At 41.1% G+C, this 1,020,768-nt stretch overlaps 8 protein-coding genes, 6 long non-coding RNA genes and 2 other non-coding genes across 45 annotated transcripts; 5 read left to right on the forward strand and 11 right to left on the reverse strand.

Annotated features, from left to right (window-relative positions):
• Positions 1-23,658: 23,658 nt before the first annotated feature.
• RAB6B (RAB6B, member RAS oncogene family) lies at positions 23,659-83,758 on the forward strand. 4 transcript variants are annotated; one of them, XM_023260548.2, is made up of 8 exons: positions 23,659-23,870; positions 51,568-51,626; positions 71,590-71,643; positions 71,839-71,944; positions 73,523-73,634; positions 74,699-74,792; positions 77,638-77,704; positions 79,274-83,758. In XM_023260548.2, the coding sequence occupies exons 1-8, from the start codon at positions 23,801-23,803 to the stop codon at positions 79,336-79,338; spliced, it is 627 nt and encodes a 208-aa protein (XP_023116316.1). In that variant the 5' UTR covers positions 23,659-23,800; the 3' UTR covers positions 79,339-83,758. The 4 variants fall into 4 exon arrangements, with proteins under 4 accessions (XP_023116316.1, XP_044893512.1, XP_044893513.1 ...); XM_045037577.1 differs by lacking the exon at positions 23,659-23,870 and adding an exon at positions 44,582-44,703; XM_045037578.1 differs by lacking the exon at positions 23,659-23,870 and adding an exon at positions 45,779-45,815.
• A 4,416-nt stretch (positions 83,759-88,174) lies between these two features.
• SRPRB (SRP receptor subunit beta) lies at positions 88,175-116,656 on the reverse strand. Its single transcript, XM_023260185.1, has 6 exons — positions 116,332-116,656; positions 115,591-115,685; positions 110,949-111,031; positions 98,768-98,904; positions 97,573-97,627; positions 88,175-88,388 (listed from the first exon to the last, which is right to left on the reverse strand). The coding sequence occupies exons 1-6, from the start codon at positions 116,654-116,656 to the stop codon at positions 88,175-88,177; spliced, it is 909 nt and encodes a 302-aa protein (XP_023115953.1).
• Positions 116,657-121,690: 5,034 nt separating this feature from the next.
• On the reverse strand, positions 121,691-146,886 carry LOC101085148 (serotransferrin). Its single transcript, XM_019810683.2, has 17 exons — positions 146,729-146,886; positions 144,536-144,708; positions 141,817-141,925; positions 140,840-141,016; positions 139,936-140,083; positions 139,024-139,079; positions 138,301-138,479; positions 137,407-137,584; positions 135,795-135,949; positions 134,345-134,435; positions 133,725-133,763; positions 131,879-132,037; positions 129,154-129,298; positions 127,932-127,996; positions 124,790-124,974; positions 123,406-123,595; positions 121,691-121,878 (listed from the first exon to the last, which is right to left on the reverse strand). Exons 1-17 carry the CDS (start codon positions 146,769-146,771, stop codon positions 121,844-121,846), a joined length of 2,127 nt encoding a protein of 708 aa, XP_019666242.2. The 5' UTR covers positions 146,772-146,886; the 3' UTR covers positions 121,691-121,843.
• A 22,876-nt stretch (positions 146,887-169,762) lies between these two features.
• On the reverse strand, positions 169,763-226,993 carry INHCA (inhibitor of carbonic anhydrase). Its single transcript, XM_006936404.5, has 17 exons — positions 226,804-226,993; positions 210,535-210,707; positions 198,376-198,484; positions 197,295-197,456; positions 195,933-196,089; positions 195,055-195,110; positions 191,580-191,758; positions 190,040-190,211; positions 188,994-189,136; positions 186,746-186,836; positions 185,529-185,570; positions 181,677-181,832; positions 178,641-178,782; positions 173,002-173,066; positions 172,311-172,495; positions 170,785-170,971; positions 169,763-169,952 (listed from the first exon to the last, which is right to left on the reverse strand). The coding sequence occupies exons 1-17, from the start codon at positions 226,844-226,846 to the stop codon at positions 169,918-169,920; spliced, it is 2,097 nt and encodes a 698-aa protein (XP_006936466.2). The 5' UTR covers positions 226,847-226,993; the 3' UTR covers positions 169,763-169,917.
• Positions 226,994-246,520: 19,527 nt separating this feature from the next.
• On the forward strand, positions 246,521-308,218 carry TOPBP1 (DNA topoisomerase II binding protein 1). Of its 4 annotated transcripts, XM_006936405.5 has the most exons (28): positions 246,521-246,681; positions 247,309-247,399; positions 249,078-249,212; positions 250,665-250,808; positions 251,456-251,637; positions 252,755-252,951; positions 254,071-254,250; positions 254,937-255,106; positions 257,432-257,595; positions 257,745-257,992; positions 267,305-267,618; positions 268,285-268,457; positions 272,356-272,567; positions 274,050-274,336; positions 280,821-280,994; positions 281,079-281,194; positions 285,272-285,395; positions 286,230-286,376; positions 286,495-286,597; positions 288,543-288,735; positions 290,513-290,733; positions 291,541-291,707; positions 291,949-292,060; positions 295,376-295,539; positions 296,546-296,683; positions 298,259-298,348; positions 298,518-298,679; positions 307,298-308,218. In XM_006936405.5, exons 2-28 carry the CDS (start codon positions 247,316-247,318, stop codon positions 307,436-307,438), a joined length of 4,542 nt encoding a protein of 1,513 aa, XP_006936467.1. In that variant the 5' UTR covers positions 246,521-246,681; positions 247,309-247,315; the 3' UTR covers positions 307,439-308,218. The 4 variants fall into 4 exon arrangements, with proteins under 4 accessions (XP_006936467.1, XP_006936468.1, XP_006936469.1 ...); XM_006936406.4 differs by lacking the exon at positions 247,309-247,399; XM_006936407.3 differs by lacking the exons at positions 246,521-246,681; positions 247,309-247,399 and adding an exon at positions 249,691-249,855 and having other exon boundaries at positions 249,073-249,212.
• Positions 308,219-335,165: 26,947 nt separating this feature from the next.
• CDV3 (CDV3 homolog) lies at positions 335,166-359,687 on the reverse strand. Of its 18 annotated transcripts, none has more exons than XR_006585491.1 (8): positions 356,207-356,859; positions 355,342-355,418; positions 346,091-346,236; positions 343,138-343,297; positions 342,717-342,719; positions 341,726-341,775; positions 341,227-341,322; positions 335,166-335,764 (listed from the first exon to the last, which is right to left on the reverse strand). XR_006585491.1 is itself a non-coding variant. In XM_045037588.1 (7 exons), the coding sequence occupies exons 1-7, from the start codon at positions 356,444-356,446 to the stop codon at positions 341,306-341,308; spliced, it is 693 nt and encodes a 230-aa protein (XP_044893523.1). In that variant the 5' UTR covers positions 356,447-356,859; the 3' UTR covers positions 339,397-341,305. The 18 variants fall into 18 exon arrangements, 13 of the variants coding, with proteins under 13 accessions (XP_044893523.1, XP_044893524.1, XP_044893526.1 ...); XR_006585490.1 differs by lacking the exon at positions 335,166-335,764 and adding an exon at positions 339,397-339,701; XM_045037588.1 differs by lacking the exon at positions 335,166-335,764 and having other exon boundaries at positions 339,397-341,322.
• Positions 359,688-373,161: 13,474 nt separating this feature from the next.
• Positions 373,162-379,706, forward strand: LOC109491498. Its single transcript, XR_002144886.3, has 3 exons — positions 373,162-373,320; positions 374,862-376,060; positions 379,038-379,706. It is a non-coding gene; the product is annotated as an uncharacterized LOC109491498 (long non-coding RNA).
• Positions 377,732-422,372, reverse strand: LOC123380131. The gene is made up of 4 exons (XR_006585499.1): positions 422,236-422,372; positions 413,540-413,734; positions 380,531-380,638; positions 377,732-378,550 (listed from the first exon to the last, which is right to left on the reverse strand). It is a non-coding gene; the product is annotated as an uncharacterized LOC123380131 (long non-coding RNA).
• A 1,921-nt stretch (positions 422,373-424,293) lies between these two features.
• On the reverse strand, positions 424,294-493,069 carry BFSP2 (beaded filament structural protein 2). Its single transcript, XM_003992114.4, has 7 exons — positions 492,450-493,069; positions 457,849-457,931; positions 452,012-452,168; positions 450,781-450,942; positions 434,151-434,282; positions 427,439-427,659; positions 424,294-424,569 (listed from the first exon to the last, which is right to left on the reverse strand). Exons 1-7 carry the CDS (start codon positions 492,939-492,941, stop codon positions 424,566-424,568), a joined length of 1,251 nt encoding a protein of 416 aa, XP_003992163.1. The 5' UTR covers positions 492,942-493,069; the 3' UTR covers positions 424,294-424,565.
• LOC109491502 lies at positions 487,536-489,607 on the reverse strand. Of its 2 annotated transcripts, none has more exons than XR_006585497.1 (2): positions 489,242-489,607; positions 487,536-487,853 (listed from the first exon to the last, which is right to left on the reverse strand). It is a non-coding gene; the product is annotated as an uncharacterized LOC109491502 (long non-coding RNA). The 2 variants fall into 2 exon arrangements; XR_002144892.3 differs by lacking the exon at positions 489,242-489,607 and adding an exon at positions 489,048-489,235.
• A 2,175-nt stretch (positions 493,070-495,244) lies between the features above and the next one.
• Positions 495,245-861,745, reverse strand: TMEM108 (transmembrane protein 108). Of its 6 annotated transcripts, XM_045037583.1 has the most exons (8): positions 861,596-861,745; positions 854,790-854,908; positions 669,151-669,232; positions 583,251-583,404; positions 575,439-575,517; positions 510,777-512,204; positions 501,619-501,773; positions 497,158-497,387 (listed from the first exon to the last, which is right to left on the reverse strand). In XM_045037583.1, exons 5-8 carry the CDS (start codon positions 575,485-575,487, stop codon positions 497,349-497,351), a joined length of 1,671 nt encoding a protein of 556 aa, XP_044893518.1. In that variant the 5' UTR covers positions 575,488-575,517; positions 583,251-583,404; positions 669,151-669,232; positions 854,790-854,908; positions 861,596-861,745; the 3' UTR covers positions 497,158-497,348. The 6 variants fall into 6 exon arrangements, with proteins under 6 accessions (XP_044893517.1, XP_019666251.2, XP_003992164.2 ...); XM_045037582.1 differs by lacking the exons at positions 497,158-497,387; positions 575,439-575,517 and adding an exon at positions 495,245-497,132; XM_019810692.2 differs by lacking the exons at positions 497,158-497,387; positions 575,439-575,517; positions 583,251-583,404 and adding an exon at positions 495,245-497,132.
• LOC109491503 lies at positions 582,532-678,837 on the forward strand. Its single transcript, XR_002144894.2, has 4 exons — positions 582,532-582,639; positions 665,361-665,474; positions 673,679-673,853; positions 678,483-678,837. It is a non-coding gene; the product is annotated as an uncharacterized LOC109491503 (long non-coding RNA).
• Positions 616,742-621,544, forward strand: LOC123380132. Its single transcript, XR_006585500.1, has 2 exons — positions 616,742-617,002; positions 618,778-621,544. It is a non-coding gene; the product is annotated as an uncharacterized LOC123380132 (long non-coding RNA).
• On the reverse strand, positions 652,138-652,349 carry LOC111556472. The gene has a single exon (XR_002735944.1). It is a non-coding gene; the product is annotated as a small nucleolar RNA U89 (small nucleolar RNA).
• On the reverse strand, positions 709,452-709,559 carry LOC111556388. Its single transcript, XR_002735873.2, has one exon. It is a non-coding gene; the product is annotated as a U6 spliceosomal RNA (small nuclear RNA).
• Positions 861,746-1,010,268: 148,523 nt separating the features above from the next.
• Positions 1,010,269-1,019,333, reverse strand: LOC123380130. The gene is made up of 3 exons (XR_006585498.1): positions 1,017,679-1,019,333; positions 1,016,784-1,016,921; positions 1,010,269-1,013,652 (listed from the first exon to the last, which is right to left on the reverse strand). It is a non-coding gene; the product is annotated as an uncharacterized LOC123380130 (long non-coding RNA).
• Between the last annotated feature and the right edge of the window lie 1,435 nt (positions 1,019,334-1,020,768).

Consider the following 1,020,768-nt stretch of genomic DNA (forward strand, 5'->3'; position numbering starts at 1 on the left):
AGGTGCTCTTAGCTCAGGGTCCCCTCCTGGAGTCTACACTGGGGGGATCCTGGTGGGCCATGCCATACCCTCAAGGGGGCTGCCCTTTCAATACTCCCAGCACTCACACAGGGAGCCCCTCACCGCTTGTGCTTGAAGGAGCCACAATGCACAAATGCAGTGCTTGAAGGCTGCATTTGCAGCCTTCCTCTTGGCCAAAGCTTCAAGCCTGTCCCAGCCCAGAGTGGGGTGAAAGCTACTCTATCCCCATCCCTTTCTTCTCACTCCTTCTCTCTGCCCATCTGGGCCCTGAAGCCCCAGGCTTGGAGCTGGGAGTCAGAGAGGTTCGGTCTCAGGGCAGAATAGAGTAACTAATTTAAAGGGGCACCTGTTCAGTCCCCCAGTGTTGCTAACCCCCTTGCCTCTACTCTGTCATCCATCAGCGTGAGAAACACGAGGTATCCCCTTTTCCAGATGCCAAATCCATAAAAGTGACCTCAGAGATCCCAGATAGGGACCAACATTGGTTTAAACCTTGATCCTCATCACACTTCATTACCCCTAGTTTACAGAAGAGGAACGGGGGTGTCTGGATGAGACAGAAGCTCTCCCTTTGCCGTCTACACTGGCAAAGGACCCAGGCCGATTTCACACTGTTTCTGTCTGGCCTCTAGATCCAGGCAGCCTCCCCAGACATACTGAAATTCCTGAAGCGCAGAGTTTCAATACATCGGGTGTGTGGAGCGCTCAGACACCGTCCCAAATGCTTTAGACAATTTTGCACCTAGGCTCGTCACCGCAGCCCTATGAGATCCAATTATCTTGCCATTTCACAGACGAAGAGCCTGAGGCAAGGAGGACAGCGGTCTTGGCTGCTTTTCCCTCCTTTGCAGCGAGGCGGCGCGCGCTGGGAACGGGGAGCTGAGGTCTGCAGAGAGCGGCGCCGCGCAGGGGCCACGTGCGTCAGCCGCGTGGCAGTCGGCCACCAGGGGGCGCGCGCGTCCCTGGGCCCTGGTCCTGCCGGGAGCCCGGAGGAAGTCAGCCCCGCGGACCCAAGACACTCGCGGCCGGGCCGGCTCCGCGCCCGGATGGGGTGCTCTGCCCGGGGTTCCGGCCGCCCGGCTTCCCCGCCCCGGCGCCCTCGGCCCTGCGGGGCTCCACACATCCATCCCACGGCGGCCTCCAGAGCGGCCCAGAGTCTGGGCACCCGCTCACAGGTCATGGCCTTGAGAAAATGTCCTTCTCTCCTGCTCCGCGACAAAGCACAATTCAGTCTGTTTACCTGCGTTTTCAGTACGAATGTGTAATGAACACATTAAAGAACAAGGAAAGCAAAGAAAAAGATGCCAGGAAGCACCAAAAGGCACACAGGGCTTCCAGAGGCAATCGGACCTGTTGTGGGCAGACGGTTCACTCAGCCTGCATATGCAGTCGACACAGCGTCGCCCTCTCGGAACCCCTGTTCCTCGGCTCCAGGGGCCTCAGGTCCCTCTGACCCCTCTTTCCTTCAGTTCCCAGAGCACCTCCTAGGGCCTGGCCCTGAAATAGGAGCAGGCTTCAGAGAGAAAGCTATGTCTGTATCCTGGGCATCTCCACTCAGGGAGCGTCCCAATTGCCCATCCTGTGGATTCGGGTATCAGGTAAGTGGTGGGCACCAGGCCTGTGGAGTGAACATGACAAACGGAACCCCTTCACCCTTGGAATTTACAATTTGGGAAGCAAAACCTAACCAAGAAGGCACCAAAGACCTAACCAAGAAGGCACACAAATAGTGTGGCAACTGGCTAATAACCTATTACAGGGCCAGCAGTGCCATGAAGAAGTGCATATAGACAAAAGGACACCCGCCTCGGAATGCAGGGGGAAGAGCAGGTATGTGGTGATACCACAAAGGTGAGAGAGGCCAGTTCCCCAGCAGATTGGGGGTCAGGAGTACAGGCAGTGAACTTGGGCTGCATGGTGAAGGATGGGTCAAGTTTGTTGAGCAGGACCTGAGAATGGAGGTGTTCTGGGCAGAGGGGGCTGCAGCAGTGAAGGTTCAGAGGCCAGAAAGCTTGGGGTATGTTCACCTGGAGGGCAGGGGGTGCATAGGTCTCAGTTGGCAGAGTGTAATGAGTGATAGGTTGCACCGTGCACACGTGCTTTAGTACCTGGATGCTGCCTGTGGGTAATGGAAAGGCACTGACAGTGTAAGAGGCAAGATGCAACCAGATTTCTGGGCTTAATAAAAGGCCATTGGGGCTGCAAGTGTACTTGGGAAAGGGAGCCTGGCTGGCAAAGGTGGGTTCTAGGGAAGGAGGCCTCCTTCTTGTCATTATGGCTGCTGGAGGCACTGGGGCTGAAAAAGATCGGAAGTGGGATGCTCCAGCGGGTCCAGAGCTGAGGGAAGGACCAGTGAGCATCAGGAGCACCCCAGCCACACACAGGCTCCCAGCAGCTGGGCTGTGCGCTGCCTGAAGGGCTGGAGCCGATCCCTGTGCCTAGAATGTGCCTTGTGATAAAGCAGACATTGGGAACTGGCTGTCTCTGGGCCCAGCACATGGGTTCTAATTGGCCCACATGACATTTGTGTTTTTAAGTTAACTGCAAACATTGGGAGAGTTTGAATTCCGGAGTTTCTCTTGAAAAACCCTGGCCCGGCACTCCTGCCTGATGTCAAGGGACTGGAGCTGATCACAGAGCACTCCTTGTACCCTTAGGGTTGCTGCGGTCTCCACAGCACTGGCTTGGACCCTGTGAGTATTTACATTTCCACACATACACACACCCTTAAAAAGTCCAGCGAAGCCACTGAGAATCCAGGTGAATGTTGGAAAAGGCCTGGAGGAGGACAGAAGGGCCGTGTTTGAGAAATAACAAGCAGGTGGATGACTGGCGGGTAGAAGGTGGGAGGAATCGGTGCGGACCGCCAGGCGGCTGGAGAGTGAAGTCCAAACTGAACTCCCCATCTCTCTGCCCAAACTGACTTTCCCATCTCACTTAGTGGCACTCCAGCCTTCTAGCTGATGAGACCAAAAACTTGGAGACAGAAGAAAACAAGGAAGGAAAGCTTAGTAACTGGGGAGGCATGAGGGAGCCTTCCGTGGTTGTAGCCTTCCGTGTTCTATGTCTTGAATTCGTGGTGGGGGCGTTGTTTTGTGATAACGCATGGAGTTGTACGTGGAGCTTTATGCGCTTCCGTGTATTACAGTTTACAGTAGAAAGTGGCAAAATGTCACGCACGTATCTCAGTTGGGCACTATTGTTACCATAACTTCACCCCAGGGAAAAAAACACAGCATCGTCCTCAAAGTAAAACTCACACTTCAGATTTGATTTTCCAACAGTTTGTTAAATTCGGGGTTCTGAGTAAATTTTAGGTTTGCCCTCATGGTTTTATTACACAATAACATTTTACTATCTTTTTAAGTAAATGGTCTTTGTATTGAAATGCCCTCAGATGGAAAGCATTCCCTATCCTAAAACTTTTACCAATTTACTTTTATGATTTTTTTTTTTTTTTTAACGAGGGCCGATGTTACCATGTCGCAAGGTACCACCTGCCCTGTAATTTATTGTAGATGGAGGTGGCTTCAAGCCAAAAGTCTGATTTTTTTTTTAACTTAATAAAAGAAATAAAGAAGTGACTTTTCCATTCCCCACTTTCTCAGGCTGCACTGATAGGGGAGAAAACAAATTATGTGAAAAAAAATTGGATTATCATTTTTAACATTCAGCATAAATTGTAATAACATTTTAATCTTTATTGTTTGAAATTCATCTGGAACTTGAAATGTTATAATTAATAGCTTTTTACCCAAAAATATCTACGTATATTTGTTCTCTCTTGTCCGAGCACAATATTTACTTATTCAATGGAAGCTTAATTTTTTTTGAGAGAGAGAGAGAGTGCGCGCACAAGCCAGGGAGGAGCAGAGGGAGAGGGAGAGAGAGAATCTTAAGCAGGCTCCACACTCAGCATAGAGGCCAACATGGGGCTTGATCTCCTGGCCATGTGATCATGACCCGACCCAAATTAAGAGTTGGATGCTTAACTGACTGAGCCACCCAGGCACCCCAGTGGAAGTTTAATTATTATTATTATTTCAAATGTTTATTTATCTATTTTGAGAGAGAGAATGAGTGCGGGCATGAGCGGGGGAGGGGCAGGGAGGGAGAGATTGAATCCCAAGCAGGCTCCTCCTTGTCAGAGCAGAGCCTGATGCAAGTCTCAATTCCACGAACCATGAGATCATGACCTGAGCCAAGATCAAGACTCCAACACTTAACTGAGTCACCCCTGGAAGCTTAATTATTAATACATAGCTTACTTTGATATCCACAAGCTACCTATTTCAAGAATAAAGTTTTGGATTTTTTATAAAGTCTGTCCTTTAACAATGAATTTTAATATTCATTTAATATGCTTACACACATCTTAGGGTTTGGGTTTTTTTTTTTTAATGTTTTTATTTATGTCTGAGAGAGACAGAATGTGAACAGGGGAGGGGCAGAGGGAGGGAGAGGGAGACACAGAATCCGAAGCAGGCTCCAGGCTCCGAGCTGTCGGCACAGAGCCCGATGTGAGTCTCCAAGCCATGAACCAGGAGATCATGACCTGAGCCAAAGTCGGATACTTAACCAACTGAGCCACGCAGGCGCCCCAACACATCTTAGAGTTTTGAAATCACACTCTTTCACTTGGCTTTCTGTAAAATTGCAAAGATGGGCCCCCTCAGACTGCAGGGACAGGGGAAAGAACAACATGTTCATCAAGCCTTTGGTTGTTATGACAATGAGTCAGGAATCCATAAGTCACTGTACTGTCTATCTGAATACCTCTGGAGTATTATTCCACATCTTTGGATAGATAACCGCACATGGCCATGATTCATATGTGCTGAGTGAGAATCCCCAGAGACACACCCTTCTGTCTCTGCCCACTTCACTGTGTTCCTGGGGAACATCTTGCACACTCAAACAGTGACACAGAGGTACTCAACCCCGTGCTGGGAGGGCCTCTCAACCCACATGACTTAGTCGAGTATGGGGATTTTCTGGGGGTGCAAAGCAGACAGTGCAATCCAGAGAGGGGGCTACGCATCCTGACACATACACAGCAAACACCTCCTTTTTGTTCTGGCTCCTGAACCGGGGGCCCCATCGTTTAAATGTGAATGGTGCTCCTCACAGATGCCCTGTGCACAGTTAAGAAAAGAGACAATGTGATCAGAGCTGACTCCTGTTGAAACAAGTTGGGACCAGAAGTGTGAAACCCCATTTGTGGATCGGTACAGCCCCTTCTTCCTTCCTGTCCTTGCCAAGGGCCCAAAACAACAAACATTCAAGCCAGCCAGCACAGCTATCTTCTCTGACTGAGGCTTTATCCTCTAGCTGCAGAGAGGCCCCACAAAGGAGGCCAGCGGGTGCCAGGGGAGCCCCGAGGAAAGCCTGAACCTCTACCTTGGTCTGGGACAGCGAGAGACCCCGCCCAGGTGGGGGCTTCCGATCAGAGTAATTCACGCATTCACAGCTTTGAAATGGAAACCTCAGTTTCTACAGTGTGAGGCACTGTAGAGCCTCACTGTAGAGCTGGACACTTTTCTAGCTTTCTTAATCTTACCACCCGTGGTAGGCTAAATGATGGCCTCCAAAGATATGTCCATGCCCAAATTCCCTGGAAGCTGTGAATGCTACGCTCTATGGCAAAGACTTTGCAGATGTAATTAAGGATCATAAAATGGGGAGATTATCCCGGATTATCTGGGTGGACCCTAAATACAACCACAAGTGTCTGCTAAGAGGGAGGCAGAGGAAGATCCCACACAGAAGAGAAGGCAATGGGAAGAAGTAAGGAATGATTCTCCCCTAGAATCTCCAGAGACGGTGTGGCCCTGCCGACGTCTTAATTTCAGCCCAGTGATCCTACTCTCAGACTTCTGGCCTCTAGAACTGTAGGAATACATTTCTGTCATCGTCTGTTGGTCAGAACCAACTCTGACCGAAGTGGTGGTCATTGATTACAGTGGCCGCAGGAAGCTGGGACACTACCCGTCAACCGGAACCCTGCATTCTCAAAGAAAACCACCTTGTGACCGAGCTTCTAAAATTTTGGTCCTCAACCCCGTTGGCTGGCGGGCAGGCAATTCCTTCTGTATATGATTTAGTGGTTATACAGCAAAATCAACCCCTCATAGCTCTGAGCTGGCAGGGAAGTATTGTACCCTTGGCATCCCACCAGATAAAGCTCCATGCCGGGGAGGCCAGGCAGCCTGTCCCTCTGGCCACACTCCATAATTGTCATTAAAGACACCCTATGTTTTCTTTTTAAATGAATATGCTATAAATTCTTGCCTAAATATTTTTAAGGAAGAAAGCTTGCCTTCAATTTCGTATTCCACAGACACTCTCCTTAGTTTATAAACCCAGATTAATTATAACAAGGTCAGAGGGGACATAGTCTAGGATTACTTGTCAAGTGGTTGTGAGCAAATCAATTTCCTACCCCCTATATAGTTTGCAGCTCTGGGTGAACGTTCATAATTTTTTATAACGAGCATCTTGATAACTACTTTTCTCTACCAGACATACAAAAAATAACACTTTTCTCTACTACACATACAAAATAAAACAAGCATTTCAGTTTCTAAGGCCTTAAGGTGAGAGATTACATTCCCAAGAAAATTTATGGTAATTCTAGAGTTAAACTGTAGAAGATTACAGCACACTCCTGCAAACAAAACTACTTACGGTAGTGATAGCAAGATTAGAATGAGCAGATAATTTAAATTTTTTTTCTTTTACATGAAAGAAAACCAGTATGAGTTTTGTAAAAAGAAGGCATACATATTATAAATTATTCAAGCACTGCATGGAGGTTAAAAAATTTCAAATGCCACTACTCATAAATAATTAGCATTTACATTAGGAGGGTCTTCTCGTGTGTGTGTTGCAGAAAAGCTAAATAGATACATCAAAAGATTTTGATAAATATGTGATTGTTTTATATATGCTATTTGTAATGTCATTCAATTTAATTTCATTTATATTGAAAACTTGAAAAAGAAATCAAAAGGAATCTAAAAGATTACATCTAATTCTAATTGTTATGCCTAATAATATCAAAATATATAATTATATACATTAGATATATATTTGAGACTAGGTTGAGAAATATATATTTCTCAGATATTAGATATATTAGATATATTTTTATTAGCTATGTTAGATATTAGATTTAAAAATTTTTTTTTAATGTTTATTTATTTTTGAGAGAGAGAGCATGAGCGAGGTAGGTGGCGGGGCGGGGGGGTGCTGGTGCAGAGAGAGAGGGAGACACAGAATCCGAAGCAGGCACCAGGCTCTGAGCTGTCAGCATAGAGCCTGATATGGGACTCGAACTCATGAACTGCGAGATCATGACCTGAGCTGAAGTCGGACACTTAACCTACTGAGCCACCCAGGAGCCCCAATATTAGATATTTTTTTTTAGAGATCTTTTTATGATTACAAAAAAAAAAAAAGACTTGGGAGGAAAACACATTGAGATTACAGTAATTGTTTTTACATTCCATACTTCAATTTAGGCATTATCCTTTGATGCCTTGATATGAAAAATGGGGACATTAGATCCAGAGCCTTCTTTTCCCCTCCCCCACATCTTTACCTATTGTGATATTAATATTCTTTTTTTTTTTTCAACGTTTATTTATTTTTTTGGGACAGAGAGAGACAGAGCATGAACAGGGGAGGGGCAGAGAGAGAGGGAGACACAGAATCAGAAACAGGCTCCAGGCTCTGAGCCATCAGCCCAGAGCCCGACGCGGGGCTCGAACTCACGGACCGCGAGATCGTGACCTGGCTGAAGTCGGACGCTTAACTGACTGCGCCACCCAGGCGCCTCTTAATATTCTTACATAAATAGCATTTATATTTTATTTTGTAACTATAATTTGTGAAGTGTTTTGTAGTAATATTAGTAAATAGTTAAATGTTTCCAAATCTTACCAGCTTCTCTACTCCTGAAGTCTTCATTTCAGTTGATGGAAATTTAATTTCAAATAAGATCTTTATACCCTCCCAGCTAATGATATTTATTTCTTGAATGTTTTTATTTTCAGAAATAGTTCTTTTCAATAGTATTTCCCCTTAAATTTTTTACTGTAACTTGTGACTTCTATTTTCTTGAATATTTAAATTTTTCCCAAGGCTGAGAGGAATTAAAGGCTTTTACCCAGTGTCACACAGCTAGTGTGCCAAGTCAGTATGCAAATGCAGGCCTCATTTCTTTTTCTTTTCCTTTTTTTAATGTTTTTAAATTTATTTTGAGAGACAGAGCGCAAGTCTGGGAGGGGCAGAGAGAGAGAAAGAGAGAATTCCAAGCAGGCTCCATGCTGTCAGCGCAGAACCCAACACGGGGCTTGATCTCGCGAACGGTGAGATCATGACCTGAGCTGAAATCAAGAGTCTGACCTTCAACTGTCTGAACCACTGAGGTGGCCCTACAGGCCTAATTTCAAAGCACACCGTGTTGTCATCTATCCATTATCCACTGACACCGTTCAGTTATAAATTCGCTCATTATCCATCACTCCTCACCTGTGTAGCTCTGTTTCTATCTATCTGTTACCTCTATCCATCCTTCAGACATCCATTTACCTGCTTCTTCATTATTCCATTCACACACATATGATACAAACTTACATACATATATATACATAGTCATTCACCTATCCAGACATTCTACCTGTTGCACCTGTCCATCAACCCTTCATCCTTCCATTCACCTATCTATCCATTTTTCTATATTAATATACTCCAACATCCATCCATCTACCTATACTTGGATACATACATAGATAAAACCACTCATCCAGACATTCATCTATCCATCTACTCACCAACAAAGCTACCCTTTCACAAATCAGTCCATTCTTTTCTCTTTAAAAATTTTTAATGCTTATTTTTGAGAGAGAAACAGAGCACAAGTGGGGAGGGGCAAAGAGAGAGGGAGACAAAGAATCCAAAGCAGGCTCAGGCTCTGAGCTGTCAGCACAGAGCCCTATACGGGGCTTAATCTCACAAGCTGTGAGATCATGACCTGAGCTGAAGTCAGACGCTTAACTGTCTGAGCCACCCAGGTGCCCCCAAATCAGTCCATTCTATCTCCTATGGATCCTTTTATTCTTTCTATTAATTCATCTACTCATTCAACCAGTTTATCAATTTATCCAGTCACCGACAACTCTGAAAACCACACCTTCCATAGAATAGGGAGCTGTCTCCTTCTAAGATTCTTTTCTGATCTTGTTCCATTTCCTAGCCACCAAGAGAAGACCACAGTATTCCATGAGCACAATAAGGAGGCTGAGCCCCTACCTGTCTCTCACTCATATGAAAATTCTTGCAACAGACTGTGGGTCTTACGGTACCCTGTAACACCCCAATAATTGAACCTACTAATCTTCGTACAGTAACCAATCCTCTCTTTTTTGAAGAGTCATCAGCAAAGATTATAACCTAAGACTATGAGGCAGAAACTTTGCCCACATTTGGAATCCTGTAGACCTCCTTCATCATTGCCCTGATATTTTTATTGCAGTCACAACCTTCTATCGATTGACCCACTGCTTAGCTCTCCGACCATCCACACCCAGTCACTAGAAGTGACTTGCCAATTTACACATACTTTAACTTTCCCCACCCCCATGGTAGGTTAAATATTAGGGACGCACCACTTTAATGGATCTCAATAAGAACTTGACATGACAGAAGCTCAACTGCTCACTCAAACAAGCGATTCACAACTAGAATGATTGGATCAAGGCTATTCATGACAAATACAAGTCAAAACAAATCAAAAGAGTAAAGAAATAAAAACAAACTCTAAAGACTCTCTTGCAGAGTATTTTGCAAAGTAGAGATAAAGAAACTATAATCAAACTTAGAGTAAGTAGAAAAAGAAAAGAAGAAAGACAAAGAAAAAAGAAGAGGACATTAATCATAATGACAAGGAGTTCCAGGGGAAAAGGTTGGAGGAGAAAGAGGGATAGTAGTGCCTTACAACATACAGAACTAGCCTTGTATTCTGGCTGCTTCCAAAACTATCAGTGATAAAAGAAATTACAGAAATGATGTCACACAACTAATATAAAAATTGTGACTGGTTCCTGGAGCGACTAAAGCTGGGGTGAACTAATGTGAAAAGTTAATAGCAGTCTCAAGTGGGGGTGGGAGGTACAGAGGTGGGAAGAAATACTCAGGAGGGGAGATTTTAAGTTCTGTTCATTCCTCTCTCCCATATTTCCCAGGGAAGGTGACTGGTAGCCTCTGCCACTGGAGGAAAGAAGTCAGTGGCAATAGCTTGGCTGCTCAGGAATTGCAGAGTAATATTGGAGCCATGCTGACTTGAGATTCTGATAAAAACACATGCAGGCTGACCAGATGCCCAGGCATTTACTCTTCCATCCCAGTCTCCTCAAAACTCTCATGGATTGACACATGAGCATTTCAATGACAGTGGGACGATCTCCTTGTGAATGGTGGCTGACCATTCTAAAGATCTTGTCTTCTTTCAGTGCTGTTTTTTTTTTTCAAAGAATTTAAGAGGAATCTCTGACTAGGGAAAGTTCTCTGTGACACGATGGCAAGAGGGATGTTGAGTAGCAATTCTGGAGTCCCTGAAGTTCTCCATCCTAGGGCTCAACTCCACTCTTTCCTTCATATTCACTGGAGGGACAAAAGCAGACCTCTACCATATCCCTACCCATTATCAGACTGGGCAGCTGATAACCACAAGGGAAACAGAAGCTCACAAGCCACAATCAATAGAGACCCAAGGAGTAAAACCATTATACAAGATTATACAACAAACCAAACACAATGTAGGTCTAGGACAGATCAACGGTATAAGATTGTATAATAAATATAACAAATATATTCAAAGATATAAGAGAGAATATTGGTAAAATTAAGAAGGAACAAGAAGCAATAAAAGAAGACAAACCTGTGCCTCTTCTGATAGAAGGACAGAAAACTCATTCAGGACAACAAGAGGAACTAGGCACAGAGTTTTAAAAATATACTTGAAGATACTGGAGAGAGAGCAAAGTAGTAAAGAAGTGGCAGGCCTAGGGGCACCTGGGTGGCTTAGTTGGTTAAGCATCCGACTTCAGCTCAGGTCATGATCTCACAGCTCATGGGTTCGAGCCCCATGTAGGGCTTTGTGCTGACAGCTCAGCGCCTGGAGCCTGTTTGGGATTCTGTCTCCCTCTCTCTCTGCCCCTACCCCACTCATGCTCTGTCTCTCTGTCTCTCCATCTCTCTCTTCTGTCAAAAATAAATAAACTTAAAACTTTGAAAAAAAAGTGGCAGGCCTAGATCTTGGAGAAAATGAGAATCCAGAAAAGTGTGCTCAACATTTGAACTACTTCTGCCCCAGAAACATTTACTGATTCTGGACAAGTCAGCAGTGTTGGTAATAACCAAACACTGGAAACAACCAAAATGTCCCTCTACAACTGATGGATAAATGAACTGATACAATCACACAATGCAATACTACACAGCAGGGAAATTAATCAACTGTAACTACATGCAACACCATGGGTGAATCTCAAAAACTCAGTATTTAATGAAAGAAGCTAGATGTAAAAGAGAACACATTGTTTTATTTGACTTATATGAAGTTCAAATATGGGCACAACCGATCCATGCTGACATATATGAATAGTTATTTGCTTTGTGGGAGCAGCATAATGACTGAAAGGGTGATGGAGACTTCCAGGGTATTGGTAATATATACGTCGGAAGGTGGAGCACACACACTTTTCACTATTCCTCTTGCTAAATATAAGTGAATACTCTAGATATTATGTAGAAAACAAAGCTAATAAAACTGAAAGGTGGAGAGAAGAAAACCTGTTTTGGACCTTGGGACGCAAGGAATGACATGGTGATGAATTCCCTATGTTTTCTTTTTACCTCATATATCCTAGACTTGGAGCAGAAGAAGCTGGTGACTCAAAACACCACTGAGGAGTGCTTGGGTGGCTCAGTTGGTTAAGTGCACAACTCTTGATTTTGGCTCAAATCATGAGATCAAGCCCAGTATCAGGCTTTGCACTAACAGCGCAGAGCCTGCTTGGGATTCTCTCTCTTCCTCTCTCTCTGCCCTTCCCCTCTGTGTTCTCTCTCTCTCTTTCTCTCTCCTTCCCTCCCTCCCTCTCCCTGTCCCTGTCCCTCTCCCTCTCTCTCTCAAATAGTAAATAAACTTAAAAAAAAAAAAAACACATCGCCTAGTACAGAAAAAAATAAAGCCCCAACGAAAGCCTGCTCTCTCTAACCAATGGACCAAGAAAAGGAGAGCCTAGCAAGAAAGAAAACATTAGTCAATAACTGCTCTACTCTAGTCAAATACCACAGAAAAAAACTGAGCTCTCCCCCAATACCTACCTATCCTGGCAAATGTCCAAGCTGTGAGTATGGACTTCCACCACCACCAAGCAATATCAGAGCTGCAATGGTGTGTCAAGGAAGGCCAAGGTGGGAGACAATGCCTTTCATCCCCACCAGGCAGGACTGAGGGCTTCAACCTGTGCTATCAGTGGAGACCATGCAGGAAGTCTGGACATTCACCCTTCCCCTACAGTAACAGGGCCCAACCTTTGGCAAAGGTGCAAAAGTAATTGAATAGAGAAAATATAGCCTTTCCCAAAAACTGGTACTGAAGAAACTGGACATCCACAGCATAAAACAAAACAAAACCCTCCAACACACCTCATACAAATGTAATTCAAACTGGGTCATAGACTTAAATGTAAAACATAAACCTATTTTTAAACTTTTAGAAAAAACATAGGAAACAACCTTCGGGACTTAGGATCAAATGAAGCATTCTTGGACATGACACCAAAAGCACCAAAAGAAAAAAATAAGTAAGTGGGCTTCATCAAAAGTAAAAACTTTTACTCTACAAAAAAATGAAAAAAACAAACAAAAACAACCAACCAACCAACAAACAAAAACCCTGTTAAGAGGTTGAAAAGACATTCTGCAAAGTGAGAGAAAATATTTGCAAACCACATATCTGACAAAGGACTAGTATTTAAATATATAGAGAACTCTCAGAACTCAACATAAAAACTCCCCACAAACAATCCAATTAAAAAATGGCCAAAAAACATGAGCAGATATTTTACCACAGAGAATATATAGATGGCAAATAAGCTTTGTTCAGCATTGTTAGTGGTTAGGGAAATGCATATTAAAACCACAATGACATATCACTTCATACCTCTCAGAATGGCTTAAAAAACAAATGAAAAGTGATGAAAACAAAGGCTGGTAAGGATATGGATAGACTGAATCCCTAACACATTGCTAGTAGAAATGTAAAGTGGTAAAGTGGTACAGCCACTCTGGAAAATAGTTTGGTATTTGATTTAAAAAAAAACAACAACAAACAACTAAATGCAACATGCAACTATCATATGACTTAGCAAATGCACTCCTGGGCATTTATCCCAGAGAAATAAAAAACTTACAGTCACACAAAAACCTGTATATGATTGTTCACAGCAGCTCTATTGGTAGTGGCCAAAATATGGAAATAACCCAGAAGCCCTTCAATAGGTAAGTGCTTAAACAAACTGGAGTAATCCAGGGGCACCTTGCTGGCTCGGTTGAACATCCAACTCTTTTCTTTTAATGTTTATTTATTTATTTTGAGCGAGAGAGAGTGAGAGAGATTGTCCATGCATGTGAGCAGGGGAGGGGGGAGGGGCAGAGAGAGACAGAGAGACAAAATCCCAAACAAGCTCCACACTGTCAGCATAGACACTGACTCGGAGCTCAGCACCATGAACCAGGAGATCATGACCTGAACTGAAATCAAGAGTTGGACACTTCATTGACTGAATCACCCAGGTGCCCCATGACTGACTCTTGATTTCGGCCCCAGTCATGCTTCTGGGGTCATGGGACCGAGCCTCGTGTCCAGCTCCATGCTGAGCATGGAATCTGCCTGAGATTCCCTCTCCCTCTCCCTCTGCCCCTTTCCCTGGCTCATGCTCTCTATCTCTCTCCCTAAAAATAAAAAGTAAATAAAAAAATAAAAAACAAAAATCAAAAAACAAAAACAGCTGGGGTAATCCATACCATGGATTCAGCCAAGCAGTAAAAGGGAGCCAATAACTGATACACACAAACTGGAAGAATCACCACAGAATTATACTGAGTGAAAACCAACCCCCAAAAGGTTACATACTGTATAATTCCACTTATATAACATTCTTAAAATGACAAAATTATTGAAAAGAAGAACAGTTGGTTGGTTGCCAAAAGTTAGGAAGGGGTTAGGCCAGGAAGAGAATATAATGACAACATGAGGAACCCTTCTGACAATGGAAATTTTCTTTTTTTTTTTTTAAATTTACTTATTTAAATTCAAGTTAGTTAACACAGTGTAATATTATTTTCAGGAGTGGAACCCAGTGATTCATCACTTCCATATAACACCCAGTGCTCATCCCAACAAGTATCCTCCTTAAGGAGGGCATTAATGCCCATCACCCATTTAGCCCATCCCCCCACCCACCTCCCCTCTAGCAACACTCAGTTTGTGCTCTATATTTAGGAGTCTCTTATGGTTTGTCTCCCTCTCTGTTTTTATCTTATTTTTCCTTCCCTTAACCCATGTTCATCTGTTCTGTTTCTTAAATTCCACATGAGTGAAATCATATGATTTTTGTCTTTCTCTGACTGACATTTCACTTAGCATAATACACCCTAGTTCCATCCACATTGTTGCAAATGATAAGATTACATTTTTTGATCACATGTATATATGTACATACACATATATACATATACATATATACATATATGTGTGTACATATATATGTGTGTATATATATACACATATATAACTATATATATACACATATATATGTATATATGTATATATGTGTACATATGTGTACATATATACATATATATGTATATATGTATATACCTATACATGTATATATGTATATACCTATACATGTATATACATGTATATGTATATATATGTATATACCTATACATGTATATACATGTATATGTATATATATGTATATATGTATATATGTATATGTATATATGTATATATATACACATATATATGTGTATATATATATACATATATATATGTGTGTGTGTATATATATATATATATAAATACACACCATCTTCTTTATCCATTCATCAGTCAATGGACATTGGGCTCTTTCTGTAATTGGCTATTGTTGATAGCACTTCTATAAACATTGGGGTGCATGTGCCCCTTTGAATCAGCATTTTTGTATAAATGCCTTTGGATAAATACCTAGTAAAGCAATTGCTGGGTCAGAGGGTAGTCCTATTTTTAATTTCTTGAGGAACCTCCATACTGTTTTCCAGAATAGCTGAACAACTTTGCATTCCCACCAACAGTGCAAAAGTGTTCCCTTTTCTCTGCATGCTCCCAATACCTGTTGTTTCCTGAGTTGTTAATTTTAGCCATTCTGACAGGTGTGAAGTGGTATCTCATTGTGGTTTTGATTTGTATTTCTCTGATGATGACTGATATTGAGCCTCTTTTCATGTGTTTGTTAGCCATCTGGATGTCTTCTTTGGAAAAGTGTCTATTCATGTCTTCTGCCCATTTCTTCACTGGATTATTTGTTTTTTGGGTGCTGATTTTGATAAGTTCTTTATACATTTTGGATACTAACCCTTTATCCACTATGTCATTTGTAAATATCTGCTCCCATTCAGTTGCTTTTTAGTTTTGTTTATTGTTTTCTTTGCTGTGCAGAAGATTTTCATCTTGATGAGGTCCCAATAGCTCTTTTTTTTTTTTTTTTTTTTAATATCCTTTCCTTCCAGAGTCATGTTAGTAAGAAGTTGCTATGGCCAAGGTCAAAGAGGTTAGTGTCTTGTTTTCTTCTCTAGGATTTTGATGGTTTCCCATCTAACATTTAGGTCTTTCATCCATTTTGAATCTATTTTTGTGTATGGTATAAGAAAGTAGTCCAATTTCATTCTTCTGCATGTTGCTGTCCAGTTTTCCCAGCAACATTTGCTGAAGAGACTGTTTTTTCCATTGGATACTCTTTCCTGCTTTGTTGAAGATTAGTTGACCATACGCTTGTGGGTCCATGTCAGAGTTATCTATTCTGTTACATTGATCTAAGTGTCCATTTTTGTCCCATTGCCATACTGTCTTGATGATTACAGCTTTGTAATACAGCTTAAAGTCTGGAATTGTGATGCCTCCAGCTTTGGTTTTCTTTTTCTACATTACTTTGGCTATTCAGGGCCTTTTCTGGTTCCATACAAATTTTAGAATTGTTTTTTCTAGCTATGTGAAGAATGCTGGTGTTATTTTGATAGGGATTACATTGAATATGTAGATTGCTTTGGGTAGCATAGACGTTTTGACAATATTTGTTCTTCCAATCCATGGAATATTTTTCCATTTCTTTGTGTCTTCGTCGATTTCCTTCATAAGTGTTCTATAGTTTTCATTGTACACCTCTTTTACCTCTTTGATTAGGCTGATTCCTAGGTATCTTATGGTTTTTGGTGCAATTGTCAATGGGATGGATTCCTCGATTACTCTTTCTGCTGCTTTGTTATTGGTATGTAGAAATGCAACTGATTTCTGTACATTGATTTTATATCCTGCAATTTTGCCAAATTCACATATCAGTTCTAGCAGTTTTTGGTGGAGTCTTTCGAGTTTTCCACATTAAGTATCATGTCATTTGCAAATAGTGAAAGTTATTTCTTCTCTGCCAGTTTGGATGTCGTTTATTTCTTTTTGTTGTCTGATTGCTGAGACTAGGACTTCCAGTACTATGTTGAATAACAGTGGTGAGAGTGGACATGCCTGTTGTGTTCCTGACCTTAGGGAGAAAGCTCTGTTTTTCCCCATTGAGCATGATATTAGCAGTGGGCCTTTCGTATATGGCTTTTATGATGTTGAGGTGTGTTCCTTCTATCCCTATTTTCTTGAGGGTTTTCATCAAGAAAAGATGCTATATTTTGTCAAGTGCTTTCTTTGCATCTATTGACAGGATCATATGGTTTTTATCCTTTCTTTTATTACTGTCATGTTTCACATTGATTGATTTGTGAATCTTGAACCAGTCCTGTAGCCCAGGAATAAATCCCACTTGATCATGGTGAATAATTCTTTTAATGTTCTACGGAATTCAATTTTCTAGTATCTTGTTGAGAGTTTTGCATCTATATTCATCAGATTAGTGATCTCCTTTCAGTGGTGTAATTCCCCTTTTTAGTGGTGTCTTTGTCTGGTTTTGGAATCAAGTTAATGATGGTTTCATAGAGTGAGTTTGGGAACTTTCCTTCCATTTCTATTTTTCTGGAACAGTTTGAGAAAAGGTATTAACTCTTCTTTAAATGTCTGGTAGAATTCCCCTGGGAAGCCATCTGGCCCAGGACTCTTGTTTGTTGGGAAATTTTTGATAACTAATCAATTTCTTTGCTGGTTATGCGTCTGTTCAGATTTTCTCCCTCTTCCTGTTTCAGTTTTGGTAGTGAGTGAGTTTCTATGAATTTTTCCATTTCTTCAAGATTTCCCAGTTTATTGGGATATAATTTTTCATAGTATTCTCTTATAGTTTGTATTTCTGTGGTGTTGATTGTGATCTCTCCTGTTTCATTTGTGATTTTACCTATTTGGGTCCTCTCTCTTTTCTTTTGATAACTCTGCCTAGGAGTTTATCAATTTTGTTTATTCTTTCAGAGAACTAGCATTTAGTTTCGTTTATCTGTTCTACTGTTTTTTGTTTGTTTGTTTCTATACTATTTATTTCTGCTCCAATCTTTATTATTTCCCTTCTTCTGCTGGCTTTAGGCTTTACTTGATGCTCCTTTTCTAGCTCCTTTAGGTAGAAGGTTAAGTTGTGTATGGGGGACCTTTTTTTACTTCCTGAGATAGACCTCAATTATAATGTACTTTCCTCTTAGGACTGCCTTTGCTGTATCCCAAAGGGTTTGGACTGACATGCTTTCATTTTCATTTGCTTCAATGTACTTTTTTTTCTTTAATATCCTGGTTAACCCATTCATTCTTTAGTAGGATGTTCTTTAACATCCATGTGTTTGAGGGATTTCCAAATTTTTTCTTGTGGTTGATTTCAAGTTTTATAGCATTGTGGTCTGAAAATATGCATGGTATGATGTCAATCTTTTCCTACCCATTGAGAGCTGATTTGTGACCCAGTTTGTTATCTATTCTGGAGAATGTTCCATGTGCACTCAAGAAAGTTGTGTATTCTGCTACTTTAGAATGAAATGTTGTGAACATATCTGTTAAGTCCATCTGGTCCAAGGTGTCATTCAAAGCCATTGTTTCCTTGTTGATTTTCTGCTTCAGTGATCTGTTCATTGTTGTAAGTTGGGTATTAATGTCCTCGACATGTTGGTGTTATTATCAATGAGTTTCTTTATGTTTGTTACTAATTAATTTATATATTTGGGTGTTTCAGGTTGGGGGCATAAATATTTACAATTGTTAGATTTTTTTTTCTAAACATTTATAAATTTTTGAGAGTGAGAGAGATAGAGCATGAGCAGGGGAGGGGCAGAGAGAGAGGGAGACACAGAATCGGAAGCAGGCTCCAGGCTCTGAGCTGTCTGCACAGAGCCTGACGTGGGGCTTGAACTCATGGAGTGAGAGATCATGACCTGAGCTGAAGTCGGATGCTCAACCGACTGAGCCACCCAAGCTCCCCAATTGTTAGATCTTCTTGATGGATAGACCCCTTAATTATTATATAATGTCCTTCTTCATCTCTTATTACAGTCTTTGTTTTAAAATCTAGTTTATCTGATGTAAGTATGGCTACCCTAGCTTTCTTTTCATGGCCATGAGCATGATAGATGGTTCTCCATCCCCTCACTTTCAATCTGCAGGTGGCTTTAGGTCTAAAATGAGTCTCTTGTAGGTAGCATGTTGATAGATCTTGGTTTTTTATATGTTCTGATACCTTATATCTTTTGATTGGAGTATTTAATCCATTTACATTGAGAGTGATTATTAAAAGATATGAATTTAGTGCCATTGTGTTACCTGTAGATTTGGTGTTTCTGGTGATGTTCTCTGATCCTTTGTAATCATTGTTGCTTTGGTTGTCTTCCCTTCCACTCAGAGAATCCCCGCCCCCTCCACTCAGAGAATCCCCACTAAACTTTCTTGCAGTGCTGGTTTAGTGGTCACAAACTCCTTTAGTTTCTGTTTGTCTGGGAAACTCTTTGTCTCTTCTTTTATTCTGTATGAACAGCCTTGTTGCATAAAGAATTCTTGGCTGCATATTTTTCCCCATTCAGCACATTGAATATTTCTTGCCACTCCTTTCTGGCCTTCCAAATTTCAGTGGACAGATCTGCTAATCTTATGTGTCTCCCCTTGTAGGTTAAGGACATTTTGGCCCCCGCTGCTTTCAAAATTCTCTCTTTATCTTTGTATTTTGCAAGTTTCACTATGATATGTCATGGTGTTAACCTGTTTTTGTTGATTTTGAGGGGAGTTCTTTGTGTCTCTTGGACTTGAATGCCTATTTCCACCCACAGATTTGGGAAGTTCTCAGCTATAATTTGTTCAAATAAACCTTCTTCCCCTTTTTCCCACTCTCCTTCTTCTGGAACTCCTATGATACAGATTTGTTTCATTTCATAGAATCACTAAGTTCTCTAGGTTTCCCCTCATGATGTAATAATTTTTTCTCACTCTTTTTTCAGCTTCATGATTTTCCATAATTTTATCTTCTATATCACCTATTCTCTCCTCTGCTTCTTCAATCCTCGTTGTCACTGTATTGCATCTCAGTTATAACGTTTTTAAATTCAGCCTGACTAGTTTTCAGGTCCTTGATCTCTACAGCAAAGGTTTTTCTGGTGTCTTCTATGCTTTTTTCAAGCCAAGCTAGTAGTCTTATGACTGTTCTAAATTCTTGTTCAGATATATTGCTTATATCTGTATTGAGCAAGTCCCTAACTGTGATATCTTCTTGACCTTTCTTTTGGGGAGAACTCCTCTGCCTTGTCATTTTGGCTAAGTTTCTGTCTTCTGTGCATTTTAAAAGTTTGTTAGGCTTTCTGTACCTGAGAGGACTGCTATATTAAAAAAGGGTCCTATACACTGTCCAGGGGCTGGCACTTCAGGAAGTGTTTCTAGTGCATGTTGTGTGCAGTCTGCTGTTGCATCTTGGCTGCTCTTTCCCACTGGTCAGTCCTCTGCAGAGCTCCTCCTTGCTTGCAGTGGGGAGTGTTTGAACCTTTAACTAGGTGTGCTTTGATTTATTTGTTGAAGTAAGCCTACCACACTGTCTCCCTCCAAATGTGGAGATCTCTCTGCCACCTGTGGTTGGTTTCCTGGGTGTTCAAAGTGATCTGACCTCAATACAGCTGTTTTTGAGAAACAAGGAAAACCCAGGGTCCCCCTACTTCTCCATCTTAACTCCTCCCCAGTGATGGAAATGTTCTATACCATGACTGTTTGAGTGACAACACCCTAGCTGTGGCATTTTACTATAGCTTTGCAAGATGCTACCTTTGAAGGAATCTGGTTAAAATGATACACAGAATCTGTCTTATTTCTTACAATTATTTGTGTATCTACAATGATTTCAAAATAAAAAGTTTAATTTAAAAAAGTATATATCACAGCAAAGGGCTGAGAATATCAAGACTTTCTTGAAGAAAATAAAAAAACATAGGTGAAGATGTAGAAATACATGAACTGAGGACTATCTTTGGAAAACAATTTGGCTTAAAATCAAAGACATATTTCTTTTTTTTTAATGCTTATTTATTTATTTTGAGAGAGGGAGAGAGAGAAAGAGAGCATGAGCAAGGGAGGGGCAGAGACAGAGAGAGACAGAGAGAGACAGAGACAGAGACAGAGAAAATCCTGACATGAGACTTAATCTCACAAATTGTGAGATCATGACTTGAGCCAAAATCAAGAGTCAGATGCTTAACTGACTGAGCCACCCAGGCACCCTACATATTTGATTCTATACCTCAATTCATCTACTTAATATCTTGGAAAAACGTCTCCCAGGTGCATTAGGAAGCACATAAGGAACATTCACAGCAGCATTTGTAGTAGCAGAAAGAAACCTCTGTGTGTTTCCCAATGTTAATTTCCTTGTTTTACTAATGTATAATAGCAATGTGAGATGTTATCATTGTGAGTTAAATGTAGATGGTGATGTAAGATGTTATCACTGTGAATCTAAAATTATTTTAAATTAAAAAAACACCCTTTTATCTGGACACATTTTACTGAAAATGATTTAAAAACTGTATTTAAAAACTGTAAAAAGCATACAGTGGAATACTAAACAGCAATGAAAACAGAAGAACCACAGCTATATGCAGCAACAGATGTATCTTAGGAACATAATGTTAAGAAAAATGCACGTCATGGGGAGACAATACAGTTTGATACCTTATATAAAGTTCAAAGGATGCAAACAAAAGTATTGTTGAAGGACATATCCAAATGTGATAAAACCCAAAGAAAAATCAGAGTTTTTTCTGCTTTGAGGAGGGAGGAAGGGAAAAGGGCACAGGGGAGGAAACAACCAGAGATCTCAAAAGTACTGTAACTTTGAGGGCTTGGAGGTGCCAAGACAGGCCTGTGTTCCATCCACCCCCCCCCCCTACTGCCCACCACCTTGTGTGCAGAGGACCAACCAGGTGATCAGAGAAGGTATACGACGTGCCCAGGCTCACCTAAAAGATGGTACACTTCCTGTCACATCTCAGCTGCTTTGTCTTGCCACTGACAATGTCCCCAGTAAAGGCTGAGAGGGTGCAGGAAGACAGCACCAGGTGGCAACTTGACTATGATTCCTCTGGAACCTTGGTGGAGGGACCACTCAGAGGTAGGAAGGGCTGTGGCATGGGAGCGTCTTCCAGAGCCTCCTTCAGCCCCATGCTGGATGCAGTCTCCTGAGAGAATGAGAACCCCAGAGCGGAAGTACAGTGGGAGTTTGGAGGGTCCCCCTGAGCCTGATGCCGGGCACAGTGGAGTAGATATCCCAGAGTGCTGGCCTGCAATCCCTGAGGCTCCAAACCAAAGGTGACTGAGAAATAGAACAGCTGTTCTGATTTGCGTTCTAGACATTAGCTCAAACGTTCTACAACTATTTAGTAGGCTCTCAGCTAGATCCTTGAGATCCTATAGTGGAGCTTCAACAGCTGCTTTCATGGAACTCACTTTCTAGTTTTTAAACAAGCAATGAGAGAGGGGCTTTAGGTCAACAAACCAGGGAGACACCCCAGTCAAGCCCTGTAAGTCAGAAAGTGGGTAGCAAATGTTCCTTGGTAATACCTGGGGATTGAGATTGTTTCTCATTCTTTCTTTCTCTCTGCATGCGAGCGCGCGCGCGCACACACACACACACACACACACACACACACACACACAGCCTGTTCCCAAATTAATGTTCTTTGAACCGCTGTAAGGAAGGAGGTGGTAGGAGAGTAGTAGGCAGCTTTGTGAAACCTGCATTAACCAGAATGCCTTACCATATGGCTGTCCTGAGAATGCTTCTAACACTTGGGATCCCTTGTTCTCACCCACTCACAACCTGTCCTTTGTGCCTCAATGGGCCAGTGACATACAGGGGGTAATGGAAGGCCACCCTCCCGGCCTCTGGGAGCGCATTGTCCAGATACAACTAATTGCCAGGGCAAGCAGTAGTCTTGTCAGCCTGGTGGCCCCAGGGTCAAGAACTCCAGAGCACTGTCTGGAGTCGGCCACACTGATATTCCGGATGTCATTGCTCCTTCTCACCCAGGGGACAACAGACTTAGGGTAAAATTCTCTGTAGGAGAGGTGGGCTTCAGAAAGGCACACCTTGGACTGGTCCTCGTCTCTTGCTGGCCAGGTCTGAGGTGACACCTATGACCCCACAGAGGCACCCAGAGGAGGGATCTGGACCTAGAGAGGGGAGGGCAGGCTAGAGGCCCCACGGGGTGACAGTCGAGCCAGTCTACCCGCACATGGTCCACCACACAACCTGGCTCTCCCCCAACCTCCTTTCCTTTCTGTCTTCTCATAAGGCCGTGCATCTGCGGCGTCGCGGGAGGTGGAAGAAGGGACTGGCATCTAGGTTTTAAAAGACCAGAAACAAACGTCCCCTGACAATTTCTCAGTTTCTCCTGTCATTTTTCTGGATTCAAAGGAGGGGCAGAGTTAAGAGTGGGGAAGACAGACGTAGTGGGGCAACGAGAGACGGCCCGATCCGGGGGTCCCCCGGAGGCCGGGCCAGGCGGTTCTCTCCCGCCGAGTGTGGGCTCGCGGTGGGCGGGCGGACGCCCCCAGCCCCGCAGCGCCGCGGGCCCCGCATGACATCAGAGGCTGGGGAGCGCGCAGAGCGCAGGCGCCGACCGAGGAGGGAGACGGGAGGGGGCCGCGGCGCGCGGCTCGAGAGAGCGCTCCTCCGCCCCGCGCGCCGTCCCTGCGCCCCGCTCCGCCCGCGCCTCTCTGTCCGCGCCGCGCCTCGGGCGTCCAGAGCGCGCCCCTCGCACCGCAGCGAGCGCCGCCCGCAGCAGCCCAGCCCCAGCCTCCTCCTCCTCCGCCGCCGCCGCCGCCGCCGCCGCCGCCGGACACGCAGCCGCAGGCCGGGGCCGGGACGCAGCTGGGGAGTCAGGGACGCGCGCAGCCAGCCCTTCCCCCTCCGGCTCCCGCACCGCCGGCCGCCTCCCCTCGCCCTCCTCCTCCCTCCCTGCTCCTTCGCTTCTCCTCCTCCTCCTGCACGGCCCAGCTGCCAGCACCATGTCCGCAGGGGGAGATTTTGGGAACCCACTGAGAAAATTCAAGTTGGTGTTCCTGGGGGAGCAGAGCGGTAAGTACCCCGCTTATTCTCTTGGCTTGGCGCCGCGCCGAGGCGACCCCTGCCGCCAAATCATCCGCCCCGTTAGGGCCCCGGCGCCGGCTCGGAAAGGCCCCTCCAAACCCGGGCGGAGGGGAGGGATGGGGATGTGGGGGTCGAGGCTGGCTCGGGCGGGGCCAGGCAGGGGAGGGGCCCGGGGTAGGGATGGAGGGGGCGCTGGGCCCCAGGTGGGAGTGAGGGTGGGAGGTGGGGTGCGGGGCGAGAGCTGCGGGGCCGGTGCGGCGCGGCGGGGGGCCGGAGGGCGGCGGCTCGCTCGGCGGCGCCGGCCGGGGCGTGAAAGCGCCGGGCTCGCGGGCTCGCTCGCACTGCGGCACCGGCTGCGGGCGACCGCGCAGGTGGAGGGGTGCCCGCGGGGTCCGGGAGAGGATTGGCGCCCCTCTTCGGAGAACGAGGCAGGGCCGGCGTCTGGTCGGGGGGCTTCCTGCGGACCCTGCCGGACCCATGTTTAATGACGGGCACGTCCGGGCCCTGGAGCCCAGGGCCGCGGGGGAAGGCCAACACCTGTCTCCTGTGGAAGGAGCGGGCTCAGGCTGTAGGGGAACCGGGCGCCTACCTCCCCTGGCCTGCGTCCGACTGGGCACGGAAGGTTCTAGACGCTGCCCTGTGCCAGCGTGCGTTAGTGTCTCTCGGGCTCAGGGTCTGGGCGAGGACAGCAAGGGTTCCCTCGTGCGAGGCCGATTTGGGGGATGGTACAGGGCGCCGCGCACCAAGAGGCGGCGAAGCCTGGCGCTGGGCAGAGAAAGGACCAGGCGACACGCCCTGCCTGGCTTCCCAGCACCCCTCCTGAGAGCGTTGTCGGCGGAGGAGGCTTCCCACCCCCACCTCCCAGCTCACCGCCAGTCTTGGGGGAGGGGAGGTCACCGTGGCAGCCGGCCAGGGCCGGGGGGGGGGGGGGGGTTGGGGGAAGGAGACAAACGGCTTCCCTGCCGCCCAGCAGCCTCCCCAGGGAGAGCATCTCTGAAACCCGGGTTGGCCCCAGGGTGGGACGACCAGAGTGAAGAGTGTGGACCCCTCTGACACCTGTAGGAAGGAGTGGTTCTCAGTGCACCTCTCCAGAGGTCTCTCCCCTGGGGCTGCAGAGGCGCAGGCTGGGCCTTGCCCAGCTCACCTCAGGAAGAACGTGGTTGCTGGGGACAGCACCCCCAGCTCTTGTTTTGCAGACCAGTCCAGTTCACCTGGTTTGGTGCCTGTCTGTACAAGGAGCTGAGACACAGGCAACCTTAGGAGGACCTTGTGGGCTCAGGAAACAGTGCTACTGTGGTGTGTGTACATGTGGGTTGTGAAGGTCGCATGGCAGTCTCCTGTGTTGCTGCTCATTACCTGAGATGGATGGTTGAGAGAAGGATGTCAGACATGGTCAGACCCTAACACGGGGGTGCATCCTGGGGCCAAGCAGGGCATTTCAGAACAAGATCAACTGAGCCAGGCAGTCCAGTGCCCTGGACTCTGAGTTTCTGATTTTAATAGAGTCCAGTTTCAGAGCTCACTTTTCCCATGCTTGCAGGGATTTCAGGGGTCTTCACATCCCAGTGCTGATCTTACCCAGCCCGGAGCCCTGGGAGAGAACTCTGAAGGGATCAGGCATCCTGGGAGTTGAATTCCTACGTGGTTTGCCTTGAGCAGAGTTTGAGGCCTCTCTGAGCCTCAGTTTCTGCCTCTGTGAAATGGTTGCTTGAGGGCACTTCTCTTCCTCCTCCGTGTTTCCCCTGTGCCTCTCAAAGGGCCTGGACCCTGGTAGGTTCTCAAGAAACATTTGTTTATCCCAAGTCTGAACTTGCTTCAGTAAAGGACCAGGGCTTTGATGAGACTGTCTCTTGTGAGTTTGAGTGAAAACTCTAGACTCACTCAGAATCTCTTATGGGTTGAGGTCCCTGAGGAGCCTTGCAAACCCCCTTTGTTCCTAAATCACAGAAATGAGAGTTTAGGGCCTTAGAGATAGAGCCCCCACCTTGCATGAGTAGATTAGAACTCTGAGCCCAGGGGTGGGGAGGGCTTGGAGAGAGAGAGAGAGCCCCCATTGGTGTGTTGCTAGCACTTCTGGGGCTAGAAACCACATCTTCTGTTCCCAATCATTAATGTTGGGAATCAAGATGACCTTGAATTGGGGAAACAAAGAATTGGGGAGCCTTCCAGAGTTGAGGTGAGGATTGCCATTCTCTGACCAGACTTGTGGCTGGGTTAGGTGACCTGGGAGGAATGCTGGGCTATTTGGTTGGGGGCAGGGTTTGTGGGCCCTGGGAACACAGTCATTAGAGACAAAAGACTGCCATCAGTGAGTTTGGCTATTGGCTACTCTGGTTCCTTCTGGCTGGGATCCCTAGGGCCCTGAGAAGCCCTGAGTATATCATTAGTGGGTTGTGTACCTTGTATTCTGCATGGCTTTTGGGACCCCCCAAGTTAGGTGGGGATCATATGCATCCCTGAGCCTGATGGGATGGGGGGGAGGGATTGCCTTCATAGCCGTTGCTTCTGTCTTGCCTGCACACAGTTTTGTGTGTGTTGATCCTTTGTGCCACTGCAGTCTCTGCAGTGCAAGGAGCCCCTGAGGTCTGGCCCTCCTGCCACCCTGGCTCTCCCTCTCTATGTGACCTCGGAGGGCCCTCACCTTCTATACCTGGGACACTTGGGCCAGCTGAGCTTGACAGAGCCTTCTAGAGGAGCATGCACGGGTCTTCCTATATGAGCTGACTCCCTTGGATAGAGGCCAGGGGAAAGGGCTGGAGGGATGTGGCCTTCCCTTGTTTCCTGTGCCTGCTATAGTGGTGGCATCTCCCTAGACCAGTAGATGAGGACAGCTAGATTCCAAAAAGGAGTACCCAACCCGGAGCCCAGTGATGAGAAGAACACCCTGAAATAGATAATCCCAAGAGGGCATCAAGCCTTCAAAGATACCAGGACCTGGTTTGAGTGGGAAGACCTTAAGGAACCACTCTAGAGAGAACACCTCAGCCCAGGAGAGAGCCCACTTCCTGGCAGCAGAATGACGCTGTCCCCTGGACCATGGACTACAGGCTTGCTGTCTGTGTCAATCTGGCAGGGCGTGGGGTTGTGGAAAGGGTGCTGTGGATCTAGAATGAGTAGATTCTTTGCAGTAGGAAGGCTGTGCAATGCTGCTGGTGTTCAGATGGCTCTCTCTGGGCCTTTTGGCCATGGCCTTGTGCTGATGGCAGTGGCAGGGGATGGTGTGGAGGGCGAGGCACACTAATCTCAACTGCGACTCTTGGTGACATCCAGAGAAGAGAGGCATGAGCAGGTGTCTTAGGAAAGAGAGGGGGCCTGGGGGACACATGCCTTCCTCCTAAGTTCAGATGGCATTCTGTGGGGGTTTAGGCTTCCTTCAGTGCATCTGGGTGTGTGGTGGGGACTAGGGATGTGGGATATGCCTGTTGGGTGTTCTAGCCTCTTCTGATCTCCCTTCCCTTTGACTCCTCCTGCCAAAGCAGGAAGATTGAGGGACACCACAAGTTGGGTCTGTGTTCCCAGGCTGAGGCCAGCAGGACAGCTTCTCTCTCTGACCTGCCTTCTCCTTGTCCTTTCCCTGGCAGTTGTGCTCTGGAGGTGCCATCACAGTGAGCATGATGGGAATGGCATTCTCAGAGTATACAACACAGTGACTGTGCACACAGCTTTGGCCATTTAGTCACTCATCCCTCTCCCCACCCCCACCCATCACTCTCTCCTTTCCTCCTTCCATCATCCATTTATTTATTTAGTCAGACCTTTGAGTGTATCCCTGCCTCCTGGAACTTATGGTCCACTGGGGACTTCAGACATTTGTGGATATAATTACAGTAAAGGTCTGTGCAAGCGAAGACAAGAGAACAGCTGCTATGGAAGCACACAGCACGGCGTCCCACCCACCTTTGTCAGCAGGTGTCAGAGATGGCTTCTAAGGCTTCAGAGGAGGAGATGCTTCTATAGGCAACTGGCTGGTGCTCCTTTGGTGGGCTGAGTACAGGGAGTAGGTCTTGCGAGGGGCCCACCCTCTCGAGGGAGCTTTGTCTGTTCTCCCTGCTGTGGAGAAGAAGTGTGTGGGGGTGGGGAGCAAGAGGATGAGGGTGTCTGGCTTGCCAGTGCTGAGGAGGGGCTGTCCCCGACTGTCATCCCATTCCTCTGGGTTAAGGAGTCTTCAGTGCCCCTCCACTGCCTGGAGGGCTCCTCCTGCCCCTCCCAAGGCCTGGCTCAGCCTGACCCCTGCCCTCCCACCACACACCCCCGTAACCACATAGGGCGCCCTTTGTTGACCTGGGGATTGTATCTGCAGCCCATCCCGATGTCTCCTTCCCAACACCTCCCAGATCCCCTCCCTCTGCTGTGCCCAGCCCACCTGGGCGCTCACCATGGAGTAGCTTTGGTTTCTTTCTGAGCATTTTTAAAAAACTATCACATGTTGCCCCATGACCTGTCTGTTGTCTCAGTTATTCTGGATTTTTAAATGTTTATTAGCTTTTTAAGAAACAAAACCCCTAACTGAATTTTAAGCCCCTCAAACATGAATTTAAGCACCTGAGAGGACTAGATCTTAGTTCCTTTCCCCTTCTCCCCATCTGCAGGAGACTTTTGCTCATTAAATATCTGGATTTAAAAATGATGAGATTATCCTCACTGTTTGATATTTACTGATGGTCCATCAGTAGATTAAAAGTGAGGGGAGTCAAGGCAGTTTGAAGCAGGATTCTTCATCCTGACACCTGCTGCTTTCTCGAGCTAGGAGATTTTTACCAGAAACACTTAAAAATCTTTCACATTGGGTTGAAGCCTTTAGCCTCGGTTGTGCCCAACCCATAGTACATCTCACAGAAGGTGAAATTCTCAAGGAACTCTCATCCCCACCACCTTCTCTAAAGAAATATGAGAAAGCAGTAAGGCCACCAGAGGTGGGAAGGAAGGGATATGCCCAAATGGGATGTTGCCAGAGCTTACTGCGAGATTGAGCATAAATCCAGTTGCTCTGTTCCTCAGTTTCTGGGTCTTGTTTTTGCTCCTCCCACTTTTTTCCTTCCTTTCCTCAGTGTCTGGAATGATGGCGGGGTACCTTGGATGTGGGCCCAGAATGTTGGCTTTATTTGTTTAAAGAGGTGTGCATGAGATGAGAAAATCAGATGAGACACCATGATGAGAATTAACCTGTACTTGGTAGAAGACAAACGTGGCACCCTCCATGCTAAGGGTCAGAGACAAGAGAACTAACCAGAAGAGAGAAATGAGACCGTTAGATTATGTTCTGGCTATGCAGATGTAATTGTACCGTGATTTTTTGTGATCCCATTATCATTTGCAGCCCCCAAATTATAATGAATCCCACTAAAATACAACAAAATAATCTCATTGTCCTTTTTTACTTATAACATCCATAAACTCAGCCAATGAATATTTAACTTGGTAGGTGTTACCTTGACCTTGCAAACTCCTTGGGGGCAAATCTGAGGGTGGTACCATCTGTGTCCCATCTAGGCTGTGAAGTCTCTCTGTCCTTTACACTCTGTGTCTTCCGCTGTTGCTGAATGAATGAACCATTGAATGTGCAGTGCTGCCTGATCTTAATGTAATGACTTAAAGAAATTATTGGGCAGAACCATTGATCAAGGTGAGAAAAGATTAGGGTAAAAAGCAAAATCCATAGACATCAGAGGTGAACTGCTAGAAAAACTGTGCTGGACATTTTCTCAACTGTCCACTATCATCCTTTTCCATTTCTCAGCACAGAGAAGAGAAGATGGGGGAGGTTGCCAGGGAGAAGTATCAGACTCACATTGAGATGAGCAGCTTTGTTAGAGCCAAAAAGACAGGCCCCAGGAAATGGGGCCCCAGGCAAGGCCTGAGGGCACTGAGGCATACGCCAGTCTCTGCTGCTTGGGACTCAGAAGGAGAGGAGAAAGATTCATAACACCTATAAACTCCTAGGGGTTCTTTATTGTATCTTAGGGCTTGAAATTTCCAGCTTTCCTTTTTATTTTCATAACTTTTGTCCTAAACTAAGTGGGATCTTGTTTTAAAAGTAAACGTTCACTGCTATGAGTACTTTGTCATTTTGGTGAAGTGATTTATTTTTAGTAGAAAACAGATTTATTCTGGTCTCTTGGTAACAAGACCAGTGGGAGCCCAGGTGACTCAATCACGTGTTCTGGGCCAGGCACCACCTGTTCCCAGGTGGGGGCCTACCCAAGGGACAGGGCAGGGTCCAGGAAAAAACAGATAATATCCTGCTCCTGAGGGCAGAAAAAAGCCTTAAAAGCAAAGGTTACTTCCAGGAAATGCATTAGAACACTGGCCACCTGATGCCCCATAGTTGCTGTGGGTAGTGGGCCAGGGAAGAAGGAAGACTTCAGTTGTGTGCGTTCTGTGATAGAAATCACAGCTTTCTTCCAAGAGCTGGATGGACAGTTTGGGAAAGGGCATGATGCCTTAGTGGGATTTCCCCCAGAGAAAGGGACTTCCAGCATTAGGTTAACCAGCTCACCCAGCTTCCCCTGTGGCTGGAGATGAGGTATGAGGGCAGGTCACAGAGGCTGGCCATGAGCTGGGGCTTTATTCTGAGGGAAGTGGGGAGCTGGTGGAGGATCCTCAGCTGGGGAATGGCTCAGTCACATCTACACCTAGGAAGGATTCTTTATTCTAAGGGTTTGGAGAGGATGATGGGAAATGGAGCTAACCTTCCTGGGTTTCCGTGTTCTTCCTCCAGTTAACCTCAGATGGCATTTAAGAATACACTCTATGCCCTAGGCTCCACACAGGGCACTTTTCTTTCCGGCATCCTGTGATAGATGTGAAATTCTCCCTGTTTTGCATGTCAGGAGACAGGGGTTCAGGGAGAGCAGGTCATGGCCACAGACTTACTGCTAGTGTGAACCCAGTCCTTGAACCCGTAGTCCATGAACCCAGGTCACTATGAGAAGCACATAGTGATCTGTTAGACCTCATGCCTCAAAGGCAGGTTCAGGCCCTGTTGTGGGGAAAAGAGGACAGAACACTGAGGCCTTATAGACAAGAGGTCTGCCATAAATGTCTCCTCGGGAATCATGTGCCAAGCTCTTTGCTGAGGAATGGATCACAACATGGGGGTGGGTGGGAGGAGGTCTTTGATTCCCTTAGGCTGGTGAGAGGGCACTGGGGCCCTGAACAGAGAGGAGGGCAGGGGGATAGCTCTAAGAAGCAAGCAGTCTCTCCAATCTGATTGAGCTGGATTGCATATCAGACACTGCATTCTTACATAGAATGAACTGCTTATTTGGGGTGGTTTGAAGGGAGTTGGTTGGAGAGGATGTGGGGCAGTTAAAGCCTTCCCAAGTCAGTCCTGCACACCATGGACAAGATGTCATCTGGGTTCTAGCTGAGAACTAAATCCTAGGAAGGGAAGAACCAATCAAACTAAGTGGCTGGTTCCCACCTGCTCTGGGGTAACCCTTCTCCTGGCCTCATCCTCCCTTCAGGCCTGGAGATATCAGGGCCCGGAGATCCTGATTCTGTTTGGGGTCAACCACCAGCAGCCTCTGTGGTTGGATAAGCCCACGGTGTTCTCTGGCTTTCTCAATATATCCTCGGAAGCTGCTGGATGGATGACCACTCAGGCTGATGGAGCTCTAACTCTGGTCCTGTAATTCACAGCTAGCTCAGGGTATGATGCCAAGTTAGTAACACTCTCAGCCTGGAGATTGCATTGCTGGCTAGAGAGGTCAGAGGAACTGCAGAGATGAAGGCATGTAATCAGGGCCTCTGCTAATTATATCCCCCCAAACTCCCCTGGACAGTCCCAGTGCAGAGTCCTCTCCAGTCTGCTACCTCTTTTTCTGGGAGGCATTCTTGGCCCTCTTCCCTGGTGTGCCCCCAGGGCTCTGTGGCTCCTCTCTTCTGACGGTGTGTTTGACTCAGGTTGCCAGGCAATCGGGATGGGGCTATCCTGCCCTCCCTGCTGGCGGGCAGTTATTCCATACCGAGGACCTTTGGTGAGGACAGCAGAACAGGTGACAGCTCCCAGGTACCCCTACTCCAGGATACTTCTTTCTGCAGCCAGGTGGGTGTGTGGTAAGCAGAGAGGGCTGGGAAAGGGCTGGCACCAACAGGGGTGTGCAGTCACCCCACCAGACCAGCCCCAGCTCCTGCTCCTGCTCCAGCACCATCACTTACTGGTGCTCCTAAGCCATGCACTTCTGCCCCAGCCCCACTTCTCACTCTCTGGGTGGTGCTGGGATATAACAGGACCACCCTCTGCTCATTTTTCTCATCAGACAGCAGGGCAATCCTTACCTTGTTGAGGTTGCATGAAGATCTAATACATCAGTACATGGCGCACGGTGAATGCTCAAGTGATAGGTAATTTTGTTAATGAAACAGTGACAGCAATCCCCCCTTTTATAGATGAATGAGAGAGAAGTAGGGTGGAAGTTTTGAGAATCACCCATTGGTCCTCTTGTGTAGTGAGCTGCATAGCCTACATCCTTGTGATCTGATGAGTGGAGCTGTGTACCCATTTTATAAACAAAGAAAGTGCGTCTCGAAGAAGGAAAGGCTTTAGCACAGATTGCAGGACCCAGAATGGTTACTGCTAACTGGGAGGAGCTCCCAGGCCTCTGACTCCCTGGTTGGCATTTTTCCACTGCCCGTCCCAGCAGAATTGGGACAGATTCACCTAGCCTTGCTCTGCTGGGCCCCCACAGCTGCTCCCAGGAAGAGTACCTCATCTTCACGGCTCTGTAACTTCCCCAAGGACAAGGAGTGCAGCCTGGGTAGACCACAGGGGCTGAGGCTTTGCCATGTTGTGATTAGAACAGTGCTTGGTGAGGTAGGCAGGTGATAAATCTCAGCCAGTGTTAATGTGACTATTAAAGCACACAAGCAAGGCTGTGGGTGTGGTCTGCTGGGGGAGTCAGGGAAGGCTTCCCAGAGGAGGTTTTGCATAGTGAGAGGGAATTCATAGGCACACAAGGGAAGCATCTTGAGCGGAGGGCCCAACTATGCCAAGGTTGGGGGCTGGGAGGGGCTTGGAGCTTCTGGGGGAATTGGGTGTAGTTCAAGGTGACTGGACTCTGGCGTAGGTGTGGGAGGTGAGGTCATGAGCATAGTTAGAAAAAATCATTGAACCTGGAGAAGTGGGCAGGTTCAGGCCTCAGAGAATCTTGCTTCTACACACAGGGTCTGTGTCTTCCCTGCAGGCAGTGGGGACCCCCGGGTGGTTTTGACCAAGGAGGGACATGCTCATGGATTAGAAGACAAAGATGAATATGGCCTGATTGGAGGCAAGAGATGCAGGCAGCCTGAGCCAGGCCATGCAGGGAACAGTCAGAGAATGGAACACAGAGGAGGGTTTGTGAGCCTGAGCTTCCAGCTCTGAGATTTAGACCTCTGGGTACATAGATTTTATTGGTTCTTTCTCTATGTGGTGAAAACTTTGGGGCAATGAAGGGTTGTAGGGGAGGGGCTCCTGTCCTTCTCTACAAGGCCACACTGTACTCAGATGTACCCAAACTGGCCTCCTTGAACTCCTCTGTCCTTCCTGCCTCCACAATGCCCTGGGTCCCCTAACTGCTTCTGTCTGCCAAAGGGGTGCTCCAGGGCTGCTGGCTGCCCTTCCAGACTCTTCCCCTCTGCCACCTGCTCAGGTTGGTTATTAGATAACTGTACCCCTAGCCTCCTGGTCTTTGGGTATGTGAACTTGCCTGCCTCTCTGGTCATTGGGTGCGTGAGCTCCCCTGGTCCTTTGTGCGGCCTCTTATCATTCCTTCCCTTTCTGGGTTCCTTTTCTTTTCTTTTTTTTTTTTTTTAATTTTTTTTTTCAACGTTTATTTATTTTTGGGACAGAGAGAGACAGAGCATGAACGGGGGAGGGGCAGAGAGAGAGGGAGACACAGAATTGGAAACAGGCTCCAGGCTCTGAGCCATCAGCCCAGAGCCCGACGCGGGGCTCGAACTCACGGACCGCGAGATCGTGACCTGGCTGAAGTCGGATGCTTAACCGACTGCGCCACCCAGGCGCCCCTCTGGGTTCCTTTTCCAACAGATGCTTGACCCACTGTCTTTGCTTTCTCCCATGGATTCCCTTGCTCTTCTCTGATGAATTCTAGCTCCCCAATAAGCTTAGGGGCCTGTGAAAACTTGAGGGAGAGCAGCATTATATAAGGGAGAGCCCCTCTCCCTGACTTGGAGACAGAAACCCAACTTCAAGTGGCTGCACAAAAAGTGAATGGCAAGAGCCAGGGAGCCAGAGTAGAGGCAGGGGACTGCCATCCTGAACCCAGCCCTAGACCAGAGAGGGCAGCCTGTTCAGGTTAGTTGATGTAGTCCCCCGCCCGTGGGTCAGCTCATGGTCTGTTCTCAAGGACTGAAACCTCACCCTGCAAAGCCCTGGTGACCCCTGCTCCCTATCCCTCCTGTCTTCTGCTCAGGTAGTGCCCATGCACGTTAGTAAGCACCCAGCTGGGTATTCCTTTGTCAGTGTGGCTAGTGAGTGAAGAATATCCTAATTGTCAGTAATCAAGCACATTTTAGTCACTGCCCATGACCCCTCTGAGCAGTGCCAGATTAATCGTCTGAGGTCACAGTGGGTAAGGAGACCCGTCCCCTTGCTTGGTGCTCAGCAGAGGTGTCACCCTTGCCTGGAGTTGCTGGCCTGGAGAAAAATAGACCCTGAAGCTGGCCACAAGCAGCTCAATGCAGCTTTGACCATTTGAACCCCTTCTGGTTCCTCCATTGCCCCTACCCCTGGGGCAGAGGCAGGACCAAGAGACCCATCCCTGGTTCAGGACTGAAGAGCTGTGATGGTGGCCTCCACACGAGAGACAGGTCCCACTGAGGATTGTGTGCTACTTTGGATAGACGTGGAGAAAACGTTCTGTTCTGACCCTGTTGATGAGCAGGGAGTAAACACTGTGCAGAAGAGATTAAGTGAAGCATTTAGAACAAGTGTTTCTTGTTTTCCCATCCAGTGAAGGGAGAGGGCTAGGAGGACAGAACGGGGAAGGGAGAGCCATGGAAGTGCTGAGATGGGGAAGGGACGTGCTCTCACCAGACACAGATGGACCTAGGTGTGCCAGTCACAGGGCTTGTGGGCCAGCACTGGTGCCTTGGGAAAACCAGGGTGGTTTGCAGCTCTGGGCGGCAGTGCCGTGCATCCCAGGTTCTGTCCAAATAGAATGAAGGGCTGGAGGTTCCCGTGGAGGCACTGGTGTGTGCTGGGTACAGGAGTGAGGGGACCCATTCTGTGTTCGGGTCGAGGACAAGGTGAGGAACCAGGGCTGTGGCTGCTGCTGTGAGGAGGGTTGAGGACCACCAGCCAGGTAGAGCTGGAGTGGAGAGAAAGGCTCTTACCTTGTCCTGGGGAATGAGAGAGGATGTTCAGCAGCACCAGTGCTCCAGTGCTGGGCTTCAAAGAGCAGACACAGTTTTGTCCCTCCCTCCCAGAGTCAGGTTGGCTCTGCCCCACTGGGACCCTGCAGTTCCCAGCTCGGGCGGCTGTGAGTAGGGTCAAGTCTTGGGACCAGGAGATCTTTGTTTAGTTCTGCTCTTCTCTGAGTAGAGAGCACCTCTGAGAAGGTTTCTTTCTGGGAGAAAAAAGGCTCCTCCCAAAGTAGTCAATTTTTATGATTGAATACCTGTAGCACCAGGATCCAGCAGTTCTCTGATTCCAGTTAAGTCTCCCCTCCCCTCCCCGACATCCAGCCAAAGCACTGCGGCTGCTGCCCAGATCGGAAGATAATACAGTCCTGAAAAAGTGCCCAGCTAACCTCCCACCTTGGTTCTCTTGCATTTACGTCACAAGAGGGCAGAGCCCAGCTCTCTCCTGCCTCCATCATGCAGCAGAAGGGCCACTCAGCCAGCGTTCTGGTCTGGAGAGCTCGTCCATCCACCTCAGCTTGGGGAGGGCTGGATGTGATGTGCAAGAACTGTGCAGAGCAGTGTGCAAATGCACGATGTAGTTGACACAACAGGGGCCCAGCCTTTGCCCCCATCCCCCCCAGCCTCTGTCCCAGGCCAGCTTTTAGCTTCTGTCTTGAGGCAGAGAGACCCTTGAGATTCTTCTGCAGGTGACCAAGCCACCTCACCACTATAGGAGAGGAAGCAGAGACTGAGTGAAGAGTAGAGGTGGTGTCTCTTAGGAACGTGTAAATGTGAGTGTGGCAGATGCGACCTCAGGTGACGCCGAATGAGTCATGCCCTTGCATAGCACTCCCCTTGAATGCACATGGAAACTGAGGCTTGCCTCTGGCCAGTATGGTATGACAGAGGTGATGGGTGTCCCTCCATGGTTATTTCTGCAGAAGACCCCTCTTTCTAGCCTTGAAGACATGAGCCGCCATGTGTGAGAAGCCCTGTGAGGGGTCATGTGGCAGACAACTATGGGTGGCCTCTAGGAAATAAGAGTGGCCTCTGGCTGGCAGCCCCACCAAATTGGAACAAACCACAAGGAACTGAATTCTGTCAACAATCACAGGAGCTTGGAAGAGGATGCCAAGCCCCAGAAGGAAGTGTAGCCTTGCTGATACCATGATTACAACCTTGTGAGTCCCTGAGCAGAGGACCCAGCTAAACCATGCCCAGACTCCTGCCCACAGAAACTGTGAGATAATCAGTGTGTGTTACTTTAAGCCGCTAAGGTTGTGGTGTTTATTACACAATAACCAATAACTACTACAGATGGGGTGAAGATTTTCCAGGGAGCAGACACCTTAGCGATGCCTTTGTTTTGCAGACAAGGAGTTAGAGCATCTAGGAAGGGGCCAGGACCTGCCCCAGGTTAAGCAGCTGGCTGAGGCCACCCAAAGCAGATAAGAGGGAGACCCCTGGGAGTGGGGTCCTGTTTCCTGCTCTGCTCTTGCTCTTTCTTCATGTGGCCTTGAACAAGCCCTCTTGCTCCCTGGGCCCCCAGTTTTCCTGTCACATGCTGCATCATGTCACATGTCAGGACTGGATCAGACTTTTATCTAGCTGCTTTTCTGCCATGACTTGGTATTTTGCGGCCACTCAGATCTGTATTCCTTCTAGAACCCAGGCTTTTGTGCCTTAGTGCAGTTTACTCTGTGCTGCTCCTTGGCACTTCCTGTGTTGCGTGTTGCTACTGGGACTTTAGGAGGCTGGATCTCCTTGTCCTGAGCACACTTTGGAAAGCCTTATGGGCTCAGAGAAACCTCTGAAGTGGAGATCTGACTGTGAACCAGGAGAGATCGTGTCTGACCATGACCCTAGTGCTCTATGATTCTGGGCAGGTAGCCCCCTTCTCTGACCTCACATCTCCTCAGCTCAGTGAGGGACTTGAGCAAGATTAAATCTAGAATCCTTGATGACTCATGCCACTTCTGGTGCAGCTTTTGAGAGGGCTTCTTAGGGAACCAGAGCTTGTGGGATGGGGACTGGATGAGCCTGGCTACCATCTCCTTGTCCTGGTCCCCAGGCATCCAAGTCCAGAGGGCAGACCTCAGTATTGACTCAGGTCCCGCTGTTCCCTCCCTCCAGCCTGGCCCTCTGGCCACCCCAGTGCCTGGCCAGCAGTTGTCCCTGATTCACAAGGGCTGGAGACACAGTGCACCTCTACCTGCTGGGTGGTCCTGTGCCCACTCCCAGGCCTAGGGTCCTGGATATCTAGAAGTCTTCTCTACCTCCATAACAATGATCCCCATCTCTCAACTTCACCAGGAAGGCCATTCCCGCTCCCCAAGTGAATTGTGAGCAGGTGACCTTGAGTCACCTCCTGAGAGTAGGAGGAGGCTTCTTTCTTTTGATGTAAGGGGGAGTCTGCATGTCCAGTCTTCCGCCTACAGCTGGCTCTAGAGGGGCTGGGATTGTGCCTGGTTGCCCCCTTGTCAAAGCAACAAGGCGAGCAGCAGTGGGCAGGCTGTGTGAGAGTATACACAGGAGAGAAGAAGCCGTGGCCAATGGGAGTGCCAAGCACAATTCCCTATGCTCATGGAGACCTCAGAGACCACACCTGTGGATGTCCAGCCCAGGGGCTTCTCAAGGGGGCTGGAGATCCAGGAAGGTTCCCTGCCTACATTAGGCTGCACTCTGAACTGCCACCTTCCATCTGCCTAAACAAGGTTGCTCTCTTGGCCAGACCATAGCAGTGCCATCATGGATGGGTGCTGGGGGTCCATTGTCACAGGACCACTCTCATTAGTCCTCAGCTGACAACCTGTGAAACACATGCCATGCCTCTCAGCACTGCCTGCCCGTTCTCACTACCCCACCCTTCTCTCCCTGTTAGTGAGGCTTTTACCATCAACAACACCAGCAATATGCTTCAGGAAGAAAGGATAAACATGAGCTTGTATACTACTTTGCCAAACTCCATGCTGTGGATGGGCCAAGAGTTCCTATCAGTTAAATAAATTACCAAATTGCATTAACACCAGCCTTGTCAAAAAATCAGCTGCTGGTGGGAATTTAGCATGTGCTGTCTCCTTCTCTCAAACAAACATACATATCCTCACTATGAATTCATTTTTCATAGCACCTGTGCTGCTGCTCGGGCATGTGGACATGACTGGCCTGTGTAGGGTCTGAATGGAGTTAGGCTGAGTTTCAGGCTGTTCTGCCTACCCCACCCTGGCTCTCCAGGGAAGCCATGCCAGAGGGTAACTGTGTGTGCTGTGTGGGGGCTGTAGCTGGCACTCAAAGCTAGCAGGTACTGGTGCTGCCGTTGGGACCTGGAGGGGAGACCCTGCACCTTTTTGAAGCTGATAGGAGTGTTTGAGATGCATCAGTGAGGCAGAGAAGTTCCTGACAGCAGGTGCACTAGTTGTGGTCGGGACCAGCTCTGCAGTCCACACAAGCTGTATGGTCAGGTCTCAGGTGGTTGTCAAGAGGTCCTGCAGATGCTGTCTTGACAAGGTTCTTAGTTTCACAGCTAAGTCACCAGGGGGATTGGAGAGTTCCCACACACACTGCAGGATTGACCATGCTGGATTGACCATGGCACCTGCTGGATGGACCATGTGTGTGTGTGTCTCTGTATATGTATTTGCATGCATCTCGGTGCACGTGCACATGTGGTGGTTACACATGGGCTCTGCCCACTGAGCTGATCTGTCCAGGATTGCTCAGCCTCCTGGCCCATGGTTAGAAGGGTTCACAGCAGCTTCCCAGCTAGGTTCTGGTTCTGTAGAAGACTAAGTTGATGCCAAATACACTTACGTTCTGATTTCTTAGGAAAGCATCATGTGGACCAGAATGTTTAATAAATCAGAACAAGCCATTTGCTGAATGTGCCAGGAATCTGAGAGTCATGGATGTGTGTGTGTATGTGCATAATTTTTAAAAAATCACCATATTTTTTCTTTAACTTTTTATTTTGACATAATTTTAGGCCTTTAGGAAGGTTGCAAGAATAGTACAAAGTCTTCCCATGTGTGTCTTTCACCCAGAATGTTAACTTTTTACTGCTCTCGTAGAATTCATAATATGAGAGACGAGGGTAGGCATTTCTGCCCACATTATACATATGAGGAAGCTAAGCCTCAGAGAAGATAGTAACTAACCCAAGCAAATAAGTGACAGAGCCAGGATTAAAATCCAGATCTCTCAGATTTTTAAGTGCATGTACGCATGAGTGTGCAGGTGTCCTCCTCTGCCCAAAGAACTTTCTTTCTTGTGTTGTGGGTCTGCTAGCAGTGAATTGTTTTGGCATTTGATTCCTTTTTTCACCTTCATTTTTATTTTTATTTATTTATTTTTAAATATTTCTAAATGTTTGTTTTGAGAGAGGGAGAGAGAGAGAGCACATGTACATAAGCGGGAGAGGGGTAAAGAGAGAGGGAGACAAAGAATCCCAAGCAGATTCCAAGCTGTCAGTGCAGAGCCCAGTGAGGGGCTCAATCTCACCAACTGTGAGATCATGAACTAAACTGAAATCAAGAGTCAGACACTTAACTGACTGAACCACCCAGGCATCCCTCACCTTTTTTAAAAGACTTTTGCTAGGTATAGAATTCTGTGTTGACAACATTTTTCTTTTAGTACTTCAAAAATGTCACTTCATTTTCTTACAGTATGCATGTTTCTGACAAGGTAACAAAAATTCTTTTCTTCCATGTTTTGTTAGGTCTGTGATCTAACCTACTGTTGTTATTTTTATTTACAAAGCCAATGATCTTTTAAAGATGTTTTTCAAAGATGATATTTTTAAGCCCCAACATGGGGCTTGAACATACAACCCAAAAATCAAGAACTGCATGCTCTACCAACTAGCCAGCCAGGCACCCCAAACATTTTTAAATAATATGAAAGAAATATTACATATTTCACCGTTATTAATCATTTGTTGTGTTCATCATTCCTTTGTGTAGATCCACATTTCCATCTGGTGTCATTTCACTTTTTCCTGAGGACTTCCTTTAACATTTCTCATTGTGAGAATCTGTTGGTGATGAAATCTGTCAGTGTTGGAATGTTTGAAAAAGTCTTTATTTCATCTTTGCTTTTGACAATACATATCTGAAAGTTATTAACCTCAAGTTTTAGGTTAATAGTACTTTATGGATTTTGCTCCATTGTCTTCCTGCTTGCATTGTTTCTGAGGAGAAATTGCTGTCTTTTTATCTTTGTTTCTATGTACATAATGTGTCTTTTTTCCCTGGCTGCTTTTGTGATTCTCTATCACTGATTCTGTGCAAATGGGTTATGATGTGCCTTGGTTTCTTTTATGTTTCCTTTGCCTGGGATTCATTGAACTTTTTGGATCTGTGTGTTTAAAGTTTTATTCAAGTTTCAAATATTTTTAGTGATTATTTCTTCAAATATTTTTCCCTGTCACCACTCCCACGCAATCAGTCCTTTGAGGACTTTAATTACATATATGTTAGTCCACTTGACATCATTCCACAGCTCACTGGGCTTCCAATCGTTTATTTCTATTCTCTTTTTTTCTCTTTGTTTCATTTTAAATATCACTGTGTCTTTAAATTCATTGATCTTTTCTTCTGCAGTTAATCTGGGATTAATCTCTTGTTAATCCCATCCAGTGTATCCAGAAGTTTGATTTATGTCTTTTTAAATGTCTTCCACATCTCTAACTCTTTGAACATATGAAATGGAGTTATAAAAATTCTTTAATGTCTTTGCTGATTTGTCAAACTGTGTCAGTTTGGGGCTGATTTTCATTGCTTTTTTCCCTCCTCATTAAGGATCTATTTTATTGGTTCTTTGCATGTCTAGTTATTTTTTATTGGGTGGTAGACATTTTGAATTTTGCCATGTTGTGTGTTGGATAGTTTTCATATTCCTTTAAGTATTCTTAAGATTTGTTAGCTGGGACTGAAGTGGTGCTTAGTCTGGTGCTAATTACCACCCACTATTGAGGTGTTCTTTGCATGCCTGGTAATTTTTTTCTTGAATGCTAGATATTGTGAGTTTTGCATGGTATGTATTGGATAGTTTTTGTGTTCCTATAAATATCCTTAAGATTTGTTAACTGGGATTGGAGTGGCACTCACTAGAGTGGGGCTAATTATTGCCCACTACTGAGGCACAGCCCAGTGTCCCACAAATGATGAGGCTTTCTACTCTGACTGGTAGGAACAGGCACTATCCCCAGGTCTGTGTGGATGCCAAACAGTTTCCTTTAATCCATATGGGTGGCTCTTTCCCTAGTCTTGGTAGTTTCCTTACACACATTTGCTGATGCATCATCAGCTGAATACTGAGAATGTTCTGGAGTTCCCTCTCTCTCTCCCTCTCTCCCTCTCTCTCAGTGTGTGTGTGTGTGTGTGTCTCCCTCCTCTCCAGCACTGTGTCCTGTGAACTCTAGCTGCATTGTTTTCTCTGGACTCTAAGCACTGTCTCCTCAACTCAGGGAGTCCACCTGGCTCCACCCTCCATGTGCTATGGCCCAGAATATCCTCAGAGCAACAATTTGAGTTGTGGGGTTCACATACTTTGTTTTGTGTCTCTTAGGGTTTACTGTCCTTTATTGCTTACTATACAGTGTCTTGAAAATCATTGTTTCATATATTTTGTATGCATTTTAGTTGTTTCAAGTGAGAGTATAAATCTGGTCCCTGTTATTCCATCTTGATCATAAGCTTAAGTCCTGGACCTTGGTTTTTCATTTAATCATTTATTTGTAGGAAACACTGGTCTGGGCCCATGACTATGAACGGTGACTTGGGTAGGGGGTGTTATTGGGGCTGGTTAGCATCTTTGATTTTCATCAGTGATGGTCATCCAGTTGATTATATAAGTATGTAAATTTCTGCCTCATGATTTCTGCCCTCCAGACTCTTTTCAAGAACTTTATGCTGCCCAGCTCTTATAAAAAGCTCAGTATTGGGGTGCCTGGGTGGCTCAGTCGGTTAAGCATCAGATTCTTGATTTTGGCTCAGGTCATGATCTCACAGTTCATGGAATCGAGCCTCACATTGGTCTCTGCCAATGTGGAGCAGTGTGGAGCCTGCTTGAGATTCTCTCTGTCTGCCCCTCCCTCTCTTGTGTACATGCTTTCTCTCTAAATCAGTGAACATTTTTTATTCTTAAAAAAGCTCAGTATTAGCAACTAGTTTGTTTTTTCTCGTGAGTGCTGTGAATCTTACAGTTGGTCATGATTTTGGTTTTGGTTTTGGGTGTTTTTTGTTTTTTGGTTTGTTTTTTGTTGTTGTTGTTGTTTTGTTTGCTTGCTTGTTTTTGCTTTGACTGCCAGGGAGCTCAGATAATTTCTTAGTCTCACTTCCTGGCTGGGGTAAGATATCATAAGATGTATTTCTGTAAACAAACTCTTTACTCCAGCCTTCTCTTTTTAGCTTACTTATTTTTTGCCTTATATCTCTCTCAGAATTCTTAGTTAGAAACAAGAGACATCTGCTCTCACTATCCAGCTGATTTGAGCAAAGCCAACAGTAAATGTATTAGAGCAATGATTGGGAAGTTCAGAGTCTCTGGGAGGGTCAGCTAGGCCCAGAGCACCAGCCTGAGTCACACCAGGACTGGTCCAGGGGGAGACACGGTTCCTGTGCTGGATATGGGCAAGAGCTCTTGCTCAAACCCACATCAGGGCTACCTCTGTATGCAGACCCAGAGGGGGTTCCAGCCCCCCCTAGATTCATGTTGGTCATTTTTGGTGGAGTCTCATGTGAGGGTCCAATGGGAGAGCCTAGGTCATATGTCTATAACATGGCTGCAAGAGAGGCTCCTATACTGGGGGGGGGGATGGCTTTGGACCTCCTCAAACATAGGAGGGGTATTCAAAAAGATTGGGAGGCTATTCAGTATTGCTATTGATACATAGCTATGATATCCTAATATTATTTTAAACAGTTATATTTTCAAAAGTAACCAGTAATCCTTTGGGAGGAAAAAAGGTGGGGGTGGTTAACCCCAGCTGTCATAAATGCAGGTACTCCTTGTATGTAACCAGTCACATGCCAGACAGCACAGACTCTCCCTCCATGCCAGCGCACCCTCACTGGCTCCAGGGCCCCTTGCCCCTCCTTACAGAGTAGACAGCCAGAGCACAGCCCCATTTTGGGCTCTCAGGGCTCCAGGCCACTTGGGGGTGGTTGTGGGGATGGGATGAAATGTTTGAAGGTTGGCAAAGCCCAAGGGCCAGAGGGATTCTGGCCAAGCAGGAAAGGAGCCCGTGTTAGTGCTTTCATCCAGCTGTATTTCAGGCTTGGTAAGCATTTGTCACCAGCTCCAAAGTAGAAGCAGACCTTCAAAACCATCTAGCCCGACCTCATTGGAATAGTGACCTCTTAGTCTACTGAGTGGCAGAGCTGAGATGTATGTTGGTAGGGGAGGGAGGCAGTGGATGACACCCTGTGGCCCCTGACTCAGAGCAGACTTCCCTAAGATCACTGGGTTTGCACAGAGGGGACAGGGATGGGTGGAGGACAGTGGGGAAAGTGAGAGGGTCAGGAACAGGTCAGGTTCCCAACTGGAGCATGAGGAAGGGCTTCAGCCAGACCAGCCCCTAGCACTGTCCTGCCGACCCCTCCTCCCAATTCCTCCTCCCTCCTCTGTCTGTCTTCCCTGGGTCCCTCAGTGAGGCCCAGGTGGCTGAGCATCCTTTGTCAGAGGGAATTAACACACTTAATTAAAGTGTCCAATGAAGAGCTTTGCATATTTCTTAATTACTGTCTGAGTCTTTGGGGGGACGGTTTGAAATGGGATTTTTCACGTTTCCTCATTTAGCCTACAGTGAGCCAGCTGGCCCCTCAGGGCTCCAGTAGGAGCTGGCAAAGCCCTGGTCTGGAGCTGCCTTTGTGAACACAGAGTGCAGGATCGGGTGTGGAGTGGGAAGCCTGGTCCCCAGCCCTCCAGGCTTGTCAACCTTGCAGGAAGGATAGACCAGGCTTTTCTGTTTTGTAAAAATAGCACAGAAGGAAACAAGGACCAGACAGATGTAACTGGTGTCTCACCAGTTCCTCTCATCACCATAGGGCCCAGGAGCTGTGCATCCCATGGTCAGGACAAAATGGGGGACCTTATGGGCAGGGGGATTCAAGGGAATAGTGGAGTCCTCTCTCCAGGCCCCTGCAGAGCAGGGACAGTGGCCCAGATGGCCTTGCCTCCTTCCTAGCTGCAGGGCAAGGACTGCGCCCTTTAGCAGTCAGGCCCTTCCCAGCATTCATACAGCTTTCCCCACTTGTGTTCTGGAAACTCAGCTGACAGAATATCTGAGTCAGCTGGGCCCACCCTAGGAACAGGTTATTATTGGCCTCAGCCTTGGGGATGCAGATTTGCCTTTTCAATCCCGAGGACCACTTCTGACAGACAGCTGCAGACAGTCTCTGACCTGGGCCTGGCAGTGAGCCAAGGATGCAGAAGCCCTTTCCCTGGCATGGGGACTGCTGTCCTAAAAACAAAGGTATCAAAGAGATGGGTCTGCCAGGGTGACCTAGAAATGGCAGGGGCTTCTTCCAGGTCTTTCCTGCCTCCCACTCTGGGCCTAGCTCTGTGAACCCAGGGAAGATCAGGCAGAACCCCACTGTCTGTCCAGCAGTGTCCTGTAGCTGGTGTGGGCGGTAAATGTGAATGTGTGGCCTAGAAAAGATTATGGGCCAAGGTTCTGGCTTAATTCGCGAGAAGGCTACCGTGGGGGTGGTTCTTGCTCTGCCAGGTCTTTTCAGACCTTCCAAATTCTCCAGCTAATTTATTTTGCTCTGCCTCATGTTCTGCCCCATTTCTGGCCCTCACGGAATCTCTCCACCACACCCACATCTACCATGGACATGACAGGGAGGAGAGGGGTCCTTCATGGAGGAAGACAGTGTTAGACCAAGAGTCTGGGGGCTTATGGCCCACTCAACTATCATTCAGCCTGGGCACAAGCCAAACCCAGGAGTTCTCATAGGCACTGACCCCAGAGCCCTGGGAGACTTTGGCTTCACGTGGCAGCTCTATGCTCACGTCTCTAGCTCCATCCAGTCCCTCCCCTGGGGACTCTGTTCCCCCTGATGCCTCGTCCCCATCAATCAAGACCCAGCCCAAATGGCCACCTCCTTTAGGAGACCACTGCAGTTCTCCAGCAGAGCGGCCTTGCCTTTTCCTCGGCTCTCAGTAGCCCCTCCCAGGTTACTTCGTACTTTAGGTATCTGCACCTGAATGGCTCCACCACTGGAGCAAAGCTGCTGGGAAAAGCAGGGGTTCATCTGTTTTCTCGCTGTGAATTCTGTGCCCAGCACGGGCCTGGCATAGAGTAAGCCCCCAGTGGGTGTTTGTTGACTGCATAGAGAGGCCTCTGCAGCTATCTAGAAGCCACCCAAATGTACAAAAAGCTATTTATTTGGATCGGCCACTGAGATGGGGACTGCAGCCCACAGGAGGCTGGCTGGTGGAGTGAGGTCCAGGTGGGTGCTGGTAGCTAATTGTGAAGGGCCAGCATCCAGTCTACCCTGCACTGGTGGAATTTCCAGGGTGTATGGGACTGAGCTAATCTAGATAGGCTTGCAAAACTCATGGGCCAGCAATCACACTCAGGTAAGAAAATCACTGTTTAATGATCATGGCAATAATGAAAAATAAGCTTAGATAATCATGGGATTGAAAAATTAGTATTAGTTCTTTTTTAATGGTTTCCTTTCTGAATTTAGTGCCGATATCTGTGCTTTGGCCTGACAGTTTTAAAGACCGCTTTTATGGATGACCTGAATCCAGGTGATTTTACTTACTTGGTGTTTGCTCCTCATCCAGTTTGCTTAGGGTTAAGGAATGGCTCCATCATCTGCTGGTCACAAAGCCAGGTGGCAGGGAGGTATCCGGGGCTCTCCTCTGCATCTGACCAGTCACTAGATCCTGCCACCCCCAGCTCTGTTTCTCTCCAGTGTCACTGCCTCTGTTTTAACTGAGATCTGCTGTCCGTCACTGGACTGCTGCCCCCGGTCTGGCCCCTGTGAGCCATTCTGCCCAAAGCAGCATAATTTTTCTTCCTAAAGCACAGATTTCTTGCCTTCAAAGAGGTGGGTAGCCTGCCAATGTGGCCTACTGCCACCTTGGTATAACAAGGTATAACATACCACCCCAAGTATGGGGTATAACATACTTGGTATAACAAACCACCCCAAGACTTAGTGGCATATGAAATGTGAATGTTTACTTTGCTCAGGAAACTATGGTTTGGGCAGATCCTGGCAGGAAAACTGTGTTTCTGTTTCACTGGGCATCAGTGGCTGGCTCCAAGGGTGAGGGCTGGAGTCATTGGAAGGCTCACTCACCCAGAGGTCTGCTGCTGTCAGGTGGGTGTCTGTGTGGTCCTCCCTCATGTGGGCTGCCATGGGTTTCCACAAAGCATGGCGGCTGGGCCGAAGAGACAGCTTTCAGAGTGTGAGGGAGGGGAAGCGCTCCAGACAGAAGCTGTGCCACCTTTCCTAACCTAGCCTTGAGAGTCACACGGACATTTCTGCCATAGTCACAGGCTCACCTGGCTTCGCCCCTACACAGAGCATCAGTGGTACATGGTAAAAAGAGCATGTGGGATGGGGAATATGTGGTGGGCCATCATGGAAGTTAGGAAGTACCACACTTGCTCCCCCCACCTGTCTACTTAAGACCCTTCAGGAATGGCCACCACCCTTGGGAGAGAATCCATGCTCCTTGGTGTGTTCCCTGCCCTTCTGCCCTTGCCTGTCTCTGCCTTCCCTTCGCTCCCTCCCTCCGTAGCTGGCCCCAGAGATGGATTTTGGTTTAAATCAACCCACTGGCCACATGGAACTTCCTTGAACAGGCAGTGGGTTCTTGAACTTCCTTGAACACTTACCCCTCTCCTCACACACTATTTGGGCTCCATTTTCTCTGTGACAAAGCTCAGATGTAGAGGCTCTGAATGTATCTACCCCATGGCTCCTGGACACACCTCCACTCCCCCTGGTAACCTGGCTTATTGCCTCCAGCCCCTTGTCATGAGCTTTCTGTCTCTGCCTCTGTGCCTTTGTTCACACTGTTCCCTCCACCTGGAACACCCACTCTCTCTCACCCTCACCCTTCCACAGCTGAATGAATGCCCTGCCTCCTCCTTGTGGTCTCCCCGACTGCCCAGCCACCTGGGCCCCTCCCTGCCTTTTGTGATCTCCTGCAGTGTCTCATGTACAGTGTTGCACATGAGACATGACTGTGGTGTCAGATCTGGGTCTGTCTGCCAGCTCTAGTGCTTGCCAGCTCTATGACCTTGGTGACAATAGCTCACTCGTTGGATTGGAATGAGGATAAAATGAGCGAACCCAAGTTAAGCACCCATTTCTTGTCTGGCACCAAGTAGAAGCCTAGTAATAGGGTTTCCTTCTTTCTAAAGCCTCTGGCAAATGCTCAGTAATGAATTTCCTCACCCTCATTTGGTTGAAAGATTGAAAATGCATCTCCCTGCTTAATCACATGGGACTAAACTACCAGAAGATGTTGCTGAGCCCTGAGCAGAGAGAAGAGCTCAGTAACAATACACCTGCTTATTTAATAGAATCCTGCCAGTGGAGCTGAATTTTGTCCTCAGAAGAAGCTCTGCTGCTGCAGTGGTGTCCAAGAGCTGCAGTCAGAAGGCATATGGGGCAGTGTGACCTTGAGAACAGAGCTGTGAGGCAAGGGCAGTTCCCAGGGGCCGCAGGGGCCGGTGGAGAGCAGGAGCTGGTCGGATGCACAATGCTGCTGCCCCTCTCAGGCCGCCCCCGGCTTTGGCCCAGTGGTAGTGCCCTGTCAGGTGATGGCTGCAGCTGTCTTGCCATCCTTCATGGGGAGACTGAGAGAACAGGATGGCCAAGGAGGTGGGTGGTGCAAGCTGTCCATTCGCAGGTTCCCATACCTTCCACCCAGGGCAGTTGTGGAGGATCTGAGCCACGTTATCCTGGCACCCGTGGACAGAGTATGGGTGGTCTTGGGGAAGCTCTGAGGCAGGGAAGGGTGGGGGAGCTTCTGCTCTGAGAAATGAGAAAGGCAGACCTAGAGGAATAGTAAGAAATTATTCCCCTTTGCAGCAAATCAGTAATGAACCCCTCATTCAGTCCAGGCCTCAGTTGGGGTGCTGGGCCTAGGTGTTCATGCCCGCTCATCCTCACATTCTGATCCCCTCCTTGTCCCCCTTACTTCCCAGTTTCTGACCTTCCAGATTGGGTCAAACACGGCCTCAGTGCAGAAAAGCCCCCCCCCCACCTCTGTCTGGTCCCAAGGAAAAGGGCTTGGTGGGGCCATTTCCAGAGTTCCATGACATCCATAGTGGTGGCAGCAGTGACCTGGAAAAATCCTGAGACCCATTGTGACCCCAAGATGCTGAGGAGGGTCAGGGATAGGAGCTCATTCTCTGGTCAGACTACCTCAGCCTGGTCCCACTCGGTCTGACCCTGACAGCAAATGGCTGTCAATTCATTTCCCCTTGTATAAAATGAGGATGATGTGAGCACCTGTTTCAGAGTTGAGACCCCCCCCCCCCCAGACCGTGTTAAGGGCTTCGTGCAGTGTTGCCGCAAGCACAGAACTCCTGAAAACTTGAGGTGGGTAGGGGTCTGGTCTCTCTTGTTCACTCACTGTTATCAGGTAAATCTGCACCTGGCACAGCTCCTGGCATGTGCCTGGAATACACTCAGTAGATACAGGAGGCACGTGCTATCATGGTTGTTGTGGGAACACTCAGAAAGACCGGCAGGACCCCACACCTAAACGTTCCTCCTGTACAGCCCCAATAAATAATTTGTTGTCTTGGGGCTTTCCTCCACCTGGAAGTCACCCTGCGAGCCGGTTCTAATCCACTGCCAGTGGCTATTGTCTGGGGATGGGGTGGCTTGGCATTCGAAGCCCTTGCAGGGATTTCTAAGTTCTCAGCCCCTCTGAGGACCTCCTGCGGCGGTAGTTGCTTTTTGCCATTCCACAGCCTCTTCCCTGTGTGCTCAGCTGCCCCGGGGAAACACCCCTTGCAGGGAGAGAACTGTATCTTCCTGCCTTCTCTCCACCCTGCTCTCTGATGCTCGCCCCTCCCCTCCCCCCCAGGTGTGAGATGGGATGTGTCACTACTTAGGGAAGTCACTAGCGAGTGAGCCCCGGATCCCCGTCTTCCAGGGGAGGCAGTAACTTTCCACCGTCTCTTGGAAAAGGAGGATGCTGTGTTCTCTTTGTTCTCTTTGATTTCATCTGCCTCTTGCTGGCTCTGTGGTCCCCTTAGTATTTTGCAGCCAGGCCTTTCCATGGGGGAAGCCTCCACTTCTCACCTACATGTGAAAGTTAAGGGGAGATTTAATGCAATTGGAAAGCACTTAACAGATTAATACCTAACAGTTGTCAAGTAAGATTAGAAGAGATTGTGGGTGTGTTACTGGTCACCCCAGAGAGGTTCAGAATAGACATGTGGCTATTCTGATGCCAGCTCGTAAAGGACCTGGCACTACCAGGCAGAGCTGGCATCAGACCCCTGGTTTAAGGGCGTGCCCCCAACGAGACTGCCCCACACTTGAGATGCCACCACGAGTGGACTCCCCAAGGACACCACACTTCTGATCAACAGGCTGCAAATTCGAGGGGCCCTCATGACCCTCCTCAGGTTCCATAATTTACCACAACAACTCACAGAACTCAGGAGTGTGTTCTACTTATAATTCTGTTACAAAGGATCCAAATCAGAAATGGCCAAATGAAGAGACACGATGGGCAAGGTCACTCCAGTAGCCATGGTAGTATTTTTTTAATCTGATATTCTGGAAATCGTCTCAATATCTCAGTTGCCTGCTGTCTGCTTCCACTTTTAAGCATTTCCTGTATGCCTGGCTGGCACTTTTATTTAATTCTTACCACTGCCCTTTGAAGTCTTTGAGGTTATTATACCCATTTTAAAATGCAGAACTGAGGTCCAGAGGAATGCTGACCACCTCAAAATGACAGGGCCAAACAGCAGCCCAGCTAGGATTGGAATTCAGCTAATCAGTTCTGAGTCAAAGATGGGGCCATCCCAGTTTGCCCCAAACAGTGTGTCAGATGTCCTTCCTGGCTAGAAGATGGTGGCCTTTCCCTTACAAATGTTGGCTGTTTGGAAGGTGGTTGCTCATCTCTTCTGTGGTGTATGACTAAGGCTTCAAAACCAGAGAAGGACCCTTCTCAGAGGAGCCAAGTAGGGCTGCCTTGCTCCATCTGGGCAGTGACCAGCCACCCCAGCAGGCCCAGCCTTGTGGACATCCTGTCCAAGAGTCAGGGAGAGGCAAGAGTCAGGGAGAGGGCAGCCTTCAGGTGCTGGCTCTTTTGCTTTCCCTATCAGGGTTGCCTGTGTCTAGCAGTCCAGAGCAGGAGGGCCTCTGAGCCAAGCTCAGCTGGGCCGGTCCCCCTCGGAGATTCCCAGGCCCATGGCGGAGACTTGATGGGACAGTGTAGACAAGCACTCCATGCTGGGCCTGACCCAACAGTTGTTCCTTCGTCACCCTTCCTCCCCTCCCAGATAATTAGAAATGCTGCCTGCGATAGGCATTTCTGCCACTGCCAGGCCCCAGGGGACCTGCACAGGGTTAGGTCAGAAGCCAAACCCCGCACAGTTTGGGAAATTAGCATTTGTGGAATTCCCAAGAGATGGCCTGGGTTCTCTCAGCCATACAGGTAGGTGGCTCTTGTTTGGGGTTTACTGCCCCTTAGAGGGCATTTGCAAATATGGAAGGCGGTCCCGTCAGCATTCACCTGGTAAGATCCAATGATGCTAAACATTCTGTGAGGAGATAGACTGTCAGGCACACACTACAAAAAAATAGTCCTGCCCTTGAGAGACACTGGGGGATAGCCCATTTACTTCCCCTGCACCCTGGTTCCTTGGAAAGCCACCTCCTTACTAGTCCCAGGCTGAGTGAATAGGGAAAAAAGAGTATGCCTCCCTCCCAGCCTGTGGCCAATGGCAAGGCAGTATTTCCAGGTGACCATGGGCCCATGCAAGAGGAGCATCTTGTCTTATGCACATACTTGCTCTGATTCTTCTATGTGCTTCTTGCCTCACTTGCGCTCTTGGGGGTCAGGGAAGACCTGGATGCGGGTGGTGAGAATTCTCCAGACTGGGGAGGCCTCTTGCTTGGTGCTGGCAAGTATTCCCCTATAACCTACCCAGTGTAGACTTGGCCACCTCACCTTAGGGTCCATCTCTGAGGGTCTGGCTCCTGCTTCTGTTTCTGAATTTCATCCTTCCTCTAGGCTTTTTTGTTTCCTTATTTGTTTTTTTCACATGATATGTGTTTGGAGGATTCTAGTTTGCATGCCACAGCTGAACCCCTTTCTTCTTGTTGTTTTGCAGTCGGGAAGACGTCTCTGATCACACGGTTCATGTACGACAGCTTCGACAACACGTACCAGGTGAGGTCCTGGGTTCCCCTGCCTCCCCCACCATGTCCACAGCCGTGACAGCAACCTAGAGACTATGCTGGCCTCTCTCCAGGGCTTGCTAATGCTGGCCAAGAGCAGCATGGTCCTGGGTCCCCTGGGCATCCGTCTTGCCTTGGAGGAGCTTCCTACTTGTGCACAAGCCCCAGCCCAGTAAAGACCCTGAGCCCTTCTGAAAATCCAAACCTTGGTAAAGGAAAAATTTTCTAAAAACAGAGGGGACACATTTCAGTCTCTGTTCTCTTGCTCCCGGTGGGCAGGTCTAAACCATTATAATGTGTGGTTACTTGGAGGGTCATCATGTAGAGGAGGATGGGTAGGCAAGATGTAAAATGAGGGAGATGAAACTGAAAGCAGTAGGATAACTTGTTTCTCGAGCATGGTTATGTTTGCTGGACACTTATGCACATGCACATGCACACACATGGTTGCTGAGGCAATTCCTTCTTGGAGAGGCTGGTGTGATGGGCTTGTACTGCTGTATGAGGACAAGAGACAGACAGAGTGACCTCTTGGCTCCTGTCTCTAGAGGGTGGGCTGAAGTCAACTGGTGGCCTAGAGATGGCCACAGGTGGCCCAAAGACTGAGCTCCTGGGGGGTAAGTAACATTTCATTGTCCTGGCATTACTGGTGAGTCACGAGGTTCGTGCAAATGAAATGAATTTCCCTTGCAACTGTAGCTTTTCACAAAAGGCACCAACTTCAATCATTTCAAATATTTTTTAAGGAAAAAAAAAGGTACTTTCTTCCTTGACAAAGAGACAAATATTCTTCTAAACCAGTGGGTTCTGTAAGATACTAGTTCCAAGAGATTATTAGCTGGTGTTACTTGAGAAGAAAAGGTAGGGAGGGAAGGTCAGTGCTTGTACAAAGTTAAGGAGCACTGGTAAACAGAATTCAGTCAACTTTTCTACTGCAGGGCTTCTCAGGGCTTTTACTACATCAGTGTATAGTTTTGATTTGCTAACAGGAATATAGTGTACAGGATCTTCCGCACGTATTTGATCACAGAATCCTTTTGTTCCTGAGTCCTCAGAGGACAAGCACTTACTGAACAAACTGGGAAGTGCTATGCTAAGAGGCCCCCCCTTCCCTGGATTTACAGAGGATGCAGAGTATAGCTAACTGTGGATTACAGTTCCGTGTCTGCTCTGTAGTCTGTCTTCCTCCCTCAGGACCAATCATCGTCTTTGCCTCAAATACAGCCCCTCTCTCTGCCTCCTCTAATTCCCTGTCTTTTTCTCTCATGTGTGTGAAATACCAGATAACCAGTGGCCTTGGGAAGAGCTGATTGAAGGGTGAGAAGATGAGGCCCTGGGAGAGGGGCCCTGAGTACTCTGCACAACCCTGGGCACGGGCTATGGAATATCTTGGCCACACTTTGTCTTCACTGTGTGCTTTCCAGGCCAGGGCTTTGTACTACTGCAGGCTTGCCAGAGACCTCCTCCCCATAAGGGAGTTCTACCACATTAGTCTTTGTTTGAGATTACAGTTCTAACAGACTTCAGTTCTGAAGTCTGACTTGGTATTCGTGTGTGTGTGTGTGTGTGTGTGTGTGTGTGTGTGATATGAATAATCTCACAGATACTATTTTGATTGATTTTTGAAAAATACTAAGTTATTTATAATGCCTCTTACTGGTGTCCCATTGAAAACAAGGGGACTTTGGGCTGGCTACTGTTCTTGGCAGTAGGTGGCAGCAGATACGGCCCCAGGGCCTGTGCAGTGAAGAGTGATTCTCATGGGCATGGATCATAGTCTCCTGTCCTTTGAGTGTCTTGGAATCTCCTCCTTCATCTCCAGGGTCCTCTTGTATTGCTTATTGCTAGCCCTGCATCCTGTGGTCCAGCAGGCCTCTCTGCTAGCTGCTCCCCACCTAGGCGACAGTCATGCCTCCACACTTGGGCTCATGGTGTCACCTCTGCTGGAATGACCTTCCCTCTCCTCTTCTCTGCTATGAAAAATTCTTCTGACTCATTGAGACTCAGAGCACATGTTTGCCCTGCAGGTGGGGCCTTCCCTGTGTTCTGTACCACGGCCCCCTCCACCCTAGCACGTTGTCCTCAGGACTCCTTTAGCTCACCGCCTATGTGCTCTGGCTCCTTGGACGGGCTCTGAGTCTGAGGAGCCAGGATCCCTCAGATCCGCCACTGCATTTGTAGGCCCGCACAAGGCCTGGCCATAGCTGGTGTCAAGTACCTACTGGTACCAAATTGGCTTGGAAAGGGCTTGGTTTTCGGACCCCATCGGGCCGAGAGGCCACAGAGGCCAGATGTCTTGGTGAGCAGGGGAGAAAGCCCAAAGGGAAGCAAGACCTTCCGGATGGTGAGCTTTTTTGACTTTGTTATTGCAGGAGATAGAATGTCTTTCCCAGTGCTCTTTAAAATGGTAATTAGGCTGGGAGGCCAGGGATCCAATTCTGTGCATACACAGGCCATTTTAATGAACTCTCTGGAGAAAGAGAGGGGGAAATGGTACTGTTTATTTTGTTTTTCTTAACATGGTGGCAGAGACATTTGGGAAGTAGACAAGATCCTCAAGGGCTCTGGGGAATGTTGGTTGTCCCTGACCACTCCCTGCCAACCCCCCCAAACATCCTCTCCATCCACTCCCACCATTAGCTGAGACACTCAGTTCCCAGGACAGAATCGTCCCTCCCTCCCATCCTTTTGCCTGCCTCTGGCTCTGTGTCTCATCCCTTCCCCCATTCACTCATTCTGACAACAGATGTTTGTCAAGTACCTCATCTGTTTTGGAGGGACAATAGGAGAAAACAGTCTGGCTGCAGAATCTGGCCCTGCCCTCAGCTGGGGCATGGAGGGCAGAGGGGGTTCAATCTCATCCTGGGTGGCAGTGAGCCCTCCCTTGGTCTGGGGCTGAACAAGCCTGAGGCCCTGAGGGGCTGGCATGAGGTCCCTTGAGGACCCTGATGGGCCCCCTGTCTTGGCCGTACATTAGCATCACCTACTGGGGAGATGGCCCGGAGTTTCACAAGCTGGCTCAGGCAGTAGCATTCTTTTAAATCTCTGAGGTGATTGAGAAGAACGCCTAGCCGAGGACGGAGCCAGTGGCCCGTCCCTAGATCTCCCACCACAGCACAAGTTAGGAGACCGCTGAGCTACTGGGCTGCTCCCGGGAGAGGACCCCGACCTGCTGGAGCCTACTCAGCTGCTTCAGGAGTGGAGGGCCATTTCTGAAATATTGGGCAGTTTGCCTGTCCTGGGTCGCTCCCGGGATCCCATGGAGCCCCTGGGGGAAGGAACAGAACAGCTGTGTCCACTGTGCCAGCACAGGCCAAGGGGTTGCCCCGAGGAACCCTTACCCCCTCAGTGACCAGACCAGATGGCACTGTCATTCCTGGCCACTCTGCCCTGAGGCTTTCGTCTCCCCTCTGGGCTCTGAATTCATTTCCTGGGGCTGCCATAGCAAATTATCACAAACGAGCAGTTTTAAACAACAGAATTTATTCTCTCACAATTCTGAAGGCCAGAAGTCTAGGATCCAGATGTGGCAGAGCCATGCTCCCTCTAAGGGCTCTGGGAGAAAATCCTTCCTTACATCCCCTGGCTCCTGGTGGTGGCAGGGCTCCTCGCCTCCTCGTCCCTTCACCTCCTCACCCTGGGTCTGCACCTCCTCATCCTCTCACCTCCTCACCATGGGGCTGCATAGCCCCAGTCTCTGCCTTCATCTTCATGTGGCCTTCTCCTCTTGGGGTCTCTGTGTGTCCTCTCCTCTTCTTGTAGGGACCCCAGTCATGAGACTTAGGGACCTACCCTAAATGCAGGATGAGTTTTCATCTTGCAAAGACCCTATTTCCAAATAAGGTCACATTCTGAAGTTCCAGGTGGATATGAATTTGGTCGGGGGTGGGGGCATTCTTCAACCCACTACAGCACCTCCCACTCTGATCCCACTGGGGACCAGTCCTTCTGGCCTTGGGCCTCAGAACCATCAGACGAGGTAGTGATCAGTGGGCACCAAAGGCTTCCTGGAGGACAGGGCGGGAGGATTTAACTGTAGCTGCACTGGAGGGAGGGATGGTGACACAGAGGAAGGATGACGTCTGTGGAGTTCCAGAGTGTAACGTCCAGCACTGCATGTGTGTGGTGGGGCGGGGGGGGGGGGTCTGCTTGTTGCAGTGGAGGGTAAGCGTGGGGCCTTTGGATGGATTATTGGCAGGCTGCATTTTGATGTTCATGGGTCTTTCCCCTTTTGCCTTCCTGGGTACTCTGCTCCTTCCTTCATTATATATATGTATGTATGTGTGTATGTATGTAATGTATATATATATGAAATTATATTTTGCAAGTGTTGTACATAATCCAGACTAGATTCATTATTATATATTTATTATTATGTTCATTTTTCTCTTGATTTTAAAAGACATTAAAATTTAAAAGTTAGAAAATATTTTCATGGCCCCCTGAAAGTACCACAGGCTCCAGGCTCTGAGCCTGCCGTACCCTGTGGATAAGTGGGCCCAGAGGGTTGGCACTGGAAGGCCCTGGATGCTCAGAGGGGCTTGGTCTCGTGGGGCAGGAAACACAGGGCTGTTGAGGGTTCCTTCTGTGGGTACTGATGGGATCAAAGGCATCCGTTTGTAGGAGACACAGGTGGAGCACTGCGTTGGGGTAGGGGTGACGGCTGTAGGCGGGGTGCACACAGACCTGGATGCAGCTGTGTGTGGAAGGGCAGGGCAGGGGAGGGAGTGAATCCCCTCCCCTCCCCTCCAGCAGACTGTGGCTAGAATTGGGTCACCCGATGATCACCCTTAGCCGCTGGAGAGGCTGGGAAAGCAGAATTTCACTTTTACAGTTTTCAGGCAAACAAGGGAGTAAGAGGTGGTCAGTGGGTAATGGGTGAGTCCATCAGCAGCATCTGCTATGTTTCATAAGTTTAAAGGGACTCATGATGTGGTTCCCTGTCCCCAGATGTCCGTAGTCTGTCCTGTTCACTTTGTAGGATACCCCTCAATGGCTCTTAGACACCCTCAAAAGTCCACCACTTGGGGCATCTTTCACCCTGTTAAGAAGAGGCCTTTCGTACTTGGATCCTTTCAAGGCCCTTCAGGAAGCCTCCCAGGGAGCATCAGGCCACATATCTATGGGCTTCTGCGTGGCTTTTAAAGGGATTGACTGATTTTGGTGAAATTTAACCCCTTATTTAAAGTTGCAAGGTACATACTGTTGCTTGATGTTCCAGACCACAGGAGATAAGAAAGCAATGGATATTTATTTATTTATTTTTGAGACAGAGAGAGACAGAGCATGAATGGGGGAGGGTCAGAGAAAGAGGGAGACACAGAATCTGAAACAGGCTCCAGGCTCTGAGCTGTCAGCACAGAGCCTGACGCGGGGCTCGAACTCACGGACCATGAGATCGTGACCTGAGCTGAAGTCGGATGCTTAACCGACTGAGCCACCCAGGCGCCCCTGAATAGATATTTAAACTGGGTGGTGGCAAGCCCAAGCCACTCTCCACTGGGAAGGAAGTGGCCACCAGGACTGTGTAGACTTTGAGGCTGAAGTACTAAAAGCACCCAGGTACCTGCACTGTGGCCTCCCGAGTCAGCATCCCCTCCCCCAGAGCTCATTGCCAAGCTCCTGGCAGGGACAGACCCTGCCCAGCATGTTTTCCAGAGGCTACCGCCTCCTTCCCCCACAGCGCCCACTTGCCAGCCTGAATCCTTAAGTTTTGCCAACCTCATTTGCATGCTAATTTGCATGAGTCTCCCCTCTACTCTCATCTGATGGTTGGTGCAGAGCACCACAAACAGCAGCTTCATTGTCAAGGGCTTGTCATGCCCAGCTGCTTTCTGCCACTTATGGATGCTTCCCCAGCCATGGGCCGAGGCCTGGCCAAGGCTAGTAAAAGGCACACATACACTCCTTTTCGTGATTTCTCTTCCCGAGAAGAGTCTTGAGTCAATTTATGCAAATCACCATGCAAATTTCCACTGCAGACTTTATTACTGTGTCTTGTCAGAATGTGGATGGATGCAAAATTACATTTCATAATAAATGCACATAGCAAAAAAAATTTCAACAAGTGCCTCAGGAAACATCTTCTTTGGGGATCCAATGGGCCAATGGCTCTTTTGTGCAGAGGGAGGCGTGTAATGTACTGTCAGTCTGAGCTTTGTGTCTGAGCCCCTGTTGACACTGTGTAATACCACCTTCCGAAGAAGATGAATGTGGATGTGGCTGGGAAGTCTGTGTTTGTTAAGATTCCTCAGAGTTTGCATAAAATGAAATGCCTGCCATTTTTCATAAGCAGTGCTGTTTGTAAGCACATTATTAAAGGAATAAATAGCAGAGTGTAGAGTGCAGCCTGTCCTCCTGGGAGGGGCATCAGGCAGTACAGGAGGCTTGTGCAGCACAACTTAGGAGCAGGGCGGGTATCATGGGGATCATGGACTGGCTGGAGGGCCCCCAAAGTCAAGTCTGCCGCTCATGTGTCTTGATATCCTCTTTACATTCCTATGATGTAGTTACAGGCAAGAATAAATTTACTTGTAAAAGGAAATGAAGTACAAGAGAATGAGTACTTTGACTCAGACTTCATGACAAACTAGAAGAGGGATGTGGTCTCCTTTAGAACCCAGTTAACCTTTCCTGAAGCCCTGGGAACACTAGTTTGTTAATAAGGGATGTTAACAGGGATTATAAACACAAAGGTTCCTAGAGCAAGGAAGCTTGGGAACATTGGGTTCCATGAAATTATTCATGTTTCTTTAGTGCAGGACTTCTCAGAGCCTTTACTGTGCCAGTATGTTTTCTGGCTCTCCACTAGGAGCTAGAACATGCAGCCTTTCTCAGAAACACTTGATTATAGTTTACCTTTATCCTGTAGATTGCTTCATGGGGATGTATTTCACATAACCAGTCTGAGAAACATGTTGAAGGGTCTTCTATGGGGTGGGTTTCTACAGTTTCTCTTGAAAATCCCCCAGTCAGTTGGTCAGTCCTCATTTTTGTTTATACAGGGTACCTTCATGTGGTCTAACTCCTGTGATCTGCAGTCTTTGAAGGAAGCTATGATTATCCCCGTTTCAGAGAGGAGAAGCTCCCTATCCATTGTTCTTTGGAACCCATCAGAGTACTCAGACCTTGCCAAAGCACTGGCAGAGGTCACTGAAAACAACACGTGACCATCCAGGTCCATTTGATGATGGTAGGGCACTTTGCTAGTGGCATGCCAAATCTTCTGGGACTGACCATGGTCAGCACCGGGAGACATTGAAGGAAGCCTACGTTTGCTGGCAGAAACCTGCCCTTCCCTCCTGGTCACCTCAGCCTCTTAGCCTTCTGGCATGGCCAGAGCTATGTGCATATCATGGATTTGGGCTTTATCTCCCTACCCCACACTCACCCACACAAGCATAGTACACCCACTCCTACCCACATACACATACTTGTACGTGCAAATGAATACGTAGCTGCATCACGTGTGTATGTCTTCACTTGTCCATGGGTCCACCCCACACAGTCATACACATGTTCCCATCAACACACACACACACACACACACACACACACACACACACGCACGCACCTTTGTGACACGTGCTGGCCTTCAAGAGGGAGAGTGGGTTGTGGCAGGTACCAGGGAGTCCCTGAGGTTTCTGGGGCCTTTTGTGGGAGGGGGTGTCCTGCCTGGGTGGCTAGTTGTTCTTTTTGCTTGGTGTCCCCATATTATCCTGTCAGATAATTTCTGTTGATGTGTTTTCAGATTTGCTGTTTCATCTTTTGTTAAGCCTGTCAGTGATTTAAAAATTTCCGTTCTAAGTTTGGTTCTTCTTTCTAGTTTCTCTTTCTCTGCTGAGATTTTTTAAATCTGTGCCTTCATTATGAGCATATTTTTCTTTATATATTTGAGCATTATTATGCCATATTATATCATATCATATATCATATCATATCATATCATATTATATTAAACTGCTTGCTAATTTCAGTGTCTGGGTCACCTCAAGGTTGGTCTCCCTTTTTTTTTTTCTTGAGTATGGCTTTTACTTCATATGCTGAGCGATTTAAGGTTTATCCCACACATTGTGATTAAGACTGTGAATTCTCTTTGTCCCTTTGGAAGAGTATTGGTTGGATCCAGATTCTCTGTTCTGTTTCCTGTGGTCGGCAGCAAATTAAAGTTCTTTTCAGGTTCGTTGGTTTGGTTTGCTTTGGTTTTCAGTTTTAGGTAGACTGCTTGGCAGAAACCTGCCCTTCCCTCCTGGTCACCTGCTTGGGTCGGTCAGAGATTTGGGAAGCTTTTATTTGTAGAATTTGGGGTGCCCTTCCTGTAGCTATCTCACGTTTAGGATTTTTCACACTTTCTGGCTATTGTGGTAGCTTTGGGATCTGACTTATTTCTCAGACAGGAAGACTGTGGGTTTCTTGCCAAATTTTAGCCACCCCTGATCTCCAGCCAGGGCTGCCCTCAGTCATAAAAACGGGAACCTCACTCAGGGCTGTTCCATTTTTTAAAAGTTGACATCCCTCCAGTTTCTGCCTGCTTTTGGTTACTTTCCAGTGCTTTCAGATAGTTGTTTTATTTTGTGAAGAGTTCATAATAGTAATCTGCAAGAGGTTGGTCTGTGATAGGGACTCTGCTGTTAAGGAAATCAGAATTGGGCACCTGGGTGACTCAGTCAGTTGAGCATCCAACAGTTTATTTCAGCTCAGGTCATGATTCCAGGGTCATGGGATCGAGCCCCGTGTGGAGCTCTGTGCTGAGTGTGGAACCTGCTTAAGATTCTTTCTCTCTCTCTTCCTCTGTCCCTTTCCCACACAAGCATTCTCCCTCTTTCTCTCTCTAAAATAAAAAAATAAAAAAAAAAAAAAAAAAAAAAAGGAAATCCAAACTCTCCCATTCCCTCCATCTGGGCTTTTTTCCTCACACTTCCCATCCTCCACTACACCCCCATTTCCACCTGCTGGGAAGTTAGTATTCACTGGAGGGCTTGCAAGAAATCAATTAGAAACAGGGTTCCCCTCCTCTTAGAGTCCTTCTCACTATTCTTGTCTTTTCCATCCATCAAAAACCATACTTCCTCTACAAGGTTGGAAGTTCAGGGCTGAATCTGAAACTCTGACTAGGCATTAACCATGTGGAAGAGCATTCCAGGGGAGGGACCAGCTCCTCATGGGCAGGGACAAGGGCTTGTTCTGCTCAGTGACTAACACATAGTAGGCATTTGAGGATGTGGAAGTGAATGAGTATTAATTACTTACGGCATTTTCCAGAAAGGGCCTGCCCAGGGAAGACCATATCTAATTTCTCCTTGCAGATCTGGCCTGAGAGAGATGGGCTCCAGCTGGCAGTGCTGTGGGGCCAACTGCTTGTGCCTCATGCCTGGGAAAATAGATGATGCCAAGGAGCTAGAAATTTCCTGGTAACCAAGGCCCAGCCAAAGCCATCTGAAAAGTTCTTGTTTTTGCTCCATCCTTAGAGAGCTGACTTTTGTTGTCCTTGTTAAAATGCAAATGAAGTTCCTCTTAAGTGGGCTCTGCTGAGCTATTATGGCTAATGACCGTAAGAGTCTGACAATAGGAAGCCAGACAGGATCTGACCCCCACGCAAACCCAATGACAGCTTCAGGGCACAGTGACAGCTTGAGAAATGAAGGGATTTCAGGGAGCAGAGGGAGCACAGCTGAGTAGTCCAAGTAGAGGCTTTGTAGTAAGGGAGACTTGGGTTCGAATCCCGCTTCTGCCACACAGGTCACGTGTGTGGCCTTGGTTTCCGAGTGACCCTTAGTTTTCTCCTGAATAGCACCTTCTGTATACATGGGCATCTCCCTCTGTCTGTCACCCCAGGTAGGGAATCTGCCTCTCCTTCTGGATGCCACAGCCTCCTCAGACTGGTTACAGCACAAGCTCAGAGTCTAGGAGGTTGTTTGCAAACTTCACTGCACAAATGAGTTATCTGTAGGCTTGTCTGGAATTCTGATTCCCTGAGCGACACCCCAGAGATTGTGATTCTGTGTGTCTGAGTGGGGGCTCAGGAATCTGCATGTTTAACAAGCTCCTGATGTGGCTGTAAAGCAAGTCGTCCGTGCACTGCATGTTGAAAAATCACTGAATCACTGGCCAGTTGGAGAGACTGATGGGTATGAGATCTTTCCAGTTCCATACAGAAACTGTTAAATGAGGGGCCCTTGAGGCCAACCTGAGGGCTCAGAAGATGACTTGCAGAACATGACTTACAGGGGAACTGAATCTGAATAGGTTTGAACCACATGGAAGAGCATTCCAAAGGAAGGAACAACATTAGATAAGGCACAGATACACAGAGTGACTTTGTGTGTGTGGTGTCTTGACCAGAGGATTACTACTAAAGGATTAAGTAAAAGCTGGACATAAGGGAAATGAGACCAGAGAAAGTGAGGGGCAGGCCCTGAACAGTTTGTAAGCCAAGCTGAAGTGATTGGACTATCTCCTAGGGACAGTGGGGGAGTGAAGTAGTCAGATTTATGTTTTAGAAAGAGCCTGGTGCTGGATGAAAGACTAGTTATAAGGGGAGAGCCTGAAAGGCAGAGAGATCAGTCAGGAAACGGTTGAGGTTATTCAGATAAAAGAAGTTGGAGGTCTGTACTGGGGCAGTGCTGGTGGGGGTGGTAAGAATGGAGAGGCTAAATGCTCAGGGGGCAAAGTCATCAGCTTGAGGATTCTTCTGATGTGAGGGAGCGGACGAGAGAGCGGGTGAAGAGCAGGGAATCGGGAGGGCTTCCAGAGGCTTCGGCACTGGAGTGGTGGAGTTGCCTTTCGTGGAGGGAGGAAAGTAGAAGCTGGTTTGGAGGGATATGATGGGCTCCGTGTGAGACACACCGTGTCTAGTGAGATGTCTAGTAAACAGTAAACAGTAAAATGGATACCTGGATCTGGGGCTCAGGACAAAAGTAAGGCCTGGGATGTACATTGGAAAGCTGTCGGCACATCCTATTTGAAGCTGTGAGAATAACGAGGTGCCCTGACACAAGCAGGGAACACCAGCATTTTAGGAACAGGGAAAGGAAGAAGTTCCTGCAAGAGTTCAGTAAGGAACAGCAGTTAGAGAGGCAGGGAAGCCAGAAACAAGTCGTGTCATGAAAAGCAAAGGAAGAAAGGGTGTCCAGGAAGAAGATTGGTCATCAGGGTCAAGTGCATCAATTGGGGATTGGCTCAACAGTGTCCTTGTAATTTAGAGGGGCATCTGGGTGGCTCGGTTGAGTGTCTGACTCTTGATTTTGGCTCAGGTCATGATCTCTTAGTTGGTCAGTTTGAGCATGGAGCCTGCTTGGGATTCTCATTCTCTCTCTCTCTCTCTCTTTCTGTTTCTTTCCTGTTCACGCTTGCTTACTCTCTCTGAATGAATAAATAAATAAACAAACAAACTTAAAAAAAAAAAAAAAAAGAGCGTCCTTACAATTTGGAGATGAAATGGCACCTGGCAATGGTAGCAAGTGTACTTTCAGTGGGCGGAGGGCAGAAAGTGGACCACCCTAGTCAAGTAGGAGGTGGGAGGAGAGAAAGTGGAGACTGGGTTTGGGGTCCTTTTCCAGTAAGCCTACCATTTGAAGAGAGCTGAGAGAATGCCAGATGGCTAGGGAGCCACTTAGCAACAGGGACATGAGAATTTTGAGAATGCTTCTTGGACAAAAGGAAGGAGCAGAGCATGGAAGGTTGAAAATACGGAAAGGAGATGGCTGAGAGAGCATCACCTGGGAGGAGGGGGCCAGGAACCAGGGATCTGCAGAAGCTTGCTTTGAACAGGAAGAGCAAACATGCAGAGCCCAGAGGGATGTGGGGATAAAGCTGGACACTTGTAGACCAACTTTGCAAATAACCTTTTCAACCCTGGCTCTGCTTCTTCCAGCTGTTGACACTGGGCAAGTGACTTAACATCTCTTCTACTCAGTTTTCTTATTAAAAAAATTTTTTTTAATGTTTATTTATTTTTTTGAGAGAGAGACAGAGCACAAGTCAGGGAGGGGAAGAAAGAGAGGGAGATACAGAATCTGAAGCAAGCTCCAGGCTCCTAGCTGTGAGCACGATATGGGGCTTGAACTCACGAACTGTGAGATTATAACCTGATCCAAAGTCGGATGCTTAACCGACTGAGCCACCCAGGCGCCCCTTTTACTCAGTTTTCTTAGCAGTGACATACAAATACTAAAGAACATAACTCATAACATAGATATCAGGATTAAATTAAGTAAGGCATGTAAAGCACTCTGTACAATAGCTGGCTCATGATAAGTAGTCATGTTTAGTCATTGTTACAGTGCTTACCAGTGTTGTTGTATTAAGGGTTAAATGCAAGGAATTGAAGTAGTTTATACCTAATGTTGTAAAGTAAGATTTGAGACCATTTTCTGAGAGAGAGCCACTCTGAGGATGGAAAAACAGGGGAGAATGTTATGAACTATTGCTGATATGGATGCAAATAGGAGGCAAAAGCAAGTCACATGTTTTTATATTTACCCATAGATTTACCATTTTGGGTGCTCTTATATTCTTTAAAGATTCAAATTTCTTTCTGTAAAAGTTCCCTTTAGCCTAAAGCATTTCTTATAATTAGGGCCCAATGGTGACAAATTATCACAGCTTCCCCTTATTTGAAAATGATTTGCCTTCATTTTTGAGCAAAAGTTTCACTGGCTATTGAATTTTAGGCCAACATGATGGTGGTGGTGATGCTGTTTCCTTGAAAGATGCTTTTCCGTTGTCTTCTGTCCTCCATTGTTTCTGAGGAGAAATCGGCCATCATTTTTGCCATTATTCCCTTGTGTTCAACGTGTCTTTCCATTCTCTGGCTACTATCAAAGTTTTCTGTGTATCTTTGGTTCTGGCAGTTTGACTATGACATGCTTACGTGTGGTTTTCTTTGTATTTTTCATGTTTTAGGTTTACTGAGCTTCTTGGTACCATAGGTTGATGTTTCTAATCAAGTTGCAGAAAAGTCTGGCTATTAATTTTTCAAAAATGTCTTTGCTGATTCTGTCTACTCTCTTTTTGAGACACCAATTGCATGTTAACAGATCACTTGATATTGTTCTAGAAGTTCTGGAGACTGTATTCATTTTTATTGTATGTTTTTTCTCTGCGCTCCAATTTGAACAGTTTATTTTGTCCTCTCAAGTTCACTGACCTTTCTTTTGCAGTGTTCTAGCTGCTGTTATACAAATCCAGTGCATTCCAGGTATTGTATTTTGTAGTGTTAAGAGTTTTGGTTTTTGTTTTTAGAATTTCCATGTATCTCTTCAAATTCATCAGTCGTCTTTCCCTTAATATGTTTAACATATTTATAACAATGATTTTGAAGTTATTCTGTACTATTCCAACATCTGGCTCATTTAGGGGTCTGTTTTCTTGATTATGGCTTGAACTTCCTGCTTCTTCACATGTCTAAACCTTTTTATTGTATAGTGGACATTGTGAATACAGGCATACCTTAGAGTCCCTGCAGGTTTGGTTCCAGGCCACTGAAATAGAGTGAATATTGTAATAAATGAATCAAATTTGGGGCACCTGGGGGCTCAGTCGGTTGAGTGTCTGACCTTGGCTTAGGTCATGATCTTGCAGTTCATGAGCTAGAGCCCCACGTTGCGTTCTGTGCTGACAGCTCAGAGCCTGGAGCCTGCTTCGGATTCTGTGTCTTCCTCTCTCTCTGCCTCTCTCTCTCTCTCTCTCTCTCTCCCTCTGTCTCTCTCAAAAATAAACATTAAAAAAAGAAATTATTTTTTTGCTTTCCTAGTTCACATAAAAGTTATATTTATATTATACTGTAGTCTATTAGTGTATAATATTATTTCTAAAAAAATAATGTAGATATCTTAGTTTAAAAACCTTTATTGCTATAAAATGCTAACCATCATCTGAGCTTTCAGCAGGTTGTAATCTTGCTGGTGGAGGGTCTTGCCTCAACGTTGGTGGCTGCTGACTAATCATAGTGGTGATTGCTGAAGCTGGGGATGATTGTGGCAATTTCTTAAAATAAGACAACAACGAAGTCTGCCACGTTGGTTGACTCTTCCTTTCACAAATGATTTCTCTGTAGCATGTGATGCTGTTTGATAGTATTTTACCCACAGTAGAGCTTCTTTCAAAAGTGGGGTCAATCCCCTCGAACTCGGCCTCTGCTTCATCAACTAAGTATATGTGGTTTTCCAAATCTTTTGTTGTCATTTCAGCAGTCTTCCTGGCATCACCAGGAATAGATTCCGTCTCAAGAAAACACTTTCTTTGCTCATCCATAAGAAGCAAGTCCTCATCCGTTCAAGTTTTATCCTGAGTGCAGCAAGTCAGTCCCATCTTCAGGCTCCACTTCCAGTTCTCTCACTGTTTGCACCACATCAGCAGTTCCCTCCTCCACTGAAGTCCATCCATGAGTGCTCCACGTCATCCATGAGTGCTGGAACCAGCTTCCAAACTCCTCGTTAATACTTACGTTTTGACCTCTTCTGAATGACAAATGTCATTAATTGCATCTAGCATAGTGAATACTTTCCAGAAGGTTTCGATTTACTTTGTCCAGATCCATCAGAAGAATCACTGTCTATGGTGGCTATACCCTTACAAAATGTATTTCTTAAATAAGATAATAAGACTTACAAGTCAGAATTACAACTTGATCCTTGGGCTGCAGGATGGATGTTGTGTTAGCAGGCACAAAAACGGCATTAATTTCCTTGTACATCTCTATGAGAACTCTTGGATAACCAGATGCATTGTCAATGAGTAGTGGTAATATTTTGAAAGGATCCTTTTTTCTGAGCAGTAGGTGTCAACAGTGGACTTAAAATATTCAGTAAACCGTGTTGTGAACAGATGTGCTGTCATCCAGGCTTTGTTGTTCCATTTACAGAGCACAGGCAGAGTAGATTTAGCAAAGTTCTTCAGGATCCTAGGATTTTTGGAATGGTAAATGAGCGTTGGCTTCAACTTAAAGTCACTAGTTGCATTGGTCCCTAACCGAGTCAGCATGTCTTTTGGAGCTTTGAAGCCAGGCATTGACTTCTCCTCTCTAGCTATGGAAGTCCTAGATGCCATCTTCTTCCAACATACAGCTGTTTTGTCTACATTGAAAATGTGTTGTTTATTGCAGCCACCTTCATTAATGATCTCAGATCTCCTGGGTCACTTGCTGCAGCTTCTCTATCAGCACCTGCTGCTTCACCTTGCACTTTTAGGTTATGGAGACAGCTTCTTTCCCTAGACCTCATGAACCGACCTCTGCTGGCTTCCAGCTTTTCCTCTGCAGCTTCCTCCCTCTCTCAGCCCTCGTAGAATTGAAGAGAGTCTGGGCCTTCCTCTGGACTAGGCTTTGGCTTAAGAGAACGTTGTGGTTGGTTTGATCTTCTATTCAGACCACTCAGACTTCCTCCATATTGGCAGTAAGGCTGTTGCATTTTCTTATTGTCCATATGTTCACTGGAGCAGCACTTCTAATTTCCTTCAAGAACTTCTTTGCATTCACAACTTGGCTGTTTGGTGCCAGAGGCCTAGTTTTTGGCCTGTGTCAACTTTTGACATACCTTCCTCATTAAGCTTAATCACTTCTAGGTTTTGATTTGAAGTAAGAGATATGTGGGGTGCCTGGGTGGCTCAGTCAGTTGAGCATCCGACTTCGGCTCGGGTCATGATCTCACGGTTTGTGGGTTCGAGGCCCCCCGTCGGTCTCTGTGCTGATAGCTTGGAGCCTGGAGCCTGCTTCAGATTCTGTGTTTCCCTCTCTGCCCCTCCCCCGCTTGTGCTCTGTCTCTCTCTGTCTCTCAAAAATGAATAAATGTAAAAACAAAAAGTTTTTAAGTGAGAGATATGTGACTCTTCCTTTCACATAAACACTTAGAGGGCACTGTAGGGCTATTAATTGGCCTGATTTCAATATCATTGTGTCAGGGAGGCCTGAGGAGAGGGAGAGAGATGGAAGAGTGGCCAGTCTGTGGAATAGCCAGAGAATACACACAACATTTATTAAGTTCACTGTCTTATATGCATGCAGTTCATGGCACTCCAAAGCAATTACAATAGTAACACCAAAGATCACTGATCATAGATCACCATAAAAATATAATAATGAAAATTTTGCAATATAAGAATTATTAAAATATGACACAGATATACAAAGTGAGCAAATGTTGGAAAATTGGCTCCAATATCCTTGGTCTACATAGAATTGCCATAGACCTTCAATTTGTAAAAAACAGTTACCTGCAAAGTATAATAAGGTAAAGCATGGTAAAATGAAGTATACCTGTAATAAGTTGTAGGAGATTCTTGGATTGTGTTACCTTCCTCTGAAGAGTGTTGAGTTTTATGTTAATAGGCAATCAAATTATGGAGAGTTCATCTTTTGGGGGGAATGGGAGTAGGGGTTACTTACCATGTTTAAATTTTGTTAAGACAGGTCTCTTTGGGTTTTTCCCTTAGTCCTCTGGCATGACCCTTAGTCCTGAGATGATACCCTTTCTTCCAAAGCCAGCCTTTCTGGGTTTCTCATGGAAAGCCTGAAATGTTTCCCAAGTCCTTATAACTTATATAACTAGGCAGTTACCTCAGGGGAAAAATTGATGAAATGTAGGATCTCACTTTGTTCTCTTTCGTTCCTTCAAAGATTGTAACCCCTCCCATTTTATGCCTACTTTTGATCACTCTTCAGTGCTTAAAAATTACTTGTATTTTTCCACAGTTTATAATAGTTATCTGTGGGATGGTTCATTTGATAAAAACTACTCAGCCATAATTGGAAATAAAACCTAGGAATATATTTTTGGGCAGAGCTAATAGTTCAATCATTCCCAGGGACAGTGTTTGTGCTTTGGCAAGAATCTGTACAGCTGTTGGAGGATCTGCTGTGGCTCAGTAGCCTGGCTTGGTGGGGACAGAGTGGTCACTTAAGGAACCAGATATTTCTCTGCTGTGGAAGAACCATGAGAGTGGGACTAAAGGTGGGAGAGAGCTGAAGAGGTAGGAAGTTGGCTTCTTCCAGCCTTCATTTCCTCAGTACCACTGATGTGGTCAGGCTTTTGTGAGGGGTGATTGGAGATAAAGTATGTGGCTGTCCAATAGTGGGTGTTTATGATTGTGGAGGCCACTGAGTTGAGCTTTGCCAAGGCTTGATCCAAATGGCACAATTCTTGTCATGTCATCTGGTGACTTTTCAGTCCTTCATGGAAGCAGAAGTGCCTTGTTCCCACATGAGGTAAATTGGAGTTGTCATTGTTACACCATAATCAAGAATATCACCATCACATCCATGCTGCCTACCTTTGAGGGATATGTTTCCCCATGGTTCTTTGCTCTATTGGTTAGGCTATTATTAGGGTTAAAAGAAACCTAAGATAACAGTAGCTTAAGCAAAGTAGAAGTTCTTTTCTCTCTCACACAGTAGTCTGGGTGTAAGCAGCCTAGGGCTATTGAGGTGGCTACTCTGGGTCAGGGACTCAGGCTTCCTCCATCTTGTTGGTCTGTCATCACTACTCTGTCACCTTCATCTGGATGGGCCAATATGATTCAACACCACCCACCTTCGTTCCAAGCCACCAGAAGAGGAAGGAGGGCAGCTGTGGGCATGTCAGCCTACCCGCCCCCAGGAAGGACCCATCCCGGAAGATGCATCCATCACCTTCATATCCCATTGACCAGAATTTAGCTCCCCACCTGCAAAGGAAGCTGGGAAATACCATCTTTATTTGGGGGTAGCCATGAATCCGTGTACACATCTAGAGTTCTACTACTAGAGACTGTAGGAGAGCCTGGGTGGCTCAATCAGTTAAGCATCTGACTTTGGCTCAGGTCATGAGCTCACAGTTCATGAGTTTGAGCCCTGCATTAGGCTCTGTGCTGATAGCTCAGGGCCTGGAGCCTGCTTTGGATTCTGTCTCTCTCTCTGTCTCTCTGTCTCTCTCTGTTCCTCCCCCTCTCGCTCTCTCTCAAAAATAAACATTAAAAAGAAAAAAATAAGGGAGACTGCATATGGGAGGATAGCCACCAATCCAAGGTCATGTACCTGGGTTTTAGCTCAAGGGTCACTTTACAGAAGGAACCTGGCACTCCCTGGAGAGCCAATGGAGCACTGATGAAGTGAGAGATTTCCATGTGGTCGGCACATTTCTCCTTAAGGGTATCAGAAGACAAGGACTGTCACTCTAATGTAGATCATTTAGTGGATGTTGTGTGACTTAAGGAACATGGCTGGGTCCATAAGCCACTTGTCAATTCCAGACTTGTTCCCCAGTGACTACACCATGTGGGAAAGGTGTGCCAAGCTGAGGTAGAAAGAACCCAAGTGATACCATTGTTTTAGTGCTGACCCTTCCAGCTTCACCCATGACTAGTAAAGTCACACCAGGCGTGCCCTGGTCTTTCATCTTCAAATTAAATTTGGGTTTGGATTGAATTGGGGTATGTCTAAGGTGTGTGGCTAGCACCCATGTTCTAGAATTGTAAGATTCCTCAACACTCCACAGCTTTGCATTAAAGCAACCTTCCATGGGGATGCAGCCACTTTAACTTCTCTGTAGAATTGAGTCGGAGGTCTGAATGTATGGGTACCTGGCATGCTTGCAGACCACCTGGGACCTGCAGACATGGGTTCTGTTTCCTTGGGCTTCCCTGGGTTGTGGTCTTTGTAATCAGAAGTCACTGCACAGCTTCCCATACAATTAAGCTTAATTTTTAATCTTTATTTTTGTTTCAAAATACTCTATTTCTGCCTTTAGAACTATTACATGTTCATTGTAGAAAGTGTAGAAAATAAAGGAAAGTATAACAAAGGAAGCAAAAAAAAAAATTACCCGCAATGTTGTTACTCATACTGGAATTATTAAGGCTTTACTGTAGTCCCTTAATTTTAGTATCTAAGAAAATATGAAAAATACTTGTGTCTCTATTTCAGTTCATCAAATTGGGATCATACTATTCTATATACATGATGTTTACAACCTGCTTTTTTTCACTTGACCATTTCCTCAAATCCTTAAATATTTTCAAGAATCTGATTTTAAATGACTGCCAAGGATTCTAATCACATGGATGTACCACACTGTACTTAATCAGTGCCCTGGACATTCAGGCTGTGTCTGAGTCTTCATTATTGTTAACTACATAGCAGTGACATCTCCATTTCACACGGACAACTTCTTAGCTCCTATCATAGATGCTATCATAGCTCCTATCATAGATGCAGGTGAGCTCAGAGAGGTTGGATGGCCTGCCCAAGGCCACACAGCAAGTGAGTGATGGGTCCCTGCCATCTGGCCACAAGGCTGACTGCACCCTGCCCAACCGCCTCTCCCCAGTGCCAGGAAAGAGAGGGCATAGGTGTGGCATAGGTGTACTGGGGACGGTTGGCTCCTAATGTGTTGGTTTAGGTAGAAAAGAGTCAGCGTGGTTTCCCCAGGACATGCTGTTCGGGGTGGTTTGTGATGCCCCTGAGGAAAGCCAGCTGACCACACAGCAGCAAGTCGCCCTGCGCCCACTCCACTCCTGCCTGCTGGGGGCAGTGATGAACCCAAGCCTGGGTGCCTGAGTTCCAGGAGCCTCAAGGGGAGGCTGTGAGAGTGGGAGGCAGGTGAGGCCAAGCGGGCTTTGGCAGGGAGACCACTCAGCTCTTGCTCCTCGAGGCCCCCACCCAAGGAGGGCAGGAGATACGCCTGCCAATGGCCTTGATCCTGGGGAAGCCTTCTCACCTGGCTCTGTCGTCCCCTGCGCAAACACTTTTGTCACTTCCTGAAGACCCGTCCTCATTCTTACTTGGCACCAACCCGCTTCCTCTGAGAGGGACCACTGGGCTCACTGTCGAGTGCGGGGGTGGGGGCAGAGACAGCAGAGCAGGACCCGCCTTAGGCTTGGCATGGGTATCCCCTCTTTTGCTGGCTGTCACCGCCTGGATCACTGGGCTTTTGCCCTTACCTGACACCTTTGAATTTTAACCTTTCTTTGCTTTTCTCTAACAGGCAACCATTGGGATTGACTTCTTGTCAAAAACTATGTACTTGGAGGATCGTACGGTGAGTGCCAGACTTTAGAACTAGAAGGCTAGGGAGGGCCTGCCTCGGAGCCCGTCACCGGGCACCACTGAGAGAGCCCACGCCTGCCCCAGAGTTGGCAGTGCCGGTGTCACAGAACCAGGGCCTCCCCCAGCCCCCACCCCACCGTGAAGACGGCACTGAACCCCTTGTCCACGGTCCCACCCCTTGTGACAGGTGCGGCTGCAGCTCTGGGACACGGCCGGCCAGGAGAGGTTCCGCAGCCTGATCCCCAGCTACATCCGAGACTCCACAGTGGCCGTGGTGGTGTATGACATCACAAGTGAGTGTGGGTCCTGGGGGCAGAGGGAGGGTGGCTCACAGGGGCTCCAGGGCCTGTGTGTGTGTGTGTGTGTGTGTGCGCGCGCGCATGAGCACACATGCATGTGTATGCCCACATGTGTGCTTGTCTACTGACTGCAAGAAGACAGGTCCTTAGTGGTGGGGTGAGTTGCCTTCCAACACCAGCATGTGTCCACCTCCCCCGACTCTCCTGTGTACAGGACTGAGCTGGCCCTGCTCAGAGCAGGGGCCTCTATGTAGAACTGAGCAGAGATGCTCAGGAGGCTGGCCCTACTCCCACCTGCCCTCCTTGGCCCTGACGGCCAGAAAGACCCTTGTGGAGTGACTTCTGTGTGTGTGTGTGTGTGTGTGTGTGTGTGTGTGTGTGTGTGTGTGTGTCAGGATGGGAGCAGACACTGGTCTTTGGGCCAGTCTGACCTGGCAGCCATGGTTTTACCAGCTGGCATCCCAGCTCCTCACTGGGTCTGCTGGAAGGAGAGGCCAAGTGAGGCTGGGAGAGCACTTCTCACACAGCGCAGCTCTCGTAGCCAGAACAGCTGTTCTTGAGAGCAACTGCACAGCCCTGAGGGAGGCCCGTCCCGGGGGGGCCCAGGGCAGGTGCAGAGCTGCAGCTGCCCGGGCGGGTGCAGCAGAACACACCCGGTGAGCCCTTGTGCTGTGGTCGCACCGGTGGCGGGAGGGCACCCTGGGCGCCAGCCACAGCACTGAGATCATGTGGGGAAACATGTGCGTCCCACTGCTTCGAGTCGAGTCCGCGGTCCCTGGCTCCGCCCGGCCCCTCTTTCCATCCCTCCCTGACTACAGGCTCCCCACCTACCCTGAATACGGGTGAGAGATGGGGCCTTCAGCCTGGGTTTGTGCAGCCTGACGGGAGCAGGGGAGAGAGCAGGCTGGGGTAAACCGAGGCTTCCCGAGATAGGCTGCCTCCCCTCAGCCCCTCAGATGTGCGCGCCGCCGAGGGGTGGACATCACCCTGCAACTACTCCCCACGTCTTCTGACTGAGGAAAGGGCTGCCCTGAAGCGGACTTATCTCTCATTGCTCTTGTCTCTCCTGGGGCCGCCTTCCCCCTCCTGCTCACAGATCCTGAGGGTTCTCTTTGGAAATCTGGCCTTTCCCAAGCCAACCTGAGCTCCCCTCAGTGGGAAGCCACTCGGTAGGGCCTTCCTCCCCAGGGGCTCCTATGGTCCCCCTGCCAACACACACGCTTCCAAACTCAGCCAAGTCCAGTGTACCCATTTCTCATGCTCTTCTCTGAGCCCCCAAAGTCAGTTCTGATTCTCAGGTGGGCCCCTAAAACCACTAGTCCGTGTAGCACATTATGACAGTGACCTTCCAACAGGGTGTCTTCCAGGGAGTGGGTCAGCCACATGAGGGTCTCTGCAGGGCCCAGAGGCAGCAACTCCACAGACGCATGGGTCCCCAGCCTGGAAGGCCCAGACCCAGTGGTCTGGGTATGAGGATGCACAGTCCCCCTCCTTCCTGCTGCCCCTTCCCACCTTCCCCCTCGCCCCGCTCGGGCTGGCTCTCACTCTGTTGTGTCCCCACTCTGCCTCCAGATCTCAACTCCTTCCAGCAGACCTCGAAGTGGATTGACGACGTCAGGACAGAGAGGGGCAGCGATGTCATCATCATGCTGGTGGGCAACAAGACGGACCTGGCAGACAAGAGGTAGGTGTGAGGGTGCAAGGTGCAGGGTGCTGGCGGGCCCAGCCCACCCTCCACTGCTCTGCAGCTCCTCCTGGACAAGGAGTTCCAGGATCGCGTGAGTGGCAAGTCTGTGCTTCTGATCTGTCCCGATGCGCCTGGGGCGCTGGAGGCTCCAAGAGCACCTGGTAGACCCTTGCCCCACAGTGTCTCAGCTCTGAAGCCCCACCTTCCACTGCCAGTGGAGACACTGCTCTGAGAGACGTCTGCATGGAGTGGTCTGGGGCCTGGCCGTGGCCACAACACAGCTGCAGACAGCAGCCCCTCAGGCCTCCGTGGGCTTCTGCTTGTGCTTTGTCTCTGCCCATGAGATGCCTGCGCTGGTGTGAGGGTTCTGGTCCCCAGGTGTGAACATGCAGAATTTCCTGTCTGTTGCTGTGTCTGGTTGGGTGGGACACTTCTCCAAAGAGGCTGCTCCGTGGCCGCCTCCAGTGCACAGACAGGGCTGACTTAGGTGCCACCTATGTGCATTCGTCAACTTATCTCATGGGACCTGACTCAGATAAAGCAACGGGTCCTGGACTATGAGCTTCGTGAAGTGTGCTCTGACCATCTACAGAATTATCTGACTCAGAGCCTGCGTTATTGGGGTCCTGTCCTTGATGTAAGGGGAATGAGGTTCAAAGCACAGGTCTGTTGTTAAGTAAGCCCTAAGTATGAGGTTGAGGCAGTCACTTCTAACCTCACTGTCCTCCTGTGGAACGGGGACTGTTGACACCACCCCAGAGGCAATATGTGGCTCAAAGTGCTTTCTAGATGTGGCTGCACAGGATGGTGGACCCTTGGGGGGCGGGCAGGTATGGGAAGGCCCGCTGCCCGCTGCAGGGCCTGCTGCTGAGAGGGAAGGCACTGTGGAAGGAGAAGGGGAGAGCTGGTGTCTGGCCGTGCCCTGTGCCCTTCGTGCTGGACGGGGGCCCTGGATCGGAGCCCTGTCCCCAGGGCTGACTAGTGGGCCAGGCCATCCTCATCTCAGGCTGTTCCCTCTGCCTCTACCGGGGGCTCATTTTCCCCCCTCCCCTCACTCGCAGGCAGATAACCATCGAGGAGGGGGAGCAGCGCGCCAAAGAACTGAGCGTCATGTTCATCGAGACCAGCGCCAAGACTGGCTACAATGTGAAGCAGGTAGGATGCGCCTGGCGCTGAGTCCAGCCAGCCGGGCCACAGGGGCACATCACTCGTGGGCCTGAGGGGCTGGTGACCAGGCTGGGGCAGGCAGCCTGGGCACTATAAACCCCACCTAATGGGAAACAAGCTGACAACTTTCAGAGCTGGGAAGGCACATGAGAGGGAAAGAGTGCTCGCTCTCGGGGGAAGGGTGTCTGCAGTACGTCATCATTAGCCACTATTCAGGCAGCCAGTTGCGGGGCCCCTGTAACATGCTGTGTGTCCAGCCACCAACTTCCAGGTGAGAGGAGCAGCATTTCCCTGGCATCTTACCTCATTTGGGAAGGGGGTACAGGAAATTCAGTTCAACCAGTATTTTGGCGTTCATGGCCTCGTGCTCGGCAAGTGCTCGGGGCTGTGCAGGGCCGGGTGGGCTTGGAGAGAGGAGTCCGCCCATGGTGCGGTTGGAGCTTGCAGGAAGCGAGGCCTGGGAAATTGAGCCCATCAGAGAAGCCATAGTGGGGGTTACTCGCCTTGCAGCAGGGGGCTCCCTAGGTCCCCAGACCCCCAAGGAGTCCACCGGTGGGAATCAGCAGGTCAGCGGACTTGTGTGGGAAAAAGCTACCCCTCCGTCTTCACTGGCCTCTGACTGCTCTTCAGCCCTTCCTTCAGCAATGAATGCAGGCAACAGGACTCCGTGATGGGGGCAGTGCCTGTGACTTCATCACAGTAGACATCCCAGCCCTGTTCTTGTCACCTTGCGGTGTGACGGGTCCCTCGGCCTTTCCCCACATTGCCACTGCAGTTCAAGGGGTTACTACGGGACCTGCTGCCAGCTCTTGCTGTTTAACATGCTCGTGGGGAAGCAGATTCGCTGCTGTGTAACAAACTTGTCTTTAGAGATTTTATGTGTATTTCAGTTCATTTTTAAACTCCTGTAGAACTGATGTCACACACTTACAAGGAGCCCATAGGCTTCAGCAGACTGCCAGAGGGGTCTTTGGTTCAGGAAAGGTTAGGAGCCCCTGCCTTCAAGGAAGAGAGGGCTTCAAGAGGTGAGGAAGGAGAGTGTTGCAGACAAGGGTAACCGGTGAGCGCGGGTGCAACAGGAGGGGTGCTGCGGCATAGGGAGTGGGCTCAGTGAAGAGCATGGCTCCGCAAGGGTGTCACTTCCACCCTGCCCCCCCCACCCCCACCCCAACAGTGCCTGGGAGCGCTACATCAGGCTGTCCATGCAGCAGCTGGTCTGGATGCGGTGACGGTTCACCCAACATGGATGGTGCCCGGAGTGCCCTCGTCATGGCTCTATTCACGCCCATGCCCTTCCCAGCACTGCTGTGGCATCTCCAGGAGCAGGGGCTGCCTGTCCCTGGAGCATGTAGGAGGCACTGAGCTGCTGCTGTGTGTGGCCCTGATGGGAAGTCATGGGCAGCGGGGAAACCACAGGCAGCATTCCATAAGGCGGGTAGCTTCTGCCCCAGGGGTCAGGCGCAGGGAGATGCTGATGCCTCTGTTATCTTACCATGCTCTGGAACCCAGATGATGGTCTAAGCAGGAGTTAAATGTGGTCTGTCCAAACCCCATTTGGTTCAGGAGTCTTCATGCAGTGCAGACTCCTGGACTCTAAGCCTGATTATTTCTGCTCTCAGAGACCCCACACGGCACCCCAGGAGGTTCCTTCTAGCTGCCAGTTTGGCTGGTGGCAGAGGCTGTGACCATTTTGACAGGCAGAGCAGGGCTGCCTGGGGAAGGCCATGAAGGAAAGCTCCAGAGGAGCGACCGGACCCTTAGCACCCTCGCTCACTTCTTCCTGCCCGACTTGGGGCCTCCTCTGCGGCCTGCCCAGAGGGTCCCATACGCCGCCAGGCCCACCAGTGACTTCCCCACTCGGGTCCTCACCACTGTTGGCCCTGCTACCAACCTGGGTGCTCTCATAGAGCTGGGCTCTAGGGTGAGACCATGAACAAGACCTACCTTATCTCACTTGAGTCTCTGGAGTCGGTGTATGTGGTGGAGGAGAAGGGGGTGTTCAGAATCTTCCGGTGCCTTAAACTTCCGCTTTGTGCTTGTCACCTCCTAGGTTCCATGCCTGCCGCACCTGACATCCCCACGCACCCATCCCCATGTGCACACATGCATATGTGCACATGTGCACACATCCCCATGTGCATACAGGCGTACACACCACACACACACAATTCTCCCTGTGCACTTACGCAGACTTACACAGAAGCCCCACATGTGCACACGCCCTACAGACATTCCCTCACACACTTACACAAATTCACAGATACCACACATCCACATACTCCACACATATGCCTCCACATACAGCATACACATCACACTAACACCCACACCCAAACCCACAATGTCACTGTCTCACCCCTGTGTGCTCTTCTCTCAGAATTCTCTTTCCGATGTGACTGTGCGGCCCTGGCTCCCGGTACCCTTCTGCCTCGATGCCTGTGGACTCCTAGAACCCCCTGAGGAGAGGGTCATTTGTCTTGAGGGCAGGTTAAAAGTTGGTGCCCCACATGGCCAGTGGGACAGGAGCCCACCTAAGGGCCTAGATTATTTTCTGCACTGGGGTAGATCCCTCACAGTCACCATGACTGATACACAGCTCCTGGTGACCCATGGCCAGCCTGCCTGGGTGACAGGCCTGCCAGGGCCCAGACCTGTGACAGGTGCTATGGGCAAGGGAGAGAGGTTAGGTGCAGCCCCTGCCCTCCAGGGCACAGTTAGCAGGACAGACAGGAAAGCAAGGCCCGGGGTCAGGACAAGAAGAGGCAAGAGGGTAGAGACATAGCTGTGGGGACAGGAGGGATGGGTTTCATGCTGCATCTCCCCCTCTCTCCAGCTCTTCCGACGTGTGGCGTCAGCTCTGCCTGGAATGGAGAATGTCCAGGAGAAAAGCAAAGAAGGGAGTATCCTTTTCCTTTGATAAGTTGTGAGTGAGTGAAAGATGCCGGAGAAGCCATTTATCCATTGATGTATTCACTTAGTATTTTAGAGCAGTGGGCGAGCCTCGCCTCGTCTCCAGCCCATCCTTCTCTGCTGGTGAGTATGATGTGGGGCCTCCTCTGTGCCAGGACAGGGCTGAACTCCAAGGGCTTGAACACCTCATCCAGCTCTAACAGCCTAAGCTTCTACTTGTAAAGCAGTGGGGGATTGGGTAACACAGGGATGTGAGTGACAGTGTAGGGCGGGGAGTGAAAAATAGTAACTCTGCCCATGTTTACAGTGAACATCACTTTGTATTTCATGGATACAAGTAGAGTGTCTGCTGCGCAGGAAGGCCGTGTACATCCAGGACATGGTTCAACCTGCTCTACCTGACACACTTCCTACCACGTCCTGCCTGCTTCCTCGGCCCAGCCCTGCACAGCCCCATAGTGTCCACTGCTCTGTGGGACAAGGTCCGCGTGCCGCTTGCACGGTCTACCCCAAACCTCAGGTGACACTCAGAAGCTGAAATTGAGGTGCAGAGAGGTAGTCTTGACTTTTTCCCAGTGGGAAGGAAGGCAGTTATTTATACATACTCTGCCATGTTACAAAAAAAAAGTTCATGCGTATATACACAAGATAAACAAGATAAAAACGTTATTTGCGTACACACACATAAGAAAACTGAGGTGTAGGAAAAATCAGAGATAAATGAATACTCAAAATATACGCCATGGCCAAAAAGTGGCAAGGAGAGAAAATGTGACCTTTAGAAGAAGCATGGCTCTTTATAGTACTTAAAGCCAAAAGAGTCCCTCCCCTAGTCCTTAAGCAGGTGCCACAGGAACATCCCGGGACGCCTGCAGCAGGCCTCAAAGCGCTGCCCGGGAAGAGGCCTTCTGTGCGGTGATCAGGCCAGTGTGGGAGGAGTGGCAGCCTGGCTGTGCATCTTGAACCCATTCCTCTGGTGGTTCTGATCAGTGCTCCTCCAGCCCACAGCCCCTGGGCACCCGTGGGAAGGGCTGGAGAGGGGGCTGTGCCGAGGCCCTGCCCCGGGGAAGTGGCTTCCCCCGGCAGCATCCTCAGAGTCTAAGTGACAGGCTCTGACTAGAGCCTGAGAGGTCAGTGTTGCTGCGAGGGACTAGAGCGAGGCACACTTAGCCCCGTGCTAAGAGATGGAATCCATGCCTGGCCAGCGGGCTGTCCACCTCCAGTACACATCTATAGGGTGGGATCGATAGGTAAACAAGGCTGAGGCACTGGTCACCAGGAAGGCTTCTGAGAAAGGGCCTCTCTTGCTTGTGTTTACAGTCATCCCACAGCCCAAATGAGCTTTGCTTCAGGTGGGTAGGGGTGAGGAGTTGTATGAAGAAGAGAGGTGGGAACTGGTGACCCTGCATCCTTCCTCCCCAGGCCAAGCACAGAGCCAAGTCCCTAGGTGTTTGTGGAAAGACAGAGGATCTGCGTGGGGCAGCTGGGGGTTGCACAGGGACATGAGCCAGGGTGGTAGTTTCTCTGTGAGTCATCTTCCTTAGCGCAGCTCCCTACAGTGATCGACATCAAGCTGGACAAACCCCAGGAACCCCCAGCCAGTGAGGGCGGCTGCTCCTGCTAATGCAGCCTGACCTGCCAGCTTCCTTTGACACTACTCGCTTGTTGTGTTGCTTCCTATTGGTTAGCTTCCTAAGGGGGGTGGGAAATGAGCTTATCAAGATGGGAGGATTTTTCTTTTCTCTCTGTCTCTAGGAGTAGGGTGGGGTGGGGAGGGAGGCTGGGCATCAGGGATCACGTCACTCTTAACAGCTGTTACTTAAACAACTATTTTTTGGTTTGGTTGTAATATATTGTACTTTATTAAGATTGCCAAAAACTGTTAAAATTTAAAAAAAATTTAAAATCATGTGTATACAACTTTTTGCCAGATAAAAATGTAGTCATTTTTATTTAAAAGATGTGCTTTTTGTTTTTGTATATTTGTAAACTTACAGAGAACCTTTTCCACACACCTCCTCCTTCCTGTCCTCTTTGAACCGTTAATCACCTCTGCCCTCCTCCCATCCCAGCCCAATAAATTCCAACAATTAACTGGGCAACTTAATTAGACTCCAATCCCAGACCCTACCAAACAGGCCCTACCTGGTTAAATCAAACACTGAACAAAACAGCCTCTGAAGAGGCAACTTTTAACTCTGTCCTTCTTCCGTGGCCAGAGTGGGACATTAGCCATGGCCCCGAGGTGAAATTAAGACCCTGTAGACAGCAGGGAGCCCGGCAGCAGGCCTCACTGGAATTACTCCTGCCTCTCCCCTCCCCTCTCTGAAAAGCCCTGAAGGGGGTGGAAGGCACTTGCCACAGGCAACCTGTGTTCTCTGTGGTCCACTCAGTTATTGGCAGATCAAGAGGTCATCGGAAGGAAGGATGAGGTGCTGTCGGCAACCGTGGGCTTGTGTCCATGTGTGGTTTATAGCCTTGGGGCACCGTGTGTGGTTCTGAGATGTTCTAACCAACCTTCCCATCATTCAGCCCACAAGTGTGGGTTGAATCTAAGGGAAAGGCAAAGAGAAACTCAGTGTGTGCCACCCTGAAGCCTTCCTCTTTGGACGTCTGGGACGCTAGAGCCTGTATCACACAGTATTTGTCTGTGATTGGGGAAGGGAGGGTGGACTGCGGTACCGCCACCTTGAAGATGCATGTGCAGATCCTCGGTTGCTGATACTATTGAGTGCCGTTCTGGAAAAGCTGACCTGATACATTTCTGCCCCACTGGCATAATGCAGGTGTAATCTTTGTGCACTTACCTTTGTGGCTATCGTAGCAGCACTCTGGTTGCCTGAGGGTACTGCTGAGGCGGGGTCTCTAGAAGGCTGCCCAGAGCGCCGTCCTTGCCATTTTGACTCTTTTCTGAGAAGGGCTTAATCCTGAGAACCTGTAAAATCTCTGAAGAGAATTCTAAGTAATGTAACCCCATTTGGCCAGCATTCCAAATAGACCCACACTTACTGAACCTGCACCTGCACAGAGCCAGGCAGTAGGCAGAAACTCTGTCCCCACTTGGCAAACCCTACCCTTGAGGCTGGCATGGACTCTGCCTCCACTGCTGTGCGCATGTCCTGGGTGAGCTAAAGGACCATCTGGAAGCGGTAGGAGGTGCACCTCCACAAAGGAGAACTCTAAAGTTGTTGCATTAGAACTTCTCAGAAACTAATCCAAAATGGCAGCCGAATTAAGTGGAGTAGAGCCTGGCAGGACTCACTGATATTTGTCTCGTGGGCCTGCCACACACTTTCAGTTTAAGGAGACTGTATGTCAGAGCTGATCTTTAGAGAGTAATTGATCTTCAGGTGAAGAAAAGAGGAAGCAGGATTCACATTGAGCTCTTCTAGTAGGCAAAGACCGATGTATGAACGTAATTCCGATGTCATGTGTTTAGTTTTTATATGTGTGTACATAATTATATATAGAGATAGACTTGTGTATACACCTTCCACACATTCTCACAGAGATACATGTGCTCAATGTATATTCTTGTTTTTCCTGCTCTCAAGTTGGAACTTGCATTGTGATAACAGTTTTGGAAATTCAGAAGTACTGCAACGTGTTGAAATAAGAAATACTTAATATTGTCAAAAAACTTGTGATTGTCTTGCCATCAATAAACTAATGCATAGATGTGTTAAACTACAGGCAAAAACAGCCATGGGAATATGTGCACCGTATCTCTCTCTACTTATATGCACAGGTGTGCACGCCCATGTGGGCCAGTACCCCCCCACCGTGGCACACCCCCAAGTGGTGCTTGTTGGAACAACAGAGTGCTTACTTACCTCGTGAGAATTTCTAGGAGTCCACATTACAGCACCTGGCCTGGTTGGCAGTGAGGGCCATTGTTTGTGGCCTCTGGGACAGCCCCATTTGCTGGGATCTGCATTGGGTCCCAGTAAATGAATGTATGGTGGATTATAATTTTCTTGGTACTAAAGAGTAGCTTTTCTTAAATATTACTGTAAAAACAGAGTAGAAACTCAGTTACCTTCTCAAGTGCACACACAGTTTAAGGCACCACGAACATTTTTTCTTTCCATCACAGCCTAGGAGCAGTAAGAGATGCAGATGTCATTTGGCTTGATGTGGCCTCAATGAGCCGTGCCTTCCTCACACATACACAGGGTCCTCTCTCGAGTCCAGGCTCTCCCTAGCCCTGCGGCTTCTGAGGCAGGGGCAGTTGTATCCTCTTGTCCTCCCATCTTAGTGGTGCCATGCCATCCCATGACGCTCCCTCCCTCAGGCCTGGTTTCCACACCTCACTCTCTGGTCTCTTGGGGGAGCCAGATCTCTCACACAGACGTGGGTTGGTTCCTTGGCTCTAGTTTTGAGCAGGTGCCATCACTGTTCTCTTGTCTGTAGATGGTATCTTGACTTGGAGTTAAGGTTCAATCATCAAATGGCCAGATTCCCTTGAAGAAGAGGTGATGAAATTGCCTCTGCATCCCTAGTGAGTGTTACATCCTAAATCCAGATGGGCCAGCACGAGGCAAAGCCGTCGTTCAGTCCTTCTCCCTGAGGACTAGCCCTCACCTGGGAGATGGCCAGGGTCATTGTGTTCAGGCCCCCTTTTTTTCTTTTAATTTGAGGGTCTCAAAGAAAAGCTGGCAGTAAAGCTCCTATTCCATAGACATCTGAAAAGAGCATGAGATGCAGGAAGCTGAGAGCATATTTATAGATGTGCACACATGCCAGAAATGAAGGTGTGACATCAGCAGCTTGAGTGTGTAGTCCAAGGTTAGCAAGCTGGGTGATTGTGAGCAAGTCTCTTTGGGTCAAGAGGCCTCTCTGCCATCACTGTCCCCACTCTCTTCCCGTAGGCACCCTCAAACATCCTGAAACACTCCTGGGTCTGAGGAGCAGTGGCCAGATCAGTTCAAGTGTCTCAGGCAACAGAAACCAGGATTCAAATGTCAGCACCTAAGTGTACAGACATATCTTGAGTGCAACAGCTCTGTCCTCCTGATGGCAAGGTGGTGCTGGGCGTCCCTGCCCTCAAGTACCAGGTGTGACAGAATGGCACCGCTGGCTTCGGTGTCCTGCAGGTAGAGCAGCCTCATTCCTTCACACGGCAGAAGGCAGGTGAGGATGTCAGGAAGTGAGAACAGGTAGCCAAGGACGGAGTCCGCTCTGAGCCACGTGAGGGGTGACCTAACAGAAGTATGTCTTTGTGCAGCGACCAAGCAGGGCCGTGTGCTCTCTAGTCTCCAGACTACCTCTCCCCAGGCATGGGAGGCGTCGCCACCCAGCAACAGCAGCATGAGGCAGCGGTCTCACAGGCACCCTTCCTGCCTCACAGGCAGGGAGACAGAGGCGAGAGGGCGACTTGCTCGTGATCACCCAGCAAGTCAGAAGCATTCAGGGCCAAGGTGTCTCCATTCTTCATCGCCAACTTGTGTGTACAAACGTGTGCACTTGCACGGGAAGGGCTGCTGTGCATGGGGGCTCCTCAGACCAGCTCTTCTCCGGTTAGCGTGTAAGGTTCTGTCCAGCGTATCCAAGCAAGCTGGGAAAGAATGCACATACATTTCACGCTCCTCCATTGCCAACAAGGCCCGGTCTCCAAGTACGTTCTGATCGTCATGGGCGCCTGCAGACCAGGGCACCCTTTGAATTGTTTGCGATGAACTATTTAGGTGTTCCAAAACGTTGGGCTCTCATGTGTAAACTCTGCTCCAGAGCCCTACGTAGCTGACGCTCCCCGCAGGGCATCGTTTCTCCTCACAGTGGGGTTTGGGAGCTTCCTTCCAGTGGGAAGGCTCCATACACGGAAGGCTAGCCAGCATCGCATGGTGTGTCGACTTGTCCCCTCACTTTCCCTCCCCCATCTCCTTAAAAGTGGTTGGCCACAAGGAGCACAGAGGGTGGCATTTCCATCTTTTACTGGCTCAGCAGGCGTAAGTGGCCACATTGACTTTACATAAAACTGTGTAAAATGTGGAAGATTCAGCATGTTGATCAAACAATAAACTGTCCTGATTCTCAACACAAAACCTCCTGTCTGATGTTTCTAAGTGGTGCAGTCATATATGGGGTGTGGGGTGCAAAAACAGATTTCTTCAAGTGCCTGCTCCACAAAGACCCTCTTCTCCTCTCTGGGCGCTGGGCCCACCACCCAAAGCCCACTGCTTCTTCCTCCTCTTGACCTGGGTCCTCCACATACTTGGAAGGGGGAAAAGCAAGGCACACTGATGAGGTTAAAGCCACACTCATTTCCATGATCTCCACTCTCCCTAAAGACTGATGGAAGGGAAAGCCCCAGGCAGCACTGAGACTCAGGGGTGTGTCACCCCTGGTCTCCACTTACCATGGCTGGGGGTTTGAAGGGTGGGTACAGGGACTGAATCTCTCTTCCTTCTGATCATTTCCAGAAAGCCATTTAAAGAATTTAAGGTGGGGTGCCTGGGTGGCTCAGTTGGTTGAGCGGCTGACTTCGGCCCAGGACATGATCTCACGGTCTGTGAGTTGGAGCCCTGCTTTCGGCTCTGTGCTGACACCTCGGAGCCTGGAGCCTGCTTCGGATTCTGTGTCTCCCTCTCTATCTGCTCCTCCCCTGCTCATGCTCTGTCTCTCTCTCAAAAATAAACATTAAAAAATTAAAAAAAAAAAAAAAAGAATTTAAGGTGAACCATAATCATTCTTGAGGGGACACCAAGCAGCCACAAACAACCTCCCACTCCTCCTGCACTAAGTAGAGAATATCCTTGAGAGGCCCCTTCGGGCTCAGTCATCTCCAGACTAAAAGATGCCTTGAAGGCCAGGACAGTTGTGGGACCAATCCAAAGAGGACACAAAGGCCAAGATCAGGCATAGAACTGCCCCAGTCCGAGAATGCTGGGATTCCTAGAGTACCAGGTCTCATTCTTGTTCGAGTTCAATTTCACTACATATCTCTTCCCTTCAAAAGTTCTAAAGTTTCTGGAATATCCTCTAATCTGCCACCTCAAGGAAGGTACCTCTAAATTAGGAGGGACAGGAAATAGATGTCTCTGCCCACTAAGCCTAACTTTCCTGGCTGCCAGATATAAAATGTGAGGTAGAGGAGGTACAGGGGATGTCAAGGGGCAGAGGCCTGACGACAGCCAAAGTGCACACACCAGATGAAAGCCAGAGTCCAGCTGTTCTAAGACCAGAAGCCATTTCCCAGGATTATAGTGCTCAGGGTGACAGGACTTGAGACAGCAAGGGGAAGGAATAATCTCCCTGAGGAGGACACAGCATCTACCCGCACGGCCGTCCGGCACCCCTCCCCTTGCCAGGTGAAGAGAGCACAGCTGGGGCTCCCCAGACACCAATGGGAAGATTACAGAGCGCTGGTGAACGACCTGTCTGAAGTGCCCCACATGGCACTGAGGGATGCTGCTCAAGGTGGCCTTCCTTATCACTGTAGCTGTATTGGTGTCCAGTGAGCAAGAGTGGAGAAAGGAGCTTTGGTAATCCTTTGCTAATCTCAAATGAAAAACTACCAAAGTAAGTATACTGATACACACAAATATACCAAAAACACCACAAACAAAAACACGTATTTCAGTTCAAACATAATCTTAAGTCAACAGAACGTCAGCACCTCGCACATTAACAGGACCACAGGGGGACATTGGGATCCCAGGAGGTGCCGAGACAGAGACCGTGGGAAAAGAGAAGTGGCAAACCCAGGCACTCCCCGCTAATAACAGCTGTTGTTGGCTAGGACCCCAGCAAACTGGCAGGTGCCTGGCAATGGAGGGGCCCCCTTGAAAAAGGGCTTGAAAAAAGAGCTGGGATCAAGAACAGGATGGCCAGCCCCCAGAGCCCCCAGTCTGTAGTGTGCCCCATACCTTGTGGAAGACTGCATGCCAGAAGCAATGGCGGGCCCAGGGCGTATTCATCGCAGCCACCCCCCTACAATGGCATCTCCCGCGGCCTGCACCTCTCCCTCATCAAGGAACAGGATCATTCATACCAGGTGGCAGCCAGCCTGGGGGCAGGTCTCAGTGCCCATACACACCTAGTGGCTCAGACACTGCTATGTTCCCAAGAAGGAGCTCTTTCAAGCCATGACTGTCTCATCTGTGACATACAGTTGTGCCTTGTCTGCCAGCCCCCGTGATTGACATCTCTTGCCACTCTGGCCACACTTGCCTCCCACCTCATGAAGAAATGGCTGCAGGGCCACAAGAGGATACCAAGAGAGGAGAGAACACATGTGGCCTATCAAAACTCCTACCCAGCACCCGAGGGAAGTCCCCTCCTGATCTCATCCTGGCCCAAAATGCACAAGAGTGGAATGACTGTAGCGCAGGAGTAGGAAGCAGGATGAGTGCTTACTTCATCCTGTTAGAAGAACTAAACAGGGCTCGTGGCCCAAAGACTTAAAAACAAAACCTACTGAAGGTGCATGTGATACTCCAGGGCAGAGGACTTCTGAGGGTGTTCCTAGGAGCCCACGTACCTGGTAAAGCATATACTAAGTACGCGGATTCCTGACACCACACCAGATCTGCCACTGAATTGAAAGTTTAGGACCAGGATCCTCAGAAGGGCTAACAAGCAGCACGGATAGTTCAGACGCACACCAGCATCTGAGAATCAGTGTTTGAGGTACGACATTACTTCTTCGGAAGATCATCTTTCAGCCTTGAAGACAACTCAACCTTGCTCCCCTTGTCACTTTTTTGGTATATTGCCTCCTCCAATAAAGTATAACAATTATTAACCAGAAAAAAACAAAAAAGCAAAACTGAGAGATTACATGCCTCTTAACAGAAGCATCAGGCCATTGATTTTTATTCACACAAGCACCTGTGATTATGTGAACATGTCACATTTATCACAACCCTTTTTGATTTCTGCTTCGTTACTCTTACCTATTTCCTTAAATCACTGCTAGCTAATAAGGACAAAAACCAAGAATCCAAAGGACAGAAAGAACACTAGCAGCACTGAGGCTTTAGGATAATAACTCTACCAGGGTCAAGGTCCAAGGTCTTCCCCGTGTCAGCCAGCACTCATTCCATATGCGAGCAGCGAGGTGTAGGAAACAGGGTTGAGGGCAGAGGGGAGCTGTAGTCTCACGCGGAGCTAGAATCACTCAAAGGAAGACGTGACGGCAGCCAGAGGCTTGGACTGTAGCACACGCGGGGACCTCCCGCACTCGGATGTTATTGGCTTCGTGTTTATACAGACTCCCCCTGACCCCTCAGAGCCAGGGTGGGTGCCCGTGCTGTGTGCTTTCCGAGCACCCACACCCCCATCATGCTCTGACCACACTCTTCTGGGATTACCTTCTCACTTAGCCACAGCCACCCTGATCTCATCTGAAGCTTTGGCCGAGCTTGTCCCTGAGTGTGTGAAGTAGGGACAGCTGTTTGTTCCTGTGTACGCTGCAATCTGCAGGCCCTGGAGATGTGGAACCAGGCCTGCACCCTTCCTAACACATGCTCCCATTTGTACTCACCATACCGTTCCATTTCATTGCTTTGAGCCAGACAGGTTATTTTATTTGCCAAGAAACGCATTAATAATTTATAAAAGCCATTTAAAAAGCCAACATTCAAGAAGACAACAAAGAGCATCACTTTGAAGGGGCTGACTTTTCTTTTTTAAAGTGTATATTCACTGCTGGTTAAAACTATGGAGAACTTTTATCATTCCTATGTGTTCCACTGCATTCTAGCTAGGAGTACAAAACAGGGGCCAAACAGCACACGAACACATCCAGGAGCCCTTGGCCATCCAGAAAACCACAACAGTTTCTAAATCTCCACAGACTCCTCAATTAAGGGAAACCACCAGAACACACGAGGCCCTTGGCATTGGGGATTTAGCATTTACAGTTCTGTCATCTGGGAATGACTCCAAGGGTTCAAGGCATGTTTTTGAAACCTAAGTGTTATGAGGCTGGAGTGTGGACAAGTCACCAAGCTGATGAAAAACAGACCCGCTGTCAACACAGCCTTGCTGTTTTCTACCTGTCTTCACACGTCGAGACCACCTTGTAACTACACCCACACATCTGAGAATTCACAAAGGACCAGATGATGTATTGACCGTGAACCAGCCAAGGACAAATGGAAATCAACTAGTTCCATACACAGACAGGGTTTGTTTTCAGCAAAAAGGACCAAAGCACAGAGGCAGAGGAAGAAATTTTCAGATGATAATCATATTCTAATACCCTCCTAACCTTATGTCAAGCTTATGTTAAAGGGACAACACCTTAACAAAGGGAAGCACACAAATAAAAGAAAGCAATGAGGGAGAACTAAACTTAAAAACAAAAATTCCAAGTTACTTTCGACAGTAATTTGTTTCCAGAACAAGAAAATGTTTCTTATTACATTCTGTACCCCTTCTTTATCAACTCACGGCTACCACACCCTTTTCCACACACATACAAGTTCAACTGTCCTGCACTTTAGCTCTGCCCCTCAGGCGATTTTAGCCAGCCATTTCTCCAGGTCCCGGATGTCAGCAGAGCCAGCGTCCCCTCTTCCGCCCTTGGCACTGCACTCCAGGAACTCCACTTTGAGGGGCAACTGTGAGAACTCAAATTCTTTGCCTTTCTTTCCCAGCTGAACAGGGGCAGTGCTGGAACTGTCCAGTGTGCTGGGGGCAGCAGAACGGGTGACTCGTAAAGTGTTGCTGTGACACAAAAGAAAAATGAGTCAGGAAGGAGAGAGTAACTTTTATATAGTGATTAAAGGCCTTTAGAAAACCACATTCATTCCTAAATATTTCAGTATTCATTTAAATACTTAATCATAAACCTGTCAATTACACTATTAAGACTGTTGAATAACCTTTGCATTCATATACCGTTCTCAGCTAGGAGAGATGTGGGTCCGGCCTGACTTTGCTTGATAAAGAGTAGGTCAGTAACATCCCCAGGTCATACCAGTGCCCCCTTTATATATCTGCAGAAAATCAAGAGTCGGACACTCAAATGACTGTGCCACCCAGGTGCCCTGAACACATTTTTTTTTTTTTAATTTTTTTTTTTTTTTAACGTTTTATTTATTTTTGGGACAGAGAGAGACAGAGCATGAACGGGGGAGGGGCAGAGAGAGAGGGAGACACAGAATCGGAAACAGGCTCCAGGCTCCGAGCCATCAGCCCAGAGCCTGACGTGGGGCTCGAACTCACGGACCGCGAGATCGTGACCTGGCTGAAGTTGGACGCCTAACCGACTGCGCCACCCAGGCGCCCCTGAACACATTTTTTAAATACACGTTGTAAATGTTATAATAACTTAAGTCTCTGAAATTACATTTATCACAAGTCTATGTGGATACAGAGCTTAGAAATCCACAAACTCCAAATTCTCATATCCAATTTGGGCCCAATCACTATTCTCCAACCTCTTTACCCACTAAAACCTTCCCAATTTAAGTTGTCTTACTGCCACCTGCTGGCCCCCAAAAAGAGTGCATAGCAATGCTCATTTGTCTACTTCTCCCACACTTTTTGCTATCCAGAAGCAGAGGAATACATGCTCCCCAAAGTGCTTTCTTAACAAAATAAAAAGCATTTCTTGAAGCTGTAAGGCTGCATGAAAATTAGTGAAGAATCTCCAAGAAAAACTAAACAATACCTTGCTTAGAAAAAGACACACATGAAAAAACTATTTTTAAGAAACAATTAATACAAAATTCAAGATATTACTTACCTCTTGATGGAAAGGAAGAAAAACTTTTGGGGAGAAACCCCTAGGACCTTCTAAGCAAGGTGGTGGGTCCATGAGTATTCATTTTAATATTCTATAAGTTAATATATGTGTCATATCTATCCCTTTATATGTAAGATATTTTACAGTAAAAAAAAAAAAAAACAAACCTTAGGGGAGGCTGGGTGGCTCAGTCAGTTAAGCATCCAACACTTAATTTTGGCTCAGGTCACAATCTCATGGTTTTGTGGGTTTGAGCCCCACACTGGGCTCTGTGCTGAAAGCATGGAGCCTGCTTGGGATTTTCTCTCCCTCCCTCTCTCTCTGCCCCTTCCCTGCTCATGCTGTCTCTATCTCTCAAGTACATAAATAAATAAATTAAAAAAAAAAAAAAGACTTAAAAAGGAAAAAAGGCCAAACATTAAATATGTACTCAGCTCTTGCCATAAAGCCACATGAACATAGTTAACCTTGTTATTCAGGAGACTATGAAATGCTTCAAAGCTGATAGGGCCTAATTCTCACAAACACAGGATTAATCTAAAGTTAGACTCCTGGGATGCCCCGCTGGCTCAGTTGGAAGAGCATATGACTCTTGATCTTGGGGTCATGAGGTCAAGCCTCACATTAGGAGTAGAGATTACTAACAGAAATAAATAAACTTTAAAAGTAAAATAAAATCAGGCTCCTAATTTAACTGATATTAACCTTCCTAACTTTTAACATTTTGCTAAGTTACCTTGTAATGCATTTTCTTCTGTATTGCTTTTATATGGCTCTTTAGAGTAAAAAGCAAATGGACTAAGGAAAATATGTACTTTGAACACAGGAAGACTTGGGACTATACTGCTAAATAGAAAAAAAAAATGGGATACACAAATATGATCACTTCTTCCCCCAATTCCCAACAATTGCAACAGAGTTTCTAGAAAAAATAAACTAACTGTTCCAATTTCCTTAGTCTAACAATAAACAATTTACAGTCTCAAGAGAGAGCATCAAGAGTAAGGGAAGAGATGAAAAATGTGCAATTTCAGAAGGGACAGAAACCACTAACAGTGACATCAGCAAGAGGGCAGAATAGCAATTTCCAGCACAAGTCTTGTCACAGAACCATCAATCTGAATAACCACCTATGCATGAGAGATAAGGGATCCAGGTCAAAGATCACAGGACCTGGGTATTATACAGAAATAAAAAAAGATGCACTGAAGAGAGTAGGAAGGACAGCTTCACATTACCCACATTACTTCTCCTGCAAGCATGGAGAGATATGCTTCACTTGGGGGAAGGACAGTGAAGTGAGCACTCACTATCCCAGAAAACCCAGCACCAGGCTGACCCTCATGGCCCCAGCCCACGCATATGGACCCAAGCTCCAGGACCACCCCAATGGACCCCAGCACAAGGCCTGCCCCAGGAGACCCAGGCACCTGGCAAGACAGGAGAGATTCAGGTTCGAGCCTGCCTGAGTGGACCCTGGTGCCAGGCCCGCTTCCGTGGACCCAGGCAGTAGGCCCACTTACCCACGGATCTAGGAGCCAGGCCAACCTGCCCAAGGGCTCCAGCAGCAAGCCCACCAAAGGAACAAAATAAAGTACCAATAACTAACCTTAAAGAAATGGAGATCTACTAACTGACAAAGAATTCAAAATAATCCTTTGAAAGTTCATTGAGCTATAAAAGAAAAAGACAATAAAATGAGAAAAACAATATATGAATAAAAATGAGAAGTTCAGGGCATGTGGCTGGCTCAGTCAGTAAAGCATGTGACTCTTGATCTCAGGGTGGGGTGTTCAAGCCCCACATTAAGCATGAAGCCTACTTAAAAAAATAAAGTTCAACAAAAAGAAACCATGAAACTTTTTTATGATATTCTGGAGCTAAATAACACAATGACTAAGGTGAAAAATTCAGAGATCTTTAACAGCAGACTTGCCAAAGCAGAAGAAAGAATCAGAGGAACTTAAAATCAGGAATTTGAAGTTACCTAGTGAGAAGAACAAAAAGAAAAAAAAAAAAAAAGAGTAAAGAGAGCCTATATAGGGGCACCTGGGTGGCTTAATCAGTTAAGTGTAGACTTCAGCTCAGGTCATGATCTCACAGTTGGTGAGTTCGAGTCCCACCTTGGGCTCTGTGCTGACAGCTCAGACCCTGGAGCCTGCTTCGGATTCTACATCTCCCTCACTCTCTTGCCCCTCTCCCACTCACACTCTGTGTCTCTTGCAAAAAGCAGCAAACATTAAAAAAAAAAAAAAAAGCCTATATAACTTATAAGACATCATTAAATAAACGAAGTACATGCATTATGGTAGTCCCAAAAGGAGCAGAGAAAGACAAAGAAACAGAAATCTTATTCAAAGAAATAAAACAACAACAACAACAAAACCCAAATCTAGAAAGGGAAATGAACATCCAGATCCATTAAGACCAAAGAACCCCAAACAAATTAAACATGAAGAGAAATTTTTTCTCTCTCCTTCATGTCTGATGGACAGCTTTGCTGGGTATAATATTCTTGGTGGCATTTTTCTTCTTTCAGCACTCTGAATATATGATTTTACTCTACTGGCACATAAAGTATATGCTAAGACTAAGAAATCTAGTCTTACAAGGTTTCCCTTGTTTGTGACAACTGGCTTCTCTTGCAGCTTTCAAAATTCTGTCTCTGACTTTTGTCAATCTGATTATAGTAGATGCACAAAATAAAGCACCACAAAAAAACAGCACCACAAACAAATAAATTATAAAGAGAAGAAAGGGACAAAGGAATTATAAAACAAAACAAAACAGAGTAAATCCTTACCTCTCAGTAATTACTTTAAATGTAAATGACTTAAATTCTTAAAACAGAGTGGATGAATGGATTAAAAAACAAGATTGAACTATGTTCTATCTCCACGAGAGACACACCAGATTTAAGGTTCTACATGAAGGGATAGAGATAGATATTCCACGCAAATGGTAACCAAAACAGAGCAGGGCTGGCTAGACTTATTTCAACAAAACAGACTTTTAAGTCAAAAATTGTCACAAGAGACAAAGAAGGTCATTATATAAAGGCATAAGTTCATCAAGAGGATACAATAATTGTAACCATATATGCACCTAACATCAGAGAATCTAAATACATAAAGCAGATTAACAGAACTAAAGGGAGAAATAGATATCAACACAATGATAGCAGGGGACTTTAATTCCACATTTCCAACAATGAACAGATAATCCAGACACAGAATCAGTAAGAAAACAAAGTATGTGAACAAGACTAAACACAAATATAACTAACAAATATAGAACATTCCATCCAACAACTGCAAGAACGCATTCTTTTTTTTTTTTTTAATGTTTATTTACTTTTGAGAGAGAGAGAGAGAGAGACAGAAAACGAGCAGGAGAGTCAGAGAGAGAGGGAGACACAGAATCTGGAGCAGGTTCCAGGGTCTGAGCTGTCAGCACAGAGCCCAACATGGGGCCCGAACTCACTGCGAGATCATGACCTGAGCCGAAGTCAGATGCTTAATTGAATGAGCCACTCTGGTGCCCCAAGAATGCATTCTTTTTAAGTTTACACAGAACAGTCTCCAGGATAGATAACATGTTAGGCCATAAAACAAGTCAACAAATTTAAGACTGAAATCACATCAAGTATCTTTCTGACCACAATGGTATGAACCTAGAAATCAGTAACAGAAGGAAAATTTTAAAATTCACCAGTTTGTGGGGAGTAAATAACATGTTTCTGAAGAACTAAGAAGTCAAGGCAAATAAAACAATATTTACACAAATAAAAATGGAAGCCCAACACACCAAAACTTATAGGATACAGCAAAGGCAGTTCTAAGAGGGAAATTTGTAGCAATAAACATCTACTCTAAGAAAAAAGAAAGATCTCAGAAAAACAACCTAACTTGACACCTCCAGGAACTAGAAAAAAGAACAAACTACCACAAAGTTAGCAGAAGGAAAGAAAAAATAGACATCAGAGCATAAAGAAATGAAATATAGACTAGAGAACAATAGAAAATATCAATGAAACTATGAGCTGGTTTTTTGAAAAATAAAACTGACAATCCCTTAGTGAGGAGGAAAAGAAAGAAGACTAAAATTAATAAAATCAGAAATGAAAGGGCTAACTTACACCACAGAAATGCAAAGGATAAGACACTATCAACAAATTAGAGACCTAGAAGAAATGGATAAATTCCAAGAAACACAAAACACACCAAAACCTAATCATGAAAAAACAGAAAATTGGAACAGACAGATAATGAGTAAGGAGACTGAATCAGTAATTAAAAGCCACCAATAAAGAAAAGCCCAGAACAAGATGGTTTCACTAGTGAATTCTACCAAACTTTTTTTTTAATTTTTTTTTTTTTTTTTGAGAGATAGAATGCAAATGAGCAAGGGACAGAAAGAGAGAGGGAGAGAGAGTGCAGAGCCCTGGAGCAGGGCTCAAGCTCACCTGATGCAGGTCTTAAACTCACAAACTGTGAGATTATGACCTGGGCCAAAGTAGGATGCTTAAAACATTGAGCTACCCAGGCACCCCTCTACCAAACATTTAAAGAAGAATCAATACTAATTCTTCTCAAATCTCCTAATTAAAGAGGAAGTAACACTTCCAAACTCATTTTATAAGGCCAGCATTACCCTGATATCAAAGCAAGAGAAGGACACTACAAGAAGAGTATAGGCCAACATCCCTAATGAACATAGATGCAACATTCCTCAGCAAAATACTGGAAAACCAAATTCAACAGTACATACATTAAATGGATTGTACACTATGATCAAATGGGATTTACTCAAGATGAAAAGTTCAACATATCAATAAAGGTGATACACCACTGTAAAAGGATGAAGGATAAGAATCATATAATCATCTCAATAGATACAGAAAAATCATTCGACAAAAATCAACATCCTTTCATGATCAAAACTCAACAATAGGCAGAGAAGGAATGTAGTTCAAAATAATAAGGGTCATATATGACAAGCCCACAGAAAATACTCAACGGTGAAAAGCTGAAAGCTTTTCCTCTAAGATCAGGAAAAGGCAAGGATGCTCACTCTCACCACTTCTATTCAGCATAGCACTGGGAGTCCTAGACAGAGTAATCAGGCAAAGAAAGAAATAAAAAGCATGCAAATCAGAAAAGAAGAAGTAAAATTATCGCTGTTCACAGATGACTTAATCTTATATACATAAATCCCTAAAGACCACTAAAAAGCAGAACTACTAAACAAATTCAATAAAGTTACAGGATAACAAAATTGATACACAACAATCAGTTAGGTTTCTATGTATTACTAACAAACTATGAGAGAAATTAAGAATTAATCCTATTTACAATAGCATCAAAAATAAAATACTTAGGCACAAATGTAATGAAGTAGGTGAAAGATCTATACACTGAAAATTGTAAGACATTCATGAAAGAAAGTGAAGACATGAGTAAAGGAAAAGATGTCCCTTGTTTCTGGATTGGAATAATACTGTTAAAATGGTTATACTATGCAAAGCCGTCTATAGATTCAATGCAATCCCTATTGACACTCCAATGGAATTTTTCACAGAAATAGAAGAAACAAAGGATGAAGGGACAAATAAAATGTGGAACATACATAGTGTGGCATATTATCCAGCCCTGAAAAAGAAGGAAATCCTACTACTTACAACAACATGGATGAACCTAGAAGACATTATGCTAAGTGAAATAGTAGACACAGGCACAGTAAGACAAATACTGTATGATCACATTTATATGTGGAATCTAAATCAAACACAAAGAAGCAGACTAGAATGGCAGTTACCAGGGGTGGGGGAGGGAGAAATGGGGAGCCTTTGACCATTAGGTCAAAGGTTATAAAGTTACAGTTATGCAAACAAGCATATGCTAGAGATCTACTATACAGGATAGTATCTATGGCTAACAATACTACCTTGTACACTTAAAATCTGCTAATAGGGTATCTTAAGTATTCTCATGAATCTCTCCTCTCACACACACACACTTAAGGGAGCAGGAGGAAACTTTGGGAAGTAATGGATATTTTGATGGCCTCAACGGTGGTGATGGTATCAAAGGTGGATATTTATCCCCAAATGCACTGAGTTGTATATATTAAATATGCACAGCTTTCTAAATATCATTTTACACCTCCATTAAGGGGTTTAAAAAAATCTCTTGATATTCAACTTGAATATCTTTGATAAATGATATCTTTGATAAATCTGATTGAAGAGCTAACTTTATATTTTAAGAAGTTTAAAGCATATGGAATTAAATATATCATTCTCAAATAAAGGAAAAAAAAAAGAAAGAAAGAAACCACAGAAAATGGCAGACTAGGCCTGGTAAAATTTTTCTGTCAAGAGCCATAAATTAAATGTTTTGGGCTTGTAGGTGACATTTAGTCTCTGTCACATATTTTTCTACTTTTCTTATTTTTTTTACCTGTCCTTTAAAAATATAAAACTAAAAACAAAACTAAACTAAACTAAAACAAAACAAACTAAACTAAAACAAAGTTTTGTATAAAACAAAACAAAAACTAAAAAAAAAAAAACAAAACAAACAAAAAAACCCATACATACATACACACATACATAAATACATAAATGTAAAACTATTCCTTGTTTGCACATCCTGAGCAGGAATTTGTCAACCCTAAGCTCCTGAGTACAGGAACCACATTGTATTTCCCCCTGTAGCTACATTCTAAATGCAGGGCTTACCATATACTAGATGAATTATAGGTGCCTGTTAAATGAATAAAGGAGTAATAAGTAAATCCTAGTGGGAAAAAATGTGCTCAAAGTTGAATTTATGCAATTTTTCCTCATCAGGTTCTTTTCTTTAATAAAAGAAAATCCTGGGGCGCCTGGGTGGCTCAGTTGGTTGGATGTCCAACTCTTTTTGTTTTTAATTTTTTTTTAATGTTTATTTTTGAGAGAGACAGAGTGTGAGGGGGGAGGGGCAGAGAGAGAGATTGAGAGAGAGAGAGAGAGAGAGAGAGAGAGAGATTGAGAGAGAGAGAGACAGACGGAATCTGAAGAGGCTCCAGGCTCCGAGCTGTCAGCACAGAGCCTGACGCGGGGCTCGAACTCACGGACCGTGAGATCATGACCTGAGCTGAAGTTGGATGCCCAACCAACTGAGCCACCCAGGCGTCCGGGTGTCCAACTCTTAATCTCAGCTCAGGTCATGTCCTCACGAACCATGGGAATCAAGCCCTGCGCTGGGCCCTGCACTGATAGTGTGAAGCCTGCTTGGGATTCTCTCTCTGCCCCTCCACAGCTCTCTCTCAAAATAAAAAAAATAAACATTTGAAAAAAAAAGTCCTTATACACAGCAATAAGAAAACAAACTTGCTTCATTATAAGGTTGATGTTATCTCCTAGGTAAGCTAGCTCTTACAAAGTGGCAGAGTACAGATATGTTAGATTCCTTAAAATTCAAAAGGTTACAGCTCAATTTACAAATGTTTAAACATTAAAATCAAGCTAAATAATGTCATGTAGCTTGAAAACAATAAAATAAGCTATAAAATATAGTATCATAGATGTTTAAATTCTTCCAAAGTGCTCCTTTCTTACTCCAACAACAAAAATTTCCATGGCTTTCAAAGTCTGTAGTTTCTAAAACCTTTCGTAACTACTATAAATGAACTAGACACAGTGGGAAAATATACTGAATTTATAGCCTCAAAAAAGCTGAGATCTTCTATCCATGAATTTTTTTTTAATTTTTTTTTTTTTTTAACGTTTATCTATTTTTGAGACAGAGACAGAGCATGAACGGGGGAGGGTCAGAGAGAGGAAGACACAGAATCTGAAACAGGCTCCAGGCTCTGAGCTGTCAGCACAGAGCCCGACACGGAGCTTGAACTCACGGACCGTGAGATCATGACCTGAGCCGAAGTCGGCCGCTTAACCGACTGAGCCACCCAGGTGCCCCTATCCATGAATTTTTAAAGTATCCATGAACATCCCATTGAGGCTTTTTAAAATTCCATTAATTTTGTCATTTAACAAATATATTTCACACTATTTATCAGACTATGATAATCATATACAACCAGACTTTAAGCAATATATCTGTATTTCCTAAGAGTTAAGATCTACATTAACCAATATGACTTATTCATACTTACAGTTCTTTCTCAAGCTGCTGCTGAATTAATTTTGCAGATTTTGCCATTGTAATGTCTGTACAGAAATAAAGACACTGTTATAGTTTAAACCAGAAAGGGTCTCTTCCCAAAACTTCTTGCACATATGGAAAATTCCTATTTAAACCAGTAAGTTTCTTTTCCCTTTAGTTTTTTAAAAGAGCTTTTTACCATTAGTAGCTCCACTATCAAAGTAATAAGCTTTATATTTGCATGCATGGGTTTTCCTACAAAAATGCTTACAAATGTATTAAGCTTGTGACCCTAAAATTGACTAGTTCTTTCCTGAAAGTTTTCTACATCTTACAGACCTTTTAAATTAATATGTACAGAAGTCTAGCCAGTGTAACAGAAAGAACACCTACCAGTTTTTTTATTGTAACAAGAGCCTTCACTCTAACAGAAAAACCCTGTCATATAAAAGTAAACTAAGCATATTTCCAGCTGATACTAAGATGGTATGTTACTCAAGTGCACCTTGGTAAGAGATAAACACTGGTTTGGCAAATAGCAGAACCCAAATAAATATTACTTTCTCTCTTTATACTGAAGAGAAAAAACAGAGAGGTCAGGTAATGATTCTAAGACCGATTCCTGATTAGACATCATTAAGGTTATTACTACCTGATCACTTCTGAGAAATGCAATGGGCTCTTCATAGAATCAGAATTTTAATTTGAAAGAGGACCATAAAACCAACTAGTTTATCTTATTTTAGAGGTAATGAAACTGAACCCTAGTTTTACTTGGTATGATGAAAAGTTTTTAACGGCTATGAGGTTAAAGAAAAACAACTTCCGCAAACTCCCCTTGATGAAATGTGCTGGAAGGTAAACTTGTTTGAAAGGAGAGACCTCCCCCTCTGGCCCTCCACAACTGTGTGTGAGATGACATATTGTCAATCTGACAAAACAGCTTGGTAAATAAAGTAAAATGATTTATAATTAAAAAAAAATGCAAAACAGTGTATCAAAGAAAAACTGATCATAGTCACTCCTTTGTATGGTAAAACTAATGAAAATGCAGATGTATAAACAATTTTAAGATTTAAAATTCTTCATAGTCCATTAACAATTAGCTCTCTTTCTCAATAATAACATTCACAGATAAATGTGTTAACTCTTAGTAGCAATCCCACAAAAATCTCAATTATGATTGCTGGAAAACATGATGGCACCTTGCTTATTGCAGGCGATTAAGAATGATGGTGTGTTCTTCAAACTCATACTGTCAATGAGAACTTGATAGAGAAACTCTGCCACATCTTTCACCTCTCGTTGGAAGGCTGCACTATCCACAACAAACACAACAGCCCTGGAGGGGGAGAAAGAAAAAGCAGCATGTGAGCATGCAACAGTGCAGCAGTGTGTTGAAAAATCATATCCTTAACCTCAGCCAGTTCAATGCTAATGAATAACACACAACAGACTCACATGCAGATATGCACACATGTAATCACACCACACAAATACTTAACAAAGGACTGCTGAGTAGACGCCAAGTGAAGTGTGTGCTTTTTTGATAACTGTGTACTTCTGGTGACTGTACAGCTTGAAATACTATTTTTTATCGAGTTGTATAAAAATGCAAAAAAAAAAAAAAAAAAACCCAAAAACAAAACAAAGGACTACCAAGTGTTACTATGTATCAATGACTGATCTAAAAAGATCAGTGCCTGGGTGGCCCAGTCAGTTAAGCATCAGACTCAGTCTTGGCTCAGGTCATTATCTCACAATTTGTGAGACTGAGCCCAATGTTGGTTAACACACTGACAGTGTGGAGCCTGCTTAGGATTCCTACCCCCCCACACCGATCTCCCCTGTGTGTGCACGTGCTCTAATATACATACGTTAATATAATACATACATATATACACATATACACACTTATGTATACACACATATGTGCATATATATATACATACATATATACCTATACATATATATACATGTATATATGAAGACATTAATAGCAGAGCTGAATTTTAGCCAGACACAATACTGGGACACAGATAGTCTGCAAAGTAGTGCGTGCAGAGCACAAAGGAGTGGAACAGCATGGCCTAGAGAACTGAAGGTAGGAAAGGGGAGGGAGGAAACCAGGTAGCAAAGGGGAAAGACACACTGAACTACAAAATTTATGCTCTCCCATTACAAAGAATATTGGTGCTTAATGGAAGACAGATACATGTAAGAGGGTAACCAAACTAGAAGCAAAGTGACCAAGTAGGGCCCAACCTAAGGCAGCAACAGTGAGAATTCTCATGTGCTAGAAATAAAGAGGTATCAAAGCTTAAGCAAAGCAGTTCAGGAAAAATAACAGATAATAGACTGTAGGGACCAGGGTTTGAATACTCAGGTGTAGCTGGAAAAGAGCAATGGCCAGAATGCAGTTGGGGAGCTGGAAGTGAACACCTAGCACAAAGCCTAGAACTTAAAAGCAGTCTAGTGGAGTCTGATGTGGGAAAATAATCCAGGAGGAATTGAAGTATCAGGTATCTTGAGCCTCACACAGCAGGGGTATGAATTTACATTCTGTTATGGTGTAAGATTCTCAAGCAGAAAGAGGGAGGCCCCCAGAAGGTGGGGCCAAGATGGCAGAACAACATGAAAGTTTTTTGTGTGTGTCTTGTCCCTGAAATGTAGCCAGATCAACACTAAACCATCTTGCACACCTAGAAAACTGATTTGAGGATTAACACAACAATCTGCACAACCTGAACCACAGAACTCAGCAGGTACACGGCACAGAGAGGTGAACTGGAGGAGAGAGAAGCCACAGAAGGCAGGGAGCTGTTTTTGCTTGTGGAGAGAGGACAGGGACAGGGGGAGACTATGGGAAAGCAACCCCCCCCCACAAAAGCAGTTGGGGAGAAAAGGAAGAGTCTGCGAGGGACTGAACAAAGAAGGGAGAAAGGAGAAAAGAGGGGGGTTAAATTCCATTAAGACAGGGGGAGCACAGAGTCTGAAACTCCGCAGCTCAATACCTGGCAGTGCTCCGGTGGGAAGAGTGAATTCCCAGGAGCAGAGAGTGAGGTCCAAGGGATCCTTGGGCCACATGTGGAGAGGCAGTTCCCCTCCTGGGAGGACATTTGGTAGAGGCTGTGCGGCCTCCCCACAGGCAAAGGTCCTAGCAGACCCCAGAGAATAACCACATTCATTGGTGTTGGGACAAGGGCATAAAGGGGAAAATCTGGTGCCAAATGTGTGTTGTGATTTACCATAATCCCTGAAACTCTGCTGCTAGATGATCACACGAACTTCTTCTGGGGTGGGATGGCACCCAGCCACAGTCTCTGGGCATCTGGCAGCAGCACAGTCTCCCGAAAGTTCCTGGGGGTGGGCAGGCACCTGGCCATTGCTCAATGAGACCCTCCCCAGACAGAACGGGTCAAAGCTGCAGTCCCTCAAAAGTGAGGGATTGGGAAACACAGCCCACCTTAGATAAAGCTCAGGAGGAAGGTGCCACCTAGAAGCCTGACAGTTTGGTCACGGACAGTGTAAACACGGGAAGTGCACAGGAGCCAGAGACAAAGGAGGGAGGCTTAACTGATGGTCGGGGAGAGAACAGAGTTCTGATACTACAGACTGAGTAGCTGGATGATGCCATTTTCACTCCTCCCACGCATGCACATACATGCCTACATGCGCCACAACGATCTACCCCAGTAAGCTAAGCAGCACCACCTAGTGGAGAATGGAGTTGTTACACTAGGCCCCATCCAACTGGGCCAACTGGCCTCAGGAGGATCACCACAAGTCTCTGCATGCTTAGTTTACAGACTATAAAGTGCTTCCTAGTTTGACTTCTAGGGGAAACCAATGTAATTTCAATTGTATTTTCTTCACTGATCCATCTATTCAATTTTTTTTCTTTTTTTGTTTTCTTATTCTTAAATACAGAAAGAGAAAATACTTATTTTTATTTTGTTTTTATTGAAAAGATTTTTTCTTTTGTTTACTATAGTTTTGACTTTTTGGTAAATTTTTAAAATTCTATTTTCCTTCCATCATTTTATTGTATTCTATTTTATTGTGTTCATTTTTTCAAATGTTTTCTTTTTAATCTTTGTCTTTTTTCTCTAATATACCAAGCTCCTTTCAACAACCAGACCAAAACAGATATAGCATCTAGTATCCTTTGATATTTTTGTGTTGTTTTTAATTTTTATATGTTTTAATTTTTATTAATTCCTTTTCTTCCTTCAAAATGACAAAACGAAGGAATTCACCCCAAAAGAAAGAACAGTAAGAAATGACAGCCAGGGACTTAATCAACACAGATACAAGCAAGATGTCTGAACCAGAATGCAGAATCATGATCATAAGAATACTGGCTGGGGTCGAAAATAGGTTAGAATCCCTTTCTGTGGAGATAAAAGAAGCAAAACCAGTCAGGATGAAATAAAAAATGCTATAACTGAGCTGCAATCTCGAATGGTTGCCATGGTGGCAAGGATGGATGAACCAGAGCAGTGAATCAACGACACAGAGGACAAACCTATGGAGAACAGTGAAGCAGAAAAAAAGAGGGAGACTAAGTCAAAAGAGCATGATTGAAGAATTACAGAAATCAGTGACTCATTTAAAAGGAACATCAGAATCATATGAGTCCCAGAAGATGAAGTGAGAGAAAAAGGGGTAGAAGGGTTATGTGAGCAAATCATAGTAGAAAACTTTCCTAACCTGGGGAAAGACACAGACATCAAAATCCAGGAAGCACAGAGGACTCCCATTAGATTCAACAAAAACAGACCATCTACAAGGCATATCATAGTCAAATTCACAAAATACTCAGGCAAGGAGAGAATCATGAAAGCAGCAAGGGAAAAAAAGTCCTTAACCTACAAGGGAAGACAGATCAGGTTTGCAGCAGACCTATCCACAGAAACTTGGCAGACTACAAGGAGTGGCAGGATATATTCAATGTACTGAACTGGAAAAATAGGCAAGCAAGAATTCTTTATCCAGCAAAGCTGTCATTCAAAATAGAAGGAGAGATAAAAAGTTTCCCAGACAAACAAAGATTAAAGGAGTTTGTGACCACTAAACCAGCCCTGCAAGAAATTTTAAGGGGGACTTTCTGAAGGGAGAAAAGAGGAAAAAAAAATAGACCCAAAGCAACAAAGACTAGAAAGGGCCAGAAAACACACCAGAAACTCCAACTCTACAGGCAACATAATGGCAATAAATTCATACCTTTCAGTACTCACTCTAAATGTCAATTGTCTAAATGCTTCAATCAAAAGACAGAGTAGATAAGAAAATGAGATCCATCTATATGCTGTTTATAAGAGACCCACTTTAGACCTAAAGACACCTTCAGACTGAAAGTAAGGGGATGAAGAACCATCTATCATGCTAATGGTCGCCAAAAGAAAGCTGGACTAGCAATACTTACATCAAACAATCTAGACTTTAAAATAAAGACTGTAACAACAGATGAAGAAGGTCTTTATATCATAATTAAGGGGTCTATTCACCAAGAAGATGTAACAATTGTAAACGTTTATGTTCCAAACATGAAACACCTAAATATATAAATCAACTAATCACAAACATAAAGAAACTCATTGATAATAATACCATAATAGTAGGGGACTTCAACACCCCATTTACAACAATGGTCAGATCAACTAAACAGAAAATCAACAAGGAAACAATGGCTTTAAATGACACATTGGACCAGATGGACTTAACAGATATATTCAGAACATTTCATCCTAAAGCAGCAGAATACACATTCTTCTCCAATGCACATGGAACATTCTCCAGAATAGATCACATACGGGGTCACAAATCAGCCCTCAACAAGTACAAAAAGATTGAGATCATACTATGCATATTTCAACCACAACGCTGTGAAACTCAAAATCAACCACAAGAAAAAATGTGGAAAGATAACAAAACTTGGAGACTAAAGACTATCTTACTAAAGAATGAATGGGCTAACCAAGAAGTTAAAGAGGAAATTAAAAAGTACATGGAAGCCAATGAAAATGATAACACCACAGCCCAAAACCTCTGGGATGCAGCAAAGGCAGTCATAAGAGGGGAGTATATAGCAATCCAGGCCTTCCTAAAGAAGGAAGAAAGGTCTCAGATACACAACCTAACCTTACACCTTGAAGAGCTGGAAAAAGCACAGCAAATAAAACCCCAAACCAGCAGATGACAGGAAATAATAAAGATTAGAGCAGAAATCAATGCCATGGAAACCAAAAAAAAAACAAAAACAAAAAACAAACAAAAAAAAAAACAGATCAAGGAAACCAGAAGCTGGTTCTTTGAAAGAATTAACAATATTGATAAACCCTAGCCACTTTTATCAAAAAGAAAAAGGAAAGGACCCAAATAAATAAAAGCAAGAGTGAAAGAGGAGAGATCACAACCAACACAGCAGAAATACAAACAATAAGAGAATATTACAAGCAATTATACACCAATAAAATGGGCAATCTGGAAGAAATGGACAAATTCCTAGAAATATATAAACTACCAAAACTGAAACAGTTAGAAATAGAAAATTTAAACAGACCCATAACCAGTAAAGAAATAGAATTAGTAATAAAAAATCCCCCAAAAAACAAGAGTCCAGGGCCAGATGGCTTTCCAGAGGAATTCTACCAAACATTTTTTTTTTTTTATGTTTATTTATTTCTGAGACAGAGAGAGACAGAGCATGAGTGGGGAAGGGGCAGAGAGAGAGACACAGAATCAGAAGCAGGCTCTGAGCTGTCAGCACAGAGCCCGATGCGGGGCTCGAACTCACAAACTGTGAGATCATGACCTGAGCCACAGTTGGTCGCTCAACCAACTGAGCCACCCAGGCACCCCTCTACCAAACATTTAAAGAAGAGTTAACACCTATTCTCTTGAAGCTGTTCCAAAAAATAGAAATTGAAAGAAAACTTCCAAACTCTTTCTATGAAGCCAGCATTACTTTGATTCCAAAACCAAAGACCCCACTAAAAAGGAGAGCTACAGACCAATTTCCCTAATGAACATGGATGCAAAAATCCTCAACAAGATACTAGCGAACTGGATCCAACAATACATGAAAAGAATTATTCACCACGACCCCAAGTGGAATTTACACCTGGGCGTCAGGGCTGGTTCAATATCTGCAAAACAATCAATGTGATACATCACATCAATAAAAGAAATGAGAAGCATATGATCCTCTCAATAGATACAGAGAAAGCATTTGACAGAATACAGCATCCTTTCTTGATAAAAACCCTCAAGAAAGTAGGGATAGAAGGATCATACCTCAAGATCATAAAAGCCATATATGAACAACCCAACACTAATATCATCCTCAACGGGGGGAAAAACTGAGAGCTTTCCCCCTAAGGTCAGGAACATAACAGGGATGTCCATTCTTGCCACTGTTATTCAACACAGTATTGGAAGTCTTAGCCTCAGCAATCAGACAACACAAAGAAATAAAAGGCATCCAAATTGGTCAGGAGGAGGTTAAACTTTCACTCTTCGCAGATGACATGATATTCTTGTGGAAAACCCAAAGATTCCACCAAAAAACTGCTAGAACTGACCCATGAATTGAGCAAAGTCGCAGGATATAAAATCAATGCAGAGAAATTGGTTGCATTCCGATACACCAATAATGAAACAACAGAAAGAGAAATCAAGGAATCGATCCCATTTACAAATGCACCAAAAACCATAAAATACCTCAGGATAAATTTCACCAAAGAGGTGAAAAATCTATACACTGAAAACTATAGAAGGCTTGTGAAAGAAATTGAAGAAGACACACACAAAAAAGGAAAAATATTCCATGCTCCCAGATAGGAAGAATATTGTTAAAATGTCAACACTACCCAAAGCAATCTACAATGCAATTCAATGCAATCCCTATCAAAATAACACCAGCATTCTTCAGAGCTACAACAAAGAATCCTAAAATTTGTACAGAACCAGAAAAGACCCTGAATAGCCAAAGCAATCTTGAAAAAGAAAACCGAAGCTCGGGGCGCCTGGGTGGCTCAGTCGGTTGAGCGTCCGACTACGGCTCAGGTCATGATCTCGCAGCTCGTGAGTTCGAGCCCCGTGTCGGGCTCTGTGCTGGCAGCTCAGAGCCTGGAGCCTGTTTCAGATTCTGTATCTCCCTCTCTCTCTGCCCCTCCTCTGCTCATGCTCTGTCTCTCTCTGTCTCAAAAAAAATAATAATAAATAAATGTTAAAATAAAAACAAAAAACAAAACAAAACAAAACAAAACAAAACAAAACAAAACCCGAAGCTGGAGGCATCACAATCCAGGACATCAAGCTGTATTACAAAGCTGTAATCATCAAGACAGTACACTACTGGCACAATAAGAGACACTCAGATCAACGGAACAGGACAACCCAGAAATGGACCCACAAGTGTATGGCCAACTCATCTTTGACAAAGCAAGAAAGAATATCCAATGGAATAAAGACAGTCTCTTCAGCAAATGGTGCTGGGAAAACTGGACAGTGACATGCAGAAAAATGAACCTGGACCACTTTCTTACACCAGACACAAAAATAAACTCAAAATGGATGAAAGACCTAAACGTAAGATAGGAAGCCATCAAAATCCTAGAGGAGAAAGCAGGCAAAAACCTCTCTGACCTCAGCCACAGCAACTTCCTACTCAACACCTCCCAGAGGCTAGGGAATCAAAAGCAAAAATGAACTATTGGGACCTCATCAAAATAAAAAACTTCTGCACAGCGAAGGAAACAATCAGCAAAACTAAAAGGCAACTGACAGAATGGGAGAAGATATTTGCAAACAATGTATCAGATAAAGGGTTAGTATCCAAAATCTACGAAGAATTTATCAAACTCAACACCCAAAAAAACAAATAATCCAGTGAAGAAATGGGCAGAAGACATGAAGAGACACTTCTCCAAAGAAGATATCCAGATGGACAACTGACACATGAAAAAAGGCTCAACATCACTCATCATCAGGGAAATACAAATCCAAACCACAGTGAGATACCACCTCACACCTGTCAGAATGGCTAACATTAACAACCCAGGCAATGACAGATGTTGGCAAGAATGTGGAGAAAGAGGATCTCTTTTGCACTGCTGGTGGGAATGCAAACTGGTGCAGCCACTCTGGAAAACAGTATGGAGGTTCCTTAAAAAATTAAAAATAGAACTACTCTATGACCCAGCAATTGCACTACTAGGTATTTATCCAAAGGATACAGGTGTGCTGTTTCGAAGGGGCACATGTACCCCAATGTTTACAGCAGCAATATCAACAATAGCCAAAGTATGGAAAAAGCCCAAATGTCCACTGAGGAATGGATAAAGAAGATGCGGTATATATATATAGGATGGACTATTACTCAGCAATCAAAAAGAATGAAATCTTGCCACTTGCAACAAAGTGGTTGGAACTAGAGAGTATTATGCTAAGTGAAATTAGTCAGAGAAAGACAAATATATGACTTCACTCATGAGGAATTTAAGATACAAAACAGATGAATGTAAGGGAAGGGAAGCACAAATAACATAAAAACAGGGAGAGGAACAAAACATAAGAGACTCTTAAATATAGAGAATAAACAGAGGGTTACTGGAGGGGTTGTGGAAAGGGGATGGGCTAAATGGGTAAGGGGCATTAAGGAAGCTACTCCTGAAATCATTGTTGCACTATATGCTAACTAATGTGGATATAAATTTAAAAATAACTATAAAAAATTATCTTCTAGAAAGTTAATACTTATCAAATATTAGCTTCTTTCATATGAGTAACAGTATATGAGAAGCAAAATGTCAAGAAACAAATGGGGCAAGAACCATACAATGGAGGCAGAAATGCACCCCCCCCCCCCGCCTTTCTTTAAAATAAAGAGGCTAATTGAGAAAAAAAATAAAATAAAATAAAAAAATGGGCCAGACTCCATGAACCCCTAGGGCTCCCAACAGGAGGAAATATGAATCCTTTCTAGAGAGAGGCTTTCATATCCTAAAGCAGTAAAAAAAAAAACAACAATCATAACAACAACAAAATATTAAAAACACAATACCATTATCATCCGCACCACCCCCCCCCCCCACCGCAAATGAACCTTTGGTATAAGTCTAATAAAATATGTCAAGATCTGTATCAGGAAAACTACAAAACTGATCAACAGAATCAAAGTGTAACTAGATAAACAGAGACATTCCACAATCATGGATACGAAGAATAAACAGTTTCAAAATGTCTCTTCTTCCCAACTCAATCTATAGATACAATTAAATCCAATCAAAACCTCAGCAACCTATTCCATGGATACTGACACATTCTACAGTTTATATGGAGAGGCAGAAGACCCAGAATAGCGAACATAATAATGAAGAACAAAGCTGGAGGACTGACTCTGCCCAACTTACTATAAAGCTTTAGTTAACCAAGACAGCAGGTCCTGATGAAAACAGAGATCAAAAGAACGAAGTCCATTAATATAGTCAAGGGCAATACAGATGGTCCCTGACTTACAATGGTTCAACTTACAACATTTTTTTTTACTTTACAAAGGTGTGAAAACAATACGCATTCAGTAAAAACCAGACTCCAAATTTTGAATTTTAATCTTTTCCTGGGCTGGCAATATGCAGAACAATCTCTTGTGATACCGGGCAGCAGCAACGAGCCACAGCTCCCAGTCAGGCACTCGACTGCAAAGGTAAATAACCAATACACAGAACCAGTCTGTTTTTCACTTTTACTACAGATTTCAACAAGTTACATTAAGATTTTCAACACTTTTATTATAGACTTTGTGTTAGATGATTTTGATGAACTGTAGGCTAATCTAGGTGTTCTGAACACATTTAAGGCAGGCTAGGCTAAGCTATGACATTCGGTAGGTGTATTAGATGCATTTTCAATTTACTATGGGTTTATCAGAATATAATCCTATCATAAGTCAAGTAAGATCTGTACAACAAAACAAAGATAATCTTTTCAACAAATGATGCTGGAACAGCTAAACACCCACATGCAAAAATATGAATACATACAATGAATAAATATAGGCTGTATACTTTTCAGAAAAATTAGCTCAAAATGGATCACATACCTAAGTGTAAACCACAAAAGCACAAAACTCCTCAGAGAGAACACGGGAGAAAATCAAGATATCTTGGGTCTGGCAATGATTTTCTAGATACAACCCTAAAGGCACAATCCATGAAAAAAGATCAATAAACTGATCTTTTATTGAAAGATACAAATTTCTGCTCCACAAACGTCAGCATCAGAAGAATGAGCCATAGACTGGTAGGAAGTATTTGCAAAAGATAGATCTGATAAAGGACTGTTATCCAAAATATATAAAAAAACTCTTATAACTCCATTTAAAAATAGGTCAAGGAACTTTTATAGACACCTCCCCAAACAAGATTTATAGAGAGCAAATAAGTACATGAAAAGATGTTCCACATCATATCAACGTCTTCATGGAAATGCAACTTAAAGCAGTTAGGTATTACTACCTATGTATTAGAACAGCTAAAATCTATAACACTGACACTAAAGGCTGGTCAGGATGAAGAGCAACAAGAACTCTGGTTTATCGCTGGTGAGAATGCAAAATGGTGCAGCGACTTTGAAAGACAGTTTGGCAATTTCTCGCAAAGCTAAACATACTCTTACCATATAATTCTTCAATTGCACTCCTTGATATTCACCCAAAAACTAATGTCCACACAAAAACCTACACGCGATTTTTATACCAACCAAGAAGTCGTTAGGCAGGTGAAAGGATAAACTGTTTACATCCAGATAATGACACACTATTCAGCATTAATAAGAAATGAACTATCACACAATGAAAAAATATGGAAGCAACGTGAATATATATTAGTAAGTAGAAGAAGCCACCCTGAAAGTCTACATACTGTATGATTCCAATTATATGACACTCTAGAAAAGGCAAAGCTATGGGAACTATAAAAAAGATGAGTAGTTTTCAGGGATTAGTGGACAGAGAGGGATGAATTAGCATAACACGGAAGATTTTTAGGATGGTGAAAATACTCTGTATGATACTGTCAATGGTGAATACACGTCATTACACATTTGTTCAAATCTGTAGAATGTACACCAAGAGTGAATCCTAATGCAAAACACAGACTCAGGGGCACCTGGGTGGCTCAGTCGGTTAAATGTCTAACTTTAGCTCAGGTCATGATCTCACAGTCCGTAGGTTCGAGTCCAGAATCAGGCTCTGTGCTGATAGCTCAGAGCCTGGAGCCTGCTTCAGATTCTGTGTCTCCTTCTCTCCCTGCCCCTCTCTCACTCGCTAGTTCGCTCACTCACTCTCTGTCTCTCACAAAAATAAACATTAAAAAAAAACCACACAGACTCAGAATGATTACGATGTGTCAGTGTAGCTTCATCAATTGTAACAAATGAACATTCTGGTGGAGGGTGCTTATAACAAGGAAGGCTGTGCATATGCTGGCTCAGGGGCAGGGGGATGTAATACGGGAAATCTCTACATCTGTTGCTCAATTTTGCTCTGAACCAAAAACTGCTCTAAAAAAGTTTATTTTTTAAAAAATTCACACAACAGTCTCATCCATGATAGACTGCTCATCATCACCATCTTGTGGGCAAGGAAGAAACAACAAAATAAAAGTCAAGACATCTTCATAAATAATGAAAGAAATAACTATCACATTCCATCAAACCTAAGATTCCTCAATTAAAAGACACATTCTTATTTCAGGTACAACTAAGAAAGAGAAAAATACTGCCAATTAAACTATGACACAAACAACCATAAAAAGCATTCATTCTAATTTCATAGATAATAAAATGTCTTAAAATCAATGAAATGTGGTATTAAAAAAAAAAATCAATGAAATGTGTTATATTTCCCTCGTAAGTTTTCACCAGTGTGAGAGACAAAACAAGAATAAAGCATCTTCAACTACAGCACAAGAATTTCAGGAAATAAGAGTAACACTAGGACATTAAATTTGGGTAATTTAAGAACAGAAATATATAATGTTGGATTTAAATAACTTCTAGGATTTCACCTAGCTTTAAAATTCCTTTTTCAGATTTTAATAGCTCTACATGTAATTACCATTTGTCCTCAAAGGAAATGAAAATTTTATTAACATGGTAAGTGTTAACACTTTCTGAACACTCTTGAGAAACACTTTCAAACATTATCTCATACAATCCTCATAAAAACTAGTAAAGGTGGGCTTGCAAACCAGAAATGGTTGACCCCAGGGTCTATGCTTTCCTTGGCAGGGCACCAGGCTGCCTCCTGAATACCACCAGAGCAAATATGGGTGACCTTGATATATAGATTCAGGCAAGTTCACTCTAAATCCTACTTACCTGGCTGAAGCCTTAAAACGCTCTAAGAATTGAAGTCTCAAGCTCTCATGGCCAGGGAGATCAATCAAGGTCAGGCTAGCACCCTAAGAATGACAGCAATAACATTAAATGAATATTGTGGTCCTGATTCACATTCATAACATAAACTTTTCATATCAGATTTCAAGTACCAGAACAGTGTCCAATTCATTAATGAACAAAAAAAGGTTCACCATAATTAATGAATCAAACAAAAGTTCACAAAGCATCTTCTGTTTATAAATCATTAGTAGAGGCTCCAGGGATTTAACAGGGAGCAAAAACAGACATGATCCCTGTTCCAACAGGGTTTATAATATAATATATAATAAAAGATCAACACAGGGTGCCTGGGTGGATCAGTCTGTTAAGGGTCTGACTCTTAATTTCAGCTGAGGTCATGATCTCTTGGTTTGGGAGACTGAGCCCCACGTTGGGCTCTGTGCTAACAGCTTGGAGCCTGCTTGAGATTCTCTCTCTCCCTGCCCCTCCCCCACTCAAGTGCTCAGGCACTCTTGTGGGCATGCGCTCTCAAAATAAATAAACTCTAAAAAAAGAAAGATCAACACAATGCAAAATTATATATAAATGTAAAATTACAACTTTGATAAATGCTCCAAGGGTACCTAAGAAACCTGACCCTGTGAGGGAGTCATGGAAGTGTGGTCCATCTGAGGCTGGAGAAATATACCAGTATGAATAAAAACAAAAACATGTGAAAAGAGTAGTAAATTCTAACAAAGTAAATAAAGTAATAGGAGACCTACACTTTACCACAGCATGTTACCATTACAGGGATCCCCAATCTTTGTAACAACAAAACATTCCTTTACATTCCCACTATAATTTAATTTTTAAATATTTGTTGACAAGACACACCATTTATTTGTTCCAAATGTCAATATTTTGTGTCAATCACGGAAACGAGGGGGGGGTTGTGTCCCTCCTGAGTCGACTCATTAAGCACCCACTTAAGGGCTATTCATTCCAGGTCTTCATTCTTGAGCTCAGGTTCAATATGGATATGGCCTTGCTCATAGACTCTCTGGTATAATCCTGATACACTTATCAGGCCCATGGAACCTTTCTCCGATGTTCTACCTTATCCACAGCCAGCCTTAACCACTGTTCAGCAGGAGGGAGTCAGTATCATGCACAGATCTGACATGATTACAGCTGGATTATGACCTGTCACTTTGTGTAGTCTTTTATGGGTAAAAATATGTGTGCTAGCTTAAAAAAAAAAAAAAAAAAAAAAAAAAATTCTGTTAAGAGTCTAGGGACCTCAGGTTGGGACCCACTACCACATTTCATAATCAGCACTACACCACTATAAGCAATTCAGAAAGAATATTAATGATACACTGAGAGAGGGACTAGATCTAAAACATACTGGGGTGGGGGGGGGGATGTGGAGAGAAGGATTGAAAAAGAAGGCAGGAATGTTCTACATTTTCAAATAAAAATATGCAGGCCTCATATGTAATGTTAAGTTTTCCAAAAGCTATATTAAAAAAGTTAAAAAAAGATATAGTAAATTTAATTTAATAAATATTTTAACCCAATATATCTAAAATATCTTTTTAACAAGTAAAAAACCCAAGAAATTGTTGCCATTTTACTTTTTTTTTTCTCAAGCCAAGTTCAAGATCTGGTGTATACTTTACACTTACAACAGCCCTCAATTTGGACTAGTCACATTTGAGGTGCTCAATAGTCACACATGGCCAATGGCTATTCTATTGGAAAAGCACAGGTTTAAAGTATACCCTGGGATATCCCACTTAAAAAATCTGGCCCAAGTGCCCCAAGAATTAAAGATCTCCCAAACCTAAACTTTCAAAACCTAGAATCTTGGGAGTTTAAAAATGACTGGGCTAGAAAGAGTGCTGTTATTGAAAAGTGCAGAAAATATCTGTAAGACATTTAAAAGAATGTTTCTTTATCTTTGTTTACAATGTTTAATTCTGGAGGCACCAAAAAAGCAGAAAAGGTCTCTAAGATAACCACTTTAATTCATCGATCTATACATCTACCCCTCCAACCAGCCACCTAGCCTTTCCTCCACTCACCAAATACCTATGCATTACAATCGACTTGGCAGTCACTTTCCACATTCTGGGGCTACACAGATACACAAAAAGTCCTTCTCATGATTCCTTACTGGTATTTTTGAAATATACTCATATATACTAAGGTAGCCATTGCAATATTGTAAAATAAAGATTATAACAAACTGTTCATTAATAGAGCTCTTACTAAATTAGAACTTAATTGAATGGTACAGCCAAATACTCACAAATCAACCAGGCAGACTATGTGTACAAATGAGGGAGAAAAACAAAACAACCCAACCACATCATATTGTTTAAAAAAAAAAAAACAAAAACAAACAAAACAAAAACAGTGGGCAGAACAGACTATTAAAAAGAAAAAAAGGGGCACCAGGTGGCTCAGTCAGTTAAGCATCCGACTTTGGCTCAGGTCATCATCTCATAGTTTGTGAGTTTGAGCCCTGCATCAGTCTCTCTGCTGTCAGCACAGAGCATGCTTCAGATCCTCTGTCTCTCTCCCTGTACCCTTCCCTCGCTCACACACACACACACACACACACACACACTCTCTCTCAAAAATAATAAGTAGTTAGAAAAAAAAGAAAAAAAAATTGAGGTGCCTGGCTGGCTCAGTTGATGGAGCGTGTAACTCTTGATCACGGCACTGAGTTCGAGTCCCAGGTTGGATACAAAGATTGCTTAAAGGGGCGCCTGAGTCTCTGAGTCGGTCAAGAGCCCGCCTTCAGCTTAGGTCATGATCTCATGGTTTGCGGGATCGAGCCCTGCATCAGGCTGTGTGCTGACACCTAAGAGCCTGGAGCCTGCTTTGGAGTCTGTGTCACCCTCTCTCTCTGCCCCTCTCCTGCTTGCACTCTGTTTCTCTCTCTTTCAAAAATAAATAAATGGAAAAAAAAAAGGCTGCTTAGAAATAAAATCTTTAAGAGAAAATTAAAGGGTACACAGATATATCTGCATATACATAGACCATCTGAAGGGTACACAGAAAAATGGTAAGTTATTACCTCTAAAGAGAAGACCTAGTAGGGATGGGAAAGGCAAAATTACTTTTCATCTAATATTCTTTTTTTTTTGTTTATTTGAGAGAGAGAGAGAGAGAAAGAGACAGAAAGAAGGAGAGCAAGAGAACATGTGGGGGAGGGGCAGAGAGAGAGGGAGACAGAAGACCCAAAGTGGGCTCCATGCTGACAGCAGAGAGATTAATACAGGGCTTGAACTCAGGAACTGCGAGACTATGACCTGAGCTGACGCCAGACGCTCAACCGAATGGGCCACCCAGGTGTCCCAAACCGAATATTCTTTTTAACCTTTTGAAATTTGGTCCCATTACATATATTACCTATTCAAAATATAAATGAAAAGGCTTAATGCTCACCCTTAAGAACTCATGGTAAAGTTGGAAAGACAAGAAACAAAAACTAGTAAAATGTGATGTAACATCAGTGTGCATGAGGTACAAAGCAGGGGATGGTATGATTAAATCTGCTGCTTGGATGACAGAGAGCAGAATGTGTTACATGGACTCTACTTATCTATAAAAATAAGATATGAATGGTACCTACACCCTCAGACTAATTCATCCTACAAATGTCCTTTCCTGACAGACCAAAGTAAAGTAAAATTGTCAGACTTCCAACATTCTAGGAAACCCTTACCCTGGTATTGTTGACTCTGTACAGAGCAGAGCTGTCAGTGATCGATGTCTGAGTGTCTCTATAAAGGCCAGTTAACAACTGTTAAAAAAACAAACAACAATATGAGGGAGATCAGAGTAAATATATAAATAGCAAATATAAAGAAAATAATTTTGTTCTAACTCTCTAATGGGTCAGGTCAAATAAATGAGTATTGCTTGGAACAACTGAAAAGGACTATATTGATTTTTCCTTATAGAAAAATCCAATTAATTGCATCTTCATTCCCCTCTCCACAATGAAAGGATGGGGGTGGGGGAAACTAGTTTCAAATGGTTAGTGGCCAAATTTACCAACATTCCATATTTTTAATCATCACAAATGACTGCAAATTGTATTTCTGTAGTAGAAAGGAAATAATTTATCCTCTCAAAAGGAAGAATAAGAAGAAAACCTCTGCTATGCTCTGTAACAAAAAACGGTTTAAAATACTAAAAAGATTAAATATTCGTGAAAAGATGGCTAAGTAGTCCAATATGTGAAAGAATCAATCTTTTAAAAACCTTCCTTGACAAGTTCTCAGAAAAGTTTGTTAACAACAAATTACACACCCTACAGACATCACCGTCTTTAATCTTTCTACCTTTTCTGGCATCCTTGGCCACCACAAGAGAAGGGTTACATAAAACCCTTAAATGGGATAAGGACTAAATGTCAGTATCTGGCAAGTGCAAGAAAACAGAAATGGTGAAAAAAAACTCAGTTTATGAGTTTTTCAAGAGTCTTAGCAAGTTTTTCAAGTCTTTTCAAGTGAGTCAAGAATTAACTCCCCAGTTATCAGCATCAGCCTCCTTTCCTTTCACAAGAATATTAGGATGGCCTATCAAGTTTAGGAGAGAGGTAAATCAAAGCATTTACTCTGACAAAGAGCAATGTTTTCCCAGAGTCACACAGGCCAACAAGAAGAACAGCTCTTTGACTGCTCCTTCTGCTGCGGATGAACTTCCAGAACACTGTGGAACAGAGAAAAACAACCAAAGTTATGCCTTGTAGTATCACTAGTACGCCTGTACGGTTGGGGTAGGGAAGTTAACAGAAGTCTACCACAGAACACCTCATTCAGCTGGATCTCAGTTTTTATTGTATTTTTACCACCATTACAATCGTTTTTGTTGTTGTTAACAGTGGGAAGGCCTGAATTGTGTAAATAGACATCTCGGTTCTTGGATTCCCATAAAAGTGGGATGTTGTGCCCCCAGGCTTCTAACATGTAACCTATTTAACACCGTCCAGGGACTCCACCGAGTGCCAGCCACTATCAACTGCCAACCTTCCTGTGTCTACACCCCCATCCCGACTGTGGACTCCTCAAGTGCAATCTTGTCTTACCATATATTCTCAGTTCCCAGGACACAAACTTGGAATAAAGAGCCCGAGAGTCTTGGTAATAAGAGCAAAAAAAGGAAGAGGGGGTGGGGGTAAGGACCACGCGCTCAGGCATAACAGGGGCCGATGAAGAAAGAGTAACCCGTGCACCCAAGGACCAAGACGTCCAAGGGTCGCGGGAGATCCTCTTTAACGCAGCACTACTCCCGCTGCTTCAGGTAACAGGGCAGGTTGGTGTAAGAAGTTAGTCTCCTCTACAGATGCCCCTCAAACGCCTTCGCCTCCCGGCGTCGGCGATCTGCACAAGCCGAGTCCAAGCCGGGACCCCGCCCGCCGTGAACCCGCCAAAACCACCGGCCACCTCTTTACCCAGCGTCAGCAGCACTGCGAGAAGCGCCACCACGATTGACAGCAGCGTCGGGTCCCTCTGCTGTAGCTCCTGCCGCAAGGAGTCTAAGTAGGGTTGGAAGGCGCCCCCGACACTGCCGCCATTCCCCATCCGCCGCGACTCCGCGGAAGCCATGGCTGAGATGCGTGGCTCCAGCGCCGCGAAAGCAACGTGGCCCTGGGCTCTGCGCAGGCGGCCGGAGCGGAGCATCACGGGAGTGGTAGTTCCTAAGTTGTATTTCCTCCTTTCGGGACCGGGATCGCGAAAGTCCTGATGGGAGTTGCAGTTCTCATGAACACTACATCGAGCCAGCGGTATTTCACGAGTGATACTTCTTTCTTTTAAGATAGGAGTCAAATGTCGCCACCCTTTTCATAGTTGTTGACGGAATGATGGATGAATAAAATGAATAGCTTAAGAAATCTGCACTGAGGATTTCCAGTCACTCGCTTTGTGAGGTGAGTCTTGTGAGGAACTCAAGCATTACACAAACATTTCAACTGACTATAATATGGCATGGGATTTGACAGAGGATGTACGGTGCGACATGGAAATACAGAAAGGGACGCTTAGTCCACCTTAGGTTCAGAGAAAAGCTCCTGGAGCAACGTGACGGGAACTGAGCATGAGGGAGGAGTTAACTTCCGCAGGTGTAAAAGGAGAAAGCTTTATGTTGAAGAAAACGAGCAATTCAATGCACCTATACTGTAAATCTAGGGCTGTGACTGAGATTTCTACACGGGGAGAAGCAACTAGGAAAATCAGAGCGTGGGGTGGAGCTGTTGAAAACTGCAGCTGCCATTCCTCTCCAGAGCGGGCAGCCACTACTTTGCCAGGCAGACATATGTGGGACCAAAGTGGCCCGTTCTTCCAGTTTTTCCAGAGAAGCCAGAAAGGGAAATGCTCCATTTTTCAAATTTCAGCAAGTCATGAAAAACATCAAAAACAAAACAAAACAAAACAAAACAAAACACTTGTCGCCTAAATAAAACACCTATGGGGCCAGAAGTGGTCAGCTTAGGGGCTGCCACTTTGCATTCTGTCATTAAGCTGGTATCATTTCTGCAGAAGTGGCAGGAGATGAAGCGGGAAAGGTTGGCAGGAATGACCTGAAGGGATAATGTGTTATGCTGAGGAGCCTAGACTTTATCCAGAATGCAATGAGAAATGCCATTTGGGGGTAACATAGATGAATGGCAGATAAGTGGACAACGGTGATTTGAGAGAGGAGAGACTGAGGCAGGGAGACCAACTGGGAGCTGTTCAGTGTTTTGGCAAAAGATGCACAGGGTCTGAACCAGAACAGAGGTAGATGTGGGAAGGAAGCCACAGATTTGAAAGATGTGTAGAAGGAAAATATAGAATGTGGTGATTCATTGGATATGATGAGTCAAGAGGGAGAGTTATCAGGACTGCATCTGAAGCAGTTGGTGCGGGGTACTGGAAAGATCAGAGTGCATAAAGTGAATTAGAGAGGGGCTTCGAGACTGAGGGCATAACCAGAATGAAAATTGCCTCTGTTTTCTATATATTGAGTTTCGGATGCCTCTGAGCGTGGGGAAATAGGTTCTACTTACATAAATGGGTTAGAAAAAAGCTTAGGGCGGAAAACCCCTGCCACGAGGCAAAAGTGCCTGAAGTTAGGTAGCCAGATACTGTAATGGGATCATGAGCAATTTGTTATATCACCTGCAGGAAATTACTTTCCATCTGGTGCCAATGTATCTTCATCACAGACTCCACTTGCCCCCGCCCCCGGACCCTTTGCTTCTTACACAAACAAGTTAATGATTACTATCTGATCGTTTTCTTCACATTCACCACGTGTATAGGATCTTGTTTTCTTCACGTTCACCACGTGTGTAAGATCTTGTTTTCTTCACGTTCACCACGTGTCTAAGATCTTGAGTGCGCAATAAATACGGAGATGAAACCCCTATTAAGACCTCTTGTCTCCTCTCAGACATTAGCCTCTCTCATATTCAATTCTGCATTTACTCTCTTGCTGGACAAGACAGAAGTCCAGACTCATAGTCTGTGACATCTGAGAATTCTAAAATCTTATATTAAGCTGGTGATCCAGTAAACAAATGTACATTTTCAGCAATAGGTGCTATATTGTCATCTTAATGTCAAACATAAACAAGTGGTCATTAAAATCATGGAGAGAATGGAAAGTGAGGGAAAAGGAACTTGCAGAGAAGCCTAATAAGGAAGAGTCAGTGACAAAGGAGTAAAACATATCCTGGAAGTGGTCAGCAGCATGTCTTGTAACAGAGGGGCTCCTGTGATGAGGGCTTGAATGAAAAGTGAGCTCAGAGGAAACAGTGGGGTAAGTCAGGGGGTAGGGTCATGGTATGGAAGCAAGACTGTGGTAGATGGAGAAGAGGTTGGTTAATGAAGACAATTGTCAACATTAATGAGTGCTTGCTAGTACCAGGCATTGTTTTAAATAATTTTAATTTATTAATTTGTTTAATCCTCACAGTGATCCATTATTCCAATTTTACAGAGGCAAACTGAGGCAGGGGTTAAGTAACTTATCTATTAAGCCCCAGGCAGTTGGGCTCCTTTATGCTTAACTATATGCTCTAACATAGTACAATTCATTTTCCAGGCATTCCGTTGATAAATGTAGGCAATAGTCACTCCAGATTAAGAAAGGATGTTTAGGATGTGAGGCTGAAGAAAGTAAACCAACTACTTTATTTTAAATTAGAACTATCAATTAAAACTATCAGAACTGGCAGTAATTTTACCACATTCTCTTTTTTCTTTCTTTCTTATGGTTCTGGTCCCTGCTCTGTATCCACTACCCAGTGCATGCACACACGCACACGCACGCACACACACACATCCTTTATAATAACCATTGATTCCTCTGTTAGGAGCTAAAAATGCAGGGAAGGAGGAAGGGCCGAACAGGAGAACACTCACCATAACTGTCCTAACTGTATAAGAATTTTTGGCCAGAGCTATGTGAATGAAAAAGAGCTTGGTGGTAAAATTTAGGAATGATGAAAGAATGGTTTAACAAGACACAGATTTTTTTTTCCAGTATGTTTCCTGGTTAAAGGCAGAAGAAATGTCATTCTCATGAATGAGAGCAGGAGGGAATCTGCTGTTTCCTGTCCTCTCACATCTCTGTCAACACATGCTTCCAGGAGGTGTGTGGAGATGAACCCAGAGGAAGGACAGGCAGATACTGACTGCTGCTTGCTGACCGTGTTTTGCTCCTTTACTCAAATAGCAAATGAAGAGAGTTCTAGTGAAACAAACATAGACAATTTTTCCCTCTCTCCCATTAATTAAAATGTTCCATTCTCCAGACACATTTCCCCCTGTTCTTCTATTCCCAATAGCTCCAAAGCACACTGGAAATGATCTCAGACTCAGGGACATCAATCGTATGATTCCCGTATTCTGGCTTATCTCTTTAACTTTGTTTCTTTGGGGGGAAAAAAACACTTAGATGATTTTTCTAAAAGAATTAAAATAGGACATGTTTGTCATATTAAAAACTCAAGCAATAGTGAAAGATCAAAGAATAAAGCCACAAATCACTTCAGATTTATACCTGTAGTATCTGGTGAACATTACTTCATTTTTTTGTACATCTATACTGATAAGGCAGTCTAGAGAGAGGAATAAATCAAAATAAGCAGAAATCATTTTAAGAGACTACAATATGCATAGCTGCATTTACAGTCACTAGAACAGTGTCAGGCTTGTGGTAGACAGTACATTGTTGATAAAATTAGCTTTGTTGCCTCATTGCAATAAGACCCCAGAGGAACTGTTTCACCAAACAAATGTAAAGAGTTATTATAGGATTTAGGGTAAGGGTGGAGTTTAGGTGAATATCAAATAAGGCAGAGTGCTGATAGGCTCAAAGCTGTGTGTAAAAAGGTCAACATCAGGTCCTAACTGCAAAGTGGACCCAGCGTCCTGTTAGAGATATGAACTATTGTGTCCAGAAATCCCCCATCTGCGGCTCTACCCCTGAGTGTAAATTGAGGCTGTAGTAGGAGTGAAGTAATAAAGGGGCAAACTGGAAAGTCACTTAGAAGGCAAAATCAACAGAACCTGCTGGCATTGGCTATGGAGTGAGAGAAAACAGTGAATTGAAATTTGACTCCTTGGTTTATGACTCCTGTTCGTGGATAGAAGACCATGTCTTCAGCTGTTGTCAAATATATGGAAATGACAGTTGGACAGTTAGGGAAGCAGAAGAGGGAAGGGGCAAGATGATCCCCTCTGTTTTCTATTTGTTGGGCTTCTGATTGCTGTGAGAACTGTGTAGTATAGATCCATAGGCAGGAGGAAGTATGAGTATGGGGATGCAGGAGGCAGGGGCCAGGAATATAGTTAGAGATGTAGGTGCCCCAGAGTCATTCACATTGCATAGGGAGGGCCTAGGAAGTAAGAGCATTGGATCAAGAAAAGAAGCCCGAGAAGATTTCCCTACAATTTCAGGGCTGGCAGGATGAGCCCACGGTAAGACCACAAATGGACAGAGAGGGGTAGGAGCCAAAGCAGGGAGCTGCCATGTCAGAGAAATTTGAGAGAGTTCCCAGGAAGAGTGACCAGTCAGCCATTCAAGTGCAGTAAACAGACTCAGGAATGAAAGAATTAAAATTGTTTTTTACATGGCAGATGGGCCATGACGTTGGCCAGGGTAGCTGCAGGGAAGTGAGTGGAACAGAAGACTGATTTCTGTGTGTTCAGCCTTTAATAAGAGGCATGGAAAGAGTGAGTCTCCACCTTTCAGAAGAAGGAGAGGAGACAGGGCAGTGACTACTGTGGGAATCAGGGTTAAGTGATCATTTTCAGATGTTCCAGTGATTCACTTTTCCAGCCTGTTAGAATCAGAACCTCAAGTGTACCTGATACAAATCATTAAAATTTTTAAAAAATATATAAATCTTCTATATTTTTTCAAGGCAAAAATAGCTGTACTCCACTGAACACTCCATCTCAATAACTCACTCAGCATCCTCCTTCCTGCCCCCCCCCCCAACACACACACAGCCACTTACACTTGATTCTGTTACAATGACCATGCAGACCCCTTTCAGAAAGATTCCTACTTGGCTGTGGTACCACAATCAAAGCTGTGGAAGATGTCACATGAATTTGAGCTCTGAAGGAAGTGCTCAGTTGCAAATGTATTTAGTCAGGTAGTGTTTTAAAAAAAAATTCTTCCAGGCCAAACATTTAGAAAAGAATGAAGTTTTTAAAAGATAACACCATAATAATTTTTATTTTATGTTCTGCAGAGGCACCACTGCCAAACTGTGAAGCCAAACAAACCACTCAGGCTAGCGAGACCTAAAGGGAAGCTTATGGGTCACATGAGCTCCCATCTCCATCTGGTGTGGCTCCACCTCTTGAATTTTAATCTTTGTGGAAAGTACAGGCCTCCAGGAGTTCTGTGGAGCAGAGAAGAGAGGTAGGTCAGTCAAAATCTACTTATATTTATTTTTTGTTGAGTGAATGAGCAGTTAAGCCAGAGACAAAAGCACTCAGACGCACTAGGGGTCTACAGGTAGACTAGGCCATTCTCCCAGTAGCCTTCTCCACTTGCCCGCCCAGCTCCTGTATCTTTCTGGGCAGTACTGTGCACCAAGGATGGTAACATGGGTTCCCTGCCCTGTATCATCCCGCACCTTGTGTCTTATAGGCATGTTTCCTACATCTAAATCCATGTAGCTGGAAGGAGCCTGGTGGGACTGTCCTCTCTGGCCTCCTTAGTCAGGTGAGGAACTAATAACAAGTACCTGGAACATGCCAGTTTCCAAGCCAGGGGCTGGGGAAGGAGCAAAGAATAGCAGACCGAGACTTTGCCTCCTTTCTGGAGGATATAGGTTAGGTAAATGTAACCTGGGTGCTCACAACAGTGGCTGTGGGTAAGCGTGTTCCTTACGTTGGAACTATGGGACGCTGGCACAGACTTGCTGAATCAGTAGCCCCACAGCCTGTGAATCAGTATTTTAAGGACCATGGCTCACTTATATGCACACAGGAGTTAAAGAATAACCTCCCTCCATCCACATGTTATTCTGTCACCTCTTCCAAATGATTTCAAGGGATTCAATGATGTCCAGCATAGTTAAAGTGCAAAGGTGTGTTTTATTGTTATTTTGAGGCTTAGAAAACTGGTGTTCTCAATGAGCAGTAGGTATAGCAACTTTATAATTATAAAAATTGTCATTGTTCAAGCTCTCAAAAGCAGTGCTGTGTAAGGGAACTTTCTGTGATGATGGAAATATTCTGTTTGCTCACCTGTCTGTTGCTACATGTAGCTACTGAATGCTTGAATTGTGGCTGGCGTAGCTGAGGAACTAAATTTTTAACTTTGTTTAATTTTAATTAATTTAAATTTAAATAGCCATAAATAATTAGAGGCTGCTATATTGGACAGTTCAGCTCTATATAAAAAGGAGTTTAGTAGGGGTGCCTGAATGGCTCAGTCAGTTAAGCATCCCACTCTTGATTTTGGCTCAGGTCATGATCTCACAGTCGTAAGATCAAGCCTTGTGTCAGGCTCAGCATGTGGATCCTGCTTAGGATTCTCTCTCTCTCTCTCTCTCTCTCTCTCTCTCACTCACTCACTTACTCAAAATCAATAAATAAACTTTTTTTTATTTTAAAAAAGGAGTTTACTGCAGAGCAATGAGCATTGGGTACATACAACCTCTTCCTTTCCCTAGTAATAACATGGAATTCTTCATGTCTGGGCAGTTCATTACCTTAGTGCCCTGAGCCTGTGTCCACCTTACCATCTGCCCATACAAGAAGCCTTTCACACGTGCTGGGATTACTGTGTTCTCTCATCATCTCGTCTTGTCTATTGGTCATCCCAGAGGGCCACCGCCCAGTCCTCCTTTTCTACTCACCACCTAGAACCCCACCCGTGTTTGCTTGGCATCTTCCCCCATGCTGTTTCTCTTACTCACTTGAGGTGGAGCACTGTCTCAGGTTAGCAACAGCTGTGATATACTCTGCTCCTAAGTAAGATTTATATGTTGTGCCTTCCGGAAGTTTGGCCAAACATTTTGTGTCATCCTTGAACAGAAGGTCCTTGGTTTCTGATTGGAACATACAGAACTGGCTCGAGCAGTCATTTTCAGTTTTTCCAAACAACTTCTGTTAGATAGAGGGAAAACACATGAGGGTCTGTGGCAGTGAATAGCTGAGAAGACAAGGATTGGTTTCAGGGGGATGAAAGCTGGAAACCAGCCCTGGGGAAGAAAGGGAAGCTGCAGAGGATGCCTCAGGATGTTTCCATATGTCTCGCCTGGCGTTGACCCATTTTTGGCCCCAGCTTCATGCTTTCATGAGACCCCATGTCCTTTATGGGGTGCATCCTAGTCTCACCTCTGGGAAGTCCCTCCCACCCACCTAGTCATTCCTGACATCCCTGATCTCTCTTCCCCACTTCATTGGTTATGGCCTTGGAGAGTGCTTCCAGGAAATGAGAGGACAGAAACATGTTCCTTCCAAGTATTACTATCAAAGAAGATATTAAACGGAGCACAACAAGGGGTAGTATAGGTAGTTGTTAAATTTCATGTTTGACTGCATCTTTGATCCCATCTTGGGCAAGAGGCTTAACTCTAGGCCTTGTAGGATTATAAGTGAAATGATGATTACAAAAAGTTTAACATTCCATCTAGCACCTAAGAAATGTTCATTAAACGCTAATTATTATTATCATTTACCTTAAGAAGGATCATGAAAATATGCTATCTTAATTTTTTTTTAAAGAAAACTAATGGCAGGCAGGAAGCTATTGTTGAGGAGAAAGTGGTGTTTGTGGGTAGAGGACTCTCAGGATTAGAATACTCAGGCAGCCTCTCCCCCTCCCCCTCACAACAAGGCTGGCCCTGGGTTGCTTGTTCTCCCCAGAGGACAAGCTGCCTGAGGATAGAGGTCCTGTGTTTCTGGCTGCTGGAATGGTTCTCAGTCTCTCTAAACAAGAGAAATACATTTCACATTTCATGACTTATATCAGTGAGGGCTAGGATACAGGATTACTCTCCTTCATTTTCAAAAAGGATACAAGGAGAAAATGACGGTACCATAGAGCAAGGTCAAGGGTGAGCAAGAAAGCAGATGCATGGACCCAAGAGCCAGTGGATCACGTGGGAACTAATCTCCAGTGACCTGGAGATATAAGCAGACCTGGGCCTGGGAGATCCAGTTCCACAAGTGACAGCCTCCCAATTCTAGTTTCCAGAAAGAGAATGCTGGAGTGAGGGCTGTGCTTAACACTGAACTCCCCCAAATAATCCACACACACCCAGGAAGAAAAAATGGCAGGCCCTGGCTTGTCCATACCTGCTGATCAAGTAATGTTTTGCTAACACAAGCTGCCATATCTTTCCGTGAGACCACAGCGTGATTCGGGGCATGGGCTAGGAAGCATTTTTCAGCCTCTTTCACAGTCTTCCTGCTGCCATCAGGACACAGCAGCATAAAGTCTTCCATCTTCAGATCCTTAGCCCAATCTTCACTGTTATTTCCTGGGGACAGAGAAGGTGGGTCAGCCACAGCTGATAGCTTTGGTCAGGCACCCTCACTGAGGGCACATAACCAACCCACTGACATTGTGAAGGACCTAGAGCCATTGGCCAGCAGAATGCACACACTGGGGTCACAGTGATGTGGAGAGGAAGAGACACTCACATGTATATAAGTCTGATTCAACAGATTCAACACTCAACCAAGACTTCCTAGAGACCATCCCTTCCAACCTGTCCCACCCAACCAGGAGAAAGTGAAATATATCTGTGAATGATGTTCAAAAACATCTTCATTTCTACTAAATTCCAAAGCATCTGGACTTCTTGCTCTAGCACAGAAAGAATGTGGCCCTCTGTGCAATACAATCTGGCATCAGCAAGCAAAAGAACTTCCCCCGGGGCCATTTTGCAAGCTGGACCAGTGTTCTAAATCTGATGTGCTCATACTGGTTCTACATGAAAATAAATGCACACATGCTTCTGTGCGTATAGGTCCATATCCTGTTCTCAGCTTCTTCATTGTTTCTGTAATTTCCCTGAAAAAGAAGAAAATCTCACCCATTTTCAAGGTTTCCTTCCTCCTGAGGCACTTCTCAAATATATTTTCCTAGTTTTTACTTCTCATCTAAAAGGCAGCGTTGCAATCTTTTTCTTAATTTAATTTTCATTTAATTTTATTTAATTGAACAACTAATGCATGAATTAGCTACCATAAAGCTGTGTATTATTTATAAAGTAAAAATACCTCTTTTCCTACCCTCCCCAAATATAGACTTACAGTTTTAATAGAAAACTCCAAATTGCCTGTGTCTCTCCCATAAGTAACTGCACACATCTTTGCTCACCTTCTAACATTTATCCTGCCCTTTCTTACCATTCCCTTCAACTCAGCTTCCTCCAAATGAAACCCATCATCATTCTCTCCAAACCAATTCTGTTCTACTTCATAATTTAAGCATTTATTCAATACTATGTTGTCCACCCTCTGTCTTATTGGAGCGGGAAAATAGCACATAAACCAAAAACAACAATTCCGGATGCAGATAGTAACATTTTCTATTTATATTTCTAAATGCTGTATGAGCGGAGAACCATCTTGGTGAGAACATATTCATTAGGGAGAGATGGCTGGAGGAGACATGGTTTTAGGTGTGTAACCTGTGTTACACATACTGACTGAGAGACTAACCTAGGCCCAACTGTCAGGGCAGACGATAAAGGCCTCAAAAGGGATAGAAGCTAAGAAGAGGAGTGGATTTTGAAAGAAATAGTAGAAGTTTGGACTCATAGCGGTTGAGGTTGCAGTGCCAGTGAACTTTGTATATAAAAATGGCCACATGGCAAATAGAGACTCCAGGGTGTTATTTAGAAGGCAGTTGAGGCCTCTGCTCTACCTTCTCCTCAGGGGGTAAGGATTTTGGAGTCATTGCAGGGTGCAGAGGTGAGACCTAGAGAGAGAAACCCCACTCAGAACAGTACCAAAGAAAAAAAATTTAAAAATCAAGGGGTAACAAAGAACCAATCTAGGGGTAAAACTCAAGTCATAGGAAAAAGGGCAGCCTTTAAAGGAAAAAGCAAAAGCCATAGGAGAAAAGAAAGAAAAATTAGCCAACACAGTAGTCCTTCAAGTAAGTACTTAGCAACTTCTGTGTGCCACTTACCATAGTTGGGGTATAAAAGAAGGAAAAAAGAGCTCAAAGTGTTTCTGTAGCCACAGTTTATTACAGAATGAGATGAACCCAATGTACTAGTCATATGGATGGAAGATTCTGTTGTGGGATGGGGGCATGCCATCTTGGAAGTATTCTCAGAGGAGTTGGTGATAAGCTAGTTCATTCTAGATGAGTTGCTGGGATGATCTGGGGTTGGGTGAAGGGACATGAGAAAGGAAGCGAGGTAATACTTACCTGCACTGTAGCAGGTTCTCTAAGCAGTTAGTGATAGGAGGGGGCAGGTGGAGTGCTCATTCTTACTAACTTTAAAAAAAATTTTGTTAGGTTTTTTAATGTCACGGCATCTAATATTCACCCACTAGTTTTAGTACCCATTGATGATTCTTGTTTGAAACAATTATTACTATATTGTTTGCTAAATGATAGGTTTTTTTAACTGTATAATTATAGTATTCCTCCATTTATTCTTGTTCCACAATAAGGAAGATGTTTCCCTTTATCCTCATTTGCTTAATCAGGATATTATTATCCCATATTCCCATTTTATTGAATAAGTCATTATCTTACTACCATTATTATTTCTTCTAGTGCTCAAAATGTCCCAGATTTGGCCAGTGGGGATCATTAAAAATGGCTCCTGTATATTTTGATATATCCCCAAATTTTCACCATGATGTTCCAGGCTCACCTTATATTTTTCCTGCCTCAGCCCTAGAATCAGCTATTTTTCCAAGTGTCCCTGCCTCCTGCTATTGGAGAATGGTTCTAGAAGTAAAGATCTTGGTGTTCATTCCCTCTGGTGTACTATTGTCTCTAGGTTTTTTTCAGTGGACCTAGAATATATTTGGAATATATATATTGGACGAATATATATATTGGACCCAGAAATATAGGAAATAGTTAAAAAGGACCTTTTGGGGATAATTCACAAAATCTTAGTATGGGCTGTGAACATGGTAAATATTCAATGCATGTTAATATCAATTTTCTGATCTCAGTAATTATAATGTAGACATATAAGAAAATGTCCTCATTCCTACAAAGTGTGCACTGAAGTATTTAGGGGAAAGGCAATGCCTGCACCAATTCAGGGCCACTAGAAGAACCTCATGGTCCTTACCATTCTGCCTACCCAGGTGAACACTTCTCTCTCCACTGAAAAAAACAGGTCAAGGGTCAGAGCTCTGGAGTCTAACAGAGTACATACACATCCACAAAGGCATCCTGACCATAAGTGAACCCAGAAACCCCAAAATGTGGGGACAGAGGAGCATGTGAACATACCCCCAGTGTTCTCCTTGACAGTCTGGTCTTTCACAAAGGCCACATCTCCCTTCTCAACCAGACACCTGCAGAGTGCCAGACAGAGAGAGAGAACAGAGAAGGTCAGAGAGACAACATCTGTCATTCAGGAGGGCCACCTGATAGATCCAGGGCTAGCCATCTGATGTCAGCAATTGTGACTCCCATTCTATCACTAATCTTACAGATTACTAATGCAAGTAATAAAGAAAAGAAAACAAAACCTCCAATTAGCTTTGTGGTTATCTAATCTCAATTCCATACACTAAATGCTAAGTTATGGCATAGTTTCTTCAATAGAGCTACAGCATTTCCCTAGCATCAATAGAGATATTAGAGGGGCAGTGTCCCAATACGGTGATTCCTTACTCACACTCTACTTTGTAAAAATTGGGAATCTGTGGACTGTGAATTGTTTTTTCACACTAACTCACCAGGTGGTTCTAACTGGAGAATTAGTATAACCTTTCTTTTCTCCTTCACTACTGAGAAGTTCAGTTAGAATACCACCATCATTGTGCGGATGATGGACTCATGAACTACTAACACAAGGCTGAAACGTAAGACAATTAAAAAGCAATAAGGTCAAAAGGTGCATAGGCATCTTTGTATAAGTAACAAATACCCCATGAAATAGAATTGGCAGTTGGGAATGTAGAAGTCCTGCAGGTTACTTTTGTGTATTGCCAGGTGAGTATGGCCATAGGTTCCCCAGAGGTGCCTAGAAAAGCATGAACCAGACTCCTGACTCCTGTATTCAACTATGGCAGTGTTTCCTCACCTTGGCAATTGTGACATTTTGAGCCAAACAATTCTTTGTTGTAGGATGCTTTCCTGTGTGTGTAAGATGTTTAGCAGCCTCTACCAATTAGATGCCAGTAGCACCCTCCCCCAACCCCATTTGATCATCAAAAACATCTCCAGACACTGCCAAATTTCCCCTGAGGGGAAAATCGCCCCCCTGTTGAGAACTTCTAATCTGCATTCTGTCAGTCTTTGCTATGAGAGCCAGGTCTAGAGATAGTGTTCTGGAGGCACTTGGATGCTCCTTCACACAGGGTTCTCATAGAGTTGCTAAATGTGGCCTCCTAATACATGCAAGACTAACAGGCCAGGAACATAATAATCTCACTTTAGTTCCTAAAAAGCAATCTTGTCAGGGCTGGGTTTATCATTATATTTGTGTCAGGATTAAAAGACTCACCTGAAAGCCCCCGTGTAACCATAGTATCTCTCATGGCTATTGGGAATACACTCCTTTCCTGGAATTTTTGCCGAGCCAACACACAGAGCACAGAGACTGGAATTTCGCATAGATCCAGGGGCACAGCTCTGTTCGAAAATTTTATCTGTGTAGAAGGACAAGAGAAAGTCAGCTCTTCCTAACTGAATCAATATGAGTAGCTTTCATCTAACACATAACAGGTGTGTATGGCCCAAGTGGAACATATTCATTCTGTGACCCACCACCAAGTCAGGACCTGCCAGGTCCAATAAGTTTTCTTTCTTTAAAAGAAAACTTAATTGAGGCTGGGAATAGATGTCAGTAGAGCATTACAAGTCAGGTAGAGAGGATTCCATGGGTACGTGGATAATGTCATCATTTATCTAAAGAGAGAAGAGAAGGAAATGACATGAAAATTGACATAAAAGGGATAAAATTGAAGGTCTCACTCCCTGAGCATGTGCCACTTGTTTTCAGGATTTTCCTTCCATTGCTATTTTTTAGAAGAGACTTTAATAGAATTTAGAACTCCAAACTCAATTAAGAGCTTGGGGGGTTTTACTCACAGCTCAGCTGCTCTCTGATGGCTGTGAAACTGCCAGGAAGTTCAGAAGAGCAGAGGTAGTGCCCTTGCTGGTGGGGAGCCCAAGCTTTCTGGGTATCACCCCAGCCATACTTTGCCTCCTCTCAAACTGCTGTCAGAGAACACCCCAGTGCAGAAATATCCCCGGTCCCTACACACAGGACTTGTCTGGTTCATAGCTGTCTTCAGAGGACTCTCCTTTATTTTTATTAAAAAAAATTTTTTTTAACGTTTATTTATTTTTGAGACAGAGAGAGACAGAGCGTGAATGAGGGAGGGTCAGAGAGAGAGGGAGACACAGAATCTGAAACAGGCTCCAGGCTGTGAGCTGTCAGCACAGAGCCCGATGCCAGACTCGAACTCACGGACCACAAGACCATGACCTGAGCCGAAGTCGGACGCTTAACTGACTGAGCCACCCAGGTGCCCCAGAGGCCTCTCCTTTTAAAGCAGTTGCACATATTTGGAGGTATCAAGGAGGAAGTACTCAGAAAGTTGATGTAAATAACCATTAGAAAATATTTGTCTATGGTTAACTTACATATACATTGTTCAGGGGTAGAACTAAACTCATACCTGAAGATATTCAGTGGACACAGAGAATAAACTGGTTTTCACCGCTTTGAAAGGGCCTAAGAGCTGGGCAGCCCCTCAGTGAGATTGCCAAGACCTTAAAGAGATCCAAGGATTCCACACATTCACATTACCTAGAAAGCCCAGTGGCAGGGATTGTACTGTCCACCCAACAGTCATTTCCCCTTATTCCTTAGTAACAAAGATCTAGTTGGGTTTTTTTCTTTTAATTTTTTCTCCATTGTTTTTTATTGGGAGATAGATGACATGTAACATTACATTAGTTTCAGGTGTGCAACATGATTCGCTATAGCAATACATTGCAAAATGATTCCCACAATGAGTCTAGTTAACATCCATCACCGTATGTTGTCACAAAATTTTTTTTCTTGTAATGAGAACTTTTAAGATCTGCTTTCTTAACAACTTGGAAAAATGCAATACAGTTTTATTAACTATAGTCCCCGTGCTGTACATTACATTCCGAGGATTTATTTAGTTTATACCTACAAGCTTGTATATTTTGCCCCTTCACCCATTTTGCCCATTGCCCCACCCCCCACCTTTAGCAACTATCAATCTGTTTTCCATATCCATGAGCTTGGGTTTTTTTTTAGATTCCACATATAAGTGAGATTATGCAGTATTTGTCTTTCTAAATACTTCACTTAGTGTAACAACTTCAAGTTCCATCCATGTTGTTGCAAATGGCAAGATTTCTTCCTTTCTCATGGTTGAATAAAAGTGTTTTGTGTGTGTGTGTGTGTGTGTATCTCAAATTTTATTCGTTCTTCAGTGGACACTTAGGCTGTTTCCATATCTTGGCTGTTATAAATACTGCTGCAAGGAACGTGGAGATGTATATAATTTTTTGAGTTAGTGTTTTCCTTTGGACAAATACCCAAAAGTGAAATTGCTAGATCATATAGTAGTTCTATTTTTAATTTTTGAACAAAGTTCTAGTTTTATTTGGGACAGAACATGCCCAAATAAAAGAGGACATTCTCGAACCTCTGTTACAGCTAAGAGTGACTGTGTGCCTGAGTTTTGAACAGTAAGAAGTTACTTGAAGTAATTCATTTAGATTTCCTGGATAGCTCCTTTAATAAAGCGACAGCAGGTGGCATTACACTTCAAGCTCCCTTTATTCCTTGCTCCTTGAGGCTGCCTGAATCATGGATGTGATGGCTACCATGGTTGACCTTGAAGATAGAGGCCCCGTGCTCACAATGGTGGAACAGAAAGAGAGGAGCCTGGGTTTCTAGTGACCATATCAGCCAGCCATGGACTGCTTACCTCTTTTTTTTTTTTTAATGAAAGAGAGAAGTAAACATATGTTTACTCAAGCCATATGTGCAACCAAAAAGAACCAGTCTTATTTAGCTCCCCAGCCCTAGTAACCCTTTTAGGTATCTCCTTGAGGTTCATTTTAACCAAATTTTACTATTATAAAACCAGGGCCACAGCATTTTGCACCATACCACTTTTTTCCAGAATACCTCTTTCCAGCCTGGCTCTGATCACAGCACCCTCTCAAGATTCACTTACCAAATTCACAGCTGTTGATCCTGTTGTAGAGCAGGCCCATGGGGATGTTCCAGCCAGCAGTTCTATCTACTGCAGTGTGGCAGGACTTCCTGCCTTTCAGATTGTTCCAGGTGAGGGATTCATCTGCTGATTTTTTAACCACAGCCACAGCAAGATACCCTACAGGAAAGACACAAAAAAAGAAAGTATTAACAACCCCAGGCCTTCCAGAGTATCTATCTACAATCAAAACCTGCCATTTCCCTATGGTAACAAAATTATCCCGAATCATTCCTTCTGCCTTTGAAAGGGTCTTCCCAATGACTGACTGAGATGTAGCACCTGGCGTGCTCAGTAGAGAATGCAACTCTTGATCTCAGGGTTATGAGTTCAAACCCACACTGGGCATGGAGCCTACTTATAAAAACAAAACGTGGGGTGCCTGGGTGGCTCAGTCGTTTAAGTGTCTGACTCTTGATTTTGGCCCAGGTCATGATCTCAAGGTTCGTGAGTTTGAGCCCTGTGTCAGGCTCTGTGCTCACAGTGCAGAGCCTGCTTGAGATTCTCTCTCTCTTCCTCTCTCTCTTTTTGCCCCCCCCCCCACTCATGATCTCTCTCTCTCTCTCAAAATAAATAAATTAATTTAAAAAAACAAAAAAGCAAGACTGAGAGGAAGTACCAGTCATTCTGTCAGATGGAGATTATTCTGAACTTAAAAAACAAAATAGTAAGAAAAGATCATCATCAGAGCAACGGTTGGTATACCAGTCTTCCCTAAATGCATAAAACTAGTTATAAACCAGCAACTCACCTTCCACTGTGGGGTATCAGAGGAATGGATACTGAAAAGCACATGTGACTCTTACATTTTATACAGTCACAATTAGGAAAGAGTAGTAAATGACCAAATAAACTACAGGGAATATTCTGGCCATGAGGAGAATACAGGTTTGCACCAAAATAAATATGTGAAGTAGAAATTCAAAATCAAGTCAGCTGCCATCTGTAGCAGGAAATACAGGCTACTCCTAAAACTGTGAATAGAATATCAACTCATGATTTCAACCTTCCAATTTAGTTAATTCAGTCAACTGTTCACACCAGAAAACAGAGAAGCCTTATCTGTGGAGTAAGACCAGGTCTTTCTATTTTCAGCTAAAGAGTCTGGCTCCTAGAATGAGGGGGAGAGGCTGGGAGGTTGTAACAGGGGAGGTCACAAGGACAAAGTTGCACACTAATGGCTGGAAAATGGCTGGAGAGATCTGAGCACTGGAGCTCTGGGACCCAGTGATCACCTTGACAAGATTTCCAGTCTTGTTCCTATCCCATCTTTCTAGACCCACCCCCACCAGAGCATTAACTGAGAGCCAAACCGGCCTGGGTTCCTGGGCCCAGCCTGGCTGGGAGGCTGGGTAATTTCATGCTCCTAGACATATGCCCGTGTGAGCCGCTCTGCTCAGGCCTGCCAGGCACATATGAGCAAGACTCCTGGTGCTAACTCTCATCTAAAACTGTCCAGGCCTCATGTAATACAAAGAGTTGGGAGTGTTGAGGAGGGTGTAAATTTGCTTGCTGGATATAGGAGCCTAGACAACTTGTAACCGCATGAGCTGTTGGTCCTCTTATGGCATCCTTAAAGGATGACAGTACCCACTTAATAGGATTAAATGAGAAATCCTGCATGCAAGTCATGGCAAGTCTAAAAGAGTAACCATCATTATCAATTATCATCCTTCTAGGGTTCTTTTGTAGTCTAAAAATTGGTCTCTTTTATTGCCTTACCTACTTCTGATTTGAATTTAAATATACCTTACCCTTTCCCCAAAGTAATAAGAATGAAACTCCTGAGGTACCAATCCCAACTCACCTTTCTCTGGCTTGTTGCTACACTCAGGGTCTTCATTGTCTGGAGGAAAAAATGAAAAAATCATTAAACATTTATTCATTGAAAGTCATGCCATTTCTATGTGCAGCTCAGAATAAAAAGATCCAGGAAAACAATCTATATGTTACCACATTCCCAAACAGTCCAGGCTGTCTGGATGATTCAAGTTCACTTTCACTCACTGGCCTCTGGAAGTTAGCCAAAAATTGTGCATTTCAAGTTTCCTGCTCTGTTTTGACCTGTGGTCACAGTGGTCCGGCTATACTTGAATCCCTGCACTGGGACTACAGGAGAAGTGATTTGGGGAAGCAAGAAGACCTTCCAGGAATCCCAGCTGTCCTCTGCAGAGAGGTCACTTTTAGCTGGAACTTCCCAGTGCCAAGCTTCCTATCCCCCTGGTGGAAAGTATGATAGAAGATTTCGTCCTTTGCCATGACTATGGGGATTAGAGATGGTGGGGGGGGCCCAGAGCCTAGGAAGCAGGAGGTGCTCAGTAAGCAAGAGCTTTATGGTCAATGTGGTATGAATCAGGCTATGATTTTCCCATCTCTTCTGACTGGCCCAAAGGAAATAAAACACTGAGAGACACTCCCTACACTTACTGTAGTTCTCTGCCAGGACAGGCACTAGACCACACTGGCCTGCTATGTAGATGAAGCCTCCATCCAAGCTCATGGCATCAGCCTCTCCTTTCTGCAAAGACACAGCACATTAAAGCAGGTGACAAGGCTATCTCCTGTCCTACCTGTCCTTCCAGCTGTTTCCTTGAAGCAGCCTTCCCAGCACAGGCCACGAAGGCCCCAGGAGATAGCAGGTACTTATACCAGACCCCCAGAGGATCTATCAGTCAGGAACACCCAGCACAGAAAATAAAATATACTCTCATTTTCACCCAAAGCATGATGAACTGATGATTATTTTGGGGTGCCTTGCTTAGCTTTTCCAGGAGCAAAGACCCACATTGAGTCCTCCTATCCTCTCATAAGGATGCACTGTCCTACAGACATTTCTACAGTAACTTTCTGGAAACCAAAGTTCTTATTTGTAAGACAGATGAGTGGCATCAGGGACACAAGGCCATGTCTGTGGCATAGAATGCCTCCTGATGGGGCTCCGGCCCTGAATCATGGCCATGCGGTTGCATTCTCTTTCAGTGCTTGGTGTAGTCAAAGTGTTACTGAATGAGTAAAATATTCTTGAACGACCTAATTGTCAGATTTATAAGCCCTGAATTATAGAGATGCTTAAATTCCACAAGATTGCCAAGCTTTCCATTGGGCCTGGCAATATACTTTTTCAAAATATACCCTAAAGGAGTAATCAAATATATGGGAAACTATCTCAGTAAAATGTATGATTCATAAAATGTAAAACATGCAAGTATAATTCATAACAGCAAAAAGACGGAGACTAAATGATATTATAGATAATATGGATAAATGGCTAAGTAAACTGCATCATATCCACACTATGAAATAGATTACAACATTAAAAGATCATGTTTTCTAAAAAATGATTTGTGACATAGGAAAAGCTAACTAGATAATCAGAAAAAAAGTGTAGTGAATTGTGAATATGATATGATCCCATTTAACAGGATTTTCTCTGAGTTAGAAGATTATAAGTACTTCTCATTTTCTTTTTTGTACCATTCAGGATTTTCAAAATTCCAAAAGCAGACATGGATGCTCTTGTGATCAACAAAGCTAAACTTCTGCCTGCTTGCACAATCAGCACAGCCCTGTCACACTTGTCATGGCACACCATGGGTCTCAGGCACACCACACCATGGTCCAGCCTCCCATAAGCGGACACAGCTCAGAGTGCCCTCCACTGTGTACTAACACCAGGAGGAAACAGAACCCCAAGGAGCCCTTCAGATCCATAAAATCAAAAGTACTGAAGCTCCTGTGGGGGTGGGCTCCCACACACGAGGGCAAGGTTCCTAGGAACGCAGGTTTTTATATCATTCCTAAGAACACTCACTCAGCCTTAGGAACAGGCAGAGAGCCGTGGTAGAGATGCTGCCCTGTGGGGGCAGCAATGACATACCGCGATCATGGCAATACAGTCTTCGGTGGACTCGGCTGTTTCACACTCTATTTTCCCTACGCTGTTTACACTCCACGTGTCACACTTGGCCTTCTCATGGTGACTTATTGCACACCATTTCACCTTCTTGCATTCATCCTTTGAGGTATCAGAGCCTAGGGCATAAGGAAGAGAACCAGATTTAGATGAGGCCTCAGAAGTTCCTGCTGGCTACGAATACTGCTAACTGTCTTCATGAAAGTGCTGGGATTTTGCCAGCAATACACAAACAGATCCCATTCAAGGAATTAATAGCCTTAGAAAACAAAGGCAGTAACAATCTCTTTGTTGTATCATTTAGATGGTAATTTCTTCTAAGAAGCCAACTTCACTCACAACCCCTCTATCACTTCAGTCAGGCTCTTCCTGGTTTTTTTCTTCTTTTTGAAATAGCACTTAACTACCTGAGTTGTTCCTTTTTTTTCTAATACTTTATTTTTTTTTAAGTTATTTATTTATTTATTTATTTATTTATTTATTTATTTAGAGAGACAGAGGGAGAATCCCAAGCAGGCTCCATGCTGTTAGCACCAAGCCCATTGTGGGGCTTGATCTCATGACCATGAGATCAGGACCTGAGCCAAAATCAAGAATCAGACACTTAACAGACTGAGCTACACAGGCACATCCTGAGTTGTTCTTATTTATTTGTTCATTGTTTATTATCTGTTCCCTGCAGGAAAACATAAGCTCAGCCAGGGCAAGGGCTATGCCTGTCTTATTCTCCAAGGCACCCTCATTATTCAAAGGCAGTGCCTGGCTTGTGGTCAGTGCAATAAATGTCTGCTGAATAAATGGACATCTATTCAATTTTCAAGTTCAGTTCAAGTCACTTCCTCGGGGAAGCTTTCCCACAGCTCCAGGATCTATTTTTCTTTGTTTTCATGGTCTCATCAGACCATGATATTTTGTTCTGTTGTGTTTGTTTTCCCTTCTTTTGAGCAAATCTATCATTTGTAATCAATCATTCAGTAGAGCGACTATTCATTATTTGTCTTCTCCACTGGTGAGAAAGTTTTATGGCAGCGGAATCTTATATATGTTGGTCTCACCATTGTATGCGCAGCACCTAGCACAGTTTATGGCTAGATGATCAATAAATGTCTGTTGAATGAAAGAATGATCAAGCAAACCCCACAATGATCCAAGGAAGTTCAGGAGCAGGATTAACCCGTCCAGAGCTCCAGCTTCATTATGGCACATGTTGATCATAATATGGCTGCAGATGTACAAGTCTGTAGTAGTTTTGTTCTTTTTGCCTTACTTTGTGCCAGGCTAATTGGTTTCACAAAGTGGCCAGGCAGGGTGGCCCTGATTTATACAAGGGAAATAATACTAGTATCAATCCAAATCATTTTAAGCATAAGTTTCCTTCAATGCCTTTTGGTGATATCCGGGCTCATCTCATGATGACCAATACCATTTAGCATCAGTCTGACACAGGGTGGCAAAGCTGGGCAGATAAAGAAATGTCAGGGTGGGCTTCTGGTACCTGGAAAGAGTCTATTGCTGGTCCCTGCCCTTACCAGGTTTCCTAGCTCCTAAGGTCACATGATCCTTCCCTAGTACTTACGCATATCTTCCCTTAGATTCCGAAGAGCAGTGACATACTCATATCCCAGGTACAGCCAGGTGTCCATTTTAGGGGGAATCCTTAAAAGCCCTTGGGCAGAGTCCTTAAACAGCAGGTCCTTCCCCAAAGTTGAGCTGAAGAGCTGGAAGGCTGTAGATTTGTCTTTGCCATAATGTTCCTGTACATAGTAAAACACAATAGTAAATGGCTACAGCAACAAGGAATGCTGCAAAAGGAGACTGAAGAAAAACAAACCCCCCAGAAAATGAAATTAAAACCATGAAATTTTCAAGATTCCAGGAGAGAGGGCAGACAGGCCTGCTCTTTCCCACCCAGCAACTTCCCCACCCCCAGCCCTCTTACAGTCATGCAACATGTTTCTGTGGCCTATCCCCCTGGCTGGGTTGACAGCTCACTGAGTATAAGAAATGGATCTCCTTCAGAGGCTGACCCTGTGTGATTACCACTTAAACTCTTGATAGATGGAATGGCTTGATGAGAGGAGGTTGGCTCAGTGCTGGGATTCTGCTGCTCTAAGGAAATAAAGCTGGCTGTGTGTGTAGCACCCTTGTAGTCAGGCTGAGGGATATTGGGAAAGAGATCATTTCCTTCTGGGGATGTCATGGAAGGCCTTATGGGGGAGGGGGTGTTTGCCCTTGGCCTAGAAGTCCTAGTTTAGATAGAAAGAAATGGAATTAAGCAGTAATGCAGGACTAGACCCCGTGTGACTCTGAGTCCCTGCTGGGCACTTTCACACAAGTGGATAATATGTGGCACAGTTCCCACTATGTCCTGAAAACAAGGAATTCCATAGTGGCCAGAAGAGAATGTAGGAAAATGTCCCAAATCCAATCAGGAACCACTAAGCAGGAGGGAGAACAGTGAATTCAGTACCTGGGCCTGGTTGAGAAGCTCCCAGATCAAGTCCTCCTTGCCCCCCACACTTCGGGCCACAACAGCGTGGGAAGGAACCCTGGCCAGGTAGCAGTCCTCATATCTATCCACTGACTTCCGGGAGTTGTCCCGGCAGAGCAGCTCATACTGGTCCCTGTCAGCTTTGTTTGGCAGGTTCTCTGGGGGAAGAAAGCCTGGATGAGCCAACTGTAGCCAGGACAGAGCCATGAGCTGTAGTCTCTGTCCCTATCCCTTGCAATCCCAATAAATCATAACATGTACAAGCTGAGATGCCTAGAGCAAATGAAAGCCAGAGCACATAAGAGAACTGACGTTAAGATCCCACAACCAGTCACAGGCAAGGAAGCTTCTGATGCCTAGTGCAGGGGTGACTGCCTGACACCCACAACAGGTCTCATCTCAGCGGGCCAAGTTCAGGCCGAGGTCAGCCAGACGAGCCCCCAATCCTTTGCTGTGGCAACATTGACCGGCAAGAAGGGTTCCTGTGTCCAGGAGGTTGAATTATGGAAAGAGGCCCAGGAGTCCAGGTGAGGACCCCATATGTACACAACTCTGCACAAGTAGAAGCCCAAGCAATGATAAAGGAGGAACACAGTATGCTCATATCTAACTATGGCCCATGAAGAGGAATGCAGAAGGAGAAAAAAAAAAAAAAAGCCCACAGCCTGGAGGAGATATGCAAATTCTTCTCCTGCCATTTACCCAGTACTGTGGAGTGCTTGACAAAGGCCACTTGCCCAGCGTCATCCATCAGACACCTGTGGGAGAGAAATACATTAAAAGGATTACTGCAGGGTAGGCCCGTCTCCTCAGGCTTAAGGGTCTGTCTGATCACACCATACAGCTTGGGGACAAGGGCAGAGCCTGGTGAAGGCCTCTGAGCAGACCCACAGCTGAGGAAGCGCCATAGGGCACTGATATGCCACTAAGATGGGAGGATGAATTTATAGGAACTAGAAATCCCTCATAATGTTTCCCAAAGCAGCAAAAAAAAAATCATTGAAAATATTTTGATATAGAACAGAGTTTTCAAATTTCTGAAATGGAAGATAAATATACATCAAGTCTCCTAAGAGAGGAAATGTGCCCTTGGCTGGCTATCAAATTTTAGGATATAACCAAGGCAAAAGATGTAGCAAAAAATCAGCCATTGAGCTGTCTGCACAGGGGTAGTGAGGGAAGACAGGAGAGAGGCCAGTGCATTTAACACGAGACACTGCTACAATAGAAAACAGAAGGTCAGTCACAGAAGAATGGTCCAGACACTAAGGATGTGCCTGCCCCTTAGGCTCTGCTTAGCCCAGTGAGAGGACACATTGGGCAGGTTCATTGGGCTAGACTAAGTTCATTGGGCTGGACTAAGAAATCAAAAGCTCTGGGGAGATAGAAAGGGACTCCAGGAGAGGTGCTTCCCTGTCAGATATCACATGAAAGGTATATGCACTGGCCTGGCCTGGAGGAGAGTCCCAGCTGAATCACTGAGTCACTGTGAAGAAATTAGGCCTCCTGGACACCTCTTTGCAGGCTGGGCTCTGCTGTGGGCCAGGTAGGGTCTCACAGCCTAAGGACATTGGACACTTTGGCCATCATAGAACAGCAGCTGGTCTCACTCACTTGAAGGCACCTGAGTAGCCGAAGTATGGTTCATGGTTGGAGCAGGCACACTTTTCTGTGTCTTTTCCCACACACAGTTGACACAGTTGGGGGAAGGTTGTCCGATCCACACAGGGAACACAGCTGCTCATGAAGAAATTGGACGCTGCTGCTCAACATAAGACATGTAATACAGGCCATGAGCCACCCTGGCCACACACCATGAGCCACAGCTCCCAGTCCAGGATCATGAGAGCACAGAGAGTGACTAAAGGAAAACCAGTACACCCAGTCCCAGCACACCATTATATGTGTTCACTGACCAAGATCAAGGTTTTCCAAGAGGGACAAGTTAACCTTTGTCCTCCGACTTCCCTCCCCAAGAACTAGGCCTGTGCCTGCCATTGACCCAGGCCTGTCTCAGGTTGCTGTCAGCTCCCCTCTCTGCCTGTCAGACTGGAACATCTCAGAGAAAGGTTTCCTCTAGGAATCCTATCTGAGAGATAGGAGACCCCCATATAGAGGTACAGGCCAAGTTCATGGCCTGCAGATGGCCACCAGAAAAGCTCCAGCAGAATGGGAAACACACCAGCCACAGACAGGAAAGAACCCCAGGGAAGTGAACAGTAGGGCCGAGCAAACTTGGTCCTGACTGAAGCCCTCTGTCAGGCTTGATGCCCTTCCACCACCACCCCCCCCCCCATTCCTCACGACAGCCGCTGGTTGGATGTTAAGAGCTCAAAGAAAAACACAGCTGACACCTCCCAAGGACTGCTGATGTGGCAGAACTGACCAGCTTAAAGTTGGTATACCTCCCACCTCTACCCCCAAAACCCATCACACATGATCACCTGATCATGTCTGAGCAACCCCAGTTTGGCCTGTGTAGGCCTGCCTGATAGCACTCACCCTCTTGCCCACTTACCCCTCAGAAGAGAGTCACGTGGCTCAGGCAACTTCCAATAAAGTAAGCCCATGGGGATGTTCCACCCAGCAGACCTGCCAAGGCCTGTGTGGCAGGATTTCTTGCCTTGGAGCTGGTCCAGATTGAAGTCACTGGTCTTTTTCACCACAGCCACAGCATAATAGTGGGTTTTTTTATCTGCAAAGGGACAGTGTGAATGAAAGACCTTTAGCCTGGGGAACAGTTGGAAACATTGCTCCTTGCTGCTGGGCTCCTGAGTAGAAAAAGGGAATCCACAGGGCACATTTCTGTTGGGTTGGGTCATAAAGAGAGAGAGATCAGGAAAACCTGCCTTGACTTGCAGGGGAAAGAAGGCACCACAGAAAGAACATTTGTAATAACCCTCCAGGCAAACACAGGGGCAAGAAGGCCACATACACATGTGGCCCAAATACTTTTGCCTACCATGGCCCTGCAGGGTGTCTGTCTGCCTATACCTACCAACCCAAGCCCACCAGGAAACTGGAGTTGTGGCACAAGGGCCACATTCAAAGTACTTCCTGTCCCCTGACACAGGCCCAGGGACAGCTGGTTGCTCTCAGAAAAGATGCAAGGCTGTTGGGGCTCTGAGCATAGGCTCCAGTGTGATCTCTCCCCTGTTTGTAGCACCTATGGTTCTTGGAGGGCTCCTCTGTGTAGCTCTCAACCCCAGTGGTTCAGGTCAGGTTGTACACAGCCTGCTCTGTTTCTCCAGGGAGCACATTTCCTGGCCCAGAATATCAGTGTCAGGAGCACCAGTCCTCAACCATCCCAAAGCCCCAAAGGCCTTGAGTTGTGTCTTCAGCAGCTGATAAGACCTCTCATTCCCCACTGATACCCAATGGGGAATGCTCATCCATCTTTAATCCCCATTACCTGCCTGAACAAGACAAACTCAGCATCTACCAGGAGAGAACAAGAGCAACAAACTCTCTCCTGGGTCCTCAGGAAGAACTTACCATCTTGTGACTCATAGAACTCTGCCACTACAGGCTTTAGGTTGTAGGGGTGGAGGCCCGCCTCGAACACCAAACCTGCATCCAATGTCACAGCATCTGCTTCATTTGTCTGAAAGGGATAAGACCAGATCCTGACGAGGACCTTACTTCCAATAAACTTTTGGCAAACTAAAAGTATATAGTACGAATTTAAGGAAATCATGAAAGAATATAAATAAAGTGGAAAAAGGGGGAAACAACACAAATGAACACACACGTATGAACTCAATATTTGAAAACAGAAAAGGAAAAATCAGAAAATGAGGAAAGGCTGAACTAAGAAATCAAAAGTAATATGGCAGAAATAAGTCCATATTTACCAGTAATAACAATTATTAGTGGCCTAGTTTACCACATAAAATAAATGAGATTGTCAGAATGCATTAATAAACAAAAGCCAGCAATAAACAGTTTTCAAAAGATGCACCTGAAACAGAAGCACACAAAAAGTTGAAAATAAAGGAATGCAAAAAGCTATAGAAGAAGACTACTGAGCAGAAGAAAGTTGGTGTAGAATGTTAATATTAAAAAAATAGAGTTTAGTCAAAAAGCACTGCCAGAGATAATTAAATAATGATAAAATACCAAATTCACCAAGAATGATAGGATTATTCCCTCATACACTCCTGGTGGGAGTAGAAATTTAAATAACCACATTGTCAACTACACCCCCAAAAGAAAAAAGAAAGAAAGAGAAACAACATTGAATTTGCTTAAAAATCAAACACGTTTGACATTGTCTTAAAAGTCAAATTCAGGGGCGCCTGGGTGGCGCAGTCGGTTAAGCGTCCGACTTCAGCCAGGTCACGATCTCGCGGTCCGTGAGTTCAAGCCCCACGTCGGGCTCTGGGCTGATGGCTCAGAGCCTGGAGCCTGTTTCCGATTCTGTGTCTCCCTCTCTCTCTGCCCCTCCCCCGTTCATGCTCTGTCTCGCTCTGTCCCAAAAATAAATAAAAAACATTGAAAAAAAAATTAAAAAAAAAAAGTCAAATTCATATCTCACGGCACAGCAAGTCTGCTCCTATACACACACACACACACACACACACACACACACACACACACACACACATATATATACACATATATATATATATTCAAGAGAAACTTGATACTTGTGTCCCAAGAGATTTATATAAAAATATTTGTCATTCCCTGATTAGAATAACAGAAAGCTGGAAATAGCCCAAATGCCTAATGACCAGAAAAGAAAAAATAAATTGTGGTATACTAACATAATGGACTATTGTAGAGCTCTGAAAATGAATGAACAATGGCTATATTCAATGATATGGGTGAATCTTAGCATAATATCGAGGAGGAAAAAACAAGTAGGAGAAGACAACACATAGTAATGTCACATTTAGGAAACTTTTCACAAATCAAAAATGTGTCGTGATTCATACATGCCTATACACATCTTAAAATGAAAATAAAAGGCAAGAAAATTTTAGGATTCAGTTTGCTCAGGATGGAGAAACACATCGGTGGTTTTAAGTAAGGTCAGTGGGATATACTACACTAAGTGGGGCCATTCTCATAAAATCCAGTACTACCACACAGCAGCCCTAGAAGTAAGCTATTGGCAGTGATGAAGTTTTGAGAACCTGTGTTAGGTTCGTGGATAATATTATGTTATTAACATTTAAAAATAAAGAGGGGCATGCATGGACTAAAATGGAACAAATGTCATAATTCAATGGTTAGAATTAAACCATGATTGCAACTGAGATCCAATTAAAACACACACGCACGCACAGCAGACCAGCTGTTCTTATCAAATCATTGATTCCTTCAGTGAATCATACTCTATCTGGCTGATCTCCCATCTCATTACTCCTTCTAGTCTCCTGCTTGCTCTATTCCTGTCACCCTGACTTCCCTACAGCAGCTTCAAAAAGCCCATCTCTCCTGTCTCAGGCTCTTTGCACAAATTGTTGTTCACCACCTGGTGTATTCTACCCATGGCACCCAGCAGCCTAACCCATGCTCATCCTTAGGGTCTCAGCTCATTGCTTCCCTCTCAGGGAGATTATCCTTGATACTCAGGCCAAAACAAGTTTCTTCTGAAAGTCTCTGTCAGAGCATTCTACTCTTTCCCTTCATTGTACATCACACAATTTGAAATTATAGTCTATGTGTTGCATGTTTTTCTTTTCTCCTGACTGTACTGTAAGCTCAAGACTAATGACCATGTGTGTTTCAATTCACCACTGCAGCCCCATTGCCCAGCACAGGGTCTGACCCACATTCAGATGTGCACAAAGATGAAGGAATGAAGAGTTTGAGGAAAATCTAGAAAACAAAGGGTTCAGCAACCATCTGAAGTTCGCACTGTATTTCTCTTCCCTGGGAGCATCATTCAACTTCCCGTGATATGTCAAGAACTTCCAAAACAATGTCGTATAATAATTTTGATAGCAAACATTCTTGTTTTTCCCCTGAATTTAGAGAACTTAGTGTCTCAAAATTTCCCCCTTTTCAGAGCATTGGATTTTGTTTCAAGACTCCTTAAAAGTGAGCACTCCAATTTCCCTTTCTGAAGTGCTTTTATTAGCATTGGAGGTTGACTGTCACACACACCAGCCTCCTACCTGTGGGTAAAGAGTTGTTCAAAATAACAGAAGAGAAAGGAAAGTACAGATTTTCTCCCACTCCTTTTTAGGCAACAGTGACTTACCGAAATGGCCCTGATGCACTCAAGGTAGGAGGTTTTCTTCACACAGCTGACAAAGGGACCAGTCTCAAGGACCGTTTTCATATTTTCGCTGAAACTGGAGCACTTACTGGCTTCATGATTTGAGACAGTGCACCATCTCACAGTTTTCTCAGGGGAGACAGCCAGACACAGCCCTAGGAGAAAGAGGCCAGAGGTCCCTGTGCTAGTGGGAGAGACAGCAGCACCCTCTGAAGGGTCTTGAAGTCTCCATCCCCTCTATCCTGTCCTCCTCTCACTCCTCCCATTAACACCCCAGGGCACAGATTCTGCTGCCTTCTGAGGCTGGGGACAAGATAAAGGAACGCTAGAGTCCTCCTAGTCACCTGCTAACCACCCTCTGCTAGCCAGAGGGATGTGGGCTTGACCATCAGCTCTCAAGTGGAGACCACTGTCTACTCCTCTCTGTTCTCCCTGCCTCCTTGCCTCACCATCCTGGGACTGCCACGGGACATAAGCCTTATCGGTGTGACAGGGCATTTTCAGCTACTTGAAGGCAGTGGCTTGAAACTACAGTTTGGGGAAGCTAACAAGGTAGGAATTAGCATCTTTTGTTTATTTATGTTTTTAATATAATTTATTGTCAAGTTAGCTAACATACAATGTATACAGTGTGCTCTTGGCTTCGGGAGTAGATTCCCATGACTCATCACTTACATACAACGAGGAATTACCATCTTTTAAAGATGATGGAACTGGGCTCAGAAACTGATGCTTTAGCCAAGGTCACCCAGCCTGTTAGTGGCTGAGACTGGCCTAGATACCAGGTCTCCAGACTTTGGTCTCTACCCAGGGAACAAAAGAAGATGATATTCTGAGTTATTTTCCATCTGTTTCACCAGTAGGTAGGGGCAAATGATTAATGAGATAATGAATTTGTCTATGATACTTTTCTATGATCCTCTGTTCCAGGAATAACTAGAACTCCACATCTTTAGTGGTTCTGTTTCCAATGACCCCTCCTTCAATCTTCATCAGTCTTTTGGGCTGCCATTAGAAGAAGCTAAAGCCATCCATGTCTGTAGCTATTAAAATCATGTGGTTGCACTACTCCCAAAGCCCTCTGTCATCTCTACTTTCTGTGGATCAGCAGCAGAAGGCTGACTCAGGGAAGCTGATGAATATCCACAAATCACAAAGCAGGAAAGGGGGAGGGCAGCAGTTCTCCAGAATGCATAAAGAGGGGCCACAGGGAAGTTACTGCCCCAACCACACTTTACCCTACCTGTGCCCATGAGAAGTCACAGGAGGCATCAAGATTCAGTGGCAAACCCTCTCTAAACTGTCCCACCTGCAGTCTCATAGGCAGGAATTTGTCCTGAGTCCTGCATTTACCTTGCACAGTCCTATGAGGTGCTTTTGGTGGGGGGGAAGGGAGGGTGCACAGGGGAAAGGCAAGTAATGCAGGGCCAATTCTCAATGGTAAACGTCTCCAGGAGAGACAAATAAAATAACTAAACACAGAGGCTCCAAAGGTGTAACAAACGCACCGGAGTGGCAGACGAAAGTTAGAGGACAAAGGGAACCAAGCAATCTCAGGAGGTGACGGGCATCGGCAGAGGCCATCCATTGGCAGGCCCCACACCAGGGATGTGCTAGTGCCTGGATCCATGGCCTCATTTACCCTCACCTGACCCTCTCAGATTGGGGCTGTACTGCCCTTCTCACTGGTGAGAACACAAGAAGCCTGGCTTCAAATATGCTCCAAACCTTTCAGTGGCCCTGCTTCTTAGCAGGACATCATCAGTGCCAGGAGCATCTGTGGGACATCAGACTGCCAAGGTTAAGGGTGGGGTCAGATCCCAGAGGTCTTGAATACCATGTTCAGCAGTTCAGACTTGACTCAGGCGGCCTCATAGAAGGGATCTGATAAACCATGATGTAAGTGCTCTAATTTGTTGTATTCTAATACTGTAAGTTTTACTGGACAACAAGGAGGAGGAAAGCAAGGAATGGAAGCAAGAAAGCACAGCGGGACACGAAAAGGCAGCAGAGGCACAGAGGGGAACTCGAGGCAGTCCTGAAGCAGGTGCAGGGGTGCGGTGGGGAAGAGCGAAGTAAATGCTCAGGGAACCCAGGGGGCGGTATTTTGGAGTAGGGGGTGAAAAGAGCACCTGGGCTGACAACTATGTGGGCCTCCCCCGCACCAACACTCACCCAGGACCGCGCAGGCCAGCAGGGCGCGGACGGCAAGCCTCATCTTCCTGAGTCTGTGGCTTGGAGCAGCGAGCACAGACCTATGGGCTTCTGCGCAGCCTCCCAGCCCTCCGCACGGCTTTATCCCCCGCACCGCGGGCCGAGCAGAATCTTTGACCTCCAATGTTTGCACAGCCCGCTTGCCCAATCAACCCTCATCCCGCCCCTTTCATTCCTTGCCCAGGCCGATCACCTCATTTCCTGAGCTCTAGAAAGATGCACGGATGGTATCCAGCACAAAAATGCTGATTGTAAGGGAATTAAAGAAAAATCAACCCTTTGTTAATACTCGCTCTCTCTGTGCCAGGAGCAGAGCTGCAGCGGAAAGGGGGTTGGTGGGGGCGGGTAGATCTGCTTCTGAATCTGAGGATACCAAAGCTGGCCTTGCGCCAGTCCTGTGTATTCATTCCACAGATAATAGAGGAAAGGAACTACCCCAGATCCAGACTAGAAACACAGAATAACGAAGACCTTCCTGAGAGAAGGTGTCAGAGGAGAATAAAGCTGACCTCAAAGATAAGTTCAGCACCCTTCACTTGTTCCCAGGTGTCCCCAGAAACCATGCCCCCTGGGCTTTCAAAGGCCATCCTAACTGAGGAACTGCTCTCTCCCCATGTGCCCTGCTGAACTAAGGCTCCTGGACTGAAAACCTTCCCATGATGCAACCTGCTGGACACCTTGACCTAGGAACAGAGCCACAGGGGAGACATAGGGAGCTTTCCCATAGGAAGCTATCCAGGAATGTGACCAAGACTCTTGAGACTCAGAACAAAGTGTCACATGAGCACAAAGCAAGGGACCCAGGGGAGGGTGTGGCCTGGTCTCAATGCTCTGGGTCATCCCTGCCCGCCTCCAGCTAAGTAGTCTCCAACTGGCTTTGGTTGCACATCCTTATCAGGAAAATAGTGAGATTGTACATTCTGTGTATGTACTTTTTAAACTAATACATTGTGCACATTTCAATAGAAGTTTATAAAGTAGTAAGACAAAGATGAAACACTCATTTTAAAATGTTCCTTTGTTTATTGTGCCTTGTATACAATGAGTAATACCTCAAGACAAAATCATACATTTAGGGAAATGGCAAGTTTCCTGATAGTAGATATATATCAGTACTCCTGAAAGTCATCAGGATAATTTTAGGGTTCTCTAAAAGTTAATTCTTTTCCAGTCTGATCAGATAATTGTTGTTTTGGGCTCTATCTACACTAATTTACAGCAGGCCTAGAAAATATCAGTACTGTCATTTTATTTTTGTTCAATTGTGTTTGTGTTATCAAAATCATCTAATTCTAATTTCTTTACAAAAATATTTTTAAGGCACTTGTGCATTTGATGAGGTTTGGTGAGTTAAACCAAATTACCTAATGTGTGCATCCAATTTCCTGAGCACACGCAAACCACGAAATGTGGAACCCCACAAAAGCCAAAAGCAAAGGTCAGGTCAGAGGGTTACAACCACCCAGCACCCCCTTTCACAGCCCACTCCTTGTGAGGTGTTCCTGATCTTCCCTCAAGACACTTCAGAGGCTCTACAAGACATGTGTCTGCCTGGCCTACAGACCAGTGGGAGACAGTGCCAATCTTCATACAAAATAGTAGTGAATGTTCATTTGTTAATCTGTTGCATTAAGAATGAACATAACTGGAAGTTAGGTTACCTTCTCTCACACCCCAATAGATTGTCTCATATACAAGTGGTTACACACACCCCACTTTAGAGAGCATTGCTATAGCAGGGACTTTCCATTTACAGTGGAGACATAAGACAAGCCTAGCCAGCCAAACACCCACCTCACCAATGAGGAAGAATGACTGCTGCTGCCCTCCTTCCCTGCCCATCCTGGGCCCTCCTGCTTAAGCCATGAAAAACCCAGCATCATGGCGGGAGGGGCGTATTCTGACTTGCCTCTGCAACAGGCATTAGGGGGTGGTCTGGCTTCCTGTGGAAAACATTGAGGTACAGAGATGAAGATGGAGGGAGAAAGTAAGGGGAAGGGCTGGCTGGGAAAAGACTGTACAGAGCAAGCATGCCCGCATTCACGGACCCTGCAATGAAATTGCAATTGCAGGGTCTGCCCAGAAGTAGGAAGGAGAGTTGCCCAATGCCGAATAAGCCATAAACTCGGGGAAGCTCTGTGGAGGGTATGGAAGGCAGATGGACCATGATTCTCACGCCTGGGTTCCTACTGCACTTACTCTCATACCAGAGGAGATAGTGAGCCTTTCCTGAGGCAGCTTCTCAAGGGACAGACCCACAGCCAAGCCTGAGACCCTCAGAGAGAGCACCCTCTGGCGAGTGCACTAGAATCCCCATTTTATTTCATTTTTTATTTTTTTAATTTTAGAGAGAGGGGACGGAGAGAATCTCCACACTGAGCATGGAGCCCAACACTGGGCTAGATCCTGGACCCTGGGATCATGACCTGAGCCAAAATCAAGAGTCAGATGCCCAACTGACTGAGCTACCCAGGCACCCCTAGAATCCCCATTTTAAAGATGAGATGAGGAAACTGAGGTCCTGAGGGGTTAATAAATTGTCCAAAACCAACTGGTGAGTCAGATGCAAAATCAAGCAGTCTAATTCCAGAGTACACATACCCATCAGGTACATACAGAGACCAAGGGGTTCATCTGGGCTCACACTGAGAGGAACAGACAGGGCGCTCCCAGCCCTGCCATTTCTCCACAGACACATGACCCCACACTTCAGTTTGCAGAGGGGCTTGTCCCCCTGGGAGAGGTCTGAGTGCCCCAACCGCAGAACCTCAGGCATGCACTGGGGTTTTTTTGCCCCGATGGAAGGAAAGTATCACATTTTCAGTCCTTCCATTTTCCAGGAACTGTTCTGGGTCAAGATCTTTGTGATCTGGACCAACTACCTTGAGAGATGAGATCAGTTCCCCACTTTTCAGATATGGACACTACACTAAAATGACAGGTCCTCCTTCACAGAGCTCTGAGACCTGAACATAAATCTTAGTCCCAGCCTTCTCTAGACCACAGTTGCCTTCTGGATATTTATCTTCTCTTTACTTATCCAGAAGAGGAAGGGAAGAAGGGAAGGAAGGGCATAAGAAAGGTGCCGGGGGTGGGGGGTGGGGAATGAGGAGAGCTTCCAGTTATAGACCAAGCCAAGTCATGACCCAAATCTTCCACCATAAACTGAATAAAACTCTTAAATTTCAGTGGGATTGGCCCTCTTGTAGAAAAAGCTGAACTTGTGTGTACGTGCAGGGGGGTTGGGTTGCTGACCTAAAGGGATGGGCAGGAATGCATTGGCTCTCTGAACCAATATTTGTTGTTTCCAAATGTTGCCTCATTTACAAAGAAGCAGAGCAAACAAAGAACTTCTGTCTGGTTGAACTAGTCCCTCTTTCCCTCCCCCCCTCATTGCTCTCTGCCTAACACCAGGGCTTCTCCTCTGAAAACCTGAGTCTCGGTCTTCAGGAAGGTGGGATCAGGCAGCCTGAGAACTGATGTTTATAGGCTGACTGTCCCACAGACCTACTGGCTTAGGTAGAATGTGGTAACAGGTGAGAACCAAGGGCACTTGATGTTAGAAAAATGTCAAGGCATTTGAAATGCCATACACCACCACCTCTCTGTCTCTCACTTCTACCCCTCTGAAGTCCCTGGACAAGGGAAGATTTTCAGGCTTCCATTCTTTTCCCACAGGAGTCCATAAAAATATCCTCTTCATGAATAGTCAAGGGCCAGACAGCTTCACCGATGAATTCTACCAAACACTTAAAAAGAATTATAACAATCTTACACATACTTTCCAGGTAATAGAAAAAGAAGGAGCATTCCCTGACTAATTTTTGAGGCTGGTAATTATAGTTTGAAAGCAAAAACCATCAAGGACATCATAACAAAGTTAAAAACTACCTTTTATGAACACAGATGCAAATATCCTGAGCAAAATATTAGCAAATTGAACCCAGCAATATCTAAAAAAGAATACTAAATCATTACCAAGTTAGATTTATTCCAAGAATGCAAGTTATCTTTTGAAAAATCAATCAGTATAATTGATCACATTAACAGAATAAAGGAGAAAAATTATATGATCATGCCAGTTGGTACAGGAACAGCATTTGGTTAAACTCAGCAACCATACTTTTTAAAACCTCTTGGTAAACTTATCCTAGGAAACGTGTTTAATCTGATTGTGTATGTGTGTGTACATATAAATACATAGATGTTTTGTATATATATGAAATCATCATACTCAGTGGTGAAATGGTGAATGAAAGCTTTCCCTCTGAGATCAAGAAAAAGATCAGAACGTCTAGTATTATCATTTCTATTCATTTTACTTGTGAACATTGCCAATCCAGTCAGGTACAAAAAAGATATAATATGTAGAAGAATTGAAAAGGAAAAAATAAAACTGTCATTTTTTTCACAGATTATTGTGTTAGAAGGAGCACGATAGTGATTTGTCTCATCATCAATTCTGTTAACTTTGTTTGCTTGGTTAAGGTTGTGTCTGACAGGTTTCTACACTGTAAATTTCCCTTTGTAGTTAATCAGTAGTTTGTGCAAAGATGCACTGAGACTATTTAATATTTTATTCCTCACCAGATTTCCACCCCCTTGTTTTGGCATCCATTGATTATTCTAGACTAGATCAGTTATTATCAAGTACTGATTGCCAAATAGTGATTTTCTGATTGTATCATTCCTTGTACATTTATCGGTTGGCATTCTAAAGTATACAAGTGCTTCCCATTCTCCAAGTATTTATTTTCTTTTATTTGTTTTTACCAGCATGGACTCAGGGTTCTGTCTTTCTCAGTGGGTTATAATCCTTAGCTGTCATTTTTTTAATTTTTTATTGTGGCAACATAAACTCTACATACAATTTATCATATTAACCATTTTTGAGTGTCCTGTTCATTCATATTGTTGTATGATGTGACTATCCATTTCTAGAGCTTCTTTTATCTTGCAAAACTGAAACTCTATACCCAGTAAGTAAAAATTCCTCATTTTGCTCTACCCCCAACCCCAACACTCACCTTAGAGACTTTCTGTCTCTATGATTTTGACCACTCTACCGCATTTAAGTGGAATCATACAATATTTGTCTTTTTGTGATTGGCTTGCTCTACTTACTGTAATGTCCACAGTTCAAGTTGTAGCAAATGTCGAGTTTCCTTCTTTTTTTAAGGCTGAATAATATTTCATTCTAGGTATGTACTATATTTATCCATTCATCTATCAGTGAACACTTGGGTTGCTTCCACATTTTAGCTATTGCAAAAAATATGTTTATAAACATGGTGTATAGATGTCTTCAAGACCTCGCTTTCAGTTCTTCTATGTATGTAGTCAGAAGTGGAATTTCTGGATCACGTGGTAATCTTTTTAATGTTTTTATTTAAATTTCAGTTACTTAACATACAGTGTAATATTAGTTTCAGGTATGCAACATAGTGATTCAACATTTCCATACAACACCTGGTGGTCATAACAGCAAGTGCCCTCCTTAATCCCTTTCACCTTTTTACCCATCCCCTCATCAACTTCCATTCTGTTAACCAGCAGTTTGTTCTCTATAGTTAAGACTCTGTTGCAGGGTGCCTGGCTGGCTCTGTTGGTGGAGCATGCAATTATTGATCTCAGGATTGTGAGTTCAAGCCCCATGTTGGAGATAGAGATTACTTAAAAATAAAATCTTTAAAAAAAGAGGGGGCACTGGGTGGTTCAGTTGGTTGAGCATCCGACTCTTGATTTCAGCTCATATTATGATCCCAGGGTCATGGGATTGAGCTCTGTCTCCAGCTCTGGCTGAGTGTGGAGCCTGATTAAGATTCTCTCTGTCTCCCTCTCCCTCCTTCTGCTCTTCTCATGCTCATTCTCCTAAAAAAAAAAAAAAGTCTTTCTTGGTGATTTGCCTCTCTCTCTTTTTTCCCCTTTTGCTCATTCATTTTATTTCTTAAATTCCACATATGAGTGAGATCATATGGTATTTGTCTTTCCCTGACTGACTTATTTTACTCAGCATTATATTCTCTAGATCCATCCATGTCATTGCAAATCACAAGATTTCATTCTTTTTTTGGCTGAATATATATATATATGCCACATCTTCTTTAAAAATTTTTTTTAATTTAAATTCAAGTTAGATAACATACAGTGTAGTATTGGTTTCAGGAATAGAATCCAGTGATTCACCATCACTTACATATAACACCTACTGCTTATTGTAACAAGTTCTCTGTATTTAAGTCCTCTTATGGTTTGCATTGTCTCTGCTTTTATCTTATTTTTCCTTCCCATCCCCTATGTTCATTTGTTTTGTTTCTTAAGTTCCACATATGAGTGAAATCATACGATATTTGTCTTTCTCTGACTGACTTATTTCACTTAGCATAATGCACTCTGCTTTCATCCACGTTGCTGCCAATAACAAGATTTCATTCTTTTTGATTGCTGAGTAATATTCCATTATATATACATATACCACATCTTCTTTTTCCATTCATCAGTTAATTGACATTTGGGCTCTTCCCATACTTTGGCTTTTGTTGATACTCTTGATATATAAACACTGGGATGCATGTGCCCCTTTGAATAAGTATTCTCGTATCCTATGGATAAATATCTAGTAGAGCAATTGCTGGGTTATAGAGTAGTTCTATTTTTAATTTTTTGAGGAACCTCCATACTGTTTCCAAGAGTGGCTGCACCAGTTTGCATTCTCACCAGCAGTTCAAAAATGTTCCCCTTTCTCTGCTTCCTCGCCAACATCTGTTGTTTCCTGAGTTGTTAATTTTAGCCATTCTGACAGGTGTAAGGTGGTATCTCATTGTGGTTTTGATTTTATCCATCTTCTTTATCCATTCGTCAATCAATGGACATTTGGGCTGTTTCCACATTTTGGCTATTGTAGATAATGCTGCCATAAACATCAGGGTGTGGTATCCCTTAGAATTAGTATTTTTGTATACTTTGGGTAATACCTACTAGTGCAATTGCTGGATCATAGGGTAGTTCTATTTTTAACTTTTTGAGGAAGGTCCATACTGTTTTCCACAGTGGCTGTTCCAGTTTGCATTCCTACCAACAGTGCAAGAGGGTTATCCTTTCTCCACATCCTCACCAACACCTGTTGTTTCCTGTTGTTGATTTTAGTCATTCTGACAGGTAAGAAGTGATATCTCATTGCAGTTTTGATTTGTGTGTCCCTGATAATCAGTGATGTTGAGAATCTTTTCATGTGTCTGTTGGCCATCTGTATGCCTTCTTTGAAACAATATCTATTCATGTCTTCTTCCTATGTTTTAACTGAATTATTTGGTTTTGGGGTGTTGAGTTTTATAAATTCTTTATATATTTTGAATACTAACCCTTTATCAAGTATGTGATTTGCAGATATATTCTCCCATTCCGTAAGTTGCCTTTTAGTTTTGTTGACTGTTTCCTTTGCTCTGCAGAAGGTTTTTATTTTGACGATGTCCCAGTAGTTTGTTTCTGCTTTTGTTTCCCTTGCCTCAGGAGACATATCTAGAAAAAAGTTGCTATGGCCAACATCAAAGAGATTACTGGTTGTGTTCTCTTCTAGGTTATGGTTTCAAGTCTTGCATTTAGGTCTTTCATCCATTTTGAATTTAGTTTTGTGTATGGTGTACGAAAGTGGTCCAGTTTCATTTCTTTTGCATGTTGCTGTCCATTTTCCCATCACCATGGATGATATGGTAATTCTATGTTTAATTTTTTTGAGGAATCTCCATGCTGTTTTCTACAATGACTGCACATTCCCACTAACAGTGCAAAGGGCTCTAATTTCTTCACATCCTCTCCAACATTGACTACTTTCTGGGTATTTTTTAAAAAATAGTAGCCATTCCAGTGGGTATGACATAGTATCTCATTATAAATTTGATTTGCATTTCCCTAATGATTTGTGGTGTGTATCTTTTCACATGCCTATTGGCCATTTTATAATTTCTTTTCAGAAAAGTCTATTCAAGTCATTTGTCCATTTTTGAATTGGTTGTTTGTTTTTCTGTTGTTGGGCTTCAGGAGTTCTCTCTATATTTTTAATATTAACTCCTTATCCGTTATCTGATATGCAAATATGGTCTTGCATTCTGTGGGTTGCCTTTCACTCTGCTCATAGTGTTTTTTGATGCACAACAGTTTTATTTCTCATAAAGTTCAACTTGTATATTTTTGCTTTTGTTGCCTGTGTCTTCATGTCATATCCAAGAAATTATTGCCAAATCTAATGCCATAAAGCTTCTGCCCTATATTTTCTTCTAAGAGTTTTTTTTAATTTGTTTGTTTGTTTTTAACTTTTAGGTCTTAAGTTTAGATCTTTGAATAATTCTTAATTTTTGTATATGGTATTGAGTGAGAATCCAACTTCATTCTTTTACGTGTTTATATCCAGTTTTCCCTGCACAGTTTGTTGAAGAGACTCTTTAACCCACTGAATGCCCTTAGCCCCTTGTGGAAAATAATTTAACCATGTATGCAAGTGTTTATTTCTGGGCTCTCTATTCTATTCCATTGGTCTATGTGTCTGTCTTCATGCTAGTGCCATACTCTTGATAGCTGTAACATATGGTAAGTCTTAAAGTCAGGAAGTATAAGTCCTCCAGCTTTGTTCTGCCAAGAGATTTTAGCTATTCAGAATCACTTGAGGTTCCTTATGAATTTTGGGATTTTTTTTCTATTTATGAAAAAAAAAGCTGTTGGCATTTTGATAGCAATTAATCTATAGATTGTTTGGGGTAGTATTTACATTATAATGATATGAAGTCTTCTATTCCATAAACATGGGATATCTTCACATTTATTTGTGTCTTCTTTAACTTTTTTCAGCAGTATTTTGTAGTTCTCATTGTACAAGTCTTTCACCTCTTTGGTTAAGATCATTTCTAAGCATCCTGTGATACCATCATGAATGGAATTGTTTTTCTTAAATTCCTTTTTGGACTATTCGTTGTTAGTATGTAGATGAACAACTGATTTCTGTTGATTTTGTGTCCTGCTACTTTGGCGAATTTGTTAATTAGTTCTAACAAAAAATTTTTGGTAGAATCATTAGGGTGTTCTACATATAAGATCATACCATCTGCCAACAGAGATAATTTTATGTTTTCCTATTTGGATGCCTTTATTGTTATTTCTTGCCTACTTGCTCTGAATGGAACTTTTGTGTTGAACAAAAGAGGTGAAAGTGAGCTTCCTTGCCTTGTTCCTGATCTTAGAGGAAAAGCTTTCAGTCTTTCACCATTGAATATGATTTCTGCCTTGGGGTTTTTCATATATGCCTTTTAATACACTGAAGTAATTTCCTTCCATTCCTAGTTTGTTGAGTGCTTTTTTTTTTCATGAAAAATTGTTGTATTTTGTCAAATGCCTTTCTGCATCAATTTAGATGATCATGTGGGATTTTTCATTCTGTTAATGTGATGTATTACATTAATTGTTTTTCATATATAGAACCATCTTTGCATCCTAGAAATAAATCTCTCTTGGTCATGGTGTATAATCCTTTTAAAATGCTGCTGAATTCAGTTTGCTAGTGTTTTGTTGAGGGTTTCTGAATCAATGTTGATAGGGATATTTGTCTGTAGTTTTCTTTTCCTGCAGCGTCCTTGTCCGGATTTAGTATCATAAAATAAATATAGTATCATATAATAAGTCTCAGAGTAAGTTAGAAATTGTTCCTTCTTTTTAAATTTTTTGGAAAAGTTTAAGAAGGATTGGTGTTGGTTCTTTAAATGTTTGGTAGAATTCACCAATCAAACCATCATGTCCAGGGATTTTTTATATTGAGAGATTTTTGAATACTGACTCTATTTCCTTACCAAATAAAAGTCTATTCAGATGTTCTATTTCTTCATGATATAGTCTAGATAGGTTTTGTATTTATAGAAACTTATCCATCTCATCAAGGTTATCCAATTTGTTGATAACGCTATTGTTCACAGTAATCTCATAATCCTTATTTCTCTAAAATCAGTAATGTCTTTGCTCTCATTTCAATTTTAGTTATTTGAGTCTTCTGTTTTGCCTAGTCAGTCAAGATAAATTTTTGTCAATTTTGTTGATCTTTCCCAAGATCAATTTTCTCTAGTTTTTCTATCCTATTGCCTATTTCTTTCACTTCTACCTTAGTTTTTATTATTTCCTTTCTTTTACCAGGTGAGTTTACTTTGTTATTCTTTTTCTAGTTCCTTAGGTTGTGAAATTAGGCTGTTGATTTGAGATCTTTCATCTTTTTTAATGTGTTTATAGTATAAATTTCCCCTTAGGACTGCTTTTGCTGTGTCCCATAAGTTGTGTTATATTTTCATTTCATTCATATCTAAGTATTTTCCAATTTCACCTGTGATATTTTTCTTTGATCAATTGGTTGGTTAACAATGTATTGTTTAACTTCCACAAATTTGTGAATTTTCCAGTTTTCCTTTTGTTACTGGTTTCTTTTTTTTTTTTTTTAAGTTTTATTTTGAGAGAGAGGGAGTGAGAGAGAGCAAGAGAGGGTGAGTATGAGTGGGGGAGAGGCAGAGAGACAGGGAGAGAGAGAGAATCCCAAGCAGGCTCCAGCGTGGAACCTGACATGGGGCTTGATCCCACAAACTGTGAGATCATGACCTGAGCTGAAACCGAGAGTCAGAGGCTCAACTGACTGAACCACCCAGGCTCCTCTCCTTTTGTTATTGGTTTCTAATTTCTTCATCTTATTGTGGCCAGAGAAGATATTTTGTATCATATCTGTCTTTAAAATCTGTTGAGGCCTACTGTGTGGCTTAACATGGTCTGTCCTGGACAATGTCCTATGCACACTTGAGAAATTGTACTCTGTGTTATTGGGTAGAGTGTTCTGTAAATGTCTGTTTGGTTTAATGATTTAAGTCCTCTGTTTTCCACACTTACCTTCTGTCTGGTTGTTCTGTCCATTAGTGAGAGTGTGGTATTGAATTCTCCAACTACCATTATAGAACTATCTATTTCTCTCTTCAAGTCTGTCAATTTTTACTTCATGTATTTTGATGGTCTGTTGTTAGGTGTGTAAATGTTTATTATTGTTATATATTCTGGCTGTATTGAACTTATTATTAATATACAATGTCCTTTTTGCCTCTTGTTAACTTTTTTGACTTAAAATCTATTTTATCTGATATTATTATAGCCATCCCTGCTCTCTTTTGGAATATCTTTTTCCATCCTTTCAGTTTCAATCTGATTGTGTCTTTGGATCAAAGTAAGTCTCTTATCCAGTGTATAGTGGGATAGTGTGTTTTTTTCCACTCTGCTAATTTTTGTTTTTTGACTGGAAAGTTTAATCCATTTACATTGAAAGTAATTACTGTGATAAGGAGGGACTTGCTTCTGTCATCATATTATTTGTTTTCTATATACCTTATAGCTTTTTTTGTCCCTCATTTCCTGCATTACTATCTTCTTTTGTGTGTAGTTGATTTTTTTGGTAGTGAAACATTTCAATTCCCTTCTCATTTCTTTCTGGGTATATTCTATAGCTGTTATCCTTGTGGTTATCATGGAGATTACATTTAACATCCTAAAGTTTTAATACTCATTTGAATTTATATAATCTTCAATAACATACAAAACTCTGCTTTCTTACAGCTTTATTACCCAACCCTTTCAGTTGTTGATGTCATAAAATTACATCTTTATACCTTGTGTGTCTAAAAACAAATAATTGGTTTTTTAATGCATTACTTTTATTATATATTATATTCATATATTCATATATATATTATATACATATATATATTATATACATATACATATAATGGTTTAATGATGTGGTCAAGTCCTCTATTTCCACATTTATCTTCTGATATGTATATGTGTGTGTATATTTATATATGTATAAAACAAAGTAGGAAGTTATAAAATACTAGCTTTTATAATTGCCCACTTATTTTCCTTTACTGTAATATTTATTTCTCCATAAGATTTCATATTATCTGGGAATGCAAGCTGGTGCAACCACTCTGGAAAACAGTATGGAGGTTCCTCAAAAAACTAAAAATAGAACTACCCTATGACCCAGCAATTGCACTACTAGGCCTTTATCCACAGGATACAGGTGTGCTGTTTCGAAGGGACACATGCACCGCCATGTTTATAGCAGCACTATCAACAATAGCCAAAGTATGGAAAGAGCCCAAATGTCCATAGATGGATGAATGGAAAAAGAAGATGTGGTATATATATATATACAATAGAGTATTACTCGGCAATCAAAAAGGGTGAAATCTTGCCATTTGCAACTACATGGATGGAAATGGAGGCTATTGTGCTAAGTGAAATTAGTCAGAGAAAGACAAAAATCATATGACTTCACTCATATGAGGACTTTAAAACACAAAACAGATGAACATAAGGGAAGGGAAACAAAAATAATATAAAAACAGGGAGGGGGGCAAAACAGAAGAGACTCATAAATATGGAGAACAAACTGAGGGTTACTGGAGGGGTTGTAGGAGGGGGAATGGGTTAAATGGGTAAGGGCATTAAAGAATCTACTCCTGAAATCATTGTTTCACTGTATGCTAATTTGGATGTAAATTTTAAAAAAATAAAAAGGATTTCATATTATCATCTAGTGCCCTTTGATCTCAACCTGTGGGACTCCTTTTAGCATTTTTGTAGGTTTACTAGTAACAAATTTCACCAGGTTTTGTTTATCTGGGAAAGTCTTAATTTCTCCTTCATTTTTAAAGAACAGTTTTGCTTTGGATATAGGATTCTTGATTTAAAATATTTTTCTTTTAGCACTTTAAATATATCCACCCACTGCCTTCTAGCCTCCAAACTTTTTGAAGATGAATCTGCTAGTAATCTTACCAAAGATCCCTTGTATGTGACAAAGCATTTACCTCTTGCTGTGTTCAAGATTCTCTTTTTATCTTAGGCTTTTAACAGTTTGGTTATACTATGTCTTGGTATGGGTCCCTACTTGAACTTCTTGGATATTTGTGTCTTTCATCAAATTTGGCCATTATTTCTTCAAATATTTTCTCTACTCATTTCTCCCTTTCTTCTGTGACTCCCACAATGCGTATATTGTTCTGCATTTTGATGTCTCACAGCAGGTCCCTGAGGCTCTGTTCACTTTCTTCCATCTTTTTTTCTTTACCTGTTCCTCAAAATCGATAACTTCCATTGTCCTGTCTTTCAGTTCACGGATTCTTTCTTCTGCCTGTTCAAATATGCCTTTGAATCCCTTCTAGTGAATTTTTATTTCAATTGTACTTTTTAGCTTCAGAATTTCTTTTTGTTTCTTTTTAAGTTTTCTGTCTTTTTATTGATATTTCCATTTTGTTTATATAGTTTTCTTGACTTGCTCCACATCTTTTAGTTCTTTGAACATTTTTAGGACAGTTGTTTTAAAGTCTTTGTCTAGTAGATCCATTATCATGTCCTTTACAAAGACAGTTTCTGTGGTTTATTTTTTTCCTTTGAATAGGCCATACTTTACTGTTTCATGGTATGCCTTGTGATTTTTTATTGAAAACTGGACATTTGAATCTATAATGTAGTAACTCTGGAAATCAAATTCTCCTTCTTCCCAGTGTTTGCAGTTTTTTTTCTGTTTTGCTTTTTATTTCTGTAGGCTATCTCTGTACCAAGGATGAGATTGAAGTGAAAACTTAAGGTCTTTTCAGGTCTTCTTTCCTCCTGCTTTCCCTCAGTTTGTGCAGTAACTTTCTAATTTCTCTAGAATATATCATCACTTTTGAATGTCCTAGTCTTAAGTGTATGACTCTGAAAATGGAGAAAGAGAGAAATATGAAAGGGGAAAAAGGTGTTAGCTCATTAAATTCTTTGGAAGTTAACTTGAGGAGGGAAGTCTTGCAATAATGAGGGGAGGTGCAATAATGAAGGCCTCCCTCCTTTGTGTCTGCACCTTCATGTTTAGAAGCAGCAATCAGTGACCGTAACACAGATACCTAATATTTGCATGACAGAATCCTTATTGCCCACCCTGGATCCCACAGCTGTGTGCTGAAATATGTGCTCCTGAAATATGTGCAACGCTGCCTGATGTAGGGTGGGAAGAGGGGAATGGGTAGTCACTGCCAAGCTAAAAACTGAAATTAATGGCAATTTACCTTCCTTCCAAGACTTCCCTTAGATGTTGGAAGCCTTCAGTATCCTCCATAATTCCAAAGCAACTGCATCAAATACATATTACCAGTACAATAGTTATCTGGGTGGGGAGACAAATTCCTGGTGCTTCCTACTCTGCCATCTTCCCAAAATCATCCTCCTGACTTATTCTAGTGTTCAGATTATTGTAAATTTGGCCACTGGGTGGCCCTTCAAGTTTGCTTCTATGCATATTTCACAGGCTGCATTAATTAATTAATTAATTTATTTATTTATTTAACTTCAAGTTAGTTAACATACATATCGGTATTGGTTTCAGGAGTAGAACCCAGTGATTCATCAGTTGCATATTACACCAAGTGCTCATCCCAACACGTGCCCTCCCTAATGCCCATCACCCTTTTAGCCCATCTCCCCACTCACCAGCAACCCACAGTTTGTTCTCTGTATTTAAGTTTCTTATGGTTTGCCTCCCTCTCTGTTTTTATCTTATTTTTCCTTCCCGTCCCCTATGTTCATCTGTTTTGTTTCTTAAATTCCACATATGAGTGAAATCATATGATATTTTTCTTTCTTTGACTGACTTATTTCACTTAACATAATACACTCTAGTTCCATCCACGTTGTTGCAAATGACAAGATTTCATTCTTTTTGATTGCTGAGTGATATTCCATTGTGTGTGTGTGTGTGTGTGTGTGTGTGTGTGTGTGGTGTGTGTGTACACACCACATCTTTATTTTTTCATCAGTTGATGGACATTTGGGCTCTTTACATAATTTGGCTATTGTTGATAGCACTGCTTTAAGCCCAATTATTTTTTAAGCATTTCACTTTCTGGCATAATGAGACATTCAGGCCTATTTTGTACTTTCCCTTCATCACCTCTGGAATCTCTGTTTCTGGAATTTAATTTCTCTAAGAAACTTTATCCTTTTAGTAGAGTATGGTATTTAGGAACCAAAATCTGGATGCTAGGTGTGATAACTGCTTTGGAAAGAAATTGATACTAGAATCTTTCAACAGAGCTAGAATATACACACATACACATAGACACACACATTCATAACATACATCTACATTAGTTCATACTAATTCTTCAAATTCCAGTTGAACATCACAGCAAATCTCCTAGTTTTCTTTCTCCCCATATGTGCAGCTTCGTTCTCTGACAGTGAGAAACCTGAATCCCCATATTCTCAATATTTTTAGGTCTTTGCTCACTTCCTCTGTACATAATCAATCTCCTGACCTCCAGCTGCCTCTTTGCCCAAGTCTCTTAGGCTCCACTTCCCCTATCCACCTCAAGAACAAGAAGGGTAGAGAGCAAATACATGTTTTTTAACTGAATAAAAGAGGGGGGGAAAAGGAAGGGAAGGGAAGAGAGAAAGGTAGGAAAAAGTAAGAGTAAAAGGGAAACCTTTTTATCTGTCTCCACAGTCACCTGGTATGCTGTGAAGAACAGAGAGCAGGATGATGTACAGAATGAGGAATAACTGAGGAGAGACGGTCAGCATCATTCAATGTTACAAAGCTCTGGTCTTATTTTCTCAACTCAGTCATTCTTCTACAATATACTGGGAAAGACAACAGCCTGTTTGTCCTCATTTCAAAATCTAGAGATATCCATTCTGCAAGCAAAAGAACCTCCTAAGAAAACCCTTTCCTTGTCAGTATAATGTTCAACCTAACCCAGCTGTACCCGACCTCTAGGCCAACAGGTGCAGAGGCCACTGACCCTGGAGCTGAGTAGACTCTGGAAACTGCTATGTGTAAAGGAACAAAAGTCACTGATCAAAGGTAGTCATGCAGTAGAAGCTGGTCTTCTCTGGCATGACATTTGCAGAACACCTGGACAGGCTTGGCAAAGATGGGAACAAGGTTAGAGGTCAGGGCCAGGGGCATAGTTTAGAGCTCCATGGCAGAACTGCTTTCAGGCAAAATTGTGAAACAGGCAACACGTTACGGAAGCTACTTCAGTCCCTACTCCAGAGTCCCTTCTGACAATTGACTTCTCCCTGACCACAAACTGGGATTACAGAGAGGGGAAAGAAAGGTTGTGGAATTCAGAGAGCATGGTATAAAGTGGGCCAGGACACCAGAATGTCAAGAAATCTGGATTTTAAAATAAGGGAAGGATCCTAGGTATAGGAATTTGTTCCCAGAAGTAGAGTTTATTCCCAGATTTGTATTTGGAAATCATCTGCCCAGTGCAAAGCAGGAATGTAGTGTTAATAAAAGTAGCATTAGATCTTGATAGAAATAAACATGAGAAATGTTCACAAATGCAAATATTAGGACAAGAGAAGGACACGGCCCTGGTTCTTCCTGATGGACAGCACCACTAAAGCTAGTGTGGTTTTGTCATTTACTTCTTTACATTCACTTCTATAGAGTAAGACTTTCAGTTATTCAGTAAATTAGTCAAGTTACTTAACTCTCGGTACCTCAGTTTCTCATCTAGAAAATGGGAATAATAATGCCTACTTCCTGGGCTTGTTATGAGAACTAAATTAACAATTAAAGTAAATCACCTAGAACAATAGCCAGCCCATTATTCTCCTTCTTATTTTTATTTGTGTCATGACCAGTGTCTTTCCCCTTTAAGTTCTGTGTATGCAGCACTGTGAGCCCAGCCCCTCAGGTCACATTGCATCAGGGAATCCTACAAGTGTGCTGACCACTAGGTGCTAGACAACGTATCATAGACAATACACCACACAGAGCCTGGCAGCATTATTTTGTCTGTATAGCAGTTATCTGTGCACTCCTTTTATTTACCTGTCCATTCTTGAGGGCAGGTACTGAGTATTATCATGTGCAGTCTGTGGAATAAAATGAGTATGAAACTGGAGTCAGAGATTCCTGGGTTTAAATCATAGGCCACTTAGAGAAGCTACATGATGTTGGACAAGTTACTTGTCTATTCCTATACTCTGTTTTCTCATTAGTAATAAGAATATGAATACCTATCTTCTAGGCTCATTTTGAATATTACTCAGAGTGCTATTAAAGTGTTGGCCCTGCCAGTACATGGCAATGACTATCATTTTTACAAAACACCTAGTATGGACTAAGTGCTAACAGCATGTTCAGTGACTCAGTGAAGTGACCCTACATAATTTCTCAAGAGCTTTGTCTATTGCTGATGGGCCCTTCAGCAGAACATACCCTGTGAGACCATTTAGTACAATGGCCTCATTTTACAGAGAGAAAAACTGAGGCCCAGCCAGAGGACATAACTTGGTAGAGTGCCCAGCAGGGCAGGCAAAGCTAGAACCTACTTTGGACTCAACATCCTGAGCTATCCTCATCATCCTGTAACTCACTGTTCTGGAGTGTCCCTCATATTTTCTAACAAGGTTATTTAGAGATTTCATTTCCCATTGCTCTTTCACCAAGAGAAGCCAAGTCCTGAGATCTTCAGGTGGGCCCATGAAAAGTGGCTGTTAAAGCTGAGCATAGTCTAGTACTCCTGGGGCAAAACAAACAGATCACTGATCCCTCTACTATTCCACAGCGAATGCCACTGTTTGATGTCCCTGCTCTCCATAGAAAAAGAAGAGTAAAGTCCACCTGGTTTCTCAGCTGTTCCAAAATAAACCTCTGGCCCATACAGGTCTATAGACAATTGGTGTCACCTGTTGGTTTCTACAATTGAATGGTTTTACCCTTTTAGTTCTAAATGTTCTCACAGATAGGCCTTTTACATAAATATGTACAACTTGCCAATATGTGCAATTTAGTAAGACTTATTAGCCCCACGGGGTAGCATCTGCCTGAAAACAGGTTAACTAGCCTCTATTTTCACCCCCAGAGGAAAGTGGCATGAGGTCACAGAAAAATCACTGGACACAAAAATTGTACACCAAGTAGTGTGTGTGTGTCTTGTGTGTGTGTGTGTGTGTGTGTGTGTGTGTGTGTGTGTGTGTTACTGGGGTGAAAGTACCAGGACTTTATTAAATCTGAAAGAGGCCCGGGGCACCTGGGTGGCTCAGTCGGTTAAACGTCCGACTTTGGCTCAGGTCATAATCTCATGATTCATAAGTTTAAGCCCCGCATCTGGCTCTGTACTGAGAGCTCAGAGCCTGGATCCCGCTTTGGATTCTGTATCTCCCTCTCTCTCTGTTCCTCCCCCACTTGCACTCCATCTCACTGTCTCTCTGTGTCAAAAATAAATAAAGAATAAAAAAAAGTTTTTTTAAATCTGAAAGTGGTCCATTGGTAGTCCAAATATGTTGAAATGTAAAACATTAATTATCTGTCTTCGTTTCAAATTCTTAAAATTCGAAGAAAATAGGGGCAGGATACTTGACAGCTCTTCCCCAGTGCCAGCGAAAGGTCTCTGTTGGACCATGGTCTTTGGGCTCTTGCCTCAAGGTTGTGCCATTGAAGACTGCAAGGTTGGCTCTCCAGTAGGGAAAAGTGGCGGTAGAAATTCAAGCCTCTCAGAGCCAATAGTCCCTGAGGCTTTGGGCAAGAAAACCTGAGGACTTTGTAGCAGGTAAAACTCTAGGAATCTTCCTGGAAGCCCAACATAAAGGATGAGCATGCAGGTGGCTTCCTGGGGACAGTCTGCAGGGAGATGACCTAGGACTAGATGTGAAAATACCTTTACCAAGAAGGACCCAAAAGATCTGGAGCAATCTGGAACTAGAAGTAGAATCAAAATTGTACAGAAAAGGGACAAAAGGGATGAAGGAACAAGAAAATCTAGATCAAAGTAGACAAGAATAAAACCGAAAAGCCCCTAGAAAGCAAGCTACTATGTTTTTAAATAATGCACAAAATGACAGAAGAGGGAGCTCTGTGAAGTAAGAAACGCTTTGCCAAAAATAGTCTTATTTTAAAAGTTCAGGGAAGCAAATCTCACCTAAAATTGAACAACAGAAAGTACCATGGTCAAATATCATATAAAGTTATTATAAGAAAAAATTGTATGTCCACGGACAATGAAAGCATACCAGAAAGATGTGCCCACAAAACACCTAGAGTCTGTAATCTACACAAAAGTATGAAGAGAGCCAGAAACAATAAAGATATGGATAAATATTAAATATTTTGTCATTTAAATTTTTCATTAAAAGATAATTGATGCTTGATATGATAAAAATTATTGTCAAGTTTCTTTTTTTTTTTTTCAACGTTTTTTATTTATTTTTGGGACAGAGAGAGACAGAGCATGAACGGGGGAGGGGCAGAGAGAGAGGGAGACACAGAATCGGAAACAGGCTCCAGGCTCTGAGCCATCAGCCCAGAGCCCGATGCGGGGCTCGAACTCACGGACCGCAAGATCGTGACCTGGCTGAAGTTAGACGCTTAACCAACTGCGCCACCCAGGCGCCCCTCAAGTTCCTAATGTATGTAGAAGTAAAACATGATAATAAGAGCACACAGATAAAAGAGGGAAATCAGTGGATTAGTGCAGTAAGCTTATGCTGGCTCACAAAAACTGTGTATATCTCTTCTAAACTCTGAATTCATTGACATCACTTTGGTAGCTTGAAATCATCTGCAGCAAAAGTATTTGCTCCATGGAATTGGCAAAAGATGCAGATCAGGGTCCTTTTTTTACCTTTAAGATCTGGTTATTAAAAGTTTATCCACATATCACTGGGGAAAGTGGAACAGTAATATTACAGGATCTTATACACAAAGTCATATAACATTACTTCTATTTTTTATTGAAGTATAACTAACATACAGTGTTATATTAGTTTCAGGTGTACAATATAATGATTCAACAATTCTATATATCATTATAGAGTGCTCATCAGGATAAGTGTATTCTTAATCCCCTTTATCTATTTCACCCCTTCCCCCACCAACCTCCCCTCTGGCAACCATCAGTTTGTTTCCTGTATTTAAGAGTCTGTTTTTTTGTTTGTCTCTTTTTGTTTGTTTATTGTTTTGTTTCTTAAATTCTACATATGAGTTAAATCATACGGTGTTTGTCTTACTCTGATTTATTTCACTTGTACCTCTAGGTCCATCAATGTTGCAAATGGCAAAATCTCATTCTTTTTTATGGCTGAGTAATATTCAATATACACATACACACACCACACTTTCTTTATCCATTCATCTATTAACACTTGAGTTGCTTCCATACTTTGACTATTGCAAATAATGCTTTATTAAACATAGGGGTGCAAGTATCTTTTCAAATTAGTGTTTTCATTTTCTTTGGGTAAATACCTGGTAGAAGAATTACTAGATCATATGGTAATTCTATTTTTAATTTTTTGAGGAACCTCCATACTCTTTTCCACAGTGACTGCAACAATTTGCATTCCCACCAACAGTGCATGAGTGTTCCCTTCTCTCCACATCCTTGCTAACACTTCTTATTTCTTGTCTTTTTAATTTAGCCGTTCTGACAGGTGTAACGTGATATCTCACTGTGATCACTGTGATTTTGATTTGAATTTCCTTGATGATTAGTGATGCTGAGCATCTTTTCATGTGTCTGTTGGCCATCTGTATGTTCTTTTGAAAGATGTCTTCTGCCCATTTTTAATTGGATTATGTCTTTTTGGTGTTGGATTATTTTGTTTTATTGATGGTTTCCTTCGCTGTGCAAAAGTCTTTTTATTTTGGTATATTCTCAATAGTTTAATTTTTCTTTTGTTTCCCTTGCCTGAGGGGACATATCTAGAAAAATGTTTCTACAGCCAATGTCAAAGAAATTACTGCCTATGTTTTCTTACAGGAGTTTTTTGATTTCAGGTCTCACATTTAAGTACTTAATCTATTTTGAATTTATCATTATGTATGGTGTAAGAAAGTGGTCCAGTTTTATTATTTTGCATGTAGTTGTCTAGTTTTCCCTGCACCATTTGTTAAAGAGGCTGTCTTTTCCACATTATATGTTCTTGCCTCTTTCATTGTAGATTAATTGACCATGTAATCATGGGTTTAGTTCTCAGCTCTTTACTATGTTCTATTGATCTGTGTCTGTTTTTGTGCCAGTACCAGACTGTTTTGATTATTACAGCTTTGTGGTGTATCTTGAAATCTGGGATTGTGATACCTCCAGCTTTATTCTTCTTTCTCAAGATTGTTTTGGCTATTTGGGGCCTTTTGTGGTTCCAGACAAATTTTAGTATTATATGTTCTAGTTCTGTGAAAAATATTGTTGGTATTTTGATAGCGATTTCATTAATCTATAGATTGCTTTGGGTAGTATGGACATTTTAACAATATTTGTTCTTCCAATCCAGGAGCATAGAATATCTTTCCATTTGTGTCATCTTCAAGTTCTTTCAACAATGTTTTATAGTTTTCAGAGTATTGTCTTTTACCTCCTTAGTTAAATTTATTCCTAGGTATTTTATTATTTTGGGCACAATTATAAATACAACTGTTTTCTTAATTTCTCTTTCTACTTTATTATTGTATATAAATGTAACAGATTTCTCTATGTTAATTTTGTATCCTGGTATAACATTATCTGACACTAGTATTAAAACAAAGATAAGTATTGCAAACTTTGGAGAAGACATTAAAAAATAAAAGAATAGGTAAAAGCCAGTAGAGAAGATAAAATAGAATACTAAAAAACAATCCAACAGAAGGCAGAAAAGAGGAAGTAAGAAACAAAGAACAAATGAGACAGAAAACAAATATTAATAACTACATTATATATAAATGAACTAAACACATCCTTTAAAAGGATAAAGATTATTGCACTGAATGAAAAAAGAAAGACCCAACCCTATGCTCTTTATAAGAAACCCCCCCTTAATATAAACAGATGGATTAAGGTAAAAGAATGGAAAACAATATGACCAAGCACACACTAGTCATAAGAAAGGTGAAGTGGGCATATTAATATCCAATAAAGTAGACTTAAGACAAGAAGTATCACCAGGGACATAGGAACATTTCATAATGATAAAGCAGCCAATTCATCAAGAAAGCCTAACATCCTAAATGTGTATGACCTAACAGAACAAAATATATAAAGCAAAACCTGACTGAACTGGAAAGAGAAATGAGCAGATCCATACTTACAGCTAGAGATTTCAATCCTCTTCTCTCGGTGATTAATGAAAAAGTAGATAGAAAATGAGTTAAGACAGAAGATTTGAACAATAACATTAACCGACCTAACCTAATTGCTGTTTATAGAACTACACTATATATTACAGATCTACACACGATAGAATTACACCCCAAAATACAGAATACATATTTTTTTCAAGTGTACATGGAAGGATGGCAAGTCCTGTACTGGTTACTCTTTCACAGGCAGAAACACAAGTCCACACTCATAAAACTAACATTTAACAATGTATAACTTAGGCTCCCATTCAACTTTTACTGAGGCACTATCATAAGCTGCAATTATGGTAACACTAGGTATGACAAAATCTCTGATAAGAAACTAACTTAAAAGAAATGAGTATAAATCCCACTTTAAGGAAGTTGACTATAAAAGGGTAGTAAGATTAGATTTTTTTGCAGTAATTTTAATGTTTTCCAATTAATCTGAGTCAGGATTTTGATTCCACTTGACATTGTGAATTTTAAATGCTCAAATAGGTTTTTAAAATACACAAACTCGTTCCTTAGCCTTTGTTTTTATTATGTAAGTCCTTGATACAGCACACACTGATGCTTTTTTTTTTTTGGCACACTTGTAATCACCACTCAGACTCCCTTCAGACATATTTCTTGCTTATATTCTATTTAAGTGACTTGACTCTTGGGTAAAATAAAGAATGGGGAGGGAAGATGAGCTAGTCTTATACAGTTCTTTACAAAGGTACAATTTAATAGATATTAGATTCAGAAGCATAACTCTAGTATAAAGACATAGTTTTCTCCCCTCAAAAGAAATCTGAGAACATTTAATGAAGTTTTCTGAGAAGACACAATAATTTTCATTCATTTTAATTTTTTTATCAGTTCCAGCACACAATTACAAAATAACTGAGGTTAACACAGGCCCAGGTGCAGACAAGTGAGAATGTGTCCCCACCATATCTCAGGCACTGAGCATCCCCATATGGTTGTCCACTTTGATCAGTGTTTAATGTACGTGGAATGTACAGGCATCCAGAAGTTCTGTGAAGCAAAACATAAGAGAAAGAACTTCAGGTACTGCCTATGCTTGCTAAACACAATTCTGTTCCTCTTTTCTAAAAGTAAACGCTAGGTAATAACAATTTTTTTAAAAATCTCTATCTGTCTATCTATCTCCTGATGTCAGTGCTATACTTAAATACCAACATTTTCCTTTCCTCCTGCTCTCATCATCTCCAACACATAATATAATTCAACAAAAATTCAGGCACACCCCCAGCAATTTGATTATCCCAGCTCTAATTTTATTTCTCCAACTTAATCCTTTTTGAGGCAGCTATGCCATTCTAAAATACATACGCATATATAAAAACATATATATGCATGTATAAACTATGCCATTTTAATATATATTTATTTATATATTTAAATATAAATATACATATATAAAATATACATATAAAAGGCATATTAAAGTGCTAACTTCATTTTGTTTCTATTAATATTATTTATACATTTGACTTAAAATCTTTGAAAATTGATCCTCTATGAGTCATGCTGTGGGTCATCTCCCAACCTTCTCCCTACACTGAAGTGCTCACATGTGTACCTTTTCATTTTGTTAGCAAAAAAAATGGAAATGCACAAGTAAACAAGTCCGATTTCCAAATGATCTCAAGTTCTATTGTACTCTCTGTCTCCTTCAAATGATTTGGTCTTTTCTCAGGTAGTCTTATACTGTTGTCTAATTGAGTTGCTTCACTGGTAAGTCTGAATCCTCCTGCAGGGCCAGGAGCAAGCCCTCTCCATCTTTATGTTCCTATCAGTACAGGCCCAGGGCTTGGCTTACGAGGGTCCTTAATACTCTACTCACCAGAGTGTAAACATGGTTTCATGTTAGCAATGGCCATAAGATACTCTGGTCCTAAGTATTTTCTGTAAGTTGTTTCATCCTGAAGGTTAGCCAAACATGCAGTGTCATCACTGAAAAGCAGATCCTTGTTTGAGGATTCAAACATCTGGAACATCCTGTATTCAAACCCATTTCTTCCAAAGAGCTCCTGAGTCAGACAGACAGACAGACAGACAGGCAGAGAGTGAGCAGCAGCACCGGGGAGCACAAGGTTGTGTATTCTGCCTCAGAAGATCTAAGTCTGCTGGACTGCTTAGCTCCAGCACCTGGAACCCTGGGGCACAGCAACAGTTTAGGAGGCACCATTAATGGCAAAGAGCATGGCCTCTGGTTCAGATCCTGGGCCTAGCTTTTGTTTGTCATGTGACTGTAGGAAAATTCTTTAGTAAGCTCAGTAAACCTTGTTTACTCATTTGTAAACAAAGATAATAACCCTAAATAGTAAGATGATATATGTAAATTAACTGCTAAATAGGAAAAGCTTCAAGTTGGCCACTATATCACAGTTCCACCAATCACTGCTGGATATTTTCAACTTCCTGGGTCACACTTGCCTGTCTTCCTGCTGTCCGAAGCCCTTGCTGTCTTGCCTCTGCTATTCCCTAGATGTGCCCCAGGCACCTGACCATTTCCATCTCTTCCTACCCCTCCTCTCCTTTCTTTCGTTCAGCCCCCCTGTAGCCATGGGGGCAGTTTGCCCTTTGGGAGATACACCCCTTCAAAAGTCCATGACCAAGAGCCTTTTGTTTTGCCAGTTCTCCCTGGGTCATAATCCTTTAACTGGGATGTGTGGGCAGCATATGCTAAGACATGGAATGTTCATCTGGGGCTCTTCCAGGAATGGGATGTGTGAGTGCAAAAGGCAGATGAAACTTTGGGTTTTCCTTAAGATCATTTGATTTAGACATCCTGCTACTCCATAGCCCTTGTTGGCTGCCTGTAGAGGTCATGAGTTGTTTGAATGTTAGCTCTGGAACTTTCATGAAGCCTGAAACAGTGCTTGGCCTGCCCAGGTTCATTAATGCATTGGGACCCACCCTAGGTCAGGTAGAGCAGCCTCCATTCTGCTCTTCCCACAAATACCTCACCCTTGTGTTAAGGGCTCTGAGCCAACACACTTATTTCTGTGACAGAAGAAGAAAGAGACAGCTCTCATGGAGGAACTGAACAAGTCCAGGAGGTACCAGGAGTCTGCTCAGAGAAGCAAGTGAGTCTCAGGGAGATGCTTCAGATATCCACATGTCCAAGGCTTTTTTCAGTCCACTTTGATACCCTAGACAGCCCCAGAGCACAAAGTGAACATGGCCACCATCTAGCTTTCTGCTTTCATCAGAGGCAGGGTTGCAAGAATCTAGTTCCACATCCCAGGGATAAAGTCCCAGGGAGAAAGGGTATGAGACTGGGCTGGGTGTGCCTATCAGCTCTGCAACTGACCTGAGCACTCAGTTGGGAGGACTGTGTGGACAGGACCTCCTGTGTGGCCATACCTGTTGGTTGAAGAGAATTCTGCGAACAAAATCTGCCTTATCTTTCCTTGAGACCACGGCATGATTTGGGACTCTGGCTAGGTGGCAGCTCTGAGCTTCAGTCACAGGTTTCCTGGTACCATCGAGGCACAGCAGCTCAAAGTCTTCATGCTTCAGATCCTTAGCCCATGCTTCAGTGTTCTTTCCTAGGGGGAAGGAAGGTGGGTCAGCCACAGCAGACAGCTTTGGTCAAGGTGGCCTCACCGGGGGATGTGACCAACCACCAATGTCTGGGAGAATCATAGAGACATGGAAGAATGAAATAATAAGGCTTTAAAAATAAAACAGAAAAGAAAATTCATTTTCGGTCCTGTTAAAGGCAAAGATTTCTTAAACATCCCCCAAAAAAGCACTAGCCAAAAAGGAGAAGATTGGTTGAACTATATTAAAAATTAAATTTTAACTATATTAAAAATGTAAATGTTAATCAAAAGACATCATTAAGAAAGTGAAAAGTCTTTCCGAGAGGGACAAGATATTTTCAATCCATATAGCTGATAAAAACTTGTATCCAGAATATTTAAGGATTGCCTATATATTAAGGGAGCTAGACACGCTTTAATAAACTTTCCTGGTTACCTGACTGGGGAGTGACTTCCCATAAGAGACTCAGATTTTTTCCAAGGGAGGAAAGGACAGTACAGACACATACCGTCAGTGTTCTGAAAGACTGTGTGATCCTTCACAAAGGCCACGTCTCCCTTCTCAACCAGACACCTGCACAGCAAGGGTCCAGTTAGTGAGGAGGATCAATAGGAGTGAGAGGGAGAGACACCCAGAGGGAACCACCTAGGGGTTCACACCCCCTCCACTAGAGCCACCAGGCACACCTAACACTGACCACATCCACACACACAACTGTAACATCCAACTGTCCCTGGGAATTAGAGGGGAAATGTAATAGAAAAAGAAATCTGCCTGGGGTGCCTGGGTGGCTCAGTTGGTTAAGCATCCGACTTTGGCTCAGGTTATGATCTCATGGTTCGTGGGTTCGAGTCCCACGTTGGGCTCTGTGCTGATAGCTCAGAGCCTGGAATCTGCTTCAAATTCTGTGTCTCCCTCTCTCTCTGCCCCTCCCACGTTCATGCTCTGTCTCCATCTCTCTCTCAAAAATAAACACACATTAAAAAAGAAATCTCATTTTGTTTCTATTGTAGATAATAACCCTTGTTTGGTTCCTTATTTGAAATACTGATTGGTTTCTCCAGAGAAGATGCTTGTGTTCTCCTATTAACAGGGATATTCAAGAATGGCTCTTTGGTTGGATCAGAACTCACATCAGAGGGGCACCTGGGTGGCTCAGCTGGTTAAGCGTCCAACTTCAGCTCAGGTCATGGTCTCACGGTCCGTGAGTTTGAACTCTGCATCGGGTTCTGTGCTGACAGCTCAGAGCCTGGAGCCTGGTTTGGATTCTGTGTCTCCCCCTCACTCTCTGCCCCTCCCCCACTCATGCTCTGTCTGTCTCTCAAAAATGAATAAATGTTAAAAAAAATTTTAAAAACTCACATCAGAGATTAAAGTCAGCATGGAAGACATGATTTTGAAGGAGTCTTTTCACATTCAGATGTCTAGTCAGCTTTAATAAAAGTTAATGTGCACCACTTAGATATATTTCATGATTAATCCCCTGAAAAATGTTTCTCTGTGTTTAAGGTCCATTTTTTATGAGAAATGTTGAACATACTAAAAATCAGTTCTATGACATCCAGTCAGTTGGCAATTGATACTAATGATTCATTATCAGGAGCACCTCTCCAGTTTTCTCTAACTTCAGGTCCCTCTATACTTAGCTAGGATCAGTTACTCCCATTCAATTTTCCTAAGCCTTGCCCTATTTCTTTCCTCCACCCACTCTCCATGTAGTCCCAGTGCTGAATAAGCACGATCATCTGCCTCAGGTGTGTCTGTACCTCAGCAGGGAGGCAGACCAGAGACCCTCCCGATCATTAACTTCTCTGGGGCATTCCTGTGTTCCTTGCTCTACTCTAGATCTGTGATTCTCAAAGTGTGAGCTGGGATCAGCAGTATAGGTACCAGCTGTGAACCTTTTAGAAATGCGAATTCTTGGGCCCCACCCCAGACCTACTAGATTAGAAACATCTGGGGGTGGGGCCCAGCAATCTGTGTTTTAACAATCTCCCCAGGAGATTCTGTGCTGTAGTGGTGAGAACCACTATTTCAGATAGCCACCTCCCCATTCTATAGAGTAGTGACTAAAATGTTTTCCAAATTTCCACATACTTCTATCTCTCCAGATTCCCTCTCCCCAATACTCACTCTGACATGTCCTCCTGCTTCCCAGAGAAAACACAGATAACATCACATGGGCTTTCTTCCAGCCAAATCTGTCAGTCCAAGTCTCCAGTGCTCTTCTCCTGCCCATCAGGCACAGAGAAGAAACAAAGGTCTCCCTCCAGCAGGTGTCCTCCCCAGGTGCCTTGCATCCCATTCCTGCCCATACTCTCAGGCACTTTCTCATAGTTTTCCTCTTTCTCTTATGCAATTGGAGTCTTTCCCTGTTCCCTGGGCTCTTTTTATCAGCATTTATACTTCTTTTTTTTTTTTTTAAACAATAATCCCTGTTTTGATTGCCCTCAGCAATGGACCTCCCTCCCCCGCTCATCCAAACACCTACAAGTAATCATTGCACTTACAATCAGCATCCCTTCTCACCACCCTCACTGACCCCTGCTGGTCAGTTTATGGGATTGACTCACTATTGAATCTGCTCCCACCAGATCCAGGGGCCAGTTCACTATACTCATTTTATCTGGTCTCTCAAGTTCATCCTTTCCCCAGTTTGAAATGTTGTCTCTGTTATAGACCAGATATAATGTGTCCACGTATAAGTGTTGGAAGTCTATTCTCTACCACTGATTTGTCATTTTTGCACATAAACAGCTCTGTACTGATCATAATATTGCAGTATTATATAGTATTACAACATAATTTTTATATCTAGGGAAACAAAATTCCCTTTATATAATTTTATTTAAAAATTATTGACTTTTGTTTGTCTACCAAGCTTTAATATTTTGAGAACTGACTCCTTCCCCCATCTCCCCCAATCCACCTGGTCACGGTGGAAGCAGCTAAAACTTTACAATGCAACATCACTGCATGAGTTGTGTGAACTCAAACTTTCACTGGAACTGGGCTGACAATCCCATTTCTTGAGAATTGGGACGAACATATTATAGTCTGTGCTTTACTGCTTCTGTAATAATGTTAATCACAGACATTTCCTTCCATGTAGACTGAAAAATAGAGAAAACCATCCTGCAGGGAAAGACAAAATGAGGCAGATGTGGAGGGGACGGGGGGAAGGGAGAGGGAGAGAGAGAGAGGCAGGGTATGTTCCCTTATGCTAAAAATTAATTCACTGTTTATCTAGAATTCTAATTTGGCTGGACATCCTAAATTTTATCTGGCAACTCTTGCCTTATAGTATCTTGCCTGTCTCCTGAGGCTCAAATCTTAGTCCTTACAAGGTGGAAGCTCCTTGGGTTTTTTCACTTGCAACCAAAGGAGTCTTTATTCATTACATTAAAGAAAAAAAATTAAACAAGTAGATAAAATATATAGTATTATATAGAGTGAAAAGTGCTTTAAAAAAAACCATAAAGCAAGAAAGGGGGATGTGAAATATTGGTAAGGGCATGTGTGTGTGTATGTGAAATTATAGTGGCCAGGAAAGACTCCCTGATAAATCCTAAAGAAAATGAGGAAACTAGCTATGATATGAGGAGGATGAATACTCTAAGTGGGAATAAGAGCAAGGACAAAGACACTGAGGTAGGAGTGTGCCTGATGTCTTCAGGGAATAGCTAGGATGCCAAGATGGCTGAAGTAGATACAGCAAGGGGAAAGATGTAGGAGATGAGGTCACAAAGGGCTTTCCCAGGTCATAAAGAGGCCTTATAGGTCAAAGAAGGACGCTAAATTTTACTTTGAGTGATATGGGAAATTACTGGAGGGTTTTAAGCCGAGAAGTGTGATACTCTGATTTATATTCTAACAGAATCACTCCTGCTGATATGTTGGGAATAGACTGGACGTAGGAGGGAGAAGAGGATAGAGCAGATGCCTCCTAACCCTTTAAGAATGTATGATAACAATCTGGAGAGAGATGATGGTGGTTTGGATCAAGGTGATATCAGTGGAGATGGGTGATGAGGTCAATTCTGGTTACCCTTTGCAGGTAGAGTCAACATGATTTGATGAAGGACCAGATATGGAGTCTGAGAGAAAGAAAGTAGACATAGATAGCAGACACTAAGGTTCTGACTTTTTTCCAAAAGGAAAAATGGAGTTGCCTGTAACTGATGTGGGTAAGACTGCTGGAGGTACAGGTTTGGGTGGGAGTATGTGAAATTTTAGAAGCTCAGTTTGGGACATTTAAATTTGAGACAGTGATTAGAAATCCAAGTGGAGATGCCCACTAGGCAGTCTGGAGTTTCATCTGGAGTTCTGAAGAGAACAGGAACATAAGTTTGGGAATTGTCAGCATGTAGATGGATCGAGAGTAGATAAAACCACCAAGGGTGTGAGTATGAACAGAGAAGTCCAAAGACAGAGCCCTGGGGTGCACCAACATGTTGAGGATGGGGAAGTGAGGCGGAACCAACAAAGAGACAGGTGCAATAGCAGGAGAGGGAGGAGGGAATCCAAAGAGTGTGGTGTCCTGGAGCCAAGGAGGAAAATGCATCCATTGGGAGGAAGTGATGGGTGGTACCAATGATACCAGTCTGGTAGAGGAAGCAATGCAAGGACTGAAAACTGGTCCTTCATTTGGGGATGAGAACAAGTTGTGTTTCAAGACACAGCTCTGACAATTCCAGTCCTCTGTAATATTATATTAGTGCCAAGGAGACCATCAACCCTAATACCAATGCACTTTCTGATGTAAAAACAAAAACAAAAACTACGTTAGCCTAGGTTTCATGTTCAGTATATAGTGTTGTAGTGGATCTGTGAAAATATGTCATTTATGTATGGCTTATGAAAGAGAAAATTTTGGAGATGGCAGGACAAAGTCATCTGGCAGTGTGACAAATAAAGGGGCCTTTCCTAGAGGCTCACACATTCTCCACACAACCCTGATTCATACAACATGCCTACTGCCTCCAAGTGTCCCGTGCTGCTCAGCACACTTAGAATTAAATCTACCTCCCTGATCAGGTTGATAGGGCACAGAGACATATCCAATGCCGCAGCTCCAGCTCTGCACACCCCTGATCCCCTCTCACCCATGCGCCACCCCCCGTCCCCATCATGGCCTTTTCTGGCCTCAAACACGGCACAATTTGTCCTGCCCCATGCCTGTATCCTTGCTGTTCCTTCTTCCTTAATACTCTTCCTCCAGATTTTCTGAGGTCTGACTCCCTGTCAATATTAAAAACTTTTTTTTAATGTTTATTTATTTTTGAGGCAAGAGAGAGAATGTGAGCAGGGGAGGGGCAGAGAGAGAGGGAGACAGAATCTGAAACAGGCTCCAGGCCTTGAGCTGTCAGCACAGAGCCTGAGGCGGGGCTCGAATGCATGTACCATGAGATCATGACCTGAGCTGAAGTTGGACGCCCAACCCACTGAGCCACCCTGGTGCCCTTCCCTGTCAATATTTAATCCTCAATTCATACAGTCCCTTCCACTTGCTGTTATCAAAACTGTCCACTACCCAAGTCACTACCACACTACCCCCTTCTGTTCCTTTGTAGCTCCTACCTCAGTCAGGAAGTGATTGGCCCTTCATTTATATTTATTGTCCTACTCTCCTTATGAGAGGAGACAGGGAGCAGGACCTACATGTGTCTTGTTGCTGCTATAACCCCTCTACCTAGACCAGTGCCTGCCACATACTAGGTGCTCAATAACTGTTTCTTGAATGGATAGGGAGCCTAGGAATATCTATTTTTAAAATGTACTCATCAGCCAGATGTAAGAAGCACACGCCCAGTACCCCTCCTCTGATTTTAACCTGAGACTCTGAAAGATTCCATGACTTGTCCACAATCACACAGAAGAAAAGAACAAAAGTAGAAGCATGGCTGTGACCCTGTACCCCTCATTCTTGCCTCTCCTCAGGTGCCCTAAGTCTGGTGGGTCTGCAGAAAAGTGTTCCAGAAAGGAGCTGGACTTGAGTCCTTGGGGCCGGTGGGAATCTACAGTTTTGTTTTCTAATTCTGGCTCCTCTTAAATGCAGTGCTCAGATGCTGGGGCGATAGAAAAGATGAAAGGACAAGAAGTTCACTGGATTGGTGCCAAAGAGAAAGGTGCACAGACACTACTCACCTGAATGCCCCACTGGAGCCGTAGTATCCCTCATGGTTGTTGGGAGCACAAGTATGGGCTGGGTCATTGCCACCACTGCACAGAGCACAGAGACTGGAATCTGGATCAGACCCAGGGGCACAGCTTTGACTGAAGAATTCATCTGTGCAGGAAAACACAGGAGGTCAGCTCTGCCTGCCTATGTTAGAAAGAGAGCCCCAGATTTTATCCCCAGAATTGCCACATTCAGGTGTTTGGTACCATATTATTAGAAATAAGAACCTTAGGGAACTAAAAAATAAAGGTTGCAACTAGAGTAAAGGGGAACTGGCTGAAGTTGGGACAAGGGTCTGTGGAATAGAAGTGGCACAGGGCAGAGGTGTGGAAGGACAGACACAGTTGTAATCCTAAGAGACACAACAAAACTGAAAGTCCCAGCTGGTTGAAATTGTCCCCCATTTTTCCTGCCCTCTGCTTCCCTTGCCTTTCCTTACAAGGTATTCCATCTTGACTCCAGATCCAGGAAGGGGCCTGAGAGACCCAGCTGCCAAGCACTGTGCTGGGCCCCAGGGCACTGTGGTAAGGACGTCACATAGGCCCTGCGCTCCGGGAACCCAAGCTTGTGAGCAACAGTCATAATTCAAGTAGCCACACCAGTGAATTTATCCACCCACCCCCACCAACCCCCACTTGCTCTGGGAAAGAAGAATATGGTTCTACACCTGCAGATAAAGGAATCTAGTGCAGACCTGGGAGTCAGGGAGAGGCCTTAAGTAGAGAGATGAAGAATGAATAGGAACAGGTTTTCCAGACAGGGAAGCATCTGCAAAGGCCTAGGGCAGGAGTTGGGTGGGGAGCAAATGACACAGAAAGGTTAATAGAGGTCATTGAGCTGGACCACCCACTGCAAGAGTCAGTGGGGAGAAGGCAAGGTCCAGATCGCCTTTTATACCTTTGTGTAGATTTTGTTTTTTATCCTTAGAGAAATGAGGAGCTTCTGAAGGGCTGTAGCAATGGTAGACCAGGCATAGTGGGCAGGATATAGCAGGTCTGCACTTTGCAAAGATTGGTCTGGCAACAGGATGGATGGAATCCAGGCCAGATGTGGTGTGCAGGCAGCAGGTTACTGTTGTAGCCCAGGAGAGATGAAGGCAGCTTGGACTAGGGTAGCGCTAAGGTGAGGGAGATGGTGGTGAGGTGGGGGGGGGGGGGGGCGCGGAGAACTGACATCACTGGTGATGGATGGGTGCATGCAGGATGACAGCTTGGTTTCCAGCTGGCGCAAGTGGATGGACTATAGGGTCCTCCACCGAGCTAAGCAGCTTTGGAACAGGACCAGGCTCAGCAGAGATGATGCATTCTGTTTTGAGCTTAATGTGCTTTTGAGATATTCAACTAGATAATGTCAAATAGGCAGTTCTGGAGTTCAAGGAGAGATCTGTGCTAGGGATAACAATGTAATAGTTATCAACATATAGACATAATACTAATAATAGTGATAGCAGCAAACATTTATCTACTACTGGTTATGTGCCTAGTTTTGTATGTATAGTATTATTTGTTTAGATAGTAATCAAGGCTGTAGGTATGGATATGAGTGCCTGAGGATTGAGTTTAGAGTAGGAGAAAAAAAATTTTTTAAGCAACTGAAACATTTATTAACCAGAATGGGAAAGTGCATTTTGTAGGGGTAGGAGAAAAACCAAACCAGTGTGTTTTCACAAAAGTCCGGAGATAGTGTTTTAAGGTGATTTGAAGAAAGAGAAGTCACGGAGGAATGGAGTGGAGCATGACCTTTCAGCTGAGCAACATGGAGGTCATGGGTAGCCTTGATCAGAGTTCTTCCTTATGCAATGACACAGGGAAGCCAGAAGGCAGGGAGCAGAGGAGTAAGTGGGAGGTGATTGGCTCAGACCTTGCTGTTAAGAAGTCTGGCAGTAAAGAGGTGGAGAAACAAGTCAAAAGTGGGAGGAGACTGCTGAGAGAGGCTGGACTTTTAAAAATGGAAAACATTGGGTGAGTTCAATGTTGAAAGAAATTGTTGGCTATACCAGAGGAAGACATAGTAACCAAAAGAGTGAGGCTCTAGGGAAGGGTGTGGGGGAGGGGCCCCCACGCAAAACACAGGTGGAGGGAGGCTGAGTAGATATAGCCATCAGTAGGCCCACAGCTTCGGCAGTGGGATGGTGAGGGGAAATTTTTCTGATCATTTCAATTGTCTCTGCGGCCGAGATAAGTCATCTGCTGAGAAACTTGGTAGATGGGTGTGGGATGGAAATGTGTGGACAGTGAGGACATTAGGATAATTATTAGGAAGTGTGCGGGGGGGGGGGGTTGGCGTAGAGACACAGTGGGGGTGCTCATGAGTGCCAGGGGCCCACTGAGGCCAGCAGCTAGAGCATTTCCAGCGGAATGAACTGCTGGGCCCTGTGACTTCTCCAGCCATGTTTAGCTGCTAAGGTGCAGAGGGTGAAGAGAGCAGGGAATGGGCTTTGCATAGGAATGGGATTTGTGAGATGGCGAGAGAAAGCAGGGGACCAAGGGCCTTTTAGGTATTGACAAGAGTGTTGCTAAAATGACGAATATGAGAATCTAAGGGAGAATAAGGGTGAAAGTGAAAGATAAAGTGTCCAAGGACTTACTGGTATAGGGTTTTCAATTTTTAAAAAGCAGCCAATCTAGTTTATATGGGAAAACAATACAACACACACACACACACACACACACACACACACACACACACACACACACACACTACTCTTGCTCTGTAACCCCAGGCTTGTTCCCCGAGCTAGTGGTAATACATAAAGAAAGGGGTATTTCCCTGATATCTGCCCTTTGGGCCAAGCCTCTCCCCTCAGAAGTGAGGAGGTGAGGAGAAAGGGGAGCACCCATTCAAGCAGAGGTGAAGCTCACCTGTAATGTCTGCCCAGCCCTTGACCCCACTACCCACTTATATCATCCCTTGGCATTCCTTGCCATTGAACTGAATTTCTCTCCTACACAGGCACAGGCCCAAGGAAGGGGCTGCCATACCACCTCCCAGAACATACTTACCAAATTTACAGGACCCAGTTTTGTTGTATATTAAACCCATGGGAATGTTCCAGCCTGCAGAAGTACCAACTGCGGGGTGACAGGACTTCCTGCCTTGCAGAGAGTTCCAGGTGAGGTCAGCACTTGGTTTCTTAACCACTGCCACGACGTAATAACCTTGCAACACAGATACCAAGATGCAATTTCAATAGCTCCAGGACCCTCTGAAAATGTATTCTAGAGCTGCTACAGTTAGCGCCTCCTGCCACTCTCTCAGGGGAGGGGGAATAGCTTGAACCCCTCACCTTACTTTAGCAGAAGACCCTTCCAATAACTATCATTATTAAGTATGGGGCCAAACAGTCTGATGACTGCGCTCCAGACATGTCTACATGCATGCATCCAGAAATTTTTACACATGTATTTCATACTTTCAGTTTTATCCTGCTATACATTCTTTACTATAAGATGCTTTATCCTCCATCAATGATATATTGTAGGCACCTTTTCGATTCAGCAGAAATAGATACAACTATCTCATTCTGTTTATTGGTTAAATCTAAGTTATGTTCCACTATATGGAAATACCATATTTTGTAATCCTCCTACTGGTGAGCATTTATGTTGTGACCCACTTTGCCAGATTACATATCATCTGCATAAATTTTTATACATATAAGTGTGCACCTGTTGAAATATTTCTGTTGAACGTTAAGTCATAAAGAAAGAGCTTTAATGACTTCTTTTTTAAAGTTAAATCTCAGGGCTCCTGGGTGGCTCAGTCCATTAAGTGGCTGACTTCAGTTCAGGCCATGATCTCATGGTTTGTGAGTTTGAGCCCTGCATCAGGCTCTGCACTGCAGAGCCTTCTTGGGATTCTCTCTCTCCCTATCTCTCTCTGCCCCTCCTCCGCTTGTGTTCTGTCTCTCAAAATAAATAAACTTTAAAAAGAAATAAAGTTAAGTTTCTGATTTTCTAGATATGACAATATTGTTTTCTCTAATTGTGACAATTTAATCTTCTTCCAAATATTAAAAATTCTTTTCTCATTATATATATATATAATTATAATATATCTAATATAATCTATTAGATTATATATTCTAATATATATATTATATATATATTATATATACATAAATATATATATATTCCATTAATATAATCTATATATATATAATATAATATATCTAATATAATCTATTATATATATTCTATTATATATATTATATATAATATATTATATATTATATATATTATATATTATATATTATATACCTAATATAATCTAATATCTAATAATATATCTAATTATATATATACATATATATACATATGTATATGTATATACATATACATATACATATGTATATGTATATACATATATATACATATGTATATATGTATGTATATATATATGTATATACATATGTATATATATATATGTATATATATATGTAATTAGGAATATATATATATATAATTAGGAATATACATATATTCCTAATTATACTGCATTCACTTTCAAAGTAATGCCCAGTGTCTTTGGTGGGAGTAGGCCTTCTTGTCTTGTTCCTGAAAATAATGAGAACACCACTGATATTTCATATATTCCTATCCCAATACTATGTAACTGAACGTGCTTATTGAGTGAGGCCTAAACAGCAAACCTAAATTTATAAGAAGATTAGAATCATAAATCTTCAGAATTAGAAGCTGGTATGGTTCTCCACTGCCACTCCGAACCCCTCTCCCCACTACACTCCCTCTCTTGCTGTTGTGATTCAGGTCTCTAAATATTCAAGCCTAGAAAAATTGGAAGTCAACATGGCAGGTGAAAGATCTGCCTTGCCAGTTACTTCCTAAATGACCTCAGACAAGTCACTTCATATCTAGATCCCCAGTTTCTCCTCAGTAGAATGGTGACAATAATACTCATCCCAGGGGCTAATCTAGGGGGATCAAATGTGCTAATATGGGCACATTGTACATTAGACTAGGACGGGGAAGTTACACTGCTGGGTTTCCAGCTACGCTGCTTGTGGCACAAGCAGTACCAGAGCCCTTCTTTCACTGCAACAGATTCTCCCAAGGCCACAGCAAACCCTTGCTTACCAGAATGTGCTCTATTACACCATTCCAGCAGCCAAATACTGTTACAGTATCTTTCCTGAGGTATAGCTGTTTCTGCACAAATAGCATCAATTACTGTCATCTGGTGTGTGTGTGTGTGTGTGTGTGTGTGTGTGTGTGTGTGTGTGTGTGTGTGTGGCTTTGGGGTTGATATCTCCATCTCTACTCACATCTAACCTTCTCCATCCCAGTCAGCCACCCTGAACTGTCTTCTAAGCATCTTTGTCCACCTGCATTTGCCTATCACTGAAGTTCCTGGCAATGTCACCATTCTTCAAGCAGAGTTCCTTCTGACTTCACATATTCTCCAATTGATAGACTGCATGGCTGAGAAAAATGCCAGCCCTTAGGGCTGAGGGTGAAGACACAACTCACTGAAGACTGTTAGCCATGAAAGCAGAGGGGGAGAGGGGCAGCATACCCTAGGGCTTGGGTTCTGTTGCACATGAAGGGGAGCTGCTGCAGGGGAGCTGCTTTGCACCCCAGGCAGCTTGGTGGAGTGTGGGCACGGCGGGGCCTCTATGACTCCATTCTTAGCAGGGAACAGAGATGTTGCTGGTGCTGGGGTGCTCCAAGCCCAGGCAAGCATCTGTTTTCACCTCAGGATCCTCTGTCACTGTTGTTTTCAAAACCTAATGTGTATCAGAATCAGCTGGAGGTCTTGTTAAAACACACAACAGTGGGGCACCTGGGTGGTTCAGTCAGTTAAGCATCTGACTTCGGCTCAGGTCATGATCTCACAGCTTGTGAGTTCGAGCCCCGCATTGGGCTCTGCACTGACAGCTCGGAGCCTGGAGCCTGCTTCAGATTCTGTGTCTCCTTGTCTCTCTCTGCCCCTCCCCTGCTCACACTCTGTCTCTCTCTCTCTCTCAAAAAAATAAACGTTAAAAAAAAATTAAAAAAAACCACACAACAGTAGCCCCATCCTTGGAGTTTTTGACTCAGTGGATTTGGGGTGGAGCCCAAGAATTTGCATTCCTCATAAGTTCTCAGGTGATGCTGATGCAACTGGTCCAGGTGCTACACTAGATTAAGAAACACTGCTCCATTTTCCAAAAGTAGGTACTTCAGGGACAGATTCAGACCCTCTCTGCCCTTGTGGAGACACAGATGGGAGAACTTGTCACCTGGTCTACTCTAAAGATGAGGTCAGCTCCTCTGCTATTAAAATCAGCTGGCCAAAAGCTAAAGGGTTGAGCTCATCTTCCTCCTCCTCTTCATTAGAGCAGGTATGACTTTCCTCCTCTCGTGAGGCCTCCACTTGGCCCGGAAGTGCCTGGAACAGGCTCCTGCCTCCTGGCGCAGAGATGGGCAGGCAGCATGTGACAAGGAGCGGGGTGGTGTGTCGGGAAGGGCAAGGGGATTCCAGTCACACTACCTCTTCTCGAGCCCAGGTGCAGGCACTCCCTGGCTGTGCAGCCCTGAGCCTCACTTTCCCCATCTACACAACACGGGATAACGATGCCCACGTCCTAGAGGACTGCTGAGAAGGCTAAACGAGAATAGTGCAGGCAGGAGTCCTTTGTTGACTGTAACATACCCTACAAACGGGAATTATTGCTACAGCTTCGTGACGGATTTGCTCCTTAACAATAAGCTGTGGTACTGGCGGCTTCTCCTCATCATCCTTCTTATTTTCTTACAACTCTAATAACTTTGGTTTATTTTTAAGACTTTCCCCACCCTCTCCCCCAACAATGGCCTTTATCTTTGACCCCAGTGTTACTGATTCTGACTCACCTTCCATGGGTGTATTCACACACCTAGACTCATCCTTAGGCACTAAAAAGAAAAAAAAAAAAAAACAGGATAATGGCATGAAACTCTCCTGTTACTCAGTCCAAAGTCATGAGCTTCTCAATCTCAAGAGTGAAGGATAAAATTAAGCAGTGTGTCATTGGTTATCAACAAGCAAGTTTCTGTAGGCCTATTTTACCCCTCTCTGCCTGACCTTTGCTATTTGAACATTAGGTTCCACCTCAGAATCTCCCCAACACTCAGGGGGTTACAGAGAAAGAATATGAGATGCCCTTTCAAGAGGGGCAGAGGCCACTGAAGATCCCAACAAAGATCTTTCTGCATTTGCTATGTGATTGAAATCATCCTGACATCCTTCTTCCCTGCAGAACCCTGGACTATGGCGGGCAATCATCATATTCTCGTTATGTTGGAGGGGAAAAATCGAATCCATGGAGTCAGAAAACCCTAGATATGGTCTTCATTCTACCTTGGACACATCATTTAACTTCTCTAAGCCTTAGTTTTTATATCAGCAAAATGGAGCTACCATTATTTACTTAGCAGAGTTGTTCTGTATTGAAGAATAATGTATGGTTTCCTGCTCACCACCTAACCGATGAGGTACTTCATAAATTATATTGGTGAAATCCTCTTTTTCCCAGCTTTATTTTTTTATGTGAAAGGATCCCCACTAAAGAACATGACCCTGTAGCATCACCCCTTAATCTTCCAGCGCACCTGGGGTGAGTTGATTTTGGACTAGTAAACTTGGCACAAGTATTGAAGTTCATGTGGCTCAGCCCCTCCTTTCTTTATTGAAGAGAGTGGGGAGAGGTTGGTTTAGATCTTTTCAGTGAAGATTTATGACAATATGTGTTCTCCTCTGCCCTCAGCCATGGGGTAAGCTAACAGACCCGTTCTCCTGAACTAGTGGGTAACTCTAACTCAAGGGCAATTTGGCAAGCCCTGCAGCCAGCTCTGTACCATGCCCTCCAATATCACCTTTTAAGTAATAAAGATATCCTTTGATCTCATTCTGCCTTATTCCTGTATCCATATCTTCATTGGTTCTGGCTCTGGGGAAAGAGGATATTATCTGCTAGCCTCTTACATTCCAACAGTAGTTATTATCTCAACAGTGAACTAAATCGTTTCTTCATCTTTCATGTCAATGGCCTCGAGGAAATAAAACAGCGAGAGGCACCGCCTCCACTTACTGTAGTTCTCTGCCAGGACAGGCACTAGACCACACTGGCCCGCTATGTAGATGAAGCCTCCATCCAAAGTCATGGCATCAGCCTCTCCTTTCTGAAGAAATAAATCAGTAGCACAAAAGTGAGGCTGTTTCCTGTCTCACTGACCCTCAGAGGTTTTCTGTCTCATTAGCTTTATGTCACATGTACTTTTGATTAATCAAAACTTCTGCCATATAACCACAGGGTTTAGAAAGCTGGACATGTTGACCCAGGAGCAAGCACCCAACCCAGATCATACTCCCTGGCATCTCTGACCTCTCATTAGTCCCATGTTGAGTACTGGACATGTCCTTAACACATTTTATTTGTGACTGTTACTACTCAGCCATCTACATGGCCAGATTCAGAGACCATATTTACTAATGTTTCTATGAAACATATTTTCTTCTCTATGGTGGAGTTCAACTCTGTTCCCATAATCCCATTAGCACTTAATCAGAGCACTAACACAACAGAGACATTCGATAAACAATTAATTTCTCCAGTTAAATAATTCATTAATGGTTAGGTTATTGTTTAAATCAATGAAATTTTCCAACAGCAGAGCAAAAAATGTATAGATAAGGTCACTGTGATAAAAACACACAGATACATACACATGCTTCGCTTTTGATCTATTAACTGCCTTACTAGAAATTTATCTTAAAATAGTAGCAACTATAGAAACAAAAACTTACCAAGCCCTTACTATACGCCAGGTCCTTTTGAAACACCTTCCAGTGATTATCTCATGTATTCCTCACAAAATCCAACAAGGTGGGTACTATAATCCTCCCCTTTTATACATTAGTGAACTAGATCAGAGACAGCTTAAATAATTCCTCTAATAGACAGTCACTAAGACTAAAACATAGTTTCATTCCTTAGCTCATGACCACTATACCACACAGTCTCCAGGATCTGACTATTTTAAAGGACACGTACCTCAAAACTATTCTATATATTTTTTTCATCCATAAAATGGGCTCATGAGCTTATTGTGAGGATTAAATGAGTTAATACAAGATAAGAGCTCATAAACATACTTGGCTCATAGTAAGTAGCTTCACAAATATTAGCTATCATTACTATTAAAGATACACCCGGAAATACTGAGGTCATAGAACAAAAATATTCAATCCATATTATCTACAATATCAAAGGATTTGAGAATAAATCAAATGTAGGCATTTAGAAATTAGTTAAATAAATTGAGGCTGAAATACTTGGTGGAATATTATGCAGCCATTAAAAATATATTTTAAACAAATATTTCATTATCTAAGAAGGTACACCTTCTGTGCTGACTTTAAATAATAATAACAATAGATAACATTTATTGGCTGCTTACTATATGCTAGGCAATGTCCCGAGCACTCAAATTCATTTAATCTTTGTAACCGACAAATTTAGGAGACTGTATAAATTGCCAGATCTTAATGTATGGGTTATTCCCAGGAAGGCTTACCAAAATACAGATCTTCTTTCTTCAAGAAGACTGTGTGTCTCCTAGGTTTCTGTCAATTTTTTAGTATTTTATTTATAATTTTCTTTTTTTTTTAATGTTTATGTATTTTTGAGAGAGTGCCAGTGGGGGAGGGGGCAAAGTGAGGGGACAGAAGCAGGCTCTGCGCTGACAGGCTGACAGCAGCAAGCCCGATGTGGGGCTCAAACTCACTAACCATGAGATCATGATCTGAGCAGAAGTCAAAAGCTCAAATGACTGAGCCATCCAGGTGCCCCATAAATTTATTTTTTCTAATCACAAGAATATTGTCTGCTCTTAGAGAAAGGAAAGTTAATAACAACACAACTTCATAACTCAGAAATTATGTGGTCATGATCTCTGAGTTATGATGTTGTGAATGATTTTATTTATCTTTCATTTCTCTTGTAGCATGTAATATTTTTGGCACCAGAAAAAAGTTAAACTTAATGACTCAAGGACTGAGAAGGCTGATTTGCTTTCATAATCCACACCCTGGGATGCCACCCCACTTCCCAAAGCTCCCAGGACTCCAGAGCTAAGTACCTAAGGAGTCTGGGTCTTGGGCCAGCCTGAGCTGGAGGGGTGCATTGGGTGGAGTTGCATGGGGCTGAGGAGGGGGTGGGGCAGCATACAACAGGTACATCTTAGCCTCATGGCTGACAGGAAGACATATGGGAAAAGGGCAGAGAGGCCATGTATCTGGGTGTCCAAGCCCAGCTGTGGAGGTAGGGCCCTCCTTACCACTATGGCAGCGATGCAGTTCTCAATGGTCTCCTCTGTGGTACACTGTAAAGCGCCACCACTTACAGCACTCCACTCATCGCACTTGACCCTCTCATGGTGGCCCACTGCACACCACAGCACCCTCTGGGAGTCTTCCACACCTAGGACAGGTGGAGAAAAGCCCAGCATGCAAAATAAGTCCTCACATACGTCTGGGAGGTTAGTGCCACTGACTGCAGAATGGCTGCCCAATGGTGTCCTCACTGACAGCAGCAGAGTGGGCATGAGACATCCCTGCTCACTCCCTGCCTATCACCCTCTGGGAGAAATGGGGAACTCAGTACTCAGAAGGAACAATGAAGGCAGAGCAGTCCCTCTCCCTATTGACCTCACCTCCTCAAGTACACCCTTCTGAGGGGAGGCCTTTCTGAGTACCAGCCCAGGTCAGGACCTTCTGGGGTTTTCTCTGACAGGACTGGGTTCTCCCATCCAGCAGCATTCCCTAGTTGGTAGTCATGTGTTATCTTTGGGGTGGGCCTAATTGTTCTCCCCTCACCCAATATCTGCTCACCACAGTATACCCACATCTAACACAGTGGCTTTTGTAGGTGCTCAATAACTATTGGTTGACTAAATGAAGAAAAAAATAAGGAAGGAAAGAAAGAAAAAATGAGCCATAGGGATCCAGAGGAAGTCAAGAGCTGAATTAACACCCTCTGACATCCTAGTTTCATTCCTAATAGTGGCAGAGGCCATGTTCCCACATCAGCTTGGGATGTGCTATTTCTCCTGGGCACTGGGAAGGTGACCTTGGTTAATACACAGGACTGAGAACCATCATTACTTCAAACTGACTGTAACCTGAAGGTCTTCAAAACCCTTTTGTGATCTCATAATTCGGGCCTTTGGTGCAGCTCAGCAGAAAATCCCCTCACTAACCCCTGGGAGTTGGTAGCTCCCTTAGGCTCCACGGGCCAGTGAAGGTTGGGTAGGGTGAGGCTTGCAGGCACTGGGAAAGCTTCTCTGGCTTTCCTGCTCTGCTGCCCTCCCAGGACCTTACACACCTATCCTTAGACGCTGAATGGCAGCAAAATATTTGTATCCCAGGTATAGCTTGGCATCCATCTTAGGAGGGACTCTTAAAAACCCATCGGTAGCATCTGTAAACAGCAAGTCCTTCCCATGAGGAGAGGCAAAGAGCTGGAATTCTGTTGGCTTGTCTTTTCCAAAATGTTCCTGTTCAAAGGATAAAACAAACAGAGAAGGAGGGAGGCTGGCATAGCAAGGCAAAGGGAAAACAAACCCAAAACCAAATAAGGGAAACTGAAAGTGAAAAAACATGAGCACCTGAGAGTAAAGACAAAGCGCCTGGCCCACCAACGTCCCTGTGGTTCCTGGGCTTCTCATGTCTCTCTCCAGGGAATACTTTACCCAAATCCCAGCTGGTCTGCCATGTGCGGCTTCAGGGAAACCGCCAGGGGCTGTCCCCCTGAGATTCGCACCAAGAGGTACGGGTTGCTGTATGCCAGGCAGCTGCTCCTCCCCAGTGTCATGTTCCCATGTGACAGGCAGTGAAGGCTGCCTTATTCCTGGCCATTAGTGGCTCTAGTGGCTCTAGTGGTCTTCATCCTGGAGCGGCTAGTGGTCCAGCACCTGCCACTGAGCCTGGACCTCAGGAGTCCTGGGCTCCTCTCCTACCTCAGGCCTACCACTGAAGGACCAGCTGGAAACTTTCCGGCCTCCATACAATGGAAGGGCCCTTTGCCTACAACTCCCACTAGCTGGCCCAAAGCCATTCCTGACTATTGTACCTACCCCAAGGTCTTTCCAATGTCTGTCCACTTTTTGCTTTTGCAGTGGCTCTACATGAAATGTGACCTCTGGCAACCTCCCGTACTTCCTAGGGGTACACACAGCTTACTTCCCAGGGCTCAAGAATCTTCCCAGATATACCCTACAAATTAGTTCCTCTGACCTCTACAAAGTACACAATCCAGGCCCCCAAGGTTGTACCATTTCATCTGGTGATAGTTTGTATGTATATTCATCATGTCTCCCACACTCATCTGGGAGCAACTCAAGGGCAAGTCATTGTGCCCTTCATCTCTGAATCCCCAGTGCTGAGCAGGGAGCACCAAGAGAGAGGGGTCAGGGGATGAATAAGGGCTGGATGGGAGAGGCTGCCACCAACACCAGGCAGAGAGAACGCTCATGGCGAGAGAACCTGCCACTGAGGGAAGTCAGGAGGGCAGGATCGCATGCCAGTAAGATAATAGGAGAATACTCCATAGAGGAGGGGCACCTGCCCTGCATCGTGAGGACCCTTTAGAACTGAAAAGAAAAAAATGGAGCAATGAGGCACTTCTATAGAGTCTTTGGACCATGAGGTCAATGATATAAGGTGAGGGTTTTATGGCCTCTGCTGTCTATAACATATACAGACTGAGTGGCTTTTCAGTGAAGCAGATGATGTGTGACATGGTTCCTGTCCTACACCCAGAAGAACTTCCAGAGTAGCTAGAAGGGAATGTAGGAAAATGCCCCAAATCCAAGCAGGGACACCCCCTCCCCCAAACAGGAAGGGAGGATGGTGGGTGGGAATACCTGGGCCTGGTTGAGAAGCTCCCAGATCAAGTCCTCCTTGCCCCCCACCTTTCGAGCCACGACAGCATGAGAAGGGAAATGGGCCAGGTGACAGTCCTTGTATTCATCCACTGACTTCCGGGAGTTGTCCAGGCAGAGCAGCTCATACTGGTCCCTGTCAGCTTTGTTTGGCAGGTTCTCTGGGGGAAGAAAGCCCAGATGAGCCAACTGTAGACAGAGCTATGAGCTGTGGTCCCTGCTGCTCCCTGAATCACACTGTTTGACCTTATTGTAATAACTTTCTAGGCCCAAGATGGAGCTAGTCCTGCCGAGGTACCACATAAGTAAACCAAAATTTAGATCAGCTTTTGTGTCCCTGTAAATGCTCTGCTTGACCAGAAACAAAGTCTATTCAAATCAGCAAGTCCCCGAACACCAAGCCAACCCTGGGCCTTCTAACCTAGACAAAGTTGACTATATGGCCCCAGTCAATAGTCTATTTGTCTCTTCCTCGTCCTTTATTCATTTATAGAAGCTCCCTGACTTCCACCCCATTTTTCAGCTCTCTAAAAGGTGTTAAAATGTGTTTGTATCACCTAATTTGTCTTTAATAGTTTTTTAACAACCTAAAGAGGACTGAAAGAAAATTTTTTCCAAATACATTTTATACATATGAGGAACCTGAGGCCTCAGGAGGTGAAATGACTGGTTCTCACTGCAGATAGACCCGGGGCTGGGAAGCCTGTTTGGCCCAGGACCCCTCTGACTACCCCACACGTCTGTAACTCTGCCGATATGAATGATGACAGCAAATGTTTTCTGAGCACTCACAGCACACCAAAGACTGTGCTGAAGGCTTTCATTTAATCCTCATAGCAACTGGGGAGGCCAGTGATATGATGATGCCATTCTAGAGATGAGGAAACGTAGGCTCGGAGAGTCAAGATAACTTGTCAGCTAGTCTGAGGCTGATGCATCACCATGCGAGGACAATCCAGGTCCCCCACTAAAATGGCAGTCCTCCCCTGGAGGCAGAGCCTGCTGGGGAAAGGTGGTGACAGAGTTGAAGGAGGCATAGGGTCCCAGTCAGGGTACTCTACAGGTACAAAGAGGGCCAGAAAACCTTGTGAGGGAAACAGACTGTTTGGTTCCCCTTATCTTGGTATTTGAAAGTGTTCTGGGTTGAATTGTGTCCCCTGAAATTCCTATATTGAAGTCCTAAGTGCCTGTTACCTGAGAACGTGGATTTACTTGGAAATAGAGTCATTGCAGCTGTCATTAGCTAAGATGAGGTCACACTACAGTAGTGTGAGCCCCTACTCCAGCATGACTGGTATGCTGATAAAAATGATACACACGCAGGGAGAATGCCATGTGAAGAGAAGGACTTAGGTTGGGCCGGTGTGACCACAAGCCAAGGGACACCAAAGATTGCGGCAAACCACCAGAAAGCTAGGGGAGAGGCAAAGAACAGATTCCCCCTCAGAACCTCCAGAAGGAACCCACCCTACTCACACCTTGATCTTGGACTTCTAGCCTCTCAAACTGTGAGACAATAAACTTCTATTGCTTAAGCCACCCAGTTTGTGGTATTTTGTCACGGCAGCCCTAGAAAACTCATAGAGGTCTTTGGGGTTCATAAACTCTCACACTGAAAGGGAAGGAGTACAATTAGAGTTCTTGTATAAGGTTACAAGTTTAATTAGGTATGTCGAAGAGAAAATACATTTTAAATCTTTATATTAAAAGAAAAAATTTTAATGATTTAGTAATATCAGAATTCAATTAAAAAAAAATCAATATGGTCTAATAGCTCCAGAAAGAAAGAACTTTACCTCAAGGTCCCAGTGGTAGCAGCAGCTCCCCAACACTCACTTGTACCCCAAAAGCCTGATGGATAGTCTCTTATAAACTTCTACTTAAAAGGCAATGAGTGGGGGTTCCTGGGTGGCTCAGTTGGTTAAGCATCCGACTTTGGCTCAGGTCATGATCTCACAGTTCATGATTTCAAGCCCTGCATTGGGCTCGCTGCTGTCAGAACAGAGCCTGCTTTGGATCCTCTGTCCTCTCTCTCTCTGCCCCTCCCCTGCTGACTCTCTCTCTGTCTCTCTTTCTCTTTCTCTCTCAAAGTAAATAAATTAACTTTTTTTTTGAAGGCAATGAGTGATCTATATTAGCAGTCAAATGACTTTCAGTAAAAGTAAATGAGGACAAGCTGGGACAACCTGTTGTTTTCAGAAAGTGAAGATGTTTTCAAATGCTTCAGGGTGAGTGTTAGAAGACTCTGCCCACTGGCATTGTAACTGTGACCACTTGAGCAACCAGAGGAAATAACAATGACAATTATCTGGAACAACTTGATTCTGGGAAATGAAACCCATGAATGACCCCACTAATCAAATTTACTGATTATTAATAAGACATGCGTCAGTTGCCAAAATGCTAACAAACCAGGTCAGTGTGTAGTAATGAGGGGACTGTGAATTGTGAATAGCTGAACAAAGCAACAAAGGACCTTGAACTCCTCTTTCATGCTAGAGAAAGACACTGTGTTGTAAGGAGCTCTGTGAAAAGTGATGACTTAAAGTTTCCTTTGAGGTAGCAGACATTTATCTTAAAAATGAACCTAGCATACTGAATGTTCATTTGGTTTAAACATCTTGAACAATACAAGTGTATTCTGCATGTGATAGAAATTTGATTGGTTACAAAACAAAACCCAGATTCTGTAACTTCAATTTGCCTGAAATATTATTTTGGTTTTTTTGTTTCTTTCTGGTAAGTGGCCCAAAACTCTTTTTTTTTTTTAATTTTTTAATCTTTTTTTTTTTGAGAGAGAATGAGAAAGTGGGGGAGCAACAGAGAGTGGAGACACAAGATCCAAAGCAGACTCCAGGCTCTGAGCTGTCAGCACAGAGGTCAATGTGGGGCTCAAACTCACAATCAGTGAGTTCATGACTTGAGTCGAAGTCGGCCGCTCAACCGACTGAGCCACCCAGGCGACCCGGCCCAAAACTCTTAAAAGTGTTTATTTTTTTCAATGTAGAAACACAAAAGAAATATATTTTTGTCCACAGTAATAATGCTTTTGCAACACCTCTAGTTGTAGATGTGCTAATAAGTTCTGAAATCATTATAATAATTTGTGTGTTTGTTTAAGGTGTTTGAAGCATTTAGGAGCCATTTATACTGAAGAACTCAGGAGAATGTGATTACATTTGAAATGGATATTGCAGTGGCTAAGAGAATTGAATTATTACAACTTGTTTTATTAATTGTTAAATACTGTTTCAATTCGTTTAGTAGATTTGCAAACTGAACAAATTGAACACTAAACCAAGTACAAATAACAGAAATGATTTTTATACAGAAACTCTCCTGTATCATTAACAGTCTTGTCATCACCCATCTCTAGATGTTAGGAAACTTTCAGGTAAGAACCAGTTCCCCTGGCCAGGGTATGGCTCACATGATTCTCCCTCCATCCAGCACTTACCAAACACTGTCATATGCCTCACGAAGGCCACATCCCCCACACCATCCTGCAGACACCTGAGGAATGGGACAGCGATAGTCAGGCCACTGTCCATGACTTGGGCTCACCCCTGCCCTGGCAACCCCTCTGAGGCTTTGCCCTGACCACCTGCTCACGCGGCTTTGCCCACAGTTTCCCAGACTTCAGTGTGTCCTCACAGAGGCAATGGCCCTGTCTGAGGGGCTTTTGAACCTCCACAGCCAACCCGGGTCTAAAGGAGGCAGGAGCTCTGTAAGCCACAACCCAGGTGATTCTAGGGAGGGATGGTGTGAAGGAAGGACCCGCACTTTCCCCTTCAAAGGCAGCCTAAAGTGATTGATTTTTTTTTTTTTTAATAAAGCCCGATACATGAAGGATAAAAACTCAGGATAGCCTTGGATTCCCAGCCAGTTTTGGTCTGGTTTTGACCAGTAGCCATTTCTCTTACAGACATGGAAAGGTGCCTGCAGAGGGCTGAGAGGGAGGTGGGGAGAGGCGAGCACATGTCCCTGACACAAGGAGATGCTCTGCCAGAAATAAGCAAGCTGGGAGGTCTTGGCCTTTGGCCCAGCTGGAAGCCCAAGCCTGTGTGTGTGGATCCCAGAGACCTAGAGATAGGTCTGTTCCCCAAGCCCTCCCTGGTCCAGGAGGGAGCACACAGGCTCCCTGGGGGGCAAAGAGGGGCTCCCACACAGAAGGCTGCTCCTCAGGATGGTTAGGAGTGAGGGTGGGCCATGGGAGGCACTCAGGACCCTGGGTTTCACACTGACACTCTAGGTGGTCTGAGCAGGCCCTGTCTATTCCCTGTGCCTTAGTTTCCCCATCATCAGGGTGAGGAGAAGCAAGGGGGCCCCACTCACTTGAAGGCACCTGAGTAGCCGAAGTACGGTTCCTGGAAGGAGCAGGCACACTTGTCTGTCCCTTTCCCCACACACAGTTGACACAGTCTGGGGAACGCTGTCCTGTTCGCACAGGGGACACAGCTGCCGGAGAAGAACTCGGCCATTTCTGCTGTGGCTGCTCAACACAGACATATAGACCTCAGGGCATGAACTGGCTGGGGGCCTCTGGGTTGTGTATGTGTGTGAGTGAGTGGCCCTCTGTGAGATCCCATGAGGCTGTACATACTTCCCAAGACTGTCCTAAGGAAGCAGATGTCCAGAGGTGGCCAACAGTGCCCATAGCCAAAGAAGTGGATGGCCCAGGGTCCCCATGTGTTCAGACATCACACCAATGTGTGGGCCTGGGGTCCCTAGCATGTCCACTGCAGAGAGCCACCTACCTACACTGAACCACGGGACCGCTCACCTTGTTAACTCACCACCATGGAGGCTCTAGGTGTGGCAGACAGAACTCTAAACACTGCAGGAGCTCCAATTGCCCTTTCTTACTTTGGGACATGGTCCCACCCACCCCTCTCCCCTTTGGATCTAGGAGCTATGGTAGTTGATGGTAGTTCCAGGAATCCATAGGAGAGGGTTGGGATAATTTGCCTGGTGGGTGGTAGGGGGTAGGCCAACAGTCATAACTTTTCAGACAGATGTCCAGCAGTGTCAGACATGGAGGCAAAAGAGACCCCAAGAAAGGGCAAACACGGCCAGAGCTATGGCCCAGGCTTTGGCACTCCATCTGACCCCAAAAGCCCCTTGTTTCTATCACAGCCAAAACATGGATGCTGCAGAGTTGGCAGGGATCAAAAGCACAGAAAGATTTGCCCATCGTCTTTCAAAGGCTAACGAGCACCCTAGACTCGCTTGGCTCATCATAACTGAACAAAAAGGACATAAAAAATTCTTGGCTCCAGTCTGCTCCTCGCTTCTTGCCCCCATCCCAAACCCTCACCCCAGGCACTGAGGCCTGACTGCCGGTGGTGTGACTATAATCCCTAGTGAGCCTTCCTGGGAAGCTGGAAGGGAGTTCCCCTTTCTCATGAGCCCCAGGGATGGCCCTTATCAAGGCAAACTGCTGGGGTTACAATGAATGTGGGGCTTTCAGAAGCTCAGAGACCAAGGGACCTTTGCCGAGAGAAGACTCAGCTGCCAGCTCCCGAGGGTCGCTGGTGCAGCAAACCCAGCTAGTCACATTTAAATCAGGCTGTCCTCTCCTCACCTTGTAGTTCATGAAACTCAGTGCCTGATAGTGATTATATGGCCCCAACACAATCTATGTGGGTGACTGGGGTAGGAGTCCTGCCTGAGGGCACCCAGCCCTAGCAAGCCTACCTTTTTCAATGGAGTCAGAAGGAAGAAGTACCCCAATGGGTATGTTCCACCCAGCAGACCATCCTAGGCCCGTGTGGCAAGACTTCTTGCCTCGGAGCTGGTTCAGCTGGAAGTCGCTGTCCTTCTTCACCACAGCTACAGCATAATGGTAGGTTTGTGGATCTGCAAAGGAACAGAGTGAAAAGGAAGACCAAAGGAAGACACCACATTATTGCTAACTAATCTTCCAGAGTGTGTGCAATGGGCAATTCAGGAAATCCTAGGACCTGCACCATCTCCTGGTGAACAGGTGAAAAAAGAAAAAAATTGGCCTTTGATTAACAGGAGTGGGGTGGGGGGAGTCCATTTTCAGGGCAATGAACACTAGTTCCTTTTAGCCAGCCCCTTGTAGCCAATGGAGACGTGGGGTTGAGGCCACCGGCTACTACAGGGCCTGCAGGGCATTCTTAGGGAGACCTTCAGCTCCTAGTCATTGTGATGTTACTGTTTTTCCCCAAAGGCTTTTCTCCTTTCTCTGTTTCTTTGCCTGCAGCCCAGACACAATGGTAAAGGTGTGAGAGGCAGGATGCAGGGGTGACCCCAGGATTTTGACAGAGCCCTGAAAGTTGGACACAGATTGAGGTGGGCTGTGCTCATGTACCCACTGATGACAGTTATGGACAAGTATGGGAGGAGGCAAAGCCTTATTCTTCAACTCCCCCCAAATCTCTCCTCACATCATTCATAGATCCATGTTCTGTAGCAACTGCAGGGGAATTAGCACAGCGAAGAGGCTGTCCAGATCTGTATGTCTCCAGAGAAGGGCCTCTCAATGGTGCAACCCCACTGGGTAAGTGATGGACTCTGGACAGCACTGCCCCCTCTTATCCAGCAGTACCAAGGGCATTTCGATCAGGATGCATACAGTTCACAATTTCCCAGGGAGAGTCAACATTCTAGCCCTTGTAGGTCAGCATAGATGACAGACTCCTTCAATCCAAAGAGCTCCAGAAACTCTGTTCCCTACAGGCTGACAGAGACCCTGCCTCCCCCTATGGCTGCAGTGTCAGACCAGAGACCTGGGACCCCAGGGAGAACGCACCATCTTTTGACCCAAAGAATTCTGCCACGATGGGCTTCAGGTTAAAAGGGAGCAGGCCTGCCTCAAACACCAAACCTCCTTCGACAGTCACAGCATCTGCTTCATTTGCCTGAAAGAGAAGAGACCAGACCATGAATGGAGCCCCTAACCTACACCTCTGCCAGGGACACTTGACCCATAGATATCTGCATGGGTCAGACCTCATTTCCTCCTTATTGTCCACTCAAATGTCACCTTCTCAGAAGGCTCTCTCCAACCACATCTTAATACAACCACTCCATGCACAAATGCTGAGCTCCCCCTTTGCTTTTTCCTTCAGTCAACCACCTGACAACCATTCATTGTAAATTCCTTCCCCTTTGGAATGCAAGCTCCACCAAGGTGGGGATACTTTTTTTGTTTGGTTGGCTTTTTCCTGCTGTATCTCAGAACCTAGAGAAGCACCTCCTATAGGTAAGTGTTCAATAAATGTTTGTTGGAGAAGTTAGTGAGTGAATTGTCAAATATTTCCATCCATAAGAAGTTATGGCTTGCACTCACAGATCTGGATTCTCTCTTCAAGTATCTGTCAGCCTAGGATTCCTTCCTTCTTGTGAGAAGCAGCAACCTCACAGCCTCTTCTCAGAAGTGAGGTAGATCATTTCTCAACCCATCATGGAAACCTTTTTTTTTTTTTTAAAGAGAGAGAATGAGCAGGGGAGGGGCAGAGAGAGAGAGAGAGAGAGAGAGAGAGAGAGAATCTTAAGCAGGCTCCACACTCAGCACAGAGCCCGACACGGGGCTCAATCTCACAACCATGAGATCATGACCTGAGCTGAAAACAAGAGTTGGACACTTAACCAACTGAGCCACCCAGCTGCCCTTAGAAATAATTTTTTAAATTCATTTATCAATTCACATTTGAAGTAACTTGGCTTTTTCTGAATTTAGTGTTGTGTTTCTATATACTTGCCTCCTTTTTCCTCCTCCCATTTTTCTTACACATGAATTTTATTTATGTATTTATATATATAGTATATAATTAATACTCTGTTGCATGTATCAGAACTCAATTTAAATTAACTTAGGTAAAAGAGGCATTTAGTATAAAGGTAAAAGGACAAGAAGGCCACTGGGCCTAGTGAATACCATCAAGGTCAGAAGCAATTACATACATGGGTTTCAGTTCATACCCATGGGCTCCAGCTCATTACTGGTGATTCCAGATTGTTCTTGCTCTTCCCCCACTTTACCTACATCTTCCCTTCCTGGCTACCTCCTCCTCAAGCTCCAACGGCTTATGAAAAGTCAGTAGTCTTAATAGAGACTGTATAACCTGCTTCGGCAACTGCATAAGGTCAAATTCTTGTAACAAATCAATCCCCCCCATAGATGAATTAGAAAAAAAAATAAATAAAAGTTTGTATTCATGTTTTTGACCCTTACTGAATATTTCCCAATTGTCTTCCAGAAATGACACAGAATTTATAATTCATAATACCAATAACAATGCATATTAATGTCACAGAAACCTACCAGCAAGAAATTCCATCATTTAAGAAATGTTATTTGGGGCGCCTGGGTGGCGCAGTCGGTTAAGCGTCCGACTTCAGCCTGGTCATGATCTCGCGGTCCGTGAGTTCGAGCCCCGCGTCAGGCTCTGGGCTGATGGCTCGGAGCCTGGAGCCTGTTTCTGATTCTGTGTCTCCCTCTCTCTCTGCCCCTCCCCCGTTCATGCTCTGTCTCTCTCTGTCCCAAAAATAAATAAACGTTGAAAAAAAAAATTAAAAAAAAAAAAGAAATGTTATTACATTTCTAGGTATAAACTGTTACTTTAAGGATGGCTTTATTCAGGGGCCCCTGGGTGGCTCAGTCCGTTAAGAGTCTGACTTCGGCCCAGGTCATGATCTCAGGTTTGTGGGTTGGAGCCCTGCATCAGGCTCTGTGCTGACAGCTCAGGGCCTAGAGCCTGCTTTGGATTCTGTTTCTCCCTCTTCTGTCTACCCTTCCCTGCTCACACTCTGTTTCTCTCTATTTCTCTCAAAAATAAACATTAAAAAAAATTTTTTTAAACAATGGCTTTATTTGCATTTGATCATTAAAAAGTATGAACATTTTTTCCTTTATTGTTTATATCTTTTATTAGTTGTAATTTCTTTTCTGCAAGTGGTTTGTCTATAGCTTGTTATCCTTAAGCATTTTTTACAAATTTAAATGATATCTTAATCTAGTTTTTACATTATGCTGTTTTGTCATAGTTGATGTGAATATATTTTTGTATGCTTAAGGTCTTAAAATCTTTTTTTGTCAAAGATTTAAAACTTTTACATTTCCAAGCTTATCTACCTCTGTGATTTATCTTGTTATGTCTATGTATATTTGTCAAATTGCATCAAACTGAGAGTTCGTTTGGTAAATGGATTAAACACTTCACTTAATTTTGTTGCTGAAGAGTTACCCAGGGGACACCTGGGTGGCTCAGTCAGTTGAGTGTCCGACTCTTGGTTTCAGCTCATGTCACGACCTCACGGTTGGTGAGTTTGAGCCCCGCATCCAGCTCTATACTGACAGTGCGGAGCCTACTTGGGATTCTCTGTCCCTTCCCCCCCACCTCTCTCAAAACTAAATAAACAAACATTAAAAAAAAAAAAGAGGTACCCAGTTGTCTCGCTAAAGAATCTTTTCTTAGTCATTTACTTAGAAAGTTTGCCTTATCACACATATCAGTGTAAATCTATACCTTATCATACATATCTGTGTAAATCTACATGTGTCTTACCTAAATTTATTAAGCCTATGGCCCTAGTGCCCTAATGTTGGATATTGATCATAGCTGACATCTGCATCATATCATGTAGACAACTAGATAGATGAATATATATATATAGCAAGCTGTGAATATGTATGAATTTTGTTTGCTTTCAGCCCTCCTAACATCTGCACCAGGACCCTGGTCTTTGTAATACTGCTATTTAAATATTTTATAGTTTCAGGTAGGCCTCCACCACTCCCTTGCTAATTTTCTTTTTTAAAATACTATTTATAGGGGTGCCTGGGTGGTTTAGTCAGTTGAGCATCCAACTTTGGCTCAGGTCATGATCTCACAGTTCGTGGGTTCGAGCCCCGCGTTGGGCCCTGTGCTGACAGCTCAGAGCCTGGAGCCTGCTTTGGATTCTGTGTCTCCCTCTCTCTCTGCCCCTCCCCCACTCGCACTCTGTCTCTCTCTCTCAAAAATGAATAAACGTTAAAAAAATTTTTTTAATAAATAAAATACTATTTATATTCTTATCCATGTGCTTTTTCTTAAGATTTTGTAATTATTTGATACTCCTAAAAGGACTATACTTCGATGAAAATTATATTAAACTTATTAACTTTGAGAAAATATGCAAGTATTTGATATTTAATCTTCCCATCTAGGAATATGTCATATGTGTTTATTAATAAACATTGTTCCTTTATCCTAGACCTTTGTATTATATTTGTTTTTTTTAATATGAAATTTATTGTCAAATTGGTTTCCATACAACACCCAGTGCTCATCCCAGAAGGTGCCCTCCTCAATACCCACCCTCCCCTCCCTCCCACCCCCCATCAACCCTCAGTTTATTCTGTTTTTAAGAGTTGCTTATGCTTTGGCTCTCTCCCTCTCTAACCTCTTTTTTTTTTCCCCTCCCCCATAGACTTCTGTTGAGTTTCTCAGGATCCACATAGAGTGAAAGCATATGGTATCTGTCTTTCTCTGTATGAATTATTTCACTTAACATAACACTCTCCAGTTCCGTCCACGTTGCTACAAAGGGCCATATTTCATTCGTTCTCATTGCCACGTAGTATTCCATTGTGTATATAAACCACAATTTCTTTATCCATTCGTCAGTTGATGGGACATTTAGGTTCTTTCCATAATTTGGCTATTATTGAGAGTGCTGCTATAAACACTGGGGTACAAGTGCCCCTATGCATCAGCACTCCTGTACCCCTTGGGTAAATTCCTAGTAGTGCTACTGCTGGGTCATAGGGTAGGTCTATTTTTAATTTTTTGAGGAATCTCCACAGTTTTCCAGAGCGGCTGCACCAGTTTGCATTCCCACCAACAGTGCAAGAGGGTTCCCGTTTCTCCACATCCTCTCCAGCATCTATAGTCTCCTGATTTGTTCATTTTAGCCACTCTGACTGGCATGAGGTGATATCTGAGTGTGGTTTTGATTTGTATTTCCCTGATGAGGAGCGACGTTGAGCATTTTTTCATGTGCCTGTTGGCCATCAGGATGTCTTCTTTAGAGAAGTGTCTATTCATGTTTTCTGCCCATTTCTTCACTGGATTATTTGTTTTTCAGGTGTGGAGTTTGGTGAGCTCTTTACAGATTTTGGATACTAGCCCTTTGTCCAATATGTCATTTGCAAATATCTTTTTCTATTCCGTTGGTTGCCTTTTAGTTTTGTTGATTATTTCCTTTGCTGTGCAGAAGCTTTTTATCTTCATGAGGTCCCAATAGTTCATTTTTGCTTTTAACTCCCTTGCCCTTGGGGATGTGTCAAGTAAGAAATTGCTGTGGCTGAGGTCCGAGAGGTTTTTTCCTGCTTTCTCCTCTAGGGTTTTGATGGTTTCCTGTCTCACATTCAGGTCCTTTATCCATTTTGAGTTTGTTTTTGGGAATGGTGTAAGAAAGTGGTCTAGTTTCATTCTTCTGCATGTTGCCGTCCAGTTCTCCCAGCACCATTCGTGAGAGACTGTCTTTTTTCCATTGGATATTCTTTCCTGCTTTGTCAAAGATGAGTTGGCCATACGTTTGTGGGTCTAGTTCTGGGGTTTCTATTCTATTCCATTGGTCTATGTGTCTGTTTTTGTGCCAATACCACGCTGTCTTGATGATTACAGCTTTGCAGTAGAGGCTAAAGTCTGGGATTGTAATGCCTCCTGCTTTGGTCTTCTTCTTCAAAATTCCTTTGGCTATTCGGGGCCTTTTGTGGTTCCATACAAATTTTAGGATTGCTTGTTCTAGCTTCGAGAAGAATGCTGGTGCAATTTTGATTGGGATTGCATTGAATGTGTAGATAGCTTTGGGTAGTATTGACATTTTGACAATATTTATTCTTCCAACCCATGAGCATGGAATGTTTTTCCATTTCTTTATATCTTCTTCAATTTCCTTCATAAGCTTTCTATAGTTTTCAGCATACAGATCTTTACATCTTTGGTTAGGTTTATTCCTAGGTATTTTATGGTTCTTGGTGCAATTGTGAATGGGATCAGTTTCTTTATTTGTCTTTCTGTTGCTTCATTATTAGTGTATAAGAATTCAACTGATTTCTGTACATTGATTTTGTATCCTGCAACTTTGCTGAATTCATGTATCAGTTCTAGAAGACTTGTGGTGGAGTCTATTGGATTTTCCATGTATAATATCATGTCATCTGCAAAAAGTGAAAGCTTGACTTCATCTTTGCCAATTTTGATGCCTTTGATTTCCTTTTGTTGTCTGATTGCTGATGCTAGAACTTCCAACACTATGTTAAACAACAGCGGTGAGAGTGGACATCCCTGTCGTGTTCCTGATCTCAGGGGAAAAGCTCTCAGTTTTTCCCCATTGAGGATGATGTTAGCTGTGGGCTTTTCATAAATGGCTTTTATGATGTTTAAGTATGTTCCTTCTATCCCAACTTTCTCGAGGGTTTTTATTAAGAAAGGATGCTGAATTTTGTCAAATGCTTTCTCTGCATTGATTGACAGGATCATATGGTTCTTATCTTTTCTTTTATTAATGTGATGTATCACATTGATTGATTTGTGAATGTTGAACCAGCCCTGCAGCCCAGGAATGAATCCCACTTGATCATGGTGAATAATTCTTTTATATGCTGTTGAATTCGTTTTGCTAGTATCTTATTGAGAATTTTTGCATCCATATTCACCAGGGATATTGGCCTGTAGTTCTCTTTTTTTATTGGGTCTCTGTCTGGTTTAGGAATCAAAGTAATTCTGGCTTCATAGAATGAGTCTGGAAGTTTCCCTTCTCTTTCTATTTTTTGGAATAGCTTGAGAAGGATAGGTATTATTTCTGCTTTAAATGTCTGGTAGAACTCCCCTGGGAAGCCATCTGGTCCTAGACTCTTATTTGTTGGGAGATTTTTGATAACTGATTCAATTTCTTTGCTGGTTATGGGTCTGTTAAAGCTTTCTATTTCTTCCTGATTGAGTTTTGGAAGTGTGTGAGTGCTTAGGAATTTGTCCATTTCTTCCAGGTTGTCCAGTTTGTTGGCATATAATTTTTCATAGTATTCCCTGATAATTGCTTGTATTTCTGAGGGATTGGTTGTAATAATTCCATTTTCATTCATGATTGTATCTATTTGGGTCATCTCCCTTTTCTTTTTGAGAAGTCTGGCTAGAGCTTTATCAATTTTGTTTATTTTTTCAAAAAACCAACTGTTGGTTTCATTGATCTGCTCTACAGTTTTTTTAGATTCTGTATGCTTATTTCTGCTCTGGTCTCTATTATTTCTCTTCCTCTGCTGGGTTTGGGGTGTCTTTGCCATTCTGCTTCTATTTCCTTTAGGTGTGCTGTTAGATTTTGTATTTGGGATTTTTCTTGTTTCTTGAGATAGGCCTGGACTGCAATGTATTTTCCTCTCAAGACTGCCTTGGCTGCATCCCAAAGCGTTTGGATTGTTGTATTTTCATTTTCATTTGTTTCCATATATTTCTTAATTTCTTCTCTAATTGCCTGGTTGACCCATTCATTCTTTAGTAGGGTGTTCTTTAACCTCCATGCTTTTGGAGGTTTTCCAGACTTTTTCCTGTGGTTGATTTCAAGTTTCATAGCATTGTGGTCTGAAAGTGTGCATGGTATGATCTCAATTCTTGTATACTTATGAAGGGCTCTTTTGTGACCCAGTATGTGATCTCTCTTGGAGAAGGTTCCATGTGCACTCGAGAAGAAAGTATATGCTGTTGCTTTGGGATGCAGAGTTCTAAATATATCTGTCAAGTCCATCTGTTCCAATGTATCATTCAGGGCCCTTGTTTCTTTATTGATCCTGTGTCTAGATGATCTATCCATTGTTGTAAGTGGGGTACTAAAGTCCCCTGCATACCACGTTCTTATCAATAAGGTTGCTTATGTTTGTGATTAATTGTTTTATATATTTGGGGGCTCCCATATTCGGCACATAGACATTTATAATTGTTAGCTCTTCCTGATATATAGACCCTGTGATTATTATATAATGCCCTTCTTCATCTCTTGTTACAGCCTTTAATTTAAAGTCTAATTTGTCTGATATAAGTATGGCTACCCAGCTTTCTTTTGACTTCCAGTAGCATGATAGATAGTTCTCCATCCCCTCACTTTCAAGTTGAAGGTGTCCTCAGGTCTAAAATGAATCTCTTGTAGACAGCAAATAGATGGGTCTTGTTTTTTTATCCATTCTGATACCCTATGTTTTTTGGTTGGAGCATTTAATCCATTTACATTCAGTGTTATTATAGAAAGATGTGGGTTTAGAGTCATTGTGATGTCTGTAGGTGTCATGCTTGTAGTGATGCCTCTGGTACCTTGTCTCACAGGATCCCCCTTAGGATCTCTTGTAGGGCTTGTTTAGTGGTGACGAATTCCTTCAGTTTTTGTTTGCTTGGGAAGACCTTTATCTCTCCTTCTATTCTAAATGATAGACTTGCTGGATACAGGATTCTCAGCTGCATAGTTTTTCTTTTCATCACATTGAAGATTTCCTGCCATTCCTTTCTGACCTGCCAAGTTTCAGTAGATAAATCCATCACTAGTCTTATCAGTCTCCCTTTATATGTTATAGCATGCTTATCCCTAGCTGCTTTCAGAATATTCTCTTTATCCTTGTATTTTGCCAGTTTGACTATGATATGTCATGCAGAAGATCGATTCAAGTTATGTCTGAAGGGAGTTCTCTGTGCCTCTTGGATTTCAATGCCTTTTTCCTTCCCCAGATCAGGGAAGTTCTCAGCTATGATTTCAAGTACACCTTCAGCACCTTTCCCTCTCTCTTCCTCCTCTGGAATCCCAATTATGCGTATGTTATTACATTTAATTTGTCACTTATTTCTCTAATTCTCCCCTCATACTCCTGGATTTGTTTTATCTCTCTTTTTCTCAGCTTCCTCTTTTTCCATAATTTTATCTTCTAATTCACCTATTCTCTCCTCTGCCTCTTGAATCCAAGCTGTGGTCACCTCCATTTTATTTTGCAGCTCATTTATAGCATTTTTTAGCTCCTCCTGACTGTTTCTTAATCCCTTGATCTCTGTAGTAATAACTTCTCTGCTGTCCTCTATACTTTTTTCAAGCCCAGCTATTAATTTTATGACTATTATTTTAAATTCATTTTATGTTACATTGCTTAAATCATTTTTGATCAATTCGTTAGCTGTCGCTACTTCCTGGAGTTTCTTTTGAGGAGAATTCCTCTGTCTCATCATTTTGGATAGTCCCTGGAGTGGCGAGGAACTGCAGGGCTCTTCCTCTGTGCTGTCTGGAGTAACTTGCATTGGTGGGCGGGGCCACAGTCAGACCTGATGTCTGCCCCCCAGCCCACTGCCAGGGCCACAGTCAGACTGGTGTGTACCTTATCTTCCCCTCTCCCAGGGGCAGGACTCACTGTGGAGTGGTGTGGCCTCTGTCTGGGCTACTTGCACACTGCCAGGCTTGTGGTACTGCTTCGATGGGATCTGGCATGTTAGCCAGGGTGGATCCACAAGGTGCACAGAGGCAGGAGGAGCAGAGTCAGCTCACTTTGCCTTCGGTGGTCCGCTTCAGGAGGGGCCCCTCTTCTGTGGGCCTCTCGTCTACGCTTGGCTCCGGAGAGTCCATTCTGCTAGTCTTCTGGCAGTTTTCTGGGTTATTTAGGCAGATGTGGGTGGAATCTAAGTGGTCAGCAGGACTTGGTGAGCCCAGTGTCCTCCTACGCTGCCATCTTCCATTTTCTCTCTAAAAAAAACACTCTTCTCAGGACTAAATAGCCTGACTTGATGACACAGGAAACACCACGACTGCAGGGCAGGTCCAACCGGGTTTACACCACATCCGTCAGGGTCTGTGAGCCTCAGGTCACTGACCTCACCTCCAGTTTCTCAACTGGGACAGGAAGGCTGGGCCACAGGGGAGAGAGAGCCAGGCTCTGTGCTGAGAGAGGACGCTCACAAGGCTGTCGTGTGTTGTCCCTCCACTGTGGAATCTATATTTGTTAAAATCTTGCAGATCTGTCATGATTTTTTTCCTGAAACATTTTTCTATTACATTATAGTAGATTATATTGTAGCATAATAGAATTATAGTATGTTATTTAAAATTTTTTAATGTTTATTTATTTTAGAGAAAGAGAGAGAGAGAGAGCACAAGTAGGGAGGCGCAAAGAGAATGGGACAGAGAATCCTAAGCACGCTGTTCGCTGTCACCCCAGAGCCCAGTGTGGGGCTCTAACCCATGAACTGTGACATCATGACCTGAACTGAAGTTGGATGCTCAACCAGCTGATCCACCCAGGTGCCCCTATAGTACATTATTTTAAATAAAAATAAGTCATAAATTTGGGTTACTTTTCCCCAACTAATGACTGTTGTATATGAAAATGACATTGTGATATGTTTATCTTTTGCCAAACTAATTTATTCATTCATAAATAATTGTAGTAATATTTTTCTTTTTTTATAGTTGTACCACAATTTGTTTATTTATTAACCAGTTGATGGACATTTGAATTGTTTTTAATTTTAACATTATGAAAAAAGCAACCGTATGGGGCGCCTGGGTGGCGCAGTCGGTTAAGCGTCTGACTTCAGCCAGGTCAGGATCTCGCGGTCCGTGAGTTCGAGCCCCGCGTCGGGCTCTGGGCTGATGGCTCAGAGCCTGGAGCCTGTTTCTGATTCTGTGTCTCCCTCTCTCTCTGCCCCTCCCCCGTTCATGCTCTGTCTCTCTCTGTCCCCAAAAAATAAATAAACGTTGAAAAAAAAAAAAGCAACTGTAAACATTAACATACAGGTGCTTATGTAGACATATGTTTTTATTTTGCAGGGGAGTAGATACACAAAAAGGGTAGTATGGTAATTGTATATTTAACTTCAGGAGAAAGTTCCAAACTGTTTTCTAGATATGCTATTTTGCATTCACACCAGCACTATCTGAGGGTTTCAGTTGCTCTAAATCCTTATTAACACTTAATGTGATCTGTGTATTTTATTTTGACCATATTAGTAGATAAGTAGTGCTATTGTCTTGATTTCCATTTCTATAATGACTAATAACTTTGGATATATTTTTATGTGCTAATTTGCCATCTGTATGTGAGTGGATGTCTGTTCAAATCTTTTGCTTATTTAAAAAATTGGGTTGTCTCGTTATTATTAGGTTTTAAGTTTGTTTTTTTGTTTCATTTTAATTTACATCCAAGTTAGTAATAATAATAATAATTTCAGGAGTAGAATCCAGTGGTTTATCCCCTGCATATAACACCCAGTGCTCATCTCAACAAGTGTCCTCCTTAATGCTCCTTGCCCATTTAACCTATCCTTCCACCCACAACCCCTGCAGCAACCCTCAGTTTGTTGTCTATATTTAAGAGTCTCTTAGGGGCACCTGGGTGGTTCAGTTGGTTGGGCCTCTAACTTTGGCTCAGGTCATGATCCCACTGCTCATGGATTTGAGCCCTGCATCAGGCTCTGTGCTAACAGCTCAGAGCCTGGAGTCTGCTTCAGATTCTGTGTCTCCCTCTCTCTCTGCCCCTCCCCCACTCACACTCTGTTTCCCTCTCCCAAAAATAAATGTTAAAAAAAATTTTTTTTAAATCTCTTGTTTTGCCCCCTCCGTGTTTTTATATTATTTTTGCTTCCCTTCCCTTCTGTTAATCTGTTTTGTATCTTAAATTCCACATATGAGTGAAGTCATATGATATTTGTCTTTCTCTGACTGGCTAATTTTGCTTTGCATAATACCCTCTAGTTCCATCCATGTTGTTGCAAATGGCATTATTTCTTTTCTTTTTTTTTTTTTTGATTGCCAAATAACACTCCATTGTGTGTGTGTGTGTGTGTGTGTGTGTGTGTGTGTGTGTATGTGTGTGTGTATACACCACATCTTTATCCATTCATCTGTCGATGGACATTTGGGCTCTTTCCAAACATTGGGGTATGTGTGCCCCTTTGAAACAGCATACCTGTATCCTTTGGATAAATACTTAGTGCAATTGCTGGATTGTAGGGTAATTCTATTTTTTATTTTTTGTGGAACCTCCATACTGTTTCCCAGAGTGGCTGCATCAGTTTGCATTCCCACCACAAATGCAAAATGTTCCTCTTTCTCTGCATCCTCACCAGCATCTGTTGTTGCCCGAGTTGTTAATTTTAGCCATTCTGACTGGTGTGAGGTGGTTATTTCATTGTGCTCTTGATTTGTATTTCTCTGATGATGAGTGATATTGAGCATTTTTTTCGTGTGTTTACTAGCCATCTGGATGTCTTCTCTAGAAAAGTATCTAGTCATGTCTTTTGCCCATTTCTTCACTGGATTATTGTTTTTTTTGGGGGGGGTTGTTGAGTTTGATAAGTTCTTCATAGATTTTTGATACTAGCCTTTAATCTGATAAGTCATTTGCAAATATCTTCTCCCATCCCATCAGTTGCCTTTTAGTTTTGTTGTTTCCTTTGCCATGCAGAAGATTTTTATCTTGATGAGGTCCCAATAGTTCATTATAGTAATATTTTTCTTGATTCTACGCTACTTTCCAGGCATGCAATCATCTGAAAATATTGATATTTTATTTGTTTCTTTCTACTTCATATGTATTTTGTATCTTATTGCATTACTGGAAAATTCCAAAAACAATGTTAAATAATAACGGTGATACGACAGCTTCTTATTTCTGACTCCAGTGCAATCCTGGCTTAGCTTTCCTGTTGGCATTTTCACTGAATCCTTCTCTATTAGTTGTTTAATTACTATTATTGCTTTTACTATTAATGAATGTTGAGCACCTATATTTTTCTCTCTACACGGTCCCTGTACTTTCAGGTCTTTAGCTTATTTCCTTCTCCTTTAAAGCATGGTCTAGTTCCTGTGGGAAGAAAGTTGTTCTGAAGCAATAAACACTAACAAGTACAGAAAAACGAAGTATGGATTTTCTTCCATTCTCCTTTCGGCAGCTGTGACTTACCCAAATGGACTTGATGCACTCAAAGTGAGAGGCTCTCTTCACACAGGTGACATGAGGACCATCTGCTGGAAGGACTTTTTTCATGTTGTCACTGAAATCAGAGCACTTACTGGCCTCATGATTTGAGACAGTGCACCACCTCACAGTTTTCCCAGGGACAGCCAGACACAGACCTAGGGGACAGATGCCAGAGGTGTAAGGAACCCACAGTGTTCATCTTTCTCTGCTGGCAGAAGAAGTTAAAGACAAGGTAAATGGTTGCCTGAGTGGGATAGACAAAAATTGGGTTGGCTGCATGGCTCACCTGAGTTTTCAGGTCCCATTTCTCTGATTGTGCCTTTCCCCTTGGAGAAACAAACCCAAAAGCACCTCCCAAAAGCTAAACAGAATTACCACATGACCCAGAAATCCCACCCCTCAGTATATATCCCAAAGAATTGGAAGCAGGTACTCAAATACACATACATGAATATTCACAGTAGCACTATTCACGATGGTCAAGAAAGGCAGAAACAACCTAAATGTACATCAATGGGTGAATGGATAAACAAAATATAGTATATCCATACAATGAAATATTATTCCGCCATAGAAAGAATGAAGTATTGCTATATGCTACAACATGGATGAACCTCGAAAATAATATGTTAAATGAAAGAAGCCAGTCACAAAAGGCTACACATTATATAATCCTATTCATATGAAATATCTAGAATAGGTAAATCTATAGAGACACAAAACAAACTGGTGGTTGCCAGGGGCTGGGAGAGAGGGGAATGGGTACTGACTGCTTAATGGGCATAGGATTTTCTTTTGGAACTAGATAGAGATGGTAGTTACACAGCACTGTGAGTATACTAAATGCCACTGAATTGTATACTTTTAAATGATTAATTTTATGTTAATTAATGTCACCTCAGAAAAGAAAAAATATAAAAGGTGGGAGGGTGGCTGGGTGACTCAGTCGGTTAAGCATCCAACTCTTGATTTTGGCTCAGCTCATGATCTTGTGGTTCATGAGTTTGAGCCCCACATTGGGCTCTGTCTGCACTGACAGTGTGGAACCTGCTTGAGATTCTCTCTCTCTTCCCCTCCCCTCCTCTTGCTCTTTCATTCTCTCAAAATAAATAAATAAACTTAAAAGAAAAACCTATGGGAAGGAATCTTCAGCCTACTGATTTAGTCATTCTTTTGACATTAGATACTCTAACCTTATATGGTACTAATTGCTGGGGCACTAAAATCAGTACATGTTTGTTTCATTTTAAGCTATAGTAATAAGTTTAGAGACTATTTTAAAGGCAAAATGCTGCTTACAAATCTGTAGTATTTGAGCCAAATGTTATTTTAAATAAAATCTAAAAGATGAAAGTACAGCAGTAGCAAATCCCAGTTTTGGATGAAGTCCTGTATGACAGGCAGTGTGCCAAGCACATTACTCTGCTCTAAGGTCCACAAATCTCCTGCCATTTAAACATTAGTGTTTCTGTTTGTGGATGAAATTTAAGGAAAAAAAACTATCAGGGACATAAAATAACTTGAGACGAAGCTAATATTTGAACTACCCAAATCTGTTTGACTCCAAAATCTGCACTGCCTTTTAAGTGTCTGTGAGTAAGAAACATCAAAAGAAACAGGACAGGAGATGCCAAATTACCTTAGACAGAATCCCATGTGAAACACAGAATGACATATGGAGCTCCTCAACCCTATCTGAAAAAGCCTTTGAGAGTAGCAGCCCAAGGAAGGAGAGCAAGCTAGGAAATGGAACTATAGAGGCCATGTGCCCATGTGCAGAATAGAAACATTTGGAGTATTAGCTTTCATTTTCATTTTGAAACTTTCAAAGCATGTTTAATCTGCTTCCTAATATACATTGCTAAAACATTTTGTGCTTAGAAATAACTGGCAACAGTAGAGACAATACAACTCTATAAATGAAAATGCTTTGTAAGCAGGTTAAGTTATACAAAGAGCTACTATATCCAACTGTAGGGTTTGTTTTTCTTTTTCAAAGGTATGCACTTTTTGGGAAAGCCTTTTTGAAAGTTTATATTTTCAGTCACCACTGTACTTATGTTCAAATGATTAAAACTAGTTTCTGCACTTCTAATTTTTTTTAACTGTGATTGCAAAACAGGGCAAATGAAGTTTGTATTATTAGGGGAAAAGTGAAAGTCTTGACAGAAGCAAAACAAAACAAAAAAAAGGGAAGATGGACTTTTGCTTCTACCTATAAAGGAGTAACTGATATGGGACTTGTTCTAGTACTTTAAACAACTAAAACACACACACACACACACACACACACACACACACACACACACAGAGTGTGGAAAAAACATGTGAAGAAAAGTTTTAAGTTATTGGATTATGGGCAAAAGAAAACCAGAGTAGCAATACTTATATGGGACAAAGTAGACTTTAAAACAAAAACCTTAACAAGAGACAAAAAAAGAGCACTATACAATAATAAAGGGAATAATCCAACAAGAAGATATAACAATTATAAATATTTATACACCCAACATAGAAGCACCCAAAACCATAAATCAGTTAATAACAAATGTAAAGGAACTAATCGATAATACAATAATAATAGTGACTTTAACACCCCACTTACATAAATGGATGGATCATCTAAACAGGACATCAACAAGGAAACAATGGCTTTGAAGGATATACTGGACCAGATGGACTTAACAGATATATTCAGAACATTCCATCCTAAAACAGCAGAATACATATTCTTTTCAAGTGCACATGGAACATTCTCCTGAATAGATCACATATTAGCCCACAAAACAAATCTCAACAAATCCAAGAAGGTCAAAATCATATCATGCATCTCTTCTACAACGTTATGAAACTAGAAATCAACCACAAGAAAAAATCTGGAAAGACCACAAATACATGGAGGTTAAATAACATGCTACTAAACAATGAATAGGTCAGCCAGGAAATCAAAAGAGAAATTAAAAAGTCCATGGAAACCTCTGGGATGCAGCAAAAGTGTTTCTAAGAGGGAAATTTATAGCAATACAGGCCTACCTCAAGGAACAAGAAAAATCTCAAATAAACAATCTAACCTTGTACCTAAAGGAGCTAAAAAAAAAAGGAACAACAAAACCAAACCAAAAACCAGCAGAAGGAAGGAAATAATAAGTATTAGAGCAGACATAAATGTTATAGAAACTAAAAAAAACAATAGAACAGATCAATGAAACCAGGAGCTGGTTCTTTGAAAAAAAAATTAAAAAAAATCAAAAACCTCTAGCCAGACTTACCATGAAACAAAGAGGAAGGACTCAAATAAATAAAATCACAAATGAGAGATGAGAAATAACAACCAAACCATCTCCAATAAAGAGTTAGTATCCAAAATATATAAAGAAGTTACAAGAACTCAACACTCAAACAACAAATAATCTAATTAAAAATGGGCAGAAGACATGAACAGAAATTTTTCCAAAGAAGACGTCCAGATGGCCAACGGACACATGAAAAGATGCCCAATATCACTCACCATGAGGGAAATGCAAATCAAATATCTACAATGAGATATCACCTCACACCTATCAGAATGGCTAAAATTAACAACACAAGAAACAGGTGTTGGCAAGGATATGGAGTAAAAGGAACACTCATGCACTACTGGTGGGAGTGCAAACTGGTACAGCCACTGTGGAAAACAGTATAGAGGTTCCTCAAAAAGTTAAAAATAGGACTTACCCTAGATTCCGGAAATCACAATACTTGGTATCTACCCAAACGATACAAGAACACTAATTCAAAGGGATACATGCACCCCTATATTTATAGCAGCATTATTTACAATACCTAAGATATGAAAGCAGCCCAAGTGTCCATCAACAATAGACAGCAATGGAATATTATTCAGCTATAGAAAAGGATGAAATTTAAAAAAAAAAAAAAGAGTGAAATCTTGCCATTTGCAATGACATGCACAGAGCTAAAGAGTATAATGCTAAGTAAAATAAATCAGTCAGAGAAAAATAATATTATATGATTTCACTCAAATCTGGAATTTAGGGAAGAAAACAGGCAAAGGGAAAAAATAAGAGAGAGAGACAAAGGAAAACACAGACTCTTAATTATAGAGAATAATCTGATGGTTACCAGAGGGGGTGGGGGTGGGAGGGAATGGGTTAAAATCCTGATGTGGATTAAGGAGTGCACTTGTCATGATGAGCACCAGGTGATGTATGGAATTGTTTGATCACTATATCGTAGACCTGAAACTAATACTGTATGTTAACTAACTGGAATTAAAATAAAAACATAACATAACATAACATAACATAACATAACATAACATAACATAACATAACATAAAATATTGGACAATGGGAAGTGCAGGACTGTGGTCTCTGAGAGAAGGAAAACAAATAAAGTGAGTCCTATAATCATCCTAACTTTCTTTCTGGACCAGATTTCCAGATGGCAGAGCAGAGAGAAGAAAACCAAGTAGCCTGACTGTTTTACCAAGCTGAGGAGACAGAGATCATATTTAGGTAAGGCTAAGGCAATTAGAATTTGTAGCACAGATTACCAAACAGTAGTGAATGCCAAAAAGGAGAGAACAGAGAGAGAGGAGATTGAAATCTAGAGTCTACATACATTTGAGATTCTGGCTAAATTCCAACTTGAGCATTGTAGAAGCCAGGCAATAACAACTGCTAGAGAAAGAAAATTCAATGGGGAGCTTAAGCCAAACATTTTCCAGAACTTGAATGAGGTCAGGAATCATTTCAAGTTCCCATGATTCAGAGTGGATAAAAATCTTATTGAATAAATAGTACAGTTATTAAAGTTCCAGAAGTAGGTTAAACTACCCTACAATAAAGAATATTCTAGACACAGACTAAAAATCTAGAAACTAGTTTTGAAAGAATTAAGCTGATCTGCAGATAATATGACTGCCTGCCAGAACAAAGTTTAACACTCTTTAAATAAAAACAACAAAATTCATTACACACACACACACACACACACACACACATACACACACACTGTACACACCAAATTTCAATACTCAGCAAGGTAAAATTCACAATGTCTGGCAACCCACAAAATTACTATGCAGGTGAAGAAGCAGGAAAATGTAACCCATAATCAAGAGGAAAACAGTCAACAGAATCAGAACTAGAAGTAAAAGGGATGATGAAAGTAACAGAAAATAACTTTAAAACAGCTATTTTAAGTATTATAAGTATGCTCAGAGATTCAAAGGAAAGCATGAACGTAATGAGGAAACCAATGTAAGCTATAAAAAGAGCTAGAAGGAATTTCTAGAGACAAAAAAACAGAACATCTGAGGGGCACCTGGGTGGCTCAGTCAGTTGAGCATCTGACTCTTGATTTCAGCTCATGTCATGATCTCAAGGTTTGTGGGACGGAGCCCCATGACAGGGGGCTCTCCACACAGTGCAGAGACTGCTTGGGATTCTCTCTCCTCTCTCTCTCTGCCCCACCCGCTGCTCACACTTGCTTGCTCTCTCTCAAAATAAACAAATAAACTTAAAAAAAAAAAAAGAACATCTGAAATGAACATTTAACTGAATGAGAATAACAGCAGATTACATACTGCAATAGAAAAAAGATAATCTGGAAGACATTACTTGAAACTCTCTGAAATGAAGCTCAGGGAGGGGGAAAAAAGGATGAAAAACCAATAAACAGAGCCTCAGTGATTTGTCACCCAATGTCAAGTGATCTAATATATATGTAACTGCAGTCAGTCCTATGGGAAAACGTGGGGAGGGGGGCTGAAAAAATATGTGAAGAAATATTTGGCCAGAATTTTCCCAAATGTTATGAAAACTATAAACTCAGTTCTAGAGCAACCAGAGAAAAGAGACAAATTTAGAGGAACAAAGATAATGAATACCACGGACTTTTTTTGTCAGAATCAAGATTAAGTCATAGACAAAATGCTAAAATAAAAATAACCTGTTAACCTAGAAATCTATATCCAATGAAATTAACTTTCAGAACTAGAGGCAAAAATGAACTTTTTCAGGCAAAAAAATGTTGAGGGAATTTGGTAACAGCAAATTTGCACTACAAATACATGTTAAAGAAAGTGCCAGACCCAAGTGACATACTGGTGAATTCTATCAAACACTTAAAAAAGAAAGATACGAATGCTGCACAAACTATTTTATAAAATAAAGAAGGGAGGAAAACTCCTTTTTTTAAAAAAACATAATTTATTGTCAAATTGGCTTACATACAGTGTGTAAAATGTGCTCTTGGTTTTGGGGGAAGGTTCCCATGGTTCATTGCTTACATAAAACACCCAGTGCTCATCCCAACATGTGCCCTCCTCAATGCCCATCACCCATTTTCTCCTCTCCCCTTAACCCCTCATCAACCCTCAGTTTGTTCTCTATATTTAAGAGTCTCTTATGGTTTGCCTCCCACCCTCTCTGTTTTTAACTATTTTTCCCCCTTCCATTCCCCCATGGTCTTCTGTTAAGTTTCTCAAGGTCCACATCTGAGTGTAAACATATGATATCTGTCTTTCTCTGACTGACTTATTTCACTTAGCATAATACCTTCCAGTTCCATCCATATTGCGGCAAATGGCATGATTTCCTTACTAATTTTCTAAGGCCGTATTAACTTGATATCAAATCCAAACAAAGATGTTACAAGAAAAGAAAACTATAGGCAAATATCGTAGACACAAAAATTCTTTACAAAATTCTTTACTATGCAAAACCAATCAGTAAAATTCACCATACTGCAAAATTTAAAAATCTGTGATTATCTTGATAAGATACAGAAGACGTAGTTGTCAATTCAACACTCCAAGCAAACTAGGTATAGAAGGGGAGTGTCCTCAACCTGATAAAAGCATCTTCAAAAACATACAACTAACATCATACCTAATGGGGAAAGATTTAATGCTTCTCCAGTTGAGAAACAAGGCAAAGACATATACTTTCATCATTTCTATTTAACATTGTATAAGAGGCCTTAGCCATTTTAATAAGGTATAAAATGGGAAAAAAGGGATACCAGTTGGAAAAGAAGGTATAAAATTGTCTTTATCCACAGATAATGTTTGTCTATACAGAAAAATTTAAAGACCCTGCAAAAAAGCTACTGGAACTAATAAATGATTTTAGAGAAGTCACAGGATTTGATTTGATATACTAGAATCAATAAAATTTTGATGATAGTAAAAAGAAAAAAAACTGTAAAATGAAAAAATTTTATATACCACTTACAATGGCATCCAAAAATATGAAACATCTAGGGATAAATTTAACAAATTATCAATGACACTTATTCAATAAAAACTACAAAATATTCCCAAGATAAATGAAAGAAGACTAAACAGATACAGAATGCTCATGAACTAAAAACTCAATATTATTAAGATGAAATTCTTCAGTGAAACCAAGTAAAGAAAACTTCATTTTTAAAATAAAGCCAGGGGGTGCCTGATGGCTCAGTCACTTGAGTAGTCTGACTCGTACTTTCTGGCTCAGGTCATATTCTCACGGTTGGTGAGATCAAGCCCCCAGTTGGGCTTTGCACTAACAGTGTGTAGCCTGCTTGGGATTCTCTCTCTCTCTCCCTCTCTCTCTGCCCCTTCCCCATTCATGCTGTCTCTATCTCAAAATAAATAAATAAAGTTTAAAAAAAGCATACATATAAAATAAGTAAATAAAAATAAAATAAAGCCAGAAGGCCAGAAGTGGGAGCTCTCACACCTTACCACTCCTTGTGGATTGCAGACCCAAAAAGAAGAGAGGTACCCTGCATTCCTAACAGGAAGAAGCCTATACTTTACTGCCCTAGCAGGAGGAAGAAATATTTTCTCCTTGCCAGGAAGCAGCCTAGCTAATGAGAGACTATCACAACTTAGCCAATGAAAAGCCACTACACTTAGCCCCTCCCAACTTCCCCCTTTCTCTATGGGCAAAAACAAAAACAAAAACAAAAACTCCTGTCTTTTGTCCTCTAGTCTTGCCTATGGTTTTGCCATAGCTTGCATGTCCTGAAATGTGATTTTCTGCTATTCCCAAAGAAACCCATTTTTGCTGGTAAAATAACTGACAATTTTTTTCAAATTTTTATTTAAATTCTACTTAGTTAATATACAGTGCAATATTGGTTTCAGGAGTAGACTTCAGTCATTCATCACTTGCACACAACACCCAGTGTTTATCACAAGTGCCCTCCTAATACCCATCACACATCTAGCCCATCCCCCCCCCCCACCTCCCTCCATCAACCCTCAGTTTGTTCTCTATTTTTAAGAGTCTCTTATGGTTAGTTACCCTCTCTTTTTTTTTTCTTTTCCCCCCTCCCATATGTTCATCTGTTTTGTTTCTTAAATTCCACATATGAGTGAAATCATATGGTATTTGTCTTTCTCTGACTTATTTTGCTCAGCATAATACACTCTAGCTCCATCCACATCATTGCAAATGGCAAGATTTCATCCTTCTTGATGGCTGAGTAATGTTCCATTGTGTGTATATACACCACATCTTCTTTATCCATTCATCAGTCGATGGACACTTGGGCCCTTTCCATATTTTGGCTATTGTTAATAATGCTGCTATAAACATAGGGGTTCATGTACCCTTTTGCATCTGTGTTTTGTATCTGTTGGGTAAATACCTAGTAGTGTAATTGCTGGGTCATAGGGTTATTCTATTTTTCACTTTTTGAAGACCCTCCATACTGTTTTCCAGAGTGGCTATGCCAGTTTGGATTCCCACCAACAGTGTAAGAGGATACTCCTTTCTCCACATCCTCACCAACACCTGTTGTTTCTTGTGTTAATTTTAGCCATTCTGACAGGTGTGAGGTGGTATCTCATCATGGTTTCAATTTGTATTTCCCTGGTGATGAGTGATATTAAGCATCTTTTCATGTGCCTGTTAGCCATCTGGATGTCTTCTTTGGAAAAGTGTCTATTCATGTCTTCTGCCCATTTCTTCACTGGATTATTTGTTTTTTGGGTGTTGAGTTTGGTAAGTTCTTTCAAGATTTTGGATACTAACCCTTCATCAGATATGTAGTTTGCAAATATCTTCTCCCATTACGCAGGCTGCCTTTTAGTTTTGTTGATTATTTCCTTTGCTGTGCAGACACTTTTTATCTTGATGAGGTCCCAACAGTTTCTGTTTGCTTTTGTTTCCCTTGCCTTTGGCAAGATGTCTAGTAAGAAGTTGCTGCAGCTGAGGTCAAAGAGATTCCTGCCTGTTTTCTCCTTTAGCATTATGATAGTTTCCTGTCTCATATTTAGGTCTTTCATCCATTTTGAATTTATTTTGGTGTATAGTGTAAGAAAGTAGTCGAGTTTCATTCTTCTACATGTTTCTGTCCAGTTTTCCCAACACAATTTGCTAAAGAGAGTGTCTTTTGGATATTCTTTCCAGCTCTGTCAAAGATTAGTTGACCATATAGTTGTGTGTCCATTTCTGGGTTTTCTGTTCTGTTCCATTGATCTATGTGTCTGGGTTTTGTTTTTTGGTTTTTTTGCTAATACCATACTGTCTTGATGACTGCAGCTTTGTAATATAGCTTGAAGTCCTGAATCGTGATGCCTCCAGCTTTGCTTTTCTTTCTCAGAATTGCTTTGGCTATTCAGGGTCTTTTGTCGTTCCATACAAATGTTAGCGTTGTTTGTTCTAGCTCTGTGAAAAATGCTATTTGGTATTTTGCTGTTTGGCATTGCATTAAATGTGTAGATTGCTTTGGGTAGTATAGATATTTTAACAATGTTTGTTCTTCCTATCCATGAGCATGGAATTCATTTCCATTTCTTTGTGTCTTCTTCAATTTCCTTCATAAGTGTTCTACAGTTTTCGGAGTACAGACCATCTACCTCTTTAGTTAGGTTTATTTCTAGATATCTTATGGGTTTTGGTGCAATTGTAAATGGGATCGATTCCTTGATTTCTTTTTCTGCTGCTTCATTATTGGTGTATAGAAATGCAACCAATTTCTGTACATTGATGTTATATCCTGTGACTTTGCTGGATTCATGTGTTAGTTCTAGCAATTTCTTGGTGGATTCTTTGGGTTTTCGACATAGAGGATCATGTCATCCACAAATAGTGAAAGTTTGACTTCTTCCTTGCCAATTTGGATGCCTTTTATTTCTTTGTGTTGTCTGATTGCTGAGGCTAAAACTTCCAGTACTATGTTAAATAGTAGCGGTGAGAGTAGACACCCCTGTCTTGTTCCTTACAGTGAAGGAAAGCTCTGTTTTTCCCCATTGCAGATGATATTAGATGTGTATATGGCCTTTATGATGTTGAGGAATATTCTATCTATCCCTACTTTGTTGAGAGTTTTTATCAAGAATGGATGCTGTATTTTGTCAAATGATTTGTCTGCATCTATTGACAGGATCATATAGTTCTTATCCTTTCTTTTATTACTGTGTTGTGTCATGTTGATTGATCTGCAAATATTGAACCACCCCTGCAACCCAGAAATAAGTCCCACTTGATCATGGTGAATAATTCTTTTAATGTACTGTTAGATTCAATTTGTTAATATCTTGTTGATAATTTTTGCATGCATGTTCATCAAGGATATTGGCCTGTAATTCTCCTTTGAGTGGGGTCTTTGTCTGGTTTTGGAATCAAGGTAATGCTAGCCTCATAGAAGGAAATGGAAGTTTTTCTTCCATTTCTATTTTTCAAAACAATTTGGGAAGAATAGGCATTAACTTTTCATTAAATGTTTGGTAGAATTCCTCTGGGAAGCCATCTAGCCCTGGACTTTTGTTTGTTGGAATATTTTTTATTATTGATTCAATTTCTTTGCTGGCTATGGGTCTGTTCAAATTTCTATTTCTGTTTCAGTTTTGGTAGTTTTTATGTTTCTAGGAATTTGTCCATTTCTTCCAGATTACCAAGTTTTTTTGCACATAATTTTTCATAATATTCTCTTATTATTATTTGTATTTCTGTGGTGTTGATCATGATCTCTCCTCTTTTATTTGTGACTTTATTTTGGGGGGTCCTTTCTCTTTTCTTTTTGATAAGTCTGGCTAGGGGCTGTCAATTTTATTAATTCTTTCAAAGAACCAGCTCTTAGTTTTGTTGATCTGTTCTACTGGGGGTTTTTGTTGTTGTTGTTTCTATATCATTTATTTCTGCTTTAATCTTTATAATTTCCCTTCTTCTTCTGGCTTTAGGCTTTATTTGCTATTCCTTTTCTAGCTCCTTTAGGTGTAAGATGAGGTTGTGTATTTGAGACTTTTCTTGTGCCCTGAGGTAGACCTGTATTGCAATATACCTCCCTCTTATGGCTGCCTTTGCTGCATCCCAAAGGTTTTGGACTTGACAGTTTAAAAGAATTTTTTAATGCTTATTCATTTTTTGAGGGGGGTGTGAGGGACATAGAGAGGGGGAGACACAGAATCCAAAACAGGCTCCAGGCTCTAAGCTGTCAGCACAGAGCCCAATGCAGGGCCCAAACCCATGAACCAAGCTGAAGTCGGATGCTTAACCGACTGAGCCACCCAGGCACCCCCAGACTTGACAGTTTTATTTTATTATTTGGTGTGTGTGTGTGTGTGTGTGTGTGTGTGTGTGTGTGTGTGTGTTCAGGTATAGAATTTAGTGATTCATCAGTTACATACAACACACAGTGCTCATCCCAACAAGTGCCCTCCTTAATGCCCACTGCCCATTTAGCCCATCCCCCCACACAACACCCCACCAGCAACCTTCAGTTTGTTCTCTTGACAGTTTTATTTTTAAGGCTAACCCTTCTCAAAATGATCCATAAATTAAATGCAATCTCAACAATATTTCAATACTAAACTTGATTTTTATAGTAGTTGATAAGCCAATTTAAAATGTATACGCATATGTAAAGGATCTAAATGGCAAACCAATACTGATGTAATACCATAGAGTTGGAGGGCTTATTCTACCTGATTTCTAGACTTTCTGTAAAGCTACTGTAATCAAGACAGTGTGATATTGGCACAAGAAGAGACATATAGCTTAACAGAACAGAATAGAGAGACTAGAAATTGACCCACATTTATAGGGTCAGTGGATTTTCAACAAAGCTGCTAAGGTAATTCAGTGGAGAAAGAATATCCTTTCCAAAAACAAGTCCTGGAATAACTCGATATTCATGTGAGAAAAATGAATCTCAGCTTTTACTTTAACCATACACAAAAACTAAAAGTGTATCATAAACCAAAACACAAAAGCTGAAGCTATAAAACTTCTAAAATAGGGTTCCTGGGTGGCTCAGTTAAGCATCCAACTTTGGCTCAGGTCATGATCTCACAGTTCGTGAGTTTGAGCCCCACGTTGGGCTCTCGACTGTCAGCATAGAGCCTGCTTCAGATCCTCTGTCCTCCCCTCTCTCTGCCTCTCCCATACTGGTTCTTTCTCTACCTCTCCCAAAATAATAAATAAGCTTTAAAAAAAAACCCTCTAAAATAATCCAAAAGAAATTATTGCAGCTTTAGGGGTAGCCAATTATATTTTTAGAGAGGACATAGAGTATAAAATCCAAAAATTAAAATTTGGTAGGTGAACTTGATCAAAATGGAGAACATCTGCTCTTCAGAAGATAGCATTCAGAAAATGACAAGCTAAGCCACAAACTTGGAAAAAATAATCGCAATACATCAGTCTGACCAAGGACTTGTATCCAGCATATATAAAGGGCTTTTTAACTCAATAGTAAGTCAAATAACCCAATTTAAAAAAATGGGAAAAGATTTTAACATATACTTCATAAAAGAAGATATCCGAGTGGCCAATAAGAATATAGAGAGATGCTCAACATCATTGCTCTCAAAGAAACACAAAATAAAACTCTAGTGATATACCACAGCACACCTATTAAAATCACTAAACGGGAAAAGACTGACAACACCGAGTGCTGATGGGACGTGGAGCAACTGAAATTCTCCTACATTGCTGGCAGCAATGTAAATGGTACAACTACTCAAAAAGCGTGGCATTTTCTTAACTAATTAAATATATATTTACATTATGACCCAGCAATTTTACTCCTAGAAATTTGCCTAAAAGGAATGAAGACATAAGTCCACTCAAAGACTTGTACACTAATGTTCACAGCAGCTTTATTCATAATATCCCCAAAGTGGGGAAGCTAAATGTCCACCAACAAATGAATAGGTAAACAAACTGTGGTAAAGCCATACAATGGAATACGACTAATCAATAAAAAGGAATGAACTTTAATACATGCAAAAATGTGGAGGAATCTCTAAACAATTATACTGAGTGAAGCCAGACTCAAAAGACTACGTCTATGTACTGTACAACTGCATTTATGTGAAATGGCAAAACTTACATAGAGTGATAGAGAGTGGGAATGACTAGGAAAAGGATAGTTTGAGAGTGATGGAAATGTTCTATATCTTGATCATGATGGTAGTTACATGGGTACGTGTAGTTTTCAAAATTCATTGAACTACATGTATACTTAAAATGAGTGCTGGGGTGCCTGGGTGGCTCAGTCAGTTAAGCATCCAACTGTGGCTCAGGTCATGATCTCATGGTTCATGAATTCGAGCCCTGTATCAGGCTCTGTGATGACAGCTCAGAGTCTGGAGCCTGCTTCAGATTCTGTGTCTCCCTGTTTCTCTGCCCCTTCCCTGCTCATGCTCCATCTCTCTGTCTCTCTCAAAAATAGTGAACATTTAAAAAATTTTTTTAATGAGTGCATTTGATTATATATAAATTGTACTTCAGTAAAAATTATTTTATGTTTTTAAATGTTTATTCATTTTTGAGAGAAAGACAGAGACAGAGTGTGAGCGGAGGAGGGGCAGAGAGAGGGGGAGACACAATCTGAAGCAAGCAAGCTCCAGGCTCTGAGCTCTCAGCACAGAGCCTGATGCAGGGCTTAAACTCACAAACCACAAGATCATGACCTGAGCCAAAGTTGGATGCTTAAACAACTGAGCCACCCAGGTGCCCCAGTAAAAATTATTCTAAGAAAGAAAGAGAGAGGGGTTCCTGGGTGGCTCAGTGGATTAAGCTTCCCACTCCTGGTTTCAGCTCAGGTCATGATCTTGTGGTTCATGAGTTTGAGCCCTGCATCAGGCTGTGCGCTGGTGGCACGGAGCTTGCTTGGGGATTCTCTCTCTCTCTCTCTCTCTCTCTCTCTCTCTCTCTCTCTCTCTCAAAATAAATAAACAAAAAAGGAAGGAAGGAAGGAAGGAAGGAAGGAAGGAAGGAAGGAAGGAAGGAAAGAAAGAAAGAAAGAAAGAAAGAAAGAAAGAAAGAAAGAAAGAAAGAAAGAAAGAAAGAAAGAAAGAAAAGACATTGCAAGCAAGCTAGACTATACCAATTCAATAGCACTCTGTGACAGCCATGTGACAATTTCAAAAAAGGACAATCTGAGCCCACTGTGGATATTTGAGACCGATCCTGGGAGGGAAAAGCTTCTGGTGGCCACATGCTCATTGTGTGGAGAAATCTCTTAAGCCCCAGAGAGGCTGAAGTAGAAGATAGAGGCCAAAGCGGAGGTGCAGGCTGTTCTGACCCTCTGGTTCTTGGCTGTTGCAAGATCTACTAATAACAAACCCCTTTCCTTTGATCTGTTAAATTTTAAACTATTTTGGTTGCATTTCTGTCATTGCCCATCAGTTTTTTGTCGGAAAAGAACACTGAGCTTTGAAGAGAGCACATCCTAGACTCCAGGCTGGTTCATATCTAGTGGCCCACTGGGAAGGACTATGGGCGTGGGCATGGGGGAGGTAAGCAGCTCTTGCCTCTGGTTTGTAAATACAGACCTGATTGGGAAAATGACCTTTTGGTCAGTGCCTGGCATTTCCAGGAAAGGTGATAAAGGAAGAAAAAACAACACAAGCCCTGATCAGGAGCAATTAAGGAGCAACCAGGGAGCTTCACTCTGGATTCCCTGCTGGCTGTAGTTGGAACACAGCTGTACACTCCCTTTCCAGCCTTTCCCAGCCCCTGCAGAGCTCCCTGTGTGGCCCTATGTGGCACTCCTTGCCCTACCTGCCTTTTCCTCCTGCCGTCCCCAAGTTACCCCTCTCCTCAGGTAAGCTACCTTACCACTCCAGAAGTTATTTAAGAAAGCCTGAGAACAGACAGAACCAGGGCTAGAAAGAACCAACAGTTGTTGAGCCATGCAACTGTTTTTCACATGCATGAGCTCATTGACTTTGTACCATCGCCTACCTTCCTACAGTTACCCAGCCAAGAGCCCTGGGTTCCCCCTGCCCAGCACAGGAAGGGGCCTGCTACATTGATGTTCAGGATTTTTACCAGTGGTAACTCACTTGTGTCTAGAGTTCTGTCATTAGGTACTTTATCTCATTCCAATTTTGCAGTGTTGGTTGTGAAAAAGCAATGCCTACTGAACTAATGAGGAAACCAGTTCAGAGAGGTCAAGGGATGGCCCAGAACTGAGTCACACAGAACTGAGTGGCAGTGGATCCTACTACTCTAGGGTGACTGCCTTTCTCGTACATTCCTCTACCTCCCTGTTGTGTGATAGGGATGAGAGATGTACAGTTCAAAGCAGGAAAATCCCTTCTGGTTAGATACCTGATGGGTCAAGCATACCTGACATTAAGCCCCTCCCCCGCTTAGGAGCCAGGAGCCCTGGGGAAAATCCCTTCTCTCCTTTGATCATATTTCCTTCACTGTGAACAGGATCAACAGCTTCCAGGCTAAGTGTCATAAGTCCTTTCCGCGATGGACTAATGAGTAAATAGTTTAGGCTTTGTGGGCTGTAAGGTCTCTGTAGCAACTACTCAATTCTGTCCTTGAAGCCTGAGTGCAGCCACAGACAATACTTACCTGAATGAACATGATTGTGTTCCAATAAAATTTTATTTATGGACACTGAAATTTAAATTTCATATAATTTTCATGTATCAAAACTACTGTTCTTTTCACTTTCTTTCAATCATTTAAAGATGTAAAAGCCATCATTAGCTCATCCAGCTGTATAACATCAGGCGGCAAGCGGGATTTGGCCCCCTGCCCTAGGCTACAAGAGTTTGTCAGGTGCCTGGGTTCACTCCCACCCCCAGCCCCCCGACCCTCCTTCCGCCCCCCCCCCGCCCCCCCCCCCCCCCCCAGCAGAGGCACTTTGGAACGAGCCAGGCGCTGGGCTGCTTCCGGGCCCCTAACACCCAGGCTGTGCAGTCCCACTATGGCTGACCCTCGGCTGGCACCCAGTCCGCGCCCTGGAGGGCCAGCCCCCACTCAGCTCCCAGTGCGCACTCACCCAGGGTCCCTGCGCACAGCAGGGAGCAGATGGCGAACTTCATCGTCCGCTGCAGGAATACGACACTGACGCGGGCTCCGGGAGCCGAGGCAGGCTTTACCTGACCCTCCCCAGGGGGAGCGGATCCGCCTCCCCCGAAGGGTTCACCTTTTGGGCAGATCGTTCTCGCCACACCCCCTACCAGCCCCAGCCCTCCGCAGGGCTAGAGGGCGGCAAACTCGAGCCACGCTCCTGCCGACCCGCGGCCACTCCTTCCGCCCACCTCCGGGAGCTGCTAGACCGCACCTCTCTCGCGGGATAGGGGTCCGCATGCCGGAGGTGCAAGCGGAAGCAACCTCGGAGCCCGCTGGACTGGCCGCCTTCACAGAGGGAGAAGGCAGGTGATCGGCCGGGTCCCAGGTGAGTTACTAGGACCTGAGTTCCCTGACCCTCGGCCTTCATCTAGCCATGCAGCTCTTCAGTGTTTGGAAAACACAGACCCCAGAGGAATTGGGGGCAGTGCACAGGATACACAGGCTCCAGAGGAATGGGGGGCAGTCCACAGAATGAAACCTGGGGACTCTTCCCCCAGAAAAGCATGCGCACACAGACACACAATGTTCTGAACACCATTTTCAGGCATCTTCAGACTCTTCCTCTTCAGTCGCCCACTCCGGACGCCTCCCGGAACCCCTCCCCCCCAAAAAAGACACGGTTCCCTGCAACCCTCTGCTGAAGGCTGAGGTCAGGCAAAGCGCTGAACCCCGAGAGGGCTGCTTCTACTTGGTTCTGCAGCCTGCCTCCCAGTCCTGAAGTCGGTGAGCTTCACTTAGGGAAAGTTTAGATGCAGTTTTAACAACTTTTATTGAAGTACAAGAAATATACGTAAAACTTCACACATCCTAATTGTACAGCTTGATGAAATATGACCAGGTGAACACATCCGTATAACCAGCACCCACATCAGGAAACAGAACGTTCACAGAGATGAACGCGGCCAGACATGAACGGGTCAGAGATGAACGTTCACAGAGATGAACGGGGCCATCACAGAGATGGCCCCCTGGTGCTTCTTCCAGTTGCTTTCCGTGTCCGCCACAAAGATACACATTTTCTTGGCTTCTAACAGCATGGACGAATTTTGCTGGTAGAGATGGAATCATACAATATGTACAATGCTGTGTCTGGCTTCTTTCACTTGTTATATTTGTAAGAATCATCTATGGTGTTGTGTATAGCTGTCTTTCACATGTTCTCAGTGCTGCATATTATCCTATATTTCACTTATCTTTCCTGTTGATGATAGTAGTTTTTATCATCTTACAAAGAGCCAGTGAGCCCTGCTATGAACATTCTAGCACATCTTCTAGTACATGTAGTTATGCATTTCTGCAGGATATTTCCCGGAAGGGTAATTTCTTGGTCATAAAGTAGAAGGTATGTCTAACTTTAATACATACTGCCGAACAGTTTTCCAAAGTGGCTGAACCAATTTATACTCCCAACTTAAGGGTATGAGAGTTTGGTTGCTCCACATCTTTTACTATTTTGGTGGGAGTATAACTAGTTGTGCACTGTAATTTTGAGTTTCTCTGATGACTAATGAAGTTAAGCATCATTTTATGTGCATATTGGCTATTTGGGTGCCATCTCATATAAAGCATTGTTTCAAGTCTTTTGCACTGAATACATTTTATTTATTTTTTTAATGAAATTCATTGTCAAATTGGTTTCCATACAACACCCAGTGCTCATCCCCAAAAATGCCCTCTTCAATACCCATCACCCACCCTCCCCTCCCTCCCACCTTCCATCAACCCTCAGTTTGTTCTCAGTTTTTAAGAGTCTCTTATGGTTTGGCTGTCTCCCACTCTAACCTCTTTTTTTTTTTTCCTTCCCCTCCCCCATGGGTTTCTGTTAAGTTTCTCAGGATCCACATAAGAGTGAAACCATATGGTATCTGTCTTTCTCTGTATGGCTTATTTCACTTAGCATAACACTCTCCAGTTCCATCCATGTTGCTACAAAGGGCCATATTTCATTCTTATTACCACGTAGTACTCCAACATTCAGTACATTTTAAATAGCCTTTCTGTTGAATTAAGTTTTGGTACTGGCAATACAATTATTCAAACTACAAAACTGAGGCTTGTCTAGTAAAGTATCCTCAGATTTGGGCCTTAAGAATGTAAGACTGGGGGCACCTGGGTGGCTCAGTCGGTTAAGCGTCCAACTTCAGCTCAGGTCATGATCTTGTGGTGAGTTCGAGACCTGTGTCGGGCTCTGTGCTGACTGCTTAGAGCATGAAGCCTGCTTCAGATTCTGTGTCTCCCTCTCTCTCTCTGCCCTTCACCCACTTGCACTCTGTCTCTGTCTCTCTCTCAAAAATAAACATTAAAAAATTAAAAAAAAAAAGAATGTAAGACTGTGTTATATTATTTTAGCCCATCATAACTCTTTATTCTGCATCCTCTTCTCATGTGCAAAGGATGAATCTTTGCTAAGTAACTATTTTTTTTTCAGCCCCAGTTAAGATTGTGAAAAATTCTTCTCTCTGGCAGAGATTAACCCTGCCATCCACTGAGCCAGAGACAGTGCTGAAGTAGTTATAAGAGATTGTAAATCACAGAATTCACCAGGTCAAGGGCAAGACACCTTGATATACAAACCTGGGCTCTCCTCTCTTTCTCTGTAATATACACACATGCACACACACACCTCAAAGTAAACAGCTTGTCCTCTTCCTTCTGCACCTTACAGACATCAGCATCCTTAGACAACCCAATGGGAGATTGTCCCAATTCATCTCCCCTTTCACACCACCTCTGGCCAACTAAGCTTTCAATTTAAGAAACGTGGGGCGCCTGGGTGGCGCAGTCGGTTAGGCGTCCGACTTCAGCCAGGTCACGATCTCGCGGTCTGTGAGTTCGAGCCCCGCGTCAGGCTCTGGGCTGATGGCTCGGAGCCTGGAGCCTCTTTCCGATTCTGTGTCTCCCTCTCTCTCTGCCCCTCCCCCGTTCATGCTCTGTCCCTCTCTGTCCCAAAAATAAATTAAAAACATTGAAAAAAAAAATTAAAAAAAAAAAAAAGAAAAGAAACGTAGGGGCACCTGGGTGGCTCAGTCGGTTAAGTGTCCGACTTTGGTTCAGGTCATGATCTCACAGTTTGGGGGTTCAAGCCTTGCATCCATTTCTGCGCTGACAGCTCAGAGCCTGGAGCCTGCTTCAGATTCTGTGTCCCACTCTTTCTCTGCCCTCCCTTGCTTGTGCGCACGCTCTCTCTCTGTCTCTCTTTCTCTCTCAAAAATAAATAAATTTAAATAAATGTACACTGTCTCTCTCTATGTGCCACATGACTAGGGACAGGGCGGAGTGAGGGGAGGACCTCTCACATCTGGTGACTCTTTGGGCTTTGGAGCGAAGACCAGCTAGAGTCCACTGAGAAAAGCATATGAGCCTCCATACAAAGCACACACAGGGTCTGTGCTTTGCAAAGAGGCTGTCAGGCTGACCACAGCCCATCCGCACTTAAACTGGAAATAGTTACATCTTTCTCATCAGAGATTAAAGAGTGATCCCTGCTAAAGAGCATCCCAGAGAAAACAATGAACAAGTCCTCTCTTTGTTGAGACACTTACCAGGATGTCCCTGGCCTGGGATTTGCCCCAAGGATTGCTAAGAGGTAAACCCTTATTCTAAACCTGCTATGAAGAGAACACAGTCCTGAAAGCCACCTGCTACATCCACCCCATGCCAAAGACACTCGAGGGCAGAGATTCCAAGAAGGGGATTATCTGCTTCTACGGCTGCTTGGAGTCAAGGAATCCTTTGACCTTAGAATTTCTGAAAGTGAGAATAGGAGTGCCTTCCTTTGTCTAATCTAGAGGAAAAGGAACGTATATAGTTTTAATGCAAAACTTTCATTGAATTTAAACATACACATAGAAGATGTACACATCGTAAGTGTGCAGCCCAGATTGGCACAACATGAGCACACGCCGAGTAGCCAGTATTCAGAAGATAGAGAAAGAGTATGTTACCAGTACCCTGGAAGCCCCCTCATCTGCCTTATAGTCACCAATGATCAAAGGTAATCATTATTCTGATTTTGAACACCATAGTTGAGTTTCACCTTTTTATTTCATATACATGAAATCAGAAAGTAAGCACTGTTCTCTGTCTAGTTTCTTTGTCTAAACCTGATATTTGAGAGAGTCAACTCTGCTGTTTCATATGTATTCTGAGGCATACCTTAGAGATAGTGCAGGTTTGGTTCCATATCCCCAAAACAAAGCAAATATCCCAGTGAAGGGATTCAAATGAATTTTTGGTTTCCCAGAGCATATAAAACTTATGCTTACATCATTCTGTGGTCTATTAAGTGTGCAATGGCATTATGTCTATAAACATGTATATACCTTAATTAAAAATATTGCTAAAAAATGCTAACCAGTCTGAGCTTTCAGGAAGTCATAATCACTGATCCCAGATGACCATAACAAATATGATAATAATGAAAAAGTTTGAAATATTGTCAGAATTACCAAAATGAGACACAGAGACACCCTGCAAGCAAATGCTGTTGGAAAAAATGGCGCCCCTAGACTTACTCGACACAGGGTTGCCACATACCTTCAATCTGTGAAATATAATACACAGTATCTGCAAAACACAGTAAAGCAAAGTGCAATCAAATGAGGTGTGTCTTTATTGTAATTTGTTCATTCTTATTGCTCTGTGGCATTCCAATGGTGAATATATCAGTGAATATTAATGGAAACTTGGTTGTCTTTTTTTTTTTTTAATTTAAGGCCATCATGAAGTAATACTGCTGTGAAAGTTCTCACACATGTCTGTTGGTGAACATGTGTATGCATTTCTGTTGGTCTATAAACAGGGGGCAATTGCTGGATCACAGGGTGCACCTATATTCTGCTTTAATAACTGCCAAACAATTTTTTAACATGGTTGTACAGTTTCCAATCTCATTTTACTTCCAACAGTATGTGGGTTGCCCCATACCAAGTACTAATACTTGGTTTGGGTGGGTGCGTGGGTGGCTCTGTTGGTTGAGTGTCCGACTTCAGCTCAGGTCATGATCTGGTGGTTGGTGAATTCAAGCCCCACATGGGCTCACTGCTGTCAGTGCAGAGCCTGCTTCGGATTTTCTGTCCCCCTCTCTCTCTGCCCCTCTCCTATTTGCACTCTCTCTCTCTCTCAAATAAATTCTTAAAAATACTTGGTTTGGGATGAAATATAAATTTAAGTTTTCTTTTAATTTTAGTTATTCTGGAGCACTTGATGCAGTTCATTATATTAATATTAATTTCCCTGATAAGTAATAAAGTTGAATACTTTCTCATGTTTATTGGAAAATTACGTATCTTCTTTTGTGATGTGTCCAATTTTCTATTGGATTATTTGCTTATTTTTTCATTGAGTTGTAGGAGTTCTTTATATATTGTAGCTATGAGAACTTTGTTGGATGTATGTATTTCAAATATTTTCTTACATTTTGTGGTTTGCATTTCTCTCTCTAAATGGTGTCTTTCATATACAGAAATTTAAAATATTTCTGAGTCAATTTCAACATATTTATTTATGGGTAGCACTTTTTGTATGCTTAAAAAGTCTTTGCCTGTACCAAGTTCGTGAAAATATTGTTTCCTTCTGAAAGCTTCATAGTTTTTCCTCTTACATTTAGATCTAGAATCCATCTGGAACTGATTAAAAAAATTTTTTTATGTTTATTTATTTTTGAAAGCATGAGCAGGGGAGGGGCAGAGAGAGAGGGAGACACAGAATTCAAAGCAGGCTCTAGTCTCTGAGCTGTCAGCACAAAGCTGACACGGGGCTTGAACTCACAAGCTGTGAGATCATGACCTGAGCCAAAATCAGATGCTTAACAGACTGAGCCACTCAGATACCCCTGGAACTGATTTTTTTTAATACATAGATTTATTTTCCATTCATTTTGAAGTGAAATTAAGTTAAAAGAAGCAGATGACTTCTCTTATTGTGACATTTTTTTTGTCCCAAATATTCACTCATTAGGTCTTCTCAAATTTAACAAAGGATTTATAAGCCCTTTAATTCATGCTATATAACTATAATTAAAAACTGAATAACTTGGTGAGCTAGTATAATGTCATGGAAGACAAAGCTAAACCATGTGGCCTAGATTTTTGGAATTGATGTTTGTGAATGGTGAGACAGGAGCCTGTGTTCATGTTTTCTTCTATGTATATGTCCAATGGACTCAGCACCATTACTGGAAAGATTTTTCTTTCCTCACTGCACTTTAGTACAACCTTTGTTAAAAATCAGGCAATCGAATATGTGCTACAGGACTCTCCATTCTGTTCTACTGATCTGTATATGTCACTGTCTCAATTCCTACAGCTTTATTGTAACTCTTGATATCTCATAATGTGAGTTCTTGGTTTGTTCTTCTTCAGGATGGACTTGTGAGTTCTTGGTTTGTTCTTCTTCAGGATGGACTTGTGAGTTCTTGGTTTGTTCTTCTTCAAGATGGACTTGGGTATGTTTGTTGTTATTGTTTTGGTTTTTGCAGTTCCACGTACATTCTGTAATTGACATGTCGATTTCCAGAAAAAATACCTGCAGAGATTTGATTGGAACTATACAGAAATATAGATCAATTTGGAGGGATTTGACATCTCCACAATATTAACCGTTGCAATTCATAAATATGGTATATCCCTGCACTCATGAAGGCCTTCCTTACTGGCTCTTCTCTTGATAATATTTTGTAGTGTTCACTTTATAGGTCTTGAACATCCTTCCTAGATTTGTTCCTAGAGATCAACTGGTTTTTGGTGCTATTATAAATGGGATCATGATTTTAATTCATTTCCCATTTGTTTGTTGCTGCTATTTGAAAAAAAAAAAAAAACCAGTTGGTTTTTGTATATTGACCTTGAATCCAATGACCTTACTAAGTTATTTTATTAATTATAATAGTTTCTTTTGGATTTTCTGTGTATATCTTTGTGTCTTTGTAAATAGTGTTTGTTTTGTTTCTTCTTTTTCACTTCTTGTAATTTTATTTCTTTTTCTTGATCTATTGCACTGAGTAGAACTTCCAGCACATCACTACATAGAAGTACTGATAGAGGAGGAACGTTTTCAATAATTCACCATTGGGTAGAATGTTTGCTGGTGCTTTGTTTTGTCTTAGATATTATTTACTAGATTAAAGAAGCTCCCTTCCTTCCTGGCTTGACTAGTTTTTTCTTTAAATAATGAATGAATGCTGAATTTTTATCAGGTGTTTTTCTGTACCTATTGAGATAATCATATGATTTCTTCTGCTTTTTCTGTTGATGTTTAAAAGTCTAATCGACTTTTAAATGTTAAGCCACTATTATATTCCTGGAATAAACCCCACTTGGTTGTTAGGTATAATGCTTTTAATATACAGTGGAACTTGAATTTCCAACATTTTGTTAAGGATATTTTGCATCTATCTCATCTTTTTTCAGGAGAGAAATTATTCCTCAGTTTTTCCTTTATTTTAACGTCTCCATAAGTTTGGTTTTAAAGTTAATGTTAGCTCATAAAATAAATTCTGAAATGTCTCTTTTCTTATTCTTTGGTATATGTTGTATAAAAGTAGTGTTATTTTTTTTCTTAACTCTGGAACATTTCACCAGTGAAAGCCACTCATATCTAGAGTTTTATTAGTGGAAAATTTTCAATTCCAGATAAAATTTCTTTTTTTTTTTTTCAACGGTTTTTTTTTTTTTTATTTTATTTTTGGGACAGAGAGAGACAGAGCATGAACGGGGGAGGGGCAGAGAGAGAGGGAGACACAGAATCGGAAACAGGCTCCAGGCTCCGAGCCATCAGCCCAGAGCCCGACGCGGGGCTCGAACCCACGGACCGCGAGATCGTGACCTGGCTGAAGTCGGATGCCTAACTGACTGCGCCACCCAGGCGCCCCAAAATTTCTTTTTTTTAATGTTTATTTATTTTTGAGAGAGAGAGAGAGAGACCAGAGGAGGGGCAGAGAGAGAGGGAGACACAGAATCCGAAGCAGGCTCCAGACTCTGAACTGTCAGCACGGAGCCTGACACGGGGCTTGAACTCAAAAACGGTGAGATCATGCCCTGAGCCGAGGTTGGATGCCTAACCAACTGAGCCACCCAGGTGCCTCAGATAAAACTTCTTTAATGCCTAGAAAAATGTTCAGATTTTCTGATTCTTCAAGTTTCTTCACATATTGGTAAGTTTTGTTTTTCAAGAAATTTGTCCATTTCATCTAAATTTCAAACTTAACTGATGTAAAGTTTTTGTCAATGTTATCTTTATGTGTTTTTTTATGTTTAACAGTTTATTACAAAGGATACTATATTTTGTAAAACTTTTTTTTTATGTTTATTTATTTTTGAGAGAGAGAGAAAGACAGAGTGTGAGTGGGGAAGGGGCAGACAGAGAGGGAGATACAGAATCTGAAGCAGACTCCAGGCCCTGAGCTGTCAGCACAGAGCCCTACATGGGACTCAAACTCATAAACCATGAGATTATGACCTGAGCCCAAGTGAGACACTTAATTTACTGAGCCACACAGGAGCCCCTACAAAGGATATTATAAAGGGTATGGATAAACAGCCAGATGAAGAGGCTCATAGGTGAGGTCTGGAAGGGTCTCAAGCACAGAAACTTCTGTCCTTGAAGAACTGGAATGCACCACCTTCCCAGCATGTGGATGCATTCACCAATCTGAAGGCTTTTAAACATTTTTAATATGTGGGAATTTTTGCCATGATCCTCTTTTTCATTGACGATATTGGTAATTCATGTTTTCTCCTTTTTGTTGATTAGAAGTGACAGGGTTCTATCTATTTTATTAATCATAAACAGACAACTTTTGCCTTTGTTGATTTTCTCCACTGAAAATTCATTTATTATTGCGTTGATTTCTGTTCTCTTGACTTTTTTTCAGTTTTGTTCTTTTTCTAGTCTTCGTAAAAGGAAGTTGAAGTCGTTGATTTTCAGGCTCTCTTCCACTCTAATATATGTATTAAAGGCTATAAATTTCCCTATAAGCACTCTTTCTCTTGATATATCTGTATGATTATCCGAAATATTTTAAATATATATTCTAATTCAAAATATATTCTAATTTTCATTATGTCTCTTATTGGACTCATAGTTTATTGAGAAGGGTATTGGTTGACTTATAGTGTTTGTAATTTCCAAGCTGTCTTGTGCTGTTTATGTCTAGTGTAATTCCATTATGGGAGAATAAGATGCTCTGAATGAGTTGAAATGTGTTGAAGATTGTTTGGTGGCCCAGCATAAGATCACTTTTTGTTGTTTAGTGTGCATTTTAAAATAATGGGCATTCTATAGTTGTTGGACAAAGCGTTTTATTTGTATATATATTATATACACAAACATTTATTTATATATAATATGTATTACCTATAAATAAAATATATAAATATATATCTATGTGTGTATATATGTATATGTATGAATATTGTGTTGTTTTATCTTTGATTTTTTTAATCTGATTTTTCTATTAGTACTCGAGAAAGGTGTGTTAAAGTTCCCTAGTATGATTGTGGATTTGCCTATTTAATTTTTTAGTTCTGTCAACTTTTGCTTTATATATTTTAAACTATATTTTTGAGTGCGTACCTATTTGGGACTGTGATATCTTACTGGTGGGTTAGTCCCTTTGTAATTATGATCATTATGAAAAGCCTTTTTATCTCCAGTAATGTTTCTTGCTTTAAAGTCTTGTCTAATATTGGTATAGTTATACTAGCTTTCTTTTGGTTATTGTATACATGATATATGTTTTAATCCTTTTGTGTTCAGTGTGTGTGTCCTTATATTTAAAGTGTGTCTTTATGAAACAATCTCAACATCACTCATCACCAGGGAAATATAAATCAAAAAACCATGATAAAATACCACCTCACACTTGTCAGAATGGCTAAAATCAACAACACAACAAACAAGAGGTGTTGGCAAAGATGTGGAGAAAGAGGAACTCTCTTGCACTGTTGGTGGGAATGCAGACTAGTGCAGCCACTGTGGAAAACAGTATAGAGCATCCTCAAAAAGTTAAAAATAGAACTACCCTAAAATCCAGCAATCACACTACTATGTATTTACTCAAAGGACCAAAAATACAGATTCAAAGGGGTACATGCATCCTGATGTTCATAGCAGCATAATCAACAATAGCCAAAGTATCAAAAGAGTTCAAATGTCCAACGACTGATCAATGGATAAAGAAGATGTGTGTGTGTGTGCGCGCGCGCACGTGCACATGTTCACACACACACACACACACACACACACACACACACACACACAGTGGAATATTACTCAGCCATCAGAAAAAAATGCAATCTTGCCATTTGCAATGATGTGAATGAGGTTAGAGTGTATTACACTAAGCAAAAAAAGTCAGTCAGAGAAAGACAAATACCATATGATTTCACTCAAATGTATAATTTAAGAAACAAAACAGATGAACATATGGCGGGGTGGAAGGAGAGAGGGAAACTAACCATAAGAGACTCTTAAAGACAGAGAACAAACTGAGGGTTGATGGAGGGAGGTGGGTGGGGGATGGGCTAGATGGGTGCTGGGTATTAGGACGGCACTTGTTATGAGCACTGGGTGTTGTATGTAACTGATAAATCACTAAATTCTACTCCTGAAATCAATATTATGCTATTTGTTAACTAATTCAAATTTAAATAAAAATTTGAAACAAAAAGTATGTCTTTCATAAGCAGCATATATTTTGAAAATTCTGACAATCTTAGACTCTAATTGGCATATATAATTTGTTGATATTTAATGTAATTACTAATATATTTGGGTGTTATCTACCACCTTACTATTTGTTTTCTATTTGGCTAACCTGTTTTATGTTCCCTTTTCTCTTTTTTTGTTGCCTTATTTTAGAGAAATCGATCTTTTAATTACTCCATCCTTTCCTTTCTATTCAATTATTAGTTATGTACTCTTTTCCTATTTTTTGTGGGTCCCCAATAGATTACAACACACACCCTTAATTTACTATACTGAAAGGAACTAATGTTCCTTCTACAACTTCCTTGCTAATGCTAGGGGCTTTATAACATTTTAAGTTCATTTAGTCCCTTTTGTCTGTTATGCTATTGTTGTGTACTTTTAATTACATTTATAATTTAGAATGTCATAAAATCATTAAGTCAATATTTATAAATATTAAGCCAGTACTTATATTTAACTGCATATTTCCTCTCTTCATTGCTCTTCACTACAGCCTCAATTTCTGTGTTTCCATCTGAGATCATTTTTATTCTGTCTAAAGAATTTCTTTCCCTTAGTACAAATCTGGCAAAGAATTTTCTCAGGGTTGAAAGTGTTGGTAACTAACAGCTTTGTAGGATTTTTCCCCACTGAGTTTATTTCACTGTTAGCCATTTCTTCCACAAATGTAATAATGTCACTCTACTGTTTTCTTTTACCCATAATTTCTGTTGAGAAGTCAACTGCAGTCAACTGTTGTTCCTCTGAAGGTTATGTGTCTTTTTCTCTGGCTGCTTTTAAAAATAGTCCATCTTCTTTATGTTCTTTGACTTAACCATGGTGTGCTTAATTGTGATTTTACCCTATCTGTGGGCTGTTTTTCATCATTTTTGGAAATTATCATTATTTGTTTAAATATTCCTCCTGCCTATTCTCTGTTGACTCTACTTTTATACTTACATAATTGTACATGTAGTAATGTTTTAAAACTGCACACTTGTATCATGCTTTTTTTCTGAATCTACATTCTTTTTTTTTTCTCACTGTGCTTCAGCTGGATATTTTCTATTGACCTGCCTTCCAGTTTACTAATCCTCTCTTCTGTGTATCTATTGTACTGTTAAATCCATATAGTGAGAAATTACCATCAATTATTACCTTTTCATGTAACCTCATGTGTAAAATCACATAGATTGCTTTTTGGAGTAAAAGAGTCTTTTTGCCATTCACAAGATTATTTCTGAATTGCAAAATTTTTCTTTCCTTATTTTAGTGATTCTTGTGTTCTGCCATGCAATCTTGGCTGCTGCCACAATCACAAACCAAAAGTACAAGGACAGTTTTATTGCAATCATAGTGGGATTACTACTGCCTGTCTTGCTTCTAGAATTTTCACTTGATTTTTTCTTCCTAGATTTCAGTTCTCCAATGAAATTCCCCATCTTTTCCGCTATTTTCACCATCTTTTCCTCTGCTGTCATCACATTTTTCTCTATTTTCTTGGCCCTATTGAACATAGTTTTTAAAGGTCTGGGTCTGTCTGCTAACTATAATATCTGGGCTATTTGTAGATGTATTTATTTTGTGTGTTTTTCTGTTAGTTTCTGGACATCTAGTTCTCTTGGCATGCCTTTAAATTTTTTTAAAAAAAATTTTAACATTTATTCATTTGTTGAGACACAGAGCATGAATGGGGGAGGGACACAGAGACAGGGTGACACAGAATCTGAAACAGGCTCCAGGCTCTGAGCTGTCAGCACAGAGCCCGAGGCAGGGCTTGAATCCATGAGCTGGGAGTTCATGACCTGAGCTGAAGTCGGACACTTAACCAACTGAGCCACCCAGGCACCCCTAATTTTCGCTTGAACAAATGGACATGCTTACAAATTTTTTTGGAGGCTCCAGATGATACGCCATCATTTCCAAAGTGGGTTTGTTGCTTTATTCTGCTAAGAAGATGGAGTGGGAACTGATCTCTTTCAACCAGTCAAGGTTGGGCTGAATCAAGACTGGATTGTAGTTTTGGTAGGCTCCCATAGCTTCCAATTGAAAACCTGGTGCGGTAAGGAGAAAAATGGCCCCCCAAATATATCCATGTCCTAACCCCATAAACTGTGACTATGTTATGTTACACAGCAAGGGAAGATTAAAGTTGCAGATAGAATTAAAATTGCTAGGGGCGCCTGGGTGGCTCAGTCGGTTAAGCATCCGACTTCGGCTCAGGTCATGATCTCACGGTCTGAGTTCGAGCCCCGCGTCAGGCTCTGTGCTGACAGCTCAGAGCCTGGAGCCTATTTCCGATTCTGTGTCTCCGTCTCTCTCTGCCCCTCCCCTGTTCATGCTCTGTCTCTCTCTGTCTCAAAAATAAATAAACGTTAAAAAAATAAAATAAAATAAAATAAAATAAAATAGCTAATCAGACAACCTCAGGATAAAGTAATTATCCTGGATTATCTACCTGGGTGGGCCAATTGTAATCACAAGGTCCTTTAAATGTGGAAGAGAGAAGGAGAAGAGTTAGTGTCTGAGTGACATGATGTAAGAAAGACTGCCATTGTGCTGGCTTTAAAAATGGAAGGGCATTGGGTCATGAGCCAAGGAATGTAAGCAGTTCTACAGCTGGAAAAGGCAAGAAAATGGATTCTCCTGTCAAGCCTTCAGAAAGGAGCCTAGCCCTGCTGACACCTGGGGTTTAGCCCAGTGAGACCCACTTCAAACTTCTGACTACAGAACCGTGAGATAATAAATGTGTGTTGTTTTAAGCCACTAAATTTGTAGGAATGGTTACAGCAGCAGTAGGAAATTTAACACACCTACTCTAAGGCTTGGGGCTGTCTTCTTTACCTCCCGTTCCATGGAGCTTCAAAATATGCCAAACATCTTAAGGGGGAAACTGGTGACTTGTCAGACCTAGCCTGTGTACCTCCCTTCTCATTGGGATCTTGCCTCTATTTCTGTTTCTCCAGCCCTGAGACTGCTGTAAGTTCTGCTGGCAGTGGCCCTTTGCTCAGGCAAACCCAGATACCTCTTGCCTTGTGCCGAGAGGTGACAAATTCCCCCAAGGAAATGTGGTTGTAGAATGTCATCTCACCTCTTTGTTATCCCCTCCCTTTTCTGGAAATTTTTCACCTCTAAGTCTCTAATGCTCTTAAATAGATGTTTTATGGTGCTTTATCCACATCTTTTAGATATATTCAACAAGAGCACAATTCCTACATAAGCTACTTCATCATGAAAGAGGCAAAAGTGAGGACTATGTTAGCTACTAATTTTTAATCTTTATTTTTTAAGACTCTAGTATATTACTACTGGATTAATGAGTTTTATGGGTTATTGTACTCATTTATAAATGTTCTAGCTCTTCCTTCATTTATTCATACATTTGAAAGGAAATAGGACCTATAAGGGTAGACATCACATTTTTCTTGTTCAACATACAAATCCTAAGGTTGGAAAATAATGCCTGGTATTATATAGGGCTCAAAAAATTACCAAATAGATGAATAAATGCACATAAATGTTTGTCTCAAAAGCGGGTTGAGCAATCTCTACAGACCTGTGGACAAAAACCAAATAGGGTCAAGGCATGAATATTTCTCCTAAGGTTAATGATCTACCCAAAGCTAACGCAGCCCAGATCCAGTAGGGCCGAGGTACCCTCTGACCTCTGAGTGGAGCAAACTCTGAAAAGTTCCTATGTACAGGGGCAAAGTCATAGTGCCAAGGAAAGAACATCCACAGTGTTAAAAGTTGTCTCCCTTGCTTTGGCACAACCTGTCACAGCAGCAGAGCGGAAGGTTAGAAAATTATATTGTGGGAAACAATTTAAAGACTTCATGACAGTCTTTGGAAAACTAGGAATTTGTAAATTTATCGTTAACTGTATACCAGGCACCGAGATAAGTGCTTTTCAAATATTAATTTATAGTAACCCTATGAGGCAGCTGCTATTACTATCCCTATTTCATACAGGAAGAAAGTGAAAGCACAGAGAGGTTAAGTAACTTGCCCAAGGTCAGACAAGAGTACATGTCAGAGCCAGCATTCCACAGCCTGCTTCCATAGTCATTGCTCTTCCCCACGTGGCCTCTGGCATTTGTCTTTGGACTGATTTTCCTCTTTCCTCTTCCCAAGGACCTTTGTGGTAATAAAGACAATGTATTTAAACTTTGCCAGGTTTAGAATTGATTAGGTCGGGTTGGTGCTAGTTGCCATAAAAGATGAAGTTCCAAATATCAATGGTTTACCCTCACAGAATAAAGCCCAGTTGGCAGCCGTGGTGGTGATTTGTTAGAGAGGTGGGGGTAGGGAGTTTACCTGCACAGCTCTAGTGGGTCATTCAGAGGTGGAGGCTGAGAGAGGCTCCGCCATTTTCAACATGTAACTTCCAAGACTGCCCTGTGTGTTGACTTCCAGACTTAGGAGTGTGGAAGACAGTACAAGAGGTTTTCGTGGACTTCTACCGATATTCTGTTGGCCATAACTCAGTCACATGCCCTCCCCCCCCCCCCCCCCGATACAAAGAGGATGGGAACTGCAATCCCTGGCTGGGCAACTTCTTCCCCGCAACTACACATACTTTGAAAGGGAAACTGGAGTCTTGGGTCTTTTGTCTTAGTTTGACTTCCTCCAGAAAACAGACTCTTAAATAAGACTTTTCAAAAGTTAGATTTGGTAAGTAAAGAAACACAGGTGAGAGGATGAGAAAGTGGGACAGGGAAAAGTTTGAGTCATTGTTTGAGGATTCTTTCCATGGGTCATAATCTTGTCCTGTGGCCTGTGTAGGTGGCAAAGCAGACTCCTGGCATCAGGAGAATGCATTCATGCAAAGAAACACAGATGCCGGCAGCTGGAAGTTTGCCAGTGTGCTTAGGCATTGAAGGGATGTGTCTGGAACACTAAAGGTCTGCTACAGTCTCTGCAAGAATCTACCTTATGGTCCAATGACATATGGACTGAAAAGACACATTGTTTCCCCTCTGCACCCCTGCCCAATCACATACCTGATATATGATGGTGGAGCAGGAACAGAGCAACCACAATAAAACTCCCTTTCAGAAAGGAGTAGAGCCCCATAGCTGTTGCTGGTCAGTGTCAACTTTGAAGTCTTACTGGGCAGGTATTGGGTGGTTCCTCTGACTGATTAGATTCAGATTTTGCTCCTTGAAAGTATTTTTTTTTGTTGTTCATTGCCTTCCATGGATGCCTCCATGGCATCTCCCTCTGAGAGGGTCTTCCTTCTCCATTATCCTCTCTAGCCACATCTGGATGGGGTATTAGGGAGTTTGTGCTCCTCAAGGACTGTATGACTTTTCGTCCATTTCCTATTGTGCATGCTTGAAGATCGTGTCAAAGTTTGAGTCCTCCAGATTTCTGGCTGCCTTCACAGAGCAATTATCTCACAACCTTAGTATCCTTCATATTTGTTTCCAATCAGCTTCATGTGTTAGTCATCAACCTCACGCATACAGGGCAAGGGGAAGGTCTGACTGATTAGCCTGGTAAAGATCCATGAGATACTTTTAGCTCATTGATTACTTTCACAGATAGTAAAAGAGGAGGAGAAGGCAAGGTGTCAGCTCTCCAGGTCCTTGTCCTACACACCAAAAGGGATGACTCTGAAACAAAAGGGCTGAGGACTGCAACCTGCCCTCCACTGAGGGCACCCCACCACTGAGGAGCCAAATCTAGACAGCAGCCAAGTGGTTCTGTTCGTGGGGGGTGGGGTGCCCAGAAAGCCCCATACATCATCAGAAATCTGGGAGGCCGTGAGAAACTACCTGATTACGGCCTGCTAGGAGAGGCAGGAAGACAGGTGGAAGGTGGCCTCTGAGCTCGCAGTTCCTTAGCTGTCTTCTCATGTTCCAGCAGGATCATGAGGTGTTTGGATGAGCCTCAGATATGCGGCAATTCCAACCTCTTCCCTATGTGGGTACATGCAAGGTTTCCAGGAAGTCATGGCAGAGCTGTCAGCCTACAGTAGCAGCCACACACACAGTTCTGTCCTAGACTAATTTTCCAGCCTGATAGCTATCTTAGCCCACACCTCTTTCTCTCTCAGCTGATGGTACCTACCCAGGTTCAGTGGGATGACCATCCTCTCAACTAGACCTTTCCCATATGGACAAGCTGAAAGGGACATTTGTTGTGCAAAACCTCTCAAGTTCATCTCTTGTTTTTAGGGCCTGGATGTTGTCAGCTTTTCCAACCTTGCACAACCCCGCATTTGGGGATTTTTAAATTCCCTTTTATGTTTTGCATGCAAACAAGCCAATTCTCTGAGTTTGTCTCTTTCTTATAGTACCTAATTAAATGCAGCCAGTAGCAACATATGCTACTAACATTCTATTTTACCTTTTCGTCCCTGCACCTCAGCAGACTCAGTATGCTTATGCTCTACTTTCTAGGTTATTGAATACAACAGTATAAACAAATGTTCTGCAAAGGTGATTTCTGCAGCAATAAAAATCATTTATTAATCTCATTTTTAAGTTATATACCTAAGTTTATCCGTTTACAGCATTAGAAACTTAAATATGAAACCCTATCACTCAAAAAATACGTATTTTTAGTTTAGTTTTTAATCTTCAGAAGTCTTATCAATGTAGCAAAATGTAACAAGAAATACTCATATTACCTCCATCCATATTTTCAAAGTCACTATTTTGTCATATTTGTTTCTTGTAGTTTTTTTTCATTCTACAAACAGTTAAATATCAAGTTCCCTTTAATCTTATTCCAAGCAGGGCTTAGAGTGTCTCACTCTAGGTGACAGAAGTGCCAAAGAAACAGGAAGGTGACACGGAATGCCAGAGAGGTGAGGGGAAAGGTAATTCTGAGCCCCATCTTCTGAAGCAGCTGCCTGCGGGCACATCTCTTCTGTTCCCCGTTTTCACCAAAACCTTCATGAACCACAATCCATATCACCACTTTCATCCTTGCCTCAGAGATGCTGTTCAGGCCGACTTTAGGGTGCATCAGAATCAGCAGGAGGACTTGTTAAAATGGAATGCTAGAACCCACAGGCAGAGTTCCTGACTCAGCAGGTCTGAGGTCAGGCCTAAGAATTTTCATTTCCAACAAATTCCTGGTTGATACTGATACAGCTGGTCCAGGTGCTATACTAGATTAAGAAACACTGCTCCATTTTCTGAGAGTAAGTACTTCAGGGACAGATACAGACCCTCTCCGCCCATGTGGAGACACAGATGGGAGAACTTGTCACCTGGTCTACTCTAAAGATGAGGTCAGCTCCTCTGCTATTAAAATCAGCTGGCCAAAAGCTAAAGGGTTGAGCTCATCTTCCTCCTCCTCTTCATTAGAGCAGGTATGACTTTCCTCCTCTCGTGAGGCCGCCACTTGGCCCGGAAGTGCCTGGAACAGGCTCCTGCCTCCTGGCGCAGAGATGGGCAGGCAGCATGTGACAAGGAGCGGGGTGGTGTGTCGGGAAGGGCAAGGGGATTCCAGTCACACTACCTCTTCTCGAGCCCAGGTGCAGGCACTCCCTGGCTGTGCAGCCCTGAGCCTCACTTTCCCCATCTACACAACACGGGATAACGATGCCCACGTCCTAGAGGACCGCTGAGAAGGCTAAACGAGAATAGTGCAGGCAGGAGTCCTTTGTTGACTGTAACATACCCTACAAACGGGAATTATTGCTACAGCTTCGTGACGGGTTTGCTCCTTAACAATAAGCTGTGGTACTAGCGGCTTCTCCTCATCACCCTTCTTATTTTCTTACAACTCTAATAACTTTGGTTTATTTTTAAGACTTTCCCCACCCTCTCCCCCAACAATGGCCTTTATCTTTGAGCCCCAGTGTTACTGATTCTGACTCACCTTCCACAGGTTTATTCACACAACTAGACCCAAGATGCTTATTGCCAACATTAGGCACTAAAAAGAAAAAGAAAGGGGCGACTGGGTGGCTCAGCCCGTTAGGTGCTTACTCTTGTATTCCACTCAGGTCATGATCTCATGGTTGGTGAGATTTAGACTCACATCAGATTCTGTGCTGGGCATGGCACATGCTTAAGATTCTCTCTCTATCTCTCTCTCCCTCCCCCGAGTCTGCTCACTCTTTTTTTCAAATAAAAAAAAAGAAAGAAAATCAGATACATGGTGTTAAACTCTCATATTACTCAATTCAAAGTTATAAGCTTCTCAATCTCAAAAGCAAAGAAGAAAATTTAGCAGTTTTTTGTTTGTTTGTTATCAACAAGCCAAGATTCTGCAGTCCCATTTTTCTACTCTCCCCCTGACCTTTGCCATTTGAACATTAGGGCCCACCCCAGAATATCCCCAACACTCAGGGAGTTACAGAAAAAGTGAGACATTAATTGAAGGGGGGCAGAGGGAAGGGGTGCATATCCCTTCGCACTAGGTGTGTAGTTTAAGTCATCCTGACATCTTTCTTCCCTTCAGGTCATTTGGCTGTGGTAGGTGGTGCTTATATTCCACCAACATTGGAGAGAAAAGGACCCTATCTGTGGAATCAAAAAGACTTGGCTGCAGTTTTAATTCTACCACTTAATGTGTGACCTTACATCATTTAACTTAGCTAAGCTTCAGTTTTCACATCTGTAAAACGGAGATACCACTATTTGCCTCATAGAGTTGTTTTGAACCATACTATATGGTTTTACGCGCACTGCCTGGCATACGGCAGGTGTAAAATACTGATTAAGGAAACTCTTTTTTCCCCAGGGTTTTATTTTTCGATGTGCCAGGTCTTCCCGTGAGCAGCTCGCCAACTCCCAGGGGAGCTTAGCGCCCCTTCCCCCCGCCCACGCACCCACCCCACCCTAAGCCCTTGTAACCCCTAAGCCAGCTTGCAATAGCACTAAACCCGCCGCCACCGCGACTTTTGACATCTCCGCCTTCCTCCCGCAACTGCGGACGGGCTCACTTCCGCCGGAAGAGGCGGGCACCTCCGCGCGGTTGGCGCGAAAGTCGGTTCGCGGCCTCAGCAATTTCCGGGTTTTACGTTTGCTTCGGGTCGGGGGCGCCGCCGGCTGCGGCGGGTGTGCGCCGGGGTGGCGCCCGACCCCAGCCACCGTCTTGCGGGCCACGTGCACCCTAACTCGCCGCCAGAAGACCCCCAGGCTCCACCGAGGTGAGGGAGGCACGGAGAGAGGACCCAGCTCCTTCCTCACCCTGATTGGGGGGTCGCTACACTTCCCCTGGCCTTAGGGCCCTCGTTTCCCCCGTCCGTGTAAATGGCACTCGGACCGGCGGGTGAGGCTTTGACGCCGGAGAGGACGTGACTGCGGTTGAACCTAGAGTCGGGCCTTTCTCTGGGAGCTGGCGAGCAAGAGCATTCGGCCTTCTAGGGGCATGACCTTGCTAACCGGCTTTCCGTTTATATATTGAAGTCCGTTTACTGAGGAGTGAACAAACCTCGAGGGTCGTGGACAGTTTCGTTCTGTGTATCTTTAAGCTAAGCGCAACTGAATGCCCCATGGGCTTAGGGGTCTTAGAGCCCCATAACAAAAGCCCTGAGTGTAGTCAATTTAGGGACATTAATGTCGTTTTCCGATTTGCATGGATTGTTGTTGTCACTTTTTTTCTCGACTTTACCCACATTCTAGCGTTTCTTAGAAACTAGTGAACGAATTCCTGGGCAAAGCCAGCATCTCTATCCTTGGGAGTTGTTGTCGGCACAGAAAAATAGCCGCTCTTAACGTTTAACTTCATACGGGATGTGTTTTTGTCCTTGTTAATGGCTCCCTTATTTTGACAGTTCAAAAATGTCCAGAAATGACAAAGAACCGTTTCTTGTGAAGTTTTTAAAGTCTTCAGACAATACCGAATGTTTTTTTAAAGCTCTTGAGGTAAGGGTGCTTGAAAACGCCTTGTTTGATGCTCTGAATTCATTTTCTCCTTTTTAGTGTTTTTGATTTATTGGGCTTCTTATGTCTTAGTTATTTTTGAAGTTTTATTGTAGTCTATATTAATATAGATGTGATACATATTTTGGGGTTGATGTAAACATTGTGTATTTTGGAGAGCATAAGTCTATTAGGACATTTTTATTGAAAGTAACACACCTGCTATTCTTGGAAATTACATTTCTTTCTATGTGTACTAATCAGAGTAGACCTTTGTGTGTTGAAGAAATATGAATCTGTTGTGTACTGGTTACACTTTATTTTTTGGCGTTAAAACTATGTTTCATTGTGTACAGTGTAATATGGGAAGATGTAGGGGGTTTTATAGAGCCTTGCTACTCACAGACCCCAGTAGCATTAGTAGAGTTGGAAATGCAGAACATTGGGCCCAACTGAGACTTCCCAGTTAGCACCTGCATTTTAACAAGATGTTCAGTGTGATTACTGTGTGTATTAAAGTTTAAGAAGCATTATCGTAGCAGGTTTTTCTCTCAAGTTCATTCAGCAAATAATTATTGAGTGTCATGACCTGTTAAGATCTTCATTTTAACAAGATCTTCAGTGTGATTACTGTGTGTATTAAAGTTTAAGAAGCATTATTGTAGCAGGTTTTTCTCTCAAGTTCCTTCAGCAAATAATTATTGAGTGTCATGACCTGTTAAGGACTGTTCTAGTACTTGGGATACATCAGTGATCACAACAGGCAAAGGTCCATGCTCTCTCAGAGCTTACATTCTATTTTAGCAGGAGGAACTAGACATAAATCAGGCAGGATAAATGAGTAAACTCTATATGTTACAAGGTGCTAAGTGCTATGGGAAGAGAAAAGAGTAAAACAGGTTAAGGGGTTCTAGAGGATGTTTGCTGGGGGAGGAGGGAAGTTATAATTTTAAGTAGAGTATGATCAGTGAAGGCTTTATGGAGAAGATGATAATTGAGTGCAGTTGAAGGAGTTGAGATAGTTAACCATGTGTATGTCTGGGGTGAAGCTTTCAGGCAGGGAGAACAACTATACACAGGCCCCTGAGAAAGTACTTGGGAGTGTCTGTCCAACATTAATGTGGCTATAGTGTAGTGAACAAGGGATGGGGGAAGAATATTAAGGGGTGCTTTAGAGAGTAAGAGTTAAAGAGGTCATGTAAAAGGCCTTGAGGGCCATTGTAAAGACTTTTGCTTTTTCATTTGAGCATATCTGATTGAAGTGACGGATCAAGTCAGGTAAAGACCTGGAAGAATATTCCAGGTAGTGGGAACAAGAGCAAGACCTCTAATGAGGTCATGCTTAGCTTGTTCCAGGCTCAGCAAGAAAGCAGGAGGCTAGAGAAGAGTAAGCAAGAGAGATGAGAGGTAGAAGGTAATAATGGGGAGATAGGCAGGGGCCCAGACTCATCACCTGATTTGTATTGTGAAAGAGATTACTAGCTGCTATCTGGTGAATAGATTTAGGGCAAGGAAGAGAGAAGGAACCACTTTGGAAACTTCTGCAGAGGTCGAGGGGAGAGATGATGGTAGCTTTCAAAGGGAAAAAAGATTGGATTGTAGATGGATTTTGAAGGTAAAATTTATAGGACTTAAATACAGGAGAAAAATTTCAGGTGCATTCTTTCATTTTTTCTTTCAGTCAATAAAAGAGTTCCAATCCGAAGAATATCTTCAGATTATTACAGAAGAAGAGGCATTAAACATGAAGGAGAATGATAGGTCACTTTATATCTGTGACCCATTTAGTGGCAATGTCTTTGATCACCTCAAAAAGGTTTGACAACTTTTAGTGTGTTCCTTCCGTAGTCTGATTTTCGTTTTGTTTTTGCTTCAGTGGATATAAATTCTTTATCGACCATGAAATATTATGCAGATTATGAATATAGAGGAATCCTTTGGTTTTAGGAGACCAGAATAATACTTTTAAAGGCTAATAATGTTACAGTAGGCTTTTGTATTTTAGAAGATTTAACTTCATTTAGTTTAAGTGAACTCTATAGTAATGAAACATTTTAGTGATGGAGTTCTGTACTTAAACTCAGTTTGATTGCAAAATTTTCAGTAAAGATAGGAAGAGATCTCAACGTAACTCTTGGTTACTTACTGTCTTTCCTTTGTGCTCTTACACACTGAATTTTAGTACCTGTACCTTGTTCAGGGTCTGAAACATTATATGCTAAGAAAGAAGCATTTTGGAGATGAGTATTGCAATATACCAATGAGCCATCTTATTTCTTTTTGTTGATTTCCAGAGTCTACTGACTCATTACTTTTTTGGTGTCTGGACAAGAGAGAAGCATTGAAATAAAAGTAAACTGGCTGTAATTCCATGCAGATAACAAAGAAGTGATTCTTGTTTGAAGGAGAAGAAAACATAAAAGAGTAGGTAGATGCAGTATCTGCACAATTTATGGAAGGTCTGTGCCCACCTTTGCCAAAAGCATTGTTGGTCTTACCCTCCTTTTGGAAATAACATTCCTTGTCAGATAGAATCAATAGCATTAAAAATTCACTTTTCCTATGGCTGAACAAAAAGATAGCAGTAATCATATGCCTTTTAGATCTTTAAATCAGTCATGATTTAAATCACCCACAGACTTTTTAGTTCTGGCTTGAATGTGCTGATGTTGAGCAGGACTGTCACTTTTGTTAACTCATTTATCAATGAAATGAAAGGTCACTTTTTTAGCAATCTGTAATGCCATAGAGAAGTCTTTGTGCATCTTGGAAAGACATTGAGTTGAAGACAAAGTGTTTAAACGCAGATGTAGAAACTGCCTAGGATTATTTTTTTGTGTGTGTGACAGTGTAGGTATTTTAGAAGGGGATCAGTGAGGCTCTTATTATTTTAAACTGCTTGGTTGGCTGGGTACTTCATTTAAAAAGTATATAATGGATATTTCCTAATTATTATAGCATAAGACTGTTACTCATACACCCTATCATTAAGGCTGTGTTTGTTTTAGAGATTAAAATTTGGTGACAACTTTGACTGATGTGGCTCTTGAAGCTTATTTCTTTTGATAGACTGCATTGTTTGATTCGCATATGTGTTTATTTAGTGTGTTGTGTCCCTAAGAAATTAAATAATTTTTCTTATAACAATTTGGTGATTTTTCTGCAGTGGTCATCACCTTCTGTAAATAATTGGTAAATATTACAAAATGTAATTTTATAATACAGGACGTCTTTTCCTACATACTAAACTTTCTCCCTCTTTTTATAGCTTGGCTGCAGAATTGTTGGCCCTCAAGTAGTCATATTTTGTATGCACCACCAGCGATGTGTCCCAAGAGCCGAACATCCAGTTTTTAATATGGTTATGTCTGATGTAACTGTATCTTGTACAAGCCTGGAAAAAGACAAAAGGGTAAGTGTTGAGGAAAATCATGACCAATATATATATCTTCACACTTAATCTTCCACTGTGTAGGAGACACTTTGAAAGACTTTGTAGTTGGTGTTCATGGCTTACACAAAGTCAGTATACAACAGTGTACAGTCTTTTCTATTTTAACGAATATAGTAGCATCTGTTTAATTGAAAACTGACTACTTGAAAGAAAACTCCCTTTTTCCTTTCTGCAGTTGATGAGTTAGAGTTTGAGTCATATTTTTTCCACTGTAGATGGTCGATCTTATAAAAAAATGTTGACAGGTAGAACAGGCTATGGGTTTAGCATTAGCTCCAAGGTAAGAAATGCTTTGATAATGCTTTCTAAGAGATAAAAATATGTATTTTTATATGTAATGTATAAAATTTATATTTAAAAGAAATAAACTCATGGAGTTGAAAGAAACAAATATAGGAAAATAATGTGTGAAGGTAATTATTTTTGAATTTATATTTCATATTTATCTTTATACAAAAAGTAATTTGATTATTTAACTTTATAGTGGTGAGAAACATTTGTGCCTTAAAGCTAACAACAACAAAAGATATTTATGAGTCTTTGTATTAAAAATGGCAGAGATAATGTTTGCTTTAGTATTAACATATTTTCTTCTGGGTTTACAGGAAGAAGTTCATAAATATGTACAAATGATGGGTGGACGCGTATACAGAGATCTTAATATATCAGTAACTCACCTTATTGCAGGAGAAGTTGGCAGCAAAAAATATTTAGTTGCTGCAAACCTAAAGAAACCTATTTTGCTTCCTTCTTGGATTGAAACACTTTGGGAGAAGTCACAAGAGAAGTAAGAAAGACATTTAGATGTGTTCTAGATTAAAAAAAAATGATACATGTGATCATTTTGGCCTATTGTGGGTTTTTATAGGGGAGGTTTTATGTTGTTCTTTCGGGATTTGTTATTCAGGGACAAAAAGTGGGGTTCTTACCCTTCAGTGAAAACAAGAGAGCAGAATCTGCAAGCTCTTATTATCAAGGTATTCGTTAATAGGTAGAATAGGCTATTGATTTAATACTAGCTTCAAGGTAAGAAATGCTTTGATGATAAAATTGTTAGCAGCAGTAAATGCTTGTAAAATAGTTGAGATGATCACTGTAGCAATTGTCACTCTTAAGTTGCATTACCCTTCCACTACTCTGCCCATATATTAAGATGGAGAGTGAATTACCATTTTGGCAATTGTATTCCCTCCCAAAGATGTCGGCCTGTATAAAGTTGAATGTAAACATATGTAAGCCATTGACTAAGTTGTGGTCCTTCAGCAAATGTTAATCAAGCTCACTTTACGTACCTGGCCTGAGCTAGGCGTTAGATATACATAGTGAGCAAAGCAGGATACATGCTTGCCTTCATAGACCTTAGGAATAGGCATTTTTCCAGTCTTCCTCTCAGCACTGTCCAACACATCCTAAACATGTCTCCGCATCGGAACCTGCATTCCCAGCATGTCTGTCTTGCATGGAAACAAAATGGTAATGATATTTTTGTTGGTATTCAACTGAAAATCCTTGCATATTATCCATATGGTATAAGGGAAGGAAAAAAAGTCTCCTTTTCTGGTAGGCAACCAAGATCGTTTTGAGTTTGTAGGTATTTCAGACCTAAAATTTTGGAAAACATACCACTTTGGCATGGATTTAAAGAGTTAATGAAATATATTTTCCCTCAAAACAGTTTTATTTGAGAAACTCTATCTGAAGTATTACTTTTCATTAGTGACATAGTGTTGAGCTAGATGAGCAATTAGTGTAATTTTGCATGTTTGTCAGTTTCCCTTAAAAATGATTACAATCCTAAAAAAATGAGGAAAGCCTTAATGATTTCTGTTGTCATTATTATTCTGGTAAGTTTTAAACTAGTATATTAAAATGTTTATTTTTTCCTTGTTACTTACTTTCCCCAGAAAAATAGCCAGATATACTGATATAAACATGGAAGACTTCAAGTGTCCTATTTTTCTTGGTTGCACAATCTGTGTGACTGGCTTGTGTGGCTCAGAAAGAAAGGCAATTCAGCGACTCACAGTTAAGCATGGAGGTCAATACATGGGACAACTGAAAATGAATGAATGTACACACCTCATTGTGCAAGAACCGAAAGGTAAAACTATATGCAAAAAAGTACAGAATTTTCTCTAGTATTTAACATTTGAAGATGTTTACAGAATAGCTTTTCCTTCTGATATGTTACAAATCTGGTATATTTTTTTCCCCTGAAATCTTACAAAGAGAGTTTGGTTCACAATCTGTATAAAAATTACATGACTATCCAGGTTTATTCAGATCATTAAAAAAACTTACAGGACAAGAAATTTGGGTGAATAAAAAAAAGGCTAATGTAGCTAAATTACATTTCTTTCTAATGACAAAAGGTTTGGCTTAGTTTTTAATTGAACAAATCAGCTTTTTTTTTTTTTTTCCCCAACTTTTTTTTTTATTTATTTTTGGGACAGAGAGAGACAGAGCATGAACGGGGGAGGGGCAGAGAGAGAGGGAGACACAGAATCGGAAACAGGCTCCAGGCTCTGAGCCATCAGCCCAGAGCCTGATGCGGGGCTCGAACTCACGGACCGCGAGATCGTGACCTGGCTGAAGTCGGACACTTAACCGACTGCGCCACCCAGGCGCCCCCAAATCAGCTTTATTAGATGAACTACAAGTTGTAACCTGCAGATATACCTTGCAGCACATGAGGCAGTTAAAAGAAGAAAATGCATTACCATTTCAGTTACCCCACATTTATTCCTCAGTTTTATTTTATTTTTTTAAAATGTTATTTATTTTGAGAGAGAGAGCAAGAGAGAGCATGAGCAGTGGAGTGGGAGAGGGAGAGAATCCCAAGCAGGCTCTGTGCTGTTAGCACAGAACCCAGCATGGGGCTCGAACCCACAAACTGAGATTATGACCTGAGCCTAAATCTGGAGTCAGACTCTCAACTGACTGAGCCACCCGGGCACCCCATAAATTACTCAATTTTAAGAGATTAAACCCCCTTATATGGCATGTATATTTACACAACACATGGAAAATATAGTTGGGTAATAACTTAAAATATTATTTTTTAATATACTGTATAGCATACTGTTTGAAAGTAAGAAGTGGTAACTTTAATTTTGTTTCAGGTGAGTTTTTCCCCATAACCTATAATACTATGAATATTTCTACAGAGATAGATTTTAATGGTTACATTTCTCTTTCTGTTTCTTAATAAACATAATAGGTCAAAAATATGAATGTGCCAAGAAATGGAATGTACACTGTGTGACCACACAGTGGTTTTTTGACAGTGTTGACAAAGGTTTTTGTCAGGATGAATCCATATACAAGACAGAGCCTCGACTGGAAACAAAGACTGTACCTGATACTTCAACTCCTACTGGCCAGATCAACACAGTTGATAGTAAGTCTCAGTGGGATTAAAGTAAACAGTCATTTTTAACAGTTTTCTATGTAAGAATTGATCTGTAAATAGAATCAGTTAGATATAGTAAGGAATGTCATTCTTTCTTGATATGCTCCCAGGCATAATTGTATAATAACTAAATTGTATGAAAATCAGTCCAGAACTCCTGGTATTTCTTTTTATAATGAATGTATTTTTTTCTTTTTCTGATTGAATGCAAAAGATGATTAAAGAAATCAAGAATACTAATAAAGACTTAAAAGAATTTTTCAGAACTTGACTGATGTTCAAATAGTAATACATTTTTATTAGTTTGCTGCAGTTGTTATAGACCATCTGTATTCATGTAAAATTTAAAATCATTTCTATCTTATAGGTGCCATGTTGGCAATTTATCAGATATTATGCTTTTTTCTTTCCTGGACCCTACAGCCAGCAACTTCAGATTTTTAATGGAAGCAAGCCACTATTAAAATATATTAAATTTATTTTTATTTGAAAAAGATGTGAAAGTTAGTTTCATTTTCCCTTCCCACTTGGCCACCAAGACTTCAGTAAAAACATTTGATTCTTACTTTGAAAATTGTTCACAGCCCTTTGTGTATAAGAAAAGTTAATCTATAGGGAAGTAGGTAATCACATTTTTATCTCCATAAATTTCTACATGTTTGTTTGATACGTAGGTCGTACTCTTTCGGATGTCAGCCATATTTCCAACATCAGTGCAAGTTGCGTAAATGAATCGATATGTAATTCAGTTCTTAATAGCAAAGTGGAGCCTACACTTGAAAATCTAGAAAATCTGGATGTCAGTGCATTTCAAGCACCTGAAGATTTACTAGATGGTTGTCGGGTATGTCTTTATCATGTAATACATGCAGTGATCATATACATCAGTGCTACCTAGCCTAACTTTGAAGACACCTCAGAGTTGGGCTTGCTCCTTGTCTACGTAAACCTTCACCCTAGCTAAGCAGAGGCAAACATTAGGCCTTATCTGTCCTTTAGCTGTCAGGGTCCCTCTGCCTGGGATGTGCCTTCATTTGTAGCTTTCAAAGTTTTTATTCAATTCTGAACCATCCTAACCAGTAATCTTTCTACTCTGTTTGAGACCACTTAGTTTCTGAACCACTTAATGGATTTTTATTTATAACTGTCACTTAATAAATGTTTCTAACATGTTAGATTGTGCATGTTGTAAATATGTTGTATATAATCTCGTTTAATTCCCACAAATCTAAAATGAGTATTACCCTGAGACTGAGGCTTAGCAGATTAAAATTCTTGTTCAGAATCACACAGACATTAAGTAGACAGCCATCTACTCCAAAGCCTATATTCCTAGGCTTTATTCCAGGGTCCTATATTCCATTAGACCCGCTGCTTTGTTTAGTGTCCCTTGGGCTACTTAATTTTTTAATGTATGACTAACTGTTTTATAAGTGCCTTGATGAAAACATCCTATGCTATTTATCTCCTAGAGCTGAATACTTATTTAATATATTTCTACTTGTAGAGGTGCCTGGGTGGCTCAGTTGGTTAAGTGTCAGCCTCTTGACACTTATGGGATCCAGCCCTGCTTCAGGCTCCATGCTGTCAGCATGGTTTTGTCTTTCTCCTTCTCTCTTTCTGCCCCTTCCCCACTCGCATGTGCACTCTAAAAATAAATAAACCTTAAGCGTCTGACTTCAGCCAGGTCACGATCTCGCGGTCCGTGAGTTTGAGCCCCGCATCAGGCTCTGGGCTGATGGCTCAGAGCCTGGAGCCTGTTTCCGATTCTGTGTCTCCCTCTCTCTCTGCCCATCCCCCGTTCATGCTCTGTCTCTCTCTGTCCCAAAAATAAATAAACGTTGAAAAAAAAAATTAAAAAAAAAAAAAAAAATAAATAAATAAATAAACTTTAAAAAATACATATACATAATTTTTCTACTTGTAGAGTGAATAGGCTATACATTAATTCTCAATAGCAAAGATGTAACCCTGTTTTATTGTTAAGAGAGGAAATTGGGCAAATTACCTTATCCTTCTAAACTTATAAAACTTAGCAATTTATGGGGCTCCTGGGTGGCTCAGTTGGTTAAGCGTCCAACTTCGGCTCAGGTCATGATTGCACAGCTTGTGAGTTCGAGCCCCATGTCGGGCTCTGTGCTGACAGCTCAGAGCCTAGAGTCTGCTTTGGATTCTCTGTCTCCCTCTCCCCTTCTGCCCTCCCCCTCTCATGGTCTGTCTCTGTCTCTCAAAAATGAATAAACATTAAAAAACTAATAAAAACTTACCAACGTATTAGCAGAACAGAGAGTATCTTGTATAATCTTTTTTATCCTAGACCCTGCCAATTCTGGATATGACTTTTAATTATTCTTATAGGAAATTTATGTGACAGAAATCATGATTCCTCATTTTTGTTCAAATATATTCTAATGGAGGTTATTTAATTTGGGATATAAATGCAGTTAGGAATAGATTTGTCATTTAAGAAATTTTTTTAAAGACACATGTAAAATAGAGATGAAAACGATTTTTATATTTATTAAATTGGTTTCAATACATACATGCTGGTAGTTAAAAATAAATTTTTGCATATGTATTATTGTCAAAGCACGATCCTCAGCTTGACTTAAATTATCTTGTGTAATCAACTCTGTGTAAAAGGTATCTTAATTTACGGGTAAGAAAATTGATTTAAAGAGCCTGAGTAACTTACCGTGGTCATGTAATTAATTATTGACAGCTGAGCCAAAATTTAAACCCAGGTTTCCTGAACTCAGACATATAAACTCCAGTTTATTTCTATAATGTAAAATTTACAAATAGTAAGATATTCAATATTTAAGAAGCTACCGGCGTTTTAGACACTGCTGTGCACTAATATTCAGAAGATAATTGAATTCTAGCTTCTATTTTATTAAAGCCTTAAAATACATATCAGGTGTCTACTGTGAAGGATGATGATGCTATAGAACTGTGAAGAAGTAATAGTAAAAATTTCAGAATTGTTAAAAAAAAGATCCAAGTTTCAGAATACATTCCATTCTTAATGTATTTTAAATGTACATGAGTTGTCTTATTTATACACAATGGATTTAGATATATATTTTTTTAATAATTCTTTTTCTGTTGAGAGAAATAAGCCATCTTCAATGCATTAATCTAAAGTAGATATTTTCTTTCTTTGCAGATATATCTTTGCGGTTTTAGTGGCAGAAAGCTAGATAAACTGAGAAGGCTTATTAACAGTGGAGGTGGAGTTCGTTTTAATCAGCTCAATGAAGATGTAACTCATGTTATTGTGGGAGATTATGATGATGAATTGAAGCAGTTTTGGGATAAATCGGCTCACAGGTTTTGTCATTTTTTATATCAATGCATTTTCTACTCTGTAATGATTTTTCTTAAAATTGCATATCCATGCGGTTTTGGAAACAGCATGGCAAGTGGGATGATGGTCTTTATAGTTTGAACTAATATATAATTATGTACTATTTTTGTAGGCCTCATGTAGTGGGAGCAAAATGGTTGCTAGAGTGTTTTAGTAAAGGTTATATACTTCCTGAAGAGCCATATATCCATGCTAACTACCAACCAGTGGAAATTCCAGTTTCGGATAAACCTGAAAGTCAAACAGCCCCTTTAAAAAAGAACAACAGCTCCTCCAAGAAGGACTCTACTCCTGATGGAAAACATGAGCAAGCTGATGAAGATCTCCTCTCTCAGTATGTAAATAATAACACAACAGCAGGTAAGAAATAGTTGATTAGTATTTACAGTCATAAATTTAGAAGAAGAATGCATCATATGTGATTTCTACCAGGTTTTCTAGATTTTAAGTTAAACCTTTTTCTTAATGTTTTACGTTTGTTACTTTTTGTAAGCAGGCAAGGCCAAGGGGTGCTGAACCCTCTGACCTCCTCCTCTCTTCAACTATCTCCACTTTGATCTGTTTTATATACCAGCATCACTTTGTGTGAGTTTGTAACAGCATGAATTTTTATTTTAACCTTGTAATTAATTACCTCTTACTTGGTTATTGTGATCTTTAATGCATACAGTGCTGCACTGTGAACTGTGACCTCTGTATGTAATCTTCTCAGAATGGGAAGGAAAACTGCCAGTAAAGAGTTGTGAGCAGCATTTCTTCTTTTTTAAGAAAAAGTTACTGTGAGGGGCGCCTGGGTGGCTCAGTTGGTTGAGTGTCCGACTTCAGCTCAGGTCATGATCTCACAGTTTATGAGTTTGAGCCCCATGTCAGGCTCTGTGCTGACAGCTCAGAGCCTGGAGCCTGCTTCGGATTCTGTGTCTCCTTCTCTCTCTGCCCCTCCCCCACTGTACGCTTTGTCTCTCAAAAATAAATAAATGCAAAAAAAAATTTAAAAAGTTACTGTGAAATATTTAGTACATTGAGAAAGATATGAAGAATAATGTGATGCATAACCATATGCTACTACCTAGGTATAAAAAAAAAAGAATATTCCACTATACCAAAAGCCTGCTGTAAGTCTCCCCATTTTCCTTATAGTTTACATGTGTATATGTTTGCAATGTATATACTCTTTAATTTGTATTTTAACTTAGATAAATGACATATGGTAAGTACTTTTTTGCTATTCTCCTCCAACCATGAGAGATATTTATCTAATCCAAGTAACTGGTTGTGAATACACCACATTGTATCCATTTTCCCACCTATAGACATTTATATTGTGTCTTTTTTTTTGCCAGTGCAAACAGTACGGCTGAGATTGTTCTTAACCATGCCTCTGTGATTGCGTGGAGGTTTCTATACATGCATATGATACCATGTTTTGTCTGCTCTATCTGAGTTAATGAAATAGAGATGTTAAACTCCACCACCATAATGGTGGCTTTGACAGTTTCTCCATGTAGTTCTGTCAGATTTAATTTTTTAATATATCTTGATGTTTTATTACATGATGATCCTCATTTTCCTAATTTTTTTCCTTAAAATCTGTTTTATCTGATATTAATACAACTATCTGTGCCTCGTGTGTGTATTCATTTACTGTGACTGACTTGTTTTCTTAACTGCAAATTTGGTTAGTTTTCTTTTATTGTTACTTGTGATCTATTTTTATTATTTTATGCCGTCTTATTTTGTGCTTTTTGTTTGTCTCATTTTTCTATGCTTCTTTGTTTAAAATTTTTGCCTTCTTTTGGGTAGCTTGAGCTTGCCCCCTCTTACCTCAGTCTCCCAACTCTCTGTCTTCCTTCTTCTAATGTAGGAGTTAGATCTGTTTTTATTTTCAGTGATTACCCTTGGAACTTAAAGGTGCATCATAACTTGAAATCTAAAGTTAATCAGAATTTTGATCTTCATCTTTTTTTTTTTTTTTAATGTTTTTATTTATTTTTGGGAGAGAGAGAGAGAGAGACAGAGCATGAGCAGGGAGGGGCGGAGAGAGGGAGACAGAGAGTCAGAATTAGGCTCCAGGCTCCAAGCTGTCAGCACACAGCCCAACGCGGGGCTCCAACTCACGAACCGTGTGATCATGACTTGAGCTGAAGTTGGACGCTTAACCCACTGAGCCACCCACGCGCCCCTGATCTTCATCTTAAGTACAAAAACTTTATAACACTATCTTCAACATCTTGCTAATCGCACCCCTCTACACACACTCACTAGTACACTCAATTTATGTGATTTGGGCTAGTATTTTCATTGTCTTTTTTAATCTCACAATTAGATACTTATTGTTTCATGTGGCCCATATTTGTTTTGATTTATCAGCATATTTAGCGATTTCTTTGCTTCCCATTCCTTGTTGGCATCTAAGACCTCTCCTCTGGAATCATTTTCTTTCCTCCTATAAAATATATCCTTTAGAAATTCCTTCAGTTTCTGTTAATGTCTTTATTTTGCCTTTGCCTTAAAAAATAGTTCTGCTCTGAATACAGTCCTAGACAGAGCTCATGGGAGATGAGCTCTTGGGAGATGTTATTTCATTGTCCTCTTTCTGTGGCTGGTGGATAAGAAGTCATTCAGTCTAATTGTTATTCTTTTGTAGGAAGTCTTTTTCTTTTTTTCTGGCCTTTTTTAATATCTCCTTTCATTTCTTGCATCCTAGAGTTTTACCATGTACGTGTCCTACTTGCAATTCATTGTGCTTTCTAAATTAAGGATTAGTGGGGGGGTTTTGTTTGTCTTTTTACTTCATTGTAAAACATTTTTCATCTATTATCACTTTGAATATTGCTTCTTCCCCACTCTATATTTTCTAACTGCCATTACTCTGTGTATGGATCACTTAACCTGATTTCATCTTTTTGTCTTTCTGTGATTTATTATGTGTAATTTATTCAGGATTTCCTTTCACATCACTGTTTCTGTTTAGCTATTGCCTAATGTGTTTAACCCATCCATTAAATTTTTTATTTCAATAATTATTTTTTTCAGTTCCTAGAAGTTCTGTTAATAATCTTATTCTGTATTCATGTCTTATTAATTATTTCTTGAAACATATTAAACATACTGCAGTATTATGAATGGAGGGGAGAAGTAGTTCTCTGTATTGTTCATGCTGCCTAGTTTCTTCATGTCTTTGTGATATTATAAACTCATTAGGCCTCTGGAAATTCTAAGAAGCTTGAAGGTGAGGGTTTGTTCCTCTAGAAAGGGTTCATATTTAAATCTGCCAGAAGTCTAAGGGTTTTCCAACTCAGGACACTTCTCAGTTTATTGGCTGGATGTTTTTTGGACCACCAGGCTAGTGTGAATTTGTACTCTTCACCTACTTTGAGGACCCAGCCTATGATAACAAATTCTCAGGAGAGATGTTTTTCCCCCTTGACCCAAAGCCAAAATCAAGTGTATTTGTCATCTCCTTTGCAGGGTAGATTTTTTGTTGTTGTTTGATTGATTTTGGTCTGCATTGTAACTAGACATTTCCCTTTAGGGTTTCTGGGTTTGTTTACTCATTGTGTACTCCGCCCCACCTCTAATTTGTGTGAGACCAAAGGCTTAAGTTGTTTCCCTCCACGTGATGTTCCTGAATTCTGAGAATCTAAGTTTCTGGAAAAATAGATTCAGGGTAACCATTAGTTTTAGTAACCACTCAGTGCTCTGGATTCATGATACTACTTCATTTTCAGTCCTTGATTTCTTGCTTTCTTGCAAATTCAGCTCTGCATTTGTACTGATGCCTTTAATATTTTATTCTATATTTTCAAGTGCTTTTAATGAGAGGGTTTTGCATGTCTAGCCTATCATATTTCTAGAAGGGAATTTGCAGCATTTTATCTTTTTCTTTTTTAGCTTTAATTCCAGTGAGTTAACATACAGTGTTATACTAGTTTCATGTATGCAGTATAGTGATTGGACAAGTCCGTATATCACCTGGTGCACTCCTTAATCCCAGTGACCTGTTTAACCCATCCTGCTGATTCACCACCCCTCTTGTAAACACCAGTTCTCTATAATTAAGAATCTGTTTCTTGATTTGTCTTATTTTTTTTTAAGTTTATTTATTTTGAGAGAGAGAGAGCACGAGCAGGGAGGGGAGGGGCAGAGAGAGGAAGAGGGAGAGAATCCCAAGCAGAGCCTGACCCAGGGCTCAAACTCACAGATCATGACCTGAACCAAATCAAGAGTTGGAGCCGTAACCGACTGAGCCACCCAGGCACCCCTGTCTCTTACTTTTTTTTCTTTTTGTCTGTTTGTTTTCTTTCTTAAATTCCACATATGAGTGAAATTATATGGTATTTGCCTTTCTCTCAGTGACTTATTTTGGTTAGCATTATATTTTGTAGCTTCATCCATGTCATTGCAAATGGCAAGATTTCCTTCTTTTTGATAGCTGGATAATACTCCATTGTGTGCGTGTGTGTGTGTGCATGTGCGTGTGCACGCACATGCACACACATGAACACGCTACGTCTTCTTTATCCATTCATCATTCACTGGACACTTGGGCCGCTTACATATCTTGTCTGTTGTAAATAATGCTGCTATCAACATAGGGGCTCTGGTATCCCTTTGAATTAGTGCTCTTCTATCCTTTGGGTAAATACCTAGTAGTGTGATTGCTGATCATAGGGTAGTTCTATTTTTAACTTTTTGAGGAAACTCCCTACTGTTTTCTACAATGGCTCCACCAGTTTGCATTCCCACCAACAGTGCATGAGGGTTCCCTTTTCTCCTCATCCTCACTGACATTTGTTTCTAGTGTTTTTGATTTTAGCCTTTCTGACATGTGAGGTGATAGTACATTGCAGTTCTGATTTGCATTTCCCTGATGATGAGTGATAGTGAGCATCTCTTCATGTGTCTTTTGGCCATCTGGATGCTTTCTTTAAAGAAATGACTGTTCATATCGTCTGCCCATTTTTTAATTGGATTTCTTGCTTTTTGGGTGTTGAGTTGTAGAAGTTCTTTATATATTTTGGATACTAACCCTTTACTGGAAAGGTATTTGCAAATATCCTCCCATTTTGTAGGCTGCCTTTTAGTTTTGTTGATTGTTTTCTTCTCTGCAGAAGCTTTTATTTTGATGTAATATTCCAATAGTTTATTTTTGCTTTTGTTTCTCTTGCCTCAGGAGACCTATCTAGAAAGAAGTTGCTATGGCCAGTGTCAAAGAGGTTACCGTCTGTGTTCTTTTCTAGGAATTTTATCGTTTCAGGTCTCACATTTAGGTCTTTAATCCATTTTTGTGTATGATGTAAGAAAGTGGTCCAGTTTCATTCTTTTGCACATTGCTGTCAAGTTTTCCCACACCATTTGTTGAAGAGACTGTCTTTTTCCCATTGGATATTACTTCCTGCTTTGTCAAAGATTAATTAACCACGTAATCGTGGCTTTATTTCTGGATTTTCTATTCTGTTCCACTGACCTGTGTGTCTGTTTTTGTGCCAGTGCCATACTGTCTTGATGACTATAGCTTTGTAATATAACTTGAAGACTAGAATTGTGATACCTCCAGCTTTTGCTTTTCTTTTTCAGGATTGTGTTGGCTTTTTGGGGTCTTTTGTGGTTCCATATACATTTTAGAGTTGTTTGTTCTAGTTGTGTGAAAAATGCTGTTGGTGTTTTGATGGGAATTGCATTAAATGTGTAGATTGCTTTGGGTAGTGTAGACATTTTAACAATGTTTGTTCTTCTAGTCCATCAGGGTGGAATGTCTTTCCATTTCTTTGTGTTGTCTTCAGTTTCTTTAAAGAGTGTTTTATAGTTTTTGGAGTACAGGTCTTGCACCTTTTTGGTTAGATTTATTCCTCTATTATTATTACTTATTCCTAGATATCTTATTAAATAGTACTGTTTTCTTAATTTCTCTTTGTGCTGCTTTGTTACTGGTGTATAGAAATGCAACAGATTTCTGTATGCTGATTTTGTGTCCTGCAACTTTACTGAATCTGTTTCTCAGTTCTAGTATTTTTTGGTGGATTCTTTCAGGTTTTCTATATATAGTATCGTGTCATTGGCAGACAGTAAAAGTTTTACTACTTCTTTACTGATTTGGATGCCTTTTATTCCTTTTTATCATCTGATTGCTGTGACTAGGACTTCCAGTACTGTGTTGAATGAAAGTGATGAGAATTGACACCCTTGTCTTGTTCCTGACTTTTGGGGGAAAGTTCTTAATTTTTCCCCATTAAGGATGACGTTAGCCGAGTGTTGTTCATATATGGCCTTTATTATGTTGAGGTATGTTCCCTCTAGACGTACTTTGTTGAGAGTTTTTTCCAACAGTGGTGGTTGTACTTTGTCGAATGTTTCTGTGTCTATTGAAATGATTGTATGGTTTTCATCCTTTCTCTTGTTGATGTGATATGTTGATTGATTTGCAAATATTGAACCATCCTTGCATGCCAGAAATAAATCCCACTTGATTATGGTGAAAGATTTTTTGAATGTATTGTTGAATTTGGTTTGCTGATGTTTTATTGAAGATTTTGCATCCATACTTATCATGGTTATTTGGCTTATGGTTGTTTTTTTTTTTTTTTTAGTGGTGTCTTTATCTGGTTTTGGTATCAGGATAATGCAGGCTCATAGAATTCTATTTCTAGTTAAAGAAGAATAGGTATTCTCTCTTCTTTAAATATTTAGTAGAACTCACCTGTGAAGCTATCTCATCTTGGGCTTTTGTTTGTTGGGAGTTTTTTAATTACTCATTTAATTTCTTTCCTCGTTACCAGTCCAGTTTCCCCCACACACACGCACTATTTCTGTTAATGGTATATTGAAAAATTGGTTTTTGTCAGACTATTTGCTTATGCTTTAGTAGTACATTATGTCAGGAGATCCTCAATTTTCTAGGATGTTTTGGCATAAAAAAGCCGCAAACTGACTCAGCATCATCCTTCAGCCAAGGGTACGTGGTGGAATCAAGTGATTAGTTTCTCAAATCTTCCTTTCTCTGGCAGTTAGTGGTCTACCTACTTTGGAAGGGTTTAATGATAGTGAACCTGACAGAATCCCCAAGCTCCTTAGAATGTAATCAAGTTCTTTATAGTTCTTAAAGCAAAATTATTTTTGAGAGTGCTTACTTAGTATTAGGTTTATCAAGATGTGTTTATTGGGCTCCTAAATGAGATCTGATGGAAAGAAGGATTCTGTTCAAATAAATGGAAAGGACCGCTGTAGAACATGCTAATTTATTCTGAGTCTCTGCATAACTTTAGGGTTTTACTTGCAGCTTATAAGAACTTAGTATTGCCAGTTTGTTTTTATGTATTAGTTTAAAATTCCACATGGTGCAACTACGTGGATGGAACTAGAGGGTATTATGCTAAGCGAAATTAGTCAGAGAAAGACAAATATCATATGACTTCACTCCTGTGAGGACTTTAAGACACAGAACAGATGAACACAAGGGAAGGAAAGCAAAATAACATAAACACAGGGAGGGGGACAAAACATAAGAAACTCTTAAATATGGAGAACAAACAGAGGGTTACTGGAGGGGTTGTGGGAGGGGGGATGGGCTAAATGGCTGAGGGGTTTTAAGGAATGTACTCCTGAAATCATTGTTGTACTATATGCTAGCTAACTTGGATGTAAATTAAAAATAAAATAAAATTCCACATGGTTTCCATCTTCCATTTCACCAGCAGGATATAGATATCAAACAAAGTTGTTTCTTTTCCCTTCTAGATGTGATTATAAAATAATTATAAATGCAAAAAAATCTTTTATATTAAGAATAGCTATTTTAAAACAGGGAGGCAAACCGTAAGAGACTCTAAATGGAACAAACTGAGAGTTGATGGAGGGAGGTGTGTGGAGGGATGGGCGAAATGGTTGACAGGCATTAAGGAGGACACTTGTTCAGATGAGCACTAGGTGTCATATGTAAGTGATGAAGCACTAAATTCTATTCCTGAAACGAATACTATGCTATATATTAACAAACTTGAATTTAAATTAAAAAAGTAAAAAGAATAGCTATTTTAAACATTACTTTCCAGGATATTTTCTATTTTCATATTGCCTTTGTGTATCATATCACCTTTGTTTCCTTCTAAGCTTATTCAGCCTCACCTATCTCTAAAATTATAAATACACTATTAACCCTTTTTGTTTATATAATGAATCTGAAGTTCAAAGAGTCTCCTGATGTATTGATCAGTAAATGTTCTAGATAAAACTGTGCTTCTTCAGAGTATGAATAAGAGTAATCTAAATACTTGTATGAAGTAGGAAAATTTTATTTATTAAGTTTTATTTTATATGGCAATAGTTTAAAAATTACAGTGTTAATATCTGTTGGAGATGAGGATAGAAATGAGAAGGTGGCACTGTAACAGTGTTATGGGTTCTGAAGTCAGACAGCCTTTGATTTATATATCATTTCTGCAGTTAACTGTATGACTTTAGGCAAATTACTTCTTTAATCCTGAGATTCCTCTTGAAGAAAGGCTATAGATATACTAGTATTATCAACCTCATAGTGTCACGAGCACTAATTACATGTATGTGCTTTACATGTACATGAATAAATGAAGAATCCATGAATAGCTTCCAGGCTTGTTGAGATCCCATAAAGCAGTGGCAAACTTGTCTTGTAAAGGACAGGATGGTAAATACTATAGGCTTTGTCAGTCACATTCTGTCTCTGTATGTATTTTATTTTGTTTTGATTATGTTTTTACAACCATTTAAAAATGCAAAAACTATTCTTTTTTTTTTTAATGTTTATTTTTGAGAGAGAGAGAGAGAGAGAGAGAGAGAGAGAGACAGAGCATGAGCAGGGAAAGGGCAGAGAGAGAGGGAGACACAGAATTTGAAGCAGTTTCCAGGCTCTGAGCTGTCGGCACAGAGCCTGACATGGGGCTTGAACCTGCGAACCATGAAATCATTACCTGAGCCGAAGTCAGATGCTTAACCGCCTGAGCCACCCAGGTGCCCCTAAAAACCATTTTTAACTCACAGGCTGTGAGCCCAGTTTGACCCCTAACCTGTAGTTTGCCAATCCCTGTACATAGCACCACTAGGGTTTCTAAAAACCTTACCGAGTTCTGCCCTTTTAAACTTTTAGCCTTGATTTGACAATGTTTATTGTATATTAGGTATTATATATTTTAGTTTCTGACATTTATGTTTTTATACACCTGTTTTTTTTTTCCTACCCATCTATAAGCAAACTTGATTCTAAAATGAAATAGTTGAGACCATTTGCTTAGGTTCTTAATCAGTTCTCTTAAATCCATATAGTAGCTAAGTAGCTGCAATTTTAATATGGAAATTTTAGGAGTTTACTTCTGTTTTTTCCTTAATGATATTTTCTCAATTCTGTTGTGAATTATTAAAACAAGTTTTGGAACTGAGATAGACCCAGTTACTGGAGCTTCAAAATTTTCAACTAATTCGGAGTTTCTAGTATAGTAAGAACATTTAGAACAGTAACATGATTGCTGTTATCATTCCGAAGGTGGAAATAGTGACAGTACTTTTGGTAACCAAGAGGATGGGTTCATATCTTTTCTTCATTGTGTACTTACCGAGCCTTAATTTTTTTTTAAGTGTGGTCACAATTCTCAGGCTCCCTGTTACCTTTATATCTGGTAGAATACATTTCTTTGTCTCTTTCAGTTGAAGCTCCGAAGTCTGAAGTTGAGCCCTTTAATGACTCTACTCATATTTCCCTGCAAGAAGAAAACCAGTCTTCTGTCACTCGTTGCCATCCTGACGCTTCTACAATTACTGAAGGTTTATTTAGCCAAAAGAGTTTCCTTGTTGTGGGTTTTAGTAGTGAAAATGAATCTAATATTGCAAACGTCATAAGAGAAAGTGCTGGAAAAATTGTCTCCCTTCAGAGCAGAATTGTTGCTGATTATGCTGTGGTTCCTCTGCTGGGGTGTGAAGTAGAAGCAACTGTAGGAGAAGTCGTTACAAATACGTGGCTGGTAAGAAAACCCTGAAGTAGTTGAAATGTAGTGTGGAAGGATGTCAGATGCGAAGGATGTCAGATGCTGGAAGTGTTCATGTGTATTTCCTAGGCAGTGCAGTGCAGTTTAGGTATATTGGTATTTATGTTTGAGCAGTTTAGATTTTGCTTTTAGCAAAAGAAATTCTAAGATCTGAAAATGTGCAAGCTTCTTGGTCCTGGTCCTGGTAGAGTAGAGCTTATTGTTTCCTTGGGGCCACAAGAGCAGCTTTCCTTCTAAGAAAGTTATTCCAGGTCATCTTGTACTGGTTCAGTCTTCCCTGTTTTCTCACAACCAAAGCATGACAGGCACTTTTGTATTGTTGCTTGTTACTGGCTGAACACTGGTAACTTCACCATTTTTTTTTAAGTTTACAAGAATTAAAAAAATTTATAAACTAATACTTTGGAAGACATTAAATTTAAAGCAATATTTCCTAATTTTGGTGATAAACCTGACTGATCTTAATATCCTATATAATTTGATTTTTTTAATTATAATTTGGAATATATTGAGAATGAGCATACACAAGGTTATATTAAAGTTGCTTTTCATCTAAACTAAAATTACTGCTGTAACTAACCCAGCATTAACCACTGGTTGCTCATTTCAGGTTGCTGTTATTGTTTCTCTTGTTTTTAAAAGGTAACTTGCATAGACTATCAGACTTTAGTTGATCCGAAGTCAAATCCTCTCTTCATGCCAGTCTCAGTAATGGCAGGAATGACTCCTTTAGAGGATTGTGTTATTTCATTCAGCCAGTGTGCAGGAGCCGAAAAAGATTCATTGATATTCTTAGCAAAACGCCTTGGAGCAAGGTATGAGGTATTTTTCACACACCTACTATCATGGTGTACCTTTTATGCTTTTGACTTAATTGGTGAATATTCAAATTGGAATTAGGCTGAGTGTCTTTATAATATTTATAGGAATTATATAGTGTACCTGCGTCATGGTTCAGGGTTACTAGATGGATTCCTGGCAGATGTTAAGATCACGGGCATTAATGCTTACCTACCAGGAAAGGGAAAATCTAAGGCTGATACAAGGGCCATTATTGAATATTACACATCTAAGCGTTATTCCCTTCCTTGTACCATATGGATGATTGATTCTTTTTCAGTAATTCTTGGGAAGGGAAAAAAAAAAACTTAAAAGTTACTTCCAAAATCCATATGAGCCCAACCCCTAAGTGAACTTTAAGTGGTGGCTGTTTTAAAAGGAAGTACCAAACTGTTATGTATATGGTAAATGTAAATGGACTAAACTTTTATATTAAAAGTTCTTTTGTCTCTCAAAAATAAAAAGAAATTTAAAAAAAAAATTCTTTTAGGTTAGATCTTGAAGCAACGCTTAAAATGATTTTAAACAGGAGACATACCTAAAACAAATTGATTTGAGAACATCTCAGAAAAAAAAAAAAAAAAAGATGGGCAAAGGTATGTCAAAGAAATGCAAACAAAAAGAAAGAAGGAGTTGCAGTTCTAATGTCAGACAAGTTTGGGTTCAATTAAAAAGGTGTTAAATAAGAAAAAGAATAGCACTGTAAGTAAAGAGCTATTTACACTGAAGGTTTTATTTACACACACACACACACACCCACACACCCCCACACACACACCACAAAGAACATGACTGTCATGCATAAGACAAAACTTAGGAGATAGGAGGTGGAATCAACAGGAATACATGACTTGTAGGAGACTTTAACTCTCATCTTTTACTTCATGACAGGTCAAATAGAAAACAGGGAAAGATCTAGATTTCAGTAGCATAGTCCCCTATCCTGAAAAGGTGAATATACCTTTTCCAGTGCCTGTGGAACACTTATAAACATTGCCTGTGAAATTGGCCACAAAGAAAACCTCAGTAAATTTCCTAAACTAGAAAGAGCACAGACCATATTCTCTAATCACAGTGCAAAAAGATTAGAAATGAGTAGTAGAAATAGAAAATGAAAAGATCTTATTAACTGGACATTTTAGAACTGTTTTTCATAACTCTTGGTTCCAAGAGGAATTCAAAACCATTTATATACCTAGAAATCATTATCAACCGAATGGTAATAAGCAATTCCAGTGCCTAGATTGTGATGTTAAAAATACCATTTCCCACTAAAAGAAATTAAAATGTAAAGAAATGATTAAGTTCACAAAAGGTGCCAGTAAGTCTGGAATATTGTCAGACCAGATAGCAAGGACTACTAAGGAAGTTGTGTGCAAAGGACCTCCACTGGCCAAAGACAGGAAAATTTATGTGTCACCAGAGATCATAATGGCAGTGGATGCAAACACTTCAAATAATATTAAATGAAGACTTTATAATGACACCAAAGAAAGCTAATTGGTCATGTTGAAAGATGCTAGGAAACCAGCTCTTTTTTCTTTCTTTCTTTCTTTCTCTTTCTTTCTTTCTTTCTTTCTTTCTTTCTTTCTTTCTTTCTTTCTTTCTTTCTTTCTTTCTTTCTTTCTTTTTCTTTTGTGAGAGAGAGAGAAATGAGGCTCACTCGATGTGGGGCTTGGGCTCACCTGAAGCAGGACCAGCTCATTATTTTGAAAGTGTTAAAGAGAAAGGATCAAGTATTTATCCAGTCTTTCCTATGTAATCGGTATCAGAGTACCATAATAACGGATAAGACAGAGTTTCCCTTTCAGAGGTATTCCAACAAATAAATGAAGGATAGGGTTATAACTCATAATATCATATATGATATATATGATAGCATCAAGCCTTGAAAATCAGTAATCACATAATAAAGAGGAAAACAGACATTATATGTCTCTTAATGTAGAGCATAGTGCCACCTTGAAGTGGCCTTACCACAGTGATGTGACGTCAGTCTGATGAAGCCTTTAGATTCAACTACTGATTCATAGGAAGTAGGAGAGTAGTATGTTAAACTAGAGCATAGAATGCAGTCAGCAAAATCAGACTTGGAGATAACCTTATGTTATAAATAATACAGTGTCTTCACAAATATACATTAAGAGGATAGGGAAAAGGACGAATCCTATAAGCTAAAAGACCAAAACAAGCAAACATGTAGGGTGCCTGCATGGCTCAGTCAATTTAGCGTTAAGACTCTTTGATTTCAGTTCAGGTCATGATCTCACAGTTCATGAGGTCAAGCCCCATGTTGGGCTCTGTGCTGACAGTGTGGAGCCTGCTTGGGATTCTCATTCTCTCTCTCTCTCTCTCTGCCCCTCCTCTGCGCGCTTGCTCTCTCTCCCTCTCTCTTTCTCAAAAATAAACTTATATAGATTTAGTGTTTAAGGATGCACTCTGTGATAAACCTAGAAGGTAAGGAGTGATTACCATAAATACCCAAATAGTGGCTACTGTTATTAAGAAGGGAGGGACATGTTGGAAAGGTTCTGGAGTGGCTGGCAAGATTCTGTCATCTGATGTAGGTGGTAGATACAAGGGTTTTCACCTTATAATGATGCTGTAAATTATATATTTCCTTTTTTGTTGTGTCCTGTATTTGAATTATACTAAACAATAAAAAACGTTTAAAAAAACCCTGAAGTTGCATGGGGTGCGTAGGAGGCTCAGTCAGTTAAGCATCCAACTTCGGCTCAGATCATGATCTCACGGTGCATGGGGTCGAGCCCCACGTCGGGCTCTGTGCTGAGAGCTATGAACCTGGAGCCTGCTTTGGATTCTTTGTCTTCCTTTCTCTGCCCCTCCTCCACTTGTGCGCTCGCTCTCTCTCTCTCTCTCTCTCTCTCTCTCTCTCAAAAATGCATAAATACTAAAAACCCTGAAGTTGTAGAAAATCTAGAAAGTAACAATAGCAAAAGAATGAGATCAGACTCCATGGGGTAGACCAAAGCAATGCTCAGAGAAAAATGCAGTAAAATGGCTATGTAGGAAACTAATATACAGAAACCATTGACATTCGTACAACCAGTTAGAAAAGCTAATGAAAGCTAAGGTTACAATGAGAGATAAAATACCAACAGATTTAACATGAAACTTGGAAGACTTATAGAAGCTTATAAAACTCTATTAAGGGAACAATAGAAAAGATACCCATGTTCTTGGAAAGAAGATTATAAAGTTTCTATTTCCCCTACATTGATATATAAATTTAACATCTCAGTAAAAGTGCCATCCAAAGTTTTTAGGGAGGGCAATAAGCAAACATTCTTAATTTAATTAGAAAAGGTTAGAAGCAGGAAAGTTGTGAGATGGAGCCCCACATTGGTCTCTGTGCTGGGCATGGAGCCTGCTTGGGATTCTCTCTTTACCTCTCTCTCTCTCTGCCCTATCCCGCCCCAAAATAAATAAACATTTTTTTAAAAGGGTATCAAATGAGATTATGTGTGAAGATGCTTTGGGAAGACATAGTGAGCTAGAAAGATGAGCAGTCAGTTAAGCATACAACTGTTATTCATAACCTTTCTATGCTCCCTAGTTCCATGCCTCCTTGTGGGAAGAAAGGCCAAGGTGGGTAGGTGAGACTAAGGAGGTAATTTTCCTGGTTAGTTCTTGAAAGTCTAGTTTAATTTGCTAATGTTGTTATAAAAAGTTTTATTGTAGCAATGCATTTTTACCTTGGAGTAAGCATTTGTAAGAGGATTCTTAAGTGTATCAAATTTTTATCAGCAAGTATGATCTTAGAATGCTAACAACAGTTGTATTAGACACTTTCTTAGTTTGCACACTAGTTGTATATATGACCATTTGCTTTTATTTAAATATACTTTTCAGCGTTCAAGAATACTTTGTTCGCAAATCCAATGCAAAGAAAGGCATGCTTGCCAGTACACATCTTGTATTGAAGGAACCAGGTGGTTCTAAATACGAAGCTGCCAAGAAGTGGAATTTACCGGCAGTCAACATATCATGGCTATTGGAGACTGCTAGAACGGGAAAGAGAGCAAGTGAAAGCCATTTTCTGATTGAAAAGTCAACTAAAGAAGGTTAGTACTTTTGTTTTGTTCTTTTGTATGTATTTTTACAATTGGATGGTTCCTGGAATATGAATGTGCCAAAGCTTGTTTTTAGGAAAGTTCATTGAGTTTTGCTTTTCACATCTCATGTAGTGCATGTGATGTTGAACATTCCTTATCGGGTGGCAAAATAAACATGTTCATAGCACAGATGTTTAATTTGTATCTGCTCTCCACTGTAGGTACTGTCTGAAAGCTGGAAGATACAAAACAACCTTCTAGCAATCTAGGGTCTCAACGTTTGAAGCCTTAAGATGTGGGCTCGGATCCCATTTACTGTTCCTTCTGTGGCTCACACTGACTATAATTCATGTGCTCTCTCTTCCTCTCCTCTTCGGACTTTTACATCTTTTCTCTAGCCTACTTCGTGCTTACCTCTTCATCCTTATCTTTCAGTTCTCAGCTGGAATGTCACTTTCCCTAGGAAACCTTCCTTAATCCACCAAGTACAGCCTTTGGCCAAAACTCCCTTCATTATGCCTTTTATACTTCTGATCCCAATATCTTAATTCTAGTTTGCTTTTGTGTCTTCCCACTCATTATAAGCTCTGAAAGGGCAAAAAATATGCATGTCTTATGCATTATATATTTTTCCTTGGCTAGCACTGGGCTGGCATGGCCTAGCCATCTAATTGTTTATGTTAAATATTGAAAAAAGATAAGCGGATGGAAAGACACGGTAGCTTCTCTTCTAAGGTGATGGCATCTCTGTGCAAACTTCAGGGTCAAATCAGTATCTTGGAATTAGCTCTCAGAGCCATTGCTTACCCAGACAGACTGGAAATTTTACAACTGAGGCAAAGTGATGTTTAGGACATATTAAGATTTCACTAAGGACTTTCCAAAAACTCCACTGTATTTGTTAACTCAGAGTACACATAATTGGGATTTTTTTTTTTTTAACTCTGCCATTGACTTAAGATGACACTTAGATAATTTTTGGCAAATTGTGAGCTTTATTGAGAATATTTCAAGTTAAACAAGATGAAATAGAAAATTTCATTAATTGTTTCAGCTGATGTGCTTTGTCTAATTCAACATAGATTTTAATACATCATTTTGTTTTGTTTTGTTTTGTTTTGTTTTGTTTTGTTTTGTTTTGTTTTTGAAAAGTGGGCATATGGGGGCACTTGGATGGTTCAGTCTGTTAAGCGTCTAGCTTCAGCTCAGGCCATGATCGCAAAGTTTGCGCATTCAAGCCCCATGTCGGGCTCAGCACTCTCTGCCCCTCCCTCTCTCCCTGTCTCTCTGCCCCTTCCCCCCCTCACACTTTATTTTTCTCTAAAAATAAACGTTTAAAAAGTGGGTATATATAACTTTGTGGTTTAAAGTATACTTGAGAATTCATGTGAAAACTAACAAGGTATAAAAGATCACTTCAGGTGTGTCTCTTTAGAGACAGGTGATGACATTAGTGGCTCACATTTGTTTCTTTTCATTTTAAATCTCTAGAACAAGGTTTGGAAACTGAAATAACAAACAGGGTGAACGTAAGCCCAGATACTGCAGAGCATCCTGTCCCACACCTGGACACTCACAGGAAAACAGCCGTTACACCTTTAGATATGAACAGCTTTCAGAGTAAAGCTTTCCATGCCGTGATCTCCCAACACACCAAACAAGTGTCTGTGTCCCCACCGGTAGGACAGCCGCTTCAGAAGGAACCCTCCTTGCATCTGGATACACCATCAAAATTTCTGTCCAAAGACAAACTCTTCAAGCCTTCCTTTGATGTGAAGGTAACGTTCATAGAAAATGGTCCTGGAGTTAACAATTTCGTAGTGTATAAAGTTAAAGCTCCAAATTCTGCATCACCTCTAAAGTTTGTAGTAGTAAGTTTTGTAGAGATATTGGAAGGTAGATTCATGTTATTGAGTCCCACTGTATACTCAGGGTTGAGATAACAACTGGAGATAAAATGGTGTGAAATCAGGACTGGGTTCAAGTCCTAGATCTGTCATGAACAGTGTGACTCTAGACAGATCATTTGGTATATCCAAGCATAGGTTTTTTTCTTTTGTACAAAGAGAATATCACTTTCCCTGAAAGCTCACAGATTTATCATAGGATCAAATGAAATGGTGTGATGAAATAATTTTATAAATCCTGTAAACACATTGCTACTGATGTTTCAATTCTAGCAGTGCACTTGGTGCTTGCTTTCTGAGAATGTGTCTATTATCACCTTATTTTGCAGTCCTTTCCCTTGAAAAGATGAGTTAAATCTGCTTTTGTTTGATCTCCTGAGCACTTGGAGTATGACACCCTTTCTAAAAAAAATTCATGCACAAATCAAGAGCTCATTTGACAATAATTGGTTTCCTTTTATTCCCCAAAGATGATTTTCTTTATTATTCCTTTAACAGCTGTTGGCCTTTCAAGTGGCTATTCCAATCGTTGTTTATGATTTTTTACTTTTTATCTATGAACCTTTGCACAAGTGTAGTTATTACTCATATATTAGAGTTTGCTGATAGGGTATTAAGAAACAACATTCTAATAATTTTTACTGGTGCGTTTTGGAGTAGGCTTATAAAGTTTACAGGTTGTTCATCTTCAGAAAATAAATATGCATTGATATTTGGACACTTTGCACCAAGCAAAACCTTTGCTGAGATCTCTTCTAAAGTAACATTTTGTACTGTGATTAGCACTGCTTGTTATGCCTTAAGAAATAGAGGAAAACCACTGGTTTGATATCTGAGATCTAGAATCAGGCCTCTGCTTTGTTTCCTACTTCTTTCAACCTCTTTAGGCTCCATCACCCCCATCTATAAAATCATGAGGTATATTTAGATGGTCTCTCAGGTCTTATAGCTCACAGATTCTTTGAATAGTAAATGAAATGTTATTAGTAGGCAAGACAATAGAAGAAATATTCCCAGTCATTGAGACGGTTCTTCTTTAGATACCTTTCAGAAAGGTACAAAACACACTCAAAGGTTTTATTGTTTAGAGTCATAGTTTACTTAGCAGTGTTTTTCTCTTTTTTGGGGCCGGGGGGAGGTTTGGTGGTTTTTGGTGATAAAATAGTGCTTCATCTTAAAATCAGTGGTTCTTCACATTGATGTAACATGGTATATTGAAATTTTTGCTCTGAAAACAGAAGAGCCCATGGAATAATTACAAAATTGGACATATGTTAGGCCTCACATTTTAAAAATCTCCTATATAAACTTAACTTTTAATTGATATACATCAGAAAAGTACAACAAATGTGCTGCTAAATGAAGTCAGAGTTAACAGCTGGGAGGCCACTGTATATGTTCAGAAAGAGATCACTGCCAATGCCATAGAACCTTCCTCATGCTGCTCCTCCTTACTGTTTTCTCCTTCTAACACTGTAGCTTTGTTATGCTTGTTTTTGACTCTTAAATATGTCGAATTATAATATGTATTCTTTTGAGTAATTTTTTTCCTTGAGCCTTCACTTGAGAGCTGTGTCCATTTCCCTGTAACTGCAGTTCATTGATTTCATAGGTGTGTAACATTCCATTATATGGACATGCCACAATTTACATATCCATTCCACTGTTGGTGAGCATTTAGGTGGCTGCTAGATTTTTGGTGTTACATAATGTGGACATTCTTGTGCATGTCTCTTGGAATATGTGTGCATGCATTTCTTTTTGATATATGCCTAAAAGTGAAATTGCTGGGTCATATTTCAACTTGAGGGGAGACTGACAAACTGTCAAAGTGGTATACCAGTTTATACTCCTACTAGTAATGTATGAAGCACCCAGCATTCCCCATCCTTGCCAGCAAGGAATTATAAGTTGAGGTTTTTCTAACTTTTCACTTAGAAATAATTTCTAACTTACAAAAAGTTGCAAAATGAAAATACTAGAAGGAATACTCATATACCAATTGTTCAGAAATGGAGTTTTCATTACTTTCCAGATGGAAAGACTGTGTTTTTAATTTCTTATTACATTGTGATCAGAGTGTTTATTTCTGTTTCATAGAACTTACTGATTTTTTATGTGTATTCCCTGTCATATCAGTATATAATAACATTTCTTGATTTTTGAGAACATTTTGTGAGAAGATATATCTCTATTAGGGATAGTTTTTGCTACACACACACACACACACACACACACACACACGTATACACACACATACATATATATACACACACATACATATACACAAACACACACCCCTGAAGATCAGACTTTACTGATTATGTTGTTTATTAGTTAGATCCTTTATAATAGTCTCTCCTAGATTTTGTTCATTTAACCCATCTCATAAGTGGTATTTTCAGGTTTCCTAATATGGCGTGTTTCTTTTTTTTTCTTGCATCACATGTGGTTTTGTTTTAGATAGGTGATTGCTATGTTAATTAGTACATAGATATTTGTAACTATTGGTGTAACTTGGAATGTGTCCTTTGTCTCATTTAACACTTTTTGGCTTGTGAAGTCTACTTTGGTATCAGGATTTCAATCCCTGCTGTTTTATTTTCTTTGCCTTATAAATCTGTGCATTCCTTTATTTTGGCCTTTTTGGATTGCTGTGTTTTAAATGTAGAATTAAGCATAGAACTGAGTTTTGCTTTATGAGCCATTTTGAAAATTTTTCTCTTTCAACTGAGGGACCTAAGCCCTTTCACATTTAATATGATTTATATTTGGTCTCAATTCTGTCATATGTTGTAATTATTTTATATCACGTATGTGTGTATACTGTGTGTTTCTTCACATATTGTGTCCTCTGTTTTGGGATTTTTTTTTTTCCTTTTCATATTTAGGAAAGGATTTGTTAGTTTTATTCTTATGGGGCCCTTAAGCCCCCTTCTTACTTAACCTTTTGTCAGTTTTAAATTATGTTTTGACCCCTACTTATTGCATCTGTTGCAGTCAATGATCTTATTCTGTTTCTCCATTTTCTCTCTTCCACTGTTTTTAATTATGTTTTTCTACTTTGTCAGGAAATAAAATGTGTGTATAGTTTTTCAACCCATGGCCCTCACCCTTGTTTTAATCTTAACCCTACCATCAAATACGTGAAAGGCTTTCTGTCATCTTTTGGTAGGATGAAATTCATCCTCTAATAGAATACTCAGGAAGGTCACATGTGTGCAGTAGTTCCTGAGTTGTGCACATTCAGAACCTTTACCAAGGCTTTGATTATTCGACAGGTTGTAGTGTTCTTGGTTTGCATTTTTGTTTTCGTGAGTTTCCTGAAAATGCTGCTCTGCTGCTTTTCTTTGTGTATATTGTTTTTGAAAATTCTGATGCCAGTCTACATTTTTTTTGTAAGTTATTCCATCTTTTGTGCCTGAAGGCCATGTGGAGTTTTCTTTTACAAGGATATGTCTAGAATACTGATCATTCTCCATCAGTTTTCCCTAGAACATAGCAGGTTTTTAAATGTTTGGAATTCGGATCCTTCTCCAAATGTTTGGTCTGAGAGATAAGAAGAATGGAGATGCCAGTCAGCTGAGTTGAATGGAATGGATTGGGATCAGGGCCTCAGATCAAGAGTTTGTATTTTGGACACATAATGTTAGAGATGCCTGTTAGATATCCAAGTACTGTTGTCAAATAGGCAGTTACATGTAGAGCTTGAAGTTTGGGTAATGATCTGGACTAGAAAAAGAAATTTGGGAGTTGAGGTTTGTAGGTAATATTTAAAGCCATATAAAATTTAGATGCCAAGAGAGCAGGAGAAGAAAAAAAGTCCAGAAATACTCTCAGGGGTTCACATTTAGAGGATGAAACAGCAGGGGTGACTGGAGAAGGAGCCACCAGTGAGGGGAGAGAAAGCCTGGAGATTGTCTTAGAGGTCACATAAGAAAGTATTTGAGGAAGTAGGGGTTAACTATTCAGATGCTGCTGAAAGTCAAGAGAGGTAAGAATCAAAAATTGGCCATTGGATTTAGCATTATGGAGGTCAGTGGTGATCTTAACAGGAAGAGTTTTGATGACGTGGTGTAAGTGCAAGCCAGTGTAGATTCATACAGGAATGCAGAAGTTTGGAGACATTGGATATAAACTATGCATTTGAGGAATCTCACTCTGTAAAGGGGAACCAAGAAATGGGATGGTTGCTGTAGGGCAGAGTAGAGTTAAAAGAAGGTTGTTTTGTTTGCAAGATCGAAAAAATAACTGTGTGCCAATATGGCCAATCTAGTAGATCCAGTTGATGATGCAGACAAAACGGGAGAATTGCGAAAGCCACATCTCTGAGCTGGTACGTGCTAGGAAGTACCAGAAAGCAAGCAGTGTTAATGGCACAGGTGCAGAAAGAAGGTAGATGTGGTATGGGAGGTTCTGATTTTTTTTTTTTTTGTATGAAAAATCCTTTAAATGCTATATAGAAACCTTTAAAAATTTTTAGCAAATAGAAAGCCTTACCATGTTCTCACAGAAAAGATTAAACATTGTAAAGACCTATAAAGATAATATAAATCTTATTAAAAATGCAAGCAAAAAGAGTATTAAGAATCTAAAGAATAACTGAGGGTAAGCACTAGCCCTAATAGTTATTCATACATCGTATGAAGTTGCAGCAATTGAAGGAGTGTGTTATCACATGAGTACTCAATACACAGGATTACACCCATAGTTAGGAGAATGTATTATATGATAAAGGGGGCATTCAAATCAGGCGACTGGTTAACATCTGAGAATACACTTGGGATGAGAACTTAACCCTTACCCCTTACATCAGAATAAATTTCAGAGGATTAGATATTATTTACATACACAAAATGAAGGCATAAAAATTATAGAACAGACCTCGAGAGAGTCAGTTTGTTTTTCAGTAATCCCACCATTAGGAAGTCTTTTCTAACTATAACATATACCCTTAAGAAAGTAAAGGATTCTGGGGTGGCTCGTTTGGTTAAGTGTTTGACTTCAGCTGAGGTCATGATCTCACGGTTTGTGAGTTCGAGCCCCACGTGGGGCTCTGTGCTGACAGCTCAGAGACTGGAGCCTGCTTTGGATTCTGTGTTTCCTCTCTCTGCCCCTCCTCCACTTGTGCTCTGTCTCTCTCTGTCTCTCAGAAATACATAAATGTAAAAAAAAAAAATTTCTTTTTAAAGTAAAGAATTCACATGAATCTGACAGCATTAAAAGAAATTCTCCACATTCAACTGCAGATTTTACAAATGTGCAATAAAAGTATTTCAAAATTCTCCATGGCAAAAATTTGACAACATTGGAAACAAATATATGTATATCTCAGTGGGTATGTATACATATAAATTTATGCAAATATTTAGGCAAGAGAATAAAAAAAAAAAGACAAACCAATTGGAAAAATGGGCAAGAGCTAGGAGGAGATAGCTGTCACAAAAACTTCAATAGAAATATTATACATGCATAAAGATGTTTAATATCATTTGTATAATAGGGTGGGAAATTAAATTTTTTTAACCTATCAGATGGGCAAAAAAGAAAAATCTAATTACCCACTGTGCTGTCAAGCATGTTGGGAAACATACTTCAAGGCTCATGAAAATGTCAACATTGTTATATAAATTTTGCTTAAATGTTTCCCTTTACTCTTACATGGGAAAAATGGTGTGTGTGCAAGGTTGTTCATTGCATCATTATTCTGGCAGAAGATTGTTAATCTAAGTATTCATCAGGAGAGCAGTGCTAAATACAGTCAGTCAGCTGTCTGCATGGAATACTATACAGATGGGAAAGAGGGGCAGCAGCATGGGCCCCTTCCCATGAGGGAACTGTGGGTGGCTTGGGAACAGGAATATATTTTGTTCCTTTGAGGATTTTTCACAATTCTCAGCTCAGTCTGACTTATTAACCTTATAGTTCACATCTTGGTTATATCCATCCTTGTTTATCCGTTTCCTTCCATGTTTTTTGTTTGTTCATTTTGGTTTTTGGTGTCCTTAATTTTAACTGCACCTCCTAGTCTAAGATTTGGCCGAACATGGGTAGCACAGCTGAAAATGTAAGTGTGTTTGTCTCTTTGAACCCATTTGCTGGACAGTACAAAATTATTTTTCTTTACTGTGTTCAGATGCAGATAATATTTCATTCTTTTTGTTGTTTGGAGGAAAACTGGAGGAGGCTAAAGCTGTAATCCAGTTAATTTTGAGGATTCTCCTCTCTCTCCTCTCTTTACCTCTCCTGTTTCCCTTTCCCTGTACTGTTTACGTTCCTCTTTTATCTCTTCCCTTGTCTCCTTGTCTCCTCTTCCTCTTAACCTTTCTTTCCCTCTCCCTCACCATACATCTAGGATGCACTTGCAGCCTTGGAAACTCCAGGAGGTCCCAGCCAACAGAAAAGGAAACTGAGTACACCACTTTCAGAAGTCATTGTCAGAAACTTGAAACTTGCTGTGGCAAACAGCTCCCGAAATGCTGTTGCTCTTTCTGCCAGCCCTCAGCTGAAGGATGCCCAGTCCAAGAAGGTAGAATTAGATTTCTTAGTAAAAGCAAGTTGTATGTAAAATATTTCAAATAATAATGGTTGATCAGTTTTATTTTCTTTCCAGGAACAGGAAGAAGCTCCAAAGCCACTTCACAAGGTAGTGGTATGTGTTAGTAAGAAACTCAGTAAGAAGCAGAGTGAGCTGAATGGGATTGCAGCCTCTCTAGGAGCCGATTACAGGTAGTTGACACATCTTTCTGTTTGGTACTGTTATTGTCTAAATTTATAGGAAAACCTAAAGTTATTGTGAGCATCCACAAAGGAACATTTATCTTGCCTTTTCCTGTATTGTATTGTCTACAGTCTCCAGTTGATTTTTAATTTACTACATCCTTGAAAAATACCCTCTTCCATATCAATTCACTTTGATATGTGTATTTCATAGGGTGTAATGCACAAATATTTGAGGACCTATTTTGTGCCACTCACTATTCTAGAAACTTGGGTTCCATGAATTATGAATACAGTCTAGAAGAATCCTTGTCTTTAAGGAGTTTATAATCTAATAATACAGTTAATGAGATGAGGTCTGAGATTAAGCATATTTTTAGTAGTGATTTTCAGAGTAGAGCCCTGTGAGTAGTGCTAAAGTATTGCTACACTCCTGAATTAAAGTGGTCTTTTTTTAAGGATGTTTTGATTTCTGTTCATTGTTACTACTTTGGAGACCTGGGTTATCAGATCTGCCCCTCCTCCTGACAGCCAGGCTAGAGACAGGTCTCTAGCACAGATGGTGCGTGTGCCAGGGATCAAGAGGCCCTGGCCTATGCCAGGCAGTCCTGGGTTGATCGTACTCCACTGTCTGCAGTGCTAGCTTTCTTGATCACTTGTATCCAACCTTTTGTGGCAGCATAATGATTGGCTCTTCAAGTAATAGACAGTTGGAGAAATATGTTTGGCTTCATCTTCCCTTTGGTAAGTCTTGTTTTAGTTAGTTTTCTGATAGATTAGATTGGGAGAATATAAAAATAAAAAGTATCTGGGATAGTTATAAGCGTCTTAATGTATTTAATGTATCTGTTGTAGAAAAGAAAAGCTGTTTACTTGTAATTATTATTTGTATTACCTGTTTCATATGTTACTATATAATCTTAACGACTGTATAATTACATGTTACAGTATTCATCTTACCTTTTACCAATTGCTGAGTTCTTAGCATGAGCCAAGCTTTGTCTCATTTCATTCTCACAAAAGTCCTATGAGGGTGTATATATTTGTCAAAATTGAATGCTTTCTTTATTCTCTTTGGATGTGGACCTGATATAAGATGTAGAAGGAACCTATAGGACTTGTGTTTTAATAAGACTTAAAATGCCAGTCCTCTCAGTGTGAAAAATAGAATCTATTGCTGAAATTCCTAAAAAAGATATAACTGATTTAAAGTTTGCATTAAATCTATTCCTGAAAGATTTCTCAGACTTGGTGATAAAAGAGAGGGAAGAACACTTTAACATGTAGAGTTTACAGTACTTGATCCGTTCTCAAATAAAACTGTCCTAGAAGTTCCCATCCATCAGCTAGAACAGAACATCCTGAAGAGGTTATGACACTGCCTACCACTTCCTACAGTTTAAACATCTAGACCAGATCTCCTCAGCATGTCATAGCATTACCTCTACTAAATGGATTTCACAAATATAACTTAACTGCTTTTGTAATTTTATTTTTTTATGTTTATTTTTTGAGAGAGAGATAGAGCGTGAACAGGGGAGGAGCACAGAGAGAGGGAGACAGAATCCGAAGCAGGCTCCAGGTTCTGAACTGTTAGCACAGAGCCCAACGCGGGGCTCAAACCCACAAACTGTGAGATCATGACCTGAGCCAAAGTCAGACACTTAACCAACTGAACGCCAGGTGCCCCAACTACTTTTGTAATTTTAAAAACTAAGTCATCAGAAGGCACGTAATCATAGGATATATATTTAATATGTAAATGCCTGTGCCTGATGACACTAGAAGAAAACAGAGTATTCTTATGTTTGCATACATATGTAAAATCACTTCAAACGCTATAGCCACAAGGCTGAAACCAATGTAGAGACTCTGATACCATGAGCACCATTTCTGTTGGTAACAGGACTTTACCAAGAGTTGTTCACAGTTTGACAAAGTTACAAATTAATCAAAGTACAGTCCTCCATCAATTACTTAGTTGGATGTTTGGTATATTAGTGTATATTAAAAATGCAAAAACAAAACACTTGGGCTTGTAAGTAAAACAGGCTTCTAGACTCATCTAATTATAAACAAACTTTTTTTTTTTACATCTGTGAATTTGTGTCAAGACATTAGAAAATCATGTAAGACATGGGATAATTGTATATATAATTATACTTCAGGATTTCTAGCATCCCTCGACTTTACTGAATGCCAGTAGCACCCTCCATCATATAAACACATTATTGTAACAACCAAAATCACTCTTACAAATCTACACAATAGCTTGTAAAGTAACAATTTTGCTGAAAGCACTGATCTAGACCAGAGGGTGGAACACAGCGTGCCTGTTAGTTTACCTATTATCTGTGGCTGCTTTCATACAAGGCAAGAGTTGAGTAGTTGGAAAAAGAGATTTTCGCTGCAAAGCCTAAAATAATTATCATCTGGCCTTTTAAGAAAAACTTTTTGGGGCACCTGGGTGGCTCAGTCTGTTGTGTCTGACTCTTGATCTCAGCTCTGGTCTTGATCTCAGGGTTGTGAGTTGAAGCCCCGTGTTGGGCTCCATGCTGGGTGTTAAGCCTACTTTAAAAAAAAAAAAAAAAAAAAAAGTTTTCTAATCCCTGGTCTAAACCATTTATAACCATTGAGAGTCTGTCCTTGAAGGATCTCCGAGGACTAAAACCCATAGTTTCTATATTATCACAGTGAGTAATGAAGCAAGATGACTCAGGCAAAAACATTCTTCTATTTTTAAAATTATTTTTATGATTTATTTACATTTGTATTATTTTCCCTAACATCAGAAATAGGAACAACCATTAGAAAGACTAACAACTCGCAGTGCCTGGGTGGCTCAGTCAGTTAATTGTCCAACTCTTGATCTCAGCTCAGGTCTTTATCTCACTGACAGCACACAGCCTGCTTGGGATCTCTCTCCCTCTCTTTTCTCTCTGCCTCTCACTGGGCATAAAGCCTACTTAAAAAAAGAAAGACTAACAACTAAATTAGGCAAGGTGTTCTTTACTATTATTTTTAAGGAAACACAATAGAGTAAGAAATAGAGGTGTTTATAATATAATTTAGAAGGAAATATGCCTTAATTAATTTGACTATTTAAAAACCCTAAAGATAATTTTTTTAAATGTTTGCTTACTTTGGGAGAGGGCACACACATGAGAGAGAGTGTGGCGCAAGCAGGGGAGGGAGAGACCGAGAATCCCAAGCAGGCTGCATGTTCATGGAGCTGTCACAACTGTGGGATCATGACCTGGGCTAAAATCAAGAGTCAGATGCTTAACCAGGGATATTTCTTAGTTAGGAAATGGAAAGTATGTTAAGTGTCCATAAAGAGAAAACTCTATTTAACTTTGGTGATTTTATGCAGAAATATAATTTTACTTTCTCTTTGGCTTTTACTTGATCTTTTGAAGGATGGCACATATTTTACAATTTTTAGATTACTTTCCTAGATCAGGAAACTGTTACGTGGGAAGAGTCAGGAGATTGTAGCATTATGTATTAGTTAATATGGGTTTTGAAGTCAAAACTACCACTTACTGAATATCCTAAAACATGTTACTTAATTGTGTCCTTTAGTTTTCTTATCTGTACAGTTTTAATATAATAATATATAATAATACCAGCGTGTTAGGATTGTTGCGAGGAATGGCTGAGATAATGTTGTTTCAAGTACATAGTTTATTACAGGGCATAGAGCAAATGTACAGTGACCAGTGACCTCCAACAAACAGAGGACAGATTGGATGTTTTGCCTATTTTATTGATTTGAAAATACCTTTATTGTTACTATAAAGTGATACTCGTTGTAAAAAGAAAATTTAAACAATTCGGAAAAGTATAAAGAAGGAAGTAATACTTTTAAAGACTATCTTTCCTGGTATCTCTCTGTATTTACATACCTAGTGTGTGTAAAATTTGACCCCCCCAACCCCCCAAGAAAAGCCCGTCATTTAATGTCCATGTTTACTCCAGATCTTAGAAGTTTTTTGAAGGTAAATATATTCATAGAGAGTAATGATCGTCTTAAATTTATTTAGCTATTTCTCTTAGTTATTTGTTAAAATTTGGTTGTTTCAGATGGAGTTTTGATGAAACGGTGACTCATTTCATTTATCAAGGCCGACCAAATGACACTAACCGAGAATATAAATCTATAAAAGAAAAAGGAGTACACATTGTTTCAGAGCACTGGCTTTTAGAAGTAAGCAATACTTTTTTTTTCCTTTTCTATTAAATGAGAATGTATATAAACATTTCCAGACATAAGCTAGTTTCCACATATGTAAACAAGTTTGATAACCTTAGTTAACAGTGCACATTTCATTTCTTTGGCATTAAAAACTTAAGATCTTTAGTCCCTAAATACTTAAACAAGTCTTTTCTTTTCTTTTCTTTTTTTTTTTTTTTTTTTTTTTTAAGCATTTATTTATTTTTGAGAGAGAGAGTGAGAGAGCATGAGCAGGGGAGGGGCAGAAAGAGAGGGAGACACAGAATCTGAAGCAGGCTCCAGACTCTGAGCCGTCAGCACAGAGCCCAATGTGGGAGGACTCGAACCCATGAACTGAGGTGAAGTCAGATGCTTAACCAACTGAGCCACTAGGCGACCCCATACTTAACAAGTCTTTAATGGATACTCTTTCTGACTTCTCTGATTCTTGTCGCTAATAAAAATGATGTGAAATAAAATGTTCTAAAAATTTAAGGCGAATTAATTTGGCACACCAGTGCAGTTTAGAACTGTGTTTTCTAGAATTTTTCTCTGTTTCTGGGTATTCCCAGGAATAGGATTGATACCTTGGCAAAAGCACAGGAATGAAATATGTTTTGTTCTTTAGTGTATATGACATTAAACAGTGAGAATAATTTTTCGTTTGTATGGTGGAATGTTTCAGTGTCACCTACTTTTCAAAACTTTAATTATGTAAACTTTTGCCATCTTAGACCATAATGGATTGGTTGTCCTTATTCTGCTTAACATCATTTATTCATTAAGATGTTTTTCAGCCCTGTTTTAAAGCCTGCCATTGTATTGCAGTGTGCCCAAGAGTATAAGCATCTTCCTGAATCTCTTTATCCACATACTTATAATCCCAAAATGAGCTTGGATATCAGTACAGTGCAAGATGGCAGACTCTGTAATAGTCGACTACTCTCAGCTGATTCAGCAACAAAGGATGATGAGGTAGATGATATGGATGACGCATTTACCCCCTCCTTAAGCTGAATGCATAATCTTATAGTGCTGTGAAACCAAATGTAATGACTTGTTTTGAGAAATTATAATTCTTCTCCTTGAATAGCCAGATCATTTGCCTGTAGAAGAAAATGACATAGACAATATGACCACCAGTAATAAAGAATTAGTAACATCAAATGGAGATGGAAGGAATGATTCTAAAGGAGGTAAAATATTTTAAGTTACAAAAAACATTTTTTTACAAATCTCTATCTTTCATACAGAATGCTTCCTTTGTTTTCTATGTTGCTAAATACAAGCAAAGCATATATTTGAGGATTGATTTGAGGTTATATGCCAATCATTAAGTAATAATTTGCAAAGCTTTAAGTGATTTGTAAGTGTCCAAACTTGTGAAATCTGTGGAACAAGTTATTTTAGAGTTAGCGTGATACAGCCCTATTCTGTTAAAGGTAGGTGGAATTGGTGGTTTTGTAAAAATTTATTCTTCAGTTCAGTTTTCAGTAACTTCCAAAAAGCTTTATTATATATGTGGTATATTTTAATATATTCACATGGTTTAAAGGTATGGAAGGAGGCATGAAGTTTCTCCCTGCCTTCCAGTGTTTTTAGTTTCTTATGTATCCTAGAGCTGTGTTATGCATATACAATCATAAATACATATGTTCTCTCCTGCACTTTTTTCTTAATATTAATTTTTTGGGAGAGCATAAGTGGAGGAGGGGCAGAGAGAGGGGGACAGAGGATCCAAAGTGGGCTCTGTGCTGATAAGCTGACAGCAGCAATCCCGATGTGGGGCTCCAACTCACAAACCATAAGATCATGACCTGAGCCAAAGTTGGACACTCAACTGACTATAAGCCACTCAGGTGCCCCACTCCTTCTGCACTTTTAAAAAAGTGTATAAATGGTGGACATAACTATATATGCTATTTTATACATTCATCTTTATCTTTTTGCTTAATAGTTCAACTTTTGGAGTGTTTCATATTAGTACATGAGGAGCTTCTTTGGTCTCTCTCTGTATCTTTTTCTTTTTTTTTTTTTGTAACTGTATAGTATTGATTGTGTTGACCAAGAAGAGGCTACAAAGCAACCAAAAGCAATTATTTGGGATTTTCAGGATTGCAGTCCAGGAGATAGAGTCCATTGAAACTCGTCATTGCAAGCGGGGAGTACAGGCTTATAAAGGCAGAAACAGCAAGGTTATATAACTTGCTTTGGAAGAAATATAATTGGGGCTGTCAGAGTTTAAATCGACTATCTAATACAAGATTGTTACTTAGCTAACAGATGATAACCTTTATTTGAGTCCAAAATAGAAGGATATGTACTAAGAGGTGGTGGAGTTTGTGGTTGACAAGCTGCAATTGACAGAAGTTAAAAGCTCATAGTGTTCCTGAGAATTGAAACAGGAGACTTTGCATAGCCTTACGTCCTTTGTCCTTTGACTCTGTTTTGAGTGACTCTCTTAGCAATGCTTCCATTTTGAATCTTCTTTCACATTTCTATGAATGACCATTTAGCCAGTCCCTTTTATGGGCATGCAGGCTATTTCTAATTTCTTGCTATTACAAAGAGTACAGCAGCAAATAACTATCTGTAGATGTCCTCTTTTTAATGGATTAATATTTTCTATTTTCCTTACTCATCTTACCCTATTGGAGCTTTCCTTATGACTTACCTATTTAGTTATTTAGTTAGTCCCACTCAGTTCATTCCAGAAATGTTTATTTAGGATCTATTTCTGTGTTTACAAGGAAACCAAAGATATATGTATATATTGTGGTCTGTTTTTAAGGACCAAGGGGTAGAAATCACACACATTAATTATGGATGCACCTCAGAGCATAGTACATAACACAAGAGGGTCAGAAGCAGACAGGGAGTTCTACAAAAGGGAGAATCACTGCAGGTCTTAGCAGGATGTCTTGGAAGGGCTTTTTTGATTTTTTCATATACGGTCCTTCTGGTAAGGACGGCCTAAGGTTCTGCAGTATTCATAGTCTTGTTCATTACTGTCGCCTGTAGTAAGCAATAAATGTCAAGTTAATAAATCTGTGTTCAAATATAGACAAAATAGTTAATGTGAATGAGATGTGATAAAAAAGAGAAACTTACCTTAATTGGTGTATTTGCGTGTGTTTCAAGCTCTGACACAGACATTGGAGATGAGAGAGAACTTTCAGAAGCAGCTGCAGGAGATCATGTCTGCGACGTCAATAGTGAAACCCCAAGGGCAGAGGGCTTCCCTTTCAAGAAGTGGTTGTAACAGCACTTCTTCAACCCCTGATAGCAGTCGCTCTGCCCGCAGTGGGCGAAGTAGAGTCCTGGAGGCACTGAGGTATGTACCTGTCACTGGTGGCAGACAGGAGCAAGTAGGTGACTCAACAGAAAGGTAGCTCCTTATTTGGGTTTCTACTTGCTCAGTTCCATAAGTTAAGCCTCATTCTCCATTTTTTTTTTTTTTCCAGCAAAGCAGAAGTTTAGAATAACAAGAACAGAACAGGAAAAAGGGTTATAGTACTGGGCCTTACTTAGCCCAATCTATATACATATATTATATGCAGATACTATACTGGTCGTAGACTTTTCTCTCTTCCATTACTTCCTAGCTTTTCCTCCTTCCCTCTGTTGTTCCAAGCAGTTGTAGAATTCTTACTTTGGGGTAAGAGGCAGACAAAGGTTTGTTCCATACCAAGCAACTGCTTCACATTGAGGCATGATTAATATTTTTTATTACCAGGGCTCCTGGTGGCTCAGTCAGTTAAGCATCCAACTTTGGCTCAGGTCATGATCTCACGGCTCATGAGTTCAAGCCCTGCATCAGGCTCTGTGCTGACAGCTCAGAGCCTGGAGCCTTCTTTGGATTCTGTGTCTCCCTCTCTCTGCCCCTCCCCTGCTTGCACTCTGTGGCTCGCTCTCTCTGTCTCTCTCTCTCTCTGTCTCTCTCTGTCTCTCTCTCTCTCTCTCTCTCTCAAAAAGCGTCATTTGAAATGGATTCAGTGGATAGTTCTGTCATGTTGGTATTAAATAATAATCGTTCTAAACATTGTAATATAGAGAGAGAAATTTAAATTCTTTTAGAACCACATTCATTTTGTATTCTCTTTACAAATTTACCTTCTAGAAAAGGTGATTACAGATCTCAGTGTGATATGACAAGTTCAGTCACATAACTTCATCTTTTTCCTGATAGAAGGATCTCTAATTGTATGATGACTGTTAGCGGACTTCTATCTTGAACTGATTGATTGAACTATGCATCTGTCTTAAACTACCTGTATATTTCATGAGGCCAATTCTATATCTGCATACTGAGTAAACGTGACTTTTTGTCTAATATACTTCAGATGATGTTTTGTCATTACAGAGAGCCTAAATCTTGTGCCAAGTCAGAGTAAATAGGTATACTCAGAATAAGGCTATCTGCCTTGTATTTGAGGCAAATGAACTCTCTGGGCTAAATTATTTTTGTTAAGATTCCATTTACATACATTGGAAGATTTAATATTTAGAAGGAAAACAGTTGGAATTATATTTACCGTCTAGTGGAATTATTATAATTATGACATAAAACATGCTTCACTCTAGTTCAGTATATGACTGATCTAAGACTCTGGGACATTCGGTTACCAAGAGCCAAAAGCACCTTCTTTTAAGGCAGCTTTTATAGGGTCTTTCCTGTGTAATTATAGTTCTTATTATTTCAAGTGATAAAAATACAACTGCTGGTAAGCAAAGTAACTGGTTTTCTAAACATTACCGTGTTTCCCTAAGCCTGTATAATTAAGAAAAATTCCATTTTCAAATGTAGCAATCATTTTAGAATTTTGAAAACAATTTCTTGACAGTAAACTTTCCCTTTTAAAGTTTTAAATATATGGACATTCAGTCGAAATAGATATTTTCTTTTCTAACTAAAACAGTAAGTTTTAGAAAGAAATATTTTTAAAAGAAAAAATTTCCCCAAGTTCATTTATTCCATATTTTCAGGTGCTTACTGTGTGCTAGATGGTGGGCATACAAAGGTGAGCCTCAAATTGCAGTCTTATGGAATTTATGAGTGTAGATTTTGTCGTGCCTATCTGTTTATTAAAATTGTCACTTTTACTCCGTAGGCAGTCTCGTCAAACAGTACCTGATGTCAACACGGAGCCCTCCCAGAATGAACAGATCATTTGGGATGACCCAACAGCCAGGGAGGAGAGAGCACGGCTTGCCAGCAATCTGCAGTGGCCTAGTTGTCCCACACAGTATTCTGAGCTTCAGGTTGACGTTAAAAAATTGGAGGATTCTCCTTTCCGGGAGCCTTTACATGACGCAGAAACTGCTGAACAGGGTAATGAGAGGAAATCTATTCATTTGTTTGCGTGAAGTACACATTGACTTCTTAAAAATAGATAAGCACATTGTGGTTCTCTGAATGACACATGCAAACAAAAAACTTACTATTTTTGATTTTAGTAAGAGACAAAAAATAATTATAAATTGAGATAATTTATCAGTAAATTGAATAACATATTTTGGTTCTTAAATTTGGAAATTGAAGATTGGGCAGTGTTTTCCAGACATAGTTTTTCAGTATTGTTCTTTCTCTCCTTCTCATCCTTTGTACATTTGTGTCATTAAAGTTTGGACTTTGCCCAGTTACTTTATTTTCATTTAAATCTTCTAAATTGAGCCAGCAGGTACCTATATCTGTTCTTTGAATTTGTATGTGTTTCTTTCTGAATTCTCCTATTTTTTCCCTTGGGCTCCACCTTGAAGACAAAATGATTCCTGTCTTTCATTTTTGGTCATTTTTTCTCCCCCTTTTTCTCATATTGCATGACTCTATCTCTACACTAAATAGATTTTCTCCAATTGTAGCTTTTGCTGTCATTTTACAAATTTGGGTTCCATTTTACTGATGAAAGCTTGGTATTTAAAGAAAGGGTTGGGAGAATCCCGCAGATAACCTATTTGCCTTTTTAAAAAGCTAATTAATTGCACTTATTTATAAGCTCTAGAGGTAGGCTACTTTTACGTGTATATTCCAGAGTTTGTGTTTAATTTCATCTTGGTTAAGACAGATGAGACTATTTGCCTGAATTTGTTCTTAGTCATATTTGGGTAACATCACACTGCAGCATTTTATTGCCCTCAGCTGTCTGTGATTCCGGAAACATGTGTGTAACTGAAGCCCCAAAACACCCAATCTCTGAAGAACTGGAAACACCAATTAAAGACAGCCACCTGATCCCTACACCTCAAGCCCCCAGTATTGCCTTCCCCCTGGCCAACCCACCGGTGGCTCCACACCCTAGAGAAAAGGTTAGTTTATCCTAAGTATGATGATATGCCCTTTTGATATTGCTATTGTGTTGCATTAAAAATTTATTGATAACAGTATCAGGAGTTCACAGATATTGAAAACTGCATTTCTTTGCATTGTATCATTATTTCTGTAGTTGATAAACCGGAAGACTAAGTAAAGTGTCACTGAGAAAGAATCATATAGCTGATAACCTTTTTAGTGTTAATTTTTTTCTAAAATAAAACTCTTCCATTTCAGACTATAACAATAGAGGAAACTCATGAAGACCTAAAAAAACAGTACATATTTCAGTTGTCATCTCTGAATCCTCAAGAACGTATTGATTATTGTCATCTGATTGAAAAACTAGGTACAAGTATTTTACTTAAGTCAAAAATGCAACCTTACTTGGAAACTAGTGTAGTTGATATCATTTGTAAGGTGTAGAAATTGAGATTAAAAACATTGGAGCGGGGGTGCCTGGATGGCTCAGTCAGTAGAGCATGCAAGTCTTGATCTCGGGGTTGTGAGTTCAAGCCCCATATTGGGTGTGGATCCTACTTGCAAAATAAAATTTAAAAAGATGGGTAACTTGTCTAAGGCTGTATGTATTGAGTCAGCATTAGAACTTTGATTTTATAAAGGTCTAAATAAATCTGAAGTCACTGGGTTATAGCATGTAAATATTTAAAGTTTATTTAGATTGAAACCAACCATCAAAATGATTTAAGAATGTCTTGTGCTGCTTTGAGCTTTTTGTTCATTGGTGAAATCATTGCAATTGTAGGTTTAAAATAACACTAAAGGTATTGAAGGTTGAAGGTAGAGTAATACCCAGAGAGGAACAACCTCTTCTGTAACATTCCACTATATATGTCAGGCTGTTGAAGGTAGAGTAATACCCAGAGAGGAACAACCTCTTCTGTAACATTCCACTATATATGTCAGGCTGTCCACCTGATGTCATTCTGGAAGCAGCATACTAGGAAGGTAACCTGGTGCTCTTTAGCAGTACTGTCCAACCTAAAGAGAACATAAGCCACATATGTAATTTTAAACTTTCCGGAAGCCACATTTTAAAAAGTAAAAAACAAGTGAAATTAATTTTAAACATATATTTTATTTAACCTAGTGAACTCAAAATCTTATATTCAACACATAATCAATATAAAATACCAATGATATTTTCCTTACTAAGTTCGTGAAATCTGAGGTATATTTTACACTTCTAGCACCTCTCAATTTGGACCAGCTATGCTTCAAGTGTTTGATAACCACATGTGGCTGGTGCCTACTCTGTTGGACAAAGCAGCTGTACAGGGTTAGGGAAAGTATAGGAAGAGAACTTAATCTGACAGCTTGGTATTGAGAAAACATTAAGATATAATGGTTGTTTTAGGGGCACCTGGGTGGCTCAGTTTGTTAGGCATCCACCCTTAGCTCAGGTCATGATACCGTGGTTAGGGAGTTTGAGCCCTGTGTCAGGCTCTGCTGACAGCTCAGAGCCTGGAGCCTGCTTCAGATTCTGTGTCTCCCTCTCTCTCCACCCCTCCCCCACTCATGCTCTTTCTCTCTTCTCTCAAAAATAAACATTAAAAAAAAAACTTTTAAAAGAAGAAATGGTTGTTTTAGTAATGGCCCTGAGTTATCAAGAAAGTATTAAATGTTATTTAGTGCTGTCCTTTTGAGAATGTGGAAAACCATGATTTTTTTTAAGGTTTCTGTCAAATACTGGGGCACTTGGGTGGCTCAGTCAGTTGAGTGTCTGACTTTGGCTCAGGTCAGGATCTCACCATTTGTGAATTTAAGCTCCACATCAGGCTTGCAGCTGTCAGCTAAGAGCCCGCTTCGGATCGTCTGTCCCCATCTCTCTGCCCCTCCCCCCCACTTTGAAAAATAAACATTAAAAATTTTTTAAAAATTTCTGTCAAATACAGTCATACAGTTGCAAAGCTGTATTTCTTGGAAACTGGACTCATGCGGAACAGTTTCTCGGTTACCTGCTAAATCAGATAGAGTTGTAAGTCACAATTGTTAAGCTTTACGTAGAGGTCCCAAAATGAAAGAAGCTGTTTCAGGTGTCCATCTCCTGTATTTTGTTCCATCTCTGTAAACTGTGGACAAGAGTAGTATCAACTAGCAGAGCATTTTCTAGAAGAGGACAGAGAAAAGAGGCAGATGAGGACAGACTGTACTGGAATTGAGTCTGAATAGAAAGTTTTTGATACTAGAATGCAGAGAGACCATATTATAAATGAAGCGTGGCCAGCTGATACACATGAGTCAGTATATTGTGTTGTCTGGGTTACAGCATGAATTTGTTATATAGGATTAGATCCTGTTACAATGTGGAATTTTCACCTTACTGTTCTTTTGTCACTCTGATAGTGGGTGAGTTACTGTGTATCTGTGTCATCATGGGTAGATTGCAGATAACAATAGTCACCTACTTTCATAGAGTTGTGGGAATTAAAGGAGTTCATAATCTGGAGCACTCTGAATAGTCCCTGGCATATAATAAGTGCTCAAACAGTATTGCTGCCATTATTAGACTCCTCTGTAAAGCATGAGTAGAATTTGAATGTTTTGTTGAATTCTCACGAAGTCCTTAAAACAACTCTGCCTAACCAGTAATCTCACTTCTGAAGTATAAATCAAAAGCCATGCTTTACATATGCTTACGCCACCTTCTTTCCTCTAAGTCAGGCTTCATACATTTGTATGAGAAGAGGGTCAGCCCCCACCTGCTGCTTCATCTCTGTTTACCTATTGAGTGTGTTTTCCTCCCAAGCTTCTATGTTGTTGGGCTACTGACCTTATTTCCACCCACAGAAAATTTTCTTCTGCTTTTAGTCTGTAGAAGCCCCTTTTTGACTTCTGTCTCCCTGGTTACGCATATTCAGTGCTTGAAAACTGCAAAAGTGGTTGAGACTTGAGATACCAGCAGTAGTATATGGCCTCTGTTTATATTCTGTTTCTTTTTATATCTTAATTGTAACCAAGTGTGGACAAACTGGAAAGTTTGAACAAGGAAATGTATTGAGATAGCAAAGAACTTTTGTTAATTATATTATATCTGATAATGGCATTGTGGCTGTATAAGAAAATTACCATGTACTTTAAATTTTTTTTAATGTTTATTTTTGAGAGCAAGCGAGCACGTGAGTGGGCGTAGGGGAGGGGCAGAGGGGGAGACACAGAATCCGAAGCAGACTCCAGGCTCTCGGCTGTCTGCACAGAGTCCAATGTGGGGCTCGAACCCACGAACCGTGAGATGATGACCTGAGCCAAGGTCTGACGCTTACTGAGCCACCCAGGCACCCCTGAAAATTGCCATGTACTTTAGAAATGCATACTGACTGGACAGGGATAGAGTAACACAGTGTCTGGAATTTACTTTAAAATAGTTAAGCCAGAAAGGAGGTAGACTGAAGTGGCATAGCAGGATTTTGATAATTTTAGAAGCCAGGTGGCCAGTGTGTGAGTGTTCATTTTACTGTGTTGCTTTCATATTTTGAAGTTTCATAAAAAAATATTACTTTATAAAAATGTATGTGAAATGAAATAATTTTCAGTCAAGGTTTTTTTTTTTTATTTAGTGTATTTTGTAAATTCTGTGCAGAGTTGACATGTTTTTTTCCTAGGAAAAGTTAAGAATTCCAATAAAGTATCCATTTTTCTCTAGGTGGACTAGTAATAGAGAAGCAGTGCTTTGATCCCAGTTGTACACACATTGTTGTGGGACATCCACTTCGAAACGAGAAGTATTTAGCTTCATTGGCAGCTGGGAAGTGGGTGCTTCATCGCTCCTACCTGGAAGCATCCAGGACTGCTGGGCACTTCGTGCCGGTGTGTATTCAAATTAACATGAAGAATCATGTTTCTTTAAAAGTAAATTTCTTAACAATTGATTCCAGTACTTCCACTGACCATTCATATAATTGAAATAACTAAATGTGACAAATTAGATTATACCAATTTTATAAGGCCCACAGTAACAAAACAAAAAAATGTATAGAGATCACAAACCAGACTCTTAGTGATATCAATTTTAATTTGGAAGTGGGCCTTTTTTTTTTTCTTTTTTTTTTTTTTTTTTTAAATTTTTTTTTTTTCAACGTTTATTTATTTTTGGGACAGAGAGAGACAGAGCATGAACAGGCGAGAGGCAGAGAGGGAGGGAGACACAGAATCGGAAACAGGCTCCAGGCTCTGAGCCATCAGCCCAGAGCCCGACGCGGGGCTCGAACTCACGGACCGCGAGATCGTGACCTGGCTGAAGTCGGACGCTTAACCGACTGCGCCACCCAGGCGCCCCCTTTTTTTTCTTACTGGAACAACATTAGAAAATTTCAAGATTATCTCGTTATAAGCTTTTATCTTTACTGCCAGTCCATTAAATACTAAGTTGTGTGAGATATTTTGGTTCCTAACTAACCATCACAGTAATACCTACCATGTAGTTTTTTGAAGTTTTCAATCAACATCCCTTAGGGATCTGATTTCTGTAGACAGGTAATCAAGCTGTTAATACATGTGTCCACTGAGAACATGTCCTTCTGTGAGGTTCATCTTACAGTAGATGAAACCAAATAATCTATGTTTATCAATTACTAAGGTATAGTTATCTGTGTCTCTTAGAAACGTATGCAGTATTTTTCTGGTTTCTAATTAAAATCCCGGTATATGAATCGAAATTCACGTACATTTCCTTCTCTCTGTTCAAAAACCGATGCTTATTTTGTGCTCTGTATTTATAACAATTGAGTGTATAGCTTTTAACTCTTACTAGATCATGGACTCCTTAAGGACATACTGTAGGACAACTCCAAAGTGTGTTGTACTGATTGTCTAGGAAGAAGACTACGAATGGGGAAGTAGTTCCATACTTGACGTTTTGACTGGAATCACTGTACAGCAACGAAGACTAGCACTTGCAGCAATGAGATGGAGAAAAAAAATCCAGCAAAGACAAGAATCGGGCATTGTTGAGGTATTAACATATATATAGTTATGTACGTTATTTGAATGGCATTCAGGAATTGTAGATTGAATTCAGGAAGCCTGTATACACACTCTGGGTGGGGCGGAAGAATACATCTTTATTTCTACTAACATCTAATTGAAAGCATTTCCTTTCATTATAGAAGTCTGGGTAACAAATCCCAACGCTATTAACAGTACCAGTGATTTTACCCCAACAAAAATGAAGATATTTTTGCTTTGCATTATATTGCAAGTATCTTAAAATACTGTTTGTGTTCATCACTGTTTTTTAAGTTAATGTTTATTTTTGACAGGGGGAGAGAGAGACAGCATGTAAGTGGGGGAGGGGCAGAGGGAGACACAGAATCCAAAGCAGACTCCAGGCTCTGAGCTGTCAGCACAGAGCCCGACATGGGGCTCGAAACCACAAACTGTGAGATTGTGACCTGAGCCAAAGTTGGATGCTTAACTGACTGAACTACCCAGGTGCCCCATCATCATTTTTTTTAATTGAAATTTAGTTGATGCACAGTGTTACATTAGTTTCAGGTATGCAACATAGTGATTTGACAACTATACATTATGCTATGCTCACCAAGTATAGCTACCATCTGTCTTTACTGCTCTAAAATTTTAGTAGTTATTCAGCCATCACTAGGTCTTTTGTGCAGAAGCACATCTGTTACGTTATAAGTTTGTAAATATTTGGATAATTTTTTAAAAGATGTGGGGTTTTTTTGTAATCTTTTATATTAAAAATATTTTAGGGGCGCCTGTGTGTCTCAGTCGGTGAATCATCCGACTCTTGATTTCTGTTCAGGTCATGATCTCAGTTTGTGAGATAGAATCCCATGTCAGGTTCTGCACTTACAGCACAGAACCTGCTTGGGATATATTCCCTCCCTCTCTCTCAAAACATTTTTTAAAAATCTTTAAAAAAACAAAACAAAACAATATTTTGAAACGTTGTTCATGTGGCATGGAAATTACATTTCAATAAAGATGTTACTTTAAAATCATTATTTAAAGAGCAGGTCCATAGGTTTCACCCAACTGTCAAAGAGGTCCTGGCTTACAAAAAGGTTAGGAACCCAAGTTAGATAATCTTTTGTGTTGTATTCTGAGTTCTCTCGTTTATCCAAGCCCTTGTTAGCCTTAATTTCCCTTCTTTAGGGTAATTCCATTGGCTTCTGTTGATTGTTATTCCCTAGCTAAATATTTTGTATTTCCAATTTGTAAACATTTTCAAGAGAAATATAATGGAAGCTTCTTTAAAGAAGCTGTGCATGAAATTCTACCCTGGATTAATTATAAGAAAAAAGACTAAACAAAAGTCAATTTGCTTTGTTTTCATGTTAGCTAATCAGTAAAGCATTTTCCTTCATCTTAAAGTATTTATTGATGGCCTACTGTGTGCCCAACACCCTGGCTGTGTGTTTCAAAGTATTCTGACCAAAGACAATTACCACTTGTGGCAGAAGTAAAGGTTATTTGTTGACATAAAACTAAATTTACAGATAAAATAATGTATTTGTATTTTATTTCCCAAATAATTTCAACACTGGTATTTTTTCATTTGTAGGGGGCATTTAGTGGGTGGAAGGTCATCTTACATCTTGACCAGTCCCGAGAAGCAGGATTCAAACGCCTTCTTCAGTCAGGAGGAGCGAAGGTTTGTATTGAGTCAACTTACTAAATTTTTTACACAAGTTATTTTCTAACCATGATTGCTGTGATCAGGTGATTTTCTGTACTTTATGAGATGGTAATCCTCAAGCACAAATTATACAGTTGAACTACTTTGGGACAATGATAGATTGTAATGTTTTTTTCTTCTTTAGGTGCTACCTGGTCATTCTGTACCTTTATTTAAAGAGGCCACACATCTCTTCTCTGACTTCAGTAAACTGAAACAAGATGACTCAGGAGTTAACATAGCAGAGGCTGCTGCCCAGAATGTGTACTGCCTGAAAACAGATTACATTGCTGATTATCTGACGCAGGTTTGTACGAGTTTGTCCTTGCCCTCCTCATCCCCAGAGACAGGCTTATATGCATAGGGAGGTGACCGCACAACAAAACCCTTGTTAGCTTATGTATTAATAGAATATTCGTCTCCTGTTCTCCTCTATGCAGTTCCTTTCTGTTTCATTCTGTTTTTTATAATAACACATATGTAAACATTGAACTTGGAGTTAAATGAGGCAGGTATAAAAATCTAGGTACCTCTAAAAGCTTTAAAACTGCTTTTTAATTAAGGTAAGCCAAAACTCAGCCTGCTGTGTAGGTTTTGCTGTTTGTGTTTGGGAGTTGGCTCAGGATTTATAGAAAGAATGGCTAAAACACGTTTATGTTTTTTTACGTTTTTTTTCTTCCTTTTTTTTTTTAAAAAGCCTTTATCATAAAGCAGTGAGGTGTACCGAAGAGGAATTAGTAAGGCAATACTAACTCCTAGAAACACCTAAATAACTTTTTAAAAATCTCGAGCTTTTTCTTTCCCTGCCTCTCTTGGGGCTGTGTTGGGAGTTGGGTACTAGATGTCTGGAGGAATGCAGTGGAGGAGTAGTAGGGTGCTCTGTATTTCTGTGTCTCAGCTCACCACTGCCTACCTAGCTCTCAGAAGTAGCTCAAAACAGAACACTTGCGTGGAGCAAAGCAGCAGAATAGGGAGGGGAGAGTGTCGACTTCATGTTCAAGCTCATGGTCGAGATAAGCTAGGTACAAGTACAACTCAGATAGGCTCACCGCAGTGTTCTGACCTCAGGTTAAAAGCTAGGTGCACTGGGGGGAATGAATGAATTAAAAAAATAAAGGTGGGTGCAGTAGCCACAGGGATCCTGGTGATGATAGCTTTTAGCTTGTCTTTAGCCACGTGGCTCCAATCTGGACAGTCAGCCTCTACTTCTGTGCACTGCTGTCCTCCCAGGACCTCCATTCACTATCCTTTCTCTTTGTCAGACCTCCTGTTTCTGAATCCCATGTCATCCTGATCTCTCCTTTTGTTGAGGGTCATCTTATAGTAATTACTTGAGAAAGCACATGAGAGATAAACAGAGATTTTCTATGTGTGAAAGTTCTTTCTTCTGTGCTCACACTTGACTGATAGATAAGTTCCAACCCAGCCTTTGACGCCCATCCAAACTGTTTTCTCCTTGGACTTTTGATTGCTTGTCTCCTTGCTCCTAGTATTGCTGTTGGGTAGTTAAAGCCTTCCTGATTCATAATCTATGTAACTAATCTAGTAGGAAGCTCTTTTTATCCCTAGTTTTCTAAAATTTCAAAATGATAGGTTATCATGTGGGTCTGTTTATATAATGCCATACATGATAAGCCTCTTCTGGTCTGGTAACTTGTATCTTTCAGTTCTGGGAAATCTTGAATTATTTCAGTGATGATTTTTATTTTCCCTCTCCATTTTCTGTTCATTCCTTCTGGTACTTCTGCTACTTACATATTGGATTTTCTTATTTCGCAAGTATTTTTAATCTTCACTTTTTGAGAGGTTCCCTCAGTTCATTCTTCTCCTTTTGTTAGCTCTTCACTTGGGTATCATGTTTTTATTTATTTTTTTTTTAATTTTTTTTTCAACGTTTTTTTTATTTTTATTTTTGGGACAGAGAGAGACAGAGCATGAACGGGGGAGGGGCAGAGAGAGAGGGAGACACAGAATCGGAAAGAGGCTCCAGGCTCCGAGCCATCAGCCCAGAGCCTGACACGGGGCTCGAACTCACGGACCGCGAGATCGTGACCTGGCTGAAGTCGGACGCTTAACCGACTGCGCTACCCAGACGCCCCAGGTATCATGTTTTTAATAAGCAAGACCTTTTTTTAGTTTTTTTGAATTTACATTTTAGTATTTTAATAACATCTTTTTTTGCTTCATAGATGTGATACCTTCTACTAGATGTCAGGATTTACTGGTTTATTTTTCAAACTTCTCTTATTTCTGCATACTCTCCGCATCCACTAAGCTGCATTCACCTCTTTGGGTCTTTATCTTCCATGTTAGAGGAATTTATCAGACATTTGGTAATTCTTGGCTTTCTGTTCATGGTTAAGAGTAGAGGATTAAAAGCTGATTGGAAGTACCGAGTGCACAAGTCTTGGCAGCTTTGATCTGAATGCAGTAGTCTGGGTGGTCTAGTTATTGGGGACTCTCTTCTAGGTTCATACTTTCATGTACTTCTTGAATTGTTTCAGTTGATTCAAAAAGGAGTCTTCCTGTGGATAGAGTGTATTATGCTAAGTGAAATAAGTCAGTCAAATAGCCTGTGATTTCACTCATATGTGGAATTTAAGATACAAACCAGATGAACATAAGGGAAGGGAAGCAAAAATAACATAAAAACAGGTAGACAAACCATAAAAGATTCTTAAATACAGAAAACAAACAGGGTTGATGGAGGGAAGGGGGTGGGGGGATGGGCTAGATGGGTGATGCATACTAAGGAGGGCACTTGTTATGATGAGTACTGGGTGTTATATGTAAATTATACACATGAAACCAGTTTACTGTACGTGTTAAGTAGAATTTAAATAAACAATTGACATGAAGAAAAACAACAAGGAGTCTTGCAATCTGCCTCAAGGAGGAGTCTGGCCACCTTTTGTTTTACCTGAGATGCAATTGACATAACATTAATTTCAGATGTCCAACATAACAATTGCATGTGTTAATATATATATACAAAATGATCACCATAAGTCTAGTTAATATCCATCACCACACATTGACAAGTTTTCTTTCTTGTGAGAACTCCCAAGATTGAGTCTCTTAGCAACTTTCAGATATACCATACAATATTAACTGTGGTCACCATATTGTACATTCTATCCTCAGGACTTATTTTATAACTGGAAGTTTGTATGTCTTGGTCACCCTTACCCATTTCCCTAAGCCCTCCAGCCCTTCATCGGGCAGCCTCTCTTTGGTTCTGTGTGTCTATCACATTTGGGGGATTTGTGGGTTTTATTTTGGTTTTTGTTTTAGATTCCATTTACAAGTGAGATCATCTGGTATTCTTTTATCCGACTTATTTCACTTAGCATTAAGGCCATCAAGGTCCATCCATTTTGCTGCAGTTGGCAGGGTTCCTTGGCTGAAATATTTTTTATGGCTGATTAATCCATTGTTGTGTGTATATTAGGTTTTTATTCATGCAGGTACTCAGGTTGTTTTCATATCTTGGCTATTGAAAATAATGCTGTAGGGGCGCCTGGGTGGCTCAGTCAGTTGAGTGTACGACTTCAGCTCAGGTCATGATCTCACGGTTCGTGAGTTCGAGCCCCGCATTGGGCTCTGTGCTGACAGCTCAGAGCCTGGAGCCTGCTTCCAATTCTGTGTCTCCTTTCCTCTCCCCCTCACACTCTGTCTCTTTCTCTCAAAAATAAACGTTAAAAAAATTTTTTTTAAAGAAAATAATACTGTAATGAACATAGGGGTGCAGAAATCTTTTCAAATTGTTTTCATTTTGGATAAATACGTACAAGTCAAATTGCTGAGTCCTAGGTAGTTCTATTTTTCATTTTTTTAAATTGAAATATACAGTGTTGTATTAGTTTCAGGTGTACAATATAATGATTCAGTAATTCTGTACATGGTTCAGTGCTTATCAAGAGAAGTATACTCTTAAGGTAGTTCAAGTTTTAATTTTTTGAGGAAAAAAATAATGGCTGCACCAATTTATACCCCACTAAGAGTACAAAGAGTTCTCTCTTCTCCATATCCTCACCAACACTTTTTAATTCTAATGTGTTTGGTAATATTTTTTTATGGTTTTGATTTGCATTTCTTTGATGATAAGTGACGTTGAACACCTTTTCACGTACCTGTTGACCTTCTATATGTCTTTGGGAAAATGTTCAGATCTTCACATTTTTAATCAGATTGTTTTGGATATTAACCCCTATCAGATATATGATTTGCAAATAATTTTCTCCCTTTGTTAAGTTGCCTTTCTTTTTGTTGATGGTTTCCTTTGCTGTGCAGAAGCTTTTTAGTCTGATGTCATCCCACTTATTAATTTTTGCTTGTGTTGCTTTTGTTTTTGGTGTGAAGTCCAAAAAATTTTTACCAAGAGAAATGTCAAAGGAACTCACTCATTACAGGGGCGCCTGAGTGGCTCAGTCAGTGAAGCGTCCAGCTTCCTCTCAGGTCATGATCTCGTAGTTCGTGGGTTTGAGCTCCACGTTTGGCTCTGTGCTGACAGCTCAGAGCCTGAAGCCTGCTTTGGATTCTGTGTCTCCCTGTCTCTGCCCCTCTCCCGCTCATGACCTCTCTTTCTCTCTCTCTCTCAAAAATAAACATTAAAAGAAAATTTTTTTTAAGGAGCTCCCTACAGATTTCTTTTAGTTTTATGGTTTTATGTCTTGGGTCTTTCATCTAAATCTTTAATCCATCTTGAGTTTATTTTTGAGTATGATGTAAGATCATGGTCCCATTTCATTCTTTTACATGTGGCTGTCTAGTTTTTCCAACACCATTTATTGAAGAAACTATCCTCTTCCCATTAGATATTCTTGGCTCTTTTGTAATTGACCACAAATCCCTGGGTTTAATTCTGAGTTTTCTATTCTGTTCTATTGATCTCTTTGGATGCCAGTACCATACTGTTTTGATTGCCATAGCATTGTAATATAGTTTAAAATCAGGGAGCATGATGCCTCCAGCTTTGTTCTTTCTCAAGATTGTTTTGGCTATTTGGAGTCTTTGTGAGCCATACAGATTTAGGTTTGTCCGATCTCTGGTAAAAATATGCCATTGGAATTTTGATAGGGATTGCATTGAATATGTAGATTTCTTTGGGTAGTGTGGGCATTTTAACAATGTTAATTCTTCCAGTTCTTGAGCACAGATATCTATTCATTTGTCATCTTTTAAACAGGGTATCTTTGGGTCTTGCTTGTTAATTCTTTAGTGTAGTTATTGATATGACTGGGTTTATGGTTTTTTGCAATTTGTTTTCATTTTCTCTCCTTTGTTCTTGTGTTCTTCCTTTCTTGCCTTTTTTTTTTGCTTGGCGGCAGGGTGTGTTTTGCTCTACAGATTACAATATACTTCCTTAACCTTTCATAGTCTAGGTAGAATCATGTGCCACTTCACACAGAAGGCAGAAAACTTGGAATCATACGGGTTCCTTTGCTTCCCCTGTCCTTTAAATTCGGAGACAGTAAACTGTAGCTCACAGGCCAGATCCTATCCCCTGCCTTTTTTATAAAGTTCTACTGGAACACAGCTGCATTCATGCATTTGCATATTCTCTGTTCTTTTGCACTGCAACAGCTGGCTTGAGTAGTTGCAACAGACCATCTGTCCTACACAGCCTAAAATATTTAATGTCTAGTTCTTTAATGTAAAGCAGGGGCCAGCAAACTTTCTGGTATCAGTTTTCCTTCAGCCTGAAAAATTTTGGTTTGTAGTATAAGTCTGATGGGACCAATTCTAGTGGGTTTTTTTGGTTTTTTTTCTGTTTTTGAAAGTGTCTATTTTACCTTTATTCTTGAAGGATCTTTTTGTAGGATATAGGATTTGGGGTTGATATTTTTTTTCTTCTTCTGCTACTTTAAAGATTCCACGTTCTTGCGGCCTCCATGGTTTCTGATAAGAAGTCAGTGGTAATTTGAATTCTTCTGTATGCAATGCAGTATGTCATTTTTTTTTTTTTCCTGACTGTTCACAATTTTCATCTTTGGTTTTCACCATTTATGATATTTCCAGATGCTGTTTCTTTATATTAATCGTGCTTGGTTTCTGCGGAGCTGTGTCAGTCTGGAACTTTCACCAGATTTGAGAAATTTTGGTCATTATTTCTGCTCCATTAGGAATTTAGTCACTCATACCTTTTGATATAGTTCCACAGGTTCCTAAAGCTGTGTTTAGTTTATTTGCAGTCATTTTTCTGTGTTTTTCTGATTGACTAATACCTCTTTATCTGCCTACAACTTTACTGATTTTTTTCTGTTATTTTCATTCTGCTCTTAAGCCTATTCCAGGAGATTTTTTTTTTCAATACTAAATTTTGTTGTATTTAAATAGGCTTCACCCCCAGCACAGAGCCCAAGGCAGGGCTTGAACTCACAACCCTGAGATCAAGAGATGGAACACATAACCAACTGGGCCACTCAGGCACCGTGAAATTAAGTTTTTTTGTATCTGGAATCTCTGTGGCTTCTAGTTCTGCTTTTTCATTTCACTCAAGTGTAATAGCTGCTTTTGTATCACTGGTTACTATCCAACATCTGGGTCATGACAAAATGTTCAATTTATTTTGAGTTAATTGTAGATTTAAAAATGCAGTTATAAGAAATAATGCAGTGTCCCCCAGTAGATAAGGTCTTGCAAAAATGTAGTAAAATTTTACGGCTAGGGCATTGACATGATGCAGTCTATGTGTATTCCAATACCCCCCACTTCTCCTTATGTGTCTGCCACCACAGTCAAGATACAGAACACTGTTACTAGAGCCATCCTTCATTTTGGCTTTTCTTACTCACACCCACCTCCTTCCCTTCATTCTCTTCTCTGAGCTGTCTTACTTCTGGCAACCACTAATCCATTGTCAGTTTCTGTAATTGTGTCATTTAAAATCTTAAATGGAATCAGTATAGTGTCTAATATTTGGCTTTTTTTTTAATCAAGTTGTTACTTGTATCAATTTTATCTTTATTGCTGAATAGTTCAGATGTACTACAGCTTTAACCATTAACCTATTGAAGGACATCTGGGTTATTTCTAGTTTGGGGCTGTTATTGAATAAAGCTGCTCTGGGGCACCTGGGTGGCTCAGACACTTGAGCAGCCAACTCTTGATTTTAGCTCAGGTCATGATCTCCCAGTCATGGGATTGAGCCCTGCTTTGGGCTCTGCACTGAGTGTGGAGCTTGCTTGGGATTCTCTCTCTCCACCCCCTCTCTACCCCTACCCAACTCCCACGTGTGCTCTCAAACATTTTAAAAAAAAAAAAAAGCTGCCATGAACATTTGTGAGAAAAGATTTCATTACACTGGGATAAATGATTGAGAGTGTGTTTTCAGAGTGGTCATATTTTAAATTCCTACCAGTGTTGTTTTTCTGTATCCTTATCAGCATCTGTCTCTTATTTTAGCCATTCAGTTGATGTGTAGGTAATCTCTCACTGTGGCTTTAATGTGCATTTCTATAATGGCTCATCAGAGTAACTGTGATATGCTTTTGTCCTCTTCATAAAGGTCCTATGAGGTGTGAGGTTCATGTAGGTATGAAATTTAGGTAAAAAATGGTCTTAGAATGTCCAGTTGCTCCACCATAAAAACCATCCTCCATTTAGTTGCTTTGAACCTTTGCCAGAATTCACTTGGGCATGTTGTGGGGGCTATTTCTGGGTTTTCCATCCTACTCGTCTAGGTGTCTTTACCTCTGCAATAGCGCGTCCTGTTATACATGTAGTAAGCCCTAATGTGAAGCAGTCCTCTTTACTCTTCTTTTTCAAGACAGTCTCAGCTGTTCTAGGGCCTGCACCTTTCTGTGTAAGTTTTTAAATAAGCTTATTTACATGCCTGCGAAAACATTTTGCTACCATTTTGATAGGAATCACATTAAGACTATGAGTGAATTGACATCTTTACTATATTAAGCCTTTTGGTCCATGAACACAGCATGTCTACTTAGGTCGTCTTTGATTTCTTTCATCAGCATTTTGTAAGTTTCAGTATATGTTTTAGGTTTTATATCTATTTCTTTTTTGGGCTTTTGGATTCTAATTGTTTTTTCTTGAGAATGGGTCATGTTCTTCAGATGTGGAGTAATTTTGGATATATCTGGACGTTATAAGTTGTAGAAACTCTAGATTCTGTTGTGTTCCTCAGGAGAGTGCCATTCTGTTTGCTTCGCAGGCACCTTCTGCAATACGTGGGGGCTTAAATCTTTAGCCTTACGTTGAGCCACCTCTGTACATCCATGGGGAGAAGTGAAAGATTTGGGCAGAGTTCACAACAGACTTTGGGACTTCCCCTGCTCCTTCCTGAGATTTCCCACCTCATTTTCCAGTGGCTGTGGTGTTTTCTGTTGAGGTTTAGCCAGACCACATGACACAGACTGGGGCTTCTCCTCAGACCAAAAACAAACAAATGACAAAAAGAGAAACTCACCCTAGTATTTGCCTGATCTCGTTTCCTCTCGTGTGTCTTGTGTTAGGTGCTTTTAATATATTTGGGTCACAAGTTGTCATCCAGGGGAAGAGTCCAATCAAAAGATTCATTTTCATGTTATCCCGTCTGCCATCTTGCTAGAAAACCAAGTTTTATCACACTTGTAATAGGGAGGAAAGGTCCTTTTCAGCCAGGATATGGTTATAAGAGAATTGCAAAGGTTTTTGAGGCAGGTAGAGTAGAGTATATGAATTTTGGCTTTGCCACCTGCTAGTTCTATAATATTATTTGACCTTTATCTTATCTGTAAAATAAGTAAAAAACTATGAGTTTTTCTGATAAAAGGTGAGATTTTGTCACACACAGTCTGTTCCCTAAATGTGACAAGGGCTAGGTAGCACCTTAAAAGACAAAATTATTTTGGTTAAAGAATTACCTAATAACACTTTGAAATCTGAAAAAAAAATGAACAATGTTGTTTTTCCCCGCTTTTATAGGAATCCCCTCCTCAAGTAGAAAACTACTGTCTGTCAGAAACTATTTCATTTCTTCAGAATAAGGAACCTGGGCCTGGATCATCACAGAAGAGGAAAGCTCCTACGGAGAAAAACAAACTCAAACGACCTAGAGTAAACTAATCGTGTTTACTCTTCAGTGACCAAACCTGATCTTTTTAAATTACAAAACCTGAATGCTGCGGTCATGGATTTGCATAGTGATTTAAAGACAAGTGTCTGAAGAATTCAGGTTCAGCGTATAATAATGACCTTGCTTGAAATTAGTTTTTAACACCTGAAATTTTAATCACTGCAACATTAACTGTCTTACTTGAAATAACAACAAAATACAAATGCTCCTCTAGCTTGTCATTAAACCACATTGAAGTGTGTAAGGGACTTTTTATTTATTTTCTTGTAAATAGGTGAGGCTGTAGTTTAGTGGAAGTTTTAGCAAGGTGATGGATTTTACCTTAAAATGCCTGCATTAATTCATAACAAGGAAGTTATCAATTGGGATTTATTCACGTTTCCCCTGATTCTCCTCACTACTTTCCTGCTTTTTAACAGGAGCCTGAGCACAAGGTTTAATGAGGAATCAAGGCTTTAAACTAAAATGTGTGAGTGTATATATATATGTACATGCATGTTTGTACAAATCTCCATGATATTTGCCAAGTTTGGGTGCTAAAACTTGGAAAACAAAGAATAAAAAAAAAAAAAAACCAAAGAAAACCTATCTGAGCAACTAGTTTAAGTAATCTCTACACCCAACATGGGACTCAGACTTATGACCCTAAGATCACATCACACGCTCTACCTACCTACTGTGCTGGCCAGGTGCCCCCCATTCAATTAAGTTTTTAAATGCAAAGCATTTCTCTTGTTGAAACAATAAATGATGTGTAAAATTTAGCTTAAGCAAATTGCTCTATTTCTCATTTATTTAGAATACTGTATTAACTGGGTTTAAAAAAAAACCCTTTTGTTGGAACTATAAAATTGCATTAGCCTTTATTAATCTAATCTGAACCCCAAGTACTACATGTGTTACCACAGGCCTCTACAGGTAAAGCTACCTCATTTTGTTGAAGGGACAAACCGGAATTAGAACCATGGTTTTTTTATGTAAATGGTCCCATTCCTGATGATTTTCTGAAAGGCAAACTCAAATGGTGATGGGTCCAAGTTCTTAACCTGGAACAAAACCTCTCAAGTTTTTATCAGATCTTCCTCTGAATGGAGGGAAATAATGGGTTATCGCAGCCCTCACAATTGGCCCTTCAAAGTTTTCAGCTTTGAGCTAATTCACGGCTTAGGACAAAAATTCCTACACAAATAGCCTTCGAATGTAAACTTCACCCTCCCCACATAGAAACCACATTGGCCTGTTTTTTATCAGCCATTTTGGCAGTAAAAGATCCTATTTCTCTCTATCCCACATAAAATTATATAATGTACCATATTCTTTTTTGCCAAGATTATGAACGGTTTCTCCAGTCAGTTCTGAAAACACATAGAGTCCAGATGTCCACTCCTCCCGATTCTCCAGAATCTCTAGATCAACAATTTTGGCTTTGTCTTTGCTTCATAGGCCTTCTTACATGCAAACAATGCCAAATAGGAAACTCTCTCATTTAAGAAGAAAAACAAAAGCTTTCCTTAGTTATTCTTAGTTTCTCCAAAGAATTGCAATCGCCTTTTAATGTGACACTTAAATTAGCATTTCATATTCCTCCATGCATTCTCTTTTACATCTGCCTGGTGTCCAGCATTCATTAATCCAGCAAATACTGTAAGTAGTACGTGGGATTCAGGAGCAAACCACCTGGAAAGCATGCCTGCTCACAGAGATTAAAGAGGCAGGATCTGTATTACAGACTCTGTGAAACAATTCAAATTCAGAAGTTGAAGCCTAACCCCCAAAGTGACTGCTTGGAGATAGGGCTTTTAAGGAGGTAATTAGGTTAGACAAGATCTTAATGTTTATTTTTGAGAGAGCATGAGCAGGGGAGGGGCAGAGAGATGGGAGACAGAGGATCTGAAGCGGGCTGTGCACTGTCAATGCAAAGCCCAACGTGGGGCTCGAACTCATGATGAACTGTGAGATCATGACCTGAGTCGAAGTCACTCAACCGACTGAGCCACCCAGGCGCCCCTAGAGTGCAAAGATTCTTAACCTGGGGGCCATAATGGCTGGAATGGACACAGGAACAATTTGGTATATGTACACTTTTAGGGCAGAGCTCCTAGTTTTAGAACTCACATCTATAATTCCCCACTCCAAATAGACAAACCACTGTTGTAATTAATCTAAACCTGTTTCACAGGTGCACCTCTCACCCAGAGGTGCTTTAACACACATTGCTCTATATCAGGGGTTGCCAAACTTTTCTATAGAAGTCCAGATAGTAAACATTTTAAGCTTTGTGGGCTGGATCTTTGTGACATTTTCTCCCCAACCTTTTAAAACCATAAAAAAATCACAGCTACACAAAAATAGGCAGTGGGCCACAGAACACTGACTCCCACTCTATAATCCTAAAAATACTTTTAATCTAGATCTATCAACAAAGCAAAGCACGCAGCTCTTTGTTTTGCTGCAATCTCAGCATAAACCTCGCTTCTGGTTCGCAACCCAGTCAGGAGGGACCTCACGACCTCTAGCAAGCTCCCCGACTGAAGAGCTTGAATCCCACATCTGGCACTCCCAACTTTTAAGAGCCACATCTGAGAGATGAGACCCCAGAACGACTAGCTTTGAAAGCCAAAGGGACTTGTATCCAGGAGACCCACAAGGCTGCAGCAATCTGAGAAACAGCTCTTAAAGGGCTGGTGCGGACTCCAGGGCCCAGAGCAGAGGCAGCTGACCAGAAAGTGCCCGTTTTGTACAAGAGGCCTAGTTGCTTATCTTAAAGCTCCAGCCTGAGGGGCAGGCACCCAATTTAAAACGCATAGGCCCTACTGAAATACTCTCCAAAGTCTGATACCTGGCAGGCGCCATCTTGCCCTCTCCCTCTGCACGCCCCCCCCCACTGTCCCCCCCCCAACCCCCACCCCCACACACACTGGGAAAGGAGCTCGTGCACCCATGTGGTGCTCTGCTTTTATGTCTGGTGCCCCAGTTTTTGCAGCAACTGCCACCCAGGGGACACCTCTTGATCACCCGGCACAAGCAGCTTCCATTTGGGGGTTCCATGGGACTATTAACAAATGCAGCAACAGTTCTTAACTGGCTACCGCCTCCCAGGGCGCAGTGCGGAGCCAGCCACCGAAACGTAGCCCCAGACTTTTGAAGGAGGCCATGTTGCTTATCTTAACCTTCAGCCTGAAGGGCAGGCTTCTGATGTCACACATCTAGAGGCCTGTGGGCACGGTTTCTGCCCCCTCCTCTGGCCTCACTCCCGGTCACTGGCATTTCCCAGGGAGGAGCTGGTGCACATATCTGGTGCCCAGGTTTGTGTGGTTTCTGTCTAGAGAACACCCCTGGTCACCTGGCTCTGGTGGCCAGCAGGGCTTAAGTTCACAGGTCCCGTATTTTAACAAATGCAGAAAGAGTGCTTCACTGGCTGCCTCCTGGGGCACAGCCTGGGGACAGCCACTGAAACACACGGCAGTCTTTCTGTGAGAGCTCTGTCAGCTTAGCTTTATGGCTGTGGCCTGAGGGGCTGGCTTCCAATTAAAACATGTATCTAAGGGCCAGTACAATCCTCTCCAGAGACCTGAGTGCGATGCTATCTTCAAATTCCCTCTGCCTTGCTCCAGGTCACCAGTATCTCCTAAAAAGGAGCTTGTGCACACATTTGGTGTCCCACTTTTTGCAACTACTGCCTAGGAGACACCCCTTGACCACCTGGGTCTGGTGGCCAGCAGGTCTTATGTTCATGGGTCCCACGGGGCCTTGATAGTCCAAGAAACAGTTCATAAGTGGCTACCACCACCAGGGTCCAGCAGACTGAAACAGAGAGCCTGGAGGTGTGTGAGAGGCTGATTAGCTCATAGCTGTGGTCTGAGAGGCTGGCTTCTAATTGAATACACATCTGGAGGCCAGGAAGGGGGTCCAGTGGGCACCATATTCTCATTCTCCCTCTGTCCTACCCAGGTCACTGGTGCCTTTGGGAAAGGAATGTGGTGCCCCAACACCATCTGGTACCACAGCACTTATACCACCCAAAAGGTTCCTTGATAGCCTGGCTCTGGTGGCTGGTGGGGCTTCTGTTCAAGGTTCAATGGGACAGTAGCAAATAAAGAAACATTTCTTAACTGGCAATCACCCCAGGGCTCAGTACAGAGGGGGCAGACAGAAATGCTCATTTCCCACTCTTCCCTGAAAAAGGTGCATTTGCATACTTTAAAAGCTTCCGTGTGAGGGTCTGACTTCCAACCAGCCTGAATCTGGGTACTGACTGAGATCCTCCCCTTTGGGACATGGGCAGGTCTTGGCATACTTTCAACTACCAGGAATCAGTAACAGTAAAGTAAGCCGCTGGTACAATCACAAAGGTTGATGAGACACTCAAGAGCTAGGGCAGGGTTGAACAGTAAGGATGGTCTCCTACACTAGCCCACTCCTTCAAAATTGAAAGGGGTGGCTCTGTCCTCTAATACACAGAAACCAACAGAGAGGAAAAGAAAGAATAAAAACCTCAGAATAAGGGGCACCTGGGTGGCTCAGTCCATTAAGCATATGACTCTTGACTTCGGCTCAGGTTGTGATCTCCCGGTTCGGGAGTTCGAGCCCTACATCCAGCTCCGCACTGACAGTGCGGAGCCTGCTTGGGACTCTCTCTCACTGCCCCTCCCACTTCCCTCTCTCTCTCAAAATAAAAAAATAAAAACTTAAAAAAATAAACACCTCAAAATAAGACCATAGTGAAATGGAGGTAAGTGATTTACCTTATAAAGACTTCAAGATAATGGTCAGAAAGATGCTCACCAAGCTCAAAATAATCAATGAACGAAGTGAAAATTTCAACAGAGAGGAAATATAACAAAGTACCAAACAGAAGTCACAGAGCTGAAGAATACAATAGCTGAACTAAAGGAAGCTAGATAGGGGCACCTGGGTGGTTCAGTTGGACTAACGCGTCTGACTTCGGCTCAGGTCATGATCTCACCATTCGTGAGTTTGAGCTCTGCATCGAGCTCTGTGATGACAGCTCAGAGCCTGGAGCCTGCTTCAGATTCTGTGCCTTCCTCTCTCTGTTGGCCCCTCACCCACTCATGCTTTCTCTCTCTCTCTCTCTCTCTCTCTCTCTCTCTCTCTCTCTCTCTCTTTTTCTTGCTCTCTTTTTCTGTTTCTCTCTCTCAAAAATAAGCATTAAAAACACACACACATGAAAACAAAAGGAGGCTAGATGAAGCAAAAGAAAGGATCAGTGAACTCAAAGACAGGGCTGTGGAAATCAATGAATCAGAACAGCAAAAAGAAAAAAGATGAAAACAAGTGAATATAGCTTAAGGGACTTACAGGACATCATCAAGAAAATCACTATATGCATTACAGGGCTCTCAGAAGGAGAAGAGAGGAGGGAAGAAAATGTATGAAGAAATAATGGCCAAAAACTTCTCTAATCTGGGGGAGAAAATAGGCATCTAGACCAAGGAAGCCCATAGAGTTCCAAATAAAAAGGAATCCAAAGAGACCCCCACCAAGACATGTTATAATTAAAGTGTCAAAAGTTAGAGACAATAAGGGGGAGCTTAAAAAGATGGCAGAGTAAGAGGATCCTGAACTCATTTCCTCCCACAGACACATCAAGCCTGCAGCTAAATATAGTGCAGCTCACTCTGTAAATGACATGAAGATTGGCAGAACAGCTCTTCCACAGCTGAAGTCATAAAGAGAAAGCCATATTGAGAAGGAAGGAGGCCAGAGATGTGGTTAGGAACTAAACTCCCAGTGTGGTGAACCACAGGTAGGGAACCACACGCACAAGGGTTATCACAGTACAAAGATCCTCCCTGAGGAATGAGGGGATCAAGCCCCACATCCAACACACCCTGCCCTGGGAAGACAAGCCCCCATTATTTCTGGCTTTTAAAATCAGCAGGGATTAATTCTGGGAGACCCAGAGGGATACAGAAAACAGAGACTCCACTCTTAAAGGGCAAACACACTATCACTCACTCCAAGACCCATCACAGAGGCAGCAGTCTCAAAAGCACCTGGGTTTCATGTGTAAATTGATGGACTGTAGGGCATGTGTCAGAGGGGCAAGAATCTGTAAGAACTTTCTCCAGGATAGAAGTGCTGGCACATATCATTTTTCTTGCCCTCCTTCAACCTAACTGCCCCAATGCTGATGAGAGCCAGTTTGGACACTCTCCATGTAATGGTTAACATCACTCACCCCACCCCAGCATTTCCCTTCAGACCCACACCACCCACCCCAGCAGGTGCTCCTCCAAAGGAGCTCCTGCCCAGCCACACCCAACTGACAACCTTGGATGGGACCAGCATCCTCCCCAAGTGACTACTGCCCTGACACGTTGGACAGCCCTTGCCGGAACCGGCAGGGAGGGGGAGGCAGCCTTGCCCACCGGCACGTCAGCAAGAATTGCGGCAAGGACTCTCAGTGAGCTGTTCTGGGGACTAACCTCACCCAACAGGACAGCAGCTGCAGCAGGGCCTCTCAGCCAACTGTGCTGGAGGCCAGCCCTACCCACCATCACGTCTGCACCAGTTGCAGTCAAGTCACAACAGGAGGACACAGACAGTCCACACGTGGGAAGACCTGGAGGGCCTGGTTCTAGCCTGGTTCTATATAAGGGCACTACCTTCAAAACCAGGACTGTAACTGGCCTACCTAATACACAGAAACAAACACACAGTGTCAAAGTGAAGAGACAGAGGAACATTCCATGTTCCAAAATAAAAGACAAAACCTCAAAAGGGAACAAAACAAAACCACAATAACGAATCCACCTGATAAAGATTTTTCAAAAGTAATGGTCATAAAGATGCTTGCTTATCAGACTTGCGAGAAGAGTAAGAGTAGATGAACTCAGAACTTCAACAAAGAAATAAAAAAAATGTAAAAAGAACCAATCAGAGCTGAATACTGTAAGTAAAATGAAAAATACACTAGAGGGAGTCAACAGTAGATTAAAGGATGCAGCATCACGAATCACTGATCTGGAAGACAGGGTAGTAGAAAGCAATCAAATTAAACAGCAAAAAGAAAAATGTTTTAAAAATGAGGATAGGTAAGCCCCTGACTTCGGCTCAGGTCACGATCTCGCAGTTCGTGAGTTCGAGCCCCGCGTCAGGCTCTTCTGTGCTGACAGCTCAGAACCTGGAGCCCACTTCAGATTCTGTGTCTCCCTCTCTCTCTGCCCCTCCCCTGCTCATGCTCTGTTTCTGTCTTTCTCAAAAATAAAAATACATATTAAAACAAAACAAAACAATAAAAATAAGGATAGGTTATGGGGCACTTGAGTGGCCCACTTGGTTCAGTGTCTGACTTTTGATCTCAGCTCAGGTCTCAGTCTCAGGATCGTGAGTTCAAGCCCTGTGTTGTACTCCATGCTGGGCATGGAGTCTACTTAAAAAGCATACAAATAAGATTTTTAAAAAATGAGGATAGGGGTGCCTGGGTGGCTCAGTCGGTTAAGCTTCTGACTTCAGCTTAGGTCATGATCTCGCTGTCCGTGAGTTTGAGCCCTGCATCGAGCTTTGTGCTGACAGCTCAGAGCCTGGAGCCTACTTCGGATTGTGTCTCCCTCTCACTCTGCCCCTCCCCTGCTCACCCTCTGTCTCTCAGAAATGAATAAATGTTAACAATTTTTTTAAAGAGAAAAATAAATAAATGAAGATAGGTTAAGGGACCTCTGTGAGAACATAAAATATACTAACATTCTATTACAGGGGTCCCAGAAGTAGAAAAGAGAAAGGGGGAAGAAAATGTATTTGAAGAAATAATATATAAAAATTTCCCAAATCTCAGGAGGAAAACACAGACCCCCATTCAGGAAGCCTAGAGTTTCCCACAACAAATGCAACCCAAGGAGGTCCATACCAAGACACATAGCAATTAAAATGGTAAAAAATGGTGACAATGAAAAAATGTTAAAGGTTGCAAGAGAAAAGAAGACAGTTATGTACTAAGGAAACCCTATAAAGATATCAGTTAATACTTCAGCAGAAATTTTGCAGGACAGAAGGGAGTGTCATGATGTATTCTAAGTGCTGAAGGAGAAAAATCTGCAGCCAAAAATACTCTATCCAGTAAGGCTATCATTTAAGGCCATCATTCATGGCTATCATTCAATAGAAGGAAGGATATTTTCCCAGATAAGCAAAAACTGAAGGAATTCATAATCACTAAATGAACCTATAAGAAATGTTAAGGGGAACTCTGAGTGGAAAGCAAAAATCATAAGAGTAAGAATAGGAAGCACAAAAGCAAAAAATTAAGTATATCTATAAAAATCAGTCAAGAGGAACACAATGTAAAATATGATACCAAATATTGAAACATGGAGGAGAGTATAGAATGAGTTCAAAATGAAGTGACCATCAGTTTAATATACTGCTATATGCAGATATTATATATAAACTAAATGGTAACCACAAATCAAAAAACAGTAATAGATATGCAAAAAATAAAGAACAAAGAATCCAAGTATATCACTAAAGAAAACCAGCAAATCATCAAAGAGAAAAAAAGAAGAAAGGATCAGAGAAAAGCTACAAAACCCACAAAAGTAACCAAATGACAACAAATACATATCTACCAATAATTAGTTTTGGGGCACCTGGGTGGCTCATTTGGTTAAGTGTCCAGCTTTTGATTTCAGCTCAGGTCATGATCTCACAGTTCATGAGATCAATCCCTGCATCGGGCACTGCACTGGCAGCATAAAGCCTGCTTGGGATTCTCTCTCTCCCTCTCTGCCCTTCCCCCTTCTCACATGCACACGTGCCCTCTCTCAAAATAAACAAACATTAAAAAAATGAAAAACAAAAAATTATTAGTTTGAATGTAAATGGACCAAATGCTCCAAGCCAAAGACACAGAGTGACGGAGTGGATGAAAAAACCAAGATCTGTCTATATGCTGCCTAGAAGAGACTCATTTCAGACCTAAAGGCACCTGCAGATTGAAAGTGAGGGTATGCAGAAATATTTATCATGCAAATGGTCATCAAAAGAAAGCTAAGTAGTGGAGCACCTGGCTGACTCAGTCAGTGGAGCATGCAACTTTCAGTCTCAGGGTTATTATGTGTTTAAACCCTATGTTGGATGTAGTGATTACTTAAAAATAAAATAGAAAGAAAGAGAAAGGAAGGAGAGGAAGGAGAGGAAGGAAAGAAAAGAAAGGAAAGAAAGGAAAGAAAAGGAAGAAAGGAAAGAAAGGGAGAAGGGAAGGGAAGAAAGATATAAATAAAATAATAATGAAGGGGATACTCCAACAAGAAGATATAGCCATTGTAAATGTTTATGTCAACATGGAAGTGTCCAAATACATAATACAGTTAATAACAAACATAAAGGAACTAATTGATAGTAAAACAAAGAAACTGATAGTAAAACAATAATAGTAGGGGACCTTAACACACCACTTACATTAATGGACAGATCATCCTAACAGAGTATCACTAAGGAAACAGTGGCTTTGAATGACACACTGGACCAGATGGATTCAACAGATATATTCAGAACATTCCATCCAAAACAGTAGAATACACCTTCTTTTCAAGTGAACATGGAACATTCTCCAAAATAGATCACATATCAGGCCACAAAACAAGCATCCACAAATTCAAAACAATCAAAGTTGTACCAGGTATCTTTTCTGACCACAATGCCACAAAGCTAGAAATCAACCACAAGAAGAAAGTCTGGAAAGACCATAAATACATGGAGGATAAAAAACATGTTACTAAGCAATGAATGAGTCAAACAAGAAATCAAAGAAAAAATAGAAAACTACATGGAAACAAATGAAAATGAAAACAGTCCAATACCTTTGAGATGCAGCAAAAGCTGTTCTAAGAGGGAAGTTTATAGCAATACAGACTTACCTCAAGAAACAAGAAAAAATCTCAAATAAACCACCTAACATTACACCTAAAGCCAGAAAAAGAACAAACAAAACCAGTGGAAGGAAGGAAATAATAAAGATAAGAAAGGATATAGAAACTATGAAAACAATAGAACAGATCAATGAAGCCAGGAGCTGGTTCTCTGAAAAGATCAACAAAATTGATAAACCTTTTTAACCAGATCTGTGAAAAAGAGAGAGGGGTGCCTGGGTGGCTTAGTCAGTTGAACGTCTGACTCTTGATTTCAGCTCAGGTCATGATGCCTGGGTCTTGGGATTGAGCCCCACATTGGGCTCTGCACTGAGCATGGAGCCTGCTTAAGATTCATTCATTCTCTCTCTGTTCCCCCTGCCTCCTGCCTCACCTTGCACTCTCTCTCTCAAAGAATAAAAGAGAGACAGACAGACAGACAGACAGAGACAAAGGACTAAAAAAAAAAAAAATCACAAATGAAAGAGGTGAAACAACCAATACCACAGAAGTACAATTTTAAGAGATTATGAAAAACTATATGCAAAACATTTGACAATCTAGAAGAAATAGATAAATTCCTAAAAAACTTAACCTACCAAAACTGAAACAGGAAGAAATAGAAAATTTGAACAAACCAATTACCAGCAAGAGGATTCAATCAGTAATCAAAAAATTCCCAAATAAAGTCTAGGATCAGATGACTTTACAGGTGAATTCCACCAAACATTTTAAAGAGATAATACCTATTCTTCTCAAACCATTCCAAACAATAAAAAGGAAGGAAACCATCCGAATTCATTCTATGATGCCATCATTACCCTGATACCAAAACCAGAAAAAGACACCACTAAAAAAGAGAACTACAGGCCAGTATCTCTGATGAACACAGATGTAAAAATCTTCAACAAAATAATAGCAAACCAAATCCAACAATACGTTTAAAAAATCATCCAATATGGGGCGGCTGGGTGGCTCAGTCGGTTAAGCGTCCGACTTCAGCTCAGGTCACGATCTCGCGGTCCATGAGTTCGAGCCCTGCGTCAGGCTCTGGGCTGATGGCTCAGAGCCTGGAGCCTGCTTCCAATTCTTTGTCTCCCCCTCTCTCTGCCCCTCCCCCGTTCGTGCTCTGTCTCTCTCTGTCCCAAAAATAAATAAATGTTAAAAAAAAATTGTTTTTAAAATCATCCAAGTGGGATTTATTCCTGGGATGCAAGTGTGGTTCAATATTTGCAAATTAATCAACATGATACAACACCTTAATAGGAGAAAGGATGAAAACCATATGCTCATTTCAATCGACATAGAAAAAACCATTTGACAAAGTACATCATCCATTCATGATAAAAAATCTTCAACATAATGAAGGCTTTATATGAAAAATCCACAGCAAACATCACACTTAATGGGGAAAAACTGAGAGCTTTTCCCCTAAGGTCAGGAACAAGAGTAGGATGTCCACTCTCACCACTTTTATTCAACATAGTACTGAAAGTCCTACCCACAGTAATCAGACAACAAAAAACAAAGAAAAAGCATCCAAAGTGGTAAGGAAGAAGTGAAACTTTCACTATTTGCAGATGACATGATAGTTTATCTAGAAAACCCTAAAGACTTCATCAAAAACCTACTAAAACTCCTGAATGAATTTAGTAAAGTTGCAGGATACAAAAATCAATGAGCAGAAATCTGTTGCATTTCTATACACTAATAATGTCGCACCAGAAAGAGAAATTAACAATCCCATTTACAAATACACCAAAAATAATAAGATACCTAGAATAAACCTAATCAAAGAGGTGAAAGATCTGTATTCTGAAAACTATAAAACATTGATGAAAGAAATTGAAGAAAACACAGAGAAATGGAAAGACAGGGGTGGCTCAGTCAGTGAAGCAGCTGACTCTTGATTTCAGCTCAGATCATGATCTCATGGTTTGTGAGATCAAGCCCTGCATCAACCTCTGTGCTAACAGCATGGAGCTTGCTTGGATTCTCTCTCTCCTTCTCTCTCTGCTCTTTCCCCACTCACGCTTGCTTGCTCTCTCTCAAAACAAATAAAATAAACTTAAAAAAAAAAAAGGAAATGTAAATTCATTCCATGTTCACGGATTGGAAGAACAAATATTGTTAAAATGTCTATGCTACTCAAAGCAATCCATATATTTAATGCAATCCCTATCAAAACACCAACAGCATTTTTTACAGAACTAGAACAAGCATTCCTAAAATTTATATGGAACCACCAAAGACCCCAAAGAGCCAAAGCAATTTTGAAAAGCAAAGCAAGGCTGGAATAGAACTATCCTTGGGGTGGCTGGGTGGCTCAGTCAGAGTCATCTGACTCTGACTCAGATCATGATCTTGTAGTTCATGAGTTGGAGCCCCGCGTTGGGCTCTGTGCTGAAAGCTCTGAGCCTGGAGCCTGCTTCAGATTCTGTGTCTTCCCCTCTTTCTGTACCTCCCCCGCTTGCTCTGTCTGTCTCTCTCAAAAATAAATGAACATTAAGAAAAAAATCTTGTAATCCAGTAATTGTACTACTGGGTATTTACCCCCAGAATACAAAAAAAACACTAATTCAAAGGGATACATGCACCCCTACGTTTATGGCAGCATTATTTACCATAGCCAAATTATGGAACCAGTTCATCAGTAGATGAATGGATAAAGAAAATATGGTATATATACACAATAGAACAGTATTCAGCCATAATAAATAACACCTTGCCATTTGCAACAACATGGATAGAGCTAGCAAGTATAAATGGTAAATTAAATAAGTCAGGGAAATACAGATACTGTATGATTTCACTCATATGTGGAATTTAAGAAACAAAACAAACAGGCAAAGGAGAGCGAGGGAGAGAGAGACAAACCAAGAAACAGACTCTTAACTATAGAGAATAATCTGATGGTCACCTGAGGGGAGCAGGGGTGGGAGGATGGGTGAAATAGGTGATGGGGATTCAGGAGTGCACTTGTCATGACAAGCACAGGGTGATGTATGGAATGGTTGAATCACTATATTGTACATCTTAAGCAAATATAACACTAGAATAAAAAATAAATATATATGACGTGACTTAAAAAAAGAAAAAGAAAGAAAGAATAGCTGATAATGGCCTAACCTGGGAAAGGAAATGGACATTCAGGTCCAGGAGGCCTAGAAAGCTCCAAACAAGATAAACCTATGGAGGTCCAAAACAAGATACATAGTAATTAAAATATTAAAAATTAAAAATAAAAGAATTTCTTCAAAAATTAAAGAAAAAGGGAGTCTTAAAAGCAGCAAGATAAAAGCAATGAGTTATATACAAGAAAACCCCCCGCAAAGCTATCAGCTAATTTTTCAACAGAAACTTTGCAGTCCAGAAAGGAGGGACAGGATATACTCAATGTGCTAAAAGGGAAAAAAAAAGCCTACAATCAAGAATACTTTACCCAACAAGGTTATTATTTGGAATTGAAGGAAAAATAGAGTTTCCCAGACACAAAAGTTAAAGCTCATCACAACTAAACAGCCTTATAAGAAATACTAAAAGAACTTTTTTTTTTTTTAATTTTTTTTTTCAACGTTTATTTATTTTTGGGACAGAGAGAGACAGAGCATGAACGGGGGAGGGGCAGAGAGAGAGGGAGACACAGAATCAGAAACAGGCTCCAGGCTCTGAGCCATCAGCCCAGAGCCTGACACGGGGCTCGAACTCACAGACCGCGAGATCGTGACCTGGCTGAAGTCGGACGCTTAACCGACTGCGCCACCCAGGCGCCCCTAAAAGGACTTGTTTAAGTGGAAAAGAAAAAGCTATAAATAGAAGAAAGTTTCGAGAGGAAAAAAAATTTACTGGTAAAAACAGATACTAAAGGTAAAATAATCACTTAAAAAGCTAGTATGAAAGTTAAAAGACAAAAGTAGTAAAATCAATTATATATACAATAATTTAACGAATACACAAAATAAAAGGATGTAAAATATAATGTCTTGTATATAAAATGTTGATTTGAGGATGGGCAGTAAAAATGTAGTGCTTTTAGAATGTTTGAACTTAAAATGGCCATCAACTTAAAAAAGACTGTTCTATACATAGGATGTTTGATATGAACCTCATGGTAACCACAAATCAAAAACCTATAATAGATACACAAAAACTAAAAAGAATCCAAACATAGCACTAAAGAAACTCTTCAATTCACAAGGGAAGAGAACAACAAGAACAAAGTCGAAATACAAAGACAATGAGAAAACAATGAACAAAATGGCAATAAGTCCATACCTGTCAATAACTACTTGTGTAAAATGACTAAATGGGGTGGCTGAATGGATAAAAGCAACAACAACTCAAGACTTATCTATATACTGCCTACAAAAGACTTCAGACCTAAAGACACACACAGACTGAAAGAGAAGGGATGGAAAAGAATATTCCATGCAAATGGAAGAAAAAAAAAAAAAAACTGAGATAGCAATACTTAAATCAGACAAAATAGGCATTTTTTCAAAATAGACCGTAAAACAAAGACTGTGACAAGAGACATAGAAGGGCATTTCATAATGATAAAGGGATCAGTCCAACAAGAGGATATAACAATTATAAATATGTACGCACCCAACATAGGAGCCATGTAAATATATAAAGCAAAAAACAATTTTTATGCAGCAAACATTAAGAGACAAAGGCAGAAATTAACAATAATACAACAGTTGTGGAATTTAACATCCCACTTACACCAGTGGATCATCCAAATAGAAAAATCAGTAAGGAAACTGTGTTGCAACAGTGCATTAGCTGATGGGGCTTAACAGATACATACAGAATACTTCATCCACAATAGAAGAATATGCATTCTTTTCAAATGCACATGCAACACTTTACAGGACAAATCACATGTTAAGAAATAAAACAAGTCTCAATACATTTAAGAAGACTGAAATCACATTAAGCATCTTTCCCAACCACAAGACTATGAAACTAGAAATCAAATTACAAGAAAAAACTGAAAAGGGGTGCCTGGGTGGTTCAGTAGGTTAAGCATCCGACTTTTGATTTTGGCTCAGGTCATGATCTTGCAATTCATGAGATGTAGACCCACATTGGGCTCTGTGCTAACAGCGCAGAGCCTGCTTGGGATTCTCCCTCCCTCTCTCTCTCTCTGCCCAACCCCCTCCCCCCCACTCATGTGTGTGCACTTTCTCTCAAAAGAAAACATTTTTTAAAAACTGAAAAACAAAACACAAACACACACATGAAAGCTAAATAACATTTTACTAAAACACCAAAGAGTCAATGAAGAAAGAAAAAAAATAATACCTTGAAGCAAATGAAAATGGAAACAGAACACTTCAAAAATCTTTGGGACACTGTGAAAGTAGTTCTAAAAGGCAACTTTATAGCAATACAGTTCTACCTCAACAAATAAAACATCTCAAAGAATCTAATTTTACATTTAAAGGAACTAGAACAAAAACAAACAAAGCCCAAAGTTAGTAGAAAGAAAGAAAGAAAGAAAGAAAGAAAGAAAGAAAGAAAGAAAGAAAGATCAGAGTATAAATAACTAAAATAAAGACTAAAATAATCAGTGAAAAAGATGAAATTATGAGCTGGTTCTTTGAAAATATAAACATAATTGATAAAACCTTGGCCAGATGAATCAAGTACCAAAGAGAGAGGGCTCAAATAAAACCAGAATAAAATAAAAGCAAAGACACGACTAACACCATAGTAATATAAAGAATTATAAGAGAATACTATGAAAATTATAGGCCAACAAATTGGACAGCCTAGAAGTAAATAAATTCCTAGAAACATACAATCTTCTAAGACTGAATCAGGAAGAAACAGACAATTTGAACAGATTACTAGTAATGAAATTGAATTCAGTAATAAATTTAAAAATCTCATAAACAAAAGTCTAGGACCAGTTGGCTTCATAGCTGAATTCTACCAAATATTTAAGCAAGAGTTAATACCGATCCTTCTTAAACTATTCCAAAAAATAGCAGTGGAAGAAATGCTTCCAAATTCATTCTATGAGGTGTTAAAAACCAAAGACACTACAATAAAATTACAGACCAATATCCCTGATGAACATAAACAAAAAAAATCCTCAACAACATATAAGCAAACTGAATTCAGCAATACATTAGAAGGATCATTTACCATAATCAAGTAGGATTTAGTCCCAAAATACAAGGATGACTCAATATCCGTAAATCAATCAACATGATACATCCACATTAACAGAATGCATGATAAAATTCATATAATCTTCTCAATAAATGCAGAAAAAGCATTGGACAAAATTCAACATTCATCCATGGTAAAAACTCTCATCGAAGCAGGTATTAAGGGAATATACCTCAACATAATAAAGGCCATATGCTACAAACCCACAGTTTACACCATACTCAATGGTGAAAAGCAGAGAACTTTTCCTCTAATATCAGGAGCAAGACAAAAATGTCCTCTCTCAACACTCATTCAACAGAGTGCTACAAGTCCTGGCCACAGCAATTATACATGAAAAATAAATAAAAGGCATCCAAATCAGTAAGAAAGAAGTAAAACTGTTGCTATTTGCAGATGACATGATATTATACATAAAAAACTCTAAAGCCTCCACCAAAAAACTATTAGAACTAATAAATGAATTCAGTAAAGTTGCAGGATACAAAAATCAATAGGCAAAGATCAATTGTGTTTTATTTTATTTTATTTATTTTATTTTTATTTTTCAAGTTTTATTTATTTTTGAAAGGAAGCACAAGCAGGAGACGGGCAGAGAGAGAGGGGGTACAGGGAATATGAAGCTGACAGTTGGCTCTACACTGCTGTCATCCCAGAGCCCGACATGGGGCTCAATTCCACAAACTGTTAGATCATGACTTGAGCTAAAGTCAAGAGTCAGACGCTAAAGCTCAACCGACTGAGCTACCCAGGTGCCCGATCAGTTGTGTTTTTATGCACTAATAATGAACTATCAGAAAGAGAAATTAAGGAAACAATTCCATTTACGATTGCATCAGAAGAATGAAATATCTAGGAATAAACTTAACCAAGGAGATCAAAGTCCTGTATATTGAAAACTAGAAGACATGATAAAAGAAATTGAGGATGACAGGAATATATGGAAAGATATTCTGCGCTCACGGATTGGGAGAATTAGCATTGTTAAGACAAGAATTAACATTGGTAGGGGCCCCTGGATGGCTCAGTTGGTTAAGCCTCTGACTTCAGCTCAGGTCATGATCTCAAGGTTCATGGGTTTGAGCCCTGCCTCTGCACTGTTACCACAGAGTCTGCTTCAGATCCTCTCTCTCTCTTTGAACCTCCCTCAGTCGAGCACATTCTCACTCTTTCTCAAAAATAAGTAGACATTAAAAAAATTTAACATTCTTAAATGTTAAAACCCAAAGCGATCTACAGATTCAATGTAATCTTTACCAAATCCCACCGGCATTTTTCACAGAAATCCAACAAACAATCCTAAAATTTGTATGCAGCCACAGAGACCCTGAATAGCCAAAACAATCTTTAAAAAATTTTTTTCTTTTATTTGTGTATAGTGGACACACAATGTTATATTAGTTTCAAGTACACAACATAGTGATTCAGCTTCTTTATATGTTACCCTATGCTCACAAGTGTAGCTACCATCTGTCATTATACAATGCTATCAAAGTATAATTGAATATATGCCATATGCTGAGCCTTTTATTCCTGTGACTTACTCATTCCATAACTGGAAGACTCTATCTCTCACTCTCTTTCACCCATTTTGTTCATCCCTCCCCCCCACTTCCCTCTGGCGAACATCAGTTTGTTCTCTGTATTTATAGGTCTGCTGCTGCTTTTTCTTTGTTTTTTAGGTTCCACATATGAGTGAAATCACATGGCATTTGTCTTTCTCTGACTTATTTCACTTAACATAATATACTCTAGGTCCAATCACGATGTTTCAAATGGCAGAAATTTCATTCTTTTTTATGGCTGTATAATATTCCAGTGTGTGTGTGTGTGTGTGTGTGTGTGTGTGTGTGTGTGTATGCACCACATCTTCTTTATCCATTCATATATTGATGGACACTTGGGTTGCTTTTATATCTTGGATATTGTAAATAATACTGCAACAAATATAGGAGTGCGTATATCTTTTTGAATTAGTGTTTTCATTTCTTTGGGTAAGTACCCAATAGTGGAATTCTTGGAGAAGGTATTTCTGAAAGATTTTTAAGTGATTTTTACACCCAGTTTGGGGCTTGAACTCACAATCTTAGGAGCTACTCTATCAGCTGAGCCAGCCACATAACCCTGGGTAAGATTTTTATTTTTAATTTTTTGAGGAATCTTTATATTGATTTCCATGATGGCTGTAACAATTTACTTTCCCACCAACATTACATAAGGGTTCCTTTTTCTCACAACTTTACCAAAACTTGTTATTTCTTTTCTTTTTCATACTAGTTATTCTGACAGGTGTGAGGTGATAGCTCATTGTGGTTTTGATTTGTAGTTCCCTGATAATTAGTGATTTTGAGCATCCTTTCATGTGTCTGTTGGCCCTCTTTAGGTCTTCTTTGGAAAAATGTGTAATCAAATGTCTACTTGATTACTATGGCATATCTTGAAATCTGGGATTGTGATGCTTGTAGCTTTGTTTTCTTCTTTCTTAAGACTGCTTAGACAAAGAAGAAACAAGAAAGAAAAACAAAGCTGGAAACATCATCCTCTCTATGTTCCAACTATATTACAAAGCTGTAACAATCAAACAGTATGGTGTGAACATAAAAAAAGACACACAGATCAATGGAACAGAACAGAGAAACCAGAAACCCACACACATATGGTCAATTAGTTTATGACAGAGGAGACAAGAATATACAATAGGGAAAGTACAGCCTCTTCAATAAGTGGTGCTGGGAAAACTGGACAGCCACATGCAAAAGAATGAAGCTGGACCACTATCTTATAGCACACACAAAAATTAATTGAAACTGAATTAATGATTTGAACATAAGGTCTGAAACTATAAAACTCCTAGAAGAAAACATAGGTGGCAAGTATTTTGACATTGGTCTTGGTAATCAGTTTTTGGATTTGACACAAAAAGCAAAAATAAACAAGTGGGACTACATCAGACTAAAGAGCTTGTGCAGAGCAAAGGACACCATCAACAAAAGGAAAAGGCAACCTAAGAAAGGGAGAAAATATTTGTAAATCATCTATCTGATAAGGTGCTAATATCCATAAAACTCAAAAGCAAAAAAAAAAAATCAATCTAATTTAAAAATGGGCAGAGGAGGGGCGCCTGGGTGGCGCAGTCGGTTAAGCGTCCAACTTCAACCAGGTCACGATCTCGCGGTCCGTGAGTTCGAGCCCCGCGTCAGGCTCTGGGGTGATGGCTCAGAGCCTGGAGCCTGTTTCCAATTCTGTGTCTCCCTCTCTCTCTGCCCCTCCCCCGTTCATGCTCTGTCTCTCTCTGTCCCCAAAATAAATAAACGTTGAAAAAAAAATTTTTTTTTAAATGGGCAGAGGATCTGCATAGACATGAAGAAGACCTACAGATGGCCCACAGATATGTGAAAAGTTGCTCAACATCGCTAATCATCAGGGAAATGCAAATCCAAACTACAATGAGATATCACTTCACCCCTGTCAGGATGGCTGAAATCAAAAAGACAAGAAATAACAAGTGAGTGTTGGCAAGCACATGGGAAAAAAAAGGGCCCCTTGTGCACTGTTGGTGGGAATGTAAATTGGCACAGCAATTATGGAGAATAGTATGGGGGTTCCTAAAAAAGAACTACTATATGATAGAACTACTATATGATCTACAACTATATGATCCATCAATTTTACTTGTGGGTATCTATCCAAAGGAAATGAAATCAGTATCTTGAAGAGATATCTGTACCCCATGTTCATTGCAGCATTATTTATAACCGCCAAGATAAGGAAGCAGCCTAAGTGTTCACTGATGGATGAATGAAGAAACTGATGTATATACACACCCACACCCCACAGGAATTTTGTTCAACCATAAAAAAGGAGGAAATCTTACCATTTGTGATAACATAGATGGACCTTGAGGATATTATGCTAAGGGAAATTAGTCTGACAGAGAAACACAAATACCAGATGATCTCACTTATATGTGGAATCTAAAACAAAAAAAAACAAAAAAACAACAACAATCCATACTCATAGATACAGACAACAGATAGGTGTTTACCAGCAGTGGGGCATGGAGTAGGAGAAATGAGTGAAGGGGGTCGAAAGGTGCAGACTTCCAGTTAAAAATAAATATGTCCTGGGGATGTAATGTACAGCTTGGGGAGTATGTTTAATAATACTATATTGCATTTTTGAAAGGTGCTAAGAGAATGAATCTTAAAACCCCCCATCACAAGAAAAAAAATTGTAACTATGTTAACAGATAATAACTAGACTTATTGTAGTGATCATTTTGTAATATATACAAAATATCAAATTACGTTGAATGCCTGAAACTAATAAGTGATATGTAAATTAGACATCAATATAAACAGAAACAGACAACATAGGCTACGGCTGTGTCCAAGTTTTGGTGACCAACCAAACAAGCTGTTAGAGTCTTAAGAGCTAATACTTTAAACCCAGAATCTCTAGTAAGTGCACCCATATCAATGAATTCAGCTCCATCTAGTGTTACATTCTGTTCTCCTGGCTCTCTCCCTTCAAACACACTCCTGCACATTTTCCCCAGATTTCTGACAATAACGTGTTAGGCAAGTCTCTTTCTTTTTGCTCACTCTAGCTATGGGTGAAGTGGCCACGAAGAAGTTCTTGAGAAATGAGTGTGTCTTTGCAAGGCAATCTGTACCAAGTGTGGAATCTCAGGATTTTCAAGAAAAGGTTAGCCTTCTCAGCCTAGCACAGAAGGGCAAACTATGTCCAGTGGCAAGGCAAGCTCAGAGAGATTTCGTGTTTTGTGTTTTTTTTAATTTAAGTTTTATTAAGTCCAGTTTATTATTGTTTTTTTAAGTAAGCTCTATGCCCAACGTGGGGCTTGAACTTACAACCCCAAGATTAAGGGTCACATGCTCTACTGACTGAACCAGCCAGGCACCTTGAGACTTGAAGTTTTAAGATTCTCTGAGTCTGACCCCATGTTGTCATTTCAAGTGTCAGGTGCCATCTTTCCTGATCAATATCCTAAATGTCACACAAGAAGACAAGGCTGCGAATTCAACTGATGTTGTAATTCTGCAATCTGGACAATTTTGTTTGGTTTTCAGGAACATCCATCAGTCCCCCACCTATATGAAATGATTCTATTAGGTCTGGCTTGGAGGCATTCTGGTCCTTGGACTGTGGCTTAAGCTGAGAGCTTAAGGACCTGAGCCTCCTTGCTACTTATTCTCATAGGATCACAGTGGAGGCAGAACTAGCCCCTCACAGGTCCTTGCAGACATCATTACTGCTGTGAAAGTCAAGTGCAACCCAGGTCCTAGCAGCTCCCACGGCACTTGCTTCATCACAAGCAGAGGCGGCAGCCTCATTGTAATGCCACTGCTTGTCACAGATTAGGAGTACCCCATTTCTCACCGGCAGGGACCTTATCATTTCACTGGAGTCCAAAGGCACCAGCAAGAACCAGCAACTAATCCCAAGAACCAAACTTTGAAGATTTGTCTCCTGAGACCATTCCTGGTACCATTTAATTAGCCAATATTTAGTCAAGAAGCAAATTAAGCCAGTAATTTTAATAGGAAAACATGTAATGCGAAGAATGATTAACTAGTAAAAAGTTTGGTTAACTACTAAGAAGGGTAAGAGAGTACATGGGGTACAGCAGCAGCAAGCAGAGAAGGCAGGCACTACCCCTACAGTTGAGGAGGGGTGAACACCGAAGGAAATTAGAAACTTAAAGGTGGGGTCCTGCTCAATGCTGAGGCTCAAAGCCACGAGCAGAGACATGGTCGCAGTGCAGCACCCAGCCTGCCAGGGGCACAGAAACTTGCTGGAGCGGAGGGTGAGTCGTGGCTGATCCCTGAGGGTTGCTGATCTGCCAGCTGCCCTGAGGACCAAAAGCAAGGCCTTCGCTCCTGCCCACTCTACACTGTTCCTCCAGCAGCCTCTGTTGGCAAAGCCATTTGGCACAGGTGAGATATGTGCAGGGCACAGAGTTCCTGACTCACAACACGGGGCAAAGAAGGGCAGCTCTGGAAGCCAGAGGCCATAAATTAGTAACGGGCACACCACTGAACTCATTCATAGGAAAATCTAGGAAAGCAACCTACTGAATTCAGAACGTGGAAAATTCTACAAGCCAAATGACCAGGTTTTTTCAATAACTGAATGGTAAGACTAAAATGGGGAAATTCTGGGAAGCTTAGAAAACTAAATAGGTCATCCTTGCCTGTATTCTGTTTCAAACAAACCAACTGTAAAGAACCGTGCAAAATCAGAGAGAATGTGAACACCAACAAGATATTTGATATTAAGAAAATGTGAGCTTTTTTTTAGGTGTGACGATGGTATTATAGTTAAGAGTCTTTATCCCTAGGTGAAATATTTATGGATGAAGTAGGTCTGGGTTTAGCTTAAAAACGACCTGGGCGGGGGTGGGGGGGGGGTGGTGCCTAGTGGCTCAGTTGATTAAGCATCTGACTTCTGCTCAGGTAATGATCTCATGGTTCATGGGTTTGAGCCTCACATTGGGCTCTCTGCTGTCAGCACAGAGCCTACTTCAGATCCTCTGTCTCCCCCTCTCTTTGCTCCTCCCCTGCAAGTGCTGTCTTTCAAAAATAAATAAACATTAAAAAAAAAAAAAAGATCCAGGGAATGGGAAGGGTGCTCACAAGTGAAAGAAGAGTGGATGCAAATTGATAATCATGGAAGGTGGGTTATAGGTTCAAGGACATCCATTACACTATTCTCTGTACGCATGTATTTGAAATTTTTCATCATAAAATATCCTAAGAAAAATAAAATCCCATCCCCAGCAATTAAATAAGGGATAGTACAACTCACCTCAACATTAGGAGGTCTATATTCTGCTGTTCTGAGAGAGAGAGAGTGAAGAAGCCAGGCTCTAGTTCGCCCATGCTGACCTTGGGACGGGAATAGGGCAAAAGGGGCTCTCAAGTCAAATTCGAAGAAGCATTTCTTTCCCCTTTCCTTTCTCCAGCCTGAAGTCCGGCTAGAGCAGTGGGAGCAGAGCCTCATGGTTAAGAACATGCTGGAGGCAAAACACCTGGGGCGGAATCCTGGCTCCTTCCTTACTAGCCTTGTGATTTAGGCAAGCTACTTAACTCACAGAACCTATTTCGCCATCTTGAAGGGACTGCCAGGGATTAAATGAGCAGCACTTGTTCCTGGTTAGAAGGGTGCCTGGCCCAAGGTTAAATACTATATGAGTACTTTAAAAAAATCCCAATGAATGATTTGCTACTTAACACTCTTGCCCACTGGAACTAAGTTTAAAAAAAACGAGAGAGAAGGAAGGAGGGAATGTCGGGGAAGAACAAAGAAATATAATGTAAACTTGCCACTTCCCTTTACCCCCATTACTATGGTGCCGTCGAGGATGGGAATTCCTGATTTCTAACTTTAATCCGGGTTCTAATGAAAAGCATAAAATTTGAACTGTAAAATCAGAGAAACCCAGGAAGAAAACCACAATCATCCGAGCAGGTTAAAGTAAAAAACAAGCCTAGGAGAACGCCTCTCTGTGCCTACACACCATTAAAACGGATGCCGAAGTGCAGCCCACCTGACCCTTAAAAGGAAGGAGCTGGTGAGTGAAGTGAACCTCAGGCCAAGAGCGTGGGTGGTCGAAGCATCTGAGGTTCTAATTCCTAAGTAGGTGAGCTCCCGGATTCTGCAGTTGCTGATGCTTATCTCTTTGCAAAGTTAATTAGGGTTTATTTCACAGTCATCAGGGAGAACTGCACAATTCTAAAGAAAGCCCTGAACCCCAAAGGTGTTGTAACTGGGCAACCTAATGGATGGGCAAATTAAAAGTGGCCACAAGTATGGAGGGCAGATTAGCATTTACAGTGAGAGAATTCTGGCCTGGTCGGACTTACTGCCAAGACGACGCCCAACAGAGATCACTGTATAGAGAAGGAAAGCAAAGTAGCTACAGTAATCCTATTAATGGGGAGGTCATTTTCTAAGAAATGATGGGAAACACTAAAAAGGGTATTTGTGTTGACAGTTATGAACTATAAAAAGGTATACATAAAAATCAAGAGCTTAGTATTTCAGCTTACAAGTCTCCTGCCACCTCACTTCAGTATCAATTTACCTCCATTTCACAGTATCCAAAAGTGCATTTATAAATATGATAATCCTTCTGGGCTAAGAACCAACTGAAAATATTTTTCTACATTTCTCTGTCTAGCTTTGTGACTTTTCCAACTCAGTCACAGAGAGATCATTTGTCCCTTATTTTGAAGTAACCCAGTGGGTCCCAAACTTTGCTGCACGTTGGAATTTACTGGGGAACTTAAAAAAAACAAAAATTCCCTATGGGCAAGTCGCACCATATACCTAGTAAACCAGAATGCCAGGTGGAGGGTGGAGGTAGGAGCCAGGCATCATCAGTACTTTAAAAAAAAAAAAAATTATTTTTTCTTATTTTTATTTTTAAAAAAAGTTTGCTTATTTTTGAGAGAGAGAGAGAGAGAGAGAGAGAGAGAGAGAATACGCGGGGGAGGGGCAGAGAGAGAGAGAGGAAGACAGAAAATCCAAAGCAGGCTCCAGGCTCTGAGCTGTCAGCACAAAGCCTGACACGGGGCTCGAACTCATGAACTGTGAGATCATGACCGTGAGCCCAAGTCAGACACTCAACTGACTGAAGCACCCAAGCACCCCTTAAGTTAAAATGGAAGAACAGAGACTCTGTCCTGAGGTAACGTTTTGTGTTTCCATATGCTAACATTCAAAATAATTATTAGTTTATTTTGTACGTGTTGCCATCCTACACAAAAAGATTTAAGAAACCAAAGTTTGAGTTTTCCTGGGAATAAGGTAAAAATCACCCGATAGGTGTTAAGAGACCATATAGAAAATTATTGTGGGGCACCTGGGGGGCTCAGCCAGCTAAGCGTCCGACTCTTGGTTTCAGTTCAGGTCACGACCTCACGTTTTGTGAGTTTGAGCTCTGCATCAGGCTCTGTGCTGACAGCGTGGAGCCTGCTTGGGATTCTCTCTCTCCTTCTCTGTCTCTGCTCCTCCCCTGCTCTCTCTCTCTCAAAATAAGTAAAGTTAAAAAAATAAGAAAACAAAGAAAATCATTGCCACTTTGTCCTAACAAGGTAAGAAAAGGCAAAACGCATTGGTTTAAGATTTAAACCTTCAGATCTTAGGGTCAAAAACTGCTCAGGTTTTTAATGAAAAACAAAAACAGAAGACCAGGTTTCCTAAAATGTCACTGCAAAATATACAACATTACACTATTTGCAAGAAACTTTTTTTAAATGTTTATTTATTTTTGAGAGAGAAAGAGAGAGTGCAAGTGGGGAAGGGGCAGAGAGAAGGGAGACAGAATCCAAAGCAGACTCCAGACTCTGTGATGCCAACATAGAGCCCAATGTGGGGCTTGAACTCACAAGCCATGGGACCATGACCTGAGCTGAGGTCAGATGCTTAACTGACTGAGCCACTCACGTGCCCCTGCAAGAAACTTTTTAAAGTTATTCCCTGTTAAATTTACTACCTCTTCAGGTGAGAAAATGGCTGCCTCCTACTTGGTTGTTAACCCAACATCTCACCTGATACTAAAGCTGTCTGCTCCAGCCTAGCAACAGTTAGACTACAGGGCCCGGGTGCTGCGTCCTTCCTACTTAACACATCGGTTTCCACCACGTTTGGAGACAAAGGAGCTTACCCTCACAAAAGTGTCCTGCTGCATGCTCTGACAGGATCCCTGGAAAGTTCAGCTGGGGGAGGGTATTCCCACGTGAAATGAGTTGACAACTTAAGTTCGACCCAGCTTCTGTGTTACTACACATCCAATGATCATTTAGAATTCCAGTCTCATTGGGTTACAGTGTCAAATTTTATGTCCACATCAAAATTATGTCCACATCAAGGATTTAGGATATGGATATCACAAACCTGCAGTATCAGGAGATTAGTTAGTAGAGTATCTGTTTATGGTTCTCTATTTTGACTCTCTTGCCTAGCTGATTACCGCATTAACTTCTGTCTCCACTTCTTAAAGGCATACCTCGTGTTATGCATGCTGTTTTATTGCCCTTTGCAGATTCTGTGTTTTTTACAAATTGCAGGTTTGTGGCCGCCCTGCATCGAGCAAGTCTATTGGCGCCATTTCTCCAACAGCATTTGCTCGCTTCGTGTTTCCATGCCGCATTTTAGTAATTCTTTGAAATATTTCAAGTTTTTTTCATTGTTGTATATGTTACGGTGATCTGTAGTCAGTTGATGTCACTATAATTGTTTTGGGGCATCACAAACTGTGTCTATATGACACTGAGCTTAATCGGCAAAGGTGTGTGTGTTCTTGCTGTTCCACTGACTGGCCATCTCCCTCTCTCCTCCTCAGGCCTCCCTATTCCCTGAGACACAACAATATTGAAATTAGGGCAATTACGAATCATATATGGGGGCGTGTGGGTGGGTCAGTCAGTGAAGCGTCTGACTCTCGGTTTCGGCTCAGGTCATGATCTTGCAGTTTTGTGGGTTCGAGCCCTGTGTCAGGCTCTGCACTGGCAGTGCGAAGCCTGCTTGGGATTCTCTCTCTCTCTCCCTGTCTCTCTGCCCCTCCCCTACTCACACTGTCTCTGTCTTTATCAAAATAAATAAGCTTAAAAAAATTTTTTTACATAAAAAAAAGTAGAACCATATGTGTTCATGTGAAAGGAAGAGTCACATATCTCTCATTTTAAATCAAAAGCTCGAGGGGCGCCTGGGTGGTTCGGTTGGTTGAACATCTGACTCGATTTCGGCTCAGCTCATCATCCCAGGGTTGTGGGATCAAGCTGACGTTAGGCTCTGTGCTGAGCATGAAGCCTGCGTGGGATTCTCTCTCTCTCTCCTCTTGCCCCTTTCCCCCATTTGTGGTCTCACTCTCTAAAATTAAAAAAAAAAAAAAAAAAAATCAAAAGCTAGAAATGATTAAGCCTAGGGAGGAAGACATGTCGAAAGCCTAGAGAGGCCAGAAGGAGACCTCTTGTGCCAGGTAGCCAAGTAGTGAATGCAAAGGAGAAGTTCTTGAAGGAAATTAAAAGTGCTACCACAGTAAACAACACACAAGTGATAAGAAAAAAAAAAAAAAACAGTCTAATTGCCGATACAAAGAAGGTTTGCATGATCTGGAGCAATCAAACCAGTCACAACATTCCCTTAACCCAAAGCCTAGTCCAGAGCAAGGCCCTGACGCTCTTTAGTTCTATGAGGGCTAAGAGGTGAGGAAGCTGCAGAAGAAAAAAAGTCTGAAACTAGCAGAGGTTGGTTGGTTCATGAGGTTTAAGGAAGCGGCCGTCTCCATAAGAAGGTGAAGCAGCAGGTGCCGATGGAGCAGCTGCAGCCAGTGACCCAGAAGGTGTGGCTGAGACCGCGAATGAAGGTGGCTGCACCAAGCAACAGATTTCGAATGTAGGCAAAACAGCCTTATGTTGGAAGACGAGGCCATCTAGGACTTTATAGACAGAAGTCAATGCCTGGCTTCAGAGCTCCAAAAGACAGGCTGACTCGGTTAGGGACCAGTGCAGCTGGTGACTTTACGTTGAAGCCAGCACTCATTTACCATTCCAAAAATCCTAGGATCCTGAAGAATTATGCTAAATCTTCTGCCTGTGCTCTGTAAATGCAACAACAAAGCCTGGATGACAGCACATCTGTTCACAACATGGTTTACTGAATATTTTAAGGCTACTGTTGACACCTACTGCTCAGAGAAGGCAAAGTATTATTGCTCATTGGCAACGCACCTGGTCATCCAAGGGCTCTGATGGAGATTGACAAAAGTCATGTTTGCATGCCTGCTAACATTCATTCTGCAGCCCACGGATCAAGGAATACTTTTGACTTCCAAATCTTATTATTTAAGAAATACATTTGGTAAAGCTCTAGGTGCCACAGATTCCTCTGACGGATCTGAGAAAAGTAGATTGAAAACCTTCTGGCAGGATTCACCATCCAAGATGCCATCAAGAACATTTCGTGATTCATGGGAAGAGGTCAAAACGTAAATATTAACGAGGAGTTTGGAGGTTGGTTCCAGCACTCATGGATGACGTTGAGGGGTGCGAGACTTCAGTGGAGGAGGGAACTGCTGATGTGGTGCAAACAGCGAGAGAACTGGAAGTGGAGCCTGAAGATGGGACTGACTTGCTGCACTCAGGATAAAACTTGAACGGATGAGGACTTGCTTCTTATGATAGCAAACAAAGTGTTTCCTTGAGATGGAATCTATTCCTGGTGATGCTGGGAAGACTGTTGAAAACAAAGGATTTGGAAAATCACATAAACTTAGTTGATAAAACAGCGGCAGGGTTTGAGGGGACAGACTCCACTTAAACATTTTTTTTTCATGTTTATTTTTGAGAGAGAGAGAGAGAGAGAGAGAGAGAGAGCAAGTGGTGGAGGGGGGCAGAGAGAGAGGGAGACACAGAATCCGAAGCAGGCTCCAGGCTCTGAGCTGTCAGCACAGAGCCTGATGCGGGGCTCGAACTCACCGACTGCGAGACCATGACCTGCGCCCAAGTCGGACGCTCAACCGACTGAGCCACCCAGGCGCCTGGATTGACTCCACTTTTGAAAAAAGTTCTGCTGTGGGTAATATACTATCAAACAGTATCACATGGTATACAGAAATCATTTATGAAAGGAAGAGTCAATCGATGTGACAAACTTCACTTTTTAAGAAATTGCCCCAGTCAACCTCACTTTCAGCAACCACTACCCTAGTCAGTCAGCAGCCACCGACACTGAGGCATGATCCTCCACCAGCAAGATTACAACTTGCTGAGAAAGCTGTGATGATGGTTAGCATTTGATAGCAATAAGAGATTTTTATATTTTTTAGGGTTTATTTATTGAGAGAGAGAGAGAGAGAGAGAGAGAATGAGTAGGGGAGGGGCAGAGAGAGAGAAAGAATCCCATGCAGGCTCCACACTGTCAGTGTCCAGGCTGACACGGGGCTCGATCTCATGAACCTGAGCCAAAATCAAGAGTCAGACACTCAACTGACTGAGCCACCCAGATGCCCCAGCAGCAAGATATTTTTAATTAAGGTATGTAAATTGAATAACGTTATTGTACACTTATTAGACTACAGTGTAAACATAACTTTTATACACACTGGGAAACCAAAAAATTCATTTGACTCACTTCATTGCAATATTTGCTTTATTGTGGTGCGCAGGAATGGGAACCTGTAACATTGAGGAATGCCTGTACAGATTCTGACCTCTGTGCTTCATCAGCAGACTCAGCCTGGCTTTTCTTCCCAGTTCCCGTCCCACACTCCCCAACTCGACATCCCTTCCTACGTTTCTACTGCAAACCAGTTTCACATTCTAGTAGAGGCAGATAAGTAAAATATTTAGGGTGCCAAATAGTGGAAAAGTCTTCAACAAATGATGCTGGATAACTGGGTATCCACACGTAAAAGAATGAAGTTGGACTCGTTCCTCACACCATACTCAAAAATTAACTCAAAATGGATCAAAAATCTAAATTAAAGAGCTAAAACTGTAAAGCTTAGAATAAGCATAAATCTTTGTGATCTTGGTTAGGTCAATCCTGAGACACACCCAAGGCACAAACAACTGAAAAAGATACATTGGGCTTCATCAAAATTAAAAATTTTTGTGCTGGGGCCATCTGGGTGGCTTCAGGCATTTAAGCGTCTGACTTCGGCTCAGGTCGTGATCTCACAGTTTGTAGATTTGAGCCCCCCATTGTACTTTCTGCTGTCAGTGCAGAGCCCGCTTCCAATCCTCTAGCTGGGTCAGTTGGAAAAGCATGCGACCTTGATCTTGGGGTCGTAGGTTCAAGCCCCACATTGGGTGTAGATATTACTTAAATAAGTAAATCTTAACAAAACGAAAACAAAACTTGTGCTTCAGAAGACACTAAGATGGGAGAAAAATATTTGCAAATTATGATAATGAGGGGCAAGTATCCAGAATATATAAAGAACTCTTATGACTCAATAATAAAAATGAATTCAAAAAATTAGCAAAGGATTTGAATAGATATTTCTCGAGATATACAAATGGCCAATAAGCACACAGATGTTTAGCATCATTGGTCATTACAGAAATGCAGATAAATCAAAACTACAAGATAACAGTTCACACCAACTAGGATAACTAGAATTAAAAAGTCAGGTTAACTATCTGTAGTTATGAAGATGTGGAGAAATTTGAATCCTCCGATATGGCTAGTGGGAATGTAACGTGGTGCAGCCACTTTGCAAATTTGGTAGTTACTCAAAAAGTTCTATGACCCAGCAATTCCACCCCAGATAAATACCCAAGAATTGAAAACATGTTGATCCAAACTGTACACGAAAGCTCACAGCAGCATTATTCGTAACAAGAATGAAGTGGAAATAACCTAAATGTTCAACTGACGAAATAAACGAACGTGATGTACCCAACTGTTCGGCAATAAACAGGAATGAAGCAAGATGCACACTGCAACAGGGACAAACCTCAGAACCCACCAAGTTAAAGAAGCCAGTCAAGACTACATGTCGGATAGCGCTGTTTAGAGGAAATGTCCAGAGAGAAATCTAGAGACAGAATACTTGTTGCCTAAGGCAGGGATCTTGGGGAAATGGTAAAGGATTGCTAATGGGTATGGAATTTTTTGGGGAGATGGAGAAGTATGTTCCAGAATTCATAGTGGCGATGGTTGCACAACTTTTGAGAATATACTAAAAACTACTAAGTGTACACTTTGAAAAGGCGACTCAGGAAAAAAAACCCCACAAAACACTATGGAGTAACTGAAATCAGGGATGGTGTTTTGTACGTTATTTTTTATTTTTTCAACCTTTTTTTTCAACTTTTTTTATTTTTTTATTTTTTTGGGGACAGAGAGAGACAGAGCATGAACGGGGGAGGGGCAGAGAGAGAGAGGGAGACACAGAATCGGAAACAGGCTCCAGGCTCTGAGCCATCAGCCCAGAGCCCGACGTGGGGCTCGAACTCACGGACCGCGAGATCCTGACCTGGCCGAAGTCGGACGCTTAACCGACTGCGCCACCCAGGCGCCCCTGTACGTTATTTTTTAAAAGCACTTTCATGAGCTCACGATTCGTGAGTTCGAGCCCTGCATCTAGCTGTGCTGACAGCTCGGAGCCTGGAGCCTGCTTCTGATTCTGTCTCCCTCTCTCTGCCCCTCCTCTGTCCAAAATAAACATTTAAAAAAAAAGTTTGTTTTCAAAGAACGAGCAGAGGGAGAGGGAAGCCCAAGCAGGCTCCACACTGGCCCCAATCCTGGGATCATGACCTGAGCTGAAATCAAAAGCCTGATGCTCATCGGACTGAGCCACCCACGCATCTCGTACATTATTTTAAATAGGGCTGTCAAAACACTCAATCGAGGAGCCAGAATGACCAAATAGCAATTGTTACCACTAAACATTTAAACTCCATTACCAAAAGGGACTTGAAATACACTCTCTAGCTTAGAAATTTGGGGACTATAATGCAGACTAAATCCCGAAATTTAAAATGGCTCATTTGAGAGATCTGTAAGCTTCAAGGGGTAAGGCCCCAGATCTTTATTCCACACAGTAAAGATTGTAGATTCTGTTGCCATGGTTTGGGACAACAAAATGTAATATAGTAACAAAAAAAGTACATTTCAACGCTTTAACTTTGGTGAAGAGTATCCACCCCTTCCATTCCAGATGTCTTTTTAACATTCAGAGTACTCTGCAAACATTTATCAAATGGGAGTTTTACCCGAGATGAGATTATCATCCTCCCACAGCAACGGAGGCATGACATCAATTCGCCATTTTCAAAAACAGAGACTAGGTTAAAGATTAAGAATAAAAACTATGAGGGAGGTGGGGGAAAAGGAATAAAGACTATCAGACTCCAGAATCCATATATTTACTTTTTATTGAATTTGTTAATGTTACAGAGTTCTTGCACTGCCAAACCATGCCTGAGAATTCAAAGAAAGAAATGGTACAATGGACAGCCTCACCCACCCATCATACAGTATATTAAAACTTGATTCATGTGCATTTTTATAATTTCACAATCTTTTAAAAAGTTATAACAAGAGTTGGAACTTTATATCTCCCGCAGGTCTTCAGATTTCTAGCGTAGTATGCCATTAAATAAAAGTTGCGCATATTCATCTCAGTTCATTCCTCAATAACGTAACCCCCAACAAAATTTTGCTGGAAAAAAAATGCATACTTTTCAGGGGAAATATGTGGCTCAAGGTCCAAGAGACTATTTGTTAAGATTTTTGGTTCCCAAACGAAGTCTTCAGTTTAACCAAGAATCCCTTGTTTCTTGCTTAATCATCCAACCTCTCCTTGGCTGGCTCAGCTACTCGCCCCAATACACCAGAGGCCAGGCATCCTGCCTGCCGCCTCCAACAACGCCGTTAGGGCCCAGGTGTGGTGGGCAGGTCCTGTCAGGAGATACTGTCAACTCCCAGGAGCTGATTCCTGCACTGACACTTTCATCAGACTAAACTCCCATAGGAGATGCCCCCACACAGGAATAGTTCTACTCGCTCTACTCGCTCGTTTGCTTCACTCTTGCCAGTAGCAAGTCTGCAACTCCTGCATTTGGCAAAGGGATTTATTATAGAGAAACCCAGACTCTGCATCAAGCAGTCACATACCACTTTGAAGTATTTCTATTGAACCAAAGATACAAAACTAGTAAATTACCAGACTATCTCATTAGATGGAAAGACTTCTCAGTAATCCTGGGTAGCTTCCTGAAGTCCCTTTAAGGACTAAAAATTACTGGATAGTTTAAGCTGTAATTATTAAAAACAGAAGTGCTACATCACCTGTCCCTCTCGCCCCTGACTCTTCAAATGAACACAGACATACCAAAAGGTTGAGAACAGAGCTAAGCTGGCACAGTCATTGCATCTACGGAAGGTCCAATACCTTAACAATTTGGGCACAAGTGTATCTGGAAATCTTGTCAAAGATCACGCAAGATCCGTGAAAACCCAAGTGGGTTTTAGGTGAAGGTTCTGCTCACGTTGCTCTGGATTTATAAGGACAGGTCAGTGAATCACGCGGCCTGAGCAGAGCCCTTACTCTTTCCACTGCAGTTTACTGTACAGTTTAGACCTGATCAGAGGAGGCTTTAGCAGCACCTGAAGGAGAGCCCCCTGCATCCACTGCCCTTTACATCAAAGGCTATTTGGTTCCACTCTAGGGATTGGCAAATTTCACGAGACGTTTCACAATCCTAACGCATATTTCAGGTTACTTATTCAACCAAGCAATATGCTCTGTCAAAGAACTTACTCCAAAAAAAAAAAAAAAAAAAAAGGCCTTAATGTGGAACACAGAAAAAGCACTACCCAAATAATAAGAAATCACTAAAAGAAGAAAGATCACTCCCCCCACCCCCTTTCCCACTGGGTGGACCCAAGTTTGGTTGAATTTAACTTACGGTTACCCCAGGATACAACTCAAAGTTTAAATTATAAAATCACAGCCCTACTACACAGATTATCTGAACACAGGAGTTCTTTTGAGAGCGGCACGTTCCAGGAAGTCTAACACAGCCCACTACAGAGTATTCCTTAAGGGTGGGGCACAGGACAGGTTAATTAAGGTCACTTAAATCTTCATCTTTTACAGCAGATCAGAACCGAGATGGCTGACTTTCTGCAGGATTTGATAGGAATCCAGGAGAGCTGGTTTCAAGCTTCACACCGACACTTACTAGCTGTAACCTTCGTGTCCAGAAGTTGTGATCCACAAGAAGTCCGCGACGAGTGCAGCAAACCTGAGGTAGTCAGCCCTTACGAAGGCTCAGTATCTGAACATAAAAAGATTTTGAAATGACCACTGGCTGCAGTTTGTTTTTGTACTTGCAGAGTAATAACGAAAGAACACTGCTGAATCTAGTTCACGCATTTATAGAACAATGAGACTCCCCCTACATCCAATACAACACAAAGAGCAGTGTGACACTTATGCTTCCATAGTGCAATAGGGACGGTCACTTCTATCGAGTGGTCTGCATCGGCCGCGGGTCCAGCAGAGATCGGATGATGAATGGCTGTTCCTGGTGGTTAGCTGTGGTCTAGTTACCTTAGAAGGGTTAGCAAAGACCATTCCTTAATTGTACTGTGTGTGGCTGCTTTTCTGATTTTCAAGCACAGCATACTGGTTGTCTAGCTGAAGTTTAAGGGCCTGGTTTTTTGAAACCTCATCCCTACCTCTAGTTTTGTGTCTTACTACTTCAAAGCTCTTCTCCATTTCTTTATCCCTAAGGGAAAAGAAATGTAATCAGTAAATATTTCTTTTTCACTGGGTTGTTGTGTAAATTCTTCCTCAAATTAAAAAAACCAACCAAAACAAAAAACAAAACAAAAAAACCCCCCCAAAAACAAGTCACCCCTTAGAAGTATCCTGAGGGAGGAATAGGAAGGGAAACTGGTACAGGTATCCCCTGCTTCCTGAAAGTTCCTGTTACACCACTCGCTTTTACAGAAGACGTACATTAGGATGGCAACAGCCTTTTCCCGTAACAGTGAACATCTCTCCAGATTTCTTTCAGGTAGCAAAAACGCGCACTAACATAGGTCTTCCTGTAAAAGTGGAGTGGAGTGCAAACTTTCAGAAAGTGAGGGATCCTCTCTGCTTTACGCCATTCTGACTTAGGAATGCTCTGCTTTTGACGGGGGAAAGTTGCACATAAAGTCATCATCAAATCATTTTCTAGGCTTCAAAGGAACAGAAAACATGAGTACTGAGGCTCTATGGTGTTGTTTTCTGTGGTGGCAAATCTATTTTGGGACCAACTTGAAGACAACTGGAAAGTCAAAAGGCTATCTAATGACACGGTGATTCCTTCTAAGAGTCACTTTTATTTTTAGCAAACAATAAATAATACCTCTCTTTCTTTATGCATAAGGGCAATGGTTTTCTCATTCAAGTAAAGTTCTACTCATCATTCAATGATTTCTACTCACTTCTTCCTTATGGGAGTGGGTCAGATAAAGTGGAGGCTTAAATTAGGCTCTCAGAGGCAAAAAAGGCTTGGATTTACTTTAAAAAAGCTACTCCCCCCCCCCCCAACAGTATTTCCATCTAATGTCTTTTACATTTCTTCCTGTTATATTTACTTTAAAAAATTCATGTCCCTAAAAAAGATGTGGATGTGCCAAATGTGGTCATTTAACTCCAGGTAGCATTCATTTTAAGTACCTGCTGAAATAAGATTATTTTAATATTAGATTTATAAATGCCAACATCTTTCATCTATTCACATCAACTGGGAATACAATGAAAATACCGCTCTTACATTTCTAGTTTCCGTGTTAGGAAGAATTCTAAACTAGGCATGACTTGTCACAGCTACAGAACAACATATAAACCAAGGATAAAGAGACCTGGCCTCTTGGCGCTCTTTCCCCACAGCCCCATCCAGCCCTCCCCCTTTCCAGCCCTAAGGCATGTAAGTCCTACCCTAATTCTCAGCTGCCTGTCAGCTGTGGCCTGGGCTTTACCTACAAGAGAACGACCCCCCTCCCCCAGCCCAGGTGGGTTCTCCCATCTCCTACATCCCCACTCCCTGGCCAAGGGACAGAGCACGCCAAGATAAAAAGGCGAGAGCTGGAGTACTTACTTCCGGCTTTCTACATGCTTGGCAGTGGACTGCAGGGACGGGAACTGTGTGTCACTGTAGATTTCTGGTGGGCCTTGCGGTGTTTTCCTTGTTGTGGTTAACCTGGCTCCAGGGGGCCTATACACACCGCTAGTCATCGCTGGTTCTGGGGTTTCTGTAACTGACATTTCATAACAGTTTAGAGAAACCATTCAAACGCCTGGCATTTTAATAAGCTATTCTCACATTCCCAATCATTTGATAATTACAGAAAAAAACAATACCTACATGACAGTCTCTGGAAAACAGAAAGTCACCTGAGAGTCTGAAAGCGAAAATACTCTTATTTTTCTAGGGTAGTCTAATTTTTCTCCCATGTACAATTTTAATTACCTATGTAAATGAGTTCTTTCTAGAATTCAACTTACGGGAAGTGGGAAAGAAATCTGCTGGACCTGGGAGGCAGGCCCAGGAGGGACTGCCTTTCAGAGTTGACCATGTCAGCCCTCAGTATATATATCGGCAATGTGGATAATCACCTCTTTACCTGGTTGATGGGTTAAATAAGATGCCAGTATAAAGAATTTACTTACTAAAATGCTTGTGTATATATTTTTAATTCTAAAAGACTAGTAAAAAAATATACTCGATACCCTTAATTTCACTGTCATATCATCAATGGATCTTGTTTTATAAAACACAGGAAAAGCAGGAAAAAACTAAACCGCTGAACAGCCCAAAGTCTTCCATAATGGCTAACATTTTGGGGACAGAGCCTTCTGGCTTTTTGCTATGTTATCATTTTTTCTCCCCATTCTCAACATGGATTCAGTATTTTACATGCTGTTCCATTTATCGAAAACTTCCTTTCAAAGAAAAGCCTACATCATTTATTAGCTGCAACATAATGCATAATGCATAAAGGGTTATTGTCTCATATGGCTTTTAATTAAGCGTGGGAAAGCCATAATGTAACATGCATTCATTAGTTACTAAGCACCTGCTATGTGTCAGGTACTGTTTGTAGTGGGCATACAAATGTTAAGGACCGGCCTTCGTGAACTGTATATTCTTGGCAACTAGCCACATGCAGCTATTTAAAATGAAAGACTTAAAAATTCAGTTCCTTGGTTGTATCAGTCGCATTTTAAGGACTCAATAGCCGCATATGGCTAGTGGCTACTATAGTGAACAGTGCTATTCCATCACTGCAAAAAGTACTATTGGACAGTGTGATCCCAGAGTAAGGAAATCAAATATGTAAAAATTGGTGCCATACCAAAAATTAAGGTGGGGGAAGGGTCTGTCCAGGGAACACATGATGGGTAGGGACTCAGTGACGAGTGAAAAGTGAACAAGGCCTGAAAGGAGGCCAACATATTGAGTTGGTAAACAAGCCAAATCAGGTCTGACAGTGATCTTATAAACGTTGTACTGGAACACAGCTACACTCAATGGGTGTACGTATGGTCTATGGCTGCTTTTGTGCTGTAACAGCAGAGCTGAGTAATTAAAATAGTCTTCTGTATGGCCCTCAAAACCTAAATTACCTACTATCTGGCCCTTTACAGAAAAAGCTTACTTAGAGACTCCCAATATAAAGGAGAGAATTCAGGCTGAAAACATATGCACAAGGGCCTGCAGCAGCAATGTGCCTGGTATGTCCAAGGAGCAGAGTGAGCAAGGACCTGACTAAAAGACAAAAATCAGAAAAAGAGATCCCAAGACAGGCATCTAAGGTGCTGCAAGTCTGAGAACTTCAGCTTCTATTCTGATTAGAGGGGACACCCATGGAGGCTTGTCAACATCTGAGACACTTTCAGGTCACATCTGAAATGATCACTACACTGGCCACTGGCTGCGTTGGGAACAGTGTACGTAGGGAAGCAGGCCGACCACTTAATAGGTTACTGCAGTAATTCATATAATGTTGTTTCGGGGTCAACTCTATGTGAAGGGTTCAGTTTTGGATATGTGAATATTGAGGTGCTGGGTACATGGTTAAGATCTACGTGTTTGGAGGTCAGGGGAGATCTGAGTGGATGTGAATTCTGGAGTCGCTGGCATGTGGAGATTGCCAAGGGAGTAAGGCCACAGAGAAGAGAGTGGCAAGGGCTGAGCGCTGGGGATAAGTATCACTTAGAGGCAGGGAGGAAGAAGAGACCCCAGCCAGGGAGTCTGAGAGCCAACCATCGAGGAAGCAAGGAGACCGTGGTGTCCTGGAAGTCAATAGAAGAGGGTGTTTCAAAGGGGTGATGAGCTACAGCAAATGTTGAGGATGGGGAATATCGAATGAGGACAGAGACTGGGAAATGGAGTTTAGCAATGCTGAGGTCATCAGGGATCAGTGACAGATGCAGTAAAACATGTTAAGAGCTCTGCTGTTAGCACAGAACCTGCTTTGGAAACTGTCCCTCCCCTCCCCCCCCCCTTTCTGACCCTCCCTCACATGCCCTCAAAAATAAACACAAAGTTGAATGGAAAAACATAACACAGTACAGTACTAAAAAGGATGCAAAAATGTTGACACACAGTAGTTATCTGTGATCTCTGGGCAGTTAAGATTTGTGATTCTTTGTACTATTCTGTATAAAAAACAGTGATAAAATCTGCCCTTGTGAGAATTCATGCTTCAAGACAGTAAAATGGGGAGAAAAAAAAGAAACACAGGTGGAAACACAGGTACTCAATTATCCATTAGCCAACTGTCAAAAAGTAAAACAAATGACTTAAATATTTAAATTTGGCAAGTTAGTTTACATATAAATGTAAGAAGCCTACAGAAAAGCACATATCTTAACTTCCAAATTCCTTTCCTAAGGATGTAAAAATCTTTAAACAGACATATACAAACATCTCCCCCAAGAACAGAAAGGAACCCCTCTCATTCTACCACAGCATTCATTCAGTTGAAAGCTAACCATATGTAAAACCATACCTAGACGTCTTCATGAAAATAAAACATTAAGATTACCAATTACTGCAGCAGGAGGTGCCTGTACCGGAGCGGTTTTATTCCAGGGGCCGGAAGATTTTTCGACACCACCACCACCACCTCCACCTTCTTCCCAATTGTCACCTGGATCTTCTCTTTTTTCATTATCTTCTTCTTCCTTTTCACTATTGGAAAAGCAAATGAGGAAATTCAATTATAAATTTTTTTTAAATGTTTTATTTCTGAGACAGAGAGAGACAGCATGAGTGGGGGAGGGGCAGAGAGAGAGGGAGACACAGAAGCCAAAGCAGGCTCCAGGCTCTGAGCGGTCAGCACAGAGCCCGACGCAGGGCTCGAACTCACAAACCGTGAGATCATGACCTGAGTCGAAGTCAGTTGCTCAACCGACTCAGCCACCCAAGTGCCCCAGGAAATTCAATTATAAAACCACCAGGAAAAGTGTCAATCCAAACCCTTAGTTCTATCAATGCTGGTATCTGTGTGACCCTTGAAAAGTCTCTTAACCTCTTCAGAGCCCCAATCCCCCACTTGTTTAGCACTGATGGTAAGCATTATTTTCAGGGATGAAATGATTTTTGGAAGTTGTGTGTCATTGGCTAATTGTTTAGTACATATCACAAAAAACTCTCAAAATTAGAATTCACATTCCAATAGAGAAAACAAATCTGCGTTCAGTATTTACATCACTGCTACAGACTTTTTAGTGCCAGTCTCTACTGTGTGACACAGGGAATATATCTAGAACTGGTCCGATCACCAGGTATGTCTGTCACCTGTTTAAAAAAGAAGGGAATGCAAAAACTCAGTCTTCGGCTTTACTAGTGATTATAAATGTGACACATACATCATGGTTACACACCATCCTAAGACTGTCTGCGGTGGTTTTAATGCCAATTTCTTATTTCTTTATTCTTTATTGGCTGGAGTCAGAAATCAGTGAGTTAACTGTCAAATCTAACTTCCTTTCTGCAGCTATTTGTCCTTGCTGATGCCACCTCTGGCAGACTACCAACCCTTCCATGAATCACGTTCTATGACAATGGTGGTTTTTCCTAGAACTTCAGCCTATCAACCTCCCTCTTCTCTCCTATTGAAAAAACAGGATGTTGCCTAAAGCTGTCCCTGGCCTTCCACGTTTAAGACATGGCTCCCTTTGATATCTAATCAGTGATCATGGCTGTAACAATGTACAGACGACTCCCACCCTACCATGTGACCTTGGGATCATCATGGCCTCTCTTGGCTTCTGCAAAAGGACATCTAAGTGTGCTTTCCTTCCATTTCAAGGGAAGTCCTGGCTATAAGACAACCTTCTTGAATAACTAATGGTCTCCTTTAAAGACACACACACAAATAATTTCAAAGACAATGTCCACCAAATTTAGAGGTCTAGGGTGGCAATCAGGAAGGGGTGAGGGGAACAGACACATCTTCAATCTGCATCTGTAGCACAATTTTACTTGAGACTATAGTTCAAGAGGAAAAAAGAACAGAGAATATGGCCAAGCCACCTTTCAGTTTCCCTTTTTGTTAATATATAATAGAATCCAGTGCTGCTGTTTAAAATGTTAGGCCTATACTAACATGACAGTAATATTCAATTCAATGTCAATTAAACCAAGGACTTACTAAAACAAAATCTATATACCTAATATTAAATAGGAAGTTATTTTAAAAATGATTTTAAATTTATTTATTTTTATTTTTTATTTTGAGAGACTGTGTGTGCAGCAGAGGGGCAGAGAAAAAGGGAAAGAATCCCAAGCAGGCCCAGCACTGTCAGCTTGGAGCCTGATGTGGGACTCCATCTCATGAACCCTGAGATCATGATCTGAGGTGAAATCAAGGGTTAGATGCCAAACTGACTGAGCCACCCAGGGACCCCTGAATAATTTTTTTTTTGGTAATGTTTAAAGAAGTAGCTGGGTACTAGAAAGCGTGATTTTATTTTTGTTCATGCAGCACGTAGTTATGAGCAGATTCTAAAGCCAGACTGCCTGGTTCTGCCACTTACTAGCCAGGAGACTGAGTATAGCACTTAACTTTTGTATGCCTCAGCCTCCACAAATGTAAAATGGGGAGAACAGTAAGATTAAGTGAGTTAACAGACAAAAAGCACTGAGAACAGTGCCTGGCATATACTAAGCAGTTAAGTGTTTACTATTACCTGCTTTTTAATATTCATTTGAGCTTTCAAACAAGCAGCACAGATGCCACCGCCTTATTAAGAAACAACTAAGATGGAACAAAACTCAAAATTTCTAAAATCCACAACATGAACATGTTTTTTTTTTTTTGAAAAAAAAAATGTTCTTTTTAAATGGATTTAAGCTTATTTATTTATTGAGAGAGGTAGAGAGAGAGAGAGTGCGTGCACGCACAAGCGTGCGCCGGAGGGGCGGAGAGACAGAATCCCAAGCAGGGTCCACACTGTCAGTGCAGAGCCTGATATAGGGCTCTGACGTGAGATGATGACTTGAGCCAAAATCAAGAGTTGGAGACTTAACCAACCGAGCCACCCAGGCCCCCCTTAAATGGATTTTTAAAAATAGAAACCAAACACTATAACCTTGTTTTCTAAAGTTTGTATGTGGAATGAATGACCAGGTAAGGACGGTAAGGTCCTAACTTATCTAGGAGTCTAAACAGTGGTATCCAATCATTAGTACTGTCCACCACCCCCCATTTTTTAAAATTCACTTCTGAACCCACCGCAATGCAGTTACACTTTAATATTGGTTCATGAGTTAAAAACATACGTGTTATATACCTAGTTACATCAGACTTGTTAGTAATGTTGCAGCATCCCAATCCAGGCTAGACAAGAAGATCCCCACAAAGATTTAAGAACATTCATGGCACTTGTATTGTCATATATACCCCAAGGTATGTTAGCTTTCATTTCAGTTGGTCATCTACATTTTGAAACAGTTAACTCAGCAAAATATGCTGAATCACTATTTTTCAAATACATACACCAGACGCTTAAGACAGACTTTTCTTTAAACTGCTTTTATATTTGGTGATTAATACATCTAAACCCCAGAATTATCAGCTTGTAGTAAACAATTAACTAAAAACCAAAAAATTCTAACACTGATAATCCCTGAGCCGAATGGATTATGGATAATTCTAATACATTTCTTTATGCTGTTATACTTTTCAAATGTCCTTAATGTATAGTTTTTGTAATTCACAATAAAACATTAAATAAAAACCCCAATTTGGTCTGACAGAATACTGAGAGTCCACTGTAAAAGAAGGTTCCTTTACTATCTAGTGTTTATTACCTGTTCACCCTCAGAGACAAGTGAAGAACTGAATCACTAATCTAAAAATCCCTTTAAATTATAAACTATTCCTAAGAAATAAGAGTGATTTGTTTAATTCAAAGAATTGTATATCTGTAATAATAAACACAAGACAACTTAATATTTTGGTTTCTTAACATTCTGAAGTATTAGTTAAATGAAACATTGGAAACTGTCTAGTCAGGACCCTTCATCCAACAGAGGGAACTAAGGCCCAGAGATGCTAACAGCCTTGCCAAAATGCCATAGTACTAAGGGCAGGGTAGAAATGATTTAAATATCTGGTTACTTTTCTGCATTTACACACTCCAGGAAATGTCAAATCTCTAAATACTGTAGTAAGACAAATGTTGCAAAGAATTATTCCCACAGAAGTCAATAGGCTAAAATTGTGTTTGACCCAAATAAAATATACATAGCTTCTCATCAGCTAAAATTCACATTTCCAAACACTATTCTGCTACTTGTAAGTATATTATCACAACTTAAAGTATACAGTCTTCAATATGCAAAAGTCCATAAGGCACTGTTGGTCGTAAGGCGGAATGATGATGCTAGCAAAGGGAATATTTACAGAGCATCTAGGAGGCTGGGAAGTGTCCTACCACCTTGCAAAGTTAAACCTCACAATACCACCAAAGCAGGCAGGAGGCTCACTGACACGGGAGGAAACTGACACTTGGACATTAAGTCCCTCCCCCAGAGCTACAAAGTAGGGGAGCCAATCCCTGGGTCTCCAGAGCCCATATTCTTTCATGTTGCCTCTTTCATTTTATCCTCTTTAGAGCTCTAATATATGACACAGAAATTTTCTCTATGTTGAGAAATTCACTTTCAGGAAGGTTGATCAGGATTATACATCCTGCAGCAGTTTATTAATAAAAAATGGAACATTCTTACCTCTTTATCTCAAGGGACATTACATGAGAATTTATGCATCCCAACGCTAGGATTTTAGTAGCTGTGCTTCTATGAGAATGGTAGGTACCTCCATTGGTTTGACCCTATTATCGAACCACTGTTAGACAACAGCAAAATGACGGACATGCCCGATGAGCTATGCCGGCAGCCTAAAATGGCACTGCACCTCCTCCAAAGACTTTCTCAACCTCTTCACGGCAGACCAAGCGTCTCTCTCCTGTGTTCCACAGCACCCTGCACATCACTGAAATGATCTACTGGTGTTTAGTAGAGCAGGACTTGTTTCTTTTTTATTATTGTTTTTTTAATATGAAATTTATTGTCAAATTGGTTTCCATGCAACACCCAGTGCTCATCCCAACAGGTGCCCTCCTCAATGCCCATCACCCACTTCCCCCCCCCCCATCAACCCTGTTTATTCTCAGTCTTTAAAAGTCTCTTATGGTTTGCCTCCCTCCCTCTCTAACTCCCCCCTCTCCCCTCCCCCATGGTATTCTGTCAAGTTTCTCAGGATCCACATAAGAATGAAAACATATGGTATCTGCCTTTCTCTGTATGACTTATTTCACTTAGCATAACACTCTCCAGTTCCATCCATGTTGCTACAAAAGGCCATACTTCATTCTTTCTCATTGCCAAGTAGCATTCCATTTTATATATAAACCACAACTTCTTTATCCATTCATCAGTTGATGGATATTTAGGCTCTTTCCATAATTTGGCTATTGTTGAAAGTGCTGCTGAGCAGGACTTATTTCTACAACCCTGATGTCTGGCACACTTCAGTCACACTAGTATTTGCTACAATTGAATCCAGCTTGGATGCAGGAATGATTTCTTGAAAGAACAACTTAATTAGCTCTACTTAATGGGTTTAAAGGTCTACATCTCTTAAGAAGGTTCCTAAAAACACCCACTGGGCCCCGAGAGCTCAATTCTTTATTTAAAGATGACAAATGCTCAACATTTACTTCAAATATTAAATGAAATCCTTCTTTCTCCCAAAAATCCATTTTAAAGAGAGGAGAGGCCACAGGTCCTACCATCAACCAACAATCTAAGCTCCAGTATTAGGTCCCTTTTTTCTTATCACCATCCCAATGGCACCCCTCCAAAGAACTTGTCTACAATGATGACCTTGAATACATCTATTAACTTAGACACAAAATTTGACAAAAGCTCTTATAATACTTTAAAAAATTTTTTAAATGTTTATTTTTGAGAGAGCGCGCGCGCGCGTGCGCGCATGAGTGGGGGAGGGGCAGAGAGAGAGGGAGACACAGAAGCCAAAGCAGGATCCAGGCTCTGAGCAGTCAGCACAGAGCCCAACGTGGGGCTCGAACTCATGAACTGTGAGATCGTGACCTGAGCCGAAGTTGGATGCTCAACTGACTGAGCCAACCAGGCGCTCCAAGCTCTTATAATACTCTCGGTAATTAAATCTTGAGCTAGTTGGTAAATGTGTGACAGGATGTTAGTATGATATGTTTGTTGCTACTGAAAATTTCTTTTAAAAAAAGATTTTAAGTAGTCTTGATACCCAACATGGGGCTTGAACTTATGAGATCAAGAGTCGTATGCTCCACCAACTGAGCCAGCCAGGTGCCCCTCAAAAATTTCCTCTCTCAAATGCACACTTATCTTCAATAAAGGTCCATGAAGGCTAACCTACCTGAGGAGTAGTGTCAAGAACTTTAAGGTGATATGCCATACCTGCAGCGGACTGAAGATAAAGCAAGTAAGGCAAAAATGATCAGTAGATCTAAGCAAAAAATAAATGGGCACTTATTTTACTATTCTTGCAACTTTTCTGAGGTTTCTAATGTTTCAAAGCAAAAAGCTAGATGAAAAAATTTATAAGTCTGAAAATTTCAAGTTACTTAAAAAGAATTTTTTTTTAACGTTTATTCATTTTTGAGAGACACAGCACGAGCAGGGGTGGAGAAGAGAGAGGGAGACACAGAATCCAAAGCAGGCTCCAAGCTGTCATCACAGAGCCCGACGCAGGGCTCAAAATCACAAACTGTGAGATCATGACCTGAGCTGAAAGTCAGATGCTTAACTGACTGAGCCACCCAGGTGCCCCCTCAAGATACTTTACGTCAATTTCCAAAGTTTCATATTCCCTTATCTCATTCTGAGATGGCAAGGCTGCCTCTCAGACAGAAAAAGGTAACAGATTAAAGGCATAAAGAACCACCCACCCCAACTTCTCAGAGAAAAGATATCTCATTTCTCTGCCCCCTTCTAAGGGTTTCTGCCTAAAAAGTAAGACTAAGCTACAGAAGACAATAACTAGAAGTCGACAGCAGTGTTTAAGGCTCTTGAGAGAGGGATTTTTGTCTGTATGGTTATACTAATGCCAACCCGAACATGTAATTTTCTATTAAGTCCACTGTGAACTGACTCACCAAAGTCTATCAGACATGATAATCTTATGCATCTCCACTACCCTTTCCCTCAAATCTTGGTATTATAAACCAGGTACCTCATGGTTAAATAACAGAAATTCTCAACACTGAATCATCCTAATTTACCTACCGAACAGAGATGATTAATGTCACCAAGTGGGTATTTTACAAATACCCTGCTCAAAAATCCTCACAACAATCCTAGCATGTCTCAATTTTGTAGATCACAACCAACATTCAACAACCAACCAGCTTGCCCAAGGTCACACATAAGCGGCAGGCTAAAATGCAAACCCGAGTTTGTCTATCTCCAAAGCCCATGTTTTCGAGACATTATCATCTCCACCCCACTTAACTGAGTAACCTACTTCCATTACTATGAACCAAACTGTCTTTCCCTGGGGACCCCAACCCAATTGAGTTTCAGTGTCAAGAACATTTAATACAAAGTTTACAAGGTTTTTCAATATATAAAGTGAAAATATTAGTCATTATTATTAAGCCTCAGATGACAGGACTTCTCACACTCAAGTTTTTCCTGAAGGCTGTTAGATTCCTCTTCTTTATTGAATGATTTATGAAGGGAATGGAAATATAGACTTTAGATTCCACAATGACGGGAGGATCCACAAAAACAGCTTCCTGAAGGTAGGTTTTTCAATGTTAGCAGGTTAGGGGAAGACCTGTGGAGGACCACTTAGGAGAAATGACTACACGCTAAGAATAATGAAAAAACAACATAAAAGCTGGCCTGCTTCAGGTCAAGCAGAACTTAAACACTCATACTAGCCTAGCTGAGATTTACCTGTGCCCCTAGCAAAGGTGAAAGAAATAACTTAAGAACTATTTCATCACCTCTGAAGTAGCCCAAAATAACTCTGAATATGGGTACGGAATTTAGAGTCAATGACAGAAAAACAGGTAATATCCTCCATAATGAAACAAAATCAGTTTCTTGCATTCAGTGAATTTGAAACCTTTCTCCCTCAGAAAGCGCTACTCTTGCTCAGTAAGTTCACTTACGGTCATCCTTCCTGTCCATTCAAATCTACAGAACGTGCAGTCAAGGGCCTGTGGTCAAGCAAGGCAGACCTAGAGCCTTATTCTACAGCCAAACAGGAACCACATACGCAGGCAGTTCTACAACCCCCCAGTGATTAAGAACTTCACAATACCTCCTCTTCATTTTTACAGGGCAAGCCCTGGGGAAAAGAGGGATATTCTCTCTTCTTAAAAAAAACAGTTTATTTAGAGAGAGTGAGGGAGCGCACACATGGGGAGTGGCAGAGAAAGAGAGAGAGAATCCCAAGCAGGGTTCTCGAAGGGGCTCAATCTCACACACCAACCCTGAGATCATGACCTGAGCCGAAATCAAGAGTTAGTTAGTTGCTTAACCAATGGAGCCACCCAGGTGCCCCAAACAGGGATATTTTCTAAACCACACCTCGTCAAAGACATCTAACACACAAATTCAAGAAGTGGCTGGGAATAAAACTGTAGTCTAATCATGTCTACGTAACATTACTACAAAAGAACTTCAAGAGTGGAAAAACCTCATTTCCTAAAAAGTCTCCCACTATCAGTCAGGTTTCACTTTGGTTAAGCTCATGAAATAATGTGAAAGAACCTAGGACATAATGCCTGGCTATGGAAGGAATGCAACAAATGTCAAAAATATTAGTCCTGGTTTCTGACTCAGTTACTCAAAGCCGTAAATGTCACTATTTAGAGAAGTCAAAAGGCTGTATTCTGGTTAAGGAAAATTACTTCCGTCAGTGTGCCATGTGGTCACTGGTGTCTACAAATTGCAAACTTTAAACTGGAGGCAGTTCATTAGGATCTCATTTATTTCTTTAAACTGAGATTAAAGAGTTTTTATCTCAAAATGGTGGAACCATATATTCACTTGTTTTTTCTACCTTATGAGCCCATTAAAATATGACATTTATTTACATGAATCTAAAACAAAATACCATAGATTGGACTGAATATGTTAATTTCAAATACTTTAAGGCAACCAACCCAATTTTTAAAAAAGTCCTGTTTTCTTAAACTTTAAAAAAATAACATGCTTGGACTATCCAATGCCATTCCTATAAAATCCTCAGGAAAATTGATCTACAGTGTTACGATAGCGGTTATTCTTGGGAATGAAGGCAGTGACTAAAAGCACTTAGGTTTCTTCTGTAGCAGCAATGTTTAGTTTCTTGAACTTGCTGTTGATTACACAGGCTGGTTTCATTGTGTGAACACCTAAAATCCGTATTTCTAAGTATGCTTCACCTACAAAAATATATATGAACTTGCTTATTGGACAGGATGTGAAAACCACGCAGTTCAAGCCACCAATATTAAAAGTAAAAATTTTAAAGGCCACAAAATCCATTTCATTTTAGCTGTCTCAAATAAGTAGGCAAGCTCTCACAGGATTTTGGAGCTGGCAGCTGATTTGATCAGCATATAGAAAGGACCGCCGTCAGAGAGAGGAAGACACAATCCTTACAGCCCTAATAAGCGTATCTAAAGCATGAGGTCACTGTGTCTAGCTGCTTTGGGGCTAGAGAAAAACCAAACATACAACACCTATCCTAAGGGTTATCTAAACACAGTTGTAAGCAGACCATACCTTATTTGCATCGCCTGAACTCTGAGGCCGCTGTAATCAACCTCTTTTTGTTCAAATTCTTTCCACTCATCTTCATCCTGTAAAACACACACCATTGGATCAAGCAAAGCTATTTGTTAAAATACAACAAAGGCAAATATCAGACTATGAAAAGGGGATCAAATATCTGGAACCTAAAGTATAGACTCATTTTCTGGCCAAAGCCCTTACTTGATCCCGAGGCCGGAGGGATCGGAGGGAGGGAGGACTGGAGGACAAACTAGGCTGGAGGACAAACGTGCCCAAGCAGTCAAATTTCTTTTACCTCCACCAGTTCCTTCAAGAGAGCGGTTACTTTAAAAGCAACCAGGAAAAGTGGAATGAAAAAGTCAATAGTAACCCCACAACTAAATGTCTACCTCAATGTAGTCATGAGACTTATTCTGTTACAGGCTTAGAGGCCAAGCCCTGCCAGTTCGAGCTGCCACAAATGCGATTGTTAGAAAATTCAGCTCAGACAACTGGGCTAAAGTCGGAACACCAAATTACTCAAGAGTCTCAGAGTAGACGTCACCCGATAAATGCTGCTCTGGGCCAGGCACTTCGGCCCCAGACCCATTTCTCCTCGAGGGTGCCGCTGTCCGGGTCTCGGTCCTAGCCAGCGACACAAGGCGGAGGGGCGAGAGCGGGCTGGGGGCGAGGGGAGAGTCCTGCGGCAAGAGGGGAGCCGGCCTGGCGTGGGAAGCCCCCGTCACATGGCCAGCCCCCGCGCCCGTCCGCCCTCCGGCCGGCCCCTCCCGGACGCTTCCCCGGGCGGGCGGGCGGCCGGCGGGGGCGGGCACATGGGCGCAAGCGCGCGGCCCGGCCCCTCATCCCGGCCCCTCACCTTAGTCACGGCCTTGGTGGCGGCCCCGGGGCCCGCGGCCCCCGCGCCTGCGGTCCCGCCGTCGCCCGGCCGGGCCCCCGCTCCCGCCCCGCCGCTCGCCGCGCCCGCGGCTCCGCTGCTCCCGCCGGCGCCGCCCGCCGCTCCCGCGGCGTTCGCCGCCCGGCTGCTCCGCTCCTTCTTCTTCTTCTTGTCCCTCTTGGCGAAGAAGTTATCTAGGCTTCGCTCCTCCGTCTCGGCCATGGCCGCAGCCTCCACGGCCCGGATGGGTGGGGCCAGCGGCGGGCGCGGCCCGCGGGACTCTGAGCTCGGGGTCGAGGCCGGCTCTGCGCTCACGCTCCCGGGCGCGGCGACGCCTCAGCCCGGCGGGGTCGCCGAGGCGTGTGTGGCGGGGCGGGCGGTTCCCCCCGCGAGCTGGCGGGCGGTGGTACGGTCCGCCTGGGGGGATCGCGCGCTGCTCCCGCCGCTCGAGGCTGTCGGGGCTGCAGCTGCTGCCGCGACGGCGGTGCAGAATCCCGTCGGCTCCGCAGCCGGAGGGGAAAAGGAACGCGCGGGCCAGAGGCTCCGGCGAGAGTGCCTGGCTTGCGGCGGCGCGTGCTGGAGGAAGACACGCGCGCGCAGGCCGGGAGAGGAAGGGAGAGGGGGTGGGGAAGGGAGGGAGGGGGAGGAGGGAGGGCGGGCCACTCGAAAAGAGAGGCAGTGCCCGCGCCTGCGTACTTAGCTCCGCCCGCCGCTGTGGGTCTGCGATGGGGAGGGCTGTGGGAGGAGACAGAGGCGGAGCTGGGAAAGGAGCCAATCAGGTGCCAGAACGAAGCACTTAGGCGACAATCCCTGTCTCAGACGGGGCGGGGCCTTGGGAAGGGGAGAGAAGGGTGTATGCTACATAAGTGATGTGCCTGATGGCTCCTTTCTTCCGATTGGCCGAGGGTTTAGCCTTGAGGGCGGGCATTTAGAGGGCTAATTGGTGACTTGGCTGAAGAGGTCCGGTGAAAGGGGCGGGTGGGTCCCAGCTGAGCGCATGCGTAGGGTGCACGCGTGTATCTGCTCGCCCTTAGTGAACTGTGGCCTTGTGGCTTGAACTTTTAGCGAAACGGAAATGTACTGTGTTAAACTAGTGGTGGGAGAGATGGTACCTCTCCCACCGCTCTACTTTATACTTCCACTCTTTCTGGTCTGACGAGTTTTAATTTTCATGTGATGAGATAATTATTAGGAAAATAGTGGGCTTGACGTTTAGGTTCTGTAAGAAAAGATCTTTAATAAGCCAGTAGGTAGATAGACACGGATTGACTTTTGTCTGGACTCCATCCGCTGCTAGATACGTCCATCAAGATCAAGCTAAGGAAATCTGATCCTCAAGCTTCTGATCTGTGAAATGGGGGTATTAGCTATGTGGGAAAAGAGGACCTGTTCCCTTCCCAGCATTAACACGCATTGGATGCGAAATATGTGACTTTTTAATACATTTAAAGAGTGCCCCCTGCCCTGACTTGAGTCTAGATGATGGCTGCAATTTATCCTTAGCCTTTATATCTGATAAAAGGAGGAGAATGATGTGTCATAGGGTGCGGATAAAACACCCATGTCAAACCTGGTCTTACGTTAAGTACTTTGTGGGCCTTGAGAATGAAAGGAATCCTTTTTTTCTTTTTTTTTTTTTTTAAGTTTATTCAGAGAGAGAGAGAGAATGTGAACAGGGGATGGGCAGAGAGAGGGAGAGAATCTTTTTTTTTTTTTAATTTTTAAAAATCTTTATTTTTGAGAAAGAGAGTGCGAGTGGAGGAGGAACAGAGAGAGAGAGGGAGGCACAGAATCTGAAGCAGTCTGCACAGAGCCCAATGCGGGGCTCAAACTCACAAACCGTGAGATCATGACCTGAGCCAAAGTTGGATGGAGACACCCAGGCGCCCCGGGAGAGAGAGCATTTTAAGCAGGCTCCAAGCTCAGCTCAGAGCCTGTTTCGAGACTTGACCCCAGAGATCATGACCTGGGCTGAAATCAAAAGTCCAAGGCTTAACTTACTGAGCTACCCAGGTGTTCCAGGAATTCTTTCATATGAAAAAGGTGGCCTAGGGGTGCCTGGATGGCTCAGTTGGTGGAGCCACCCACTCTTGATTTTGGCTCAGGTCATGATCTCATGGTCATGAGATCGAGCCCTGCGTTGGGTTCTGCACTGAGTGTGGAGCCTGCTTAAGATTCTCTCTCTGTCTCTGTCTCTCTCTGTCTCTCTCTGTCACCCCCTCCCCCACTCTCACTCTCTCAAAATAAATAAACTTTTTAAAAAATTTTAGAAAAAGAAAAAGGTACCATAATGTATTAGACTTTCCACTTCCTCCTTCTAAGGACAGAGGAGCGAACAGCCACTGAGGAAATGACTCAGACTATGTTAGTAGCTTCATGGGGTAGATACAGCACAGCCAGTAAATGGAGCTGCGTCTTTGTCTTTTCCTTTATAGTTTTGCCATTTAAAGGTGTCTTCCCTCCCTCCCCCACCTCCACTACTTGTTAAAAGAACTAAGTCCAAAATATGTCAACAAAGTAAATCAGGTACCTAGCCTTGATCAACAGCAAGCTTACATATTATTCCCCAAACATTAACTGCCCCACCCTCAAAATGGGCCCTAGGTAACTTCCTTCTGTGACACTACCTATCTTCCTGTGATGCAGGCCAAGTTAAGTACTGCTCCCACTCCATCTCCCTTAACATCTTTGTAACATTTTTCTTCCTTTCCCTTCTTCCCTTCCTCCCTTTCGTTCTTTTTTTCCTCATCTATGAAGCACCTATTTAGCTATATTTAAGGTTACGTAGCTTATTCTAGGTTGAGTAATTCGTCATTCCTGCCTTCAACTCCATTATAATCAAGAAGGTCGAGATATGAATAACTGGAGTTCAGTCTCTCCTTTCTTAGGTCTCCATCAATATATCAGTGTTTTGAAGGAATTAATGACTTGGGAAAATGCAGAGAAGGAACCTCAGTTGAGGGTTGACACAGCAGAAATCCCCACTACATTTTTCAGTGTGATTCATGACATGCTCCTAGAACACGATCATATGTAAGAAATTCAGGTGAGGCCAGTAGAGAGACCAGTATCTTTGTGTTTGTGTTATTGTCTGCAGTTACTGTCTCCTCCAAGAAGCTGATCCCTTCCTATTTGAATCCTCTGCCCTGAAACTGACAGCATATATTCCCACCAGTTCCTCTTAAATTTCCCCTGACTCCTTCCTCCAGATTGATCACATAGGGCCCTGAATCCTGCCATCACCCCCTCATCATCACCTGTCCTCACCTTGAAGTATCCTCCAGCTTTCTCTTGATGAAGGTTTCTTCTCCTCTACCTTCCAGTATTTAGACCTTCCCCATCTGTAAAGCAAAACAGACCTTAATTTGTCCTTGCTAGATGGAAAGTTGAACATGGTGAGGACTCAGACCATTCCTAGATATTTAGCATATCTTCTAAGGATTTTAGTGCTGTCTGAACATGGAAATGTCTCTCTGAGTCCTCTGAAGTGGTACAGCCCAAAAGACATCATTTATCTCCCTCAACAAGGCCCACTGAGCCAATATTCTGTGAGCTCAAGAGTTGGCAAAGGGCAGCTGGGTCTGGTCCCATTGTCCCCGGGTTCTTTTTTGCTGAGCTATTTGTTCCAAGTTCCATTCTGCTACCTAGACTGGAAATTCCACACATGCTCAGCTCAAAGGAATGCGGCTCATGCTGACCAAAGAGCTTGCCAGGAAATAGGGAACAACTTTTCATTTGTGGCTTCTTTTCATTTGTGGCTTCCTCTCTCACATCTGGGAGGCAGACTATGCTATTGCCTGAGCTGTTCCACCAACCTTTTCCAGTTGGGGAGCAAATGTTTTCAGGTTACTTTCCCTGGGGAGCCTTGCTGACTTCTACAGGCACCCTGGTTCCTGACCTTTAAAGGTCCAGAGACCTTTTGTTTGGTATGGTATTTGATGCCTTCTTGGTATTTCCATGATTTGTTTGTTGTTTAACCTCATTCATTCATTCACTCACTCATTAATTTATATAAAACATTTTTTTTAATGAGCACCTACTGTATGCCAGGCCCTATGATAGGAATTAAAGACCAGTAAGTCAGAGATAAACCCTACCCTCACAAAGCTTATCATATGGTAATCTGCTACCAGAAACAGACACACAGGTATATGTACATACAACTATAGCCAGTGAAAACCTTGGAAGGTAGGAATGGTGTCGGGCATGAGCCTATTTCATACAGGTCTCCAGTAGTCCCTAATTTTTTCACATGAATAGGGGAATAAACAAAATATGAACTATCTAAAAGTGTTCCTTAAAATTGTTCTCTGTTGGCTTCAGAACACATACTCTGTCACATATAACAAAGAGTTTGACTTTCTCCCTCAACCTCAAGTCCCTCCTTGGCTCATCCTTGACATTAAGGCCCTTGTCAGAGGGTGAATGGAGAGCAAGAGGAATGAAGTCCCAGATGCTAATGGCTAGCCAGAGATGCCTGTTTCCAGACAGACATAAAAGCCTGCCATGTATGACCCTCCATATACACACACGCTTACCATCAAGGCTTGCAAAAAGGAGTTGGACTCAGTAAGCCCACCCCTAATAAATCTGGTCTGTTGTTAGTTATACCACATAAAGTTGCTGCTCTTTGTTTTCGACCTACCCAGATAGCAATCTCATATGGTTCAACCTAATATATCTGAGAATATACACAAAAAGTCCATAAAGAAATGAAGAGTTTGGATCAACCAACCCACCCACCAGGTCATCTCCCTCATGTAATCTCAGGGAGGCAGGGCTGGAATGTGATAACAATTGAATGGTCAGCAACCTAATCAGTTGTACTGTATGGAGAAAGCATGAAACAAGAATGAGAGAGAAGGCTGGAGAAGAGAAAGCAAAAAGAGGTAGGGTAAAGCCCAGAGGCCAGAGCTGACACTTATTATCCACCACTGTCCAGGAAAGAGCAAATGAAACCGGAGCTCATACAGATGTGCCCTGCTGTGAAGTAAAGATGACTCACTAAGCCCCACCCTGATTTGAAAGAAATCTGCCTAGGCCAACTCTTGGGATACACTCGGTAACCAGCCAGCTGATGGGTGATTTGGCTTTCTGATTGCTGATATTGAGAAAAGGGTGCTCCAGTTGAGGGAGGAGCATTCCAGCTATTGAAGGACTAATACCAACTGTTAATGAATACGTGAGTATCTGGTTATATACTTCAGCCTCCTATGTGTTGGATTACTGGGAGTCAGGCTTCTCCAGGCAGCTGAACCTCAGAGCACCGACTTGGCTGTGAAGCAGGTTCAGCTCTGTGGAAAATTCATCAAGGTAAAACTACCCTGGGTGACCTCTTTGAGAGCCAGTCAAGTGACTCTGACATTAAGCAAAACCTTCTGACTCATTTTGATCACAGAGTGCAAGGGATATAATTATGTTCGCAAGGCACGATCATCCTATTTCTGACCCTAACTCCGTTCCTGATCCTATTTCATGACCCAACAAGTAGATGTGAAATTGTCTGGCCCTGGTTACCAGGCCAGTAGGTCAATGGAATTGTCATTCCTACTTGGGCTAAAAAGGGCAAGGAAAGGGTGAGGGTACAGGGAGTGCAAAGAGATCTCCCCCGTGCTGAAGGCAAGATCTTTACTTCCTCTTCCTGCTCTTTACTTCAGGGTCAAGGGCCTACTTTCTGGAGTCAGACCTGGGTTCAAGTAGCAGCTCCGCCTCTTCCTACCTAGCAAGTCTCTTAACTCCTCTGCACCTTAGGTGTTTTCATCTGTAAGGGGGCTGATAAATACACCTGCCTGTGGAGTTGTGTGAGGACTGTATGATGGGACGAATTGAAGACCACTCAGCTCAGTGCCTGGAATTGTCAGCCCAATGAATGTTAGGTATTGTTGTTACTAAGAGTGTTCGCGTTGGGGAGCCTGGGTGTTTCAGTCGGTTAAGCATCTGACTTTGGCTCAGGTCACCATCACAGTTTGTGAGTTCAAGCCCCATGTTGGGCTCTGTGCTGACAGCTCGGAGTCTGGAGCCTGCTTCCGATTCTGTCAACTTCTCTCTCTGCCCCTCCCCTACTTGTGCTCTGTCTCTCTCTGTCTCTCTCTGTCATAAATAAATAAACATTAAAAAAAAGAGTGCTCATGTTATTGCTAAGGCATGTATCATGAATTAGAGTTATATGGGGGTGTTTGCTGACTGTTCCTTTTATCTGTCCTCTTTGACCCTGCTTCTTCTTCATTACTGGGTCTTCGGTGCTATGCCTACAGAGTGCCATCCCCAGAGTAGACAATCACTGAACATTTGTTGGCTGTTAAAAATAGTTTCATGCTTCATGTTTGCAGTTACTATGTATGAAATCACTTAGTATTTTGGCATCTTCTCTCAAATATGATTATGTAGGTTTTTGAAAAAAATGTTTATTTATTTTGCGAGAGCATGAGCACAAGCATGAGCTGGGGAGAGAGAGAGAGAGACAGAGAGAGAGAGAGAGAGAATGAGAATCCCAAGCATGCTCAGTGTGGAGCCCAACAGCAGGCTTGATCTCACGACCCTGGGATCATGACCTGAGCCGAAATCGAGAATGAATGCTTAACTGACTGAGCCATCCAGGCGCCCCTGATCATATAGTTTTCACTCATGCTAAACTCTCTGTGCCCTCAAGATGTCTGGATCAAAATAGCCGTAACAAAGTACCCTGTCTGCCTAGTGACAGACCGAGCACATCTGCTGTCCTGCTACCTGCTGTCCCACTCAGTCTTTTGAGCTGGGGAGTCCCTCTCCCACTCAGCGCAAGCAGAGCAGGACTTTCCGGCCTAGGACTCCCCCGTCCGGGGTTTGAAGGTTGAGCTAGGGGTCTCCTCAGGTGAGCACTGATTAGCCTCCTGTCAAATGATTACACAGAGGAAGAAAGCATTCGATGACGATGACCCAACCTCCTGCACGGACTTAGTCCTAGATGGTATGATTCTGCCATCTGCCGCCCCAATAGTCCCTCCCCACTGGCCCCCGGGGGACCGGTCCATGAGCTAAGAGGCCCTCCCTGAGGAATGCTGGAAGGTTAGAAACTGGAAAACTTTTGTGAGGCTGCCTGGGGCTTTCCCCTTGTTGCTGGCAAATCTCCTTACCGGCATCTGTGGGTCTTGGCCCTGGAGGAGCAAATACCATGTCGTGTATTTGTAAACAACTATAGATTTATGTAACGATTACATGTTATATATTGAGCCTGCTGCCAAACACAGCTCCACGGAGAAGAATTCCACCTGTAAGTTCTCAGCAAAAATGGCCAAGTTAATTAAAGACTCCTAAGGGTGTGGTGTCTCTTCCTCCTCTTGACCCCCACACCCATGGCAAAGCAGCTCAGAGCCCAACTTACCGCTGCTGTCCCCGCCAAACTGCAGCAAATCTGAAGTTGTTCAAGAGTGCTTGTCATAATCTCCCCACCCGATTTCCACATCCCTGGGCCCTTCACATCTCCCAGGATACCCCACACAAAAGGGAACCTCACTGGTGGTGGGGGGGGGACGGGGGTAGAAAATATGAAGCCTGAAAATCCCCTCTTCGATCTTTCTTTTTTTTCTTCCTTAGAGAGAGGGGGCACAAGTGAGCGAGGGGGCAGAGAGAGGGAGAAAGAGAGAAGTGGGGCTCAAAACTGTTAAGATCATGACCTGAGCCAAAGTCAGATGCTTAACCAATTGACTGAGCCACCCAGGCACCCCTCTTCTCTTAACTCTTGAATATGACATTTGGGACAAAATGACCTGGGGTTGCCTGACCAGCCTCATTTGAAGCTGACTCTAAGTATGTAGCTGGACTAATAACCTTCCGGGGTCCCCCAGGATTTTCTGTGCTTTCAGTTGCTGTCCCCAGAGTCCTCTGCCCAGGCCTGCTCTTTCCTGTACTTCCTCCCTGGACCCTGCCTACCTGGCCTCCATCTAGCTCCATCCATGAGACCCGCCGCACCACTGACCCCTCTGTAGATTTGGTGGACACTGGCTTTCTTTTGAAAGACGGTAGGTTGAGTGTTTTATAGGCTTATTTTTACATAGCTTATCTCTTCCTCTAAAGGTTTAAATAGAAAGAAGGCAAAAGGAAAAATACAGGTAGGAAAGGAAGAGGCAGGGAGAGATGAGGCTAGTTCAAAAAATGCACATCCACAGGCTCTGGAAAGTTGCTTTTTAGAGGTCAGGCCAGGGCAAGTTAGGGACTGAGCTTCCTAGCAATTTTCCCAGATGACGTCACAGGAAATTTCTGTCTCAGCCACTAATGACGAAGAAGCTTTCGGGGCCATGGTTAGATTGTTGCCCCAGAACGTCACAGACTTGTGAGTCTGAGTAGTAGAAACAGTTTCATCCCCTTGCATCTAAGAAAAGTCATGCAAAGCTCCCTCAGCTCCAGCCTGTCCTGTATTTCCCCCTCTTTGGATCTTTGCACGGCCGGTCCCTCTTCCTAGAGCGTTCTATCCCCTCCTACTCACCTGAGGAAGTCAACCTGTTCTTTTACGGCTCAGAGGAAAACCCATCCCGTCTTCATGCTCCCAGATGCCCAGGTGGGGTGAAACTGCCTCTCCCCAGCAGCCTGTCTTTGCTCCTCTTAAAGCACGGATCCAAGCCTGTGCAGGTCACCTTGGCATTTGTGTCTGGCTGGCTGCAGATCTTTGGGAGGTCAGAAACAAGGGGATTTTCTTCCTGGGGCTACTTCCTGGGGGGTAGTGCTTTCTCCTAAGTATAAAATCAGTGGGAATCTTCGACCTGAAAACCTCCAGGGACACGGTGACTGGCTCAAACAGTCCCTTAAGATGGAGTAGTTCAGGACTCCATTCCTGGGAAGGAAAGGGTTAGCAGCCTCATGGGTTGCTGAGGCCTCAGGGCCTTCGCCAGGGTCCGCAGTTCTCCAGCAGGGCCTGCCCGTGGCCCTCCACATCCCTCTCACTCCTGGCCTAGGGGGCCCTCTCTCCCAGGCCTGTGTCCCTGGTCCCTGCGGAAGTAGGCTTGTCCCAGGCGCTGCCCTAGGCGCCCCTAGCTCACCTGGTCCCAAAGGGAACTACTGTGCTGTTATTCCCTTACTGCTTCTCATCCTACCCACCCAGCTGTCCTGGGCAGAATCCTAGGGTCTTGCTGGAGTCCTCCCTTAGCCTCCACCCTCTGTCCTCTCAATCACTAAATCCTGTCATTATCCTCCAAACCAGGGTGTTCTTTCTAGTCAAAAAAAAAAAAAAAAAAAAAAAAAAATCAGATTAGGTCATCACTCCTGTATTTAAAACCATTTAATGTCTACCTACTCTCTCAGGATATAGGCTAAAATTCTTAACAGGATTTAAAAATCTTTCACCTGGCCCTTTAGAAATAACAGGATGTGTATAATCTTTTCAAAATCAACAAGAATCCTGACACAGTCTTCATTTTTCCAGCCGTCAAAGCGATTTAAGATTAATGAGGTCTGCATAACACTGATAAAAGGTGATGAACTCATCTGGGCCAAATGGGTGCGAGTTTCAAGGGGATTGTTTTTCTCCCCTCCTCTGCTCCACCTGGAACACTCTCCTTAGGCCACAGCTTGACGTGAGGGGGTTCACTAAGGCAGTCAGGGCTCAGAGGGTGGGTGGGAAGAGGGCTGGAAGAGTCACGTTGATGAGATTCCTGGTAATACCAAAGAAACCCAAGAAAGGCTCACCCCGCCCTCGGAATTCCTATTCTTTGTAGCAGAATGCAACTGTCAGAATTCTTTTAATGGCAAAAAGATTTGGAAGGAATGTAAATGCTCCACAGGAGGGGAATGGTATGTAAACTATAATTGGAATAATGTATGGTCGTTTAAGAGGAAGGTTCCGAAGGCTTTGCGGCAGCATGAAGAGACCACATATGGTGTCAGGTTAAGAGGAGTGTAGACCACTATCTGAGCCCAGAGAAGTGGTGTGGAGATGTGAGGTGGTGACAAAAACAAGGATTTTGTAGCTGGATAGAGCAGACTAGGCATTCAATTCCCATTTCCCCCACTCAGGACTTATGTGATCATTTGCAAGTTACTGAACTTCTCTAGGCTTTGGTTGGTTTCTTCTTCTTTTTATTTTAATTTTAATTTTTTAAATTTTTTTTAATTTTATTTTTAGAGAGTGAGTGAGGGAGAGGGTCAGAGGAAGAGAGAGAATCCTAAGCAGGTTCCATGCTCAGTGTGGAGCCAAACACAGGGCCTGATTCCACAATCCTGGGATCATGACCTGAGCGGAAATCAAGAGTTAGACACTGAAAGGACTGAGCCACCCAGGTGCCCCTCTTCTTTTTTTTAAGCATAAATAATATAAGCTGGATTGTCTTGAGTATTAGATGAGGTAATGCATTTAAAAGTGTCAGACAGAAATCAAATTAGGAGCTTCATAAATACTAGTTCTCTTCCCCATCTCTAAGTTGTGTGTGTATGTATATATTTTTAGTTTCATAAAAAGACGTGAAGAAAATCAATAGCAAGATTCCCAACTGTCTCAGTTACCTACTGCTGTGTAACAAACTGGCCTAACACTTAGTGGCTTAAACAACAACCCTTTCGCTCTATCTCACAATTGTCACAAAAGTCAAAGATGTGTGCAGGTCTCAGTCAGGCAATTCTTCTGTTCCAGGTGGCATGAACTGAGGGATTAGTTCAGTGGTATTCTTCTGGTGACCAGGCTGGTCTGAAGGGTTAAGATAGTGTCCTTATTCACACTAATGCTATGGTGAAGTCGACTGCAAGGCTGGGCTCCACTGGAACTACTGGCTGAGGGGGAATGAATCACAGGGAGAATAATTATAATATGCAAATGTGTGAAGCCCTGAGAGTCTGGAGCTAGTACTTCAAAATGACAAGGTGCTTTGGAGCATCAAATGAAAGAAAGCTCACGTCCGCTTGGGAGGTTCTGAGAAGGCCTTCATACGGACCTCAGTGAGTGTGGGAGAGTTCTGGCCAAGTTGGAATGAAATGCATCTTAGAGGAAATAAAAAAGCACTAGCAAAGGTACCAGTGTGGGAAGACAAGGGACTCATTTGGACACGAAGGAGTAGATACATTTGGAATGAAGTATAGTCACAGGTGTTAAGTCTGAATGAGCCATGCTCTGAAGGACTTTTGAATGCCAGGGCAGGTGAGGTGCTATTTTATTTGCTAGCAGAGGGGAGGTCTCAGTTGGCCTGAGTGAAAAACTTACATTCCTAGAGGGGTCAGGCAAGGAAGATAAATGAGTCAAGTGGTCTAGGTATAAAAATAATGAACCTGGAGGCAGCCACCACTCAGCTTTGGCTCACAGTTGCCTCTCAGATACAGAGCCACTTGGCCAGAACTTTTGATTTTCCCAAGGCGCAAAAACCAAGAATTATTATGTGAAATGTCTCTCTTTTAAAATATTAACAACTGGGGTGCCTGGGTGGCTTAGTTGGTTAAGCATCTGACCTCTGCTCAGGTCATGATCTCACAGCTCATGAGTTCAAGCCCTGCATCGGGCTCTGTGCTGACAGCTGAGAGCCTGAAGCCTGCTTCGGATTCTGTGTCTCCCTCTCTCTCTGCGCCTCCCCTGCTCGTGCTCTGTCTCTCACTCAAAAATAAACAGACATTAAAAAAACCCCGAAATGTTAACAACTAACTTAAAAACTGTGTGCAGGCTAAATAAAACTTGTCTATGGGCCAGAGGAGGCCTACGGGTGGCCATTATCCCATGGCCACTCTCCTTAGGTGTTTGTAGGGCTGAGCTGTGGTGTGCAAGAGCAGCTGGACAGAGGTGGTGGTACAAAGATCTGAGAAAGTCCAGGCCAGAGAACCTAGCTGCTTTGTCTCTCTTTCCATCCTGGCAGAGAAGTCTGAGGGAGTTTATCTCTGAGGTGTTTGCATGGTTTTTTTGGTTTTTATTTTATTTTACTAAAAAAAAAATTAACATTTATTTTTGAGAGACAGAGAGAGACAGAGCATGAGCAGGGGAAGGGGAGAGAGAGAGAGGGAGACACAGAATCCGAAGCAAGCTCCAGGCTCTGAGCTGTCAACACAGAGCCCAACACGGGGCTTGAACTCATAAACTACAAGATCATAACCTGCGCTGAAGTTGGACGCTTAATCAACTGAACCACTCAAGCGCCCCTGGAATTTATTTTTGCCTTTTGGAATCTTCTCGACCCTAGTTTGCCAGGGAATTTTGGATTGGGCCTAGCAGCTGGTTCTTACTTTTTAGGCTTTCTAACTGAGACGTCTTCTTCTATGGCCCATTCCCTTTCAACTGTTAGTGACTTTGTTCCAGGGGTGTGTCCTTGTGTAAGCATTCTGTATGTTTGTGTGTGCATGCATGTGTGTGCAGGTGTGTGTGCTTGTGTGTGTGTGAGAAAGAGTTCTTCCTTCTGAAGGATTTTCTCAAGAAAAAATAGCATACCTTCTGCGCTGAGCTTTCTGAACTGGCAGGAGCTGACTGTTACAGCCTTGGGGTGAGCCACTGACTGACCTCATCAACTTGGTTGACTACCTTAGACCCAGAGATTATTAGCAAACTACGGTAGAGGAGAGTGTTCCACCACCTTGTATCTGTGCAATGGGATGATGGGTAACATAGTGGAAAAATACTACAGTCAGCAGAGCTAGATCAGAGTGTCTTATTTGCTAGGTGACCTTTGTCAGGTCACCTCATCTCTCTGTATTTCAGTTCCCTCATCCATAAAATATATCCAGAAATATTGACTTCCCAGGGATCGTGAGGATTCAGTGAGATCATGGATGCCAAAGTGCCTGGCACCTCATTATGCTGGATCATAGATGAGAGAGAATGAAGGTATCAGAGCTAAGGAGATGTGGATTTAAATCTTGACTCTACTACTTATAATAACAGCTACGTGAGTTCAGTAATTATTATGTGTCAGACTGTGCATTGTCTTTTAAAGATTTTGCAACAACTCAGCATAGATGGAGGCATGATTATTATCACCCTCACTTTACAAATAAAGAAACAGGTACAGAGAGGTTAAATAACTTGTCCAAGGCCTCCCTCCCAGGTAAGTGGTGAAGCCAGGCTATCTGATTTCAGAACCCTACATTTTCTAGCTATATGAGTTAAGATAAGCACTGTTACCTTTCCGATCCCGTTCCTATAGCTATAAAATTAGGAAATCTTTGTGAGGATTAAGAATAATGTGTATAAAATGCCTATCATAGCAAATGCCTGGCATTTCATGGATATTTCCTGTTTTTATTAAATGCTCGGTGTTATGGTTTGAACTGTGTTCTCCCCAAAGATGGAGTCCTAACTCCCAGTACCTGTGAATAGGACCTTATTTGGAAGTGGGGTTTTTACAGATGATGAGGTTAAGATGAGGTCAATTAGGATGGGAGATTTGGGCAAACAGAGGGACACACAGGGAGCATGCCATGTGAACAGGAAATTGGGGTGATGCCAGAGATGGACAGCGAACCACCACAATCTAAAAGAGGCGTGGAACAGATTCTCCCTCACAGCCCCAGAAGGTAGCAAACCTGCTGACACGTTAATTTTGGACTTTTGGCTCCAGAACTCTAAAAGAATAGTTTTCTGATATTTTAAGCCACCCAGTTTGTGGTACTTTGTTATGGCAGCTCCAGGAAACTAATGGCTTGCACGTGTTTCTTGTATCTGTATCTATCTTCCAGGTGTCTTTGGGTCTCTGGGTGCACACAGTAGCCTGCCCAGATGCGCTGGGTGCCCTGCATGTGTGGAGCCCAAAGCCTGCCTGTAGACAGAGTCAGTGTAAACCATACTAGACTGAAGGAGGAGCCAAGAGAGGCTTTTAAGGTGCCCACCCTCCTGTTGTGCTCCCCTGGACTAACGTGATGTCTTCAAAACCCGTCCAGAAGAAGGTGCTTGTGAATAAACTAGCCTTCCTAAGTAAGTTAAAAGGTAAAATCTCAAATACCTTGGTGCTGGTTGGAAAAAAACGTAGGTCAAGTCTCCCAGACCCTCATAAAACCATCTGCATGTTCTGCAGACATATGCATCCCATGCATTGTTTTCTGCATGCAGACATTCATGTTGTCAGAGATCAGGGGATACTTTCCAGTATAGAAGGCTGTTTAAGCAGCCTGGGTAAGCATCTCAGGCCTTTTGGGAAATCATGATGGCCTCAAGAGCATTTGGAAATGGAGAGTTGGGAGGACCTTGGGAGCCCAAGAGATTCATTGTTAAAGCTTGGAAGATAATTAGAATTGAACTGAGCTCCCCAACAGCAAGCAGGGGCCATGCGCAGCACTGCTCTTCAGGAACTCTAGAAGCAAAATTCCCTCAGGTTGATTTTCAGGAAGGTAAAGGAAGTCCCCAAACAGAAAGATTATCATGGCTATTTCAAACAGGGTGGAGAATATGAACATGCTCCCTGTTTCTGTTACCTATTTGGGTGTAATAGGCCGCCTGTTTAAATTATCTATTGGTGTTTAACAAATTGCCCCAAATTTAGCACCTTAAAATAACAAATACTTATTATCTTATATAGTTTCTGGGGCATCAGGAATTTGGGATCAACTTGCCTGGTGGTTCTGGATCAGGGTCTTTTACAAAGTTGTGGTCAAGTGGTCAGCTGGGGCTGTGGTCATTTGATGGCTTGACTGGGGCTGGACGATCTGTTTCCAAGACGGCACATCACATGCAGCTGCGGTAGGAGACTTCAGTTTCTAGCTCACTGTTGTCCAAAGGCCTCAGTGCCTTATCAGGAGTGTAGGGTGACCAACCATCCTGGTTTGCTCAGGACTGAGGGGGTTTCAGAATGAGACTCTCAGTCTAAAACCAGGAAAGTCCTGGGCAACCTGGTGACGAGTTGGTCACCTTATGTAGATTTCTTTCCCTGGGGCTGCTCACAACATGAAGAGTGATCTGAGAGAGTGACTAAGACAGAAACAACAAGATCTTTTATAATCTAATCTTGGAAGTCACATAACACCCATCACTTCTGCTATATTCTGTTTGTCACACAGACAAGCCCTGGTACAATGTACAAAGTGACTATAAAGGGTGTGAACATCAGAGGGTGGGGATCATTGGAGCCATCTTGGAAACTAGCTACTACATTATCCCAAAAGTCAGTGGCTTAAAGCAATCACCATTTTAGTACCTCTTATGAGTCTGTGGGTTAACAGGGCTCAGCTGGGTGGTTCTTCTGTCCCATAGGTTGTTGGTTGGAGCTGAAGTCACCTGGGGCTTAGTTGGGCTAGATTTCCAAATGACTCATTCACACGGCTGGCAGTTGGTGCTGGCTATTAGCTAGGGGCTCAGCTGAGGCTACCAACAGGAGAGTCTTGGTTCTCCTCCACAGGGCTTGTGCTAGGTTCTAAGAGAATGTCCCAAGAACAAGCATGTAAGAGGAAGGAAATGGAAGCTACCAGTCCTCCTAATGCTTGAGATCAGATATCCTCAAACATGCTGTATTCTATTGGCCAAATGAGTCACAAGAACAGCCTAGACTTAAGAAAAGGGGAACTAAACACTACTTAAAAATATATTTTTTAATCTTTTAATGTGTATTTTTGAGAGAGAGAGAGAGTGAGCAGTAAGGGGCAGAAAGAGAGGAAGACACAGAATCCAAAGCAGGCTCCAGGCTCTGGAGCACAGAGCCTGATGCGGAGCTTGAACTCACCAACCGAGAGATCATGACCTGAGCAGAAGTTGCATGCTTAACCGACTGAGCCACCCAGTGCCCCTATTTTTTTTTTTTTTAAGTAATCTCTATGCCCAACATGGGGCTTGAACTCATGACTCTAGTTCAAGAGTTGCATGCTCTACTGAGCCAGTCAAATGCCCAAACACTACTTCTTGATGTGAGAAACAGCATATGTTTATAGGGAGAGGAGGAATTATTAGGGGCTATCACACTCCCTAAAGATTTTACTTTTGGGTTTCTCACTGGAAAATGTACAAAATCCCGAGAGGTGGAGAGGTGTGCCAACCACTCTCAAATTCCTTGATCTATAATGTTGGCTTTATTTTTTAAAATGTTTTTTAATTAAAAAAATTATGCAAGTAACTGTGTAATGATATTCACTAATAAGAAATTAGAATATACAGATAAGCACAAGAAAATACTCCCTGTATTTCCAATACCTAAACACAATACTGTATAATTTTAGTACATAGCATCCTAGAATTCTATGCAAAAATAGTTTTATTTTACAAAAATAGAACTAGTCTGTACCTGTTTTAGAACCTGCCATTTTCATTAAAACTACAGTGTGAACATCTTTCTGGGACAGTTAACATAGAGCTACATCAGTTTAAGCTTTGTGGAGTGTTTCATTGTATATCCACCAATAAAGATTCTTTTTTTTTTTTTTAATTTTTTTTAATGTTTATTTATTTTTGAGACAGAGAGAGACAGAGCATGAATGGGGGAGGGGCAGAGAGAGAGGGAGACACAGAATCGGAAGCAGGCTCCAGGCTCTGAGCCATCAGCCCAGAGCCTTACGCGGGGCTCGAACTCACGAACCGTGAGATCGTGACCTGAGCTGAAGTCGGACACTCAACCGACTGAGCCACCCAGGTGTCCTGGTTCTTTTTTATTTTAGGTTTATTTATTTATTTTGAGGGAGAGAGGGGTGAGGAGGGGCAGAGAGAGAGGGAGAGAGGGAATCCCAGGCAATGATAGTGTGGAGCCTGATGTGGGGCTCGAACCCACAAACTGTGAGATTATGACCTGAGCTGAAGTTGTATGCTTAACTGACAGAGCCACCGCCCACACCTCCCCCCCGCCCCAGTCCACCATGAAGATTCTTGATTGCAACAACAGCAACCAAATCTGGCTAACTGAATCAATAAAAGAGGAATTTTTTGTAAGGGTGTATAATAGTCCACAGAATCTATTATATGTTAGTTTAGTGTTCTATTTGCTCTTGTAGTATAGCAATTCATACAACTTAGTGGAATAAAGCAATTGCCACTTTAATATGCTCATATAGTCTGTGGGTCAGGAATTCTAACAGGATACAGCAGGGATGATGTCACAATGTCCAGGACCTCAGCTGGGAACTGAAACTCACTCAAACTAGGAGTGAGATGAAAAGCTGGTGAAGGGGGAGGGTAATGGAATCATCTGGAAGCTTCTTCATTCACACGTTTGGAGCTTTGGCTGGGATGACTTGAATCCTGGGCTGAGGTAAACTCTTGTCCAGAGGGCCTATACATGGCCTCTCTGTATGGCTTGGCTTCCTCACAGTGTGGCAGTCTCTGGGTAGTCTGACTTCTTACAGGGTGGTTCAGGAGCTAGTGTTCTACTAAGCAGGGAGAAAGCTGTGTGGCCTTTCATGACCTAGCCTTGGGAGTCACTTTCACTGTAGTCTCTTGATCTAAGTGCTCACAATCCTGCCCTGATTTGAAAGGAGGAGACATAGGCTCTCCTTGTCAATGGAAGGAATGTGACCATATTCTAAAGTCACCGTAACTAGGATAAGCTAAGCTGCTATAATAATAATATAATATAATATAATAATAATTAAGTAATTATTATTATATTAAATAATATAATATATTATATTAAATATATATTAAATATATTATTTTATATTAATATAAAATTAATTAATTAATTAATATTTATATATTTTTATATAATATAAAATTAATATAAAATTAATATAAAATAAAAATAATATAAAAATATTTTATATTAATATAAAAATATATTAAATATATATTAAATATTATATTAAATAATATAATATAATAATAATTTTAAAAAAAGGCCCAACTTAGAGAGGCCTTAACGAATAAAAGTTTATTTCTCTCATATATATCAGTTCCAAGCTGAGTTGTTTAGGTCAGTGAGGCAGCTCTGTTCCACCAGACACTTGCCTATACGTCGCTGGAATCTAGGCTCCACTGCCAACATGACAGTCTTGAAAATCACTAACTGTCCTTGTGCCTTTGTGGGCAAAGTCTCAGGCAGGAAAATCTCACTGGCCACACTCAGCTTACATGCTTATACGTTGTCTATATGTTGCCTTCCAGGGAGCATAAGTGGGCCTATCTGCCGCCTTTTGGCCTCTGTAGTGAACAGCAGGGGTGTTTATTTCCTATCTTAGAGTTTCCCCCTAAGAGGGAGGATGATCAGGTCCTAGATACGCTAAGAGCAAAAACCATCCAGTAGAATATGAGTGTGTCATATTTCATTCCCTATTGATAGACATTTAGTTTGATAGCATGTTATTGTAACATGTTTTCTACAAATATCTTTGAATACTTGTAAGATTTTTTTCCCTTTGAGATAAATTCCAAGGAGTCATGTCGGTTTCTGATCTCTGCATCAGACTGGCAGGATCCCGTTGAAGACAGCAACTCTCTCTTTTTTTCAAATGACAGATGGCAACTGGGGAATTTGTATAATAAGCCTGGGAGAAAAAGTGGAGAGATCCAGCATGCACTATCCAGGGTGTCCCAGGATTAGGTGTTGGTGTGTCCATGATCATAACTCAGTCTTGTTTTTGGAGCACTGCGTGAAGAGCTTCATATATACCACCTCAGTCTTCACATCAATCTGATGAGAAAGGCATTATCTTCATGTGGTAGATGGAGAAGTTTAGGTTCTAAGAGATTAAGTAATTTGTCCAAGGCCTTAGAACTAGGGTTTAATCCCAATCAGTGCTTTGAACCACTTCCTCCCTCTTGAAACATTTGATCTTGGGTTACTCCTTCTTGTAGCCCAGCTGCTATATTGTGGGAAGCCCAAGCCACATGAAGAGGCCATGTATAGGACATTTCAGACAACAGGCCCAACTAAGCTCCCACATGACACCAGCATCAGCCACTAGCCATGTGAGTGAGCCAGCTTGGATTCTTCAGCCCAGTTGAGCCCCCAGATGGCTGTAGCCTCAACAGACAACAGATGGAGCAGAATTGCTCAGTTGAGCTTAGTCAATCCAAAGACCAGCGAGAACTAATAAAATGGTTGTTGTGTTAAGTCACTACGTTTTGGCAAGATTTGTTACATAGCAATGGATAACCAAAACAGGTGGGGAGTTACTCATTCTTGGAGGAGTCCCACAGAGCCTGAAGAGTGGTTTTCTGCTCTGAGGGTGTAACTGGGGTAGGGGGCTTTTGATGATCCTTGATGAGTTCATTGCACTGGATTAGGCCTGTATATAACAGTTTTCCTTGCCCCAGCTGGGAAAAACCTCACTGAGTCACAAGGCTGGGAGGAGAAACTATGTGTGAATGAGTTAACAGAAATCTGGGCAAGATTCCCAAAGTAAATAATGTTGATTCTCAGCACAAGGAAGGCATTGCTTAACGCTGCTAAAACTTGCATAAATAGTCATTGCTTTATGACTGATCTGCTATATTTTCAAATTTCAAAAAAGTAACCATAATAACCATCATTAAAAAAAAATAACAGCACTTGGAAATGCTTAAACACTGTGCACAGTTTCTGAGGGGCCTAAGAGGGTCCTTATCCTTTGAACTTCATAGTCTTGTGGGAAAGAAGTGGTGCCAATATGACCTTTGGGTAGCCCCAGTTGGCGTTTGGATCTCAAAGCAAAATCCAATGCCTCTCTTCCACTTAAAGAGCAAAGGAGAAAGTCACCACAGTTCAGCAAGATAGTAGCTGTTTGGCCTCATTAACTTAGGCATGTACCCTCGGCTCCCTCACCTCTCAGCCCTTTCTAGTCTAGTGGGTCTCCAACAGGGGGACATCAAAATACATTTGGAAGTATGTAAAAAAAAAATTTCAAATACTAGGGTTCCTCTGAAAAAGATTCCCATTCTGTAAGTCTGGGGTGGGAATCCCAGAATTTTCATTTTCATGAGAACCAGATGATTTTTGCACAGATGGGCCCCATATGCATCTGGAAGAGGGCTGCAACCTCAGGGCTTCCATAAAAGCATGGAATGGAGATGGGGTGAGTCTTCTCTAAGCCAAACCTCTGAGGACCTGGATGGATCTGGGAAGCAGGTCAAGATGGGATCTTTGGATTCTAAGCCAGGAAGGATCCAACAAACCTATCTGGAGCAACAGGTTTCACACTGTTCTTTTTTAGAGCCCTAGGATTTTAGAGGTGCCATCACCTCATCCTGACAGTTTCTCTTTAATCTTGTTTTGTTATGGTAGGGTTCCAAGAAAGATTTCATTATAAATAGTTTTTTTTTAATGTATATTTATTTGTGAGACAGAGACAGAGACAGAGACAGAGACAGAGACAGAGACAGAGACAGAGAGTGAGTGGGGGGACGGGCAGAGAGAGAGGGAGACACAGAATCCGAAGCAGGTTCCAGGTTCTGCGCTGTCAGCACAGAGCCCAATGCAGGGCTCGAACTAACAAACTGAACTGTGAGATCATGAGCCAGGGTCAGACACTTAACTGACTGAGCCACCCAAGCGCCCCCCTCCTTTTCTTTAAAATAATTTTAATGTTTATTTATTTTTGAGAGACAGAGAGACAGAACACGAGCCAGGAGGGGCAGAGACAGAGGGACACCCAGAATATGAAGCAGGCTCCAGGCCCTGAGCTGTCAGCACAGAGCTTGACGCGGGGCTCAAACTCACAAACTGAACCATGAGATCATAACCTGAGCCAAAGTCAGACACTTAACCAACTGAACCACCCCAGGTGCCCAGAAGAAATAGTTTTATTACTAAATGCCCTCCCTGCTTAAAAAAGTTCCCATGTTGGTGAGATCAAAGAGCAAACAGAACCTTCAAACATCTATGGTGGGAATGGAAAATGGTACAACCACTGTGGAAAATAGTTTAGGGTTCCCAATCACTTAAACATACAATTATCATATGTCTCAGTCTGCTCGGGCTTCTATAACAAAATGCCATAGACTAGGTGGCTTAAATAACAGACATTTATTTCTCACTGTTCTGGAGGCTAGGATTCTGAGATCAGGGCTAGGTTCTTGGTGAGGACCCACTATTTGGCTTGCACTTGGCTGCCTCTCACGGTATCCTCACATAGGGGTTGGGAAGGAGCTCTAATCTCTTCCTCTTTTTGTAAGGTGCTAATCCCATGATGGGGGCCTCACTCTCATGACCTCACCTAAACCTAATTACCTCCCACAGGCCCCACCTCCAAATACCATCACATTTACTGGGGTTTAGGCCTTCTTTTGGGAGGACACAAATATTTGGTCCATCATATCATGTGGCCCAGCAATTCTACTCCTGGATATATACCCTAAAGAGTTCAAAACAGATTCCCAAGCAGATTCTTGTACACAAACGTTCGAATGTTTGACTATTCACAATAGCCACAAGGTGGAAACAACCCAAACGTCCATCAATTGATGAGTAGATAAAAAGTAGTACATCTGTACAATGGAATATTATTTAGCCATAAAAAGAAATGAAGTGCTGATAAACATGAATGAGCCTTGCGAACACTGTGCTAAGTGAAAGAAGCCAAGTCAGGAAAGGCCATGTTATTGTATGATTCCATTTGTATGAAATGTCCAGAACAGGCAAGTCTGCAGGGGCAGAAAGAAGATTAGTGGTTGCCAGGGACTGGAGGGTGGGGGATAATGGGGGGTTAAGCAGGGGGATAACCTGCTTAATAGGTACGGGCTTCTTTTTGGGGTGAGGAAGATGCCTTGCAACTAGAGAGTGGTGATGGTTGCACCACACAGGGAATGTGCCAGATGTCAGCAACCACAAATTTTATGTTACATGAATTTTATTGCAAGAAGAAGAAACAAATCCCAATCAACAGATTTAGACCAGCCGTCTCGTTTTTTGCGGACAAGGAAGCTGAGGTCAGAAAAGGGGAATGACCTGGTGAGATCACCCAGCCTGTCGGGGGTGCAGCCACGCTGTTGACCTTCGGCCTGCCACAGCAGGCTGCTTCTCTTCCTCAGCACACTTGCTGCTGTCCTGAGCTGACGATTCAGATGCATGCCACCCCATAGTTTCTGCAGCCTCCCATGCAGAGGTCCGTCTTCCGTACCCGCAGAGCTCGGCCGGCCTTCCTTCTGGCTACTTCCAGGGCCTGCTCTGTGCGAGGGTGTCAGTGGAAGACAAACCCGTGCCCAGCATACTTGAGCAAATCTTCCCAAAGGCTTCACCCCCAGCTGCTGCCTTCTGACTGGGTCTATAAGGGTCGGGTGGATTGGATTCCTTACATTGCAGACATTGCTCAGTTTCCCAAACTCCAGCTGAGTCGTCTGAGGAGCTGCCGGTGGTGGTCCTGGGGCTGGCTAGGATTAATCCCAGCCACATGCATGTGTGTGCAGTTGGCTCTCCTCTCTGGCTGTGGGACCACATGCATCTGTCACATGGCAAATGCTTAACGAAGGTTCACCCGTGCTAGCGTTCCTGTCTTGGGGTCAACCCGGGACTGTCTTTTTCATTTTAGTTCAGGGTTCAGGAAAAGCCCTGAGTTTCCTCGGTGTCCCTGAGAATAAAAGACTCACGGTAAGCTTGTATGTGAAGTGAGAGTCATTTCCTCTGGTCACTGAGATGGAATTATTCACCATTCTGGAAGTGACAACAGAAGGCGGTAACTTATTTGCATTCATCTGCATTATGTGCAAATGTTGGAGGTCAGGTCTTCTGGAACAATGCCTCCAGCCCCTTCCCTAGTGTCTCAGAAAATTACTAAGTCTTTTGGTTTGTCCCAGATCCTGACCTTTCCTCATATCGCTTAGTTATGGCCTCCAAACTTATCATGGATTTTTAAGAAAGTGCATTAGCATACAAAGGGGCAATTGCAGAACTCTAGTGAGTTCTAGTGGCTCTGGAAATTTACTGAACACAGCAGTTGAAAAACCTGGCTGAGAAGGGAAACTTAGCCCTGCCCACTTTCGTCCAGGACCTGCTTCAGGATGGGAATGCGGAGGGCGGATTTCCTCAGGCCTGACAAGGTGATTCTCTTCTTTCAGGCTCGGAAGATTATCTAACACCCGAAATTTGTACTTGGAGATTGGCTTCGCGCAGCAGGGATGAATGGGGACACTAAGGAAGACTGCAGAGCAGCAGTGGCTGCAGTTTCTAAACTGCCATTTGGGACAAAGTGGCAAAGGAGAAAATTTTTGCAATGCTGTGGTTTAGAGTGAATATTTAGAACTCAAGGCTGAGGGCGACCTTGGTGGTTGTGTGTGGTTTCTGCACTGTGGGGACATAAATGCCTCATTTATGGATGCAGACTTTGTCCAGCTGGGAAAGGTCTCCCAGCACAGGGAAGTTGAGGAAATGCTGCAGTCTCCATTCCTCATTGGTGATTTCAAAGTGTACAACCCTGCTCAATGCTCTGAGAAGTCCTGCAGGAAAGGAACCTGCTTTAGGGTTTTTGACCCTGTGTTTCCCAAAGTTATTTGACCTCAGAATTCTTTTTCCCTCTTTATAACCCTCATTTATACTCTGTGAAAGCCACGTTTCCAACAACCCACTTGGAAAATGCTATCCCAATGTCCAGAGGAACTGGTTCTCACCCTTAATGCCTCACGGTGAGCAGTGATGGGGATATTCTGGCAGGACACATGATGTGGAATCCTGCTGTGATAAACCAGGAAATAAAACTGTGTATTGTGCCTGTTGGGCCCCTTCCCATACTGAGATATTGTGATTCTCTCTGCAACAGTAACAAAACCACTGACATGTACTGAGTGGCGTGGACTAGGAGCTTTTCCTACGTCATCCGTGTAATCCTCATCAACTCTATTACCCCCATTTTGCCAGTGAGGAAATTGAGAGCCAGAGAGGTTATGTGAGGAGGTTACTGAGTCACATCAGTAGCAGAGCTAAGATTGAAGCTGAGGATGGCGGGACTCCACACTGGCATTCTCCCCTCAAACACCGATGGTGGGAATAGAAAAAGGTGCAGTCGCTGTGGAAAATAGTTGGGCAATTCCTTAATAAGTTAACCATGGGGCGCCTGGGTGGCGCAGTCGGTTAAGCGTCCGACTTCAGCCAGGTCACGATCTCGCGGTCCGTGAGTTCGAGCCCCACATCAGGCTCTGGGCTGATGGCTCGGAGCCTGGAGCCTGTTTCCGATTCTGTGTCTCCCTCTCTCTCTGCCCCTCCCCCGTTCATGCTCTGTCTCTCTCTGTCCCAAAAATAAATAAACGTTGAAAAAAAAATTAAAAAAAAATAAGTTAACCATGGAATTACCATGTCTTAGTTTTCTCGGGCTGTGTATAACTAAATACCACAGCCTGGGAGGCTTAACCGATGATATTTATTTCTTACATTTCTGGAGGCTAGGAAGTCTAAGATCAGGGCTGGGTTCTGGGTGAGGGCCCTCTTCTGGCTTGCAGATGGCCACCTCTCATTGCGTCCTGCCTGTGTCATGCCACAAGTTGCATTTTTGAGGCACTATTTCCAGAGTGTCTGATTCCCATCAGGAACTTTTTTGGACATTGGAAAATTCACTCACCTTAGGGGATTTTGTTTTCCTCCTCCATGGATTTTATTTCTCCTGGATTTGAAATACAGCTCTGATATTTACTGGTTGTGTGACCTTGCTAGGCCTCAGTTGTATCATCTGTAAAATAGGATAATAATCTCATTTGCCTCCTTCTGAACTTTTCTTCTTTTACTTCTTCCTTTCCTCCTTCCTTCTCCCTTAATTTCTTTCTCCCTTGTTTTATTTTTCTGTTTTTCCATAAACCCTAACCTCTGGTGTTAATTTTCCCCTGGAAGAGCCTTGAAACCCCATCGTGGATCCTCCCTAAAGTGGCTTGAGAGGTACTGATGGTTTGTCAATAACAGAGCAAGAGAGAAGCAGCTGCTGTTTAATTCCATGCCAGCCAGTGCATTCTGTGCTCTGCATCTAGAATAGGGCAGTTTCCAAGGTGACCGCGACTAGTGTGTGAGGACAAGGTGAGGGCCTGGAATTATGAGCTGCCAAACTCGTAAAGAACACAGGCTTCCTCTGAGCCACTCGTGGCCCGCTGCTCGCCAACCAATTTAGCAACCGACTTGCGGCAAAGTATTCCCACAATGTTTAGTGATCAGTGCATCTATAAATAGGATTGTAAGAACAATTTGGATAGATGCTAATATATGGGTTCAGTCTCTGAGTGACTAAACCTTGAGTTGTTTTGACCTCAGAGAGCCATCAAAAATCTTCTACAAGGAACAATTCTACAGTCATCTGTGGCAGATGTTTTGTTCCTCTTCAACATGTCCTTGTGTGTATAATTTACTAACATGATAATAACGTGCTGCCTGGCACTTTGCAATTTACAAAGTGCCATCACACACTTTTCATGTGATCCTTGCAAGACAAGCATTATTACTGAGGTTCAGGGAAGACAAGTAACTTGTCCCTAGGACATACCTATTGTGGGGTGAATGGTGTTGGGGAAAGGCAGGGAATGGGGAAGCTGGTGGGGGTAGTAGAGTCCGAATTTCAGACAAGGACTGTGCGGCTTCTAAACTGATCTTTTCTTATTCCACTAAATCCTATTTCCTGGCTTAAAAGTCTTGGAACAATAATTTCCTCTCCTGTCCTCAGAGGGGACAGCATGTTGGGGTCAAGTACCCCAATCTCTTCTTTGATTACTTTTGAAAAAATATTTTATTTATTTATTTTTTTAAGTAATCTCTACCCCCAACATGGGGCTCAAACTCACAACCCCAAGATCAAGAGTCACATGCTTTACTGACTGAGCCAGCCAGGCCTTCCTTCTCCTTTGGCTACTCTGCATTAAAAGTAGGCTTGCCAGACTTAGCAAATAAAAATACAAGATGCCTCCTTAAATTAAATTTTAGACAAACAATAATTTTTTAGTATAAGTATGTCCCATGGTGTATTTCATTTGGCAACCCTAATTAAAAGTACTTGTTATTAAAACTTTTTCCTTTAAAATATGTGAATTACCTATAGGAAATTTTGAAAAATCATATAAGCAAAAGGAAGAAAATATAAATTACTCCTAATTTTACCATGGGGTAATATTAATAATTCAATATTAACTTAATATTTTGATACATCTACTGTGACCTTTTTTCCCATGCATGTACTTATATGCATAAATTCCTTTTTTAAAAATAGAAAATGAGATTTACTGAATATACTACTTCAGAAATTTCTTTTTCCTCACTCAGTAATATGTCATGAACATCTTTCCATGTCCTTATGTATTCTGTAATATTCAAACCTGCAAGGTTATCAATTGGATAGCATGCTGCCTTTAGCTATCTCCCTATAGACAAACCGTTAGGTTGTTTCCAATGTTTCATTATTATAGACTTGCCATGAACAATCTTGGCTAAGTCTCCTTGCTCATCCCTGGGATAAATTTTTGCAGTAGCATTTCTAGGTCAAAGGACATGCAAACTTTTAAGGTTTTGTTACATATTATCAAATTGCCCTTCAGAAAAGTTGTGCCAATTTACATTCTCACAAACAGTATTCCAAAGTGGTATCCCTTGTATATTGCCAACACTGGGGATTATCATTAAAAACAAACATGAAAAATAATCATTTTGATTCTGAGACTACCCTGACTCCATAATCACATTCAGCACATTCTAAGCCACTCTTAATAGTCTTATTTCTTTCTACTGAGTCTTCAGTTCTAAAATAGAGAAGAAATCAGATTAGGGATAGAAATTACTGACTGTTCCAACACATGCCCATATCAGACATCAGTCATTAATTCTGCCTTTCTTTATACTGCATTTGGACAAGGCTTCAGAATCTTAAATCATCCTAGTTTTGCAGGTGGCCATTACTGATCTTAAACAATTGCTTCTCAGGGAAAATTTCCCTTTAGAGAAGAACTCAGTCAATAAACGGAGAAAGAATGATTGAATTAGAATAGTATTGATCATCGGTGGCTGTTTATATCAGGTGCCCCATGGAAGAACACAATGTCACATTGAAGTAGCCTTGGAACCTGAATTTGATTAAGCTTCTTGATCTCACTACCAATTTTTAGGAAATGGAGATCACAAAGAAAATGTTAAACTACTTTATGAATGTGTAATCAGTGAAATCCAGACTGTGGGAAACTCTATAGGTAAAATGATCTCTTTTCTTTAGGGAAAAAATAAATGAATGAAGAAATAAAAACTGGGGGGAAACCTAAAGATTAAAAGATATCCAAAAGATATATCAGTCAATCACAGTGTGTGGACCTTATTTGGATTCTTATTTTAAAAAAAAGAAAAAACTATTGGAAGAATGAACTTTTTAACATTTATGAGACAATTAGAAATTTGGACACTAGCTATTTAATTACATTCAGAAATGTTATTAATTATTTCTATGTGATAATAGTACCATAGCTGTATTTTTAAAAAGAGTTCTCATCTTGGGGAGAAGGGGCCAAGATGGTGGTGCAGCATGGAAGTACTCTGATTCTTTCATCCCTGAAATGCAGCTAGATTAGCACCAAACCATTTTGCACATCTAGAAAATTGATCTGAGGATTAACACAATCTGCATAACGTGAGCCACAGAACTCAGCAGGAATTCACCCCAAAAGAAAGAACAGGAAGAAATTACAGCCAGGGACATAACACAGATATAAGCAAGATGTCTGAACTAGAATTTAGAATCATGATAAGAATACCAGTTGGGGTTGAAAAAAGCATAGAATCCCTTTCTGCAGAGATAAGAGAAGTAAAATCTAGTCAGGACAAAATTAAAATGCTTTAACTGAGATGCAATCTTGAATGTATGCCATGGCAGCAAGGATGGATGAAGCAGAGCAGCAAATCAGTGACATATAAGAGAAAATTATGGAGACTAGTGAAGCAGAAAAAGAGGGAAACTAAGGAGGCAAAAGAGCACGATATAAGAATTGGAGAACTCAGTAACTCATTAAAAAGGAATAACATCCGAACCATAAGAGTCCCAGAAGATGAAGAGAGAGAAAAAGGGGTAGAAGGTTTGTTTGAGCAAATCATAGTGGAAAACTTTCCTAACATGGGGAAAGACATAGACATCAAAATCCAAGAAGCACAGAGAACTCCCATTAGATTCAACAAGAGTTCTCATCTTGGGGTGCCTGGGTGGCTCAGTCAGTTAAGCATCTGATTCTTGGTTTTGGCTCAGGTCATGATCTCACAGTTTGTGGGATCTAACCTTGCATCAGTCTCTGCACTGACAGTGTAGAGCCTGCTGGGATTCTCTCTTTCTCTCTCTCCCTCTCTCTGCCCCTTTCCCACTGACACTGTTTCAAAATAAATAAATAAACATTAAAAAAAAAACCCGATGTTTAAACAAAATAAAAAAGTCTTCATCTTTTAGAGCAGTGATTCTCAGTTTTGAGATTTTGCTCTCTAGGACACTTGGCAATGTCTGGGGATGTTTTTGGTTGTCAAAACTGAGGAGAAGGGGTGTTACCGGCCTCTAGTGGGTACAGGCCACAGATGCTGCTAAACATCCTGTAATGCACAGGACAGCTCCTCACAACAAAGACTTATTTGGCCCTCAATATTAACAGTGCTAAGATTGAGAGGCCCTGTTTTAGAGATACATACTGAAATATTTATGGGCAAAATGACACTATAGGTGGTATTTGCTTCAAAATAATGTGTGTTAGAGGAAATGGATGAAGGTCTAGATGCATAGGCTGGTTGATTGTTGTTGGTTGGGGTTTGGTGTGGGTTATGGGGGGGATCATTATATTCTACCTCCTTTAGATAAGTTTGAAATTCTCTGTCATAAAAAGTTTTAAAAAACCTTCCCATGAGGTAAATTGCCATCTCTGGGGTCCTACTCTAAGGACCCTCTTTAACATTCTCTGGTGACTTTGAACATTTTCTAACCTCATTCACACGGAAGTTGTGAAATAGTTTATTTTTGATGTCTTCCTATCTTTGACTTCCCTACCACCTAAGGAAAGGTGTGTAGCTTGAGCTTTTCTCACCTATTTCCTTATCTGCAAAACAGGAACATGAATGAATCTCGCTTATTCCCAGGAGCTGCTATGAAGCTCAGGATTCCATATTGGCTAGCATTACCAAATTGTGACATTTTTCTCCCCTTAAGTACAGTCTTTAATTTTGAACGAAAGTCTGCACTTCAGTGTAATTTTAGCTTCATTGAATTAGTTTGGAAGTAATCCCTCCTCTTCAATTTTCCAAAAGAATTTGTAAAAAATTGATATTATTTCTTCCTCACATGTCGGGTAGAATTCACCTGTAAAGCCATCTGGACCTGGAATTTTCTTCATGGAAAGGTTTTAAACTATAAATTAATTTCTTTAATAGATTTTCAGTTTATCTACTTATTCTTCAGTGAGCTTCGGTAGTTTGTATCTTTCAAAGAATTCATCCATTTCATCTAAATCATTAAATTTATTGGCATAAAGTTGTTCATAAATTTACCCTATCATCTTTAAAATTTTTTTAATGTTTATTTATATATTTTGAGAGAGGGAGAGAGAGAGAGAGAGACAGTGTGAGTAGGGGAGGGGCAGAGAGATAGGAGAGAGAGAGAGAGAGAGAGAGAGAGAGAATCCCAAGTAGGCTCTGCACCACCAGCACAGAGCCCAATGTGGGGCTCAAACTTATGAAACTGTGAGATCATGACCTGAGCCAAGATCTAGAGTGGGAAGCTTAAGTGACTGAATTACCCAGATGTCCCCATCGTTTTAATCTTTGTAGAATCTATAGTGATAGTTCCTCTCTCACTTCTTAAATTGGTACTTTGTGTCTGAATTAAAGACTTTTAGGAGACAAAAATCAACAGGAAGATAGAATTCCTTTGTTCACATGAGAAAACCTATTTAAGTTTGAAGTCTTTGCTTTTACACATTTTAATAGAATTGTTTCTAATGCTGAATTCATGCAGCCAGAGGCTTATGGGAAGCAGAAGGGAGATAGTCTGATGAAAATCTGATTTGTAACCAGGCTCTGTCATTATGAAACGAGAAAATGGAGAGGATAGGTTGCCTTGATTTTTTTTTTTTTTTTTTTGAATTCTGAGTTAGCTTCAAAGAATCAGATAGTTTTGGTCAGGGCCATTGACTCCTACATTCTGGATATTTTCCAAACCATTCACTTAACCGCCTTATTATTTTAGTAGCATGTGATCCTAAATGATGTCACCATGCTTGTTTACTCCCAAACCCTGGAGATTCTAACAACATGGAGAAACTCAGATAATATTCTATGTCTACTTTTTCCAGGAAGCATTTGGGAGAAGTTTGAAATAGGGGGAAAATCATGGGTTTTAGAGTGAGGCAGATCAAAGTTCAATGTTCGGCTTTGCCATTTACCAGCTGTGGACCCAGAGCAAATTCTGAAAATTCTCTGAACTCTTACTTTCCTCATGTACAAAATGGGGATGAGACCTAATTAATAGTGCTCCTGGGATGTTTAAATGAGATAATAGATGTATCTAGCACATATTTACAACTCTGAGTGGATATCAGAGTGTGGTCTCTAGACTGATAGCATCAACATCACCTGGAAACTTATTAGAAGTATGAATTCTTGAGCTCTGTCCCAGATCTGAATCAGAAATTCCAGGGGGCAGGGCAGCAATCTATGTTTTAGCAAGCCTTCCAGGGCTTCTGATGACTGGTCAACTTTGAGAACTACTGGACTAGCACATTCTTTGGCAGATGGTAGAATCTCAAGAAATGCTAATTTTCTCTCCTTCTTTATACTTTCTTGATAACCATTCTTCCAGCTTATTCTTGGCTCTCATACTGATTAAACTCCTCAAGAGTCAAAACAGTCTTTCTCTGTGTCTCTTTTTTTCCTTTCTCTTTCCAAAGTTCCTGGTGAGTGTTAGCATTCAGTAGAAACTCAGAGAAAGTTAACTATATTTCCACGTGCCCAATAAGAACAGAAGTGTCCTTGGCTTTACTTATTTATTTGACTTATATAGCACCTTGGCTCAATTGTGGGTCTGGAAGATGAAGTGTTCAGTGTATGCTGGGAATGAATACCAATCTACCTCAGACACCAGGGATGTTGGGAGTGTAATGTCTTCCTCTCACTGTCAGCCAGGCGCCACTTCAACCCCAATAAACATAAAAGCCAGAGCAATGTCATAGACCATTTGGTCTTGATTAAAGAAGAGATGTAATAAAACCTCATCAATTCACAGGAAGTGGAATGAGAGAGAGGAGGAAAGGCCAATAAATAAATGAAAGACCTCAGTTGTATGGAAAATGCTTCTGTTTAAAAAATGCAATTTTATTTGCATAGCATTTTTGGTTGAAGAGAGCACTTAAAGCTGAGGCAGTTAACAGCTATCCTGCAGGATTGCTGTGAGAAATGAGCAGTATCATCCCAGGTACATTCTAAGCACAGTGACCTTACTGTTCCCTAAGCACTCAATAAATAATATTATTAAACGATTACTGGTGGTAATAGTAGGTGGTGAGTGGTTGTTTATTGGATAAATGGCTAACTGAATGAGTGGTTAAATGAATGAATAAACTATCAACTCATGTGATCATCTACTTTTTCCTTAGTTCAAAAGCAAGCTTCCGGGAAAATTATCCAATCAGTAGCTAGTGAGTCCCATAAAACCCACCAAACAAGTACAGTTGAAACTAAAAAAAAAAAAAAAAAAAGGCTTTTCATAATAGTCACAAACTAGAAACCACCCAAATGTCCATTAAAAGGTGAATGAATAGGGGTGCCTGGCTGACACAGTTGGTAGAGCATGTGACTCTTGCTCTCAGCGTTGTGAGTTTGAGCCCCATGCTGTGGGTAAAACCTACATAAAAAAAAAAGATGAATGAATAAAGAAATTGTGGTTCACCCATACAACGGAATACTATTTTTTTTTTTAATGTTTATTTTAAGACAGTGGGAGAGAGTATGTGTGCACAAGTCGGGGAAAGGCAGAAAGAGAGAGAAAGAAAGAAAGAGAATCCCAAGTAGGCTCTGTGAGCCGAAATTAAGAGTTGGACTCTTTTTTTTTTAATGTTTTTATTGTTTCTTTATTTTTGAGAGAGAGTGGGGGAGGGGCAGAGAGAGAGGGAGACACACAATCCGAGCAGGCTCCAGGCTCTGAGCTGTCAGCACAGAGCCTGATGTGGGGCTTGAACTCATGAACCATAAGATCATGATCTGAGTCAAAGTTGAACATTTAACTGACTGAGCCATTCAGGTACCCCAAGAGTCAGACCCTTAACTGATTGAGCCACCCAGGCTCAATACTATTCTATACTATATTCTATATATTCTATATATTTCAATACTATTAAAAACTAGTACTCCGTTGTATGGATGAACCACAATTTCTTTATTCATTCATCTTTTTTTGTGTGTGTAGGTTTTACCCCAAGCATGGGGCTCAAACTCACAGGGTGTGCCTGGGTGGCTCAGTTGGTTAAGTGTCTGACATTGGCTCAGGTCATGATCTCGCCATTCCGGAGTTTGAGCCCCGTGTCAGGCTCTGTGCTGACAGCTCAAAGCCTGGAGCCTGTTTCAGATTTTGTATTTCCCTCTCTCTCTATGCCCCTCCCCCCACTCATTCTCCCTCTCTCTCTCTCAAAAATAAATATTTAAAAAAATAAATGAAAGGAAACAAACTACTGATACACACAACTTGGATGAACTTCAAACACATCATACTGAGAAAAAGAAGCCAGACACAAAAGGTTACATACTGTGTGATTTCATTTCTATCACATTCCAGACAAGGCAGATCTAATCTATAGTCAGAAAACACATCAGTGGTTGCCTGATGCTGGGGTGGGGGTTGGGATTAATTGCAAGGGGACCTGCAGGAACCTTTCAAGGTGATGGAAAAGGTCTGTATCTTGACTGTGGTGGTGGTTACAAGAGTGTATACATTTGTCAAAACTCATTGAACTGTGTATTTAAAATGGATGGATTTTATTGTCTCTAAATAATACCTCAACAAAGTTGATTAAAAGAAAAAAGAAAATAGCAACAGTCTTTCCTCCCAAGGCCTGGGAACCACTTGTGGTGCCCGTGTAGATTATGATGGGACCTGCCCATTTTATTCTGCTCTGTCTGGAGAAGCCAGGCCCCATTCAGTCAGGTTCCATTTACCAGAGCTGATCACCTGGGGAGGCCACTGCAGTGGTGTGGGACAATGTGGCCACAAATGAAGTAATTGCTGTAAGCAAATCAGGTATTTCAAGCTTGCTCCTCAGGTCCTCTGTTGTTTTGCTCTTAAACTAGATGTTAACCTCTAATTTCAGCACTGACCTGGCATGTGTCCAAAATGCATTAAACACAATGTTCCAAGCCCTGAGGGAACCATTCAGAGGGCACCAGAGAATCTTAACAAGCTGTCTCACCTTGAAAGGCTATCTTACAAATCGATTTCCAAACTCCTACAATCACAGACATTCTGTATGGCCTGCAACCCCACTGTAGTGTGGGTTTGGTTACCATAGAAGAATCTGGACTGAAGTCTGGGATGAAAGAACAGGCACCATGGAGGGACTGTTCAGAATACCAGCTACCACTCATCATTACATCTGTCTAGATATCATCTCAAATAACATTTCACAATCCAAAGGCAATTATTTGAAGCATGGAGAGAAACACACGCAAAATAAGTATCACCACCAATCAGCAATTACCACAGATTAACACTTTGGTCTATTTTTTAGGGATACACACACACACACACTTATTTAAAATAAAAATAGGATCTTACTGTACAAATGGTTTTGTTATCTGCCTTTCCACTACTTAATTTAGTGGGAACATTTCCTCACACCATTAAATAGTCTCAATCAACTTTCTATTACTCAGTTCTTGCTGTGTAACAAGCAACCTCAAAGTCTTAGTATACAGACACGTAGTAAATTAGTTCTCATGTAGGGGTTTGTGGGTCCGTGTGAATGACTCTGGTCCATATGTCTCCATCTTGCCCCTAGGGTCAGCAGGCTAGTTCCAGCATGTTCTCATGATGATGAGAGAAACACAAGGGGACACACCCAATGGGTACACTTCAAATATCTACCGATTTCATATCTGCTACTATCCCTTTGGATAGAACAAGTCATGTGGGTGAGCCTGAAGTAAAGAGACAAAGAAGTAGACTCCACAGTTTGCGGAGGAATCACAGTTACGTGGCAAAGTGCATGGATACAAGGAGGGAGGTAAACTTGGGGCCAATAACGCAGTCTCCTGCACACCCCATTTTCAATGACTCACGTGGATGCTCACAAATTCATTTACTTACCACACAATACAGCGTTAGGTGTCAGCAACTATTCTAAGTGTTTTATAAATATTTAATTCTCAAAACAGACCTATGAGGTAAGTGCAGTTATGAACCTCACTACACAGATGAGGAAACTGAGGTACATAGAAGGTTCAACAGTTTGCCCACAGACATCCAGTCAGTAAGTGGGGAGTGGGCAGCAAGGAAATCCACATCCAGAGTCTGTGCCTGGAAGTGTCATGTTAGGCTGCTTCCCTTATGATCTGCCCATTTGCCCCCTGCCCCCACTGGACTGAGCACCCACTGCAGTACCCGGGCCTGGGGACACTGAGGGTATATTTCTTGAATGAATTTAATCATTATCTTATCATTATATATTTAATTGGTTCCAGTGTGTTTGGCCAATATAATACTATATGGGCTGAATTGTGTCCTCTGAAAATTCAGATGTTGAAGGTCTAACCGCCAGCACCTCAGAATGTGACTGTATTTGGAGAGAGGGCCTTTAAAGGGCAATTATGTTAAAATGAGGCCATTAGGGTGGGTCCCTGTCCAATCTGACTGCTTTCCTTATTAAGAAGAGGAAACTTGGACACACAGAGAGACATCAGGGATGCGTGTGCACAGAGGAAAGACCACGTGAGGACACAGCAAGAAGGTAGCCATCTGCAAGCTAAGGACAGAGCCCTCAGAAGAAACCAAATCTGCCGACAATTTGATCTTGGACATCCACTTCTAGAACTACGAGAACATAAATTTGTGTTATTTAAGCCTCCCAGTTTGTGGAATTTTGTTATGGCAGGCCTTACAAACTTGTATGTATGCCAATATGAGGCTACAGGCATCAATGAAGAGAAATCTTTCCTGAGATGACAAAGAGGAGCAAACAGCAGAACTTTGGAGGCCTTTCTGCCCTGCTCAGAAATGCAGAATTGGGGGACGGGTAGGCCTAACCAGGGGTCTATAACTCCTTCTAAATGAGCACTTCATTTCCTTCTGTAGATTCTCTTTAAAAAGGCATGCAAATAATAGGGCAGGAATTATGAATAGAACTTAGAAAATTACCATCCACAGGCAAGGATTTATAGGAAGTTAAGGGAGATTTTTTGCAGCCCAAACACCCCCTACTTCTCCTTCCTTACATACCTGCTAACTGATTCATTCATTTGACTAACATTAGGTGTCTGCTATGCTGGGAGCTGTGCTGGGTACTGGGGCCACACCGGTCACAGGACAGGAAGTGCCTGCTCCCTCGGGGCAGGCCTTCTAGTTCTCCTGAGCAGCTAAAATATTTCAACTTGAAATGTTGAATGGGAGTCGTTAAATAATAGTCAAGTGAATTCCACACTCATAAATTTCACTTTCTCACTGACTCATTCATTCAAAAATCTTTTTATGTATTTATTTATTTTTAAAATGTTCATTTACTTTGAGAGAGAGAGAGAGTGCACCCACACGTGTGGGGGAGGGGCAGAGAGAGGGAGAGAGAGAGAATCCCAAGCAGGCTCTGTGCTGTCAGTGCAGAACCCGACTCGGGTCTCGAACCCGTGAACTGTGAGATCGTGACCTGAGCTGAGATCAAGAATGGCACTCTTAACTGACTCAGCCAGTGGGACACCTGGGTGGCTCAGTCAGTTAAGCGTCTGATTCTTGATTTCAGCTCAGATCATGATCTCACAGTTCATGAGATCGAGCCCCATGTTGGGCTCTGTGCTGAAGGTGCAGAGCCTGCTTGGGATTCTCTCTCCCCCTCTCTCACTGCCTCTCCCCCACTTGTTCTCTCTCAAAAAATACATAGATAAATATTAAAAAAAATCTGTTTAGTGCTTACTAGGTCCCAGGTGCTGCTCTAACCATACGAGATTGTCATTGTCATCTAAGGGCTCAGGTCTAATAGATGACAGATAAACTTATGAACCAACGGCAGTAATGGGAGTGGAGTAGTGGAGTGGTACTGGTGTAGTGCAGGGGACTATGGTCAGGCAAGGAATTGTGGTAGCACAGGGGGCTGTGGTAGTTCAGGGGCTGAGGCTGTGCAGGGGACTATGGTAGTATGTGGGAACTGTGGTCATGCAGGGGTCTGTGGTAGTACAGAAATCCTGGTCAAGACATGGTCACTCCACTGAAAGCATAAAGACTCTCAGGGCAAGGATATTTGTGCGTAGGCTTGAAGGAGACCTGGTGGATGAGACGGGTAAGGAGGATCTTGGTTAAATTGGAGCTAGTTTAAGCAAAAAGGGGGAATTTTGCAGAGCACCCAGGGGCTGTCCTGGAACCCACAGGAAACAGGGTCTCTCAAGGCCTGAGACCAGGAGTTGGACAGATTCTGGGAACCAAAGTAGAGATTTCATCTGACTTGCCAAAGCTTTGAGGTCTATGTCTCTCCTCTTCTCTTCACATCTGCCTCCTGCCCCTGCCTCAGTAGAACAGCTTTCTTGATTTTTCTACCTACCCACAACTCCTGAGCTGACCCATCTTTGAATCCAGCAACAGCAAAATGTGACTAATTTATTTTAGGCCCAACAGCACATTCTTGGGAGAAAAATTTCTCGTTGACCTGCTGGAGTTGGGTATCCACCCTTGGTCCAGTCAGCTGTGGTCTGGGAAGGGCAGGAGCACTGCTAACAATAATGCCTGCAAGGCCCATTTATAAAGGTGGATGAGGGGGTCTCAAGAAGGGGTGAGGCAAGCCACACTGACACCACAGAAAGCATCTTCCACAGGTGCACAGGCGGGGAATCCATTATGGCTTTTAATTTAAAAATCATTCAAGGAAACTGGCAACACGTGAGATGAAGAGTAGCAAATACTACTGGTCCAAGTCAAATTCCCAAACCAACAAGAATAACTAAACACAAAGAATTATACAGTAAAGCTTAGGTAACAAATACCAGAGGATTAAGTAATAGAATCTTATGAGATTTTCATAGTCAGTTTAACCAAGAAGGAGGGGGTGTTATCAAATTCAGGGGGTCCATCTGGGCCCCAGGAAGGAGTTTGAAAGATGGGAAGAGGAAAAGAACAGAAAAAAGAGAAAATGAAATCTCTGCAGGTAGGGGGCTATAGCAGAGAGGAATCAGAAGGGTCTGGAATTCCCATTTATGGGGCTTCTATTATCACTATTGATCCTGTGACCTTGCTGCATGTGGCCATCTTAATTGGATAGAAATGATCAGTCAGCTTTTCCAGAGAAGGGACATTCCTTTCTCTTTCAGGTTTCCCAGAAGCCTTTGGGACTGCTAGAATTTCTGTTATGGAATTCAGAAATCCTGATGATTTGAGGGCAGCACCATATATTATGAATACCGGGACATTTAAAAATGGCAGAGAGGCAAAAAGAAAGAAAAGAAAAGAAAAGAAGAAAAAAGGAAAGAAAGAAAGAAAGAAAGAAAGAAAGAAAGAAAGAAAGAAAGAAAGAAAGAAAGAAAACTTCATAAAATATGACTAAAATATACCAAAATGTATCATTTTAAAGACAGGTCATCAGAAAAAGGGAAAGATAATGGTGATAATTTTAGCTTGTATTTTCAGTCATTCTTCTGAAGATATTAAAGGAAACCAAATGGGTTATCCCTGAATCCATGTCTTTCAGGGTCTGCCAATGGTGAAGCTGAGACAACTATGAGAAAGAGAAAAAATGACAAAGGGTATGCGACTGCTGTCGCATACTGAAGTGCACTCCTATTGTCTTGGGGGGAGAGCGCTCACCCAATCGAGCTGTGAGGTGAAAGAACTAGATGCTTTTTTCATGGAACTTCAGTTTTACTAGAAAGAATGACTGACAGAAAACTTATAATTTAGGCTTGGAGACTGGACAATCATTTTATTGAATGAAGCAAACCTGTTACTTGAAAAAAATTTTTTTAAGGTCTATTTATTTTTGAGAGACACAGAACGAGGCAGAGCATGAGCGGGGGAGGGGCAGACAGAGAGGGAGACACAGAAACTGAAGCAGGCTCCAGGCTCCCAGCTGTCAGCACAGAGCCAGATATAGGGTTCAAACTCACAAACTGTGAGACCATGACCTGAGCTAAAGTTAGATGCTTAACTGACTGAGACCCACAAACACCCCCAAATCTGTTATTTTAAGGAAAACAAATGACAGCATTTGTTGCCAGTGATAATACTCAGGGTTTAAGTGATAATTAGAATTTTGGAAAACTAGTATCTGCCATTATGAACTTTACATCTTCCCAAATACTTTAAAGACTTTTCTGATAATATTCGTGGTGATATTAACACATGTGATTTATTTTATTTTATTTTTTATTTTTTTTCAACGTTTTTATTTATTTTTGGGACAGAGAGAGACAGAGCATGAACGGGGGAGGGGCAGAGAGAGAGGGAGACACAGAATCAGAAACAGGCTCCAGGCTCTGAGCCATCAGCCCAGAGCCTGACGCGGGGCTCGAACTCATGGACCGCGAGATCGTGACCTGGCTGAAGTCGGACACTTAACCGACTGCGCCACCCAGGCGCCCCAACACATGTGATTTTTAAAATATTGTGTGTAATATGGGCATTCCTGGCTGGCTCAGTCAGTAGAGCATGTGAATCTTGATGTCTGGGTTGTGAGTTCAAGCCCCACGTTAGGCATACAGCCTACTTTAAAATTAAAATAAAATAAAATAAAATAAAATAAAATAAAATAAAATAAAATAAAATGTTGTGTAATAACATATGTCAACATTTGGAAGATATGCATAGCTCAGTGAATCACCATTTTCTAAATGACCAATGAATGATGTTACAAAATTATGTGTGGGTAAAAGATCCACTCAAAGTACAAAATAAAATCCAGTGGATTTTAATTTAACAGAATATGACAAGTTCATTGATATGATTTCAGAAGTTATATTGCAATTAACTTTTAAGAAACTATCACTTGTAGACTTTAGATGTAGTATAAAGAAAAATATCCACAATTATCTGAAAAAATCTATTAAAATATTCCTCTTTTTTCAATCACGTATCTGTGTGATGCTGGGTTTTTTATGTACTCAAACAAAAACAATTTATCTCACAGATCAAATGCAGAAGCAGAGATGAGAATCTAGCCTGTCTTCTATTTTAAACCAGAAATTAAAGAGATCTATAAAAATGTAAATTTTTTTTCATTTTAGAAGATATTATTTTTTATAATAAATGCTTTTTATGTTAATATGTAATGGATCTATTCTTTTTTTTAAGTTTATTTCACTTATTTTGAGAGAGAGAGAGAGTGCATGCGCAAGCAGAAGCTGGGGGAGGGACAGAGAGAGAGGGAGGGAGAGAGAATCCCAAGTAGGCTCCACACTGCCCCATGTGGGGCTTGATCTCAGGAACCATGAGACTATGACCTGAGCTGAAACCAAGAGTTGGATGCTTAACCAGCTGAGCCACACAGGTGCCCCTAGATCTATTCTTCTTAAAGGAATTGATAAGTATTTTAAATATTTTTCAATTTTAATTTTTAATACAGTAAATATCACTGGATATAGTCTACATAAACAAAACTTTTTGAGCCCTCAATAGTTGTAAGAATGTAAAGGGGAAATCATAAAGAGTGTATGGTTTGAACAAATAGAAGTTTATTTCTTGGGGCAAGTAATAGGCAAGTAACAGTCCAAGGTGGAAAGGTCAGTGGGCAGCTCTCCCACTGTAATTAGTCATTCAGGCTTCTCCTTTGTTATACCAACTCTTAGACTCTGGTTACCATCTGTGTTCTTTTAACACAGGAAAAGAGCAGGGAAGAAAGCCTTTGGGAGGTTTTTTTTTTTTTTGACCAGCTTGCAAATGGTACCCATTCGTTCCTCACATTCTATTGGCTAAACTCAGTCACATGACCGTTGTAAACTCCAAAGACGACTGGGACATAGGTCTAGCTTCAGTGCCCAGGGAGAAGAAAGATTTCGGGTGGAGGACTAGCACTTCCCAGCATGTGATCCCAGGTTATTTCTCATCTACATTATTTCTTATCTAAATTATTTCTGACCTCCCCTTAATCTTTTTATTATTTGTTTATATAATTTCAAACTTGTCATTTGAAATAAGGTAGGCTTACAGGAAGTTGCAAAGATAGTACCAAATCATGTGAACCCTTCCTCCAAAGGAGACCGCTGCTATAGTTGTAGCAACAACAAAGCTAGAAATTGACATTGGTACATTACTGTTAAGTAGACTATAGACCTTATTCAGTTGTTATCATTTTTTAAATCTGCATTCGTGTGTATGCACTTATTCATGTATATCCTTGAATTTTAAAAACTGTCCTATAGTATGTATTTTAATATTTTGAGCTGCCCTAGATCCATTTTTAGAAGTGTGTTATAAATTACAAAGAAATAAAAAGTATCCGGTGAGATATATGTTAATCCTCCTGTTAGGCCAAAATGCATGGGGAGGGAGGGGCTTATTTCTTGCAAATCAGGAGACTTATACAGCCTGGTGCTGTAGAAAGAACATGAAAATTGGAGGCAGATATAGCTGGGTTCAAATCCAACCTCTACTACATCCCACCTGAATGATTTAGGGTGGGCCACTTAATCTCCTTGAAGCTTTCTCTACTCATCTGCAGCATAATCAAGCATAGTCATTACTTCACAGAATGCTGTGAGGACAAAGTGAGATCATGCACATAAAAAAATTTTTCAAATGTACTCATAATTAGGAACATAAAGTACAGTGCGTGCTGGGGCTTCTCCTCAGAGTAACTAGCAAATTAATGTAGGAGGGGGGATTGCTAACCCCAGCCCCAGGAAAGCAGTGCCACCAGTGAAAATGTAGGTCCCAACATCCTTGGGCATGAGAACCCCTTTCTAACATCAAAATTCCAAGAGGAAATTCCCTTCTCTCTGCCTTACATCCTTAACTGTGGCATGCATAGCCTGACATTGCCAGGGCCTTCAGTTCAGATCTGAGAATTTTGAAATTTGGGGGCTGAAAGGAAAATTTAATGCCATTGAGCAGAGATAACTCAGTTTATAGTTGAGGAAACCAAGACTCAGAAAAGTCAAGACTGTGGCCAAAATCATACAGCAAGTTAGACACCAAGATTGACAGAACCTGGGTGCCTAGGTGACTCAGTCAGCTGAGCGTCAGACTCTTGATTTTGGCTCAGGTCATGATCCCATGGTTGGTGAGTTCAAGTCCAGTGCCGGGCTCTTTGCTGGTGGCGTGGAGCCTGCTTGGGATTCTTTCTCTCTCTCTCCTCTCTCTCTTCCCCTCCCCTGCTGGTGCACTCTCTCAAAAAACAAATATTAAAAAATAAATTGTCAGATCCTATACCCCCTGCCTACCAGTTCTGAACTCTTCTCACTATGACGTGACCTATGTCTTCAACTGTCCTTTCCTTTTCCTCTCCTTGCTTCCCCTCCTTTTCTAAGCCCCACTTTGAGAGCTTGGGTTTTATAGCTTCTTGGTCTGAACTTCCTTGATTTGAGATCATGCCGACATTCTTTCCTTCCTTCATGCAGGCCTTTATTCATCCATTATCGACCAATTGTTATTTGATGCCCGTGCCAGTCTAGACATTGAGTGTACCACTGGTTATCAGAGGGTCCCAGTGAATGAAGGTTTTTCATTATCAAGACTAGTTCCCAAATGTAGAGGGACAGAGAGCCAGCTCCTCAGTGTCACCTGAGAATATCTAATTATGCACTAGCATCTTTGTTCAGAAGTCATACAGGCATCAGGGTGATTTTAAGTGAGCCCAATAGTATATTTACATTGCCTGGTCTGCATTTTATGTCTAGTTTAGCAACAATTATTATCTACCCAGCCAGCTTGAAATTCACTTTTTCCTCTAGTACGCCGTTAAGGAAACCCAGTGAAAGCCTCATGTTTGATTAATCAAGGAGGAAGTAGGCATACATAGACCTAAGAGATTGAACTGTCTCATTTTAGCCCCTAGGTTCATGAGTTTTCTGAAGCATGGTTTCATGCCTTTCAGTCTTACAAACTGCTGAAGAAGGACGGAATGTTAAGACTTATTCAAGTCAAAACTGTATAAAATCAAAGCTCTTACCACACTCCATTCTTTTTAGGAAGGAGATACTTTAATATATTTAATGAACCACTGGCATTGTCTTTCTAAACATGTGTTTCCTTTTCATGTTATTTCAGTTGTTAAAGAGACAGATAAAACAGTTTTTTTTTTCTTAAAGATTTATTCTCTTTTGGATGTAGGCACTATGGGGTGATACAGAGTACAGAGATTTGGAATGAAACTTTGAAATTTTTTTATTTTTTTTTTAACGTTTATTTTTGAGACAGGGAGAGTCAGAGCATGACAGGGGAGGGTCAGAGAGAGGGAGACACAGAATCTGAAACAGGCTCCAGGCTCTGAGCTGTCAGCACAGAGCCCGACGCCGGGCTCAAACTCACGGACTGTGAGATCATGACCTGAGCCGAAGTCGGCCGCTCAACTGACTGAGCCACCCAGGCGCCCCTAAATTAAAAAAAAAAATTGACCCCAAGATCAAAAGTCTCAAGCTCTACTGACTGAGCCAGTCAGGCACCCCTCAAACTGACAGTTTTTCGACTGAAAATATTTGTATTGGGTGATGTCCCTATCCTGTCCCTACAACTAAGACATTCATTCAAAAAATATTAAATGGAATTACAGTGGAGTGCAAGATTTTTCAAGTTTAGGTCAGAGCATATTGATGGGTCATGAACTCTGTTGGGCTGCAACTGGCATTTTAAAAAGTGAAATAAAGTGGGGCCTGGGTGGGTCAGTCTGTTAAGTGTCTGACCTTGGCTCAGGCCATGATCTCTCACGATTCGTAAGTTCAAGCCCCGTGTAGGGCTCTGTGCTGACAGCTCAGAGCCTGGAACCTGTTTCAGATTCTGTGACTCCTTCTCTCTCTGCCCCTCTCCTGCTCATGCTCCATCTCTCTCTCTCTCTCTCTCTCTCTCTCTCTCTCTCTCTCTCTCTCTTTCAAAAGCAAATAAACATAAAGACATAAAATAAAAAATACAAAAGTGAAATAAAACCAAATAAAGTAGAATATAAACATCAATGTGAATTATGCGTAGAAGGGTAAATATATTGTTACGTGCAACTTTTGATTCAGCTGTATTTGTGTGTGTGTATACTGTATTGTGTTAGAAATTTATTTCTTATTGTGGGTCACCATCAAAAATATTTGGGGGCACCTGAGTGGCTCAGTCCGACTTTGGCTCAGGTCATGATCTCACAGTTCGTGGGTTTGAGCCCCATGTAGGGCTGTATGCTGAACGCTTGCTCAAAGCCTGGAGCCTGCTTCAGATTCTGTGTCTCCTTCTCTCTCTGCCCCTCCCCCACTTGTGCTCTGTCTCACTCTCAAAAATAAATTAAATGTAATAAAAATTTTTTTTTAAAATGTTTGAAAACACTGATACAGCAGTTAAGAGTACAGTCTCTGGAGTGAGACAGCATGAGTTCAAATCCTGATTCCATTATTTTCTAGATGTTTGAATATTTGGCAATTACTTAAAATCTCTGTGAAATGCAGTTATGTTAGGTTATGACCTGGGGCCAGTGCATCCATTAGGACCAGGAGGCACGTGGGCATGACTAGGGCAGATAATATTATTAGGACCTTCACTAAGATGCTTTGATTTCTTTTAAAATTAGAAGGAATAAAAATGAACCTTCAGCATTGAAGAAAATATTTAATTTTTATTTATTTATTTATTTATTTATTTATTGAGGGAGAGAGAGGGCGCAAGTGAGTAAGGGTTAGAGAGAGGAGAGAGAGAGAGAGGGAGAGAGAAGCAGGGCTTACTCAAAGAGGGGCTCGTGTTTTTTGTTCTTTGTTTTTTTTTTTTCCCCCACCCAGGGCTCAAGCTCACTCGATGCAGGACTTGAACTCACCAACCGTGAGATCATGTCCTGAGCTGAAATCAGATGCTTAACCGACTGAGCCACCCAGGTGCCCCTGAGGAAACTATTTTATCTTTTTTCTTCTATCATTAAAAGCATGAACTTTGGGGGGCCCACAAAAATCTACTATGGTTGGAGGGGCCCTCCAAAGAAGAAAAAGTATCTAGGGCAATGAAAGTCATAATGCAATTATGAACTGACCTGATTAGGTGGGGTGACCAACTTGCCCCTGTTTTTTGTTTTTTAAAGTTTATTTATTTATTTTGAGAGAACGGGAAGGGCAGAGAGAGAGAAAGAGAGAGAATTGAAAGCAGACTCTGCACTATCAGCGCAGAGCCTGATGCAGGGCTTGAACTCACAGATCATGAGATCATGATCTGAGCCTATATCAAGAATCAGACGCCTAACTGACTGAGCCACCCAGGTGCTCCAACTTGTCCCTGTTTTAAACTGAAAGTCCATGTACTAGGTGCCCCCTCAGCCAGTGTGTGTGTGTGTGGGGGGTGGTGGTGGTACATCAGCCACCCTGCTGATAAGCTTGTTGTAAGGGTGAAGTTAGATGACTGTTGACAAAGCATGGCAGACGCCTGGCACATCAGGGTCTAACAAATGCTTTAACATGTGTTGGGCACGTTGTTGGCCTTTGAGAATTTTAAGGTGAACCAGATATACAGGCCAGCTGTTGAGAAGCAGTAGAACATAGTGACTGAGTGTGAACTCGGGAGCCAGACGACCTCAGTTCACACCCCAGCCCTGCTATTTATCACCTTTGTGGTTTGGGGTGAGTTTCTCGGTCTTTCTGTGCCTTAGACTCCTTACCTCTAAGATGGCTATGGTCGTACTCGTACCTACTTCACTGGAAAGTTGTGAATATTAAATGAATTGGTGCTTTAAAAATACTTAGAACAGTGTCTAGCATATGATAAGCATTCAGTAAGTCTTAGCTATCTAAGTATGTATCGATTAGCAATTTGGGTTGCTATAACAAATTACTACAGGTTGGGTGGCTTACACAACTGAACTTTATTTTCTCACAGTTTTGGAGACTGGAAGCCCAAGATCAAGGCTTGCAGCGTTCACTTCGTGGTTAGGGCTCTCCCTGGCTGGCAGATGGCCGCCTTCTCGCTGTGCCCTCACACGGTGCATAGAGAGTGAGGAATGGCAAGCTTTTCTATACATACTAATGACCAGAACTGAGCCATGTGCCCGACCTTAGATCACTTCCTGGCAAAAGACAACGGGGTCACCGTAATTGGTTTAGCCTGCTCATGATTCCCACCCCCACCCCCCCCTCCCCGGTACGATCAGTCTTAATGTTAGCAAGTAGGAAGAGGAGAAAGGCTGGGGTAGGTTCTGACAGTGTGCCATGGGGGTCTCACAGTCTACTGGGAAGTCCAACAAAACACCAGCAGGTAATGCAAAGTGAAAAAGGTGGCACTCATGATACAGAGATGAAGGGTGGGGGATACTTCAAGGATGTGACAGGCATGTGAGCTGGGTCTTGAGGCTTATGGAAGATTTCTTCGGGCAAAGAAGCAGGGCAGAGAAGAAGAAACATCACGAGGAAGTGTGAGGAACCAGCAAGAGCACAGGGGAGTCAGGGACCCACGGAAGTGTGCTGGAAAGGAGACTTCCAGAGGCAGAAGTGGGTGATGAGAGATAGGAAACAAAGCAGGGGAAGGGGAGTGAGCCCAGACCACGGAAGCCTTGAAAACTAGGTTAGGGAGATTGGACTTGATCGTGAGAGTAGTTGGGAGCCTTTGATCTTTTGAAGCAGGGGAGTGGCTGATTAGCTGAGCATCCAGAGAAAGCCCATATTTCTCAGTCTCGAGTACACACTTTCCAGGGTGGTGCGGCTGGTGGTGGAGACTTCGGTGATGTGGCAGGGGTGGTGTGGTGGTGGTGGCGGCCGGGGCTTTTGACGCCACAGGGTAAATGGGTGCATCTTCTATGCAACTGAATGGTGAGGGGAGAGAAAGTTAAGAAATGTATCCAGCAAGCAACTTAAATTGGGAAGAATGTTTCCAAATCTTTTTTCCTGGATGGTTTCAAGTTAGAGTTGGCCAAAAGAGGAACCTGCATAAAATTTGGGAGATGGAAGAGAAGCCACAGCCATGGCTTTTAGACTCTCAACGTGGTTAAATGCAGCGACAGATGAAGTGCCAGGGGGTTCCTCTTGTCCTGGTCTTCCTATACTCTGAGAGCAGCTCATCTATCCAAGTGCTGACCCTGAAGACCAACGGCAGCCCCAGGCCCGTCACCAGATGCTTGGCTGTGGACCTCCCACAGCCGACAGAAGCAATAGCTCCTTAAAGATTTCTTTACCAGCTTCCCCTTTGCATCCCACTTTGGCAGCGGATGGTGCTTCTCAGATGGACAGGCTGGTGACTCTCTGATCTCACTCTTCCTCTCCAACCTGCACTTCCCAGCTCCTCCTATCACTGCATAAGGTCTAATTCCAAGTCCCTTATTCCTGAGTTCATTGTGGTTCCGCTTCTCCAACTGAACCTGAGTTGATATACATCATTTCCTTTTGACGCTGCACTCAGCCCTGGGGAAAGGGAGGTTTTGATAGGAAATAAAAAGAAGAAGTAATCTTAAAGCTGTGGCAATATTGGAGAAGGTGAACCTGCACAGGACATAGCGGGCAGTTGTAAGCCCAGACAGCACTGAGGACCCTCAGGGGCTTGGGGGTCTAAAGGCCATGGAAAGGAGAGAGTGTCAAAGGAAGAATGGTTTCTGCTTCCTGCTTTCACCAGGACCTGCCTCTGATGACAGCTTACTCAGTCTGTTCTGGCTGTCAACACGGTTTGTTGAACAATGGCTTATAACGGATGATGCTTTCATCCCCAGGAGAGAAACACAATCAGAGAAAATGTACAAAGGCAGAAGCAGTGGAAAATAGAACACTGAATAAGAAGAAAATCGCACAATGGATTCATGAATCTAGACAGAAATTTTAGGAATGACTTTTGCGGCACTGGCTTTATAAAACAACATCTTGCTATATTGTCTTCATATTTGGGATCATAGAAGAAATAGTTATAAATAGATCTCTCCTTATTTTTCGTTGAAGCTATTACTGAGGGGGCGCCTGGGTGGCTCAGTTGATTAAACGTCCAACTTTGGCTCAGGTCATGATTTTATGGTTCATGAGTTTGAGCCCGGAGTCAAGCTCTGTGTGGACAGCTTAGACCCTGGAGCCTACTTTGGATTCTGTGCCTCCCTCTCTCTCTGCCACTCCGCCTGCTTGCAGGCTCTGTCTTTCTCTCTCTCTCAAAACTAAATAAACATTAAAAAAAAAAACCATTACTGAGAATATCATCTCTTCCACTGTTAATGGTCCTATACATACAGATCCACGTAAAAATTGTCTTTTCAGTGTTCAAAAATAGGAGGTAATTTTGAGTCTTCCAATAGTCTGGAAAACATTTTTAAGGCAAAGAAAATATGACATGTATTTTATTTTCCTTTTTTTCACTGGCTGCCAGAAAACTCAGAGATATGTTTTCTCCTTGGATGCAGAAGTGTTCTTTAATCTGAGTTTGTACTTGGTTCCTTTGAGAATCTGTAATGCCCTTTGAAAAATTTCTTTGTGGATGCTTGAGGCAATTTTGTCTTTATTGAATTTGTTAAAGGTCATCCCTCTTGCCTTCTCCTTGGGTTTTAGAGACAACCTAGAGAGGAAATTCTTTATTTTGGATACTTGACATCATTCCTTTCCATTCCACCTGAGAAACTAACATGAGTCTTGACTGACAGGAAGACAAAGGAGAAGGTGGAGGCCATATTTCCGGTTTGGACCCAAATGAAATTATCCTTGCACATGGATTATAGCCATGCGTGTGGTTATTTTTGTCATGAAATACAGTTAGGATATGGAACACCTTTAGGATTGCTCGTTTGTGTGAAACTGTTAGAAAAAGCTTAGTACTTTGCCTCTAAGCAGTCAGTAAAGAGTTTCCAGAGTTATAGAAAAAGCTTAGTACTTTGCCTCTAAGCAGTCAGTAAAGAGTTTCCAGAGTTATATGATGAATGTTCTTGTAGGTTACTATAGAGACCATGGCTTGTCCTATTGGCTCCCTTAGCTTTTTCATTTTTAGGTAATGATCCAGTTACTCAAACAACAATAAAAACAAGCAAACAAATAAACCTCCAAACAACACACACACAGACACACACACACACACACACACACACACACACACTCACAAGAATAGTTTTCCAATAGAGTCATATATAGGTGACTATATTCTTTTCCAACTTTTTGAAAATGTGGTTATATAATTTGTAATTAAAAATTAAATTTATAGGGGCGCCTGGGTGGCGCAGTCAGTTAAGCGTCCGACTTCAGTCAGGTCACAATCTCGCCGTCCGTGAGTTTGAGCCCCGCGTCAGGCTCTGGGCTGATGGCTCAGAGCCTGGAGCCTGTTTCCGATTCTGTGTCTCCCTCTCTCTGCCCCTCCCCCGTTCATGCTCTGTCTCTCTCTGTCCCAAAAATAAATAAACGTTGAAAAAAAATTTAAAAAAAATTAAATTTATAAAGAAAAGTTTGTTATGACAACAAACTGAATTCACATTTGTGAGGTTAAAGTCCATAAATTGAATCACGCAATTCTATCTTCAGGCTCCACAAAAGTGGATTAGAATCAACATGGGTAATTTAATCTGAAGCTCTGAGGGGAATTCAAACTGGTTCCAGATAATGGGAAAACAATACATGTCAAGGAAAATTCAATCTCACTTCATTAGAGAGATGAAGGACGTGGGTAGCACCGTTCAGCTTAACCATCAGTAAAATGATGAGATGCAATGTAAGCATATCATCGCAAACCCCTAGTTCACATGTACCATGTATGTGCAAAGGCACATGCACACAATGTAAGCGCCATGACAGCAAGTTCTTTCTCTGTTTGTGGCGCCACCAAAGATCGCTGTCTTGCAGTGGTAGGCACTCAAATATATGTCGAATAAGTGATTTGAAAATAAATGATAGAGAGAGATATCTGTATAGAAGAAAATACCACCCACACAGGGGTTATTCTCCATAAGTGCTTTGCACTAGGAGAACATACAGAATATTAATTACATACAATAAGACCTATGAGATGATAAGCTAAGACAACAAAATGGGTTGAAGAGGATACTGCAGGACAAAAGAAAAGTTAACGCTATTAGATATGAAATAAATAAACAATGCGGTCATGAACTGACATGACTGGCAGTCAAATGTTGGTGGAGAGGTTTGAGAGGATGCAGAGAAAAGAGAGAAAAAGACTTTAAAAACTAGAGAGACAATGACAGACATAGAGAAGAGCAAAGGCAATCCTTTGATGGCTTTGAAGTAGAGACTCTAACAAACGGAACAGAAAGAACACTCAGAGATATAACCCAAAAACGTTGCCTTGAGATGAAAGGAGAATAGAATTTTCAGGCAAAGAGGGCATAGCATACACTTGGGAAAACTGATTAAACATGATGGCAATCAAAGCACATCTACCCTCTGGTTTCTTTAACAACTTGAAAAATGAAGAAAAAACTACTCAGATGTCCAGGAAGAAGCAGGTAGGGTAAAGCGTGAGGCTGGCCTCAGACTTTTTCACAGCAATAGTCAAAGCCAAGAGATGATGAGGCCATGTCTGCCAAGTGCTGAGGGAAACCAAATGTGACCCAGGAGCATTGTACTTAGTCAAATTCTTATTAAAATATAGCAGAGACAGTCGGACATGTTCACACCTGAGAAAAGTCAGGAAGTGGGGCATACATTAGCCATCAGCCTTTTTTGGAAAACTCCTTAAAGATAAATCCATTCAACCGAGAGAGGAAAGAAAATAAAGAGCTCAGGAACTACAATATTGTGGTAAAAGTACTCATGTTCATTTAAATGTAAGGGAACGTCTTTTCATGTGTCTGTTAGCCATCTGGATGTCTTCTTTGGAAAAGTGTCTATTTATGTCTTCTGCCCATTTTTTCACGGGATTATTCATTTTTTGAGTGTTGAGTTAGGTAAGTGCTTTATAGATTTTGGATACTAACCCTTTATCTGTTATGTCATTTGTAAATATCTTCTCCCTTTCCATTGGTTGCCTTTTAGTTTTGTTGATTGTTTCCCTTGCTGTGCAGAAGATTTTTATCCTGAGGAGGTCCCAATAGTTCAGTTTTGCTTTTATTTCCCTTGCCTAGAGGTTGTTGTCTGTTTTCTCCTATAGGATTTTGAACATCATTCATCATCAGGGAAATACAAATCAAAACCACAATGAGATACCACCTCATACCTGTCAGAAAGGCTAAAATTAACAACTCAGGAAACAATAGATGTTGGCAAGGATGCAGAGAAAGGGGAACCTTTTTGTGTTGTTGGTGGGAATGCCACTCTGGAAAACAGTGTGGAGATTCCTCAAAAAATTAAAAATAGAACCACCGTACGATCCAGCAATTATGCTACTAGGTATTTATCCAAAGGCACAAAAATGTTCATTCGAAGGGGCACATGCACCTCAATGTTTACAGCAGCATTATCAGCAATAGCCTAAAGTTTGGAAAGAGCCCAAAATGTCCATCGACTGATGAATGGATCAAGAAGATGTGGTATATATACAATGGAATAATACTCAGCCATCAAGAAGAATGAAGTCCTGCCATTTGGAACTATGTGGATGGAACTAGAGTGTATTATGCTACACGAAATTAGTCAGAGAAAGACAAATATCACATGATTTCATTCATCTCTGGAATTTAAGAAATAAAACAGATGAACATAGGGGAAGGGAAGCAAAAATAACATAAAAACAGAGGGAGGCAAACCATAAGAGATTCTTAAATACAGAGAACTGAGGGTTGCTAGAGGGGAGGTAATTGGGGGGATGGGTTAAATAGGTGATGGGCATTAAGGAAGGCACTTGTTCAGATGAGCACGGGGGGTCATATGTAAGAGAGGAATCAGGATTCTACTCCTGAAGCCAAGACTACACTGTAGTTAATTAACTTGAATTTAAATTAAAAAAAAAAAGACGAAAAAAATAAATGTAGGGGGACAAGTCTAAATCATAAAAGGAATTATGGTTGCAGAAAGGAATGGGAATACTATAAATCTTGATAAAGTAAAAATGATGTGAGCAAGAAAAAAAAAAGGAGCATTAAGAGGGAAAGAAGAAAAAAAGTGTAGCTGTGTTAATAATTACGTGTGTTCTAGTACAGGGACAATTGATACTATATATAAAACAAACACGTATTTAAAAGTAATATATAATATTCCAACCTCTTAACAGTTTTTATTATCTTTATTTATTTATTTTTAACTCTGGGCCCAAAAGAATCCTATAGCAACTAATATTTCTTGAGGTGAAAAAAGCATTTATCAAAAGTTCATTATTTCTTTCAATATCATTTTTTTAAGTTCATGTGGAATTAAACTAAAACCTCAGTTTTTTTTTTTTTTCTTTTCAAAAAAGCAGCTTGTGTAGCTTGAGCCTAATCACATATAATTTGTTCTGGGTGCCTCTCTTTAACAGATCTCTTTTGATCAATACTTCTCACCCACTGTGGGCATAGACAGAGGGCTGGAAAAATGATCACCAAACCCTAGCGCAGGGTATTTCTGCAGGGTGAGATTTTTAGTGATTTACTGTTTCTTATTTGGACTTTCTGGTGTGGCTTAAGGTTTCTATAATGAGAAGGCTTTTAGATTTTTGTTTAAAATTTTTGTTAATGTTTATTCTTTTTGAGAGAGAGAGAGAAAGACAGAGTGTGAGCAGGGGAGGGGGAGAGAGAGGGAGACACAGAACCTGAAGCAGGCTCCAGGCTCTGAGCTGTCAGCCCAGAGCCCAATGGGGGGCTCAAACTCATGAACTGCAAGATCATGACCTGAGCCAAAGTCAGATGCTTAACCGATTGAGCCACCCAGGAGCCCCTAGATTTATATTTTTAAATAATTGTGAACCACCAGAAAAGCTGCAAGGATGGTACAAAGAATTTCCATATTCCTTATCTAGATTTCACAAATACTAATATCTTACCACATTTGCTTTATCATTCTGAGTGTGTGCACATGTGTGTGTGTATTTCTTTTTTCTTGGGAACCATTTGGGAATAGGTTGTAGACAGGATGGTTTCTTTACTCCTACATACCCCAGGTGTAAAAGCAAACATATTCTTGGATAACTAGAGTACAATTATAAAAATCAGAAAGTAAACACTGATACAATACTGTTATCTAACCTACAGACCTTATTAAGATTTTGTAAATTGTCCCAAATATGTCCTTTATGGAAGAAAGAAAAATTTTGGCTTGGGATACAACCCAGGTGTGTGGGTTACATTCAGGTGTCATGTCTCTTAAGTTCTCTTTGATCTGAACAATCCCTCTGTCTTTCCTTGTCTTTTATAAACTTGACATTTTTAGAGCATATAGGTCAGTGATTTCACAGACTGTCCCTCGATTTGAGTTTGTCTGATGTTTTCTCATGATTAGGTTTGGGCCATGCATTTTTTTTGGTGGGAATAGCATAGGACAGACATTTGTCCCTCCCAGTGTATCATCAGGAGGCACACGATAACCATATGGCTGATTCTTGGAGCATGTATTGTTCTATCAAAAATAATAAGGGCATCGATTATAAACAAAAATAAAATTAAGGGCTATCTTAATTTTGCTCAAGTGACAATGTTAGAAGAGTGACCTGACATGTATGTTAGGGTCAACTAAAGCAGCCACCTGTTTGGAAGGAGTCTCCTATGTAAGGAGACCTCCTCCGTTATGGTGTCTGTAGCTCCTATGTGAACCCCTACGAGGCCAGCTTGTGCAACTTCCTGATACAGTTGTCTGTGTGACCAGAGTTTTGGCACTGAGCAGAACTCTCACTGAGCAGAACTCTACCTGGCTGCTTTGAGTAGGGCCCGATAAATGGGTTATGAACAAAGGTACAGGGTGCAGAGATCATATAAGGTGGTGCAGTATCCCAGCCTGGGAACAATGGGGCACTGTCACACCTCTAGGTTTGGGAAGGTGAGTGGAAGGAGCCAGTCGTAGACTCAGAAAGACAGAGTTGGGTGAAGAGGGCTGCCTGATGAGGTGAAAGCTTTAGTTAGGTAGGGGGCCAGCCTGTGGTAATGGTGCAGGGAGGGCAGGGGATAAATACCCTGGCCTCACTCTCTTCCCTGTCATTCTCCTGTGGTGTCCGCTATTGCTCCCTCGTGCTGGCATACGCTGGAGTTTACAGGGAAGCGAGCCATTCGCACAGTGCCCACAGATCTGCCTTCCAGGTGCAGAGTAGGTGGCCTGAAGCTGCCTGTGCGGCCCACCAGATCCAGGGAACGCGGGGGAACCCAGGGGCTGCTCGTCAATGGAGAATGGTTGTCAGCAATGGCGGGCATAGCCTTTCTCAGACTCTGGGGGACTTCACTGCGATCCTCCCACCGTGGCTCGCGGGGTTCTAAACAGCGTCTCTCTCTGCAGCAGACACTTGCAACATCACTGGGCGCGCTGGTCACAAAGCCCAGGGGCAGGGCGGCCTACACAGATAGCCTGCCTATCTGAGCCTCCTACAGATCCCTGTCTTGCTCTAGCCCCTCCACGAGGGCATCCTGATATAAATATTCAAACAAACAAATAGGGGAGAAAGGAAAACTCTTTCTTCCAGGAGAAGGTCACCTGAAAATGTAGAAGTGATGGAATTGAAAAATCACCATTTGGCAACCGTAATAGTAATAAATGCTCCAGGCAAGAATCATCAATTGATACGCAACCTGAAACCAGTGGGAGAAAGTTTGAAGACTCACAGAATACTTACATGGTCTCAAAGTATCTTCCCATGAGATGCTCATCAATGACAAAGGGGGAAACAGTAACTGCAGTGGAGAAGCTTGGCTCGCGCCACCTTGACCGACTGATGAAAGTTAACAACACCAGCAATGGGACATAATAATACGATGTGCCTCCTCATCATTTTTATGGTATTCTAACCTAAAGTATACAGCCTGAATTCAATCTTGAGGAGATAGCAGACAAACCCAAATTGAGGGACAAATTTCAGTTGGTATGTGTTGAATTGTGTTCTCCCAAAATATATGTTGAAATCCTAATCCCTCAGAATGTGACCCTATTTGGAAATAGGGTCATTGCTGATGTAAGTGTTAAGATGAGGAGAAAAAACACGCACAAAAAAAAGAGGAGAAAAACCAAGGACACAGACAGAGGGGAGAATGTCCATGAAAACAGAGGCCGAGAGTGAAGTGCCCCAGATACAGACCAAGGAACACCAAGGATTTCCAGCCACCACCAGAAGCTGGGAATAAGCAAGGAAGGATCCTCCCCTACAGGTTTTAGAGGAAGTGTGGCCCTGCTGACACCTTGATTTTGGATTTCTAGCCTCCAGAACAGTGAAACAATACATTTCTGTTGTTTTCGGTCACCCAGTGTGTGGTAATTTCTTACAGCAGTCTTAGGAAATGAATGTGCTTGTTAAAATGTCAGTGTCATGAAACACAGATGGAAAGACTGAGGACTTTTTCAGATTTCAGTAAACTAAAGAGAGATGACTAGTCAATATAATCCATGATATGGGATTTTCTTTTGTTCTAAAGGACATTATTGGGACAACTGATAAAAACTGAAGAAGGTCTTCAGATTGGATGATAGTATTGTCACCAATGTTAATTTCTTTTCTTTCTTTTGGTTTTAAAAACAATTTTTTAATTTAAATCTTTATTATTATTAATTTTTTTAGAGAGAAGGTGAGCAGGGGAAGGGCATAGAGAAAGAGAGAGGGAGAGAGAGAGAGAGAGAGAGAGAGAGAAGCTTAAGCAGGCTTCATGCTCAGTGTGGAGCCTACTTGGGGTTCATGACCTGCCCAGAAATCAAGAGTTGGATGCTCAGGGCACCTGGGTGGCTCAGTTGGTTGAGCATCCAACTTCAGCTCAGGTCATGATCTTGTGTTCGTGGGTTTGAGCCCCGCATCAGTCTCTCCTGGAACCTGCTTTGGATTCTGTGTCTCCCTCTCTTTCCCTCTCCCTCCCCTACTCATGCTCTCTCTCTGACTCTCAAAAAATAAAATAAGACATTAAAAAAAAAAAGAGTAGGATGCTCAACTGACTGCACCATTCAGGCTCCCCTTAAATAATCATTTTTAACAAACTTATTACACAAGTGAACTTACTACCAGGTGAAATTAAAACAGATATCTGTGCCACATCATTAATTAATTGCTTTTTTTTAATCATTGGAAATTTCCATTTTAAATTAAATCACTTCTTCAAATTTTAGGAAATGAGAAGTATCTCCTTTTTATTATTTTATTATTTTTAAAAATATAATTTATTGTCAAGTTAGCTAACATACAGTGTATGTAGTTGTACTATAGTTAAGACAGTTCCTTTTTTTAAAGACATATTCATTTATTAATAAAAATAGGGGTAAAGAAACGTTATGCCTGTAACTGACTTTTAAACAGTTTAGAAATTCCATCAAACTATTTTGGGGATATTGACAAACTGATTCTAAAGTTTAAGGCAAAAGGCCCAGAATGGGCAACACGATGACGAAGAAGCAGAACAAAGTTACAGGATTGACATGACCCATCTTCAAGACTTACTATAAAGCTACAGAAATCAAAATAGTGTGCTTTGTGAAAGAATAGACAGCATATAAAGACGGTATAGTAAAGGACTCTTATCCGCAATATGGAAAGGACTCTTAAAACCAGCAGGAAGACGACCACCCAATTAGAACACAGGCAAAAGATCTGAGCAGACACCTCACCAAAGAGGATATACAGGTGGCAAATAAGCACATGGACACGTGCTCAACATCATACGCTATTAGGGTATTACAAATTAAAACAACAGTTGATGTACCACTGTATCAGAATGGCTAAAATCCCCAAAACTGAAAGAGCAAACACGGACGAGGTTGCAGAGTCCTAGCACTCTCATTCGTTGTCGGTTGGGAACGCAAACGGTACTTTGCACTGACACTTCCGGTTCAGAAGACAGTTTGGCAATTTCCTACGAAGCTAAACATAGTGTTACCCTAAGATCCAGCAATCACACTCCTAGGTATTTACTTAAATAAGCTGAAAAAACCTTTTTGTCCACACAAAACCTGCACTCAGATGTGTATGGCAGCTTTATTCATCATTGCCCCAAATTGAAAGCAACCCAAATCGCCCTTCAACATCATTGTTGAATTTATCAACAAATTGGTGTCTCATATCTCGTCCATACAATGAGGTATTCTTGAATAATAGAAGCAGAGGAGCTATCAAGCCACAAAAAGACTTGCAGGAACTTTAAATTCATATTGCTAAGTGAAAGAAGGCAATCTGAGAAGGCTACCTACTTCATGTTTCCAATTATATGACATTCTGGAAAAAGCAACACTATAAAAAGTGAAAAGATCATGGTTGCCAGGGGCTCAAATAAGAGGGGAAGGGTGAATAGAGGAGTTTTAGGGCAGGGGCACTATTCTAGTGACAGGACATTATGCATTTATCAAGACCCACTGAATGTGCAACACAAAGACTGAACCCTAATGTGAGTTATGGACTTTAGTTAATGATGTGTCAGTATTGGTTCGCTGATTGTAATAAGTGTACCTCACTGATGTGTGTAGTTAATAATAGGGGGAAATGTGTGGCAGAGGGAGTAAATGGGAACTCTGTAAATCTGTCAGCTTTTCTGTAAATGTAAAACCATTCTAAAGAATAAAGTCTACCCGTTAGAACTTATTACTCAATTTAATGAATTTTAAATATTAACTTTTAAATTTTTTTTGTGTCAATGTTTGCCAGTCAAAACTTCTTTTTTTCAATTAAATTTTGTTTAACGTTTATTTATTTTTGAGAGAGAGACAGAGCATGAGAAGGGGAGGGGCAGAGAGAGAGGAAGACACAGAAGCTGAAGCAGGCTCCAGGCTCTAAGCTGTCAGCAGAGAGCATGACAGAGCTCAAACTCACAAGCTGAGAGATCATGACCTGAGCTGAGGTCAGATGCTTAACCGACTGAGCCACCCAGGCACCCCAGCCCGTCAAAATTTCTAAAGCTAGGTAAGTATATAAGACATTTACATGCTTTAACTTTAAAATAATTTTTTCTAAGTTTGTAGCATTTATACTTCTGAAGTTAATAAAGTTTAAAACTGCATTAAGAATCTATCTAGAATGTTAATATTTGTGAAATCTGAGCAAATGGTATAATGGAATTCTTTGACTATTCTTTCAACTCTTCTGTATCTGAAATTATGTTAAAATAAAAAACAAAAAAACCTCAAACCCAAAACCTTGTAGTCTTCTGAGTTACTAGTTCTCAGCCCAAATTGATTTGTATTGCTTCTGAAAATCAAGCTCTGTGCCTCTTCCCTCATGGTGGCTGGTGTAAATTACAACCCACACTACTCACTTTAGAACATCTATCCCAATGAACCCCAGAGGCTTTACCCATGTGGCAGTGTTCTGAATGTTCTCAGGGCTTACCTTCCATCCTCTGGCATGCTTCCTAAGTAAGGCATCTACTTGCTAGATGCCTTCGGGCCCACCAGGTCCAATTAGCATGATGAAAACATGAAATGGATCAGCTTGGTGTGCCGGGGTCCTTCTAGACTACATTATGAGCAGGTGCAGGAGAGTTGACATAGCCTGAGGCAATACAGTAAAGGTACACTGTTGTCCCTGTAGAAGAATATGGGGAGAAAAGCATTGGCTAGGTCCATGTAAAAAATGCCACCTCTGTTGGGGTGCCTGGGTGGCTCGGTTGGTTAAGCGTCTGACTTTGGTTCAGGTCATGATCTCACAGTTCGTGAGTTGGAGCCTCACGTCAGGCTCTGTGCTGAGAGCTCGGAGCCTGGAGCCTGCTTTGGATTCTGTGTTTCCCTCTCTCTCTGCTCCTCCCCTGCTCATGCTCTCTCTCTCTCTCTCTCTCTCTCTCTCTGTCTCTCAAAAATAAACATAACAATTTTTTTTTAAATGCCACCTCTGCAATCTTGCTGTGATTCACGTCACCATTTGATTACTCTGTGATAATCTGCAATTATTCTCTGTGACCCGGCTAATTTGTACACTGACTAAATGGGTGAGCTAATCGTGGATATGGTAGCAATCACCACCCTGCATCTTCAGGTCTCTGGTGGTAGCATTCAGCTCTCATGAGGGCAGAGGAAGACATTTGTAAGAGGCTGGTACACTGTAGGAGCTTGACGAATGGTCATCACCATCCTCATTGTTGTTATTGTGTCAGCCAGGTCAGGGCCAAGATCTATGTTACCATTTTCCCTTTCTAAAGTACCAAATTTCATTAATCATCCATCCTAAGAGCACATTATCTCACACTTGAACATCTCTGAAACTAGAATATGGTAACAGCTGGTGGTGTGTTATTGCTGTCCAGTGGGATTCAAACTGGGTTTGTTCATAGAGAATTTTTGTTTGTTCTTGGAAGCGGAGGCAGATTACCTGAAGCCAATGAAACTACGGCCTCAGGGTCCCTCCCTCATGTGTCTCTTCCAAAGCCCTGCAAGGGCCCTAGTCGCAGTTTCATACGATCATATGTTTTTGTAAAATTTGCAAGAATAAGAGATATTTTGTATTCATTTTCCTAAAGATGGCCTCAAATTCTATAAGCTTTGGGCTCTGCCCCTGCCAGTGAATTCAATAATATGAGACCTCATTCTGAGGGTTTTGAACTGCACAAATGGTCCTACAGTCTGCATGAGAACCAACTTGGGGTTCAAATGATTAGGGAAGATATTTTCCTTCCCTCCACCCAGGGGCAGAGTTGAAACATGCAACTTCCCTTGCTGCCCCACTCTGCATGTTCCTTTCCTGCTATCTCTTTTCTGTAAATTTGTCATTTCCTCCTCTACTGAGGTCTTTAGTGTCTCAGCTGTATCTGGGGTCTCCTACTAGACTTCTGTTTGAAGTAGTTTTATTTCTAATTTTTAAAAATATTTTTATTTATTTTTGAGAGAGAGCAAGCGAGCACGACTGGGGGAGGGGCAGAGAGAGAGGGAGATACAGAATCTGAAGCAGGCTCCAGGCTCTGAGCTGTCAGCACAGAGTTTCACATGGGGCTTGAAACCATGAACCGAGAGATCATGACCTGAGCTGAACTCAGATACTTAACTGACTGAGCCACCAAGACGCCCCGATGAAGTGGTTTTATTTCTTAGTGTTACTCGCAGTGATGGTGCATCTTATAATCAATGATGCCTTAAGTTCCATGAACATAATATATAATGGGACCCTCAAGCTGGGACCAGTTGGGACAAGTAGGCTAGTGTTGGACCACACTACCCGCTGGATGTCCCTCTTGTACTCTGGGGAGATTAGCCTACAGTGACTACTGATAACTCAGGAGTTTCTTAAAACTCAGGAAATACTTAGGGACTTTGAAACAGATGCCTGGTCATATGCCCTGACTGGCATGGGGCTGAGGGCAGAATGTGAATACAGTCCAAATATGGGGTTCATATCTGTCTGAGGAACTTAAATCGTTGGGGTGAGTCCTGATAAAGCTGGATTGAGAGACTATGGAAACTTGGAGAGAAAATCACTACAAGGGAAAGAAGAGACTTGTAGAATGATGCATCTGAGCAAGAGGGGGCCAGTGGTGAGATCATGGTGGCCAATTTTGATTCAGCTCACCCTCTCCAGGGCTTGTGTGTTAGGGGGCCAAGGAAAGGAGAGGGATGTGGCATGAAACAAAAGACCTGTCATAGGAGGCTCAAGAGCTCTGACAAAGGGACTCCTTCCAAAAGAGTTGGTTATGAGAGGCAGTTCCGTGGAGTGGAGGGCTACCTGAGCCACGTAGGAGGCATGTGTAACAGTCGGAATGGCAGCCATTCTATTTACACCTGCCTAGGATACTCTGGGACACGCCCCTACCAAGCACTTCTCACATTGCTGAGGAGGTGAAAGCAGGACTTCCCACAGATAAGCTTGTAGTAGTTTTCACAAGCTATCTATCCATCCCGCCCACCTCTACTCAACCTTTATCTGCTCTGTCCAAACAGTAGCCACCAGCCACACATAGCTAGTGTGACTGAGGTAATGCATTTTAAGTGTTATTTAACTTTGATTAATTAAAAAATTAATTTAGGGGCACCTGAGTGGCTCAGTCAGTTAAGTATCCGACTCTTGATTTTGGCTCCGGTCATGATCTCACAGTTCGCAAGCTCCAGCCCCAGAACGGGGCTCTGCTCTGACATTGCGGAGTAGAGCCTGCTTGGGATTCTTTCTCTCCTTCTCTCTCTCTGCTCTTTCCCCACTCGCGAGCTCGCTCTCTCAAAATAAATAAATAAACGTTTAAAAAAATTTTAATTTAAAAATAGAAGCAGTATAGGATATTTGCCCTGTAAAACTTACAAGACAAATTTGAAAAGTGGTTTTTTTTTTTTTTAGATAGTTACAGATTTATTAGAGTTGCTTTTCAATACATACCATACCTTCTTAAATATGATGCTAATAACATTGAGTGAACACAAGAGTTAGTGAGTTTACTTAACTTGGACAGGTGTGGTTTTGAAGCCAATATGCTTTTGCTTCAAAGCCAATAAATTCTAAAGAAGATGAACAAGGTTTTGTTAACATAGATCAAAGGAAAAAATATAAACATCAAAGGAAAACAATTTTTGGTCCTCAATTCAATTATTGAAAAACTTCTAAGTATATTTGGGACCACTTGGGTTTGTGAATCTACTTTTTTTTTTTAACTATACATTTTGTAAAATCTAAATATGGATCACGTACTTCTGAGGAAAATTTAATATCCGAATTGGGAGGGACTGGAAGGGTAAACTAGAAGCCTGATTAGAAGATTTAGTAGCAAAACAAGAATCTAAAATACCTTATTAATAATTTTAAAATGTCAATTACATGCTGAAATGTTAGGACCTGGGATATATTCAGATAAGTAAAATGTATTATTAAAATAAGTTTCACCTGTTTCCCTCTGATCCTTTTAAAAATGTGGCTATTAGAAAATTTAAAATGATGTACAAGGCTTGGATTCTATTTCTTTTGGACCGTGCTGATCTAGATTATTTAAAGGCAGGTCTCCATACCCGTGGCACCTAGCAGGTGTTGACATGTAACAGAGGCTGCATAACTGTTTTGGGGGGGGAAGAGGATTTAATCTTGGAGAGGAGAGAGCTGCTGAGCACGATGGTTGCTAGTTTGCTGGGACTGAATTCCCCAAATAATACATAAAACCACAATTTTACTTCCCCAGGACAGTTATTACCCTACATGTTTCTCTTGCCTCTTTTTTCTTGGTCACTAGTAGCTAAGTGATGAGGTGCTTAACCTACCACTAGTCTATTCATTCCTGCCCTTTTGTTTCCCATCTCAAAGTCCCCATAGCAACACTGACATAAAGGGACTTGGTGACAACTTGCTTGAATTATCTAGTCAGGTTTGCCAAGTAGACTTTTTATTTTTTAATTTTAATTTTTAAAAAATTTTTAATGTTTATTTTTGAGAGAGAGAGAAAGAGAAAGAGAAAGACAGAACGTGAGCAGGGGAGGGGCAGAGAGAGAGGAGACACAGAATCTGAAGCAGGTTCCAGGCTCTGAGCTGTCAGCACAGAGCCCGACGCAGGGCTTGAAACCACAAGAAGTGAGATCATAACCTGAGCAGAAATCAAGAGTTGGACACTCAATGACTGAGCCGCCCAGGTGCCCCTAGACTTTTTAATTTAAAATTTTGAACCTCATTTATACATTTTTCCTGCCTAGGTAGGTCATCAATAAGAACTTTAGCTGTAGAGACAAAACAAAATGAGTAACAACAACAAAAAGGCCAAAGTACCTATGGCTTGTCCAAAGAAATTCAGGAGTTTTTTGCTCATCTACTTGGCAAAGCCCATTCTCCAAAAGGGCAACACAGCTTTTGTGTCCAACCCCAAAAGTACACTGAAAACCTGACTCAGTGTCTTTCATTCTCAGGAGGAGGAGAAAGAGAAAACGGAGTATTTCCTCTTGGGCGTGACAGGGAAAGTTGGGTTTTCTGTTGACGCTGCAACACAGCACATCTATGCTGGGATCTACTCTGGTTCCTGCTCCACCTATTGTTCAAAATAACTGGTCTATATGATCCAATTAAGCCAGTCACTTCAGCTGAGAAAATAGTATGCTTTCTTCACTCAACCAGCAGATTAATATCTTGAACGTGATTGGGCCTGCTGTGCTGTTGTGTCAGGAGACTGAGTTTCCAATCAAGACTGGGCAAGAGCATGACCTGGGTCACCCATTCCCCTTCTTGGGTGTTGGGATAGCCAAGCTAGAAATGCCAGACAAATCTTCATGAATCACTTGAGGTCAGAAAACTGTGGGGGAATGTGAGGATGGACTATTTCTGTCTGATACTATTAGGGCTGCATGATGATTTTCTTAGTAGAAGTATGTCTGATACGATACATGGGATGTATTTCTACTAAAAAACTATTCATTGTTTATCTGAAATTGAAATTTACCTGGATGTCCTGTATTTTATTTGTTAAGTTCAGCAACCCTAGATAAGATGCTAGTATTGCCCCAAAGAGGCACCATTCTCTTTTGCCATTTATAAAAACAAAAAAGATGATGTAAGAGTTCGTGAAAGAATATCTGTGGCACGATAGCATCAAAATAACAAAATAGCTCAGAATAAATTTAACCAAAGAAGTGAAAGATCTCTACACGGAAAACTATAAGACATTGATGAATGACATCAAAGAAAACACAACCCAAAATGTATCCAGTGTTCATGGATTGGAAGAATTTGTCTTGTTAAAATGTCTATACTACACAAGGCCATCTAGAGATTCAGTGCAATCCCTATCACCATTCCAATGACAGTTTTTACAGTAGTAGAAAAAAAAAACCCTAAAATTAATATGGAACAACAAAAGACTGCATAGCCAAAGGAATTCTGAGAAAGAAGAACAAAGCAGGAGGCATCACACTTCCTATTTTGAGGGTATATTGTAAAGCTATAGTAATGAAAACAGTGTGATATTGACAAAAAAACAGTCACACAGACCAATGGAAGAGAATTTAGAGCCCAGAAGTGAACACATGCGTATACAGTTGTTTGTATTTGACAAGGGAGCCAAGAGTACTCTATGGGGAAGACACAGTCTCTTCAGCAGATGGTGCTGGGAAAATTGGATATTCACACGTGAAAGAATGAAACTGGACCCACATCCTATTTCTGCTTAGAAAAATTAACCTGAAATGGACTAAAGACTTAAATGTAAGACTAAAAACTATAAACCCCCTAGAAGAAAACATAGGGAAAAAAGCTTCTTGACATGGGTTTTGGCAATGACTTTTTGGATAAGACACTTAAAGCACAACAACAAAGTAAAAAACAGACAAGTGGAACTGAACTGAACTAAAATAAACTAAAAATTAGCTTCTGCACACAAAGGAAATCATCAATGAAATGGAAAATAACCTATTAAACGGGAAAAAAATTTCGTAAACCAAATATCTGATAAGAGGTTAATATCCAAATTATATAAAGAACTCACACAACTCAACAGCAAAAAAACAAATAATCTAATTAAAAAGTTTTGGGCAGGGCACCTGGGTGACTCAGTTGGTTAAACGTCCAACTCTTGATCTCACCTCAGGTCATGATGTCACAGTTTGTGAGTTTGAGCCCTACATCAGGCTCTGTGCTGACAGTGTGGAGCCTGCTTGGGATCCTCTCTCTCCTCTCTCTTTGCCCCTTCCCTGCTCATGCTCTCTCTCGAAATAAATTTAAAAATCTGGGGGGGGAGGAAAAAGTAGGGGTCCTAGCATTTCAAGGCTGTCACTTCCCAATGCCCTGTGACTCTGCCAAGGACCACAGACAGGACATATGGCTCATGTACTCTGGCATGGCAGCAGGGACAGCTGTGGCAGCATCAGCCTTGGGGTGCCAGGCCACCAACTGGGCAGACACTCATCATGCAGTGGTTCATTTTGGATGACCCGCTGCCGTATCCCACTAGCACCTTGAGATGTTTCAAGAAGAACAGGTGTTTGGTTTAGCAAAGTCGAAATGTCAACTGGCCAGACAAGGGCATATACAAGGAGAGATCGTGTCTCATTTCTAATCTACTTGGAGACTCTTGTCCTGACTGGGGACCATATCAGCCCTGGTGCTGCCACCTTAGTCCTCCTAGGGACAGAGTGCCCTTTCTCTCCAAAGAAGGACCTCACTTTTGGGATAAGACTATTCAGCGAAAAGTCCCTGCTCTCAGACTGCAAAATGTTAGATCTGTATGGGTGATAGGCCAGCCGTAGTCATCATGCCCCACCAGTGAGCTACTAGGTCAGATGATCACGCGTATGTGTTACCGCTTCATCACTTAGAATATGAAACAGGCAGCTTTGCTTCCCTGAAGAGTAGTATCAAACCTCCATTAATGCTTGACTTACTCTTGCCTTTTTGTAAGAAAATCCTCTTATTCTGGCTGCTGTCGGCACCCTTACACTGGTGTCACATGTTTCCTCAAAGGGCCCGTGCAGTTTCGTTTGTAATAACTGGTAAACTCAATGTTATGCTAACAGATTGGGACGACACAGCTCTGCGCAGCTAGAGTACTAAAAATTAGTTACCCTTCCAGATATGTTGAAAATCACTCATTTCTTTAATAGCCAAAGCCCTATGCTGATTTCTGCAATTTTTTTTTCAAAGTAATATATTCAGGGGCGCCTGGGTGGCTCAGTCGGCTGAGCGTCTGACTTCGGCTCAGGTCATGATCTCACAGTTCATGAGTTTGAGCCCCACGTCAGGCTCTGCGCTGAAAGCTCAGAGCCTGGAGCCTGCTTCTGATTCTGCGTCTCTGTCTCTCTCTGCCCCTCCCCAGCTTGTGCTCTGTCTCTCCGTCTCTCAAAAATGAATAAATGTTAAAAAAATTAATATATTCAACTTTGGAAGAAGTATTAATGTCTGATAATACATAAATTAGCAAATTACAATTTTAAAAAATGGGCAAAAGGCCTGAACAGACATTTTTCCAAAGAAGATAGATGAGGGACCAACAGGTTCATGAAATGATGCTCAACATCATTAACTGTTAATGAAATGTAAATCAAATCCACAATAAGATATCACCTCATATCTGTTAAAATGGCTAGCATTAAAATACAAGAAATAAATGCTGGTGAAGATGTGCACTCTTCGTGGGGATGCACACTGTAAGAGAAACAGTATGGAGGTTCCTCAAAAAATTAAAAATAGAAATACCATATGATCCAGCAACCCCACTTCTGGGACAATATTTGAAGGAAATGAAAACATTATGTCAAGTTGATATCTGCATTCCCGTGTTCATAGCAGCATAATTTATAATAGCCAAGATGTGTGTATGGATGGATGAATGGATAAAGAAGTTGTGGTATATATATAGACACACACACACACACACACACACACACACACAGATGGGAATATTATTTAGCCATAACAGGCAGGAGATTCTGTCATTTGCAACAAATGGATGGACTTTGAAGGCTTTATACTAAGTGAAATAAGTCACACAAAGACAAATAGTGTCTGATCTCATCTGTATGTGGAATCTTATCAAAGAAACAAACGACTAGACTGTTAGAAAAAGAGATTAGATCCGTGGTTAGCAGAGGTGGGGGGTGGAATTGGAGGAAGGTGGTCAAAAGATACAAACTGCCAGTTATAAGAGAAATACATACTAGGGATTCATGTACAACATGATGACCACAGCTAATGTATGGTACATGTAAAAGTTAAGAGTAAATCCCAAGAATTCTCAGCACAAGGAAAAAATAAATTTTTCTTTTTTATATGTGTGTCTATATGAGATGATGATGTTAACATACTGTAATAATCATTACACAATATATATGTATGTCAAATCATGATGCTATACACCTTAAACTTATATGGTGCTGTTTATCAATTACATCTCAATAAGTCTGGGGAAAGAAAGAATATCTGTGGGTTATTTAGAGATAATCAGAGACCAGCATGGGCCTTGAGGATTCTTGCTGAATCATCTTACCGAAAACCCACAGAGATCAGATCCGGATGTCTATTTTCATGCCTTCTATAATAAGCTGAATTATAGGAAGGGGTCGTGCAAACTGTAATGTGCCTGCTTGGCCTGTTTGGCTTTGTTTTTCCTTTCATGTGCACACCCAGACTTCCCAGTGAGATTGTAAACCCACCGGAGCAGAAAGCGGCTTCTGTTTCCTGGTATCCTTGACGTCCAACAAGATGAGTAGGTGCTCGGAAGTGTCGTAGATGACAACGAAGGTGAGTTTGTTCTTTGGTCTGAAAGCAAGTGGACGTTCTAGCAGTCTCACTGGGTGTTACACCGTGCCCCAGGGGCCAGAGGCCAGTGGCGTTAGTCTGGAAATAGCACGCATCTGCGCTTCTGGAGGAGTCTGTGGGAAGCCCTTCTCTGGTCCACTCCCGAACAAATGCTCTGTCCTTGACACCAACAGAAGCAGCAGCCTCCCCAGCCACCTGTCAGCACACTGCTGCCAGAGTGTAATTTTACCGGATGTTGTGAGAGGAAGCCCGAGTTAAATAAGGCCCTAGCGGAATCAGGGGGGCCAGCAGTGCCTTTTCTTACCTGTTAATGAAGCCTCATTAGAAACAGCAAGAAGCCTTGCTGAGAACTGGAAGCACCAGTCTGCCTGGGCTCTCCCTGCCAAAGGATGATTAACTTAATGATTTACGTACGGCAGCTGCTCTTTGAGATTAGGGAGCAGAGGAGATGGAATGTGTGCAGCCCCACACAGCACACTGGTGGAAACTCAGGATGGTGTGCAAATCCAACCTCCCCTGCGTCCAATAGCTGAAACTGCTCCCGGGTTCTGGAAAACGCATGGCCATTCAGACACAGAATTACCTCCTTTTGATGGCTGACCTTTCGGGGCCCTCCAGCTGTGTGTAGGTTAGGGATTTAGGTCTTGGCTGGGGGGCAGGAAATTAATTGTTAACAAGGAAGAAAGAAAAGAAAAGACCTCCGTGTACAGTGCATCCACCATAGCTAGGCCAGGGCACACGCTCTGCCTTCTAGGGAGGCCCTTGCTCCCAGTGCTTCAATTGTGGGCACTCCTGGGGTGTGCGGCTGTGGCGGGGGTGGGGGGATGGCTGCTTTGTTGAAACGTAGCAGTAGGTGGTGCCTTGGCTATTTCCGTGCCTCAGACAACAAACTGAATTATGTAAAGGTGTCGTGCAAACTGTAAACACCTATCCTGTACACACGAGTTATGAATACAATTCCTTTGATCCTAGAAGCCAAAAAGGGAAACCAGCTGGCGCATTTTCAGCCAGGAGACTCCGCTTCTTGCCTTGCTTTTCTTCTAAGCTTTCTTAAGGGTAAAGAAGGTTTCTTTTGTTTATGTCGGCTTTGGCTATTTGGAATCCCAGGGCTGGGGGGGAGGGTGTCTTTGAATATGCCCATATTGGACACTTCCCCCGCCTCGGCTGGATTAGCCACTTGTGAGAACAGACTCCGCTTGGATATTTTGGTCTGTAATTCTGGGTGGCGGGTCTGTAATTCTGGACTGACAGAAGCTTGGGGGAAGAATTAAGAAATTAAGACTGGGCTTTGCGTGTGTGGTTTTGGAGACACTAAGAGCCCGTGGTAGGACACAGGTGGTGGTTTCAGTTTTAATCAGAAGGCAGGGAGTCTTGCCTAGGTAGGGGGCGATTCATGAACCATATTTGGGTGGGCTGGGTCCTGAGAAGGCTGGGGGAAGGATCCTGGAAGAAAATTCCGAGGCTGCAAGTGGGATAGGCAGCCACAACCTAATTAATGCCCTCCCCCACAAGACTTAAATTGAAGTACCCTTTCAACTGATTGAGGGTACTTAAATTGAAGTACCCTTTCCACTGCCAATCACAGTGGAATGTGTGTGTCTGCACGTGTGTGTCTGCACGTGAGTGCCCGCGCAGAGTTCATTCAAGAGATCTGAATGCTCTGTGATGTCTGTGATCATGATATATTCGATAAAGTACTGCGCCAATCCTCTCTCTAGCAAGAGTGATATTTTTGCCCCAAATTGGGTCAACCCGGCGTGCCATGAGCACAAGCCTTGCCTAAGCGGCGCGTTTATGTCCATAAACCCAAGAGCGCCTGGCCCTTGGATGACGAGGCAGATGGCGTCAAGCTCAAGGACCCTTGCAGAAGCCTTTAAGAATGGCTGGCAAAAGCCGGCCAGGTAATGTGATATCCATTCCACCTGACAGTGGGCCGAGCAAGGTGGGCAGACTGGAAGCCACACACAAAGCCTTTATTTGGAGAGGCACAAGGGAGGTTGATCAAGCTACAGACTATTTAAATTAAGGCAGAAGGACCCTCTCCACTTCCAGGATGCTTTTCAGATTAAGCCGAATCAACCAGGGAATCCAGCAGGGAATCCAGCTCAGGAGGGTAGGGCGGTGGTGGGAGTCTATGAGGGTGTGGAGGAACTCCTCTAGGAATTTCACTGGTCACTTGGTGAGGGAGGAAGCATTTCCTTTATGAAAAGAGGAAGTTTCTTCATTAGCTGAAACAAACAAAAAATACATACATGTGAAAGAAGTCATAGATGATGAAAATTAGTAAAGATATCATGGGAGCAGTATAGGACAGGAAAAAATTTGGCTTTTGGAGCAAGGCAGTTTGGGTTTCAACCCCCTGTCCCATGGTTATTAGATATGTGACTTTGGGCAAATGACTTAAGCTCTCTGAGGCTTTGTTTCCTGTCTATAAAATGGGGAGAATGATGTCATCCTGGCAGTTTGGGGGAGAAATGAAGATAAAGAGCCTAAGACTATCTTGGCACATAGCAGGCACTCACTAAATGGAGTTCTTATATTCCTGAAGTACATTCAGCCTAACTCATTACTTTCTGTATATGTTTAAAACAATTTTATGTATTTATTCAGATGTTCATGGGCATTTGAAAAAATTAGCTTTCTTAGGAGCATCTAGCTTTTATAATCAATAGAAACCAATCCAATAAAAAGGCAGTTGGAAAGGAGCTGGGTGACATATTTTCCATTTGAAAGGAGGGAAGATTAGGTTGCTTCTATTCAGATCTCTTGCCTTCAGAAGAAAAATGTGGCACAGCACATTGGAAAAGCCAGGAGACCTGGGCTCTAGTCCCAGCTCTGCCTCCACCTTCCCGTGTGATCAAGGACACATCATGTTCTGCTCTGGGCTTTAGCATTCTCCCTGAAATTGAGGGGTTGGACTGTAGAATCACTAAGTTGTCTCTCAGAGCTGATATTCTATTCATTATTCAATGTATGTCTTGGAAGGGGCGTTGGAGGGAAATACAGAATTATGATAAAATAAAGGCTTGGATTTCCTTAAAGAGCTGGCAAGGAAACTGAGCCTCAAGACTTATGTATATGCTCCTAGAATTCTTATCCGTTAAAAAAAATGACTGCAGGGGAGCCTGAGTGGCTCAGTCTGTCAAGCGTCTGACTTTTGATTTCGGCTCAGGTCACGATCTCAAGGTATGTGAAATTGAGCCCTGCATGGGACTCGGCACTGACAGCGTGGAGCCTGCTTGGGATTCTCTCTTCCCCTCTCTCCCTCCGCTACTCACTCTCTCTCTCGCTCTCTCTCAAAATAAATAAACATTTAAAAAAGACTATATATACACATACGTGTGTGAGCATACACATACACACACAGATGCATATATGCCATTCCTATCCCTTGTCTCTCTCCAGTATGGAGGCTGGAAAAGCTAAATCATTGCTTTCCCAGCATCCCTTGCAGGTAGGAATGGTCACATGAACAGGTTATGATCAGTGTGATATAAGGAAAATCCACTGCAGGGCTTCTCAAAACGCTTTTCTTTCACTGATAAAAGAAAAGAGCCACAAACGGAAAAGATTTTTTTTGTTGTTTCCCTCTTCCCTCCCCTTCTTGCCATGAATGTCTGGAGCTGTGGCAGGCATTTGGCAACCATGGGTGACAAAATGAAGACAGAAAGCTAATATATCAGGGATGGTATATCAGAAAGATGAAAGAGCTTGGGACCTTAATGAAATCATTGAGTAACCTACACCACCTTATTTCTGGAACTCTTAGATAAATGTGGTTTATGCCCTTGCTGTTCAAACTGTGGTTTTTTTGGGCCAGCAGTTATGGGCACCACCTGGGGGTTTTGTTAGAAGTGAAGACTCTCCTGCCTTACCCCAGACCTGGTGAAGCAGTGTCTGCATTAAAAAAAAAAAAAAAAAAAAAAAAAAAAAAAAAAAAAAGTCCCCAGGTTGTTCTCTATCTTTAAGAATCTGTTTTTTTTGTTTGTTTTTTTTTCTCTTTTTATCTTTGTTCATTTGCTTTTGTTCTTTTTTTTTTTAATTTTTTTTTTCAACATTTATTTATTTTTGGGACAGAGAGAGACAGAGCATGAACGGGGGAGGGGCAGAGAGAGAGGGAGACACAGAATCAGAAACAGGCTCCAGGCTCTGAGCCATCAGCCCAGAGCCCGACGCGGGGCTCGAACTCCCGGACCGCGAGATCGTGACCTGGCTGAAGTCGGACGCTTAACCGACTGCGCCACCCAGGCCCCCTTGCTTTTGTTCTTAAATTCTACATATGAGTGAAAACACAGACTCTTACATACAGAGAACAAACTGGTGGTTGTCAGAGGGGAGGTGGGTGGGGGATGGATGAAATAGGCGATGGGGATTAAGGAGAGCACTTATCTTGAGGAGCACTGAGTGAGGTACAGATTGTTGAATCCTTATTTTGTACACCTGAAACTAACATAACACTATGTTAATTATACTTCAATAAAAATAAAAGATGCCCAGGTTTTGGCGTTTCAAGTGCACATTAAAGTTTCAGGAGCATTGATTTGTGGACCCACTAATGAGGGTCTATTACATTCAGCTGAAAGTATTCCTAACAGACATCATGTGTGTACTCAGTATGTATGAACACATAGAGGTATGTCTGTGTGCATGTGTGTGTGTCCGTGTGTGCCTGCATTATGTGAATATATGAACAGAAAAAACCCTTCAGGGACCTAGGCTGTGGGAGCGTGTGTGTGTGTGTATGTTTGTGTTGGGAGTTTGAGGATGATTTCTTTTTTACTACCTTTTTTAAATGTTTCTTTATTTTTGAGAGAGAGACAGAGCATGGTGGGGGGGGGGGGGGAAGGGCAGAGAGAGAGGGAGGCACAGAATCCAAAGCAGGCCCCAGGCTCTGAGCTGTCAGCACAGAGCCCCACCAGGGGTTCGAACTCTCAGACTGCGAAATCATGCCCTGAGCTGAACTTGGACGCTTAACTGACTGCACCACCCAGGCGCCCCTTCCCCTAGTTACTTCTCTAGCGTTCGAAAAACTTTTCATGTCAAACCCATGGGCAGGTCTTCTTGTCACTCACGGGAATCGGGAAGACGGGGGCTTACCAGCTCTCCTCCCTGTCCAGCAGGGCGTGGTAGGACGCCACGTCCCTCTGCAGCTGGGCTTTGTGCGCCAGCAGATGCTCTCGAGCCTGCTGCTGCTGCTCCGCCTCTGAGCGCGTCTCCCTGAGCTCCGCCTCCAGCCTGCTCACCACGGCGCCCAGGTTCTGCAGCTCGATGTCGTGCCAGTGCTTGGCGTCGTGCAGGGTGTTCTCCAGGCCTCGTTTCTGCCAAAGAGAGAACGCGGGTCCGAACCCGAGGCCGCAGGCGTGGCCCTTGGAGAGGGAGGTGGGTGGAGCTGTGGGAGGGGCTGGCATGGGCCCGGGCTGTCCATTTCTCCCAGGACAATGGCTTCGCTGGCTCCCCGGGGGAAATGATGACTCTTCCTGGGGAGGCCAGACTCTTGTTTGGTCTGATTCACTGAGCCTTCTGATGGGGGGTGGGGGGAGGAAGAAAGAGAAGAGGGGAAGGAGAGGGAGAAAGATGAGGTATAGTGATGAGACAGAATGAAAGAGTCAGGAGAATAATGAGGGGGAAAAAAAAAACCGAGAGTGAGAAATTGACACACAGGCACACAAGGGGGAGGCAGTTTGCAGGTGGTTTTCAAAGAAATCTTGCTCTCTGAACTGCCTCTGGGCCTTTCTGCCCCTGATTTCTCACTCCCTGGGGGGCCTTTTCCTCCTCCACTGCTGAAACCCCATCCATTTTTAAGCTAAAAAGCCTTTTCCTCCAGCATTCTTGCCCACATTGCCAGAGTTAGCATGAGCATCTCTGGCCTTTACACACTCAGCATTTTTTCTTTAGTGTGTTACTATCACACCTTGGCTAAGTTCTCTTCCCCTTGCTGTCCCCTCTCTGTGGGCACCCCACCACCCTCTCCTGAGTCTGTTTCTCTCTGAGCTGTGCTTCTCCTGTCTGTGTTGGTTGGTCTCTGCCACACTCATGATTTTAGTTGTCTCTCTCCCGGTGACTCCTGCATTGATATTTCCAGCACAGACCTCTCCCCCGAGCATAAACCTGCTCCTGAACTTCTTACTGTAAATAGATACAATCCATGGGCATCTCAAATCAAGGTGTCCACAATGGAGCCACCGGAGAGCTTGCCTCTCCTATTCTGTGCTTCAGCTGGTGAACTCTAGTCCCTGGACTAGAAACCAGGGAAAGAAAGACATGTCCCTAATCTTCCCTCCCTCCCCAGTTCATCATCAGTGAATTCTACCTGTTGTATATTCTGAAAAATTTTCACATTCGTGCTCACTCCCCACCAGCCACAGGTGCCGAGGATGGATGCTTATCACTGCTCCCCTGGGGTAACCTCAGTAGCCTGCAGCTGGTCTCTTGGTCTCTAGGCTCCTGCTTTTGCATTCCCCACAGAGCAGCCATACATAGTGCTCTGCCTGAAGTCCAAATCTGGGTTTGTATCTCTTCTTCCATCTCATCTGGATCATTCTTACTCATCCCCAAGTCCAAGCTCAGGGGTCACCTCCCCCAGGAAGACTTCCTTGATAGTCTCTTACCCCATCCCCTCCCCCCCCAAGGCTGGGTTAGGGCCACCTCCTCTGGGTTTCCACAGCTGCCCAAGTACATGCATGCCCTTGAACTTGTAATAGTGGGCTGAGCTTCTTAGGGGCATGTCTCCCCTACCAGAGAGTGAGCAGAAATGAAATTTCTATAACCCCAGTGATAAGACAGAGGCTGGCACAGAGTTGGTGCTCATCTGGGTGTGTTGCTCAGGATGACAGCACTATGGTTACACTTATTGCCCTACCTGTCTCCCATATACCAAGTGTTGCAGACCATAGGGCTGACCAATAAACACCTTTAAAAAACTGCATGCGTCTGTCTTTAACATTTTTTAATAGTTATAATTATGGTGTACCTATAATTTAGCATCTGAGTTTTTATACAACACATAAGAACAGATAAATATCTTTTCAAATTGGATTGAATAAAATCTCGATGAAGCAACTTTCTGTTGTTTCTCTTCCCTAGGAGGAGATTTTTCATAACTTTTTGATGACTGTGGTTGAAATGGAGGATTGTTGGCCATGATGCCATCTTGAATCATGGCTCCTGTTAAGCAGTGGCCACTATTATCTTATTTAAACTATCTTAATTCCATTGGATATGAGGATATTGAACCAGATTCCCATTCTAGGTACATTTACAGGTGGCAAAAAGGTGACTAATAGAAAATAAATTTAGATCAGTATCTGGTCTAGGGTTATTATTTTGGTGAGATCTGAGAACCGCTCCATGGCAATGAGGATGCAGAAATGGCCACCTGCACATTGAGAATCACTTGTTCTACTCTGGGTTTTCTCCCTTTGTTTATCAGGAAATTGCTTGTAGTGTTTATTGTTGATGTTGGACCTCTAACACCTGTTATTTGGAAAAACCTTTTATGGAATCATGTTTGGATCATCTGTCTGCAGTTTCTGCTCCATGTTCATGGGTGACTTCTCCATGTGGCCTGGGGTTTTCTCTGATGACTTAGGACCCATTGCCCAAGGTGGGTTCATAGGAACCCCTATCAGAGGTCTTCTGTCTCTTCCATCCCACCCTCAGAGTCACAGTCCAGCTTCCCCACCTAAGTCCCTGAAATCCTGGCCTGGTCCTCCCAGAGACACTTGGGCTTGGGTGATGGCAATCAGGCCACTGATGCACATCTCCTAACTCTGGCCCCCTCAGTCACACAACACCAGCAAGCAAAATGAGGTCACAGAAGCAAACTTATTCCCCAGTCTCTGGAGATCTGAAGGGACTTCCTTGAACTGCTAAGCCCTCCAGAAAGTAAAATAGTGACCTTATGTGATTTCTGGCCTTGAATCCCATTCCTGGTTTGAGTTGACTCGACACAGAGCTCAGTAGGCTTTAAGCACCATCATTGGTGTCTGGCTGCCAATATAAATCGGGCCTTGTTGGCAAAGGGGACTGAAAGTGTCTCCACCGTGGCTGTCTGAGACGTATATGAGCCATGGTGGCCTTGTGTGTGCAGGTTGCTCAGACTGAGGATAACGGGGATGGCTGAGTGAGCAGAGCTGTATTTGAAAGCTGCAGGAAAGTGTGCTACTTATTCTGGTTTAGTCTGTGCTCCCAACCTTGCCCACAAGGCCCAGTGACCAGAACTCTGATCTACTCGAGGCAGCAGGGGACAGAGGCAGCCTGTCCTGGGTCCTGAGCACCACCAGCATGTCATTACTCTTAAGACTTCTGGTTGCGGGGGTGTGAATTTTCTTCCCATTTGTTCCAATAGTTAGGACCATGGGATTTAAGTGAGGTGATCGGATGATGCCAACTTGGGATTACTTTGCCAGTGGTTATAATAATTTTACAATGATGATCAATAATAGATACATATATCGACTGCTCACTCTGTGTCAGGCACTGCGCTAAGGGCTTGACCTGCATTGTTTAATTAATCATCCCAATGACTTTCTAAAGTAAATTCTGTTAGGTCCAGTGGTAGATCACATTTCCAAAGGCAGTTATAATCATTATCTCCATCCTCCATGTCCTTTCACTATGTGACCTTGCCACTGCCTCATCAAGAGGTGGTGTTTATTTCTCTTCTTGTGGGATCTGGGATGGTCTGTGCCTGCTTAGACCAACAGGATTCCGTATAAGTGATATTTAGGGACTTTCAAGTCCACGTGTTAAGAGGCCTGGGAGCTTCTGTGCTCACGCTCTGAGGGAAGCCGCTTCCATGTCAGATGTCCAACTATACGACTGCTATGATTTGAGGAAGTCAAAGCCAGCCACATGGAGAGGTCACATGGAGGGAGAAAAAGAGGCACATCTGGGGCACCAGACGTATGATTTGAAGCCATTCCTGGATGGGCCAGCCCCAGCAGATGCCACCTGGAACGGAGAAGAGCTGTCCCTGCTGGACTCCACCTAAATTGCAGAGTGAATGAACAAATGATTTACTGTTGTCTTCGGCCACTAACATGGAAGGGAGCTATGATAACCCAAATAGATCCTCACTCTGCAAGTGAGAAAACAGAACCTTAGAGAGGTCACGCAGCTAGTGAATAGAGTCAGGATTCCAGATTCCAGAGTCTGGTACCAACCCCCAGTCCCATAGGCCTACCGTGGTCTAGTAGAGAAACAGAGCCAGAAGGGCTTGGGTCCTCCACTTGTTACTCGTGTTAATGGGCAAACCCCTGAACCACAGTTTGCTCTTCTGCAAAATGGGATGTCAGTCATAGCCCACCACACTTCTCAATGTTTCTATGAAGGTCTAAGGGCAGAATGCTTGTGAGTATGTTCTCATTGCTCTTGGTATCACTTTGAACACTCACCAAGTGCTTTGGGGACATAAAGCTAACTAGACATGGTCTCTGCCCTGAAGAAGTTAATGTGACATCAGAGGATCAGCTGATATACCACACGAACCACAGGGCTCTGAATGTGAGTGGGTGGCAGGTGGAGAGACCACCCCAGCTGTGGGAGTCAGGATCTAGGCTCTTCACTGGGAAGCACTGGCAGGTCTTCCACTTCCCCTGTGCCAAGGGTGTGTGATGACAGGCAGAGTGGGCAAGGCTGGGGAGGAGTCTCCTTCCAGTCATGGGAAGAACATGTCCAAGGGCTCAAGGGTAGGAGAGCAAAGGGTGAGTCCTGGGTATCTCCCTTCCTATGGAATCTGGGCTGGTCTCTGAATGAAACCCAACCTTGGTGGTGCTGGAAGGTCTGGCAAAGGAAGCCTTTCTGCTTAACCCCCAGGCAATTCCACCGAACATGTAGAAGAGAGGGGACAGTAGATAGAGGAATGTCCCAGATGGGGCAACAGTGGACAGGTGAAGTTTACTGAAGGGAGGAGAGGATGGATAAAGCTTTAGAGGTATTTCGAGTTTGGAAAAGGAAGACAGAGCCCTCGGTGTTGGGGGACCTGAATCTTACCTGCAGCATGGTGGTGACAGCATCTGCAGAGGGACATTGTTGAGAGCAGGCTAGGACTTGCTGAGAATGGAGGCTGCTGGGAGGACCTGCTCTGGGGAACCAGTACCCTCTGCTGTGTTCAGTCATTTGCGCACAGGTTTTCTCTTACCCGTCTGTTATGAGTTTTTAGACAACAGGAACCATCCACTTCCTGTTTGCATCCCTGGGACCTGCTTCAGGGAGGGCTTAGCACACACGAGGCGGCCAATACACATTTGGAATGTGTGCTGAGTGATGAGCCACCTCTACTCAGGTGCGATTCATCCAGGATTTTTTGATGGTGTGGGGTTGAGTGTATGTCCCCCACATTTTGCCTGGCACTTTCTATGACTGGAAGAGTGGCAATTTTGACAGCCACAAGAACACCTGGGGAACAAACGGCAGCCCCTTAACTGCGCTTAAAGCAAGTTGGGCAAAGGGCAGCACCCCTAACATTAGCATCAAGGGTTATGGCAGGTGAGTAAAACTGATTACAATAGAATTCACATAGCTCTGAGTAAATAATGCAATGTCTTCCAATTTTTTGGCTAAAGTCACATTGCTCTCCGCTGTAGTTTCCTGATTTTTCTCACCTCAAATCCTTTTCTCACATCCCCTTGCACTGACCCAGATCCCATCACAGGATGTGTGGGAGAGCAGAGGAGCGGTGAGATGTGTGTTGTGTCGTGCTGTGGCATGGCAAGACTGAGCATCTTCCTGAGCTGACTGGGCACCATGTGACCTTGTTGGCCAGAGGACATGGACCCAAGTGAACTGAAGACGTAAAGGAGGGGAGCTGGGGGTGATGGGATCAGCTTGGCCACAGGCAGTGAAAAAGTTGTTTCTGAGGGAATCAACTAGAATGAATCCTTGTGCTAACTTCTTGGGAGGTGGGGCTGCTGGTTTGGTGTCGGAACTGATTTGGGTGGCAAGACTGAGAGGGTAGAAGAGAGGGGCACTAACAATAATATTGGAACTTCCACAAGGCTTGAAACTGATGGGAGAGATGGGCTCCCCGGGCCTCAGTGGAGTCCAGACTACCACAGCTGCACAAGAACTGCATGAACCATCGCCTTTCATGCACTCCAGTGTGGACAACAGGCTTGTTATAATAATAATAATAATAATAATAATAATAATAATAATAAATAATGCAAGAGATCTTTCCACAAACCCCAGTGAGGGTGAGGCGCTTACTAGGTGTCTTAGGTTTGGTTCCCCAGAAGCAAAGCCTGAGGTAGGGATCCTGGTACCTGTAAATAATTAAGGGGTTGTTCTCAAGAAAAGGGGGGGGAAAGGAAAGCAGTATAGAGCGGAGGAAGGTGCTAAGCCAGGAGGTAGTCTCAGCAGGAGACTGGGACAGCCTGATCCCACAGAGAGCTTGGAGTATGAATTACACTGTAAAACCTACTCCGCCTGGAAGCAAGTGGGCTGGACTTTTAAACCCCATGTCAGCCGTCATTGGCTGAGGGGGGGTTGGGGGTGGCGGGCCTAACCTTCTAGGCTAGGTGTCTACTGTTTGAGGACAATTCCCTGGAGAAGTGGGGCCCCTGAAGAGGGAGTCTGGGGGTATCAGCGGCCATCACTCACAGCAGCGGCCTTGCGTAGGGTATTTCGGTGGGGCACTAACAGCGTCTACTATTCTTGTTGTGATTCTGTATCAGACGACCCTTTCAGGACTCAAAACTCATGCTGTGAAATGGGAATCTCTTGCAAACTCTGACCCACACGACTAGGATTCAACCGTTGAGAGTTAAAACTGACATAAGAAACGCCAGGCTCCTCCCGGCCCACTCACCAGGGCCCGCAAGGATTCCGTTTCAGCCTGGAGGCTCTGGACCTGGCACGAAGTGTTGTGCAGCTCCAGCCTGAGGGCGGCGGCCAGCTTCTCTTCCTGGGTCTGCGCCATGCGGGCCATTTCCGCCTGTTGCTGTGGAGGGTCAGGGGTCCGCGTGAGCAGGGGTGCGTGGAGAGCCCGAACCTCGCTTTCCCTCTCGCCCTTCCCAGTGACTACTCCGCTGCATGTCACTTAGGGCAAACGGCTGGCAGATTGAAATATCCCCCTTTTTCTGCAGATGCCCCCACCGATTCGTATCCAAGCATTTACTTAGTTTGAACATATAGTGCATGCAAATAGAATAAAATTCAAAAGATTTTTCTGAAGGATTTATAGGAGAAAGTCTCCTTTTGTCCCTATGCCCTAATTATCTAGTTCTCTTGTTTCCAGTTTCCTATACCTCTTTCCAGAAATATTCCATATATTTATAAGTAAATAGGTATGGTCATCCCCCATCCTCTTGCTTTGGTACTTAATATATCTTAGAAAATATTTTCTACCAGTATATATAGATCAATTACACTCTTTTATTAAAAAAAATTTTTTGGGGGGTGTTTATTTTTGAGAGAGAGGGAGAGAGTGTGAGTGGGGAAGGGGCAGAGAGAGACGGAGGCACAGAATCTGAAGCAGGCTTCAGGCTCTGAGCTGTCATCAGGGGCTGTCACGTGGGGCTGGAACTCATGAACCTTGAGATCACGACCTAGGCAGAGGTCAGATGCTTAACTGCCTGAGCCACCAGGCACCCCTCAATTACATTCTTTTAAACGGCTCCATAGTATTGCCTTGTTTGGAAGCACCTTAATTATTTAGAAGCCCTTGCACCGATGAGCACTTTGTTGCCAGTCTTTGCCTGTTATAAACAATGGTGTGAAGAATGGCTTTATAACCCTCGTTTTCCACATGGGCGTATCTCCGAGGGGGTAAATCCTTGCAGTGGAACTGCTGAGTCAAAGGGCATGCATTTATCATTTTGAGTAACGTTGCCAAATTGCCCTTCAGAGAGCTTCTAACTCTGTCCAGTACCGTAAGGCAGTGCCAGCTATCCCCACATCTGCTTCAGACGAGGAGCACTCCAACTTCTCTGACAGCCCCTGTTTCCTCATAAAAAGCAGTCTGGCCACAATTGTGAACACAGGGGGAAGGTCTGTGTTTCGAAATTTCTCCCTGAGCGAGATGGACATAGTCTGGTTCTTCCCCATACTTTCAGTGGAGTAGATCATCGCTCCCCTTTTCTTTGTGCTGGAGAACAGGGAAAACTAGAGGTCACCTTCATTCATCTGAGAGTAGTCGAAGGGTTATCTCTGAGCCAGTGATATGGGAGAAAACACCTGTTTTCTCTCCTAGGTTACTGGCTGGCTGGGTTGGCCATTTTTACTACATCTGAATACTTATTCATAGGGTTATGCAAAAATAGCCCAATCTAACTGACTAACTAAGAACACCCAGGTCAGAGGGCTCATATCTCAGGAGTAGTTCTTTCTGTGTTAGGGCTATAAAGACCTCAACAAAAACACCCATTAAAGAAAGTTCTGGGAGGGGCGCCTGGGTGGCTCAGTCGGTTAAGCATCTGACTTCACTTCAGGTCGTGATCTCGCGGTCTGTGGGTTCAAGCCCCATGTCGGGCTCTGTGCTGACAGCTCAGAGCCTGGAGCCTGTTTCAGATTCTGTGTCTCCCTCTCTCTCTGACCCTCCCCCGTTCATGCTCTGTCTCTCTCTGTCTCAAAAATAAATAAAGGTTAAAAAAAAAATAAAAAAAAAAAAAAAGAAAGTTCTGGGATTGGGAGCCTGAGTGGCTCTGTTGGTTAAGCATCTGCCTCCAGATTTCAGCACAGGTCATGATCTCACGGATTGTGGGTTTGAGCCCTGCGTTTGGCTCTGTGCTGATGGCATGGAGCTTGCTTGGAATTCTCTCTCTCCCTCTCTCTCGCTGCCCTTCCCCTGCTCATGTTCTCTCTCTCAAAATAAATAAATAAACATTAAAAAAAAAAGTCTGGGATCGGCTGAAGGAGAATGGAAGCTGTGGGCCCAGCTCTGACTGGTAAGTGCATGGCTGTGTGTCCCTGGACTGTCATTCAGCCTCTCTGAGCCCCGTCCCTGCAGAATGCAGATGACAGTGAGTGGAGAATGATAATCATATGACTATCTCTAGGGGTCACTCTGAGGCTTCCATCAGGTTATGCATATGGAAACTTTTAGAACCTTAAAAGCATGCAAATAGTGACAGCATATATTCTCTATATATGTAAAGAGTACTATTAGCCAATAAATGAGTTTGTAAAAGATATTGTGGGTTGGATACTACTAATGATAACTCATAGGCGTTAAGCACTTAACTGTGCCGAGCGCTTCATTAACAGGGTTAAGTCCATTATTTCACTTAATCTTCACGACCCTATGAAACAAGTGTCATTGGTATTCCTATTTTACATGAGGAACTGAGGCACTGAGAGACTGGGCTATTTACTCAAAATCGTATGTCCTAGGGGGGCAGAGCTGGGCTCCAGTGTAGAGACAGATGCCAGACCTGTGCTCTTAACCAGTACTGAGTGCTGCCGTTTCCACCAACCCATCAAGACTCCTGAAAGCAGAGTTGCCTTCACCCAAAGTGAAGGTGGACCACTCTAAAACATCTTTGTGGTCTGCCAAGCCCTCCTGCGATGGGTTGCCCTATTTTTCTCTGTCTCTTTCCGGTTGGGACTTGACCATGTAGGCCGTGTGGCTGGGTGGGCAGTGGGAGGGTGGTGCTCTGGCAGACAAATGGAGTCTGGCGGTGCAGGGGCACAGAGTGGCCAGGGGCAGCCGGGAGCTGGAGTCGACCCCTGACCCCTCACAGGAGCTGAGTGTTAAATTCTCAGGATGTTTGTAAGCTGGTTGGTAAACACCGCCATCATTAAAAGTTAAATTGCATCAACTTACACTTAATTTTTATTAAAATGGTAACAAATACTCCAAACACATCACTTGCTAATTTATTTACATTTTATCATTATCTGTGCCATCCATGGTCTTTATATTGATGGTACCTGTGTGGTGGGAATAACATTTAATGGACCTCTGAGCATGTCTTTCAAACTCTGTGCTCATTTACATCAAGTTAGGAGTTTGAAATCAGCCATGAGAGTATTTACCTCATGGAAATTGGTAAACACCACAAATCAGGGATTGAATTATTGTTTTGCTGACTATCTAGACTTAAGGAAATGTTAATAATGCAGATTAAACTTTAAGTTGGGTCATGTCTGTAGCCGTTGCATTAAGAATAGCAAAAACAGGGGCGCCTGGGTGGCGCAGTCGGTTAAGCGTCCGACTTCAGCCAGGTCACGATCTCGCCGTCCGTGAGTTCGAGCCCCGCATCAGGCTCTGGGCTGATGGTTCAGAGCCTGGAGCCTGTTTCCGATTCTGTGTCTCCCTCTCTCTGCCCCTCCCCCGTTCATGCTCTGTCTCTCTCTGTCCCCCCCCAAAAAAAAAAAAAAGAATAGCAAAAACAGGGGCGCCTGGGTGGCTCAGTCGGTTAAGCGTCGGACTTCGGCTCAGGTCACGATCTCACAGTTCATGAGTTCGAGCCCCGCGTCGGGCTCTGTGCTGACAGCTCAGAGCCTGGAGCCTGCTTCACATTCTGTGTCTCCCTCTCTCTCTGCCCCTTCCCTGCTCATGCTCTGTCTCTCTCTGTCTCAAAAATAAATAAACATTAAAAAAAAAATTAAAAAAAAAAGAATAGCAAAAACAGGGGCGCCTGGGTGGCTCAGTCGGTTAAGCATCTGACTTCAGCTCAGGTCATGATCTCACATTCGGGGATTGGAGCCCCTCATCGGGTTCTGTGCTAACAGCTCAGAGCCTGGAGCCTGCTTCCGATTCTGTGTCTCCCTCTCTCTATGCCCCTCCCCCACTCACACTCTGTCTTTGTCTCTCTCAAAAATACATAAACATTAAAAAAAAGGAATAGCAAAAACATTAGAGGGAGTATTTTCCCAATATTTACAAACTATTATCTGATTTGCAAAGAAGTTACTCATATCATTGATGAAAGGACTCATTAAGGCCAATGGAAATATCAACCGAAAATTCATGAGAGTTATCCTCATTTATCTTTGACATGAGTGACTTTTTGCTTAATGGGATATTAATAATCAAGCATATTTTGTAATCTGATTTTGTGACATTGTTGATGACAGAATTGTAAAAACAATTGGCAGATTTTGCAAGATTTCAGCAAGTCACACTGAAGGTATAGGTGCAAATGGAAAAGCAAAGTGAGTATTTTATCTTAAAATTTATGTTATCTCTTATCACCTCACATCTGTCAGAACGGCTAAAATTAACAACTCAGGCAACAGCAGATGTTGGCGAGGATGTGGAGAAAGAGGAACCCTTTTACACTGCTGCTGGGAATGCAAACTGGTGCAGCCACTCTGGAAAACAGTATGGAGCTTCCTCAAAAAGTTTAAAATAGAACTACTCTACGATCCAGCAATTGCACTACTAGGTATTTATCCAAAGGATACAAAAATGCTGATTCTAAGGGGCACATGCACCCCAGTGTTTATGGCAACATTATTGATAATAGCCAAAGTATGGAAAGAGCCCAAATGTTCATTGACTGATGAATGATAAAGATGTGGTGTGTGTGTGTGTGTGTGTGTGTGTGTGTGTATTTACATATATATATATACAAAATATAATATTACTCAGTGATCAAAAAGAATGAAATCCTGCCATTTGCAACAATGTGGATGAAACTAGAGTGTATTATGCTAAGGGAAATAAGTCAGTCAGAGAAAGATAAATATGATTTCACTCATATATGAGATTTAAGAAACAAAACAAGTGAACATAGGGGAAGAGAAGGAAAAATAAGATAAAAACAGAGAGGGAGGCAAACTTTAAGAGACTCTTGAATACAGAGAACAAACTGAAGGTTGTTGGCAGGGTGTTGGGTGGGGGAGATGGGCTAAATGGGTGATGGGCATTAAGGAGGGCAATTGCTGGGATGAGCACTGGGGGTTATATGTAGGTGATGAATCACTAAATTCTATTCCTGAAATCATTATTACACTATATGTTAACTAAGTTGGATTTAAATTTAAAAAAATTTATGTTATCTCTAAAATTATATAAAGAAAACATCAGCAGAAACTTCTCTGTTACCTTTTAATGGTACTGTGAAATCTAACTAGCACATAAATACACATGCTTATGTCTACCCCCTCCAGAGAGCAGGTGTGAAACATGACCAGCACATCCTGGGTAAGAAATGGAGATGGGTGGAAATCAGGTCCTTTGGAGGGCAAGTTTCAAAGCCTAGGTGGGTGGGTCTGGGGTGAATCTGCTGGCCCAGGCTCTCATAGTCCCCCATATGATCTGCCCTCCTCTCAACCCAGGCAGTAGGTGGTTTGTATTCACAGTTTCACGCTGGTCTTTGAGGGGATGAACACTTTATCCAAGTGTTTCCACAAGCAGCATGGTTTTGCACATATCTGAATACTGATTTAAACAATTTTTATTTAAATCAATTCATCTTTTCTTTATAAAGAAATGTGTTCAAAATGGAAACTGTAGATAAGTTCTCAAATTTTGTGCACATCAGAATCATCTAGGGGGGCTTGTGAAAACGTAGATTCTGATTCAGGAGAGCTGAGCGGGCCTGGGAATCTGCATTTAAAAGTCCCATGTGATTTTTGGCTCAGGTCACGGTTTCACAGTTCGTGGGATCCCTGACTGCCCCTCTCTTTCTCAAAATAAATAAAGTTAAAATAAAAAAACTGCCATGTGATGCCTGGTTCATGGAAGCAAAGTTCTAGATTGCTACAGAAACTGCTAAAGCTGTGTCACTTGTCACAGACAAAAGATAGTTGAAAAATTAATCACATTAAAAAAATTTAAAAATGGAGCAAATTTTGGTTGTCAGGTTGCTAAGTGCCAAACCCTGCTTTCTCTTCATTGGAAGTTGAAATTAATCATATAAGAGAAGTGTCGGGGTACCTGGGTGGCTCATTAAGTGTTCAACTCTTGATTTTGGCTCAGGTCATGATCTCACAGTTCACGGGGTCAAGCCCTGAGTTGGGCTTTGCACTCACAGGGCACAGCCTGCTTGGGATTCTCTCTCCTCTCTGCCCATCCCCTACTGGCGTGCTCTCTCTCTCTCTCTCTCTCTCTCTCTGTCTCTGTCTCTCTCTCTCTGTCTCAAAATAAATAAATAAGCTTAAAAAAATAAGTACAGGGGAAGTGTTAATGACCTACCAGCAGCAAATAGAAACTTTCTTATACAGTTTAATTAATATGGAAAGAGAAAAATTAACTTGCTTACTATGGGTTTCAGTGTCATTTTATATCATGCCCAATACCTTCTCAAAACAGCTTACCACAAGTAATACTTACCCTTCATTTGGGGACAGTTAACTGCTTTAACTCACCTAAAAGTATTACCTGTTCTCTCCAATTGCTTTTTGGAGTTATGCTTTCTGATTAATAATTACTTTACTTCTATTTCCATTTCAATCCAATGCTTCCAGATTTCTCCTCACAGACCAAACAGTAGGTGTGTCAGTCTAGACCCTGAGGATAGGAACATAGGGCTCTGTTTTGTTGCTCAGTGCAGTTGCTAGGATGTGTAATGAGATTCAAATATGTTGGTGCTTTCAAACCAGCTTGAAATCTTGGCTCTGCTGTGCAGGAGAAGAAGGCTCCCATGTTTGCACTCCATCTATATTTCTGGGACAGGAGAGTATATTGACATTTTGAAATCTGGCAAAAGATTTCTTAAAAAATTTTTTAGCGTTTATTTATTTTTGAGAGAGAGAGAGAGAGAGAGAGAGAGAGAATGAGCAAGTGGGGGGGGAGGGGCAGAGAAGGGGACAGAGGATCCAAAGTGGGCCCTGTGCTGACAGCAGAGAGCCTGATGTGGAGCTTAAACTCACAAACCGTGAGATCATGACCTGAGCTGAAGTTAGACGTTTAACCAACTGAGCCACCCAGGTGCCCTGGCAAAAAAAAAAAAAAAAAAAAAAAAAAAAATTTAATTTAAATTAAGGGGGCACCTGGGTGGCTCAGTCGGTTAAGTGGCTCAAGTCATGGTCTCACAGCTCGTTAGTTCGAGCTCCACGTCAGGCTCTGTGCTGACAGCTCAGGGCCTGGAGCCTGCTTCGGATTCTGTGACTCCCTCTCTCTCTGCCCCAAACCCTCTCATGCTCTGTCTCTGTCTCTTTCAAAAATAAATAAACATTAAGAAAATCATTTTAAATTTAAAATTTTGCATGTTATTGCACATGTAAGATGGGTGTGAGAAAGAACAGCAAGCATGCTTTGGAGTGAGTCAGAATGAAGTCTCTGAGAGTCTCCAAATGGAGGGGGAAAAGGGCCATCTCCTAACCCAGCCCTCTGCTATGCAGGCGTGTTCTTAGCAGAACATGTATCCAAGATGAGCGCTCAGACGTGGAAATGTGCAATCTGCCTTTTCCCAGCAGGTGCTGTGTGGATTTCAGCAAATCACTGGAGCTCTCTCTTTTTGCAGCTGGTGAAAAATAGCTTTACAAAAGCGTTGCTCTGCTTCAGAGTACAGCTAACCGCCTTGCTCTCAAGCCTCTTGGATCTCACGGGGTCACACTAACCTCATTATGTTCACTATCGAGGAGAAAGGGAAAGCAATGGAGTCCTTGAAGATACCGGGGTTCCCGATCTTCTATCACAGAGGAATCTTATCCCACGTGGGGGCAGGACACAGAAACATGATTTGGAAAGATCATGACAAGAGTCTGGCATACCCTTTTGGACCCTCAAGACAAAGGCTTCTCAACCTCACATTCCACAAGATGTCACTTGCTTATTTCTAAGTAAAGAAAATGAATCAAGACACCCCCACTCCCACCCCATGTGATCTGTCCAGGTCAACCTAGCTGTTAAGAATGTTGATACTGGAGTCAGAATGTGTGGTTTGAATCTCAGTTCTGCCGCTTTGTAACTGTGTATTCTTGGGTAAGTTACTAACCTCTCTGGGCCTTCCTTAGTTCCCTCCTCTGTAAAACGGATAATATTTCAATACTTATCTCATCATGGGAACATGAAATAAGAACAAGCCTGTGAGGTGCTCAGAACACCGCTGATACTTGGTAAATGCTGTTGGCAATGCCTTCATGATACATTGCATTCTGCCTTGCGGAAGCCTTTTTCTTCGTTTTAAAAATGTTTTATTTACTTTTGAGAGAGACAGAGAGACAGAGTACGAGCGGGAGAGGAGCAGAGAGAAAGGGAAACACACCACCTGAAGCAGACTCCAGGCTCTGAGCTATCAGCACAGAGCCCGATGTGGGGCTCGAACTCATGAACTGAGAGATCATGACTGGAGCCGATGTTGAACGCTTAACCGACTGAGCCACCCAGGTGCCCCTAGAAGAATGGTCTTTCTCTCCATTGCCTCCCACATGCACTCAGCCAACCTCACACTAGATTGTAGGTACCTTGCGTGAGTGGACAACTTCTCACTGACTCCTCTGTCTGCCCTGGTGACCTAACATGGTTTTTTACACCTAGGACATGCTCAGCAACATTTACTAAAGGTCTACAATGTGTCCTAGGCACATTCTAGGGACTACAGAAGAGGAGGGTCTACCAGCAGTGGAATTAAATCACATCTCCTTTTCATTAGGAGGATTAGCTATCATTATTATTTTTTTTTTCAACGTTTATTTATTTTTGGGACAGAGAGAGACAGAGCATGAGCGGGGGAGGGGCAGAGAGAGAGGGAGACACAGAATCAGAAACAGGCTCCAGGCTCTGAGCCATCAGCCCAGAGCCTGACGCGGGGCTCGAACTCCCGGACCGCGGGATCGTGACCTGGCTAAAGTCAGACGCTTAACCGACTGCGCCACCCAGGCGCCCCTAGCTATCATTATTATAATAACTATAAGTCACTTTATAGTCCTGCGGTGTCATATAAATGGTATTTAGCTAAGGATAGCTTTTGATAAGCAGCACACAGACCCCTGACCTATCCAGCCAGATGCAGGATTTATTTGGGAGAAGGCTGGATGCTATCCAGTCTTTACCTGAGACATGAGTTCTCCTGTGTGGGAACTAAAAAGAAATACGTGTCTCGCTCGGTGAAACTTCAGTGTTGGCAGGAGAGCTGGCCTGGCGAGGCTAAGCCAGGTTTCTCCTTGAATTTACACAAGAGCCACCTGGCTGTCGAAGCTGCTCACTTAAGGCTATAGGACCAATTCCCAGTCTCAGTGGAAACTGGCAAAGGGCACAGCGAGGAGCACATGGCTTTGTGGTCTTGCGGCCCCTTGGCCATCAGTAAAGCACGTCCCGCTGAGGAAAGTGGCAGAAGAGGCTCGGCAGTGAGTGTAAAAGTATGAAAAGTATGTTTTCCTTCTTAAAGCGATGGTTGGAGAAGTCTAAATGATAGTATTTTTCTTCTGGTTCATGGAGACCATCCCATTCCTAAGAAGGAACTCCTCTGCTCTGTCTCTTCTTGGAGATTAACATGTGTTGAATGAAAACCGTACTACTTTAATTTCTCAGGGATTGGAGCTGTTTCATCTTTGCAAGTGTCTTATTTTGGAAACAAGGTCCCTATACTTTTCATGGGGAAGAGCTACCACTGAGAAATATCTAAGATATTTTGAGACCACAGAATCAGGTGGCCAGGGACGGGCCAGGGACTTTGTGCCCACAGCACCAAGCACCTGGTCTGTGTTTAACAAATGGAGTCCGAGTGAGTGAGCGAGTGAAGATTTCTTGGTAGAATGTATGAGGAGGAGCTTACAATGTTGGGTGATCCTCTATATAGATAGTCACTCAAATATTGGTCGTCGACCAGTTATGAGGTTGGAAACACAGTGTGGATGGTGAGGGTCTAGGAGTGCCCTCTACAGTATACACGTTATACTTGGTAGGGTAAAGAACAGGTGAAAGTGGCCAGTGCCTACCTCAATGAGACGGTCTCTTTATTTTCCCTTCTAACAACTACTCTGATTCCCCCGACCTGTCCCCCGGCCAGACCAGCCAGGCTACACTACTGTACCACACAGTGACAGGAACCAAATCCTGGTCTCCTGGCTCCTCGAGTAACCCTGCCTTACTGGCTAACAATACCTTTTGAAAGCTAGCTGGAACTACCATAAATTAAGTAAAAAGACAATTGACAAGCTGAGAACACATTTACAACTTATTGCAGGGAGAGGATGAACTTTTCTAACGTACAAAGAATCACTACAAACCAATAATAAAAAGTCCAAGACTGGGGTGCCTGGGTGGCTCGGTCGGTTAAGTATCCAACTTTGGCTCAGGTCATGATCTCCTGGTTCATGGGTTCGAGCCCTGTGTTGGGCTCTGTACTGACAACTCAGAGCCTGGAGCCTGCTCCCTCTCTCTCTGCCCCACCCTCGCTCATGCTCTGTCTGTCTCTCTCTCTCAAAAATAAACATTAAAAAAAAAAGTCCAAGACCTAACAAAAATGGGTAAAAGGTACGATCTGATAGTACACATGAGAGCAAATATGGCTGAAATTCAGCATGTAAAGAGATGTTCCACCTACCTTATAACATGAGAAATGCAAAATAAAACTGCACCGAGAAACCATGTTTTACCTATAATATTGACAAAGATCACAAGGTATGAGAACTCACAGTATTGGTGAGGATGTGGGGAAATGGTCACTCTCAAACATTTCTGAGGAGAACGTAAATTGTTACACCCTTTACCTAGGGTAATTCGACAACATTTATCAAAATTACCAATGTACATAATTTTTGACCCAGCCATTCCACATCTAGGAATTTATTCAGTAGATGTATTTCCATCTTGGGAAGTGAGGGACATACGTAGTTAGTGACTCATCTCATTTATAAAAGCAAAAGATTGGAAGCCACCTTAATATTCATCAGCAGGGCATTAAATAAATCCTGGGATATCCACTAGCTAGAACAGGGGTTGGAAATTTTTTTCTGTAGAAGGCCAGATAGTAAATATTTTAGGCTTAACAGACCATATGGCCTCCAATGCAATTTTTCGCCTCTGCTAGCGTATGCAAATGCAGCCATAGACAATATGTAAATGAAGGAGCATGGCTGTGTTCCAATAAAGCTTATTTGCAAAATACAGGCAGTAGGTCAGATTTGGCTGTGGGCCATAGTTTGCTGCCCACTGTGGTATAATATCATGCATCTAAAAAGCATGAATACTACTATTTGTGTAAAGAGAAAGAGAATATATACGTATTCCCTTGTATGTGGATAAAATATCTCTGAAAGGACTCATAGTATAAGGATAACATTGACCGGCCCAGTAGAAAAGAACTGTATGTCATTTCGCACATTTTGAATTTTGAAGCAAGTGAAGGTATTATATATCAAAAATGCTTAAATAAAATAAAAGTAAATAAAAAAAAAAGAAAGAAAAACAAGCTGGGCCCAAAGCTCTTCCTGTGACACTCCCCCTCAGTGCCTGTAGTGAGCACATCAGAATAAAACATGGCTTATTTCACTGAAGAGGCATCAGGATTATAGCCAACTCATCCACACACAGGGTTTCCTAGATTGCAGATGCTCTTAGGGGTTCTGCTGTTTCTGTCCTCCTTCAAAGGGACTCTCCCAGTTGGCTCTCTTGCTATCTAGAGTCAGTGACCCCAGGTGACTAGCAGAAACACATTTCAATCCAATTTCATATATTCTAGAAAATATTCACTTTTGTACAAGCAAGCAAAGGGAATGTGTTGACATGGCAGCCTATACAAAATATTTGCCCTTTCAGGATAAATTATTATTTGTGAATATGGGTAATGTGGAGACATGTTATCCAAGGTTTCTAGTCTCCTATGGGTAGATCTAGACCTATGCTGTCCAATATGATAGCCACTAGCCACACATAGCTATTTAAATAAACATTAAATAAAACTAAAAGTTCAGCTTCTCGGAGCACCTGGGTGGCTCAGTCGGTTAAGCATGCAACTCCAGCTCAGGTCATGATCTCGCGGTCAGTGAGTTCAAGCCCCACATCGGGCTCTGTGCTGACAGCTCAGAGCCAGGAGCCTGCTTCAGATTCTGTCTCCCTCTCTCTCTGCTCCTACCCCGCTGGTGCTCTGTCTCTCAAAAATGAATAAATGTTAAATTTTTTTTTTTGAAGTTCAGCTTCTCAGTTGTATGAGGCACATTCCAAGAGCATAGTAAGCACAGGTGGCCTGTAGCTGCCATACTGGAAAGATGTACAGATTATACAACAACAGTTCCATCTTTGCAGAAATTTCTATTAGAGGGTACTGCTCTATCTAGTCAGTTGCTAATGTGTCTTCCAGCCCTAAGACCATCAATAACCAGAAACCTCACAATTCATCTCAATCTGTTCACCTCTCTTCATTCTCTACTGTCTCCACAATCTTTCATCCTGACTGTGGGAGGCATGATGGTTAGAGCTCCAATGAAGTTCCTGACCACAAATGCTTTGAACTGATCTGAGGCGAGTGCAGACCACCATCAGAATAGGTAGCGTGGGAGCATTTGCTGTGGGGTTCCTGGCCCCCAGGAGCTATTAATAGGAAGCTGAGTTCTCTCTCAGTGGCACCTCCCACCCCACCCCACCAGCTCGTGCTGGTAATTGAGTAAGCCTTTGGTTATTGCCCACATCCTCCCGCTGCAGTGAACAAGGGACAGGGATGAGGCTTCCAGGAGTGAGGGTGTGGAGACCCCAGGGGGGTGGTTAAGAAGGCAAAACAGAGCCTGTCTTGCTTGCTCCAGAATGGAAAATCTCAGATTAGGAATGCTAGGAAAGAGGTGCATGATAGTGGCCCCCCCATATTCCCAAGGTGGCCTTGTGAGGGTCTGTGGGCTGCAGACTGGGGGACGCATTCCATGGCTAGCCAGGAGGTCTGGAGGGTGGTATGGCATGTTGTCTGTGGTTCCCTGAACATCCTCAAATACCTTGAGGTGGGTAACCACAATAAACCAAAGGAAGGGCCAGGCTGCAAGACCCTCCAGAAATTTTCTGGACCAAACTGATCTCCCCAAACATGGAGTTATACAATTTGAGAAGTTCCAAAAACTGGACCGCCAAAGTTCCTGACATCCACGACCGTGGCTGGAGAGAACCTAGCCATAACCTCTTTATAAGCTTTTATTGATTTAAAACTAGGAGGAGTTAGCAGATAACTGGTAGCAGATGCTGATGGCATCCACCTTTATCCCTCAGGCTGAAACATGTTTGTTCTCCCCAGCTTCCATTCCACTGGCAAATTCCATACTTCTTTGCCTGGGAGAGCTTTCTCTGAAGCCTTTGAAAGGTCACTCTGCTAGCAGATGCCAGATGTCTGATGGGGATGGTATTACTACCCCAGCTTCCTCGCCTTTCCCTTCTCTTGTATTCTGTACCGTTCCCCAGAAGCCCTGTGGCTTCAGAGTCCAGTCTCCCACAGTGGTTGCTGGTTGGAGAATGAGTTCTTTGTTGGTTCCCTTCTCTACCGGTATTTTGTACTCCCCACCCGCCCCGGCCAACTTCCAGATAAACCATTTCCACTTTAATATTTGTCTCAGGGTCAGTTTCTGGGGAAACCTAAACAAAGACATAAATTAATCATGTCAATTAATTTTCAGGCTTTCCAGGCTGAAAGGTAATTAAATACATGTTTGTATGCTCTCTGCAAAAGGTTTTGAAAGGAGTGTGTGCTAAGCCATTTCACATTTATGCTTTGCTGCCAGGAAACCGACAGGAGATGCTCAGGACGGGCAAATGTCAGCCCCCAAGGGCATGACAGCAACTGACAAAACTATTTATTGGAGGACTTCTGGCTGTCAGTTCTGATCTCTGTTGATGATCAGAGGAATTCACTCATTCTGCAAATATTTTCTGAGCTCCGCCTCTCTGCAAGAGGCCCAGGCAGCATTAGCCAAATGAAAACAAGTACTGTCTGTTTTCTCTGAGATGCAGCTTTCAGATTACTCTATTAAAAAAAACACTAATGAATCTGTTCAGAATTAATGGTTGAATTACTGTTGGGTTGGTAATGATTCTCAAGAGTGTGAAGGGTGAATAATAATGGCCAGGAGTTTTTTCCTTTTCAAACTATGCAGGATTTATTTCTGTGAATTCAATGCCCCTTCCCTCCTCCCTGAAGAAATAATTGCTACAGGGGCGCCTGGGTGGCTCAGTTGGTTAAGCCTCCAGCTCTTGATTTCGGCTCAGGTCATGATCTTACGGTTGGTGGATCCAGACCCTCGTCTGGCTCCACACTGACAGTGTGGAGCTTGCTTGGGAGTCTCTTTCTCTCTCTCTCTCTCTCTCTCTCTCTGCCCTTCCCCCCTCCTCAACAAACAAACAAACAAACAAACAAACAAACAAACAAACAAACAAAGAAATGATCACTACAGTGTGGTGTATGCCCCAGGAGGGTTGGGACAGAACAGGGTTGCACACCACAGAGATTCTGCTTTGGGAACAGAGCCAAGCAGGAATGACAGCCCAGTGTGGAGTAAAGGTGCCTGGACTGGGAGCCTGGAGAGCTGGACAGTGGTGCTGCCAGCCAGCTGTGTGACCTCAGGACGTCACTGCCCTCTCTGGATCTGTCTCCTCACCTTTGAAACAAGGAAATGGATGGTCTCTAAGGTCCTGGATTATAAATATTCATGAATCTTCTAAAAAAGAAGCAATGGACCAAAATCAAACCTGTGGTTTGGTTTCACTTTCCCTTTGTGTTGTTCCACCTCTGGCCTGGTTGGAGGTGGGGAGCTGCATTTTGTGCAGTTAGTAGGCACTATTTGCCATAAAAAATGTTTGCAGTGACCTGGCCCATGGAATTAAGGTGGGGGAGTAAAGATGTTTCCTGGGCTGGAGAACATTAGGGGGCCCAGAATCGGTGAACACCCTGATCTGAAGGCTTCTGTTGATACTTAGGGGCCAGGGGATTGAGGGGCCACAGGGGGAAGAAAGAACAGAAAACGTCCTCCTGGTTTTCTTTTAGTAGCTTTTATAAACTCTTGTGGCTCTCCAGCCTTCCTGTATATTAGAAACATCCAGCGAGCTTAAAAAAATCACAGAGACCCTCTCCTTCTTCGGATTTGAGTGATCTTTGATGGCACCTGGAAATGAGCGTTTTTGAAAATGCTCTGAAATAATCCCGCCGTGCAGTGGAATGGAGTCCCACCAAACAGTGACTCAAAGCATAGGAGCAGTCCACTTGCCTTCTCTCCAAAAGATGAGCTATCTCATTTTTCATACCTTTTCCACACCTTTCTTTCTCTTCTGTTCCTCTCATCCTGGGCCTCAAAATGCCCCAAGTCATACATGGCTGGGAGATGGAGAAGGGAAGAAGAAACCCTATGCATTCTATTTTCTCGTTAATTTCTTGATTATTTATGAGGTTTAATAAAAGATGTTTTCCTCCATGAATATAACTCATAATATTTAAGAAAAACTTTAAAAACACCGTGCTCAAAAACAAGCGAGCAAAAACATCTCAACATGTCAAATAGGCCCCTCCCTCAAAGACAACCGCTGCTAACTCCAACATATTTTTGCGTTTTCTTTCTAATTCTTCCCTGATGCCTCGTTTCTTTGTTTGATTGCTTCACCCTACTGTATATACCAGGCGTTGGCAAACTGCAGCCCACAGGTAAATCCAGCCCACCTCTTGTCTCTGTAAATAAAGTTTTATTGGAACACAGCCGTGCTCATTTGTTACCTTTTGTCTACAGCCGCTTTCACAGGACCATGGCAGGATTGAGTGGTTTCAACAGAGACTGTCAGGCCCAGGAAGTCTAATATTTATTATTTAGTGCTTTCCAGAAAAAGTTTATTGGTTCCTGGCATATACCCTTCTGTACTCTTGTATCCCCCATTTTACCTTATTATGTGAGCATTTCCCGTGTTGTTATAAATGCTTCATAAATATTTCTAACAACTTCCTGGAATTTCATTGCATGGTTAGGTTGTGGCTTAGCCTTACCCCTATTTTTAAACATTTCTGTGTCCCCTCACCCAGTTTTTTCATTCTTTTTTTTTTTTAAATGTTTATTTAAACATTAAATAAGAAAGAGAAACAGTGTGAGCAGGCAAGGGGTAGAGAGAGAGGGAGACACCAAATCTGAAGCAGGCTCCAGACTCCGAGCTGTCAGCACAGAGCCTGACGCAGGGCTCGAACTCACGAACTGTGAGATCACGACCTGAGCCGAAGTTGAACGCTTAACTGACTGAGCCACCCAGGCACCCCAGTTTTTTTCATTCTTTAAATGAATGCTTCAGTGAGTATGTTTGGATGTAAACTTTATCTGTGTTTTCAATGATTTGTTTAGGAAAGTGTCCAGATTATTCAACTGGAAGGTAGGGGCATTTCAAGACTTTTAACACACATATCGTGAATTCCCTCACTCAAAGATGTCATACGAGTTTTTACTCCTCAGTAGTAATATAGGGGAGAACCTACTTCTCCACACACTTGTCGGCATTAAGTGTTAAACATGTTCTGCATTTAGACAGGTAAGCCGCTATCATCTTAAATTGCATTTCTTTTATGTCTAATGAGATTGAAACTTGCATTTCTTCTTTTCTTTGTTGACTGCTTTTCACCTTTGCTTGGCCTCCTTCTGCACAGGGCAGAGGGGAGCACACTCACCTTGGCTTGGAGCAAGGCTCCTGCCTCCGCCCGGTTCTTTTCCACGTCTCTCTCCCAGTGGATTCTGATGGTCTCGAGGATGTCGTCCAGACCAGTGCCAATGGGAACACCCATTTGTTCCAGCTCAGACCCTGCCAGCTGTTTGTACAGCACTTTCACATCCTGCAAATGACGATAGACGCTTCAGGTGAGTTCCAGAGGTGAAGGAAAGGACACAGAAGTTGAGCCAGCACAAGCCCAGGTCTGTTGGGTAATCCTTATGCTTCTCACTCTGCTACTGCCAAAAGTGGGGTTTCGCAGAGACTGGCAAAGTCCCTGACCCTGTCATCAGCACTGGTGCCATAGTCTCCTTCCCCAAGGACGTATTTCTTAGGCTGGTCTTCGCAAGCCCAGACCCACTCAAAGCAAACGTCAAAATAAATAAATAACCAAATAACAACACAAACAGAGTAAGCAACAAGAGTAAGATGAAATTGATGGATTTCGTAAAGTCACAGTAGGCAGGAAGAGGTTTAAAGGTAACTCTGGAGTCTCTCAAGGGTTGGAGGTGGGGGGAGTGGTACCAAACGACTGAGCTAGGGACAGGAAGTGGGCTTTGGGTTCCTGGTGAGCCTGAGGTCGGACAAAAGAAGGGACTTCCCAATGGAAGCATGGTTAAGTGAGTTTTGACTTTTTCAACTGAAAGCACTTTAAGTGTCTGATCAGCGACTTGTGTGAGGTGGTTTAGAGTCAGTGCCATTCCGCAGGGAACTGGAGGGCTTCCCCGTTGGAGGTCCCACTGAGTCCTGTCACTCAAGCATCTGACCTAATTTCATTAATGAGTGTGTGTAAACCACAGCTTGGATCTACCTTCAGAGCTGTCTTGTTTGTCCTATGCAGTGCTAAAAAAAAAAAAAAAAAAAAAAAAAAAAAAGACGTGAAATACAGTGCCTTGAGGTAGAGGATGCTCTCTCCAGTTCAACACAGACTCCGTCACTCTTGCCGGTGTGGACCTGCTGTCTCCTCCATTTATGTACCAGCCTGGTCTCAAAGCCACTTGAATTTGAGACTCCCCGGGGTAACCTTATCCACTACAAGGATTTGAAGGTATTTTACCCGCATTTTCCCTGCAGCCCTGGGCAAGGGACGGGGAGAGGCTGAGATGAGCCACCATCACTGTTGTGAACCTCCGTCAGACAGGTGAGTGCCTGTGGTCTGTGGCCAACCCAGCGTTGCCCCTGCCCCCACCTACCTCCTCATAGCCCCTTGACAGAAAGCCAAGTTCTTCTTTCAGGCTTTCTATTTGACTCTCCAGATCCATTTTTGTCAAATTAGCCTCATCGATGACTTTATACAGAGAGTTAATTTCCTCTTCTGCTGCCTTTCGAAATGGCTGCTCATTTTCATATCTGCAGATAAAGGAAGGTAAAGAGCAGAGGTGAGCAACCCAAAAGGGAAAATAATCAGAAACGTTACCAATAGGCCAATTATGTCATAGACAAACAGATGTGAAAAGTCACTGTTCCAACAGCTTTGAGGGCACTGTTAATGCAAGTCTTGGATGGTGATTTATTATCATGAAAATGATTGCAGCCAACTTCTGATGGCCCAGCTTCACAGGCTGCCAGGCTCAGGGGCTCTGGAGGCACAGAACTCTAGGGAAAACTTCTCCGGGAGTGGAGATCCAGGTAAGGGGATCTGGCCTTGTCACCATTATTGTGATTTGTCATCCTTTCCCTTGAGGATCTTTTAACAGACATGACTGAGAGTCTGCTAAGTACCAGGCTATGTGCTAGTGATCCCAAAATAAAAAGCATGGTTTCTGCTCCAAAGAACCCATGTGAAATTTTAAAACTGTGGCTGCAAACCCCAGTGCCATCAGGGGCCAAGAGGGGAATATAGATGAGGGACGAGGCCCAGGTCTGGGAAGCAGGGAGAGGTGGGGACGGGACAGGAGCACACAGGACGGCTCGCCCTTCAGGCAAGGGGAGGCTGCTGCGTGGAAAGGTGTGTGCCCTTTCTCTTCAAGAGAAACGAGGAAACCTGGATTTATATGTAAAATATCCAGAGTTTTAAAAACTTGCAGCTTATACAATCACACACACACACACACACACACACACACACACACTGACACAAGTCTGAAACTGTGCCCTCCCCTCCCACCACCAAGTTCTTTCTTTTTTTTCCCAAGTTTTTATTTAAATTCTAGTTTACATACAGTGCAATATTGGTTCAGGAGTAGAAATCAGTGATTCATCACTTACATATGACACCCAGGGCTCATCCCAACAAGTGCCCTTCTTAATTCCCATCACCCCTTTAGCCCATCCCCCCACCCACCTCACCTCCATCAACCCTCAGTTTGTTCTCTGTCTTTAAGAATCCCCCCGAGTTCTTTCCATCTCTGGTTTGCGCAGAGCCTTCTTTCTAAAAGCCACTCAACATCTTTGCCAGTTTCCCCCAGTGTTAACTCCTTTTCTTCCACAGCCTTCCACCCAGGTGTACCCCATCAGCCAAATTTCACACCTTACCTTCACCCATCCATAGGATGGAGAAAGCTCACACTTCTCATTGAAGAAAGCATCTTAGGGCTTTAGAGTTTTAAGGGCATTTAGGGTTCCTAAATGTCTCCCACTCCATGACAATGCCTCGATAGCATTCTTGATAGGTGATCATGTAGTCTCTGCTTGACTACTTCCAGTGATGGGGAACTCATCACCTATCAAGGCCACCGTTCCATTTTGGGACAGCTGTAATTATTACAAATTTCTTCCTTAAAGAGCTTAAGCCTTCATTCCTGTAAGAGTCTGGGTTCCACTCTCTGGAGTACCCAAAGTCAGTCTAATCCTTCTTTCTGGCAGCCCTATAAATATTTAGAATGTCTCTTACAGCACTCTTTCTTTCCCGCTCATCTCTCCCTCCAAGCCTTTTGTTCCTCAGGTTAAACGTTCCCGGTTCTTCCGTTCTTCATACAAATTGGTTTCCATGTCCCTCATCATCCGTGGCAGGGACTATGACCTTTCTGTCTTTGTATTCTTAGCACCCACCTCCAGGCTTCAGATAGATTTGTGGAATGATTAGAAATGCCCTAATTGGTCCATGTCCTTCTCAATATGTGATACAGAAAATGGAATGTAAAACTCCGGATGTTCCCTGATCAATTCAAAGTCCTGGGGGACTGTTTGCTCCTTTGTTTAAACCCTTCAGTTCTATTCACCATGGGCCCTAAGGTTTCCTTTGAGGGGGTTTGTTTTTTTGTGTGTTTGTTCATTTGATTTTGACCAGCTGTATTTGCTGTTGACTAATATTGGGTGTCCTCTCAACTAGAGACCCTGAGCATTTTTCACAAGCCCAATTACCTTGTCCTTTCTGGGTGCACCTGGCATTTGAACCCAAAGAGAGGATCTGCATATATCTTCTCTCAGTTTCATTGGCCCAGTGTTCCAATGTGTGGGGATCATTTTGATTCCTAGTTCTGTCTGTCATCTTTCTCTTCACCACCCCTCCTGGCTTTGTATCTTCTGCCATTTTGCCCTACCTGCTTTCATGCACCTGTGGTTAAAAATAGCAAATGAAGGAACCAAGGACAGAGCCCGGTGGCATACTGCTAGAGACCTTTCCTCAGAGTTGGACCTGCACCTTTGAATCACCCCCTGAGGAGCTGGTTTCTAAAGCATTTTTATGTACTCTCTATGTGGGATTAGATTTTCTACCCAAATGTATTCTTTAGGAAGTACTGTATTTTTATTAACATTTAATCTTTTGGAAACGAGTCTTGCCCTTCTAGCTGGAATGAAAACCCACCCATAGCACTGGGATTGGTCCCTTTTGACCCCCGCTGGAAGAGTCTCTGTGTGCCTCCAAAGTCCTGTTGTGCTTATCTCTCCAGGGAGCCTGGTCCTTCCCAGGATATGTGCCACTCAGCATTATGGGAGGTCTTAGGTGCTCTACAGACCTTTGTTTGGAAGTCCTTTAGAATTTGACACATATCTGTGATATCCCCAAGGCTGTTGCTAAACTTTCAGCTTTCTCTCACTGTCTTTTATTCCTTTCCCCTTCCATGTTGAAGTCATCAAATAGAATCTCTGTGTTGGTGATGCCCAGAAGTGCCTGTCTTGACCTGTGGGCCACTCTGGCCCGGCATCTTCAGTGGCCCACCACAACTGCTCCATCAGCTCAGCTCAGCTCTGCTTGCTCAAAGCCAAGCTCATTACTACCCTTGAATTTAGACCAGCTTTGCTTCCACAATTTTCTATTTTTGTCGAGAGAATGGCAAATCTTCTCACTTACCCAAGTTCAATACCTGAAACTTACCTTTGCCTTCTATTTTCAGGCTGCATATGTAGATAATTATCAACCCCTGCCAATGATTTCTTTGACCCGTCCCTCAAGTCTGCTCGTGGCCACCGTCCCAGGCAGACCTTGAGCTGTAACAGCCTCTGATTGTCTTCCCACAACTGACCCACAGTAGTGCCTCCAGAGGAACCATCCTTAACCACATCCAGTCACCCTCTGCTCAGAGCCTTAAGTGTTATCCTCTGGCCCCTAAGTAATCTGATCTCACCTTACTTTCCAGCCATGGCTCCCAGTACAGACTCTGCCCTTCCACTGGTCCAGCCCCTTTGCTCCCATTGCTTCTTGCTGGTTTGCCCTGCTTCTCCTCTCCACCAGTACGAAGCTGAAATTTTGAAGCTGAAGACTAGTCATGATGAGACACTGCTCAGATCCCTTCTATGGGTCTCTTCTTCTCTCAGGTCATCTCTGAGCTCTTTGGCAGGCTGACATGATACTCCAGGATTTGGTCTCTCCCTGATTTTCAAGCCCCATTGGTTGTCCCTCCTTTCTTCACTCCGCATGCCCCAGTTATAATGAGCTACTTGGTGGCCACGAATACACCATGTTTTCTCGTGTCCTGCCTTAACACATACTGCCCTCTCTGCCTGGAAATTCGTGTCTCCTTTATTGGCCTGCACAACTCCTGCAAAGGACCCAAATCAGGCATCACCTCTTTGGTCAACCCTCCCTGGCCGACTCAATGTCCCCACCCCACCTGTGCTCTTCTCAGTGATGGCACAACCACCCCATGATGCCACTATCTGTTCACTCCTCTGTCTTTGACACTGAACTGTGAGCTCCTCGAGGTTCCATTTACTTCATCCCCAGGACCTGGCCAGGGTCCGGGCAGCTATTCAAGCATTTCTTGAATTTATTCATTTATTCATTAATTTAACAACTATTTGTCAGGCATCTATCTTGTGCGTGGCACTGTTAATACACTGGGGAACAAAACAGACCAGGCCCCTGCTACTCAGTTGGATGGATGGATGAAGAAATGTATGAATGCATAATGAATAAATGAATGAATTAACGAATGAATGAATGAATGAATGAAATTGTGGTTACATCCTAACTTAACTTCACACCTAATTAAATTCTATCTTAAATGTAGCACAAATGGTTTCATGTCTCTTGGCATCCATCTCTAACTGTGCAGTTAGCTGTCAGTGGCCAGCTGATGGCTTTGCTTTTTTGTGCTTCTGTGACCTTGGCCAGCACAGTGTTGTCCAAAACAGCAACCCCAGCTGATTGAGTTTCCTTGACTCGAGAGTGGCCACTAGTGGAGGTCCTTTTATCAGATGGAGAAGCCTGGTCTTAGAGAAAGGAAATGACTCTGGGTCTGAGGAGAAGGTAGCGATTTTCCTTTCCATCACGATACCCTTTCTATCCTAAGACAAGAATGGCAGTGGGGTCACTGTCTTCCCCAAAGACTCCCAACTATATGCCTTTCCTCTTTGCCTTTATCAATTTAAGGAAATGTTCCTTGAATAACTATCCCATCACCCATCTAATTGCCCAACATCCAGAACACTTTCCCCGCAGAATATTCCCAAAATCACTGTGTTCATAATGAAAGGTCTTTTTCATTTCATTTCTCCAACACGGACCACAGACCTCATGCACCATCATGACTTTGCCCTAAATACATCTCTCTCCTGTCACTAGTACTTCAAATTGTTCCTTAAATTTATCTACTTAAAAAGTACATGTTAAATCAGTAAACTTTAAAAGCTCTTTATATTAAATACATTTTAAATTACTACTATAAATTATAGTAGCTATAGTGGAAAAACAGTTTCATGAGTCATAAATAGAAGGTAACTGTAAAAATCCATAACTATTAAAAACAAAGTGTCTATCCTTCTATCGCTTAAAATGATCGTCATCAGTGGTCTACACACCATATTTTAGGAAACACTGTACTAGACTTCAAAAGATGTTTTTCAAGGCTGGTGAGTTAAAACTACTGAGGCCTGGACCCACCCCCAGGGACGGTGGTTTCATCAGTCTGTGCAGCTTGCACGTTGGCAGCTTTAAGTGCCCAGGTCATTCTGACATGTGGCTGCAATTGAGAAGCATTGCTCAAAACCAGCTGTTCTCCACGTGTGGTCCCAGGACCAGCAGGATCAGCATCATGGGGACCTCATTAGGAATGCAAATTTGGGGCCCCACCCCAGACTACTGAGTCAGAAATTCAGAGGGTGGGGCACAGCCATCTGTTTTCTAGAAGACCTCCTGGTGGTTCTGAAGCACACTACAGTCTGAGAATCCCTGCCCTGAACCAGGTGACACTGGGCAAAGTCTCTGAGCCCTGGGGACCTGGTTTGTGTCTAGAAGGAGGGTTTGAACTGGACGATCTTTCCTCTGGATTCTCCTGGGGCTTCCACTATCCCACTCCAGCCTTCTGTGCCGCTGGAAGGGAACACTGCAGACCCTCGGAATAGCAGTCCCCAAGTTGCACAGTGGTCTGAAGGTGCAGAGTGACTGTCCCCCCTGCTGCAGAAGTTACCTCTCGGGGCACCTGGGTGGCTCCGTCAGTTAAACGTTTAACTCTTGATTTTGGCTCAGGGCACGGTCTCACAGTTTGTGGGATTGAGCCCCATGTGAGACTCTGCACTGACAGCACAAAGCCTGCTTGGGATGCTCCCCCTCTCTCTATATCTGCCCTTCCCCCTCCTCTGCTCTCTCTCTCTCTCTTTCTCCTTCTCAAAATAAATAAACTTAAAAAAAAAAAGAAGAAGAAGTTACCTCTCTTTAAAGTCATCTGCACCCGCCTGGATATTCTCTGTCTGAAGCATGAGCCGGGCATTTTCCAAGACTGCCTCGCCCACCTAGAAAGATCACACACATCAGAGGAGACAAGGTCACTGGACCATCTTCCCTTACTTCCCACTGTGACTCGCACTGGGCACAGAGGTTCTGGGGAATAGAGCATTTTTCTTACAGCAAATATTTTTAGAATTCAAGTATTTCTCTCCAAAAAGGTAGGGAGGAGATAAACCACAAAGCATAAAATCTGGCTGTCTTTTAAGAGCCTTTAGAGTTGGATTTTTGGAGCTAAAATATTACTCAAAGGCAGACTTGTTCCTAGCCTCTGTCATAAAGCTGAGCTCTCAACTGCCAGTGAAGCTTCTGGCTCCTTAAATGAAGTTTCACTGGTTTGATTTAGTGGCTCTTAACATTTTCTGCTCATGGGTGCCTTTGAAAGGCTGACGAAATCTTTAGGTCAGTGCTGTCCAGTAGAACTTTCTGTGGTTATGGCACGCTTCTGTGTCTGCACTATCACGGCCACACGTGGCTACTGAACACTCAAGATATGGCCAGGATGACTGAGGAACTGAAAATTTAATTTCATTTGAATTTAAATAGCCACCTGTGACTAGTGGCCACTGTACTGGGCAATGCAGCTCTAGAATTTCATTCATCCTCAAAACGTACATATGAACATAGATAAACTATGCATACAGTCTGGGAGTTTCCTGGAGCCACGAAGAGTGGCTTTTCAAAACTGGCTCCCCAAACCCTACAGAGTCCTTCAAAAGTGGGGGTTGGGGGGTAGTTCTCTCCTTGATCTGAGAAACATATATATTACATACGTAGCTTTTCTATAATCTTCAGTTTGGGGGGGGATAAGAGGACAGTTACTTTAAAAGAAGGACGCAAGTCACTGTTTTCAGTCCTTTTGTACTTGGATGTGAAAGTGTTGTAAGCTCTTCATTGAGTGGGAGGTCTCCCAGCACCAGAAGTCAGAGGTGGCATGAGATGAGAAAGTAGGAGAGGAGAGACCCTCATCTGCCTGTTCCCCAGGGTTCCCCAGGGCTGGGCTGGAGCTGAGAGAAGATCAAATTTGGTAGCAGGAAATTCAATGAAACGAGACAGGACATCCCCACTGAAACAAAGCAGGACGCAAATCAGTACTCTCACTGTGGTTGGGACTTGGCCCACCCCTGTGCTCTCTCCGTTTCCCCATGAGAGCCCTAGCCCACCGTGTTGACATGGACCCTCCCCAAGCTTGGCTCCTTGTTAATTGCTAGGTCTCCAAAGCCTGGCTTATGGTAGACATTCCATCGATACCTGCTGAATGAATGCATGCATGAATGAATGGTGCGACCATGGGTGAACCGTACCCCTCCCTTCCCCCGTCAGGGTCTGGAGGTCATTTCTATTCCTCAGAAGCCCCCTGAGATTTTGTTTTTAGTTAGGTAGGGTGAGGCCAACAGATTGGGAGATGGCTGACCTTGAAAAGATATTACTCACAGTTCCCAAAGGGAGGGGCAGCCACACCAGGAGGGGCCATATAACGAAGTACAAGGGTCGGCTGCAAAAGGATGAGGGTAAAGTGTGGGCAAAAGCCTTTATTGTGGTTTTCATGGGAAGGATGGGAAGGAATGGGTGAGGCAAGGTAAATAGCCAAGTGGGTTTAGGATTGAGTAGTTTGAATCATTTCAGCGGTCTCTATGGGTCCCTGGAATGGTCTCGGGCCACCTGGGATGATTAGAGCAGAGGAATATTGCCTCTTGGAGTATAAGTGCCAGAAAGAGATGGGGTACAGATGGGGTACAGACTCTCGGACTCTTGGACTGGCTGGTTTGCATATCAAAAGCATGTTGGGCACGTGGCTTACTATCTCTTAAGATCAGCTAGCTCAGTGAGGGGCTAACAGCGAGGCCCTAGATGCCAGAGCACCAAGAATACAGAAAAAAAGAAAATACAGTCAATATTGTTGAATATAATTCATCTAAAGGGCCACGGCTGTGTGAGGCCTCCCTGAGGACTGGCTTTGGCTGGTCTGGCCGAGGCTCTCTTCAACCTCCTGCACGCAGTTGTGGCCCTCACACTCAGGAGCCCCTTTTCCAGACTTTGGTTGCCACTTTACAGATGCCATTTTGCAGATGACAGACTTAAAGCCAAAGGCAATCGATCACCCTACTGGATTTCTCACAACAATGCCCGAGCACATGTCCCACTCTAGTGTGGGACACCGAATCACAACAGGTATCTAGACTGCGGGCCCCAAAACTACGGCTGTTAGAGAAGGCGGCTTTACAATCTCTTTAGACAGAGATTGCGGCCACGCAAAGGCAGCTGTGAGCAGCTGTGGGGCCTGGAGCTTCTGCAATGTGGGAGACTGCCTTTAAGAAAAAAAATAGAGACTAATACAAAGGGCTATGCACAAATAAGGGACCCTGAAGCTTACATTCTTAAAATTCTTCACCTTGGTACAGCTTAATTTTGTCTGTTTCTGCTTTTTAAATTTGGGCCTCAGGGGGGTGGGCAGAAAAAGTACAAACCAAGCAACACTCTGGCGCCTATGTTGGAAACGCGTATTGAGAGTCCTACGATTCGGGACGAACAGAAAGATGGCTGAAAATGCAATCGCCCCAAGTCCTGCCATCCAGCATAAGCACCGCCAGCATTTGGATATGTTGTATTTCCTCTCAGCCTTTGCTTTGCCCAGCTACAACAGTACCCGGTGTGTTCATTTTTAACGCTCCCCTAGTTGATTGCAAACTTTATGCAGAAGAGGTGGCAGGGAGCCATCCACGAAGGAGTCTGATAGGAAATGCCAGCCGCTGCGTGATCGGCTGCGGTGAGGGGTCGGCTGCTCAGTGGTCCTCCTGCTCAGTTGGGGTTGAGGACAGGAGCGCTTCCTGGGGTAAATTGGATAGCAGACGGGGTAGTTGCGTCCAAATGTCTGTCCCAGGCAGCTCATGTGGCACTGGGCTCAGGGAAGCTGGAGGCCTTCCTGCTCTAACTGTTGTTTAGTGACAACCAGGGGCTTATTCAAGCCTCAAGCAGAGGCTAATTATAGGCCTTGACTTGCCAAAGCACGGTTGCTGTCCGTGCTTCCCCATCTCCTTCACATGAGGAGCTTAAAATAAACCGCCAGCCCCCAATTCAGCCATAGAGCCCTTCACTGTTCTCTTGTGGGCACCTCAGCCTAGCAGAGGGGCGTCCTCTCTGGAGTTCGTGGTGGCTCAGCCTCCCCCACTGTAGAAAGGGCCCGTCAGGCAGCATGACCAGGGCTGGCACCTTGGCCAAGGTTTAGCACAGGCTGGGGACCGGGCTGGTGGCCAAGGCCCAGAGTAAAGCACGGAGCCTGCCGGGGCACAGGCTCTTTGTCTTCTCACCTGGGAAAGTTTCGTGAAATCCTCCCCAGGGCTGAGCACGGGAACTGCAGAGGGGAGGGCATGCACTGACCACCTACGGATGTGCCCGGCACACCTGCTGGGGCTGGCTTGTACTGGCTTGCCGGGGCAGGCTGGTAAATACTTCAGGAGTTTTGGGAGCCAGTGGTTAAACACAGCCATCACGAACATTTTAATTATGTGAACTTACAATTAAATAAATTATACGAAAAACACCATTAATAAATGCTCAGAATACAAAGGCCATGATTACTCATCACTTCCTCCTATCTTTGACTATCATCCTGCTAGTGAGGTTATTTCCTCCTGTTGTGTCTGCACAGTGGAAACACCGTATGATGTATGTTATGTGTGTCTCTTCTCAAGTGTGCATTCAGTGACAGCATGGTGGTAGCTTCGTATCAGCCGGGGTGAGAGTGTTTACACCAGGGAAGTTGGCAAACACGGTAAACCAGAGCCTTTTATTTATGGAAAGCTGATTGTTACACAGATCCTGGCTCGGTGGCTGGGCCTCCCATGCTACCGAATACTTAACACTCATGACTTTGCTCAGTGCTCCTGATATTCAGCCCTGACAGCAACACACCTATTTTACAGAGGAGGGTGCCAAGGCCATACAGAAGTTGCCCCAAATCACCCGGACGGAGCAAGGCAGAGCCAGAACGCCAGGCCAGGTCAACGCGACTCCAAAGTGTGCGTATTTTTGTCATCAGCTTTGGAAACTAAAGGGCTCGTCAGCATCAAGAGAGAAACTCATTGCGGAGGACCGTCTTCTGTCTTTTTCCTGGAACGGAACAGCCAGGAATCGTGGTTCCTATTTGGGCTGCGTCACGGAGAGAGAGGGATGTCTTCCCCACTGGCGTGAGGCAGCTCACCAAATCAAACCAAAGCAAACCAGCTCCCACGCCAACCTCCTGAACTTGCATTTCTGAGCCCGTAAGCTAAGCAGAGCTGAGCAGACAGTGGGGCCAACTCTGAAGAAGGCCTGGAGAAATCCTGCTGCGGAGTGCTTTGCTTTCCGGCCTACAGAAGAGACGTCATCTGCATTTAAAAGTGAGGGAAATGCACATTCGCTATCTGGTCCTCTGAGATTCACGCTTGAAGAGGATGCAAATTAACTTCACCTCTCTGGTCATCTTTTCTTTCCAGGAGTGAAGGCCATACAAAGACCAAATAGTAATATGTACGGTCACTAGGCTGATGCCTTGCGTACAAGTGTCCTTGCTCGTAACCCCGGAACCCCTCCTGCCCTCTTTTCTAATAGGAAGAAAGTCGGAACCAAGGTAATAGTTGCACAGCAGGGTGAACCATAAGGGTGGCTGGCTGGCAGCTTGCGTGTGGCTGCTGGGAGGGCCAGAGGGATCGACCTCTCCTCCTCCTCTCTCTCTCTTTCTGCCCAAACCAAGCTAACTCCTGCCAGCAGCATGTGATGATTGTTTCGTCTGTGCAAGATGATTTAACACCAGGTCTCCTGGTAAAAAGAGACACTGAGGGGCGCCTGGGTGGCTCATCGGTTGAGTGTCTGACTCTTGATTTTGGCTCAGGTCATGATCTCACGGTTCGTGAGGTGGAGCCCCCATCGGGCTCTGTGCTGACGGTGCAGAGCCTGCTTGGGATTCTCTCTCTCTCTCTCTCTCTCTCTCTCTCTCTCTGCCCTTCCCCTGCTCTCTCTCTCTCAAACAATTTTTTTTTTTTTAAAGACAAGCTGATTTTCATAGCAGCATCAGTGAGAATTGGTGTGGGAAATCAGGTGGTCTTGAGGGGATAGGTCTCAGGATTTGGAAGTTTTGCTGGAGTGAGAAACGGAAGATACCTTCGAAGCATACAGTTCAGTGGAGGAGAACAGCAGAGCTGACTAAGTACCACGGGGACCGGACGGGCAGTCAGAAGTCAACTAAGGCGCAGGCTTTGTTCTGAGAGGGATGGTGCAGGTAGGGGTAAGGGAGTGTTCACAAACTGCTTTGGCGTGGCGCGCAGCTCTCTTAGTTACCTCCCTGGAACCATCTTCCTCTCACCTCCACGTGGAGAATTCCTTAGCACACTTTATGTAGGTGGTTCTCAAAGTACGGCCCCAGGCCCAGCAGCATCAGCACCACCTGAAACTTGCGGGAAATGTGAGCTCTCAGACCCTACCTCAGACGTCTGAGTCAGTCTCTGGAGGGCGGCCCGACAATGTGTATTTGGAAAGCTTTCCAAGGGCTCGCAGGGCACACTTGGCTTGGAGAACAGCAGCTTTGCGCAGACCTTCCTCCAGTCCTGCTCGTGCTGCCTCCCAGCCTGCTCCTGGCTGTTCCTCCGTGACCTTGCCTGTGTCGTTGTGTAAACCTAGAGCACCCCGTTTTGCCACTTCACACTCCTAGGCCTTGCCTCCTGAGAAACCTCCCCCCATTTTAATGCTCATCTCAAACATGCCTTCCTCTGCAAAGTTTTTTAATTTATCTACTCACTCATTCTTGCCTGCATTTCTTCAGCACACGATTATTGTTTCCTCTGTGGCGGGCTCTGTGTTGGTTGTAGGGGAATCAGCAGCTGCTATAAGGGATGCCGTTAGAAAGGTAGGGAAAGGCCAGGCATGAAGGGAAGGCTGTGGGAGCGACAGGAGGCGGGATTTGCTGGGCAGCCAGTGAAAGGTTTTGAGACGGGCACAGGTGCGATCTGTGCAGTAAGTGTGTCCCCTGACTCCTGAGGGAAGGGCAGATTGTAGGATGCAGGGGAGTGCACTGAGGGCCCAGCTAGGAAGCTCTGTGAGAGCCCAAGGGAGATGATGGCGGCTTTGACTAGGATGGTCATCGGGGCCATGAAGAGAAGCAGACTTATCTTGTGGATGGAACAGATGGGTTTTGGTGATGGAACAGTTGTGGAGAGAGGGAAAGAAAGTAATTGAGGGTGACTTCTAAGTTTTTAGCCTGAGCTACTGGGTGCATGGTGCCTTTGCTGACTCTCTTCCTCCCGCCTTAGATCATTCGTGCATTGGAGCCACACCCCGACCTGTGTACCACACCTAGTAGACAATGACATCGGTCATGAACCCCCCTCCTCCACTCACCAGCTTGGGCCAGTTACTTGGACATTTCTAAGATTCGGTCTCCTCATCCAGAAAATGAGGATAACACCACCCCCTGCCTCCTAGGGAAGATGTGAGAGTTAAACGAACCACAGAAGGTAAAGCACTTGGCCGGCTGCCTGGCACAGAGTAGGCTCTCCATGCATGGCAGCCGTTATTATCACTGTCTCAGGCCACAGCACTTGGCCCATGACTGCTGAATGGATCTGATGGGTGTGTGCAGCCTGGCACTGTTCCCTCTTCTCTGTGCAGGCAGTTGAATGAAGACTTCCATCTAGTGGCTTTTTTTTTCTTTCAGTTTTTTCCTGTCCATAATCATTTGAAAAAAGCCCTGGTCACTGGTACTATGATGAAGAGGACCTTAGCCTTTCCTACTGCTGTTCCTTGCTATGGGTACAGTTATTAAAATAAATGATGCTGCTGGGGCAGGTGAGGAATCTGACCCTCCTTGTGTTTTGAAAAGGCGAGGACAGGGAGTATTTTTAGAAGGGTTATCATTTGGCCCGAGGGTACAGTTAATGCTTTATTTGGAGTTAAAGACATTGGCCTGCCAGCAGCTAGAGCTGCAGGTGCGGGGAGGAGGTGGGCAAAACCGGGCCCCTGGGAAATTAGACGTGGCTGGTGCAGTGGCTGGGGATAGGGGTCCCTGGAAACACTTTACACATTTCTTTGACTCTCAAGTTTAGGAGGAGTGCTCAGCACGACTTGTTCTGGCAGTAAACGAACAGGAAGTCATTATCTGTCCCTAGCACCCCGCTGAAACTGCATCTTCATCACGACGGTGAAGACGCACCATGTTACCAAGCCCAACAGATGCTTCTCTGCGCTCAGCTACACCTGCCAGCGACATTTGTCACAGAAGACATTTGTCACACAGAAGTGTGACATTTGTCACACTTTACTCTCTTGGCCGCCGTGACACAGCTCTTCTCCCGCGCTTCCTCCTACGTCACTGGCCATTCTTGCTCGGTCTCCTTCGCTAGGTCTTTCTCCCTCAACTGACCTCTGCGTGCTAGAGAGTCCCAGGCTGGGTCATGGGACTTGTTCTTTTATCCCTAGGTGATCCGGTACAGTAGGTATCAGTTGAATGAATGAGCCCAGCAACAGCGCTGCCTCTCTAGGGAGAACCAAGGCGGTGAAGACACGGTTCCTCCCTGACTCCTACCTAAGACCACCTTCCTTACCTCCTATGTCAGAACTCCATCGATCCCCTGCATCGATGTGCTCCAGTTCCTTTCTGCCACACTGCCCAGCCTGGGTTCGAGGCCCGGTTGTCTCTCCGGTGGTTTTACCTCATCGTTGCTACCCAGGGATGGACAGCACAAAGCCCAAGCACATGGAGTTAAGATTACAGCTACAAGTGCAGTTAGGGAGCGTGTCACAATGTCATGGAGAAGTTGAACCTTCTCCAGCAATAGCTCACCCCTGAGTGCAGTCACAGCCGGTGGGGATCCGGAGAGGACCAGGGACACCTGAGGGCTAAGGTTGGGTCTTACTTTGGGAGGCCAGGACAGTAGACATTTCTGAGTCTGTACTGCAGAGAAATGTTGACTTCATCATCAAGCTGTGCTCGGTCTGAAGAAAGAATGTTATTGTAGAAGGGGTCAGATGAGCACGGGCTGAGAGGCCAGAACTGGTGAGTGGTGTTATAAACAATTTTGGGGCAATCAGGAACACTCTGATCTCTACAGGTTGTCCTCTGTCTTGATGAGTACAAACCTCCTTAGGCCTCACCTTTCCCAGAAATGTCTCTACCCCTCCCAGGACTGGTTCTGGGCTTACCTAGCATCCTGCCTCCTCTCTGGGGAACAGAGGGGTTGATCTGGAGAACAGCAAAGCCCTAAGGAGCTGAGCACCAAAGAGTAGCCACCACTGTGTGGGCCCCCCTAGTCCTGGGTGTCTGTATCACAAAGCCTGCCCTTCAGGGCCGAAGTTTCTACAGACGTCCTAACAAAATCTGAGTTTTGAGTGCCAGGCACATCAAGATACAGTGACCCTGGGAGGCTCTGTCTGGGCAGCCAGCTGATTGGTGTCTCTCTCTCTCTCTTTTTCTTCTAGATTTAGAGTGAATGCTTTCTAATCTTCCATTCCCTTTCTTACTGTAATGAGCTTACTACAATGCAAACTTGAACTCACATTTATTCAAGAGGGTGTTCTTGAATAAACCCTCACAGTTTGCGCCTTTCTCTGCACTTAGCTTTCTCTCTTCTTCACTTTCCTGCTGTGAACTGAACTATTTCTTCTGAACAGACTCAGGCCTTTCCAGCTTTCAGAACCTCGGCCCATGATGCTGCTGCCTCTGTATGTCATGAGCTAACCATGCCACCCAGCCTCCATGCTTTCCTTCTCTGCCAGGTAAACTCTTAGCCATCCTTCAAAACCCCAGCTCATGTGCACTGGGAATCCTCTGTCCTCCCTAGACCGCCCTGTGGGCATATCTCTTTCAAAGCAGTCGTCACGCTGTATTTTATTCTGATTCATTTCTCTTTCCCTACCACTGACCAGTGTGTCCCTGGGATGGGGACAGTCTCCCATCTCTGCCTCCTCAGCACCCGGCTCAGTGCCTGGAACAGGGACACTAAATATTTGTTAACTCAGTAGGTGAGGTAAGCTAGCTGAGGAATGCAAATAATGCAAACACATAAGGCAGTACGTAACGAGATGTGTAGGACTAAGTATAAGATGGCTGAGAACTCAAAACTTAGAGCCAAACTTCATAAAACCCAAAATAAAAGCAAAGCAAACCCAAACATTTTTAAAGCACTTAACAACGTTTTATGCCACGATAAGCCCTTCACAGTCAATGAACCCCACACCAGCGGCTGTACAAAATGGGTGCGTGTTCATTACAGGGGAGGATATAGACCCAGACACTTGCCCACAGCATCACATGGCCCTGCTGAATTTAACCCGTGTCTCCTGGACTCCACAACCCATCTCTTTTTTTTTACCCCCTTAAAAAGACACCTTTTTTAAATGGGGAATTGTAGAACTATATATAAAGGTGAAGAGAGAATAGAATAATGGCCCCCCTGTCTCCCCACTTCAACAACCAAAATCTCAAGGCTAATTTTCAAAATCTCTGTTGCTGCAAACCCCCTCTCCCGTCTGAGATTATTACATAAGTATCACTTCATCTATAAATATTGCAGGAGTCATGCTCGATGTTGTACTCCTTGCATTTTAATTTAAAAGGTATCAAAGTAACACGTACACTTGATTAGAAGAAATGCTGGTAAAGAAAAGCATTCCTGGCCCCACGTCTTGTCCCAGCGCCCCCGTCCCCAGCAGCTTCTGCTTTTCATTTGCCCGGAGCTTGCCCCATGTTTCTACAGGTTTTTGATTGTTTGAGTTATCAGCCATAGACATCATTTACTGACTTCCCAGCTGACAAATGAAGATTATGTCACTCACACTCCACCACCCTTTTCCTGTATTTATTGACCACCCTGATAACTTTAAATAATGAAGCTCTGTTTCTCGCTGTATCAGTTATGGAGTTTCTCTTTCACACTTTTGCTCCCTCTTACAATCACAGGTGATTTATCTTCTAAGGTCAAAGGGAAGACACAAAACCAGCTTAATTACTAACCTACTTCACTGATGCTTGTGTGAAATACAGGTCCTTTCTGCTAGGAATTACGATGTAGGTGCCCCTGTCAGAAGCTATGGGCAGATAGCCAAATTGTTTTACTTCCCAGCTGAGCATCCTCGGGCTTGCAGAAAAATGTCAGCTACTTGATTATGTTCCACGGCGCTGCATGCACACCCCCATGAAACCACCTTGCCTTACCACCACGCTGGAGTCCAACGTTAGGTGGCTCCGTTTCTTCTCTTGAGAGATGGGGCCACTTTATCGTGATAGTACCAGGCACACAGTAATCCCTTAGTGGATGTTTGTTAAATGAATAAGTGATACATGTTTAAAGAGGCAAACGTATGAAATAACGAGAAACCAATTCGCAAGCAACAGACTGGCAAACCTGTGGGAGGAGAGGGTGTGGAGAAAGCGGAGGTCGGTCTCACATGCTGTTCCAGAACGTAAATTCGTGTAGCCGTTTTGGGAAGCAATTTGGCAATGCCATAGAAAAGCTGACGGCAGGCATGGCCCACTCTGCTCCTACCTACTGGCCTGGAGCAGGGTCAGAAACTTTGTCGCTTTGTCTACAAAGGGCCGGACAGGAGATACTGGAGGCTATGGGCGCCCACGGTTTTTGTTGCAACTACACCACCCCGCCCTTGTAGGATGAAAGCACAAGCACACAATTAGTACATGAGTGGATGTGACTGTGTTCCAATCAAACTTTATTTACAAAAGCAGGTACTTGTTTGCATTTGGCCTGCCTATTGTCTGCCCACCTCTGACCTAGGGAAGCTCTTCTGTGTGTGTGAGGTTTATGTATGCCCTCTCCTGTTTGCGACAGAGAAAACTGGAAGCAACCTACATCCATCAACGGAAAACTTCATAACCTATGATGTATATACAATGAAATGCTACATGTATCACCATGGATAAATCTCAAAAACAAAATGAGAAGCGAAGAAAGCAAGTCACAGAAAGAAATATTATGGGATGGTTAATTTTTTTTTAATGTTTATTTTTGACAGAGAGAGAGACAGAGCATGAGCAGGGGAGGGGCAGAGAGAGAGGGAGACACAGAATCCGAAGCAGGCTCCAGGCTCCACGCAGTCAGCACAGAGCCCGGCGCGGGGCTCGAACTCACGAACTGTGAGATCATGACCTGAGCCGAAGTCAGACGCTCAACCAACTGAGCCACCCAGGTGCCCCTGGGGTGGTTAATTTTATGTGTCAACTGGCCATGGTGGTCAGATTTGGACAAACGTTACTCTAGATGTTTCTGTGAGGGTGTTTTTGGATGAGATTAACATTTAAATCAGTAGACTCTGAAAACAGTAGATTGCCCTCTGTAATGGGGAGGGGGGTGGCCTCACCCAATGGGTTGAAATCCTTAATAGAAGAAAGACGAGTGCTCCCCTGCCCCAGGGAAGGAATTCTGCCAGCAGCAGATGATCTTTGGACTTGAACTGCAACGTTGGTTCTTTCTTAGGTCTCCAACCCGCTGACCCCTTAATCTGGGACATGTAGACTCCATTATCCTGTGAGCAAATTCCTTACAATAAATCTCTTTTTCTCTCTAGAAACATCCAATTGGTTCTGTTTCTCTGGAGAACCCTAATGCACAGTATGATACAACTTAATATCAAGTTTAAAATCATGCAAAACAATCCTATAAAGGGTTTATTATACATATATAGCAAAACTGGAAGAACATTGGTGGGAGTGGTAAAAAGCCAAATTTAGAGTGGTGCTGGCCTCTGGGGAGGGGATTGGAATCAGGACAGAGCACAAATGAGGTTTCCATTGAAATCTTTGATTTCATGTTTAAATATAAAAGGTCTGCAGCAAATAACACGGAGACTGACAATTCTGGATGTTGAGCACCCATTTTCATATGCCTGAAATATTTCATAATTAAGAAGAAAAGAATGAGAGAACATCAACAACAAGGGAAAGAAATCTAGCGTGGTGAACGGAATGCAATAGACTCCTAATGTGCAGAGAGGGAGACTGGTTGGAGAAGGCAGGTGACGGAGACTCGGGGGAGGGGAGCACCTCTAGAGCTCCAGAAAAGGCCTCCTTGGGCCGCCGGAGGTGAAGATGGAGTGGCACTGGCTGTGGACTCAGGTCTGGGGGCCAGCAGAGCAGGACAGGAGGTATGGGGACAGGGGAACCGAGAACAGCTGGGCGAGTGTGGGAGAGGCAGTGCGCGTGTGGCTGCGGAGGTGTGGGTGGGCCAGTGTCAAGGTCACAGTCACTGGAGCTCTCCCAGCGGCCCTTTGTATTCATCCTAAGGGGGCCCTTTAGAAATGGTTAGCCTGGACTTCCTTCTGACAAGGTTTGTTTCCTGCGTGCCGGCCAGAGTCAGAGGAGTCCGTATTCTCACCGGGGACCTGCTGAGGCTTAAAGCAAATGAGGAGCTCTTCTTGTCTACTTCAGGGGTGGCTGCTGGGGCAGACCGTCAGTGCTCAGCCCGCAGAGTTTTTTCAAACCGCCTTTGTATGGCCCCAGGTTCCGCTTCTTTTCCCTTCCCCCAGCCTGCCCCTGGGCTCTTTTTGGAGCAGTGCGAGCTCAGGCCACCCCAGCCCACTTTCCAGTTCCCCTGGGCTAACTGCCGCTCTGGGAATGACTGACAGGTGTGGGGTGGGAAAGCCAGCTCCCTTGCTGGGGGCTGGGGCAGCTCTGAGGTGGAGCTTCCCTCCCAGTTCCTGCAGGGTCAGGCTGAAGCTGAGACCTGGCCAGAGACTGTTCTCTTGCTGGTTCCTCCCTTGCTGGTCTCTCTTGGGAGCACCTCCATAGTGTGTCCCTCACTAAAGAATCCTGGACTCGGGCTCTGCTTCTTGGGAATCCGTCTGGGACAAGTGTTCTTCTCAGCCTCCTGCCTCGCATCCCAGAAACCCTCCGGAGTACAGGTGCCTTAAGCCTGGTCTGTCTCAGTGGAGCTGGGCACACAGGTTCTGGAACCAAACTGCCCAAACCGATCTCTGTCTAGATGTGTGATCTTGGAAAAAGTTACTTAATTGCTCTGTACCTCAGTTTCCTCATCTTCAAAAAAGGAGTCATGAAAGTGTTGGCCTCATACCGTTGTTGCGAGGTTGAATGAGTTAAGAACCTCAGAACAAATTCTGGCATATATAGTAGATGCCCAATAAATGTTAGGTGCATTAATTAATCTCCACTGGAAGTTTAAATGGTGTTTAAATGGCACTATGTTTTTTTAACGTTTATTTTTGAGAGAGACAGAGACAGAATGTGAGTAGGTTAGGGGCAGAAAGAGAGGGAGACACAGAATCTGAAGCAGGCTCCAGGTTCCAAGCTGTCAGCACAGAGCCGGATGGTGGGCTCGAACTCATGAGCTGTGAGATCATGACCTGAGCCAAAGTCAGACGGTCAACCGACTGAGCCACTCAGGCACCCCTAAATGGCACTATTTAAAGAGCATTTCTCTCTTCCCCATTCTTGTTTAGGGCACGTGCCTGCAGGAGATACAGGGTGTGGGAGCAAGAGGTGAAGAGCTAAGCTGTGGGCTGCCTTCCACATGGGAGGTGGGGGTGGGGAAGGGGGTGGGGGTGGGGGTGGGAGGCCTCTGCAGAATTCTCCGCCATCTGCTGCCAAGAGACCTAAGTCAGAAATGTCATTACACAGTCTTAGAACGCAAAGGGCTCATGAAGATCATGAAAGATGAAGACCTGAGTCACAGAGAGGTGTGATGGCCGACGCCAGGCCCCAGAGCAGGTCCTTTGCCCTTTAGAGTCCAGCAGCAAGGACTTCTGGGAAGATCACGGGCTGTGACTGGAGAGACAGGGCTTCAAACTCTGTCTCTGTTACTTGGGGATTGTGGTGCCCTATTTGTAGACTATCTGTAGCCTGGGGAAAAGGAAACTTGCTCCCCAAGGTTTCAAGATGATGAGAGGAAATGTATGTGGGGGTGCCTGGGTGGCTCAGTTGGTTGAGTGTTGGACTCATGATTTCGGCTCCAGTCGTGATCTTATGGAGCCCCTCATTGGGCTCTGCGCTGACTGCGGAACCTGCTTGGGATTCTCTCCACCCCTCTCCCGCTCCCACGAGCGAGCACACTCTCCCTCTCTCAAAATAAATAAACTTAATAATAAGAAGAAAGAAATGTATGTGTAACAACACAATGTTAACTCATCTGGGCTGAGACTGGGAAGTCCCTGCACTCCTCTAATGGTCCCCAAAGGTGCGCCCATCCTGGGCACAGAGGTGGAGCCCATGACAGGCATGTTAGCCTGGGCTCATTGGAGAGGGGTCGTACCCGGAGGGCAACCTGGGGCTGGGGCTGAGGGAGAGGGGCTGCTAGGGGGGCATCAGCTGAAGAAGGGGCTTCTTCTTGTGGTGGGTCCAGCAGGGGAATCTTAGAAGAACCCAGAAAAATCTGTTAAGAGAATCTGTTTTAAACTCAGACCCAGACACTGTGAAGCGACCTCACAACAGTTTCTCTCATGGAAGAACTCTCTGGCCCTCTTTCCCTTTCCTTTCTCCCTGTTTACACTTTGGTCAGGTTGAAACAGCAGTGGGGTGTGAGGATAGAAGAACTTCCAGCAAGAGGTGCTGGGCCCTACCTGGGGCGGGGGTGGGGGGAGGGAGACAAGGGTCCACGTGTTGAATGATATACCGACTAGACATTCTATTTACTGACTTGGGACCGTGTTTCATGACTTAAAATGAGCATGGAAGTTTTAGGTAATGACAAGTGATCAGAAAAGTCATGAGACTACCCAAGTTTTCAACCAGAGGCAGGAGACGATATTTACCTCCCAGGGAACCAGGAGAGGTTCCTCTCAAACCAAAGCTGCTTTTAGAACGATGCCTCATGAGTCCTTCCTGTTCAATGTACAGTTGACATCCATCATACGGGTCTTGGCATGTAGTAGGCACTCAACAATGTGTGGATTTATTTACTCATCATACCTCTTAGAACTTCAGGTCCTAGAGTCTGAGAATTTTGACTCTTTAATAATATTTGAATTCCCATAGTTCCTGGTACACAGTAGACCCACATTCAATGCCTGATGAATGAACATAACAAAACTGAATTCTGTGCCAGCCCCACAGCAGCTACCATGACAAATGTAACACTGTCAAGACTGCCGGTGAGGAGGGAGGCAGGGCCAACGCATGCCAACATCACTAAAGATTCCGTACTTACAAGTGACACTAATTACACCCATGGACTGAGAATCTGCAGCTGAATCTGTGACACTGACAAAGACTTTTTCTACTCACATTATTCTCCTTAAATTTTAAAAGGGTCGGGGCCATGATGGCAGGTGTAATTATCTCCATCTTTTTGCAGATAAGGAAGCTGCAGATGGGAGAGATTGGGGACCTGGGTGAAGCCTTTGGGGAGCCAAGACTTGGGGTATTCAAACTTAAGCTCTGACCTAAAACCCAAATGCACAGAAAATGCAACTGAAAGAGAAAAGGAGCGGGGGCGGGGGGGGGGGGGGGGGCGGAGAGGAGGGGTTGTTTCTCCATCATAAATGGAAGCAGGAGAGAATATGAACAGACTTGCTGGCTAATATATGCAAAGTCTCAGGGAAAAATGAAATTTTATGGTTGATTTATAATCCTCAGGAAATGGGAGCCATTGTGGAAATTCTGACATAAACAGACTGCAGGGCAGCACGGACCGCGTGGCTGGCCTTTCGGATCAGGGTGGCGTTGGCAGTGAAAGGATGATTATAGCTGTCCAAAACTTAACACAAATGACATCTTGCAGCTGGTTGACTAGGTATGCAAGACAGTGCTCGGAGCAGCTAGAAGGTGGTGCCGCCCGCCAAAGGGACAGAGTCAGAGGCAGCAGTCGGGGACTCCCCCATCTCCAGGGGGGCCCCCCGCCGGTTGGAGAAACCTGGGGTATATTCTGGCAGATGTGGGGAGCTAATAAAACTGCTGCTTCACCAGGGGTGGGGCACAGGCTACCACCCGACCCTCAGAAGTGAAGGAGGTGGCCGACATGTACTGACTGTTCCGGGTCTGGGTCGGCCAATCCTCTGAGCCACAAAGGGTTCTTTAGGTACTTCTTCCCTTTAGGCTTTGCACTGCTCAGAGATAATGATGGGCGGTGACAGACAGGTGTATTGTTGGAGGCTTGGGAGATCAGAGAATTCCACCCTCTCATTTTACAGATGAGGAGCCTCAGAGCAAGAGGGATTGCTGCAGGGCACAGAACTGGTTAGCCGTCAGAAGCGAAGACGGACGAGGGGTTGGCTGTACTTGGTGTCTTCACGTCCATGAAGGGGTTGGATAAGGCGACCACCTGCTGACCAGAGTTAGGGAAGGGAATCTGGCCTATCCCCTGTGTGTCTGCAGGGAGACGTCAGTGTGACCCAATCTCTTCATTTAACAGTTGAGGAAACCGAGGTTTGAGAATGTGGGGTCACTTGTCTAAGATCACATAGAAACGTAGTGACATTTATTGTATTTCTACTACATGAATAGTCCTCTCTTAGTCTCTCTTTTCTGAACCTCCAGCTCCATGCGCTTTGATAGGATTTGGGAGCTGATTCCAAGTGCAAAAGGAGTGAGGGTGAAATGGAGTATGTACAGAAATATTGGTCATTCTGGAACATTTTAAAATGACATTTGAGGAACTGGGATAAAATATTGGGAATCAGGGGTCGCCTGGGTGGCTCAGTCAGTTAAGTGTCTGGCTTTGGCTCAGGTCATGATCTCACAGTTCGTGAATTTGAGCCCCACATCTGCACTGGTGGTGCAGAGCCTGCTTGGGATTCTCTCTCCCTCTCTCTCAATCTGTCCTTCCCCATTTGTGCTATCTCTTTAAATAAATAAATAAACTTAAAAATTTTTTTTAAAATATTGGGAATCAGGACTACAGTGTGAAAGAAAACAATAGTTACTCTTATGTGTCGAACTGTGTACCACCCAAAAGATACGTTGAAGTCCTAGTCCCCCAGGACCTGTGAATGTGACCTTAAATGGAAGTAGGGTCTTTGCAGATGTAATCAAGTCAAGTTGAGGTCATTAGGGTGGGCTCCTGGCCAATGTGACTGTCCCTCTTGTGAGGGAAAGGTGGACACAGACACACAGGAAAAATGAAGGCAGAGGTCGGAGTGATGCTTCGACAAGCCAAGAAAGGCCAAGGATGGCCACCCAACAACCAAAATAGTAGAGAGGTCCAGAACAGAATCTCTCTCACTGTCCCAGGAGGAACCAACCCCACCGATTCCTAGATTTCTGACTTCCAGCTTCCAGAACAGAAGAGAATAAACTTCTGTTGTTTTACTCCACCCGACTGTGGCACTTTGTTATGGCAGCCCTAGCAAACCAAAACAGGTACCTCTTATTAACCAATTACTTTGCTGGATAAAGACCATTTGTTGATTTAGCCAATGTTCCCTGTGTGTCTGTTGGGTGGAAGGCACTACGCTGGGTGCCAGAGAGAGAGCAGGGAGTGAGAGAAGCTAACTCCTGTCTTCCCGAAGCTGACATTCTACCTAACCCCGTATCATCTCCCAGAGTCCTCACAACAGTCCTGCGAAACGGGGATCATTCTCTTTCAACTTAGAGATAAGGAAACTCACTCTTCAGGCGTTAGTAACTAGGCCCAGGCCTCACTTCTGGTAAGGATTAGGGGCCTGGACTTGGCTCGGTCTGAGCCACTGCCCTGCATTCACCCCTCACTGTGTTCTACCTCATTTACTGCTTACGTGCACGACTGCCTAGATAGACTCTCGAGGGGGAGAAGGGTGAGAAAGGCGGGAGTGTGGGTCCCAGAGGCACCGAGTGGGCCCCAAGTCACGTTACAGTCAGGAAATGACACATCAGCCCCAGGCCTCCAGGGGCCTCATAGTTGTGTGAGGCAGAGACCCTTCACACTCCTGCTCTGTCTCCACAGGCCTGCTGCCCCCGTTGAGAATGAGGGGGCTCAGGAGGCCCAGTTTGGGGGGAGGAAGTTGAGCCACGGCCCCGCCAGCTAACAAGTTGGCCATAGAACCCTCGCCTGCTCTGAACGTGCATACGGTATCAGTGATAGCCAGACAGGGTCACTCTGTGATCCTGGTGGAAAGAGACAGAGATAAGACCATGCTGAAATCATATCCAAACAGAGAGGAAAGGATGCTCTGCATTCACAAAACTCAACATCCCTCTTCCAGCAGCACAAGTGACGAGGTTTACTACTTACTGTATATGAATGCCCGCCCTGTGCCTGCTTCGTGCCTCCCATCTCCTGGATAAAACCTATAAGACACCCAGTCATCACACTGCCCCCAATTTCTGACAGCATCAGATGCAGAACAAATCCTTGCTCTGAACCTTTACCCCAATCAACCAGCACAAGCGCAGACCTCAAAACAAGCCCCTCTGACTCTCTCTTTCTGAGATGTCCCAGATTCTCCCTTGCTGCAGCAAGCTGACAAACCTGACTTTGTCCACCGGGAAGTGTGTTCTCAGTGGCCTGTCTGGTTTAGGCAGGTGCACGCCTCACCCCTCTACCAGGATGCATGGGGGTTGGTCCTGGGGGCTCCTCCCACTGGGTGTGTCCCTTGAGGAACCCTCAACTCTTCAAGTAGTACTTGGAACTGGGTGGTGGAGGGGGGTCACCCTGCAGGGGACAGGGAGCCAGTCCAGAAGTCTGTGGAAAGCACCGATGCCTTTGTGTGTGGTTTGGGAGGAGGAGCGGTGCCCCTCGGGGAGTTCCTGAACTCTGCTCACATATAGACATTCTGCCTCAAGGGCCGACTGCTCAGCACTTTTTTCTGGGCATTAAAATCACTGAAAAAGAAAAGTCGAAGTCCCTGGGGCAGGGGGAGGGGGATGCCGCACCATTTCCTGGCAGCAAAGCTATTAAACTTTCAAGTCCCAGTACTGAGCTGCTTGACAATCTGGAAGCCACCCAGCCTCACGCATTCTAGCTACAGCAGTTAGTTCCAGTTAAAGTGTGCTTGGCTAAGGATCAATCACTGTTTCTGACAGGTTTTTTTTTTTTTTTTTTTTTTCCAAATTAAAAGCGAGACAGAAGAGGAGAAAAAGGAGGTTCATCTTAGTGGTTAAACTCCTCACAGAGAATGGCCCTTGTTGACTATGACTCTGTCTTTTCAGACAGTGGGCGCTCACAGTATACCCTTTTAGGGCCTGGGGTGTGAGGCAGGACTGACCCTGTTGTTATAAATGAGTATAACAGGAGGACTTTCATAATATTTTGAGGGTGGAAACAACATTGAATTGGTCCTGGCTGGGACATTAATTCACAGGGGGAACTTAATCTCTGTAGGTCTCAGTTTCTTTGTCTATAAAATGGCAGCTATAGGGTGAATTATGTCCCCCCTCAAATTCATATATTGGAGTCCTAACTCCCAGGACTTCAGAAGGTGATTGCAGATACAGCCTTTAAAGAGGTGATAAAACCTTAGAGGAGAAAACAGTCAGCAGCCTCTTTGACCTTACTCGACTTGTCTCTGAAGGAGAGGGAAACAAAAGTAAAAATAATCTATTGGGACCTCATCAAGATAAAAAAAAGTCTGCACAGCAAAGGAAACAATCAACAAAACTAAAAGGCAACTGAAGGAATGGGATAAGATACTTGCAAATGACATATCAGATAAAGGATTAGTATCCAAAAATCTATAAAGAACTTACCAAACGCAACTCCCAAAAAACAAATAATACAGTGAAGAAATGGGCAAAGGACAGGAATAGACACTTTTCCAAAGAAGTCATCCAGATGGCCAAATGACACATGAAAAAATGCTCAACATCCGTCATCATCAGGGAAATACAAATCAAAACCACACTGAGATATCACCTCACACCTGTCAGAATGGCTAAAATTAACAACTCAGGAAACAACAGATGTTGGCGAGGATGGGGAGAAACGAGAACACACTTGCACTCTTGGTGGAAATGCATACTGGTGCAGCCACTCTGGAAAACAGTGTGGAGGTTCCTCAAAAAAATTAAAAATAGAACTACCCTATGACCCAGTTATAGCACTACTAGGAATTTATCCAAAGGATACAGGAGCACTGATTCATAAGGGCACATGTACCCCAATGTTTATGGTAGTGCTATCGACAATAACCAAATTATGTAAAGAGCCCAAATGCCCATTAACTGATGAATGGATAAAGAAGATGTGGTTTATATATACAATGGAATACTACTTAGCAATGAAAAAGAATGAAATCTTGCCATTTGCAACAACGTGGATGGAAATGGAGGGTATTATGCTAAGTGAAATAAGTCAGTCAGAGAAAGACAGATATATGTTTTCACTCATATGTGGAATTTGAGAAACTTAACAGAAGACCATGGAGGAAGGGAAGGGGAAAGATAGTTTCAGAGAGGGAGAAAAACTATAAGAGACTTAAATACAGAGAATAAACTGAGGGTCAATGGGTGGGCAGTGGGGAGAGGGGAAAATGGGTGATGGGCATTGAGAGGGCACTTGTTGGGATGAGCGCTGGGTGTTGTATGCAAGCAATGAATCATGAGAATCTACTCCTGAATCCAAGAGCACACTGTATACAATGTCTGTTAGCTAACTTGACAGTAAATTATATTTAGAAAATAAACAAATAAAGAGGTGATTAAGGGGCACTCGGTTTGCTCAGTTGGTTGGGTGTCCAACTTCGGCCCAGGTTACGATCTCGTGGTTTGTGAGTTCGAACGCCATATCGGGCTCTCTCCTGTCAGCCTGTCAGTGCAGAGCCTGCTTCAGATCCTCTCTCTGCCCCTTCCCTGCTTATGCTCTCCCAAAAACAAACAAATATTTTTTAAAAAATTAAAAAATAAAGAGGTGATTAAGTTAAAATGATGCTGTGGGGGTGGGGCCCCAATCCAGTTCCACAGGTGTCCTTATGAGAAGAGGAAGTCTGGGCATACATGTCCAGAGGGAAGACCATGTGAAGACACGGGGAAGGATGGCCATGGAGAAACCAAGGAAAGAGGCCTCAGAAAAACAATGCTGACACCTCGATCTCAGACTTCCAGTCTCCAGACCAGAGGGCATAAATTCTGCTGTTCACGCCATTCTGCCTGTGGTACTCTGCCATGGCTGCCCAGCAGACAGTGGGCGTCTTCCTGGGTGACACAGACGTTGTTGAGACAACCAAATGAGACAGTGAGTGACAGTTCTTGTTAATGCTTGTGTCACACAAAATAAGCATTGCATGGAGGCCTGCTTTCATCGTGAAGTGTGGACAGTCATCTTCATGAGACTTATCACAGTACTTGGTTTTCTCGGGAGACATTGGAGGGGAACCTGTAGAACCCCTAGAGTGACTGTACCTCCTCCAGGGGGTGGCTGGGATGTGGGCAAAAAACCCTAGGAATTCAGGGGCCTGCCTGTAGTGCCTGGCAGGGCTGGCCTGGAGGTGCAGACTCCACACTGAGGGGCCCTGGGCTCCCTCCCAGCCCCCTGCAGGCCCTCTGAAATACCACCAGAAGCAATTCACTTCCCAAGCAGGGCTCCTTAGGGACAGGGACAGTGAACTCTAGAGATGCCTCAGGGCTTCACCTCCTTGCCTCATTTAGGCCTCACAACACTGCAGGACAGAGTTTTCACCGAGGCTCTGAGACAAGCCCAGGTTTCCTTGGCAAGTAAATAATAATAAATCCATCTGTCAGTTCAGCTTCCTCCTCAGCGTTGGCTGGGAGTGGGTCTGAGGAAGGGACAGTTACCCTTGGGTGGGAATGAGGATGAGGAAGGTGTGTAGTCGCAGGCTGGGGATGATGCTTGCAAGTGCTCCCAAGGGCAGCATTGGGGGGGGGACGGGTGGAGCTGTGGAAGGGTGCCCGGAGGGAGGGGTGCGAAGGGAGGGGGCGCTGAGGGAGGGGAAGGGCACTGGTGGGGGTATGGAGGGAGGGGGGCCTGGAGGGAGGGGCTGTGGAGAGAGAGAAGGCCTGGAGGGAGGAGCAGGGTAATGGTGGGGGCAGACAGGTGTGGGCATTTAGAATTCAGGCAGGGTATTTTGCCTCTGTACAACTTTGCCCAGAGTCTGTGGAAGGGGCCTTTCTAACTTCGTTTCTCTCTGAATACTGTGGTGTTTCCTCTAAGACTTATTCAGAGTTATTCACTGGCCCTCGAAAGAAAGAAATAGAAAGTCCCAGTCGTTTTCTGAGAGCAGGTTGCTTTTGTGACGGACATTCCCTGTGCACAGCTTTTCATTACTTACTGATAACAGCTGAAGTAACTTCTCATTTCTGCTGAGTATTGAATTTGTGACAGTCAGCTCTATTAGCTCGTTTACAACCAGATAAATGAGTCTTTCTGTGCATTCCTCCAGCCAGACGATGATAAACTGGGTTTTATTTCCCTAAATTGAGTCCTCGGCTTCAGTGGATCTGCATGAACCCTGTGGAGGAGTGCTGGGGACCTTGGTTCACCCATTCTTTTGATAATTCCCTGGAAGGAACCATCACGTTTGTCCTTGGCACCTGTGCCACCTGCCTGGATGAAATTTTAATTTAGTGCTTCTGGAGAGTGTAGGCCACTACGAAGTCTTGCCTATTGCTCTTACACATGCTTATGTAATTTGGTTGGGTTTTTGCTTCGAGACGAGAGTGTTGAGATGAGCCTTCTTTCCCACCAGGACATGTCAGTAGCTTCTGTGAGGTTGTGAGGGCTTCGCCCACCCTGGCCCGGCTGGAACACCCCCACTCCCAACCCAAGTTGCTGGCAGGAGTTTTATTTATTATTTCATTTAAAAAAATTTTTTTTTAACGTTTATTTATTTTTTTGAGACAGAGACAGAGCACAAGTAGGGGAGGGGCAGAGAGAGAGGGAGACCCAGAATTCCAAGCAGGCTCCAGGCTCTGAGCTGTCAGCACAGAGCCTGACATGGAGCTCAAACTCACAAACTGTGAGATCATGACCTGAGCTGAAGTTGAACACTTAACCGACTGAGCCACCCAGGCGCCCCTATTACTTCATTTTTTAAATTTTAGGTAAAATATACCAACATTGCAAAAAGAATAATCACCCGAAGTACGCCTGCTCCTACCCGTGTCTCCAGCCCTCACTAGAAGCATCTGCTGCTACCACCCCTGGTGTATGCTTTGAGTCTGCCTTCCCACATGGAAACAAAACACACAGCGTGCAGCATAGCATAGATGGGGTTTTGCAGCCTGCCTTTTTCCTCAAAAATATACACTGGCGGGGCGCCTGGGTGGCGCAGTCGGTTAAGCGTCCGACTTCAGCCAGGTCACGATCTCGCGGTCCGGGAGTTCGAGCCCCGTGTCAGGCTCTGGGCTGATGGCTCAGAGCCTGGAGCCTGTTTCCGATTCTGTGTCTCCCTCTCTCTCTGCCCCTCACCCGTTCATGCTCTGTCTCTCTCTGTCCCAAAATAAATAAATAAATAAATAAAAATAAAAATAAAAATAAAACCAAAAAACAAAAAACATACACTGGTGCTAGTCCCACATCGGTACATAACAAGCTTCCTAGTTCTTTTCCTCCAGCCACAGAGGATTCTGCTGTGTTAGTTAGCTATATTGGACATTCAGGCTGTTGCCAGTATTTCGGTGTGGTGTGGGATTTTAGGAGGCTTTCTGCCCGTAACTTCAGGGTTCCCATTTGAAACCTTGAATGTGTCCGATTCTGTATTCAGCCCTGGCTGTGCAACCATCTGCTGGCCACATTTTGTGTACTGGGGCACACCCACTCCACACCACGGACTTAGAATAGAGAGCTGAGGGGGACAGTGCAGAGACCGGGAAGAGCTTGGTGCCTGGTGGTGAGAATGAAAACCCTCAGCATCAATGACGCCATCTAGCCGCGCCCCCCCGCCCCCCCCACCGCGGCCCAGCCACTAAGGAGCCTGACCACACCGTGGCATGGCTTCTGTCAGCCCAGACCATGTTCCTAGCGTGGACCTAGGTCCCTTAAAATGCCTGCCTGAGAAAGGTCAATGTTGCCAAAAGAATTTACTCTTCCTTCCAGCTAAAACCTGACAAAAAGCCTCTGACCTCCCTTTTCCTTGGCAGTTATTTTAGGAAACTCGAAATTGTAAATCCTTTATCTGCTGCCTTTGAGAGGTAAATCTACAATTCAGAATTTTTCTTCAAGGACCTGGGAGCTGTCTCTGTGAAATGCACACTTTGAGGAGATAGTTCCCTGTCTCCCAGTTCCTGTGGGAGGGTCGGATGCTGACTTTGGTGGGCGTCTTTCTCCAATTCGCTCCTGTCATAAAGCTATGAGAAGTGTGTTTCTCCTTTGGATAAGCACCAATTAGCAAACACAGATGGCCGGATCATAGACCACCCCCTCCTTTAACCTCCTTCAGCACTTTTCCTTTGGCACACCCAGCATTTAAAAAGCCTTCTGTCTTTTGCTTCAGTGGAGTCGAGCTCAGTTCTGTATCCTCAAGTGTCTCTCTTCTACTGCAGTAGTCTGAATAAAGTATGTCTTGCCAATTTTAACAAGTGTTCAGGGCAAAATTTCTCTTTGACAGTTGAGAAGTCTGCTTCATGCATAGACTGCTCTGTGGATGGTCAGACCGTTTCCTGATTCCCAACCTTCGTCCATGTGGGGGCCCCGGTCTGAAGGGCCATCTTCTGGCATGTTCTGTGGGTCCCACAATGAGTGTCAACCTCCTGGGGTACCCTCACTGACGACCAGCGAATACCCTGTCTCTTCTCTAAACTCCCGCAGCATGGGTGGGTTGAATGACTCATGAATCCACGTGTGTGAACACAGTTGTTTATGTTACTACTCACTTAATATCTGTAGCTTCTCCTTTATTCAATTCCACAAATTTAATTGGGCATTGGTCATACATGTGGCAACTTACAAGCATTATTTCATCCATATACCCGTCATCCAGCTCCAATGATTATAAATGCATGGCCTATTTTGTTTCCCCTATATTCCCTCACCCTACTACACTTCAGATTCTTTTGAACAAATTCCAGATATCATTATTTCTTTTTCATATATTTCAGTATGTAGTGTTAAATTATAAAAATGCTTTAAAAATAACTTCTAAAAACATCTAAAAATGACTTCTAAATATTAATAACAATTCCTCAAATACCCAGTTCATCTTTCCTCAATTGTCTAATTTTTAGTTTGTTTGGATAGTGGTTCAAATAATGTCCATTTTAGTGGGGTGATATGTCAGTTTAATCTCTTTTAATGTATAGCTCTACCTCATCTCCCTTTTTGCTCCTTGCAGCGTTTTCTTGTTGAAAACATTGGGTGTTTAGTTCTATAGTTTCCCCAGTCTGTGTTTTGCTGATTTCATCGCAGTGGGTGCCAATAAACATGTTCATCCGACCTCTGCATTTTCTGTAAATTCGTAGTTTTATTTTGAAGCGTAATCACATTCAGTTTTCTTTTTCTTTTCTGGCAAGACTATATCATAGGTGATGTTGTGTACTCTACTGGGGGGTACCTGTCTGCTGGTTTCTCTTTTTGTGATATTAGCAGCCATTTGATGATTGTTATTGCCTAGATCCATTTTTTAAATTATGTTTGCAAAGTGGTGATATTTGAATTCTATTTTAATGATTAATATTAGTTATAAATATAAATAAAATGTTAATAGTTACATTATTATTTATTTTTCTGTATTATTTCTAAAAAAAAGATAATTACTCTCTTCAATTCTTCTTTTTTTTTTTTTTTGTTAATGCTGATGGATCTACAGTTCTTATAGGAAAGGTAGGAAAAATGACTAATTCTTTCTAGTTATTTACCAGGTTTCAAAATAATGAGTTGGTTCCCAGTGGACTCCAACACAACTAATAAGTGGGATTTTTTTTTTTTTTTGTATTATACTGAACTCATAGATTTAAACATACTTGATGTGTCTCAATGCCTTGTGGTTAATATTCTTATTGATATGTAGTCATCTTTGTTTAGTGGGAGCTTATTCAAATTGTCTCCTAAGTCTTTTCACATGACTCTAGCAGTTCCTTATAGCTTCCTTGGTTTTGGTATGATAAGAGGTTTCAGATTCATCTCTTACACTTCCTGTTCCCAAACCTGGATTCAGCCATTTCTCTAACTAAGGAGCCTCAGTTCTTGTAATGAAAGATGGTACTTAGTGATCCAAATCAGAGGCTAAAAATACTCATTGCTAGTGGGTTGACAATTGTTTCTAGGTCTTTTCACTGGCCAGAGTTAGGAAATGGGTATATATTTATTTTGGGACCACATACACCACAATTTTAAATGGATAGTTTCAATTCAAATTCAGGACTAGAGAATTGTCACTAAACTTTATCTGCCTTACAAGTGTGTCTCCATTTATCCATACTAAAAGTCTCAGATCTCAATGACACAAATAGAATTACTCTTTTGCTTTATCCCACAGTACAACACACACACACACACACACCAGTGTCAGAATAACAATATGAACAATATCATTACTGAAAATGATTTAATAAGATTTTTTTTTCAGTACTCTTTGCATCCCACTAGGGATGTGCAAATTACTTTAGTATAAAAGTCACTTTTATAATTCCGCAAAAATACTTTCATGGTTCCAAAGTCATCTCCACATAACAAGATAAATTAAAAGAATTCTAGTGCCTATTCCTTTCCCCTCTACCCTACTCCCTCCATTCTCCTATAAATGATCATTTAAAAACATTTGTGGTTTTTATTTTCAATTACAAGTGAATATGTATGTATATGTTCATATATCTTCCTCTTCCTTAGATAAATGGTAGAATGAAATACACACTATCTCCACCTTGCTTTTTAACTCAATGATACATCTTGGAGATCATCACTCCATAATACTTATAGAGCTCTTCCTCATTCCTTTTGTGGATGTATCATTGCTTATTCAGCTAGTCCCCTATTGCTAAGTATTTGGGTTTTTTCCAGTCTCTTGCCATTATAGCTATGATTGAAATGAACAACCTTGTGCGTACTTCTTGTTCATGTGTTTGCCAGGGTATCATCAGGAGAGATTCCTAGAAGTGGGATTGCTGGATTAAATCACATAAATGCATATATAGTTTGTCTAGATATTGCCAAGTTCTTCTCCATACGCATTCTAACATTCTATTCCCATCAGCGCTGGGTGGAATTGGCTGCTTCCCTAGCACTTCACCAACAAAATAGATTGACACGCTTTTGGAGTTTTGCCAATCTGATAAGTGAAAAGTATATCTCAGGTAGGTTTTTGTTTTGTTTTGTTCGTATTTCTCTTATCATGGGTGAAGTTGAACATCCTTTTACGTGGTTAGAGCCATTTTCATTTATTTTCATGTCAACTCTCCATTTGTGTCTCCAGCCTATGTGACAGTAAGCACATTGTTGGCTTTTATTTTAAAACCTCAAATTCTAAATGCTGTTTATAGAATAGAGGTATTAATCCTTTGAATTCAAAGTTGCAAATACTTTTTTCTAGTTTGTCATTTATCTTTTAGTTTTGCTTATGGTGTTATTTTGTGATGCAAAATTTAAACTTTTTTGGTAATAAAATTAACAGTATTTTCCTTTATTGCTTTTAGATTTTGAATTATATCAAGGAAGACTTCTTCCACACCCAGGTTATAAAGGAATTCACCCATGCTTTCTACTTGTATGGTTTCCTTTTTTACATTTAAAAAATGTATCCGAATGGGATATATTTGGAATTGATTTAGGGAACAGTGAAGGATGGATCCAATTTTATTTTCCTTATGACTATCTAGTTGTCTGAATACCATTTATTAAAAAATCCATCATTTCCTCCATTAGATTCAAATAGTGCATTTATCAATACTAAATTTCTGTATGTAGCAGGGCCTACTTTTGAATTTTATATTTTGTTCCATTGGTCTTCTTATCTTTTATGGACCAATATGGAACTGCTTTGTGAATGAGATTCTAGTATATTTCAATGTCTGGGAGAGCTGACGTTTCCCTCCTTGCTCTCCTCTTTCAGTTTTTCTTTTTGACTATGCTTGCCTTTATGTTTAAAAAATTATTTTTTAATGTTTTATTTATTCTTGAAAGAGAGACAGACAGTATGAACAGGAGAGGAGCAGAGCAAGAGAGGGAGACACAGAATCCGAAGCAGCCTCCAGGCTCTGAGGTGTCAGCACACAGCCGGACACAGGGCTTGAACTCACAGACGGTGAGATCATGACCTGAGCCGAAGTCGGATGCCCAACCGAGCCACCCAGGCGCCCCTCTTGCCTTTATGTTTTTACAAATGAAATTTACAATAAGCCATCGTAGTTAAAAAAAAAAAACAACCCCTATGATATTGTAAAATTAGGATTTCATTAAATATGTAAATTAACTTAGGGAGAACTGACATTTTTCTTGAGTCTTTATATTCAAGCACATGGTCTTTGTTTCCGTTTATGCCTTTCAAGAGAGGTTTATTATTGTCTCATATACATTTTGGACATTTCTTGTTAAGTTTATTTAGAGTTATTTTAACTTTTGCTATCATAAATGAGATGGCAGCCATTTATATGTGAAATAAACATATGTCTATGTGTGCGTATATATATATATTTAGCATGTACCTTTAATGTGTATAACCTGCTACTTTCCTAAATTAACTTATTTTCTATTGTACAGTTTTCATGTGGATCCTTTTGGGCTTTCCAGAAAGACCAGCATTTTCCTTCTTTCTTTCCAATCCTTATACCTCCAATTGCTTTCTCTTGTGTGGCATTAACTGTGACCTCTGACCAGTGTTCCATAACAGTAAAGATAGTGGGCTTCCTTGTCTTGTTCTTAATTTCTATAGGAAGTCCTCTTGTATTTCTTTCTTAGCTATTTTATCATGTCAAGAAAGTCTCCAATCATCCTTATTATTCAGGTGAGAAATCAAGATGTAGCAAGATCAGTGAAGAACTTGCTGTCAGTCTTTGTAGCCCATCCCCTATTTTTTGTCACTGGTACAGCCCAGTCCTCTACTCTTCAACATGGCCGGCGCGTTTTAAGAGATGTTATGAGATTTGACAATGAGCCTCCAATGATAGGACTCCTTCTCCCCCCTGTATTCTGTAGCAGAATTTTGCTTCTGCACAGATATCCTCTACTTAGCAAAGCTAGAACCCCCAGGAAATCAGAAACTACCCTTCTTAGAAAGCAGTTTGGTGACTGCCTATATTACTGGACCAAGACCCTTGGGGGAAGCCTCATGCCTCCTTCCTTGCCTCTGCTCCCTCCAAAGATTTCTTCCTCTCTTATATGTCACTCTCCCTGAGAGGAATTCTCCTAAATACATTTTTTTCTCCATAAAGTAACATTTCTAATGATACTTTAGTGTCCTTTATAACTTGGCTAACAAAGTAGTTAACTTACTGGCCTCCTCTGACCAAAGTATATGTACAGTACTCAGAAGAGATGGGGTGGTTTATCTTGGGTAAATTTATGCGGGTGTTGCAGATACTAAAATAGCTCAGGGTTCTTTCTCCCTCCCCCTTTCAGGGACACCAGGTTGTGAATCATGAACAATGATCTTATGGCCTTCTTATTCAGGGGCACTGGGGGCTGGGGCTGGGGGGTTAGTTCTTGTTTCTTTTTCTTTTAAAACAAAAACAAAAAACCCTGTTAGGACCACAGGTTCTGTGGGGAGAGAAACTGGCCCTCACCTGGATTGGCTAAGTTTCCAGCAGTTTCCCCAAATAGGCAGATCCCCAGAGTATGGGTCTCTCTTTGCAAGGACAGAAAGAGGAACTGTGAAAGGCAGGAAATATTCAAATCAGGTTCATTTTAAATTCTAATTCTCTTGCTTTTTAATGATTTTGATTTCCCCTTTCTTCCAGCTAACAACCTTTGCTGTGTGAGGTGTAAGCTGCTGTTTTCTCCCACGGAGACCAATAATTTCAGTGGAAACCGAAGCCTCCACGTTCCCCTTTCTTTCCCAGGCAGCATCTCTCTGGCCTTGGCCTTGGCTTGCTCCCTGTGCTCTGAGACTCTGCCTCCATGGCTGCATCTCTTCTGTCCCAGTCTCCTTTTCTCTGCAGCTCTGAGACAGGGAGGCTGCCTAATTCCAAGCTTGTGTTTGGCCTGTTTGAAGATGAAAGGGTCTGACATTGCTGCCAGAACTTATTATGAGCACCATTCACTTGGCAAGAGAAGTCGGGAGCACTCGGCAAAGCAGGAGAGGAAAAGAGTCAGTTTCTGCCCAAGCAATGGGCAGGGACTGTACCCTCTTTGGCCTCTGGGGCCATCACCTGAGAGTTTTACTGTCTGTTTTTACTGCTTAGCAGAAGTGGCTGAGTTTCTAATATAACTGAGGAGTGGGGAGAGAGAGGTTTAGAAGTGAAAAGGGACTTTGTATACATTAACCCTAGCAGGATTGGCTATGTGATTTGTGGGTCCTCGTGCAAAAGGAAAACATGGAGCTCCTTGTTCCAAAGGCAGGGGGTAAAGTGCTTTGAAAGGTGGTAAAATATAAAATAAATAAATAATGGTGGCAAAATATAAAACTCTGTGGTTTTTCTCTTGTCATGGTAATTTTGCTAGTTAATCTTGCACATCCTCAGACACAAGGGTACTCAAGGGGGCAAATGCAAACTCTTCTAGGCCCCCCGGGGGCCCTGCCCCACTATTTGTGGCACTGTGTGGTATACCAACTGCTTGGTTAGCCTTCCTTCCCTGCCTGGCATCTGCCTTTCCCACAGACTGGCCACTCTGACCCATGGAGGATAGGCAACGCTAAGAGGATTGAACTTCAGTGTGGCCCTGCAGGTGCCTGGGTCTAGGGCTCCATGACAAAGCACCCTGGAAGGCAGTGGGGGCCCCCATTCCCCAGTGGGAAAGGCTTTGTCTCTGATTAGCCAGAAGTTGGGTTTCTGAGTAGCCAGAAGTTGGGTCTGCCGTTTGAGGACAGATAGGGCTTGGGAAGGAGCTACCATCGCACGGCTGTTGGGTGAAAAGGACTCTTGGGGTGGAGAAAGGAAGAAAGGATCCAGCTAAGGCCCTGAAGGGGGGCCATGGCCTCCAGAGGCGAGTCCCTTGGTCTAAGGCTCGGCCCCCAGGGGACTGGGGTAGAGTGTTCTGACTCAGGACGGCCTGCTGCCTGTGCATCGTACTTCACAGTTCCCAATGCACCTTTTTGCATCTTATTTCATCTCATGCACACAGGGACCCTGGGCAGTGCTCATTCATTTTATAGATAGTGAAAGGGAGACATAGAGCAAAGGAATGGCTGGTCCAAGTAAGTGGCAGAACCAGGATTTGAAGCGGGGCCCCACTCACGGTTGAGCATCAATCCTGTACATGGCTCCAGGTAGCTGCAATGCTGTGAGTGAAGCAGTCTCTCTAAGCTGTTAGTCACTGATTTTACCGGGTCCGTAACATTCAGTTAACCCCCTTAACAGTTCTCCTCAGTAGATAAAGTAATCCCCAAACGGCAAATGAGGAGTCAAGTTGAGAGAAGTTAAGTAACTGACCCAAAGGCACCCAGTGAGCAGGTGGCAGAGCCAACATCCAAATGTAAGTTCACTGTAAGCTGAACTAGTTTAAGCTCTTTCCAGTCTTTCCACTGGTGGGGAGAGCTGGTTCTTCCTAAGTGGCCAAGAGTGCGAGGGCACGGCCAGGCAAGGGACCACAGGACAACATGGTAACTAACTACCACCGTGGATGTGTGTAGAGGCTGTCATGAGATCACAGAAGGAACAGGGGGAGCATCACAAAGGAGCAGGCTGAGGACACGCAGTTGTGTTCAGGGTCTCTTAGGTGGGTGGTGTGGCTGGGACAGAGACGTGGCTTCATGAGGGCTTTGAGGACTGAGCCCAGAGTCATGGATTGTGTCCTGACAGTGATGAGGAGTCCAGAAAGGTGTTGGGCAGGGACATAATACAGTCAGATCCCATATGTCCAAAAGAGGATGCTGGCGACTGGTAGAGAACACCAGGAAGGAGAGCAGGCATCAGCAAAGCCATCTTAAAGCTTTATGTTGAAGCCTGGAGGGGTAGAAAGCGTGGGTCAGCTTTGTAACTGCAACAAAGGAAAATTAATGTGCATATGTAGTATTTTCTTTGGTTCTTTGTGGCAGAACAGAGCTTAATATGGCTGGAAGGCTGGGCTGTGTGATACAGAAATAACTTCATTTTACAGGTTGGTATAACTGTATCTTCAAGTTCATGCTTTAAAAAAAGGAAGAAAAAGAGAACTCTGTATTCATATGAAGGATCTCACTTATGGTCATTTAATGTTTATTTATTTCTGAGACAGAGAGAGACAGAGTGTGAGTGGGGGAGGGGCAGAGAGAGAGGGAGACACAGAATCTGAAGCAGGCTCCAGGCTCTGAGCTGTCAGCACAGAGCCCGACGTGGGGTATGAACTCACAAACCATGAGATCATGACCTGAGCCGAAGTCGGTCTGTCAACCACTGAGCCACCCAGGTGCCCCAGTTATGGTCATTTAAGAGGAAAATGACCACCAGTGTCAGGGCTGAATGTCTTGGCATCCAGCCTTTGCTTTGGCAGCCCTGTGGCTGTGCTGCTGTCGTGGTGTAGCTTTCTGACCTGTAGTCTACCTGCAGGCAGGAACCATGCAACTTACATATCTATGGATTCGCTGCAATAGCCACAGCATTAGACCCGTTTTACGGATAAGGCCAATGATGCATAGAGAAGTTGAGTAAGTTGCCCAATCTCCTGTAGCTAGCTACAGTTGAATATGGACTATGTTTTGTGGCCATACTTTCTGACTTAGAAATCAGGATGCCTGACTTCTCATGAAAAGCCTGTGTGGCATCTGAATGTGAGAAATTGTCCTGCACATGCTGAAATATTGGAATATCTGGGGACAGCCTGGTGGTTTATAGGACACAAATATTTGGACTCAGGGCTGCCAGGGAGGATCTGGGAGGGATGGCTGTCTTAGATTTGACAGCGTTAAGCCCCAAGCTGCTCTTAAGTTGGCTTTCTCTCACAGCCCAGATCGATGCAAGCAGGACAACGGCTCCAGAGGAAAGCCAAGAGGACAGTAGTGCACATCACACATACTGAGCTGACAGCCGGGCACTGATTGCCTATGAGCCCATGAAGGAGAAGCATCCTGGGATGAAATGGGAGGCAGGCAGGGAATGGGGAGCCTCTCAGTGTTCCTGCTCTGCATCACCCAGTCACACACAAATGGAGGCTTGTGACCTCCTCTCTGGGGACTGCGTGCTGGGCCCCAGGGTACAAGGGCAGTTCCTAGCTGAGTTGGAGGCTGATCTAGCTCAGAGGGATCCTAAGGCCAGCCTTTGTTGGGTGGAGGTGGGGGAGGGAAGGGACAAGAAAGAGCCACCCACAGAGACCTGATGAGATATGCAATGCTGGCTGGAGTCCCAGTGGTGGAACCATAGGCCGCAGGCCAGACGTGACAGATGAGCTCAGCATTCTGCAGCAATCAGCCTGGAGAGCACATCCTGACCAAGCAAGGGGGAATGATGAAACCTCTGTGTCCTGCCCTGTCCCATGAGATAGCCACTGGCCACATGTGGCTATTTAAATCTATTATTATTATTATTATTAATTTATATAGAAAGAAAGAGCACACACAGGGCAGGGCAAGGGAGAGAGAGAGAGAGAGAGAGAGAGAGAGAGAGAGAGAGAGAGAGAGAGAGAGAGAGAATCTTAAGCAGGCTCCACACTCAGCGCTGAGCCTGACCTGGGGCTGGATCTCATAACCCTGGGATCACAACCTGAGCTGAAGTCAAGAGTCAGATGCTCAACTGACTGAGCCACCCAGGAGCCCATATTTACATTTAAATAAAATAAAATAAAATAAACATAAAAATAAAAATTCAATTCCTTATCTTATTAGCCACATTTCACGTGCTCAATAGCCATATGTGGCTAGTGGCTACCAGACTGGACAGTGTGGGTATAGGACATTTCAATCACGGCAAAAAGTTCTATTTCAGTGTAAATTATTTCATTAATATTTTAAATATTGACTACATGTTGAAATAACATTTAAAATATACCGAGTTAAATAAGATATGCTAATATTAACTTTACCTGTTTCTTTTTTACTTTTTTTTTACTGTGGGTAATGGAAACTTTTTAATTACCCTGAGGCTCCTATTTCTATTGGACAGTGCTGTAGTCGATGAATACAGGAACACACCCCCATTTATCCATTGTTTTTAATGCCATATCCATTCGATGGTGTTCCATTTGATGATGTCTGTAAAAACTCTTGCTTAATACAAAGGGTACAGAGTCAGCCCAGGCTAATGGGATGAATGCAAGCTTTGGAACTGGAACAATTTGGGCTCAAAGCTCAGCTTCCCTATGGGCTGCATGATCTGGACAAATTACTTAATTTCTTTGTGCCTCAGTTTTCTCATCTGAAAAATGCAGTCAGTGAATAAGTCCCTGCCTAGCACTGCTTTGAACACAGGAGACAGTGCATGTACAGGGACTCCTATGGACCTGGCCCTTAGTCTACCTCAGTAAATGGTGACTGTCATTGTTATCATTGCCATCAGTATTTCCGAGCATGAAAGAGTAAGAGGTTATGGTCAGTTTCTTTGGCCTGAGACCATTCACTCCCCTGCCCCCGCCTCAGCATCCTTGCTCTCTGATGATAACCCCCCAGGCAGCTGTGAGCATCCTCTCTTGGCCCTACACAAAGCCCTTGGGCATAGCCCACGTACTCACCTGTTGGCAGCTGCTGGCCCAGGAAGCCCTGAGGGCACCCCAACTTTCGGAGCGTGTGGCCTTGCTCTCCAGGTGCACGCGCAGTTGTGCCTCCAGCTCCTGGCTGACGTTCTCGAGGGCATGAACCTTGGCCATGTATTCCACCAGGCAACCCCCCAGGTCCTCAACGGCACCGAGGTTCCTCTCCAGGCCTGGAGCTGGTGCTGTGGCCAGACCTGAGCTCCGCAGGCCCTGCAGGAAAACACTGCTGATGCCCAGGGCCCGGCGTGTCACGCGGGTGCCCAGGCCACCTGTGTACCCACTGGGCACCATCCCTACATAGACTCTGGGTCCTCGGACGAGACCACCCATGGCATTGGTCCTGGAGGCTGGGGGGCTATCCAGGGAGGATGATGACCATGTTCCCCCAAAGGACGCCCTGTGCCTCTGGAGGGGCAAGCTGGAGCTGGTACCGGTGGGCATGTCCACCACCACTCGCCTGCTGCTCGTCATCCCTTCTGCCTCTGCTGTGCCTAGTGGGCTTACAGAGCCCAGTGACTTTTGGTTTCCAGCCCCAGTGTCCCTGTGGCTCAGTTGTGGGCCTCTCTGGAAGCTCCCCTATCCCCAGGGCTGCTTTGTCTGCTGTTTTCCATGAGCTTCTACCATTCACCGAGCTGAAAGGGAAACAGGCCCTGCCCAGGGCTGTGTGCAGAAAGGCACTCATGCATTCTCTGCAAGGTCATGTGCCTGACCTCCCAGATTTTTCTGCTGGTGATGGGGGTGCTAGATCAGTGCGGACTGTGGGGGTGGCTCTTCTGGATTTGTGTACTTTACTACCTAAGAGAGAGCAAGGCAGGCATCAAGCAGCCCATTTCACAGATGAGTAAACTGAGACCCAAAGGCCTCAGATCACAAGTGTAGTGACACAGGACTGAATCCAGGTGTTCCAGGGCCGATTTCAGAGCTTTCTACATCCTTACATGTGTTGTGTATGTAAATGTGTGAATGTGCATGCACGTCCACACAGGTAATAGAGGGTGGAAATGGATGTGAACCAGCCACAGTGGGAGGCAGCCCCATGAACTGAAGAGAAACAAACCAAACCTGTTGCCTCCCTTCCCCTCCTTCAATCTTGGTAGCAGCTTCAGGTCCTTCTGTGGCATTTTTCTTCCCCCAACACTGCTGTTTATCAGCTGCCTGACCATGGCCACGTTGCTTCACCTTTCTGGATCTTGCTTTCCATGCACTGGCCTGAGCTCTCCCTAATGCAGTTGTGCAAGGGATCCTGGGAATTCAGGTCCCACACATGTTGGGCACCTTTTATGCTGTAGCTGTTCCCTACACCTCTGTTTCTCCATTTGCCAGAAAACTAGTAAATCAAAACAAAGAGAAGGTTTTCCAGTAAGCTCTTTAAGGGTGGGTGCTTCAAGTTAGGTTTTGATGACACCCTCTGGGTTTTAATTCCTGCTGTCAGCATCCAGTAAGGCCTGTTGTTATGGTCACACCTCAATTACTTTCCCAGATCTAGAAAAGATCCTCTTTGTTATCCTGAGATAACAAAATGGACCTAAATAAACTCCACTGCACGTAAGTTTTACAGTAGAGAAACCAAGTAGCCAAAACCCAGAGCTGGATATTTATCCCAAATCCTGCACCACGGGGACGTACCTCAAGTGAGAGAAGGGGAAGGAAGCCAATTTCTAGTAAGTACTGAATCTATCCTAGTGCCGTACATAATTTCCATACTTTGTTTCATTGAATTCTCAATTTAACCTTGGAAGGTAGGTACAGGATTGACATGTACTGCTATTTGGGCTGTGCACTGTACAATTCCAGAAGTATCATCACATGTCAAATGATCAGTTATTAACTCCTTATGTGATGAAGATCCTGAAAGCTGCAATGACTTTTCCAAGGTCCCCTCTCCAGAAAATAACAGAGCTAGGACAAGAAAATCTCATCTGACCCCTAGTCCAGTGACTTATGTAGGACGCCCTCTGTCTCCCACCACCTAGAGAACAGGGTACTATCCAAAGTCACACAAGCAGAGTTCAAAACTACAGTTACCTACTGGGATATTCTATGTGCTCTTCCTTGCTGATTAGGACACCATAACTGTTTTTCCCCTTTCTACTTTGTCTGAGTTGACACAGAAGATACTGTATAAATATCAATGTTGGTATATGATTAACAGATTAAGGAACCAACTTGATCAAGTAAAAGGTGGCAGTGTCCTTATTTAGACGTGGCATTCTTGGTGCAAACACCACCTCTGAGGCACCCTATAGGCCCCACCGCACCCGCCAGACTCTTATAATAACATCCTCCTAGCACAGGGCGTGCTGCCTGGGTCTTGAGGGGCTGCAGGAATTTCAGGGTGTATCATCCAAGGCTAAATGAAGGGTTCAAACTACTGATGAAGCTGTTTGCACAGGTGTCATGTTTAGGCACTGTTATTTCCTACAGAACGGTAACTCTCAGTGGACTGGTTAACCCCAGCTTTCTCTGACCTTTCTCTGATACGTACAGTAAAACCCCCAGCCCTGTGGAGGGAGAGGGGAAGAAGGGATGTACCTTAACTGACACCAGAGTTTCCAAAGACCTAAAGAAAAAGGACTTTTGGAGAAGTCACAAACATGTTCTAAAGGATTGGTATTACCAAATGACAAACTGCCAATAGCTCATTACTCATAAAACCCAACTTATTGTTAAAATAGATTAAAAAATACAGATGGACATTAGGCAGTGTCGGGACTTAAGGAAGACTTAAAAGTTATTTTAAAATGAAAAGAATGCAAAATGTATTAGCAACTTAATCCTCTGGCTAGTAAAATAAGTTTATTTATATATACATGGTAGTTGAATTCTGTGGATAAGGAAAAATAAGTCATACATCCACATATGTATATATAACATATGTATCTTTGATTACATATATTATATATAATTTTACTTTACAAACAGATTTCTTTCTATATATACGCACACACATTGCTATATTAAATGCAATAGTTAACAGAAATAGAAGGTTAAAAGGTCATACAGCAGCACACTGGGAAATGAATCTCAGAGCAACATTTAACCTGCTTCCTTGTGGGTTGAAGAGTCTTTAAAGAGACACATCCACCAAACTCATGTTAAGTAGGTTCATACAACATTGAGAACACACATTTTTGAAGGCCATCTTTAAAAAAAAAAAAAAGAAATGTAGGAAGAAAGGAAAAAGGTATGATAAAAAGACCACAGCAACAACACGAACATACGAATCAACATTCAAGTTCAATTCCCAATCTGACTATAAGAACATCTATATTGAAAATATACTATCAAACTAATTTTCTTTTAGAGAAAGAGTCAAAGCAGTTATCTTCTCTCCCAACCACTCTCTATTAGGGAAAAAGTGAGAAGCAGCCATCTGTGGAAGCCTCTGTTGCGTCTCTGTGGGTCTGAGCCCTCCTGAGCGTGGACAGGCGAGGGGAGCAGTGGAGGGGAGACTGGAGAATGCGAGCTGGATGGCAAGCCTGTCTGCTGACCCATAGGCAGGTCTGCAACGCCAGGGAGGGATATCAGGATGTCTTCTCCCAAGTGATCCACTTTAGCAATCTTGTTTAAGATCATAGGAGGGCTTAGAAAATTACAGCCCCATAATTCAAGGCCTCTTAACACGTTCCTCAGGGGCACAGTGCGATGCCTTTTGAGAAAACAAAGCTGAACCCCAATAAACATTTGATCCTTGAAGGAGAGCAAGCATACCAAAGCTCCGGGGCTAGGATCCACATCTAAACCATCTCTAGAGAAAGGCACGAGTTTTAAAGCAGATGTGGGTGTTGGAGAGGATGCAGGAATGTGCTTAAGGGGGGGGCTTATTTTCCACCAGGGTAAGGCAGTCCTGTTGTTAGCACAGTGGAAACTCCCTGTCGTGGGATGTTAGGGGGATGTGGCCTTGACGGGACGCCCACGATGTCCTCCACAGGCTCCTGAGGGCTGCATATTCCTGCCAGCGGTCCTTAACTCAGCTGGAATTACGCTCGACAGCCAATGGTGCCACTGTGCAGGTGCAGGACGTTTATCTGCTGGGGTGGCGAGGTGCTCCCCCTTCCTGTCTGTGCACGAGTCTACTGCTTCTCCCCCGGTGGCCCACTTGCCTTCACTGGTGTGTACACAGAGGGGGAGGGAAGGGAATCCCACTGAATCAAGAGGAACCAGAACTTCAAGGAGCACGCAAAGGGCCGTACTCTTGACCAATTTAAAATCGCACCTCTACAGGTCTATCTCTTCCCTCACCTGCCTGGGGCTGCTGGGACCCCAAGTGCTCAAGGACAGTTATTAAGAGAAGCAATCAATGCAACTGCTTTGCTTAGAAATACCTTTATTTTATAAAGCCACGGATCGTTCTGTAAAGTTTTTTTTTTTTTTAAACCACACTTGTAAAAAAGATGTTGACAATTCTTAGGGGGAGAAAAAGCTGAAAATGTTTCTCATTAAGTCAGGGTTACACAAAGGTTATATTTATAATATATATTTGTATATTTATAATTTAGAGACGAATGGTAGGGAACGGCAAAGCAAGGGTTGCTGCTGTTAGATCTCCGACACTTGATCATTTCCCACAAATAGTGTTTCCTGGCAGAAGGGGTTCACAAGGACCATCCCAGTGTCTCTGTAGTCGCCGTTGGCTGGGGAGCGGGGCTCTGAGAGCTGGTCCTGGGAGGAGAGAGGCAGGACATGGGATGATCTCAGAGGGTTTAGGCAGTGGCCATTCATAAAGAAATACACACACGAGGACATTTGTTTCCACATGGGATTGCTTTGGTAAACACCTTTCATCATCTTCACTGCCAGTGTGGAGGCGCAGAGCCCTCTCTGCTCTTCTTTCATATTTTTGCAGCAGCTTCTGAACAAGATTTCCTGCTTCCTGAATCACTCCCAGCTCAGGCTTCCAGAGATGGTATTGCTCTCCTTGTAAAAGTCCGAGAGGGCCCACCATGAGTGACATGCAGCGTATCTCGGTGCTCTAGTGGGCAAACCCACACTCTCCCTCCTGCCTCTTTCTCACAGATCTTTGGGAGATGTGGCTGCCTTTCTTCCCTCCACCTTCACACCCTACGTTTGCCCACCTCCTTCCTCTCCTACCACCCACCCGGCAGGGCCTTCAAGGGCTCACTCCTCCCCATCCTGAGTCCTCTCAAAACCTGCTTAGAATTATAGCCTCATTTCTTGTAGTACTAGATGGTTCTGAGGTGAAAGGACCTGAATCTCTGTGTGACAATGGGTGGTAAGTGAAAAATACAGTCTGTCTCCACAGCCCCAGAAATGGAAAAGCCTACAAAGAGGTAATTCACTGATCAGGTCATCTGAATAGATTTGGCCTCATCCAATAAAGGCTGCAAGCATTTGTGGGCCACTAAATGTCTACACTCAGATTCAGGCCCAGGTATAATTTAGGGGGGAAAAAAAGTCACAGCTTGTCCTAATTCTCAAACACTGAAGTCTCAGAACCTGCAGGCTACATCAGGGCAAAGACTCAGTAATATGCTGAGGCAGAGCTGGCTTAAGCCAGATTTGCTTAGATGTCTCCACTTGAAGAAGACATAATTAATTCTCTCAAGTTTATTTTTAAGCAAAACATGTATAATTTTTGAGGAGTACATATTGCCTTATGGATAATAAGGAGAGAAAGAAAGAAAGGCCATTTGTCGGTAAAATGACTTTCCAGAAGACGAGAATTTCCATCAATGTCTGGAATTGGTTGAGTGCCCATCTCAGAGGCAGACACAGAGTCAGCCCTCTAAGTAAGGAAAACAAGGCAGCATGTCACTGAGGGGACTACCATTCCCATTGTTCATTGGGCTTTGGGTGGAGCTGTGGAGGGGAATTTTGGAGGATGAGATCTGGTGTGTCGTTTTATAGTTTTGTTTTGTTTTGTTTTTTAATGTTTATTTTGGAGAGAGCGAGTGTGAGCAGGGGAGGGGCAGAAAGAGAGGGGGATAGAAGATACAAAGTGGGCTCTGTGCTGACAGCAGTGAGCCTGATGCAGGACTCAAACTCATGAACTGTGAGATCACGACCTGAGCCGAAGCTGGCGGCTCAACCAACTGAGCCACCTAGGCTCCCCCTTTATAGTTCTTACAAAGCAAGTGTTCACTATGGGTGAACCATGTGGACACTTTTTGCAGCATAAAAAAGAAAGTTACTTAAGAAATAACAGACAAGAAAGAAGAAAAAAAAAAGAAGACGAGGAGGAAGGGAAGGAAGAGGAGGGGAAAAAAAAGCATGGAAAAATTTCCAGGCACTTTTTGGGCATCACAGTTTTGCCTGTATAGCCTAGATTTGTGCTTTGCTCTTTCATCAACCCAGAAGGGGAGCAGGGCACCAGAGAAACTTGCTTAGGCAAAGCACTTGGCAGCCACTGGCGCTGGCAGCCTACAGGGCGGGCGGTAAGGGCTGCCCCGGCTGTCGAGTGTGGGGCACATGCCCTGTGATGGCAAGGCCACTCTCGGGGTGGTCCACAGCGCCTGGGTGTGCCCAGAGAGTGGGAACAAACTAACAATGAGCTAAGTAAAGCAGGATGAGGGCAGGAGGCCTGCTGGGAGGGAAACAGCCATAAAGCCCGTGCTGAAGCCAAACTGACCTTTTTGCTGCTGGTTCTGCTGCAACCTCCTGACCCTGGGAGGGTGACTGCTGGAGGCAGCCTCTACTAGAGCCTCTGGCTTGTGTCTGATGGCAGCCCAGGTGCCCTGGCTGGAATGACTAACTGGGACGCTGCACAGGCAGGGCCCTTTCTATAGTAAGCTCACAGGCACGGCCCTTTGGCTTTGGTTTTCATTTATCGGTTTGCAAAGAGACTATGAGAAATTTATTTAAACTTTTTTTTTAATTTTTTTTTAATGTTTATTTATTTTTGAGACAGAGAGAGACAGAGCATGAACGGGGGAGGGTCAGAGAGAGGGAGACACAGAATCCGAAACAGGCTCCGGGCTCTGAGCTGTCAGCACAGGGGCCCGATGCGGGGCTCGAACTCACGGACCGCGAGATCGTGACCTGAGCCGAAGTCGGCGCTCAACCGACTGAGCCACCCAGGTGCCCCTACTTAAACGTTTTTTAACGTTTATTTATTCATTTTGAGAGAGAGCGAGTGAGCAGGGGAGGGGTGGAGAGGGGGGAGAGAGAAAATCCCAAGCAGGCTCTGTGCCTTCAGCACAGCCTGACACGGCGCTCGATCTCATGAACCGTGAGATCATGACTTGAGCCGAAATCAAGAATCGGACACTTAACTGAGTCACCGAGGCACCCCAGGAATATGAGAAATTTAGAGTTCAGGGATTCACAGCCCACATTCAAAGTGTGGCCAGCCCCTCTGCTAACTTAGCCATTTTTCGCTCATTATAATAGTTTTCAGAAAATCTTTAAAATAAATTTTTATTTTTTATTGAAGTTCAGTTGACATTCAGTATTATTTTAGCTTTAGGTGTACAACATAGTGATCTGACAATTGTCTGCATGATGAAATGTTCACCACAATGACTGTAGCTACCACTTTTGCTGCACTGACCATACTAAAGGTCACTGCTTTCATGAAGCCTGTCCCTCTGTCCTTCAGTTAAAATTTTTTATTGAGCGTCCACTGTGTGTTAGGCTTTGGGCTGGGTGATGGATCAATAATGAACAAAACTTGTGGTTCATTCATGTGATAAACATTTACCAAGCACCTAGCAAGTGCTGGGCACTGTTCTAGGTGCTAGGGATAGAGTGGTGAGAAGAACAAACAGGGCTCCTGCCCTCAGGCAGCAGAGACAGATGACAGGCCTGAGTGATAGGGAGAATTTATTGAGGTGAACATGAGGGGGTGCTGGGGAGGGACAGACAACATTCCAGCAGAGGGGAGAGTCATGCACAGCCCTAGAACAGAATGTAACTTGGTGCCATAAAGAAATGAAATCTGGTGTGGCTAGAGCTTAGCAAATGAGAGGGAGAGTGGAGTGACGTGAGGCTGGAGAGTCGGGCCAGGGCTGGGCCAACCTCCCAGGCCCTGTAGATGACTCTGAACTTTAACTTGAGAGCACCAGGAAGCTACTGAAGGGCTCTGAGTACATGAGCGATGTGATCACATTTATGTTTGTAAAAGCCCACTCTGGCTGCTGTGGGGGATGGATCTGCAGGGGAAGAGGGCACTGTGTCTCCAGAAGAACTCTTCTTGGCTCTCCCTGCTTTTACTCAGATGTCTGCCATCTTTCTCCTGGACCTTGATTGGTCCCAGCTGGCCTACTTATTTTGAGTCTTTCTTCCGGTCATCCCATCCATTCATCCATCCATTAAACCACCCTTCCTTTCCTTCCTATTCACTCACTACTCACGTATACAGTGCCTTCATCAGACCACTGGCACAATCTTTCTAAAACTAGGCCACACAAAGCTCAAAACTTTCAATGACCCTCCACTGCCCAAGACTAAAGTATGAACTCCATTCAAGCCCATTCAAGCCCATGCCCAATCCATGTACCTTTCCTGATGTGTCCTGTCCTCTGCCCCACCTGTGTGAGGGTAGAAGGAACACCTCAAAACCTGACTCTCTCACTGGCCAGACAGGTGTCTGGGCAAACACTTCTTGACCCAGTGTATTCTTTTCCCCCATGATATGCTGTGTCCAGTCCACATCCTCACCTTTACTCAGGCTACTTACTTTGCTGGGAAACCTGTCAAAATCCATTTATCCTTCCGAAACCCCACTGTGAAGGCCTTCTTCTAGGTTTCTATACCTCTGCAACTCTTCTTGTATCTCCCCTAGTTTGTTTGCTTTGGAATGATGTGTGGGGCTCATCATACCTCAACCACATCTTGGAAACTGGGCCCCCTGAGAGCAAGCTCTCATCTTGACAGTCCCCAGGGACTGCCAGCCACAAGCTGGGTCCTCAGTGAATACTTATCGAACCGTTCCCAGAAACTAGAGGTCCCAAGAACAGTGCTTCCCAAACTTTAACATATGTAGAAGGCACCTGGGAATTCTTGCTAGAATACAGATTGACCCAGTAGGACTGGGTGGGGCCTGCAGTCTCCTGGTCCAGAGACCACCCTTCAAGGAGCAAGACATTGAGAAGCAAGCAGAGGCTCCATAGCTTACTTTGGAGCCTGGGCTTTTCCCTGTGCTGGAGCCAGACCTTTCAGGGGCACCGTTTGGTTTGGGGCTCATTACCTCAGAGGTTTCAAGGGACTGGATCTCCCTTGGTAACTCCACAGCATGCTTGTTGAAGTAGTCCATGGTGATGGCATTGTTCCAGTAGCTCAGATTGTTCTCTGGGTTGGCCGTCTTTTTCTTCCTCCTCAGGCAGCACACTGTCAGCAAGACGGCTGTGGAGAGAGTCCAAGTTAGAGGCAGGGGAGGGAGACAACAAGCATGGAGCCAGCAGTGCTGAGTGACAGGCGCCAGTCTCCAGGTGGGGCTGTGATGGCCACACATGCAACCACTTACTCCATCAGTCACTTTGTTTGCTTGTTCGTTCAACAGTTATCTACATACGCTGAATGCCTACTGTGGGCCAGGTTCTGGGAGAGAGGGAATGAAAAAAAAAACACACACACAAGGCCGCCCTGCATCATAAACATCCCTCCTAGTGTGTGTAAGGAGCGATACTCGGGATGAGGGGCAGGGTCACACGATCTATAATAAACAAAATGAATAAGTAAGATAAATTCAGATAGCAGTAACCGAAGAAAGAAAATAAAACAGGGTGAAGTGAGAAAGACAATGGACAGGGTTTGGGGAGAGAATGTTTTAGGGTCATCATGTAAAGCTTTCCTGAGGTGACCTTAAAGCGGAGAACAGAATATGGAGAAGGAGCTAGACAAGAGCAGAATGGGGCAGTATGCCCCAGGTAGAGAGAACAGCATGTGCAAAGGGACCGAGGTGGGGACACACTTGATGTGAGTGAAAAGAGTAGCCTGGCTGGAGTGTAGGGGAGTGAGGTAGGAGATGAAGCCAGGGTCATGTCCAGTGGCTGCATCCATAGGGCTCACAGGCAAGAGGCCTGGATATAATTTCAGATATCTGTGGGTGCTGCACTGCCACTCCTCGAGTTTGCTCCAAGAAAAGGCCTTGCTCACTTGGTGGAAAGGCTTAGAGAATGGCTGTGTGCTCTCAGTTGTACTGCTGGACTGGTAAGGAGAATTCTCAGCCAGAGTAGGAGTATGGCAGAAAGAGGAACAGGACTTGGTGAACTTTACAAAATGAGCCCTTGAATACCACAGGAGCGCTTGATGGTAGAGACTTAGAACAGTATTACTGAGAGAGGTCTTGGACCCTGATAAAACAGCTGCTCTGGCACCATAACCATCACCTCCACTATCACCAACCTCCTCCTCCTCCCTTAAAAAAAAAAAAAAAAAAAAAGAAGCTTCTAACAGTTATATAGTGTTTTGTTTTTTTTTTTTAATTTTTTTTTAACGTTTATTTATTTTTGAGACAGAGAGAGACAGAGCCTGAACGGGGAAGGGGCAGAGAGAGAGGAAGACACAGAATCAGAAGCAGGCTCCAGGCTCTGAGCCATCAGCCCAGAGCCTGACGCGGGGCTCGAACTCACGGACCGCGAGATCGTGACCTGGCTGAAGTCGGACACTTAACCGACTGCGCCACCCAGGCGCCCCAAACAGTTATATAGTGTTTATGTGCCAGGAAGGTTTCCTAGCACTTTAGAAATATTAATTAATTTAATCTTCCACTTCACTCCATGAGGTACTTTTAGGGTTCCCATTTTGCAGGCAGGAAAACCGAGACTCAGAAAAGTGAAGCGACTTGCCCAAGAGCAAACCCAGACATCTGGACTCCATAGTCTGTGCTCTTAACCATTCATGATTATGCCTCACAAAGACTGATGCACAGAAGTCCACACTGCACAGATGGGCCTGATTGGGGCTCTATGCAGCTTGATGTGTGACCCCGTCTGTCCAGTCTTTGAGGTTTGCAGGGCCCCAGGGAGGAAGGAGTATGTTTGGATTTTGCTTATGAATCAGGTGTGAACAGAGGGCTTTCGGCATGCCAACGGGGAAGGCTTTTGAAGTTGGGGAGGTAAGGTGGCCTGTCCAGGCTCACACAGTGCAACGAGTGATGTTTTGACAAGGGTGACAGTAACCCTCTTGGGGAGAAGCCAGTAAATGAAGACTGGGCATCCCTTGCCCAGACTCATCATCACCACAGCCTGTGCAGTGGCTGAAACTCCAGGCCAGGGGTGGGCAGGGCTGCACTTAACATCCTGGAGGTGCCAACCATGTGTGCTCCAGAGAGGGGACCCCAGGCTGAGCATTCCAGAGGCCGGCACCAAGATAGCAACGACCACCAGGGGGCAGCAGAGTGTCAGCTCTGTTCGCAGCAGCCTGAGGGTTAGACAGCATCAGGGCGCCTGTACTTGCCAGGGTGTGGGGTACCTGAAAAAGCTGGCACCCACACAGGCTAAGACCACAGGGCCCACCCTGTAGCCCCCTGCAGGATGATGTAGGAATTCTGTAACTCTCTTATCTCAACCTGAAAAGGCCTCCAGACAAGACTGAGGTTGGGCAAGTTTCTATTGGTCCAATCTACTTTGATGAGAAAGACTTCTGTAATTTGCTCATTATTCTTCCATGTCCCCTTAAAAAAGTTTTAAAGATATAAAGAGATTTCTGAATGTTTGAGCTAAAAGGAATTTTAGATTGGCTGGTATAGATTTTTTTAAATTTTGAAAAATTTCTAAATTCAAGTTCTCCTTTCTTCTTTCCCTTCCTTCCAAAGACGGGGGTGGTTGGAGGATGAATGGGGGTGAGGAAGGGGAGCTGCAGAACTCAGCCTGAAAATCTGCTAATTTAGGGACTCTCATTTTACAGATGAGAAGACTGTGGTCCAAAGCATCCAGCTGACTTGCCACAGGTCACAGGTCTGCGAGTGGCAGGGCTGGGGCAAGACCCTAGGTCCTGTGTCCCTTTTTCTGGCATCTTTGTTATTCATTGTCACTACCTTTCTACCCTGCTCCTGGAACTGGGATGGTTAAGTGGCCTGAGGGGGGGATTCGAACTGGTGAAACAGAAGCCAGAAAGAGAGGGTTAGGCTGCAGTGAACTCATGCTGCTAACCTGGGCTGGCACAGGGTGCAGAGTCCAGGTCCTCTGACTCCTAGTCCAGTGCTCCCTCAAGCCCACACTGCCCCTGGCTCCAGAGCCAGGGCCTGTTTAGAATGTGGGACCAGGACCCTGTCTCGATGGGAAGGGCTGGCCTGCTTGCAGGATGGCCTGGGGATTGGAACAGGGGGCTCAGTTCCTAGCTTTCTCTCCTCAAATGTCGTTAGTGCTCTAGGCCTGACTGTTTCTCTCCAGGAGTTCCCAGTGCCTCTCAAGTGCCATTTCATTTATATAATAGAAGCTGGCCTGACAGAAAGAGCGTGGGCTTGGAGTCCACAAGACCTGGGTTGAAGTCTGAGTGCTGCACGTTACACTAGGTAAGTCACTTCCTCATACTGACTGCTATGGACTCACAGGGCTGTAATGAGAGCTAGAGATCATGAATGCAAAATGCTGAGCAAACTGCCGGATGCACAGTGGGTGCTTAATTAATGACAGTTTTCTTCTTGTTCTTCCAGTACCCTCCACAAGAGAGATGTAGAAAGAAATACCGGGCTGCATGACTGTTGAGTGGCTCAAGGCCAAGGCACCACCTGTGGTTTAGAACTTTCATTGTTTTGCTGGCCTGACCTTTCATCTAAGAAAGAAAAGTACAGTTCAGATTTATGGAGTCTCTAATACATGCCCAGGGCTGACCTAGGCACTTTAAAGTCGGATTTAACCCTCAAAATAGCTCCTGAGAAAGGTACTGTTACTCTCCCCTTTGCACAAGTGGCAACTGAAGCTCATGGAAGTTAACAAATTTGATCTTGATCACTCAGGTAATTAATGGAACCTGACCTGGGTCTCTGTGACCCTCAGAGTGATGCTTGTTGTGTGAGATCACCCTGAACATGGCTGGGAACACATCTGAGGCATGTGGAAGCACTTGGTAAAGGACACAACTCTGGGCAAACACAAGCCCATGCTGGCATCTGCCTCTTGAAGGTCCTGAACTAACACAGAGGATGTTAGTCCTATTTTTATAGGTGAGGAAACATTGGACTGACAGTTAAATAACTTGTCCAAGCCCCACAGGTGGCCGGCAGGAGAGCTGGCATGACATCCAGGTATGTTTGAGTCCATGAGCCAAGCTTTTCTGTCACACCAGCCTTCTTCTCCAATGATTTATGCAGCAGAACAGGGGCACCTGGGTGGCTCAGTTGGTTGAGTGTCTGACTCTTGATTTCAGCTCAAGCCATGATTTTGCTGTTTGTTCTTGGGATCGAGCTCCACGTTGGGCTCCAGGCTGGCAGCATGGAGCCTGCTTGGAATTCTCTCTCTCCCGCTCTCTCTTTACCCCTCCTCTGCTCGCTCTCTCTCGATCTCTCACATAAAATAAATAAACGAACAGTTTTAAAAAAGTGTTAGAAAGTTAGAGGACAGGGAGGTGTGACATATTTCAGTTTGGGCACTTCATCTTATAGAGGAGAAGCCTGACACCCTGGAGGGAAGGATTGGTCCAGTGGTGCCGGCCACTGTCTCCCACCTTTGGGACCATTGTCTCCCACCTTTGGGAGTTTGGGAAGGAGGCCAGGCTCAAAACGAGGCTATGGGCCTCAGGAAAGCAGGTTTAGGGGCTGTCTGGCTCCCCATCCTGGTGTGTGGGACTAGAAGGCCCCCAGCAGGAGGTGCTGACTGGGAAGCAGAGATGAGCTGTGAGAACATAGGTATGACACTCTGGTCCAGCTGAAGTGACATCCCCTGGCCCTGAGGCTGCTCCCCACCACCCTGGCTTCAGTTAGCTCATAAGGCCCAAGGAAACAAACCTCCTGGACACACTTCCTTCTCATTCCAATTTATTCTATTCTTCTCATGGAAAGAGTAACTCTGACCCGTGTCTTCTTATGTAGTAACTACAAAGTTATTTTGGGCCTATAAAAAACACACACACACATATATATGTATGTGTGTGCACACACACACACATATATTTTATACACACATACATACACATACATAACTAAATACACACATATACACACATTCAGATTGGACTAACATTCACAGAACAATGAACATAGCCAAGAACTGCATGACCACAGGATATATTATCTTGCTGAACGCTGCACTGGTACTCCAGTGGCATTAACTGCATGTCTGCAAGAAGCCAGAATGCTCTGGGGTGAGGTGCACATGGACCCTCACATATCCGGGGTCAGAGAGAGTTGCTTCCCAGTTCCAGCCAGGCTCAACTTAGATTGGTATGAAAAACATCTGTCGCCGGCCTGTTTTCTGTTCTCACCCTCCAGAAAGGCTTTCATCTTTTTCAGGGAAGCGGAGTGAAGACATTCTCGAGAACAGATGCGTCATGTGCAAGAGACGCCAGGGAGCCTGGCAGAGTCACAAAACTGACCTCCTGATGAAAACCCAGAGCACTGATGGCATTGCGGGAGGATCAATTCAGTGCCAGGCCCAGAGGGTTCCAGCAGGAGGTAGTGGGCTCTTTGATTCCTGATGGTGGCAGCAGAGACCAACTCAAGAGCCACATGGCTCCCCTGCCCCAGTCAATTGTGGCCTGGATCCAATCAGTTTCGGTTCTCAGCACATCTGAAACCCTGTGTGGCTGTCTCTGGCATGTCTCAGGAGACAAAGCATTTCTCAGCTGTGGCATATATCTAGCCTTCCAGCCATTGGGTGGAGCTTTCAATTTGGAAGGGCTGGTGTAATTGATGACATCCCTTCTTGCACAGGCCTGAGATTTGCTATGATCACCCCCTGCTTCCAACAGAAGTAGAGGATTCACCCACCTGCCTAGCAACCCTGGCCACCTGAAGTCTGGCTTCTGGTGGATGGAGAAAAGCAGGAACAAGACCAGGGCTGGTCTGAAAAGCCAGGTGTGAGGAAATCTATGCACGCACTTTGTTATCAACCTAGACTGCCTGAAATATCTGGCAAACTGGCAAAGACCCATCTTTGAGGGCAGCAGAGTGAACTTTAGGATAAATGCAGCCACTGGAAGAGGTCTGCTTGTCTAATGACTGGAGTGGGATTAGGCTATGAAAACAGCTGGGATATTTGTTCATCTGTGCTCTGAAAGAGCATGGTATTCTGCAGCTGGACAAATATTCTATCTTGATGTCCCTTGCATCAGGGCCTTCACAGGGCCCCAGAGGACCCACAGGAGTTGGGGCCACGACTAAGGGCAGGGAGCCCTATGTGGAGGCAGCCAGGGCTAAGGCAGGGACCTTAGGAGTGAGAGGTTAGGGGACCCTCCCATGTGGACGATGGAAATGCAAGACAGATGCTAAAGAAGTGGAGTCTGGTTCCAAGAGGCTGCAAGAGTCCACTTTGAACAAAGACTCATATCTTCCTTTACGAAGTGGTATGTTCGGTCCCAGCACCTGAAGGCTCTTTTCAGACTGCCGAAGCATTCTCTGGGTGCAGTTCCAGGCTATGTATTTGCTACTACCTTAGTTGACATTATTATGCATGGTTTAGGCAGCCCATGGGTTTTCTGGCTTTGCAGTAAGATCTGATCTAATTTCAAACTCACACATGTAAAAAGGGCTGTAGAAGTCTTTTCAGAACTATAAAACACAGGTGGGTGTGGCCTGTGGGGTGCAGGCTGGATCTACTCTGTGCTGTCCAAACCAGGCAAAGAGAAAGGCCCAGGTGGGGAGAGGGCTCTGTGAGCTGGGGAAGGGAGCCACATCACATATATCAATTCCCTAATGCTTGGCATAGTGCTTGGCACACAACGGGCACTTGGGAAATATTGTGTTGAATCAAACAGATTCTACCACCGGATCTGGGCTGACTTATGTGAGCTAGGATCCTGGAAAAGTCACTTCACCTGGTGACTTATTCCCTCCCTGTAAAGTGTGTTCCTTGCATAGCATGTTTATGTTTTTGTTTTTGTTTTAATCCCTCTGGCTAGTCTGTTTTAAGGATGGAATGATTTTTTTTTAATGGCCATTTATTTTTGAGACAGAGAGAGAGAGAGAGTGCACAGGAAGGGCAGAGAGGGAGGAAGACAGAGGATGTGAAGAGGGCTCTGCACTGACAGCAGAGAGCCCAATGTGGGGCTTGAACCTATAAACCATGAGAGCATGACCTGAGCTAAAGCTGGACACTTAATCAACTGAGCCACCCAGGTGCCCCAAGGATGGAATTATTAAAAATAATGGGAACTCACTTTGTAAACTAAAGCCTCTAGAGACATGTAGAGAATAGAAAATTAGAAAGCTGTTTCTAATGTGGTTACTTCTCAAATATGACCATTATTAATAATTTATCGGCTAACAGTGCTACATTTTCTCATTATCATTCTTCTGTTTCAGAAGTGGGCAGTTTTAAGAATTCATTTGTATTTCCATGAAAGACAATAAAGCCACTTAATGAAAGAATGAAATATGCAATCTGCAAACATTTTCACTTTTCCTGAATTGGGTCCTTGAGCAGAAATAGGCCGCCCACTTTTGACATGGAAAGTTTGCTTTGCTTATCAACTAGAAGGAAACAAAAAGCTGGGAGAGGTGGCTTCTGGAAAGAATCCAGAATCTAGATTTTAAAAGATCTTATTGGTACAATGCCAAGCAGAAATTATGTTCATGTTAAAGGCACACACCCCCTGTACTAATGTTCAAATGACCCATGGGTTGAGGAAAGGCTAGGAGAGCTGGCTTAAAAGCCTCCTCTGTGGAAAGTTTCTGGGGTTTCATTCCTCTTGAGATCAGGATGAGCCCATGGTGTGATGTGACGGTACCACCAACAGAGCCGATGCCAGCGTTGGCTTCCTGAATGTGACCGAAATGTCCAGAACAAAGGAGCGACCATCTGCTCTCCTCTGCCATGGCTGGGCGTGTGAAATGCTGTGCTTCCTTCTAGGAGAGCAGGGATAAACTGGTGGCCATCCAGAGTGGCAGACAAGGGGGAAGTGCCAGGGCAATTTGGCCCTACAAAGAGACTTGAATGAATAGTAATGAGCAACTTGGGAAAAGAAAGGCTGCCCTTGAGTGCCATTTCAAATGTTTTAGGGATTGGTAGATGGACTGGTTTTGTGTGGTTTCAGAGGACATGGCTTAGGACCACAGAGTGGAAATTACAAAGAGGCAAATGTCAGGCTTCCAAGAGAGTTGGGTAACAACCTGAGGGGGTCATAGGAGAATGGGATGTCCAATGAATGAGGAGCACAGGGGGTTTCTCACCCCTAGAAGGGTTCAGAAGGAGGCCAGATGATAACTGTTATGGGTGAGCTGAAGCTAAGATCAGTGAGGATTCCTGTGAGGTTATCAGAGAAACTCTAAGAATCTAGGATCAAATACATGGCAAAGACATAAAAGGAAGCCCTAAGGTTCTGAGTGATTATGTTAGGTTCTGTATGGAGACATCAGGGAGAAGGTCTCCTGAATTCTCATTAAAGTAATGACAGGGAGCAGCAAGGAGGTGCTGGTGGCCTGGGGAGAGCCCTTCTCCACCAGTACCAGTGGAAGCAATGATGGGATCTACATCGTTATCTAGCTCACACCACCCATGAACAAATAAAACCAGGGAAGAGAGAGAGAAGAGCTAAATTTACATGTAACTCTCAAGGCTCAATTTAGCTATAGGAACTGCTTTTGCCAAGGCTGATAGAAATCCCTGCAAGATCAAAGCTTCATTTCTTCTTTTTTGGAGAAAGAGAGAGAGAGGAGGAGGAGAAGAGATGAGGGATGGGAGAAAAGGCAGGCAAAAAGATGGATGTGAAGTGGGAGAGGAAAGTGAAGGTTTTGCTACTTGGAGGTTGTACGTTTAGAAGTGCCAACATTCACCTACGGTGTCTTGGTGCCATGTCACTATAGCCATTAGCAGGCTGCCCTCCAGGGTGAGTGTGGCAGGGTGGTGTCATGACAAGAGCACTGGGTGGGAAGACAGTCCCTTCCCAGGCCTGTCTCTCGCTTAACTTTGGGCTCCTGAGTGAGCCATGGGACCTCTCTAGCTTGGTGTTCCTTTCTAAAAAATGCGGTCAGACTGGACTACTTGGAAGGTTCTTCCCAACTCTTGGGAGCTTTGTCTTTATGATCAGTGAGCATCTGAGCCATAGCCTGGCAGAGCAGAGGACTAGGGGTAGAGATAACCCATGATTCTTGTCCTGCCACCTGGTTTCCTGTAACTCTGGGAAGTTTTGCAGCCTACTTGGCGGGGACTGTCCAGCTCTAGGGCAAAGGAACTCTGGGGACCGACAAGTTGATGTGGTAGAGGGAGAGGAGGGAGAGAGGGAGGAGTAGGGAGTGGGTGAGGCACTTACAGCAGGAGGAGATGGGCACACTGATGGCCAGGATCACCCAGGCGATGTCCATCTTGCTCAGGCAGATGGTGGCTCTGTGCTGGGGTTTGTCCCCTTCAGCCACATGGGAGATATTCCCTGCTGTTCCAGGCTTCCAGGTCCCAGCAGGAACCAGGCGGTTGAGGAAGTTTCCTGTGGCCGTGGACACCACTGTGGAGAGAGGACTGGGCACCCTGTTGGTCATGGTGGGGGTGGCTGTAGCCTCCTCCTTGGCTGGGAAAACAGTGCTTTCTGAGCCCCCGGTGGGGTGGGCTGGGGCCTGCGAGGTTGAGGATGTTCCCTGAGGAATCCCCTTGGAAGGGGCTGAGACACTGGCATTGAAGGCAGCCTGGGTGGGCCCCGCGGTGGCTGTGAAGACCCCAGAGCTGGTAGATGGAGGTCTGTCGGTGCCAGGGGTGACAGTAAGCCAGGAGTCACTGTGGCTGGGGCCATCCTGTGGGTCACCGCGGGGGCGCTGAGAAGGCACTGGGGCAGGTTGTGGGCTGGCAGGGGCACCTGAGGCTACTGTGGTGTCCAGCTCCCCTCCTTGGCTGGTGAAAGTGGAACCAACCCCCTGGTCTGCTCTGCTAAGGCCTGGCTTGTCCTCTGCAGGCACAAGGGGGTTGGTGGGTGGTGCCCACGAGGTCCTGCTGGGCGCCATGGTTGTGGTCACTGTCTGGGGCTGTGGTGAGGAAGAAGAACCCCAGAGTGGGTTCCTGGGGGTGAGGGTGGAGGGGTCAGTTTCTACAGACCCTGTAAAGTTGCCTTTGTAGATCTGAAAGATCTTCCCTAGGGGCCGCTTCTGCCCCAGATGTGTGGAGCTCTGATTTCGTCCCCGCTGGCCTTCCTTCCTCCCAGAGTGGCCACTGGGTGCAGGCAGGACAGAGCGTGATGAACTGCTGGCCCCCTTTCGGGAAGAGCCTGGGGGCCTGGGAGGCCTGCGCGTGGTAGCCCGGGTGGGTGCTGTGGTGGGACGGCTGCTGGCTCCTGTTGGCTTTGTCAGCAGGATGGTGGGTGCAGCTTCTCCCTGGGGGCGGCCCTCTGAGGGGGAGGATGTGGTTGCCATGGCAGTAGGAAGGGGCCCTGTGGGCAGTGGGCCTTCAGAATGTGGGGTGGTTGCTGTCGCCATAATGGTGGAGATGGTGTTTGTAGGAGGGTGTCCATCTGGATGGGGTGCTGTCATTGCCATGGGAGCTGCAGCCTGTGAGGAGGGTCCATCAGGATAGGGGGTCAGTGTCACCACAGAAGTGGGTGCAGTTGCCATGGATGAGTGTCTGGTAGAGCTGAGGGATTCTGTCACCATGGTGCCTGGGGTGGTGCCTGAGGGGAGGACCTGAAGAGATTCTCTGGGAGATGGTTCCTGGGTGGCAAATACCAGTGCTTCGGTCAGTGCCAAGATCAGGAGGAAGCCTTGAGAGGAAGACAGAGAGAAGAGGTGAAATGCCTGGGGAATAGCTCAGAGTCTGGACCTTCCTTACCCATGAACCTGTAAAGCTCTGGGAACTCAAAGGAAACGTTGGGAGCATTCCGGAGGTCCATAATGCCATCCTGACCCTCATCAGATACAAGATCATGTGAAGTTGGGCAGGTCTATTAGGTAGGTGCTACCCAGCACTGTTGGGGAGAGGCAGCTAAGCTGGTCAGGACCATCCTTTGCTGAGTGCCTGTGAAACGCCATCAGCCCTCCACCCAAAAGCAGCTTCTGAGAACAGGCTGGGCTGGGTGTAGGAAGAAGGCTTGTGGCCTCTGAGTGTCTGCTACCCCTCTGCAGCCAGAGGGTGGTCAAGGCCAGGTTGATCAAAGGGAAGCTGGCAGCTCTATGTGGAATGCTTACATAAGCAGAGCTGACCAACTCTCATGCCCTTTCTGAATCTTCCATTTATGGACTAGACAAAGGCAGAAATGGTCAGAAATGCTCTTTCTTCAGACCCACTCACCAGGCAAGTAGGGAGGGTCTCCAGACCTCTCCTTGACCCTAGAGGACAAAAAATGAACAGGGCAGTCTCTGGCTCTGGGTGAGCTCAAAGAAATCCACAAACAATCCTAAAGCAAGGCAGCGACATCTCAGTGCCATAGAAGAGCAACAGGCAGAGGGGGACAAGGGTCCAGAGGGTGACCAGATCTGGTGCCCATACAGCACTTAGCACAGAGCCTAAAAGAGATGCACACTGTGAACACCAGCTGGTTTTGTGGTTCTCATTAATGTTAACTGCTTTTCCTGTGGTGTTCATGTGGCTGAACTCTCTGTGGAAAATCACTTGTGATGCCCAGCCTTTTGAGTAGGAGGATGCCTTTTGAGCATTAAAAGAAAATCATGAGTTTTGCATGATGATCAGCGTGTATGCTTTTGGCTCATTGACAAAATGCACAAGGACAAAAACCTATAAATTTAAAAATACTTCTAAATGTATGTGGATTTTATGAATCATAATAGCATGTGCCACATTTTACAAATAACACACCACATATAAATGTGAGACATAGGATCTGTTCAGATTATAAACTGGAAGACTGGTCACCCCAATAGAATACATGGGCTGAGAAGAACTGGTCTCCACTGCTGAGGTGTGGCCTGACAGACTTCTAAGGTCTGATTCTGACCTGTGAACTCCTCCTTGTACTTATGAAACCCCTCCTGGTCACTCTCATGCCCTTCCTTCAGCTCTGCTGGCCACCCAGACAATGGTAGAGATCTGTCACTATCTGGTAACTCTCTGGGAGCTGCCCTCCCCTACCAGATTCAAGCAAGACAAATGGCCAAAGCAGGGGCCCAGGCAGTGATTTCTGCATGTGTGGGACAGTCAGCAAAGATGCTGACGGGAAGACAGGGGCCCTGGTGAGCTTTCAGAAACAGAAGGGGAGATCATCTCCTGGCATTCCTTTGAAAGGAGGCCCGGGATCACCACTGAGGCCACCTCTGACTTATGTGGAGTGGGGAAGAGTCTGAGCGTGGACCTGCTCCCCGTACTCTGCACTTCTAAATTAGTAGGTGGAAGGAGGCCAAGGGACTGCAGATTGAACGGACTGTAGCACATACAGTCTCTAGGACCAACAGTTTGTCCTAAGCGACATATTTTTTCTTCTAAACTTTCATTGGTGACCTAAACCATGTAACAACTGTAAGCTCTGTTTGTTCAAGTCAATCCTAAAAACTGTTTACAGAGCACCTGCTCTGACCCAGTCTCTCACGCTCGATTTAATCCTCACAACCACTCGACAGGGCAGGAAATTGAGATTTCAGGTAGATTAACTAACATGTTCAAAGTCCCACAGTAGCCACAGTATATGAAACCGACTATGTCTAAGATGCCTGCTTTTCCTGGTCAGCCACACCAGTGATGCAGGAGGAGGAAGCGGCTGACAGGAAGTTGCTGTGCCACGGTGCTCTGATGGGTTCAGGGTTTTTCTAACTCCTCTCTTGCAGTCAAACACCACAGGGACAATCTGTTCTTATGGCTGGGAGTCTTGACCTTGGATGTTTTGAGAGACATTCCCTTATGAGCCTCATAAATTTACTCATAAGTTCCTTGGTTCAATATAAGTGTTAAAGACTGAATTGTTTCCCCCAAATTCATATGTTGAAGCTCTAACCCCTAGCACCTCAGAATGTCACTGTATTTGGTGACAGGGCCTTTAAAAGGGGTTATTAAGTTAAACGAGGCCATTAGGGGTGGTCCCTAATCCAACCTGACTGGTGTCTTCATAAGAGGAGATTAAGACACACAGAGTGATGCAGACATGATTGTGCACAGAGGAAAGGCCATGTGAGGACACAGTGAGAAGGTGGCCATCTTCAAGTCAAAGGGAGAGGTCTTATCAGAAACCAATCCTGTCAGTACCTTGATCCTGGTCTTCTAGCCTCTAGAACTGTGAGAAAATAAATTTGTGTTGTTTAAGCACCCCAGCCTGTGATACTTTGTTACAGCAGCCTGAGCTAAGACAGGTGTCTTATCTTACATTACAGATATCTCAGAAACAGGAAAGGGAGAGACCAGGGCTTGTGTGAAAGTAGCTTATTTTGGGAAGTGATCCAAGGGGACAACCATGGGGGTTTGAGATGAGTTAAATAGAGAAAATCAATCTGAGCGTAGGTTATGAGTTGATCATGGTGAGCAACTCCTATTTCCTGGGGACCTCTGAGGTGCTGAGTAGACCGCACCTCAAACTGAGTGAGAAGAGCACTCACTTACCCAGCAGCTCCCGTCTCCACTGGTCCAGGGCTGCTCCCCAGGTGCTCATCCCTCTGTACTTCCTCACTCCTGCACGAGGCCCACAGCCCATGTGGCTGAATAAGAGAAGCCCTGGGCAGAGGGGCTGTCAGGGAATGTCTGTGCCCAGCTGGTGGCTGGAGTGACAGCTGGAATTAAAATTAAGGGCCCAGAGGAGTCCTGGGGTCGAACACCAGATGTGTTGGAGACAATCAGAGACCAGAGACCAAGGACATGGCAGTCTTTTGGCAGCAGCACCAAGGGCAGTGCAAAGCTTTCAGAGACCCTGAATGATCCCAGTGACAGGCCTGGGAGTGGGAGAGGAGCCACCCTGGCCTCCGGAACTTCTGCAGCACTCTAGAGGCAGAGGGGTTAACACATCCTAGTCTTTAAAAGACTTGGGGAGGGAAATATTCCTGATTTTCCCACTGGGAACATTCCAGGGACTAAAATCCCCCCGGCTGGGAAGTAATATGACTACAATCATTTCTTGCTATAAGACTTACAGTATAAGTAAATGTTTGCCTTTGTTGCTTTTTTTTTTTTTTTTTTAAGTTATCAGTGTCCTGTAAGGTTATTTTTCTCTCTGTGAGGACTGTTAAATTACCTCTCAGACCTTTAGACTTTAGAGCAAAACTTTGTTTGGTGCAATGAATGGATACTGTCATCCTGGGTGCACAGAGTTTTCATTTGAAGGATGACATTTAGCTGTCACAGTGAGAGGGGGCCCTAAGAGGTAACTTAACCAAATCTCTTCATTTCACAGAAGAGGCAATGGAAGGAGCAAAGTGACTTGTCCAAGAACACACATCAGGTTGGGGACACAGCCTGGACCACAGCCATTATTTCAAAGCAACTTTCATTTGTGTCATAAAAATTGCTACAATGTTGCACTGCCCAAACACCTCCTTCAACCTCCACTGTTACCTTCACTAAGAAAATAAGATGTGACTTTACCTCTCCTCCTTGGCATAAAAGGTTAATAACTTAATGGAAGGGCACACAATGTCACAATAACTGTGCAAGGCCTTCAACCTGGGGCTCCCCTAACAGATGCAAATTTTCATTCAAGTCCCTTTGTGTTGGTCTGCTCACTCCTCTCCCTACAATCTGGGGCTACTGCTTTTTTGAATATCATTTGCATAGATTATGCATAATAGCCTCTGGAGGCTCTAATTCCAAATATGTGAGAGAGACTAAAACTAAAATCTAGCCTGACATGCTTTAAATGTGGAACTGATTTTTAAAGTATCTTGGAATAAGGACAAGTGTGGGGAGTGGAAACTCACAGACTGATGGGTGACCAGATGTCACAGGAAGGCCTCCTCCTACCTAGAAGTCCAATGTATACATGATCTCAGGGCCCAAGGAAAGGAAAAGTCCTCTCTCTTATGTTTATTTGGTTGGCTGCCCACAGTGCATATTAGGCATGATATTTGCAACTGGAAAGGCGAGGAGGGAGTTGGTGAAGAGAGAAATGGCTAATTGAATGTACTGAGGTGCTTCTTATGTACTATGCACTGCTTGAAGGGCTAAGCCTCTCCTGATATATTTAATTCTCATAACAACCTGATGAGACAAACACTATCATTAGCTCGCTGTTGCAATGGGGGAAAAGCAGCACAGAGAGGTACAGGAACCTGTCTACTTTCACACAGGTGGGGAATGGTGAACTGTGATTTGACCTGGCACCTCAGCTCCAGAGTCTACACTCTTAGACACTTTCACTCAGGGATCTGCTTGGCACCACACCTTCTCCCATCCATCAAGCTACTCTGCACATTCAAAAGCAATGATCCACAATCTTTTAGGAACTGATTTCCTATTATTGGTCTTTTAGATTTTCTTCCCTCTTACCTGTTTTCTTTCAGGGCTCTATATGACAGATTTGATGTTGTTTTTAATAAGACGGCCAATTAACTTTATCCTGTAAGTAACTAGGGAAACTTGTTGTTGTACAATAAAAGGGCCTTAATTCTGCTCTTCTCCAATCCTGACATATCATGTATATTGCTGTTTAAGTTTTGTCTTAAAATTGCTTACACACACACACACACACACACACACACACACACACACGACATATTTCTTACATGGAAAAAAATTCCCTTCCATATCTAAACAATTCTATTTCATTTTCCTTGTAATTTAAATGTCTTCATCTTCTAAGTAGAGCTTCCCTCCCCATTAAACTAGATTTCTACTGCCAGACATTTTCCCCATTGCTTTAAACTCTGTGACAGAATCATAGAATCAGGAGTCTGAGAAGTCTTCTGAGCCACCCCTGTCACCAAGCAAGAGGGCACCTCACCCATCTTTTGCAAGTTCAAGGACACTCTACCCACCAAGAGATAGGATCAGTTTCCTCTCTCCTTGGCCCTACGTAGGGCTTTGTGACCCCCATGACGAATAGAACAGGGCAGAAGTGACAGCACCTGACTTCCAAGATCAGGACAGAAAAGGTCATGTACATTCTGCAAGTTTCTTTCGGGGGACTTTGGCCCCATGTACGAAGTCCAGTGGCCTCCAGGCCACTGTGGAGTGACTGCGTGGAGAGTGAGAGGAAGGCCTAAGGAGTCCCAGGTGTTCCAGCCCCAGCTAGGCATCAGACATGACAGTAAAGAAGCCTAGAGACAACTGTGGCCCCAGCCACTGTTGGGTTGCAACCACACAAGACACTCCAAGTAAGAGCTGCCTCAGTAAGCTCAGTCAACTCTAACATTTGGGAACAAAGTAAATGATTAAGCCATTGTTTTGGGGGTAGTTTGTTTTGCAGCAATGAATAACTGGAACACTTAGGAATTTAGCTTCCGCATGTGATGTTTTGACAACAAAAGGAATGTGTATTCACAGCATACCAAGTCTGATCATCAGGGGGTTCTGTTCTCAACATGGGCAGGAACACACCTTCTTGCTAGGAAATGGGCTTTTCTAATTTCAATATTATTACCTTTTAGTAGGAAGGGATGTTAGGACTCTCTGGTATCTAACTCCTTCACTTTATAGATGATAAGGCTTTTTGAAAATTTTTATTAAAAATAATTTAAAAATTAAAAAATATTTTAAAATATTTTATTTTTTATTTTATATAGAGAGAAAGCAGGGGAGGGGGCAGAGGAGAGAGAAAGAATGTTTTAAAAACATTTTTAATGTTTATTTATTTTTGAGAAAGAAAGTGCAAGCAGGGGAGGGGCAGGGAAAGAGGGAGACCCAGAATCCGAAGCAGTCTCCAGGTTCTGAGCTATCAGCACAGAGCCCGATGTGGGACTCAAACTCATGAACTGTGAGATCATGACCTGAGCTGAAGTCAGACACTTAACCTACTGAGCCACTGAGGTGTCCCCCCACTTTTTTTTTAAATAATTTTTTTAATGTTAGAGAATCTTAAGCAGGCTTCATGCTCAGTGCAGAACCTCACGTGGGGCTTGATCCCATGACCCTGGGATCATGACTTGAGCTGAAATCAAGAATTGGATGCTGAACCAACTGAGCCACCTGGATGCCCCCCACAATCCTCTCTTTAAATCACTGGTCCTGATATTCTAGTGTGTTCCATCCTCTGAACTTCAATGTTCCCTTTTATTTTAAAGATCAAACATGAAATCCTCATTTCTCAGACCATGATTTCCCTCAGAAATAAATATGCATCATTGCCTTTAGGGTGTGCTGGACAAATGCTCTTAAGAGGTAACTTATGCTTATGACCTTGGCTTCTTTATGAAACCAGGGAATTTAGGGTGCAAATCTTTGCTGTTGCCCTCCTTCCAGGTAGTAGCCATACCTGTGGCCTCCAGCCAGCATGAATTTCCTTGTGCTATAACTCTGGGAAGCTAACATAACACAGCTTCCTAAGGAAAATATTATATACATATATGAACACACATATGTGCATGCATACACAGCACTGATTCTCTCTTAGGAACAGGAAACAGGCAAGAATTTGCAGCCGGGGTCCTCCTATAATCTCCATGCTAACATATGGTCAATTCATTTGTCTAAAGTCAAAACAGCTACCATGTAGAAGTACCAGGATTTAAATGTAGGTTCTCTGATCTTGGCTGCTTGAGACCCTAGGAACGGAAAGATTTTTGGCCCAGGAAAATACCCTACGTGAGCAGAAGAACATTTTATGAAGACAGGCAATGACGCAACAATAGTAACAACTATGATGACTACAATTAAAAAATAAAACTTTCCCCAAAGATAGCAACACTTGGGACAACTATGCTGCCTTCTACCTTCAGCTTTAGCTTTTTTGCCTTAGCCATTCAGCTCCTCTTAGTACAAACATTTTCCACCTAGGACTCCTCCTTGGTCTTGAAGACCTTTTAGGTATCCCTCCTTGTGTGCCTGTAATCTCTAAGCCTAACCTATTCTAACCCCTATCTCTTTGAATGGAAATAGACAGCATCTTATCTATTTGCATGTCAGAATTGTAAGCTACCAGAAGGTAGAGACTGTGTCTGGTTCAATGTTATATCTCCATATCTAGTGTAACACTGTGGCTACAACAAATATTTGTTGAAGGATAAGAAACCTAAATTACTCACTAGTCAGCTGTGGTAGTTTGTATTTTCCAAAAATAATCACCACAATAGATCCCAACCCACCCAACTCTTCTTAAATGTGACTTGGCACTCCTAGTGGAGAGGCGAGGTCTTTGTTCTCTCCCCTTGAATCTGACTGGGGCTATGACTGTGGCTGAAGTGAAGCCACATGACTTCTGAGGTAGGTCATAAAACGTGGTTTGGCTTCTTCCTATGTCTTATTCTTGGGTGCTTACTCTTGGAAGCCAGCCACCATGCTATGGGGAAGTCTGAGTAGTCCATTGAAGAGTCCATGTGGAAAGGAAATGAGGCCCCTGGACTTCAGTCCCAGTGGAACTTTTGAGATAACAACCAGCACCAACTTGCTATCCATGGGAGTAAGCTATCTTGAAGACTGATTTCCCAGCCCCAGACAATCCACCCTAGCTAAATCTTGATGGAGCAGAGACAAGTGATCCCTGCCCAAATCACAGATTTATGAACCAAATGAATTATTATTTTTGTTTTAAGCCACTAAGTTTTGGGGTGGTTGGTTAGGCAGCAACAGTGACTGGAATACGACCTATATAGAAGTGAACTTAGAGCTCTTTCAGTGATAATTCTCAACTTATGGATCAGTTATTTTTTGTTTGTTTTTTTAAGTGCAGGAACTCAACATGCTGATTTTGACTTGGGTTCCCTTATTTTCCTTCTCTTTTGCTCAGACTTAAGGAAAGGGAAACATCTTAATTCTGGGTTCTTTCTATAGCATCATGATTTCTCCAATTTAGGCTACAAGTTCCCCCAAAGGAAGAAAGGAACATGGCAGCCTAGGAGTGCCATGGAGCTTCTTGGTCCACCATGCACTTTGTGGCTCAGGGAGACAGATGGAATACAGCTGGAGGCTAGTATATGGTGGCCACAGATTGGAGAATATGACCATTTCCTTCAAGGAGCTACAATTTTAGAAGGGAAGAAAATCAGCTATGACAGGGGCATAAACCCATACACCAAAGACATTCTCTCAAAGACTTCCCTCAAATAAACAAAAATAAGAGTCAGAATTAGATGGATGAAAAGGTCAACTCAGCTTCTAATAAAATAACGGATCATTAATATTCAGGGAACATATCACTGACATCATGGGAAAGAACACAAATACAGCCCCGACTGGCTTGTACTCTGCCAAACTAAAAGGAAAAGGCTAATAAAAAATGTTCCAGCTTTACAGTAGAAGAACCTGACAAATACTACCTCAACCAGGCGATGAAGGTTAACATCAACAGAGATAAAGTCATGGCGACAGTATGTACCCTTGACATGAACATAGTACTTTACCTCTGTAGTTTTCCTTCCCCTATACCCCCACTCTAATGATAAGAAAAACATATGAAAAATCTAAATTGAGGGACAGTATACAAAGTATCTGATTGATACACCTCAAAATTGTAAAGGTCATCAAAAACAAGGAAAGTCTGAGAAATTATCAAAGCCAAAAGGTGCCGAACGAGACAACGTGATGTGATATCCTGGATAGAGTCCTGAAACAGAAAAAGGACATTAGGGAAAAATGAAGAAAATGTGAATAAAGTCTGGACTTCAGTTAATAATAATATATCATTTCATTAATTGTGACAAATGTACTATAGTAATATAAGATGTTACTAACAGAAAACCGAGTGCAGTGTATATAGGAATTCTCTGTTCTACTCTTGCAACTTTTCTGTATGTTTAAAACTACTATAAAATTAAAAAAAATTTTTTTTTAAAGTTCCACGTGGGTCCTGGAGGGGGACATAGTTGAAGGGAGGTTTGCAGGCAACTTTCCCAGCAACCTGGCATAAGATCATGTGTCCACAGAAGGGGGCATGCAGATACAACACTGTGTAGGGGGAAAGACTGAGTCCCACCCTGCCGCCCTAATGGCAGCTTCCAGCTCCTCCTATCTTTCTTAACTTAGTGGGTAGATTCTGATTTAACCTAGCTACTGATATGTTGTGGAGCATACCTGAAGAAAGAGAAAGGGGAAAAAAGATTCCATGACTATTGCCAGATACATTTATCTATATTCCCTCTGATTCTCAGCTTTTTAATATTTGCATTCAGATCCAAAGTGTAGACTTTGGAGGTGAAACAGAGAGACCAACAGCCTGAACACATAGTTTTTAAATCTGTTCAAAATCCAACTGAGGGGTCAGGGTAAATGCCACTCACTTAATATAGTCACAACTTCCTTGACCCAGGAAGCAGGTTGCATGAAAACCAAAGCTTATTTATCATTACTATGGGGCTAGATTGCCTTACCATTTAACCATTGGAGCCATATAAGGTGTTGGATATAGATACTTCTAACCTCATTCAAAATTTCTACCCATACCCCCTTCCTGCTATGTGATAATGTATCAATCTCTAAAAACCCAACTTGGCTGTCAACTTGTTTTGACAAGATCAAGGCCCTTCAGTATTTCTGGTCAGAAATGATGGCTCCCTGTGCAGTGCTCCCAGGGCACTCTGTTCCCATTTATATTGTGGCCCTTCTCCCTACAGAGTTCTTTATTCAAGGGTGTGGTAGGAAGGCATGGGACTGGTGGTGGTGGTGGTGGTGGTGGTGGTGGTGGTGGTGGTGGGGTTAATGGTATTTAGGATCAATTCTGGCTCTGTAATTTCCTAGTTCTGTAACCTCAGGCAAATTAGTTAAGCTTTGTTTTCCCCAGCTATATAATAAGGATGATGATGCCTAACTTCAGGGTGCTTTCAGAGGTGGGAGAGGAGACTAAGAGGTACAGAGGGTCCACACAGTAGTGGCATTCAACAGGTAGCAACTGTTGTTTTAGTTTCTACTACATTTAGGTCACTCCCCTGGGGCCGTGAACTTCTTGAACATCTGGAGCCCCAGAACTTAGCTCACTGTCTGACTCGTACAAGGAACACAATAATGTTTTCTGAACAATGTGGGAATAAAAGAATACTTAATTTCATGCATTTGAGTTATCTGCAGCTGAATGCTTACAACAAAATTATAGATGTTTATTTATTTGTTGACAATGTCAACAGAAGAAAGCAGTAAAAAAATGTGAGTCCTGTGATGTGGCTATACAAAGCCTGCGTGTGTCTTCATGTGTGTATTTATCTCACTTTTACTTTGCTTGTTTTTGTGGTTAACATTAACTAGTTCAAATGAACACAGCAATGCATAAGACAGAGTGAGGCAGGAGAAGGCTGAGATGGAACCTACATCCTATGTATCCTCCTAAGATCCTCTTCCGCAATTGTGCCCACTGCTGCACATTCCATTCCTAATTACAAAAGCAAATAAGCCTTGTTTCTTCCAAAGTTCTAAAGGGTTGTGTGAAAGTGTGTGCCAGGAATTGGGCTTTACAGAGATATGTCTTGGCTTTGGCTTCCTGGTTGAAGGGGTGTGCTCTGGGCAGGTTTTCTGTTTTTGTTTTTTAACTTTTTATTTATTTAATTTGAGAGAAAGAGAAAGTGCAAGTTGGGGAGGGGCAGAGAGAGAGAGAGAGAGAGAGAGAGAGAGAGAGAGAGAGAGAGAGACAGGCGCGCAGGCACACAAGAGAGAGAATCCCAAGCAGGCTCTGCACTGTCTGTGCAGAGCCCGACGCGGGGTTTGAACCCGTGAACTGTGAGATCATGACCTGAGCCAAAGCCGGACACTTAACTGGAGCCACCCAGGTGCCCCTGGGTAGGTTTTGATGACAGCAATAAAGAAGTAGGACGAACAGAAGGACTTATGTTGAGGGCCAGCTGACAGGGGAGCCAGCCCTGTGAAGCCCATAGAGTCTCCAGATGCTTGGCTCCTATAAACCCAATAAAATGACTCCTCCAGGGCCTGAAGTCCCACAGCTTGGGGTCTTGGCCAGTGGGCTTCTCAATGAGCATAAGAGAATCTTTGGGACTCCTAAGAAGCCCCTTAGATAGTTCTGAGGACCTTGTCAGATAGGCAAGGTCACTAGCATCTGTCTACCCTCAGCTTTAAATTCTCAAAAGGAAGAAGAAAAGGCACAAAGTTTGGGCCTAATCATGCCTGAGAATCATTTACCTAAAAAGAGCATTGGGATTTTTGACCTGACATCCTCTGGGGCTTGTCTGAAGCATTATCTCTCATCACCCACTCCTCTTCACAAAGAGCTTGCTGTTTACTGAGAGGAAAATGGGAGGCCAGCAGGGACAGTGGCAAGCCTGAGGGGAAGGGGTGGGCTGAGTGGAGAGGCTGACATCAAAGAAGGGTGTCTGCTGTCTCTGGCACATTGGCTTGCCTGCTCCTGAGCTCCTGCAACTTCTCCACTAGCATTGTGCAAGGCTGCTTGGTATTCTCCTGGTTCCCTGATGGGGCTGGCTGCAGACTGTCTGGTACGGCTCTCATCAGTTGCCAAAGTTCACTGCCTGTTCCAGTTTGCCTGGAACAAAACGGCTCAGGCAACACAGCTGTGCATTCTTGTGAAATTGCCTAATTTCCCATTTCAAGGCAGAATGCCCATACTCTAAGGTATAATTTAGGTTTTGGGCATGAGCTAGATTTCACAATTGAATTCTGAGTCAGCCCTCCAGGCTGTGCGTGCTTGGGGATTAAAGCTTTGCTCCCTCCCTGCTCGTCCCTCCTCCCCAATACTGATAACTATTCACTAATTTTAGATTTCCACTTCTTGAGAAACTACTATGTGCCAGGCACTCTACTAGGTGATTTTTATATATCATCTTACTCAGTTATCGTAAAACCCTATGACGGAGAAAAGAACAAACCTTAATCCATGTGACTACAAGGGTACCCACCCTCCACCTCTTTATTCTTCTCTGTTGGAGTAGAAATCTATGGATTTAGGTACTTAAACAATTCAGTGTGGACTTAGAGGTAGCTTTCTGGAGGAAAAACTAATAAAATCATCTTGTGCATGTCAAACCAAGGAGATAAGAACAACATATACAGAACAAGGAAAGAACAATGGAAGATAGTCTGTAATTCAAGACTATGTGGGATGTAACAGATTTGATGTACACTAGCTTGGCAGGGAACCCATGAAAGGCAGAGGAACCCAGCAAGTCTTCCTGGAAGAGGAGAAATCTGAATTCTCTTACTACCATTCCACCATTCATTCATTTCTTCATTCATATATTCAACAAACATTTATTGAGGGCTAAGCTGAGGGTAGCTTTGTGTTTTCTAGATAAACTGGCATCCTGATCTCAGACATGGGGATGGCTGCTATTACCTCATTCCCCATGATGGGCACTAAAATGCATATTGGTAGAGAAAATTCTGGCAAATTCTGAAAAGGAATTTTTTCGGAATTTATCCATGGGTAGAAAATACTTCAGCACTTTGTATTTTACAGTATGCTTATGTTCAGAATCAGAACACACATTTATTAAATATCAAATTAGGTTTGAAGGTACTTTACTCTTAAAAACCCAATTAATACTCATATTTTATAAGAGGTGGGTTTCATTCCCTAAAGCCAAGTTTCAGAGATGTTAAAAGACTTATTCAAAGTCACACATTCAAGGGGGAGACAAGATGAATACATAGTACACAGTTCAAACACTGCCTCTGACTTGAACCAAAGAAAATAAGATCAGAATCAAACCTGAAGCACATCCTGAAATGTTCTACTCCCAGGCTAAGCCTAGGGTGACATGGGGACCACCACCCCAGCCCAACTCCAGAATGTTGTTTTTTATAGACATCTTCTTCAGTAGCCTAAGGTAGCTGCCCCTACCTCCTAGGCATGGGGAGGATGGGAGGTGGTTCCTTGCCCCAAATTTGGTTATCTGTTCTTCCCTTACTCTAGCCACAGCTCCCACAACAGGTACTGAGGCACATAGGTAAGTGGTGTCCCCCCGACCAAATGTGACCCAAATTTCTTTTAAAATCTAGAACACACTGTTTAAATCCTACAGACCTAGGAATAGGACTCTTTGCAATAAAGGGTGCTTAAGTTCTATCCTTCTCCTCCCTCTTCTCTTTCCTGGAGAGATATGGGGAGAAAACAGACACTGGGACTAGGTAGAAATTCACTCATTAGTTGTATGGCCTTGTATCAATTTCCTAGGCAAGGTGGCTATGTTGGGATTCTGTCTGGTGCTTTCTATTCACCATGATGTTCTTTCATTAGTTCTCAAGATTTTGTACTAAGTTGGTGCAGTGGACAATGTTGCTTGCCATCTAGATTCCTCCTTCCACCCCCAGTAAGGAGGTCCTTATTCTATAGCTACTAGGAGTATTGGCAGCTGATGGCACACAGCTGAGTTTCTCTTTGGGAATTGCTCTCAGTTGACAGAGCTGCCTTGTTCATGGATATACCCTCTTCCTGGGAAACTTGCATCCAATGACCGGATCCTGTTGTTAAAAGGACTAATCTCCTTGCTTCAATTTGGGACAAGTGTAAAGGGCCACTCCAGCTCCAGAGTTCCCCATAGGGTTGGTTGAGGATTTTGGTGTGACTGCATCACAGCCAACTTCTCCCCCTGCCCAATACTGCTTCCTTTACTCTACTAAAGGTATTGATTCTGGGAACACTTCCAAAAAACATCCAGTATGCAAATTTACAGCTCATAGTATGCTTTCTGGGAATAATATCTGCAACATACAGTATCCAATCAATGCTGATAAGGAGGAGGATGATGATCCCCCCCCACCCTTGTCATTCTTTTCCTATGTCTTACTCATATATTACCCATTATGTCCTGTGTCTTAACCATATATTCCTTCCATCTCACTTAATATTCCCTTAAAGATTCACCACTTTTAGATACCCTCTCTCGGTGTACCCCTTTCCTGGTCCTAGTCATTGTAACCATGGTTATCACTCTAAATGATATGTAAGATCTATATTTTTGTCATTGTGTATTTCTGACATCTTTTCATTATCCTGGAAGCCCTTTGAGAGAATAAGTATTTTCTTTTTTTTTTTTTTTTAATTTTTTTTTCAATGTTTTCATTTATTTTTGGGACAGAGAGAGACAGAGCATGAACGGGGGAGGGGCAGAGAGAGAGGGAGACACAGAATCGGAAACAGGCTCCAGGCTCCGAGCCATCAGCCCAGAGCCTGATGCGGGGCTTGAACTCACGGACCGCGAGATGGTGACCTGGCTGAAGTCGGACGCTTAACCGACTGCGCCACCCAGGCGCCCCGAGAGAATAAGTATTTTCAAATTCAATTTAAAAATATCAGTCTCACCCAAATTTGAGGAGGGGAAGATGGCAGTGGAGTAGGAGGACCCTAGGCTTGTTCCAGGAACACACTAGATAACTATCAAATCATCCTAACTACCCCAGAAATTGTACTGAAGACTGAAAGAACAAATTCCACAACTAAAGGGAGAGAAGAGACCACACTGAAGAAGGAAGGAAGTGTGGAGATGTAGTTTAGGAGAAAAATGGATCATGTGTGTTGTGGAGGGGAGGGAGCAATGGTTATAGAGAAGGGGGAGAGAGAGAGAGAGAGAGAGAGAGAGAGAGAGAGAGAGAGAGAGAGAGAGGAGAGAGGAGAGAGGAGAGAGGAGAGAGAGAGAGAGAGAGGAGAGGTGAGGTGAGGCGAGGCAAGGCGAGCAGAGAGGTGCACACAGGGGAATGGACAAGGAGAATGTTTCCTCAAAGCCATTGGAAAACGAGAGGGGCTGAATTTCATGAGTTCTCTAACCAGTGGGTCTTAAAATCTGGAGTTTTAAAGGTCAGGAGGCTTGGCTGGAAAACAGCCCAGAGGGCACTGCCCTGCTCCTGGAGAGAAGGCAGGCAAACCACCCAGGGGCAGACAGTATAGAAACAGCAATCTGAAAAACACCTGGGGCATAGTGGGGAGATTATCTTGGAGATCATCTTGGAGAGCAACCCTGGGAGGCAGCGTTCATGTAGATGTCTCTCTGGGAACAGGAGAGCTGGCCAGGACCATTTCCCTCCCCTGCCCCTCTGCATAAACACAGAGCCACCTGTGGGAAGCAGCACAGCACCAACACTGGCTGCTTAATTTGCTTATATCAAGCCCCACCCACCATGCTTTGGTGGGACTGCCCTTCTCAGTCAAGCTTGCCTTAGTCACAGCATGGCAGACCCTGCCCCTAGAAGACCAGCACAAACCCCTGCCCAACTATGTCGCCTAATCAGAGAGTGAGTTGTACAGGGTCTCAGTTCTGGTGGCATTGGTGTCAGGTTTCATTTCACAAGCAAACTAGAGCACACCTAAAGATAAAACTTGCCACATTCAGGCCAGGCACCAAACACTGCCCATAGCAGGCAAGAAGAACCTCTGCAGACAACTGGCCTGAAGGATACAGCAGCAAAATATAATAGCAGAGTACATGCAACATATACCAAAGACATTCCCTGAAGCACCAGATCCTGAGCACTACATCATCTCTTCTTTATAGGGCCATAACTGTCAGAAGCAGGAGACATAACTGACTTTTCTAACAGACAGAATGCATAGACTCAGACAAAGTGTCAAGATGGAGGAATTTATCCCAAATGAAAGAACAAGATAAGGCCATGGCTAGAGGTCTAAGCAGAACAGAGATAAGTAATATATCTGATGGAGAATTTAAAGCAACAATTATAAAGATACTCACTGGGCTTGAGAAAAGACAACATCAATGCGACCCTTACCACAGAGATAAAAGAGTTAAAAAAAGAATCAATCAGAGATGAAGAGTGCAATAAATGTGATTGGAAACAGGCTTGTGTAATGAAAAGCAGGCTGGAAGAAGCAGAGGAATGAATTAGTGGCCTAGACGACAAACTAATGGAAAATAATGAAACCAAAGAAAAGACAGAAAGAATTATGCAAAATGAGAATAGATTTAGGGAACTCAGTGACTCCATCAAACATAATAACACACATATTATAGGAGTCCCAGAAGAAGGGAGAGAAAAGGGGGCAGAAAATTTATTTTAAGAAATAACACCAGAAAACTTCCCTAATCTGGGGAAGGAAACAGACATCCAGATCCGGGGAGGCACAGAAAACTCCCATCAAAATCAACAAAAGCAAGCCAAATCAAGACATTATAACTATATTTGCAATATACAATGACAAAGGAAAAATCTTAAAAGCAGCAAGACGAAAGAAATCCCTAACTTACAAAGGAAAACCCATAAGGCTAGCTGGAGATTTCTCAATAGAAACTTGGGAGGAAAAAAAAAGAAACTTGGCAAGCCAGAAAGGAGTGGCATATTTTCAAGTTCTGAAGGGGTAAAATCTGCAGCCAAGAATACTCTATCCAGTAAGGCTATCATTCAGAATAGGAAAGATAAAGAGTTTCCCAGACAAAAAGCACTAAAGGATTTCATGACCACTAAACCGGCCCTGCAAAAAATATCAAAGGGAACTTTTGAGTGCAAAAGTGACAAAGACAAGAAAGGATTAGAGAAAATCTCCAGAAACAAATAATAAAATGACAATACATATCTATCAATAATTACTTTGACTGTAAATGGACTAAATGCTCCAATCAAAAGATATAGGGTGTCAGAATGGATTAAAAAAACCAAACCAAAACAAAAAAAACAAAACCAAGACTCATCTATATGCTACCTATAAGAGACTAATTTTAGACCTAAAGAAACCTGCAGATTGAAAGTGAGGTGGTGGAGAAACATTTATCATGCATATGGATGTCCACAGAAAGCCAGAGTAGCAATACTTATATCAGACAAACTAGGCTTTTTGTTCTTGTATTGTTATTATCCTGCTTTGGGTATGATGGTAGTACTGGCCTCACGGAATGATTTTGAATGTTTCCTCTATTTCATTCTTGGTAAGATTTTGACCAAAACTGTCATTAAATATTTTTTAAAAATGTTTAGTAGAATTCACTAGTGAAACCATGTGCTCTTGGGCTTTTCTGCGCTGGGAGATTTTTGTTTGCTAATTCAACTTTCATTCTTGTTATTGGTCTAAGAAGATTTCCTATTTCTTGGATTCAAAATGCATGATTCAATCAAGGTAACTTGGGCATTTCTAGGAATTATCTGGTTTCTTTTTCTAAGTTATCTGATTTGTTAGTATCTAATTTTTATAGTAATCTGTTATCACACTATGTATTTCTGTGGTTATCTGTTGTATTGTTTTCCATTTCTCATTTTAGGTTTTGACTCTTCTCTCTCTTTTTTCTTTAATGGAGTGAAAGCATTGCCAATTTTATTTATTTTTATGGAAAACTTGGTCATTATTTTCAGTGTTATGTTATTGTTTATTCTAGTCTCTATTTATTTCTGATTTTTCTTTGTTATTATTTCCTCTACTAAATTTCAGCTGTCTTTTTTCTAGTTCCTTATGGTATAATATTATTTATTTAAACTTTTTCCCTTGATACAAGCATTTATAGCATAAATTTCACTCTAACATCTCCTTTTGCTGCACACTGTAGATTTTGGAATATTGTGCTTTCTTTTTCTTTTGTTTTGAGACATATTTTGATTTGACCTTTGATTTCTTATTCGGTCCACTGCTTGTGCAGTAGTGTGTTCATATTTACATATTAAATATTTAATATTTACAGTGTAGATTTTCCAGCTTTCGTTTATTGTTGATCTTTAGTTTTATACCATTTTGGTTGAAAAATATATTTGGCATGATTTCAGTCTTTTTCTGAAAATTAATTTACTTATTTTGAGAGGCAAAGGAAGAGGGAGAGAATCCCAAGCATGCTCTGCCATGTCAGTGCAGACCTGGCCATGGGGCTTGATCTCATGAACTGTGAGATCATGACCTGAGCTGAAATCAAGAGTTGGATGCTTAACCAACTGAGCCACCTATGTACACCTGATTTCAGTCTTCTTAAATTTGTAATATTTGTTATATCTCTTTTTATGTGGATTCTTTTGTGTGTACTTGAAGAAAATGTGTATTCTTGGATGGATTTTATTTTTTTTATACACACACACATATATATGTGTATATATTTATGTATATATGTATGTGTGTGTATATAAGTATATACATATACATACATATATATATAAGTAAGGGGTTTGAATCTTGGCAGTCTGGCTTCAGGGATGGCCACATTACCACAAGGTCCTCCTGCTCAACCATACCTCCCTGAAGGATGGGAGGAAACATTATTTCTTTGTATATTTCCATAGCATAATGGAATGGAATGGATGGAACGTTTCTTAGATGGAATGGTTTATATACCTTTTAGAACCATTTATTCTGAAACATGTTTCAAGGAAAAAATGTTCTTTTTGAAAAAAAAAAAACTAACTGAGGGTACTCATTTAAAATAAAGCATATCAGCCTGGCTCAGTTGGTAGACCATGTGACTCGATCTCAGGGTCCCACATTGGGCATGGAATCTACTTAATTAAAGAAAAAATTTTAAATAAAAAATAGATAAAATAAAAATATATAAAAGCAAATAAAAATAAAAAAATAAAAGAAATAAAAGAAAAATTAAAAAAAAAGCATATCAGAGGTGAGGGGTGTAGGGGATGGATGAAATAGGTTAAGGGGATTAAGAGTAAACTTAATCATGAAGAGTACTGAGTAATGATATATAGAATTGTTGAATCACTATACATAACAATGTATGTTAACTATACTGGAATTAAAATAAAAAAATTAATACACCAAAAAAATCTATTCCTCCTACCCAATAATATATGCTGATGATTGAAGGCATCTAATCCTGTTGGCTGAACATTTGACAAATCCCTTATAACCACCTCATCTTCCTCTCAGTTAATTCATTCAGCATATATTCACTGGGTGTCCTATCTGAACTAAGCATTGTTTATGCTATGTGAATACACAAAGAAATAATGTTTCCTCCCTATCCTCCAGAGAGTTATGGTTGAGCAGGAGGGCTTGTGGTAATGTGGTTGACTCTGAAGCTAGACTGCCAACATTCAAACCCCTTACTCCCATGTTTTAGCCCAGTGACCTTGGGTAAATTAAACTGTCTGTGCCTTAATTTCCTCACCTATAAAATCAGATTAAAAACACTATCTTATAGGATTTTTCTGAGGATTAAATAAGTTAATATATAAGGGGTTTATAACACTGTCTAGTAGACAGTATTATCTAAATCTACACTCTCCAATATGGTAGCCATTAGTCACATGTAGCTACTGGGCATTCTAAATGTGGTTAGTTCAAGTTGAGATGTTCTGAAAGTGTAAAATACATATCTAATTTTTCCAGGTGATTCCAATTTCACCAAATTTGATAGGCACTGCTAAGGGAATGCAGAGGAACTGGTGACAGGTCCTGTTAGAAGAGAAGACCATGTCATCCACCATCCACACCAGTTACAGAGAAGACGTAGGGCAGGGGATGCCACACAAGAAATGGTCTAGGCATTTTAGTAAGTTTGAAATACAAATAGGTAGCCTACAGCAATGCTCCATTCCACACTGCTTGGCAACTTCAGTTGCTGCTTTTTCTGGAAACAATGCCCTCTTTGCCAGACTGGGTCTGCAGTCTTCTACACCTTTTTAATCTAAAGTGAGCCTAGAACAAAGGGAATCTAAACTCTTTGCCCTAGGTCAAATTAATTTGCATTTGTAAAGCACAACCTCAAAAGGCATGCTTGTTATTCCCTGTGTTATGCTCCCTACTAGGTGGATGTGGAGCTGACTTGGCAGCCTAGGTTCAGAAACAGTGCAAGAGAGCAGTTGGAACAGCTCAGGAGCTAGCCCATGACAAGTGGGTCAGCTTCTAAATAGAGCCACTTCTTGAGAGCATCATAAGCCACGGGAGGATTAGGGGGTAGCTATAGAGATCTTTTTCCATTAAGAAACAATTCTACACTAACTCCATGATTTTGCACTTTGGATTTATAATCTTTTTTTTTTCTCTTGGGCACTTACCAAATAAACGCCTTTCATTTAATGAAGTCTAAATTCTGCCCTTGGTCTTCAGTGGGGCTACACAGAGGGACATGAATCCAGAGAAGTCCACGCATTATGATGTGGGTATGACACATTGTGAATTAAAGGACTTAGTAAGCTGATGCTGCATTACTCTTCCTCGGGGAGAGGAGAGCTGGGGATAAGGGGACCCATGGGACATCATCACCTGGGAGGAGGTTGCAGGCGCATGACAAACTCATCTTTATATGGAAACCTGTCTTTGCTCTCTGCTCCCCAGGTTTCTTCTTCTTCTTCTTCTTCTTTTTTTTTTTTTTTTTTTTTTTTTTTTTTTTTTTTTACAGCTTGTGTATTCATAGACCTCTCCATTCACAATGATGAATGATATCACCTTCCCTCACTTCCCTTAATGCAATTATGCTGCAGAAGTTTTGGGCCAGTGCAAGGTTTCCATTAAATGATTTCTTGGAAGTGGCATTGTGTCTGTGGCTTTCACCTACCAAAAGAAGGGCAAGCATCCGAATATTAGCAGTGATAGGTGTCTCATGTTTACTGGCAAGTATGAGAATAATAATAATAATAATAATAATAATAATAATAATAATAGAAGTGTAGCAGTGACAGTGGTCATGGCAATAGTAATGGTCAAAAACGTATTATTTATTTGGTCCTACTATTTCAGCTTCTGTGCTATATACTTTGCTACAATGCCACATTGTAGTTTTCAAACAAGACTGCCCTAAAATATCATCCCACAGGTTCTTCCTACAAGGTGATGCTGACATTCATTGAGATATGAGGTCTATGTTCTCTTATACCTGGGTAAACCTGTGACTGGCAGAAGTGACACTATGAGTTCCAAGTTCTATTAATGAGGAAGCATAAGGCAAGCTGGGGGCAAAGCACAAGCTAACAACCTTCTCTGCCCCCACCCTAGATGGGATAAGTGTGACATCCCTCGGCACTCCTGAGTGTCCAAGAACAAAGGAAAGAAAAAAAAAAAACAATGGTTAACTGATAGAGATCACCGTCATGCAGGACATGAGTCTCATGTCATCAGTTTACAAATGTCTTAGTAAATGATAAGAAAATGGCAATCTTATCAAAAGCCTAATCTCCAGAAACCCGTACTCAGTTTCCTGGACCCCTAACAACACACCCCCCTTCGTGGTGATGTGAGAAGGAAATAGCAAATTTCCTTATAACCTGCAGCCCATAGACAAATACTTGAGATAGGCAGAGTAAAACATTCTTCCAGGAATTCCCTACTATCTTAAAGTTAATGCTTTGCTAGAGAAAAAACCACCTTAACTTGACAATAGCTAGGCTTCCAGTATCTTATGAATCCTCATTAGCATATGAAAATCTGTGTGGAGTCCTCTCTTTTGCCTTTACCTCCCCCAACTCCATAGTACGTAATCAGTCACTCCTCACAACCCCTGTGCAGTTCTTTCTGCCCAATGGTCCTGTCCTATGCTTTAATAAAATCACCTTTTTGAACCAAAGACATCTCAAGAATTCTTTCTTAATTGTCAGCTCCAGACCCCCACCATCACTCCAAAACCCCATCACTATGACTTCATAAAAAATAATATGCAATAAGATGATGCTGCCATGGATCATACAGAGATGGACATGCCCCAGGAGCCCTAGCCCTTTAAACCCCCAGCTGTAGGTGTCTCTCCAGCATTGACTGCCAAATGGGAGTAAACCAATCTTTAGGTGATTTCAGCCCAGTTGATGCCAAGTGAAGTCCCCACTGAGTCCTGTCCAGAATGCAGGTTTGTGAACAAAATAAATGGTGTCATTGTTATAAGCTGCTAAGTTTGGGGAAGTTTGTTACACAGTAATAGTAAATGGAACCCCTACGTTATCTCATTAAACCTATGTGATAACCTTTCAAACTAGGTATTATTGTCATAGCTACCTTACAGATGAGGAAACATGCAAAGAATTTTAAGTTATTTGGCTGAAATCTCACAGTTGGTATGTGGCAGGGCCAAGCTGCAAGCCCAGGTCTGTCTTGCTCTGTGTGCAGGTTCTGAGTCAGATCCTACCCAGCCTTGGCTACACATCCCATTCATGTGCTACAGTCCCCAGTGGGTCTGCACTCCTGCCTAGCATATCTGCTAGATTACACATGGACATCTGTAAACAAAGACGGCCTCTGGGTTTTTCATTGTGTGGTAAGAAAGATTTACCTTTTAAAGGTCTGCAGATACAGCTGATTCCTATGCTCAGTATGAAAACACACTTGGCACTGAAGTGAAAATGGGAAAAAAGAACACAGGCTGCCTTGAGGTTAGATTTGGGTTGCAATGTCTTAGTTCATTCCGGTGGACTTTAAGATGTTGGCTTGTATGTATGTATGTATGTATTTAACCATCCATAATGTTATTTCCATCATGAGATGTATTCTAAGAGTCAAATGGCTTCTTTGCTGTCTTTTATTTTGGAGCTCAATTGGTTTGCAAGCAGGAGACAACCCATTTGGGATACTCTTTCAGAGCTGTAGCAAAGTTAGCTGTGTTGCTTGTATTTTCACCAACTGTTACACCCCAAATGACAATTGGAGCTACCCTTTGAATTAGCAAGGTCTCATCAGATACAGAAGGAATACAATCAGTGACAGCATGAAGCACAGTATGATCCAGTGCATAGCATGTGGGACACAGGGTCACCAGTGTCACTCATGGCCAATAGGGGCCTTCAACCAGGTGGAGTAGCTCTGCTCCTGCAGAGCTGGTTTGTAAATCAGAATCCCCAGGTAGCAAACAGAGAACCAATGCAGGGAGGGTCTGCTCATTTCTATTTCTCTGGGGTTCCCATACTATAGGGCAGAGACATCCTGTGTACAATCATACTGGAGGGCTAACTTGACTCCATCTTCTCATTCTTGAATATTCCTTCATTTTTCATGGCTCCCTTTTGATTGATTCAGGGAGACATTTATTTCTCTCCTTTTAAATTTATTGAGGTGTGACTTATATGCAATTAAATCCACACATTTTAAGTGTACACATTGATGAGTTATGACAAGTATACAAACTTATGACAAGTATCCAAGTATACTTGTGACAAGTATCCTCAGTGAAGATAAAGAACATCTCCATCTCCTTGGAAGGTTCCATTGTGTCCCTTTGCAGTCAGATCTCCTCCCCTATATCTACTCTGGGCAACCAATAATCTGACTTCTATCACTACAGGTTTGCTTCTTCTGTTCTTGTTTTGTTTCTCGCTTTCACTCAGCATAACATCTGTGAAACTTATTCATTTGCTGCATCGGTGGTTTGTTCCTTTTTTATGGCTGGGTAGTATTCCATTACATGACTATGCCCCAGTCTGCATTCATTCATCTAATGATAAACATTTGGATTGTTTCCAGTTTAGGACTATTATGAATAAAGCTGCTATGAACATTTGTTTACAAGTCTTTGTATGGACATATGTTCTCATTTCTCTAGGGTAAATACCAGGAGTAGAACTGCTGGGACATATGGTTAAGTATATATTTAACTTTGTTAAAAACTGTCAAACTGTTTTCCAAAGTGGTTTACCATCTTACATTTTTGTTTCAAAATTTAATTATGTTGATTGACAGATGAATTAATTATTTAGGTAATAAAGTATATCGGTATGATTGAAAGTCAAAATGCAGAAAATACAGTGAAAAGTCTCCCTCCCAGCTTCAACTCACCTGAAAGTAAGCAGTGTTACCAATTAGTTGTGGACCTTTCAAGAGATAATTGAAACATTCACAAGCAAACCCTTAACTACATTTTCCCTTCCTACTCTTTATACAGGTGAATGTGTCCTTGACACCTCTTGCTTTTCTTACTTAATAATGTATCTTGGATATTGTTAAAGGGATATTTTCTAAAGTGTGTTCTGAGAAACTCTATCCCCATCAAGAGCTGTGTAAGAAAAATGGTCCCAAATAAACTTGGGAAAATGCTGCATCCTTCAGCCAATCCTCAGAAATTCACAATTCACATTCAGGTATTAAAGGCTCTAAGAAGTCCTGTAATTGAAAAGCAAAGTTTCTAAAAATATTTGACCTGAGAATCTTTTTCTTTCCAGCAACATCTGTTTAACTTTGCAGAACTAGAATTCTGCAGAATATTCTTGGGAAAGCACATTATATAGACAGACTAGTAAACATTTTAGGCTCTGTGGATATGGTCTCTGTTGGGATTATTCAGTTCTGTCATTGTAGTGTGAAAGCTGTCCCAGGCTAGATGTAAATGAATGGGTGTGGCTGTGACTCAATAAAGCTTTATTTACAAAAGAGGCAGCAGGCTGTAGTATGCAACTCCTGATCTAGGATTTGAGATAGTAAAGGACTGGCAATTATAAATTTTTAAAGTGTTTTGTCAAGGCCTGCTGTTTGTGCTTTCTCCCTACAGGCCCCATTCCCTTCCCCACCCCAATTAATCTTCCATCTCAAGGTTTAGAAGGACAGCAATCGAGGGAAGGAGGGGACAGAGACAAAGGAAGAAGATGGGGATGGAGAGAGAAGGAAAAGGTGAGAGGGAATTGTGGAGAAGGTGTCCTGGAGCAGAGGTTAAAGAAAATAAACACTGCTAAGGGCTAAATCAATAGCTGCCTGAAATTAAAGTTCCTCCTAACTGCTTTTCCTTTTTCTTTTTTTTTTTTTTTTTTGCCTCTCCTTCCCCTCTTGTCCCCTCTAAGCCAGGTGTCCACATGGAACACTGGGAAAAGGGCATCCATGTTTCACACTTTCATGGTCCATTTGATTAAATAAATGTCCACTGACTGAATGGAGACTTTTGGATTCTGGGCTTTAGCATCTCCATCTGTAAGACCATGAAATCTTTGTTGTTCGTGTCAAAACCATCTGAGGATGCATCAGGTTGTGGCCAGACATGTAATTCTGGGAGTAAATTTTGTAAGTTTTCCCTTATTAACAATTGGGCAATAGATATAACAGTTATCTAAGAAAATTTTAGCTATTGTTTTAAATACCAGATTCCATCAACTAGAAGAAGTAAAATACTATTGTTTTATGTATGAGTAAGAAAAAAATATACCAAGTATGACACAATGCTTTCTTGCAATTACAATTTTTATTTTATACTTATTAAAAGAGCTCCTTTAGACTTACCTAGACACATTTATCATATATCCCTTCACTTACATCACGAAGTAATTGCCAATCCTTTTGCAAGCATCTCAGGAAAAAAACACAACCCGATTTCAACTGTTATGTAAGTGTTTTCCTTCTTTTGATTTCATCTAGAGTTTAATTGTTGCTTTGGTTTATGGAATGGAGACCATTCATACAATCATGGACATTTTTTGTACAAATATCAAATTTCGGCCCTGCTGCCCTACTTCAATGCCCTTTGCAAATGCAACTTTTTGTTTCCATGCTTTGTCACAGTGAATCTTTGTGACCTTTGTGTGTGTGTGTGTGTGTGGAAACTCTTCAAACAGCAGTTAAACATGCATAGTACCAATGGTGCATTTACCTCAAATAGAGAGATGAGGTGAACAACTACAACCAACATTCACCTGTGCACAGACAATGATGACTGCCATGAGTGCTGCCTGGCTGACAGCAACTGCAATATGCATTGTAGTTCCAGGGATGTTAAAGTGAACAGAAGCGTTTCTAACAACATAAACCTACATGAAGATGTGTGTTTAAACAAAGTCCTAATTTCAAACTTTAGTAGGTAAAGAAAAAAATCCAGTGCCCTGAAGCAGGATGTTGTAACATTTTTCTTCTTCACAACCATTTCCAAATGCTGCACAGTGATATTCAGATACTTTCAGCTGAAAACCTGTGCACTGGAGTCACCTGGATGGTAACAGGTCCAACTATGAGATTCTTGCAGGTGCTAACTTGGTATGACCCACATCCAACTATGAGATTCCTGTAGGTGCTAACTTGGTATGACCCACAAAACTGTATTTTCGCACTTGTGTGCCCTCCTGTGAACTCAAAAAAGATGTATGGTTTACATGATGAATTATGCATAAGAGTGTGAAGTGCTGATCATTTTAAAGTAAGAAAATCAGAATTGAACTATAGCTAGTTTTTTTTAAACATGTGCTTAGCACATATGCCAAAGGAATGTGTAAAGGAAAAAGCTAATTTAGAAATTTATATCCCTGTAAAAAATGGTTTCATGACATTTAAAGTAAGATCTGACAGGCTTCTGCTACAGTCAAGGAGGCTGCCTGGCTCCATAAACCCCTTTCTGAGCTGGGCTTGCCAGGTTCTGTTTGGTAGGATTGGAAGAGCAGGGATCTAGTGAGATGTGAGTGCATGTTGGCGTGTCAGGGAAAGCACCACGCTACACTGTGCGCTCTCTTGGTTATGAATCTTGTGTCTCTCTTGCCTGAGGTTCAGACCCAGGTCTTGTCTAATCCCAAGCTCCTGTTCTTTTCATCCTCTGCCATTTCACAAATGTGCTGAAAGAACCCCCAATGTCAAAACCCTAATATTTCTGTTCTATACAATTCATTGTAGTAAATAAGCTTCCTGGCAAAGCTTCCCCAGGGATAGGGATGGTTGCCATGTGATATTCTGGATGCCAGCTCATCCTTCTGTGCCTATTCTAGCATGGCAGAAGTCTGTCAGATGCCTGATCAGATTTCTTGGGTGGCTCCACACGAGAGTGAATTTCCAGATGTGTCCCTGGCTCCAAGCTTCACTGGCATGCACCTAACGTGGTGTATGCCATGCTCTCACCACAGACATGGAAGTCTGAAATGGTAGAACTTGTCTACGGTGTGTGCCATTCATGCTTTCAAAATGTTTTCAAGGTGGTTTACAAGAGAACAGGCACAAACATAAGTCTTGTAATATAAAAACTGAGATCAAGACTTTACAGAGCAATAAAAAGACTAAAATGCATTGAAACAGAGGGTGGAAACCAATGCAACAGGGAGAAGCAAGAGCCACCTGTGAAATTCCATGCTGCTGGCCCTGCCTCCTATGGTTTCATTGCTAAGCAACCTTAAAGGACACAAGCAAATCAATGCTTCTCCAGAATGTCAAGGAACAAAATGTAGGAGTGATCATGAGCCTGTCTGGTACTTGTGAAGGAAAGTTTGGGAAATGGGCTGTATGATTAAATTAGATGGTAGGCAAGACACAATGCTGTTCTTTTTCTGAAAGGGAGAGCCTGAGCATTGCAACTGGAGAAGACAACAAGGTCCTTGGCTGGCTCCAAAGCTGCTTCCATGTTTGTAGTGTGTAAGAAGTGATTATTTCCTTTTACTGTACAACCTTTATCTCAATTCAAATCTCATACCTAGTACTTCTCTGTCAATCTAGAAGCATGAAGGTAATAGAGCTGGGACAGATGCCACATGCCAAGTCAATTAAGGTCCTAAGTTACTGAATGAGAGTTGAGTAGAATACACAGGGCAGAAGCAGATACAGCAGTCCTTGGCATGGGGCACTGGGCTTCCACTTCCCCAGTGGATAGGATCTTTACAAGATCTGAGGTCATACCAGATTCTTGTTATGTCATTGCTCTTGCAGGCTCGCATCTTATGTCTTCATTTTCGAACTAAGGCTAATAATGTATATGCTCCAGTTTAAGGAGCCCTTACAAAAAACAGGGTCTCCTAACTCTTAAGCCCAAATCAGCATCAGATTGCTCTCCTTATCTTGAACTTCATGAAGATTGGAATGGGTGGGTGAAGGTAGCATTATTAATACCCTGGTTGCCCTTGAACAACATCTTGGTCTTTTGTTTTCTAATATTCTAGAAAGAGGTTCCCCCTAAACCCCAGCCTGTCATTCTGCTGTTCAAATATCTAGTTGGCCTCCTTCAGTTCAAGGAGTTATTTCAAGATCAAGATCACATAGGTGAAAAAAAAATCACATAGGTAGTAAGTGGTAGGGCTGAAACTTGAACCAAGGCCTTCTAATTTTGTTCAGAGCTATAACTCCCGATCACACATAAGGATGCATGGCAGTGTCTAAAATTTCTTAAAAAATTTTTTTTTAAATGTTTATCTATTTTTGAGAGAGAGAGAGAGAGAGAGAGAGAGAGAGAGAGAGAGAGAGAGAGAGAAATACAGAGTGTGAGCAGGGGAGGGGCAGAGAGAGAGGGAGACACAGAACCTGAGGCAGGCTCAAGGCTCTGAGCTGTCAGTACAGAGCCTGAGGCAGGGCTCGAACTCACCAACTGTGAGATCATGACCTGAGCCGAAGTAGGACACTTAACTGACTGAGCCACCAAGGTGCCTGAGCACCTAAAATTTCTAGGCCAACTAGAGCCTCTATGTTCTGTGTTTTTGTTTAGTTACCATTTCTGTTAGGTTAACATGAAAATAAAACTGTAAACAAAACTCTCAAAGTAGTCACAGGATATCCAATGATACAATCTCAAAGTTTAGGAAGAGAGGTAACATTAGCTTTTAAGAAGACACCAATTTTGTATTCTAGGGTATTTTCGTGTGCATCTAATATATAGTTCCCAAACTTGGCTTTTCACTAGAAACAATAGGATTTTGGAAACTTCTCTGATGAATCTAATGAGAAGCCAAGATTCAGAAACACTGATCTAATTAAAGCTGCATGTTAAGTGGTTTCCATAGCCTGTCTCATTGAATGGGGCACGAGAGGAAATGGAGGTAGTACAAAGAGTGAGGTGTTTGGAATCAGAGAGATCTTAATTCACATCTAGGTGGCTCCAGAGAGTGCTTCCAGCTGTGTCACCTGGGGCAACTTGGTCACTTTAAGTCTCACTTCCTACATCTGTAAAGTGGAGACTTAGGATGATTTGGTGAGATATATGAAAGTGCTTCTCACAGTGTCTGGTACAGTCACTGTGGCTGCTATTATCATAATTATTATTAACCCTGAGGATGCCTTCTTTCTTCTTAGAGCATCATAGTCTCTATGCATCAGCCTTCCCAAGGGTTCAGAACAAAGTAACAAGTGACAACATGGGACACTGAGAGAGCACACCTGGAAAAAAGTCCACCATGCTAGATGTTCAGCAGCTCCTTGATTTTTTAAAACAGACTCACAAAACTGGGGTGAGGCCACCTGTGATGTGTAATTGTAAGGAGAGGTAGGGGAATATTTTCTGGAGATCATGCTTTCTTATAAGCATACTGAGTTTGAAATACTTTGGGTGATTGAAACCAGCCCCTCCCTACCAGACACAAGTGTGAATTAATTCTGTGAATTAATAGGAGCAAACAGTTCAGGTCATAAGCCAAGGCAGGCATGCTCTATTTCTCAGGGCTTTGAGAAAATCGCTACTGGAAGGAAAAGCCAGTCCTCCAGATGTCCAGCCTTGCAGGCAAGGGAAATCACACCTGGACCACAGAGATGCTAGTGGCTTTTTCTACTGCTTTCTCTTCCCACCTATACTCCCAACCTTGATAAAACCAATTGTCACAGTCGCTGTTTTACAACTCTTCTTGTCTGATTTGGAAAGTATCACAAAAAAGTCCTTCTGAGTCCTATTTTAGGAATATTTATCAATATTTTCCTCTATTTGTTTCATAATTTCATCTTTTACACTATGTAATGGATATGTGTGCCACACAGATCTGTCTTCAAGACTGAGGCTCTTGTCCACCAATAGCTGGGAGTATTGGTTGTGGATTGGCTTATAGCTGAATTCCTCTCCTGGAATTTCTCTCAGCTAAAGGGAGCTGTCTCACCCAAGATTACAACACTCTGGTGTGAACCCCATATCCAACATCTGGTTGACATCAGGGTCCAAAGGCCCTTGTCTTAATTTGGGACAATTTTGAAGGGCAATTCCAGCTCCACAGCTCCCCCTGGTGTGGGCTAAGTTGTCTTTGTTGACCACATGTCAGCCTGACTACCCTTTTGCTCCAGCAGACTAATTGCCTCAGCACTGAACCTTCTATATAGCCAATCTCCTTAAGGTCTGTTTTCCTAGGGAATCTTGGATGAACAGTTGAATGCATTTGAAACTTACTTTCATATAATGTGTGTGGTGAGTCTCTAACTTATTGTTTCCAAATAATTATCTCAATAACACTTATTAAGTTATCCTCTCCCCAGTTTTTGGACTGCTACTTTTATTACATTTTAAATTCTTAAATATACTAGAAACTGTTTCTGGGCTATGTAGTATGCTTTTCTAATTTGTCCACTTTTTGTACTTGTAATACATATTTTAACTAGTATTACTTTATGACATGTTTGACATGTTTTGATTTTTGGCAGAGAAAGCCCCTCTTCATTACTCTTATTTAAAAAAAATGTCTTTACTACTTTTGCCTGTTCATACTTAAAAAAATGTTACTTAAATTTTAGTTAACATACTTGTACAATATTGGTTTCAGGAGGAGAATCCAGTGATTCATCACTTACATACAAAACCCAGTGCTCATCACAACAAGTGCCCTCCTTAGTACCCATCACCCAACTAGCCCATCTCCCACCCACCTCCCCTCTGTCAATCCACAGTTTGTTTTCTATCATTACGAGTTTCTTGTGGTTCATTTCCCTCTCGTCCTTTCCCATCCCATATGTTCAGCTGTTTTGTTTCTTAAATTCCACATATGAGTGAAATCATATGGTATTTGTCTTTCTCTTGCTGACTTATTTCACTTAGTATAATACACTCTAGCCCCATCCATGTCTTTGCAAATGGCAAGATTTCATTCTTTTTGATGGCTGAGTAATATTCCAGTGTGTGTGTGTGTGTGTGTGTGTGTGTGTGTGTGTGTGTACATGTATGTGTATATACATTTATCCATTCATCCATCAATGGACATCTGGGTTCTCTCCATAGTTTGGCTACTGTTGATAATGCTATAAACATTGGGGTGCATGTACCGCTTTGAATCTTTATTTTTGTACCCTTTGGGTAAATACCTAGTAATGCAATTGCTGGGTTGTAGGGCAAGGTCTATTTTCAGTTTTTTGAGGAAGCTCTATATTGTTCTATAAAGTGGCTGTGCCAGTTTGCATTTCCACCAACAGTGTGAGAGGATTCCCCTTTCTCTGCATGCTTGCCAACACCTGTTGTTTCTCCTGTTGTTAATTTTAGCCATTCTGACAGGTGTGAGGTGGTATCTTGTCATGGTTTTGATTTGTATTTCCCTGATGATGAGTGATGTTGAGCATCTTTTCATGTGTCTGTTAGCATCTGGATGTCTTTGGAAAAGTGTCTATTCATGTCTTCTGCCCATTTCTTCACTGGATTATTTGTTTTCTGGGTGTTGAGTTTGGTAAGTTCTTTATAGATTTTGGATACTAACCATTTATCAGATAGGGCATTTGTAAATATCTTCTCCCATTCCATCAGTTGCCTTTTAGTTTTGTTGATTGTTTCCTTTGTTGTGCAGAAGCTTTTTATCTTGATGAGGTTCCAACAGTTCATGTTTGCTTTTGTTTCTCTTGCCTTCAGTGGTGTGTCTAGTAAGAAGTTGCTCTGGCCAAGGCCAAAGAGGTTGCTGCCTGTGTTCTCTACAGTTTTGATGGTTTCCTGTTTCACATTTAGGTCTTTCATCCATTTTGAATTTATTTTTGTGTATGGTGTAAGAAAGTGGCCCAGTTTCATTTTTTTGCATGTTGCCATCCAGTTTTCCCAACACCATTTGTTGAAAAGACTGTCTTTTTTCCATTGAATATTCTTGCCTCCTTTGTCAAAGATGAATCAACCAAATAGTTGTGGGTCCATTTCTGGGTTTTCTATTCTCTTCCATTAGTCTATGTGTCGGTTTTTGTGCCAGTACCATACTGTTTTGATGACTATAGCTTTATAACATAGTTTAAAGTCTGGAATCATTATGCCTCCAGTTTTGTTTTTCTTTCTCAGGATTGCTTTGGCTATTCGGGGTCTTTTGTGGCTCCATACAAAGGTTAGGATTGTTTGTTCTAACTCTGTGAAAAATGCTAGTGGTATTCGGATAGGGATTCCATTAAATGTGTAGATTGCTTCGAGTAGTATAAACATTTTAACAAAGTTTGTTTTTCCAATCCATGATCATGGAATGCTTTTCTATTTCCTCGAATCCTCTTCAATATCTTTCATAACTGTTCTATAGTTTTCAGAGTATAGATCTTCTACTTCTTCATTTAGACTTATTCCTAGGTATCTTATTGTTTTTGGTGCAACTGCAAATGGGATTGGGTCTTTGGTTTCTTTTTTTGCTGCTTCATCATTGGTGTATAAAAATGCAACAGATTTCTCCATGTTGATTTTATATCCTGCAACTTTGGTGAATTCATGTATTAGTTCTAGAAAGTTTTTGGTGGCATCTTTCAGGTTTTCTACAGAGAGTATCACATCATCTGCAAATAGAAAAGGTTTGACTTCTTCCTTGCCGACTTGAGTGCCTTTTATTTCTTTTTGTTGTCTGACTGGTGAGGCTAACACTTCTAGTACTATATTGAATAGTAATGGTGAGGGTGGAATCTTTGTCTTGTTCCTTCCTGACTGTAGGGGACAAGCTCTCAGTTTTTCCCCACTGAGGATGATATTATTTGTGGGCCTTTTGTATATGGCCCTTATGGTGTTGACGTATGTTCCTTCTATCCTTACTTTCTTGAGGGTTTTAATCAAAAATTGATGCTATATTTTGTCATATGCTTTTTCTGCATTTATTGACAGGATCTTACGGTTCTTATTCTTTCCTTTATTAATGCGGTGTATCACATTGATTGATTTGTGTATATCGAACCAGCCCTGTAGCCCAGGAATAAATCCCACTTGATTGTGATGAATAATTCTTTTAATCTACTTTTTTTAAAGGTTTATTTATTTATTTGAGAGAGAGAAAGAGAGCATAAGCAGGTAGGGGCAGAGAGAGAATCTCAAGCAGGCTCCATACTGTCAGTGTAGAGACCAATGTGGGACTCAAACTCATGAACCATGAAATCATGACCTGAGCCGAAAGTGAATCTGACACTTACCCCCAGGCACCCCTAATGTACTGCTGAATTCAATTTGCTAATATTTTGTTGAGTATTTTTGTATCCATGTCCATCAGGGATACTGGCCTGTAATTCTCCTTTTTTTTGATGGGATTTTTGTCTGGTTTTGGAATTAAGGTAATGCTGGCCTTGTAGAATGAGTTTGGAAGTATTCCTTCCATTTCTATTTTTTGGAACAGTTTGAGAAGAAAGGTATTAACTTTTCTTTAAATGCCTGATAGAATTCCCCCAGGAAGCCATCTGGCCCAGGACTCTTGTTTGTTGGGAGATTTAAAAAAAAATTTTTTTTTAATATTTATTTATTATTGAGAGACAGAGAGAGACAGAGCATGAGTAGGGGAGGGGCAGGGAGAGAGGGAGACACAGAATGTGAAGCAGGCTCCAGCCTCTGAGCTGTCAGCACAGAGCCCTATGGGGGGCTCGAACCCACAAACTGCAAGATCATGACCTGAGCTGAAGTCAGATGCTTAACCGACTGAGCCACCCAGGCATCCCTGTTGGGAGATTTTTGATTACCGATTCAATTTTTTGCTGGTTATGGGTCTGTTCAAATTTTCTATTTCTTCCGGTTTCAGTTTTGGGAGTTTGTGAATTTCTAGAAATTCATCCATTTCTTCGAGATTGCCTGGTTTGTTGGCATATAATTTTTCATAGTATTCTCTTATACTTGTTTGTATTTCTTGGTGTTGGTTGTGATCTCTTCCCTTTCCTACATGATTTTATCTATTTGGGTCCTTTCTCTTTCTCTCTCTCTCTTTTTTTTGATATGTCTGGGTAGGGCTTTATCAATTTTGTTAATACTTTCAAAGAGCCAGCCCTTAGTTATGTTGATTTGTTCCATTGTTTGTTTGTTTATATGTCATTTTTTTTTTCCTGCTTTGATCTTTATTATTTCCCTTCTTCTTCTGGCTTTAGGCTTTATTTGCTGGTTTCTTTTCTAGCTCCTTTCGGTAGAAGGTTAGGTTGTATATCTGAGACTTTTTTTGCTTCTTGAGATAGGCCTGAATTGCAATACACTTCTTTCTTAGAACTGCTTTTGCTGCATACCAAAAGGTTTGGATTGTCACATTCTCATGTTCATCTATTTACATGTATTTTTTTGTTTCTTCTTTAATTCCCTAGTTAACCCATTCATTCGTTAGTAGGATGTTGACTTCCATGTATTTGAGGGCTTTCTAAATTTTTTCTTGTGGTTGACTTCAAGTTTCATAGTGTTGAAAACATGCATGGTAAGATCTTGATCTTTTTGCACTTGTTGAGGGTTGATTTGTGATCCAGTATGTGACCTATTCTGGAGAATGTTTCATGTGCACTCAAGAAGAATGCATATTCTGCTGTTTTAGGATGAAATGTTCTGAATATGTCTGTGAAGTCCATCTGGTCCAATGTGTCATTCAAAGCTATCGTTCCCTTGTTGATTTTCTGCTTAGATGATCTGTCCATTGCTGTAAGTGGGATGTTAATGGTATTAATGGGCAATAATGGCATTATCTTTGATGAGTTTATGTTTGTGATTAATTGATTTATATATTTGGATGCTACAAGTTGGGGGCATAAGTATTTATAATTGTTAGATATTCTTGATGTATAGACCCTTTAATATGAATTAATGCCTTTCTTTATCTCTTATTACAGTCTTTGTTTTAAAATCTAGTTTGTCTGATGTAAGTATGGCTACTTCAGCTTTCTTTTGACATCTACTAGCATGATAGATGGTTCTCCATCCCCTCTGCCAGTCTTTGTTTATCTTCTTTCTTTCTTACTAAATGATGAAAGCTTTTAAGGGTATGGATTTGCCTGAATTGAGCCTTAAGGATTTTCATTTTGCTTTTGTATTCAGAATTTATTGTTGGGTTGCTTGGGTGGCTCAGTTGGTTAAGCGGTTAAGCATCTGACTCTTGGTTTTGGCTCAGGTCAGGATCTCAAAACTCTTGAGTTCAAGCCCTGCATTGGGCTCTGTGCTGTCAGCTTGGGATTCTTTCTCTCTCCCTATCTCTGCCCCTCCCCTACTCTGTTTCTCTCAAAAATAAATAAACATTAAAAAATTTATTTTCAATCACACTCCTTCAACCTTTACATATGACTACTTCTGTAAAATATTTTAATCTCCTTTTAGCCATAAACTTTGACATAAGTTTTTGTACTACCGTTATTTTCTATGCAATCTGCATTTGAACTTTTCACTTTCCTTAATGTCTGATATTTAGGATGATTTAATGGCTGTGAGATTTGGTTTAAATTTTTATTTTTTAATTTCTAACACTACTTTTATTATATTAAGAATAAAATTTACCTTTTTTGAATTTAGCAAGGCTTTTTTTTAATAATAATTTTTAATAAATGATCCATGGATATATGAAGATATCATCTGTAAGGTACAAAATTTGATATATAGTTATCAGATGAACTTTATTAAGCATATTTACATTCTATTTAGTTTTGACTCCATGATTTACTAAAGACTAAATATGGTGTGCTAATTTTTTCCATAATAATGGTTTCTTTTCAGGTCTTTGTCTTCTAACAGCTTTGCTCTCCATATTTCTGCATTATGTTATAGTACATTATACATTCATTGTAGGTCACAGTTTTTATAAAACAACCTTCCCACTGAAAACTTTTATCCCTTAAGTTTCATTTTAACTAACATTAATATTGCCACTCCTGTGTTATTTTGCTTCCTTTATTTACTTTTTTGACTTAAAAATATATTTCTGAGGGAGGGAGTCAAGATGGTGGAACAGCAACGAAGTTTTTTGTGTGTCTCGTGTCTATGAAATACAGCCAGACCAACACTAAACCATCCTGCACACCTACAAAACTGATCTGAGGATTAACACAACAATCTGCACAACCTGAACCACAGAATTCAGCAGAAAGAGAAAACATTTTTATTTTTAATTTTTATTAAAAATATTTTTAATTTTTTCTACTATATTCTTTACTTTTGTGTAAATTTTTTCAAATTCTATTTTACTTCTATCATTTCATTTTAGTCTATTTCAGTGTATTCATTTTTTTCAAATTTTCCAATGATTTCCTTTTTAAAAAAAATTTTCCCTCCTTTTTTCTCTAATCTGTCAAGCCACTTTCAACAGCCAGACCAAAACACACCTAGGATCTAGAATCATTTATTCGATTTTTTGTGTGTGTGTTTTTAATTTTTTAATTTTAATTTTTTTAATTTTAATTTTTTATAATTAATTCCTTTTCTCCCTTCAAAACGACAAAACAAAGGAATTCACCCCAAAAGGAAGAGCAGGAAGAAATGATAGCCAGGGACTTAACCAAAAGAGATACAAGCAAGATGTCTGAACCAGAATTTAGAATCATGATAATAAGAATACTAGCTGGAGTCAAAAATAGATTAGAATCCCTTTCTGTGGAGATAAAAGAAGTAAAAACTAGTCAGGATGAAATAAAAAATGCTATAACTGAGCTGCAATCATGGATGGATGCTGTGGCGGCAAGGATGGATGAGGCAGAACAGAATCAGCGATATAGAAGACAAACTTACAGAGAATAATGAAGCAGAAAAAAAGAGGGAGATTAAGGCAAAAGAGCATGATTTAAGAATTAGAGAAATCAGTGACTCATTAAAAAGGAACATCAGAATCATAGGGGTCCCAGAAGAGGAAGACAGAGAAATAGGGGTAGAAGGGTTATGTGAGCAAATCATAGTGGAAAACTTTCCTAACTTGGAAAAGACACAGACATCAAAATCCAGGAAGCACAGAGGACTCCCATTAGGTTCAATAAAAATATATTTCTGCTTTATTTTTGCTCAGTTTTTCTCTATCCTCATATTTTTGAATCTTTTGTGTCATCATGTTTTAGGTGAATAGAGAAAATAGCTATATTTTGTTTTAGGTGAAAGTCTTTATTATCTAATAGAGACTTTAGTTATATTTATTGACATAGATGTTAGGTCTTATTTCTCTCATCTTGCTTTGTGCTTTCTATTTTATTGTTTGTTGTTTTGATGTTTCCTTATTTGTTTTTAAAGTATATATGCTGCTATTGTCCTGCCATAATTACATTTCTTTAATTATCCATGCTAAACACAAAACTTTTTATTTTATTAAAAAAATACTTTATTTATTTATTTAAAGTAGGCTCCATGCCCAACGTGGGGCCTGAACTCACGACTCTGGGATCAAGAGTCACATGCTCTAGCCAGCCAGGCACCCCTAAACACGAAACTTTTAATCTTTCTCTCAGCTTTCCACCAATCCTACTTACAACAGGAAATTTATCAAGCCAGGTTGACCTCACCCATTTCTTTTTATAAACAATTGTACTTATTTAAGCAATCTGTTCCAAAGAACTACCAGCAAAAAATACCAATTGTTCTTCATTATTCTACCAATTGAATTATCTAACTAGCACTGGTGCCAGGGACATTGTGCATCAGTTATGCTTAAAATGTCATTTAAAAATAAAACTGCTTGAGGACAAATCAGAAAATAGCATATAATTAATTATAAGAGATCTTGGTCATTGTTTCTACATTCTACTTCTCTCTGTTACAGAGTGAAGTCAGTCAGATTGCCTCACTATAGATAGATAACTTCAGAAGAATTCCCTGTCTCTGAGGACCACAATTCATAAACTCTATCTCACCATCTGCTCCTGAAGGATAGATTTCATCAATGTCCTCCTGGCTGATCATGTCCATGACTTTGCTCTTGCTGCTTTCCTTCATTCATAACGATCTTTTATACCTATCCATTTTTTCAAAGCTCAGGTCAAATACCAGTGATTTTCCTGACAACTTGCTCCTCTGAATGGCCAAAGGGGTGAGACTATTGTTCTATTTACAGGTGCTCATTTGTTGTCTTGTAATAACTATTATTATAGTTAAGTGTTAAGTGTCTCCTTAATTTGATTATGGGATCCTATGGAGCAAAAATACTGTCTTGTACTTTGATCATGGAATGACAAGGTTTCATGACTGGAAGAATTTCAAAACTCATCCATAGATTGAGGATCAGGAAGACCAAGTTACAGTGCCAGATTTTATTCTAAATCAATGACTTTCAAGAACTTCATTTCTTTAGACCTGCAAAATGGAGATGGAGCTCCAAAGCCACTTCAAAAGATAAGATGAGGGGCGCCTGGGTGGCTCAGTCAGTTAAGTGTCCGACTTCGGCTCAGGTCATGATCTCAAGGTCCGTGCTGCATCGGGCTCTGTGCTGACAGCTCAGAGCCTGGAGCCCATTTCAGATTCTGTGTCTTCCTCTCTCTCTGCCCCTCCCCTGTTCATGCTCTGTCTCTCTCTGTCCCAAAAATAAATAAACATTAAAAAAATTTTAAAAAAAGATAAGATGAATAGTCATTTTACAAAGAAGGAACCAACTCACAGCCCAAGAGAGAGAAAGTCACTTGCTCACATTCACAGAATCAATTAATGCCCAAAATATAACTAGAAGCTCAATCTCCTGCTCCCAGCCTGCTGGTAGCTATTTCAGAAGGCTCTTTGACTCCTCCAAAGCACCAGCATGGAACCCTGTGAGTGAAAATACATACATGGACTTACTAAGAAACTAAACTCTTCAGAAAAATGCAGTTGCCTCCAAACTTTGGCTATCCATAAACACTTATCATTTATTACAAAATTGTATAACTATTTCTTCAACTCCTGGAAGGCACCAATTCCTTTTATGTCATGCCAGAGGTTAGCTCTCTTTTTTTCTGTTATAAAGTCTTATCCTTGGGGCATTAGGGTGGCTCAGTTGGCTAAGTGTTTAACTTTTGATTTCAGCTCGGGTCATGATCTGATGGTTGTGGGATTGAGCCCCATATTGGGCTCCACAGCATGTAGCCTACTTAATATTCTGTCTCTCTCTCTGTCTCTCTACCCCTCCCCTGCTCACATGTACTCTCTCTCTCTCTCTCAAAAAAAAAAAAAAACTTAAAAAAAAAAGTCTTATTCTTGACTTTGGAACTGCCTGCCAAGCTCTATTGTTTTTTACACGTTTTTGATTCTCTACTTGCTCATCTTTTCCACCAGAAAGATAAGTTATAGCAGAGACATATTTTTTGTGGATCTCTGTTTACTTATCTGTAACCAAAAGGTATAGAAATGGATATTCTCTAAAGGTCCCTCTGACTCTAAGATTATTTGATTTTTTTTTTTTTAATGAAAAGGCAGAAGCAAAGTAAGGAAAGTAAAACAAGAACAGGGTGTTTTAACCCTGATTTCCAAAAAATAGTAGTCTGAGATGTGGCTTAAATGTAGGTAGTTTATTGTGCACAGTGATGTCAGGGAACACAGTTGTAGGGGACTGGAGATAAAAAGAAAAGGAGAGAAAGAACATCCAAGGGTATGTTACTGAGCTGATTGCCACCATGGTCAATTGGGGCATAATCTTGCTGGGGATCCTTGGAGGAGCTGTGTAGAATGTACCTTCCAAGGTACACAAGAGGCAGAATCTATGCATTGGTTCTGTCCCTCATTAGTCAAAGGGTGCCTGCCTCTTGGATGTTAACCTGCACATGTCAGGAGTGTGTATGCAACAGAAGGGCTTAGTGGCCCTCACAGATATCCTACATGGGAAGTCAGGGGTAGACTGAGAAAAATGTGGCATTAGCTGAGGCGGTGCTTTCCAGTTACTTCTCCATGTGGCTGATTCCTGTAGCAACATTAGAATAAAGGGCAAACAGGTTGGTGAAGGTGGTGGGGCCAGGGGAACTAGATTTGGGACTGCGGTCCTCAGATCCAAATCAGTGCCTGGGTGACCCAGATAAAAGGAACATTAAATCAGTCTGGAGTGGGCTGAGAGATAATGGTGTTTCCCAGAAGGCTTAAAAATAAGGGGCAAAATATCATTCAGAGAAAGATAATATTAAACATGTGATAACAAATCACTTCTCTGCTGAAAACCCTCTATGACTTCCAGCTTACCTAGAGCAAAAAAGCAAGTCTTAACGGCCATCAACCTTTTCTCTGACTGTATTTCTTCCCTTTTCCCCACTCTGCTCTAGCTACATTGACTTGCATGTTGCTCCTCCAACACATCAACCTCTCTCCTCAGGGTCTTTGAACCTGTTGTCAGTGCCTCAAAGACTCCTCGTGAACTTGACGTTGGTTTCTGCTGTGATGTTATCGGAGATGCCTTCTGTGACTATCCCACATATAAAAGTGCATCTTATCACCCTTCATATTACTTACTACATATTACTACTTTCATATTATTTACCTAATTTTTAAATATTACTACTTTTTTTCTATGATACTTATCACTACCTCAGTTCATATTATATGTCTATTTTTAAAAATTAATTTCAGTATCCAGTGGAATGAAGCACCACCAAGGTAACACTTTTTTTGTTGTATTCACTGTCATATCTCTAACATCCAGAAGAGTTCCTGGAAATAGCAGGCAATTGATAAACTAAAAAAAATAAATAAAAAAGAATGAATGACAGATTGAATGAAGATGTTTGTGCCTTGCAAAAACAAAATAATAAAGGAGGACCTAATATTTGTCAAAAGTCCCTTGAACAGAAGCACAAAGACTGTTAGATGTTCTCTCTGGATAGTGATGAAAGCTGTTATCAAGCAAGACTTGAGCTTTTTTGACCTGGAAAGACCAGTGTGCAGTGTCATCTGCTGTGTTACTCTAAGAAATTCTGGGACTAGAAGGAGAATAACTATCATATTCTCCCTCTGGTGAGTCCCTCATCCTGTGGCTTTAGACAATATTTTGTCCTCTTGGCTAATTGAACCAAGTACTTAAGCTAAATTTAGAGAATTTCTAGATGTGTGTGTGTCCATACGTGTAGACAAATTCTCTTCCAACCAACACATAACAAAAACTGCAAAGATGTGCTATAGAACCTTAAGAGGGCAACCCCCTAAGTGTGACGACAGCAGGACGTGCACATATTTGAGAATGAATGGAATAGCTAGAGGAAGGAGAAGCCTCAATGAAGGTGTTTTAGTAATAAAGATCTCAAGGACTAGAAAAGATGGGAAGTATTTAGGATTTTGACAACTTTCTATACATAAACGCTTAGGTAGTAAGTCTAACAAAAAAGTCACTGAATCAGACTCTTAGAGGAAGAATTAAAAGTAGGAAAGCAGCACATGGGTGGCTCAGTTGGTTAAGCGTCCAACTCCTGATTTCAGCTCAGGTCATGACCTCACAGTTTGTGAGACTGAGCCCCGCTTTCTCTGTTCCTCCCAGCTTGGTCCTCGCTCTCTCTCTCTCTCTCTCTCTCTCAAAATAAATAAACATTTTTAAAAAAAGTAGGAAAAGATTTATATTAAGTGGAGGCAATAGCCTGATTCTTAAATGATGGTGGGCTTGTCAGTGAAACTCAGCATCACTGATTCTATATGAAAGGGGCACATACAGTAAAACCTGAAACTCTGTAGTGGCATTAGTTTTTAAGGTGTTTTTAATCTTTTGAAATATCAATCTAGCATTTATGGATATCAGTAGTATGGAAATGGCATCTGAAGATTCTAGAAAAATGGAACTAGCAGAGAAGCTTGTAACCTGAGTTTGGTTTACATGGATGGAAGTAAGTGGGTTCACTTATTTCCTAAAATTGTGTATAAAACTTTGTATGTAGCCATGTACATTTTTTTTGGGGGGGGCAAAGAGTATAGAGCAAGTTTGGCAAATACTTTCTATAAAGGTCCAGATAGCAAATATTTTCGACTTTGTGGGCCAGATGGTCTCTGTTGCAAGCTATTCAACCCTGTCCATGTAGTATGAAAGCAGCCATTGATAATATGTAAAAGAATGGGCATGGCTGTTTTCCAAGAAAAGTTGATTCAGTCACAGAATGTGGGCTGAATATGGCTGATAAGCCATAGTTTACTGACCCATAGTACAGAGTGGTGCTATCCACAAGATCTATAATAATGAAAATGTTCTATATCTCTGTTGTTCAATAAGGTAGCCACCAGCCACAATATGGCTGTTGAACACCTGAAATGTAGCTAGTATTACTGGAGAGTTGACTTTTTAATTAATTAAAATTTAAATTTAATAGCCACATGTGGCTATTGGATACCATAGTGGACAGAATTACAGGCCTGACAAACCCCCCCAAAGGCTCCCAGAGAAAAGAACCTTATCCTGCAAAGAGAGGTGTTGCACCCAGGGAGAGTTTTCTAGGGCCTTGCTGTCATGGCATATGCAGTCATTCAAAACTTGCCTCAGATATGGTCTTGATGGGTAAGTGTCAGGGAATGTCAGGGAATGAGGAGGTGGTTTGATTCTATGGCAAATGCTCAGGGATCTGAAGGGGATAGACTCCATGTTTTCTCTGCTTTCTCTATCTTCCTGAAATAGTTTGCAAAAAGTGACACTAATGGTCACCGACTTTCCTAATGGTTCCTTGGTTACAAGAACATGCTGTGCAGTGTTACTAATCAGCTTAAAGGATAGGAAGAAGACTGAATGTAGTGACTGATAATGCATAATATTGAAGGGCTTTAAGATGTAGAGGTTTCCTTTTTTTTCTACCATCTTCAGAAAGTCTTGAAATACATCAGAACCTGACTCTAAATTTAAGCTCAGGGCTACAAGAATTTCCAAATAAGGCTGATTACCATAGCGGCAGAAGGATCCTAGTCAAACATTATTTCATTTACTCCCCTCTAGAGAGCGTTTAAGTTGAAATGGAGATCTCTGATCTCTATACTTCAATGTTGGTGTCTCCTGACTATGTATTCCAAGTGTTCCAATTTTTCCTGTTTGGTGATCATACTATCCTTTAGAGCTAGTGGGAATGAATGGGTCAATTCACAGTTGGTGCCTGGATTTCAAGAAGTTCTCTCTTGTGAATTTTGGTCATGGCTATAGCAGGAGTCACAGAGAGACTTTTCCAGATATTCAGCATCTCCCTTCAACAGAATTACTCCTAGTGGGATCTCTAGCCTATGTTCAATGTGTAGTTTCCTCACCTCTCCAAGAGATGAGATGATTCCACGAAGAAACCATTTTCCAAACTTCTTTCATACACTGCTCTTTCTAATACAGGGAGTGGCTATTCCAGTGGCAAACTGAATACCTCAGTCCCCTCTTAGGATCCTGACTCATCCGGAAGATCATGATTCAAAGCTGCCAGTCAGGAAACTGAATTCAAAGTTTCTGAATGTATTTCTGACACAGATTGACTTCTAGTCTGATTTCTTGGATCTTGAGACTTCCCCATCCTCCATCACTAGAATTCCTTTGACAAATATTAATAAGAGTGCTTCCTCTGATTCTTGAGATTTAATTAGGTTTGTCCCCAGGTAAGTATGTACATCGTGGAACACAGGTGGTCATACTTCTGGGGAAACCAGAAGAGAAAGAAATGATAATCCATATGGGTCCTTGGGGGGCGCTGTGTACATGTAGCATGCAATGTATAAATGGCACTAATACAGTAGCTAAGGGCAGAGATCCCATATGTCTTATGTTCCCTAGAAGGTTCTAAAAAGTGAAGAAAGGCAGTATTTTGGCTATTCAACACACACTGCAGTCTGCACTGGATGTTTTGTTGTTGGTTTTAGGAAATAGTCATTTGTCTAGTTTCTCTGCCTCTATTAGAATGTCTCATCAGAGGAATGCTTCATTATTAGTATGGTAAACTGCCCCATAACATAACCAGCAATGGAAGAGACCTATTAAGTCTGGATCGAACCCATAGCCAGGTGTTTCTTTATTCTAGAATTTTTACTCATTACCAATGAGACATTGAATAGTGAACACCCCCAAATAAAGAAACCACTCCACACTAAATATCAGTATCTTCCTTTTAGTAGCCTTAAGCCTGATTTATTTCAGATCTACTGTGATTTCTTCCATATCTAAGGGCTGACAGACATGTGTATAACTTTCACTTTTTAATTACAAAGATGTCTATATAAAAGTAGGCATACTAGTATTATAAACCTTACACATGCCAGTGGTTATCAACTCCTGGATAGTCTTGTTTCATCTAAACCCCCATCCACTTCCCTCCATTTCCACATAACTTTGAGGTAAATTCCAGGCATTATAAAATTATAATGATTACTTAAGGATCCCTTTTATCTCCCTTGCCTAATATATCTTGCCTAATATATGCCCTTGTCTACTTCCCATCTCTAAGGTTTATTTTGAAGTGAATCTCAAATATCATACTTTTAAGGGATTCTTGGGGCACCTGGGTGGCTTAGGCAGTTAAGTGTCTGACTCTCAGTTTTGGCTCAGGTCATGATCTCACGGTTTTGTGAGTTTGAGCCCCATGTCAGGCTCTGTGCTGATGATACAGAGCCTGCTTGGGATTCTCTCTCTTCTCCTCCCCCAATTGCACGGTCTCTGTCTCTCTCTAAATAAATAAATAAATAAACTTAAAAAATTTTTTTAAAAAGGGATTCTTTTCTTCCCCTAACCTGATACGTTTTGTTAAAAAATTATCTGTTCAGGGGTGCCTGGGTGACTTAGTCAGTTAAACATCCTATTATGGCTCAGGTCATGGGCTGAGGTGATGATCTCGCAGTTTGTGGGATGGGACTCTGTGCTGAGAGCTCAGAGCCTGGAGCCTGCTTCGGATTCTGTGTCTCCCTCTCTCTGGCCCTCCCCTTCTTGTGCTCTGTTTCTGTCTCTCTCTCAAGAATAAATTATTAAAACATTAAAAACTTTAAAAATTTATCTTTTCATTAATTTTAATGGAATTGAACACATTAAAACAAAAAACAAAAATGGTGCAACCTGGTTAGCATAGAAAGCATGAGTTAGAATCCAGTAAGGCCAACAAGGCAAGCTCCATTCTCTAGAAAGGGCTGAATTATAGTTGGAAGACACAGTATTTATTTTCTCAAGAGCAACAAAACAAAGCAAATACACTAGCAGCAGCAATAAGAAAGAAAAAGGAAAACACAAGTTATGCTCTATCTGATCACTTTCCTGTAAAACCATATGGTTTTATTGTGCAAGACTTTCTCCTACATCATTCTGGAAAAGGATTTTTTTTTTAAGAAAATTAACTATAACTCACAGATCAAGCAAAACATATTCCCTTTATATCTTGTTTGTGGAAGTGCATGGAGCTTCCTTCCCACCTCTCTGCCTCCCCCATGGAACCTCCTGGTCCAAGCTGCTGTCCACAGCAACACAGAAGTGTTCTTGGAGCACAGCTACTTAACCAAAGGCTTCCACGCGAGAAGTGGAGCTGCTGAAGAGAAAGCTTTTATCTATAGGTAACTTACTTATTTTTAAAAAGTTGTCTTCAGGAAGGGAAGTGTGTGTACCTGGCTGCCCAGGCCTGTTTTAGGGTAGGTAAATAGCTGGAGGTATTCATGGCATTTTTAATGTTCCTTTTCCTCCTTCACATTATCATGACAGTTTCTTTTCAAAAGCAAAACTGCTAAATGCAAAGGATGAAAAGACAGGAAACTCATTCCTTAGAGAACCCTTATTGCATCTTCCCTAGCATCAGTTCCTCCATGTGGGGAATTTTAGTTTTAATCTTCTCTATGTGGAGAGGATGTAAACACGCACTGTCCTATAACCCTTTCTCCCAGAAATCCTGATCACACCCTAGAAGCATGCTGAATTCGCAATTAAGCATTCATTCCTAGGATGGTTCTTAGATGGATGCCATTTTGGGTGAAGGCTGAATAGAGGGTTCTGGGCCTTCACTTTGTGTGCCTGTGAGCTTTGATAAGGATTATTTGAACTTTTTCTTTGCCTTAAAAGAAGCCAATAAAAATGAGGCTAAACAAGCAAAGGAATGGGTAAGTAAAATCTCTCCCAAAAGATGTTCGTATGTGATTAGCAAAGCTGCTCAGAAGTTAAACCTACGGGTGAAGGAGGAATTGGAAGTTGGGTTTCTGCCACTTCCAGGATTTTCCTCCTCCACTTCCTCAAGAGAGCTTTTCTGTGAAATCTTGGGATCCTGTCTGGCAGAGACAAGATCCAGTAAAGCTCTGCCAGTCACAGCCAGGCTGTCACAGGCTCTAGGCATCAATAAACTCATGCTGCAATGTGTCACCTGCTTAGAGAACAATATTTATCTTTCTCAGCAAAGAGCCTCAATCTCATCTCCCAGATTCCTTCCCTGATTTTAGTGACACAGACCTGGAAAATGTTCCAAGGCATTAGGCAATAGTGGGGATGTTGCTGTTTTTTAAAGCAGATGCTTTCCTTCACCCTTGCACCTGCCATACACACAATGTGGCTGAACTGAACAGAGGAATGGGGTTTTTTAAACAAAATGGTAGTATTGTCACATATAATCCAAGATTCATTCATTTAATAATTTTTCAAACACTTATTTACCACCTACTATATTCCAGGGACCATACTACATTATGAAAATGGTTAAAACAGTCCTGAGAGTCTTAGGCCGCTCATGGGTGGGTGGAGGGAGATATATAGATAAACGCCACCCAGAGTATGATAAGAGTTAAAACAGAAGCATGAGTTTAACACAGTGAGACTGAAAGGGAGGAATGAATAATTATCTCTAACCATTTTCCTTATCCCCCAATTATTTGGGGAGACCGTGGCATAGCAGGTTCAGAAAGTGTTGTCCAGAGTTCAGTCCTACGTTATATCCACCCTACTGTAAACTTGGACATTGAGAGTAAAAAACATACTGGCTTCCCTGTCCACTGCTCTCTGAAGGTGGACCGACCCTGCAGCCATATGATAGTTCCACAGCAGGAGGTGTAAGAGGGTAGGATGAGGTTAGGAAAAATCCACTTCTGCTATCTGCCTGCAAATGACTGATAACATTGTTCTCACCCTGATTGGGTAGAAACAACTGAAGAGTCCCTCTGTTTCTCACAGGGTGATAGGGAAAACACCCTGCTGAACCAGGCTGAGGACTCCAGACAGTAAGCAGTTCAGTGAGAGCTCACACAGTGGTGATAACTGTAAAAAAAAAGGAAGACTGATCAAATTATGGGGACTTTCTCTTATCCCTACCAGACTTTCAATTATAGGTGACAGGCTTAAAGTTCTTTCCAACATCCTTTTATTTCCTTGTGGTCGGATGGTCATTACCTTATCTTACATTCAGGCACAAATGATGAATCCCCTAGTAGGTGCACACCACTGCCCAAAACAGTTCCTTTTGACTTTGGGAAGGATGTTTAGGGTTTATGCTAAAATTCAAAATGACAAAGAGAGGAGCTCCCTATTTGAGAAAGCACACATCTAACTTCAGTTCTGAATGTAGTCCCAACCCCCTTGGACTAGTAGCTCTCCTATATATCAACTCAAGACACTGGCATGAGATCAGAGACAGATTAATGAAACTAAATAGAAATCCCCAAAAAGATGATAAATCAGTCTGAAAAGGTGGTATTGGGAAAGAAGAAAAAGTAGTTTTCAACAAATGGTTAAACACTTGGAAAAAATGTGTCTATTTGTGTATTTCACTTTATACTCTTATGTCAGCCTTTCTCTTGACTTTCCTTCTTCCTTCACTGAGCCCTGATACTCTTCTTTTCAATTTTTTTGTGTGGCTTTTCTCTTGCCTTTGCTTGTCCTGACCGGCTTTTGAATCATTTTGACCTTCACACCAAAGACATCTACAGAAATGGGCCTTGCTTCCGGTCTTTTCTTTCAGAAGAGTGGGATCCCTGCCCCTGAGCCTCTGCAGCCTTGAACTTCTGAGATGAAATAACAAGACAGGGACAGGGAAAGAGAAAGTATAAATGCTCACCCCAACCAAAATGACCTTGACACCACTCTGGAGAGGCAGCACCTCTTCAAACACTTCAAGGGAAGCAACAGTCCTTGGACCTTTCTGCCCATGGACATTTGCCATGGGGACTCTTACCACTATTTAAGGTTCACCTGGTATCAGTAAGAAGCTGGGCATGCAGAGCTGTGACTTGAGGGTAGCCTGGGTAAAGTGAGTCCTAACAAGCAGCCAGGCCCTGGGTGGTCACCTCATTCAGACAGCTGATTTGGATAACTGGCATTTTCATACTTCCGTCTTCATAATAACTTTGGTACCATGATGTCCACGCTACAGAACTGAATCAACCAAGAAGACATTTTAACATGGTCTAAAAATGTGGTTTGCTTCCAAGAAGCCCCAGGGCTCTGACAGTATCAATTGGAGTTATTTTTCCTCTTGACTCTTGGCACTAGTGTAAGTCATGTATTATAAAAACAAATTCCTTTCTCTGAGTAACTCATTTTCCTTCTGAGTAGGGACATTGATAGGCTAGTTGGCACCTTTGCACAAAGTAGACAAAGCCACCTTTCCTTTGGGCAAAGAGTCTCACACTCAGGTGCACATCCTCAGGAGTCCAACCAATGCCTTTGTCCAATGAAAACCTGGTGATTTGTTTCTGAGGCACCCACATACCAGAGAGACATCTAGTTAAACTGAATCATTCAGTGAGCATCAAGAGAGTATCTGAGGATGGTGGGAAACTAATACTACCCAACTGTAAGCTGGGCACTTGAATGTCTTCTGTCATTAAATCCTCTTAGTGGGCATTATTATTGCTATTTCACAGATAAGGAGGTTAAAACATTTGCCAAAAGCTCTACAGTTAGTAAGCAATGCAGTCAGAATTTGAACCCAGGACTCTCTGATCCCAAGTCCACATTTGTCCTACCTCATTATGCTGGCAACACAAAAAAGCACAAGGTATGGTTCTTCCATTCAAGGGGCACAGACCAGTGGAAGAAAGAGATGATCTAGAAAAATGCCTGTCTTGCTATAGAGACCATTTCTTCTCCTGATTCATTTTGCTGCATCTTAATTGACCAGTGCATTTAAGAGCCCAGATTCTTGGGAGGGATCTTTAGGGTTTATGCTTTTCCATTAGGTTTATGCTTTTCTATTTCAACTCCTTCAGGTTCAGCAAGGTAAAGGGTTTTGCTCAATATTATGCAGCCACTAAAGGGTAAGGCCAAACTTCTAATGAAAGGCCAAGATCACCTTCTTTTCATTGTATCACAATGCCTCCTGGTATCCTTGGGTGAGATGGTCTATGGGGCTGCCTGCATAAAAGCTGCAGACCCCAGAAAGGAAAGTCTACCATGGGTAGGAAGTCCAATGCCTAGGCCAGTTCTATAAGACCAAAGCAACAATAGGCAGTGGCATACGTTCTTTGACCATTAGATTTGGTCCTTGTCCCCAGTCTAATAGAGGAGATAGCACCTAAGAAAGTGGCAGGTAGTCAGTGCAACCAACTCCACATTCGCTATCCCAGGCTGTTTGGTTTGGTTCTAGTTTTTATTTTGGAAAACTTTAAGCATATATAAAACTGAGAGAAAAGTATAAAAAGATCTATGACTCAGGTATAATAGTGATTAACATATGGTCAATCTTGTTTATTTGTACTCCCTCCAATGCATTATTCTGAAGTCAATCCTAAACATCAGATCACTTCCTCTGGAAATATGTTAAGTATGGACCTCTAAAATAACTCTTTTTAAAAAACAGAGCCACAATATTATTGTCACACTTAAAAAAATAATTCTTTAGTATCAAACACCCTGTTAGTATTCAAGTTCTTGAATGTATTTCATATATTAATTTTAAATAGTTTGTTCAAGTGAGGATCCGAATAAGGCCTAACCACTGAAACTGGCTGTCTCTTAAATCACTTCTAATCTAGAAGTAATTTCTCATGCTATTTCTCTTTTTCTTGCAGTTTGTTTCCTGAAGAAATCAGGTAATTTGTCCTGTATAGTGTCTAGTATCTCACATTTTGGGTTTTGTTGAGAGCATCTCTATCTGGGAAAGATGTTTAAGGTAAAGAATAAGGCACTTATAAGAATGTGGCCAGGTGCAGTGGAGATTATAGATTCTGGAATCAGAGAAATCTGGGTTTAAATCCTTGAACTGCAACTAACTATTTGCATTTGAGCAAGTTACTTAATGTTTATTTTTTAATTTCCTAACCTATAAAATGGGCTTGAAAAATGACACGTTCTTGCAGGTGGTGAATTCTAAGAAAAAATGTGAAAGAGACAATTATAAAAGTCTGTAAGATCCTCAAGATGTAACCAGTTACCCCTGTTTTTCTCCTCCCATAAACTATCACAGGAGTGGAAAGCACCAGTGGTGACTTCTCAGAGCATTTGCCCCAAGGCAGGAGCCTCCCTCTGGACAATCTACCTAAGAATCACTGTCTAAGGTTGAAATTCAATCTGTTTCTTACTTTCCCTTCTGTTATCTATCAAAGCATCACCGTTGAGCTGTTCATGATGAAGATCACAGTCTAACTGCTTTACGTGATAGGTGGAGAAACAGTGATCAGAATGAAAAGACTTGCTGGAACCTTCTGCCTCCCACTCTGAAAACAAGTTCTTCCCTTTCCAAGCTGAAGCACCATCCTTCCCTGTTCTGGCTTCAGATTTCCTCATTGCATATACCTCCAGTTCATATATCATATATTTTGCTTATTTATTCCTGTTTTATTAGTCTTTCCCCACTAGAACATCAGCATCACGAGGTCAGGGACTTGATCTATTTTGCTTGCTGCTGTGTTCCTAACTCCTAGAATGTGTCTGGCACATAGAAGGCCTTCAATTCATATCTGGTATGATTGAACCACGTTGCAAGAAGCCTTTTCAGTTGTCACTTGGGGCATCCACACCAAATAACATCTTTAACCAAGATGACATTGAAGGTTACAAATAATTACTATTTGTTAATGCTCTTCAGATTTCTATCCTGCTTATTTTCATTTGGTTTGGTGTTTATGTTCCTGCCTATAATTTGTTTTGTTTCCAATCTGTTATTCACTAAGCCATCTGGGCAATCTGTAAATCCATTACCGACAATTTGGAGAATCTAATTTCTTATAAAAATCCTATTATTGATATCTGCCAAGATCTTTAAGATTTGGCAAAAATCTTCCCATTCCTCCTGCTGAGATAAAGTTCACTGTTTCCTTAGTAAAGGTGGTAGAGTTCAGCATTTTTAACAAGAGCATGTCAAGCATCTTGTGTCAAGGGAATAGTATATATTTTTTAAAAGCCATTCATTACAGCGATATGGTAACAGCAATGCATATCTTCCTTGGGGATAGGAAACCCTTTCAATTTCCCTATTGTCAGAGTTAGATGGGCATAGTTGGGTTGTGTAAACACAGAGAATGTCTGTCAGTCTGCGAATTTGGATTGAAAAGCATTCAATGACTCACAATGGCATAGCTGTAGTTCACATCTGACTAAATCCTCACTCTGACCAGCTCAAAGGGGTTTACAAACCATTCCATCCAGCCCACAATGGCATTTTTGGTGGCACCCCTTTTTCCACACATGGAACTTTCTCCACCCACAACTTGATCTCTGTGGGCCTTAGCTCCCTGGGCTCTGTCTTTTGGCTTGCTATCCAGCTTTTTCTGCTCTATGCCAACTCACCTGGAAAGTCTTCTAGCTTTTGATTTGCATCTCCCAAGACTGGTTTTTAGATTTGCCATAAACTAAGGGCCACATATGCCCATCTTGGGTCTTATTCAGGTCCTTGGGGACTTTGTCAGCTGGGCCCTGTTTGGGTAATAGGAGGAATCTGGTACTTTGACTCATTCTTAAGACATTCCAGAGGCATCCATAAGGTTTATCCACAAAGAAAACATGTTCACACCTGTTATTATACCCGCACCCATCCTTGTAATGGCAAGGTCCTCAGTTTCCAAGGTTCAGAACTCTACTTGTTTAACGGACTCAGCTATCCAGGTGTCCCAGAACTCTACTTGTTGAATAGCAGGCATAGTAGCTGTACTCTCACAGAGCAGATTCTCACTGGGATGGAAAGAAATCTGGCAACCACACGGCTCCCTAAATGATGATGTTAGAGATCAATTGTATACCTTTACAACTGGTGCCCAATGAGTACCAATTTTCTTTTAAAAATATTTTTAAAAATGAGCTTTCTACTATTTCTATTGTAAAGTACATTCTTTTTTTTTTAAATGTTTATTTTTGACAGAGAAAGAGAGAGCATGTGAGTGAGTGGGGGAGGGGCAGAGAGAGAGGGAGGCAGAGAATCTGAAGCAGGCTCAGCACAGAGCCTGATGCAGGGCTTGAACTCATGAAACCTGAGATCATGACCTGAACTTAAGTTGGATGCTCAACCAACTGAGCCACCAGGCACCCATAAAAGACATTCTTACAAAGATGGAGGAATACTTACAGACAGAAAGAGAACCAAACTGAACACCCACTATCTTACCACTCGAAAGGAATCACTCAACCCTTTGGTACATTTCTTCCAGTCTTTTTTTTTTTTTTTTTTTTTAAAGAAAAATGAGGAGCTCATTTGTTTCTTTTTAAAGTCCTTTTATCCCCTTCCCTCATATATGCATTTCCTTTTATTCTCCCTGTTTTGCATGATTAATGAAATATCTAATGAAACAGGAACTCCAGAACAGTTGATTATTGGAAACAATGTTTGCCTTTTTATTATTCTCTCATTCTTTTTTGTCATTTGTACATGTTTCAGGAAAAGCTGCAGGGCTTTCAGTTGTCTCTGGATCTTACTAGTAAGGAGGTCTACTTTGAGAATAGGTGCTAGCTAAACTGCAGACTATGCACATATGCTTTCTCTCTCTTCGTAACTGAATAATGCCAGTGTTCATTCAATTATGTATGAAAATGATTTTGCAAAAAGGTGCTTCTATAGTGTCCACTGTCAAAGTTGGGTCAAATTTAATTTTCATTCCCTAGCGATCTGAAGTTACAAAATCCAACTATCAGATATTTCTTTGGTCTTCATTTCTGAGGGGGACCTAGCTCTCTACATTTGCTATTGGGCTTGGTAGAACTAACACGTCAGTGAGATTTCCTCCTGTGGTAGCTGGGAGCCTGGAAGGGGCATGGGAAGTGGGGGTTGTGTTGTTCCTGCCCCCATCTTGACTGGTTCCTCATTAAATCTGTGTCTGGTGGCTATCACACATCTAAGCTCTGGTAAGCCTGGGGGCTGGGGTGAGGGGCTAAGCAGTTTTGTGGCTACACAATCTGGTCCAGTCCTTATTCCATACAACCAGGTGAGGTCATCAGGCTTTCTATGCTTTCAAACCATTTAATGTGATACAATGCTCAAAAGACTGGAGAAGACACCCTCCCTACAGACCTGAAACAGGACTTTAAAACTTAGAGTGGCTTCTCTTTGTCTTGGATCCTGCATCAATTACTATGTGACATAGGCAAGTCATTAAATTTTTCTTCATCCATCAAAACAGGATATTAATCTGCCTTTATCTTCTTCCATAGGATATTAGGATGACGATGATACTTGTATTAAGTACTTCCTGTGTTCCAGGTATTGTTCTAAGCACTTGATCAAAATTATCTCAGTTTCTATAACCACCTATGAGCAGGGAACCACTATTACCTCCATATTACAGATGAAGAAACTGAGACACCGCAAGATTAAATAACTTTAAGATTATACAGTCAGGAGATGGTGATGCCAAAATTTAAACCAAGGCATTTTGGCTGTATTGCTTCAAAGGAAATATTTCCAAGAGTGCTTTGCAAGAGCAGAGAACTATGTAAAAGAAATTTTTTTAATGTTTATTTTTGACAGAGAGAGACAGAGCTTGAGCAGGGGAGGGGCAGAGAGTGAGGGAGACACAGAATCCAAAGTAGGCTCCAGGCTCTGAGCTGTCAGCACAGAGCCAGATGCGGGGCTTGAACTCACAGACCGCAAGATCATGACCTGAGCCGAAGTCGGATGCCCAACTGACTGAGCCACCCAGGTGCCCCAAGCAGAGAACTATGTAAATCAAAGATGTCACTGTTGGGGTGCCTGGGTGGCTCAGTCAGTTAAGCGTCCAACTTTGGTTCAGGTCATGGTCTCACGGTTCATGAGTTTGAGCCCCGCATTGGGCCCTTTGCTGACAGTTCAGAGCCTGGGGCCTGCTTCAGATTCTGTGTCTCCCTCCCTCTCTCTGTCCCTCCCCGTTAACACTCTGTCTCCCTCTCAAAAATAAATACAAAAATTAAAAAAAAATGTCCATGTTGTCATTATTTCTCACAGATAGATATACTGATAGTAATGAGCTGTGGGGGTTAGGCTGAGCCATTTCTAAAAACTGGGCCATTCCAAATCCTAAACTGATGCTACCTGTCCTTGCCGCATAGACTTTCAGGCAAAGTCTAATTAATCCACTCACTAATCACCAGGACAGATTCCATGCTATAAAGCACCAGAAGATCCCCACCAGCCCTAGATGTCTGTAGGACTAGGTAGAGAAATGGATTTAGTATGCAGGTTACAGCTCTCTGGTGACCTTGGCTGTAATGTATAACTCGGGGATGCTTTACATCTTCAGATGCAAAAGTGACTTTGAGAAAGAGGTTCTCCACGAAGACCAGTTGTATAACCATTCCTTCTCAATGCATGCATGGTCCTAGGAGATCTATCAGTCTGAGAATTGGAAATAGAACTAGAAATTGTGTTCCATCACTGATATCACAGCTAATAATCTGAAAGTGCTTTTGAAAAGTAACCGATCCTCCTATTTGATTGTGCCTTCAATTAGCATCTACATAATTTAATAACAAAGCTGTCATCCTTTCTCATTAGCTGAATGCTGAGATACTGATGAGAGGTGGCACACGCTTTGGATTTGTTACCATCCTTTTTATTTTCCCAAGCTATTAAAAATATTTTTTTTCTCCAAGCATTACTCTTTCCCATAAAGTCTGAGCCATTTCTTTTCTTTTGAGCTGTTCGTTTATCTTGATTTGATGGAATAAAAAAAAAAAACAAAAACCTTAAAAATTCCTACAGGAACACAGCTCTATCCATTTATTCATGAACAGGCATGGCAGGGATCAAATCAGGCAAGTCTTTGACTGGAGATATTAATAGAACAGCGGAAAGGAGTTAATCTTATATTAGATTACAGTGGATAAAAAAACTGTCATATAATTGGTAGTAGCTTTCTCTAATTCGAGTCATCCATGCATTAGGGAAAAGCCTTAAATACACATTAAAAAGGCCCTCACATTCTAATGCCACATTAATGCTCTCTTCACAGGAGGTAGCAATTACTTACAGTGTTGCAAGTAGAGGAACAGCTCCTCTCCGTACCAGGAACACTGAGAAAAATCTAAAAAGCTGGTCTAAAAACAAAGGGGACTTACTAAATGTAAGAGGAAAATGGTAGTTATATAGTGGAGAACCTTGATTGGGTGATGAAAATTAGTGTCAGTGAGAGGCAGATGGACATTAAACATTATGCGCCTCCAGATGTGTAGCTCTGAGTACATGCCATCACCTAAGTGGCATTCCAGTTTGGAAAACACAACACGAATGGAATCAGGAGAAAACATCAGGCAAAGAAAAAGCAAAGAACATTTATCTTAAAATGTATTTTAAAATAATTTTTAAGTTATTTTCAAAATTATAAATACATCTTATAAAATTGTGGTTGTTTTTTGAAAATGTATTGTCAAAACGGTCGATATAAAATACAAAGAAAGGCTGCAAGTGGTCCAGATTACAGAAAGAGACATGACAACAGAATGGATTATGTGATTCCAGATTGAATTCTGTTCAGGAGGAAAATATGCTATGAAGCACATTCCAATTGGTGAAACTAGAATGTGGATAATTGATGATCAGAGGAAAGTGTTGTACAATTAAATCTAGTGAAGCTGGTGACTTTACTGTGCTTATGCAAGAGAATGTTATCCTTAGGAAATGCGCACTAAAGTATTTAGGGGTGAAAGGCATGATATATGCAATTTATTTTCAAGTGATAAAGAAAATGGACAAAGTGTTAACATTCAATGAATGTGAATAATGGATATATGTGTGTTTTTTGTACTATTGTTACAACTTTTCTGTAAGTTTGAAGTTATTTACAAATAAAAAGTTGTTTTGAAGAGTGATTCTGTTATGTTGGGATGTCAATTATCTGAAAACTGACCTATAAATTTGATACAATTCCTATCAAAATCCTAATAGGTTTTTTAGTAGAAATTGACAAGCTGATCCTATAATTTATATAGAAATACTACGGACCGAGAATGGGCAAAAAATTCTGGAAAAGAAGAACAATGTTGGAATACTTACACTACTTGATTTCAAAACATACTATGAAGTCACAGTAATTAAGACAATGTGGTATAAAAACACTAAATCAAAGGGATATATGCGCCCCTCTGTTTATAGCAGCATTATTTACAATAGCCACAGTATGGAAACAGCCCAAGTGTCATCGACTAATGAGAAGATGTGGTATGTACATACAATAGAGTATTATTTTGCCATAAAAAAGAATGAAACTGTGCCATTTGCAACAAAATGGATGGAGCTAGAGTATAAAGCTAGGTGAAAGAAGTCAAAGACAAAAATAACCATACAATTTCACTCATATGTGGAACTTAAGAAACAAATGAACATAGGGGGAAAAGACAGAGACAAACCAAGAAACAGACTCTTAACTACAGAGAACAAATTGATGGCTACCAGAGGGGAGGGAGGTGCTGGGGGGATGGGTGAATTAGGTGATGTGGAATAAGGAGTGCACTCATGACGAGCACTGGGTGATGTATGGAATTGTAGAATTGCCATATTGCACATGTGAAACTAACATAACACTGTATGTTAACTAATTGAAATTAAAATAGGAAGTTAAAAAAGAAAAAGAAAAAGAAAAAAAAAGACAATGTGGTACTGGCACAAGGACAGGCATTTTCATCAATGGAACAGAACTGAGAGTCCAGAAATAAATCCTTATATTTACATTAAACTGATTTTTGATAAATATATTAAGATAATTTAATGGGAGAGGGGAAAGTATTTTCAACAAATGATGCTGGGACAATTAGATAGTCTCATGCAAAATAATGAAATTAGATACAGTAAACACAAAAATTAACTCAACATGACACACAAACCTAAATGTAAGAGTTAAACTATAAGATTTCTACAAGAAAATATAGGAGAAAAACATTAATGACTTTGGGTTGGGCACAGAGTTCTCAAAAATCATACCAAATATGACCCATCAAATTTAAACACTTTTGTGTGTCAAGAGATACTATTATGAAACTATAAGCCATAGATGAGAAAATACTTGCATAATATAGATTTGATAAAGGCTTATATGTAGAATATATAAAGAACTCTTAAAACTCAATCGTAAGAAAACAACCCAATTTAAAAATGGGCAAAAGATGTGAATGGATCTTTTGAAGACATTTCACTTCTTATGGTAAATAAGTATATGAAAAGATAATTAATAATAGTATTAGTCACTAGAGAAAGACAAATTGAAACCAAAATAAGTATCAGTTCATATCCACTAGAATGGTTATAACAAAAAAGACAACACAAGTATCGGTGATGATATACACAAACTGGAATATTTATACATTGCTAGTGGGAGTGTAAAATGGTAGAGCCACTTTGGAAAATAACTAGGCAGTTTTAAACACAAACTTACCATATTACCCTGCAATTTCTAGACTCTGAAGAATCTACCCAAGAGAAATGAAAATATGTCCACACAAAGACATGCACATGAATGTTCACAGCATCATTATTTTTAACATCCTCCAAACTGGCACAATCCAAATTTCCATCAACTGGTGAATAGATAAAATGTGGCTATCTATACAATGCAGTATTATTCAGCAATTAAAAGGAGTAAAATATTGATACATGCTTGTGATAATTTTATGTGTCAACTTGACTGGGCTAATGGATCCCCAGATAGCTGGTAAAGTATTATTTGTGGATGTGTCACTGAGGGTATTTTTGGAAGAGATTAGCTTTTGAATCAGCCTGAGTAAGGAAGATTATCCTTACCAATTTCCCATGAGCATCATCCAATCCTTTGAAGGCCTGAATAGAACAAAAATGCAGAGGAAAAGCAAATTTATTGTCTGACTGACCTGAAACATCCATCTTCTCCTGTCTTTGGACACTGGCTCCCTTAGTTCTCAGGCTTTTGAACTCACAACAGGACTTACACCATTGGCTCCCCTGGTTCTCAGGCCTTCAGATTTGTCTGGAATTATACCCCCCCCCCTTTTTTTTTGCATCTCCAGCTTACATAACCATGTGAGCAAATCCTTCTTCATAAATCTCTTTCTATAATTGGTTCTGTTTCTTTGAAGAACCCTAATAGAATGCTACAACATGGATGAACCTCAAAAACATTATGCACAGTGAAAAAGCCAGATATAAAAGACTATGTATACTGTACGCTTCCATTTGTAAGAATGTCTAGAAAAGGTAAATTTATAGAGAAAGAAAGCAGATCAGTAGTGCCTAGCATTGGAGGGGAAAGTGAGGTGCTGTAAATGGGCATGAGGAAACTTTCTGGGGTGATAGAAATGCTCTATAAGTGTACTAGGTGATGGCTGTATAACTGCACAAATTTACGAAAATCACTGAACTACATATCTGCAATGGGTGAATTTTATGGTATGTAATATATACCTCGATAAAGCTGTTTAAAAAATCAGGATAGCCAAGTTCAGAAGGAAAGTTTAATATATAAGGCTCTGTCAGACCACTGTTGCATGATTATGGCAGAATCAGGATGTCAAGCAGTGTTTTGAAGATGACCACAGCCCTTTTATGACACATGTAAGAAAGGTAAAGAACCGAGCCAGTTAATCTGTAGCAGGCATTATGGTGGTTGGTTTTCTTACATTGTTCTATTTAATCACCATGACAGCCAGTGAAGTTGGTAATTATCCCCATTTTGCAGGTTTGGGTGCAGAAGATACTGAGATGGCAGAGACATACTAGCATAGCTTAAGGAAGCTCGATCTCACATCATGAGACTCACTGAAAGTAACAGACACCGCACGGCAATGTTGGCTTATGTAGCAAAGTAAAGCTCTGAGCCACAAATAGTTATAAAGTCAGAAACTATATTAACAGAAAGAAATTCCAATTCCCTGCTTGGGCAGAAAGGAAACAGCAACCACATTATTATATAGTCATTTGTTTTTCCAAGAGATTAAAAAAAAAAACCTCTATAAACAAAGTAATCAATTAAAATTGGATTTCCTTGATATTTCATTATATCAGTCAAGTCTTTCAAACTGAACTGTCACATAATTACATGTTTAAAAATCAATCGGGTTAGTAAATTTACAGTATTCAATTTAGGGTTATATGTTATTTTTAATGACTAAGGCTTTCAATGTTTCATTGAGTAATGAATGAATAAATAATGAATAAACAATGACTAGATTCCATCAGTGTTTAACTTCCTTGATGTTAGGAGAGGGATATCAGGAAGTTATTTTCAGAAGTATACTGACTCAGTAAATTCTTATTAAATTATACTAATTTTCTACACAGTGAAATGTTTGTTTTTAATTATTTAAAAATGTTTATTCATTTTTGAGAGACACAGAGAGACAGAGTGCGAGCAGGAGAGGGGCAGACAGAGAGGGAGACACAGAATCTGAAGCAGGTTCTAGGCTCTGAGCTGTCAGCACAGAGCCCGATGCGGGGCTTGAACCCACGAATTGTGAGATCATGACCTGAGCCAAACGCAGGCTCAGATGCTTAAGTGACTGAGCCACCCAGGCGCCCTACACTCAAATGTTTCGGAAAGCACCAAAGAAAGTTGTTTTGGCAAATCTTGATAAAGTTTATTGTCCATGAACTTTGTCACTATTATTGGAACATGTCTTTTGAAAGAATAAAACATGCCCACTAATCCCCGTGAGTGCTATCTGTTCCCTGAGGGGACCCTGACTGACATAGCTGATGTAAGACAGGCAGAATATGTAGCATATACATCCTCCAAAAATGGTGGTTACTATTAAAATATATAGTATTTTAATAAATACTTTTAATAGTATTTATTAAAATACTATTAAAAGTATTTATTAAAATAAAGTGTTTTCAAAATGACATCTCTAATAATATATAAAGTGATTTTTCTTGAGATACTTGTATCACTGTTGGCTTTAAAGAACATCTATTTCTACAATTAAAGTTATATTATAAAATTGAAGATAAGTGTGATGGAAAAATTTCCCAAAGAATGTATCTTTATTATCAAATAGGCCCCTGGTTCTGATTATATTTCCTGGACCACTTCAGTCTCTACTAGCAGAACTTGTCAAGAGTCAGTTAAAAAACAGGGCAGGGAATTATGAGGTCCACTGTCCATCCTCAACCTCACTTTAGATTTCAGGGTCCATCAAGGAGCAAAGAGGAGCATGAGGCTTAATATTACTCTTCTTACTCTTGAGGGCAGGCATGACACATGTGTGGGGGTGTGCCAGGTATACCCAAATGTCATAGGAAAATGCTGACTTGAAGGGTCAATATTACTTGAACATTAGAGTAAAAACACTATAATATTAAATGTAGCTTAGAAAATTCAGAAGATTCATGAAATTTTACTTTTTTAATGAGTGGCTTTGGAATATGTCTCCATTCCAAAAAGGTATAAATGTCTCAACATGTAAAGTTTGGTAAGTGTGTGTGTGTACATGCATGCACGGTGTTATGGTCCCATTAATGTGTCAGTTTTAGTAAGATAATAAGTAGAGAGACACCTGAAACTACACATTTAAGCTTCATGAAAGTGGCAAGATGATCGATTCATTGGATGTAAATCCCTTGCTCCCACTGTACCTCCCTTCCTCAGTCGTTTTACAGCTGAGAACAGAGACGCAGTGAAGTTCTTGGGGTCATCCATCACAGCAGAGGCAGGGAACCAGGTCTCCTGCCCCATGGTAGGTGGGTAGGTACACTCACAGTCGTGCCTCAGTTGTGCCCATGCTATGTGCAAATCAAGACACCAAAGGGCAACAAGAAAGAGTAGATAATATAAAGCTTAAAATATAGTTTCACCATATTTTGTTTGTGTATTTGTGCTGGGTTTTGAATATTAGGAATATGGACCCAAATGCAGTGAAAATGGTGGTTAGTCAGTGCAGGCTTGCAGACACTATGCAACTGAAAATAACTGTGCTAAATGCTATTACTTGCCTTTCCCCCTAATCCCATCACAATCATTGCTTTTATCTCCTAAATATGTATTGTTAAGAGTCCCCCAACGTAATTATTAACAAGTGAGCCAGCAGTACTTGTAAACCATTTTAAAAACACAATAGGCTCTGCAAATGTTTATTCTCGTTAATGAAACTAATCAACAATGGCATAATATAGTATTCCCAGATAATGCTTTTTAGCAATGCTCACTGTGAGTGATAGGAAATGACATAGTTAATGCCTGAACTCTGGTTAAACCTGGCAAGTGAGCTGGGAAAAAAAATACATTTTCCACTTTTCTGTGTTGAGACAATCAAAATGATCAAATACGAGTCTTGTACTAGTTGGAATTATCCTTTTAAGCCTGTGTCTTGTGGACTATATGCTGGTATTGCATAAAATATTTCAATGGTTTTTAGGTACTAGGTGCAAATCTTGAAAGAATGGCTTTTCTGGAGGCACACTGCTTGGCATTAGAACTGAATGTAGGCTTGCTTTTGTGTACTTGGGTATTAAAGGGACAGGGAACAGGAGATCTTCCTAATGTTGTTCTTTAAGGTTTCTTACATGCTCTGGGAAAACCAACCCCTAAAACACAGAAACCTCTTATGTTACAAAACAGACAACAGATCCTTTGCTTGTATATGTGTATTGGCTCTGTATTAACTATATTTTCTTATTTTCTGTATTCTGTGGCATTTGCAGATCTGAGGACGGAATGCCCCTCCTCGGATTAGCTAATTCTTAGATACAGTAAACTTGCCTGTGAGTCTGCCTTCGATATTCAGACCAAGCAATTGTGAGTCTGTACCCCCACTTACCTTTTATCAGGTCCTTACAGTACAGAACACTATCCCTCTGCCCCAATCATGCCCCAGGGTCAGGTACTGAGCAACTAGGAACCACCCCTACAGGCCACAGCCCAAATTATTTAAAAAAAAATATTTTTAACGTTTATTTATTATTAAGAGACAGAGAGACACAGAGCGTGAGCAGGGGAGGGGTAGAGAAAGGGGGAGACACAGAATCCGAAGCAGGCTCCAGGCTCTGAGCTGTCAGCACAGAGCCCAATGCGGGGCTCTAACTCACAAACTGCAAGATCATGACCTGAGCCGAAGTCAGTCGCTTAACCAACTGAGCCACCCAGGCACCCCCACTCAAATTATTGAAACTAGCCAATCCTAAACTTGTCTAAACTGCTTACCCTGCCTCGCCTAGTCTTTCCCATGAAAACCACAAAAAAGTCACTCACCCATGTTTCCCCTTGCTCTGTCTCCTGACTGACCCTGGTGCTTCCCTGTGTGGCTTGCTGTGCCCCTTGTTTGTAGGGATCTGTGAGTATAAACTTCTTCCTTCGTGACAGTCATTTCCATGTCTGTGTATCTTACTGGACCTGATTAAAATCCTGGGTACATTTTAAAACAGAGTCCCTTACCCAATTCTTTTCAGAGTTAGCAAACAAGGGTAGGGGTGGTAAATGTGCTCTTCTGGACACATTTCCAATTTCCTTCTTTGCCTGGGATTCCATTGCTCTAGGACTGGCTACAGGTTGCCAGGCAACAGTATCAGGTATGCGGCATATAGCTCCTGGACATTAGTCACTCTCTTTTAGGTCTTATTTACTTAGGTGTTAACGTTCTAAAAATGTCATCAGGACCAACCTCTTCCCCCTCCTCCACCCCTGTAAAAACCCCTCCCACATTCGTTATCTTTTGAACACTTTTGAGGTTTTCAATAGCTTGATACAGTGAGATACCGAGCAAGGAAAGGCATGGGCCTGTGAGGTAGCCTATGGATTCTGTGACATTGACACATTTTACTCAGGCTCACGGGCTCATTGTAATTTCCCAGAAACTTAGGGTGAAAAATCAACTATTCCTGTTTTCCTCTCATTTTAACATTCTACTTTTCTTATTTCTGGTTTTCACATTTGTCACTTCTATATGATAGAGAGACCATCAATAAAATATGCAAATGGGATATGATAATTATATTTGTAACTGGGGAGAATGGGAACAGATGTATAATTGTTAACACTGGAACGGTCCAGGAGAAGAGTGTATATGTCAGGTTGAAGATGTACATTGGCCTAGGGGAATGGGAACCATTTTCAGTTTTTGTTATTTATGGTATCATCCTAGGCAAAGAAGAACTATGGGCCTGAGACACAAATGAGAAAAAGAAAAGAAATGTCCTATGATCCACTAAGACCTCTGGTGGTTTTAGTCTATATCATGCAAAAACCTTAAACATAAGTTGACTGACCTGGTGGTGGGTCTAGGGGTGGAGTGAGGCATAATTTCCATGAGTTCATCCACTTCAAGCCATCCCCTAAACAGATGTACTGCAGAAGGAAACAGCTGTACTCACTATGCGAATGTAGCTTCAAGGCAAGTCCCCTCAGCACCTCTTTCCAAAAAGATTGCCAACTCCATCTCCATCTATGCAGAAATTCTAGAGAACCAGGCTTGATCTTTAAATCAACTTCTGTCTACAGGAGGTCAAAACAGCCATATTTAAGAAGAAAGACTAAACTCACCAACTGGTTGGTTAATCCATTTGCTGCTGAAGAGTTATCCCACTTTTGTTTCCCTCACTGAAACAAAGACAATTTGTTTCTCTTGCTTGGAGAGTAGCTTTATGGCTACCTGGTCACCCATGAGGCATTGAGTAACACCAGGCTGCAGAACATGATCTAATATCTGAAGCCTTTACTTTCACTAAACTGCAAGTTTAATAATTTCCCTTTATTGTTCCTAGATTACACTGGCCATGAATCAAGACCTAATAGCCTTGCAAGAAAGTATTCTTTCTCTTCACAGTTCAGATTACCCCAATGGGAATTTATGTAGGGCTGTGTCCTCTGTCAACTCAAAACAGGGAGTGGAGTAGGAAGCTCTTCTGGAAACCTATTCTAAACAATCCAAAAGAAGATCATTCTTTGTTTATGAAGAAGCCATAAACAACAGTATTATTGTTTGCAGTTATTTATAACTACAAGCAGCTTAAATGTTAAACAGTATAAAAGTAGTCATATAAAATGTGAGAAATGCATAGTGGTCATAAGCACAGATGAGCTTATGCCTATCTCTACTGCTCACTCACTGTGTGAGTGAGTGGGCAGGTTATCTAACGTCTCTGAGCCTCAATTTCCTCATCTATTACACGAGAATAATAGAGTTGTTAGAAGTGTGAAAGGAGTTTATATTTATCAATATTATGAGGATGAATTAATATTTGTCATAATATTTATGTACCTGGTACATGGGAACACTATGTAAGTATTTGATAAAGTTGTAATTTTCCAGATGGAGAAGTTTGCAGTTTTTTCAAAGATCATTATCAAGACTCTACAGTGATGAGGAAAATAGAAAAGTAGAAAATAGAAAATAGAAAATAGAAAAGTAGATCATTATCAAGACTCTACAGTGATGAGGATAATAGAAAAGGTCCCATGAAAATTGTAAATGCTCTATGTAAAATATGAATATGGAAATTCATCAAGAAACTACATAAAATGGAGACAGTTGTATTGTGATTGAGGAGATCTGTTTTCTAGACATTTTGTATAGCTTTTGTAAGTTTTAGGGAGTCTTGACAAGGTTTACTAAGGAGTGATGGGATAGACAGAGGGGGACATTCTTCTTGAGCCTCTGGTTCTTCTGGCAGAGTAGGAGGAGTTGTCTGCTGTACCTAGAATTAATGGAAACCTACTCATAAGAATATCTCCAAGAGGAAGATAAATGGGGTTAGAGGTTTCAGTAGCCAGGAACAGAGAAGAGGGACTAAAGCCAGGGGGCTGGCACTTCCTTTCTACCTACCTCTGACTCACTAGTGGGGTGGTCCAGGGGGGAGGGGTGGAGCTTTGAGCATCTTTGCAGGTTAGATGGATAAAGACATCAAAGAGATCAAAACATTTGAGACTTACAAGGTGGGGATAAAAAACTTTCATTAGTGAGGGATGTGCCACAGTTGGTGAAATAACTCTGACAACAGAAAGATATTAACACGCACATCAAACATCCTTCTCTCGCCTCCTGTGATCTTGATATCTTATCAGACTTTACCAGAAGGGCAGCTTCCCCAGGATAAAGTAACATGGATGTAACAGTCATGCCTTAGATGTTCATTCCAACTCTTTTTTTTTTCCCTTCCTTCTCATAAGCAAAGATTCTCAAGCCTAGAAAGAAACCTTAGAGATTGCCACAGCCAGTGGCTCTCAGGGTTGGCCCATGGCCTATAAAAGGTCCATGGTCTTTAAGAAGTAGCAGCTCTGGGGTGGGGCCAGGATTCTTCATTTTTTTTTTAAAGTTTATTTATTTTGAGAGAGAGAGAGAGAAATAGAAGCACGAGTGGGGGAGGGACAGAGAGAGAGAGGAAGAGAGAGAATCTCAAGCAGGCTCCACACTGCCAGTGCAGAGCCCAACATGGGGCTTGATCCCACCAACCATGAGATCATGACCTAAGCTGAAATCAAGAGTTGGAGGCATAACAGACTAACTCACCCAGGCACCCCCAGGATTCTTCATTTTTAATCTCTCTCCGAAAGCAGGTTGAATCCCAGTAATGTGTGTGAATCCTAAATGATCTAGAGTATTTTAGTTATAGGGAATGACTGGCCCAAAGCTTTCCCTTTCTTCTACCTCTTGGTTACTTTCTATTTTCTTCTCCACCTTTACCCTGCTTCTGTCTTCTTCTACCTCTCTCAAAATCCTTCTTTTCTGAGCTGGGACTGGCATTTTAACTACAAAAATGAAAATATCAGTTGGGGGAAGGGAGGCTGACAATGTATTGTGACTAACAAACATACTGGCATTTTTCCAACATGGCCCAATATCCCGACATCTGTCTCATGCAGAGAGAAGTATGCCTAAGCCATGCACACATCTGTCCTGGCAACTACACAGGGACACAAATTAAACACTCTAAATTAAATTCGAATGAGCTATATGCCTAATGAGCATTATTAGTGTGTCTGCATGCATTTAAGAAAAAGCTACTGCTAGCCTGATATCGTTCTGACCCCCCTTTAGAGACCAAAAGGATCTGAGATTCAGCTCAAACTGGGCCTTGTTCTATTGTCTTGATCCGGTATCTGAGGGCTAAGCTTCCCTCTGACCCCCAAGAAAGTGAGGATAGCAGACAATAACAGGAGTCCATCATTCTCACTGGTTTGCATCCTCTTTTTTCTTCCCACCTGATGAGAAAGCTGTTTGCTTAGAATCTATACCTTTGAGTCAGACACACTTTCAGTCCATCTTAGTTTCTGGCAGTTATCCTGATACTCTCCCCATGTTTGTTTGTGACCTTTCTATGCTGGACCTTAGCCTCACTGTCCATCAGTGGCCCCAAACAACCCTCTGTCCTCCTCCAATGGCCCTTGCCACATCAATGGCCTTGGCTCAGGCAGGTGCCTCCTTCAACCTGTCCATCTCCATACAAGAAGTGGGACAGAGATCTGGACAAAGTGAAAATGAAATGCTCAATGAAAATGTTTGATCATTACTTTTTATTTTTTTAGTCTAGCAAATTGGTATTGATAATTTAAAACTTACATGATACTTATTGGTTAGCCTGGCTACTTGATATTTTGAGTTCTGGAAACACATGCAGAAACGTGATTTCTTTGTGCATCAAATTTTTCATGCATTGTGTGTGAAAATATAAATCCCCATGAGAGTTCTAAGCACCCTGCCTCCTGTGTGCATAATTTGTCTTAACAATGTGATGGTTATCTTACATTTAATGAGCTCAAAAAAAATCAAGGGTTTGGGGGGCAGATACTCTGGGATTTAAATCCTGACTTCACTGTTTTGATGGCTTTACAATTTTTTTTTGCCTGCATTTAATATTTAGTAAAATTCTTTTGAAAATTTAAACATGACTAAGAGAAAGCCAAGAAAAAAAAAAGGACTTTTGTTAATGTTTGAACCAGAGTGTTAAGAGTGAATACACCACTTGGACATTAGAAATGTAAGGAGCAACAGGAATAAAAAATAAGACAAGGGAGAATTCTGGAGATAGTCTGGACAAGAGCTCTTCTCAGTCTTAGAACACTCTGTCTTGTTCTTTCACTGTAGTAAGAGGGGTTGTGCCCCTACAGACAGCCCCATTACCCTTTGCTGCCTATAAAATGTTTTTATTCAGGGGCCTTGGTGCACTGTACATCCCACACCATGTGGTTTTCTCTTCTTTAGTGGGCCCAGCTGTACTGCGGGTGTGCTAATCCAATAGCATCCTTTCTATCCTATAGTTCTTTATCCCTCTGTAGGGGGTGAGGCAAAATAGTGTAATCAAGTTGTTCAGCAGCCAGTGGTGGCCCTAACGTTGAACTTATTGCCTCCCTCCTGGTTCTTTCAGTGTCTCCTGGGGATAGGAAGAAAGCTCCTGGGCAAGTCATTGCATACTTGTGCTCTTCATGAGCAAAGTGAGGGGGAGAGTTTTCTAGGTAACAGTAATAATAATGATTAACACTGACACTGGGCTTTATAGTTCATATAATGCTTTCAGGACATTTCATTTCATGCTTACAACTTTCCAGGCGGGTATATGTATTATCACCAACTCCATTACAAATAAGGCAACTGTGGGTCAAGGCATTACCTAATGGGACCAAGATCACAAGGTTACACAATGGCAAGCAGGTATGGAACCAGAGCTCTTGGGGACCACTTCTTCATCCCTCCCCTCTAGAGGAGTTGCTCTCAAGGGCTGCTTCCAGATCCCAAATGCCAGGATTCTCAGGGTACGGGGCACACTGTTTAGTTTTTGCAACAAAAATTTTGGATAACTTATTCCAATCTCCAGACTTGTTTTATGAAACAAACATGAGAAAAGTATTTACAATCTATACGCTAATTTGTGATCTTAGCATCCTAAGTTTTCCCAAATTCATCATTTTCCCATAATTTGTTATAAAAGTATATAATGGGGAATAGCTGAAAACACAGCCTTTAATTAACTTGATAGATAAACCCCAAATGCTTTTGCCACAATCATACTACTAGTGTTGGTGAACTCTGATTTTAGGTAAGGGTCTACACTATTAAGTTGGTGGTTCTGCTCTCATTAGGCTGAAATGGCACATACATTCATTTCTTTAAAAACAATTCCTCAGGAAATAGTAAGGACATATGGATGCTTAGAATCTCATAAATCTTAAATTATCCCAATTGTGAGTCTTTCAACATTATTAAAGGGAATGGGTTGGACCATCACTTCCTGAATTTTACCATCTTTGTAGCAGCCATTTAGTAAAAGCTCATGTGCACCTAATTTTAATTAGCTTCTATCAATTGGGATAGAAGTTTAAAAAATCAAGCAAGCCAATAAGATACATCTCAATATTGCTACATGGGAATTAATAGATTCAACCCTTCTGCAGATAAGAGAATTATCACAGGGGGCAAATGTCCCATCTCCAGAAATAATCTTTATACCAGTATTTAAATTAAATTTTCCAGAAATAATCATATTTGAAGGAAGTAGACAAAATATCCTTAGATGAGTCATCATGTAGTGATGGCTCTGTGACATAACGGTGTGCGTTTCTGTGGTTCTACAATTTCTTTTGGCTTCTCAACTCTAAATTGGATTTCTTTTTTAAGACAACACAAAAAAGGTGGTTTCACTTTTTATTACCACATTCTTCTGAGAAACTCAAAGAATTTTAGAGCCATGTTGCTAACAGCTCAAGATAGCTCTAGGATTGGAAGATTTTTACTGGAGGGTAAAACTTTCTTCCATACGTTTAATATTATCACGTTCTTTCTGCCTAAAGATGCCCTGTATTTTTCTAAAGAGGAGAAATAAAAATACTCATTATCCAAAATAAAGGACTTTTAGTAAATTAAATTCATTCAAGTCACATCAAATAAGGCATAGAGGACTAAACCCTTCAGAGAGTAGAACAGTAATATTCAGACATAAGAAATCCAAGATCTTCTGCATATTAGTCTGGTCTGTTTGCCAAAAGGATGGCAGTGTTCCAATCTGCAGCATCTCCCCTTAGTGCACTGAAGCTGATTTCCATGTTACCAGCTGCTGTTAGAAGTAATTCTAAAATTCAAGTTGACAATTTCTTAGTTCTTCAATTCTACTCTAATTGAGATGATGGGCCCTGCTTCCAACCTGAACTAGATCAGACTCTGTGATATAAGAGGAGCCTTCAATTATGTAAAAAAAACTATATACAAGATGTGGGTGTATTCTACTCCCATTTCTTCTAAGTAGAAAAGGAAATGAACTTCATCTGCACAAAGGATACTCATGCTTGATGAGTTAGCCAGTGAAACCACTCAATGTCCTTCTCAAGAAGGGACTAAAAATAAGGGGTCCTAATTTATTAGGTGCTTGAAAGTTGGCTCTGGCCAGCTTCCTGGACAGGAAGTTGGCAAGATGAATCTTTAAAATCCATCCCATTTCAGGAACGTGTATTGTGCTAATCTTTGGCCTGAAGTGCATCCAATCCAATGCTGGACAGTGTCCAAACTCATTCATTTAACAGCCGACATTTGTTAAGGGTTTACTATGTGCCAGGTCCTGTGTTAGGCTTGGGGACAGATTGGAAGAAGGTTTCTGCCTTTGAGGGGTGTGATAAACGCTTTCATGGAGGGAAGTAGTAATTTCAATAGGAATCCGAAAGAAAGCATGACTGGCTTCATCTGTGGATTCAGTGTTCAAGAAAGCTGGGGGCCAAATCCTTGGATAAATGGCAAGTGGTCTAGATGTAAACATTATCCATGACAGTTAACATTTCTGAAAGGTGCCTATTGGTAAATTGATTCTTCTTAGTGTCTCAGAAAAAGCAACTTATCTGTGGAGATTGAATTACTCAATGTTCCATTCCCTATTATTCTTAAGAAATAGTACCATATCTGTATCCCTTTTGTCAAAACTCCATTCATGTAAGATCTCATCTGTTATTCCTGGCTGCAGAAAGCAAAGCTGACTAGAATTCCAGTCTTATAAAAAAGGAAACTGAGATGTAGAGAAGATACTTTTTGGTTAGGTTGTTTGGCTGAGGTTAAATAAGTGACATATGAACTAGAATTGGAAGCCAAGTGTCACCTATCTCAAGTCCAGAGCTCCTTACAAAGCTTTGTTTGATAAAATTGACAATAAATTCATAATTCTACAATAGGGAACTATGGCTAGGGCATCTGTCTGAGCAAAGGAAGGAGGGCCTTGGTGCTTGAGAAAAACTTGCCAGTTATGGGCAGGCTAAAAGTCACACTAAGTTACTGCAAATTGTAGAGCACTTTGGGGTGAGTTCCTCCTGCCTGATGCATTTTATAAGTAGCTGAGTTCCAAGTTCCAGCCATATTGTTTCTCTCTCTTATGATGACAATCAGTGCCAGAACAAGGAACAAATAGGAGGTAGCTATGGCAGGATCAAAGGAAAGCCTGAGACCACTCCAAGACCTCATGGGGCCTAATGAGGACTAGGGGAGGAACCCACCACCTGGTAAGGCTGAAAGCAGAACCGGAAGGGAGCTTAGCAGCAAAACTCTTATTAGAAGAAACTGTATTAGAACCCTAATATTTATAAAACAGCTTCCTCCCCATTTAAGCACTCTTTTGGAGCACAGTTTGAAAATGTGCACTTCCTTGAACTCCACCCCCCTCCCCTACTCCCTTGTTCATACTTACATATGGTGTTCTATATCCATGCGTAAAATAATTCTCTTCCTCCCTTTGCCAATCTGGTAAATTTCTACTCACCCTTTAAGATCCCCATTAAGTGTTTTCTAACAGACTCATCTGAGGCCCTTGTTAAACGTACAAATTTGGGTTTCGTCCCAAATGTATTAAATCCAGATTTATGTTGTTATTGAGCTCCTAGGGGATTCAGATGTACGGTTAGGGTTGGGAACCACTGCAGATCCTGCTTTGCAAAATGGTTTTAACAAGAGATGATTTATAGTGGGATTAACTCCAAATTTGGGGGGGGAGGAGAAGAAGGAGGTGGTAGAGAGACAGTCTGAGTCTACACCTTGCCAAGAATCTGGGGCTGATCAAGGCCAAGATGGAAAGCAAAGAAGCTGGAATGGCACCAGATCCCTTCAGGAAACCTACCGGTTAAGTTTGATGGCTTCATTAAGGACACAGAAGTAAGACAATAAGCTCAGCAACACAGGATATCCAGAGGGCTTATAATCAACAAATCTGCAATTTTCTCTTGGGCAAGGGTCAGGGAGATTCCACAGTCCATGAAGGTTGCAGCTGTCCCCTAAAAAAATTCAGTACTGATAAACTTTTTTTCTTCTGATATTTCCATTTATAAGGTTTTTAGAGGGTGCCAAGAAGGAAAACAACCCACTGCTTGTTTTGACTGATAGTTCTAATTGCTATTAACATTTTCAGTATTGACTTCTGTATGTTACTCAAGGTTCAAAAAAAAAAAAAAATCCCCTTATGGCCCTCTACTCTCATCTTCGTAAAACATCTCCATACAAAACCAAAATATTGTTGTTGTTATACGAGCAGCTGTATTAGTATAGTGTAGATACCATTTAAAACATCTAAGCATTTTAGCTAGTGCCATTTAGCATCTCAATTCATGATAGCATAACTTTTTTTTTTTTAAACAGTTTGTTGGCTTAAACAAGTCACTTTTTTTTTTTTTTTAACTTATTGTCAAGTTAGCTAACAAACAGTGTAGTCTTGGCTTTAGGAGTAGATACCCATGATTCATCACTTCTTATTTGCATAAAATCTCTGGGTCCTTCTTCATGTCTCACTGTAACTGAGGTACAGTACTGAGCTGGTATGATTATTACCTTTGTTTCCTTATTTAAGTTTGGGATCCAGTGGAGTGAGGTAATCCACAGAGAAGAAAAGTTATACACCATTTTTCTTTTCCTTTTCCACGAATTACTCTATCTGATGAGGCCAGTTCTCATTAATTTTCTATTTGTTGTACAACGTCAGGGCTCTGTTTCTGAATCAGTTTATTTATTTATTTTTTGGTAAGAGGTAATTAAGTGGCTGATAGTTTTCGTACCTGTTTCAGGTCTTTACCAAACTGTTAGCTTAGTGAGGCCTTCCCTGGTCACCTTGTCTAAAATTTTACCTCCTCCCTACCCTACTACATTCTTATCCCCCTGGTTCTGTCCCCTTCTTAGCACTTATCATAATCTAATATAATGATGTTTATCATTTGTTTATTCTGATTATTGTCTGTTTTCCTCATCAGCAGACAAGCCCCAGGGCAGGAATTTTTGTCCATCTTATTCACTGATGTATCCCCACCCACCCCATCCCACTCCCACCCCCCAATGGCTAGCACCACACCTGGTAAACAGTAGGTACTGGTTGAATGGGTAAGTGAATGAAACAGGGTTTTTGTTTTTTTTTTTTTTTGTAAGTTTTATTTATTTAAGTAATCTTTACACCCAATGTGGGGCTTAAACTCACAACCCCAAGATCAAGAGTTGTATGTTCTTCCAGCTGAGCCAGCCAGGTACCCTGACACTGTCTTGCTTTTTACGAGGAGGCTGAGCTAGCATAGGGGACAGACATTTAGATGTTCCATGTTTCAGCTTCTACATCTTTGGCAGTGTAGTGTAGGGATTTCCCCAAACTTTGGTTCACAGGGCACTTAGGCCCCCAAGGCTAAAGTACTTATGTCCTAACAACTCAGTAGCTGTATGAAATGAAATACACACCCATTGAAAGAAAAATATTTTAATTTTATTCTTTAGTACCAGAATTATTTACTAATGGGGTGTGTGCATTACTGGTATTGTGCAACTTCTCAAACCTCAGAATCAGATTGCATACCAGAACCCTCAGTCCTTGTTCCATTTTGATTTTTCACATGGAACTTGCTTTTTACCACAGTGCTGAAAAAAAAAAAAACAACCCAGCTTCACAAGGTATCATCATAGGAATTCAATGCATTCTAATGTGGAAGCTGAATTTGAGCTACCAGTTCAGATGGTATCTGACAGATGTGGAGTACTGCAGTGCTTCCATCCACAATTTAAAATATCTTTCAGTACCCCAGCTAGTTAGTTCACTGCTGCATCCTGAGGAGTTTTGGTGCAATTTCAGAACAGTGGGTAAAGCAACCAGATGCATAGCTTTTGGAGTTGTGTGAACTTGTACAAGGTTTCCCCTCCATAAGGAAAATAACAGTATCTACCTCACAGTTTTTGTTTTGCTTTCTATTATTGTGAAATCTTAAACCTACATGAAAATACATACAATAAAGCCATGAACCCTGTCTCTTGTCACCAAGTTCCAAGAATCAGTCACTTTTGGCCAACCTTATTCCAGCCATACCCTGTATACCCTGTTCCCTATAATTAGGATGTAAATCCTAGAATTTTGCCTGTAAATGTTTCAGCAATTTTTTTGTGTGTGTGGAAATTGTGTGGAAATCAAATGTGGAAATTGTGTGGAAATCAAATTGTGTGGAAAATGTGTGGAAATCAAATGAGTTAATATGTGCAAAGTATTTAGCAGAGTGCTGAGCATCCTGAAGTGTTAGGTATTATGACTGTCACCTCAGCACCAGTAGCTCTTCTATATGTGAAGCACTCAGTACCTCCTCTCCAGGGATGTGTCATCATACAAGCAGAGACTGATGTGTTTTATGTGATTTTCCCCAATATAAAGGCATATCCATGACCACAGGGAATAGGGCTGCTGCAAATGGACTTACAATCAGATTTTAGCAAACACTCTTTTCATAAAGAACTCACCTTGGAGAACACAAGGCATTTGCATGGCATCGGATGCTTTTTATAAACAACTATGCCACATCAAATATAGTCTGATTTCTTGGTTCTAGGTAGAAATATTCTCTGGGTAGGGGAGAAGCTTAAGTTTTTTTTTTTTTTTCTTTACCTCCTGGCACTTCATATGTAGCAGGGTTTTGCTAAATTAAGTGTATCAGAATGCTGCTAATCTATTACAGCACAGTTGTGGAAAAACTGGGAAAAACCAGTTTAGGGAGATAGGTCACACCTTCATGAACCACCATGCATACACATTTGATTGTGAGGGGCACAACTCCTAATTTATCCCGCTGTTCAGCTATGAAGTATACAAATGACTGTAAGGGCAAGAAACAACCTCTATTTTCTATCAATGATTTCACATAATTCTCCTTTCTCTCCTGGGGCTTGATTAAAATGTAACTGAAATTGTTCCCATTTCAGGGCTTCTAGGTCCATCATCCTGAACCTAGCCTAAGGCTCCCATGTGAGTGAGGAATGATGCCTGGAACATTAAGCACTTCTCTGACTTCCATGCCACAGCAGCAAAATTCTCCATTTAGCTCTCCTGAATTTGCTTGCTGTGGAACCTAAGTGATTATCTGTGTTCAACAAAGTTGAACAGATTATTGATTTGTACTTTTTGATTTAAAGTCTATTTGGTTTACTAATCTGAGAGAAGCCCTAACTAAAATTCTTTGGGTTTTACTTAGCCCAAGGGGAAAATGTACAATCATCTATAGCCAGCATCTGTTTCTTTAGGCAATGAGTGTATCTTAGACTGGGAGATTGTTATGAAATTTTATTAGTATATCTTCTGTCACAGCATTCATTTCATTACAGTCTGCTATCAACATTACATCAAAATTTCCACTTAGCTTCTCCCAAAGATGACTAGTCATTTCATAAAAGGAGCAAATGAAGGGGCGCCAGGGTGGCTCAGTCGGTTGGGTGTCTGACTCTTAATTTAGGGTCAGGTCATGATCTCACAGTTTGTGGGTTTGAGCCTTGCGTCGACCTCTGTGCTGACAGTGCAGAGCCTGCTTGGGATTCTCCCTTTCCCCCTCTCTCCTGCTTGTGTTCTCTCTCTCTCAAAATAAATAAAGTTTAAAAAAAAGGAGCAAATAAAAGTAATTTGGCAAACAGAGCAAAATGGCTAGAAGTAACTCTATTAACTTCCATGTAACTCAGGAGGGTGAGGACTCAGTAAAATCACATTTGTCAGTAGCTTGTTCAGGGAGTAAATACATGTGACATATTGTGTTACATACTTGAATACTCTATGGTACTCTAACAGTTTTTTACAGGGTTAATGGAGTCACTGACTCATAAATACACTCAGCCTTGATCAACTTCTAAAAAGACCTTATAAATAAGGTTTTGGGGGAATTTTAATCCATATTCTTTACCAGTGACCTGCTCATTATCTCCCAAACCTCACTACATAAAACTGTCTGGAGCAGGTGAATTATTAAAAATGCCAAGGACCTTCTTGCCACTAACACTCAGTTCCAGGGCCAGTGAAACGGGGCTGTGGTGGGATCTGAGTCTCCTGCTTGTCCAGACTTTCTGTCTACTTTTAAAGTAAAAAAGAGCACAGGATTCAATGCTAGGACTGAAAAAACAGTAAATACTCAAATGTGGGTATCAAATAGATGAAAATCTAAGAAAAACACATGGTCAGAGAAGCAGGTAACAGAGTCTACATTAATAAAATGCAATCCTTCTCATATCTGCTCTGTCTTCTGCTTTCCTGGTAAGAGAAACTTTTTTGGTTACTAAGGCAGTGGTGATCTAGTGACCTACCTGTGTATTCACTGCATATACAGGTATACCAGTGTATTACTGGGTATGCATGTACGTTCAAGACTGCTTAGTGGCCAGGGTCAGAGGTTTCATTACTGCTTTGTTCCTTGTGCAGCTGTCCTCTTATGTTCCTAGACTGATACAGGCAAGATAACGTGGATCACATCTGGGAGTCCCTTTCAGGATCATTAAAAACCCAAGTGTGGTAAAATCAAGATGACCACAAATTTTCTGCTATTCCTCCCACTGAGAGGGGGAATCTAACTTCCTTCCCACTTAAATCTGAGTCTGTCTGAGTGACCTGCTTAACCAAGAGAATGCAATTTAAGTGATTCCTGGGACTTCCAAGCCTAGGTCATCTGAAGCTTTGCAGCATTTGCCTTATCTTGGGACAGTCTTGTTGGGAAACTTGAGCTTGTAGCTAAGAAAATCCACTGCCATGAGACTGCTGTGCAGGAGAGGCCAGATGTAGGTACTTCAGTTGATAGTGCCAGTTGAGCTCAGCTTTCCAGCCCTTGCTGCTGAGATATGAGATATGGTTATTGTTTGAAGGTGCCAAGTTTTAGGCTGGTTTTTCACACAGCAGCAGATAAACTTAACACCACAGCATGACTGCCCCTCCTAGAATTAGAGCCAAGTGGTCTTGGAGGAGAATGGCTGGCATGTTGTTAAATGTATAAATGAACTGGGTCAGCCAAGGGCTGGTCAAGGTCACAGCTAGTCTGGAGGAGACCACTGAGAGTGATGATGGCTTTGTTGAAGGGAAACCAAGACCCATGAGGGGTGTTAAGGAGAGTGTTCAAGAGGAATCTGAGCATGTAAGGTTTTGTCTGATTGCTGTATAGGATGGATTACTTCAGTGATTTTGGGGAGGTATTAGGAGAGGAAGAGATCCAGAAAAATGGTTTTAGTTCTCCAGTTTGAATACTAAATTTTTTAAAAGACTGACTCTTTTCAGAGAAGAAGGGAAGAATGGGGCCAGAGAAAGAGGCTATAAAAAGAGGTGCTGTAGTCCCTTACCTGGAATATCAGGAGAAGTGAGCAAAAGGAAGATGACACTGGGGTGTATGCAGGGATCTCATGAAACTAAACACTAGCAAGTTGGCCATGGGGTAAAGTAACCACTCATTTGTGTGCTTGACATAGTTGCAATTAAGCTTGCTATTCTGGGGTAATTATTAAGAACATTCTCTTTCATTCTTGAAAAGTGTCTGGTTTTGGATAATGATGTGCTTGCCTTAGTTCTGGGGGCCTGTGTGGCTTAGTGGAAGAGAGTTTGAACACACTGTATCATTTCATTTAGATAACAGAAGGGGTTTATTGACAGCTGTGGGATTTTACTAACTAACACTTGTCTTTAGATTTGATATTTTGTATGTTCACTCAACAAATATTTAATGAGGCGCTCCTGGGTGGCTTAGTTGGTTAAGTGTCTGACTCTTGATTTCGGCTCAGGTCATGATCTCATGGTTGTGAGACTGGGTCCCTGCCTTGGGCTCTGCACAGAGTGTAGAGCCTGTTTCTTTCTCTCCTCTCTTTCTCTCTCTCTCTCTCAAAAAGAAAATTTATGACTGCCTATGTTCTTTCATATGCGTGACTAAATTCCTGGGGAAGGTAGGAATTAAAAAGTCTTTTAGGACTAGAAAAGTTATCAGAGGGGATCCCATTGGCTAAGATAGCTTTAGGTTTTGGTGTATCCCCTTTTTGTCCCTTGGCTCAAAGAGCATTGCCTGTTATAGAAATAGAAAACTAAAAAGACACAGCTAGACCCCAAAACAAGATACACATATCCATGGGCCAGAAATGGAACAGAAAGGTAAAGCATTGAGGAGGGCTGAAGCCACAGGCCAGCAGGACATCCAGTCTGGAGGCAGGCAGCAGGCTGAGATGGTAGCCCAGCTCTGGCAGGGCAAAGGGTCTAGTAATACTCAAAAGAGCTAGGGACAGGAACCAGGCTCATAGCTTGAGGTCAGGGTCTCAGGGGATGGAGGAGGGAGGCTCTTCTGCTTGTGAAAGTAGAGTAAAAAAGTGTGTCATTGTTAGCTGCTGTTTGGGGCTACAGTTTTTAGCAGGTGGGAAGTCCAAGGAAGAAGAACAAAGTCATGGTCTGATCAGTAAATGACCACGCCACCCACGTATCTTTCAACATTCATAATCTGTCTCTGTAGCAAAAGCTTCAATGTACCACTTTAAGATATAGTTCTAGACTAGCATACTGGTGGAGAGTACCAAAAACCACTAAACAGGAAAGGAGGAAACCACACAGAGAGAACTATCTCCCATTTACAATGAACCTGCCAATCAAAATTCCAAAACATATGAGGAAACCTAATACCAAAAACAGCAATTCGATTTTGAAGATATTCTAGATCTGTGTTATCTATTATGGTAGCCACTAGCCACATGGATTATTTAAATTTAAATACAAAGCAAAATCAAATAAAATTCAAGCACTCAACTGCCTCATGTGACTAATGGCTTACCATACGGGACTGCTGAGATACAGATAATTTTCTTCACTGTAGAAAGTTCTATTAGATAGTGCTGTTCTAGATGAAATATATTTTAGGGAACAGTCTAACAAATATTTTAAAGTAAATATGTTTATGATGCTCTAAAGATAAATAAACTAGTATCTTTCACTTGAAAAACAGAATTTATAATACAAAGAATGCAAAAATAAGACAAGAATAAGAAAATTTACCAATTAAAATATTGGTAGTTAAATTCATTAATTGAAATACATTCATTGAAATGAAAAAAAAACTTAATACATTGAATAAATCTTAAACAGTGATTCAGTAATCAGCGAATTAGAAGACAAAACCGGAATTAACCCAGGTAGAGCTCAAAAGACAAAGTGAAATATCCTTACAAAAACTAGCAGAAAAGGAGGGTTGTAGATTATTTTTGGCTTGAATAAGTCAGGGTTTTGGCATTAATTTGAGATAGTCTGAACAGCCAAAAGCAGTAATTCAGAAAAATAACATGTGAAAAAAAAAAATCAAAAGCCATTTTCTGAAAGAGATAAACTGAAAACACCTAGCCAGTCACTAGGTAGCATTGCTGTCAGGAGCCACTGGAGCTGGGACTCAGCACTTCCAGAACTGTGTGGGCTGTGACCTTCCAGGCTGCTGGAGCGGAACTGAAGCCAGCAACACCTGCCCCATGTAAAGAAGGTGAAGTAGGAATGTCAGCTATCACCTGGCAAAAGCAGCCATTTGAGGGTAGACTGAGGGGAAGAAGGAGAATGTATTACTAGTGCTTAGAAACCAGTTTGCCTGAGAGAGGCAGGAAGATGATGTCGATGCAGAAGGCCAAACCCATGTCAGCCCTTTGAACAGTCTGTTCTGTGCATACACCAGTAGGACTCTGGGAAGATCTGGGGAACAGGACATCCATGGAGGGTAGCAGGGTAGAATGAAAGGCTAGCCCTGCAGAATTCAGCATGCTTCCAACCTGCTGGTAGGCACTGAGGGAGCTGCCAGAAGGTGCTGCAGCAAAGGGTACGGGAGAGCTGGGAGGGATGTGGTGTGTGCAGCAAGGATTAGATGCTGCCTCTCTGGTTGTCTGGGAGCTGAGGAGACAAAATGGGAGGATGAGAAAGACATGGCTGATGGAGGCAAGTGAGCCTGCCTCTCACCCTTGAATACCATGCAATGCTTAACAGCACCCTGGCCAGGAAGACTCCTTATCAGAATGCTCTAGAATCATGCTGTCCAGGATGGTAGCCATTAGACACATGTGGCTAGTTCACATTTGATATCTGAAAACACTCTGCACAGGTCTTTCCTCCCATATCTCTTGATTTGGAGATGTTATTGCCAATTTTCCTGGGTCCCTGAGAGGCACCAATTATATGGCATATGGATTATAATTTTCAAAAACACAGTAAGCAACACTACATACCACATACAATTGTACCTTTTTTTGAAATTTCCAAAGACACATTAGGAACTTGTAGTATCTCACTGCCTTTGTTACAATCATCAGTTATCAGCATATGATACTATAATTGCTAACGGTGTAAGAAATTAAGTGTCATCTGGATTGACCCCATGACAGAACCTAAAAGGTGTTTTTGGAAGAGTTCCCTGATTTTAGCCTCTTGTTTGTCTCATTCTCAAAAAGCAGAATAGAGAGAAAAGCTGATCATAGGAGCTTTCTGATTGCCCAGATTCTGAAGAAATAGTACTCTCGTAATTAAATTGTAAGGAGTTAATTGTATTTAAATTGCACAGTATTTGAGAAAAATCTGTCACTTCCAGAATTCACTCTGAGAACAAAACTGAAATGACAGAGTAATTAAAACCTGAAATGAAGACGTTTTCAGGTGATTCTTGTCCAGGTTGGAATATAATGGCTTTTTACTTTCCAAAACTTTTGTTATTTTCCTTCACATGGGTGGGTCAGAAATATAATACCCAATTCACAGGGTCCCGGGTTATTACTCTGAGAAAGGGCAAGCAATTTTTTCCCCACTTTTTTTTATTTGCTTACATCCAGAGGTGGACATAAATCATCACCACCTACTGCTTTATAAAAATCCTTTTTGGGGCGCCTGGGTGGCTCAGTCGGTTGAGCGTCCGACTTCAGCTCGGGTCACGGTCTCACGGACCGTGAGTTCGAGCCCCGCGTCGGGCTCTGGGCTGATGGCTCAGAGCCTGGAGCCTGCTTCCGATTCTGTGTCTCCCTCTCTCTCTGCCCCTCCCCCGTTCATGCTCTGTCTCTCTCTGTCCCAAAAATAAATAAACGTTTAAAAAAAAATCCTTTTTAAAAAATTTTAATTGCACAAAATATATTCCTATTATTTTTTTGAGTATAGTTGACACATAATGTTACATTAGTTTCAGGTGTACAATTTAGTAATTTGGCAAGTTTATATGTTATGCTATATTCACTACAAATGCAGCTACCATCTGTTCTGTTATATCGCTATTACAATATCATTGGCTATATTTTGTATGCTGTACGTTTTATTCCTGTGAGTTATTCATTCCATAACTGGAATCCTGTATCTGTTTCTTCCCTTCACCCATTTTGCCCAACCTCCCAATCCCTTCCCTTCTGGTAACCATCAGTTTATTCTCCTTATTTATTAGTCTGATACTGCTTTTTATTCATTTGTTGTTGTTGTTTTAGATTAGATTGCACTTGTAATATCATTATATTCTTTTTTTTTTAACATTTATTTTGAGAGAGAAAGAGAGAGGGAAAGAGAGGGAGGGAGGAAGAGAGAATGAATGAGCACACACATGAGCAGGGGAGGGGCAGACAGGGAGGGAGGGAGAGAATCTCAAGAGGTTCCATGCTGTCAGCACAGAGCCCCATACGGGGATCCATCCCATGAAATGTGAGCTCATGACCTGAGTCCAAATCAAGACTCGGCTGCTTAACCAACTGAGTCACCAGGCACCCCTGATTATATTCTTAATGTTAAAAATCTAAGTAATGTAGAAAAAACAAATATTCTTGTTATTCTTCTTATCCCCATTTACTCTGCTGCCCTGAGAAAACTGGTTACCTATTTTTGTGTCCTTCCTGAGAGACGCTGCCTCACTTACACACCAACCTTGAAATACATAGTTTAGGTTAACCTTTCCAAAAATATTATAGCATTGTTCAGTTTTTTAAATTTATCCATATCTTTTGGACAACATTCCACGTTAACACCAAGGAATCTTACCCCTTTTAACTGCTGGGTTGTATTCCCTTGCATATTTATTAAACCATTCCTCCCTCTATGGGCACTTAGGATGTCCTACTCTTCACTATTACAAATAATGCTGCAATGAACTCCACCTTTTATAAGAAGGCTGAATGGAGACAGAGACAGTGAACACAATCTTAACTTTCCAACCAGTAGGGAAAAAGAAATGAAATTATGATGGAAATGCACAACACTGGAACAAGGATATATTGGCTAACTGGTGCCAGGTATAGGAGATCCTTCTTTGGTATTGTGTGAAGACTTCCTTGGTGACCCAATTTATCCATGAACTAAAATGCCAAGTGAAAAGCATGCTTTCTAAGCATATCAGATATGAGGAGTTTATGCAAGGAGGTAAGCAACAATATGACTGCATTAACATATGTGGATTGCTGTGCGGGTGAGGAGAACACAAACAGGACTGTGTGTTGAATCTTTGTACTCCAACAGGGAGCCCTGTGTGTCTTAAAATGCCTCTGGGAAACCCAGCGAAATAAAGGGGCTTCTCGATCTTTGTAGAGTTCCTTCTGATTTTTATTTGTGTAACTACTTACTGTATCTCAAAGAAGGGTCGTAAAATTAGGTTTGGCATTGAGGCCCATGGCAAGGAAAAGTCAGCCAGAGCCCAGGATTAAAATGGTCTGAAAACATTACTTTCTCTCTGTATAGGAAGAAATTTTTGGGATGAGCCATTATGTTTTGAGGTATTTAGCCCTATAATCCTAACCCTAACCACAGGGATGACCAAACCCACTCTCTTATTTGGTAGAGAAGGTAACCAGAGCCCAGAAAGGGAAGGTGACTTGGGCAGTGGCACAGAGCAGGTTAGTGTGAGAGCCAGGAGCAGGGCTACCCTGAACCAGCCTCTGCTTCTCACTACAGCAGTGAGAAGCATCCCTCTCCAACACCACCCAGTGTGTCAACTGTTCTCGTGCTTCTGTCTGGAAGTGCTATCTCTGCTCACCACTTTCTTAGCCATGTGACTAACATTATTTCATTTACACAAAACCTCTCTGTCCTTGGTTACAGGGCACAGATAAAGATGCTCAGTCAGCCAGGGTTGTTCCCAGCTTTATGGTGTCTACTCTAAGATTAATTTTTATCTGATGCTATGCCTCTGCATATACTTGAAGCACAGCTGACCAGCAAAACCACACCATACAACTTTGCCTAAAGAGGTTATTCATTTCCCTATTAAAATCAATTTTGTGGGGCATCTGGGTGGCTCAGTTGGTTAAGCGTCTGACTTCAGCTCAGGTCATGATCTCACAGTCTGTGAGTTCGAGCCCCGCGTCGGGCTCTGTACTGACAGCTCAGAGCCTGGAGCCTGCTTTGGATTCTGTGTCTCCCTCTTTCTCTGTCCCTGCCCACCCCCATCTCTCTCTCTCTTTCTCAAAAATAAACATTTAAAAGTTAAAAAAAATTTTTTTTGCAAACTCTTGGGGAATGAGCAAGCTTTGGCCCCCATTTTTCCCACCTTGGTCTGACTACATCTAAATATGTGAATCCTCTGACCATCTTCTCTTATTTATTTTATTTATTATTATTTTTAATGCTTATTATTTATAATTACAAATTTATTATTTATAATGTTTACTATTTATGATTTTTGAGAGAGAGAGAGAGAGAAAGAGAGAGAAAGCACAAGCAGGGGAGGGCAGAGAGAGAGGGAGACACAGAATCAGAAGCAAGCTCCAGGCTCCAAGCTGCCAGCACAGAGCCTGACACGGGGCTCGAACTCACAGACCACGAGATAATGACCTGAGGTGAAGTCGGCCACTTAACTGACTGAGCCACCCAGGCTCCCTCCCTCTTCTCTACTTTTGCCCTGGCTCTAACTCTTATATTTACTGATTTCATTCAGGGCCATGTTACTTTTGTTGTGATTCTGATAGATGTAAAAATGGCTGCAGCTCTTCTCTTCACAGAATTTATGTCCCTTGCATATGACTTTGAAGAGGTGAAGTTTATTTTCCTACCTCTTTAACCCGGGCTGATTTATGACTTGCTTTGGCCAACAGAATATGGTGGAAGTGACAATGTGTCAGCTTTGAGTTCAGACTTCAAAGGGTCTATACATTTCTATATATGTTTGTTCTCCTAGACACCTGCTCAGCCTCCATGTGAACAAGCTTATCTAGCTTGCTGGAGCATGAGAGACCATGTGGAGCAGAGATGAACTGTCCCAGATTAGCCAGACCTCCAACTCCTTTGGCAGCTGAGTACAAAGGCATGAGTCAGTCCAGCCTGTATAGCTGGTGTGTAGAATTGTGAGCTAAATAAATGATGGTTGTTTTAAGCCACTAAGTTTAAGCAGCAAATGCTAACTGATACAGATCTCTTTATTTCTATTTCCAGGAATGTTTATTAAATTGGGCCTCTCAGAGCAAAGGGAGTATGTTTCCCACTTAGTTCTATACATTACCTGGATTAGTAACTTAACGGAAACCTAAAAAAAATTATTTTCTTGAGGGGAAAGGGAAATGGGAAATACTGATGAAAATCTGATTCCTACTTTTCTTTTACACTCAGCCTAATTCAACCTCTACAGCCTGTGATTAAGAAAATAAATAGAAATCCACAGGATGTAGGGCATGCCATTAATCAATACTAATAAGTAAGGATAGTAGAACAAGCAGCAGAAAATCCTCTCCTGACAAAAGATTGTACAAAAATATACAAGGAAAATTATCTAGAGACAGAGCAAAAACCTGTACTTTTTCGAACATCTTGGCTGTCCTGATTTTTGCTGCCATTTCTTTGCCACTATCTTAGGCTCTTACCTTTGAGCCTGCCTCAGTTGCTTTAGAAAAACAGTAGCTCATCATCCCGCTCCAGACTCTCTAGCAGGGGAGGGATGGGGGGGTATGCCACCTGACTGCTATGACCAGGGCTGTTTTAAGTCTTTCTTAATCCCTAGACACTAACTTTTGGAGGCTCTCCCCACACCACATTTACATGTTAAAATGTGTCCACATCTCACAATTTTTTTTTTTTAATTTTTTTTTTCAACATTTATTTATTTTTGGGACAGAGAGAGACAGAGCATGAACGGGGGAGGGGCAGAGAGAGAGGGAGACACAGAATCGGAAACAGGCTCCAGGCTCCGAGCCATCAACCCAGAGCCCGACGCGGGGCTCGAACTCACAGACCGCGAGATCGTGACCTGGCTGAAGTCGGACACTTAACCGACTGCGCCACCCAGGCGCCCCCACATCTCACAACTTAATATAATTTACACATAATTGTAAGGTTCAAATTGTACTTGACTAGCTGACATAATACTATATATCACAGCCAGCTAATTACATATTTTAATGGTTACTTTGCAGTTTTCTTTCTGTATTTTGGAGTCATTAATTTTGCTGCTGATCTACAGGTCTGAAACATTTTCATAGGCCCTTGAAGGGACCATAGGTTCTGGGCTCTGGGTTTGTAGGTAACTAACAGGGAAGTTATCCTGGCCTAGTTAAGGTGCTGAGAACCAGGATAAAGGCCCTGCAGGTCTTGCCCTGAGGGTTCTCTGACTTAACCAAGACTTGGCCCAAAGTAAAGTAGATGAAAAGAATTGTGGAGTTTGGATCTTTTCAAAATTCCAGGGCTTTTTCCTTTAATCCACCATAAGGGTGAGCACAGATAGTTATCTGAGGTCATCACCACCTTCAGCCTCTGGCAGCAAAGAAAGCCTGAATAGATAGTCCTGGTTCCTACTTGCAGCTGACCTCGGGTTGAGTTCTTACATTCCTTCCCTTGCAAAGCCAGGATGGTCTCATGATGGACATGGTGATCTCCAGAACAAAAACAGGACTTGGGAATAACAGGTATCCATCAACTCAAGGCTGATATTAGTCTACCCAGAGTGATCATGGGGTTGGCACAGAGGATTTCCTCCATGAGCTTGGACCTTCTCTGCTGTGTCAGAATGCTGTGTTTTTAATGTTCACTAGAGACTATAGTGGCTTGCCAGAACCTTGCAAGGCATACTTTATAGCTTGAATAGGCAAAACATTGAGCTATCAAGTGGCTTCTGTGGTTCAGCAATCTTCAGGTCATTTGGAACAGTCTAGTTTTACAGTAACTGCTCCCCTCAGGGCTCTTTAAAGAAACCACCTTAAGAATCAACTCAAGGGTGGTATTTTACCTGGCTTCTCAAACTCTCCTGGGCATACAAATGCCCTGGGAATACTGTTAAAATCTAAATCTGATTCTAGGTCTAGGGTAGGGTCTTAGAGTGTGCATATCTGTCTCTGACATTGATGCTGAAGTACACTTTGAATAGCAAGCCCTTTATAGTTTACCAAGAGCCTCCTACATACCTTGGTTCATATGATTAACCTAGCAACTATATGAAGCATTAGCATCCCCATTTCACAAAAAAGCAATAGGCTCAGAGTGTCTTGCTTTAAAGCTACTAGCTAGTAAACAGCAGAGCCAGCATTTCTGATCCAAGTCTTTTGGTTTCTAGTTCAGTGTCACTGCCATTCACTCACAGCCCCAGACATTTTTTCTTACTACTTTACCTCCCATGTCTTGAGGTCATTTGTCTCGAGGTTAAAGTCCAGAGTTAATTTCATCCTTTTCAAACCTCTGAGCTGATAACCTGATCCTGCTTTTCATGCTACATGGCAGTTGGAAAAGAAAAGATTTTCAAAAGCATTCTAGAAAAGGCTTACAGTGGTTTTGTCTGATGTGATTATGCCTGCTAGGAAACCAATCATGCTTGGAAACACTGTTCAGAGCAGTTAAAAAAAATAGGCTTTCCACTGGGGTTGGCAATTAGAGGGTTTCAAATGCGACAGAGACAGAGTCTCAGATCCACACACTTGGTGACAGACTGCTGTTTTCTGTTCCCAACAAAAATAAAAGACTATGGAGCCAGCAAGCCATGGTCTGCCTGTGGAAACAAAGATGGATTTAATTTTGAGGGAGTACCTATTACATGCCAGACACTCGGCCAGGTGCTTTGCAAACATCACCTCCAATCCTAATAGCAAGGCTGAGAGGGAAGTTACAGTACCCCAATTTTACAGATTAAGAAACTGAGGCTCAGCAAGGTTAAACAATGAGGGCACTGCAGTGTCTTACTGAATACATCAGGGCTGACTGTATCTAACCACTATACCACACTTCCTCTGAAAATGAAAATCAGGCAAGTTAAAGGGCAAAGAGACTAAAACTAATTTAATTCTGGTAGCTCCTAATTCAGGGAAGCAGGGACACTCACCTTCTCCCATGGTTATTCCTTTGGAACACCAGTTGTTGGATTGTGTCAGACTGCCACCCCCCCCACCCCCAACCTTCTTTTATTAAAAAATCCTTACTAAAAAGTTACAAGAAAAATATAATGAACTTCTGTACTTTTCCCACAGATTTACCAACAGTTAACTTTTACCACATTTCTATGTGTACTTGTGTAATGTTTTTTCCCCCGAATGATTTAAAAACAAAATAAATTTTATCCTTAAAAACTAGGAACGAAGGCATTCTCTTACATATCCACAGTACAATTATGATCAGGAATTTTAATGACAAAATTACTGTCTAATAAATTACTTATATGTCAAATTTCACTTATATTTCAAATTTCTCAATGTCCTTTATAACTATTTTTTTTTTCTGACCCAGGGTTCAATCCAAGATCATGCAGTGCATTGCCATGTCATATCCCTTTGGTCCCTTTTAATCTGGAACTGTTCCTCAGTCATGTTGATGTTGATGTAGCACTTTTACAAGTCATTGGAAAGGATGTCACTAAAGTTTGAGGGATCCTGAGTGCACCTCACTGAATGAGTGGATACCATGCTACCCTCTCCTTAGTCTGTCAAATTTGCCACCTGCTTCTGCTGACTCTTTGAGAGACAAAGTGTCCAACTTGGCAGGGAATGCTGGATGCTCTTTACAGAAGCCAAGGCCCATTTTTGATTCAGTCTTCAAGCCTTCCCATCCCCGCACCTGGGTGAGCCAGATGGTTCTTAAAGCAGCACTTCCTCTTGGCACCTCTTCATTTCTGAGGCATTCAGGGAGGGAGTTATGCTCTCAACAAATCCCTCCCCTCATTAAAAAAAAACAAACAAAAAAACCAAAAAACAGATTGTTCCTAATTTAAAACTCTTCCTGGTTTTCTTTATGAAATCCTTGGCGAAGATTAAGAAGTCCCCAAGTCAGTGGTCACATGATTAGTTTGTGGCTTATGACCTGACAAGGTTCTTAATGGTTTTAAGGCAATTAAGAACATTAGTCAGGGGTGCCTGGGTGGCTCAGTCGGTTGGGCATCCCTTGATTTTGGCTCAGGTCATGATCTCAGTATTGTGCCTGGCGTCAGGCTGGAGCATGGAGCCTGTTTAGGATTCTCTCCCTCTCCCTTTGCCCCTCACCCCTGCACCCACTCTCTCAAAAAAAAAAAAATGTTAGTCAGATCAGCAATTAGCCTTTGGCTTATCAAAGTTCCCTTGCACTGACCTATGCCATGAGGATTGCAAACACCACATGAATTCTTTGTCATTCTTAATTTTTTGGATTCTGGAATTAAACATCCAGATTTCCATTCACTTTAACTATGGTTTCTCTGAGTAAATGTGGTACAAGATGAGAAAATCAGTCTTCCCTCACACTTTCTTAGCTGGTCTGCAAGAGGCAGTGCTCTACTTGCTGAAACAGCTTTTAACCTGTCAGAGTTAATTAGTACATAAGAATACAGGAGGCCCAGATTAGCCAGAATTTCAGATAAACTTTATCTAAAATTCAAATATTGTGTGGGCATACTTACACTAAAAAAATTGTTTGATGATTATCTGAAATTCACACGTAAATGAGCATCCTGTATTTTACTTGGCAATCCTAAGTCTAGGTCCCATAGATCATCTTTTACACTTACTGGAGACAGTTGTCACTAATGAGATTGAAAACAAAGGACAAGATTCAACCATTATGCCATGTCCATGGCTAGCACATGGACAACTGCATTGTCATGTTGATACTGGGCTGATTTTTGATAAGTAAAACTAAACACTAAACCTAAATGCACACAGTTTTCATGGTAGAGATTCACAATCCTTTATCTATAATTTCAAAAGGTAAAACCCTCTAAAAATGGCAAGTTTTTTTTTATCTAACTCACTAGGCAGCAATATCCTACCCACAGATGCTATTTATTGTCTTTATCTCCTTTAGCATAAACTGTCATACTTTTTGCTACAGAAATATTTGTTTGGTCATGGAGTGCTGCTCTAGAACACCTAGGGGGTATGTATACCATAATATACCATACATATCATAATATGTGATATTTTATTGCCTTTTAAAATATGAAAACTTCTGAGTTGTGCATCTGACCTCAAGAGTTTCAAGAACTGGGGGCGCCTGGGTGGCGCAGTCGGTTAAGCGTCCGACTTCAGCCAGGTCACGATCTCACGGTCCGTGAGTTCGAGCCCCGCGTCGGGCTCTGGGCTGATGGCTCAGAGCCTGGAGCCTGTTTCCGATTCTGTGTCTCCCTCTCTCTCTGCCCCTCCCCCGTTCATGCTCTGTCTCTCTCTGTCCCAAAAATAAATAAACGTTGAAAAAAAAATTAAAAAAAAAAAAGAGTTTCAAGAACTGTGGCAGATTAAAAAATTAATATCCAGAAAAGACTATAAAACTGCATTGTCCAATATAGTAGCCATTAGCCACATGTGGCCACACTGAACATTTGAAATGTGTCTAGTGTGAACTGAGATACACTGTTAATGTAAAATACACATCAGATTTCAAAGACTTAGCATGGAAAAAGAATATGAAATATAACATGTTGAAATAATATTGTTTTGAAGACATTAGGTTAAATAAAATATATTATGAAAATAAATTTTACCCGTTTATTTTTCCTAGTTTTTTTAAAAAAAGTGTTTATTTTTTTATTTTGAGAAAAACAGTGAGCATCAGCAGGGGAGAAGCAGAAAGAGAGGGAGAGAGAGAGAATCCCAAGCAGGTTCTGCATGGTCAGCACAGAGCCCAACTCGGGGCTTGATCTCAAGACTGTGAGATCATGACCTGAACCAAAATCAACAGAAGCTTAACCGACTGAGCCATCCAGGTGCCCCTTTCCTAGTTTGAATGCAGCTACTAACAAATTTAAAATTACTCATGTGGATCCTATTATATTTCTGGTGGACAGCACTGCTTTAGAGACTAATTGTAAAACTCCTTACAGCTGTGAAAACTGGATAAGAAAGTGATGTGGGTCATGGAGGCATAGTTAGTTGCTGAGTCCAACTAAAGCTTTGGTCTCCCAACTTGTGGTCTAGTGCTTTTTCCATTTCTCCTTAAAAGACCTCATTCCAGCAAGAAAATCCTCAATTGATAGGACTCTCAACAGTCTTCAGGCTCCACACTTGGCACTGGAATTCTAAGACCACTTCCAGAGTCTGCTTGAATATCTGTGATCCCTGCTGTTGGAAGTAGTAAAAGCAAGCACCAACTTGGAACTAACAGTTTCAGGCAGAAGAAGATGAGACGGAGAAAAGCAAATGAAAAAGATTTTTACCTTCCTAGTTCCATTTGATGGGATATTTCCCAACAAATTCAGAACAAAAGAGGCTGGGAGTGCCCTGCATGAAAGGCAGTAGAATTTCAGCCAGAAACTCTGGTAGAGGTAAGCTCCTCCAACAACTCCAACAATGTTGGAAATGTGTCAAGAGGTGGAAACTCACATTTAGCAGAGAGAATGGAGATGTGTCTTACTCTGGTTGACAAATGGCACAAAGGTCCACTACCTTCAGAAAGATAACCTCTTAGAAACAAGGTATTCATTTAATCAGATCCTAGTCACCTGAGGGAATGGGAAGTACTATCACAGTGGGAAGGGAGTCATTTGTTCAGCACTAACTACAACTCCCTCCACAGGAGGCAATGGAAAAGGACTTCTCGCCCATCAGAACACACTCTATTTGGCTGAACTCAGGGAGAAACAAATCTCTAAGGGGATAAGGGCAAAGAACTTTGGGGGACAAAACTAAGCCACCAGCTAAGTGGAAGCCACCCTGTTAAAGTAGATGCAAACTAACCCCCTCTCTTAAAAAAAGATTTTAAATAATCTCTAAACCCAATATGGAGTTTGAACTTACAATTCTAAGATTAAGAGTCCTATGCTCCACTGACTGAGCCAGCCAGGTGTCCCTGCAAACTCCTTTTTGATGTGTCCATGCCAGGTCTGGGGAGCTCCCAGGGACTGCCATTCCCAGGCACTATGCATTTAGCAGTGGTCTTGGTTTCTCCCATCAGTTGAGAAGACAAGATTCAAAGTCATAAGAAAGAGAGAAGGAAACTCATGAGATGTTGTCTTGACAGCATTCCATTTGGTCTTGATAGAAGCACAGACCATCAGAAAAGCTAAATAAACATCTGTAGCCTCGTCCTCAGCATCCTGGAATGACCCAGAGCAATTTGAGAAGGTTTCTGTAGCTGGGGAGGCTGCTGTAATTTTTGACACTATGGATTGCTTTACAGATAATTTTAGCTGTTTGAAAGCACTGTTGGCTGAATAAAAAAGAATGAAATCCTGCCATTTGTAACAACATGGATGGAGCTACAGAGTATTATGCTAAGTGAAATAAGTCAGAGAAAGACAAATCCCATATGATCTCATTCATATGTGGAATTTAAGAAATGTAACAGATGAACATAGGAGGAAAAAAGAGAGAGGCAAACCATAAAACAGACTCTTAACTGCAGAGAATGAACTGAGGGTTGTTGGAAAGGAAGTGGGCAGGGGGATGGGTTAAATGGGTGATGGGTATTAAGGAGGGCACATGTTGTAATAAGCACTGGGTGTTATATGAAAGTGATGAATCACTGAATTCTACACCTGAAACTAATATTACACTGTATGTTAACTAACTGGAATTTATTATTTTTTTACTTTTAAAAATATTTTATGTATGTATGTATGTATGTATGTATGTATGTATGTATTTATTTATTTATTTATTTCAATATGAAATTTATTGGCAAATTGGTTCCATACAACATCCAGTGCTCATCCCAACAGGTGCCCTCCTTAATGCCCATCGCCCACTTTCTCCTTCCTCCCACCCCTCATCAACCCTCAGGTTATTCTCAGTTTTTAAGAGTTTCTTATGGTTTGCCTCCCTCCCTCTCTGTAACTTTTTTCCCCCCTCTAACTGGAATTTAAATAAAAACTTGGAAGAAAAAAAAAAAAAGAAAGCATTGTTAGCTGCATTCATTCATTTACACAAACTAGCTGGGTGCCTGGGAAGCACCGGGGTGGGGAGAACTTGGCCAAGGAGTCACACAGGGCTTGGTCTGAATTTTGACTTAACTGAAAAAGTTAATCACTCTCACTTACTTTCTCACAGCTTCTTCATTAATAAAATGGACAAGAAAATATGTCCCAGAGGGTTCTGTCAGGTATAAATGAGACACAGGTAAAGCTCTTGAAGAGTAACTACCTGAAATGTCAGTTTGGTCCTTTTACATGTGACCCCAAGTCCTTTCTCACAGAGGGGTAGCCAGCTGTCCACCTTTCCTCTTCTCTTCTCAGCCCTTCTCTCCACCTTCATCCCTGCCCTCCCTCCTCTCTTCAACAGCACCACAGAGGCTTCATAATCCACTACCTGTTACAAATGGAAGGGATACAGAATCCTGAAATGGAACATTTGCCATTTAGCTGATTTAATGAGTCAGAAATTGCCCACTTAGAAAAATTTTAAAAGTGTATGATTTACATCTTGACTAACATTTAAAACCTGTACTCTTTCCAACACTCAGCCAGAAGAGACACTTCAGAGCTCAGGGAGAGGGATCCTTGAAGTACGCACTCATTCTCACCTCTGCCCTGCTCCCAGTATTTCTTAATGTGGGGGTAAGAAAGGGGAAGAAAGTGCTGGGAGCAGATTCAGTGTTCACTTGGCTCTCACTAGGAAATATGAGCTATAGTTTTCAAGTGATGGACAAAATCCAACCTTCCTGATGAATGAACAAAAGAAAGACAGTCTATTAGTGTGGATAGCACTGTGCCCACTTGATAGGAAAAAAAGACACATTTATTATTCATTCCATTAGGCAGACACTCTTTTATCCATAAGAAAATATATACATATTTAATTTCTTCTACCTTTATGTCTTTCTAGGCCAGAGTTATTAACCCGAGGTCCCTGGATGGGTTTAAATGGACTCATAAACCCATTAAAATTAAGTGCAGAGTTCATGTGTATGTGAAGGTTTCCACAAAGAGATTGTTTTAAGTCAATTCTCAGAGGGGTTTAAGACCTACTCCCAAACACACCCACAATGATGAACTACTGCTCTGTAAACTACCACAGAGCCCAGTCCCTTCTTCACTCCTAACAGGCTCTTTTGCTTTAAGCTAAGTCATGTAGATCTCATAACATCTGGGGCTGGGTGAGTCCTCATCAGGTAGGACTGTTCCATTCCAATATGTGTAGCATCATTGGCACCTGCCCATTAGTATCACTCACTAGTCACTGAGACAACCAAAAATGATCACATATATTTACAAGTCCCCCAAAGAAAGTAGTACCTCCTCTGGTTGAGATGATTAAGTTCACCTTCCCTGCTTCTATACTGTCATCAAGAAAATAAGAAAGGTAGGCAAGATGACCTCCATCGTTCCTTCCAACTCTATGATTCAGTAATATCTCAAACATATCATCTCCTCTTTGAGTGTCATGCCCATTCCTATTCACCCCATTATGCTGACAGATGTGTGTTCCTTTGAGTGACCTGCACAGTACCATTAAAAAGTGTAAAACTGTGGCCTGGTCCTAGACTCAGTGCTGCCTATGGTTAGTTGTGTGACTTTGGGAAGTCCTTTAGTCTCCTGAGGCTTTGATGTCCATTAACTATAAACAAAATAAGTTGATTTGGAAGTTCAGTTCAGGTCTAAACTTAGATGGTTCTATGCAGTAATGAGGGTAGGGTCTATGGGGTTTCCTGCACCTCAAGAAAGTTTCCAGAAGTCTCTCTTCAAATATTACAACAAATCTACCTTTAGAAAAATATGTATGTTGTCCTTACAAGGCTGAGTTAGAGTCAGAGGATCTAGCATGCTCTTTTCACTGCCCTAAGTGTTAGACTACAAATCAGATGTCTGATAAAGAAAAAAGGACACAAAAGTCCTAGGTGAGGAAATATCGGAATCTGATGGCCTTAAGGGAAATGATGAGGCACAAAGCTCAGATGGCAATTCCTCTCCAAGGCCTACTTTAGCTCCTGAAGCAGAATTAAGAGCTCACAACCTAATGTCAATGTATTTTTACTATGTTGCATGAATTTTGCCAAAAATTTTAATCAACAATTTTGATCACTAGTTCACCTACTTACATCTTTACTAAAAATCTGAAAACTTTGTCTTCGAAGACAGACGTTGTGTTGGACTCCTCTTTGCCTCCTTGATGCATACTTAGCACAGAGCCTAACACACACATTCAGATGAATGAATGAAAGGGCGGCAGGTATAAGGCCAGCCTGTAGGCTAGAGAGAGGTGAAATGATAAAAACAAGCTTGGCTTGTTATTCTAGGTAGGGGCTGGTTCATGATAGTCTATCAATGTAGCCTTTGAGCTCTGCCTCCTCTAAGTCCCAGGAAATTCAGAGGAGTGCCTGGTGTGCTGATTACTCTTTTCCTGCAAACGAGACACTTCCTGAACTCACACACTAGCTGGGTGGTCCTTTGAAGCCAACTGAACCATACTGTTAATTCCTGCTTTCTCTTTTGTGAACAGCATCTAACAGGCAGAAAAGACCTACATTTTCTCTAGAGATCCAACACCATGTAAGAAATTATTTCCAAGCAATGACTTTTGAATCATTAAATTCAAGTATTTCGATTGAAAAACGATAGCCCTATAATAGGGAGGTTTGGGGCCTTGTGAGAGAGGTTGTGGACACAGCACTTGCTGGGTAAAAAGTTAGTATTTTCTAATGACACTTTGATGTAGCTGATTCAATTCCCTAGACGATTTGCCTCTGCAGGGCTGTCAAGCCCTGGTCCTCTTTCTGTTTCCTAGTTCTTCCCTTTACATAGAACTCCTTACCCTCTTCATCAATTAGTTTGCTCAATCTTGCCTGGTTTCTCCAATTCTACTTGTTGGCCCCTTGGGGATGGTTGGGGTGGTATGGAGTAGGACAATGGGCATGGCATGACTGCTCAGATGTTTAGGTATGGTTTTGGGGTACAGAGCTAGGATATGTGATCATCTGAAGTAACTAGGAATGGTAAGAACCAAAGTCACAGAACATAGTATCCTGGTTTAAAGATCAAAATAGTGTTTTGTTTTGTGACCAAAAATCCCCCCAAAACTTAGAAGGTGTGCTTCAGTACCTCAATAATTCCATTACCAGTCCCTCTGCCCAAGCTGCACAAGGAAGGTTGGGGCCGAGGTTATGGCCCTTTTCCTGATAGAACTGTGTGCTGATCTGGGGTGGCTGGAGAATTGTGTGTATGTGGGGGCTTTCTTCAAGTAGGAAGAAAAACTCTGCTGCAAAAACTGGCTAATATGACCATAAAACAAAAGGTTTCAGTCACATCTAACTGCCAAGGTCTTTTTGAGAGCAGAAGGTGTCTATGATGCCTGCCTATTTCTGAGCGAGACTCAGAAAGTCCCTTTTTATGGATTAGGACCAATAGTTTCCAGTCCCCAACCCAGCTCCACCAGCTAAAAGCAGCAGTAGGTAGTGGAAAGGACACAGGCTTGAGAGGAAGATCTGGGTTCGAGTTACATCTGCCTCTGCAAAATAGCTTTGTGGCCCTCAGCAAGTCACAAACTCAGCATTCTAATCTCATTATCTCTAAGTAAAGGCACTAAATGGGTTTCAAGGTCTTTTAGGATCTTTATTCAGATATCATTTATTGAGTACCTACTGTGTTCTAGATACTAGATTTTCTAGGCGCTAGAGCTATAGCATTAAACACAAAAGACTAAATAATTCCTGTTTTTGTGTAGCTTATATTCTAGTGGAGGGAGATTGATAATAAAGTAAATTATACTGGGGGTGCCTGGGTGGTTCAGTCGGTTGGGCGTCCGACTTCAGCTCAGGTCACGATCTCGCGGTCTGTGAGTTTGAGCCCCGTGTCGGGCTCTGGGCTGATGGCTCAGAGCCTGGAGCCTGCTTCCGATTCTGTGTCTCCCTCTCTCTCTGCCCCTCCCCCGTTCATGCTCTGTCTCTCTCTGTCTCAAAAATAAATAAATGTTAAAAAAAATAAAGTAAATTATATTGTAGTTTGGAAGGTGATTAGTATTATGGATGAAATACTGAAGAGTAGGGTAATGAGGACCAAGAAAACTAAAGCTGGAAACTGGGGGAGAGGACAAGTTGCAAATTCTCTGATACATGATCTTTTGGAATCTCAAAAGAATGCCTTCAAAAGAAAATCTTCTGAGGAATAGGGATATGATGCCCATTGTACTGACATAATCAAAAAGAGGAAAATGAAGTTTATCTTTCACAAAATAGGTGGGAATGATCTTAATTAGCATTTCTTACCTCTTAACTAGCTCATTTCCATAAGGAAAAGGTAGATCTCAATATTCGCTTACAGTTTGGGTTGGGAGTATTGACATGGAAGTGGCTTAAGCTCAGGAGGGGTGCAGTCTTATTGAGGACTTCCTAGTTACAACTAGGGATCCTTGGGAATCCCACAGAGTTTATAGGTGACAGGCAGCTTAGAGTTTTATAATTTAAGGCAGTATAATTACTGGCAGCTTCAGATTTACTGGTCAGGGAACTGCCTAATCACTCTAAATGGCAACAGGTCACTTCATAGCATTGTGAGAAGCCAACAGTTAAAAAGGACTCAATAAATGATCAGTAACTCACCAGAAACTCTTCCTCCTCCATGAATAAAGCACTCTCATTGTGCCAATGTTTGGATATAAGTGTTCTGGAGGTTCTTTCCCTCTCCCTTCTCCCCCCCCTCCGTTTTTCCAGTCATCCATTCATATTCCCTCCCCTGCTCCCTCCCTCTTTCTTTGCAGAACTGGCTAACATATATATATTTAAGTTTGAGCTCCAGAACTAATTCATTTACATAATTTTCCTAATTGCAAAGAAGTGTGTAGAGGAAGGAAAGAAAAAAGCAAAGACTGGCATATAGCACACATATAGACAACTGGTGTTTGCCAGCCTGCAGACATCACACGATGCACTTATACTTAACAAATGCAAAAAAAAAAAAAAAAAAAAAAAACCACACACACTGGGTGGTGGCTCCCATTGACCATAATGCAAGTAATGGATTTCTTGGCAAACATTTACTGTTTGAGTCCCAGCAGTTAATTGGCTCCCAAATCTGATCCCAGAAAAGACAATGCTTGGAAAGGTCACCTGAAAATCAGGACATTTTCCAGAATGTGCATTATCTCGTAGCTTTCCAAATCCCTGTTATCGTATTATTATGTTATTCCATTCCTCATGGCCTCTTTTCTGAAAATTTAGGTATCTGTTCTTCAGACTCTCAGACAAAACAGATAAGCTGTTTGGAAAATAATATAAAACTTTACAACAGAGAAGTATTCGTAGGTTTCCTTTGTTGGCACCACTTACATGACTACAATTTGTAATAAAAGAGAATGTCTTCTTGTTATTAGATTGTATCACATCAACAGTGGCACTGTGCATATGCACAGCTCTCTGGATTCATTCTGTAGGCTCAGGTAAAAATGTTTACAACATGCTATCTAGCTTTGAAGTGGAGCAAATATGATTTGTAAGTCAATCTTCTGTCCTCTTTCTTCCTCAACACTCACATTCCTAATTATTTCTACTGCATCCTCTACCATAGTACTTCTCAAACTTTTAGGTCCATATAAGTCAGATTCTATTCAGTATATCTAGGCTAAATCCCACATTTCTACAAGCTCTCAGATGATACTAATGCTACTTGGCGTTATGCTCCATGGACCATATTTTGAATAGCAAAGTTCTACATTTCCATGCCACACTGCCCTGGCCTGGGTCTGCATCATCTCACTGGACTTTATGATAGCTCACTCACCCTTCTGTTCCAAACTCTTCATCTCTTCATATTGTCCAAGAGGTCTTTCTGAAATGTAAATCTGAACCCATCAAATTCTCTTCTTACCATTCCTACAGTGGCTCCACATTGCCTACTAAATAAAGTTTCAGCTTCTTAATGATGGCCTTTGGGCTCCTTCATGATTGGTTGAGCCCAGCACCTTGCCAGATTCTTTTGCCACTCCTCCATCTTAAGCTTGATGTCCTTGTATGGTAGCCAGGTTCTACAGTGATCGCAACAAGATATTACATCCTGTCTTCTACCCTGGTGTGGTCTCCCCTCCCATGTTGCATAAGATGACCAGAATTTTGTGTGACTTCAAAGATTAGGTCATAAAAGATGTTTTGGCTTTTTCCTTGTCCTCTTTTGGATTATTTGCTCTGGGAGAAGCCAACTGTCATGTCATGAGGACATGTGGGCAGGCATATCAAGAAACCCACACGGTAAAGGACTGGGGCTTCTTGCCAACAGTCACATGAGTGAACCATTTGGAAGTAGATCCTCCAGTCCCAGTTAAGTCTTCAGATGACTGCAACCAAATAACAGACCTCTAGCTAGAACCCCTCAGCCAAGCCAGTTCCAAATTCCTGAACCAAAGAAATAATGAGATAGTAAGTATTTGTTGTTTTAAGTCACTCAGTTTGGAGGAAATTTTTTGTGCAGAAACAGATGCTATTTACACAGTGTGCATCTCCCACAAACTTCTGGTCCCTCTTCTGGGAAAACCATTCATCTAGAAAACTCCTATTCATCCTTTGAGATCCAGATCTCTAGATGTTTCCTCCAGGAAGCCTTCATTGACCTCTTCACTCAAAGATTTGGTCAGATGGTTTTTCTTTGGGCTTCCATGATGCTTTGAGCATGTATCCATATCTGTATTTATTATAATGTTCAGTCATTATCTATATGTCTGATAGTCCCACTAGACTATAAGCACCTTAGATGCAGGGAACTGTACCATTTTGGTATCCTCAGTGCCAATCACAGTGCCTGGCACATAGCTAGAATGGACAAATGAATGAAGTCAACTGCCTTTGAATCATGACTTTACAGCAACTATATCCCTTTATCTTGGAAGTCCTGTAAGCAACTCTTACCACTTGCTTGACCTGGCATCTCACACGGGCCAGCTATGACTCAATTTGTTAACCACTTAATTTTCAGCTTGTTATCACACCAGTCATTGAGTTGCTTCAATGGCTCTTAACCAAAAGAACATGTCAGAATTACCTGTTGATATTTAAAAGAATACTCCACGTACACATACATACTCCAGTCCTGGCCCCAGAGATTCTGATTCACTAGTTGTGAGATAAGCTCCAGACACGTACATTTTAAAAGTCTCCACAGGTGACTATTCATATCCAAGTTGTTACTCACTGGTTTATTGATGTTTATTCTATGCCCAAAGATAAGAGAATAGAATAAAAAATTACTAAAACAAGACAACAATAACAAAACCCAAAACTCTTAAATATAGGAAGGTATAATAATAAGTGATATGGCTGGGTGGGGGATAAATATTATACCAGAAAATCTAGGCTTGGAGAACTACTGCAAGTGAACACATTTTTTTTTTTTTTTAAGAACATCCTCAGAGCCAAGGCAAAAAGATTTTAATGAATTGGACAACTCTCAACATTTGAAAGAGGTAGCATACAAGTTCATATGTAAAGACAACTTTTGCCCTGGTACTGAATTATAGGAGGGATTTACCTCCCAAGTCTTTATGTAAGAAGCCACTGAATAATGCAGTAAATGATGTCTTTGATATATTTTTTTAACCAAAGCAAGACACTTTTACATACAGCCACTTTTAAGAAAGCTAAATACATATTGTAAAATGCTAGGGTGGTGAAGGTATTTCTACGGTGAGCCAAACAATAACACATGTAGTTTTGTTGTCATCTGACTTGATATAAGAGAATTACAGAACCTGGAGAAGAAAGCAGCATGAATATTTCATTCATTTTCAATGGTCTCACTCAGGCTTTTTGCAGAAGCTCAACAGTAGATCTCTCTCCACTCCAGTTCCTCACCAGGCAGTCCAAACTTGGGATATTATCCCAACACATCTGTGCTTGCCAAAGACGGAAGGTGGAGATGGAAGCTTGTAGGTACAGAATCAATGTTAGTGACATTGGCCATAAAGGTTCCTATACACAGGACTCAGAATTACAGTATGGTAGCCTCAACAAATGATGCAAGGATAGGTTTATTTTATCTGTAAGTTAGTGCTGCACTATAGTGCAGGCTACAGTGATCACCCAACCCAAAGCATGTGTTTTGTCCACTAACAGGTTGGGAGCTCAAGGACAAGTTTTTAAATGAATTATTTCAAAGCTTCAAGGTAGAACATCAAACCTCAAAGGCATACAGAATGTTAGAATCAGGAAGAAGCTGCTGTCTGGAGGGAGTTAAGTTAAAAAAAAAAACAACAACACGTAATCAAAGGATCCTGTCTTGCCTATGTCTGGCTTTGATGATTCCTAGTGGATCTATGCCAAATTGGCCCATCCAGGAATAACCAACTTTTGATAACAGCCAACCAGTCACTGAGGTATCAAATAGCTATCACCAACTTTCCTTGCCAAACACAAATGGAAGCTTTCGGTGTCATGTAAAAGTGCTAGACTATAGATGCAGACTGGAAAGGACTGGGGTCCTAAAATGATACTTGATGTCATTAATATTGTAAAAAATTACAAAGATTGTACAGTTTAGAGATACACGTGTAAGTTCTGATCCACACGTGAAGACACATTCTAGCAGTGCGGTCCAAGAGAACTTTCTGCAATTGATGGAAATATTCTATATCTGCACCGTCCATTATGGTAGCCACTAACACATGTGGCTATTGAAAATTTCTAATTTTAATTTTAACTAATTTAAATCGCCACATGTATTTAGAGGCTATCATATTGGACAACACAATTCTATAGGTTATAGACCAAACTGTTTCTCCTCTGGAACTACTAACTGAGATTCTCGATTTTACCTGCTAATGAGGGGTATCCCCAAGTAAATGTGTATGTTCCACGGGCAACCTGGTCATGACTTGTGCCCTGAAAGCTTTGGCAGCAGTGTCAACCAAATCACCAGAGCCTCCCAAGCCAATAGCTGACTTTAAGTCTTGGGAGAGGAAAAACTCCTCAGTCATCTGGGTGTCATTAAAAATCAACTTGTCAAAAGAACTCTAGGAAATGAGGACCAAGACACCAGGGTTCAAAGTACTATGTTATATTTAATATCAAAAGCAGCAGTAACATAATTAGAATTCAGCAAGTATGGGGTTAAGTACTTCCCTGCTATGGTAAATAATGTGACTTGATTTTCCCAATTTCCATTCTACCCTCTTTCTAGCTGGAGAGGTTGAAAAACTTAAAATCATGTTCCCTAGATTACAGTGTGTAGCAGCATTCTAGGTGTGTATTACATGCTTGTGAGAAACCTGGAAGGAAGAAGCAAGCAAGAGACCATTGCCCTACTTCTACAGCTCCTCCTTAGAATGAGAAGCAGTGAGGCAGCTGTGTTCAGTGTTTCAGTATCTTCATCATGGCTTTGTTGGTGCTTACAGACAACTGTGGTGGTTCCTGGGGTCTAAAACCTCTGGATTGCTGCTATACTGGTGTGTCCTTGGACCTAATAGTTTCTGATTTCTAATGTCTGAAATTTCCAATAGTTTCATAAGCACTTAACTCCTTATCTGCAATCCCCTTCTGCTTGAACTATCTAGCATGATTTCTGCTTCCTGTTTTCCTCATTGACACACCTGCATTCTCCCATTTAGTCCCCTCAGCAACTCTGGAAGTTAGGTAATTTCTCCATGGACTGTTTTACAGATAATCATCAAGTCCAGATCTGCTTGTACATTCATGGTCTCATGTTTTTTTCCAAAGAGATCTAGAGGCATATCATGGACTACTTAAAAAGTTAGGACATGTGCTTAGAACATCACTGCTTCTTTTTGTGATGATTTTGTACCCAAAGCAGAAAGGAACATAACGTAATGACCACTTGGAGAGGGAATGATGTTATCTTTGCTAGAAAACAGTGTTGTCACCTGTGGACATAAGTTCATTCCCAGCTGGTTTCCCCCAAGAAGGTCATAGTTCCAACTTAATAGAATCAATCTCTGGTCATACAAATGAGGTCAGCTACAAATGAGGTTCTTGCTCATGAGCAATCTTGACACAAGAATGGGATGGCTAAAATAATCTATTACCAACAGGGAAAATAGCCTAAAGGACACCTTTTGTTGGGTGAATCAATATTATTGTTTACTTCTCTAAAGTCGAACATCTAAACTCCCAAGAATTTTCATCACCAGAACCCCAATACTCTATAAATCACTGATTATCCTCTTTGTAGGATGAGATAATGACCACTCCATGGACATATCAAATAAGTACTCTGAAATAGCTAACTGCTCTTATATCAGGCTTGAGAGGAAGAAAACAATCATTGCCAAAGTGGATGTGACTTTCACAGCAGATGTCCCATCTTTTGCCCTCTAGCAGTAGTTGCGTGGTCTAGAGAAGGACAGCATGAGTGACTGACTTCTCCACTTTGCTCAAATGCTGCCTGCAGGCTTGGATTACTCAGGCTGAGGATTATATGTGTCCTCATTTTTCTGTTACTAACTTTGGGCCACTTGATTGCTTAAAAGTCCATTCTTCCAGAGGCTGGCATGAATGATGAAATTCAAATTCAAACCAGTGAAGTTGACGTTTTAGTATCAGTGTAATCTCTAAGCATTACCACTCTGAGAATTTTTCTCATATAGACTGCAGTTGTAATGCAGTGTTCTAGAATTTGAGGAAGGTCAAATTTAAAGAATTTCTAACACTCTGTTTTTGTGTGGATTTTTCTTATTCACCACAAAATACTGTATGAAATTAGTCATTTTTGAATTTAAGTGAAGAGAACTATTTCACAGAAATCCTTTGGGAGACATAAACACAAGATTATAAGCTACTCATTAAATCAACAAATCTGTTTTTCTTATCAGTGAATACTCTTTAATATTTATCTTTAATAACTCAGAAAAACCATGAACTCATCTATGATCCAGGACACTTTCAGATCCATGAAGAAATCTCATTCTTACACTTTTAAGTCAGATTCTCTAAGCGCTAAAAGGATTTACTTTAACTATAATTAGGATAGAATAGTAATGTAGTAAATAGTAGCATATACAGCATACCCAAAGAACTGTTATAATTTTCAAAGGTAGCACCCATTCAAGCAGTAACTTAGCTTCAGATGACGTAAATGTTCCTTGCTACTTACTTGTTTATGCAGAAAATGTAATTCAGGTAATTTCTCCTTGTCACTCCAATTCATTCCCTTTAAATTACCACCATAGTATTTTGTTTTTCTCCAAGAAATTAAGAACATTTCCAGTTCACCATTGCCTGGAGTTCTTGTACTCCCTACCTTAGCTGGGGTGTCCTCAAGGGGTCAGGACAAAGTAATTGGCTTGCAAAGTTTTAGAAACCATCAGCTATGATCTATAGTAGTAGAGAACTTCCAAAAACTTGGAAGGCTTGTTTAAGTATTTCAAATGGTGATTCTCATTGTTATCCCATTAGCAGGGTATTCAGGATAAAAATTTGTTTCTCAAGAGCCTATTCTCAAGAGATCTGGAAAAAAGATGCCTGGCAAAAAAAAAAAAAAAAAAGGGGGGGGGAATTCTATTTGGAGTTTTTGGCAAGATTTTTGCAAAACAACTCTGTTGTGTGAAAGGGTATGATTACTGTACTTCAAGTTCTTTGAGGGCAGGAACCCCCTCTCCTCCTGCTTGCATCCTCAGCAGTCAGTGGGGCTTGACACCCAGTAAGCACTTCTAGATATCTGATGAACCAAGTATTCAAAATTCACAAATACCACAACACTCTCATTTCTAATGACAGAAACGGAAATAGGGCTCCTTGCTTTCTCCAGACCCTCTGTCTTGGTCAGTGGGCTCATAGAAACTTGAGCCAGTGGAGATGAAACCTCAGTGATGTTTCTCTTTCTCCCATTTTTGCTTGAACAATCTTTCTATGTTACTATGGTAATACCTGGTAACAGGATGCTGGCATTTCATTTATAAGGTATTAAATGAAAGTGGGAAGGAGGAAGAGATCGTGAGTTATGCAGTTCATAAGAAAATCTGCCCAGACGGCAACCTCTTTGGCAATCTGTAAAGCTTGTGCATGTTCCATTTTATAATAAATACATTTAAATAATACATGACACTATACAGAACAGATATACTATGTTGAAACAGAGATCCACTGAGCCCAAGAAAACTGCATCAAGTATGAGATTATAAATAAGGGAATATATTCAGACTTTTGAAAAAATAGCAGGGAGAATTTAGTCTATAAATAGGACATTTTCTCATTTCAACATATATAAAGGTAATAGCTACAGAATTTCAAAGATGAGTATATGAAGCTATGCAGACTGAAGGCTGGATATTAACCAGGGACCTGATCTGAATGGTAAGTACACTGGTTACTACAGTTATAAAGGGCAGGAATAAACTAATAAAACAAAGACATCTTTTAGTAATACTTCAGAGCCAGGTAATGTGCAACTTTAGAGTCAGGTATGACCAAAGCTAGAATCTGAGGGGAGGAGAAAACAGCATGCAGTGACTGACATCTGAAGTCAAGTTTCTCCACATCACTTTTATACTTCGATGACTGTAATTTATTAAAACCCAAGCTGGGAATGTTTCTGCCTGTCCAAAGCAGGTGCTGTAACACTGGAGAAAATCTTCTATCCAGTAGATTAATTTTGTGTGAGGACATCTGAAGAAAGCTGCTATGGCTTCTTGATTTATGACTTCATTAAAATGTTTGGGCTTCAAATCTCCATCAACATTTATTGGAATTAACAGCTTCTTAAAATGGAAATATTCAATGATAAATTAATGTAGCTTGGACCTTGTATGAGGAAAAAACAAGGCACTTTAGGCATGCTTTATATACCTTGAGGAAAAGAGGAATACTTTCTGCTCCTGTATACTAATAAGTCTTAGGAATGAGTAGGTGAGAAGAGGTAAGTGAGAGCATGAAGAGAACAATAATGAATTCTCAGCTACAAAGAGTAGATAGAAATGCCAGCATTCTTCTCAGAAATGCATTAAGAAAAAGGTCTAGGGGCGCCTGTGTGGCTCAGTCGGTTGAGCATCCGACTTCAGCTCAGGTCACGATCTTGTGGTCCGTGAGTTCGAGCCCCACGTCGGGCTCTGGGCTGATGGCTCAGAGCCTGGAGCCTGTTTCCGATTCTGTGTCTCCCTCTCTCTCTGCCCCTCCCCGTTCATGCTCTGTCTCTCTCTGTCTCAAAAATAAATAAAGGTTAAAAAAATTTTTTTTAAAAAGAAAAAGGTCTAAATTGTTCCTGCTGTAGAAAGACCACAACCAACTGAAAATCAAAGGGCTGGTGTGTCTGTTGCAGATATTAACTGACTTATTGCCCACAGAGATCTCAATCCAAACATGTAACTTCCAGGTGTGCTGTTTGACAAGATTCCAACAAGGACACAAGAGTATGAGCTTTCTAGGTAGTTCTCACTTTTTTATATTAACAACACTCAGCTACATCTAACAGATATTAAATATTTGATGAATGAATCAGCTACCACTTCCAAAAAGAGAGTCCCAATATTTTCCTTGCTGTTTCTTGCTGTCCATTTGTTCAAACTATTCCATGATCTAAAGATGATGCAGTTAATGCTATCAGCACCCAAATTCAACAAAGGTTCATGTATCCCTTACTTCATCAACTCAAGTGTGGACAAGTAGCTTACATAATTAATAGGGAAATACGGACCTAAAATCTACCTGGTTAGGACATGTTTTACCTTGCTGCCTGCCAGGGTTGATTAAATGTGACCCCCTCACTCTGGTATCATCCAATCCATAAGTAAGTCCTGTTGACTCACGTCCAAGAGGTTTCCTGATTTTGTTTCTCCATTTCTATGACTACTACTTTTGTTCAAGCTATCACCATCTCTGGCCTGACTACTACAATTACCTTCTAATTGGTCACCCTGTCTCCAGTTCCAACCCCTACAAGCAATTATCCATATAGCAGCCAGCTATCTTCTTAAAACATATAACATATCATGTTATTTCTGTTTAGAATTCTTCAAGGGCTCCCCATCACACTAAAAATAGAACACAAATTTCCTGCTCTTGCTCACCCCTTGTATACCTCATCTTATTCCACTGGTTTATTCACAGACTATACTCCAGCAAAATTGGCCCTCTAGCTGTTCCTGAACAATCCTGAACACATCCCCACCTCAAGGCCTTTGTCCCTTTTGTCCTATCAAGAATGTTCCTCTTTATCCACTTTGGCAAAGCAGGATTTTTCCTGTCATTCAGATTTTAGCCTAATGTCACCCACTCTGAGATGCCTTTCTTCACCACTCAAACTAGCTACCGAGTCATACCTATCACAATAACCTTGTTAGATCTCTGCATAGTAAGTTTCTCTTTCTGATGTTTCTTTTAATTTCCTTGTTGTATGGGCTCCCCAATTAGTCTGTAACCTCCAACAGGGCAGAGATATTGATCATCTTACTCACTATGAAGAATGATCCCTGGCAAATAGATCGCAAATATCCTTACTAAAAAATAAAAAGTCTAAAACAGTCACATGTTAGTGGCATGGCAAGCAAGGAAGTACTTTACTAAATATGGGTTCCTAAACCAAACTAGGTGTTAAGTAAAGATACTTAACAGCTGACTCAAGATATACACTAAGTTGGTGAGTTGGCTTAGAGGCTTCCATATATGGTGAGAGTCTCACTCACCCCTTGTATCTACAAAACCAACTCTTAGTCTCTGTGGCTCTGGGCTCGATTTTCACAAGGCGTTCACCTATTTGTGGGCAACCACTGTGCAATTCAGGAACTGTCTCCTTGACCACTTGGGCCATTCAAAGGACTGATAGGTCAGACCCATTTTTCCAAGGCCTGTCCTATTTATAAGAATCACACTCATTCTCTAGGTACTGGAAAACTTTCTTTACCCCTTGTGCTAGGTTGTCCTTACTAGCAGCCACTGGATACTGTATTAGGGCTCAAACATACTTTCTCCTCTAGTTGCAAAACTTGTTGTTTCCTTTTGGTAACCCATAATTTTTCTCTAACTAATAAAGTGGAATAGCTGAATGAACACTGGGTGTGAAGTCAGAGTCCAGGGATTAAAATTCTAATTCTATTATTTAGTTGTAGCCAATTCAACCCTGGGTATATGATTTAACCTCACTGAACCTTGGTTTTCTCATCTGTATAATGGGAATACGACTATCTACCTCTTAAATAAACAGGTGAAAGCTCCGGGGCTTGCACTCTGCAGGCAATACACATCTGAGCCAAGAAGGGTGGCAAGACCAGAACTCATGGACTTATCCACTTCTCATGGCTTCCTCTAGTAGTTCCTCAAGTTTTCATAGGGGAGAGAGAGACTGTTCCATAAGTCCATCAAGAGAGTTTCAGAACAGCAAAAACACTTCTTTGTCATCAAAACAGTAATCATAAAGGAAAGGAAGACAACTCACCACAGACTACAGAAGCTTTAGAAGCAAATGAAACTAATAAGACCATGTTTATTGAAGTGCCAAGTCAGATGACAACACTGGATTATGTAAGATTTTGACTAAGTACCAGTAATATATTAAGTGTCATGAAGGTCTCATCGATGAATGAGAGGAACGTTAGTGGACATTACTAATCTGTATTAAAAAGCTACCCATCAGGACAGCCTGGGAGTGAAGACTAATCCAAGGGAAAATGTGACAATGTCTGCACATGGGCCTGTGAAGGGAATAATCTCAAAATCATTAACAAGACCCTACTTAATGTTATATATGTGTGTGTGCAAATTTTTCTTCTCTCAATTTTACATTTTTCTACATTTTTTTCAGTGAATTATAAGCCATTTAAAGCAGAGATCAGCCCATTGTTTCCTATGTAATAACTAAGATTAAACCTTTTCTCTCGGAAAACTTCCTCTAGTTTCTAAAATGGGTTCGTCAGGTCTACTGTAAGGCACATCTGTGACTGGCAGAGCTCTCTGCTCCAGGGGTGCTCCATAAACATCCTGACTCCACAAAGAAGCTACTCGAAACTGACAGGTGATCTGCTGGAAAACAGCAGATTTTTCAAAACAAAAGGGGAGCCAGAGATGAGTGTGAGAGGTGGGGTGAACATCGGCACCAGGCACTGTGCGTTTGTCACTGTGCTGTTTTTACATACACTACCTCACTGGACCTTGGAGGAGTCATACTCTCTTCCCATTTAGTAAGTGAGGAGGGAAACCAAAGTCTCCCACCTAGTAAACTGCAGAGCCAGGATTAGAAAATTCATGATTTTTTCCTATATCCCATGGCCTCAAAAAGTTTTCATTTTGACATTTCAGTCCAATTTATGAGATTCTGGAGTTCTTAGAAGGAAAAAAGGAACAGAGTTTAATTCTCAGTTCTCACTGGCAGCTGCAAACCTTGAAAGCTGTTGGCTGGGCATGGACCTCACCAGGGTACTACCTGGACTTCTGTCTGAATGAGAATTATGTTCTGTTTTTTCAAGGTTTTTCATTCAACCTTAAACCACAGCATCAAACTCAGATCCCTTACTAGAGAGCTACATGAATAATTAATAATTTCTACTATTTATTTGGAATCTAGCAGGCACCAAGTATTGTTTGGAGCTTTTGATAAATCTCACTTAATCCTCAGAAACCCCTAAATGGTAGGTTATATTATTCATTCTAGACAGATGAGGAAACTGAGGCAGCTAGCAAATGGCAGGACCAAGATTTGAATCAAAGTACAAATGGCAAGCTCTTATAATTTTATATAGCTCACTATTACCTCTTATTAAACCAAAATAAAATGAACATCTTGAATACTTGAAAGTAAAGCATAAACAGCCATATTAAAGGTCAAATTAATTTAGCATATTAGTTTGGTTTTGCTCCTCACCTCCTTTAGGCATGCTAAACATAGGTAATAGGGTGATGCACAGAATATAACATTTGCTAGAAAAATTTTAAGACAATTATTTCATAAAAAGGTAATTTCTGCTTCTAACCACCAACATCTATGGCACCTGCAATCTAAAGATCTCAGGAAGAAGAATTCTGAAAATGGCAAATGAATAACTGAGTATTTTACATTTACTTGTAATAAAAAGACAATAGAAAAGTTAAAATCTGTATTTCCAGGCATGTCCACAGGTCTGTTGGCACAGAAATGGTGTGTTTTAGTGATTTCTCAGCTGTACTAACAATCAACTGATCCTGAAACAGCTCTGTATACTCCAAATTTAGTACAAGAGGCTTAAATGGAACCACTTTTTTTTTAATAGACATACCACTCAAAGATAAACACACACACACACACACACACACACACACACACACACACACAAACTCTACTGCTCCTCAAAAAAAAAAATCACTGCACAATGCTTTGTCCTTTGTTCATAACATGAGAAGATGTTTATAGTCCCTTGCTCTCTCCATCTCTCTCTCTCTTTCTCTTCCTGTCCCCTGGCCCTTTCCCCCTCCCACTCAGATGAGGAGTTCATTTTGCTCTCCCCAAAGTCTTGAGGACAGGTACTGCAAAAGGAGAGGTTCTGAAGAGGACGGAGAAGAGCAGCAGTGGTGATGCAGGAGAGGGCAGAGGTTTTTGGGGGTGCTGGGGCTGCAGCTCTGCCCCTGGGTTGCAAGGACTGGGAGGTGAGATGGAAGCAGCTGTCTCATAGACAAGGCTGTGATGCACAAATACCTGAGGGACTTCTATCACTCTGGCTTATCCACTTATACTGGGAGGTAGCAGGTAGGACCCAGCAGCCAGCAACTTTTGGCCAGGGCCCACCACATGGCCTTCCAAACCAGGTTCTGGAGAACTACCTACTATATTTTCCTGCCTTCACAAAATGCCCTTCTTGTAACTTGATGGAAACAATAGTGGGGTATGAATGGCATTTTCCCCATGGACTCAGGGGCATTGGAATCCTGTCGTACCTTTCCCTCAGGGTCCCGGAGGGAAACACATGAAACAACCTCTGCTTGAACCTTCCCTCTACTAAAAAGTGTCTGGACCTCTGACTTCTTCCCAAAAGGTGTGACTCAGTGCTGTGCACTCAGTAAGCATATCATTGTCTGGAAGAAAAGTCCCTGCATTTGTCTTCCTCATCACCAGGAATTGGCCAAAGTTTACAAACAGGCAGCATCTACTCTGCCTAGTTCAGATACACAACCTAATCATAATCTTAAACCTAATCCTAATGGGATGAAGGGTTTTCATCCCATTTCTTTCCCCCTTTACTCAATAACAACTCTCAGAGAGAGAGAAAACATTAGAGGCAAATCTAAGCTTTTAACTTGAACTTAACTGGCCAACTCAAGCTTTAAGATACTAATGAATGGATAACAGGCAGATCTGCTATATTCAAAGGGAGAAACATAATATTGCTTTATGTTTTGTTTTGGGAGGGTCAAGTTTTATGAAGTCAGGTCTGATTGTTGGAAATTTCCTGGGCATGAGCAACAACAGAAGCAATGGTTAACCTATGCAAAAATAAATTGCTTTTCTAAGGATTATTAATAATACATTTGTAACTACTCAGAGACTGGTTATAAACTTTCAGAGACAGAATGAGAATGTAATCTGTCCACAGCAACAGAGATGAATCATTTTGATAAATTCTTTATGATGGTGGCTCATCTCCTGCAAACTGTGGATTGGTTAAAGAATCTATAGCTAATCCTTCAATAACTCCCATAGCACCTCATTACTCATGAGACAGTGACATCTTAGGTCATAAAAAAGGTGCTGTTGTATAACACAGGTGCTGTGTAACGGCCTCAGGTCATGAATATTAACAGATAGCCTCAAATGGGATGATACCAATAAAGACTTCCTGCCAACTTCTACCCAAGAAATGAACCAGAGGGCAGTACAATGTGCCCCTGCAGACATTCTGAAATCAGGGGTGATGGGTGTAGGCATTGTGTCCTTTGCAGGTTTGATGATTGCCATGATCCCTCCTACTAAGCCATGACTACAATTATTTTTGTTGGCAAGAATGACCCATAAGTTTCCCTGCTCATATTACCCTTTTCCAACTTTTACATTAGGCATATAGTAATTTCTTAAGTGAGTGTGAAGCACTTAATTGGTTAGTTTATTCCACCAATATTTACTGTGCTCACTGACATCTGGATTTACTTCTACCTTGTCCTATTTACCTAATTTTATGCCCATTTCCCCCCTTTATTGCTTTCTTTTGGAATGTATTTTTTTTCATTCCAATAGATTTTTTGCTCTACTTGTTTGGAATTTATCTCCATTTTTTTAGCAGTTCCATTAAAATTTTGTCATGACTACTTGAGAATGTATTTTCCATCTTCTCAAACACCATAAGAATTTAGAAGACTTTGACTCTGTTCAATGCCCCCCAACCTACATGCTACTATTGGACAGCATATTTCTTTAGTTTTATTTTTCTATAACCCTACAATTAGACATTATATTGTTTAATATAGGAAATTATTAATTTCTTTTATGACTTTCCTTCTAAGAAGAATTTTCTTCTTCCTGAAGCACATCTTTCAGAAGTTCTATAAATAAGGGTCCATCTGTGAAATGTTCTATTTAAAAAAAAAAAGCAAAACATCTGAACATTATTTTGCTCTCATGCTATAAAGACCGTTTCATTAGATCCTTAATTCTAAGTTGACAGTATCAACTATCCACATTTTAAAGATACTATTTCATGGTCATCAGGACGCTATAGTGGCTGAGCAGTCAACGGCCAGTTTAAATGTTATTCCTTTCTAAGTAACTTTTTCTACTGGCTGCTTTTAAGGCCATCTTTTATCTGTAATTTCATCGTTTATTTATACAGGTACGGAGTTCTTTTTATTTTTTCTTGAGACTCACAGCATTGTCAAAATCTGAGTATTCATATCTTTCATACATTCTAGCAAATATTCTTAATTGTTACATTTCAAATACTTCGCCCTTATTTTCTCTATTCTCTTCTTCTTGAACCCCTGAATGTATCTACATTAGGTCTTCTCATATTATCTTGTATTATATCAATCACTTGCATTTCTTAACCTTCTATTTCTCCATAATACATGCCAGGTAATTTATTAAACTTTGTGCTCCAGTACATTATTCCTTAAAGATATTTAATCTGCTATTTAATCCATCCACTGAGTTTCAATTTTTTTTTTTAAATCTTTATTTATTAGAGAGAGAGAGCGTGCAAGTGGGGAAGGGTAGACAGAGAGGGAGAAAGAGAATCCTGTGCAGGCTCTGCACTGATGCAGGGCTCAATCCCACGAACCATGATATCATGAATTGAGCTGAAATCAAGAGAGTTGGATGTTTAATCAATGGATCCACCCAGGCACCCCTGAGTTTCAAATTCTAATAATGACATCTTTTTAGTTCTTTAAGATCTAGTTAGTTTTTTTTTTTAATTTAACTGGTTGATTATTTTATTATTATTATTATTATCACTATTATTTTTAAACTTACATCCAAGTTAGCATATAGTGCAACCGTGATTTCAGGAGTAGATTCCTTAGTGCCCCTTACCCATTTAGTCCATCCCCCTACCCACAACCCCTCCAGCAACCCTCTGCCTGTTCTCTATATCTGAGAGTCCCTTATGTTTTGTCCCTCTCCCTGTTTTTAGATTATTTTTGCTTCCCTTCCCTTATGTTCATCTATTGTGTATCTTAAATTCCTCATATGAGTGAAGTCATATGATATTTGTCTTTCTCTAATTTCGCTTAGCATAGTACCCTCCAGTTCCATCCACATAGTTACAAATGGCAAGATTTCATTCTTTTTGATTGCCAAGTAATACTCCATTGTATATATATACCACATCTTCTTTATCCATTCATCTGTCGATTGACATTGGGCTCTTCCCATACTTCGGTTATTATTGATAGCACTGCTATAAACATTGGGGTGCATGTGCAGCTTTGAAACAACACACCTGTATCCCTTGGATAAATAACCTAGTAGTGCAATTGCTGGGTCATAGGGTAGTTCCATTTTTAACTTTTTAAGGAACCTCCATACTGTTTTCCAGAGTGGCTGCACCAGTTTGCATTCCCACCAGCAGTGCAAAAGAGATCCTCTTTCTCCACATCCTCGCCAACATCTGTTGTTGCCTGAGTCATTCATTTTAGCCATTCTGACTGGTATGAGGTGGTTTTGATTTGTGTTTCCCTGAGGATGAGTGAAGTTGAGCATTTTTTCATGTGTCAGTTGGCCATCTGTCATGTGTCAGTTGGATGTCTTCTTTGGACAGTGTCTATTCATTCTTTTGCCCATTTCTTCACTGGATTATTTGTTTTCTGGGTGTTGAGTTTGATAAGTTCTTTACAGATTTTGGGTACTAACCCTTTATTTGATTTGTCATTTGCAAATATCTTCTCCCATTCTGTCAGTTGCCTTTTAGTTTTGATGACTGTTTCTTTTGCTGTGCAGAAGCTTTTTATTTTGATGAGGTCCCAATAGTTCATTTTTGCTTTTGTTTCCCTCACCTCTGGAGATGTGTTGAGTAAGAAGTTGCTGTGGTTGAGGTCAAAGAAGTTTTGCCTGCTTTCTCCTCAAGGCTTTTGATGGCTTCCTGTCTTATGTTTAGGTCTCTCATCCATTTTGAGTTTTTCTGCATGTCGCTGTCCAGTTTTCCCAGCACCATTTGCTGAAGAGACTGCCTTTATTCCATTGTATATTCTTTCCTGCTTTGTCAAAGGTTGGCCAAGTTTGGGGGTCCATTTCTGGGTTCTCTATTCTGTTCCATTGATCTGTTTTTCTGCCAGTACCATAATGTCTTGATGATTAAAGGTTTGTAATACAGCTTGAAGTCTGGGATTGTGATGCCTCCAGCTTTGGTTTTCAAGTTTGCCTTGGCTATTTGGGGTCCTATCTGATCCCATAAAAATTTTAGGATATTTGTTCTAGCTCCGTGAAGAATGCTGGTGTTATTTTGATAGGGATTGCTAACTGGTTAATTTTAACAGTCTATTATCTCAAGATTCTTCTCCCCCATTTCTTTTATTTAATCAAAATTCTTACCTATTGTAAAAGACTGTCTTTTTCTAAGATGGCTACAACAATATTTCTAGTTTCAAATTCCCTCTCAGAACCTTGACAACCCTTACCAAGAGGTGAAATCTCTTTTTCTTTCTTCCAAGGCTTTGCTATTGATTTCCTTTCAAATAGAAGGCAGTGGGAGTCATCCTGCATGATGCTGAGGCTAGGTTAGAAAAGGTGATACAGTTTCTGCCTAAGCCTTTCTGCAGATTCCCTAAGAACCATCCATAATGCTGTGAGGAGCCCAGGCCACATTGAGAGGCTACATTTGGATGTTCTTGCTGATAAGTTCAACTAAGGGCTCAATCACAGCCAGCATGAACCACCAGAAATATGAGTGAACAAAGCTTCAGAGTATTACAGTAGCTAGATGTTGAGTCACTAAAGCCTACAACCCATCCAGCTGTGGACCCATGCAACATGGAACAAATAAAATCATTACCCAAACCCAGAGTTCCTGACCCACAGACTCCATGAGCACAACTGGTGGTTTCATGTCACTAAATTCTGGGGTAATTTATTAAACATTGATAGATAATGAAAAAACCATAGCTCATACTCAGTATCTGCTAATTCCAGTATCTAAAGTTCTTGGCAATCTAAAATCAATCCCTTTCCCTCTTCTTTTTCCTTTCTCTTCTCTTGCCGACTCTTGTTATCATAGTTCGTTTCCTTATGCATTTGGTAATTTTTTATTAGAATCTCATGTTTGGCTGAAGTTAATGTCTAGGTATCCAGAGCCGCCTTGGTTGAGGAGCTTTCCTACCAAGTGAATTTCCATTTTTGGCTGGCCCCTAGAGGGTGTTTGCTACCTAACAGAAATATTTTTATTTATATCTCCTCTTGTAGTTACTCATACTACATATATAATATGGATTCAAAATCCAAACTGCAAGAGAGCAGGGATACGGTTAGAAATTCTAAAGGGGGCTAGTGTTATTACAATTCTTCCCACTAATACCCACAACAGTGACTAATGGCTACCTTTACAGGCAGTTCATTGGCTGCCTTTGTTGCAGGAGGATTTTTTCTAGGCACATTCATCCAACCTACAAATATTTAATGAATATCTTTTATATGTTCTTTACTAGGAATATGACTCATGTGCCTTCACATGAGATGTTTAGGACCCTCTGGCATGCTGAAGCCAGGTTTACAATTTAGTTTTTAAAACTATCTTGCCAACTAGCTACCTCCCAGTAGGTACCTCCAATTCCTGGGTATTGGAATTACCCAGAATCTCTGTGAGATCAGGCCTATTATCTTTTTATTTTTTTAAATAAAAAATTTAAAGTTATTTATTTATTTAGAGAGAGAGAGCGTGCATGAGTGAGCGAGTGGGAGGGGCAGAGAGAGAGAGGAGAGAGAGAGAGAACCCCAAGCAGGCTCTGCACTGTCAGCACAGAGCCTGATGGGGGGCTTGAACTCATGAACCATGAGATCATGACTTGGAGCTGAAACCAGGAGTCAGATGCTTGACTGACTGAGCCACAGGTGCCCCATCTTTTTCCTTTTTGTTAATGCACATAATGACTACAGCAGGGCACAGGAGAGATTCAGAACACACATATATGTATTTTTTGCCCCCTCCTCTCTAGCTTTGCTGAGGTATAATTGACAAAAATTGTATATGTTTAAAGTATACATGGTATTTTAATATAGGTATATATTGTAAAATGATTACCACAATCAAGCTAATTAACCTAGTCATCACCACATATTTACCTTTTTTTTTTTTTTTTTGTGGTGAGAACACTTAAGTTCTCTTAGTAAATTTCCAGTATATGGAACACATTTTTGAAGATGATTATCAACCAACCAAGGAGAGCTTGGTAAATAAAGAAACCAAGTGAAATTAAACACTGGCAAAATAAATCTTTGTACAGATTTAGAATTTAAAAAATCTATCAGAAGGGTGGTATACCTTTCAATTTTCTGTATTAATCTGATCATACCTAAAGAGTTTAATACATTTTTATAAGCAGTGACACCTAGGATGGAGTAACTGAAAAGACCATCTTGTGCCTGCATTTATGTTTCTTCCTTGATGAGCTTTTCCCAGGCTATCTGACTCCAATGTGCAGATTCAATGACACTCAGGACCTTTTTGTTTCTTTTAGGGTAAAAACATCCACCCCCCCCTTTTCTAATGTTTATTTATTTTGAGAGAGCGAGTGAGCACAGGGAGAGTCAGAGAGAGACAGGGAGACAGAGAATCCCAAGCAGGCTCTACATTTTCAGCACATAGCCCAAAGTGGAGCTCAATCTTACCAACCACAAGATGATGACCTGAGCAGAAACCAAAAGTAGGACGCTTAACCAACTGAACTACCCAGATGCCCCAACATCCATCCATCCATTCTTCTTTTTTTTTTTTTAATTTATTTTTGAGAGACAGAGCATGATTGGAGGAGGGGCAGAGAGAGAAGGAGACACAGAATCCAAAGAAGGCTCTAGGCTCTGAGCTGTCAGTACAGAGCCCAATACAGGGCTCAAACTCATGAACCATGAAATTGTGACCTGAGCTGAAGTCAGCCGCTTAACTGACTGAGCCACCCAGGCGCCCCCATCCATTCTTAATTGTAGAATGTTAAGAGCAGGAATAAGTTTATAGACCATTTTTTATTTTAATGTTCTTTTTATACGTGGATAAACTGAGAGTCCTCAGAAATGGGTAAACTGAAGCTCAGATAGGTGAAATAATTGATAGCAAGTTAGCAGCCAGTATTAGAATCTAGCTTTTCTGATTCCTAACTACTTTTGTTGTTTTATGGGATATTTCTTGGGTAAAACAGGAACTCCTGCAATAGGTTGCTCTACATTCTATGTTTCTTTGGGATGCTATACACAATAATGAGAGCCATCCTAACCCAAGCCTCCCATTTTATCTACTCATTTAGTTCTAAAAATGTCATAGCTTCTTGACCCTTCCGTTTTCTGTTTCTCTACCATTCATTATACTCTCAACTCTCTTCCTCTTGATTTTACTTTCCATTTACTCATAGGAACATGAAATACTTGCTTATGGAGCAAGACTTCCTGACATACTGTACCAAGAAAAACTGATCAAAACATATCAAAAAAATCTAAAAGGAAAGTTATCTGCTGGGTCTCCATGTGAATTTACAATTACAGCATCATAAACTATGTTTAAAACATTATTTTCCTAATGATTCCACTGCTAAAATTTTTATTCAGGTCCTCCACAGAATAGCTACATAACTCCAGGAGGACACCATTAACACAGTCTACAACGTAAATGGCTTCTGTACTATCTTCAATTCACAATCTGGATAACCTTAGATGACAGTCCTGTTTTCATTCATCTCACATATCTAGACCTTTACAGCTCTTTTAATACTACCACAGCAGGGAGTTGAAATGAATCCTGTTTTACTTGCCTTTCATCCTTTTAAACCTGTAAACAGGAATAGTTAGTCCCATGAGCCTATCAAAGCTTGAAATTAATGTGGTTTCGGTCAGTCACTCATTTATCTCAAGGGCACTCACATCAACAGATGGGGTGATGATGATAGTGACAATAACAGAACTCTGTAATAGAAAATTTGTGAAATAATGCTGGAAGAATTCACAGCAACAGTGGTTACAACTAGTTATTTCTAAGAACCATTCCTGTTGCCTTTATTTTACTCTATAATATAGGCTGTCAGAAGAACTGACAGCTTTAAAGTCTGTCTGGTTTTATTAGTTATCCTTCCACCTAGAGGTTTAAGCTTAGAGCCAAGAACATAGAGATGACTAGTTCACTATCCAAGATTTGTTTCCCTCCCATAGTGTAGATTTGTTGCTGGGCAGTATCTGCACGGCCACAGACTATCGCCAGTCCCCTTGAATCCAAATGTGGCCATATGACTAGATCTAGCTATTGGGATGGAAGCAGAAATTCATGTGTATTACTTCTAGACAAAGAAGGATATGTATGCAATATTTCCCCCCTTCTGTGATGATCGTGTAGGCTAGCACTGAAGATAGTGGGATCTTAAGATAGAAGAAGCATGGATCCTGATCACATAGTGTTTAATGAATGTCCATGAAAATTTGCTTTGGAAAAGAATAACTTTTAACTATCTTTCTCTGGGATTAAAATTTTGTTTTTTAAGGGATCTTAACACAGGATCTAACACAATGACTGGCATTCAAATATTTGTTGAATGAATAAACTTAGTGCATATTTTTGTCTATTAATCTCATTCAGCGCCTGTTGGGGTTACAGAATGGCTGGCTAAAGACTGAATGAAGTCCTAGGGAAGCTTACCAAACTACCAGACATGATAGCAAGACTATATAAATCAAAGACTAGACTTCAAATGAAGTAACACAAACAAACAAAATCCACGGGATTCTTCCTTCAGTGATTACATGATTTTAGGCAAGTGGCTCAATGTCAAAAAATTCTGCTTTGAGATATGAGAGAGTAAGAGGAAGAAAAACAGGAGACGTCAAAATTAGAGTTGACAGAATTGAGGATTTTATTTGTTTATTTTTAGAATTGAGGATTTTAAAAAGCCTCTCCCACCCCTTCAGTTAGAGATAATAACAATGTTTTAAATTATTATATTTGTTATTCCGTACAATTTCTGTAATAGAGTAAAATTCCCCGAAAGCACTGGATCTGAAAAATCCCAATTGTTTGGCATTTGATGATTTGTACATATCCTAGAAAATTCTGTTGATCAACTATTGAGGCTGTCTAAGTGCACATGTAGACTTGCTAATACTGAGAATACAATACATTATAAGTCTATCATCTAGCATAGTCCTATGTAGAACTCAGTCAGAGTGCTACATTTCTAGGTTATGGGATGTTACTCTATAGACACCCCTAAAACCATAATTTTTGAAGCTTAAACATATATATTTGCAAAAACCCTCAACAAAATATTAGCAAACTAAATTCAACAATACATTTAAAAGATCACACACCATGATCAAGTGAGATTTACTCCAGGGATGCAAGGATCGCTCAACGTCCACAAATTGACATAATATACTATGTTAACAAAAGGAAAGCTAAAAATCATATGATCTCAATAGCAGAAAAAGCATTTGACAAAACTCAGCATCCATTTATGATAACAACTCTCTACAAAGTGGATACAGATGGAATTGTACTCAACCTAACAAAGATCACATAAAATAAGCCCACAGCTAACATCATACACAACGGTGAAAGATTAGGAAAACAAGGATACCCATTTTCACAACTTTTATTCAGTACAGTATTGGAAGTCTCAGCCAAAGCTAGTAGGCAGGAGAAAGAAATAAAAGGTTTTTTTATTTATTTTATTTTTTATTTTTTTTGGAGAGAGTATGAGCAGGGGAGGGGCAGAGGAGAGGGAGAGAGAATATCTTAAGCAGGCTCCAAGCCCAACAGAGCCTGATGCAGGGCTTCATCTCACCACCGTGAGATCATGACCTGACCTGAAATCAAGACTTGGACACTTAAATGACTTAGCCCCCCAGATGCCCCAAAAGTCATCCTATTATTTAAAAAAAGTACAACTGTCACTATCTGTAGATAAGATGATTTTATGTGTAGAAAATCCTAGAGACTCCACCAAAAAACTGTTAGAATAAATGAATTCAGTAAAGTTGCAGGATACAAAAATCAATATAAAAATCTGCTCTGTTTCTATACACTAACAATGAACTATCAAAGAGAGAAATTAAGAAAACAATCATAATTAGAAATGCATCAAGAAGAATAAAATATCTAGGAATAAATTTAACCAAGGAGGTAAAAGAAATAGAATAATACACAAATAAATGGAAAGATATTCCATGCCCAAGGATTGCAAGAACATTGTTAAAATGTCCATACTTCCCAAAGCAGTCTACAGATTCAAAACATTCCTTATCAACATTCCAAAGGCATTTTTCATAGAAATAGAAAATAATCCTAAAATTTGTATGGAACCGCAAAATACCTCAAGAAATCTTGAGAAAGAACAAAATCGAAGGCATCATGCTTCCTGATTTCAAACTGTATCACAAAGCTATAGTAACCAAAATACATGGCAATGGCATAAAAACAGATATATAGATTAATGGAACAGAATAGGGAGCCGAGAAGTAAACCCACATACATATGGTTAAGCAACCAAGAATATACAGTGGGGAAATGACACTGTTTTTAATAGATGGTGTTGGAAAAACTGGACAGCCACATATAAAACAATGAAGCTAGCCTACTGCCCTATACCATACACAAAAATTAACTCAAAATGATTTAAAGACTTGAATGTAAGGCACAAAACCATAAAACTCCTAGAAGGAAACATAGGTGGCAAGCTCCCTGACAGTGGTCTTTGCAATGATATTTTGGATCTGACTCTAAAAGCAAAAATAAACAAGTGGGACTACACCAAACAAAAAAGTCTCTGTACAGCAAAGAAAATCATCAACAAAATGAAAATACAATGTACTGAATGGAGAAAATAACTGCAAACCATGTATTCGATAAGAAGTTAACATCCAAAATATATAAAGAGCTCACACAACAGCAAAAAAACAATCTGATTAAAAAATAGGCAGATTGGAATAGACATTTTTTCCAAAGAAGATATACAGATGGTCAACAAGCACATGAAAAATATTCAACATCACTAATCACGGAGGAAATGCAAATCAAAACAATATGAGAGATAACCTCACACCTGTCAGACTGGCTATTGTCAAAAAGACAAGAAATAACAAATGTTGGCAAGGATGTGGAGAACAGGGAACTCTGTGTACTGCTAGTGGCAATGTTAATTGGTGCTATTATGGAATACATCAGGGGCTCCTTAAAAAATTAAAAATAGAACCACCATATGATCCAGCAATTCCACTTCTAGGTGTTTATTCAAATAAAATGAAAACACTAATTTGAAAAGATATATGCAGCCTCATATTCACTGTAGCATTATTTACAATAGCCAAGATATGGAAACAACCTAAGTGTCCATCAATGAATAAGAGGGTTAAGATACACACACACACACACACACACACACACACACACACACACGAACACTAATCAGCCATAAAAATTAATGGAATCTTGCCATTTATAATGGAATCTTGCCATTTATAAATGAATGGCCCTTGAGGGCATACTTATGCTAAGCGAAGTAAGTCAGAGAAAGACAAATACTGTAGGATATCTCTTACATGTGGAATCTAAAAAAATAAATAAATAAACGAAACAAAAACCAAGCCCATAGATATAGAGAACAGAATGATGGTTGCCAGAGAGGAGCAGGAGTGGAGGGTAAGCAAAATGGGTAAAGGCAATTAAAAGGTAAAAGCTTATAAAATAACTAAGTCATGGAGATATAATGTACAGCATGGTGACTATAGTTACTAATAATGTACTGCATATTTAAAAACTGCTAAGAGAGTAAATCTTAGAAGTTCTCATCACAAGAAAAAAATTTATTGTAATTATGGTAATGCATGGTAACTATTGTGATTATTTCATACTGTATACAAATATTGATTCATTATGTTATACAACTGAAACTAATATAATGCTATAGATTAACTATATCTCAATTATAAAAAAAAAAGACAAAAAGAAAACAACAAAGACAAGACAAAAAACAAAGATGAGCCTGCAAGGCAGCTAGAACTCGAGCCAGAAAGACTTTCCTGAGGAATGGAACAGTAGAGCCAATCACATAAGAGATGCAATAGGATCAGCAGTGGTGTTGTAGGTCAGCAAGAAGTTAGAGGAACCACAGCAACACCAAACAGTACCAATGCACCAACAGACAAACTGCTGCCAGGGCTCTTCCTCACTTGGGAGAGAGCATCTGGAGGACTTGGCTTTTGAACTATAATTACCTCCTAAATTTCTTAGATAATATATAAGAGAAATGAAGCTCAAAGAGTATGATGCTAGACTTGATTCAATTTAGCATATGGAAGAACAAAATAACTACAATATAACTTATACTCAAAAGTATTATGGATTATATCCCCATGATACATAAGAAAAAGATGATGTCTTTCTGTGCCACATTCTACCTGTGTGACCTTAAGTATTATCACCTTTCTTTTTAAATTTTACTCATTTTTATTGATGTATTGATTTATTGATTTAACGTAATTTATTGTCAAATTGGTTAACATACAGTGTGTACAGTGTGCTCCTGGTTTTGGAGGTAGATTCCTGTGATTGATCGCTTACATACAACACCCAGTGCTCATCCCAACAAGTGTCCTCCTCAATGCCTATCACCCATTTTCCCTCTCCCCATCTCCCCATCAACCCTCAGTTTGTTCTGTGTATTTAAGAGTCTCTTATGGTTTGTCTCCCTCCCTCTCTGTTTGTATCTATTTTTTTCCCTTCCCTTCCCCCATGGTCTTCTGTTAAGTTTCTCAAGTTCCACATATGAGTGAAAACATATGATATCTGTCCTTCTCTGACTGACTTATTTCCCTTAGCATAATACCCTCCAGTTCCATCCATGTTGCTACAAATGGCATGATTTCATTCTTTCTCATTGGCAAGTAGTATTCCATTGTATATATAAACCACATCGTCTTTATCCATTCATCCATTCAGTTGATGGACATTTAGGGTCTTTCCATAATTTGGCTATTGTTGACAGCACTGCTATAAACATTGGGGTACATGTGCCCCTATGAATCAGCACTCCTGTATCCTTTGGATAAATTCGTAGCAGTGCTATTCCTGGGTCATAGGGTAGTTCTATTTTTAATTTTTTGAGGAACCTACACATGTTTTCCAGAGAGGCTACACCAGTTTGCATTCCCACCAACAGTGCAAGAGGGTTCCCATTTCTCCACATCTGCACATCTGTTGTTTCCTGAGTTGTTCATTTTAGCCACTCTGTCTGGTATGACATGGTATCTCAGTGTGGTTTTGATTTGTGTTTCCCTGATGATGAGAGACGTTGAGCATATTTTCATGTGTCTGTTGGCCATCTGGATGTCTTCCTTGGAGAAGTGTCTACTCATGTCTTCTGCCCATTTCTTCATTGGATTATTTGTTTTTCAGATGTGGAGTTTGGTAAATTCTTTATAGATCTTGGGTACTAACCCTTTTTCCAATATGTCATTTGCAAATATCTTGTCCCATTCCATCAGTTGCCTTTTACTTTTGCTGATGGTTTCTTCTGCAGTGCAGAAGCTTTTTATCTTGATGAGGTCCCAAGTGAGGTTCATTTTTGCTTTTAATTCTCTTGCCTTTGGAGACGTGTTGAGCTAGAAATTGATGCGGCCGAGGTCAAAGAGGTTTTTGACTGATTTCTCCTCGAGGATTTTGATGGCTTCCTGTATTACATTGAGGTCTTTCATCCATTTTGAGTTTATTTTTGTGTATGGTGTAAGAAAGCGGTCTAGTTTCATTCTTCTCCATGTTGCTATCCAGTTCTCGCAGCACCATTTGCTAAAGAGACTGTCTTTTTTTCCATTGGATATTCTTTCCTGCTTTGTCAAAGATTAATTGGCCACATATTTGTGGATCCAATTCTGGGTTCTCTATTCTATTCCATTGGTCTATGTGTCTGTTTTTTTTTTTAATTTTTTTTCAACGTTTATTTATTTTTGGGACAGAGAGAGACAGAGCATGAACAGGGGAGGGTCAGAGAGAGAGGGAGACACAGAATCGGAAACAGGCTCCAGGCTCTGAGCCATCAGCCCAGAGCCTGACGCGGGGCTTGAACTCACAGACCGCGAGATCATGACCTCGCTGAAGTCGGACGCTTAACCGACTGCGCCACCCAGGCGCCCCTATGTGTCTGTTTTTATGCCAGTGCCATACTGTCTTAATGATTACAGCCTTGTACTAGAGGCTGAAGTCTGGGATTGTGATGCCTCCTGCTTTGGTTTTCTTTTTCAACATTACTTTGGCTATTTGGGGTCTTTTGTGGTTCCATACAAAATTTAGGATTGTTCTAGCTTTGAGAAGAATGACAGTGCAATTTTGATTGGGATTGCATTGAATGTGTAGATTGCTTTGGGTAATATTGGCATTTTAACAATATTTATTCTCCCAATCCATGAGCATGGAATGTTTTTCCACTTCTTTGTGTCTTCTTTACTTTCCTTTATAAATTTTGTATAGTTTTCAGCATACAGATCTTTTACATCTTTGGTTAGGTTTATTCCTAGGTATTTTATGGTTCTTAGTGCAATGGTAAATGGGATCGATTTCTTGATTTCTCTTTCTGTTGCTTCAGTATTGGTGTATAGAAATTTAACCGATTTCTGTACACTGATTTTGTACCCTGTGACTTTGCTGAATTCATGTATCAGTTCTAAAAGCTTTTTGGTGGAGTCATTTGGGCTTTCCATATAGAGTATCATGTCATCTGTGAAAAGTGAAATTTGACTTGTCAATTTTGATGCCTTTTATTTTGCTTTGTTGTCTGACTGCTGTTGCTAAGACTTCCAACACTGCATTAAACAACAGTGGTGAGAGTGGACATCCCTGCTGTGTTTCTGATCTGAGGGGGAAAGCTCTCAGTTTTTCCCCACTGAGGATGATATTAGCTGTGGGCTTTTCATATGTAGCTTTTATGATGTTTAGGTATGTTCCTTCTATCCAGACTTTCTTTAAGGTTCTTATTAAGAAAGGATGCTGTATTTTGTCAAATGTTTTTTCTGCAACTATTGACAGGATAATACGGTTCTTATCATTTATTAACGTGATGTATCACATTGATTAATTTGCAAATATTGAACCAGCCCTGCAGCCCAGGAATGAATCCCACTTGATCGTGGTGACTAATCCTTTTAAATGCTGTTGAATCCAATTTGCTAGTATCTTGTTGAGAATTTTTGCATTCATGTTCATAGGGATATTGGCCTGTAATTCTCCTTTTCTGTGGGGTCTCTGTCTGGTTTGGGAATCAAGGTAATGCTGGCTTCATAGAATGAGTCAGGAAGCTTTCCTTCCATTTCTATTTTTTGAAACAACTTGAGAAAGATAGGTATTAACTCTGCTTTAAATGTTCGGTAGAATTCCCCTGGGAAGCCATCTGGCCCAACAACCTCCTTGTTGGGAGATTTTTGATAGCTGACTAAATTTCTTCACTAGTTATGGGTCTGTTCAAATTTTCTATTTCTTCCCATTTGAGTTTTGGCAGTGTGTGGGTGTCTAGGAATTTGTCCATTTCTTCCAGGTTGTTCAGTTTGTTGACACATAATTTTTCACAGTTTTCTCTGATAATTGTATTTCTGAGGGATTAGTTGTGATAAGTGCAATTTCATTCATGATTTTATCTATTTGGGTCCTCTCTCTTTTCTGGCTATAGGTTTATCAATTATGTTTATTTTTAAAAAAAAAACAGCTCTTAGTTTCATTGATCTGTTCTACTGTTTTTTGGGGGGTTTTTTTGGATTCTATATTATTTCTGCTCTAATCTTTATTATTTCTCTTCTGCTGGCCTTGGGGTTTGTTGTTCTGCTTCTAGTTCCTTTAGGTATTCTGTTAGGTTTTGTATTTTGGATTTTTCTTGTTTCTAGAGATAGGCCTGGATTGCAATGTATTTTCCTCTTAGGACTGCCTTTGCTGCATCCCAAAGGGTTTGGAGTGTAGTGTTTTCATTTTTAATTGTTTCCATATATTTTTTAATTTCTTCTTTAAATGCCTGGTTGACCCATTTGTTCTTTAGTAGGATGTTCTTTAATGTCTATGCATTTGGAGGTTTTCCAGACTTTTTCCTGTGGTTGGTTTTAAGCTTCATAGCATTGTGATCTGAAAATGTGTATGGTATGATCTCAATTCTTTTATATTTATTGACGGCCTTTTTGTGACCCATTGTGTGATCTATCTTGGACAATGTTCATGTGCACTTGAAAAGAATGTGTAGTCTGTTGCTTTGGGATGAAAAGTTCTGAATGTATCTGTCAAGTCCATCTGACCCAATGAATCATTCAGAGCCATTGCTTCTTTATCGATTTTCTGCCTAGATGATCTGTCCATTGCCATAAGTGGAGTATTAAAGTCTCCTGCAATTACATTTTTATCAATAAGACTGCTTATGTTTGTAATTATTTTACATATTTGGGTACTTCCGAATTGGATGCATAAACATTTATAATTGTTAGCTCTTCTTGATGGATAGACCCCATAATTATCATATACTGTCCTTCTTCATCTCTTGTTACAGTTGTTAGTTTAAAATCTAGTTTGTCTGACATAAGTATGGCTACTCCAGCTTTCTTTCGACTTCCAATAGCATGATAGATGGTTCTCCATCCCCTCACTTTCAATCTGAAGGCATCCTCAGGTCTAAAATGGGTCTCTTATATTTGCAAATGACATATCGGACAAAGGGCTAGTATCCAAAATCTATAAAGAGCTCACCAAACTCCACACCCGAAAAACAAATAACCCAGTGAATAAACGGGCAGAAAACATGAATAGACACTTCTCTAAAGAAGACATCCAGATGGCCAAAAGGCACATGAAAAGATGGTCAACATCGCTCCTCATCAGGGAAATACAAATCAAAACCACACTCAGATATCACCTCACGCCAGTCAGAGTGGCCAAAATGAACAAATCAGGAGACTATAGATGCTGGAGAGGATGTGGAGAAATGGGAACCCTCTTGCACTGTTGGTGGGAATGCAAATTGGTGCAGCCGCTCTGGAAAACAGTGTGGAGGTTCTTCAGAAAATTAAAAATAGACCTACCCTATGACCCAGCAATAGCACTGCTAGGAATTTACCCAAGGGATACAGGAGTACTGATGCCTAGGGGCACTTGTACCCCAATGTTTATAGCAGCACTCTCAACAATAGCCAATTTATGGAAAGAGCCTAAATGTCCATCAACTGATGAATGGATAAAGAAATTGTGGTTTATATACACAATGGAGTACTACGTGGCAATGAGAAAGAATGAAATATGGCCCTTTGTAGCAACATGGATGGAACTGGAGAGTGTGATGCTAAGTGAAATAAGCCATACAGAGAAAGACAGATACCATATGGTTTCACTCTTATGTGGATCCTGAGAAACTTAACAGAAACCCATGGGGGAGGGGAAGGAAAAAAAAAAGAGGTTAGAGTGGAAGAGAGCCAAAGCATAAGAGACTTAAAAACTGAGAACAAACTGAGGGTTGATGGGGGGTGGGTGATGGGTATTGAGGAGGGCACCTTTTGGGATGAGCACTGGGTGTTGTATGGAAACCAATTTGACAATAAACTTCATATATTGGGAAAAAAAATAAAATGGGTCTCTTGCAGAGAGTAAATAGATGGGCGTTATTTTTTTTTATCCATTCTGATACCCTATATCTTTTGACTGGAGCATTTAGTCCATTTACATTCAGTGTTATTATTGAAAGATATGGGTTTAGAGTCATTGTGTTATCTGTAGGTTTCATGTTTGTGGTGGTGTCTCTGTGGTCTTTGCAATACTCAGAGAGTCTCCCTTAGGATCTCTTGTAGGGCTGGTTTAGTGGTGATGAATTCCTTCAGTTTTTGTTTGTTTGGGAAAACCTTTATCTGTCCTTCTATTCTGAATGACAGGCTTGCTGGATAAAGGAGTCTTGGCTGCATATTTTTTTCTATTCATCACATTGAAAATTTCCTGCCACTCCAGAAAGGAGTGCTAGGTCTGCTACTACCTTTGTGTCTACCCCTGTAGATTAAGGCCCGTTTATCCCTGGCTGCTTTCAGAATTCTCTCTTTATGTTTGTATTTTGCCAGTTTCACTATGACACGTCGTGCAGAAGATCAATTCAAGTTACGTCTGAAGGGAGTTCTCTGTGCCTCCTGGATTTCAATGTCTGTTTCCTTCCCCAGATTGGGGAAGTTTTCAGCTATGATTTGTTCAAGCACACCTTCAGCCCCTTTCTCTCTTTTTCTTCTGGAACTCCTATGATAGCAATATTGTTCCATTTCATTGAGTCACTTAGTTCTCTAATTCTCCCCTCATGATCCAGAATTTTTTTTCTCTCTTTCTCAGCTTCATCTCTTATCATAATTTTATCTTCTATTTCACCTATTCTCCCCTCTGCCTCCTCAATGAGGTTATTTTGCACCTCATTTACAGCATTGTTAAATTCATCATGACTATTTTTTAGTTCCTTGATCTCTGCAGCAATAGAGTCTCTGCTGCCTTCTATGCTTTTTTTCACGTCCAGCAATTAATCTTATGACTACTATTCTAAATTCTTGTTCAGTTATATTGTTTATATCTGTTTTGAGCAATTCCTTAGCTGTCATTTCTTCCTGGAATTTCTTTTGAGGAGAATTCTTCTATTTCATCCTTTTGGCTAGTTTTCTGTCCCTTATGTGTTTTAAAAGCTTGTTATGTGTCCTGCACCTGCGAGCACTACTATATTAAAGAGGGGCCATACACTGTCCAGAGCATGGCCCTGCCAGAGGTGTTTTTTTGGAGTGTGTTACTTGCTCTCCGTTGTTGTGGCTCTGGTTGCTTTATATCCCTACTTGTAGTGATGTTTTGGACCCTCCACCAGGTGTGCTTTGATTTCTTTGTTGAAGTAGCCCTGGAAAAAAATAAAACAAACAAAACAAAACAAGCAAAAAATAACAAAAAACCAAACACACACAAAACAACAAAACAACAACAAAAACAATGGGGTGGGGGTGGTGTTAGTAGAAGAGGCCTTATCCCATGCAAAGAGAGAAATGACAGGGGTGGGGGGAAAAGAAAAGAAAACTGACCAGGCAGAGGAGCTACACAGCTTATCCAGAGAGAGAGGAAAATAAAGAAGGAGATATAGAATAGGTATAAAGATAATAGATTAACTATGTCTGCTTAAACAAACCAACAACCAGAATAAGCAGACTAGAAGAGGGAAGAAATAAGGAGAAAAGAAGGAAAAAAATTATATATAATAAGAACTGCCCAAGAATTAAATCAGAAAATACAAAACCGCTGAGTGCCCTGGAACCAGGGGCAGCTGTGGACTGGAGGAGGGGCTGTCTGGTTGGTCAGCATCAATCTCTGGTGGATATGCAGTTACCAGACATGGAGGGGCATGGTTTGGCATAGGCAGGTACCGCCTCCATTGTGGGCCCTTTGTCCATTCCCTGGAGCCCCACACTTTGTTGGTGATGGGGAGAAAAATGGCAATACCTGTCTCTCCTCCCCGGACTGGGTGTCTCAAACCACTCTGTTCAGGCTGTCCTCACTGTGCAACGGGCGTGAATGAGGCAGATTGTCTCACTCCTCGACTCCCGCTCCTCCCTGGCATTTGGCTGGGATTTAAACCCCGATGTCTTAATGGTCCTGCTCTGTGTGCCCCAGTTCTGAGGAAGTGCTGCTCTGTCACACCAATAAATGGCCTCTGGCTGAGGGGTGCAAGCAGGGACCTTTGTCCTTTGAACAGCTATATACCTTCTTTCCACAGCACTCCAGTACAATCCCCAGAGTGGGGATTGCTTTCTCCCACTGCGGACTGAACCTCTGAATTAGTTACTGAGCCTGGGGCTGGCTCCCCTCCTCCCCAGGTGGACAAACAGGACAGCTGGCCTTAGTCTGGACAAAGGCCTGCAGTTAGAGATTGGATCCTTCTCTGTCCCTGGTCCATGGTTTTTCTCTTGTCCAGATACTGTCCTACACTTTCACAGTCTCTCTTTCTCTTCTCTTTGTCTCTCTGCAGAAGGGGATCCCTCTCCTGCATGCCTACCCTGCCTGTTTTCTCTCTCCCAGTTCATAATCATGCATCTATGGCCAGCCAGGTTGTCCCTGTGGGCTACTGGATTTTGCAGCCCAGACTCTTGGAATTCAAAGTCCTTTGGCCTCAACACTGCTGTGTTTGAGGGATGAGAGAACTTTGGGTCCACCTACTTCTCCGCCATGTTGGATCTCCAGTATTATCATGTCTCTGAGTTCCAATCCTCTTTTGCAAACCAGGGCTATTCAGATAGTTATGAGGATTAAATAAAATGGTGAATGTGAAAAAAAAACATTTTAAAAATACATGTAACTCCTGACATCACACACAAAAATCAACTCAAAATGGATTAAAGCCTTAAACAAAAGACCTGAAACCATAAAACTTGTAGAAATAAACATAGGGAAAAAACTTACTGACATCCATCTTAGCAATGATTTTTTTTTTTTTTGGATTTAACAACAACAACAAAAAAACAAAAGCAAAAATAAACAAGTGGAACTGCATCCAATTTAAAAGATTCTGCACAGCAAAGGAAGCCATCAACAAAATGAAAAGGAAACCTATAGAATGGGAAAAAAGTATTTGCAAACCATATATCTATAAGGGGTTAATATCCAAGATATATAAATAACTCCAACAACTGAATATCAAAAAAAAAATCTGATTAGAAAATGAAAGAAGAATTGACTAGACATTTTTCTAAAGAAAAGATAGAAGTGGGTGAAAAGGTCCTTAACATCACTATCCTTAGAGAATTGCACATCAAAGCCATAATGATGTATTACCTCACACCTGTTAGAATGGCTAGCATTAAAAAGATAAGAGATAAAAAGTGTTGACAAGAATATAGAGAAAAGGGAACCCTTGTGTACCGCTGGTGGGATTGCAAAGTAGTACAGCCACTTTGGACAAGAGTATGGAGGTTCCTCAAAAAATTTAAAATGGAACTACCATATAATCCAGCAATCCCACTCCTGGTTATATATCCAAAGGAAAAAAAATTACTATGTCAAAGAGATATCTGTAACCTTATGTTCATAGAAACATTATTTACAATAGCCAAGAAATGGAAACAACCTAAGTATCCACTGACAGATGAATCAATAAAGAAAATGCAGTGTGTATGTGTGTGTGTGTGCATGCATGTGCACATGCATGCACACATACAATGGAATAGTATTCAACCATAAAAAGAGAAATCTTGTCATTTGCAGCAACATGGATGAACCTTGAAGGCATTACGCTAAGTGAAATAAGTGATACAGAAAAAGGAAAATACTGTATGATTTCACTTAGACGTGGGATCTAAAAAAAAAAAGAACTAAACTCATAGAAAAAAGAGATCAGATTTGTGGTAACCAGAGGTGGGGTGGGGGAACTGGATATATGTGGTGAAAGGTACAAACTTCCAGTTATAAGATAAATAAGTAGGGGGATGTAATGTACATGACTGTAATTAACTCTTCTGTATGATATATTTGAACATTACTAAGACAATAAATCTTAAAAGTTCTCATCACATGGAAAAAAAACTTGTTTTCCTTTTGTATCTATATGAGATGATGGAGGTTAACTAAACTTATTGTGGTCATTATTTTGCAATATATGAAAGTGATTATGCTGTACACTTTAAACTTACACAGAGATATGTGCCAATTATATCTCAATAAAACTAAAAGTTAAAAAATGGGCAGAGGAATTAAACAGACGTTTTTCCAAAGATGACATACAGATGGCTAGTAGGTACATGAAAAGGTGCTCAACATCACGAATCGTCAGGGAAATACAAATCAAAACCATAATGAAAAACACCTCATATCTGTTAGAATGGCTATCATCAAAAAGATAAGAGATGAGGGGCGCCTGGGTGGCGCAGTCGGTTAAGCGTCCGACTTCAGCCAGGTCACGATCTCGCGGTCCGTGAGTTCGAGCCCCGCGTCGGGCTCTGGGCTGATGGCTCAGAGCCTGGAGCCTGTTTCCGATTCTGTGTCTCCCTCTCTCTCTGCCCCTCCCCCGTTCATGCTCTGTCTCTCTCTGTCCCAAAAATAAAATAAAAACGTTGAAAAAAAATAAAAAAATAAAAAATAAAAAAAAAAGATAAGAGATGAGAAGCGTTGACAAGGATGCAGAGAAAAGGGAACCCTTATACACTGATGGTAAGAACGTACACTGATACAGCCACTATGAAAAACAGTATGGAGGTTCCTTGAAAAATTAAAAGTAGTATTATCATATCATCCAGCAACCCCACTTCTGGGTGTATAGTCAAAAAAAAGTGAAAATAGGATCTCAAATATTTGAGATCACTCACATATTCACTGCAGCATTATTCACAATAGCCACAATATGGAAACAACGTGTCAGTCAACAGATAAACAGATAAAGAAGATATAGTATGTATGTGTGTATATATACATACACACACACACACACACACACACACACACACAAAAGAGTATTATTCAGCCACAAGAAAGGACATCTTGCTACTTGCAACAACATGGATGGACCTTAGGGTATTTTGCTAAGTGAAGTAAGTCAGAGAAAGATAAATACTGTATGATTTCACTTACATGCAGAATCTAAAAAAGCTGTATTCATAGAACAGATTAGAATGATGGTTACCAAGGGTATGGGGTGGGGTGGGGGAAATGGGGAGATGTTGGTCAAAGAGTACAAACTTCCAGTTCTAAGATGAAGAAGTTCCTGAGATCTGATGTACAGCATGGTGAATATAGTTAACAATATTGTATTACATACTTGAAAGTTGCAGAGAGTAAGTAGATATTAAATACTCTCACAACAAAAAATAATGTTATATGATTTGATGCAGGTGTTAGTTAACACTATGGTGGTAATTATTTTGCAATATATAAATGTGTGAAATCAACACACTGTACACCTTAAACTCACACAATGGTATATTTCAATTATATCTCAATAAAGCTGGAAAAATACATGTAACTATTATATTTTTCATAAACTAAAATTTTCTTATTAAAATGTGTTCTACTGTACACATAATTACTGAAATTACCATATTATTCAAATAATTTTAAAGTTCTTTATTCCTTAGTGTGAAGAAAATTTTTCACTATAAAACTTAATTTAAAATGAGGGTATTTCCTATAGTTGGGTTTCAAATCAAAGGAACACACCTCTGAAATGTCATCAGTTATGGGATAAATATGATCAGGGTTATCCTGATGGCATCTAAGTAACCATGGCAACAACTAAGACCCAATAGTTGATGTCATTATTGTAGGAGTCCCTGATGAACTTGAAAACTCATCACTAAGGTCTGGCTGCACCCTTGACCCTGCTTCTCTCTCTCTCTCTCTCTGTATAATATGATATGATATGATATAAATAATATATATTATGATATATGATATAATATATACAATATGATATAAATAATATATTATATATTATAATAATATAAATAAATAAATATATATATATATATATAAAATTCAATATTATTGGACAGATCCATTGTACCATAGTGTTTTGACCTTCAGATTCAGCAAATTTAACAAACTCTGTTATTCAACCAGTGGTCTGGCGGCCATTATGATTCACTTTTCTTCCTCTTCCATTTCTTAAGACATCTTTGGTCTCTGATACACTCACTGCCCCAAATCCTCTGCCAAAATTCAAACAAAATGTCTACTTGTGCAGTTAGCACATGGCCTCAGTGGTTGAAAAACAGGATTTTAGAAGATATATCAAATCATCAAATGCCAAACCACTAGACTTTTCAGATTCCTATATGCTGGGATTGTGGGGGCTTTTACTCTCTATGGAAATTGTACTGAATAGGAAATAAAACTGCTCACGTCATTATGATCTCTAATTACAGAATTAGGGGTCACTAAAAAAATCCTTCATCTTCTCAACTCTCATTTTCTGTTTCCTATTTTTCTCCTCTTTCTCATCTCCTTCCATGACCTTCTACCACCCTTATCTCCTTGAATTTTTTTCATAATAATTCTAGACTCAACTATGATCCCTTTTCTAATAATTCCTTGTATTCCTTTATCTGCATTGTTAATTCTTTATTACTCTTGGACGCTAAACTTATTCAAAATACTCTTTATCGCTTCCATTCTGGACTCCTCCACTGGGTCATATCCTCCTTCTGAGGAAACAAAATAAAAAGCAAAACAGATTTCTTCACCAGTCCCATGACCACATCTTGCATTTTTTTCTTTTGAAATACCATAAATACTGAAGGAAAATGAGCTATGTTGGATGAGCTTGGCAATAAGGCATGGTAGCCCCTCAGCAATGAGCCTGTGAGGATGTGAAAGAAGAGCCAACACCAGGCAGGAGGAGGAGGTGGAGACAAATAACTAGCTATAGTAAATGCTGCTGTTGACAACCCGGGAAGTCCAACAGGGATGTGTAATATCTGCCTTAGTCTGGATAGGTGATGAGAGATCAAGTGTGGAGTTTAACCAGTACCCAAGACTCAAGGCCAAGTTGGCTTTCCTGTCACAGCTGTGGGTGAACAGTCTGTTGAGGAAAGGCCCTCAAGGCTGAGGATTTATGGGAAACAGAATTCAGTTCCCTAGGGGAAAATGTGGACAGGAGCTTAGTAGGCAATCCTGAGATCGATTTATGGCAGGGTTCTAATGTCCAAGGAAACTGGAGTGCCAGGTAGAGAAACAAAGGCAGAAGTCCAAGGTGAGGGCAGGGGAGAAGACAGCAGGCAAGGCCCTCAGAGACAGCAGCAGGGCATGTGGGGAGAAATGGTTGCTGTAGGACCCAGGAAGCAGCAGTAAAACCTAAGTTCACATCTTTCATGCTCAGTACTCTAGCTTTTCCTCTACAATTCCCTCAGAGCTTTTCTATAATCAACCATAGTGTGAGAGAAACATCCCTGCCCTTTTGCTACTCTGATGCAGCCCAATAGTTTTCCATCTTTATTTACTTCCTGAGATCATTGCCACTCTTTGATGTACAGTGGGGTTGTCCCATTACGATCTCTTTCTCTTGTCATATTAGCTTGAACAAGGCATAAGTGCCGTGACTAGAACATCAGATTCAACACAAATTGTTAAGGTTTCACTTGGCAAGGAAATGTCACAGTTATCCATGCTTCCTACCTGGTCTTTTCCACCTCTACCCTCCCACATCCAGCTGGTACCAAGAACAAACAACTGGATAAGGAGGAGGACTGGCAGTACCCTGAAACATCTCTATCACCTGACAGCCCCATCAACAACCGTGTGACGGTAGCAGCTTTCAATCAATAGCAGGGGTGGGTGTAACATCTTCTGAGGGCTCGATGAAGGCAAATTTAATTCAAGAAATAAGCAGGATGTATACTGGGAGCCAGATTTCGTTTCCCATCCTTTTTCACAGTTGCTATAATAATCTAAGACTTCTAAAAATAAAGCCATAAGGATGGCACAACCAGAGCTTGTTAACTAAGAAATAATGAGGCTAAATGAACTACAGATTCATAGGCTTATAAAAGGAATGGCCCATTGCCTCAAAGGGTTGCAACATTTCTGTACCCCAATTTCATCCAGCCAATATCTGACTTGGGAGCCAATACCTCTATCCTGCTATTGTTTATTTCTTTAAGCAGACCTGGAAATGGGTGGTGGTGGACAAAAAGACCAAACACCAGAGCTGCTAAAACAAAATGAGATATACTGCAAGGGAAAGGCTGAAGGAGTTCACTGACTGAACTTGAAAAACTCCAAGAAGAAAAAACACACAATCAGATGAAACAACTATCCTCAGTGGATCTCACAGTTTCCCACTGCAAGAACTGTGACTTAGGTAAACTATGGGAGGCTGTGACATTCTGAGAAAGATATTGAACTCAGAGTAAGTAGACTTGGGTCCAAGTTCCTTGTGGGATCTTGAGCACATTTGGCTTCTTTGGGTTTCCATTTCCTTAATGGCAACATGGTGACAAAAATGATGCCTATCAACAGGGTTGCCCATATGACAAAAGACATTTGGGATGGGAAACACTTGATGAAGTACAAAAGGCTGGTTGTCCTCATCTCCTTGGATTGTGGTGCTGGTTACGGGGACTAATCATTGCCTCTCTCCATGTTTGGAACCAATTAAAACATATATAGAGGAGTCAGAAGTTGTATCAAAAGTCAGCTTTATTACTAGTTAATCTGGATTTAAGAACATGGCTTGACCTGTGACATTTTAGTATATCTTATACCACACTATCTTCTTTACATCTTCTGTACTTTTCTTGATTATACTATAGGCTTCTGGTGAGCAGAGATTATGTCTCATATCTCTGTATTCCCAGAGTTTTCCACAGAGCCATACATGTAGCAGACACTCTGATTGATAAAGGATCACATTAATCACATTTATACTCTAATTTCTGTGTGAAGCCTCTCTCTCTACTAGCCTGGGAACTCTTGGACAGAGGGGTTCATGTCCTTTCATTCCCTATGCCTAGCATAATTCCCAGCACACAGTAGGTTCTTTATAAAAGTGACTTGAGGGGCTCCTGGGTGGCTCAGTTGGTTGAGCGGCCAACTACGGCTCAGGTCATAATCTCGTGGTCTGTGAATGCGAGCCCTGCATCGGGCTCTGTGCTGACAGCTCAGAGCCTGGAGCCTGCTTCTGATTCTGTGCCTCCCTCTCTCTCTGCCCCTTCCCTGCATGGTCTTTGTTTCTCTGTCTCTCTCAAAAATAATAAACATTAAAAAAAAAAGTGACTTGAAAGAAAATGAAAACAGAAGGGTACCAGATTGTCTAGTGCCATCCAGGGCTTGTACAGAGGGAATTAAAGTAGGAAAGTATCCTAAGGATTCCATTCCTGATAGCTTGTTCATTTGGGAAGATTGCTACCTACAAACTGTGAGGATTTTAGACTGTTTTTTCCATGGCAAACTTTAGCTTTTGTCTACTCATCAGGTACCCTAGCTATCTGGGATTCTACACCCTGGATATCTCAATTAGAGTTACTCTGCTAATGTTCTTAGAAGAGAAACACTGTCACTTGATAATTAACTTAGAGTCATGACCAAAGCCTGTGACATCCAATGTTTCAGTGTATAATGCTGACCCTTGTTCTTCTCCCAAGGGATCCATACACCACGAAGTAATTTCCTTTAGGGTTGCTGTTAGAATCAGCTCATAGCACAATATCCAGGCCTCCTGGACAAGTGTAGGAAAACTGGGAGAAATAACATCTCTGCCCCCTGCATCATTAAGCTTCCTGGTAACTAAGGGAGATGCAGTGCTGCCAGGCTAAGATTGCAGCAGAAGTCAGAATGAGATGGCACATAGAAGGGGTAAGGATCTCAAAACACTATTCTAAGGAGTATTAGTTCAGGGCCTTGCAGAGAATGAGAAAAAAAAGTCTTCCCATACAGATAAACTTTCAGTGCCTCTATGGGGCACATGTACGACATGCAGCTCACTCAACGTCAGTCACCTGAGCAGGGCTGCTCTGGAGTCAGACCCTCTGCTGTCTGTGATTCTCTTTGTGTTTTCTAAGCCCTGAGAAGCTCTGTGAGTCTGATGCCTCGAAAGATGTGCACATGTGTGTACTGTGCTGTGCTGAGCCCTGGACTATGTGTTTTCTGTGGGCACTGGGAGAATTCTCTGATTTTGCCCTTCTGGAACAAATCAGAATAAAGCAACTTTACTTTCAAGGTCTTAAAAGGATACAGCAAGTCCTATTTCTTTTTCTTTTTTTTTTTAATGTTTTATTTATTTTTGAGACAGAGAGTGACAGAGCATGAACAGGGGAGGGGCAGAGACAGAGCGAGACACAGAATCTGAAGCAGGCTCCAGGCTCTGAGCTGTCGACACAGAGCCGGACGCGGGGCTCAAACTCACAGACTGAGATCATGGCCTGAGCCGAAGCCGGATGCTTAACCAACTGAGCCACCCAGGTGCCCCAGAAAATCCTATTTCTTAACATGATGGCCAAGAAACTCGTGGGCTAGAGGCAGTCATCCATCCTGGCACAAGGCCCTAGTGCTCTGCCCCACATACCAGGCTCTATACCATACGGCTGATGCAGGACAGGAAGGGCTAAGCGACTTCAAAATCAGTAGTCTGGTGCAACCAATAGAGATCTGTGCAGCCACTTGCATTTGTGGCATTGAGCACTCGAAATGTTGCTAGTATGACTGAGGAAGTGAATTTTAAATTTTTATTCTATTTTCACTAATTTAAATGTAAAAATGAACAACTAATTCAGTTATTATAAAAATTTTAAGAATGTGAATCTCATTTTTCAAGTGTAAATTTTATGAAATATAAATGCAAATCAAGTACTTCTGACAAAATGCAGTGTCAACATTGAGATGTGTTGTTAAGTACAAATTATATGCAGGGTTTCAAAGACCGGGTATGAAAAAAAAAAAAAAAAGAAAGCAAATACTTTACTAATGATTTTTTATATGTTGAAATGAAAATGTTTTGGATATATTGGGTTAAATAAAGTACATCATTAAAATTAATTTCACAATTTCATTTTTTCCCCAATATAGTTACTAGAAAGTCTAAAATTGTGGCTTGTGTTCTATGTCTACGGAACAGTGCTAATCTAGACCACAATTTCACTTCTCTCTACATGACGTCTCACTTGACCAAGAAACCACCAAAGAAACCTATCCTTTGCTCCTGACTTCTGTCCAGTTCACTCTATTTTAATACAATGTTTGTTGGAGGTCTTCCATTTGCTGGGCACTATTCTGTGCTGGAAATATAGCATGAAGGCTCTTAGCAGACATTCCAAATGGAGATATAAACAATAAAGATAAAGTGCAAAAAACTCCATCAGCCAACTCTATCATAGCCAACTGCTATGCAGAACTTAAACTAGAGCAACGTGATGGAGAGAGCCAGGTGGTGAGAAAGCTGTTGGGAAGAAGTCTGAGCAGCAGGGAGCCAGTCATGACAGGTGAGGGAGAATGGCCAAAGGCCCCAAGCAAGGAGTAAGTTGGAATACTTGAGGAAGGAAAAGAAAATGAGTGTGACTGGAATACAAGTGTGAAAGGTGGCAGGAAAGGAGATCCTACAATAAACACTGCACCACGAGTATGTGGAGCCATGTTAAAGTCTCTACCCTCACATCAAATAGGTTTAGATCTTGGACAGTTATCCTCTTAGGATAGCATCAGTTTCTTCATCTGTGAAATGGAGTGGCAAGTAGTAAAGGAACTTGCTTTCAATTCTGAAAGCATATGATTTTTCCATATATTCTAAACAATAAAAATCCTGTCCTGGAAAATGAAAGAAAGGGAGCAAATGTAAATATCCTGACCTCTAATCCCTTTCAGGATTTAGCAACTGCTTATCTGATGCCTCCCTTCCTCTTCCACTCACCATTCTGTTTTTTTTTATTTTAAAGAAAAAGAAAATCATTTGATATTTAGCCAACTCATTCTCATACAGTATCAAAGGTAAACTCCTAAATTCCCTGGTATACACACAAGAATGTTTTCCTCTAAAATGTGAACCAGCTTCCTCATAAGAACAATTAGATATCCTGCACAGAGACTGCCCTCCTTCCTTTATAATTATACTATAACTCCCTCAGAAGTCTATAATTTCCTAGCTTTCAGAACTTTGTATTTTTCAAGTACCCACTGACTGGGAAATCTGGATTCTTAGATTGGCAATGACTCTGCCAAAGATTTGCCTATGGGAAAACATTTCCAAGGAGACCACATCTACAAGAGTCACATCTTCAGGGAAAGAATAACATACCCGGTCATACTCATTTATCATCACAATTTAATAATGCACAAGAGAAGCCTATGAGACCACATCAGGGGGAATTTCAAGGACACCTGTAACGAAGGGGCTGCATGATGGATGGCTTCACAATCAGCCTTTCATTGGTCACCTCCAGCTCTTAGAACATACAGACTGATTCTCAATGAATGAGATTTAGAGAGGGACTAATAGGGGACAGGAGGGAGATACAATAGTTTGTAATATGAAGCATGAAAATGAAAACAAAATCCTAGGAATGAAAGAGAAATGAGGTTTTACTTTAAGTCCAGAGAAATGGGAGGGGTAGGGGAAGGGATGGTGATGGTGGTAAGAATAATAATAACCCAACATTTACGGCACTGTTCCAAACGCTTTGCATGTGTTAAATGTATTAAATGTAATAATTTTTTTTTCTAAGACAGCGTGTGTGTGAGGGGCAAGAGAGAGGGAGAAAAATAATCTTAACCAGGCTCCATGCTCGGCACAGAGCCCAATGTGGGCCTTGATCTCAAGACCACGAAATCATGACCTGAGCTGAAATCAAGAGTTGGATGCTTAACCGACTTAGCCACCTAGGCATCCTTCCAATTTTTTTTTTAAGTAATAAAAATTTATTGAGAATTCCTGAGATGGTGGTTACTGCCTCCCAACCTAGAGGGAAGAATCAACACTGTAGGAAATCACTCAGAAATCACACTGTCCCAGCACCTCTGACCAACACAGGAAGGAGCAAAATCATTCCACTGAAAATTGGTCAGGCTTTTTCATCCAAAAAGGTTTGGGAGGACAGATGCAGAAGAGACCATCACATGATACTGGAGGCAGGATGGGGGTGTGCTGGACCCCAAACTGCTCTTCAAAAATCAGGGGAGAAACAGATCCACTTCTTCTCTGGGCATGGAGTTCCTGGTGACCAGGCTCTCATTTCTCACCCTTGATGAGGCTGTCATTGCCCAGGTAAAACTTTCATCCTGTAGGTTCAGCACAAGGTTGTCAACAGTGAAAAAGATATGGTTCTGTGATGTGGCAATCGTCTTGGAGATGTTCTAGGAAGCCTAGATCATGGCAGTTTGATATAGCCAGGGTTCCTGTTCAGGACTTCTCCAAGGTGAGAAGGTTGGGGCTAAGGGTTTACATAACACCCAGTTTCAATCCCTGGCTCCATCCTTACTATTCCAGCCCTTCTCTTGGGTGTCAGATTCAAGGTTGTGCTCACATAGTTCATGCCTAGTCCCACACTGGTCCCCACCTGTGGGCCCCCCTGCAGGCAACTGCCAGAAACTTGATGCAGCAGCAGAAATGGAGGCAAGGCCAGCTATGTCACTAATTTAAACTGCTTAAACCAGTGCCTGGCACATCCAAGGACCCACAGATCCAGGAATACAATGTTGTATCTCTGTCCCTCATGATGGGGTGTGATCTGCACTCTTACCAGAGCTCACAAGAGAAACTAACCTCATGTTGGCCTCTGTGGGGCTTTGCTTGATATCGTATCCTTACTAGGCCTCTTTTCCTTTTCATGCCCACTTCCCATGCTCCTGTAGGTTTCCTGGGAACTGCTTCCTAACACGTTGCTTGTCTAAGGGCTCAAAGACTCTTTATCTAAGGGCTTAAGGTCTTCCAGGGAGCCCAACCTGTGACACTCACCAAAAGAGAATGAGTCTTGACAATATGAGACCAACAGTGAAATGTGGGACATTTTCCCCCTGATTGAATTTCTAGAGCTAAGCTATTTAAGAATTAGGTTTTATTTTTTAGCTCAATTATTCTGGATTTACCACAGGTCAAAATAACAATAAGATATCAAAGAAATAATATGACTGCATTTTTCTGAGCCTTATTTTCCACCTTCAGGACTTCTCCTATGCCATGGTAAGCTGCTTAGATGTGACCCCATGTGTTCAGACAAGAAAGCTGCCCAGCTACTCAAGCTTCCTTTCAAGCTGGCACTCCCTAACCCTGGGGGGCTGTTCATGCCTCATAATGACCTGCAGGCCAGAGTTGGAATCTTAATAAATTACCACCCTTATTAAGTGCCCCACTTTGGAGCTTCCAACTCTCCCCTTTTTATTCATCTCCTTGTTGTAACCTGGGATGCTAGGGATGACCTAGCAGGTACTCAGGGCATGGTCTTTTATCTAGGTAACTCCTGAACCCTTGCTTCTCTGCCTTTAGGGGAAAGTGGGCACATTCTCATTTCTTCATCTAACCAAGGAATTTCAAAGTAAACTACATTTTTTTTAATCTCAAAGGGCTCTTGTGCTCTCTCCTATGCCCTCTTATAATTAGCAGACCTCACAGCAGCTTGCACATAGCCTGAGCTCTGTCCTGTGGGGAGACAGTTGTTTGACTTTGAGAGAACATCTCAGGGAAATCATTATACTCACTGTTAAACAGACTCACTGATGAGAGGACACAGGAATCTCATTCTTGCTTCTTCTCATCAGATATGGCACAATTATGTACCCAGCACTAGCATTCACTGGCAAGGTTAGAAACATACTCTGGGCACCAGTTACATATAGACATGGGAATCACATCTGGATCTGTTCCTGCCTTGAGGGCTCACCATCAGTGTGCACCTCATGTCCTCTGAAGCTCACAGCCCTATAGTAAAACCTTCCTGGGAGCTTTTATACCAGCCCAAACCACTCTTTTTTTTTTTTTTTTTAAACACTCAGCCTTTTGTCTACTACCAACTACTGTCTTCTCTTGCCCTTACTTTATGGTAAAACTTTTATTAAAAAAGCTGTACCAAACTCAGTAGTTCATTTCCTCACACCCTACTCACTCTTGGACCCACAACCACTCCCTACTGAGTACCTGTTTTGAACTGGGCACTGTACTTATATTAATGACTCTATAAAGTACAGGAATATTATGCTATAGTCAGTTGAATGATGGTCTCTCAAGTTATGACACTAGTAGTTAAGATGGCAGAGTAGTAAGGGGACCCTGGGCTTCTCTCATCCCTCAAACACAGCTAGATCAACATCAAACCATTTTGAATACCTAGGAAATTGATCTGAGGACTAACAGAACAATCTGCATAATTTGAGGGAGTGAACACAGGAGGTACATAGTGCAGAGAGGTGAACTGGGGGAGAGAAGAGCCTTGGTGCTGCAGAGGGAAGGGAGCCCTTTGTGTGGAGAGCAGAAAGACCGGGGGGGCAGGGTAGGAGAGTGGGCAGCCCATTGGGTTTGTGCAAGAAGCACTCTCCTGAAAGCAGCTAGATGGAAAGAGCAAAAATGCGCAGGGGACTGCACAATAAAATGGTTCCCCAAACCACTGACAGGGGAAAAAGGAGAGGGTTTCAATATCACCAGTTTTTATAAACAGTGGAGCAGAGTCTGAAGTTTCAGAGGTCTGTGCCTGGTGGTGCTCTGGTGAGGAAGCAGGATGTAGCCCCGGGAGTGGGCAGCAGGATCTAAGGATCCCCTTGGTTGCAAGGGGAGAAGCACTTCCCCTTCTTGGAGTGCATTTGGTAGAGGTGATACAGCCTCTCCACAGGCAAAAGACCCAGCAGGTGCCATCAAGCTGCCACATTCCCCATATGGGAACAAAGACTCTGGCTGAGGGCAGCAAACCCTGGTGCTGCTTGTGTGTTGTGATTTACCATAAACTCTAAGCTGCTGCTACTGTGCAGTCACATGACTGTTTCCTAAGATAAGCCTGCACCAGTCAATGTCAGGATCACTAGAGGATCACTGCGGGTCCGAGCTGCTGGGGTCTCTGAAGTGTGGGGTTTTGAAATACAGCCATGCCTGAGATAAAACTCTGGATGGAGGGAGGTGCCGCCTGGTAGGCAGACAGCTCAGATAGGCAGGGGGAAGGCAAGGAGCTGATGGAAGGGGCAGACACAGGAAGGGTGATTCACTGCATGTCTGTGAGGGTGCAAACATCACGCTCTAGAGACTAGAGAGGAGGATGAAGCCATTTTCAGTATTAGCCCAACATGGATGCACCCCAGTGAGCTCAATAGTGCCAACAAGTGGAGGAGGCAGCTCTACTCCTTGTACCCTCCAGGCACATCTCCATTAGGGCAAGTTGACCTAAGAATCAGAGCACCAGCCCCCTCCCCCAAAACACCAGCAAAAATCCTTTCCATGCGCTTAGTCTACTGTACATAGACTGCTGCATAGTTTCAGTTCTAGGGGAAAGCAGATCTAGCTTCATTTGGGTTTTGTTTTTTATTTTTTTTTTTGCTTGATCAGTCTTTTTCTGTTTTAATTGTTTTCTTTGATACAGAAAGAGCAAAATTTTTATTTTATTATATTTAATTTTTCTAATTTTTAATTTTTTTCTGTTCTTTTTTCTATCAAGCTTCTCTTAACAAGCAGACTAAAACACACCTAAGATCTTAACAAGCAGACTAAAACACACCTAAGATATAGCTTCCTTTATTTGATTTTTTAAAAAATTTAAAACATATTTCATTATATTATTATGGTATTTTCCTCCTCCAAAATCATAAGATAGAGGAATTCACTTCAAAAAAAAAACAGGAAGAAATGATGGCAAAGGGTTTAATCAATTCAGATAGAAGTAAGATGTCTGAACTAGAATTTAAAACAACAATTATAAGGATACTAGCTGGGCTTGAGGATCTCTTTCCAAAGAGATACAAGAACTAAAATCTAGTCATGCTGGAATTAAAAATGCTATAACTGAGATGTAAACCCAAATGGAAGGCATAAAAACAAGGATGGATGAGGTAGAGGAGCAAATTAGCAACATAGAAAATAAAAATAAAATTATGGAAAATATTAAAGCTGAAAAGGAGAGGGAAACAAAGATCAGGGATCATGAAGGCAGACTTACAGAAGCCAACGATTTATTAAAATGTAGTAGCACTGATATGATAGGAGTCCCAGAATATGAAGAGAGAAAGGGGCAGAAGGTTTATATGAGCAAATTATAGCTGAAAACTTCCCTAATCTGGAGAAGTGGACAGACGTCAAAATCCAAGAAGCAGAGAGAACTCACATTAAATTCAACAAAAGCTGGCCATCACCAAGACATATCATAGTCAAATTCACAAATTACAGAGACAAGGAAAGAATCCTAAAAGCAGCAAGGGAAGAAAAGTCATCAACCTACAAGGGAAGACAGATCAGTTTCATGGCAAATCTGTTTACAGAAACTTGGCAGACCAAGGGGAGTGGCAGGATATATTCAACATGCTGAATGGGAAAAATAGGCAGCCAAGAATACTCTATCCAGCAAGGCTGTTAATCAGAATAGGAGCATAGATAAAGAGTTTCCCAGACAAAAACTAAAGGAGTTTATGACTACTAAATGAGCCCTGCAAGAAATTTTAATGGTGACTCTTTGAGTGGAGAAAAAAGACCAGAAGACCAAAGACAAGAAAGAACCAGAGAGCATCACCAGAAATACCAACTCTACAGGTAACACAATGGTACTAAATTCATACCTTCCAATAACCAATCTGAATGTAAATGGACTAAATGTTCCAATCAAAATCAGGATAAAAAACAACAACAACACAAGATCCATCTATTTGCTGCCTACAAGAGACTCATTTTAGACCTAAACACACCTGAAGGTTCAAAGTGAAGAGATGGAGGGGCGCTCGGGTGGCTAAGTCAGCTGAGTGTCCAATTTCAGCTCAGGTCATGATCTCACAGGTTCAAGTCCCACGTGGGTTTGAGCCCCATGTCGGGCTCTGCTGAAAGCTCAGAGCCTGGAGCCTGCTTTGGATCTGTGTCTTCCTCCCTCTCTGTCCCTCCTTCCCTCCCAAAAATAACTAAACATTAAAAAAAACTGTAGAAAGTGAGGAGATGGAGAACCATTTATCATGCTAACAGATGGCAAAAGAAAGCTAGAATAGCCATACTTATATCAGACAAACTAGATTTTATTTTTTTACTTATTAAAAACATTTTTTAATGGTTATTTATTTTTGATAGAGACAGAGAGTGAGAGAGAGAGAGAAACATACAGAGAGGGAGAAACAGGATCCAAAGCAGGTTCCAGGCTCCAAGCTGTCAGCACAGAGCCCAATGCAGGGCCTGAACTCACAAAACCTGAGATCATGACCTGAACTGAAGTCAGACACTTAACCAACTGTGCTCTCCAAGTGCCCCAAACAAACTAGATTTTAAAACAAAGACTGTAACAAGAGATGAGGAAGGGCATTATATCATACTTAATGGGGGTCTATCCATCAAGAAGATCTAACAATTGTAAATATTTATGCCCCCAACATAGAGAAACCCAAATATATAAATCAATCACAAACATAAAGAAACTCATCAAAATAATACCATAATAGTAGGGGACATGAACACCCCACTTACAACAATGGACAGATCATTTAGCAGAAAATCAACAAGGAAACAATGGCGTTGAATGACCTATTATACCAGATGTACTTAACAGATATATTCAGAACATTTCATCCTAAAGCAGCAGAATATACATTCTCAAGTGCACACGGAATATTCTCCAGAAGAGATCACATACTGGGGTCACAAATCAGCCCTCAACAAGTGCAAAAAGATCAAGATCATACCATGCATATTTTCAGATCACAACCCTATCAAACTTGAAGTTAACCACAAGAAAAAAATTTTAAAAGTCCTCAAATACACGGAGGTTAAAGAATATCCTACTAAAGAATAAATAGGTTAACCAGGCAATTAAAGAAGAATTAAAACACTACATGGAAGCAAATGAAAATGAAAATAAGACAGTCCAAACCCTTTGGGATGCAGCAAAAGCAGTCCTAAGAGAGAAGTATATTACAATTCAGGCCTATTTCAAGAAGCAAGAAAAGTCCCAAATACACAACCTGACTTCATACCTAAAGGAGCTAGAAAAGAAACAGCATATAAAGCCTAAAGCTAGCAGAGAAAGGGAACTAATGAAGTTAGAGCAGAAACAAATGATAAAGAAACAACAACAACACAACAAATCTTGTAGAACAAATCAATGAAACTAGAAACTGGTTCTTTGAGAAAATTAACAAAATTGATACACCCCTAACCAAACTTATCAAGAAGAAAAGAGAAAGGTCTCAAATAGATAAAATTACAAAGGAGAGATGAGAGATCACAACCAACACCACAGAAATACAAACAATCATTAGAGACTACTATGAAATTATATGCTAACACATTGGGCAATACAGAAGAAATGGACAGATTCATATAAACATACAAGCTACCAAAACTGGAACAGAAAGAAATAGAAAATTTGAACAGACCCATAATCAGCAAAGAAATTGAATCAGTAATCAAAAATCTCCCAACAAACAAGAGTCTTGGGCCAGATGGCTTTCCAGGGGAATTCTACCAGACATTTAAAGAAGAGTTAATACCTAGTCTTCTCAAATTGTTCCAAAAAATAGAAATGGAAGGAAAACTTCCAAACTCATTCTATGAGGTCAGCATTACTTTGATTCCAAAATCAGACAAAGACCTCATTAAAAAGGAGAATTATAGGGGCACCTGGGTGGCTAGTTGGTTAAGTATCCAACTTTGGCTCAGGTCATGATCTCACAGCTCATTAGTTTGACCCCTATGTCAGGCTCTGTGCTGACAGCTCAGAGCCTGGAGCCTGCTTAGGATTCTGTGTGTCTGTCTCTTTCTGCCCCTGCCCTGCTCGTGTGCTCTGTCTCAAAAATATATAAATGTTACAAAAATTTTTTGAAAGAGGAGAATTATAGGCTGATATCCCTGCTGAACACAGATGCAAAAATTCTCAATAAAATACTGGCAAATCGAATTCAACAGTACATTAAAAGAATTATTCATCATGATCAAGTGGAATTTATTCCTGGGCTGCAGGGCTGGTTCAATATTTGCAAATCAATCAATGTGATAGACCACATTACTAAAAGAAAGGATAAGAACCATACGATCTTGTCAATAGATGCAGAAAAAGCATTTGACAAAATATAGCATCCATTCTTGATAAAAACCCTTGACAAAGTAGGAATACATGGAATATATCTCAACATCATAAAGGCCATATAAGAAAGAGCCCCAGCTAATATCATCCCCAATGGGGAAAAACTGAGAGCCTTTCCCCTATGGTAAGGAAAAAAATAAGAATGTCCACTCTCACCATTACTATTTAACATGGTACTGGAAGTCTTAGCCTCAGCAATCAGACAACACAAAGAAATAAAAGGCAACCAAATTAGCAAGGAAGAAGTCAAACTTTCACTATTTGCAGATCACATGATCCTCTGCGTACAAGACCCGAAAGACTCCACCAAAAAATTACTAGAACACATGAATTCAGCAAAATCACAGAATATAAGATCAGTGTGTAGAAATCTGTTGCATTGCTATACACCAGTAATGAAGCAGCAGAAAAAGAAATCAAGGAATCAATCTCATTTACAACTGCACCAAAAATAATAAGATACCTAGGAATAAACCTAACTAAAGAGGTAAAAGATCTGTGTGCTGAAAACTACAGAAACCCTCGTGAAAGAAACAGAAAAAGATACAAAGACATGGAAAAGCCTTCCATGCTCATGGAGTAGAAGAACAAACATTGTTAAAGTGTCTATACTACCAAAAGCAATCTATACATTTAATACAGTCCGCATCAAAATACCGCCAGCATTTTTCACAGAGATAGAACAATCTTAAAATTTGTATGGTACCACAAAAGACCCTGAATGGCCGAAGCAATCCTTAGAAAAATAAAACTGGAGGCACCACGATTTCAGATTTTAAGCTATATTACAAAGTTGTAGTCATCCAGACAGTATTGTATTGCCACAAAAACAGACACATAAACCAATCGAACAGAATAGAAAACCCAGACATGGACCCAGAACTATATGGTCCGCTAATCTTTGACAAAGCAGGAGAGAATATCCAATAAGAAAAAGACAATGTCTTCAACAAAAGGTGTTGGGAAAACTGGACAGTGACATGCAGAAGAATAAAACTGGATCATTTTCTTACACTATACAGAAAAATGAATTCAAAATGGATTAAAGACCTAAATGTGAGACAGGAAACCATCAAAATCTTAGAGGAGATCACAGGCAGCAACTTCTTTCACCTTGGCCAGAGCAATTTCTTACTAGACATGTCACCAAAGGTAAGGGAAATGAAAGCAAACATGAACTACTGGGCCTTCATCAAGATAAAAAGCTTCTGCACAGTGAAGGAAACAATCAATAAAACTAAAAGTCAGCCTACAGAATGGGAGAAGATATTTGCAAATGACATATCTGATAAAGGGTTAGTATCCAAAATCTATAAAGAACATATCAAACTCAACATGCAAAAAACAAATAATCCAGTGAAGAAATGGGCAGAAGACATGAACTTTTCCAAAGCAGACATCCAGATGGCAAACAGACACATGAAAAGATGCTCAATATTATTCATCATCAGGGAAATACAGATCAAAACCACAATGAGATACCACCTTATACCTGTCAGAATGGCTAAAATTAATAACTCAGGAAACAACATATGTTGGCGAGGATGCAGAGAAAGGGGAACTCTCTCACACTGTTGGTGGGAATGCAAACTGGTGCAGTTACTGTGGAAAAGAGTATGAAGATTCCTCAAAAAGTTAAAAATAGAACTACCCTACGATCCAGCATCACACTACTAGATATTTACCCAAAGAATACAAAAATACTCATTCAAAAGTATACATGCACCCTGATGTTTATACAAGTATTATCTACAGGGGCGCCTAGGTGGCTCAGTCAGTTAAGCGCCCAACTTCAGCTCAGGTCATGATCTTGCGGTTTGTGGGTTTAAGCCCTGCATCGGGTTCTGTGCTGACTGCTGACAACTTGGAGCCTGAAGCCTGCTTTGGGTTCTGTGTCTCCCTCTCTCTCTGCCCCTCCCCTGCTCACACTCTGTCTCCTTCTCTCCCTCAAAAATAAATATTAGGACAAAAATTTTAAGTAGTATTATCTACGCTAGCCACATTATGGAAACAGCCCAAGTGTCCACTGACTGATGAATGAATAAGGAAGAAGTGGTATATATACACAATGAAATATTACTCAGACATAAAAAAAATGAAATCTTGCCATTTGCAATGACATGGATGGAGCTAGAGAGTATTATACTAAACAAAATAAGTCAATCAGACAAAGACAAATACCACATGCTTTCAATCATACGTGGAATTTAAGAAACAAAACAGGTAAAATTATGGGAAGTGGGGTGGGGGGGGAAGCGAAGAAAGGGAAACAAATGACATGAGAGTCTTAATGATAGAGAAAAGGCTGGGTTGACGGAGGTAGGTGGGTACGAGATGGGCTAGATGGGTGCTGGGTGCTAAAGAGGGTACTTGTGATGAGCACTGGGTGCTGTATGTAAGTGATGAATCACTGAATTCTATTCCTGAAACCAATATTGCAGTGTATGTTAACTGAAATTTAAATTAAAAAAAAAAAGTTTATTCCTACATCCTAACTCTGAGACCTGTGAATGTGACCTTATTTGGCAAAAAGGGTCATTGCACATGTAATTAACTCAGGGATCTTGAGAAGAGATTATGCTGGATTATCCAGTTGGACCCAAAATCCAATGACGAATGTCCTTTTATGAGACACAAGGAAGAAGGGAAGGCCATGTGAGGACAAAGGCAGAGTCTGGCGTGATACAGTTACAAACAAAGAACATCTTAGAGCCACTAGAATGGAAGAGTCAAGGAAAGGTTCTCCCTCGGAGCCTTTGTAGGAAGTGCAGCCCTGCTTACACCTTGATTTCTAACTTCTGGCATCCAGAACTGTGAGAGGAAAAAATTCTGTTGTTTTAAGCTACCAAGTTTGTAATAACTTGTTATGGCAGTCATACTTTCATAGATGGGGAAATTGAAGATGCTCAGGAAACAAGTGAGTAGTGAGACTGACCACAGCTCACAGGGTACCCTGAGTGATACTGTGGATACTGTGGTGGAGTCAGAGCAAAGGCAAGGAACTCACTTTGTGAGAAGCTATTAGGACGCCTGCAGCAGATAAAGCCTTTCTGGAGAAGAAAGGCTCAAAAACTTCTGACGGAGAAGAGCGAAGAGAAGAGAGAGCCTAGCCTGGTGATGGAAACCCCCCAAAAAAGGAAGGGAAAGGGTAGGGGTAAACAGGAGAGGGAGGTACGAAAGACAACACTGCAAGGGCAGTGTGTTTTAGGTTTTGGGAGCTTCTTGGACCCTAGCCTAAGAGTCTCCAGGGTCCATCACATTTGTAAAGGCAATGGTTACACATTTTAGAAAACTTTCAGATTAGGTTTATTACAAAGCCAACACGAAGGTGTTGAAAAAAATCCTTTTTCTTCATTTAAAAAATTCTGTTCAAAGGGTGCCTGGGTGGCTTAGTTGGTTGAGCATCTGACTCTTGATTTCAGCTGAGGTCATGATCCCATGGTTTGTGGGATCGAGCCCTGCATCAGGCTTTGTGCTGATATAGCGTGGAGCCTGTTTAGGATTCTCTCTCCCTCTCTTTGCCCCTCTCTGGCTTGCTCTTTCTCTCAAAATAAATAAATAAACTTTAAATAATTCTGTTCAACCTTGCCTTATTCAGAACAATCTTCCAAAATTTTGCCAATTCCTGATCAGCTGGAAACCCTTGTTAAAATCCCCCACTAATGAGGTTTATGTGCACTCACGAGAGCTCTACTTAGTTGGAATCTGGGTGAGGACATGCTAGACTGTCTTTCACATTTCTTTTTTAAAAATTTTAAACAGGATTTTCTAAACAACAGTACAGTATAACAACAAAAGAAACAAGTTATTTACAGACAGTATTAACATGGCAACTCATATTTAGAAGGCATTTTGCAATTTATAATGTTTTTATACCCTTCTCATTTAGCTTTCACAATAATCATCAAGGATATTATAATACTCATTATCCGTGTATTGTAGTTAAGGAAAATAAAGTGGCTCTGGAAGGTTAAGTGTTTGCAAAGTCCCATAATTAGTAAGAGAAGTGAGAGTTCAAAGTATATCCTTTAAATCCAAATTCTGTGCTCTCTCCCACCATATGTTTTAGCAAAAGTACTTTCATATAGAAAACTGAATTTACTCATGAAGAGTTAACATTTAAATTTGAGTGTCAACAGTTCTCCCAAGCGTGAGCATGACTTCCCTCATCTACATTCCTGCCAACCATGTAATAGAAAGTACTCAAAAGTCATAAAATTGTTTCTTTAAAATATTTTGTTCCTCAGTCTTCACTAGAATTGGTTACAATGAGAAGGTCTTATTAAGGTTTGTTTAATCTGCATAAAAGAGTTTGTTGACTTATGCAAATTTAAAAATCACAACTTAAAATGTAAAAGACATTAAATCAATATAACACATTTAAGGATGCAGAACATATTAAGGATGCCTAACTTCCTGGGTTAATGTCACATTTGAAAGTGTTAACTTCCTCAATTTTTTTCTGTGAATGAATTTTTCTTCAGAACGAAAGAAACCAGTTTTCTCTAGAGAACATTTGCAAGACTTTTCATAACAACAACAAAAAAATCCAACCTCAAATTTGTGATTTGCAAAAGAATTATCCAGCATGATTTGAGGAAGAAATAGTCTTATAAAATCGAGTTCCGAAATGGGGCCCCAGGGCCATTCTTGTGTTTTCCCTTTGCTTTATATATAATTCTACCTAGTCCACTTTTTGTGCCTTTGGCATTGTTGAGAGTAAAAACCAACTTCCAGTGTACAATGAAGAGTAACATGAAACTTCAAATTCTAATATTTCCTATTTCTACAACATTGTGATTCTGCTAGTTCCTGCCCTGACATCTCTCCCTTCCTTTTCATTTCTAACTCACCCTGCTTTTGTTCCAAGATCCATTTCACCACTAGGCAGCTCAAGTGATACATGAAAGCTGAAAGCTTCCTGTTGCTCCAGGATAGCCTTTCTTAAGTCTAAGACTGTGATTTTCAAAGTGTGATCCCTGGACCAAAGTTTCAGCATCACTAGAAACTTAGAAGCAAGAATTACTGTCCCTACCCCACATCTACTGAATCAGAAGCTCTGGGAGTGTGGCCCAGCAATCTGTGTATAAACAAGTCTTCAGGTGATGATGTTGCATGACTAAATTTAAAACCATTGCTGTAAGCCAGTGATTCTCAGCTCTGATTGTGTATTAGAATCATCTGATGTCCAGTTGCCACACTTTCCACTCCATCCCCCAAAGATTCTGATTTAATTGATATAGGGTAGGGTTGAGCAAGGGGATTTGTTAAAAGCTTTCCAGGTGATTCCAGTTTAAAGCCAAGTTTGAGAAACATTGATGAAAGCCAATCAGAATAATCTAGCCTGAAATACTTAATTGCAGTTTTGATGAAACGGATGTATCCATTTCCATAAGGCTGAATGAATACCAAATGTGTTATTACCATTATTATAGCCACTGGTGGTAGCATGAGAGAAATGCAGGCTAATAAATTGCTCTTAGCTACTAAATAGGACATGCTGTTTTATTTCAACAAGAGCAGAATCTTTAGTAGCCTCAAGAGTGACAGATTTGCAAGGGGTGGTAGACAGATAGCCCAACAGCTACTGGCAGTGAAGGCATACTCAACTGGTATGTTTTGTATGGGAAGGGGTAAAAATCATTTGGAAAAGAATTTGTGGTAAGCCAGGATTTGAACCCAAGCAGTCTTAATCCAGAATCCAAACCCTTAACCATGGTTGCCACACTGTTACTGTCTGTGGATATTATGAACAAGCAGTAAAAGGCAAGGGAAGACACCTTCAATGGCAGTGGAGGAGATGAACATCTTTCATTTCATATGTGTCCATACTGCAGTATGTTTATGACTGCTTGTTAAATCTAGAAGAGCCTACGTTTCTGGACTCAATACTTGTTTGGATCTAAACTGACCTAAACTTACTATTTATATCAACTCTCCCTCCTCAATCTTAGGGAAAAATTTCCTCTCACTTATCAGGAGAAACAAACCATGAAGACAGAACACATGAGTCAACTTCAGTTAATTCAGTATATGCAAGACATTCAACAGCAAGCAAGATATATCAATAATAATACAGAGTGTGATTCAAGAAATACAAATGCCTGATTATAGAGCAACACTTAACTTACTAAATATAACCACTCCTTGACTCTACCCGAACAACTTTAATTTGAATAGATATTGGTATGTAAAAACTTACTTTCATAAGCTCATAATAATTATCTTGGTATTGTTAACCAAGTAGCAAAGTATCTAGCACTTAGGCAAAGATCAAATCTGCTAACTCAGGACTCAGTGCCTCCCCAGCAGTGTCATGTTCTTAAAGGTTTTTGATGATGTTCCTTACTTTCCATTCTTCTTTTTTTTTTTTTAATATAAAATTGTGATATGGCTTGGGAAAAGCAGTCTTGATCATGTCAACTCCTTCCTCTGTAGAATGTGACTAATGATAATTAATGTCCCCCTTGCCTTAATAGATATCCTGAGGATCAAATTCTGCGAAAATGTTTGGTGAATCAGAAAGTCCCATGTAAATGTTACAGTAGAGATCCTGGTTAGGTTGTACCTCTCTCTTGGAGACAGAAGACCTGGTAAGAAAACTGACATTTACTGTAGGTCTTCTATGTGCTGTGTTATCTCACTCAATACCATCTTATGTATGGGTGGTCATATCCCATTTTACATGAGGTACATGGAGGTAAAGTAATTTCTCTAACATAAGCCACCTACTAAGTGGTAGGGTGAGGATCTGAACCCAGGTCTGCCACTCAAAAACTCAGGTATTCTTAGCATTAGCTTCATACTTACTTTATGGTGTAAAAAAGAAAAATGAATGCAGCTCTTGATTTTTACATAACCGTGAAGGTTCTCACCACCACCCTCACCCTCAAGATTTCAGTTGTTTCAAAGTATCATATAAAATGTGTTAAACCTTACCAAAGAGCTAAAACTGGCAGGACGAAACACTCAATGCTGCACTGTGGAATAGAGCTCAAGAAATAAAACAAATTAGACACAGTCAGTTGTAATACAAGTAAAATATTAAAATCTCAATTTCACAGTCTGCCAAAGACTGCATCTCTTAGCCCCTATCAGACACACATAAGCCCCAATGACTACTGATTGTGATGCAATGATCCAGAGAGAGCCTGGATTTTTTTTTAATGTTTGTTTATTTTTGAGAGACAGACAAACAGCATGAGCGGGGGAGGGGCAGAGAGAGATTGAGAGAGAGGGAGAGAGACATAGAATCTGAAACAGGCTCCAGGCTCTAAGCTGTCAGCACAGAGCCTGACGTGGGGCTCAAACTCTGAACAGCAAGATCATGACGTGAACCGAAGTCAGACGCCTAACAGACTGAGCCACCCAGGCGCCCCAAGCCTGGATTTTTTTCTTAAAGCTTCACCTGTCATCATTAATAGGATGCAAACTTTACCAACGATGGGTCAGAACGCCTCTAACCAGCCATATGGACAGCACAGAGGTCACACTACTGATTTTTCCTGTATGTGGTGGAGACACACAGGCAGGATGAAAAAACAGGTGTGAACAAAGAGATCAGAGAGACTTGGATGTGAATTCCAACTCCATCACTCACTACTTGGTCACTCTGGGACAGTCCTTAACTTACTCATCGGTTAACACTTCTTTATCTTGAAGCATTTGCCTCTGGAATGAATGACATGATATAAACTAATAGGCAGATGTCTGTGAATACAGTAGGCACTCAAGAGGGAGTGGCTTCTTTGATGATAAAGATGACTCATGAACTCACTCATGTCCATTAGTAAGTAGTTGCTTTTTTTTTTTTTAAACAAATACTCTCTGTAGTAGACTAAGGAGGATTACAAATTCTTAACTAATCTTCCCTTTGAGAGCTGGCGTTCAATAACTCTTCCCTTGAATAAGGGTTGGTCTAAGTGATTCCTTTGGCCAATACAGTGTGACTGAAGTATTACTCTTAGGTTTCCAAGCCAATTCATAACAGGCCTTGTAGGTTTTGCCCTGGCCTCACAGTCATGATTTGCAATACAAGAAGTCTGACTACCATGAGGCCACTATGCTGCCTCACATGAAGCCCCCACTTAGTCATGTGAAAAGGCCTCAGGGTAAAAAGATGTTGGCAGGCCCCAGGCTGTCCAACCTCCAGCCCAGATCCTAGACACTATGGAGTCTCCGCCAACCCCTGCCCAAATTGCAGGTTCATGAGCAATATATGTGACTGTTGTTGTTTTGAGCTACAAAGTTCTGGGCTGGTTTGTTACGGAACAAAATATAACCAGAACACTCTTCCAGGTTTCCCCCCAAATTAAAAACATCAATTTGCTGAATTACATAAAGTAACATGGTAAGTCTATATTTAGAGAACTCTAGTTCTCAAGTCTATTTTAGACACTGAAAAAAATATACTGTTTGTGGATAACTTTAATCCAGGCGTAATTTAATAATTGGCTAACCCATGACACATACGAGCTATTGAGTGTGAATTGAGCCAGAGTTTTAGCTAAGGGTTTTACAAAATATCCAATTCTCTTGAGAAAAAAAAAATGCTATAAATAACAACCCCTCATCTCCATGAACTTGTGAAAACCATTCTCTGAAGTGAGACTAATTGACCAGTGCCCGAGTGCTCCACCCTCCCAGCTCTGTACAAAGCTGGACTCCCACAGTCAGCTACCTAGTAACCAGGGTGGTTTATTAAGAGTCACTAACACCTACCTCCTAACTAGCAGGAAACTACCTACTCTGGGCTGCTTGCATTTCAAGGCAAGGCTGCAAACAATGAAACTGTTAAGACAAAGTTGACTTCTGCAGCTATCCAGATGTTTGAGGAAAACTCTTTCAGCTTTCATATAGGCTCTACTTGGGAGGATGGACCTCATTAGCATCCAACACTTGATCTCTGACTCATATAATACTTACCTGATGCCTTTCAAATAATACATGACCTTTTAATATTACTTGAACTTTGGGGCATACAACCAGCATAGGTGATGAACTCAAACATGTTGCTGCCTCCCAAATCTACTAAGCTCTTTTTCATTTCCTGTTTCTTCTGCCTACAAAGCTTGCTTTCCCTTCTTGATGGGGAGTGTATCTGTGTGTGTGTGTGTGTATAATCCTTTTTAACCTTTAAATGATCCCTCTCCCATCAAGGTAGAGTTAATCATTAGTTGATTGACTGCTTCTTCAATCTGTAAAGCCTTTTTTTCTAACAAGCCAGCTTACTATTAAAAAAAAAAAAAAGGCAACAAACCCACAGTCCTATAGAATACATGGAAAAAGAACATGAAAGAGTCCATATAATTTGGTGACATTTCACCAGCTGAAAAGAGGCTGATGTGATCTGTGTTTCAGGGATTAGAATTTAGTAGCAGAAATAAGTTAATTAAAAAACCTAACCAGAATACTTTCTGTAAATAAAGTGCTTTGCACTGGAAGTGCAACATAACCTGAACTGATAAATTCTAAGGGCCAACTGGTGATTTGCATCTCAATCTCTCCTTATGTTATTTTCTTGGCCAAATTTAAAAAGGAACCATGCAGTGTAGGAAAGATAGATCTTTTTTATACCTCAGCAAGAACCAGACAAACACAGTGAACTCCAGGTTTTCCCAACCCAATGGCTTTGATTTGACTGGAATGGGCAATGTCTATTGTCTTAAGTGGGTAAATCTGAACATCAAACCCACCACTGGTATTGGTATTGGTTTTTACGTTCATTAACAATTGCAATCCCAACTAGAGATTTGTGGCACAACCCCCCCAAACACATGAGCAACATGCATAAAGTCATAAACGCTATTCATTCTACCACCAAACCTAAAGAAATCACATTTTAATCATTCATTATTTAAGAACACACATAACTAAAGGTTGTATAGTCACCGAATGGTAACAAGTTCTATGTGACAAAATCCACAAAACACAGCCTAACATTCCTTCTTCATAAGGAACCTACAGAAGGTCATACTGGAACCCTTTATTCTGCCACAAAACCAAGAACAATAATGTTTTTGACACTCATCCTTGAATAAACTATGATTAACATGCCAATTTAGTATTATTATAATGGAATCTACATCACAACAGATGCCCAAAGCAATAGAATGACTTAATGCTTGACACTTTAACTACCTAGATCAAACAGAGGGAAAATTTTCTATTGAGAAAACCCTGGTCTTCCTTCAGAAAATGTATTAAATTTCTGGCAGTGGACAAACAATAACATTGGTATATTCTAAAAGAAATGTGACATCAACTTACTTAACAGTTGGCAATAGAGGGCCTGTAAACTTCTCTTCATGGTATCATCTGGTCCTGCTTGTCCTCCAGTTTATTCATGATTCTGTCTAGGAAATCAGGAGAAGAAAATTGTTACACCTGGGGAACATAATTCAAGTCAATCAAAAAGAACTCCATCCTTAAAATACCTGACTTTGAAGAGGAAAATTCTTGGAATAAGGATACACCAGCAACTATTTTTTTTTAATTTTTTAATGTTTATTTAATTTTGACAGAGGGAGAGACAGAGCATGAGCAGGAGGCGGGGAGGAGGGGGATTGGGGAGAGATGGAAACACAGAATCTGAAGAAGCTCCAGGCTCTGAGCTGCCAGCACAGAGCCCAACACGGGGCTCCAACTCACAGTGAGATCATGACCTAAGCCAAAGTACAACACTTAGCTGAGCCATCCAGTCGGCCCCATCAGAGTCTAATTTACAACAGTCTATGTTATACAAATACCAATTCATCGACTGGTTAAATACTGAAACTCTATACACCACTGAAGGAAACTCATGTGGGCAATTAGAGAGTGAGAGTCTGACTGGAACTTTTGAGGATTTCCACTTAGCTTCTCCTGAATCTCTAGTTTTGAAACAGGAAAAACAAAAAATTTCTTATCTCATTTCTTTTATGGTGTTCACCAAACAAAACCACCCAAAAAGCTTTACCACATGTTAAGTTGTATTATGTTAAATAACTTTTCCATTATTTTCTGGTTATAACAGATAATCCAGTATAGAATATCTGGAAAATAAAGCTAAATGAAATAGAGATAAGAATCTATAAGGAAATACAAATTACCTATCTCTCCAGCCTTTCAACATGCACTTCTATCGATCTGTCTCATTTTATCTATTATACTTTAGTTTGTTTTTAAGTAGGCTCCATATCCAACGAGGGGCTGGAACTCATGACACTCAGATCAAAAGTCACATGCTCTACCGATTAAGCCAGTCAGGAGCCGCCTCTATTATACATTCTAATTTTTCTCCCTAGCAGAAAAATTTTCTTGTGTTACTATTTACTACTTTATTTTAAATGGCACACAGTATTTCTTTAAGGTAAATCCCTAGAAATGGAACCACGAGGACACAAGGCTTTTGAAATATACTGCCAAATTACCCTTTGTCCATACCAGTAAGTGGGAATATCCATTACACTACAACCTACCCAATGATGGAAATTTATAATTTCTTTCCATCTTTGCCAATAAATAAGCAAATATTTCATCTTATTGCCTTAATTTGCATTTTATATGTTTATTCATCATTTGTCTTTTTAAAATTTTTAGTTCACATTTGACAAAGATCCTTTAGTCAGGCTCCTGGACCTTCTCTTAGGTCCATTCACACACTTATAACACCTAGTTTCAGCAAGAACACCTGCTAACTCAGTTTGACCAGAACCCTCCACCCTCAGTATCCATCAAGCCCCAGGTGATAATTACCCTGGCCTGTCTTTAGCAAGAATCTTGTTAGGTCAGTTTAGCCAAAACCCTTTGCCCCTGATGTTTCCTCTTAGTCATTTTCCATCCACTGACCCCCACCCTGATCCTTGGCTATAAATGGCCACTGGCCCAAGCTGTGTTCAGAGTTGAGCCCAATCTCTCTCCCCAACTGTTATATCCCATTGCATGGTTCCCTATACTTGTCCTGAAGGTCCTGGATAGAGCCTGACGCACCATCCTTAACAAATGTCATTGAATATCTTTTTCTTTAACCCTTTCTTTAGCCATTCCCTATATTTTCTCATAATATCCCAAGTGGAACAGATTTATCTTTAAAATGTTTGTGCTGAGATATAATCCATGTATTATTAAATTCAGCCTTTTATTTTATTTATTTAATTTTTTTAATGTTTATTTATTTTTGAGACAGAGAGAGAGACAGAGCATGAACGGGGGAGCATCAGAGAGAGGGAGACACAGAATCTGAAACAGGCTCCAGGCTCTGAGCTGCCAGCACAGAGCCCGATGTGGGGCTCAAACTCACGGACCGCGAGATCATGACCTGAGCCAAAGTCGGCTGCTTAACCAACTGAGCCACCCAGGTGCCCCAAATTCAGCCTTTTAAATATACAATTCAGTGGTCATTAATATATTCAAGTTGTGTAACCATCACCAGTACCTAATTCCAGAACATTTTTCATCACTCTAAAAAAAAAAACAAAAAAAAAAAAAAAAAACCCCTAAAAAACAAAATCCAAAAACTCCTATGTTTAATTAGCAGTCATTTTCCTTCTCCTCTCTTCCCAGCCCCTGACAACTACTAATCTGCTATACACATTTGCTCATTCTGTACATTTCACATAAATAGAATCATACAATGCATAGTTTTTGTATATGGCTCTTTCACTTAGCATAATGTTTCTTAGGTCCATCCATGTTGTAAAACAACATTTTCTTTTTGTAAGAATGATACACACACACACCAATCCACACACAGCCATGGTTAGAGAGGCCTTCTTTAGTCCAGGATTACATAAATAGTCGCCTGTATTTTCTTCTGGTATTTTTTATTTCCTTTAGATCTGTTTCTGGACTCTGTGTTACATTTTACATCTCTGTTCATTCTTCTACTATAATAATAAGTGTTGTTTAAATTAAACTCTTGGTAAAGTTAGTCCTCCATTATTACTTTTTATGATTTATCTTGTTCTTTGAGTATGTTTTCCCCCTAAATTAACTTTATCATTTTATTAAATTCCAGAAAAAATATCATTGGTATTATAGATGTAATTATCTTCTACTTCCTTTATTAATTTGGTAAAGACTTGATCTCTTCAAAACCTGAGTGTAGTGAGGAGAAAAATAAAATTTTAAAAATTGTAGCTATGAAGATCAAAAGAATTCTTTTCAGAGAGTGAGAAGAAGCACTTTTTTGGGTATGGGCACAATAGCTCAATGACTAATTAAAGCCCCCCTGAGAGTGATCTGGATGAGCAAGAGGGAGAAAAAGAGATCAACTGTTCTCCATTGTAAAAATAACAGATTTCAGTTCTCTAAGGTAGGAAATAGGGGCTAAGCAGTCCAGAAATCAGAGGCTAAAGAGAGGATACACAAGACATGTTGAGAGACAGAAAAAGGGCAACTCCAAAAGATAGGAGTAGGTGGGACCCAAGAATAAAAGATAAAGTGAGACATTTCCCAGAGGGGATGACCCATAAACTTTAAGATGTGTAACATTTAATTTTTGTTTTATGCTATTTTTACTTATACACTACATCTATTCTTCCCCTCCACAATGCTTATCCACCACTAGTACCCTCAAAAATCTCGGCAAAAGTCTTGTACAAAACAGCCTTACATCAGTGGTGCTCAGATGGGCAATGACAGAAGAGACTATGTTCCAAGACAAGGGTGCCATGAATAGAAAGGAGCCATACGAGTCCTAAGCAACGGTTAGTGGGCATCTATGGAGGGTTTAGGACACAGCAAGCACTCAATTGTAAAGTGATTAAATATATGAATGAATAAATACATGATTAAATAACAGGAGAGCAGAGAAACAGTTGTAGTTTATATTGATTAAGGAGAACATAAGCCCCTCAGTCATCTCTAAAAATGCTGAGAGATTTTTGAGAAACTGTTCGACTTTCGACAGTATATACAATAGAGCCATTTTATTCACATATCAAAGAAACAACTGAGCTCATAAATTGGGCACTTGGTATCATCTGGGTTATACAGGGGTATCCCAACTATAAGCACCACATGGCTTGTATTTATTCAAAATTAATCTTTATTTAGGTCTTTTTGTGGAGTTGTTTTTTTTTGTGTGGGTTTTTATTATTTTAATTCCAGTATGGTTAATAGTTTTGTGGAGTTTTATAGTGTTTTTCCTTCATTTGAGTTCTATAGTCTTATTGAATTAATTCCTAGGCATTTTATATACATTTTATATGCATATATACATGTATACATATACACATATACACATATATATACACATATTTTTTTGCCACTGTTATGGAATTTCTGCTTCCATTATATCTTCTAACTGCCTCTATATGAAAATGACTGAATTTTGTGTATTCATTTTGTGACCTAACCAAACTCACTTAGTTCTAACAATGGTTTCTCACCTGAGTCTCTTGGGTAGGTAGTTGTGCTTTGGATAGACAGAGAGGCACAATGAGATTCCATCTAAAGCCGTTTTTTAACCATATAGTAGGAAACATTCATTGTATCTGGTCCCTCAGGGAATAATTTAGGAGCTCCAAGGAAGACAACTAATATCTGGGATGAAATTCTAAGAAAGTACAGTTTACAGCGAAGAGACTGAAGAGAGGAGGAGGATGAAAATATTTGCCCAAACATGCAGATACAGTGGCTCAGGTGGGGATCTCACTGACTATTAGGCTCAGGGAAAACAAAGAGGTACAAGTAACCTGAATCACTTCTTAAAGAAGGTGAGCCTAAAAGAATCCTACTTCTCCCCGCTTTGGTTTAAATGGAACAGTTCTATCTATTCCACTGATTCAGGAAGGGTAATTTTTCTCTTTCATAGGTCACTTAAAATGTTGCAATTAGAAATGTTCATGTAGCAGAGAAGAAGTAATGAAGAGCCAAATGAAAAGCTCTGATATGTGATGTGTAAACTGACTTGAAATAACAAGTTCATACAGAATAAGGAAGAACAGCCAGGAAAATCCTGGAAAACAACAACACAAAAACCCAATAAGGTAAGGACAGGGGAAAGAGGGACTGTCAGCCCTACCAGACACTGAAACAAACTGTAAGGCCACTACATACATAATCAAGCCAATTTGGTATTAACACATGAATAGACCCAATTATATATGGAAATTTATATGATAAAAGCAGCATATTAAATTAATAGGCAAAAAGAACTTTTAAGTAAACATTGAGAGATTAGCAGAATAATATGGGAAAGATAAAATTGTACTAACTTCCAAATATTACACACCAGCATAAATTCAAAGGACCAGACCTTTAAATGTAAAATATGTATACAAATACTAGAAGAAAGAGCAAATTCTACTGGGAGTAGAGAAGCTTTGCTAAATCTAAATCAAAGTTTGAAGCAACAAGAAAAACATAAACTTTATTACATAAAAATTACAAAGCAAAAACTGTAAGTAAAAAAAAAAACATAAAAACCTAGAAAAAAAATGTTTATCTTACAAAAAGCAAAGAGTTAAAATCCCTAAAATTTATTCCTAATCCCCAAATTAATCCTCATGGTGCCTTAGCAATCATTTGCATACATGCTTGCATTGTCCAAAACACATGTTCCCAGCTGAGGTCAAACAAGGCAATGATCTGTCGTCATCTTTATGTTTGTCTTCTTGTTTTAGCTCTCATACTGTGAACAATTATCCCTTCCATAGGCTATTGAGTACTATGTTTTTAACATTTGGGGGCTTTTTATTGTTCTATTTGAAATTGCCTGCAAGCACAGTGCTGAAGTGCTGTCTAGGGCTCCTAAGTGCAACAAGGCATGGGTTATGGTGCTATTGGCTGTGAGTTCAAAGCTAATGAATTAATAATATATATTACATAAGGTGTCTTTAAACAACAACACATGAAAACAAGGTTACATATGGATCAACTGACGAAACTGTGACCTCAGGCTCACAGGAACCTAACCCTTTATTTCCCCTAAGAGCAATGGCTTGTATTTACTATTCAGTATTTATGAAAACTTTATAGAACATAACTGCCATGAATTATGAGAACCAACTATATTTAAGATGAGCTTTAAAATATTTTGCGAGGCAAAGAATAAAGATGACCAACAATTCAGGTGAATAATAAAAGTTGGTACAAAACAAAACAATGGCTCCCCATCTCTTTAGGACTCAGGAAGAACTGATTAAACTAACAGCCAACACTTATAATAGTGTCCTTTGGGAAAATGATGAAGGGGGTCGGGGGAGAAGAATAGGAGAGTTCAAATAACAACTAACATCACAGGCCTGCACAAAAGTTTGGAAAGGGGCATACATCTCCATTTTATAGGCGAGGACACAGACACCAAAAACTCAGTCTTTGCTCAACATCACATCTACCAGATGTGAGACCTTGAGCTAGTTTCTAGACTTCTCTGATTGGTGGATTTCTTGTTTGTAAATGGGGTAAGAATGGTACTTGATATGCTTGCTGCAAAGACCAGTCAATGCATGCAAAGCACCTGCCCTAGTACCTGGCACACAACAAGTGCTCAGAGTGAATACCTAATAGCAGAAAACAAGAAAATGACACATTAGGCCAGAGCTTACCAACCATCTCTGAATTGTGCTTTCTCTAAGCTAGAAATGAAACAAAGACTTTGGGATATTACTCAGATAGTCCCTTTTGTTAAATCCAGTGTCTTATTTAAATTAAATTTAGAATTTATTTTTATGGGTACAAGTTGAACTTTAGGTTGTTATTTATACCTTTGTTTTCCTTAAAAAGTTATCTGAGGAGGCTTACTACTAGATGCAACTTGTAACAGATTAACACATCAAAGCACATTAATAATATCAGAAAGGGAGATCCAAAATTATGTGGACAAAGTGGAAATCAATTTTATCATAAAATGCAATGAAACAATAATACTTTTGTCTTGGAGCTTCCTAGAAGTAAATGCAAAAAAGATAGCATAATTTTTTTTCTGGCTGCATAGAGGTACAGTTTGCATTTTGTTCAGGAATACAACCCTTTTCTATCACTAACTTCTAAGAAAAGATCATTAGACAATTTTTGATAAGCATTAGCATCCTAGTATGAGGATGGAATTCCTCATATTCATTCAATATTCATGGAATATGAACAGATTATTTATTCTTGGCATGGCTGCTCCTTATCAACCCATAATAAAAGCTCAAGTCATGTGTTAAGTAGTAACTCAGGGAAAGCATTTCAATGAGCAGCAGGTGGACCATGCTGTAGGAAAAAGAACCAGGCAGGCCTACCACTGAGTAGCTTTGCTATGTGATCTTAAGCAAGTTACTTAACTTGCCTGATCATCAGCTTTCTCATTTGTAAATGAGGCTGACACCTAAGTCAGAATGGTTAAAATTAATAACTCAGGCAACAACAGATGTTGGTGAGGATGCAGAGAAAGGGGAACACTTTTGCACTGCTGCTGGGAACGAAACTGATGCAGCCATTCTGGAAAACAGTATGGAGGTTCCTCAAAAAATTAAAAATAGAACTACCCTATGACCCAGCAATTGCACTACTAGTTATTTATCCAAAGAATACAAAAATGCTGTTTCGAAGGGGCACATGCACCCCAATGTTTATAGCAGCGCTATTGACAATAGCCAAAGTATGGAAAGAGCCCAAATGTCCATCGACTGATGAATGGATAAAGAAGATGTAGTATATATACAATGAATACTCAGCCATCAAGAAGAATGAAATCTTGCCATCTGCAACAATGTGGACAGAACTAGACAGTATTATGCTAAGCAAAATAAGCCAATCAGAGAAAGACACATATGATTTCACTCATATGAGGAATTTAAGAACTACAACAGATGAACACAGGGGAAGAGAAGGAAAATTAAGATAAAAACAGAGAGGGAGGCAAACCATAAGAGACTCTTAAATAGACAGACCAAACTGAGGGTTGCTGGAAGGGAAGTGGGTGTAGGGATGGGCTAAATGGGTGATGGGCATTAAGGAGGGCACTTGTTGGGATGAGCACTGGGTGTTATATGTAAGTGATGAATCACTGGGTTCTACTCCTGAAACCAATACCACCCTGTATGTTAACTAACTTGAACTTAAATAAATAATTAAAAAAAAGATTACTGAGAGAACTCAATTAAGTGAAGCACCTCCTGTGTATCTAGTACGTTGCTTCTGTCTCTCCCTTTCCCCCAAGCTAATGGCATACAGACTGCTGCTCTTGGTCTTGTGAGGATAGACAAAATCAGGAAAGTGAAAGGAACTGATATTCAGCAAGTTACCCCAGGGCCTGAGTATCATGAGCAGTGGGTTACTTCAGGAAAGCAAATATGAAGGTTTCTCAGGCTCACTTACATCATAAGTCACAAATAGATGCATGTATCCACAGGGCTAAGTTTGGGTTAGAAAAGGTTTTTAGTCAAATTCTTTTCATACAGATGATCTGCATATTTAACACAAGAATATCCTTCACTTCCATAAAGAAATAGATGTTCTTATAATTTTTCCTGAAACTTGTGGCTCTCCCAATCGTTCTTCCAAATTTTGTCAGTTTTGAGCAAGAAATATTTCACTTTCCTCTGAACCTATGATCGACATTGTGAGCCTGACTATAGCCTGTCACTTTGTCTCAGTCCTGGGAGTCTATAGGGAATAGTGGTGACTATGGTGAACTTGAAAGCATAAGGGAATGGTATTTTTAGGCCCTAGCCAATTGTCAGTAGGAAAAGGAGTCTTTTTTTCCCTTAAACTGAAAAATCTTCTCAAAAAAATTTTTCCCTAAATTTTCAAGAGAAGCCATACATCACATTTCTCTCTATTTTAAAACACTAGCAATTAATTCATATGGGGCAAGACTACAAGCCAAAAGAAATAGGACTGTGTGATTTCTGATTTATAAAGGCTTTCATGGTGCAGAACCTGCATGAGTACTTTTCTAGTAAACTAGGAGGAGAATAAATGTCTGTCTGAGGAGAGAACCGTACTGACTTAGGAAGCAGTGCACGCAGATCTACCCTCCACCCTTGGAGCCAGGATCTCACTCAGTAAACTCTGAAGGATAAAAAACACTTCAGTAGTGCCCCTTCCCTCTCTTCCCCTCCATATTTTCTTCTCTGAAAAATAAAAGACAATATTGGAGTCTGTCAGATCCATGAGATGCTGAATTCCAAACAGAAGGGCAAAAACAGATCCCTTCTACTAAGGAAAAGCCTACGAAAAGGAATCAATTAATGTAGACTTTGCTTGGAGGACTGAGAAGTAATTGCCTGAGTGTTCAAGACCAGCTGGAGTTTATTTGCATTTGCTGGGGGAGAGTGTTCTGCGGTCCACAGCCACTGAAGTCAGCAAGGGGGTAAAAATAGGACCAGGAGCTTGAGGCTTATTAGAATGACATAGACTTCTTTTTTATGGCATTAAAGTGTTTTAAGGACATTTATCTCATTTGAGGAGACAGAAAGGTGCTTGTGCAAGGTGAAGCACACATACCACACTCCCTCTTTTATGGTTTTGGGATTAAAAACTATACATTGAGTTCAGGGAATTAAATGATATTGTAGCAATGCCAAATGCTAAAGGAGGATGTTTTATCATTTTGACTGGACTGTTTATGAAAAAGATTATTTCTTGTCCACAGCAAACACATTCATTTTTTTTTCTTTCTTTTGCAGTGCCTGAAAAATATCTTTAGAAATTGAATTTTGGAACCTAAGAATATGTGTATTTCCTTTGGGAAGCAGCCATTTGTCCTAAAAGATGTGCCAAGTTTTTACAATGGAAAGGGAGGGAAGGCCATATGAAACAGGCAAACTCTTATCACCATGTTTTACATGTGGAGAGAAGATTTAAATAATGCTGCATGCTATGAACAAGCAATACATTTCAGTATGTGAAATTATTCCTAATATCATAGTCCTTGCTAAATTTTAATTTTGATCTCAAGAACAGTCTTTTTTCCCTGCCATTCTTTGTCCTGAGCTTCTCCCATCCAACTTCAATCCACATAAAGACTTCTGTAATTCTTGAGTTAGTGTGAAGACGGTTTTAATTTATGGCTTTGGTTTAATCTTTCAAAATATGTAATTTATGTCTGGTGATTCCATAGGAGATGCAGAGTCTGTTGAATGTATGGCTGGAATAAAAATTATAATGAAATGAAAAATTATGCGGGTACGAGTGAGGTGGGCCAATATAAAACAGATACAGCCTGAAGTTTGAGGCTCTATAGATTCTACCTCAATCTGCGGGCAAGGCCATCAGAGGAATGCAGTGTTGTCTGCTCCCAATACAAAGATGTCCTGCAACTCAGTGTTGGTAGTGTTCAAGTCACTCCCTATGTGGTACAGGAGCAGGAAGTCACTACTATGCTGCCCACAATACCTAGGGAAGAGAGGAACACTTATAGCCATTACCTGAAGAGTAGGAATTAAGGTGATGGGTAAGATCCGTGTGGGCAAGTTCAGTCCCACAGTGAAGTCACAATATTCCAAGCATTTCTGATAATTCTCAACTTTATTCCTTGCTCCAGGAAGCATGAGTAAAATAATACATTTCATCTCACCTGTGAGGGCCTTAACCAGCCCACTTAACTATGATGATAATTAGACCTTACTTTGATAACTGGAAGGGCGAGAAGAAATATCTACAAGTATCAAATTAGTATTCCCAAGACTAGCTGATGGTCAGAATCTATTTTTAGATAGATTCCTAAGTCTTTTCCTCAGGAATTCTAATTCCCAGGTTCTTAGATGGAGCAATCGAAAAGGCTCCCAAGATGGCTCTTATGATCAACCAAAGTTGGAAACCAAGAACCTAATCTAGTACTTCTTCATCCTGACTACACATTAGAACCCTGGAGGAATGTACTGGGTAGATTAAATCAGATTCCCTTGGGATTCTACTGTGCAATCAAGAACCAGGGACACTTACCCCAGCCTAAAAGAGCACTAGAGCCACAGTGAGGCCAGCGCTGCTTATTCTCATTCCTGAGACTGGCATTTTATGGGAGATGAAGGAAGTAGGATGATTGATGAAACCACATTTGCAAGTTATGTTTAAAACAGAAATGACTGATTCAGTGTTTCTTAAATATTTAGATCCACAGCCTCTCATGCGATTCAAGTTTCATGCAACGTGAATTTTGTGTGATATTTTACCCAGTCTATCTTTGATATACCTCTCACTTGTCCTTGCTACTTGGCTTCCAGGGATGTCAGGAAGATTAAGGAGATAATGACTAAAAGGGAGAGAGAATGTGGTTCAGTGAAGTCAAGAGGGTGTGGAAGCCACGTACAGACTAAGAGACTGGCATAAAGCTGAAACAACCCTAATCCCAAATCACTTCTTCCCAAGGTAGACTGATGTCCCTTTTCCCCAAGACTGCATTCACAGAGAAAACAGAGGAGGCAGCCATGGCCACAAATTCTGTGTGGGATCAGGGAGGATAAACCACACTGAAAGGATCTCCTTTTTTTGGGGACCAAAGCCAACTACACAGAGAATCAGGGCAGGAAGATACAATATAAACAACAATTAACCTGGAGATCCACTTCTTTGGAAAATACTGAGTGCTGCTAAGTACTAAGTACTGTGTTAGTAGTAGGGACTGGGACTGGGAATAAAAGCAAATGAGACATGATCCCTGCCCTCAAGGAACGTGCAGTTTAGCAGGGGGAACAAATATCATGTCAAAAAAAATCACTCTATAGAGCTTTGCCCTTATCACTTGTATAAGACAAATTATTACACTGTATTCTAGAAAATTATAACACTTAGACCCTGAGACTCAAGAAGGTTAGCACATTTTCTGTCAGTAAAACAGGTATCACACCAATGCTACAAGGTTGTTCTGGGAATGAAATAACACCTCCACAGAGTTTAGAGCACAGAAGTACAAGAAACATGTCCTATCCCTTCAGAGGAAGGAAAAATAACATCTTCTGGAGAGTAGCAGGACAAGGTTTTTGAAGGAGATGGAATATGAGCTAAACTTGCAAGGTTAAGAAGGATTCTGACTAGTAAAGGTAAAAAAAGTACAAAGATGCTGAGTGAGGACAATGAGGCAGGAGTTAGAGGATGAGTACATTAAACCACAGAAGATCTACCACTTGCTGCTTTAAATTTCCTAAAGAATGCAATTTGACTATGTGACTCTCCAGCTTCTCAAATGAGATTAGGCCAATGTTCTCATTTTCTGGGGGAGGGAAGGATATTCTGAAAAAGGACAAAACTGACAGGGAAACAGCAGGCAAAAGTTGGGAGGCAGAGAGATGGAGGCTGGGTCCCCAAGGCTCAATCTTCCCGGATCAAAATAAATGCCTACTAACCATGAGACAGCTGGAATGTCACTGTCTTATAAGTCCAGGCAGCTATCGGACCCAGAATGTTTACATCCCCATTAATGTTTACACGGCACTAGCCAAGTGGCACTGCGTGGTGCCAAAACCAGTGGATACATGGATAGATGTGATCATGCAGCTGGACCCTCAGATCCCTAGGGCTAGCTATGTAGGCTCATTCTCATCATTTCATTAACTTCACAACAGTAACCACATTGTTTATACCACTGACTCTAAAAATGTGGTTCTCAGACCACCAGCAGTACCAGGAAGTTGTTAGGAATGTAAATTCTCAGGTTCCACCCTAGAGCAATGAATTAGAAACTCTCAAGGTAGGGCCCAGCAATCTATGCTTCAACAAGCCCTCAAGGATGCATGCTGAAGTCTGAGAACCTTTCCTCTGCAAAAGTGAATTTCTGGCTATGGCAGGGTTTTACTCTTTAACTATTACCTTGGATAAATCATTTATATCTTCAAAGGACCAATAAATGAGGAAAGAGGGAATTAGAGCAGAAAGGTCCATTTCCATAGTCTCTTTCAACTGTAACATACTACAATTGATCAGTTCACAAGTGTGCAAATGTTTATAGTTCATTAGTTTGAATTGTTGGTGCTGGCATTTGTGGCTCTTGTTGAGAGTATTAGCATAGTATGTTTGAATCCTAATGACTGCTTTGAAAATGTCACCCATCTCCATTATTCAACTTTTTAGGCTAGTAATATTAATGCTGTATGAGTAGTAACACCTACATGGGGGGTGGCATGTATTAAAACATGGATTTGTGGTAGAAAAACAACATGACTACAGTGTATTTCCTAGTCTCTGTTGTGGTTATACACTTCAATAAAAATGAGACCTTTCAATGAATTAAAATTATAAACACAAGCTGCCAGAATGAATTTAAATGATTAAATCCTAGAACAACTACTTTTCAAATAAACCTCTACCCAGAATCTAAAAGATTTAACAATGACAGTCAATACTTAAAGGTGAGTCAAATATGTAAGCCATTTGTGCCTTGCAAATCAGCCCAAACCAGGAGTGTAAAATTCAGAGCTCCAAAAATTGAAGAAAATTGAGCTATACCTCAAAGAAATCAGACTGGGGATGAATCAGGATGTTTAAGAACAATTAGCCATCTGTTTTCCAGTGGCGTCCTTCCTCAAGCTATTGATACACACTGACATTTAGATGTAGGATTTGTGAATTAAAATGTAAGTTCTGGGATGGTAGAAATTTTGCCTGTCTTGTCTACTGCCATGCCCTCAGTGCTTAGAATATGGTCAAGCACATAGCAGGTATTCAGTAAATGCATAAATGATCCACAAAATTGATACAGGTGGCACTCTCAAACAGAATTTTCTGTAATGATAAAAAAGTTGTATAAGTTATATTGTCCAATACAGTAGACACTGACTATAGGTGGTACTGAGCACTTAGAATGTTGCTAGTGTAACTTGGGAAAAATGTTTACATTTAAATAGCTATTTAATTGAAAATTATGTAGACACAGTTATAGAGGCTGAGGAAAATGTATGTGGGGGGTGCACAGAAAAACATGAGTGAGTATATAACGCAGCAAACTGTGTTATTATTTCTGACAGGGAAAGTGGTTCAGATAAAGGCAGATTGGGTGGACAATGCTTCCTGGGCTCCAGATTCTTTCCACTTTCCCTAAAGTCTGTAGCAGCAGCTGTTGAGGCAGGGAGGACTGAATTTCAGATTTAAGGAGGAGAGACAACACTCCTCAACCACCAGGGACAAGGTGGTATTGAACCCATGGACACCAACAGCTGGTGGAAAGTGACTGCTGTATGGCCAAAGACACCAAATGTCTACGGAAACAAAAGCAGTGAAGAAGTTGGGATTTCTCTCCTGGCTCAGCTTGCTAGCTGGTTCATGTGTTCATTCAAATATTTTCCAATGCTCCCTAAGTGCCAGGCCCTGTTTTCTTTTCTCTTCTTAGGGGATGTTATCCCAAGCACTGATCCTTGCAATTGAGTCGGACTTTGAGGTTCTTGGGCTTGCCACAAAATAGAGGAAATCTTGGGAAGAAAGGGCTGCCTTGCAAAATGAGATAATTAAATGAGAACCATGTAATCTTAATTGGAAAAAAAAAAAAGACATGCCCTTTTTTTTTTCTACCCAAACTAGTGAAAATTGATTGTTGTGTATGTGGCATAAAGCCTAAAATTACAGCATACTATTAGGTGCTGCCTTGACTTTTGGTAAAATCAAGAGGGCCTTGAATGGCCTAACTCCCCACTGGATAAGGTTCCCTAGCAAAGCAACTCTCCTTATCAAAGGTATCAGGCATAGTTCCTGCTTATCCCTGAGTAGAAGGTTTTAGTTCCTAACAAGCAAGTGGAATTATTCAAACAAGCCAATCACATCCTCCCCAGGAATCAGGGGGGACCCCACCCTCTTGACACCACAAACCTGCTTCCCACAACTCCTAGCTATTCATGCTGTTCCTGAGTGCAACTCCCCAGTGGCCCTGTGTGACATGCAGTGTTTTCACACCCCCCACCCCACCCCCACACCCCAGCTATGAGTACATGTGACTAATCAACTGCTGTTGATCACATGCATCCTGTGTTGCGTGTTTGGCTCATCCCCTAGGGTGAGTTCCCTCCCTCACTAATGGAGCTAATAGAAAGTCATTAAAACAAGTTCTACATAGAAGCACCTGGGTGCTCAGTTGGTTGAGTGTCAGACTCTTGATTTTGGCTCAGGTCATGATTCCAGGGTTGTAGGATCGAGCCCCATGTCAGGATCCATGCTGAGCATGAAGCCTGCTTAAGATTCTCTCTCTCCCTTCCTCCACGCCTCTCTCCCACTCTGTCAAAAAATTATAAAAAAATTTAAAACCCCCTCAATTTCTACATATTTTTACAAACTCTTCATAGGTAATTCATCAGTTGTTGCTGGGCCAGATATAATTTATTGATACTTAGGACAATCTCAACCCTTTCAGGGGCATGAAACTTGGAAAAAAACTATATTTCTTAGAGATCCTTGTCATCAGATTAGATTCCCATTAGATTATCATTGATTAGAAGCCAGAGCGTGACATTTGAAGGGTGAAAGAAAAGCCATAATTCTCCAGTAGCAGCTGTGGGTTAATAGCACTAGACAAAAGACAGAAGGTTTGGTCAGAGACTTCTGAGGGTCCACCAGAGAACCATCTATTTACTTAGGTGCTACAGGCAGCTAAGGCTTTTATTGGCTATTCCCCCATGTCTCCTGCATATCTGATTTCCTAAAATCTGCTGTAGCAAATGACTGCACCTTGGTTTATATCCTCTTGGCTTCACCTCTGGTTTCAGCCATGGTTGCACAGTTCCATACAGGCTTCAACTCCATGGTGGCAGGATTCTTCCTCAAGTGCCGGATACACATTTCTATTTTCTGTCCTAGGGTTCCTCTGACATTGCAGATGTCATGGGAGTCGGCTGGGACCACAAAAATGTGGTACAGCTCAGAAATACAGGGAGTTAATATCCATGGGGCAATTCTTGAAAGGCAATGGATAATTCTTCCTACCTTTCATCCCATGGGAGGACAATTCTGGAATGGATTCTATAGGTTTCTAAGTAGGTTCTGCTAGAATCAAGCTCCCATAATGCAATCTCTACAACACACCCCTGTTGGCCATTCCTCTTTGCCTTATTTCTCACTGCTAATCCTGGGATCAGCTCCCAAGTAAACTATCTACTCCTAAGTCCTTGCCTCAAGCTTTACTTTGTGAGGAATTCAAACTAAGAGAGTGGCTTTCCTGACCTTTGCTCCCCCAGCCCTCCAAAGGTTGTATTATATTTTTTTCCCTGTATTAAAATATTTCCTATTCTTCACATTTAGAGTGGCTTCTGTTTTCCTGAACCAACTATAATTAATAGAGTTACACAATATTCCATCACATAATAGATCATTTTACCTATTACTCTGCAAACAGACATTAAGAGGGGCATCATTATTTTAGTTTTGTTATCTTCAGTACTTTGATTACTATGGAAAATATTACTAGTTGTTTTACCAATAGACATTCTTTCAGTATACCTTACTAACAAAATCTTATTTGGGTTAACCTGACCCAATATAGCTAACTGTAGGCGTGCTGACCATACTGACTCCATCTTTGGTCCTCCATTTCGTTCATGTTAGCTCAGTGATGTCTTTTGGGGCTACATGTTCCGAGCCCCAAAGAGATTAATATACATACCTTAGAAATGCCTGCCACGTCTGGGACAGGGGGAGGTTTGTTTTGGCCTCCCATGACTCTATTAGAGATAATATAGTCTTTCCCCTTCCCGATACACAGGTTGTGCCACAAGATCTAATTAAAAGGTAGCTGTCAATTAGATGCATGTAAGCCCCATGAGGTGTGTGTAACATCTCATTACAATGCCCTTTGGCATGTCCCCTCACTCTATAAAATCTGTGGACTAAGGTAAGATTTTGTGGAGAATAACTATGCACCTGCTGTGGATTGTCCTCTGCTCAATCCCCCTGTCAGTAAGTTACCCTGAATAAAACTCGGTAAACTGTATGGAGTGGCCTGCTTCGGTTTCCAGTCTCAATGTGCCTTCTCATTTTGGGAGATACTTTACTGTCTCTCCTGCACCTTCTAACATTGAGCCAAACCTTAATTTTATAGTCTCCATTGAAGTTAGGAGAGACATAGTTCTAACTAATGAGAAACAGAAGTTCACCCTAGAAAAGTTTAAGCTGGCTTCCTTATTTTTTTCTTTTCCCATCTGGAACAATGACATGAAATAAACTTGCCATCCTACATCCACAAGGGACAGTGAGGACAAAAACCACTGCTTGGGAGGCTGATGGTATGATGGAGCTGCCTCAGGAGCCCTGAATATTGGTCTCCTCACTTCTTGTTATGTGAGAAAGATAAAGGTCCATTTTGTTAAGCTGCTGTAATGATTTCTTTTACCCTGCTGAGTGCAATCCCCTTACACTGTCTTCATATTTTTCCACTTTGAATCATTTCCTTTGACTTGACTCCTGGAAGGAAACTGCCAGGACAAGAGAGGTATATACATAAATTTATGATACTAAATGATCTTACAAATGATGCTAAATGATCTTACAAAAGGACTAGATCAATTTACATGGCTACCATCATACTATGACACTATATATTCTGGAAAGGGACACTGTACTTGTTTTGTAATTATCTTGCTAAATAAATTCCATTTCATCACCGGTCTAATATACTATTAGTAAGTTCTAAGCTCATAGGCTACATGGAAAGAAAATGCTCTGTGGAATCCTTACTCATAACAACTGTGAGCAGATTGTCCACTCAATAAAGCAGCACATACTATTTTAGCTCTACAATGATTTTTATCACAAGATGACTATTAAAGACAGCCAGCGTGACCTCCTTCAAAGAAAATTTCCCCCACTCTTCCAAACAGAATACAGTCAAGGGAGACATAGAGATGAAAACACACACAACAACCTCAACATACTGGCTTACTAACAGCTAAAGGATCTGCTTCTACCTGCAAAAGATGGAGGGAAAGGTGGAAAAGTCCCTGCATCACTCCAAATTAAAAGATACTGTTAGGGGTGCCTGGCTGATTCAGTCAGAGAAGCATGTGACTCTTTATCTCAGGGTCGTGAGTTCAAGCCCCATGTTGGTTATAAAGATTACTTAAATAAAACTTAAAAAAAATTTTAATGAAAGAACTATTTAATAACAAGAGACAAAGATGAGCATTTTTATCTGACAGCTCCAGAGCTATTATATAGCCTAAAAGAGATATGAAAGAAACCATGGTAAAGAGATCACAGCAGGGGCGCCTGGGTGGCTCAGTCGGTTAAGCGTCCGACTTCGGCTCAGGTCATGATCTCACGGTCTGTGAGTTCGAGCCCGGCATCGGGCTCTGTGCTGACAGCTCAGAACCTGGAGCCTGCTTCAGATTCTGTGTCTCCCTCTCTCTCTGACCCTCCCCCATTCATGCTCTGTCTCTCTCTGTCTCAAAAATAAATAAACATTAAAAAAAAAAAGAATTTAAAGAGATCACAGCCAAACAGGCGTGCTTATCATGGCTCACCATGCACTATGCCTGTGTAAGCAAAACTCAGCCTCATCTTACATCTGAGCTCATTTTCTCCCTTTATTGGCAACTGTATGAGGAAATATCCTTGGCTAAGTGAATCATCACAACACTGCTTGATGGCAGAGACTCCTGGAATGTCACTCACTCATTCATTCATTCATTCATTCATTCATTCATTCATTCATTCATTCATTCTATTCACTCACTCACTCTTCCTGCATGCCTACTGCCAGCAAGTGGTAACTCCCTGGACTCAAGGAGCTTACCAATCTGGGAGGAAAATGACAAATACAGCAATAATGATAACACAAAGGCACTGCAGGTTAAGAACCACAACAGAAATACGCAATGCTCTAAGAGCTGAGAATAGAATTTCCTTTAGATGGGATGAATGGAATATCCCACAGGACCTGATGGCAGCCCAGCAGAACCTCAAAGGGTGGGTAGGAGGTCAAGAGGACTATTTAGATGAAAAAGCAATAAATGTAATGCATAGGGCCTAAGTTTGGAAATCTTGGATTTTGTCCCAGTTTGTCTCTTAGATCTTATATGTTACTTAAATTTTGTGAGCCTTGGTTTGCTTACCTATAAAATAGGAAACAGTATCACCCTTCAGAGTTGGTTATTGCATATATTAAATTAGGTAATACATGTGGAAGTATGTTATAAATTATAAAGAGATAGAAATGTAATTAGTGGTCTACTCTTACAATTGTTTTCATTATTCTTTCATATATTGCAAACAGGACAAAAAAGTTCAAATATGGGAAAGTTCAGGGCATAATTGGGACAAGTTTTTCTTTCCAGGCGTAAGACATTATGATTTATGTAGTAGACTGTTAAACAGTTGTGCATTACCTGTTTGTTCTTTGACACACAGACACACATAGACACACAAACATACCTAGCGTCAGTTCCCTGAGGTCAGGTGCTGGATTTTACTATGTAAGTGTTGCATGGTAACTGTTATACCATGTTCAAACAAGTTCTTTCAAGTCAAATTTTGTATTCTTATGATTTGGGCTATATATATATTTTTTTAATGTTTATTTCCAAAAGAGAGACAGAGCATGAGTGGAGGAGGGGCAGAGAGACAGAAAGAGAGAGACAGAAAGAGAGAGAGAGAGACAGAATCCAAAGCAGGCTCCAGGCTCTGAGCTGTCAGCACAGAGCCCGATGTGGGGTTTGAACCCACAAACCACGAGATCATGACCTGAGCTGAAGTCGGACGCTCAACTGACTGAGCCACCCAGGTGCCTCTGGGCTATATTTTTAAAATGCTAATTCCAGCATAGTTAACATATAGTACTATATTAGTTTCAGGTGTCCTATATAGTGATCTAACAGGTCCATACATTACTCAGTGCTCATCAGGAGAAGTGCACTCCTACCTAATCCCCTTCACTTATTTCACCCACCTCCCCTCTGGAAACTATCTATTTGCTTTCTGTAGTTGAGTCTATTTCTTGGTTTGTCTCTTTGTTTTCCTTTATTCATTTGGTTTTTTTTCTTAAATTCCACATATGAATGAAATCATATGATATTTGTCTCTGACTGGTTTATTCCATTTAGCATTATATTGTCTAGATCCATCCATGTTGTTGCAAATGGCAAGATTTCATTCTTTTCTATGGCTGAATAATATTCCATTGTGTATGTATGTCTGTACGTGTGTGTGTGTGTGTGTATCTCACATCCTCTTTATCCGTTCATCAATCAATGGACATTTGGGTTGCTTCCATAGCTGGCCACTGTAAGTAATGCTGCAATAAACATAGGGGTGCATGCATCCCTTTGAATTAGCGTTTCTGTATTCTTTGGGTAAATATCCAATAGTGCAATTACTGGGTCACATAGTGTAGTTTTATTTTTATTATTATTTTTTGAAGTACCTCCATACTTTCTTCAACAGTGGCTGCACCATTTTGCATTGTTATCAACAGTGCACGAGGGTTCCTTTTTCCCTACATCTTCACCAACGCTTGTTGTTTCTTGAGTTTTTTATTTTAGACATTTTGAAAGATAAGGTGATATTTCATTTGATTTGAATGTCCTTGATGATGAGTGATCATTTCAATAGATGCAGAAAAAGCATTTGACACAATGCAACAACCACTCATGATTTAAAAGAAAAAACCAGATGCTCAATAAAGTAGATTTAGAGGGAACATACCTCAAAATAGTAAAGGCCTTAAATGAAAAACCCATGGCTAACATCATACTTAAAGGGAAAAATTGAAAGCTCTTCCTGTAAGGTCAGGAAAAAGAGAAGGATGTCCATTCTTACCACTTTTATTTAACACAGCACTGGAAGTCCTACCCACAGCAATCAGACAGTGAGAAGGAATTAAAGGCATTCAAACTGGTAAGGAAGCAGTAAAATTTTCATTATTTGCAGATGACACGATACTATATATAGAAAACCCTGAAGACTCCACCAAAATCAACTAGAAGTGATAAATGAATTCAGTAAAGTCACAGGATACAAAATTAATGTACAGAAATCCATTGTATTTCTATACACTAATAATGAAGCAGAAAGAGAAATTAAGCAAACAATCCCTTTTACAATTGAACCAAAAAAACAAAACAAAAACAAACAAAACAATACCCAGTAATAAATTTAACCAAATAGGTAAAAGACCTATACTCTGAAAATTAGAAAACATTGATGAAAGACAGTAAAGATGATTTTGGCCATATTAAGTAGGATTAAAGATGTTCCAATTTCATGAGATTGAATTTATAACCAGAAAGGAAATCTAAAGCCTTTAATGTAAAAAAGCAGTTCTGCATCAGAAAGGAAGTTGGTACTAACCCACATTTTGATCCTCACCACACCTAGGTAGACTTTCTAGCTAGTAAGGATGGGGAAACTTGGAAAAAGAGAATTAGCTTCCCTGCTGATTAGAAAGGTAAATTATGGGATTTAATAATGGCAAATATATCATTGGGCTTTACTTCCTTTTATGATGCTGATAAGTTTGAATATTCAGGAAGTTGGTTTAAAAAATACAGCAGAAAAGACTATTTTTCTTTGTCTAGTTTGGAACGAGTGTAGCCACTAGAGAAGAAGCTTAATTTGAAATGTTATTATTAATAAATGCGGAAATCTGCCCACAGCAAAACTGGCATGAAAATGCTCTAGGAAAGTCAGGATTTCAAGGAAGTGTCCAGTGAAATTACTTACATTACTAATTCATGGCAAAAAAGGTGAGCTTAAATTAAGTAGAGGTTGATATGATTTAAGAATTAATGTTCCTACTCTTCCTAAGTACTTGTATTTAACTGCAACTTATAATAAAATGTTTTATAAATATGATAGATCTAGTTAATGCTTGTATTTAGGGAGTTTAATAGTAAGCCCAATTTTTATATAAAAAGCTTAATTATGTGAAAAAAATATGCCCATCTCTTTACTTTAGTTGATTAGTAATCCAGAAATAGACCTAATGGTGTATCTAAGGCCCTACCATTCATGCAGGCACTATATAGGTTTAAGCTATAGGTACCAGCACAGGAAATTAACATTTACTATGCAGTGAATGTGTGCTCAGTGACATGCTAGATGGGACCTTTTCATTGGTGGCTTCACATCATTAAATAGTTATTAGTGTCCTTGCTTTTTTTGGAGCACTCAGAAAGTCATAAGGATAGCTCATAGCAGAGTCATGATTCTAATTAAGGACTGCTAAAGCCCACTGTCTTTGGATCAAAACCATGCTACTCTCTTTTAGGTATAAACATATACTCAATTCTTATTAATTAGCTTCAAAAACCCAAACCCACCAAATCCCCACATCATCAATAGTCACAAAGGCTCCTAATAAATGCTTTTCTTTAATTCTGATGATTTATTTCTTTTGGCCCTCTACAAAGTGGTCAAAAGGTGTATCTTTTCTCTTTTTTATTTTTTTAAAAATTGAGGAACAAAAGTAACTTTAAAAAACTTTTTATGTTTAATGACAAAATTCTACCTCCTCTTTAGCCCCTCCCCCTACACACATTGGGAGATTAGATCCATACGTTTTTATTTCCTTTGTCATAAGAAATATTAATTTGCAAAACAATGTTAAGATCCTTCCCAGAGCCCTGTCTCCCAAATCAAGAATGCACTATGTCCTAGACTAAGTAACACATCAGGTAGATTCCTAAAAAAGTCCTCTCACCAATTTTCTGCTACAGCCACTGACTTCTTTTTCTGAAATCACACACATATATGGTGTAAACTTCCTTTTCAAAAATCCGTTCGTGCTTCCTTTTGTCTGATATTTCACATTTCCTCAGCATGTTCCCATGGCATCTTGTATTGCTTTCCAACACATTCTTCTTCTTTGTCAAGCTGGTGTTCTTACCTACATCTTTCCATGCACACTCACACACGAACTTCATGCTGCCCTTTTCCACTTCAATATTAATCCCCTACAGGGAATGTCTTCTTTACTTTCTTCTAGCAATTCAAACATAATTGCTTCAAGACTTACTTTCTCCAAAATTCTCTCCTGCTATAATTCCTCCTTCACCTACATCTCTCAACAATCACACATCTATTCCTCACCAAATTAAAAAGTCCTAGAGTTGTGGGGCACCTGGGTGGTTCAGTTGATTAAGTGTCCATCTCTTGATTTTGGCCCAGGTCATCTCACAATTCAGTTCCTGGGTTCAAGCCCCACATTGTCTGCACAGAGCCTGCTTGAAATTCTCTCTCTCTACCCCTGCCCCTATGTGCACGTGTGTGCTCTCTCTCAAAATAAAAATAAATAAAACTTAAAAAAAAAGGCCTAGAGTTTTTAAGAAGCTTCAAAGGGGAAATATTTACATCTCATCACAATACAGGAGTCCTCTTTGCAACACTGAAAACTAGCCAAAATAGAAATAAAGGTGGGGGGAGGGGAGGGTTTTTTCCATGGTGAAACTGAAGAGAAGAAATTCATGCTATGAAACAGAGAAGGTTAAACAAAAATTATTAAAAAGGGTATATATGCTCTTCTTTTAATCTCATACTTTCCTAAGGCTCCAAGGAGAATATAATTTGCCTCTGAGAAAGGTAAACTGAGTTACCATTATTAATTGGCTTAACTCTGGTCAACTAAACAAACATCAAGGATATGTAAAAATTCCTAAAACTTGTCTTATTTCTTCAAATCTTGCTTTAGGAGCACCTGGGTGGCTCAGCTGGTTGAGTGTCTGACTTCAGCTTAGGTCATGATCTTGCAGTTTGTGACTTTGAGCCCTTATTGGGCTGGCTGCTATCAGCACAAAGCCTGCTTCAGATCTTCTGTCCACCTCTCTCTGCCCCTTCCCCGCTTGTGCTCTCTCAAAAATAAAGTAAATCTTAAAAAAAAAAAAAGTAAATCTTGCTTTAAATTTAGGATGTTATTGGGGTGTGTGGGTAGCACAGTCGGTTGAGCATCCAACTTCAGCTCAGGTCATGATCTTACAGTTTGGAAGTTCAAGCCCCGAGTTGGGTTCTGTGCTGAGAGCTCAGAGCCTGAAGCCTGCTTCAGATTCTGTGTCTCCCTCTCTCTCTGACCATCCCCGCTTTGCATGCTCTCTTGAAAATAAAAATAAACATCAAGAATTTTTTTTAAACAAATTTAGGATGCTACTTAAATGCACAAAACCAATGTACTATTAAGTGTTATACTTCATTTTTAATCAAGAGTTATATTTTTGTAGAAGCATTAGAGAGAGGCATTAAAATCTTGCTAAAAGTTTACTACCTACTTGTAGCCTATATTAGCTACATAGCCAAGCCTGTCTGGTTGGACCCTGAGACCGGAGCCTGCCATCTAGTGGCAACCAACTCAAATTACAGGTAAAAAATTTGAAGGAGACATTCTAGAAGGAAATACAGATTGTCAATATTGAAACTAAGACTAAAATTCTATGAATGATACATAGTTCAGAATATGATGTGGCAACTTTTTCATTACTTCCCCCCCTTAGCAGACTGTTTTTGACATTTCCCCCCAAATGTTCCCTCCAAATTTTAATACCATAGTTATACTGTGTATTTGTTTATGTAGTGATTATATGTTTTTTGTTGTTTTGAGAGAGAGAGGGAGGCTAGGAGTGAGAGGGGGAGGGGGAGGGAGGGAGGGAGAGGGAGGGAGAGACAGAGACAGAGAGAGAGAGAGAGAGAGAGAGAGAGAGAGAATACCAAGCAGGCTCCATGCTCAGCGCAGAGCCCAACATGTGGCTCAATCCCATGACCCTGGGATTATGACCTGAGCCAAAATGAAAAGTCAGACACTCAACCGACTGAGTTGTCCTATTCCCATGTTCTATACAAAACAAGAGTCAGTGCAAGATTTACTATCTTCATTTAATGCAGGGTTGAGGATGACTAAGGAAATTTTAAGTTAAAAGTTAATTTAAGGGGTGCCTGGGTGGCTCAGTCGGTTAAGCATCTGACTCTTGGTTTCAGCTCAGGTCATGATCTCATGGGTTCATGAGGTGGAGCCCCAGATTGGGTTCTGTACTGATAGCAGGGTGCCTGCTTGGAATTCTCTCTCTCCCTCTCTCTCTGCCCCTCCTGTGCTATCTTTAAATAAATAAATAAACTTTAAAAAGTTAAATTAAATTATCGGTATCAGGAATGGAGTGTTCCTGTAACAACAAAAAGCACTCAAATATAGGGCATTAACTTGGGCTCAGGCAATAGTGCTGTATGGAAACTCTTAGCAGAGCCTGGGAGAGTAGCAATCCATTTTGCAGTAGGAAAGCATTTTTTTTTTAAGTTTACTTATTTTGAGAGAGAGAGAGCACACGAGCATGAGCATGAGATGGGGAGGTCAGAGAGAGGGAGAGAATCCCAAGCAGGCTCCACTCTGTCAGCGCACAGCCTGACATGGGGCTAGAACCCATGAACAATGAGATCATGACCTGGGATGAAACCAAGAGTGGGACATTTAACCAACTGAGCCACCCAGGTGCCTCAGGAAAATATTTTTTAAAAACTGTCACCTGTGACAATTTAGGATACAAATAATGCATCTGATAAGCTTGTTGTTTTTGGTGAAAAAGGTGAAAAATGGGATGCTAATAGCATCCTTTGACTGTTGTTGGTTGCATCTGACAACTGTACCATGAAAAAAGATGATTAAAGAAATGGACAGTTTATAAGCAGAAATGAAAGGGACTAAGACTTCAGAAATTTCAAGTCTTGTAGGATTAGAAGAGCCAACTTCTTTACCCATACTGTAACACAAAAAAACTGAGGAGACCTTTGAACAATTCAGGTAATTAAATCTTAGTCTCAGGTCAAGGACCAAATTAAAGGTGTGGCTTTGTAACCTTTTAAAAAACCACTGAATGGGGGCGCCTGGGTGGCGCAGTCGGTTAAGCGTCCGACTTCAGCCAGGTCACGATCTCGCGGTCCGTGAGTTCGAGCCCCGCGTCGGGCTCTGGGCTGATGGCTCGGAGCCTGGAGCCTGTTTCCGATTCTGTGTCTTCCTCTCTCTCTGCCCCACCCCCGTTCATGCTCTGTCTCTCTCTGTCCCAAAAATAAATAAACGTTGAAAAAAAAAATTAAAAAAAAAATTAAAAACCACTGAATGGTTTAAGGTGGTCCCCAACTGGACAACATGACCCAGGAAAAAGAAAAAGGGGGTACCTCTCCCCCCAAGAAGTTCAAGGTACTTAAGATTAAGTCTAGAAAGAGAAGAAGGATTTCCTTCCCTGCCCAGACTTGGTGATGTGATTTGTCTGGCTAATGAAATGTGAGCGGGAGTGATGCATGTCAATCCTGGACTGAAGCTTTAATGGCCACTGCCCATTAACAGGATGGAATTATTTTCTTACTACCACAAAACTGGCAGTGTTCCAGAGGCTATATCATTAGCCTAGGTCTTAGTAAAGATGAGTAAGCAAAGCTACAGCCCATCTTTGTTGGCATGTAGCATGAGGGAAAAATAAACTTGTGATTGTCATCTACTGCTATTTTGTGGTAGTTTGCTACCACAGCATAAATCAAGCACTCTGAAAAATAGAGGGACTTTTAAAAACATTTCTCAAAACTTCAAAGGAGAAGATGCCTATTTCATATAAGAGAGGTGAAAATTTATTCTAAACAAAGGTAGTGACCAGTGAAGGAGAAAACCTTGGTGAATTTAAAACCTAGTTATTAAAGTTCTGTTGGGGATTATACTTTGTAAAAGCTGATCCCCTTTTGATTTTGCCTTCTCACCTCCATTCTTCTAAAAGAACAATCTGAATGGCTGTCTCCCTTAAAGTACCCACCCCCCCATACTGAATTTTATTCACAGTGGTACTACTCAAAAACACATTATGTAACTTCCTCCAAATAATCTAAATGAAAATTTTAATATTTTGATCAAGAATAAAAATCAACTATATTGGCATATTTAGGATTTTTGTTTGTTTGTTTGTTTGCAATGAACCACCAGAACAACTGTTTAACTGAAATACCAGATCAGTCAACTCTGATAGATCATGATATACTTAGCACCAATGGTTATAGAATGTTGTATTGAACTCTTAGTTTAGATCCTCATATAGAAGTGACTGCCTCTAATGCTATCCACTGTCAATCAATTATCTTTATTCACAAGAGCAAGGAAGATGGCACATACTATGCTCAAACAGCCAGCACGGTGCCTGGCACAGAGCATGTGATCAGTAAGTGCCAGGTCTCATCTCATACCCAGATTCCTCCTTGCTTCTTTATTGAAGAGATCTGGCTGACCAGACTTACTGACGTTTTAAGGTTTTAAAACAAAAATGGCAGATAATTTCTCAACAGCAAAGCTTTTAGAGCTCAGTTTTCTAGACCAGGGTGACAAGCATCTCTTATAAGGCTGGCTCCACTGTCTTAACAGGTTTAATGAAAAGAGAAGGAGAAATTATCAGGAAAAGAACATAGTAACATCCAACAAAGATTGATTTAATTGGCTCCTCTCTCCCCCCATTTTTGAACATCTGGTAATATTCAGAGAAATGGATATGTCCTATTCTTTTACCTTTGAGATACCTCTGGAATAAAAGGTCACTGTTCCTGAGTAGTAAAATGATGTCTGATATGGTTTAAGTTCTGCTTCTTGCCCTGATATAAAGTCAGGGTTGACATATTAAAAGTCCTAAAAGCCTTCACCCTGGACATTAGCCCTTTGGCCCAGATGCTCTAACAACACCCTGCTGCCAAAAATCATTCCCGTTTTCTCAAAATTGCAATCTTTAAGGTTAAAGAAAAAAATAGTTTCTTCTTCACATGATATCCAGTTAAAAGTAGAGATCACTGTTGCCATGGAAATGGGATTTTTCTTGCAGTACTGGCCTTCTGTTGGCAGATAAAGCCAGTACTATAATCAATAAGTAGTACTTCATTTTCCACACCCCTCCTGGGGTATGGGATTTTGAGCAAAAGCATACAGAACCATATTTGATGGACCCTAAATATCCATGGGTAGAAACCTCCCCTGTGAAATACCAGCATGTCGAACAAAATGCCAATCTATGCCTTTACCATGCTCTGCTGAAGAATTCACTAAAATTGCTGTAGAAGTATACAGGCCTATCTTTGACTCCTATTAGTTTCCTGTAAGTTTCTTTACTTTTTTTGGCCTTATCTAGAAGTCCTTCACTTGTCTGAATTGCTTCTTAATAAAGAACCAACTTGAGTTTAGAACTGCTTAGACCCTGAATTTTGGAATAAGGTCAAGGGGCATAAATGAATCTTTCTAGAACACTGTGTCTCAAAACAATAATCTGTTACTACACATCATGGTGTCACTTTATTCCATTATCATTTAACCTAAAATCTCTCTGGTTTTTCTTTTCATCATCTGGTCATCTTGAAGCTCTGTAATTTTCTCTTCTACACACAGGAACAGCTTGATAGGGAAGATCATTTAAAGCTTTTCCTAAAATAATAGATGAATGGATGATATCTCTTCTTCCCCTGAGTATATATGAAACAGTCAGCATCCACTCCCTGTAGAATTCCACTTTAAAAATACGGGGATTCAAGCAGAATCTATATTTACACATTTTTACCCCTGACAGTAGAAAAGTCATCCTCTATGTGTAAAGGTCACTTCCTTTCAGAGAAAAGCAAATGGAATAAAAAAGCATCAAAAGGATGCCTAACCACTATATCAAACTAAATGCCTTGGTGTCATCACAGGTAGACCACCCTAAGACAAGGACTGTGTGCACAGGTATGGGTAGCAAGAGGAAAGGGAACCAAGGCAGAGTCAGTACTATGTGTCACCAAACTCATTTCTTCCTTCTGAAGATTACAGTGCTAAACTACATTTCCAAAGCTCTCCTGCAGTTAAGTAAAACCACGTGATTGAATTCTAGTCTAAAACCTGCAAACAGACCCACCTATCTCTATTCTGCATGACCTTACATTCTCTGACTTCCTTCGCAGGTAGATACAAAGAATCCAGTGGAGGGATGCTGAATGTGAGAAGATGGCCAACTCACACTAGAGAGAAATTCTAGGTCCCCAAATTACTATATAGAACAGGACCCTTCACCTCACCTCCTGCTAATCTACACTAAATCAGGATGTGAGTGATAAATTTTTATCATGTCAAACCACTGAGAATCTGACTTCTTGTTAAAACAACAACCACTACCCACTCTAAAGCAGAAAGCTAAATGGATCCTGAAATGATTCCTTCTCTATGTTCAGCCTACCTTAAAGAGCCAAAAAGTGTCTTGAACTAAACTTACACAATTTACATTAGGATTTTGAGGGGTCTCTTGGTTATTGATCCTCTGAATTTATGTGCCAAGAAGCAGTATTAACAGTGAAAACTTAAAATTGATGGCCAAAAACATAAATAAGAATTATCCCTTCCCTCACTTCCCCATACCCTCATGTCTGAAAACAAAAACAAAAAGAATAGAAGAAACCATCTCTAAAAGCTGGAACTCATAAGTGTCATTTCAGGGTAGAGAAAGAGGACAAGGCAAGGAGAAATGACCATCTCTAACATCTAATCTCTTTCAGATTATTTACTCATCATTTTTATGAGGAGATTATCCTCCTACTATACCACTTTTCATTTTGCAAATGTGTAGTATGCAGACTTCTCTGGTTCAATGAGAAAGGTTTCCAAGAAAATTAAATGTCAAGGCTGCTTGGCTTATTGGTTTTGTTCTATATAAATTCCCTTTTTAATTCAGCTTTGAATAATAACATTCCTCAGTGTCAATGTGACAAACCGGCTTCAATCTTAATGGAGTGTGAGAATCAAGAAAGGAGGTGAGGACTAGCCATGGTTCTCATTTTAGCAGATTAGATAGAGAGAATTAAGTCTAAAGACAGCTTTTAATGGCTCCAAGAAGAAGTGGCACATGAGCCTTCAGAATTTTTGTAAGCCTACAGATTATTTGTTCCTGTCTTCTTCCTTTTCCAGAGATTGGTACCCTGATAAATGTAAAACTTAAAGTAAGCTATAACACTCTCCTGAATGTGAATAGGAAATTGCTAGGAAAGCGAAATTGTCCTGTTAGAGCACCCTCAAGACCACTACTTACTGAGCTGGTGACAGCCCTGGGAGACATAGGCCCAAAGTTCTTCTCCTGACCCTTCAATCCTTCAGTAGCTCATATGACACCATTCTGTTACAGAATTTCCAACATTGAAGGTGGGCAGTGGTGGTTGATGGTGAAGATCCGCTTAAGTGAGGATCCAATATTTACTCAAAAAAGATTTTTATCTTGGGGCACCTGGGTGGCTAAGTCGGTTAAGCGTCCAACTTTGGCTCAGGTCATGATCTCGCAGTTTGTGGGTTTGAGCCCCATGTCGGGCTCTGTGCTGACAGCTCAGAGCCTAGAGCCTGCTTCAAATTCTGTGTCTCCCTCCCTCTCGCCACCTCTCTCTGCCCCTTCCCCACTCATGCTCTATCTCTCTCTCAGAAATAAACATTAATAAAAAAGGTTTTAATCCTTTTTGACACCTTTTTTCACTTTACATATATAAAGAAATAAAACAGAAGTTAAGAGAATAGCTTATGTGCATCTTACTAGTCCAGGCTCTCAGAAATAAAATTTTAGTCTATGTAATTTGCATATGCAGGGCACACATAAGCATGTGATCTCAAAATTCTTTCCTATTAGAATGAAAAAGTGTTATAACTGTGAAAAGCTTAGAATAAAACATAGTGCAATTCCTTCACATTACATGTGAGACGACAGCCCAGAAAGGTTAACTGACTTGTCTGCCCAAGGTCTCGTTCTCTGATATGATGAAGTGATTTGATATGACAGAACATGCATATACACACACCGAGGAGAAATTATATACTAATTTGCATGTTAAACCTTCAGATGTCTGGAACCAATATGATATTTAAAATATCATATCCTCAAAGTAGGCATCATCCAACAAAATTATTCTTAAAGACTTGAAACCTAGGATTAGAAAAGCTGTTGCCAACCTTGTTGCCAAGATGTTATCAAAAGGAAACTTAGATTGGGGAGACTTTTTTCCTTATATGCTCTTTCCAGGGATAATTGCACAGATCAATGGAGGACATATTTTCCACAGATTTGTCACAATATGCTCTCAACTGATATTTCTGTTTCTACTCACAAATAGGATAGACTAAGTTTTAAACTGAGTCTTGATTTCTAAGCCTTTTCAGAGTATTAAAAATTGACCCAGCACAGTGGTTGATGCTATGCATTTTAAAATGATTTTAGGGGTGCCTGGGTGGCTCAGTTAGTTGAGTGTCTAACTCTTGACTTGATTTTGGCAGGTCATGATCCCAGGGTTGTGGGATTAAGCCCCACGTCGGGCTCCACGCTGCATATGGAGCCTGCTTAGGATTCTCTCTCCCCTCTGTCCCTCCCCCCTGCTTATGCATGTTCTCTCTAAAATTAAAAAAAAAATCATTTTATATGACATGGCTCTGCAAGCGTGGTCAGACCTAGGACAGTAAGGAATTAGTTACAAGTTATATTTACAATAGGAAGAGAACAGTAGGATTAATGCAAATGGTTGGGGGAAGTTAACCAACTCTTTTTACCACCAATGTTTGGAAAGTAAGATTCAGAAATATGCTACTAATGGATCACAAACACTGTGAAGCAACCCTTAATAGTTCCTATTGAAGTGAACAGTGTTGGCTCTGGCGAAAATATCAAAATTAAAGCAAAAAAATGGCTTATTACTTTTGATCCTCCAAGCTGAGAAGGATGTCAGCCGTGTTCTGGAATCTGCATCCTCTGACAGAATGAAAAGGTATTTAATTCATTTGCTAAACATAGTGGAGGCAGCTGCTTATTCCTAGATCAAAGTTTTCCTATAGCTGCAGAAGTCAACAAACACTCACAGTTCTGCCTCCTATGCCATGGCCAGGAGTCAGCCTGTAGGATCTTTAGCTCTGCAAATGAAAATGGAAATACACACATGGGTAAATGTCAAGGAAGAGTGTACCAACTCTCCTTTCCACCTGTTCCACTTCAGGTTCAGGTGGCCGCAGGGAGTAGGAATTGGGTTATTGCATATATAGTGCCCAAGCATGGAACACAAGAAGCCTGCATGGCACTGGACATGAAATGCAAAACACAAGCACCTTTGGTGATAGGCAGAAGTTCAGGTAGGGTAAAGGACAGAGAAGTATAAGAGTCAATAGAAAGCACTGACATGTCCATTCAATGGGGGAAACAACTGCTTGTATCTGGGACCCCCAATGAGAAAGTTACTTTTCCAACCAAAAGTACCTTAAAATATCCCCTATTTATTCTTTAGTCAGAGCACTGAAACAGGACACAGATTAGAGAACAGACAAAGCCAGAGCAACAAAGGCAACTCTAACCTGGGTTAGAGCAGACAGCTATAATTCTGCAGAACTTGTGGCAGGAAGGAAACTTCCTTACAAATACAGCAATGAAGACCATATTTTAAGAGACCTTCCAGGAGGTGTGAAAGCAGAAACCAAAATGAACTTTAGACAAGAAAGAAAAACCTTACTGGTTTACTATCATGTAATCAAGAATATCATGGAAAAGGATCAGCAGGAAAAAAGTCAATGTTCTACTGAATATCCATGCATAAATTAATGATATACATTCATGGTTTGATTATGAATGTATATAGTGGGCTTTTTCAAAGTTGAACCCACAGAGCATACAACTGGAAAGTGCAGAGGACAATGTAATTACAAAAATCTTTTTAATTAAAGATTTTTTTAATTACAAAAATCTTTTTAATTAACAAAATGTTAAAGTGCTATCCATAACTAATTTGGCCTTCTTTTTGAGCCATCACCTGCTGTTACAGAGAAAATGTTATACTATTCGTACTCTTAACCAATCTCCATTTAAACAACCAGCTGAATTAACCAGCACCCTCCATTCCGTCTCCTCACCATACGGTTTCCTGTGATATGCAGAGTACTCAACAGGTTACAGGTTTCTGTCTGGGATGTCTACACAGTGTCTGTTTTCAAAAGTCAATTGTGTCCCCAAATCTATTTATGACCACCTTATGTATTATTTTAGTTATGTAATATAATTAATCACACTGCAAAATAGGGGAAAAAACGACTGTGAAGATAGAGTTGTCTGTACAAAAACTTTGAACAGACTTAAAGTGAGTTTCCTTTAACAATGATTTCAATTGAGTGTCAAGGCAATTATAAGATTTTTTTTAACTTTAAAAAAAACTAAGATTCTATCTCAAAATTCTTTGCAAGCAGCTTAAGGAGTTATTGACCTAGTAAAAAATACAATTAGAAATTGTAGACAAAGCATGATAGGTTTAATTAATGCTAGAAATAAGAACTCTAATTGGAAGACCAATATATGAAGAAAGGATGTTGGCCCCACATTAAAAGAATGCTGTATGAATATACATTAACAGTAAATTAGAAAATGTTTAAGATATATACAAATATAAATATAATTATTTATCATTCTTTGTTTTAACCATTATTAAAAAAAATGGTTCTGATCACATCTGATATATTGCCTTTCACTGTAACTAAATGTTCAATCTACCTTACACTTTACCTCAGTACTATAATTTAAACAGCTGCTTTAGGAAGTTCGGAGGATCCTGGGAAGATGGCAGCGTAGGAGGACGCTGGGCTCACCGTGCATCCTGCTGATCACTTAGATTCCACTTACACCTGCCTAAATAACCCAGAAAACAGCCAGAAGACTAGCAGAACAGAGTCTCGGGAGCCAAGTGCAGAGGAGAGGCCCACGGAGGAGGGTAGGAAGGGCAGCGAGGTGGTGCGCACTACACGGACTGGCGGGAGGGAGCCAGGGTGGAGGGGCAGCCCGCCAGCCAAGCAGAGCCCCCGAGTCTGGCAAAAGCGGAGGGGCCAGACGGAGTGTGTTCTGACAGCAAGCGGGACTTAACATCTGGAAGGTTGTAAGGTAACAGCTCTGCTCGGAGAGCAGAGCGGGAAGGCTGGAGGACAACGGGAGGGAGAGTTGCTGAGCCCTGGGACAACAGAGCTCAGTTTGGCGGGGAACAAATCCCAGAGGGAACCGGTTCCTGCCAGGGAACTTGCCTGCACCGCAAAAACACCCAACGCTGTACTTCTGCGGATCCATCCCTCCCGCGGCGGGTCTGACTCCCTCCCGGTGCCGCAGGGCCCCTCCTGAAGTGGATCTCCGAAGGAAAAGTGAGCTGAGCCTGCCCCTCCCACCCCTGTGCACCTTGCTGATCCACGCCAGCTAATAGGCCAGATACCCAGCACCACAAGCCTGGCAGTGTGCAAGTAGCCCAGACAGGCCACGCCACCCCACAGTGAATCCTGCCCCTAGGAGAGGGGAAGAGAAGGCACACACCAGTCTGATTGTGGCCCCAGCGGTGGGCTGGGGGCAGACATCAGGTGTGACTGCAGCCCCGCCCACCAACACAAGTTATTCAAGACAGCACACTGGAAGTGCCCCGCAGTTCGGCACCACTCCAGGAACTATCCAAAATGACGAAATGGAAGAATTCCCCTCAAAAAAACGTCCAGGAAATAACAACAGCTAACGAACTGATCAAAAACGATTTAAACAATATAAAAGAAAGTGAATTTAGAATAATAGTCATAAAATTAATCACTGGTCTTGAAAACAGTATAAAGGACAGCAGAGAATCTCTTGCTACAGAGATCAAGGGACTAAGGAACAGCCAGGAGGAGCTAAAAAATGCTATCAATGAGCTGCAAAATAAAATGGAGACAACCACGGCTCAGATTGAAGAGGCAGAGGACAGAATAGGTGAACTAGAAGATAAAATTATGGAAAAAGAGGAAGCTGAGAAAAAGAGAGATAAAAAAATCCAGGAGTATGAGGGGAAAATCAGAGAACTAAGTGATGCACTAAAGACAAATAATCTACACATAATTGGTATTCCAGAGGAGGAAGAGAGAGGGAAAGGTGCTGAAGGTGTACTTGAAGAAATAATAGCTGAGAACTTCCCTGATCTGGGAAAGGAAAAAGACATTGAAATCCAAGAGGCACAGAGAACTCCCTTCAGACATAATTTGAATCGATCTTCTGCACGACATATCATAGTCAAACTAGCAAAATACAAGGATAAAGAGAAAATTCTGAAAGCAGCTAGAGATAAACATGTTCTAACATATAAAGGGAGACCTATAAGACTGGTGACCGATCTCTCTACTGAAACTTGGCAGGCCAGAAAGGAATGGCAGGAGATCTTCAATGTGATGAACAGAAAAAACACACAGCCAAGAATCCTTTAACCAGCAAGTCTGTCATTCAAAATAGAAGGAGAGATCAAGGTCTTTCCAAACAAACAAAAACTGAAGGAATTCGTCACCACTAAACCAGCCCTACAAGAGATTCTAAGAGAGATCCTGTGAGACAAAGTACCAGAGACATCGCTCCAAGCATGAAACCTACGGACATCACAATGACTCTAAACCTGTATTTTTCTATAATAACACTGAACTATAATAACATGGACTAAATGTGCCAACCAAAAGACATAGGGTATCATAATGGGTAAAAAAACAAGACCCATCTATTTGCTGTCTACAAGAGACTCATTTTAGACATGAGGACACCTTCAGATTGAGAGTGAGGGGATGGAGAACTATTTATCATGCTACTGGAAGTCAAAAGAAAGCTAGAGTAGCCATACTTACGTCAGACAAACTAGACTTTAAATTAAAGGCTGTAACAAGAGATGAAGAAGGGCATTATATAATAATCACAGGGTCTATCCATCAGGAAGAGCTAACAATTATAAATGTCTATGTGCCAAATACGGGAGCCCCCAAATATATAAAACAATTACAAACATAAGCAACCTTATTGATAAGAATGTGGTAATTGCAGGGGACTTTAGTACCCCACTTACAACAATGGCTAGGTCATCTGGACACAGTATCCATAAACAAACAAGGGCCCTGAATGATACATTGGATGGGATGGACTTGACACATATATTTAGAACTCTGTATCCCAAAGCAACAGAATATACTTTATTCTCAAGTGCACATGGAACATTCTCCAAGATAGATCACATACTGGGTCACAAAACAGCCCTTCATAAGTATACAAGAATTGAAATGATACCATGCATACTTTTAGACCACAATGCTATGAAGCTTGAAATCAACCACAGGAAAAAGTCTGGAAAACCTCCAAAAGCATGGAGGTTAAAGAACACCCTACTAAAGAATGAATGGGTCAACCAGGCAATTAGAGAAGAAATTAAAAAATATATGGAAACAAACAAAAATGAAAATACAACAATCCAAACGCTTTGGGATGCAGCAAAGGCAGTCCTGAGAGGAAAATACATTGCAATCCAGGCCTATCTCAAGAAACAAGAAAAATCCCAAATACAAAATCTAACAGCATACCTAAAGGAAATAGAAGCAGAACAGCAAAGACACCCCAAACCCGGCAGAAGAAGAGAAATAATAAAGATCACAGCAGAAATAACCAATATAGAATCTAAAAAAACTGTAGAGCAGATCAACGAAACCAAGAGTTGGTTTTTTAAAAAAATAAACAAAACTGACAAACCTCTAGCCAGGCTTCTCAAAAGGAAAGGGGAGATGACCCAAATAGATAAAATCATGAATGAAAATGGAATTATTACAACCAATTCCTCAGAAATACAAGCAATTATCAGGGAATACTATGAAAAATTATATGCCAACAAACTGGAAAACCTGGAAGAAATGGACAAATTCCTAAGCACCCACACACTCCCAAAACTCAATCAGGAAGAAATAGAAAGCTTGAACAGACCCATAACCGCAAAGAAATTGAATCAGTCATCAAAAATCTCCCAACAAATAAGAGTCCAGGACCAGATGGCTTCCCAGGGGAGTTCTACCAGACGTTTAAAGCAGAGATAATACCTATCCTTCTCAAGCTATTCCAAAAAATAGAAAGGGAAGGAAAACTTCCAGACTCATTCTATGAAGCCAGTATTACTTTGATTCCTAAACCAGACAGAGACCCAGTAAAAAAAGAGAACTACAGGCCAATATCCCTGATGAATAGGGATGCAAAAATTCTCAATAAGATACTAGCAAATTGAATTCAACGGCATATAAAAAGAATTATTCCCCATGATCAAGTGGGATTCATTCCTGGGCTGCAGGGCTGGTTCAACATTCGCAAATCAATCAACGTGATACATCACATTAATAAAAGAGAAGATAAGAACCATATGATCCTGTCAATCGATGCAGAAAAGGCCTTTGACAAAATTCAGCAACGTTTCTTAATAAAAACCCTCGAGAAAGTTGGGATAGAAGGAACATACTTAAAGATCATAAAAGCCATTTATGAAAAGCCCACAGCTAACATCATCCTCAATGCGGAAAAACTGAGAGCTTTTTCCCTGAGATCAGGAACACGACAGGAATGTCCACTCTCACCACTATTGTTTAACATAGTGTTGGAAGTTCTAGCATCAGCAATCAGACAACAAAAGGAAATCAAAGGTATCAAAATCGGCAAAGATGAAGTCAAGCTTTCACTTTTTGCAGATGACATGATATTATACATGGAAAACCCGAAAGACTCCACCAAAAGTCTGCTAGAACTGATACATGAATTTAGCAAAGTTGCAGGATACAAAATCAATGTACAGAAATCAGTTGCATTCTTATACACTAATAATGAAGCAACAGAAAGACAAATAAAGAAACTGATCCCATTCACAATTGCACCAAGAAGCATAAAATACCTAGGAATAAATCTAATCAAAGATGTAAAAGATCTGTATGCTGAAAACTATAGAAAGCTTATGAAGGAAATTGAAGAAGATATAAAGAAATGGAGAAACATTACGTGCTCATGGGTTAGAAGAATAAATATTGTTAAATATTGTTAAAATGTCAATACTATCCTTTAGAAAATACTCAGATACCCTGACAGCTTTCCCTCTTCCTCTACTGGCACCCAGCCCTCCCCAGCGTCTGATGGAGTTTGGGGGCAGTCATCTGGCATTGTGTCAGTCCTTTCATATGCATTGCCTGGCACCCACTGGTTTGTAGTAACATTTCTTTTCCCCTGTCACCATGTGTCTTTCTGGCCTCTTGATGCTAAAGTACCATGCTGGCCACTTCTTTTACCTCCAGTAATGCTCCCAGGTAGGTCTTACCAATGTCCTTTTGTTGTTCAGCCCTGGCTGGCTGCATACCCCAGAGTGTGCTCCTTTACCATTCAGCCTCCTGCCCAGTGGTCTGCCCCAACATCTGCTGTAATGATTCTGATTCTCACCTCAGCAAACCTGCTGCATGATAAGTGAGCTGCTGCATATTGGCTTGTAGAGCACAATGCTCCTTCGCAGTCCCCAGTCCCACTAAGAGCACAGGGGCAGAACCCTGAGTCTGCAGGGCTACTCTGAAGTCCTCAGTCTCTCAACACCAAAGTGCAGAACTAACTGTGGAGATGCCTTTCTTACACACATTTCTGTTTCCCTTCCTCTTTTTATTTTCCTTTGCCCATCTTTACCCTAGCCAGGACAGAGGCAGACATTTCTTTTCTCATATCTTCTTTTCCTTCTTCCCAATTCCAGTCTCTCTGCACTATAGAAGAGCCTCATGAGCTGGGCCCTCTAGGTTTGTCATCTCTATACCTACGGGGCAGATACAATAATTTAATGGGCCTTCTCACTCCTCAGTGTCTGCTTTCATACCCATTGTCTCACCAGTCTCCTATGCTGAAGTCATAAACCTACTGTGCCTTAAGAATAACATCCTATAATGAGACAGACTTAGAGGGGAAGAGAAGATGTATTATTATAATATCTGTGAAGACATACATTTATTTGTTTTTATATATTTACTCATTCCAGAGTGAGGAGTCAAGCAGTTCCAACGAATATTTTTGATTTTATAATAAACTCTTCTCTACTTTAGCTAAAGATTAATATCTGCTATTTCTAGAAAGATGTCTGGACTGGACAATACAGTGAGGATGCTAATGCAAGAAACGACAAAACTGAGTCAGGTGCACCTCCCACAGAATCATCTTATCAAGACATATTTGGTTTAGGTCTGTTTCACCAGGAGTATCATATCTGGACTTTAGAAGGCTTTGTTAAAAGAACAGCTGTATTTAGCACATCTCTAGCTGGGCCCTGTGCTCCTGGAATAAGGGAAGAATGGTTTGCTGGCTGAGGCAGACATAAATGCCTAAGACGGTGTTTAAGGGAACAAAAATATTAAAACGTGGGGAGAAAATGTTTTACTGTGAACCTTCAAACCAGCAGACAATAAAAACCGCAATATGACAACGTTTGCCACTACCTAGTATTCCTAGAATTCCCTTCTTATGGTCTGCTAATGCACAAATGTGGCCAGCAACAAACCCACACTGGAATCTCAGGCTATTCTCTCTAAAGAGTGATCCCCAGCAGGTCTTTTTAAAGCTCCCAGTGACATGTAAGCTCAGACAACTCTCTGTGGAGACTCAAACCTATGAATTTTCCTAGAGAAAAGTAAATTTTAATCTTTCATGTTTTCCTTATGACTATCGGTCTTGGAAGGAAAAGTTAATCTTCTCTGCCCTCAATACAATCTGGTTAATTGATCTACAGTGGGAGGGAAGGACTCTGTTTCCATTAAAATTGGAATGAAAAGCTGGCAGTCAAGCGCATGCAGAAACTACTGGACCTTGACACATCTGACAGATAAATGGCAGCCTGGTGGCAGATCAAGCCAGGTGGGAATGCCTAGATAGGGTGGGATCTACTAGGTGGAGTACTAGGCAAAGAAGACTTGGGGTTTAGAGGCAAAGACTATTGCCACAGGTTCATTGTGTCTTAAGATATCTTTGATGAAATTCTCTGGGCAAAAAGACTTCTGAATATTTAGACTGTTTCAATATTAACCACATTCTTATTTTCAGGGCCCAAAGCATAGAAGCTGAAATTTAATTTTGGTCACTGTCAAATTATTTGATATGAGAACTTCCAAAGACTGGACTTAGAACTGCTTTTATGTTAGCTAGCTGGTTAAACCTTTATAACAATTATCAAAATCCAAGATTGATATGATGACAGTGAACAATCTCCCCTCCTCCGTTTAACTGAAATTCATGCTTCTGGATTTGGTTTGCTGAAAGCTTAATTTTCTTGGAGCAAAATCATTCCTGGAAAATCTTTATATATTCCACTTAAATGTGCCTGAAAATTTTTCTCTTTTTGCAGTGGGGTCTTTCATAAGAAGACAATCTCTGAGTCCAGGCTGTGGGAAGGGCAACTTTAGTGATGAAGTGACCCTAAACAGTATTTAGAAAGAATGCAGATTTTGCCCTCAAAAAGCATAGACCTAAGGAAGGAAGCTGTTAACAGGAGTGAAATTAAACACACATGCAGTTTCCAAGTTCAGAGCAATCATAAGGAGCAATGCAGCCCCTGAGTGATTTCCTCACTTGCGATGAAGACAAAGAAATCTGGCATGACAGGACATAGGTAAGGCCACTCAGGCTCTTCTCTTCTGGGACAGTACAACTGGATCACAGATGAAACTCCTCCATACCTTTACTGACACTTGGCACCATCAACTTCCTATGGTTATCTAGTTTCCTGTGTCAATAACTAGACTGAAGTTAACTTTTAAGCATACACTTAATACAGATTTTCTTTATCTGAAAACAATTTGTAAAAAGTCACTAATTCTCTGAATACACACCAAATGGAATGCTTTTTGGAACTGATGTGTTTTTCCTGACAGAACTAATATACCTACCATACAACATCCTTTATTTCATACGGGATGTTCATAGCACAATTATAGTGAAAGTAACTTCATGAATTTGTGTGTCAACCTTGCGCAGGGGCCATGCTAACCTTCTCTGTGTCATTCCAATTTTAGTACATGGGCTGCTGAAACAAGGACCATAATGAAAGTAATTTAAACAAAATCTATTTCAGGGCTTCATTTTATTTCCTTTGTTAGCCAAATGATTCTCTCTGGAAGCATCTACTGTGTCCTGATTGTCTAATTCTACCAGATCTTCATTTGTTAATGCTGTTCATGTGACTCAAAGCAGTTTTCCAACATCACTTCCAACAGCTTCATGAATTCTAGCCTTGTAAGCCCTAAATGTTTAATAATTTTGGTGATGAGAAATAGGAAAGATAATATTTAAGAGCAGGACTCTGGAACCAGATTGCCTGGGGTCTAATCTTGGTTCTAACGTTTCTAGGCAACATACCCTTGGGAAAATTACTCAAGTCTCTGTGTTTCAGTTTCCTCATCTGTAAAATGGAAAAATACGGATAACTCTATCTCATTGGGTTGTTGTGAGGGCTAAATGCAAAGCATTTATAGCAGTGCTTCACATACGATAAACACTATATGGGTGTTGACTATCATCACCATCACCATCATCATCATCAAAGTCTGAGCTGTAGAGAATCTTTAGCAGCAAGACTGCAAGTATGCATAAGTCATGGGAACTTTTGACACCAAAAGGGTAAATGAGACATAAAGTAAATAAGTGAGGAAAGTAATGTTTCTCTATCAGGAAATTGTTATAATCTAGCTATTTCTATTTCTTTAAACGCTTCTCTTAATCTTGAGTCCCCATAAACAGGATAATTAGTGATTTACGCTTGGCTCATTTAAGAGTTAGGCTTTTTCAGAAAAAGTTTAATTCAGTGGAGTCCCATCCTAATTGTAACTAAATGGGCATCTATCGAACTAAATTTTATGCTATTTTTCTTCATGCCCCCTTGCAGTGCTTCTCAATCTTTTCACAAAAGAACACATAACTAGATTGAACTAATATATACCACTTCACCCCCTCCCAATCCCATATTCTGAAGTCTTGGGTATAGTGTAAAGTGGCCTCTCTGATCAGGAAATTTCCTTGAAGTCTCCTGTTTCACCTTTAAAATCACGTACATTTTACTTTATAGTCTGTAATATGTACACATCATTTTAATATAAAAATAATTTTTAAATTATCATCAATACAACTTGTTTATTTTGCCCTCAACATCCTCAAGTAAAACCGTTACTCTCTGAAAGCCTATCACATTCATCTGTTTATTCTATAGCTTTGCTAACTTCTTTCATGTATCTAGTAAGTGTGGACAAATGACAATAGTGGAGACACAGATTAATGAAAAGTCAAGTTACCACCATTACTATTTATCCAGTGGTGAATTACCTAAATGTCAGGAGAAAGTGTGAACCAATGACTTCATGTTAACAAATAAGTAAAATAATGAAAAAGACCAACTCACCTCATAGAGCTGCCTCTTGCTAATAATACCCACTGCTTTTAGTTGCCTAATCTTCAACACTTATCTAAATGTTAGGAACATGGGCTAGGGCGGTATGAGGTTTAACTGTTGTCTACAAGTGGACACATCAGTATGAAGATTAAACAGGCCCATAAAGTATACATAGATAATGCATTTGTCCAAAACCAAAATCACCACAATTATGCACAAATATCTGTATTTTAGAATGTGTCTACTACTAGAAATACATATTAATGAACAGACATGTCAATCATGTTTTGGGGCACAACTCTCTCCACAAAAAATCCAGCAGTATATTTTAACAGACTTTGATCTTTTAAAATCTGATTTTCATATTTTGACCACTTCTTTGTGGAGGAAGTAATATGATATTTAGCTGCATACACACCAACAATACCTATTTATGTTTTTTGATGATGTTTTACAATGTTAATGTATGTCTGAACATTGGATACATTTTGAACTAAATAAGTTTACAATTAAAATTTTGGTACTACATTTTGAGTAGTTTTGGTTTAATTATATTTTAAATTATATGTGATCTTTCCTCTCCCCATTTATACCTTAGTTAATCGAGAGCTTGGAGATCCTGAAGTCTATAGTAGGGTTTTCAACAGGCAGCATCTTAGAAACTTTCAATTTGTTTTTTTAACTAAGCAGAAATGGAACGGCAGTCTTAAGCACTTGGGTAGCTTTGACTATCTTTTATACAACATAGTTCTGTGCATGCATAGGTGGACAGTGTAAATACAGTTTTTCTATTGCAGTCATAAATGGAACTAAAACACTTAGTTTGGAGTTTGTTGTTTTTTGTTTTTCGCTTTTTAGTTTGGAATTGTTTAAAAAAATTTTTTTAATGTTTATTTAGTTTTGAGAAAGACAGAGCAGGGGTCAGGGAGAGGCAAAGAGAGAAGGAGACAGAATCTGAAGCAGGCTCAAGGCTACAAGCTGTTGGCAAACAGCCCAACGTGGGGCTCAAACTCATGAACCAGGAGACCATGACCTGAGCTGAAGTCGGACGCTTAACCAACTGAGCCATCCATGTGCTGTTTGGAATTCTTAAAGAAGAAAATCTCCCAGGAAGTGCACACACTACTATTCTTTACAAGTAGATGGAGAAATAACATTAAGTTTTCTTTTTTCATGAAATTTTTTGTCTTTTTTATTTTTATTGCTTAAATATTAGTTAACATATAGTGCAACACTGGTTTCAGGAATAGAATTCAGTGATTCATCACTTACAAATGCCCTCCTTAATACCCATCACCCATTTGCCCATCCCCCACCTACTTCCCTCCATCTGCCCTCAGTTTGTTCTTTCATAAAACAAAAATTAATGTTTATTTTTGAGAGAGAAACAGAGTGTGAATGGAGGAAGGGAAGAGAAGGAGACACAGAACTCAAAGCAGGCTCCAGGTTCTGAGCTGTCAACACAAAGCCTGACACAGGGCTTGAACTCATGGACTGCAAGATCACAATCGGAGCCAAAGTTAGACACTTAACCAACTGAGCCACCCAGGAGCCCTTGTTCTCTGTCTTTAAGAGTCTCTCATAGTTTGTTTCCCTCTCTCTACCCCACCCCACCGCCCACATATGTTCATCTGTTTAGATTCCACAAATGAATGAAATGATATGGCATTTGTCTCTCTGACTGGCTTATTTTGCTTAGCATAATACACTCTAACTCCATCCACATTGTTGCAAATGGCAAGATTTCATTCTTTTTGATGGTTGAGTAATATTCCATGGGATATATATACCACATCTTCTTTATCCATTCATCAATTAACATTTGGGTCTCTCCATAGTTTGGCTATTATTGATAATTCTGCTATATAAACAATGGGGTGCATGAACCCCTTTGAATCTGTATTTTCATATCCTTTTGATAAATACCTAGTAGTGCAATTGCTGGATCACAGGATAGTTCTATTTTCAGTTTTCTGAGAAACTTCCATAGTGTTCACCAAAGTGGCTGCACCAGTTTGCCTTCCCACCAACACTTCAAAAGGGCTCCCCTTTCTCTACATCCTTGCCAACACCTGTTGTTTCTTATGTTGTTAATTTTAAGCCATTCTGACAGGTGTGAGGTATCTCATTGTGATTTTGATTTGTAGTTCCCTGATGATAATGTGATGCATCATCCATTTCTTAATTAGGTTATTTGCTTTTTAGGTGTGTTTTTGATAAGTTCTTTATAGATTTTACCTATATCTTATAAAGGGTTATATGAACCTTTATAAAAGCTAACCTTTTCATGAAATTTTAAGGAAAATATTTTAATAAAAAATATGAATGCTGTGGTATATAAGTTAGCCCTTTCTCCATGTCTCCGTACTGTTAACATCAGAGTAGTATTGAAATAATGAATACACTGTTAATGAACTCAAGAAAATAGAAGTGTTAGTATCTGACCCTGACCTTGTTTCTAGTACACCTGTGCTGAGATGACCTGTTGTTATTCAACCAGCTAATCATTTCTTTTGTTCAAATCACTGTGTTTTTACTCACTGGGGCTAATCTACACAGCCATCTGGTATTTGATAGATAATTGCCTGTTCCAAATCCCACGAGTCTGAAAGTCATCTTCAGGGGAAACTGAACTAGATACATTCTTCCCAGGTAAAGCAACTACCAAAGTCAAGAGGGAACTCTTGGAGGGAAACTAAATTATAACTTTCAATTGGAATGCAGATTTTGCCCCATGTTACAGTGAACCTAGAGTTTATATAGGAAACGATGGTTCTGATACTCTGTAGTGTGACTTAGTCTAGAATCTGCTTCCACTTCCCTGGGCAACCTTGTCTCCTGCCAGTCCAACTGACACAGCATCTCCAGGGATGAGGCTCACAAAACTGTAGTTCTACAAGCTCTCAGGTGATTCTAATGTATATTCTAGACCCTGTGGATAAACTAGTCAACAGCACACAGTCCCTTTCCTGCATAGATAATATTTAAGGATTATGTTTATATTATAATCACTATTTTTCTGAGGATAAAAGAAGTACATGCTTACTGCAGAAAACTTGAAAAATACAGAGAAGTCTAAAGATAAGCCCAGAACTATACCATCCAATAATAACCACAGTTAATGTCCTATATAAACCTGCAAACACTTCTTTTTCCAAAAAGTAAGATTATACAATACAAGGAAGTCAGTGGTCTTTTTCTCACTTACCAATACATCATGAAGAGCTTTCAATGGGACAGTGTCTTTTTATTGATTTGTAAACTCTTTACAATTAATGATTTAATTTTAATGTTTATTTATTTTGAGAGAAGGCAGTGGGGTGGGTGGTGTGTGTGTGAGAGAAAATCCCAAGCAGGGTCCACACTGTCAACACACAGCTCAATGTGGGGCTCGATCTCACAAATTGTGATCAAGACCTGAGCTGAAATCAAGAGTCAGACACTTAACTGAGCCACCTAGGCGCCCTGTAGTTAATGATTTTAAAATGCTCTTCTCAGTTACTTTGAGTCATTCAATGTCTACTGCATCCAAGTCTGCCCAAGCCTAATCTACCTTTGGTATTTACTCTCTCAGGAGGATCCCAAGGACTGTCTCTTGGGCTCCAAATGAGCAAAGAAGCTCTCACAAAGCCCTGATTCTCCATGAAAGCGTGATCTAAAGATTGTCCTCAATCCATCCCTTCAAGGCACTCTGCTGCACAGGCTTTTTTTTTTTTTTTTTTTTAAGAGAGAGAGTGTGTGAAAGTGGGGGGAGGGGAGGGAGGGAGAGGCAGAGAGAGAGAGAAAGAGAATGAATGAATGAATGAATGAATGAATGAATGAATCTTAAGCAGGCTCCATGCTCAGTGCAGAGCCCAATGCAGGGTTCAATCCCACAATTCTGGGATCATGACCTGAGTTGAAATCAAGAGTTGGACGCTCAACCAACTGAATCAGCCAGGCACCCCATGCTCTGCTTTTGACCCTTTTAGGAGTGATATGAAAATATGCTATATAAACAGATGTTCTTTATAATAAGCCTGCAGTCTTCTCAGGTATTCAGTAAAAATACAGAAAAGTGACTTTTAAAAGAAACAAGTAGAGTTTCATGAAATTTAATTTTAATAAGCACCTTATATCCCTCATATCAATGGCTGTAATGTTAATTTTTGCCATTATATGAATATAAAAGCACAAAAAATCTTTTCCCAGAAGATACTGTGCATTCCCCATCTACATTGCTTTGTACTTTTTTTCAATATGGTACCCTGGTTGGATACATTAACTGTCTCCCATATAGACTTTAAAATACAGATAGTCCCTGACTTAGGATCATTCAACTTAAGAGTTTTCTATTTTATAATGGTATGAAAGTGATAAGCATTATAGTAGAAATCACACTTTGAATTTTGATCTTTTCCCATGCTAACAGTATGAGGTACTGTACTCTTGTGATGCTGGACAGAGACCTGCAGATTCCAGGCAGCCAGGCAATCACTAAGGAAAACAATCAATACACTTATAAACACTTTTCACTTTCAGTAAAGTATTTAATAAATTACATGAGATAGTCAACACTTTAATTTGAAATAGGCTTTATGCTAGATGATTTTGCCCAACCATAGGCTATGTAAGTGTTCTGACCACGTTTAAGGTAGGCTGGGATAAGCTATGATTGTTGGCAGGTTAGGTGTATTAAATGCATTTTCAACTTATGGTATTTTCAACTTATGATGGGCTTAACAAGACCTAAACCCACTGTGGAGATCGGTATATTCGTTATTAACGGTATTTTCCATAGAAATAATACTTGTATTGTGAACACTTAAGGTTAGCAAAAGAAATGGCTCTCACAAGAACCCTGTAATATATCCAGGGTTGTCACACTTAGCCGCAAAACCTTGTCATATTCACAAGTTTATCAGCAATGCCAACACGGTGCCTGATGCACAGGAGTCATTAACACCTGAACTATGAGGTTAAAGGTCTTGACCACAAACATGGCCAGTAAGTTGACAGAGTAAGGATGCTCCCAAACCCAGGACTCTCACTAGAAATTTGGTGTTCCTTATATTATATCACACTGCCTCTTGCTGGCCTCTTAAGTTCCAACACAAAGCTCTTTCATTCTCACAGGCTACTGGGTCTTCACTGTTCAGCTCAGGGACTTGCCAGTTGTTCATGGTATCAGGATTTCCACACATGGCTCATAAACTGGCTGGGTTAAGGATTGTGTTAAATCACTGGTGTATTCCATTACCTGAACTAGCCTTTAAAGGAGCCAAGAAACTCTTCATGGTGTTACATCAAGTCAGGGAGAAATCCTTGCCCCTGCCACCCATGCTGTGACTTGACACTTGGCCTTGTCTGCTGAGATGATTAAAATTATTCTTGCCACATATAAAAAGGCACTAAATATAGTTCATGCAGAGGTAGGCACATAAAGATGGTTTTGCTGGCCGTTCTATAAACTAATGTGATTTGAGAGATCAATTCTAGCACAGAAAAAGGGAAAGGAGAATTATAAAGAGATAAATTAAGCATCTCTGATTGGAAGTCACAAGATGAAACCCAGGGAAGGATAACTAGTAACAGGCAAAATCCTTGCTTAGAATAGTGACAAAACTGAAAATCAGGAACTTGAGGCTGAAACACATAGCTGTCAAAGAACAAGTCTCTGGTGTGGGACAGACTGGGACCTTTGCCAGCAGCCTGAGCTTTAGAAACCTGGCAGCCAGTGTTAATGGGACTCAGAGGGAAGCAAAGGTGAGAGTTGAGGAAGGTCTACCTGGTGTCAAAATTCTCCAGATTTCTTAGATCCAGGCCACTTAACCTTACCCTTCCACACTTCAGGGAGGCAAAGGGCTGAAATATGCTTCCTCTCTCACAGTCTACTAGGCTGCAGTTGTTATTCCTTTTAATTTGGTTTCTGGTGCAGAAAGGTTTGGGGGATCAGAGCAAGCAGCACTGTGAGCTCCTGTATGACGGTCCCCAGGGCAGAGTTGCGGGTGGCCTGACTAGGGCAAACAGCATCTCCTTCCCCCATCCCTCCAATGTCAACCATGACAGATGTTACTACGTATAATTTTCTGCTCTCCTTAACCTCTTTGTTTCCTGGAATATGTAATGAATTTAGGAGCAATTTAGCCATTGGTGTAAGCCATCATTGGTGTAAGCCATCACTGGTGTAAGTGGTGTAAACACTGTGCCATCCCAGGGACTCATATGTGGTTCCCACACCTCTCCTGGCTGTTACCTACCACATTGCCTCTTCCCTACTGGATGAAGATAGATAATCACCACTTTACATAACAATTTACTCTAAGAGGAGGGGAGGGAGGAAAAGGAAAGCAAGGCAATAAGCTAGTAGCCCATCTCAGAAATAGGGTTCCCCTGACCTCAGCCTTCTGAATCTCTTTCCCTCATGAATATTTATGTGCCTTGGCCCTCTCTGGGGGATGGCAGCTGAGAGGCTCAAGACTGTGGCAGGTAGAAACAGAACTAACAGGCAAGCATTAGAAAGCAGGCAATAACCATTAAATCCAAGTTTCTTGGATGCAGGATGGACTTCTGACCAAAATCTAGGTGAGGTGGGGGAAACACTCAGCCCCAGATGTTACTATAATGCCTACAATACCTTTTGGAAACCACATTCCCAGCCAACTGTTTCATATGCTTCCAGAAATAAACAGAATGCAGCTGGGAGCTCTGAGCTGTGCTACTCTGCAAATCATTTAACTGCATACAAATGATAGCTATTATACAGCCAGGATCCCCCAGGGAAATAATTTCTATTCCCAACTTCTCTTATAACCTGATGAGTCAGTTGAGGTCAGCTGGTTGGAGCACAGTGCTAAAGAAGCCAAGGGCTCAGAAAAGCTTCTTCGGCAGACCTGCTTCCTTCAGACTACATCCAGTGATACTAAGGTCTGTCTTACAAATATGCGTTGGACCTAAAGGAGCCTAACAGAAAGCACTAATGGTTCTAGAAGCCAGGACCCACTACCAGAGAAAAAAGTTAGGAACAAAGTATGACCTGAAACCAACTTTAGGAATCAGGGTCATTGTCATGACTGTATAGTAAGATCATTCTTCATCTTGGTCTGCTTATCAAGCTGTCTGGTATCAAGTTCCTTTCTCTGCCTGTAACAGTTCCCCTTCTCTTGTAGGTTCAGTTTCTAATCCACAATAGTTAAAAACAAAATAATAAAGTTAACAACATCATCTAATCAGAGTCCATAAGGATCTAAGTGAGGAAGAACTTTTTGATAATAGACATCTCCTCGATCCTTGGTCCAAAGCTTTGTAGTAGGATACTAAAAATGAAGAGACTTACCTTTTTATTTAGTTTTTCAAATTTTTATTTAAATTTTAGTTAGTTAATATACAGTGCAATATTGGTTTCAGGAGAATTCAGTGATTCATCACTTACAACACCCAGTGCTCATCTTAACAAGTGTCCTCCTTAGTATCCATCATCCATCTAGCCTGTCCCCCACCTATGTCTCTCCATCTACCCTCAGTTTGTTCTCTAAGAGTCTCTCATGGTTTATTTCCCTCTCTCTTCTCTCCCCTCCGTATGTTCACCTGTTTTTTTCTTAAATTCCACATATGAGTGAAATGATATGGCATTTGTCTTTCTCTGACAGGCTTATTTTGCTTAGCATAATACATTCTAGTTCCAACCACATTGTTGCAAATGTTAAGATTTCATTCTTTTTGATGGTTGAGTAATATTCCATGGGATAGATATACCACATCTTTATCCATTCATCAGTCACTGGACATCTGCGTTCTCTCCATAGCTTGGCTACTGTTGATAATGCTGCTATAAACATTGGGGTGCATGAACCCCTGTGAATCTGTATTTTTGTATCCTTTTGGTAAATGCCTTGTGGTGCAATTGCTGGATTGCAGGGTAGTTCTATTTTTAACTCAATACTGCTGTCCAGAGTGGCTGCTCCAGTTTGCATTCCCACCAGCAGTGCAAGAGTGTTCCCCTTTCTCCACATCCTCACCAACACCTGTTGTTTCTTGTGTTGTTAATTTTAACCATTCAGACTGACAGATGTGAAGTGGTATCTCATTGTGATTTTGATTTCTATTTCCCTGATGATGAGTAATGTTGAGCATCTTTTCATGTGTCTGTTAGCCATCTGGATGTCTTCTGTGGAAAAGTATCTACTCATAAGACTTACCTTTTGTGTATTTAGTTCCTAATAGAAAGTTTGTGGGATTCAATGCTCCCCAAGTAGAGCTATTTCATAGTCTTTCTTAAGTACCATTCAGTATAGATTTAGAATTCATTAAAATCTTCCAGTTTACTCTTTTTTGTTGTATGTGTAACAGTTACATAATTGTTAATGTATGAATATGCCCAGTCTCACCTCCACCACCTACACCCCAGGGTTCCAAGCCTGCCTTTTTGACTCCTGGCTTTTTGTTATGCTGATTCAGAAAATGGGTCCAGCACCTGGAGGCTCTCAGCAAGGTTACACATGTTTGAGAATAGTTCTTTTGTTGGAAGTTAGCAGGGAGATAGGAAGATAGCATTAGTGGAGTGGATGCCATGAGTGTTGGGTATTGTGAGGGATTATAGATGGCAAGACAGGATTTTGTCAAGTCTTGTAAAAGGTGAAAAGTACACTCTCTCACCTTTAACATTTGCTTGAGGAAATAAAGATTTTAGTTGCTTTCAGTCCTATTTTTCTGAACAGCTATTTCTCTGAACATGTCAGTGCATAAAATCAGGACCAAATGGGCCCCAGTTATATTAAGGTTTCATCTTTTTGTTTTTCTCTAATACAATTAATAATAGTTAACATTTACTTAGCACTTACCAAGTGTCATTCATTTATTCAATACATATTAGCTGAACACCTACTATGTTCTAGGTACGACTGTATGCACTGAGGAAACAATAAAAAAAATAGGACATAAAAGATCTTGGACTTCATGAAGTTTATTTTCTAATGGAAGTAAACAGATAATGAATAAACAAGACCTGAAGAGTGATAGGTAGCTACATGAGAGCAATTAAAGAATGTTTCTTCGAGGATCTTCAGCTGGAATCTGAAAGTGTGAAGAAGCTATCATGTGAGGATCAGTGGACAAGTATTCTAGGAAGCAGAAATAGCTTGTATACAAGTGCCAATGTCAGCAGGTACTGGGGAGTGTGTAAAAAAAATCCATGCAGTTTGAATGGAAAGGGCAAGACTGTATAATATGACATTCAAGGTGGAGGCACAGGCCAGATTATGCAGGGCTATGCAGGCTTGGGTGAGGAGCTTGGGTTTTATGGAGTGTGCCAAAATTCAGAAGTCACTGGAGGATTTTAAGCAAGGAAGTGGTAAGATTGTGGTAAGAATTTTAAAAGATCATATTGGCTTTTATATAGAAAATAGCTTTCAGGGGGGCAGGTTGAAAGCAGCAAGGTCAGGTAGGAGGCCATTCATTACAAGGGCTCAAGTGATAGCATGTAGCCTTAATGTCAGATACCAATCCTTTGCATGCACATAGTTCATTAAATCCTCAAGCAGACCTCCACAGAGTAGAACTTGGCATGACTGACCCAGATACTTAAGAAGTGGCCAAGATGGCTGGGCCAAATGACTTGCAAACAGCAGGCCAACAAGTCCTCAAAGTCAATGGAGGTTTGAAGGCACAGCCAGGTTACCAGTGACAGCAAGGCATCATCAACTGAGTAGATCCACCCTGGGAGAAGCCCCATCAGTTTTTCTATAATGGAAAGCATTCAAAGGTGACAGCCCAAAGCTACCAGCCCAGCCATACTCTAATTAAAGGGACTTGGCTCCAGGGTCAAAGGCTAAAATATTTTTAACCTGTGCCTGGAACAACAATGTTCAAACACTCTGGAATGTAGTCCTAAGGCTCAGGGACTTGAAGGAACTCAGAATGGAAACTAGGTCTTGTTTGGTCTTGATGGCAGAATGAAGCATCCAGGGGAAGCCCTTTTCCCAATTACCTTCCTGAAACTTCTCTTCTACAGTTAAAGCCACGGTACACCTTTTAGATACCTTCACCCTTTCACTGCTTTAGTTTTCACAAAAACCTCAGCTTCCTGCTGACGCTGCTGTTTAAATGTTAAATGAGTGACACCAACTAAAAGTGAACAGAAGTTAGTATGTTAATTGGTGTTAAGGAAAGTTACCAAGTTCTCCAAGTCATAAAGTTGGGAGTAACTATTAGTTTGTGTCTTTTCTTTCTCTTCATTCCTCCTTTTCTGTACCATCCTCCCATCCCTTTATCTCTCTCCCACCCTCTCCCTTACTCTCTTTCCTTTCATCCCCTGTCCCCTTTCCTTAAGTCAACAGTAAGTCAATCACGCTAGAAAAAGCTTTCCTTCAATCTAGGATTCCAGATATTATACCTGTTTAAATGGATGTGGAGAAATGAAGGTATTAAGTTGGGTAAATTCTGAGGCCTACCCTGAAATCTGCTTCTGCTCACAGTTATAGTTCATGTAAACTCTAAATTTAAAAAATTCTCACAAATGATATCTGTCAACCTTCAAATACTCCAACTAATATTTATTCCTTTCTTCAATAAACAGAAGATAGAAATAAAGTGGAAAAGAACATGGCTGGCAAGCCAAAGATCAGAGTTGTATTCTTACAATGAGAACTTGAGTAAAGCTCTGGAGTCCTTTAGACCTTTGTGTCTTGGTTTATGTAACCAGTGTGAGGAATTTAGATAATGCATGAAAAGACACTAGGGTAAACCACTAAGGAAAATGCTTTCTTGTTTGCTAAAATTGCATAAACAACCTAGAATAAAAATGGAGTATTGTTTTAGATCCAAATCCAACTCTTGGTGTGAGATGGTTTATGAATTGGAATCACACACGTTCCTACAATCTCACGTCCAAATCTACTAACAAAGCAAAACAAAACAGTTGTTGTTTCCTCATATGATTCCACTGAATGGTGTCAGCTCTTCTCCCACCAGATCTACTTTCCAGGACCCTTTCCTCCTGCATCATGGAGTTCTGGGAACTCCTAGCTCCACTAGCAAACACTATGATTTCCCTGCATGTTAGACCCTCATTATGTTGAAGACTTTAACCTGAAGCTGTGACCCACCTAAGGTGAAGTGGGCCCTAAAGTAAGCCCATTAGCCCCAGATGCCTTCTGCTTCAGGCTGGCCATAAAGCAGCCAGCTGTCCTTATAAGCATATACTATAGTAGGAGAACAGTGCAAAGCCTACCACAGATCACTATAGTTCTTGAAAGCTATTAACAGAGAAGGTGATTGTGAATCAGGAATTTTCTGTTTGATATCCTGGCTCTCCCATTTTTCTCAACATGCATTCACACTTGTAGTGATATCAGAAACAAAACTACGATTTCTGTGTCTTTGTTGATCTTCCCAAATAAAATAGAACAAAACAAATACACATATTGAAGAGTGAGTCAGAAAAAAGTGGAAAGTGGAAGCAGAATGAAAACATTCAGAGTATCAATTAAAAGAAAGAGGCCCTAGAGCCACAATGCTTGAGTCTGAATACCAGCTCTGCCTCTGTTTGGGTAAGTCATTTAACTTCTCTGTGACTGGGCTTCCTCCTGGAGATAACAACAGTACCCATTCATAGGGCTGTTGTGAAATTAAGTTAACAAGAACATGTGGAACAGTGCCTGGCCCCAAGTTAGAGCCATGTGAGTGTTAATGATCACTATCACTATTATCATCATCATGGGTTTTTCAAAATTGAATGCAAACTTTTGGTTCTACTCTTGGAAAGAATTGCACCAGAAATATGTCAAGTAAGGTACAAGAACATTCAATGATTAGGTAGTTGAAGGGGTGGATCCCCTTGAACAGATGGAGGAAAATAGAGCATGGATAAATGCAGCCAAGGAGAACTGAGAGAATTGCACAGGTGTACAAACGCTTTTAAATATCTAAATCCCAGGAAAATGAGCTGTGGGAATTTACCTAACTTAATTAAGAAAACTAGAATAAAAACGAATGTACAGGTGGAAAATCACAAAGTATGTCATAGTGATGAGTTCCTACTCATCACTGTCAACTGGTAAGATAAGTGACATATGGAACACCTTACTACTGGATTAAATAGAAAATCACAGAAGACAATCTATCAGAAATAGGATGTCACAAGTGAGTATCTGGGGAGAAAATAAATGCGATCTAGGTAGAATGTAAATGGTATGTCTGCATTTTTGCCATCCTTTTCCAGGTGATTCCTCATAAGCTCTAACAGATACAGCACAACCGTTAACTCTCTATATATGGGAAAGGCTGATGGTATTTATGGTATTTACAGTCTGGTAAACATATTCACAGGCTGAGCTCTATTCTCCTGTGTTAGCCAACTATTCACAAGCTCTGATTAGTAGCTGGTTGACATCAGCCAGCTGTGGAAAAGGTCAACAGGAAATAGTAACCACAGACATTAGCCCTGTGACATCATCTCGCAAAGCTGCCTATTTACTGAATTAATTCTCCTGCCCCTTATTCTTGAGATACTCAGTTTTTCAAGTACTACAGGAAGAGAGATAGTGCTCTCTCATTTCCTTCCATACACACTGCACACACTTGGATTTAGGAAAGGGTGACATGCCAAAGTATCCACAATTTGCTTTGCATGGTTGAATTATGGACAATTATGGACCTACTGGCTTTATAGCATTTTTCAATTACCTATGAAAATAGGTCACTTTTGCGATGTTAAAAAAAAAAAAAAGAACTAAAAGTTTGTTTCCTTAGGCCAACCTACTTCACGTCTAAACAATCTCTAAGATATATGAGGTACAACAGAGAGAAATGTAGAGGGAAGAACTGACTGTGTGTGTGTGTGTTCGTTTTAATCTTTACAGGGAGTTGACAAGACTCACAGGATTAAGAGGATTAAAGGACAAAACCTATTTGCAAATGCCTAGTCCAGTACCTGGCATATGGTACATAGGATTTGCTCCCAAAAGATGAGTTTAGGGGCACCTGGGTGGCTCAGTCGATTGAGCGTCCAAGTTCAGCTCAGGTCATGATATCACGGCTCATGAGTTCGAGCCCTGTGTCAGGCTCTGTGCTGAGAGCTAGGACCCTGAAGCCTGCTTAGGATTCTGTGTCTCTGTCTCTCTCCATGCCTCCCCTGCTCATGCTCTGTCTTTCTCTCTCTCAAAAGTAAATAAACATTTTTTTTAAAAAAAGGATGGGTTTAGTTCTTCAATCTAAAGAGACTACATGCTCAAAAGGTCCATGTTACTGCCTCCAGTGCTGGCAGCAACCAGCCTTCTGACAGACTCACAGTGCCCAGGGATAGGCTAATTGTTCATCCAAGAACAAAGAAAGGACCTCATTCACCTGGCTTACACACACTCAGAGAAAGGTATATTCAATGGGGGTACACTGGCATCATTCTAATTGAATGGCTCAAATCCTCAAAGTTAGTGACTACAATAATGGACACTTACTATATTCTTTAATGCAGAAAAAAAGTACAATCTAAAATAGTTCTGTCTGAGGCATCATCCAGAAGGTTTTGTTGTTCTCGTTTTGAAGAGTATTCTTATTCAAAATGCCACTCCTTGCATGGCTCTTAAGCCCAGGCTCATGATCACATGGTCTAAAATGGGTTTAATCTTCTCTAAGTGAGTAAAGTATGTCCAGTAAGAACTTGAAACTGAGTATGAGTTTACTTTGCCTAAAATAAGACCTTTGTTGAAAGGTCTTTATTTTTAAAGAAATAAATATATACAAAAAAGGTAATTCATCTTCTATAATTTTTCAACCACTCTTCCAAATACTGTTATAGTCAAATAGAAATTTTGGGTGGATACTGGAGAAGATGGTGGCATAGGAGGATGCTGGGCTCACCTCATCCTACTGATCACTTAGATTCCACTCACATCTGCCTAAATAACCCAGAAAACCACCAGAAGACTAGCAGAACGGACTCTCCAGAGCCAAGTGTAGACAGGCCCAAAGAAGAGGGTAGGAAGGGCAGTGAGGCAGTGTGTGCTACACAGACTGGTGGGAGGGGCCTGGGAGGTGGAGGGGCAGCCCGCCCAGGAACGCGGGATCCCCGAGTCTGGTTTGCAAAAGTGGAGGGGCTGGACTGCATGAGTTCTGAAAGCCAGAGGGACTTAACATCTGGAATGTTTTAAGTCAACAGCTCTGCTCGGAGAGCGGGAGGGCAAGAGGACACTGGGAGGGAGAGGTGTTGAGCCCTGGAAGACAGAGCTCAGCTCGGTGGGGAACAAAGGCCCTGGCCAGTGCCATCTCCCTCTCCCATGCCCCAGCCAAAACCCTAAAGGGAACCAGTTCACCAAACTTGCTTGCACCGCACAAACACCCAACGCTGTGCTTCTGTGGATCCATCCCTCCGACAGGTCAGCCTTCCTCGTGGTGCTGCAGGGGCCCTCCTGCAGGGGACTACTGATGCAAAGTGAGCTGAGCCTGCCCCTTCCACCCCTGTGCGCCTTGCGGATCCACCCCAGCTAATACGCCAGATCCCATCAAAGCAGTACCACAAGCCCGGCAGTATGCAAGTAGCCCAGACAGGGGCCACACCACTCCACAGTGAGTCCTGCCCCTGGGAGGGGGGTAGATAAGGTACACACCAGTCTGACTGTGGCCCCAGTGGTGGGCTGGGGACAGACATCAGGTCTGAATGTGGCCCTGCTCACCAATGCAAATTACACCAGACAGCACAGGGGAAGTGCCCAGAAGTTCCATGCCACCCCAGGGACTATCCAAAAGGATGAAACGGAAGAATTCTCCTCAAAAGAAACTCCAGGCAGTAGCGACAGCTAACGAATTGATCAAAAATGATTTAAGAAATATAACAGAAGAAGAATTTAGAATAAGAGTTGTAAAATTAATTGCTGGGCTTGAAAAAAGTATAGAGGACAGCAGAGAATCTATTGCTACAGAGATCAAGGGACTAAGAAATAGTTATGAGGAGGTAAAAAATGCTATAAATGAGGTGCAAAATAAAATGGAGGTGACCACAGCTCGGACTGAAGAGGCAGAGGAGAGAATAGTGAATTAGAAGATAAAATTATGGAGGCGCCTGGGTGGCGCAGTCGGTTAAGCGTCCGACTTCAGCCAGGTCATGATCTCGCGGTCCATGAGTTCGAGCCCCACGTCAGGCTCTGGGCTGATGGCTCGGAGCCTGGAGCCTGTTTCCGATTCTGTGTCTCCCTCTCTCTCTGCCCCTCCCCCGTTCATGCTCTGTTTCTCTCTGTCCCAAAAATAAATAAAAAAGTTGAAAAAAAATTAAAAAAAAAAAAGATAAAATTATGGAAAAAGAGGAAGCTGAGAAAAAGAGAGAGAAAACAAATCCAGGAGTATGAGGGGAGAATCAGAGAACTAAGTGATGCAATCAAACACAACAATATCCGTAAAACAGGAATTCCAGAAGAGGAAGAGACAGAGAAAGGGGCTGAAGGTGTACTTGAAGAAATCATAGCTGAGAACTTCCCTGATCTGGGAAAGGAAAAAGACATTGAAATCCAAGAGGCACAGAGAACTCCCTTCAGACATAATTTGAATCCATCTTCTGCACGACATATCATAGTCAAACTGGCAAAATACAAAGATAAAGAGAAAATTCGGAAAGCAGCTAGGGATAAACATGCTCTAACATATAAAGGGAGACCAATAAGACTAGTGACAGACCTATCTACTGAAACTTGGCAGGCCAGAAAGGAATGGCAGGAAATCTTCAATGTGATGAACAGAAAAAACACGCAGCCGAGAATCCTTTATCCAGCAAGTCTGTCATTCAGAATAGAAGGAGAGATAAAGGTTTCCCAAACAAACAAAAACTGAAACACCATTAAACCAGCCCTACAAGAGATCCCAAGGGGGATTCTGTGAGTTAAATGTTACAAGGACCACAAAGTACCAGAGACAGCACTACAAGCATGAAACCTACAGACGTCACAATGACTCTAAACCCGTATCTCTGTATAATAACACTGAATGTAAATGGACTAAATGCTCCAACCAAAAGACATAGGGCATCAAAATGGGTAAAAAAACAAGACCCATCTATTTGCTGTCTACAAGAGACTCATTTTAGACCTGAGGACACCTTCAGATTGAGAGTGAGGGGATGGAGAACTATCTATCATGCTACTGGAAATCAAAAGAAAGCTGGAGTAGCCATACTTATATCAGACAAACTAGACTTTAAATTAAAGGCTGTAACAAGAGATGAAGAAGGGCATTATATAATAATCACAGGGTCTATCCATCAGGAAGAGCTAACAATTATAAATGTCTATGCGCCAAATACGGGAGCCCCCAAATATATAAAACAATTACTCACAAACATAAGCAACCTTATTGATAAGAATGTGGTAATTGCAGGGGACTTTAGTACCCCACTTACAACAATGGATAGGTCATCTGGACACAGGATCCATAAACAAACAAGGGCCCTGAATGATACATTGGATTGGATGGACTTGACACATATATTTAGAACTCTGTATCCCAAAGCAACAGAATATACTTTCTTCTCGAGTGCACATGGAACATTCTCTAAGATAGATCACATAATGGGTCACAAGACAGCCCTTAACAAGTATAAAGGAACTGAGATCATACCATGCATACTTTCAGACCACAATGCTATGAAGCTTGAAATCAACCACAGGAAAATGTCTGGAAAACCTCCAAAAGCATGGAGGTTAAAGAACACCCTACTAAAGAATGAATGGGTCAACCAGGCAATTAGAGAAGAAATTTAAAAATATATGGAAACAAATGAAAATGAAAATACAACAATCCAAACGCAGGCAGTCCTGAAAATACATTGCAATCCAGGCCTATCTCAAGAAACAAGAAAAATCCCAAATACAAAATCTAACAGCACACCTAAAGGAAATAGAAGCAGAACAGCAAAGACACCCCAAACCCAGCAGAAGAAGAGAAATAATAAAGATCAGAGCAGAAATAAACATATAGAATCTAAAAAAAACTGCAGAACAGATCAATGAAACCAAGAGTTGGGTTTTTAAAAAATAAACAAAATTGATAAACCTCTAGCCAGGCTTCTCAAAAGAAAAGGGAGATGACCCAAATAGATAAAATCATGAATGAAAATGGAATTATTACAAGCAATTCCTCAGAAATACAAGCAATTATCAGGGAATACCGTGAAAAATTATATGCCAACAAACTGGAAAACCTGGAAGAAATGGACATATTCCTAAGCACCCACACACTCCCAAAACTCAAACAGGAAGAAATAGAAAACTTCAACCGACCCATAACCAGCAAAGAAATTGAATCAGTTATCAAAAATCTCCCAACAAGAGTCCAGGACCATATGGCTTCCCAGGGGAATTCTACCAGACATTTAAAGCAGAGATAATACCTATCCTTCTCAAGTTGTTCCAAAAAATAGAAAGGGAAGGAAAACTTCCAGACTCATTCTACGAAGCCAGCATTACATTGATTCCTAAACCAGACAGAGACCCAGTAAAAAAAGAGAACTACAGGCCAATATCCCTGATGAATAGGGATGCAAAAATTCTCAATAAGATACTAGCAAATCGAATTCAACAGCATATAAAAAGAATTATTCACCATGATCAAGTGGGATTCATTCCTAGGCTGCAGGGCTGGTTCAACATTCGCAAATCAGTCAATGTGATACATCACATCAATAAAAGAAAAGATAAGAACGATATGATCCTGTCAATCGATGCAGAAAACGCATTTGATGAAATTCAGCATCGTTTCTTAATAAAAACCCTTGGGAAAGTCAGGATAGAAGGAACATACTTAAACATCATAAAAGCTATTTATGAAAAGCGCACAGCTAATATCATCCTCAATGGGGAAAAACAGAAAGTTTTACCTCTGATATCAGGAACATGACAGGCATGTCCACTCTCACCGCTGTTGTTTAACACAGTGTTGGAAGTGCTAGCATCAGCAATCAGACAACAAAAGGAAATTAAAGGCATCAAAACTGGCAAAGATGAAGTCAAGCTTTCACTTTTTGCAGATGACATGATATTATACATGTAAAATCCGACACTCTCCACCAAAAGTCTGCTAGAACTGATACATGAATTCAGCAAAGTCGCAGGATACAAATAAAAAATCAGTGTACAGAAATCAGTTGCATTCTTATACACTAATAATGAAGCAACAGAAAGACAAATAAACTGATCCCATTCACAACTGCACCAAGAAGCATAAAATACCTAGGAATAAACCTAACCAAGGTGTAAAGATCTGTATGCTGAAAACTACAGAAAGCTTATGAAGGAAATTGAGGAAGATATACAGAAATGGAAAAACATTCCATGCTCATGGGTTAGAAAAATAAATATTGTTAAAATGTCAATACTACCCAAAGCTATCTACACATTCAATGCAATCCCAATCAAAATTGCACCAGCATTCTTCTTGAAGCTAGAACAAGCAATCCTAAAATTTGTATGGAACCATAAAAGACCCCGAATACCCAAAGTAATTTTGAAGAAGAAGACCAAAGCAGGAGGCATCACAATCCCAGACTTGAGCCTCTACTACAAAGCTGTAATCATCAAGACAGCATGGTATTGGCACAAAAAGAGACACATAGACCAATGGAATAGAATAGAAACCCCAGAATTAGACCCACAAAAGTATGGCCAACTAATCTTTGACAAAGCAGGAAATAATATCCAATGGAAAAAAGACAGTCTCTTTAACAAATGGTACTGGGAGAACTGGACAGCAACATGCAGAAGGATGAAACTAGACCACTTTCTTACACCATTCCCAAAAACAAACTCAAAATGGATAAAGGACCTGAATGTGAGACAGGAAACCATCAAAACCCTAGAGGACAAAGTAGGAAAAAAACCTCTCTGACCTCAGCTGCAGAAATTTCTTACTTGACACATCTCCAAAGGCAATGGAATTAAAAGCAAAAATGAACCATTGGGACCTCATGAAGATAAAAAGCTTCTGCACCGCAAAGGACACAATCAACAAAACTAAAAGGCAACCAACGGAATGGGAAAAGATATTTGCAAATGACATATCAGACAAAGGGCTAGTATCCAAAATCTATAAAGGGCTCACCAAACTCTACACCTGAAAAACAAATAATCCAGTGAAGAAATGGGCAGAAAACATGAATAGACACTTTTCTAAAGAAGACATCCAGATGGCCAACAGGCACATGAAAAGATGCTCAATGTCACTCCTCATCAGGGAAATACAAATCAAAACCACACTGAGATACCACCTCACACCAGTCAGAGTGGCTAAAATGAACAAATCAGGAGACTATAGATGCTGGCGAGGATGTGGAGAAACGGGAACCCTCTTGCACTGTTGGTGGGAATGCAAACTGGTGCAGCCGCTCTGGAAAACAGTGTGGAGGTTCCTCAAAAAATTAAAAATAGATCTACCCTATGACCCAGCAATAGCACTGCTAGGAATTTACCCAAAGGATACAGGAGTGCTGATGCATAGGGGCACTTTGTACCCCAATGTTTATAGCAGCACTCTTAACAATAGCCAAATTATGGAAAGAGCCTAAAAGTCCATCAACTGATGAATGGATAAAGAAATTGTGGTTTATATACACAATGGAATACTCTGTGGCAATGAGAAAGAATGAAATATGGCCTTTTGTAGCAACATGGATGGAACTGGGGAGTGTTATACTAAGTGAAATAAGTCATACAGAGAAAGACAGATACCATAAGTTTTCACTGTTATGTGGATCCTGAGAAACTTACCAGAAGACAATGGGGGAGGGGAAGGAAAAAAAAAAGGTTAGAGAGGGAGGGAGCCAAAACAAAAGAGACTCTTAAAAGCTGAGAACAAACTGAGGGTTGATGGGGGGTGGGTGATGGGTACTGAGGAGGGCACCTGTTGGGATGAGCACTGGGTATTGTATGGAAACCAATGTGACAATAAATTTCATATTTAAAATGAAGAGAAATTTTGTCCAAATTGAAACTTTTCCTTTCAATTAATCTAATACTGCAAAATAGAAGTAGACAGAACAGTCCAGTTCTATTCTTAGTCTGTAGATACCTTAAATCCCTCACAAGACAAAAAAAAAAAAAAAAAGACTGGTTTGAGTTTGAGACCAACATCTTTTTTGGAAAAGTGGAGTTAGCAAAGATATAAACAACTCCCATATGTAGTAGATAGTACCACTGTAACGTAAGTATAACCTAAATATACAAATACTCACGTAATATTAAAGATGAATGATACACATTTTAGTGAGAGTATGCTAGGGGATGATGCTATAAAAACAACCCCAAATCTTCTTACTTTACCATGACAGAAATTTATTTCTTGCTCATGCGCTATGTTCAACATTGGCTGCCTAGGGGCTTTGTTCATTGTGGCCACTCAAGGGACCACAAGTTGATTAAGGCTCAAGAATGCTCCCACAATCACACTGGCATACCAACAAAAGGGACAGTAATGAATCGCATATGCTATTAAAGTAGAAAGGACACATTTCCACTTGGGTTCATATTTCTTTGGCCAGAGTAAATTACCAGACCATACCTAACTGAAGGGGGCAAGGCAGTACAATTCTAACTATGGTTAGAAGGCACCAAGCTAGACATTTCTTGTGAAGATTATTAATTGCTATCTCAAATGACAATATCATCTAAAACCTTGGCAAAGTTCTTTCACATTCATTACCTCATTTGATTTCTATTCTACCCTAATAGTTTGGGTTCTATAAGCACCCTATTTTACAAATGAAATAACGCTCAGAGAGATGAAATGACATGCTTAAATCACATAAATAGTTAAGTCAGTTTTTGGAACTCCAAATCCTAATCCTTTAGTTAGAAAGCTATTGAGGTATAATCCTTGTACCCATTCCAACTGTCTATTTATTAAATACATCTCACCATTGCTCAAATCTTCATGTATATTTTACTTGTTCTATATCTCTAATTACATATTTTATTGAGGACATATACTCATATAGTTCTCTGCATCCTCCATAGCATTTTGGCCACTTGAGAATCCCAGAAGACTATACATTTTTAAGTGTCTTGGTTGACGTGAAAAACACCTACAGAATCACTATTTTCTGAACACCCAGGATGTGCTTTGAGGGGCTGGGGAGAAAAAATGCCAACTAAACTATCCAACTACTTTATTGTGAGGGAGAAGTTAACACTGTTCCATTTGAAGATGCCTTATAGATGCCACCTGCCTTTACAGGTACAATGCTTCATAGGTGTGACACTGACATGCATGTGCTTTCCTTTTTCTTCACAGAAAATCACACCACACACTACTGACAATACATCTTTCTTATAACAGCCTCCACAGAGTTATACAGACTCCTATTTGCCTTTGACACTCAAAGTTCCTCTTTGTGAATTACTAAAAGTCATTTTGTCATCATAATGTCATTTCTGCTGATCCCCATAGGCATAATCCCTTCTGAAAGCTCTGGAATGAATTCAGTGCTCCTGCATACAGGGCAAGACTGGAAGATTCAAAAACACAGTGCTTGATTGGCACTCAAGTCTTAATAAAAAGCAAACGTGATGATGGTAAAAACAGTTATCCAATAGCTTGTCTAATTTGCCTTAATATAACCAGAGACTGAACTTGCCCAGGACATACTATTTAGCTGTCCTCCATTTTCTCATTGGTAAAAGTGAAAGATTAATGGTACCTACCTTCATAGGGTTGTTGTAGGAATTTTAAAATAAGGTAATGCAAAAAACACCTAGAACATGCTTAATACATGGTAGACTCTCACCAAATTTAATTTTTTTTTCATGTTTATTTATTTCTGAGAGAGAGACAGAGTGCAAGGAGGGGAGGGCCAGAGAGAGAGGGAGACAGAATCTGAAGCAGGCTCTAGGCACTGTGCTGGACTCTCAGCACAGAGCTCAGTGTGGGATTTGAACTCATCAACAGTGAGATCATAACCTGAGCCAAAGTTGGAGGCTTAACCCAGGCACCCCAACACTCACTAAATTTTAGTTATTACTTTCCTTGAATATTGCCAAAAACTTCCACTTGAGCCACTTTAGCTCAGATACTAACATATAATGAAATTCAGGGTTGGAAGAGACTTTGGAATCCACCTGCTCCAAAGAAATTCAAGAGATTTGCTTGAGATCAACTGTATATGATGCAGCCAAGATAGGATCTGGTCTCCTGACTGTAATTTTATGTTTAGTAGGAACACCTTGTTTAGAAGCATGTTTGACACAATAAAGAAGCAGTCTACCTGATGCCACACAAATCAAAGTTGACTTACTTTGGTCAGTTTTTATTTATTCTGAAAATTCATATTTTTAAGTAGACAGAACACAACCAACTGTCATCATTGTTAAATTCCGTCCTGAGAACAAAATGAAACAAGCCCAAATATTAAATCAAAGCTCTCTACAGCCTAGAGGTAGGACTCCAGTCTGAAAATAGTTCTATTTTGCTCACCAGCCTAATGATATTGTCAGTTGTTTTTTTAATTAAGTCATCCTTAACTGCTATACTACAGGCATTTTAAGAGCTAACGGAAATACTTGTTGTGTTCCAAAGTTCTTTATAGTGGAATACTTTGAACCGGTTCTCTTTTAAAAGGCTTAGAGAAGGGCATTTCAGAAAACAGTCTAAAAGTGGTTTTTTCCAGGTAATGAAGACTGTGGAAATTCCTGCAAGTTTCCAGGCCCTCCAGGCCCTAAGAGTTAAATTCTCATTCCTCCAAAGTAAGCCACTGAGTTTGTTGGTGAAATAAAAATCATGACCCTTGTAGCTCAGGAGAGATATACAGGAGCCATCTGACAAAGGCACTACCCAAATAGATGGTGGCAATTTCTAAAACAATTGTAAAGGTGGGTGTCTTTTTAAATTTTTTTCTTTTCAGAATCTAGTCAGTATTCAATGAAGAGTAGATATGCCATCCTAGCTTATCTTCTGTCCCTATGAAGATTCACCTGAGATACCTCTTGACCACAATAGATGAAGTGAACCAAAGTCAGCATGTTGCCATTACAATGGGAAACAAAAGAGATATTGCCTCTACTCTGGGAAAAGAGTAAGACTGAAACAGTAATGTGAATTCCCAGCAGACCAACTGTTTGCACAAAAATACACTATTGTGGTTCCTTAGCAACCAATGCTGTTCTTCAAAGGCACTGTAAATGGAGAATACCTTCTTCAGTCTAGTATATATAAAGTATGACTTGTGACAGATTAAAATGAAAGCTCTACTGGCATCTTGGAAGGCAGCTATGTTCACCACTATACGACCAACGCTCTACTGGCATCTTGAAAGTATTCACTCAACCAGCAAAACTTGCACATGGAGTTGAGAAGACAAATGCTATTTTGGCTAATTTAAATCTCTAACAACCAAATAAATGCATTATTACTCTTATTTGTGCATGTCTCCTGTAGATGCATACAACGGTGTCTGGTCTATTCTGGTTGGCATCTACCATGACATTCAACTCCCCATTCTCTTACTCAGCCCCTTGTTCTACTTTGCCATTAGCTCTAAAAGAGACAACTGATTTGTGAGGCACCCAAAATACCAAGAAGTTGTGGAGTTGTTAACAAATAAAACTCTACTTAAATTGAGAAGATACTGCAAAATTTAGTAACAGTCTGCAATTTAAAATATTGAGGAGATGCTCTGTAATTGCTCTACTGCTATTCATAAACACAAAAGAAAGATCTGTCACTCAAATAACTTCATTAAATTAGCTCAAAATGTAAGACTAGTTTTGTTGTAATACAATAGGCTATCTGTTAGTGTTATTTATTTCTACTGTTTAAAATCCTGGTTTAATGCTAATCATTCCTAACCTGCTAAATTTCTATCAGACTGTTCTTGGAATATAGGTGATAAAATGACCCTACCAAGAACATTTATACTTCTAAGGTGTATTGTAATTTGATTTCCATTTGGTTTTCCCAATGTTTCTGGAGTAGACTTTGGAAAGTCTCCTCAGTAACCTAGTTCAGCTATTTATTTTTTATTTTATTTTTTATTTTTTTTTTTTTTTGAGAGAGAGAGAGAGAGAGCGAGCGAGCCAGACTGCAAGCTGGGGAGGGGCAGAGAAAGAGGGAGACACAGAATCTGAAGCAGGCTCCAGGCTCTGAGCTGTCAGCACAGAGCCTGATGTGGCGCTTGAACCCACAAGCTGTGAGATCATGACCTGAGCCAAAGTAGGATGCTCAACCGACTGAGCCACCCAGGTGTCCCCCTAGTTCAACTTTAATATTACTCATTTGTTCATTCACTCATCATTCATTCATCTAACAAGTACTTATTGAGCATCTTGGTGCCAGAACTGTGTTGGGTGCTAGGGCTATGGACAAAATAAACATGTTCCTTGCCATCTAGACTCCCAAGGAGGCAACAGAAAATTAGCAGCTACATACAATGCAGCATGCCAAGTGCTCCTGACAGAAGGATCAATGCTAAAGGAGCATTTTACAAAGTACTCTTACCCAGACCAGAGGGGTCCAGGAAAGACTTCCTGGAAGAAATGGTGAAAAAACACACTAGGTGAATGATGAAGGAGTGTGGGGCAAGCTGAGGGCAAAGTATAGGCTAACAAGACCCCACCCCCACCCCCACCACAGGTGGGATACAGGTGACATTCCTCAGGCACTCCTGGCTGCCCAAAGACAAAGGAAAGAACAGAAAACAAATGGTTAAGCTGATAGAGTCTCCATCAATTTACAAATATCTTAGTAAATTATAAGAAAAAGGCAATCTTATCAATAGCCTAATCTCCAGAAACCTGTAGACTTGGTTTCCTGGAGCTCCAACATCACCCTCCCCTCCACAGTGATAGGGGGAACAAAGGCAAGAAGGATATGGCAGGTAAAATTTAATTTCCTTATAACCTGCACCCATTGACACATACTTGAGGCAGGCAGAGTAAAATGTTTCTCCAGGAACTCCCTACTGTAATGTTAACACTTTGCTAGAGGGAAAAACAACCTTAGCTTGACAACAGCTAGGCCTCCAGTACCCTGTGAGCCTTCTTTAGTATATTAAAATCCCTTTGGAACCTTCCCCTTGAGGTTATCTCCTCTAACTCCATAGTATATAATCAGTCTCTCCTCAGGGTCCCAGGACAGCTCTTTCTGCCCACAGGTCCTATCCCTGTGCTTTAATAAAATCACCTTTTTGCATCAAAGATGCCTTCAAGAATTCTTTCTTGGCTATCAGCTCTGGATCCCATGAACCCTCACCCCAACAACTCTAAAACCTCATCAGTGAAGCAGCAGCAGAATCTAAGCTCAAGTAAATAATCTAACCTTACACCTAAAGGAAATAGAAAAAGAACAAAGCCCAAGGTGAGTAGGAGGAAGGAAATAATAAAGATCAGAGCAAAAATAAATGACATACAGAATAAAAACAATAGAAAAAAAATCACTGAATCGAAGAACTTTTCTTTGAAAAGATTAACAAAATTGATAAACCCTTGGCCAGACTCATCAAGAAAAAAACAGAAAGGACTCAAAATCAGAAATGAGAGAGAAAAAGTTACAACTGACACTACAGAAATACAAAGAGAAAACTGATGAGGGAGCATGGGGCAAGCTCAGGGCCAATTGCAGGCTAACAGCACCACCCGCCCCAGGTGGGACATGTATGATATTCCTTGGGCACTTGCTGCTACCCCAAAATAAGAAAGGACAAAAAACAAATGGTCAAACTGGTAAGAGTCTCCACCAGTTTACCAGAAAAAAGCAATCCCATGGATAAACTCCAGGAACTCCCTACAGTCTCAATGTTAATGCTTTGCTAGAGCATAACTAGATGCTATGCTATGCTATGCTAGAGCATAGTTAATGCTTTGCTTTGCTAGAGGGAAAAATAACCTTCACTTGACAATAGCTAGGCCTCCAGTAAGTCTTTAGCATGTGAAAGTCTCTTTGGTAACTCCCTCTTGACTTTATTCTTCCCCCACTCCCCCTCATCACCACCTAAGCTTACAGCTCAGCTCTTGCTACCACCCATGGGCCCGGTCCCTGTGCTTTAATAAAATCACCTTTTTGCACCAAAGAGGTTTTCATGAATTCTTTCTTGGTTGTCAGCTCTGGACGCCACAAACCCATCACCCCCAAACTTCCATCAATACCATGAAAAAGTATATGCCAACAAATGGGACAACCTAAAAGAAATGGGTCAACGCCTAGAAACATATACTCTTACAAAACTGAATCAAGAAGAAATAGGAAATCTGAACACACCAATTTAATTGGCAATCAAAAAACTACAAAAAATATAATAAAAAAACTACAAAAAAAAAAAAAGCCTGGAGAGGCTGCTTTTAGCCAACAGGCTTCAGCAATGAAAACTTAAGCAAGGTAAAAGTGCCCACAACAACCACTGAGCTGACACAAACAGGCTTATTAAGCTGTAGGCCCTAACTAACCAGTAGGCTACTCATAACTAGACACATAATAAATGTATTAAAAGCATCTGAGAAAACTCAACATTCATTCTTGACAAAAACTTTTCCCATTGTTAATTAACATCACTTAATTAAAAACATAATTATATGAAACAAGTAGTATCCTCATGGAAGATAATATTAAAAAAAAATTAATGCCCCTAGGAGCACCTGGATGGTGAATTAGTCAGTTAGGTATCCAACTCTTGATTTTGACTCAGGACATGATCTCACAGTTCGTGGGGTCAAGCCCCACGTTGGACTCTGTGCTGACAGCACACAGAACCTGCTTGGGATTCTCTCTCTCCTTCTCTCTCTCTGCCCCTTCCCCACTCATCCTCTCTCGCCCCCCCCCCAAACAAACAAACATTAAAAAAAATTAATGCCTGTAGAAACAAAAGGACAATACCACCACCTCTGGCTCCAAAGTTATCCTATGCATTTCCCAACTGCCCCTTAGAAAAATAGCTATCATACAGATTTTAATTATTACTTTTAAAGATTCCCTCAAACCTAAAGTAGTAGCAAATAAACTTTTCGGGTAATGTATATCCCACCAGCACAATTTAATTACAGTATTATGAGGTTAAGCTTTATAACTTGAGGAAACACTTGGCTAGGAATTCAAATCTGCTAACCTTAAAAGACCTTAAATATTTTTATTATTTTTATTTTTAAATGTTTGGGAGAAAGCACATCCACAGGGGAAGGGCAGAGAGAGAGAGAGAGAGAGGGAGGAAGGGAGGGAGCGAGGGAGGGAGGGAGAGAGGATTCCAAGCAGGCTCCATGCTTGTCAGTGTGAAGCCTGACTCCGAGCTCCATCCCATAAACCATGAGATCACGACTGTAGCCAAAATCAAGAGTCAGATGCTCAACTGACTGAGCCATCCGGGTGCCCTGACCCTGAATATTTTTAAGAAATGAATATGTTTAAGAAAACACAGGCCACTGTTAGATCTTATTTTTATCTGTAGTGAATAATACATGTAAACTATGGCCGACATCTAAGACCCAGTCTTTGAGGACACTGTTCTACACTTTATGATTTGAGCATAGTTGAGAAAAATGGTGCTCCATTTGCTTAAAAATCACCTACCAAACAGCCTAACTCACCCTTAGAGGAAGGTGCAGTCAAGAAAAACAGAACAAAACAAAACGCCAACTAACAAACCACATGCAGTGAATGTTTACTGGGTATATTTCAATAATTTTCCAGTTTTCTCAATAAATTTCTGCTCATTTGTTTATCTATTCATTAATGAATATCGTTAATTTTTCTTAGTGCTTACATAATAACTGGGAGAACATACATACTTTTAAGAGTAAAATTCTTAAGTAAATAAATAAGTGGATTGTGGCCCTGGGGAGTCTATAAATGCAGGTGTTGAAGACATGCAAAACAAGAAAAATATAAGAGAAAAACTTTTAAACTTATTATTTTGAAATAATTTTAGATTTACAAAAGAGTTGCAAATATAGCACTGAGTTCCTGTGTATCATCTACCCAGCTTCCCCTAATTATAACATCTTACTTACATAATCATGGTATTGAACTATGAAATTAACAGTAGGATAATATTATTAACTACAATGTCATCTGAATTCCCCCATTTTTTTTTCACTACTATCCTTGAAGGTGTTCAGGATGTGCCATCCCAAAGTATGCATTTGGCATTTTGATTATTTTGGAGTAATTGATTTGAGAAGCAGATTCAGGAAGGGCTCTCTGACCTCCCCTTTTCTACCTAAAAACAGGCCATAAGGTACCCTCCTTGTACCAGGAAGAAAACACGCTTATCACCGGACACTAGGAACTGATACTAAAATGGATCTATACAAACAAACTTACTAAAGTAATCCATATCTTCCACTAGTTTCCCTCCCATCCTGTATTTCCCCTAGTCATTTCTCTACAATTTATTGCCCCTAGACTAAACCCTGGTCATTTCTTCACAAATATGTCATTTCTTTGTCTAAACAGTATAAAAGTTTTCTACTCTCGTCACTTCTTCATACTCTTATGAAGGCCCCCACATACATGCAAAAGCTTTAAAAAACTTGTATGTTTTTTTGTGAATAGTCTTATGTCACTGTAATTCTTTTTTTTTAACGTTTATTTATTTTTGAGACAGAGAGAGACAGAGCATGAACAGGGGAGGAGGAGAGACACAGAATCTGAAACAGGCTCCAGGCTCTGAGCTGTCAGCACAGAGCCCGACGCAGGGCTCGAACTCATGGACTGTGAGATCATGACCTGAGCTGAAGTCGGACGCTTAACCGACCGAGCCACCCAGGCGCCCCTGTCACTGTAACTCTTAAGCCCTATCAGACAGCCTAAGAATATAAAGGAGAATTTTTCCTCCCCTATATCCTTTTTCTGTTCCTAGCTTCAGTCTAGGATCCAACATGACATTTAACTGTCATGTCTCCTTAGCCTTTTTCAATCTATTAAGTTTCTCTTCTTGTCTTTATTCTTTCATGACCTTGGTACTTCTGAAGAGTAATGGCATTTTGTAGAATTCCCCTTAATGTGGGGTTGTGGATTTGGAGGAAGAACACCAAAGAGGCAAAGTATTCTTCTCATTTCATCATATCAGGGTATACAAAATGTCTATATGATTTACTATTGGTGGTGATTTACTCCCTGATTACATGGCTAAGGTGGTATTTCCCAGGTTTCTCTATTGTAAGGTTACTAATGTTCCTTTTCCATTCACTGTTCATTAGAAGTGAGTTACCAAGTCCAACTCACACTCAGGGAGAAAGGTATTAAGCTTCACCTTAGTATGAAATACAAAATTCATAGATAGCCTACCATTTGCAGGATAATACCTACTGACATGATCTTTCCAGTTACCAACAGATCATGAGGTAATATACATAGCTGATTGCTTGCTTTAAATCAGTATGGTTTAAGACCAAGTCATGATAAGCTTCATCTGCAGGGATCACAAGAGATAAATGAAGAGACTCAGATGTATTTAAGTAGAGTATATTTGCATGAATTTCAAGCCATAAGACTGTAAAATAGATTTTGAGTAATATTTTATGAAAAGATAGGATTTCTGGAATGGCTGAGGTGCTTACCAAATATTTTTCCCCCCAAAGCAATAACAAGCCTGGAAAAATTGTTGAAAGCAATGAAATTCATTAAAATAAACATCAGAGTGTAAATAAATGAAACAAATTAAAAAGACAATAGAAAAGATCAGTGTAACTGAGAGCTGGTTTTTTGAAAAGATAAACAAATTAGACAAACCATTAGCTAGACTCACCAAGATAGTAAGAGGATTCAAAATCAGAAATCAAAGTGGACACGTTACAATGGATACTAGAGAAATACAAAGGATAAGAGACTATCAGAAACAATTATATGCCAACAAATTAGACAGCCTAGAAGAAATGGATAAATTCCTAGAAACATACGATCTACCAATGCTGAATCATGAATAAGTAGAAAATATGAATCAACCAATTCCTAATAAGCAGATTAAATCACTAACTGGAAATCTCTCAACAAACAAGAGTCCAGGACCATATGGTTTTACTGGTAAATTGTACCAAACATTTAAAAAAAGAATTAATATGGGGCACCTGAGTGGTTCAGTTGAGCATCCAACTTTGGCTCAGGTCACAGTCTCAGGGTTTGTGGGTTTGAGCCCTGTGTCAGGCTCTGGGCTGACAGCTCAGAGCCTGGAGCCTGCTTCGGATTCTGTTCCTCCTTCTCTCTGCCCCTCCTCCACTCACACTGAGTCTCTGTCCCTCAAAAATGAATAAATGTTAAAAAAATGTTTTTTAATTAATAAAAAAAAAGAATTAATACTGTCCTCAAATTCATCCAAAAAATAGAAGAGGAGGGAACACATCCAAACTCATTTTATGAGGCCACCATTACCCTCATGCCAAAACCAAACAAGAAAACTATAAGAAATTACAGGTCAATATCTCTGATGAATACAGATGTAAAAATATTCAACAAAGGATTAGCAAATTGAATTTAACAATATATTTAAATGACAATGCACTAATAACCAGTGGGATTTTTTTTCCAGGGATGCAAAGTTGGTTCAGCATCTGCAAATCAATGTGATGTGTACCACATTAACAAAATGAAGGATAAAAATCACATGATCACCTCAATAACTGCAGAATAAGCATTTCCAAATTCAACATTCATTCATGATAAAAAACTCTCAACGAAGTGGGTATAGAGAGAATGTACCAATATACAAAAAGGCTATATGTGATAAACCCATAGCTAATATTATACCCAATGTGAAAAGCTGACAGCTTTTCCTCTAAGATCAAGAACAAAACAAGAATGCCCATGCTCACTTTTATCCAACATAGTACTAAAAGCCCTAGCTAGAGCAATTAGCTGACAAAAAGAAATTAAAGGCATTCAAATTAGAAAGGAAGAAGTTAAACTGTCTCCATTTGCAGATGACATTTTATATATGCAAAAAACTGTTAGAGCTAATAAACAAATTCAGTAAAGCTGTAAGATACAAAAATCAACATATAAGAGATGCATTTTTATACACAACTATCAGAGACAGAAATTAGAAAACAATCCTATTAGCAATTGCATTGAAAAGAAGAAAACCTAGGAAGAAATTTAACGAAGGAGGTGAAAGATGTGAACATTTTAAGACACTGAAGACACAAATAAATGGGAAGATAGCTCAAGCTCATGTACTGGAACAATTAATATTGTTAAAATGTCCATACTACCCAAAGCAGTTTACAGATTCAATGTAATCCCTGTCAAAGGCATTTGGCATAGAAATGGAACAAACATATTAAAATTTGTATGAAAGCACAAAACAAAACCCAAAGCAATCTTGAGAAAGAAAAACAAAGCTGGAGGCACCACACTCCTGATTTCAAACTATATTATAAACCTATAGTAATCACAACAGTATGGTATTGGCATAAACACACACACATACAAACACACACACACACAACAATGGAATAGAATCTATAGCCTAGGAAAAAAAAAAAAACAACAAACATGCCTATATGGTCAATTAATTCAAGACAAAGGAGCCAAAATATACAATGGGGAAAGGACAGTCCCTTCAATCAATGGTATTAGGAAAACTGGTCAGAAATGGACCACTATCTTACAACATACACGAAAAATCAACTGAAAATGGATTAAAGACTTAAATATAAGACCTGAAATCACAAAACTCCTAGAAGACAACAGAGCATAAGCTCCTAGACATCAGTCTTGGCTATTGTTTTTTTGTTTTGTTTTTGTATTTAAAAAAAATGTTTATTTATTTTGAGAGCAAGAAAGTGCACACAAGCAAGGGAGGGGCAGATAGAGAGAGGGACAGAAAGAAAGAGAGAGAGAATCCCAAGCAGGCCCCACACTGCCAGTGCAAAGCTTGATGTGGGGCTTCATCTCATGAACTATGAGATCATGACACGAGCTGAAATCAAGAGCTGGATGCTTAACTGACTGAGCTAGCAAGGAGCCCCTTTTATTTTGAATTTGACACCAAAAGCAAAGGCACCAGAAGCACACAGAAAAAGTGGAACTACATCAAACAAAAGCTTCTGCACAGCAAAGAAGTCAGCAACAAAATGAAAAGCCAACCTACAAAATGGGAGAAAATATTTTCAAACCATATATCTGATAAGGGGTGAACATCCAAAATATATAAATTAATTCCTATAGCACAAGAGCAAAAAAACAAAAAACAAAAAACCAAACAAGCAAAAAAAAAAAAAAAAACCCAAAACAAAACAATTAAAAAACGGTTAGAGAATCTGAATAGACATTTTTCCAAAATGACATACAAACGGTCAACAGGTACATGACAAGATGCTCAACATCACTAATCATTAGGAAAATGCAAATCAAAACAACAGTGAGCTATCATCTCACACCTGTTAGAAAACCTATTATCAAAAAGACAAAAAATAACAAGTGTTGAAGATGTGGACAAAAGGGAACCTTTGTGCACTGTTGATGGAAGTGTAAATTCCTACAGCCATTATAGAAAACAGTGTGGAGGTTCTTCAAAGAAACTAAAAACAGAATTACCATAGACTCCAGCAATTCCACTTCTGAGCATTTATCTGAAGAAAATGAAAACACTAATCCTGAAAGATATATGCACCTCCATGTTCAATGCAGCACTATAATAGCCAGTGGAGGCATCTGGCTGGCTCAGTCATTAAAGCATTCAATTCTTGATCCTGGGGTTGTGAGTTTGAGCCCTACGTTAGGAGTAGAGATTACTTTTAAAAAAAAGTCATAAAAAATAGTCAAGATATATAAAAAAAAACCGTAATGTCCATCAATAGATAAATAAAGATATGGTGCATATGTACAATGGACTAATAATTCAACCTTAAAAAAAAGTAAAGCTTGCCATTTGTAATAACATGGATGGATCTTGAGAGCATTCTGCTAAGTGAAATAAGTCAGAGAAAGACAAATACTATATGACCTCTCACATGTGTAATCTTAAAAAAAAAACACAAAAAACTACATAGATACATACACAGAACAGATTTGTGGTTACCTCAGGTGGGAGTGGGAGGGGATGAGAAGACACGTAAAATGAGTAAGGGTGGTGAAAAGGTACACACTTTCAGTTATAAGATAGATAAGGCCTGGAGATGTAACACATAGCATGATGACTATAGTTAACAATACTGTATATCTGAAAGTAGCTAAAAGAGTAAATCTTAAAAGTTCTCATTACATGAAAAAAAATGTAACTATATATCCTAATGGATGTTAACTAAACTTGTGGTAACCATTTCACAACATATACATATATCAAATAATTATGTTGTATACCTGAAAGTAATACAATGTTAGTCAGTCATATTTCAATTAAAAAAGAAACAATAAAAAAAATAACCAACCATTCAACCAATCTGGAAATTGACAGAAGGCATACAACAAATTGAGGATTTATTAAAGAAAACCTACTGAATCTCAGAACAGTGAGAGTCTGTTACATTTTAGCCAGGAATTGCCCCAATCCTTTGCCCCTTCTACCTCAGATCCATTACCTCGAAGTTCTCCCCCAGCCTTAGCAGATGAAGAACTCTGTGGGAACTGGCAGTTCTGCTGCCCGGCTGGAGGGGAGCTGCCTATTTGGAGCAGAGCATAGAAAATTCCTGCCTGGGTACTGTTCGAAACAAGAGCAATCTCAGTGGCAAACAATAAGGAAAGGCTAATATCAGGGGTAGCCTGAGCTCTTTATATTGGTTGGGTAAGTATCAAAATGGCAGACCAGCCAGAAATTTTAATAGGGAGATCCAGGGAAGGAAATAACCAGAGAGAGCCTAGCTAAGTAAGATCCCCCTTTTCTCTGGTGATCTGGAAGGCGGTGCATGCTCAACAGAAACCAGACAGAGCTCTAATGAGCTACTTGCTACTTGTCCTTGGCTGATTTTCCCCTAGTCATTCATTGTGTGTATACCACATCAAATGATAACTAAACTCATTTACACTTACCCGCTATGATCATCTACACTGCCTCCTTTATTACATAGATGGGAAATCCAAAACCGCTGAGCAGTTTGAGGGTGTGAATCTCCAAAAAGTTAGTAGAAAATCAACAGAGGTTAGTACAATGGCTCCTGGGTCTTTGCCAGAATTCATTTACCTACAAAAAGGTGGCACAAAACTAAAAAAATGATCAGGTGGCACAAAAACTAACAAAAACTGATTTGGGCTATCTGTACCAGATATGATATAAAGATCTTCCCTAATCTTTGTCTTACATGTAGTCTGTATTCCCTTTTACTCTTTTCTCTTGAGAATTCTTTGGAAGGAAGAAGGAATAATAGAGGTTTCTTCAGGAAGTCACTCTTTGTGGATTCTTAAACAGATGATAAACTCTACACTGGAGAGTGGATCACACCTGTCCCATGAATGATGACCTATGTTATAGTCATTGCTCTGAAATGTTCCTCTTACCTTCTGCTCCACTTTTTCATAACTCCCAATTCCTGGTTCTAGTTCTTCATTTGATGTGCTTTGTGGGGGACAACCTCTGCTAAAAATAATCTAGGTTTGTAGTTGGGTACTTATAATCCCAGGGAAAATGACCAGGACATAGATATACACTCCAGTTCTAATTGCTATATAAAACAAGCAGTAACATTTACATCTTTATAACACAGAATTTATAACACGGCTTCTTCCCATAATAAAAGACTATCCATGCATGTCCTCAAGCCCTCTTATTATAAATTCTGTTTGTTCAAGCAAGTGATTATAAGTTCTCATAGAGACAACAGAACATTCCATATGAATGTTTCCTCAAGCTTGGTGGAATGCAGGAAGTTACTCCATGTTGGTACCAAGGAGACCTGCTCCCAAGACAGCCTTTATGCTCCTGTCTTTCTTGATGGCTTGACATTTGGCTCATTCTTGGCATTTAGTCAATTTTAAGTTGCTAGGAAAAATAAGGAACAAATCCTTACATTTATACAGCTCACATCTTTGCTGTTCAGAACCTTGTATAATCTATCCTTGTAATAAGGACAGTCAGAAATTTTTTTTCATTAAAAAAATTTTTTTAATGTTTATTCATTTTTTGAGAGAGAGGGACAGAGTGTGAGTGGGGGAGGGGCAGAGAGAGAAGGAGACACAGAATCCTAAGCAAGCTCCAGGCTCTGAACTGAGAGCACAAACCCGAGGCAGGGCTCGAACTCACGGACCGTGAGATCATGACCTAAACTGAAGCCGGACGCTTAACCGACTGACTGAGCCACCCAGGCACCCCAGGGCAGTCAGAAATTATATAAGTGTAAAAACATCGCTGACAAATAACCTAACAGGTATTCAGTAAGGAGAATGCAGTAGAGCTGGCTAACTGTTGCAGTGTTGAGTGAGCCCCCTTTTCTTTTTTTCTAGCACATGTGTATTGTAACTTGGAAACAGTATCTAGGGACAGAAGTCTGGAATCTGAGGCAGGCATAGAAGGATGGTGTCTCTATCAAGGGAAAATACCTGGGTGAGACTAATTCATCACAGAAACATCTGTTCTCTCAAACGAACAAATACCAAAACATGCTTGGAGGTAATGTGGTATACATTTTGCCACCAATTATACATGGATTTGAACTGTGATCACCATGTACCTGTTCAATGACCTTGAATAGTTTCCCTACTCTCTAAGCTTCCTTAACTGCACAATCAATTAGAGGAAGTAATTTACATAAAATGCCCAACACTATTCATATGTGCTCACACATGTCACCAACTGCACTGCTCCTCACTTTCTGCCTTACCAATGCCATCCACAGGCAGGTACTAATAGTGACAAACCTGTCTGCGTGCATGCAGGGATATATTCTGTCATAACTGTAATTTCTGAAAAAAAATTGTAGATTCATTCTGCAATTTAACAATTCAAATTCTTTTTCTTTTCTTTTTTTTTTTTTTTTTTTGACTAGGATGAAATGATTAACCTTTGCTTGACACTTTTCCTCCTGAGTCACTGCTAAAAGATCAGATAATTTTAACAGCAGCCAATCCACATAGCAGGATCCCATGGGTCAATCACCACCACCAACATAAAAAGACTAAGAATTATTTCAGATCATGATGCTGCCAGATAGAGTATCGCTCCCCAAAGAAAACATTTTATAGTATGCGATTTTTTTTTCTCTTCCAAACTCCCTGGCCAACTTCTTCCTCTGTCAAGAAATGGCTGTATGTGATGGGACACTCTGCATGCATGCCTGATTCCAGAGTACTACATGATGGTACCAGGTAGAAGGTGAATAGCTGCTTGGGTTTCCAGCTGACACACCTGCTGTCAAAGCTACTTCACACCCTGGCAGGGAGAAATTCCTCTCAACTCTCAGCAGTGCTCATTGCAACTATTACATGTGAGCAACCAGTAAGTCACTGAGTCACTGTGATGACTCATGCATCAAAAAGGAAGCCCTCCCCTGGGCTGACGGGCCAGGCAGTAATCTCCAGGGGGGGAATCTGATCTTGCTAGCTAAAAACAGCAGGTAGGAGAGTGACATCACCAAGATACTCCCCCTCAAAAGAAGAACATCTATTCCAAAAAAAAAAAAGATACCAAGAGAATCCTAGAACACAGAGGTGAGGCGGAAAGCACACCCTGCACCTCAGAGACCAAGAGACTGCATTAGAAGGTAACAGATGTGGACATTGTCCCTCCTCTAGGACTGTGCAGCACCACCAGGAGAGGTCGCCCTTGAGCTGCCAGTTCCTTCAGTAGGAAAAGAGCCCCCAAGCATTGTGGATCACTTTGTGAGAGTCCATACTTTGATCTCACAAGATGAAGAATGCAGGGGAATCTACAGGGCCTAGCCACTGGCAATCTGACTGTGACAGAAAAGGGGTGAGTAGCTTACAACAACCAACACACAGATCTTGGCAGACACAGTTCATAACTGCAGTGCCCAAGTAGTAATTCCAGTCATCAGTTTTGCTCATCTGCAGAACTGATTCTGGGGTGCACTCTGACCAGGGAATTTGGCAGAGTGCAGATCTGCCTCATTTGGATCCTCAAATGAAGAGTTTTGCTGGCTGTAGAGCTGACTTTTCCCATACCCAGGCAAGTAAGAGTCAAAGGCAAGCTGAGTCAAAGCTCTACTCTCTGTGGAGAGTGCCTTCTAGCTTCATCTAACCAGAAGGGCTGGTGGCAACTGTTGGAAGCTCTGTGGCCCAGTGACACTTAACCTAAGAGGCAAGTGGGCAGAGCTGATCAATTCCATGGCAAAATCAGTATAGGGCACAAAGGCTGCCCATACTCAGTAGAGGCAGGGGGAATGATTCTTTGCCAAGCTGAAGGTAGCTCCTGGCAACTCCAAACTGGAAAGCCTCTTTGGGAAACAGAATACCCTGGAGTAGGCCCCTCCCCATTCTGCCCAGGCAAGATAGAGACAACAGTTTGCAGAGCAAAGCCAGTGGTCCTATTCAGCCAAGGAACTTGGGGTGCAGGTCAGCTTAAGTTAAGACACCAAACAAAGAGCTTTACCAGTTTTAGGTTGTTTCTCCTGCTGTTTCTGAGCAAAGAATTTAATTTATAGCCCTACTCATAGCTGAAAACAGCCTTCAGCCTGTCCGACCAAGGAATAGAACCAGAGCAGACAGGAAGCTGTGTAGCCCAATTCAACAACCCTATGTACAGTGGCATTAGAACAGACAGCATTGCCCATATGCAAGAGCAAAACTAGTCACCTCACTTAACCAAGGAATTCAGTACACATTCAGGCCTGATTTGGGCTCCCAAACAATGAATGAGCTATACAGGCCCTGAGCCCTGGCCTATTACTCCGTTGGGGCAGGGAAGCTAACTCACAGCCCTGGATACTAATCAATACAGTACTTAGTCCTGATCATCTAGTAAGCCTGACCAGAGATTCAGGCAACCACAGAGCCCATCTTACAGCCTCACTTGGGTAGGGAACCAAGCAAATAGTTTTATCCAACAGTTCTCAGTGGCACACACCCCTATCCCTGTCCTCAGAGTTCAAATAGTTGCTTCCCCCCAAAACATACCATAATAGCAGGCCCCTCTTGCCCAAAGACATCACCAGCAGACACACCCCAAAACCTAAACTGAGTAAGTGGTCAAGAACTATCTCTGACAAAGTAAACCTGTAAAGTTTAGAAAAGGAGCTCCATTACTCAAATGCACAGATACCAATGTAAAAAATCAAGGATCAGGTAAATATACATCACCAAAGGAAACTAATAAAGCTCTAAGAACTGATCCTAAAGAAATAGGAGATCTATGAACTATCAAACAATTTAGAATAATCCTCTTAAGGAAGTTCAGAAAACTACAAGAAAACACAGCTAACGAAACAAAATTAGAACAAAAATGCATGAACAAAATGAGAAGTTTGACAAGAAAATAGAAACCAATACACATACCAATGCTCCAATACATACAGACCCACACAGAAATCCTAAAGTTTAAAAATACATTAACTAAATTACAGAATTCAACAGAGTTTCAAAAGTATACTCAACTGAATAGAAGAAAAATTTAGTGACCTGGAGGATAGGACAATGAAAACTGACCAGACACAGAAACAAAAAGGAAAAAAAAAAAAAAAAAAAGGAAAAGTGAAAAAACACTATGAGAATTTAGGACATTATAAAAAGAAATAACATTCAATATTTGCATTATGGGAACTCCAGAAGAATAACAGAAAGGACAGAAAGTATATTTAAAACAATAATGTTTGAAAATTTCCCAAACCTGGGGAAAGAAATGGAAGTCTAGACCCATGATCCAAAGGACCCCAAAGAGATTTAACCTCAATGAGACTACACTGAGACACATTATAATTAAAATGTCAAAAGTCAAGGGGCGCCTGGGTGGCACAGTCGGTTAAGCGTCCGACTTCAGCCAGGTCACGATCTCGCGGTCCGTGAGTTCGAGCCCCGCGTCAGGCTCTGGGCTGATGGGTCAGAGCCTGGAGCCTGTTTCCGATTCTGTGTCTCCCTCTCTCTCTGCCTCTCCCCCGTTCATGCTCTATCTCTCTCTGTCCCAAAAATAAATAAAAAACGTTGAAAAAAAATTAAAAATAAATAAATAAATAAAAATGTCAAAAGTCAAAAACAAAGAAAGAATTTTAAAAGCGGCAAGAGAAAAGAGAGAAGTTATATCCAAAGGAACCCACCAGAAGATTATTGGCAATTTCTCAACAGAAACTTTTCAGGCCAGAAGAGAATAGGATGACACATTCATAATATTCAAATAAAACAACAACAACAAGAAAACCTGTCAACTAAGATGTCCTTCATAAACAAAGGAGGGATAAAGACTTTGCTGAACAAACGCTGAGGGTGTTCATAATCACCAGACTACCTTACAAAAAATGCAAGAGAATTCTTTGAGTGGAAGTAAAAGAAAATTAATCTCATAAAACACAAGAAGGTAGTATAAATTTCATTCGTAATGATTAATATATAGTCATAGTTTGATTCTGCAGAATTGTTAATAGTGGTGCATAACTCACAACTCTAGTTTGGAAGTTAAGGAAAATGAAAGTAGCAAAGAATAACCATGAGTATAATAATCTGTATTAAGCAATATGAAAAACAAGTAAATTTTAGCAGCAACAAACAAAAATGTGAGGCGGAGAAGAAGTTAAAGTGTAAGGTATGCGAATTCTATTGAAGTTAAGTTGTTATAACTTTAAAATAAGGTGTTTTAAGTTTAAGATATTTTATGTAAGCCTCATGATAACAAGGAAAAATCTTGTAGTAATTACACAAAGGAACATGATGAGAAGTCAAAGCATATATATACAAAAATACATCAAAACACAGACACAAGACAGAAGGATGAGAAACAAGCAACAATGGATCCATAAAAGAACCAGAAAACACTTAACAAAATTGCAATAGTAAGTCCTTGCCTATCAAAAATTACTTTAAATGGATTAAATTTTCCAATCAAAAGACACAGAATGGCTGAATACAATATTAAAAAACTAACAATATGCTTCCCAAGAAACTCACTTTAGCTTTTTAAAGACATACACAGACTGAAAGTGAAGGGATGGAAAATGACATTTCAAACAAATGGTAACCAAAAAATAAAAAATGGAGAGGTAGCTATATTACATCAGACAAGATAGACTTTAAAGGAAAAAAAAAAAAAGTAAGAGACAAAAAAGGTCATATAATGATAAAGTGGTCAATACATCAAGAAGACACAATAACTGTAAATATTTATGCACCCAACATCAGAGCACCTAAATATATAAAGCAAAAACCAAGAGAGCTAAAAGGAGTAATAAACGGTAGATAGTAATAGTTGGGGATTTAATACCCTATTCTCACCAATGAATAGATCATACAGAGAATCAATAAGGAAGCAGAAGATGTGAACAATACTGTAGACCAAATGAACCTAATAGACACACACAGAACATTTCTATCCAACAACAGAGCATACACTCTTCTCAAGTACATATGTAACATTTTCTAGGATAGACCATATTTACGCCACAAAATAAGTCTTAGCAAATTCAAGAAGACTGAAATCATACCAAATATCTTCTCTGACCACAATGGCAGAAATTATTAAATGAGTAAACCAGAAATCAGTAAAAAGAACTAGAAAAATTCATGAACATGTCAAAGTTAAATAACAGTCTCCTGAACAACCAAGGGATCAAAGAAGAAACTAAAGGGGAAATTTCTATTTGCAGTTTCTTGAGACAAATGAAAACAAAAAAAACAACATACCAGAACTTACGGGATGCAGCAAGAAGGAAGTACTTAAGAACAAATGCCTACATTAAGAAGCAAGAGAGATACCAAATAAACAGTCTAACTCTTTATCTTAAGAAAATAGAAAAAAAAAAAAAACTGATCCCAAAGTTAGCAGGAGAAAGGAAGTAATGAATATTAATACAGAAATAAGTGAAGAGAGAACAGAAATGGTTAACCAAACTAAGTGTTGTTTCTCTGAATAAACAGAATTGCCAAGTGCTTAGCCAGACTAACCAAAGATAAAAGAGCCCAAATGTACAAAATTATAAATGAAAAAGGAAATACTACAACTGATACTAAAGAAATTCAAAGGATTATAAGAGGCTACTATGAACAATTATATGTCAACAAACTGAACAACCCATAAGAAAGGAAAAAATACTTAGGAACATATAACTTACTGAGACAGAATCAGGAAGAAACAGAAAATTTGAATAAGCCAATTACTAGTAAGGAGATTGAATCAGTAATCAAAAATCTGCCAATGAAGAAAAGCCCAGGACTGGATGGCTTCACTGGTGAATTCTGCAAAAAACATTTTTTTAAATAACACTAATTTTTCTAAAAATCTTCAAAAAAAAAAATAAAAGAAAGAACATTCCTAAATTCATTTTAAGAGGCTAGCATTAAACTGATACCAAAGCCAGAAAAGGACACTACTAGGAAAGAAAACTATAGGCCAATATCCCTGATGAACAGTGATGCAAAAAACTCTCAATAAAATACTAGCAAGTCCAATTCCACAGCATATGAAAGAATTATTCACCATGATCAAGTGGGAATTATTCCTTGGATGGTTCAACATATGCAGATCAATCAACAAGCTACATTACATTACATTACATTAACAGAATGAAAGAACACTATCATCTCAATAGATGTAGAAAAACCATCTGACAAAAGTCAATATCCATTCATGATAAAAACTCTTACCAGATTAGGCAAGAAGGAGTATATATCAAGATAATAAAGGCCGTATGACAAGTCAACAGTTAACGTTATATCAATGGGAAGAACTGAAAGATTTTCCTCTAAGATCAGGAATAAGGCAAGGATGCCAACTCCCACCACTCCTATTTAACAGAATACTAGAGGTCCTAGCTAGAACTATCAGGTAAGAAATAAAAGGTATCAGAATTGGAAAGAAAGAAGTACAACTGTCTCTATTTGCAGATGGCATGATTTTATATATAGGAAATCAGAAAGACTCAAAAATCTGTTAGATCTAATCAGTGAATTCATAAAGTTGCATGATACAAAATTAACATACAAAAATCAGCAATGTTTCTATACACTAACAACAAAATTTCTGAAAAAGAAAAAATCAATCCCATTTATGATAGCATCAAAAACACCAACATTCTTAGGAGTAAATTCAACTAAGGAGGTGAAAGATCTCTATGCTGAAAACCACAAGACAATGATGAAAGAAATCAAAGAAGATGCAAATAAAATAGAAAGATATCTGTGTTCATGGACTGCAAGAATACTGTTAAAATTTCAATACTCCCAAAAGCTGTATCTATAGATTCAATGCAATTCCCATCAAGATTCCAATGGTGTTTTCTACAGAAGTGGAAAAAACACTTCGAAAATTTATACGGAGACACTAAAGACTCTAAGTAGCCAAAGAAATTCCTGAGGAAGAAAAACAAAGGTGGAAACAAATTCACACTTCCTGATTTCAAGCTATGCTATAAAACCATAGTCATCACAACAGTATGATACTGGCATAAAAACAAACAAATAGACCAAATGAACAGAACTGAAAGCGCAGAAGTAAGTCCTAGTATAGGTGGTCATCTAATATTTGACAAAGAAAAAGACAGTCTCTTCAGTAAATGGTATTAAGATAACTGCATATTCACATGTAAAAGAATGAAAGTGGATCCCTCCATATCTTACACCACTCACAAAAGTTAATTCAAAAGGAATTAAATACTTAAATGTAAGGTCTGAAACCATGAAACTCCTAGAAGAAAACACAGGAACAAAGCTCCTTGACATGGGTCTTGGTAAGGATTTTTTAATTTTTTTTAATGTTTATTTATTTTTGAGAGAGACAGAGACAGAGACAGAGCATAAGTGGGGGAAGAGCAGAGACAGAAAGGGAGACAGAATCTGAAACAGGATCCAGACTCTGAGCTATCAGCATAGAGCCTGATGCAGGGCTTGAACCCATGCATTGTGAGATGATGACCTGAGCCAAAGTCAGGTGTTTAACTGAAATGAGGCACCCAGGTGGCCCTTGGTAACGATTTTTTGTGCACAACATCTAAAGCACAAGCCAGAAAATAAAAAATTAACAAGTGGGTATGCATGAAGCTAAAAAGCTTCTGCACAGCAAAAGAAACGATCAATAAAGTGAAAAGACAACCTATGTAATGACAAGAAATATTTGCAAACCATGTATCTAAGAGGTTAATATCCAAAATATACAAGGAAGTCATACAACTCAATAGAAAAAATACAAATAACCCAATGTAAAAATGGGCAAATGACTTGAATAGCTATTTCTCAAAAAAATATATGCAGAAGGTCAATAGACACATGGAAAGATATTCAACCATCACCAGTCACTAAGGAAATGTAAATTAAAACAAAGAGAAATCAATTCACACCTGTTAACATGGCCTTCATCAAAAAGACAAGAAAAGGGCACCCTTGTATTCTGTTGGTGGGAATATAAATTGGTACAACCACTATCGAAAACAGTATGGAGGATCTTAAAGAAAAAAAAAATAGAACCACCATGTGATCCAGCAATATAATTTCTGGGTGTATATCCAAAGGAAATGAAATCACTATATTAAAGAGATAGCCGCACCCTCATTTTCATAGCAGCATTATTTCCAATAGCCAAGACATAGAAGCTAAGTGCCCACTAATAGGTGAATGAATAAATAAGTTGTACATTTGACCAGTGACCAATATAGGTTTGAACTATGTGGGTTCACTTATCATGGATTTTTTACAATATAGTACTGTAAATGGATTTTCTCCTATGGTTTTCTTAACATTTTTCTCATTTACTTTAAGAACATGTATATAACACACATAACACAAAAAAGGTCTTAAATAACTTTATTATTGGTGAAGCTTCAAGTCAACAATAGGCTATAAGTAGTTAAGATTTTGGAGAGTCAGAAGTTATACATGGATTTTCAACTATGCAGGGGACTGACTGGCACCCCTAACACTCATGTTGTTCAAGGGTCAAATGTATATATACAATGGAATATTATTTAGCCATAAAACATTAGGATATCCTACCATTCACAACAACATAGATGGATTTCAGATAGAGAAAGATAAACACTATATAATTTCACTTACCTGTGGAATCTAAACTCCCCCCCCCCCGACCAAAAACCAAAACCAAAACCAAAAACCACTCCTCTAGAAAGACATCAGACTTGTGGTTATCAAAAAAAAAAGAGAATGGGGTGAAGGGAATTGGAGGAAGGTGGTCAAAAGGTACAAACTTCCAGTTATAAGAGAAATAAGTACTAGGGATGTTGTGTACAACATGATGACTACAGGTAATACTGTTGTATGATACGCAGGAAACTTGTTAGGAGAGTAAATCCTAAGAATTCTCAGCACAAGGAGAAAATTTTTTTCCCTTTTGTTATTTTCTTTTTATATCTATATAAGATGGATGTTACCTGAACCTACTGTGGTAATCATTTCACAGTATATATAAATCAAATCATGATGGTGTATGACTTAAACAGTAATGTATGTCAATTATTACTCAATGAAACCAGAAAAAATAGGTGGTATGCAGAACAAATAAGCAAACAAAAAAACAACCCCCACAGTAGGTAGGAAGCATAAGCTCTGCCAATATGCTAATTAAGTAGAGGATTTTTTCCCCCCCTCTCCTCTTCCCTTACTCTGCCTCTGTATTCCTTCTCTCCTTTCTCACCACCAGATGCTCTTAGATACTCTGGGTCACATCTGCCAGCCTGTGAAAAGGGATAAGATAAAAACAGACCTCAAACAAGAGGTCCCACCAACCAAGAACAATCACTGCCCAATTAAAGTAATTTTTCAAACAGCAGTGAAGGCAGTTCTACATTTCCTGATTTAAAAGTTAACTGAAATCCAACTCTTATATTTATTGCTGAAAATATACCCTTTGCATCCTGAAACACAGATTGACATTGTAACTCAGAAAGGAAAAGAAGGAAAAACATTAATGACCAGAATGCTGAGATACAATAAAAAAATGTTGCTGAGTTTTCAGCCCAGAGACATCCCAAATACCTTAACTATTGATTCTTCAATAACCAACCCACCATTTGTCCTGAGAAATCAAATGCTTTATATTACAAAAAAATCATTCTCTCTCCCCAATGACACCTTCCCTCCACTCCCAAACCTGCACACCACTTCAATCTTGCCAGTCCTCTAGAGTCCTTGGAATACATCCTCCAACCCTCTCTGCTTTAAATCTGTTATTAAGATTTTACCTGTCAATGTCTTTTAAAATTTCATCTCTTCTCTTCATTATCTTTACTTTGCCTTGGTTTAGTCACTCAGCCTCCTCTCAGGTGACTATGCAACTCATTGTCCTCCATATAGTCACACATATAACTCCTAAATAATACATTTAATCATGTCACTCTATTGCTTTAAACCTCCCCCAACTTTCTGTTGCCTTCAGTTTGGCATTTAAGGCTCTTCACAACCCACTAGCTGGCTAGCTAACCTCTCTAGTTCCATCTGGCACCAACCCCCGCCTAAGTTCCAGCCCGCTGAGCTGATGATGAATGTTCCATGAACACACCCATAGCTCATAGTCTTTCCTGAGATGCCCTTTCACATTCTCTACACTTAGCTTTCCCTCTCTGTGCTCTCAACACTTTGTCCTGATCTCTACTTTTGCACTTAGTTTACACTGCAATTACATGTGCAAGTGTATCTTACTCATTTCTGTATCAATGATATATAGTATGGAATTTGCTATTAAAGACTCACTAAAGAAATTCTGAAGGACATACTTCAAAAAGAGGGATGAAAGTAACAGTGAGGAAAAACATTGGTAAATAGATGGGTAAAACTAAAACTGTGAGAAACTTAAAACTGTGAGAAAAATGTGCAACCTGTGTGTGTCGGGGTGGGGGATAAGGGGCAGAGAACCTGAGGAGAGATAAGTCTTTGAGTTTTGGAGCATGAGTGTTAATATACTCATTAAATAGAAAATGTTTAAAGTGTGTCCATTAAAAGAGCAAGAACAGCTATTAAGGGAGTAGACATAAAACATATTACCTCCAAAGAAATAGGAGAAAAAACTGGAATGGGGAGGGAGGGGGAAGGGAATTATCAATTCAAAATATGGCAAAAAGGGGAAAGGGGAGAAATAGAAAACATTGATAAAAATACATAAAACAGTGAAAGACGTATAAATTTATCATTAATTGCAATAAATGCTAATGGACTCAGCTTTCTAATTAAAGGTAAATATTTTTAGACTGAACAAAAATCTAGCTACATGTTGCTTGTAAAAGATACACCTAAAACATGGAACAAGACACATGCAAAAACATTATACATTTGTATGTACCTATTAATATTATCTCAAAATTTGTAAGGCAAAAATTGACATGGTAACAAGAAGATACAGACAAATCCATCACCAGAGGCAGAAACTGCAATACAAATCTCCTAGCAACTGACATCTTCAGCAAACAAAATATTAGTAACAATAGAGGAGTTTTTAACAGCTTAAACAATAAGCTTTTTAACAACATAGAACACATTTAGAATATTAAATGCAACAATTAGTAATACATTATACAATTCTGAAAAATAACTATGATAGCTTCAATAAATTTCAAAAGATTCTTTTACTGTAATACAATTAAATATTACAACATATTTTAAAAGATAACTAGAAAACTCTCATACATTTAGAAGTTTAGAGAAAAACATATTTCAAAACACCTCACAAAGAAGAAATAAAAATGGTAACTGGAAAATTCTTAAAACTGAACAATAATAAACTGTCCTATCAAAACTTGAGGAAGGGAGCCAGAATACAAAGGGAAGTTTATAACCTTATATGTTTATATTAGAAAAGAAGAAAATTTCCAAATTAATCAGGTAGTCACTTCCGCTCAGGTCATGATGTCAGGGTTCTAGAGTTCAAGCCCTGCATCAGGCTCTCTACTGTCAGCAAATAGCCCACTTCAGATCCTCTGTCTACTTCTCTCTCTGCCCTTCCTCTGTGTTCTCTCTCTCTTAAAAATAAATAAACATTAAAAAAAATTTTTTAAGGAAATTAATGAAAAAGATAATACATAATAGGAATGATCAGCAAAGCCAAATACTGGGTCTTGGTAAAAACTAAGAAAATAGAGAAGCTTCCAGTATGATTAATCAAAGGGGGGAAAATTCTCAAGGGATGCACACAATCATAGGGCTGAAAAGAAAAATAAAACCATAAATAATACAACTAATAAATAGGAAGATATTTTCAACAACTTTAGCTCAATACACTTAAAAACTTAGATGAAATGGATAAATATCTAGAAAAATACAGCTATAACTTACCAAATATGACTTAAATAGAAAACCTGAATAGTCCTATAACTTTTGAATAACTTGAATTGAGAATTAAAAATCTTCCAACAAAGAAATCACTAGGCTCAGACAGCTTCCTTATAAGGTTGAGGCAAGTTCCATGAGATGTTCATAAAACAGAAATTCTCATCTTACTCTTCCAATCTTCCAGAGGATAGAAAAAGAGGGAACATTCCCCAACTCTTTCAACATAACCTTGATTCCAAATTAAGAAAGAAATAGAGGGGCACCTGGGTGGCTCCGTCTAACCAACTCTTGATTTCAGCCCAGGTTATGATCTCACGGTTGTGAGATTGAGCCCCACGTTGTGCTCTGTGCTAAGCATGGAACCTACTTAAGATTCTCTCTCTCCCTAAAAAAAAAAAAAAAAAAAAAAAAGATTCTCTCTCTCCCTCTTCCTCTGCTCCTCCTCTCCCCTCTCTTTCTCTCTCAAAAAAAAAAATAAAATAAAATAAAATAAAATAAAATAAAATGTTTAAAAAAAAAACAGAATGAGAAATGTGATTAAAGGTCAATTTCACATAGGTGAAAAATTCTAAGCAAATTACTTGTAAACATAATTTGGTTTATGAAAGGAATGCAAAGTTGATTTATTATTAGAACACCAGTTAATGTAATTTATCCCAATAACAAAGTAAAGGGAAAAAAATCATATGACCAAATCATTAGCCACAGAAAACTTTTTGATGGAATTCAACATTCATCCACAATTTTAAAAACTCAGCAGACTAAGAATAGGAAAAAAACCTCCCTTGACTGATAAAAGATATTAAAATAAAAACAAAAAAAAACCCACCTACAATGAACATTATATACATGATAATGAAAATAATAAAAAAACATTTATTTTAAAATCAGAAAGAATGCCAGCTATTACCATATCTATTCAGCATTGCTCTGGTGGGCCTGGCCAGGGCAAAAATATAAGAAAAGCAAAAAAAATTATAAAGGAAGCTACAAAACTGATGTCACTTATAGGCAATATGTTTTGTCAAAATCCCCAAAGAATCAAAAGACAAATTATTTTCATTAGTAAGATTTACCAAATTTGACTTTTCAAAAAAAACAGTCTGTAGAAATCAACTACATGTTTATATTCAGCAATAATCAGAATGACATCATTAACAGCAACAAAAATTTAAAATATCTAGTGTTAGGATGTCCTTGGAACCACAGTAGAGGGGACGGCCATCTTGCCAGCGCAACCCAATGAAAAGCCCCTAGCAGCTTGCCAGAACGAATTGGAGGTCAACCAATCACTGAGGGACAGCACGACCTGACAGATGAGAAAAAGGGGCACCGGGACCTAAACCCGGAACCGCTGCAGCTTAAAAACCCCACCCCACCACACCTGGGCGCGACTTCCCTGACTCCTCTCTCCCTCTCTCTCTCTCCCTGGGTCAGGGAACCTCGCTGGAGACCTTAGTTCCCAAATAAAGCCATTGACTGCTAAAATTTTTTAGCCTCTGACTCCTATCTTTACCCTGCCTTATGCCTGACCCTAACATCTAGGGATAAATTTAACAAAAGATATGAAAGTTCTTTATATGAAATGTTTTTAATTGAAGTGAAAAGCACTGTATAAAGATCCAAACAACTGAAGGATTTGACTGTAGAGATGGTTGGTAATATGACAAAAGAAAGAAAAGTGATGACTAACATAAAAGTCAGGTTGGGTTTGACCTCCAAGGGGTAGGGAAGGTAATGGTTTACTTCTTAACTTGGATGGTAAGCACATGAGTATTTATATTTTTAATTCTTTAAACTGTACCTATAAATTTTATGTTCTCTCATATGGATGAATTATTTTATACTTTTAAAAAAAGGTCCAGAACAAACAGCCCAATTAACATAAAAAGTCTGCTGTCTGTCAGGTCATAGGATTCCCACAATTTACAAGAAGAGCTTGGGAGAAGATACTAATTTTGTCAATTTTGAAAATGTGTCTTGAATAATCACTTCATCTCCAAAAGAGGAGGCGGAAGCTGCTATAAAATGCTAGAACAAATCCCTTCAGGAAACATTCAATTTAAGTGTAATTATCTTTTTTTTTTAAGTTTTAAATGGAAAGGTTTCTATACAAAGCTGTTTACATAAATATTCAGTTGTTTACCTCTGCACACAAAGCAGAAAAGCAAAAATAGGATGATTCAGGAACACATAACAGGTATCAGCTTAACAAGGATGAAAATTTAGGGAAAGTCTCAACTATCTACTTCGTTAGCCTAATCCACTAGTGCTTTAGAAATAAATAGTATGTTTCTAAATATAGTTAGGGTGCCAAAAACTTGCAGATAGAGTGTAACTTTTGGTGGGTTTAATTATAGGGAAAGAAATATTTTATTGGCATGCCAATATGCTCCCTTGGGTGAGAGATAAATCATCAGAAACACATGTGGCTTGAGCACTAGCATGTAACCTGTAGCCTGGCTTATCTGTGTAGTAAACTATATTCCAAAAATGGCCACTCCAATATTTCCAGTCCCACATGCTCTTCCAGAAGCTTTCCACTTCCTTATCAAAAGATGGAATCTATTTCCACTTGCACTAAAACTGAGTGGCCTTTGTAACTGCTTCAATGAGTAGGGTAGGGATGCTGTGTGATTTCCTAGGGTGGGTCATAAAACATAAGGTTCCCGCCTGACTTTCTCTTTCTTGGGTCATATGCTTTGAGAGCACTGAGCTGGCATAAAAGTCTGCCTACCCTGACGCTGTCATGCTGGAGAGACCACGAGGAAATAGAGATGATAGAGGAACACAGATGTTCAGTCTTCCCAGCCCTCCAGATAGTGAGTGAGTGCGCTTTAGATGATGACAATCCCCAGCCTCCAAGCCAACCCAGATGATACTGAATGGAACTGAGATGAACCGTCTCTGTTGAGCCCTGCCCAAATTATAGATTTGTGAGCAAAATATAGTTGTCACTTTAAGACACTAAGTTTGTTGTGCTACAGCATTAAATAACCTGCACAGCTGTCATATCTACAGAGAAGATATTGGATGCAAATGTCATCCTGAACCAACAATCCAGACAGCATGGTTTCTAAAAATCAAAAGGATAGAACTGTAATACACCCAAAAAGCAGTCAGCACTATCCTGAAAGTTAAATTTCATTTAGGATTCATTATACCTGCTGCTGATCACTGATGCTGATAAGTGGTTATATTTATAAACCTATTATCTGCAAAAAAAACCCAAAAAACAAAAAACCTTTAATATTTTTGTTTTTAATTACTTCAGAGGATCTCAGAGATGCATGTTAACAATTTCTGTTTATAAATAAAATTTATTCCATTACTGTATGTATCTTTTATTTTGGTCTATTTATGTTGGCATCACAGTGTGATATAAGATGTCCTCCTCAAATTTAGTGGAACCAAAATGCAATTACTGAGGTCTACATATTGCCATCTGCTATTGGATGCTAGTGTAATCAGATTTTAGAGCCAAAGAAAATCCCTGCTCACTTATTATGTGACCCTAGGCAAGCTACATAACTTTGCTGAGCACTTTTATTGATCTGTAAAATGAAAATAATACCTATCTATCTTGCAGGGTGGTTACAGAATCAAAAGAGTCAATATATATAAAATACTTGGCATGCTTGGTACATAACAGGCAATCAGTAAGTTTCCTTTTCTTAACACCTCTTGGTTTTTTTTTTTTTTTTTTTATTCAATGACAGGCTAAAGGAGATTGCAGGCCCCTAGGTTTGCCCAGCTAAAAGAAGCCCTCCAGAGAAAGGCTCAACTTCTTATCTGTAAATATTACTCCCACACCTGGAAGTGGGCCTCCAACCTGTACTGGGAACTTCAACAAGAGCACCTGACAGGGGCCCTCTGTTCTGCTTTGCTTTGCTGTAGTAATTGTTTGGTAAATATTTAAGCAAATTTAAATTTGCATTCCACCTACTGATTTTCCCTTTGTTATCAAGCATTTTCAGCAGCAAAGAATATATATGTGTACGTGTACACACACACACACACACATACACACACAATTTTTTTTTTTTCATTTTGAGGTCACTGGGGGACTTTATGCCGCACAGATATCCGAGATGAATTATTGACTAGTTATATGAAGGAGGTTAAAAAAACAAAACAGAAACAGGTAACCTAGGGGTTTTAGGGGTTTCAGCCAGCAATCTCCAATTCAGTCGACAAAATGAATGTTATGGGGAAAAACAGAACCAGCCAACCTTCTGGATATCTTCATTTAGTTCAACCTCACCTCTAATTGCACAATGAAGCTCCTTGGGATAGACAAAGCACATGATTGTGATAACTGGAGATCTGCATCCCACTTGCTATATGATCTCAGGAAGAGACTCTGCAAGCCTTTTATTCCTCATCTAAGAAGCTGTGGGATTAGACTAGATCAAAACATGTGATGAGTGAAAGGAGCCTCAAGACCATTTGGTGTAACACTCTCACTTCACAGGTGAAAAGTGAGGCCTAGAGCAAGTCAATGGCTTTCCTTATGTCACACCCCTAATAGCTGATAGACTAGGTATTGGCAGCCAAGATTTTCCAGCTGTTCCCCAATTCCACAAAGCCCTATCTAAAATGACTTGACTCTGATGGTAAAGAGGAAAGACACAATATGGACTCCTATTCAGGTTGATTTTACATGATTCAATAGGTCAAACAGTTCCTAATTTCCAAGCTAGGTTTCTTGCCAAGACAGTATTTGTTATTGTCTTGGATAATACACCATTCTGTAGACCTGGAAACCTTCTATAACTGCTTTTCACTCTATATATTCCAGAACATGAAGGGTAAATTTCAACACTGTCATCAGCAATGTCCCTTGAGAGTCGCGGGTACTCAACAGGAACGTAGGAACTTCTGTGCTCTGTATCATCCTAGTGATGGAGTCACTATTCTACTGTGTGCCAAACAAGTTTCAGACTCAACCAAGATGCAGGGCAAAAAAATTCTGGCAAGTCTATGGGGAGTTTTTACCTTCCAACTCATTATCTACTAACTTATTTGTTAATTCCTCCTGTTGAGGGAAAAGAGAGGTTCTTTAAGGTTAACAGATCTGACCACAGGTAACTATCTGGAAGAACCCTGATCTTCCCAAAGAAAGATACTTTCTTGGGTAAGGGGAGAGTGAGGTTTCTTGATTCAGTCACCTTAGAAATCTGGAGCAAGGAGAAAAGGAGGAAAATGTTCTTATTCAAATTAACAAAACCAATCAAATTTACCTCAGTATAGGTGACCTCAGCAACTAAACTGCAATTTGAACATTTGAATCCTTCACTAAGAGCCAAATGTGGAAACTGAAACAATGAGAAAGATAAAGGGGTCACCCATAACCAAGGAATGTATTGATGTAATGGAAATGAACTATCATGGAGTAGAGAACAAGAGGAACCTGAGGCAAACTGTCAATGTTGGCATGCTTTTGTCTGTTGGAAAGACAGACAATGAAATTTTCATTTTGTCTGTTGGAAGCAAAAGTGGAGATAGTGTGGTCAACCACATAAATAACTCCTTGCCAGGCAAGTTGTAATACATCTTAAGTAGAAATTTCCTTTGAAGAGCATAAACTCTGTCTGTAGTTCCATGCTTGTAAAGCCAGAGTCCTCTCCATTAGATTTCTCAGACAGATCTCCCCATCAGTGAGAAAAAGCAGCTAGATAAAAGCAGTCCTCTCTGTGCTGTCCAATGTGATAGCCAATACTAGCCATATGTCATCACTAAGTGCTTGAAACATGGGTAGTGTGACTGAGAAACTGAATTCTATTTTATTTTAAATTTTATTTAACTTTAGATAAATTTAGATATAGACACTGATTCGGTTATTAAAAAGTGATATACATGTTTGGATTGATTTGGTCATATGACTCTACTTTTTCAACTGTAAATTTTCATCTAAATACAGATTTAGATTTCTATAAAAATCTAGAGTCCAAATTGATAAGTGCTGTTTAAGTGTAAGATGTACAGTGTATTTCAAGATCTATTATGAAAAAAAGCAAACTATCTCATTATTAATTACTATTAAATGGTAAATTATATATATAGGGTTAATATATTAAAACTAATTTCACCTATTTCCTTTTACTATTTTAAGTGACTACGAGAAAATTTTAAATTACATATGAGGCTCACATTTGAGGTTCACCTTATACTTTTATTGGATGGCACTGCTCTAGAGTCTAGAGAATTTAGATTAAGAATATCACGTTTTTGTTGTTGTTGTTTAAAGAAATTTACAGTCAGTGTATATTTTGGATTCTTTGTCAAAATCATACTAGGGAAAGGTTATACCATCTGAGGAGCTTAAAGATAATTTTTCTAATTACATTCTCCCAGTACATTCTCCCAGTAAATTAAAACTTGGTGTTTGGTTTACAAATTTGTCTCAGATAAGTTAATTTGTGTCAACCAATGAGCATCTGATCAATTCTAAAGTAAAATTGACATTGAAATTCGACTCAAGAAACTAGCTAAGAGAGTGAGCCCTGAAACAGAACACAGCGACTCCTAATCAAGGTCCAATGGCATCCTTTCTATTTTTGCATCACAAGAATTCAAATATTTGAGAATAAATATCATGCTCTGTTAGTCTTCTTTTATATGACCCAAAAAAGAAACCACATAAAAGTCAACAGTTACATATAATCCTGATATATACACATATACATTCTAAAGAAGAAACTATTTTAAATATCCATGGAACACATGAACCAAATATTTGGCAAATGATAATAAATATATATGCTGCATATATACAAGTAAACCTTTATCAGTTAAAGAAAGTTCCTCTTAAGATTGTAGCCTAAAAAATTAAAAAAAAAAAAATCTTTGACTTAAACCACTACTGACAAACTAAGGTTGTCATTATCATCATAGGCACCTTGGAATCTTATACCACCCCCAGAAATTGTATTCAATGAGAGCAGCATCCATGCTCACATATTCTGAGATAAAAGGATCAGCTATCACCACCATTTTAAGAGCTAGATAATCGATTAATCAAACAGAAGTTAAACATCACAATCAAAGTTCAATATTTGCTAAAAGCCGCTTGGACCCCGAGCTGGCATTCTGGAAGCAGCTACCAGATGAGTAAGGTGCTTACTAATAATAGTGCAGTAAGCCCAACTCAGAGGGTCTCTTTAATGTTTCACACTGGTAGTACACAATTTGGTCAGTTGTGTTTTTCCTATAAAAACAGAATTTGATAAATATAGCAGCACAATTCATTAACAAATTTTTAATCACTACCTTTGTTTTATGAATTAAAATAAAGACATTCTAGCATAATATTTACATAAATTAAAAATGCCTACCTTCAACTTAAGTCTCTTTTTCCACTAAACTCCATTATTTTAAACCTCCATCTAACTTAAACCTGGGTTTAGTACAGACTCTAACTGGAATTCTTCCTGATTTAATTTGAATTGTAATTTTTCCAATAAGTCTCAGGTCTTCAGAATAGCATAGGAGCTCATCATGTAATTTTCCTGAATTAATCTATTTTTTCTTCTCCCCCTGACTTTAGCTTCAGAAACTATTCATTTCATATGGCATCTAGGGTCTCATCTGCTGGCGCCCTTCTCTCTTCAGAGGATGCACTGTCCTTATACCTTTCCCATACTTCTACCCCTACAGAACCTCGGGTTTTGCTCCTTCGTCCCCATGCTTTACCTCTGCTGCACCGCCCACTCTGGGCTTCCATTTCCAAGCACAAAGAACCATAGATACAGCCTGTCTTCCTCTCTCTGCTCTGTGGTCTTGTTCCAATCAGGGAAACATTCCTATGGCAACCAACATGCACCACCATCTCACTCCACTTCCCTGAAAGTTCCTTATTTGCATGGCAGACGTTTGGCAAGGACACTGAATTACTTTAACTTGCCTAGCAACTACTAGCCTGTTCCAGCCCTTCTAAAGGGACTTAGCTTTTTTCTCTTTATTAATGGGAGCTCGCTGGCTGCAAAAAGGGCAGCTGCCAAGTCAGCCTCCCTACCTTTGGGCAAACTGGAGCCCTCTCTTGCCCCCAGGTTAAAAAAAAAAAAAAAGTCCACAGGCTCAAGACAATGGGGCAAGAGTAGATAGCTCTAAGGAGCTCACTTTAGGCTAACTCCAGGGAAAATTCAACTTTTAGAGAACCTTAAATCTTGCTCATCCTTGACTATAATAAAGAGTCGAAGTATTGGTTTATTTGCCTTCATTCATAAAACCAGGTTTATCTATCATGTTGTGTATTTAGGACACTCCTATTAATTTATTTAATAGGCTAGCAACCAGATTTTTATTTTAAAAAAATTAATATTTATTGGGGGAGGGGCAGAGAAAGAGGGAGACACAGAATCCAAAGCAGGCTCAGGCTCTGAGCTGTCAGCACAGAGCCCAACACAGGGCTCAAACCCACAAACCATGAGATCATGACCTGATCTGAAGTCTGTCACTTAACTGAATGAACTACCCAAGCACCCCTAGCAACCAGATATTTTAGCTTACATATTTTACTTTATTCATTTAGGTAATTTTGGTATCAGGAACCAACATGGTCCCAAATGACTGATACTGCTCTCAATATTTCCCCTCCTCAGTGAATTCTAAGAAACACACAAAGTGCCTATAATATAATTGGGGTTCCCTAAATGAAATACTTTCTCTGAAAACCCACAGAAGTGGAAGAGCTTGAACAATGAATAAATCAAGTTTCTTCAGCCCTCGGTCTGTTCTGCTGGTAGAATCTCAAGCTTGGTGCCCTTTCAGAACAGAGCCCAAAGGTAGATATTAGCTCCTAAAAGCACCTGATGAGATAATCAAGCCAGGTCCTGGAAAAACAAAAGCTACTGCCTTCGACAAGGAAAGCAAGGCCACTGATGCAGAAGTGAAGACTTGCCAATTTAAGCCAGGAATAGAACGACAAAAGTCGACACTGGTGGACACGGTCCCTCCTTTATGAGACAACTTCCTTCTGTTAGCATGGAGGAAATGATTCACTTTTCTATGCTTGTAATTTTTGATTTCTTCTAAAAAGAGCCTTCTTATTCACTTCCATGACTCCACAAGGACAACTTTTGATCCCCAGATCCTATTTCAATGATGGTACACAGTGTTCAGCAACTATTTACTGAAATCAACTATGGACACAGAACTAACCAAAAATTTAAATTAAAATAACTGTTTTCACCTATCATACCTGTGAACTAAAATTTTTGTCACATTCAGTGCTGACAAAGGTGTGGAGAAACACGACATTCTCACACAGTGTTGGTGAAAGTATAAATTGGTGCAGTAATTTTGAAGGACAATTTGGCACTTTTTAGTGACACTAAAAATGCCCACACTTTCACTAGTAACTCCCCTCCTTTGGATGTATCCTACAAATATATTTACCAAAAAAATGTAAAAAGATATGTTGAAAGATGTAGCATTGCTTGTAACATGATAAATCAGGTAACAACCAAAATGTTGATACATAGAAGTTAAATTATGGCATGCCATCACAATGGAGTACTATATAGACATTAAAAAGAGGGAGATCTACATGTACTGATGTAAACACATATCCAAGATATATTGCTAAGGAAAGTATATTGTATTACAGATCCCATGTCTCCATAAATAAGCACAGATGTGTGTTATGTGTACAGGTGCATGTATACATGTATTAAGTGTTCTACATGTTTGTAGATAAATCAACAGTAGATCTTTCCTAGAGGGATCTCTAGAAATTTCACAGCAGTTATCTTTAAAGAATGATATTTAGGAACCACAGAAAAAGGAGAAAGATTTATTTTCACTTAACAGCGTCTAAAAATGTTGATTACTTTGAAAAAGTCTTACTTATACTTTAAAAACATGTTAGTAATTCATAATTACTTTCATATAATTAGTTTTTCAAAAAAATAAAGCCATTAGGTTGTTTTTACCCTTCAGGTACATCAAGTAACACACGAGTCTCTAAAACCATCTACTACTTTTGAAAGCAAGAAACTGCAGAAGTGGAAGCAGCAGCTCACATAAATTGTATACAAAGCTTGTACTTTTAATGTGTTAGACATTGTAAATATATCAAAACTATATTAAAATTAAGAAATTATATTTGAGCTATGTAAATTAAGATTTAAAAATTGTGAAAAAAACTCACATTGTAATACACAATAAGATAAGTCAATGTTCTTCCTAATGCATGGAAGTCTTTTGGGGGGGGGGTGCGAGGTGGGTTTACAGGAAGCAGAGAAATAACTCCTATTGCTAAGTTAAAAATCATAAGCCTCAGAAGCCCTGTATAAATAAAAGAAATTAAGAACCAACAAGCTGGATCCAAGAATTCTAAATGATGCTCAATCAAATAAAGAGACAGCTGCAAATGTGCCTTTTTGGGGGGATTACTTAAAAAGCAGACAGGCACAGCTGAAGAGAAATATGCTTTAGTCACTGCCAACTCAGTAATCAGAAAATGGGAACCATGATATAAAATTACTTTTTTTTTCTGGGTGCAGTTAAGCATCTGACTTCGGCTCAAGTCATGATCTTGCGGGTGACAAGTTCAAGCCCTGTGTCGGGCTCTGTGCTGACAGCTCAGAGCCTAGAGCCTGCTTCAGATTCTGTGTCTCCCTCTCTCTCTCTGCCCCTCCCCTGCTCATGCTCTGTCTCTGTCTTAAAAATAAACAAACATTAAAAGAAATTAATTTTTTTTCAACTTCCAATGATTAGGAAGAGCACTGTTTTAAAAAATAAAGCATTAACGTTCATTTCCACATTATTCTCAGCCTCCCAAATATTCCTACTTTTTTCTTACAAACTCAAGAGAAAAAATTTCCCTTGGTACACATGATAAAACCCCAAAATGCTCTTGATATTGCCATTGAAACTGTCTATTGTTCTCGTAATTCCAGGAAATCTGTGAAAGCCAGACATAATGACTGTTGTGACAGTTTTCAGCAACAAGAAGTGACGTTTCCTGTCAAAAGAAGTGCTCTCTCCATTTTCATCATATGTAAAACAAGATGCTTCTACAGGCACATTCATAGACAGAGGGAGGTTCTTTGAGACCCTGAAAATCTACTATCGACGATGAAAGAATCAATCAAAATGACAGATAAATGTGTGGGAGTTTTCCCCCTTTTAGCTACAGAAAACTCTCATCTATTTCCCAATTAGTACTGGCTCTTTGGTCAGAAACCTGGCCTTTTCCTCCAGAGCTGTTAAGGAGCAGATTCCAGATATTAATCCAACAAAGGAGCAGAAAAAGATGGTGCCTGGTGCTTATTTGTAATACTTTAGATTCTAGACTAAATAGAGTGGATATGAAACATACAACATTACAATGCTCTTCCAGTAACTATTTAAAGTCACCAACATTCTAAATCTCCCCTTAAAACTGAGAGGCCCACATCTTCAGTAGAGATTGACTGGTCAGATGAGCAGAAAAAAGGTAGGGCATTCCTGGAGGATGAGTCTTGGACCAGGATTTAAAGGCCCTGAGTTCAAGTACTCTACAGTCCTCGACGTCCAAAGTGGAGACTCACCTTCATTTACCTCACTACTCCCATGTAAACAAATATCAGATCAAGTGAGGGAACATACAGAAACAATCTGAAAAAAATGGGATGCCAAAATGGACTATCAAAAAGACCAATATAATCCTATATGACTCAATTTCCTTATCTGTTAAATGGGAACAATAACACCACTCACTTCATGGATACCATGAGGATTAAATGAGAAAATGTGAAATGTTCTTACAAGAGTGGCAAAGATACAGCAAATACTCAAAAATATTAGCTATTACCTTTAGTACAAAGCTGATTTACTTAGAACGGTGGATCCCTTATACTGGAGAGCCCGTGGATGTTACACAAATTAACATAAAGTGAAAAACATGAGACAAGAACATAAAGTAGGGATCAGCTATGCCCATAGAACCTGCCTTTTTGTAACCAGTGTCCCATAAACACAAAGCAATAACCACAAGATGACACCTGGGATAAGATACTGACCAAGCACACAGAAACTCTGAGCACAGCAAGAGGCAAAGACTGTATCCATCTCTCTACTAAAGGTTAAGTGACTTGTGCATTAAATATGACATGGACAGGGGCAGGGACTTTTCTCTATGCCTGGATGGTTCCACAGTAGGTTCCCCTAAATATTTGAAACATGGACACATGGATAGATGGGATGATCACAAGTAGTGCTTTCAATATAATCCTCTTGCAGTGCTCCAATCATAACACAGTCTGCTCAATATTAAAAGACAGTCTATATGAAAGACAAACCCCAAGAATGTATGTACTCTTACACCCTCATCATTTACCCATGTTCACTATAAGTCAAGCACAGTGCAGAGGTTTTATGAATAAAGGTTTGTTCATGCAATCACAGAAATCTAACCAAGTTTTGAGGAGAAAAAGTTGACCTTTATCTTGCCCAGACTCTAGTCACAGAGGAGATAGCTCCCTAGTTGGTTCTTATAGGCATGCTCTCTGTATCCGAACCTTAGTGATACCACTTAGGTGTCAAGACATTTTTATCTTAAGATGAAAGACCCCTTCCCCTTGTTTTGACCCCCTGTCATAATATGCTTAGCAATAGTAACGCCATTTGCAAGACAGCACCAAGAAGTTCAGGGGTCTTATCCTAAGTCCACCGTTTAGCTGCCAAACAGGATATCTGTGGTCAGCCACCTGGCCCTAAAATAGCCACCTGGCCCTAAGATGGGAATGGAAAATACTGACTCCACCCGATAAACCCTAGAGATGAGCCTAGTCAGCCACCCATGTTTTTCCCCCTCATTCTGGGAAATCGCCCTCAGAAAAGAAAAAAAAAAAAAAAAAAAAAACCAGCCTCATTTAACTGGACCAATAAGACCCCGTAACTATGCTTCTCGCTTCTGTAACCGCGCTTCTGCCACTCCAACCCAATAAAAGTCTCCCCAGCCCAACAAGAGGCGCGCAAGTCTTTGCTGAGACTTGACCGCCCCGGGTACCCGTGTACGAATAAACCTCTTGCTGTTTGCATCTGACTCGTGGTCTCGGTGTTCCGTGGGCACGGGGTCTCATCGCTGAGGAAGACCTAGTTCGGGGGTCTTTCAAAGAAACCAAGGGAAAATTGAAAGTCTTGCTCAAACAATGTAACCATACCAGATGGTATCCAAAGAATTTAAAAGCATGTAATTAATTACAATAATATCTTACAACCAACTCATACTGGTAGAAGATATGTGTGACAATATTGAATTATGGACAAGTTTTAAAGAAGTAGAGTTTCATTAGAGTAATTCAAATTAAGTGCTAATAAAATATTACCAAGTGAATATCCTCATAGGATTACTTTAGTGACTGGAATCACTCATAATCAGTATAAAGGATGCAAACAAATGAAAGGCATTTGAAAACCGCCCTTTCTCTCAAGTGGGTTAATATGTTTCCTAGAAAACTTATTTACGCTATTCATTTCTTCTGTGGGTCCATTCTTCATAGATAAAACAAAGTAAACCTCAGATTTACTCTGAAGAAATTATTAAGGACCATGAATTAACAGGGCTATAAATGGATGGCACTACCAATGAGAGATCTAGGGTTCCATCAGATGGCTGCAGCCAACTACATGTGAATTTATTTTTCAATGGCTGTTTGTACTCCACTGTTCATGCACATTATCACGAGAGGCTCGTGTTTGCATACAAAGCAGAAAAGAATGGTGAATGAAATCAGTGTACTGAATGGAGGAGAGTGGATGGAGGAGAATACATATCTTTTCTTGCTTCCTTTCTATTTTTTCTTTCACCTCTTATCCGGTATTCTGGGATACACTCTGAGAGCTTTTTCAAACTGAGGACTCTGAGCAAGATGCATCTGACAACCTAGACTCATGAAAGCACACGTGCACACATTTTTTTCTCATCTGCGTAGGATCATAAGGCTCGGTGAATGGAGCTAACACATTTCCAAAACACCCCAGTGGTGCCAAGAATGATCAGTGTTACTCTTTGATACAACCACCTATAAGACAAGGAAGGCAAACATCTTCATACTGATCTGGTCAAAGCCACACTGTTCGGAAATGATAGGGCCCAGCATTTAGTCCAGTCCTCTCACTTGGTCTGCAGTTATCTCCACACCACACTGCCTCAGAACATAACAAAGCTTTTTTACACAACCCTACAGTAAACTGACAAGCCTTGGCATCGAACTTACCCTGTTTGTGGGAAGCAGAACCCTGGGCGGAGAAGAGGTGATTTACAATCCTTGGCCTCACTGTGGTTTCACAAAGGACTTACTAGTTTTGGGGCAGCTACTTTTCAGATGTCAAGTACATCTGCATCTGTTCTCTACTAGTAAAAAACCTGGTTTGGGGGCAAAGTCCAAGGCAAATTACCTGTCGTTCTGAATTTTTCTCAGTAAATTTGAGATGTACATTGGAGGCAGCAGTGCCTTGTCTTGTGAGGATAAGTGAGAGGCAACTGGAAAGTTATTTTGCCAACTTAATATAAATGCTTAATTAAATTATCTCCCAAACTTTGGGTATTCTCTTTCACTTCTTTTTTGAAAGAATGATTGCATATAAAGTTTGGTACTCTACAGCAATAAGCAATATATTAACATGGGGAACACTATTTTTTCATGAGAGATGTAGAAAACTCTGATATAGTATCAGTTTAGGTTTGGGGAAATCTCAAGATTGCAAAGTCTTAAGATAGTCTTGAGATTATTGATTGACTCCCACATCTCAATGGACATCAAAATCCCAAACAGCTTTTAGTCAGCCCAAACAGCTTTTACTCAGATGGGTGTTAGAAATACTGATCAATCAACCCTCAGAGACAAGACAATCTGGTGAGTATCCAGTAGCCTGTTAAATCCATGCTGCTTCCTCCCCCAGAAAATCTTTAAAATAAACCCTAAAGAAGGATAGTTTTTTAAATATCCCCTGGCCACCTGGGGGGCTTTTGTGGGTTGGAGAATTGCAAACATCACACAGTTGCTCATTAACAAGCAGCTGTAACTGTCCAAGAGAAAAAGTAGCCAGCAACAACATAGATTTCAAGGACTACATTTTGAGAATTACAGAAATTTGTCAAACTCCTCATGTCTGTGATTTTTTCCAAACCCAGTGCACCCAATCCAAGCTCACAAATCTTCATTTAGTATTTACTATGTACAAGGCACTGGTGCCTCCTGTCTTTTGACTTTGGATTCAGACACTTCAGCCACAAGCACGCAAATTGACCTAGATAAACACACATACACATGACAGCAAATGCATGTGACAATAAATGTATAACAGCAAAAGAATCTGTTGCAAATCATGAGGGAGGACCTGTGGGGTCAGTGGTGATTACCATGGCAACAACAGCCAATGACATTCTGTCATTTCCAGGGCCTAGTGCAATGATTTGAGATCTGAGTCTCCCTTGAGAAGTTTCTGTTGGCTTTTGAAGGAGGCCTAGATGTACATGCTGTTTTCCATTAGGAAGTTCTGCTTTTGTCTCTGGCAGAAAGGAAAGCATTCTTTATTAAAGGTTGTTCACAATCTTGATACAAAACAGAGAACAAAGATTCAGAACTCTTATTCACTAATTTGCTTGGTTTTGAACAAATAATCATTGGAAATTGTTTAGCTCTAGCCTATGAAAAACCATGTGGTCACTCACATGGGATGGCCTCCTGGTACATCAGACCAAGTTTCAACCTCACTTGTTCCATTTGGGAACAACATTCATTTGATGATGTGATCTATTCTTAAACTAACATCCTGTCAAATGGTCTGAACACACTTAATATCAAGCATATCTAGCCAAAATAAGTACTATTTGAACTAAATGCAAATTAATGTATTTTCCTTTGAGTGCACTAGTATCTTATAGATGACCACCAAGAGTGTTCAGCAAAATATGTTTTGGGTCATGTTGAACAAAAGTCCACTTAGAGTTTGACTGAATTTTATAACATAGTATTCATCCTGAAGGTGAGTGTCTTAGAACTGAAGGAATCTTACGGATAATTCAGTGTATCTTCACAGCCAGGACACCAACACCGCCCCCCCCCCCCAAAAAAAAAACAAACCAAATAAAAAATTTAAAAAGTACATGAAGAATGACTCCATCTCATTTATTTGTGTAAATAAATGTGCATATGTACCAAAAAGAATAAAATACCTAGGAATAAATTTAACCAAAGAAGTGAAAGGCCTATACCATGAAAGCTGTAAGATACTGATGAAACAAATTGAAGATGACAGAAGAAAATGGAAACCTACACCATGTTTATGGATTAGAAGAATATAATTAAAATGTCCATACTACCTAAAGCAATCTACAAAGTCAATGCAATCTCTGTCAAAATACCAATAGCATTTTTCAAAGAAATAGAACAAACAATCCCAAAATTTTTATGTGGTTCCATAAAAGTAACTCGAATAGCCAAAGCAACCTTGAGAATGAACAAAGCTGGAGATACTGCAATCTCAGATTTGAAAAAATTACTATATGGTTATAGTAATCAAAACATTATGGTACTGGCACAAAAACAGATACACAGATCAATGAACAAGATAAAGAGCCAAGTCAGTTAAATAATATGGTCAATTAATTTGTGACAAAGGTAAGAATACACAATGGGGAAAGGACCATCTTTTCAAAAAATGGTATTGGGAAAAAAGGACAGCTACAAGCAAAATAATGAAAGTGGACCACTTTCTTATACCATTCACAAAAGTAAACTCAAAATGGATTAAAGACCTAACTGTGAGACCTGAAACTATAAAACTCCTGAAAGAAAACATAGGCAGTAATCTCTTGGACATTGGCCTTAGCAGCATATTTGTGGATAAGTCTCCTCAGGCAAGGGGAAAAAAAGCAAAAATAAGCTATTATGATTATACCAAAATAATAAACCTTTGCACAGTGAAGGAAACCATCAACAAAAAAGACAACCTACTGAATGGGAGAAGATATTTGCAAATGATATATTCAATAAGGTTTTAACAACCAAAATACATAAGAACTGACACAACTCAATGCCAAAAATCCAAACAAGCCAATTAAAAAATGGGCAGAGGACCTAAATGGACATTTTTCCAAAGAAGATGTGCAGTTGGCCAAAAGACACATGAAAAGAAGGTCAGCATCACTAATCAGGGAAATGCAAATCAAAACCACAATGGGATATCACCTCATGCCAGTCAGAACTGCTAATATCAAAAAGACAACAAATAACAAGTGTTGACAAGGATGTGGAGAAAAGGGAACCATTGTGCACTGTTTTTGGAAATGTAAATTGGTGCAGCCACTACGGAAAACAGTACAGAGGTTCCTAAAAAAATTAAAAATAGAAATACTATGTGATCCAGTAATTCCACCACTGGGTACTTACCCAAAGAAAACAAAAACACTGACTCAAAAAGATACATGCATCCCTATGTTTATCACACTATTATTTACAATAGCCAAGCTATGGAAGCAACCCAAGTGTCCATCAATAAATGAATGGATAAAGAAGATGTGTATATGTACAATAGAATATTATTTGGCCATAAAAAGGAATGTAATCTTGCCATTCAGGACAACATAGATGGACCTGGAGGGTATAATCCCAGGTGAAATAAGTCAGACAGAGAAAGACAAATACTACTTGATTCCACTTATATGTGGAATCGAAAAAAACAAATGAATGAACAGACTTAAAAAAATATTTTTAATGTTTATTTTTTAGTAACACACACACACACACACACACACACACACACACACACACACACACAGAGTGTGAGCAGGGGAGGGTAAGAGAGAGAGAGGGAGACACAGAGTCCGAAGAATGCTTTAGATTCTGAGCTATCAGCACAGAGCCCGATGCAGGGCCCAAACTCACAAACCTTGAGATGATGGCCTGGGCCGCAGTTGGATGCTTAACCTACTGAGCCACCCAGGGGCCCTCAAGCAGACTCTTAAATACAGAGAACTGTGGATGCAGGGGGGGAGGTGCTGGGGGAATGGATAAAACAGATTAAGAAGATTAAGAGGTACAAACTTCCAGTTACAAAATAAGTAAGTTACAGAGATGAAAAGTAAAGCATAGGCAATATATTCAATAAGATGGTAATAACATTGTATGGTGACAGATGGTGACAACAATTATTGTGGGTAAGCACTGAGTAATGTGCTGAATCAATGTTGCTGTATACCTGAAACTAATATAACATTGCACAATTATATACTTCAATTAAATTTAAAATTAAAAAATTGCGTATATATACAAAATAGATGCATACATGTACATATATACAAACACATTCATGGACACACATATAAAATACTATAAAAATATACACTGAAGTTTTAATACCTATCTGCAAATAGGACTATGGATCATTTTATTTGTTTTGTTCTGACATAATTTTTTTGTTCTTTTCAGGGGGTCGAGTTAATCATTATCCTCCATAGGGCACATTATTATTGTTCCTGTGAGATTATTTGTTGATTTATTGACTGTCCCCTTTTTTATCTCTACTTCTCCCCCTCATCCTTCATATAATCTTCATACAACTGTTTTGACAAATGTAACAGATATCTCTTCTGTATATGCTCTTACAAAATGACTATCATTTTATGGGCATGTATTTTAACTTGGGGAAATGGTTCTGCACTGTGTCTTATTTTTCTTAACCTTTTTCACTTGGCACAATGCCCTTTAAATCCATGTTGGTAACTGCTCATCTAATCAATTGCTTCTAACAGCTAACTCCTTTATGTTCACTCACTAAATTTGAACTAACCACTTTCCTAGTGAAGGAAACCCAAGTTACCTCCAACTCCCTCTTACAATCACAGTAATCTTGCATGAATATCCTCTTATGTCCCACAATGGTGTGTTATACACACACAAATGCACAGAGGTGTGTGTGTGTACACAAAACAAAGGCATTTTCATACATCCCCAAGAGCATAACTGTTGGGTCATGGAAGTATGAGTAGCCATAGTTTGAAGAAGGGTGCCAAAAGGCTCTCCAAAATGGTAGCATCAGTACATGCACCTATTAGCAATGCATGAATGTCCCCACAGTCCCAGAAACACTTAGCATAATTGAGCTCTCTAAAATGCTATACATTTTACTGACTTAATTTGCATTTCTCTCCTTACTAGTGACTTAGAGTATCTTTTCCAATGCTTGATGGTGTTTTGAGTTTCCTCTTCTTAAACTGCCTTTTCGAATCCATTGCCCAAAATTTCTACAAATAACATGTATTGCTTTAAAAATAATCTCCCAGCCCCAGTGAAATCAGTTGAGCAAGACAGACAAGAGAGGCGAAAAGAAACACCCACACATGAGAACAGATGGCAGTTAATCCATCTTCTGAAAATGGCAGTGACTCTGGAGTCACCAGTGAATTTGAGAATTGCACAGTAACAATAGCAGGGGCAGCAACAGTTAATGATGCAATGTAAAATATATCTGCTATGGCCCCTGGCTCATAGATGTTCATTAAATACAAATTCCCTCCACTATTTTCTTAGAGTATCACAACAAATCTGTAAGAAAGCAAAGCAGTGTATTATTTTTATTCCCCTTTAATAGATAACAAATCTGCTTGAAGAAATGCCCTGACCTATCTGATAAATGAGAAAGGCATGACCAAGGCAGGTGCTTCTACCTCCTCCCTTCATTTCTACTAGGAGTATAAGCTTGAAGACAGCCTCGATTTACATCCCAGTTCAATTTGTTTAACTGTGTGGCATTAGGCAAGTAAAGCAACCTCTCTGAACCTCAAATTCCCCACCATCAAATGGAGTGATAATGATGGAATTTTCCTCATGGGGTTGTGTTGAAGATTGATTCTCTATAAGCCATGCAAAATTGATTCTCTATAAGCCATGCAAAATAGTGCCTGACACCTAGTAAGTGCTCAGTGAAGTGTCGGCTGCTTTTATTATCATTCAGCTTATCTTTGGAGGTATGGAGATTGTACTAAATCAAAACTAAATAGTCTTTCATGAATGCCCTCCAGTTACTTGATTTTTAGAATTCATTTTGCAATGTTACACGACACATTAATAGCATACAACACTCTATATCTTAAATATTGCATTTCATTCTAAACATTTTTCATAATACATTTTCCCAGTTATTAAAAATATATATGTATATGTCTGCATACACATACACACATATACGTACACATGAATACATACATACATACTCATACATATGCGTACATATGTGTGTGTGTGTGTATGTGTGTATATGTATGTATATCTTGAGGATATACATGAGTTAAATATTCTTCTCTGAAATTTTCTTAGGCACTTTTTTTCCAGGTCTTTGTATCTCCAGTAATGTATCTGAGAACTTCACTGTCTAGAACCATTGGAAAATGGGCCTCCATACAAAGTAGGCTAGCACTTTTGTTCTTCCTTATACCAGTATTCTTATTCATATTTCTATCCATGACAGTAATAAAGGATGTCAATCAAAGAAATAAAATAACTAGTGGTAACCCTGGCCTGTATACAAGCATCCCTCCATTTTTCTCAGCTTTAAAAATAAAATGGAAGTGGCAGGCAGAAGAATCAAATCAAGTAGGTGTGACAAATGCCAGCAGCAGCAACAAAATGGGGGCTGTCTGGAATCTTAAGTAAGTGGTCAGCACTTACTGAACTACAAAAAACAATACACGGTATAAAGTGAATGGCTAGAAACCCTAGTGTTTAAGTCCTGGTTCTGTTTTAACCAGCCAGGATCTCCTGCCTAGTCATGATGCTTCTGTAGACTTCATTCTTCGCTGTAAGATGAACCATGGGACAAAGTGTCCTCTTCCCCCACATTTCATTCCAGCCCTAAATTCTAGAATCTTATACTTTATTACTACATCTAGATTTTTAAAAAATTTTCCTACATTTCCATGGATACTACCTATCCCAGCAATTATATTAGTGATGCAATGCTCATCTCTTTCTATTTCAAACACAAGAGAATCCTGTTGTTGCATTTAATTAGAAGACAGGGATTCAACCTGTTGAAAATAACCAAGTGCTCCATCCAAGGACATCATTTTGACTATGCTTTTCCCCAGAGATGGCTCCCCTGCAAATGTAGGTTCAAGATGTGGAGCTATTTCTTTCTCCATGTGGATTTTCTCTTTTTTTCCCCCCTCAAAGTGTACCTCAAAAGGGTAAAACACCCAGAGAATCCAAGAATTAACCATCACAAATAGTCTCCATGCAGGATTTGCTGAGAAGTATCCAGTATACTCAGCCATATCCTGAAATCAACAAATGAGATCCTGAGAACTGCCTGAAGATCAGGAACAAATGAGTATACATACTTCACTAAACAATATAGAGCCACGTCAACAGATAACTCCTAGGGATATCAGTCAAGAAAAATAATCAGAGAGAAAAAACATTCAGCCATCAGTGTCTTAGCCCCACTTGGCTCTGCTCAAAGGCAGGGATGGGGTGGGATGGGGTGAGAACATGTTATCTTGAATATTTATGTGACTTAAAAAAATTAACACTTGTTTTGTGAGGCTGGGAAGGGGGACTTTACTCATTATTTTATGTTTTTAATATTATCTAAAATTTTATAGGAGATAGAAAATGAGTATGTGTAAAAGAGCCATCCTCGTATGCCCTCATGTTACAAATGACCATCAAGTAGTCTAAAAATAAGAGAAGGGGTGAATCATCTGAGAATGGCCTTATAAAGTCACTTCTGCTATAATGCTTGTTTTGAAAACACAAATTTGTTTCAATGAAAGTGATATAATAGGGAACAATTGGAGCATAATGAAGATTTTATGTTTGCTTATGAGTAATTTCATCCTTAAGAAACAATAGGTGACTGTGGAAACCCACTCGCAGCTGAACCAAAGTGTATGCACATACACACACATACCTAACCCCTACCAGCTACCTATTCATGTGTTATGAGCCACCAGTCCACATCTGCTGTTATAGTATTCTTTCAAATTTTAAACAGCCCTCTGTACACCATTTTACAATAACTTACAAGCTGCAACCTTTCCAATGCCGACTTCCACAAGCAAAATTAAAAACAAAAGCAAGTGAGTTTATATTTTCCCAGTCATTTTCTTCCTGGGGTTACTTACAACCACCATTTTTCCCCCCTTATCACCACTCCTCCTGCAACCCAGATTCTTGTTTCACTACAGCCTTCAATAGTAGATGCCAGAATTTGTTGGGTTGTTTTCTCCCCCACTCCCCCGCCCCAGTGGAAAAAGAGCAGTTTTGTTTAGGAAAGAAAAAAACCAAAACTACATTGCTATTAATGTGGACAAAGTACATAAACTCTCACTGCAGACACAGTCTCAAAGCCCTGAGGGCTTGTCCTTGTTTTCCAACAGAGTGAGTATGTCAATACAGACCTGCCAACTATCTCCCACCAGAACTAAATGATGCTCTAATCTCCTCCTTTACGGAGAACTACTGGGGAGAATGAGAGGAGGGCAGGATAGCAAAGACAGTTTCAACTCTGTTTACTGATGGCAGTCTGGGGCATGGCTGAAACCTAGTATAAGTCTACAGCTACCAAAAAGACACATTTTCTTAGACTTAATGTGAGCTATGGAGGAAAAACCAGATTGCATGTACATGACTAATGTGTGTGTGCACATGTTAACTATACTTGGGAGTGTATTTACATATACATATATGTATTGCCTGCCCTGTTCCTAAACTGCTTTAGGGCAACTTACAAAATGCATATTATGTAGTATAATAAAAACACATGCAAAATAACAAGAATGAAGCAAAAGAGCATGTGTGTGTGTATATATGTGTATATATATATATATATATATATATATATATATACATACATACATATATATATATGAGTACACACAAATATGTATGTGTAAGTCATAATCTAAACTCTAATTAAAGATAGTCTTTATAATCTTGGTTATATAAAAATGAGGAAAGAGGGTGGTGAAAACCCTCAGTTCAAAATGGAACCCAGGACAAAGAGATTTGGTTGAAAGATAATCAGACACTGAAGCCAGAGTCCTGGGCTCAAATATTAGTTCTGCCATTTATGTCCTGAGCAAGTAACTTAAACCTTTTGAATTTCAATTCCTCATAGATAAAGTAGAATACTCCCCACCTAAAAGTGTTATTTTCATAAGAGATGATAAATTCTGCCCTAAATCTGTTTTACACTAGGTTCAGAAATTCAGATTGGTTGAGCACCCAGATACAGTTTCAGTTGTCTGGGACACTAAGGATCTGAAAGATAGGAAACGAGCACACACCCATCATCCCCAGAGCTGAGGGGTAGTGGGTCAGAGTCAAGCTGGCTCAAAGGAGCAACAGAATTGAGAAACCTCAGGAGGACTGTAGCCTCATCTCAAATTATTCCAGGTTGGTGAACCCTTCGGACAGTGGTTCTCAAAATGTCCCTGGATCGGCAGCATTTGCATCACCTGGGAACTTGTTAGACATGCAAATTTGGGGGCCTTACTTTCTACTTACTGAGTCAGCAACTCAGGGGGTAGGGACATAACAATTGGATTTTAACAAACCCTTCAGAAGATTCTCATCTCCAAAAGATGCACACTCATGTTCAAGAACCATAGCCTTATGAGACAGAGTTTTTGCTTCAGTAGCTTCAGGAGTCTGTGTTTGTTTCAAGTCAGAATTTTGAAAAGGTCTGATTTAGTACATGAATCCCAGTATACCTCTGGCCCTGTTCTGTAACTTAGCAATGAATTCACATCACCCTCTGGCTATGTGAGAGCAGAAGGCTAATCACCCAATAATGCTGACCACTTCCTCAGACCATTAGAGGTATGGCCCAATCCTAATTGAACCAGAAATGTCACAAACATGCCGATCAAATGGCATTAGAGGATCTGTGGACAGAAAGCAATGGAGTATATAATCCTCTTAGAAGGAAAGGAGCGTAGAAAAAGAAATAACATACTGGAGAGAGTAAATAGGGTCCACAGTGGTAGAACTGATGTGGAGATACTTGCTTTCACAAGCGCAGCACCAACTACTTATTTCTATTTGTCATCCTGTCTGCTCGGTGTCTGAAGTTGTGGTTGCATGCTCAAACAGGGCAAGTTGCTATACCTGGTAACCATCTTCCTTCTCTCCCTTCTCCATGCTCAAATGAACTCCAGAATCAAGAGTTTGATTTTACAGAGCTCTCAAAACACCTAGGAATTTTGTGCCTTTTTCATTTCTCTGCTTGCTCATCTAATTGCATTTTCACAAACCTCTGAGGGATGGGGGAGGTGGGAGGGGGAGGAGAAAGAAAAAAAAAAGAAGGCAGAACAGTCAGGCTTGATGAAAAAGAGTTGCAATTACAATGAAAACTAAAATCAGGATTTGCGATTAATTAGTGAATTTCAGTTATCCTGTAGAGTTCTATAAGGATTCCCAGCTTCATTCACCTATCCTAAAAGAGTATCTGTAATAGCTACAAACTGCAACTCCCAAGCATTCTATGACATACTAATGTTGCACCAAAACCTTTTTGTAGGCAGGAGGCTGCACCTCCTGCAAGAAGTTTAAGATGCTACAAATCATAATAATTGATTTAAAATGAAATCACTAAACAGAATAAAAACACACTGAACAGTATTTATTGCACAGACTTGCTTAATCATTATTAATGCATGCAATGGCAGGCAGCCTCTCTCATTTTCCCCACCATAACATTTGTGAATTTTAGAAATTAAGTATTTCTTACAATTACAAAGGAATATTCATGTTACATGGAAAACTAAGCAAATGGATATGCATGGTGTCTAATAACAGTGCATTAAGTTTGCAAGAAACATTTTTGGTTATAATATTTGTCTCATTCCCTTCAGAAATAGAGTCAGCTTATCACTCTAAACTCTCCCCAGAGATACATGATACCTCAATTTTGACAGAGATATTCCATAAAAGAAATCCTAAGTCATGGAATGTTGTAATAAGAACGAACTTCAGGAATCACCTAATTCAACCCTCCCTCATTTTATGGGCAGGAAATGAAGACCCAGGGGATTCACTATTTGCCCAAGATCACACAGCTAGTCATCTCTGTAATCTCCAGTCCTCTATTCTTTCCACCGTAGCATTCTGTCTCTGAGCTTCAACCAGAGTCAACCAGGGATGATGTTGCTGAGGTCACCTGCATGACCAAGAGCACCCATGATATAGAAAGGTCACCTTCAGAGACAAAGTATCCACAGGAGATTAGCCCTTACAATGTTCAAGCAAAGTCCAAAGATGTGGGGCCACTTTAGACTTCCTCTAAATCTGGATATCACTTCACTTAAAAAGAAAGCATTCATTCCACCCACATTACTCTCCTGAGTACATTGTAACTTAGAGGTTATGGCTGTTCACTGACAGGGTTTAGGCAGTGGAGTTTCAAGCCCTACAGGTCTCAAAAGCATAGGATGTGTCAACTGTTTCCTTCGAGGTATGCTGGCACATCAGGAAAAATCACTCTCTCCTGGTGGCTATGAGGTGATGTCTAGGTTTTGCTGGCAGTTAAATCTCCCTCATCATTTGACTCCCCCAGAAGGACAGGGAATAGAGACTCCAGATAAGAGTCTTCCCACTACACTTTCCCCTATGGTTGTGTTTGGCTGAAATCTAAGCAGTACATGCTTTCATACCATGCATACTTCCTCCTAATGGTAACCCACAGATTTGCCTATAGTACTTTTTTTTTTTAACGTTTATTTATTTTTGAGACAGAGAGAGACAGAGCATGAACATGGGAGGGTCAGAGAGAGAGGGAGACACAGAATCCGAAACAGGCTCCAGGCTCTGAGCCGTCAGCACAGAGCCCGACGCAGGGTTCGAACTCACGGACCGTGAGATCATGACCTGAGCCGAAGTCGGACGCTTAACCAACTGAGCCACCCAGGCGCCCCGCCTATAGTACTCTTAAGACAAGCTATTTTATCTTTCAGGGACTTATGCTGGCCTTGTAAGAATGCTTAAAGTAGGAAGTTCTGCAATAATTAGAAAAATAAAATAAGATTTCCAGGATTGCAGAAAGAGTCAGATATAGACTTTAAGATTTTCAGACTCAAGGAGTGCCTAGGTGGCTCAGTCAGTTAAGCATCCAACTTTGGCTCAGGTCATGATCTCACAGTTTGTGGGTTTGAACCCGTGTCTGACTCTGTGCTGACAGTTTGGAGCCTGGAGCCTGGAGCCTGCTTTGGATTCTGTCTCCCTCTCTCCCTTCCCATCCACCACTTGTGCTCTCTCAAATATAAATAACCATTAAAAAATTAAGATTTTTCAGACTCAAAAAAAGTAAGACAGAAGTATTTGGGGGATATTTAACCTCTTAGTGACTGCTTTTCAGGCCCAAATAGCGTGGAATTGAGTTAATTTGTAAATACTCCGTATGGAAGAGACTCTCCAATAGTCTATTTTTCCAAGTGAATGGCTATTCAGAACCTTTCAGTGTCTCCTTCATGCTTATAGAATAAAAAATAAACTTCTTAGACTGCAAGGCAAATTTTTTTCTTTTACAATCCATTCAACACAACTTAAATAAGATTAATTACTAACTCTCTTAAAATCCATGCTATATTAGTTACCTATTATTGCAAAATAAGTTAATCTAAAACTTAGTAGACTAAATCAGCAATAAACATCTCACACAGTTTCTGTGGATAAGGAATCTGAGAGCAACTTAACTGGATGATTCTAGCTCAGGGCCTCCCATAGGGCTGCAGTGATGGTGTTGTCCAGGGCTGTAATCATCTGAGGCTTGACTGGGACTGGATGATCTGCTGCCAAGATGGCCTTCACATTGTCTTGACACATGACCTTCCCAAAGATGCTTGTCTCTTAGGACATGGCAGCTATTTCCCCTCATAAAGAGATTTCAGGAAAGCCAGCTGCAAGCTACAATGTCTGTTTTGACCTAGCTTCACAATCAAACCTGGCCATTTCTATAACATCCTACTGTTTAGACAGACAGCCCTATCCAATTTGGGAGATGACTACACAAAGGTGTCAATACCAGTACTTGAGGATCACAGGCAGCTCTTGGAGGCTGGCTACTCTACATACTATACTAATGACCTCAATACCTCAGCATGTGCAATTCTCTCCACATGGTTTGCCCCTCTTCCTTCTGCTCATCTTAATGTGGTTTAGTCAAAAAAAAAAAAAATCACTGGCACAAAAACAGACACATAGACCAGCGGAATAGAATAGAAACCCCAGAACTAGACCCACAAAAGTATGGCCAGCTAATCTTTGACAAAGCAGGAAAGAACATCCAATGGAAAAAAGACAGTCTTTTTAACAAATGGTGCTGGCAGAACTGGACAGCAACATGCAGAAGGATGAAACTAGACCACTTTCTTACACCATTCGCAAAAACAAACCCAAAATGGATAAAGGACCTGAATGTGAGAGAGGAAACCATCAAAACCTAGAGGACAAAGCAGGAAAAATCCTCTCTGACCTCAGCTGCAGCAATTTCTTACTTGACACATCCCCAAGGGCAAGGGAATTAAAAGCAAAAAGGAACTATTGGGACCTCATGAAGATAAAAAGCTTCTGCACAGCAAAGGAAATAATCAACAAAACTAAAAGGCAACCAACGGAATGGGAAAAGATATTTGCAAATGACATATCGGACAAAGGGCTAGTATCCAAAATCTATAAAGAGCTCACCAAACTCCACATCTGAAAAACAAATAATCCAGTGAAGAAATGGGCAGAAAACATGAATAGACACTTCTCTAAAGAAGACATTCAGATGGCCAACAGGCACATGAAAAGATGCTCAACGTCACTCCTCATCAGGGAAATACAAATCAAAACCACACTCAGATACCACCTCACGCCAGTCAGAGTGGCCAAAATGAACAAATCAGGAGACTATAGATGCTGGCGAGGATGTGGAGAAACGGGAACCCTCTTGCCCTGTTGGTGGGAATGCAAACTGGTGCAGCCGCTCTGGAAAACAGTGTGGTGGTTCCTCAAAAAATTAAAAATAGATCTACCCTATGACCCAGCAATAGCACTGCTAGGAATTTACCCAAGGGATACAGGAGTGCTGATGCATAGGGGCACTTGTACCCCAATGTTTATAGCAGCACTCTCAATAATAGCCAAATTATGGAAAGAGCCTAAATGTCCATCAACTGATGAATGGATAAAGAAATTGTGGTTTATATACACAATGGAATACTATGCGGCAATGAGAAAGAATGAAATATGGCCTTTTGTAGCAACATGGATGGAACTGGGGAGTGTTATGCTAAGTGAAATAAGTGATACGGAGAAAGATACCGTATATTTTCACTCTTATGTGGATCCTGAGAAACTTAACAGAAGACCATGGCGGGGGGGGGGGGGGAGGAGAAAAAAAAAAAAAAAGGTTAGAGAGGGAGGGAGCCAAAACATAAGAGACTCTTAAAAACTGAGAACAAACTGAGGGTTGATGGGGGGTGGGAGGGTGAAGGGTACTGAGAAGGGCACCTGTTGGGATGAGCACTGGGTGTTGCATGGAAACCAATTTGACAATAAATTTCATATTAAAAAAAATCACAATCTAGAGTTGGTCAAATTGGTGCAATTTCAGACAAAGTCTGGAATATGACTTGAAGCAAGTCTCTCTGGCTTTAGCTCCCGTATCTATAACACAAATAATATAATCTCTGCTGCAAAAACTGTGAGTACTAAATGAAATCCAGTATAGAAAGTACTTTGTAGACTGCAAATATGTAAATTTTTTCTTCTCGGCCGCCACCCTTTATTATGGCTTGCCTGTACGCCACTGTTCAAAGGTTTCACCTCTCAGCTGAAGTTCCAGTTGCCTCCTCTGAGTACCGACAGTACTATGCATATTCGTATATAGTCTTCTCACATTGTGCATTTACTGTATTTATTTAAGTGAAATTCACCATACTGGGTTACAAAGTCCTCAAAGTCAGAATTTCCCATGATACTGTCTACAGAATAGTTAGTAAATGCTTGATTAACTGAACCAGCATATCTTTAGAAGGTCCATCCAAAGAGACAGGGACGGTTTTCTGTACACAATGTCCATGAGGTACACAAGATGTAACAGAAAGAAAGGTTGATTTTAGTTCTAGATGTCCAGAGCATCTTGGGGTATGATAGAGAAAACAGTTTGTCACTTTTGAACATCTTTGTATATCAAAAGCTGAGGTCCTAGGATAAGGGATGATTTTTGAAGAATGCATGCCCAGCCAGCTTATTGCTCCACCTGCACAGGAGAGACAGTCAAGGGAGGTTTGGAGTAAGAGTGTTACAGGCCAAATTCTAAAGATGTACCCCTAGCCCAGTTTCCTATTCCTTGGCTATTCAATCCACCACTAATCTAGGTACTGTTGTGAAGGGACTTTGCAGAAGGAACTAAAGTTACTTATCAGCTAACCCTAAGACAGGGAGATTATCTGGGTGGGCCCAACAGATCACCTAAGTCCTGAAAAGCAGAGGAGTCACAGAAACGCATGGAAAAGGGAATGCAGGAAAAATGATACTGAAGAGGAGTTCGGAGATTCAAAACATGAGGATTCAAACCATCATTACCGGCCTTCAAGATTAGGGAAGGGAGCCACAAACTAAGGAATGTGGGTAGCCTCTAGGAGCTGAGAACTTCCAGCTGACATCCAACAAGGAAATGGGGATCTCAGTCCTATAAACAAAGTCAAGAAACTGGAGGTCAACAACCTGGTAAGCTTGAAGTAGACCCTGATTTCAGCTTTCTGAAACTTCAGCCTGACAAGTCAGCCAAGTCAACCTGGACTTGGCTTTTGAGCTGCTATTGATTTGTTATGGCAGCAATAAAAAAAATCATGCACAAAAATTAAGAGTTAAATGCAGTCTGGGGTTTCTGAGAAGGAAACAGAGCCCTTCTCTAATGATCTGCACTTTGAGCCAAGCCCAGGTGGCTGGAGGATCAATCAAAGGAAACCCTAGGTAAGTTCAGAAGCTCGGACAGCAGTTCAGCACCCAGTAGGGTCCTGAGGGATAGGACAGCCATGGTAGCACAGGGTGAGCATGGAAACATATGGGGGCTCTTATAGATTCTGGGCTCTCTATAGCAAGAACCCAGAGAACACCACAAAAATTTCCACCAAAGCAACAGATGTGAAGAAGGTAGACCAGGCTCCAGGAAACCAAAGGTACTTGCAGAATCTGGCACCCAGGAGGCAGAAGGGGAATGAAAAATTTCAGCTGTGCACTCAGCAGAACCAAACACCATTAGGAACTCTATATTAGAATTGAAGTGTCACAGATACCAGAATAACACTAATCTCCAGATCCTCACTCTTAGGAAGAAGAAAAATATAAGGCAGAAGGAAAGAATTCCAAAGCCAACTGATTATTTACTCAAACTAGAGATTCAGGGGAAAAGTCTGGAATTCCCTGAATTTATCATAAATTGACAAGATTTCCTTTTAAGCCAGTGGAGAAAGTTGAGGCTCAAGACATGAAAAACTTCAGGTACAGACTGAGACGGTCAATTTTAACTGTCAGAGATAGATAGCATTTATTAAGCAGTTATTATCTTCCAGGAACTATACTTTCCATTCATCCTATAATTTACTATCAATAATAACCCTGTAAGTCTCGTATTGTCATCATCTCCATTTTATAAGAACTCAAGGCTAAGAGATGTTAAGAATATAGCCCACAATGTTATAGCTAATAAATGGTAGATTCCAGATTCAAATATCTACCCACCTAGTACTACTACCTCTTTGGATTCCATGCAGTGAGTGTGCAGGAGGGATGATACTCTTTATAAAAGCATTTTTATGAATGTTTCTGTGATTATACTATTTACAGGATCACTTTTATCAATTCTTTAGTATCACAACAATAGCAATAGCAACTGTGAACATAAACTGAAGCTCAGACAGCAGTGTGTGCCAAGCAGCTCTGAGTGTTTCTTATGGATCATTTAGAAGTTATAACTTTCTCTGTTTTATAGATGAGAAAAGTGAGGACCTGACTTGTCCAAGGGCACAGAATAAGAGGCAGGGCCAAGATGAGAACCCAGGCACTCTAACTCCAGTCTTCATGTTCTTACACACAGAGCTATACAACACCCCCACCCCCACCCCAGAACTTAGGACTTATAAGTTAAAAAGAAACGTTGCACTGGTTACTCAAGCCCAGAACAGATTCTGATAGCACCACAAAGGGGTGTTTATAAAAGAACACACTCAATGACTATGCTCATTAAGGTTTAGCTGTCCCTAAAGTGATCCAACCTTTCTTAACTCACTCTCTTTCTATGATTTTTAAGGTACACCATCAAGAATTGCTTTTCAGAAAACACGGGACTTGTTGTAAGTCCTAGTTTCAGAAATATTAAATGTGTCTTAATATGAGAATGTGTGGTATTTATATCCTTAGTTTGTACCACTTGCTGAAAAAAATAAATTTAAGCTAATTTATCCAATACTTTCTAAAAGCCAAACTTGTGTCAAATGCCAGGAAATTAGAGATAAATCATGTGGCTCCTAGTCTCATTGGGCTTACAGCCTAATACAGGAACACTTTAACCAAGGGAATTACAATAGGCATTATAATACAGAAAATCAAATGGTTATAAGTGGGTAAACAGAAGGAGCAATTAGCTGGAAAGGGAAGGGCTATGACAGAGAAAACTTTCTGGAAGAAGCCATGATACCACAGGTCAGTTTGCAAGGATCTGAGAGCAAAGAGCAGGCCAAAGATATAGAAGGGAGAGACCATGACTTATTTAAGGGACTGTAAGCACAGGGAAAAAGTATTAGTGAAAAACTCCTTTCACTAACCTCCCACTGAACCAACTCCTGAATTAATAAATACTCTCAATTCCCTCTGAAGACATGCTCAATGATACTTGTGCCAAGCCAAGTATTCCCAGACTGGTGGCTTCTCTCCAATAGGCCAGGGCACTTAGTACTTCCCCCAGTCAAGGGATATGTTGTCAAGAGTCACTCATGTTTCTTTCCAACCTATGTATAGCAGTTGTGCTTGGTTTAATAATCATGTAATTTTATTAAATGTTACATAAGTCAATGAAATATGAATGAGTTATTATTTTCGATGTAAACTAAAAAAGACTAGCCACCAAAAAAAAAAAATACTGGTAAATTAAGTGTGAGATAGCCACAGAACACTGGAAAATATACCATAACAACCTAGAAGATTCTGCTCTTGTATTCACTCTACTTGAAAGAAACCCCAACTGGAATTCATAAGTGACATATTATGGGTGTGGTTACACAATAAAAATCAGTGACCTTGACAAGTGGAACTACATTCAAGGCAAAGGCCTTGGCCCTACATCAAAAGATTTCCAAACAAACGTCCAGTTATATATTTTAAGCTAAAATAAAAATTTTAAGATGTATCATTTTTTGTTACTTTATTTTAACCAGTATTTTTGATTAAAAAATCATGCCTCAAATCAGAAGTCTTCTATCATAATTTAAGAGGACTAAAGCAAAGACTGTATGTGGGCAAGTATCTACAGATGAGTTTAGAGATGTTAGGACTGCAAATCCCATGAGTTCTGCATACATGCTAGAATACGTGGGTTCATGTGAAGACTATAAGGGAGCCACAGATGTGATAAGATCCCTATTTGAGAAAGATCATGTTGAAAATATGGAGAATGCTGTGAAGAAAGTCAAGACTAGAGGCTGACGTAAACCAGTGAAAAAATGATGAAGTGTGATCTAAAGCTACATTAGTGAGGGGAATGTCATTTGCAGTCTGTGCCTAAATAGTACTTAATGAGCTGGTAAAACTGTGGTGAAAGTATGACACTGGGAACTCTCATTGTACTTGGGAGGACAATCTGGCAGTGTATTTCAAAAATCCTTAAAACTATAGGTACCTTTGGCCATGCTATTCTATTTTTAGGCACTGTCCATAACACACGAATTAGAGAAACTCACATGAATTTTTACACATATGGTTAGATGAATGGATAAAGAAGAGGTGGTATAAATACACACACACACACACACACACACACACACACACACAAGAATATTACCCACTTATAAAAAAGGACAAGATCTTGCCATTTGTGACAACATGCATGGACCTAGAGGGTATTATGATAAGTGAAAATAAGTTAGGCTGAGAAAGACAAATACCATATGATTCCACTTATACGTGGAATCTAAAAGACAAAACAAATGAACAAATAAACAAAAAGCAGAATCAGACCTATAAATACAGAAAGCATACTAATAGTTGCCAGAGGGCAGTGGGACTAGGGGGGAGGAGGGTGGAAAGGAAGTGGGAGACACAGGCTTCCAGTTATGGAATAAGTTGCAGGAATGAAAGGTACAACACAGGGAATATAGTCAGTAGTACTGTAATAGCATTCTATGGTGATGATAGTAGCTACATTTGCAGGCAGCACAGCAAAATGCATCATTATATTGTACACCTGAAACTAACATAACGTTGTATGTCAACTACACTAAAAAACGATTACAGGGGTGCCTGGGTGGCTCAGTCGGTTGAGCATCCAACTCTCGATTTCATGATCCCAGGGTTGTGGGATCAAGCCCCACTACTGGCTCCACACTGAATGTGCAGTCTGCTTAAGATATTCCTCTCTCTCTCTCTACCCCTCTTTCCCGCTTGCAATGTCTTTAAAATTAAAAAAAAAAAAAATACATACAAGGTTCTTTTCATTGCCCCATTATGTATAAGAGCAAAAACTTGAAGACAACTTGGAATGTCCAAAAATAGGGCACAGATAAATTATGGTTCATCTAAATAATGGATTCTCCACTTATGTGCATGTGGCAATGAGGAAATGTTCTTAATTTAGGTAACAAAAACTATATGATCCCAATTTTGAAAATCAAAAGTTATATATACAACTAGGTATGGATAACTAGATATAGATATAACACACACAAAACAAAGCTTGAAAGCCTATTCACAGTGATCACAGTTATGGTTAATAACAACAATCCCTGTGATGTGGGGTTATAGGTTGTTTTTTCACTGTGCTGAACTGAATTTTCTAGATTTTCTTTAACATATTACTTGTATAATCAGAAAAGTATTAGAAAAAAAAATCACCTTCAGGTTTTAGATTTGATGGAATGGACAGTGGAATCTAAGTCCTAATGCTTAAAAAGTTTTAAAAATTACTCTTTTGGAGGTACTGAAAAAATCCTAACTCTTCACCATTTTATTGATTTATCTCACGTATCCTATTGTTAAGTATCTATCTAGGCTGAAAAATTCTCATTTTTTCAATCCATCCTCACAAAGCAGCCCTCCTCTGTGCTGGTACTTGGCCTTTCTCAGATTAAATCAAACTGACACCAGAAGGCTGCGTTAAGAAACCCAAAACAAATATTCCTACATTTGGCATTACACTCCAGTTGTTTATAGAGTCATGGATGAGTTCACCGCAGCATCAGTATATAGTAATGGATATATGAGGTTTATCTCCCTTTACTAATGGATCTCACCCTAAAAATGAACAGTAAACCACATTTCTGTCTCTCTGGATAATTACTAAATGATGCCAAACTACAAGTGAATTCCAAATAGAAATCTAACATTCAGATAATAGTAAAACAAATAGGTAATAGTAAATATAATAGATAATAATAAAATAATTTTAAAGCAACCTTTTCAGTGTTACCTATGCACATATGTGATTTCTAGACAGAAAGGCAAAGTGACAAAAACTGGACCATTTTATAATAAATATATAATAAATTTATAAGAAAGTTTATAAATTAGAGTGGCCTCACATACAATAGTTCATTTAGCTCTTATGGTGAAGATGCTATTATGGATTTTATAGGTGAAAACCAGACTTTATTTAAGTGTTCAGTAATTTCTAATTTTATCCTTTCAAATGCCACCAGTATTATTTTTCTAATTCCTTCAAAAATAATGGGTGTGGGGAAAATGGGTGATGGGTGTTAAGGAGGGCACTTGTTGGGATGAGCACTGGGTGTTACGTGTAAGTGATGAATCACTGGATTCTACTCCTGAAGCCAAGACTACATCGTATGTTAACTAACTTGAGGGAAAAACAAAATCTCAAATTAAAAAAAAACACAAAAACTTCTGGGGCTGTCTGGAGGGCAAAGGAAGAACAACACAGGAACAAGTTTTGGATAGTTTGTAGCTAAAAATGTCTCCAAGAGAAACAATTTAACTGGTATGTCAAAGAAATAAGCCAGTCCTGAGGCTTAAAAGAAAATTTGAATTAAAAAAAAAAAAAAGATAAATTGAAGGGTCAGAGGTTACAAACATGCACAAAGTCCGCAACTGAAAACCACCTCACAGAAAATCAAAGTCTTGTTGAAGAGCCCGGAATGGGTTATGAACAACTCCTTTGTGACGGTACTTACAGCATAGAGGGGTACAGTACATACAGGGGTTCAGTCAATTAGGCGTCCAACATCAGCTCAGGTCATGATCTCCCAGTTCAGGAGTTTGAGCCCCAAAATGAGCTCTCTGCTATCAGTGCAAAGCCCACTTCAAATCTTCCTCCTCTCTCTGTCCATACCCCCCTTGCTCTCTCTTTTCAAAAATAATAAACATTAAAAGAAATAACTATAATAAATACATTCGGGAATCACCATAGAAAGCACATTAAGGCATTAAAAAATGTTTGTTTTTACCACCAGACATCTAAACCCCCATAGACCAGGGAGCCCCCATTTAGACTATCAGCAGATTTTTGTACAAACTTTGCAGGTCAGATGGAAGAGGCATGATATATTCAAAGTGCTAAGAGAAAAAAAGCTTCCAACCAAGAATACTGTATTCAGCAAAGCTATCATTCAGAACCGAAGAAGAAATAGTTTGCCAACCAAGCAAAAGCTAAAGTTCACTGCTACTAAACTAGCCTTAAAAGAAATGTTAAAAGGACTTCTTTAAGCTGAAAAGAAAGAGTCCTAATTATAACAAGAACACATATGAAAGAATAAATCTCACTGCAAAAGTAATATATAGTAAAGGTAGCAGATTAATTACTTATAAGCTAGTATGAAGGTTGAAAGAAGTGCATAAATTACCTACAATTACAATAACTGAAGGATACACAAGATAAAAAGTAAAATGTAAAATATGACATCAAAAACAAAACATAGGAGAGAGGTAAAAAGGGGGACAAACATGGGGGGGGAGGGTAAGCTTTAGAATGGCATCAAACTTAAATAATCATCAACTTAAAATAGACTATTATAGAAATGTCATTATATGTAAGCCTCATGGTAACCACAAATAAAAAACCTATAGTAAATACACAAAAGATAAAAAGAAAGGAATAGAAGCATACCACTAAAGCAAATCATCAAACCACAAAGGAAGAGAACAAGAAAAGGAGAATGGTACAGAGAGGAACTATGAAAACAACTAGAAAACAATTAGCAAAAGGGCAAAAGCACAAACCTATCAATAATTACTTTAAGTGTAAATGCACTAAATTCTCCCATCAAAAGACATGTAGTGCCTGAATGGACAAAAATACCAACACCCTATATACTGCCTATAAGAGACACACTTTAGATGTAAGAAGACACAGAAACTGAAAATGAATGGATGGAAAAAGATATTCCATGCAAATGGAAATGAAAAGAAAGCTGGGGTAGCTACACTTATATCAGACAAAATAGACTTTAAAACAAAGACTATATGATAAGAGACAAAGAAAGGTATTACATAATGATAAAAGAGGATATAACATTTGTAAATATTTACGCACCCAATATAGAAGCACCTAAATGCATAAAGGAAATGTTAGCAGAACTAAAGGGAGAAACAGCCATCAATATAATAATAGGGGATTTAAAAAATTTTATTTATTTATTTATTTATTTATTTATTTATTTATTTATTTATTTATTTATTTAGAGACAGAGAGAGAGACAGAGCATGAGCAGGAGAGGGGCAGAGAGAGGAGGAGACACAGAATCCAAAGTAGGCACCAGGCTCCGAGCTGTGAGCACAGAGCCCAACGCGAGGCCTGAACTCACAAACCGCAAGATCATGACCTGAGCTAAAGTCAGACGCTCAACCAACTGAGCCACCCAGGTGCCCCAATAGTAGCGGATTTTAATACCTTATCTTATGTCATCTAGACAGAATATCAATAAGGAAACATTGACCTTAAACAACATGTTAGACCAAATGGACTTAATAGATATTTTCAGAACATTTCATCCAAAAGCAACAGAATACATATTCTTCTCAAGTGCACATGGAACATTTTCCAAGACTGATCATATATTAGGCCACAAAACAAATCTTAGCAAATTTAAGAGGATTAAAATCATGCCAAGCATCTGTTCCAACCACAATTATATGAAACTAGAAATTAATTACATGAAGAAAACTGGAAAATTCACAAATATGTGGATATTAAACAATATGATAATGAACCAATGGGTCAAAGAACAAATCAAAAGAGAAATCAAAAAATGCTTTGCAACAAACAAAAATGGAAGTGCAATATACTAAAATTTATAGGATGCACCAAAAGTAGTTCTAAGAGGAAAGTTCACGGTGATAAATGCTTACCTCAAAAACAAGATAAATCTCAAGTAAACAATCTAACTTCACACATCAAGAAATAAACAAACCACAAGAATGAAGCCCAAAGTTAGAAGAAAAGAAATGATGATTACAGCAGAAATACGTGAAACAGAAACTAAAAATATAATAGAAAAAAATCATTGAAACTAAGCTGGTTCTTTGAAAATATAAAAATTGACAAACTGTTAGCGCTGCCTCTCAAGAAAAAAAAAACAAAAAGAGAGAGGGTTCAAATAAAAATCAGAAATGAACAAGGAGATGTTACAGCTGGTATCATAGAAATACAAAGGATCATAAGAAACTACTATAAACAATTACATGCCAACAAATTGAACAACATAGAAGAAACATAAATTCCTGGAAACATGCAATCTACCAAGACTGAATCATGATGAAACAGAAAATCTGAACAGCCTGCTTGCTAGCTAGGAGACTGTATCAGTAATCAAAAACCTCCCAATAAACAAAAGTCCAGGACTGTGCAACTTCACTGGTGTATTCTGCCCAACTGTCAGAGAATTAATCTTCCTCAAGCTCTTCCAAAATACAGAAAAGGGGTAACCTTCTAAACATATTTTACAGGGCCAGCACTATCCTGATACCAAAAACCAATGATGTTATGAAGGAAGGAAGGAAGGAAGGAAGGAAGGAAGGAAGGAAGGAAGGAAGGAAGGAAGGAAGGAAGGAAGGAAGGAAGGAAATAAATTACAGACCAATATCTCTGACAAACACAAATGCAAAAATCTCTGCATTGCTGTAATGTTCATATTACTCAAACGAACAAACAGGTTCAACGTAATTCCTATCAAAATTCCAATGGTATTTATCACAGAAATGGATACACCAAGGCTAAAACTCATATGGAATCACAAAAGACCCTGAATAGTCAAAGCAGTCTTGAGAAACAACAACAAAACTGGAGCCATCACACTCCCTGACTTCAAATTACATTACAAAGATATCATATGATAGTATGGTTTTAGCACAAAAATTGACACACTGATCAAGAGAACACAATAGAAAGCCCATAAATAAATCCATGCATGTATGTCTAATTAATTTATGACAAAGGAGCCAAAAACATACAATGGAGAAAGAACAGTTTTCAATAAATAGTGCTGGAAATTGGACAGCCACAAGCAAAAAAATAAAATTCGGTCATCTTCTTAAACCATATACAAAAAATAACGCAAAATTGATTAAAGACTTGAAGATAAGGCCTAAAACTGTAAAAACTCCTAAAAGAAAACATAGGCAGTAAGATTCTTGACATCAGTTTTGGTGATAGCTTTTTTAACCAAAAGCCAAAACAACAAAAGCAGAAATAAACAAGATGGACTACATCAAACTAAAAGGCTTCTGTACAATAGAGCAAACAATCAACAAAATGAAAAGGCAACCTACTGAGTTGAGAAAAGTAACTGCGAATCATCTATCTGATTAGGAGTTATCTACAATGGGCGAAGAACTCATACAAGTCAATAGTAAAAAGAAAAAAAAGCAAACAATATAGTTAAAAATGGGCAGAAGATCAGAACAGTTTTCAAAGACATACAGATAGCCACAGGTACATGAAAAGATGGTCACCATCATTAATCATCAGGGAAATGCAAATCAAAACCAAAATGAGATATCACCTACCATCTGTTAAAATGGCTATTATCAGAGACAAGGAGGGGTGCCTGGATAGCTCAAGAGCATGAGACTCTTGATCTCGAGATTGTGAGTTTGAGCCCCACATTTGGTGTAGAGTTTTTTTTTAAGTTTGAGAGAGATCAAGAGAGCACAAGCAGGAGAGGGGCAGAGAGAAAAGAAGAATCCCAAGTAGGCTCCACAGTTTCAGCACAGAGTCCGATGTGGGGCTCAAACTCATGAAACCATGAGATCATGATCTGAGCCAAAATCAAGAGTCGGATGCTTAACCAACTGAGCCACCCAGGTGCCCTGGGTATAGAGATTTCTTAAATAAATCTTTAGCAAAAAAAAAAAAAAAAAAAAAAGAATGACAAGTGTTGGAAAAGATGTGGAAAGGGAACCCTTGTGAACTGTTGGTGGGAATGTAAACTCGTGCAACCATTATGGAAAATAGTATGGAGTTTCCTCAAAAAACTAAAAATAAAACTACCACATCTCCAGCAATTCTGCATCTGAGTATCCAAAAGAAAATACTAATTTGAAAAGATATATAAACTCCCATGTTCACTGCAGCATTATTTACAATAGCCAAGATATGGAAAGAACCTGTGTCCATCGACGGATGAATGGATAAAGAAATTGTGGTACATATACAATGGAATATTATACAACCATAAAAGGAAATAAATCTTGCCATTTGTGACAACACAGATGGACTTCACAGGCATTATGCTAAATGAAATAAGATAAATACCATATGGTCTCTCTCATATGTTGAATCTAAGATAGAAAAACCAAACAAACAAAAAACCAAGCTCATAAATACAGAGAACAGATGGTGGTTATAAGAGGTGAAGGGTGGGGGTTGGGAGAAATGGGTGAACTGGCTGGGTTTTTTAATTTAAGTAAATTGAATAAAACAATTTTTAAATACATTTTTAAAAAATGATTATATTTTCACCATCAGAACTCTAAATTATGAGAAATTTACTTTTACTTTCTGTATACTCCTAAATCTCAAGTATACTTGGAATACATTAACCACCAGAGAACATTTTCTTTGAATAAAAGATGTTTACATCGATTCTTTAAATCCAACCACCACAGACACAGCACTATTAACCTTGAGTGATGGCTTTTCTAAACATACTGCTTTCTGAAGACAGATCAAAGGCTGTATCTTGCTCCCACAATGACCCACAGTTATGGCTTCTATGTAACTTCAAACAACAAAGAGAATGGCCAATTTAACCAAGTTTTAGTTTTTTGTTTTTTTTATCTTCCTCCCACCTCCAGGTATTCATAATGTTTCTAACATGCCAGGGTGGGGGTGGGGGTTGCTGACACAGTATAAAAGAAGGAAGATACCTGCAGTACAAACACCAAAACCAGCAGTCTCCCCAACTGAGACATGTTTCCTCATGGGGCCAACTACTCAAGGTAAGCTGAATTTTTTCCTGGTTTCTTCGAAGTTATATTTGCAAACCTCCATTCTCATCACTAGTCATTCATTCAGTGCCAGTTCACCCATGATATACTCTGGTGGGTAGATATACTTGTTTTTCTGGAACCTGATAAATATAATCCACAGAAAACTTATGGAGACTGAACAAGAGAACAGTCACAAAATAATCGGCCTTCAGAATTTACATTGTTCTTACCACCTATCTTCTGTTCTGGCATACATCATAAGAAAAGCACAGTGTATGGCGGTGGGTGAGGCAGAGCCATCAGAATTTTGTGTTTGCGTGAAGTGAAGCTGTTCAGACATAATCCAAAAAGATAAGAAAGACTGTGCTGTTCATTAGTAGAGATCCTCCTTCATCTCCCAGTTGCAAATAGATCATCCACTGCACCCTCAAGAGTAAATGAGCACTGCTTCATGAGCTCCAGGAGGATACTGTGGAAGAGGTTAAGCACACCAGATCTCTATTCTTTGGGATAATCTCAGTTTTCCTTCTTCAGTGTAGCTCACAGATTCATGGCCAAGACAGCAAAAATAAAAAAACACTGCAAGTGAATGGAAAAAAAATGTTTGCAAGGGAACAAAACAGCAGCTGGATGTCAGATTTGCAACAATTATTAGTGTTCTATGGAGAATCTTTAATCCACACAACAAATTAAAAGTTAATACAAGTAAATCAGACCAGCTTTCTACAGAGAAGTTGAGAGACAGGTACCTGCACGGTAGATGGAACCACCTCCCATCCTTGACCACATGCACCTACACATCCCATAAACCTCTTTTAGTCCATTACCTGACATGTATACCATTAAAGAGTCACACCTTTCAATCTGCTATAAAAATAAAAATTCCTTTCTGAGCAGCAATATATCAGGCAATTAGCTATTAATACCCTCTTCATTAATCAGACATTAAAAAGCTAGTTTATTGGGGCGCCTGGGTGGCGCAGTCGGTTAAGCGTCCGACTTCAGCCAGGTCACGATCTCTCAGTCCGTGAGTTCAAGCCCCGCATCAGGCTCTAGGCTGATGGCTCGGAGCCTGGAGCCTGTTTCCGATTCTGTGTCTCCCTCTCTCTCTGCCCCTCCCCCGTTCATGCTCTGTCTCTCTCAGTCCCAAAAATAAATAAAAAACATTGAAAAAAAATTAAAAAAAAAAAAAAGCTAGTTTATCTAGCTAGAAAGGACATAAGGGAATGATGGGAAAAGCAGAATTGTTCATTTATCAAAATTTACTGAGAGTCTACTATCAAATACCATAGTACAAAGTGTGGCTACAGTAATGAATTAATTCACTCATTCACTAACTCCCTCCCTCAGTCATTCGTTCACTCATTCAACAGATGTACCAGGAATTGGGATATAAATTCTGCCCTCAGAGGGGCTATAATCCAATAAAAGAAGTATTATTCACATCTACAAGGCAGAAATAAATACCATTAATTTTAAAAGTGAAACAAGTGCTACAGCAGTTAGTAGATTGAAGAGATTAGTATTAGATGAGGGAATCAAATATGGCTTCAGGAAGAAGGCATTCAACCTGAATGTTGAAGAACGGCTACCATATGAATATGCTATGTGGGCAAGATGGCTGAGGAAATGTCATAAAACTGCTACCCTATTGCTGAAAGGAGCCTGCCAGCAGAAGGCAGCAAAATTCTAAGCGCCAGATGGTAAGGAGAATGTAAATAGGGAAAGTGAGTGAATGATGAGGCGTGCACAAAGGGAGGAGGGAATTCCACAGGCAAAAAGCATGTCTTGCCTTACCAATGTGCCTGGGGCCAGGCCTGCATGCCTGCATTTATTTATGTCTCAGGCCTTCTACTTCTGAAAGTATAATTTTGTGCATCTTGGAGATAGTCTACCTTCATTTTACAGAAAACAGAGGAGTCTGATAAATTATCTAAGGCCACAGAGCTAATAAGTGGCTGATCTCAGACTATAACCAAGTTGCCCTGAAACAAATATAGAGCTCTTTCCATTTGTACCAAAGCTTATCAACCTGGTTAGAAGCATCTTTCATGTGGCCATGTGTACACACTACAGTGGAGGGACAAAGAGAATAACTGACTCAGATCTCAGGAGGGACATGGGTTATGAGAGTTAAGAAACACAGACTTGTGTACTTTCACATCCTAAGAGTAGTTTCCTTTGGAAACAGGATTGAACTGGAAACTTAAGCTAAATATTTGCCATCTATACAACAGCTGGTCTACAAACTATAACAAGTTCCTAAGACCTTCTTAAGTTACAAAGGTACCTGCTTCACACATCAACTCCCCTCACTGTTATCACCATTGTTATAAATGAAAATAACAGGTTCACAGATAACCAAGGATGGACTTCTCAGTAGGACAAAATACAATCTGCAGAAAAGAAGTCACAGCCATCCACCATCTGAGTTTTCAACGAATTGAAAGTATCTCTATTTTAGCCAGATTTCCAGTTCAGAAAGACACACTGTCTTAACAGTAAACATGAATTGTCAGGAGAGACAAAAATGTTTTAAAGCAAGTTGCACTGGGCCTTCTTATTTATCTGTTCTGGGAAACTTCTGCCTCCATTAGAATTAAATTTCCTCCACCCAATAAGTTATATTAATTTCCCATAATTCCAGACTACCTAGAGCAATGTTGAGCAGGTAGGATATTAACCAATCACAGAATGAAGAATGTTGGCAGGTACTGAAGACATCTGATCTATTTTTATATAAGATGCAACTAGCCCAAAGAAATAAAGTGACTTGCCAAGATCCTACACACTATAAAGATGGAGAATCAGTCCAAGAAGGAGATTTGCCTCCAGACTTTTCTTGCCCATCTAGGGCCTGATGACCAAGCTTTCTTGCAGAATGCAGTGTGCTCAGGGTTCAGACTTTAATGAGGGACAGTTTCAGCTTCCTATTACAAGTGGAACTTCATTCTAACCTCTCCAATCTTTACCTACAAGCATATTAAAAGTGAGATCATGTTTATCCCCCCAAGCCATGGATGTGACAGAGTAACTTTTTCAGATATGTCTAAATGAACTTTTTAAGATACTTACACAGCTATGTGCCATTTTCTTCTATGTAATTTCCCTTCTCACTGTTAAATATCTGATGATTTTATGAATGAATGTATTATAAGTATAGTTTCAATGACTCCTCCAGAATTAGAGGCTATGGACATGTTCTACAATAGAGAATGGTAAACTGTATGACTGCTTGATGGAAAATAATTTTGCTACTAACATTATCTTGATAATTAACATTATCAAGACTACACTGTAAATTAGGAAAGCTTTTAAAAACTTAATATTAAGTGAAAAAAAATCCAAGTTAAGGGGCGCCTGGGTGGCGCAGTCGGTTAAGCGTCCGACTTCAACCAGGTCACGATCTCGCGGTCCGTGAGTTCGAGCCCCGCGTCAGGCTCTGGGCTGATGGCTCAGAGCCTGGAGCCTGTTTCTGATTCTGTGTCTCCCTCTCTCTCTGCCCCTCCCCCGTTCATGCTCTGTCTCTCTCTGTCCCAAAAATAAATAAACGTTGAAAAAAAAAAATCCAAGTTACAACATTGAATAGAACCTATGATTACACTTTGTAAAACCATTCCTTTTTTTTTTTTTTATAAAAGTTAAAAATTAACTAAAATAATAATGGCAATTATGTTGCAGTTACAGAATTATGAACAGATGTTATTTTAAAAAGTTCTAGATTCTAAACAGTGAACTATCAGGGCACCTGGGTGGCTCAGTCTGTTAAGTATCCAACTTCGGCTCAGATCATGATTTCACAGTTTGTGAGTTCGAGCCCTCCTCCACCCCCCTCACCACCCCCCACCAGTTGGGCTCTGTGCTGATAGCTCAGAGCCTGGAGCCTACTTCAGATTCTGTGTCTCCCTCTCTTTCCCCTCCCCACTAATGCTCGGTCTCTTTCAAAAAAAAAAAACATTAAAAATTTTTTTAAAAAATAAACAGTGATTTAATATTTTGATACATTTTAAATTATACAACTAAAGAAAATTATAAATTTAAAATTTGATAGAATAAAAATGTTTATATATCACTTGGTAAAAAAAGGCTAGAGAATACTATCCACCACAGTCCCTAGATTCTGGAGTTCAGGAAGCAATGGAGAGCTTTCACAGCACTCTATATATGCAACTAACAATGAGGAAGAATGTTCTAGAAATCTGATTTTTTCATGGCTGGTTCCCTGTCACTCTGGATCTGAAATGAAGATGATTTGTGTCATTTAATTTTTATATAATTTTTATATGTTTATAAATTTAAGGCTGAAATGATGGACTCGTTCTTCCTGGTTATTCTTCCCTACCATTTAACAGTTTCAGGAAAGAGTACTTTAGCTTAGTATCAGATGAATATGTTATGTTCCCTCTAACCCTACTTTGTCGATTTTTATCATAAATGGATGTTGTGTTTTGCTGAATGCTTTTTCTGCATCTATTGAAATGTCATATGGTTCGTATCCTTCTCTCATTGATGTGATATATTGTATTGATTTGTGAATACTGAACCACGCTTGCACCCCAGGAATAAGTCCCACTTGATCCTGCTGAATGTTTTTTTTTCTAATTTATTGGATTTGGTTTGCTAGTATTTTTTTAAAGGAATATATTTATTAATTTTAGAGAGACCAAGAGCATGTGAGCACGTAGAGGGGCAAAGGGAGACAAAGCTGTCAGCACAGAGCCCAATGTGGGGCTGGATCCCATGACCCTGGATTTATGACCTGAGCCAAAACAAAGAGTCAGATGCTCAACTGACTGAGCTACCCAAAACCCCCGGTTTGCTAGTATTTTACTGAGAATTTCTACATCTATGTTCATGAGAGATCTTGGCCTATTGTTCTTTTTGTGGTGTTTTCATCTTTGGTATCAGGGTACTGCTGGCCTCAGAATGAATTTGGAAATTTTCCTTCCTCTTATTTTTTTAATATTTATTTTGGGGGTGCCTGAGTGGCTCAGTTGTTAAGCATCCAACTTCTGCTCACCATTCATGAGTTCAAGCCCCGCATCAGGCTGTATGCTGACAGCTTGAAACCTGAAGTCTGCTTTGGATTCTGTGTCTCCCTCTCTCTCTCTCTGCCCCTCCCCCACTTGCACTCAGTTTCTGTCTCTCTCTCAAAAATAATAAATGTTAAAAAAATTTATAAAATATATATATTTATTTTTGAGAGAGAGACAAAGTACAAGCATGCATGTGAGAGAGGGGCAGAGAAAGAGAGAGAGTATAACAAGCAGACATCATGCTGTCAGCGCAAAGCCCGACATGAGGCTTGAACCCACAAACTGTGAGATCATGACCTGAGCTGAAATCAAGAGTCAGATGCTTAACAGACTAAGCCACCCAGGTACCCCTTTACTTTCTCTTTTTTATTTTGTAATAGTTTGGGAAGAATAGGTATTAACTCTTTTTTTTTTTTTAATTTTTTTTTTTTTACGTTTATTTATTTTTGAGACAGAGACAGAGCATGAACGGGGGAGGGTCAGAGAGAGAGGGAGACACAGAATCTGAAACAGGCTCCAGGCTCTGAGCTGTCAGCACAGAGCCCGACATGGGGCTCCAACTCACGGACCACGAGATCATGACCTGAGCCGAAGTCGGACGCCCAACCGACTGAGCCACCCAGGCGCCCCAGGTATTAACTCTTTAAACTTTGGGTAGAATTCACCTGTGAAGCTGTCTGGGCCTGGACTTTTGTTGGCTGGAAGTTTTTTTTATTACTGATTCAATTTCATTTTTGGTAATTAGTCTCTTCAAATTTTCTACTTCTTTCTGCTGCAGTTTTGGTAGGTTATAGGTTTCTGGGAATTTATTTCTTTTTGGTTGTCCAATTTGTTGGCATATAATTTTTCATAATATCCTGTTATAAATTTTTGTGTTTGTCATGTTGGTTACTTGTCTTCTTTCATTTGTGATTTTGTTTGAGACCTCTTTTTTTTCTCTTTTTTTATGAATCTGGCTAGCGGTTCATCAATTTTCTTTATCTTTTCAAAGAACCAGCTCTTGGTTCATTGATCATGATGTTTTATGTCTCTCAAATCAGAGAAGTATCTCTTTTTTAAAATGTTTGTTTGAGAGAGAGCACACGCATAAGCAGGGAGGAGCAGAGAGAGAGAGAGGGAGAGAGAATCCCAAGCAGGCTCCATAAGAGCCCATGAGGCACATTCAGATTCAAGTGGACAACAAGAAATCTAACAAAAATGAATTACAGCCCAAAATATAAGATTCATATGCATTTTCTTTAAAAAATAATTTATTTTTAATTAAGAAATTCAAAAAATAATGTCAAAATTATGGGAAAAGTACAGAATATGAACTGGTAAGCTGACCAGACAACTGACGTAATTCTGATAAGGACCCTCCAGTGCAATGTACATAGTGACCAGGGCTGCATGCATAGGATGGTTTCTGACTGCATTTGTGGCCATGGCACAGAATTTTAATGACAGAGTAAGTTCCCTCATTCGTCCCAAACGAATTGTCATAATGCTACAGCTAGCTTCGAGACTCTTGGAGTCAGTCTAGTAAGCAGCTATTGAAATGTCTAGTATCAATCAGAAAAGTCCTTAAAAAGTTATTCATGTTAATATTTATTCCAAGGCAAACATTCAAATATAGTGTGAATGTACTACTTAGCACCATAAATCATGCAAAAATTCTTCTTTGTGTGATCAACTGCTACCATGGATCTATAAAAATCTATTAGAATTAGTGTAGGAGGGAAACACAGGGGCCTAAACCTTGCTACTCAAAAAGACAGCTCCAGCTGCAATCTATCCCCACCAATTACCCAATTCTCAGCATTGCCCCATTCCTACTACCCTGCAGACCCTTCCAAGGCTAATCTGAGAACATCACCTTCATCACCTCTCCAAGCCCCTTAGGCTGCCATTTATTGTCACCTTCTTAATTTACTTCATCTTATCTTTCCCCTCCACCTAATTATTTCTTTGTCTTATCTTTCTCCTCCAGCCTAATTTTCTTACTCTATTCCTTCAAATACATTAGTCTGTTCATAACTTGGTCTCCTCCTCCAAAGCCCTCCTCTCTGCCCTTAGGAATCTTTCCATTTGTGAACATCAAGCACAAGACCTTCATGTTCTATCATCTCTGTAAAGCCTTTCCTGCCCTCTGACAATCCTGCAACACATGTTGTCTGTCCTAGAGCACCCTTCTCAGATTCCCTGGCATCTGCTGTAGTCCAACAAGACTAGAGATATCTCAAGAGCAAGGACCATGGCCATCCATCTTTGTACTGCCTCAAAGGCCTACCATGGGCTGAAATACTGGGGCCCTGATTGAGAAAGAAAACCCTAAAGTCAACTTCAACACTCTAGTAACAATCTTTCTCTCTTCACCAAACAGGTACAATACCAAAATTATTATATTTATCTGTAGCTCTCTGAAAGTTCTCTATTGAGGGTGGGTTCTTTCCTTCTAACAAAGGTATTATTTCTCAAAGACACAAGCTAGCTGGATGCTTAACCAAGTGAGCTACCCAGGTGCCCCAGGTATAGCTGTATTAGGATCACACCCAACAGTCTGTGACTGCTACTGAGTCAGCTAAATAGCACCAAGATCCTAAAGTTGAATGCTCCTCCTTAGGGTTTCCTGACATTCCAAATTTCCTTTTACAACTGGGAGTTTAAGATTTCTGGAACATCTGCATTTTTCCTAGTCATTTTGTGATTTTAAAATGGCACAGTGGGCCAGTCTTTCCATAGCCATAAAAGTGAGCCCAAACTACACTGTAGTGGACAATGCTATCAAAATCTTTGCTAGATTGGGGCCAACTTAATTTAACTAAATGAAACGTCATCTTTCATCCCCATGTATGACTTCCAGTGCTGGAAGCTGGTACAGAATCATCCACACTGCAAAAAACAGGACTGTTCTGATTTATCATAGAGTGTATCTCATCCAATGGGGGAAGACAAGACCTGTTTCACATGGATGATGTCTAAAAAAAATGCCCACCTTATAGTTCATTAAATTGTTTATTTTATGCAGTTTTTCTAGTTGTGTTATATTTAACAGTAAAGCTTAGGGAAATGAGGCAGACACATATCCTGCATGTGTAAATATAATACAGGGTAGAAGGAATTCAACAACTACTGAACACTTGCTGCACCTCAGGTCCGGTACTTGTACTATGTAGAATTTGTCATTTCATCCTTACTCCCAACTTATAAGTGTGATTTTGCTTTACTTTATAGATGGGAGGGAAAAACCCTCAAATGCTCCAGAGATTAAGTAAGAAGAGAACTAAAATGTGACTCCAGGCATGTCTGGCTCTGAAGTGAACAGCTCCTTGTACCTCTAGCCAACAGTGGACAGGCCAGGGCAGAGAGGGGAGGTCAGGAGTGGAGGGAGAGCCTCTAGATATGGGGAGGAGAGAAGACCATGGAGGACAGAATACATTTGGTATGCTACCCCTTTCACCACTCTCTGGACAGGATCAGTATCTGAAAATTCCATTTCTTTTCATCTGAAATTTCCTTAGTAAGCAATTATCAGTGTATTCTTTCTCTTCTTTTCTCTCAGCAAAGAGAGAAATGAGTCAAAGAGTTGAAAAGCGAAAAGATGAAGTTAGTAAACCCCTGATTTAGAAAACTTATAAATTCCATTTCCCAAATACATCTCCACTCTAAAAATACTGCTCTTGAAGGCCGAAATTCCGTTTTTAAAAATTGCAACTAGCACAGTGATCTAAATAATGGCTTTTAAATTTTTCAAGGAGTTCTAAAATCCATATAAACTCTTCTTTCTAGGCTTACACACACACATACACACAAAGAAAAAGTCTGGCAAGAACATATAACACAACATCTTTTGGAAATATCTTATTGTCATAGGGAGCAAGAAAAGGCTCAGAGACTAATGGGATTATGTCAAAAAGATACAGGACCCATATTAAAGAGGCTTCCAGTGGCCAAATTTGGTTAAAAAAATTATAATGGACTATAATATAGTAAATAAAAACCCATGAGTATAGAGTAACATGCACGAAAAAAAGAAAAAGGGAGATCCTTATAACTGAATCATATACCCATGTCTTGCTGCAGCCTCTGATTTGATAATCAGTGATGTGTTTGTGTTCCTTTCACACTGAATTTTTGCTATGTATACCCTTTTTCTATTATAAAAGTAACATTACATGAGTAAGCACCACAGTGGGCAATGCCTTTGGTGGCAAAGAATGAAATTATCCTTCAGACATCTATCACTTTTTTAAGTGTATAAGGTGGAAGAAATGAAAAAAAGAATGAAAACAATGCATTTTATATTTAGAGTTTCACATAAGGAGGCCGGAGACTCTTTACCCAACTTTACATTGACTTTTACACAATGCCTTGAATAGGCTGTATTCTCTAAATGTTTGCAAAGTTCAATAATTTGCAGAGTTAAGATTTTAAAAAATTAAATATTCCTGAAGAGAAGAAGGCAGTAAAGTAACATGCCTGTCAATCCTAAGAAAAGCTGAAAGGTAGAGAACTGATGTCACGAGGCCTCTGGGTACTTCTAGCAGTGGGGACAGCTGAGTGGCACAACTGAAACATACCAGGCTCAAGTCAGGGTTCCCGGATATGAGTCTCAACCCTGCCCCACACTAGCTGTGTGTCCTGGAGAAGCCCTTTACCACTTGCATTATGGCTTTTTTAATAAAGGAACTGGTCTCCATGACCTTAATACCTACTCTACGGACCTATGAATGTTTGAACTTCCATTTCCTTGTGCTGTGTGCCCTGAAATCAATTAACTCCCCTGTGTTTCAGGTTCCTCATCTGTAAAATGGCGATGTTAACAGCTCCTGTAACTCACTGGTCTGCTGTGAGAATGAAATAATATAGGCAAAGTATAATACTGAAACAGTGCCTGGCATTTAGTAAGCATGCCAAAACTGTTAACTATTGTGCTTATCATAAAAATTGCAATCATTCTTTTTCATCCATCCAAAAGCTTCTCCAAAAGCTAATAATCCTTCAAAGAGCACCTCTGATGTCTTCAATATTCTGACAGGAATTGCCACTATTTGCCTCCCTTGTTCTCCTATGATATAGTGGGGTTTTTTTTTGTTTTTTTAAGATTACCTATTTGAGAGAGCAACCGAGAGAGAGAGAGAGAGAGAGAGAGAGAGAGAGAGAGAGAGAGCGCGCGAGCGCACGTGGGGTAGGGGAGATTAAGAGAGGGAGGGAGACAATCCGAGATTGGTTCCACATCATCAGAGCAGAGCCCAATGTGTTCAAACCCACGAACCAAGAGACCATGGCCTGACCTGAAGTTGGATGTTTAACCAACTGAGCCACCCATGTGCCCCTCCTATGGTATTATATTTTGATAGCTCCTGGATGCCTACACCATTTCAAAACAGGATAACCTCACAGCATCCTGCATCAAACCATGATGAAAGGCCATTTCTTCTTTGGAGTAGGGAGAAAAGGGAAGAGTGGCTAAAATAGGTCTAGCAGATTATCTTTTCACTGAAAGTAAAAGGAGACTTAACCCAAGAGAAACCAAGCATTTTAAGAAAAACCAATTGATCATAAAGCCTAGCTAGCATTCATGACTCAGGTAGGCAGGTCCGGTTACAAGACTGATAGAATGCCCATAAAAGTTGAAGCTGGATATATGTGGTTCATGACATTGTTCTCTTTGGACTTTATCAGTTGAAAATTTCTAAGGACCTGAATGTGAGATAGGAAACCATCAAAACCCTAGAGGAGAAAGCAAGAAAAGACCTCTCTAACCTCAGCTGCAGCAATTTCTTACTTGACACATCCCCAAAGGCAAGGGAATTAAAAGCAAAAATGAACTATTGGGACCTCATCAAGATAAAAAGCTTCTGCACAGCAAAGGAAATAATCAACAAAACTAAAAGGCAACCAACGGAATGGGAAAAGATATTTGCAAATGACATATCAGACAAAGGGCTAGTATCCAAAATCTATAAAGAGCTCACCAAACTCCACACCCGAAAAACAAATAATCCAGTGAAGAAATGGGCAGAAAACATGAATAGACACTTCTCTAAAGAAGACATCCAGATGGCCAACAGGCACATGAAAAGATGCTTAATGTCGCTTCTCATCAGGGAAATACAAATCAAAACCACACTCAGATATCACCTCACGCCAGTCAGAGTGGCCAAAATGAACAAATCAGGAGACTATAGATGCTGGAGAGGATGTGGAGAAACGGGAACCCTCTTGCACTGTTGGTGAGAATGCAAACTGGTGCAACCGCTCTGGAAAACAGTGTGGAGGTTCCTCAAAAAATTAAAAATAGATCTACCCTATGACCCAGCAGTAGCACTGCTAGGAATTTACCCAAGGGATACAGGAATACTGATGCATAGGGGCACTTGTACCCCAATGTTCATAGCAGCACTCTCAATAGCCAAATTGTGAAAAGAGCCTAACTGTCCATCAACTGATGAATGGATAAAGAAATTGTGGTTTATATACACAATGGAGTACTATATGGCAATGAGAAAGAATGAAACATGGCCCTTTGTAGCAACGTGGATGGAGCTGGAGAGTGTGATGTTAAGTGAAATAAGCCATACAGAGAAAGACAGATACCATATGTTTTCACTCTTATGTGGATCCTGAGAAACTTAACAGAAACCCATGGAGGAGGGGGAAAAAAAAAAAAGGTTAGAGTGGGAGAGAGCCAAAGCATAAGAGAGTCTTAAAAACTGAGAACTGAGGGTCAATGGGGCGTGGGAGGGAGGGGTGGGGAGGTGATGGGTATTGAAGAGGGCATCTTTTGGGATGAGCAATGGGTGTTGTATGGAAACCAATTTGACAATAAATTTCATATATTAAAAAATAAATAAATAAATAAATGGGAAAAAAATTCTAATAATTTTTTTAATCTATGAAATTTTTAAAAATCTAATGGTTGAAAATAAAATCTTATTCTCCATGATAGTGGGGTATGCATCGTGTAGATGACAGAAAGCTTCCTGGTTGAAGAGTAATCTATCAAATGCCTTTACTATGCTCCCCTATAACCATGTCAAGAGCTTCATCTTCAATATCTTAAGAAATGTTATTTATTTAGGAAGGTTCTAACTACGAACACAAAGGGAGCATCAAGTTTTTAGAATTACTTTATGCCCCCTTTTTACATTCCCTCAGGACTTGCCCCTATGGAAGGTAAAAAGGGAAAACAATAGAGTCAAGGTAAAAACAAAAACAAAACCCCTTCATCTCCAAGTTACTCAGCTATCCTTTCCCTTAGAAAGTTCCTCAGCAAAATGCAAAATGTGTTTTTTATATTATGTATTCTTTTATAACAAGTCCAGAAATATCACTGTCTTCGGAATGCCCTCTGGGTTAGAACTATCTAAAAATAAAACATTATTTCAGGGACATGAGAAGAAACAATGCCCAATGAATGTGACACCACAAGGGAAACTAGACCAAACAATGAATTAAGGAATACACTTTTTAAAAAAATGTCCCTTTTTAGTCCACAGTGTTCATATTTAGGTAGGTCTGGGAACAGTATTAAGTCTGGAGGAGAAGGTAAATAATGACTGAAGGTTAAAGGGGAAAACATCTAAAAAGGAGCACTATTACTCACTTAAGGGTCTATTCCTGTTTAACAATCCATGTGGTATGCATTGAAAACTTCCTCACCTGCCTCAATCCAGTCATTCAACAGATTTACTAAACTCTCAGTATGTGTGAGGTGCTGGGGGCAGAGGAGAATGAGGAGTGAGAGACAGTCTCCATTGCCTTCACAATATACAGGGTATGAAGTGATCACACAGAAAACAGCCAGGCCAGGCTAAGTGGTGGAACAGGGCATCAGAAGAGGGCTTCTAAAGCAAACCCTTGTGAGGGGGGTAAAACAGCCTGGCGGTTGGGAAGACCAGGCTCAGGGCCAGAGTTCCTGGGTTCAAATCCCACTGGCTCTGTGACCTTGATTGAGTTATTTGACCTGTGTCTCACTTTTCACTCTGTAAAACTGGTAAAAAGTAGTTACTGTTCCAAAGGGTATAGTGAGTATTAAAGGAATATTTTGTATAAAATGTGTAGAATTTTTGGCAAATAAATGATTACATAATGTCCAGACTGGGACATTTTGAGCATGAGAGTGATGTTAACAATTACACTGGAACAGAAAAGGTCAATTGGAACTACCCAAGGCAAAGAAGACACATGGTCACCCTACATGTGTTTATGGATGTTATTACTGAGGATGTGAGCTAGGTAAAGCAGGGAAAAGATGTTATGGCAAAAGGACAACACGCACAAATATAGAAAGGCAAGAGACTATGTGATGAGTTATAGGAATTCAGGTTCCTTTGTCGCTCGCCCCCATAAAATAAGCTTCCTTTCTATCAGAGCATTCACTGTAGTTGGTAGTCAACTATCAGTGTGAATATCTGACTAGCATTTATTTCTCCCATTAGGCTGCAGGTTTCAGAGAAGCCTGCTTTTGCTCAGCAAGCTTGGTTACAGGCACAAAGTGGACACTCATATCTGTTGAATAGTTGCCGAAGGAACTTGACATGGCAGGGGAGAAAATACAAAGCAGACTGAAATGCTCATGAGGTATGCAGCTACTTATTTTCAAGAAAGAATCTTACTCAAGGAGTGCAGTTAGCAGAGAGCTGCTAACTATGGATGTCTTTAAGATCTGCCTCAACTCTCAAGCTGAAGTTAGGGTGTTTAGGCAGCTCCCACCAATGACTGGGCAAGATTCGCCATTTCTCAACAGCAGGGACTCATCTACAGGTAATTTTTGTACTTACTGGACTGGAAAAGACTGTCATTCACACAGCTTCACCAAAGTCTGCTAAATGATTCCTGCTAAATCATGCTCCCTTCCTCCTTCGTCACAGGTGTCAGACCAGCATGACAACCTAAAGCTTCCCCTGCCTACTCCCATTCCCTTTGCCCAATAACCTTTCACAGGCATGAAATCTCTTGTTTCTAATTCCATACTGATGTCTACTTCCTGAAGCAATCAACCAACAAGGAAGGAGAAAGTGTTGAAGAAGAAAACAGGAGTCAGAATTTCTAGCACTACAGTAAGAAATTTTTTATTCTGGAGGTGATAAAGAAGTACTAAACACAGGGAAGTGTTGAGAGGTCTACACTGCACACACACCAGTGGAAAATGTCTTGAAAGCATAGCATCAACACCTTCCAGTGAAACATCTATATGAGAAATGATGGTGGTATGGATGAAGGCATAGGAGACAAAGCCCAAACACATGCCAACCACACATCTTAGAACCATCCAAGGGAACTGTAATCATTCCCATTTGATAGCTGAGGAAACGAATAGAGGAGAGGCAGAGTAGCTTACCCAAGTCACCCATCTAGTCAGCTTTGAAGTCCATGGTCTTTTTATGAAACCACTTTGTCTCCCACAAAGAGGAACCCAGAGGAGAAGCTTTAAGAAGCTAATGAAGATGATAAATTCATAAATTTCACATATGATGAAACACCATTTAAAGTCTGCCTGGATACAAATATTTATATTCTCTTAAGCATTAGGTCCTAATATTTGTACAAAATCTAAGAAAATACTGAAATATAATGTGCAGAGATGACAGTCCTTCATAATGTTAATTCTGAATTATACAGACTTTCCTTTATATAACCAGTTTTTCAATCAGCATACACCACTGAGTGCCTACTATTTCTAGCTTCTGAGTATAAAAAATAATATATAAAATCTGTCCTTAAGGATCTTAAAATTCAATGGAGGAACCCAGCATATTTGTGAATAACCAAATATGTGGTCCTAAGAGACATGAACTAAGAGCTATGGGAAGATATACAAGACTAAAGAGCTCAGAGAAGAATTACATGCAGAAAGCATGTTTCAGTTGAGCCTTGAGGAAGCAGCAAGCATTAGATCAAACTTTCATTTCCTAAAGTCACTGTTAAGTACCAAAGCTGACCCACAAATGCCCTTGGAGGCATGTGCCTGGAGAGGCAAAGGCAAAGATGCAAATGAGTTGCTTAGTTTTGGCATCACAATTCACATAAATCAGTTCCTAGTAGCCACTTCAAGTTAATCACAAATCAAAGAACCTGAAATTCACCATCCTTTTGCTTCAGATGCTTATTCTTACTTAAGCTATACAAAGAATAAATATGAATGAGGGTAGGCAGCAGACAGCAGACACTATGCCACAAACTTCTATAGGTGGTTACCATAGCTCTCTGGAACATGATCAAATAGTCTCCACTTTGGAGACTCCACTTTTCCCACCAGGCCATTTTCTTGACCTGAAGAGAAACTTAAGCAGCTCACTTTAGCTCTATGTTATTAACCAATTTCTTTGTACAAGATGACAACAGGTATAATATGTGGTGAGAGTCCACTTGTCCAGGTTATTCATGACCTTAGCATGCAGCAAGAAAACACTGCAAAACTTAGGTCTCACATGCCATGCACTGGGGTGAGGTCTGTAGTCTTCTAGAGAAGCACCTCAGCCTGTACTCAGAGGCTTCTCTATGCCTCTACTGAAGTTCTGCCTTTAAGAGAAGGTACACCCACACCTCTGTCCCAACACATGAGCAAGACACCAATTGTGGACAAGTACTCTTCTCTACTTTCAAGCTTTATGCCTAACCCATCTGACATTTATTTCAGAAGGATACGTTCCTGAGGCCCTTCTCATCTTAGAAAGACTATGAGCCCTTCTGATTTGTTGTTCCTTATCTGCAACACAGAGTTAATGTTGAGTATCTCTAATAATCCCCAAAGAATCATGGAGGGGATTGGACAACTCTACTTTTTGAAAGACCATTCTTGGGACACAGTCCTAGGTAAATGCAGTATACAGTACATATTTTATCTTACCTGACCAGGTGTAAAAGCCGCTTCTCTACACACAGGGAACAAACCCAGGGGGATAATTGGTAAAATGCAGCCACCAAGGATCTCTTTCCCTTATGTCTCTTTGCCAATCTTCTAGGATCTAATTACATACCAATTAGATGGCCCCTCATAATTTTGAGCAGAGAGCTATGCACAATGTAAGATTTCAACATCTATTTGTTGAATAAGTGAGTAGCTTTTTGGGTAACTACATGTTCCTTCTCCTTTTTTTTTTTATACAAGACCCAAGAGTAATAAAATACACAGAGGGGTGTGTGTGTATATGTGTGTGTATGAAGAGGGGAAATATTTCACATTTGGTAAATGAATACTTTAGTCTTATTTAGTGCAATTATTCTGGCTGAATAAATTCTAATCTTAAAACTCCTCTAGTTTAACATCTCAACTTTCTAATTACTTCCTAAGTCACATTTATGTTTCGGTTGATTATTCACTGAAATTACTGAATCACCATCAATAATTAAAAATTGTAAATATCACTAATTCCAGGGCTCATCACAGGGTGGCAGTCTTATAACTACAGCTTCAATTTTTCTTGGGTTTCTCCAACTCTTGCTTAATCTAACCCCACACATTCAGCTCAGCAATTCAAAAAAGATTTGCAGAGCATCATTTGCCATGAGGGGTTCAGACACTGGCCTGTTTGGGGTAACCTGTGTTTTTTTATACTTAGGAGATGGGAAGAAGGCTGGAGCTGTCCTTTAGGTGATAGTAACAGACTGGATATCCCAAAGGGTTGAGAAGGAGGTACGTGTCCTGCTATCCACAAAAAGTGACTTAAGGGCACATATGTGAGTGGCAGAATAAAGACCTGAAACAGGTACACATATGAGCTCTCCAAACTCGACCCCTTTCAGCTAAGGAATGCCAACGAAACTGCTTTGCCTCCTATCCTCGCCCACTTCTGCTTTATGTTTCAGTTTAGGGAACTCTTTTTCCTCAAGGATGACTTGAGCTTGTCTTAGAAGACCTGCTAAAGAAAGCTAGCAGCATCCAGGGTGATTCATTTGAATGCCCCTATGGCTACCCTTGGGAGGACACACACCACACTTGCATCCTGGGAACAGAGGCAACACTGAGTCAGTCTGGGAACAAGACCTCAGGGAACCCTGGCCAGATTCCTGTTCATCCCTTACACACAAGATAAGGAGTAGAGATTTTCCTTGAGTGGGCTCTCTCTCCTGTAATTCTAAGCAGCAGGCAGACAAAGCTGGCTTTAATAAGCAGGAATTTGCCTAGCCACAGGCAGACTGAAAGAGGAGGGGTATTTGAGGGAAAAAGAAGTTGACATATTTTTATTTCTGCCTTATCATTTTGAGAACTTTGGAGGCTGCCTCCAGAGAGGAAATGTGACCAAAACATCCTTCTTGGAGACAGAGTTTGCATTTTTCTTCAGAATTTCACAAGACCCATCAATCACCCCAAAGAAGAACTCTGTAGAATACAGCATCAATTTCCAGCTGCACAGCTCATGGGAATCTTGATTTGGGGGCCCATGCTGTCTTGTACTGTGCTTTCAGTACACCCCAGTATGCCTTGCCCCCTGCTGTCCAGAACTTCCTCTGGACAACAGCCCTCCCTCGTGTGGCTGGATCTTCACAAATGCCACTGCAATCACTAAAAGAAAAGGAAAAAAGGAAGAGAAACACAAAGCACACTTAAATAGGCACTTACTAACCAGCCACCAACCCTGCATGCCCCCTGCTTCATCCCAAGCAGCTGGTCATCCACTTGTTTATTTCTCTTGCCTCTTACCCAAGTCTTTGGCCCAACCAGCCTGAGAATGAGAAGCGACAGGAGCTCAGCCGCCTGTTCTGATCTGTATGTCATAGATCTGCCTCATGGGCTTTAGCATGACGACTTGATATATAGAACCAAGGCAGGGCACCAGCCTGCTCAGCTCTGAATATGGTCATTCCTTATTCTGGTGTAGCAACCTGATTCTAATTTCTTGGCCTTGCCCTTGATTTCACTTCCTTCCACTGGCTTCACCCTAGATTTGGATTTGTTTCTGACTTAAACCCTATTCCAGTTAGCCTTAGAAAAGTGGTGTAACATCAAGAAGCCAAGCCCCTTCCTTTCATAGAGATCAGGCAATTTGGGCTCCACCCTCTGTCAAGGCTCTCCTATATTTCAAGCTGGAAAACTGTCTTTGGCCTTGAGCCAGATGAAGATGGAATAGAATATCAAAAAGGTAAGCAGCTCTAAAATTCTGATTCTATATACCAGAAAAACTCCAAGGGGACAATTTAAAGTGGAAGACTATAAGAGAAACTAAGGGCAGAGTAGCTTAATTTTCAGTACACATTCTGCTGATACAGTCTTTCTGTTCCTTTGACCTCCTTTTCCTTTATGTTCTGCCTGTCCTTGGCACTCTGATACCAATATTTAGCATTTTGTCACAGAAAGAAGCAATAAGCTACTCAGAACCATAGGTCCATTCTCGCCTTCTAGGAGACCTCAAGGAAGTCTCTCTCCCAATCTATAATCCAATCTCTTTGTATGCATGAGGATGGCAGTCACGTCCTTGACTCCTCAAAGTGTAAAAAGAACACTAAACGGAAATGATATACACATAAAGGATTATTACTACTACTATTTGCACCTCTTCCTGCCTTTATGGAAAAGCTATATTTCCTTTTAGTCTTTGTAACTCTACCAGGGCCTTAACTCTTCCCTCTGCTTCCCATCATTAGGAATTACTTTCATCCTTCACTGATTATTCTGTGTCTTAACCTTTAACTCTGGCCTCTCAGCTTAATTCATAAATGACTGAGTTTCCTAGACTCAAAAATTGGGAACCTCAGGGTGAGAAGCTACAAAATAAGGGAAGTTCAGGGATGCTGAGACCAGAACTGCCAGATTTCAATACTTATTTGACAGAGAAATGGTCAATATAAAGACCTATAGCCTGCTCCTTAAACTCCTTGTCCAGCCACTGCATTTCCCCTCATACATACCCATGCTTTTTCCTTCTCCTTTGGCCCATAATTTCCAGCAACTGCCATCGCTGATCTCAAAAACCAAGAGGGAACAATTCAGAAAGCCACTGTTTTCAGGGGACCTGACTGAAAGATAAAGTGGATAAGGTATCCTTAAAATTTGTGTATTGTAGGGAGGGCAAAAAAGTAAAGTTGAGGCAAGAAGTCAATGGGGCCTCTGCAGTAGTGAAATGAAGGGTTGATGCTCTAGATTGTTTCTCTTTGGTTTCTTATTTCATTATCTTTGACCACTTTGTTCATTCTTCTACAGACATGAGCCTCAAAAGTTGACCTTCTCTTCCTCCATTCCTTCCCCCACCATACTGAGAGACCTCATTCAACTATTAGTCACTGTTACTTTAGAGTGTATCAGAGTCCCCTTCCCCTGTGGGTGGGATAGAAGTTGCAAACTACTGAATCAGACCATCTACAGAACTTTAGTAGGACATGTTGTATAAGTGTCTATTACACTTTTCAGTATTTTCCCTGACTCACATTTTCTAAAGAAATTAAAAGCTGGGCTGCTAGACTCTAAGTCCTCTGGGGCTGACACTATGACTTTTGGCTTAATCTTACAGGGAACATTTTATATACCACATGGTCAAGTACATGTATTAAAAAATATATGTGTTTTATTACATATATTGTATTTAAAAGTACATGTATTAAAAAATCTACACCCTTATATACTCTGTCTGTTCTCTTCCCTCTCCAAATCCCAATGAGTCTCCCTTTTTCTTTATGCCTACATCACCCCAAACTATATACCTTTCTGGATCATCTTCTTCTGTTAGGTCTTGAGGTCTCCAGATACCACCTGACCCCTTTCCTAGCAACCTGTGTCATGATTCCTTACTCTTTCAGACTCTTTAACTTGCTTTACCTTGAATTTTGGTTTTTAAATTTTTTTAATGTTTATTTTTGAGACAGAGACAGAGTTAGAGCGGGGGAGGGGCAGAGAGAGAGGGACACACAAAATCTGAAGTGGGCTCCAGGCTCTGAGCTGTTAGCACAGAGTCCAACATAGGGCTTGAACTCACGAACAGCGAGATCATGACCTGAGCCAAAGTCGGACTCTTAACTAACTGAGCCACCCAGGTGCCCCTGAATGTTGGTTTTTAAAGGTACATTATTCCCATATGGCTTTGTGCCTTTGTTCTCACCCTTTGAACCATCTGTTACTTCCTCTGTGACTCCTTTGTGCTGGTACAAAGCAGGAGAAAACTCCTCATTTCTCACAACAATGAAACATAGGGTGGACTAGATAATGCCCTGTCTTTCCCACTACAAAGGATAAGGTACAAGAGAGGGAGAATTATGGCCAGAGGAGAAATCAAAACTATGGGGATGTATTAGACACAAGGAGTGATGAAGGAGAAAATGAAAACAGAAGAACTGTGATGAGTGGACTCTTTGAGGGTTACTATTACTACTCAATAAGGGCACTTTTAACTTGCTAGAAACAACTGAAACACAGCAAGCAAAAAATAGTGCAATTTCAGTGTACACATACTAACCTGGAAAAAATTAAAAGTTGGGTCATGCCAAGTGTTACTAGGGACTCAGGAAAACAGGAACTCCCTAAGACATGCTGCTGGAGGGACAGTCAGATACAAACATTCTCAAGAGCAAAGGCTACTTGGTAAAATTAAGTATGACCTAGCATATCCATCTTGTGTATAAATCCCAAAGGAATGCTCATATACAGTCAAAAGAGGCTGTCAATGGCAGTACCGTTTGTGGGGAGGAAGAGCTGGAGGGAATCTAAGCAAGTGTTCCTGGCTGGATAGATGAGTAAAATGTGGTAGATGTGCCATGAAGAAGCCCACCAAAGAGAAGCAGCAGGTTAGATGTACATAGAGCAACATGGACCGATCTTAAAAAATGAAAGGCTTAAGGAGCAAGAAAAAAAGACATGAAGTATGTTCTGTTATAATACATGAATACAAAGTATGAATTTTACAATGTACTGAAATTAAAAAGAAAGATATACACAAAATGATTGCCTATGGGGAGAGATGAATCAGAATGACATATGGGGGGGGGATAAAAGAAATAAACATATACATAAATGTCAAGAGGGGGCCTTGTACAACCAATGCTCATAATGTGCCATGCCCAAAGATAAGATTAACTTCACTCCCTGTACTTGTGACTTAAAAAAATTCCCAGAGGGGCGCCTGGGTGGCGCAGTCGGTTAAGCGGCCGACTTCAGCCAGGTCACGATCTCGAGGTCCGTGAGTTCGAGCCCCGCGTCGGGCTCTGGACTGATGGCTCAGAGCCTGGAGCCTGTTTCCGATTCTGTGTCTCCCTCTCTCTCTGCTCCTCCCCCGTTCATGCTCTGTCTCTCTCTGTCCCAAAAATAAATAAACATTGAAAAAAAAAATTAAAAAAAAAAAAAATTCCCAGAACTTTGCAAGACAGGTACACAGAACTTTAAACTCCAATTGTGTCATTTTTTAATCAACTGGGTTTGTCAGATGTCTTTCTCGTGATTATGATGGGATTACAGGATTTGGGGAGGAGAGCTCAGAAGTTTTATTTCCATTACATCATTTCAAGGGATATCCTATCAATATGACCCATCACTGTTGATGCTGACCTGAGCACTTGGCTGAGATAATGTGTGTCAGATTTCTCCCGAAAAAAATTCATTACCTCCTGATATCCACACTGTCATCTTTGGAAGAAGTCATTTGCAGCCGACACTTGTTGGGGGGGGGGGGAGGGGGTTATGTTCCATCCCCTTGAGGGTGGCATATGCGCATACATTAATTGGAATTCTTCAGCATGGGAGATTTGTCTCTTTTCCCACATTTATTTATTCAATCATCTATGTCAGTAAGAACTCGTGGATCTTTATTTTTCTTCTTTTTTTACTTTGGGTTATAAGCCAATACGAGGCTATTTATTTTGTTGCTCAGACTGATCCACCTATGGTGTTGGGAGCTCGTTCTGTCACTCCAGGGTCCCTTTGTCATCATTGTTGGAATCCTTTTTTTTTTTTTTTTTTTTTGAGCTCTGCATTTAATGATCATTCCCTGTGTTCTAGAGGGACAACCCTGTGCCTCACCCACACTGTTGCTGTGGCTTCTGAGTCCCTTAACGCCTTGAGCCTGACCTCCTAAAGGAGGTGCTTGCCTCCACAAAGCTGCTGGTGAGGAGACTTACCCCAGGGAAGAACCACCAAAGGAGAGAGGTGCCAGGAGCAGGAGGGGCAGATCCAGGGGAGAGAGAGAGAGAGAGAGAGAGAGAGAGAGAGAGAGAGAGAGAGGGAGGGAGGGAGGGAGGGAGGGAGGGAGGGAGGGAGGGAGGGAGGGAGGGGCAGAAGAAATCCTGGGTCCTGTGGTAGCTGGGTCTCAGACTGTTCAATTATTGACCAGGGGAGAGAGAGAGAGAGAGAGAGAGAGAGAGAGAGAGAGAGAGAGAGAGAGGGAGGGAGGGAGGGAGGGAGGGAGGGAGGGAGGGAGGGAGGGAGGGAGGGAGGGAGGGAGGGGCAGAAGAAATCCTGGGTCCTGTGGTAGCTGGGTCTCAGACTGTTCAATTATTGACCTAAGACATTTTCTTTTTGTTTAAGGTAATTTCAGTTTCTGTTACTCGCAACAAACAATTTACGAGATAGGTCTCCATTATGCTTTATGTTTTAATCTACTCGGGCTGCCATAATGAAATACTACAGACTGGATGACTTCAACAACAGAGTTTGATTTTTTCACAGTTCTGGAGGCTGGAAGTCTGAGATTAAGGTGCTGTCAGGGAGGGCTTTCAGAGAGAATTCTCTTCCAAGCTTGCAGATATAGTCCTCTTGCTGTGTCCTCACTTTCCTCTGCATGTGTGTGGAAAAAGATCTCTAGTGTCTCTTCCTTTTTAAATTTTTATTATTATTTATTTAAATTAGACTTTAAAACAAAGACTGTAACCACAGACAAAAAAGAATACCACTACAAAAAAGAACAGTCCAACAAGAAATATAATAATTGTAACTATTTATGCACCCAACATGTAAGCACCCAAACACATAAAGCACCTATTAGCAAACATAAAGGAAGTAACTGATAACACAATAAAAGTAGAAGACTTCAACACCCCACTCATCAATGGATAGATCATTCAAACAGAAAATCAACAAATAGTGGCTTTGAATGACACATTAGACCAGATGGAGCTAATAGATGTACTCCTAACATTCCATTCTAAAACAGCAGAATACATATTCTTTTCAGGTGCACATGGAACATCTAGAATAGATCACATGTTAGGCCACAAAACATGTCTTAACAAACTCAAAAAGACTGAAGTCATACCACACATTTTTTCCAACCACAATGCTATGTAACTTGAAATTATCCACAAGAAAAACTCTAGAAAACAACACAAATACATGGAGGTTAAATAACATGTTACTAAACAATGAAGGGGTCAACCAAGAAATCAAAAAAGAAGTTTAAAAAAACATATAGAGAAATGAAAATGAAAACACAATGGTCCAAAATCTAGGGGATACAGCAAAAGCACTTTTAAGAGGGTAGTTTATAGGCATGCAGTCCTAATTAAGAAGAAATATCTCAAGTAAACAACCTAATCTTACACCTAAAGGAGTTAGAAAAAGAACAAACTAAACCCAAAACCAGTAGAAGAAATAACAAAGATGAGAACAGAAACAAACAAAACAGAAACTAATAGAACAGATCAATGAAACCAGGAGCTGGTTCTTTGAAAAGATCAACAAAACTGATAAACCCCTAGCCAGATTCATCAAAAAAAAAAAAAAAAAAAAAAAAAAAGGATTCAAATAAAATCACAAATCAAAGGTGAAATAACCACCAACAGAAATACAAACTATTATAAGAGAATATTATGAAAAATTATATGCCAACAAATTGGACAACCCAGAAGAAATGGATAAATTGCTAGAAACATATAACCTTACCAAAATTTGAACAGACCAATTACCACCAAGGAAATTGTATCAATATCCAAAAACTCCCCACAAAAGTCCGAGACCAGATGGCTTCACAGATGACTTCTCAAACTATTTCAAAGGATAGAAGAGGAAGAAAAGCTTCTAAATTAATTCACTGAAGCCAGCATTATCCTGCATACCAAAACCAGATAAAGACTTAAAAAAAGGAACTAGAGGCCAGTATTTCTGATGAACACAGATAAAAAAATTCCTCAACAAAATGTTAGCAAACTAAATCCAACAATACATTAAAAAAAATATTCACCACAATCAAGTGGGACTTATTCCTGGGATGTAAGAATGGTTCAGTATTTGCATATCAATGTAATACATCACAACAAGAGAAAGGATAAAAATCTTATGATCATTTCAATAGATGCAGGAAAAGCATATGACAAAGTACAACATTCATTCTTAAAAACACTCAACAAAGTTAGTTTAAATTTTTTTTTTTTCCAACGTTTATTTATTTTTGGGACAGAGAGAGACAGAGCATGAACGGGGGAGGGGCAGAGAGAGAGGGAGACACAGAATCGGAAACAGGCTCCAGGCTCCGAGCCATCAGCCCAGAGCCTGACGCGGGGCTCGAACTCACGGACCGCGAGATCGTGACCTGGCTGAAGTCGGACGCTTAACCGACTGCGCCACCCAGGCGCCCCAACAACAACAAAGTTAGTTTAGAGGGAACATACCTCAACATGATGAAGGCCATATATGAAAAAACCCAAAGCTAACATACTCATTGGTGAAAAACTGAGAGCTCTTCCCCTAAGATCAGGAACAAGACAAGAATGTCCTCTGCCACCACTTTTACTAAACACAGCACTGAAAGTCGTAGCTACAGCAACCATTCCAAAAAGAAATAAAAGTTGGGGCACCTTGGTGGCTCAGTCAGTTAAGTTTCCAACTCTTGGTTTTGGCTCAAGTCAAGATCTCATGGTTTGTGGGATTAAGCCTTGCATTGGGTTTCTGCTAACAGCACAGAGCCTGCTTAGGATTTTCTCCTCCTCTCTCTCTGCCCCTCCCCCACTCACACAAGCACTCTCTCTCTCTCAAAAAAAAAAAAAAGAAAAGAAAAGAAAGGAACAGAAAAAAAAGAAAAGGCATCGAAATCAGTAAGGAAGAAATAAAACTTTCACCACTTGCAGATGACAGGATACTATATATAGAAAACTCTAAAGACTCCACCAAAAATTACTGCAACTGATAAATGGATTCAGCGAATTCACAGGTTAGAAAATCAATATAGAGAAATCTGTATTTCAATCCACTAATTCTATACATTAATAATGTATATACTGGGGCACCTGGGTGCCTCAGTTAGTTAAGTATCCAACTCTTGGTCTCAGCTCAAGTCTTGATCTCAGGGTTGTGAGTTCAAGCCCCATACTGGGATCCATGCTGGGCATGGAGCTTACTAAAAAATATATAAAAATAAACATATATACTAATTTTATATATTAATAAAGTATACACTATAATGAAGCAGCAGAAAGAAATTAAGAAAGCAATCCCATTTACAATTGCACCAAAAATAATAAAATACCTAAGAATAAGCTTAATAAAAGAGGTAAAAGACCTGTGTTCTTAAAATTATAAAACATTGATAAAAGAAATGGAAAGTGATAAAATGGATAAAATGGAAAGTGATTCCATGCTTATGGGTTGAAAGAATATTGGCAAAATGTCTACATTACCTAAAGCAATCTACATATTCAGTATGCAATCTCTATCAAAATACCAACAGCATTTTACAGGGCGCCTGGGTGGCTCAGTCGGTTGGGTACCTGACTTCGGCTCAGGTCATGATCTCAGTTTGTGGGTTCAAGCCCTGCATCAGTCTCTGTGCTGACAGCTTGGAGCCTGGAGCCTGCTTCAGATTCTGTGTCTCCCTCCCTCTCTGCCCCTCCCCTGCTCATGCTCTTTCTCTCTCTCTCTCAAGAATACACATTTTTTAAAAAAAATACCAACAGCATCTTAGAGAACTAGAACAAACAATCCTAAAGTTATTATGAAGCCACAAAAGACCCCAAATAGCCAAAGCAATCTTGAAAAAGAAGAAAACTGGAGGTATCACAATTCTAGACTTCCAGTTATTTTACAAAGCTGCAGTAATCAAAATAATATGGTACTGGCACAAAAATAGATACACAGATTAATAGAACAGAGAGCCCAGAAATTAACCCACAATTATATGGTCAATTAACCTGACAAAGAAGACAAGAATATGCAATGGGAAAAAGTCTCTTCAACAAATGGTGTTGGTAAAACTGGACAGCTACATACAACATAATGAAATTAAACCACTTTCTTACACCATACACAAAAATAAATTCAAAATGGATTAAAGATCTAAATGGGGGGCGCCTGGGTGGCGCAGTTGGTTAAGCATCCGACTTCAGCCAGGTCATGATCTCACGGTCCGGGAGTTCGAGTCCCGCGTCGGGCTCTGGGCTGATGGCTCAGAGCCTGGAGCCTGTTTCCGATTCTGTGTCTCCCTCTCTCTCTGCCCCTCCCCTGTTCATGCTCGGTCTCTGTCTCAAAAATAAAATATAACGTTGAAAAAAAAATTAAAAAAAAAAAAAAGATCTAAATGGGACCTGAAGCCATAAAAACCCTAGAAGAGAGCACAGGCAGTAATCTCTCTGACATTAGCTATAACATCTTTCTGGATTTATCTCCTGAGGCAAAGGAAACAAAAGCAAAAACAAACTATTGGGATGACAAAAGCTTTTGCACAGCAAAAAACACAAAACAAAAAACAATCATTAGAATAAAAAGGCAACCTAATGAATGGGAGAAGGTATTTGCAAATGATAGATGCAAATATAAAGAACTCAAAGAACACCAAAAAAAAAAAAAAAAAATCCAATTAAAAAATGGGCAAAAGACATGAACAGACATTTCTCCAATGATGGCCTACAAGTGGCCAACAGATGCATGAAAAGATGTTCAACATCATTCATCATCAAGGAAATGCAAATCAAAACCACAATGAGATATCACCCCACACACACCCCCATCAGAATGGCTAAAATGAACAACACAAGAAATAACAGGTGTTGGCAAGGATGTGGAGAAAAAGGAATCCTCTCCCACTACTGCTGGTAACACAAACTAGTATGCATCTGTGGAAAACAGTATGAAGGTTCCTCAAAAAGTTAAAAAATGAACTATCTTATGATCCAGCAATCACATCACTGGATATTTACTGAAAGAATATAAGAACGCTAACTGAAAGGGATACTTGCACTCCTATGTTTAGAGAAGCATTATTTATAATAGCCAAGACATGGAAGCAGCCCAAGTATCCATCAACTGATGATTGGATGAAGAAGATAGGATATATAAATACAATAGAGCATTATTCAGCCATAAAAAAGAATGAAGTCTTGTCATTTGCAATGACATGGATGGAGCTAGAGACTATAATGCTAAGCAAAATAAGTCAAATACCATATAATTTCACTTATATGTGGAATTTAACAGAACAAACAAGCATAGAGAAAAAAGGAGATAAACCAAGAAACAGACTCTTAACTATAGAGAAATGAAGGTTACCAGAGGGCATTGGGGGGGGGGGGGGTGGAATAAACAGGGGATGGGGACTAAGGAATGCACTTGTTGTGATGAGCACAGGGTGATGTATAGAAGATTGGAATCACTATATTATACACCTAAAACTAATACAACACTGTATGTTAATTAATTGGAATTTAAAACAAAAAAAAGTGATATTAGCCTTAATTTGATATTTTGCTGATGTGTTTTTAAACACTGGTTTATTTACTCCCTTGAAAACTCTTACATAGCTTCTGGTTTCTGGTCAGCACGTAACAAGGTTGGAAGTCATCATTCCCCTCCTCTCAAGAAAAAAGCTGAACAAACTGAAAATCAACATCTCTTCTTAGATCCATCAGAGAACTGAGGTCACAGGACAAGCCACTATCCCCAAAACTAGAGATGGTCAGGTAGATACAGAGAAGTCTAACTTACTAGAGCAGGCACCTGTAAGCCGAGACCTCCAGGAGGAACCAGTACCAAGGTAAGCAAACCGAAACTATAATTGATGAATTGTTAGGGGCTCAGTGTCAACAAATCTGAGTTAAAATCTTCATGGGTGGGATTGGAGGAGTGAATGTCTTGAGGAGGGGGAGACAGCACACTTTTAAGTGTTTTACCTACCAGCATTTCTCACAGTGAGGATCAGAGAAAAATTCCCTCCTGCTTCCTGCTGGAGGAGAGGGAAAGTAGCCATTTTGATGTACACCCAAAAATCCAATTCTCCTTAGTAAGGTCTGCCCTCAAGGCAAACTATTTACCAGAGCCTGACATGGGGCAAGGGAAACACCTAATTCCAGCCCACTACAGCCTTCAACTTACAGGAAGGGAAATACCTAAATTCAGCTCCCTTTCACCTTCCTGTCACACCTAAGTGAAGGAGGAAAGGATATGAAAAGCACTGGCTCACTAAAAGACTAAGACCTAATTACAAGACTAGAGAAGGCTTCCCCCAACTCTTACCTTCCCACATCCATTGGGCTTCTGTATAATAACAGGGGATTACAACCAGAAGAATTGCACGTCTCAGACCTTATTTAAGAAGCAGTCTCTAAGGAAACTCAGACACAAGAGGAGCAACAAAAACACAACAAAAGACAGAACAGAATATTCAAGAACTGTGGGACAATTACAAAAGGTATTACATACTCATGATGGGAATAATCAGAAGAAGAAAAGGGAAGAAATATTTGAGGCCATAATGAGTGAAAATTTCCCTAAATTAATGAGAGATACCAAATCACAGAACCAGAAGGCTCAGAAAACACCAAGCAGAATAAATATCCCAAAACCTACACCTAGGCATACCATATTCAAGCCACAGAAAATCAAAGACAAAGAGAAAATCTTGAAAGAAGTCAGAGAAAACCTCTGAGTATTTTCATGGCTATCTAGTAGCACTGGACACATGTAATATGCCCCTGCAAGGAAGTAATCAGATCTTCATGACCTTGAGTTGTGCAAAGATTTCTTAGATACAATATCAACAGCATGATCCATAGAAGTAAAAATGACAAATTGGACTTCAAACTTTAAAACTTTTGCACATCAAAAGAAAGCATTAAGAAAATAGAAAGTCACAGAGAGAAAATATCTGCAAGTCATAAATCTGACAAAAGACTATTTAGAATATACAAATAATTCTTACAACTCAAAAGAAAACAATCCAACTGAAAATGGGCAAAACATTTGAATAGACATTTCACCAAAGAAAACACAAAAAAGATCATAAGCACATGGAAAAAATGTTCAGCATTATTAGTCCTTAGGAAAAAGCAAATTAAAACAATATGATACTACCTCACCTAGAATGGCTATCATTAAACAGTAACAAGTTAATGAGGATGCAAAGGAACATTGCTTAGGGGAATGTGAAATGTACAGCTACTCTGAAAATCAGTTTGGGAATTTCTTACAAAAATAAATTTATCACGATTCCATTCCTAAGTATCTATCCAAGAGGAATGAAAAAGTATGTGCAAAGACTTGTACATGAATGTTCATAGCAGCATCATTCATAATAGCAAAAAAAGTGAAAATAATAAAATGTTTACCAGGTGATGAATGGACAAACAAAATGTGGTATAACCATACAATGGGATTCCATTCAGCAGTAAAAAGGAAAATACTAATACATGCTACATGTTAACAAACCTCATAAAACATTACACTAAGTGAAAAAAGTCAGATGCATAAGACTCGACATCGTATAATTTCATTTATATGAAATATCCAGAAAAGGCAAATCTATAATGACTGAAGGCAGACTAATGATTTCCTGGGGCTGAGGTTGAAAGCAGGGATTGACTACAAATGGGCACACGGTATCTTTTTGTAGTAAATGCAATGTTCTGAAACTCGATGATAGAGATGTTTGCACAATTCTGTATGTTTACTAAAAATAAATGAATTTTTGCTTAAACTGGTGATTTTTATCACATGTAAATTCTGTATCAAGCTGTTTAAGAAAAAAACTGATGTCATAAAAGACACAGAAAGGCTGTGTAACTATTCTAGAGTAAAATAAAGAGACAGAACAAACAGCATAAGTGACCCTAGACTGGAGGAAAAAACATGCTGTAAAAGATGATACTGGGTCACTGGAATGTGGACAGTATATTAGATGAAAGCATTATATCAATGTTAAATTTACCAAGGTTGGTAAAGTACTGTGGTCATGTAAGAGGATATCCTTAGTCATAGGAAATATATACTAAAGTGTTTAAAGAATAATGAGATACACATCTCAAATGGTTTCCAAAAAAACTACACACACACACACACACACACACACACACACACACACACACACACACACACACACACCCCTATCTACATGGGGGAGGAGGGGAGAAAGCATGTGTACCTGAGCATGTAAATGGAACAAAATGTTAATAAATAAACCTGGATAAACGGTATGAGTATTCTGTAGTATATTTCAGCTTTTCTAAAAGTTTGAAATTATTTCCAAATTAAAAAAAGGGGGGGGGGAATTCCCCGAGCACCTTTTTCATATAAGGCACATATAAAGTGCTAGTAACACAGAGAGAAGATAAATTCATGAACTCCTGCCTTCAAGGAGATCAGACCTGCATCATTAGTTGGCTGTCTAGGTCTCCATTTCCTTGATGTGAGTTCCCTGAGGGCAATAAATGTTAAATACATTTTTAAAAATGACAACAGAACATTCAGAGTTGCTACCATAGCCCAATTCCCAAGTACCTATCTCCAGCTTAAAACACAATTCATTTCTTATGACAAGTGACTGTTCAGTGAACAAGAATCAGAGGAAGTATTCATTGCAGGGTTTATTATAGTTGGATCAACTAAAAGCTTTTCCTGTGGGTCGCCTGCGAGGATGTGGACATGGCTTTGTGAAACAGAGTCCTTGTAATGCAATGTTATAATGAGATTTAAATCATGCTCTTTTCTTAATATTCTTCAGGGTTTATTATGTTTTCCTTTTAGTATCTGTATTCACATCACTTTCATTTAAGTTGCATCAGAGTCCTATGCCTTTCCAGAGAAAAGTTCACTTTAAATTTCCTCAGCTTCACAGCCTAAAAGCTGTGAGGCGGGGGGGGGGGGGGGGGGGGGGGGGGAGAAAGGTAGTAGGTACACCACAGCTCTGCAACTACCCAGGCTGAGCTGAACAGAAGTGACTGACATCCTGGTGACTCCAGTCTTGTACTATGTGCTCACTCTTCATCTGTTTAAGCCCTCTTCTCCCAGGACAGCAGGCCTATCAGAGGACAAGCAGAATGTCACACACCCTGGGCACTTACAGGGTCCCTCTGAATCTGTGACAGGCTATCAAAATGGCTCAAGTAACCTGAAAGGAAGTTAGCAGGTACCTAGGACATTTATTATACTGGTGGTGTCACTCAATGCTTCCAGAGAGGAGCACTTGATGAGTTATGATAGGTGGTACTGAGCCAAAAGAGAAGAATGGGTAAAAATGCACCAGGGGCTTTTATAGGAAAATAAATTTAGAAAGACATGTCAAAAGTGGAAAATGCTTGCTTGGTATCATCAATCCAAGAGAAATCTATTATTCTGGACAAATGACATCTATCAAGTTTTCTGAGTAAAAACAGGATGTAGTCAATCAAGAAATTCAAGAGATCATCTACAGGTATGCAAATCAGTGGAAAAGCAGTAGAGACTAAAGAAGGTACACATTCTCAGAAGTGTGAGACTGAGGTCAATTACACAGCTAGACTTTGACCAGACAATGACTGGACAGACCATGCACCCCTCCTGGCTATGGGCATGATGTGGTAAAGGCAAAATCATAAACGAAGGAAGCAAAAATCTAGAATGGGATACCATGTGGTCTCACTATTTCTACCTTCAGAGCAGGGTAGAAAGGAGTTCAGGCATTAAATAAAGGATAAAATATGGAGGGGAATGGCTTGGATTCTAAGTAAAAGGATTTGTACTGAATTGGACCTTTAGTTTCTTGAGAACAACACTCGACTTGATCTTGGCTGATCTAAATAAATAAATCCTGCAGATACATGTTGCCTCAACCATTTTCTCACCTCATTGCTGAAATGAAGAAAAGGCTTGAGGGAGTAAGGTAAATGCCCTTATTTCTTTTTTTTCTTTTCTTTTTTTTTTTTTTTTTTTAGCTATACATGTAATTTCTTCTGTTATTTAAAAAAGAATTGGTTCTTCTATATGAAGACCTAATGACAAACTAATAATTAACCAATGACTTAGTAAAATCCCATTGGAAAGTAGTTCAGGACAACAAAATCAGTCTATAATAAAAAATGCAATGATGCTTTTTGTAAGGAAACTGTATTTCTAGTGAAGTCTTCGAAACTAAAGCCATCAGCAACATCCTCACAAAAATGAGAAACATGTATCAACTCACTACTCCACTAGTGGTACCATACTAGGGAAGAAAAGCCATTCAAGGTCTCTCACAACATGGCAAAAGCTTCCCCTCAAAATTCACCTTCCAGTCCTCCTCTGTTCCATCCAAACAGAGGTCTACGCCATTTTGTCCTGCTTGCAACACTTTCCCCATTCCCTGCTATTTAACGTCTACCCATCCTTCTGGGTCCATATTGAATCTGACAGCTGCCCAAGAAGTCTTTCTTGACTGCTCCTGTCCACAGTGCTCTCTCCCATTTCTCAACCCCTAAGGTAGGTCTTCTTTGCCCAGAAAACTGCACAGTTAGTACTATCAATTGTGTTTCACCACCACAAATAACTTCTGGAGGGTAAGGACCTCACTTGGTATCATCACAGGTAATAGGTGCCCCAAATGTTTAGAATTTTGTGGTTCTTTTAACACCCTTCCTGCCCCCTCAATCTATTCTTCACATATCAGCAAGAGTTATCTTAAAACTTCAACTACATCATGTCACCCTCTCCTCCAGTCTCCTTTTCTAACCTTTCACCAACTTTCCACTGCACTTAAGCATGAATCCATACTCCTCACATGCTGCCTAAAAGGTTCTACACGATCTGGTTCTTTCTTAACTCCACAATTTTACCACAGTACTCCAAACCAGCATCTGACTTCCAGCCGTATCTGCCTTCTCACAATTCCTAAACATGCTGGGTTTTATTCTGGCCTCAAGTTCCTTACATGTTTTTTCTTATTGGCCTTCTGCATCCCCTTTCCTCTCCCCAATCTGCCCCACACATAGTATTACATGGCATAGCTAACCCTTTGCTATTCATGTCTCAACTAAATCCACCTGCCTGAGAGGCCTGAGGTACATTTCCCACAATACCTTCCATTTCAACACCTGAAGTTTTCTTCATAGCACTTTAATTTATAATCCGTTTACAGCCTTATTGGCCCTCACCCTCAAAAGACACAGAAGGTCTCTGGGAGCAGAGAACATATCTTGGCATAGACTAGATACAACACCAAGTAATTATGTGTTGAATTAACTGAGAAAATAAAAACTGAAGACATTTGAAAGCATGTTCTAAATTCTCAATCTAAGGTGATAGCACATGAACATTAGTAATTCAGAGAGCTGAAGCAGGCAAGACATTCAAGTCTTGGTGGACAGTATGAAGGAAAACTACAGGGACTAAAGATAAGTGTCTAGAGGGGTCTGGTGGACCAAATAAACAGTAATTCACCTCTGGTGCCAGGCTTCTTGTCTAGCAATACCTTTATAAAGAATACACCATTCACCTCCAAATGGGCAAATATTACAAAGTCACGCAGTACCAAGTATAATGAGGACAGGGAGCACAAGAGCTCCCATTACATTAGCAGTAGCATAAAATGGTATAACCACTTTAGAGAACAATCTGGCATTATCTAATGAAGTTGAATATTCACAATCCCTATGACACAACATTTGTGTTGTGTAATTACATAGCCTGGAGAAAGTCTCGCACATATGTATCTGTGTAAGACATACACAAGGGAGACATGAACCAAGTTGTAAATAGGAACACTGACAGCACTGTTGTTTCTATGGGAATGGATCAATAGCACACATTCACATAAGTGAAAATGAATTAACTATGGTACAAACTTCAACATAGAGGAATCTTAGTGCTAAGCACAAGAATAAGAGGTCACAGAAAAACACATATTATGGTTTCATTTTTTTTTTTTTTTGCTTAAAAATACTTAGATGATAAAATTTAAACAGTAAGGCATAACTGCAAAGTTGGAGATACTGATTACAACTAGTAAGGGAAAAGGAGGGGAATGTAACTGGAGAAGAGCACACAGGGGCTTCAAAAGAAGTGGCAATATTCTGTTTTTTAAGCTTGGTGAAGAGTACACAGAAGGGACACATTTTATTCTTCATACCTTACACATACATCACTACTTTTCTATGTATAGTAATTCTTTTAAAACTAATTAAACACTGATCAAACTATAGAAGGGGGAAGGTAGATGGTTTGTTCTTATACTTAGGATCCCGTGTAATGGAACAGAGATTTCTTCAAAACAGATGCTATAAACCCAAAGCCATGTAAGGATCCTCTCAAAAGTAAGACAATCAGTCCCCATAACCTGAAATGTTCTTAGCTTCATTCAACATTCTACTTTTGTACATTTTTCCCTCTTCTTTCACTTTCACTCTTAAAATTTAACTTGATGTATGTTGCGCATCTTCCTAAATCATTTCCAGAACAAGATGTGGTATAAAATAAATGAGATATACAAGAGAAATAATGTGGTAATATAAAACAGATTAAAGGGATCATCCTGTAACCAAACACACAAAACACTAAAGGGTCTCATACCAGACAGAAACAGAAATGAAACTGGTAGTTATCCTGGTGTAACATAAATTACATTTCAAGCTCCAGATAAGTCTTTACTTCACAGAAAAGATGAGTTTAAGCAAATCAATGAAAGTCCAGTGAGGAATATCATGCTTAGACTGCCAAGCATAGTAAGGTAATTGGAGCATAAGTACAGGTGAAGAATTATGATCACAGTAAAAACTCAAAGAAAACACACTAATGAAGAGGCAGCGGTTTTCATTGCTATTACGGTTGTTTTCGATCCTTATACTTAACTTAGAGAATATATGTACCCATTACAGAAGAACTTCCAGAACAGTGTATTTTCTTTTTACAGAACCAAAATTGCCATGCATTAATAACCCTACAATTATATTGAAATATTCAGATGTGTGGATCTCACCCACTTTAAGCTTTGAAAGCAGCTAAACTATGTAGAAATAGGCATGTGCTGGTATTACGACTTTCATTTTAAAATTATGTATTTATTCCTAGAATGCTACGTACAAATATTCATAACCACATGAATGCCATATGGACAAAAACAACCCTCTCACTTTAAAAAGTGGCTCCGTTGTGAATAAAAAAAAAAAAAAAAACTTGTCAGAATCAAGATCAAGGAGCTATCAATTACATATATCATAAAAGCACGTCATTAAGGAATATGCACCCTAAGTTGAGGTCCTTTCATTTTTTTCAGAGAGAACAAAGACAAATTTGGTTTCTTCTGTACTAACTAGAGCTTAGAAATGTCAAAACTAGGTCAGAAGTCGAGAGGTTAGGCTTACGGCACCAGGAGAAGATGCCACATTTCCCTTCCCTAGCTCACATTTTATGATTTTATGATTTCCTAAGACATGGTTTTCCTAAACATGGTTATTTCCTCTATGAGGCAAAAGATTAAAAAGCTAGCCAAATGTAACTACATTTACAGTAAACTTACTGTATCTGCCATAGCTGGGAAAGGCAACATTGTGGCCAATTAAAACTCATGTTAGCAAAGAGTTAGGGTGGCTCTCTGTATATCCAAGTTATCTCCTCTATCAGTGCATGTCTACATGCATGTCCTCCTATATACACGTATATTTGTACATATCCTTATACATACTCAAGCATTTGGATTGCTAGTACCCACAGAATTAGAAAATGCACAGTACTAAAAAAATTACACTGACCACAATTCAATTCATCCAACAAATATACAGTAAATTCATTTATATTCAAGGATCATATCATTGTGGCTTTGGCATCTAGGACATCCCAAAGGGTGAGATCATTTCCCCAAAGTCACTGTGTAACACATAAAAGACCTGGTCCTGCCCTCTAGAAGTTTACAGCCTGGCAGGGATCTGATTTAACTTTGTCATTTCAGGACTTTCAGGGTCTTGCAGGAATTACACTATGATCATGACTATACTGCAGCTGTGAGGAAGTGTCAATGCAAAGTTGGGAGGGAAAATGCCAGTAAATCACCTTTGGTTGTGCTTGCTGTTCACATACTGTGTAAGTGATCTGTAGGATATATTTCTTTATAAGGAAAGAAGGGGGACCTTTAAAACTATGATTTCATCAGTGTTATCTTCCCCTGCTTTGCTCCATCTCTGAAACTTCTACCACATTCTATAATTTTCCACAGGGGGGGAAAAGAGAGAGGTTTCTTCTCTAACCAACCTTTATATTCACATTTGCTCCCTTTGTTTTGAACATTCTGATTCATATGTGAGAACTCCCCTTACACGCAAAATAGACATTTAAAAAAAATTTTTTTTCAACGTTTATTTATTTTTCGGACAGAGAGAGACAGAGCATGAACGGGGGAGGGGCAGAGAGAGAGGGAGACACAGAATCGGAAACAGGCTCCAGGCTCTGAGCCATCAGCCCAGAGCCCGACGCGGGGCTTGAACTCCCGGACCGCGAGATCGTGACCTGGCTGAAGTCGGACGCTTAACCGACTGCGCCACCCAGGCGCCCCCAAAATAGACATTTAGAAGTGAAATGTTAAAACTCCTCAAATGTTTCATGAAATGTCCTTTCTGTATGATATTCTTGTCAAGGTAGCAGGATTCCAGAAAGAGAAATTGGAATTAAAATTTGCTCCCTTTGGCAAATCTTTTTTGGATCTCTTTATACAGTGTGTTTAAGTCTCAACAGACTGGGGCACAGAGCAAACAGACACCGAAGACACTAGCATCTCTCCACAGGGAGACAGTAAGGACTTATCAAAGAGTTCATTTTGCATTTTAAATAGTGCTCACAAAGAGTTAAACACAAATTAACTTCCCCAAAATAGATCACTTAAAGGTCAGTTCATACATTTTGTTTCCTTTGGCTTGTACTATGTGATCCCTTTTGGCTTGCCAAGATAGAACTGAATCCCTTTTAGGTTGGTAGGCGTGATCCCTGGTCCAAAATGACCAAATGACTTCCTGCAGACAGTATCTTAACTGAGCTGGGCCCTGCAGATGCTCTGCCCTCAGACTGGCCTAAATTGCAGCTTTCATCTGTCCAGATAATACAGATGGATAAGTGGAAAGTAAAGGAGCAAGAAATGAAGGAGGGCTCTTCATCAAGCACAAAGTAATCAGCAAAAATATGTCACAAAGGGATGTAGTCTCTGCGGTGAAATATGTAAAGTGATTCCCAAAAGTGAATAAAACAGGAGAGCCTTCCATTACCCTCTATTGCTCTTTACATTTCCCTGGGCAGGACTAAGGAGGAACTCTGAGTGCCTGAAATTAAGACAGCCCTCCTTCAGCTGGGGTTAAATGGGAGTCCTATGTGCTCAGTGTAAGACCACCTCTCAACCAAGAGTCTGAAGACCCAGAACCCTGAGTGCTCCAGTATCCACACTGCCTGCCTCCCATCCTACTCCCCTATGGCCACAGCCTTGAGAATATTAGGACTAATTTCATCATACCTTTTATCCTTATTAACAATACACACTGAGAAGCCCAGATCACTTCTCATTCCTCCCACTTTTACGGCCATATAACCTCTTTCATTCATTTTCTTGACCCTATCTCTCCTACCACCCCCAGTGCCTTAAGCCCTTTTCCTGTGCTTTCTGAAACTCACAGGCAGCCATGAGCAAGATCCCCTATATCGTTGACCTCTTCTCTAAATGCTCCCACCATCTTCCTACTCTAACTGTAACCTGGCTAGTCACTGAAGGCACTCCCCCCCAACCCCCACCATCTCAACCACCCAAGTGGTGGCTATTTCCCCTCAACATTCCTTGAACCACAAGGATTAGAGGTAGGTGGGTGTTTTTATTTCTTCCTACATCTAGACCATTGTCCCTCCCTTTCCTCTCTGTACAAGTGCTGAGCTTTGAGTCACAAAAAAATCAGACCACCACCCACTCCCCCTCATTCGGGGAAGACCTGGGTTCCTAGCTGCCTGCCATTCTCCCTCACTACTATGGCCATGATTCCAGGTGAACTCAATATCCACACAGATGATCCAGTGCTCTGACTGCTCAGTCTTTGTCCTCCACCCTAACTCCAAGGTTAGACACCAGTTCTTAACTGTAATTCCTCTGTGTTACTAACCACCACCATCTCCTGTGACAGTTCTCCACCTCTGGTACGCCAACTTCAGTGAGACCAACTTCAGGGACTCCAGCGAGACCTGCAAACCACTGATCTTACCACTTTTCACTGTCCCTGGAGTTTCTCATGTCTGGCCTCAACCCCTTAACGAGTTTGATTTCCACATTCAATTGTTACAACCACTCCCTTTTTGAGTGAGGAAAGAATATACCCTGAACTCCCTCTCACTCTCATGTGGACCTGCCAACCTGGCAAAACTACAACCTGGTCAACTTCATTACTCCATTCATGCACATACAGGCCCAGAGACAGGAACCATACACAACCCGTTGAATGCTCTCACTCTGAATCTGTGTCCTCCAGTGAGCCCCTACTTACATCCCTCAGGTAACTGGCCAAAGTCCTCTGAAGTGTTGCCTCCAATCTTTCCCCTCTCATTCTCTCTTAAATCCACAGGAGCTGGATAAATCTTTGTAGCAATGAACTGGCATTAAATTCTGTCACCAGACTTCAGACTGAAAGTTAATACTGCGAAAGTAAATTTTGTATGCAATTTACTCCAAGTTTCTAAGGCAATACATATGTTCTGAGTTAGAATATGTTTCTGAACACTGCCCTAGCACAACCTCCTTCAAAACTAGAAGCAGAAAATGAATGGTAGAACACATTAAGATTTAAGCTCACTAACCAACTTCCTTTAAACCTACCCCTTTAGATCAGGGGTTCCTATCCTTCTGGCCCAAAAGAATGTCCATTAGCTGCAGGCTGATGTTTTCATTCTGAGCCTATAAGACAATTTTAAATGAGATGTTAATGGGGAACATAATTATTAAAAAAAAAAAACCCTCAAAAGGTCTCATGGCTATATTTTGTCCATCAGGTCAACAGGTTATGATTTTCCGTCAAAAATAATGTGACAATGCTAGAGGAAAATACACATATCAGGAAAAAAAAACTGGATTAAGGAATGACTAAGCACTAATTTTATTTGCAAAATGACCTTTTCTCCTAGAAAACGCATTCTGACTTCCCAGCACTGCCATGGGAAAGACTCTGTGTCCATGCTACTCCATTTAAATTGCAGGTGTTTAAGATACCTAATAAACTACCAATGAAAGAAATTGCTAGTTCTTTTTAAAAATAAGTGCCAAAACTGTTAGCAACACTCAGTTAAATGGTTTTGGAGGTCCATAAAATTATGCCAAAATACCTCCTTCAATGTGAAGCACTCCCTGATTTTCCTTTCATATTTGGGTAAACACTCAAGGTAAAATGATATATTTGAATACACATGCCATCATAAAAGCTGCCTTAGGAAGGTACTTACATATTCCATACCACAGAACTGCACACCCACTTGATACCCTAGACTTTAAGCTCCTAGGAAAAAAAGGCACTCCTCTGTATTTCTATCACCTAGTATAGTAGCATATACACAGTTTAACTTAGTAGATATTCTATAAAAACAATGTCCAGGGGCGCCTGGGTGGCGCAGTCGGTTAAGCGTCCGACTTCAGCCAGGTCACGATCTCACGGTCGGTGAGTTCGAGCCCCGCGTCGGGCTCTGGGCTGATGGCTCAGAGCCTGGAGCCTGTTTCCGATTCTGTGTCTCCCTCTCTCTCTGCCCCTCCCCCGTTCATGCTCTGTCTCTCTCTGTCCCCAAAATAAATAAACGTTGGAAAAAAAATAATAAAAAAAATAATAAAAACAATGTCCAGTTCTTTCCACCCATTTAATATGTCTTATTTGCATGATGCTCCAAACACTTGATCAATAAGGCCAAGCATGTTTTAAATATTATGATTTTTAAGGATGAGACTTGTTCATTGCACAAACATTCAAATTATACAGCAAAGTACCAAAACAAAAATAAAAATCACTTGGAAAAAACACTGCTAGAATTTTATTGAACATTCTTTGTGTGTTCACATATATGCATTTACAATTTTATATGAATGGGTTATTTATGTTGTTCTGTAACCAGAACTGTTTTAACTAATGTATCATGGATATCTCTCCATAAAAACAAAGTACTACTACGTCATTTTTAATGCCTACCTAGTATTCCAGAGTATACATGTATCATTTAATAATGTCTCCTACTAATGGATATTTAGGTTATTTATAGTTGTTTTTTTTTTTTAACCAAACGCAAAACTGCAGGTATCTCTGTGTATGCATCTTTCAACAGCTGTGCAATTGCTTTCTCTAGATAAAGTCTAGAAGTTGAATTGCTAGACCAAAGTAAATACCAAATGTAAATACATTTTACATTTTTGTGTATGTTGTCAAACTGTGCTCCAGAAAGGTTATAATAACACAGACCCAACCAACCATAGTGCTCCAGAGGGCCCCACATTCACCAACACCATTATGTGTTAACTTTATAATCATTGCCAATTTGATTTCTATTTTCATGTTATGGATATTAACAACAAACATGCTCTACATGTTTTTCAATTACATCTTTGAAATCTTGTTTATGGTGATTTTCACTATACAAGTTTTAAATTATTACATCATAAAGCTTAGCAACTTTTTAATAGTTTGGTTCTCATGACACATAAGGAAAGATTCCATCAACCCAAGCTTTTTAAAATCATCAATATTTTCTGCTAGTATCATTCTTTTTTTTTTTTTAATGTTTGTTTATTTTTGAGAGAGAGAGAGAGAGAGAGAGAGAGAGAGAGAGAGAGACCGACCATGAGCAGGGGAGGGGCAGAGAGAGAGGGAGACACAAATCTGAAGCAGGTTCCAGGCTCTGAGTGGTCAGCCTAGAGCCCAACATGGGGCTCCAACTCACAGACCAGGAGACCATAACCTGAGCCAAAGTCAGATGCTTAACTGACTGAACCACCCAGGTACCCCCTGGTATCATTGTTCTTAATCTTTCTGTCATCATAAATCCCTTTGAGAATCTGATAAAACCAGAACCACCCACAAAAAAATGCCCTTAAATATAAACATTTTACAGACAATTTCACACAGTTCAAGAACTCACTAACTAGATGTGTCATCTTGCTCCAATCACATTTTCTGTATCTGTTGTTACGCTTTTCTGCAAGCAAATGTAGAATGATAAAATATTTCTCTATCAGGGGCTATTTGTACAAGGCAGGATGCAGAATAACTACTATATCCACAGGTTAAGCAGCCTCCCTTATTGTAGCTCTCTTGTCAAGGACTATATCCCCCCATCTGGTCCCTCTTCCCATGCACAGTACAAGAATAATTTCTGAGTAAACATATAAAGAGAAGTTCCCTTCAGTTTTTGCCCAATGGCACTTCTGGCTGGGCCCACATATGTGAAGAGGTCAATGAGTTAGGAAAGAATGGTAAAGGGATTCCTTTACCATTTTCTACCCTCAACTCATTTCAGAAAACCTCTTGAGTTTACTCTAAAATTTCAAAATTTTTATTAAAGTTCTTACTTGCTCATCACTCATCTTTTGGCCACTTTCCATTTTTAACATTCTGTAGGACACAGTTTAAAACAAAACTCTGAGTTAGAAGAAATTGAAAAAATGTAAAACTCATGAAGGCCATAAACTATCAGTGTTGACAGAAGCTAATAGGAGGGGAGCCAATAACTATTCCAGGAGGAGATAAGGTACTAAAACATAGTATACTGCTTTATAGGTATCAAGAAAGGAAAATATATATAAGGTTTCCTCATTATCAAATACAAATAATAAGGACATTATCAAAATGTAAGCTATTCATGTAATAGCTAAGCTGTGTAACCCAATGAAATTCAAGACCGAAGTATTCTAACAATGAGTGTTTTCACAGCATTCTCACAAAATTTGAAGGAGGATAGAAATCTAGATTACAGGCCAAGCTCTGGTACACATGAGCTACTAATTGGCCTTGGGCAAGTCACTTCCCTTCTCTAGGTTAAAAATCCTCAGATTAAACATCAAAAGCCTCCTTGGCCCTAAGGCAGCTCAGCATCATGGACTTCTATAGCTCTCAATACCTAGAGCTCTCCTAAGACATTTAAGTATTTGTTAAATGTCTATCCTCTCCATTTGATGATAAGCTCAATGTCTTTATTCACCTCAGATCTGCTGCTCCTTACACAGTGCCTGGCAGGGAGGGAACGAGGGATGAAGAAATAATTGAATCAATAAACCCACAATCAAAAAATGAGATGGTAAACCAGAAGATCTCTAAAGTATGTTTGGATGTTAATGTATTAAGGGCATTTCTTCCTCTTGAATTTTATAAATGCTTGGGTTTAATTAGGTTAATACATTTATAGATCACCTAATTTGAATGGAGTCTTAGGTTTTTGTCTACAGGGAGAAAAAGTGGGGCCAAGAAGACATGAGAATGAGATGTTGTCCCTGCCCTTCAAAGAAATGGGTCTGGCAAAAAAAAAAAAAAAAAAAAAAAAAAAAAAAAAAAAAAAAATTCAAAACAACTAGGATAAGGAATAGAACTTTAATGAAAATAATGACTTCACCAGAGTGATGGAAAACCAGTAACAAAATAAGTGGTCTGAGTAAGAGGACTTGGGATGGCTCTCAATTATGAGAATGCACTATACAGAGAGGTGTGCTTACTCCTCTGCAGCCACACAGACCAAGTGAGACCTGATTGAAAAGGATCTAGGCATCTTCCATTTCCTGGCAGTGAAAGGAAAAAGAATCCTCTTAAGTCAAAAGTGTGGCTCATGTTCCTGAGATTGCAAGTTTACAAGAGAGGAAAAAGTAAGACTTAGCTCAACAGACAAAAATCAGATATGGCTGAGGTGCACCTGGGTAGCTCAGTTGGTTAAGCGTCTGACTCAACAACAGCTCAGGTCTTGATCTCAGGGTCATCAGGCTCTGCAATGGGAGTGAAGCCTACTTAAAACGAGCAAACAAAAAAATCAGGTATGGCTGAATCAGTCCTACTACAGACTGCTTTGGAGGCATGGAGAATTTGGACCTGTTTAGAACATAAATGCTACTCCAGGGAGAACCAAGCAAGTGGCTATTGAATACAAATACAAGAATGGTAAGTAAGCAGAGGTAAAGGGAATGAGTAAGACCGCAGAAACTATTATTAATGCACTGAAACCCCACTATTCTGAGTTCCTGTCATGTACTTCCCACAGTACAGGCAATATAAATAATGCCAAGGGAAGTTCATGGCATGGTTCATGCTTATAAAGGCCTTACTGTCTAATATGGAGACAGACAAATAATTGAGGAAAAAAATTCCAGCAAGTAACAAAGTCTCCCAGTCACAAAAACATGGCCTCAAATTAGAATATCCAATGAAGTAAATCTAGGTAAACAAAAAGGCCTGGAGCAGATCTGTGAAACAGGGCTTTGCCTTGGCATTTTTATTTTTGAACCTCTCACCCCTCAGAAGCATTCTTCCTCCATTTTTTCCACCCTGGAAAGAGGGCTGGTAGGCACAAGAGAATAGCTACAACACTCAGCAGCCTGACTTATAGCCAAACAAGAGGAAGGGAGCCCCAGACGGACAAGATGTGGCAGGGAGCACACATCTGATCGCAGCAGTGATTCCAAGGGCAGAGTAGGGTGTGATCTGCACAAGAGCAAGATGCAAGCCGTTCTTCCCTTCCTCAGGAGCAAACCCTCAGAGGGGCAGTCAATTCTTTATAGACAGAGCCCCAACGCATCAGCTTTTCTTCCTAAATCCTGAGGGAAGAGGGGATAGCTTCCAGGAGCAGCAGAAAGTTCTGATTAGCTCACATGGCAAGAAATTGAGAGGTTTATTTAAAACTGAAGGTAGACTAGGATATCTGGCCTAAGTCAACAAAACAGCCACATGTCTGAGCTGATAACTATCTCTCCTTCCATTTATTTTTCTTATCCTACTGCCATGGTTTAAAAAAAAATCCAACTTGCTCAGTGGTTATATTTCTTGCTTCCTCCAACTATAATATTTCTGTGAGGAAGAGCACATGGCTGAGGCCCTGACATCTCCCTGACTTTCAGAAGGATGGCCCAGCAACTAAGTGCAAAGCAGTTTCACAGTTTATTGTTCCCACTCTCCCTTTCTTCTCTGAAACACAAATATGGGCACTCCCTCCATCAGCACCTATGGAATGAAATGTCAAGGGGCTCCTATTACCTGCCTATAATATGTCTTTATTCAAAGAAGTTACACTAGATAATCGTTCTGATTATGAGGGGAAAAAATGTATCTTTACTCTTCTCCAAAAGAGGAATCTGAGAAGAATGAAACACAACTTTTCATACCACAAACATTTTTGTGGCTTTTTATATATTTCTTTCAAAAGCCTGAGATAAAAAGAGACAAAACAACTGGTAAGGGTCCATTTAGCAATACACATGAATAACCAAAGAATGCAAAAGAATCTAAGTAGTTATACTCCTGTCTCTTGCCAAAAAAAATTCAAGAAAAAAAGAGACAAAATTAATTTAATGAGAACCACACATCTATATGAAATTATAGCCCATTTTAATAACTTAAAAAACCAATATATCAAACTAGAAAAGCAATACAAGCATCTAAGTTATTCTTGAGTAGGAAAAAAATTTAAGACTTCTTTTGTGCATGAGACAATAAGAAAAATTGTAAAAAGAGAAGGGATAGGAGGAGTTAGAGTTTATGAAACCAAAATTTATTGACCTAACATATGGCTTAAATTATTTGAACAAAATGTAGAAAACCATAATTTAAGTAGAAAGAACAAAAGAAACACTGATATGCTTTCAGCCCCATATTCAGAGAGGGGCAGAGCTGCCAGGAGAGCACCACCATCATTTGAGAACACTGGCAGGCTTATTCATGCTAACATGTTATAATTGAGAATCAATACAGGGCAGAGTCTGCTTAAATGAACTCCAAGAGTTTGTCCAAGCAAACCTGTTAATGTCATGTTGCATTTTATTAAATGATGTTTGGAATAAAAACCCTGTTGGTTGGGCCTTATAAAACTTTGTTTTAAGAATATGTATGCCTTACCTTCCAATGACAGCTATAATGATAGCATTTGGCTCTACGATAAATCTTACTATATATGAGAAGAAACAAATGTGAAGGAACCTCTTAGCAAGGTCATGTAGAGTAACCTTGAAGTTGCTGTCCATTTCTGATGTGGGCAGATACACTAGAGCCCCATGAATGTCCACGAACATAATTTTCACAATCACAGGGGGAGGGGGGAGAATATATCTTCAGGTGCTTGCTGGGGCTAGGAATAGTGGCCTTTATCAAAGAAAGATGTAGTTAGAGAAGGCATGAAAGTGGTAGGTAGAGGATGGCTAATCAAGAACTGTGATGCAAACCAACTCTGCTGTGATGTTCAATAACTTAGTCAGGGGCACCTAGGTGACTCAGTTGGTTAAGTGGCCAACTCTTGATTTCAGCTCAGATCATGATCTTATGGTTCATGAATTCCAGCCCAGCACTGTGCTGTTAGCACAGAGCCCCCTTAGGATTCTCTCTTCCTCTCTCTGCCCCTCCCCGGCTTGTGCACATGCACACATGCACTCTCTCTCTCTCAAAATAAACATACAAAAAATAAAAACTTAATCAACAAGCACATATGATGAGCCTACATGCAGAACTCTGTGCCAAACACGCAGAAAAGAGGATACAGGTGGAAAAGCACCACAAGTGCCATGCTCACAATTATTCTATAAGGTGATATTATGAACCCCAACCTAAAAGTAAGAAAATTGAGGCTGACAGAAATTAAATATTTTTCCCAAAGTCACATTTCTAAAAGCTGATACAGGCAGGATGGAAATTCAGGTCTGGGTCCTAGGCCAAGGGTCTATCAACACTGCCAAACCAATTGGTCACTGAAGAAAAATGAGAAAAAACAGGCATTCTATGCAAACGGGAGAAAATGGGACCAAGGACCCATTTGGGTTAGGAGAAGTTTATGTGTAGAAAGAACAGAAAGAAAGTCAGAAAGTTGGGAATCAGACTGTGGACAGCCTTTATGCCCAGTTAAGAAGCACCTTGTACTGCAGCCAGTTGGTGGAACCACAGATAAGACAAAAATGTAAGAAAGGTGTCAAAGAGACTAAAGAATCTAAACAAGGCATTAGGGAGTCATTTGGAGAAACACCAGGAAAGAACAAAGATTTAAAATCAAGCACCGTATTAACATAGGATTTGGGTCTCTCAAAGTAAAAACATTTTCTAAGTTGGGGGTCCCTAATGTCCTATTGCTTAATGCTTTACTGATGTCAATAATTAAAAATTCCAGAAGTGCTCCAGTAAGTCTTCTTTCTCCCAAAACAGGGACAGCTTTTGATAGCTAAGAGAAGCATGTGCCTATCTGCCTTCTTCCTTGCCCATGAAGCCTCCTTAAGGGGGTATGCTGATAAAGAAGGGGTCACACTTGGGGACATTATTTCAGCTATAGCTTCACTTCTTGGAAAGGTGAAGGCCAAGATGGAATGATGGGCTCAGGAGGCAAAGGGTAGAGAATGAAATCACCCCTTCCTGTGGCTCACAGGAAGGGCAGGCCAGTTCATCAAGGCTAGAGGTTTCAGCCCTGCCCTCAGGCATCTGCACTCATAGTCCTTACCCTTGTGCACATTTAACACTCACACAGAGTGGCCTGTAGCAGGACAAAAATCTCAGGACTCAGGATCCTGGCTCTTGGCCATCTTTCAGAATCTCTTTATACCCTAGAGAGAGCAGATGTTTTACTGTTGCTACAAAATCTTCATGGAGGGGCTACATATTAATACCTGATTCTATGAGAATATAGTCTTATTTTTGTAAAAAAAAAATTGTACGTGCACAAATTTGAGTTACTTTAGCTTATACTATAAGATTAGTACTTCTTTAATATTAAAGATTTTAACCTGGCAATATGTGGTTATCTAATATAAATGTTCCTGTTCAGAAAAAATATGGATATTAAACCTCACTGGATACAATTCTACATTTTTCCCTTTTTCTTTCCACTAAAAAAAAAAAAAAAAATTCAATAGAGAGGATGGAGAGGGATCTTCACAGAGTCAGACGAGGAGAAACTGCAGCAAATGGTTCATCTTTGCTCTTTTCATCTCAGTAGTCAGCAGCAGGGTGAGAAACCTGATCCAGATCACCCTTCAATAACAGACTACATTCTTTTCTCAATCAGCAGTTGCAGAAGCCCTGCTGAACTCCCCTTTTGCCGTTTTCAACGAAAGTTACACCCAAGGAAATACTGATTGTCTATATGTGGCACCACTGTGTTCCAGGCACTTGAGAAGTGTGAGAGCCTTAAATCAATTCCATGAACCAATGGTCTGTGTTGCCACAGATCACACCACTCACAGCTGTGCGGGTCCATGAAGCCAGGACCTTTGTGATTACCCTGACACAGAATTATCAGTAAGGACAGAGCCTTCCACAATATGAAAATGCATTACCTTGTAAAGTCACAATCTATTGGTTCAAATGAAGCTAACTCTCCAAGATCAGGGATAAAGGCACAAAACACACTATAGCACAAACATTAAGTCTACTTTGTAAGGCAGTAATCCCCAAAATGACAACATCTATACAGAATTTATTTTTAGAGTCATAAGCCAAGTTATTTTCCTTTGTCAGAACTAGAATCTTACAAACCCAGCTGTTAAACAACATTTGTCAAAAATGTCAAAACGTCTTTCAACATTTAGACAGCCACCTCGCCATTATTCCTATGGGATACATGGGTGGCTGAGAGAATCACATTTGACAGATGCAAAAAATAAGTCATCCATATGGCAAATACAACTCTTCATTTTCCAAACATCTAGCCCAGCAATTTCCCTACCATTCTGCCTTGGGATGCAGCCAATCTTCCCGAAAGAATGGATTTAGGCTTTTTCACAATTGCTACTGAACATGGAGGCTTCACAAATAATCTTCCAATTCTTTATTTTACATAGAACCCACAAATATTGTTTATATTCATTATAAGAGTTAAGAATTCAGGATCTTAATGCTAGAGAGAGCTCATGTTGTATCAGTATATGTCATGACTGCTCCCTGCTAGAGAAACTGCCAGGACCGCAGTCATTACTGAGGCAAGTAGCCCAGGTCACAGCTGTTTGGACCAAGAGAGGGCATCAGTTACCCTAAGATTTCTGGTAGAAGAGCTTTGACCACTAGGGATGATAGTTACTACAGAACTATCATATTCCTTTTCTTCTTGGTCCATACACAGATCACCAGTTAGGTTGTGGGGACAAAAAGAAAAAGCAGGAACAGGAATACGTGAGGAGAGAAGCCAAAATGGAAATGCTATGCCATGTTAAATGGTCAAGAAGTAGAATATGGATTGACCAACCACTGGTAGTACCAAACATCCTGGAGTTGTAGAATACTGGGAACAATCTTCCTGGTCCTGAGTTAGGTCCTGTCTCTGTGAGGTCTGACCAGACTACACCTCCTTCTCAATCTGAAAGAACCCTGGGATTCTTCCCAACTTGCTACATATCTGACATTGTTTTATTTTCTCACACATCTTTAACCCTTCCATTTATTAGGTGACTTAAATGAATTTCTGCTCTTGGGATCAAAGACATTTATATGGGTCCCACAGCAAAATGACTCAAAGCTTTCCTTTTCTCTTTATTAACTATAACACAACCTCAGATCTCCTCTCTGATAGCATACATATAACCTCACAAATTTAAGGGCTACTCTGCCAATTATTTGCAATCAGAGAAAGAAAAGAAATGGCTAGTGAAGCCTATCTCCCTTGGATTGTCTTAAAATTGCCACCGTTGCATTTTTTCTGTTGCCACATATAGACCACAATTTACTTTCAAGTAGATGTAGAAGATTAGCCACAGTGAGTCAAGAATGAAAACCCAAAATCCTATGGGAGCTTCAGTAGTCTATCTTCTGTGGCACTGACAGATTCCCTCCTGTGACTTTTGAGTTAAGGCTCAGGGGTCAATCTCTACATTGACAAAATCTGATTCTTCTGATCCCTATAGAATAAAATTGGTTGCCAAAGCTATTCCAGCACTGGGAAAAGGTCAGGTTATATCAAAAATTAATGAGCCAGCCCCCACAAAGCTTCTGTACCTTCTTCTCCAACTCATTAGTCCTGCCTCCCCCGAAAACACACCATTCATCCCTCTAGCAGTCAGTTATTCTCAATCATAGGTATTTGGAAGTAGGGGGTGATGGGGGGACATGTTGGATGACTTGGTTTCAGTAATATTAAAATTTAGTGACCAGAGATGCTAAACACCCTATAATGGACATAAATAGACCAAAAAAGTTCCATACAACGATGAATCTTTCTATCAAAATGCTAATAGCACTTCCCTTGAGAAACATTGAGCCCTCTCCAACATTTGGGGCAGACAAAAAGCAAGAAAGAAAGGCAAACTGAAGAGAGGAGAGCAGTAAGAGAACAAGCAATGCACCCCATCAGAAGTGAAGCAGTCTAGTAAAGGCTGTCCAAAGATCAGTCTCAGCCCCTGCTGACCTCCTTCTCCTCACCTCCAACAATAATACTCATGGCACACAGACTTCTTACTCTCTTCCCCCTACCGTGCAAAACAATCTTGGGCTCAGATTTAAATTACATCTTTTTAAAAATTGTGTCTTTATTTCCGCATCTTTTCATTTGTTCTAATTATGATAGTTTCTGAGCAACTAATATTGGTAATAGTAATAGATAATATCAACTGAAAATTCTACCACATTGCTAAAGGGCTTAATTACTAAATTTGTACTATAATAGGTCTGTTGGAAAATTTGCTTTAGAGACTAATTCTTTAGGGCGTAACTCCTCAGAGGTTAGGCTTATGAATTACTACCATCTTCTGAAACACTTTTGTGAGCCACACTGGGGCTTGGCAGAAGGAAAGGTGAAAATTCTCTTGCTACCTCTCCCAAGCTCTTTGTTAAGTTCTAGGCAGTATCCAAAGAGACAACCTGCACAAACAAATTTCACCACTGTGGAGAGACCAAATGGAAAGAGACAGCTCAGAAACTTCTGATTAAAGGGCAAATATTTTAGAGGCAGTATACTTATGTCAGAGAGACAGGCCCATGGCACTTTCTGTAACAGAGAGATGCCACAGCAAGGTAAAAGTTCAGCAAGAAACACAGACTGAAAAGCTCCCCAGGATGGAAAAAGTCCAAAATGCAATTCTGTTTTAAATGAGGTGAAGTCCTGTTAGAACAAGAGCATATTATCACTAAAAATAAGGGTTTCCAACAAGTAAGGTCCTTGTAGATGAAAGCATCATGCCCCGTAGAAATTCCTAGTATTGTGGACACTCCTAATATTGCTGTCCAATATGGTATCCACTAACTACATGTGGCTATGAAGCACTTGAAATGTGGCTGGCATGAATGAAGGACTGAGTTTCTAATTTAATTTTAATTCATTTAAATAAAAATAGATAAACGTGGCTAGTTGCTACTGTATTGAACAATGCAGGAAAAGGTTTAGACCATGATTTGGGAAAATGATGTAAGAGATTATCGCAAAAAAATCTTACATATCTTCTGACTACCTGGAAAATACTTTCTCAGTGCACTCCCTGCCAGAGAGGGACAATTCGTAAGAAGTCACAACATAAAAAAAACATCAGAAAAGAGTAGTGCTTTTAAAATGTTAGCATGTGGGGCGCCTGGGTGGCTCGGTCAGTTAAGTGTCCAACTTCGGCTCAGGTCATGATCTCGTGGTTCGTGAGTTCAAGCCCCGCGTCAGGCTCTGTGCTGACAGCTCGGAGCCTGGAGCCTGTTTCCAATTCTGTGTCTCTCTCTCTCTCTCTGACTCTCCCCCATTCATGCTCTGTCTCTGTCTCAAAAATAAATAAACGTTTAAAAAAAATTTTTTTAATAAATAAAATAAAATAAAATGCTGGCATCCATCAGAATCACCTGGAGGTCTTATTTGTTGTAAATTTTGTGGATGTGTCTAACAATTACAGGGGCCAGACACATAGCAAGGTGGAACTCAAACCTGCCAGGACAGTCTACATCTAATTCCTGCATTGGCCCTGTCTTGGAGTCAAAATGAGGCTTTCTATTAGAATAATGTAACTGTTTCAGGTCTAGGTCAGGGTTACCACCATTCCAACACAGCTCTAGAAGAGTATCAAAAGAACACATGTTATATTAAAACTTTTATTTATCACTCAAAGGGCATAGGTTGAAGATAAACCCTTTCCATATTTCCAAAGAAACAGAAATAAAAGGTTTTAGAATAAAAACATTTCTACAAATATTCTGTGGTCTTTTTTGTATTACCTATAAAATCTGTTCTAGGATCAGTGGTCATTTGGGAGGATATATTTCTTTTGAGGGTTGTCACTTCTTTATGTTCTTTATGTACTTATACATGAGTTACTTTAACATTAAGAGACCACCCCATGAAAAAACAATTCCTTAGATGTGGTGTATGTGTGTACACACATACGGTCACACACACAACGGAATATTACACGGTCATAAAAAGAATTAAATCTTGGGGTGCCTAAGTGGCTCAGTCAGTTAAGCATTCAACTCTTGATTTAAATTCAGGTCATGATCTCATAGTTTGTGAAATGAAGTCCCATATCGGGCTCCATGCTGACAGTGCAGAACCTGCTTGGGAATTTCTGTCTCCCTCTCCCTGTCCCTCTCTCACACTCAAAATAAATAAACTAAAAAAAAAAAAAAATTAAATCATTCCATTCATGACAACATGGATAGACCTAGCAGGTATTATGCTTAGCAAAATAAGTCAGACTGTTAAAGAAAGATACCCTGTAATTTCACCTGTATGTGGAATCTAAAAGACAAAACAAATGAATAAACAAAGCAGAATCAGACCTGTAAATACAAAGAACTGATGGTTGCCAGAGGGGAGGGAGGTGGGAAGATGGGCAAAAATGGGTGAAGGGGAGGGGGAGATACAGGCTTCCAGTAATGGAATGAATAAGTAACAGGAATAAAAGTCACAAGATAGGGAATATAGTCAATGATATAGTAATAGCATTGTATGGTGACAGACGGTAGATACATTTGTGGCAAGCATAGCAGAACATAGAGAGAAGTTGAATCAATGTTGTACACCTGAAACTAATATAACATTCTGTGTCAACTAAAACATTTTTTTTGAGACAGAGATAAAGAGGCGGGGGGGGGGGGGGGGGGGGAGAGGAGGAGACAGAGAGGGAGAAGAAGAGAGGCAGAGAGGAGAGAAGGCGAGGAGGAAAGAGAGGAGAGAGGGCGAGGAGGAAAGAGAGGAGAGAGGGCGAGGAGGAGAGACAGGAGAGAGGGCGAGGAGGAGAGAGAGGAGAGAGGGCGAGGAGGAGAGAGAGGAGAGAGGGCAAGGAGGAGAGAGAGGAGAGAGGGCGAGGAGGAGAGAGAAGAGAGGGCGAGGAGGAGAGAGAAGAGAGGGCGAGGAGGAGAGAGAAGAGAGGGCGAGGAGGAGAGAGAAGAGAGGGCGAGGTGGAGAGAGAGAAGAGAGGGAGAGGTGGAGACAGAGAAGAGAGGCAGAGGAGGAGAGAGAGAAGAGAGGCAGAGGAGGAGGGAGGGAGGGAGAGGAGGAGGGAGAGGGAGGGAGAGGAGGAGGGAGAGGGAGGGAGAGGAGGAGGGAGAGGGAGGGAGAGGAGGAGGGAGAGGGAGGGAGAGGAGGAGGGAGAGGGAGGGAGAGGAGGAGGGAGAGGGAGGGAGAGGAGGAGGGAGAGGGAGGGAGAGGAGGAGGGAGAGGGAGGGAGAGGAGGAGGGAGAGGGAGGGAGAGGAGGAGGGAGAGGGAGGGAGAGGAGGAGGGAGACGGGGGGGGAGAGAGAGAAGGAGGGAGGGAGGGAGGGAGAGGAGGAGGAGAGAGGGGAGGGAGAGGAGGAGGAGAGAGGGGAGGGAGAGGAGGAGGAGAAAGGGGAGGGAGAGGAGGAGGGGAGAGGGGAGGGAGAGGAGGAGGGGAGAGAGGAGGGAGAGGAGGAGGGGAGAGGAGGAGGAGAGAGGGGAGGGAGAGGAGGAGGAGAGAGGGGAGGGAGAGGAGGAGGAGAGAGGGGAGGGAGAGGAGGAGGAGAGAGGGGAGGGAGAGGAGGAGGAGAGAGGGGAGGGAGAGGAGGAGGAGAGAGGGGAGGGAGAGGAGGAGGAGAGAGGGGAGGGAGAGGAGGAGGAGAGAGGGGAGGGAGAGGAGGAGGAGAGAGGGGAGGGAGAGGAGGAGGAGAGAGGGGAGGGAGAGGAGGAGGAGAGAGGGGAGGGAGAGGAGGAGGAGAGAGGGGAGGGAGAGGAGGAGGAGAGAGGGGAGGGAGAGGAGGAGGAGAGAGGGGAGGGAGAGGAGGAGGAGAGAGGGGAGGGAGAGGAGGAGGAGGAGAGGGGAGGGAGAGGAGGAGGAGAGAGGGGAGGGAGAGGAGGAGGAGAGAGGGGAGGGAGAGGAGGAGGAGAGAGGGGAGGGAGAGGAGGAGGAGAGAGGGGAGGGAGAGGAGGAGGAGAGAGGGGAGGGAGAGGAGGAGGAGAGAGGGGAGGGAGAGGAGGAGGAGAGAGGGGAGGGAGAGGAGGAGGAGAGAGGGGAGGGAGAGGAGGAGGAGAGAGGGGAGGGAGAGGAGGAGGAGAGAGGGGAGGGGACGGAGAGGAGGAGGAGAGAGGGGAGAGAGAGTGTGTACGCACACGAGCAGGGGAGAGGGAGAGAGAATTTTAAGCAGGCTCCACACCCAGTGCTGAGCCCAACACGGGGCTTAATCCCACAACTGTATGATCATGACCTGAGCCAAAATCAAGAGTTGGACCCCTTAACTGCCTGAGCCAACCAGGTGCCCCATTTTTTTAAAGAAATTTCCTTGACTATTCTTCTCAATAGCCTTCTTTTTTGCCTCCTTCACTCCCCTCTTTCTTAATGTTCCAAAAAGAAAGCCTTCATTCAGAATACATTGCTGTAATAAATAGGACATGAAGCCTTAAAATAAAATCAGAATCCAGTACTGTTCATTTCCCTCACCAACAATCCTTCTCCCTTCTTCAAACTCCCAATATTCCTCAGTTAATACTTTCACAAAGTTTAAGAGTGATCCTTGGGGCCTAGAAATTTGGGGAAACAGGCATCATTTCTTAATATTTATAGAGCCCCCAAGTAGTCACACAACAAATACTATGTACATCACTTTCTTGGGCTACTGAGTTTATTAATGCTGTGTCTCTTTTACAGGTAGGGAAACTGTAGCAAAATGAAGCTAAATGATTAAAATCTAGTCCCAGAACAACTCTTGCTCTGCAAGATCCAATCCCTTCAGCAGTATTACTTTAGCAGTGGTTCTCACTGCTGGCAGTTTCCTGCCCCCACCCCAAGAGGACATATGGTAACGTCTGGAGACACTTTTGACCATAGAGAGTGCTCCTGGAATCTAGTGGGTAGAGGCCAAGGACCCTACCAAACATGCTACAGTGCACAGGCCAGCCCCTCCCCTACCCCACCTCCAAAGAACTGCCTGGCTCAGAGTGTCAACAGTGTTAAGGATGAGAACCCCTGCTTCGCTGGCAATTCTAGCATTACTTTCTTTGCCCCCCTAATCAATAAAAAATGGCTCCCTCTACAATTTGATCCTTGTACAGTATTTACACAGGAACATGCCAATCAAGTATTATTTCTGGCCTTCTATACTTTCTAATTACTTTAAAAATATAAGATCCATGGGCACCACAGAGGAAAATGAGGAAAGCTAGCAAAGTCTGGCTTCTTTCCTTTAAGGAGAAAACCTAGCAAAGACCAGGTCCTTGAGCTAGCAACCTCCAGGCCCTGAGCTATGGTGTGTATCTGGCTGCTCACCTGGACTTTTCTGTTGTTAAAGTGCTTTGCAACTCCCTTTTCTCTACTTTGCTTATCTCTAAGCACATGCATTATTCCAGAGCAGTAATGATATATGCTTATGGGAATCTCCAGAGATCTACAGACCCTAATTGTCTATTTCGTTCAGTGAATTGTACTCATTACTAAGTCACGTGAGACACTGAAGGACATCAGTCTTTCTGGCTGCCCTTTGTATGAGCCTGGGTAATGGGACATTATCTGCCAAAGGCTCCACAGTATTGAACTGAGATGCTTAAAACAACCCTCCGTCCAGTTTTTCAGCTGAGTACCTTTTTTTTTTTTTTTTTTAACCTCCTGTCTCTTTGCTAACCATCCTTAGCTCTGCTTAGATCTGTATCAATTATGATTTTTCTCTTCAAGGAGTCTGGTTTTAGTTTAAGCTCTTGAAGCCATGAAACTCAGAAAAGTTATGATGTTCTTTCAACTTATCCTTCCCGGACCTCCACCTGTACTCTGAGAAGGGCACACCAAACAGTATGTTTCTCCCTCTGGTCTTAAAAATCTTCAGCACAAATGAAAATCCAAAGCCAGCTCTGATTTTAATGCTCCCAATGCCCGTATCCATTATACTTAGTACTGCAAAGAGAGGAGAGAATCTCCCACTTCCCAAAGTGGGAATCATCAACTCTGTGATGAGTGGTTTCCTTCCTGGGGAAAAAAATTAATGAAGGAAAAGTTAAGCACAATAAGCCATGGAAGAGGATGCTTGGAGAGAGAACTATATGCAGCAGAACATGAGGATACAACTATAAGAAAAAGGCCATTAGGCCTGGTTCCCTTCTCTACAGCATTTATCAGGAAGGTCAACCAGCTCCTCCCATGTAAATCACACCCCATACAAACTCACTGAAAATTCCTGCGTTAAGATATTTCCATGCACAACTTCCATCCCATCACCCTATTGAATTTTGTCTTCATAACTGTTGATTTCCATGGTGTCTGTTAGTTGAATCAATATAGGCTTTGGGAAACTTTCACAGAGTACCTCATTGTACTGACTCCAAGAGGCTACTGAGACCAGAGCCTCTATGACAGTAAACCCAGGAAAATGGCAGAGAATGCCTTTGACTTACCCTGGAGTAGAGGGTGAGAGAGCCTTCAAACACACTTACATCCTCATAACCCATCAGCTCTGCTGCTTTCCATCACTCACTCACTTCTGCATATTGGATCACCACTGATCGATCACCAACTGCCCAAGACAAAAAGTAAAAGAATGAATTAGGCCACAAGTTCCATAACTCCAAGTCCAGAGTCACTGCTCAAGTAAATTTGTGAGTAGCCTAAGTGTTCAACATATAGACGCAAACACATATAATGGCTCAAGCTCAATAAAAGTTTATCTCTGGTTCCCATATACATACTGAACAGGTGAACAGGTCGGTGGAGTGGCTCTCCCTCATGTGGTGATCCAGGCACCAAGGCTAATGAATGTCCTGCCACCTTTTTTAAAACTAAATTTCCAAGCTTGCCCTAAGAATCCTCTCCATTCCAACCAGTCAGGCATGGAAAACAGCGTGGAAGCTCACATAGGCATTCTCTTTATGTGTTTCCCACCCCCCACCCCCCACCCCCCATAAGTGGATTGCAACACTATTGCACTTCCATTCAGGTTCTAGTGGCTACAATCAGTAACATAGCCACACCTAAGCCATTGGCTGCTGGGCAGCTAATAGTTACTATCCATCATACAAGGGCTGGCTCCAGCCCAACCAAGATGACAGTGTTATGTTTGGTGTAGAGAGTTCTGGGTAAGACACTTGGCTTAGTTAGTTAACTGAATCTTGGTTCCCTGTTAGTTATTTTAGCTGTAAAATACCTCCTTCCTCACAGGGTCAATGTAAGACTCAAAATGAGACAAAGCAGCACTTTCCAGACTTTAACATGCACACATAACACCTGGCCTCCTTGATGAAATGCAGATTCCAATTCAGTAGGTCCTGCATGAAGCCTGAGAACCTGCATTTCCCACAAACTCCCCGATGATACCAGTGCTGTTCTCTGACTACACTTTAAGTAAAAAGAAGATAAAGAAAGAGTATTTTTGTAAGCCAAAAAGTAATTTGCAGATATCAAGAATTATCTTGGCACTAACTTGATTATAATTCCCAACTAGCTAGCACTTTTAGGATAGGTTTAGTCTAGGTACCATATAAAATTTCATAGAGTCACAGGATTTTGGAAATGAAAAGAATTTAAGTGGTCACTGTTCTCTCTTATTTTCCAGAAAAGGAAATAAACTCAGAGATGTCAATACTGCCCCCCAAATCTCACAATAAATTAGGGTTCTGGAAAAAGAATGCAAAAATTTTTGACTTTTTTCTATTATTACATAAACTCAACTGATAACCTGAGAAACAAAGGGTAATTTTTATTCTTCTGCTAAAGCAATAACAGATACTATTCTAGCCCATACCCAAAAAGGTACCAGAAGGTAGCATTCACCAGTCTGGATCACCATGGTACTAAATGTAGGCAAGGTGTCACGGAAAAGACATCAAGAGATTTTCAAGCAGACGTTCTTCCAAATGTAGTGATCTTCAAAGTTATGTTTCACATGTCCAAAATATGAACACAAATTAACTTCTATATACTCCCTGGCAAAAAACAAAAAGATTTTCAATATATACAGACTGGGTCACTATTATTTGGGGAACAATTAGCAAAAGAGAATTGGGGGCTGCAAATAGAAAAGAGAAAAAAATAATTAGCCAAGAAGCAGCAGTTTCTATGATAAACCCTAAAGATAAATAAAGGAATCTCAAGATTTTTTTTTTTAATCCCTGACATGTATGTTATTTTTGAACCTCTGAGATCATGGGGAGTCCTAGGAGCTTATAGTAAAAAATAGTGAAACATAGGACTTCAGAAGTGAAAAATAGGAGTCAAAAACCCCCAAGTTACAAGTCAGAAAAGTACTGACTATCTTGAAATCAAATCAGATAGGCAGGGGTGGGGTGGGTGGGGAGAGAACCCTCTTACAATGCATGTTATCTTCAATGAAGCAACATGAATATCAAAGTGTCTTGGTGAAATCACGAGGGAGTACTTATTGGGAAAGCAATGATAAATGGAAATCAATACTTGCACATCCATTATTAATTTAACATGAACAAAATACTACTAGCATCTTCATTCAGTGAGCAATTTTAAACATGTTAATAAAGGTAAAATGTTCTAAGAACTTCCATAAGTTTACTTTTGTATGCTACCCACCCTGTCCCCCTGCCCCCAATCCTCATCCACCGTAGTGTCTTTAGCTCCTCAAATATTCTCTCATACTGACAATTTTCCACAACCTACTCTAGACTCTAGACTTTTTACCCTATTTTTGTGCCATGGATTCCATTCCCCACTCCCCTGGCCTTAACAGTCTATTGAAGCCTAAGAAACTCCTTCTCAGAATAATGTGCTAAATGTATAAGATAAAATATATAAGATTATGAAAGAAGCCCATCATACGGAAATACTTTTTCCACAGAGCACTCAGAATTCCATGAACCTAATATAAGACTATATAATGGGGAGTGACTCTTCTAGGATGATGAAAGTTTTTTCTTATAGGAAACAGCATGCAAAAAAGTTTTAAAAACCCAAAGATGCACATAAAGAATATTGCTGAGGATCAGTCAGTGAGGAAAAGAGCAGCTGCAAAGAAAAGCCTGACCTTGAATTTCTACCCCAACTCAATGTTATTCATGCTGTGGCTTTAAAATGCCACATTAAGGAATTACTCAGAGAATTTTCTTGGCTCCAGCCCTGTAGACACAGCATATTCTGAGTCCTGATGGCAAGTGGAGAAAGGCAACACTGAAGAAGTGAAGACGGAGAGGAGTCTGAGCTCAGGTCCTAGTTCTCTACCACTAACTAGTTCTATCACTTAGTTCTTATTTCAAACTCTCTGCCTATAAAATGAGAAAGTTGAGTTAAACCACCTTTAGGGTTTCTTCCAACTCTGAATTATTAGGATTTTAACACAATGCATAATCATTTCTCTGGGAAGAAGTATTAGTGAGATTTCTTTTTGCCCTAGGCTTACAGTATGAAATTACCTTCTGTAAGAGAATTTTTCAGAGGCTTCAGAAATACCTTACGGGAGTCACCGTGCCACAGAATTTAAGACTGGAAGAGATTTTAATAGACACACACCACCTCAGCAATCCCAGTGATCGGGCAAGAAAACAGAGGCTCAGAAAGGCAAAGATTTATTTGAGGTCACATAATGAAGCGAAAGACTGTTGTGACTACCGCCATCTAGCACCAGCAGGATTTCAGGATTCGGCATTGGTAGTAAAGACCAGCTAATCAGCTCTCTTGGAGACAGAAATAAACCTCAGATAAGCTGAGCCACAGGAAGGGAACTGCACGAGGAAGCAGGTGACTGGGGTAATGACACCCAGAGGCAGCATCCTGCAGCTCAAGCAGGGTCAAAACGGAGGCTCCCATATACGTTATAACCTCACTGTCAACAGCACTCTCCTCTTTCAAATATGGCTACAAACTCCATCTCAAAGAACAATCAGTAACAAAGAAAGAACAGCTATTTCAAAACAGGGGAATGGATAAGTGAACCCTGGCTAATAAGGTTAATAAAACCAAAATTCAAGATTGGGAATAATGTAATCTTGAAAGAAGAGCACTAGCTAAGAAAACCTTAAAATATTTGTCAGGAATTTCTAAGTTTTAGAAGAAACTGATTCAGAATAACTTTGACCTACCTTCTGTGGACAGCCCTGAAGTACAGTAACTTAACCACCACTGTTTAACTAATACTCTCACCACTATCTTTACAGCATGTAATTACTGGATATTCATCAGGTTTAAAAGTTACATGTCTATTTCCATAGTCCTATCCATGTGTGTAAACTAGCTTTATATGCAAAGAATTAGAAATTATTAAGTTTTGGGGAATTTTGATTGAATCATAATTTCAACCTCACGTTCAATTAACCAAAACGTATGCCAAGAGCTTTTAAAACCTACGATACAATGCTTAATTGTCAGTTTACCCTCTGCCCTTTCTCCCACACACCACCAGCAAATTGTACCCATTCCTCAATCCCCGTAACACACATTATTCCCACCTAATATAAACAGTTCTGGCCTTGAGAACTTTTTTTTTTTAGATTCTTTTTGACAGCTGACACAGCCTTTCACAATCTGGAGGCGACGCACCATTGGTTTGCCAGCTCTGTGTTTCATCTCCTCCAGGAATTCCAGAGACAGCAGTGCCATCTACTGGTAGGGAGGGCACAACTTATTTCTGGAAGCCTATGGGTGACAGGAGCCAAGGACCTGAAAGAATGGCAGGCTAGATTTGTGTCTTTGTGAGCCTTTCTTTTCTAGAGCATGTAACGAACCTCACTGATGCTTACAACCTGAGAAGCGGAACCTCCACAGGAGTCTCCATCACGAAAGGCAGGTCCTGTGGAAGCCATATACAGCCCAGCCAGGCTAGCCAATAATGAGCTCTGCCTGGAAATGCCTCCTCAAGGCTCTAAGGCAAGCAGGAGCCTCACTGAATTAAACATTTCCTCCAGTGCTTCTGTATCAGATGATCTCACCCATGCCCCACCTGTGGCAATGTTATCCAGCTGTATCTTGTAGCACAGGTCTTAGGGAAGATGCTCAGACCCCTCTCGATGTGAAGGCTCTTATGTTTACACAACGTGACACAGATCCTGTGCAAAGGACACGATTGCTTAGGTATGCAGGTCGGACTCTAATCTCTCTCATTTGCTCTCCATCCTCCCCGCTCCTGACCCAGAGGACAGAAATGACAGAAATGAAATGATTTTGTGGTTGCGTGGAAAGCAACATTAGTGGGCTTTCATTGAATCAGAAAATAAAACCTTGTCTTGCAGGTCACTGAGGCACACTGCTTCCCTCAAGATGAACTAAGCCAGCCCATCTCCCTCTTTTCCCTAGGATAAGCCTATAAATGTTTCTCTACCTTTTTAAAACCCCTGCCTCTCCGCCAAAGGCTAAATGTAAACATAGTGTGACCTTTATCTGATTTACATAAATGACATTTTTCTAAGCATAAAAGCACATCTTTTCAAACTATACCACCCACTCCACCTTCAGAATTCCTTCTCCCCACCATCACATGCCACCTAAAAAAAAAAAACAAAAAAAACAAAAAAAACAAACAGACAAATTATTCCCACTAATTATACTTTATATTCCAATCTATCAGGTGATGATCCATACTCACTTTACTAGGGTCATTTGTTACATTCCCCCAGAGCTTTGCAGCAACCTCTTTTACTTCCATTCACCTCAGACAACCATCAAAAAGTTGATGTGCTGCAGCTGATAAATGTCCTGATTTCCCCTAACAAATTTAAGTGTTGCCTCTTCAATTTGTTTTAACTTGCCAAGTAAATTGATTTCTTAGCAAGTGCAGGCACTTCACAGGCGTGATGCGAGTCTTAGGTGTTCGAAGCATTGCACTGTTTCCTGAAGAAACAAAACTTTGCATGGGGGAAGGTAAGAGTAATGAAAGGGCTTTGAAACGGCATGTCTCCAAGGAGTCAGGGAGACAGATTCTCATCCAGCTCAGGCCAGAATAAGTTCGAAATAGATCACGGTGAAACTCCAGCATATGGTAAAAATCCTAATGACCGATGAGCCATTTACCAAGTAGACTACAAGATACATCCAACAAATTAGTGGAAAACTGAAGGGACTTTTAATATTTCATCATAAGATGCACAGTATGGCCTTGCTATTACAGGTCTGGGGAAATGGAGTAGGAAACCAGATGTGTTGCACACAACCGCCTCCCCCCTTTTCAAGTAGGACTTAAAGGAGACATCCCTCCAGCCCCAACACACAAACCGTTGTGGCATCCAAACGGTCTTTAAACAGGCACTTTTCAAAGAATTGAGGTCTGAACAGGTGTAATTTACACCATGCCTTCCCTTCTCCCTACAGGCCATTAACACGCTTAAAATAATTACTCTCTCCAGCAGCCCAGAAAGACCTCAGTTTACAGAGATAATCACCCCCCCCCCACACACACACACACACCAAATCCCTATCTTCTTGAAGGAGAATCTCACTGTGACGGTCTGGTCTGCAGTTCACTGCAGGCATTTCCCTCCTCACAGTTTACCAGTCATCAGTTTCGCTGTATCTGTAATTCCTTAATGTAACCTCTTATTTAGACCAGCGCCCAACTGCTTTAAAATTTTTTTCTCACCCCTTAACGAAAACCTAGGTTCCCTCGGCAGGCTGAAAGCGTTCAGTTTCGATGCAACTCTGGGGTGCGAGCTGGCGTGCAGGTCCGGAGAGCCTTCTACCAGCAGCAACACTTGGGCTCGGTCCACCGGTCAAGCCCCCCACCCCCGCCCGCACAGCTGCGCTAGGAATTCGGCTTGCTCGCCGCCGGATTAGTTCGAGTCCCGCCGCTTGGCTAAAGTGACACATTTTTTTTTCCCTTTCCTTCTCACATGTGACAGGTCCCACTGCATTAAAGCCATCTTCTCCCAGGCCCCAGCCCAAGTCCGGCGTCCGTGATGCCCCCGCCCCACCACACTCACTCTTTACCTGGGGAGGGGGCCGATACCAGCATCCCTCCAGGCGGGAAACAAAGGCACAGACGAAGCTGCCAGGTGGGCAACTCCCCTCGGGCGGACTCGTCACCATAGTGAGGGGGCTGGGAAGGTGCATTTGGAGGGTAGGAAAAGGGAAAAAGGGAAACCGAGGCACCAACGGGCATGGCTAAGCCCGAGTCTGCATCCTACCCGGAGCAGAGCTCCTGGGGAGGGCGGACCCCAGACTTCTCCCTCCACCTCGCCCAGCCCTGCCCTGGCCACCCGCTGGTCCGCACCAGCCGCTGAGGGGCAGAGGGCCGCCCCGCAGCTGCGCTTACCTCAGGAGAAGCGCTCCGGCTCCCTCCGACGGCTCCGGAGAAAGCCCCGCCGCTCGCGCACGCGCACTCGCGCTCTCGTGCCTTCGCGCCCCCGCGCGCGCCTCTCCGTCCCGGCTCAGGCCCGCCCCGACACTGGCCGTCAGAGTCCGCGAGAGCCAATCCGGTTACAGGAAAGTCCCCCCGCCTATCACGTGGCCTGACCAGCCAATCACCAAATTGCCCTCGGCAACACCCGCTCCGATGTCCCTGGGGGTTCGGTTGCTACCGTGCGGAGCCGGTGCGAGGCGGGCACAAAGGGCTGGATTTGTTTTCCGGAGCTGTTTTTGCCCAATGAATGAATTAATACATCAATTGATATCTGAAATTCTAAATATGAATAGCTATCCCCTGGGTATCTTGTTAAAGAGGATTCAGATCCAGTAAATTTGTGATGGAAAACTGATACTCTGCCTTTCTAACCAGCTCCAGATGGTGATGATGATGCTCCTGATCTGAGGACCACGCTTTGAGTAGCAAGATTTTAAGGGCACCTGTGAGAAAATGGTTATAGCCCTTGTTCCATGTTATGTGAAAGTTCCACGACCTTTTCCTTTCACCAGTGATGGAAAGCATTCCAGGGACTTAGTAAACATGGGGTGTTCTGGTGACACTCATAATTTGGGCACCGGCTGAGGGAAGGTGTGTTTAATTCCCATATCACCTACCCCTAGACGGTGGGGCAGTGATCTGTGCCACCTTGATGGTTAGAGTGTGGAAACTAGAAGTGGGGACAGAATGCTCCCAGCAGAGAACACTAGGTCTACTTTCATTCTAAAGTATTCAGCAGGTGTGTCTCAATGGGACTGTGCTAAACCCTTAGAGAAGTGGCAGAAGTAATTTTTGCTTTCTGGAAATTTACATTCTGTCATGGAACTATATAGACAAGCTCAGGAAGAAGCATATAGGAAAAACATTCAGGGAACCAATGGTCTCAGCATCTTGGACGATTCAGGCATAAGCCAGAGGTGTTGTAAAATAAATCTCCTACCATAGGGATCTTAAAAATTGCCCAGACGTCCTTCTGTCAGTAATATCAGAGTCTGGAAGTGAGGAAGTCCTGTGCCTCCACCATCTCTCAAAACTTTACCTGAACCTAAATGTGTTCAGACTTGTCAGCTAGAACCTTTGTTGTTCAGCATAGTCAAGCTCACATTACCCAATAGAGTACCAAGGTGATTCAAAGCCCTAAGTGCTAAATTCTTCAAAACCCTCTTTCCGCAGCTCTTCAGACCAGATGGTATGACACTGCTTCAAGCAGTTTTCTGTCACTGTTTATCAAGAAGATCAAACTGCCACTTAGAGAAAACTTCACCTTTGTCAGTGTGTCTGTGTTGGGCTTATCAACCCCGGAAATAAAGCCCCCTGAGCAATCTTAGACACTATTCATCACAGTATGTGTATCAGAGATGGCTTGGCACAAAATCCAGAGTTTCGTGGAATACATTGAACCTAGAACAACAATGGTTCTAGCTATACCAACAGTAAAGAAATGTCCAATCAAGAAGATTATGTTGGAAAATCTCGAAGTTTCTTTTGCTATCATTAAACCACTGGATCTCAAGCCTAGCTGCACAGTAAAACTTTTAAGTAAATAGGTTTTTAGGCCCTGTGCTTAGAGATTCTGATTGGGGTAAGGAGGGCAGCCTCAGCAACTGGAGGCTCTAAAAGATCTACAGGTGGTTTGTACCCAGGCTTGCCTGAGAATACCCGCATAAGCTGCTAGGTTGGTAGACTCATTCTTTAACAAGGGAAAGCCAACTCTGCAACACAAATCACTAAGGACATAAAGACTCTGAGAAGAGGAAAGTTTCCACATAATTTGTGAGAAGACTGTTTTTAAAGGCCAAAAATAATTCACAGGTAATAGATACACCTGTCCAGTGGAACAAATCTAAAAGCCATGTCCACAACTAAGTTTAATTCCAGTTGATTAAATATTTAAAGAAAAGAACCTATTACCTTTTAACCACTAAACTAATCAAGTCTGTTGATATCTTTGCTTGTTTTATGCTCTTCTTAACTAAAAGCAAATGTCTATTTGAGCAGTATTAAGAGTTATTCTCTGAGGCTCTTCCCAAAGTGCAATGGAATCACCTGGAATACTTGTTCAAATACAGATTCCCAGCATCGTCATCCTGAACTTCCTCTAGCCTCTCCTGTAACAATTCTGAAGCTGTACTAGTTAAATTTGAGTCCAAGTGGTACCTCCCGATACAGAACATACACATTATAGGAAAACCCTCAAGGAAAATAGATGTGCTATTAGTTTAGTTTGCCATGCGAGCTAAAAAGACCTTATTTTATTTTAAAGAATTCCAAGAGATTCCAGTTTCTTTTTCCTGGGTTTTTGCCAAATTCTCTTATTTTGTGAAATAAAGAGATTAGTGCCTGGATCTTAGAAAGCTGTTGTTGCTTGGAGTTTTTCTATGGAGTGTTATTTGCAGTAGCAGAATTTGGCCTAGTTTTTAACTGAATTAGTGAGGTCCCCTCAGAACGTTGTGCCAACAATAGCCACCTTGCCCAAACTTGACTTTATTTGCCACATCAGAAAAATGGAAGCCTAATGTGGGAGCCTGCAAACTAGCGTCCCTCCTGCTCTGACACTTTTAAAAATATATTTCACTGCATTCCAATGGGGAGAAGATTTTCTCACCTTATAAACTTGTATCTTTATCTACTGGGTAAAATGAGGACAGTTTTCACTGATATTTAACTAGCACGAATAATGTAAATTTTTAACAAGAAAAAAGCATTTATTTTTCTCTTTGTGAGTGTCATCCTTACAAAAAAATGACAACAAGAAACAAAGAGATTCTTGCTTGAGGTTAAGTATTAGAAAAAAAGAACATCCAGGCTGTCATTCATTTTCTGTTTTTCGGTCTGCCTGCCTGCCTCACGTACATAAACTGGCTATCCTATTTCAGGAAATGGATATGTATGTATCTGATTTAAATCATGAGGTAGCTTAAGCTACCACCCCCCTCCCAACCCCCGCCACCAATACCCTCCACAAATTGCTTAGAAAGAGCTTTAGGTTTACTTGAAAAGAAAAGAGATAGATGAAAACTTCCAAGTCTACAGAAATCTATCCAGTGCTCCATTAATGATCAGAATCCCTACAGATTACTTTATAATTGCTAATTTTGTTTTAATCTATCAATAAATAGCTTTCCTCAACTTAGTTGATTTCCTTCATGAAGATCCAATATTACCCAAGATTCTAGTCTCCATCTTTCACATAAGTCTGATCAGAATAGCATTTTATATCTATTATCTGTGTTTTATTTATTTAAAAAAATTTTAATGTTTATTTATTTTTGAGAGAGAGACAGAGAGTGAGTGGGGGAGGGGCAGAGAGAGAGACACCTACAGAATCTGAAGCAGGCTCCAGGCCCTGAGCTGTCAGCACAGAACCCAACATGGGGCTCGAACGCATGAGCTGTGAGATCATGACCTGAGCTGAAGTCAGACGCTTAACCAACTGAGCCACCCAGCTCCCCCCTGCTTATCTGTGTTACCTTCTTTTTCATTCAGTGTAACTGTGTACTGATTTAACCTAACACACTGGACATTTTTTAGGTAAGTTCATTTCCTTTATATTTTTATAGGATTTATTCTATAATTCATTCTATAATTTGTTATACATAAAGAATATGGATGTTTTTATATTGTTATAAAATAATCATACTAAAACATGTGTATATAATGACATACACATTGATATTATATGCCTCTTCATACCACTTCCAACTTAAGAAATAAAACATTTTTAATACAAGCACCCACGTATCTCTCCCAACAAATTGATTGTTTTAGATGAAGATAGCACATTTAGCAAGCTTGCTACAAAAGAGAGAGAGTGATTTATGGAAGGAAATACCATATTGTATGCATATAATAGAGAACAAATGTAAATGGGTAAAATTTTTACTGAGTATTTGGAAGTTCCCAACCTGATATATGAAAAAGATAACAGCTGGAACTTTCAACTGGTCCAACACCTGTGTTTTACAATTACAAAAATGAACCTGGAAAACAGGTAATTTTTAGAAGACAATACCAATAGTTTGGAGCTGAGAGAAGGTCTCATTCATTCAATAAAAACACTACATGTCTTTTTCTTTCAGCTCATTTGAAGAGAAGTAAGCCACCACAATTCACAATAAAAAGTGTTATGTTACCAGCGAGATTCATAACTATATAAGAAATCACTTAGAAGGAGCACCAATTCTGATCGATGAAATCGGGGAAGGTTTTCTGCAAGGTGATGCCTGAACTGAATTCCAAAGAAGTAGTAAGAGTTAAGTTGCCAAGGGCTAGAGGCTGGGTGCTCCAGGACTAGCAGTAGCCCATACAAGAGTATGGACACTGGGGAAGAGAACGTAGTTTAATTTGACTAGATGTGAAAGGGGAAGGAGGATGATTGGAGGGTGAGGAAAAGGCCAGAATGAGAGGATGAAAATGCATGATATGCCATTCCTCCCTCCAGTAATCGACCATGGCATTCAACTCTATTCTAGTGATTTTGGGTAGAATCTAAGACCAAATCCAAGTTCTTCCACTTACCACCTGTGCAAATGTGGACAATTTGGCCCTTGGAAGATATTGGAGAAATGATTTCATAGTTTTCTCATCTGTAAAATGGAAATAATGGCAATACAAGTACTTGCCTCTTACAAGTTAATGAGGTGATTAAATAATATAAAGTGCTTAGGAGCATTTGGGGCATAGGAAGTGCTAAATTAACATTAGCTATTAGTAATAGTTTTCTCCTGAACCTGGATGTGGCCTTCGACTCCTTTTCAATAGTGTCATTGGCTTCCAACTTCAACTAATCAGAACTGACACCCAAAGAGATACCTCCCAGCCCTCCCTAGTGCCTGACACAACTCTGATTCAGAGCACTATGGCCTAGTACCACTCACCTATATTAATTCTTGTCTACATTTAAGCAAGTTCTCTATGAGAAAATGTCCCTCTCTGTCCAACAGCAAGTCACAAAAAATTAGCTGCTGACAAAACTAAATGTTTTCTTGAAAATTTAAATAGATTATTTCCACTGGGTTTTTTTTTTCTTTGGAATTTCTAATAGAATACATCATGCTCTAAGATGTTTGGACTTTTTGTCCCTTAGATGTATTATTTCTCACTTGCTCATACTTGAGTTTATATGCTATTTTTATGGCTATACCTCCCAGATTTCTGAACTGTATTCCCACCAGCTTGCCATTCCTATGCAGAAGAGCTTAGCATCCTCTATGAAGATGCAATATTGGGGTATGTGGCTTCCACCAAATGATTTCTAAAAATTCTCAAGGTTAATTCCTTAGCCTGGCGTGGGTTCACGCATGCATTCATTCCCACTCAGAGACATCTCTGAGGTTCTCTATGGTGAGTAAGAACTGGACTAGATGCCGAGGGCACAAAGCCAAGAAAATAGGGCTGGTTTCCACCTGGGGAAGCTGCCTGAAGCTTTGTTAGCCCTGGGGTAGAGAATGTTGATTCCCAACCAAGATCCCCTTGGATCCCTTTCACCAGCTCTGTGCTCTCATCCCCCAGCTTTTACTCCCTTTGTCATAATTTTCAGACAATTACCTTCGATATTGAAGCCATCTCACCTATATGGAACCAAAAGTGCCTGAGAGTGACACCACCCTCTTGGGGAGACCATATTCAATGACTAGCAGGTATACATGTATAAAAATTCAGTTCAATTGCTTCAAAGTGTGACAGACTCTGCAGTGTAATTTACACTACATGACTCCCTATAGTTCAGGCTGAATCTGTTGCTGAAATCCCACCCTTACCTGGCTCTTCTAAGTTCCTCCTAGGAGCACTTCCTTTTAAATCACTAGTGCCTGAATGCTTGGCTCAGGGTCCACTTCTGAGAGAACTCAACCAATGGCCACCCACTTGCTTACTATTAAGGCGTAGCATTCATCAAATTGTATTTACTTAGTCTAAGTCATGTGATATACTCTATATTGTAATTTGCATAAAGACAGAGACCATGATTCATTCATCTTTGAAGCCCCCAGGTCATGGCGCATAGTTGGAGCTCAATAAATCTTTGTTGAATTGACTTGAGCTAAAATGTCTCTGACATGTCTCACCATCTCTACCTGTCACCAACCACTTTTCTGATCTTATCCCCACCTCTCTATCCCCTGATACTCAGCTCCAGCCTTCTTAACTGTTCCTCAAATATACCAAACCCACTCTTGTCTCTGGCTGGAGTACTCTGCTGTGGCTGCCCCCTCCACCCACCTTGCATCTGCAGGGGACCTCCCTCCCTTATTGAACTCAGGTCTCTGCTTAAAGGACTTCTTGTCAGAAAGGCCTTCCTTGGGGCACCTACCTAGGTGGCTCAGTCAGTTGAGCATCCGACTTCAGCTCAAGTCATGAGCTCCTTTCGTGAATTTGAGTCCGGTGTGGAGCCTGCTTTGGATAGTCTGTCTCCCTCTCCCTCTGCCCCTCCCCTGCCCACTCTCTCTCTCAAAAAATAAATAAAATATTTTAAAAAATATTAAAGACAGGCCCTCCATGACCAAGTCATCCCAACCAGCACTCACTCCCACAACCTTGCTCTCTATCCCAGCCTTTTTCACCTAGGGTTCCATGGCAGTATAAGCCCTACAGAAAATTATTTCAGTGACTGTTTTTTTCCCATTTCCCAACTGGTATCACTCTAGCTGCATAGCAGAGAAGGTAATTCATTGTATACAGAGGGTGCTGTAGGGCACTAGAGTTTAATTCTCTGGTAGAACTGGTAGAGAATAGCTGCTCTGAACTATCATCCTACATTTTTTTCTTCTTAGCTCTTCTCAACATCTGACAAATTATTTCTTATGGTGTCCCTACCCTGCCCCTCACTAGAATTTAAATTTTGATTCCAGTCCTTGTTCATTCCCAGTGTCTAGAACTGGTACATAATGGGTACTGAAAAAGTATTTGTTGAATGAGCTTCACAGGATATATTTGAATTATAACTTTTCAACTGTAAAAATAATTCATGTTAAAACTTCTATGTACAAAAAAATGTATATTATAGATTACCCAAGTGAAATAATGAGACAGAAAATGATAAATGGAATTGGAAAAGCTGTAAAAATTAGTCCAGATAATGATAGAAGGCTACAAATACAAAGTAAGGAACTTCCCAATCAGAATGAGAGATACAGGGGTGGGGATGGGGGCTGGATGTTAATAAATTGAGCACCGCTCTCTAAATCTCACTAGGAAGGAAAATAGAGGGAACTTTCATCCTAAACAGGATCAGAAATGGACCCACAAGATTGTTGTGGGTTAACCACTAAGCAAAGATTAAAAACATAATTAAATTCTACATCCTCATGGGACAGGGGAAAACCAAGTAACGTCCCACACACTCTCAATTTTTAGAAAGGGAAATAGGATAAATACAGTCCCCGTTTAGGAGACAATTAAAAGGAAAGACTATGAAAAGTCAACAACCCACAATAAAAGCCTATATATTGTGTTGTTGTTGTTTACTTTCCATGAAAAGCATACACCAAGGAATGAAAATAATAAGCATTAGAGGTAGAAACTAAAAACAGAACTGCTAGAACCATCTATATTATCAAGGAAAAAAGAGAGCATTTTCCCCAAATTGGTGGGGGAGTTCATGTGAGAAAAATAAAGAATAACAGCTACAAGAAAAACACTCTGAAGAGCACCTTGCAAGTGTCTGTGAAACCAATAAAAGAAGATTATTTTAACATGTCAAAGGGAGTAAGTCACTCAAAGCGTAAGTGGAGTCCTTTGATCTTGGTGGGATAAAGGATTTGCTCAAGAATGGAAAGAAGCATGAAGAAGCTGAACTATTTGCTGCAAATTAAGATACTGAAAGGATAATACAGAGACTTCCTTTCCTATGATATCCACAAAGAGGGACTAGTTAGAATTACTTGATTATAACAGTTCTCATGTACTCAGGATATTTTCAGTTTGAGCAAAATCAGTGTGGATATGTCATCAGGACTCAGAAACGAAGAATCTGCTGACTCATTAGTATGAGTCGTATATACAAATGTGTAGCCGTTGCCCATTCGTGTACAGGGTCTCACAAGAGACTTGAAAAAAGATAATCCCTAAGATTATTTTGTTTTCATGTTCAACAATCTGTACTCTCAATTATTGGCTCCATGACTTCGCCTGATTTAAAATAACTTAATGAAACGGCTATTTGAAGAGACCTGATAAAAATTACATGTGGCCATGTTCTTTCTACTGTTTCTTGTCTCTCTTGACACTATCACTTACAAATTTGTTGGCCAATTACATTTAAAGTTATAGGCTGAAAACAAACTGAGAGCCTGAGTGAACATTTAATAAATGTTACCTGCTTAAAAAAATTTTTTTTCAGTAAATAAATAAAAATATAAAAACCAAGGGGGCCTGGGTGGCTCAGTCAGTTAAGCATCTGACTTCGGCTCAGGTCATGATCTCACAGCCCGTGAGTTCCAGCCCTGCGTCAGGCTCTGTGCTGACAGCTCAGAGCCTGGAGCCTGCTTCGGATTCTGTGTCCCACTCTCGCTCTGCCCTTCCCCTGCTCATGCTCATGCTCTGTCTCTGTCTCTCAAGAATAAATAAGTATTTAAAAAAATTTTTTAAATATATATATGTAAGTCAAAAAATTAAAATAAAATAAATTCTAGGCTGTCTGCTTCCCCCTTTCTTTTCTTTCTTTTTTTGTACTGAGAGCTCCTTCTGGAATTCCATAAGCCATCTCCTGCTACATCAGCAACAGTCTTCTGACAAAAGGGCCTATTAACAAAGGGCCCAAAGCATGGCCCTCATATATTCTTATAACTATTTATGCTTAAAAGCTCTTATGGCTATAATTCTTTCTGAGAGGACCTTGGAGTAGCTAAAGCCATATTCTCCCATTAGGGAAAATATTCAGATCTTCTGCTTTCAAAGATTAAAAAAACAAAAAACTAACAATCACATTCTTTGGCTAGAGCCCTCTCCTCAGTGCTACAATTGCCTGTGCTTCCCAAGGTTGGAAATGGTTTCACAGAGGGTGCTGGACCCAGCCCTGTGCTTCTGCCAAGGGTTTTGATTTCCATAGTCCAAGATCTTTCTTTCTGTCAAATATCCTCATAACACACACGTTTTCTATTAAAACCCTAAATTGAGACTAATGTTTCCCACCTCACAGAGATAATTAGAAGCTTCAGAGAAGTACTTTACTAATTTCCTTCACTTTACCCCTGTGATGTCTCTGCTCAAAACATTATGATGACCCATACTAAGAGGCCCCATCTCCCAAGCCTGGGTTCAGCACCTCTCCTCTGAGCCCCCATAGCTGCCCTGCATGTCCCCCAACATGGCTTCTATCACACTTCATTACAATTCATTGTTCAGTGGTTCATGACCTCCACTAGACTAAGTTCTGTAAGGTCAGGGATCATTTCTATGGCCCCTAGAACACTGCCTGGTGTGAAGCAGGTATTCAGTAATTATTTGTTAAATGAATGGAAGCTCTCTTTCTCAGAATCTTCCCTCTACTTCTGTGGACATCTCTGCTGATTCTACTCTGAATTGGAGAATTGCCATTACCTATTAGTACAGTCTGTCATTAGCATTCCTTTATGTTTCTTTTCCTTTCTGGGCTCTGTGTTCTCTCTGCTAATATGTGCATGTATAAATATTTAAATTCCCCTCAGGTTAATTCTTTTTCCAGCCTCACGTTTCTTCCTTTCCCCTTGCTAATTTTAGTTAAGATCATCAAACCTAGATAGTGCTGCTTCAAATATGAGCAACTGACACCTTGTGCACATTGCCAGTGATCGTATTACTGTAGCCATTAATTCTGAGAAGCAAAAAAGCAACACAACAAGATACTCTCCATATTCCATTCCTTTACCTTCCAGTTTTCTGGTTCTAAGTAGAAAGTCCCTTTCTTATGAATTTTTCTGTCACCATATCTCATTCACTTACAAAACACTATGTCCGTGGGGCTGAAACTTGAATGTACATCAGAATCACCTAAAGGGCTTGTGGAAACAAGATTGTTGGAACTTACCCAGAGTGTCTGATTCAGTAGGTTTCAGATGAGGGCTGAAAATATACATTGTAACAAGTTTCTAGATGAGGCTAATGCTTTTTCCTAAGAACCACACTTTAGATGTCAATCCAAGGTGCCTCTGTAGCTCAAGTGATCAACCAGTTGTTGAAGATCATTCAAAAGAAACATATTTTTCTTCCCAACAAAACTGTGTACCTCTGGTTTCTGAAATTCAAGAAAAGGCTACAACAGTCCTGGGGAAAGTGCTAGGAAGAGCAGCTGGGCTGATAGAAAGCAAGAGTTCTACCGGACAGAAGCCTGCCTTATGTGGCTAAATAAAGGAAAGTAAGAGATTTTTTCATTTCAGAATGGTAAAAGCTAAAAATTAGGACACTCGAAGCCTCTAACATCAGGAGCAGTACAGATAGGTTAATAACCCGATTCTGAAATCCTGGAATGCAGAGGGTCCTTTGAAACTTGAGCTTAGGTAAGTTTATGAAGAAAGTACTACTTCATTTAATGGGTGTGATTTTGTGGTACTCCTAACCTCTGAAACAGATGTAAGGAAAATAAAGATAACAAAAATATATTCTGTCAAGTATACAAGTGATAAAACCATACATTGTTAGCGTTTCATGGTTCACAGAAAGGAGGACTACTTATCTATTAATGGGCCTCCAGTGCTACCTTTGATAAAAAGAATATGGTGAATACTCCTTGAGTTTTACCTTGTAATCCAATTCTAACTCTTAAGACTGGATGAACAGTCTAGACCTTTAGACTTTGTGTGGTCCACTTCACTTTAAAGTATGGCCTGTGATCCAAGTTCAAGACCAGTCACTAAAATATGTATTTTTAAGTAAACTCTACGCCCAACACGGGGTTTGAACTCACGACCCCAAGATCAAGAGTTGCATGTTCTACTGACTGAGCCAGCCAGGTGCCCCCAGTAACTAAAAATATTAAAGTGGATGAATACTAATTCCATTTACTCACACAAGCTCCAGCTTTTAAAAAGTGCCACCTGGGCATGGTAATTCAGGCAATTCTGATAACTGTGAGTTTGGGCACGCATCTGTCACCCAGGGCTAAGGCACAGACAGATAAAACATGGCATAGGACACAGACAAGAAAAAGAGGGAGAGAGATACAGACTACAGCTTAAGATAAGGTTTACAAAACAAATACTTGCAGGATGAGGTGGGCAGAAAAAGTGTAACCAAACCAAGGGGTTTGCTCCAAGGGGAGTTAAAAACTGCATCGCGTTGAATTGTCTAACACAAAGTAAACTGTATTTGCAGCAAACAAGGAGAACATAGGGAATAGCCTTCAAAGCCATGACTCCCTGAGCAAGGGTGGATGGGTTCCTTTTATTTAGGGTTAGGTTGAGTATTTAGATAGGGAAGTCTGGTCAGTGGATGCAGAGATAGGCATAAGGTCACACACATGCCTTAAGGAACTATGCCCATACACACATTGTGTATTATGTAAATGAGGCTGGGGCTCCTCTTTCAGTGGAGATTTTAGTATTATAATGAGGTAAATGTAGTCATCGGTCATTCTAGAGATCACTCCATGGCCCATGTGCGCAGGTGCGAGTCAGGGGTTAAACTCAAACTGGTCTAGGTGGTCTGGTCTGGCTCAAGGTCTTGTTAGGGCAATTGCTATTGCTCCAGGGGTGGTTGTGCTTTCCATTTGGCTGAGTTAAGAAATAAGCTGGAAAGAAGAGCTCAAGGAAGAATGTGGGGTGAACGTTGGTGAGTAAAAGCAGGTGGGCAGTAAAGGTCAGGTCTTGGGGTCTAGCTGGTGACAAACAGAGTACAGCAGACATGAAGACAACAGGAAGAAGTGGACATGTTATTAAGTTGTAGCCTATTGCTGCAACATGGGAATGCAAGATGAATCACATTTCATAATTCTTTTTTTTTAATGTTTATTTATTATTGAGAGACAGAGAGAGACAGAACATGAACATGGGAGGGGCACAGAGAGAAGGAGATGTGGAATCTGAAGCAGGCTCCAGGCTCTGAGCTATTAGCACAGAGCCCGGCACGAAGCTCAAACCCACAAACCGCGAGATCATCACCTGAGCTGAAGTCAGACGCTTAATGACTGAGCCACCCAGGCGCCCCAACATTTCATAATTCTTAAAAAAGAATCTAAAATCTGAGTTTTTAAGAAAATATATTCAATTTTTTTAAGTTTTGTTTATTTATTTGAGTGGGGGGAGGGGCAGAGAGTGAGGGAGAGAGAATCCTGCACAGGCTCCATGCTGACAGCGCGGAGCCCAATGTGGGCCTCAAACCCATGAACTGTGAGATCATGACCTGAGCCAACACCAAGAGCTGGATGCTCAACTAACTGTGCCACCCAGGCACCCCTCCTTTCAGTTTTTTAAAAGGAAGTCTCTATGGGTCAGGCAAAACATTTGACATGGGCCCAGACACACCCTTTGGCTGAAAAGGTCAATTCTTCATCCTAAACTCCCAAACTCTTTCTCAGAATTGTCATGTGATCACTGCTCAGTGCCAGGGAGCTGGGAAGTGTAGTTTTTCATTTTTTTGGTTTTTTGGTTTTTTTAGCAGGGTACATTGTTACCCTGACTAAAATCTGGATTCTACTACTAAGCAAGAAAGGAGACCACACATCCTAAGGAGGTAAGATCCCCCATGCTTTGGAACGCTAGGTCTAAGAGAATTTCACAAACATTCACTCTCAGCAAACTCCTTTCTCCCTGCTCTTGAATGATACTTGAAGGTCTCTAGACAAATCCATTAGCCTGAGTATAATATAACTTGTACTGTTTTATTATAGAACTACATTAAATTAAAGAACTGCAATCATTGTGCCAAATGTGGTCATTTTCAATATAATACAGGTCTGCGTAAAGCAGACAAATGGGAAAGGAAAGACACGCTAGAAGTTCCAGGTACACAAATTAAAATTTGAATCCCTGATTTTGCTAGGACTTTCATGACATGATAGATGTACTTCTCCTGTCATTGCCCCAGTCTCAAGACAAGCAAATGTCTGAGAAGTCATTAGATTTAAATTACTTTGGAAAATCTCTTTATAGTCAAAAGCTGTATGGACCAAGTACACATTTCTCATTTTCATGTCAATAACTATCTTATTTGAAGAGTCAATTGTACTAATTTTAAAACCCAGAAAAAGAAGACAATAATCCACTTGTAATGATGCAATGGTCATTGGTGAGGATTGACTAAGCCCTCAGGACTGCCTTATTATTTTTCTGATTTTAGATTTTCTGGCTTCACCTTAAACAACATAGGTATAATGCATCTAAATGTGACACTAGGAAGGATACTAATTTCAGGTTTTCTGTAGTCTCAAGAGATCTCAATTTCACCTGGATTTCATTTTCTTTAAATTTTATGATGATTGAGGGTATACTTAACCTCACATTACATTCACTGGGGAAAAAAGGGAATAATTTGCTTCCACTTTTACTTTTTATTTATTCATTTCTAGGTATTTTTTGGTTTGCTATTTAGTTTTGTGTTTTGCTTTGTTTTTTGGTGCTTATGATAAAATCTTCTTGATTTAACATCTCTAGTTATCAAGATTTTCTAGAGCTAATGATAGCTGAGGATTTTGTCAACAGCAACGCAAATCCACACTTGAACATTAAATCCGTGGTGCTGGAATTGTTTACTCTGGGCCATGCTGACCAACTCTTCCGGTACCTTCATCTATTTTGCCTGCTTTCATAGAGTTAATGTTTGTGTTTCAATCCAGCCAAGTCTCTTTGGAGTTCATTCTTCATTACTCTTCCAGTGAGAAAGGTCAAGTTGCCTTTCCCTCAGCTTTAGAGAATGGCTTTTTCTCATCCTCCTATTCAAAAGCAGGAATCCAACAGGAATTATATTTTTCTCCTCAATCCTGACATTTCACTTATATTCCATTTGCCTTCAGCAACCCAAGCTAAGTCTTGTGAATCAGTTCTTCATTCACATTTTGAAGCTCACAGTTCAAGATACAAAATACCCCTCTTTGACAGGCATTGCTTTGGAGTGGATCTATGTGAAATACAGCTGCTGTGGCTTATCCAATATTTTAAACAATCTCATGATTCAAGGAGTCCAGAGATAGCCTGGAATAGCAGCTGTGCAAGGTCATTGTTGCAGGTCAGCTTCTCCTGGAAAGCAAACTCTACCATGAAGACTGAATGGAGGACGTTTATATTGAGGAGTGTACTGGGTATTAACACCTTTTGAGTAAGGAAAATCAGCAGAATTAGGTAAAAGGAAGAAATTGGGTTGTGGTGCGGTAACAAAAAAGCTTCAGCTGATCACATGGGAAACTCTGAAGCTGGCCCTTCAGAGTTTTTCCATATTGGGGCAAGGAAACAGGCCTTTATACTGTCTCATCAGCCAGTCATTGGGTGCAGGCTGCGCACCTGCAGGAAAGGGGCATGACCAGGGGTGAAGTGTTTGTCTTCAGCTGAGGGCAAGTCCCAACAGGGATGACAGCTGAGGGATGTCAGCTATCAACAGTCTCAGCAGCTGGGATCAAAGACTTCGGTCCTGGAAGGGATGCAGGCAGGTAAAGTACAATGCGCACCACAGTTGTCAATGTCCCAGATGCCTTGTCCCTGTCGGATCTGCCATTCTAAGCACATGGCTTTCATGTTCATGGTTGCTTCATGATCTCAAGATGACTATTCCACCTCAGTCTTATGTCTGTTCTCTGGGCGGAAACAAGAAGGAAGCAACAAGGAGAAAAACATAACACCTATATCAGAAAAGCAACTACTTCCCAGAAATGCCCAATAATTGTCCATTATGTTTCATTGTCCAGAGCTTGATGCTGGAAAATGTGTGTTTTAGTGAGACACAATGCTGCCTTGACCAAAATCAAAGATCAAGGTTTTCACTTATATATTTATTTAAAGTTTATTTATTTTGAAAGAGAGAGAGCGCAAGCAGGGGAGGGGCAGAGAGAGAGACAGAGAATGAATCCCAAGTAGGTCTCAGCACTGTCAGCACAGACAGAGCCCCACATGGGACTCAAACTCACAAACCATGAAATCATGACCTGAGCCGAAATCAAGAGTAGAATGCTTAACTGACTAAGCCCCCAGGCACCTCCAGAGATGGTTTTTAAAGAAAAAGAAGACAGAGGATATTGGTGATAGCAACTAGCAGTTCTCCTAAGCCATCTGACTTTCAAGAGAATTAACTCCCATTGACAAGTAGTTGGTGACTCTCCATACTCCTCAAGCATTGTTTCCTATTTTGTTATTAGAAGTCACTGCCTTATCTTGTGTCCTAGTTATATTAATATCTTTTTCTGAAGTCAATGGTGGTTAGACTTCATTTTGTAAGCATGTTTATTTTAAAATAATAATTACCTTTTTTTAAGATTTTATTTTTAAGTAATCTTTCCATCCAGCATGGGGCTCAAACTCACAACCCTGAGATCAAGAGCCACATGTTCTACTGACTGAGCCATCCAAGCGCCCCTTAAAATAGTAATCCTTTTGTTTTCAAGTTTTTAAATGCCAGTTAGTTAACATACAGTGTAATATTAGTTTCAGGTGTATAATTTAGTGATTCATCACTTACATACAATACTCAGTGCTCATCACCAGTGCCCTCATGCCCATAACCCATTTAGTCTATCCCCCTGCCCATCTCCCCTCCATCAAACCTCAGTTTGTTCTCTATTATTAAGAGTCTGTTTTCTGGTTTGCCTCTCTCTTTTTTTTTTCTAAAATAGTAATTCTTTTTTAAATTGTATTTATTTATTTTGAGGTGGGGAGAGAGAGTGAGCAGGGGAAGGGACAGAGAGGGAGGGAGAGAGAGAGAGAATCCCAAGCAGGCTCTGTGCCGTCCGCACAGAGCCCAGCATGGGGCTTGAACTCATGAGTCATGAGATCATGACCTAAGACAAGGTCGGACACTTGACCAACTGAGCCACCCATCCAACTGAGACACTCAGGTGCCCCTAAAATAGTAATTATTAAATCACTTCCCTCTGTTTCCCTTTCTCTCCCTCATGCATGTGCATAAACAGACATACAGTTTCACAATTCCTGTACTGTGGAGAGGGAGTGATGATAGCAAATAATCATCATTAGTTTCTCATCAGAGCTTGACCAAACTAAGGTACATCTAGAAATAAGGGAGAAGAAAGGCCATTATCAAGAGGAACACACAGAGAACAGAGGTATAGCAAGTCCAAGATGGGGAAACCTGCCAAAGTAGAAGTGAGCAGGAGTCGGGTTGCTAGATTTAGTAAATCAAAATAGAGGAAACCCCATTAAATTCAAATATCATATAAACAATGAATAATTAGCATAAATCTATCAGCAATGGACTAAAAGTTTGTATTCCCCTGAAATAAATGTACATGTTAAATCCTAATGACCTCTATGATGATGGTGTTTAGAGGTGAGGTCTTCAGAGGTGATTGGGTCATGAGGGTAGAGTCCTCATGAATGGGATGAGTGTTCTTATGAAAGGGACCCCAGAGAGCTCCCTCAGCCCTCCCACCATATGAGGACATGGTGGGAAGATGTTCATCTATGAAGCAGAAAATGGGCCTTCACCCAACACTGTGAGTGACTTCATCTTGGACTTCTCAGCTTCCAGAACTGTGAGAGATAAAAGTCTGCTGTGTAAGCCACCTAGTTTGTGATATTCTATTACGGCAGCCTAAACAAACTAAGACAATATCCCAAATATTGCATGGGACATACTATCCTAAGAATTTGTTGTGTATCTGAAATTCAAGTTTAACTGGTTATCCTGTGTTTTGTCAGGCCACCTTACCTAAGAGGAGTTGTGTCATCATCACAGAGGTAGATACTGCCGTTGTGCCCATTTCTATAGCTACTGACTTCACTCCTCCCTTGGAACTTTTCCACAAACCTCTAGCCTAAGAACCACGTCCAATATTTCTGGGGACTCATCAATCAATGCAGCTAAATCCAAAGCTCTTTTTTGCAACAAATGACATTTTAAATACTTTCTAGAGCACAGATCCCTTAGGGTACACGGGTAAGTTGCAAGTGGGTCTCTGAATCCACTACAATTGTGTGAAAAATTTTGTGTGTGGGGGCTTATGTGCATTCTCCTGGGAAGGAGGCCCATAGCTTTTGTCCTATTCTGAAAGAAGTCACAGACTCAAAATACTTCATACCCAGGCAGAGGGCCCTGAGAAAACATCAGGTAGCCTGTTAATCTTTCTTGGTTATTTTATATAGGGATGGAGGTAGAAATACCAGTTGTGGAACAAATGCTTTGGAACTCTTCTTTTAAGGAAATTTGGAGAAAATAGAAGAAACTTCCTTTTCTTTATCAATCCAGAACCAATTATAGAGGTCGACATTAGTTGGAAAGGATTTTTAGCAAATCCTGTTAATCTCAGAAATCACCTGCACTCTTTTCTCAGCACCTGTGTGGGTGAGGTTTCTCTCCTTTAACTGCTGAACTATTTCAAAGAGTAGGGTAGACATAAGAGGCCACCACACCCCCTTCTTGACCCCTGTCTTTGGAGGGGCTGATTAAAAGATTTGTCTGTGGTTAAATCGTGTAGACATGACCTTGTCATTCCTTCTGTCTGTTAAGTGCCTTGTCCATTCATGGTGCCTGACAGTGAAGACCTGTTATAAGTTTTTGCTTCTCACTTGGACTTCTGTTCTCTGAGAGGAAATGCTAGAAAGTAGCAAGCTTAGAAACAGTCTTAGGATTTAGTGTAAGAAAGCAGAATATCCCACGTTTCATGCTCCCTTTAATTCCTAGGGCAATGGCATGGTCTAACCCTTGAAGCGTTGTGCTGTCTTAACAAAATTTTTTCTAATTTCATGTGCCCATAGAAGACATGCTCACCATATCATGGCAAATGAGCTACCAGGAAAGCCCCCAGACACCTCTGTAAGATTCTCTGAGGGCAGAAATCTGTGTTCTGAGTAGAAAAACTATATGTGGGTGCTTTGGTCCGAGGATGAAAATCACCCAGCACATTTGGGACAGATCAGACAAGGTTTATAAGCCAAATTAAGAAGTACCTGTTATAGTGGCCTTAGGCATGGGCAAATTCATTCAAGCACTTCCACCCCCATCGCATTTGCCCTGCCCCCTGCTTGGGTTCCTGCCTCAGGGACTCTGTGCTTTGGAGGGCTTTCTTCAAAATTATCTAAGTCCTGCTCTGGTGTTTCAGACCAGATGGGTATGAGGGTGCCATTTGGGTGGGGCCCAGAGGCCAGAGTGGGAGCTGCACAAAGTCTGTTTCTCTCCTTCAGAGTGTTCTTCATCTTCTACCGCATGTGTGAGGTTGACCAGATGCCACAGGATTCATACTCTGGGGTTATTTTGGGGCCCCAAGGCCAGGCCCTAGTTTCAGAATGACAGACTGACAAGCAGATTGCTCCTGCTGGCAGGGACAGTATTTCTTCTGTGGGATCACATGAGACTGGGCTGCCAGGCTGGTGCTGACCAGCTGATTCTCAGTGATTCAAACTGTTTATATAGACAAGGGCCCCATAAAAAAACATTTGCCCAGGGTCTGCACATCCCATAGATGACTTTGTTAAGGAATTTGGACCCAAAATAAAGAGGAAAGATCAAACTGCAATACCCAAAAGGTCATTTTGTCTAAATCTGCTTTCCAACTGAAAAATATATTTTTATTGCAGTAAAATATATATGTAGCATAAAATTGACTATCTTAACCATCGTAAGGACTTAGTTCAATAGTATTTTTTTTAATTTTTTTTTAACGTTTATTCTTTTTTTTTTTTTTTTTTTTGAGAGACAAAGCACAAGCAGGGGAGGGGCAGAGACAGAGGGAGACACAGAATCTGAAGCAGGCTCCAGGCTCCGCGCTGTCAGCACAGAGCCGGATGCGGGGCTCAAACTCATCAACCATGAGATCATGACCTGAGCTGAAGTCTGACGCTCAACCGACTGAGCCACTCAGTCGCCCCTGTAGTTCAGTAGTATTAACATTGTTCTGCAACCATTAAACTTCTCTTTTAATATAATAAGAAAGTAAAGCCCAAGAGCCAACTTGCTCAACGTCACACAGGTGATTGGTGGAAGAGCGCTATATTGTACAGCTAGTATTTGTCCTGCTTTTCTAATTCATTCATTTTATGGATAAGGAAACAGAGTCCAAAAGGCAAACCGACCCTGCCCACATCAGGAGGAGGACTAACGACATCTACAGACCTCCTCTGCTAATGCTCTGCTTTCTCCACCTTATTACCCCAGGCTGCCCAAACAAAACCTCCCTCACCATTTTTCTTCCCCAGTTCTTTCCACAGAAATTCCAGGCCTCTGTGCACCAAAATGTGAATTTCACACAGCCAATTATCACCTAAAAATGATTTTCTAAATTTGTGCTTGGCGGGTGTCAAATCCATTGGCTGCAATATGTCTTCACACCAGACTTCAGTAGTTTTGTCAGTTATGGATTAAAGACACTACTTGCCACCATTTCCCGTCACTGCTAAAGTTCTTCATGCATTGTTCTTGGCTGCAAATCAAGTTTAAGGAATTGGGAGAGTAATTTAGATTATTTGTAATACATTATATACATTGGGATTCATTCGCTTAAATATATGGTCATTTAAGAGTATCTAGCACATAGTGGGTTGCCTGGGTGGCTCAGTCAGTTGAGCGTCCAACTTTGGCTCAGGTCACAATCTCACGGTTCATGGGTTCAAGCCCCACATCAGGCTCTGTGCTGACAGCTTGGAGCCTGGAGCCTACTTCAGATTCTGTGTCTCCCTCTTCGCCCCTCCCCTGCTCACACTCTGTGTCTTTCTCTCTCAAAAATAAATAAAACATTTAAAAAAGTTGAGAGTATCTGGCTCATAGGAGGTGATCAGTAAATATGGTTGAAAAAGTGATCCCCCCCATTAAAAAAAATAAGGTATAACTTATATGCAGTAAGATTCACCCTTTTAGGTGTATAATCCTGATTGATCTGGCAAATGTTTACAGGCATGTAACCACCAGAACAATCAAGACAGTGAACGCTGCAGTTCAGTCATCCCTGCAATTCCCCCATACCCCTTTGTAGGCAAGCCCTTCTACCCTCCTCAATCCACCCACAATCACCAATCTGATCTCTGTCCTTCTAGGTGTGCTTTTGTAAGAATGTCATAAATGGAATCACACAGTAGGCAGCCTTTTCATTCTGGCTTACTTCATCTAGCATTATGTTTTTGAGGTTCTTCCACAGTAATGCATATATAAGTAGCTCATTTCCAAATACCATTGTATATTGTACCATAGTTTGTTTATCCATTCCCCACTTGAAAGGTGTTTGGTCTATTTCCAGATTTCATTACATGTTGAATTTTAATTTCAGTTTTCATTTGTTTAAAAGCCTATATCAGCATCTAGGACTATAAGAAGAAGGCGTATTCAAACCTTTAGCCCATATTAGTTTACATGTTTATATGATCTGTGCTGGAACCGATAAAGACATTTCAGTTAAGACAAAGTGTAAGTAGAATTTCCTGGTAACAAAGCAAGAAGTATAATGCAAAGCAGAGTCATAGATACTGAATGCTGTTTGACCCTCATCATGGATCTGCTTTGGAATCTTGGTGGGCATCTGCCCTTTTTCTGACCGGCCCAGATCTTGTGAATATCCTGCCCTCATACTGGGGAAAACCTGCCATATCATAAGATGGGTCCCATTTTCCCAACTTTCTTTGCAGGTACAGTACAGTCACATGACCTCAACTTCATCAATCAAAAGTCATGCAGGAGACTTTGGTTTATAAGAGAACAAAGGGGATCTGTTTTCTGGGGAGGGTGGCAGTAAGCTGTCTGGCTTCTGAGGGCAGTAAGGTGGTAGTCTGGCACTACAGCTCAGCATTGCCAATGCGATCTACCATGTCTGTGATCAGTAGCAACATTAGCTGAAGAGGTCATTTGTTGCAGCTAAGAACACTACTGTCTTAGCAGAAAGGGCCAGTAACTGAGCTCCTGTTATTGTTTTCTCTTCCATAAAATAGATCCAAATTTCCAAACTTTCCATGAATAGCTGTTAAAGATATCCCTGTTATCCCACATAGTATTCTCCTTTTGGAGATCCACCCCAAAAACTGCAACAAAGCTTCATGAATTCCTGGGCTTCCCTCACAGATACATTGTTATCTTGCAGACATGAATCATATAATTGATTTGGTGGTGTTTTTTATTTATTTTATTGGCTATTAGAAAGATCAGAGCCAAATGTGTGGTCACATGTCAGCAGCTGCAGAGATCTTAAGATGTGTATTTTGTACTCCAAATTACTCATATTTTTATTTTTCTAACCTTTATTCCTGGTTACAAAGTTTATATTATAAAGAAAAAAAAGTATGACACTATCTCACCACCCAGATAACTCTAGTGATGTGTAATATGTAATATAACTATATAACTATATTATATATATATTATATATATACTTTAATATATATTATATATATATATAACATATATATATATATATTACTCTAATATATGTAATTGGTTAGAAAATTCAAACGTACAGAAAGGTATAAAAGAAAAATAAAATTTCCCACTTATCCTAAAGTCAAATTTCTCAAAGAAACCACATTTCCTTCAAGGAAAAACCATACATCTGTAAGCATTTATTTAGGTGAGACCTGAAACCATAAAAGTCCTAGAAGAGAACACAGTAACTTCTTTAACATTGACTGTAGCATCTTCTTTCTGGTTATGTCTCCTGAGGCAAGGGAAACAAAAGCAAAAATAAACTACTGGGACTACATTAAAACAAAAAGTTTCTGCACAGTGAATGAAAAGACAAACAAAACTAAAAGGCAACCTATAGAATGGGAGAAGATATTTGCAAATGGTACATGCAATAAAGGGCTAATATCCAAAATATATAAAGAACTTACAAAACTCAACACTCAAAAAGAAATAATCCAATTAAAAATGGGCAGAAGACATGAACAGATATTTAATCAAAGAAGACATCCAGATGGCCAATAGACACATAAAGAGATGCTCAACGTCACTTATCATCAGGGAAATACGAATGAAAGTACAATGAGATATCACCTCATACCTGTCAGAATGGCTAAAATTAATAACACAGGAAACAACAGATGTTGGTAAGAATGTGAAGAAAGGGAAAGCCTTTTGCACTGTTGGTGGGAATGCAAACTGGTGCAGCCACTCTGGAAAACAGTATGGAGATTCCTCAAAAAGAGGAATTTTCCTTAAAAATAGAAGTAACTTATGATCCAACAATTGAACTACTGGGTATTTATGCAAAGAATACACGAACACTAATTCAAAGGGCCACATGCATCCATATGTTTATGGCAGCATATTTATAATAGCCAAGACATGGAAGCAGCCCAAGTGTCTATCGACTGATGAGTGGATAAAGATGTGATATATTTAATGGAGTATTATTCAGCCATAAGAAAGAATGAAATCTTGCCTTTTGCAATGACATGGGTGGAGCTCGAGCATATAATGCTAAGCAAAATACCATATGATCTCACTCATATGTGGAAATTAAGAAGCAAAACAAACAAAGGGAAAAAAAATAAGAGAGAGAGACAAACCAAGAAACAGACTCTTATAGAGAATAATCTGACAGTTACCAGAGGGAGATGGGTGGGGCGATGGGTGAAATAGGTGATGGGGATTAATGAGTGCACTCGTTGTGATGAACCCTGGGCCATGTATGGAACTGTTGAATTACTATATTGTACCCCTGAAACTAATATAACACTGTATGTTAACTACCTGGAATTAAAAGAAAAACTTAAAAAAGTAAATAAACATTTTTAAAGTAAAGTTATATTTATTTAAATTTACACACAAGAGATCATATCCTATGTAATTTTCTGTATCTTTTTTTCACCTCATAATATATCTATACATTGAATACATAATATTATAATAATATCTCTAATATTTCATCTAGTATATATCTTGGACATCTTTAAGCATCAGCACATATAGAGGGAGCACTTCTTTTTAAATGTATCCATAGTATTCCATATTATTAATATACCAGAATTTACTTAACCTATTCTCTGAATGATGGGCACTTGGTTTTCTCTAGTTTTTCACTATTAACAACTTTTTGCAGTGAATATTCCTAAACCTATATCTTGGTGAAATGTTGCAAGTAAACTTCTAGCAGAAATTGCTAGATTAATTGGTACGAGGCATGAACATTTTGATAGATGGTGCTAAATTGCCCTCCAGGAAACTGGCACCAATTTTCACTCCTATGTGTGTTGTATCAGCATTACCATTTCCATGCATTCTCATCATCACTGGATGTCATCAATCTTTTACATTTTTGCCAATGGGAAAAAAAACGGTATTTTAAATTTCCTTTTATTTAATTATAATTTTCAGAGGTAAAAAAATCCTTGGATGAAAATATTTCTGGAACCCATTTCAAAGCCTTTTAGAATTAATGTGGACTATAAAAACTTCCATATATTGCACTTATTTAGAGGACTTAAAAAGCACTGTCCTGCTTCTAAATCAGTAGTGCTCTATGTTGGCTGCAGATTTGAAACACCTGAAGTGCTTTCAAAAATATCTTTGCCTGGGCCTCATCCCAGACCAATTAAGTCAGAATCTCTGGGGGGTGGGGCTCAGCCTTAATATTTTTAAAAATCTCCTCAGGTGATTCACAAGTGCGGCTAATGTTGAGAACCACTGCTCTAAATGCATTGTAATGGATGCTACAAATAGTAGGTTTTAAAGGTATAAGTCTTAGGTCGTGGATGGCACCAGCTGAATGTATGAAAGTGAAACACTTTCCAAGTGGCAGTTTTTTCAAACAAGAGTCTAACGTATTTATAATGCTGAAGTGACAGCCCCTTTCTTAGCCACCACCCTCCTCCGCTGCTCCACTGTGTACCAGTCCGTGCAGCCAGCATTTCAGTAAGGAATAACAGACTCACACTTTACAAATTAATAATTGATATAACCAAACCACAAAGAATCACTGGCAGAATAGTTATTAATATCTTTGTGATCAAAGATGTCAGAACCCCTTCCCGTTGAGCTATGACTGTAATTGGTTCATCTTCCAGCAGAGAAAAAGAAAAGATTATCATGAAGAAAGAAAGCCATTCCCACCCCATATAAAGGAGGAACTTTAAAGTTTGCCTGTCATTCTTCAGTTTGCCTGGTTCCTACGACAAATGTGACACAAGCTGTCATTTTATTCATTGGAGCTAAACCGTGACTGATTTTTCTGCGGACTCAGCAAATACCTAATAAGAGAAACACTGGGAAATGATCCAGTTTATCGATTCAGTTTGACTTTCTATGATATCAGGAAACAATCAGATGAAGTAATAACAATAAATTCTTAACGAGGTTTCGGAATGTGTTTGCATTTTGAAATACAAAATCAGGTAATATGAATGGGAAAATAATTTTTAGTTCTTATAATTCAGTTGCTTTTGATTTCCTGATTCATACTAATACCTGTTTTCTTCTGTTCTCCAAAGTAATTAGATTACACTTCCAAGCAAAAGTTGTTAATAGGCAAGAACTAGAATGTGGAAATCTTTTAAAAATACATTGAAGGATTAAAAACTAAGAAGTCACCACAAATTAGTAATTATAACAGAATATAATTTTTAAAAGAAATCACAATTTTGGCCTCTCCCTTTAATTGACTTCATTGTGCTATGATTTATTTACAGTAATTTGCAGATATTTAAAGTGTATAATTCAATGAATTTTTAAGAGATGCACTCCTGAAACCACCACAATTACTATGAAGACCTTTTCCATCACTCCCCAAAGTTTTATGTACCTTTGCAGTCCCTCCTTAGATATACCTCTGTCCTCCAGGTCACTTGTGATTTGCTTTCTGTCTATAGATTAGTATACATTTTCTTTTTACATGAATGAAATTACATACTCATTGTGTTCTCTTTTGGCATGGCTTCTCTCGTTTAACATATGGCCTGTGAAATACATCGAGGTAGTTGTATGTATGACTCATTCATTCCTCTTTGTTGCAGGGTATTGTTCCATTGCATGGATGTACTCCAGTTTGTCATTCATTCACCTGATGATGGGTTTTTGCATTGTCTCCAGTCCTGGGCTACTGTGAGTAGTGCTTCTATGAACATTCTTATACAAGTGCTCATATGAAGTCAAACAATATATTTTTAAGATGTTGATGTCAATGTATATATAGTCTAAGTTCTAATGTACATATATGGTTTTGTTGATTTGTGGGGGTGTTTTACAAAATTCGAATACTGTGATTCTCATGGCAGATGACATGGCTCTTTACTCTCCCAGTCTTCTCTGTCCCTAAACAAAACATCTTTCAGGTTGTACATGCACAGCTCTACTGGGTGCCATTTATATCATGATGTACCATCTGCTCAACTGCATGTGGCAATGTAAGTCTTTAACTAGTTCTCTTTCAATGAGGCCAGAATATTTTCTCTGTCTGTCCATCCTCTGATATTAATTGTAATGGGTTAATCTTTCTTTTTCAAAAAATTTTAAAATGTTTGTTTATTGTTGAGAGAGAGAGGGAGAGCGCACGCCCAAGCGTGCACATGAGTGGGGAAGGGGCAGAGAGAGAGGGAGACACAGAATCCGAAGCAGGCTCAGCACTGTCAGGGCAAAGCCTGACGTGGGGCTCAAATTCACGAACCATGAGGTTGTGACCTGAGTTGAAGTCAGAGCTCAGCCAACAGCCACACAGGTGCTCCTAGGTTCATCTTTCTAGAAGTCACTCCTGTCATTAATCTGTCAAGTATAGAATACTCAGTGGCATCTCCTTGCCACTTCTCTGCCTGCCATGTAAATTCCCCATGGATAGGTTTCCACACCTAGGTAGCCAGCATCATTTCTCCCAAACATGATTCAGCCATATCAGTCCAGCCTCTCTGCCTTTTTCACATGCCATCATCACAGCTCATGGGTACTTTTCCCTACAGTGCTCTTTCCCTGCCTGTCCAATGTCTTTCAAACCCTCTTCTGGTCCAACTTCAGTCCCTAACTTTGTGGTGTTAGTCCTCAACTGAATCCCAAAGTCCTGTTATACTGTGCTGTACATCCAGCACTTGCTCTTTAATTATTGCCATATATATGTATAATCTCCTGAATTGTATTTCAATCTCCTTAGGGCCAGGGACTGTATCATTAATTTCATATAATATAAATGACAAATTTGCAAAATATATTGGTGTGTGTGTCCTCCTAAATCCTTAATACTATACAATTGTCACAATAGTCACTGTCCAGACCATCTTTGCTTTCCCTTTAAGCAGGCAAATGATTTACTTCACTTAATGTGAGATCTCTTTGTTGTCCAGTGCTAGGTAAGCTGGACTAAAACAGAGCCACAGGCCAGACTCTGGCACCTAACTTTGAATTATTAGAACCTCTCTTTGGATGAAAGAATAAGATAATGGCCACCACAAGAGTTTTGGAGAAACAAAGGCAAGCAATGGTAAATCTTTGGAGAACTTGGTTGGCTTGGATCAAACACAGGTGCATCCCATATCCAGGGAGAGGCCAGAAAGGGGGAAGGAAAAAGAGGAAGATGCTGATATCAACAATTCCTTTTAGCAGAGTGTATTGAGCCTGAATAGACTGAGAAGGCTATTTTTAAAAGCCCTTTACTTTGAGCCTGATTTATAGGCAGACACTAAAAATATTAATAAGTAAAAATGGTGCTGATCCATGAACATGATGAGCTCTCAATTTCTGGAGCCACAAGGTGACAGACTGCTGTGAAGATGCTTGCATCTTCATAATATCCTGGAGGGATCCAGCTTTAAAGAAGAAAACATTGGTATTTGAAATCCCAGTTTGGCATTTAACAGTGTTAAGTCATTCTGTTACATTGGCATCACATAAATAGCCTTTAAAAAAAGAATAAAAAAACCCAGATTGTACTACACATCACAGAAGCTTTAATATAGATGCTTTAGGCCCAAGGGAAATTATTCCTATGCAAATTATTTCCCTGATATTGGCTTTCTTCTCAGTCCCCTAATCCCAACTTGCATATAGCTATATTGATACAGGTCAGAGGTTGATAAAAAATGACTGTATTATCATGGCAAAGGCAAGAGAAATAATGTCTGAAGTAGTGTATCACTGGGGGAAATTTAATCAAGGAAAACAAGAATTGGCAAAAAGAATTGTTTCCAAACCAATTTACCAACCTATTCTTGCCAGGAAAACCAGGTGCAGTCCTTAACCATGTGACTTGGGTACACCATTATAATAATTAAAAATAGAAAAGTCTAAGCATGGTATAACTTCTTTGGAAAAAGTTTGGCAGTGTTTAAAGGAGGTAAAGATACACATACCTTAATGACCCAGCAATTCCATTCCTAGGTATAGACCCTACAGAAACGCATGCTTACGTGCCCCACAAGAATGTAAGAATGTTCACAGCAGCATTCCTTATAATAGCCTTTGTGGAAATAACCCAGTCAATTTACAGCAAAAGGGATAAACATACTGTGGCATAGTCTCACAATGGAATACCACAAACCCATGACATTTTAGGCACATTTCAGTATGTTTGTTACATTTCAAAACTTTTAAAAAGAACAAAAAATGGGAATAGCATATTTTAGGTTTCTTCACAAGATTATCTTTGCCCTACACATTGTCAAGGGAATTTAACAATAAATCCGTTGTAGTATTTCTATATGTTTTTTTTAAGTTGAACTCCTACCCACTTTTAATCCTTGAAAATATCTGTTTACTAAACAAAGTGATTACATTTCCAAGTAAGACTTAATAAGGCAAGAATTAGATCATAGAAATCTTTTTATTTATTAATTAATTTTAATTTTATTTATTTTGAGAAAGAGAGAGAGAGTACAAGTAGAGGGGAGGGGCAGAGAGGGGGAAAGAGAGAATCCCAAGCAGGCTCCGCACTGTCAGCACAGAGCCCGACCCAGGGTTCAAACCCACAAACCATGAGATCATGATCTGAGCTGAAATCAAGAGTCAAACTCTTAGCTGACTGAGCCACCCAGACATCCCTAGAATGTGGAAGTCTTTTTAAAAATTAAAATTATCACTGTCTTCAATCCAAAAGGAGAGAAATAAAAGTAATGTTTGGAAACTATCACTTGAAAGCTTTACAAGGATTTATATTTCTAGACTATTCGACAGGGACCAACTTGTGAGACCAAGAGCTCTTGTGTGCTCTTTTCCTTTTAGTTGATGATTCATCTCAAATCTCTTACTCTACTGCTATCTGATCTTCCTCTGATGGACACAAGCATGAAAAGTGCCTGGGTCATTGATCTAACCACAGGTCTGAGAGAGGGACACTCAGAGTCCCAGACCCTGCCGGGCTGCCATCTTACTAAGTATCCACAAGCAACACTGACTCCATGTTTCACTGTTCATTAAACTGAGGTCATAACCTTCTTAGCCTGCTTTGCTCTCTCAGCATATGAAATCATTATTGCAAAGCCAAAAAAAATTTTCAATTAAAAATGTCTACTTTTACGGGTAGATTTTAACACATTCATGAGAGAGTGTTTTATTTTTCAGCTTTCATGTTTTTGACATTTTCAAGGATTTTTATTCTAGTATTCATTAAAATAAAACTGACCTCACCGGCTCTCCTTTCTCCTAATGGGGGTAGATTTCAACACTATCAGTTTTAGTTTTTAGCTTGTGCAGGGTTTTTGGCATCTTCAAGGATTTTCATTCTTTTATTCATTATCAGAGTGACTTCACTAGCTCTCCCCTTTCCTTCCTACATTCCCTGGAATTTGGAACTATATTTGTGGGTGACAGAGCAAGCAAGAGAATTTATACCTGAGCAAGAGGGGAGGAGACCGATCAGTCACAGAGATGCAGATTGTTTAAAGGTGGATGTACTTTCAACTTGAAAGCCTTGGCATGAGACACGACAAGGCCAGAAAAAGACGTCACTTTACAACATAAAATAAGACTGTGACTCTGTACATTTTTTCAGTGTGTTTACTTATACATTAGATAGAGACATTTCCCCCTTCTTTTAAGATGAAAGTAGTAATGTCAAGCTGGGAGAGATCCAAGGAAAATAAAGTTATGCAGAATGGATTCAGAGAAATTATAAGAAATTCCTAATGTTTTAATATAGAGAGTCAAGATATTTGGTCTATAGAAAGAGCTCATGGATCAAAAACAAACAAGCCTAGATTTTCCTTTCTAACTACAATCATTTTTGAGTTGCAGATAACTTTGAGGGCCTAAAGAAATTTATGAATAGTACTTCACCCCAGAAAAATATACATAGACAAAAAATTTTACATATGTTATCAGAAGATTCACGAAGATACTGAAGCCCATTCACCTATTGCGATTGATGGGCGAAAGATCTGAAGCTCGAGAATAATGTCCGAGGTACTTGAAGCTTAAAAGATGCAGATATCAGGAGACATCCCCTTTCCCTCCTGAGCAAATGGGACAGGTGTTCTATTATTGTTATTATATCGTATTATCATTATTGTTAAGGGAGCAGTAAGGAGGGAGAACGGTCCCCATTTTTCCAGCTATGTTTTCCAGCTGTGTGAGCTGGGCTATTATGGTAAGTGACAGTTGTGCTCCTTATTGCCCCAGATTGCCCATTGTGAAAAAAACCCCGTGGATGCGAGCAAAGCAAGAATTTCAACTCTCTGGCTAGCCTCACTCAGGGACTGCTAAGCCTCATGGTGACATGTCAATGGGAACTTGTGGGGTGGGGCCATGGAGGTCATTTAGGTCCCAGGGAGTTTCCAAAAATGGCTTCCTGTATGTTACCCTAGCATAAATCTGCTTGTGTGACTCTGCTACTCTGTCTACCTTCATTTTGCTCCATGGATCCATTTGTATCATCAACTCGCTGACTCTCTGAATCACAGCTTAGCTTTCCAAATCTGGTTGCTTCAGGTGATCACGATGCTTTGTAGATGGGCTCTTTTAGAGTCAGATTCTCTCCCCTGAGCTAATTGTCTTTGACTACCATGGACTTGAAAGAAGTGTTTCAGAAGGTGGTTGGGAACAGCCAGCCTTCTGAAGTTTGTCTTGTCCACCATTTTGCCCAAAGATCTCATAATACTATATAAAAATAATTCCAAATATATAGCTGTAAGATCTCATAATACTATATAAAAATAACTCCAAATATATAGCTGTGAGAAATGAGAAAGTTTGATTTCAGCTCCTAATGATTTTGGCCAGCATTTCCCAGACTGTGTGGAGGAATGAGATTCTTAGAGGAGAAAAGAGTTGTGTAGTTCAACAAGCTGGGAAGTACTATATACTCTAGTCCTCATCTGAGGATTTATAACACCCACCAGCATATGAAAGATACTTGGAAACCCTGAGATAAAGAAGCCTGTTTAAATGTATTTGACCCAGCACTTCTCAGTTCCCAAATATGTATGATCATAACCTTCCTCTCATTTTTTTCCAGCTGTGTAATAACTACTCATGGAAATAGTGTTCTATGGAAGAAACTTTGAGAAGTATTGATTTAGGCTAAAATGCATCACCGGAAAATTGCTACGTTTAGTGAAAAAAAAATTCTACTTTGAAGGAGTATGTACAGAATGGACTCTTTCATTTTTTAAAATTAAATGTGCATTAAAAACTTTAAAGATAAAGAACAACATACCAGCTGCTATTATCTCCAGGCAGTGGGTTAAGCCGGCTTTTGTTAATTTTTTTTTAACGTTTATTTATTTACTTTGAAAGAGAGAGAGAGAGAGAGAGCAAGCTTGGTAGGGGAAGAGAGAGAGAGAATAAAGAATCCCAAGCAGGCTCTGCACTGTGAGTGCAGTCCCCAATGAGGAGCTCAAACTCATGAACTGTGAGATCATGACCTGAGCCAAGATCAAGGGTCAGACGATTAACCGAATGAGCCACCCAGGCACCCCTTAGGTGGCTTTTCTTTACCTTCTCTCTCTCTTTTCCTCTGTCTCTTTGAAAGTCTTTGCATGAGCATTTGCCACTTTTGTAATAATAAAATATATTTTTTTAATTTTATTATTATCTTTAATTTACATCCAAGTTAGTTAACATATAATGTAATAATGATTTCCAGAATAGAATTTATGATTCATCACTTACATATAACACCAAGTGCTCATCCCAAGTGTCTTCCTTAATGCCCCTTGCCCATTTAGCCTTTCCCCCCTCCCAACACTCCTCCAGCATTTTTAAAAGGACAAATGCTTACTGAACTTTGAGGGAGAATACTGTTTAGCCTGTTTGGGTAAAAGTGAAAGTGAGTTCAGGAGAGATGAGGGGGTAAAACATTTTCTTGCCTTTTCCATCCTCAACCCCATTCGGCCTGTACTTTGGCAAATGAGACATAAGTGGGAAAATAATGAGAGAAAAAGTTGATTCAAGTATTTCTGAGTTTTTGCAACAGTTACACTGGAAGCAATGGAAAGTGCGGAGAACAAGGGATTCACTTCATTTCAAACACTGCCTTGAGATAAATGAGCGATAACCCCAAGACCTTTAAGAAAGAGCCAAAATATAATTGCTTACTATTAGGAAGGGGATTTGACAGAAGAAATTAGGGCTCATGGAGCAAGACGGCAAAAAGGGTTAACAAAATTTCTTCAGACAAGAGAGTCATTGAGCCATCTTGTTACTGTTGTTTGGGTCATTGCTTTTGACTAAGAGTTATAGAGTGAATTTACCCCAAATGTTATTGCTACAGGTAAATGGTCCAGGCTCTGTAACAAACTGAGGTGAACTGAAGTTCTCGCCAAGTTACACTTTCTGACAGTGCCAGGCTCAGGCAGAATTCCAAAGGCAGTGAGGCCAGTCTTCACCATCATCCTTTTCCCCAAACCACAGATGTCTACAACTCCATGCTTGCTTCTGCATGCACCCCAGCCCCCCACCCGCAGTCAGTCCTTCCTAAGTACTACCCTAAGTTCTAGAACCCAACTCCCTGACTGTTTTGTATGGCCCAAGAGCTAAGAATGGATTTCACCCTTTCAAACAGTTGGAAGCAATTCAAAGAATAATATTTCATGACATGTGAAAATTATATGAATTCAAACTTCAGTATCTCTGAGGGAACACAGCCATGTCCATTTGTTTGCCTACTGTCAATGGCTACCATCTTGCTACATTGGCAGAGTTGAGTAGTTGTGCCAGAGACTATATGGACTGCCTGTCCTAAAGTATTTACTATCAGGCCTTTTACAGAAAAAGCTTGACAACTCCAGACCTCGTCCACTGTTTCCTCAAATTCATTTTGTAGAACCTTGCCAAACTCTGAGATGCCCTCAAATACAGAGCCCCAAGTAGCAGATTCTTTATGTTATATGCCCCAGTTAGAGAGAGCTCATGCACATTAGCTTATCAAATCTCTGAAGGGCACTAGGGTTTAAAACATAAGTGGAGCCTTGTGTTTCCCAGCCTCATTTGAAGATGTATCCGTGTTCTCCAAATAACGTCCATCAATATGCCTGTAAATATCCCAAGAACACATCTTTGGAAATATCACTCTAGATCAATTCTTCCTCTTGCCCTATTGAAATGTATCTGTCTTATGTTCCATTCCTTCAGGTCCACACCTGAAAGCTATTGCTTTGGAGCTAAGAGAAGGATCTTACAGATTGAGAACTATGTTTCTCAGTTTATATATTTTGATATGGTCCTTACCTATGAGCCTTCCTCAATCATAAAATGGAGGTAATGACAGTCTTCTTGCATATCACATGACAGTGTTGTGGAGTACACGATGGGTTTTTAATTATCAGAACTACTATACAGAACTAAGACGTTATCATTATCACCTCAAATCAGAAGATCAGCAACAATCTGTTAGAGTCTCTTCAACTCCATTTTTCCTCATTCAATTATTTCTGTATGTTACTGCCAAATTAATTTCCTAAAACTACACTTAAAAAAATGTCACTCCTCTATTCGATTACTCACAACTGCTCCTTATTGCTGAATGCAGTGTTTTAAAATTGAGTTCTGTAGAGCCATAGAGTTCCATGTGGCTGACTCGGGTCCCCTAAGGATAGGAAGGGTAGACCTTGGATCTCCCACTCACTCTTTAACTGTCTTGTATATTGGAATTTCCAAATAACATTTCACTTTAAAAAGTGTTTAGCTGCTAAAAATATGTTAGAAAACTAGTACACCCAAGTTTATCTCTCCTGTGTGATTTTTAAAATTCCAGACCTAACTGAATTTCCCATATCTTTGCAATAGTTATCTTCCTTTCCAGCTGGATATTGATAGGATTGGCTCCCTGTGAGGGTAGATCAGTGCTGCATCTGCACACTATTTCTGGGGACATCGAGTAAGGAGAAGGCAACAGAGAGTGAGAGATTTATGCAGGACACACACACTGACAGAAGCATTGCCCCCAGAAGGGGTCAGCCATCACAACTATAGACCAAACAGATATGTTGCTCTATTCTTCACTCAAACAGATCTCAGGTTGCAAGGAGAAGCTGAAGGGGAGGAGAGGGAGTCTGGGTGTATGAGAGACGAGAGAAGGGAAGCAAGGCAGTAATGCATGGATTTTGAGAGATATGGATAATAGCAGACCTTAAATCTTGGTGCAACCCAGGCCATTAACCAACACCATGTTAAATGAGATAGCACATGAAAATTATTTACAAATCACTGGGACATAGTGTTATATGTGTTAAGTATTATTATTATTTAGGGGTACCACTGTTGTTTTTATTCAGTGTGGGGCACAGAAGAAATAGGGATGTAGCTCCCAAGAAAATGTTAGCTGGAATTAGACAAGATGCTGGGCCTGTTTAAGTTGATGCCTCCCCCCGCATGGTCTTATCTCTCTGTACCCTGTTTAGTTCTTTCAAAGCACCTACCACAATTTGTATTTATATATTTTTTGTGGGTTTTCGTCTGTTTCTGGCTTATTATATGCTTTCTCCTTTAGATATTTAGACTCTATGAAGACAAAGTCTGGGTCTGTTTTATTCACCATCTTATACCCAGTGTCTAACACAATGCCTGGCATGGTGGGCATTCAATACATAATTATAGACTGACTGACTGAGTCAATCTCAATCAGGTAAAGAGAAGACTTCCCCCAAATGCCACAGCCTCAGTGGGTGAAGTTGGAAAAATTTTTGATGCCCAAACATTCCAGGTAAAAGGGACCCAGAAGGTCAGGCTGAAATCCCTGGGTACTTCAATCTTAGATTATGGAGCAGGGGAAATTGCAGCCCAATGACAGGTGGGGCTAGAACTCTGGACATACAGCTAAGGGAATCTGTTGGAGCCGCTGAGAAAGAGTAGCAGCAGCTTGCGGGTGTCCAGAGTCTCCTCGCCAATAGATAGGATGGGGCTAGGAGAAAGGCCCTAACTGAGTGATTTGCTCAAGGTCTCTGATAAAACCTGCACACTTCTTCATAACATGCTCTTCTGTCTCTTTGACACCAGCTCAAGCAGTAAATCTATGCCTTGTAGCTGATTCCAAACTCTATTACCTTTAAGTGAATGATTAATTTTTGAGCTATAGATCAAACTTTAGTGATAGGGATTTGGGAAGTTTAGGGATGCTAATTACATTCTTTATGTGGTCTGGGTTCTTAATCAATTGATAAATAATAGCAAGGAGCCAAGTAAAGCACTGAACAACATCTGCTTATTATTCATAAGGTTGAATTAAAGAACATAGTAAATCCTCCCCCGCCTCCCCCTTCTGATGTAGGGATCCATAGGACCCTAACTCACCCATCCAGATACAGAAAACTTGGAAGATAGGGTCTGCCAATCTAGGCTGCACTCAGTTTTCTTTCCACATGAAGACAAAAAGCACAAGTTCCAACTACCTATTGTACATATCTCGCCTTAGGGTTTCTTTTAAGGGAGAAAAACAGCCTTGTCTGAATTTCAGTAAAGTGGCTCTGGAATACCTTGTTCCTTGGGGAGAAAAGGAAGAGGGAGTGTGGAATGAGGATCAGAAGTAGTCCTTTAGGGACGCCTGGGTGGCTCAGTTGGTTAAGCATCCAACTCTTGATTTTGGCTTGGGTCATGATCTCACAGTTTGTGAGATGTCCAGATGTCCAGCCCCATGTCCAGTTCCTCACTGACAGTGCAGAGCCTGCCTGAGATCCTCTTTCTCTACCCCTCCCCTGCATGCTCTCTCTCTCTCTCTCTCTCAAAAATAAATAAATAACTTTAAAAAAAGTAGTCCTTTAATACTTCCTCCTTCTGATGACTGGCACTGAAATTCTCTCATGAATGTATGTGGAAAGGGAACCAAAGGCTCTCTTCCATATGCACATTTCCCACATATCTATACACACACATTTATTTCATTGTCACTCCTCTCAGTTATCAACTATTTCAACATATGTGGCACATCGTATTTTCCAAAGATGGCCACAACAATATCTCCCCTCCCACATTCTCTTGTCTTTTAGGACTTTATCATTCCTTCATCAAAAGATGGGGTCTATGTCTTCTCCTTTTGAATCTGAGTGGGTCTTTTGACTAACTCAACCACAGTGTATGGCAGAAGTGACATCCTGACTTCCAAAGCTAGATCGTATGTCCTTCTATCTTGTCCTTTTAGGACACTCTGTCTTGGACACCCAAGACTGAAGCCCAAGAAGCTTGTTAAGAGGCCGTGTGGAATGGAACAGAGTTCTGTGACCTATAGCCCTGGTTGAATTCCCACCAGACAACCAGCATCAACTTGCCTGTCATGTGAGTGGGCCATCTTGAAAGTGCAGCATCCAGCTTCCAGTCAAGTTGTCCCAGCTGATGAGCCATCCCTGCCAAGCTTTGCCCAAATTTTAGACTCAAAAGCAAAATAAATGGTTGTTTTGGAATGGTCTGTCACAAAGCCACAGACAACTGGCATAATATCGAACCAATATAAATCTTAAAGGCAGCAGTACCAAAGATGAACTATGAGAAGAAGGATGAAGCATCTTACCAGATAACATGAATGAGTTTGAGTACGAAAGAACAGATCTCTCCATAAAGCAGACCAACTAGTGTTTGATTATCAATATAATCAGCACACTCTACTACCCCAAGTTTCATAATAAAAAAAGGTGTGGGGGAACTGCTACAATAAGCTTCTGTACCTGGGAACTTTGTAAAAGGGATTTCTCTCTGCTAGGGATAATAGATGAGGTGTAAGATGTCAGCCCTGAGCTTAAAATGTCTATTTTTTCCAGAGTGTCTCACAGTGGGAAATCTAACCACCTTCTTCAAATACCTCGCTCTTAGTCCCCAAATCCTGCCTACACAATAGTTTCAAAAGACTCGCTGTACTTTTTGACTCATGGGACTTCTGAAAGGCATGCAGCCTTTCTCCTGGGCCATTTGTACATCTTCCTCCCTTGCTTTCAAAATGGCCTTTTAGAGTCCCTAAAAGCTTTTGATAGATCAGAAAAGCTACAGAAATAGACTGTGTGAAAGCACCCCCAAGACTACAGTGGAGATGGTGCTATGAATGATTAGAACCAGAATAGGTCCAAGGGTTTATTGGGAATTCCAGAAGCATCCCAGGTCCAACCCTCCGCATGGACCAGAGAGTTCAGAGAGGCTTAGGACAATTGAGAAGAGAAGAATCCATGTTTAAGAGCTACCTTGTATAAATTTCAAACACTTTGAGGTTCATCATCATAATTTTTCCTCAGGAATGAAACTGAGAACTCCCCCTGCCAATTCTTACCATGTAAATCATCTTTTTAAATCTTTTGTTTTTATCCAGGTCATTAGTTATGTAAAATGTCTAAATTCTCCTTAATAATTGTCTGTTGAAAAGGCTCTATCTATCTATCTATCTATCTATCACCTCTCTATATCTATCTATCTATCTATCTATCTATCTATCTATCTATCTATTATCTACCTATCTATCATTCTCGGTTGGAGTTTTTTGGTGAACTTTTAAATTGAAATGTAACATATATAGAGAAAAATAAACAAATCGCAAGTGAGATGAGAGATGGACAGAATTTCACAAAACCCTCCTATACAACCACAACTGAAATAAACAAGTAACATTTCTAATACCCTAGAAGTTCCCTGATGTTCCCCCCCAGGTATTACTCAACCCCTGCCCACAAAGGGTGAGCAATATTCTGATTCCACCAAATGTCAGAATTTCATGTCCAATATGGTTCCCTTCATAAAACATTCCAGTGCAGTGCATATTTTATTTTGCTCAGGGTTACACTGATACCTTGGCTTACTTCCTCTTTCTTTCTGATTCATCCTCTTTATTGCCAGGTCATGAGATGTTGCCCTTAGATTTCTCCTAGAATTCAGTGGAGAATGATCTGGTGAGCAAAAACAAAGAATTAAATGTCAAGGCTGGAGAGATCTTACAGATAGATCATCTGGTTCAAACACAATTTCTCTCAATTTATAGAAGAGAAAACTATGGCTCAGGATGACTAAGTGGGTAATCTTTGATCACACAGCCAAGTAAAGAAAGCTGGGATCTTTTCCTCTTTTTGCTACATAGCTACATATACCTAAGGAAGAGGTGAAAACCCAACTAACATGTTAAGCTGGGACATTGTCCCTATGAAAAGAAAGCAGACCACCCATGCTTACTCAATAGAGTCAAACCCTTTTCCTTTATGGGTCTCTTTGAAACATTTTATCGTATCAGAACAGTTTTTGAGCCCAAGTTGACAGAACTTATATTTTTCTCGCATTCATTCATCTTCTCATTAATTTCCTCACTTGCTTAACAAACATGCATTGAATATTGATTGTGTGACAAGTATTGTTCCATGCCCTAGAGATACAACAGTCAATAAAAAGGAGAAAATCCTTGTCCTCATGCAGCTTACATTCTAATGGGGAAGACATCAAGAGATAAGACAAATAATAAAATACATTGTATGTTTGGTGTTATGAGAAAACAGTAGGGAAGTGAATGTTGGAGGGTAAGGTGAGCTGAAGTGTTCTTTTGAAGTAGGTAAGCAAAGGTTTCACTGAGATGATATATAAATTGATTCCTGAAGGCGGTGAAGGAATAAACCATGCATATATCTGAGGGAAAAACGTTCTAGGCAGAGGAAATACCTAGTACAAAGGCGCTGAGATGGGATTGTGCTTAGTGTGTTCAAGGAGCAGCAAAGAGGCTAGTGTGGCTGGAGCAGAAGGATCAAGGGAGAGAGTAGCAGGAGAGGAGGGTAGAGAGGTAACAGGGACCCATATGTGCCACCAAAAAAAATTTATTCTACTCTTAGAACAATGGGGAGCCATTGAGGGTTTGGGTCAAGGAATGCCATGATATGACTAATGGTTAATAGGATCACTCGGGTAACTGTTGCAAACAGTCTTTAGGGAGATGAAGTAGAGGAAAGGATTCGTAACAGGCTATTGTGATAATTTTGGGGGGAAATCTTGGAACCAGTGTGATGACAATGGAGGTGGTAAGAAGTGGTTGGATTCAAGATATGTTTTAAGGTTAGGACCAAAAGAATTTGGTTAACACACACACAAAAGTGAGTCTACATGTGGTGGTTTTTAAAAAATAACAGCCCCAAATTCTTTAATACCTCACCCGTCTTGAGAGTCTATGTCTCCTCTCCTTGATGGGCTTATGACTATTTTGATCTTTGAAGTACTGGAAGTGATATTTGGTGACCTCTGAGGCTAAGTCATAAAGGCCACATGTTTTCTTCTTGGTCTTTTCAATGCCTCTTCCTTTTTGGAACCCAGCTATTTTACTGTAAGAAATCTAAGCAACATGGAGAGGCTAAGCATAGGTACCCCAGTTGATAGTCCCAGCTGAGCCTAGCCTTTGAGTGATCCCAGGCCAGGCACCAGAGAAAGTGAAGAATCTCCTACATGATTCTCCTGAGTCATTTAAGTCTTCTCAGCTGAGGCCTCTGACATTATGGAGAAGAGATAAATATTTCCATTGGGCCTTTCTGAATTTCTGACCCACAGAATCCATGAACACAACAAATTGTTTGTTGTTTAAGTCACTAAGTTTATCAAGTTTGTTACATAGCAGTAGATAATGACAACACAGACTCCAAGCAGGAACACTTTCAGTGCAGAATATTAAGAACAATCTTCTCACCCAGATTACAGTTGATTATATTGTTGCACAAAACCTACTGGGCAGGTGTCCAAGTTCTAGGGACAGTAACTATGCCATCATTATCCATATGTAAGTATATTAGGAATGGGTAATGGCCCTGAATTCACTATCTCCCACTTACCAGTGATGAAACCCCTGCCAAATACTCAAGAAGCCAGATTGAACAGATGCATTCAGCAATCTGTTTTTTCCCTTTATTAGCATTAATTACGATCATTTTGCTTTTACTGGCTTTATTTTTATTAATATCTCCTCAAACGAGCCAAAAAGAGAAAAGAACAAGTGCCTTCATATATGGGCTGGTTTCCACAGGCTCAATGAGACAAGTGAGGCATGTCTCAAGATAGACGCAATTTACTCTCCACATACCCAGCACTTGTGTCAGAAATTGGGAGGGACCACGATTCACACTGATTGAGGAGCACTTCATGTGTGGACTCAAGATCATCTACCAGACTATGTTCCAGTTTGGGATCATGATTCTTGGCCCATCCTCCATCACTGAGCCATGGAAGCAAGCTACTCACCAACTTCTCTGAGTCTGTGTCTCCTGCTGAAAGAAAAATCTACTGAGTGATGGCAACCAGCATTGTCTTATGATCTCAGGGCCCAAAGGAAGACATCAGACAATAGTTCTGCTATAAATAAAATAGATTGGTTCTAGTTCTTTTGTGGTTCAGTAGTCATATGAAGCTACATTTTTATTTATCCATCCATCTATCCATCTAATAAACACTTATCAAGAAAGTCTTGTATGCCAGGCCCTTTGCTGAAGGCAATAAATACACGAGATGAAGTCAGGACAGACTCATTTTCAAGGCTCAGCCCAAGTACCATTCCCTCTGTAAAGCTGTGGTAGCAACAATTTACTCAATTAATTTTCCTCCTATGCTCTCTGGAAAACTAACTTTCCAGCTTTCCTTATGGCTACATTTGAGTCATGTGACTGAATTCTGGCCAATGGAAAATTTGGGAAATGTGATATTTGCATGACAACCTTAGCTATAAACCCTTTTCCTTCTGTGGTGACCTTAGAGATCACGTTGAAGATGCTGAACTCACATGATGGAAGAAGAAACCTGAGTCCTTGCACGCCCCAAGGAGCAGAGCCACCCTGCTGGCCACACTGAACTGTGACAGACTCAAACAATGAACTTTTATTGTGTGAAGCCACTGGGATCTAAGCTGTTGGTCCTTTACTTATTCACTCCCTCCCTGCACCTACCCCATGACCAGTACAAAAGTTTTTCTAATTGTCACATGATTCAGCGTCCACTTGGGAGACAGAAATCATACCAGCTTTTTTTTAATTGTGGTAAAATGCACATAACATAAAATTTACCATCTTAGCCATTTTTAAGTATACAGTTTGGCAGTAAGTATATTCACATTGCTGTACAACCAATCTCTATAAATTTTTCCTCTTGCAAAGCTGAATCTATACCCATTAAACAACAACTCCCATGTTTCTCTCCCCGTAGCCCCTGGAAACACCATTCTACTTTCTGTTTCTACGAGTTTGACCATTCTAGATACCTCATATAAGTGGAACCATGTGGTATTTGTCCTTTTGTGAATGACTTATTTCATAGTATAAGTTTCCCAAGGTTCATTCAGAATGTTGAAAGTGTCAGAATTTGTTTCCTTTTTAAGGCTGAATAATATTCCATTGTGTGTATACACCACATTTTGTTTGTCCATTCCTCTGCTCGTGGACACTTGGGTTGCTCTACCTCTTGGCTATTGTGAATCATGCTGCTGTGAACATGGGTGTACAAAGATCCCTTTGAGACCCTGTTTTCAATTCTTTTGGATATATACCCAGAAGTGGAATTGCTGGATCATATGGTAATTCTATTTAAAAATTTTTTTAAGAACCACCATACCATTTTGCTTTGTGGCTGCGCCACTTTACCAACAGTGCACAGGGTCCCAGTTTCCCAACTTCACCCAACATCACACCTGTTTTTTTTTGAATGAAGAGAATGTAATATAAAGAATTGTTAATTAAGTAACTGAAAGAGTGAAAAGGAAATTCTAAGCTTTTGAGAAGGTGACAGTTGCAGAAGGCAGCTAACCCTGGGGCTGAGGGAATGAAGGGAAGAGGCAGGAATTGTTAAGGTCTAGAGACTTAGAAGAGGTCCTGTGAGGCTGGGATCCAGACTCCTGAGGAGTGGGCACAAGCTGGCTAAGTAGTTCTGGTGCCTCTGAGAGGGGACAGTGAGGCTGGTTCTGTTCTATTAGACAGACTGCAAACTGGATTCAGCTGCCACCCCAGGAATGAACTGCCATTGTCAAAGTGCTGCTGCTAGGGCAAAGCAGCATTGCTGGAGTGATGCTCACAGCAACAGAAAGCAAGCAGGTGAAGCAAATCCTTTTCCCCTCAGCCCTCCAGTCTTCTTCTAGTGCCCCCTATTGACAGAGCCTAAGAAAGAGCAGCTGGAAAAGCAGACAGGCAGTTTGAGAGTCCCGGCCTCAGCATCAAGAATACAGGAGGGTGGGTTTAAAGCTGAGAGAGCAATCATTTAATAACTGGCCCATCACACCAGGGAGTCACTTCTTCTCTGCACAACACTCAGCACTTTGTCTTCTTTCTTGTATGGCACATATCACCTTCTACCTGCAATGTGAGTTCTCTGATTCAAATATAAATTCCTTTAGGAGCGAGATCAGTGACTATCATTTCTGTATACCTTCTCGATGACCCCCAAAGGCTCGCACAATAGTTATACATAGCTGACATATAGTAACTTTGTTGAATGAATGAATTGGGTCTCAAATGAGTAAAATGGCAGTAATTAAAAGGAAGACTGAAGTGAGCACAGGGGGCACACAACCATAATGAAAGTCCACTGCAGATTTGTGGATTAAATGGAATTGGAGGTGAAATACTCATAAATGCTTGTGGGAAGCAGGTTCACATGAACTTTGTGGAAATGCTGTATGATTTCATTGGAGGTGTCCTGAAAACATGCACTTATTTTCGTATTGGTTCCTCAACTCTGGCAAGAAGACAGGTGAAGAGCAGGACACTCTTCACAGGCAGACCTGGTCCTCCCAGAGTCTGTCTCTTCATGCTCTACTCAGAATACTCCTGACCTGTTCTCAGACTCTAAGCAGTAAGATCTGGCAGAGACCTTGGAGAGTTGGTGGTCCTATTGTTATTCCTGCTTAACAAATTATCCCCAGACTTACTGGCATAAAACAATGATTTTGTTATGTTCATCGGTGCTGCAGGTCAGAAATTTAGAAAGGACACAGTGGAAATGGCTTTTCTGTGCTTGAGGATGTCTGGAGTCTCACCTGGGAAGACTGTGAGTGGAGGAGACGTTACGGGTGAGAACGCAATAACCTGGGCACGTCCTTACTTAAATGTCTAATTGATGTTGATGCTGACTGTATGTTGGGACCTCAGCCGGGGCTGTTGACCCTGATACTTACCTGTGACCTCCCCCAATGGCCTGGGCTTCCTCCCAGCAGGGAAGCCTCAGGATAGTCAGGCTTCCTACTTGGTGGCTCAGGAGCCATGCAGTGCTGCTTCTGTATCCTTGTATTGGACACAATTGACTCACAAGCTCACCCATATTTAAGGCAGGGGAGGGCCTGGTTTTAATGAATGTCTTTATGGTCAATTGTAGAAAAGCATGTAGGATGAGCAGTATTCTTGTGGACGTCTTGGAAAATACAATATGCCACAGCTGTTAAATCATCCTCCATGTATTCCAGATGAGGAAGTGAAGGCCTGAAGAGCTTGGGAAGCATCTTGCAAAGATCCTTCAGATCCCAGTTGTATTGCTTTGCTAAGGCTGCTGTGACAAAATTCCACAAACTGAGTGTTTTAAACAACAGAAGTCAATTCTCTCACATGTCTGGAGGCTAAAAATGTGAGTCCCAGACTTCGGCTTAGCCAGACTCTCTCTGACAGCTCTAGGGGGGAATTCTTCTTGTCCTCTTCCCGGCCTCAGGTGGTCCTCAGCAATCCCTGGAGTTTCTTGGCTTGTAAATACCTCACCCCAATCTCTGCTTCATCATCACCTCAGAGCTTCCCTGTGCATCTCCACACCATCTTCCCATTGTGCATGTCTGTCTCTGTGTCCAAATTTTCCCTTTTCATAAGGACACCAATTATATGGGACTAGGGGCCACCCTAATGAACTCATTTTAACTTGATTACCTCTGTAAAGGCTGTATTTCCAAATAAAGCCACACTATTAGGAGTTAGAACTTCAACATATATTTTGGGTGGGGACACAATTCAACCCATAGCACCATCATTTATGAAGCCCATGGGACAAGGAGAACTTAGAGATTTATACTGACTAAGGCTGAGAAGCACCACCCACAGTTGTACTAAGGGAATTTCTCTGCCAAGTGAGCTTGGGCCAAGACTCTGAAGGTATTTCAAAGAGGAAGGGGCACTGAGATTGTTTTAACATGCTGCCTTTATGTTACTGAAAGACTGATGAAAAAAAAAATAATGGTGGGCAGCAAGTGCCATCAGAGAGGATCCCAGTGATTCCAGTAAGAGATCAGATGCAGGAGCCAGTCCCCCGCCCCACACATCTAAAGGGTGATGATCAAACTACAGAAGCAGCTTGGGCCCCAGTCATGCCAGCCTGTGGACCCACAATCCACTGACAAGCAGAGGGGGCTGGTGTAGGAGATGAAGAAGGGCAAAGTTGTTCTTTCACCCCTGGCTTGGAAAAGTGAAAAGTGGCCTTCCTTTTCATCAAAACAGTGATGTGAAGCAGATGATTCAGAGATAATGGGCCCCATGAGACTTTAGCAGAGCTAGAAGGAGCTCCGGATATGAGGGAAACTGTATTTTACTTCACCTATCAGTGGCTTCCCCTCCAGAATTTAGGGGAATACAAAATATTTTACACTATTCACCAATAGCAACATCATTAAATAAAGAATTGTTGCTATTTATTTTTTTTAATTTTTTTTAACATTTATTTATTTTTGAGAGACAGAGAGAGAGAGAGCATGAGCAGGGGAGGGGCAGAGAGAGAAAAGGAGAGAATTGTTGCTATTTATTAAGGGGGCTACCAAGGACACACCCATGTTGTGTGGTTTATCTATACTACCTGTAGCTTTGCTCGTATACCCTCCAGTTCCTTTTTTGTTTTCTTGCACACTGGCCTCTGGTGTAGCTTTTACTCCCTAAAACTGCATCCTTTCGTTGGAGGGCTGCCTTCAGGCTGCCAGGGCCCACTTTTCCGGCCACAGGAGGAGCTGGAAGTGCTGGGGAATTTACATTGGGGGTGGGGAGGAGCAGGCTTTAACCTAATGACTCACAGGTGTGGGAATGTAAAACTGTAGGGGTATAAATTCCCCGGCTCCCTCACTCCCTCTCTGTGTTGTTACCTATGCTCTCCTCTATAAAAACTCTGTGGGATTGACTTGGACTTACTCCCTGTAAGATGCAACTTGTCTTCCTTTCCCTACCTGTCTCAATGTCCCACTTCTCTACTAGTTTTTACCAACAACAGTCCCTTCACATGCATTCCAATGTCAGGGTTTGTTTCAGGGTCTGATTCTAAGACACTACCTTATGGGACTTCTACACCCCCTCCCACAAGGTAGACAGGAACATCCCTATTCTGAAACCATGGAAACTCTGGCTGTGAGTGAACCTGCCCCCAGTCACATTATATGTTAGTAGCTGTCTTGACTTTCAAACTTTCAGGTTACCTTTTACATACATCATTTTAGCTGCTATGGAGCTCCAAAACTTTGGGCTTAATGAGACAGCATGTTCTCTTCGCAGGAAAAGCACTGCTTAGGCATTTGGTTGCATTTTAATTCTGCCACTTTGCCATCTTGGGCAAGTCACAGCCTCTCTGAGTTTCATTGCTTCATTTTCTTGCCTCTAAAATGAGATCGTCGTCTTGTGAAGCATTGTATGGCTTTCCTGGGAGAGTGATTTGTTTCTATGGTGGAATTTCTGTGGCACTTTGTACATACTTGTGTTATGAATCATATCACATATATCACACATGTTTTACTCACATGATACAGAGCTGGTACACTGTGCAGATTATGAACCTCACAATCAGACAGACCTGGTTTCGCTGTTTAGTAGCTGTGTGACCTTGGACAAAGTATTTACCTCTCAAATCCAAGTTTTACTTACATGCAAAATAAAGATTGCCATACCTACCTCATATAGTTATATTGAGGATAAAGGCAAGTATTTAACAAAAACAATGAGCAGATAAGTAAGCATTCAAAGAATCCTGCTATCCTTATCTCAGAAGCTTTCACTTTATAAACAATTCACGATATTATTTACTTCTACTTACATTTTAATTTGCCTAAAATAAAAATTATGACTCTAATAACAGCTTAAGGAATGCTATAAATTACGGATTCCAGAGTAAAGGGCAAGCTCACTTTTTTCTGGGAGTTCACTCAAAGTAAACATTTGCCATGTCACAGGCAAAAGCACTCCCCTCACCGAGGCCCAGCCTGCCAAAGAAGACAAACATATTTCATGTAGACCCATCAGGTCTTCCATCTTCAGTCTGAGGTCATCTTATCTGCCCTCAAAAGCTTTTGTAAAGAGAAGTGCAAAAGAGAAGGAAGTCCCAGCCTTCCCACAGGGCAGTCAATAAGCCAGGGCATATTAAGCTGCTTTCATTTTAGCAACCCTAAGTGTGTCAGTCAGCAAAACAGTGGTCCTACGTCATCGCCAGGAGACAGAGGAGCCTGGAGCCCTGGGCCGGCTCTGAGGATGCTGACCAGCACGGATGGGCTCAGGACCTCAGTCCTATTTTGGCCTTGAATCTGCTCAGCACTTAAAGTTTTGTGCTACGGGCACCTGAGTGGCTCAATTGGTTAAGTGTCTGACTTTGGCTCAGGTCATGATCTCAATTTGTGTGTTCAAGCCCTGCGTTGGGCTCTGTGCTGACAGCTCAGAGCCTGGAGCCAGCTTTGGATTCTGTGTCTCCCTCTCTCTCTGCCCCTCCCCCCTGCTCATGCTCTGTCTCTCTCTCAAAAATAAATAAACATTAGAAAAAATTAATAAAAAAAATTTTGAGCTTGACTTTCTGCACTACTGAAAGGCATCTGTCCTTCACTTTCCCCAGGTCTGGGTGGGGCTGGGGTGGGATATCAGAGTGCAGACACGAGCCTGAGCTGAATTCCCATCTCTCAACACACTTCAACATTCAATCAATGTGTATTGACTGAATGAGTGATTGAATGAATTGATGTGTAAATTATACCAGCTGGGTTTTGTTTATTCCACTGCTCATATTGACCTCCACCTCTGACATTGTCCTTCAGCACTTCTTAAATTTGGGCTGGAGAGCAAGGAGAAAATATAATTTATGAAGCCCCTACCACCTACACACTGCACTTTCTGTCACTTCATTCTCCCAGCAATTTTATTTTATAATGACAAAGGGAAGTTAAGAAAAATTAGGTAATTCTCCCAAGCCCCCACAGATAATGGGTGGCAATTTTAAGATTCAAACTCTAATTTTCTGACTTAGAAGTTCATGATCTCTCCACTATTCTGTGACATTTCTCAGAATTAGAGGTGCTGGTTGGTAGAGGAGAGGGAAAAAAGGCTATGGTGTCTGACCCTTGAGTTAAATTGTCTTTCTGTTGAATGGCATCCAAACCACTTCTGACAGATGGGGCCTCAAATTCCTGTTACAGATATTCTGGAATGGGGACAACTATTCAGTCCACAAAACTTGATAGAGTAGCCTCTACGTTCTTGGCACCATCTGAGGCAGATAAATTAGTCCCCAAGTCAGCTCTCAAGGAACTGCCCAGGAAACTCCCTTGACCTTTCTTTCAAGGGAATTATTAAAAATGAATCTGAGTAACTTTTTTTTTGTAGCAGCAGCATCAGAAAAGCAGTGAATACTAAATAAAATGGATTTCATTTTAGACTTTTCATTCACACCCAAGGAATATGCACAGACCTAGAGATGGCTATCATATAGTTACAAGGCTGAAATTCCTAAAAATAGCCTCAGATGCTGACGATTCATGCCTCTGCAAAGCCTCAGACTGCCGACCCACATGTGCCTCTGTGTCACTTCTCCTCTGCATCTTCCCCAGACAGGTCAAAGCTTTTACAGACCACAACCCAGCAGATTGTCAGGTAGGAGTTTTAAGGCCCCTTGGTTCAAAGATTCTACATGTAAGTCTCTGCAAGGAATAGCACTTGAATGTCAGCAATGGTTACTAGTCCCAAATAATTTCCTTTCTCCACCTGAAAAGGCTAACTACTGTCTCAAGAATTATACGCTGGGGTTAGGAGCAGTGTGGGAACTCTCATCCAGAGTACATTTTCCCCCCAAGCAGACTTTACTTTTCTGAAAAGGAGACATAAATGTGTGAAGCTTCTGGCCTTAATGAAAATAACCCCAGAGCGTAAAAGAATTCAGAAATTCAATTTTTACCTGGCTTTGAACATGTCACTGCCTCTCTGCTTCCATTTCTCATGCCTGGATTCTTATCCTTATCCATCTAACACCTGGGGTGAGATTTAGATTTTATCTAGGGCTATCTGACATCTCAGAGAGAATATATATATATGGACAGTGTATTTCTTAGTGCTCAATGTGTATCTCTTTTTTTCAAATGATTAGACAGGAACTTCTCTCTAATTTCTAAGAGTAATGAGGGTGGTGATATCACATAAACCTCATAGCCCCATCTTGCTCATCCCTAGGAGTTCCAGACTATTCATGGTTATGCCCGAATGCTGTTCCACAGAGGATGCCATGTTCTCAGCTGGAATGCCATTCATGTAGTTCCTGAGTAGAATAAATTTTACTTCTGTAGCCACTTTCCCAGGACATACATAGAAGTCCTGATATGATGGAGGATAAAAGAATTAAATATTTGGGGTATTTGGGGGGCTCAGTCCGTTGAGTGTCTGACTCTTGATTTCAGCTCAGGTCATGATCTCATGGTCATGGGACCGGGCCCCGCTTTGGGCTCTGTGCTGGCAGCGTGGGGCCTCTTTGGATTCTCCGTCTCGCTTTGCCCCTCCCTCACCCTTAAAATAAATAAATACACTTAAAAAAAAAGGAGTAAGTACTTGATATTCACTAATGTGATAATGAGAGCTTTCCTTACATTTTTTTTGTTTTTTGGTGTAAAGGCTTGGAGATTTTACATGTTCAGCTAGCGGGCCATCAACTTCATCTCTACAACCCAGTAAAGAAGTAGGCTGAGTGAAATTTGCATGTGTTCACTCACCTCTTTCCTAGAATCAGGAATCATTCAGAGAAGAAGGAAAAGAAGAATAGGCCTCACTCTCTGGTCTCAGTATCTATGATAAGATGCAGAATTTCTCAAGTATTCAGAAACAGGGAGTTGAGACATGGAGAGACAAACTTCCCATGCAAGGACTGTGTTGATGGTGGTGGGAAGCGCAGTATACTTACAAAGTAGGGGAGATTTCGGTTGTGGTCCTGGCTTTCCCCAGAACTTGCCAAATAATCTGGGGTCAATGATTGCAGTGCTTGGCTTTCCCAAGGGTCAAATGAGGGACTGGAGAAAATGAACACAATGCTATCTCTGACTGTGAGACTAGAAAAATAGGCTGGAGTCAGTTTGTGAAGGAAATTTTGCTGAGAATTCTGGACGCCACAAAGTGACAAGGGCGATGTTATCTTGGTTCCTTGGCTTAAGCAAACCCTCCTCCTGGCCAGCATGGTGGTGATTCAACAAGGACAACCACCTTTTCCCTCAGATGCTGTATACTCAGTGTATAGCCTGCAAACCACATGGTCAGATCTCACCTGTCCCAGTGCTGCTGCTGTTAATGGAATGATATCATAACTGAAGCCTCAGTTTAGACATTTTTTAATCCAAAGACAATGATGAAATGACATGGAGTGCTAGCAGCTTTCCCCAGACCAGGCCATGGTAGACATAATGTTATTGCAGTAACAAGGGTTATTATAATAAGAACAGTGTGGTAATAAACAACAACAAAAAAACAGACAAATTGACGACTGGAAGAGCAGAGAGAGACCTTATACATGTGGGAACACGATAGGTGATGGCATCTCATTTTTTAACTAAAATTTTTATTTTTTTAATTAAAAAACTTTTTAACATTTATTTTGGAGAGAGAGAGAGCGCGCGCGCGCGCGCTCAAGAGCGCAAGCAGGGGAGGGGCAGAGAGAGGGAGCCTGAAACAGGCTCCACATTGTGAGGGGAGAGCCCGACGCAGGGCCCAAACTCACAAACTGCAAGACCGTGACCTGAGCCAAAATCAAGTGTCAGCTGCTTAACTGCCTGAGCCACCCAGGCACCCCTAACTGAAAATTTTAAATTATAATTTATTTATATTATTTCGATAGATGATGCTGGGAAAACTGAGGTCACCACATAGACAGAAGCCAAGTGGTAGTCATACTTCCCACTATATGAAAAATAAAACAAAACAATACAAAAATGCCAAATAATCTAAGATCTAGAGTAAAAGGTAAAGCTGAATAGCTAAAGCAAATTGAAGATAAGGGTAATGAAGGAAGTGGGAATGATTTATTCAACATGACCCGAACATTTCAAATAGTAAGGATCTCTATTTCTCATCTTACAACAAAATTGTGCAAAACTGTGACACAGACTTCTCTGTGTTCCCCAGAGTCTGCTTTCTTTCCCTCCTTACCACATCGAAATTCCCAGATTCCCCTGCAGTTTGCTGTGTCCATGGACACCAGTGGAATGCACACAGAAGCGATGTGTGCTTCTTCTAGGACTGGCCCATGTAAGCTCTCCATAAACATTCTGCCATGTTTTTCCCTTGAGGTCCTTGGAAAAAACTCTGTTGACCTAAGGAAGGGTGTAGACTCAAGGTGGAAGAGACCTGAGTCCTTGTGGGTCCATGCAGAAGGCTGCCCAGCTAACACCTGCACTGGACTACAATGTTGGTGAGAAATACACTCTTAGTGTGTTGAACTACTGAGATAGGGGGTTATCTGCTACCAGAGTTAGTGCTACCTTAACTAACAAAAATGACTTTGATGTGGATTGAAATATAAAATTATAAATACTCCAGAACACAATTTACAAGATTTTATGATGTAGAGGTAGGAAAGAACTTTCTAAGTACAGAAGAAAAGTCAAAACAGTCATTAATGTTTGATAGATTTGATCACATAAAATCCTTTTCAACCAACCAATCACTACTTATTTAGGTATCTATTTAATTGTGGCAAGTACACTCACCATGAGATCTACCCTCTTAATAACTTTTTAAGCGTATAGTCCAGTGTTGTTAACTTTAGGCACAATGTCGTACAGCAAATCTCTAGAATTTATTCATCGAATGTAACTAACTGTACACCCATCGAACAACAACTCCCAATTTTCACTTTCGCCCAGCTCCTCACAACCACCTTTCCACTTTCTGTTTCTATGAGTTTGACTCTTTTATATACCTTATATAGGTGGAAGCATGCAGTATTTGTCCTTCTGTGACTGGTTTATTTCACTCAGTATACTGTTCTCCAGGTTCATCCAGGTTATTGCAAAAGGCAGGACTTCCTTCTTTTATTGGAGCTGAATAATATTCTAGTGTATACATACACGTATACACCACATTTTAACTATTCATCCATTGATGGACATTTATATTGTTTCCATATCTTGCCTATTGTGAACAATGCTGCAGTGAATATGGGAATGCAGATATCTCTTCAAGACCAAATCACTAATCACCATTTATTTAGATAAAAATTGACTTTTACATTTGCTTTATAACTGTAATCAAGACACCTCTGGGCAAACAAAAACTGCTTTTTGCGATTTAAAACAACTCCCGTATCTGAACTATACACATATTATTCCTATTATTATTGAGAGTATAGTTATTATAATTAAAATACAGTGCTTATGCTAACTAAAGGATAAAATAAATGGAAATATTACTCATAAGTTGGTATGTAAATGTTATCTTGAAAATATTGAGAACTGTTCCATCAAGCTTCAATTTGAGCAAAAAAATAAGTAGCAGTAGTTTCTCAAACCAATAATAAAAGGTAAATAATTCCAAAACTATTTCTTTAAAAAGAGACAAAAGGAGGCCCCAATGTTTTCAGTATGGTTTTCAAGTTCTCAGTATGGTTCTGGAATATTTGGTTTGTTTGAGGTTTGAGTTAATCTAGAATGAATCCTCTTTATTTTCAGGACATGAAGGTGTTAGTAGCAGGGAATCTAGAGGAAGAAGGAGAGACAGAGAGGAAGGAGAAAAAGGTCATTTTTGTGGAAATTGCTCCCTTGGGCTCACCAGCAGTAAGTGAGGAATAATACTTCAGACTGGAGGAAGAGATGGGTATACATAGTCTGGTAGCAAAGGTGAGACCTGAATGAAGGGCAGAGGAAGCTCTGTTTTCAAAATGACGGTCCACCTGTTGGTGAGGGACCACGTGGGGGTTGACTCTTGCCCCTCATGCTCTATTGGAAAAGCTGCTTGTGATGTGATGACTTTTAATTCATCTTCTAGTGAATGGATCGTTCTTATAATTTTAGCTGCCAACTTCTCTTGTTCTGTGCATTTAGAGCATTCTTCATTCAGGTCCTATTCTCAGGAAGTTAATTTCTCCTTAAATTCTCTAGTTTCCTCCAGGCTCCAGCCTTCTGACTCTTTCTCTTCCAGACTCTTTCTCTTCCAGACTCTTTCTCTAGGCTAGAATTCTTCAAAGGTGACTCCAGTTTTTCATATTCCTTTTGAACAGAGCTAAGCCTGTCAAAGAGTTCACATTTTTTTCTGAATCAATGTTAGCATGCTCTGGGGCAGGTTTTTTCCCCCCTTTTAATAAAAAATGGCTTTTATTTGACCTAAATACTCTGAACAAAATATAAGTCCTATGAAAAATGTGCCTCTTGCTCCCACAAGAAGCTGTAGATGTCAAAGTCCAGGCCAGGTCTTCAGGTAGCACAGCCACTGTCTCACACAGCTTTCCAAGGATTAGCTGGAAGTAAGGCTTCCCTGAGGTTCACAGCCCTTCCATGACACCAACACCCCACCCTCACCCCAAATCCTCCTTCAGCAGCAATGGCGGTAGTGGGGGTGATGACTGTATTGTGTATCCCACAGTGTTGCACATAGAACCCAAACCCAGACCTGGCTACTGGGACAGACCATCAGTGGAACTGATAAGGAGGAGGGCAGGCATGGCAAAGAACTCATGTGCTCCACGACTGTCCACTGCTCCTTCTCACTCTCTTCTGTAACTTTTTAATTAGGAAAATTTTCCAATAAAGAAAAGTAGAAAATCAGTACAGTGAACATCCACTTACCCACTCCCTCGATTCAACATTATGAACTGTTTATACTATTTACCCTACCCACCTCTCTCTCATTCTTTAATTTTTTTAGATAAACCACTGGAAAAGAAACTATGGACATCCTAACACTTCAGCATACATATCCTAGAAATGAGGACCTCCTGCTATATAACTGTATACTTTTGTAGTTCTATTGTTACCCACTTTACAGATGGAGAAACTGATGCCTGAAAATCTCCTTGAGGAGACAGAGAAATCATGCTTTAGCACATTTCGCTGTTCAGGCGTGTAGAGCAAGGTGGTGAGTGGCCTAGAGACATAGGGGAGGATCTCCTCAAGTTGCTTGAGGAAGCTCACTGAACTGTGTGGGGGCTTGCATTTTTAAATTACTGTAAAGGGAAAAATATACCATAAACAAAGTGAAAGACAAGTGAGAAGCATATGATTCATATAGTACAGATCAAAAGCTAATGTTCTTAATATATAAAGAGTGCTTCCAGATCAATAAAAAGCTGAACACTTCACTTTTAAATGGAAAGAGCATTTAAAAAGTGGTCATCTTTTGTTTTGTTCTCTCTTTTGCCTAATTTTGCTTTGGGAAAATACCCGTTACTACATGATGGAACTGTATAGCACGGTACTACCTTCCCTACTTCAAGAATTGGCATGTGATGAACTAGATCACATCATCCCTCTCAGGCACACTGATTTGTCAGGAGTTAGCATGTTCCCAATGAGTCAATCTTTTGCAGATGCTGTAAGCTGTTAATATGCTAAAAAATAAAAGAAACTCTCTCCTTTTTTTTTTTTTCTGGAATCACTAGCTGGAGGACAATGTAAGCCTACAGCCATCTTTGCTGCTACGTGGGAGAGAGCCTGGCTAAGAAGACAGATCACTGGGGTAGGGTGGCAAGGGGAGAGAGAGAGAGACAGTGACAGGGACAGAGACAGAGACAGAGAGAGAATGAATGATTTCATGATTATTTGTTTCAGGTCCTGGATCTAGACTTGTTTAAAAGCACATGTGCCCCTAGGCTTCCCAGTTATAAAATCCAATAAATCTCCAAGTTTGTTGGGTTTCTGTCATTTATCATGAAAGAACATGGCCTGATATATTTGCTGCTAAAAAATTCACAAGAGAAAAAATTTTAAATGGCCAGTTGCCTAATTGCCAATAGAGGAACAATCTCATGAGAAAACAAAACAAAACATTAAAATCAGACAATATGTTTTTATGTATTTTATTTTCAAAGATGAAAAAGGTTTATAAATATTGAAAAGGTATAAAATTAAATACTGCTTAGGTTATAGGTGCACATGGAGGAAAGGGTAGGGGAGCATAGAGGCCTGACTCACCCTCCTGTCAATCTAACCCTTTTTGTCTTCCCTGGGCAAAATTCTGCTTCCAGAAATCCCTCTCTCATTCCTTCAAACTTCCTGTTCAATGACCAGATGTTATGATCCACCACTGTCCAAAAAATCCTTGCTGTGGTCACTGGTCTAGTGACTTAGTCCCAACTCATTGATCTCTCCCTGGAAGCAGTCCTCAGAATACTGTGTGGCTGCACATCCTGAGATCAGAGTCTGCTCTGCAGAAAATGACTGACAAACTAGAAGCTCCAGTTTCTTCCCCAGAAGCCTATTTTTCACACGACAGTTAAGATACACGTGTGCACACCCATACGGGGGTGACTTTGAGTGGGCTCTGTGGCGTCTGACTACCAGGGTTTGAATCTCGGCTCTGAATCTTACTAGATACATGATCTGAGAAGTATAATTAACACCTCGGTCTCTTCGACTGGAAAATTATGACAATGAAAACATCTCCCTCATTGTTTTGAGAGTAAATGAATACATAAGCAAAGTCTTTAGCAAAGCACTTGGCACGTAGGTTACCATTAGTACATGCAATTATCACTCCTTTATAGGCATATACACTTGTTTCCAGAATTGAGAAGCTCGTATATCTTTATGAAAATTTATTTACAAGTGACAGAAACCACTGTCAAAGTAGCTTGCACAAAGACCATTTATCAGCTCATTTAACTGATTTAATTCACTTAATTATCAGCGAGTCCAGAGGCTGAGCTCACCTTGATCCTGGTTCTATCCGAAGTTCGAATGGTGTCAAAGGGTGCTAGTGGCCTAAAAATTATAACTGAGTCTTATAGTTGTGCTCTTGAATTGATGAGAAAGTTAAAAAAATCAAGATTCAAATCCCAGTTTTACCACTTGTCGAGGTATGAATTTGGGGGCATCAATCCCTGTCTTTGAGAATGTAGGAGAAAATTACTGAGATCCATGCCATCATATGGTCATTTCTCCACCCCCTTTTGGACAGCAAATATGGCTTAATATATTTGTTACTAATAATCATATCTAATATATATTACTAAAATATATATCTCCTAATTTATTATATAGGTATATAGATATATCTCCTAATTTATTTTTCAAGTTCATATCTTCCATAGGCTCTCAGTTTCCACAATAGAATATTGTGCTAGAGTGGCTTTATGTGAATTCTACTAATAAACTTAAAAAAAATTTTTTTAATGTTTATTTACTTTTGAGAGAGAGATAGAGTGTGAGCAGGGGAGGGGCAGAGAGAGAGGGAGACACAGAATCCAAAGCAGGCTTCAGGCTATGAGCTGTCAGCACAGAGCCTAACGTGGGGCTTGAACTCACAGACCACGAGATCATGACCCGAGGTTGGACATTTAACTGACTGAGCCACCCAGGTGCCCCACTCTACTAATAAACTTTTTTACAAAGCAACAATTGCACCACGTTGTATGCAATTCAGAAAAGGGACGTGGAGCCCAGCACAGAAGTCCAACAACATTCATCCACAAAGCATGCCAAGAATTAACTTGGAAGGTAGTGTGAGAAGTCAGAGAGAAAAAGGATGCTGCGAGCTTGCACACATTAGGAGTGTCATCACTGTCAGATCTGTGCCACAGAGCTGATCCCGCACATCTGCTGTCATTTTTTTTTTTCCCTCAGTAACAGAATGCTTCATTTCCTAGCAATAGCCATTCCATTGTCTTGCCCTGACCAAGCATATTGGAGACAAATCCTTCTGAGCATGTACGTTAAAGGCAGCAAATACCTCCCCCCCAAACTATTAGGCCTCCACATCTGTGAAGTTGTGTATGCATGTGGCTTCTTACAAGGATAAAATCATTGACACCTTTAGTAATGCATGCATCCAGGTCAAAACTAACAGTGTAACTAAAAAGGCACTTTCTAATTATCAACAAAGTGAACCTTTTTTTCACATTTGGGAGATTTTAGTTTTGAAATGCAAGAGGTGTAAGAGATCTCAAAGGTCATCTCGTCCAACTCCTTCATTTAACTGCAGGAGGTCCAGAAAGGAAACCCCATGTACCCAAGGTCACACATATAATGACAGCTTTTACCAGAACCAGAGGCTTCTGCCCCCTTAGTCAGTGACCTGTTTGCTTCAGAGAAGCCTGTCTAATACCAGTTAGATGAGTTCACCCCCTTCTTTAGGTTTTGCCTTGTGGATTTTCCCTGGTGGGTTTTAACGTCCTGCGTTGTCACATATCCCTGGGGCCCTCCTGGCTGCAGGCCCACCCTCCATGCTGAAATGTGTTCAGATAAGTGAGCTCATTTTAACAAACATTTAAACAAACATGAGCATGTGTAGTGATTTCAAAGCTGATTTGACTAATTTATGTCATTGTTCCACTTCATCAAAGCGAATCACCAGGAGTGAATACTTGTGCGCACTCAATGCAATGAAATCCTCTTGGCGATCTCTGACCCGTGAAACTGGAGAGGACTTTAATTGTGGCCCAGTTACTTCCAGAGTTTTGTGCATTTTCCCTAGTCCACACTCAGCCTGATTTCATTAATCATCTGTGTCTTCTCTGACTGTTGTATCTCATCTTTAGGGTTATCCTTTCACAGGGTGACTGTTTTTGCCACAGGCGGGTCACTGAGGCAGCTGGTGTGTCTAGTAAATGGGGGGAATTTGTTGTGAGGAAAGAAAAGAGGGGGCCTTTGGAGAGAAACAGCACTGTTTACATGATTGACTCTAAGACACATGGCTTAATTTATGAATAATCTGTTTTGATTATCTACCTAAAGGCATTTGTTGTGAATGTAGGATGCATTGTATAGATTCAGTATTTCTTGAGTAAACAAATGAAAAAATAAATGAATCAATAAAACAAGAGTCCATCTTGCCACTCAGTCTCACCTCCACTCTGCAGATATGTTGTTTGCCACTTGAAGCTAAATCCAGTCTTCGTATCTCAGTCCTCCCCTGACTTGACTCGTAAGCAGTATCTGACAAGTTGATTGTCCCCTCCTCCTTGACACACACTCTTCTCTTGGCTTTGAGAAGTTGATTTTCTTCTATCTTACTGTTTGCCCCTTTTCATTCTCTGGTTCATTCTCCTCATGTTCCCCAACCTCCACATTTTTGAGTGACCCAGGGATCAGTCCTGACTCCTTGCCTCTTTTTTTTTTATACATACTCATTCCTTCATTAATTTTGTCAAGATACCTGACTGATGATTGCTCAAGTCATGTCTCCAGCATGGACCTCTCCTCTGAACTCCCAATCTGTTTATCCAACTACCTAGGTATAGTCCACTGGACATACAAACTTAACATGACTAACAGCAAGCTCATCTCTGTCCCCTAAACCTGCTCCTTCTGCCACCTTCCCATTTCAGTTAATGGCTGTACAGATAAAATCCCTGGGGTCATCACTCAAATGAAGACAATCCCCCTAAGGCATGGTGGATCCACAGGATAAAAGGAGCCTGCACTCTGGAATGGACCTCAGCTACTTTATAGTAAGCTGGACTACCTACTTCTGGAATGTTACATGACAAGAAAGAAGTTCTAAATTATATAAGCCACTATATTTTTGGATCTCTTTGTCACAGTGGTTTACCTAACCTGTGCCCTAACTAACACAGGAGCTGAATAACTAGAAGTTGTAAATGTAGAAATCATTCTTTTAAGAAGTATAAGTATGTGGGAAGGAGAGAAATAAGACTATTGCCGGAATATTTTATTGAAAAAATTGTGAGAAGACTTGGCTCCAGGGAAGCTGCTGAAATGCAATCAGTTCACTCAGATACATGCCTGTGCTCTGGCACAGTAAGTTTCCTGAACGTACCCCAGAAAATCCAACTCACTCAGGACTTTGGGGGCAAAGGTGGACCTGGAAGGGCTTACAGGTCTGAGCCCTGTTTACAACACCATTCCTTCTTGAGGTAATATACCCTGTAAAGTTAAAAATGATGGCATCAATGACCCAATAGTACAACACACAGATTGAGCAAGCTATTTATTCCTTAAATGGATGAGATTTTGTACTGAACCATTCATGCTCATAATTCCCTCTTATAGTAAGAAGTATATATATGAAGTATGGCTGGTCAGAGGTGATGAGAATAACAAAAGTAAATAAAAATACCAACAATTCTCAATTATTAAACATCTAAAATGTATCCTAGCCTATGTAGGTGCTGCCTGCAAAGATCTGCAAATCAAGTCTTACCACCTATAGCAATCAACCATAACAGTCATCCTGTTGGTTGTTTCCTGAATTTTTCCCTGGTGGTCTGGATCAGTATGTGGCTTGGTCTCCATTTCTTCTATTTTTAAAAATATTTTTAAAAATTTTAACATAACCTCTACACCCAACATAGGGTTCAAACTCACAACCTGAGATCAAGAGTCACATGTCCTGCCAGTTGAGCCAGCCAGGTGTCCCTGGCCATTTCTTCTATTGAGACACATTCACAAAAACTAAAGTAGGCAGGAATTTTTGAATATAGCTGCAGAAGGCTATAAGCTTTACAGTCGGCCTTCATTTATGGCAAGCATCAGTTTATTCTTAGTATATATCTCAGAATTCAATGGTTTGGGTCCAAAAGATTTAATACTGGAGCAGCTTGAACAGTAAAGTTCTGAAAATAGATAAACCTAATAGTCAAAGTAAAACCTATGTTAGATTTTGTGGCATATAAAATATTTTAAATGTTTACTGTATGGAGCCTGTGAAGACTCCCATATGCTTCCTGGAATTGGCAGGTGGAAATCATCTTCAGAGACCGAATGCCATTAGGGACTTGGCAGTGGACTCCACTGGACCTGGGATGGGTAATCAGTGTACCTAGGTCAGAAGTTATATATATGAATTTAAGCACACATATATTTTTAGCCTGTCTATGAAGACAAGGAAGGATGAAGGCGTAGAAAAAAAAGGGGGGGGTGTAGGACTGATGGTTGAAGAGACAGTATAAGCTAGCTATGAGGCAGTGGAACTTCTCTCACGGCAGAGATATGTCAGATATTTACGATTACTTGGGTTTTCTTTCACCAAATTTAGCCATACCAGCCATTAGCGTACATGAGAGGAGTTTCCTTGAAGTCATCATCTTCCAATGAAGCTGTAACATGGTCCAGGTTAGAGAAAGATGGAGAACAGATGGCCCTTCTGAGACCATGAGAAGGCAAACTCATAGCACAGTCACATTTATAGAAATGAAAGAAGATACATGTGGGCTTATTCATCTTTAAAGGAGGGTTGGCTATTTCTCCAATTACTCTATTTACCCACATGAGGGAGAGGCCTCTGTCCAGTCCTTAAGTCACCAAAGTCATAGGGAGGATTTCACTGGAAGATATAGAGGACTTCACTCATGATTCCAAAGACTCACCCTGGCTCCCATGCAGCAGTAAGTTCTCTAAGAAGGGGACATTTACCCAGACATTTCAGATACTTTTCCAAGACCAAGAGGAGGCCCATACATGGTCCCAAGTTGACTTCCAGGTACAATTGTTACCAATCAGTAATTTTCAAATGTTTTGCCCACCACCCACAGTAAGAAATACATTTAACTTTGCATCCTTATACATGTACACATATTTTTGTATATATTTAATTGCATCAAACTTTTCACACAACAATAATTTTTATTATGTGTAACCACACCTAATATCTTCTGTTCAATTTTATTATATTGTAAAATTGCTTGTTGGACCTACTATTAATTTCACAAAGTACTGATTGGATGGTAACATGAAGTTTTAAAAACAATGGTTTTATTAATACAATGGAGAGATTCCTATAAATCAGTCCACTAACAAGTTGGATTTTTTCTTATTGGTTTATAGATGCGGCTTCCTTTTCCTTAAATATTATAAAGCAACAACTCTTTTCTGTGAAATCTCAGAGTATATATCCCATCTGTAACCAAGTAGCTTTCAGAAGACTTGCATCTAGCGGGCTTGGGCCCAGACCTGCCTGCTTAGCTCTGCAGAAAGGACAACCCAGGAGATCAGAGATGATAAAGGGGAAATGGGTGTCAAGAAGGTAGAAATCTCTCCTTATCATGAACGCTTTTTCTCTTCATACACAATTCTATCTTTGGCATTCTGGGAGTAGAGAGAGGAATAAAATGGAAACACTGCCAGCAAGAATGAAGGAAACAATGAATTTGGAGCAGGCAATGGATAGGATCTCCTGCGAAATCAACAATCTAAATAATAATGGCTACTACTATTTATTGGCCACCTGCAGTGTGTTAGGTATTGTGTTTGGTGTATTAAATGCATTATTTCACTTCATTATCACAAAACTCCTCTGAGGTAGATAATATCATTTAATTATTACCTTTTTTTCCACTTTACATTTTGCCATCTTTTTTTATTGAAGTATAATTAACATACCATCGTATATTAGTTTCAAGTGGACAACATAGTGATATGACATTTGTACACATTGCAAACTGATCACCCCATAAGCCACACAAACTTAACTAGTTAAATAAAAATTTTACAAGGTTAATTGAAGACATGGATCCCTGTCAATCGATCTTTTAATTTATATGCAGTTTGTGATATAAATTGGGTCCAAATCATTGGCAGCCTGGATACTGACATGGAGACATTTGTCAAGTCCCATCAGTGAGGCTCATATGAAGTGAGATGCAACAGTACTCATGCACTTACCAAATGGGCAGAGGGTTCCTGAATGTTGGGTCAAGTTGGGAAAAGGTCCACTTTTGCATTCTCTGTGATAGAGAGAAATAGTAATAATTAGAGGTGAAGGGAGAGACACAAAAACATGCAAAGCATTTTAGGGCAAGATAAAGGAATAATGGGGAAGGAAAATAGAAATGTTGATGGCAGGTGAGTTGGAAGACTAGGAACAAGGCAGGAGGTATGGGTCAGGTGAGGGGTCTAGTAATGATTCAGTGACTGGGTTTTGGGCTGGAGTACCACACCTCAGCATGCGCTGCAGGGCAGGGTGTGGGGATTTAGAGGGTCATCCAAGATTGCAAGGAGACTTTAGGAAAGAGGCTTGCAGGAAGGAGTCTTGAGGGATTTCACCCTTTCAAGTAATTCTCAGCTAAACCACCTCTCAGAGCCTGGGTACCCTTGTACCTCCACCTGCTGGTTTAGGACCTAATGTGGCTGGAGTTCCTTCATATTTCCTCTGAAATCTTTGGGTTAGGGTTAGGGGCTCAAGAAAGTGACAGAGAAGAAAGCTAAAGTTAAAGGATATAGAGAAAGCCCTATAAGACAAGTTATTAATTTAACCTCAGACTCCTTACCAATTTGTAACAAACTATAAGACAGACACGCTTTATAAGCTACATTCTCGCCTTTTGTCACAGCTCTTTGCTAACATATGCAATTTTGTAATTGAATAATCAAGCATTGCAAGTCCCCTACATCTCATGGATGAATCTAGGTTCTTAGAATCAAAAAAATGATCTGGAAAAATATTTAGAATCATGTAGTTCAATTGTTTTCTCAAACAACCTTAAACCACAGAATGCTTTCTCTCTTTCTTCTTTTTCCTTCTCTTCCTCCTTCCCTCCCCCTCCCCTTCTTCTTCTCCTTCTCCTCCTCCCTCTTCTTCCTCTCTCTCTCTCCCAATTTAAATCTTACATGGAGTATCAACACATAAAACAAACAAAACTGAGCTGCTTAGGTGGATAGTGGAGTTGTATAAGCTTCCTTTGCCCCCCCCCAACGTAGCTCATGAGTGAAACCCACTGATGTGGTTCAAGTCTCTCATTTTATAGTAGAGTCTGAGGCTCAGAGAGGGAAGCAATGTGTCCTCAAGTCATACAGCTGGTTTTATAAATAGATCTGGAAGCAAGAAGCTGTTAGAACATCATAGGCTATTAGAACAGCATATTATCTAAATTACTCAAAAACTAAAACCATTTTGTATATTGGTTAAAGCTGTACTTTCTAAAATCATTGATTTTAAAATTCTCAAATCCTACCAACTACCCAAAGAAACTATCCTGGAGATACCATGTACTCCCAGCAGGAGGGCAAAACAGATTCCTGTAGAACCTGGGGAACTATGGGCTGTGGCTGCTCCTCCCCAGGTACCTATATATATTCCAAACTTAAAATATGAAGGAAGGGGGCGGAGTTTATAAAAAGATGTCTGTGGGGACTCCAGAGGGCTGCACCTTGCAGGTGCATGGCTGTCTGGGGTTTCAACTGCAATAGTCTTGCATTCCAACACTTTACCTCAGGGAGCTGAGAACACCGTGGGAGTGCATGTTTTGCATTCCTAAAGTTTGATCCACATTCACCAGAAGGAAATAACAATGAACTAAAAAAGAAGGGAAAAGTGTAGGGGAGTAACAACAAAGTGACAAACATCTGACAGGTGGATCAGGGAGCAGGAGCCATCAGACCATGGAGAAATCCCGACACCCCCACCCCCACCCCCTACACAGATGCGCAAACACAGCTTCCTAAGAGTTTAGGCCACAGGAGTGGCTCTGCTTTGCCTCTGTGTGGTTGGCACTCTTGCTACACACACCCAAAGGGATACTATGTTCACATCCTAAACACTGATGAGCACCACTATCTAACTTTTGCCTGTCCACCCCTCTAAAACCTCTCAACTGAGAGCCTGAAGGAGGAAAGGAAGATGAAAATGACAATAGTTAAACAGAAGATACAACGTTCATCTTTCTTTGGAGTAAATGAAATGGTGCCAACATCCAGAGTTACTTGTGTCATTCAGATTCATTTGCCAACACACTTACATAGTGGAATTAAGATTAGCATCCTTTCCGCTTCTTAAATTGAAATCTCCTCTGTAGCTCTCATACAATTTGGCATTGATATGAAAGACTGTAGTCAAAGAATGTGTAGCCAGGTAAGTTACATAATCAAATACTAAAGACAATCATTATTATTAGCATAATGCCAATTATCCATCGTAAGATTCCAGAAGTGAAAAGCACGAAGATTTCATCCCGAATCAAGTGTCTGTCTCTTCCACTAGACAAAGTGAGGACCAGTTCACTCTAGAGCCCATGGTCCTGCTCATTAGGACTGTGCTGATGACACATGGCAGGGTACCAGAGTGGCTCTAAACAGAGCACAGGATATGCAAAACATTTTTTCCAACAGTATGACAGCCAGTGTTAAAGATATTACCATGTGTCGAGATAAAAAGTTTTTAAAAGGAAAAAAACTTCTGAAATCCAGTAATCCTTTGCCAGCTTCTGGAGTATCATGATTGGAAAAACTTCAGTTGGCAGGAACACATAGAGAAAGTAGGGGTTAGGAGAAAAACTATAAAAATGTATTAATATGCATTTTAATTTTAAGCCCAAAATAAACAGAAGTTCTTGCAAGCATCCATTTTCCTACTCACCAGAGTTTGTAGCATAATCTGTTCTTTATTGTTCAGAGAACATTGCCATGGCTCTGTGACCTGAAGAACAGGGAGTGCCCACAGATCTTAAGTTATGTGCATTTAACATCTTTGCAAAATTTTAATATCACCCCTTCTGGCTTGAAATTTCATGCCTTTGATACTCACATTCTTTTTAGTTTAAGTTTTGCAAGTCCCAGCAAAATATTTTTGTAATCCCCAGGCAAATTGACAAATTCTGGTACTGCCCAAGGACATATTTTCTGGCTAACTTTTCTATCCATAGATTGAGGGTTGGAACTCAAAGAGGCCTCCCTTAACTTATAGACTGTCTCATATAGTTTATAGGATGGGGAGGCAGTACCTGTTGTCTTCTTTGGGGACTGTATTAGTTATGGTTCTTTAAAGAAATAGAACCAACTGTGTGTATGTGTGTGTGTGTGTGTGTGTGTGTGTGTGTGTGTGTGTGTATTTTACAAGGATTGGCTCATGTGATTATGGAAGCTTAGAAGGCCCACAGTCTGGTATCTGCAAGTCAGAGAACCAAGAAATCTGGTGATGTAATTCAATTTGAGTACAAACCCCTGAGAATTGGGGGACTGATGGTGTAATATCAGTCTGAGTCTGAGAGCCAGGAGCACTTATGTTCAAGGGCAGGAGAAGAGACAGATGTCTCAGCTCAAGCAGGGAGAACAAATTGAACCTTCCTCTGCCTTTTTGCTCTATTCAGGCTTTAGGTGTTTTGGATGATGTCCACATGCATTGATGAAGGTTATCTTCTTTACTCAGTCTACAGACTCAAATACAAATACTCAGACATACCCAGAAATAATATTTTACTAGTTATATGGGCATCCCTTAGCACAATCTAGGTGACACATAAAATTAATCATTAAAGGGACCGAGGTAAAATGCCCAAATGTTGGCCAGTCCCCTTGTATCATTAAAATCATGTAGTTACAACTCAGAACTGCTACATTTGAGACCAGAGATCTTTTTTCATTATACCCAAGATGGCAAATACACTTCATTTCAAGCCCCAAATGTGATTGATTGGCAATGACTGCCTGGATCTCTGGTAAGAAGTTGAATGGGGATTTACCAGAAAAGGGGGCTGTAATTGATTTGTGAAGTCTGCTGTGGTTGAGTGTGGGGAGTGTGGCACTCAGAAGGGCACATATTTGTTGAACCTAAGCAACACTCTCCTCTACAATAGTTATCTTTTCAATAAAGCCTCCCTAAAGAAAAATTAAACTATGATTTTATTTACAAATAGCTTTCCACAAACACATCTAGTTAACTGTTATTTCTCCTATGGATTCATTTCAAACATGACTTCTACAGGGAAGTTTTCTCTGACCATTTTTAGGTCATTTTCTGTTATACATGTTCATCCCTTCCTCTCCTCAAACTCAGCTGGAATATCTATTCATTGGTTTAATTATTGGATTAATAGCTGTGTGTTTCAAACTTCTAGCCAGTGAGCTCATGAGAGCAAAGGCATGTTCTGTATGGCTCATCATTGCATCCTGTGTCTGTCACAGTTCCTAACACTCACTAGACATGCATTAAACATATGCCAAATGAACTGAAAAGCCAGAATGTATTTTTCTTTTAAATTTCTCTGAGACTCAGGTCAGATTTGTTACCTTTCATTGCTTATTCCTTCAAGAGACTAAGACATATGCATACACACCTGTCAGGTCAAGGTTACAAACTTGCAAGACATTGGAATTTGAAATTCTAGGTTTATGAGTCTCTAGATTTGTTTTCAACCATGCTTTCTTCCATGTCTATACTACACACATTACCTGTGTCGCTGTATGATGGTGTTCATTTTAGGTTATAATATATGGTGTAAGAGCCAGGAAGAGAAACAAAAATCTCTGTATTTGAATGGAGACAATCTGGTAAAGTGTAGGGAAGACCAGACCGCGAGTCAACAGATCTGAATTTGTGTCCTAGTTCTGCCATTTATTGGCCTAGTAACCTCAGAAAAACTAAATTCAGCTCTCTTATTGGTAAAATAAAAAAGGAGAGTCAGTTTTCAAACCTATTTTTTGTAGTAGGACTGTTTTCTTTAATTTAAAAAAATTATTTTAATGTTTATTTATTTTTGAGAGAGAGAGAGAGAGAGACAGAGCACCAGTGGGGGGAAGGGCCAATTGAGAGAGAGAGAGACATAGAATCCGAAGCAGGCTCCAGGCTCTGAGCTGTTGGTATAGAGCCCGATGCAGGGCTCAAACTCATGAACTGCGAGATCATGACCTGAGCTGAAGTCAGATGCTTAACTGTCTGAGCCACCCAGGCGCCCCTAGTGGGACTGTTTTTTAACACGAAATTTCAGAAATCTCAGGGTGCCTGGAGGGCTCATTCAGTTAAGAATCTGACTCTTGGTTCGGGCTCAGGTCATGATTTCAGGGTTCATGAGTTCAAGCCCCACGTCTGGCTCTGGGCTGATGATAGGGAGCCTGCTTAGGATCCTCTCCCTTCCTACCCCCGCCCCCGTCTCTGCCCCTCCACCCTCATGCGTGCACTCTCTCTCTCTCAAAATAAATAAACTTACAAAAATTTTAAAAAATAAAAGAAATTTCAGAAATTTCATGAAGAAGCACAATACCGAAAGAGACAAGGTGCCGCTGATCTGAGTGAAGGTGGGCAGGAGAAGCTACCTCTGGAGTTTTGCCCCCACTGCCTCTCTGACACTTGCAAGGAAGCTACTGAAGCTCAGATGGGCATGCCATTAAAACAAAAACAAACAACAACAATAGAATGCATAGAGAATATAGGCAACGGTATTGTAGTAGTGTGGTACGGTGACAGCAGTTATACTCGTGGTGAGCATAGCAGAATGGATAGAGCTGTCACATCACTAAATTGTATGCCTGAGGCTAATGTGAGTCAACTACACTTCAAGTTTTTTAAAAAGAGGGAGAAAATTCTGATACATGCTACAACAGAGGTGAACTCTGAAGACATTATGCTCAGTGAAATAAGCTTCACACAAAAGGACAAACAATGGTATGATTCTACTTATATGAGATCCCTTTAGTAGTCCAACTCATAGAGACAGAAGGTAGAATGGTGATTGCCAGGAGCTGGAAAGAAGGCTGAATAGAAAAAATAAAACCTTTAAATTTTGAAATAAGTATAAATGTACAGGAAGTTGCAAAGATAATACAGAGAAGTACTGTATACTTTTGTCCAGTTTTCCCCAATGGGCCCATTAAAAAAAAAAAAAAAAAGGCTTAGCACAACAATGTGAATACACTTAATGCCACTGAACCATACACTTAAAAATGATTAGAATGGGGGTGGGGGGCGCCTGGGTGGCTCAGTCGGTTAAGCACCAAACTTCAGCTTAGGTCATGATCTCGCAGTTTGTGAGTTCGAGCCCTGCATCGGGCTCTGTGCTGACAGCTCAGAGCCTGGAGCCTGCTTCAGATTCTGTGTCTCCTCTTCTCTCTGTCCCTCCCATGCTCATGCTCTCTCTTTCTGTCTCTCAATAATAGATAAATGTTAAAAAGTTTTTTTATTTTTTTTTTATTTTATTTTTTTTTAATATGAAATTTATTGACAAATTGGTTTCCATACAACACCCAGTGCTCATCCCAAAAGGTGCCCTCCTCAATACCCATCACCCACCCTCTCCTCCCTCCCACCCCCCATCAACCCTCAGTTTGTTCTCAGTTTTTAAGAGTCCCTTATGCTTTGGCTCTCTCCCACTCTAACCTGTTTTTTTTTTTCCTTCCCCTCCCCCATGGGTTCCTGTTAATTTCTCAGGGTCCACATAAGAGTGAAACCATATGGTATCTGTCTTTCTCTGTATGACTTATTTCACTTAGCATCACACTCTCCAGTTCCATCCACGTTGCTACAAAAGGCCATATTTCATTTTTTCTCATTGCCACGTAGTACTCCATTGTGTATGTAAACCACAATTTCTTTATCCATTCATCAGTTGATGGACATTTAGGCTCTTTCCATAATTTGGCTATTGTTGAGAGTGCTGCTATGAACATTGGGGTACAAGTGGCCCTATGCATCAGTACTGATGCATAAAAAGTTTTTTTAAATGATTAGAATGGCAAATTTTATATTATATACATTTTACTGCAATAAAAAATGTAAATTAAAAAAAAAAACCTTTGGGAGTGCCTGGCTGGCTCATTTGGTAGAACATGCAACTTTTGATCTCAGGGTTATGAATTTGAGCCCCACGTTGAGTGCAGACATTACTTAAAAATAAAATCTCTGGGGCGCCTGGGTGGCGCAGTCGGTTAAGCGTCCGACTTCAGCCAGGTCACGATCTCGCGGTCCGTGAGTTCGAGCCCCGCGTCAGGCTCTGGGCTGATGGCTCAGAGCCTGGAGCCTGTTTCCGATTCTGTGTCTCCCTCTCTCTCTGCCCCTCCCCCGTTCATGCTCTGTCTCTCTCTGTCCCAAAAATAAATAAACGTTGAAAAAAAAAATAAAAAAAATAAAAAAATAAAAAAATAAATAAAATCTCAAACAGCAACCACAAAAAACAACCTTGGGCCCAGGACTAGACAATCCTCCAAGGCCCATCGAGTTCCAAAATTCCATGATTGTATGAATCCTACATGTTAGCTCATCCCCATTGCATTCTACAGTTACGGACTTTTGGAGCATGAATGTATCTTAGAAATCAGCCAGTGTGAGACATAGTTCAAGTCTTCTGCTTCTCTTCAGGGCTTCTCTCTGCTGTGGAGTTTAACTAGAGTCTTGGATCAGACCTCTAACAAATGTGCTTCAAAGGTATGGTTTTTCCTATTTTCTATTTTCATACTTTTCTACTAGTAATTCCCTGTTGGCTTTTTTACGGTCTGCAGGAGCTGGTTCTTTGGGCTTACTTAACTCATTTTGATTTATCTGGTGGCAAAAGTGTATCCCTCTCCATCCCCCCTCATAATGGGCTTGGCAGTCCTGCCTTATATTATTTTCCATTTCCAATGTCGTATTACTGTATTCTTTACGGCCGCACCAAGACACGTCGGCTGCATTGAAATGGCCATGGGCTCAGTAAATCTCACTTCCCTTATTCTGTTTGTTACTTTCTTTTTAAATATTTATACATATAAACAGTCACATATAATTTTACATAAATTCAATATGTGTGATCATATAATACCTAGTGGTTTTTTAAATGCAATTTTTGTTTTGATTTAGCTTTTCTCTTCACATATACTCCTCTCTCAATCTGCACTATCTCCTCATAGACACAAAGTAATCCATGTTAAAACCTACTGCACATGCTTTCATGTTACTCGACATGCTCATGTATTCATAAGTAAATGACTACACAAAATGCACATACATATTCATAACACACATATACACAGAAAGGTTTTGTCAGTGTTTTGCAGAAATTGGAACATACATATATTTTCAGACCTTGCTTTTTCTCAACAATAACACTCTTTGTAATGGCTGCATAACATTTTATGTTGCAATGTGTCATGATTTATTCAACCATTCCCCTATTGATGGACAATCACATTGCTTCTACTTTTTTCTCTGTTGTGTCTCTAAAATAATGCTGCAATCAGTGTCCTTGCACATATGCTATATGCTTGTGCTTTCCCTTCCGTGGAACAGATGCCCAGAAGTGTACAAGCTTTTGTGAGTTAAAGTGTACATGCATTTTAAATTTTAACAGATAGCATCAGGTTGCATCTCAACCATAGCTGAGGCAATTCACCTCCTCACCATGTATGGTAATCCCCTTGGCCCCACATTCCTATCAGCAAAGGAGGTTGTCAGTCCTTTCAACTTTTGCCAGCCTGAAGTGGTTATGCTATGTACTGGTTTGAGAATATTTTCATATATTCCTTGGATATTGGAGCCTCTTAGTTTCCTATGAGTTTCATATCCCCTTCTTGTTAATTTTTTGGAACTCCTTTGCATTAGAAATATTAAACCTTTGTTCTCTTATTGCAAATATTTGCCTCACATCTATTATTTATTGATTGATTCTTTTATAGTATTTTTTGTAATGACACCTACTATGTGCCAGACATTGTTACACGTACTAAAGGTTCATTAGTGAACAAAACAGACAAAAATCCCTTTCCGCTAGACTTCATATTCCAGGGATGAAACACAGCCAATCAATCAATCATTATTATTTATAGTACTTTAATATGATTTCTAAAAGTTTTATGTGTTCAAGTAGGTCTGACTTTTCTAATAGCATTTCTGGTTTTCCAGTCTTAGTTAAGAAGGCTTTGTACATGTGGTGTCCCAAATTTTATTGGTTTTTGTTTTTAAAACATGGCTGGTACAAATGCTATCCTTATTTTAAAATTAGGCAATATTTTTAGTTCTCAGAATTCCATTGAATTATTTCACCATAATTATATCCAGCCCTCCCTTTCTGTTTCAATCTAGAGTTATACCTTCCCTATATAATTCATTTAGGGTGCTACTATATATCATAGTTATCACAATTATGAGATAGAAATATATGACACTGCCATTTTGTAGATTAAAAAATGGTTGACTATCACTAAGTTCAATATATAGATAAGGGAATGGAAAAGAAAGAGTGAGGTCAACTACTTGCTTGATACTATGACAGACATTTATGTGCAATATTTCCTTTAATTTCCTCATTAGCACTTGGAGGCAGGTCATATTAGCTCCATATTAAAAAAAGAAGAAATGCTTTCATAGAGGTAAGATACTGCTGTCTCAAAATTATCAAGAGATTGATTTCACTTGGCTGATAACAAAGCCCAAACGTATTTCTCTTTGGCATTAGAATTTAATTCAACAGGCATTTATAAAGCACTCTATAGGACTCTGAATAATGCTGAGGACTTTAAAAAGTGCTGGACAAGTTAAGTGTCTAGAAAAGTATCCAATACAAAGAAATACTTAGTAAATGTGGGTTCAATGAAATCCTCTACCCTACAGGAGGTTACATCATAAGGGGAAAATAAAACATACACAGGAACCAGTCAAGAGAAATTTCAGGTGTCTGGTGACTGTTATAGATGAAACCGTGGGTTTCCTTTGTTTTTTCTTAATGATAAATATTACTTAGCATAGGTACAGCATAGAATCTAACATATAATAAGCATACAATAAATTTTGGTTTATTCAATTAATAAAATAAACTGATTCATTATAAAAAATACTTGGAAAATACAGATTTATAGGGAAGAAAATTTTTATGTATATATGTATGATCTCTGCCTAGCAAAGAGCCCAATGCAGAGCCTGAAATCACGATCCTGAAATCAAAACCTGAGCTGAGATAAAGAATCTGACACTTAACCAACTGAGCTACACAGGTGCCCCAAGAAGATAAATTTTAAATAATCTATAATCCCACTATTTACATATATAAGGCTTTTTAAAAATGTTTATTTATTTAATTTGAGAGAAAGAGAGCGCTCATGAGTGGGGGTGGGGCAGACAGAATCCCAAGCAGGCTCTGTGCTGTCTGTGCAGAGACTGATGGGGGGCTTGATCTCAAGAACCACGAGATCATGATCTGAGCCAAAATCAATAGTCAGACACTTAACCAACTGAGCTACCCAGGTGCCCCCTACATAAGGCTTTTAAAACCCACTCCCATTAATTTTTAATTCCATAACCTAGATTATATAAATACTTTCTGTTCACTTTAACTAGACATTAGATATTAAGTAGTTTTCCATGCCATTAAATATTCTTATTAAAACCTGATTTTTGCTAGGTGTAATTTATTGCACGGATATGATTGACTTAATTAACCTATCACCTTTTTTCCCCTAAACATCTAAGTTGTTTCCAAATTCTTGCTATCATAGATAATACTGTGATAAACTGTCTTGGACATAGATCTTTGTCTACATCTCTGAATATTTCCTTAGGATAGATTTATTAAATTGGAATGACTATGTCAGAATCTATGAACACTGTTAAGGCTACTGATGCATATCACCAATTTGTCCTCCAGAGATAAGGTACCAAGAAGTGATCCATTTAAAATTATATTTGGATATGGGTATGTTTAGTGTTCTGGAAATTCATTTTAAAAACAACCTGTGAATATTTAAATCTTAAAAAAAAAACAAGGAGTCATTTGATTTCTCCCTCATCTTGAATCTTGACTCCACTCCCCATATCCACTCCAACATGGAAATAGCCATCCAATTTTACAATCTGTTGCTCTCCTGTTGGAGTCCAAAGAAGTTCCCTGGCGAGTTCATGAACCCCTGGGTATTATATGCAAATTTAGTGTGGGTCTGCAAATGTGTGGGAGTTTTTACCTAGAGAAGAGATGCGTATTTTTTATTAAATTCTCAAAGGGGTTTGTGACTCAAAAAGTAACAAACAACTTTACCTTTATGGATATAAAGTAGATGTAAACAGCTAAGTCATAATCTTACACTCCCCATAATTATTGCAGGAGGGGGAAGGATAAAAAATTTTCTCCTTTGAATTGCAGGCTGAGTGAAAACTACAATAAACATGAGATAGTAAGAAAATATGTGATCCAACAGTGTGTGTACTAATTGCTGTTATCTGCTTGTAGGCAAATTGAAACTTGGACAGCAGATAGGTGAAGTAGCCATGTTTCATGACCTTATAGTCTTTACTGAACACAATGCCATTGACTCTTCCACTTTTGTAGAAAGCATCCTTCTTAAGCCAGCACTTCAAAACTACAGACCTTTTTCTCATTTTACCTCTAACTCAGACTAATTACAAAGAAATGAATATTTTATCATCTTTCTTATGATAACCTAAGGCTATTGAATTTTGGAGTCAAAGCCATTATTTAATTCCATCATTAAAATATACTATTAAAAATGACTTCCTTCATCCATAAAAATTCACACGAGCATTTGATGAAATTTCATGATATTTAAACTCTGAAATACAATTTTCTCCTAGAGAACCAGCCACATTGGGACACGATTAAAAAGGGTGAATCCCTTATAGTCACATTGATTAGGATTCCATCCTCTCTCCCTTACTTTTTAATTAGTTTGTACCAAAGCCTAAGCTTGGCCTGAAATCCCCTCCTCTTCCTTTGTCTGGGAAACAAAAACCAAAAAACAAAAACCTACTCAGCCTCCTGTCTCTGAAGGACAATGGTACCTGTAGGTGTTCTCCAGAACCACAAATGCCCTTCAACCACATGCCAGGGTAAGGCACTGTAATGGGCCATCTTTCTCCCAGCACTGCTGAGAACCCTCTGAGGGTTAGGTCAGCGTACCCCACTGGGAGACATCTCCTCTTTGTGCCTCTAATAAGCCATCAGCAACTTAGGTAAGGGCAGACAGCATTCCACAAAACAAGAGCAAGAAGAAAAGAAAGAAAGAAAAAAAAAACACCCATGCAAGCATGTGGAAAGCTTTCTCTGTCGAGCTTCACAAATCAAATAGCTCAGAGGCATTCATCTTTCATGAAGTGTGGTTTCCAGCCTCATCTGTCACGTGACAGCAGAAGCAGATGTGTGGGCAATGGCAGCTGCACATCCCTATTGGTTTGGGTTCCATTTCATCAACCATATTTGTTACCAACGGAAAACAGCTTCTTTAGCTCTTTGCCTCCTCTGCTCTGTGCACTCCCCCCCACCTACCTCTCCACAGAGTTTCTTCATAGACAGGTTCTTAAATGATAATGGAGACTGAGGTAAAGTTACCTGACCTGATGCTATTCTAGGGATGTAAGGGTTTCTTTTAAGTACATATTAGCAGAAGATTTGGCTAATGTTTCTAAATCATTAACCAATGAAAGAGCTCTCTCTAATCCTTTCTGGAAAAATGATTACACTGATGTGTTTTTGTTTTAATAGTTGAGATTTATTCATTTACTTTGTGCCCCCTACAAGGATAAGTGCTTAATGTAGCTTGGGTTCGTTCAAATCTTATAACAACCATGTGAGATCGGTGTTATTGTGTCTATTTTACAAATGAGAGAACTAAGTCTCAGGGGGGTTAAGGAGCAGGCCCAAGTATGGCCAGGAAGTAGCCAATCTTGGGTTTAAACTTGGACCCCCCGGCATTTCAGACAATACTCTTAGCTACAACTGTTTGATACTGATTTAAACATGACCTCACCTCTGGAACTGACCTCCTATGAGGGCAATAAACTGGTAATTTGCCCCTAAGTAGGATGATCCAGTAAAGTGAATCCTATAAAGGTTCTAGGTACAGTGTTACACAGAAATGTGTCAGTCAGTGTCCAATCAGGAAAGTGGATCCACTGTTAATGATGCAGAATAAGGGATTCACTGCAGGAATTTGGATTTACGCCAACTGTGGGATCTAGTAAGAAGTCCTTGGAAGTCTTGTGGCCTCTGCCTTAAATGGTAGGCCTGAAGTTTCCGCAAGTCAGCAGGGCTAATAGTAGGGGAAAAAAACTGGATGGGAAGCAGAAGAGAAGGACAAACGAAACCTACATCTGTCTCTCAACACCTCCAACCTGATGACACAGGGATCTGCAGAAAATGCTGCTGCCCTTTGCTCCCTTGCTGCACACACACACACCTGGCCTGGGACCCAGAGGCACGGAAGGAGGAGAGCTGGTGCAGAACTGACTGTGGCCCAGCGCCAACAAGGCTGGGCAGCAGATAGCGACGGTGTGGGAAGCTGCAGGGGCACTCGGTGACCTACACTGACCTTGCTGCTTCATTTCTACCTTCTGCGTCTTCAAAAATTCCTCTTATGGCCAACCCTAACCCAAAGCCATACAGAATAGGGAATTTGGAGAAATGAAACTCTAGCTTAGTCAAGTTGACACAGTACAAAACTACTGCGAGGAACTTTTGAAGGGACCATGTACTTCTAGTTATTGCTGTTTAACACCTGGGAAACATGTGTCATCCTTTTTACAGAACAGATGTTTTTCCTGAAAAGTTGTGCCTAATAAAATAAATAATTGAATCAATTCTCCCTCATTGTCATCACCTAGCAATGTTTTATCTTAATTTCTCACTCATCTTCAGTTGACTCTTAAAGTTGCTCTCCTACCCTCTTCTCCAAAATTAATCATTCATGAAATCACGAGGGATTTTTTTGACTGAAGAAATTTTTTCTGTAAAGTGAGAAATGTTTTTAAAGTTTCTTAATTTATTTAAAGTATATATATATGTATATATACATATATACATATATATATATTTAAAGTCTTTTTTTTTAATTTTTTTTTCAACGTTTATTTATTTTTGGGACAGAGAGAGACAGAGCATGAACGGGGGAGGGGCAGAGAGAGAGGGAGACACAGAATCGGAAACAGGCTCCAGGCTCTGAGCCATCAGCCCAGAGCCTGACGCGGGGCTCGAACTCCCGGACCGAGAGATCGTGACCTGGTTGAAGTCGGACGCCTAACCAACTGCGCCACCCAGGCGCCCCTAAAGTCTTTTAATTTATATTCTTAAAATGGAAAACATCAAATCTCACATCTAACACCCTAGAGGTGGAATACTGTTGGGTAATAACATTTATTTGAAATGTAAATATTTATATTCCACAAAGGTTGTCCATAAAGTAATTTTACAGGACTTCTAAGATATGTTTAGGCAATGAAAAATAATTGTTACAAGAATATCAACAGTACCTTCTTGTCACTTCTCTACATAAATTCTTTGTAGAGTATGATGGCTAATTTTCCATGTCAGCTTGGGTGGGCAACAGGTGCCCACACTGAACATTGTCTCTGGCGCATCTGTGAGTGTGTTTCAGGATGAGATTAGCACTTGAAGTGGTAGATTCAGTAAAGCAGAGACTGCCCTCCCTTACGTGGCTGGGTGTCATCCCATCCATTGAGGGCCTGAATGGAACAAAAGGCAGAGGAAGGAAGAATTTGTACCTTTTCCCCGCCTCACTGATAAAGCTGGAACATCTAATCTTATCTCTTCCCGGCCCTGAACTGGTATATACATCATTGTCTCCACTGATTCTCAGGCTGCTGGACTCAGACTGAATTATACTACCAGCTCCCCTGGGTCTCCAGCCTGCAGACCGGAGATCATAGAACATCTCAGCTTCCATAATCACATGAGTCAATTCCTCACGATAAATCCCTAGATCTGTATAGAGAAGCATAGATACATAGATATATCTTATTGGTTCTGTTTCTCTGGTGAACCCTAACATATAGAATAAAATATTGTTTGTGGTTTAATAGCATTGATTATGAGAAAATTATGATATAATCAATGAAACTTCTCATGACCTGACCAGTTCAGTCCCACTTCTGCATTCAGGCTGATCTGTGTAATCTCTGTTCTCTTGCAATGCTCCTAGGCCATGCTCTCTTCATTCCAAGCCTGCTCAACTGAGTCTAGAGAAAGAGGACTGTATTTTCCAAGTAAGTTTGGAAAATATGTGTACTGTCACTGCTGCTTACAATTTCACAATCGAATATAAGCAAATTAAAAACTGTAAGGGGGGTGCCTGTGTGGTTCAGTTAGTTAAGCATCGAGCTCTTGATTTTAGCTCAGGTCATGATCTCACATTTCGTGGGTTTGAGCCCTGTATGGGACTCTGGACTGACAGTTCAGAGCCTGCTTAGGATTCCTTCTCTCTCACTGCCCCTCCCTCACTTGTGTTCTCTGTTTCTCTCAAAAAGAAATCAATAAATTTTTAAATAATTAATTAATTAAACCTATTCTACCCCATGGAACTGGAATTCTATGGTACTTTGAGGAGAGGTGATCAAGAAAGTGTGTCCTTGAAGGTTTCATGAAATCTCTGGCAACCATGGTCTCCATTGCATTATGCAGGAGACACCAGTGAACAAAGGGCTCTGGCTTGTAGGGATTCCCTATCTTTAATCCTTTCCACTCTTTCCTGGACATCCCCACCTTCCCAATTCTGAGAAGAAAGTCCACATTATGTCAACCAGGTGAGCATATTTATTCTCAGGCAGTGAGAATAGAGATGAGGGAGTGATTGTCCAGACATACTGTAGGCAGGATTGATAGATATAGTGACAACTTGGATAGGGGGATTGCCACAGACTGAATGTTTATGCCCTTGCCCAATTTGTATGTTGAAATCTAATCCCCAATGTGATGGTATTTGGAGTGGGACTTTGGGGCAGTGATTAGCTCATGAAGGTGATGCACTCATGATGGGATTAGTGCTCTTATAAAAGACCCCAGAGAGTTTTCTTGCCCTTCCCACCATCAGCAAAAAGATGATTGTCTATCAAACCAGGAAGCAGGCTTTCACCAGGTACTACATTTGCCAGTGCCTTAATCTTGAACTTCCCAGCCTCCAGAACTGTGAGAAATAAATTTGTTACTTATTAGCCACCCAGTCTATGTATTTTGTTATAGCAGTTCAGACAGACTAAGGTGTGAAGGAAGAGATGAAGTCAAAGATGACCCTGGTGGTAAGTCCATTAAGAAAGAAAATGAAGAGAGGGGTAGGATAAGTTATTGTGCACCCACCATGCTAGGCACTGTTTTAAGCTCTGGGGATACAGCAGTGAACAGAGATAAATTCTACTTTTTATTTTCACCTGTTGGAATTACAGTGCTATGGAATACCCAATTGGAGCCACCTGAAAATTCATAAAAGGCCTTCAGGCAGACAGGAGCATGTGAGCAAATACACTGAAAATTATTCTTATAAATTTACTTCTTGAACAATCCTTACAGTTTAATAGTCTGTCCTTATTAAAGCACTCCCTCTTAATCTACTGTTAAAAAAGACATGTGTTTTCTGCCCCGAGGAGCCCTGCAAAGCAGCACCAGTTCAAAGAACATGCAGTGCACAGAGGGACAGGTGAGCTCTGAGTTCCACTTAAGTCTTTTCAGCCACAGCACAAAAGAAAGTTCCCCAGCCGCCTGGGCTGCATTTGAATGCTACGTGCATATTATCAGCACTCAGTATGCACCAAACACCTAGTAGGTGCAAGACTGTGTCCAATGGTTTCATGTATGCCATCTCATCTTCCCCAAAATGTAGCATTTTCAACCTGTAAATAATTGGAAGCATGCCATAGAAGTAGCTCAATTCTGCTAGGGAGAAAATGTGTATTTTGCAAACAAACTAGTAATAGACACATTTCAGGCTATGAAGTTCAATGTAATTTCAAAATCAACTTTTAAAAATGAATACAGGGGCACCTGGATGGCTCACTTGGTTGGGCGTCCAACTCTTGATTTCTGCTTGCGTCATGATGCCAGGGGTGGTGGGATTGATCAATCTCCGTGTCTGGCTCCATGCTGAGCATGGAGCCTGCTTGGGATTTTCTCTCTCTCTCCCCCTACCTTTCTCTCCCATTTGTGTTCTCTCCCTCTCTCTCTAAAAAAAGAATGAAAAATGAAAAAATGAATACAAATAAAATTTCAACAAAAGGTTTACTAATTTTTTCTGTGATCAATTATCCTTAAGATATATAGAGAAACAGGGATGCCTGGGTGGTTCAGTGGGTTAATGTCTGACTTTGGCTCAGGTTGTGATCTTACAGTTCGTGAGTTCAAGCCCCACATGGGGCTCTGGGCTGACAGCTCAGAGTCTGGAGCCTGCTTCAGATTCTGTATCTCCCTTTCTCTCTGCCCCTCCCCACTCTCACTCTGTCTCTCTCTCTCTCTCTCTTTCAAAGATAAATATTTCTTAAAAATGCTTTAAAAAAAGATATATAGAGAAAAAAGAATCACAAACAAAATGGTTGCAAACTATCAGGAGGTCTCAGCTTTCTTAAGACAAGGATATTAACAAGTATATTCAGTCTTTTATGTAACATGAATTCATTCTTGGCTTGAATATTTGGAAATCTATTTGTTACACCAAACCAGAGGGAGAAAGCTAACGTGCGGTACATTCTGTAATGGAATGGCGAGTCAAGGGGTCGTTTCTCCTGACATCAAGAAAGGAGGTCAACAAAGGGGCATATTTCATTTTCTTCTTTTGCTCTTCTATGTTTTACAACTTTTCTGCAATAAAAATGAACTACTTTTGTAACGAGGGGGGAAAAAGCAAGAAAGTGACAGGACTATGGAATTATTTTTGGTAAAGTCTATTAAAACCTCAAATACAAAGACTTGCAAAACCAGTTACTAAAAATTAATATTGATTCTTTTAATGTGATAAAACAACCATGGCTCTATCACATCTGCTCTCCTTTTGTTCATTTAAGATGAAAGAACACTTCAGGGAGAGTTTGAGGTATTAGTCTTCCTTACTGTCAGCCTTCCCATCTCTTCTCAGATGGTGTTAATGAAGGTCGATTTATATGTTCAAGGCCATTTGGCCAGTACCTGGTCTTGATGTGAAGCCTTTTGTAATTACAGTTTTTTAAAATAGCCACAAACCTTGACAGACTATTTCTCCTAGAAGCAAATTATCTATCCAATCCCTCTCCCAATGACTCAGAACTCAGAACACCATCTTCATGATATGGATGGCAAGAAAAAGCCAAAATATGTAAAAACATTAAAAAATAAAACAAAACAGAACAAAAAACCAAACCTGCAAAAGATCAGCAGTACAAGTAGGATTTGATTTCAGATGACTCAAAGGAGAAATTTAAAGAGGATTGAGAGAAATAACACAGACTTTGGAGTCAGACAGGCCTGAATTTGAATCCCAGCTTTGTCACTTAACAGTTAAATAACCATCAAGGGTTTCTAACCTCTTTGAACCTCAGTCTCTTCATTAGTGAAATGAAGCATGTAACAAAGTGGCTTTAAGGATTAAGTCAGATGGCATATAGAGCACGGACAGACACTTGGCAGTTGTAAACGGAAACTTCACCCTTATCTTGGAGAGTGATTTGGGGGATTATTTGAAATAATACACGTAAGACACATCACGGAGCCTGGCTCACAGTGAGTACTCAAAATATGGTATAATGATTATTACTCTCATTGAATTCTTACGTCTTCACTCATCTGGAAGAGGGTAGGCTAAGCGATTACCCAAGAGAGTACAGAAGGCCAATTTTAAAACTCAGATTTACTGACAAATGAAGCTAATCTATATCTGGCTAAAAGTAGCAAAAACCCCAGCAGCCAGAGAAGAGATGTAGTCTCTTCACATTTCTGATATTTCTATTTCTATGGGCTACCAACCATGGGGAGTACATAAACAAATTCCCAAGACCATTATTAACATGAGACCCCAAGTTGAACGTCCTACAAACTCTGCCACTTACAACTGATGGCTATACCAGAGCACTGTGACATCTAAACACTAAGGAGCCCTTCATTAGCACCAAATAGAATCGACTGTGGGCACCATCCACACTTTCCCAGTAGAGAAGGGATGGAGATGTTGATGGGAATTTCTTCATTTCTTTATTCATTCAAATTTACAAGCTGCCTACTCTGTGCCAGCAAGCTAGAATAGGGAAAGTTAGGTGTTTTAATTTAGTGAGGCTGGTGACTTACATTCTCCTCTGAGAACCCTTTTAATATAAATGGATGGGTAATAACATATATGACAGGTTATTGTTTATAAATGAGAAAATTGAAGTTCTGGAGGTGGATGGTGGTGATAGTTGCACAACAATGTGAATGTACTTAATGCTACTGAACTACACTTCAACATGGTTGAGATGGGGGCACCTGGGTGGCTCAGTCAGTTAAGCATCTGACATCGACTCAGGTCATGATCTCACAGTTCATGAGTTTGAGCCCCACATTGGGCTCTGTGCTGACAGCTCAGAGCCTGGAGCCTGCTTCAGATCCTCTGTCTCCCTTTCTCTCTGCCTTTCCCCCCCTTGTATGTGCTCTCTCTCTATCAGAAATAAACAAAAATTTAAAAAAAAAACATGGTTGAGATGTGTTTTTTATTACAATTTCAAAAATTAATGTTCATTTTTCCTTTTTTAACATTATGTATTGTCCTTGACATCCACATAGAAAAAAATGGATAACAAGGCAATAGCCCTCTATCACAATACAAAACAACTTTTATGGGGAAAAATGTAGTCCTTTCTCAATTATATTGAGCATGAAAAATAATAGGCATTAGAAAAATATGAGTAAAATACTTTTTTTCATCCCATGTCAGTGATACCAGTAAATTAGGCTTTACAAAGTCAAGTCAGCCTTCTCCAACATAACTGAGACTAAAATGATTCCAAGCTATAGAGAGAACATTGTAGTTGATGCTGAATGGCACATCAAATCATACTTTGACAAACTTTGATTTAATCTTATTAACAAACTATAATTTTTTAATATAATTTATTGTCAAATTGGCTAACATACAGTACATACAGTGTGCTCTTGGTTTTGGGGGTAGATTCCCATGATTCATTGCTTACATACAACACCGAGTGCTCATCCCAACAAGTGCCCTCCTCAAGGCCTATCACTCATTTTCCCCTCTCCCCTGCTCCTCATCAACCCTCAGTCTGTTAAGAAACTATGATTTTGAACAAATGCATTTACTTTTATATAATTAGGGATTTCCATTTTAAATTACCCAACACAAGCAGAGATCCTATTAGTAGTTCTTGGAAGTGCTAGAATAAAATTTCTACTCACAGAGTAATTTTAAAATTTTGCCAACACCAAAAAACAGAGAATGCATTAAGGTTCAAATTCTATCAGTGGGACAGTACACTAAAGGAACACAGTAAGGACATTAACATTTCTCTAATAATTACTTGCTTGCCACCACCCAAATGAGTCTTAGAACCATTTACCTTAACTATTGTACTTCCTGGTGGTTTTCCTTCTAACATACTGGGCCAGGCCCACATCCTCTGCTCTTGGTTAGAGAATTAGGCCAGATGTTAAGGGGGAATATATAGATGAGAGACTGGAAAAGTCATTTTTGGTTATTCCTTAGAAAGTTCCCTTCCAATGGCATGTAGATTTGAAAGGTCCATGTCCATCTGGTTTAACTTCTAGGTATATCAAAGTGCATACGCTATATTGCAGATTACGTAAGAAGCATTTCCTAAGAATTACAGAAAAACAACAACTCACTGTACATGCTTGCTAGGGTTCTGACAAGCAAAGAAGTTGGTCTTTACAGGATGTAGTCATTATCAGAAGCCCCATCCATCACAAGGATGACCAGGTCTTTCCTCAGAGTCCTTTCTGTGGAACCCATCAACCGCCATTCATTAGGCTCTAAATCTGCCCTTTGACATCTGTTCAGAACCAATGGTCTCTCTTTCCAGCCCCAGTTGATTCCATTCAGAAAGTCATTGAAATCATTAATATTGGAAATTCAAGAGTATTTTGTTAGCATTTGAAAGACAAAGGAAGGACAATATCAAAATTTCCAAGAACTGCATTTACTCCATTTAGGCACTTTGCAATTGCTCCCAGATACCTTATCCCTGGAGCCAAGGCAATGGTAAGATTACTCCTTTAGTGTTTAGTAGCATGGACCTTGAGCCAGACTTTCTGGGTTCAAATCCTGGCTCCCAGCACTTAACTGTGTCATGTTGAGCAAGTTACTTGACATCTTGGTACCTAGATTTCCCCATCTGTAAAAGTGGGCTAACAATAGTACCTACTTCACAGGGCTGCTAAGATTAAATGAATTAATGCCTATAGAGTAATTTGAACAGTATTTAATAAATACTTAGGTGGAACACAATAAGTGTCATCTGGAATAAATCTTCACACAAATCCTTAATATTCTATTATGTTACCAGGACTCATTCATTGATTTTGCTTTCTAAATACCACCCAAATCTCTCCCACCCTTCTGACTCCCATGGTTATGATTTGGCACAGGACATCATCATTCCTTGCCTTAATGACTGCAATACTCTTTTAACTTGTCTTTTAGACCCATTAGACACCCCTACTGCCTCCATCAGGGACATCTTCCTGCAATCTAATGACATCACTCTCATGCTTCTAATGGCTCCCCAAAAATATGAGGAGAGATTCAAGCTCATGTCATAGCATCCCAGAACCTTTACACTCTTGTCCTAGAATGCTTTTCCATCTCCTATCTCATCTCCTTCTATCATCCCTTTTGCCCCATCATATCAACTACTCCCACATGCCACATACCATCACATAGCTATGCTTTCACATGTGATATTTTCTTTGTCTTCAATTTCAACTCACAACATCCTTGTCTATGTTCTAAACTCCTTCTTATCCTGCAAGCCCTCATCTAAAATATCCTCTTATCAGTAATACTTTCTCTTACTCTCCTTGGACAGAGTTACTTTCTCCCTCTTTCGTATTCCATAGCTTTTTCAACATTCAGCTATTAAATCACTTATTATGTTGTAATGTAATCACATGTCAACAGACTGTTAGCTCTTTGAGAGCAAGGTGTATCCTTCTTATCATTCATTCATTTATTTAATCATGGTAGGGCTGGGAACAAAATTATAAACAAGGAACACTAGATCCCAGTCTTTGTGGTGCTTATAATCAAGTACTAGAGCCAGGAAATAAATAAGCAAACAAAAACATTAAATAATTACAAAATGCAGTGAGTACTAAGAAGGAACAAGCACTCTTCTGTGATAGAGAAAAAGAGGCAGTGACATTTCTGTATTCTCAGTGTTGATCATGATATCTGCTCATAAGTCCTCACCAATGCAGTCAGATCAGAAGAGACCATTGCGATTACTCATTTTGATTATCAAGTGATAGACTCCATTTTCAACTCTAATTCCAAATCTTGTACAAATACATCCCTATAATAAGACAGAATCACTATGGCAACCATTTATTGCTGTTGTGAAACATTCATACAGCTTGGCCATTCATCAACCTAGACCAGGCGAACTGCTGATGTATAAGTAGAGGGAAAATCCAGTCCTTCAGATATGTGAGTCTACATCAGAATCAGACAGCAGTTTGTGGGTTCTAAGTCCTGGCCCTAAATTAGGATGAGTTCTAAAAGCCACCTGCAGGGACCAGGGGTTCTCAAAGTGTGGTCCTTGGAGCATTCTTCAGTATCACCTGGGAAACTGTCAGAAATGCTAATTGTCATGAGCTGCCTCAGACCTACTAAATCAGAAACTCAGATGGGGTCTGGCAATCTGTTTTCTTAAAAGAACTCCAGGTTGGGGTGCCTGGTTGGCTTAGTTGGTAGAGCATGTGACTCGATCTCAGGGTCAGGAGTTCAGGCCCCACATTGGGCATGGTGCCTACTTAATTATATATTTTAAAAAAGGCTCCAGGTGATGCTGATGTACACTCAAATTTCAGAACTACAAACCTAGAGAATAAATCTAAATCTTGCATAACCTGTCACATTGATTGACTCAAAGTTTATGCCTCCTCTAGTCAGATTACAATGAAAAGGGGCATTCCAGGTATATCATCCTAATGTTCTGGCCTCATGTCTCCAAGCTCTCTGGCAACATAATCTCATGAAAATGCTTGCTATCTCCATATGTCAGTGTGTCTGTGCCGTGACCTGAGTCATTGCCTTTGCCTGAAAAATTAGTTAAGTCCTACTTCTTTTAAGATGAAGTTCAAATGCTACCAACTCTGGGATGGCTTGCTGACTTCTCCAGCAGAATTAATCACTCTCCTTTTGCCTTTTTATAGTATGTTGTTTACATTTCCCCATAGTCTTCATCATATTATATAGTTACTATTAGAGAAATACATAAGTTTCATGGTTCCTTCCTTGCCCACCATTCCTAAAAGATCATCTTTTTACCCTATATGCCCTGGACCCATGTCCCATCACTAGGAGTGCATAACTTATCCCAAAATAGCCAATACTGGCTCATCTATAGCTTGAATGGCTCAGTTCAAACAAATAAGCTAGACTAATTAGGTTCTTCCACTTGAGAATTTGACCTAAAAGACTGTCAGTTGGCAGTGGGACATAAAGCTGGAAAGTGATGATGTAGCTAGGGGCCAAGGTGGGGAAGCCATGGGTCATATACAGATTGACAAGTACACCAAAGAATTCTGTCTGCCATAAAAGGGGGAATGGAGCAGGTGTGCACATGAGAACAGGAGATGTCCCTGAGAAGTGAGGAGTGACACTTTAGTTTCTAACGGTTTTCTACAGTCCTTCAAAGTCCATGAGAAGATCCTTATAAACTTCATGTTATTTGAATAATCTTGTGGGGGCTTCTGTCCCTTATAGTCACAAGAGTGCTCAATGAACAATAAGCTTCTATGTAGTGGCATGAAATAACAACCATGCTGTCATAGTCATAGATTTTGTGGATAAGGAATTCAGACGTGGCTTCAATAGGAATGACTTATCTCTTTTCCATGCTCCATGAAGTCTTGGGTCTCAGCTGGGAAAATGACTGGAGGGTGGAGTCATCTGGCAGCTTCTTTACTTTACAGCCTTGGTTGGAGCTGCCGATTAAAATGTCTACACACGACCTCTCCCTATGGCTTGGGTTTCCTCACAGCATAGCAGCCTCAGAATAGATGGACATTTTACATGGCAGCTCAGGGCTTTAAGAGCAAGTATTCCAACAAACAAGGCAGAATATGCTTGCCCTTTTACAATCTAAGCTTGGAAGTCGCAAAGCATCACTTCTACTATACACTATTCATCAAAGCACTTACAAGCCAGCATAGAATCAAGGGCAGAAGAGAAAGACTCCATCTCTTGAGGAGAGGAACGGCAAAGAATTTGATGCCATGTTTTAAAACCACCACATTGTGATAACAGTCTTCTTTTAAAAGGTAGGTTGTGTTTACTGATTCCAGCTGTGAGGAATAAAACCTCACAGAAAAGATAGGGTGTTTGCAGATATATTAATCTTATCAACGTAGAAATTGTATGGTGTGGCTTCAATGTCTTTGAGATGTATAGAGATTGGGGTATTGTACACTGTCTTTCTAAAACATGTTGAGCCAGAGATTTAGGACTGAATAATTTACATAGGTATAGAATATACAAAGAACTCGTATACCTCAATAATAAGAATACAACCTAATTTTTTTAAAAAAATGGGTAAATTATTTGGAAAGACATTTTACCAAAGAAGATTTACTAATGGCAGTTAAGCACATGAAAAGATGCTCAACATCATTAGTGATTAGGAAAATGCAAATAGCACATAGAACTTCATACCCTTGATAATGCCTATAATAATAAAAAAAAGACAGACAATATCAAATGTTGGTGAAGATGTGAAGAAACTGAACCTTCATATATTGCTAGTGGGAATATGAAATTGTTGAGCCACATTAAAAAACAGTTTGGCAGTTTCTTAAAAATTAACTCTAAATTTACCATATGACCCAGCAATTCTACTCTTCAGCATCTTCCTAAGAGAAATAAAAGCATATATCCACACAAAGACTTACCTGTACATGAATGTTCTTAGCAAAATTATTAATAATAGACAAATATTGAAAACAACTTAAACATCAATCAGCCAGTGAATGAATAAATAAAATGTGGTATATTCACACAATGGAATACCACTCAACAATTAAAAGTAATGGACTATTGATTCATGCTACAACATGGATAAATCTCAAAAACATTGTTAAATTGAAGACACCAGAAATAAAAGACCACATGTTATATGGTTCCAGTTATATGAAATTTCCAGAAAAGGCAAACTACAAGAGAATGAAAGCAGATGTTATTGGTTGCCTGGGTGAGGTGGGTAGAGATGAGAATTAAAAGTAAAGAGGCATGAGGGATCTTACTGGGGTATTAGAAATGTTTTAAAGCTCATTTATAATCATGGTTGCAAAGCTTGGTCAATTTATTTTTTAAAAAATCATTGAAATGTACACTTACAGTGGGTGATTTGCCTCAATTTAAAAAATGTATTTTGGTCTATTATTATTCTTCTTTTTCTTAACTGACCTTGATTTCTGAATATATGAAACGTATGCAGTCAATTTTTAAAAGACACATTCACCCCATTAAAGAACTAGACTTGCAATTAGAAAACAAGACCACAAGGGGGCAGTGTATATGATGGTTGCATGGTCAACCACCAGTCTTCTGTGGTGATGAGTAATTGATTGAGGCCAATGAGTATAGAAATTAGAGCAAGATTTGTTCTCTGTATTTAAGAGTCTCTTATGGCTTGCCTTCCTTTCTGTTTTTATCTTATTTTTCTTTCCCTTCCCCTATGTTCATCTCTTGTGTTTCTCAAATTCCACATATGAGTGAAATCATATGGTATCTGTCTTTCTCTGCCTGACTTATTTCACTTAGCATAATACATTCCATTTCCATCCACGTTGTGACAAGTGGCAAGATTTCATTCTTTTTGATTGCTGAGCTGTATTCCATTATGTATATATACCATATCTTTATCCATTCATCAGTCGATGGACATTTGGGCTTTATCCATAAGTTGGCTATTGTTGATAGCACTGCTATAAACATTGGGGTGCATGTGCCCCTTGGATAAATACAGAGTACAAACTGAGGGTTGCTGGAGAGGAGTTGCTGGTGAGGGGTGGGCTAATGGGTGATAGGCATTAAGGAGGGCACTTATTCAAATGAACACTTGGTGTCATATGTAAGTGATGAATCACTGGGTTCTACTCCTGAAACCAATACCACACTGTATGCTAACTAACTTGAACTTAAGTAAATAAATTTTTTTTTAAGAAAACAAAGGAGCAAGGTTTGGAATCAGATCAGGGGTCAAATTTTGCCTCCACAATTTACTTGATGGATGAACTCGACTAAACTTGTAGAAAACAGTCTTTTTCTCACATACAAAATGAACATTAAATGGTGCAAACCTCAGAGAATTGTCAGAATTAAATGAGATAATATTTTGGAAACACATAAATGGTAGTAGCTATAAGCCATTACTGAGTAGTAGAGCAGTAATTTCCCTGTTTGTTGTAGTTTTAAATGTATGTTTGAACAAATACAGAAAACGACTTGTAAAACACTATATTTAATTAAGATACTCAAATATAGATTTTGTATTTCAATCACTTCTCGGCCTTTTGACTAAGATCAAGTGTAGATTTTGTATTTCAGCGCTTAATACAGCACCTGGCTTAGTGGACACTCAATAAATGTTAGTTGAAAAAACAAGATTTAAAAAACTCCATATAGTCTTGCCACATTAAGTCTTAATATTTAAATTAAAGCTAAAGCCAGCTTTTTGCTATTCTCTCTGGATGTTATTCAATTTTTTCCCTTTTTATAACTGACTAACTTCTACTCCATTATTTCTAGGGCTGCAAGATTTTAGATAAGTATGCTCTCGGGACTTTCCAACTCCTCTCTTAGGTATTGGCTATGAATACCCTAGGTTATCTCTTCTATGGTTTTGAAAATGAGGGTCTAGTCTTTTCTTCTCAACCAGTGGTTACTGATCTCACAGCTATCTCCCCAGTATCAACTAGTGAAAGGAAGAAAAGCCAGGAACAAAATACAGTATTTCCCCTCCTGTTCACCGCTCTTATCTTCCCTGACCTTCTCTCCAAGCAGCAGGAAGAGAGGAGTGAGCCTGGCCAACTACTGCTCCACCTCAATAGGAAGGCTGCTTTCAACAATCCAATGGGAGTCATTTCCCATTTGATTTAAAGAATAAAGACGTCCTTTTCCTTCTGAAAGATATCTCCTGCTGCTGACTGCTCTTCCAGATACTGCTTGAAATTAAATTCACTGGTAACATTTTCACTGCTGAGGCTGCCCGTGCAACTTGCATAACAAAAGGCATTGAAAGGAACTTTAGAAACAATTCTAATCCATTCCTCTTGAGTAAGAAATTTGTTTCTACTACAACTATTTTAGTAAGAGTTCCTTCAAACTAATGTTTCAAAGATGTGTGTCCATATAGATGTGTAGAAAAAAAAATTCTGGAACAGAAGTGGTTCTAAACAGATTAAAATTCTTTCATAACCACAGTGGTTCTCAAACTTCTCTGGGCTTCAGAACCACTTGGAAGACTTGGGAAACAGATCACTGTCCTCCCCCCTCCCTACCCCCAGTTTCTGATTCAGCAGATCTAAGATGGGGACAGAGAATTCATATTTCTGATGAATTCCCAGGTGATGCTGATGCTGCTGGTCCAGGAACCACACTTTTCAGAATCATCATTCTAGGAACACAGCTACTCTATATGCTGACCCAAATTATTATACTATTATTAACTGTAATATTTGAATAAATGATGTTTCCTTGTGTATCTCCTGAATGAAGAATGGCTATAAAACCTTAACTACTCTAAGTGCTATCTTTTTTTTTCTTTTTAAACACAGACTTTGTTGCCTAGGGAACAAACTGAGCTAGAAGAGATTTCTTAACCAGAACGTTGCCCAGTTCAAGATTTTCTTTCTTACAACCCAATAAACATTTTAAGATCACTTCTGGAAGGCCTGGGTGGCTCAGTCGGTTGAGCATCAAACTCGTTTTTTTTTTTTTTAATTTTTTTTTAATGTTTATTTATTTCTGAGAGAGAGAGAGAGACAGAGTACAGGGAGGGGAAGGGCAGAGAGAGAGAGAGAGAAACAAAGAATCCAACGCAGGCTCCAGGCTCCGAGCTGTCAGCACAGAGCCTGACATGGGGCTTGAACTCACAAACTGCGAGATTGGAGGCTTAACTGACTGAACCACCCCAGGTGCCCCAAGCATCCAATTCTTGATTTCAGCTCAGGTCATGATCTCACAGTTCGTGATATGGAGCCCCATGTTGGGCTCTGTGCTGATAGGGCAGAGTCTGCTTGGGATTCTCTCTCTCTCTCTCTCTCTCTCTCTCTCTCTGCCCTCCCCAGCTTCTTTCTCTCTCTCTCAAAATAGATAAACATAAAAAAAAAAAGATCAAAGATCACTTCTCTTTTCCATGTCACTCCTGCCTAATCTCTGTGTAGGATTTTACACACACACACACACACACACACACACACACACACACACACACTAGGATACTTCTTTTAAAATGATAAAAAGTAGGGGTGTCTGGGTGGCTTAGTTGGTTAAGTGTCTGACTTTGGCTCAGGTAATGGTCTTGCAGTCTGTGAGTTTGAGCCCTGAGTTGGGCTCTGTGCTGACAGCTCAGAGCCTGGAGCCTTTTTCAGATTCTGTGTCTCCCTCTCTCTCTGACCCTTCCCTGTTCATGCTCTGTCTCTCTCTGTCTCAAAAATAAATAAACATTAAAAAAATTTTTAATGATGAAAAGTAAAATAATTAGATCACTGCTTTTTATAAGAATTTCAAACAAGGTAAGGGCTAACACACATGTTACTGATTCTCACGTTTGTCCTTTGTGTGGACATTATAAAATTGCATGGTGTTTTATTTTCTTCCCTCTGTGCTTGTGGGGAGTACATAGTGAGAAAAGTATCATCATGTAATTAACAGAATATTGTGACCTGGAAAATTCTTAGGATAGGTTTGACTTTATAGAATAGAGGTGCTTCTAAAAAAAATGAGTATAAATGAACCTGGATGTCAAATCCAATTCTCTTACTGGCTCTCATTATGAAATTAAAGATAGACTCCTTTGGGGGGAAAAGTGGCTTTAACACACAATAAAATCATACCTTAGAGGGGCGCCTGGGTGGCGCAGTCGGTTAAGCGTCCGACTTCAGCCAGGTCACGATCTCGCGGTCCGTGAGTTCGAGCCCCGTGTCAGGCTCTGGGCTGATGGCTCGGAGCCTGGAGCCTGTTTCCGATTTTGTGTCTCCCTCTCTCTCTGCCCCTCCCCCGTTCATGCTCTGTCTCTCTCTGTCCCAAAAATAAATAAACGTTGAAAAAAAAATTTTTTTTAAAAAATAAAAAAAAATCATACCTTAGAATATAATAAACTCTTTAGACAGAAAAATGGTAATTTTCTGATAAAAATAAGAATAGCCAATGTGTGCCACAAATTATGAATACCAAGTAGCTAAGGTCATTCTCATGTTTGATACACTTGCTTAATTGTCAGAGGAAACAAAACCTGTCAGGCCAGCCAAGAAAAGAACACCCTGGATGGAACCATCACTAAGAAAGCCAGCAATGATAGACTGCAGCAATAAACAAATGCTTGGGACAGCATGTCCCCCGAAGATGTAGGCCAGGAGACTTGAAAATGCTTTAAAGCTAGTCAGTCTGGCATGCTAGATCAAGTTGGATCTTCGGAATTAAAAAGTAGTAGCGGATTTCTTTAAGCAGCAGTGCAGCAGCATTGTAAGACCACAGTCTCATAACCAGACAGCTTAGGTTCTATTCTTAACTTTGCACCATTGATGCAGCATGACCAGGATCCTGCTGTCACAAACCAGCAGCACTGGCGTCACCTGGGAGCTTGTTAGAAATGCAGGCTCCCAGCTCCAGCCGAGACCCACTGAATCAGAAGCTGCATCTTAAGATCCTTGAATGATTCATAAATACATATGGAGTAGTTGCTGGATGTGCTTTTCTGTTCCCCCTTTAGGGCTGAGCAATTATCTTCCTAGTGGCTGTGGATGCTGCCCTTCTCTGGAAAATGCCCTTGTCTGGAGAGCTGCTTCACCATGGTCATGCCCCCTTTTCCAAGGGCAGCCTTCTTCAATGACTGGTCAGTGTGGAAGTCATGGTCCCCTCACCCTCCTTGGAACCACTCTGAAGGGTCACTTCAGCTTCAGAGATCCCCATGGTCTTGACAAAGGCTCTTGCTAACAGGGCATTTTTTCAAGTTCTCTTTCTGCTCGGTGATACTTTCTTCTCTTCCATTCTACAGGTGTTTGTCCTGAGAGTACTTACTAAACTTTCTGTACACCAAACTCCACTCTAGATCAGCTTTCTGAAGAACCCAATCTGCAATAACATCGATGTTTGAAATGCTTGAACTTTGGCCATGCAAATTAACCTCTGGCTCATCAGTCTTCTCATTGGTAAAATGGGGATAAAAACAGCATCTTTCCCTTGGTGTGCTGTAAGGATTAAATTGCCTAATATTTATAAACTACTTACGAGCAGTGACTGGCTCATGCAATGCTAGACAAATGTTAGTCATCACCACAGAATTAATCTGTCATGCTCGGATTCCTTGTTCAAAAACCGCCACTACTACTAATATGCAAAAATTAGGTTCTATTGGGGAATAATCTATTTACTTACATATTAGACACTTTGAAAGGGCTGATGGGAAGTGAGTGTAGAAACATATATACTAATATGTTACCTGCTTAGGATCAAGAATATCAAGCTGATAAAAGCAAGTGGGCTTACACTGTTTTCAGAACACAGACAGTCAAATTCTTATTTCCCCACAGACAGAGAATAGTATAAAATACAGAAGAGCTCTATGACATGAATCAAAAAGACAGTGATACATGCAAGCATTAGAATCAAATAATTTCTGGGGAGAAAAGGATCTTATCTATCTAGTCCAACAATTCATGCAGTAGATAAATCTTGTTGCCAAATGTAATAGATATGTGTGAATCTTGTTTCTTTTGCCTGCAGTTTTGAGAGTGGGTCTTGACTGTTCTTTCTAAAACTAAACACACACACATTCACACACACACACACACACACACACACACACACACACACACACATTCTTGAAATTAATGCCCTTGGCCCCACTATGTCTCACTTTATGACTCAGCACTACCTTCCAGGTGGTATTCCTTTTCCTGAGTCTCCACTAGGCTGTGAGTTCATATTTTTAAGCACCAATCACTATGACTCAAGTCCCCAACTCATGTGATGGTATAACCGAGTCTTTGCCAGATTACCCTCCAGAGCTACTTTTGGGAATCTTCAGGGATTTATATTGATCATCACTGAATGTGAAATGCTGTTCTCCCTCCTACACATACCTCTGTACATTCCTTTATGGGTCACAGTGCTGTTGGTAGGGGTGTCCCTCCAGCTGTTCCCCCCTACTACCTACCTGTGAATGAAGGGAGGGGGGAGGGCAATCCTCTTCTCTCAAATCTTGCCAGTGATAATAGTAACCTGATGGTAACCTTTAACTAGACCTTACAGACAGCTTGGAGATGACAGGAGTAATTTGGTTATCTATTACTATATAGCAACCAAAGCTTAAAAAAAAAAGCAACCCTTGGGGTGCCTGGGTGGCTCAGTTGGTTGAGCTTCCGACTTCCGCTCAGGTCATGATCTCGCAGTCTGTGAGTTCCAGTCCCACGTCAGGCTCTGTGCTGACAGCTCAGAGTCTGGAGCCCGTTTCGGATTCTGTGTCTCCCTCTCTCTCTGCCCCTCCCCTGCTCATTCTCTCTCTCTCTCTCTCTCTCTCTCTCTCTCTCTCTCTCTCTCTCTCTGTCAAAAATAAATAAACATAATTTTTTTTAAAGCAACCCCCATCACTTATGTGTGGGTCCTTTTGCATCATGTGCTGTCACCTGAGGCTCAACTGAGCTGGAATGTCTGCTTGTACAAAACAATTTTTAAGAGAAAGCAAAGCTCATAACACAGTTAGTCCCACAATTTCTAGAAACAGAGGGGTATGAGACCTAAATATAGGTCCCAATGTCTAAAAGCTGGATTTTAGCACACACTTGAGTCAGATGTGACAGGGGCATGGCTGAGGTGGAGAGACAGAACTGCATATAGATCTCCATGCAAGGGGATCTATAAACAACCTCCACCTGAGCCCAGGAAAACTTGCTGCCTACCTGAATTTCTGAGCAAAATTATTGCTTTGTTCGAACAGTCAAAACCGCAAGTCTATGCTAAATAATGGCTAGGAAACTTAAATGTATACTCATCATGGAGTATAAGAATCCCAAGTGGAGAAACTAATGTAAAGTATCTTCTGGGACCAGTGAAGCATTTGTTTTTCTTAAGCATAAATAAATGCAAAACCATTTTTTTTTGACAAAACTATGCTTGAAATAGAGAACAGTGAGAAAATATGCTTGAAATGAGAATTCTCTCATTTAATTATTTCAAGCATAGTTTTTTCACAATCTCTTTTAGATTCTATTGTTTAAGTGCTTAGGTTGCGAATTCTGTTTGTGGCTTCTACTATGATACAGATATGGTGGATCCATAGGATAGAGATCATGGCAGATCATTACCTCTTAAACGAAATAAAAATTTTTAATGTAGTCATACAACATAAAAATAAAAATAAGAGATCAATTTGAAAGTGGGTAAAACAGAATTTCTAGAAATAAAACCATTGTTATAAAAACATACATGAAAGATAGTGAATATGTTATAAAAACAATAGAAATGATGGTCCTGGGTTGGAAGAATAAATATTGTTAAAATGCCCATACCACCCAAAGATTTAATGCAATCCCTATCAAAAAACCAACAGCATTCTTCACAAGACTACAACAAATAATACTAAAATTTGTACGGAACCATAAAAGACTCCAAATAGCCAAAGAAATCTTGAGAAAGAAAAATAAAGTTGGAGGTGTCACAATTCCATATTTAAAGATATACTATAGAGCTGTAGTAATCAAAACAGTATGGGTCTGGCACAAACACAGACATTACCGATCAATAGAACAGAATAGAAACCCTAGAAATAATTCCATGATTATATGATTAATTAATCTTCAACAATGGATGCAAGAGTGAACAATGGGATAAAGACAGTCTTCAATAAATAGTGTTGGCAAAACTAGACACCCACATGCAAAAGAATGAAACCGGACCACTTTCTTACACTATACACAAAAATAAACTCAAAATGAATTAAAGACCTAAATGTGAGACCTCAAACCATAAAGATCTTGGGGAAAAAAGGACAGGTAGTAATTTTTCTGACATCGCCTATAGCAACATTTTTCTAGATATGTCTCTTGAGGCAAGGGAAACAAAAGCAAAAATAAACTATTGGGACTACATTAAAATAAAAACCTTCTGCATAGCAAAGGAACAATCAGCAAAACCAAAAGGCAACCTGCTGAATGGAACAAGATAATTGCAAATGACACGTCTGATAAAGAATTAGTATCCAAAATATACAAATAACTTATAAAATCCAACACCCTAAAACCAAATAATCCAGTTTAAAAAAAAATGTTCAGAAGACATAAACAGACATTTCTCCAAAGAAGATATCCAGATGGCCAACAAACTCATGAAAAGATGCCCAACATCACTCGTATCAGGGAAATACAAATCAAAACCACCATGACATATCTTACCAGTCAGAATGGTTAAAATTAACAACACAAGAAACAACAGGTGTTGACAAGGATATGGAAAAAAAGGAATCCTTGTGCATTGTTGGTAGGACTGCAAACTGGTGCAACCACTGTCGAAAACAGTATGGAGATTCCTCAAAAATTTAAAAATAGAACTACCCTATGACCCAGAAATGTTACTACTGGGTATTTACCCAAGAATATGAAAACACTAATTCAAAAAGAAACATGCAACCCTATGTTTATTACAGCATCATTTACAATAGTCAAATTATGGAAGCAGCCAAAATGTCTTACAACTACACACACACACACACACACACACACACACACACACACACAAATATTCAGCCATAAAAAGAATGAAATCTTGCCATTTGCAACATGGATGGAGCTAGAGAGTATTATGCTAAGTGAAATAAGTCAGTCAGAAAAAGAGAAATACCATATGAATTCACTCATAAGTGGAATTTAACAAATGGAAAAGAAAAAAGAGACAAACTAAAAAACAGACTCTTAACTATAGAGAACAGATTGTTGCTAGAGGGGCGGTTCTGTGAGGATGGGTAAAACAGGTTGAAGGGGATTAAAAGTACACCTGTCATGGAGCACCTGGGTGGCTCAGTGGGTTAAGCATCCGACTTCAGCTCAGGTCATGATCTCACAGTTTGTGAGTTTGAGCCCCGTGTCAGGCTCTGTGCTGACAGATTGGAGCCTGGAACCTGCTTCGGATTCTGTGTCTCCCTCTCTTTCTGCCCTTCTCCTGCTCATTCTCTCTCTCTCTCTCTCTAAAAAATAAATAAACATTGAAAAAGTACACTTACCATGATGAACCCTGAGTATTGAATAGAATTATTGAATCACTACATTGTACACCTGAAACTAATATAACACTGTATATTAACTATACTGGAATTAAATTTAAAAAATAAAGCAGGGGATTTACATAAAATAAGATAAAAATAACTGAGTAATATGTTAAGGGTTCTAGTAAAAAGCAGACAACTTGCAAGAACAGATGGGTAATGTAAACAAAGAGATAGAAACTCTAAGAAAGAATCAAAAGGATATGCTAGAAAGAAGAAACACAGAAATGAGGAAAGCCTTCCATAGGTTCATCAGCAGACTGGATACAGCCAAGAATCTTTAAATGTGAAGATATGGCAAAAGAAACTTTCCGGACTGAAATGGAAAGAGAAAAAAAATATATGAAAAGGATCGAACATGATATCCAAGAACTGTGGGACAATTTCAAAAGATGAAACATATGTATAATTGGAAATGGGAAGGAGAAAAAGCAGAAAATGGAGCAGAATAAATATTTAAAGTGATAAATGACTGGAAATTGGCCAAAATTAATGACAGACACCAAACCTCAAATCCAGAAAGCTCAGAGAACGCTATGCAGAACAAAAACCGAAGACACTCTTACTATGCATATCATATTCAAACTGCAGGAAGCCAGAAGTGTTTAAAGAAGCCAAAGCGAGGCGAAACACCTTAACTATAAAGGAACAAGGATAAGAATTACAGTGGACTTTTTGTCAGAAACCATGCAAGCAAGAAGAGAGTAGAGTAGAATATTTAATGTGTTGAAAGAAAGTATCACCCACCCAGAATTCTATATTCTGTGATATTATCCTTCAAAAGCAAAGAAAAAATAGAGACTGTCTCAGTCAAATGAAAATGAAAGAAATTCATTGTCAGATCACCTGCTTTGTAAGAAATGTCAAAAGATGTTCTTTGGAAAGAAAAATGATAATCAGGAATTTGGATCCACATAAAGAAAGGACGAACATCAGAGAAGGAATAAATAAAGGTAAAATAGCATTGTTTTTTTAAATTCACGGTTGATCTAATAGACAACTGAAGTAAAAATAGCAACAATGTATTGAGTGATTATAACATATGGATAAGTGAAACGAATGACAACAATGTTGTAAAGAGACAGGAGAGAGGAACTGGGATGTGTCTCAGCATTTTTATTGTCTTGAAACTCATCTCTTACAGTCTATTACTTTGGAAAATGGATCTTTGTGACTGACTTGATAAACTATTGGATTTTTTTTACTCTGGGGTCTGAATTTAGTCTAAGAGATTTTTCAGACATGCAATCTTTTCTAAATTTTATTTTCAGTACAAGCATCTCCACAACCTTTAAGAAAGGCCCTAACCCTAAGCATTGTAGAGTCAGCCTTTATTTGCTCCCTGTTTCCATAATCCTACCTCTGGAAGCTGGAAGGAATCTAAATCTCTGAAACTTTAACTAAATTCTTCTCAGACTTTCTTTTGGCAAAACTGGAAATCAGGCATTTGGAGGTCACCAACTATTGGAATGTTTCAGGTATACTAAACTAAATCGCTACCATTTTGGCTGGGTTGGCTATTAGGTCGTTCTTGTTATTGTGTCCAAGCTAAATCCTATCACTTCTCATAAATTACCAGCAACAAATCATGTTTATTTTATTCTCAGTTGAGTAAGGATTTTGTGCCATAGTACCCTTCAATTATTTACACTTTAAAAGACATCTTTGAATCAAACAAAGTTGGTATTTGAACCCAGTTTCCTTTAGGACACATTTTAAATCCCCATATTGTTAAATTATTTATTCTAATTGTTTTGTCCACAAATCAAAAATTGCTACTTTTCTTTTAAAAGGATCTGTTTTCCTTTGTAATTTTCCATAAGCAAGAATGAAATGGCAAATTTATGGCTTTAACGATTTTTAAAACTATGTAGTTATTGCACTGACATACCAGAGAAACATCATAAGCAAGATGCTTTGAAAGTCCTGCTAAAAATATTTTTTCCATAAAAGGCATAATTCTTCTGTTGGCTATTTACAAAAATAAGTAACACCTACCCTACAGTGAGACAGCCTCTTTTCATGAAAACACAAAGGAAACATGCATTAGAGGTAAAACAACAACAATGAATATAGGAAACCAATTCATTTCATTTTCTGGAGGGATTTGTGGAAGGTAATTGACATTTTTAAAAACATACTATTAGCATATTGACTGTTTATTCAGAAACTTTCCAGCTTTAATTGTTCTTTCCCTATAAAATACAGTAAACAAATGCACTCCTTCAGGGTTTGACAATTAGTTGTTCATTCTCCATTCCCTAGAATTCAATTAAGTAGGTTTTCTACCTTATTCACATGGCATATGGATGTTCAGTTTGGAATTATTAAGAGAATAGGTTAAATTCAGCTTTTATCATGTGGTTTATGAAAAGTCTTGAATGGATGTGATTTCAAGTTAGTCTCTGTTAATGTTAATTCCCTGGAGTTAAGTGAATTTACATTGGATATTTAGATCTGCTTATGTATAGATATACATGTATACATATACATATACATATACATATACATATACATATACATATACATATACATATACATATACGTATATGTATTTACTGAGTTGGGGAGGGGTAGAGAGAGGAGAGAGAGAATCCCAAGCAGGCTTCATGGTGTCAGTGTGGAACCCAACATGGGACTCAATCGCATGACTACAAGATCAAGACCTGAGCTGAAATCAACAGTCCAATGCTTAACAGACTGAGTCACCCAAGTGCCCCAGATCTGCTTTAGAATAAAGAATATAAACAGTGTCTGGCACAGTGGTTGGTTCATATAATTATCATTCCAACAAGGGTACAATTCATGGTAGATATTATTATCTAAGGAATATAGGCTGCCTGCTCCTGATGGTCCCCCAAATGGCTATATAGACCTTCCTCAACTTACAATGGGGTTACATCCTGATAAACTAATGGTAAGTGGAAAATGTCACTCCAAAGCAATATACATATTCAATGCAATACCTACCAAAATAACACCATCATTCTTCACAGAGATAGAACAAATAATCCTAAAATTTGTATGGAACCAGAAAAGACCCTGAATAGCCAAAGCAATCCTGAAAAAGAAAACCAAAGCTGGAGGCATCACAATCCCAGACTTTAAGCTGTGTTACAAACTGTAATCATCAAGACGGTATGGTACTGGCACAAAAACATACACTCAGATCAATGGAACAGAATAGAGAACCCAGAAATGGGCCCACAAAGGTATGGCCAACTAATCTTTCACAGAGCAGGAAAGAATATCCAATGGAATAAAGACAGTCTCTTGAGCAAGTGGTTCTGGGAAAACTGGACAGCGACATGCAGAAGAATGAACCTGGACCACTTTCTTACACCATACACAAAAATAAACTCAAAATGGATGAAAGACCTAAACATAAGACAGGATGCCATCAAAATCCTAGAGGACAAAGCAGGCAAAAACCTCTTTGACCTCAGCCAGAGCAACTTCTTACTCAACACGTCTCCAGAGGCAAGGGAAACAAAAGCAAAAATGAACTGTTGGGACCTCATCAAGGTAAAAGCCTCTGCAGAGAAAAGGAAATGATCAGCAAAACCAAAAGGCAACCAACAGAATGGGAGAAGATATTTGCAAATGACATATCAGATAAAGCGTTAGTATCCAAAATCTATAAAGAACTTACCAAACTCAACACCCAAAAAAACAAAGAATCCAGTGAAGAAATGGGGCAAAAGACATGAACAGACACTTCTCCAAAGAAGATACCCAGATGGCTAACAGACACATGAAAAAATGCTCAACATCACTCATCATCAGGGAAACATAAATTAAAACCACAATGAGATACCACCTCACACCAGTCAGAATGGTTAACCTTAACAACTCAGGCAACAACAGATGTTGGTGAGGATGCAGAGAAAGAGGATCTCTTTTGCATTGTTGGTGGGAATGCAAGCTGATGCAGCCACTCTGGAAAACAGTATAGAGTTTCCACAAAAAGTTAAAGATAGAAATAGCCTACAACCCAGCAATTGCCCTACTAGGTATATATCTAAGGGATACAGGTGAGCTGTTTTGAAGGGGAACATGCATCCCAATGTGTATAGCAGTACTATCAACAATAGCCAAAGTAAGGAAAGAGCCCAAATGTCCGTTGACAGATGAATGGATTAGAAGATGTGGTATATATATACAATGGAGTATCACTCGGCAATCAATTTGCAACAACATGGATGGAACTAGAGGGCATTAGGCTAAGCAAAAAAGTCAGAGAAAGACAAATATTATATGACTTCACTCATATGAGGAATTTGAGATACAAAACAGGTGAACATAAGGGAAGGGAAGCAGGAAGAATATAAAACCAGGGAGGAGGACAAAACATGGGAGACTCTCGAATGCAGAGAGCAAACTGAGGGTTCCTGGGGGGGGGTGCTAAATGGATAAGGGGCATTGAGGAGGACACTTGTTGGGATGAGCACTGGGTGTTCTACATAGGGGGTGAATCACTGGAATCTACTCCTGAAAACATTATTGCACTGTATGCTGACTAACTTGGATGTAAATTATAAACAAACAAACAAACAAACAAACAAAAAAGAATTCTGGAAAAAAAAAAGGGAAAATGTCAGAGATTGACAATGCATTTAATACACCCAGCCTATGAAACACCATAGCTTAGCCTAGCCTGTCTTAAAGGTTCCTGCACTAGACTACAGTTGGACAAAATTAACACAAAGCCTATTTGATAATAAAGTGTTGAACATCTTATTTAATTTATTGAATACTGTACTGAAAGTGAAAAAACAGAATGGTTGTACGTGTATCTGTTGTTCACCCTCATGATCACGTGGCTGCCTGGGAGTTGCAGCTCGCTGCCACTGTCCAGCGTTTCCAAAGAAGATAAAATCATAAGTGGAACCATCTTCAGTTGGGAACCATCTGTATCAGTTTGGGGTTTTTCATGGGAGTTGACTGAAATACATCCTGATAATCATGGCCCTGAACTTTGTGTGGCACTCAGGCTGACTTGGTAGGCTTCAGTCTCCAGGCTCTTAGTCAGCTGGCTTTGGTTAATGAGAAGTGCTGGTGGGAGTCTGGAAGGTAGAAGGAAGGGAGAAGCCAAAGTATTTTCCCCACTTTCTTTCTGTCTCAGAAGCTTCCTACTGCATCTGGGTCTCCTTCATTGCTGTAGTTCATACTAGACAGGTCTCACTGTGGTTCTGGCTTCTTCCAGATAACCCTGGCCTCTGGGCTCTGATAATACCACCTACTCCCTTGGCCCTTCCAGCCTAACTGTAGGAGTAGCTTTCTGCCCTATGAGTGTCAAAACCTTGGGCTGGAAGTTCTCGGAAGTAAAGGCAGACCCTGAAGGAGCTGGGTGGCACATCTTCATGTTTACCAAACTCTCTGTGGGCATAACCTGGTTCTGGAAGCAGCATAACTCCAAAAAATGAGCCAAGAACTCCTCTCCTCTTTTAAACAAAGCTTTGTTATTTGCTAGGCTCTACTTCTTGGATGCTGTTTCCACATGCTCTGACAAGATTTTTCTCCTACTATCCTTTTTAAAATGCTTTCTGCCCATCCAATATCTCTCTAAAACAGAGTATACAGTAGAAGTAATTTCTGCTCCAAAATATCCAATATGTTCATATTTTATCACCTTAAGATGACTGCTAGATAACTGTGATTGATATTTTAGGTGGTTTCTAACCTTCTAGACACACAGGGACAATCTCATGCTTTTCTCCCATTCACGGCAATCCATCCAGTATAGGTGGACATCACTACACTGGCTCTGAGAACAACTTTTGTTGCACTGACCAAACATAAGTGTTTTTTAAGTATCAGTTTCTGGGGAACCTGGGTGGTTCAGTCGGCTGAGTGTCCAACTTCAGCTCAGGTCATGATCCTGCAGTTCATGAGTTCGAGCCCCACGTTGGGCTCTGTACTGACAGCTCAGAGCCTGGAGTCTGTTTCTGATTCTGTGTCTCCCCCTCTCTCTGCTCCTTTCGCACTTATGCTCTGTCTCTGTCTCTCTCTCAAAAATAAATAAATAATAAAAAACTTTAAATATCAGTTTCTTCCTCCCCTCTTTTTCAATTTTCTTTCCACTCTCTCTCTGTATGTATGTATATATACATATATATATATACTTAACAGAACATATATGTATGCTTAACAGAACATTCAAGAATGAACAAGACCAGGTGATAAATCCTACTTTGGCCTTTTGTCCAGTGGCCCTAGACTGAGATCATGTTCAGGCTAATGACACACCACACCTCCTGGGTTTACCTGAACCAGAATAAGAAATATATATATATATATTTATATATATTTATATTATTTATATATATTTTATATATATTATATATATTATTATATATTATATATTATATATTATTATATAATATATATTATATATTATATATATTACATATATTTATATTATTTATATATATATTTTTTTTTTTTTTTTGAAAGAGAGAAAGCAAAGGGAGAGGGGGAGAGAGAATCCCAAGCAGGCTCCATACTCAGCACAGAGCCCAATGTATGTCTCAATCCCATGACCCTGGGATCATGACCTGAGCCAAATCAAGAGTCAGATACTTAGCCAAATGAGCCACCCAGGTGTCCCAATAATAAGTTATAAAGATGAACAATCTTTATAACATCAAGACAAAAGACTCATAGACAAAATGTACATGTGTTAAGGTGGTGGCAGTGTTTGCATTTCAAGAAACACAGACAATGATAATTCTAGTCACTGTCAGTTTAATAAATAGTTATTTTTTTCCTCTCCATAAAATCTGCTATAAAAACTCAAGTTAAAGTTGACATGTCATTACTTTGTGAAGTTATTCTAAGAGCCCCCAGGCATGATTCATGGCCCATGTTATTCATGGATTATAAAGGGAAAGGGGGGGTTGTATCTCAATGACTTTCAAAAATCAAATTATAAGCTATAGTGCATACATATATGTATGCCCTAGAAGAAATATATAGACCACTTGAGGTTGAATGTCAAATTAATATATATTCTATCTCCATTCTTTTACAAGGTCACATTCAAGAAGTATTTCTGATGTTATTATTTGCCTATGCCTGCCATCACCCACAAACATTTATCCACCATTCATTCTGCCTCTAGATGCACCCTTTTTCTGCTTTCCTAAGCCTCAAGTCCCATTGTCTTCTTGTTTTCTGCAATTATCTCCCTCATGATAATCCCTCCATATCTAGAAGTAAACATTCTCTAGATTGAAAATGCCTCTTACCAGTTGTCAAGCCAAAATCTAAGCATATAGACCAGAAAAACAGAAGGACAACATCATGGCTCAGTAAGCAAAGGCTTGATTATTTAATCAAGTTTAGGGCCCATATAACAAAAGCACATGCATATTTAATTTTTATTCACATACCACCTCGTAAAAAACCTATAAAAGTCTAGAGAATGCCTATTTAAAATAATAGAGTGGGAGTATGGGTTTGTGTGTACATATAGACACCAAGCCTATATTTTCTTGGGTATATTCAATTCTGGGAATTTGCAGAGAACTGCTATAAAATGTGTTGACCCACTCCAATTATGCTGCCTGAGCATCCAGAATTCTCAGGATCAGCTGTGTAAAATCTGGAGCCCATTCAGTTGGCCTCTACAGTAGAATAATAGAAAAAAATTGGTCTAGGCATTTGTGGCTGACTTTTGCCACCTGACATTTCAGGCAATCAAGTGTTGAAGCTGCTGCCCCAAATGCATTCCCTACACTGACTTATTTTTCTTGTATTGTGGAGTTATGATCTTTCTCTTGTTTCTTTCTCTCAGCTAGATTGTGTGAGATCTTCCTTTCAAACACCCAATCTATGTACTTGCGAGCATTTCTAATCAAGGCAACAAATCTGTAACACCCTGAGAAATGGCCCCAGGTTGAAGCAAACAAGTCACCCATGACAAACCTCCTCTCTGATAAGGTTTTCCCATCTGCCTCAGGCTATGGCACGTAGATTGTGTGTGTGTGTGTGTGTGTGTGTGTGTGTGTGTGTGTGTGTGTGAGTGTTCTGTCTGTATAGCTAGTTCTAGTTATACATTTTGTTCTAGTTATACAGAAGGAAGTAATTTCAAAGGTAATAGAAGTGTATTAAGCAATCCCAATTTGAATCTGAATGAAAAGGAAGTATTTCAGAAAACTCAAGACCCCTAGATGGCCAGAATATTAAAAATACACAATGGCCCTAAATTTTAAAAACTTCCCTGATAAACTCCTCATAAGTTTCCCCATACCATTAACAGACCCCCTGCTGCAGGCCAGAGTTCACCAGTTTAGGCATCTTCTTTTTCCTTAAGTTCCCAAATCAAGTCCTTTCCATACCATGCCAAGGATTCTTGCATTAATCTGAATTCATCTTTCTCAAACAGTATATCTCTATCCTGTCAACTCTAATCTCATATGAGAGAAACTTGGGGTGGGTGGTGAGGGAACCGTTCCACGTCTTGACTGTGGTGGTATTGGTTACTCAGTTCTATGCATTTATCAAAAGTCATAGATCTGTGCACTCAAATGGATGGATTTTACTTGCATATTAAATTATACGTCAAGAAATAAACATTAAAAAAAACTTAAAAAAAAGGGGGCCCCTGGGTGGCTCCGTCAGTTAAGCATCTGACTTCAGCCCAGGTCATGATCTCTCAGTTTGTGAGTTCAAGCCCCACGTTGAGCTCTGTGCTGACACCTGAGAGCCTGGAGCCTGCTTCCGATTCTGTGTCTCCCTCTCTCTCTGTCCCTCCCTGCTCGCACTCTGACTCTCTCTCTCTCTCAAAAAATAAATAAACATTGTGGGAGGCCGGGCCCCGGTGCCAGGCTGAGACCGGGTCGAGCAACGGTTCCCTGTTGTCTCAGCCAACCCGGTGGTTCCCCCTCCCATTCCCCCACTTTCAAGGGCATACGAAAGCCTTGTCAAGGCTGAGAAAGTTAATTCCTGAAGCCTGTGGTCTGCAGGTGTTGGCAGTAATGCTACCTCCCTTTTTCTACCCCGAGTCAGATAGAAACAAACATGGGAATTGTGTTTTGCTAGCAATCTTATCAACAAGGTCTTGTTGTGACCCGTTTAGAAAATTCACAAAGAACACAGAACTAAATGTTTTGGTTGGCAGCGATTATGTGAAACCTGTTTATTCTTAGAATGGCCTGACCCATAAGAGTCTTGATATAAAAGATTGTGTACAGCAACAATAAAGCCGTCACTTGGGCCATCAGCCCAGGGACCCTCCTGTTCCCAAACTGGCTTCTCTTCTCTCCTTTTTTTCTTACATTCCCCTACCCTCAGGACCCTGGTCTCGGTGTTTGTTGCGCCGGTCGCAACAAACATTAAAAAAAACTTTAAAAAAATAAAAATAAATTATACATCAAGAAATGTAAATTAAATATAAAGAATGACTCTGAAAGTACAGTTTGATTCTATTTACATGAAATCTAAACCACACAAAACTAATCTAAAGCAAGGTTCTCAACCTTGATACTATTGACATTTTGAATTGGACCATTCTTTGTTGTGGACAGGGCCAGCTTCGTGGGCATGCAACTTTTGCATGCAACATTTTCAGAGGGTGCATCTCTTTGAAATGATCCCATGCTTGGCTCAATGCTCTGCCATTTGATTTGTGAGCTTGTGTTTTATAGGTGAAATCCGATGGGACAATGGAAAGTGTATACGAGCAGAGGAGATATAGTATGTATCTTGTGTGTAGGCATGAGCTCAGGTCCACAAGCATAGCAAATAGCAAGCAGTGAGAGCACAGACCAGTTAGCCTGGCTATGTAGCACCTGAACACATACCCACATCGGTCTAGGCTGCCATGGGACCCCAAAGAGGAGGCCAGAGTCAAGGGACGTGATCAGACCCAGAATGTTAGCAGTAATGGCAGAAATAATAGAGGCAGTAGGTAACCCCAGGAGAGAGGAGGGCCTTTGCATGGAGTAGCACCACGACTGCAATGAGAGATCAACTTGCCTGTCTCTGTCCAGACCCCATTCTTACATCATCTGCACACATGTTAGTTCTCTAGCTTACACATCAGGACAGGAACTGCGGCACATGGACAGTAAAATCTGTCAGTAAATTATTACAAAATAAAAGCACATAGACTAGGCATTGCAATATGGCATATCAGGGAGTTATTTGGCTTCAAATAAGTTAGATTCTTTGGTATTGAAACCTGTTGTAATATTAAGAACAAATATCCATAGGCTTAGAAATAGAAATTAAATTTAAAAATTGTTTTATTCAATGGAAAAGAAAACTGTTTTTATATGAAGCTTCAAATAAGCTCATGTTAATTTCCTCTTGTTAATGAGGAAACACTTTTTAAATTACTTTTTCTTTATAAATGAATATACAGCAATAATATGCATAAGCAAGTATTTTGAATCATACACAAATCATGAAGCCATCCATCTTCAGTTTCTGCAAGTTACAGAAAATGTCAAAGAAAATATTAAAATGCCGTTGTATAACTTTACATTTAAGATTAAATTCAGACTTAGATGAAACTGATTTCTATAGAGTTAAATATTTTTATAAAAATTGCTCCAGAAAAATTGTTCCTCAACAAAAATATCTTCCTCAAAATGAAAAATTATCAAAAATTATTTGCAATTTTGTATTTCCCAAAAGCTACTGATGTCACTTTGAATTATACTGATTACAAATGAAGTTCCTAATAGTGTAAATTTTGATGACCTAACAAATGAATTTGTAGAAAAGTAAGCCAGCAAAATCTTATGCTCAACCAAGATACCACATTAATGAAATAGTATATTAGTTATTTGTTATATAAAATTACACCACCAAAAGCATGTTTTTTTTTGCAATCTGTTACTGATGTATTGCTATTACCCCTATTATATTTGATAAGTCATAAAGACCATCTTCCTTAATGATAAAATGAGGACTTAGAGAATTTCTAAGACTGCTTTCAGCTCTTAGATTGCATGGTTCATCAGTAAATATCCATCATGGCCATTAAAACTCAACCCCAAACCAGCATCCTCAAGTTTGTCTTTCTGTAAATCTGAGCCTCCTATGTACATTTGTTAATACTGTGTTCACATGGATTGTAGCTAATGATTTGACTGTTTATTCTGACAAGTGGACCACATGGGACTAACCAATTTTTTATTTTTTTGATACCTATTGGAGACAGACTCATGAAAAGAACTACTTTCCATCTCAAGTATGCATTGGCCATACTGGCATTCCACCACTCACATCCAAAGGAGACCAATGCCTGTGATTGGAAACTACGACTCTATTGGTGCAGTTTTTGTCAGCAGCAAACTCAAACTGGGTTTGTAAAATGAGAGGGCAGGCGTCATAATCTATGCCTTATCAGTGACACATTCCCAACTCCAAAAGAAGACTCTTGTGTGGCTGACAAAAGCACAGCTTATAAACAACAGTTGACTCCTCTGCCACCTTTGGTGGTAAGATGAGTCACATCATCAGCAGGTCAAACATGATGGCCTTCCCCTATACCACCAGGCAGTTTTAAATGGGGTTTTAGCTGGGTTTGACAATTTCTCTGATTTAATTTGACTTTACCTTCCAAGAAGCTGAGGCCTAACCAGAGACCAAAATGATAAAAATCCACAAAACTCACCAGGCCAGATCCTCAATCTGTAAGTTAACAGAGCAGGAAACACATTTTATAGCATATAACAGGTAGGAGAGAGTGGAAAGATGTGTGTTCAACTGTCATTTTGTGTCATTTCACCCCAAAGCAGTAGTATGACTAAAAAATTTCTCTAATTGGCATTTTCTTTTTACTTTTACTTTTTGTAGAACAAAACTGGCATTAGCTTTACTGTTTCAAAAACAATAATATATGTAAATTGTAGGGGGGAGGAGTGGCAAAAAAATTATGTAAACTGTGAAAAAAAAGTCAGTCAATACCAGAAAATTTATTGAAGAAAATAAAACCATTGGAAATGTTTTCTCCAAGAAAGAATTACTCTGTGTTTTTCTATGCATATATATTTTTACAACTCTGAGAAAATAAGCTATTTCATTTTAACCAGTTTTCCACTTAATATACCATAGTGGTCTTTTCATATCAAAACTATAGATCTCTATCATTATTTTTAGTGACTCATAACATTCCATTGTATGGATATGTTATGATAAGTACAACATATAATAAATATTTGAGTATCCATATTATACATTTCATTTGCTTCTGTTTTTAATAATAAAAACAATGCTTGAATAAACATCTTTGCACATATGTCTGTATATGCTCTTATTAATTCCTTAGAATAAATTTTTAGAGGTAGTGTCCTTAGGTCAAAGGAAACATATTTTAATTATCACACATTTTCCCAAATTTCTCTCCAAATGGAACTTCCCTTTATAGTCCTATCAGTAAGATTCCCCCAAATCTCCATGAACACTGAGCATTATCTTTTAAACCTTTAGCAACCTGATAAAGAGGAATCATATCTCACAGTTGTTTCAGTTTCTACTACTATTTATTTAATTATTAGTAAACTGAATACTTTTTGATAATTCATTGAAAATTTGTGTGATTTCTATTGTTTTTGCTTCCTTATTCAGTTTATCGTGATATTTATTTATTCAGATTCAATTAGCGTAATTTTCACAAAAGGATAGGTTTTGTTTATGGGTCATTTCATGAGCCCCTGTATTCATTCACTCTTCCTGCCCTCACTCTCAGCAGATAAGGGAAACTTCATCCATCTGCTCAGTTTCTCCCTACAAGCTAGCCTACATCTGTGCCCATCTTTTCCTCTCACATCTGATCCCAATGGTCCTTCCTCACCTTCCTCCAATTCCTCCAATTCCTCACCTGTGTTCTTCCTTCCCATCCCACCTCTCCCAAGATGTCACTTTCCAACTTTGTTACCAGTCTCTTTCCAGCAACATTTCAACACACATTAAAAAAGAAAATCTGTTCCCAACTTTTCATCTCTCTCTCTACTTAACTACCCTCCCGCTCTTTCCCTTGCCACAACCATCAAATCATTAAAAGAGAGCTGTCTATACTCACCCTTTCCATTTCCTTTGCAATCCAATTACTTTGCCAATTACTACAAAACCTGTACCCCAACACTCCTAACTGTGCTTGGTATTTTGGAAGAGCTGAAAAAGAAATTATTGAATGACTGAATGAATCTGGCTGTAAACATGGAAACATGTTCCTTCTACTTAACCTGTCATTCAGTTGGTCGTCAAGTATTTAGATGATACTTCCTGAAGAGCTCTGGTATCTGTCACCTTCTCTCCACTCTCACTGCCATTACCTTAGTTCTAGTTCCAACTACCAGCATCCCTCACTTTGATTACTGTTAGCGCTCCTTAACAGGTCTGCCCTGACTCCACATGTCTCAGAACACAGCATCTAGAGTAGGCTTTCATGAGACTACTTCCCTGCTTAAATGTGCTACCTCATGGATTCCCATAGACCCCAAGATTACATTCAACCTCCTTATTATGGTATATATTTCATGACATTGCACTGCTCCATGATCAGAATCTAAACTCAAAACACACTGAATTGTAATTTCCAAAACAGGTCATTATTTGTCTTGCCTCTAGAAATTTGCACCTGCCCATCATTTTGCCCAGCTGAACTTCCCCTCCAATCTTTCACTCTTTCCCTCGCCAACTACTACTTGCTATGTAAACTCACTGATTCTAGGAATCATTCCCTGCTCCCCTAAAACTCAAGCAGGTGCCTCCATGTTTTTCCCATGACAGGCCACATGCATCTGTATAACAAGCCTTGTGTCATTCCCTTAAAATTCTCCGTTTACTTGACTGATTTATTCAATGAGTTGAATTTGTCTTTGTTTTCTCCCACCAATGCTTTCAAACACTGGCAAATATCCCCTTCCTTCCTCCTGGTAACATCTAGGGTATATCTCATCACTTCTGATATCTTCAGGTGTTAAAGGACAGTCTTATTTTAAGATATTAAGAAATGCAGTCCAATTCAATATCAGCATTTCCATCTTTCATCCAATTCTCTGATTCTACTTATGGTGCCTCCAAGAATGGGGTCAGGGATAGGGATAGAAGAAAAGAGACAAAGATCCATTTATTTAACTAATACTGCCTGTAGCTCTCATTTGGCTGTTAAATGTTCTCACCCAAAGGTTGACTCTTTCATGACACACATTGGTAGATTCTTGAGTGATTTTCATAGATATGATCTCACTGACTAGACATTCACTGGTTTGCAAACCTCTTCACTCCTCAGATTCTACCCTCCAGCAGAATACCTTTAGGATGAGGGAAGCCTGAGGTTCATCCCTCTCACACTGGACCTTTTCAGGATGGCTCCAGCTTGGCAGCCCTTCTGCAGAATCTGCTTGGTCCACCAGTAAAATTCTGTACCCTTGTCCCAACAAAATCTGGAAGTATGGGCCATTCCTTTTATAACCATCTCTCTTTCTTAGGGTCATAGCTGTTTCCTCCACCAGCTTCCAAGTAAGATGTAGATCAGTCTCTATGCCTATTAAAGTATAAGAGACATATTTCTTGTACTCCTGGTGCCCTACAGCTCCAACTTGTCTTAAAAAAAGAGCCAGGAAGGATGTCCCTTTTCTCCCTGATAGGGAACGGAGGAGAATTACCTAAAAGTTCTCAACTACTATAAATTACCTTCCAATAAGTTCTTTAAAAAGCCCAACTATCTAGGCCTCTCTTTTATAGGATGAATTTAAATGAGGGGCTAAGAGTCAAAGAATTAACTTTACTATCTCTTAGCAATTCCTGTGGAGACATCCCATGCCCTCCCTAGAATATATAGGCATAATATTAAGGCAATAGGGAAAGTCCCATTTGACATGTTGTTATGTTTGTCTTCCCTTGAGGACTGGGCATGTACCCTCTTCAACCTCATATTCCCAATGTCTGACACAGAGTAGAGCTGCAATAAATTGTAGGGAATGATAAGTAATTGATATGCATTATGAAACATTTATGATAGAGTCATAGTAATATACTTTGCTACATAAATAGAGAATGGCCAAGTCTACTTGAGGATGTTAGGAAAGACTCATGAATGTGAAAATTTCCTTAAAAGTATGGGCTGTTTTGGCTGCTTAACAAGGGCAACTTCATTGCTATAACCTCATCGTTACTTATACCATTAGTTTCAGTTCAACTATTTCACTATGGAAATAGTTTCTATCTGATATCAGAAAAGAGAAATAACACAACATCTCTAAGTATAAATGAATCTTTAAACTCAACCAAACTCCGAATTTACTGGGCTTCTTTTCTGATCTGTTGGAGAACTCAGCAGGAAGCTAATCAGAAATTATATTTGACCCAGAAAAAGCTAAACCATTTATTCTTTTTCATTTGAGGATATATATATTACAAACATGTGGCCATTTGGCAATAGTCCTAATCTCTTTTAAATTACATTAGGCTCCATGACTTTTAAACACTATTGAACAGGCTTCTTCATTGTATTACTATGTTAATTTCTGTGGAACACTTTTACCTCCATCAGACTGTTTATTAACATTCCTCATGTTTTCCTCCAGTTCTCCCTCCTCCCCTGCTGCGCAGATATTCGCAGAGCACATAATTCTAGTCTGCACCAAGGAAATAATGGATCCCAGGGTCTTATAAATATTGCGAATGAGGAGAGTCCCAAGAAGAGGGGAGAACTAGGAGAAGAAATAAAAAAATACCATGGGTAGTTGAAGACAAACACAGAGTTCCCTCCATTCCCAACAGGTTTCATTCCCATAATTATAATTTCTTTATTCTCAGGCATACATAGCAAGTGCAGGATGATCTTAGAAGGCAAGAGATGCTGGGTGACTTTTACAGAAAGATATAACCACAGGGGAACACAATTCTAACAATAACCTTATTTATACCTACAGGATCATAAATAATATTTAAATTTAATGAAGTAGCAGTGTATTTGTTTACTTCCACTGGTGCCATTAACAGGATGCAGTTTTAGATTGCAACACATTTAACTGCTATACTCACAACATATAGAACTCCCATACTTTGCTAAAGGTGTAGCTGAATGCACAACACATATCCCTGACCAGGGTCTTCATATTTATGAGAAATGTCTGCATCATTCAGGACTAAAACAGCCTGGAAGCTAAACACTAATCCTCATAATCCTTTGGTGAACATACCTGTTTGGAAAGCAACATTGTATAGCCAGTTATTTTAACTGAAACTTTGCTTTCAAGTCAGAGGGCATCTCTCATTATAGTGAATTTAAAGAAGTGGAGACGGGCAAAACGGTTGTTATTTGACACCATGCAGGAACCTGATTTTACAATTTTTGTCTCTCTCTATTTCTCAGTATTCCCAAATAAGCAGCCTGAAGCTGACTGGAATATGAGCAGTGGCTCTTTGTGCCAACACATGTTTTGTTTTTTAATTTTAGGTGAGTTAAGTTGACCTATTTACGTTTATGGGGCATCTGTCACTCCGAAAATCCTGGATAAGAAAGGATGAATCAGATTATGGGAGCCAGGCCAAAATTGAACTAATTTGTTATTTTGCTTTTGGGGGGCAACGAAAATAAAATATGCCCCTAGTAAGAGAGGCAAGGATTTTCCCTAAAGTGAATAGTTGTTTCTCCTGTTAATAGTCCTGGAATAAAGGAAAGCTCAAGGGAGGAAATTTGACAGTCCTTGGAATGGAAAGGAGAGGGAACTCCTCATCTCTCTGGTCTTGACCAAGAGCCTGGAGGAATCTTAAAGCAGTTACAGTGGAGGGAGCAAGGCCAGGTACTAGAGAACTCTGCTATCGCCTGTGACAGCCCAGCAACTATGCCAACACCATGACCACAGCACGGAGAAGGGGCCCTATGGGAATGCCACAGAGAAACCTGGTGGTGAACAAATTTATGGCAAGTAGGGCAGTGGGTACATATGCAAAGCTAAAGATACTTGGAGTATATTCAAATGCATGTGATTACTTGCTATCATTAGCCAAAGACTATTTGCCTTGATATGCGAAGATTCTCTTACCTTTATAAGTAAATATTAAGATACCAGTTTCCATTGAATCTTTCATCCAGAAATAATAAATACCACAATCCAAAACATTCACTGGGCTATCCGCCACTCTGGATAACACCTTTGGTGAGATATCATTTTGATTCACAAGATTCTTTACTTGTTCCAAGTGTCTCCTGCCCCTAAGAAGCTTACAATCTTTGAAATTATGTCCAAAATTATATTTATATATGTATAGACTAGGAAAAAACATTAAGAATGAAAAAGTGATGTAGGGAAATTTTCTTTTAATATATTTTTATCCAATAGCTGTGATGTGGACATTATAAGTATGATTTCAAAGAGTATTTGGTGGCCTGGAAGAATACAAGTGAGAAAAAAAAGCAGGATACAATTTCGTAAGTGTGATTCCAATTACTAAATGAATAATATATACTCACAGGACAAAAAAAAAAAAAGCCCTGGGAAGAAACACAGTGAATTGTTAGTACTGATTCTTGCTCAGTTGTGCAATTAAGATAATTTTTATTTTTCTTTACGTTTTTTTCAGTTTGAAATGTTTTAAATATAATTTTTTACCCTCTCAACACACACAAAAGTCTTTTCTAAATATGTAACATTAAAGACTTTAAGATAGGGGCACCTGGGTGGCTCAGTCAGTTAAGCCAACTTTGGCTCAGGTCATGATCTCGCAGTTTGTGAGTTCAAACCCCAAGCAGGGCTCTGTGCTCACAGCTCAGAGCCTGGAGCCTACTTTGGATTCTGTGTCTCCCTCTCTATCTGCCCCTCCCCCATTTGACTTGCGCTCGCTCTCTCTCTCTCTCTCTCTCAAAAAATAAACATTACAAAACGTTTAAAGACTTTAAGATATGTATGGGGCGCCTGGGTGGCGCAGTCGGTTAAGCGTCCGACTTCAGCCAGGTCACGATCTCGCGGTCCGTGAGTTCGAGCCCCGCGTCAGGCTCTGTGCTGACAGCTCAGAGCCTGGAGCCTGTTTCAGATTCTGTGTCTCCCTCTCTCTCTGCCCCTCCCCTGTTCATGCTCTGTCTCTCTCTGTCTCAAAAATAAATAAACATTAAAAAAAAAAAAAAGATATGTATTAAGTGGAAAAAGTGGGGAAAATAAACCACAGGAACAGATCTATAAGAAGGTATATAATAATTTAAACAGTAATTGGATTAAGATGACAAGATTATGGATGACTTCTTAATTTCTCAATTTCTTTTATTCTGCTTTTATGATGTAAACACCTAAGTAAAAACAATTCTTAATGTATTAGAATTCTAATAAAGCACTGAATTAAAAATTAAAACAATAAAAAAGTTACATCTAATTGGTAAAGAAAGCAAGCTCTAAGAAAAATTGCAGAATTCTTTCTCTACAATAGAAATGTATAGATAATATAACAAGGACCACATTACTCAGGCACAAAATCATGTGTGTGAGGGGAAGTTGGCAGATACTAAAAGATACTTAGAGGCAGAATGGGGAGGATAAGACCACACAAGCTTTGGGGTCAGTCTACCTGGGCTTCAGTCCTGAATCCATTGCTTAGTGGATGAGAGACCGTAGTAAATCACTGGATTTTCTGAGTGCTGGTTTTCTCACCTGGAAATTGCCTATGGTGGCAGTTGCTCTCAGGGTTGTTATGAGGAGCTCATCGTAGTGAAAACACCTGAAAGAGTCTAACCTAAAGTACATTTTTAAAAGGTAATGGTCTGCCACTAACTCCTACATAGTCACACAAACATGGATACCTGCTTTATGCAGAAAAGGTCTCCATCTTCCCACATATGGGCCCTAAATTATCTACCATATATCAATTCTGAGTACTAATTTCAAACTCTATGGTGACTTTAAAATCCGAATTACTCCTGATCCATTATTTTAATAAGCTTTCAGAAATTGAGGCATACATGCATAAAAGTGCTCAAATGATATGTGTAACAATGAATGAAATTCTGTAAGTTGAGCACATGGATGTGACCACTATTTAAATAAAAAAATAGATTACTACCAACACTGCAGGAGCCAGCCTCAGGCTCCCTCCATCATTCCTTCCCCACCTCCCCAAAAGTGGGGGAGGAACATTCTGACTTAACACCAAAATTTAGTTTCTTCTTTTCATAATGGAATCACTTTTGCTCAACCTAATGTTTGTGAGATTCATTCATGTTGTGTGTGGCAGTAGTTTGTTCATTTCCACTTCTGTATAGTATTCTACCATATAAATAGGCCACAATTTATTTACCGATCTTCCTACAGGTGGACATGTGAATGTTTCTGGCCATGGAACTAGTGCTGCTATATATATTCCTACACCTGTCTCTTGGTGGACAGATGCACTCAGTTATCTTGGGCGTGTACTAATGACTGGGATTGCTGGGTTCTAGAATATATTTAAATTCGTCCTTAGTTAAAAAAAAAAAAAAAAGAGGTTAGAGTGGAAGAGAGCCAAAGCATAAGAGACTCTTAAAAACTGAGAACAAACTGAGGGTTGATGGGGGGTGGGAAGGAGGGGGGAGGGTGGGTGATGGGTATTGAGGAGGGCACCTTTTGGGATGAGCACTGGGTGTTGTATGGAAACCAATCTGACAATAAACTTCATATACTGAAAATCAATCAATCAATCAATCAATCAATCAATTCGTCCTTAGTTGATACTGTCAGATAGTTTTCCAAGATGGTTCCCATTTCATTTTTTTCAAATTTTCCCCTCCCCCTGATCTCTGGCAACAGTGTTCTACTTTCTGTCTCTATGAATTTGACTACTCTAGGTACCTCATATAAATGTAGTCATAGGGATGCCTGCGTGTTTCAGTCAGTTGTGTCCAACTCTTGATTTTGGCTCAGGTCATGATCTTGTGGTTCTTGAGTTTGAGTCCTGTGTGGAGCTCTGCACCAAGCATGGAGACTGCTTATCTTTCCCTCCCTCTCCCTCTGCCCCTCTCCTTCTCACAGTCTCTCTCTCTCTCTCTCAAAAAAATTAACTCAAAAAAAATTTTTTAATGTAATCATAAACAGTACTTATCCTTTTGTGACTGGCTTATTTCACTTAGCAGAATGTTCTCAAGATTCATGCATGTGGCAGCTGATGTCAGAATTTCTTTCCTTTTTAAGGCTGAATAATATTCCATTGCATGTATATTCCACATTTTCTTTATCCATTCATCAGTCAATGGCCACTTAAACTGTTTCCATCTTTTGGCTATTATAAATAATTCATCTCTGAACACAGGCATACAGATATCTGTTTGAGTCCCTGCTTTCAATTCCTTCGGGTATGTATCTAGAAGTGGAACTGCTGGATCATAAAGCAACTCTGTTTAACTTTTTGAGGAACCACCATACTCTTTTCTACTGTAGCTGTATCGTCCCACTTCATTTTTAACACTTCTGTTCCAAACCAAACTCAGGTCTCTCATCTCAACATCCCATCCATCTTTGGGTGACAATCCAGCTCTTGTGTGTTCCAGCCTGGTTATCTGTGCAAGGTGACCGCGGCAAGGAACCAGGGTTGAACACAGAGGAAACCTAGCTTCTCTCTCTAGTTCTGCCACTACCTGACATCACTATCAAATAAGAAACAAGGACCCTCACAAGCATCCTGTCGTTTAAGTAGAAAACTTAATTTAGGATGACAGGAAGTTAGACTAAGACAAGCAAAAAAAAAATTTAAAACACTAGACTTTATACATCACGTGCATGTTTTTATCCTCCAAGGAATCACTCCAGCTAGACTGAGTCAGATCACACTGTTATTACATAAAATCTATTTTACACCTTTTCTTTTGTAATCATCTCCAGAATCTAAATTTAATTATTACGCATTACTGTGTAAGGACATAGACATGCAAACAACTGGGGACTGAAAGTCCAGGAAAAGGCAGGATTCTTTCCCTCGCAGAGAAAAATAGTGTAACAGCCACTGTTGTAACCCTATTTCTGCCCAGCACCTCTTCCTCCATTGCCCCCATTCCCTTTCTGACCAACAGGGTGTGGTAACCTTGAAGCATACAGTGCAGACCTCCTTCTGAAGAACCTGCTAGGGAGGCGGGACCTAGGTGACTGATTGGCTCTGGCTGCTACACCTTGGGTTCCACTGTTGTGTTCATAAGATCACACTTCCCCCATGCTGCTCTCAGCCCTTACTGAGCATAATGGGGTCTAGAGTTAGGATATTTCTGCCTGATGTAGTACTTTTCCAATGGGAAATCTTTTCTTAGAAACTGTGTATTAGCTTGATAGGGACTTTCTTAGAAGCATGCTGCGGACTGACACTCTTCCTATTACTTCATCTTTCCTTCCCTTTCTTCTTCGATGGGATTCAGGCTTGCATCACAGTCTGAAGGCTCTCTTGGCCTACTCCTATGCCCCTCCAGTTTATCCTTTACCAGCATTTCCTTCAAAGAATCTCTTGGAAATCCTGTCTTGACTGCTTCTCAGAGGAGGAAGTGATGCACATTAGGGCAAGTGCAGGATCAGGGGAACGAATTATCATTGTTCATATCAATGGCTTCAGTGGTTGGTCAAAGGGGTGAACGTATGGTGCCCATTAGGACCAATAATAATGCTTCCCTTGGGATTAGTCAACTTCAAACAGGTGGGGGCAAGGGATTCTGAGGCAGTGAGAAAATAAACTCTCACTTGTCTGAGGCCATATTTCCTGGCAGAGAAATCCTGCCTGCAGTTGCCAAGAATGAGGCCAGTGTTACAGACAAACAAGGAGAAAAAGGTTTAGAAGCAGGGTGGTAGGGCCTGAGGCGATCTGAATTCTGAAATCTGGAGACCAGCATCACCCCTCATATTTGATCATATGAATCAGTAAGTTTCCTGTTCAAATTGGGTTTTGATTCCTTATAACCTAAGAGTCCTAATTATGTTACTTTTACACATACACACACACACACACACACACACACACACACACACACAATGGAATATTACTCAACCATAAAAAAGAATAAAATCTTGCCATTTATTATGACATGGATAGAGCTAGAGAGTATCATGCTAAGCAAAATAAGTCAGTCAGAGAAAGACAAACACCATATGATCTCATTCATATGTGGAATTTAAGAAACATAACAGATGAACATGGAGGGGAAAAGAGACAAGCAAACCAGGAAACAGACTCTTAACTATAGACAACAAACGGAGAGTTGCTGGAGGGGAGGTAGATGTGAGGATGGGTTAAATGGGTGATGGGTATTAAGGAGAGCACTTTGTGATGAGCACTGGGTGTCGTGTGTAAGTGATGAATCCCTAAATTCTACACCTGAAACTAATATTACACTGTATGTTAAGTAACTGGAATTTAAATAAAAGCTTGGAAGAAAAAAACATCTTCTCATGGATTCCACTGATTTGAGAATAAAGCCCAAGCTCCTTATATTCCAATGTTTTGAAAAATTTCCAAATCTACTGAAAACTTGCAAGAATAGTAAAATGAATGCCCATACACCCTGAACTTAAATTAATCAATTATTAACATTCTGCTACATTAGTCTTATTTCTTTCTCTTTCTTTCTGTATATACATATAATTAGCTTTTGATGAATCATTTGAGAATTGAATTAATCACAGACATCATAACACTTCACCCTTAAATACCCTAAGAACAAAGACATTCTCCTATATAACCATAATACAGTGTTCCCATTCAGAAAATTTAACCTTGATACAATATTAGTACCTAACATACAGTCTGTATTCAAATCTCTCTAATTGTCTCAGTAATGTCCTTTATAGTTGTTGTTATTGGGTTGTTTATTTTTGATCCAGGACCCAAAGATTACATAATGCTTTTAGTTGCTGTGTCTCCAGTCTCCTTTAATTAAGCCTTCTTCTGTCTTTCAATATCTTGACATTTTTTTAAGAGTCCAGGCAGGTTGTTTGGCAGAATATATCTTAAATTAGATTTTTCTGGTTGTCTCCACATGATTAGACTCTAGTTAAACATTTTTAGGACTAATCAGAAGTGATGTGATGTCCTCAATGCATTTGCAAGGCTGTTCATAGGCCAATCTCTCTGGCCTCATCACTGACTGCTCTCCCTGTGATCTTTCAAGTTCTAGTCAACGAACCTCTTGTAGTTTCTTGTAGCTCCTTCCCCATTCACCTGGATTACTGGCATATATATTTCTCTCTTTAAAAATTTTTTTTAATGTTTATTTATTTCTGAGAGAGACAGAGCATGAATGGGAGAGTAGCAGAGAGAAAGGGAGACCCTGAATCTGAAGTAGGCTCCAGGCCCTGAGCTGTCAGCACAGGCCTGATGCAGGGCTCCAACTCACCAATCACGACCTGAGCCGAAGTCACACATTCAACTGACTGAGCCACCCAGGCACCCCTTTGGCATATATATTTCTGGTTGAATCTTAAATAGCCACGAATCCTTCCTTAAGCCCTTGGGGTAGACCAGCTCACCCACGTACCTGTATAATTATCTTTCCTTCTAGACCATGGGCTTTCAAAGTGTGGTCCTCAGACCCCCACGATCCTGGGAACGTTTTATGGGGTTTACAAGGTCAAAGCTATTTTCATAATACTCTAAGATGTTATTTACCTTTTTCAATGTATTGACATTTGTACTGATGTACAAAAGCAATAGTGGGAAGCTGCTTGTGCCTTAGGATGAGTCAAGACAGTGGCAACAAATGGTAGCATCGGTCATTGTATTCTTTACCCATCCACTCAAAGAAAAAAAATGCTAGTTTTACTTGAGAATGTCCTTAATTAAGCGGTAAAAATGATTACTTTTATTAAATCAGGACCCTTGAGCATGACAAAATGGAAAATATGCATAAAGCACTTCTGCCGCACAATGAAGTACAATGGTCATCTCAAGAACAAGCACTTCAGTGACTGGACTGTGAGCTGAGCTACACAAATGGAGCACCATTTTTACCTGAAAAAACAATAGGCAGTGGGGTGCCTGGGTGGCGCAGTCAGTTGGGCGTCCGACTTCGGCTCAGGTCGTGATCTCACGGTTCATGAGTTCAAGCCCCTTGTCGGGCTCTGTGCTGACAGCTCAGAGCCTGGAGCCTGCTTCAGATTCTGTGTCTCCCTCTCTCTGTGCCCCTCCCCTACTCACACTCTCTCTCTCAAAAATAAAGGTTAAAAAAAATTTTTTTTTAAGAAAAAACAACAGGAAGTTAAACCCTTAGATCTGAGTATTTGGCAGACATTTTCTCATAAAATGAACAAAGTGAGTCTTTCACTTCAAGAAAAACAATTCACAGTATGTGGTGTAAGAGGTAAAATTCAAGCATTTAAATAAAAATCAGAATTCTGGAAAAATTATATTTGTCACCACAAGTTTGACAGCCTCTCAATGCTTAAGGACTTTTCTTACATGATCAGTGCTGATATTAATGAATGTGGTTTTTATAGATTGTATAGTGAAATGTGTCAACATTTGAAAATGTAGTATAACTCAGTAAATCAATGTTTTCCAAATAAACAATGCATGTTATTACAAAATCCTATGTAAGACTCACTGAAAGTGCAAGATAGACTAATTAATTTTAGTATATGAGAGCTTTATTTCATATATTACCATTGATATGGTCTTAGATCCTATATTGCAGCTAACCTTTAAGAAATTACCACTAGCTTATTTTGGGTATAGTAGCAAAGAAGACTTTTCACAATTATCTGAAAAGATGTTTAAGATATTCCTCTCTTTTCCAATTGCATATCTGGGTGAGGCCAGATTTTCCATATATACTTCAACCAAAACAACATATTGCAACAGACTAAAGACAGAAGCATAGATGAGAGTCCAGCTGTCTTTTATAAAGACATTAAGGACAGTAGCAAAATTAGAAAACAATGCTACTCATTAATATTCTTGTTTTGGAAAAGATAGCTATCTTTTCATAGTAATACATTATTTATGTTTATATAAAACAGATTCATTATGTTATTTTTATTTTATTTGATTTTTTCACCATGATAAGTAAACTCATTAATCCCCAACATCTATTTCACCCATTTCCCCCCACATCTCCCCTCTGGTAACCATCAGTTTGTTCTCTATAGTTAAGAGTCTATTTCTTCGATGTCTTTTTTTTCCTTTGCTCATTTCTTTTGTTTCTTATTCTCCACATATGAGTGAGATCATATAGTATTTGTCTTTCTCTGACTATTTCACTTAGCATTATACTCTCTAATCCTCTTCATGTTGTTACAAATGGCAAGATTTCATTCCTTTTTATGTCTGAGTAATATTCCATTATATATATATCTCACACCTTCTTTATCCATTCATCTATCAGTGGACACTTGGGGCTGCTTCCATTTTGACTATTGTAAATAATGCCACTATAAAGATAGGGGTGCATGCATCCCTTTGAATTGGTGTTCTTGTATGTTTTTTTTGGGGTGGGGGGTAAATACCCAGTAGTATGATTGCTAGTACAATGAGATATTACCTCACATCTGTCAGAATGGCCAAAACAACACAAGAAACAACAGGTGAGGATGCAGGAAAGGGGTACCCTCTTACACTGTTGGTGGGAATGCAAACTGGCACAACCACTCTGGAAAACAGTATGGAGTTCCTCAAAAAGTTAAAAATAGAACTACCCTATGATCCAGTGATCACACTAGTAGGCATTTACCCAAAAAAATACCGAAGTATTAATTCAAAGGGATGCATGCATCCCAAATGTTTATAACAACATTACCAGCAATAGCCAAATTATGGAAAGAGCCCAAATGCCCATCAATTGATGAATGGAGAAAGAAGATGTGGTATAACAATGAGATACCACCTTACTCTGGTCAGAATAGCTAAAATTAACAACTCAAGAAACAACAGATATTGGCAAGAATGTGGAGAAAGGGGAACCCTCTTGCACTGTTGGTGGGAATGCAAACTACTGTAGCCACTCTGGAAAACAGTGTGCAGCTTCCTCAAAAAATTAAAAATAGAACTACCCTATAACCCAGCAATTGCACTACTAGGAATTTATCCAAAAGATATAAAAATGCTGATTTGAAGGGGCAACATGCACCCCAACGTTTATAGCAGTGCTATCAACAATAGTCAAAGTTCAGAAAGAGCCTAAATGTTCATCAACTGACAAATGAATTAAGAAGATGTGTTATATATACAATGGAACATTACTGTTATCAAAAAGAATGAAACCTTGCCATTTGTAACAACATGGATGAAACTGGAGAGTATTATGCTAAGCAAAATAACTCAGTCAGAGAAAAACACATATCATCTGATTTTACTCATATGTGGAATTTGAGAAACGTAACAGAAGGCCATAGTGGAAGGGAAGCAAAAATAAATTACAGAGAGAAAGGCAAACCATAAGAGACTCTTAAATACAGAGAGCAAACTGAGGGTTGATTGGGCTGGGTTAAATGGGTGATGGGCATTAAGGAGGGTACTCTTCAGAATGAGCACTGGGTGTCATATGTAAGCAATGGATCGCTGGGTTCTATGCCTTGAAGCCAAGACTACACTGTATGTTAACTAACTTGAGAGAGAAAAAAGAAAATGTGGTATAAATACACAATGGAATATAACTCAATAATCAAAAAGAATGAAATCTTGCCATTTGCAGTGTTGTGGATGGAGCTAGAGAGTAAAATGCTAAGCAAAATAAGTTAATCAGAGAAAGACAAATACCATATAATTTCACTCATATGTGGAATTTAAGAAATAAAGCAAATGATCATGGGGGTGGGGGGGGGGAAGAGACGTAAACCAAGGAATAGACTCTTAACTATAGAGAACAATCTGATGGTTGCCAGAGGGGAAGTAGGTGGAGAGATGGGTTAAATAGGGAATGGGGATTAAGGAGGGCACTTGTTGTGATGATCACTAGGTATTGTATGTAAGTATTGAATCACTAAAGTGTACACCTGAAACTAATTTTACACTGTGTGTTAACTAACTGTAATTTAAATAAAAACTTAAAAAAAGGAAAAAGATGCATGGTATGACTTCGATCTTTTTGAATTTGTGGAGACTTGTTTTGTGACCTAACATGTTCTGTGTGCACTTGAAAAGAATGTTTATTCTGCTGTTTTAGGATGAATGTTATAAATATGTCTGTTAAATCCAGTGTTAGATCTAGTGTATCATTAAAAGCCAGTTTCCTTGTTGATTTTCTGTTTAGATGACATCAATCTTTCCATTGATGTCAGTGGGGTGTTAAAGTCCCTGACTATTATTATATTATTATAATTTATTTCCATTATGTATTTCATTAACTGTTTTCTGTACTTGGGTGTTTCCATGTTGGGTGCAAAATATTTACAATTCTTATATCCTCTTGTTGTATTGTCCCCTTTATTATTACATAATGTTCTTCTTTGTCTCTTATTATATGTTTTAAAGTCTATTTGTCTGATATAAATAAGTATTGCTACCCCAGGTTTCTTTTGTCATCTATTGGCACGATAAATTTTTCTCAAACCCCTCAGTTTCAATCTGCAGGTGTCTTTCAGTTTGAAATGAGTCTCTTACAGGGCAGAATACAGATGGGTCTTGTTTTTTTTGTTTTTTTTGTTTTTTTTGTTTTTGTTTTTTTGTTTGTTTTTATCCACTCCTTCACCCTATGTCTTTTGATTGGAGAATTTAGTCCATTTACATTCAGAGTAATTATTGATAGATATGTATTCATTGCCATTTTATTTTATTACTTGTTTTGTGGTTATTTCTGTAGATTTTATCTGATCCTTTCTTCTCTTGTTCTTTCATGGTTTGTTGGCTTTCTTTAGTGACATACTTGGATACCTTTCTGTTTATTTTTTGCATATCTATTACTGGTTTTTGATTTGTGGCTACCATTAAGTTTTATATAACATCTTCTGCATATAGCAGTCTATCTTAAATTGATAGTCACTTAAATTTAAACCCTCTACTCCTCTCCTCCTCACATTTTAGGTAAATGGTGTCATATTTTACACCCTTTTACGTTATCAATCTCTTGACTGACTTTTACAGAAATATATATATTTACTGCTTTTGTGTTTTTTACTTTTCATACTCTCATTTATGGTATTTCCTTTCCACTCAAAGAGCTCTCTTTAATATTTCTTGTAGGACTAGTTTAGTGGTCATGAACTCCTTTAGTTTTTGTTTGAGAAACTATCTCTCCATCTATTCTGAATGATAGCCTTGCTAGATAGAGTATTGTTGGCTGCACATTTGTCCCTTTCAGTACTTTGAAAAGATCATGCCATACTCCCTTCTGGCCTGCAAAGTTTCTGCTGAAAATCTGTTGATAGCCTTATGGGTATCAATGAATGTAACTATCTTCTTTTTTCTTGCTGCTTTAAATTTTTTTTTTCTTTATGGCTACTTCTCACCCTTTTAATTATTATGTGTCTTGGTGTAAACCTCCTTGAGTTGAATTTTGATGGTGGTGGGCAGGGTCTCTGTACCTCCTGTATCTGGATATCTGTTTTCTTCCACATATGAGGGAAGTTTTCAGCTATTACTTCTTCAAGTAAATTTTCTGCCACCTTTTCTCTCTTTCCTTTTTCTGGGATCTGTAAAATTCAAATGTTATGCTTGTTGGAGTCACTGAGTTTCCTAAGACTATTCTCAGTTTGCATAATTTTCTTTCCTTTCCTTTACTCAGCTTGGTTACTTTCCATTACTCTGTCTTCCAGGCCATTAATTAATTCCTCTGCTTCATCTAACCTGCTATTTACTCCAAGTGCATTCTTAATTTCATTTATTGTGTTCTTTATCTCTGATTGGTTCTTTCTTATCTCTGATGTCCTCTACTCTTTTCTCAAATCCAGTGAGTATCTTTATGATCATTACTTCAAATTCTCTATCGGGCATATTATTTCCATTTGGCTTTGGTCTCTTGTTATAGTTTGGTCCTGTTCTTTCATTTGAAAGATATTTCCCTGTCTCCTCATTTTGTCTGACTTTCTTTGTCTGTTTCAGTGTGTTAGGAAAGTCAGCTACTTTTCTTGCTCTTAACAATAATAGCCTTGTAGGGGCACCTGGGTGGCTCAGTCGGTTAGGCGGCCGACTTCAGCTCAGGTCATGATCTTGCGGTCCGTGAGTTCTAGCCCCACGTCCGGCTCTGTGCTGATAGCTCAGAGCCTGGAGCCTGCTTCAGATTCTGTGTCTCCCTCTCTCTGACCCTCCCCTATTCATGCTCTGTCTCTCCCTGTCTCAAAAATAAATAAACGTTAAAAAAAATTAAAAAAAAAACAATAATAGCCTTGTCAAGAAGAAGTCCTGTAGTGCCCTGCAGTGCAGTGTCTCTTGTTCCCCAGAGCCTGGTGCTTCAGGAAGTGTCTCCTCTATGTGTTGCATGTGCTCCGCTGTTGAGTCTTGACCTCTCTTTCCTGCAATCCAGCTGTCTACAGAGACTCTCTTTGCAACAAGTTGTGGGTAGTGTTTGCTCCCCAGCAGGCGTGGGGCACATTTTAACAAGGTGTTCAGTGGTCAACTTCTGTAAAGACACCTGCCACCAGAACTGAGGTCCTGAAAAAAACATGGGTCAGGACTTGTGGTGTTTTCAGGGTTTGTGCTGGTCTTCTCGGGTCCACAGAGCTGGAGTAAGGCGAGCATGACTGGGAAGTGGTGGGGGGCCGGGGCAGGGGGTGGGTCGTGCTATGAGCAAATGAGGTAAGGAGTGACACACTGGTTCCCACAGGTGGCCATTATTGATGCTGGTGGGTATGGGAGGGAAACAGCACCTGCGAGCTCCTTTGTTTCTGGGGTCCCCGTGATCCCTGTCTCTCAGGGCATGCTCTAAGATAAGCAAATCATTCTGCCTCCTGTATGCCCCCCAGCATTTTTCAGACTTCTGGTTCTAGGCTGTATCTGCACAAGATGTTTGCTGTCCTATTTCTTTAGGGGTGGGGACTCTGCTTCCTCATGCCCTCCAGGCTCTCCCAGAGTGGTGCCCAGTGGTATTTAAAATTCCAGGCTTTAAGTCTTGATGATTGTAAGAACTCATGAAATTCAGCCCCTCTTGCTTTCAAAGGCAAATGGTATGGGGATTCATTCTCCCTGTTCAAGGGTTTCCCAGTGTGCAAGTCTGTTTTCCACCCTTCTCTGCACCATTAGCTCCTTCCCCACCATAGACAGCCATAGTCTACTTTGTTCCCAGACCTTGTCTTCTCCCTTCCTACTTTCTTCAATGTGGCCTCCTCTCTACCTTTAGTTGTGGAGCTTATCTGCCAGCCTTTGGATGCTTTCTGGGTTATTTACACTGATATGAGTGTTATTTAGTTATATCCATGGGACAAGGCAAGCTTAGGGTCCTCCTACTCCATCACCTTCCCACCTGACCTCATATTATTATTTTTAAATGAATTTATAAATATGTCTATAGTTTCCTAGTTTTACTCTCTAATACACTAAACATTGACAGCTTTTACCCACATAATCAGAAGTCCTTTGTGGCCTTCAGTTTTTAGAGTGCTACAGGGTTCTGAGACCAAAGTTTGTGAAGCATTGTTCTAGACTATAAGCTCTGTGACTGGCAGGGGCTATATCTTTCTTGATCACTGCTCTATCCTACATGAAAGATATTTGAAAAACGCCTGCCAATATTTGCTGAAAATGTGACCAAATGTCTGTCCAGATGAATAAATGACACTCAAAATGGACCTTGCGAGGCATTAAGGACAGAGGGAAGAGTTTGATTAAAGACCAGAAACAGGGAAGTAAGCATTTAAGGGGAATAGTGAGAAAGTAAGGGTGTAGAGCAGACAACACAGTGGATAAAAACTTAGGCTTTGGACATAAACAATCCCGAGTTCAAATCCTAACTCCAACCTTTGTTAGCTAAATTGCATTGAGCAAATCAACCATTCTCAGCTTCAGCTTATTAGTGTGTGTACTAGTCCAAGTTACTACCTCTCTGTGTCTCTGTTTCCTTACCTGTAAAGTGAAGAAAATAATAGCACCTACTCCTACATTTAGGTTGATAACAGTAAAGTGCTTAGAGTTATAGTTCCAAACATAGTAGTATCTCGCCACATGTGGCCATCAACCACTTGGTATATGACTAGTGCACTGGAAAACTAGATTTTTTATTTTATTTAAATTGATTGAGATTGAAATTAAAAATTTTTAATTGAAGCAGTTTTTATCATCATGGATGAGAATAGAAAAGGAAAGGATTTTAGGCACTCAATTCAGGTACTGGAAATCTCTTAAGTATATTTGGAACAACTTGGGTATGTGAATCTAATTTTTCTGCTGTACTTTTTATGAAATCTAAATACAGGTCAAGTATTTACAATGAAAATTTAGTTTCCAAATTGAAATGTGATGTAGGTATAAAATACACAGGAGATTTGAAAGACTTACTACCAAAAAGGGGAAAAAAAAGAATATGAAATATATCATTAATAAGTTTTTATTGACTAAAAGCCCATTGATAAAACATTTTATTGAAATAAATTTCACTTGTTTCTTTTTTGCTTTTTAATGTAATAATTAGAAAATTGTAAATTACATAGATGGTTCACATTATATTTCTACTGGACGATGGCTTAGCACATTGTAATCACTATACAAAGTGTTAGTGATCACTGTTTTATTATCTGTACTATAGAGACAACATTTACTCTACATAATCATATAAAGAGAAAATGAGATGAGATATAAAGCTCTCAGCACAGTATGGGGCACATAATAAGGGCTCAGTAAATGCACCTGTCATCTGTAAGTGGCGAGGGCATCCTGTGTTCTGGGAAGATAGACCTAGAAAGCAAGGTGGGGTTGCATATTATAGAAAGTTTTGAAAATCTGGCTGCGAAGCTGGGGCTTAATTCTCATGCATCCAAGAGCCACTGAAGCACATGATCTGCGATGTGTTTTAGAAAGATAACTCTGACATGTATCCTCAGAGGGGGGATGTAAGTTTTGGAAAGAGTTCTAAGCCATTCAGAGCAGAGTCTGCTGAGTAGGTTGGGTGATCAAGCTGGGAAATGTTGTCTGGGGTCACAAACCAAGTCTTAGCTTGAGTGATGAGTCTGGTTTCACAGGAAGCTCATAATCCAGCTTTGTGGGCAATTCTGAAAGAGAAGTTTCACTGGCATTTTTGAAGTGACAAACGGCATCATTGGCTTAAGCAGATCTCCTTCCACTGTGACTATTCCAAAATGTGTACATTTTTGTATGTTTACACAATCAAGCAAATAAATGGTCTCATTACATTTTAGTTTGTGCACTCCAGACAAAAGGCTCTTTTGTTATAGCTTTTGTAAGACAATTTCCTAATCTCAAAACCCCGAATGAGTCCTCCAAGTTCCTCTTTTGTATAAATAAGCCCATCCTCCCTAGGAAATACCTAGGTACTAAAACAAACAAAATCCTTTCATCAGTACTGCCCTTAGATCCAGGCCATAGAAACCTCCGTCCTGGACCCCACACCTTTGAGGGTTCTGGCTCCTTTTCTATTGCATTCTTCTCCTTCATGAGTTATATAATACTGCATAGAAAATCACTGCAAAATTCAATGGGTTAACATGACAATCATTTTTAGTCTTTCATGGTTTCTGTGGGTTTCGAGATTGGGAGTAGCTAACCTGGGTGGTTCTGGTTCAAGGTTTCTCATGAAGTTGTCAGATGTCAGCTGGGACTACAGTCATTTGAAGGCTTGGCTTAGACTAGGGGATATACTTCCAAGGTGATTCATTCACAGAGTTAGCAAGTTGGTTTTGGCTGCTCTAAGACCTTAGTTCGCCTCCACATGGGAAGCTTTCTCACAGGATGGTAGCTGGGTTCTAAGAGACTGAATATACAAATGGACAATGGCTAGGTCAAATATGAAAACAGAATTCTGACCCACAACTTGAAGCAACCACCCCAGGAAGTTAACCACAACCTCCATAGCAATAACTGTGACCAGGGCTTGATCAATAACTGATAGCTTCCTTAATCTTTGCCCCCATTTCCAACATAGGACCAACTGAGAAAAACAAATATGCTCCCCTAACCAATCATGTGCCATGCTCCACTTCCAGTTAGCCTGCCTACAGCTTCCCCATGGCAAGAGCCTCTAATCAGGGCACACCTGAAGCCTCCCTTTTCTCCACTTTATACCTTTCCACTCCTCTACCTGCCTTTGGATCTCTGCAAAACACAAGTCATGGTAGCTGACTCCCTTACTACTTAAGCTCTGAATTAAGTAGGCTTTGCTTGTTCTCATTTGGGTGCTCTTTGTTTATTCCTGTAGTTTTAAAAGCAAAAAGTTCTGAAAGTGTGTGCATGTGTGTATGTATGTGTGTGTGTGCATGTGAGTGAGAAAAAGAGAGAGAGAGAGAGAGAAAACATGAGCACAAGTGACAGTGGGCCAGAAGCTGTGCCATTTTTATGACCTAACTTTAAATTTTTTTTTAATGTTTTATTTATTTTTGAGACAGAGAGAGACAGAGCATGAACAGAGGAGGGGAAGAGAAAGAGGGAGACACAGAATCCAAAGCAGGCTCCAGGCTCTGAGCTGTCAGCACAGAGCCTAATGCGGGGCTCGAACTCACAAACTCCGAGATTATGACCTGAACCAAAGTCAGATGCTTAACCGACTGAGCCACCCAGGTGCCCCTTATGACCTAACTTTAGAAGTCACATATTATCACCTCTACCATACTTCCTGGGTCTAGGCAGTCACAATTGCCTGCCTAGGGAGAACACAGACCCCAACTCCTGGTAAAGAGTTTGGCCATATTTGGAAAATACAATCTGCTACATACCCACAGGACAAGGAGTCTGTGGGGCCAGAGGATATAATTACATACAGCCTGCTCCCCAACTTCTAGATCTGCACTGAATAGAATGATAGCCATGAGTCAAATGTGGCTTTAATTGAAATTGAAATTAAGGTTAAATAAAATTTGAAGTTCAGTTCCTCAGTCATAGTAATCACATTTTGAATACTCAGTAGCCACAAGTGGCTAGTGACTACCATATTGGACAGCCCAAACATAGTGTTTCCATCACTGCATGGTACTCATCCAGGTCAAGTTCTGGGACCTCAAAAATTTATGTCCAAGAGTTTCCCATTTCCCAGGCTATAGTCTTTTTTTCTGGGTTAATCTTTCTAAGAGTGGACCATGTTGCGGATATGAGCACCTTAAGGCCTAATGGGTGGCTAAAAACTTATTGTTGGCAAGCTATGTAGATACAGCTTGGATGTCCAGGCTGGAATGTCTATAAGCTTGTTGTTATGAGCTGAGTTGTATCCCCCTCAAATTCATATGTTAAAATCGTAACCTCTAATGTGACTGTATTTGAATTGAGGGCCTTTAGAGGTAGTAAAAATTAAATGAGGTCATAAGGGTAGGGCCTTCATCCAAAAGAGGTGGTGTTCTTAGAAGAATAAGAAGAGACAAGAGAGTTCCCACTGTCCATGTGCCAAAGAGGAAAGGCCATATGTGGATGCAGCAAGAAGACAGCCATCTGCAAACCACAAACCAAACTAGCTGGTACCTCGATCTGGGACTTCCAGCCTCTAGAACTGTGAGAAAATAAATTTCTGTTATTTAGCCACGCCCCCTCCCCAGCCTGTGGCATTTTGTTATGGAAGCCCAATTAAACTAATACATTAGTGCACAAGGTCCCCCACAGAACAGACTAGACTAGGTATGGGCAGAGGAAGGGAGGTGGGCCATAGGTTGGGGGGGTGGGTATACTCTCTACTGGCCATCTCATTCCAGCATGGAACTTAGAGAAATATGAAAATTATAAACTCAAATTTGGCCTTTCAGGATGTTATGAATGCATACATGTCAATGTAAAGAGATACAAGTTACTTAACAGTTTGTGAGCTTGATTTGTACCTTTTAAATACTTTCATATATGGCATGTAGGCCTCCATTGGTGCTCTTTCATTGGACCCCACAAATGTTAGGGGTATATAAGACTTTACACAAGTTTTGCTTTGAGGAAGAACAATACATATGTGTGTGCTATGTTGCATTATTATTATTCTAATGAAAACACAATTCCATAAAGAAGGGTGCTATCTATCAGGGCCAAATTAAGGGCACAAGCTGGGTAGAGGAACCTGCTCTGCCTCAATGCGTATTTCATAGACAGAGCATTTTTCAAGACTAAGAAACTAATGTAGATATCAGCTGCACACCCTTTTAAGGGGACTGCTGAATTTCCTAAAAAGAAAAGCCTGCATGGAATGTATATTGTAGCATTCACTGTCGGTGCCCACCTCGATCCCTTCTACTGAGGGTAACTTTTCTTTCAAATGACACCTGGAATGGCCAACGCTTATCCACTGAAATATTCCTTGAACCATTTTATTTTCCACCTGGTATATCTTTAAACAAAAATGTTTGTCAGCAGCTGGCATATTAAGAAAGTCACTACCAGTTTTCCATAAGTTTAAAAAAAGTATTTTGAGCTGTCCTGTGAAAAGTCTTTTTCCAGCTCAGCGAGTTCTCTAGCTGATGAATGTTCCCAAACGCATATGGTTGCTGATGGGGGAACCCAAATTCCTGACTACACAGAAAGTGGCCCTCTGCCTCTGTGACTTTGGGTTGAAGAGCAAGTTGTGCCCTTGGCCAGGGCAGCTGAGAGCCTTTTTCTACCTCAGAAAAGACCTTTGGGCACTCTTTGTTCAGTTACTTGTGGCTGTATTTCCCTGACCTTGAGGGCCTTTGTGGAGTATTAACAATGTGAGCCAACATTGTAAATGCTACAGTGTTACCTAGACTTGTAGACAAGGTGGCCAACTTAGCAGATGTGTAAACAAACTGTACCCCAAATTCTGCTCCAAGTAAACAGAAAAGATATGTGTTAGTAAGAAACAAAGATGACCAAAAGTGGTCTGAAACAAAGCTGGTTTTGTTGATAACCTGGGAATAGCCAATGTCACCTCATTCAGGTATGAGTTCAGTAGGTCTCCCCATTAAAAATTGAAAGAACTTGGCCCTGGGGCAGAGGGTAAATTCTTTCTTTTCCTGTCTCTGATTTAGGGAAGTCTAGATTCAAACAAGTCCAGGATTGGTTGCCTAAGCTTGCATTCAGTGAAGGGCCTGAATTAAGGATTCTTTTTTTTTTTTTTTATGTTTATTTATATTTGAGAAAGAGAGAGAGAGTGTGTGTGTGTATGAGCAGGGGCAGGGGAGGGGCAGAGAGAGAGGGAGAGACACAGAACTCGAAGTGGGCTCCAGGCCCTGTGCTGTCAGCACAGAGCCCGATGCGGGGCTTGAACTCACAAACTGTGAGATCATGACCTGAGCAGAAGTTGGACGCTTAACTGACTGAGTCACACAGGCGCCCCTGAATTGAGGATTCTTAACAAGATTTCTCTTTAATATGCATGCAAACAGGAAAGGGAATTCCCAGGAACCAGAAGTAAAGAAGACTTTAAGATGGTGCAGTAGGTGGGAGTTGAAGCTATGAAGCCCTCAGGATATAAGTTTTAGATACACTTGAAAGGAAGAGGTTTTAACGCCTGGGCAGGAAGCAGAGTCAGAGGCAGGCAGCCAGAACAGGTCCCTGCCACCTCTGTGGTCTGGGATTGGTAAGTTGCTTCTGGAAGCAAGCTTTCTGCCCCAGCCCTGTTTGAGAACGTCACTAATGAAAAATAGAAACTTAGGACTGAGCAAGGTTGTCCAAGACCTACCTGGTGAATGCCTTGAGCCTGGCAGAAACAGCCACAAATATGCCCTTGGGGTCTCCAAACCCAGGGCACCCCCCAGATTCTCAAAGAAGATGAGCTCTCCATAGTCTATCAAATGGTGATAAGTACTGTGTTTAGTGGCTTCATGAGGTGGGGCAGTGGAGAAGAAGGGCTTCAAATATCCAGTGTAAGAGGCCCTCTAGAGCTCATATAATTCATTTATTAATCACACTGTGTGCCAGGCTCTTCACCATTTGTCATCTTGAAACTTCCCAATAACCACATTCCACAGCATATCCTTAACCTGGGCAGAGCAGCCTTCCTAGCTGGCACTATTTTCAGAAACTTGGATCAAGTCCCAGTCTTTTCACATTCCTAACATTCTACCACCTAAGATTCATTCTTTGGAGTCTTGGCAGCTCTTCTGTCTCCATGTGCACACATACCTCCATACTAGATTATAAACACTGGGCAAGATAGTACAATAGAAGGAGCTCAGACATGGCAGCCCTGTGACGTGGGTTCTGGTCTGGACACCACTGCCCTGGCTATGAGATTTCGGTCAAGCTACTCACTTAGGATGGTATTCAGCACATAGTAGATGGTAAGTGAATGATAGTGTATAGTGTTCATTATTACTAGGCATTCCTGACCAAGGGCTCCCTATCTCCATAGGTCAGCCCTTAGTAGCACGTCATAAGCAACTAGAATACTATTGCATTGCACAGTGAGATGTGTAGACATAGTCCTTCACCAAAACAAGCCGAGTTTTACTCAAGGTGAATCTTGTTCAGAGCACAGAGGATGTCAAAATGCTTTTATAGTTCCCCTTTTGTACTGAGGTCGCTCACATGGGTGTTCAAGCTCTCGTTCCCTCCCTGCTTCATTTTCCCCTGGCCCTGGCCAGGGCACCTACTTCAGTCTCCATGGTTGTTAGGCTGACAAATCCTTCCCACAGCTTTAAATTCTTTAGAGTGGAGCTACAATAAGACAGACAATGCTGACTCCCTCTTACCCATATTGATGACTTCTCACAGACTAACTTTGACATTACTTTATGCTTAAAGTTCCCCTCTCCACCAGAAGAAAGGATGGAGTAAAACAACAAAGGTCTAGGGACAGAGTCATTTGTTCCACCAGGCAAATGTTCTACCATAAATCTATAATCATTTTAGAAGGAAACATTCTGTGCTGATTTCTACAATTCAGACACAACTCTGCTGTGCACAGTGATGCTATAAGGGGCTCCCAATAACCATCAATTGTATGTAAAATGAAGGCTTGACAGTGACATACAATAATTTGCCTTCTTAGAATTTAGGGTGGAGTATGATTTGAAAGGCCAGGCAGAATTATTAAGAAACAATTCTATAGTATTAATTCAAAAGTCTTCCTAGTGGATCTAACACCTGCTTGATTCTGATAATACTGAGGACCTTTCGGAAGGAAAAGCTGATCCAAAGTTTCCTGCTTTGCCTTCTCCTGGGTCTCTAACTATTCAAGACCCTGCTTGCCCTTAGCGCAAATGAGGGCAACTGGGCTGCCGTCACTGATGGTGTTCAGCAGGCTTCCCGCTTCACTGGAAACCTCAGAATCAACTACAAGGTCACGATGACTTTCTCCAAGCCACTCCTCTTAGAAACATTAGAGCTAGACAGGGGAGAGAATACAAGGATAAAGTTTGGACCAGAGTTGAAAGGAAGAAATAAAACCGTAATTAGGTGGCAGGCAGATGTAGAGACTGGAAGAAGATAGTTTTTCAAAGCTCTCCCTTAAAATGGGAGGTTGGTGTGGGAAACATGGTGGCAAACTTTAGACAGGTGAGTTGCACGGGGCTGGGGATAGAGCACCAGGCTGGAATCCCAACTCTGACACTTAGCTAGGAGACCTTGGGAGAGACACTTAGTCTCACTGAGCTCCAAATGCTTCATGTGGAATGTGATTCCTGTGGCTCCTTTTAGCAATAAAATTGCAGTATTTTAACCTCCCTACTCTCTTCTCTCTAGACATGGCATAAAAATGAATGCCTGATGATGTGTCCTCTTGAAATAAAGATGCATAATATTGCATATTATATGCACATAAGAGATTTGAGCTCATTAATGATCAAAAATACATATTTAGACAACTTCAAGAAAAGTTTCAAATGTTCCTACTGTAAGTGGTGAAAGTTAGCCATCTAGATGTTCCACAGTTACTTCAAACTCAGCGTCTCCAAAAATGGACCATCTTTCGCTTTAATTCCTCCTTTGAAGGCCTAGGATAGGTGATGGCACCACTATGCCTACACCATCTTGGTGATACAAAAGGGCTCTCTTTCTTATCTCCTATCTTCTGCACTCATAGATGACCAGATCCTGATAACTTCACCGTCTACTGTTTCCAGACACCTTTTCTGAGATGGAGTGAGGGGCACTTATATCTCAGACTCTCATCTTTGCTTATCTGGACCACTGCCTGACTTCTTGCCCTTCAGCACCCAATATCCATTGTCCCTGCTGCTGCCACAATACTCTTTCTGAAGCATTAACTACTTCTCTGTTTAAAACCATTCACTGGCTTTGTTCATACTCTTTCCTGGAGCTCTTTGCCCCATATGATATGTCATCCCCCTCCTGGGCTCTCAGCAGGCTAACTTCTACTCATCCTTTAAGACTCAGCACTGCTTTGCTCCCCACTTTGCTGCCAGGCTCCCCCAGGTAGCCCCACTACCCCATTACCCTTTGTGTATCTGCACTGTAGCACTCACTACCTTGAGTTGTAATTGTGCCTGCTTCCCTAACCAGGCTGTGGACTCCCCCAGAACACAGGCATGTTCTATCCTGTCACCTAGCAAACTTCTGGCCCATAGCAGCTACTTAAAAGGTTTAATTCATTCATGTTTCCTCTGGATTCAGAAATGTCATTGATCTAAAGCAGAACAAAGCCATGACCCAAATCTGTTCAGTGAAGCCAAACAGAGGCGGGTTAAGATGTAAGCCTAGGGTTTTGGCAGATGCCAGGATCTTTATTGGATGCTGGTATCTGCATGTGGCAGACACGGAGTTGGGTCAAGCTGATGCTAACAAACTGTTTGAGGCAGAGCCATTCGGACAGACATTTCTGTTTCCAAGTGAACATTGTATATGGCAGATGCTACATTAAGGTAATTATTTTATACCACATGTAATCAATTTCCCTGTATGCTTTCCATCCAGCAAATGATTCTGCACAAAGCAAAGTTTAATGTTTTGGCCTGGCTAAGAGGCTTTTTCTGAGATGGAAAAAGAAATGCTCCAGAAACTTTGCCAGAAATTTCCAAATATCACTGAGTCTTCAAATACTGCACTATGCAGATCAATTTTGATTGACTTCCACCTACATAGTTGACTCAATTCCTTCGCAAATCACTCCCTTCTTTAAGCCTCATTTTCTCCATCTGCTAAATAAGAGGGATGGATTATTTTAAAGATCTCTTTCCAGCTCTTAAATTAGATGATTCCAAGATTCTTATTTATTATTTCACTTTCCATGTGTTTTAAGTTGACTGGTGGCATAGAAATTTAGCAATAAAATACATATATTGGGGTATTATTCTTTGTACAAAACTGATTTGTTGCTGTATAGGATTTATCTTTAAATAACAAATTTCCCTAGATCATTTAAAATAGGTCTTGATTACAAATACTTGACTTTCATATCCTCTGTGTTACACAAAGCAACATTTATCTGCAGGACTAGCTACATAATTTGTGGGAACCAGTACAACACAAAAACACCAGGTGCCTTGTTTGAAAATTAGTAAGGATTTCAAGATGGAAACAACAGAGCATTAAATCAAGGCTGGAGCCCTTCTGAGATTGGGGTCCTGTGTGACTGCCAGCCCTGTTCATCTGTGCTACTCTCTGCAGACCTCAGCTAAGCAACAAAGGTGTCTGCTAGTAATAAATGTGCCAGGGTTGGGACCATATCCCCCCAACCCTGATTCACAAGCAAATCTAACAAAAATGAAGATGCACAGAAGGAAATATCACTAGATTTCTGGTCACAATCTAAGTGCCTTTATGCCCACTCAATGAGAGAGCTCTGGGCTGGAATCAGATGTGGGCGCAATGTCTGATTTGACCATTGGCTCATTGATAGGATCTTTGATGATTCACTGGACTTCCAGAGTACTCAGTCTTCCCCTCCGTGAAATGGGGGACTTTATTTTTGTCACTAGAATTCTGTGAATCTTTGCTTGCTTTCTGATCCACGCCTTGTTTCTATGCCATATAAATATGTTTGAAATTTTCAATGAGAAGTACTCATATCCTAAGGGTATAGCTTGTTGAATTTTTGCAAACTAAACACATCCATGCACCCAGATCCCAGAACAAAAAGTAGAACATGACCAGAATCTCAAAAGCCCCCCTGTGCTTCCTTCTGGTCACAGCCTTCCAGTCTCATAAGGGTAACCACTGTCCTGACTTTTTTTTTTTTTTCAATTTTTATTTATTTTTGGGACAGAGAGAAACAGAGCATGAACGGGGGAGGGGCAGAGAGAGAGGGAGACACAGAATCGGAAACAGGCTCCAGGCTCTGAGCCATCAGCCCAGAGCCTGACGCGGGGCTCGAACTCACGGAGCGCGAGATCGTGACCTGGCTGAAGTCGGACGCTTAACCGACTGCGCCACCCAGGCGCCCCTGTCCTGACTTTTAATAACAAAAATTTGGTTTGCCTGTTTTGGAACTTTAAACAAATATAGTATATATGTGTCTGGCCTCTTTAACTCAAAATAACATTTTGAAATTCACCCACGTGGCTGTAGATCATTCTTTCTCATTGAACTAGTGTTCTGAACATACATGACAGGTGAACTACCATTCTATTGGTGATGGGCATTTGGGTAGGTTTCACTTTTGTCAGGTCATGTAATTTTAAAATTTACAAAACAATCCCACATTCCTAATTCTCACGAATTTTAGTAAGATTGAAAATAAGCTTACTTTCTTTGATATTATAAAGAGTGAGGTTGAAATGTCCTTGGAAAGGGCTTCCAAAAAGCCTGGGACACTTTCTTTAATTCTAGAAGTGAACAATGAGCAGAGGATAATTTTATTCTTCTTCTAGCTCAGCTTCTACTTGATATTACACAATCACAGGTGAAGCTTCCTAGCCTGCAGAGGAAGAAATTGTTGTCATTGTTCAATAGCATCTGACCAAACTCTGTCCAATGATGACAGAAATGGCTTCTGAGTATACCAAGAGGAACACTCTCCAGAATTTGGAAAGTCTGTGATAGAACAGACCACACGAGATCAAAAGGCTGCGGCTGGGGTCTGGGTGATGAAAACAGGCCACACCTGCCACTTCTGGACAAGAAACAAGAGACAGTGGTGATAGTGGGGGTGGGCTAGGGGCAGGGGTATGTTCCAAGGAGGCAGATAAAATAGTCTCCAAGATATAGGAACAGACAAAAAAAATGACAAAATCTAACAAGCTAGGCAGCAGTCTGTGGCTGGGCAGTTCAGCAGAAGGTAACACATAGATCTTCTCTAATAGGAACTCAGTAACAGAAGATATGAAAGCAGGCCATCTTTTCACAATCTGGAGGAAAGTTGGTCTCAGGGACAGATAGGAGCCACTACTGACCATGGGCATAACTCCAAGCCCAAAAGAACTGACAGGAGCAAGAAAAGGCTCAGTGGACAAGCGGCTGCCACTGCAGGCAGGTTACTTAGGCAAGGGCTCAGGTAACCTCCTAGGCCCTCAGCACCAGAACCAGGACAGAGTAGACTTAGCAGCAAGATTGAACAGTGCTGTCCTTCATTCGTTTAATAAACTTATTGAGCTCCTAGCCGTATGCCAAGCACTGCACTAGTTGATGGTGAGCAAAACATACACAGTAGTTATACCAGTTAGGATGCTTTTATCTGCAAGTAATGGAATATCCAAATAAAAGTGGCTTATACAATAGGGGTAATTAGTAATTTCACACAGAGTCTGGAAGTACACTGTCCAAAGGTTGTCTGAGTCACTCACCAATGTCAGGGTTCTGGCTGAACATCTTTTCAGTTTCCCTCATGACTGCAAGAAAAATGTTGTAGCCCCACAAATCACACCTTCACATAATGGTGTTGAAAGTAGGACGGAATGAAACTTGCAGACTTTTTTTTAATCTTGGAGAAAAATCTTTTCCAAAAGCTTCTCAATTAAATCCCTCTATCACTTGGCCAGAACCAGATCATGTGACCACAAGTAAACCAATCACTGCAAAGGGGAGTGGGATGACAACAATTGTCTAGACCAATCATGAAGCAAGCCCTGGAACTTGATATACTGTACTCTGATATCTGAACACACTGAAGGTCATGTCAGCAAGAAAGAAGAGAAGATAGCTTGTGTATAGACAATCAAAAACAGTGCCACAATGACCCAAACTCCTGAGACAAGGCTCCTTTCTCCATCTTGGGGGCCAGGATGGGTCCCAGCATTTGGAGATCTCTGCCACTCGACAAAACTTTGTGAGTACCCTCTCTGGGCAGGCAGGTGTGGAGCTTCCAGCTGTGAGCTCTGGAAAGGTTCAGCCATCAAAGCACTAACCCTCCTCAAGCTCTACCTAAACAGATCTCCTGTGAGGCCTGGCCCTTGTTTGATCCAGCTAGCCCTCTGTAATCGTGCCACCATGGGGAATGCTATGGAAACAGCAGGTGCTTTCTGTGCCTCAGAAGTTCAGCACATCCTAACTTTAATGTCCTACCACTCAGAGTTTTATTTCACCTCTCCTTGATTCTATTTACATTTTTGGCTTATATAACTTCCTGGGATAGTGAATTCCATATGCTTCATACTTGCCAGGTAAGGCAACATTATTTTCAACATGTCTTAATACTGCCTCCTTTAAGCTTCCAAAGGCTACCACATCTATTCGTTAGTATTTCGTTTATTAGAGCCTAGCCTGCAAACCTATCACAGACTGCTTGTTCTTTAGAGGTACCCTCAAAGAGGAAACGCCAGAATACTAATAGTTGGCATTTACTGAGCAATTACAATGTGCTAGGCGCCATTCTAAGTGTATTTTTATATATTAACTAATATAATCCTTAGGAAATCTTGTGAAGGAGGAATTTTTATGCACTTTTTTTTTCCAGAAGAAGAGATATTAATTCACTTGCCCCAAGATCACATAGCTAATAAGTGGAGGAACAGAGATGCAAACTCAAGGTGTCCAAATCCAGAGCCGACATATGCAACCATTCATTATACTACCTCTCAAAAGGGACAAGATATTCTCCTCCTTGCAGGACCCCTGGCACTTTTTCACCCTGTGGCTTATAGGCACTTCAGAGGATTTGCTGGGATGAAAGAAAACCATATATTTAATAGATGAAACCAAGCCAAGCCAAGAATCATGCATAGATGCTTTCCACTTTGTGAGCTGTTGGTCTGTCCTCTCAGAATGTGGGAGTGCCTGTCCCATTACTCAGTGAAAAACATACACTCAAATTCTCACAGGCAGATTGTCTCCAGGTCATGAAGAGGTCATCTGGGCAAAGTGGCAACTTGAGAACAGCTGTAGAAACTGTATTCCCTTTCTGAGATGGTTTTCAAATAGCCTTCCTACAGTCCAGGGCATACATAGCTGTCTCTCCCACACCTTTTTAGCATTTAATCATACACCCACTGAAGGGTACTGCTTTTTTATTGTCTTGGGTGCATGTCTCGTTGCCCCAACAAAATTATACATTTTTATAAGGGTCTGACAGTGCCTTCACCTGGAAGAAAAACTTCCATGGCGAAAGATGCTGCTTTGTATATGAAGCCCATTTCTCCAACAAGACGGGCCATTTTCAGAGAGCTTGTGTCCCATTTTCTTTGGCATATCATTCAGTTCTCAACACTGCCAGGACCTGGAGACCAGGAAGAGGTGCTTATCCCAAGAAGTGATTACAAATTAGAGAAAAATCTAACTGGCATCTTATGTTTGTTTGGTTTTGCTTTGCCTTCTTCTAATGGACTCATCAGGGGAGAACAAAACAACTCTTTTCCCCTGTCCCCACTCCACCAAACCACTGTAGTTTCCATGAAGTCCAAACTCTTCTTACCACAGGACACCACCTGCACCCCAACACTGATGGGAAGCAAACAGTTTTTATTGAAGAGAATGAAGCTGGGGCTATCCCAGAGGGGAATGTTGGTTGCTGGTGCCGTGAGTTAGGCGAAATGGGAGCAAGGGTGGCACAACCACTAGAAAGAGCTTCCATGGGAGTAGAAAGGAGCAGTGTAGGGGGTTTCTGCAAATGGCAAACAAGCCTAATACCTTGGACAGAGAATGGCTGAGGTCACCCAGGGCACTTGTATGTGACAGATCCTTCAATCTGTGAGAAAATTCCTATGTTTGGATATCTCACAGAATAACAAAGAAATGGCCAAGATGCTTCACTCATATTTCTGGTGTCTTGTTGCCTGAGTCCAGTGGGGATTATTAGCAGGAGCATCTACATTGGCTTCTTCAGCATGAGTCTCAGTGTAATTGGGCTTCTTACATGGCAGCTCAGGGCTCTAAGAGAGTGTGTTTCAAGAGACTTGGGGGGCACATGGGTAGCTCAGTCAGTTGAGTGTCCGACTCTTGATTTCAGCTCAGGCCATGATCCCAGGGTTGTGGGATCGAGCCCCAGGTCAGGCTCCACGCTGAGCATGTAGCCTGCTTGGGATTCTCTCTGCCCCTGCCCCTCTCCCCAGCTCATGTGCACTCTCTCTCTCTCTCTCTCATTAAATACATACATACATACATACATACATACATACATACATACATACATATAAATTTAAAAAAAGAGAGAGAGACTCAGGCAGATACTGGAAGGCTTGTTATGACCTAGTCCCCAAAGTCCCAGAAGATCATTTCTGTTGCATTCTATTGGTCAAGCAAGTCCCTAAGGTCAGCCAATACTAAAAGGAGGTGAGAATTACACTCCACCTTTTAACGGAAGGAATAGCAAGGAATATCAGGAATATTTAATCTACTATGGTCTCTATGGCCACTATGGAAGAGACTATGATCTCCAGGATGTCGATGCAATAATTTGTAGCATAAAAGGAGATGAATACTCCTTTGTTGTTGTTTCCTGGCTGGTGAGCAGGAAGTTTTTCTCAGATGTGTGCTTCTAAGTGGTCGTGCTTTAAGTGATCATATAGCCTCAAGGATAAATAAATCGCTTTGGAGTCAGGCAGATCTGGATTCAGAGACAAGTGTTGTCATGTGGGGTTTTTTTTCCCTCAAATTCCAGTTTTTTAAGTGATTGGTTGAGTCATCTAAGCACTTTGCTACCAATACCAGGCCACCCCCTTTGCAAGAGGGTCCAACATCCCTTGAACTCTAGCATAGAGATGAGAGAGATCAGTCAAGTTTGGCAGCATCTTGGGAGATTTTGCTGATACCACGAGGCTTACCTTCATGAGAGAAAAATTATAAAGTTCTCTGGGCTACCTCAAATGGATACTGTTTAACCAAAGCTTGTAATGTCTTACTGCAACTTTATACACTTATCTCCATTTCAGCCTCTCCCCACCTTCCATCTCATCTCTCTCTCTCTCTCTCTCTCTCTCTCTCTCTCTCACACACACACACACACACACACACACACACACACACACACACACTGAAATCTCTTTTTGTGAGCTCTTGGCATTTGACAGTACCTAACACCTGTTCACAGTCACAGGAAGGTTTCCAGAAGAATCTGGGTTTGTTGCCATTTCATCACATTAAATGGACATATGGATAACAAGATTGCCTAGGTCCATAAGGAAAAGGTAAAGGCAAATGCTTTAAAAAGAAATATGTTATAACTAATCAGTGGTTTTTAATATGTGAGGAAATGTAGAATGATGTACACTGCAAATGTACAGTGAGCAATAGGAGGGAATATGTTGACTCCAATTACAGGATGGTTCAAGGAGAAATGTAACTGGTTTCAGATAAAATTTGACCCAACGCTCAAATGGCAATACCAGGCTGTGGTTTTTCTCTCTCCCTCTGCTCTGCACCCTTGGTGTTGGTGACATTTCTGGGAACCCTCTCCTCTATGGTTGCAATATAGCTACCAGAAGCTCCTGGTACTAAAAGTTTCCAAATTTAAGTCTAGAAGGGAAAGAACTAGTGCTGTTTGTTTAAACTCCAGCAGAAATCTTGCCCCAACTCCTTGGCTCTGAGTGGATCTATGTCCAATACTAAATCAATCAATTTGGGCACAAGAATGCATTGAGTGAATTGTTTTAGGCCTGAATCACTTGTTGTACCCTGAGTTATTAATGGGACCAACTCCTCTGGAAGCATCTGGGCTAAAAGTGGGAAGGAGATTGTTGCCTAAAAGGAAACCAAAGGGCTGCTACCACGGGGAAAAATATTTTGGGTGACAAAAAAAATACATGCACTGAGTTCTGATTCCAGGGAAGATGGAGTAAACACATGCCAATCTTTCTCTCCCATGGAATGCAATGATAAAACTTAGATTGCATTGTATAGGTATTCAAAGTCTCTGAAAAGTAAGTAGCAGTAGACAGATGGAGGAAGAATACTAGAGTCAAAATAATACCAAACTGGTGGTGAGTTTACCATTTTCCCTCTCAGGTATCCTCTATCTTGAACTCAATGCTACCTGAAACACAAAGTGAGCACTGTGATGCAAATAGAGAAAGATCCAAGAGAATCCCTCTAATGTGAGGGCAAGGAACAGAAAAGAGATCTCCTAAAGCTCAGAGATAATAGGGTAAATTCCTCAGTCATTTTCTCTCCTCCAGACAACCCGAGGCAATGCAGTGCCAGGTGCATGGAAATAAAGGAAAACTACAGGAGAAAGAAGGAGAGGAAACTTCTTTTCAATTCAGTGGAACTGCAGCTTCAAGAGTGCAGACTAAATCCCAATGATCTCCACTTCCCCCTTTCTCCATCCTTTCAACAGAGCAGCATAATCAGAGAAGGACACTTTCTGAACAAAGGACTGAAAAGTGGAGCTCTCTGGAACCAGGAAGTATCTGGGAGATAGTGGACGGGAAGAAGCTCAGAAAGCAACCCCATACATCTGTGTGGGAACTCCTGAGCTCACCCTGACCTGTGTATTCTGGACCTGGTCTTCATTGGCATATTGGCAAAGATTTTGAGAACCAAGTTAATAGAGGGGTTCTCACCTAGATTTAAAGTGACCATTGAGTGACATACCCGCACAATGTAGACCCAAAGGAAACTATAAATGTTTTGAAAACTAAGGTGTTGCTGCAACGGCAGGCCACAGAAAGTGGATTGGAACTTGTAGACTGAACCTAAGGAGGTCAAGGGTCTACTGAGACAAAAATCTCAATACAGTCCATAGGATGTAATCAAGACCCAGAGTCTTATAATATTGAAAGTTTCTAGAATATAATTCCAAATTACTTAGCATGCAAAGAACATCAAAACCATCAACATACATGGGATCATCAATGCCAAGATGACACAGATGTTGGAATTATTGGACATTCCTTAAGATATTATTTAAAAGTTTCAACAAGAGGGGCGCCTGGGTGGCGCAGTCGGTTAAGCGTCCGACTTCAGCCAGGTCACGATCTCGCGGTCTGTGAGTTCGAGCCCCGCGTCAGGCTCTGGGCTGATGGCTCAGAGCCTGGAGCCTGTTTCCGATTCTGTGTCTCCCTCTCTCTCTGCCCCTCCCCCGTTCATGCTCTGTCTCTCTCTGTCCCAAAAATAAATAAACGTTGAAAAAAAATTTTTTTAAATAAATAAATAAAAGTTTCAACAAGAAATTGTGAACACTCTCAAAACAAAATAGAAAGTATCAACAACAGCAACAAAACAGAAATAGAACAAGTGGGCAATATAGAACCAAAAACATATGGTAACAAAAATCTCATGGCATGGACTCGATACCAGAGCGGAATGGCAGAGGAGAGAGTCAGTGGTCTTGAAGATAGATCAGTAAGAATCATTCTATCTGTACAACAAAGAGAAAATACATTGAGAAGCTTGAACTGAGCCTTGGGGATTTGTGAGACAAAAATAAAGAAAAAGGAAATATCTACTAATGGTGTCATTGGAGTCCCACAAGAAGAAGAAAAAGAGCATAGTGCTGAAAAAAATACTTAAAGAAATGGTGAATATTTCCTGAGATTGTGAAAAGTTATAAAACTTTCCAGGAGCTAAGAAAACCCCAAATAGGGAAAGAAAGAAAGAAAGGAAGAAAGAGAGAAAGAAAGAAAGAAAGAAAGAAAGAAAGAAAGAAAGAAAGAAAGAGGAAATCCATATGTAGACACATAAAAATAAGAATGTTAAAAGCTAACGACAAAGGAAATACCTAAATGTATTGACACATTATGTGTAGGGGAGCAATGACTCAAAAGACAGATTTTTCAGCAGAAGTCTTGGAATTTGGGAGAAAGAGGCACAATAGTTGTCAAGTACCCAAAGACAAGATGTGTCAACACAGCACTCTATATCCAGTGAAAACATACTTCAGAAATAAAAGTAAGAATATTCTTGAATTAAGGAAACTAAGAAAATTCCACAATGAAAGAAGGAATATCATTATAGACCCCATAGACATTAGAAGGATCATAAGGGAACACTAACAACAAAAGTTCAACAACTTACATGAAATTAACCAAGCTTAAATAAACAGTCAGAAAAGCCCTATAACTACTAAATAACTGTGAAATAAATAAATTGAATTTGCATTATAAATATTCTTTAAAAGAGCAAATCCATAGTTTTTTTTTAAAGATCACAGAACTGTATATCAAAAGAAAATAAATCAATTCTACTACATGATAAATTTTTATTTATTTTTATTTTTTTAAGTTTATTTTTAGAGAGAGAGCAAGAGTGGGCAGGGGAGGGGCAGAGTGAGGGGGAGAGAGACAATCCCCACTGCCAGCACAGAGTCTGATGTAGGGTTTGAACTCACAAATCATGAAATCATGACCTGAGCTGAAATCAAGAGACGGATGCTTAACTGACTGAGCCACCCAGAAACCTCTAGTATATGATAAATTAAAAAAAAAAATGTTTAAGCCTTTGGAAAAATAAATCTGTATATCCAGATGGTTTCACTGGTAAATTCTATCAAACATTTTACAAAAGCATAATGGCAATTCTACATAATATCATCCAGAAAATAGAAGAGAGAAATCCTTTCCAATACATTTTGTGTGGCCTGCATTACTGATACCAAAACCAGATAAAGATACAAGGGAGAATGAGAGAGAGAGAGATAGACAGACAACTGTAAATCAGCATCCCCTTTGAACATAAAGACAAAAATCTCCAGTAAAACATTAGCAAATAGAAACCAGTTAATATATAAAAAGAATACTATTTCAAGACCAAACACAGTTTATTTTGGAAATGCAGGACTGCTTCAATATTTGAAAATCAACCCATTGATGTAATCTACCCTATTAGGAATATAAAAAAGAAAAACTACATGATTCTTTCAAACAGGTACAAAAAAAAAAAAAAAACACTTGATAAAATATCCATTCATGTAAACAATGCCATAAACTAGGAATAGAAGGGCCACTTCCTGAACCTGGTTGGAGGGCATCTAAAAACCCTACAATTAACATTATACTTAATGGTGGTTCACAGAATGTTTTCTCCCAATATTGGAATCAAGGCAAGGATATTCACTCTCACCATTTCTGTTAAACATTGTGTAGGAAATCCTTGCCAGTGCAATAAGAAAAAAAAAAAGAAGAAGAAGAAGAAGAAGAAAGAAAGAAAGGGCACAGAAATTAGAAAGGAAGAAATAGAACTCTATTTTCAGACATGATTGTCTATATAGAAAATCTCAAGAAATCCATAAAAAGCCTCTAAAACTAATTGTAGATTTAGCAAGGTTGCAGTATGCAAAGTCGACACATGCAAAAAAATCAATTGCATTTCTATATACTAACAAGGTATAATTAGAAACTGAAATTTAAAAAACAACACTATTTATAATAACTCAAGAAATAGAAATATAATGAGACATGTACAGGGTCTATATGCTGAAAACTAAAAAGCTGATAAAAAAAAAACTTAAAGAAGATCAAATAAATAGAGACAGTAAAGATAATCAACTTCCCCAAAATTATCTATAGACTTAACTAATCCCAATCAAAATCCTAGCAGGATTTTTTGTTGATATATACAAACAGGTTTTAAATTTTATATGGAAAGGCAAAAGGCATAGCTAGAAAATATATTGATAAAGAAGAGTAAACTGGATGAATCACATTATCCACTTTAAAGACTTACTAGAAAGCTCCATTAACCAACAGTGTAATATTGACAAAGGAATAGACAGAGAGATCAATGGAACAGAATAGAGAGGTAAGAAGTAGACTCCCACAAACAGACCCATGTGCAACAAAGGACTTGTACACAGAAAATAGAACTCTTGCTCATATGTAGAATTTAAGAAACAAAACAGATGAGCATAGGGGAAGGGAAGGAAAAATAAGATAAAAACAGAGAGGGAGGCAAACCATAAGAAATTCTTAAATAGAGAACAAACTGAAGGTTGCTGGGGAGGTGGGTAAGGAGATGGATTAATTGGGTGATGGGCATTAAGGAGGGCACTTGTTGGGATGAGCACTGGGTATTATATGTAAATGATGAAAGACTGAGTTCTACTCCTGAAACCAATACTATATTGTATGTTAACTAACTTGAATTGAAAGAAAGAAAGAAAGAAAGAAAGAAAGAAAGAAAGAAAGAAAGAAAGAAAGAAAAGAAAAGAAAAGAAAAGAAAAGAAAAGAAAAGAAAAGAAAAGAAAATGGAACTCTCAAAACTCAACAATAAAATAAATAACCCAATCTTGAAAATGGACTAAAGACTTAGACACTTCACTAAAAAGGATGTCAAGTTAACAGACAGACACATAAAAAGATGTTCAACATTATTAGCTATTAGGGAAATGCAAATTAAAACCACTACCCATGGGGCGCCTGGGTGGTTCAGTCAATTAAGTGTCCAACTCTTGATTTTAGCTCAGATTGTGATCTCACAGTTCTGGAGATCAAGTCCTGCATTGGGGGCATGTTCTAGCTTTCTGGAAATGAGAAATCTGAAACAGGTCTCACTGAGCTAAAATCAAGGTTTCTGATAGGCTGCATTCTTAGCTGGAGGTTCTAAAGAAGAATCCTTTTCTTTTTTTTTTTTTTTTTTTTTTTTTTTTTTTTTTTTTGCCTTTTTCAGCTTCTAGAGGCTGCTTGCATTCTTTGGCTCATGGTCCCTTCCATTTTTGAAGTCATCAGCAGCCAGTTCAGATGATTAACGATCTTAATTTCCTTCTTGCCTTGGAAGATAATGTATTATAACATGCCACAACACAGGTTCTGGGGATTAGGATGTGGACATCTTTGGGAAGGTTATCCACTACAAATTGACAAATGAATTAAACAAACTGTGGTACATCCATACAACGGAATCCCATTCATCAATAAATAGGAATGAACTTTGGTATATACAACTTGGATGAATCTTAAAGGCATCATAATGAGTAAACAAAGCCAATTTCAAAAGTTTAGGTACCAAAGAAATCCATTTATAGGACATTACTGAGAAGGTAAAATTACAGTCATGGAGAACAGACCAGGGGTCACCAGGAGATAGAGACTGGGGGGAGAGTATGACTACAAGGTGACAGCAAAAGGGAGCTCTTTGGGGTGATGAAACTGTTCTGTGCCTGATTATGGTGGAGAGAACACAAAACCATACATATGTAAAAATTCAAAAAACTGAGAAAGACAAATACCATATGATTTCACTTACACATGGACTCTAAAACACAAATGAACAAACAAGCAAAAACAGAAACAGACTCATTGATACAGAGAACAGAGGCCCTCGGGTGGCTCAGTTGGTTAAATGCTGACCCTCGATTTCATCCCAGGTCATGATCTTACAAGTTCATGGGATCAAGCCCCACATCAGACTCTGCACTCACAGCACAGATCCTGCTTGGGATTCTCTCTCTCTCTCTCTGCCTCTACCCCCTCTTGAAATAAATAAATAAACTTAAAACAATAATAAATACAGAGGACAAATGTGGTTAGCAGAGGAAAGGGGAATGGGGGCGACGGGCAAAATAGGTAAAGGAAACTAAGAAATAAAAACTTCCAATTATAAAATAAATAAGTCATGGAGATGAAAAGTACAGCATAGGGAATATAGTCAATGATCTTGTAATAACATTGTGTGGGGACACATGGTAACTACATTTATTGTGGTGAGTACTGAGTAATGTATAGAATTGTCTAATCAATATGTTGTATACTTGAAACTAAGTAACATTGTATATCAAATACACTTCATTTAAAAATAATACAATAGCACACACACACACACACACACACAATTCATAGAATTGTACACCAAAAGAGTGTACAGGGTGGCTCAGCTGGCAGAGCTTCTGACTTTGGCTCAGATCATGATCATGATCAGATCAGATCATGATCTCACCTCAATTGTGCTCAATTGTGTTAACTGCTTTGTTTTGCCAACCCATTGGTGTATCTGAGCTCTCTTCTTTCTCCCAAAGACTAAGAACCTTCAGAATTTGGAACAACCTAGCCAACAGAAACAGGAAGAGGTGTTCATCATCAGTTACTGACAGGGAAATGCAAATCGAAACTACATGAGCTATCACGTCACACCTGTCCAAATGGCTAAAATCAACACAAGAAACAACAGCTGTTGGTGAGGATGCATAGAAAAAGGAACCCATGTGCACTGTTGGTGGAAATGCAAGCTGGTGCAGCCACTGTGGAAGACAGTATGGAGGTTCCTCAAGAGTTAAAAATAGAACTATCTTACAATTCAGCAATCACACTACTGGTTATTTACCCAAAGAATACAAGAACTTTAATTAACTCCTATGTTTATAGCAGCATTATTTACAATAGTCAAGATATGGAAGCAGCACAAGCATCCATTGGTTGATGAATGAATAAGAAGATGTGAGATACATATATATATATATATATATATATATATATATATATATATGAATATTATTTAGCCATAAAAAAGAATGAAATTTTTCCATTTGCAACCACATGGATGGAACTAGAAGGCATAATGCTAAGCAAAATAAGTCACTCAGAAAAAAACAAATACCATATGATTTCACTCATATGTGGAATTTAAGAAACAAAACAAATGGGCAAAAGGAAAAAAAGAGAGAAATCAAGAAAGAGTCTCTTAATTATAGAGAACAAACTGATGGTTACCAAAGGGGAGGGGGGTGAGGCGTTGTGTTAAATAGTTTCCCATTCTTACATCTCCTACATGGACCTCATAAATTTCTAATGAAGTGGTCTAGAATGGAATGGTCACCCACGCATTTCTTGTTGTTGTTGTTGTTTTTGTTCAAACAGCACTTAATGAGGATCTCCAACTGCCAAGCATTGAGCTCAACCCCAGGGATACAAATGTGGATCAGCCTCTATCCCTGCCTTTGAGGTCTTTGCAGTCTATTGAAGTTCACGAAACAGGAGCTTGGTGGTAGAGGCAGGAAGTGGTAGATTCTACTGCTTTGGATGGTAAAACACAAGAGTCTTGGGTTTAAAGTTGCTTGGAGAGCTACAGAAAGCACTTTCAATTACAGATTCAAAAGAATTGGGTGGGAAAGGGGATTCAGCAAAGGAAACTATCAAAGAGTAAAGTAAAAATGTATCTGAGAAGAACAGGTGGAACTAAAAATATTAAATAAGAAAGAGCATCTCCTTTTCTAGACTCATTGAAATGCAATTGCACTTGTCTTGCTCTCAGAGTGTGAGAATTGTTGTTTATTTAGCAAGTGAAAATTTATAAAATAATTTGGGTTTCTCATGGGGAAAAATGGTGTTATACGTGAGCCTAGTGAGAAGAATTATCAAGTGGCTAAAACTGATAGGTTATATTATTAATCACATTGGCATCTAATATTAGCATAAAATTAGAAAATGACCTCAGAAAAATTCAAATGTGCCATACTTTGTCCATTTGCTCCCAGGCAGAATGATCATGCATAACCAAATATTTGAAGGCTTTCCTGCAACTTTGCCCCTCTCAGCTCACAGAGTTTGGATGACTATGTTAAACAGGCCTCCAAATAATAGACACCTCTACACATGGATAATCATGGGAAAAGGGACGAATATTTCTTTTCCTACATCTGGCACATAACATGAGAGTTTGGGATTGTTAAGGTCTAATTGTGGCCTATTTTGAAATATCAAAAGATATGTTTTTAAAAAAACCTTTTTGGACAATGTTTGAAGGTTGGTTTTTACTCATAAGGTGCTATCCATTTATGCCCCATTATTCCACCCACTTGTCATCATATTGATTAGAGAGAGGAACAGGATTTGTGAATAGGACTTGGGGGAAAAAAGGAGCATTTTGAAGCATGTTTAAAAAAAAATCAGTAGAAATGCTTTTCTCTGTCTAGTTCTTACTGATTTGTGGTTGGGTCTTCATATACTCAAGTAAAACTCAGTAGAGTTCAAAGATTATGAACAAACCTGGGGCTGGCAGTTTGGTTCATCTATACGTAAGATCCACATTCCTGTTAACTGCCCCAGTCCATACTCTGTGTCACCTGAAGGGCCCTATCATCTCACTCTCAGTCTGGCTGAATCAAACAAGCCCTGAGAGGCCACTCATTAGTCTCACTGCCATAAACACTTTCTGAACATCAAGCTCTCTCCCCCTGCAAAGCCTGACAACACCCATGCATCCACAGCACATCATTTAGCATTTTACTGTGCAAAGATACATCTATTAACATGCCAGATGTGATCCAACAAGTTGCTTCTGTTCATTGGGAGGCGAAAATATCAGAGGAGCGCAGTCATAATGAGCCACCAGAGTCATAATAGTGGGGATGTGGGGCGGGGGGGAAGGATATCTCAAAGCAAAAATGTAATTATACACTTTACAAAAATAACATAACCCTTTCCAGTCATATGTTTTAAAAGGTTAATTTATGCCGACTAAAACAAAGCAACGCTGTGTGTTGCTATGGCAGCCTTTACTGAGGTCCTGTTCATAGGCACCAGGACTACAGATGGCCCTGGCTTTTACTTTTAGAATCCAGTTCTCCCCCAGTTGAAATATCAAATTCCCAGCTTCCAGGTCCTAACATCCATGAAATGCACAAATACATCAAGTTAATTAAGAAATATCTTGAGAGGTTACTTAAGGATATCTACCGAATACCATTGCTAACAGCAATCCCTTCTAAATACTTATTGAATGCCTCCATGGCAAAGCCCTGGGGTGGGATCAGAAGGCTGAATTCACAGTTCTTGCCCTTGGACATATTGTAGGCCCAGAAAGGAAAAGGAAAATGCTCCAGAAGGGCAGTGAGGGCAGCCACTTGTTAAGGACAGAACTGTGAGACAGCAGAGAAGGGGCCTGGTCACTTCTGCCTGGGGAAAATAAAAAATGTCACAAAGGAGGGGAGTGTGAAGATGTAGAAGAGAAAGACAAGAAGAGATGCACATTTGGAAAGTTTCGAGAACAAGGTTGGTTCCACTTCACAGAAATCAGGGAAGGAATGGGTTTAGATCAAAAGAGACCCAGTCTCATAAGCAAGTCAAGAATACTAAGCAAAGGCCACGGGATTTAGACTTTAAGTCTATATCAGTTTAATGGAAGGTCCAGTTTCAGTAGGGAGGTGGAAACAAACACCCAATTGTAAAACAATCTTAGAATCATGAAGATATGTTTTACAGTGGGAGTGAGTCAATTCTATTTGTAGGCAGAAGGAAAGGATTGGAAGTAAGAGAGAGAAAGGACAGTAATTAGATCAGGGAAGCAAACCAGGCAGGAATCACAATGTGCAGAGGGAAGAAAGCCCTGGAAAGAAACAGATCACCTCTTCCTCTTTCTGTTTCTCTCTCTTTGGACCTGGTTAATTTCCCTCATGGCTCCTGTTGCAATTTATAACTATCCTGTCTCATATATTGGTATACTGTATATATTTGCTTGCTTGCCTGTTTTTTTAATCAGCTTTCCCTGAATGCACAGTGAGAACAGGATTACAGGCTGCACTGTGCCTAGGACATAGAAGGTTCCCAGTAAATCCTTTATAGATGAAATGATAAATGAGGAAAGAAGAAACAAGATGCAGAAAGACAAGAATGAGACAAGGAAGCTGAGAAGGATTGTGCTGGACTTTCTGACATTTTTTTTTTAAGTTTATTTATTTTGAGAGAAATAGAGCATGGGAGAAGGGCAGAGTGAGGGAGAGAGAATCCCAGGCAGGCTCCACCTTGTCATCATGAACCCACAAACCATGAGATCATGACCTAAGCCGAAATCAAGAGTTGGAGCTTAACCGACTGAGCCACCCGGGCACCCCATGGACTCCTTAACCTTCTAAGAGGAGTGGCAGGGTAGGAGCGGAGGGTGAAGGAGGTCAGAGAGGGGCTGGCGGGAGGAAGTGGAAAGTGGATGTCGAGGAGTGGGAATGAGAGGACAAAAAGCACGAGCAGCAGCACCGGGGAAGGCCTTGTTAAAGCTGGTGTGACTTGAGAGTGGACCAAACAGCAAGGCTTGGCGACTTTCTTCAGAAATTCTTGTGCCATCTGAGCAAGGGAGAAACAAACAGAAATAGGGGTTGCTGGCGGCCCCAGTTGGCAACGGGTACCACAGGACAAGGTGGTATCAAACTTATTTATTTATTTGTTTATATATACTTTTTAAATTTTAACTTGTTTTATTTTTTATTTTTTTAAAATTTACATCCAAATTCGTTAGCATCTAGTGCAACAATGATTTCAGGAGTCGATTCCTTAGTGCCCCTTACCCATTGAGCCCATCCCCCCTCCCACAACCCCTCCAGCAACCCTCTGTTTGTTCTCCATATGTAAGAGTCTCTTCTGTTTTGGGTGATATCAAACTTTATAACCAATCAGCAGTTCTGTCTCTGATTTGTAAGGCTGTGTATGTTTAACTCCTAACACAGCCAACTCATTTAAAAAAGGAAATTCTCAAAGTCTTATTAAGAGTGCCTCATGGGGGATGCCTGGGTGGCTGACAGTGCAGAATCTGCTTGGGACTCTCTCTCCCTCTCTCTCTGCCCCTCTCCTGCTCATGCTCTATCCAAGAAAAAAAAGTGCTTCATGAAACCATCTCTTTCAACTGTGTCTACCGTGCATTCTCACTTTCCTGATGGTGTGGGCCGTAGCTTGATGGAAGAGCTGTCCTTGAGGATCAAAATCTGATGGTCACTTTGAACTTTTAGATTTTCTGGGGCAGGTGGGGGGGCCTTAAAGAGGGATAGGCAGAGGTAGCCGGTGGGAGGGCCAAAGATGGCATTTGTGAACTGATGCGAAAGCAAAACCTGAAGCATATCATCAGCTCCCAATTCCTCCAGCTTCTTCAGTGAGGAGGGTCTCAAACCTTTACATCCAGCAGAGTCACCTGGGGTGCTTGTTAGTCCAGGCTGCTGCCCACCCATCCCCCAACCCAGAGTTTCTGATTCCATAGGTCAGGAGCGGGGCCCAAGAATTTTCACCTCTAACAAGTTCCCAGGTGATGCTGAAATAGCTTGTCTGGGAACCACTTTGAGAACCACACTTTAAGGCAAAGGGTGGCCTCTTTATGCTCCCATACATTGTTTCCTTTGGCCTTTTTGTAACTGACAGAAACATCCATGAGGTGATTACTATGTTTCAGGCAATATTCTAGTTCTTGGAACAGAGCCCAACCCAGAGTAGGCACTCAGAAAATACTGGTTGACTAAATAAATGAATAGTGAACAAAACCCAGACTCAATCCCTGCCCTCATGGAGCTGACAGACTGGTGGGGGAGCCTACAGTAATAATCTCATAAATGAATATATCATTACAAACTGTAATGTATGCCAGGAAAACAAATTACAGAGTGCTAGTACAGTAATATTAAATAGAGCATTGGAAAAACCTGGGGTGGGAAAGGATTTTTGCGGTGAAATGAAGACCCGAAGGCACTACTGATTTAAAATGACTTCATTAGGATGAAAATGCCAGTGGGAGGGAGTTAGAAGCACGGAGCTCCACAGTCTATTGCACTGGTCTTCCCAAACTCCATGGCATCCACCCCAGGACTGAGCCAATACTAACTGTTCCACAGTTGTTAACCCAACTGATGATGAACCAGCGAGCACCTAGGTGAGTGGCTCTGGAACAGTCAGTGAAGCCAATTTGGGCTTTTAGCCTCTCATCTGTAAAATAGGAGGGTGGTTTCTATCATTGTTCCAGGACTGGGGTTCCTGCCCTTAGATGTACATTGGAACCATCTGAGGTGCTTTAAAATGAGGCCTGGGTCTCACTCCCAGACTCTGATTTAACTGGTCTGGAGTGAAGCCTGGGAATCAACTCTTTTTAAAGCTGCCCCAATGATTTTTTTTTTTTTAAGAGAGTGTGTGTGAGTGGGGGAGAGGGTCAGAGGGGGAGAGTGTCCCAAGCTTCACACTCAGCATGGAGCCCAACTAGGGTCTCCATCTCATGACCGTGAGATCACGACTTGAGCCAAAATCAAGGGTCAGACACTTAAGCACCTGAGCTACACAGGCGCCCTCCCCCACCCAGTGATTCTAATGTGAAACCCAGATTGAGACCTACATGGACTAGGGGGATGTAGGTGATTCCTATCACTGGTTTCAATAGCCAAGTTTTATGACATTCTGAGTTAAAAACCCAACATCATAGTTTTTCATTCTTGGTTCCTAAACCAAGATATATTCAGATTTTAGCTAAGATAAGTTCCATTTTAAATAATCCTCCCAGAGTGAATCTATAGGTCAATATAATTAGAGTTTCTCTTTCTTGGGTTTTTAGAAAAATGCATACAATTTTATTCAATTTAAACTCTAACTGAAATATAACAGAAGCCTGATCTTGGGAAAAACTCATTTCTTTCCAGATTCTGTAGGTCTTGTTAATGGCACCTCTTATCATTTTGTTCAATAGTTCTTATAAGCGACTTCAAGCTGATGATGGGGAAAGGCTGAAGAAGTGTTATGAAAATCCTGTCCATGTTGCTTTCCATGTTTAAAAGATACTAGAGACCACGGTTTTAAAATGTTTGTTATTTTGTCTCAAAACTAACTGTATTTAGTAAGTCTGTCCCATCTTGACTAGGTTAGCTCAGCTAAAAGCAGAAGATTTAAGATACATTTATTTGTTCCCACTTATCTTAATCCATAGAAGAAACACCTGGCTCATTATAATTGGCAACATCTTGTCTTGATCACAGAGACCGTGCCCCATTTCTCTAGTAACTCCTTCCCTATTTTATGATACATTGTATTTGAGATCTTTTAACTCTCCCCCACACACACCAGGGTGTGCTGGTAAAGTATGTAACAATCTGCCCTTGGGAGTATTAGTGAAAAGCCCTGATTTGCAGCCTTTGCCATTTTCTGTGGTGTAAATATTCCCATTGTGGTCTATTTTAACCTACCAGCATGTCACTAATGAACACGGAACTTGGAAGAGATGTGCATTATGTCCTCTCATGACTGGTACCAGCAAGCTCCAGCACACCCCTGCTCCAATTTAGGAGGCCCTCCCTAGGCAGAAGAATATAATCTGATGTTTTATTATTTGGTGTGAAGTAGGATATCCTTCCATCTCTTCCAAACCCCCCCCTCTGTCCCCATTAAAGCTTACTCATCTGTTCCCTTAAGGTCCTTGCACTCATTTCAAGTAAGAAGACTACGAAGGCACTAACCGTAGACTTAGGAGATCCGTGGACTGGATTTCAACCTTTGCCACCACCATCTGTATGTTTCAGCAGGTCATTTAACCTGTCAGAGTCTTGGTTCTTCTTTAGCGAGAAAAGGATGATAATATCTACCTTCCATAATTGCTGTTAAGCATGGAAGAGAAATTATATGATAAGCAGGGCTTCTCAAACTTAAGTATGCGGCAGATGCACCCCCAGAGCTTGCCAAAACACAGACTGCAGACCTCCCCCTACTAACACCCGCAATACAAGTTTGATTCAGAAGGTCTGGGTATCTGCATTTCTAACAAGCTCCCAAGTGATGCTGCCTTCTGGAGACCACACTTTGAGTAGCACTGTGGTAAAGCATCTTGTGAATTTAAAAGATACCATGTAAACACAGAGGTTATTAAAAGAAGAAGATTCTGGCTTAATGCTTCCTCTGTCTGGGCTCCCGAGTATAGATACGTTTAAATAAGTTCTCCAAGGAGGTACAATAGTGGTTTTGACAAAGGAATGAATTCTGCGCATTTTAGCAGGGGGGTTTAAAGGATGACACAATGAGCTTCGGGAATGCTGGGTTTAAAGCACCACGTTTGAATGGAGTGTAACTGTACCATCATCTGAGGAATTCTTCAATTCCTGGAAAACCAGGATCAAACTTGACCTGTGTACGTACCCTCTAAGACCCCAGGCCTGCCCATCTTCCAGTAGCTTCCCTGTTCGGGGCGTGGCTTCACCACCCAACTGGTTCTCAGCCCGAATCAAGTGCTGTTCATTTTACCACCTAAATATCTTTCAATTCCCTTCTCCTCTCCATTCCACCACCACCGTCACCACCCCAGAACAAACTTCCATCTTCTCTCAACTCTGTTACTACAGTGTCTCCTAACTTGCCTACTTGTGTCACAGACTTTGAGTCTGGAGTTCCACGTTGGCCAGCAAGAGAGCGGACACAGAAGCAAATATGAAAGATAGCATCCGGGGGGAAACAGGAGCCCCCAACAGGCCGTGTGTCACTTACTTATTGAGCGCACAAGATCTTACCCACGTGGTGAACGTGAGGAGAACAGATTTTTACCCACGTGGTGAACATGAAGAAAACAAGATCTTACACAGGTGAACGTGGAGAAAACAATCAGATAGTAATCATTAACTTGTAGGTGTCAGAAGCAAAGGGTCTGGGGAGCAAGTGGAGTTTGTGATCAAAGCACAATAGTATATTGGCGCGAGATGGAAGCTAATTTCCTGCAGGTGATATAACAAGTTACTTGTGAACCCATTATAGCATCTCGCAAGTGAACCTCAGGCGTTTTTGCCTTGTGGAGGGGGCTTTCCGCCCTAAGCTTTTTTCTAACCCATTTATGTAAGTAGAACCTATTTTCTCACACACTTGCACTTACTCTGTCTTACATCTCTGATGCACTCTTCACTCTGCAAGCAGAGAGATGATCTCAAAGTGTAAGAGATCATGTCCCCGTGACCCCAGGGGCTTCCTCCTTGATCTCAAGGTAAAGACAAGACTTCTAAGCGTAACCTGCAGGACTCTGTGAGCTGGCCCCAACTACCTCCCTCTAGAGTCACTTGGAGTCATTCCAGTCACACTAGCACCATCAAGAGAGAACCTAGAGGGAGATTCAAGCCCTAGGAAATGAGCCTTACACTGTTTGCAAGAGTCCAACCTTCTGAGGAGTGGGGCACCCTGAATAAAGGAAAATGTAGGTATGTAAATAAAAATGTTATAAAGTTACAAATACGTTTATTATTTTCATTGCTCAAAAGCCAGAAGTTCCTCACTCGATAATCATATCTTCAACTATTGTTATAAATCTGAAGACATCAAAGTTACAAAAGTCAGAGATAAAGTTGTTTTTAACTTTTGAAACATGGCTCAAAGTTTTATTCATTTTGAAAAGTAGGATTACATGTGGTTTTTCTGACTTTTTTAAGGTCATTTAAGGATGCGAAGTTGTTTTTATTCTCCCCTCTGTATGCAATGTGTACCCTCAATTATAATAGTGGTAGGGCAAGGTGCCAGGGGTCCTTCTGCATGATCTTTCAGTCCCTTGCATACCAGAGACATACAGTCTCTTCTTTATGGGACCTTTGTACATGCCATTCTCCCTGCCTGGAATGCTCTCCTCTACCTCTTCCCCTAGTGACTTCCTATTGTCCCTTCAGACTGTAGCTCCATTGCCACTCCAGGGGAAGGCTTCTCTGACCTTCGATCTAGAACAGATGCCCCTAACACAGCCTCTCACAGCACCGTATACCTCCAACCCTGGGGCATCTGTCACACTTAAAGTTTACTTTTGTTCATGTGCCTTCTAAAACTGAATATCTAACTTTCCACACCCGATCTTAGCCAAAAGGCCAAGAACCCATGAATACCTGACTTTCTAAAAGATTCAAGTAAACCCATATGAAAAGTGACTACGTCTATCTTTGCTCCATCACTGCATCTCCAGGCCCTGGTAGATTACATGGCATACAGTAAGTGCTCAGCAAGTGATTTTCGGACTTCCACATCAGGATCTGTTGGGTTTTTTTGATTTTTTTTTTTGATTTTTTTTTTTTTGAGACAGAGACAGAGCATGAGCAGGGGAGGGGCAGAGAGAGAGGGAGATACAGAATCTGAAGCAGGCTCCTGGCTCCGAGCCATCAGCACAGAGCCTGACGCGGGGCTGGAACTCACACCGAGCCGAAGTCGGAAGCCCAACCGACTGAGCCACCCAGGCGCCCCAGGATCTGTTTTGATCACCATTTGATAACACATCGCTTTGCACATTATTCCCATTTGACTGGTGAAAAAATCAAGCCTCAAAAGCACCTAGGTGTCTTGCTCCCACCTCTGTGAGTAAGCAGGGGAATGGAAACTCAGTCCCTCTCATCTGGGTTACAGTGTCCTCCAGCTCTAAGGGCCTATTAAATCCTTCCTGGTGAAGGATCAGATGAAGTGCAAACTCACGTAAAATATTCTGGGGAGAGGGGAATGAAAGAGAGAGATGATCTTTCAGAGGCTGTCCTCAGCTATCTGGCTTGGGGAAAGTCAGATCAGACAGTCCCCAAGACCTTGAAAAGGGCAAAGAGACTGTGAACTCTGCAATTACATAACCAGTGTAAAATGCCCAGATATCTTTGTTCCTGCTCTCCTTGCTTAGAGATAAGCAGGCATCAAAGCCGGCTGACAATACCACTGCTTGTTTAAAACTAGAACTTTAAGGAGTCGCAGGCTATTTGACTTCACATAAAACATTAATTGAACTTCACGGCTGGGAAAAGTAAGAATATGTCATTTGCATAATGGTAAATGTGTCAGGTCCTCAGCAAATCTTTGATATCAAACCTCAGTGCAATGCTCTGTGGTTATAGTGGCAGGAATGTTTGAAACAGCACTTTTCTCCAAGCTTCCTTTGAACGTATCAATTCTGGGCTTAATCCTATGGGCTCCTCTGTACTTATGGTATATGATTTGATGGAAGAAGTACAGTATGCCCTAGTTTTGGCTTGAGCACAGTGTCTCAAAACTCTAGTCTCTGCAATTTATATTCACCTACAAAGCAAATGGCATACACTTATGCTTAATTGCCTACTTGTGTTGCCCAGAATTTTTTTAGTGCCTGAGTTGATTAGGAGTGGATGACTCTGAGCTTATTCCACTTCCAGAAATTCTCTTACTCGATCCCTAGTACCTTCCTGCTGACTCTGCATCCCTGTGGGTTGGTGGAGTGATGAGCAAGTGAGGGAGAACAGAGTCACTTTGGAAAGCAGAACAGGTGCAGGGAGAGGTTTGGTGGGGGGGTGGGGGGGGCGACTCCAAACAGCTGTTCCAACCCTAGGTCTGCTGGGTAAGAAGATCCAAGGACATAAAGCCCCCTAAAATGTTAGCATGGATCCTAGCAGTTGCTAGGGCATCAACTTGCCTCTTCAAGTAACAGGTGAAATATACTTCTAAAGGACACTGGGAGGGGCACCTGGGTGGTTCAGTCGG

This window comes from Felis catus, chromosome C2 (genome assembly GCF_018350175.1).
Source record: "Felis catus isolate Fca126 chromosome C2, F.catus_Fca126_mat1.0, whole genome shotgun sequence".
In the NCBI taxonomy this organism is placed as follows: domain Eukaryota; kingdom Metazoa; phylum Chordata; class Mammalia; order Carnivora; family Felidae; genus Felis; species Felis catus.

Excerpts from the sequence above, each read along its gene's own strand:
- RAB6B (XM_023260548.2), top strand. The coding sequence starts at position 23,801 with ATGTCCGCAGGGGGAGATTTTGGGAACCCACTGAGAAAATTCAAGTTG. Across the intron at positions 71,945-73,522 it reads GGTGGTGTATGACATCACAA|ATCTCAACTCCTTCCAGCAG; the intron begins GTGAGTGTGGGT and ends CTCTGCCTCCAG. Across the intron at positions 73,635-74,698 it reads ACGGACCTGGCAGACAAGAG|GCAGATAACCATCGAGGAGG; the intron begins GTAGGTGTGAGG and ends CCTCACTCGCAG.
- SRPRB (XM_023260185.1), bottom strand. The coding sequence starts at position 116,656 with ATGCTCCGCTCCGGCCGCCTGCGCAGAGCCCAGGGCCACGTTGCTTTC. Across the intron at positions 111,032-115,590 it reads AAACATTGCTCTTTGTCAGA|GGTGCTAGCCTGACCTTGAT; the intron begins GTAAATGCTTTG and ends TGTCATTCTTAG. Across the intron at positions 88,389-97,572 it reads CAGCAGCTTGAGAAAGAACT|CAACACTTTACGAGTCACCC; the intron begins GTAAGTATGAAT and ends TTTGTGTCACAG.
- LOC101085148 (XM_019810683.2), bottom strand. The coding sequence starts at position 146,771 with ATGAGGCTTGCCGTCCGCGCCCTGCTGGCCTGCGCGGTCCTGG. Across the intron at positions 141,926-144,535 it reads AGTGCATCAGGGCCATTTCG|ACAAATGAAGCAGATGCTGT; the intron begins GTAAGTCACTGT and ends TATCCCTTTCAG. Across the intron at positions 129,299-131,878 it reads GATCAACAGCTGTGAATTTG|ATAAAATTTTCGAACAGAGC; the intron begins GTAAGTGAATCT and ends CCTTCTACACAG.
- INHCA (XM_006936404.5), bottom strand. The coding sequence starts at position 226,846 with ATGAAGTTCGCCATCTGCTCCCTGCTGTGCGCAGGGACCCTGG. Across the intron at positions 178,783-181,676 it reads AACTGGGTCCTGTAAATTTG|ATGAATTCTTCAGTCAAAGC; the intron begins GTAAGTATGTTC and ends TTTCCTGCACAG. Across the intron at positions 173,067-178,640 it reads GGCTCCAGTGGGGCATTCAG|GTGTCTGGTTGAGAAGGGAG; the intron begins GTGAGTAGTGTC and ends CTTGCTGTGCAG.
- TOPBP1 (XM_006936405.5), top strand. The coding sequence starts at position 247,316 with ATGTCCAGAAATGACAAAGAACCGTTTCTTGTGAAGTTTTTAAAGTCT. Across the intron at positions 249,213-250,664 it reads TCTTTGATCACCTCAAAAAG|CTTGGCTGCAGAATTGTTGG; the intron begins GTTTGACAACTT and ends CTCTTTTTATAG. Across the intron at positions 274,337-280,820 it reads AGCCTTCCTTTGATGTGAAG|GATGCACTTGCAGCCTTGGA; the intron begins GTAACGTTCATA and ends CCATACATCTAG.
- CDV3 (XM_045037586.1), bottom strand. The coding sequence starts at position 356,446 with ATGGCCGAGACGGAGGAGCGAAGCCTAGATAACTTCTTCGCCAAGAGG. Across the intron at positions 355,419-356,206 it reads CCACCAAGGCCGTGACTAAG|GATGAAGATGAGTGGAAAGA; the intron begins GTGAGGGGCCGG and ends TGTGTTTTACAG. Across the intron at positions 346,237-355,341 it reads GTTCAGGCGATGCAAATAAG|TGAAAAGGAAGAAGAAGATA; the intron begins GTATGGTCTGCT and ends CTTTTCCAATAG.
- BFSP2 (XM_003992114.4), bottom strand. The coding sequence starts at position 492,941 with ATGACGAGCAGCAGGCGAGTGGTGGTGGACATGCCCACCGGTACCAGC. Across the intron at positions 457,932-492,449 it reads GGGCCAGCAGCTGCCAACAG|GTGGGCGAGGCAGTCTTGGA; the intron begins GTGAGTACGTGG and ends TGATCTTTCTAG. Across the intron at positions 434,283-450,780 it reads GAGCCTTGCTCCAAGCCAAG|CAACAGGCGGAAATGGCCCG; the intron begins GTGAGTGTGCTC and ends GACCCTCCACAG.
- TMEM108 (XM_019810691.3), bottom strand. The coding sequence starts at position 575,487 with ATGAACTCATGGAAATTATGCCTCACTCCACCCCTAGACCCACCACCA. Across the intron at positions 512,205-575,438 it reads ACCCCTAGACCCACCACCAG|GCTTCCTCCTGATCTTGGCA; the intron begins GTCAGTCAACTT and ends CTTCCTCTCAAG. Across the intron at positions 501,774-510,776 it reads TGTGCCCATCTCCTCCTGCT|CCGTCTTGCTGACAGTGTGC; the intron begins GTAAGTGCCTCA and ends CTCTCTCCACAG.